Source organism: Capra hircus, chromosome 28 (genome assembly GCF_001704415.2).
Source record: "Capra hircus breed San Clemente chromosome 28, ASM170441v1, whole genome shotgun sequence".
NCBI classification, from domain to species: Eukaryota; Metazoa; Chordata; class Mammalia; order Artiodactyla; family Bovidae; genus Capra; species Capra hircus.
In genome coordinates, this window is record NC_030835.1 from 14,785,042 (window position 1) to 15,875,114 (window position 1,090,073).

The 1,090,073-nt window shown below is 39.1% G+C and overlaps 7 protein-coding genes, 1 non-coding gene and 1 pseudogene across 17 annotated transcripts; 4 read left to right on the forward strand and 5 right to left on the reverse strand.

Moving 5' to 3' along the window:
* Positions 289–33,174, forward strand: DUPD1 (dual specificity phosphatase and pro isomerase domain containing 1). 2 transcript variants are annotated; one of them, XM_018042629.1, is made up of 4 exons: positions 289–554; positions 11,614–11,847; positions 22,960–23,180; positions 25,782–27,574. In XM_018042629.1, the coding sequence occupies exons 1-4, from the start codon at positions 391–393 to the stop codon at positions 25,886–25,888; spliced, it is 726 nt and encodes a 241-aa protein (XP_017898118.1). In that variant the 5' UTR covers positions 289–390; the 3' UTR covers positions 25,889–27,574. The 2 variants fall into 2 exon arrangements, with proteins under 2 accessions (XP_017898118.1, XP_005699292.2); XM_005699235.3 differs by lacking the exon at positions 25,782–27,574 and adding an exon at positions 32,368–33,174 and having other exon boundaries at positions 295–554.
* On the reverse strand, positions 33,412–33,483 carry TRNAC-GCA. The gene has a single exon. It is a non-coding gene; the product is annotated as a tRNA-Cys (tRNA).
* Positions 37,363–220,902, reverse strand: KAT6B (lysine acetyltransferase 6B). Of its 5 annotated transcripts, none has more exons than XM_018042382.1 (18): positions 220,823–220,902; positions 207,721–207,790; positions 203,594–204,469; positions 103,525–103,633; positions 92,550–92,665; positions 92,226–92,307; positions 89,714–89,846; positions 85,866–86,797; positions 84,745–84,866; positions 82,782–82,897; positions 80,678–80,819; positions 77,343–77,504; positions 74,103–74,196; positions 48,379–48,610; positions 47,904–48,063; positions 46,979–47,314; positions 44,551–44,842; positions 37,363–41,393 (listed from the first exon to the last, which is right to left on the reverse strand). In XM_018042382.1, exons 3-18 carry the CDS (start codon positions 204,212–204,214, stop codon positions 38,878–38,880), a joined length of 6,165 nt encoding a protein of 2,054 aa, XP_017897871.1. In that variant the 5' UTR covers positions 204,215–204,469; positions 207,721–207,790; positions 220,823–220,902; the 3' UTR covers positions 37,363–38,877. The 5 variants fall into 5 exon arrangements, with proteins under 5 accessions (XP_017897871.1, XP_017897873.1, XP_017897870.1 ...); XM_018042384.1 differs by lacking the exon at positions 220,823–220,902 and adding an exon at positions 219,717–219,948 and having other exon boundaries at positions 86,415–86,797; XM_018042381.1 differs by lacking the exon at positions 220,823–220,902 and adding an exon at positions 219,717–219,948.
* ADK (adenosine kinase) lies at positions 293,796–838,252 on the reverse strand. 2 transcript variants are annotated; one of them, XM_005699227.3, is made up of 11 exons: positions 838,127–838,252; positions 790,974–791,048; positions 764,980–765,033; positions 665,729–665,807; positions 580,484–580,656; positions 576,846–576,954; positions 464,681–464,851; positions 406,304–406,339; positions 394,188–394,302; positions 325,102–325,188; positions 293,796–294,602 (listed from the first exon to the last, which is right to left on the reverse strand). In XM_005699227.3, the coding sequence occupies exons 1-11, from the start codon at positions 838,189–838,191 to the stop codon at positions 294,478–294,480; spliced, it is 1,089 nt and encodes a 362-aa protein (XP_005699284.1). In that variant the 5' UTR covers positions 838,192–838,252; the 3' UTR covers positions 293,796–294,477. The 2 variants fall into 2 exon arrangements, with proteins under 2 accessions (XP_005699284.1, XP_005699286.1); XM_005699229.3 differs by lacking the exon at positions 838,127–838,252 and adding an exon at positions 809,431–809,595 and having other exon boundaries at positions 293,800–294,602.
* On the forward strand, positions 617,198–623,923 carry LOC102180729 (annotated as a pseudogene). Its single transcript, XR_311188.2, has 2 exons — positions 617,198–617,255; positions 622,600–623,923. The product of XR_311188.2 is annotated as an axin interactor, dorsalization-associated protein-like (transcript).
* On the forward strand, positions 838,345–858,814 carry AP3M1 (adaptor related protein complex 3 mu 1 subunit). Of its 2 annotated transcripts, none has more exons than XM_005699225.3 (9): positions 838,345–838,707; positions 846,602–846,877; positions 847,578–847,749; positions 851,278–851,415; positions 852,865–852,950; positions 853,631–853,764; positions 854,604–854,811; positions 856,127–856,271; positions 856,739–858,814. In XM_005699225.3, exons 2-9 carry the CDS (start codon positions 846,605–846,607, stop codon positions 856,837–856,839), a joined length of 1,257 nt encoding a protein of 418 aa, XP_005699282.1. In that variant the 5' UTR covers positions 838,345–838,707; positions 846,602–846,604; the 3' UTR covers positions 856,840–858,814. The 2 variants fall into 2 exon arrangements, with proteins under 2 accessions (XP_005699282.1, XP_005699283.1); XM_005699226.3 differs by lacking the exon at positions 838,345–838,707 and adding an exon at positions 838,737–839,128.
* On the reverse strand, positions 860,431–972,437 carry VCL (vinculin). Of its 2 annotated transcripts, XM_005699223.3 has the most exons (22): positions 972,181–972,437; positions 929,275–929,345; positions 903,528–903,678; positions 903,239–903,347; positions 900,948–901,070; positions 899,379–899,539; positions 891,612–891,702; positions 890,504–890,651; positions 887,123–887,276; positions 886,163–886,338; positions 883,911–884,101; positions 882,483–882,682; positions 881,095–881,223; positions 877,377–877,526; positions 875,707–875,815; positions 874,286–874,588; positions 872,688–872,812; positions 870,806–870,991; positions 867,470–867,673; positions 865,274–865,477; positions 864,767–864,871; positions 860,431–862,518 (listed from the first exon to the last, which is right to left on the reverse strand). In XM_005699223.3, the coding sequence occupies exons 1-22, from the start codon at positions 972,346–972,348 to the stop codon at positions 862,372–862,374; spliced, it is 3,405 nt and encodes a 1,134-aa protein (XP_005699280.1). In that variant the 5' UTR covers positions 972,349–972,437; the 3' UTR covers positions 860,431–862,371. The 2 variants fall into 2 exon arrangements, with proteins under 2 accessions (XP_005699280.1, XP_017897685.1); XM_018042196.1 differs by lacking the exon at positions 867,470–867,673 and having other exon boundaries at positions 860,439–862,518.
* LOC102188471 (myeloma-overexpressed gene 2 protein homolog) lies at positions 1,004,798–1,005,238 on the forward strand. Its single transcript, XM_005699222.3, has one exon. It carries the CDS (start codon positions 1,004,816–1,004,818, stop codon positions 1,004,987–1,004,989), a length of 174 nt encoding a protein of 57 aa, XP_005699279.1. The 5' UTR covers positions 1,004,798–1,004,815; the 3' UTR covers positions 1,004,990–1,005,238.
* Positions 1,049,359–1,055,396, reverse strand: PLAU (plasminogen activator, urokinase). The gene is made up of 11 exons (XM_005699221.3): positions 1,055,264–1,055,396; positions 1,054,872–1,054,959; positions 1,054,388–1,054,421; positions 1,054,143–1,054,250; positions 1,053,371–1,053,545; positions 1,053,095–1,053,186; positions 1,052,688–1,052,907; positions 1,052,329–1,052,477; positions 1,051,607–1,051,747; positions 1,051,105–1,051,253; positions 1,049,359–1,050,456 (listed from the first exon to the last, which is right to left on the reverse strand). Exons 2-11 carry the CDS (start codon positions 1,054,926–1,054,928, stop codon positions 1,050,280–1,050,282), a joined length of 1,302 nt encoding a protein of 433 aa, XP_005699278.2. The 5' UTR covers positions 1,054,929–1,054,959; positions 1,055,264–1,055,396; the 3' UTR covers positions 1,049,359–1,050,279.

Sequence of the window (1,090,073 nt, forward strand, 5' to 3'; positions counted from 1 at the left end):
TCTGGAAGGTGGATGTGGTTCACTGATCACCCTGCATGATGTGGCAATCATTCCATTCACTCCTCAGAGACAGCTCCAGAAACTCCCAGAAAATACTGGAGTGGAAAGTTCTCCAGGCTGGGGGCCCCTGCCCTTGCACAGGCACTATGCCAGCTTGCAAAACACCCCCATTCCAGCTGCTCCAGGACAGAGCCCCAGGCAGGGCCCCGCAGGCACCTGGCCTCATCCATCCCAAGGAAACAAAGCCAGGAAATCCCCCTGCCTGTCCCTGCGTTAGTGGCCGCGTGTCTCGCCTCCGTGGCTGGGCTGGGGACAAGCGTGTGTGCTCCAGGTACAGGACTCCCAAAGTCAAGGGTTTCAGATCACACTGGCAAATTATTTTGCAAGCAGATGCCACAGGTCTCCTCGCAGACTGGGCAGCACACAAGGTCAGCGTCAGCAGATCTGACCCTAAAAATAGGCCCTTGGATGCCAGTCAGAGTGGCTGGGTGTGCGGCCGCCACACGCCCCACGGACCAGCACCTCCTGACCCGGCCAGGACCCAGTGAGCACAGGTAAGGCCCTCTGGTGGGGAGACTGGCATCTCTTGGGTTCAGTCAAGTGTTCTTTGGGGTCCCGGGTGTGGGGATCAGAGGACCCCTTTCCACCTGGTCTCTGGAGCAGCAGAGACCAGCTGACATCTTCTCAGTTTGACAGGCTTATTGCTCCATCTTTCCCTAAAGACTCCCAAGAAATTTTCGCCACTTCCCTTCCTCTAAATCTAAGCTTCCAGTTCAATGACCATTTCTAAAGGATAATAGGGTGGGTTAAATCTCATCGGGCCCTTCTGAGGCACTGGATGCACTGCATCACATATCATATTCCAGCAAGGTTCTGCATTTATCCATTTAGCCGGTAGAGGGGAAAAAAACCTCAGCAGGAGGTGGGGGTGGAATGGAGACCCCCGTGGTGACTCACATCAAGTGTGGGGCAGCACAAATTACAACTAAGTCCTTAAAACCCTGGGGATGAGAACGCTTCCTGCGTCCTCGGTAACCCTAAACATCATTTGGACACAGTGGTTGTTTTTGAAGCTTTTTCCTGTCCTGGTGGGAGGGTGGGGTTGGGGATGATTGCTCTGGTAGAGATGGGGAGACTGGGTCACTGAGGGACTTGGTGTCTGGACCAAGACACCAGCGCCTGTAGGCAGGAAGGTGGGACCATGTCCTGTATCTCAGACCAGGGCTCTCCCATTAGACCCTGGGCCCTTGTCCTGTGGTCCCAATGGCCCCTCATGGGCCTGGACCCAAGAGTTGGGAGTGGGGGACTCTGAGTGTTGAGGAAATCTGAGGACATTCCAAGGGGAAACGCTTCAAGTAAGATGGGGGAAGGTGCAGGGCGTGTGTGTGGAGAAGCGGCCTCACTAAAGGCCCAGCATCTGAGGGGCTCTGTACTCGGTCTGTGTTCTTGTGCCCTGAACCTTCTGTCGTGACCTCGTCTTTGTCCTCTTCACAACAGAAGCATTTTGTTCCCACCAAATGACATTTACCAATAGCACTCGAAGGGCTTCTGAGTTGAATCCTGTACAGGGGAACAACCTGGGGCCTGGAGGGGGAGGTGGGACGTGGGGGAGGGTCTGAGGAGTCAGGGAGAGGTCAGAGGCTCTTCAGGAGCAAAAACAGATCTATGCTGGGGGGCTGGGGCGATGGCCCTCCTCCATCTGACGAGCTGGAAGCCCTCACTGGGGGCATGTCGGTCCTAGGGTGGAACTGGACTGGAGGGGACCCTCAGTCCTGACTGAGGGTGGATTTCCAGTGGCTGCTGCCAACCTCACAGGGGACAAGGGGCAGAGGGGACCCTGAGGCCGGGGCCTTGGTTGTATTTCCTGTCACCCTGGTGATGCCCAGCTGAGTCCTAGGGGGCAGCTTACCCTCCCTGGAGCCAGGGCTGGCCTTCTCCAGACACTGTGCAACCCTGTGAATTGGCAAGGGGTCCTGGCTGACCATGTGCGAGGCATGGCTTGGAGAGCTTGTCTTCTGGGTAGTCACATGGTCGTGTACTTACTACTTGGAACCACAGCAGCCCGGGGAGGGATGCACCTCGTCACCTTGAGCACACTGAGACACAAAGCCTTGGAGTAGCTTTTCCAGCATCACATAGCCCAGACCACAGCGAGGCCAGTGTGCCTCAGAGCCTGCACACACAGCTACTGTGCTCGGGTGGCCCTCCGTGAGGTGGGGGTGGGGGGACACTTCACCCACTTCCCTCGTTGCCTGAACCCCCGCCTGCACATGGCCACTCCAGGTTCTGGCGTCAGGAGGCAGATCTCTGTGTGTCCTCTCCAGCCTGACTCCAGGGCAGGTGACCCTCGATAGTTCTGGACCCACCACTTCCACAGCAAATAGGGGATCAAGTCTCATCGCAGCCTGGCATGGGCACCAGATATTAACAAGCTGGAGAGAGACCTTTCTCCTTCTCCCCAAAGCTCTGCTTATACTTCACCCATGAGCAAAGGAGCCCCATCACCCAGAGGATGTTCAGACGTATTTATTAATGCCGCATCCTGTCTGCCATGACTACCCCCACAGAGACCTTTGGCCCCCACCAAACAGCTCTACCCCTATTCCTAACACATTCTGGGCTCAGAACTTAGCTCCTAACACAGTGGTAGCAGCTGTAAGAATGGGAGCTTGGCCTACAGCCTTCCCACGGCCTACAGCCTCCTCTGCGCAGCACAGAGAGATGGACCCAGTGAGTGATAGTGGTGCGGACGGGCAAGTGGGGGGATGGTGAAAGCCTGGTGAGGGCTGCCCCCCCACAGTCTACCCCCCCATCTTCCCCCCTCACGAGGAAGCCTCACATTTTGAGGCGGCACATAGTGGGAAGTGATCCTTGAAGGAGAGGGGCTAAAAGGCCATGTACTCCTGAATTCATGAGCTGTGTAACTGCCTGCAGTGTTTACAGCACCACCGGTCTGGTCAGAGGCTCTTGCAGCCCGCCCTGTGCCAGAGCCTCCTCTCCCCTACGGGGCTGGTCATGGAGGTCAAGGCAACCCCAGCCAGCTCCCTTGTCTGGGAAGGAAGGTGCATGTGGCCCTCCAGCCTCCTCATGGATTCTGGGAGGCCCAACTCTGCCAAACCAAGACTGAAAAAAATCAATTAGGAGTTCATAAATTACCACCCTGAAGCACTTTGAAACCATTTGAAGAGTTAATCAAACAAGTTAATGACATCAACCCCATCTTAGAAGGAATATTAAATTACCTCTTTAAATGAAGCCTTCTCTGTTTTTTTTAATAAAAGGATTTTACATTAATTCACATAATTGCCTCCTATTAACATATTTGCCAGAATCCAAAAGGAAAAGAAAAATCTGTTAAACTTGGGTTGTGTCTGACATACCAGGAATTAAATTATAGGCAACAAAAAATTCCTAGGGTTTTCACGTCCAGGTTTTAATTTTTTTTAAATCCCACAACTTTTATTTCCTAGTTGGGATCATTTTCGCAGATTTAAGATGCATAAAGACAAGCATGACTAGCAGTAAATTAAAAACATGTATATTCATATACATATACTGCTGCCAGATTCTGCCCTTCCACATACCCTGGTGGTAGGTATTACTCTCCTAATTGAGTAATTTTCCCAACCACAATAACATTTTTACTCTCCCCCTTCTTTCAAGGCGCATTCCAAGCCCAACTTGGGTGGTGTCATGGAAGAAATGTGTATGCAGGCAACACAGGCTAACTTTCCCCAAGAGCCCAACGCATTTAGGAAAGTAAATATGTTATGTCCGTAAATACGGGATCCCTTCAAAGGAAGAGGATTCATTTTTAGAAGATTAAATTATAAACTGCTCTACTAGACCAGAAACTTGTAGAAGGCAGAGACATCTCTGGCCCAGCCCAGGCCTGGCACTTAACAGAGGGATATGGTGGATTGTGGGGGTGAGCAGGGCCAGGCCTAACTTCTGAGGTGAAGTCAAAGAGCAGCCGTGATGCTGGCCGAATCAGCCTAAACCACGACCAGGCTCAGCAGAGTCAGAGAGCCCCAAGCGATGGGGATGGATGCTGCCCTCTCCACCTGAGGTCTGTCTGCAGTCCAAGGGACGCTTGGGAAACAAGCTTCCTTCAGAGGTAGATTTACCCCCAAAGAGTCAACACCCCGCACTTGCACTGGCCTCTTCTAAGGCCCTGCACCTATTGGGTTTTCTTTTTCTTAAAGAAACTGTATACACTTCAGAACCCACAAAACTTGACTCACTTCTGGTTTTCCGGGAAGCACTGAGGGACCAGAATGACTCGGTGATGTGACCTAGGCCTGGCTCTGCCACCAGAGGGCTCACGAAGGATACAGCCCTGCCTCTGGGAAACTCACATGGCCTGAAGGTGCTCGGTGCTGTGTGTCACGGCAGGAACTCCTGGTCAGGCCTTGCCCTGAGGGCCACCTGTCTGTACCTTCTGTCCACAGGTTTAGAAAGTGCATCGACAACACCCAGAGCAGTTCTCAAACAGAACCTTCACAGGCTTTTCCCCCCTGCCATACACTCTAAAGTATTCTATGTTCATCACAAGAGATTTTAGAAAAGATGGCTCCTTAGAAAAAAGAATAAGCTCATATAACTTCATCATTCTAAAATAAGGATATACTTAGTGTTAATATTTTGGTGAAACGTATTTTTGTACAAGAACAGAATCAGACTATACATGCTGCTTCACAAACTTCTGGTCTCTTCTCACCACCAACACAAGCCTCTTCCCTTTTGATGTCTCAAAACCACAGCAAACATAGCAGTCTGTACCATCTAACAATTTCACTGAAGTTTCAGGGTGACAACGAGAGGGCTGACAGCCGGTTGTTTAGTCGCTAAGTCACGTCCGACTCTTTTGCGATCCCATGGACTGTAGCCTGCCAGGCTCCTGTGTCCCTGGGATCTCCCAGGCAAGAATACTGGAGTGAAGTGCCATTTCTTTCTCCAGGGGGTCTTCCTGACTCATGGATCAAACCTACGTCTCCAGCATTGGGGGAGGACTCTTTACCACTGAGCCACTAGGGAAGACTGATATAGTCAGTTGTTGTTCAGTGACTCAGCCACGTCCGACTCTTTGCAACCACAAAGCTAAGCATGGGGATCCCTGTTCTGAGGAATCCTGTGGCTGTGTGGCCTGGATGCTCCTCACCTGGCTCCCAAGCCCTGCCTCCCACACCCTACAGCAGTTCCCTCACACACCCCCTCTGGGGAAGTTCTAGAGGCTCAGAACTCCCCTTGCTTTCTTGTACAGAATAATTTAGCTCTTTGTTCACTCCATCACTTTCCGAAATATGCTTTAGGACTTACGTTTTCCCCATCAAAAGGATCCTTCAATGGTGTTTTTTTGTTAATTGGGAGGCCTGTTCTGTGGCTCACACTCCTGGACATGGCTACCTGGCCAATCTCTGCAGGCTCAAGGGGGTCCACTTAGATATTCAAGTTTCCTGCTGAAATGAATGATGCATCTCTCCACTGGGCTTCTTCCATCCGCCGCCTTAGAAAGCAAAAGAATCCAGGTTAAGTATTTGTTTTTGAAGCATATTCATCCCTTTTGTTACAGCTCTATTTGATCAAAAAAGGAGGCAAAGCTCAGGGAGGATGAGACGTGTAGATCCGAGTCCTCAGTGATTGCTGAGGCTGTGAGAGTAGAGAAGGGCCACCAGCCAGTGAATGTGGGGAGAGAGGGACAGAGAGGTAGAGGAGCCCCAGGAAATAGCCAGGCCCTGGAGGCAAGTCAGATGAAGTGGAAATCATAAATCAGAAGTCACAAGTAGCTTCCAGCCCAGACTGTTCTATTTGGCCAGCACAGTGAAAAAATACAGACGTGGTTATTTATTATAAAATATGATTATTTATAAAGAATCCAAAAATAGAAGACACACAAAAATATCTTTCTGAGTCCTGCCACTTGTTTATGGTATTTGGTAGTTTTTCCGCTAGTTAAAAAAAAAAAGAAAAAAAAAATACACATATAAAGTTTTTTAATTGAAGTATAGTTGATTTATAATATCGTTAGTTTTAGGTGTACAGTGATTCAGTTATATAAAAGAATATAATATATACATTTTTTTTTCAGATTCTTTTCCCTTATAGATTATTATAAGACACAGAGTATAGTTCCCCGTGCTATATGGTAGGTCCCTGGTTATCTACTTTATATAGAGTCATGTGCATAGGTTAATCCCAAATTCCATAAATTTTTTTTTTTACATAAAGTCAAATCACGGTGTCAAAATTATATTTCTAAATTCAGCTTTAGCCCTTCTTCACTGGCAAGGGAAACCTTTAATCAAACACAAGCTGTACCACTGAAAAAGCTGACATGGAGTCAAGATTAACTAGGGATCCCAGTTTTGATTATTCCTGGAAATAGTTTCTCAAAGCAAGGCTACTGTTTCACAGAGGGAAACGGCGCTTGGGCCTTACAGGTCAAGTACCACTCGGTCTCTGCGTTCTCTGTTATCACAGTGTCTTTGAATGTTTTAAGATCAGGGATATCTTAGTTGGGTTCCCTCCAAGGCAGACCCTGAAACCAGGGTTTGAGAACAAGTTGTTTGTGAGGTGCTCCAACAAACAGGATCAGTGCAAAGACCCGAAAATGCCCTCAATCAGGGAAATAGAGGGCCTTGAGGGAGGAAGCCTTTTGTGTATAACGGAGCTGTCCACGGCAGTGATCCAAACAGGAATGGGACAGGACAAGGCTAGTTTCTAGTGCAGCTGCCTACTGACTTAAATTTTTTAAATCAGCTGATTTCCCACAAAACTCTGGCTTTCTGATTTTTCATAAAAATAACCAACAACATGGGCTTGCATCCCCACATGGAATGGCAAGCTGCTGCCCCTTCAGTGGGGGCGTTTGCTCGCCACTGTGCCACAGTCCGCACCACTCCCTGACGTCTCCTGCTGCTGCTAAGTCGCTCAGTCGTGTCTGACTCTGTGCGACCCCAGAGATGGCAGCGCCCCAGTTCCTGGGATTCTCTGAGCAAGAACACTGGAGTGGGTTGCCATTTCCTCCTCCAATGCGTGAAAGTGAAAAGTGAAAGTGAAGTCGCTCAGTCATGTCCGACTCGTAGCGACCCCATGGACTGCAGCCCACCAGGCTCCTCTGTCCATGGGATTTTCCAGGCAACAGTACTGGAGTGGGGTGCCATTGCCTACCTGAGGCCAATAGTTGGGCTTTTGCTTGTTTTATTCTTTAACACCCAATGCACTTAACTCCTCTATGTTATCTGCCTGGCCCCTCCAGGAAGGAGCCTGAGTCTATCATCCTTTGAGAGGAGGCAAGCTGATGCTGCAAATAAAGGCCAAGTAGCCATCAAGTTGACATTTGATTTCCTGGGACCAAACCTTTCAATATGAAGCTGTAACAGGAACCTGGAGGCCTCTCTTGACAACCTGCCCAGCTCTCATTATGACATTCAGCCTGTGATTGATATTGTATGTGTCATCGAGACCTTGGCAGTTAATCTTTAGGTCGAATCTATGGAAACCAAACAGAGCAGGTTTGTCTTCCCCTTCCACTTTGGCTGTGATCTGGGAAACAGACGCTCCTGGCCTCTCTGAGATCCAGAGACTTGGGAGCCATGCAGAGAGATGCACACAAGCCGCCTTCAGGATTTGGAAAGATTACAGGTCTGTGGTTTCTGGACGGCTCTGTGCTTTGTTCTCTCCCCCCATTCAATCTACATGCTGGAGGATAATAGATCCCAGAGCTCCCTCTGCATGCCAAGCCGCTCTGGGTAGACCACACCACTTCCGCTTCTGTCTGGAAATCCAGCCGAGGCTTTCAGCACGGGGATGGGGATGGCTCCCTCCACGGTATAATGAAGGAGGACCAGCCTCAACAAGGGTGAGGTCAGCTTCAGTGATCAAAGGAGGCAGGCACAGGGTTCAGAATGCAGTTACTTCAGCATCTCCCTAAAATCCCATCTTCTGAAGCCTGCTTTGGTAGCAGTCAGGGTTCAAAATGGCTCAAACCTTCAAATTTCAGTTCCCAGCTTTGACTCACTGTGAAACAGGAAGAGCTGGTGCCATGGACAAGCTGAGCTCCAGACCTCTTAAAATTGAAGCACCTCAGGCCTGCAGCAGGGAGAGTGCGCTTACACTCTCAGGAGACTGGGTGTCTGCGCTGGTTCCTCCACAGATGTTTCCATCCATTCCTGAAATAACACCTCCCTTGGTGACTGCAAATGCCAGTAGCCATGCCCCAGAGCAGAGTTCGGGTCTGAGAAACTCCCCGCTGCAGGGGACTGTCCACCCTGTGTTCTGCTCCTCACTCACCTTCTGTCCTCTTCCAAATTAGCCCAAGGCTCCTTCCTGCCCCATCAGCTCCACTAAGCCCCTAGCACAAGCCCCCAGTCTTATTCATGGCCCTTGGTCATCCATTCACTCCTTCCGTTCACTCCCTAGGCCATTCCCTCATTCAACAAATACTTTCTGATCCCCTCTTACATGTCAGACACTGAGGCTGTAAACAACACAAAGGAGCATCTTCAAGGAGCCTCAGCCAAAGGCTCTCTAGCCCCTCTCTTGTCCCAGTCCCACATCCTTATTCGGGGCTAAAGACTTGGGTCTGCACTTCAGTGAGAACATGGAAAAGCATATTGAGCACCCTTCCTACCCTTCTGTTGACTCAACAGCTCCTTGACTCTTGAACCACATACTTGGACAATTATTATCCAACTTTAGTTAGCATGAGACTCACTTGGGAGTTTGTTAAAATACAGACTTCTAGACACCACCCTGGTTCAGGGTACAACTCAGGAATCTGCAAGAGCCAGATGATTCTGTGGGAGGTAGCCTTTAGATCACACTTCCACAGACTCCAAAGAGAGGCCTCTGCAGCCCACTGCCCCACCCCTCCACTCAGGGTTCTGCAGGAAAAGGTCACAGATCCTGACCTCCCATGATCACCAAAGACACTGCTAGCCAGTGATCCTTTAATTCATCTACTGTGAACTTGGCTGAATCAAACTTCCCAGAGCAGTAGTTTCAGCCCTTTTCTTCTTAAAAAAAAAAAAAAAAATTAATGTAAACTTTCATGCATACAAAGAGTAACAGTGACTACCTGCAGCCCTCATCCTTGGCAAATCCTGCCTCATCACACCTCTATCCATTCCCCCCCACCCCATACACAGTATATGATTACATTTTCCAGTGGTATTATTTTTGAAGCAAATTCCAGACATTATATCATTTCATCCGTGAACATTTCACTACATATTTCTAAAAGATAAGACCCCAAGGTATAATTTAACTGTCCTCTGAATCTCCCGCAAAGCAGTTGCTAGATCTAGACTCTGAGGACTCTGATCAAAGACCCAGCTCTTCCTTTGGCGAAACGCCTTCTGTGGTGGTGGCGGTGTGTTTCTCCATCAGAAGGCCCATAGCGTCTGATCGTCACTTCTTATGTTGCAGCTGTTAGTGCTCGGCTCCTGCATCCATTAGCTCCTCAGGTGATGTGAAATGGTGCTTTCTTCCTTCTCTATTAAAGTTCTTCTATACAAGAAAATTCCCCTCATCTACCCAGTAGTACAGTTTGTATCAGATAGGAACAACAAATGCCAGATTCTGTTTATTGACCTGTCTTCACAATGAGCTGGTTCCCTAGCATCTTCCAACAGTGAATGATTGTGTTACGTATCATCACGGTTTAAATGCTTGACGTGTTTCTATCAGCTGCAGTTGTTTTTGTTATTCATGTTCAAACTGTCCCATTTTTGATAAGTGGGAGCCTCTTCGAGATGTGCTCCGGGTCCTTTCGATAGGATGCTACTGGTCTTTGAAGTTCCCAGGGCTTTTTTACATTTTTAAGTCCCTGGGGCCTGCCCTTCCTCATGCTGTGTGCTCCACTCTGACCCCTGCCCTCTCAGCAATTTTTTTAAAAAAAGATTTATTCCTTCATTTATTTATATTTGGCAGCGCTGGGTCCTCGTCGCTATATGTGAACTTTAACTAGTTGTGGTGAGTGGGGGCTATTCTTCGCGGCAGTGCCTGGGTTTCTCATTGTGGTAGCTTCTCTTGTTGCAGACCATGGGCTCTAGGGTACTCAGGCTTCAGCAGTTGGGGCTCATGGGCTCAGTACTGGCTCAGTAGGTGTGGTGTATGGGCTCAGTTGCTCACTGCATGTGGGATCTTCCGAGACCAGGGATCACACCTGTGTCCCCTGTATTGGCAGGTGGATTCTTAACTGCTAGACCACCAGGTAAGCCCATGGCAAGTATTTTTTTCTCAGAAGACTGCTGCTAAGTCACTTCAGTCGTGTCTGACTCTGTGCGACCCCAGAGACAGCAACCCACCAGGCTCCGCCGTCCCTGGGATTCTCCAGGCAAGATTACTGGAGTGGGTTGCCATTTCCTTCTCCAATGCATGAAAGTGAAAAGTGAAAGTGAACTCGCTCAGTCGTGTCCAACTCTTAGTGACCCCTGCAGCCCACCAGGCTCCTCCACCCATGGGATTTTCCAGGCAAGAGTACTGGAGTGGGGTGCCATTGCCTTCTCTGCTCAGAAGACTAAGATCACATATTACAAACATCCTCAATTTACAGTGTTCCTCATCTCCAAAATGAAGATAATCCCAGCACCTATTAATTTAGGCTGTTAAGATTAAATGAGTTAATAATTATAAAGCACTTGGCACAGTGCCTGGCACACATTAAGTGCTACACAAGGATCTGTTACATGTATGAATAGCGTTCCCTCCCCATTTCTCGGCCGTGAGTTTCTCAGTGACTCTACCCCTTCCTCTTTCCCTCCAGTTTCCCAGCACTGTGAGTACAACCTCCCTTCCCAGGCTGCCTGAGTGTATTGGTCACCCAGCCCACAGAACACATGGTGCCCAATTCCACGGAGATTCATTTCCTTGGGGACAATGGAAACTGTTCACACACATTCTATTCACAGAGGCTGACAAGCTCTACAAACATCCTGATCTGCAAACACAGCTTTCTAGCTTGAAATGTCTTCTGAATGACCATTAAATTAACACAACTGCCAGCCTCCTAGCGTGAGAGTGGCCAACGTTGTGTTCAACCTTCTAACAAGTTGACAAACCCTCACACAGCCAAGTTTCCTCCCACCCCAAGACTTCTGAAGCCCTGGCAATGCTCGGCTGCCCAGACCTCACAGGTTCTGGATCCCCAGATGTGCCCTTTCCACTGGTCAACAGTTCTCTGCAGACACTGAATACCATGGTATGGAAGGCCAGGGACCCTCTGGGCCATCTTATTCATGCTCAAAATGGCCTCAGCCTGCAGACTCTAGTCACATAAAGGAAAGAGTAGGCACCAACAAAGGGGTAAAAATCTAAAAGAAAGATGGCAAAGAACAGGCTGCCTGCAGGGATTTCTTAGACCCAAAGTCTGTCCTGGGTCTGCAGCATATGCCCATGTCAGAGGGCATGCAGCATGCTTGCTCTGCAGGGGACTGGAATGTCGGGAAAGTGTTGTTTAACTGCCATCATGACCTTCCTTGTTGACCTCCGTAACCTGGGTAAAGGAAGGAGGATCAGAGCAAGCCGGGGAAGTTCCTGCCACGTCTTCAGATCAGCTTTTACCCAACTCTGTCCCTGCTAACCCCAACCCTGATCCTCTCTCATGACCAGCTGCAGAAAGGAAAGAAAATCCCTTGGCTCCAAAATGACATCTGGAGAATCGAAGACAGGCCTCAAGAACGTCTACCCATCTGCCAAGAAGCTGCTGCCGAAGGTGGAGGAGGAGGGGGAGGCTGAGGATTACTGTACTCCTGGAGCCTTCGAGCTGGAGCGTCTCTTCTGGAAAGGCAGTCCCCAGTACACCCACGTCAACGAGGTCTGGCCCAAGCTCTACATCGGTGATGAGTAAGTGCCCAGATTCAGCCTCATGTTTGGTAGCCAGCCCTTCCCAGGTCACAGCCCTTGCGACCTTCCCACCAAGAGCTCTTGCTTTCCAGGTTGGTTCTGAGAGAACTCTTTATCAGTTAGGACTAGGTTTATTTTCCTATTACAGAAAACTCAGAAAAGGGGCTTAAGCAAGATAGAGGCTGGTGTGTCTCAAATAAAAGATGTGCAGAGGAAGGAAAGCTGAGGCTGGCATGGTGACTCCAGGGTTATCAGCAGCTCAGGCTCCCATGCCTGGGCCCCACCATCCCCCAGGTGTGGCTTCCTTCTTCAACGTTGCGTCACGACCTGACATGGCTAGTAGGGCTCTGTCACCAACTGTAGGATCCAGACCATGGGAAGGTAGAGGAAAAGGCCATCTTCCTGAAGGGAAGTCCCACCAAAGACTTCCCCTGCTCCTCGCTGCAAGAGAGGCTAGGAAATGTAGTCTGCTTTTAGCTGAGGATAAGACAAGCAAGAATAAAGTCAGTTCTCAGGTGGGTGGCATAAGAGCACATCACCCTCTGTATCAGGAAGTGTGGCAGACCTAGCAAAGTTGAGGTCACTGTCTCTTGCTTTAGATTTTTATAGCCACCAGGCCCCACTCTTCAAAAACATGGGAAGTGCCTACTGTAAATAATAATAGTGATAACACTAATGTTGGTGGTGGTGGTGGTGGCAGTGGTTATTAAAAGTCATGTCTGACTTATTGCGACCCCATGCCAGGCTCCTCTGTTAATGGGATTTCCTAGGCAAGAATACTGCTGGAGTGGGTTGCCATTTCCTTCTCCAGGGGATCTTCCCAACCCAGGGATCGAACCTGTGTCTCCTGCACTGACAGGCAATTCTCTACCACTGAGCCAGAAGGAAACTAAGAATAGTGACACCTATCATTTACTGACTATTATGTGCCAGGCACTGTGCTAAGCATCTTGCATGAGTGATCTCACTTTATTTTCACTACAGCCCAATGAGAGGTCATCTCATTACTCCCATTTTAAAGATAAGGAAACCGAGGCACAGAGCAGCTAAATAATGGGCCCAAGGTCCACAGCTTGGTAAGCGGCTGAGAGCTGGGATTCAAATGCAGTTTTGCCTAACTCATAAGCTTTCATCCTGATTAGCACTCCTGCTCCTCCCTCCACCCCCCAGGATTCCAGTTTACAACTCACCTCTCCAAGGAGTCAGATGGCACAGGACCCATTCATATGTGATTTTCAATAACTGCTGCTTAAAAGTGTCTAGTCATGGGATATCCAGAGGCAGCATCCCTCTTTTTTCCTTAGTAACTTTAAGTGGAAAAAGTTACAAAAAAATTATATGCCCTTTTACACTAAATTAAACAGAGAGTTTTAAAAACAAATTGCATAATCTCCCTTTGTCCTCTCTTAATTCTGCCCTAAGTAACCAGAATTAAGCTCACTTTATGTATATCATGGCAAACAGAAGGAAACATATGCAAACACTTACAGGATTTTTATTTCTTTTAAATAATTTTAGCAGGAAAAAAGGAATTAAATGATTCTATACTTTCAGTCTTCCTTAGCATAGGTGTGCCATAATTTATCACATCATCTCTCAGTTGTGAACATTAGGGGAACCTGGGCTGTCCTAAACAGGGTCTTCATTGTTTACTTTTTTAAAAAATAATAGTATTATTGAGATATAACTTACATTCCGTAAAACTCACCCTTTTAAAGTATACAGTTCAGTGGTTTTATTATATTCACAGAGCTGTGCAACCACTATCTAATTTCAAAGCATTTTCCTCACCTCAAAAGGAAACCCCAAACCCATTAAGTAATCACACTCCATTCCCCATATTCCCCCAGCCTGAGAAACCACCAGCCTGCTCTCCCTTTCTATGAATTTACCTAACCTGGAACTTCCCATGAATGGCCTTTCACGACTGGCTTCTTACGCTTAGTGTAATGTTTTCAAGGTTAATCCAAGTTGAAGCATGTATTAGTATTTTTTTTTTTTTCCTGCCAAATAATCTCTGTACTACTTTTGCAACTTTTTTTCACTGCACGGCTTGTGGGATCTTAGTTCCCCAGTCAGGGACTGAATCTGAGCCCTCAGCAGTTAAGAATGGAATCCTAACCACTGGACCACCGGGGAAGTCCCTATTTCTGCAACTTTTATGTGAGTCTAGGATTAGTTCAAAATAAAAAATGCATGCACACACTGTGACTCCAAATATCACTTTAAGAAATGAAACACACAGAAATAAGAGTACCAATACATAAGGATATATGTACAACAACGTTTAATACGGAAGTAGCAATAAAAGGTGTGGGGGGGATCTGAATATCTTCTAATATTATTAAATAAGTATAGTAAATATACTGCTTCCCTATTTTAAAGGTAATATAAACTCACTGTATAAAATTATAGACATCTTCATTTCCCTAGGTATAATATGTTGACAAGTGAACTCTCTTCATAAGGATGTATGGATTGAGATAATATATGGACACGGGTCTGAGCAAACTCTGAGGGACAGTGAAGGACAGGCAACCCTGGCGTGCTACAGGGTCGCAGAGTCAGACACGACTGAGTGACTGAACAACAGCAACAACGTCAAATACTAGTGTGGTGTCAAGTACAGAGTAAGCACTAAAAAAGATTAGCTTTAATAAGAAGACAGTGCTTCGTGTTAAAGAAAACGTTTGAATTTCCCAAAACAATCACTGAAGTCCACCACTCCAAAGCCATTCCTGTTAATTCTGTAGTAATTTCCCCTTAGACTGTCTATACGCTACTTTTGGTTTAAAATAGTTGCAATCATATGGATTATTCATTTTATCTTTGTCTTTATTCCACACAGCATCATTCAAAACCTTTCCCCTTTTTATATACTTCTCATATACTTAATTATAATAACTATAATTATATATATCAGATAGACATAATTATCATTTATTTAACCACTTTTCCTACTGTTGGATATAGCAGTCATTTTCATGTTCTTGCTTTTATAAATAATGCTGCAGTGGACATCTTTAGGTATAAATATATTTTTAATATTTAAGATTATTTCCTTAGATTTGATCCTTAAAAATGGCATAAATGGGGGAAGGACCAGATTGATCCCCAAGAACACCTCACTCTTTTGCCCTCCTCTCACCTCAAGAATAGAATGGCTGGGCATTTGCTCAGGAGCCACAATGTTTGGGTCAAATACTGACTCCTATGTGGCCTTGGGCGTGTCACTCAAGCTTTCTGAGCTTAGATTTCTTTACCTATGAGATGTGGGTTCGATGGTTTAATATATCGGATGCTGAGCTCAGTTTCCAGCACTGAGTGTGAACTATTAGAGATCAGGCAGGTTCTGGAAACTCACCTCACAGTGTGAGAAGAAGGTAAAGAACAGTCACCACACTTTGCCACGAAGGGTCCCTGTGTGTTAAGGGCAGCCCTGGGATAGAAAACACCCCCAGTCACATTTCTCCCATGAGATGCTATCATAAACCCAAGGCCAGGTTGGAAGGAAGGTCCCTCCCTCCTAATGGGCCTCCTCCAGACAGCTCCCTCCACAGACACTGTCCCGGCCTTCCAGGGACCCAGGTGGCCAAAGGCCCAAGGGGGCAGTGCCACATCCAAGCCCTACAAGCCTGTGGGTTCCAGAATTTCTGAAGCTTTTCTCAAGCCTAGCTTATCCCAAGGGGATCACCAAATGGGATGCCTGGTGACTCCAAGTTCCCACTGCTTACCAGCCTGGGGAGGGCACAGATGCAACCCCATCCCCTGCCCTGTCCAATACCACCACAGCCTGGCGAGCAGAGGTCACAGACGGGAGAGCAATGTGGTTGATGTGAAGCGCGCTGGCCCAGCGCTGGGGGTCGGTAGGCCCCCCTAGGCAGCCACCTTTTGGATGTCCTCATGGAGAAGTCTTCCTCCCTCAAGGGCTCAAGGCACAGCCACCCTCTCCCACGCCTTGGTAGGGGGTCTGAATCTCCAAGTAGGAACTGGAGGTACAGTGTGGAGAACAGCAAAAGCCATCCAGCGGGGATTGAGGCAGAGAGTTCAAGTCCCCCAGCGTGGGTGGCCACTCTGTGTGGCCTTTGGCAAAACAACTTATTGTTCTGGGACTCAGTTTCTTTATTTGTAAAATAAAGGGATAATTTCAAAGGTCCCTTCCAGCTCTGAAGTAAAATTCTTTAAGAAATGTCTTATTAAATAAATTAGGCTTTATTAGGCTCAAGCACATACTTGTTTTATTACTTTTAAGTCATTCAAATTAGATTCAAATTAGGTTAACCAAGTGTTGCCCTCCAGAGAATCAGGGACTGGCATCAATGATGAGATAAGAATAATTCATCACCTCTTATCAATCAGCAGTCCCTAAATGGGTGCTTCACAAGTGCTTCAGGATGCTTGAAAGCACTAAATTCCTGTAATTTAAATATTCTAACTTTAATCTCATTCACATCTTTCATTTGCTTAGCAAAATCTTTTTTTCTTTTTTCTCCCTGACAGTCAGCAGGAGGGCAAGTATCCTGGCTACAGTCAAAGTGACTGCAAATTCCCAGGCAGGACAGGCTCCCCACAGCAAGGCAACGTTGAGAAATCTCTCCTCCCTCTCACAACAGAGGCAGTCCTGTGAGCCAGCGCCAGGGCTCTGTGAAGTTGCTCTGCTGCTTGAATGGTGGGGACTCTATTTTTATTAAAATTACAGTCGCCTCCAAGGTCTGCCTTTTAGGGTCATCGACAGCCAGCAGCCTCCCCCATCAAGCCTGACTCTTCAAACGCCTGCATCTGCCCCACTCAGCCTGAGCTCGCTTGCCAAGGGGCCTCTCTCTCTCCTCCTTTTTGCTCCCAAGCAGACCATCAGCCTCCGAAGCCAGAGGTATCTCCAAAGATGGTTGGTCAAAGATGCTGGAGAGAGTTGTTAAGTCGCTAAGTTGTATCTGACTCTTTGTGACCCCATGAACTATAGCACACCAGGCTTCCCTGTCCTACACTATCTCCTGGAGTTTGCTCAGACTCACATCCATTGAGTCAACGATGCCATCCAACCATCTCAACCTCTGTCACCCCCTTCTCCTCTTGCCCTCAATCTTTCCCAGCATCAGGGTCTGAGGTGAAGGCAAAGCAATGGCTGAGACAGTCCTCAGATCGAGACAGGACCTCTCACTGGTGTACCCGGACAGCTGCAACCTTTCCCCTCAAAAAGAAAGAACTAATTCAGCCTTGAGGCACCAAGTAGAGCTAAAATTTAACTGTCTCTTTTTAGGGTGGGCCATGGCTAGACTAGGATGCAGTGAAAACACAGCCAAGGTTGACAATTTAACATGCTGAATGTCACCTGAAAGAACTAGAAAATTTGGACTCTGAGCCTCCAAGCACCCAAGGCGACTAAGCATAGCTGGGCACCAGTCATGGGCAAGGCGCTAGGGGAGAGGTGCCAATGGTCCTGCCCCTACTGGGCCTTCTCACACTGGGTGGCAGTACTGTAAGCAAAGGCCCCGAGCAATGCCAACCATTTCCTTTCACGGATAGCCAAATGCCTTGTCTAATCAATAATACAATGGTATATTTTGAAACCAGGCCTTCTACACATTGTCTTTTCCCATTTAGCCTCAATCCTTGGAGGTCTAGAGCCTAGTGGGGTGGGGAAGATGATGGAGAGATTCCTAAGGAGTTAAAAACACAGAGACCACCTTAGGTCCTTGCGACAGTCAATCTCTCCTGAGAACTAAGGTTAGACTGTCAATAAAAGTCCTGGCATATATTTAAACACTAAGTGACTATATGACACGTTCATTACTGAAAATTTACACAACACAGACAAAAGGAAGAACATTAAAATTCCCTATAACCCCATTACCCAGAGATAACCACCGATAAATTTCGTTGTACATCTTCCTGTTGCTTGCTACCTCCTCTTTGTTCAAAATTTATCTTTTAACCTTTCAAAGAAACTTGAATATCATCAACATCACTCAACTCTTCAAGAATCTTGCAAGGAAAGTACTGCCAATGTAATTGGTCCTCTTTAACAAATAAAGAAATCTGAGGGTCCCAGAGATTCGTTGTTCTGGTTCATGCAGCAGTTTTAGCTTACAAACCACACCTGCGTGCCCTGTGCTTTCCGCAGGGCCTTGTAGCCCAACAGTTTCATCATCGGCAAGTAACAGGAACACCCAGAAAACAGACAGCTAGTGAATTCTGCCTTCATATCAGATGAATTGAAGGAGACCAAAAACTACAATTGTGCCTGTTTTAAAATTCACCTGCAAGGAGCAGGCGTGGCGAAGACTCCAGAGAAGGTCACCATCAGGGTCATGCTCTCAAAATGACCTGCCACTGCAACAAGCAGGGTCACACTCACCAGTGTGTGTCTGTGCTGTGCTTAGACGCTCAGTTGTGTCTGACTCTTTGCAGCCCCATGGACTGTAGCCCGCCAGGCTCCTCTGTCCATGGAGATTCTCCAGGCAAGAATACTGGAGTGGGCTGCTGTGACCTCCTCCAGGGGATTTTCCCAACCCAGGGATCGAAGCCAGGTCTCCCACATTGTAGGCGGGTTCTTTACCAACTGAGCCACCAGGGAAGCCAGCATGTGTCACAGGCATCAAAAAATGACAGGATGTGGGCCATGGTGAACAGGAATCCACAGTTAGGTGTGGGAAATCGGCAGGTCCTCACATGTGAGGGTATGCAGAACCTCCCCATCAGCAGTGGACATACATCAACGCCCAGGGCAGAATCCTGGCAACACGGGAGCGGCTAGTGGGCGGCTGGGGCAGACGTGTACATGCACGTGATGTCCCTCCTCCCCTCTGTGAGAACACACACCTGTGGGAAACGGGCTTCTGGGCAGGGGCTGAGGTATGCAGGACGGGAATCAACAAGGCCTCAAGGGGTCTGAAAAAGCAGGATGCCGGGAGCTCTGTCCAAGGAGACTGCTCCTGTCACTCCTCAAGGTGGAAGGGGTGCTGGGTGAAGCAAGTTTCCTGGAGAAACTGCGAGGGGCTGGAAGGAGGAAGGGAGGGAAGGTCTCTGAGGAAACTGGACCCCAGGAGAAGAGAGTCACTTCCTTGGCCCTCCAAACCAGATTCAGAATCCATATTTGAGGCCAGAGGTTCACAAGACAGGGAGAAGTGCCAAAGAGAGCTGGGTCAAAAAGAGGGATATAACAATGTTCTTCCAAAGCGAAACTGTACAGGGGGCTTCCCCGGTGGCCCAGTGCTTAAAACTCTGCTCTTCCAATGCAGGGGGTGCTGGTTTGATCCTTGATAGGGGAACTAAGATCCCACACTGCATAGCTAAAAAATTTTTTAAAAAGTAAAACTGTACAAGTCCAACAAATGAAAGAGAACATGCCCAATCACATCGCTGAAATAAATTAATAAAAACAAGACACCTTTTTTTGTCTATGAAATTAGCAATGAGCAAAAATCAGAATGTAAATTTGAACATGCTTTCTAGAAGATAATTTAGTAACAAGTATCAATTGTGTTCAAAACACTCATGCCCAGCAATTCCACTTCAAAAAAAAAATGTCTCCCAAGGACACAGAGATGTGCTCAAAGATACAGCAAGTTGTTTGTTTATAGTTGTTATAATAACCACTATTCTCTCTCCAGGATAGAGACAGAGAGACAGACCAGAGAGAGAGAATACAAACATCCAAAGCTAGGGACTTGAGGAGGGAAAACTGAGGTTCATCTATGGAAGGGAACAGGATGCAGCTACTGAAGGCTGTATGTTGACATAATAAGATGTTTACAGTATATCACCATGCAAGGGTTTTAAACTGTATATGTGGTATTACCATTATCATAATATTACCATATTACCCCCAACCATTAAATAGAATATACAAATATGCGCATGGAAAAACAACTGGAAGATCTTATTTCAAAAGGCAAATAGTCCTTATCTCTAAGGAGTAGAAATACGTATGTTTTTGTGTTGGGGGGAGCATGTTTGTCTTCCATGTTCTACAGAGAACGTGTGTTAGTTTTGTAATTAGCTGACACTTAAAATGAACAGATTACCAACATCTAGGATTTTTCTTAAACAACCAGAAACTAAGGCCGCTGCATGACCTAGATTTTAGGAGTAATTTCTTAACCCTGGTTGTTTTTTTTCTTTTTGAGCTTTTCTCCTTCAACAGGGGCACATTTCTTAGTCTTTCCCACATATCTGAGTAGATGGCCCTGACAGTTAAGAAAATAAAGCAACACAGTGCCAAGCGGCACCCTCCAGTCCCACCAGTGACACCCTCCAATCATCCCAGCGACAGATGAGCTGGGTGTCTGGGCCAACTGGGGACCTGCCTCCAAAACAGCTGCTGTCTACTAAGAGTCACTTTATGTATCTGCAAATCCCCTTGCTGCCGTTGAGCCGTCACCTAGACTCGGAGTACGTCAAGCTGGGGGAAATCTTCAGAGGGGTGTGTGAGGACATCACCCCCCATTCTAGGCCTAGGGAACCACAGAGCCCAAAGACCTGCAACAGGCCTCAGGATACCCACCAGGTCTAGTCCTCCCCATGAACCTCCTTCTCTCTTTCAGACACAGTCAAAAACCGGCTCTGGGAGGGAGGGGTGAAAGTGGACGTGTCATGAAACAAGTCTTGTTGCGTATCTACCTTGATCCTTGACCCCCAAAGGAGCAAAGTGCAAACTGCTATTTATTCAAACTGCCATTTGACTATATTGAAACCCAGCTGCAGAACCCAGAGAGACCAGTCTTTATGGTGGGTAGGAACTTCCTGTCAAGGACAGTTAATTTTAATTTTTCCACTGAGCTCAACCTCAAAGTGAGGTTGATTGCTACTCGGCAAGATGGACTGCATTAGTGGAGGCTTTAATTGAGCACAGATCTACATCCCAAAAGCATAATGTTTGTTGTATACATACTTTGGGGCGAGGAGAAAAATGAAAAACAGACCCTTCTGAGGAAAAATTGAAAGCATAATGTGTTTCATAGTCAGCATGGCAGCCCCAAAAGCCAGCTGGGGGGCTTGGTGGAGCTTCACACCTCCCTATGCCTCTGTTCCCATGGTCTGTTTGCTCGTTTCTAAAAGCTCACTGGGGTTCCTCTCATGACCAACAAAAAGCCCCAGGAAACCAGTGATAGATGCGGGGCCCTTGGCATGTGTTTCTACTGCATGGAGGTGCAGGGTGTTGATCCACGCTGGCATCCAATACGCTCACTTCTGTCCAGATCCTCTTACCAATGGCCTGGAGATGAGCCCTCCGCGGGAGCACAGTGCCACTTTTTCGTCTCTTACTGTCACGGTTCCAGACCTTGTCACCTCTTCCCTGAGCTGCAGAAGTGGACTTTGCGCTGTTGAGGGAGATGTCATCTCAGAGCTCAGATGGGATCACCCACCTCAAACACAGAAAAGCTCCTCTCAACCCCCAAATGCACATTCTGACTTGCAAGCACCCCACGGTCAGATCCCACACTCCCTCTCCAGACCTTTCTCTCCTCTCCTCTCCTCTCACATCTTATGCTCTGCCCAAACCAGTCCCTTCCTTCCTCCCCTAGTCCCAATCCATCAGCAAGTCTGCTGTGACCCAGTCCAACCACCTTCCTCCCTTGACCACGTGACTGTGACACCTCCAAAAGAGAGCCTCACTTCTATTTTTCGCTTCCTTTCAATCCATCTCCATGCATGACTGATCTTTAAGAAGTAAACAGCACTCACCTCTTCCTTAAACACCTCTGTAGCATGCGGCTTCCTACCATACCGAGCATAAATTCCAGACTCTCCCCCATGACCTCCAGGGTCCACCGTGACCCAGCTTTTGGTTTCCTCTAGTGCTACTACCACCCTTGTGATTACAGCCACACAAGTCTCCCTTCTGTTCTTAGCACTTGCTGTTGCCTCTGCCTGAATAAAACATGTTCCCTCCCCCTCTTCCCCTGCCTAGGCCCCTATCACCTGCTTGTCTTAGTTTAAATGCCACCTCCCGGCAGGGACCTTCCCTGATCACCTTACCTAAAGCAGGACCACAGTGATTCTGCACAGCTTACTGCCATCTGAAATGGATCATTTATTTATTTGCTTTCCCCAGAATCTAAGCTTCCCGAGGCACCTTGACTACCTGCTCACGGCTGCAGCATCAGTACTCAGGACAGTGCTTGGCACACAGGAGGTTCATTTCCTGAACGGCTTTCGTTATCTCCAGCCTCCATCCCTTAGGTTGTGCTATTTCTTTGGCTTGGCATGCCCATGTCTCCCTCTTCTCCTCCATCACCAAGTGTTGATACCTATAGTAAGGCAGGCTCAAAACCCTCTTTCCAATAAAGTGTTTCCTAGCCCTTCAAGGAATGATAACTCCTGCTTTCTCTGTCCATGTTCCAAGGCCACCTACTTTAAGACGACTTTACTCTTTGTTAATGAAAAATCTTGCCTAGAAAGATAAGGCTATAAATGAGAAAATAATCTCACTGTTGGCTTCAGGAACTTCCTAAAGTCAGTTCCAACAACAGACCGCTTAAACAACGCTCTTTCTCAGAACAGTGCTTCGCCCAATGAGGCAATGATTTACTTATCAAAGCAAAGAGTTTGTATAGTGTTCACCAATCTCCTGAACATCATGATCAAGAATTTTGCCATATCCTCACACTGAATGACCCATTTTCGACCATTCATTTGAACCTCACCCTTCAAACCCCAGAAATATCCAAGGGTTCAGAGGAGAGGCTGCTTTAAGGGGTCTCTTGAGGCTCTGTGGAGGTGGCCCTCTCCCTTTCACTTATTCAGCGTGGCCTAATGAGCAGCTTATTCTGATGGCCTTAGAGGAGGTCTGGCAGCTGACAGTTGACTCCTGCCACCACTGGAGTGTCCAGCACCAAGTTCTTCTGTATTTGGTGAATGAAAGAGTGAAAGGACAAATGAATAGGTTGCCCACTCTCCATCTTCTCTCAACTGCTGAACCAGAAACATAAAAAAGGCAAAGCAGCCAGGGGGTCAGCAGGAGCAGGGCTTGCACAAGGGAAGTCCTTCATTTCAGTGGCTAGGCCTATTTAGAAGCTAGAATTGATGGCAAAAACCTGTGGACTGAGCTCGAGTTTTCCCCAGATTTTGGCCAGGGCTCTGCCTACAGGCCTCTCTCTCTCTCACACCCAGGGCAACCGCGCTGGACCGCTATGGGCTGCAGAAGGCAGGCTTCACCCACGTGCTGAACGCTGCCCACGGCCGCTGGAATGTGGACACGGGGCCCGACTACTACCGTGATATGGCCATCGAGTATCATGGCGTCGAGGCTGATGACCTGCCCACCTTTGACCTCAGCGTCTTCTTCTACCCAGCTGCCGCTTTCATTGACGCTGCCCTCCGCTATGATCACAGTAAGAGACCTCTGAAGCCGGTGGACCCACCCCCGCCCCAGTCCACAGCCCCGCCCCTCACCCTGGTGGGAAGAGGCATCTGTACGCTTAAAGTAAGCTCCCTCTCAAATTCTGCCCTGCCAGGGTAGCTGGAAATGTCGGACCCCCTGGAGTCTCTGAGCCTCACTGAGCCGTGCTGTAGTTGCTGGGGTTCGGACTTGGTTGCCACTAATGGGAAGTCGGGAGGGCTCAGAGGAGAGGTCTTAGGCCTGAGTCTCTCTTCCCTAAGGCACAGCAGCCATCCTTTGAACGCCAGGGTTGGTTGGAAGCCCTCAAAGCTGGGGTGCTGCCAGGATGCTGACTGTGCTTGGGTCCAAACCAGACTAATAGCCAAGGGCCTCGATGCTAGAAAAACCTTAGGGAGCTAATCTGAGTGGAAATATAGAGACTTCAAATTCTCCTGCTCTCCAGCCTAGCTCATACCCACCTCTCCCATCCTCCCACCCCAGTCATATTCAGTCTAGTGAACTCTCCTGTGGAAAGCTGACAACCTCAGAAAGACAAATACCATATACCACTTCCATGTGGAATCTAAAATATGACAGAAATGAACCTATCTACAAAACAGACTCTTGGACATAGAGAACAAACTGATGGTTGCCAAGGGGGAGGGGAGGGGAGGGGCTTGGTGGAGGGATGGAATGGGAAGTCGGGATTAGCAGAAGGAAGCTTTTATATATAGAATGGATAAACACCCAGGCCCTACTGTAAAGCACACCGAACTATAGTCAATATCCTATGAGAAACCATAATGGAAAAGAATATTTAAAAGGACTATATATACATATATAACCGAATCACTTTGCTGTACAGCAGAAATTAATGCAATATTGTAAATCAACTATATTTCAATTTTTAAAACTAAAGGATGAGGCTTTCAAGAAAAAAATGAAAGCTGACAAGTTATTCTTTGTAAGTGCCAAACTATGAGAATCTGAGTTTTATGCTCATAATGTCCCAGTTTTTCAAGGTTAATTAATAACCATCTTTAAAAATCACGGTGCTAGTCCTTGTGCTCCAAATGCAGTTTTAGCTGCCCTAATCCAGGTAAAGGCTGCAAGGCTATTTTCGAGAGAAGGGCACAGTGTAGGTATGCATCCGGGTGAGATAATATTCCATGATGACTGCAGGTTGCGTTTCAGTGGCATTCCACAGAGGTCAGAGGGGCTTCAAGTCCTTGATCTGTGCTCTGACTTCAGCCCCATGTGTCACACACTGAATTAGGGAGTCATCACATAGTTCAGGATATACAGTTACTAAGTCTTTCTGGCCACAAGTAGTTGGAATTAAGAGGCTCACTGACTGACCAACTAGCCTGCTGCAGAAACTGCAACTTACAGCTGGGCCAAGGCCACGCCTGCTGGAGAGTCTCAGACCTTGTTTTTTATTTTGGTTCAGAAAGCAATGTCAGAGTGAGAGGGGAAACAAAACAAAACAAAACACGGAGCTGCAGTGCTTGTCTTAGGGGATGCCTCATTTCAAAGTCATCCTTTTTATGAGTCTATTTATGGACCATCTTTCTGTGCTGGGCACATTCTGGGTTTCCAAGCAGGATCAAAAAGCAACTGGGCTCTGACTCATCACCATAAGGTGAAATTCGCCTTACAGTATTTGAAGCTAACTGAAAACATATTTGACATTAAAAAACAAAAAGATTCAACCACCCGATCCTTCCGATTCTGTTTAATGTGTTCAACTTGCCATTACTATATCTTCAACCATCCCCTTAATGGAAAGGGGCCTGGCTTCAGAGAAGACAGGGCTGCTTTCAAATTCATGCTGCACAACTTACTAACAATGTGATTTCTAAGCCTTGGTTTCTCCATCCAGTGATGAAAATATTTACCTTGAAACGTTATAATGAGGATCAACAGTAACCCACAAAAAGCACTTAGCCTAGAACCTGGCACACAGCAGGCTCTCAGATGTGTTTGATAAAGAAAGGTCGCGCACCGTGAAGCACATAACCACACCAGCACGTGCATATCATCATAATAAAGTTTCCAATCCCCAAAGGGGTAAAAAAAAAAAAAAAGGAAAAAAGACATTCCAACTTTGAACTTCAGTGGCATGATACACGCATAGGACAGCTAGCCCAGTTCCTGACACGCCATTTTAGAGTCTGCCCCCACTCACTGCTGAATTAGGAAAGAATGGGCTATGGGGTCATATGCTTATGCCTGGGCAGATCTCAGAGCATCGCTGTGGATTGTGACAGGTAGATGGTGCAGCCAAAAGCATCATGCTAGCCAAGAAAGCATCAAGAGAGAAAAGCATATCCGCAGGTCAGAGGACATGCAGGGAGTGTGAGCCTACACCAGCTGGCTGGGGGTGGGGAGCAGGACTGGACAGGACCCTGTTCTCAGGTGGGAGGACTGATTCCTTTCTCTGTGCCCTTTGTATCTGCATATCTAAAGACTTCCTCAAGCTGAGGGCTCAAACACCAGCCCTTCAGGACCCAGGCAGATGCCATAAATGAATGATACTGGCTGTGGGGGAGGCCACGGGGTGCAGGGAGGGGGTCCTTATGGTTAAGCCAAGAGCCCCGTATTCCCTCCACAGGGCACAACTGCGACTCAGTCCCAGCCAGCAATCATCTTGTGAGAATCAGTGCTGATGTGGTAGATCTGACTTCACAGGAAAAGTTTCCAACCTGGATTTTAACATAAAACTGCTCAAATTTTAAGTGCTGTTGGCAACAAGTTGAAAATTTCTTAAAATGCTGCAAAGACCAAACAAAAGAAACCCAATGGCTGTCAGTTTGTAACCTGTGCCCTGAGTAGTCAGAGTAACAAAATAAAATGCTAGTTAGCATCATCAGAGACTCCAGTAGTGGAGACAGTATGTGCTCAGCTTGTATGGCACATGTGCAGGCTGCCTGGATGGGGCTTGTCACACCCTGGAAAACCACAGGATGCTCCTGTAGCATTCTAGAGCCAGATGCACTCGTATGTTTCTTATTATACTCTTGGTGTAAGAGCTGTTGATGGACAGTCTGGCCAAAAGGCAAAGGCGTGTCTTTTTCCTGTCTTTCCTGTTCTTCCTTTAGCTTCAGCTTACTGCACAGTTTCCCACACCGCCCCTCACAGTCAGTCTCTTTTTGGAAAGCAGAAAAGCATCCCTCATGGTGCTGCGGAGCTGTACTTGTGGTCTGTTGTCAGCCCCATGGGGCCCACCCCATGTCTACCCAACCTTGATCTGACCGTTCCGAAATAAAAAATCTTGGGAGATAATCGGGTCCAGTGTCCTGCCCTGAGAGCCAGGGAAACAGAGACCCAGAGAAGTCACATGACACGGTGAGGGTCACAGAGCTCATCAGAGGCCAATGGGCATCCCTTCTGTCACTCAGGCCTCATGGAAGAGTCCTTCGTCCCTATTTTGAGCATCTGGTGACTCTGCAGTATAAGGGGTCACCAAATATCATGAAAGGTGAGACATTCCAGCTGGTTGTAGGATCTAAAACAACTGAATTATCATGCTTCATCCGAAAAAGAAGTACGGACAAAATACTGCCACCGGAGCCCGGTTTGGACTGCCTTCTCTGCTCTTGGGATGGCATCCTCAGAGCTAAGTTACTGTGGTTTTAATGAAATCTGAGAAATCCCAGGGCAGATACCAAGAGGTTCTAAAGATCAGATCTTAGTGTCACCACTCTCCTTTCTTTTTCTTAAACAAACAGTCCATAGGCTGCTTTTGAAGCCATCTTAAAATCTATTATGGATAAGGAAGGTATGAATAAATAAATGAAGTCTGCATTTGAGCAGGAAGCTGATTCTCTGGTGCTTCTGGCTTTAACCAGACCAAGATTTCCAGGGTGTTTTAAGAGTCTCCCGACCCACTGCAGCAAGAACAGGCCTGCTGCCTGGCAGTTCTAAAACATGCCACACATCCTTTTCCTGAGGACTTCCACGGGTGCAGACCATTTTGGGAGGAGAAGGAACTCTCCAGGTTCCAAGGTAGTGAGTGGGAGACAAAGGGCATACCCCTCAAACCAAGGGAATGGGATGGGATGAGTTGGTGATTAACAGGCTTGGCCTATATGACTGATTTGAGTGACCAAGGCTTACCTTCTGGTCACCAGTGAAAACACGCCACTAGGTAAACAGTAGAGAGGAGACGGCTGAACAGCATCAACAATGCAATGAATATGAACTTGGGCAAACTCTGGGAGATGTTAAGGGACAGGGAGGCCTGGCATGTTGCAATCCACGGGGTCACAATGAGTTGGACATGACTAGGTGACTGAACGAGAGATTCTGGATTTGACTTTTCCTCATAAAACTGTAGGAATTCACCTTTTTTGTAAAAGGTCAAAGGAGGAATGCTTAATCGAAATCATTTCTCAAACATAAACTGTGGCCTATCAGTGGACTGAGAAATCAATTTAAAGGCTGTGACTAGTATTTCTTGAAAATTTCAAAAGATTAGGCAAGAAAAGAAGCCAGCAGCATGCCTGGCATGTGGCAGAAGTGCTAATTACTTTGTAAAACTCTTGTCTGATATACATATACCTGTGAGGCCCCTTTATAGCCTTTAAGGTTTCTGGCGGCAGTGGCCTGGGCTTGAATCAGGTCCTGCCACTTCCCAGCTGCGTGACTAAGACACAGCACTTCCGCGCACTTCAGCTGCCTCCTTTGTAAAACAGGGGCACTGATTTTATCTACCTTATCAGGTTGTTGCGAGGACTGACTGAAATGCACAAAGTGCTTGGAAGATAAGGGGTGGGCTGAGCCCATGTCCATGTTAGCTGTGAATTTTATGCCAGGGGGCAACAGGATGTAACACAGAAGAGTTAGAAAATCACCTATCTAGAAAATGCCAATCCCGACAATGATCCCTTCCCTCAGGGTCCTAACCCCGGCTGGCATCTACCTCACAGAGAGCCGCCGGCTTTCTCTGGTGCGGGCCATGCTGTGAAAAGGCTGGGCCCACAAGGGTGTTGCTTAGCAAGAGATCCAGAACAGAGGGAGCAGTGCCCTGAGACACTGGGCACAGCGCCTCTACCCGAGGAGACCCACCAAGCTCACGCGGCTGGCGGCACCAGCACTGCCGTCGTAAAAGCAAAATTCAGCTGAGCCGGCATTAGCGCTACTGTCGTAAAACCGAAGTTCAGCGGGAAGGGGCTTCTGCCCGAGCGGAGCTGCTGCAGCTCCTTGTCCCTTCTCTCCCCTTCCTGTCCCACTCAACAGGCTTCAGGCTCTCTAAAGACTTAATGAACTACAGCTTTCGTCTGTTTCAAGTCTTTAGTCATGACAGAAAGAATTACCCTTTTTGCCAGGAGAGGAAGAAACGCTTTAGTTATCAGCAGACCTGGCAAGGAGCCAGGCAGCCTCCAGAACAGTCCGTGGGGATTAGAATGCCAGAGGTAGCCATTCCACTCCAGGAGCACAGTCATGCTGCTGAGCTGGGCCAGCCGCCCCCAGACCCCACCAGCGCTGAAGAAGGCAGCCCTGCTCTGGCCCTCTGGCCTTTCTGACCAAGGTGCACAAGCAAAAGGCGGCCACACTTGCCGCTCAGTTACCGGGATTGGAGGCCTGTCTGGTTAGCTTGTGCAGACTCTTGGAAATGAATCACAATAAAATTCTCTATGAGGCTCCTTCCGAATCAGTGTGTGTGTCTATGTGTGTAAAATTAAGTTCTCTATGAGGCTCCTTCCGAGCGTGTGTGTGTAGGCCACCAGTGGGGTTCTTAGGGTGGGGCAGGGTATATAGGCCTCTCCAGCCCGCATAGGTGGCAAGAGAGAATCTCGGTGCCTAGAGTTCACCCCTTTTGCTTGTCTTACGCTGCTGTCGCCACTGACTGTCAACTCTGTCTTGGGCTTAGTCCCATGAGGTGAGGGATGAGGATGAGAGGGACACAGAGCCACGTCCCCTCAGAAGTGTTCTTTGCCAAGCTCTTCCTATCTCCTGATGGTGCTCCACAAACCCAGTGACATCTGTTAACATCTTTCTCCTTGGTCATCCTTCCAGGCCTGGGGCCTGAGACTTCGGAACAGCTTTGGGGTCACACAGCCTAAGCTTGGCCCCAGCAAACAGATCCTAGAACCGCAGGAGAGGGCCACCACTGCACTGAGATGGTGGTATGGCAGTGCAGGGGACAGCCAGAGACGCTAATCGCCAGGGCACAGTAGCAAGGAGCCACCGCACAGGAGGGTCTCAACAACAAATTGCTTTGAACTGTTTCCAGCGGTGGCACCATCTTTCTGGGTGACCTCTGGCAGTCATTTTGCCTCCCTGAGGCTATTTCCCCATCTGTAAAACAGGGATGAGAATAATGAAACCTTGAAGGTTGTATTAAGGATGAAACGAGATAAAGCATGTTGATGCGCTCTGTGAGCTCTACTCTAGAGCACTGCCAAATTGGAGGCCTGAAGGATGGAAAGCTGCTCCTCATGGTGGCTTCTCATCAGGCCCAGCTGTTGCCATTGACAGTGACCAAAGGGAGCTTTTTTCTAGTGGAAATTCTTCTAGATCTCCAGTTTTCAAATTTTACAGTTTCAGATCACTTCCACACTCCTAAAAATTACTGAAGGCCTCAAAGAGCTGTCATTTATGTAGGTTAGATCTATCAATCTTTATTAGAAATAAAAACTGAAAAATTTGAGAATATTTGTTAAAAAATAATAAAGTAAACCAACTGCATATAACAATGTTTTTATGAAAAAATTACATTTTCCAAAATAAAGTTAGGGAGAATCGTGGCATTATTTTACATTTTTGCAAGTCTTTTTGATATTAGACTTAAGAGAATCCAAGTGGGCTCTTATATCTGCTTCTGCACACAATCTGTTGTGATACAGTGTCTTGATGGAAGTATATGAAGAAAACCCAACCTCACTCAGATATGTAGTTGGAGAAAGAAGGGATATGTTAATAGCCTTTTCAGAAAACTGTGGATATTCTTCTTTGATATTACACCAAAACTTGACAAATGATAGCTTCTTAAAGGCGAGTTGTGATGTGGGATTTGAAACCATATCTATAAATGTCATATTCTGTTACATGAAAATTCATTGGTCTGTCTTGAACTTGGAATGGATTTTTTTACCCATCATGATGCTGTAATATCTCATATTGGTCCCACAGAAAGTCTCATTCACTGAGTTAGGCAGATCTTCGAAATGTTGACATTTTTTCATTGTACATTGTCAAAAGACACATTTGTTAATATCACAGCTGATCTTAACAGAAAAATCCTAAGAGTATTGTGAAACTGTCAATCTCACAGTGGTAGACACAAGTTTCCCCAAAATTCTAATTTTTACTTGAAAGCTTGCTTTTTTATCACTGGAAAAAGATACTGTCAATTGTTTTCTTTGATGTGACAGGCTCACTTTGTTCACTTCTGATAAAAAGTCTGCCAAACACCCAAGTTTGAATTACCATAGTTTTTCTGTCATTCATTCTTTTAAGTAAAAATGGTATTTCATGAAACACCGAAAGCTGAATTAGCAAAATTCAGCTTGCAACTCAATCTCTCATAAGCTTTTCCTTGTGATAACAACTGTACTTTGGTTTGCAGCTTAAGTGCTTTGGATGTATATCCCATTTCATTACATAGAATATAAGAAGTGTAACCAAGGGTTGAAATTTGATAAAATTAATTTTTGCTGCTTCATCAAGGATATTCTTAAGGGAAGTTGGCTTGCTTTTCCCCCACGAGTGCCTGCTGGTGAACGCAACGATTACTAGTCTAGTTCGGCGCCTCTGCCGTGATTCACACTAAGGCACCAGCAATTCCTCCTCCTTGCCTTTGCACCATCAGTGAAAAAGTCAAAGTAGTGAATGAGGCAAATATCACTACAGTACTATTTTGAAAATAATGTTAACTCTATAGATCTCCTCAGAGTATCCTGGGAACCCCCAGGGTCTTAAATCATGCTTAAAGAACCACTGGTCTAGATGACGATTTCATCATCCAGACTGTAAGAACAGTCATCCTGTGGTTGTACTACATGACATGGTAAAATTATTTTTGAAAAATCTTATCTTGTAAATTTTACTGACTTGATTTTGCTCACAGCTGACCTGAGGTTGCTGCCCCTTTTGACAGTTGAGGAAGCTGAGGCTCCACAGGCTGAGTGGAGCTCAAACCCAGGTAGTTAGGAGCAGAAGTGACTCTGGAACCCAGGCCTGCAGGAGAATAGGCTAGGGTTCTCTAGGCAGATTGGGTCATGTGGATGCTCACAGATACCATGACAAACAGACCATGCCCTCTATCTCTTAGGACTGTGAGTAACTTTCTCCTTACTGAGGTTAAGTGCATCAGGACTGCAAATGGTGCAGAAAGCCTGCATTTCTCCACAATCCACCTGCAGTCATGGAAAGGATGGAGTGCATCTGCTTTAAGTGGATTATGGTTCATTCATACAGAGGAACTCTGTGCAGCAACAAGAAAAAATAACAAAGAGAGAACTCTTCAGAGGCTGATATACAAAGATCTCCAAGACACACTGTTAAATGGAAGAAGCAAGGTACAGAAAAGTGTGTAAAACTTGCTACCTTCTGGGCAAGGAAAAAAGATAAAAAAGTATGTTTTTGCTATGTATATGCACAGATACTTCTCCATAAGAACTGGTAATACTTGTCACTTTGGGGAACTGAGGAGCGGGTGGGAGGGAGACTTTTCAATGGGCACCATATTATACATTTTGAAATCTGAACTCTACTGGCTGCCCTATTCAAAATAAGCACTAAGAAAATAAATAATATATTATAAACATGAAGAAATTACAAGTAAGCACTAAAAAAAAAAAAAAAAATCATAAAATTTTTACTCCTGCACGCTGATGGAGCTTTCACTTGGAGGCGCTTTGGCAGGTAGGAAGCATCAACTTCAACCCCTCCTCCCTCCTCCTTACGGAGGCAATGATAACATCTGTGGGCCTTTGATATGCGCCAAGCAGTGTACCAAGTGCTTTAAGCAAATTGCCTTTACAAGGACACTAATGAAGATTACTGATGGTATTCCCACTGTACAAATGGGGAAGCTGGGGCTCCCAGACACTCAGCAAGTTGCCCAGGGGCCTACAATATGGGAGAGGGATCAGGATTTGAGCGGGTTCCACCTGAGCCCCACACGTACGCTCCAACCTCCAGGCCACCCTGCCTCTCCAATGTGGGTCTTTCTTCTCCCCTCTCCATTTCAGATAAGATCCTGGTTCACTGCGCCATGGGCCGCAGCCGGTCGGCGACTCTGGTCCTGGCCTACCTGATGATCCACAGGAACATGACCCTGGTGGACGCCATCCGACAAGTGGCCAAGAACCGCTGTGTCCTACCCAACCGGGGCTTTCTGAAGCAGCTCCGGGAACTGGACAGGCAGCTGGTGCAGCAGAGGCGCCAGGCCCAGCACGGGGAGGACGCCGGGAAGAGCTGCGAGCAGGAGCCGTAGGGCCCCCTCGCGGGGCCAGCTGGACGTTTGGGAACGGAGAGGGAAGGCTGAAAACAGCTCTGCCCCGTGACTTCCTTTGTCACAGAGAAGGGACATGAAACCAAAGCTTGACTCCTTGCAAACAATCTTAAACTTCCCGGGGGCTGGTGAACAGAGGGGCATTCAGTGGGCTCCGGGACGAGCCCGGCGCCTGGCTTCACTGCAAATGGCGCGGACCGGCTTCCCAGCACAGTTGGTTACAGGTGAGCGCGCAGGCGCCGTTCTTGTTTTTTTTTTTTTTTGTAAAATGGAAGCAGAGAAAAGGACTTAAAAATCTGTTGACATTGTGCTGTGATTAAACATTTGGCTTTGTCTGAAAGTCACATTCTTAAAAATATAATTTTAAAATATAACTTTATTTTCTAACCACAGAAAAAGTGCCTGCGAGAGCTGTGTTAAACAGTCTGCTCCTGGGGTGGGGAGGTGCGGGCAACAGGGATTTCCTTAACGGTGGCTGCTGCGTCTTCTTTTCGTTAGACTCCACAGGCTCAGGTCACCATCCAGAGATGCTGCTCTCTGCAAGCTGTAGACAGCAGTTTATCTGGGAGGCGTGGGGAGTGGGGGGTCCGGGGACCCTGCACAGAGGCCCCCTCTTTGGCTTCCCCCGCCTTCCTCAGGGAGCCAGGGCGGTTCAGAAAGATAGTCAGTCGTGTCGGACTCTTTGTGATCCCATGGACTGTAGCCCGCCAGGCTCCTCTGTCCATGGAATTCTCCAGGCAAGAATGCTGGAGTGGGTTGCCATTCCCTTGTCCAGGGGATCTTCCCGACCCAGGGATTGAACCTGGGTCTCCTGCATTGCAGGCAGGTTCTTTACCAACTGAGCCACCAGGGAAACCAATAATTTTGAAAAGAGACTTTGGGGGACTGGAAATCTTTCATTTTGATTCTAGTCCAAGCAACACGAGCTTGTTTTCAGTCCCAGTATAAAGCGTTTGCCCTGGAAAGCGCAAACCAGGCAGCCTTGTGAGCCTGCTCCCCACCCCCTAGCCCAACGAATCCACTCACCATGATCGCGTGATTCTCATTCTTGAGGAGAAAGCAGCAGCAGGAACAAAGCTGGGGGAGATGACTTCTAGAACTAGAAACTGGAAACCAGACAGAACCCGAAGATGCTGATGCCAGTAGTCAAAGAACAGAAAACCTGAAATGATAATGGCCTATGGGGGAAACAGGAAAATGAACCCACTAGGAGCTCAGCAGCTTTATAAAGCCACCTGAGGGTCACCCTGTGACTTCAGGGGAGCTGCCCTGCTTTTGTGAGCCCTTGTAGGGCTCCCTGGGATTGCCCATGGTCTACTCTGGGGTCACCTTGGCCCATAATGGATCCTCATAATGACTCAGATTTGGGTGAGGGGAGCCCTGTACACAGCCTCTTGGAAAAGAGATGTGGACCAAAAGGGATCCTAGTGGCCCCTACATAACCTTTCCCATTACAAGATCACAATAGCTCCTCTACATTCAGTTCTTATCTCCTAGGTCTGACCATTTCTGGTCCAGAAAGAAATATTTCCATTTTAATGAGATGTTACTTTTATACATCATCATGAAATATTTATGAATCCATATGTGGGAAGGATAGGTCCATTGGCTGCTGGTGTCCGTCAGAGGGTTCTTGTGTTTTCTCTCCACCTTCCCACACGTTCCCACCTTTGTGGGGCTATGAGTCCTGTCAAGCAAAGCAGAAGTAGATCACTTTGAAGTTAAAGCCTGGCCTCTTTATGATAGGAGCCAGGGGTAGAAGAAAGGAAGAACAGAAGTTTTTCAAAAGCACTTAAAATTTTCAGAAATGATATATTCATTTGGTCAACAAGTATTTGAGAACCTACGGCATGCTAAAAGTTGGGTTAGGAGGCCAGTGCAGAAATGTCTGTTGTAACGACGTGGGATGAGGGAAGCAGGTACTGAGGGAGAAGCAGTGGGGATGAGGCAGGGGAAAACCCACTTTAGAGCTGGGAGGATGGGGTGAGATGAGACTTCAAGGAGAGCAACTTCCAAATGGGAGGGAACATTCTAGGCTGAGGAACAGCACAGGTGAAGTGGCGCCAAGGTGGCAAAGAAGTGTGTTTCTACCCGGTGGGAGTGTTCCAGTAACTGCCCATCAATGAAGCTGGAGCTTGTGGGTGAGACAGGAGATGGATACAGAACAGTAGAGACACTGGATTTTATTCCAAGTGCGAAGAATAACCACAATCAGTTTTTAAGCAGGGGAATGGTTTGATCTATGTTTTAAGATCACTCTGGAAAGAAAAAAATCACCCTGGCTGAAATATAGAGAATCGATTGTAGGGAGGTGAGGCAACCAGTAAGAGGGTGTTGAACTGTTGACAGGAAAGAGGAAGATGGTCTGGACTAAGATAGCACCAGGCAACTAGCATTCAAGATTAGTTTAGAATTATCCTAGAGAACAAAGCCTGCTTTGAGGGACAGGACTGGAAGGCAGTGATTCGGTTTCTTGGTGGTGCCTTAATACTGAGATGGGGTTGACCAGGGCAGAAATGGAAGGAGGGGCTAGAGAGCACCAGTTACATCATGTCTAAGACCTACAAAAGATGACCCATGATTTCACCTTCAATCTACAGAGAGAGCTCAGAGAAGGATCCACTGTTAGCAATATAATCCTGGGTGCTATCTGCATAGAGATGGTGTTTGAAGTCATTGTACTGGGTGAGTTAATGAGAGAAAACAGAGGAAGCCCTAGTGCCTGAGTGCTTGGGTGTTGGAGGGAGAATAGGGAAGATGGAGAAGGAAAACCAGGAGCGTGCTGCAAAGAAACTGAAGCTCCTGCTTCATAATGCAACTACTTGTACTGTAAACCAGTATTGCTTGTAACAACAAAGTAACCTATATTTGTATAGCACCTAACAGTTTTAAAAGCATTACCTATTAGTTAGCTAAGCCTTAAATCAGAGAGCTGATAAGTTATGGCCTTCTCTCAGAGTAAAGTGTTCTAGAAAAAAAGATTATGATTTGGAGAGAATCAAATTTGTTTCTGCTCACAGATTTCAGTTCAGTGTGTTTGGACAATTAAGTTAGCTTGTTTGCCCCATTTCCTGCAAAGGTGGATATTTGTGACTGATTTTTTTCTTGGGATATTGTGAGTTATTTTTTTCTAAAATGAAATGTTGCCAAGGAAAGCCAATGCCTTCACACCTGGGTAGGCACCACCTGCGCCAGTAAAAAGGCTAGGCTGGCAATTGACAATCACTTGTTAAAAAATTCTTCTAAATGAAAGAACACATTACTGGGTTTAGAAGGTACGGCCTGTTGATGGGTCTCAACCTAATAATGACTCTGTTTCTCCTGATGAATCCGAGTTCCCGTTTTCTGGGCTCCCTGGTGTCACATTTAAGGCTGAGCTGATTTCTCTAAGTGAGAGTAGGCAAGTGCAGAGCAGGCTCAGATCAGCAGCTTCTCTCCCACCACCCCTTTCCATCTGTGATGAATGTTAGGACTTGGGGCCTGCAGAGGGGCTCCCACCCCTGGCTATGCTGCAGTCCCTGGGGAGCCTGTAGGACACCAGGAGTCCCCAGTACCATTCTTAAATTCTGGTGTGGCAGGTCTGAGGCAGTGACTGGGACTTGTCCTCAAGCTCCCTGGAGGACTGTGAGGCAGGCGGAGTGTGGTAAGCCCAGGCGCCACGCAAACCATAGGGTGCGGTTACAAGCCATTGCAATACGTGGAACAGAGGACAATCTCAGTCCCCAAAGAACCTTATTTAGCACAAGAGAAGAGACTAAATATGAGCCGGTTTCCAGGTGGGGCCTGTGGAAGGTTCTGCAGAGTTCCCCATCAGCTGGTTAGCAAATCCCCGCAAGTCCCCTACCCCTCCTAGGGGCAGACTCTTGCCTGAGGTGTGGATCCACCGGGTTGCTAAGATCCTCGGCAGCTCTAGAACCGATGCCAGCAGCTGATTCCAACAACAGCACACCATCAATTCTGCTCTGAAGGAGGAGGAGAAGTTTCCTTTCCTACCAGAAAAGCACCTTAAACGTTCTCTTCTCCCCTTGGTGACAACAGCCTTTGCAGAAGTGTCTTCTTGGAAGCCCTCCCTTCAGCTACTACAGATGTTCCCCCACTTGCTATACAGTTTCGGGGGAGGAGGAACCAAAAGATAAAATCTTGACACCAAGCCCAGACTGCTTCATAACTGTGGGAGAAAAATAATAAGGGTGAGTGAGTGCACGAGGCAAAGCCCTCCATCGGGACCCGTGACCCCAGGCTGTGTGCACTGTCCTTTCCACACGGGTGCCGAGTCAAGCGTTCGTTTCTAGGCTTGTCACTTAATCATCAAATGTTTTAACAGTCAGACAGGGCTTTCTCTGAATGCCATAAAGTTTGTGAACAATGACTTTTTTTCCCCTAAACTTTAGACTCTAAAAATAACATCCAATCACTCATTCATGACAGAGCAAAACTTGCATGCTTATTCAAGAAAATGATAGTTCAAACATTCAAGTCCAAATTGGGTGCTTTTTTTTTTTTCCTGGTATTACTGTTTATAAAAATGAAGTTTGCTACCAACGGACTAAGCCCTGAGGGGATTTTATACAGACTGTACAAAAGAGGCAGCTGGATATTTGGGCAGGATCCCTTTGCAAATGAAGATCAAAGTCAAAAAGAAAAAAACAAATTCACTTTATTTTAAAGACAATGATTGGCATACAGAAGGTATGCACTAGCATAAAATAAACTTTCATGAAAAGCATTAAAATCCATTATAAATTAATTTATTAAATAGGTATTTGGTATATGTGATGGTTTTATTAGATATTACTCTTATTTATTGCCAACCCCTCCCACAAAGTCAAAACAAATCAGAAAATCTCTTAATTCCGATTTACACTAAATAATTTATTTTCCCAAAATGTGAATGTGATCTGAGGTGTGACATGATATACAGTTCAGTTGGTCATTCTCTATCGATCATAATATGACAGGACACAAGAGGCTAAAAATGGCTCATCATAATTTATTTTATGTTAAAATGTACAGCTTTTTTTGTTTGTTTTTGTTTTTTTTTTTTTTTTTTGAAGTGACTGACTAAAAAGAGAACAGATAAATACAAGAGTGTCGCTGGCTCCTATTTTATACAAGGATTACGCCTCTCCTGCTTGGCCCTTACAGTCACCCTGTACAGGTACAAAGGCTACAAAAAAGGAAGCAATATAAACAGACACAAATAACTTTTTTTTGCTTTTTTTACATGCGATTTGTAAGCTTAGTTTGAGCTATTCACAAGCTACTTCTCTATTTTTCCTTAAAAAATAACTCCAATATTTTATAAAGATAGAAAAATCTACAGATGGAATGAAAATGTAAAGTTAGAGGCATTTCCATAAAATAGCAACTTTACACCAAATTCACTATTTTTTTAAATCCTGCCAAGTATTTGGACATATATGAAATGTTTCAAAACCTGACAGATAAACACTGAGATATGCTTCATTCAATAAACAGAAGTCTGCATTTATAAAACAGAAAGCTGCCTTTTTTTCCCCAAAGAAATCTGTCACCAAAATGGAAAAGGGTCTCAACTTTACACCAAACATTTAGCAATAAAACCCTTTTGACTAACCAAATGGGAATAGCTTTTATAGCTCTTTACAGTTTTATAATTAACAAAAATATAGTTTTTTTTTAAACCCTCAAGTTAGGGCACCCTAATCAAGGCAAAAAACTTAAGAAATGGCTTACTGTTAGCACAACACTTGTACAGTACTACAAAATGCACTGTCACTAACAAAGACATTAGCGGCATGCTGAAGTGTCACCTCAAACAAAATATACAATAACTGAAAATGGCAAAGGCATTTACATGGAGTGGACAGGGAAGAAAAAAAAAAAGCTCTAGGTTCAGTATTAAAACAGATAATTTGGGGTGGGGCGGGGCTTGATATCCACATTATTTAATGGAAGCAGTCACAGCGAGTGGCTGCCTCCATATGTAGTCCAAAGAGAGGCCTTCCTTTGCAGAGAATTTCATATAAAAGTAACAGAAACAAAGGTACCAAAAAGGAAAAAGGAAAAAAAAAAGATAAAAAGAAAAACAACTTTATAAGGCTTTCTGCTGCATACAGCTTTTTTTTTTTTTTTTTAATAATAAATGGTGCCAACAAATGTTTTTGCATTCACACCAATTGCTGGTTTTGAAATCGTACTCTTAGAAGGTATTTGTGCAGATCAATCCGAGAGAGATGCCCAGGGGTTCTGTGACTGCCCATGTTGCCTACCGTCTCATGTAGGACCCATTGAGAGACTGTTTGGACATGCCTGTGTTCATGTAGCCATGGTGGCCGGGGGCCGTGTACATCATGTTACCGTGGGGTGGGGTCTGCATTGGCTGCTGGGCGTATGGCTGGGTCCCCATCATGCCCATTTGCATCTGCATAGGGTACTGGGGCGTCTGATTCATGTAGCCATGGTTGCTGTGGTAGCCACTATTCATCATCGGCTGGGACATGCTGTACCCGTTCATGGCATTGAGAGTGTTCATGTTCATGTTCACAGAGTTGACATTGTAGGCTGGGGATGGCATCAGGTTCACACTCATATTCATGCCCCTCTGCATCGTTAAAGTCCGTGCAGGACCCTGCATGGCTACAGTCTGGGAGCGCCCATAGATTTGCGACTGATGGGTGGCAGCGGCTGGTGACAGAGATGCCGATTTGGTTCTCATGGAGACGTGGCCCTTGCTGGCAATCTGGGTTTGCAGTCTTTGGCTGTGGGAGATGCCAATATTTGACGCAGCCATGTTCCGTTGCAACAGAGGTGGTGGCAGATTCATTGGAGGAGGAGTCAGGTTGGGGGGTGGGGTCATGGTAGCTTGTGCTTGGGGTCCCCCAGGGACGGAGTGTGGAGACTGAGAAAGCTGAACAAGCCCTGTGTTACTTAATGGTGTGGACAAAGAGGCACTGTTTGCATAGGAAGTTACAGCAGCGGAATGGCTGTAAGGCAATGAATGATCAATAAGTGTATTAGTTAACTGCTGTAGTTTGGCAAGGCTGAAGGTGGCTGATGGCTGTGGGTAATGCCCAGCCCCAAAATCACTCTGACCCATCCGTTCATATAAGCCAAGGTTGGCACTGCCAGTCTCGGGGATCTCGGCCAGCTGCATGGGCGGCGTGAAGTTCGCAGCCATGCTGCACTGCGCCAGCTGCTGGCTGCTGCTTGGCGGCCTCTCCACCACACAGCCTTGAGGAGACTTGACGCTGCAGGTCGGGGGGGAGCTGATGCTGGTCTGCTGCAGCATGCTGCAGCTCCCGCTGATGTTGGACATCTGCTGGGTCACAGCACAGCTGCTCTGGGTCAGACTGCTGGAGGTGAGGTTGCTGTAGGAGCAGCTGTTCTGTGAAGAGCCATTTCCACAAATGCTGCCGCCCATAGTAGAATCATAGCTGCTGGGGTTTTCGTAGTTCTCGGTTGTGCTCTCGATACTGCCCAGGTCACTGAACCCGCTGTCCACAACTTGCTGCGAATGATCCGAAACGGACGGGACATCCATCATTGGACTGGTTTCCATGTTCTGCAGAGACGGCACTGAGATGGCACTTTGATCCGGGCTGATTTGGGCATAGCTGTTTTCCAGGGCAGGGACGCTTGGGCTGTTGACAGAACGTACTGACTGGCCAGGGTGGGAATGGACGGATGAAACTGGGCTGCTGTGGTCTGACTGCTGGCAGTCATCTAGAGCGGCGGAGATCTGCGGGCTTTGGTCTGCATGGGTGTAGTTCTGTAGGCTTCTACAGGCCTCTTGAGTCTCGGCACAATCCTGAAAGGTGTCATCCTGTTCACTGTTCTCCTGGGTCAAGGACTGAACCGCTTGGACGGTCTCAGAGTCTATTTCCAAGGTGGCTGTGTTTCCCTCTTTGAACTCAGAATCTGCTTCTTCACTGTTCTTTTGGTCCTGCTTCTGTGCCTGCTCTCCTGGGGGTTCCTCATCAGATTCAGGGGCAGTTTCAGTGGCTCCAGCAAGCTCCTTAGGTTCACTATTACATGAAGCTGGGAGGTCAACACCACAGTCCATTAGGACCTCTGGGTTTGAATGACTAGGCGGGGCACTAAGGTCTAAAAAAGCCCCCTGGTTTTCCAGTACTTCTTTGAAGGCTTCTCTTGGGTGTTCTTCCTTCACTTCAGCAGACGCCATGTGACTGTCATCCTCATCATCGGCATCATGCCCCTCGTTGTGAGATGGCTCTTCCTCCTCTTCCTCCTCCTCTTCGTGATCATCCAAATGCACAGGGTCTTCTTTGTCCATGCAGACTTCTGGCTCCTCTTTATCCTGACTCTTGGCACCACTGGGGTCGTCTTTTTCTACATTTCTTTCCTCTTCCTCTTCTTCCTCCTCCTCCTCTTCCTCCTCAGGTTTGATTAACTCGTCTTCAGGTTTTCCACCCGGTGATTTATTTGGACTTATAGGTGCACACGTCTCCTCCCTTCCGTTTTCGTCCTGAGGCAGCAGGGGTTCCACGGCTTCCTTGACCCCCTCCTCAATCCTGGTGGAAGTGGGGCTGGTTTTGTCTGCTGGAGTCTCCTTCTGTTCTTCTGCTGTTACCTGGTCATCAGGCTCCAAGGGTGTTTCTGGCGGGGTGTACAAGTTCAGTTTAAACCCAGTCTTCCTCTCTTTGTTTGGCCTCCACTTAGACAGAGCACGCTTTGTTCCTTTTGGCCACTGTTTGCACTTCAGAGGTTCGGGATTGTCTCTACTGGCTTCTTTCAAGTTATTTGCACCATCATCCACATTGTCTTAGCGAGGAGACAGACAGAAAGGGGGAGGAAGGAAAATAAAATCTTAGAAAGCATCACCATAAACAATTTGAATTCATTCTTCTAAATAATTTATCAAATACTGCTTTTCAATTTAGCACTTTAAGCTTTGATGCTAAAGATATAATAAAACCTAATACAGAATAATATTGTGGTTAAAAAAAAAAACTGAGGAAATAACCTAGGTCTGGAAAATAATACATGCTGCACATACCATATACCCACCCTCCCACACATAACCCATTCTTTACAGAAGATGTGCTTTTTTATAGGAAGCACATGAATAATAATGTGCTTATATTATTATATAATATAAGCAACTATAATAAGTTCATTTCAGTTTAACAAACAAAATATTCTTTAACACAAAATCCTGGAATTCCACAATGTGAAAAGAATCATTTTGAATATTTGCAAATTAGGAAATGCAGGGGAAAGGAGTTAAAGTTAGCTCATATCCCAATCACCACTAAATTGGAGAAATGAATAGAAGCCTAGCTTGCATATTTATCCTGAGAAAGTGAACTTCTGCTTGTGGACATTTACTGGTTTGAAATGATCTCAGATGACATTATTTTCTTTGAATATTCTCTCTGGCATAAAAATAAACTATGTACCTCTGAAACAAATGAATAACTAACTAAATAACCAAAACATAAATACATTTCTAATCTACTCCAGGATCATTTCTGCCTGACACACACTATAATGTAATTACCTTGAAATTATTGAACATTTAAAATACAGGTATTCTTTTTATCACTAATTCTATCCACACTGCATTTTGGATCCATGTGCAAATGTGTGGTTTGAATATTAAATAAGAAACAAACCATAACTGTCAGGTTCATTTTAGCTCAGCTCAACCCTGGAATTTCTTTGGAAGGAATGATGCTAAAGCTGAAGCTCCAGTACTTTGGACACCTCATGCGAAGAATTGACTCGTTGGAAAAGACTCTGATGCTGGGAGGGATTGGGGGTAGGAGAAGAAGGGGGCGACCGAGGATGAGATGGCTGGATGGCATCACGGACTCGATGGACGTGAGTCTGAGTGAACTCCGGGAGTTGGTGATGGACAGGGAGGCCTGGCGTGCTGCGATTCATGGGGTCACAAAGAGTTGGACACGACTGAGCGACTGAACTGAACTGAATCTTATTTTTACTGTTAGTTGTATGTATGAATATAAATATATTTCTATAAAATAAATATATATATTTTTATATAAACATAAGCAAGCAAACAAGTAAATATATGAATAAATACAAATATAAAACACCCAGTCTTAATATCTTTATACAATTAATGACCGTATCAATCTCCTGCATGCATGCTCAGCTGCTTCAGTCGTGTCTGACTCTTTGTGACCCCTTGGACTGTAGCCCACCAGGCTCCTCTGTCCATGGGACTCTCCAGACAAGAATACTGGAGTGGGCTGCCATGCCCTCCTCCAGGGGATCTTCCCAACCCAGGGATCAAACCCATGTCTCTTATGTCCCCTGCATTGGCAGGCAGGTTCTTTACCACTAGCACTACATGGGAAGTCCCACTGATCTCCTAGAGGGTTCAATTTAAAGAAAAAGCTTCATAAAGAGAAATGATCTTATTAGAAACACTGTTTTGGAGAACAAAATAAGATCTAATTAATAATCAGTGAGAAACAGAGATCCCTTTTGCCAGAATGAAGTGGTTTCTAATCCAATCAGTGCAGAGCAGGGTAAACATTCAGCTCACTTATGTAATAAAAGGGTTACACATAAACTTACCTGTATGTATTACATTCAAATGGGCTAACTGAAAAGATATGTACTATAGACTGATTCCTTCAGAAGTGCAAAGTACAATACCCAGTTAACAGATCTCTCGTGATGTTCAAATGGTTTCATTTCTATTTGCACAAACAGGGAGCAGGCAGGCCAGTGACTCTGGACTCCATGTTCTCATTCCACATACTACTAGGTCTAGTAGCATTTTTAGGAAAACTCTGCTAATCAGAAGATGAAATTTCTAATAAATATTTTTAAAGAAAGAAGATCCTGAAAGGAATCAGGTATAATACAGCCACTTGGAATTTGTTAAGGCAAGTGGCACAAAGCAGAGAATGAAGGCAGTGATGAGTCATGTATAGACTCCTGAGAACACAGCTAAAAAGTGGAATAAGGTTCAAATTCCATGCCAAAAAATGACTAATGAACAGGCTTGGTTCCTCCATACCCAGAGTGAGATGTCACTGCCTCTGCAAAACAGGTGTAGCAATAGCATTGTTGTTAATTCAGAAAGTCAAGGAGCTGCCTGCTCATGTTCTTAAAATTGTGGCTTTTCAAAGGCAAGAGTGATAACCGGTGGTTTCCAGGAAAGTGAGATGGTCTGTTCTCTAGACTAAAATAAAGTAAGGTTTTGAATAGAGTCATTTCAACTGGAGAGTAGAGAGACTGTCCCACAAATCCTCATCATTCAGCTGGGAGCTCAAGTTCCCAGCCCAACAGGCAAGGGATGGTTTCTTTTAAATAGGGCATCAAAGAGGAGTCAATAGTGTTGCTTTTTTTTAGAAGATGGGGTGGGATGTCTCTGCAACAGCAACTGTTAAACAGGAATTTGAAAGGAAAGATAATTTCCTAATTTACACATTATCCTATATTATCAAAGCCAATACTGATGGTGTGGGTAGGTTTAGATGATTCTTAATAAGAACATCTCCGAAGACACCATTGATTATGATTCATTATCAATTTACTAACATTTGTTTTCCAGGGAAAAACATTCAGTGCTCACATCAATAATAATATATACCCTGATTTCAGAATTATTAAATGTCCGAAAAAGTACATATTAGAATCAAGGAAGTGCAATGTGTTTCTTATTGACAGACTTCAAAGTTTTTGAGGATAAGCCAATTTCTGGAAAGTAAGATGGACCCACCTAGAGGGATGTTCTGGCCTTAGAAGTTGTTTAACATAAAATCCAATTCCAGGAAGAAGGGATAGAACCTTTTATGAATGAGAAAGGACAGATGAGCACTTATTTCTGGTGGGTCGGTATCACCTCAGAGATGCCTTTGGGTAGAATTCAGGTGCCTGGTTTTTGGCAATAACAGAGAGAAATTCACAAGGGTAAGGTTTTTGTAATTCCTCCACTTACTTCTACAAGGGTCAGTACTCTTAAAGCAATGATTGTCTTCTCCTTCCTCCTCCTCTGTCTGTCTTTTCTTCCCAGGCTGATGCTGGAACGCTCTCCTCGGCACTGGCTTCCTGCTGTCCTCCTCCACTTCCGTCTCACAGGTAGGCTCCAGCTGTGGCATTGGCCTCTCTTCGTCTGAGTTGTCAAAGGGCTCATTCAGTACTTCTGTTGTCTCAGAAATGGTCTCAGTTGTTACACTGCTGTTGATCCTCCTGCGTTTACGACCCCTTTTCTTCTTTACTACAAAAGGCCTCTGAAATTAATTCCAAACATAATACATCAGAGCTCATGAGAAATTACATTGCTGAGTTGATATGCGGCAAACATGTACTGAACGCGTGTCTGAGACTTACACGTAAAGACTTCTGTAATGCCTTTGTACTTAACCTTCCATTTGATGTTTAACATCCCTCTCGGGCGCCTACTACACAGACAAGTGTTTTCCAAATAAAACGGTTGTTTACCCAAGCAGATGCTTTGAGAGGGAACATCCTAGCAGCTGCACTGTGGATTTTTAAAAGCTAAGGTTTGCTTCCCTAGCATATTATTTTCGAGTAGTACCTGCTGGCTTCAAATCCTATATGTTATAGTGATTAAATCATCATGGACATCAGCGTCTCTATGAGTGTTTCAACAATCAACTAGCCGCTGGGTCACTCATTTTAAATTTGACAACTGTTCAAGGAGCACCTACTATGTGCACAGCACTCTAAGATACATGTTGATACACAAGACTAGCCTACTCATTCCCCAGTGCACAGGAATTCAGGAACAATGAAAAGGAAAGAGTGCTTGAGGAAAGAATTACTCTGCAGACAACGTTAGAGTTATGTACTGGTGGCTGCAAGGATTTTACAAAGTATTTCACATGGACGGCATCTAAAGAAAATGTAAAGACATGTGGAATGTGTCTTACTTATGTAAAATATAACAATTTTTTTAATAATTGCATTAAAGTTGGCACAAATGACTTTCCATAGTTGAAAACATAAAATATTTTTTCTAAGCAAGATGTACTCAATGATACAAAATCTAAGTATAACAGGTAGATTTGCTGCTAAGATGTAATCTGTCAATAATGGGTCTGAAAAATTACTGAAAGTACATTGCAAAGAAGAGTACAAAATGCTTGATTAAAACTCAAACTCTACGTAAACTATATCCAAGAATCACTGCGTCTCACATTTCTAACTGTCTGGATGATGACTGAAGTGCACATATACATTTTGATAGTCATATTCTGTATTTTAGTATTTATGATTATTAATCCCTTCAGTCAGCCTGCTCTCCCTAATCCATTAGAATTTTCCCAAACATGAGTTTAGCCAATATGCAGAACTGGTTTTCTTTAGGTTGAGTCCTTTTGTGTGATGGTAGGCACTTAACACCCCTTGGATAATTCTGGGGTTTGTTATTTTTGAAGCAAATTTCTTTTGTTACATACATAATACATGGATACATGTTCCTTGTAAGAAATCAAAGTATGAGTCATAAGCCTAAAGTCCACTCTGTGGGATGTTCTTCTTGTACCTCCCCCAGCTGCCCTTCCACTCAAACACGGCCAGGCTCAGAGGATGGAGCACCAACCACCCTGGGGGTCAGAACAGCAGGTGCTTTGACAGAAACCACACAGCGGGGCCTTGGGGCAGAGCCTTAACTTGCATTCTCACTATTAGTCTCGGCTATCCTACACTATCTGGCCCCTCCGCATGTCACAGATAGACACTGAAGACAAAGACGGCAGATCTGGGTTGAGCGGTTACCTAAAGACAAAATCAATTTTCTAACTTCTGCACCTGGAATGTGTACCTAGAGAAACCACCAGGCTACTATGACCGGAGACACGTCAAGAATATGTACTTGCACAAATGCAAAATACCAGCATTAAACATAAGGGCTTAAAATACCTTCTGACAATTCTGTGCCAAGGACAAGAGAAGGAAATACCATCAGGAGCACTGGGCTTGGAGTCTGAGCATTTGTCTGGTTCTGGCTCCATCTCTAATGAGTTGTGTGACCTTGGACAAGTCTCCTATCCTCTCTAGGCCTTGACGTTTTCATCAAAATTGACTGGAGAGTGGTTAAGTGCTCCCCTGGGCCCTTTTCTCTTCCCACAGCCTGATTTACTCCAGGCCTGCAAACCAGCAGGTGGCAGTAACTACCAGCCGCCTGTCCCTGGCTTCCTGTCAGAGCACCAACAAACCTCAAAGAGTAAACACAATCATGACTGTAAGATGAATGATGAGGACATATGATCAGTGGGACTGGACACAAATAAACTACATCTAAAGAATGGAGCGTGAAACAAATACTAATAGAATGTTTGCGATGACAAATAAGATCTGATTGAAACTGACTCACAAGACAGAAAATCTAAACAGACACATACCTTTCTCTTTATGGCAACTGACTGTGGTTTAGTCAATCTTGGAGGAGAGCTTTGGATATTTTCTTCCTCTTCCTCTTCTTCCTCCTCCTCCTCCTCCTCTTCCTCTTCCTCTTCTTCCTCTTCCTCCTCTTCTTCCTCCTCCTCTTCTTCACTGCTCTCTTTAGACAGCTCCATCAGCTGCCCTCGCTCCCCTGCCACTGGCCGGCTCTCCGGGGAATGCAAATATTTATTTTTCGATTGTACTTTTGCAGGTGATTGCCTACTGTTAGCTCTAGATGACAGGATTTCTTGCTCCTCTTTTTCCCAGCAGCTAGCTTGTTCCATTAGCCGCTCGGCCTAAAGGGGAGGTAAAAATGGCGGGTCAGTGTGAGGGCAGTTACAGAGTCAGAGCCTCTAAGGATCAAAGGCGAAGGATCTCTAAGTCGTTTCTGATCAGGATAATCAGCCAGTCAAGCAGCATTCCAGCTGCATCATCTCAGAACTCTTTTGCATCAGTTAGGATAACAAATCAAAGAAGATTGGGTTTCATGGGATATTTAGCAGTATTAATGATGCGGCGAATTGATTTGAGTCCTTATCGCTACATTACATGCTCACTGGCATGGAGCACTTTAAGTAAGTTCATAAACACAATGAATCGATTGACACTGCAGTCTTGGAGCTCAGCACCAAATTTGATCTGATTACATGCTGTCACTAGTGAAAAATGCTGCTTTGTGATCAATGATAAACGTTTCATTTTTCATACTCAATTCAATAAAATTATCATGTCTTACCATGCAACCTCACTTAGGATAAATTAGTGCCATATCATTTCACAAGCTCTCTCTACATAACCAAGCTTTTGACCATGATGTTAATGACCTTAGCTTAAAAATGCTACAAGATTGAAATTACACAACTTAGGTTGATGAACCCAAATTACCTCTTTTTCGGCTTCTCGTTCTTCTTCAGAAACTGCAGCATTAGAAATTAAGATTGGGGTCCACCTCAGACTCTCTGGATCAAGTTCATTGGTCCGGGAACAGGTTTTCAACTTTTCCATGTGGCCCAATATCAACTTTTCCCGTCTAATGATGACAAATCTGAAATGTGAGGAGGCAGAAAAAGGTGCAATCAAAAGCTGAAATTTCATTTCACCTTCAGATATTGATCTCTGCTAGCACTAACATTACCGGGGTTAGAAAAAACCAGAAAGCTCATCAATGAAAACGTGGAAGAAACTGAAATTTGACTAGCAAAGAAATGTCACTGCCTGTTTTCTTTTTAGGAGAAAAGTTTTTATAATGTTGTTGGGAACCTCTAATATTTAAATAGAATGAATCTGCCTAACTTTAGGGACCCTTTCTGGGGTAAGATGGTTACGAGGCAGCTGGGTTGCCCAGGACACGGGTGCTCACCGGCCATCTCTCTTGTCGATCATGTGGAGGTGCTGCAGAGTGGTGGCGATGTCATGGGGGCACATGCCCGTGGCTCTGCTGATGGCCTTGATGCTGATGTGCCGCTCGTGGTGGTGGTAGAGATATTCTAAGATGACACTCTTCCAGTAGGCCAGGTAGGAGAGACGACCTAGATCGGAGAGCGGCTTTTCAGGAGACCCTGCTTGGCCCTCTCTTCGAGAAAGCAAATAGCCTAGGGCAGAAAAAGCAAAAGTCAACCTCACTGTGGTGTTCTCAGACATCAGAACAGGGGCCACTCAAAATAATGTAAGACTTAAAAAAAAAAATGTAAGACTTACACTGTAAGTAGCAACAAGGTATATCACATCCCAACATATCACACAACTAACATCACATTGGAGAAGTGCATTAATTTTCTGTATAGTCTCTTCCCAGTTATAGTCATCTGACATCCACGAAGTTTATGCCCCTGAATCCTTTATAGTAGCCCTGTAAGTCAGTTCATTTAGCTGATGGCAGCATTTCAGGCATACGTTGTGGCATACTTAACGAAGCTAAAGTTGAACACATTACTTCTGATAAGTCTCAACGTCCAAGTCCCCCGGCTTCAGATCCTTTCAAAAACTAAATGTCAGGCACTTACTCAGAAATCCTGTCAAGGGACCACCCCGAACATTAATGGGGAGGGGGGCTGTTTTCCACAGGAAGAACCAAATGACCCTTTAACAGCTGGGTCTTAATAAAAGACAAGGGCCTCTGTTGACTGAGATTCCGTATTGCTTGTTACATTTAACTAGCAGCGGATCTAAAGCTTTGTTTCAGGACTAATAAAGAATGTCTTTTAAGTCAACTGCTGCAACTCCTATCAGCTCCACTAGCTCTATTTTCACCTCTTTCATGGAAATTAATTTATAATCCAACCGTTGCTCCTACAAATTAAAACAAAACAACCTCCTTAAAACAAACTGTTTCATGTAAACGCAGAAAAGCCCTGAGCATGGTAGGCTTTTGAACACATACCCAACAGCATTACTGTGAAGGTTCCTTGGCAAAGGAACTTTAAAATGAGAAAAACTTTAAATCCACTTGAAGGTAATGAATGAAAGCTGGCGGCTGTCTCGGTAATTAAGAGCCACTTACTGAGTAGAGAAGAAATGTTATAAACTAATGATGTCTACCTTGTTCTAATTATCTATTTCAACAGCCTCACCTTCATGAACTTCCTAAATTTAAACAAACATCAACTACATACAGTAGGTGGCAGCAATTACAAAATCATGCTGCTTTGTAAACCACCCAAATCTTCAGCATTTTTCTTCTTTATCTACATTTCCAAAATGGCTGCATTTTCAAGAATTTTCTCAATTTTGGATTTTTTGTTAAAAGGAGAAAGCAATGTCTCTGGTGCGTTTTCCTGCCTCTCAGAATCACTGTAAATAATGCAGAAATATACAACAAGAAATCCAGCCTTACCCAGAAGGGTATAACCACAGCATTTTGCATTTTGATGGTTTTAATCTGAACGCCATTATGAAGATCAGGCACATATTTAACTTTAGGTTTTGCTGAAGTCTTTTGACTTGTCTCTTTAACTCATGTTTAAGCGCAAAGTATCTGACTGAATGCAAACAAGCACCACAAAATCTGACTGTCGACACGTCATTGGGCTGCACACAGAGGCTTTCTACAGCAGTGTCAGGAATGCTAACAGTGATGGCCACTGTGCTGAACCCAGCCCAGATTACGCCCTGTCAGTGTGCAGAAGCGCCGTCACCAGAATACAAAGGGTGCCCAAACCTCAGGACACAGATAATCGGCACATCTGTCCCCTGCCTCCTAAGTGCTTGGTACATGCTGAGAAATTTACTGGGTCAGCTGGAGGTCCCAGCTCTGTACCTCCAGGGTGGGTGGGACTCGGGGAGGGAGGGGGAAAAGAACCATAGTGTCATGGACAGGGAATGATCCATTTTTGTCTACAGGATCCCACAAGTAAGTCTGATGCAGTGACTGTGAAGTTCCCTAGCTCCTCACTGGTTCTCATCTGAACCCCACAGCTGGGAACAGTAAGCACCCCCACTCTGAAGCCCAGCAGACAGATTTCCGTACCACCAAAGTTGCACCCTCCCAACCTCATGTCCCCTCTGCGACGAGCAACCTTATCCAGGGAGCGCATGTATTTCTTTGTTCTGTCTTCTCTTCCCATGAGTGCTTTGTTGGGCTAAAAGGAAGCAGCCAGAAGCCCCCCAAAAGACAGCTGACACAATTGTTCATGCTTTCACACCCTGAGAGAGCAGCATACACCTTCTCAGGGCCTCAGACCAGACGGGTTAGGCAACCTGGAGTCTGTGGAGAACATCCAGGAGCAGGCCTTTCAGCACCCGCTGTTCCCACTGTGTTCAATGGCTGTCTCCCTGGGACGCTCCCTTGGACATAGTCTGTGATCTGTGTCTAAGCCCCACTGAGCACGTGCATACCAAGCCCGCTGGACATTCACAGAGACCACCTCTGTGCTGTGCTAGCAAAGGCTGCAAAGGCTACCCATACCTGCCAGGAATTGATACTTTCCCTGGTGTGGGAGAGAAAAAACTGCAAGCCCAAACTCCAACCAGAACACACCAAGCAGGTTTCCAAGGATGATGGGCCCGCCCCACTGCAGACCACACAATGCCGCTGTCCCAAGACATCCCGGCACCGTCTGCAGTTTTCCTGTCTCCTCTCTGACTCATGAGCCCCTCAAGGAGATTACACCAGTGGAAGGAACTCATATTTGTGCTAAGAGCCATTTGTAAGTTCACAAAGTCTTTTCTCCTGAAGGAGAAATTTTTGGTTTAAACGGAATCCATTTCAACAAACAAAATGACCAAGGACAAATTTGTGATTCCTTGGTAGTAAAGTCAAGTCACTGGTAATACGTTAAAATATACACAACAGTTTAGCAGGAAAAGTTGCCGTGTCTTTTCCACTCCATTTGGGCACAAGGTTGAAGTAATACATAATTTAAATTTTACCTGCAGCAGGCACTTTTCCTCAAAAAAGCTGTAGCTGGTGGCACTTTATGACTCTGACCTTCATAACATGGAATGGTTTAAATCATGCATTTCTTGCCATCTTGTGTTTCCTTCTACTTTTTCTAGGCTCCTCAAATTATCATCACTATAGAGCCCAATGACAATAATTTTTAGTAAGAACAGTTACTTATTGAGTGATTATAGTGATGTGGTGGTTAAGTTACAGCTCTTAAGTTTAACTTACCAAAAAGATTCCAAATAATTGATCTAAGATGCAGGGAAATAAAAAGCACTTATCTTGGAAGCCGGTATATTATCCTGAAGCATCTGAAACAAGTACAATACACCCCTGGTGAATAGATTCCTGTGGTGCTCTAATGCCTTTCCTCAACTCAGGATACTTTGAATCAGAAAACCTGAACTATCCCTGGGGAAACCTGGCTGTTCAGACTGGAAACAAAGTGATGTTTGGAGGACAAATCCCAGTAGCTGCAGTATAATTAATCGCTGGTGAAATTATTCCCTGTAAATTGTGAGCCAGAGGTGCTGGTGAAAAGCACTTAACTCTGCAAGCAGGAGGCTTGTGCTTTAAAGCTGACTGGCCAACACCCCTCACCCACATCAACTATCTTGAGGAAGCTAGGTTCTTATTTTGCTTCACTGGAACTACCTACCCAAGAGAAAGTCAGGTCTAAGTTTTAGTGTATGAACCACGCACTAAATTCAAAAGATTATCAAGGTATTTGCTTAAAGGAAAAGGAAAAATAAGGCGAGGTCTGCAAAGAAATAAGTGTTTCTAAGCTGTATTGCATGGGACCCAAATTTACCTCACCTCTGTTGAGGCTGACCTACCTGTAGTAAGATAAGCAATCCTCATGTTAACTAGCTCTGATCCCCGTGTTTGAAGAGGTTAATTCTCTCCTAAGGGCAGGGGAAAAAAAGTGGTAGAGAGTTGCCTTCCTGCAGGCATTAGGATAAAGAGGGAACAATCTTGACAAGGTCAAGATTTGTTTTTGCAGCCTAAATTCCCAAATTAACTGAACTCCCAGCATATTAAATGCAAGGTTAACCCTTGATTAATATGACACGCTCTTTTCTTTTAAATCAGTAATGTAGTAAATTAGAATGCAGACTAAACCAGAGTGGAGTAATGTTTTCCAGCAAGGGGGTGGGCACGGGTAAAGATTTTCCTCTCCAAGGCAGCCACGCTCACCCTTGCACATCTTTATGTTCCACCACCTGGAGCCAGACCAGATGAACTTCCTCAAAGACAAAAGGGCAGACTTTGGCAAAGTATTTCCAACTCCCATCTATCTGGATTATATGGGTCTGGAGTAACCAGTTGCTTTTAGGGGAAAATAATCTTTAAGGATTACACAGTTTTCATCAGACACCTGTTTAGCTCAGCAAACCCCACTAAAGGGTTCCTTTCGATAGAGAGCATTGGGTTTGCAAGCCTGGGAACTGACACCAGGCCAGGGATTTATGGCAGCTCTGGATCAGAGGAAATCCACTGGCTCTAACCATGTATCTCAAAATTGTGGACGGAAATTCACTGGTCCACACTCGGAAATTCACTGGTCCACACTCATCTATTACTGGTTTCTGGGGTTAAGCAGCTCTGTGACCAAGTGGACAAATGGCATGTTATCAGTTTAAACAGTGGAGATAAATCAGTTCGACAGGCTACTTATGTCTCCTCAGTGAAATTTTGTGGTGATTTTGCAATTAGTAAAGAAGGAGGCTGAACCTTAGCCTTCTCACTGTTTGAAGAGGAGTATTCTAAATGACTTGTGATCTGCCTGAATTCTTAACTGCTCAGATGTGTCCTCAGCGAACTTGGAAATTTTTAATTTTAAAGATACTCTGTATTTTAGGAGATTGGTTTTGAAGACATGGAAGTTTACGGCAACATTCCCATAATTTTATGGGCTTGAATAAACACTGCCTGACCTCTCAGTCTACAGCCAAAGACCAGTGGTTTTCAGAGTGTGGTCCCCCAGACCAACAGTATCAGCTATCACCTGGGAACTTGTTAGGGCTGTAAATTCTCAGGCCTATTCATCAGAACTTTTGGAGGCAGGACCCAGCACCTGTGCTTTAACAAGCCCTCCAGGTGATTCTGACGCACAGAAGTTTGAGGAGCACTGGAATAAACTCTGCTATAGGGTCGCACAGAATTGGACACGACTGAAGCGACTTAGCAGCAGCAGCAGCAGCATAAGGCTGCTGGCTTTGATGGGGATGTTACAATGGTCCTGCGCAGCAGGAGAGCCAATGAAGACAGTGGCTGAAGAATCTTGGTGAGAAGACCTCACCCAGATCCTCGGTGGGAGAGAATCTGGAAAGCCCCACCAGACTGAAATTTAGCCAGGGTCACTGAGTTGGAGAGAGCCTTTGTCTGTAGCTTCTATGCCTGTGCGTCTCAACCTTCACCATGCAAACAATCCCCTTCTCGTTACAACTGGATTCTGATTCAGTATGTCTGGAGTGGGGCTTGACAGTCTGCATTTCTAACAAGTTCCTATACCATGAACCATGCTTGAATAGTAAGGGTTTATACATGAAGCCAGTGATTCTCAAACGTTTGGGTCTCAGGACCTCTTTACACTAAAAACAAATTGTTTAAGAGCTTCTGTTTATAAGGGCTACATATATTAATTTTAGAAAAAAACTGACAAATATTTATTTAAACCCCCATTAAACCCATTATGCGTTGACATTATTTTCTGAAATACAAAAAAATTAAAAAACAAATAAAATAAAAAGTGACAAGAGTAGCACTGTTTAACATTTTTGCAAAATTCTTCTACAATTAGCTTAAGAGAAAACAGCTAGATTCTCCTATCTGTTCTGGTATTCAATCTGTTGTGATATCACAGGTCATGAAATTCTTGACAACTCCACTGTACACTCGTGGGAGAATGACAGTGAGAAGGACAAACAGCATCTTAGTATGACTTTGAAAACACTTATGACCTTGCAGACTCCCTAAAAAGGGCTTCCGAGATCCCCTTCCATACTATGAAACCGCCTGCATTAAATAAAGAAATGAGAAGAATTTATAAAGATGGGCAACAAGGCCGCAAGTATGAGAAAACAATCTGGCCCTTACTGCACACAGTATGACAGATAGTAAGAGGCACCACGGGTTGGTTAAGGGCAAGGGCTCTAGAGCAAGACTGCCTGTGATGGAATCCAGAGTCCACGTGTAACAGCTACGTGGCTTTGGGCAAGTTATTTAATCCCTCTGTGCTTCAGATCCCTCATCCATAAAGTGTGGAGAGTAATCAATCATACCTGTCACCTGAGGGTTGTCATAATAATAAAATGAATGAATACAAAGAACGTAGAACAGTGCTTGGCATATTACAGAAACCCTGTATGAGTGTTAGGTATTAGCATTATTATTCAGCATGGTGAATGAAAGGAATCTCAAGCTGGTCATTTGATGACTGCTTATCCTTATTGTAGGGGAAAGAAAGAAAACTGGGACAGAAGGAGGCAGAGAACAGCTCCCTTTCCTTTTTCCTACTTTTGCTTGAGCCACCTGAAAACCATTCCATTCTTCCTCCTGCGCCCATTCCCATCTAACCACCCAAACATAAATTAAATTAGAGGAAAAAGCTATGATTAAAAAAAAAAAAAAAAGGCAAACATATTCTGCCTCGGGAACGATCTCAAGAAACTGGCGACTAAAAGCTCCCAGCAAGCACATTTCTGTGCCCCCAAATTCCCTTTGGTCCTCAAGTCTTTAACTTCAAGGACTGCCCTTAGGAAACAGCAAGCACATCAAACCACAGTAACAATGATGGCTGGAGGGCTTCAGCAAGAACCCAGGGATGGTCCCAAGAGATGAAACAAAAACCCAAATGTTCTAGAAGACTCAAGAGTGTCCCTGGGAACATGGCTTGAGCCAGTGAAACCCAGAGAACGGGAACAGCAAGTCTTTGGAGAGGGAAGGCTGGCTGCCCAGGGTCACACGCCAGTCTGTCTCTCTTAAGGCGCCCCTTAAGATCTCCCTTTTCAAAGATCCCACAAGCTCCTCTGCAGACTGTGCTGATGCTGGGCTCTTCCTCAGTCATGTGGTGGGGCCACTGGTCTTTTTTACTGAACACCCCTGCCTTGCTTTCAAGACTATATGGAAGAGGAGTGGTATTCCTTCAAGCCACGCCCCCACCCCCACCACCACCCTGGGGAATGTGTATGTGGGGCATGCCGCCGCTGCTGCTGTGGGTGTGTGCGTGTGTGTAAGCATACAGACCATACTGGAATTTACCAGATGAGTTCCATGAGTCTGCGAGTGGGTGTGGCCTCTCAAAGTGGGTGGTCGTTCTCTGCGTATACAAACTCATTGTGTATACAAACTCACAAACTCATAAACAGGACATCAGGTGGCAGGAACTCTCCTCCCTCTGCAGCGCCCTTGTGTTGGAGAGGGTGAACATCTGTGAGTGAGTTACCAAGTTGGGGATGACCAGGGCCAGACCCTTGTGAGACAGCCCCAGGGTAAAAATGAGTCAATGGTTTTTTAATAACTGATTAATTTAACTGAGTGACGCTGTCTCTTTATTTCTCCTTTTTCTATCTTGTGGTCTTGCCCAGAGGTTCTCAACCCTGGTTGCACACTAGAATCACTCAGCCTTTTAAAAGCTCCAGATGTTCATGCTTCATCCAATCACAACCCTTGCCTCTCAAGCCAGGCTGGTCTGCGAAGTGTTAGGGCTTATATTAGGCAAAGGATCTTGGGGACTACTCCTTGGCCAGAATGTTAAATAGAGGTGGAATACCAATCCCACTTCTCATTTCTGTCTTGCCCTGCAAAGGCTGTGGTGGTAGCAATGGTGCCTAATGAGAGATCCAAGTAGAAGGAGAATCCTGGGGGAACCAGAGACACCTGAGAGTTAACGGCAGAGAGGAGAAGAGGGTCACTTGGCAGAGAACTCCGTGGCAGACTTTGCAGAAGCTTCACCGATTTAAACATTTAACTGAGAAATATTTGTTTACATGTGCCATGTTACCACACCATCAAGGTCCTCCTGGTCTGGTGTATTAGAAAAATATAATTTTTCTAAGAAGGTTATCATGTATGAAATAGATTCAGTCTCCCAAATTTCTTGTTAGGAAGATGAGGCACCTCTGACAAAGAACAAAATGATCAATTTGTCACTCTCACTTATTCCCAAACTAAAACCATTTGGGGAAGGCAAGAATTAAAAAAAAAAAAAAATCTTTCCTTAACTATATCTGGGAAGTAACTAGTTTTTTTTTTTTTTTTTTTTTATGAGGCCCTTGCCTATTGCAAATTAAGTTCAGCTCTGACTCATCACTCAGAGGCACCCTTGGTTAGATAATAGTAATACAGTACCGGTACCATGACATCTGAGGTGACAGAAATTAGAAAAACATGTCAGAAGAATGCCCTCCTTTGGGACCTTTTGTGGGTTTCCACAGTTCAAACCACTTTTAAATTCTGGAAAGTTTTGGGAAAAACAAATTTACCAAAAAAAATTTTTAAGATGAAGTAATCTGGCATTTACAAACTGTGCCCTTTCTTGTAAATAGGCAAAAGTCCACACTGGAGATTCAATCTGAAAAACTATTTCAAAAACTAAATTTCTTCCAAGTTGAAACCTGGATACAATTTTTATATCGAACTTGCAAAATCCTGGTAACAAGAATTTAACTTTGAACAGTTACATTTTAATCACTGCATTAAACCCATACACATTTCAAATAAAGCATCTGCTCAGAGCACGTAACAGTATATATTCACAATGCTGCACCTGTGTGACCGTTCTCTGTAAAACATTACAACTGAACTCTTCTTTAAATACTACAAAAAACAAAAAGGGGAGTTTCTTTTGACCACTGAGCTTCTGTGGAGGGTGGCTGAAAAAGTTATTCTAATAGTCTGGTCAAATCCTACCCGGCCAACCAAGGGGGAGCATTTAAACCAACATGGACACTGGCCACTGATCTCAAACCACGTTTGGGAGACAGATAGAAGAACAACTTGCCTTTCCATATGTTTCTTCTCCCACAACTGCCCCACAATACTTTGTGTGTGTGTTTCCAGTTATAATTTTCAAAAACCGGACAAAGTATGTTATAATTCCAATCATGAGTGATGAGCTTTCTGCACTGCAAATGTAAGAATATAGCAAGACTGAAAAAAGGAAAAAGTGGGAAGCAAAATCTAAAATTTTTCTTTGTTTTTAAAGTACATTTCAAAAAGGGTCTGTCTTTGAGACAACTTTCTAAAACCAAAGCACGGCCTATCACCCAAGGTGACTTAGACAAACAGTGCTATTTCACTGGTCTATAGAAGTCGGAAACTTCTCTTTTCACTTTTTATTTATCTCCTCTAAGCTTTCAAACAGGATTGGAAGTAAAAAGCCTCTGGCAATAAAAGGTGGTCTCCACACAGGGTTACTGATGAGCCCATTTTGACAGAAATGCAGCTTCCTGCACCTGCAGGCTGGATGGGGCAGGAAGCTAGGCTGGGATGAGGTATTCAGTCAAGTCACTGGCTGCTTTGCCAGTGGACTTGGTGTCATGTAAATTTCTAGCCATTAATCCTACAGGGATCTTAAAGTCCAACTGGCTACAGTTAGATATTAGCTGTTGGAAAAACAAAATCTATGAAGCGTCATCACTAGTGGTATGAAAAGACATCAGTAGCTACCCCTTCAGTTAGCAGGTAATTATCTCTCAAAGTCCACCTTTTAGATTGGCTCCCTAATTCAAGAAGTACTTAACAGCTGAGACTTCAGTAACAATATGTTAATATTGGTGGTTTAGTTGCTAAGTCGTGTCTGACTCTTGTGATCTCATGGACTATAGCCTTCCAGGCTCTTTTGCCATAGGATTCTCCAGGCAGGAATACTGGCGTGGGTTGCCATTTTCTTCTCCAGGGGATCTTCCAGCCCAGGAACTGAACCCAGGTCTCATGCATTGCAGCCAGATTCTTTACTGACTGAGCTATGAGGGAACTGTGCTAATATTAATATATTGTTATTATATATATATAGGCTTACAGGTTTAATACTAGTAATATTAATACTGTAGCAAAAACTGTGCTAACAATATATTAGTATTAGCACAGTTTTTGCCACAGTATCACTAGTATTAAACCTGTAAGCCTTTATATTCTGTGGTCACTGGTAACCAAAGAATGTCCATCCAACTTTCAAAAGGTTGGGATTGTTTAACAGTGCGTTCAGCAGTGGAATGCCCACTGTATTCTAGGCACTTTTCTAGTTAGGTTGTGGACAGACACTACATTTTCCAAATTTAATAAGGAAAAAAGCTCTGGGAATTTAATTTGTTAACCAGTATACAACTGTTGAACGCAAGAACCACAAACTACGTAAATAATATTTATTCAAATAGATATGTTAACAGCTAAAGTTCATTTTAAAAAATCAATTCAATATGCTACATGCAAGCAATCAATTACACTGCAATCATCATTTACAAATCAAAGTATAATGCGGATACTCATGGGGGTATATACAACTAGGTGGAAGTGTGTGATTATGGACGAACAGGCTGAAACTGTAAATTATGTAACTGTCTCTTGTAATTACCCTGCTTGAGAACCAAAAGAAACTTCCTGTATAATTTTGCTGGAGAATGGGGATCAAGACACAGAATTGCTTTTTAGCTGGTTTTAACCCTTCAACAGCTATTTAATTATGTGCGATGAGGTCAAAGAAAGTTTATGCTTAATTTATGAAAACTCAGCAGGGAGGTATTTCAAAGTAATCCTCTGAAAAGCTCCAGATTATTCATGAAAACTCATGATTTCTCTTCCTCTTCAAGAAAGATTTATCTAAATTATCTGGTAAAATAAACAACATTTAAAACAAATTCACAGGTGTCATTCAATTTATTTGCTCTCTAAAAACATTCATTATGGTCTGTAAGTTCTTAACTGGATGCAACTAAAACTTGCAGGGGTAGAAGGCTGTCAGAGTCCTCAGAGGCTCTTCTGCTTTGGTAGGGAAAAAAAAAATCTCATTAGCTTCCTTAAATTCATGGGGGAAAGCTCCAATACTGGGCAAACCACAGGGAAGGACTTCTAATCTACAGAGAATCATCTGCTTCTTTAGAAAGAAGAAGTCTGCTTTTGCAACAAATAATCAGCAGAATCTATTCTCATTTTAAGACATTCTAGCCTTTTTCCTTACCTTTCTTAAAAAATCTAACTTTTAAACATCTTTTCTCTTCTGTAAGCACTGTTTCTAGTGCCTAAAAATCTGCCCCAAATATCGGAATGCTGAACACTTCAGCATTCTTGGTGGAAGGGCAATTTCCTACACTTACAACGTCTGCCAGTATTGCTTTCCCTTATTTTGGATCAAAAAAAGGGTGGGGGGCTTCCCTAGTGGCTCAGTGGTAAAGAATCTGCCTGCAGGACACCCAAGTTTGTTCCCCGATCCTGGAAGACCCCACATGCCACGGTCAGTAAGCCCATGCGGCGCAATGGCTGAGCCTGTGCTCTGCAAGAGAAGCCACTGCTCCCCAAACAGAGAAAGCCGGCGTGGGGCAACGAAGACCCAGCGCAGCCAAAGATCAAACACAGAAAAGTAAATAAAATAAGCAAATTAAGTTATTGAAAAAAAAAGAGCAAGGAAAGAAGAGAGGGAAGGTGGGGGTGGAGGAAAGAAGGAAGGAAGGGAGGGAAGAGAAGAGGAAAAAAAGTCCCAAGGCTGCAGTGTCTCTTCTTCATCTCTTTGGTCTTTCCATTCCATATTCTCTCCTCAGTTCACCCCTATTCTGCACAGGCATTCCTTGCCTGCATCCTCTATTTTATCACCTGTGTTAACATACAGCCCTTCATTTATGTTTCTCTAGGTTTAAGAGTAGAAACATAATTTACAGGAATGCTGTTTTTCTAACGGACTTAACATTTGAGAGGCCATGATTCTAGTAAATTTCAGGATATTTCCTTCACATAAAAGTGATTCTGTATAGCACTGAAATATATACATTACAATGTGTAAAACAGATAGCTAGTGGGAAGCTGCTGCATAGCACAGGAAGCTCAGTCTGGTGCTCTGTGACAACCTAGAGAGGCGGGATGGGAGGGAGACGCAGGAGGGAGGGGATATGGGTAGACTTACGGCTGGTTCACGTTGCTGTACAGTGGAAACCATCACAACATTGCAAAGCAATTATCCTCCAATTAAAAAAAAATAAATGATCCTGCAAAGTCTGACATAAAGGTGATGCCAATATACCAAATACACTTGTAGTGTGCTAAGTCGCTTCAGCCGTGTCTGACTTTTTGTAACCCCATGGACTGCAGCCTGTCAGGCTCCTCTGTCATGGAGATTCTCCAGGCAAGAATACTGAAGTGGGTTGCCATGCCCTTATCCAGGGGATCTTCCTGACCCAGGGACTGAACCAATATCTCTTATGTCTCTTGCACTGGCAGGTTCTTTACCAGGAGCGCCACCTGGGAATCCCCTTATATTCATGTAAAAGTCTAAGCTCTAAAACAGATACCATAGGACATTATCTCCTATTTCAAGAATATCACTTCCTTTAAAAAACAAACAACAAAAAAGCAAAAATTAAACACAGAGACATATTAAATAAATATATACAGCTTAATAGATTATCATAAAGCAACACCCTTGTAACCATCTCTCAGGATCAAGAAGTAGAAGCTTGCTAGCTAGCCCGCTACAAACCTCCCACCTGTCCCATCCTGTTTACCCTCCTCCTTTCTTCTTCTTAAGTAACCACAGTCATGACTAACAGTAATCTCTTGTGTTTCTTTATACTTTTATCACCAAACTATCCCCCCCAAGGACATATGCAAATATATTGTGTATAGTGAGGTCAACGTGCATTATATTTTCCTCAAGATTTCAGCAACTTTTTTCAATACCTTCTACTATATAATCACACTGCATATTTTTTTTCAGTGTGGACAAATGCACAACTGAATTATTCTTAATCCACCAAGCTATTTTAAAGCACTTTATAAACATTAATTTAAAACTATTTTGTTGAAAAAAAGTAGCTCCTCTGTGGTGTTAGCTCAAAGCAGGACTCAACGTGAATTAAGTATAAAACAAGGTTTTTATATTGGTAAATGTGAAAATGCAGCACTAATATTAGAGCAGAATCACATGGAACACAAATCCATGAGGGAGGAAAAAAAAAAAAAAATCATGAGGGAGAAAAAACAAATCAGGTTTCTTACTAGTATTTCCCTAACAGAATTCAAAACAAATGTAAGAAAGTTGCTTAACCCAAAACAAATTGATATAAAAAATTTCTGCTTTACAATCAACTGAAATTTTAAATATATTATTTAGAAATTTCCTGGAGAGAGGATGTTATCAAACTATTATCTTACAATATTCTACTTCAAACATACTACTACAAGCTGCAAAATATGTTTACAGAGAATAGCTCCCTTGAAACCAAAACCAGGTATAGCACTAATTTCAACCAATTGGAACAAAACCTTTCTTGCTCTTGGTTTAATAATGAAAAAATGCTTCCCTTGCATGTATCTTAGCGGGGAAAATGGAAACGGAAGTGGGAAGCATTTCCTCCTCTGCAATGATGCAGCCCAAGTGTGCTTCAAGGCATACACTGGGTGGGTGGGTGGGGAACATCCTTGCTGTGCCCATTTCCTGTGAGCAAGAACTAGATCATTTATCCTGATGTTTTCATCACCAAGGCTAACCCCGGCAGAGTCTGTGCAAAGCATGCCGCTGAAGGAAAGGATGAAGGGATCAATGAATGAGAAAAAAAAAAAAAAACACGCAAAATCCAAAGATGGAGAGGAGATCTGAGATCTGGCTGGGTCAATTGGACAGGTGCTGTCACTGACAGAGAAGAGGACAGACTACATTTGGGCATTCATTACTTCTCTCCCTCAGCAAACTTTTTGTGGGCTCACCTATGCATGTGACACTGTGCTTGTGGCTTGGGGTAAAGCAGTAAACAAGTCCTGGCCCCTGTGATGGTGCTGCCAGTGAAGTGAAAGTCGCTCAGTCATGTCCAACTCTTTGCAACCCCATGGACTATACAGTCAACGGAATTCTCCAGACCAGGATAAAGTGAAAGTCGTTCAGTCGTGTCTGACTCTTTGTGAGCCCATGAATTGTAGTCCATGAAATTCTCCAGGCCAGAATACTGGAGTGGGTAGCCTTTCCCTTCTGCAGGGGATCTTCCCAACCCAGGGATCAAACCCAGGTCTCCCGCATGGCAGGCGGATTCTTTACCAGCTGAGTCACAAGGGAAGCCCAAGAATGCTGGAATGGGTGGCCTATCCCTTCTCCAGTAGATCTTCCCGACCCAGGAATCAAACCAGGGTCTCCTGCATTGCAGGCGGATTTTTTACCAACTAAGCTATCAGGGAAGCCCTGCCGGTGTTGCCAAGTTCCCTTTATTCTTGAAGGCTAGGTTTTCTCATACTAACTCCTGGAATGGAGCTTGCCCAGTAGTGGGATTCAAAACTACTTGCTGCAAATGCTGGTCAATGTAAACAATTCAAACAGGCAAAAGACTTGTTAAAAAAATATCCACCTGCATGCCAAAACTTGAAACATTCTCAGCTATGTAAGGCAAAATGGTAGTTGCAGGTCTTATGTTTCATATTTACAATGTTTTCATTGATGCATGAATACAAACTATTCTATAAGAGCTATTTATTTGCTCTTATTTATGACAAGCTTAGTTAAAAATAAGATACATAAATAAATCGTTAGCTGCACTGCCTCATGCAACTCATTTCAATGCATTCAGTAACAGTCACTTGGAATAAATCACTGAAGAGCTCAATTTTCAACCTTGATGTTATCTTTAGCATATTAAAATATACTGTACTTCAGCCCAGTGTAATAAAGCAGTCATGACAAAGGCTTCTAGTACAACATATTATAATGAGAAAATAAGGAAAAATAGCCATTTCCCTTATTATATTATAAACTAGAATCCTATTAAAAGATATGTCATCATTATATTTGATTACACAGGTCAAAACATGTCTTCCAAAACCTAGCCAAAGTCTGAGGATACAGCTGCTGGTTCTATCTTCCAACAAGTGTCATGGTGGAGGTGGGGGGAGCAGCTCCTATCTTAGAAAAGGCCATAAAGGACTTGAGCACCATTTCAAAAGCATAATTTATTATTCCTTAATGGTTGCTCAGCCTGTGCTCACCACGGGAGAAGAGCTGCTGGGAAAGCTCTGCAAAGAAAGAAACTGCCGTGACAGTTTCTTAGGACTAAAGTTGGAATTCTCCTTCCAAAATAAATGCATGGAGAAACGAATTATCTGATGAAAGCAGGAAAAGATAATATCTCTTTGACCAACTGTGTGTAAATGTGCATTTTGTCACAGCTCTCAATTCTCTGCTCAAGGTTTATAGTAGATAACTAACAGCTTCCTTTCTGATGCAACTTATATGATCCTAAGACAGAGGCTGTCCTTAAACAAAAATACCAGACCTCAACAGAAGGCAGGGTGTACACATCATGTGGAAGACAGCAAACCACACCTAATTATGTTCTAATAAGATACAATTCTTCTTCCTAAGAATCACATGTGAGAAGAGAAAGAATATTAAGAAAGTTCTTCCTGAGGTAATTCATTGAACATTTATTCAATAAATAATAAAGACCTATTCAGTGCCAGGGGCTTCTCTGATGGCTCAGCAGTAAAGAATGCAGTAAACACCTCCCAATGCAGGAGATGGGAGTTTGATCCCTGGATTAGCAAGAGCCCCTGGAGGAGGGCATGGCAACCCACTCCAGTATTCTATCCCAGCCCACAGAGGAGCCTGGTGGGCTATAGTCCATGGGGATGCAACAGACTTGGACATGACTGAGCATCTAAACAACAATTCAGGGCCAGGCTCTTCTAGGGGTGAGATTACAGAAGAGAACGAAGACTCTACCTCCATGACGGACAATAACCCATGAATATATAAAAGACATCTGCAACTTTCTAAATGACTTTGCACTTACTCAGCCTAGAGCACTTTTTTTTAAATAGTCAGTGCCACTGAAAAAAAAGAAAAACTATTAAATAAAAATCACAAAAGTAGGTAAATAGCACATGTCAAATATACAGCTCCTTCATTCAATTTGCTTAACTCCTCACAGGCGGTCAGAGTGTTTCAGTCGGATCATGTACCTAAGACACACTGCCATGGTCTCTTAAAACATCTCTGATGCTTGGCTTGTGGGGCTCATAAATAGGGGAAAGTGAAATATTTATCCTGTAACCTACCCAACAGAGTTTATGCCCCCAGGGAGTGCTGCATGGCCTCCACCCAACAGGGAGAAGATAATATTCACATGCCTGCCAGGGTAAAAGGATGAGGCTGCTCAGGGTGAGGTGCCTAGCACTAGAGCTCTGGAGACTGCAACATCTCTGGCTAGCTGGACCAGTTCCTGGGTCACTCGTTGGAAACTGTAGCCCTAAGTTGACCACAATGGCACAGAGATGCCCAGAGACCCTCACTAGAGCAGTGGGTGTCTCCCCAGGGCCTGCCACACTAAGGATCCATCTCTTGGGGAGAACCTGTTTGTCCTGATATGGTACTCAACTTGGCCTCAGAGAGAAGCTAGTGACTCCCGTCAAGTCCTAGTTCTTTAGAATTTACCAACAGGTAAAATGTGTCACACTGGAACCCAACCAACTCGATTCCTAAATTAAAACTCCTATTTTCTACAGGAGACAGGCCAGTCAGTATCAGAAATTTTGTTCTAAAAAAAGCATGCAATTTTCAGGTAGGATGAAGTTACTCTAAATTTTTGTTTAATAGTTTAAGTTTTACTTAAATTGTGTTCTGAAAAGTTTGTAAGTAGTAGCTCTTTTAAAGTAATCTATTGAAGGCTGACTGTTAAAACTGCAAGTTGCTAGCTGGTAACCAGAAATACTATGAGATGTATCCTGGTATTTAGATATATAACATTTAAGCTACTGGCTAGCATCTAAGATCAGAGAAGGCAATGGCACCCCACTCCAGTACTCTTGCCTGGAAAATCCCATGGACTTAGGAGCCTGGTGGGCTGTAGTCCATGGGGTCGCTAAGAGTCGGACACGACTGAGCGACTTCACTTTCACTTTTCACTTTCATGCATTGGGGAAGGAAATGGCAACCCACTCCAGTGTTCTTGCCTGGAGAATCCCAGGGACGGGGGAGCCTGGTGGGCTGCCGTCTCTGGGGTCGCATAGTCGGACACAACTGAAGTGACTTAGCAGCAGCAGCATCTAAGATACAGGGGAAGACATTTTCTCTTTGAGAGAGGTAATGTGGTTAACATCACCAACATCATGTTAACTTTCAACATCACAATATTCTAGGTAGAGATGCAGCATGTGACTTTCTAATTCTGCCTGATGGACCTAGAAAGGCAGAGTAGTAGGCAGAGAAGGTGCTTTCTTGTCTAGGTGGTGCTTCCTCAAGAAACCAGCCAAGAGCTATAAAGAGGCTAAAGGAAAGACAAGACTGGGACTGGACCGTCTGAACTACCTAAGAGATCTCTGTCACTAGAACCAGATCAGGGGAAGAATGAGGGCATGGAACGTTGATCTGTTAATTCTCAGTGAGGATTAAACTAGCTATTAAATGGTACCCAGAAGCATCCTTTCTTACAAGTTTATTGTATTTCTTATTTTCCTTAAATCCAGGTGTGTGGACTCCTTAAGAATGAGACTTAAATCCAGGCTCATTCTTAAGAAAAGTGAACAAGTGCAAGGACACTGCTAACCACACTGGTGACATGACCAAGTTCATAACTTGTAGACACAAAACTGGGTCATTTGCACACATCTTCTAGCAGCACACACTAAAGACAGATTGAGTTTGTAAACAGTATACATTCCTCATGAAAGCTGAGGGGAAACCTCTTGACATACAAGATCACAGAAAAGATCAGCAAAGGTGATTTCTGGAAATAATAAGTACCTAACTCATGCCATCATTCATATTTCCTCTAGAGCAAGTTCTGTTCCATGAAGGACAACCCTGATACATCATACAGTATTTTAATACACAATGGAGAAAGCCAAGAATCGAAGCTGCTTACAAACTTTTATGATTGGCCTACAAATAAACAGCGTTTTTAAAATGACAGACTGAAGGTGAAGTTAACTGATAATTTATGTAACTGAAAAGCTTGTCATCTGTACACTAGTCTCAGGAAAACTGCAGATTTAAGTTTGTAGACTCCTGGACCCAACTGTCATCTACTCTTTATAGCGCCCTCCCCTAAGAGTAAGTCAAGTCTGAAACAAAGAAGAAAAAGTTAATGTAAGATTTAGAATTCTTATGATTCAAATGAGTACATTTGATTATTTTAAATTAGGAAAGAATACTGAATTTCATCAAATGCCTTTTCTCATTTGTACTAAACAACCCCTCTGGTTATCCTTTGTTTTCTCATTGATTTTTCTCCATCAGTGCTCCAGTCTCTCTAGCTTAAAAACAAAAAAACCTACAGCCCTTGATAATTAAGCTTTTAAAATCTACTTCTTTAAATTTCACTTATACCACAGTCTTCAAAGTCTAATTTTTACACCTTATCTTAGCCTTCTTCTATGGGGTACTGAACAGTGGCTCAGGAGTGATCTTAGACAAGTTTCCTAGTGTCTCTGTGCCATCAAGAGAGAGAGAACTGTGACTAACTTCTGAGGGTATCTGCAAGGATTAAGTGAATGTGTAAGTTGGGCTAAGTACCTCATATATGGCTTTCCGGGTGGCGCTAGTGATAAAGAACCCACCCGCCAATTCAGGAGACTTAAGCGATGCAGGTTCAATCCTGGTCGGGAAGAGCCCCTGCAGGAGGGCATGGCAGCCCACTCCAGCATTCTTGCCTGGAGAATCCCATGGACAGAGGAGCCTGGCAGGCTACAGTCCGTGGGGTCACACAGAGTCGGACACAACTGAGGCGACTCAGCACGTGCCTGACACACGGTAAGTGCTTAAGAAACGTCAGCTATGACTATGGATACTATTGTTGAAATGCTGACCTCTTTTGGCTTACTTTTCCTACTTCTGAACCCTTTACAATGAGGCTAAAAGCACACATCTCAACATGTGATGTGAGGACAGACTCCTATGACGGTGACTGACACATATTAGACACTTAATAAATGTCAGTGCTGTTGCTGCCATCAATGATTTTTCCTTTTCTGCACACTTTGTGCTCATGACTTCTACTCATTTTCCCAGTAGGGTTTATGTTTTAACACTATCAAAACCTTTACTTTTATATTTGTTTAAATACTACAGATAACAAAACTGCCTGGTATATTTGTTGCAAACATCTTTCCTATTATGTTTGCTTTTAATATTTTCCCACATAGAAGTTTTACATTATTATACAGTGAAGTCTGTCTATTTCTTGCATGTGATTTCTTTCATTCTCTTAATGCTCAGGATGTCCACGACCATCTAAAGACCAGATAAATAATTAGATATCCTTTCTTTTACTTTCTAAATGTTCTTTTTGTTGTTAATCTCTAAGTCTTTAGTCTACCTGGAGTTTCTTTTGTTGTTACCTAAATATCTAACACGATTCTGTACATGCTCACACTTTTGAATATGCTCTTTCCTCAGCCTGGAATGCTTTCACGTTTAACTTCTCATGCCACGAGCTCTCAATATCTATTGTAGAAACATACTGTCCAACAATTGATGTCTCCTCAGTGAACTTAATTAACCACCCAGCAAGAGTTGTGTCTTCATTTCTCTTGCTTGCGTTTGGCTGAACGTAGACTATGGTTTCCCAATCGACAAGGTTGAAGAGGTAAGAAATGAATCTTTTCTCATCCTTCTTCATTATCCAGTTCAGAATCAGATAAACGCATTTACATAAACACACAAGTACGTGCTTTTGCCAGCCTGTTTCACCACTACCTGGCACAATGTTCTGCAACCTACTGCTGAATCAGCTGTGTTCCCTGGGTCTCTCCTGGGTCAGCACAGGAGCCTGGGTTTTGTATCCTGCTCCCTAGGCAGGGTTTTGGCTCTGCAGGCCTAAGTAAAAGACAGTTTGTCACTGCCCATCCATTGCCCGACCAAGCACAGTCCTACACAACTGAAAGTATATACAACAGATTATCACTGCTCCATAAGCATTTGTACCAGAGGAAACAATGAAAGGATATACAGAAATTAGTAAGATTGGTGACCTGCAGGAAAGGCTCGGAATGGGTCTGAGGAGGCAGTAACGCTTCTTTGAGTATACCCTTTAATTCAGTTTCAACTTTGAAAATCATGTTGTTCTATATTCTTAACATTTGAAAACAGTTGTACTCAGAGTGAAGTCGTGAAGAACTATATACAAATACTGACCTCTCATTAGAAGGTCTGTTTTATACAGTGATGTGATTAGCAATCCTAAAATGATTTAATGTGTATTCTAGGACTAAGCACATTAATAAATATACTGTAGGTAATAGAAGTCAGGTTTCTCACTACCAGAGAAGAGAGGTGCAAATACAGTAATATGGAAGGATAGACTAAAACTCTGCAGAGGTGTTGATCTGGAATGCAAAGCTCAGTGAACTCATAACAGGGATGTGTGTGTGTGTGTATACATACACACACACTCAGAAACATTTATCTCTTCTTTCCTGGCTCTTGCCCCTTGAGAGGCCCTAGAAGCAGTGACACCCCAGTAGCAGTATGGACACCTAAGTGCTCAGATCTTGGTTTTTACATTGTTTTTCACCATAAAGAATTAAAGACTTTTAAAACAGAAATGTGTGATTCCAGGGCTAGGTCAGAGAGAGAATAAGATGAATCTGGCACATTAAGTTTGTTGTACCAGAAAGTAAGGAAGGATCAGACATGTCAGGCACCAGGACACAGGCACCAGTCTGAAGCAGTTCGCACAGAATAAATCTGGGGCAATCTGAATATCAAAATAAACAATGGCAGCTACAGGTTATAATCCATAGAATAAAATAAAAATTCATTAAGTAGTCCATAATTATATAAATTAAAGAATAACAAGATAAATCAAGTGATTTTTTAACTAAAAAATTAATAAAGGAAGCTCTGGGCTTCCCTGGTGGCTCGGCTGGTAAAGAATCTGCCTGTAATGCAGGAGACCTGGGTTTGATCCCTGGGCTGGGAGGAAGGGAACAGCTACCCACTCCAGTATTCTGGCCTGGAGAATTCCAGGGACCGTATAGTCCATGGGGTCACAAAGGAAGTGCCACAAAGAGTCAGACACGACTGAGCAACTTTCACTTGCACTCACTTTCCTTACAGCAAATATCGACAAGAAGTAGACGATACATTGGGATTTTAAAAATCATTATTTGGTAACTACCAAAGTAGTAACTGTTTTAGATAAGAATCATAAATAAACGCTAAAGGTAGTAGGTGAAAATTGGATGAGAAATAAGATATTTACATAATGCCAAAGTATCCTCTTACTAGGATATTACTGATTACAAAGGGAAAAATGTTATTCTATAGTGAAGAAATCTGAAAGGCACCATCTTACACCAGTAATGGGACAAAGAAATGATCACGTGATCCTGCTGGGAGGTGCTCGGGAGGACCCAGCATCACTTCTGTGTCTTCCCGCCAAAACATGGAGAACTCCAGCCTACTCATGAGGAAACATCAAATGAGCCCAAACTGAGGGACAATGTGCAAAAAAAATGGTCTCTATACTTCAAAAATGTCAAGGTAACAACAACACAAAACAAAAAATGACTAAGGTGTCATTCCAAATAACTCTAGAGATATAATAACTCAACATGCGATCCTGGACTGGGGAAAAAAAAATTTTTTTCCCCCTGGAAAGGACATAAGTGAAAACTGGCAACATTTGAAATTTGAACAAGATAGACAGATTAGATAACAGATAATGCTGAATCAACATTAATTTTTTGGTTTTGATAATTTATGGTTTTGTATGAGAGCATCTTTTTTTTTTTTTAAAAAAAGAAAAACACACTGAAATGGTAAGGGTAAAGGTGCAACAGGTCTGTAATTTATGATTACATATGACTCTCAAATGATTCTGGAAAAGAAATACAGAATGACAGAGGGGGATGGGAGGGAGCAAGAGGAAGACTGAGAATAATAAAGCAAAAAACAACTGTGACAAAATGTCAGTATCTGGGGATCTGGGGTGGAGTAGATGGGAACTTTCCTCTAAGTCTGAGAGTACTTCAAAATTGAAGGGAGAGGAGTAAGCTGGAAAGGCACTGCTGGGGGGCTCTGGCAGCAGGGACAGGGCACAGCCTGGCAGGGACATGCTAATGCCTCACCCTGGGAGACCTGGAAGCAGGAATCACAGAAGTTTTGAGGGAAGGGGGCTCTCTGGAGTTCTGAGATGCCTGGTGTGGATGGAGAGTTGTATGTGTATGTGTGTGGACACAGAGAAGGGGAGGACTGAAATTTTCTAACTGAGGGAGAGAGGGAAATCTTAGAAAGCAGGAGAGAAAGAGAAATACAGTATTAGCTTCAACCCATGACAAGTCACTCCTTCCACTATCCACTTCTGACTGAAGTTTTGGGCAGAGCTACAAAACCTATGAGTTGGTTTATGAGCAGACTGGGAGTAGGTGCCCTTAGTCACTTCGGCCAATCTGCAGATGACCTCTGGGGAAGCCCTGCTCTGACACATCCCAGACAAGCTGTCCTAGGAAGACACACACAATAGCATTATTCTAAGGACAGCATTTGGTGCTGGGATGACCATTCCATCTGTTGAGAACAGTGTTCAGAGCTTTAGAGTCACAGTTCTTTACATTCACTCATCACTTTGTGCCCATGTCTATATTCTGTCTGCCAGTGGGCAGCTGGGCAGTGAACAGCTTTCCTTCTATTGGTGTCTTATTTAGCTTCCTGAACCAGTAGTTATTATAAACCAAATAAAGATTTCATGCCTTAAAACCTTCTTTCAATTACTGAAAATACCTGCCCGGACCAAAAGACCCTCAGGCTCATGTACAAGTAGAAATAAAATAAATTTAACCCTTAAAAGCTTCCTTAAAAAAAAAAAAAAAAAAAAAAACAGAGCAGATTTTAGAAAACTTGTAACTCCAGTTATCTATTTTGCCCTGAGTTCTGAATTATAAGATCAATAAGGATTATGCGAGGTCATGGGGTTTATCTCCTCCTTCTGCAAAAGATTGGATCTAATCATCATAGAAAGATATTTATATACTATTATTTTAAGTAACTCCAAATGAGGAGAGGCTATCAATTTTGGCAGCAGCCTACTCTATCTTCTTTAAAACGTGTGCAGCCAAGGAATTATTTTTTGGTTTTAAATTGAATTTCTGTTTGGTTTATACTAGTCCCCATTTTCTTTGAGCGCTATAAAATTCTTCCCCTGATCTCCTCGTCTCTGAAGAAACAGCACCAATCCCCTTTCAGCTTTATTCAAATCATTCACCATACTTCTTAACACACTGCAGTGCAGGGTGATGCCAAGGGTACATGAACGAGAAAATCTAAAATGACACCTTTTAGCACTGCATTGCCTGGCTGCACCCTAATGGATGGCATTCGTCATGATGGCTTTGAGCCGTCCAGATAGATTCCACTGTGTTCCCTAGTTGTTTCAAAAAACAGAGTAGATTCTAATACAGTTTTCACTAAAATGGTTAACATAAAGATTTGCATTTGTTCCTGGGTTGTTATTTTATGCAGAAGGCCTCAGTACCAGACCATGCTGAACAAATAAGTGGCTACTATATTTAGAGACCTGCATTTTTACCTGGTAAGTACCAGTCCCTTTTAAACTTTAGGTAGAAAATTATCAGGAGCAGTGACCGTATCACTTTGGAGATTCCATTCAAACGAGCAAAAATACATCTACTGCAGATTACGAGTGCTCTGCCGTGCTGAATGAAAAGAAGGTAGCCAAGGAGCTTACAGCAAGCTGGAAGCATGACACTTGTATCAAATAATTACTACAAAAGAATGAATTGAATCTAAGTGCTACACTGCAGAGATATAAAGCCAAGAAAAAAACAGGATGTAATTCTGGGAGATGGGATCAAAAAGAAGAGGCTGGAGGCTCAAAAGGGAGTGGATATATGTATACTTACAGCTGATTTACGTGGTTGTGCAGAAGAAACTAACTCAACATTGTAAAGCAATTATCCTCCAATTAAGAAAAAAATAAAAAGGAAGTTCTTGAGCCAGTTCTTAACAGCGGGTAGGATTTTGAATAGAGGCTAGAAAAGGAGGAAGTGGTCATTTAAGGAAGGCAGGGCACCGACAATGGAAATATGGGAATCTGCTCAAAGTATTTGAGGAAATGGAGGTTAATATACAACATAATACATGAAAAAGCCCCAAAGAGAGGCTGGAACTAGCCGTTGGAAGATCACGAATACTGAACTAAGTAGTCTGCCTTACTCTGTAAACATGCAAATACTATCCAAAATTTAAGGCTCAAATGGCTGCAAGGCATACCCAAAATTATTAGGAACAGCTTGTGAACAGTGGCCACAAAAAAACACAAAAACAAAACAATTGGATTTGCCTGTAGAACACATTACAACTGGGGCTGTAAAATAAAATGGTGAACTTCCGGTAAGATGACCTTTCGTGGGATAACTAGATCAAGAAAGAAGAGTAAGACTAAGGTAATGAATTAATGACCAGAAATATCATCTGAAAATATAATCAATTAAAATACTTCAAAGAAGAATACTATCTTTCAATGTCAATAAATTATACAAATCAGTCCAACACTGCTATATAGTTATATTTTACACCCAAAATTTCATATTTCAACATCTAATAATAAAGATTTAGACTCAACACGTCACTTCATGGTTTTCCTTGAGTATATTTACATTTTGGTTTTGCATCTGATGTACCTTATGACGATTACATGATTTGCTGTGTTTTCCTTCTTTCAGTTTAAACTCTGGTAATGAAGAAGCACACAGTTCCTAGTGACAGATTTTCACATGGTCAGATTACTATCATGAGATACCTGGTCTTCCTGTTATCTGGATATTTTGAATAAAATCTCCAAATGCAGCCTTAATACTGTATTTACACATCCAATCTAATATAAACAAAGGAGGAAAAAAACGACCAACTTTCTTTAAACATTATTTTATGCATACTTTAAAGTAGTATTCCGATTTTCATCGAGGAGACTCAGCAGATACAAATGTGTATAAAAAGTATTACTTGGGGAACCTCTAAATACAAACATTTCCATAGTAATTTCCATAAGAGACAAGGAAATTAACAAAACAAGATATTTATTTCTACTAGAGAGGCTCCAAGGATAGGCTACCTAAAGAATTGTTTTTCTAAATAGACAAACCCCTGTTTCTACTCTGTACTGCACAAGATTATAGGCAGAATTTCAGAAAGCTGAAAATCCTTTTAAATAACACTTCCTCTGGCTTTAATCACAAATAATTGCCTCTTTTGGTGCTAATGAGCATGAGCCTCACAGAATGGAATGTAATTCTGCCGGTTCATTCAGGGTAATGGCTTTGTGAGCTGGTGACTCTGCGAGAGATGGGGTCTCAATTTCCTAGAGTACAATAGTGAGCAGCAATACATTTTTCACTTGAGGAAGATTTTCTAACCTATGTAAATATAAGTAGAAAACCCATTATCTATTGATAAAAACAACACAGTAGGTTAAATAAAGTTTTAAGTACTACTCTCCTTTAATAGCCGTCAGCTCCCTGGATCATGAAAGTAAATAAAGTACTTCACTTACTGAAATCAATGAGAAACCGTCCAAATCCTTGCCTTTGGTGCTGGGGCATGATCATTATGCAGGAGACGTTATACTTCTGCTGGCAAAGTTTTTCCTGAGGGAAGGAGAAACAGATCAAGTATGTCAGAGCACTGCTAAAGCGGGCAATTCCCTGCACCTGCCGCTGTCCATATGCCACGGTCCACTAAGGTGAGCGGCGTGTCAGGTCAGGATCAAGCAGAATAATTCGACTATCTTAATCAATCAAACTATCAGCTAACAACAAACTACGCACTCCAGGCATGCCTCTCAATTACATCTTTATTCTTGAAAGTCAGCACCATGAAATATGAATAAAGAATCCAAGGAAATGTGAGTCAAATGAAACAGCACAGTATGGAAGAAAGGTTTTCTATCCTCAAACAACCTGGGAGATGGGCGGAGGGAGTGGGGGAAGATCCAGAGAGTCACCCAGCGGGATCAGTTAAGAACATCTTGTTAAAGGCCACAGTGAAACTGTAACAGTGTCTGTGTGGGGAGACTTGCACGATACATTTCTCTTATGAATAAACAGTCAAAGTAAAACGCTGGAGAAATAATCTATATTTCAAAGAAGGACAACAAAACAAAAAAGACAACAGCAACAAGAAATCCCCAAGCCTGCAAACCAAAGTGAGGCCAACATATTACCAACAGTCTGAAACCAGGAGGAAGACTGGAGAGAATATAGTGGAAATGGTTCTTGTAGTTCAGGGAAAATTTGCAATGTTCATGGGGCTATGGCATCAGAGCAGCAACATTTTCTTCACAGTACATAGAAGCTGCCAAAACCTACACAGAGAAGACCTGGAAAAGGCTTTTGAGGTTGTAAATGCTCTGGCCAACTATAAACCACAAATTAGATTAACCACAAATGGTACTAACCACATCAAAGAATTACTTTGGAACACCCAGATCTTTAATGAATCTATTTGAAAGATCACAGGAAATGGTGGAGGAAAAAACACTACAGGGCAGAATTAAAGATTTTGTGAAAAAGATGTGCTCCCAACTTTTGCACATTTGGAGCTGTCTGTGGAGTCTCCAAGAAATGAGCAGTAAGAAATAATGTATGTCAATTTTCCTAAGAAACTGGACGGTCCCATCACTGGATGTGTACATCCACAGCAAAGATTCAAATAATTAGTGTGTTTTGCGAAGTCAGACAAATGGGTCACTGTATCTAAAATGAGGTGTACTCCGAGCTAAAGGATTCATCCTTGACACAAGTCTTTTCTTTATTCCAAACTATTTTTACCTGTATATTTTTGGAAATCTAACCCAAAAGTGGTCCTTTCCCCCCATCCTTGCCCCCTGCCTTTAAACACATGTTACCACAGCTAAACTCTAAACAACTGCTCCCTCTTTCCTTCCTGTTTTGAGCCTAGTACATGCTTAGAAAGATATATGCATGTAATGATTTACACTAAACTCTTCTAGGTCATCTCGGCCATCCTTTGGCTATAACATCTAGAATTTGGTTTAACGTCAAAGGGCCACAGTCCCTCAGACTCCAACTGAGATGTTAGAATATGGCTTAATTTGCATCTAGTCTTTTAACATGGCTGTTTTTTAGATTTTGTTTTACTGCACTTGCAAAGGATATTTTAATACTCCGAGTATGGTAAGAAATGACAGCAGTTGCTGCCATACTATAAAAGAAACAGTGACAAAATGAAAAAAGTTTAGCTTGTTCTAAGTAAAATGTTTGGCGAAGAAAATGGCAACCCACTCGAGTATTGTTGTCTAGAAAATTCCATGGACAGCAGACCCTGGCACCCTATAGTTCATGGGGTTGAAAAGAGTCAGACACAACTGACCATGCACGCAAATAAAAATGTTGGGCGCTCTATGACAAAGAGAAGACTCAAACCCCAAGAGTTACTGTGAACCAAAGACCTAGAGGTCAACTCAACATAAGGCAGTACAATGTCAATGGGCATCACTATTTGTTTTAAAATGCAGATAGATTTAAAGAAACACCATTTTCAAACAGAAAGGACAGTCATGACCATTATTCTTTTTAATTCTTTGGAGAAAAATTAAAAATTCTTTTAAATTCTTTGGACACATCTATACAGAAGGTAAAATATTCTATAAATTATATAAACTTCCTAGCTATTGCTTTCCCTTGTATTAATTCTCTATCATCTGTAACCTATAAAAGTTAACAGTCTTCTTTTTCATTTTAGAGCTTTACCAAATACATGGATTAAAATGGTGAGGCTGTTTCCCATGAGTGTTGTCACTTCTTCCTATTTTTGTTTATGGTCTCTGGGTTGTTTCTTAAATTTGGAAAAACTTCTGTATGCAAAGTTTTGACCTTCCATGAAAACGACAATTCCATTAGGCATTCCATTATGTAACAGTAGATTAATTAAAATTCACTTATCACCTAATATGTAAACATATATCATAAAATAAATAAGCTATAGGATTTGGAGCATTTCTATTCTGCCCTAGAAATCTTAAAATTACCATTCTGGCATATTAAACTATTTCCTAAGTACCTAAGAAAATTTAAGGTTAGCCTGATAAATATCTCCAAACTCAGATTCCTTTTATTGCATATGAGTTAATGTATCTCAGAAGCCTCTGAACAGAAGAATGTGAGATAAATGCTCTGAACCACGTGAAAAAGACAAACCACAGCCACTCAATATGTCAAGGGCTCCCCTATATTAATAGCTGGAGATACTCAGGCTTTCTAAAGATGAGGCTACTTTAGACCTTAAAACAATAGCGCGGAGAGTAAAACCAGCCATTATATCAGCTTAACTGTCCAAATGCCAGCGTTCCAACTCACTGAGATACTGATGACCACCGAGGGAAGGCAACAAGGAGAAAGGAGAATTCTCTTTTAAATGCTACGTTATACTGAAACCTTCATGTTGATACCACTTAGGGGGAAAGGGGAACTAAGCTTAAAATTTAGAAAATGAAAGACGGTAGGTGGTCTGCAAGGCAGCAATTATAACATTACATGAACGCTGACAGTCAACACAGCAAATAGTGCTGAGGTCTTTTACACACTTCCTAGGCACAATGCTCATGGTTTTTGTGTGTGTGTTTTTCTTAATGAGCTCTGAATAAGAACCTGAGCTTTTCAGAAACATGTCATTTATTCAAATTAGAGTCATAAAAAGGCCCTGTTTAAGGAATTGGACTCTACCAAAAACATTCTGAAAAAGAAAATGAAGGTCATACTGGCTCTTGTTTTACCTTAGAGAAGTATCCAACCAGATGACAGCCCTTTTCATCATTTTTTGTAAGGACATAAAAAAGGAATGGCTCGACATCATAATACAATGTTTTGTGGTCCAGGAAGAGCTTGGCTAACAAGCAAAGGTTTTGGCAATAAATTTTGCTCATATTCCCATCAACCTAGCAAAGAGAAACAGACAACATTATTTAACATAAAAATACCACTCAACATAAAACTGTTTCTTTTATATGGTATTTTGGAAAGCATTTTTTTTTTTCCAAATCCCAAGCTAAACAATTAACACACTCCATTAACCGAGAAAGTTTACCAGAAAATAGCTGTCATTTGGCAAATCAGAATTCCACCTTTTCTCTTAAATTGGGGTAAATTTAAGGTAGCTTAAATTTCTCTTTACACTTGCTGAAGAAAGGCCACACATTGCTAACAAAGGAGTAATTTTTATTTACTATTTATTACAACTAAAAAAAATGATTAGGCATTCCTTCTCTATCTGAACCAAGTAAACTTGAATTAAAGAAACGTAAACCAATCAAAATGCTGCTTGAGTCAGTTAAACTTTATGTTGTTTCCAAAGGGTTTCACATTAAAATAAACTATATTATTCTGATTCCTCAGAAACGTGGATGCACAAAAGAGGGTTCCATTTTGGTTTTATCCCAAGCATCATTTTAAATATAATTGGAAAAGATAAAATTTCTATGTTGGGAATACTTACAGAGAAAGTGAGATGAATTTTAACCTACAGTAAGTACCATGATTACAGTCTACTTCTCTTCAAAATAAAAGAATCAAGCTGTGTTACTGATGGTTACAGACAGGAGGCAAGGCACAGATGCCAATTTCGTTGATCAAATGTAGTTACTTGTTGAAAACAGAAAGCACAGCAGATTCAAGAAGAATTTCCCTAGCACTTTTCTTACGGGAAATGGATATTTGCTAACCAGAGCTCTTGGACAATGAACTTGATCGTTCTTGAGTCTCCTGTGCACCATACCGGTTCTCATAATGCACAGATTATTTTTAGACTTCATATAACCATTTCCCTTGGATGATACCTCGGTCCCGCACATGGCAGCATGATCAAATATGGGCAACAGGCACAGAGGATACAATTCTCTCTTTAATTAAAGGAAGTTTTTTGGAGTATGGTCCTTTTGGAAATGGTAGTATATAACAAAAAGGAAAGACAGAGATGTATGTATCCCTGAACCAGAAAAACAAAGAGATGACAATGCTGGAAAGTCTTACCAGTTGCGAAAGGTCTAATATGACATGCTTTCAAGAGGGATATAGAAAAGATAGGAAAGTAGTAATCTGTGATTATTATTCATTTATTTTAGAAGTTACTAAGGACACTGCAAAGACAAAAGTTCCCCACATGTTATACTCTTAGTATTAACTCAGATTCTAAAATAGGGACCTTGGCACTTCTCCAATCCAATTCCTTCAATTATTTTTATGAATAAAAAATTTACAGATCTGCTTCTGATTTCTCCCTTCTTATCTATGTATGGTCCCAAATTAGAGCATTTGGTCCTGAATTAGAGCTTTCTCATTAGCCTAACAAGATTGATTCTCTTACCCCAGAAGACTTTTCCTGGATTTATGAGAGGTTCACCCCCTCTGGCAGAGTTATGCTGATTTATTTAACAATTACTTAAAGCCAACAATGTGTTCTGTCCTTTGAGAAACAATGAGACACTGATTTTCATTTTATTTTGGTTAGAAGAAAGCTTCCAAGGCATCAAGGAAGGAGCCAACAGTAAGTTGAACTTGTGACATTCATTAATTAAGCTTCAACTGAGAACAGCTCTGTTGTCTCAACTGGTTGGGGCTGGCCTGTTAGCATCCCAAGATGAACAACAGGACAGCGACTGGCATCTGCCTTTCCCTTTAGCCTAGTGGTTCTCACTGCGGGTGATTTTTGTCCTTTAAGAGACATTGGCTATGTCTGGATATTCTGACTGGAGGGGGCTTGGTGCTACTGGCATTTAGTGGGTACAGGCCAGGGATGCTGCTAAACATCCTACAATGCCCCTACACCAAAGAATCATCCAGCCCAAAACATAAACAGCCCCCAGGGTGAGAAACTTTGTGCCTCCCGTTTAGTAAGAACTAACACATCAAATCTTCTCAGCAACAAAACCCTTCTCCCTTCAAGCTTGCCAAAAGAGCCCAATTTAACCAGGAAGAGGGGCTTCAGAAAAATCATAAGTCATAATACATGTGTTCTCTGGTGAGTCTTGGGAAAAAGCAATGGGCCCAAGACTGTCTGAGAGAGGGAGCCTGATCCTTGAGAGAAACCTAGGCATGACCCTCCCCTACATTAAATTTAATGCAAGACATTACAGACCAGAATTATAGAGAAATGTGGGGTAGAATAATACATTTCTAATCTGAACAACTCCGAAATAGAGAACCCTAAAGTAAAATTATTTCAGAGAAAGAGGAGATCATATCTGCTGTGCAGGGAAGGCTTCTTCTGAGCACTCCGGAACGAACCCAATGACTAAGATGCGTAATAGAAATGATAATAAGGCAGGGTGATGGAAGCGCGCAACCAGAGAGAGAGAATTGAGAAGGCCTGTGAATAGGCAATAACAGGAAAGAAAGGCATGGCCTCTTCAAGAATAAGTGGCTTCTTCAGCCAAACTGGATCCCTGAAACTGACAACAGAACATGATCAAACCATGAAATGATATACCGGCGAAGACCTTCTGCTACTAAATCAATTCTGAAAACACAAAGTGTCTTCAAGAACACACAATAACAGACACATGGCCACAAGGGGTTCCTGTGAACAGCAAAGTTCTCCAGGGGTGGTCACCCACCCAGATTGGGAAGGGAGGGAGTCCCAACATCTGCTGAGGTCTCACCAAAAGGATTAGCCACCCTGCCAAGAAGTGGATGGAAACACAGGTGGTTGTGTACTGAGGAGATATGTACAGCTGCTCAATTCCCTGGAAGAGTGAGCACCTGCCAGACACTGGCTGGAGCTGCTGAACAAAGCTAATTTCTCCTGCCAAAGAGAGTAGAATTTACAAAGAGCTAAGGAGATCATAAATTCACTGGTGAATATATCTGGTGCAGACAGGGATTTGGGAGAAGACAAAAAAGTTAATGTGATGAAGTAGGAATTCATCATCAATCTCAAAGGTTGCTTAACATGGTTAGAAAAACACTTCAAAATATGGAGATATTTGAAAAAGCAGTCTGAATTTCAGTGCCAAAATTGAATAAACATTGTACCTTCTATGAACAAATCAGTACATAGTCAACAATTAGAAGCACTAGGTTTCCAAAGCTGAGTTTTTTATTTACACATGCTTACCTCAAATACTGAAAGGTCTTTCCTTCGGTAAATTTCATTTGCTGGAGGATGAAACCATCCACATTTCTTTGAGTGTCTTAATAAAATATTTTTACTTTTCATATATTTAAGACAGAATTCACACAGGTAAAGCTTTGGTAATCTGTTGAAATTTTAAAACCAAAGAATATAATCTGATTGGTTATTCCTTTCAGGGGGAAATATTATAAACATTGTTCAATTCTCTCTAAGCCATAAAAAGACAGTATAATAGTATTTGAAGGAAGTAGTTTAAAAAAGGAAAAAGAAAGCCAGTGGTGGACAGAATGTACAAACTTTACATTATTTTTCAATCTCATAGTATTTGCTGTCTTTACTGTACAAACAAATCATTTCTTTCCTTAGAAATGTCCTATCGAAAAAAGGTTTTCAGACTTGGAACTATGACTAATAAAAACAATGTCATCCTGTCAACCATGTACATTTCTCAAATTTCACACTTAATGTCATGATTTCAATATTACATATAATCAGTGGTATAACGATAACAAATCTTTTCAGAGAGAAGCGAACTCATTATTTTTAAAATGATCTGTGTACTTATAAGACAGGGGAGTCCTAGAATTTAGCTCTCTCCATTTCTTATGGATGAGGTAACTTTAAGGTTTCTATCAGTTATACACAATCTAAAGCACTAAGTGCAGTCAAGTCAAATGACCTTATCTGTTCCTACCAATTCCACTGACTCTGAGTAACATTAGACAATCAGCTTTCTCACTTCTGCTGACTTTTTCTCCACCTTAGAAATGACACCGTTTTGTTAACCAGTGCCCTGTTATGCTTAGGTGGACACTGCTTGTATTTACAAGAGAATGCCTAGAAGCATTCTCAAGGGCTTTGGGATATAAACATGGGGAGCAGGGTTTTGCAGAGAACTAGACAGACTCATCATAGAAATCTCAAATCTTGGATTCATATATAAAATTTATCCAAAGCTCTCAGAACAACATGACTTATGATTACCCATACATATAAAAGCTCACTGGTGTTTGGTGTTTTTCAAAAACTGTTTAGGAACATGGAGCTGAGCGATATGAAACCAAAACCCCTGACTCTTAGTCTGCCACTTCTAGAAATTCTCCCCATTTTCTCCAGTTAGATGACTGGACAGATGCCCATGAGAAAGAGGAAAGGGTGATATTTATTCCAGTAGAAAAGTGAATTTGTGATTACCAAACTTTGCAGACTAAAGCATTTGAGAAGATACTAATAAAGTATGCCCTGATACCTGAAGGAAAAAAAATCTGTTCACAAAACACCCATTTTTAGATACATTAGTTCAAGACAATTTCACAGCTAATCTTAGTTCAGGACAAAAGAAAAACCTAGTACCATTATTTTCTCTTCATTTTTAACAAGTTAGTCACAGATGGCTCTAAAAGTCAAGACTTGGGGAAGAATCTCTGAAGGCTACCCACTCCCACCTATTTCCTTCCATATTTCCTTCTTTTGCTATGCGTGCTAAGTGCTAAGCTGCTTTAGTCGTGTCTGACTCTTGCCACCCCGTGGACTGTAGCCCGCCAAGCTCCTCTGTCCATGGGATTCTCCAGACAAGAATACTGGAGTGGGTTGCCAATTCCTCCTCCAGGTCTTTTGCTCTAACTTATGTTAAAAAAAAAAAAAAAAAAAGAATACTTGACAATAAAATGCCAGAAATCATGAGATAAAACTAACAGGCCTAATTAGGAAAATGAAAAAGGCAACCAAAAAGAAACTACCAAAGACTTTACAATGGCTAATTTTTTTTTCTTGATTTGGTTTCTTACATAAACAATACTTCCCCAGTTAATTTACAGCAGAATTTCCCCAGAAATTTACAACACTGGTGTAACTAAGGAGTATAAGGTGTTTGTACAGAACAATGACTACTGTAAGAAGGTGCTGACAAAAGTGATAGTTTTGGAAACACCTGAAATTGAACTGAAATTGACACTCAAAATTTATGTCTTCTTCTTCTTTTTTTTTTAAATTTATATCTTAAAAAATCACCTAGTTTCAGTTCTAGAAGGCTCCTTCCTACATGTGAGACGTTAAGGCTGCACACCTGCCAGGCTTATTCCATTACCTTGCATATTCCTGTGGGTAAGGCGAGGAGTACCAGGTTTGGATTTCATATTTCCCAAATTCTATTACAGAAGGGTACCGGCCACAGTCTTCCACTCCACTTTCACACTCTATTTTCTGTCAGAAAGAAAACAAAACAGAAGTCTCAGAAGAGGATTTCTTCACTTACGCTTTGGTTCTTTCACCAGTAGTTATGAAAATCTACCAATGCTTTACAATGACTAAATTTTTTTTCTTGATTTGGTTTCTTACATAAACAATATTTCCCCAGTTAATTTACAGCAGAATTTTTTTGAATGTTGTTGAAAAAAACATTATAGGCCTTTGTGAAACAACAGTCAACTTTGTATCATATACATATATAAACAAATACTCTTAAGAAACAGTATTACCAATATAGGAAAAAATGAGTACCTGTTAGAACATACAAACCTCTATGAACAGTCAAGTGATCTGCTACAATGTATTAAAACAGGAAATTCTATGATGTGGCTATTACACATTGTCACACTGTTAACAGTTCCTGTTCTCCACCAAGTAACATTTACCCCAACTGTAATTAAATAATCAATTTGAAGTCTGCAGTTTGATACCCATCTCCTTTTACTCTCATGCAGGAGGTTAGAACTTTGCCTGCCTGATTCATCCTGACATTCCCAGGGTCTAGCCCAGTGCCTGACACAGCCAAGACATGTTCTTGAATGGAAAAGCCAGGGTTACTGGGTTGGATACAACGGGCTTTAGGTTTAGCAGTAACTTTCAGGTAATTGCTTGCTGTTCATCATGTTTAAATATGAATGCCAGATACAATCTCCCAAAGTGGTAATATTTAAGGACTTCAAATCTCAGTGACTGGGGGTGCAGGGCGTGGGTGGGTGGTGGTCGGGGGATGGGATACATTTTATCTTAGCCAAAGGGAAAAACACTACAAAGAATGCAGAATGAGGAATGGAAATATCCAATGGCCCCTCAAGGAGAAATAAGCACAAGTATTTAGTCCAAGTGGTTTCTACTAAAACTAAAGCTCAAGAGCCTTCAGACAGATCCCTACTCCCCACAAAAGGAAGTGAGGTAGAGCAGGTAATCTATCCATAAATATCGTGCCCTGAGAATGTGGTCTTGTTCAGCTGCTAAATCATGTTCGAGTCTTTGTGACCCGATGGACTGCAGCATGCAAGGGTTCCCTATTTTTCACTATCTCCCGGAGTTTGCTCAAATTTATGTCCACTGACTGAGTCAGTGATGCTATCTAACCATCTCATCTTAGGCCGCTCTCATCTACTTTTACCTTCAATTCTTCTCAGCATCAGTCTTTTCCAATGAGTCGGCTACTAAATGTGGTGTACTAACAGAAAAACTCGCAATCCATAATAAATTTGTTTCTGACAAGTCCAATAGCCCTTCCTTTCAATGTTTTGGTGAAAATAAGCTAAGTAGAGTTACTATCTTAGGGAAATCATTTAAAAGAAATTACTGGACATTGAAAATAAAAGTAACTACAACTGATCATGCAACACAATATTGTCTTCACCAATGCCCAGGAGTTAAAATCAGGAGACGTTTTTCATATTGCTGGCCATCTGAGCTGGAAGAAGCACTGGTCAATTTAAAAATGATTTCTTCTTTCAGTGAGCTATTTAAAAGGGCTATTTGCTTAATTTGAGCAAGAATAATCAGAAATCTATTCCTTTACCCCTAGAAGCATTTTTTAAAATCTGCCTCAACAACTGCTACTCTGGCCTATTTTGTGAGACCAGCTGAGCCATTACCAACTTGTGAGAGTGAAGACAACTCAAAGTCAGGACTTTTGAATGTACAGTCAACAGAAATGATGGTAGCAGTTAAAGAACCATAAAGGATTTTGAAGGGGATTCTTTATAAAATCAAGCCAGTTAATTTCACAGTAGTCAGATACAAAAGTCATATATTATCTTAGTTTCTGGATTGCAGTATTCTGGCCTTACCTCCCAAGACAGTTCCTGGGCCTGCTTGAAAACATCCAAATCCTCTTCAGTAACGGTATCCTTGTTTCCAATCACATTTATATCTGTACTTTCCTGTTTGATGCTTATTTTGATTTCCGTATCTGTCATTTAAAACCAGCAGAAAGTGTATTTACTGACTTGCATCATGAATAACCACCATATAATTACCAAAACGGTACCAAATTAGCACAGTGGGCAAATAGGGAATTTTTTCTTTTTAAAGCTTTATAAGCTTTTACATCTAAGCGCTACTCATAGTTCCAGCAGTACCTTTTCCCTGCCATACCCAAATTATTTGAATTATCATTGTCATCTTCTTTTAGCTTCAGTAAACAAACACGGGAAAGTAAGAGCAATATAAAAAAAAAAATCATAGTTTTCAACCAAGATTAGAAGGCATAGCAATGTCTAGGTATAGAATTCCCATGATCATGTTTGAGACAATAAAATCTATCATTCTGTCCCAATGACACATAGTTTGGCTTTTGTTTCATATAAAGGATAGCAAATGTAACGGGCCAATTTGTTAAATGAAATCATGAAATCAGTTTTCTCCCTGAGGTGAATACACACACAGACACACTCACATCCAAAAAAGCACACTTCACAGAATTACAGATCAGGCTCTGTTGAGAAGGAAGCAGGATGAACTTTGTCATGAGAAAGCAATGGACAGAGGGAAATGAGGAGCCGACGTCCCCCCTGCCGGAAGCGCGGACAGCACGTGGCCACACAGCGCTGTGGCTGGAGAGGTGGCACGGGGAGGGACGTGGCGGAAGCGCGACAGTGGCTGCTCATGCGGGACCACAGCGCCATAAGCAACGCTATGACAGCATCTGGGGGGGCCCTAGTGTCACTACAAATGGAAGGAAATCATCAGAGTGGGAGAGTATTAGTTGAAAAAACAATGTTTGGGAGGTTTAGTCAGCATTAGAAAAAGGTCAAAGTTTCACTGCTTCTGTATGAAAGTGAAGTGGAGAACAAGAGAAATAGCTAAGACCTATGTGACAAATAGGAATTGATTGATTCTTTTTTTTTCCGGGGGTTGGGGAGAAAGGGACGGGACGCAGGTTTGGTTGGAGCTTTGACCTTTTGCTTACCATCATCCTGATCAGGTTTAATCCTTCCGTCTGTCAAGCTCCCCTTCCCTGGTGAGGGGGTCCCCATCTGAGGGGTCACTTTATATTTTAACCTGCCTAGCATCCTGTGCTTTTTAAGGAAAGTTGTTCGCTTGAAGTGAGCAATTGCTTTAAAAATACGCCCTCTAGCCATCCCCCAGCTAGAGGAGGAGGAGTGAGAAATAAACCTACTTCTAATATCTCTTTTTCCAAAGAAATGGGCTTTAGATTTTGCTGTGAGAGGGAATTCGGTTTTACGACGCATACGTTTAGGTGGTGCATAACTTGGGTGTCCCTTTTGGCGAGACTGTCCCTGAGTGGTATAGATATGAGAGAGTCCGTCAAAGAGTGCCTTCAGCTGGCTGTTATTAGTAAGACTGCTAAAGGAGGGCACGCTGGACTGGCTGGAAGAACTCTGGGGAGAGGTAGAAGAAACAGAAGTGCTGGACTTTTGTGAGCTGGGGCTCTGACCAGAGATGGGAGTCGGGGGTGGGAGTGAAGAAAGTGGAGGTTTTAGCTTTTGTGTGGTACCTGGAGCCAACACATGAGAAGTGCATGACTGTTTCTGAGAGACCTTTTTCCTTGGACGATAGTGCTTTGAAAAGTCTATTATTTCACCTCGTGATCTGCGACCATCAGGTGATGGTGTAAAAAACTTAGTAAGGCCATCAATGAGCCCTTTGGTTTTCTTGTTAACTTTAAGTGTAGAGGCAGAAATGTAGGTGGAGGTGGTGGTGATTTTGGTGGTGGCACCAGGCCGAGTGGGGTCTGTAACAGCCAATCTGCTGCTTGAGTCCTTCCCAGATGCAGCATGACCGGATGAAGGTGTGGTACAGACTTTAGTCTTTTGACCCCTACCAGGTGACCCCCTTCCTGTGAATGCATTCATGGATCCTTCATCACTGGTTACAGACCTAGGCAAAAATTTAGAGAATAGTATCAGCATTTAATAATAAAATTATAAAGGTATCTAACACAAGTTTATAGCAACTAGATGCAGTCAACGGGCTTAAACTTAAAAATCTGAATTGCAACCCTAAAGCCCTGCTTGTGTGTGTGTGCCTTCATTGAGGTGTTTTTCTCGGTTGAAACAGGTTGCAGCCTGTACGCTGGCAAGTCATGATTCTCCCAGGGCCTGTCCAACAGGTACTGGAAGAATCATGTGGACACAAGGGCATTATGAGTAAGAAAATTTTTGAGGAGATTAAAAGATCACCCCATGGTTTCCTTATAGTTAAATGAAAAAATGTTACCCCTTGTGTCATTATACATAATTGTGATTTTCTGAAATGCCTTTTAAAAAAGTATTAAAAGAAAGAAGTCATTAAGTATTATCTCGAAGTGAAAGAAGAAATTTATGTAATCTCTAGTTAGAAGCAATTTTAACTCAAATGGAAAATTTATAGAAATAATTATTATCTATAGTTTTTTTTTTTTAAGAAAACATTAAAAAAATACCCTCTTCCTCTTAGCATTTTATGCTTAGGATGATAAGATAACCAATAATACTCTCTAAGTAGAGGAGACAATTAATTGCAGCATAAAATATTGCTGAAAAAAGGACAACAATAGCAAAAAACTGAAGAAATGGTTAAAGAAAAGCTACAGCAGGTCAGACATGACATGGAAAGTCTGGTGGAGAAGCAGCACATTTACCATGGTCATTATCAGACACCTGGCATCAGAATCTTTACACACTGGTTCTGACTGCTATTTCAGTTCCTGTGAGGCTGGTTCTGCTCATACAGCTGTGTGCTCAGTGGAGATGGGAGGTCACTCTGCTAGCACAGCTGCCTACAGGAACGGCAGCTGCCTGCCTTCGCCTCAGGCTAGGGCTTGGAAAGCCACCCGTTTTGCCGCAGAATTTATACAGCAGAAACATGTGCATGTGAATTATGGCAGTGCTGGGGCCCGAGAACGGACCTTAAAAATTATCAATTGAGCTGACGGCTAGTAATGAAGAAATGGAAGCCTGAAAATGATATGATCTTAAATTATAAAAATATCTGTAAGTAATTACAAAAGAAGAGCATAACTTAGTGGTTATCCTGTACATAGAGATTTGATGAACGATTTCAGCAGTCACCCTAAAGGGGAGGCTGGCGTAGGTCAATGGAGCAAGCTACTAAGGCTCATCTGAAGCAGCTCAACCGCCAGGAGCTTTGTCCAACACCACCGAGTCAGCCAAATCAGGTTAGAGCTGGAGATCTCGAGTGTCACAGTGAGAGTCACCAGTAAAAAACTCATCCAGGATAAAATGTTTTGCATCAGAATGTTACATTTGGACTGTATCTGGAATCGATTGCCCAGAAAGGATAATATGCTTATAAAGCATGTAAAAAGGAAAACTCCCCAGACTGTCTTAAAAATTCCTAAGCTCAAAGGACAATTTTGGACAAACAAAAAGTTAGGATTGGTGCCAGATGTAATTTTCAGCTGTGTCCTTTGTTTAGAAAGTTTATATCCTAATTCGGTTTTTAAATTGGGCCCTGAGGATACAGTCCCATTTCAAGAACAATGCTTAACACTGGATGAACACAAAAACACATAATTCCTACTTCAAGTGATGCTAATATGAAAGATTTTATTCATGAATATGTTTCATGTTTGCCTCTACAAATTAACACAAATTCTGTATTAGAATGTCCACCAGTTAGAAGATTTTCATAAAGTTTCACAAAACACTCTAGAAAGGAGCATGCATTTTCTATTTCTCCTTTGGGAGATAAAAGTGCAGGAGGATACTGTTTTCCTGAGAGCAGGTAATAATAAAATGAATTGCTTCAGATAAAACTAAGGGAGAGGGGAGAGTAAGCAAGTAAGACACCTGGTGTTTGTTCACTGTGTGTAGAGTTCCTGTTCATTTCTACATTATAATGACCCTTTCACTAAGCCCAAAGAGAAAGGCAATGGTCTTACAGACAGAGCTGCTTCAGATATGCAAGTATACAGATTTCATTTCTAAACTCCTTACCTAATGCTGATATTCAGTTCTATATTCTATATGGGTTAAAAAAACAAACACACTCATTACACCTCTTTTCTCTACTTCTCCAGTAATTCCAGCTAAATGTTCTATTTGGCTTTAATGGCAACCACATGGCCATAGGCTAGAGGAAATGGGGCTAACATAGCATTGGGTTGGCTAAAAAGTATATCGTTTGGATTTTCCCTAAGATGTTATGCAATAACCTGAATGAATTTTTTGGCCAATCCAATAGAACTGCATGCTACTGCAAATATATTATTTTGTCTATATGTTTGTATACATGTGCACATACCAAATGGTCCTGTCTAACTCTCTGGAGGCAAACATTAGGACAGTCATTTGCAGATTTCTCAGAAGCTTCTATTTCATAAAAGGGATCTTAAAAAGTTGTAATACTACATTAGCACCAGAAACGAGGAGTATTTTTCTAAAATGTTATCTGGGGTAACAAGAGAGAGTCATTATAGATGTGAACAAATCCCTCTCTTGTTTTAAAAATTCCTATAAAAATATTTATATAATTAAGCTCTTTTTATGTTCAGCCAGTAGTAAAGTAGGCACAATGAGTGTTTCCAATTCTTACATTCTGCTTCTATCCTGCTGGTCGAAAAATGTCACTAAGCATCACAGATACTGGCAACAGAAGACCTCAAAATGCCAACTGTAATTTTAAATGTTATTTTCAAAAAGATTTCCACAGCTTATGCAAAAGAAGAAATATTCCTCATCCCTTGAGTTTGTAAAAATGATGCTAAAAAGTTAATGGGATCTAAGGGGGTTACAATCAACTGCATTTTAAAGCACAACATAAAAGATTTTTTTTGATAAGATCTCAACCTACAACAATCGTTGCTTTAATTTATTTTTCGGTCGTCCAATGGGTTTTGCATATCGTCGTTTTATTTGTGCAGCTTTCTCATGAAGTAGTTTTCTTCCCTTTTTCTTTGGTCTGCAGACTTGGCAAATCCACATCCCTGAATTAATATATATATGAGAGAAATATTTTAATGTTTCATTTTAGGAGAGAGATTAAATATAAACTGCAGCTGTAATACGCTGCCCAAGGATGCCTGTATGCAGAACTTTACTCTAGAAGGTGGATCGTTCCCTTTTGTCATTCTCCTCAGGAAGCTGTCACTAAAGGTCAGTTTTCCCAGGGTCAAGGTGATGAAAGCAGAGGGCTGACCCATCTGAGAATTCTTCCAATAAGGTTTTGCCCAACATGTCACCAAGCCTCCCCACCACGTAAACACACGTGAAAACCCAGTCTTGTCAGGTATTACATATTTTTGGATTTGAGGGAGACATTTTTAAGCCAACTGGAACATTTTTAAGTCAACTGGAACTTCTAGGAAAAAAATACTTGTTTTATCATCTCTTTTGGGGAATTTTCTATAGTAAATAAGTTATAATTCTAATATATAGTTTTGAAAATGAAAAATTCAAACGTTTAAGTACTGTGGAGCTACAATAATTTGAAGTGTGGCATATGGAAGCAGGTCAATGGATAAGAACTAAAAGGCCAGAACAACGGAGAGGTTTAGCATATCATAACAGTCATATTTCAAATCAGTGGGGAAAGGATGAAATGATTCAGAAAGGGGTGCTAGAACAAATAGATGTCTGTCTGGAAAGAAAATAATTACTTCCTATCTTTTATAAACACAAATTCTAGGCAGATGAATATTATGTGACAAAATTAAATGTTACATAATTTAAGCATGACTGATACTTAAGACTGAAGCCATAAAGAAAAAGATTCATGGATTTGACTACATGAAAATATAAAGAGCTTCTGCAAATCAGTAAGAAAAAGGTGAAAACCCTTAATAGAAAAATGATTAATGGATAAAAACAGGTGCTTTACAAGATGATATACAAACAGCCAATAACCAAACACAAAAAAATGTTCAATTTCACTAAAGAAAATAATCATCAGACATATTTTTTCTATTATCTAACTGGTAAAAATTTTAAATAATAACACTGTATTACACTGAATCTAAGCTATTTATGACTACAAGATGCATCTGATTTCAAAAATGTTAAAATGTTTTTTAAAAATGTCTGTCTTAGATTCAATGAAATATAGTAATGGTGAGTGTTGATCATCATACAGGGAAACAGGTATTCTCATGCACTGCTGGCTGGCCTGAAAACTGACATGACCTTTCATGGACATAGCCTTCAATCCAGAAATTCCTCCCTGAGGAATTTATCTTAAGGCAAGAATTGTTGATGAAAAAACTGGAAATATTTGTAATATTCACTAGATGAAATTGGTTAAATTTTTTTTTTTAGAAGAACATGGGGTTGCAAAATCAGTTATGTTCAGGAACCACCCAGGTATAATATATGTGACTGAAGCAAGCTGGAATGTAAAGCAACAGGAAGCAGTGAGACTGAGGCAGGATGGAACACTGGCAAATTCAAATTCAAAAATCTTTAAATACAGAACCAGATCTTCTGTTACACAGTTAAGAGAAGTCTCAATAAAACATTTCTGTGGCCCACAGTCATCATGCTTATAATCTCGGCTCTATATAGTACGGAGTTCTACACACTCATTAAAAACTATCTTTGGGAGAATATTTAATGATGTGGGAATATGAGAATCTATTGTTAAGAGGGAAAAACCATAAACATACAGAATTTTCCATTTCTTTTTAAAAGGGTGGGTGGGGCAGGGAAGGAATTTCTAATTGATTATTCTTTCCATTCCTTTATGGCAATCGGTATTTTCTAAATTTTTCACAATGAAAATGTATAAACTTTGTAATAAGAAGGCAAAGTTATTTATAACGTTCAATATATTATCATATGAGAAAAAGAAGGCTAAACTTGGCTGACTACCCAATAAACGGAGAAGAAAATCCGTATTCTATATGGATACACCCATGTAAGATAGTTCAGATCTTCATGTTCAAGATTATCAATCGACGGCCAAGAGAATGATAATGGCTCCTGTTACAGGACTTTTTGGGGGTCATTATCACCATCATCGAAAACAGGTAATGTGTTACCTCTGAACATTATACTGAATAACATGGAGAATACTCTAAACTTTTGACCTACATAGCCTAAATTTATTCTAATGGGGGGGAGTGGTTTTAGGAGAAGAATGATCTTTTGAGTCCTGTGTCTGAATTACAGCATTTATTATATACATTACCCCCAAATTATAAGCTTTTACACTTCTCTGCTCACAACCTGTACTAAACCCACAAGTATAAGGAAGGTGGGAGGGACGAAAAAATGCTTAAAGAACCTATATACTCCTGAGCTGTCAGACATTAGGACTAGGCTAATGTGTACCTAATAAAGCACATTTTTTAATAGGTTTAAAGGTTCACCTTTTGGCATTCTGGAAAGTGGGGGATCACAGCACTCCATATGGAATCCTCTATCACAGGAGTCACAGAAAAGCATATTATCCTGTAATGTAGCATATTAGAGACTAATTGAGACTGAAATCAACTGTAAAAGGCCACAAATTCTTTTGTTATCTGGTTAACAACAATAAAATATGATAAAGTAGCACCACGATTCCTACTGAAATTTGGTATCACATGTACCTAAACATTTAAAAAGAAAATAGCAGCAATCTACAAAAATGAAAACCTTAACACTGAAAGCCAACTGTTCACCTGGAGATGGATACTGAGAGCCGTACTTACTGCATTTTTGCCTTGGATTCTACACGCACTGCACGTCTTGCATTCGATGCACTGCCACCTTAAGGCCTTTACGTTTGTTGTTAATTCAGGACAAAATTTCAAACAGGATGGGTGTCCTATAAGAATAAAAAAAAATAAACTGCTTTGTGGGAACGGTGCCTTCAATTTTTTAAACTCACTGATATTTAGTGACGATGTCAGCCAAAGAAACTTAGGAACTTGAAAATACGAAAAAAATCAAAGATTCCAAATTATATCTTCCCTTCTGCCCTTCCCCCCAGCACCGATATGTGACAGAGTGACTGTACAAATGTTTTCCCTAAGATAAACTTGGAAAATGTATACCAATTCTAATCACAAGTCTTGGAGAACCTGAAGATAATGTATGCTCAGATCATGTTCTCATACCTGTGCCTTCTGTTAAATCTCTTGCCCTTGCCCTCTTCATCAACCACCATCTACCCCAAAGCTTTCTGGCCTGCTGGCCTGTGAGGAGAGTGCTGAAGTTCAAATGATTCCTACTTTCTGTGTGTAATGAAATCATAAAACATAAAACCACAGTTAACTAAATAAAAATCTGATGCTGCTTAACATAATACAATGAACAAATGCAAAAAAAGAAAAAAACTCAGTAGTATACAAAAACTATCCCATTGCTGGGATATACAAAGAAGACACTACTGCCATCTTGCCCCGGGTTCCTGAATTTAAAATCTGTAAGTGGGAGTTGTCATTTAAGTCGCTAAGTCACGTCTGACTCTTTGCGACCCCACTGACTGTAGCTCACCAGTCTCCTCTGTCCATGGGATTTTCCAGGCAAGAATACTGGAGTGGGTTGCCATTTCCTTCTCCAGGGGATCTTTCCAGCCCAGGGATCCAACCTGGGTCTCCTGCTTGGCAGGCAGATTCTTTACCACTGAGTCATCTGGGAAGCTCTGTAAGCAGGAATAGAAACAGTGATTTTGGGAGTTAAGAAGTTGCCAAGTCCAGGCTACATAGAACATGTCAAGAAGCATACCCTTAGCAAGCGTCCCACATTTTTCTGAGAGTTCGGCTTTTCCACCCTGTTTTGGACACACTTTTCATCTAGCAGCTCTCACCTCACACAGGAAAACTGGAGACCCCAAGGGATAGCACCACTTAAGAAAGTCAGCCAGGCTACACTGAGTAATAGATCTCTCTGAAAGGTTTGGGGAGTGTGAGTCCAGACTCTGGAAGTTTAAAATCTGATGGTCTTTTATCACGTAAACCTGAGACCTCCAAATTTGATTTTAGTTTTCTAAATCTGGTCTTAAAATAGTATGGATGTTAGTAAGTCCCATGTGAAAGAACTTATAACCAAGCTGCAAAAGAAACCTGAGGGGTAATAAAAAAAAAAAAAAGCAGATTCTGCAATTTCAAAACTGTTTTATAATTTCCTGACTTTGGCAGGCTCATTGTTTAAATATGTATTTTGGGTGGCTGCCAAAAAGGTCCTCCTTCCTAAAGCTTAACAGGTGCTTCATAAAATTCTACCCACCAGGAGATTTGGGTTTTTGAAGTAAAAACATTCAAAATCAATCATCAATACTGTTAATAAAAGCACACTATTCCTGAGTTAAAAAAAAAAAAAAAAACCTAAACATCTGTATTTAAGATGTTGAGCAAATAAAATGTTGTCATAGGATTATGACCTCAGGCAGTAGACACCCAGGCAGATGCATTTAACCTATGACACTTTTCTTTTACAAGGGCTTCTCTCATTCAAATGAATGTGGGGTGGGGGGGGCAAGTTTATATATATATAAATGGTATCAATCACCTCTTTCTGCTCAGGAACAGCAAACAAAGACAGCTCGCTTTTAGACTTTAAGAAGGATACTTTGAAGAGGGAGGGGAAGGTCTACTTTGATCAGGGCTTTCCCGCCCCCCAGGGCTTTCCCGCCCCCACTTACATAGTGAGGGGGGTAAAAACTCAAGTTTTAAGGAATAGCAATTTAAATTCCACCCTTTAAATGGGTCCCATCAGCTTAAAAGTATACCATTTACTTCTCTTTTTTCTCCCTTTTTATTACTTCCTGTAAGTCATACATCACTAGCACATATGACCTCAATTTCATGCACTAAATTTTTCTCTACATTAAAATCTGCTTTTGTACTTTGTAGCTTAATATCCAGCAACTAAGGTAATTCACATCATATTATAGCTTACTATTTTTTTCTCACAGATATCCTATAAAAATAATTTTTAATAATTAATTATACTTTTGAAAGTTAATGGATTTCAGCCACTTATTCTTCTTCTTATTGCTTCCTCTCACTTTAAGTAATATTATATTGTAACTACTACCATTTAAGCTACCCTATCAAATTCTAAAATCTTTAGTCTATCTTTCCTTCAGGCAGCAATCTTACCTTTATTTAGCTCAAGAGAATTGGCCATAGATCCCTTCCAGCTCTAAATTTATATCATTCTGTAAAGGATGCTGAGGGATGAAGAAATATTTCCATTTTATTTTCTCACTGCCAACTTTACACAAAAGACTGTAACTGAGTCTTGATATGCTAGTACACAATCTATAGTAATTAGAAAAAGGACAACAATGCTACTGATAATTCAATTCCTTACCTCCCATTTTAGCCATTCTGTAAACTCAACAATCCCCTCTAAAATTTGGGTTCTCTCTGCTGACACAATTCATGGTGGTTTACACACACACACACACACACACACACACACACACACTCACTCTCTCAGGTTTACACACACACACACACTCTCTCTCTCTCTCTCTCATTCTTATAACAGCAGATTCTAAGCACTGATAACTTACAACAGTTTTGTCCAGGGAAACCAAAGGAGCACTGTTTAACATTAAACAAGTACCAATGAGACCAGAAGTCAGCAGAAGCGATTTTTGAGTCAAGTATTATGGGAGGGAAAACCATGGGCTCTGTAGTAGACTGAACAGTGCCCTCCAAATATGTCTATTTGTAATCCCTAAAACACACAAATATATTACCTGACATGGCAAAAGCGCCTTTGCAGATGTGATCAAGGGCACAGGCCTTGAGACGGGAGATTATCCTGAATTATCTGTGTAATTATTCCAATCTAATCACAAGTACTTAAAAGCAGAGAATCCTCCAGCTTGGTTAGTAACATGAGACGAGAGGAGGAGGAGAGGTTCAAAACGGGAGGACTGCACCCAGCGGGGAGTGGGAGGCACACGAGCCAGGGAGGGCAGGCGGCCACGAGAAGCAGGGGATGCCGAGTGCGGGACAGCAAGAAATGGGAAACCAGTCCTGCACATGCAAGGAACTGAATTCTGCTCACAGTTCTGTGGCAATTTGTTACAGCAGCAATGGAAAAACTATGAAAGACTCAAGACACTGGGTCCCTCAGATCAGTTATTTGACCAACTACCTGTCCACTGAAGACACAATGAGGAAAAGGACAGACATTTCAGATGGCATGGTCCAGCAGGAAAGACAACCATTAGACAAGAATTGGGATAGGCTGGCTTGGAGATGTGGGCAAGTCTAGCAAGAGATTAGAGGAAGGCCTTCCTAAAAAGACACCAAAGGATGAGTGAGATCAGAGGGGAGCAGAGGCGGGCAGGGTGGGAGAGAGCAGCATGTGCAGAGTGACAGGAGAACCCGGGGACGAACATGGGGACATTTAAGAAGAGGAAATAAGCTTGATATAACCTCTTTATAACCTCATATAGTGTGATAGCAGAGAAGGCAATGGCACCCCACTCCAGTACTCTTGCTTGGAAAATCCCATGGACGGAGGAGCCTGGTAGGCTTGCAGTCCATGGGGTCGCTAAGAGTCAGACACGACTGAGCGACTTCACTTCCTCTTTTCACCTTCATGAACTGGAGAAGGAAATGGCAGCCCACTCCAGTGTTCTTGCCTGGAGAATCCCAGGGACAGGGGAGCCTGGTGGACAGCTGTCTATGGGGTCGCACAGAGTCGGACACGACTGAAGCGACTTAGCAGCAGCAGCAGCAGAGTGTGATAGGGATGGTGATGTGCAAAGGGGTCAACAGGAGCCCAGTCCAGAAGAGTGTTTTGGGCTTGGATTTTTCCTAAGGTTAACTGGTGGACACTAAAAATTCTGTGATTGGATTTATGGTTTTAAAAAGTAATTTATGCTGAAGTATGCAAAATGGATGAGGAGAAAGAGTATGAAGATTAAAGCTAGCTTATTTTCATGGCAGCTCTGAGCAGGTCTGGTGAAGGCTGTGGATATACTGAGGATGTAGAATACATATTGGGACCTACAATCAATGCATTTTTGGTAATTTCTTGCTGTGAGAGAATAGGACAGAGGAGGGCTTGTAGAACTGAATGCGTAGCTGGTGTGTGTCATTTGCTGAAATGGGAAATCCCCGAGGAGAAGCAGGATGTCGTTGTTTGCTAAGATTTCTGTCTTTGCTAGAGTGGTCGTGGTTGTTTGGGGAGGAAGGAGCAGTGTAAGGTTCATAAGCTGTTTTGGATATTATCTCTGAGGAGCCCATGAAGTGTCAAGAAGAGGAGTCCTGGAGGTGCTTATACCTGAGGGTCTGGAACCCAGGAGAAGCTATGAACCAAAGTGAGGGCACATAGGGCCAAGGATGAAAGCCTGAAGAAACTCTGAGGTGATGAAGAGAGGGCCAAGGAGCTCACAAAAGATCTGGAAGAACTGAACTGATAGAAAGAAAACAGAGAATATGAAATCACAGAAGTCAAAAGATGAGAACATTTCACGGAAAAAGATTCTCAGCAACTCAAATATGACTGAGAGGAGAATCTGTTGTATATTGAAAGATGTCCACTAGACTTTTTTTTGCCACACCACTGGACAACATGCAGGATGTCTCAGTTCCTCCAAAAGAGATTAACTTGTGCCCCCTGCAGTGGAAATTCAGAGACTTAACCACTTGCCTGCCAGGGAAGTCCCTAGAGTTTTATAAAAATGTAGAAGGCACCTTTAGAGTTTGCTACATGGAGGTCACTGTTAATCATACCAGCAGAATTTTAGTGAAATAACAGGTCAGAAGCAAGGCTTCTGCTTCCTGTTACTCTGCTTGGACTGTCAATCCAGCTTTGGGCTTGTGGAGAGGGGGGCTCACCAATCCTTCCTCCTACATCCCTGTCTAGTCCTCTTTAGAGTCCATCTCGAGGTTTCTTCCTGGTTAAGGGGCTTCTTCCAAACCTAGTTTTCAATCTGTGTACAGTCGGTGTGAAGCTGGACAACTAACCAACCAATCCCTGGGGTATTTTCTCACAGTAATCTCAAGAAGCTAGTGACTACATATATATGTATATTGCACCAAGCAGCTCACTGGGAGCAGAAGGCAGGCAGGTTTTATTCAGGGTTCACACCAATAAAACAAACGCAGGAGAGACTTCAGGTCTCCTGAGGACAGACTGGGGCACAACTCCATGTCTCTGGAGGAGACATACTTCACTGCACAAAGGTAATCTTCCTGCTCTCCAGCTGCATCTCAGCAGCCACGCTGTCTCCAGTGTCAATGAGCTTCCACTTAGAATGATGCTGTAATTTTGAACTGTGCACTTATCTTAGATTTGCTAATTTGAAAACACACATGCACAGAACTCATCTGTAAGTAAGATTTAACCACCCAGCAATCTGAGCAGCAGACACAAAATTTCATTTGGTATAATATCTAATACTTATGTGAAGCTAATTAAAGATAATTTGGTCTTAATGAGGCAAAGAGAATATAACAGTGTTAATTTCAAAGTAGGCTGATCCATGAAAGTCAAGTAAAATCACTTCCTAGTCCCAACATTTCCAAAGACCTGAAGACTACGTGATGAGCCCCACAGTCCTATTAGTGTTTCGAACAGCCCTTCGGTGTTTGTGTGATGATTTATAGATGCTGATGATCTTCACAGCATTATCTCACTGGATCCTCACAACAGCCCTGTGGATGCAGGATACAGACATCACCCTCCAAATCTCACAGATGTGTACAGTTCCATAGCCAGCAAGTAAAGAGGACTGCAACACTGCATCTGGGGCTCCTTGTACTATTTACCTCCCTTCACAGTTTTACTATCTGCAAACTTGAATAATTTTTTTCAAAAGTTTTGGCAGAAAAAACACAGTTAAAGAAAATACTGCCCATCTGCAGCACTGAGCCATCTTAAAAATACAGAAATTTCTAATTGGCTTTACTTTATGATGTAAGCAGAAGGAAACACTTATTACCCAGGTCTATGAAGTCTAAGCAGTCTAAATGTGACATCATATAAACGATACTTCAGATACAAAGAAGTGACTAAAAACCAACAGGCACATGTGGGAAACACATTTAAAAGCAATCCTTATGAGCTGTTATCTATATTTCCTTTTTTGTTTGTTTGTTTTACAAGGCTATGATTTTTTTTTTTTTTTTTCCCACAGAAACACCTTACATTAGGGATTCCTTTGATCATTACAAGCAGTCTCAATCCAATCCCAGAACCAACGGACTCTACAGTATGAGATAGTGGTCATTTCTGTAAGGCCAACCGGGGCTACCAGCCGCTCGGTAGTTCCCACTTCTGAAACTGAACTGAGCCATGACACCAGGGCTCCCACCACTACTGGGGGACACTGCTGGGCCAGGCCAACCTGTTTGATGCTTTTTCCCTATAATCACCAACATGTCACAACAGACCACTGTAACTACAAAATCTCCCCAAGCTTTCTAAGAAGAACCATGTTTTTCTTCTAGTCCTTCTATTTAAAGACCGCTGCTGCTAAGTCACTTCAGTCCTGTCCAACTCTGTGCAACCCCAGAGATGGCAGCCCACCAGGCTCCCCCGTCCCTGGGATTCTCCAGGCAAGAACACTGGAGTGGGTTGCCATTTCCTTCTCCAATGCATGAAAGTGAAAAGTAAAAGTGAAGTCACTCAGTCGTGTCGGACGCTTGGCGACCCCATGGACTGCAGCCTACCAGGCTCCTCCGTCCATGGGATTTTCCAGGCAAGAGTACTGGAGTGGGGTGCCATTGCCTTAAAGACTAGCCAATAACAAAGTCCACTCATCTGATCTACCAGATGAAATAAATGCTTACAGTGCATCTCCCCAAGTTAGGAACTTTTGTTGTTGTTTTTTTTAAACTAAAGTAGGTAAATCCAGACTGGCACAGTACACTCAAGGGAAGGTTCAGTTCAGTTCAGTTCAGTTCAGTTCAGTCTCTCAGTTACATCCGAGTCTTTGCGACCCCACAGACTGCAGCACACCAGGACTCCCTGTCCATCACCAACTTCTGGAGTTTATGCAAACTCATGTCCAAGGAGTTGGTGATGCCATCCAACCATCTCATCCTCTGTCGTCCACTTCTCTTCCAGCCTTCAATCTTTCCCAGCAACAGGGTCTTTTCAAATGAGTCGGTTCTTTGCATCAGGGGGCCAAAGTACTGGAGTTTCAGCTTTAACATCGGTCCTTCCAATGAATAATCAGGACTGATTTCCTTTAGGATTGACTGGTTGATCTCCCTGCAGTCCAAGGGACTCTCAAGAGTCTTCTCCAACATCACAGTTCAAAAGTATCAATTCTTCAGAGCTCAGCTTTCTTTATAGTCCAGCTCTCACCTCCATATATGACTACTGGAAAAACCATAGCTTTGACTAGATGGACCTTTGTTGGAAAAGTAATGTCTCTGCTTCTTAATATGCTATCTAGGTTGGTCAGAAGTTTTCTTCCAAGGAGCAAGTGTCTTTTAATTTCATAGCTGCAGTTACCATCTGCAGTGATTTTGGAGCCCAAGAAAATAAAGTCTGACACTGTTTCCATTGTTTCCCCATCTATTTGCCATGAAGTGACGGGACCGGATGCCATGATCTTAGTTTTCTGAATGTTGAGTTTTAAGCCAACTTTTTCACTCTCCTCTTTCACTTTCATCATGAGACTCTTTAATTCTTCTTCACTTCCTACCGTAAGGGTGGTGTCATCTGCATATCTGAGGTTATTGATATTTCTCCCGGCAATCTTGATTCCAGCTTGTGCTTCTTCCAGCCCAGCGTTTCTCATGATGTACTCTGCATATAAGTTAAATAAGCAGGGTGACAATATACAGCTTTGATGTACTCCTTCCCCAATTTGGAACCAGTCTGTTGTTCCATGTCCAGTGCTAACTGTTGCTTCTTGATCTGCATACAGATTTCTCAGGAGGCAGGTCAGGTGATCTGGTATTCCCATCTCTTGAAGAATTTTCCAGGTAATTGTGATCCACACAGTCAAAGGCTTTGGTGTAGTCAATAAAGCAGAAGTAGATATTTTTCTGGAACTCTCTTGCTTTTTCGATGATCCAACGGATGTTGGCAATTTGATCTCTGGTTCCTCTGCCTTTTCTAAATCCAGCTTGAACATCTGGAAGTTCACGGTTCACGTACCACTGAAGCCTGGCTTGGAGAATTTCGAGCATTACAAGGGAAGATTAAGTAAACCTTAACACTAGAGCCAGATCACATAGGGGAGTCCAGAGAAGCATGCTGAACCATCCATCCTCTATCCTAAACAAAGGGACCTGACGACCCCAGTTTTGAATTTCTACCAGGACCCACAGCTCAACTCCAAAGCCTCTAGCTCATTCTGTGTGAAGAGGGGGCTCACAAAATGACTCTGGATATGTCTTTTAGACAGCATCCTCAATCCATTCTTCCCCATGTGTTAAAAGAGAAAATAAGAGATCATTTTTGAAAAAAGAAAACACAACACTACACCTACATACCCTGGAAAAATGAGAAACTTCAGGAATAAAAATATTTCAGTCACCTCTAACTATAAAGGAACTCAAACCTCTCTTTTGGCAGGCTTCAATCTGGGAAAGATGAAAGGAGATTGGTTACATCAGAAAATCTAAGATCTACCTGTTTAGAATTACACCTTTATACCTTGTGAAAAAAGCCTTGAAGTTATGATCTGGAAGATAATGATCTCTTATCAACTTAAGTAAGTGTATCACTGGAGGTAAGGAAATATATGAAGGGAACTTTTCTTTCCAGATTTAAGTACGACTTTAATCTGTCTAGGTGCCCAGACAAATAGACACTCAAGAAATAAAATAGTTAAGAGTGTTTTTAAAGTACCACCTTAAAAATCACAAAGGGTAAACCTTAGACAAGAGAACACTACTAAATTGATCAGGCAGTCACACAAAACAATAATTCATTCAGAATGAGCCCCGTGAGAAAACCCAAAAGATAACTACAGAGTCAGAACTGATGAGTGAGGCACTAGCTCACCAGGATAAAACAAGGAGAGTGAAGGATTGAGATTTATTAATCTGAACATACAGATAATGTTTCTATGCCCTTTTGTCACCAGCCACGATATCATGGCAGGTGAAAGGGTTTTAATGAATCTGTAAAGCCCATCAAAAAGACTGTCAGAAAGCATTTCTCAAGCAGAGTTTGAAACGTCTTATTTCTAAGGCTCTCTCCTCCTAGTCAAGTACTGAGAGCTGCAGAACCATTTAGGGTCTATCAAGTTAAACCTTCACAGGAGGAGGAAGAATCATTACACAGCAGTGTCATTCTTCAGTGTGAAACATTTCCTCTATCCAACCATCAAGCAGCTGTCATAAACAATAAGATTTTAAATTTCTTGCAGCAATCAAGGAAAACAATTTGATCCGCCAAAAATAAAAAAAGACCAACAACTGCTGATGTGTAGAGTTCACTTACCAGAGTGTAGACCATGTGTTAGGCTATTTACTTGTGCTCTCTTCTTTAGCTTCCATACAACCCAAGATATAAGATGGTACCTTTATCTCTATGTTTCCAATAAGGGAACTGAGGCTGAGATGGTTAACTCATTCGAAGTGAAGGGGCTATGGCCGGCTTTCTAGTTTGGTCTTAACCACTATACTATATTATTGACCTGCTAAACGAGAGAATGCTATTGTGTTTTGCAGATTTGTTGATGTTTTTAAAGAATTAACTATAACTAGAGCAATACTTGGTGTTAATTTTAAAATAACATTTTTTGGGGGAAAAGTTTCAGTAGGCTAGGAGAAGAAAATTTAAAGATTAATACAGAGGTTGATTTTTAAAAGCTCAGTAACTGCCACTCACTCTCTTGTGTATGTGTGTGTATATACACATACATATAACCATATATATCTCTAGGCAATTTAAGAAGGAAGGCTGGCTGGTAAGACACATCCTTTTTAGTTATTTTTCTTGCCAAGCCTTGCAGCATGTGGGATCGAGCTTGAGTATGAACCTGCACCTGCCTCAGCAGTGAAGTGCAGTCTTAACCACTACACCACCAAGTAAGTTCCAAGACAAATTCTTTTTGTATAAGCATAATGTGACTTAATTTCCATTACAAAGGTGGAAATGTGTGCTTAAAGTCCTATGCTGAGAAAAAGAGGTAACAGCAATCTTGAAAGCTTTTTGGATATTGCAGTGTACCAATGACCCAGTCCTCACCAGTATTCTTGCCTGGAGAGTTCCATGGACAGAGTAGCCTGGCGGGCGGGGTTGTAAAGAGTCCGATACAACTCAGCAACTAACAGTATCCCTACCCAGTAGTTCCTTGGTTTCAGCATCACTTTCTGAGTAGGCCACTCTTTTCCTATCTTACTCTGGGCAATCTGAGTTTCTTTTATGCCTGATGATTTCTGGATTATATCAGTGCAGTTGCCAGAATCCTGTGCATCCCCTTCAGTCTGTCACACAGAGCTGGGCTGTAATATTATATTTCACCAGTAGGTGTCAGGATATATTCCTACTCAAATGTATTAAATTGAGACTTCAGGTTATAAAAAACAAGTGATTCTAGCTGCAATCAGCTTGAAAATTTAGAATTTTCTACCTTGAATTTACCTTCAAGGTAGAATATTCCACGTTGAATTACCAATGCTGGCACGAAATCTACTGTTAGTTTAAAATATGAACACATAATATTTTATAAACATATATAGAGACATTGCACGTAGCTATAATGGGGAGTCATTGTACACACATACAAAAATAACAACTTACCACTACTGCCACAATCTGCACAAGAGAGAAGTTCTTCTGGTTTCTTTTCACGATTTGATTCCTTTGTCCCCAGACAGAAGCTACATATTGGAATGGGATCGGCACGGGGCTATGAAAAAATTAAAGTGAAAAAACACTGTTAGCTTTCCACTCCAAAATTAAAAACAAAGTATTAAAATCAAAAGCGTCTTACATATTTCTTTACCAAAGAAAGAACAGGGTATTCATATCAATATTTTCTGTTGATTAAAAAACCCCTCAAATTATTTGATAGTGAAGTACTGCCTGAATAATACATATAATGCATAAGACTCAGAAATAATTTTTATTAAGCCAATGAAATCTAAAACCTTTATATATATTATGTATTACCTTCCTGAAATGAACATTAAGAATTCATTTGAAGTCTCAAATCGTTTCCATAATCTATATGCCTACAATAAATTGATTCATCTATTCAGTATTGCAGTCTATGAATATCATCTAGTCAGACCAGATTGCTTAAATTTCATCAAATGTTTTAGTACAGGTTACTATTATCCATCAATTAAACATATGACATAAAATACTGGCATGTTAAAAGGTGACATAGTAACACCCTTGGAACTAAAGAAGGGGTTTTCCATGGTGATTCAGTGATTAGGACTCTGCATTTCCACTGCAGAGGGCGCGGGTTGGATTCCTGGTCTGGGAACTAATATTTCGCACGCTGCGTGGCATGGCCAAAAAAATGTTAAGAACTTTAAAATTCTGTAGGATCATTTAAGATGATCAAAAGACCATTAACAAACCTTTTCTAACACCAATGTCTTCAAAAGTAAACCACACCATGCCACACAAAGGGATAAACTCTCAATCTCTGACATTCCCCTTCAATAAAAGAAACAACAAAACATTTGTCTAATCCCTAGCACCCCGTTAACTCTCACAAAGGAGACTGCTTTTAACAATGTATAAATCTGCATACATTTTAGTGCCTTCATTGTTATTTATGACTACCAGCAACACTAGTATTCCCATCCATATGAAGAGCTGACTGTGCCTACAGGTCTGGTCACGTTATTTTGCACAGCCAAACGGTATGAGAACTAAAATTTTACTGCATATTCCAAGCGTCACACGTTGTCTGCTAGCCATCAGAATGTAACTCTAACGCATTTATATTTGAATCTCGTGAATCAAAAATTTAGGGCAAGAAAGCTTAGTATAATCACAATTTTTTTTTATTTAAATGTAAATTTAAAACAAGATTTTGCTAGGCCTAACTTTCCAAATATACATCAGTGTAGAATAAACCTCATTTGTTCAGCCACTCTATTCCAAAAGCCTGATGCACATAGGCACACAAAATGTTTTTTGCTAACTATATAAAAATATATGTGAATAAATGAAAGAAATATATGCTAGTTTAAAAAACCTTATTCTAAAATAATATTTCAAACAGTAACAGTGATTCCAACAAACATCTTGGTTCAATGTGGCATGTCATCAAAAACCAGAACTCATCTCATGACCAAGCATTTGCAAACTGTTCGATAACGACTGTTAATTTCATCTTACAATATAAGCTTTCATTATCTTGCCCTTATTTTCAGTTTAATTTGTTCTTTTAATACCGAAAGGCTTTACTTTCTGAGGTAACTATGCAAATATATTTTTTGTAGCCCCAGTTAAAAAGCAGAGAATAAAACTCTGTTCTAGAAAAACCAAAAAAGACAAGCTACAACAAATTGGTCACTGACTCCTGCCACCATTTTTTAAATGCCAGATAATCAGCACTGCATAATTATGGATCCATAGTTATTACTTGCAAATGCTCAACTGCAGTACCTTGGGAACACTTCTGTTCCTTTAAATAGCAATTAAAAGAACAATCTGGTTTTCAAGTGACAACATTCCCCTGATAGATTCCAGCTAAAACCCAGTCCTTGTACTAATGGGATTCCTACTTTCATTTGATATAACAATGCTCGAGCCATTGCTGTCCTCCTTGCAGTGATAAATAATTTACAAAATGTCACATATCATTCACGCAATGAAACAAATCCAAATCTGCAATCCTATTTTTCTTCCCCAGATGAATTTTTCACTGTAAGAAGACATGGCCATCAGCCAGCATTCATGCTCATTTTTCGTTTTTAACTAAAGGTAACACAAAGGACAAAGGTTGCTAGTAGTTCATGGCCAGAAAGACCGATGGTTCACACTCTGCTCAATAATAGAAAGCACAGATGATATCACTTCACGCCACATTCAAGCAAGCCCCACCATGCTGATGTATGCTCACAACCATTCATTTTAGGGATAACTATCTCACAATACTCTATAAAACCACTGTATTATACAGAAGTGTCTGCTCTGCTGAATTATTGATAATTCAAAGCACTTTTTGCTAACCTCAGTATAGCCGAGTCTAATTAACTTTAAAAAACTGTCACTTGTATGAAATGAAACTTTTACAGTAAGACATGTAAACTGGGTCATGGGATTATTATGATTCACTATTCTCAATCTGACTACATATAAACTGTTTCAAAAAATAATCCCTGGTAATAGATTAAAATGAATTCCAATCAGAAACAGGTCTGAATAAATGGCAGCTCAACTCCACTATAGACAAATCATGTTTAAGAGGTCTGAAAATGGAACCAAACATCTTCCAGTTCTGAATTCCTTTCTTTGAAATTTCAAAAAGTCATCTTACCTGTTGATCATATTTTCTTATCAATGTGCATGAATATTTCAATCTCATCTCGAGAGCAAACACTCTTGGAGAGGTATAAACTCTGCAGGCTGCTGGGGAGGCATTTCTTCCTCACTTCCCACGTGATGGTCCTGGGGCAGCTGCTAGGCCAGAGGCCACTCATACACTAGCTCATTTAATCATTTTAACAATACTGCCAGGAATGTATATTATTATGCCCATCGTAGGAAAGAACTTGAGACTAAGGAGTGAGGTAACTTTCCTAAAGTCACACAAGTTCAAGTGTGGAGCTGGGATTCAGACACAAATCTGCCTTCAGTAAAGCCCATTTTCTCACCTTTATTACCTCCCCTCCTGTCTCTCCTCTCTCAAGGAAAACAAATGTTTAAAAATTATTTTTTCCATTGACGGTAATAATTCTCATGTGCTCATAATCTCTGCCATCCAATTTCTCCTATGACCAAATAGCATGCTTTTAAAATTATTTAAAAAGCAACCTTTAATATGCTACAGATTATTTATTATGGGGAAACAGAAAAGCTGGGAAAATGGTACATTTACAATGGAAAAATATGGTAGACACCCCCTTAATCAAGCAACCAAACCTAGCAGCCATTATGGGACAAACCGACATTGAGTGCCTTCCAAGCGTGGCGCCGAAGGACTCAGCACTGCCTGCGCAGGATCCTTGCTGGGAACATTTACTCTGACTCCAATCATAAGGAGATAATCAGGCAAACCCAAAGTCAGGGACATGATCTAAAACAACTAGCCTGGGACACTTCAAAAAATGCCAACGTCAGGTAAGACCCCCAAAAAGGGCAGAACCAATTTAGGCAACTAAAGTGTCAGGAAAATGAAATATAGTTTGTGATCTTCACTTGGTTTTCAAATTTCTCAAAAATACCTATGACCATAAAGAACATTATTTGGATAAGTAGGGTAATATGCACTAAATAGACAATACACAAACCCGACTGTCATTGATTATACAGGAGCTGTTCTTAGGAGTTATGTGCTGAAATATTTTGGAGTAAAGCGTCATGATGTCTACCACTTGAGCTCAAAAGATGCAGGGGAAAACCCCTATGTGTATTAGTGTGTTTGTGTGCAGAGAGGGAGCGAGCAAATGCGGCAAATGTTAATGGTTGGTGGATCTACATAAAGGTAGGAGGGTGTCCATGACATGATTCTTCCAATTTTTTCAATTATCCATTCAATGTTTACAGTTTTCCAAGCAAAAGGCTAGGAAGGCACTTGGGGAAAAAACAAAAAACAAAAAACAAAAAAAAAACAGGACCTAAAATGAGTTATTATATAGTTGGATTACAGCATTTTTAAAATAAAATAACTCAATCCAATTACTGCTTCATAGGAAATGCAGAGGACAGAGGAAGGTATCAGTCTACATAGCAGAGGGACGCAAGTACCAAAACTCTTGAGGACAAATGACCCAGTTTCTTCAACAAATAAATTAAAAGGGAGACAGAATGAGTGAGAGAGGCAGAGACAGAGAAACAGATATGAAAGAAGAAACAATAGATTAAGAGAAATTTAAAAGGCCTATCAGCCAATTATAACGTATAGTCCTTATCTTGATCATGATTCAAATATACTGTAAAACAAAATGCAATGGCCTATTGAAGGAACTGGGGCTAGTTCGCTGGGAAGAGGCTTCTGGGAGGGGACAGCGGGTGTGCTCTTTCAGGGGGAGGGGTTAGGTTTGTTCTCCATGCTTCCCATGCCCCAACCCTCCAGCAACAAAATGATTTTTTTTCTTGTTTCTTTATTTTTCACATTGTGGTTATATATATACATATATATATACATATAACATACAATTTATCATCTTAACCATTTTAAAGTATACAGTTCAGTGGCATTAAGTATGTTGTACCACCAACATTGATCTCTAGGACTTTTTCATTTTCCCAAGCTGACACTCTGTTCTCATTAAATACTAACTCCTTATTCTCCTCTGGCCCCAGGCAAATGCCCTTCTGCTTTCTGTCTCCATAAGTCTGAGTAATCTAAGGACCTCATATAAATGGAATCATACGGTCTTCATAATCAGAAGAGGCCATGAGAGGCTGGGTGGACTCTATCAGGATGTCAAGGACACCAGGGTGGAAAAAGGAGTCTCCCGTAAGTTGGGATCTGGGACCTTTTCAGAGGTCCTTTCCAAATCAAATAGTTATATGGTTCCGTAGCTAAATAATTTCAAAGGCCCTTCCCAGCTGAGCTCTAATTTTTTATTGCTTCTATTATACTTTAAAAGACATTTTAAGAGTTTTCAGGAATCCTCAATATCAAAATAAAACAGTCTTTTCCGAGGAAACATTTTTAAATTCAAGACAACTCATTTTAGGTAAGTTTTATATTTGTTTATGGTTACTTTTATTTCTGCCCTGAAGGAAAAAAAGAAAAAGATGCTCGCCAGTCTTGTTAGTCTAAGTAACTGTCAAAAAAAACAAAGTTCATGCACAGTTGGAGGCAAGAGCACCCAGGCTTACATCCTCGTTCTGACAATGACACCAAAAGGGGTTTTGTCTCCACAGTCACCAATCACAGTGATCAGGGACACAGTCTTCTCTTTCCATAATCCCTTATGGATTCTTCTCCTGGAGTCACCTACAAAATTTCTTGAATCTACTTATAAAACAGCTGAGCTACTCCTTGGTAGCTCAGCTGATAAAGAATCCTCCTGCAATGCAGGAGACCTGGGTTCAATCCCTGGGTTGGGAAGATCCCCTGGAGAAGGGAACGGCAACCAACTCCAGTATTCTGGCCTGGCGAATTCCATGGATGGTTCCACAGGGTCGCAAAGAGTCAGACACAACTGAACAACTTTCACTTTCACTTATGAAACATATCAATTTAGTAATTCCAAGTGCTGGAAACAATTCCGCATTTCTCATTCATATACTCACACTTGTGTCATGAAAAGACCTGAATTTATTTTCTGTTCTCTGAGTCTCAGCTTCCCCCATTTTAAAAAGAGCACAACAGAGTCCATGTTGTCTTGATCCAGGATTGCTAAAGTTCCCATGTGAGTGAGTGTGTGAAGTACTTTGTAGGCTACAAAGTTCTGTTCAAACATTGTTAACAATTATTGCAAAATTCACCCAGGCTATAAAAACAAGCAGGGGAAACAAACAACTTCAAGTCCTTAATAAACGTCAGTGCAAATAATTTGATCTGGTGTCTAGAATTTACTCTATAAAAGGTGGATGTTGTGAGGCTCTGAGCCCCATGATAAGTATTCATCTTAAAGGGTTTTCTGGTTTTTGTTTTTAATGAGTTGATCAGAGAGTACAGGGTAGAAAATGCCTCAGCTGAGAGTGAAGAGGCCTGGAACCGATTTAATAAAAGGAAAGCTCAGAGGAAAAGGAAACAAAAAGATGTCAAAGGAAGGAAAGCACAAACAAACATAAAATCTTAAACAAATATGAGCACGAAGGCAAACAAAGATGAATATAAATCTTGTACACCCCAGTCTCAAATGGTTCATCTTTGGAGAATGTTCTCTACACTTCAGCTCAGACAACTCAATTCAAAATTTCACAACACGCTGTATGAAAGGGCTGTTTTAAGGCTGCTGCATTTATCGCTTTAATTTGTGCCCTCTTGTCGTTTCACGCTGAAATCTGAAGTCAAGGCACTGCTTTCCTGTTTCCTGGTCTTCTCAAGCGTCTCACTTGTGCCAAAAACGAACCCTGGGAAACAGGCTTGGTGACTCTTGTCTGTCGTGTCACAGGTAAGTTAAATGCTCCCTCTGGTCACAAAGCTATTAAGACATGGCGTCTTGCTGACTCTAAGCTCTTCGCTCTTTCTGCTTCCCATGGCTGGTCCCTCATTTCCTCTGGAGGTGAATTTAGGTACCACCTTATCAGAAGGGCTATCCCTGACAGCTCTCTCCAAAGGACACTCCAGCAGCACCTCTGGATCCTCCGCGCTTTGCTTTACTTTTCTGCACAGTGCACATCACTATCTGACATATGCTGTATCGTTTGTCTTTTCGTTTCACTTAGTAAACATTAAAAGAGCAGAGATTTGTTGCTGTTGCTCCAGCCTCAAAGCACATTTCCGGAATAAGTGAAAGAATAAATGAAAAGACTGCTTTTGGGTTCAGACTGACTTCTCTGATTTAACAGGTCCCTAAATACTGACTACTGTTCTTTATTTTAATGTATATTTTTAATGACTACAATATGAAGCAATGACTGGTGGCAAGGTGAGTGCCATAAAGGTCTAATCTGACTGCTTTTTTCCTATTCTGATCATTTACCCTGACTGATATTTATGTTTGGACATAATGCTTCTGTGGGTCTAGTCTGACAAGATAGAAAATTTTAAAAATCAGCTGGGAGGAAAACTGCCTCATCACTCCCACAAATATTAACAACTATTGGGGCTCACTCACTAATAGGCACTATAGATTGTATGCAAGATAGATTTGGGGCCATGCTCACGTGCTAGTACCTAGCACAAAAAAGAAGTCAAGAAAGATGAATACATTGTGGTCAGAGTAACAGAATTATAAAAAAGCATTAATCTGTTCAATCTATTTTAAAAAGTATTTTACAAACTTTGGTGTTTTATTATTGGTAATGAATCACTTTCCACAAAATGCACAAGTGACAGCATTGGGACAACGGAGGATGACACTTTCATGTTGTTTCGGGGAACATACTTCCTTTTTTTTTTTTAATTTTTTGGCTGCTCAGCACTCTACTTGCCACTTATCTAATAAAGAGCTAGACTTCATTTCTCACCACTTAACCCACTTACTCAACTGATATCTGTCTGAACAGATCAAGCCCACTCCTAATTAGGATACAGATCGTGCACAGTCAGGACTTTCCTTTACAGCTATTGGCTTAAGCCGCGGTCTTAGGAAATAGCATATTTCAGAGTATAACTCTGACAGATTTTCCGTGATGGCGGAAATCATCTTATTTTTTAAGAGTGTTATTTTGTCCCCCTCGGTGGTCAGCGCAGCCATCCCTCTGCAAGAAGAAGGTCTGGTGACCACACACCCTCACAGCGGCACCGGGGCTGCTGCAGATCCTTGGGGCACAACAGAGCTCTGCTCACGACATGTCCACCGCCATCTTCTCTACGCTCACGTACCCTTCTGCTTTATTCTAAGGCCATTCTTGCATTTCCGTCATGAATCTTAACCTGAGCAGATGCCTAAATAATTTCTTTCGGAAAATAATTGGAGATATACTTATTACAAGACTTTTCATAGGCAACAGTTTTTACCATAATTTTCCTCTGGCCATAGAGGTTTTATTATATCACCTCCCTTGCTCATTATGCTTCTCTGTGGGTGATTGGTTCTGTGAGGGAGCCCTACATCTTCCTCACTGGCTCTGGATTGAGTTTCTGTATTACTCAGGGCAAAAGGATTTATTATGGCTAATGTATGGAGATCTTGAATGTGACTGTTGTATTTCACCTCCTTGTCACAGTCAAGGGAGTTCTCTGTATTTCAAGAGTGACAACAAGCAAATTAAATCTAATAAAATAAAAATATTTAAAAGCATCCCTACACATATCCATAAATACATCACTTCTTTTTTCATTTAAGGAATAACGTAGAAACAGAAACATCAATGACCACATACCATGAAATTTCCACAACCAAAGGCAGAGTCATAAGTATAAAATAATAAAAAGCTTAGCCACAGAGGAATAAAAAGAGGAGAGAGGGGAAGACTTTCTAAGAACATCAGTCACAATAGCTATCAGTTGTGTGGAGGTAACCGAAATCCTTACACTATATGCTGCAGTCTAGAACCTGTTCTAATTAGGCAGGTGTGCCATTTGTAAGAGTGCTGATTATGGAAAGTGATTCTATTGGAAGGAAACAGATCTGATCTTGGACACAGCATTTAACAATAGCATCTCATTTGTTCTCCCCCCTGCCCCCCAGGCAGGGGTGGGAGTGGGTGGGGGGTGTAATAATGAGGCCTACAAATGGGGGGGAGGGGTAGGATAAAGAAACAACTGCCTTTCCCAGGGTTTTTAATTTCTTATCTGGACTGGGACTTGGTTTTTAAGATTTCATTTGAAAGTCCCTCCTACACCCCTACCATTAAAAACTGCAGATACTGCATTTATCTTCTCAAGAGGGATCAAAGTCTGACTCAACACAGCTGGAAATTCAACACATGGTTATAGGAAGTCAGCTTAGGATTTACAAACTACTATTTTCAGTGAGTATGTCACAATATTAGCAATATAGTATAAACCCTACCATAGATTTTGAGAAATGGAATTTAAAAATCAATTCATATTCATGTGTCACAAATCTTTCAGTTTTCTTTTCTTTTTTTTCCCGGAGCAGTTTTAAGTTCACAGCAAAATTCAGAGGAAGGTACAGAAATTTCCCATATATCCCCTTGCCCCCACATATACATAGCGTTCCCCATTATCATATCCCCCACCAGGCTCATACATTTGTTACAACTGAAGACCCTACATTCACACATTATTATCACCCAAAGCCCACAGTTTACATAAGGGTTCTTTCTTGGTGTTGTACATTCTGTGGAGTTGGACAAATTTATGATGACATGTATCTACCCTTATATTAATAGTATCATACAGAGTATTTTTCACTGCCTAAAAAAAATCCTCCTGTTCTGCCTATTCATCTTTCCCTCCCCCCCTGTAATCCTGTTAACCACTAATCTTTTCTTTACAGTATCCATAGTTTTGCCTTTTCCAGAACATCACATAGTTGGAGTCATAGGACTGGTTTCCTCAGTTGCCCCAAGGAATCCATTTTAATCTAGAAGTGATGCCTACATACAAGGCCACCGAGGCATGATGTGAACGTAAACATTCTCATTACCAGTTTCACCAACAGAAACCTGCATCATCTGCTCAGAAATAGAGGCAACCAAGCTGATTGTAATCAAACAGGGAAGCAGGGTGAAAAGATGAGGCACAGGCAGATGGATATTAACATGGTAGCTGGTCACCTTCTCAATAGCATTATCACCACCACCAACTCCAACAATGTTCTGCCTTCACAGAGATTTATGTGGCAGCTGAAATGCTATGCACTGGTCAACATATTTTCATTTCTCTTTGGAGTTACATGTTTTCATTTCTTTTTAGGAGCTGAACTGCTGGGTAAAATGGAAAGTATATGTTTACCTTTATAAGAAACTGTCAAGAGTGGTTTCTGAAGTGCATTGCCTGGTTGCACTTGGGTTTTGCCAGTCTTTTAAATTTTAACCATTTTAGAGGGTGTGTAAGAGCATCTCACTGCGGTTCTAATTTGCATGGACTTGATGGCTAGTGCTCAATGGCCATTCATACATCGTCCTCTGTACAGTTTCTATCAGGCTCTTCTACCTGTCATCATGGTCTCCTGGAATATATTGCCAAACCTTCTTCCAGTTAAAAACCTGTTGCCCCAGCTATTGAAAATGCTACCAGCAGGCAGGTGCCAGCTGTCATTCCCTTCAGGGGCTGCTTCAGCTGCAGAGTCATGTCACCAAAGGATACTCTCCTTCCTGCAGTGGCTCACATCCAAGAACTGCATAAAAAGTCAGCCATGGCCATTACTGAGCTGCACTGCTGCTCAACCGTCTCCTCTGCCCAATGTTGCTTCACTGCATTTCCTCCCACAAGCGTCGGTATTACTAAAGGCTTCCCTTAATAAATATCCTACCATAAAACTTTATCTCAGTGCCTGATTCCTAAGGAACACACCCTATAACATCTGTTTTTAAAAGGGGTTGTTTGTCTCACTATTGAGTTGCAGGATATATGTTCTAGATACAACTCCTTTATATATATAAAGGGCTTCCCTGGTGGCTCAGATGGTAATGAATCTGCCAGCAATGCAGGAGACTGGGTTTGATCCTTGGGTGGGGAAGATCCCCTGGAGAAGGGAAGAGCAACCCACTCTGGTATTCTTGCTGGAGAATTCCATGGACAGAAGAGCTAGAGCCTAGCAGGCTACAGTCCATGGGATCACAAAGAGATGGACACAACTGAAGGGGCTAACACTTACTTATATATAAAAAATATATGTACTTTGACTATTTCCTCTAGTTCTGTGGCTTATCTCTTTATTTTCCTAACAATTTTTTTTGAGAAACAAGTTTTTCATTTTTATGAGGTCCCATTTACCATTTTTTCTACTTTTCATGTCCACTCTAAAAAATCTTTGCCTAATCCAAAGTTACAATGGCGTTATCATATATTTTCATCTAGTTTCATGGCATTCGTTTATAAATTAAGTCTATGATGCATTTTTACTTAATTTTTGTGTATGGAGTGAGGTAAGGGTCAAGATTCACTTTTTTCCATATGTATATCCAGCGATTCCAGGACAATTTGTAGAGATGTTCTTCCCATTGAACTAGTCCTTCAACTTTGGTCTTCTTTTTCAAAATTTGTTTTGGTTACTCTAAGTTCTTTGTATCACCATTTCAATTTTTCAATCAACTTGTCAAATTCTAGAACAAAGCTTGCTTTATCACGATTGTCTTGACTAGGTAGACTAGTTTGGGGAGTGCTGACTGTAACATTACTGAGTCTTCCAATCCACGAGCAGGTATATTTCTCCACTTATTTAGGTCTTCTTTCCTTTCTTTCAATAATGATTATACTTTACAGGGTGCATATTTTGCTAAATTCATCCCTATATACTTTCATATTGTTTGATGCTATTACAAATGGTACTTCAATTTTTGAATGTTCATAGCTACCAAAGAGAAATAAAATTGTGTTACCTCCTACTTTCTGAAAGAATTAATCTAACATTTGTATTGTTAAATATTTTATAGACTTCACCATTAAAGTTGTCTGTTGTCTGACCTTTACAGAGTTTCCTTTGTGCCACAGTTTTAAGTTTTGATCTCAATTTCTTCAAGAGATATAGAGCTCTTCAGAGTTGCCATTTTGTCTGTATGTATCAGCTGTGGTGATTTGGGCATTCAAGGAATTTTCTCATTTAATCTAAGTTGCCCAATTTATTGGCATAAAATTGCTCTTGATGTTCCATTATTATTCTTTTATGTCTTCAAGTGATATCCTCTCTTCCATTTCTGCTATCAATAATTTGTTGTCCCTTTATTTTCTTATTGTTCTACCTAGAGGTTTCTGAATTTTATTGATGTTTTCAAAGAATCAGCTTTTGATCTCCCCTATTTACTTTCAATGTTCTTTATATGCAGAAAAATGTTGATTCTTATGCAGAAACCTGATTTGTTATTATCACTATCATCATTTTTATTCTAATACAACAGATAAGAGTCATGTGGTTATTCCGAGTGCCAATCCCTTTTCCTTGGGATGTAGAGCAGAGACATTCTACCCAAACATTCTACTCTGAGAGGCAGCGGGGAGGGAGGAGGTAACAGCTAGTGCTTTGGCAGAAGAGGAATCCTACCAATAACTGCTCTCTAGACAGGGGTTCTTAAAGAGATGTGAATATTGGGATCACCTGTGTAGTTTTAAAAAAATGTACATGCCTAAGCCACACACATGGATTTTGATTAAATAGGCAACTCAAACATTTTGATTTTTTAAAAGCTTCAAAGAGACTCTGTTGGTACCCCAGGTCGAGAATCAAAGCTCTGAATGATTAGGACATCAGGCAGTTTATGCTGTGAAGAGTCTGAGAAGTACAAGAGTGTACATAGAACTGAGAGGCTACTAAGAATTCACTGGATACTCTTAATTACTGTGTGTCTGAGGGAAGATGAATGAGTTTATGGACATGAAGTTGCTTTAAAAGTAAAGTAAAAAAAATCGTAAGTGTTGATAGCTTCAGTTTCTTCAATACAAGGGCCATTTTGTCAATTTAAAGTTGTGTGTGTGTGTATTTTTAAAATTTAAACAGTATAAAGACATATGGAATGGGAAATAAGTCTCCATCCTACATTTAATCTCTGGACACTCAAATCCCCTTTCACAAGGTAAAGTGAGATACCTTCATCTTATACAAATTAAAAGTTGAGGTACATGAAACCCGTTTCATTCCAATAGATATTGAGGTTATTATTCTTTTGCTTCCACAAAAATGTACATATGTACATTTGCATGTGCAAATATACCTATGTGGAATAAATGCCTAGATGTGAGACTGCTGCGTCACAGAACGCAGGATTTTTAATAGTATAAAGTTGTGCCACGGTATCAATTTTTCCTTGACAACAGTTGAAAATCACACCATATTTTAACTTAAATTTGCTCTTCAAATTAACTTTAAACAACAGATTCAAAGGTCATATTTTAAGTAAAAAAACTAGCAATTTCTTTTATTCCCTAGTATGTGATAATACATGGAGCTGTTCCTCCACAACCACCCATGATTCACAGTTAATTGAAGGCCAATTTTCTTATATATCTTCACAATGTTTACATAGAGGAAACAAACCAAAGGTAGAAGTACTGGCCAAAGGACAGTAAGGACAACACATGGAACTCTACTCTCCTATCCACTGCTCTTTTAGGATCGGCACAGTGAGAACACCATCTTCATATTAAAAAGGTAAATGAAGCAGGATTATACGATGACTGCACTGTGTATGTATATATTTAAGAAAATGAGGGATGCACACTAATTTTTGAGACCATGAGTTAAAAGGAGACTTTGCACAGTAAGTTTGACAGATCACTGGAACTTACAGAGCCAAAGAAATTTGCTACCAGCCCATAAAATTTCAGTTACTTCTTTCCATGGTCCATGCCACAAAAAAAAAAAAAAAAAAACAATCTAAAATCAGTGAGCACAGACTCATCTACAGAATTACAGTATTAGTACTGGCAGGCATGGTTTTTCTTCCTCCCTTCTTCCCTTCTTTCTAATTAACAGCCTGTCTGTTTTGAGGGCCTGGCTCATGTGATGCTGCTTGGTGGTCCACTGCTGGTAGTCATCTCTAAGTCATTCAGATGATTTTGAGGATGATGGGGAGAGGCTGGGAAATGATGGAGATAAATACTTTTCAATCTTTAATAGACAGTCTCCCTAGGTAGTGCAGTGGTAAAGAATCTGCCTGCCAATGCTGGAGACTCAAGAGACGCAGGTTCAATCTCAGGGTCGGGAAGATCCCCTGGAGTAGGAAATGGCAAGCCACTCCAGTATTCCGGCCTGGAAAATTTCATGGACAGAGGAGTCTGGCAGGCTACAGTTCATGGGGTCGCAAAGAGTCAGACACAACTGAGCACGCATGCATAAAACTCCTGGAGATCTTGTTAAAATGCAGGTTCTGATTCATTAACTCTGGAGTGGGGTCAGAGTCTAAATTTCCAAGAAGGTCTTCCGTGACACTAATGCTGCTGATCTGTGGTCCACACCTTTGAGCAATAAGAATATAGATACTTTTTAAAAAGAGTAACCCCCAAGTTACTCATATTCAACTTTGGGATATGTTTTACCATTTCAATATGAGGGTTCACTGAAGAGCAGAACCGTGGAGTTAATGCCCTGCCAGAGGAACTATTTTATTAGGCATAGTAACACAGTCTTTGGCGTGGTAGCAGTTGCAGCAGCAAGCATTTGAAAAGCACTAATAATAGATATTCAGGTAAACACTTAATCAATCATTAAAATACCAGAAGGTAGGTACTATTATCTCTACACTGCAGATCAGAAAACAGAAGTTAACTTTCCCTAAACAGCTGGGCTCCAGGATCACTGCAGTCTCCAGTTATCAAGTTCACCATCACTGTGTTCTTAGTAATGAATGTCATCATTTCTCAAGCTGACACATGGGAAAGGGCAATTGTTTAAAGGCCTTATTTTCTAGCTTCTGTAAAGTCCAGCTTAGATAAACAAACAGATCATTGTAACTGATCAGCCTGGGTCAAGGTCAGGAAGAATTTAAAACTGATTTGACACTACAGACAATCTACCCTTAGATAATCAAGACTGGCTGTGAGTTCAGAGGCCAAAGAGACGATAATGTTGTTGTTTTAAATCTTCTGGCTTCATTTGCTAACTAAGGTGTGACAGAGTGGAACAGCTTGCTTTTGAAGTTATCCAAAGACTAACACTGGTTACAATCTGAATTCCAGCATATTTGGCTTCGAAGCTACATTTTACGCTTTTTAAAAAGAGATCAAGCTAAATATACAGTTCTCAGTCAAAAAAGCTCTGTAGAGTAACCCGATCTGAGCAGGGGCACTTTAACTCACTGCCAAATAAAAAAGCATGATCGCCTTATTCCACACACAAATACCATTCTAGGATAGGCCAATTAATCATGAATATAACTTTTCAGACATTACATAATTTCACATAGACTTGCTCCTAATGCCTGCCAAGGAAAACAGCAATTTGTATCACCAGGAATAAATCTACATTTGAAAAGAAATGAAAGTTACAAATATTAAACTGTGTAACTCTGGTCGCCTCTTTCATGCCACCCTTCCTCATAAGTTCTCAATTATTTTACTTTATAAAACTGACATTAGTAAGATAACCTAAAATGATGTAAGCTTTAAAATTACATAAATGAAAATAGAGAAATTCAAGTAATTTTTACATCTACAAGAGTAGCAACCTCGAAGATATGATAAATATTAACAGCACCTTGCAAAGTCATGTGCACACTGCATACTTCTGGGTCCTCCAATATTATACAGAAAAACACTGGTATAGTAAATCATTTATGATTAGTTTTAAGACATTTAATTTTCGTATCTAAAATGATTTCTATTTTCTAAACAAATGTTTCACTGATACATCTCTGGTAAACCAGGAATAAATGACTAATCTGACAGCAATCCAATAATATCTACATTCAACATTTTCCAATATAAACAATCAACATAAGCCTGGTAATTATTCTATTGGAAAATATACCCATCAGCCCAGGATTACTTTCAGTATGTTTAGGAAATTCATTAACAGAATATTACAAGTAGGAAAACTCGGAAAACAAAAGCAATTAATTATCCTCATGTTAAATAACTGCTGTACCAAAGATGCATCAGACTTTAAATGGATATATGTAAACTCATGACAGACTTATCTGAAGCATTTCCTTCTACAGTTATTTTTAAAAAGAATGCTCTCCTTCACACTATTCTTTTTTAAAAAAAAACTAATTTCTCGTTCATTTACTTAAGGTTGGGGTGGACTAGAAAAATCAGTTTTTCTTGATCATTATCACTCAAAAGCAAACAAGTGCTTACACACGCATATGGGACTCTGTTGCACATGGAACTCTGGTGCTTTTAAACAAAGACCGAACCTCTAATGCCAGATCTTCAGTAGGTGTGCAGAAACAAATGCTGTGGTGCACTTCCCCACCTCTGTTGAAACCCTTGCCTCACCAGCCAGGATTTTGTTCAACTTTATGTGTTTTGTATTTTATACTATGTAATTTTTCAATTTCTAAAAGAGAAATGATATTCTGAATGTTTTTCTAAACTATGTAACTATGTAAGTGAATGCAGATGTGTGCACACATATGCATATATGTATATACACATATATATATGTACTGTGTAGATACACAGATATATTAATAAGGTGTGTTCTTCATTCTCTTTCCCTGTTAACAAAACAGCTAATATTTATTGCATGCTAACCATGTGCCAGATACTGTGTGAGGTATTTACATTATTTCAACAAACTCAGCGAGGTGTTCTTATGGTTCCAGACTTCTTAAGGAGGAAACTGCAGCCCAGAAAGGTTAAATAATGGACCCCAAGGAGCCCACAGCTGCAAGCGGCAGAGCTCAGATTCTGTGTCAGGAGGCCGACCTCAGAGCCGGCCTTCTTCAGCCCTGTGTGAGTCTCTAAATTAGGAACAGTAACTAGAGCAGGATGGGATACACACATAAGTCAAGGGCAAGGGTCATTTTGGAAGTGGGAAGCAAGAGTAAGTTTATAACAGGCATGGATATTAGAGGAGGAAGCCAAGCGAGGTCTTTTATTGTCAGAGGAGATGAAGAGGAGACCATTGGCAATTCTCTACTTAATTCAAAATGACTTTTACAGAAGATTGGCTTTCAGGAGTTATTTAGAACTGAAGGAAAAAGGACAGTTTGTTGAGGAGAGAATCTAAGAAAATGATAGTGCTTGGGAGACTGTTCAGAAGACTAGTAATGAGTTCACAGAGAAGGTGCTACCTAGAGGGACTGAAACGAATGGAGAGAGAAGGCTAGGGACCTGAGCAGCAGATGAGGGAAATGAGATAATCCAGAGCCTGCTAGAGACTGGCTTTGATGCATGGGGCAAAGAGCCAGAGGAGATGCAAAAGGAAATGAGAAGCCTCTGTAAAGATTTAAGGAAGGGGCTGGCGTGGTCAGGAAATTCACCCGGCAGGAGGTAACAGTCCATTCTAGGAACTTGGAGGAGAAGGCCAGGAGAGGAGAATGACAGGCCTAGAAGCTACTGAGTTCAGTGGATTTCATGACGATTTCATAAAGACGGGTGTTATTCTGGACAAGTCTGTATGTTGAAGAAGGAAAGTCAGCCAGAAATTGCTCTCTAAATTTAATAAAGTTTTCAGAAAAAAATTGCCAAGGCAGAAAACTTCCCAGTGATTCTGCCAGTACAGCTAATTGCTTAGCAATTACTGGCTATGAGCATCACAGAAACTGTAGACATTTTTAAACCCTTTCGCTATGAGGAACTATGTCTCAGAGCCCTTGAAATTTTCATTAGTATTTGGGTGTCCTCTGAGCAAATTCTCTACCCATGTCACCAGAAAAAAAAAGATAATTTCCCAGAGAAAATTGTTATGCTGTCTCCTCCATTAAGCCAGAGTTATCCTCAGCTAAGACGTACATATGAATAATTTATACTCACCTGGAATGGTTAACATATTAGCATACTGTTCCAAAGATACAGCTGGTTTCTTTAACAGCCCAGATCATAGACATTCCTCACAGTCCTTCTCATTTAGTTAAAGGATAAAATACAAACATTTATGGGAGAAAAACAACTTTAGTAGCTTATTGATTTAGCTCTAGGAGTATTTTCACAACTGAGTCCTTTTTAACAGCATACAACCAGGGCATGTGTCTAATCAATACTGAACATCTACCTTGCAGTTGGGGCTCATGAATTAATCAGAATCTACTCCAACTCAAACCGTCAGACAAAAACAGCAGTGACCTCCATCTCTTTGAACACTGTTAGAACAACTCAAACAATGTTATCATTTACTATCATGACAACAAACTTGAACCCTAACCACAACCACCAAAACTAGTGTCTCTACTCATGAGTTATTTATTTGTAGGGTGTCTCTTTTTCCAGGGAATTAATAGCAGGAATTCAGGTTGTCCCATGAAACACTTCCTATATGTATTTGCCGCCACATCATGTAATACTACAAGCCAAAAGCTGAAAAAGCACCTGATAAACCCCAGACCACACAGCAAAATTAGGGAGTGTGGGGTATCTGCATCTCTCAGTCAGATTTAATGATCTATTGTTAGGCCAAGAAACCTGTTTCCCTGATCAGCAGGTGAAACAATAGAGGATAAAATGGCGTGTAAGCAGAAAGTCTTCCCTTGTAAGCTGCAAATTACCTAAAGGTTTTATTTCTAATTATGGTCATATAATTACAGACACTTTAAGGAGAAGAGCCTGTTTGTTCTCCCTGGTATGAGCAACTCACTGATTTAGGCTCTCTTGAAGCCAGCAGCCAAGTGGCGGTGGCAGAGGCCCAGGAGTTCCTGGAGAAGAACAGATGGACGGCTATCCTAAAAACAGAGCTTCCTGATGCCACCCAGCAATGGGATGTGAGAGCCTGATAACTCTACCGTCCTCACTCAGGTGATACACGGATAAAATGAAAGGGTTCACAACATTAAGTAGACACTGTTTCACTGGGTAGTAGACAGCACTATGCTTGGTCTCCCATTCTCTCATTTTCTGACCAGGCCTTCCCAAGGCCTTCCTACTTAGCATAAATTGGCTTCACCTGAGAATTAGTATTTCGTTTTCCATTTGGTTAGGTTAAGAAAATAATCATATTTCATTAAAATTTCAAAACCTGTCACAGAAGATTTCTGAAAGCCTGCTGACACCCATTATAGTAAAGAAACTGAAGGCCTAGAGTCTGGAATAGACTCCCTGCGTTTGAGCCCCAGCCCTCCCACTTTCTGGTTGTGAAATGCAGCCAAGACATTGAGGCCTCCTTTAGGTTCTACGTCTGTAAAACGGGAATAACAAAAGTTGCATGAATTAAGGAGACCACATATATAAAGTACCAAGTGCTGCAGCATGTAGCGACTGCTTGAAAGACATGGAGTTGCTGTTGTACTTGGTGTAGGCATTTTGGCCCCTCAACACTTTTTCAGCACCTGCTTCTTACTTCAATTGTACAAGAGCACAGACTTTCTATCCACTGTGCCATAGAAAATTCAAAGAAGGAGAACATATGACCTGTGCTTTTGGAGAGTTTACAAATTACAGGAAAAAAAAAGCATACATGCACAATTCAAGAACATGTTTCAGACAACATAACCCCACAGACAAATGTGTTTCTTGCTTTCTTCAACAGTATGTTCTGTTGAAGGTTGGCAGGTCACATTCTAAAAGGCCATTTCCTCCACCTCCTTTAAAGGAAAGGTATGGTGAATACTTGAAAATTAAACATCTCAACAACTGTCACATCAATTATTTCTCAATAAAACTGCAAAGAGGATGTCCAGGGGAAGAACTGTCCTATTTTATTGGTTCATATGGCTAAAGAAACATTTGAGCACTTAGTATATATACAGAATACTGTATTTGATACCAAAATTCAAAGTGTTCAAAGTTTTATTTCACTAAAGCTATATAGATAGTATACAAATTATCAATAAAAGCATAAAAGTTGGGTAGAGTCAACCCACAGGGCTTATACAAGGGGCTGAATTTTGATGTAAAATTTCAAATGGAGGGTGGGAGGCAGACACAAATAGTAGAGGCTAATGGCAGCAGACTTGGGTGGAAAGGAGAGAGGTGGCAGCTCTAACAATGAAAATACACAAGGATTCATGCGGGAATGAATGACAGGAAAAAAAAGAATGTCCTTTAGATGGAGATCCAATTTGGCAAGAGCCTCAAATTAAAAAGAAACAAAGCTCTCCCTCACTGACCACCACATCACAGCCTCCCCAGTCCAGAGCTCTTGATTTCCCCACAAAATGCTCAACACCAGGGGCTAATAAGCTATTTTCTAGGACGCCCATGCACTTCTGCTTCCACCTGTTGAGGTCCGTGCTTAACTGTGTTTGTTTTCAAATTTGTTTATGTCAGTTATGCCTGTCACTATAATTAAGCACCTTAATTAAACACTGTTATCCAATACCCAATAAACTATGTATACAAAGAGAGTTGTAGTCTCTATGGACACTTTGTTGAATGTTTTTAGACAGATCTGACTAATCGTGAAAAAAATTATTCCAAGACTTAGAGGAAATTACAACGAGAAGAACTCTGCATTCTAATTACTTCACAAGTACATCTAAGGAAACTGAGCCTGAAAGTTGTGGAGAAAAGAGGTGGGAAACTCCAACCTATCCTCAAAAACAAGACTGGAAGCTCCACAAAACAAATGGCAAGTATATATATGATACATACTTTATTACAAGTTAAAATATTAATAAAATGTTGCCACATATATAGTGATACCGTTTTTTGTTTCCTACTTTTAACTACCTTTTCGGGTTAACCGGTCAATTCTTATCACATCAAATAAGAAAGCTTCTACTGTAATGAAGTCAAGTGGACCACGCAATCACACTTGAATTAAAGTTATCAAAAAACTGCACCTGCAAACAGATGGGAAAAATCCTATTCAAATACATAAGTTTTATATCTATACTCACTATATCACATCTGTGAAGGTCAAAAGAACAGGTAAATGAAGTACAAACATCGTTAAATATTTTGCCAACAAAACTCCAGTCTGAATATTGAATTTAAATATATATTTGCATTTGTAAACCTGACCTTAAAAATTTTAATTTTATTTAATGTAAAATACTCTATTTCTAATACAAAAGAAGTCTAAATAGATATTAAGTATTCTCAAAGTACCTTAAAATAATCAAGAAAGGATAAATGCTGCAAGGATCATCAGTCTCTGAAAAGCAATCATTTTTCAAATAATATAATGTGCTATTGACTGATTTTAAGATCTAAATAATATAAAGAATGGTAGATACCTCCTACTTGTGCTCATTTTCTTCTTCAGTGGGTTAAAATACAGGTAAGAACCAGCCTAGGATTATTAAAAAGAATTATTTAATTTACTGTGAATTATTTTGAATACACAATTACCACCAATAGATCTGAAACTAGCAGGCCAGGAGGAGCCACATACACTTTCCCATTAATTACTCAGAGCAGGTTATTAATCATAATTGCAAAGAATTTGCCCAACTGATAGCTCCTTGGTTTTTTCTGACATGACCATTTCACAGATGATTAGACCATAAAACCACTAAATAGGGATTGTGTCTTGGACTACGTCCTGTACACGATGATGAATACACTGGTGGCGCTCAGTCAATGTATGACTAATGATAACACTGCCATTCGTTTATTTTTCAAATACTTTATGTTCACTGAAAAATATTTATCACAGGATTTCACTGTATGCAAGAGCATCTGTAACACAGGGTAGAAACGGAATGTTTTCAAAACAGAGCGCCTGGAAACATTAGCCAGAACTCAGGCGGCCAGTATTTTGGGATTTTTTTTGGCAGGCGCATAAAACAGATCAGACGTTCTGGTTGAAAACTAAATCCCCCAGCAATAGACAGAAGAAACCAATTTCATTCAAGATAAATGATCTTTTTTCAAATTCCATTAAGAGGAAGAATCTCTGTTTGGTAGAGATAGGCATAAAGTCATGAAAGACACACATCCAGATATATTAGATTGAGGCCCAAACCACCACCACACCTCGTAGGGCACAGCATTTTCCCATTGCAGAGCCTCACAAGCTTTGCAAATTTTTATTTCATCAATTATAAATCACTAAACAAACCCTGACAATAATGAGAATGTGGCTTGGACAGAAACAGTCTGAACATTTCTAACTCAAGTTCTACCACACAAGAAAAGAGAAATATATTCAGCAAGGGAAAACAAAGGTTCTTGGCTAAAAGCTCAACTCACCATCTTGTACTTATCAAAGTCATCTTAAGAGGCATTATTCCAGGGTTACACTACCGTTGTTTAAAAACTAAAAAATGTACATGCATTGGCCCAAGGTCAGTGTTCAACAAATACTTGTTGACTTGACGTCTTAATTTTTCAAGAAAAAGACTATGAAAAATTTAACAATTATGTATAAAATCTAAAGATTCCTTTCTCCAAAAAGACATGTTCATATGTCAAATGACATAAATCAGCTAAAAACTCAAGGTTCAGAATAAAACCTAGGCTCTCTAAATCAGTGATTCAAAATGTTCTTCCTGACAGAAGAATTAAAAATATTTATTTCTTCTAAAGTAGTGTTTTACTAAATAATATCTATCTTTCATCTTTTCCTGCACACATTGCACTTAAAGCTAAAATTAACCATACACTATTACACTTGATTACTACTCAAAATATCAAGTATTTTGCTTCACATGCATAATCTTATCCATTCAATCATACCACTAGTTTCTTGGGAGAAGATCTTATAGTTTTATATCCTCTAATGCACCATCAGGATATAAGACTTTTAAAAAAAATTACTTATCTATCAAGTAAGTGACAATCTAATCAGGGAAAGAGAAAGCAAACTCTTGCTTCTGACATACACAATGGATATTTGCTTTATTCAAATATCCTGGTTCATAAAGTAGGATTAACAATTTCACAAATTTTAAGCAGAGTAAAAAATTTGATATTACAGCCACACAATTACCTTTGAGTTTTGCCTTGTATACTCTTGCATTATTATTACCCTTGATGAACCAGAACTGCCAGCTAAAAGAAACGTCCAAATAATGAAATGCCAGGTAGACCAGCTGTTTTTGCTAGAGCATTCTTTGTTGATGAGTTCAGATGCCTGACTCTGATCTGGGTTAGCTTGCACAAGCCTGTGGCGTCCTCTTGAGTTCAGGGTGGCCTGGAGGGTCTCTCTACATGCCCGCACTGGAAGCAGTGCATGAAAACCTGGCCTGCATACTTCGTGGCCGGAGAGCACAGCTTCCAAGGGCAAAGAGGGCTGTGGAAGCCACCAAATAGTCTTCTGGCAGCACTGCTGTAAACAGCGAAGGTCACCAACAAAGGTGACAGGGTAGGAAAAACAACATCCATCCCATGCCAGCAGGGGAAAGACACCTTCTGAATCAGGGTGAGGGGTGAGGAGCTGGGGAGATGGGCTTTGAGGGGACCCAGAGCTCTCTGAGGCTTCCCCCTCCTCCTAACCCCACCAGTGAGTAATCCAGCCGATCACCACTTGCTGACATTCGGAATCAGAAAGCATCTTAAATTATCTGTTTCTTAAAAAGGAGATTTTCAATTTCCCTAGTAAGTCTGTCAGAGCCAAAAAAAAAAGGTTTCTTATGGCAGACTTTAGTCAGGCAAGGAGAGGTGCCTCCTGCTGAGCTGCTGGCTCCCCAGTTCAGATTTCCTGAATCATTCAGGCTCTCCTGAGAGGCTTCTTTATACCCACGGAAACAGCAAGGTCTCACTCCACGGGGATCTGCTTTGGCAGCCCCTTGCCAGTTGACAGATATGACTCCTGATTCATTAGCAGTCAGGACTACTGGAATGGGAGTGGGGGTGGGGGTTGAAGCGATGTACAGGAGCCTGAAAGGGGCCTTGTCAAGGACCTCTGCTCGGCCAACACACTAATTGGTAGAGAATAGTTTATTACATTAACATCTAGGTCAAACCTAGAACACTGGCGTCCTCAGTAAGATTTTGTAATTACATTTCTGGAATGCATATTCTAAGGAACAACAGCAGTGTAGTGATAATTACTGTTGATTATGATGATTCCACTGCCTCACATTTACTCAACATGCCTGACTCCCACCTCATTACTACATTTAATCCTCACAACCTTGTGTGACAAGAGCAAGAATAAACACCTCACAATGAAGGAGCGAGGCACGGAGCTGACCGGACTAGAGGTCACTCCTTCCTGGGAACCAAAACAAGGTCTTCGGGGTACAGTGAGGAAGGTGCGGAAGCAGAGTCATTAGCTAAACAGACCTCTGCCCCACGCCTCTGTGGGAAGCAGTGGGCCAAGCTCTAGGATTTCAGATAAACACTGCACGGTCTCAAAGGAGTTGTGAGATGACAGGGAAGGAACAAGGTGGCATTTAGGCTGGGTCTGGAAGGGTAAGTGCCTGGCATTACTGAAGAAGACTAGAACATATATGTCAAGATGTTCAGAGGCATGGACCTAAGAAAGAACTTTAAGTTAACCTTTTCTTCTTTTTTTTAAAGGGACTTTCTTGGTGGTCCAGTGGCTTGCAATGCAGGGTATCTGGGTTTGATCCCTGGTCAGGGAACTAGATCCCATACGCTGCAACTTAGACTGCAACTAAGACTCAGTACAGCCAAGTAAACATTAAAAAAAGAAAAATACAAAAAAAAAAAAAGCCATCATAAAATAAATAAGTAGTTTACATTTTCTCTTACAGGCAAAATACATACAATGGTATTTCCCCCCAATGTTTTTTTTTAACACATTTTATTTCAACCAGTCTAAAACCTCAAATAAGTCCCTTACATAGAAACCTTCAAGTTGCAAACTTTCAAAGATGCAAACATGTGTTCACACGTCCAGTCATGTGAGCCAGTTCCCATGGCTGACATACTCTGTCACATCATGCATCCTCCACAGCGGTTGTGTTTCTGGGTACTTTACGCGGACTGTATAGCGTATAGCAGTACAGTAGCCTCATTTCAAGCCCAGGTTGTCTGGAAGCAAGCATAAAAGCCACACTGATACAGCCGGTACTGCTCCCAGCCCCTGGATGCCAGCTGTTGCACTGTACTATTATACTTTTCAAGGTACTGTACTGTAAGATTAAAAATGTTTTGTTTTTTTTTGTGTATGAATTGTATGAAAACTATTATAAACCTATGATACTACAGTACCATCAATACATAACCAGCTGTGCTACTTAGGTACCTGGGCTAACTCTGTAGGCTGTATGAACAAAATGGACTTATGAACATGATCTCAGAATGGAACTTGTTTATATGTAGGAGACTTACTGGTATTCATTCAATTTCAAAACCAAATTCAACATTTATTTATTGAGTCTTCACAATATACATATTAGGTGCCCAGTTCCATGCTCACTGTGCCTTGTGCTTGCTATCACAACTGCACGGCCATCTGTCCAATTACTGGTTTGCTGCCTCCCATCCCTGGACCCCACCATGGGCTGTGAACCCCACATGGCACAAACTGCATCTGGTCTGCTTACTATTGTGCCTCCAGCACACATGCCACATACATGTCTGGCACATAGTGAGCACTCAGAACATTCTTCCAATGAATTGATGATGTATATTGGGCATTGTGTTATAAAAGAATTCTCACTCCACGGAATACAGACAACACTATGCAATGAGTGTTAAGAGGTATTATTAAAGAGCTTTGAAAACACAGACAAAGGAGCAAATAATCTAGTTCATATATCCTCCTACATGTCACCCTGTATAATCAGTTTCTACCCTTAATAATTTGCTTTTATAACAAATACTCATCCAACAGAAACTATGTTATTCTGTGAAGGAAATTTAAGCAACAAAAGTGACTCAATTTCCAGGTATAGGTTTCACAAAATGTTTTATTCTCTGCCAATCACTGTGATTACCAGTATCTTCATGAAGATTATGAAAAAGAAATGTTATTATATAGAAAGACTGGAACAAGACTAACCTCTAGACCTACCGAGGAAATCCTCTTCATTGAAAATTTTCAGTGGGAGAGAGGGGGCAACTTGGGGAGAGAGGAGGTATAGAATGATTATTCCACAATATTAGGCCTTTAGCTTTCAGATGTTAAAACACAGTTTATGCCCCAAAGGCTCAATTAAAACACAGTTGGAAAAAAAAATTCAATAGAGCAAACTGACAGATTTCATCATCTGATTTCATCACAGAGCAGTGAGAAGCACTTAACTGGCCTATGGAGAGAGAAGAGCAGTTCTCTTGGCTGGAAGGCACTAAATCCAGCACTGTTTTTCTTTCTTTCCTTTTTTTTTTTTTTGGCAAAAGGAGAAATGTCCAATCATCATAGTAGAGAGCAAGTCACAGAACTTCTAATTTTAAAAAGGCAATTTCATGGTTAAGAAGTGATGGTTTGATGGTAATGAATACCTTCTCATTTTTATTTTTTTATTTTTTTTACCTTCTCATTTTTAAAACCTGACCATGAGAACATCCAACTAAGACACTTATTTCCAAGGATAACGTCTCTTCCTTTCAAAGTTAAAACTCTTAATATTTACTCGGCTTGGAACATGTTTTTTAGTCATTCCCATTCTTTGAATCTCTGCCTAAAACAAGCTTACGTTTGGAGACACCACTCCCATTGATGTTTATAAGAATGTCTTGCTATTAACCTCTGACCCAGTTAGTCACCAAATTGGCAGAATACACAGCTATTTGGAAACCAATAGCTTATGAAGGAAGTTTAAAAAAATCTGCAAAATGAGCTATATTATGACTACTTTATTTATAGTTTTTAAGAAGTATTCCAGGAAATCTACAGTAACAAATCCGGAATAAAGGCAAGCACAGGTCCTTTGTGTGCAACAGGGCAGGGAGTTGTGGCTATTTTAAACAAAAATAAATTTAAAATGTAAAGGTACAGTGCACTCTGTACTTTCGTCATTTTTCCCCTTTCCTCTCCTGCCACTGTCTCTCTGCATCTTGGTAAAAGAAAACTTCATCTTTCTAGTTACTCAGGCCAGTAACTTTGAGGTCTCCTTTTTTCCTAACATTGTATATCGAAGTCCATCTACAAATTCTGTTGGCTCTACTTCAGACTATATCCAGCTGCTGATCACTCCTCTCCACCATCACTCCAGTCCAAGCCATCACAGCTCCTGCTTGGTTTGCCTTCCGCCGGCCTCCCTAGTGTCATCCCAAAGTTTCTTCTCAGCACAGCTGCCAGAACATCTGGTTAAAACGAAGTTGCTCAGATCATGGCCTTCTTTGCTTAAGACCTTGCAAGGACTCCCCTTCTCACTCACAGAAAAGCCCGAGGCTTACACTGGTTCCTGAGGCCTGGCATAAGCTGGGGTCTTTCTTCCCCTCTGTCATCTCTAACTACTCTCCTCCACTCCAGTCACACTGGCCTCCCTTCTGTTTCCCGAATAGGTCAGAACACACTCCCATCAGCAGGGTCTCTGTACTTGCTATTGCCTTTGTCTAGAACACTCTGTCTCCATGCACGGCATGCTCTGCACATCCTTCAGAATCAAATGTCACTTTCTCAGGGAGGTCTTTCCTAACCAAACTAATTAAAATAGCAATCTTGCCTCCCATTCCTGTCACTCACTAACTCTGCTTTATTTATCTCCACAGTACTCGTCACCAGGTGACGTGCTGTATATCTACTTGTTTATTATCTGTCTCTTCCCATTAGAATGTGAAATGAATTTCATGAGGGCAGAGGACTGTCTGTTTTGTTCTTTGCTGTATCTTCATCGCCTACAACAGAGCCTGACATATAGCAGGTGCTCAGGAAATACTGGTTGATTTAATGAATAAATTAAAATGCCAGACTTCTTCTTCCATGCCCTGTCCATGCCTTCTAGTAATACAATTATTTGCCCATGATTTAGCATTAAAATTGTTCTGAGTTCATTTCTCAAAGATCCGTTTTAAATATAACTCTTATTAACCTACCTGAGGATATATCCAATAAATAAACAGGAACTTAAGAAATCAACTTATTCACCTTCTAGCTAAACATTAGAGACTCCAATCTTTCCAATAACCTCTGCCTGCTTCTAAAAGCCTACATTTCTTCCGTGGCAGAGTACAATTTAGACGTGTTTTCCAATCCTTAGTCACTCCCAGACCATCCTCAGCAATTCTGCTTCATCTACACATCAACTGTGCAATTATTTTCTTAACAATGTCTTTAACTTGGCTCACTTTTATTCTTAAAAACAAAAAAATGAATGTAAGAAGAAACTCATCTTTAGCAGTAACAACTATGAAAAGAGAAGTCTGAAGCAGGTTCTGTCCTACTAATATGTAGAAAAATAAAAGTAATGACTATAGGAAAGAAGGGTTTGTCCACGGTTTACCATCAGTGGTACAAACCATACTCCAGGAAGAAACGAAGAAACACACACACACACACACACACACGTTCCCCTTTGCTTTACACCATGTAAGTTAAGAATTCAAGTCCCAAAGGAATCAGATTATCTATGGATTCCAAATATATCATGAAGAAATGTCTAAATTCCTAGTCAGATTGATTCAGACCATCAAAGCTAAGCTCCTAAAGGGAAATCTATTCAACTATCTGTTGGGTCCTTTTCTAAGATGATTATCTGCTCAAATGCTCCAGTAAAGAGGAAACCTGCATACTTTTCTAGTTAAGGTTTTTTTTTGAACACCCAGTCTGCCTGCATGCCTGCTTGTCTTTTTCCTTCCTACCTAACTTCCTTCCTTGTTTTCTTTTAGAAGTGGGTGGCTGGGGTAAAAAGACCTGGGACACATTTCCTAAACTTGATGATTTCTTCCTAACAGCAATTTCACAGTTTATTTCTAGTGCTTTATCAGATTTGACTTCTAAAGATTACTTTTCTACGTTAGCGATTGATGGTAAGAAATTTCTGATTGAGAACAATGATCTTTAACAAACTGAAAGGCCATTCTTATATTCAAACACATTTTAAAATGTCAGTAGTATTCTAAACTTGCTTCAGACAGCCCATACAATCCCAAGGGTTATTTTAAGAAAAAGACTTAGATGGACATATCCACGGAAGCTAATACGAATGTGCTGTTCTTCCAACAAAAAGGTTACTGACCCATCAGTAGGAGTTGTCTTTTCTGGCAGAGATGACAGATTTGCCTTGTCTTATCTACACCCCCTGCTCTGTCCCCATAATGAGCCACGGCACACATGTGCAAGACAGCTGGCAAGGGGAGTCGGGGTCTGTGGCCATGGGCCAGAGCAAAGCTTACCAACCCACTCAGAGCCCGGACCTATGACCCGGGTCTCATTAGCACCTTGCTCCAAGCAACTGAGCTGCCACAAAAATCAACAGTGGCTTAAGCCATTTTGTTTACAAGTGAAACAAATCAGGTCAGTCTGACAACCAGTAGTTCAAGCAGCCACTAGAGAATTGCCCAAAGTACAGAAGAACCAATGGTGAGGGGGAATTAAAAGGGTCTTGCTGTCCTGCTTTTGCCCCCCACCTTCCAAAGTAAGGATAAATTTGGAGGGGAAGTGAGAATATAATAGGCAAGTCCATTTGTAATACACTAGGTATTCAGTGCATGTTAACAAGAGATAATAAAAGAAGAAAAGCACATCTACAACTTCCTAGGTTATACCCCTTCCCACTCAGTGGTTAGGACATACTTGAAAGATGCACAAAAAAGAGCAAAAGACAGTTTGTTCTTGAGAACTGCAAACCTAAAAAATCTACACTCAAAAAATACTTAGATACATTTACATTAGGAAATCATTTGGTCTTAAGGAAAAATGAAAGAAACAAAAATCCACAGCAAATCAAGCTCAAAAAAAATCATTACATAAATATTTTCATTACCAAAACTTTGGATTTCTAAAACATCTAAACAATCTTTCCTTTGATAATACATACAAATTAAAACTAAGGAACACTCCCTGGGTACCAGTTTGTGCCAGGGTTTTATCAGCTGGTTTAATTGGGGTTATTCCACCTTGGGATGGAAAAGCAGGGGAGAAGAAAAAAATAGAAGCTATTTTTAAATTATAATAAATCTCTCTTTGAGGAACAAAAACAGTCTTATGAACAAAAAGGAGAAAACACTGGAGGTTGGAAAACTGCCCTTTAATCAGCCAATCAACCAAGTTGTAAAGAACTATCTATTTACTTACCATTATATTACACACTATGTGAGAAAGATAAGAAATATTAGGCAAAGTCTTATCCACAAAGCTTACGATCTGGTTAAAAATCAAGGATAAACAAATATTAAAAAAAACCCACAACAATCCAGCTAAAATACTGAACTGCATAGTTGAGGCAGTAAATGCTGGAGGCACTCTTCCGGTGATGGGAGAATAGGCAGTTCATACCAAACTTTCTGGTAAAGATAATGTAAGATGCTGGATAACAAACACATCTTCATAAAGGCACCAAAGAGCTAACTAGATAGGGTTAGATTTGGTGAGAACTGGATGCCAGAGAGATAAGCCCAACACTCAAGAGCTGCATTTGTCCTGCATTTTTTTTTTTTTAACCTATTCAGGAAGAGAGGCGGAGGTGAAACTGTGGTGGCCTCTGGGGCCTAAGAAGTTGGAGTCTTTAGTAGTCTGGCGCTTACTGTAAGTTGGGCCACGCATAAGCGGGGAAGGGAAATATAAGTAACCAGCCTACATAAGGATCTGCAGTCCAATTTACAGTGGCTCACTGGTAAAGAACACACATGCTAATGCAGGAAACTCAGGATCGATCCCTGGGTTGGGAAGATCCCCTTAAAGAATGAATAGCAACCCATTCCAGTATTCTTGCCTAAAGAATTCCATGGACAGAGAAGCCTGACAGGCTACAGTCCATGGGGTCACAGCGAGTCGGTTACAAGTGAAGAGATGAACACACACATTACAACGTCTGAATTGTGACCCTGGGTTGAGGAGGCCTCAGCCTAAGGCATTAAGGCAGAGCACATGAAAATTCTAGGCCTCAAATTATTTCTATAAAAATGTTTTTTTCAAAAACAGTATCCAGCATATAATCAAGCACATGGAGAGATAAGACACCGTAAGTCAGAACTACCTGAAACATTAAAGGACAGGATCAGACCCGCGGAAATATCAGATACAGGCATACTTTGCTTCATTGTACTTCACAGATACTGCCTTTTCTACAAATTGAGGATTTGGGGCAAACGTGCACTTAGCAAGTCTGCTGCTGCTGCATCTATCAGAACCGATTTTCCAGCAGCATTTCCCCACCTTGTGTTTCTATGTCACATTTTGATAATTCTTGTAATATTTCTAACTTTTTCATTACTATTATCATATTTGTTAAGGTGACTGGTGATCTTTGAGGTTACTAATATGCTTGGCACCCCACTCCAGTACTCTTGCCTGGAAAACCCCATGGGCGGAGGAGCCTGGTGGGCCGCAGTCCATGGGGTCGCTAAGAGACTGAGCGACTTCACTTTGACTTTTCACTTTCATGCATTGGAGAAGGAAATGGCAACCCACTCCAGTGTTCTTGCCTGGAGAATCCCAGGGATGGGGGGAGCCTGGTGGGCTTCCGTCTATGGGGTCGCACAGAGTCGGACATGACTGAAGCGACTTAGCAGAATATGCTTGCTGAAGGCTCAGATGAATGGTTAGCATTTTTTGGCAATAAAATATTTTTATTCAAGGTATGTACATCAGTTTTGTATATACATAATGCTATCGTACACTTAATAGACTACTGTATAGTGTAAACCTAACTCTTATATGCACTAGGAAACCGCATAATTTGTGTGACTTCTTTATTTCAATATTCATTTTACTGTAGTGTTACAGAACCAAACCTGCAATATCTCTGAGGTCTGCCGATGCTGAAAATACAAGCTAAGATTAAAAAACAATTACATTTATTACAGTCAAAGAGATAAAAACCAAGCTTAAAGATTTGGCAGGGGACTGTCAACTAAAAAATGTGACAAATGCGAAAAATAACTAAAAACTTCTATTACTGAAATCAGGAACTCAGTGAATAAGTTTACTGGCAGATTAGATACAGTTGAAGAGAGAACTAGTAAACTGCAGTTGAGAAGAAAATTCAAGTATGGCTCAGAAAAAAAGATGAAAAATACAGAAGAGAAATAAGAGAAAAATCTTTTATTTTTCAAAAGATGAAAAATACAGAAAAATACTGTATGCCCTGTATGCATAGGATATACAGTAAGAAATTATAACATGTATTTTATTAGAAACCTGAAAAGAGGGAGGAAGGTGGAGGAAGATTCAAGAGGGAGGGGCCGCACGTATAGCTACGGTTGATTCATGTTGATACATGGCAGAAACCATGACAATATTGCAATTATCCTCCAATTAAAAATAAAATAAACTTTTTTTTAAAACAAAAGAAAGATCTTATAAACAGAATGTTCTAGGACTAAAGAAAAAAAGAAAGAAACCTCACAAGAGAAAATAAAGAGGATGAAGCAGGAACAGTACGTAAAAAAATAATGGCTGAGAATTTATATGAACTAAGATCCCTAGTAGACCACACAAAAAGATATTAATATCTAGACATAGCACAGCAAAACTTCACAGATAAAATTTGAAGAAAATAGATGAAAATGCAGATTCCTTAGTTTAACAAATGAAGTCCTAAGACAATGGACTATCTTCCACATGTTCAAAGAAAATCGTTGTTGTTCAGTTGCTAAGTCGTGTCTGATTCTTTGAGACTTCACGGATTGCAGCACCCCAGGCTTCCCTGTCCTTCCCCATGTCAAAGAAAACAACAACCCAGAATTCTATATGTAGCAAAAATAATCAAGAAAGAATGTAAAATAAAGATAAAATTATTTGTGCCAGCAAACCTGAACTCAACAAAACTCTTTTCCTCTTACATGACCCAGTCATACAGTTATTCATTGTTTTAATCCTCTGCATTACATACCGTAGGCAGGAAACAAATGCTTGACAAACTGCACTGCCATGCCAGTTCACATACATTACAACAGAAACCTCTAAGATGTATTGAAACAAGGACAGGGATTTTCCTGTTTTCTTTGTTGCTATATCCCTCACCTATCACATAATAGGTGCTTAAAGACATTATAAAATAAGTTCATAATATTAATAGCATTTTTAGAAGATTTTAGATTCCATTTTAAGAGTTGACAATGTTTCCTTTGTTTGTTCAGACAATAAAATCTTTGTGCTATATATTCTAAAATTAGAAACACTGATTACAAAGTAAATGCTTATAAGTATGGTTAACTTGAAACTTTTTTTAAAAAGCCAAACTTACCTCATAAATATGAGACTCTATCTACATAATTAAAAAGCAATGAAAAAAGATACTTCTTAACTGGTACTAGTTTCATCTCTCACTATGTTCTCTGCATACTTTATGCTCCGTATTTCAATTAAGTGATGTGCCAGTCCATGCAGTCACTGTTTCATCTGTTATGCATTCATGCCAATAATGTTGTCTCTGTCCATAATGTCCTTCTCTTCCATGCCAGTTCTCCAAAAAGAAAACTTCTCTCATTCTTTAACAACCAAATCAAATGTCATTTCTTCAGAAAAGGCCGCCTCAACACTGTCACCCAATGAGCTGGTATGAACTCTCTCCCCGCTATTCAGACGGAACAAAGGCTTTTTACAGAAGGTATTATATGCTACATGGTGCTCAGCACTTGCGTATACCTGTCTACCTTGAGAGCTAGAAGGGAAGGGCCTGTCTTCTCCATTCTTTTATCTTTCTAGCCCCAAGCACCAACCTTAGTGTCTAGGACATAGTAAGTATCCAAAACTGTTTGCTCAGGAGACTGAAAGAAAGAACAGGAAAGTATAACAGACTGGAGGAGACAAAGGAGAAACAGCAGCTAAAGGCAATGTGGGATCCCAGATGGGCTCTGAGACAAGGAAATACAGTAGGTGGAAAACTGGTAAAATTAAGGTCTATAGTGTATTTTAATAGCGTTGTATTAATACATTTCTGGCTTTAATAATCATACTACAGCAAAGTAACTGGTAAACATTAGGGGATTAGGTAAGCACAGGCTGCAGTCCATGGGGTCGCCAAGAGTTGGACATGACTGAGCAGCTTCACTTTCACTTTTCACTTTCATGCATTGGGGAAGGAAATGGCAACCCACTCCAGTGTTCTTGCCTGGAGAATCCCAGGGACGGGGAGCCTGGTGGGCTGCCGTCTGTGGGGTCACACAGAGTTGGACACGACTGAAGCGACTTAGCAGCAGTAGCTGCAGCAGCCGGGGGGTCTAAAGAGTATATATAAACTAAACTATTTTCATTATTTTTCTGTATTATTTTTTCAAAATAATTTTTTAAAGGGCTTGCTGGATTGAGTTATTTTCTCAAATGATAGAAACGTCACAAAGAAATGTTCGGTTTTATACAAAGTGTTCAGCCATACAATGTAAATAAAAATAATGAAATAGGTCAAAGGAACCATTACCAGATATACACTATCCGAATTTTTACCCAAAATAAATTCATATACAATGTGTCAACTAAAAAAAAAAACCCAAGCAAATAAAGTATATAAGAACTACAAAGCAAATTTAATAGACCTGAAATTTGTCTATGGCTAGCACAGTCAATAAAGATACAGACTCTATAAGCACTCTCTAGGTAAGATGTAACGTAGTGATACACAGAACATGGAAATCACGAAATCCAGTACTACTGGGCAGATACTTCATTCTGATTCATCACTGCACAGGAAATGAAGCTCTACATAAAGCACTGTGCCATGCTACAGAATACAACAGGAGAATATGTCCTGAATAAAAACTGCTGAGATGGTAAAAACACGAATCTGAGAGGTCAGTTTAACGTAGAGAAAAAAGCAAATTATCAAAGAAAGCACCAATTCAATAAAACACGTAGAACTATAGACGTAAGTGAAAATGCAAACAGATCTACAAGACAGATTACCATTATGGCATTCTGATACCTCTCAGGGTCATAACAACGGCAACACCACTATAAAAATATAGATTTTTTTTAAAAAACAACCATTGCAAGCAATGTAAGTGAATTTTAAATCATCTTCGGAATACTGATAACAGTGGCAACAAGCAGCAATATTGAAGTGGTGGATTTGAATTGATCTGCTAGCACTTGTAACCTTTAGATTGTTTCATTTAAGACAAAGGTAACCAGTTAATTCTTTATCTGAAAGACTAGTGATAATGAACAGAAACTGTCTTTCATTCTATAGATAATTCATTGCAACTTAGTATGTGCCAGGCACTGGGACAGTATCGGAGACACAGAAAGATGCAGTCCCTGCCTTATTGGGGTTTACAGTGAGACCGCTAATAAATGTGATGATGCTATGTCAGTGAGAACGAGGAAGCACTGGAAGCTCCGAGCCTAGTCAAGGGAGGCCTCCAGACAGATTCCAGTTACACTGACACTGAAGGCTAAAGGATGAGGGAGAGTCAGCTAGACAAAGGACGTGAAGGCAGGAAGTGAGGTTCTTGGTGGGTGAGGCACCTTATGGGAAGAAAAGTCTTGAAAACACACGGAGCATGGCAGATTAAGGAGGAAAATGGAGAACGCTAGAGTCCACAGTAGGATGGGGTAGTATATGCATTTATCAGCCTATATAGCATGATTCTCAAGATCACAGAGAAACTTATAAGGATGTTCTTCAAAGCTACATATATTTATGGTGTATCATTATGGTTATCACTTTAATAAAAAGCTGTATCTCAAAAGATACGTTCTTTGCTTCTAAGGGAACTGGATAAGCTTGATAACAAAGGAGACTATGTCAACAGGGGAAAAAAAGGATCCATTTGCACTGAGGGTACACTGGAATCATAACCTAACTATGCAGGCCTCTTAAATTGCTGAATTCAAAACAAAAATGGCTCATTATTAAAGAAGTTCCTAATTTCTCGTGCCAGTTACTTTGAAAAAGTTACCAAGTTTGGCCAAAGTTCCTTATTCAGAAGATTGTAAAATTTTCCAGAAGAAATAAATTGCTTTAACCTTGGCAGTAAATAATAACCATGATAAATATGAAATTAACCAAATCCAAATTAGTTCTACACATCTAATACCAACAAAATTATGTTGAAAGCTACCCACATAACAATTCTTCAATTTAAGAAGAACTCATTTAAATAATAAACCTGATTGAATTTTATTTCTCATTTTTTGGTGAGAACAGCATCTGTTTTCTGTCACAGGTCTTTTAATTTCTGGATTAACTAATTATATGTTGAGAAAGCACAGTGACATACTACATGAAAAAAAATGTTATAGACTTGCTAAATAAAATAACACTTAAAGCTCACATTGGGCTTGAGGGCAGATCTACTGTATTGGTTTAAGTAGCAGGTGACTCAGGCACTGGGTGTGGGTCTCTGCTGGGGAAGGCCTGGGTGACCCCCACAGGTCCACTTGCTTTCTGTCTCCAAATGTAGATCTATTCGCTGGCCTCGAGCATGCACGTCTTCTTTCATCTGTGTGCACTTTCTCAAAGGAGCAAATTTCTAAAATACAAGTTCTTGCTTGACTAATGTTGAATAATGTGCTTCTGTAGCAAGACCCAAGTCTAATTCAATCCTTGTGAAATTCCAGAAGCAATTAACATTATGAGAGTATTTTGAAATCTAGTTTGAAGTTTATGTATAGGGTGCGTGATTTCAGATTTCCCTAACAAAAGTTATCTGCAGAGTTCCCACTGAATAGCTTGTGACACCGGAGAAGGCAATGGCAACCCACTCCAGTACTCTTGCCTGGAAAATCTCATGGACGGAGGAGCCTGGTAGGCTGTAGTCCATGGGGTCGCAAAGAGTCGGACACGACTAAGCAACTTCACTTTGACTTTTCACTTTCATGCATTGGAGAAGGAAATGGCAATCCACTCCAGTGTTCTTGCCTGGAGAATCCCAGGGACAGAGCCGTCTAGTGGGTTGCCGTCTATGGGATTGCACAGAGTCGGACACGACTGAAGTGACTTAGCAGCAGCAGCAGCTTGTGACACCAAACTTCTCCCACTGATTACTTGGCCTACCCCTTGCCTCTCTTCACATCCCCAAATGCAAGTAACACTTCACAAGACACTTACTTATCTCTAGGATTATCATATAACTACCATTTACAGTTAGATTCTTTTTTTGCACTTGACTGAACAACCCAATCAATAGCAACAAGGACACTCTGTTGTCAAAAGCAGATGCTGCTCCAGCTGCTGGCTCCCCTGGGGCTGATGCTGGGGCACCATGTTTGGAAAGCCCTGCCAGACTGGCCCCATGTGCCATGATCACTCTGCTCCATCACACAGACACAGACATCAGGCACAGCACTAACTCATATAGGTCATTAATGAATCTGACTGTAATTAGGCAATGTTATAAACCAATATAGTATAGCCTCTTTTGTAATTCTGAAAGCCTAAAAACTAGACATGGCTGCCCATATTATAAACTGCACTCATAGCGGTTATGACTGAAATTAAAGAGGGAAAAATTAGAGAAAGCAAATGCTCGTATAACATATAACCTTTCTATAATATAGGCAGCGCTAAATACAAGATACATGACTGAGCAATGTTAACAGACTTACAATATAGGAAATTATACATCTGATTGGCTACTTAATAGAAAATCTACTGGAAGTTAGGATTCATCCTCCAACTCTATCCCCTTCAGCCTTTAACTATCACATAAACATATGCAAAACAGTTGAGTAACTTGCCCAAACAGCTTAGAAATTAGGATATTTGAAGGCTGAGCTCATTAGCTACTGAAGACACAATTAGAAGGAAACCAGTTTAGAAATCCTTTGTAATACGAAAGGGAATATAATTTCAGAAAATGGAATCTGCTTTTTAAAAAGTAGTCACAAACACCTACTGTTTTTTCTCCAGATTACAGACATACACAGTCATTCAAGAAAATGTATCAAAATATTTTTAAAGGAAAGGTAATTTGAAATGGATATAAGAATCACAAAAATACTACAAAATAATAATTTAAAAATCATGATGAGAAGAAAGACAGGGAAGGCATCAAGGGAAAAAATGACATGGTTCTATAAAAATGGCACAGAACAGCAGGGGGACTAAATTCTAAAGTGAATGAAGACAGTTAAAAATTATGTTCCATCAACTTTAAAAAATATGTTGATACATACACACAAGTCGCACACACACATATAGGCTGCCATGTAAGAGCGTGAACCCTGGAGGAATGCAAACAGTGTTTATCAAACATCTTCACACGTTATACTCTGCTAGGCTATTCAGAGCAATCAAAGAAAAATAGTTGCTTTGAAGATTTTAGAGGAAAGATGTTGTACATAAAGTGCTTATTCTCAAAATATATTTTTTTTTAAATATTCTTTCAGGAATGAAGACAAATACCCAAGATTCGCTAGCAAGAATCAAAGAAGAGGGTCTTGAAAGCGGCAAAGGATACGCTAGACAAGATTGTCGGCTCAAGCCCAAGATTAGGGAAGAAACGCTAAGAGAGGACCTAGCTTCTGTATGTATGTGTATTTACTCCCTGCCTTCATCCATAAAAGATAAGTGTTGATATCTGTTTTATACAAGGTCAAGTTTCCAAACCTCAGTAAACTTCCTCTTAAAGCTGAGATGACAGCTTTAAGTGAGGCAGCAGACGTACAGTCCATTAAGGTTTTAAAGTCAGGGAGAACGGCTGAGACGCCAGAAGTCTGATATGAGCAAACGCCAACAACAACGATAAAGTTAAGGAAGAAAATTCAGAAAACAACATGCAAGCAGACACTATACTCCCCCTGAGCAAAAACTTTAGAAAAAATTAAACAGCTTATTTCTAAGTACCCAGAAGTGAAGTATTTTTAGACCCCAAGGTGGAGTTACTTAAGCACTAAACCTCAAAAACTAAGTTCATTTCTCCTCTTTTTAAAATACTTATGTCTTTACTTTGTTTTTGGCAGTGCTGGCTCTTCCTTGCTGCAAGGGCCTTGTTCTAGCTGCAGAGAGAGGGGGCTACTCTCCAGCTGCAGGACGCAGGCTTCTCACCGTTGACAGCTGCTTCTGTCGCTGAGCACAGGCTCAAGGGCATGCAGGCATCAGTAGCTGCCGCACATGGGCTCAGCAATTGTGGTCCCCAGGCTCTAAAGCACAGGCTCAACAGTTGTGGCGCACGGGCTTAGCTGCTTAGAGGCATGTGGGATCTTCCTATGCCAGGACTGAGCCAATGCCTGCTGCACTGGCAGACAGATGCTCTGCCACCGAGCCACCAGGGAGCCCCCAGTTCAGCCGTCAATAAGGTTGTTGGACACTCAGTCAGAGGAAAGTGCCACAGACCCCAAAACAAAACAAAACATAAAGGCAGGTAATAAATTCTTTTCATGTTATAACTACGGACAGAGAGAAACACAAGGTAAGCTAGTTAGGCAAACTCACTAATTTACTGAAAAACTAGAGTCTAACCAGAGCAGACAGATTACTAAAGCAACAACAATGGGACGTAACCCTTTACCTCATCTTACTCAATAAATATATGACCTCAAGAAAGCAGTTTTTTGAATGCTGAGTTTTAAGCCAGCGTTTTCATTTTCTTTAGGCTCGACCAAAATCACCATGGACAGTGACTGCAGCCATGAAATTAAAAGACATTTGCTCCTTGGAAGAAAAGCTGTAACAAACTTAGACAATGTACTAAAAAGCAGAGACATCACTTTGCTGACAAAGGTCTGTACAGTCAAGGCTATGGTTTTTCTAATAGTCATGCACGTATGTGAGAGTTGGACCATAAAGAAAGCTGAGTGCCGAAGAATTGATGCTTTTGAACTGCGGTGTTGGAGAAGACTCTTGAGAGTCCCTTGGACTGCAAGGAGATCAAACCAGTCCATCCAAAGGAAATCAATGCTGAGTATTCATTGGAAGGACTGATGCTGAAGCTGGAGCTCCAATACTTTGGCCACCTAATGTGGGGAGCCAACTCATTGAAAATGATTCCGATAGTGAGAAAGGCTGAGGGCAGGAGGAGAAGGGGGAGACAGAGGATGAGATGGATGGATGGCATCACAGACTTAATGGACATGTGCAAACTCGAGGAGATAGAGAAGGACAGGGAAGCCTGGTGTGCTGCAGTCCATGGAGCAAAGAGTCGGACACGACTGAGGGACTGGACAACAAAGAAGAAAGCAGGAGTAAAATAGAACATTAGGGAAAAGAAGAGACAGCTGAACACAGCACCACAATAACCTCCTCCCTTCAAGCAGTCTGGAATCTAAGTGCTTCAGGGTGGTGCTTGGAAGCCAGGAGATCTGCTCATCTTGTAAGTATGACAACTGCTCTACTCCTCTGAAACAAGAACAGGTGAAGAACAATAAGCAGTCACAAAATGTGCACCAAAAACTTGGGGAAAGAAATTTAAGACTGCTATAGAACTCAAGCTAGTCCAAGCAAATCAGAAAGCATCTCTGGCCACAGAACTCTTTCCTCAGAAAGCCAGTATCCACCCAGAGCCCTAGAGAACTAAGGGGAAAGATGTTTGGCCACGATGGGGAGGAGTTGAGCCACAGCCTTATGCACGTGAGGAGATTATCCAGGAAGGATGTGGGAATCCAGTTTCGGCTTAACGCTAACCCAAATTTGAGAAGTGCAGCCTGGTGTCTAGCCAATAAAGAACTAAACAGGGAATAATTCTTCTGCACAATCAAGAGGATAAACTCCAAAACTGATTTGAGGGAACAGGCCTGGCCTCATTTACATACTAACAAGGCCAAGATGGCCACATCTTATTTTACTCCTCAGATCTCTTGTGTCCCCACTACTGACTACTGGGCTTCCCAGGTAGCACTAGCGGTAAGGAATCTGCCTGCCAGTGTGAGACATGTGAGAGACATGGGTTTGTTCCCTGGGTGGGGAAGATCCCCCAGAGAAGGAAATGACAACCCGCTCCAGTATTCTCGCCTGGAAAATTCCGTGGACAGAGGACCCTGGCGAGCTACAGTCCATTAGGTCACAGAGTCGAACATGACTGAGTCCAGCACAAATGACTATTACCCTCTAACCTCATCGTATATATACTGTGGATATTGTGAGTAAAAAACCTTGGTTCAGAGTCCAAAAAGGAGAGCAGTTGGGGGAGAATTTGCAGTTGATTTGGGGAAGAAGATACAAGGCAGAATCTGAGTTGCTGTGGGTCAAAACCCTGCGGTCTACCAGAGGAAGGATATACATAAATCACAAAAAAAATGTAAAAAGGAACTACGAACTTATATTAAGGATTTAAGTGACAGAAAGTTATCTAAACTAGAAGAATATATAAACAAAAACAAACAGTCAGGAGGAATATACTGGGTTGACCCACATAAAATGGCTATTTTCACAGATCCAAAAAAGTGCAGTGTCAGCAATTTTATAAGGTTCGAATGTACTTTGCATTGAAAAATTCACTGAAACTGCACTGGACAGCACCAGAATGAAGAGGAATTTCAGACTCAGCATTAAGGAAGCACCTCTGACAAGGCAAACAGTGTGCAAACAGAACAGGGTGATCCCCTCTCAAGCGACTTCTGTATTAAGTTGCTTCTAAGATCCCTTTTCTTGCCCACTTAGTCTAAGCAATTTCTGGTGGATTCGTTTCCATCTGCAGTAAGAGTAGAGAAGACAGGTGACTGTGAAACAAAATGTGTCCTGAAAAAGAAAATGGGACTAGAGAAGTTCAGAAAGGCAACAGTGACCATTTCCAACCCGTTCAGCCCCCTCTCTGCAGAACCCAGGGATCATCCTGCCTTGACCACAGTGAGATCTTAGCCAACATCTGCAGGCAGGGGGAAAAATGAGTCCTATAAAGAAATGCTATAAATTTAAAAGAAGGATTTAGGACCAGGAAAAAGCAGTAAAGAGATCTGGAATGGAAGGCTTCACTGATGCAAAGAGACTTGACCTGCAGAACTGTGACTTAGGTAGTTTGGGACACAGAGCAGAGAGCACACCAGGGGCTAAAGCCCAAGAAGCAGAGCTGGACACAACGTATGTAAGTGAACAGAGAGTCTGGGGTGATGAGTTAGAGAAAGGGGGTTGCGGCCAAGACTAGGGACAGGGACCATCTTGACTGCCAAGTTCAGGCTGGCACTGTTAAGTCTAAGTAGGGTTTATAGACAAAACGGAAGACTGAAGTAATAAGTGAAGGGACAGTTCATGTCTTCACGCACAAGTTCCAAGTATTACAATGTTAAGGACTCAGACAAAGAAAAAAGCAAAGCTACGTTTTGATTTCAGTGCTGCTTCATTTTTGCATTATTCAGGTCAGATTCTGCTACATTTTGTTCTTAATGGTTTATAAACTGTATTCAAAATGCCTTATTTTTATTACAAATTGTTTACACTCTACAATAACAAAAGTTATTAGTCCATGTTCACCTAGCAATTCCTCTCAAATGAAAACAGCTACCTTGGCTCAAATGTGAGAAAAGCGGTAAACATTTTGGGGGCATTTACTGGCAGTGGTGGTATTTCAAGGGGCTGGATGGAAGGAGTGGTCCACCCAGGGTGCAGGCAGTAACGGGGTCTGCAGAGAATTTAAAAACAGTAATAAACTGACTAAGGTCAGTCTGCTTTTTATTATCACTCTGCACTGGCAATTCTAAACAATTCTAACCCTCCCTGCTGGGACTGATGGCTCCCATCTCAGCCATCTCTCCTGGGTCCACCACCAGTACTAGCGCTCAGCATCATAGGAAGTGTTTTACATGAACTCTCTTTTACCCCTCATTTTACAGACAGGGAAAGAGAGGCTCTGGAGACAGAGGTAAATAGAAAATGAGGGTTTACCCCAGGCAGCCTGATTCCCAGGGTTGCATGTTTAACCTACAAACTACTCCACTCAGGGAAAAATGAGCAAAACAGTAGAAATCCCCAGTTCAGCTCAGTTAAGAGTCAACAGCCGAGTCTGAATGTCGTGTTTCATTAGCCTACCACCTACCTTTTCATCAGTGAATCAACAACTGACTGCCTATAGCTCAGAGAACACTTCTTACTTACTAATTCATTGCCCATTTCTGGACTTTTCCCCGGAGAGCAAGGTAGGTTAACTGCCATATTCCTGGCCACTGTGGCCTGAGGCAAAGATCTCTCAGAACAGCCGGGCAGTGGTAAAAACCAGCTTCATGAAAACACATTCTGGACTCCTTAGCATTCATTTTAATGAACAAGGACATCTATGTTTAGGTACCGTCAAAATCCTCATAATAGAATTTTATCTTAATTGCTTTAATTTTAGACTCTGCCTTTCACCAGGAGTCTTCATAGTGAGAGAATGTAGAATAGAAATAACAAACAATACACTGGCATTTCTTCAATGGTTAATAATTTAATTGTGCAAACAACTCATTTCCTCTCCCCAGCTTCTCCATCTATTAAGCAGAATGTTAAGTTATAGTCCTCAAAAGTTTGATGAGGGGACTTCTTGGTGGTCCAGTGGTTAGGACTCAGTGTTTTTCACTGCTGTGGCCTGGGTTCAATCCCTGGTTGGAGAACTAAGATCCCGAGAACGTGGCCACAAAACAAAACTCTTTGATGAGGGCAGAATTTCCCTAATAATATAAAATCTTCAGGCCATAAAACTACAAAGAGAGGTCACTGTTGTCAGGATCTTGGCAATTATAGTGAAGACATTTCCCTTCATTTCATTCCTCAATTTCTGAAGGGAAAAGATTAATTAATCTGCTTTATATATTTAAACTTAAAAATCAATACATACTGAATATGAATAGAACTATGTAGCAGTTTATGCAAAACAGCTTCTAAGCCCAGACTTCCAAACACTGGATGTATTAACACAGCTAAAGAAGTAGGAACCAGAGATCAAACTGCCAACATCTGCTGGATCATCAAAGCAAGAAAGTTCCAGAAAAACATCTATTTCTGCTTTATTGACTATGCCAAGGTCTTTGACTGTGTGGATCACAATAAACTGGAAAATTCTTCAAGAGATGGGAATACCAGACCACCTGGTCTGCCTCCTGAGAAATCTGTATGCAGGTCAGGAAGCAACAGTTAGAACTGGACATGGAACAACAGACTGGTTCCAAATAGGAAAAGGAGTACGTCAAGGCTGTATATTGTCACCCTGCTTATTTAACTTATATGCAGAGTACATCATGAGAAACACTGGACTGGAAGAAACACAAGCTGGAATCAAGATTGCTGAGAGAAATATCAATAACCTCAGATATGCAGATGACACCACCTTTATAACAGAAAGTGAAGAGGAACTAAAAAGCCTCTTGATGAAAGTGAAAGAGGAGAGCGAAAAAGTTGGCTTTAAAGCTCAACATTCAGAAAACGAAGATCATGGCATCCAGTCTCATCACTTCTTGGGAAATAGATGGGGAAACAGTGGAAACAGTGGCAGATTTTATTTTTTGGGGCTCCAAAATCACTGCAGATGGTGACTGCAGCCATGAATTTACAAGACGCTTACTCCTTGAAAGAAAAGTTATGACCAACCTAGATAGCATATTCAAAAGCAGAGACATTACTTTGCCAACAAAGGTCCATCTAGTCAAGGCTATGGTTTTTCCTGTGGTCATGTATGGATGTGAGAGTTGGACTGTGAAGAAAGCTGAGCAGCGAAGAATTGATGCTTTTGAACTGTGGTGTTGGAGAAGACTCTTGAGTGTCCCCTGGACTGCAGGGAGATCCAACAGTCAATCGTAAAGGAAATCAGTCCTGAATATTCACTGGAAGGGCTGATGTTGAAGCTGAAACTCCAATACTCTGGCCATCTGATGAGAAGAGCTAACTCATTTGAAAAGACCCTGATGCTGGGAAAGATTGAAGGCAGGAGGATATGGGGATGACAGAGGGATGAGATGGTTGGATGGCATCACTGACTCAATGGACATGAGTTTGCATAAACTCCAGAAGTTGGTGATGGACAGGGAGGCCTGGCGTGCTGCAGTCCATGGGGTTGCAAACAGTTGGACACGACTGAGCAACTGAACTGAAAGGTGACAGGAACAAGGAGCCAGTCAGCAGTGGACACTGAGACTAAAGCAGTGGTAGGCAGAATTCTAGCATGGCCTCTGGGTGTATACAACCTCTATAATTCGCTCCAGTTGGCAGGACTATGGATATTATGGGTTCTCCCCAGCCCCCCGCCACGGTTAGGTTAAGTTATGTGACCAAGGAAAGGAAATTCTGCAAATATAATTAAGTTCCCAAATCCACTGATCCTCAAGTCTATCAAGATAGAGATCATCTAAGGTAAGCCTGCCTTAATTAGATGGAGTTTTTTCACATGATCAGAGATTGGAAGTCTAGAACAGATTATCAAAGGATCTTGAAAAAGCGAAAAAGTATGTTGTGGAGAAGGGTCACATGGAAGAGCAGCCTCTAGAAGCAAAGTGCCTCAACCCTATGACCATAAAGACCTGAACTCCGCCCACATCCAGTGAGCTTAGATGAGGAACTCAACTTTCAGAAGAGATCATGGCCCCAGCCAACATCTTTATTGCGGCCTGGTGAGACCCTGAGCCAAGGACCCTACCAATCCATGCCTGGACTCCTGACCCATAGAAACTGTGAGATAACAAATGTTGTTTTAAGCTGTTAAATTACAGTGATTTGTTAACAGAGCAATTGAAAACTAATAGAGTGAGTCTCCAGATAAGCTGGCAGCATTCATTTAAACACTGTCCAGGACACTGGCATCCCTGCTATGAGACAGAAAAACTAAAATCATCTAACTCTTCAGGCTAGACGTCATGCCCACCGATACAAGCTTGGCTTCCTACACAGGTCTGCCTTCAGGGAGATAACAGAAACCAACTATCCCTGGGATAAGTACTTCTTAGGCAAATAAACAAATATACTGGCCCCCAAACTAAATACATAAGTTCTTCAGCTAGGCTAATGTGAATCTGTGTGACAGAGAGCTCTGCCCTTGATATCCAGAAAAAATAAAAATAAAATCTGACTAAGCTAAGAATTAGCAAGACTCTGGGTTATATTAGTTCTCTATTGCTACCAACAGTGGAGTAAGCAACACTCATTTATTAGTTCACAGTTCTGTAGGTCAAAAGTCCAAGCAGGCTGACTGGACTGGGTTCTCTGCTTAAGGTGTCACAGAGTCAAAACGAAGGCGTTGATCAGGCTCTTTATCTTGAGCCTCTGGGGAATAACCCACTTCCAAGCTAACTTAGGTTGCTGGTGGAATTCAGTTCCTATTGGTTGTAGAACTGAGGTCCCTGTTTCTTTGCTGGCTGTCAGCTGGGAGCCACACTCAGCTTCTAGAAGGAATGCACATTCTAAGGCATGTATTCCCTTCCATCTTCAAAGCCAGCAAAACACAATCAAATCCTACTCAAGCCTCAAATCTCTCTCTCTTCCCATTATCCAAAGAGCAAGCTCTGCTATTAACAGGCTCCTTTGATTACATCAGCCCACCTGGACACTGCCCACTTTCATTGTCCAAGGTAATATAATTGTGGGCATGCCAGCTCAACACATTCACAGGTTGCACCCATGCTCAAAGTGGAGGGGCTTGCTCAAAGGCCAAAGGTCATCGGGGGGCATTCTTAGCCCTCTGCCTACCATACTGGACCACAGCAAACCCAACAAGACAATGAATGCCACCCTGGAAGGCCTCCTGAAAAAGAACCAGCTAGCTTCCTACAGAAGACACAGATACTACAAGGACTGTCAAAATCCCCACTAGCTTTAAAGCAATTCGTATTTCCCTGTTCCTTTTCCAGATCCTCAGCATATTAGCATATATACACACACATACTTTTTATTTCTCTGAGCTGGAACCTTATCAATGTATTTAGAGCATATGCAGAAATTATTTCATAAAACAAAGCAAAAGACACCAAATATTGGACATTTATTTCATATGAGTCACTATGTTAAACACAGTGAAAGCTGGAAATATATAAAAGTTAATGCCTCTGAAGGGACTGATAAATAACGCAAGTCAAAGAAAAGATAATATAAAATGATGAAGGATGCCACACTAATATTAGTCAGATGCCCAAGAATAACATATTCACACCAAACTGCATAGCTTTCAATACAAGTCTCACAGCCTGAGTATACCTACAAATGTCACTGGTGACAGCAGTACATATGAAGGCTTTTAAAAAATTACCAATATGGTTCCAAATTTGGTGAGGGTGTTTAATGTGTACATAATTTTTATGCACAAATTAGAAAACGTATGAGCGGAAATATACCAAAGTGATTAGCTATTTGAATGGCAAGAATCACAGGAGATTTTAATTGCATTTTGATTAATTTTTAATATTTCTCATTTTTTCCAATAAACATGTAAGAACACTCTCATAACCAGAATATATATATGTATGTATGTGCACATTTATATTAGGAAACTCGTGGTATTTGGTCCAAACAAACTTTCTTTCAAGCCAAAACCAACTGCTGTACATGTTCCAGATAACACAGTAGCTTTGACATAGCATCCCACTGTGTAGAATCTGAATAAGGAACAAACTTGTTAATGACAGAAACCACATCAGAAAGGATACAAAAAGGTGAAACTCCTAAGGCCCACTACAAACCGGTGGTGTGAGAGAAAAGAAACGCTAAGTAAACAGAAGCTATGAGGTAGAGGAAAGGGTGGAAGGAGAGTGAGGAAAGCAGCAGATGAGAGTGGAGAGAGGAGCTAGACTTGCTGTGGAAGGCAGAGACAGAGGCCAGACGGAAAAGAGAAAGAGTGAATAAATGGGTGGGCAGGGAAGACAGGAGATGGAAGGACAGACAGACAGACAAAGAGCCAGAGCTGGCATCTGCTTCTCTTAGGGCTCCTCTGATTTCTGAGAATTTTCCAGCCCCCTTGGTTGGAATCATTCTTAATAAATGATTTTTCATTGTTTTCAACCAAAATGAGCCCAACTACAATTACATTAAAAATATTACTTCTGTAAGGCTAAAAACTGAAACAAAAGACAAGGTCTTAAAGGTCTTCTAAAAGACAATTTCTTAATTTAGACATTTTGTTTCTTCAAATCCAGCTCCTCCCCAAAGCTGGTGAGAACCTGGCAATCTCTGACCCTCCCCACCCTCAGCACTCAAAAACAGAACAATCCCAGCCAGAAAAGGATTTGCCTATTAGCCACGCTATCTCCACCAAGACAGCAGCCTTATTAAATTACAACTGTTTGAACAAGGTCAAGCACTCAGAGTTTAATTCAAAGTGTTTCCAGGTATAATGCTGTCAGGTCAACTTAAACAAGCCAACAGAGGCTTGGAGCCTGATTAAATATTAAAACAGAATCTTTCACATCTGTTTTTACCCAAGGATGAAATTACTGTACATCACTTCCACCAGCTCATTAATACACTATACACACATCTTGCCTCAAAGGTTACAGGAATATCAATGCTTCAGAGGCCTGCAGTGAAGCCTGCCCACACAGCCAGAAGTGAGGTCACTATATACTTTACAGGACGTCAATATTTCTTTACAAAATGTGAGAGATAATCAGTTAGACACAGACACATTTTAAATTAAAGGATGAAAATCTCCATGAAGTTAAGCCAGTTGCTCTTGATCTGAACCTTTTATTCATTCATTCAGTTGGCTTTGACAGGTAACTTAATAGCACAGGTTGAACAAAACTTCTGATTCAATAGTAATTATTTTATAAAATGGAGGGCTGTCACATCCAAATAGATGGCCATGGTGATTACCTTTTTCAACTTATAAAAGCACAAATATAAAAGGTACATATAGATATTTCAAAGCACAAACACTTGGGACACTCAGAATATATATTTTCATGGGGTATTAGGGAAAAGAGCAGTGGACGGTTTGAAAGCTTTGAAAAGCACTATAACAGGGAATGACACCTGGATCAACCGTCTAGAATTACTCAGAGTACTCCTCTGCGTTTAATACCCTGACCTGAACCCAGAGAACAATTTAAGAACTGTTTTACAGCCCTAAGCCACAGACGATGAGTTACTGCTGATACTTGTGCTGCTGTGCACACATTTCCCACTCTCTCCTCTCCCTCTAGTACATCACCCCCTTTCTTCCGGCAAACCCACTTCCACTTCTGGTCCTGGAGAACTGTCAATCATCGTGTCCTCACCCCCAGCTCACAGGGATGATCCTCAAAACCGCAGTTCCCAGGCATCTGGTGACAACAGCTGGTCTAAGGGGTGGACACATGCCTTAGGAAGGCTGTTTCTATCTATGTGTTGGGAGAGAGAAGTCTCTGGAGGCTGGAACCACTTACCTGGCAGGAGGTACAGGCGGCCATTTCCCCCATCGCCAAGGAGAGGGCCTATAGGCACAGTGAGCCCATGCACAGAGGGGGCAGAGCTACGGATGCAGACAAACAGCCCTGACCACATCCTCCGAGCGAGGGCCGTCAACTGAGCCCAATCCACCTCCACTTTCTGTTTTGAACATTAGATGTCTCTAGATAACATTAACATTAGGTTAATGTCAGATTTATCTGCGTTTAGATATTTGCAATAAGATAACAGAAAAAACGTTATTCTAACCAAAATGCAGCTAAGCTCACACTTCCGGGAGGACATCCTACTGATCCTTCTTTTTTCTGAAGTTCTATAGAACTTCAATTTCTACAACATTACCTTGAGATTTTTATCTGGAACTGTTTTCTTACTGTCCCACCTGTGTAATTAATTTAAAGTTTTAAATCTCTCGTTGCTACATATTGAAAAGAATACAAAGGCTGCTTAGGTCTAAGATATCTGAAGTTAGACTAGGATAAGGATGATAATTCTAGCTATGTGAAACGCATTTGACCAAAAATAACGACGCTGGTATTGATGTGTGACTTGGTGAGTCTGTTTCATTGCAACATTGTCACACCTCATATACTCAGGGTTTTTTGTTTTCTTTTTTCCAAGAGAACAGATGATCACTCATTTACACCGCAGTGGAGGTCAACTTCACGCCTAAAGAAGAGTGGGGACAATGCACAAACCCCGAGTGATAAAACCTTCACAATCCACCTTACATGCTTCAGGCTAAGAGGCATTCAAGAACCATTCATTGGATTAGAGTTTTAAAAACTCCATTTAGAAAGGTGATATAATATCTAGTCTCTCAGAGAAATAGTGGCTGCTTCCATAAATATATGAAAAAATATTTTCTTTCTTTGGACTAATTGACTATAAATAAAGGAATTATTGGGAGATGAAAAATCGAAGGTTCATTTTTTTCCCGAAAGATATAATTACATTGGAAAAATAAAGTGACTCTCAGCAGAGAGCTGCTTTACGCTTCTTTTTTCCCCTGCCATTTCACAGTATTAAATAGCATTTCTGTGGGAAAACCACGGGACAGGGGCCAGGAGACCCAAGCTGGAGTTCTTGCTCTGTCACTGACTGCCCGTGTAGAGATAAAACAGACAGGGTGGTCCAGGGGTTAAGACTCCACCTGCCAATGCAGGAGACACAGGCTCAGTCCCTGGGGTCCAGGAAGATTCCACATGCCACGGGGCAACTAAGCCCGTGCGCCACAACTACTAAAGCCTGCACACTCTAGAGCCCACGCTCCCCCACAGGAGAAGCCGCCACAGTAAGTCCACGTACCACAATGGGAGGGTAGACCCCACTCGCCCCAGCTAAAGAAAGCCAGCACGCAGCAATGGAGATCCAGCACAGCCATAAAGAAATATAATTTTTTTAAAAGATAAGACAGATACAGCATAAAACTTCTCTTGAACCTGTTTTCTTAGTTGCACAACGAGAATAATATCTGCCCTACCCACCATCTAAATGGGCAGTAAAAATCCAATGAGATGAAGTTTGAAAAATAGATCAAATAGCATCACCTGAAAGCAATTCACAAATATAAGCTGCTGTCTAGAGAAAATAAATTACTTAGTATCATGAGCTATGTGCAAAGATTATGCTAATCCTCTCCCAATTTATAAATGAGAAAACAAAGCTCAAAGAGGTTAATCCTAATTTGCGAAAAGTTATAGAGTGGGTAGAAGAAGCAGGTCTGTCCACAGCCCAGGCCCCATTCTTTCCATCACAACCCTGCCTCCAGTTACTAAGAAGAGGAAAGCTACATACCTTGACTGGAAAGGACCCAAATTCTAGGTGACTTTGCCTAGTTAACAAATGCATTTCATATGTTTCGAGAGGATGAACATTTTGTAAGAAGCACTTTGTTCTTTTTTACTAAACAAACATACAGTTTATTATGGACAAAGAAAAGGTCTAACAAATACACATAAGCATCTATTGCATTTTACTGAACAAAGTAATTTAAAAGCGTCTGTCTTGGTATAGTTAAAATTCTAATTTAACATGGCAAAAATATCTACAACTGAATTATACTTAATTTCCTATGGAGTTTTCAAGTTCTAAAACATAATAGCTCCCAAATTTTCAATTTTCAAAGCCAAAAACACAACACAGATCCCTGTTTATAGTGTTCATTTACTGAATGTAAGCCATGAGGAAAGCATCTAAATTTTTAATAGAATGTTTTATAGAAAAGCTGAAATTTTTTGACTAGTAATTTAAATCATGATGCAAGCTAAAATCATTTAAAAATCAAGACCGTCTTGGATGAAGTTCACTGCTAAGATACAAAAATAGATGTTGGTCTCATCTCTTACATTCTGGAGGATGTAAGCAGCATGCCTTAAGAAAAGATAACAGGAAAAAGAAAGTCTCCAAGTAGTGATGACCTAATGGATTTTCACTGCTCATGAGCTCATTGGAAGTAAAAGGAACTGACCAGCTTATTGCAGCTGAAGATAAGAGATCTCTGTCCATGGGCCACCACAGTGAGGAGGGGCGTTGCAATACCACAGCCACTGGAATTGGGCCACTGCTCTCGGTTCTGTCAGGAGGGGGTGAGGGGCAGGGGAGGCGGACGGGCTCAGGGGTGCATGCCAGACTGTGTGTCTGTGCCTGGGCTTGTTTCAAGGGTGGAGAAGGAGGCAGCAAAACCAGAAGGTTAGGTTGCAGGATTATAATAAAAGCACTTGAGGACTTATGAAGAAAAGGCTTTTTGAAATCTTAAACCATTAAACACCAGTCGTGAATAAAACACAAAGTAATTTAAGAGAAAATAGAATTCCAATATACACAATCTTATGCCACACACAAACTCACATTTGAACGATATAATTGAGCAGAGTAAACCACACTAAATGTAAAATCAATAAAGTCTTCTTCGATTGTTGAGCCCCTACCCCCACCACTACCACCAAAGAAAAGATGCAAAGGAATTTAATGGAAGGAAATTAATCCTAATACTCTGGAATCTACAGTAAAATAATTTGGGCATTAGTTCAGTTTACTTGAAATAAGATTTAAAGCAGCACATTTGAAAAAAGCAGAATTCATTAAGCAACCTCTCAAAAGGATCATTTCCTCTAATTATTGCTTTTATAACAGAAGACAAAAGCAACCCAATGTAAGTTCATAAAATCTACAATTAGCTGCCAAAATTTTACCAGATAAAATTAGAAGAGAAAGGATACTTAGACACAAAATTGGCAAAAAGTTCTGCTACTTCTAAAAAGGCATTTGTTCTCTCTAGCCATAATCATTAAGGAAGCCAAACACTATGGGCCAGATATTGTGGCAGGTCCACGGGAATGAGGACTGAAGAGACAAGAACAAGCTGGGAGCTTTAGAAGTTTACACTGCTTGCCTGATGTGGGCAAAGTATAAAAATCCTCATAATACCTCCAGATAACCTAGACTGTATAAGAGACTCAGGTTTGATCCCTGGGTTGGGAAGATCCCTGGAGGAGGGCTTGGAAACCCACACCAGTATTCTTGCCATAGGGAGAATCCCTATGGACAGAGGAACGTGGCGGGGTACAGTGCACAGGGCGGCAGAGATTTAGACAGGACTGAAGCAACTTAGCACATGGGAGAAGCTGCTGGTTGACTGGCTGAGTCTTAAAGGAGCATGAGCATGAAAAGGTAGAACACGAGGTAAAATAAGGCTCGCCTTCCGTCATACAAAAGAAGCAAGTGTGTGTGAAAGGGCACAGACAACAGGATGAAACGGCATTTTTAAGGCGTCTTTGGACAGAAGAGGAGTGGAGAGAATAAGGAGGAATGAGGGGGCAGTCCACAAAGCTGGAAAGGCTGACGGCAACCAGATTATGGGAGAAGAGCATTTTAGTCAAATGACAGAATTAATTTAAGTTTCCTGCGCTACTCAATAGGCCTACTGGGAAAATGTTGAAGATCTGATCAAAGTCTGTCCTATTATTTCCTGAACTTTTCACTATTTCAAAATGTTTAATCATTATAATTAATGTTTTAACTGCAAAAAAAAATATGATTAAAGGACAGAGTGAAAAGGCAACCTATGGAATAGGAGAAAACATCTTCAATCCTATATCTGATGAGAGGTCCACATCCAGAATATATGAAGACCTGCTACAACTTAAAACTGGGCAAAAAACTTGAACAAACATTTCTTCAAAGAAGATATGCAAACAGCCAACAAGTTAAAGAAAAGATACTCAGCATCACTAATCATAAAAGAAATGCCACAACCACCTCATATCCATCAGGACGGGCACTATCAAAAGGACAGGAAATAACCAGTGTTGATGAAGACATGGATAAATCGGAACTCCAGTGACCTGTTGGTAGGAATCTAAAATGGTGCAGCCACTAGGAAAAATGGTATAAAGGGTCCTCAAAAAATTAAAAAATACTTCCATGTGATCTAGCAATTCCACTCCTGGGCACATATTCAAAAGAATTCAAAACAGGATCTCAAGGAGATACCTGCACACCCATCTTCACCAGAGCACTATTCACAACAGTCAGGAGGTGCAACCACCCCAAATGACCACCAGCGGATGAAGGAGTCAGGAAAAGGTGGTGTATACATCAAACGGAATATTACTGTTTTTAAAAAGGAAGGAAATCTTGTCGTATGCATCAATACAGATGAACCCTGAGGATATTATGCTAAGTGGAAAAAGTCAGTCACAAAAAGATAAATACTACATGATTATTCCACTTATATGAGGTATCTTAAATAAACTCTTAGAGAGCACAAAGGTGGCTGCCATGGGTTTTGAGGAAGGGGGGAGAGGGGTAGGGGAATAGTGTTAAATGGGTCCAGATTTGCAGTTTTACAAGAGGAAAAAGTTCTAGAGACCTGTTACATGGCAACGTGCACATATTGACACTGCTGAACTATGCGCTTTAAAAATACACTATACTATGTACTTTACACTTAAAAATGGTTGAGACGGTACGTTTTCATGTTTTTCACACACTTTAGAAATAAATAACAGCAAAAACACACCAAAAAAAGCAATGAAAAGTTACAGAGTTTCAGGCTACTTCATAAGGGGTCCCAAATGCCAATATAGGGCCATGACTTGTCCTAGCTATAAAATTAGTTAGCAAGTTTACAATGTTCAGTTTATAGTGAAATTTCACCTTTCTCAGTTGACAAAGTAACTGTTGGCAAGCTGTACACCTGAAATCTGCAGGACACAAAGCAAGTGAAACTGCACTTAATTATAAAGTCCTCCTCTAATCTACTGATGCTGAGAATGCTGACTGTGTCATCATGAAAGGATTTTTTTCCAAGTTCAGTGACTTAGAACTACATATTTGTAGTTATGAGTTTAAAAAAGAAATTATCTTAAATACAGTCAAACTTTCAGGTACTAAAAAGTCCAGTCTAATCCATATCAAACCTAATTTCATCTAATGTGAAACTCTTCCCCTAAGACCAGCAGAGAGGAAAGTGTGGGGAGCCAGAGAATGAAAAGAGGCAAATGGCAGAAAAAGGAAAAGGAAGTGTCCATCTATTCGTCTGTGGTCCACTGGCCTATAAAACACCTGCTGGAGTCCAATTGCCAGCTCTCTCCAGTGAGACCTCGTCTCTGGATCCTCCATGCCGCTGAGGCAGGCAAGGGGCCCTCTGGCTTGTCTCTCTCAGCTCCTGCCTGTGGCTCATCCACAGCCTCTTTCTGCTGGGGTCCCACACCTGGCAGGCAGTCTCCACATGCAGGGAAGTTCTTTCAAGAAGACTCAGTGGTTGCCTCCAAGCAGACGTCCTGGCCGGCAGGAAGCGTCTGTTATTTGCTGTCCCCTCTCCATACACTGCTCCCCCAACTCACCACCCAAGGTAGCTCTGGCCACACAGCTAGTTCCAGGTGAGAGGAAGACGCCAGCCTCTGTTCACAGATACCTCCAAACTCCAGGAGAGGCATGCCACACTCCCTCAGGAGTTCTTCCTTAGGACTTCATCCTAAATCCATAGCAGCACCTGGCTGGTGACTGCGATTCAATAAAATGTCAATCTCTTTTCGCCATCATCCCAATCTTTCTGTTATTCTCTTGAGAGAATGACACACAGAGTGAAATTTTCCTTTCCCTCAAGGAAAAGCATTCTCTCCTCCTAGGAGATCCGTGCATGTAACTCATTTCCAGTCTTCCTGACAGAGGCTGGGTTACAGGATGGAGGGTGTAACAGTTGCTAGACCCATTTAGACACCCCTTTACAAGTCCCATGATAGATGCTTCTAGAATCTCTCTTGAGACTACCACCTATCGGTTACAGCTCTGGATCTTGACCAGAATTTTAGGCAAAAGAAAAACTCCCATTTAATACACTACCATATATATTTCCTTACTAATAGGACAAAAAATGAGAAGCGCTATATCAAATTGAGGTACTTGGTTATCAGGTATTCAAGGTACTTCCATGAAGTTGAAAATTCCTCCAAGAAGAGTTTAAAAGTCAACTCTACTAAATATTTAAATAACTGCACAAATAAGCACTGCTTTACAGAAAAAGAAGTCAACCCTGCTGAACCCAAGCTGTTGGCAGGCAAGCAGTGTCATCACACAATAGCTTGAACTGTCTGTCACCCAATGCTCATTGTCACGTAACTTTTGATTGCACAAAAGCAGGTTTGAGGTATCAGTGCGAAACGTACAAAAGTAAAAGCTAAGCCCATCTGTATCAACGCTGATGTGTACAATGAGGGTTATACAGGGAAGATGAAATCCTGGCCATTTTAGTAGCTCTACTGCCATCACTCAACATTCAGGAAACGAAGATCATGGCATCCGGTCCCATCACTTCATGGGAAATAGATGGGGAAACAGTGGAAACAGTGTCAGACTTCATTTTGGGGGGCTCCAAAATCACTGCAGATGGTGACTACAGCCATGAATTTACAAGACGCTTACTCCTTGGAAGAAAAGTTATGACCAATCTAGAGAGCATATTCAAAAGCAGAGACATTACTTTGCCAACAAAGGTCTGTCTAGTCAAGGATATGGTTTTTCCGGTAGTCATGTATGGATATGAAAGTTAGACTGTGAAGAAAGCTGAGTGCCGAAGAATTGATGCTTTTGAACTGCGGTGTTGGAGAAGACTCTTGAGAGTCCCTTGGACTGCAAGGAGATCCAACCAGTCCATTCTGAAGGAGATCAGTCCTGGGTGTTCTTTGGAGGGAATGATGCTAAAGCTGAAACTCCAGTACTTTGGCCACCTCATGTGAAGAGTTGACCCATTGGGAAAGACTCTGATGCTGGGAGGGATTGGGGGCAGGAGGAGAAGGGGACGACAGAGGATGAGATGGCTGGATGGCATCACTGACTCGATGGACATGAGTTTGAGGGAACTCTGGGAGTTGGTGATGGACAAGGAGGCCTGGCGTGCTGCAAGTCACAGGGTTGCAAAGAGTCAGACACGACTGAGCGACTGAACTGAACTGCCATTACTAACTGTCCCTGCATTTTACACCATTCTCTCCAGTTTCAAGCTCCAGGGTGAAAGCAGTCAGCAGGCTGAGCCTAAGGAGTGAGCCCACTCCTGTAACTCCTAAGAGGCAAGACCAGGAAATGCGCTTTTGACCTGCACCAGCTTCCACAGCAGAAGGCAGACCCTCCCCATGGCACACCAGTGGGCAAACCATAGTGGACGCCAAACGTCTGTTAGAGATACTCCTAATCTTCTTCCTTAAAGAACTCAGAATATAAGTCAAAACAACACTGACAATGATAAACAATTTTATTTCTGCAAGTCCACATTACATGCTAATAGCATTCCGACTAAAAAATAATTTATAAAAGCATATCACTACCACAGTCTCCCATCATCAGTCAGAGTCAACCAAAAATGAAAGCTCCCAGAAGGGCTAAAATCATTAATGCAACGCTGATGACAAAGATGCCAGGAGATTATTTAATTTTTTATGTCAGATCATGTTAATTGTCATGTTTAAATTTGTAAATCGCTGCTTGTTAAACTATCCATTTACTAAAGTAATAAATAATGCATGTTGTGACATATTAGCGAAATTATTATTTTTAAAAACATCACAGACACAGATGAATAACCATTTCAGTGCAACTCCTTGTACTATTAAGGGGAAAACAAGAGGATTTGATAAGTTATACTGTGGCAGAAAAAGCAAGAATTGTTACTGTATTTTCCTACTCCAAACTGACCCTCCACATTTCAGGCTAAGTCCTCCACATTGCAGATACAGTCAACTCAGCTCAGCAAGGTAGCTGGGGAGCCAAAACCAGAATCCAGAAAAATGCCTGGAGGCTTTCTGCCAAAGACGCCCTAGAAGCAGCAGGACCAGCTAACATCGAGGTTAAGCTGGCAACGGAAGCAGGGCTGAGTTCAAAAGAAAGGCTCTAAAGAATTGCCAGGACCGGAAGAGCTGTTCTGAATCACATCACAGCAAAGGTACAGGGATCACAGCTTTCCCTAAACAATGTGCTCAGTAAATCTTGCATGTTCAATTTCACCTCTTCATACAGGGCTTGGTTCTTCACTTTCACTGAATGGAGATAAATGCTAGGATCTCTCATGATCGCCTGTGAAAGAGAAGTGGTTATTTGCAAACACTGGAAGGCAGAGAGTAAAAACAAAGTTTATAGAACACATGTAGTTTTAAAATTCAACCATGTGCATGAGGGAAAAAAGCCCAAAACACCCTGTGCTCTACACACAAGATCTGAATATTTATATTAAAAAAAAAAAAAAACTCTCAGAAACTAAATCAGAAGTGACCACTTTAAAAAAAATTAACCAATGATGATACAAAAATATTTCATACTTGGTAAACAAAGGATTCAACGTAAAATATGTGCCTACTGAATCAAAGTTAAACTTCTAAACTTGGCCTTCTTAGCTCTTCATGGCCCAGCTGTAACCTGCCTTTTAAACTCTTACTTCCTCCTGCTTCCCTCTTATCTCCCTTTTCCATCCACCTACTTACACACCTGCACCAGCAAGCGGTACTGCTCCCAGTCCCTCACATTCTCCCCTGTGCCCTTATTCATAGCAATGCGCCCTTCTTCCCTCCCTCCAGCACCGCTCCTTAGAAGTCAAGGGGTTCAAATGTCACTCTTCCTCCAATGACTACCCCAATGACATCGTGGCCAAGAAATCTTCCTGGGTTTCCCAGGGAGTGCTCTTCCCTTCCTCTGGCTCCCAGAGCCCTGGCTGACCTCTTACAAGAAACTACACTCTGTTCCTTTTTAACAGTCATTTAGTTTACAGGGGGCTTCCCTTGTGGCTCAGCTGGTAAAGAATCAGCCTGCAATGCGGAAGACCTGGGTTCAATCCCTGGGTTGGGAAGATTCCCTGAAGAAGGGAAAGGCTACCCACTCCAGTATTCTGGCCTGGAGAATTCCAGGGACCATACAGTCCATGGGGTCGCAAAAAGTTGGACACGACTGAGTGACTTCACTTTACCTTCACAACGCAGCTCTAACTTTATGGAGAGACACCCATACCATGCTCTGCGTACAAAGATCTCCTGCTTGGGCCTCCAGAAGAGGGCAGACCCTACCTGCACCTACAGTTCCTATCTGCCTTGTTACTCCCCTCAGGTACAAAAGCTCATTTACTCCTCTGGCTCTTGATCACCAGGACTTAGTTCTCCTCCCAGACAATGCACTTTCTTTCAGTAGCACTGAGTGACACTTTGTGGTTTGACCTGTTTTCTGCTTCACCGTACCATTACCTTAACCACACAGTGGAAGGGACACCACTGACAAGGCTTGTGCCAGGGAACCCCTAGTTAGTAGATGAATAACCCCACAGTACTCAGCCCCGGCTAGCCTGGAACCACCGTGTGGATTGAGCCCTTCAACCTTTCACACTGACAGGAAAGGCGACAGTGCCGACTGGCCCTGGGCCGAGTGCCCTGCTCCAGCCTCTCCTGGACCTCAGTACTCAATTCCCTCCCACTGCATCTTCACAGCTCCTTAACTTCTTAATGAGGCTGAACAAACTCTCAGCCATGCCAGCCTTACAGCCTCAGAGGAGCTGAGTGTCAAACATAAGATAGGGAAAAATGACTCAGATGACACAGATAACTAGGCAGCTCTATCTCCCCATACATACAGACACACTGATTTAAAAAATGTTAAAATGTGAAAAACATGTTTTGGAATCCATGAAATACATATAGAACAGAAATGAATTTATTTTATATATAGATTTCATATGCATAATACATAAAGAATCTATGAAATGCAATACATATAGAAATAGATCTAGTTCTGAGGTTTTTTTCCAACATAATGTGATAATTTTGTAATTTATTTTTCTCACTAAGAATGTACTTGGGAGAGTTTACTCTACCAGCTGCACACAGATCCACTCCCACACTGTTATTAGGTGTGGCGTAATATTCTATATGCTGGCTACACCACTGTGTATTTAGCTTTTCCAATATTTCACCACTGCTAACACAGAGAGAATAAGTGTGTGCTCTTGTATACTGTACTAGACACAAAATTACTGAATCAAAGGTATGTGACTTTATTTTCATAGACACTGTCAAACTGCCTTCCAAAAACACCTGAACAATTTATATATTCACTATATATAAAGTGCATCCATTTTTTTCTGTCACCAAAATGAAATATTATTAATCTTTTTAACTTCTGTCAATTTAACAGGAAAAAAAATATCTGATTGTTCTGCAGAAGGTTTCTCGTACTCTCTACATTTATCCTTTGTCTATTACACATGGTCTATTTTCTCCTAGTCTCTTACTTGTCCTTTAATTATACTTGTGATTTTGTCTTTGGTGATACAGAGGTTTCAAATCTTTGCAAGTCCAATTTACTCATCATTTCCCATCTGTACTTGAGATTATTTACATATAGGGAATATTTTCTTCTAACAGTAACTCATTCTTTGCAATTCCGCTGGGTTCTGGCCTGGCAGTGCTTACGGGAAGAAGGCATACACTCCCACGACCCAAACACTGGAAAATTTCCATAGCTATCCTGAGCCCACCTCTGAAAGGGGCAGGTGCCAGCCAGTGGGCACCATGAAGGACTAGCCAGTTCCCTTGCTTAATGTCTGAGGCAGAAGCCTAACCTATTCCAGGCTTGTGTGCCAAACCAGTCAGCCTGACTCCTGACCCAAGGCCAGAGACCAAGGCCCAGATACACAGAGGCGAGCATCCCACTCTCCATGGCTGAGTTTACGAACCACCGGTGTCTGGACATCTTGCGTGAAGACTGCCAACCCAAGCCCACACACACACACCCACCACCACCGCAGCCTCAGATGTAACAGACACCCTGACCTGGCAAAAACAAACCCAGAGTGACAATGTGTACCCACAGCAGGTAACTCTGGTGACTGGATCCTGACAGGCCCAGCTGCCAAGACACAGTCTGTGTGACAGGGACTCCTGTCCCCAGGGGAAAAACTGGGCCCTTCTCCCTCCACATCTGCACCATGAGACCAGATCACTAACTCCAGCTCGCCACTGTTTACATGGCCTCCCTCTCTCAGCCTATGACCTACTGCTCCCCGCCTGCCTGAGCTTTCCCCTTCAGGCCCTCATGACTCACCCAACTGCCAGAAAGAGGGCCCAGGACAGTTAGGTTCCGAGTTCCCTGCCTCCTGAGCAGAGCCTAGTGGCTCACTGGGAAGACGCAGGGTTGTGGAAGGTCACAGATTGGTGGGAACACACCCCTCTGCTCTAAATTCATGATCAATTTAGCTAAAATCACAGAACTTAATGGGCAAGTGAGGTGGCTACACAGAGCAGGAGCAGATGCAGCCTGTTTTCCTGTGGCTTTTCCTTTGGCCCTGAGTTTCCAACTAAGAGCACAGCCAACTGAACTCAAGATCTTGTCAGTTTAAAGGGGAAAAAGCTGAGTTCTTGCTGCAAGTTTTTTAAAAAATCTGGCTTTCTTAACACTCTATACTTCTGTTTAAGGGAATATTTATATGCATTAGATAACCCCAGCTGTTGAGCCAAACTTGGCATTTATTAAGAATCCCTCCTCACAGAGGTGAGGAGAAATGCGTGGGCAGAGGTGGGGTGGGGGCGTGGAGGGATTCATGCCCAGTATCTCGCCCTCCAGCTTTCCAGAGTCTTGGGAAAGTCCATCTTTCAGAAACGCTGAAGACCTGAGGGGCCTGCTCAAACACATCTGGAACTCAGCAGAGCGTCTCACAGTGCACACCTGGAGAAATCCCAGTCCCACCTCAACCCTCTCTCACTCCAGATTAATCTTGTATGTCGGGATCTTAATGTTCCCAGATGTAAACAGTTCCTTCTTGGGCTGTTACAGCCCCAGCCAGGCTGCAAAGCCCTGAAGCCGAATCCTGACTTCAACAGTCTGAAGATAATACCCTATTTGGTTTGGCATTCTGGGCTCTAGAAGGAACCCCTTTGGACAGAGCTCACCCTCTCAGCTTATCAAAACCTCCCCAGTAAGACTCAAATAGAAAGCTCCTTGAGGGGACCACCTAAGTTTAATTCACTCCTAAGGCCTCCACGTTTAGTATAGTTCTTTACACACAGGAAATATTTTCTAAATATTTGTTCAATTAATTACATTGGAGTTATTTTTGGACTCATTTGCTTTCCCAAAGAAGTTCATTTCTAATATATTTAAGTCTGATAAACTTACTCCTTTGTTAAATAAGGCCAAAGTATTGGAGTTTCAGCTTCAGCATCAGTCCTTTCAATGAACACCCAGGACTGATCTTACTAACTTCAAATTTAACCAGTTGAGGCTGGTTCCAACCCGAAACGAGAAACCTTGACAGCCCAAGACGTCATTATACTAAATGGTGATTTTTTTACATGATCTAAATCTCTGTTGTCTAATATAATAACCACTAACCAACCACCTTGGACTGCAAGGAGATGCAACCAGTCCATTCTAAAGGAGATCAGCCCTGCGTGTTCTTTGGAAGGAATGATGCTAAAGCTGAAACTCCAGTATTTTGGCCACCTCATGCAAAGAGTTGACTCATTGGAAAAGACTCTGATGCTGGGAGGGATTGGGGGCAGGAGGAGAAGGGGACAACAGAGGATGAGATGGCTGGATGGCATCACTGACTCGATGGACATGAGTTTGAGTGAACTCCAGGTGTTGGTGATGGACAGGGAGGCCTGGCATGCTGCAATTCATGGGGTCGCAAAGAGTCGGACACGACTGAGCACTGAACTGAACTGAACTGAATCAACCACCTGTGACTATTTAAATTTTAATTTTAAAGAAAACTTAAAATTTAACTCTTGGGTCTCACTAGCCACATTTAAGTGCTCCACAGCCACAAGTGGTTAATATTGGACAATGCAGACATAGAACATATTTCCATAATTCTTTTGATCAGCATCACTCTGCTGCTGCTGCTAAGTCGCTTCAGTGGTGTCCGACTCTGTGCGACCCCAGAGACGGCAGCCCACCAGGCTCCCCTGTCCCTGGGATTCTCCAGGCAAGAACACTGGAGTGGGTTGCCATTACCTTCTCCAATGCATGAAAGTGAAAAGTGAAAGTGAAGTCGCTCAGTCGTGCCTGACTCCTAGCGACCCCATGGACTGCAGCCTACCAGGCTCCTCTGCCCATGGGATCTTCCAGGCAAGAGTACTGGAGTGGGTTGCCATTGCCTTTTCCACGGCACCACTCTAGGTGCAATATAAATCTTGAAAAACCAAACAATTCTTAGCTTGCATCCAACAAGTATCAGATCATCAAAGTGCCATGATTAAATTAAAAATATACTGCTCCTTCAATTAAATCAACAGAAGGAAACACTCACTGATCAGCAGAGCTTTTATAATAACAGATTTGTCTTATGACAATGAAAAATTTAAACACAGCATAGTTCTCATCTATCTCTGGTTGCCAAAAGTAATATGCTAGGCAGAGGGCAATGCATACTTTAAGTTACATGTCTCTGTCTGGCCAGATAAAATTTCTGGTTAATGGTCATTTAAGGAACTAATTTTTATACAACCCTTAATGTCTTGCGCCAAGTGTGCAAACACTTAGAAAATTTTTCAACCCAGGGATTTCACCATGTGTGCATACAAAACCAAAGTATCTAAATACTCTAAGAGTTCAGAATCTGAAACTAGGAGAAAGGCTGCCATGAATATTTTAAGTATGTAAATTAGAACAAAGGAAGCCTCGACTATGTGGGTCAATCTCCCACCCCTGCCCACTAAATGCCACTTTCCTTAACAGATAAAATACACGCATGGGAAGTGAGAGAAAAGTGACTTCTGCAGACTTCTAGGAACACCGAGACTTCAAGGTGAAAGATCCAGAAAGCAAAGTCACATCACTTTGACAGAAAAGTCTTTTCCCACGGTGAAATCAGTAAGAGGGACACTAAATGCACAACGAAGAAAAAAAAAATCAAAACCATGGTGGACAGTGGGCAGACAAAAGAGGCCTGAAGGTAAAGACAAGATCACAACTTACCAAGGAGATTCAAGGTATAACACGGTACATTAGAGTCTGAATTTTACACATTTTGAGTGTATATTTGTGACATTCTTACTGGGCTGTCCACCACCCTGTCTAAGAAATTGAGCTTTATCTACTATCCAAGGTCATTCATTTACCACTTCTTACTGAGATGTACTCTACCTTAAGGACCACTCAAGTGGGTCACAAACAATTTGACTGTCTTCAGGTCAGTTTTCTGCTCTATCCTAAGGCCAATGATTTCCAACTAACTGAAATACATCCCTAAAATTCTGCCAGGAGGGCAGCAGGAGGTATGATGGGCAGGCAACGGACTGGGAACTTTTAACTTTCATCTCCCTTGTCCTGCAGCAGCACATCACAGTCCTAAAATGGTGATTATCTTTTTATGCCTGACTCCTTTGCCCTTGAAGAGCTGTTTATCATCATGAAATAAAACTGTATTTTTTCCTTTGGAAATATACGTGTTCTGTGACGGGACAGGAAATACTTAAGACCATGATGGGTAGAACCATACTGGGCTCACAGTACTGATCTTGAGTTTACTGGAAATTTTTAAGAGGTTAACATTTCATCCAGGTAAGAGAGAAACAGATGAGAAACAACTTAATCTCCCATTTTATACATCCATTATTTCAATTCCATTGCTGTCTGTAAACTTTTTACAAACTCTCAGAAACTCAAGCAAAAACAGTATGTGAGTCACTCTCTCAACAGTGTATAAATGATGAGGAATATGTTATTATATGCACACCATCATTCACTGAAATTTTTAGTTAGCTGTTTTTAATAAAGAAAATCACATGATCATCAAAAGTATATGGATTATAAGCATGTTACAGATTCTGGTACTGATTTCTTAAAATTCAGAAGGAGGTAAATCAAAAAAGCACTAATATATCAACCTTCAGAAACCAGGTTTAAAATGTTTAAAACATTTTAAAAAACTAATGTTTTAACCTCGATTTACCAGCTATTAGGGAAGAAATTAACTTTTTAAACAAAGATAATTTTTAAAAGTAAGCAATCTTATAAAATGTTTATCTAACCAAATCCCGGCATACTGGCTACAGCATCTCTATTGACATACCTAAAAAACCACAAATTACTGTGAAATTGGTCTGGAAACATGTGGCCCATGGAGAAAAAGTGTTTAACAAAGAAAGGTTTCTCTCTAAATTACATTAGTATTCACAGAGCGGAACAGCTTGTTACAGATGCATGCCATTAGCCTCACGTTCAGTAATACCTGTACTAATAAGAGAATATATCCGAATATCACACTTCTTTTTTATAAAACGTAATTATCAGCGGCTAGAATTGAGAGGCCCAGGGATGAGTTCCAGGATGTCAGATAAGAAGGTGGCTGCAGAATGAAATTATCATTAAATATTAACTGAAAGTCAGACATGCAAGAAAATATAAAATATGCATCAGACAGTTTGAGGAAGAAGCTGAGGAAAAAAGAGGGTAAGCCAGATTACTTTAACAGCAAGAGGAGAAACAAGAGGAATTTCTATTTGAACAGGAAAGGGAGGACAGTGCAGGAAATCTTGAAGAGGGGCAGGGCTCCAGGCTCTAAGTGAGGTGAAGGGGAGGATTCTGGGAGCCCCAGTAGACACATCCAGTCTGGGTCTCAGCATCAGGGAAAGGAGTGGGAGGGTCTTTCCAATCATACCCTTCCCCCTGCAGACCACCCAGCAAGGGCCTGTCTACATTAAGACTGCCTTCAAGGTCAACCTCAGCAGGAAGCCTAGGAGAGCCTCAGGCCTCTAAAGCTCCACCCCTGCACAGTGAGCTAGCCTGCTGCATAGAGTTTAACATGTAAATGATGCCTGAGATAACATACATTTGTTTCCAGTATAATCAATCAATCAAAAGTACCAGTGAAAGATATCAAATTATTATGTTTTGACAGAAGGACAGAAGATGGAGTCTGGGATGTCTGAACCTGGCCAGAAGGGAAGGCAGGGAGCTAAGGGCAGTGGAAATGCCAGAAGGGAGGGATGTGCGGCTACAGGCCAGCACTTCACTTTACACAAGTTGATCTCAGGAAAGCCTCACGATAAGCCTACAGATGAAGTGGAGAGAATCAATGAGGGGAATCCTAATCTACCCCTAATCTTGGAAAACTAATGCTATCTAATGAGAGTCAAACAAAATAAGTTATGCACAGTATCCTTAAAGAATCAGAGTAAGATTTGCCTGAAGACCCAACAATTCTACTCCTAGGTTTATTCTAGGAGAATATAGGCATGTTTCGGGTTTCCCTGGTGGCTCAGCAGTAAAGAATCTGCCTGCCAAAGTAGGAGACATAAGAGATGCAGGTTCAATCCCTGGAGAGGAAGACCCCCTAAAGGAGGGCGAGGCAACCCACTCCAGTATTCTTGCCTGGAGAATTCTGTGGACAGAGGACCCTGGAGGGCTATATATAGTCCATAGGGTCTCAAAGAGTCAGACACAACTGAAGTGACTTAGCACACGTGCACATAGATAGATCTGTTTCGAAAGATCTGAAAACATGTGTCCACCCAAAAACTTGTACACAAATGTTCGTAGCAGTATTCAAAATAGCCAGAAAGTAGAAACAGCCTAAATGTCTACCAGCTTATAAGTGGATAAACAAAATATGACATATCCATACAGTGGAATGTTGTTCAGCAATTAAAAGGAATGAACCACTGCTCCATGCTACAACATGAATGAACTTGAAAACATTATGCTAAGTGAAAGAGGCCAGACACAAAAGAGGCCACAAACTATGATTCCATTCAAATGCAATGTCCAGAACAGACAAACTCCAAACAGCCAGTACATAGACTAGAAGTTGCCAGGGGCTGAGGTGACTGCAAGTGGGTACAGGGTTTCATTTCGTAATGAAAATGTTCTGAAATTAGGTAGTGGTAAAGGTTTCATGGCTTTGTGAATATACTAATAAAACCACTGAACTGTATACTTTTAAAAGGGTGAATTTTAGGATATATGAATTATATCTCAATTTTTCAAAAAAATATTTGCTTGAAGACAATAAAATATCCAAAGACTGTCTATCAGAAGGGGAGACTTGTCCACAACAGAAGCTCAGAAAGGGTGAAGAAACAAAACGGCAGTGTCCAGAGGAGAAGCCTCACCCGCAGAGAGACCAGGAACTTGGTCTGTTCCCGTTAAAAGGGCTTTTTTTTTGCCACATGTGGCTTGTGGGATCTTAATTCCCTGACCAGGGATCTTAATTCCCTGACCAGGGATCTAACCTGGGCCCTCAGCAGTAAAAGTGCACAGTCCTAACCACGAGACCACAGGGAATTTCTTCAGTTCAGTTACTCAGTCATGTCCAGCTCTTTGTGACCGCATGGACTAGAGCATTCCAGGCTTCCCCGTCCATCACCAACTCCCAGAGCTTGCTCAAATTCATGTCCATCGAGTTGGTGATACCATCCAACCATCTCATCCTCTGTCGTCCCCTTCTCCTCCAGCCTTCAATCTTTCCCAGCATCAGGGTCTTTTCAAATGAGTTATTTCTTTGCATCACGTGGCCAAAGTATTGGAGCTTCAGCTTCAGCATCAGTCCTTCCAATGAATATTTAGGGCTGATTTCCATTAGGATTGACTGGTTGCATCTCCCTGCAGTCCAAGGGACTCTCAAGAGTCTTCTCCAACACCACAGTTCAAAAGCATCAATTCTTCGGCGCTCAGCTTTCCTTATAGTCCAACTCTCACACCCATACATGACTATGGGAAAAACCACAGCTTTGACTAGATGGACCTTTGTTGGCAAAGTAATGTCTCTGCTTTTTAATATGCTGTCTAGATTGGTCATAACTTTTCTTCCAAGGAGCAAGTGTCTTTTAAATTCATGGCTGCAGTCACCATCTGCAGTGATTTTGGAGTCTAAGAAAATAAAATCTGTCACTGTTTCCAATGTTTCCCCATCTATTTGCCATGAAGTGATGGGACCGGATGCCATGATCTTATTTTTCTGAATGTTGAGTTTTAAGCCAACATTTTCACTGTCCTCTTTCACTTTCATCAGGGAATTCCTTAGAAAGGCTTCTCTGAACAGCATTAGCAATACAGAATTCACCCCAGGCTGGAGTGAACAGAGCCCGCTGGAGTTGAGTAACGCCGCAGCCCAAAGACCCTTTGTCAAAAGCTCAGATGTACTAAGCAGCTTCTGCTTCCAGTATGCTCCACGGATGCAAAATCACTTATTTCCTGTTGTACATTATTAAATTATTATTTAATAGTCTGATAATTATTTTGTATAATTTACAATTAAATATTTGATACTATTAAATTATTATTAAAATTAAATTATTAAGCTGCCTTTCAATCTTCGTAAGCCCAGCCAAGGTGGTTTTATCCTCAAGAGATAACTCACTTCTGTATTTTTAGACCCAAGAGAATATGGTAAGACTAGGGCAACAACCACCCTGGTTTTCCTAGGACTGTCCAGGGTATGTAGTACTGAAAGCTCTGCATCCCAGGAAATTTCTCAGTCCCAGGCAAACCAGGATAGTTGGTCACCCTAAATAAGACCCTGAAGTGAGTAACTACACCAAGACAACGTCACCCTATCAAGGGCAGATACTGCACAGAATGACTGACACAAACTCATTCTCACCATCTTTTCCTTTACCCTCCAACCAGAGAGACTGCAAAGTTAAACTTGTGACCTCCCAGAGTACTTGCAGCGAGTGACGACCACGTGACTCAGCTCAAGGCAATGAAATATAAGTACAGGCCCCTGGTGGAGGACAAGAGGTCTCATTTCCTGAACAGAAAGGAAAAGCCTTGTGGGGCTACCCCTGGCCCTTTCCCTCTTTTCCCTGGTGGAACACAGCAGTGGTGACTACACATAAAGAAGCTACATTGTGAGAATGAGAGGAGTGTGAGGAAGGCCTCAGCGCTAAGGACGGCGAAGCAGAAAGATGCAAAGGCAGAACCATGGCATCCTGGCAGCCTTGGAGCGCCCACCTTGGCTGCTGCAAGAGACAAGAACCCCCTGCCTGTTCAACCTCCACTGCAGCTCTTGACTCTCTACTATCCAATGTCCCTTACCTACAGTATCTGTGAAACTTCTCGAGAAGGAGTCATCAGACTACTACAGGTTTAAAGGAAATCATGAGAAACAATATTAAAAAGTGAATTGTCCTCATTTTTATACCAGGTATGTATATTTTATTAAAAAAAAAAAAAGCTCAGGGATGGAGTACAGCATGGATCAGACCTGGGATAGGGGTATTTGCTGGTTTGCTGGGTATACAACTAGGTAAACGTTTTAAAGCTGAAAGGTTAATAGTTTGTTTCATAGTCAGGCAACAGGCATGGAGTTCAAATCTACAACATCAAAATGGCCTCTTCAAAATGTCATATAGTTTTCTTGGGAATATTCCATTTTGAATCAATAAATGTTTTCTAATTTTTAAAACTTCCATAGATACTTAATCTTTCTGCTTCATGGATGAGCAGACTAAGGCTCAGAGATAAAAGTGAAAGGCCCACATTCACACAGTTTGGAGGCAGAGGAGCCAGGACCTAGCACCAGCCCAAAGACTCCCTGCCTCTGACCAAGGGCTGTCAGGGCTGGGGAGGGTGCTTTGAAAGATGCACCAGCTTGCCTAAATGAGGAGAGGACAAGATGAGGCTCCACATGGTGGCACATATAACTTCACCACAGTGTCTTGAAAAAAAAAAAAAGGTGTAAACAAGTCTGAGTTTATTATAAAGAGGCTTTACTCTATTTATAAAGATTTATATATTAATATATGTGTGTATTAGATAATAAAGTATCTTGCGGATCAAAACAGTCTGTTGAGATATCTATAATACAATAATTCAAAATAAATAAAATGAAAAAAAATTTGCTGATCAGGGAGAAAATGAAAAGTAAAATTGCTCAAAATACCTAATAAAATGAAGACCAGGCCCCCTTCCTGGGCTAATCCTTGAATGTCAGTATTCCCGGAGACCTGCCCTCTCCTCAGCAACCACTGTTCCCCAGACTCTCCTCACTCATGCCACACAATAGACTAGAAATGTCTCAATACTTTGGTGTGTCCTCTCGGACATTGCTCCACACCGAAGACCTCGCTTCTCCTTTACCTCAGTTGCACATTATTCCCTGCCTCCAATCACTCTGCCCCACAATCAACCTGTCACACTTCACCGGTTATGTATCTGAAATACAAATCTCTCCTCCTCCGCTTAAAAGCCTACTGACAGAATGAAATCCAAGTTTCTTCACTGGACCCAGCTCCACCATCCTCTCAGCCTCATCTTCCCTCACACTCCCCCTCCTCTGAGCCATACACTCTGTTCGGCCATCTGCTGTTTATCCGTTGCCCAAAAGTGCATTCTGGATTACACCTCCAAACTTCTGGGTTCACTATACCCTCTGCCTAGAATGCCATCCCCACTTCTGGGCTGTCTGGTACACTCTGACACTAATCTCAACCTAAAATTTCCTTCCTCTGCAAACCCTTGCCCAGCAAAACAAGTTTTTCTCCTTCATGCTCTCAAGGTAACTTCATGGCGAGCCCACTTACTTAGAAAACAGCATGAGCATTAGTTGTATAGTTAGTAACCAATGTACCCAACTACAGTCTCCCTGGTTGGCCAGTACATACTATAACCCATAATAGGTAGCCAGTAAACAGATACGAAATATTTCATGGGTCACTGACAAAGCGGGAAGCCCATTTATCCTTGAGTTTCTTAAGGAAAAGAGTGGTGTCTTAACCATTTCTGTATCCCTAATACTGGCAAATCTGAGATGCCCAATAACCATGTGCTGAACCAGTGAGTTGTGATTTAAAGCCATCCCTCTCTGTGAACTGAGAATTGTCTACTCAGACAGAGGTGTCATTCAGAGAAACTTCATTTTGATAGATGTATTTTTTATTTGTTTTAAACTTTTGTACAACCAGCATGCATTATTTTTATAATTGGGTATTTCCCTTTGAGGGGAGAGGAAAGAGTGGGCAGAGAGACTGTCAATGTTATTACTCACTGTTGATTATATAGGATTAGAATCCAAAAACAAATTATCCTTAAGTTCAGAAAAGGCTGGAGAAATATTCTCTCTTCAAAGCTCTATGCTTTTGACAATGAGAATCTTAAAAACCATGTTTCTCTTTCTCCTTAGCGTTCAGAATGGTTAGAACTAACTTATTCAATCTAGACATTGGATTTATCTAGTCTTTCATCTTAATTATTTCTGTTACTTTAGAAAAGAAGATTCGTATATTACATATATTTTAATCACCTAAGTCACCTAAAATCATTTTTTCGATCCAGGCATAGTATAACCACCATATATAAAGGTGAAATTTGGCAGAGCCACTTTCAGAAGCATCAAAACCATAGTAAATAAAGCCTTGGAAAAAAGTACATATCTCTCAAATCTTGGCAAAATCATTCCCCCCCTTTTCTAAATTATTTCAATGAATTTTAAAGAGCTTCTTCACTTCAAATGGGATCTTAAAACCACCACATATTGAAGCATCATTAAAAATCTGGTATAAAGTATTAGACTGCCCACACTGACACATAAAACCTTAGCACTACATTATTCTGCTCCCAGAAACCCTTGCACTTGGCTTACTTTTGCCGTGGAATACAAGGCCTCCTTAAATTGAGAAATAATTCTCTATGATATTTAACAAAGCAATAACTGCTCAAAATAAAACTTTGCCTTAGTATTTGGAGATGCCTAAGAAATAGTACCATGAAAAGCACACACACAAAAGCAAAGATCAGCTTTTGATAAACAAGTCTTTGCATGAGAAACAGTAACATCGGTCACCAAAAAAGAACACTTCTATGTATCTCCCACATTCCATACATAACAGAGGAGGCATGATCCTAAGAAGTCAAAGCCTATTTTTTTATTGCCAAAGGGAAAAATTAGGAGATACATTTACATTTTCAGAGCTCTTCAAATAGTGGGCAAAGTTGACATGAAGTTGCAACTGCAAATATTTGTTCTTTTCTTGGTTTAAAACTTTCATGATGATAAAAATTCTGTATAAAGAGCCACTAATTAAAAAGGAATCAATTTGTCTTATAGGATGCTTGAATTTGTATGTTTTTTAAGATGAATAAAATGGTACACACTAGAAAGCAATGGGAATTAGAATATTTAATTTTATTGGTTTAACGAGTTCCTCCTGAGATTTCAATGGTCAAATCTAAAAAGCTCCTTTACACAATAATTTGTTCGACAAGGTAGCAGTATGGTATAAATTAATATCTCCCCTGACCTTGGAAGTACAGAAGGCAGAGACTTCCCTGGAAGTTCAGTGGTTAAGACTGTGCTTCCAAGGCAGGGAGCACAGGTTTGATTCCTGGTCAGGGAACTAAGATCCCACTAAGATCCTGCATGGCACAGGCAAAAAACAAAAAACAAAAAACAAAAAAAAAAAAAGGAAGCATAATGTGTGGTGAAGAAACAGCAAATTAAATGTCTGAGAAAAAGACAATTTTCTATTACTTTGACTTTAGGGTCACTTGATACTCCCATTTAATGGTAATCGAGTAAGAAGGTCCCCTCATTGTGCAAGACTCCTTAAATTTCTCAGAGAACTAGCTAAACCAAACTGATTATCGCATAGCACACACAGACAGTCATTTCTGCTACTACTTACCTCTATACTAACCTGGAATATAGACCTTAAGCCTGAATTGATTTCTTATAGTAAGCATCACTGCAACAAAAAACTAGCAGTTACTGAGTTCTTATTATGTGGCAAGTTCTTATTATGTGTCCAACAGGCCTCTGTCTGAAATACTCTGTGTGTATTACCTAATTTATTCTGTGAAATGAGTACTATTCTCCCTAATTTATCAGATAAAAAATTTAAAAACACATATCTCACACAGAGAAGTAACTTCTCAGAATAAATAAATTCACTTACTGCTAGGAAATCCAGGGCTCAAAAGCAGGGAACCAGCTGTTACATAAATTGATATTGGGCCCTTCCCCCTCCCTCTACAAAACATCTTCTCCAGGTGCTCACAGAGCTTTTCTCCACCTTTCTCTTAACTGCCCTTGGGCTCTGTCCCCAGGCCTCTACTCTTCTGATCCACACTCCCACCCACCCCAGGCCCATCAAACCTCCCAGCCTCACCCTGGGAAACTCATCAAATCTCAGTCCTTTTAATATCAGCTATATACTGCTAAGTCACTTCAGTCGTGTCCGACTCTGTGTGACCCCATAGACGGCAGCCCACCAGGCTCCCCCGTCCCTGGGATTCTCCAGGCAAGAACACTGGAGTGGGTTGCCATTTCCTTCTCTGATGCATGAAAGTGAAAAGAGAAAGGGAAGTCGCTCAGTCATGTCTGACTCTTCACAATCCCATGGGCTGCAGCCCACCAGGCTCCTCCATCCATGGGATTTTCCAGGCGAGAGTACTGGAGTGGGGTGCCATTGCCTTCTCCGAGCTATATACTAATGACTCTCAAATTCTCCAGTTCAGACTCTGACCTAAGACTTTGACCATCCAACTGACCACCCTGGGTCTCCACTTGTGTGTCCAACAGGCCTCTGAAACTCACGGCCAGGAACAGAACTGCTGAGTTACTTTTCTCTACAGTCATATTTCTACATCAGCCTCTAGTCTTTCTTACCAGTAAACGGTTCCATCATCCACCTAGATTTATCCCTGCATCCCTTCCCTGTTAGCTTTTTTAAAAAAAAAATTTATTGACGTATAGCTGATTTACAATGTATTAATTTCCACTGGACCACAAAGTTATTCAATTATACATATATGTGTGTGTGTGTGTATACCCATATATATATATATGCTAAGTCACTTCAGTCATATCCAACTCTTTGCAACGCTATAGACCACAGTGCACCAGTCTCCTCTGTCCTTGGGATTCTCCAGGCAAGGATACCGGAGTGAACTGTTATGCCCTATACATATATACATACACACACACACACACACATACACACACCCCCTAAAAGGAGTACTGGGACCTCAGCTTAAAACCCCTGAACTTGGTGACCTCAAAGGCCACCTGCTACTCTAAAATGTTATTCTCCAGTTGAAGAACTACACAATAGTTTTACTACCCTATGGCTTCCCTGGTGGCTCAGACAGTAAAGAATCTGCTTGCAATGCAGGAGACCCTGGTTCAATCATCCCTGGGCTGGGAAGATCCCCTAGAGAAGGAAATGGCAAACTACTCCAGTGATCTTGCCTGGGAAATCCCATGGACAGAAGAACCTGGCAGGCTACAGTCTACGGGGCTGAAAGAGTTGGACATGACTTAGTGAGTAAACCACCACCGCCACTATATATGTGTTATATATTTCCTTTCCGTTATGGTTTTTCACAGGATATTGAATACAGATGCCTGTGCTATACAGCAAATAGGTCCTGTTAGCTTCGTCTCCAAAAAAAATATCCTAGACCTCACTTCCTCTCTTTCCACTCTCCTTTGAATCCCTTGCCACTGTTCTGTCCTGCCAACACCCTTGGCTTGTTTCCAACTCAGGACGTTGGCATGAGCTATTGCTTCCGCTTGGGTCACTCTTCCCTGAAGTAAAGCTGCACCTTCAGTTTCACTTGGGTTTGAACTCAAATGTCACCTTCTTAGAGAGGCCTTCCTAGATCAGTCCTCCTAAACCTTTAGAGCACCTATCACTCAAAAAACTGAAGGAATCTTAAAGTTTCACTTGGTAACGTGTTTAAAGGTAAGCTCCTTGAGGGCCAGAGCTGTTCTGCTCATTGCTGTTGCCTAGAACAACAGCCTGGCACACAGCAGGCACTCAATATTTGTTGACTCCAAGGCTGGAAGGGGAGGATGACTATGAAGTCCACACAAAAAACACACTGACTTAAAAAAGCCCATCAATCATTAAGAAAATAAACGACACAGGACAGCCAACAGCAGCCACCCAAGTGAGCTTCTCTTCTGCTTTCTTATTCCCATGGGGATTGTAAAACCTGTTTACAATAATCCTGTGCGTGGTGCTTCAATTTTCAATGGTAACTCAAAGTAAATAACACATTTTATATCATGACGAGAATATACATATGTACATATTTAATTAAAACTGAAGCTTCATGAAACATTACTTATCCTTTCCACACAGGACATGCTACAATGTTTCTTTTTCACTGTTTTTTAAAGCTGCTACCAACTACTACATCAATTTCACAACCAACTAATGGGATAGGATTCAGTTTGAAGAACACTTTTAGCTCATGCCTATATGTTGTTTCTTCTGGGTAAAGACAGTAAAATTTCTGCCTACATCTGGCAACTTCAAATGAGCCACTTTACAGCCCTGAGCCTCACCTCACCTGTAAAATAAATCACTATGTTAACTATTCATAAAGTGGCTGCCTTGAGTAGAATGGGTTAGAGGTGAGAGCACCTTAGGAAGAAGATTCTTTTAGAACTCGATCTGTTACCCTAAGGAGGCAATTTCTACCTCCTGCTCTTCCCCAGGCCACCACATCCACTCCATCAGCAAGTTCCATTAATTCTACCTCCAATTCACATTTCAAAACTGTCCTCTTCTCTCCATCCCACTGTGACACCGCACTCCATGTCTCCATCATCCCAACAGCCTCCTTCTGGACTTGCCTACCCCTACTCTGGTCTCCGGTCCCCTGTAATTCCTCTCATACACAGCAGCCTCAGAGACCTTTAAAGTTTTGTTTTGGGGAAAAAAAAAAATCAAACCCACAGAAAAGTTGCAAGGATATTACAATAAACAGCCATACGTCCTCTAACATATTTGTCACCTTCTATTCCCTTTTTTCCTGAACTATTTGAGAATAAGCTGCAAAGACCACGACTCTTCACCCTTCTTAAGAACAAGGACACTCTTTTCATAACCACAAGGAGTTACCAAATTTAGGAAACTTAATATTGATACAATACTGTTATCTAATATGCAATTTGTGTTCAAATTCTGCCATTTATCCCAACACGGTCCTTTAGAGTTAGCATTTCCTACCTCCCCCACCTCAATCCAGGATTGCACATTTCATTTACGTGTCATGTCTCTGGATGATTTTAAAAACATAAATCAGATTCTGTTGTTCCCCATCTTTAAACTCCCTGCTGCTCTGGTTCTCCCACACAGCTCTGGTTACAGCCACACAAGCTGCCCTTTTCTTTCTCAAACACAAGGGAGGACCCTTCCCTCCTGGAGCCTCTCAGCTCTGCCCACAGCTGACCCCTCTCATCTTTTCATCTCTCCTCAGGAACTTCCCAGGGCACAATGTCTACAGACACATCCTTGGTTTTCCTCTCTCTCACTCCACTCTTGATTACCTTCCTGTTACTTAACAGTCTGTATATACCTTGTTGGCTTATTCGCTTATCAGCACCTGATTCTGTGAAAGAACCGTGTTTGGCTCAGAGTACGCACTCAATAAATATTTTTGAGTGAATAAATGAAAGGATAAACAAACAGCTCTTTTAAAAAAGTGGCCTTGTCAAGACCTCACTGTGTTAGATTGCACACTGGAAGGGACAAGTCAGTGAGACCCGTTCTCCTCTGAAGGGACAGCAATCGCATGTGGGCACAGCTGGGGTGCAGTCAACGAGAATGTGCACCCTCAAAGCACTGTGAAGTTTTCTAAGATCAAGGGTGACAAGAGGGGTTAGCGGGCCAGCACAAGGTGGTTTCAACTGTTAGGAAGACCCACGTCTTCAGCTTGAAAGGGGAAGGCCACAATAGTTTAGGGAAAGGGCTGGCTCTGGAGTCAGAAGACGGGGTTGGCTTCCCATCTGTGTGGCTGTAACTCTCTCTGGGCCTCAATTTCCTCAAATGTTTAGTAAGGATAATGCCCCGCTCTTGGCCCATCTGGGAGCAGAGGGTCCTGCAGGTACTTTGAAACAAAGGGAAACAGGCTCCTGAATGGAGGTGAGGAGCAGTGAACCGGGGCACACAGCTGAGCAACAGTGATTGCTCACTTCTGAACCTCAGCCTAAGTGAAATGCCGGCACTGTATCTGGCAAAGCGGGCTCTCAATAGTTCCCTTCTCACTCTTGTTCATCCCTATTTGGACCCAGAGCAGAGAGCAGCTCAAATATGCAAGCATTTAGATACCAACAGAACCTAGAACAAAAGCTGCTTCTGGGCACAGGGGCTCCCATTCTCCCTGTGGCGGGAACAGAGGCTGCATGACCACTTGGGAGGATTCTGCAGAAGAGATTCAAGCGCGGGCTCAGCCCCATGACCCACAAGGTCTCTTTCAACCTCAAGAGTCTGTGATTTCTTAATTGAATTAAGTATGCCCCTGTGGTAGGCAGCATGGATGTTATCAATTTAAGCTTTAGTCTCACTCTCCAAGGAATTGACAACCAGCCTAGAATGTCAGCGCCCACAGAACTGACAAGTTACAGACAGTGCTGAGGAGCAGGATGGCCAATAAAGACCACAGTGCTACAGTGGCTCAGAGGAGACCAGGAGACTGGACAAGAAGAGGTGAAAAGTGGCTAGGATGCGAAGGCCGGTGCATAATGTAAGGCTATTTAAGGAGTGTATTCTCCGTTAATGAATTCAGTGGTAGTTTTCCTCTTGTGGCACTGGCTCTGGCCTCAGCTTGACATGTGTAACCATGTACCAACACGTCCAGGACAGGAGGCATGTACGTCTGATTGTTGGTTTAACATCCAGCACAGGTACCAGAGCATGTAGCTATCTGGCAAATATCCTGCTATGTGGGGTGAGGTGGCATGGGGTGGTGGGAAGAAGACAGGAAGGGCTGAAGCATCCTCTATGGGACCTGGAAGAGCAGGCTGAGCCTGCAGGAGAAACAAGAGGGCTCTGCAGCAGGCTGTGCCCGGAACACAGCCCCCAGAACAAGGGAGGGTGGTGGCTGGGAGATGGATTCCAGTCTGTCCGCTGTCCAGACACTCTAAAGGGCAACCTTCTACCCTAAACTCAAAACTGGTTTTTAAAATGTCAGAGATTGAAAATGAACTCTGCTTTTATTTGACTCAACTTTTTTCCAGTTGCAGGAGTCTACAGATTCCCTTGCCAAGATTTTTTAATTACCAGGCAGTTGGCTTGCTTACACATTTCGAGTATCTGATTTATTTTTGACCATCCTAATAATCACTATATATCCCACAGAGTTATGTATAACATACAGAGTCACTTCTTTTATGTTACTGAAGTATAGTTGGCTTACAGTGTTGTGTTAACTTCTATTGTATAGCAAAGTGATTCATTTATACACATATATTCTTTTCATATCCTTTTCCATTATGGTTCATCACAGGATACTGAATATAGTTCCCTGTGCTATACAGTAGCAGAGTCTCTTCTAACAAAATTCTAGCCTCAGACATCGACAGATCGTGTCTTTTGTACTATAAACACTGCACTGTTTAATTTGTTCCATTAGATCACAAGTGTTTCACAGAAGAGAAATGGCAATTAAAATCGCTTTCATAAGACAATTCATGTTTAAAGAAGCAAAGTGAAAATGAAAAGATCAAATGGATCTATTTGAAATGAGCTGATATGTAACTGTGAGATTCAGTGGTCATCAATCAGAAAAGAGACTGCTGCTTGCCCCTCATTCTAGATTAAGATATGGAATAGCCCAAGTGAGAAGCTACTCAACTCTAAAATGTAAACCATAGGCTGCAATTCCAAGAACCCACCTGGAGGACTTCTGCTTTTAGGTCTCATTTCTTAAATCTCTGTATGCTATCTCAGACACAGACAGGATCAGGAAACATATGACACCTCTCCTGATCATCCTAAACACACTCTCCCACAGCTCTCCAAGTCTGGTGAAAATCTGTCCAACTGTTTTTGGACAGACTCTGTGTTCCTGCAATGGAGTAAAAGACAAACAAAAATTTAATATTCGCTAATAAATAATATAACTCCTTGCACTCACTCAACAGAGGTGAGCAAAGAAAAAAGGCCTCCATCTTCGTGGAGCTCTTCCACCTAGGGGGACAGTTAACCAGAAGTTAACCAGACAAATAAATACACAATTGTCAGCTGTCATAAGTGCTGATAAGATAAAGTATCGGGTACTTTGCTGGAATTACTTAAGGGACTTCATTTGGATGGGAGGTTCAAAGAGATTAGGAAAAATCTTTTAAAAAAATCACATTTAAAATGGAAAACATTTATGAATTAATAGTATTTTTTTAAAAAAGTAGAATATACAGCTATGGATATGATTTGACTATAGTTATATAAAAGGGCATGCATAAAGACAAATCTGGAAGAGAAATACAAAATAAATTGGTTATGTGAGGGTGGCAATGTTATGGATAGTGTTCACATTTCAAAATTTTTCTTTAATGTTGCTTTATTATTTTTACCATAATTAAGATAAGCACAGACAGAATCTAAAGCCTTAAAGAAGTTTTTGTTTACTCCAAGGCTTGACCAAAAATCCGCGGCTTAGATCTTCATTAAAATAGCAGCATGGCGGAACAGAGGGCAAACCTTGGAGGCTGAGAGCCCTGGACACCATTAAGGCCCAGGCACTAATGAGCTGCGTGACACTGGACGAGCCACCCTTCCTGAGAGGCTGTTTCATCATCTCTTGAGATGGAACTAATGAGATCTACCTCATAAAGCTGTTGAGCGGATAAAAGAAAAGAGCATATGTAAAGACCCAAGTCCAAAGCCTAGCACACAGTATGTGTTTAATAAATGTTGATAGACATCATGATCATTACTAGCATATAAATCCAAATGAAAAAGTGGGCTTTGAATCAAAAGTCTCCCAGGCCTAACAGATGACCAAACTAGAGAAATCAGACGACTCATCAATCATTGTTAAGTGACTTCTCTCTGACAACAAGGAAATCAACTAGTGGCCAGTCACTTTCTCTGAGGCCCCCTATGCTGTACTCTGAGTAAAGCCAAAAAGATGAGTCCAAGAAAAATTTTCCTAAAGAAGAAATGAGCCACACAATTTTGGCAATTTACTGAAAACAATTTAGAACCCCTTTATTAAAAATAAAGCCTCCTGAAACAGTTTCCAGAAACTGAGACTAGAATTCATATAAAAATACAGCAGATTCAAAACAAAATAGCCCTACAAAAATTATACAGCCGGAATTTGCCAAAAGATGATATCACTAAGGCATGCTTTTGGTTTCCAGGATATCTGTGAAAATAAACTAAAAAGACAACAACTCCATTAGTCTACCAAGCATTTTCAAACACAGACTCTGCCCTAAAACTAGAATGCTTCTAACATCAAATATTATGATAGGATAATTTTTCCAACTTAAAACATTAGGTTACAAAAATGCACTCATCCAAACACTCAATAAATCACTGCTTTAAATCATTTAGTTAACTGAGCAAGAAGCAAAACTGTTTTTGTTCATTTGCTTCCGTCAGAATAGAAAACAGTGTCAAAGGAGGAAGAAGGCTTTCACTCTTGCTTTGTTGAATACCTGGATTAGACTGACCACCCTTTAAGATTGTCTTTGTGCGCTTCCAAACCCAAACCAAGCCACACAGAGCAGCTGCTCACTGACCAACTGGTCTGCAGAATTCAATGAATGACAAAAGGTTACCTTAATTCAATAAGATAATCGGCACACATTTACCCACCACCCGGAGTCTAACCATCTGCAAGGCGACAGAGCCAAATGCCTATAAAACAACTGGCAGTATGCAGACATGTCCTCATGTCCCTCATGTCAATGACGTTTCTCTCTTAGCAACAGCTATAAAGAAGCTGAACTTTCAGAAAAATTTCAAGATTTCATGATCCAACAACTTGTTAGTAAGTTATTTTGAGTGCCACTGAGATTTCCAGGCCAGATGGGTAATATGTTTTATTCAATTGAGTCTTGTACTGGGATAACAAAATGTGAGACAGACACGATCTGGGTCCTTTCACTGCTCAAGAGGCAAAGCGACCTAGTGGCTTCCAAATAACAGCAGGGACAATGTAGCAGGAAAGAAAAAAATAAAGAGAGAAAGGAAAACAAAAAGATCAAAAACCGAGGAAAACCCCAAGGACAAGAGCAATTTCAGAGCAAGAAACCTCTAACTATTTAGACTGCAGAAGCTGACATCTGCCTTTTAGGCCAAGATGCCATTCAGCTAAACATGCATCTGTAGTGATCAAAACTACCAAATAATAATGATGATGATGATGATTCAACACAGAAGGTTTAAAAACAAAGACATAATAGGAGCTATAAACAGCACACAAGTTTCTTTTCTTTCTAACACACTACTCTAAAATCAATGGATACAGCATTTCTCAAAGATTCAAGACGCTTTGAGGTGAGATTCAAGACAATTTGAAGCAATCTAAATCACCCAGAATAGGAAAGCCCTTGTTCCCTTTTCAATTTTCTCTCATACCTCCTTATTAAGTCAAGAAGAAAGTCTCAGTTTGGTGCTAATATATATTTAACACCTCTCTAACGTTTGCTAAATCTTTGAGAGGCCAGCCTGGGCTCCCAGCAGATAACAGTATACAAATATATTTTTAATTAAAAAATTTTTAATAATAACTTTCACAACTATCTTCTGTTTATGATATGGAATACATATTTTCCACTTATAGTAATGAAAAGTTTCCTTTTTCAGTAGATCAAAGTAAAGAAAATAAGGCCATTTAACTTTTAACAAGTACTATTCAGTTCAGTTACTTAAGTCTTGTCTGACTCTGCAACCCCACAGACAGTGAGTACTGTAATTATATTTATTTTTTCAAATTTACATTTAAAAAAAATTTCAAGCCTATAGAAGAGTATAAGCACAATGAATGCCTGTATGCCCTTCACCTAAACTCACCAATTGTTAAGATTTTGCCTCATAGCTCTATCTACATCTTCTATCTATTTAAACATACACATATGTGTGAAAATGTCGGTTGCTCAGTTGTGTCAGACTCTGCAACCCATGGACTGCAGGCCACCAGGCTCCTCTGTTCATGGAATTCTCCAGGCAAGAATACTGAAGTGGGTAGCCATTCCCTTTTCCGGGGGATCTTTACCACCCAGGGATCAAACCCAGGTCTCCTGCATTGCAGACAGATTCTTTACTGTCTGAGCCATCTGGGAACCACACATACTTTTGTTATGGCTGTTGATGAACCACTTGAAAGTAAGCTGCACCAGCATGACACTTTATCATTAAATACTTCAGAAGGTATTACCTAACTCATAAGGAGATAATCTTAGATGACCAAAATACCATTATCACATGAAGAACATTAACAGTAATGCCTTAATTTCCCCTAAATGTATGTGTTAGATGCTCAGTCATGTCCAACTCTTTGCTACCCCATTGACTGCAGCCTGCCAGGCTCCTCTAGCCCATGGGATTCTCCAAGCAAGAATACTGGAGTGGGTTGCTATTTCCTTCTCCAGGCAATTTCCCCTAAAATCTGGCCCAAATTCAAATGTACCTAATTATCCCCCAATTTCTGGTACAGAATTCATGCATGGCATTTGGTTGTTAGCCCTTTAGAAGGGCAATAAGAAAGAAAATATTAAGAAAATAATTAATAGATGGTATATGAAACTCACAAAAATTGTAATGGAGACACACTTGGATTTGTAAAACACTGAACCAACCAAACACCTGAGGGGAATAGGGGATAAGTAATCTAAATAATTAATAAAGAAAAAAAAAATGTAACCACTGCTATTAAACTAAACTTACACTCACAGAATGCAAAGCTATAAGGAAAACATTTAATACCTACTCTTTTTTGATTAGGCCTTGAAAAAGGACAGTCAAAACATCACTGTCAGAAGAGAGAGGTATATACCAAAATGGGCTTCATTAAAAATTTCAAAACTACAAATAAAATAATTTAAAAAATTTTTTTCAGAGTTTATACGTGTCCAAAATAACTAGCTCATCTCTTTTACTGAATAGGCACCAAGTCAGGTGCTCCAATGCATTATCTCATTCAATCATAATTGACATATCTACAAAAAAATAGACATGCTGATTTCAATTTAGTAGTAAAAATATTTACATTGTTTTAGTAAAAAATTATTACACATTATGGTTTGTTACAACAAAGATGTGGATATACCACATATTACAATTTATTATATCATAGCTTCTAAAACCCAATATTGTGTTATAACACTCTTCCTCAAGCACCCATGTGTACGCACTCCCTCTCTCTCTCACAAACACACACACACAATACTGAATACTGTCCTCTAATACGAGCTTCACAAAAAGGCACCAGGAAAGGACTTACTAATAAGAATGGTTCTTTATGGAATAGACATGTTTTGAAAATGTGTGAATGAATTTACTAAGACTGAGAATTTTAAATATGCCAGGGAAATTTGCTATTAAAATGAATGTCACTCTTTAAACAAATAACACACTATGAACATCTGCAATTCATACTCAGAAAGCAAGAATGGTCAATATTAGAAATTCATCATATTAAAGATCAAAGAAAAATCACTCTCCATAAATGCTGAAAAGATATTGGATAAAATAAAAAATCTATACTTGACAAATTTCTTTATCAACATGATAAACACATAAGACAGTATCATATTTGAGAGATAATGAAGTATTCCCCCAAAACATATCCACTGTCACCAGTACTTTTTAACATCAATAAGGAAGTACTAAAGCTGATAAAAACAGACTGTAGAAAAATTTCAGATATAGAAATTAGCAAGGAGGAAATAGAATTTAAATGATCATTATTTGCCAATACAGTATTATTTGACCAGAAAACCCAAGATAATAACTAAAAACTATTATGAACAAAAAATGAACTCAGTAAGGTGGCTAAGTACAAAATTAATACATAAAAATCAATAGCTATCTTGTATTTAAAAAATCAAAAACTATCTTGTAGTTTAAAAAGAGTCAATTAGAAAGGTTAACAAGTTTCTATTTACAATAGCACCCTAAAAATAGCATATCCAGGAATTAATTTAACAGAAAGTTAAAATCCTTCAGTACACATTGCTCATACTCTACAGTCTATACACATTCACACGCAAGACTGAAATGGATAATAATGGTTATATTACAAAAATATTTATAAACAAAATGTGTTTGGATTTGCTTCAAAATAATTCAGCCGTGGTGGGGCTAGGAACAATGTGTAGGGATATAAATGAAACCTGAGTAGTCATGAGGAATTATTGTCATGGTAATGGGTGAGCACTGCTCTTGATTTTTCATATGCTTTAAATTTTCCACAATAAAGAAAACCTGAAGTAATAAAACATATTAAAAAATGGAAGTTACATCTGTTCTTTGGAATAAGCGTCAGTATTATTATAAGAATGCCATTCTATACCCTAAAAGCTCCAATAAAATTACAAGAGCTTTTGAGAACTAAACAGCTCATTCTAAAGTATATGTGGAGAACTTCCCTGGCGGTCCTATGGTTCAGAATCTACATTTCCAATGCAGGGGGTGCAGGTTTGATCCCTGGTTGGGGAACTAAGGACCCACAAGCCGTGTGGCACAACCAAAAAGAAAACAAAATAATAATAATAAACAAAGTCTACGTGGAAAAATAAGCACAACTAACCGTGAAAATTCTGAAAAGGAGAATAAGGGAGCACTAGCTAAGAAAGAAAGAACAAGTGTTGGTCAGAATGTGGAGAAACTGGAACTCTCAAAACAGTGCTGGTAGAAATGTAAAATGATGCAGCCACTGTTGAAAGCAACTGGGGAGTTCCTCAAAAAATTAAACACAGTATTATCATCTGACTCGACAATTCCACTCCTAGGTATATATCCAAAAGAAAAGAGAACACAGATTCAGATCCTTTTATTCAAGTCTTCAGGGCAGGACTGTTTATACGGTATACAAGAGGTACACCTTAAATTCAAAGGCATAAATAAATAGAAAGGAAAAGAAAGGAAAACGATAAACCACAAAAGTAATAACCAAACAAAGGTGAAGTGGTTATATTACTATCAGGAAAAAATGTTTTAACATAAAAATTGTTACTGAAAGAAAATAAAGATACTGTATAATGATGAACGGGTCAATATATCAAGAAAATTTAACAATTTTAAACATGTAGAGCCTGAAAATACACTAAGTAGTAAGTAAAACTGGTAATAATGAAAGAAGCAGACAATTCAACAGAAACAGTTGGAGTCCTCAATATTATACTTTCAATAATAAAATAATCAAGCAGAAGATCAGCAAGGAAACGGAAGTCTTGACCAGCACTACAAACCAAGCAGGCCTAACAGATAGCTACGGATGTCGTCACACGGCAATAGCGGAATAAACACTCCTCTCAAGTGCGTACGGAACATTTTCAGGACATATGTTTTCAGCTCGTATGTTAGGCATAAATATAAAAGGACTGAAATCATATAAACTGTATTCTCTGATCACAATGGAACAAAACAGAAATCTTAATAACAGAGGTAAATTTAGGAAATTCACAGCCCAGTATGAACTTTTGGGCAATACTGAATGACAGCAGGATAGTTCAGAATGACAGTGGGATAGTTGGAAAGATCCGAAGGCAGGCTAGGAGACAGTCTGATGGGCGACAGCTCAGGCATGCCCAAGAGGAAATCCACTCGCTTCCAACTGTGGCAGGTTGAAGACAGCAAGGGTCTCTTACAAACGCACTGCATGTCATTAAAAACAATAGATAATTGGGCAAAATACATTCTTTTCTGAACCCTCAGTTTCACGAAATAATCATAAGCAATTAGTGAAATACAGGCTGACATAATAGGGCTAGCTAAGACTCTCTAGAGAGGCACAGAATTCAGACAGCAAATGATTTCAAATGATATGTATTCCATAAGTTTTTGAAAATGGGAATACTGTACCATAGAGGCCACTTGCCTTTTACCTCCTCTGTCCTCCCCTACATTCCAAAGCAAAATTGGAAGACAGTTCCACAGGCTAAATGAGGTTAAGTGAAATAAATGTTACAAAGTTAACTGAACTAAAATTGTCAAAGGTAAAAATGAAGCTGAGTATTAAGAGAGATCTAGCTCTCAGTTCAGTTCAGTTCAGTCACTCAGTCATGTCCGACTCTTTGCGACCCCATGAATCGCAGCACGCCAGGCCTCCCTGTCCATCACCAACTCCTGGGGTTCACTCAGACTCACGTCCATTGAGTCGGTGATGCCATCCAGCCATCTCATCCTCTGTCGGCCCCTTCTCCTCCTGCCCCCAATCCCTCCCAGCATCAGAGTCTTTTCCAATGAGTCAACTCTTCACATGAGGTGGCCAAAGTACTGGAGCTTCAGCCTTAGCATCATTCCTTCCAAAGAAATCCCAGGGTTGATCTCCTTCGGAATGGACTGGATGGATCTCCTTGCAGTCCAAGGGACTCTCAAGAGTCTTCTCCAACACCAGGCTGGAACTGAACTGAGCTTTCTGACAGATAAAAAGTTATGATGTGATTTTTTTTTTAAAGGTATCATAAATTAGTGGGGAAAGTAAGAATTTTTTTATATGATCCTGGAACAATGTCAGCTATTAAAAACAACACAACAACAAGAGACCCTTACACCATTTACCAAAATGAAAACTCACATGATTTTAAGGATTTAAGTATAAAGACAAACAAAAAATTAGAAGGAAAAAACAGGAAATGTCTCTCTGAACTCAGGATGGAGAATTTTCTAAACAAAACAGAACAGGGCTTCCCTAGTGACTCAGTGGTCAAGAATCACCTGCCAGTGCAGGGGACATGGGTTTGATCTCTGATCCTGGAAGATCCCACGTGCTGAGGAGCAACTAGGTGCACGCGCCACAACTACCGAGCCTGTGCTCTGGAGCCTGGGAGCCGCAGCTACTGAAGCCCGCCTGCCCTGGGGCCCACGCTCTGCAACAGGAGAAGCCTGTGCACCACAGCCAGACAGCGGCCCACTCACCGCAGCTAGAGGGAAGCCCGCAGAGCAACCAAGACCCAGCACAGCCATAAACAAACAAATCTTTACCTATTTAAAAAACAACAAAAATCACGAAAATTGATGACAGTATACTTCAAGGCACAAGTAAATCGTATTTGCACACTGACTACAAATACTTAGGCAGAAATGATGACCTAATTACACTGAGAGGAGAAGGGCAACGGGAAAGGGAAGGGCGTATGAGAGCTTTATCCTTATCTCCCCTGGCAAGGAGCCAATCGAAAATGTCTAAAACCGAAATTCAAGAAACAGCGTTATAAGAATGCTGTTTAAAAACCAAGAACTCTAACTTCCAGAAGAAATGACTAAATATGGTTGAGGAGTTGAAGATGGTTGCCTCCAGGGTACAGGAATGAAGGACGGATAACCACAACACTACAGCTATTAAGCAATGACCACTAAACAAAAACGTGCGAGTCACTCGCAGTCACGGAAATACCAAGTAAAGACAGAGATCCACTCTTCCGTCTACCACACTGGCAAGGTAAAAAGTCAGGATGAGGCTGCGACCTCCCTGGTGGTCCAGGGGCTGGGACTCTGAACTCCCAATGCAGGGGGCCAGGGTCTGATCCCTGGTCGGGTAACTAAATCCCACATGCCACAAGTAAGACTCAGTGCAGCCAAATAAATAAATAAATACGGGTGAAGAAGCAAGTTTGAGCAAGCTCTGGGATTTGGTGATGGACAGGGAAGCCTGGCGTGCTGCAGTCCATGGGGTTACAAAGAGTCAGACACGACTGAACCACTGAACTGAAGAAGCAAGTGGATGGATGCCCAAGGACTCTATACTCTGCCCAAGAGTATAAACCGGTACTACCTTTTGAAACATTTTTTACCATATATTTCACAAGTCACAGAAGAATTAATGTGTATGCCCCAGTATTCTCCTCTAATAATCTATCCTATGAGAAGTAATTACCCATGCGTGCACAAATTTTTAGTAGCAGGATTACTTGCAATAGCAAAAAAGTTAGGAACATCTTAAACGTTAAGCAACAAAGACACATGAAATACTACCAGTCTTTTAAGGTCACACTTCAAAGAATTAATACGGGGAAAGGTTCACAACATGTTTTAAATGTAGAAAGCAAGATACAAAATTATACAGCTAACATCTTTTTATTTAAATAGAACAAATACACAGGTAGGGGAAAAAAGACTGGAAGGAAATACAAACTTTTAATGCTAGTTATCTTTGGAGGGAAATTTACATAGTATTATCATCCCTGAACTTTTCTGTCTTCTCAAAACCTGTACAATAAACATGTGTTACTCTAGAAAAATACACTCTTTTTCTTATTATTTAAATAAAAAGAAATGAGGGAAAAAACAACAAAGAAACGGAAATTGTAGCCATTGGTGGCCTGTGTGACTACAGCGAATCTCCAGTAGGAGAGGAGGCCTTCCTTATGAGGTGATGAGGGTATCACTTTTGCTTCAAATGCAGCGAGGCCACGGGCAACTGTGCCTCCCATAGCGCTAGACTCTGTTCAGCTGCCCTTTCTAGGGCAGCAAAACTACCCCACGCAGTCTGTGCTTTTATCGCCCCCATTTGCCAGCTGAGAAAACCAAGACAAGGGCTACTTGCCCAGTGGAAAAGTCGGGATTTGAACCACAGCATTCTGCCCCCAGAGCTTCTTTTTCCTAAGACTTCTTTCTCACATGATCTCTAAGATCTCTTTTAGCAACAGTGGGGGCCCTGTCCAATTAACATATTTAGATTGTTTCCTCAACCACAAAGTAGGGCCTGTTTGCTCATCTATAAAAGAAGAAAGTTAGCCTCAGGCAGTGATTCCTAAACTTTTCCTGCACGCTGGCATCCCTCCAGAGATCGTTAAAAACTTCTCATGCCTGCCTCCCACCCAGACACTGTGTGTTAACAGGTGGGATGAAGTCTGGGCATGGAATTTTTAAAAGCTCTTCCAATGATTCAAACGTGCAGCAAAGTTGGGAAACCACTGGTCTAAAGTCAGGTGACCTGCTGAAGGAGGGGAGAGATGACAGGCTTCAGAAAAATACTCATAAAACATGTAAGCCTAACATTCTGTATACAATTTCAGAAGTTCACAACCCCCTAAAAGGAATACTGGGACCTCAACCTAAAAGCCCTGAACTTGGTGACCTCGAAGGCCACCTGCTACTCTAAAATGTTATTCTCCAGTTGAAGAACTACACAATGGTTTTACTACCCTACGGCTTCCCTGGTGGCTCAGACAGTAAAGAATCTGCTTGCAATGCAGGAGACTCCGGTTTGATTCCTGGGTCAGGAAGATTCCCTGGAGAAGTGAATAGCTAGCCACTCCTGTAATCTTGCCTTGAGAATCCCATGGACAAAAGAGCCCGGTGGACTCCAGTCCATGGAGTCACAAAGAGTGAGACATGACTCAGCAACTAACACTTTACTAATTCATAACACAGACAAGGAATGAAAATGATGATTTGAGGGTTTCTCTTCTGAAGCACACCCAAAGTCAATTAGTCAATGGCTTCCCTTGGGATGAGTATTTGGGAGAAATGAGGAAAGGACTTGGCAGTATAACCTGACATTAGCACTATCTAAACTGTGCTTAACCAAATGTAAAGATTTCTAGACAAGTGAACAGCTACTGTGAGGAGTGAGGAGAAAGAGGAAGGCCCATTATCAAACCATCTGGAGAAACTATAGGCTAAGCAAGTCAAATTCCAGAATCTCTCAGGAACTTTAAAACTCAGAACGTTGTTAGCATCCTTATCATCTTAAAGAGTACCATTTCCTTCTACCTCAGGATGTTTGGAAAAAGCTACATCAGATGAGGTCACACTACACATTTTGTCTTTTCAGTGACTCCTATTATAAACACTTAAAAGGCATTTAGAGGTCCAGGTTTATAGGAACTTAATGTGTACTCTTTTCAACACTCTTTCTTTAAAAGAAGTTTTCTTCTAGAGGAAAATATAAGGGAATACAGCATAAGCATTAAGCGTACAGATTGTGGAGCCAAGACGCCAGGACCTGAATCCTGGCTCCACCTCCCCACCCAACAGACATGTGACTTTGGGCAAGTCCTTTAACCTCATGTGCTTCAGTCCCCTCCCTCGTAAGAAGGCAAAGAAGTACTACATCACAGGCAAGTACCTAAAGCACTTTAAGTAGTGTCTGACTCACAGTAAGCAGTATATAAACAGCTGCTATTACTCATTCCTGAAGAAAATAAATTTTCAATCACTGTGAAAATGAAGATCACCGCACTGGTCGTTTGAAAAGGTACCGCACAGCTGTATGTCTAGGAATGTTTCAACTGGTTGATCTAACTACAATTTGAATACAGCTTATACTATGTAAGTTTTATAGCACTTAGTACAGAGCTTTATATGTTCTAAGAATTCAATAGGTATCTGCTGGTTCCATCCAAGTAAGTGAGAAGACTGGAAGGTGTGAAGTGGCTGTACTCCAAGTTGTATGCCAGGTTGAAACACTAGCTTTGACACTTCCTGTGTCCTCTTGGGCAAGGTAACATCTCTGGACTGTTTCTTCATCTGTAAAATTCCATCAATAACAGTATTTATCTCTCAGGGTTCATGTAAAGTTATTTTGTATATATTAAATACTTAGAAATTTACCTGGTACATAGTAAGTACTGAGTATCAATATTTCACACTAATATTTTCTTGCATGTTTTCTGTACAGCCTTCAAATCTGAGCTGTTTATTATGCTATTTTACAAGGTACAAGTACCAAGTTTTAACCACATTCTTTTGCTTTTGTTCTGTATCACAGACAGAACTTGGAACTGAAATAGTCACAGGCACAAACAACGTACTTTAGGAGAGTCAAGGCACTTAACTGCAAGGTACACGATGACGTTCTACTATGTCAGATTGTAAAACAAACAACCTAGAAAGTGGTGGTCCTGATGATAACTATTTATTTCATTTTGCTCTGAAATTTTTAGAAGCTGGAAAAATACATATAATTTGCCCCTGATCAATGTTCTGCAAACTGCCTATAGCTTGTGTTCCTACCTTAACAAGATTTATTGCTAACCAACATGCTATGCTAAATTGAAATCAAGACGTTACACAATTTTCCAATAAAGAGATGATTTTCTATAAGTTGGTATAAATGCTCTGTGAGGAAGTACTTGTTGGCTTCTTGTTGTATTTCAGTAGTTGGTGGAAAATAAGTTGGAAGGGAGGTTTACAGAGGGTCAGAGCTCATCAGATGAGAAGATTATCTTTTTTTATCAGCTCTAGAAAGCACATTTACAGGCGGATAAGAAACATTTTTTCTTTAACAACTGAAAAGGTCAGCATTACCAATGCATGCCAACTAATTGCAGCTACTGCAGAAGATTCTACTAAAGCACTATGGAATGAAAGGAAATGAGGGCTCAGTGCCTTTGTCAATCTTGATGTGGTTTTTTTTCCTCCTCAGTTTTTACTAAGAACTGAAAGAACATAATAGACATTCACCTGAATTTTTTTCTTTTTTTCCCCCAACTTTATTGAGGTATAATTGACATATAACATTGTGATCAAAGATATTATTCTTTCTTAAATAAGTCAGTTTCTTTACTGGCCTATTTGAGACTTCTCTAACTGAGGATTCAGATTTAAATAATAGACATAAAACTCTTCAAAATATCACCAAAGAGTCTCTCACATTAAGTTGTCATATATTTTCCTGCACTCTATGAGTATTTAAATGAAAGAGCCTTATCTACAACTTTAAATGTACTCTGTTAGAAAATATTTTGAATATCCAGACTCCTATTGGTAAAAACTCTCAAGCTATTACTGCCAAACCCATTCTTCAGTTCTTCGACTCAGAAGTAAAGAAACATTAAGTGGAAGTGGGGGCCAGCCCCTGTTCCTGCCCTCATGGAAATGATTCAGGAGGTACCCTTAGACCTAGAACTCAAGTTGTCTGACTCCCAGCCTTCACTCTTTTCTAAGCAGACTTAAACCATTTTATTACACTACAGCACCAAACTCTTCACACAGCACCAAACTCTTCAAAGATCAGCAACCTCTAATGTAAAAGTTGATTTAAATGAGGTTATTGAAACCACTGTGCGGCAGGCAGAATAATGCCACCCCCCTCCCAAGAGCCATTTCCTAATGCCAAGAACTTGTCAATCTGTCACTTTACATGGCAAAGTGACCTTTATGGCTGTGATTAAGTTAAAGACTTTGAGATGGGGAGATTATCCTGGATTATTTAAGTAGCCCCAATCTAACCACATGAGTCCGTGAAAAGCTGCCCAGGCTGCTGGTCGAGGACAGACATGACTATGGTAAAATGGGGAGAGTGCTGAGATGTTGCTGACGCTGAAGCTGAAGGGAGAGGCCATCAGTCAGGAAATGCAAGCAGCCTGTAGAAGTGGGGAATGGTGAAGGAACAGTCTCCCCCAGAGCCCCAAGAAAGGAACACAGAACTCCTGACACCTTGACCTCAATCCTAGGGGACCCATGTTGGGCTTCCAACCAAAAGAACTGTAAGACAATAATTTTGCAGTGTTTCAAGCTACTAAATTCGTGGTGATCTGTCACAGCAAGTAACGGAAAACTAATATACACTGGATGAAAGGTTATTCACATGGTCTCAGAGCAGCATGAGATACTGTACAAATTACTTATTCACTACAAAAGGAAAAAGGTGCCTTGGTAAAGAGAGGTCTAGCAGACACCACCTTAAGCAACTAATCAAATAAGCACTGCCAGTAATAAGACCACCTTAAAGGATGTGACCAGAAAAAGGAAATACACAACATGACCCACGTAGTATTCTTAGCAAAAATATTGACTCTGAACTTAATCATAAGGACATAATCAGATTAATTAACAGTAATTGTGGGACATCCTACAAAAATAACTGGGCGAAACTGTTGAAAAATGTCACTCACAGGAGAAGTAAAAAAAGATGGAAAACGGGTCCCTATTAAAGGAGACATGAAAACCAAGTGTGATGCAAGATGCTTAACTGGATTCCAACTCAAAAACAAAAGCTATAAACGACACTTTGGGGCCATCTGAATCAATACATGGGGTCGCAAAGAGTCGGATACAACTGAGCAACTAAACAGAACTGAACTGAAGCTATGACTGTCTATTAAATGTAATACTCTTCTTTCACTGTTGAATTTCTACATGAGATAATACCATTGTGGTTACACTGGAGAATGTTCCTTGATATATAATTGTTATTATAATTTAACATCATGTTTGCTGTTATTTTCAAACGGTTCAGCCATAAGTATGAATATGTGTATACACACATACACACACAAATGGGGAAAGAGAGAAAGAGCAAATGTGGGACAATGTTAACAAGTGGTGAGTCTAGAGGAAAGAAATACAGTACATTGTATTACTCTTTCAACTTATCTGCAGTATTGCAATTTCGTAAATTACAAAGTTAAGGGGGAGACGTCTTCCTGGCCCCCACTGAGTGCGAGTGCGTGCGTGCTCAGGTGTGTCCTTACTCTCTGTGACCCCATGGACTGTAGCCCGCCAAGCTCCTCTGCCCATGGGATTCTCCAGGCACAATACTGGAGTGGGTTGCCATTTCCTCCTCCAGGGGACCTTCCTGCCCCAGGGACTGAACTGGGTCTCTTGCTTCTCCCAACTTGGCAGGCAGGTTCTTTATCGTTGCGCCACCTAAGAAGCAGCAGGTGCCTACACTGCCTACCTTTCCCAGACTCCTTGTGCCTGGCCAGCACTGTAGCTGGAACAGCTCATATTCTTCAAACTGCCGGCTCTTCCACCAGCAGATTTTGCATTCTGCTGCTTCACTCACATCCCAAGGCTCAACAGCTGCAGTTGGATTTCGATATAAGGTAGAAGCTCCTACATGGTATTAAAATACCAGTTTGGGAAACAAGTTGACCAAATATCAAACTGGAATCATCACTGCATGTCCTTAAAACCGGATTTTAGTTTGTGAATTCTTTGCTTCTCTTACTACCATTTCTCTTGCCCAGTATAACCCTTACTCTCCGTTTCTTGAAATTGATCATTCTCATTTATGATCCGAGACGGTCACAAGCACGGCAGTCACCCATGGACAAAACTCAGGACTGGTGACATCAGAAAGTACTACAGACACATTCAAGTGTCACCTCTGGCTTGCAGCCCACATCACTGTGAGTATCACAGACAGCCCAGACCAAGGCTCACCTCCTTCCTGCAGGCCTCATTGCTTTCCATATGGCAGCTTACCGACATCAAAGAAGATGGAAGACATTATCTAAATTTACCAGGCTAGTCCCATTCCATCCCTTGAACTGTGGAAGAGTCACTGATGTCTCAATTACCAATTCTGCAATACCTTTTTCTGCATGCTAAGATTCTGTAATGCTAAAATAGCAGAGCAGGGGAGGGTGTACTGGACTAACAGATGGAGGATTAAGAACAGAAGACCTCCCTAACGGGAGGAACAAGAGCTAAAATGTTTGTACACCTACTATAACAGCACAGAGGAACAAAAATTGAACTTGTAAATAAAATTAAGTTGCTCTTCTGAAACGCCTGTCTAACTACAGACAGGAAAAGGCCCAGCATGGTTTCTATGTATGCTTACGCTGTTTTTAATAGAAAGGACACAATCAAGCCAAAACAAACATCTGTTAACCAGCTAAGTTTGTTAATGAAACAAAATTGCAGCTGGTTTTATCAAAGATCAAAAGTGAAGCAAATTACAGAAAGGATGTATGAACAAAGCTGGTTTCTAAAAAATAATGGCTAAAGAGTTCTAAACCCACTTGTCAAATTAACACAAATCCTTCCTGGATTTTGCTTACACCACTGATTAGTATTTATTTTGTATCTTTGAAGAAAACCAGCCTCACAGCTTAATATCATTCCCTCTAAAATTTTGCCTGTATAGTCCAGTTTGCAGAGTTTTCAATATACTATATTTCACCAAAGAAAAAAAAGTTACACTCTAATTAATACTCTGTTAATTAAAAGGTTCGCTTATAAAAGGAAAAACAACAGTATACTGTCTGCAACTCCTAGAGACTTCTGTGGGAAAGCAGTCTAGTCCAAAGTATAAGCCTGATAACAGTGACTAGCATTTCACAAGGCTCACTGCCAGGCCTCCTCCTTTTACTTATATAAACTCCCCATCACTACCTGAAAACAGTGAGATAAGGGAACCCACACACAAACAAAAACTCATGGCCCTGCTAACTTCAAATGTCACAAATTACATGGATGACTCATTTGCGAACTTTAATTCAGTGAGCTAATTGATGTTTCGGAGAAGGCAATGGCAACACACTCCAGTAATTGATGTTTATGTACTTAGAAACATTAATAGATTGGAGAAATCAAAGTACTTAAGTATGCTGATTCACATTTGAAATGCTGGTGTAACCAGAGAAGAACTAGTAAACTGTAGTTTCATTAAACTGTAGTTTAATGTATAGGCCAGAAAAATTAAGTTTATACGTTTATAAACAATACCCAAAGTCATGAATTTTCCAATCAAAATTCGCTATTGCAGTGATAAAACAATCACATGTATTCTTTTTATATTACCATGTACAAAGATAAAATACACAAAAAGAATGTAAACTTTTGTTCTGAGATACATTAAAATGTACTATTTATTAAATAAAGTTTGAAAGGAAAGGATGAATAAAAATCTCTGCCATCCAAGATACAGTCAGAATAAATCAGCAAACAGCACTTAACTGTTAAACAACATCAAAGCTATAAAAATCTAGATTTTTCTTAGCACTGAAAGAAATATAGCTGTTATAATCTAAATAGGTATAAGGAATACAATAGTAAATTCCTGAAAGCTGCTCAAAACATTCAAAATTAGTCAAGAAACTCCAAAACTACACCCTTAGCATCCTCAATGCTTGAAAGAAAATATCATTAGGAAATCAAGGTCAGGAAAAGGCAGCTACAATATCAAACATATCTAGGACCCAAAGAGTTAAAAGGAGTATTTCACACTCATTTTAAGAGTCCAGAATCCTCTAAGGTTTATATTTTACCTGAAATGTATTTCATTAGAAGTGTACACAAGTCCCACCTAAATATAAGCTCAAAAGTGGAACATACTGTCACTCCTGTGAGTGCGAGAAAGACGCACGTGTTCTTCATTCCGTGCTTCCCTTGACCTAACTAACTAGTCTCAGACAATTCCTGGGCTCTCAACATCACCTCAGTAACCAGTACTATCTGCTCACAAAAGCAGCTCATGTTATTCTGAAGAACTTCTGAAGCTTAATCACAGGAATAACATAACAATCCTTTTCCCTCCCTGACCCTGGAAAAGCACCTAGTATGGATTCACCTAGTCGTTCACATGACAGGGCAGCTTTCTGTCTGACTTCAGTCATTCTAAAACTGACCTTGATCCATACCAACTCGAATATTCAGGTGACGTATAAGAGTACATTTTGGTGTATTCAGGGCTTTTTCCAACTTTCAGTTGAATGCACACAGCTAAGCACTCTGAGAAATGTGCCATCTGCAATACAAAGGACACCAATTCAAAGGAGGACTGAGCAGGACAACAGAGAGGACGTTTGGACTCCATAATTAGCAGATAAAAGATACACACATTTCTGTCAAAAAGATCCAGAGTTGTCTGCAGCCATGGACAATTCTACAGCTGAGAAACTTCTGGAAGCCTGCCACATCAAAGAACAATATGGACTAGTGAATGGTCCTTCACAGAGTACAGGCAATTGAAAAAAATCCCAGAAAGGGAGGAGGAGGGCAGGGAGAAAACTGAAGAAAAGAAAAAATTAAGTTATTTAAATTATGGCATTTACACAATACAGGAAATTGATGTAGGATATCCATTAACCTTCTGTTTATGAAAACTCAAAAAAAAAGGAAACAGATCTAATATGGAGTCAGATTTGTTCTTCCCTACTACACTTCCTTTAAAAAAAAAATCCTTCTATTTAAGGAACTATTTCATAGTAATAACCAATAACCATAAATAAAATAGCTCCCTAAAAGGAGTGAGGGACAAACAGAATAAACAGCTGAACAGGCCAAGAGCACAAAAAGTGATTTTTTAATATAGTTTTATCTCTCAGCCCCATTTCTGATCATCTGTGCTCCTTCTGAAACTCATTTTTTTTTTTCTTTTTGACAGTATCACTGGTGTGGTAATTATGTTTGAAGCTTTTTCATAGTATTATAATACAGGTATTTCATTTCTTCAAGAAAAAAACATCAAAAGCCCTACCTGATATTAGAAGTGTCTCCCTTTCCAACCACAGCTGCCAAAAATGAGAGCTCCTATTATAATAATATGTACTGCACTAGAAACATACCAAGATTTGGCACTTAATAAATTTTAGGAAGATATTACCAATAAAGTGAAATACTGAGGAATTTGTTTAAAACTGAACCAAACTAATTTTATAAAAATGCTAAAGCCCAAATGTTCAAACAGAATCTTAATGCTACAAAATGCATACTGATAACTAAAGTCTCTCTTAGAATATTTGACTTTTCCAAAGTCCTCATAAAAATCTGACCTAATTGAGCTTTACCATTTTTAATGAGAAACTCTAACACTATCCTTTAGGAGTTCCCTCATCAAGTCAAAGATAAACTTTTATCTTCAGTGGTTTAATTTGTTTCCATATCACCTCACCAAAGACAGCTTTCTTAAATAAATACAAAGAAGTTATGCTAAGGAGCCAGTATGATAATATCCGATTTGAATTCCAGACTATCAGAAGATGTGCAATTACATGTTAGAAAGGAAGGAGCCCTTCTATTTCAACTCGCATTGTATTCCTCCTAGCAGTCATGCACAGGAATGATGATGATGTTAAATCTAATTAGACACAGAGTTACTATTTTTCCTACTGCTTTCCCATACTGCTAATGTTATAAATAGTACCTGCTTTAAAAACTGTAATAAGCTCATTGCAGCTACCAAATTTAAAATGCCAAAAATCTATTGGTTGGGGGGAAAACTGCTTCAAAGCATTTGAGGACTTGAAAGAGATACTTGTATTGCTAATGAAAAGCCCCACCTGTTGCCCAGTATACAGCCCAGTGGTAAAAAGGTCTAGAGTCAGACTGTCTCAGAATCTTGGCTTCACCGTTCACGAGCTCTGTAAGTGACCTTGGATAAACTGCTTAGGTTTTGAGCCTCCGTTTTTCGTCTATAAAAGGATAATAATCTATGGCCCTCACAGTTATTGTGATAATGAGACAATAAATGTAAAGCACTTGGAAGAGTGCCAGCGTTTAACAAGAAATGTTATTACTTTCACTCTTTTTATTTTCTTTTTTACCATTAAATGAAACTGCTCAACAAAAGTAACTAGAGTAACAGCTTCTTAAAAGATACTGGTCAGCTAAATTGTGATTGAATGACTTCATCTCTGTACAGCGGCCATTTATATCATAAATGTCCTCCCACAGTGTGAATTCTTCAGACTTCTAGCACAAGAACAATGATAATCTGCCTTTCAAATATATTAGAGCAAGTCCTATATACATGAAGCTATAGTAGAACTAGTTTACATACAGATCCAAGTTCAACAGCTGAAGCAAAAACAATGGAAAGGTAACAATTAGTGTATATATACACACACACACATACATATATATAGGTTTTTGTATAACAAACTGAAAAATATTTTCTACAGTATAAAAATGTTCACATTGGCTCTTTGACATTTTGGATCCCTTTGAGAATCTGATAAAAATTACAGACCCTGACCCTAGGAAAACATGTGGATACAAACGACTGTTCTATTTAAGAGGATTTGTTAGCCTACCTACCCCAAACTCATTCATGGACCCAGGATAAGAATTTCTATTACACTGACTTCGAAACTTTACAGGGTTTTAAACTATTTACCCCTTGTAATCTCAAAGGGCAATATATTCTAATGTAGTTCTCATTACATTTTTCAAGGAAAAATGCCATTGTAATATACAATGGAAGCAATACAGCACATTCTGGCCAAAGTGACTTGATCTGATTTTCATTTATGTTTATTCGTCCTCTTTGAAGAATTAGATTACGATTACTCAATACAATTCCCAAATTTCATCAAATAAAAATTACAGGACACATTTTCTCAGCATTCCTTGTTATAGGATGATGCTAACTGGACAATTTAAAGAACAGCATCACAGAAAGAGCAGGAACAATTTGCATGCTAAGCAATAAATCACTCTGTTCTCAATTCTAGACACCTCCGGACAGGAGTCTTGCCTTAGACTAAAAATACTTTTGTGTAGATGCTGTATGAAAAAAATATGATAAGAATGGCAAAAATAACGATGAGCAAGGTTAAAGAGAAGGAGAGGAAAGGGACTGTGGAAAATCTATAATGATTTCTCTACCACAAGTTAAGATATTCCCCTGGATCACAAAATTATTAAAACATGCTATTAAATTGCCTAAAGCTACCTGAATTAGTCCATGTACCTGATAATTACAAAGCTTTAATATATTAATGCCTTAGAGTAATGCATATATTTTTAAAACAAAGACATCCAAAACCATCAAGAAATGGCTCTATATTCCCTTAAGGAATTTCCTTATGGCGTAAGCTTTTATAAAAATATTTAATGAGAAACAGAAATGCTCAATGTGGCTGTGTCAGAAACAGAAATTAGGATTTAAGTCACCTGCTGTATTTCCTTGAAACAAATGTTATTAAAAAGAAAATTTCAAAGGTTTACTTATTTCTTTCTTTATGCCCACATTCTCTCACAAAGAACTGGGGATTGGTTACACAAACACAAATACCACCCAAGGATAAAATAAATGTTGAGGAAAATTAATAAAATAGAAATACAGTTAAAAAATAAATGCTAGGGTTTAGATTAGTCCATGGAAAAGCAAATCACCTGGTCCCACTTAGTTTGCAAGGATGAGCCTCTATCAGCTTAATGCAGTGAGGGAAGCAGGGGCTATCTCAAGGGCAACAATATCCAAAGAGGAAAAACAAGTCCTCAGGAGCACAGCTTTTCCTGACACTGCTTCTAGCACTTCTGAAAATGCAGTTCGCTCATACAACAACCACCCTGTCTATCAACAATGGCTAACAGTTTACAAGATGTAAAGTTATTAATAACTGGCATCAATACATCCACTCCCTCAAGGGATAGACAGATAAACTGGAGGGCTGAAATCATTATAAACAATTTGTTGCTGCTCTATTTTGGGTTTAGTTTGGGTGGTAACTTCAATAGCTTTGAAATAAAACAAAGGACAACCCTACATAACCAAAGACTTAAAATTGCAGCAGTAACTTTAGGAGAAATCTGCCATAAATGTATAACTATTCTAGAAATAACAGAAAGCCCAGAGAAACCAAAGATTATAAGAAAGATACAGACGAGACAAAATAAACATTCGCTTTCACCAGATGAGAAAAGTGAACAATAAATGACTTTAAATTGAAACAGGCAGGATTTAGGTCACATACTGTAACACTTCCAGTAATGCACAAGCTATCAGTATTAAAATAATTAGTCTTAAGATTCTTCTTCTCGGAAACAACAATAAAGAGGAAGATAAATCAATTATACCTCATAAAGCTAAAAAAAAATAAGTAATAATTTTAAAAGAGAAAAGCATGCAATGGCTTTTCTTGGATTTTTGAAATAAATATATGATCCTGCCTTGAGTAAAGAGTGAAGTTATCTATCCTGGGCCCTTCAAGCACCCACGGATTAGCAATTAGAGTTTAAAAAACAAATCACATAATCATCACATTAAATTCTTATTCAACCAATGAGGAAGCCCTCAACACACTGTAGAACAATAGAGAGCAATTTATATTGTAAAATAATATATATCTCTTAAAATATAAGACTGCTCAGAGGCAAAACATTTTGATTTTATCAAACTTAACTTGCATCTGTGTAAAACTTAACTGAAACCATACAAGTCAAATGGGCAATACTTAGAAAGTACTGACACTTCTGTCTGCACTTACCTGATCTTTCTCGTGGGGTAGAAGGCTGACAGGTGGGAGTGAAGATGGGAAAGCACTGGGGTACTTGGGAGCCCCTTTGCCATCTAAGCCTCCGTAATTGACCCTGTACTGCGGTCCGTCTTTCAGTAACCTCCCATTGTTCACCGCGCGTTTGGCCCCCAGTCGCAGCCGCTGCTGAAAGGCTGGGTTGGTGGTGGTGCTTGTGAGATCACTTTGACTTCTGAGATACTTCTCAATGTTCTTCAGGGAGGAGCCATTTGGCTCCTCCAGTCCTTCAATTGCTCTCCTTAGAAGTTTATTCCAATCCACGTTGCGCAGATCATTGCATGATCCTCTCGACCCCTTGGCTGACTTAGGGAAAGTGCCTGGTTTAACTGATGAGAAGCGCCCAGGATTGTCTGGGTCCTTGTAGGAGGCAAGGCCTTTGTTGGTGACTTTGAGAACTGAGCCATCCTGAACACTGAGTTCCAGCTGCTCAGAGACGGTCTTCTTATCCAACCCATGGGAAGTGCTGACGGCATGGCAGATTCTCTCTTCGGAGGGCCTTTGCTTTTGCTTCTTTATTTTCTGTATAGCTTCAAGAATCCACTCTGTATAAAGTGGGTTTGCAAGTTTTACCATGGTTGACAAATGACTTCAGTAAAAAAGTTACCCATAGAGGTTCTCCTTGTATTTAACAGAACTTGCACATTTAAAAGTCACTTACAATTCAACAAATGGGCCGACTATTCCAGACCATATTAAGCAACATCTCACAAATATCCATCCTTTAGAGATTAAAAAGAGGATGAACAGGCAAAGTTGATAGTTGTCTTATTTGACCAACAGGAAAAACTGCATTCGGGTGAAGAGCATCTTTAACCAGGAAATCAAGACCTTAAAAGATAAAAAAGAAGGAAAAACTCTTAATAATGAAACTTCTAAAAATAAAGTAAAAGACTTTTTCAGATGCAAAATGACCACAGAAATAATGACAAGCAGGTATTATGTAACAAAGCCACAATGATTATATTTTCCAACCAGAAATTGGGTCACAGTCTGAAAAGGAATTTCTTTTAGGATTTTTCATCTGTTATTTATATGAGTTGTTTATGGGGCATTTAAGAGATCATATCTAAGTTATCAACATATATTTAATGGATAACCTTCATTGAAATTAATAAAATTACATGTTAGTGGTTCAAGATATGTATCTACCATAAACATAAAATCAACACCAAAATAAATCTATGGCGCAAAACATCTGATGGTGGGGATCTCCCCGGTGGTTCAGTGGCTAAGACTCCATGCTCCCAATGCAGGGGGCCGGGGTTTGATGCCGGGTCAGCAAACTAGATACCACAGGCTGCAACTAAAGATCCCAAATGCCAGCACAGCCAAAAAATTAAATATTTTTTTTTAAAAAGGAAAAAACTCTGATACATTAAACGTAAAAAGAATTTTAAACTTAAAAAAAAAAAAGAGCAATAGTCCTGACTCTTCTATTTCAGCTAAACATTCTACATATTTCTCAAGTCTCACACATAAGAAAATTTCCCACTGAGCCTCTGCTACAGAACCATGTTCCCCCAGCCCTTTGAAGAGGTTCTGTAACACTCTCTCATCCACAGGTTGGAAGAAAACTGAAACTAATGTGGTAACATAACCCATCACCTTTTGGATAATGGAGCCCTCGAGGTGTCTCTACCCGCTTAGCTCATGAAACTGCTCAATTCGAGCAAGATTTGTACACATCCTATTCCAGGTAGACACTGATACTGCTTTCTGACAACCTCCTGATATACACAAAAATCCCCTAGATCTCCAATCTGGTATTGAGAACACCTGCCAAGAGCACCAGCCAAAGCACCCTGGTCTGGGAGTTGAGTCAGATCTGGGCCCTAATCTTGCTCTTCACAGATAAAATCCACATCTTAAAACTCTTTTTCAAACAGTTTGAAGTTTTCAGAGTGTGCTCACATATAACTTGTAATCTGCAGGATGACTCTATGGGTAACCTGACGCTCGGGGAAAGGTGGAACACAGGATAATAGTCAGTGGTAGACTCCAGGCTCATAGGCCTTTATTCTATACTTAAGTCTGTTCTGCCTTCACTTGAGCCTCAACTGCTTGTTCCAGCTAGTTCTTCCTCTGCAATTAAGACTAGTAGTTCACACGCTGGCCCTACCCATGTCAAGCAGAGAAATCTGGGTAAATGACTTAAGTTTCTGTCACTTTACCTGTAGGGCAATAATAGTATATCCTTCCAGGACTGCTGAGAGAATTAAGTGAACACATTACCTAATATGCAGCACAGAACAGCTATCATCATTTCCACTTAATACAATGCCTACACACTCTGAAAAACGGCTCATAAAATTATAAAGTTATCTCTGATTGTTTATTTACATTTAATGTACCTCAAAGAGTAAAATGAGCTTCCCTTGTGGCTCAGCTGGTAAAGAATCCACCTGCAATGTGGGAGACCTGGGTTCGATCCCTGGGTTAGGAAGATCCCCTGGAGAAGGGAAAGGCTACCCACTCCAGCATTCTGGCCTGGAGAATTCCATGGACTGTATAGTCCATGGGGGTGCAAAGAGTTGGTAAAACAATATGAAATAAATAAAATAAACATTTTAAAAAGGGTAAAATAATGTTTTTCCCCAAAATTTAAGCAGATACACTGAAGAATTTAACATTTGCTTTCGAAGATTCTGTTGCTAAAAAACAACTGGACCACTGAACTATACTAGTTTGAAAGTGGCAGTTTCAAAAAGGATTTGTCCTTTTTGCAGTTAGTATACTATAGTTTCATTCTATTTTTCTCCATTCAGATTTAGAAACTTGGGACTAAAGAGATCTTATAGGTCATCCAATCCAACTTCTAGTAAACAGTAAAAGACCTCTTGTTCAATTCCCCAACAGATGGGCCATAAAGTCTCAAAATACTTTCAGTGATTGAGAATTTGTCACTTCTCAAGACAGCTCATGCCACTGCTGGACAGCTCTGACTGTAATATATCTCTTGCTCAGAGGAGCCAAAATCTTTCTTCCCATAACTTTCACCCACTAGCTCTAGTTCCCCTGGAACAAACTCAAGAAATTCTTTAATAATACACTCCTTCATATATTTGAAAACAAGTATCTTTTGAAAACCACTACAATCAAATCCCATGCTACCTGCAGTCCACCTTGGACCACTCATATCCCAATTCCTTAACATGCCCACACATTACAGGTTTCCAAGCACCTCCTTCTCATGCTCACTCATTAAGTCTGGCTAATGCTCATCTTAAAATCTGGCAGTCCAGGCATTATCCAATTATAAATGCAACCCAGGGTTACATAAACTTTCTTACCAGCACTGCCACACAACTGGTTCATGCCAAGCATGCAGTCCAACTAAAAATCTCAGATATTCTTTCAAAAAAACTGTTCAGCTGAGGATTTTCATTCTCTACCCGGTACAAATTTAATAAATGCTCAGACTTTTAAACTTATCACGGTTCATCTTATTGGTTTGAGTCTATCTTCCAACTTGTTAAAAACTGTTTTGAATCTTGATTCTGTCATCTATGTCATCTGCAAATCTAATAAGCACTCCCCTTTGTGTCATTACATAAATCATTGACAAAAATGTTAGACTTGGAACACAGTGTGTTTAAGAATGAAATCATTGGCTTTCATCGTGCAACCACTTTCAGGACAGAACACAGAAATCATTCTGCTTTAGTAAGTTTAGAACAGGAAGCTGATCTTTCCAAAGTAAAATGGTTCGGGGCAAAATTTCATTAGAAGACATTTCACCGTGTCCAAGTAATTATTTCATCTTTCATCATTTATTCAGAATAAATCAACTAATTTAATTTGATTGCACAAAATACAACTGCAGGAAGCAGGAAAAGAGGTCACAGAAAAGTATCTAATATTGTAAAGTTGCTTTCAGGCATTTTGGTTACACAGGCCAATGAACATACCTTAAAACAAAATACATTTCATAATTAATACTCAAAATACACCTTCATGACAAGCTATGACCACAATCCTAACCCACAATCAAAAGAACTGTTCATCTCCATGACCAACACATTTCAACCAGACTGACATTTTTACAACTGAAAAATACAATGAAAAAAAAGGGAAAATACCAGAATTGGAACTCCAAGTGTTTTAACAGTCCATGACAAAAAAGAAGATTGTCCAGATCGTCAGGCAAATCTGCCAAAAGAAAAAAATGTAAATGTTAATTCGGGCATTAGGACACCCCTTAAATTCAGCAACCATCTCTGGATCTCCATGATACTCAATCCAGACACGGTGAGTTTACTGGTACACCCTATTTGGTGATAAGCTAGCTCTCTTTGACAAGAAGCCCCACAACAAGTACCTCAGGAAGTAAATTTTCAGGCTTCTTCAAAGCTAGACCTGTCCTCCAAATTTTAAAAAATCAGGTTTGCAATAGAGACTAAGAAAGAATTTCATCATTAAAAAAAAAACAAAAACTCACTATAACTCAAGTAGTCAGGCAGGTATAACATTTTGTCTGGATGGAAGAAAAAAAAAATAGTCAAACACTGTTTAAAGGTCAATATTAACTTTCCCAGGCAACATTCGCTCTTTATCCCAAGGGTCATCTGGTATCTAAGTACTGATTGAACTATCAAGATATGGCCAATAGCTGCAACTAAGAGAAAGATGCACCAGTTTCCACAGTATGTCAGCACAGGACACATTTCAGGGCAGTGGTGGTCGCTAAGTTGTGTCTGACTCTTGCAAACCCATGGACCACAGACTGCCAGGCTTCTCTGTCCATGGAATTCTCTAGGCAAGAATACCGGAGTGGATTGCCACTTCCTTCTCCAGAGGATCTTCCCAACCCCGGGGTCAAAACTGAGGCTCCTGCGCCACAGGTGGTCTCTTGCATGCAGGAAGATTCTTTACCAGCTGAGCCACCAGGGAGGCAAAAAGTAAATGTGAAACAACACCAAGGACGGCTGTACTCTGATACCGTGCAGAACAACCAAGTAACCTTACAGCCTCCTTCTCTCCTCCCCTAGCCACAGACACATACCTTACTCCTCAATTTAATCTCAAAATTAGCTCTCATCTGACATCAACCAACAGAGTTAATTAGGCAGAAGCAGATGTAACTCAGCAGCTCTTTGCTACAAGCTGAATCAGTGTTAAAAACAGACACACACAGAGCTAAGAAAGGAACAAAATCATAAGTCTCTTATCTGTAGCCAATTCTCAACTAAACACATGTATATTATCCACTTTGTATATTACCCACTGCATGTTTTTTAATCTTAGGCTGGTTTGTTTCTGACATCCCACTGGCCCCACTGTAAATTGGTATATGTTAAGAGAATAGACTGAAAACCAATTTTAGTCTAAGCAATATTTAACTAGAAAGACAAATCTAAGGCAAAAAAAAAATGCATAATTCATTAAAAAGCCAGTTAGAAATGCTTTCCATGCCCTGCCTCCCCTGATTCAGAATTATCCACACCATTTCTCTCTTCCAAAGCCCTAGGATTGGTACCACAAGTAGACAGCTCATGCTATTACAAGTACGACCCTGAAAACCGTTATGCTGTTTTCATTTTTTTCTATAAAAGCTTGAAAGTTGGACTAAAAGGCTATCAAAACTAAGAATGAGTCATTCCAAATTAATTCTGGGGACTCATGCTACATCAAAATTAAATTACTCTATTTTCTAAGGTTCTGAACCACTATTTTTAACTACAAAGTAACATGAGTAAATTATATGGTTGTATCATACAGTTTTTAATAAAACACTATTTACATCATTCATTACAAACTATTCTAAACAAATCTAGAGAAATGCTTCGTCCAACACTGAGCTTTTGGCTTCATTAGTATTATAAAAATATCAATACTATTCAGAAATACTCATGTCAGCATAAGAAGAGTCAAAATACCCTGGATCATAAATTCTATGTGAAGCCTCCTCTAAGCTTTTACTAAGGCTGTGTGTTTCTTCAAAATCAATGTCATAACACTCGAGTCACGAGATTGCAGATGAGCCAAAAGCAGTGGTAGAAAAAAATAAAGATTAATAGTTGAGTTTACTCTTCTGTCATACTGACAAAACAGTTATTTTTAGCTCTCCCACTTTTATAGGCTCCTGGATTTTTTCATAGCCTATTATGTAACTGAGTCAGGATCCACAAATCTTAACAATATCGTCTGAAAAAGAATATAGACTGTTTAAGGGAAGGGAACTTAACTTCTCTTCTTCTATAACCACCCAGCACAGACTACTGGCACAGTTGCTCCAAACAGCATTCTTAGTGAACAAATTTCTGGGACATCAGACCTCATCCATACAGTAATACTGGTTTAACTTTCAAATCCTGCGTGCGATTACTTCTCAAAATTAATGCTCAAGGCCCAAAACCTGTGAACTGGGAGGTGAGGTTATAAACACTATCAAAGAACAAACAGCAAATTTAGTGAGATACTGTTCTGCGTGTGCAGCCCTCTGGTAGATGCTGTGGGGAAAAGAAGCAATTCAGCACAACTTGGTAGTTCTTCAAAAAAATTAAACATAAAATTACTGTATGAGCTCACACTTTCACTTTCCAGATATACACCCCAAGGAACTGAAAACAGGGACTTAGATAAGGACATGTATACTCACGCTCAGGATAGTATTATTCCCAACAGCCAAAAAAAGTGGAAACAGGTCAATGTCCATCAATAGACAAATGGGTGAATAAAATATGGTATACCCATACACTAGAATATTATTCAATCATAATAAGAAATGACGCAGTGGGGGCTTCCCTGGTGATCCAGTGGTGGACAGTCTGCCTTCCGATGCAGGGGACATAGGTTCAATCCCTGGAGGGGACGATCCCGCAGGCTGAGGGGCAACTACGCCCATTACCGTAACTCCTGAACGTGCACTGGGGAGCCCGTGAGCCACGACTACTGAAGCCCATGCACCCTGAGCCCCTGCTCTGCAACAAGAGAAGCCACGGCAATGGGAAGCCTGAGCACTGCCACCAAGAGCAGCCCTGACTCACCGCAACTAGAGAAAGCCTGCGTGCAACAACGGGGAAAAACAGCACAGCCAAAAATAAAAGTGAACTCGTCTTTAAAAAAGAAAAAGTGATGAAGTAGTGATACATGCTGCAACACAGACGAACCTCAAATTATGTTGTGAAAGAAGCCAGACACAAAAGGTTACATATCATTTAATCCCATGAATAGGAAACTCCTAGAACAGATAAAGCTAGAAACAGAATATAGATTACTGGGACCTGGGAAGGGATGGAGGAGATGGTGAGGAGAAACTGCTTAATGGGTAAAAGTGAAAAGTAGTGAAAGTCACTCAGTTGTGTCAGATTCTTTGCGACCCCCATGGACTGCAGACTGCCAGGCTCCTCTGTTCATGGAATTCTCCAGGCAAGAATACTGAATTGGGTAGCCACTCCCTTCTCCAGGGGATCTTCCCAACCAGGTGTCAAACTCAGGTCTCCCACACTGCAGGCAAATTCTTTACCATCTGAGCCACCAGGGAAGCCTGGCTTAAGGGGTAAGTAAAGTTGGTCAGTCGTGTCCAACTCTTTGTGACCCCATGGACTGTAGCCTACCAGGCTCCTCTGTCCATGGGACTTTCCAGGCAAGAGTACTGGAGTGGGCTGCCATTGCCTTCTCCAGGCTTAAGGGGTAAGGGACTTTATTTTGGAGTGATGACAATGTTTTGAAAACTGCATAGAGGTCATGGTCACATAACACTGTGGCTCTACTAAATGACAGTGTGGATCACAATAAACTGTGGAAAATTCTGAAAGAGATGGGAATACCAGACCACCTGACCTGCCTCTTGAGAAACCTATATGCAGGTCAGGAAGCAACAGTTAGAACTGGACATGGAACCACAGACTGGTTCCAAATAGGAAAAGGAGTATGTCAAGGCTGTATATTGTCACCCTGCTTATTTAACTTCTATGCAGAGTACACCATGAGAAATGCTGGACTGGAAGAAACACAAGCTGGAATCAAGATTGCTGGGAGAAATTTATCAAAAACCTCAGATATGCAGATGACACCACCCTTATGGCAGAAAGTGAAGATGAACTAAAAAGCCTCTTGATGAAAGTGAAAGAGGAGAGTGAAAAAGTTGGCTTAAAGCTCAACATTCAGAAAACAAAGATCATGGCATCCGGTCCCATCACTTCATGGCAAATAGATGGGGAAACAGTGGAAACAGTGGCTGACCTTATTTTTGGGGGCTCCAAAAATCACTGCAGATGGTGATTGCAGCCATGAATTTAAAAGACACTTACTCCTTGGAAGAAAAGTTATGACCAACCTAGATAGCATATTCAAAAACAGAGACATTACTTTGCTGACTAAGGTCCGTCTAGTCAAGCCTATGGTTTTTCCAGAGGTCATGTATGGATGTGAGAGTTGGACTGTGAAGAAGGCTGAGTGCCGAAGAATTGATGCTTCTGAACTGTGGTGTTGGAGAAGACTCTTGAGAGTCCCTTGGACTGCAAGGAGATCCAACCAGTCCATTCTAAAGGAAATCAGTCCTGGGATTTCTTTGGAAGGAATGATGCTAAAGCTGAAACTCCAGTACTTTGGCCACCTCATGCGAAGAGTTGACTCATTAGAAAAGACTCTGATGCTGGGAGGGATTGGGGGCAGGAGGAGAAGGGGACGACAGAGGATGAGATGGCTGGATGGTATCACTGACTCGATGGACGTGAGTCTGAGTGAACTCTGGGAGTTGGTGATGGACAGGGAGGCCTGGCGTGCTGCGATTCATGGGGTCACAAAGAGTCAGACACGACTGAGCGACTGAACTGATACTAAATGTCACTGAATTGTTCACTTTAAAATGGTTATATGTTATATGAATTTCACCCCCAATTTTTTTGTTTAAGAAGTAAACTATAATAATAGCAACCACTGCCTGACACCTACTGTGAGCCAGGCACTTTACATAGATTATCACGTGCATATGTATGTCAGGTCACTTCAGTTGTGTCCGACTCTTTGAGACCCCATGGACTATAGACGGCCAGGCTCCTCTGCCCACGGGGATTCTCCAGGCAAGAATACTGGAGTGGGTTGCCATGCCCTGCTCCAAAGGATCTTCCCAACCCAGGGGTTGAACCCGTGTCTCCTGTGGCTCATGCACCCCAGGTGGATTCTTTACCGCTGAGCCTCCGGGCAAGCCATAGATTACATAATTATCAAGTAAATCTCAAAACCACCCTGTAAGGTAGCATTGTTGCCCACATTTTGCAAAAGAAAAACAGATTTCTGACAGTCAAGACCTCAGACCAGTAAGTCATGAAAGATTCTAATTCAGATGCTAAATGCTTTCCTGTCTCTCCATTGGTTTTCAAACTAGGCTCCTTGGCGCTGCTGTGAGAAAGTGCCTGGGCTTTCAGAACCACCTGCAGACGCCCTTGTGGGTTACACACTAGGGCCACCATAATCCCTGCACCAAACAAAGCATCTCTGCCTTAACTATTCTCTATTTAATGGGCTTCTCTATCATAGTCACTTCAAAGAAAGGGCTCCTCTAAATACAGAAGGAACAAAGTCTGAAAAAAACCGTGACTATTCCTCGGTGGTAGTGCGGATGGGAGAACATCCTTTGGACGGATGGGACTTAAACTGGACCCTGAAAGGCAGAACTTAGATTAACTGCCTGTTCTCTCCACAGATACCTCCTCAGAAGCCCGACATCACTTTGTCTAACAGGAAACTTATCCTTTGGCATTTCTAATCTGTATTTTGCTTACCTCATCTCCCCTGCTGCTGCTGCTGCTGCTAAGTCGCTTCAGTCGTGTCCAACTCTGTGCGACCCCAGCGACAGCAGCCCACCAGGCTCCCCCGTCCCTGGGATTCTCCAGGCAAGAACACTGGAATGGGTTGCCATTTCCTTCTCCAATGCATGAAAGTGAAAAGTGAAAGTGAAGTCGCCCAGTCGTGTCCGATTCTTAGCAACCCATGGACTGCAGCCCACCAGGCTCCTCCGTCCGTGGGATTTTCCAGGCAAGAGTACTGGAGTGGGGTGCTCTTGGGGCATGCCAAGATGAATCAAACATGAGTCCTGTCCTTAAGAATTTTGCAGTCATCTCCCCTAATAGACTGCAAAATTCTTAAGAACAGGACTCATGTTTGATTCATCTTGGCATGCCCCAAGATTTCCAAGGAACACAACTTGAACATAAGAGGGGTTCAATGTCTGAACATAAGAGGGGTTCAATGTCTATTTGTTAAATGGATGCACCAGTGAATGAATGAAGGGAAATCTAGGAGAAGGCACAGAACAAGAATGAGCTGTCCAAATAGAGGGACACTGAGTCCAAGTGCATGCCTGGAGAGGGGACTTGTTGACTAGGAGTAAGAAATTAAGCTGGACGTGACAAGAGCCAGGCTGAGGCGTGCAAACACGACAGATGAAGTAACAGAAAGCCAGCGCAGGAGCAGCAACACAACGAGGTAGAGTGGAATGCAAGCGCGCGTCTGCGCGCACACACACACGCCCACACAAACGTGCTCAACGTCTGAATAATCCTGGCCATGGTACCCATCCAGTGCACGCTGAAGGGAAGGATGACTGAAGGAACAAACAAAGCAATCAGTATTTCATCTCCCCAAATATCAGTCTTGTTCAACTTATATTTATGAGCCTAATTCAGCAGCAAGCCCAGAGTAGGCATTCCATAAATGTTAGTTGAATTGAATATTTAATTCCCATCTTTTTAGAATAATACTAAGTCCTTTCTCACTACTCATTAACATAGAGTTTTCAATTCAAAAGCTAATAATGTTTCCCAAGGATTTCTAACAGGCTAAATCACCATGAAAATTATAATTTCAACGAATACATATTATATTAATTGGAAGTTTAATTTTTCATGTCATGCTCTCCTCGCTGACAGTATCCTTGTTATGTCATTAAACTATAATTGTGTAAATCTGCTTCAACAAACAATAACTGAACCATCAGTAAACTATTATGGCTTCCATAATCCCCAGCAAAGATTAGTTTCAACATCACCACCGTAAGTTAGTAGAGACGCGTCCCCAATCTCCTGGTGAAGCCTATGAATCCCATCTGCACAGTCATCCCTAAATTTAAGTGCTCAACAGTTTCAGTCTCTAAACTTTAATTACATTGTTAGGAACCTCACAGGAAATTTGATCCCTTGTAAAACAGGATTTTAGAGACAGGATGAAAAGTCATTCGAAGTCATCAGGCCTTTGGAGCCAGGGTACATTGATTAGCAATAATGATATTATAACTAAGCACCTTCACTTAAGAACTAATCAACTGAATTTAGAGTGACGGTTTTTTTCTGACATTTAAAAATTCCTATTTGATTCTAACATATGACAAAGGCAAAAAAACAATGTATTTGGGGAAAAAATCTGACATCTTAAATTTTTAAAGATTATTTTGAAAATACACATCATTTCAGAATTCTGTATTAACTTTATCACACAGTTCCAAGAGGATATCCTTAAAACAAATTAAAGCTGCTCTCTGAGAATCTCAAGGAAATTACAGATCTATTTCTAAATAGGAACACAAGTACATACAGACATTTGTATACAATTTGAAGGGCTTACAGAATCTCTGCTGCCCATCCAAGGACCTCTAAAGGTCCATTCACTAACTCTACTTACTTTAACACACACAGAGAGGTTGATCATTTTGTCCAGTTTCACAATAATTATCTCTATATGTGCTTAAAGTAAAACATGTTATATTGAAAAACAGAAAGTTATTATCATCGGTTTGGGATACTGTCAAACAGGCTCATGAAATCTTATTCAACAAGGCAATGTGCTATGATGGGATGGATCTAGAGAGTTCAGGAATCAAGTCCCCACTTTGTCAGCTACCTAAGCTGTGGGATATAGGGCACATTACTGAGTCAACCTAAGTCTTAGTTTTCTCACCTGTAAAAATCAGAAAAATGTAGTTCTGCAGACCTGTAAAGAGTAATAACTGAGATAACAAATATGAAAGAACCAAGGCGGAGGACACATAGCAGGAACACAATAAAATGCTAGCTCATAAAAGGAAAAAGGGCAGTGCAGTCAGCTAGAGACCTGTAAAATCTAATCTAGCTGAACTTCTGTCTATATGACCATTTTCTCCTATGAGATAGGGAAAATCAGCACCTGGCTTAGTTATAGTTGCAGAAAAGAAAAATTCAAGACAGAGAACAGAAAAAAGTGAAGAAGAGCAAAAAGAGATTTGAAATGGTGAGGACAGGGTCAAGAAGCGTGTATTTTCCTCATGATCATACATCTTTTAAGGTCAGTAAAGATTTAGAAGATAAAATTGATAGGCGAATGTCTACTTAACCTGAGGGCAGGAAAAGTCTTAAAACAAGACACAAAAAGCACTAACCATAAAGAAAATACCATTAAATTTGACTCCATTAAAATTAAGAAGTTCTGTTCATTAAAAGACATCACAGAGAGTGAAAAGGCAAGCCAGAGAATGAAGGCAGGCATTTGCAACACACACAAAGGACAGAGTTTCATATTTAGAGCAAGAACTACTAAATAGCTATAAAAAGACACAAGGACCAATTTACAAAAGGGGGAAGAGATGTGGGGACAGACTTGAATAGGAACTTTACTAGTGAGGAAATCCAAGTAGCCAATAAATAAACGAAAAGCTGTTCAACCTCCTTACTAATAAGGTAAAGGCAAAGTGTACCAGATTGGCTAAGCTGAAAAGCTAACAAGACTAAGTCCAGTTGGTGAGAAGAAGAAGCCAGGGAACTCAGATATAGATACAGATACATAGATATACTGGAGGAAGCATCAGCTGGTACAACTCTGGAAAATAGTCAAACTGGTACCTAGTAAAGTTGCAGACAAGTATACCCCACAACTAGGGCAACCATACAGATCATCATCCGAATTCAGACGCTTCTGAGAATTAAAGGTGCGGAGGAGCCTGGTAGGCTACAGTCCACGGGGTCGCAAAGAGTCGGACATGACTGAGCGACTTCACTTCGACCTCGACCTCGACCTCTATACTAATACCTGGAGGAGAAACGGCAACCCACTCCAGCATTCTTGGACAGAAGGGCCTGGGTCGCAGAGTAGGACACGACTGAGCATTCTACAGCCAACGCCGGGCCAGCAGGCATAGGCAGCATTAACAATCACGCTGCCTGTGAAGCAGTTCATTCCCTGTGCACACCTCAGTCGGAGGCCGTGCACACGCACACCAGGTGATGAGCACGGGAACGCTGGCAGGGAACATTAGTTCACAACTTCCTCACACCAGAAACAACTCAAATACCCAGCAAGAGTGGAACTGAGGAGGCTTCCCTGGTGGCTCCTGGTCATGGTAGAGAGTCTGCCTGCCAATGCAGGAAACACAGGTTCGATCCCTGGTCCTGGCAGATCCCACATGCCAGGGAGCAACCACGCTCACATGCTGCAACTACTGAGACTGCGCTCTAGAGCCCGGGAACCACAACTACTGAGCCCCTGCAGCCTGCAGTCTGCGCCCTGCAACAAGAGAAGTAACTGTAATGAGAAGCCCATGTACAAAAGCCACCATTAACCACAAACTAGAGAAAACCCGCGAGCAGCCAAAAATGAAAATAAAGAAATACAATTATTTTTTAAAAAAAAAGAGCGGAACTGATGATAGAAAAATTGTGGAAGATTATGGGAGTCCCATGAAAAGCTGCTTAATGGCATTCTGGAAAAGAAAATTAAAGCACTACAAAGAAGAAATCTCCGTTGCTCACACTTCTCCCATTCACTAGTTATTTACTATTCTACATGCAAAGACTGATCACTGTAGCTCACACATACCTGCTTTCATAAAACAATTCCTTTTCTCTCACTTGATACAAATACGGGGATCTGTATACAAGAACGCTGAAACTATTGCGTAGAGAACTAACAGATGAAACTTCACTTATTAGGAACCCTGGCATTTAAAAAACCGTACCAGTTGGCTAAGTCTTCTTCTGACTGGTATTCAAGTCCATGAAAGTTTCTGAAGTACATTATTTATCCAACTTCTTCAACTACCTTCCAATATTCATCTTATTTTAACTTTCCCTCCCCTGACACCTTATATCTGACAGTTCCCACCTTATCTGCACAAGCAGTGTGAGAGATAAACACGTGGTTTAACAGCTATGACGTAACATTCACTCTACTCAAGAGGCCTGGGCTTGACTGGCAGGCAAAATTTCAACTGACCGTGTCATCACCACCGGCCAGTCATTCTCCTAAGTTCCTCCTTTAATGTTAAACCCTCCCTCTGTCTTTATCTTCTCTTTTTAACTATCACTTCACCATCTCAATCTTTGACCCTAAGTTCAAGTTCTCACGTAAGAATCTTATCCTTTATTGAAAAATGCATTATCCTTTCCTTCTGAGAAAAGGAAAAAAAAAATCCTGCCCAAATTCATTTTGATAAGTGTGTGAAGAATTTATGAATAAAAAAGAATGGAGTGTTTTACTTCAAGGTTATCCCAGAAAATCATTGAACTTTACTCACAGTCATACAAAACACACACACACACCTTTTTTGGAGTACCACAGAACTAGAACACTGTCTCGGTGTAAATTATTCCCATTAGCCACTCCCATCTCCTGTCCATATATGGAGGAGTCTTCCTGTGCTCTTTCTTTTGAATTTCCAGGTACCTCCACCCAAATCTTGGTTCACTGGTTCTCTCTTCCTATTTTCCACATTTGTAATCTAGCCCCTCCTCTGCCTTTGCCCTTTGTCTCCTACCACTCCCTGCACTCAACTCAGACCAAAACACTTACAAATTCAAAAATATGCAAACACAAGGAGCCTCTTTCAGAGACAGACACCCAGTTCCCCCTTGAGCTGACTCCAGTTCAAGTTATACCCAAGAAATCCAAAGTGTGTGCCAACTTGCATACCCATGGGTTGTAGGCCACCAACTCCTCTGTCCATGGAATTTCCCTTCCAGGCAAGAATACTGGAGTGGCATGCCATTTCCTACTCCAAGGGATCTTTCAGACCCAGGGATTAAACCTGTCCCCCACACTCCTGCATTGACAGGTGAATTCTTTACCACTGAGCCACCTGGGAAGCCTCTAACAACTGTCTCCCACACTAACATCTTTGCCCATATGCCCTCCCGACTCAATCCAAATCACATTCGCCCAGTCCCACCTACCCTTCTTCACAACTGTCTCCTTTTCCCACCTCCTGAACCCCCTGGCTCCTAAGAGATTTTCTGTTAGATATATTTTGTTCAAGGGTCACCTCGGGGCAAAATATATCTAATAATTTAGAATATATTTAAATTCTAAGTAGGCTCCCTTGGAATTTAAGTTTGCTCTTCTGTCCTCCGGAGACTCTCTAAAGAATATCCGTTTCCCATCCCTCCATGTTTTTTCCAAGCTTCTATACCCCAAAGCTAGCAAACCTTTCTATTCAAGCATCCCAATTCACCCAGATACCTCCTTCCCCCCATAGTAAATGTACCTAACCCCCCGTTTCCTCAATACTTCCTCCAAACCAGTATCTACTCTGCACCGCTTTCTCAGCACTACTCCCCCACCACACCCAAATCCATTCTCACTCTGCCTCCCCCCAACCCCCATATCTACAAGTTCACCCTTCTGCACCGTTTCACTTGCCCCTCGGTCCTCCTTCCACTTCTCCCAATTCTGCACTCTCCTCACCCTCTCTGATGCACCTGCTTGCACATCTCGTTTCCCCTCACACCCACCCCCTCCCTGGGAGTGCACTTCCCAGACACTCACTGGCCCCCTACCGTTCCTAGTAGGTCCCTCCCACTCAGAAAATCCCTACGAGCCCTCGCCTTCCGACCACCCGAACCCCGCCCCCATCCCGATATCGCTCCGCCCCTCTACCTCGAGCCCCGCCCCTGCCCTGGAGGTCCCGCTGAGGGGCGGGGCCTGTCCCTCCTCCCCTTTCCCCCGCCCCCTACCGTCACGCTCAGGGGCAGCCTGACCCCGAGCGGCCTCGCGGTGACCCTCGCGCAGAGGCCTGTGGGAGGGGCGTCACAAGCCCCCTATTTCCCCCCCCTCCCGCCCCCCCTCCCGCCCAGTCTCCTCCCCCTGGGAACGCGCGGGGTGGGTGACAGACCTGGCCGCGCGCCACCGCCAGAGCGCCTGCCGGGGGCGCTGCCGCTGCCTGAGAAAAAAGCCGCGGCTGCCGCCTGGAGGAGGTGCCGTCGCCTCCGCCACCGCTGCCGCCGCCGCCAGGGGTAGGAGCTAAGCCGCCGCCATTTTGTGTCCCCCTGTTGTTGTCGTTGACATGAATCCGACATGACACTGATTACAGCCCAATGGAGTCTCATTAAACCCGAGCCACAGTCCCGCCCCAGCGCTGCTCCATTGGACTAGACCGCAGACACTTAGGGCCACCCGTTGGCCTAGGAGTCTGTCCGTCACCCACACACTAACCACTCTGCAGCCCATTGGGGCAGGATCCTGCCGGTCATCTCGCCTCCGCATAGGCACACCCCTCGACCCATCAGCCCCCCCCTCCGGTACCACCCCGGGGGAGGGCCCACTGCCAGTACCAATCAACAGACCGCCTGGCCCGCCTATTCTGGGCACCTATTGGTCCAGCCCTTTTTCTCTCGCCCAGACACCACGCAACCTCTACTTCCACCTACCCGCCCCCTCTACCTCTAGAAAAGGATTGGGTCTACTCGCAGGAGAGGTACTTGGCCTTATTGGCTGCAGACAACGCCAATCAGAGGGCCTTTTCCCTTTCCCCTCCCCCACTCAACCCCGAACCCCCTAGCCCGCAGCTAAAGTTTGTGTGAGAGCTGATCGCTGGCGGCGGCCGCAGGATTTAGGGGTGGGCGCGGGCGGGCGCGCGCGGGCGGGCACGCGAAGTTAAAATTCGAGGTTCTCAGTCGCTAGCTCCTGCGGTGGAGCGCGCGGACGGGCGCGCCGCCTGGAGCGTTCCATCCCGCCCCCTCCTCCACCTTCTCCCGTCCTGTCCCGGGCGACTACTCGCCCGCCCCCTGGCTCGCATCCTTACCCCCCACGCACCCCTACCCTGCAAGCCGAGGCCCGGTGCAGGCAGTATGATGTCGCTGCAGCCTCCTCGCCATCCCATGCCGAGGGGGAGCAAGCCCTTACCCGCCGGGCGTGCACCCCCCGGCTCCACACTCGCCCGTGTCTGCAAGCACGTGCACCGTTCGCAGCTGCCTCCAGCCACCCCGGTCCCGGGCTAACCTCGCCTGCAGCCCGGCCAATCGCTTGCTGCCCTTTGTTGCTGCAGCCCGGGTCTCCCCGCTGCCTTCCTCAGCCTCCGCCTCGTCCTTTGCCAGCCGCCCGGGTCCGCAGCGCCGCGCTCCCCCCGCCCGGGACCCACCGCCGCCGCCTCCTTCTCCTCCTCCGCCTCCTCCTCCTCCTCGGCTCCGGGCTGCAGCGCACAGAGCCCGAGGCAGCGCCGCCCAGCCCCGCTCCCCCCGCGCCGCCAGCTAGCCCGCCCGGCCCGGCCGGGGGCGCAGCCTGGACCCCGCCCGCCCCAGTCCCCGCCCCGGGGGTACCTGCCTCCGCCCTGGGGGGCTCCGCTTGCCGCCCTCGGGGGAGGGCGGGGATGCCGGTGTCCGCGGGAGGATGGGGATGCCTGGGCCGTTTGGGGCGGGGAGTGTGCCCTCCAGGGCTGGGACTGAGAGGTGCGGTCCTCGCCAAAGCGCCCCCCCCCCCGCCCCGCCGCCGTGGGCCCCAAACTTCGTCCTCCGCTGGGCCTTGTACCCTGGGCGGTCGCGGCAGTTTTGGGGTGGGGGATGCTTCGGGAGCTGTGTCTACCCTGATCAGGAGGAAGAGGGAGCAGTGACATTCAGCGACTGCGGACAGGGCACGGCGGCGGCATCCTTGGGTGGGAGTGGGGATGTCAGACGCCGCTGGAGGGGGAAGCTGCCCCTCAATGCCCTCTCCCGGTCTGCGAGGAGCTGGAGAGCTCTGAGCTGCGTTCTCAGTGCTTTCTTGGGCGATGCAGCCGGGTGGCAGAGGGGCTAGGGGCGGGGAGAGACGGCTGGGGGGGGCCCTTCCCCCTCTCTTCTAGCCAGCGCTCGAAGGAAGGCTGATGGCGAAGTTCGGTTTTCCAGGCTTCCCCTGGGCCCCCCGAGTTCCTGAGGCCCACAAGAGGGAGGCTGGGGGCTCATCTGGCCGCCCAGGCGAGGCCACTTTGACGCTGCCCACATGCCTCCCAGCGCCGTCCAGACTCTGAAGAGAGACTCCCTCGTTCTTCCCAGAGACCGGCGGGATGCTGACAGGGGAGACTTCAGAAAATAGTAAAAGTAGCCTTGGGAAATGGCTCCTAGAGAGTTTGAGTACGAAGTTTCCCTTCCGAGGCGCCATTTCTTCATGAGGGGGAGGAGAACTATGACTTTGTAAAAGAACCAAGTTTCAGGCATGGTGGCCTAGGTGGCAAGCCACCTGTTGACTCAAGTCTGCCCCAGGGCGATCTTGGGCCCTGGCAGGGTGACACATGGTACCAGGGAGAGGAATCCCCAGGCTTCCTGCCCTGGTTGACTCTAGCATCCTCATGGCAGTGACTCTGCAGCAGCAGCATCTTCAACTTCGCGTTAGCAACCACTGTGTAAGCTAGGTAGGTGCTTTGTTAGAGCAACTTCTCTCAAACAAACAAAAGCAGCAGCACAGCGCAGTCATCGATTGCAGAGCTAAAACACACCACTCTTTAAGATGGTTTGCTTCTCTAGGGTGTGAGCTGCCCCTACTTACATGCTTCTTGGCAGCAAGGTGAGAAAAGAGCTAAGACAAAGGGTGCAGAGTTGGATGAAAGGACAGAAGAGGGGAGAGGGGGAGCAGAAGAGTTGTAACACTACACTCAAAACTGTCACCGGTTCCATTATAAATCCCTTTTATAGGTGTTTTATTACTTGGTTGTTAGTTTTTAAAACACAAACCTCTTTAGATTAAATCTTGGCATTCACCGGCTCAGCTTGGGGAAACAAAACACAGGGGAAGCTCTGGCTTGGCTACTTTTGAGTTACATTACTGATAAAACAAACAAACAGCAGGTTGGGTTTCCTCATAGCCTCTCCTACCTCTTTTATTTAATATCTTCAGTAGCTGGCTCAAGGTGAATTTTTACAAGCCATTAGTTTATAATTCAGTCTAGTTCATTTAGGTATTTCAAAGAGGACATTTATAAGGTATGCTTTTTTTTTTTTTTTATAATGCACTTGTTGGGATTTTTATTCTCCAAGAAATTACTAAGTAAATCTAAGAATCCTGGCACACACTTTGGCCTTTATGTTCTGGTGCCCCCCCCGCCCCCCGCCCGTGGTCTGCCCAGATGCACTTTATTTTGTAACTCCCAGGCTGCATTTTATCTTAAGCAATAAAAATAAACCATGTCTTAATTAAAAACAAGTTTCAAAACTCCAAATCTGTACAAACTAAAGTATGCTAAAGAAGCAACCAAAGACAATTAAAGCCAAAAGTCTGCATTTAAGATGTCTTCAGCCAATGAATTGTGGGAGATTTATGAGCATCTAACACTTGTTATCACTAATGAGTTAGCCAGATGGATTTCCAGTGCATCAAGATCTGAACAGACACCTTAGATAGAAAAGGGTCTCATTTGCCTAAACTTGTGCTCCTGTAACAGAAGATGGAAGTATCTTTATCCAACAAATTGATGTGTGTGTGTTTTTTTTTTTTTTTTTTTTTGAGGTTCTTTTCTTAATATAGTTCTCTAACAGGGCATGGCAAGGAAAGGGACTGTGTTGCTTTCCCAATGATACTCCCCTCTAAGCTTACTTGTCCTTTGAGCAATCCTGGCTCTTCAGATAAGTGGGACTGGAAAGGATAACAGAGTCACAGCCAGAGATTCATACTTAATGCTTCCTCTAAACCTCTCTTTATCTATAGTATCTCAAAGCCTCAGCTGAGCTAAACAGCTCAATTAATAACTTAATCTAGAAATAACTTGAAAACCAAGCCCAGCGCAAAATTTGCAAGCTGACTGGACTGAAGGATTATGAATCCAGGGGCCCATCTGATGAGTCCTCCCCCTTCCCCAAAAGAGTTGCCAGTGGGCACCACTGACCAGCACTGCTCACAGATCAGCAGCATCAGAATGATCTGGGAATGAGTGCTTAAAACACAGATTCTTCAGCCTAACCCCAGATTCTGATTCAGTAGGTCTACAGTGAGTCTCCCAAATCTACATTTTTAGCCCATGACTTGACTTGAAGCTTATGACCCCTGATTTGACAACCAATGGCCCAGGCTGAATCCTTGTCTTTCCCAACTGCAAAGTAATGTTTCTTTTGTGAGCTTCTCAGCCAGAAGGTTATAGTCCCTAGTATACTGAGATGATTCCATGGTCTGACCTATCTGTCCTTCAGTCCTGAGTAAGAGTAAAAAAGAATGCAGAATAGCTTCAGGAGCTGAAGGGAACTGAAGGGCTTGATCTTTGGGGTTTGTTTACTTGCTCTGCAGCAAGTCAAACAAACACTCTGATAAGACGGATCATATCCACAGATGCACCAACAAAACCTTATGAAAGAAACCGAGGAAGGGAGGCAGCAGGCAGAGACCCTGAGCTGATCTGTCCAGGCCAAAGCTCAAAATGAAGTCTATTTACACTCAATTAGTCACTTAAAAAAACAATGGTCTCCACTGTCCTTCCACCTGCCACTGGGGACTGGAAATTGTATCCCCACAAGGTCACAGTGTCTGGTTATGTCAGTCAAGGGCAAAGGGGGTGAGGGATGATCAGTCAAACCATTAGTTTTAAATAGGCTAGCAAATTCAAGCTATAGGTGTGTATGAAAAGTCTGCATTGTTTTAAATACCAATATTTTGTACTCTTACCCCATTAGTTCCAGCTTAAAAACTTTTAGTGTCATTTAAAAGCATTCTAAACCAAGTCTACACTCCTTAGTCTACCTCTAAGGCTATGTACATCTGCACCCAACCATTATCTCATCTCCAGCTTCTCCCAGCCCCACACACTCCTCCGTGCCCAGCACACACTGTTCCCTCTGCAGTCATGCCTGCCCTCTCTACCTTATCTGATGAAGACCTTGAAAAAAAGATACCTCCAAATCCCTGCTTGGCTGCTGCCTCTTCTGTGAAGTTTCCCTGGTCTTTGTAGGGAGCCCAAAGGACTTGAAGCAAACCTGGAGCAATCCAGCCCTGCCCTTGTTGAGTGCTCTGCTACTGTTTGTCAAATTATAGAATAAAAGCACTTACACTCTGTTGTCACATTTTGCCAGTCTGTTGTCCTAGTTAGCTTTTCTACTACATGGTCCAGTTTTTCCATCTGTATAACTGCCCTAGAGCCTGACCCATAGAAGCTACTTAACAACCACCATGCACACCTGTGGTTCCCATCCCTGGCTGCACGCTGAAGGAACTTTTGAATCAGCTTAGCACCAAGTCCCACCTGAGACACCTAAGACTGTTTGGGGTGGACTGTTTATTAGTATTAGTATTTAAGCACCCTGTGCAGTCAACAGTTCAGAACCATTGTTTTATATTTACCAGGATGCCTCAGCATCAAGTGAGAAATTCTGAAGACAAGAGAATGGTAAAAGATTATAAAATTAGCTAAATGTTGCTGAGAGGACAGGGGACTCAGGATCTTTTTGGTTTTGTTTTGAGACTTAAGAGAGTCTTAATAAAGACTCAGTTTTTAGCACCAGGCTATAAAAAAGAAAAATGAAACAATACCAAGATTTAATTTAATGATTCCCAGTCCTTTGAATTTTAAAATTGGGGAAAATGACAAAGCTGCCAACTTATAATTTTGATAATAAGGACATTTTTTAAAAGACCTAATGACCATCCACTGCCTGCATTATTGGGGCTTCCCAGACAGTACTAGTGGTAATGAACCCATGTGTCAGCACAGGAGACATAAGGAGACTGGGCTTTGATCCCTGGATCGGGAAGATCCCCTGGAGAAGAACATGGCAACCCACTCCAGTATTCTTGCCTAGACAATCCCTTGGACAGAGGAGCCTGCTGGGCTACAGTCCATAAGGTCACAAAGAGTCGGACACAACTGAATTGACTTAGCATGCATGCACGCATCTGCATTGAACAAACTGTGGAAAACTCTTCAAGAGATGGGAATACCAGACCACCTTACCTGCCTCCCGAGAAATCTGTATGCAGGTCAAAAAGCAACAGTTAGAACTGGACATGGAACAACAGACTGGTTCCAAATCAGAAAAAGAGTACATCAAGGCTGTATATTGTCACCCTGCTTTTTTAACTTATATGCAGAGTACATCATTAGAAATGCTGGACTGGATGAAGCACAAGCTGGAATCAAGATTGCCGGGAGAAATATCAATAACCTCAGATACGCAGGTGACACCACCTTTATGGCAGAAAGTGAAGAGGAACTAAAGAGCCTCTTGATGAAAGTGAAAGAGGAGAGTGAAAAAGTTGGCTTAAAGCTCAACATTCAGAAAACTAAGATCATAGCATCTGGTGCCATCACTTCATGGCAAATAGATGGGGAAACAGTGGAAACAGTGACAGACTTTATTTTGGGGCTCCAGAATCACTGCAGATGGTGACTGCAGCCATGAAATTAAAAGACGCTTGCTCCTTGGAAGAAAAGTTATGACCAATATAGACAGCATATTAAAAAGCAGAGACATTACTTTGTCAACAAAGGTCCATCTAGTCAAAGCTATGGTTTTTCCAGTAGTCATGTATGGATATGAGAGTTGGACTATAAAGAAAGCTAAGCGCCGAAGAATTGATGCTTTTGAACTGTGGTGTTGAAGAAAGACTCTTGAGAGTCCCTTGGACAGCAAGGATATCCAACCAGTCCATCCTAAGGTAAATCAGTCCTGAATATTCATTGGAAGAACTGATGCTGAAGCTGAAACCCCAATACTTTGGCCACCTGATGCGAAGAACTGACTCATTTGAAAAGACCCTGATGCTGGGAGAGATTGAAAGCAAGAGAAGGGGACAACAGAGGATCTCCAACTCTGTGGACATGAGTTTGAGTAAACTCCAGGAGTTGATGATGGACAGGGAGGCCTGGCGTGCTGCAGTCCATGGGGTCACAGAGAGTTGGACACAACTGAGCGACTGAACTGATGCATCTGCATTATTACAAAAAAGAAAGAACTTTCCGAATAAAGGATAGTCCCGCCCATGAAATGAAAGTGGATGACTACATCAACATGTACATTATCTTTCTTCCTCTTTTTTTTTCCATTTCAATGCAGACATTGAAACTTTACTTCTGAGTCTGGCTACCTGAGCAGAGTGCATTCAGGAATCACTGGACTATTTTACACTTTTCCAGGGGCAAAAAGTATAGATCATGTTCGATCTAATCATTAACAATTTTCTCAAACATGCCCAACTCAATGTGCTCAACTAACTGAAGATGGTTTTCTCTTATTCTATCTTTAATACAGAAAGAAAATATACAGCTCAGAGAGATAGTGGCAAAGGAATATGGAAGAGAGCACCAAAATAAAAGTAGGCACCAGATTTTTATCCATCTCTGCCAGCAACTAATGTGTGTCCTTGGACAAATCCAGAGTGGCGACATCTTGAAACTCATCTCTGCTCTTAATAATTTATTGTTGGCTTACCTGCGACTCCCAAAAGATCATTGTTCTTGTATATAAAGTTTCTAAAGAACTGATGAAAGAATGAAACTTCTAAATATGTTTTTTCTTACTGCATCTTTTATTTATAACATATTTATACATATTTGTCATAGAAAGTGTGGATAATAAAGAAAAAGGGGAGAAAAGTAAACAGAAATTAGTTGCAAGTCCTGACACCGAAAGATAATATGTTGGCAAGTATTCTAATTTTTTACTTCAAGCAATATTTCTATTGTGGCTGAAGTTTGGGATAAATTTTTCGGCTAAGGAAACTGCAGTAGTAAAAAAAGTAACTTACTAGGACTTACTAGAATATTGCAACTTCTCAGACAGTTTGCGCATATGATAATTATTGCATATTGCATGATAATCACTCCAATTTTTTGATAGAATTGCAGACAGAGGGCCTGAATTAGCCTTTCCAACCATAAGGTTCTCAGTGCAGCCCACATCCCATCATTCAAGTCAGCAAGTCAAAAACATCTTAAAGGCAGTTGAGAAGATCAGCCTGGTGAGCAGTTTCCCAGTATTAGTAACAAAACTGCTTGTGGGAGACCATGGTTGAGAGCCTGCTTGATCATAACAACCTTGGCCAGAAACTTCAGGGTTGGGATTGGGTTCATGTGTACAGTTCCCCAATTGCCCTGTACATGGTATTAATAAATGATGTTGAGTAAAATAAAAAGGATCTGTTATCTATTTGCTTATCTTAGAAAATTCAGAAAGCAGGCTGTAAACGTCCTAAGCTGAAGTATTTCCTGTATACGGTCATGTACATTGTGTGTGCACGCTCAGCTGTTTCAGTCGTGTCTGGCTCTTTGCGACCCTATGGACTGTAGCCTGCCAGGCTCCTCAGTCTGTGGGATTCTCCAGGCAAGAATACTGGAGTAGGTTGCCATGCCCTCCTCCAGAGGATCTTCCCAACCCAGGAGTTAAACATGCATCTCTGCAATGCAGGCAGATTCTTTACCCACTGAGCCACCTGGGAAGTCCCATATACTTCACAGACATTCATTCAATATATGAAGGCTGGATGAACACATTCCCTAACCACTGTAAAACTGTACTTTCTGCTACTTAATCTAAAACCAGTTTTTCTAAGCTATGTATGTCTGTTGGAGAGTTTTTAAACATTAACATTTTTTAAACATTAATATTAATGTTCTTAAACATTTAACATTTCAGCATTTGATCAATGGGTATGTTTTATTATATACTACATTTGGTTTTATATATATATATATACAAACACACACACACGGGCTTCCCAGGTGGCTCAATGGTAAAAGATTTGCCTGCCAATGCAGGAGGCTCAAGAGATGTGGGTTCAACCCCTGTGTCGGGAAGATCCCCTGGAGTAGGAAAATGGCAACCCGCTCCAGTATTCTTACCTGGAGAAATCCATAGACAGAGGAGCCTGGTGGGTTACATACAGTCCTTATGGTTGCAAAGAGTCAGACATGACTTAACAACATATATATATATATATACATACACACACAGACATACACATACGTACACCCAGGTATATATATATATTTATAATGACGCTAAAGCTGAAACTCCAGTACTTTGGCCACCTCATGCGAAGAGTTGACTTATTGGAAAAGATTCTGATGGTGGGAGGGATTGGGGGCAGGAGGAGAAGGGGACGACAGAGGATGAGATGGCTGGATGGCATCACCGACTCAATGGACGTGAGTCTGAGTGAACTCCGGGAGTCGGTGATGGAAAGGTAGGCCTGGCGTGCTGCGATTCATGGGGTCACAAAGAGTCAGACACGACTGAGCGACTGAACTGAACCAAACATACATATACACACAGACTTGAAACCACTCCCATCTCAGTTTCTAAGATCAAGAACACCATACTTTGAGGAAATCCTCCTACTCCCACAACTATTTTAGCTACCCACGTCTGCAGTTTGTGACCTATTATAGTGCTCCCAGTGGCTCGCTTCAGTAGCCAATGTGACTTGGCATATCTACCAGCTGGGACTGATATCTTCCTTTTTTTTCCCATTGCAGTGCCACACATCTAACGATTACCTTTAGTAAAGAGTCTATAATTGCTCCTGACTCTGCTTCCTAAATCTTAATTGACGATCTAAAATAACAACTCCAAGTTCAGTTTATTTGCTGTTTGTAGTATCTCAATCTATGGCAAGGCAAAGAGATAACTGTTCTCCAAGTATTCCCTATGTTCCCCTATATTTCATAGCCTTCCTTTCAGTTTGGTTAGATCGTGTGGCTAGGTTCAGCCAATGGACTCTGAGCAGAAGTGGTATGTATTACTTCTGGGTCAAGAAAGTTAAGAACCAGGGTAGTGGTTCTCCATGCCTCTCTCTCCTTGCTGAAGCATCTCAGAAGCCATGTGTTACAGACAAGAAGCTGCAAGTTGGCAGAGCCACTATCAGCCTGGACCCCTGAGTAACTAAATGGAGAAGACTCCCCAAATCCCACAATTGGGTTTAATGTGTAACAGGAGAAATAAATTTTGTTGTGTTAAGCCAAAGAGATATGCGTTGAAGTATGTCTATTATAGCAAGCAGTGGAGTTGCAGAACCTAAATTAATGTATTTCCTAAGTGCAGTACTTTACAAATACCTTTTAAAAAATCTTAGTATCTGTGTCATTGCGGTAAAAACACGTCCCTCCTCACTAATTATCCTTTTTCTCCAAGCACCCCAGCTGACTGCCCATTGGCCACGGTTACGATGGATATATCAGATCTATCATATTATGTTGGATTTCCCCCAGAATGCTTCAGTAAAACTGTTGATGAGATGAAGGGAATTGAACAGTGGATCCAGGACTTCCCTGGTGGTCCAGTGGCTAAGACTTTGGGCTCTCAATGCAAGAGCCCCAAGCACCTTCCTGATCAGGGAACTAGATGCCACATGCTGCAACTGAGACCCAGTGCAGCCAAATAAATAAATAGATATATTTATTTAAATTTTAAAGATACAATGCTTAAAAAAAAAAAAAAGGTTCTGTTTCTTCATGTAAATAAAAACTGTGAAAAGTCTGGGGTGGTAGTGTCATTCTCAGGCTAGAATCTACTGTATTTCTGAAGACAGTAGAAAAATTGAGTTGGAATCACTTTATTACTTTAGCATGGCTTTGTTGGCTTCCAAATAATTAATTTTGTCACCACTGTAAGTTGAATTTTTTGAAATATGGGTGTTTCTTGGAAAAACTGCTGCTTCTTAAGAGAAAGAAATTCTGCCCCAGTCCATTCAGTGTCCTTTTTTACAGTTTCTCAGCCTAGCCTTGGAGCTCTAAGAAATGACAAATGATATAGGAGCTGATTTGCAAGGTGGCTAGGAGAAGCACATTTTGTTCCTGTCAGTTAAAGAAGGGGGACTCACGTTGGGCATGGTATTGTGTAATTCTGTGGCTCCACTCAAAACCTCTTAGGATAAACATCGTGGGAACACGGGATGCTGAAGTGGACTGCGGGAACATGTTGGCTGAGCACGGCTTTTAAGTGCTTGGCCTAACAATATTATTAATAACAGCTACCACTTACAGAGTACTTACAGGGCTAAGTGATTTCCCTGAATTGGCTCATTTGATCCTCACAAAAATCCTCCTTAAATACTGCTATTATCCCCCATTTTACAGACTAGGAAACTGTGGCCGAGGTGCTGAGTAACTGGCTGGTGGTCAGAATTCCTTTTACCTGTCCCTTGATGAAGTATGAACTCAAAGCCAGGCCTCCAGTCACTGCCCATGGGAGTGGGGCCCTGTGGGGCTGTACAGGGGGCCAGGCAGCCACTGAGCAGCCTGCCCTCCTGGCACTGCCCACTCAGCGCCTGTGCAACAGAGGCAACCCCTGAGGTGCACATGACCTCACCCAGGTGCCCAGGCCCAAGGCTCTTGGCAGAGAGGAACCTGGCTCTACCAAGAAAGGGAAGGCACGGGAACGCTGCAGGCCAGGAAGGCGAAGTGGCCTCTGGGGCAGAAAGAAAGAGTCCTGGCACTGGATGGAGAGGAGAAAGTGACAGAGAAGAGCCTCCAGGTCAGGCCTCCAGGAGTCCAGAGGCCGAACCACTTCCAGGCTGTGAGAACACAGGAATAACCACTTTCTGGCATGCCAAAGCCTCTCACTTAATTTCAATAAGAATACTTTTTAGAAAGAGGAGAAATGCGCGAGGATACTAAGCTTCCAGCAGGTGGATGCTGTGGCAGAGACTCTGGGGCGCAAACCCATTTCTGTGGCGCTGTCCCCCACCAGCCACCGGGAGACACTCTGCGCCTTTGTCATTCCGCATCCCATGGTGCCATCTACATCACTCCGCTGTCACCGCCAAGCCCGGGGCCGCTGGATACAAAGTAACTCCGGAGTGACCTCCCAGCGAAGGGATGGAGCATCAGCTGCCAAACTAACTCAAGTTGCTAAACTAGCCCGGTGGCTGTTTTGTCTTTTAGTGTGAACTCAGGAACAGGTTGCGGATGCCTCTGCAGCATGTGAGGGAGTCTCTTTCTGAAAGAATTCACCTTGCTGAAGGGCTGATGTCTGGCACAGAAAACTCACAGGGCTCACCTGGCTTTGACAGGAGCCTTCTCTTCCCTGCTCGGTTGCCTCCTGGGAACCCCACGCCACATGCCCCCACCTACCCGCAAAGGGCTAGCCAGGCAGGGCCTGGGGCCGGCATGGCCTTACTACAGTCTGGGATCCTGAGTCCAGCCTTCCCTCCTGACCCTCCCTGGTGGACATGACCCCACTGGCTTGCACAGACGAAAGCAGGGAAATCAGCCAGAAGGTTCTGGAAACTGGCAGGCTCCCTCCCAGAAAACCTCTGCTCCGTTCTGAAAATGTGCCTGCCCCTGGCGGGGTCCAGCCTGAGCGTCATCACCAGCCTGGCATCAGCCATCATGCAGAAAGGGTCATTTCAGGGAGGATGATCCCAGATAACTGTTACTCTAGCAGAAAGCAATTAACATGTGGATGGGACATTATCCTACGTCCTATGGGTTTGTTTAAGCATCACATCCAACTCCTTTCTCAACATGAATGTACTCTGTTTCTGCCACGGTCATCCCAGCTACCTCCTGGACGTGGATCTCCAGTGTAAAGCCAAGGACACCGGAGCAGGCATAAGCCATCCGGTTGCCTGGCCTGCTGCTTTAGCCAAAATGAGCCAGTGTACTGACTTGAGACTAGATAGGAATTGATGTGATACATTTTTAAAGAAAGTTTGATATATTTTAAAGAATATATAGTCCAACATGAACACTTTAACAAATGACAAAGGGCTTCCCTGGTGGCTCAGCGGTAAAAAATTCACCTGCCAATGCAGGGGGACATAGGTTTAATCCCTGGTCCAGGAAGATCCCACATGCCAGGAGCAACTGAGCCCATGAGCCTCAACCACTGAGCCTGGGCCCTGGAGCCCATGCTGTGCAACGAGAGGGGCCACTGCAACAAGTGGCCCATGCGCCGCAACCAGAGCAGCTCCTGCTCAGCCCACACAGCAGGGTGAACCCAGCAGAGCCAAGAATAAGTAACCAAAATGTTTAAATGAGGAAAAGTATAAGTATCTAATAAGCATATGAAAAATGTCCAGACTGAAGATGTGTGAGATCCTGTTTTTCCCTTTCCAAATAAGCAAGATGAAAGCATGGGGTCCCCCCACTCTGGCCTCGGTGTGGCAAGTGTGACACTCTCTCTGGGAGCATAAATTGATGTGAAGTTTCTGGAAAATAGCTGACAGCGTTTATCAAGAGCCTTAACAATGCTCCGCGCAGATGAGTGGACGCTAAAGCAGGGGCGTGGGAGCCAAGCAAGTGTGAGTCCTGATCCCACCATTCCAGCTGTGTGCCCACGGACAAGCCTCTTTGCCTCGTTTACGCTCTTCTTCTCAAGTATGAGAACAACGGGTGCTTCTCCCTGCCTCACAGGGCTGTTGTGAGGCTGAAGGGAAAAAACAGAGGGCTTAACACACAGGGAGGCTGTAGTGGCTGTTATTCTAAATTCTCTTTGAGCCAGTAATCTGGACTGTCCCAGAGAAATAATCTGACATGTAGGCAAAGATTCATGTACACATGTCTATCCAGTATTACTTTTTTTTTTTTTTTTTTTTGCCCTCCCTTGCACCCTCAGCATCTGGGGTTCCCCGACCAGGATCAAATCCATGCCCCCATGCCGGGGAAGTGCACAGTCTTAACCACTGGATTGTCAGGGAAGTCCCTCCAGGATTACTTATGATCATAAAAACAAGGACGCAATGCATCCAGCATTAGGGGAAAGTTAAGAAAGTTATGGTCCAGACGTGGTTTCAGATAGAAACTCAGCTGATAGCCTATGATATGCACTGCTCTGTACCTTGCTTTTTTTCACTTAACAGTGTAACATTTCACAAATTCTACGTGTCTGTAGGGTAAGTGCCTAGCATTGGGATTATTGAGTCAAAAGATGTGTATTTAAAAATTTACAGTTATGGCCAACTTGCCCCACAGAGGTTCCAATGCACTCTTGGACAAAGATATCAGAAGGGCTGTTTCTGAAGCTCTCCACATCAGTGTTATCAACCTTTGTTCTTGGCCAAGGTGAAAGTGGTATTCTATTGAAATTTCAATTTGCATTTCTTTTATTGTGAGTGAGGTTGAGTACCTTTTCATATGTTTAACAGCCATTTGTGTTTCCTTTTCACTGAATTGTCTGCTTTTGGCCTTACTTTCTATTGAGTAGTAGGTCTTTTTTTTTTCTTCGTTTAGCTCTTCAGTTGAAACATATGCAAATTCTTTCCTCCGGTTTATCACTTATCTTTTAATTTTTTGTGGGGTTTTTGCCATTCAGCTTTAAAATAAAAAACATATTGTCAAGGTTCTAGGAAATTGCTCTTTCTCTGCTGTGACACGCTGTATTGTCCTAATCCATTGACTCTTCTTTCTGTTTGAGCTCCTTGAGGGCTGGGACCGCGACTATCTGCCTCATCCCTTGAACCCCTGATAAACGCCCAAAAGATACCTGTTCAGTGACTGTGGTTCCGCTTAGTGAGTAAGTGCCAAATGGCTGTGCCTCCTAGGTAAATCTGCATAGTACACAAGGGAAAAATAGTCTCCTGCCCTATCCACTTCTGCCACAAAACAGTCATGGTCAACTTGTAACAAAATGTGTGAATTTTCAAGGTATTACCCCAGCCTCTCTGGTGTCTCAGACAGTCAAGAGCCTGCCTGCAATGCAGGAGACCAGGGTTTGATGCCTGAGTCGGAAAGATCCCCTGGAGAAGGAAATTGCAAGCCACTCCAGTATTCTTGCCTAGAAAATCCCATGGACAGAAGAGCCTGGTGAGCCCCAGTCCAAGGGGTCCCAAAGAGTGGGACACAGCTGAGCAGCTGACACTTTACTTCACCCCAGCCTCAGATGTTGGCAGCCTCAATATTCAAGGTCACACTGAGAGTCGACCAGTCCACCCCAGCCTCCCACCTGGCCCAGCCCACCATCCAAGTGGGACACACAGCCCCTCAGGGACTCACAGTGCTGTGGCTCCCAGATGAGTGGGCTGGGGGTGGGGGTGGAGGCAAGTCCTCCCCTACAGGGCCTGGGGCAGCTTCAGAAGACTCTCTACTTCTCTTCTCACGGACCTAGGAGGAAAAGCAGAGTTCCTTTCCAACAGCAAAGAACAGGACGGCCCAGATTGTGCTGTGCAAATGATTGACTCCAATCCATAGAAAATTCAGAGCATTCCTGGACTGACAAGGAAGAATCAAGAAAATTCAACATAAAAAGGAAAAAGAAGCGTCTATAGAACAACTGTCCACCTTTGGCAGAGGTGGGTCAGGTTGCTGTCAGGGTCTCATTTACTGCTTGCTGTTCAGGGGCAATACTGGGCAGAGGCAGAAAGTTACACCTTGGCTCCAAAGCTGATTTTACTTTGCAGCTCAGCCATTGGTATTGTTTTTTCCTAACAGCTATTCTCCAAGAGCAAGGGGCACTGAAGGGCTGTGTTCAGGCATCCAATTCTGCTTTACTCAAACGATTAGCCTCTTCTTCCCAGAAAGCATGATGGAGCCACTCTAAATAAATACCATACCAGGAATATTGGGAATATCTTTCTATCTTTACAGACCCTAAAGGCTTTCTTGGGCAGGTGCCGTCTCGGGTGCAAAGGTGGCAAGAAGCCGCCCCTGAAGCAGCCCAAGAAGCAAGCCAAGGAGATGGATGAGATGAGGCATGCAAGCAGAAACAGAAGGAGCAGCAGAAGAAACTAAAGGAGCTAAAGCCAAAGTCTCAGAGAAAGGCCCCCGGGCCACAGGTGGAATCAAGAAATCTGGGGAAAAGTAAGCTGTTCCTTATGCCTGAGGCAATGACGATTCTTAGTTCCACTCCTCTTTAAACCTCTGGATTGCCTGCCATAACATTTGTTGACATCTATAGCTAGAATGAAGTGTTGTCGTGGAATCTATTGTATATTTAAGAGCAAACTTGTGTAAAAAAGAAAAAAAGGCTTTTTTATTTTTATTTTTTTGGTCATGTGTCACAGCTTATGGGATCTTAGTTCCCCAATCGGGGGTTGAACCCAGACCCTGAACAGTGAGAGCAAAGAGCACTAACTACTGGACAGCCAGGGAATTCCCAAGACTTTTTAATTTTTAACTTCTTATTTTGAAAAAAAAAAAAAAAGTAAAATTTACAGAAATGTTGCAAAAACAAACCCTCGTCATCTATTTTCACCAATTGTTCTTATTTTTGCTACATTTGCTTTACCATTCTCAATACAATATATTAGGGGGTTTTCCCTTGTGGCTCATCTGGTAAAGAATCTGCCTGTAATGTGGGAGACCTGGCTTTAATCTCTGGGTTAGGAAGATCCCCTGGAGATGGGAAAAGGCTACCCACTCTAGTATTCTGGCCTGGAGAATTCACTCCATGGGGCTGCAAAGAGACACGACTGAGCGACTTTCACTATTCACTATAAACTGCATACCATTATTATCTTTTTTTATTATTATCTTTTAAATGAACTATTTGAAAGCAAATTGTAGACTTTTACTCCTAAACATTTTCATCTTTGCTGTTAACAGTGAAGACATCCTCTTATAATCACAATACAGTTATTAAATTCAGAAAACTTAACATTGTTAAATTACTGATATCTAATCTGCAGTGAAATTCCAATACTTTGGCCAACTGATGCAAAGAACTGACTCATTGGAAAAGACCCTGATGCTGGAAAAGATTGAAGGGAGGGAGAAGGGGACGACAGAGGATGAGATGGTTGGATGGCATCACCACCTCAATGGACATGAGTTTGAGTAAGCTCCATTAGCTGGTGATGGACAGGGAAGCCTGACGTGCTGCAGTCCATGGGGTTGCAAGGAGTCAGACACGACTGAATGACTGAACTGAACTGACCTGAATCTGTAGTTCACACTCAGATTTCACTGTATGTGTGCTCAGTAACGTCTGACAGTTTGTGATCTCATGGACTGTAGCCCACCAGGCTCCTCTGTCCATGGAATTTTCCAGGCAAAAATACTAGAGTGGGTTGCTACTGCTTCCTCCAGGGGATGTTCCCAACCCAGGGATTGAACCCATGTCTCCCGAGTCTCCTGCGTTGCAGGCGAATTCTTTACCACTGAACCACCAAAGAAGTCCCTCAAATTTTGCTAATTGTCCAAATAAAGCCTCCAATAGCTCCTTCTTTCGGAGAAGGCAATGGCACCCCACTCCAGTACTCTTGCCTGGAAAATCCCCTGGATGGAGGAGGCGGGTAGGTTGCAGTCCATGGGGTTGCTAAGGGTCAGACACGACTGAGCAACTTCACTTTCACTTTTCACTTCCATTGGAGAAGGAAATGGCACCCACTCCAGTGTTCTTGCCTGGAGAATCCCAGGGACGGGGGAGTCTGGTGGGCTGCCGTCTGTGGGGCCACACAGAGTCGGACACGACTGAAGCGACTTAGCAGCAGCAGCAGCAGCAGCAGCAGCATCTCCTTTACCAGACCAGGATCCAATCTTGGTTGCATTTAGTTTTTCTCTCTTAATTTCTTTTAATCTGGATGAGTTCCTCCACCTAGATTTTATGATCTTGATGTTTTCAAAGATTGCTGGCCAGTTGCTTTGTAGAATTTCCTTTAGTTTGGATTTTCTGATGTTTCTCTATGGTTAATTTCAGTTCATACACTTTTTATAAAAATATTTTTAATTGCTCATGATCCTTGTATATTATAATCAAGTTATCAAATGAGTCATATTTTGAAACAAGTTTTTTCATTATAATTCATATTCACTTGGGGCTGACTTCTTAAAACATTATTTCTTATATTTTTGAACTATCTCCTTTTGGTAATTTTAAACATGGTAATTTTTTCCTGTTTGCATTTAGTATTTGTTCTTTTGAACACAGATCAGGGAGTGTCTCTTGCTGGTTCATTCTCTGTCAGTTTTGTTTTTTATATCTGTTTATAATAGGGATATTGACATTTTATTTTGAAATAGAAGTCATTCCTCCCATACCATACTATGCATGCATGCATACGTGCTAAGTCACTTCAGTTGTGTCTGACTCTTTGAGAGCCTATGGGCCATAGCCCACCAGGCTCCTCCGTCCTGGGGTTCTCCAGGCAGGAATACTGGAGAGGTTACCACGCCTTCCTCCAGGGGATCTCCCCAACCCAGGGATCAAACCAGCATCTCTTCCGTCTCCTGCATTGGGGGGTGGGTTCTTTACCACTAGCACCATCTGGGAAGCCCATACCATACCATAAGTCTCTCTTACTCTCCTTTGTATCCCTTTATCTAGCAATAATATCTGGTACTACTCAGGAAAACTCTGGGGAACACTGGTTGACTCAGTGAATGAATTTAGTGGCTATATACTGAATTTTCTGAATCCAAGTCCTATACAAAAAATAATTTTGGTTTCTATTAATTACTGTACACATTGAGGAATTCAAGTATTACAGTTTTACAAAAATATCTTCTAATGATTTAAGTGTCTCAATCTTAGTATGAGCCCAAAGTCCACCATCTTTGGCTGAAATTCTGCTTGAGTCCTGGTACATTTGAGGAGAAAGGGTGGGATGAGAGTGCTCGTGGTCTGAAGGCAGGCTTCTCTGGGGAAAAGCCTCCTTATAGAAATGAACACAGAAGCACCTGGGGGCTTTCAGGCTCTCCTCAAGAGCACCAAATCTTGAATGTAGAGAATTCGACTTAGTTACTCCTTGGTCTGAACCTTACAACTTGTTGTATGGTCCAGCTACATTAACCTGAAGTTCAACACACCTGCCATTGTGAGAATTTGCCCACTCTCCAGGCTCAGGCTCCCTCTACCTTGTTCCTCTGTCAGTAACATGCCGTCTCCACCTCCTCCCTGGAGTTTTGATACTTGGTTAATAGAAGGAAAGAGGCTCAACTTAGAATCCTATAAATTTATATCATAATGAAATAGTTTAAATTTATCAGTTTGGCAGAGACAAGACAGATTAATTATATGTAAGAAAATGACAAAATAAGTACTTTTATATACTTTTCATATTTTACAGCATCTGTTTAAACTTGAGCAACTCAACTTCTGGGATTCTTTCCTATAGACATACTTGCACAAGTGCAGAAAGAAATATGTAAAAGCATGCTCACTGTAAATTTTTGTAACAATGGAAAGATGGAAACTGCTCTCTCAACTGTCCACCCATAGGGGCTGGTTAAATAGATTACAGCAAAGCATATAATATAATATAATCTGATTGTTAGAAAGAATAAGGTGGATCTACATGATCTAATATGGAATCTGTCAAAAATATATTGTTGAATGGAAAAACAATTTGCAAAGCAGATTAAATACGGTTATTTATATCATATAATATATTCAAAGCAAAAAAATAAAAAAAATCTGAAAACGTACACCAAACGGTGAACAATGATTATTATCTGAGGAATGTGGGATTATGGAAGGCTGTCACATTCTTTGCTTTGTACATTTGTGATGTTTGAAATTTTTATAAGAAATATTATTTGAAAATCAGGAAAGAAAATAAAGAATTAAAAAGCTCACGAACCAAAAAAAAAAAAAGGTAGTGTGTGGGGAGCTGGAGGGGGTCCAGATGCAACAAAACTGATCATTTGCTGACAACTGGGACAGGTCGATAGGGGTTCCTTGTATTCTCTACTTTTGCATGTGTTAGAATATTCCATAATAAAAAGAAAAAAAGGAAAATAAACACCCCAAATCCTAGGACAGGCAGGTGAAGAGGAAGCACAGCCTGTGTAAGCTGGAAAAGGATAGAGTTCCAATAGTTCATTAAACATCCAAGTTTACATTTCAGTAGGTAGAGAACGAGACATTGGTAACTTCTTTAAAGTATGAAAGCTGATTTTATAAAGATTACTTTGTATAATTTGGGTTGGAGGAGGGAAGCCTTACAGGTAAGGAGACAGACTATTCATAGAAATCACTTTGCTACAGCAATAAGGTAGAAAGGAAGGGTCTGTTAGAGGTGGGATGGAGGCTGCATGGAAATGTCACAGTGACTGCTGCAGAGTGGGGAGGTGGGAGAGGAGTGCCACGTAACATCTCAGTCCTTCTTCAGAGCCCCTGGGATGCTGCTGGGCCAAGAGACCCAGACAGAGATCAATTTCCTAAGCGCCAGTTTTCATCCACTTCCCCATCAGGGAAACCTCCCAGCCTCTGCAGGGGCCTTTTAGCCAGCTTTTGCCTGGCTCATGTGTGACTGGAACAACTGGCCTCGAACTTGATTCCACTATTTCCTCTCCATTTCTCCCAACACCACCTTCCACTTCTTACAGGGCTCCCTAATGGGCTACGCATGGGCTAAGTTGCTTCAGGTTCTTGTCAGCAGCGCCACCTGAGAAGCGCCTAATGGGCTAGAGGAGTTAGCGGAAGGATTTGTTTTCTAACGTTCATTTATCCACTGTCTTTAAGTAGGGGGCTTCCCAGGTGGCGCTGGTGGTAAAGAAACTGCCTGCCAATGCAGGAGACTTGGAGACGCAGGTTCGATCCCTGGGTCGGGAAGATCCCCTGGAGGAGGAAATGGCACCCCACTCCAGTATTCCTGCCAGGAGAATCCCATGGACAGAGGAGTCTGGCAGGCTACAGTCCACAGGGCCACACACAGTCAGACATGACTGAAGTGACTTAGCACACACATACAACGAGACCAAGCACGGAGTACCCTCAGTAATGAACACAGCAGACAAGTCACTGGTCTCCTGGGGCCTGCAGTTCCTTCTTCCACCATCACATAAGTAGATTGTCTGCTCTCTCCTTTAACTATTATTATTATTATTGTGGTAAAATACATATAACATAAATTTTACTGTCAATGGCACCCCACTCCAGTACTCTTGCCGGGAAAATCCCATGGACGGAGGAGCCTGGTGGGCTGTAGTCCATGGGGTCGCGAAGAGTCAGACACGACTGAGCGACTTCACTTTCACTTTTCACTTTCCTGCATTGGAGAAGGCAATGGCACCTCACTCCAGTACTCTTGCCTGGAAAATCCCATGGATGGAGGAGCCTGGAAGGCTGCAGTCCATGGGGTCACTGAGGGCTGGACAGGACTGAGCGACTTCACTTTCACTTTCATGCACTGGAGAAGGAAATGGCAACCCACTCCAGTGTTCTTGCCTGGAGAATCCCAGGGACGGGGGAGCCTGGTGGGCTGCTGTCACTGGGGTCGCATAGAGTCGGACACAACTGAAGCGACTTAGCAGCAGCAGCAGCAGCCACTTTTGAACATACAGCTCCGTGGCATTAATTACATTCCTATCTTTCAAGACTGATATTCTATACCTATTAAATAGTGACTTTCTATTCTACCCCTCCCCCAGGCCCTCAGCAACCACTATTCTACTTTCCCAATGAAAAAATTTGATTACGGGAGGTACCTCATATAAGTGGAATTAAACAATATTTGTCTTTTTATGTCTGGCTTATTTCACTTAGCATACTGTCCTCAAGTTTCAACCACACTACAGCATGTATCAGAAATTCCCTCCTTCTAAAGGCTGAATTAACATTCCATTGTATGTATTTGCCACAATTTCTTGAATTGCTTCCACCTTTTGACTATAGTGATAATGCTGCTATGAACATGGGTATACAAACATTTCTTTAAATCCCTGCTTTCAAGTTTTTGGATATATACCTAGAAGAGGAATTGCTAGATCGTATGGTAATTCTATTTTTTAATTTTTTGAGGAATTGCCGTATTGTTTTCCACAGCAACTACACAATTCTCACCCACAGGGCACCACGAGTTCCACTTTCTCACATTTTTACCCACACTTGTCCTGTTTGCTTGTTTGCTTTCAGTAGCCATCCTAATAGCTATGAAGTGGTAGAATGGGTTTTAAAATATAAAAATTTTTTAAAACTAATATTGCTCAAGCATATTAGTTTCAATTCAAAGGGTATTTTCCTCTCCTATTAAGCCACCTTAATCAGAGATAGAAAACTCTGAGAAGGAACAGCAGTTGTAGCCCCTTTTGTCCGGGGGGTCTAATTCCGCTATTCCGAAAGCAACACAGCTGGAAGGTTCCATTCACTCGGTACAGGGCTGTCCTTTAGCTTAGTTTCCTCGTCTATATAACAGGAATAATAAAAGTATCTACCTCATGGAGTTATTATGAAGAGGCAGTGAGTTAGTTAATATAAAGCATTTAAAACAGGACCTGACATATTGTAAGCTCTGTACAAACACCTATTAAATAAAATAATAAGAAGTTTTCCAGTTTTGTGGATCCTTTGGAGGTGCTGTCTATTACACTGGAAAGAAACAGGAACTGATCAAGCCTTTACCGAAAGCCTGTGTGTCTAGGATTGTTCTGGCCACTGGGAAGGGACATGGGAGATGCCTCAGGACTCTCTGGGCCTGTGGCTACTCAGTAAGAACAGTTTCTGAACTTCAAGTTTCAGCTTCTCCAGAATTAAACACACTCAGTTTGCCCACCACATTCTGGGTACTGTCCTGGGCATTTTATATGCCATTTCTAATTTTTCCAACAACTTCACAAAGTAGGGATTATTAATACCAGTTTACATATAATGAAATTAAGGCTCTGAGAGGTTAAGTGACTTGCCACCATGATGGGGAGCATGGTGGGAGCTGAGTCTAGGAGGGAGGCAGGGCCGGTTCACCCCAGAGCTTGAGACCTTCAGGGCTAGTGAAGATTCATCTTTTACTTAGCCTTGCCACATGCCAGGTCCAGGTCAAGTCTTCATACATGAGACTCATCATGAGACTCACCATTCATGGAAGAATTCTTCCAGGGAGATATTTTTATAAAGAGGAATCTGAGGCAGAGAGAGGCTAAGTCATTGGTTAGCAAAAACTGGGTTCACGGCAAAGTTTTCAGATACCTGGAAGGGTGGCTAAGCACTACCAGAGGTGTTCAAAAGGAGACTTTCTGCATCAAAATCACCTGGACTGCATATCAAAAATGCAGATTCCTGGGCCCCACTCCAGGCCAATCAAATAAAACTCTGCCTAGGATTTGGAAGTTTCAGTAAAGCTTTCCTTGGAGCCTGGAAATAAGAATACAATTGCCACAGAGATTTAAACCATGAAATCAGCATTAAAGAATCCAGGCAAGATATGCCAAGTCACCTCTGAGGGGACATATCAATCTTCCCTTTCCCTCTTAACACCAACCAGACTGACTGTATTAACAAATATAAAGGAATAATGAAGAGGAGAAGATATTATGACCTCGGCATAGAGAAGCACTTCTTAAACAAAATGCAAAAAGCATGAGCCTTGAAAGAAAAGAACTCAAATATTCAACTGTCTAGAAATTAAAAACTTCTGTACAACAAAAGATGTCATAAAAAAAAGTAAAGACAAGTCAGAGAAGGGGAGAAGATATTTGCATTACATATAATCAACAACAGATTGTGTATAATCAACAAAAGATTAGTATCTAGAACATATTAAAAAACTTTAAAAAATCAATTTAAAAAGAGGGAGAAATATCTCTGTAGAATAGTGATCAAAGGACATGAACAGGCAATTAGAAGAAAAGCCTAAACCACAAATAAACATGTGAAAAGGTGTTCAATTTTACCAGGGATAGGGAAATGCAAATTAAAACCACAGAGAGATATTTCAAGGACTGGTTAGGCTGTGCAGCAACTGAAACGTCTACATACACTGGGAGCCAGTGTAAAATGGGATGTGCTCTTTGCAGAGCAGGCTGGCAATAGCTAATAATATTTAAGAAGAAAATACTCCCACAATCCAGTAATTCCCTTCCTAGAAAAATTCTCCCACATGTGCTCTAAGGGACAGATTTTTAAATTTCCACTGTGGCATTTTGTATAATAAAAAAGGAGGTAGAGAATTCCCTGGTGGTACAGTAGTTAGGACTCCATGCTCTCACTGCTGAGGCCCTGGGTTCAATCCCTGGTTGGGAAGCTAAAATCCCCAGAAGCCATGCAGTGCAGTCCAAAAAAAAAAAAAGGTGGGGGGTCGGGGGGGAGAGAGAAAAACAGAGACAGTTTAAATGTTCATTGCTAACCTAAAACAAAAAAATAGCCAATTATTTTTTACCAGCAAAATGGGTTTATCCAGGAGCAGCTAAGAACTGCAATTCAGGACATGCCACTACGGGGAACTACATGCAAGTCCAGTAAGGCAAAGGAGAGGAAACTTACAGAGAAGGAAAAGTTGGGAGGGACTGTTAAAACAAGTTAATTGGAGGAAACAACAAGTTTGAAGCTTTTCATTGGCTGAATTATGACAGTCTCTCATTGGCTGAGCTGTTGCCAGGCGAGGAGAAAATCTTTATCCCTCCTGCCGGCACTAGTAAAGTCATGCTACTTTCTGCTGGAGACACAAGGTGCATTTCTTCCAGATGGGATTTGTGTTGACTTGAGTGATACGTGTGTGAGTGGTCCTCTTCCTGACCTCCTGATCTGATAAATACCCAGGTGGGTAATATGGTAGTTCTATTTTTTTATTTTTTGAGGAACTTCCATACAGTTTTCTATTGTAACTGCATCAATTTATATTCACATCAACAGTGCACAAGAATTCCCTTTTCTCTACATCCTTGCCAACACTTTTTCTTATCTTTTTTGCAAAAGCCATTCTAACAGGTGTGAGATGATATTGTATTGCTTTGATTTGCATTTCCCTGATAAGGAGGGATATTGAACACTCTTTCCTGTATCTTTTGGCCATTGTTTATCTTCTTTGTAAAAATGCCTGTTCAGAGGCTCTGCCCATTTTAAAAACTAGATTGTTTTTCTTGCAATTGAATTGTATGAGTTCTCCATATATTTTGGATGTTAGCTGCTTATTAGAGACATGATTTGCAAATATTTTCTTCCACTCAACAGGTGACCTTTTCATTTTGCTGGTGGTTTCCTTCGCTGCTCAGCAGCTTTTTATTTTGATGTGGTCCCACTTTTTGATTTTTGCTTTTGTTGGTTTTTGCTTTTAGTATCAAATCAAAAAAATAAATCACTAAGACAATATCAATGAGCCTGTTTTCTTCTAGTAGTTTTATGCTTTCAGGTTTACAGTCAAGCCTTTAATCCACTTTGAGTTAATTCTTGTGGATGGTGTAAGATAGTGGTCTAGTTTCGTTCTTTTCATGTGGCTGTCTGGTTTTCAGTTCTTAAAAGAGATTGTCCTTTCCCCATTGTATATTCTTGGCTCCTTTCTTGTAAATTAACTATTATATGTATGGGCTTATTTCTAGGTATTATGTTACATTGATCTATGTGTTGTTGTTTAATGCCAATACTATACTGTTTTGATTGCTATAGCTTTGTAAATACAGTTTGAAATCAGGGAATATGATACCTTCAGCTTCGTTCTTCTTTCTCAAGGTTGTTTTGGCTATTTGGGGTCTTATGTGTTTCCATACAAATTTTAGAATTGTTCTGGTTCCATGAAAAATGCCATTGAAATTTTGATAGGGATTGTACTGAATATGTAGATTGCTTTGGTAATAAGGAGAATTTAACAATATTAATTGTTGCAATCCATGACCATGGAACGTCTTTCCATTTATCTGTGTTTTCGATTTCTTTTCTCAGTGTCTCATAGTTTATAGTTTACAAGACTTTTACCTCCTTACTTATATTTATTGCTAGGTATTTTATTCTTTTTTTGAAGCAATTGTAAGTGGGATTATTTTCTTAATTTCTCTAATTGCTTATTATTATTATTGTTTTTGACTGCCCCCATGCAGCATGTGGGATCTTAGTTCCTTGCATTGGAGGCATGGAGTCTCAACCACTGGGGCTGCAAGGGAAGTCCCCTGATTACTTGTTATCAGTGTACAGAAATGCAGCCTATTTCTGTTTTTTGCGTTTCTTTGGCCACACCACACAGCTTTTGGGATGTTAGTTCCCTAACCATGGATGGAACCTGGGCCCTTGACAGTGAAAGTGCAGAGTCTCAACCCCCGGACCACTAGGGAACTCCTGATTTCTGTATATTGATTTTGTATCTTGCAACTTTACTGAATTCATTTATTAGTTTTAATTTGTTTTTTTTTGGTGGAGTCCTTGGGGATTTCTATTTATAGCATTATGTCATCTGCTAATAGTGACAGTTTTACTTCTTCCTTTCCAATTGGAAGACTTTTATTTCTTTTTCTTGCCTGATTTCTGTGGCTAGGACATCCAATGCCATGTTGAATAAAAGTAGTAAGAATGGGCATCCTTGTCTTGTTCTTGATATTAGAGAAAAAGCATTCAGCTTTTTACCTCTGAGTATAATGTAAGATATGGGTTTGTCATATATGGCCTTGCCTATGTTGAGGTATGCTCCCTCTATACCCACTGTGTTGAGTTTTTATTATGAATGGATGTTGAATTTTGTTAAATGCTTTTTGTTCATCTATTGATATGATCATATGATTTTTATCCTTAATTTTGTTAATGTGGTATGCCATATTGATTGATTTATGGATGTCAAACCATCCTTGAACCCCTGGAATAAATGGCACTTATCATGGTATTTGATCTTCTTTAAAAATTTTTTTTTCATTATTAAAAAAAATTTCTTTGGCTGTGCTGGGTGGCATTGGGGATCTTAGTTCTTAGACAAAGGAACAAACTCGTGCCCCCTGAGGTGGAAGTATGGAGTCCTAACCACTGGACCACCAGGGAATTCTCTTTTTTAAAAGTCTTCATTTTATTTATTTTCCAATTAATTTGATCCTTTTAATTATTGTTGAATTTGGCTTGTTGATATTCTGTTGAGAATTTTTCCATTCTATATTCACCAGAGATAGTGATCTGTAGTTTTCCTTTCTTGTGTCTTTGGTTTTGGTATTTTTCTCATTTCTTAAGGTGAAATGTTAGGTTATTAATTTGAGATCTTTCTTCTTTTTAATATAGGAACTTAAAGCCATTTCCTCCAAAGCACTGCTTTCATCGCATTCCATAAGTTTTGGTATACTGGGCTTTCATTTTTACTCATCTCAAAGTATTTTGTAATTTCCCCTGTGACTTCCTTGACCTACTTGTTTTTCAAGAGAATATTTATATTTTCCACATTTTTGTGAATTTCCTAAATTTCCTTCCGCTATGGATTTGTACTTTCATTTCATTGTGAAATGAAAATACAATCAGAAGCATATTTGTATGATTTCAAGCCTTTCAAATTTATTGAAAAAAATTTTACGGCCTAACATATGCTCTAATACTGGAAAATATTCCATGAGCACTTGAGAAGAAAGTGTATTCTGCTATTGTTAGAGTACCTTATAGATGTGTGCAAGTTGATTTATAGTGTTGTTCAGGTCTTCATTTTACTTGATCGTCTCTTTTCATTGACCTACTCTTTTCATTATGGAAAATAGGATATTAAATTCATCAACTGTAATGATTGAATTGTCTATTTCTCTTTTCAATTATGACTCTTTTGCTTCATGAGTTTTGGGGCTCTGATAGGTGTATATTTATAATTATTATGTCTCCTTTATATATTTGTCATTTTTAAATTATGTAATCTGCTTTGTCTTTAGTAACAATTTTTATTATAAAGTCCACTTTGTCTGACATTTATATGGACATTTCAGCTCTCTTTTGGTTACTGTTTGCATGGTACGTCTTTTTCCATCTTTTTTCTTTTAACTTACCTGCACCTTTGAATCTAAAGTGTATCTCTGGTAGACAGTGTGTGGTTAGTTCTTTACTCTTTCTGAGAATCTTGGCCTATTGAGTGAAGTGTCTAGTCCACCCACATTCAATTACCTTATAAGGTAAGGTTTGGGCTTCCCAGGTGGCTCAGTGGTAAAGAATCCACCTGCCAACGTAGGAGACTCAGGAGATGCAAGTTCGATCCCTGGGTTGGGAAGATCCCCTGGAGGAGGAACTGGCAATCCACTCTAGTATTCTTACTTGGAAAATTCCATGGACAGAGGAGCCTGGCAGTCCGTGGATTTTCAAAGAGCTTGACATGACTGAATAACTGAGCACAATCCCACACAGGAAAGATTTACACCAGTCATTGCGATTTGCTGACTATATGTCTCTCTTTTTTTTTTTTTTTAATTTCTCTGTTTCTCCATTACGGTCTTCTTTTCTGCTCAGTAGATATTTTCTAATGTACCATTTTAATTTCATTTCTTCTAATATTTTTTTTGAGTTATTTTCTTAGTGGTTTCCTGAAGACTGTAATTCACATCTTGAAACAATCTAGTTTGGAACAGTTCCAAGTTAATTTCAAAATTATACAAAACTTTGTTTCTACATAGCTCCAATTCCTCCCCTTCCTTTGTGCTATCGTTGTCAAGCAAATACATCTTTATCTAATATATGACTGTCAACATATATTTTCAATCTTTCACAGTTAGTTTATAATTAGTGCTTTATGCAGTTGTCTTTTAAATCAGATTGGAGAGAAAAATGGTTACAAACAAACTATACATATATACTGTCTTTCATACACACTTATTTAGTTACCTCTTCCAATGCTCTTTATTTCTTCACATGGATTCAAATTATCCTCTGGTGTTCTTTCATTTCAGCCTGAAGAACTCCTATTAGTATTTTCCATTAGCTAGGTGTGCTACTGACAAATTCTCTCAGTTTTTGTTTATCTGAGAATGTCATAATTTCACCTTAATTTTTTTTTTTGCTATTTTAATCTAACATTGTATTTTTTCTTACTGTGGTAAAATATACAGAATGTAAAATTTATTATTTTAACCATTTTAAAGTGTACATTCTGTGGCATTAAGTATCTTTACATTATTGTGCAACTATAACCACCATCCATCTCCAGAACTTTTTCATCTTCCCCAGTTGAAACTCTGTGTCCTTTAAACACTAACACCTCAATCCCTCTTACCTAGCCCCTAGAGAGCACCACCATTCAACTCCGTCTATGAATTTGCCTACTGGAGGTACCTCATATAAGTAAAATCATACAGTGTTCTTCTGCATAATGCCTTCAAGGTTCTTCCATAGTGTGTGTCAGAATTTCATTCATTTGTCTGTAGACTACATTTTGTTGTCCATTTATCTGTTGATAGGGGCTTCCCTTGTGGTTCAGATAGTAAAGAACCTGCCTGCAATGCGGGAGACCTGGATTCAATCCCTAGGTTGGGAAGATCCCCTGGAGAAGGGATAGGCTATCCACTCCAGAATTCTGGCCTAGAGAAGTTCATGGGGTCACAAAGAGTCAGACACGACTGAGCGACTTTCACATCTGTTGACAGACATCTGGTTTGTTTCCACCTTTTGGCCCTTATGATTAATACTGCTTGAACATTGGCATACAAATATCTTTTGCGTTCTCTCTAATGTTTGAAGGATAATTTTGCTGGATATACAATTCTTGACTGACAGTTTTTTTCTTTTAGAACATTGACTATGTTCCCACTACCCTTTGGCCTCCATGGTTTCTGAAGAGACATTAACTGTTAATTTTATTGAGGGCCTTTTGTATGTTACTGTGTTTTTTCCATCATGCTATTTTCCAGGTTCACTCTTTATTTTTGTTTTCAACTGTTTATTATGAGTCTAGATTTGAACCTCTTTGAATTTATCCTGTTTTGATTTTGTAGAGCTCTTGGTTATGTAGATTATTGATATTTTTCTCAAATTTTGGAACTTTTGAGCCATTATTTCTTCAAATGTTCTTTCTGCCCATTTTGCTCTCTCTTCTCCTTCTTGGAACATTCTTATGCATATGTTGATATAACTGAAGGTTTCCTACAGGTCTCCAAGATTCTGTTCTTTTTCTCTGTCATTTTTCTTTCTGTTTCTTAGGTTGGATAATTTCAATTGACCTATCTTCAAGTTCTCTCTCTTTTTTTTTAATAACAACTTTATTGAGATATAATTTACATATCACAGTTAACCCAAAGTATACAATTCAATGGTTTTTAGTATATTCACAGAGTTCTACAACAATTACCATAATTAATTTTAGAATCTTTTTTGTCACTGAAAAATAAATCCTGTACACATTAGCAGTCACCCCTCATTTACTCCAAAGCCTCCAGCCATGGGCAACCATAAATCTATTGTCTTTCTCTGTATATTTTCGTACTGTGAACATTCCATGTCTTCAATTTAAAGGATTTTGAACAATGGATTTGGCATTGTCACCATACCCAGCCCACCCCCTGCCTGAGTTGATTCGCGTTTTCCTTAATTCCCCCATCACTGAGATACAGGTTTTCTGCCCCTTCCTTTTCCTCTTTCTTTACCTGCTTTCCTATTCTTCTCTTCCATTCCTTGACTTCTTTTTCCTCTTTGCTTCTCCTCCCTATTCCTCCTCTTTGCTCCACACTTTTCTCCCACTTCCCTACTCTCTCCCTTGCTCCTCCCACATCTGCTCCAGTGAGGCAACATGACTTAGTGAGTGTGCTCAGGTTCTGGCAGCAAGAAGAGCTGAGTTTGAATCCCAGCACTGCTGTGTGAGTTTGAGGATGACTATTTACTCACCTGTAAGATAAATTTAATAACAAGGAACTAGCAGTGTTGTGGTAAGGAATAAATGAAATAATATATGTGAAGAGTGTTACATGCTAAAGGCTCTACATTGAAACATTATCTTTGTTCATTAATATAGTATTATACACCATTAGTTTTGCTATGAATATATTATCATTCTTTTTTCTCACTGTTAAATATTTGTATAATTTACTATCCATTGTTTTAATTCTTCTATTACTTATCCTTGATCCTTTTTTCTCACTTACCATGGCATATGGTCCCTGTCTCTTTATTTTTAATACATTTTTAAAAATATTTATATTTATTTGGCTGCATAGGGAATTCATTTAGGCATATGGGATCTTTTAGTTGTGGCATGCGGGATCTAGTTCCCTGACCAGGCATTGAACCAGAGCCCCTTCTGTTGGAGCATGGAGTCTTAGCCATTGGACCACCAGGGAAGCCCCCCACTGTCTCTCTAATTGTTTGTATCCCCTCTAATGTGGAGCTCCTCAAGGGCAGACCATTTGTTGTTCACCTTCAGATGCCAGTGAACAGTGTCCAGACATGACAAGCACCTAAAATACACTAGCTAAAAGCCAAATGAATGAATGAAACTCTTCCCACTCAGGGACAAAAGGACATATCCAGAAGGTCCAGGATTTCTGTTTTTGTTCTTGTTTCCCAGACCTCACAATGGGGCATCAGTGTCTCTGTTTTACCATTAGCTAAGGGGTGACCATGCTATTATTTACTAAAAGTTTTATTTAAATGAACTTGCTGCTTTACTGAAATGTAGGAGCCTGGTAGGCTGCAGTCCATGGGGTCGCTAAGAGTTGGACACGACTGAGCGTCTTCACTTTCCCTTTTCACTTTCACGCATTGGAGAAGGAAATGGCAACCCACTCCAGTGTTCTTGCCTGGAGAATCCCAGGGACGGGGGAGCCTGGTGGGCTGCCGTCTATGGGTTCGCACAGAGTCAGAGATGACTGAAGTGACTTAGTAGCAGCAGCAGAAGCCAAAAGGAAAATTTTATGTCAATATCATAAGCTGAAAAGCCAGTATCACTTGTCTTTGTTCATTAACATACACATTTGAATTGTTACAAAATAAAAAAAAAAAAGAAAAATTCTTAAAGAACTATTTCAAAAAAATAAAACGAACCCCCTAAAAACAGATTCCTTTCTGTATCCCCTAAAGTGATCTTGGGTACCATATTTTGGGAAATATTACTTTTCATGCAGCATTTTTCCACATCCAACACACTGGCCATTTACATGACATATAAGAATTTCTGATTTTTTCCTGTCCTCTTTCCCCAGGGTTGAAATGCTCTATCCTATGAAAAATGACATTTTTTTTTGGTTTTACCTAATTTGAATTTATTGGGGTCAACTCAGGATGGTACAGTAGAGCCACCAGGCTTTGGTGCCAGATATGCATCCTGCTGCCCATGGGGGCTTGGCCCTTGATTGTTCTTATTTCACTGCACTCCTCTGTTGCTCACCCCTGGGTGAAGTTGCCATGGCCTGCCTCTGAGCACATGAGATTTTTAAGATTTCTAAATCTGATTACCCAGAAAGATCAAGATAAGGACTCAGATGAATACTTGGATTCACTGGGGGGAACATTCATTATTATGTACCATGCCATTGTTTCCAATTAGCCCTGGGTTTGTGTTTTATGTTATGGAACATAAAGTATCTCTAAACATGCTAAGAGAATTTTTTCTTATAAAATATCCTTCATAATTATATCATTGGTGCTGATTTATAATTTCCATTATGCACAAGTTTGCTGAGAGGTTCATACACTCTGCTTTAGTTTCCATAAAGTGCCTTTTTGGCAGGTGGATTGTTGAATTGGATGCAAATCCTATCTCTATATTAAGTGAAAACTTGTTAAGTCACTTTATTTAGATCAAGGAGAGATTTTGATCTGTTTTTGGAGAGGGTACAGACACTTTTTGATCTCTCCACTTCTGACAGTTATAGACGGCTGTTTTACAAAGAGAAACTCAGGAGGTTTGTGTTCATTCACAGGGATAAGTAATGCTGAACACTGGAAGGCCCTCCTCCTTCTGGGGTGCAGAGGAGCAGAACTGCTGGGCCACAGGGAGCTTAGCACCTGTTCTCCTGTGCTCTGCCAGGGAAGAGGCGAAGCCTGCCTGTAACTGTGTCCTCTACCTGGGGTCCTGCCCTTCGTTCTGCCCCCACTCCCTGGCCCTGGTCACCATAGTTCAGTTCTGGCATGGAATGGCCCCAGCATCATTAGTCCTCGCCTCCTGCAAAATTTTTTTGGAAAATCTCCGAGATCTTTGTGAGAGGGACAGGGCCTCTGGCCAATCGAAGTGTCTGGTTACTCTGCCAGTGTCCCAAACCAACAAGTGACGATGGCAAATAAAACAGTCACTGATCGTGAAATATAAAATCTAAAAATTCCATCCAGGGGATCCCCCAGAAGTCCAGTGGTTAGGAACCCATGCTGTCACTGCTGAGGGCCCAGGTTCAATCCCTCGTTAGGGAACTAAGATCCCATAAGCCATGAGACAAGATTAAAATAAATAAATAAATAAATAAAAAAAAATTCCTTCCAGACTTTGAAAGACTATGAGCCAGAAAGTGTGTTGTTTTTTTTTTTTTCCAGGGGGCCAGTGATGTCAATGATAAAGTGGTTTTCTGCTTTCCTCCTGTAGGTCTTAAGTGGCTGAGAAGGGGAAGGTGCCTCTTGACACCTTCTGTTTGCATCTGTCCTTTTGAGCACTTTTGCTCCCGGGTGACAGCAGCTCAGTGACCACACAAAAGAGCAGAGATACTGCCTGCGACCTGAGTTGTCCCTCTGTGCTCACATTTTGGTGTTCACACAGAGTAATTTCTATGAAGAAGAATTCGCACATTCCTCATTAACACACTAGTGATTCCTTCTCCCAACTCAAGACACCAATGACCCATGTTTCAGGAGCCCACGTTTACCTGGGCTGGTGCCTTTTGTCATTCTGTTTCATCTTCCTGGAAAATCCACTCCCTGTTTCAACTGCACATGTCAGATGCCATCTTTTTCAGGTTGGGTTTCCATCTCTCCCTACTTTAAATACCCATGGCACTCTGTGAGCTTCTTCTAGTGCTTCCCTGACTCTGATACTGGAGTTCTGTGTGGCCTGCGGTCTCTCCCCACTGGCCGTGTGCACCCTGAAAACAGGACCCGTGTTCTCTCATATCCTGTATCGCAACCCCCATCTCCTCCCCCAGAGGGCTGAGTACATTATTTGTTGAATTAAGCCAAATTGCATCTATCTTTGTTTTTCTGTTTTCTACTTTTTCCCTCCATTTGAAACCTTAGCTAGTCGTCACTAGTTCCTGGATATACCTTCTCTTTCTCCTCATCTACCTCTTCATTTGTTGAGCATTTATCTTGTGCCTTCTAAGTGTCAGGCACTGGACTAGGCACTGGGGTGGGGAGGAAGTGTCACAGTGAACAAAACACTGTTTCAGGTGCCAAGGAGCCCTGGTCCAAGGAGAGGGATGGGGATGGGGGGCCAGAGGCAGACTTCAACAGGGCTGAAGGTGCAATTGAGGAAAGCCAGGGAGGGTTTCTCAGGGTGCCATGTCTAAGCTGAGACCCCCTGGCATGCTCGTGTAGTCCCTCTGCCTGGACCATACCCTTTAATCCCTGGGACCAAACCCATATGGCTGCCCTCCTCTCCATACCCTTGTCCTGGACGTGCCCTCCTGCTCCTCTGACATCTTGATCTCTCTTTTCAGTGTCTGAGGCCATTGGCATTTGTCCTTGACATTTTTTCCTCATTCTTCCTGGCTTGGTTCTCAGCTCAATGCAGATGACTTCTGAACCTATGTCTCTAAGCCGATCTTTCTTGCCTGAAATATATCGCTACCTGCCTGCTGGATCCAGCCCTCTGGAAATTCTGCTTTCTCAAACTTTGGCACATTTAGAACATGGTGTTTTCCTTTTGAATCCCACTTCCTGAGACATTCAGAGGTCTTGGGCTGGAGCTGGGGAGAATGCATGCCTTTTTTTTTTTGGTCTTTTTACATAACCTGATAGAAAGTTTGCCCTGGTCATGTTCTCCCTCTTAGATGTTCTTAGTGGTAGCGGAAGTACAATGGCTGGGCTCAAGTACTGAATTATGAGTACGAGACCCTTCCAAGATCTCTTTCCCTTTGTTGTGTGACTGGTAATGTTTCTGACAACAGCTGTTTCCCCAGCCTGGGCCCTAGAGTGAGGACACGTGGGGCAGTGGCCCCAGCCAGCTCATGATAGACATGTAGATGCAGTGGAAATAACCTTGTTGTTATAAACTACTGAGATTTGGGTTGTTGGCAACATACCTTATCCTGACTAGCACCCTGCTATGTGGAGTGAAATCATATTTAGCACCTTTTCTATTTCAAGCATGCCTTTGGGTTCTATAATAGCTTCCATATCCATGTCCACGAACTTTGTAGATGAAATTCCCTAAAGCAATAGGTTTCTCTTTAAACAATGGTTGAAAATATATACACATTGATGTCACTTGTTTTACACAAACCCTAGCTCAGTTGGTAGAGAATCCGCCTGCACTGCAGGAGATCCCAGTTCAATTCCTGGGTCAGGAAGATCCCCTGGAGAAGGGATAGGCTACCCACTCCAGTGTTCCTGGGCTTCCCTTGTGGCTCAGCTGGTGAAGAATCCGCCTGCAATACAGGAGACCTGGGTTTGATCCCTGGGTTGGGAAGATCCCCTGGAGAAGGGAAAGGCTACCCACTCCAGTATTCTGGCCTGGAGAATTCCATGGCCAGTCCACAGAGTGGCAAAGCCTGACATGACTGAGCAACTTTCACTAACCTGTGTGAAGGGCTTCCCAGGTGGCACTAGTGGTAAAGAACCCGCCTGCCAATGCAGGAGACCAAAAGAGACCTGGGTCCGATCCCTGGGTTGGGAAGATCCTCTGGAGGAGGGCATGGCAACCCACTCCAGTATTCTTGCCTGGAGAATCCCATGGACAGAAGGGCCTGGAGAGCTACAGTCCATGGGGTCAAAAAGAGTCAGACATGACTGAAGCAATTTAGCACAAAAGCACTCAACCTGTGTGAAATCAGAGCAGGTTCCACACTTAATGAGTAAATGCATTAAGCAGGAGCCACACTTACTGTTGAGTTTGCCTTAAACTGCAGCTGTCTCTGCTGTCACACCACACACTACGTCCCATGCTCTGTTCTGAGCCTGCATCCATAGCTCATGGAACCGGGCGGCAGCCTCAGGCTTTTTCGTGTCTGCTGTCACTCACTTTGACAAGTCAGAAGTGGCGTTTCCACCGGTGTCAGCCCTTCCAATCTCTCTCATTCCTGTTCCAACCTGCCACCAGAGTTCCAAGTCAGAAGAGCTCCTAATGGTCACACCTCTCAAACTCCAAGACAGAGAAAGGAAAACCAGGTGGGCCCACTTCTAAGTGGCAGAGGACAGACACCTCGATCCCAGCCAAGGTCAGTCCTTGCAGATCCTATTCCCTCAGCCCTGGAGACTGCTTCCTTTGCCTAAGGCTAGGTGGCTGACTCTCCCATCTACAGGGCTAGTCTTCCGAGTGCGTAACCCAGCCCCTGAGATTGAAAACTGCAACCAGCTCCTCTCACCTTTCCTAACACTCTGCATCTTCCTTGCCTAACATCTTTCCTCCATAGCACTTAGTTCCTTATCACATCCATCAGTCAGTCCAGACGCTCAGTCATCTCTGATTCAGCCACCATTTACTAATTATTGTGTTTGTTCTTTTTTTTGTTCCTCCACAAAAGCACTGACATTTTTGTCTTTCGGGGGAGGGTCAGTCTTTATTCGAAGTAAACAGAACAGTGGCTGGCACACAAAAAACGATGCTTGCTGAACATTCGTTGACTGAATGAACAGGGTGGAGCAGGTAGGCACCTGTGATTCTGACAGGACCCCTGAGTGAGTCCAAGCAGAGTAGGGTAGAGAACTACTGTCCCACAGCCCCTAGCCCCTGGTGATGTGTCATAGTTCTTGCTCTTTTCTCGACAAGGACCTCAGTGGCCGAGCATGTTCTGGCTTATCCCTGCTTGTCAAGGACAGCATTCCTCCCACAGCTTTGGCAGAGCAAGGAAGGAGAGTTGGTTCTGTGGGAGCCCGTAAGGGCTGCTTTCCCAGTGCTTGTACTCTAGATGGACACATACCAAAAAAGAACACAGATCATGGTGACACGGAATAACTCTTAGTGACTAGGAAGTTTGGAATGAAAGTAGAGAATGCATTTTTTTCTCCTAGTTAAATTTTTGGAGCAGAGGTCTCCCTGGCTCCCTGAGGCTGTCAGGAGAGCTTCTGATGCCTATTGTAGTACTGCTCTTGTTCCAAACATCTGAGTAGCAACAAGGAGACACACTGCCATGACATCATCTGTCCTTTGCAAGAGGAGACACATCATAGTTGGCAAGCACACAGACTCTATTTATAAAAACACTTTACTTAGATATGATTGACATGTAAAAAAAGCTGTACCTACTGATGTATACAACTCGTTGAGTTCGGGGATAAATATACACCCCTAAAACCATCACAACAGTCTAAGCCATAGGCATATTCATCACGTCCCAAAGGTTCCTCTTACCCCCCTTATTTTTTATTATTATTGTTTTTGTGGTAAGAACACTTAATGTAAGATCTAGCCTCTCAGCAATTTTTGAGTAAAATATTGTTAGCAGCAGGCACTATGTTGTGTGGATTTCCAGAACTTATCTTCATAACTGAAACTTTGTGCTCTTTGACCATCACTTCCCTATTTACCCCTCTTTCCAGCCCCTGGCAAACACCATTTGACTCTGTGCTAGCTTAGACAGTACAGAACCCACCTGCAATGCAGGAGACCCAGGTTCAATCCCTAGGTCAGGAAGATCCCCTGGAGAAGGGAATGGCTACCCACTCCAGTATTCTTGCCTGCAGAAGTCCATGCACAGAGGAGCCTGGCGGGCTACAGTGCAGGGGTCACAAAGAGTTGGACACGACTGAGTGACTAACACTTTCACTTCTACGAGTTTGGCTCTCTTAGATTTCACATATAAGTGATACTATATAGTATTGTCTTCCTCTGCTGGGCTTATTTCACTTACCATAATGTTGTCATAAATGGCCCCCTTTCTTTATTTTTTAAAGGGTGAATAATATTCCTTTAGATGTATATACCAGATTTCATAATCTATCCATCCATTGGTGGACATTTAGATCGGTTTCATATCTTGGCTACTGTGAATAGTCTCGTAATGAATGTGAAAGTGCAGGGATCTCTTTGAGATGCACATAGACTCTGAAGAAAACTTTAAATTCTTTTTAATGTTTTTAAAGAGTACCATTTGTTCATATTTTTTGGTCTGATTTGTACTAGTCTTGCGTATTTTTAATCTGTTTTCTGTTTTCCATATTCATTCCTTGTGTGAGTGTGTCCTTAGTCACTCAGTTGTGCCCGACTCTTTGCAATCCCATGGACTGTAGCCCGCCAGGCTCCTCTGTCCATGGGGATTCTCCAGGCAAGAATACTGGAGTGGGTTGCCATGCCCTCCTCCAAGGGATCTTCCTAACCCAGGGATTGAACCCAGATAGAGGCGGATTCTTCTCTACCATCTGAGCCACCAGGAAAGCCCAATAATACTGGAGTGAGTAGCCTATCTCTTCTCCAGAGGATCTTCCTGACGCAGGAATTGATCTGGTGTCTCTGGCATTGCAGGTGGATTCTTTACCAGCTGAGCTACCAGGGAAGCCCATTTTCATTTCTATTTTTTCTTTAATCAATAGACAGTTTTTTAGATTTATACTAAATTCAGCAGATAGTAGGGAAAGTTCCCATATATGCTCTTCCAGCACACAGTTTCCCTTATAATTAGCCTCTTGCAGTAATGTGGTACACTTGCTAAAACTGATAAATCAGTATTGATACATTATTATAAACTGAAGTGCATAAATTACATTCCAGCTCAAGCTTTATGTTGTTTATTTTCTATGGGTTTTGACAAATGTATAATATCATGCATCTACTACTATGCCATCATAGAGAATAATTTTAGTGCCTTAAGAATCTCCTGTGCCCCACTCATTTCTTCTCTCCCTTCCACCCCCAAACTCCCGGCCACCACTGATCTTTTTACTGTCTCTATGTGTGGCAGCGACTGTCGCTCAGTCGTGTTCGGCTCTGTGACGCCAGAACTGTAGCCTGCCAGGCTCCTCCGTCCATGGGCTTTTCCAGGCAAGAATACTGGAGGGGTTTTGCCAGTTCCTTCTCCAGGGAATCTTCCCGACCTAGGGATTGAACCCGGGTCTCCCACACTGCGGGCAGAGTCTACCATCTGAGCCACCAGGGAAGTCCCTACTGTCTCTGTAGTTTTGCCTTTTTCGTAATGCCAAATGATTGGAATCATATATGATGGTGCCTCCTCCAACTGGCTCCCCTTACTTAGCACTATGTATCTCAGGTTGTTCCATGTTTTTTTTGAGGCTTGGTCAGTCGTTTCTTTTTATCATTGGATACTAGTCCATTTTACAGATTACCGTCATTTATCTGCTCACCTTTTGAAGGATACCTTGGTTGCTTTCAGCTTTCAGCAATCATGAGTAAAGTCGCTATAAACATTCATGTGCAGGTTTCTGTGCAGACGTTAGGTTTTAACTCATGAGGTTAAATGCCTTGGCATGTGACTGCTGGATAGTATGGTAAGACTATGTTTAGCTTTGTAAGAAAATGCCAAACTGTATTCCCAAGTGGCTATACCATTTTTCATTCCCACCAGCAATGAATCACAGTTCTTGTTTCCCCACATCCTAGCTAGCATAACATTTAACACTGTCTGTTCTTTGGATTTTGGTCATTTTTAGAGGTGTGGAGTTGTTTAATCTGCACTCTCTAGTGACATATGATATTAAGCATCTTTTCACATGCTTATTTTCCATTTGTGTAACTTATTTGGTGAGGATCTGTTCACATCCTTCGATCATTTTAAAACTCGTTTGTTTTCTTATCGTTGAGTGTTAAGAGCTCTTTGCATATTCTGGATATAATTCCATTCTAGGTATGCGTTTTAAAGCTGTTAAAATAGAACTTTATTGAGATATAATTCGTAGACTTTACAATTCAACCTTTTAAAGTATGTAATTTAATTGTTTAGTATGTTTAGAATTGTGCAAACATAACCACAACCAATTTTAGAACATCATCACCTCAAGAAAAAAACCCATGACTATTAGCAGTACTCCCCATTTCCCCCAACACCTCCACCCTTAGGCAACCACTGCTTTACTTTCTGTTTCTGTAGAGTTGCCTATTCTGGACATTGCATATATATATATCATATAATAGGTGATGTTCTGTGAATGGCCTCTCTCATTTAGCATAATTTTTAAGGTTCATCTGTGTTATAGCTTTTATCAATACTTTACTTCTTTATATGGCTGAATAATATTCAATTGTATGGGTGTATCATATTTTGTTTATCATTCATCAGTTGATGGATATTTAGGTTTTTCCCACTTTTTGACTATTGTCAATAAAGTTGCTATGGACATTTGTGTACAACTTTTTGTGTGGACATATGTTTTCATCTCTCTTGACTATATACCTAGGAGTGTAACTTCTGGATCATATATGGTAACACTATGTTTAACTTTCTGAGGATCTGCCAAACTGTTTTCCAAAATGGCAGCACCATTTCATGTACCACTATCAACATGGGACAGAGAAGGCAATGGCACCCCACTCCAGCACTCTTGCCTGGAAAATCCCACGGATGGAGGAGCCTGGAAGGCTGCAGTCCATGGGGTCGCTAAGAGTTGGGCATGACTGAGCGACTTCACTTTCACTTTTCACTTTCATGCATTGGAGAAGGAAATGGCAGCCCAGTCCAGTGTTCTTGCCTGGAGAATCCCACGGAGGGGGGAGCCTGGTGGGCTACTGTCTATGGGGCCGCACAGAGTCGGACACGACTGAAGCAACTTAGCAGCAGCAGCACCAGCAACATGTAAGGATTTCAATTTCTCCATATTCTTGTCAACACTTATTACTGTCCATCTTTTAATTAAGGTCATCTTAGTGAGTGTGAAGTGGTATCTCATTGTGATTTTGATTTGCATTTCCTAAGGAGCATGTCAAGGCTGCATATTATCACCCTGCTTATTTAACTTCTATGCAGAGTACATCATGAGAAACGCTGGACTGGAAGAAACACAAGCTGGAATCAAGATTGCCAGGAGAAATATCAATAACCTCAGATATGCAGATGACACCACCCTTATGGCAGAAAGTGAAGAGGAACTAAAAAGCCTCTTGATGAAAGTGAAAGTGGAGAGTAAAAAAGTTGGCTTAAAGCTCAACATTCAGAAAACGAAGATCATGGCATCCGGTCCCATCCCTTCATGGAAAATAGACGGGGAAACAGTGGAAACAGTGTCAGACTTTATTTTTTTGGGCTCCAAAATCACTGCAGATGGTGACTGCAGCCATGAAATTAAAAGATGCTTACTCCTTGGAAGAAAAGTTATGACCAACCTAGATAGCATATTCAAAAGCAGAGACATTACTTTGCTGACTAAGGTCCATCTAGTCAAAGCTATGGTTTTTCCAGTGGTCATGTATGGATGTGAGAGTTGGACTGTGAAGAAGGCTGAGTGCCAAAGAATTGATGCTTTTGAACTGTGGTGTTGAAGACTCTTGAGAGTCCCTTGAACTGCAAGGAGATCCAACCAGTCCATTTGAAGGAGATCAGCCCTGGGATTTCTTTGGAAGGAATGATGCTGAAGCTGAAACTCCAGTACTTTGGCCACCTCATGAGAAGAGTTGACTCATTGGAAAAGACTCTGATGCTGGGAGGGATTGGGGGCAGGAGGAGAAGGGGACGACAGAGGATGAGATGGCTGGATGGCATCACAGACTCGATGGACGTGAGTCTGAGTGAACTCCGGGAGTTGGTGATGGACGGGGAGGCCTGGCATGCTGCGATTCATGGGGTCGCAAAGAGTCGGACACGACTGAGCGACTGAACTGAACTGAACTGAATGACTAATGATGTTGAGTATCTTTTCATGTATTTATTCACCATTTGTATGTCTTTTCTGGAGAATTATTCTCTGTCCATTTTTAAGCTGAGTTGTTTTTCGTTATTTAGCTATAAGAGTTATTTTTATATTCTGGAAACTAGACCATTATCAGATCTACAACTTGGAAACATTTTTTCTCATTTGCTGCATTGTCTTCTTCCTTTCTCTTTGAAGCACAAAAGTTTTTAATTTTGAAGAAGCGTAATTTGTCAATTTTCCTTTTGTTGCTTGTGCCTAACCTAAAGTCTTAAAGATTAACACCTATGTTTTATTATAAGAGTTTTATAGTTTTAAACTTTACATTTAGGTCAGTGATCGATTTTGAGTTAATTTTTATATGTGGTACATGAGAGGAAGGGGTTCAATTTCACTCTTTTAGATGTGAATATCCAGTAACCTCAGGATCATCTGTTGAAACGACAGCATGTAGACTCCTAAAGAAAAAGCGGGTGTTACATTTAAAAGAGGCAGAAGGAAACTTAAGCCAGTTCTCCTGACTTCATGTTTTCCTTTGGGGCCACCTGATGAATAGTCACTCTGAAGCCAAGTGCTATGGTGGTCATGACCAACTGACCTCATCTTTCAAGGCTCATCTCCTCTATTTCACACCAATTTCCTTCATCTTCTAGTGCACTTAGAACAGAACAGAATCGCCATGAAAGGTCCCTATAGGTCTAGCCTGACCCAGTCTTTGAATATTTCTCATGGAATCCTGGATCAACTTCTGGCCTCTCTCTGTTTAGATACCTCCTAGTAAGAGGAAACTCACTAGTTTCTAAGTTATAAAGTTCAACTGGTGGATGGTTTGATAATGATAATAATAGCAACAACAACACCAACTATTTTTTAAGCCCTTTAATTTTGATGACACATCATAGTTTAATTCTTGTAACAACCACTCTCTTGTTTTCCTGTTGCAGCAACTGTGGAAGCAATGGTTGGAAATGGTGGAGCAATAAGGTGAAAGGTGTCTGGATTCACTGCTATTTGCCCTAAATTCACTGCAGGGCAAATAGCTACTTTGACCTGCATTTAACCTTGCTTGAGCAAGATACAAATTTCATGTTAGGCCTCTGAGACTTCAAGGTTGGTTTGTTCTTGTAGTGTAGACTAATCCCATCCTGAGTGTTAAAGCTGAGTGCTGTAACTGCTTCCATTTATTTTCCTCTTGATGAGAGTTCTGCTTTCTAGGGTTATACAGGTGTACACAAGCATACGCCACATCATCTCAGTTTCTGATTCTTGCCATATTGTTTTATTTGTTATTGTCTCCTGTGTGCTGATCTCATGGCACTGATTAGTTATAATCTCCTTAGCAGGTCAGAGATTATGTTGTATATTTCTTCTTTATCCTGGCTGCTCCAGGTACAAAATTAGTGCTAAAGGAGTGCTAGTTAACTGTTGAATCTGTATTACCCATGAAAAACTATTTATATTTACTCTGGCTTTAAAACGTTAATATTAATTAGACTTTTAAATTCAGTTGAAGGCTTTATTCTATTTATAAGTCTAGCACATTTTAGTGATTACTTTAAAAATAATAATTTGGTCCCATTTATAGATTCTGTTAAATACTTTGAACTATTTAAAACAGCATTTATAAATGTAATATACTCTATTTCCTTTTAAAAGTACTTCAGTTATTTAACTGATAAACCCTTCAAAGTACCTAAGTAATTTTTATAAATCTAATAAATTTAAAAAATACATATGTGAACTTAATTCTTCTGAAATGTTTCACTACTATATATAAACTTGGTAATATTTCTACTTAAAAATTATAAATCTAATCAATTACCTGATAACACATTTTTAATACAAACACAAACTTATAGAAACTTTGAAAACACAATTTAAAGAACTTTTTTCCAAACCATTTGAGAGTAAGTTGCCAATCTGATGCTCCATCACTTCTGAATATTTAGTGTGTGTTTTTCTACAAACAAGGACATTCTCCTGTGTAACCACAACAGAGCCATTAACATCTGGAAATGAACACTAATATATTCATCATTAACTCCTCAGACTTCAAAAGAATTTTGTCCATAGTCCTAATGATGTCCTTTATAGCATGCAAATCAAACTCAGAATCTTGTGTTCAGTCCTAGCCCTAGAATCATTGCTTCCTCCAAGAAGCCATGGAAAAAGTAGTGTTTAGAAGCCAAGATCTGGGCCTTAGGTGAGCTCTATGCCACCGAGATGCTGCTCCTGGGCCCTTGCAGTAGATAGAAATAGAGGGAATTCTAGCTTCCATTATGTTTAATATGTTTCTTTATTTGACTCATACCTTGGTACACAATTAATCTTTCCCACCTGGGCTGCCTCTTCTATTCTCTGCTGAGATTCTGACTCTCTACCCTGAGCTTCCCCTGCAGGGCTCCCCGCTCATCCTGCTGAGGCTCTGATGCTCTGCCTTGGGCCACTGCAGCCCCTCACTCTTTCTGAAAGCACGACCAATTCTCATTCGAGGTAGCTGTGCCCTATAAAGTTGGCACAAACACTGAATTAGTGAACTACTCTTCAGGGAAATACAGAATTAGGTTCCCGAGAGCCTCTGGTCATAATGGTTTGTCACCTGATCCATACATACCTAGCTTTATGTGTATTTCTGTTTAAAGTACTTTATTTAATAGATACTGTTGATTCACTAACATGGAACTCACAACCAATGGCACTATAATCCATTCCTGCGTGAAGTTTATCTTCATGTTTTTTCTGTGAGGCACAGCAGAGCCTTCTTGCTCTCAGGAAGAGTGGACAGCACTTCAGGACTACACTTGAGGAACCGACCATTTTAAAAAGAGAAAACAGCAACCAAAGGGGTAAAAATGTAAAAAGTTGGCACTTAATACAGCCAGAAAGGACACTTATTTAGAGTTGAAAGCTGAAACAAGGAGGCATCACACCAACTTGTTCAGCCTCAGCTGAGAAGGTGAGCTTGTGGTAACTCAGACTTTTCACCTTTGTAACCACTTGCCCAGGCTCACAAGAGCCAGCTGCGCAAGCACTTCCCAACCCCACATTCTGAGCCTTCACCAAGTAGCTTGAAATTGACCATGGTGTGTGTATTTACACCACAGAAATCTGCAAATGCTACAAGCCAGGGCTTTTTTTTTGAGAATTGGTTGTTAAGCTTTAACCATCACACCATGGCTGGAACCCCATTTATAGCTGCTATACCGATAACTTCAAAACCCCAAAAGGGACAGCTCACATAGCCAGAGACCCTTCCAGCCCCTATTCACTAAAGTCTCCTACCCTTTTATCACTTGTGTGGATACTGCATTTCTTTGTCTCTAAAGAGTGGTCTCCAACCTTTTTGGCACTAGGGACCGACTTTGTGGAAGGCAATCTTTCCAGGGACTGGGGAGGGGGGAATGGTTGCAGGATACTTCAAGTGTATTATGCTTACAGTGCACTTTATTCTAATCTAATGCTGCTGCTGATCTGACCAGAGGTACTGGTCCACGGTCCAGAGGCTGGGGACCCTATCTTAAAATATGTAACCTTTGGAATTCCCTGGTGGTCTAGAGGTTAGGGGCCTTCCCTGGTGGCATAGATGGTAAAGAATCTGCCTGTAATGTAGGAGACCCTGGGGCGGGAAGATCCCTGGAGAAGGGAAGGGCTACCCACTGCTGTATTCTTGGGCTTTCCTGGTGGCTCAGCTGGTAAAGAATCCGCCTGCAATGCAGGAGACCTGGGTTCAACTCCTGGGTTGGGAAGATCCGCAGTATTTTTGCCTGGAGAATTTCCATGGATTCTCCTCCCCCAGAGGGGCCTGGTGGGCTACACTCCATGGGGTTGCAAAGAGTCAGACATGATTGAGTGACACAGCACAGCACAGCCAGTGGTTAGGACTTCACGCTTCCCACTGCACAGCATAGCCAGTGGTTAGGACTTCACACTTCCCACTGCAGGGGGCACAGGTTTGATCCCTGTCGGGGAACTAAGATCCTATATACTGCACGGTTTGGAAAAAAAAAAAAAGTAACTTCAACTCTAAAGATTTGATTTGATGGATTCCTGTCTTCTTTCACCTTCCTAGGACTGTGCAACTCTTACAACAATGGAAATAAAATCTGATTGAGTCTAGGCCATTTTTCTCAGCTTTGTCTCATTCAGTCATGACCTTCAGGTCATTCTACTTCCCCACCCCCCTCTCCCCAGCATCCAGCCCGAATCCTCATGTTATAAACTTTCCTCATTTCTTTTTTCCTGTTTAGGATCCAGATGAAGGCTCCTTTTGCAGAAAGCCCCCTGGCTTGACAGCTTGCAGCACAGGCAGCCCCTCCCCCACCTGCAGGTCTCCTTAAGCAGAGTGAGCCAGTTCCCTTAACACCTGGCACCAGCATGTGGACAAAGAACTCATGCTGCTGTGCTAGCCTGGTGACTTAGGCTGTAAAACTGTAGTCCAAGTTGTTAAACCCAGATTCAGGTAGACAGCCAAACAGGGCCAAGGCTGCCCTGAATCTGGGTTTTGGCAGACAGAGCAGTTTCCCCATCTGTGGAGCCTTAGTGTGGCCTTTCTCTCTAGGAGGCAATGCCAGTATAATTTATTGGGCCATAATTGTTGAAAGGAACAGTCCTTCAGGCCATTCATTCAGGCCAAAAAAATGTTTCTTTATTGAGCATTCTCAGTGTTCTCAGCCTTGTGCTATGTGGGGCACGTGCATGTGCGTGTGTGTGTGTTGAGGGGAGACTCAAAAAAAGGCCAAGATCCAGACCCTCTTCTGTAGCTTACCAGTCAAGCAACAACAGAAAGCAGAACATGCTAAGGCCAGGTAAGTGGTAGAAACAGTAAATGCTAAAGAATTTAAAAGAAGAACTTCTCACAGTAGACTTGAATTTCACAGGGTTTTAAGGATGTATGGGATTTAGTCAGTGAAGGGCAAGGTGAGGGCCACTTACCTGGGAGATGAGCTCACAGAATGAGTACAAAAGGTCCTGGGACACATCCAGGGAGTGGCAAGTTGTAGGTAGAGAGTTCCTACGGTGAAGGCCCCTGGGGAAGTTCTCCCGATGGAAGAGCTGAAGCTGTGGGCAGATAGGAGGTGGGAGAGAACCTTAAATCACAGGCAAAGGAGTGTGAACTCCATTCTGCAAGAAAGAGGAAACGTTGAAAGTTTTCAAGGAGAGGAACAGCATGATCTGGTGTGTGTCATATGGAGGCAAAATTGAGATTTCAACTCTCACCATTGGAGCTATTTTCTCTAAGAGGAGCTTTAGCAATATGCCAAGGTTTCTAGGCTGAGGGGGTCACGAGTGAAGGACAAAGGCTGGAGATATTTCCAACTTCCAACTGTGCTCACTGGGTTGTTCTTACTGCCCAGTCACTACCTATAGAATGTGTCAGATATAATAATGTGATTCATATTAATAACAAAGTACTAAGTATATAACCATAAAAGTAATAAGTGTAGGTAAAATTTATTGAACAATTTCTATGTGCTAGACCCTGAGCTAAGCAACCTATAGCTATGATTTTGTAAAATACTTACGTTAACTCTCTTTAGTAGATGCTATCATCCTCATTTTACTTAGAGAAAACTAAAGCACAGAGAAGTGAAGGAATCTGCCCAAAGTCACACAGCCAGGAAGTAGAAGGGGAAAGATGAGATCCTAGCAATGCCTGAACTCTGCCTACACTATATGTATTCCCTTCTGAAATAAAACACTTCCTCTATGGAGCAGTCCCCAGGATATCTGGGCAAGATGGCAAATGAGGGCTGGATATCATTCCAGGTAGATGACTTAATAAGTGGTTGAAGAACCACATTCAGAGGGGGCTGGGGAATGAATTCGGAATGCCTCAAAGGGTGGTTTCTAGTGATGTCACAGCCTCTAACTGTTCAGTTACTTTAGTGTGGAATTAATTGATTGCAAACTGATGGCCTACAGGACACCTGTTCTATAGATACTTTTATCCCATATGCTGGTAAAAAACAGTCTGTGTTTTGAAATCAGTAGACTTAAAAAAAATCCAGAATTCCAGATTTTGAAAGAAGCTGGTGATCAGGTCATAGTGTATTTGCATTCCTGTAGAGCAACAGTCAGCTGAAGTAAGTAGTAGCTGCTCCTCTGCCAAGGGACTCTTGCTCCCCTGCTCACAGAGCCCACATCACTCACAGAGTGTACACTTAAAACCAGCCCCATTGATCCACTCCTGGGCCTCTACAGGTATTTGACTTTTGAAGTCCTGATGACAGATGCTTTCCCTAATTATCACAGATGAAGTGAAGGTGAGAGGGATAGCAAGAAAATGGATAAAAACATCAAGATCCAGAAAGATCTAGTTAACAGATGTGCGTCTTTAATAGAGATAAACGTCTTGTAATTTTTCATTGCAAGATAAACCTTTAATAGAGATAAATGTCTTTGAATTGTCTATTAAAGTGACTGTATTAGTGGGGACACAGAGATATGGCTTAACAGGAGTAAGCTTTAAGAAAAAGCCCCACAAGTTTTAGCTGATGAAAGCCTCAATGTGAATCAGTAGTACAATGTGAGAACCAAAAAGGATGTGATTTTAAGCTACATTAATAAGAGTATAGGACAAGTATTTGGCTTCCCTGTAACAGGGATTAGATGTACTGCATAGCCTCCCAGGAAGAGCATGAATTAATTTCACAGAGTAGAGCCTAAGTGAGGAGAGACATTGGCGCAGTGTTAGGAAGCTGCTCAAGGCCACTCAGAAACAGAAGAGCTGTTCAGGGGGTAGCTTGTTCCCTGGAAACTGGAGTGTTCAAGCATGAACAGAATGACCACTGGGTAAAAAATGGGGCAGCAAGAGAACCATCAGAGGATGGTGGGTCTTAAAAAAAAAAATCTCAGGTCCATTTTGATGCTCAACATTCCATGATTCCAGGTACTAGATGTCTCTTTAAAAAAGGGAAAACGAGTATTAACCTATTTGTGCCATTTCATATGTGGGTGGGTGCTAGTTTAGAAGAAAGCACTGGTTAACTGTGACAGCATATGGCAATATCTGAGAGCCAAGAAGGCCTGGCCCTAATCTCATCATCTGAGGTCTTCAGATGTAAGTTGGGCTGAAGGTGGCATTTTGTTCCATCACCTAGGTTTGTGGGATGGCTGAACTTGCAATGGAGATATGACATATACTGAGGAGAAACACAGGTTTTGAAGAATTGACAGCTGCCACGTACAAACGGTTTGCCAGTCATTGTGGGGCACGGGTCGGGGTGGGGGAGCTGCATAGTCTCAAACCAAATCTGGAAGTCTGCTCTCTGACAACACTTGGTAACCACTGGGCTAGCAATGAGTCTGTAGTATCCAATGCATGTAATCAGCACACAGGAGGTGATGGTCTGCAGTAGAAAAGAACACAGGCTCTGAGTCAGACAGCCTGGGCTCAAAGCAGGATCCAGGTTACTCATGTGTAAGATGAGGATAATAACACCTATGTACAGAATGACTTATATATATATATTAATTATATAATATATATTATATATAATATAATAAAAATATATTATATTTTTATAACATATTATTGTATAATATATTATATTGTATAATATATTATATAATATATAATACAATAATATTATATATTATATTAATTGTTATATAATATATATTATATTATTATATAATATATATATATAATGTGTGTCTGTATTTAGTAGATGATCAACAGAAAATAACCAAAGACTTTTCTTTACAGATATTTTTAAGACCAGACTTATTTTTCTTTTTTCATTCTATTGTGGGCTTTTGCCTGTGAAGCAGCTTAGATTTTAGCAACTTTGGCACTTTGAAAAAACACATGTTGAGGACACTGGATGGAGGGATTAGAAGATGTGTGTACACATTATGGGTAGGAGCAACCCACCACCCACATGCAGAGAGCACTAGCAATCTTAGTGAGAAACCCCTTATTCACAACCTAACTCAGTTACCTCCTGTAAGAGGCACCGCAGGAGGAATTTCTGTCACTGGCTCCTCAGAGTGTCACCTTTGGGTCCTCAAACATGCCAAGCACATCCCTAGCCAGGACTTCTTTCTTGCTGTTTCTTGTGCCTGAAACTCTTGCATCAGATAAGGGTGTGACTCAATCTTCATTCAAATATTGCCTTGTCAGAGGAAACTTGTCTAAGCAGTCTATCTAGGATGGCATCTTTCCCCTTGTCCTGATTTTTCTTTCTTACACTGAAAACCACACAATACATGATGTAATTATTTATTGTTCCTGTCTTACTAAGTGTGTGCTCCAGGACAGCCGGGGGCCCATCCCCAGGACCTGGAACTTGTTGGTATATATTAAGTCTCAAGGAACATTTTTTGGGTTGTGTGGTTTACAATGGCTTCCTGGATAGCTTGATTGCTTCCCAGAAAAGTTCTACCCTAAACCACCCTGAGTTCACTCTGAGTAATGGGTCTGTAGCCAAACAGCAATTCCTAGACAGAGAACACTACCCACTTGGCACTGGGACGGGCCTGTTTTGTGCTTGGCTCTTCCACCTTTTGTTTCTCTGCTGCTGCTAAGGCTAAACAGTAATGGGCAGAGACTGAGAACAGGCGCAGAGGCATCTGAAAGAATGAGACGCTGACTCACATAATGGGGGACAGGACCAAGTGCCCTACTTTTACAGAGCCACACAGAACAATCCTTGGTAATAGGCAGAACTTACCATCCTCTCTTTCACTTGTCCAATTGTCTAGCACCACAGAGCTGGTAAAACTGTTTAGAGATAGGCTTTCATACCCGAGCAAGGAAAGAGTCTACTTTTGACTGCACCACCAAAGGTAAGACTTGAATGTGTCTCATCAATATGCAGCCACTGCAGTTCATTCACATGGAATACCATGTTTACCCCTCTGGCCCTTTACAGGGCTGAGTCCCTTGAAGCAGTTCTTCATCAGCAGTTCACATTCTATCTAAACTTGTATTTCAAGGCTGTGTTTGGCATAGAGATAAACTTCACTGGTTTGAAGGGTTGTTTTGTGTGTTGGCATTTGGCCTTGCTGGGCAGTGGGCGCTTTTGAGCTGACAATTCAAACAGCTACCTTCTGATGGAAAGTGGTCACATGGATAGGGCTGTGGGTCAAATGAAGAAACATTTTTGGATTAATATGAATGGAATTTTTTTTTTTTTTGCATGACGTTGATTTTAAAAATCTGATAAAAGAAAGCAGCTCACAGGGTGGGGGAGTGAGGGCTGAAAAATAACATTTGGACTTTAAGATGATTAACTCAGCACTCAGCTGTATTATGTCTCCTCCATTTGTCCTTCACAACTTGCAGCTTGTGCCACGCATGCAAGCGTTTCTCCTTGTCACCAGGGCTTGCCGGCTCTGGGCAGAGATCAGACGGTGAGTGCCCCCTGGAAACTCCTTTCCTTCAGGATGTAGGGTGGTGGAAATGTGGTGAAAATATGTGTTTGGTGATTCAGTGCATTTGCTGCCCATTTACTGAACTATAAAAATTACTGAGGCCCAGATAGGAGATAGGCGGAGATCATGACCTTTTATTAAGGACCTTCCAGCAGGTTATAAACCAACTCTGGAGCAAGCATACACACCTGTTTCCATCTTTGTGCCACCTACCCTGACTCACTCAGTAAGACAGTGGGTCCAAGAGTCATTCTCCTGGCCCCAGAAAGTGCCTGGCACAGGATACTCAATAATAATTGCTTAAAAGAATTAAATGATCACAAAACAGAATTTCAGAAATGGGGGGACTTCAGAGACCGAGTCCAAGAACCTGATTTCATAGAGAAGTGTGTGAAGAGCTGAAATAATCTGCCGAAGATCCCATAAGGCTGACAGCCACCAACAATCAGGGCTTTTGGTTCCTTGCCAGACCTTTTTCCACTAGAAAAACAAACATTTCAGAGCTGGAAGTGGTCTTGGCACTCGTGAAATTGCTTTATGTTTTGTGTGTCTGTGTGTAAATGTGAGTATGTTCTGGGTCACAACTGATTTCTTTCAGCTTGTGGTATAAAAAAAGAAAAAAAGGAAGTTGTCTTTCTAATGCTCTCATTTTATAGATGAGAAGACTGAGGTCCAGAGTCAGGACTCATTCTCCAGGAGCTAAACCTGGGGTTTTCCTGAGTCAAAGTGCCAGGCTCTCCAGAGCTTAGCCAAGTGCCTGTTGGGAGGTGAGACTGTCACCCAAGCACAGTAAAACACTCCACGAGGACCGTGAGCTGCGGCAGTGCTTAGCACAGTCAGTACTCAGGAAGTGTTGAATGAACATCGTACTAAGGGTATTTTGAGGTGGGCCATGTAAAAAAAAGCTACAACATTACAATGTCAAAATATACTTTTAGCAGAATACTTACATCTAAATGTGTTTCCAGCTATCCAGGCTGTGTACATTTATTTCAATATGCTACTGCGGTTCAAAATCCTTCCGAAAGCTTTCCTTTGGCATTTCCTCCTGAGTTCTTGAAGTCCTATAAAACCAAGGTCTCATTACTTTAGAGCCACATCTTCTTTTTGACCTAAACACGACTTTTGTAGTAAAATTTCCTATCATGTTCATCATATTTTATTTATTCAAAGATGTTTCAGTTCAGTTTAGTTCAGTCGCTCAGTCGTGTCTGACTCTTTGGGACCCCATGAATCGCAGCACACCATGAATCGCAGCACACCAGGCTTCCCTGTTCATCACCAACTCCGGGAGTTCACTCAGACTCACATCCATCCAGTCAGTGATGCCATCCAGCCATCTCATCCTCTGTCATCCCCTTCTCCTCCTGCCCCCAATCCCTACCAGCATCAGAGTCTTTTCTAATGAGTCAACTCTTCGCATGAGGTGGCCAAAATACTGGAGTTTCAGCTTCAGCATCATTCCTTCCAAAGAACACCCAGGGTTGATCTCCTTCAGAATGGACTGGTTGGATCTCCTTGCAGTCCAAGGGACTCTCAAGAGTCTTCTCCACCACCACAGTTCAAAAGCATCAATTCTTTGGCGCTCAGCCTTCTTCACAGTCCAACTCTCACATCCAAACATGATCACAGGAAAAACCATAGCTTTGACTAGATGGACCTTAGTCAGCAAAGTAATGTCTCTGCTTTTTAATATGCTATCTAGGTTGGTCATAACTTTTCTTCCAAGGAGTAAGCATCTTTTAATTTCATGGCTGAAATCACCATCTGCAGTGATTCTGGGGCCCTAAAGTCTGACACTGTTTCCACTGCTTCCCCATCTATTTCCCATGAAGGGATAGGACTGGATGCCATGATCTTTGTTTTCTGAATGTTGAGCTTTAAGCCAACCTTTTCATTCTCCTCTTTCATTTTCATCAAGAGGCTTTTTAATTCCTCTTCACTTTCTGCCATAAGGGTGGTGTCATCTGCATATCTGAGGTTAATGATATTTCTCCTGGCAATCTTGATTCCAGCTTGTGTTTCTTCCAGTCCAGCTTTTCTCAAGGTGTACTCTGCATATAAGTTAAATAAGCAGGGTGACAATATACAGCCTCGACGTACTCCTTTTCCTATTTGGAACCAGTCTGTTGCTCCATGTCCAGTTCTAACTGTTGCTTCCTGACCTGCATACAGATTTCTCAAGAGGCAGGTCAGGTGGTCTGGTATTTCCAACTCTTTCAGAATTTTCCACAGTTTATTGTGATCCACACAGTCAAAGGCTTTGGCATAGTCAATAAAGCAGAAATAGATGTTTTTCTGGAACTCTCTTGCTTTTTCCATGATCCAGTGGATGTTGGCAATTTGATCTCTGCTTCCTCTGCTTTTTCTAAAACCAGCTTGGACATCTGGAAGTTCATGATTCATGTATTGCTGAAGCCTGGCTTGGAGAATTTTGAGCATTACTTTGCTAGCGTGTGAGATGAGTGCAATTGTGTGGTAGTTTGAACATTCTTTGGCATTGCCTTTCTTTGGGATTGGAATGAAAACTGACCTTTTCCAGTCCTGTGGCCACTGCTGAGTTTTCCAAATTTGCTGGCATATTGAGTGCAGCACTTTCACAGCATCATCTTTCAGGATGTGAAATAGCTCAACTGGAATTCCATCACTTCCACTAGCTTTGTTCGTAGTGATGCTTTCTAAGGCCCACTTGACTTCACATTCCAGGATGTCTGGCTCTAGATGAGTGATCACACCATCATGATTATCTGGGTCATGAAGATCTTTTTTGTTTATTACATGTTTTCTGTATGCCAGTATTATTGACTTCAACTCTGTGTGTGAGCAGAGCACATTACTGACTGCCAGGCATTGTGTTTATAAGTCCTTCTTATAACTGATTTATTTGATCTCCCTCAATAACTTTAAAGGGTCAGTATAGAAACTGAGGCTTAGAGAGAGAAAACTGATTGTCCCATGACACAAAGCTGGGAAGAGATGGATTTAAATCCAGGTCTGACTCTAGAGTTCAATGGCTTCAACATTCTGATACTTACCAACTTAGAACATACTCTTCAACATAATTTTTAAGGGCTCTGTGGTATTCCATTGTACACATAGACTGATGTACCAAAACAGCCTTCTTCTGTAGAACGTTTCTATTATTTCCATTAATAACATTTTAAAAATTCTGTGATGAATATCCCTGGATATAGATCTTTACACGTGTCCCTTGATCTTTTCTTCAGAAGAAAATGCTAGATACATGTTTTTAAGGCTTTTTAACTGCCTTCTGCAGTAAGTATATGAGGTCATTGCTTCCCAGTAGCTATATTATTTTAATTACTGTCAATTTGGGATATATAAAAAGATAACTTCGTATGTTTATTAGTGAGGAAAACATTTCTTTTTTTCATTTGTATTCTACTTTTGTGAGTTGCCTTTTGTTGCATGTTTTTAAAATTGAGATATATATCTTTTCCCTTCTGCTTTGCAAGTTCTTTCTTTTTTTAAATACTTTTATTTATTTATCTTATTTCTGGTTGCACTAAGTCTTTGTTGTTACACCAGCCTTCCTGCAGTTGTGGAGTGTGGGCTTATCATTGTGCTGGCTTCTGTTGTAGAGCACAGGCTTCAGTAGTTGTGGCACACGGGCTTGGTGGCCTCACGGCCTGTGGGATCTTCCTGGACCAGGGGTCAAACCTGTGTCTCCTGCTTTGGTAGATGGATTCTTTACCACTGGGCCACCGGCGAAGCCCTGCAAGAGTTTTTATTTTTATTTTATTTATTTATTTTCCCACCCCCCTGCAAGAGTTTTTAAAATTAAGGACTTTGTCTAAGGATAACATTTTATCCTTGTTTGTGGTTTAGCTTTTCATTCTTTTAAATTAAATGTTTCAAAGTTTTATGCAGGCAAACCTATGTACCTTTTATGATTTTTGCTTTGAAAAACATTTATGACTCAAAATTATATAAGCCCTTTCTATATTTTCTTTAAGGTATTCTAAAAGAATAACTCTATTTGAAAATTTATATTGATGATTGGTATGCAGTGGAAACTCTAGCTTAATTTTTCCAGTGAGAAACTAACTATCCCAGAACTCTTTGCTTGAATAATATTTCCCCCCTCTGATTTTTAAATTGATATATCTCATTGTATTACAGTATACAGCATAATGATTCAGATTTGTCAATACTGCAAAATGATCACCACAATGAGTCTAGTTAACGTCCATCACCATAGGTACAGGTTTTTTTTCTTTTGAAGAGAACTTTTAAGATTTACTCTCTTAGCAACTTTCAAGTATGTAATACAGAATTATCAACTATAGTCAACATGCTGTACATTACATCCCCATGACTTACTTATTTTATAACTTGAAGTTTATAAAGGTCCGTCTAGTCAAAGCTATGGTTTTTCCAGTAGTCATGTAGGGATGTGAGAGCTGGACTATAAAGAGACCTGAGTGTCAAAGAACTGATGGTTTTGAACTGTGGTGTTGGAAAAGACTCTTGAGAATCCCTTGGACTGCAAGGAGATCCAACCAGTCCATTCTAAAGGAGATCAGTCCTGAATGTTCATTGGGAGGACTGATGCTGAAGCTGAAACTCCAATACTTTCGCCACCTGATCCAAAGAACTAACTCATTGGAAAAGACCTTGATGCTGGGAAAGATTGAAGGCGGGAGGAGAAGGGGACAACAGAGGACGAGACAGTTGGATGGCATCACCAACTCAATGGACATGAGCTTGAGTAAGCTCCGGGAGTTGGTGATGGACAGGGAAGCCTGGCATGTTGCAGTCCATGGGGTTGCAAAGAGTCGGACATGACCGAGTGACTGAACTGATGAGTGATGATACCTTTTAACCTTCTTAACCAATTTTACCCACTGCCACTCTACCTCTGATTTAAATGCTATTTTTATCATATACTAAACACATGTATATACTAATACTTCACGTCTGTTTCATGGCTTTAAATTTTATTTTACTGATCTGTCTATTCTATGACAAATTTTGCTTCATAACAAATTTAAGAATTAAAAAAGTAAAATATTAGTTCAAGGTGTACAACTTGTTGATATGATATTCATATATGGTAGAAAATTATCACAATCAAGGTAACTGACATAGTCATCACTTCACATAGTTACTTTTTTCTCTTCTCTTTTCTTTCTTTCCATTTTTGTGGTAAGAAAACCTAAGATCTACCCTCTTAGCAATTTCAAGTGTAAAATACAGTACAGTTAACTACAGCCACATTGTTATTCATGAATTTATCTTTTTTAATGTACCTTGGTAAAGTTTTGTTCTTTCCTTCAGGTAGATCTTCATATATTTTAAGTTTTTTATAAAGTTTATTCCCAGTGATATATATACACATGTACATACCTGCAAATATATATGCACACATATATACAGGGATACCGTGGAGATACTATGCATTCAGTTCCAGACCACTGCAATAAAATGAAAGTCACAATAAGTGAGCAACATTAATTTTTTTGGTTTTCTGGTACATATAAAATTATGTTTACATACTATAGCCTATTAAATATACAATAGATAAGGCAACAACAAATTTCGTCACATCAATGGACTCTTCCTTTCACAAATAATTTTCTATAGCATATGATGCCATTTGGTAGCATTTTACCCACAGGAGAACTTCTTTCAAAATTGAAGTCAATCTTCTCAAGCCCTGCTATCATTTTATCAAGTTTATATAATAGTCTAAATCCTTTGTTATCATTTCAAGTTTTACCATTAAGGTTTTTTCATGAGGTTGCAGCAATTCAGCCTCATCTTTAGGCTCTACTTCTGATTCTAGTTCTCTTGCTATTTGCATCTGTAGTTACTTACTTTATCGAAGTCTTGAACCCCTTAAAGTCATCCATGAGCGTACAAACCAAATCCTTTGAAACTCCTGTTAACGTTGATATTTTGACTTCTTCCCATGAATCACAATGCTTTTAATGGAATCTGAAATGGTGAATCCTTTCCAGTTGACTTTGTCCACAGTTTTCAGTTGACTTTGTCCACATCCATCAGAGGAATCATTATCTATTGCAGCTATAGCCTGACAGAATATATTTCTTAAATAATAAGACCTGAAAGTCAATTACTCATTGATCCAAGCACTGCAGAATGGATGATGTGTTAGCAGTCATGAAAACAATACTGATCTCTTTGTACATGTCCATCAGAGCTCTTGGGTGACCAGGTGCATCGTCAGTGAGCAACAGTATTTTGAAAGGGATCATTTTTTCTGAGTAGTAGATCTCTAGAGTAGACTTCCAATATTCAGTAAACCATGTTGTAAACAGGTGGGCTGTCATCCAGGCTTTGCCTTCCACTTACAGAGCACAGGTAGAGTAGACTTAGCATCATTCCTCAAGGGCCCTAGGACTTTCAGAATGCCACATGAGCACTGGCTTCGACTGAATGACACCAGCCGCGCTAGCTCCTAACAAGAGCATGTCCTTTGAAGATCTGAAGCCAAGCGTTGACTTCTCCTCCCTAGCTATGAAAGTCCTAGGTAGCATCTTCTTCCAGTAGAAGGCTGTTTCATCTATATTAAAAATCTGTGATTTAGTTTAGCCACCTTCATGAATTATCTTAGCTACATCTGCTGGCTAACTTGCTGCAGCTTCTATATCAGGACTTTCTGCTTCACTTTCAATTAATGCTTTTATGTTACAGAGATGGCCTCTTTCCTCAAACCTCAAGAACCAACCTCTCCTAGTTTCAAAATTCTCTTCTGCAGCTTCCTCATCTCTCCCAGCCTGCACAGAATTGAAGAGAGTTAGAGTCTTGCTCTGGATTAGGCTTCGGTTTAAGAGAATGTTGTGGCTGGTTTGATTTTCTATCCAGACCACTAAAACATTCTCTGTATGAGCAATAGGCTGTTTTTCTTTCTTATCATTTGTTTTCTCCGGAGTAGCACTTTTGATTTCCTTCAGGAATTTTTCCTTTGCATTCACAACTTGGCTAACTGTTTGGCTCAAGAGGCTTAGCTTTCAAGCTGTCTCAGCTCTTGACATGCCATCCTTACTAAGCTTAATCCTTTGATTTAAAGTGAGAGAAGTGACTCTTCCCTTCATTTGAACAGTTAAGAGGCAATTTTAGGGTTAGTAATTGGCCAGATTTCAATACTGCTGTGTCTCAGAAAAGTCCAAGAGGAGGGAGAGAGATGGGGGAATGGCCAATTGGTGGAGCAGTCAGAACACACAAAACATATTTCAGTGAAGTTCAGCATCTTACATGGGTGTGTGTGTAGCATCCCCCAAACAATTACAACAGTAACATTTAAGATCACTGATCACCATAACAAACAATAATAATAAGGGAAAAGTTTGAGATATTGTGAGAATTACCAAAATGTGATGGAATAAAGTAAATTGCAATAAAACAAGGAATAAATTTTTATGTATTTATGTAAATTATATTTATATATTTATGTATGTTTTAATATTTATATGTATACATTTTATGTATTTATATAAAATTTCTATAATTGCTACTTGAATGGGATATTTATCTTCTCATTTTATTTTCAAACAGATTATTGACAGTGAATACTAATTTAGTCTTTCAGCAAATACTGTGTGCTAGGCACAGTGCTAACCACCAAGACTATACTAGCACAGGACAGACATGGTCTGTGTACAGTATTTATAAATTGCAAAGTATTGATCATCATCCTTGTGCTTCTGGGTGATGATGGTATGTTGGAATGGAATGTTACAGAATGCTTGGTGATAGAATGTTATTTTAATATATTGTGCTAACGGATTAGATTTGGCAGTATTCCATTTTGAATATATGTTTATAAATTCCATATAAGTAGCTTAAGTCAGACTAGTCTGATCTGGCCTGTGTGTGCGTGTGTGTGTGTGTGTGTGTGTGTGTGTGTGTGTGTATTTTAGCTTCGTAAAATAAATTGAGTATCTTGCTTTATTTCTATAGCTTATATAGCACTGGAATTAAGTGTTTCATTCTTATTCCTTGACAATCACATTAAATCATAAAGTTCAAAGTAGAAGATTAGAACTGAGATAAAGCACTGGTTTCTTGAATATCAGACATTTGAAAGAATTTATAAAATTGGGTAAGAACAAAGATTTATACAACAATAATCCAGATGATAAGAAATGTATTTCTTGTTTTGGTTTGGTCCCCAAATGGGATAACAGTGGTCTTGTATGTTTACTTCCTGAAAGAGCTAATTTTTTCATCCAGGGAAGACACCAAATATGCTCTCATCCTAGAGCTGTTCATACTCTCTGCCAGTAAACACTTGACTGATGCTTTGGGACACGAGTGATCGATTTGCTATGTATGAGGTGAATAGAAAATTCTGGTGATGACAACTTTGGGTCAAAAAGCAGCATGATCATTGTTCCTTTCTCAAAGAATCTCTCAACATCATACACAAATTAGAGTCTTACTTCTTGTCTTCATTCTCTGAGTCCTTCTGAATTTGTACAACTATAGTTAAATCTATCAGGCCAGTTCCATCCCTGCTGCAGAGTCCAATACACAACCAGGCACTGGGCCACAAACCCTGATTCTGAGATATAATATCAGTTCATTTCAGTCGCTCAGTCGTGTCCGATTCTTTGCAACCCCATGGACTGCAGCACACCAGGTTCCCTGTCCAGCACCAACACCTGGAGTTTACTCAAATTCATGTCCATCGAGTCAGTGATGCCATCCAACTATCTCATCCTCTGTCGTCCCCTTCTCCTCCTGCCTTCAATCATTCCCAGCATCAGGGTCTTTTCAAATGAGCCAGTCCTTCGGATCAGGTGGCCTAAGTATTGGAGTTTCAGCTTCAATATCAGTCCTTCCAATGAATATTTTGGACTGATTTCCTTTGGATGGACTGGTTGAATCTCCTTGCGGTCCAAGGGACTCTCAAGAGTCTTCTCCAACATCACACTTCAAAAGCATCAATTTTTTGGCACACAGCTTTCTTCACAGTTCAACTCTCACATCCAAACATGATACTGGAAAAACCATAGCTTTGACTAGATGGACCTTTGTTGGCAAAGCAATGTCTCTGCTTTTGAATATGCTGTCTATGTTGGTCATAACTTTTCTTCCAAGGAGTAAGTGTCTTTTAATTTCACAGCTGCAGCCACCATCTACAGTGATTTTGGAGCCAAAAAAATAAAGTCAGCCACTGTTTCCACTGTTTCCCCATCAATATGCCATGAAGTGATGGGACCGGATGCCATGATCTTAGTTTTCTGAATGTTGAGTTTTAAGCCAACTTTTTCACTCTTCTCTTTCACTTTAATCAAGAGGCTTTTTAGTTCGTCTTCACTTTCTGCCATAAGGGTGGTGTCATCTGCATATCTGAGGTTATTGATATTTCTCCTGGCAATCTTGATTCCAGCTTGTGCTTCATCCAGGCAGGCATTTCTAATGATGTACTCTGCATATAAGTTAAATAAGCAGGGTGACAATATACCGCCTTGACGTACTCCTTTCCTGATTTGGAACCAGTCTGTTGTTCCATGTCCAGTGTTAACTGTTGCTTCTTGACCTGCATACAGATTTCTCAGGAGGCAGTCAGGTGGTCTGGTATTCCCATCTCTCTCAGAATTTTCCACAGTTTACTGTGATCCACACAGTCAAAGGCTTTGGCATAGTCAATAAAGCAGATGTTTTTCTGGAAGTCTCATGCTTTTTCGATGATCCAGCCGACGTTGGCAATTTGATCTCTGGTTCCTCTGCCTTTTCTAAATCCAGCTTTATAATATAATCCTGCTCATAATGTTTTTCTTTATATCCCTGAATGTGTTTTCCAGTTTCTAAATTTACTTGCCTTCTTACCTTCCCCAAGAACCTTTTCAGCACGTGGGGTTCTGAAATCCCTTTCTAATAGCTATTGTATTCATTTTCTATTGTCATGTAACAAACTGCCACAAACGTAACACGACCTCCGTTTATTATCTTACTGTTCTGTAGTCAGCAGTCTGGTGGGCTTGGCAAGGTACTTGCCTCCAGATCTCAAAATGTCAAAAATCAAGGTGTTAGTAGGGCTTTGTTCCTTTCTAGAGACTCTGGGTAAGAATCCACTAACACGTTCACTTTAGCTGCTAGTGAAATATGGTTCCGTGTGGTTGTAGGGCTGAGGTCTAGTTTACTGTCTGGCTGATAGCCTGGAGCCCCTCTCAGCCCCTTAAGTTTTCTGATATTTCTTGTCACATTGCTTCTACATCTTCAAAGCCAGCAACGATGCACTGAGTCTCCACGCTTCAAGTCTGTCTGACTTCTCTTTCTGTTCTCTGCTTGTAGAGGCTCATGTGATTAGACTGGGCTCACCCAGATCAAAGAGAATAATCTCTTTATTTTAAAGTTTGTAACCTTAGTCATATCTGCAATGCCCTTTTACCATTTTATATAATATACTCATATGTTCTAGGGATTAGGGTGTAGGCATCTTTGTGGGATGATTATGTTTATCAAAGTTTTCATCTCTTTATTTTCTACACAGGATATTTTGGAATCATCATGTCCCTTGAAGAAGAAGTAGAAGACAATTCCACCCTTTTGGAAAAAAATAAAACTACTGCCCACATCATGCCCCAGACTCACATAGACATCATGCTTTCAGCTTATCATAAAGTTGTTTGATTCTGGCATCAGGCTCATTTGGTGGATTTAAATTTGAGATCACCAAATATTGACACACCATTAGGTGGCACTTGATTAGAAGGCTCGCTGCTGTCTAAATTTTTCCAAGGCCGAGATCTGTGAGATGCAGAGGAAACTCTGCTGTAGATGGTAGGCAGATTTGGGGATGGCATTCTTAGTGACTACAGGAAGATCCTTAAAGGCACAAACTATCCAAGACATGAATGTAATTTGTATATGCAAGCTGATTTTAGATAATTTAATTATTGCTTAGCAAATGTAAATGGAGTATTTAAAATCTTTCATACATGATATTTTAAAAAAATCCTGCAGTCAAAAAATTCCCTCTAATATATTTTTATTACCTATAGCCTTTGTTCTACGTTAACAATTGAGTAAATATTCATGGAAAACGTAATATGTAGGGTAGTCATATAACGAGCACCACTATGCTCTCCTATCTACCTTTGGCCCATATTTTGCACCAAGCTGTGTTTCTCTGAAATAGCACTGTCCAACAGAAATAGAATGCCAGCCATATATGTAATTTTTCACAGCTTGAGACATAATTTACATACCATAAAGTTCACATGTTAAAGCATATGATTCAGTGTTTTTCAGCATATTTATAGAGTTGTGCCATCATTGCATAATCTAATTTTAGAACTTTTTCATCATGCCCAACAGAAAAGTTGTACCCATAAGCAGTCACTTCCCATTCTCCCCTACACAGAGGCCTAGCCCACTGGTAATCAGTCTCTGGAGAATTTCCTATTCTTGACTTTCCATACAGATGGGATCATATAATACGTGGTGTTCTGTGATGGCTCTTGCACTTAGTATAATATTTTTAAGGTTCATTAATATTGTAGCATCCATCAGTATTTGATCCCTTTTTATGGCTGAATAATATTCCAGTGTGTGGTTATACCATATTTGTTTATCCACTGATCAGCAGATGGACATCTGAGTTGCTTCTGATTTGGGGCTATTTTGAATATGCTACTATGGAGCATTCTTTATGTAGAATGTGGATATGTATAAGTGAAATTGCTGACTAGAGATAACTCCATGTTTAGCTTTTTGAAGAACTGCCCAACTGTGTCAAAAATGGCTGTATCATTTTATATTATCAACACATATGCAATTTAGAAAAGTTTTATTGAGTTATAATTGATATACAATGAAATGTACTAATATGAAGTATATAATTTGGTAAGTTTTGACATGTATATATCTGTAAAGTCATAACCAGAATCAAGATAATGATCATAAGCATCACTCCAAAATTTGCCTCATGCCTCTTTGAAATGCATTTTCCCCATCCTTTCACACTCCATAACCCTGTTATTCCCAAGCAAACACTGATCTGCTTCCTGTCACTATGGTTTAGCTTGCACTTTCTAGAATTTTACATAAATGGAATCACCCTTTGACAGGCTTTTTGCAGCATAAGTATTTCAAGCTTCATGTGTTGAACATATCAATGATTCATTCTTTTTTATTGATGAATAGCATATATATATATTTATATATATTAATTTGTCCATTCACTCATTACTGATGGATATTTGGGTTATTTCTAGTTTTTGTTGTTGTTCAGTAGCTAAATCTTGTCTAACTCTGCAACCCCATGGAATGCAGCATGCTAGGTTTCGTTGTTCTTTGCTATTTCCCAGAATTTGCTCAAACTTATGTCCATGGAGTTGATGATGGTATCTAACCATCTCATCCTTTGTCACGCACTTCTCCTCCTTAGGGCTATTACAAATAAAGCTGCTATGAACATTCATGTATAAACTTTGTATGGACATATGTTGTATTTTAGTGGGGAAAATACCTAAATGTAATACTTGGATTATGTGGTAGGTACATCTTAGGAAACTTCCAAACTTCTTTCCAAAATGGTTTGATTTTATATGATTCAATGTGACTTTCTTTGCGCTTACCTTACTTAAGATGGCTGATTTAAAATCCTTGTCGTTTAATGTCTGGGCTTCTTTAGGGATAGTTTTATATTGACTGCTTTTTCTTCCATGTATGGGTCATACTTCCTTGTTTCTTGCATCCCTCGGGGTACAAGAAATGGGACTCAGGCAAGTTAAAATGCCACAAAGCTCACTGGTCTTATCAGGATGCTACTGCTTTTCTTAAAAAAATGCTTCCCAAGCTGCTTCAAGCTTTTGATTACTGTCCAGAGTTCTGAAAAAGTTGATTCTGACAGTTTTTGCCAGTTTATAGTTGCACTTTAGAGGGGAAGCTTTAGGTGTTTCTTACTCTGTTATTTTCACTGATGTCACTCCTCTAAATTTTAAAGATCTGGTTTACTTTATACTTGCAACCCTACTCTTCCAATCAGCCACATTTCAAGTACTCGGTAGCTACATATGGCTAATAGCCACCATGTTGGACGGCGTAGGTTTATAAGAAAATTTCTAAGCAGAGTTATTTAAAGGAATATAAATGAAAAGTAAGGTCTTTAATTGCTTTTTTATAGTTTGCCATGAAATGGTTTTCATGGCAAGGTAGGGACCCTATGAACCACAGGCTGCAAATAATAATAGCTACCACGACTTAAGCACTTTACTTAGTGCCACGTAACACTTTAAGATGTACATGTATTAACACTTTTATTCTTTATAACAACCTAATGGAGTAGATATTATTGTGCTTTAAGAATGAAGAAAGCAAAACATTAAGAAGTTAAACAACTTACCCAAAGTCTCAAGTTAAAAGGTGGTAGAGCCCGGGTGCAAACCTTGAAAGTCTGGTTTAAAGTTCATGCTGTTAGCTACCACTCCATGCTACTTAGCAGACCTTAAAGGAGGAGTTCAGAGAAAAATTATTTTGGCCAAAAGAGGATAGGGTGGGGAGGAAATAGTACTATATAGAATATTTAAAAATTAAGAAAGTCTAATAGGCACTTATAAGAAAACATATTCATTGAGGGCTATATATATACCTGTACCTAACCTATTACTTGATATTTAGTAGGCACTCAGATACTCGATACTTTTTATATCAATTTAAAAAAGTATGAACACTTAGTGAATATTTGTTGAATAAATGAGTCATTGTTGCATATAGATACATTGTACTAGGTTTTCACAAATGGCTCACTCCAAGTCATTTTTAAAGGAGAGACACTAAGCTCAGAGTTGTGGAATCATTCCCCCCCTCACTAGCTAGATAGTGCAGAGATTAGACTAGAGATCAGTCCTCAAATTCCAGATCTTCTACCCTCTAGCTTTTTCTGAGTTCAAAAAGGATCAGAGTTACAAAGGATAAAAGGTTATTCCGTATCACACGATCAGGTGTCATTTATGTGCATGCAGGTTTTGTGTCTGGGGAGGTGGAGAGAAGGTGTTTCAGCTGTGGCAATCTGGATACTCTTTTCACTTGCTTACTTAGTAGACAGTCTTCAAAGAACGGAGCTACAAAGAAAGGCAGGGAGAGTTCAGTTATGGAAAATGTGAGAAGTATAACCAGATAGTAACAATTGATAGTTGTTGTAGTAGCTGATATCCTTGGTGACCCTGCCATCTCTAAGCTCTAACTCACTGCAGAGATCTGGAGAACTGAGAAAGGCCTTCCTTGAGCAAACAATTTATTGAACATGTACTATGTGGCAGTGGATAGTTCTTAGAAGACATATACACCAATAAAAATCATATGATACACTGTGATTGTATAAACTACAATAAGGAAATATGCAGTGTAGTTTGAGAGAAAAAAAGGATGGAGCAGGAACTAATTGCCTGGGAGGTTTACAGAGAACTTTTTAAAGGACACACCTATTCCAGGAGTAGAATGGCTGAGTCGAAGAATAGGTGTGTTTAACTTTATAAGAAATTTCCATGCTTTTTCCAGAAGTGGTTGCTCCATTCTGCACTCTCACTGGCAGTCCTGCTTCACATCCTCTCCAACATTTGGTGTTGTCATTTAAACTTTAGACTTCTGAGCTTGGATTCTGACACATGAGCAGTTGTAACGGGAAAACAGCAATCTGCATAGAGGCAAGAGTGCAGTTATAAGGTATATTTGGGCTCAGGTGAAGGGTTATAAAGATGGATGGCAGTAGGAAGGCTGTTAAAGCGATTAAAGGGTGGATGGTCAATGACCAGACCATGGAGTGTGACTGTTTCTTCTAAGGAGGGCAACCCCCATGGTGAGAGAATACTAACGGCCAATAAAGGGGAAGAACTAGAGTTGGGCAAATTAGTTAGATATGATGAAAGTCTAAACTACACCTGAGAGCAGGAGGAGGTGGGGAAGAGATTTAGGAGAGGGAGAACTGATAGAACTTGGTGATCAATTAGATAAATGGGCAAGGAAGGAAAAAGTTGGGAATTACTTCTATTAATGGAGATAGAAAAAGTAGAAATAGACTGGGCTGGGGACTTCAAGAGAAGGTGAGTTCTGTTTTGATCATTAACTTGCCTGCAGAATATCCCAAGGGGCTGACCTATATAGGTTTTGAGCCTAAAGCTGGGAAGGCGATCAGGGTTAGAAACAGAGATTTGAGAGTAATTAGATGATAGGTGAATTCGTGGCAGTCAAACTGAACATCTAGGAGGAGCTTATAGTGACAAAAGGCTGTGGGAGTGGAGGTATCCTGACACAAGAAAAGGACAGAGGTGTTCTGAAAGCACGCTAAGAGGAGGAGGTAACAGAGGCAAGATAATGAGGAAAAAGTGGCTGGGTGAAAGTTGAGGGAATAAGTCAAGAGAGCATGGTCCTCCAAGTCAGATGCTAAGATGAGGTAGGATGAGGACTGAACACTGGCTCTCAGGTCTGACTATTAGGAATTTTCTGGTTATCAGGAGAAGGGATGCTACAGAGAAGGTAGGGGCAGACTGCAGTGGGTTTACGAGTCTGGGTGGGAAGAGGTCTGGTTGGTGTTTACAGAGGTGCTTTGTGAATAATCCAATTGCTAGGTGGGTTAGGGAATGAGGAGAGGGTGTTCCATACTCAGAAGAGGAGCTTGGAGGTTGCAAAGAGCCCCAAAATTAGCTAACCTTGCAGCAGCCCAAGGATTGGCTAATTTTGTCAGAGAATTCATGTGAAACTTACATTTTGAAGTAAATAATATGTGGTTTTGCATCAGGTGCTGTTTTACCTTCTTCATGAAACATTGCTATCAATCATATTTAATAGGCAAGGTAGAAACAATCCAAGTGCCCATCAACAGATGATTGTGTATTCCATACATAATGGAATATTATTACTCATCCATAAAAGAATGAACTATCGCCACTGTATCAACATGGATGGACCTAAAGAATATTATACTTAGTGAAATAAGTGACACAGAAAAAAATGAGTATTACATGATACCACTTACATGTGAGTCCAAATACAAATGGATCTATATTCCAAACAGAAAAAGACTCACAGTTACAGAAAGCTAATTTATGGTTACCAAAGATTAAAGATAAGGGGAGAGAAAATTAAGAATATGGGATTAACAGATACAAACTGCATAAAATAGATAGGCAGCAAAGATTTACTGTATAGCACTGGGAATTATATTTATATTTGATGTCTTGTAATAATCCATAATGGAAAATAATCTGAAAAAACTTTTAACTGACTCACTTTGTTGTATACGTGAAACTAATACAATATTGTAAATCAGCTATACTTATTTAATTGATTTTCCTATTTAAGTACTTAATATTTTTTTGAACATTAGGACGAATTTCGACCATAAGGAAACATTGAAAAGTATTATACAGAAAACATCCATTTCCTTCTATAGTCTACAACTAATATTTTGCTACATTTGACTTATCACTTGTTTACCCATTTAACCATCCCTCTTTCCATTCATCTTATTACTTGATGCACTTCACTGTAAGTTAAAGACATTGATACACTTCGTATCTATGCATATCATTAACTAGAGTTCAACATTAGCTTAGTTTGTGTGTATGTGAGAGTTTCAAAAACCACGCAGCTTAAGTGGGACATTCCCTGAGTTTTGACAAATGAATATACCTGTGTAACCCCTATTATGACATCACTGTCAGCTTAGAAAGTCCCCTCATTTCCCTTCCCAATCAGTTTCCACTTCTCCCCTCTCCCACACAGCAGCTCTTGTTCTGAACTTTCTCAGTGGGTTGGTTTTACCTGTTCTAGAACTTGATACACAGGGAACCTTACAGTATGCACTCTTTTTTGTGTCTGGTTTCTTTCACCCAGTAAAGTGTTTCTGAGATTGATTCGTATCATTTTATCAGCAATTTCCTTCTTTTGCTGATTATTCTTCCACTGTTTGACTATACCACCATTTTTATCTCTTCTCTTGCTGTTGAACAACTAACCCAGTTTCCAGCTTTTGGCAACAATGAATAAAAATGCTATAAATATTCTAATACAAGTCTTTATGTAGACATATGCTTTCACTTCTCTTATGTAAACACCAGGAGTAGAATGGCTTCATCATAGAATAGGTGCATTTAACTTTTAAGTTTCTTAAAACTTACACGTATTTTCCCAGAGTGGTTGTTTCATTTTATCCTCTCACTGGCAATGTTGCTTCACATCCTCTCCAACATTTGGTCCTCTCATTTAAACTTTAGTCATTTTAATGCAGAAGTTACCTTATTGAGGTTTTAATGTTAATTTGTCTCATGACTAATGATGTTGAATACTCTTATCATATACTTAATGACTATTCACGTATTTTCTTTCCTGTTTGTCTTTTCACTATTGAATTAGTTGTTTAGTATATTCTGGATATAAGTTCTTTGTTAGATATATGTTGTATTTTATCCTAGCCTATAGCTTGTTTATTCATATTCTTAATGGTATCTTGATGAACGATAGGATTAAATTTTTTTGAATGTATCAGTATCTTTTCTTTCATGGTTAGTGCTTTCAAAGTCCTCAATAAGAAACTTGCCTATCCCCAAGCTGTGAAAATATTATTTCCTTATAGAAGAGTAATAGTTTTAGCTTTTATTACAGCTATGATTCATTTTATTATTTTTATGTATGGTGTAAGGTAAAGGGTGAAAGGTTCATTTTTTACCCCATAAAGGTATCAAGTTGTAATAGCATTGTATATTGAAAAGATTTTCCTTCCCTTATTCGGTTGCTTTGGTGCTTTTGTGAAATATCAAACCGCATATTCAAATTTATTTTACTGTTGATAAAATGGTCTTATTCTCCTATTAACACTCTCTCACTCACTATTCTCCTCATTTTGAATTGAGAAAACCAAGGCTTAGGGCAGTTCAAGAACTTGACCAAAGGGGCAGAAAGTGAAGGACTTCTGAAACTACTCAGTTCAGTTCAGTTCAGTTGCTCAGTCATGTCCGACTCTTTGCGACCCCACGAATCGCAGCTCACCAGGCCTTCCTGTCCATCACCAACTCCCGGAGTTCACTCAGACTCACGTCCATCGAGTCGGTGATGCCATCCAGCCATCTCATCCTCTGTCGTCCCCTTCTCCTCCTGCCCCCAATCCCTCCCAGCATCAGAGTCTTTTCCAATGAGTCAACTCTTCACATTAGGTGGCCAAAGTACTGGAGTTTCAGCTTTAGCATCATTCCTTCCAAAGAACACCCAGGACTGATCTCCTTTAGAATGGACTGGTTGGAATCTCCTTGCAGTCCAAGGGACTCTCAAGAGTCTTCTCCAACACCACAGTTCAAAAGCATGTCAATTCTTCGGCGCTCAGCTTTCTTCACAGTCCAACTCTCACATCCATACATGACCACTGGAAAAACCATAGCCTTGACTAGACGGACCTTTTGAATCATAAAGAAACTGTTCACATTTTAAACCTACTATAGCCAGTGAAAATATTATTAAATGGACACTTTTTCTGAGGGTAATGGAGTAACAAAAATGAGTAAGTGCATGTTTTTATATTTCAATACAGGTGGTATTTTCAGACTGCTAGCCAAACACATGCTTCTTTTGTAGGCTTGTGTATATCTAAAACAATCCAGGACTACCCTGGTGGTCCAGTGGTTAAGACTCTGTGCTTCCACTGCTTCCACTGCAGGGGCCTCAGATTTGATCCTTGGTTGTAGAAGTTCCTCATGCTGCACGGTGTGAGGAAAACCCCCCCAAAACCACCACCACCAAGCCCCCAAATAATTATCGCCCTAAAAACCCAGACAAAATAAAACAAAATCCCCCCAAACTCATAAAAACCCAATCTATAAGATGCATCCCTTTTTTTGAAAAGATATAGAATTATAACAGTTGCTTTACATAATTGAGTAAGAACAACAGCTTTTAGCAAAGGTTGCTTGGACTTAAAGATAAAAAATGTATTTCTTTCACCCTGATCTAAAATGAAAATTACTTTTCCATGATTCACAGAAAGAAAACAATACTTAAAGGTATATGCCATTAAGATAGATATAAAAATGAGTTGTTGTTGAGTTGCTAAGTCTTGTCTGACTCTGAGACCCCATGGACTGCAGCACACCAGGACTGTCCTCCACTGTCTCCTGGAGTTTGTTCAAATTCACATCCATTGAGTCAGTGATGTTATCTAACCATCTCATCCTCTGCCACCCCCTTTTGCCTTCAATAAAAACTAGAAGAAAGCTCAATAGCCATTCTTACTTTTTCTTTCTCTCCTATTCCGCTATACTAATACTTGGGCACCCAGCCTGTTTCCAAATGTTTGGTATCATTTTCCACATCATGATAGCAGTTTTCAAGCAAATTCGATCATCTGCTGAGACTAGGCCAGCCTCAATAATCTAATTCTCTTACTCAAAGAAATGCATTTGAGTCAGTTCGAATGAGGTGGATGAACCTACAGCCTATTATATAGCATGAAGTAAGTCAGAAAGAGTAAGAAAAATACCATAGATGGTACTGACGATCCTACATACATGACAGCAAAGGAAATACAGACGTAAAGAACAGACTTTAGTATTCAGTGGGAGAAGAGGATGGGATGATTTGAGAGAACAGCATTGAAACATATACATTAGCATATGTAAAACAGCCAACCAGTGTGAGTTTGATGTATGAAGCAGGGCATCCAAAGGGTGGTCTGCGACAACCTAGAGGGATAAGGTGAGGAAGGACGTGGGAGGGGGGTTTAGAATGGAGGGGACACACGTATACCTATGGCCCATTCATACTGTTGTAGAGCAAAAATCATCTCACTATTGTAAAGTAATTATCCCCAATTAAAATAAGTATATATATATTTTTAATCTAATTTTCCAGATCACCTAGGTTCACCCCTGAGGCATGGGTTTCCTATGCCTACCCAATTTACCCAACTGTAACATGCAAATGAATGGCTTGTAAAGACCATCTTTTCCCAGATTCAGGAAGGCAGGCTTGTTAAAACCATTCATACATAATATCCTTTAGGAATGTCACAACCAAAGCATTTATATTTTCAGAATTATTGGCTTGACCAAAAAGTTTGGGATTTTTCTGTAACATTGTACAGAAATCCCAAACGAACATTCTAGCCAACCCAATACATAAAATAAGAGAGTCACTCAACTATTTGAAGCCAATCTGAGACGAGAACCCATGTTTTCTTGACAACTTCATTATCCCTTCCCCCACTCGGGAGTCCTGTATGTCTTTCCTCAACTATCTGCTAAGTCAAGATGCTATAAAGTGAAACTAGGTTAGCTATTCATCATTCCAAGATAGAAAAATTTAGCCCAGAGAAGAGGATGCCGGACAACCAGTTAAGAGGCAGTTTTCCTGAGACCTGGTCAGCAAGGCTAGCCATTATTTTCCCCTTGTCCTTTAATAAAACAGAGAACTAAAAAAAGTATGCCATGAATCCAAGAAAAAAATACACACATCCCAGTGACTATTTTGCTAATACAAGAAAGTTATGTGATCTGTGTGCTTGTTACTTACTACCAGAAAGCATGCTTCTGGAACCTCTTAAAAATAGTGACTGTCATAAAAGTCTAGCCGGTGAGTGGTACTTATCAATAACTTTGGGGTGAAGGACTTTTTATCAAAAAAAGAACAGGAAAGTTTTATCAGTGTCAGAACTACTGATCTAGGAGGAAGACATTTTGTAGTAGTTTTAATATGATAAAGATACTCTAACACTCAAAAACTAATTGTCTTTGAGAGACAAAGTTAGAGGACTTTGATTTCAAAACTTACTCAAAGCTCCAGTAATCAAGACAGTCCCGACTGGCATAAGGATAATATACAGACATACAGACTAATGGAACTGAGAGTCCAAAAATAAAACCTTATATTTATGGTCAATAATTTCTGACAAGGGTGCCAAGACAATACAACTGAAGTGAAAGTAAAAGTGTTAGTTGCTCAGTTGTGTCTGACTCTTTGTGACCCCATGGACTGTAGCCCATCAGGCTCCTCTGTCCATGGAATTCTCCAGGCAAGAACGCTGGAGTGTTCCCTTCTCCGGGGGATCTTCCCGACCCAGGGATCAAACCTGGGTCTCCTGCATTGCAGGCGGATTCTTTACCATCAGGGAAGCCCCAAGACAATACAATAGTGGAGAAACTAGTCTCTTCTAACAAGGTACAGGGACAACTGCATATCCAGAAGCAAGATAATTAGACCTCCCAACTCAACTATAAAACTCTTAGAGGGGAATATAGATGTTAATTGTTCATGACCTTGGATGAGGCAATGGTTTCTCAAGACATGAAACCAAAAGCACAATTGACCAAAAAAAAAAAAGAGAGAGAGAAAGAAAGTGACTCCCATACAAATTAAAAACATCTGGGGAACTCCCTAGTGGTCCAGTGATTAGGACTCCATGCTTTCACTGCCAAGGGCATGGGTTCAATCCCTAGTCAGGGAATTAAGATCCCTCAAGCCACACGTGTGTGCACCGTTGTGTCTGACTCTTTGTGATCCCATGGACTGTAGCCAAATAGGATCCTGTGTCCAAGGGATTTGCCAGGGAAGAATAGTGGAGTGGGTTACCATTTCCTCCTCAAGGGAATCTTCCTGACCCAGGGATCAAACCCACGTTTCTTGCATCTCCTGCATTGGCAAGTGGATTCTTTACCACTAGTACCACCTGAGAAGCCCAATCACAAGCTGCAGAGCACAGCCAAAAGGAAAAAAAAAAAAAAAAAGCTTCACAAGCCATGTGGTGGAAGACAATATCTGTAAATCACATGACTGATAAGAATATACAGAACATACAAAGAATGCATACAACTCAACAATAAAAGGACAAACCACTCAATTTAAAAATGGACAATAACTTTGAATAGACATTTCTCCAAAGAAAGGAATCCAAATGGTCAATAAATACAATACCATTAATAAATAGGAAAATACAAATTAAAAACACAACGAGATATCACTTTATACCCTCCAAGATGGCTATAATCAAACAGAGAGTAGCAAGTGTTGGCAAGGGTGTGAAAAAATTGAAACTCACAAACCTTTACAGTGAGAATGCAAGATGATGCAGTCCTTTCGGAAAGGTCTGGCAATTTCCCAAAAAGTTAATCATAGGGTTACCATGTGATCCAGCAATTCCACTTCTGGTATATACACCAAAGAATTGAAAACATACATCCATATAAAAAACTTGGACGTGAATGTTAATGACAGCACGATTCATAATAGCCCATAAGGGTTGATTGGGTCATTAACAACTGAAATGTCCATCAACATGAATGGATAAACAAAATATGGCATATGTATTCAAAGAAATATTATTTGGCAATAAAATGAAGTACTGAAAATACCATAGGATAAGTAAACTTTGAAAACATGCTAAGTGAAAGAAGCCAGACACAAAAGAAAACATTATTATATGACTCCATTTTTATGAACATCAAGAATAGGCACATCTATAGAGACAGGAAATAGATTAGTGGTTATCAAGAGGATGGGGAGTGAATTGGGAAGAAAAGGGCTTCCTTTTGGGGTGATGAAAGTGTTCTTGATTTAGATATTGGTGATAGCTACACAACTTTGTGGATATACTAAAACCTACTGAATTGTATACTTTAAAATAAAAAATTTTATGGCCTATGAATTGTATCTCAACAATGATGGAAAAGATTAGCGTAGGAGCCCTAAAAGTCTTCTTAAACATAAAACAAAAACCTGAATGCTTTTCTATGAACTCAGTTTTATGATTTTCTTCTTCTTCAGTAACAATAAGCATAACAATAGTAGGTTCTTATTAGACTTGTAACAAGCATTTTGTACCTAGAATCCCCTCTTGAATCATCTCAGTGACCTCATACAGAGGGGTTATGATTCTATTTTATAGAAAGGAAATTGACGTTCAAGAGGCTAAGTAATTTGCACAAGCTCTTATCAAGGTAAGTACGTCTGACTCCAGAGGTTCCATTTTTTTTAAGATTTTTTTTGGGGTGGGGGTTGTGCTACACAGCATGTAGGATCTTCATTCCCTGACCAGGGACTGAACCTGTGCCTCCTGGAGCAGAAATATGAAGTCCTTACCACTGGCCTGCCAGGGCATTCCCCAGAAGTTATATCACACCATTCTGTCTTCCTGAGAACAGTGGCTTACTGGTCTCCAATACTAAGTTATTTTTTGATGTGTTATGTTGTTTTTTCTATCTCCATAAACAGATCAGATGTTTCAGGACCCAGGATTAGACAGTTATCTTTCTACCTTAGTTTGCTGAGTACAGGACAAAGACAGAAAAAAGGCCCTTTATGACAAGTTTTTATTTGTATCAAATACAGAGTACCATAAGTAAATATAAGATTATGACTTGAATATTGTAATATAGCTTATAATTTGGCAAATTAATTATCCAAAATTTATTACATGTTTGAGTACACACTGATGAAATTACTTGGCATAACTTGGAAAGATAAATATTTCTGTACCTTATTTAACCACTTGTCATGTATATATGTGGTACATATATGAACACGTGTGTGTATATGTGTATAAACACACTTCTGAATTAAATATACTTGTATAAAAGCTAAAGATTTATGTATTATCTTTAATTCCTTTAAAAAAATCTATTATATTAAATTGCATCTGCATTCAAAGCAGAAATGTAAAAAAATGATCACTTTGCTTAGTACACATGAATTTACAGTGTAATGGAAAATGAAACAAAAATTTCAACTGAAATACTATATTCCTGTTTAATTGACATTTGCCTGGCACTATCAAACTACGGAAATAAACCTCCTACTTTAGGTTGTTGAGAGAATAAAGATTCTATTGTGCATTACTGTACCCCCTAAATTAAGAATCAACATTATTATAGTAAGAAAGGTGGCATTCAGTTTTCTTCTTGATTAATATGGGAATTCTCAGGAAACAATCCGGGCAGTGTCTGTACTCCTGGGATGCAGCTTCATGCTTTTCCATCAGTGGAAGTCAGGCTTCTCAGGAAAGGTGCAGCCAGTCCTCCTAATGATGACGCTTGCAGCATAGTGGCCAGCACGGATGCACTCGGTTAGGGGCTTGTCAGAGACCAGCTGAGACAGAAAACCTGGAGCACAGACAGAAGGGAGAAACCTGAGTATTGTGTAATGGCATCAGAAATGTCAGATGGGCCAGAATAAAATATGGTCTACGTACCTTTAGTCTTGACAGTGAAGTGTCAAACCTCCAGGGTTAGAGGGTTCTTCCCTAATAATTCTTTTAAAGAGCTCAAGTCGGGACTTAACAACTCATTATCAAGTCAGTCTAGTCTTTCTAGGCATAAACGATCATGCTTTCCTTTAACTTTGAGAGTAAAAGGGTGTAAGAAAGAATTACTGGCCAAATAGTATTATCTTTGGTCTTTACAGCTGAGTAATGATGAGCTATACCTCTGCCTGTCTCTCTAAATTCCTTCTGTATTGCTGTTAGAGAATTGTTATTTGGGAAAAACTCTATCATCTGTATATCTCTCCAAGAACAAATCTGAGAGTTGAAAAGTTATGAAAGACCTTTGATATACCTTTTTCACTCCCAGAAGTATCAGGGAAATAATATCTGGAGTCAAGCACCATGGAACAGTTTGACATTAAAATAAATATGATTAGATAACAATGCTGAGGCCTTTTGCTCCCAATCAAGATGAAATAAAACAATCAGATTTACCCTTTCTTCAGAAACAACTTTAAAATAAAAACAAAGTATATGAAACAAAGTTTTTCAAATATTGTACATCAGTCACAAAAGATACATGAAAGAAGGGAAACAAATGAGGAAAACTACCAGGCCACGATTCACGGAAGGAAAACCTTGGCAGAGCCTGACAGTTACCGAGTTGAGAAGATGGAAGTAGGAATCATAGTACGATAAACATTTATACAGACTGAGAAGGAAAAAAAAAGAGGAGAGACATAAATGGTCACTACTGATAAGAAGAGACATCATATCACTACAGCATCTATACACACTCAAAGGATAACAACTTAATGCCAACAAAGTGTTATAGAACTATAAGGTGTTCAGATCTGACAAGTAAGACAAACTTCTGGAGATACACAATCTATCAAAGCTCACTCAGGAAGAAATAGATAACCTGAATAGCCTTGAGTTTATGAAACATTTTATTTTAAAATTAAAAAGCTTCCCACTAAGAAAATTCCAGTTCAGATGGTGTCACTGCTGAATTCTACCAAACATTTAAAGAAGAAAAATAATGTCAATGTTATCGCTTAGTCATGTCCGACTCTTTGCGACCCCATGGACTGTAGCCTACCACGTTCCACCATCTGTGGGATTTTCCAGGCAAGAATACTGGAGTGGGTTGCCATTTCCTTTTCCAGGAGATCTTCCTGACCCAGGGACTGAACCCGGGTCTCCCACATGGTAGGCATTGTAGGCAGACAATTTACTGTCTGAGCCACCAGGGAAAATATACAAACTCTAGAAAACTAGAAAGGATATTTTCTGACTCACTCTTTGAGGCTAGCTTTACTCTGACAGTATAATCAGAAAAGATGCAAATATTTTAGCAAATCCAATCCAATAGTATATTTTAAAAGATAATAATTCATGATAAGGTAGCATTTATCCTAGAAACGCAAGGTTGGTTTAACTTTCAAAAATCAATCAGTGTAATCTACCATATTAACCAGGAAAATCATATGGTCATCTTCATAGATACTGAAAAATCATTTGATGAAACCCAAGATGGATTTCTGAAAAAAACTTTCAACAAACTAGTAACAGAAGGGAACTTCTATGAAAACCTTGCAGTTAATATCATTCTTAATGGAGGATGATGAAGTGTTATTCCCCTTAAAATTAAGAACAAGGAAAGAATGTTTGTTCTTAAACACTGTACTGTAGACTCTAGCCTGTGCATTAAGGCAAAGAGAAGAAAGAAAAGGCATCAAAATTGAAAATGAGGTAGAACTGTCTTCATTTGCAGACGGCATGACCACCTATATCTATGGTTCTCAACAGTGGTAATTCTGCCTCCTGGAGAACATGTGGCAATGTCATACTCATGCCAGAGGGTGCTAATGGCAACTAGGGATGCTGCTAAATATCCTATGATGTCAATAATACTCAAACTGAGAAATCCTGGTCTATATAAAAATTCCTATGGAATCTAGAAAAAAGTTAACTTGAACTACTAAGTTAGTTTAGTGAAGCTGCAAGATATAAGATTCCTATACACAAATCAATTGAATTTTTATACTAGTAATGTGTGTATATATAGCAATTGTATATGCCAGCAATGAACAGTTAGAAATTGATATTAAAAATACTCTTCACCATACTACCAAACATGTGAAATACCTAAATCTGACAAAAGCTGTGTATGACCTCAACACTGAAAATGACCAAAAAAAATGCTGAGAAAACAACCCCAAACAAACAAAAAACAATGCTGATAAAAACAAGCTAAGTAAGATGAAGAGCTATAACTATTCAGAGAACAGAAGACTCAATATTGTTATCAGCTCTACTGATTCAATGTAATATCAACCAAAATTCCAGCAAGCTTTTCTAATAGAAACTGACAAGCTGATTCTAAAATTTATGTGGAAATGCAAAGAATTTAGACTAATTAAAACAGAACTCTGAAAACAAGAGTACTTGATTTAAAAATTTATTATAGAACTAAAATAATTTAGACACTGTGGTACAGGTATTAAGATGGACAAATAAATCAGTGAAACTGAACAGACAATCCAGAAATAAACTTACTTCTATGTGACCAACTGATTTTTATAAAGGTATTAAGCAATTCAATGGAGAAAGGATAATCTTTCTTTTTTTCCATGTTATTATAATAGACTTCTTTTTAAACAAATGTTCTTAGAAGAGCTGGATGGGCCATATGTGAAAACATAAAAAAACACATACACTTCTACCCCTCTTCACACCAACCACAAAATTAACTTGAAATGGATCACAGGTCTAAATGCAAGAGCTAAAACTATAAAACTGAGAAGAAAACTTATGAGAAAATCTTTGTGATTTTGAACTTGCCAAAGATCTTAGGACATAAAAAGTGTAAACTTTTATGAAGAAAAAATAACTTTGACTTTGCTAAATTAAGCACTTTTACACAAACACTTTAGTGAAGAAGATAAACATGTCAGACAAGCACAGGAAAAGACGTTCAACATTATTATCTGTTAGAAAAATGCTAATTAAAGCCACCACGAAATACCACTGCCCATCCACTAGAAAGGCTAAAATGAAAGAAAACTGACAAGACAAGTGTTGGCAAGAGTACAGATTAACTGAAACTCTCAAATACTGATTGCCTGTGTGTGTGTTCAATCGCTCAGTTGTGTCCAACTCTTTGCGACCCCATGGATTGCAGCCTGCCAAGCTCCTCTGTCCATGGGATTCTCCAGGCAAGAATACTGGAGTGGGTAGCCATTTCCTCCTCCAGGGGATCTTCCCAACCCAGGGATCGAACCTGAGTTTCCTGCATCTCCTGCACTGGCAGGCGAATTCTTTACCTCAGAGACACCGGAAAGCCCCAAATACTGATTATGAGACTATAAGACTCTTTTTGAAAAACAGTTATCAGTGTCTTAAAAAGTTAAACATACACCTATCAAAAGACTCAGTCTTTCTATTTCTAGGTATTTAACCATGGTTTGTATATGACTGTTCAGACCAGCTTTATTTGGCATAGCCCCAAATTGGAAATAATCCAAATAGTACGGACGCAGTAAATGTGTCCATAGTGATGGTCCATGGGTGTATACATAAGTCAACATTTGTAAAACTGTACACTTTAAACATGTGCAGTTTATTGTATGTCAATTATACTGTAATAAAACTACATAAAAAATTGTTGTAGTTACAAATAAGATAGTCAAGAACAGAAAAACCTGGGGCTACTTCCCCTCTAAGGAAAACCGGAGATGCTATAGCAGTACTCATACGCAGAAGAACAGATGATAATGAGAAACTGTTCTGTAGCCAGACTTTTAGGCCTCACAGGCCCTGGGCAGCTGGGGGGTTAAGGTTAATTTAAAAGCTGTGGTATACTGACCTGTAGAGAGCATTATAAGAGATTTATGTTCTTTCTCTTCTACCATTCTGACCACACAGGCTTCTCCCTTGTCAGATTTGGGGAATGCCGTATCCAATAAAATAAATAAGTACGCCCAACCGAAGAATAATTAATTTGGTTAATGGAGTGATGTATTTTGAAGACATTTGCTTAGAATGTGAAATCACTCTCTCAAGAGGTTTAGTAAGAGTATTTTATCATAGAGTTTTCAGGTAACAGTCAAAGGTCAATATTAACTTTCAGCCAAACTGTGAGACTAAACTGTTCAGCCCACACAGTGAATGGAGCAGATGCCAGATTCAGTCAGATCGGCTTACAATGGAAACACGTCTATTAGAAAGACTTATAAGGAACATCTGTTTTCCTCATTCCTCCTGGTATGTTCTTTCTGAGAAAAAGAAAGCTTATGTTTATGAAATATTTTTGAGAAGCATAAGTACCAGCATCCTCTTTATAATAGAAGAGCTAGTTGATGATTGAAGTGAAGTCCCCTGAAGAGACATTTGCTTTGACAAGTGGAAAACCTGCATGGAGAAAAAAAGCTTAGACCTTTGCCCTGAGTGAATATCAGTTCTTTAACAATCTATTTTTAAATTCTAACTGAGATGAACTACAGATGTTATATAATCAGTTATAAGTTGAACCTTCATAAAGTAGCTGATATGAGTCTTCACAAGTTGTACAAAATAGTTTAAAAAAATAAAGGAGCTTATATTTAAAGAATCATAGGAAATTCTTTCATAATAAGAATTAAACATCCCCAAGATACCTTTTTTATTGCATAAAATATACATAACCTCAAAGCTACCATTTCAACCATTTTAAAGTGTACAATTCAAGCCATTAAGTCTATTTGCAATGTAGTGTAACCATCACCTCTATCAATTTCCAGAATATTTTCATTACTCCAACAGAAGCTATATTTATTAAACTCTCCATTCTCTCCCACCCCTGGCCTTTTGTGTCTGCCTTACTTCACTTAGCATAATGCTTTTCAGTACAATTTTTTAAGTTTAGATTTTTATTATTAGCTGGCCTAAAATGTATTTTTTAAAAACCACATTTGGAAATAATTTCAAATTCAGAAAACTTGCCAAAAAAAGAAAGAAAACTTGCAAACAATGCAAATAGTATCCATATATCCTTTACCTGGATGTACTTATTGTCAACATTTTGCTCCTTTTGGGCCCATCTGCTCTTGTATAAAATTGTATAAAACACAATTTTCTCCACTGAACTAATTGAGAAAAAGTGGCATTTGTCATGCCCTTTACCTTTAAATCTATCTATGCATCTTTCCTGAGAATAAGGCTAGTCTCATGGATAACCATAGTCATCGACTTCAGTAGTACTGTTAGAACAGTGTTATCTAATTGACTGTTCATATTCCAGTTTTGTCAATGACCCATTAATATCCTTCATAGCATTTTTCTTCCATCTAGGATAGAATTTAGTCTAGGATTTGTCATATTTTTAGTTTCCTTTATCTTGAACATTTCCTTTGACTTTTGTGACAAGGACATTTTTGAAGAATACAGTCTTCCCCTACTCCGTATTTAATAGAGTGATGCTCATTTTGGTTTGTCTGATATTTCTTCATGATTAAATTCAGATTATGCATTCCTGGCCAGAATACTAGAAAAATTATGTTGTGTCCTTCTCAAGGGTATCACATTTAGGAACACATTATGTCTGGCTGCTATTCACTGGTGATAATTTTGATCACCTGATCAAGATGTTGTCCTACTTCTCCACTGTATAGTTATATTTTCCCTTGCATCTAACAAGGAGTCTGCTGGTAGACACTTTAATACCATGCAAATATTCTGCTCCCTATAAAGAATCCCAATCCCTTCTCCCAAATTTAGTATTCACTCATAATTCCTAACTGAAGCAACTTAAACCATGATGATTTTCTAACTCCAGCACTCCCTTCACATTTACCAGTCAGCTTTCAACATTCTATATGCAAGAGCTTATCTCTTATCTCATTTACTATTTTTCATCTATTTATGTATCAATAAGGAGGCACAGACTTTTATTTTTTAATCAATGGTTTATAATTCAATACAGCTCTATATGGTGCTCAAAATGTCCCAGGTTTTACCAGTGGGAGCACCTTAAAGCTGGCTCAGGTGTCCTTAGATATGCCCCTCATACTATCTTTGAGTACTTCCTTACTTTTTGGAATTATATTATTGGCTCATCTTAAACTCACCCTATCTCAGCCTTAGAACCTGCCATTTTTCCAAGGATACCTATTTCCTATTAGGGTAAAATGGTGTTAGAGACCACAGTGTGGGAGGTAGGTGCATTCTTTGCTTCTAGACCCTGACAGCAAATGGAGCTAGGAAGTATGTACTTATACACATGTACAGATACAGATACACATATATACACACATAAATGTGTATGTATGTATATACATGTATACACAAACCTATTTTAGAAATTGAATTGACACCAATGCTTCCAGTTCCAATCCATCCTTATAGCGCTCTTTCTTACCTTTCTCCAGTCCATTATTATGATTCTGTACTTTTTTCCATAGTGAAAACCCTAGCTTTCAACAATATTAAAATATTTATTGGCTCAGTTTTATACTATCTCCAAAACAGCTTCAAAATTGCTTCACTACTAATTTTACAAAACCCCAAAACTATTAAAAACAGCTTAGAATCGGTTTGCTGTTCTCCAAGGTGCTCAAATACTGTGTTCAGTATGCTCTTTAGATTGGTTCTCCTTTTTACTCCACTTCAGAACTGACAAGTTGTTGCTGAACCATGAAAGACCCCAGGACTCTTGGCCTCCAGAGAAGAATTCAATCCGGGCCCAGAGATGAGGCTTGATCGCTCAGAGCTTTTGTGTAATAAAGTTTTATGAAAGTATAAAAGAGATAGAGAAAGCTTCTGACATAGACATCAGAAGGGGGAAGAAAGAGTACCCCCTCACTAGTGTTAGGAATGGAGTTATATACTTTTAATTAGCTATTACAGTGAATCAAAAGAATGTCTGGAGGTTGTAAAGACCTTACTAGACCCACTCCCATAATTTACATTTTAAGATAATAGGATTAGCCAGAAGGTTTTTTCCAGAAACTGTCCTTAAGCAGGATACATTATTGTTATATAATCCTAAGGAATGTAGAGGGAAAAAAAGTTTGTCCTTTCCTCCTCCTTGAGAATTCCAGACCCCTCTCTCCCTGGGGACCCCCAAACTTCTCATCAGCCTGCCTAGGAATTGACTCTCTCAGAATGGTTCACTTACTTAAGACCGAAAAAAATGTTGGGGGTCACGATTTCAATTTTCATCCCTCACTTTCATCCTTATTAACTTAATACTTTTAAAAAAATATGTAGAATATTAAAAATTCTAAAAAAGGTATGCTCAGAGAAGTGTCACTTTCTTTTACCCTATGCTCTCCCCATTGGAGGTACCCAATTTCACTGTTTTTTGGTTTGTCTTCATGAGAAATGCTGGATTGGATGAAGCACAAGCTGGAATCAAGATTGCCAGGAGAAATATCAATAACCTCAGATACGCAGATGACACCACCCTTATGGCAGAAAGTGAAGAGGAACTGAAGAGCCTCTTGATGAAAGTGAAAGAGGAGAGTGAAAAAGTTGGCTTAAAACTCAACATTCAGAAAACTAAGATCATGGCATCCAGTCCCATCACTTCATGGCAAATAGATGGGAAAACAATGGAAACAGTGACAGACTTTTTTTTGAGGGGCTCCAAAATCACTGCAGAGTGACTGCAGCCATGAAATTAAAAGATGCTTACTTTTTGGAAGAAAAGTTATGACCAACCTATACAGCATGTTAAAAAGCAGAGACATTACATTGCCAACAAAGGTCCATCTAGTCAAAGCTATGGTCTTTCCAATAGTAATGTATGAATGCGAGAGCTGGACTATAAAGAAAGCTGAGTCTCAAAGAATTGATGCTTTTGAACTGTGGTGTTGGAGAAGACTCTTAAGTCCCTTGGACAGCAAGATCTAACCAGTCCATGCTAAAGGAAATCAATCCTGAGTATTCACTGGAAGGACTGCTGCTGAAGCTGAAACTTCAATACTTTGGCCACCTGATGCAATCAACTGACTCCTTTGAAAAGACCCTGATGCTGGGAAAGATTGAAGGAGGGAGGAGAAGGGGACGACAGAGGATGAGATGGTTGGATGGCATCACCAACTCAATGGACATGAGTTTGAGTAAACTCCAAGAGTTGGTGATGGACAGGGAGGCCCGTCGTGCTGCAATCCATGGGGTTGCAAACATTTGGACATGAATGAGCAACTGAACTGAACTCCTGTGTTTATTTTTGTAAAAGTAAGCAGATATATGTGCATTTTCTTATTTCCTTTTTATACAAAAGGAGTAGCATAGAATATATGCCCTTTTGCACTTTGCTTTTTTTTTTCACTTAAAATATCTCCTGGCATCACTGCATACTAATACATAAGAGATTTTCCCCATTCTTTTTTACAGCTGCATAGCAGCTTATTGTATGGATACACCATAGTTCATTCACTCCATCTCCTATGTGTGAATGTTCACCAGTTTTTAATGCTTTGAAATTACAAATAATTCTGTAACGAATAACATTTTGCATGTGCGCTTTTATGTTGTTGGGTGTGTGTGTTTATCTTTTGGGTAAATTTCTAGAAGTGGCATTTTGGGGGTTGAAGGATAAATACGTAAGTAGTTTTATTAGATACTGCCAAATTCCACTCTCTTGGGGTTAAACCTTTTGCATTTCCACTGGTAATGTTTAATGAGCATTTCCCCACAATCTCAATAACAGAGTACACTGTCAAGCTTTTGATTTTTTGCCAATCTGATGGGTTAGAAACATATCTCAATGTGAATTTAATTTGCATCTCTCTTACCATGGGTGAGATTGAAGACCTTGTTCTATGTTTAAAAAACTAATCTCTTTCTGTGAATTGTTTTTTCTGATCTTTTGCTTATTTTTCTGTAGAATTTTTGGCTCTCCCACCCCAATTTTTTAAAGTTCTCTGTATTTTTAGGATATTATTTCAATGAAGTATTTTTAGGTAGGAAAAATACAATATGCTGTTAGTATATACAAATACTGTGCCAGCAAGTAAACAAAGTGCTTATTCATATTTCATTCACTGAATGTGATGAATTACAAATACTGTGGCTAGAAGACACTATAGCAGATAAATATGGCTTGCAGATAAATTTAAAAAGAATTTTGTACTCTTTCAGTAAAGACTCTGGGCCAAAGAAGAAGTAAGAAGTAAAATTTTAAATAACTGACTTGGCATGGGTGTTCAATATGAAAAAGTACTTTAGAAGCTCTTTGTGGGGAGGCCATTAGCTTATGGTCCTTGTCAGTATATCATGTTAAAAATGAATAGTAAGGCTCTGTGTATATGCCTTTCAAGACAGCCATGAGAACAGGAACAGGAGGCATACACTGGTGAACGAGAAACAGCAGTACAGGTTTCCGGATCAAGAACATGCTGAGGCAGTGGTTGTACCTTTTAACTTGAGTGCCTTCTTTCTGTGACTCCTAACTTCTCTTTGATCCTTTCATGGACAGGCTTATTCCAGGGCCACTCCCACTTTTGGTCATGTCATGGACCTTAGGTCCATGCTCGGGCTGCTGAGGCACAGTGTACCTGAAGGCTTCTCACTGACACTGAATTTGGTTCCTAGGGCTCTGAATCTTGGAGCAATCACAGACCCAGAGTTCTCAGAATACACCTCAGTCCATTAACAACCAGTATGGTTTATTATCTTCTGGTTAATTTCATTTGGACTTTTCTTTTACTGCTATTAAAGAGAGTGGTCAATTTTAGCATTCAATCAGCATGAATTCAGTGTCCGAGATTAGACCTGACACATAATTTAAAGTGTGCTGAAAGGAGTACCAAGTTTTTTTTTCTCAAAGCATATAGAGGTGTGATGGCTAGTGTGGGCAAAAGGCAATGAAATTTTCTAGCTCAAGTTGTCCATTCCATGTAGTTACTGTAGAAAACATACAACATGTAGAATTTTCTTAGTGTCATCCATAGAAAACAGAAATATTGTCAGTAACTATGAAAGTCTTAATAAAGACACTTAGGAGCCAGGAATATTTTAGAAGGAAATGAATGAAATCTGTAAGTCAGTATTTTCTTTTTCATATACAGTTCCTTCACTAATATTTCTCATGGTGGCTGGAACTAAAAACCCAGTAGACTCCATTCCTGTTCACTCAACATTCACAGTAAAAGCATGAGTTAGCTTTCCTGATTATCATCACATATGGCTACATGGTTTATGTTAAAAAAAAAAAAATCCAACAATTCAAAATGGTGACCAGCTAAATCCATGCAAAGGAATTACAGAAAGCAGTTAACTAAAATGAGTTAGATCTTCATTAAGCTGCTATGAGACAATTTCCAAGATAAAAGTAAATGTAAACTCAAGTAAGCCCAGTATACTCTCATTTGATGAAAACTAGGATATGTATACATATACAAACTTGTACAAACACAGAATATTTATGGGTGGATTCAACAGATGCCAGCAACCAAAGCTACCTCACAGAGGGGAATTAGAGGACTGGGGTGCAAGCCATGCTTACCTTTCATTACATATAAATATAGTACTTCTATATTTCCTTTTTGTGCTGTTGTATTTTCTACTGCTTACAGGTATTATTTCTGTAATAAAAACTTTATTAGAAACATTTTCCTATATCTTTAAATATTCTTAGAGACCATGCATTTTAAATGTAGATGCAGTATAATTTACTTAATCCTATTACTGGATATTTAGGTGTATTTCTAATTTTTTTACTACTATAAATAACACTATAGTGAGTATCTTTATAACATTTTAATAACACTTATTGTGCACAATTAAAATTTTTAATTTTCTTGGGATATATTTCTTGAAGGGTAATTAATTTTTTTAATTAATTTTTTTATTTATTGAGATGCACCAGATCTTGGTATATGTGGGATCCAGTTCCTTGCTCAGGGATAGAATCCAGGCCCTCTGCATTGGGAGCTCGGAGTCTTAGTCAATGGACCACCAGGGGAGCCCCAGAGGTAATTAATTTTAAGGCTTTTTATTCATATTGCCAAACTCCTTTTCAAAATGATGTTATTAACGTATATACCCAATAGCATTCTTGCTATAAAAAAATCTGTTTGATAACTTAAAAAGTGAAAGGCAGAATTTTGTTTTAACTTAAATTTGTTTATTAGGGAGGTTGAAAAATTTTTTAGCTCATATGTCTACTGGCCATTTGTATTGCTTCTTTTTATGAGCTGTCTGATGACAGCTTTTACCTGTTCTCCTACTAGAGGATTTCTCGTCTATAATTGATTTCTAAAAGATATTCTTCCAGTTTGTCTCCTATTTATGTTGAGAGTACTTCCTGTTGTCACTCGCTTAGATTGCCACATCGATATATTTATCTTTTAATAGTTTTTTCCACTAAATTTGAGTTGAGACAGGTCTTCCATACCATGAATTCAGATAAATATCAGCTTATATTTTTTTTAGTTCACTTATGGTCATTTAATTATTTACTCCATCTAGAAATTGAGTGTCATGATTGGTAGTAATCAACTTTCATTTTTCCCAGAGTTACATTTTTGTTCCACCATCGTATCTTAAGTAATCCATCTTGTTCCAAACATTTTAAAACATTTTATTTTGAAATAATTTTAGATTTACATAAGAGTTGCAAAGACAGTAGAGTACATCTGTACTCATTCTGATTTTATTAAATCCCTTCATGTGTTTCCCTCCATTTTTACTCTTTGGTCAGATCTTTGCAATGTATTTTAGAAACATGTTTATTCAAAACAGAAAAAAAGCAAAATTCTTCTATGTCTGAAGAATTATGATCATTTCCAGATTTTGGAGATGATTTTTACTTCCTGTTTCCTTTTATATCCTAAATATTCTATAGTAAGTAATATTACTTTTATAATCAGAAAAAATCAATAAACATTTTAAAGGATAACATAGAACATTTAATTATTCAGAAAATGTTTACAAACAATTCATTCAAGAATTTCAGTTAAGTGATGTTTTATTCTGATAGTTTTCCATTCATGCTTTTAGAATTTATTAATAATTGTAGCCACTTGGGGAACAGCTTTCTGTAAAGTAAATCAGTATGAATGTTAAGTACAATGAAATTGGTCATTATTCTAAGAAAGATTTCTCAAGAACTAAAGATCTTCACTACCTTCTATATTCTCAGGTTTAGGGAAACACAGGCAATGTTAGAGAAGGCACCTTAGAGAGTTTCTGAGGCAACCTTAGTACAGTATTTCTTCCCCACATGAAGACTTCATTTGTAGATGGCATATGCCAAATACATCAGTCTGCATCTTTTGAAATGGAAATTCAGGGACCAATGCTTCCTTAGCAGGGATTCTGGGAGAATTCCTGCCAGAATTAAGCAGAAAGGTTCACTGTACTTGAATAGAGTGGTCATTATGTGGTATCAATAGAACAAGCTTTTTTAGCAAAAACGGTGAGATCACTGGCCATAGGATACTGGCCTTAGAATCTTAGAACACTGCAACTGATGAAGTTGGGAAACCTGAGGCACATGCACAAACTGAAGATACTAGTAAAATGAGGTGGGTGGAAGAAAGGTTTTTCCATTTTGGCCTTTTTTTGTCTTTTAAATTCATAGACTATTTTTGGGAGCAGTTTACAGAAAAACTAAACAGAAAGCACAGGGTTCCTATATACCCTCTCATTGCTACATCCCTCATTTCCCCTATCATTAACTGTTAACAATTAATGAGCTGATAATGACTCACTGAAGTCCATGGTTTATATTAGGGTTCACTTTATGTTGTTCATTCTATAGGATTCAAAGACATATAAAAAAGAAAATGTCTGATTTGTTACACACCATTACAATACTACATAGAATAGTTTCACTGCTCAAAAAACCCCTGTACTCTATCTATTCATACCTCTCACTCCCCCCTCACCCCTTGACAATCACTGATATCTTTACTCTCTTCATAGTCTTGTCCTTTCGGTAAAGGATTCATACAATTTGTAGCCCTTTCAAATTGGCTTTCATTTAGCGTGGTATGTCTGAGTTTCTTTTGTGTCCTTTTCATGGCTTGATAGCTTGTTTCTTTTTATGACTGAATAATATTCCATGGAATGGATATACTACAGTTTATTTATCCAGTCATCTACTGAAGGACATCTTGACTGTTTATAAGTTTGGTCAATTATGAATAAAGTGTTATAAACATTTGTGTGCAGGGATGAAGGTATAAGTAGGTATAAGTTTTCCATTCATTTGGGCAACCAAGGATCACAATTGCTAGATCTTACAGTAAGTGTATTTTTTAAGAAACTGTCAGACCGTTTTCCTAAGTGGCTGTACCATTTTGCATTCCTATCAGCGGTGAATCAATGAAGAGTTTCTGGTGCTATACATCCTCACCACATAGTCTGCACATACAAACTCAAGATGCTGGCTTAATGATATGTGTAAAAGAATGTATTTTTTCATTAAAAAATAAATCTTAATACTTACTTACAACTAAAAACCTCTCAAAACATGAAAGTATATGCCTTTTGTCCTATGCTCACTTATCTATTTCATTGCTCACAGTAAACTTACTATATTTTACATATGTTGTCTTCGAAGCCACATGATTTATTTTAGACACTGATGGTATTCTCCACAGCTTTGGTTCAGATCCTTGAGGAGTAGGTCAATGATCTAATGAATCACTTGCATTCTAGATATTTATAATACTATGCTTTCTCTACTATCTTCATCCCTCATCCCACCCCAACTCATCCATTTAAGTTATCAATGTTCTTTAAACATGAGTAATATTGAACTATACACTGTATAGTAGTGATGAGTTAATCACATAGTTATTAAGAGATAATATGGGAATAGTAACATAAGTTATCATGTAATTACCTTTGTTCTCAGAGGCATTACCGTGTAATTAAAGCAAACCTGATATAATATTTTACAGCAACTAAGAGTGCTGAATTCTATATTCTCCCTGTCATTTTCTTTGTAAAAATTTTGCTGTCATTTCTAGGTCAATTTGATTTTCAATATTTGGTTATTTTCCATCTTTCTTAGGTATCTACACTTCAGTGATGATTTTATGTGCTCTCTTAGACTGGTCTGCTATACCTTCTAAACCAATGGTTATCAGATATATGCTGCCACACGGCAAATGAGACAGTCAACTTAAAGGCTGTACTTTTATTTTTATTACCTGTGCATGCTCTAAGAGAGAGAATAAGCTATAAATTAAAACACTGACTAATCTGAACCCTCAATTTATTAGACTCATGCCACTATCATGCTAACACTCATATACTTATACAAACTTGTATAAGAAGCAAATGAAAATAAAAACCTAGAATGCTATCAAAAGTATTTTGATTAATTCAACCAACAGCTACTGAATACCTGCCATTACTAGGTAAGGTGCTAGACATCAAAGGATTCAAAGATGGATAAAACAGTGTTAATCCTTGAGGATTTTAGAGTTTTTGGAAAGCCATATAAATACTTTAAAAATAATCCTGGCAGAAGTGTGTAACATGAATTCACTAGGAAAGAGAGCGCTGGCAGAGAGATCACATAGGCATCTCTACTTCAATATTCTGGGAGTGTTTCTCTAAGTGCGGTTCCTGTACCAGCAGCTTTAGTGTGACTTAACCCCCATCCCCGACGTTATCAAATCAGAAACTCTGAGGACAAGACCCAGCAACTTATCTTTTAACAAGTCTTCCAGGTGATTCTGAATTCTGATGCACGCTCAAGTTTGAGAACCACAGGTCTAATGTGACAGATAATAAGGGTAGGAAGGAGAATAAACAGTGATTTGATGTGAGTGCTGATGCAAGTTAAAAAGTTAAGAACAATTCTGTGGCTTAAAGCTTAGGTAACTGTGTAGAAAATGAAACAAGGGTTATGCCCCAGGCATATATGTATGTTCATCGGAGTCTCATTGCTACTCCTGTGGAGAAGCTACATTTCACAACACTTTCAGTAAGAAACAGCAGTAAAGGTCCTAGGTAGGACACGACAAAGGCACTGTTACTGGATGCACTGGACATTCCACTAGGCATTTTAGCAAATCGGATTTAGGTATCTACTGGGTAACTTCAGTACATTCTGTGATATCTTCCTGGGAGCCTCTGACGTGTATGCTACTGCCTATTAACATCAGGAACTGATGTTCAGGATTATGATCCTGAGAATCAGTTTTCATATTCTGGCACTAGAGGTAAAGAACCTGCCTGCCAATACAGGAGATGTAAGAGACGGAGAGTTCAGCCCCTGGGCTGGGCAGGAAGATCCCCTGGAGGAGAAATGGCAACCCACTCCAGTATTCTTGGCTGGATATTCCCATGGACAGAGGAGCCTGGAGGGCTACAGTCCCTGGGGTTGCAAAGAGTAGTATACAACTCAGCAACTGAGCATCCACACACATAATAGCAAAGTTCAATCTTTTTTTTTTTTTTTTTTGCTTTTTCACTTTTATTTATTTTTAAAAAACTTTTAAATTTTGTATTGTGGTATGGCCAATTAACAATGTTGTGATAGTTTCAGGTGTACAGTGAAAGGACTTGGCCATACATATACACGTATCCATCCTCTCTCAAACTTCCCTCCCATCCAGGCTGCCAAAAAACACTGAGCACAGTTCCACGTGCTACACAGTAGGTCCCTGAAGGTTACCCATTTTAAATATAGCAGTGTGTACATGTCCATCCCAAACTCCCTAACTATCCCTCTCCCCTGGCAACCAGAAGTTCATTCTCTAAGTCTGTGAGTCTGTTTCTGTTTTGTAAGTTAAGTTCATTTCTACCATTTCTTGTTAGATTCTACATATAAGGGATGCCATATAATGTTTCTCCTTCTCTGTTGGACTTATTTCACTCAGTACGATAATCTCTAGGTCTATCCATGTTGCAGCAAATGGCTTTATTTTATTCTTTTTACTGGCTGAGTAATATTCCATTGTACATATGTACATCTTCTTTATCCAACCTTCTGACAGTGGTCATTTAAGCAGCACAGTTTAATCTTAGGTGAAGGTGCTCTGATACTAAAGTATGGTCTAACCTGCTATTTCCTGACTCATTCCCTTTCTGACAAAATCCCTCAATAACCAAGTTCTTATTTATACTGTTTATTTGACATAAGAGGTAAGTTTGTTGTAACTATGCATGCGATTAACTGACTTTATATCATACAATGAATATCTACTGTTTATTCTCTGCTAGGTACTGTGGTGGATCCTGAGGATACATTGGTGAAGAAGACACACAGAGACCCTATTCTCTTAAAGCTTGTATTTTAATGGGGGAGATTTTTTAAGAAGCAATAAGTCAGTGAGTAAGATAATAAATAAGTAAGATAATTCCAGAGAATGTTAAGTGCTATTAAGGAAAATGACTATGTGCAGCAGTACAGAAGAGTGAATGGAGCCATGTTAGATAGAATGATTAGAGAAAACTGTTAAGCTGAGACTGAGGATGGCAAAGACATTGCCATGCAAAGTAGGGACGAGCATTCCAGGCAAAGGGAATTCCATGTGCAAAGTGTCTAAGGCCTGAAAGAAGGCTTGCATAGCTAGAGCATGCAAGCAAAGGTGAAATTTATGCAGATTTTCTTCAGAATGTTTTTTTAAAAGTGCAAAACCCTTTAAAATGTTTACTAGTTATATTAGTTTCCTTTGGCTGCTGTACTAAATTACCACAAACTAGGTGACCTAACATATCAGAAATTTATTCTCTCATGGTTGCTGTGGCCAGATGTCCAAAATCAAGGGCCCATGATCCCTCCAAAGGCTCTAGAGGAAAATCCTCCCTTGCCTCTTCCAGCTTTGGGTGGCTATTGGCATTCCTTGGGTTATGGCCACATCTCTCTGTCTGCTCTGTCCTCACATTAACTTCTGCTCTGTGTATTTAATCTCCCTATGCCTCTCTCTTATAAGGACACTTTTGTTGTAATTTCAAGCCCACTGAGATAATCCAGGATAATTTCATATGAAGAGCCTAAACTTAATTACTTCTGTAAGACCCTTTTGCCAAATAAGGTAACATTCAAAGGTTCTGGGGATTAAGATATGGACACATCTTTATGGTGACCTTTAGCCCACTACAGTCTGCCTTCTGGACCCCCAAATTTATGTCTGTCCCCTGTGCAAAATACATTCACCCTACCCTAATATTCCCCAAAGTCTCAAACCTAAAGTTTAAACTCTCATCCAAACATCATCAGTTCAAAAGTCCCAAATCTCATCCAGATCATCTAAATCAGCAACAGGTCAAAACCCTGGGGTAAAATTCCTCTGCATCTGTGAATCAGAGAAACAAGACATCAACAGGGCTCCTGCTTTCCAAATGCAGTGGTGGGATAGGCATGTGATAATAGTTATAGACATTCCTATTCCAGAAGGAAGAAAATGGAACAGACATAGAAAGGAGTTCCTTGTCCTGATTTTCAGAATTTGGCCAGGCAGAATCCCCTTCCCTGGTGGCTCAGATGGTAAATGCCGAAGACCTGGGTTTGATCCCTGGGTTGGGAAGATCTTGTAGAGGAGGGCATGGCAACCCACTCTAGTATTCTTGCCTGGAGAATCCCATGGACAGAGGAGCCTGGAGGGCTACAGTGCATGGGGCCACAAAGAGTTGGACACGACTGAGAGACTAAGCACATAGGAAGCTACTGTAATAAGTAAAAAACAGGCCTGAGTTAAAGTGGTAGATCTGATAAAGCAGAAAAACAGATGGATTTGAGATAAGTTGACATGAGATATATCCTTAAAATTGAGTCAAAAGAACTCACTGAAGGTTTGAACAGAGGGAAAGGAAAGTATTGAGTATGATCCCTAGATTTCTAGCTTAAGATATAGGGTGTTTGATGTTCCATGTGTTATGTGATAGATGGATCATGCTGTAGGGAACATTTTCAGAACTCTAAGTATGAGAAAAAGGGTAAAGACAAGGCAAGCAAACATACATGTACATAGAGCCCTTTAAAGGCTCCATCCATCACCCTTTTAAGAAAAACTGCTTCACCTTCAGCATTGTTGAGGGGGTCAGTTGATGTATTTTGAGCATACAGATCAACCCCTGGATCAAGGCCAGGACATCTGACCCAAGATATTCTTCCAGTGTCCTATTTATGAATGACACAAAAAGTAAATTGAGCTAACCTAGTGTTCTCTTTTAGGAGCCAGAATGGAAAAAAAAGAAAGACCAAGAAGGAAGAAGCAGAGATACAGTGAAGCTGAGTAACATTAGTGCATAAGCACTGGAGTAAAGATCCATGAATTTCTGCTGTTGAGGTCTCTAGAACTGATGGGTTCTAGAATCATCATCTGGCTCCATTCTCAGCAAAAACTCGTCCAGTCATGGTTCTTGCTTGAGATTCCTTTTATGACAGGTAACACTCAATGAGTCCTTACTAAGTATTATGTATTGTGCTTTGTAAACATTGTTACATTCAACCTTTACAATAACCCAAATGAGAAAGGCACTTTGTCCTCTGTTCATAGATGAGAAAACTGAGGCTCAGAGATGTCAAGTAACTAGTTCCACAACTAGTTATGGCAGAACCAGGACTCATATCTGCGACTTTTGACCCACTGTCTTAACCACAATGTTATAATGTCCCCTTTAATGCTAATGTGCTTCCTTAAAAAACAATCCTTATTCTGAGCTAGATGAAATGGGTTTCTGTTCCTTTGACCAAAGGACTCAGATGAGATAGTACCTTGAAGCCAAAGTATGGCTGCCCTACTAGATCCTGCACCCCTCCATGCTTCCATGACAACAAGCTTCTTCACATAGCTATCATTCTTTAGAAATGAATAGAACAAAATTAATTACTGGATTGTAGGGATTTTGAAATATAAAAAACAGAATGATATAAATCTACATCCTTTCCTTTTCCTCTGTCTTTGAATACTTGAACATAGAATAAAGATGGAAATACAGCTGTGAAAAACCAGTTTCCTTCTCTACCCTCTGAAAAATTGAAAGAAGAAGCTCTAGTGGTGCCCACTTACGTAACAAAATTTTACAATCTGCTACTTCAAGGTTTAGAAGTTTAACTCGGGGTAGAATTTGGCTGATAACTATATACCATTTCAAAGGCAAAGAAAACGCTTCAATATCTTTCACTGTTTTTTTGACAGAGTCTGTTACTCCTAGGCTTTAGAAATGGTCATTCCTCAGATATCATCATTTTAATGAGTCATTTAGGTAAGCTGGGCAGTAGTGCAAGAAAGCATGAGTTTCTTATAAGGCAGCAAATAAATGACTGTAGATGATGGGAAAAAGACTAATTTTAAAAAATCTATAATGGTAAAACATATTTTTGATAAATTTTCAGTTTTATGTTCATCATCCTAGGTATAATTCAACTGTGACTTTTTCTAGTCATTTGCAAGGAGGCAAGTAAAGTATTTATATGACTACCTTTTATCAAATTCCAAAGCTAATATAGTTTTTATAGAAGGTAAGTAACTTCTTAATCTAACTCTTGTCTTTTTCACAGTTGTGCAATCAACTTTTATCTTCAAGATAACGACTAACTTATAGCAAGCTAGAATATTTTAGATTCTTCTTTAATGAAGGAAGGTATTAAGAAACAAGGGTGGCATTTACAGTTTTGTGTGTCTTGGTCATGCTGCACTACAAAACCATTTAGGTTTACTAAAGATGCTAACTGGGTATTTTTTTCCTTAATAGGATGTTTTAATTACTTTATAATTGCTTTACTATTTCTTTAAAATCGATTCTTCAGAAAGACCACGAATGTCTTTTGATATGAGTACAGATCACTGTCTCCTTACATTGTGTTCTAATGTTAGCTTAAATTACAAGAATGAAAAAAAGTCTGAAAAACCCTTAGCCATTAAATTTATATATTTAACAAGTCATGACCTTGAAATCTTGCTCTATCTGAAAGCACCATTAAAAACGCTTGATTATTATTACTAGAGGAAATTTTAAATAAAAGTTAATTAATCTACAAAACTCCCAGGCGGTTAACTGATTTTAGGGGCTAAATTTCTGGTACTTCTAATTATCCTCTGATGGCTTTACTCAGTGTCTCACAACCATGGCAGATGACAATGAAAAACTGCAGTGAAATTCATCCACCCTGACACTGTGCTAAGCACCAGCTTCTCCCTCTCCAAGTAAAATCAATACTCTGTTTGAGTAAACACATTTACAGCTTTATTAGGATGTCTTGCTTGTTCTATAACAGCTACTTGAAGCTGTGGTAACAAATCGACTCAACTCAGTTAAACCTAGAGAGCTGGGTAAGAGGCCCATCGATAAGGTTGTTATAAAAATAAACTGCAGGGGATCAGAAAGCTGGAGCAAACAGTCTGGCAAATGTCAATATTTTCCCTTACAGAGGATGACAAAAACAGTGAGATCATGTGGAAAGCCTTTTTTTTTCCCCTTAAAAATGTCTCGTTTCAAATGGATAAAGCATTTCTACCTTTTGTGCACAACTCTTCTGAATGAAATTTTTACTTCCTAATTCCCATGTGCATCTGAATAGAAAGCTGATGTACATACTTGATATTTCTTCTGCCTTTTCAGAATCTTTATTTTCCTTTACATTAAGTGGCTTATTTTGGTCTTCATTGACTTTATAAAATAACCTTATTCAAGTTATCTGGAATACCCATGGTGGTTCAGTCTTACCTTCTTTTTATTGATGAAACAAAACTGTCACCAAAATTTGGGAGGTCACAGTGTTCACTCTTACCATTGTATCTGAGACCTGATGTTCTACCTTCCAAATTAGGTCTTCCAAATTAACGTATTTAACAAGAGCAAACACTGTTAGCTATAGACAGACTACACAACCTCCTGATGAGTGGCAGTACATAAAAACGTCTGCTACCTATTAGGAGCAAGCCTCCACAGTGGCTACAGCTCTACCAAACAAGAACTCATATACCCTATTTTAGATGTTCACAGGTTGCTCAAAGAACTAACATATGGCAGGAAATTCCCACTTCAATTTGGCTGGCTTAGACTACCCAGATGTGACAAAGTAATGGTTTCCCCCTGCTGAAAAAGCCTGAGACATAAGCTTTTTTTTTTTTCTTTCATTTCCTATGTAGTTTAGTTAGTAAAATTTTGTTTTGACTTCATATTGACTACCAGCTAGTCATGAACTTAAACAACAACTTGTGACTCATATGTTAAAAAACACAGATTTTTCTGGAAAAAGGAAATCAACAAACATTAAGTTTTGAAATAACTTAAAAAGCTACTGTGCCTGTCAGGGTAAGGTCTGACCTAGCAGATATTTGCATAATGAAAACCAAAGCCTAAGTGGTGTCAGATGGTGTAGTGACTGACATGGACAGGAAGTCAATTCAGAGCGAAGGTTCCTTTATGATAGCTCAGCACAATATGCTCTCCCACACAAAGACAGCGACTGAGCAGTATGGTATAACACACAGGCAGTGATCAGTGCTATAACAATGAGGATAACTTATTTCCTCTCTCTGGTATCTGAAAATGGAAACTTGCCAAACTCTATTAACATGGTGTGGGATATTACATTTAAATTATAAAAAAAAAAAAAAATCCCAAACCAAGAAAACCTTTCAATGCTCCTAACTCAGAAAAGAAGCTCCTAAAAAGTACCAGAAAGCAGTATGGTTTACTTGTATGGATAAGTTGCCCTTACACCCCAGCCCCTTTCAAAATACTGCTGTAATGATCATTACTCCTTATGTAACACAAATGTACACGATGAGATTAGAATCTGAATTCTAAACCTAACCTGTGAGCTCTGGATGTGGTTCCCAAAATAACAGTTTAGCACATGCTTCTGTTTATTGTGAAAGCTTTAACATCTTGGATACCCACATGCCAAAAACAAAAACACTACATCAAAGGCTTCTATCCATTTGGGGTATTGACTCTTGACCTATATATTTCCAAAAGGCCTACTTAACTGACAACTTTCATTTGGCTTATGAACATATGTAATTACTGATCATGAATTAATGAGTTAGGAGATCTAGCTTCTAGTATTGCATATTTGCAATTAACTCCTTTTCTTTGGTCTCACTTTCCTCATCCATCAAATGGGGGCTTTTTAACAGATTATGTTAGGTTTTCATAACTAACATCAACCCATTCAAGGGAGCTCTTTTATGAACTGCTAAATAAAATGTGGATAAGGTAATATGGGGGATTTGTTTAACCTAATTTCATTTTGATTCAGATAAGACCTCATTTGAACATGGTTTCACTATTGAAAACCTGAAAACCAGGAAACATGATTTAAAAAAATACTCCCTTTCAGCACTAACATCTTAAGCAATAATAATTAAAAACAAAAAGGCATATCAGGACAAAGTCATAGCTGTAGGAGTAAAGAGATGATAGTAAGATTATTTATGCTTCAATTCATATGCAAGATAAGTAATTTTGTTACAATTTAACTCAATTCAAAAACCTGTATTTGATCAACTGACAATTCTTCACAGCAGGGTGGTTTCAAAATTCTAAGAGCACTCCATGACAGAGACTGGTTTTAATTTGCCATTTACTTCATGGGCTAGAAATAAAAGGTACATATCTTAACTTCATAAAATGTCAATGTAAACTAGATAATTAAATGAAAAATAAATTAAGATCCTGTGTTCATACCCCACGTTTGGGAACTCATATCTGATGGGATAATAGCTGTGAATTTAGTGATCATGTCGATAAATTTTTGTTTCATTCAGACCTCTGTTGACAGTAAACAGCCCTTTGACAACACAGGTTAGACTTCATACAAATTTTCATATAGTTTGGACGTTGTTTCTAATAACTTATATACCATGGCTAAGACTTTGGCTAAGTCACAAGGTGGACCAGGCTAAACATCAGTACCACCAACATGTGATTTCATTTATTTTGATTATACTAATAACAAAGCCAATAAAGGCACATGGTAACAAATTCAAAGATCGCTGAGACAAGATTTCAAACTGAATATATTTAGCTTTGTGAAAACTTACTATACTGCCCCTACCTTTTGTTTTCATTTTGTCACTGACTGATGAAATCTCTGTAGACTGGCCCCAGTCTACAGACTAGTGGTTAGAAAGGCACTTTGGATATTTCTCCTCATTTGGAGGGGAAGACAAGAGGATATACTAACAGAATGGAGTATAACAAAATAATCAGAGTTAAGAACTTTGCAGTCAAACTTTAAGTTAGAATCCTGGCTTTCACTGTGACCTTGGGCAAATTACTTAATCTCTCGAACCTCTGAGACTAGAGGAACTGCCCAATTGAGCCTGGGCCCAGCTGTCAATTCACAGATTTGTGGAGCTAAATAAATGGTTGTTCTTTCAGGTCACTAAGTTTTGAGGGTGGTGTGTTACACAGCAAAACCTAACTGATACTGGCTGTATGAATCAGACAGATAAGGTAGGTAAAATTGACCAAATACATGTAATAGCAGCATAAACCGCTACTGGATTCAAATTAGTTCTATTTGACTCACAAACTTGTTAAAGGTTGGAAAACTTACACACATATATTTTGTCATGTCACACTTCTAAGAAAATCAACTTCAGAAAGTTTTGCTTATGATATTTCTTCTGCCTCTTCTACCAAATGAAATCTTATAAATACCAACGTTGTTTCCTTGGAATAAGCATTTCTCAATAGCCTTCAAATACAGGAAATGTAAGGTTGATCTTTGGGCTTCCCAGGTGACTCAGTGGTAAAGAATCCACCTGCAATGCAGGAGACGTGGGTTTGATTCCTGGGTCGTAAAAGATCCCCTGGAGAAGGAAATGGCAATCCACTCCAGTATTCCTGCCTAAGAAATTCTACAGAGAGAGGAGCCTGCCAGGCTCTTTTTGGAGTCACAAAAGAGTTGGACATGACTTAGCAACTAAACAATAACAAGATTCATATATACGTTTCAGGATCTGATAGCCTACACGGCTCAGCCTGTCTCTAAATTATCCAAATCTCCAGAAGACAAAGTCCTTTGAATTTCATTATCTATTAACAATTGCTTCTAGATGGAGGCCATCCAAGATACTGTATCTTTGAGGGAACATTTCTAATGGTGAGAAATTTCAGACTTTATCTTAAACTCATCCTGTATCCCATGTGAATGAAAGTTACTTCTCTTTTTTGTTAAGGCTTGAGGATCATGTTAACCTCTTTAGACAAAGGCTTAAATAATCTTTGGCAAGGTTCATGAAATTTGGTCCTGGTCCAATGTCAGCTTATTGAAATCTCTAGATGTGAAACATCAGCATAGCATGTCATGAAGAATCCTAGGACTGTGCAAGGTGTGAATCTCTCTTCCCTTCCCCCTTGCATGAACTTGAGTTGCTGTCTGTGTTGTATTTCAAATTCCTAATGACCAAGTCTGGTGTGCTGCCATTCATGGCATCACAAAGAGTCAGACACGACTGAGCAACTGTACAACAAATGGCCAAGTGTATTCTATACCTCATTTAATGGTTTTAAGGGAAACTGCTTAAGAAATTAAACACCAAAGATGTTCTCCTAGAGGTAAAAGACAGAGAAGAGATTCTTGTTGCTGTGGGACATGGTAGGAATATGCAGCAATCTTCTCGGTTACCATGCACAAATAAATCTTCTGCATACAGTGGGTCATATGCAGGTTTTGATTTTTGAGTAAAGAAGTGTGAGAAATGATATATTCAACATGCACCAAGCTATTTTCTAGTCCTCTGAGTTGACAGCAAAGGAAGGGGGTTGTGCAGAAAAAAAAGAAAATCATAAGAATTCTGCACCACTTCTTTGCATAGCATGATGAAGCAGCAGTTTAGAAAAATGGGAGAGTAAGCTATTAATACAAATGTTTGGGAACAAAAAGCAAGGGGAGAATAGAGAATATAAACATAATTTAGATTCCCTATGGTTTTCAGAAATGTAGACAGGTGCTACTTGAAAAGGAAGTAGTATCTCTGCTCTAGAAACTTAAATCTTTTTTTAAAAAACAAAACATCTTTTCTGAACATAAATTAGAAAGTGAAGTTAATGTTCCTTTTTATTAGATGAGAAATAGGATAATTATTTACAGTGTGATTGCTAAGTAGCTTTAATGGTCATTTGCATGTTGTAGGTAATATCTTTTAGGAAAATTCATTTTCCTTGCAAAAGCTGTCATGAGAAATTTGAAAATATAAATATTAAAGGCAGCACAGTTACTCTACTATCATTCAAAATAAACTGTTCTAACCTATATATGGCTTTTAACCATTATTTAATGAAGCTCTTTAAATCCTAAGATTGCTGGCCCTTGAGTGAGGTCTCTAGTCTTTTATCTGAGAGTTATATTAATATATATGTGCCTGGGAATAATCTGTCAAAGGTGTACTCAGTCTAAAAATGATTAGCAGATCTAGTCCATATTCCTACAGCTGCCATGAAACATATGACTAAATCATATTAGATTAACACAAGCTGGTATTGACAGCTCACTGGGAACATATTGATTAGGTCCCCTTTCATGGTGTTTGTTATGATTTTTCTTCTCAGTTTCATTTACTGGGAAGACACAGGGGAAGAGATTTCACTGGGAACAATGACAGTGCCTGTCACAAAATGTTCTCAGTGTTTCCATTTGTTACTATGGCAGTGACAAAGAGGGTTCCAGATGAAAAGGCAAACCTGCTGTGACAAAGCACAGCAGGACAACAGGAAGAAATTTTCTACCGACCTGGGAAATTAGGAAATCATACTTAGAGATTATAGAATTGTCTCCATTTCCAAGGGTACAATCGTAGTGCTTAGGCTTTTGAGGGAGAATGTGAAAAGGGTAGTTCCATCAGGGCTGGCTAGTGACACATAAGAAAGTGCTTAAGATCTACAAACAGAACAAGGAGGTATGCTTGTAGAGGCTGGAGGTATTTGTCACTGTCACTAAACCCTGGAGATGGAACTATGAATTTAATTTATGTCTATTTGGGGTAGTAATTTTAAAATTATACATCAATGATGTACTCATGTCCCTCTTATGTGGCTAATAAGAATATATGGCACTCTGGTATTGTGATATGTAATATCACCACATGGTAGGTGAAGTCATCATTTATCTAAGAACTTAAATTTGGGACTGGAATACCGTTATGCAAATTCACAAAAGAAAGAAATGCTTTTAAGCCAGCAAAACTTGAAAGTAATAGGAGGAATATATTAACCATCTAAAGATAAAATGTGTCAATCAGAAAGGAGGTATATTAATCAGGCAATAAAGCACAAAAAAGAAACTACATAAGACATGCAAACGTTGCCACTGCCTCTCCATTCATGTTCAAGCCAAAGGAGTATGCTTTCCCAGGTACAGAGATGGAAGTAGGGGATTTTAACCAATGGATTTTTTACTTTTCAAACTAACAAGACCATCTCTATTGTAAGACAGATGCATCACCCTGGTGCTGTTAAACAGTTGATTCATATAACTCCCTCCATTCAGATTCCATGCTGGCCAAACAAGTTAATGATCTGTCTTTCAGTATGTAGCGCCATCAATTCCACTATTTAGCAAGAAGTTCCTGGTTCAGACTCACTGGGGATTCCAGTTCTTCGATTCTCTTCCCTTTCCCTTTCTCTTTCTTTTCTGCAACAATCTTACCCTAGAGTTCTCAGAATCCTATCAGATAACAAAAGCTCCTGTTCAATAAATGAAGTCATCTATGCAGACGACAGGAAAATTCTCTTTGGCAAAACCAGTTATTATTAGTAAGGCTGGTCTGTGGTTCTGAGTCCTAATGATGAGATTTCCCTAAACGTTTAGAGAAGCAGAACAGTTCATACTGCCTATCTCTGCTACTTTCTAGCTATGAGACTTTGGGCAAGTTACCTAACCCTTCCGTGTCTCAGCTTTATTATCAGTAAAATGGGGTTAAATATAACTTATCTCCAGGATCTTTTATGAACATTAAATGAGTTAATATATGTAAAGTGCCTAGGATATCTATTGGCTTGCAGTACTACGTGTTACTAATTGCTATTACTGTATAGCTTGACTTAAGTAAACAGAATGTGCTGAACTAGCCAACATTAGTATTCTTTGTTAAAATAACATTATTTATCTCATTGCATGACTCAGTCTTTCAGGATCTGATTATCTTGTGAAGCAATGAGAGTAGGGTTAAATGAAAAAAAATGGCTACCTAACTGAGATATGCAGATGACACCACCCTATGGCAGAAAGTGAAGAAGAACTAAAGAACCTCTTGATGAAAGTGAAAGAGGAGAGTGAAATAGTTGGCATTAAGTTCAACATTCAGAAAACTAAGATCATGGCATCTGGTCCCATTACTTCATGGCAAATAGATGGAAACAGTGGAAACAGTGGCTGATTTTATTTTTGGGGGCTCCAAAATCACTGCAGATGGTGACTGTAGCTGTGAAATTAAAAGACGCTTACTCCTTGGAAGGAAAGTTATGACCAACTTAGACAGCACATTAAAAAGAAAAGACGTTACTTTGCCGACAAAGGTCTGTTCAGTCAAGGCTATGGTTTTTCCAGTAGTCATGTATGGATGTAAGAGTTGGACTATAAAGAAAGCTGAATGCAGAAGAATTCATGCTTTGGAACTGTGGTATTAGAAAAGACTCTTGAGAGTCCCCTGGACTGCAAGAAGATCCAACCAGTCCATCCTAAAGGAGATCAGTCCTGTTCATTGGAAGGACTGATGTTGAAGCTGAAACTCCAATACTTTGGCCACCTCATGTGAAAAGCTGACTCATTTGAAAAGACCCTGGTGCTGGGAAAGACTGAAGGCAGGAGGAGACAGAGATGACAGAATGAGATGGTTGGATGGCATCACCGACTCAATGGACATGAGTTTGGGTAAACTCCGGGAGTTGGTGATGGATACGGAGGCCTGGCATGCTGCGGTCCATGGGGGCGCAAAGAGTTGGACATGACTGAGCGACTGAACTGAACTGAATTGAGGTTTTACCAGTAAAGTTCTGCCTAGTTTCAGCCTGCCTTCCACTTTCTCTATACTGATTTCAACACTCTGTAGTGAAATCCAGGGTATGATGAAAGTGAATCAAGTGAGGAAGCTGCCAACATATTACAAAAGGGGTTGGCAAACCATAGCTAAGGGTCAAACCCAGCCTGTGGTCTGCTTTTTTTATAGTTGGAGAGCAAAGAAAGGTTTTCACATTTTTAGAGTACTGTAAAGCATGAAAAAACAAAACAAGAAACAAGCAAGAAAACAAATGAGAAGAATATGCGATATAGCCTGCATATGGTTTGCAAAGCCTAACATATTTACTACCTGGCCCTTTAGGATAAAAAAGCTTGCAGGTCCCTGTTCCACACTCTTTCCTTTTTATTTACCTCACTGTACCCCAACCATAAGTATATAATGAAGTTGAGTAAGAAAAACAAGATAAACAGGCTGAAAATCCTCTAAGAGCCCAAGTGCTTTGATGACATAGTTAACCATAATACAAATGGGTAGCTGGCTGTTCCTACTTCGTATCTTAAGAATGCCTTTTCTCTTCCTCAGAAAGTCTACATATTCCTACCTTGTACTGGAAACATTATAGGAGGTAGGGGCCTATGGAGAAGGCAATGGCAACCCACTCCAGTACTCTTGCCTGGGAAGTCCTATGGATGGAGGAGTCTGGTGGGCTGCAGTCCTTGGGGTCGCAAAGAGTTGGACACGACTGAGTGACTTCACTTTCACTTTTCACTTTCATGCACTGGAGAAGGAAACGGCAACCCACTCCAGTGTTCTTGCCTAGAGAATCCCAGGGACAGGGGAGCCTTGTGGGCTGCCGTCTGTAGGGTCTCACAGAGTCAAACACGACGGAAGTGACTTAGCAGCAGCAGCAGCAGGGCTCTATAATAGAATTGCTGTTGCAAGGCTAGGAAACCCAGGCCTGAGGATCAGAAGTAGTGGCTAATTAGGTCACCATCATCATATCATCATCATTATATTTATGGTGGCCTCAGCAGGTACCAAACCAAACAGCAAAGAAAGAATTCTGTTTTAAGAATTTTTAAATGCTTAAATAATGCACACAAAAGTTATAAGATTTTCTGTACTAAGATTACTGGTTTAACCAATTTTTAACCAGGAAATCAATAGTGTCTCCTTAATGTATTACAGAATTTGACCCAATTCTGGATAAGGTGTTTTTAGGTTACATGGTATTATATTTTACATGGTATTAGACCTCTGAAGCAGCATGGAATAGAAAAAAACAGCTGCAAAATAATCAATGGTGAAAACTTTCACAGCAAAGAAATAAAAGATACATGAATGACAGCAAAGTAGCACCTGATTTGTTGTGTGCACATGTACTCTTTCCCAAGAACAGGGCATGGTGCATGCGACCAGTCTTGTGTTAACAGTTTAGTAATAAAAGTTTCAAAGAAGGAAACATGAAACATTTATGCTAGTGAAATAGAATATTAAAATAAAAAGAATATAAATATTTTAAACAATACTAAGTTAAAACCATTACATAATCTCAATTAAGTTTCCCATAATTCAAATTATACTCCAAGGAAGGAAGGACAAGTTCCATTTACCTTTCTTTCCTTGATGTTATGAGAACTAAAGATCAGGAGGGACTCTCTTGGGCTATCATTCAGGAATCTAAAGCTTTCTAGAGATCCTAACCTAGCTTAACTACACTTAGCTAGAAGGAGTCCAGAACTTATGAATCAGATTTTACATCAACCTAAGTCAGGAAGCCAAGTGAAAATGAAGTTGCTCAGCTGTGTCTGACTCTTTGCAACCCCATGGACAGTAGCCTGCCAGGCTTCTCTGTCCATGGGATTTTTCATGCAAGAATACTGGAGTGGGTTGCCATTTTCTTCTCCAGAGGAATCTTCCCAACCCAGGGATCAAACTGGGGTCTCCCGCATTGCAGGCAGACCCTTTACTGTCTGAGCCACCAGGGAATCCCTAAGTCAGGAAGCCAAGACTCTGCCAATTTTCTTGATTTTATTTTTGACTACTCACTCCAATAAAGACTTAGTTCTTATAAATATCCAATCATGTGTTAGAAACAGATGATATAATCAAAGGATATAATCCAAAGACATCATCCTTAGTTATTAGCATACTATTAATATTCACAACTTGTTTTAAAGAACAACAATGTGTTAACATTTCAGCTTGAAGGGCTATGAGTATGCTCTGTACTATACTTGATGCAGCTTGTTTATGCAATATTCTGTCAGACACAATTAATCTTGTGAAAATGACTGGGATATAGCATAATAGTAAATTACCTTTAAGCTCCAAATATGTATTTTTCTATAGTGATATACCCTTCATAAAAATGATAGACGCATATGGAAAAAATATCAGGAGTTAATTCTTTAAAAGAAGAAAGTAAAAGTTATTAAATTAAAAAATCTTGGCCATGTGGCAAAGATAGGGTTAAAGGAAATGTTTAACTTATAAGTAAGAATCATATAAATGAGTCTGTACCTCCAACAAATGCATCTCCAGCTCCATTGGTATCAACAACTTCTTTCTGGTCTTGATCCAAGACAGCAAAAGCGGTGACTTCATTTTCTGCAATTAGAGCCAAAGCAAGGCAGAATGACTTCTCTTTGTAACACTCAATATACAGACTAACCCAGGAAAGCTTAAAGTTCCTACAGCGTTCAAAGAGAGCGACGGAGCATGAGGTCCATATTCTGCACACGAGCACTTGGGAACCACAGTGAAAAGCCAACTGTAAGCAATGTGCTTTTGGTAATTTTCAGCACACAGATGCCATACGTTTTGTCGAGAGTTATACTGAGGGTGGTTCACATTTTTGAGAAACGATTGCAAATGGTAGCAGTACCTTTTTGGACAGTAAAAATACTTGAACAGAAGCTATGAACTAAAGGAAGTGCTTTCAAGTACTATATCATGGATCTCTAATAAAACACCAAGCCTGGCCTACAATCCTGCCAGTGAAATCTTATGGTTCAGTCACTTAGCCATGTCCAACTCTTCGGAACACCATGGACTACAGCCTGCTAGACTTCTCTGTCCATGGGGTTTTCCAGGCAAGAACATTGGAGTGGGTTGCCATTTTCTTCTCCAGGAGATCTTCCTGGACCAGGGATTGAATCCTCGAACCCTCATCTCTTGCACTGGTAGGCAGATTTTCTACCACTGAGCCACCAGCAGAGCCCTGGCAGTGAAATCCTGGATATAGTTAAAGAGCTATAAATTTAAAAAATAGAAATAATGAATCTTGGGTGTTTCTGTATAGAAAATCACAATGGCACAATAAAAATATAACTACTGTTCTGAATAATACTTCATGCCAATGGCAAAGATTACTTCATGCCAATGGCAAGAATTACTGATATTAGTTGGCTTATTACAAATAACCTAATGTGGTTACTTTTTACAAAAGAGCCACTATTTCCTCCAAACTATCAGTCAAACAACAAAAGGAAAAGCTACCTCTGCCTGGGCAGAACAAAAGGGACAGTGCAATGAGCTCTTGTCTTATAGCAGTCTGCACTAGGGCTTGGTTGTTTTGACTACAGAGGAACTGAATACACTGCTTTAATCCTGGCAGATGACAGGGGAATGACATTACAGTAGTCTCCCTTATCCACAGTTTTGCTTTTTGTGGTTTTAGTTACCAGCGGTCAGCTGAAGTCTAATGGAAAATTCCAGAAATAATTCATAAATTTTAAGTTCCATATCATTTTGAGAACTGTCCCAATTTATCCTGCCCTGGATGTGAATCATCCCTTTGTGTGATGTATGCCTCCCGTATGTCATTCAGTAGCCCCCTTGGTTACCAGATTGACTGTCACTGTACTACAGAGCTTATGTTTAAGTAACTCTTATTTTACTTATTAATGGCCCCAAAGTACCAGAGTAGCAATGCTGGAGATTTGAATATGCCAAAAAGAAGCCATGAAGTACTTCGTTTAAGTGAAAAGGTTTCTAAGATCTACAGTAAGAATGAATCTTCTATCTGAAATTGTGAAGAAGGAAAAAGAAAATCTGTATGATTTGCACCTCAAACTACAAAAGTTATGGACATGACTGAGTGACTGATCACACCCACACACAAAGGGTGGTTACACAGATTCAGGAACAGATCTAGACTGAAAAACATAAAAATTACTGGAGAGGCTGAGTCTGCTGATGAAGAAGTTACTGCCACATTCCTGACAGTGCTGGAACTGATTAAGGAGAAAGGATACCAAAAACGCAAGTCTTCAGTAGCAATGAAACTGGGCTCTTTTGGAAGGAGATGCCCAAGAGAAGCTACATTCATGAAAGTGCAAAGAAGGTACCAGGGTATAAAACATGGAAGGACAGATGAACTCTGGTACTATGTGGCAACACTGCAGGGCATGTGAGAAAGCCCAGAGTAATAAGAGTAGTGTGCAGGGCAAAGAACTCACTTACTCCCAAAAACTGTCAGAAAGCAGCAGTGACAGTCACCTCATTTATTGGATGGTTTTTTTACTCATGTTTCATGCCACAAGTGAAAAAATATTTGCAAGAAGAAAGGTTGGAATTTAAAGTCCTATTAATAATGGATAATGCACCTAGTCAACCTGAATTGTTATAAACATGAAAATGTTGAGGCTAGAAGTTTACAACTTCAAATACAACTTCACTGCTTCAACCCCTTGACCAGGGCATCATTCAGTTTGTCAAGGCCACATACACCTTCCTGGTATTTGATAACATTCGACCAGCAATTGATGCAGACTCCAATCTAGACACAATGCCATACTGGAAATCATTCACTATTACATACACAGTAATACTCATCAAAGCTGCAGAGGATTAATTAAACTAGATATTGTAAAGGCCTGCAGTCATGAGTGATTTTAAAGGCTTCCTGGGAATCAACAAAAAAGTTAGGAAAATCATTCATACAGTAAGAAGAATTTGCCAACATGCTTGATGAAGAAGCATAACATATAGGAAACTATGGAGAAAGAAGTGTTACTAGATGAGAAACTGTAAGAAGTTGTTGAGTCATTGACAGAGAAAGAGAAAGATTACAAAGAAGAAAGTGAAACAGAACCAGCAATTCAGACGATACCAAAATTTGCTGAAGTCTTTCAGATTGCACAGACTTTAAAGGATAAAATTAGGGAACAAGATTCATGGATGGAATGCAGTATTACAGTTACCCTTATTATCACTGAAGGATTCAAACACGGCAGCAAAACTTTGATGTGTTAAAAAGAGACAACTTCCAATTACCATGTTCTTCTAAAAGATTTCAGTGAAACAAACACAAACAAAAACAAATACCCTTCAACCATCAAGGATCCCCAATCATGGACATCATCTGCTGCTGACACCCAACCACTGACATCATGGCTTGATATCTTCCTTCTGATGTTATCATCAGAAGGTCAATGTTAGCTTAATAATACATAACAATATGTGTCATTCATCTCACCTCATTTCATCACACAGGCACTGAATCATTTCCTGTCATCATAAGAAGGGTGAATACAGTACAATAAGATAACTTTGAGAAAGAGAAAGAGACCACAGTCATATATATATGATTGATTGTGCTTTGAGGCTTATAGGATCTTATTTCTCCAACCAGGGATGTAATGTGGGTTTCCTGCAGGTAGAAGCATGGAGTCCTAATCACTAGACCACCAGGCAATTCCCATACCATAATTTTTATTACAGATTACAACTATTATATTTTATTATTAGTCATTGTTGTAAATCTCTTGCTATGCCTAATTTATAAATTAAAACTTTACACAGTTACGTATGTATAGGGACAAAAAACATAGTATATATAGGGTCTGCTACTATGCAGTCTCAGGAATCCAATTTGTTGGGACATACCCCCTGCCAGTACAGGAAACTACTGTATTTGTGATGAAATCTGGCCTAGAGGACATTTGTAAAAGATTGAATAGTGCTTTTTATTGGTGTCTGGAACTTCTCAAACCACAAATTTGCATCCTTTCTGGTGATAGATGTGCCCCAAAAACTGTAACCTTCAATCTCACCTAAGATGAAGAAGGAGAGAAAAGGAGATCTTGGAAACTTTAAGGTTTTAATGAAGAAATTAAGACTTTCAAAAAGCATGTTCTGCCTGCTTTTTGCTACCTGCTACTAATGGATACTTTCAACAAGAGATAAACAAAGTTAAGATAATGAGAAAAAGATCCTCCTGGGAAGACTGATACTCCAGAAGAAGACTCATTCACTTCATGATCCCTATGACTGTAGATGCTAAGAAGACTTCATGTTAGACGTATCCATCTGAAAACTATAAGTACTACCTTTCCACACTTTACAACACAAGACATACATGAAGTTGACAAGGTTTTGATTAATTGGAAGTTAAGGCATAAATATCCAGGATTAAATTTCCTAGGGAGTATGTAGTATAGACTGCTATACAGGCCAAAAAAAGAGATATAAATAGAGTTTATTGGAAATAATTAGGAAAGGAAAGGGCTACAGTCTGCTTTATGGGAAGGTCTGTACCATAAATGTTTATAAAGAAATCTGATTTTATTACTTCCAAGTACAAGTCCTACTATAAAGGGAATTAACAATTATAAACTAGAACGAATAGGCACTAAACAAGTAAAACGAGCTAAGTTAATGACACCATTACAATTTATAATAGGGTTACATTATGTAATAATATGTCTATAAAACATTTTAGGTAATAGAAGAATTAATATAAGAATTAATTACTGGATTAGAGATTTGAAAATAATTATCAATAAATGGTAAGTAAGTCACAATTAGATATAATTCCTTGATTTCCTATTTAAATAGGCTATTGATTTTTAATTGGATAAATCTTTATGAATAAAACCTAATTCACAATGGGAGAGTTCATCTGAATTATGTTCTTAAGAATCACTTTTGGTCTACATTAGCAAAAATTCTAAGTGAATGAAATTTTACTATACTTTTTTCTGGATGTATGTGTAGATTCTTAAAATCTTTTATCCTTAGGTGTCATGTGAAGTTCAATTTTCTAAAACAAAGTAGAAATATTTTCTACCTTCTGTACTTGTTAATATAAATAAATATATGAGAATATGAAGAATGTATAGAGAGCTGTCGTAAACTGGTATAGACAGTCCAGGCTCTACTATCTGCTGCACCGTGTGTGCTCAGTTATGTTCGACTCTTCGCAACCCCACAGAGTATACAGCCCACCAGGCTCCTCTGTCCATGGGGTTTTCTTCGTAAGAAAAATGGAGTGGGTTCCATTTCCTCCTCTAGGGGATCGTCTCGACCCAGGCATTGAACCTGCATCTCCTGCACTGGTAGGTAGATTCTTCACCGCTGAGCCACCTGGGAATCTTTTATCTGCTGCATATTGAGAGCTATACTATGAGAACTCTTTTCAAAACAATAACCCCCAAAATCCCAAGACCTTGAATGGTGTTTCAAATTATTGAAAGGGGATTAAGCAATGTTCAGTAATATTCAATTGTATTTTCAGTAAATTCTTATTTTGAAATACAATGATCTAAGCTGTTTTACAGAGCTACTTTTTAAAAAAAAAATCCACAAACTAAGTAAATGGTTTTTTCCCAGCATGATCTATTTCATAGCCATCTAGTCAATTTATTGCATGAAAATACAAAGTACTTAACTAAATCTGAAGACCCATTTATATGCATGGGCATTATTCAGCTAATGAGGCCCAAGAAACTCACATTACTCTAACTGGGAACTAGTTTTCAAAGGTGTGAAACGGGTCTGGAGTAGCTGTGGGAAAAGTAGTAAAAATAGCCGTTTGCCTTAGTTATAGAAAAATGACACTGTTAGTTCTGATCAAATACGAGCTTAAGTGCTACTGTCTCTCAATTCCTCCCAATTTTTTTTTCCTCTCACTTTTTATAAAGTAAAGGGCTGGGAATTATTATTGTTTTTAATTAATTTATTTTTAATTGAAGGATAATTACTTTACAGAATTATGTTGTTTTCTGTCAAACCTCAACATGAATGAGCCTTAGGAATTCTTAAATCCCTTCCCTTTTGAACCGCCCTTCCATCTCCCTCCCCATCCCATGGGAATTATTATTATTCCTATTTTCCAGACTTCTACAATAGCACAAAATCATGTGCTTCCCTAAACAGACAGGAAACAAACACTAACAATTCAGTTGATACCAGATTTGTTTAGTGTCAGTATCATTTATTAGATAAGACCTTAGGGTATTTTCACTCAGAACAATCAAATTTAACATACTTAAAATACAAAGCAATAAAAATCAAACATTCTCTGGACAGTTTATACAAGCAGATAATTTACTCCTCACTTTACTGTGACATATGCCTTACTTCTCAAGCACTTAAGAGGCCAGTCTGGCTAGAATCAACTATAATGTTAAGTCATTTATACTAGAGATGGTAGTTCATACAAATGCCAAAATATCTAACTCAAAAATAATAATACAAATTCAGTCACTCAATGCCACACAACCAGACTAAATGTTCCTATAGCTTTACCACTACAAAATGAACTATATATTTTAGCACTATACACAAAGTCCCAAGACAGTTAATACCCTTAGGAAATTTTGTTCAAGGTATATTAAAAAGCCACGTGTTGCCACTGTATCAAAAATGTCACCTCTAAGTTGTAGTGAAGATACACCTGAAAAAGATAGAAAGCAGGATAAGAAGTAGACAGGCAGATGATTTTCAGCCATAAAGTAGATTGTAGTCAGTCACCACTTCTGCCACTGCCTCTGACGAGCATTACCAGTCATGGAAAAAACTGAAAACTGATGGCAAAAATTTCACCAGAAAGTGATAAGCACTACTGTTTAAAAACCTGAACTTCTAAGATTCTTTGCTTGTTTTTTATTAACCTTTTTTCTGGGGGGGGGGCAGTGTGTGGAGATAATTTGAAACTGGGCTTCCCTGGTGGCTCAGTGGTAAAGAATCCATGATGTGGATTTGAATCCTGGGTTGGGAAGATTCCGTGGAGAAGGAAATGGCAACCCACTCCACTATTCTTGTTTGGAAAATACCATGGAAAAAAGAGCCTGTCGGGTTAGTGTCCATGAGGTTGTAAAGAATTAGACATGACTTAGCGACTAAAAGACAATTTTAAACTAGCAGAAAAGTTTGAAGAAAAGTACAGAGAATGTTTATTCAGATCTATTAGTTTTTCATTTTGTCAAAATTTATCAACCCTCTGATATGTATGTATATACACATACACACATATTTTTATTTATTCTTTCAGGTCATTTGACCATAACTTGCATATATCATGTCCTTTATTCCTTAATAATTCAGTGTGTATTTCCTAAGAACAAATATATTCTTTTAGGTTACCATGGTATAGTTGATAAATTAAAAAACTTACTATTATTATTAAGTTTATTAATTTATTATTATTTATTATTTCCTCTAATCTATATTCCTTAATTGAATTTTATTAACTGTCCTAATAGGCTTTTTTTTTTTTTTTTTTGCTGCACCAGGTCTTAGTTGCTACACTCAGGATCTTCAGTTGTGGCATGCAAACTCTTAGCTGTGGCATGTGGGATCTAGGTCCCTGAACAGGGATCAAATCTGGGCCCCTGGCCTTGGAAGCATGGAGTCTTAGTCACTGGACCACCAGGGAAGTCCCTTAAAGTTTTTATAGCACTTTTTTTTAATCCTATAAGATGCAGTCCAGAACCACACATTGCTTTTAGTTATGGGGTTTTTTTTTAAAATTTAACCTTTCAATTTTTGTTACAAATAATACATAACCTATAGACTCCAAATATTAATCTATAAAAAGAAAGACATCGTATAAATTCCACTCCCTAGTCTCTCCCATTTCCCATTTCTAGTCCTACTATTTTCTAATCTGGTTATCACTGTTATTATTTCCCTGTATATCTTTCCATAATTTCTCTATGCACACACAAGCAAAATACATAGTTATTTTTCTTCTTTTTATTTTATTTTATTTATTTAAAAAAAATTTTATTTTTACTTTATTTTACTTTACAATACTGTATTGGTTTTGCCATACATTGACATGAATCCACCATGGGTGTACATGCGTTCCCAAACATGAAACCCTCTCCCACCTCCCTCTTCTTTTTATTTTAAACAACAACAACAAAAGAATAACACTATGCAGCCTGCCCTGGACCGTGTTCTTTCACTAGGCGATCTTTCTATGTTGGTAAGCAATGTCCCCATTATTTTTTATGGCGGCATAATAGTCCATTAAATGGACAGTCCTTTTGTTTACTTAAACAGTCCTTTACTGATGGACTGTTAGGTTATTTTCAATATTCAGTTATCACAATGTTTCAAAGCACTAATGTTTTTAAGTAGACTCTAAATCTAATTATTTGACTTAATAGCCAAGTCAATAATATCATTCCTACTTTATACTGGGAACTGACACAAGGGAATTAAGTTGTTAAACAAACAGCATGAAATATGCCTGTGTCACAGAATAGGAAAAAAAGGGAGAATCTAGGAAATAATTTTTCTTTTCACTGTGATACACAAACCAGGATATGAGCAAAGACACCCTGCTCAGACTGCTCTAATAAATAGGATAATGAAACAGATGACAAATTCTGCTAATAATACAGATTTATAGAACACTCCTAATTAACAGGGACTTTGGGGGGAATGAAGAACTCTGGGCTAATTTAATTTTCTGATTAAAGAAAAAGCAGAAAGTCTCTTTAGTTGGAAATCTTTCTAAATGTACTAATATAATAACATACCATGACATCCCTGCTTTAATTAGTTTAGTTTATTGAACTCAAATGAAAATTTTCTTTGATAATAGAGAATCTTATAGCACATGTTAGTGTTATTATTCTGAACATCAATCCTTATTGTAGTTCCAAATGTATAAGCGCTTTCATGAAAGGCAGAATAAATGGAATGATGTCAAGTACACTGCATTAGGACTCCACTGTTTGAGTCTGGTTTTCGCTCAGCTACTTTACTCAACAAATACTTACTAAGAGCTTATCATCTGCCAGGACCTTTGTTAGAGAGGGAGAATACAGATGTGAGGAAACATCTAGTGAGGAAACACAAAAATGAAGAAGATAATTTGAAATAACAATAAATGACATTAAGGAAACAAACAGGATGAAAAAGTATGACTGGGGAGGAGAGCTAATTTAGATGGGTGCTACTTCCTCACTGAGGAGGTGATGTTTGAATTGAGACTACAGTAGCAGGAAATAGCCACATCAGGGGTAGAATACTCAATACAGAGGACCTGGGCTATAACAAGCTTGGTTACCCTCCACGGGCGGTATTTTGTTATACCAGCCCAAATGGACTGAAATAAATATACCCACATACATATTAAAATATGATAAATGTAGAAGTTGTCATTTTACACTGGGAGAAGAAAGTTTGTTTAACAAATTGTGATGCAACTACTTAGTAACATTCTGGAAAAAATACAAACTTGTAGAATTATTTTTCTATACCCCACAGTTCATATATAAGTCCCCTACCTGAAGTGTGCTTTATCTACCTTTGATTGGAGAAGCCCACTTATCCTTAAAAATTTAATTCAAGACCACCCCTCCACCCCCTTCCCCTTCTCTCTCTTGCTGAGCAACTCATCCTTATAATTAGGTGAGATTGATCAATACAGGCATCCATGACAAGGGGGCTTGGAGCCATAGTAGGCCAAAGTGATATTAGAGGTGAAGTAGAGATGAAGAGGCAGTGATCAAGACCATTCCCAAGAGAAAGAAATGCAAAAACAAAAACTGGTTGTTTGAGGAGGCCTTACAAATAGCTGAGTAAAGAAGAGAAGCGGAAGGAAGGCAAAGGAGAAAAGGTAAGATATATCCATTTTAATAGAGTTGCAAAGAATAGAAAGGAGAGATAAGAAAGACTTCCTTAGTAATCAATGCAAAGAAATAGAGGAAAACAATAGAATGGGAAAGACTAGAGATCTCTTCAAGAAAATTAGAGATACCAAGGGAATATTTCATGCAAAGATGAGCACAAGAAAGGACAGAAATGGTATGGACCTAGCAGAAGCAGAAGTTATTAAGAAGAGGTGGCAAGAATACACAGAAGAACTATAAAAAGATCTCAGTGACCCAGATAACCACGACGGTGTGATCACTCACCTAGAGCCAGATCCTGGAGTCTGAAGTTAAGCGGGCCTTAGGAAGCATCACTATGAACAGAGCTAGTGGAGGTGATGCAATTCCAGTTGACCTATTTCAAATCCTAAAAGATGATGCTGTGAAAGTGCTGCACTCAACATGCCAGCAAATTTGGAAAACTCAGCAGTGGCCACAGGACTGGAAAAGGTCAGTTTTCATTCCAATCCCAAAGAAAGGCAATGCCAAAGAATGTTCAAACTACTGCAAAATTGCACTCATTTCACAATGAGTAAAAGTAATGCTCAAAGCTATCAAGTAATGCTCAAAGTTCTCCAAAAGGATTCAACAGTACGTGAACTGTGAACTTCAAGGTAGATGATGTGATGTTTAAGGTAGAACTGTGATGTTCAAGGTAGATTTAGAAAAGGCAGAGGAACCATAGATCAAATTGCTAACTAACATCCATTAGATCACAGAAAAAGCAAGACAGTTCCAGAAAAACATCTACTTCTGCTTTATTGACTATCTCAAAGCTTCTGACTGTGTGGATCACAACAAACAGTACAAAATTCTTAAGGAGATAGAATTACCAGACCACCTGACCTGCCTCCTGAGAAATCTGTATGCAGGTCAAGAATCAACAGTTAGAATTGGACATGGAACAACAGACTGGTTCCAAATTGGGAAAGGAGTACATCAAGGCTGTATATTGTCACCCTGCTTATTTAACTTAAATGCAGAGTAAGCTGGGCTGTATGAAGCACATGATGGGATCAAGATTGCTGGGAGAAATATCAGTAACCTCAGAAATACAAATGACACCTCCCTTATGGCAGAAAGCTAAGAGTAACTAAAGAGTCTCTTGATTAAAGTGAAAGAGGAGGGTCAAAGAGCTGGCTTAAAACTCAACATCAAAAAACAAAAATCATGGCATTCGGTCCCATCACTTCATAGCAAATAGCTGGGGAAACAATGGAAACTGTGACAGGCTTTATTTTGGGGGGGCTCCAAAATCACTGCAGATAGTGACTGCAGCCATGAAATAAGACGCTTGCTCCTTGGAAGAAAAGTTATGACCAACCTAGACAGCATATTAAAAAGCAGAGACATTACTTTGCCCACAAAGGTCCAGATAGTCAAAGCTATGGTTTTTTCAGGAGTCATCTATGGATGTCAGAGTTGGACTATAAAGAAAGCTGAGTGCTGAAGAATTGATGCTTTTGAACAGGGGTGTTGGAGAAGATCCTTCAGAGTCCCCTGGAATGCAGGGAGATCCAACCAGTCAATCCTAAAGGAAATCAGTCCTGAATATTTATTGGAAGGACTGATGCTGAAGCTGAAGCTCCAATACTCTGGCCACCTGATGTGAAGAACTGATTCACTGGAAAAGACCCTGATTCTGGGAAAGACTGAAGGCAGGAGAAGGGGACGACAGAGGATGAGATGGTCGGATGGCATCACCTACTTGATGGACATGAGTCTGAGCAAGCTCCGGGAGTTGGTGATGGACAGGGAAGCCTGGTGTGCTGCAGTCCATGGGATAGCAAAGAGGCGGACATGACTGGGCCACTGAACTGAACTGTGTAGTGTTACGGAAAAAATTGAGCAATCAAACATCAATGGCTTTCTCCTTCCCTCCATCCTTCCTGTCCTTTCCTTGTGGTTTAGTCCATATCACTGAAGTAGTGGGATACAGGATACTACTGGTACTCTAAATGGACCCCTTTCCAAAACCATGTATTTCTTCCTGAGTACAACAGTAAAGATTTTCAAATGGATATTCAGGTACAAAGCTATTCTCCATTATCAATGAAGATGCTACTGATACCACTACTTCTAATCATGGGCTTCCTACTGGTAAGATTTCCTTTTGAATTGCTGGTGGTGGCAATGGTAATGTTGTTAAGCTTGCAAAGGAAAAGCTGCATCAGATATGAGGGAACCGTCTCCTTTCTTATCCTATGGATTAAGAAATCTTAGAGCAAGAAAGCATTAATGAAATATCACTAATGTTTAGTGCAGTCTGGTTTGCAGGGATGATAATGCTTTAAGGTAACGTCATAGGTTTAAAAGGAAACAAACAAAAAAATAAAGTCTATACTATACAATAAAATTAAACTTCCTCAAAGTATGGAGTGAATTTCAGAGGGCTCCCTGACAAACATTGATAGAAGTTATGAGTACTATTTACTGTCCAATAAACTAAATTGGATTCACAGATCACTTGACTACTTGGAGTACAGCGATAAGCACTAGTAAACAACGATTTTATCCAATTTAAACAGAACACTTTTCTTTATTGAGGCATTTACCAATCTCTCTTGCACTTAAAAGTAGATTAAAATGTATAAACGTATGGTTAATTACCTGTTTGAAGAAAACCTCACAATTACAATATTTTATATTGCTTTTTAAGCTTGGTTGTACACCTCACTATTCTTTATGAGCAGAATTTGTAGCATCAGATTGAAAGTTGCAGGAATAGTTTAAGGATCATACTCATACCTATAAGTAGATTAAAAAGAATGGCACAACCCTATTAAAAATGATAAAGACCCTCTTTCCAAACAGGCTGGTGTCTGTCATCTAATACTGAGCCGATTACTGCTAATTCCTCTCAGAACTGTTTCTACTAATAATCCTTAGTTGCTCCTTCCATTTTCCTGTCCAAAGTGTCATTCTAGATGTCTATTACTCTTCTGAAGTCACCAAATAATTGTCACCATGAGAGGCTAGAATAGAAGCCATTAGGTGTCAAGTCTTTATACTTTGCTAGTTAGGTTGAACCACTAGATAGTTCTTCAAATGATACCAACCCCCCCCCTCCTCAAAACCCAGCATTTTTGTTTCTGAGACTGGAAGATGAGAGATAATTCAATTTAAGAAAACCATCTTGTACAGCTTCGGCGGATACTATTGATGCTCTAGTTTATGTAAATGGCACGTGCTAGCCTTGGTCTGTTTACAGTCCACAATACCACTTATACTTCCTCATATGACCCAGAGACAAGATATAAATTGGTCAGGCTGTAGAGGTCAGTGCTGCATGGCTGGTGTCCTTAATTGGGTGGGGTATGACTTCTTGACATTGGTTACATCTGAACAGAAGAAATTTAGGCCTTGCTATTAAAAAAAAAAGTCTCTTTTAATACTGACAAATTGCACTAGTATTCCCAAAGAAATAAAGCGTCAATAGGCCAGGTATGAATTTATTCACCTATTTTAATAGCACATTTTAGATAATATTAAGTAAATGTTCTCTGTGAGCAACATTTGGAGAAGGCAATGGCACCCCACTCCAGTACTCTTGCCTGGAAAACCCCTGGACGGAAGAGCGTGGAAGGCTGCAGTCTATGGGGTCGCTGAGGGTCAGACCCGACTGAGCGACTTCACTTTCACTTTTCACTTTCATGCATTGGAGAAGGAAATGGCAACCCACTCCAGTACTCTTGCCTGGAGAATCCCAGGGACAGGGGAGCCTGGTGGGCTGCCGTCTATGGGGTTGCACAGAGTTGGACACGATTGAAGCAACTTAGCGGCAGCAGCAGTGAGCAACATTTGCATCAGCAGTTTAGTTTTTATTTTACCAGAGTGGTAACTGATAAGGAAAGGGAAAAGCCTTCATGTTTAGCATGAAGCACATTCTGAAAGCTTAGAATTTGAGCATCTGTGGCTATGGTTCACATTTTCTGGTAGTGATGGCAATCCCCTTAATACTTTGAGAGTGAAGGGAACACATACTGGATCATACAGGTGCCTTCTACCTATAACCAGGTACCGTGGTTTGAAAGGGATGCAGACAGAAACATCTTTAACACTGTCAGGGAAAGTCAGGGGCACACATTTTCACCTTCTTTACAGAATAAATGCCATTAAGAAATATGAAAAAGTGAAGAGCTTCTCTAGCAGTCTAGTGGTTAGGAATCTTCCTGCTAATGCATGGCACACAGGTTCAACCCCTCGTTGGAAAGATCCTGTATGCCATGAGGCATCTAAGCCCAAGACCTGCAACTACTGAAGCCCACGCACCCTAGAGCCTGTGCTTTGCACCAAGAGAAGCCATCGCAATGGGAGGCCCACGCGCTGCAGCTAGAGAGGAGCCCCCACCGCTACAACTGCAAAGACTCGTGCACAGCAACAAAGACTCCGGCAGAGACAAAAATAGTTTTTTTAAAAAGAGAGAAAATGTGAGCATTTTATCTAACATATTCCAAGTCTATGAAGTCACTCTAGACATCATATAACAAGTCTTTCTTAATTATATGTTTACATATTTAGTGGGAAGAAATGGAGATAATTATTGAAATGTAGCAGAAACCCATTATTAGGTACATAACAAATATTTGGTGATTGACTAATGGTAGAATTAAAAGACTTCTAAGCTAGGAAACAAATACATTTTCTCATAAACTAATTTTTAGATATTATTTTAACAAAATAGAGGAAACTTCTGTATTTCTCAAATATTTTCTTAGTGGGTACAACAGGGATTACAATCAACATTCTAAATATATAACAATCTAATCTGAATTGAAACCAAATTAGTTTCAATACCACACAAAACCTATGCTTCCATATTATTCCTTTTCCCTATTATGATGGTGCTATAAATTGCATCTTTATGCAGATGTATCCATTAACATATATTTGTAATTACTGTTAAATGTATTGTCTTTTAAATCATGTATGAAAAAAAGAGGAGTTAGAAACTCAAAATACAAGAACACTGGCTATTCACCTATGTAACTATGTTTACTGGAATTATTTCTTTACATGGCTTCGAGTACTGTCCAGCATCCTTTCATTTCAGCCTGAAGGGTTTCTTATAGGGCAGGTCTACCATTAATGACATCCACTGGATCATCGAAAAAGCAAGAAGAGTTCCAGAAAAACACCTACTTCTGCTTTACTGACTACACTAAAGCCTTTGACTATGTGGATCACAACAAATGATGGAAAATTCTTAAAGGAGATAGAATTACTAGACCACCTACCTGCCTCTTGAGAAATTTGTATGCAGGTCAAGAATCAACAGTTAGAACTGGACATGGAACAACAGACTGGTTCCAAATCAGGAAAGGAGTACATCAAGGCTGTATATTGTCACCCTGCTTATTTAACTTACATGCAGAGTATATCATGAGAAATGCCGGGTTGGATGAAGCACAAGCTGGAATCAAGATTGCCGGGAGAAATATCAATAACCTCAGATATGCAGACGATACCACCCTTACAGCAGAAAGTGAAGAGGAACTAAAGAGCCTCTTGATGAAAATGAAAAAAGAGAGGAAAAATGTTGGCTTAAAACTCCACAATCAGAAAACTAAGATTATGGCATCCAGTCCCATCACTTCATGGCAAATAGATGGGGCAACAATGGAAACAGTGACAGTCTTTATTTTTTTGGTCTCCAAAATGACTGCAGATGGTGACTGCAGCCATGAAATCAAAAGACACTTGCTCCTTGGAAGAAAAGTTATGACCAATCTAGACAGCATTTTAAAAAGCAAAGACATTACTTTGCCAACAAAGGTCCAGATAGTTAAAGCTATGGTTTTTCCAGGAGTCATGTATGGATGTGAGAGTTGGACAATAAGGAAAGCTGAGCACTGAAGAATTGATGCTTTTGAACTGTGATGTTGGAGAAGACTCTTGAGAGTCCCCTGGACTGCAAAGGAGATCCAACCAGTCAATCCTAAAGGAAATCAGTCCTGAATATTCATTGGAAGGACTGATGCTGAAGTTGAAACTCTAATACTTTGGCCACCTGATGCAAAGACTCACTGGAAAAGACCCTAATGCTGGGAGAGATTGAAAGCAGGAAGAGAAGGGGATGACAAAGGTCGAGATGGCTGGCTGGCATCACTGACTTGATGGACATGAGTTTGAGTAAGCTCCGGGAGTTGGTGATGGACAAGGAAGCCTGGTGTGCTGCAGTCTGTGGGGTCACAAAGAGTCAGACACAACTGGGCAACTGAACTGACTGACTGACCAGTAGTGAACTCCTCTAGCTTTTGTTAACTGGAAATATCTTAATTTCTCCCTCATTTTTGATGTAATATTTTAACAGATATGAAACTCCAGTATATATAAACCCTTGTTTTCAGATGGTGAATTACAAATGACCAAAAAAGCTAACCCACCAAGTAGATTTTCCATGTTTCACATTACCTTTTAATTTACTGAAGGTCCAGGAAGATAAAATTGTAGTGTGGGCAAAGATCAATGTTGAGCTCAAGCTAGGAAAGCTTTGCAGAAATTGGTTGCTGATTGTACTTTGATAATTAAATACACAAACCTATGATCCTTTTAGGCTCACCTAATTAGTATCAAATGAGTTTACTTAATTATAGTTGTAAATTAAATGCATAGGGTTTGCCTCATCTCAAATAATTACATGTGCATTGTAATGTGAATTACGGAACATTAATTTTTAGTTTATCGATTACTCCCTAAACAGAGAACAGGACTCATTATGACAGAGTTATTATCATAGCAGTTTTGATAAATAGCTCCTAGAAAAGGTTCCTGAATAATGTTTGCATATAAGTTCTTTAAAGGAAAGGTGTGCAAGTGTCAGAATTGGTACTACACATTTACGCAAAGCCCCAGCATAGACAAATGTTTTCCCTGAGGTATTTTCAGTGAGAGACATATATATATAGATATGCATATGCATGCATATAAAATCTCCACTCTCATTCTTCAGAGCTAGAACTTTTTCAAAGTTTATAGCAGAGGCTGTAACTACTTAAAACTTAAAAAAAAAAAATGTTTCTAGGCATAATGTTACATAATTACAGGTCGAAGCATTACCTCCAGCACATCAGTTCTTGGAATCCCTCAGGTGGAGGAAATGATAGGTCAACTGTCATGTTAAGAAAGCTTCTGTTATGTTCACTATACCCAGAACAACCAAAAAATGGGACAAAAACTCTATATATTCTTCTACTCTGTGGATACCTTACTATAGCAATTTATTTTCTTCCTTATGTAATCTTTAAAAAGAAGTGCTAGAAGATGAATGAAGAATTATTACAGGTATAAATACAGACTAATCAGGGGGAGAAAATATTCTAAATATTGAAATGTTTCAGACCTAATTTCATGAATAGGCTTTTGGTTTTCCTCATATACAAAATACATCGAAGTAAAAATATGAGATTTTCTTGTTTAAAAGATACAAACTTTTCAGACCTGTCCCTTGCCTGACTTACTTCAAATGTACCTCTTATTTTTCACATTTTCCTGCTCCTGTTTTATTATGAGACAATTCCCACTGACCACACCAATAACTGTAACCGGACTTATATTATTTCCTCTCATTTTTCTTGGCTATTTTGCAATGTGTGCCAAAAGAAACTCCCTGCTTCCGCAGAGCCTGAAGAATGCACTTGGTTGCTGGCTACAAACACTCACATTTTGCTAGTTAGGGATAGTGATGTTATATGGCTTCAAAAAGCAACAAAGGCGATTAAAAAAAAAAAGCAACAAAGGCGAAGACTGAACAGATATGTCAAGTCTTCCTCTGCATTTACAATTTCTAACTTTGGCCACCATAGTTTTTTTCTCAGTATACTTGTAGTTTTCTGCCATTTCTCCCTCTGAGTATAGAGACTTGAGAGGAATACCTCAGCATAATAATTCTGTATTAATTCAGCCCAATTTTGGCCTAAAGCAAACATCTAATTACTCGTGATTAATTCTGAAGAACATAACCCACTTTCATGTTCAGTGGATCTATGTTAGAATCTAACTAGTGGCTTCCCCTCATTTTTCACTGCCTTTCAGTCTTTTCTGTGTTAACTTAATCCCCAAAGTGACTGAAAAATCATAAACTGCCGTTCTCCTACTGCACAAATTATCTATATTATACAACTCACATTTCAAAGGACTTACATTATTAGTCTTGAATTGTGTGTTCAAATTCAGATTGAATTCAGACCTCTCTGTAATAAATGACAAGATGCATGAGGGTTGCCTATGTAATCTAGGCAACCATAATTATACAATTATTGATGAAGCTCCTGTTGATAAACAATGCAAACATTAGGAAATACTATTTTGCAATTAAATCGTGAAGAAAGCTGTTTATTGCCTTCCATTCTCTCCACTGTTAATAAGATTGAAGTTGCAGATGTTCTTGTATGCCGCATTGATGTTAAATGGTGCATGATGCTCTAGGTGGTTCCCATAACCTTGCTTTGTCTACTATGAACTGACTCAATTGATATGATAATAGAGAAAAGAGCTGGGCTGAACTGGCACAATTTGCATAGCCTTGAAATTTGCAATCGTTGGACAGCCAACTGCTCCTAAAAGTTCTTATTCAGTCGTCATTGACAACAATGTGTTAGACAAATAATATTTTGGAATTAACCACTCAGGTGGGGACATCAGTTTACTGAAGCTTTTATTCCATCAAACAAGTTACTCATCAAGGCATTTCTACAGCTAATGACAGGGAATTTTATGATATTCCTTGGGATCATTTACTATTAGATTTAACACAAAGCAGACATCATTCAGGGGGTCACAAAACAGTGGTAGCACTTACAGCTTTTTGACACAGGAATTATATCTCATAAAGCCTGCATTTTCATCTCATTATTAAATAAATGTTGTATTTTAGAGTAAGGAATAATAAAATCCTGATGCTGCTCAAAACTTTCCTCATTACAAAAATTATATGAGAACCCATACAAATATAGTAGGAATCAGTCTGATGCATGAAAATAAAAGGACATGTCAGAGAACCTCAAACACTGAAGAAAATCCCAATATATCACATTTTGAATAGTAACAGGAGAACAACTAGAGAAACACTTTAACTATAAAAGAGGACTAAGAATCTCTGAGTTTAGAATTTAAGAGCATACATGATGAATGAAAAGATAAGAGACAGTAAATGGGTGCACAATGAAACAATGAAGAACAGAGAAGATGTGCAAATAAATGGGAAAAATGTTATTAAAGTTAAAAAAAAACCATAAAAATAAAAATCCTAGGAAAGCTAGGATGAAAAATTTAGTGCTAATGAAGGTATAATACAAAACAGAGAACAACTGGGCTATGCTGTAATACCGAGAGGTCACTATGAAAGATTTAACTCCCTGAAAAACAAATTCCATTATCACTACTGGGAAAAGAGGTGGGGCAGAGGAAGTTAGAGAAACACCAGATGGAAGAAACTGTGCGCACACAGAATTAATGTTTTAAAGAAGAGCAATGCGAGTGGCTTTTAAAGTAATCAGCCTCCAATTAAAATAAATAAATTTAAATTTAAAAAACTCATTCTCTACTTTAAGGTTTAAAGAACAGCATGTTCTGACTTTTTTGTTGTTAGTGAAATTTATGATAAATTTAGGATATAACCCCAAATTACAATAAGACCATTAGTTTTAATCTCAAGAAGACTAGACTCTATTTCAAGAAGACTAGAATATAAACCTGGGACGGAAAACGGGTCCACGGACACACTGTATTCAGTGCCCCTCCTTACTGGGCTCATTCCTGTGGGGGAACTATTATACATTCTGTAGTAAGGACTGTACGTCCTACCTGATTATTATCAGGCCATATGACTTGCTTCAGCTAATGGAATGTGAGGGGAGATGATGCAAGACATGTAACAACTACTGTGTAGTTCTTTTATCATGCCTTTACCCCTCTAATGCAACTAACATGCCCCTGATTGGGACTGCCCTTCAGTGTTGATCCCAGACAGGAGAAAACATGAAGTAGGGCCTCAGCTACCAAGTGAAGAAAAAGAATGCAAGAGAAAAAGAAATATCTGTTATTGAATGTCATTAAGATTCTGAGGTTATTTGTTAGTAGGCTGCTGCCTTAACCTAATCTGGCTAATAAATATATATACAAAAAAAGGGTAGCACTGCATTATTTATCTTAACATTCCAAAATTATGAGGAAGACTACAGAATAACTGCTTATTTGAATTTGATAATACCATCACTGTGTCTGAAATGAAATGCAATATCAGATTAAACATTCAACATGTGCTCTTAAAGAGCATCTGGATAAATGTGGTACAGATGGTAAAATGCGTCTATGAGGATGCCCTTTCAGGGTTATCTCTACTCCCTAACAGTTTCTCTAGCAACCCAGAAGAATAGAGAAATATTAGTATGAGTTTAAGCAGGTTTTGGGGGCTTCTGATAGTAAGAGATTAAGTAATTTGGACCAACTATCTCATGAAGAAGAATCAGAATGGGCAAAAAATATCCTTAAAATGTGCTTGAAGGTACTGATGCCATAACAAAAGAATGAAAAATTACTAGGGTAGGACATAAGGGATAATAGAGCCCAGAGAGGTGAGTCTGATGTTTGATATTGCTGGAGGACAAAACTTGGAATCTAGACCCTATAAAGTGAGATGGCCCTGGTAAAACCTCTTCATATTAAGTCTGGAACCCAAAGGACTGCAGCTAGGTTTAAGGTATACAGGAGGTAGACAGGTCTAAGCAATGGACTGTGGTTTATACTCCAATCATCTAAATATCTAAATTTAGATCAAGATGCTTCTAGTATGCCAGTGGACTCATGCTTACCAAAAGAAAACATGAATTAGCCTATATCTCGAATTATTTCTATAAAGAATTTTCCAAATACAAAGTCTCAAACACAATAAAAAAACAGTAATATAAGAAGAGCAAGAAATTAAAACCACCAGAAATTATACAACAGAAAGTAGACCAAAGTGGTCCAGATAATGAACCCATCAAACAGAAACTCTGAAATGACTGTACTTACTGATTACAAGTTAAAAACGGAAGATTTTAGCAGAGGACTATAAAGTATGAAAAATAGATAATAATTTCATAGGTTTAAACAAAAACTGAAAATAAGAATTCAGTGAATACTATTTAAAGGAAACTCAGATGCAGCTTAGAAAATAATTAGTGAACTGGAAGATAGGTCAGAAGAAAATATCCAGGATGAGAGACAGTGAAGATAGATAAGATAGATTCTACATAGCTACTGAAAGCGAAATTAGAACCAATGCAGAGATTTATAAGAAGGTAAATTTCTGTTTAACAGAAAGAATTTTCTAACAATTTAGGGTTTATAAAACCAAAATGAACAATCTGCTAGGCAGTGCATGTTTTAGAAAGGATTCTTGAATTGAGTTGGGAATGAAATAAGATGATTCCGATGCCCTTTTAAAGACCTTAGGATTTTATAAGAATTCAGAGAAAAAGTATAATATAATCCTATATATATAAGATTATGTACTGTAGGCATGCAAGCACTCAGTAGAAAGATGTCTGAAAGGATAAGCACTAAATTCTTAACATCTGTTTGCTGAATGGGGAAATCTGAGTTGACATTTTATGTATGAAAATATGCTGAGATTGTTATCAGTAACTGGGAAATATACTTTTGGGTTCTAGGACATATATAATACTTTTAAAGATTGAGGACCCCAAATGGCATTTGTTTATGTGTTATATTTATCAATACATACTGTATTAGAAATTTTAAAAGACAGTGGAAAAAATTATTAATATACCTATTAAATTTTAAAATATTTTAATAAAAATAATATATTCCAAATAAAAAATATTATTGAAAATTTGCATTTGCATTTTTGCTAATCACTTTAATGTCTGGTTTAATAAAAGACAGCAGGGTTTTCATATTTACTTCAGAATTAAATCTGTTGCTGTTTTACACATTATGCACTCTCTGGAAAACTCTACTGAGATTGAGTCATAAAGACAATGTCTTAGTATTATTGTGAAACAGATCTGCCTTCATGGAAGACATTCTGAGAGTGTCCTGGACACCTCCAATGGGTTCACACCTTGAAAACTGCTGCATCAAAGTAACGGCTATTGATGTCCCTATGCTGGGATGGTACAACTGCTCACTCTGGACAAGCTGTAACTCAAAGAACATGTCAGTTCTGCTGTGCTCACAGCTGTGTTTAGTGGGATAGGCCAGTAAGGAGTTCATGCTCTGCAGCTTAGAAAGTAAAAGATCTCAAGTGTTTAGATGAAAGCAAGCTGGCTAAGAAGAATGTTTTAGACTTCCCTAGGCAGATAACGTGTCACTGTACTGATCCCTTTATATAATAATAGGCCTGAGTTAATTAACCCAACCTATGATTTCTCTGTTGTTATAGCAAACAGAAGTAAAGTTTGCTATAAATGCTCTAGATAAAGTATACTGGATGAGGCCTAAAGTGGGAGAACTAACAAAGGTCTCCAAAGTGATCATACTCTGATTTCCATGTTAGAATCCTGGTAGCTTAAGACTGAGATACACAAGCCCAACACAAGACAGATGGAAATCTGAAGCCTGCCTAGCATGGCAGTTGCCCTTTTCTAGAAAAGCGCACGCGCGCGCACACACACACACACACACGCACACACGGTCTGAAGTGTACACTACCATGAAAGGACTGATTTAGCCAATTTTATAAGAAATTATATTAACAGGCTGTTGAACTTCTCTCCTACTAGGCTGACAGTTTTGAGGATTTTAAAGAATCTAGTCACAAGTATTATAAATACCATTTCTTCCTTAGTTGGGAATCACAGGGCTCCTCTAATGCAGATAATTTACTATAATAGTTTGATGACAAGGTATTTTTATCCTTTTCTTCCAAGCTGTTAAACACTGACTTTGAAATATTATTTTATTTACTTATTTTTATCTCAGTTCCCCAACCAGGGAATGAAACCAGGACATGGCAGTGAAAGCTTGGAATCCTAACCACTAGGCCACCAGGGAACTCTGAAGTATCATTTTATGTTTCATTGATGCTTTTGAACTGTGGTGTTGGAGAAGACTCTTGAGAGTCCCTTGGACTGCAAGGAGATCCAACCAGTCCATTCTGAAGGAGATCAGCCCTGGAATTTCTTTGGAAGGAATGATGCTAAAGCTGAAACTCCAGTACTTTGGCCACCTCAGGCGAAGAGTTGACTCACTGGAAAAGACTTTGATGTCGGGAGGGATTGGGGGCAGGAGAAGGGGACGAAAGAGGATGAGATGGCTGGATGGCATCACGGACTCGATGGACGTGAGTCTGAGTGAACTCCAGGAGTTGGTGATGGACAGGGAGGCCCGGCGTGCTGCGATTCATGGGGTCGCAAAGAGTTGGACACGACTGAGCGACTGAACTGAACTGAACTGAACCTTAAAAGTAAAAAGTCTGAGAGAATGGTCCCTCTGATAGAAGGTTCATGTTGTAGCCCCCTAAGAATTCTTTTAACACTTACATTACATTAATATATAGACCAGGGCTTCCCTGGTGGTCTAGTGTTAAGAATCTGCCTGGCAATGCAGGGGACATAGGTTGGATCCCCCGTTAGGGAAGATCCCACATGCTGTGGAGCAACTAAGCCCATGCACCACATCTACCGAGTCAGTGCACCAGAGCCGGACAGCTGCAACTACTGAACTCCCATGCCTAGAGCTCGTGCTCTGCAACAAGAAAAGCCATCTCAATGAGAAGCCTGCACACCGCCATTAGAGAATAGTTCCCACTCAGCACAACCCGGGAAACCCGCATGTAGCACTGAAAACCCGGAGCAGCCAAAAATACATAAATCTTAACAAAAAATCTAGACCAGAGGTTTTCCAACTATGGCTTATGGGCCACATCTAGCTATTTCCATTTGATTATGTACTGTTATATAGGAATACTTTCATACTAGAGGCAGAGTTAAACAGCCTCAACTGAGATCATATATCTTGACCCTGTATAGAAAGGTTGCTGACTCCTGATCTAGACGTATAGACCATTAGAGCAATCTGGACACACAGACCATTAGAATTGAAAGATACAGTAGAGATTTTCTAGTCAGTCCTTTCATTTCATAGTTGAATAAAATAAAACCCAGAAAATAAAAAAAGCAGCACACGGAGCACACAGAAGACAAGTGGAAGCTTCCTAGCACACGGAATTCCCACTTTGCTATTTTCTAGCCTACTCATTCCACACTAGGAAGGCTCTGCCTAAATCAAGAGTCCTGCCGAGTCTCTTAAAAGCCACATATGGTCTTGGCACAGAAATTGTTTTTTTAACACCTGGGTAACCAGGCTGTGTCGGTCCCAGGAGTACAGCAGTGCCCTTAGCATCAGCTCTAGCTAACCCCTGAGGAGTTAGATCTGAGAGAGAGCTACTTTCAAGGCCCTGCCTCATTAGTCCCTGCTGCCACCAATCTAGCTCAGAGAAAATTGATCCTTCCCTCATGTCTGCTGAACCAAGGCCAGTCTTGGGGAAAGAGGTTTTGTTCATTGAGGATTTGTTAATTAAGTCGTCACTGTACTAATGAAACCCCAGAGCTTCAGACACCAGTAGTCTATATTACTTTAGGGTAACTAAATTTGTATACTTAATTAAAAGGCTTGTGTTCTTTTAAAAACAACATAATTTTAAAAATATATAGAAATAAGATATGGAAAACACACAGTACTTATCATCTTACCCCTACCTCCAACATAATCACTTTTGCTGTTTTGATTGTAGTGGCAGGTAATTTAATATTCTGATTTTTGTATACTATTGAAAAGTCCTCAAATTTTAAGTAATGATGTTTCACAAAATGAACAAACACTTTGCATTGTTCATCTAACACAATACATAAGGATAGTCTAAAATTGCTGTATCATTTTTAATGGTAGCATTAAGTAAATAATATATTTTATCCATTCCATCAAGGTTTTGTTAAATTTTTACTATTTTGCATAAAAAATGATACAGCTGTCTTCACACACTGTCTTACTTTGATTAAATTTTAAGAACTGAAAATACTGTATTAAAGGATATGAATATTTTCACTTATTTGTATTTTAGTAACATTATATAGGCATCTGATTGACTACACCCCCGAGCATCAAATATCAATTCTTTTTAAAGATCCTCTTATACCACATATTCTCAGCTGATCTTTTATCAAAGTCCTTATGTATTCTAACACATCTATGTTCTACCAACAGAATTAACCTTAAAAGCTAGAGTTCAAAGAAAGAAAAAAAGAAAAACCAACCCACCAATCTAGAGTTCACATTAGTCTCAACCACAACTAGGATGATGGACTTTCCTGGTGGCTCAGATGGTAAAGAATCTTCTTGTAATCCCTGGGTTGAGAAGATCCCCTAGAGAAGAAAATAGCTACCCATTCCAGTATTCTTGCCTGGAGAATTCCAGGGACAGAGGAGCCTGGTGGGTTACAGTCCATGGAGTGGCAAAGAGTCAGACATGACTGAATAACTAACACTTTCACTTTTCACAGCTAGTATGAAACTGTGAGAAATCCATTAATAGTTCAGTAGTTTTAAAAAAGCTCATTAATAAAAGCAAAAGGGTATAAAGGTAAGAAAAGTATTTAAAATATTTATTATGATCTGGGGCACTTGAGACATTGATCTTTCTGCATCTCTCATAAGGAAAAACTACTCAAATAAGGTGGTACTGATGTATTATAAAACCTGCTTGAAGGCCAATTTAAATATCCAGTCCACAGAAATACATTCTCAAAAAAAAAAAAAAATTCCAGAATCAACCGCTAGGCTTCTCTGTCCATGGAATTCTCCAGGCAAGAATACTGGACTGGGTTGCCATTCCCTTCTCCAGGGGATCTTCCCGACCCAGGGATTGAATCTGGGTCTCCTGCATTGCAGGCAGATTCTTTACCACCTGAGCCACCAGGGAAGCCCCAGCACAGATTCACAAACACACAAATCTATACTTAATAAAGCATATTATTTTAAGACTCTAGTTAAAAAATCACTACACTCAATTCATTATAATTCAGGTAACCTAGATTAGTTCAAATTGTGTATATCCACTTAAAAATGACTAAATCTTTTTAAATATGAATAATGGTGCAGGACCCCAAATATTCTATCTGACCATTCTAAGATTAATTTCTTTTAATAACAGCTGCACTAAGCTATGATTTGAGACATACTGAAACCTATGGCTTGGGACCCTCTACTGGAGTTTTTGTAAGTGGACAAATGTTTCCTAGAGCAAAAAAATACAAAGAAACACTAAGAAACTAAAAATAACTGCATGCATGCATAGCTGGGGCAAATTATGAACAATATACAAAAAGGCCAAGCCCCAGTTGCTACTTCTGAGGTACCAGAGCAAAAGCAGGGTAGTGCAAATGACCCCTGCCCACAGCACCACCAAGGGGGCGGGTAGAGCCCCAGCCACTGCCCCTACCCTCACTCCATTAATGGGACCAGCTCATCCCCACACTGGGCACTGGGGAGTGATAAAGGGAACTTGTTTTCATTCCCTGTGCTGCGGTATGAGTCCCAGTAAACCTTGGCCTGAATTTCTCCTCTGACCTCTTATCAATTTCTATTGATTAAAGAGTCCAAGAACGTAGGTAAATAACAGATTGACATCTGGTAAACTGCACATTTAAAGTGTATAATTTGTTAAGTATGTAGTATGTATATATCCATGAAACTATCACCATAATCAAGACAATAAACATACCTATTACTTTCACAATTACCCTTGTGTTTTTTAATAAGCTTCTATCTCTTTCTGCCCCCTCGTTCTTAGACAACTACTCATAATGGATCCATATTATCAAACTTTGATTTGGATTTTTAATCAATTACTGTGTTATTTTTCAGGTAATACTGACTGTAGTCAGTGGATTGTGTCTCCAAAAATGGATGTGTAACCTGAACAATAGAGGTTCTTTTGTAGGAAAATTTCTGAGCTACAGATTCATTGGACCAACAGCAGATTCAAGCATCTGCTAAATGCCAGTCTTCTGTGGAGACTGCCAGCCTTGTCATATATTAACACGTAATTATAGATCTAGCATTAGCTGATAATTGGTGGTTCTTCAAACAACAGTATTTTAAAACAAATGAAAGAGGAATTAATTTGATAATTTAGATCCAAACCTTTGGAACACTCATAGCAGTTCTGCTTCTCATTTAGTTACCCTTTTTCTTTTCTTCTGAGTTAAGAAAAATTCAGGTAAATTTTCTTTTATTTTACATATTGTAATTTTGGAAAACAAAAAAAACAAAAAAAACAACAACCTATGCCAATGGTCAATAATCAATTCTAGGTTGTTTGTTGGCTTTAAAAACCTATGATGAGTGTATGATATTCAGAATTTCACCGATGAAACACATTTAGTGTTCAAACATACATAAAAAAAATACTCACTGGGTATTTTAGGTACACTCAGATGAAAAATATCTATAGGCTACATAATTCTTAACACGGAGTTCCCATTTGTCTGTATTATCATTCTTCTAGTTACTCATACTCAGAATCTTAGGGTAATTTTTGCCTACTTACGTAGTCATAATTTCTATTAAGCCTTCTTTAATGGTACCTTTTGCCTTTAGCAATGGAATCCTTCTTTTGTCTTTCTAGCTCCTTGTGCCTGTGGCTTAGCCTGGACACACAGAAAGACTCTATCACGCCCTCAATGCAAGATGCTCTACTCTTGTTTACTTCGGCTTTTGCTCGCCGAACTGCAAATGCTCACCTAATGTTTAATCTTGTATAAAACACTTATTAGACTCTTCCATACAATTAGTTGATTCCTCATCCTGTGTCCTTAACACCTTAAGCATTCATCTGTTAAAACTCTCCTTACAACAAACTGTGATTATTTCTCTATACTTTTGTTTCATATATTGTGAGTTCCCTACACAGTGCCTGGAACATAGTAGGTCCTCAATCCCCGTATATGGAATAAATAAATTTTATTACCTTCTTTCTCATTAAATTTCCACCATTCTAGTTCAAATCCTTATAGGTACACATCTGAATCGCTGTTTCCAAACAAGCCTGCCTGATTATAACCTCTTTCCCCTCCATTTGATCTTATACCCTAGCATGAAATTACATCCCCTAAACTACTGTTCTTATCACATGATTCCTCTGCTAAAAACTCTTTTAAAGCTTCTTACATCCTTTGAAGTTGGAGCCATCTAACTGTAACCTAAAGTTAAATATTTTCTTTGTCATCTATTAAGTTTCCTTACGAAAACTTTACACTAGACAGATAAGAAGTACTTGTTTTCTCTGAAACATTCTGTAATAACCGTTTTTGCTACATTATTCTTTAAAACTAGGTTTTCCACTGATTATACCCCATTTGAAAGTAAACTTTTTATTGAAGTATAACACATATTTAAAAGGGGTATAAACTGTAAGCCTGAGGCTGGAAGTACTGACTCTAAGACTAAATGGAGACAGAGAGGGTTCCAGGCAACCCTAACAAATCCAGCTTGCAGGCAAGGCACTAATTGAATGCAGTCATACAAGTGACTACTGTCAAGACCAGTAGAAGAATTACTCACTTGAGCCTATTCTTGATTACAGAATCATTAATAAAACTTTTTTTAAAGCTACTAATTTGTGCAGTGGTATGTTATATGGTAACATTGCCTTTTTGAAATTACTAATCCCCTCCAAAGATAACCTGACTTCTATCTCCAATGACTTTACACACACACACACAGAATCATATAGTATGCACCCTTTTGTTTACAAAAAAGTGACCTTATTTCACCTTCATACTTGAAGAAAAATTTTGCTGGACACAAAATTCTGGATTGGCAGGTTGTTTGAGTACCTGGAAGATTTCCCATTCTCTTTTGACCCTCAATACTTCTGATGAGAAACCTGCAATTATTCATTTAATGTTTCCTCTGTATGTAATGTGCTATTTTGCTTTAGCAACTTTCTCCTCTTTATCTTTTGTTTTCAGTAGTTTTATAATATGTTTGGTTTTGATTTTCTGTGTATTTATTCTGTTTGTGGTATACATTGAGCTTTCCAAATCTTTAAATTCATGTTTTTAATCAGAATTATGAAACGTTCAACTATTATTCATCAAACATTTCTCCTGCCCCATTTTCTCTCTCCCTTCCTTCTGGGATTTTAAATACACATACATTAGGCCCTTTGATAGTGTCCCACAGGGTGTAGATGCTCTGTTCATTCTGTTTCAGTCTTTTTTTCTCTCTATTCCTCAGACTTGATAATTTCAATAGATCTGTACTCAAGTTTGCTAGCTCTTTTATCATTTCTAAATTGCTCGGAGCAGGTAGTGAATTTTTAATTTCAGAATCTGTACTTTCAGTTCCAGAATTTCTATGTTTAAAAGTTTCTATATCTCTGCTGAGATTTTCTAATTGTTCATTCATATGAGCATATTTTACATCTTGAAGTATACAGTTAAAACAATTGCTTTAAAACTCCTTTCAGCTATTTCCACATCAGTGTCATTTCAGAGCTTGTCTCCATTGATTGTTTTTGCTCTTCAGCATGAATGTTTCTTTGCAATCTGAGATTATATCCTGAATATTGTGCATGGGATATGAAACAGAGGTTGGGCAATCTATAACCAGAGGGCCAGTCATTTACTTTTCTAAATAAAGTTTTAGTGGAATGCAGCCAAGTCCATTTGTTTATAGATTTTCTATGGACAGTTTTGCATTACAATGGCATAGTTAAGTAGTTTCAACTAAGACCACAAGGCAAAGCCTACAACTCTATATTTACTCTTGTGCCCTTTAAAAATAGTTGGTTGACCTCTATTGTAGAGAGACTTGTCATTTATGTATTTCTGAAGAGGATTAATTTTTTTTTTTTTTAGTAAGCAGTTGGTGGTGGTGGTTTAGTCGCTAAGTCTTGTACAACTCTTGCAACCCCATGGACAAGAGCCTGTCAGGCTCCTCTGTTCATGGGATTCTCCAGGCAAGAATACTGGGGTGGATTGCCATTTCCTTCTCCAGGGGATCTTCCCGACCCAGGAATTGAACCTGAGTCTCCTTTAAGGAGGAGAATTCAGTGACTGAAGTGAAGTGAAGTGAAAGTTGCTCAGTCATGTCCGAGCTACTCAAGTAGCTCGGTAAAGAATTGGTGGTATTCCCTGGTGGTCTAGTGGTGAAGAATCCACCTTCCATTGCAGGAGATGTGGGTTTGACCTCCGGTCTGGGAAGATTCCCACATGCCACAGAGCAGCTAAGCTCGTTCATCGTAACTATTGAGCCTGTGCTCTAGAGCCTGGGAGCCACAATTACTGAACCCCTGAGCCACAACTAATGAAGCCCACGTGCCCTGGAGTGCTCAGCAGTAAGAGAAGTCACCGCAATGAAAGGCCCATGCACCAGAACCAGAGAGTATCCCCTCATCGCCACAACTAAGAAAAACCACAGTTCTTTACCGAGCGATGAGGGAAGCCCATCACTATTATTACCCCATTTTTTAAATGAACTTGCGGAAAGGACAAGACTTTAGTCCCCAACTAGCGGCACTAAAGCAGCGGCAGAAAGCAGGAAATGGGTGTGGCTGTGTGCCCATTAAGCAAGCAGTTAAACTTAGCTAAACTCAAATTCTAAACTCCTGGTTCCAGCAACAGACGATAACAGAAATTGTCATTCAGTTCTTTTAGCTTTGGTTGAGCTGCTGGAACTTGTCTGTATATGTGTAATTTGGGGTCATACAAATGTCTTCCTTCTCCATGACTGCAGGACCTTTACGCAGTTTCAGGCTACTTTGCTATGGTTCTTTCCTTTCAGGAATTTCTTTGCTCACTTTCTGCCTGATGTAGTCACCCCAAACTCTTTCTCTGCTCCTGAAGTCTGTGAGACTCTTTCAGTTTCCACCTGATTTTTCACTGTTTTCCAGTATCTCCCAGTAAATTTTTTTAAAGAATATTCATTTATTTACTGGTTGCACAGTCTTTGTTGTTGCATGAACTTTTTTCTTAGTTGTGGCGATGAGGGGGATACTCTCTGGTTCTGGTGCATGGGCTTCTCACTGCAGTGACTTCTCTTGCTGCTGAGCATTCCAGGGCACGTGGCTTCATTAGTTGTGGCTCAAGGGTTCAGTACTTGTGGCTCCCAGGCTCTAGAGCACAGGATCAATAGTTACGATGAATGAGCTTAGCTGCTCTGCGGCATGTGGGAATCTTCCCAGACCGGAGATCAAACCCACATCTCCTGCAATGGAAGGTGGATTCTTCACCACTAAGCCATCAGGAACACCCTAGTATTTTCTTTTCTAATATTTTTCCAGAGTTATAATCGCTACATGAGAAAGGATTGGTTTGATAGGAGCTATTCCTATTCTAAGATGAAAGTTAGTATCTACTCCTTTGAGCCTGACTATAATTTGTAGGACCTCTATGAAGTAGTATGGAGCAATATTCAAGTTATATCATTCACTGAAAAAAGCAAAGTGCAAACAAGTATCAACAGTATGCCACCTTTCACATGAAAAGAAAAGGAAATAATAAAACATTCATGTATCTGTTCCTTTAGGCATAAAGAAGTATAAAAATGAAATTTCCATCAACCAATGAATGAATAAATAAAATGTGGTATCTTCCCAACACAGGGATCGAACCCAAGTCTCCCGCGTTGCAGGCAGATGCTTTAACCTCTGAGCCACCAGGGAAGCTCATATTTATATACAGGTGGGTAGAACAGCACCTACCCAAAATTCACATTCATTTGGAATTTCAGGCTATAACCTTACTTGGAAATAAGATGCTTGCTGATTATTTAAAATAAGATCATACTACATTAGAGTAGGTCCAAAATTCAGGGACTGAAGTCCTTATAATAAGAGGTGAAGTGAAGTGAAGTGACAGTTGCTCAGTCATGTCCGAATCTTTGTGACCCCATGGACTATATAATCCATGGAATTCTCCAGGCCAGAATACAGGAGTGGGTAGCCTTTTCCTTCTCCAGGGGATCTTCCCAACCCAGGGATCGAACCTAGGTCTCCTGCATTGCAGGCGGATTCTTTTTTTAAAATTAATTTTTTTAAAATGAAGGATAATTGCCTTATAGAATTTTGTTGTTTTCTGTCAAACCTCAACATGAATCAGCCATAGGTATACACATATCCCCTCCTTTTGGAACCTTCCTCCCCTCTGCAGGCAGATTCTTTACCAGTTGAGCCACAAGGGAAGCTCAATAAGAGATGAGGATGCAGAGAAATACATACAAGAAGTCCACGTGAAGACAGAGGCCAAGACTGGAGTGATTCAGCTACAAGCCAAGGAACGTTAGCACTGCTGAAGATTAATTGCCAAGAGCTACCTGAAGCTAGACAGAGGCAAGAAAAGATTTTTCCCTATAGTCTTTGAACATGGCCCAACTAATATCCTTATGGCTCTATATACTGATACCTGGAGACTTCTAAGTTTCAGAACTATAAGGGAATAAATTTCTGTTGTTTAAGCCATCCAGTTAATGGTAATTTGTTATGGCAGTCCTAGGAAATTAATATGTCATGCAATGCAATATTATATGGCAATAAAAAGGAATGAAGTTCCTTTAGAAAATTAAGGAAATGAAGCTCTACTTTGAAAATTTTAGAGATACCAAGGGAATATTTCCACACTGTGGAAAATTCTGAGAGAGATGGGAATACCAGACCACCTGACCTGCCTCTTGAGAAATCTGTATGCAGGTCAGGAAGCAACAGTTAGAACTGGACATGGAGCAACAGACTGGTTCCAAATAGGAAAAGGAGTACGTCAAAGCTGTATATTGTCACCCTGCTTATTTAACTTATATGCAGAGTACATCATGAGAAACGCTGGACTGGAAGAAACACAAGCTGGAATCAAGATTGCTGGGGGAAATATCAATCACCTCAGATATGCAGATAACACCACCCTTATGGCAGAAAGTGAAGAACTAAAAAGCCTCTTGATGAAAGTGAAAGATGAGAGTAAAAAAGTTGGCTTAAAGCTCAACATTCAGAAAATGAAGATCATGGCATCTGGTTCCATCACTTCATGGGAAATAGATGTGGAAACAGTGGAAACAGTGTCAGACTATTTTGGGGGGCTGCAAAATCACTGCAGATGGTGATTGCAGCCATGAAATTAAAAGATGCTTACTCCTTGGAAGAAAAGTTATGACCAACCTAGATAGCATATTCAAAAGCAGAGACAGTGCTTTGACGACTAAGGTCTGTCTAGTCAAGGCTATGGTTTTTCCTGTGGTCATGTATGGATGTGAGAGTTGGACTGTGAAGAAGGCTGAGCGCTGAAGAAGTGATGCTTTTGAACTGTGGTGTTGGAGAAGACTCTTGAGAGTCCCTTGGACTGCAAGGAGATCCAACCAGTCCATTCTGAAGGAGATCAGCCCTGGGATTTCTTTGGAAGGAATGATGCTAAAGCTGAAACTCTAGTACTTTGGCCACCTCATGCGAAGAGTTGACTCATTGGAAAAGACTTTGATGCTGGGAGGGATTGGGGGCAGGAGAAGGGGACGACAGAGGATGAGATGGCTGGATGGTATCATTGACTCGATGGACGTGAGTCTGAGTGAACTCCGGGAGTTGGTGATGGACAGGGAGGCCTGGCGTGCTGCGATTCATGGGGTCCCAAAGAGTCGGACACGACTGAGTGACTGAACTGAACTGAACTGAAGGGAACATTTCATGCAAAGATGGGCACAATAAAGGACAGAAATGGTAGAGACCTAGCAGAAGCTGAAGATATTAAGAAGAGATGGCAAGAATACACAGAAGAACTATACAAAAAAGATCTTCACGACCCAGATAATCACGATGGTGTGATCACTCACCTAGAGCCAGACATCCTGGAATGTAAAGTCCAGTGGGCCTTGGGAAGCATCATTATGAACAAAGCTAGTGGAGCTGATAGAATTCCAGCTGAGTTGTTTCAAATCCTAAAAGATGACGCTGTGGAAGCATTGCACTCAATATGCCAACCAATTTGGAAAACTCAGCAGTGGCCACATAACTGGAAAAGGTCAGTTTTCATTCCAATCCCAAAGAAAGGTAATGCCAAAGAATGCTCAAACTATCGCACAATTGCACTCATCCCACACGCTAGGAAAGTAATGCTCAAAATTCTCCAAGATAGGATTCAACAGTATGTGAACTGAGAACTTCCAGATGCTCAAGCTGTATTTAGAAAAGGCAGAGGAACCAGAGATCAAATTGTCAACGTCTGCTGGATCACAGAAAAAGCAAGAGAATTCTAGGAAAGTATCTACTCTGCTTCATTGACTATGCTAAAGCCTTTGACTGTGTGGATCACAATTGTGAAAAATCCTTCAAGAGATGGGAATACCAAACCACCTGACCTGCGTCCTGAGAAATCTGTATGCAGGTCAAGAAGCAACAGTTAGAAATGGGCATGGAACAATGGACTGGTTCCAAATTGGGAAAGGAGGACGACAAGGCTGTATATTGTCACCCTGCTTATTTAACTTATATGCATGGTACATCATGCAAAATGCCAGACTGGGTGAAGCACAAGCTGGAATCAAGATTGCCAGGAGAAGTATCAATAATCTTAGATATGCAGATGACACCACATTTAAGGAAGAAAGTGAAAAAAACCTGAAGAGCCTCTTCATGAAAGTGAAACAGGAGAGTGAAAAAGTTGGCTGAACACCCAACATTCAAAAAAGGAAGATCATGGCATCCACTCCTATCACTTCATAGCAAACAGATGGGGAAACAATGGAAACAGTGACAGACTTTATTTTCTTGGACTCCAAAATCACTGCAGATGGTGACGGCAGCCATGAAATTAAAAGATGCTTGCTCCTTGGAAGAAAAGCTATGACCAACCTAGACAGCAAATTAAAAAGCAGAGACATTACTTTGCCAACAGAGGTCTGTCTAGTCAAAGCTACAATTTTTCTAGTAGTCATGTATGGATGTGAGAGTTGGACCATAAAGAAAGCTGAGCGCCAATAAATTGATGCTTTTAAACTTTGGTGATGGAGAACTCTTGAGAGTCCCTTTGACTGCAAGGAGATCCAGCCAGTCAATCCTAAAGGAAATCAGTCCTAAATATTCATTGGAAGGACTGATGCTGAAGCTAAGGCTCCAATACTTTGGCCACCTGATGTGAAGAACTGACTCATTGGAAAAGATCCTGATGCTGGGAAAGACTGAAGACAAGAGAAGGGAACGACGGAGGATGAGATGGTCGGATGGGATCACCGACTTGATAGACATGAGTTTCAGGAAGCTCTGCGAGTTGGTGATGGACATGGATGACTGGTGTGCTGCATTCCATGAGGTTGTGACCTCATGGAGTTGGACATGACTGAGCGACCGGACTGAAAAAGGAATGAGGTGCTGATATTACATGGATAAACCTCTAAAATACCATACTAAATGAAAGAGGACCAATATAAAAGGAAACATATTGTTTGAAAGTATTATACATTGAGAATATAAATTTAAAAATTTACAAAAAAATATATTGTGTATATCTTTCCATGTTAATAAAAACACCTTCATTACTAAATCAATTTCTGCCATATGGATATATTAATAAATTCAAAAACTCCTAAGACAAAAGGCATAGATAGAGAGACAGGTTATTGGTTGCCAAGGGCTGAAAGAGAGAGGAACTGAGGAAAAATGGTATGTTTTGGGGTGAAGAAAATTGATTGTAAATAATATTAAAAGTGACTGTAGTGACGATCACACAACTTTATGAATATATCCCCAAGACAAAATTACACATTTTAAATGAGTAAATGGTATGGTATGTGAATTCGATCTCAATAAGCTATTAGGACAGAGAAGGCAATGGCACCCCACTCCAGTACTCTTGCCTGGGAAATCCCATGGATGGAAGAGCCTGGTGGGCCGCAGTCCATGGGGTCGCTAAGAGGTGGACATGACTGAGTGACTTCACTTTCACTTTTCACTTTCATGCATTAGAGAAGGAAATGGCAACCCACTCCAGTATTCTTGCCTGGAGAATCCCAGGGACGGAGAGCCTGGCGGGCTGCTGTCTACGGGGTCGCACAGAGTCAGACACGACTGAAGCGACTTAGCAGTAGCAGCAGCAAGCTATTAGGAAAGAAAGATAAAATACAGGAAGAATAGTCAGAAAGTAAAGAGCTCTGCTGCCTACTGGTGGGTAGAAAAAGTATGAAAGAGAGTGAAAACTGGAATGTGGAAGAAAGGATGAGTGGAGAGAGACACTTCACTCAGTATCTATGTAGTCATGGTAACTTTTTACATATATATACATATATATATAAAAATATAAAAGTTAACATGAACCAGGATGTGCAGGGAAGTCTCTGGTGTTGGACTGAAGTAGACAATACCAATATGAACCCATATTTTAAAAATACATATACACAGATATACAATTAGATAGACGTGTTTATATATTCACACATTTTCTAATCTCATCCACAGAAATCTAAAAATGAGACAATCCAGTAGAAATGAGAATGGCCAGTGCCAATAAAAGGATCAAAGGCTTCTTAGAGAAATGGCTGATCCCATGGCCAGGGCTAAGTACAAGATGATCTTGGAATATCTTGTGTCAGAACATGAGGAAATAAAGAAATGACAGAAGCATGTTGAAAGGGTATAAGAGACAACTTGGAGGTGCTTCCAATGGCCAAATCTAAAACTATCTGAGCAACAAATAATGATACTAATGAATGTGCATCCATAGAATAAAATAAATATCTGTAAGGTCATCCTGATATAAATAAGTAAATGAATAATGGGAGAAGAGAAAGCACCTTCTGATGACAGAATTCCAATTAATAAATATACAATGAATAATAAAAATTTAAAAAGTCATTATTTGGCTGACACTACAGTAATCATTATTACTAATCAATCAATGGATGTTAAAATTTGAGGGCAAAAATGTAATGGGGGGGAGATGAAAGATACAATCTCAAAGTATCATCCCACAAAATACTTTGTTGATTAAGAAGAGAAAAACATTAATTTACAATGGAGAAATGTGAGAGGATCCATCTTATGTAAGTGATCAAAGTTAATGTCACCACCAATGAGGCAAACTGGTATCATATGCCTCCTGATATGATGTACTGAGGAGAGCAAAATATTATCTGTGTGGTATTCTTGCCTAAAAATACATAACGTGAATTTTATCTTGAGGAAACAGTCAAACTCAAATTGAGACATTCTACAAAATAGCTGGGCAGTACTTTTTATGAGTGTCAAAGTCACAAAAGACAAAAGAAAGACTGTAAAACTATGCCAGACTATAAGAGAATAAGAGGAATGGGATCCTGGATTGTATCCTATGCCAGAAAAAGAACATTACTGATAACTGGCTACATATGAATAGGCCTGTAGCTTTATTAATACTATTAAATCGGTATTAGTTTCCTGGTTTTGATGATTTTACTATAATTACATGAAATATTAAAGTTTAGGAAAGCTGGGTAATTAATATATGGAGGATCTCTATTATTTTTAACAACTTTGCTGCAGAAAATGAGAAGTTAAAAAATTAAGACCAATGCTGTTACATACATCCTTGTGTATAAATCTTTGTTCATAGGCTAAATTACTCCACAGAATCACTTCCTATAAGTAAAGATACTGTGTCATATTTATACATTTTTTAAAGATTTTTGCTATGTATTTCCAAGCTATCTTCCAGGAAAGTTGTACAAAATTTCTCCCACCAGCAGTGGGTCTCAATTACTTTTCAAATTTCTAAGATGTACCAGATGATCTCTAAGATCATCTCTAGTTCTTATTTGTATCAAAATCTTATTTACATTCCACAACTTAATTTACATGTTCCCTTTAGAATATATTGTTTCCATGATCACTAGAATAAAATTAATTCATGCTTGCATTATTTCTACAGTGTATTTTTGGGTAAAATTCACATAATTCTTTCTTATTCTGTTTTCTTCTATATATCTCACCTGCCTTACTCAAGAATAAGCTCTGCCATAAAGGCCGTTTATCTTTGTTTCCAACATTACCTCAGCACAGTAGGTTACACATAGCAGCGGTTCAATTTAGCACTGTAGTAGTTAAACAAGTTGCAAGTTGCTTTCTGCCATGACACGTTCGGACAGCTATCTGCTGACATTTTAAGTCCTGATTTTGCTTGCATGAGGTCCTTCTTCATTTTGCTCTGTTTATATCTTTGCTAGTTCTTTGTAGTTCAGGTTGCATTTGCAGAGCTGGGTACCAAGTTTCAGCTAATTCTAATAAGGGCAGGATAGTTGTCAAGATTAGAACATGGAATAACAGACATTCAGATGTAAGCTGTGGTGGCCCAAATGTGACCACAAACGTCTTGTTCTATCTTAATAAGTTGTCTCCTGCATTAGTCAATCCTAGGAACTGAACTGAGATTCGGTCTAGATTCCCTATCTTTAGCCCTGAGCATTAGCCTTCCTAACACTCTAGGCTCTATCTTCTAAATCTAGATGGCTTTCACTCCAAGGTGTTTGCTAGGAACTTTAGTATGTGCCAGCTCTTGGGAACCTTCCGTTTTAGAAGACCAATGCAGCTTTTATTGGAGAAGGAACTGGCAATCCACTCCAGCATTCTTGCCTGGAGAATCCTAGTTAGAGAAGCCTGGTGAGCTTCAGTCCATGGGGTCACAAGAGTCAGAGATGACTTAGCGACTAAACCAGCAGCTTTTATATAAAAATAAACCTCTCTGAATGACACTGATTGACTCCTGAGAAATAGTTCTTCCATTTTCCTGCTACCATTCCTAGCTCATATAATATGTTGGTAGATTCATACTAGAATTCCTCAGGCTGTTGTACTCCTGTGGAGACTATACCCAAACTGACTTGACACCAGATTTTCTATAAACTTGTGTAACCAGGACATCTTATTTAAACATCTGCCTCATCTGGTTAAAGTATTTTTTAGTCCTTATTGACTTGGCTTTCCTGAGTTTCCTATGTAACTGATCTACTGTGCCTCCTTCTTGGATCATTAATCAACTTCCTATAATTTAACTTACTACAGTTTTGGCTTGTGAATTGCAAAAACAGCACAAGAGGTCAATGCCCAGAACCCTCTGGTTGGCATAACTCATCTGGAGAAAAATAATCATCCAAACAGTATTTACTCAATATTCCTGTTTTCCTCTGTTACATAAAATTCAGAATAACTTGATAGAAAAAGCTATGCTTTGAAGCTGAATTGAGACCACCATATACATGGAAACACATGGAAAGTTGAGTTGCAAACAGATCTCAGATTAAATGTCAGTACTGTCAATGGTGACAAATACCTCCATGCTTTACAGATAAGCTTACAAGTGGCATGCTGGATTGGGTTCTTGCTATCATGTGTCAAAGAAACCTACTGACTTTCCTTATGATCCACTTCTTAAGTTGATATACCAATGTACAGATTTCAAGAAGTTTACTACAGCCAACTGTTCCATTAAGGTTGAACACACACATACCCCTCCCTCTCTCCCTCCCCTCTTTCTCTCCTTCCTCCCCCTGCCCCGCCCACCCAATAGTTTTCTGTACTTACAAAACATCCAACCAAAGAAACTTGAATATAGAGATTCTTTATAGAGTAGTATAAGAATAGAGATTGATGAGCCTGAGGTCATTTCAAAAGAAATCTTTTAAAATTACTCTCTGTGTCAAATTTTCAAAGTAGCTAGAGTCCAGGTTCTAAAAGTTTAAATCTCTATGGATTTGCTATGAGGGCTTAAGTTTAAATGCATCAACAGATTCCAGAATAGTTTACTTGAAAACTGTTTATTTGATCCTAACAAATTGCACTGTTGATCTTTCAAATAATCACACTACAGTCTCTAATTTATGGTAAAATCTACTGCAAGATATAGAAAGTGAAGGCCATAGTTCACTTTCTAGAGCTCATGAGCACATTCAGTATAAATAGCAGCTTACATTGAAATATGAACTTTGCTAAGGGAACTATATAATTGTCCCAGGGAACTACACTTTTTGCCTAGGCCTCCATCCACTGTTCCTCACCTAACTCCTTAAGACCTACACATCCTCCTCTAGGTATCTAAACACCATCAAGAGGAAATAAGAATTTTATTTTATTTTTTTTTTAATTTTTATTTTTACTTTATTTTACTTTACAATACTGTATTGGTTTTGCCATACACTGACATGAATCCACCACAGGTGTACATGCGTTCCCAAACATGAGCCCCCCTCCCACCTCCCTCCCCATAACATCTCTCTGGGTCATCACCGTGCACCAGTCCCAAGCATGCTGTATCCAAGAGGGAGTAAGAATTTTAAAATAATTCCTTGATTAAAATTTGAGTCTCAGAAAGAAATATTTCATAGAAAACTCAGTGACAAAGATTTATCTGAAAAGTTTCACAAAAAATCTAGTTTGAATCATAGAATATAATCACATTATACATCATATAAATGTAGACTCCAGTGAAGACATATTCCTACAGCTCTACATCTTAGGTGTTTCTACCATTCAGTTCTTTTCCTAGAAAAATTTTTTAAGTGTTTATTTATGGCTGTGCTGGGTCTTTGCTGCTGTGCATGGGTTTTTTTTTCTAGCTGTGGCGAGTGGGGGATACTCTAACTGAGGTGAATGGGATCCTCACTGCTGCAGCTTCTCTTGCTGTAGAACATGGGCTCTGGGCACGCAGGCTTCAGTAGTTGCGGCACATGGGCTTAGTTGCCCTGCAGCACGTGGAATCTTTCCAGGCTAACGATCAAACCTATGTCCTCTATATAGCAAGGTGGATTCTCAACTACTGGACCACCAGGGAGTTCCTACCATTCAGTTCTTAAAACCCTTAAACCAAGAATATCTCCTGGAAATGGAGACATTTCTCAAATGCTACCTGCTGCTTCTGTGTGGGTTTAAAAATGGAAAACATATAGCTTATCTTATGTTAAACATTACACACTATTTTGACCTTCTATATCCAACTTACAGTAATTATTATTATCAGAATTTCCATCACTTTATTAACAGAGACAGTATCTCCTAACTTAGTATCAATTGCAAATTTTATTAATGGGTTACTTATATTTTCCCCCTAATTTAAGGGAAAAATGCTTAATAAAAACCAGGCCAGCAGCAATTCTTTTTGAGAGTACTTTAGTATAAACTTTCTTCATGACTGAATTCATTAGCCTCTTGCATTAGTCTTTGTTTATCATCTTTAAACCAAGCCAATCTTTATTAATTTTCTAAGGCGTTTTCCCTAGTGCTTTCATCACAGTTTATATATAGCTCGTCTTCTCTACAATTTTTCTAACCCTATCAAATTTGTCTCACTCTAACCCCATGGGATTGTTCATCACTAATACGTTTTAGAGGGATTATTGCAGCTTTTATTCTTTGGCATTTAATTTAAAAACAAAAAAAAGGATCTTCATCTTTAGTATTTGTTGATCCCTCTGAAACAGAGCTTTATAAACAAGTGTAAGTATAGTTCCTTTCTTTTACTGAATTATGATAAACTGACCACAAGATGTTTCTCAGCCCAAATCTCTTTCTTCTTAGTATGTACTTTAAGCACTTAATCATGTCCTGTGCAGTACAGCATTCAAAGGCCTATTACAACTTACCATTTCATGCTTACCCACACCCATCTCCATGATATGTAACTTTCTTTGTGATACATCATACCCTTTAAGGCCTCTTTGCCTTTTGATCTTAGTGCTCCATTAACTTAAATTCTTTTGTAATATCAACTTGCCAAAACTGTAAGTATTCTTCAAAGCCTAATTCAAACACCACTTCCTCTGTGAAACTTATAAATTTCTTCATTCTTTATCCTATAAAAATTTGCTCATAAAAGTTGTATACAACTTCTCATGTTGTATTAGTGGGTTATGTCTCTTCTAGATTCCAAGGAAAGGAGATTTTGTCTTATTTTATCTCTGTAACTACAACTTTTGACATATAGAAGGCGTTCAATAAAATGACCCTGACTTGAATTCGTTTCTATTGCTACTTTACTGTTTTAATCTATCGGTATCTTGCCTCTCCAACTTGTTGTTCTTGGAGTTAGATTCTCAGACTTAAATTCTATATTATCTGGCATATTCTTAGCACATGATCAAGAATTTGTGAGTCGGAAGAAATGTTAGAAATAACATAAGTCCAAAACATCAACCAATGTAGTAATTCATTTTACTAAATACTTTTGTTTAAATATCTATAATGACTTGCATGATCACAGAGACTGGTTTGCCCAGGATAGTCCTATTACAATTAATAGTACCCCCTTCCATTTCCAAAAGTATGTAAGTTTTAAAGACAAGTTTTATGGTTGAACAATAGCCATAAATAAACCATAAATAACCATAAATAAACTTAAATAATGAAAAACTATTTCCTCACAAGTACTGGACAGCTGAACAAGCCCTAATTATTATACATTTTGAATTCTGAACCATGTGAATGTACTGCCTACTCACGAGGCATTAAAAAAATTTTTCCCTTTGTTATAGGTGAGTATGGGTGAAATTCTAGGAAATCATTAACAGTACAGCCAAAATTTATTACAATGAGTAAATCATATAAACTCGGAGTCCCTACCTCTGGAATCTAATGCCTGATGATCTGAGGTAGAGCTGAAGTGATAACAATAGAAATAAAGCGTACAATAAATGTATAGTGCTTAAAACTAACACAACATTGTAAAGCAACTATCCTCCAATTAAAAATAAAATTTAAAAAAGGGTTCATCTAAATTTTAATATATGGAAATTAAAATTAATGTCAAAAGAATATTAATAATTAAGGATGTAGAAAATTAAAAAAAAAAAGTAATGCACTTCAATCATCCCTAAACCACCCTCCCACCCCTGGCCATGGAAAAACTGTCTTCCATGAAACTAGTTTCTGGTGCCAAAAAGGTTTGGGGATTGCTGATATTAAGTGCAAAATAATGAGACAAAAAATAGGCCACTTTCTTGGGACAAGAAAAGCTCTAAATATAGGAACTTAAAATAGTTTAATAGAAACAGGGAAAAGCTAAATAAACTTTATGGACCAAGATTAAACAAAGGGGGAAAGTCCTCAGGAATACTGGCTTCTATAGGGCTACTTTAAAAATCAATGATTTAAAAATGATGTGAGCTTCTTAAGACGTTTAACTGGGATAAACTGTCTGATCCTAATAATAGGAACAAGGCAACAGTTAAGTCTGTATTTAAATAAGTTTTTCATATTAAATGTAAAAACACTTTATTCCTTTTAACTGAGTAAAAATTTAGCTGTTCAATTATCTGAATTATACTTATCTGCTACCCTTCCAAAGATTTTTATCTGAGCCAAAAACTTGCATGCAGTGTTTAAGCCAAAATAAAATTTTGCCGCCAAGTTGTAATGATCTGAAAAATGAATTTTGGTGTCTAACTGAATTGCAGAAAAATAACTTACTGGGTATAATCAATAATTACTCTGAAAAATATTTGGTAATACACTTCTTAGGTAAATATCCATTTGTATACTTTCAAGAGCTTTAAATTATAGAAATTGATTATACGGAGTTTTAAAACACACAGGATACATTCTCTAAGAACTATTTAAGCTAACGTCTATCTATCTAGGGCTTCCCAAGTGACCCTAAGGTAAAGAATCCGCCTGCCAATGCAGGAGACACAAAAGACATGGGTTCAATCCCTGGGTCAGGAAATGACAACCCACTCCAGTATTCCTGTCTGAAAAATTCCAAGGACAGAGGAGCCTGGTAGGCTACAGTCCACAGGGTTGTAAAGAGTCGTACATGATAGAGTGACTGAGCTCACTATCTATCTATCTGTCAGTCTGTAGCTAAACATATCTATCATCTAGATATCCATTCACATACATGAAACGCATTTATATGTACACACTCTTTTTCATCAGAATGTTTTCTAGCTCTAACAAATTCTAACTAAAGAGTATTGGAGGGTATTTGGGAGAAACTCTAAAAAGCACAGCTAACCCAGTATGGACTAGTTCATACACAGATGCTTTCTTACATTAAGGGGCCCCTGGCTGTATTCCTATATGAAGATTTATTGTTATTGATCTTACAGTTAAGTGTGTAATGGGGAAGGAGACAGTGATCATTTAAATAAACATTCTGAGGTACATTGTGAGCCAGGAGTTTTCCAATCCAGGTGCTATCCATATTTTGGGTCAGATAATTCTTTGTTGTGAGTTGCTATCCTGTGAATTAAAGGATGTCTAGTGGCATCTCTGGCCTCTTTCCATTAGACACTAGTAGAATTCCCCAACCCTCCTCTACCTATTCCATTGTGACAACCAAAAGGAAAGAGAACCACTGCTCCAAGTCGAGAACCACTGCTGTAATAAATACATGAGGCACCATAGTACGGAATGGATTATGCTAGATTAAGAATCAAAAGGTTAAATTCTAATCTAGCTGTTTTTGCCTCTAACTTTGGGGTCATGGGGAAATTACCTAATCCAGCAGTTTTCAAAGTGGATTATGGAGGGCAGTATTACCAAATCAGCTAACAACCTTACATAACAAATAGATCAGCCCACTTAACTTTCCAGGACCATATACTTTTCAAATTTACAATAAAAGATATTTACTAAGGACATTAGGTTCTATTGCTATTGCTTGTAACAAACCAATTCATACATCATAAACAGCTAGAACAGTTGAAAAAAAAATTTTTTTTTTAATAAATGAAGGTACAAGAGCTGCCAAAGTAGACAAGACTTGATGGGAGAAAAGAGAACCTTAAAGAGATATGTTGATGTACTAAAAGTTGACTTTCTCCTTCAAGGCCTGGTAATTCTTGGTTCTGGTGAGTGGCTAAGAATCTGGGGAACTGGCTTATGCTAAGAGGGCTTCCCCTTAGCTCAGCTGGTAAAGAATCTGCCTGCAATGCAGGAGACCCCTGTTTGATTCCTGGGTTGGGAAGATCCCCTGAAGAAGGAGTTCAGTTCAGTTCCTCAGTCATGTCTGACTCTCTGTGACCCCATGGACTGTAGCACACCAGGCTTCCCTGTCCATCACCAACTCCTGGAGCTTGCTCAAATTCATGTCCTTCGAGTCATTGATACCATATCTCATCCTCTGTCATCCCCTTCTCCTGCCTTCAATCTTTCCCAGCATCAGGTTCTTTTCCCAAAGGTCAGTTCTTTGCATCAGGTGGCAAAAGTGCTGGGGCTTCAGCTTCAGCATCAGTCCTTCCAAGGAATATTTAGGACTGATTTCCTTTAGGATAGACTGGTTGGATCTCCTTGCAGTCCAAGGGTCTCTTAAGAATCCTCTCCAACATCACAGTTCAAAAGCATCAGTTCTTCAGTGCTGGTTTTTTTTTTATGGTCTAACTCTCACATCCATACATGACTACCAAAAAACCAAAGCTTTGACTAGATGGACCTTTGTTGGCAAAGTAATGTCTCTGCTTTCTAATATGCTGTCTAGGTTAGTCATAGCTTTTCTTCCAAGGAGTAAGTGTCTTTTGATTTCCTGGCTGCAGTCACCATCTGCAGTGATTTTGGAGCCCTAGAAAATATAGTCTGTCACTGTTTCCATTGTTCCCCCATCTATTTGATGTGAAGTGATGGAACCAGATGCCATGATCTTAGTTTTCTGAATGTTGAGCTTTAAGCCAGCTTTTTCATTCTCTTCTTTCACTTTCATCAAAATGCTCTTTAGTTCTTCTTCAATTTTTGCCATAAGGGTGGTGTCATCTGCGTATCTGAGGTTATTGATATTCCTCCTGGCAATCTTGATTCCAGCTTGTGCTTCATCTAGTCCAGTATGTCGCAAGATGTACTCTGCATGTAAGTTAAATAAACAAGGTGACTATATACAGCCTTGACGTTCCCAATTTGGAACACTGTTGTGTTCCATGTCCATTGCTTCATGTCCAGTTCTAACTGTTGCTTCTTGACCTGCATATAGGTTTCTCAGGAGGCAGGTCATGAGGTCTGGTATTCCCATCTGTTGAAGAATTTTCTGCAGTTTATGGAAATGGCTATCTAATCCAGTATTCTTGCCTAGAGAATCCCCATGGACAGAGAAGCCTGGCAGACTACAGTCCACAGGGTTGCAAAGAGTCAGACACAACTGAGTGACTAAGTGCACAAAAGGCAACAAAGCCAATGGAGTTTCTGGCAATCTCCAGGCCTGGTGAGACATACCTGGAGTGAAGGCAATCTGAACTGAAGTGTCATGATCATGAAGGGGAATACAGTGGAGTGTGGTACTCAGGAGTTTTCTCCTTTGAGTTATCTGCCAAATTCGTAAGGCAGCAGGACAAGAGGTCAACAGATTAAGTGGAAGATCTCTAAAAGGCAGAGTAATGTTTTGGGTACTTATATGGTGCCAAAGAGAACCTACCAGTGAGTAGGGATCCTAGCAAATACCCCAGGATTTCAAAAGACCTGCAGAATTTCAGGAGTGAGGGGGAAAAAAAAAACCAGAAATAGATTGAGCCTTATAAAAACTGCAACAAACCCTGTGTTGGTTCACTTTCTGATCTAGCATTACTCTAGCTGCCTTTTACAAAAAGACAGTATCACCAACAGAAATGCTATAATTTATTAGGGATAAAAGAAACATCTGCTGATAACTGAGATATAGCTTTTGGACATGCAGTTAACTATTACTATTACTGTAATCAACGTTTGAAAATTAATGACAAGGTAGAGGATTACATTATAAAACTAAGATCAATAAAAAAGAAAATTTAGAAAAAGAAAAATGTGATTACTGAAATAAGGAAATCAACAGATGTGCTGAAATGCAGATAGGAGAAAGCAAGAGAAAGGATTCCTGAACTAAATGCTAGTTAGTTAAGTCGCTTGGTCAGTCGTGTCCGACTCTTTGCGACCCCATGGACTGTAGCCCACCAGGCTCCTCCGTCCATGGGATTCTCCAGGCAAGAATACTGGAGTGGGTTGCCATTTCCTTCTCCAGGGGATCTACCCGATCCAGGGATCGAACCCAGGTCTCCTGCATTGCAGGCAGACGCTTTAACCTCTGAGCCACCAGGGAAGCTAGGTCACTGCAAAACACAAGCTGAAGCCTGAGGGAAGAAAAAGGATAAAAGATACAAAAAAGGTAAAAAAGATATATGGGATACAATGAAAAAGGCCCAAGATATGTGTGATTGGTCTCTAATTGGAAAGACAGAAATGTAGTATGTAAAGAGATAATTACTGAAAATTTCCCCAAATTGTTAAACAACATTAAGAAGACGATCCAGAGTCAAAGATAAAAGAAGCACTAAAAATCCCAACAGGATAAATACAAAACCAAATACAAAATTAAAGTCAAAGATAGAGAACAAACTTATGCTTGCCAGGGGGTAAGGATCGAAGTAACAGATAGTCAGGGAGTTTAGGACTGACATGTGAACAATGCTCAATTTAAAATGGATAACCAACAAGGTCCTACTGTATAGCACAGAGAACTCAGCTCAATGCTGTGTGGCTACCTGGGTGGGAGTATAGTTTGGAGGAGAATGGATACATGTAATATGTATCACTGAGTCCCTTTGCTGTACACCTGAAACTCTCACAGTATTGTTAATTACCTATATTCCAATACAAGATAAAAAGTCAAAAAACAAACAAACCAAAGTTAAGGTCAAAGAGAAATCCCAAAAAGCAGTAAGAGAAAATGAAGATACCATGTTCAAAGGACCAAGAATAAGATTAATGTCTGGTTTCTCAACAAATATAAAAGAATCCAAAAGATAATGGAAAGTGATCATTAAAGAGCTCAAGTAACCCAGTATATCGAGTTCCATATTTATTGAAAGGCAAAATAGAAACATTTTCAAGCAAAAACCAAAAGAATTCACACTGAATGAAAACACTAAAAGGGGAGCTGTTTAGGCAGAAGAAAAATTATGTAATAATTTGTAAATATTTAGATGAAAACATGGAAATACAAAAGGGAAAGAAAAACAATGGAAGGAGTATATTCAACTGCAGAAGATAACAGTATTTTGTCACTACAAGGCCTTAAGATATATGCAGAATTAAAATGAATGACAACAATACAAAAGATTAAAAGGTTTAGATGGATTTAAAACTTTCTAAGATCCTACTATTGTATGAGAAATGGCAAGAGCTACAGTTTATATTTGACTTTAATAGGTCAAGGATAGATTCTGTAATCTTTCACTTCAGTTCAGTCGCTCAGTCATGTCCGACTCTTTGCGACCCCATGAAATGCAGCACGTCACGCCTCCCTGTCCATCACCAACTCCCAGAGTCTACTCAAACTCATATCCATCGAGTCGGTGATGCCATCCAGCCATCTCATCCTCGGTCGTCCCCTTTTCTTCCTGCCCCCGATCCCTCCCAGCATCAGAGTCTTTTCCAATGAATCAACTCTTCACATGAGGTGGCCAAAGTACTGGAGTTTCAGCTTCAGCATCATTCCTTCCAAAGAACACCCAGGGCTGATCTCCTTTAGAATGGACTAGTTGGATCTCCTTGCAGTCCAAAGGACTCTCAAGAGTCTTCTCCAACACCACAGTTCAAAAGCATCAATTCTTCAGCGCTCAGCTTTCTTCACAGTCCAACTCTCACAACCATACATGACTACTGGAAAAACCATAGCCTTGACTAGACGGACCTTTGTTGGCAAAGTAATGTTTCTGCTTTTGAATATGCTATCTAGGTTGGCCATAACTTTCCTTCCAAGGAGTAAACGTCTTTTAATTTCATGGCTGCAATCACCATCTGCAGTGATTTTGGAGCCCCAAAAAATAAAGTCTGTCACTGTTTACCCATCTATTTCCCATGAAGTGATGGGACCAGATGCCATGATCTTCGTTTTCTGAATGTTGAACTTTAAGCCAACTTTTTCACTCTCCTCTTTCACTTTCATCAAGAGGCTTTTTAGTTCCTTTTCACTTTCTGCCATAAGGGTGGTGTCATCTGCATATCTGAGGTGATTGATATTTCTCCTGGCACTCTTTATTTCAGCTTGTGCTTCTTCCAGCCCAGCGTTTCTCATGATGTACTGTGCATATAAGTTAAATAAGCAGGTGACAATATACAGTCTTGACACACTCCTTTTCCTATTTGGAACCAGTCTGTCGTTCCATGTCCAGTTCTAACTGTTGCTTCCTGACCTGCATATAGGTTTCTCAAGAGGCAGGTCAAGTGTCTGGTATTCCCATCTGTCAGAATTTTCCACAGTTGATTGTGATCCACACAGTCATAGGCTTTGGCATAGTCAATAAAGCAGAAATAGATGTTTTTCTGGGACTCTCTTGCTTTTTCCATGATCCAGCAGATGCTGGCAATTTGATCTCTGGTTCGTTTGCCTTTTCTAAAACCAGCTTGAACATTAGGAAGTTCACGGTTCACGTATTGCTAAAGCCTGGCTTGGAGAATTTTGAGCATTCCTTTACTAGCATGTGAGATGAGTGCAATTGTGTGGTAGTCTGAGCATTCTTTGGCATTGCCTTTCTTTGGGATTGGAATGAAAACTGACCTTTTCCAGTCCTGTGGCCACTGCTGAGTTTTCCAAATTTGCTGGCATATTGAGTGCAGCACTTTCACAGCATCATCTTTTAGGATTTCAAATAGCTCAACTGGAATTTCATCACCTCCACTAGCTTTGTTTGTAGTGATGCTTTCTTTTTTCTTTTTTTTTTTTTAGTATCTTTTCCATCCCTTCCATTTATTTTTTTTTCTTTTTTTTAATTTATTTTTTTATTTTTTAAATTTTAAAATCTTTAATTCTTACATGCGTTCCCAAGCATGAACCCCCCTCCCACCTCCCTCCCCATAACATCTCTCTGGGTCATCCCCATGCACCAGCTCCAAGCATGCTGTATCCTGCATCAGACATAGACTGGCGATTCAATTCTTACATGATAGTATACATGTTAGAATGTCATTCTCCCAAATCATCCCACCCTCTCCCTCCCTCTGAGTCCAAAAGTCCATTATACACATCTGTGTCTCTTTCCCTGTCTTGCATACAGGGTCGTCATTGCCATCTTCCTAAATTCCATATATATGTGTTAGTATACTGTACTGGTGTTTTTCTTTCTGGCTTACTTCACTCTGTATAATCGGCTCCAGTTTCATCCATCTCATCAGAACTGATTCAAATGAATTCTTTTTTACGGCTGAGTAATACTCCATTGTGTATATGTACCACAGCTTTCTTATCCATTCATCTGCTGATGGACATCTAGGTTGTTTCCATGTCCTAGCTATTATAAACAGTGCTGCGATGAACATTGGGGTACATGTGTCTCTTTCAATTCTGGTTTCCTCGGTGTGTATGCCCAGCAGTGGGATTGCTGGGTCATAAGGTAGTTCTATTTGCAATTTTTTAAGGAATCTCCACACTGTTCTCCATAGTGGCTGTACTAGTTTGCATTCCCACCAACAGTGTAAGAGGGTTCCCTTTTCTCCACACCCTCTCCAGCATTTATTGCTTGCAGATTTTTGGATCGCAGCCATTCTGACTGGTGTGAAGTGGTACCTCATTGTGGTTTTGATTTGCATTTCTCTAATAATGAGTGATGTTGAGCATCTTTTCATGTGTTTGTTAGCCATCCGTATGTCTTCTTTGGAGAAATGTCTATTTAGTTCTTTGGCCCATTTTTTGATTGGGTCATTTATTTTTCTGGAATTGAGCTGCAGAAGTTGTTTGTATATTTTTGAGATTAGTTGTTTGTCAGTTGCTTCATTTGCTATTATTTTCTCCCATTCAGAAGGCTGTCTTTTCACCTTGCTTATATTTTCCTCTGTTGTGCAGAAGCTTTTAATTTTAATTAGATCCCATTTGTTTATTTTTGCTTTTATTTCCAGAATTCTGGGAGGTGGATCATAGAGGATCCTGCTGTGATTTATGTCTGAGAGTGTTTTGCCTATGTTCTCCTCTAGGAGTTTTATAGTTTCTGGTCTTACATTTAGATCTTTAATCCATTTTGAGTTTATTTTTGTGTGCGGTGTTAGAAAGTGATCTAGTTTCACTCTTTTACAAGTGGTTGACCAGTTTTCCCAGCACCACTTGTTAAAGAGATTGTCTTTACTCCATTGTATATTCTTGCCTCCTTTGTCAAAGATAAGGTGTCCATATGTGTGTGGATTTATCTCTGGGCTTTCTATTTTGTTCCATTGATCTATATGTCTGTCTTTGTGCCAGTACCATACTGTCTTGATGACTGTGGCTTTGTAGTAGAGCCTGAAGTCAGGCAAGTTGATTCCTCCAGTTCCATTCTTCTTTCTCAAGATTGCTTTGGCTATTCGAGGTTTTTTGTATTTCCATACAAATCTTGAAATTATTTGTTCTAGTTCTGTGAAAAATGTTGCTGGTAGCTTGATAGGGATTGCATTGAATTTGTAAATTGCTTTGGGTAGTATACTCATTTTCACTATATTGATTCTTCCGATCCATGAACATGGTATATTTCTCCATCTATTAGTGTCCTCTTTGATTTCTTTCATCAGTGTTTTATAGTTTTCTATATATAGGTCTTTAGTTTCTTTAGGTAGATATATTCCTAAGTATTTTATTCTTTTCGTTGCAATGGTGAATGGAATTGTTTCCTTAATTTCTTTTTCTACTTTCTCATTATTCATGTATAGGAATGCAAGGGATTTCTGTGTGTTGATTTTATATCCTGCAACTTTACTATATTCATTGATTAGCTCTAGTAATTTTCTGGTGGAGTCTTTAGGGTTTTCCATGTAGAGGATCATGTCATCTGCAAACAGTGAGAGTTTTACTTCTTCTTTTCCAATTTGGATTCCTTTTATTTCTTTTTCTGCTCTAATTGCTGTGGCCAAAACTTCCAGAACTATGTTGAATAGTAGCGGTGAAAGTGGACACCCTTGTCTTGTTCCTGACTTTAGCGGAAATGCTTTCAATTTTTCACCATTGAGGATAATGTTTGCTGCGGGTTTGTCATAGATAGCTTTTATTATGTTGAGGTATGTTCCTTCTATTCCTGCTTTCTGGAGAGTTTTTATCATAAATGGATGTTGAATTTTGTCAAAGGCCTTCTCTGCATCTATTGAGATAATCATATGGTTTTTATTTTTCAATTTGTTAATGTGGTGAATTACATTGATTGATTTGCGGATATTGAAGAATCCTTGCATCCCTGGGATAAAGCCCACTTGGTCATGGTGTATGATCTTTTTAATGTGTTGTTGGATTCTGATTGCTAGAATTTTGTTGAGGATTTTTGCATCTATGTTCATCAGTGATATTGGCCTGTAGTTTTCTTTTTTTGTGACATCTTTGTCAGGTTTTGGTATTAGGGTGATGGTGGCCTCATAGAATGAGTTTGGAAGTTTACCTTCCTCTGCAATTTTCTGGAAGAGTTTGAGGAGGATAGGTGTTAGCTCTTCTCGAAATTTTTGGTAGAATTCAGCTGTGAAGCCATCTGGACCTGGGCTTTTGTTTGCTGGAAGATTTCTGATTACAGTTTCAATTTCCGTGCTTGTGATGGGTCTGTTAAGATTTTCTATTTCTTCCTGGTTCAGTTTTGGAAAATTGTACTTTTCTAAGAATTTGTCCATTTCTTCCACATTGTCCATTTTATTGGCATACAATTGCTGATAGTAGTCTCTTATGATCCTTTGTATTTCTGTGTTGTCTGTTGTGATCTCTCCATTTTCATTTCTAATTTTATTGATTTGATTTTTCTCTCTTTGCTTCTTGATGAGTCTGGCTAACGGTTTGTCAATTTTATTTATCCTTTCAAAGAACCAGCTTTTGGCTTTGTTGATTTTTGCTATGGTCTCTTTTGTTTCTTTTGCATTTATTTCTGCCCTAATTTTTAAGATTTCTTTCCTTCTACTAACTCTGGGGTTCTCCAACTCTTCCTTTTCTAGTTGCTTTAGGTGTAGAGTTAGGTTATTTATTTGACTTTTTTCTTGTTTCTTGAGGTATGCCTGTATTGCTATGAACTTTCCTCTTAGCACTGCTTTGATAGTGTCCCACAGGTTTTGGGTTGTTGTGTTTTCATTTTCATTAGTTTCTATGCATATTTTGATTTCTTTTTTGATTTCTTCTGTGATTTGTTGGTTATTCAGAAGTGTGTTGTTCAACCTCCATATGTTGGAATTTTTAATAGTTTTTCTCCTGTAATTGAGATCTAATCTTAATGCATTATGGTCAGAAAAGATGCTTGGAATGATTTCGATTTTTTTGAATTTATCAAGTTTAGATTTATGGCCCAGGATGTGATCTATCCTGGAGAAGGTTCCATGAGCACTTGAAAAAAAGGTGAAATTCATTGTTTTGGGGTGAAATGTCCTATAGATATCAATTAGGTCTAACTGATCTAATGTATCATTTAAAGTTTGCGTTTCTTTGTTAATTTTCTGTTTAGTTGATCTGTCCATAGGTGTGAGTGGGGTATTAAAGTCTCCCACTATTATTGTGTTATTGTTGATTTCCCCTTTCATACTTGTTAGCATTTCTCTTACATATTGCGGTGCTCCTATATTGGGTGCATATATATTTATAATTGTTATATCTTCTTCTTGGATTGTTCCTTTGATCATTATGTAGTGGCCTTCTTTGTCTCTTTTCACAGCCTTTGTTTTAAAGTCTATTTTATCGGATATGAGTATTGCCACTCCTGCTTTCTTTTGGTCTCTGTTTGCGTGGTATATCTTTTTCCAGCCCTTCACTTTCAGTCTGTATGTGTCCCTTGTTTTGAGGTGGGTCTCTTGTAAGCAGCATATAGAGGGGTCTTGTTTTTGTATCCATTCAGCCAGTCTTTGTCTTTTGGTTGGGGCGTTCAACCCATTTACGTTTAAGGTGATTATTGATAAGTATGATCCCGTTACCATTTACTTTATTGTTTTGGGTTCGGGTTTATACACCCTTTTCGTGTTTCCTGTCTAGAGGATATCCTTTAGAATTTGTTGGAGAGCTGGTTTGGTGGTGCTGAATTCTCTCAGCTTTTGCTTGTCTGTAAAGCTTTTGATTTCTCCTTCGTATTTGAATGAGATCCTTGCTGGATACAGTAATCTGGGCTGTAGGTTATTGTCTTTCATCACTTTAAGTATGTCTTGCCATTCCCTCCTGGCCTGAAGAGTTTCTATTGAAAGATCAGCTGTTATCCTTATGGGAATCCCCTTGTGTGTTATTTGTTGTTTTTCCCTTGCTGCTTTTAATATTTGTTCTTTGTGTTTGATCTTTGTTAATTTGATTAATATGTGTCTTGGGGTGTTTCGCCTTGGGTTTATCCTGTTTGGAACTCTCTGTGTTTCTTGGACTTGGGTGATTATTTCCTTCCCCATTTTAGGGAAGTTTTCAACTATTATCTCCTCAAGGATTTTCTCATGATCTTTCTTTCTGTCTTCTTCTTCTGGGACTCCTATAATTCGAATGTTGGAGCGTTTCATATTGTCCTGGAGGTCTCTGAGATTGTCCTCGTTTCTTTTAATTCGTTTTTCTTGTTTCCTCTCTGATTCATTTATTTCTACCATTCTATCTTCTATTTCACTAATCCTATCTTCTGCCTCCGTTATTCTACTATTTGTTGCCTCCAGAGTGTTTCTGATCTCATTTATTGCGTTATTCATTATATTTTGACTCTTTTTTATTTCTTCTAGGTCCTTGTTAAACCTTTCTTGCATCTTCTCAATCCTTGTCTCTAGGCTATTTATCTGTGTTTCCATTTTGATTTCAAGATTTTGGATCATTTTCACTATCAATATTCGGAATTCCTTCTCCGGTAGATTCCCTACTTCTTCCTCTTTTGTTTGGTTTGGTGGGCAACTCTCCTGTTCCTTTACCTGCTGAGTATTCCTCTGTCTCTTCATCTTGGTTATATTGCTGCGTTTGGGGTGGCCTTTTTATATTCTGGTAATTTGTGGAGTTCTCTTTATTATGGAGCTTCCTCACTTTGGGTGGGGTTCTATCAGTGGCTTCTGTAGTGATGCTTTCTAAGGCCCACTTGACTTCACATTCCAGGATGTCTGGCTCTAGGTGAGTGATCACACCATTGTGATTATCTTGGTTGTGATGATCTTTTTTGTACAGTTCTTCTGTGTCTTCTTGCCACCTCTTCTTAATATCTTCTGCTTCTGTTAGGTCCATACCATTTCTGTCCTTTATCGAGCCCATCTTTGCATGAAATGTTCCTTTGGTATCTCTAATTTTCTTGAAGAGATCTCTAGTCTTTCCCATTCTGTTCTTTTCCTCCATTTCTTTGCACTGATCACTGAGGAAGGCTTTCTTATCTCTCCTTGCTATTCTTTGGAAATCTTTAGGGTAATCTGTAATCTTTAGGTTACACAGTAAAAGATATAACACTGGCAAACATATAGAGATAGAAATGAGAATTATAAACACCCGATTAATCCAAAAGATGCAGGAAAGGACAGAAAAAAGAAAACAAATATGAGAAAACAGAACATGAATCCAATTATATGAGTTATTTATATTTAATATAAAGATTCCAAAAGATAAAGCTTGTCAGAATTGAAAAACAACAAAAACTATATGCCAACTGCAAAAAAAAAAAAAAAACTTAAATTAAGACCAAAGAAAGGTAGAAAGTAAAGGAATAGAAAGACATACACCAATGCAAATAATAAGCCACGGAAAGTTGGCATATTTACACTAATAACAGATACCACAGACACTGAAGCAAGAGCATTATTAGAAGTAAAGAGGGACATCTCAAAATGATAAAATGTTCAATTTATCATGAAGATAAAAGAATTCTAAACCTATATACAGGACTTCCCTGGTGGTCTACTAGTTCAGAATCTACCTGCCAATGCAGGGGACATGGGTTTGATCCCTGCTCTGGGAAGACCCCACATGCCTCAGAGCGACTGAGCCACATGCAGCAACTAGAGAAGTCTGCATGCCTAGAGCCCATGCTCTGCAAGGGAAGCCACCACAATGAGAACTCTGTGTACCACAGTGAAGACTAGCTCTTGTTCACCAAAACCAGAGAAAGTTCGTGCATAGCAAAGAAGACCCAGCACAGTCAAAAATAAATAAATATACATTAAACAAAATAACTTATGTGCATGTAATAGGATACCTTCAAAATACATAAATCAAAATTTGATAGTACCAAAAGGAGAAATACACAAATTCAAATCAGAGTAGGACTGTTTAATAAACCTCTCTTCATAACTGATAAAACAAGCAAACAAAAATAAACAAGAATATAAATGGTCTGAACTACAAACTTGACAAACTTGACCTAACTGTATATATAAAGACCATATATAAGAATATCAGCATTCACATTCTTTTAATGCCCAAAGAATATGTAGAATTAACCATATGACATGCAGTAAAAACAAAATTAAAACAAATTTTGAAGAACTAAAATCATCCAACATACCTGATCACAATAAAATTAAAGTCAGAAACAAAAAGATAATTAGGAAATCTCCAGATATTCGGAAATTAAGCAAAACTTTCTAAATAACTTAAGGTTTTAAATTTCAAAGATGAAAATTAAACAAGATAATTGAGAAAAATCAATGAAGGCAGACTTGATTCTTTACAAGAAGAATAATAATTGATCAACCCTGTGGAGGCCATCAAAATGCGCCTCTCAGATCTGCCATGTGCCGTAACTGACTGGTGGAACTAGCTATGTTCTGAATCCATCACTGCTTTCATGCTGGGCCCACGCTTCCCAACAGCATGGGACTGAGCACAGCAGGAAGACAGAGGAGTTCTCTTTTTCTTTCTGCTGTCGCTGCATTTATTTATTTATTTTTTGGCTGTGCTGGGTCTTTGTTGTTGTATGGGCTTTCCTCTAGTCAGTCGCAGTGAACAGAGTCTACCCTCTGGTTGAGACGTGCAGGCTTCTCACTGCTGTAGCTTGTCTTGTTATAGAGCACAGGACCTTAAGCACGCAGGCTTTGGGTGGTGGCATGCGGTCTCAGTAGCTGTGGCTCCCAGGCTCTAGAGCACAGGCTCAGCAGTTGTGGCGCATGGGCTTAGTTGCTCCACGGCACATGGGATCTTCCTGGACCGGGGACTGAACCCAAGTCTCCTACACTGGCAGGCAGATTCTTTACCACTGAGTCACCAGGGAAGCCCTGGAATCCTATTCTTGAGACGTGGGACTCCGTTCGACAGCCTGGCTTGATGAACAACTATGGATTGAGGAATCCTCACTGATATTGTCAAAACTTTGCTGTATTACAACCTAAGCCTCTTCCTACTTCCCTTCTTTCCTACCTACTTTCCTTCTCTCTAACACAGGGAACAGACCTGCATCACAGTTTGACAAGTCTCTTCGCCCCCTCTGACTGCCATCTTATTATCCTTCACAGGTGTTTCCTTCAGTAAGTCTTTTGATGTTTAACTTCATCTTTTCAAAAATGTAAGCAATTAATTATCTGTGGCTGGCTGGGTCTTTGTTGCTGCCCACCAGCTTCCTTCAGTTGAGGTGAGAGGGGGCTCCTCTCTTGTTGTGGTATGCAGGCCTCTGTTTACGGTGTCTTCTCCTGTTGATGAGCACAGGCTCCAGGGCACAGAGGCATCAGCAGCTGGAGCATGCCGGCTCAGTAGCTATGTTCGTGGTCTCTAGAGCACAGGCTCAGTAGTTACGGCACGTGGGCTTAGCTGCTCTGAGGCATGTGGGATCTTCTTGGAGCAGGAATCTAATCTGTGTCTTCTGCATTGGCAGGTGGACTCTTAACCACTGGATAACCAGGCAATTCCCTCTAACTTCATCTTGGCATCTACTTCTTGAAAAATTCTAACTAAAGTAAACTTCTAGGAAATGATCACGGAAAAGAGCAGAAATTTAATTTCAAGGTCAGGAATTTTAAAAAGGATATAGGATCATAAATCCTATAGTAAGCAGGAAGGTGAGAGAATAGTATGAATAATTTTATGCTAACAGATTTTAATATTTAGATGAAGAAAATTCCCAGAAAAAGCACAATTTATCAAAACTAGCATAGAAAGAAATGGAAGCTACACATACTGATTCAATGAAAGAAGCTGAATCTGCAATGAAAAGTCATACAACAAAGTATTTCCTAGGCCAGGACATTTTGAAGGGTGAAACTCTTTACAATATTTACATAAAACTAACATCAGTGTAATAAAACTCCTCTAGAACAGAAAAAGGAGTTTGTTTAATTCACTTTATAAGATCATCATAATGTTCCTACCCAAAGTAACAAAATGTTACAAGAAAGGAAAATTATAAGGCAAACTCTCTCTAAGCAACGCTGCAAAAATCAGAAACAAAACATAATTAGATCAAATCCAATGATCTAATAAAAGAATATCACAATTATATTGGGATTATCTCAAGAATGTGAAGGTGGTTTTACCACTCCAAAACCAAGCTATAATTCACACATTAAAAAGGAAAAGAAGGAAAGAAATCATATAGCAATCTTAATAGATCAGAACAGGTACTGGATAAAATGCAACATTCCTTCATGAGTCAAAAATAGTCTTACAACAATAAAATTCTTAGTAAACTATTACTGGAAGGAAACTTCCTTAATCTGATAAAGAATACCGACAAAGAGGCTATAGCAAATATCATTTTTGATGAAGTGCTGAAGGTTTTCCACCTGTTAGAAATGAGACAAAGATGCTCAAAATAACCATTTCGACTGTACTTATATTTGACATGCTGTACTGTGCTAGATAATACAGCTGAGAAAAAGTCTGAAAGAAAGCAAACCTCAGTGGGACTTCCCTGGTAGCTCAGTGATACAGAATTCACTTGCCAGTGCAGGAGACACTGGTTCAATCACTGATTGGGGAAGATCCCACGTGCTGCAGAACAACTAAGCCTGTATGCCACGACTACTGAACCCGTGTCCCAGAGCCTGTGCTCCATAACAAGAGAAGCCACTGCACTGAGGAGCCTGCACATCACAACTAGAGAGCGGCTGCCACTTGCTACAACTAGAGAAAGCCCATAGAGCCAAAACAAAAAGTAAATATTTGGGAAAGAAGCAAAATTGTAAATCTGTAAATATTCACAGATGCTATCATTATATACATAGAAAATCCTACAGAACCGACAGATACATTACTAAAATGAATAAAACAAGGTCACCATAAAAAAATCTATACATTAATTAAAAACAAATAGAAACTGAAATCTAAAAGGATGTCATTTAAAGAGGGACAGCACTAAAAGACAAAAAACTTGGAATATTACAAAGATAGATAGTATAAGACTATTACACTGAAAATAACAAACATTTTGAGAAAAATTAAAGACCACTTAAAATATCAGAGGGAAATACTTTATGGATTAGAAAATACAATGTTATAAAGGTATCAATTCTCTCTAACTGAAATGCAGATTCAATAGAATCTCAAAAAAAATTCTATTAAGAATTTGACAAAAAATAAAACTTTAGAGGGGGCGATAATAAACAGAGTCTGGAATTTATGTGGAAATGCAAAGGACCAAGAAGAACCAGGAGAGTCCTGAAGAACAAAGTTAGAAAGCTGATAATAATCAGATAATAAAGGTGATTATATAAACTAAGTAAATGACAACGTAAACCAGTATAAGCATAAAGAGACAATGGAATAGAATAGTCAAGGAAAAGAATCACAGATATAAGATTATCTGAAATATGACAAAGGTATCAATTTAGTGCAGTTAGGAAGAGGATGATAGGTCAACTGGTTATTCACATGGGTAAAATGAACGGATCATGCCTTCTAGATCACATCATATATAAAAACTAGCTCTAATTCTAGCTGGACTGTGGATCTACATGAAAAATTTTTAAAAATTAAAACTTTAGGAAAAAAGAATAGGAAAATATGAAGACATGAGCTTGGCATATGTAAAGATTTTCCTCAAAAAAACATGAAAGTTTATTTACCACAGAGGAAAACACTATAAATTTGACTATATTAAAATTAAAGGCTTTTCTAAGATACTTGCATCCTAAGGTTCACTGCAGCACTATTTACAACAGCCAGGACATGGAAGCAACCTAAATGTCCATCCAGAGAAGAATGGATAAAGAAGATCTGGTATACATATATATATACATATACACACAATTTGGAATATTACTCACAGTAGTCTTAAAAAAAAGAATGAAATAATGCCATTTACGGCAACACAGATGGACCTTGAGAGTGTCAGTCTAGTGTCTAGTGTCAGCCTAGGGTCTAGTCTCTACTGAATGAAGTCAGTCAGAGAAAGAAGGACAAATATCATATGATATTGCTTACACGTAGAATCTAAAAAAAAAGCGAACTTATCTACAAAACAGAAATAGTTACACATGTAGGAAACAAAACTTGGTTACCGGGGGGAAGGGCAGGGAAGATAAATTAGGAAATTGTGATTGATGTAACACACTACTATATATAAAATAGATAACTAATAAAGACTTAACTGTAATTGAACTCTATTCAATACTCTTTAATGGCCTTTATGGTAAATGAATCTTAAAAAGAGTGATATATGTATAACTGATTCACTTTGCTGTACAGCAGAAACTAACACGACACTGTTAATCAGCTATACTCCTTTGAAGACTAAAGACAAAACAAAATATTACATTAGTTTCAGGTGCACAACAAAATGGTTTGATATTTACATACATTGTGTGTGCTACAGGGAATAAGAATACAAAATAGAATTTTACAGTAAATAAATAAATTGGCTCAGACGGTAAAGCGTCTGCTTGTAATGCGGGAGACCCGGGTTAGATTCCTGGGTCGGGAAGACCCCCTGGAGAAGAAAATGGCAATCCACTCCAGCACTCTTGCCTGGAAAATCCCATGGACGGAGGAGCCTGATAGGCTACAGTCCACGGGGTTGCAAAGAGCCAGACACAACTGAGTGACTTCACTTTCACTTTCAAAGGCTTTTCTAACCAAAGACTTGCATGTTGACTGTAAGAATTATAGTCAATTAGACAACCAAATAAGCACAAAAACTTCAACAAGAACTTCACAAAACTAGATATTCAAATGTTAATAAGCAGATGAAAATGTGCCCCACCTCATTACAACAGGAAAATTTCAATTAAAAGCACAATGAGATACTAGTACATACTCACCAGAATGACAAAATTAAAAAAGATGGATAGTTATCAAATGCTGGTGAAAATGTGGGAGGAAAAAGTCATACTATATAAATTGGTACCATCAGTTTGGAAAATTCTGAATTGTAACTATGGTAGTGGTTACATAAACACATGCATTTGTCAAAACACAGAGAACGTGATACTATGAAGAGTAAATTTTTTACTTACTTAAAAATCAATTATCTTTCAATTAAAAAATAAATTAAAAAACCCAGATACGAAAGGAAATCAAAGTAGAATACAAACTCTAACAAATATAACTATTACAAATGAATAATGTAACCATATTGAAGTTGATGGAATAAAAAGAACTAACTTAGATTTACTTTTGGATAACAGCATCTTGACTGCAGGGAGATTAAACCAGTCGATCCTGAAGGAAATCAGTCCTGAATATTCAATGGAAGGACTGATGCTGAAACTCCTACATTTTGGTCACCTGAAGCAAAGAGCTGACTCACTGGAAAAGACCATGATGCTGGGAAAGATTGAGGGCAGGAAAAGGGGATGACAGAGGATGAGATGGTTGGATGGCATGACTGACTCAACTGACATGGTTTGAACAAACTCCAGGAGTTGGGGACGGACAGGAAAGCCTGGCGTGCTACAGTCCATGGGGTCACAATGAGTCGGACACGACTGAATGACTGAACTGAACTGAACTGAACTGACTAGATACTGCAAGGTCAAAGACAAAAATAACTGTAAACTAACACTGGATGTCAAGGAAATATGTTTCACACAAGGGTATGGGAAAGCAATTAAAAACTACTTTGTTGTTTAGTTGCTAAGTTGTGTACAACTTTTTTTTGCGACCCCACGGACTGTAGACTGCTAGGCTCCTCTCGCTATGGGATCTCCCAGGCAAGAATACTAGAGTGGGTTGTCATTTCCTTCCCCAGAGGCTCTTCCTGACTGAAGGACTGAATATGCATCTCCTATATTGGCAGGCAGACTCCTTACCACTGCGCCACCAGGGAAGCTCAAAAACTACTTTGCTGCTAAGTCACTTCAGTCGTGTCTGACTCTGTGCGACCCCAGAGACGGTAGCCCACCAGGCTCCCCCGTCCCTGGGATTCTCCAGGCAAGAACACTGGAGTGGGTTGCCATTTCCTTCTCCAATGCATGAAAGTGAAAAGTGAAAGTGAAGTCGCTCAGTCGTGTCCGACTCTCAGCAACCCCATGGACTGCAGCCCACCAGGCTCCTCTGTCCATGGGATACTCCAGGCAAAAGTACTGGAGTGGGGTGCCATTAGGATGAAACAAATAGTAAGTATAGCTTATATAACAAAACCAGAACTTTCAATATCAGAGTAAGAAGTTATAAATAAGGAAAGGAAGAAGGTCAGAAAGAACTTTATTGTTGGACTGGCATCAAAAGTTATCAGTCTGAACTCATGGAATTTAAATATATACATGGATAGAGAAATAAATATAAACAGGAGTAGAGTCATGGGTCAGAGAAGGCAATGGCACCCCACTCTAGTACTCTTGCCTGGAAAATGCCATGGACAGAGGAGCCTGGTAGCCTGCAGTCCATGAGGTCGCTAAGAGTTGGACACGACTGAGCGACTTCACTTTGACACGACTGAAGTGACTTAGCAGCAGCAGCCAATCTATTTGTAAGAGGGCCTAGAAGCAATGATTCTTAAGTAGCAATGAGCATATCTAGTACCCAGATTTGGGTTTCTAAAAACATTTGCTAGTAAAAGGAGCTGGGGTTATTTGAAGAAGTAGTTGAAGATCTTATGTTATCAAAAAGGAAGGTAGTGCTTAAAAAAGTATGGGGACAGAGCAGGATAAAAAGTCTATATATTGGGTGATTCTATTTTAAAAAGAAGCAGAACAAATTGTTAGCAGTAGAAGTGAAAATAATGGGTAAATTTGGTGGGGGTAATGATTAGGAGGGGAGCACAAGGAGTGGGTTCTGAAGTGCTAGAAGAGTTCTTTTAATTGATTTGATGGTCACTGGCATAGGTATGAAAATCATAGGTATGATGTGCCAACATAATGAAAATCTGAACCAGCTGTGTGTCCATACTATGTTTCAAAACCATACATTTTATATTTTGATTACAGTGGCTGTTCCATGTTAATTGCTAAAATATATGTGCATTCTACCATATGTAATCCATACCTTAATAAACGTGAGTAAAGGTCCTTTAAAAATAAATTCTATAATAAGGCAAACATTTGCCTAGTGTAGGCCGTCTTCCATTTTGCTTTCTAGCTTTGATAGAAAGGTGGGTGTTCAAAGAAGTCTCATTTCTTGACAAGCCTGAGATCACTAAACCACACAAACCATACCCCAAAGATAATACTTTGTCAGGAACATGACATTTTCACATATGTCATTCTAAATTATTTTGAGCCACTGGATTAATTAAAGGACTTTGTCTTTTGTGGTTACATAAAATTTTAATTGGAACATGAGTTAATAAGTTACCTCTTTACATTAATAGTTAAGAAAAATACATATTGTGTAAAACCTTATCTGGTAAGAACTTTTTCTTAAGAATGCCATGCATTGATGTTCTGAAAGAATGCTACTTAATTTGGTCCATCCACATCATTACCAGTACCTATGCCAATAAGAACAAGATTTAAAATTGGTTTGGCTATAGTGGAAAACATTTTCAAAGTGATTTATAATAATATTTTATAGCAGTAGCAGTTGTGATGATGTGCTGACATTATTCTTTCAGCTGCTGAGATTGTTTTTCCTTGAGAGTTCCCATTTTCTTTTGCACACCTTCTGTGGTTTATCCCTACCAGAATTGCAAATCACACTGAGCTTTTCTTAGAGAGTAATAGACAGCCTTGAGTGTTTTCAAAGAACATGAAAACTTAACTAGCAAATGGGGTGACAAGTTTAAGGACTCAAGAACATGAAAACAAAAAACTTCAATAACCCCATTTACTCATAAGAAAATGACAGAAGACACTATGATGTGACTATCTTAAATTACAAACTTCCCAGAGGCAGAAGACTATTTAAAGTAGTATGTATACAGATTGCTTTTTACTGTGGATGAGTCCTTGTTACTTCGTGATTTATTGAGAAGGAGAAGGATTCAACAAGGCCTGACTTATTGAGGTATTAGATGCTTAGCTGCTAAAAGATTTTGTTTCTATTATCCCACAGGATCATAGAACTTGAAGCAACGTCATCAAATCACCTAATCCAATGGCTTTCAAAGTGAGAGAAGAGGATAGTAGCATTGCTATATCACCTAAGGGGCTTCCCTGGTGGCTAAAACAGTAAAGAATCTGCCTGCAATGCTGGATATCTGGGTAAGATTCCTGGGTCGGGAAGAACCCCTGGAGAAGGAACGGCTATTCTAGTATTCTTGTCTGGAGAATTTCATGATCAGAGGAGCCTGGCAGGCTACAGCCCATGGGGCTGCAAAGGGTCGGACTTGACTGAGTGACTAAGTGAACACACATTATCACCTAAAGAAGTTTTTTCAACAAATTCACAACCTTGCACTTCTCTTCCCCCAGACTCTAGCACCTCCATTCTTATACATCTTGAGGATATATATTCTAACTCCTCACAGGGATGTATCAGACTGAGGGGAAGGTGTTTTTATGAAGGGAGGGCAATATTTACCAAAAGCCCATTAGGTGATTCTAATATAACAGCACCAGTTTTCCAGTTGAGAAACCCGGACCTAGTCTGTTTTTTTCTTTTAGGGCACAACTGCAATTCAAACAGATCAGAAAGCACTCTGGAAGTATTCAGAAAAGTCTACAGTTTATTCTTCAGTGCACCTATTTTATTGTCTCATAACAGCTACTGTATAAAATGTGTTATTTTCAATTCAGAACAAAAGTCCTATTGCTTCTTCCAATTATCAGTGATATATTTAGTACAGAAACTTGGAAAAACTTAAACTTGCTACAAAGATATAAATATGTATATATTTGCATATATGTACATATTTATACATGTGTATGTAGAAAATCTTTTTTTCCACTACAATCCTTATTTTAGTAAGATGTTAATATTTGAAGACCTTATTAGCAGCTGCTTTGCGGTAGGTAATCTTCAGTCTTAGTTTTTCTAAAGTTTATAGACACAGAAATGATTTCCCTAACCTGACTCCCATGTTACCAACAGGTTCATTCAACATTTATTAAAAGGATCAAAATGGATAGAATCAACTTTTCTTTCCTGCCTTCATCCCTAGTCTCTTACTCATTATTTTCCAGTCCCTCTCCAATCCTCTCACTCCCCCAAAAGCTCAGAACTCAATTAGCCTACAAGCAATGAACCAATGATTAGTATGTGACAAAACCTCTGGGCTGGAAGGATAGAGGATGGATTCCCAAATGAAATAGAAGTGACCAAAAAAAAAAAAAAAGAAGTAGTAAAGTCTTTAGATTCACAAGCAATTTATGGAAGAGGAATTCAAAGAATTACATTTATAATATAAAAGAAAACAGTTTATTGACTCTATCTCAAAAGGAGAAAGGTCTCCAGAATTAAATACCAAGGAAACTAATTTTGTTATATTATTGCTAAATGCCACAAACTTAGCAATGATCATTTAAAAGTACTCTACAGCGCAAGGTTTAAGGAACAATGATTTCTAATTAGTGTTTTAATAAGTGTGTTAGCACTGCCTTGTGCCATTCTGGAATGTCACTTATAGTAAATTAAGGGATACTTTCTTTCCCCATCTTCCATTAGTATTTTAATGCTAGGAGGTGGGAAAAAGCTGATCCATATTCAAGAGGGAAGGAGGAAAAACAATAACAAATTGGCATCTCTTCTGTGAATTGCCCCACAGGCCAAGCATTTTTATGTTCTTAATCATTATTAAATGACTTAACATGACACCCAGAGCCTGGCGAATGATTGCATCCTGACATGAGAACGAATTACAAATGAAATGAAAGATCAAGCCGTATTAGAGGATTGCCTCTGGGAAATGAAAATCTTTAATTCTCTTTTATTATTGACATTTATTTGGCTGCCATGAATAACAACACAGCAAAGAGATTCAGCTATGCTTCTGCATTGAATAGCTTATCCCAGGGCTCAAAACTGCATTAACATTTATCATGTTTGCTTTTGTAGCTGACACCACTGAACAGATTCTCTATCCATCTTGTATTTATCATGCATTGCAGATATAGTGCATCCTCTAATTTAAGTTCATTTTCATAGAGTAGGAACAGCAAAGATTAGCCAGTGTCTTTCCTCAAATAAATGCCTGCTGGTAAGCATCCCTAAGCATGGTTTAATAGATTTAATAAAGAACAAAATGAGTTAACAAGGAAATTCAGTCATAGGAAGGGGAGGCTAATTTTAAAGGTTTCAATTTTGGGAAAATTGTGCAAATTCACAATGAGGAAGACACTTGTACAATATGTAGATCTGGAATATATAAAGCCTTAAAATAAATGTCTCCATAAAGAGCAACAAATTGCATGTTTTGAATCTGAAGGCAGTATACCAGTTCCTGTAAGATAAAAAAATCTGCATGTTTTTCACTTTTCCAAAAAGAGTTCATTGCTAAGACAGGAAGAGGCCACATGGTATAGGAAGACAGCAATCAAGGTAGTTATCAATGCAGGGCCATCTTTTCATGACCCTCTTCTCCCCTGTACACATTTACAACATGGCTTTTCCTGTCACAACAATTAAAGATTATACACTACCTGGTGCCTTTGTTTACATGATCCTCTTTGACTGGATTGCCCTCCCTTCTTTAAGTTCCTTCTAAAATTCAAGACTTAGCAAGGATATCAATGCATCTTAGGAAAGGTCCTTAATAACTCTGAATTTTGTCTGAAGAATTATTTTTTCTTTACTTTTCTTTCTGTTTCATTCACTTTTAATTATGGAGAGTTTAAAACATATGTAGAAGTAATAACATAATAACCATCCCCCATCACCCAGCTTCCACAATTATTAACTCATGACAAATCTCATCTCATTTATCATCCCACTTCACTATTTACCACTCACTGAATTAATTTTGAAACATAATTTTAAGTAAACTTCTCAATCTTGATTTTGACAATTCTAAAATAAGAAAGTTGAAATAAATTAACCGTAGGCTTCCTTCTTCCCATAATTTGACAACAGTTTCTTCTTTTACCTATTTCAGGCTTATATATTTAATTCAGTAAAAAACCATCTACATATTCTCTATAGCATCTTTCTTCAAGGTTTACTGATCTCCTTCTTTGAATCAATATAACCCATATAGTCTGTACCAATAAATACTTATACTCTGTTGTATTCATTGTAAACAATTATACTCTGTTGTATTCATTGAGTTTTCCATGTGGCGCTAGTGGAAAAGAACCCACCTGCCAATGCAAGAGACATAACAGACATGGGTTTCATCCCTGGGTCGGGAAGATCCCCTGGAGAAGGAAATGGCAACCCACTCCAGTATTCTTGCCTGAAGAATCCCATGGACAGGGGAGCCTGGCAGGCTATAGTCCATGGAGTCTCAAAGAGTTGGACACGACTGAAGTGACTCTGCATGCATGTATTCACATTTTGATGGGTACCAACTTTATTTCTCAGCTAGATCCTTAAGTCTATCTTAAATTTCAGTGTTCTGCAGAGTACTGAACAAACACAAAACTAATAATTGCTATTGTTTATAACAGTTATTAATGAGCTGACTGGATTTAATCCTAATGATTCAGAGAATATTTAAAGGATTTTATTTTGGCTTTAACAGTAGGCAGCATCATATTGATAATATTACTCATTTCAATGAATAAATGTTTGTTTATTAGATAAAATTCCTATTCTATTTCTATGACAGTTATAAAATAGATGGCTGAGTAAAAACAGAAGTGAAGTTTTCTTCTTCAAGTTTAAAAATAACAAAGTAACTTACTTCTGAATTCTACTTGCTCATAATCAGATAAATTTATTTTATTCAAGCACGGTACTTGGTAAGTAAAATTTATTTATTTACTTATTTATTTTCAGGAAAGATATTTCTAGACTGACAGTATCTCCAAAATTACAAAACAAATAAACAAAATCAAAGTGGATTTATTTAACTGAATTTTAATAAATATAAGTTCTTGAAACTTTTTTTTTAACTAGGAGAAGATAGCTGTATTTATTAAAATAAACAATAAAAGGTACATTTTTACAGACATAGAACAAACAGTCCTAAAATTTGCAGGAGACCACAAACTATCCTGAATAGCCAAAGCAATCTTGAGAGAAAGAATGAGGCTAGAGGCATCACACTTCCTGATTCCAAATGGTATTACAAAGGTAGAGTAGTCAAAACAGTATAGTACTGCCGAATAACACGCACACACAGGTCAAGAGAAGAGAACAGAGCCCAGAAATGAACACGCGCATATAAGGTCAATTCATTTATGACAAAAGAGCCAAGAGGACACATGAGGGAAAGGATAGTTTCTTCACAGTAAGTGGTATTGGGAAAACCAGACAGCCATAGGCAAAAGAATGAGACTGGACCACCATCTTACAACATACACAAGCATCACCTCAAGGTGAATGAAAGACTGGAAGCTAAGACTTGAAATCAAACAACTGTTAGAGGGAAACAAAGGGAGTAAGTCCTTGACATTGGCCTTGACGATGAATTTTTGGATTTGACACCAAAAGCATAGGCTAAAATAACAATAACAAGTGGGAGTTAAAACTAAAAAAACTCTTGTATAGCAAAGGCAACTATTAACAAAGTAAAACACAACCTACAGAACGGGAGAAAATATCTGCAAGTCATATACCTCATAAGGGGTTAACATCCAAAATATATAAAGAACTCACACAACTCAACAGCAAAAGAGCAAATAATCCAACTTTAAAAGGGACAGAGGATCTGAATATGTATTTTTTCAAAAGAAGACAACAGATGGCCAATAAGTACACGAAAAAGGTACTAAAAATAACTACTCGTCAGGAAAATACACATCAAAATTATAATGAGGTATCACCTCAGACCTGTTAGAATGGCTAAACTATCATAAAGATAGGAAATACCTGTTGGCAAGAATGTGGATAAAAAGGTACCTTTTTGTACTGTTGGTGGAAATGTAAATTGGTGCCGCTGCTATGAAAAACAGTATGAAGGCCCTTCAAAAATAAGCAGAACTACCATAAGACTCAGCAGTTCTGAATCATGAAGGAAACAAAAACACTAACCCAAAGAGATATTTGCACCCCCATGTTCGCTGCAGTATTGTTTACAATAGCCAAGACATGGAAAAAACCTGTGTGTCCACTGACAGACATTTAGGATGGACAGACTTCAGAATGGATAATAATAATGTGGTACATATACATCAGCTCACGCATGTGTGCACACACACGGTGAAATACTATTTAGGCATATTAAAAGGAAATGCTAGTATTTGAAACAATATGGATGAAACTTCAGTACTCTACACCAACTAAGCAAAATAAGTCAAATACCGTATGATCTCACTTGCATCTAGAATTAAAAAAATAATAATAAAAAAACTCAAAGTCTCAGATACAGAGAACAGATTGGTGGATGCCAGTGGCAAGGGTTGGAGTGGGGATGACAGTGAGTAAAGTACATGAAGATTTTAGAAAGAAAAATGTACACTGTTTTGAGTAATTTATAATAAAAGTATATAACATCTTAAAATAATGATTAATCTCCATAATACTGGGTTTTTCCCACAGCTTCCCCAGGTACCTGTAGCCAGTATGGTGTCTTCTCTCCCTTGGGTGAAAATCACGATTCGCTGCCTCTTTGAGTTGACTTTTGGCAGAGCCTGTGTCTTTCTGGCTATTTCTTTAATGTCTTCAGTCTATTAATAGAAAGGAGGAAAAATATGCTCATAATCAATATAATAAACTAAAATTTTATAGTAGATTAAGGATTTAGTTTCTCATGCTCAAAATAAGAGAGACTTGATCATAGAATTATTACATAAAAATTTTAACTACATACAGAAGTAAGCAGAATAGTACAACAATCTTCAAGGAACCTATCATCAAGCTGCAGTGATTTGAAATCTATGAAATCTTACTTCTATTTATCTACCTACCTTTCATATTATTCTTAAGGAAATCTCAAATACTACATAATGCCACATGTAAAATGCTTTATTATATATTTCTGAAAGGTAATGATTAAAACATAACTATCTATTATCATATTTTTAATTAATGATAATTCTTTAATATCAACAAAAGTCAGTTTTCAAATTTCCAATTAATGAGAGATTTGTAAAAAAGTATTACTGAATTATTTTAGAGGCTTACAGAGAGAGCATAATTATGCTGGTTCTGGAAATAATGCAATTAATATAATAAATTTTTCAAAGAACTAAAATGAGATGCTAACCATTTTCTAGAGACAGCTTTTTTAAAGATAAAGTTTAAAAAAGTACAAATTAGTTCTAGAAACCCTCATGCTGTTTTTCATGATCACATAGGCTGCAGTTTTACATCATAAATGTTCTTCCTTGAAATCTAATTCTTGAGCTATGGCTTAGATTTTTAGAATCATGTTTTCAACTTTTTTGAATTAAAAAATGTATTTTTATTAGCTTTTTAAAAAACTGATTTATTTTAAATTTTTTGGTTACGCTGGGTCTTCATTGCTGCGTGCATGCTTTCTCTAGCTGCAGTAAGCAGTTGTGGTGTGCAGACTTCTCACTGCGGTGGTTTCTCTTGTGGAGCACAGGCTCTAGGCACATGGCTTCAGTAGTTGTGGCCCATGAGCCTAGAGCTTGTAGGCTTCAGTACTTGTGGCAGGTAGGCCCAGCAGTTGTGGCACACGGGCTCAGTAGTTGCAGTGAACAGGCTTAGCTGTTCCTCAGCTTGTGGCATCTTCCAGGACCAGGGACTGAACCTGTGTCTCCTGCATTGGCAGGCAGATTCTTATCCACTGTACCACCAGGGAAGTCCTCAACAATTTTAGATAATTTAAAAACTCATGTTTGAATTTGGAGGGCTGCTAAAATTGTCCATTGTCTGTAGTTTGTTGGTAGCTTCCTCTATCACTGTGCAAAGTTTTACAAAGTTATGGAGAGAGAAATATATACCAGAGTGGAAATATATCTAATAAAAGAAATTAATTAGGATATATAGGACAGAAAAATTTAGGTAAGCAAAGCAGACAAGTCACAGTGGCTACAGACAACATCAGAAACCATGATGTTTTTAAAGGTATGACAATCTTTAATGAAATATTTGTATGCTGTTTAGTCACAAAATACTTAAGAAATTCTGGATGTTATATGAATCTAAGCTTCTCTTAAACCTAACATCATGATTCCTGAGGAATGCTATTTCTGGAAAAAAAAAAAAAAAAAGCCATTTGTGGTTGGACAATGCTGCTGACCTTTCAAACATGCTGACTATTTCACTTTTGTTTGCTTATTTTAGAAAAGAACTGTGCCTGAAACTCTGATAAGACGAGAAAAGAAATTCCCTCAGTTTGAGGGGAAAGACTATTAAAAATGACCAGTAACATTTGAAAGTGAAGTGGCTCAGTCACGTCCAACTCTTTGCGACCCCATGGACTGTAGTCTACCAGGCTCCTCTGTCCAGGGGATTTTCCAGGCAAGAATACTGGAGTGGGTTGCCATTTCCTTCTCCAGGAGATTTTCCCAACCCAGATATTGAACCTGGGTCTCCTGCATTGTAGGCAGATGAGACGCTTTACCATCTGAGCCACCAGGGAAGTCTATCCCCCCAAATGACAATGTTTTATAATAATAATGTTTCTAATAAATATATACATTAAAATTATATATATTCTCCAAATCTCTTTACTGCTACTGCTAAGTCACTTCAGTCGTGTCCGACTCTGTGCGACCCCATAGACGGCAGCCCATCAGGCTCCCCTGTTCCTTAAATCTCTTTACTACAGACATATTTCACTAATATAGGATTTTTGCTTATGATTGAGTACAGGTCATTTTTAGTAAAGATAGGAGGCAAACTCCAGAAAGACTCACTTTAGCACCTTAGGAATGGAATTTTACGCATGTACTGGATGATTTTTAAGTAGAGATCCTTCTTAAAAGTGGTATAAGGAATAAATTAAGAGTGAGATTTGGTTGTCTTATACCAACCCTGTGAAAAAAGAGAATGTTCTGTGGGAGTTTTGGTAACCTAATCAAAGCAACATTTTTTTCATGCCTCAAGTTAAACCTTATAAAAACAGCAATTCAAGATCGAAACAAACTTTTCAAATATAAGAGATAAATCTTCACAGAAAGATTAAGCTTTATTCTGTTTGTATCTATATCTATAGTTCCATTGTGCACCAAATCAAAGTATCCCACACTAAGCTTTGAGGAGTCATTGCTTTGCCCTCAACAGACGATTCCTATCTAGTATAAAAGCTTTTCTTAAAACTTCAATTTTGTCTTCCTAACAACATATATTTCGAGTTCTGTAAAACTTGAAAACATGAACCTCTTCCTTATCTCCTGGCAGTTCTTTCTCCCATGTATCTGCTCTAACATATCTTAACAGAATGATGAAATCACAAGGGATTTTAGAGTACGACACAACTGGATTCACTAATTTTGACGTTGTTGTTCACTTGCTCCGTCGTGTCTGAATCTTTGCAACCCCACGAGCTGCAGCATGCCAGGCCTCCCCGTCTAACACCAACTCCCGGACCCTACCCAAACTCATGTCCAACCGTCTCATCCTCTGTTGTCCCCTTCTACTCCTGCCCTCAATCTTTCCCAGCATCAGGGTCTTTCAAATGAATCAGCCCTTCGCATCCAGTAGCCAAAGTATTGGAGTTTTAGCATCAACATCAGACCTTCCAATGAACACTGAGTATAGGAAAAACCATAGCTTTGATTATATGGACCTTTGTCAGCAAAGTAATGTCTCTGCTTTTTCATATGCTGTCTAGGTTGGTCACAGCTTTTCTTTCTATTTGTGTGACCTCAACTAGTAAATTTTTATACATGGAAGATCTGTATAAAAAAGATCTTAATGAAGTGGATTACTACAATGGTGTGGTTAGTCACCCAGAGCCAGACATTCTGGAGCGTGAAGTCAAGTGGGCCTTATGAAGCACTGCTGTCAATAGAGCTGGTGGATGCAACGAAATTCCAGCAGAACTATTCAAATCCCTAAAGGATGATGCCATCAAGGTTCCACATTCATTATGAAAGCAAATCTGGAAGACCCAGCAGTGGCCCCAGGACTGGAAAAGGTCAATTCTTATCCCAATCCCCAAGAAGGGTAGTACCAAAGAAGGTGCTGAACACACTGGACAGTTGCACTCGTCACTCATCTCCCATGCTAGTAAGGTCATGCTTAAAATCTTGCATGCTAGGCTTCAGCATTATGTGAACCAAGACCTTCCAGATGTCCAAGCTGGGTTTAGAAAAGGAAGAGAAACTAGAGATCAAATTGCTAACATTTGCTGGATTACAGAGAAACCACAGGAATTTCAGAAAAACATCTATCTCTGTTTCACTGACTATGTTAAAGCCTTTGACTGTGTGGATCATGATAAACTGTGGTAAGCTCCTAGAGAGAAAGGAATACCAGATCATCTTACCTGTCTCCTGAGAAAACTGTATGTGGGTCAAGAAGCAACAGTTAGAACCCTGTACGGAACAAGTGATTGGTTCAAGATCGAGAAAGGAGTACGACAGGGCTGTCTGCTGTCACCCTGTCTGTTTAACCTATGCACTGAGCACATCACGAGATATGCCAGGCTGCATGAGTTACAAGCTGGAATCGAGACAGGTGGGGGAAACATCAGCAACCTTAGGTATGCAGATGATACCACTCTAATGGCAGAAAGTGAAGAGAAACTAAAGAGTCTCTTGATGAGGGTGAAGGAGGAGAGTCAAAGAGCAAGCTTAAGACTAAATATTAAAAAACTAAGATTATGCATGGCATACAGCCCCCTTACTACATGGCAAATAGAAGGGGAAAATGTGGAAGTAGTGACAGATTTCCTCTTCTGGGGCTCCAAAATCATTGCGGATGGTGACTGCAGCCATGAAATCAGAAGACAATTGCTCCTTGACAGGAAAGTGACGACAAACCTAGACAGGGTGTTGAAAAGCAGAGGCATTATACTGCGGACAAAGGTTCGTATAGTCAAGGCTATGGTCTTCCCAGTGGTCACGTACAGTTGTGAGAGCTGGACCGTAAAGAAAGTAGAATGCCAAAGAATTGATGCTTTTGAACTGTGCTGCTGGAGAAGACTCCTGAAAGTTCCTTGGACAGCAAAGAGATCAAACCAGTCAATCTTAAGGGAGCTCAACTCTGAATACTCACTAGAAGGACTGAAGCTGAAACTGCAGTATTTTGGTCATCTGATGCAAACAGATGACTCAGTGGAAAAGTCCCTGAATGCTAGGGAAGACTGAGGACAGAAGGAGGAGAGGCTATCAGAGGATGAGACAGGCTGGATGGCATCACTGACTCAATGGACATGAGTGTGAGTAAACTCTAGGAGTTGGTGATGGAGAGGGAGGCCTGGAGTGCTGCAGTCCACACAGTTGCAAAGAGTTTGACATGACTGGGCAACTGAACAATAAAGCAGGTAAATATACCTCTCTGAAACTCCATTTTCTCATCTACAAAACTAAGACAATAGTAATTGTGTTAAAAGATGTTGAGAGTGAAGTATGCTAAAATTAGTGGGCAAAAGTCTGAAGAGAAACGGGGTATTTGCTCTTATGGTATCTCCCTATAAACTTATTCATTACAGAAGAAAAAATAGAAATGTTAATAGTGGAGAAGGTTGACAGACATCCCTTTACCCCAGTGATCAACTTTAGTGATGCTTAAATTAGTGGGTAAAATGGGATATCTGCACAGGTATCACCCCCAAGATATTTTATCAACTACAACGGGAAAATAGTTAACTTCACAGAGGATAAATACCACCTTAACCTAGTGACCAAAGTTAACATCACCAAGAGTAAGACATTGGGATATCATGTATATCCCTATTATGTGGCACTGACAAGGGCACAATGCTGCTGCTGCTGCTAACCACTTCAGTCGTGTCCGACTCTGTGCGACCCCATAGACAGCAGCCCACGAGGCTCCGCCCTCCCTGGGATTCTTCAGGCAAGAACACTGGAGTGGGTTGCCATTTCCTTCTCCAATACATGGAAGTAAAAAGTGAAAGTGAAATCGCTCAGTCGTGTCTGACTCTTCGCAACCCTATGAACCGCAGCACACCAGGCCTCCCTGTCTATCACCAACTCCCAGAGTCCACCCAAACCCATGTCCATCGAGTCGGTGATGCCTTCCTACCATCTCATCCTCTGTCGCCCCCTTCTCCTCCTGCCCTCAATCTCTCCCAGCATCAGGGTCTTTTCCAATGAGTCAACTCTTCGCATCAGGTGGCCAGAGTATTGGAGTTTCAGCTTCAACATCAGTCCTTCCAATGAACAACCAGGACTGATCTCCTTTAGGATGGATTGGTTGGATCTCCTTGCAGTCCAAGGGACTCTCAAGAGTCTTCTCCAATACCACAGCATCAATGATTGATTCAAAAGCATCAATTCTTCGGTGCTCAGCTTTCTTCACAGTCCAACTCTCACATCCATACATGACTACTGGAAAAACCATAGCTTTGACTGGACGGACCTTTGTTGGGAAAGTAATGTCTCTGCTTTTTAATATGCTGTCTAGGTTGGTCATGAATTTCTTCCAAGGAGCAAGCGTCTTTTAATTTCATGGCTGCAGTCACCATCTGAAGTGACTTTGGAGGCCTAAAAGATAAAATCAGCCACTGTTTCCCCGTCTATTTGCCATGAAGTGGACCACATGCCATGATCTTAGTTTTCTGTACGTTGGACAAACCTAAATTGAGGGACATTCTACAAAATGACTGACAGGCAGTCTTCAAAAGTATGAAGATCATAAACAACAAGGAATGCATGAGAAACTGTCTGATAAGAAGAGACTAAGAAGACAAATAGATGCAGTGTGACCCTGGACTAGATTGTGGAAGAGAAAAAAGAAATTAGAGGAAAACCTGGTGAAATGAGAATAAATTCTATAGTTCAGTTACTAACACTGTACTAACGTTGACTTCCAGGTTTTGATCATTATACCTTGGTTCTGTAAGATGTTTACATTAGGGGAAGCTAAGTGAAGGTATCCAAAAATGCTCTGTACTATTTTTAAAATTTTCTGAATCTAAAATTGTTTCAAAATAGAAAGTTAAAAATAGTTTTCTTTGTGTATGAGGAGGAAAAATAAGGTAAGTGAAAGAGCTGAATGCAGTATTTAGCACATGCCAAGTACTTAATAAATATTAATGTATTTCCTATATTTACTGTCATTTAAATATACTCCAAAACTGTCAAATCCTAAGTTGCCTGAAAATCTCTAGAAAGGACCTCAAGAATTTTTTGAGTGGGGCTGTGGTGGGTCTTCAGTGCTGCTCATAGGTTTTCTCTAGTTGTAGTGAGTGGGCTCATTACTTGTAACACATTTAGTTGCTTAGTTGCCCAGCAATAGGTGGGAACTTCCTGGACCAGGGATCTAACTGGCGTTCTTGCATTCCAAGAGGTGTATTCTTAACCACTGGCCACAGAGAAGCCTTCTGAAGAATTCTGAGTATTGAGAACTCAATTATGTTATCCAATAAGGGAGGGGAAAGAGAAAAAAGGAAGAAAAAGTAGAAAGCTCACAATTTAAATATGAGCCATGTATGAACAGCTATGAGCACTCTAAAATACTCAGTACCTCTTAACCAGTCTAGACAGTATGTATTATTACTATGTTGCCATTTTATAGATGCAGAAAGCAAGAGCCATGTACATAGCTCTAAAGTATTCAATAAATCTTAACTACTCTAGGAAATAGGTGCTATTACTATATCCCCATTTCACAGATGAGGAAATTGAGTCACAGAGAGGTTAAGTAACTTCCCAAGGTCATAAACATACTAAGAAGTGGAGCCAGGACTAGCATCCACAAAGTCTTGATTCCAACACTCTTCCCTGTTATATACAGATCATACTGCGTCTATGAATTCTGGTTATGTGATTTCTGTTGTGATCACAAAACTAAAGCATCTTCATGTTAAATGATTATATGCCACAGTCACAAGTCATTGCTGATCTTGCATTTAAACATGATATTTTTCTTAATTATTCTGGATTGTATTTTACCCTAGTGAATTTCAACTTCTGAATTTCCAGATATTTCTCATTTTCCAAGGTCATTTGAAAATCTGATTTCCTCCTCCAATATGTTAGACTGTGAGAAAGAAGTGTAGTTTATAAAGATCACCAGATTCAAGACAGCTGAGCTCAGATTCTGACTCCATTATCTGTTAGCTATGTGACTCTGAACATGTTATGTAGTTTATTTTTTTTTCTGTTCAACTGATATGGCAATACATGCCCTACCTACCCCTCCAAGGTTTGTATGAATATTAAATGTATTAATGATATGTTAGAAAATGTTTTATAAACTTTGAATCATTTCATAAATGTCAAATTATGCTTTTATTGTCACTGGTGCTCACACACTTTAAATTTAGCGTTGTTTTCCAAATTAATATATTGTCTTCATTCCATTTTTAACAAACTGATGATACAAATGTAAAAGAATACTGTTACCACCTATCTGCTGCTGCTGTTGCTAAGTCGCTTCAGTTGCGTCTGACTCTGGGCAACCCCATAGATGGCAGCCCACCAGGCTCCCCCGTCCCTGGGATTCTCCAGGCAGGAAAACTGGAGGGGGTTGCCATTTCCTTCTCCAAAGCATGAAAGTGAAAAGTGAAAGTGAATTCGCTCAGTCGTGTCTGACTGATATTTGTGTTTTTTTAGTTTTACTTCCTCAGAAGTCACTCCAATGATCAGAGTATCTAAAATAGGAGACTCCCATCTTTTCTTTTACTGTACACTTTCATTATTTCTATCTTGTCTTCAGGGTCTATCAAAGTGTTAGGCACAAAGTAAGTGCTCAGCAAGTGGATTTGTTGAATGAGTGATTAAATCAAGAGAATCAAGACTATTCTGTCTCTTTCTGTTAATTGAGTGTTTCAAAACTGTTATCATTTGGAACTCAGTCACTTAGGGAAGCAGTACTGTACTCCATCAACAAACATGATCTAATTCAGTGTCTCATTTACAGAAACTCTTGGTGATCATTCACTGTGAATTCTTTATATTTGTGAGGAAAACAGGAACATTAGGAAAATCTTGGAGAACTCCTTGGTCATCAACATCTTCTGAAACCCTCTGTGGACTTACTATCCAGGGCTAATCAATGGAAGTTTCTGTGAGGATGTCACGTTCTACATCTGCTCTGTCCAATATGGTAGTCACTATCTACGTAGGCATGCACTTGAGATGTGCCTAGAGACTAAGGAACCGAACTTGGAATTTTATTTAATTTAAATAGCCACACATGGCTTTTGGATGCCTATTGGATAGCACTTTCAATACTTTCTTCTCTCAGTGGTCTAAGATGATAGAGCTGTCATTGGTCAGAGAAAGACTATAAGCCTGGAAGTCTCTGGGCAGAGTCATGGGCTGTAGGGAAGTGGGAAAACGGAAAAGGATTGCTTTATTTCCTCTATGGTTAGAAGTATTGTATTTTAGAGCTCTAAAATAAGAAAATTAAAATTTGCTGCTTGGAGTAAAATGGAGTAACTGATACAATAGAAAAGGTATGAATTCTCTTCATCATTTGGCATATACTCTATTGCACTGAGAATAAGAACACAAAGAATAGTTTTATTTAGGTTTTGGAGGTATGTTCTTCACCTTAATTTAAATCAATTTTCAATAGTGCTTTTAGAAGGTTTCATAATGAAACATATTGCTAAGTGCCTCATTTCTATTTAGGTTCTAAAAATACAAACCTTTAATTGGTTCAACTTAAGATAAGGTTGGTTGAAAAACACACTGCAGTCTGAACCGATTTTCCAAAATAATAAAAGGCCCCATGAAACTTTTTACACCAAGAATTGTCATTTTAAATTCTTAGCAGGTCTGTCATTTAAATCAGGCACTATGCAATTTTCCATCAACCTATATATATATACATTCCTCTCTCTTCTGCTTTGTGTTCTGGCCAGTTCCAGTTTTTATCTCATTCTCCAGTGCACTCCTAAGCTGCTGCTTCTTACTGAAAATTGCCCAATTCACTTTAAAGATTAAAGATTTTTTTCTTAAAGAAAGATTATCTGAAATTTGCAGAGAAGCTAACCAGAATATCATAAACAATGCCACTGAGGATATTTCCTGATGATAAACACTGGTTATTTTTAGATGCATTTGGATTGGTCTCTTAGCAGACAGATCACTAGTGGCAACACTCAGTGGCTTTGGGAACTGACTGGGATTTATAACAGAAAATGAAGGTAGGACTTGTGGGAAGAAAAAGTGCCCACCTTTCCCTTCTCTTTAATTTTTTTCACTTCTCTCCTCTCATTCATGTCTCAAATTAAGAGGTAAAATTAAAGTTGGGAGGAAATAGATACAGATCTTGTCTAGTTTGTCACAAGACTTGAAAGCACTGACACATTCCCACAGACATTGAACTGTTAAATGATTTTTTCTCGTTAGAGTCTTTAAAAATACTGAGATTCCAATCTATGCCTTCATACTACTATCTAACCAACTAAGGAAACTTTAATGACATTTTAAAATCATTCATTTTCTCTAGATAGCATTCAGTACGAGGATTATATTTTATTAAAAATACCGACTTCAGGGTATTCTAATCAAGGGTTTTACAGATTCTGAAATGCTTACAGTATTTTAGGGAACCCATGAAGGGATACTGTATGCTTTATACAATCTAACACATCATCATCAGATTACCAACTGAGTTTTGCTATGTCAGGAGGTAATAAGGTATACTATTATAATCATCACTTTGTTCATATGTTGTAATCAGTTATGGCAGATTTATGGTAAAAAGAAACAACTTTAGAGTCAATAAGTAAGAACTAATGGAAAGGTTAATATGGTGTTGGTTAGTAGAAAATAGAAAAAGTAGCTTGTTGCTAAGACTGAATTTAAACCAGGCATATTCAAAGCATTTAGCTCAACAGGACAATAAAAGTGAATTAGTAAGGTTTAATAAAGTATTAAAATTATTATCAGGTACTACAGAATTATTTATTATACATGTTACATATCTAAGCATTTATAAAAGTGGCTATTTTTTAGAACTGAAATACATTTCTAAATGTTAGCACATAAAATAGGACACAAATTTATACTCTATATATGTTTTATTTGAAGAATTTTTATGTAACAATGGAGAATATTAATTGTTAACACTGAAATTTAAAATCAGTGAAACTTTATAACATGACTTAAAATATTTACTTATAGTTTCATGATCAAAACATTTGTCTTTCTAAATTGAACGTTCCCCTCATTACATTTAGCCCTGTACAGCAATTGCCAGTTTGGGAAATTACAAAGGGAAACTTAAATTAGATAAAAATTACTTGGAAATCTTTATTCCTTCTTCATGTGACTCAACCTTATATTCATGAGAATATGTTAAAATAAAAAAAGCAAATTCCCAAGAAATGATGATAGTTTCCATTAATTGAGAGCTATGAGGCAGCTTCCTGCCCTGACACAGTTTTTATATAGGACCTTGAGAGTAGAATACTTATACCACATGCTCACTATCTTCCCCCAAGGAAAAGCAGCACCTTGGTTGTCAAGTCCTATGACATGGATAACATACACATGTATCACTTTGTTGCTTAATAACGAATCTGTCTTTAGTACATTTAAATAACATTTCCTTCACAATTTTATAAAACACCTTTCTCTAAAGAGTTCAAAGTAAGCTTACTAATATATCCAGTCAACGCTCACAGTTTCTGTACATGGTAGACAATACTGAGTATGCAAATAAGGAAAGAGTTTCTATATATTCCAGATCTAGTCAGGTTAAATTTAAAAAACTTACTTCCATCACACATTCCAGTTTGCTCTATAGAACACAATATTCTACAGAGTTCTGGCTAAATAAATAAGATAGTGATAAAAATCACACACTCAGTTAATCTCTGTCAATTAGCCTGGGTTTAGATTAGTCAGTGTTTCCCAACAATCCAGCAGAAGGTAGATACTACATATGTAAAAACATGGTCTTAGCTATTATTTTAATTTTGCCAACAACAACTATATGGAGTTTGGAATCTCAACAGGATAGTATTTCTAGAAACAGAACTGATTATCTGAAAATTAAAGCAATTATCAATTTTGTGTTTCAGATAATGTATATGTTTTATGCTATCAAAGAAATGAGGAAAAAGAAAGAAAAAAAAAAGATTCAAACAGGAAGTTCATATGAGAAGGATTTAAACTAGTCAGTTCCTAACAACAGCTAAGTACAACCTTTTGGAAATTAATTTACATAATGATAATCTACATGTGGTAAGGTTGAAATTATTTAAATGACATTATATTTCACTATTTAGTGTTGCTCCACCACTGCTTTAGCAGTGAATTCTTATGAAATGTAATGCAGCTAATGAGGTAGCTTTTTAACTGAACAAACTGACAGGCCCCATATCTGCAGAGGCAGCTTGAAACCGTGCCCAACCTCTTGGCTTCCCAAGAGGCTTTTCAAAATTCAATAAATAACATCTGTAGGCGATGTTGGGTGCAGACCTAGCAGAGTGCGTCATAACACTGTGCTGGCAGAACAAAGAAACCATGACGACTGCCAAGTTTCCATGGCAACTGCTGCGAGGCTCTGAGAGTATAATAGCACATCAATCACTGTCCAAAAGAACTTCATTATCAGCTAGAAAAAACCTTTAGGATCTGTTTAGTGTGCAATTGTGGGTTAACTCACCTCAAAGCCTTGCTCTCTAGCAAAAGTGGCAGCTTCCTGAAATAAAAAAAAAGAACAGTTAATTATAAAGTGCTAGGTAATGAAGAAATAATCCATTTTGAAACTCATTCAAACAGTCTTCTTTTTACACAATTATCTCAATATACTCACATAGTTCCATTTTTATTCTTACACGGAAAAAAAGATTTCTTTTTTCCTTGGCATAAAAAAAAGGCAGCAAATGTCAACACACTTCACAAGCTGAAATAAAGAAGATGTAGTACATGTTTTTACTGTAGCTGTCACCATGAGTTCAGGTGTTTTGACCCCGACAAAGAAAATCATTTGAAACCTAAGGAAGATGCTGATGGTTATGTTTTTAATTAAAATAATACCTTTCAGAAAACTCTTCTGTAAGAAGAATGTTTGCTAATAAATTAGATTCAGAAAACCCACCATTTTGCAATCTCTGATTTATTCAGGCAAAGGTCATCAAAGGATGCTCAATTCATTAGGTTAAAGAATGATGGGGAACTGGTTATTTCATGGAATCAAAGTATCAAAGATCACATGCTGGTCACGAGGAGCAAAGTATAACTTTATAGCGGAAGAATCAAGCAGTCATCACTTTAACCCAGTGATCAATCTTACTACCCAATATTCTGATCACCAAATAGTCTGTGGCTTCTGTCATAATGTAGTATAACATACAGAGCACCATCTATAAAGTTTTTAACATGAATTAATCAAAATTTTATTCAATAACTTGCAATCTACAGAAATATATAGAGGATAGAAGAACAAGTTAAATGATACACTGAGAAAGCTAATGAACAAATCCATAGTGAAGTGAAGTCACTCAGTTGTGTCTGACTCTTTGCAACCCCATGGGCTGTAGCCTATCAGGCTCCTCTGTCCATGGGATTTTCCAGGCAATAGTCCTGGAGTGGATTGCCATTTCCTTCTCCAGGGGATCTTCCCAACCCAGGGATCGAACCTGGGTCTCCTGCACTGTAGACAGACACTTTACCATCAGACAGGACAAGTATCTTGGTCTTTTTAGTAAGTCAACATCATGATAAAATGTATAGGAGTAATGTACAGATTTTAATTGGAAACTGTTTGAACAAACCAGTTGTAAAATACATTTTGGGTAAGTCTGATTATGAAATGGAAATCAAATAATATTAGGAATTATCAACTTGATATGAAAAAATCCTAGATTTTCAGGTGTATCCTGAGGTATCCTGGGATAAAATGGCATGGTATATGTAATTTATTTTAGAAAACTTAAAAACAAAAAAAGAAAGTGAAGCAAAAATGGTAAAATATTAATGTATCTAGATGTATTCAGTATTACTATTTTTGCCTGTTTGAAAATTTGTGTAATAAAATGTCTACCCCCACATTTCTCTCTGATTTAAGATGACAGGGTAACAAATGCTGAATATTTTTTAAAATTTAGTTAAAAATTTTAAACCAATGTTTTTCTAGATATTAAATATATCTTAAGGGCACAAGCTGATGAACATTATTATATAATCTAATGCCCTTATAATAGGCTATCAAATGACAAAAACACATCTGTGTAACCAAATCCTTTCCCTTTCTTCTTTCTCTACTTTGTGCATATATTTTCATTTTAGTACTGATACAGAAAATGGAGGCAATATTACTTTTCAATTCCACTTCCCTCTTGAAGACAAAAAAAAAAAACTGCAGACAACTGTCAAGAGTCTCTACATCTTAACTTACATTCCTCCAGAATTATCTTTGCCAAGAGATATTAATAGAAGGATGGGATGTGAGCCTGAGTAGTGAGCAGATCCAACTTGACTAAAATGACTGCTGCACCAAACCATGTAAGGCAGAAACTACAGTTAATGTCTCCAGCACAAATCTGGGTACTATCTACATGTTAAGGAAAACATAGAGAAAAGAAGTATGTATGCAGTTATAGTCCAATATACTAATACCATATAAGTTTAAAGAACCACTTTGAGGGTCTGAGAAGAGTGAAACATACTATCACAATTAAACACTGAAGTTAATAGAAAGTGATAAGCTGAAAGTACAGCTCCTTAGGCTGTTCACTAGAGAAGCATAAAACTGATTGAGTTAACCTTAGTTGATACAGATAAAACAAATTAAATCATGATCTTGACAACTGGGGTAAGGATGGTTAGCCTTCTTAACAATTTACTTCCACCAGAATCTTGTATACCAGACAGTCAATAATATTTACTAGCTTGGATGTCAAGGAAAAGGATAGGGTTCAAAAGATAGCAATGTAAAATTTTTCCAAGTTGTCCAACTCAAGAATTAACCAAGCTAATTCTTATATGAAAAAAACAACAAAACAGCTTTGTGAGAACTACTTATTTATATGGAACTTTATCAGAGGCATGAAAGAAACCTAAAGGACTGCAAGACAATGTTAATATGACAAATCTGTGCAACTAAAATTGTACTAAGACATAAAAACTCAAAATTCACATACAGTAGATAAGTTGCCTTTTTAATATCCAGTTTTGCTCCCCAAAGTAAGAAGCAATAGACTGTGATCCGTTATGGTACAACAGAACTGACTAATTGCAAGAAGGCACATTTACCAATGTCAGATCATTATTCTTCAATGAAACTGAGCCCTAGGACTCTTCCACATCTGTAAACTATTCCAAGCACTAACATATTTCTGACTGAGGAAGGACATGCTGAAGAAAAGTCAACTCAATTTTCTATCTTAGCGCCCCCTCACACAGGTTTGCAGAGCTGTGCCCTATCACTGAAAAGCTAAGCACTTGTTCTATAGCTTAAAAAGATCTTATCTCCCGACTTCCTCCCACCTTCCTTTGATCTTGGGTTGGTGCCCCCAGTCACTCCATTAGTAAAGGCAGCTGGCTCACATCACTGCAGACTTTCCCACAGCTAACCTCTGATCTGAAGGTGTTTGTAGATACAACGATGGAACAACATTTATTTTTCCCTCACAGCAAAACAAATAAAACAACACAGAGGAACAGTTTGACCCAGTAAGAATTTGATGGAGAATTTTAGTCCTAAGATTCACTGCATGGAGGGACAAAAAGAAAAGGCATTAGGTCAGAAATCAGGGAAGAAAAAAGGCATAAATGGTGGGCAGAACAGTAAGGCAGGTTCCAAATATCAGGGGTAATTCCAAGTGAACTGATCACACTAAATTGAAAAGGACTTTTTAGCGTGCCTTCGCAGTAAAAGTGAGAAAAGAAAACAAGCAAGTCCCCATCTGTGCTGCCCCAGGGCGCCACGTACTGAGTTTCACAAATCTAATGAAGCAGTCAGGTTAAAATCCAACCGCAGAGTGGATGTGACATGTGGAGAACAGCTAGGGTTAGAATAGAGAAGCATGGCGGTCCCTAATGCAGGTGATTATCCATGTGATAATCATTATATTTACAGGCTTTCCATTTTAGATCTGACATCAAAAATCACAAAGGAGGAGGGATTAAGGAAATAAACAACCGACACAGAGGCTTTCCTGCTCCCCTGAGAGTGTAGCACTTTCATTCATGCATGACAAGCAACAAAAGCAAAACGAAACAGGCCACGAAAGAGTATTTCTGAGAAGGCTGGATTTCACATTAACACTACTTTCCATTTTGATAACTTTCACTATTATCCAGCTTCTCATACAGGTCACATTTTCAAAATCAGTTCCCATTGTTGTCTAAGCCATAATACAGTATCATTTTTGGTTTACAATGAATGATACTCACATATGTCTTTTTACAACAACAAAGTCATTTTTTTCCTTCCTGGAATTGAGTGTTGTGAATAAAATGGCATATAATTAAAGCCTTAGGCTCTCATCTACACCACGCTATTTAGGATTTGCAGTAGGCTTGCTGCTTCACCGACTAGGCTAAAAGGATGCAGCAACAACCAAGAACAGTTTTTGAGTAGAGGTTTAAAAAATAAAGCTGAAATTCGTGGTTAATGAAAACTACGGAATACTTACATGAAGAACTATTTAAAGGGATTAGCAAACCGCTACTGAAAAGCACAGTTCTCAGGTTATACAGGAAAGGAAGGAACAACTCCAGCGTGTGTCTGTGTGTATGAAAATACAACAATTTCCTTTATATCTAAGAAGAAAACTATTTTCTTTGCATTTTGCCTGATAACACCTTGATTTTATGTAGAATTATCTGTAGTCACTATAAAACTAAAACCATAAACAGGCCATATTGTTATTCTCATTCTAATTATCTGTTACTAGTTACAAAGAAATACAAATGATTTCTGTATTATTGGCCTTATATCCTGAGACTTTGCCAAATTAACTTATTGGTTGTAGGAACTATCCTTTTCCTTTAGGGAAACAAGATGTTCCTACTAACCAAACCACAAAGTTATTTAAGAATTTAGCAACATGCCTTAAAAAATCATCTCTCTTTTCTCCAGGGTAATCTGAAGGGTGTAACTACAAACTACCCACCACTATCATAGCTCATAACCCTTGCTCTCCTACTTCTGGCTCTACATTTCAAGGCACTGAATCCATTTAGAGCTATTATCTGCTTGCTTATGTTACCACTCTGTTTTTCGATATAGGACACGAGGGACCTTGGCTGTTGACTGAAACTTCATGGACTGAAGTAAAAAGAGAACATCCAACTTAGGACCGAAGAAAGATAACTTCTGACTATCCACAGAAGGCAGCTCATCCATTCAAAATAAACTATTTTGCTGCTCCAATGCAAACAGGAAGCAGCAAACCCACTGGAGTTTACGTCGTCTTCACTCAAGTCATAGGAGTCCAGCCAGAGCTCTGGGAAAAGCCAAGGGAGAATGGAACCACCAAAACATTTCTATTTTGTTTGTTCATCTCTCCATCCAACTAGTATTTACCCTGCAAGGATAGTTTTAGGCTAACAGATACTATAATGCTAGAGATACATCAGTGTTACAGCTGTTATACATCTTATTGGACTTCGACTTGCAATATTTGAAACAATACTGTAAATCCTAAATGGTGCGGTGCACATGAGAGTCTAAGATGGAATGATATCTATGTCTGTCTCTATCTATATAAATCTATGTATAAAAATCTCTGCATATAAATAAAATCCATATATTTTTATACAATTATATGTATGAAGCCTTTTTTGAAGGCTTTAAATGCAAGATAGTACTGGTCAGGAAGCAGTTACAGACAAATAGAAAGTGTAGTTGGCTTAGAAGATCTTCACTAAGGTTACCATTTTATAGCTCATTTGATACGTAATCTTGGGCAAGTCACTCAGTATATATCAGTTTATATTAGTAAAACTGAGGCCAACAAAACTGACTGGATTATTACTAGGAATAAGGAAAATATTTAATGTGAACTATAAAATCATATCACCTATTAAATTCAAGCTTTTGGTAAAATCTTAGGAAAATTTAAGCAAATGAACTTCAGAGCATCCAGAGTACATTCCATGATTTGTCCTATCTATGGATCATATGTGTAGCAGGAAGCCTCTAAAATGGTTGCCTACTGTGTAGATCCCTAACTGGCGACATTCAAATCCTTGTAAAATTTTCTCCCCTTTGTGTGTTGTCTGCACTAAGAGACTCACTTTTAACAAATACCTGACAAAAAGTGATGGGATGTCATTTGTTCGTTCTCTTGCTCACAGGCCCTCTCTCAGCTCTCGCTCTAGGGGAAATAAGCTGCCATGTTGTGAGCTCCCCCATGGAGCGGCCCATAACTAACCATCAGAGAGGATCTAGGGCTTGCTAACAGCCACGGGAATGAGCTTGGAAGTGAATCCTCCCCAAGCAGTGACAGGACTACAGCCCTGGCTGACATCCTGACTTCAGCCTTGTAAGAGACTCTGAACTGAGAGGCACCAAACTAAGCTGTGCCCAGATTCTCTATCCACATCTTATACATGAGGAATCTAAGCCTCTAAGAGGTTAACTAACATGGTCCAATTCAGAAAACCTCTCTATTCAGATTATGCTAATCCTTAAAAAAATCCTCACAAAAGTCAAACCAAACAAGCGTGGCTAACATATCAATCACAGGTGAGAAAATAAAGGAAAGATAATTTAGAAACATATTATCTAAATGGTTTTCTATACCTGATTGTGATTAATCATTTCTTAGCTGTAGCAGTGATACACCTCAGAGTTATGCTGACATTTAATGATAAAGAACTATCTGCTGTTAATTTCTTTCCTATATTCAGCTGAGTTCAGTTGCTCAGTCATGTCTGACTATTTGTGACCCCATGGACTGTAGCATTATGAAGACTTATATTGCTTAATCAAATCCTAAAAGATGATCCTGTTAAAGTGCTGCGCTCAATATGTCAGCAAGTTTGAAAAACTCAGCAGTGACCACAGGACTGGAAAAGGTCAGTTTTCATTCCAATCCCAAAGAAGGGCAAAGCCAAAGAATGTTCAAACTACCGCACAGTTGCACTCATTTCACATGCTAGCGAAATGATGCTCAAAATTCTCCAAGCCAGGCTTCAAAAATACATGAACTGTGAACTTCCAGATGTTCAAGCTGTATTTAGAAAAGGCAGAGGAACCAGAGATCAAATTGCCAACATCTGTTGGATCATGGAAAAGCAAGAGAGTTGCAGAAAAAACCTACTTCTGCTTTATTACTTCCAAGCCTTTGACTGTGTAGATCACATCAACCTGGAAAATTCTTCAAGAGATGGGAATACCAGACCACCTTACCTGCCTCTTGAGGAATCTGTATGCAGGTCAAGAAGCAACAGCTAGAACCAGACATGGAAAGACAGACTGATTTCAAGTTGGGAAAGGAGTACGTCAAGGCTATATATTGTCACCCTGCTTATTTAACTTATATGCAGAGTACATCATGTGAAATGCTGGGCTGGATGAAGCACATGCTGGAGTCGAGATGCTGGAGTCGAGATTGCCGGCGAAAAATCAATAACCTCAGATACGCAGATGACACCACACTTATGGCAGAAAGCAAAGAAGAACTAAAGAGCCTCTTGATGAAAGTGAAAGAGAAGAGTAAAAAAGATGGCTTAAAACTTAACATTAAAAAAATAATAGGATCATGGCATCTGGTCTCATCACGTCACGGCAAATAGATGGGGAAACAATGGAAACAATGACAGACTTAATTTTCTTGGTCTCCAAAATCACTGAAGATGGTGACTGCAGCCATGAAATTAAAAGATGCTTGCTCCTTGGAAGAAAAGCTATGACCAACCTAGACAGCATATTGAAAGGCAGAGACATTTCTTAGGCAACGAACACACATCTAGTCAAAGCTATGGTTCTTCCAGTAGTCATGTATGGATGTGAGAGTTGGGCTATAAAGAAAGTTGAGCATCGAAGAACTGATGCTTTTGAACTGTGGTGTTACAGATTCTTGAGAGTCCCTTGGACAGCAAGGAGATCAAACCAGTCAATCATAAAGGAAATCAATCCTGAATGTTCATTGGAAGGACTGATGCTGAAGCTGAAACTCTAATACTTTGGCCACCTGATGTAAAGCACTGACTTACTGGAAAAGACCCTGATGCTGGGAAAGATTGAAGGTGAGAGGAGAAGGGGATGACAAAGGTTGAGATGGTTGGATGGCATCACCAACTCAATAGACATGAGTTTGAGCAAGCTACAGGAGCTGGGATGGACAGGGAAGCCTGGTGTGCTGCAGTCCATGGGGTCCCAAAGAGTTGGTCATGAACCAAACTAACTGATATTGCTTAAGCCTCTAAATATTTCTTCACAATATCCTTCACACTATGAGTTACTTTTACCTTGTACTATTTACAAAATGTACTTTGTACTTATTTATAAAAATATTTACATATTTTCCTATGAGACTTCATTAATGTTATACTACTTTTAATACTAAATTACTTGTGAAGAGGAAAAGTTTTAACTTGTAAATAAAGTAAACAAAGGCTGGAGAATATTTTTAAGTAAATATAAATCTGAGAAACCCCTTTTAAAATGTTTCATTCATGAAAATATCTGTACTGGTTTTTCAAAGAACATACAACTTCTGGGAGATTTTCAACCTGTGCTCTGGCATTTATTACCATATGCTTCCTGCCTGCAGAATGCTGAATATAAATGTTATTTAACATTTATTGAGTGTCAAAAACTCTGTGGGGCAATGTATAAGCTATAAAGTCAAGCATGGCCCCTATCCAATGATAAAAGTTAAACAGTGAATAAAGTATACCTTCATAAACATGACTGAAAAAAATCACATAGCTGAATTATAAGCCAAATAAATTAGGTTCAGTTTAGAACATACTTAATCCTTTCACAAAACGATTTACTAGGTGATGTGTCTGTTTTAGCAAGGAAAGCTGTTCATCACTCCCACTGTTATGCATATTTAATGATGGTAGGTAAAGGAAAGCAAGTTTAGGAAAAGTATTTCATCAAAATTTGATTGACTAGCTATTTGGGCTAACATGTAAACTAATCCAAGTTTTTCAGCTGCTAAAAAAAAAAGAGGAGAGGTGATAGAATAAGAAAACGATTAGGGGAGTAGGCCTCTTATTGGGTGTTTTATTTCCATTTCTAGTGAGATACCATGTGCATGACATAATGAAGACACTTAACAGGTGTCAATTATTTTCATTTCATTTAATCCTCATAAAAATCCCATAAAATACGTATTCTTCTCCTTTCATAAATAAAAATCTGAAGGTTCAGAGACATTAAAGTATATATTCAATACCAAATAAAATGTATTCATAATAGCTGGCATCTGGATCTGATGATTTCTGAACGGTTAGTGCTGGTCTGCTGAACTCTATTAGCTGTTTTGTCTCTACCTCATTTTCATTTTTGAAAGATATTTTTGCAGGGTATAGAATTTGAGATTGACAATTTTTCTCTGAGTTTCAGCTTGCACTGTTTCAATGCATTCTTTCTTGGCTCCTGGGCTCTAGAACACAGACTCAGTAGTTGTGGCACGTGGTTAGCTGCTCTGCAGCATGTGGGATCTTCATGGATCAGGGATCAGACCCATGTCTCCTGCATCGGCAGGATCATCCCTGAGTGACCAGGGAAGCCCTCAGATGCATTCTTATCTTTGTTTCTCTATATAGAATATATCTTTAAAAATCTGTTTTATCACTGATTTTATGCAATGTGATTATGATGTTCCTTGGTGTAGTTTTTTTCCTTGTTTCTTTGGCAGTTTGTTGGGCTTCTTTGATTTCTGGGTTTATAGTATTCTTCAAATTTGGAACATTTTCACTCTTTTTTACTTCAAATATCTGTTTTGTTTCTCCTCTCTAGGACTCCAAATATGAATGTTAGGTCACTTGAACTTGAGCAATCCCTGTATTATGCTATTAGTAGAATACGCATAAGTTTTAAAACAGACATTTTTCTTCTTTACTGCATTACCAGTGAAGAACTGAAGGCCTATGGAGACCAGGCTACAGCTTGTTAACCTTAAGATAAGTAAAATGTATCTTTAGACAGATGTTACTTCCCTCATTTATGGGAAAAAGAAAAAAATCTAAAACTTAAGTCACTTATATTAATAAAAAACAGTAAAAGACAAGATAAATAATTGATTCTTACAAGTTTAGATACATGTTTACGTGGGGCAATGAGAAAGGTATTACTGATCAGTGTTAAAAATTAGATCAAAAAAGGAAAGGAAGACCTTAGGATGGGGAGAGATTGGCATTTTTATTAAGTATCTTAATCTTTTCTCTCAAATGTGTACCAATATCCTTTATTTTTTCTATATTCCATGCATTAAGCTTCTTAAAGTTCCTAAGCTTCCTATCACACCTTACTAAGGTCAAGGTATGATAATCACTGCTACCTTAGGGTCAAGGTGTGATAATCACTGCTACATAGTTTCCACCCTCTATGGCCACCCTAATGACCCTATCAGCAGAACCTATCATAAAAGCTCCTCTATTCTTTGAGTCTCCTGGTCTTTCAAGGGAGAAGAGGAAACAATTAGAAATCATAATAACATTCACAATCCAAAATATTACTAAATTAACTTAAAAAGAAACTTATAGGACTTAATAACATTAAAAAAATAGTTAAAAAAAAAACAAACAAAAAGAAAACAAAATGAGAAGCATCTAATCTCCTAACCTCTAGTTGGGGATGGGGGTCAGGGGTGGAAAAGGTAGTTCTTCTCAGGTCATAATTTTTAAACTATGGGTGTGTATATAACACATTCCATCCAAGTATCACCAAAACCCAGTATTATTTTCATTCTTGCAAGGTGACTCACAATAATTATGCAGAAAGTGTACAGTAGCAGTATGCCTTAGAAACAAGTCTAATATAGACAAAATTAGAATTTTCATAATGGCCAGTGGGAAGAAACAAGGTTAGGCATGGTGGTAACCATCAATACAGGTCTCTCAAGGAAAAGAAAAAAGAAAGCGAAGAGCACACTACCACCACTAACAAAAAAAACCCCACAACAAAAATGAAACTACAAAGAAGTCAACGGAAAAAAAAGTCAGGCTATTAAAAAAATAATTACAGAAAGAGGATAGGAAACACCCAACATAATATGTATCTCCATAAATACTTAACTGAAAGCATAACTCCCTTAACCTTCCTCTAAGATAAATATGTTTAAAAAGCTACTTTTGAAAAGCCAGTATTGCATTTGATAATGAAATAGGAGACAATCATCTTAAGTCTACAAACTAGAACCAAGAGATATTTATCTACCTTGCAAACCTTTTTTTTTTCCCTTTTGGGCTGCCCCATGTGTGATCGAACCTGTTGCCCCCTTGCAGTGGAAGCAAGGAGTCCTAACCACTGAACTGCCAGGGAATTCCCCTTTTCTCCCCCCTCACAAACCTTTCGTCAGAATCTGAGATAACACATTTAATCCAAGTGCTTGCCTGTGTGCTTAGGAGTCTTTGTAACAAAGTATGAGTTTTCATTAGATACCAACACCACACTGGGAAATGAAGGTAATTCAGCACAGAGGTAGTAACAAAATACTGGCATTTTTATTGTATTGAACATTATAAAGTGACTGGCTAACAAATGGGATTTTTGTTAAAAGTATTTTTGACTTACTGTACATAGTATTATAAATCGGCTTCAACCTATATCCATTTCAGAAACTTTTCCCATTGGTCACCAATCCTAGCTTTCTCCTTCAGTTTTCTGAATAGGACTTGATCTCTCTTCTAGAGTGATGAAGGATTTCTCCATGGTGTAAAAGTTAGGAATAATTATTTTAAGAAATATTTATTTTCTCCTATTTTAAGAATAGCCATTTCCTTCTATTTCTTCAGAAGCACAATTTTAATCCCTGTCCAAATTTCTTTGCATCACCAATTAGTCTTCATTTCCTGAATAAATATTTTCCCTCTTTCTAGTCTTTGGTCAGACTTCCTACTTACTCCTACATATTTAAGCCCTCTTGCTTGCATTTTTCCAATTTTATTTTAATTTAACAGATGAAAAACTGAGATTCTTTTTTTTTTTTTAATGCTTTAGAGTGTGAATTTTTCCACCCTCTCCAAGAAACATTCCTCCCTACTTTTCTGTTACATATCATCTTTCCCTTTCTCTCTCACCTTCCCTGTTGCTTATCTTCAAATTTATTAACTTCCCTAAACATAGTCTTACCTAGAAATTGAGATATCAACTTTTCAATCTTTTCTCTCTTTACATTTTTTGGGGGTAATTTCCTTTATTCCTTTCATTTGGTATCATCCTCAGATATACTTCCTCACTTCCAGAGTCCCTTTGACATTTTCTTTCTCTTCACATTTGACAGCTTCCAAGTTCTGCCAAGTACATTTTATAAACACAATGCCTATATAGTCTTGTTGTCATTCTTACCCACAGAAACCTAGGTCAGGCCTGTATTACCTCTTGCCTAGATTACTGCTATAGTCTCTTAAACAGTCATATGCATATCTGAATGCATCCTTACACCCAACCATTAGATCCACCTTCCTAAATATCAACTCTGATTAGCCTTTGTTCAAAAAGCTACCTACAGCTTCCTGATAAAATACTGATAAAAGTTCCAAAGCCTGACTTTCAAAGGTCCTCCATAAAGTGCCCCTACTTTTTCTTCCTAGCCTGATCTTTTACTATTCTCTTATACATGTACCAGATGCCACTCAAACTAGAATACTTGTTATTCTCTGAACATGCCTCAGGCTTTTTTGCCTTCATGCTACTTTGCACATGTAGGCACTAAATGAATTAGAATACCCTTCAACCACCCTTGTCAAAATCCTACCAATCCCTCCAGGGTTAGTTCAACCATCTTCTCCTTAATGGAAGCCTTCTTGAATTGTTCATGGTCTTTCCTTCCCATCTCCAGAAGTGGCTTTCTGCATTGCAGAAGAGTTTTGCTAAAATTGTAGAGGTTTCTTTTTTTGGCAGTTATGTACAGACTGGAAATCGTTATTTGTGTAGACAGCTTATCTCTCTTACTAGATTATAAATTCTTGGCACAGAAACTTTTTTATTTTATATCCTCAAAACATCTGATATGTTGCTCTGCCCAGAACAGATAATACATCTTTGTTGATTTACCAAATGATAAGGATAAAGCACTCACCTATATTAAGCAAAGAAGAAATACCTCTACATTAGATCAATGACTTGATTTGTTGTCCTTCATACTTCTGTTTTAGAAATCTTGGTGCTCTGTATATTTCTCTGTTATTTCTTAACTGCTTTACAATTTATTTACGCAGTGTATTTTCTCCCCTACCTTATCAGTTTCTTTAAGAACTTATTTTTATATCGTATCTCAGAATTATGCCTCACACAGAGTATGAATTAAACAAATGAGAGCTGGACTGAGTTAAACTGTTTTAAAAGAAACACATTTTAAAAGGTAAAAGATCTTTCTACTCATGTATATTGAGCTTTTCTGGAATGAGACCTAAGATTTGGCCAGCAAATTGCTGGCCTTGTGTGTTCCGTGACAGTATTCATTCAATCTGTATATCGTGCTATTTCTGCAGTTGTCCTGCTCTGGGAAGTTACCATAAAGGATTCTGGCACTTGTCTCTTTCCAAGCATCACACAAATAATTGTGGAAATAGTTTTTCCTGGAAGAATGGTTAACTCTGAAATATTAAACTATGTTTTCAAAGATAGGCACAGTCTAGACATCACTGCCAGATAGTGGATATCAAAGGGTCTAATACAGCTCAACAAAGATAAGCCGCAATATTTATAATGGAAGTAGCAAGAACAGCTACAAAGAAAATCAACAAAAATAACTAAACAAAACCCACAAAACAACCTCTTCCATACAGATTAAATAACAGGGGTAAACAGCAAGTCTCAACTCAGGTTTAAAGACTTGATAAGTTATCTACTAAGTGGTTTTATGATAAGCTACTATTTTACTTTGCTGACATATATGATAATTAGAGAATTTATAGCACTTGGGATAGAAATAGAAGTCTAAATGAGCTTACAACCAGCAACAACCCATTATGGTAGATTCACAACTTCAAAATGCCATTTATTTTCTTTAGTAAATGAATGCTAATACATCCAATGTAATACATATCACTTTTTCAGTCAGTGCACATATCATTATAGATACAACCCCATACATGTGCAGCTCAAGACCTAACGTTAAATTTTCTGATTTCAAAAGAAGAGAAACTGACCTTCATAAATTGATCTTATGTATTACGTTTTCCAAGTGTTAGCTGGTTAAGCATGTCCAACTCTTTGTGACCCCATGGACTGTATGTAGCCCACCAGGCTCCTCTGTCCCTGGAATTGTCTAGACAAGAATATTGGAATGAGGAGCTCTTCTCTTCTCTAGAGGATCTTCCCTTCCCAGGGATCAAACCCAGGTCTCCCACATTGTAAGTGGATTCTTTACCATCTGAGCCACCAGGGATGTCCAAGCTTTCCAAGAACAAGATCTAATTTAGATAGTGAGCCTCTGGAAACAGAAGCTAGAAGCAATGATAACATATCTAAAAACTTCATGGTGAAAGGAATGATCTGAGTTACATTTCTAATTAACAGGCACTATACCTCACAAACAGGAAAGTCAATTCTTCACTAGACAGAGCATATTAGACATGGTTTGGACAAAACACGGGCCTGCCTGAGATGTGCTCACCAACCCAGAAGAGTCTGGTAATTAGGCAATATTGGATTAGCAGTTGCAGGATGAAGGCAAGGAGTTGGATTAAGGAGCACATTATTGTATCACCCACTTCCACTTCAGAGTAATTCACTTTATCACTGCCATGGTTAACATTCACTTGGACAACCAACACTAAACAATGGATTTGTTATTATAGCGACTTTCAGTTATCAATAACTTCTCTTCCCACTCTGCTACCTTTACATGCAGTTCAATTCAGTTGCTCAGTTGTGTCTGACTCTTTGCGACCCCATGAATCACAGCACGCCAGGCCTCCCTGCCCATCACCAACTCCCAGAGTTCACTCAAACTCATGTCCATCAAGCTGGTAATGTCATCCAGCCATCTCATCCTCTGTCGTCCCCTTCTCCTCCTGCCCCCAATCCCTCCCAGCATCAGAGTCTTTTCCAGTGAGTCAACTCTTTGCATGAGGTGGCCAAAGTATTCGAGTTTCAGCTTCAGCATCAGTCTTTCCAATGAATACCCAGGACTGATCTCCTTTAGAATGGACTGGTTGGATCTCCTTGCAGTCCAAGAGACTCACAAGAGTCTTCTCCAACACCACAGTTCAAGAGCATGTCAATTCTTTGGCACTCAGCTTTCTTCACAGTCCAACTTTCACATCCATACATGAACACTAGAAAAACCACAGCCTTGACTAGACGGACCTTTGTTGGCAAAGTAATGTCTCTGCTTTTTAACATGTTATGTAGGGTGGTCATAACTTTCCTTCCAAGGAGTAAGCATCTTTTAATTTCATGGCTGCAATCACCATCTGCAGTGATTTTGGAACCCAAAAAATAAAGTCTGTCACTGTTTCCCCATCTATTTCCCATGAAGTGATGAGACCAGATGCTATGATCTTCATCTTCTGAATGTTGATCTTTAAGCCAACTTTTTCACTCTCCTCTTTCACTTTCATCAAGAGGCTTTTAAGTTCCTCTTCACTTTCTGCCATAAGGGTAGTGTCATCTGCATATCTGAGGTTATTGATCTTTCTCCCGGCAATCTTGATTCCAGCTTGTGTTTCTTCCAGCCCAGCCTTTCTCATGATGCACTCTGCATATAACTTAAATAAGCAGGTGACAATATTCATCCTTGACGTACTCCTTTTCCTATCTGGAACCAGTCTGTTGTTCCATGTCCAGTTCTAACTGTTGCTTCCTGGGCTGCATATAGGTATCTTAAGAGGCAGGTCAGGTGGTCTGATATTTCTATCTTTCAGAATTTTCCACAGTTGATTGTGATCCACACAGTCAAAGGCTTTGGCATAGTCAATAAAGCAGAAATAGATGTTTTTCTGGAACTCTTTTGCTTTTTCCATGATCCAGCGGATGTTGGCAATTTGATCTCTGGTTCCTCTGCCTTTTCTAAAACCAGCTTGAACATTTGCAAGTTCACGGTTCATGTACTGCTGAAGCCTGGCTTGGAAATGAGATGAGTGCAATTGTGCGGTAGTTTGAGCATTCTTTGGCATTGCCTTTCTTTGGGATTGGAATGAAAACCGACTTTCTCCAGTCCTGTGGCCACTGCCGAGTTTTCCAAATTTGCTGGCATATTGAGTGCACCACTTTATCAGCATCATCTTTCAGAATTTGAAACAGCTCAACTGGAATTCCATCACCTCCACTAGCTTTGTTTGTAGTGATGCTTTCTAAGGCCCACTTGACTTCACATTCCAGGATGTCTGGCTCTAGGTGAGTGATCACACCGTGATTATCTTGATCGTGAAGATCTTTTTTGTATAGTTCTTCTGTGTCTTCTTGCCACCTCTTCTTGATATCTTCTGCTTCTGTTAGGTCCATACCATTTCTGTCCTTTATAGAGCCCATCTTTGCATGAAATGTTCCCTTGGTATCTCTGATTTTCTTGAAGAGATCTCTAGTCTTTCCCATTCTGTTGTTTTCCTCTATTTCTTTGCATTGATCGCTGAGGAAGGCTTTCTTATCTCTCCTTCCTATTCTTTGGAACTCTGTATTCAGATGCTTATATCTTTCCTTTTCTCCCTTGCTTTTCACTTCTTTTTTCACAGCTATTTGTAAGGCCTCCCCAGACAGCCATTTTGCTTTTTTGCATTTCTTTTCCATGGGGATGGTCTTGATCTCTGTCTCCTATACAATGTCACGAACCTCCATCCATAGTTTATCAGGCACTCTATCTATCAGATCTAGTCCCTTAAATGTATTTCTCACTTCCCTTGTATAATCATAAGAGATTTGATTTAGGTCATACATGAATGGTCTAGTGGTTTTCTCTACTTCCTTCAATTACCCTCTGTTAATTAATAGGAAGACAGTAATTTATTTTTCTTTTTTGAAAGGATGGCAAGAAAAGTCAAGAGTCACAAAAAGCAACAGTACATTCTTAAGAAGCAAACTACATAAACTGCATATATGAAAAAATACTAAAATCAAGTTCTATTTAAGGTTTTTCAAGAGCATCCTAAATTACTCAGTGTATTATCACGCACAGCATCTGAAAACATAGCTGCCACAGAACATGGCATGATTTTCTGTGCAACTGCCTAAGAAAAAAAGGCCTCTGATTAGTCTCCCCAAAGCAAAATATAAACAGTGTCTATTCTACAGATATTGCATAAAATATGAAATTTGGTGACTGTAATAGGCTCAGAACAGGCATTTCATAGCAGGTATTTTGTATCTCCAGCCTCCATGTAATCACCATGACAATGTTAGTCAGATACTATTGATTGCTGGATAGGCATGGGAGTTGCTGGACTTCTCTTGTTTCTAATGACCTGGATAGATTTTTGATTATCTAATGCAGGAATATAGGGACAGTAGTAATCCCTAACTTTCATAAGAATTTTAGCAACCAATGAGCATATTAGAGACTTTTTAGGTACTTTTTATTTCCAAAATAAATAAGGAAATAATGAAGATGAAAGCAAAAATTAAACTCGGACTACAGTATGTTGCAATGGAAGTGAAAAAGAGAGAAAACAAAAGAAAAGGCTTTACGGTAGAAGTAGAATTTGCTATAAATCTAAAAGGCAAAATTTTAGGAAGGATAGGAAGGTACGGAAAATGACAGGCGTGTCCTGTCAGTAGCAAGTGGTCCAATGTGGGTGGATCATAAGCTATGAATACAGGACTCGAAAGCACTAAGATTTGAAAGGTAGATTTACACTGCAATGAGTTAGAAGACTGGATTTAATTCATTTAACTATGTGGTAGGCCGATGGAGGAGGTGAGAGATATTATGGTTTCTGAGTGGATAGGCAGCCTAATTAGTTCTACCCTTTGTAAAGACTAATTTATCTAGTGGCAATATACAGACTGGATATAACAGGGAAGACAGGTGAAGATTTTTAGATGGCAGATCAGAGAACAGGTGATGAATACAAAATAATTTAACTCAAAAAGTAAAGTATAGAAATGATAAGTTATAAAATATACACAATATAATAAATTTTGGGCAAACCTTTTTATTTAGGTTTTCCTTCCAAGTTACATAATATAATGAAATAAAATCAAAGAATCCTGGACTTGGAATCAAGAAACTTGGATTCCAGTTCTTTCTTTGTCTCTTTCTTTTTTTTATTTTTTTTAAATTTTAAAATCTTTAATTCTTACATGCGTTCCCAAACATGAACCCCCCTCCCACTTCCCTCCCCACAACATCTCTCTGGGTCATCCCCATGCACCAGCCCCAACTGTAGTGTGACTGTGGGCGAGGCAAACTCCGTTTCCTCACCTTGAGAATGAGAGGCTTAACACTTTCTCAAGTCCGTCTAAGTATATAATTCAATGACTATACAACTGAGTTTTTGGAAGGTACCTAAGAACTACAGAAAGCGTATTAGAGAAAGCTCCTTAAGCAGAAAGTCCAGAGATTCTACCAAGAAATGACTGGACTAAATCAGTGAGATTTAAATATCTGTCAGTTTTTACTGCTTATATCTTTTTGCTAAAGGTAAAGCAACATTTTAGAAGACAGTAAGGGGCTTCCCTGATAGCTCAGTTGCTAAAGAATCTGCCTGCAATGCAGGAGAACCTGGTTTGATTCCTGGATTGGGAAGACCTGCTGGAGAAGGGAAAAAGCTACCCACTCCAGTATTCTGGCCTGGAGAACTCCATGGACTGTATGGGGTCGCAAAGAGTTGGACAGGACTGAGCGACTTTCACTTCTGGAGAAGGTAATGGCAACCCACTCCAGTATTCTTGCCTGGAGAATTCCATGATCAGAGGAACCAGGCATGCTACAGTCCATGGACTCGCAAGAGTCCAACACGACTTAGTGACCAAACCACCAGAAGACAGTAAAAGATTCATTCCTTCTTTCTGAAAGCCAAAATTCAAGAAACCTTTTGCCTTATTCATGTATATGAAAACAAACTCCTGCCAAAAGAAACAAATTGCAAAATACAGAGGTTGGAAAATGTGAATCATCACTGGTATTAAAATCAACATTTAATAATTATGTTGCAGTTTCAAATGACTGCTGAATCCCATTAGGTTTAAACATAAATTCAGTAAGAATTTATGACTGCATAAATGGCGTTTAAATGTATTCAGAAGTAGAAACAAGAACCATCTGATAGAGAAGTGATGGTGGTTAAAATGAAAAAGAAGGTGCAAGTAAAGACATAAGGAGGCCAGGTGAAGGAGAGGAAGGATATAGAAACAGGCTGCAAGTGAACGTACTACAGTGATGAGTCTGAGGCAAACGCTTATAAACTTATCTTTTGTACTATGCATTTTCATACTGTATAGATTCTGAGTTAACACTAAAATAAAAGATGGGACACCTGTCATTTAAGAAGTAGAAATTATTTTAGCAGAACTTTATGCCAAGTTCTTAAGGATTTTTAGAACATATGGAAATATGCACCACATGACTGAAAATAATTTGGCCTTTATTTCACATCCAATTTGGATTTTAGTTAACCGTTTTCTAAAGTTTTTATTCTATCTTATTTTTAATCATATTCATTAATCTGAAAAATAGAACTGCAAGTGGTGTCTTATTAAGACAAGATTTATGCTTTACTGTTGATATGATCACTTGTTTAAAAATCGCCAGTCTCATATTCAGCAATCTTGATTGTTAAAATATTTAACTCTCTCCTTCAGTTACCTGGGAATAGTATGGAACTCAACAAGCCCACAGAAAGGATACAGTAATGTTCCTGGAGTTAGGCTATATTCTAAGTCCCATCATTTGACTTTCCAGGCTCTAACCCGCCCCCTCTTCTTTTTGAACTCCTCTACTTTCACCTGACCTTGGGGCTCCCAGGGATTTAAAACCACATTTTAAAAAATTTAGGGCCTCTCAAGGACATTTTCTCTCCATGCTACCAATACTCAGCAATTTTCTAAGGACCTTCGGGCACAAAATAGGGAAGGGAAAGAGTCAAAAGTCAATCTTGAAGGGTCAAGAGAAAATATCCAACATAGAAAATTAAATATAAGCTACTAAAGCTACCAATCTTGGCCAAAACTTTCGTGCAGAGGAAGCAGCAGAGCCGCTGAACTTCCGAAGCTAACGGCTAGGGATCTCAGCAGAGCCAATGTGGACGGAAGATAGAGGGTGGAGACTGGTGGTAATTCCCTGAGTGCTATACTTTGTGTAACAACTCTGGGGAGGTAAAGGAAAGCACCCCAATAATGATGTGTATCTAATTTCCCAGGAAAGCAATTTAAAATTGCACTAAATTTAAGGAAAATAAGATTCATGCGACAACTTTTTGGGTAGAGACAAATGGGAAATTAACGAGTAAGAATAAAACAAACACAAAAAAGCCTACATCCAGTACAAAATAATGTTTATATAACCAAGTACATGAAAGTATAGTACATAAAAACTGAGAAATATATATACCAAAATGGTGAGAAAATTCAAAGAGCTTTAAAAAAAATAGAAAGGTTTGTTGGAGAAAAAGGATTTCCCTGCTCTTTCCTGAAAGATCATCCTGAGAAGAAAAACAAAGTAAAAGCATAAAAATATGAAGTATTATAGAATTCTAAGAAAATCACAGGATGGGGCACATGGTCCAATAAAGAGAACAGATGAAATACCATTAGCTTTCCTAGGCTTGAGAAGGTTTTCAGGTTTTGAAAATTAAAGGTAGAATGTTATACAGTGTTTCCTTTTTTTAAAGAGGCTTTCCTCCAAATTTTGATGGGCTCCTTGAACTTAAATATTAATAGCATTTTCTGGGAGATTTCTGATTTTGGCTTTTGACTCTAAGCAAACAAATGTGAGAAGCCAAAGCTGCAGAAACAGAGAGATGCCTGGGGAAGTTGATAAGTGAAATAGATTGCTTTTCTGGAAATACTTGTTAGGAAATTATTACACAACAGCATCCACTAAAGTGATAGCTTTCAAGGTTTCTTGACAGCAACCACAGTAAAATATTCACTTTACTTTGTAACATGCCATACACAGACATAGGTATACATGCATTTACATAAATGTACATTCTTATATCTTTATACTTATTCCATTCAGAACTGGTAATTTTGTCCCATAAAGTGAAACTAAGAATATCATTTACAAAGTAACATGGGCCTCTGGAACTCAGACTTAAGTTCCTTGAGGGCATTTTATATTGATTAGAACATAATAAGTGCTCAGTATATTAATCCATCCTTTCATTCACCACTATGTACCAGGAACTAATAGCAACTAAAAATACAGAAGAAACTATTAAGCAGGATCTAACTAAGATTTGGTGGTGTGAATGAAGAAGGAATCTTTAAAGAACGAATAATTTAGTGGGTGAATAAAAGTTAATACTACAGGTCAAGGCAGAGGGAAAAGAACATGAAAGGAGTCTAAGACAAGAAGAGAAATAGGTCAACAGTTTTTAAAACTGGAAATAGGCCACCATGACAGGAGATTGGTTAGTGGAAAGATGGTGTTATGGATTCTGAATTTTGTTCACAAAAAAATTATAATAATAAACCAAATCCTCACAACACAACATAACCAAAGAAAAAATGGTGTCTGTTGAATATAAAACCAAATACAGAAATCAAATTTAATTTTGCCTTTGACCTGGTTTGCAGGAACAGCTTTAAAGTTATAGAGCATAAAATATAATGCAAGTGTACTTGACACAAAGGCTGGTTTAATTTCTTGCCAAAGCAGGCATTTATTGAAAACACATGCACCACACTAAAAAGGATCCTAAAATTTTATGTGCCACATTTGATAAGAGATTTAATTTATATTTTGGAATTTAGCTAGAAGCCTGGATTAGTGACGCAGCAACATAATAAGGACTTCAACTTTTTTTAGTTATGTCCTATTCACTTGGTCACTGGCAGTTTCAATTAGTTCAAACCAATATACTGATCTCAAAACAAAGGTTAAAGGTCAGGAACAACGACACTAAGAGCATGAATGAAAGAACCAGCCTGCCAATGCAGGAGGCTCAGGAGATGCGGGTTCCATCCCTGGGTTGGGAAGATTCACCTGAAAAAGGAAATGGCTACCCATTACAGTATTCTTGCATGGGAAATCCCATGGACAGAGGAGCCTGGCGGGCTATAGTCCATGGAGTCCCAAAGAATTGGACATGTCTGAGCGACTAACACACACACACACACACACACACACACACACACACACACACACACACACCAGGAAGTGGCCAAATTAAAAAACAAAAACCATGAATCATGTCTCTACACTCTCCCAGTACAGCTACTTTCCATAATTAATGCTGGTGTTTCCTGTATCATTTTCCTACTAGACTATCCATCTTGCTCACCACTGCACCAAGAGAAGTGTTAGGCACATAACAGTCATTTACATATTTTCTGAATTAATATATGGTCTTTACGGACCTTTAGTGGGAGGTTATGCAAGTATTCAAGAACATCATGCTGCTGCTGCAGCTGCTCAGTTGCTTCAGTCATGTCCAACTCTGTGCGACCCCACAGACGGCAGCCCACCAGGCTCCCCCGTCCCTGGGATTCTCCAAGCAAGAACACTGGAGGGGGTTGCCATTTCCTTCTCCAATGTGTGCAAGTGAAAAGTGAAAGTGAAGTTGCTTAGTCGTGTCCGACTCTTAGTGACCCCATGGACTATAGCCTACCAGGCTCCTCCATCCATGGAGTTTTCCAGACAAAAGTACTGGAGTGGGTTGCCATTGCCTTCTCCGCAAGAACATCATATATACACAATTAAGCACAAAAAAACTCACAACCAAATTTCAGTTAAACTTTAATTATACACCATAATATCAAACGGCAAACTAGGGATCCAGTATAAAAAATTACAAGGAAAAGGTAGCAGGCAAGTCAATGGAGAAATACTAAAACTGTGTCACTAATCCTTATGAGAGTGCTTAAAACATGTTTTTAATCCTCCAAAGAGGACAAAATTCATTCTCATAAAAGCCATCTCTACGAAGTTCTTCATTAAATATCCAGATTTTAAGCTGTATACCCAAAGAAACACATTTCTAAGTACCAAGATCTCTCATATATAATAATATTACAAACTGATAACTGAACTAAAAATGGAGTATTTTCAGTGCTCTATTTATACTCTTAGATGAATCTTGCAGGACTTTAGGTGAAAGACTAACTCAATTAAAATATATCCCTAAATGAGATATTTCAAGTATTAAAACAAAATTAAATTTCACAGTTTTTCTGGGCCTTAGATCTTACACCTGAAAAATGAAGGGATAGATTGATTGCTTCTTAAGGAGATCTTTCTACTTTAAGACTAGCAACAAAGCTTAGTTTCTGAGTGTGAATGGTGCTAATGTAAATGATTCTTGAGGTTACCAGTTGTAGGGGAACTATTACTTTTGTGAATTACAGCCAAGGTAACAATTATTGCTTAATTATGTCTAAATGATTCTGATGGCTTTTGGGAGGCGCTGGGGCACATCATCTTGCTTAGGCTGAACTATCTTTCCCAGTTATTCAACCAAGCACTAATCTATCTGCTGCTGGGATGGAATTTTGCAGATGAAATTAGAGTCTCTAATCAGTTAACTTTAAGTAAATCCCAAGTGGGACATAATCAGTGAGCCCTACAAAAGAGAGCTTGTTGTTTAGTCACTAACTTGTGTCTGACTCTTTTGCGATCGCATGGACTGTAGCCTATCAGGCTCCTCTGTCCATGGGACTGTCCAGGTAAAAATATTGGAGGGGTCGCTAATTCCTTCTCCAGGGGATCTTCCCGACCCAGAGATCAAACCCACATTTCTGGTATTGGCAGGCAGGCTATCACTGAGCCCCCAGGAAACCCAAAAGAGAGCCTAGGCTTTCCCTAAACAGAGACTCTATCCCACATACACCCATATGATTTTAACCTGCTCATCATCTTCTGTTCTTAAGTAGACTTTAAACTTTAGTCAGCCTTCAGAACTGTATATGCCAATTCTTCGTAAGAAATCCATATTATCTATATGGTTCTACTGGTTCCGCTCCTCTGCTTCAACTCTGACTCATATAATGATGCTGTACAAGCTATAAAGAGTGAACACTTTAAAATATTCTAACTGTTCCCATCAATTTCAATGAAATGTGTAGATATGAGGAGTAGACACATATATAATGTACAGATAAAGGATGTATTCAGATGCCACTGCAAGGTGTACAAAGGTAAACAAACCTAGACTCCCATGGTTCTTCTCCCGAGACTTTCAATTTTCTCATTGTCTCTCTCTTTCCCTATCCAAAACTAAGATGAGGAGAGGATTAAAAGTTATTCACACTGAAGTATTAATAGCTTACAACAGTTGGTATTTAAAATTTCCACAAGGTACGTCTACTTTAATAAAAGTGAAAGCTTCAACACAAAGGAGTATCTGGCAAACGGTGAAATGAGCAAACAAATAAGGATATTAATATTCTCCAATACATAAATTCACAAACTCTCAAACGACCACATATTCTGCCTATCTATAAACTGGCTACCTCCAGGTATCTTTTTTTTTGATGATTTATTCATTTTGTGATTCTAGAAATTACAGCCAAACCTTTCACACCAGTAACATTTTCTTACCATATAGTACTTCTACAGAAGAAACATACTTTTTTATCATTCTGTATTATTTTGGTTTGGGTAGGGAGTCTTTGTATATTATTGGGCAATTATCATTTATTTTATTATTTAACTTTTGATGTACTTAAACCATATATTCCAAACTAGATCATGAGCTTCTTGAAGAGAGGGTTACAACTCAAACTGAAGAAAAAAAAAAAAAACATACAAAACGCAAACCAACTAGTGTTTTTTCTTATAAGAGTGTAGCAATAAATCAATAAGTATTTATTAATTTGATAATTTGCAGAGTAGTATGTAAAATAAGGATAATTGTGGTTCGTCTCTTATCTGAAGGAATTTTTTTCCTGTTTATGAGAAATGCTAGTACTCATGTTTTCATAATAAGACCATAACTTGGAAAGACGTACATCTTTTAGCCACAAAACTAAGAGTAAATATAAAGACACATAAGAGACAAAATCAAATTTCAGAAAAGGACAAATCATTTGTACCATATAGGTTTTTACTTTGGCTTTTACACGTTACATGTTACCTTAACTTTAAGGCAATATTCAGAAATGACTAGTAATAATTCCTGAGAATTTGATTATGTTACAAGTTACTCTGCTTTACCATAATATTTAGAAGAAGCTACTAGTCATACTAGAGACTTTGCTCTATTGCTAGCCTAAAACCTCACTGCTGGAAGTATGAGGATATTCCTTGATTGTACATGCAGTACTGACCAACTGTTTCCAGACACTTGGTATACGATAGGACTCGAATGATTAGATTCTGAAAATAAGTGAATAAAATGAATACTTTAGACCCAAATAAATACGATACTAAAATTTAAAGGTTATAAACTAAAAAGGAAAACCAACAAATGTGACTACATACAAATGAAAAATTTCCACATATAAGAAAAGCATCAAAATAAAGTGAAAAGACAAGCTGTGAGAAATATTTACAAGTGAGGAATTTATTAGGTATTATTTCCCTAATAAACAAAGCAGGGGAGGGGATAAACACTGTAGTAAAAAACGCATCATTCAAAAGCAAGCTGAGCAAAGAATTTGAGAGATGACAGATTAAAATAGAAATGGCTCTCAAACTTATAAACTTCAACAATAACTCCAGAAATGCAAATTAAAACAAAGAGATGTCACTTTTAGTTGATCATTTTGGCCAATCTTAAAAACACACTTAAATTCAGAATATGATTTGGTAGAAACTCTCAGGAGGGCAACTGGAAAAATTTAACAAATCTGAAAATCATTAGCAATTCTACTTCTAGAGATTGATCCTAAAGAAAAATGCACACTTAAGTATACAGACATATATTCACTACAGCACTATTTATAACAATAAAAAAATAGAAGACACCCCAATAGCCTTCAATAGGAGAACAAACTACAGTGTATGCATACAATAATATGACTACTATAAAAAAATACCAAAGAGAAATCTGTGCTAACAGGAAAAGAGGTCTATGTATTTTGTTAGGCAAAAAGCTTTAAAGCAGAATTACAGTACAACCTCATTAAAATGAACATTTAAGATACTTTACATGGTAAAATATGAAGGTATTTGGAAGGGATACCTAAAAGTAACAACAGAGATTATCTCACTATGAGATGTGGTGGGATTATGAAAGAGTTTCCTTTTGGCATTATCTAGTTTTGTAAAGCTCAATTTCTAAACAATGACTAAGAAAAAAGAAAGTTCCATATAACCATGATATCCTCAGTCATCTGTTCTACCTTGTTGTATACTATTTGGGTAGGGAAGTATCTGATACTGTAAAGTTTATGGAATACTAAATCACGTTTTTTAAATTACAAGGGGGATGAAAGGGCAAACGCAAATATACCCTCAACATATATCCCGTGAGTAATAGGTAGTCAAATACTGATATATATATATGCCTATTTAGCTTTTTAAATTGACTAATCTGTGTTTGAAGATCTGTGATTCACCTCCTACAAACTTCAGTCAATAATAACTTCCTCTATTAATTATGTGCTGTGTTCAGTCGCTTTAGTCATGTCCTATCCTCTGTGATCCCATGGACAGAGGAGCCTGCCAGGCTCCTCTGTCCATGGGATTCTCCAGGCAAGAGCAATGGAGTAGGTTGCCATGCTCTCCCCTAGGGGGTCTTCCCAACCCAGGGATCAAACCTGCATCTCCTGTGTCTCCGGATTCTTTACCTGCTGAGCCATCAGGGGAGCCTCTACTATCAATAGTATAGCTATTTCTAGTAGTTTCAATAAAGAACTTTAAAAATTTTTAATTCATACTTCCAGTGAAATAGGTATAATGCAGCTGCCAGTTCATGTAGAAATTCATTTTCTTATTTTATACTTGTTAGAGGTTGTTACAGAGCAGCACCATTCTCTAATGTGTCATAGTTCTTGGGACTGTTGAAAATAAATATCTGGTAAGATCCATAGTAACAAGGGTGTGCTCCTATTTTATTTCTGAGGTCTGACAGCCTTCTACATACTCTAAAGAATGCGAGAGAAGGGGAAAAGTGGGGATCTGACAGCATCAATCACAGAAATCTGAAGTCCTTTTTTTACAGATACACTGCTATGTAACCTACACTTAAATCTCACAGAGCAATTAATGGCCCTAAAAGGGAACTAACTGCATGCCTCCAGCTGTGCCTGGCATCCTTCTCTTCTCAAATTCTAAAACAGACTCCATTTTTTTTTTAACTTAATACATAAAAGAAGACAGTAGGAGAAGAGCTAAGATTGGATAAGGACTGGTCAATAAGACTGAAAAATGTTTCCATGAATGCTATATATATATGCCCTTCCGGTCAAATCTTCTGAGTAGTAGTGATGCTCCACAGAAGCTACTTGGTTAAATATACAATAGCAGAGTCCCTGCTGGTCAGAGATAGTGAAGCTGTTCTTTTAGCTCAGTGGCAAAGAATACAAACTATATAGTACAAGAGAGGTTGGAGACTTGAAATACACTCCTGCCAACTGCTTTTTACTTTGAAAGATTTCTAAATCAGTGATAAGCTATCTGCACTGAGAAGGGAGTGGAATATCCTCTAGTTGTATATGCCGTCCTTATGTACAAAATAAGCATGGCTCATATGGCATATTGCTGTTCTCTATTTTAGAACTAGCACAGGAACCATGTGATGTGTTCATTGCTATGGTAACTACATTTCAGTGGCGAACAGAGCAAACAGACATGTAAAACATGTATAAGTTGTCAATATATAAGTAATTGCTGCCCTGGAGCTGCAATAACTTAAATTCCCTGTTGCATGACTTATCAGAATAAAACTCTACACCTTTTTTTTTTTTAATCACATTTAATAAGTGTTCACTCTCTCTAATGCCTGCTCTGTTCAAGAAAACAAATGAATACTGTCTTTCATCCTAGGGCTTCAGTTGCTTCATAAAGAACTACTGATGTAACTATTACTACCACTATTACAGATCTATGCTTCTAAAAAAGAAGTGCAATGTCCTATGTGATTTAAGGATGGATGAAGTCTCAGTCTTGGTCAAGAGGAAAAATGCTCTTACTCTCTTCTCTAGGGTTTTGAGTCTACTGTTAGGACCGACTAGGTCAGGTTTTTAGTTGATTATAGGGGAAGAATCTCTGATTAGGCACCAGTGTTATTCAAATCTTCCAAGTGCTTTCTTACCAGAGCAACCTAGAAAAAAAAGATCATCCAAAGATTTCGACTACTTTTAGAACAGTCCTATTGTCCTGTATTTTAATGAGATATTTATAATATTGTATACTTAATTTTAAACTTTCTGTATGATGTCACTTAGGAATGTAAACCTTAAGTTTCTCTGACAATTCTCTCTTCCTCAGCCCTTCCCTTCCTCCTTTCCTCTCTTTCAATCCATCATTCTGACTTTGTGGTATTTTTGTTCAGTCTCTAAGTCATGTCTGATTCTTTGTGATCCCATGAACTGCAGCACGCCAGGCTTGCCTGTCTTTCACTATCTCTCGGAGTTTGCGCAAATTCATGTCCATTGAGTCAGTGACGCTATCTAAGCATCTTATCTTCTGCTCCCCTCTTCTTTTGCCTTCAATCTTTCCCAGCATCAGGATCTTTTCCAGTGAGCCGGCTCTTTGCATCTAGTGGCCCAAGTACGGTAGTTTTAGCTTCAGTCCTATCAATAAATATTCAGGGTTGATTTCCTTTAGGATTGACTGATTTGATCTCCTTACACTCCAAGGGACTCTCAAGAGTCTTCCTCAGCACCACAGTTCAAAAGCATCAATTCTTCAGCACTCAGCCTTCTTTATGGTCCAACTCTCACAACCATACATGACTATAGGAAAAACCATAGCTTTAACTATACGGACCTTTGTCAGCAAAATGAGGTCTTTGCTTTTTAACATTTTGTCTGTATTTGTCATAGCTTTTCTTTCAAGGAGCAAGTGTCTTTTAATTTCATGGTTGCAGTCACTGTCCACAGTGATTCTGGAACTCAAGAAAATAAAATCTGTCACTGCTTCTACTTTTTCCCTATTTGCCATGAAGTGATGGGACTAGATGCCATGATCTTAGTTTGTTGAATGCTGAGTTTTAAGCCACCTTTTTCTTTCTTCCCTTTCACCTTAATCAAGAGTCTCTTTCCTTTCTCTTCACTTTCTGTCATTCGAGTGGTATCAAGTGCACATCTAAGGTTGTTGATATTTCTCCCAGCAATCTTGATTCCAACTTGTGATTCATCCAGCCCAGCATTTTGCATGATATACTTTGCACAATTATACAGCCTTGTCATACTCCTTTTCCAATTGTGAACCAGTTGTTCCATTCAAGGTTCTAACTGTTGCTTCTTGACCTGCATACAGGTTTCTCAGGAGATAGGTAAAGTGGTCTGGTATTCCCAATTTATCAGCTTGCTGTGATCCACACAAAGGCTTTCACATAGTCAATGAAGCAGAAGTAGGTGTTTTTCTGGAATTCCCTTGCTTTCTCTATGAACCAATGAATGCTGGCAATTTGGTCTCTAGTTCCTCTGCCTTTACTAAACCCAGCTTGTACATCTAGAAGTTCTCAGTTAACATACTGCTGAAGCCTCGACTCAAGGATTTTGAGCATAACCTTACTAGCATAAGAAATAAGTGCAACTGTCCACTAGTTTGAACATTCTTTGGCATTGCCCTTTTAAAGACTGGAATGAAAACTGATCTTTTCCAGTTCTATGACCACTGCTGAGTTTTCTAAATTTGCTGGCACATGAAGTGCAACAGTTTAATAGCATCATCTTTTAGGATTTTAAGTAGCTCAGCTGGAATTCTATCACCTCCCTGAGCTTTCTTTGTAGTAAGGCTTCCTAAGTCCCACTTGACTTCACACTCCAGGATGTCTGACTCCAGGTGAGTGACCATACCATCATGGTTATCTGGGTCATTAAGAATTTTTTTGTATAGTTCTTCTGTGTATTCTTGCCTTCTCTTCTTAATCTCTTCTGCCTCTGTTAGGTCCTTACAGTCTCTGTCCTTTCTCATGTCTATTCTTGCATGAAATACTCCCTTAGTCTCTCAGTTTTCTGAAGAGATCTCTAGTCTTTCCCACTGTATTATTTTCTTCTACTTCTTTGCATTATTCATTGAAGAAGGCCTTCTCATCTCTCTTTCCTATTCTCTAACTCTGCATTCAGTTGAGTATATATTTCCCTTTCTCCATTGTTTTTTTGCTTCTCTTCTTTCCCCAGCTATTTGTAAAGCCTCCTCAGATAACCACTTTGACTTCTTGCCTTTTTCTTTAGAATGGTTTTGGTCACTGCCTCCCGTACAATGTTATGAACCTCCATCCAAAGTTCTTCAGATACTCCATCTACCAGATTTAATTCCATCTACCAGATTTAATCCCTTAAAATCTATTTGTCACCTCCATAAAGGCTTTGACTTAGATCATATCTGGAGAGCCTAGTGGTTTTCCCTACTTTCTTCAACTTAAGCCAAAATTCTGCAATGAGGAGCTCATGATCTGAGCCATAGTCAGCTCCAGGTCTTATTTTTTCCTGACTGTATACAGCTTCTCCATTTTTAGCTACAAAGAATACAATCAATCTGATTTTGGTATTGACCATTTTGTGATGTCCATGTGTACAGTCATCTGTTGTGTTGTTGGAAAAGGATGTTTGCTATGACCAATGTGTTATCTTGGCAAAACCCTGTTAGCCTTTGCCCATTGTTTCAGGTATCTTCCTACTCTTGCAGTCCTATCCCCTGTGATGAAAAAGATGTCTTTCTTTGGTTTATGAGACAGCTAAAGGGATCTCACACCAATGACTTAAATTATGCTTTTATATAATACACACTTCGGGGTTCTTCTATAAAGAACCATATTCTATGGGAAATAACACACTGCTAAATACAACAAATACTAAAAACAAGATGGACTCCTGAAAAAACCCATCAGAACGGTTTATTATTCATAGTAAATGACAATGTTATAAGCTTAACCATATCTTATAACTTGCCATTAACTTAGATTAGGAGGTTGTTTTTTTTTTAATTGTAATAAACTTAGAAAATATAGTATAATTTTATTGGAACTTGGAGAAAAAATACAGGTTAAATAAAGCAGGTTATATTTATAATCAATATACTTTATACATACAACTATCATACATAAATTAAGTTGGAAAGACAATAAACTTGTGCATAAAAGAGTAATCCACTTTCTGCTATTTCAGCAATAGGAACATTTTCTTCAAACTCAATGGTTCAGTTGCACCATATGGAGCATACTGATATTCAGACACCAAGAAATGTCTCGAAGATACACTTCATTCTAGTGTGTTAAAACTTTCTACTCTGCAGCTATTGGTAGAAGTATATAATTCATATTCCACTATAAAAATGCAAATCATATAACTGACTATACTTACAGAAATAGAAAGGATTTCTAATGGTATCTATATTTCCAAGTCATAATTTCAACTTTGTTAGAAGTTTTACATATATGTGAAATCACTCCTGATTTTGCTGATTGAACTACTACTGCAGATGTAGTTCAGTCACTTAGTTGTGTCAAACTCTTTGCGACTCCATGAATCACAGCACGCCAGGCCTCCCTGTCCATCACCAACTCCTGGAGTTCACCCAAACTCATGTCCATCGAGTCAGTGATGCCTTCCAGCCATCTTGTCCTCTGTTGTCCCCTTCTCCTCCTGCCCCCAATCCCTCCCAAAATCAGAGTCTTTTTCAATGAGTCAACTCTTCACATGAGGTGGCCAAAGTACTGGAGTTTCAGCTTTAGCATCATTCCTTCCAAAGAAATCCCAGGGCTGATCTCCTTCAGAATGGACTGGTTGGATCTCCTGGCAGTCCAAGGGACTCTCAAGAGTCTTCTCCAACACCACAGTTCAAAAGCATCAATTCTTTGGCACTCAGCTTTCTTCACAGTTCAACTCTCACATCCATACATACCACAGGAAAAACCATAGCCTTGACTAGATGGACCTTTGTTGGCAAAGTAATGTCTCTGCTTTTTAATATGCTGCCTAGGTTGGTCATAACTTTCCTTCCAAGGAGTAAGTATCTTTTAACTTCATGGCTGCAGTCACCATCTGCAGTGATTTTGGAGCCCAAAAAAATAAAGTCTGACACTATTTCCACTGTTTCCCCATCTATTTCCCATGAAGTGATGGGACCAGACACCATGATCTTCGTTTTCTGAATGGTGAGCTTTAAGCCAACTTTTTCACTCTCCACTTTCACTTTCATCAAGAGGCTTTTTAGCTCCTCTTCACCTTCTGCCATAAGGGTGGTGTCATCTGCATATCTGAGGTTACTGATCTTTCTCCCGGCAATCTTGATTCCAGCTTGTGCTTCTTCCAGCCCAGCGTTTCTCATGATGTACTCTGCATAGAAGTTAAATAAGCAGGGTGACAATATACAGCCTTGACGTACTCCTTTCCAGAGTTGGAACCACTCTGTTTTTCCATGTCCAGTTCTAACTGTTGCTTCTTGACCTGCATACAAATTTTCCGCAGGCAGATCAGGTGGTCTGGTATTCCCATCTCTTTAACAATTTTCCAGTTTGTTGTGATCCACACAGTCTAAGGCTTTGGTGCAGTCAATAAAGCAGAAGTAGATGTCTTTCTGGAACTCTCTTGCATGATCCAGAGGATGTAGGCAATTTGGTCTCTGGTTCCTCTGCCTTTTCTAAATCCACTTTGAACATCTGGAAGTTCATGGTTCACATACTGTTGAAGCCTGGCTTGGAGAATTTTGTATACCCTAAACTTATATAATAATAATAAGCTGTACACCCTAAACTCATGTAATTCTGTATGTCAATTCTATCTCAATAAAAATAGAAATGTTTACTTAAAAAAGCAATTCAACTACATTTGAGTATAACACATTATAAACTGAGGTTCAAATGTATATTAATAAGCAGCAAGATGCAAATTAAAAAGACTAATATTGCTATTGAAAGTGAAAAGTGAAAGTCGCTCAGTTGTGTCCAACTCCTGTGATCCCATGGACTGTAGCGCACCAAGCTCCTTGTTCCATGGGATTCTCCAGGCAAGCATACTGGAGCGGTAACTTTTCTCTTCCCCAGGGGACCTTCCTGACCCAGGGACTGAACTCGTGCCTCCTGCATTGCATGCAGAATCCTTACCATCTAAGCCACAAGGGAAGCCCAACATTGCTGTTAGTATTTTCCAAATCAATCCACATTGACTCTATCCCTATACCAATCTATTAAATACAACATACTTCTGTCAAAGCATGATCTAATAATGTTACTATCACTGCCTTAAAACCTCTAATATTTTTCTGTTGTTGATGCAAGGTGGTAAGACCTGGGGAGTGGGGAGCAGTTACTGAGTCTCTTGCAATAATCCAGGAAGTGATAAGAGCATCATGAACTAGGAAGAAGTTAGAAGAGGTGGTATAAGGTAGTTAGATTTTCAATATAGATTGACTGTAGATTCACACACAACTATTTTGATTAATGTGACAATGGATACAAAGCTCCTTGACTGCAAACCACTGGATAGATATCTCTGACCTAAAATTGCCACTTCAGATTTATAAACTAAGAATGACAACTAGACATAAACGTCTTCAAAGAATCCAGAAATAGTCTCAATCTTAATGTACCTGGCATATCTATGGCTATTTATAACTTCAATGAGTTAACATATAAATATACCTATTATAGGTATAAATTATACCTCTTTGTGACAGCCCAAAGAGAGTTCTATAAACTCAAGGGGAAAGTTAATGAATGAACAAAAACTTCACAGAATAAATTACATCTATCCCTCGAGACACAACATGTCCCTCAAGACACAATGTAGACACAATTCTACATTCATCATGGTCAGGTATTTAAGAATACACCCTTATTTTATATGAATTCAGAAAAAAGTATCTTCTCTCCATAATATTCAAGTCTATACTTATAAATTAAGAAGCACCTGAATAATGTCTGTCACTCCCACTAGACTATAAAATCCTTATGGGTAGGGACCATATCTCTTCTTATTCAACTAAGTATCCCTAATATTGGATGTAGTGGACACTTAATAAATCACTGTGAAATACATGAATAAAAAAAGGGAGGAAGTTAAAAATTTTTTGCAAGGTTTTCCAGGATCATGGAAATTTGATCCTCATCCGCTTAGTTGTAACAGGTAACTCTTGTTTAAAAAAGAAAAAAAAAGTCCCAGTTGTATTCATCGTGCAAATTCATTTATTTATTCAGAAAATACTGAGTGTCTACAGTGTGCAGATGCTGTTTAAGGGGTTGGGAATACAGCAATGAATGAGACACAATGTTTTCATCCTTATGGAGCATACTCCATTCTTGCATTCAGGGCCTTTCTGAAGCCATTTTTTTTCTGTGTAAAACATCTTTACTCCCTACCATGAAGGTTTCCTGAACATTCAATCTTCTGGTATACTTGCCAGGTAAAATACTAGATTACCAGTTAAATCTGAATTTCATATATGCAATTAATTATTTTTTAGTTTAATTATATCTCTAACATAGTGAATTCCATCTGAAATTCAAATTTAAACGGACATCTTGCATTTTCTAAGCTGTTTCTGGCAATCTTGTTAATTGGTAATTTTCCCCCTTTCCAAATTTCCATTCTAACTATATTCAGGATCACAGAGTTTAACACTTAATCATTCTCTTCTGTAGGAATTTTGTTCTGTTGCTATATGTTATAAGCACTTAACAAATACTTGATAGATGAAGACAGAAAAGAAAGATGTTCTTCCGAATGGTACTTGCAATACTGAAACAATCAGAAACAGTAAAAACGTTCAGCAATACAAGACTAATGAAAATAAATGACATTATACAGCAACCTAAAATGATAACTGAAAGAACAATTAATGACACTGGAAAATAATGAAAATTTAATGCTAAGCGGAAAAGGAGAAATAAAGTTACAATAATGGAAATAATTTCAATTTGTTAAAACTTTGCATATGCCCAACAGTTTGCGACATTCTTTAAAAATGCCAATGTCATGACAGGGAAACACCAAGGAACTGTTTCAGATTAAAGGAAACCGAAGACATATGACAAACAAAGGTGATGCACAATCTTGAACTGGATCTTGGAGTAGGGAAACAAAATTACTAGAAAGAACATTCCTGGAAGACAGGAAAAATCTGAATATATGCCGAGTATCATTGCAAAAAGAGAAGACGCTCAAAGCTTATGGGAGAAATTTATTTGTATTCTTCTTACAGCTTTTCTTAAATTTGAAAATCATTTCAAAATAAAAACTTTAGGGACTTCCATGTGGTCCAGTGGTTAAGACTCCGTGTTCACAATGCAGTGGATCTGGGCTAGATCCCTGGTCAGGAAACTAGATCGCACATACCTCAACTAAGAGTTTGCATACCATAACTAAAGATCCTGAATGCTGCAACTAAAAGATGCCACATGCCAAAAAGAAGACTGAAGATGCTGAGTGCCACAACTAAGATCCAGTGCAGGCAAATAAAAAGCCAAAAAAAATTTAAGCTAAAAAATATGTATGAAAAAAACACTGTGAGGAAACACACAAAAATTTTTTAGACTAAGTAATGCTGAAATGAAAGTTAATTTTAATTTTATCTTTGACTGTTTCTATATTTTATTCTCTATATGAGCATGCATTATTATTATAGTTGGAAAAGTATTAAAAGTCACTTAAAGGTCATCTGATAAAATATATAGTCCCTGACTTGTTAATTTGTCTTATTTATAGACTTTCAGGATAAAAATTTATTTTTAACATTAAAAAAAGATCATTACAAAATACATTAGAAGACTGAACACATTCTCAATTCTAGGGGCTTCTTTGGTGGCTCAGATGGTAAAATGTCTGCCTGCATTGCAGGAGACCTGGGTTCAATTCCTGGGTCGGGAAAATCCCCTGGAGAAGGAAATGGCAATCCACTCCAGCACTCTTGCCTGGAAAATCCCATGGACGGAGGAGCCTGATAGGCTACAGCCCATGGGGTCACAAAGAGTCGGACACGACTGAGCGACTTCACTTTCACTTTTTCACTTCTATTTCTACTCTTCTCTCTTCTATCCAAGATGTTCTATTTTCTTACGACACAGCTTTTCTTAATTTTTAAAAGCTCTACTGTAAAACTAATCTAGGCATGAGCAATCTTTTTAGAAATGTTCCCTGGACTTGTTACCTATTATACAAAGGGATAAAGGGACTATGATAAATAAATCAATGACATCGTGGTAGTAATGTTCTGATTGTTTATAATAAAGAAAAAGGAAATACAGAACTCAGTACAAATATGAGAATAGCTAGACAAATAGAGATAAAACTGTTTCTAGGAAAGGCCTCTTTTAAAAATTTTTTATTTGGAGTAATAGTTACTTTAAAATTTGGTTAAGTTCTACAGTACAGCAAAATGGATCAGCTATACTTATACATATATTCCCTCCTTTTTGGATTTCCTTCCCACTTGGGTCACCGAAGAGCAGCTATACAGTAGGTCCTCATTAGTTATCTACTTTATACATAGTATCAACAGTGTGTATATGTCAACCCCAATCTCCCAATTCACCCACATCCTATTTCCTCCTTGGTGTGGGGTGAATCGGGATCCTCTACAGTTCCCTAGGGCTTCCCTTGTGGCTCAGCTGGTAAACAAACAGCCTGCAATGTGGGAGACCTGGGTTCGATCCCTGGGTTGGGAAGAACGCCTGGAGAAGGGAAAGGCTACCCACTCCAGTATTCTGGCCTGGAAAATTCCATGGACTGTATAGGCCATGGGGTCACAAAGAGTTGGACTCAACTGAGCAAACTTCACTTTCACAGTTCCCTACTTCTGTGTCACTATCTCTTCCTATGCTCTTGCCATATGGAAATTAATATATTAAAATCACAATTTAAAAGGCCCTTTCTAAATCTTTCCCTCCCCTAAAGTTTCCACTTCTTTCATTTGTTATTTGAAAACTAGTGCTAAGTACCATTCAGTTGTGACAACATTGCTTCGTAGGTTTGTATCTTTTCACCTATTTTGTAGCTGGTCTACATTTTCCTGAGCAACAAACATAAGTTCTACTGATTTATTTTCTGGTATTCCTTGTAGTGCATTTTGGGGTTCAATATATCAAAAAATGTAGACTCTGACTTTATATAACAAATGTGAAATTTGATTAGGAAGGAGTAAACTGAATTTACCTCCAAGCCAGAATTGCCCCCTTACCTCTTCAGATACTGAAGAGGTCATTTTTAAACTAATACCATGCTGAGAGAAAGAAAACTTACGTTTCCCTATGCTATAAAAAATTAATTTTGTACAAATTATCAACCCTAGTTGGCATGATGTTGTAATAAAAGAACTTTACTTGTCAAATTAAATATTCCACCTTAATATGACTAATTAGTACTAATATGAATAAATTAGTACTAATATCCACTCTATTAACAAATGTCTCCACACTTAATATTTAGTTTCATTCAGATCAATTACTGAAAACACACACTGCTTCTTAAAAGGCATTTTTCATTATAGTTCAAAAGGAATAGTAACATTTATAACAACAGTCATGGGGGATACCATATCTATTTGGCTTAAAAATTATCTAACATCAACCCTATGAGTATCACATTTTTGAAAAAACATTAGGACACTCTTCCAAAGAAAAAGAATTAAAAACTAGAGGAGCCAATCATTTCCTAAGTGTACAAAAAGATGATAGGTTTAAATCTTGTTTCTTAGGGAGCAAAATTTGACAAGAGGGAGCTGAAGTTTCAGTTCCCTTGTCTCCCTTCTCTACACTATGAACTGAAACCAGAGAGTAACCAGAGGGCTGACAAAATACTTCTGGTGGGGACTATAGTCCCCTGGGCTTGTGAAGTTAGTACAGCGTTACCACAAAACTGAGGCTCTTCAAACTATTCATATGAACTAGGACCCCTAAGCCAGACCTGAATTTCATATTGTAAAAACATGCTGCAGATTCTTATTTTCAAAAAGTTGAGAGAAAAGTGATGATGATAAGCAAGTGACTGTGTAATAGCACTGATGACATTCTAAAAGGATTTTAGAATACAGATGTAGAACACAGGGCCTGATACAGAATCTTAATAAATAGTGGTCAAAATTGAAGGAAAATATTTAATCACCTAAAAATATTTTAAATGTGTCAAATATAGCCTAAAATAGCTAAAAGTTTAGTTTGGGGGATTCATATTTATGACCAATTCTTAAATCCTAAATCTTCCTAAGATCAAAAGTAATGATTAAAACAAAACAAAAAAACAGCAGTGACTAAGCAGGAAAATCGTATTTAAAAAGACAACCAGTCTATACAATTTGCAAAGATTCAAACTCCAAGCAACGGGGAAAAAAAAAAACCTCACCCGTTCATTTATTAAATGTTTAGTAAACGCATATTATTTGTTAGGCAGTAGGACTATAATAATGAACAGAAGTCTTCTGTGAATGAATATATTAGTGTAAAAGAAAATACATAAGCATGTAATTACTAAACTATGCAAGTGTTAAGAAAAATGTGTTATAATTACACACAAAATATCACTAAATCAAATTTTAAAAATGAGTAAGTGAATGGGGATGGAGGAGAAGGAAAGGAGAAGGTGAGGGAAGTAATGCAAGTTTTAATGGATAAGTAGAAGTTTGCCAGAAATAAATAGAGACATTAAAGATAAAGACAGAGGACTGAAAGATGAAAAAACATGAAGGCAAAAATTAAATGGTGCAGTCTGGAAAACCTGAGTAGTTAGGAAGTTCAGGAGAAAGAGGGATTTGCAGGAGAAAAGAAAATAAAGATAAAACTATTAATATATAATGAGGATTCATTCATATTCACTGAATGATTTTAGACAAGCAAAAATGAGATGTAAGTCTTTAAAGTCCATATCTTAAGAAATGATCATTTTTTAATTTACTGGATTATTTTTTATTGTGCTCAAATGATAGGCTGATAGGTGCTGAGTCAATTATATTCTTAATTCAGTTTAATTCTCGTAGCAACCAACTTTTTGAAATAAGCCTAGACTCTGACCCTTCTAATGAATTCTATTTGATAGCAGTGCCTTAAAAATAGTCAATAACCAAACATTAAAATAACTCCATTAGAAACAACATTCATGTATACAGCTGTTGTGAGTGAAAAGTATTCCAAATATGGACATTTAACAGAACCGTTTTAGAAACATCAAAGCTAGGAAATTACTGTTGATAACATACTATAGAACCTATTAAAAATTCCCCAATTATCCTCCTAATGTCAAACAAGAAAGCTACAGAAAAAATTCAAGCTGAGTTAAAAACAGACATTTAAAAAATTCTAAATATAATCGTAGGCTCCTTTATATGTCATATAAATTTAGCTTTTATTTACAAGTAAGTCAGTTTCATTATAATTTTAGTAATAATATTAAAATTCATTAAGTAAAAGTTTAAATATTAAGTCATTGCCTTTATATCATGGCATATCAGACAAATAATACTATAATAGTGACACATTTATAGAACAGTAACTAAAACATTCTTTGGCATTGCCTTTCTTCCAAGCCAGGCTTTAGCAATACATGAACCGTGAACATCCAGATGTTCAAGCTGGTTTTAGAAAAGGCAGAGGAACCAAGGATCAAATTGCCAACATCCACTGGATCATCAAAGAAGCAAGAGAGTTCCAGAAAAACATCTACTTCTGCTTTATTGACTATGTCAAAGCCTTTGACTGTGTGGATCACAATAAACTGTGGAAAATTCTGAAAGAGATGGGAATACCAGACCACCTGACCTGCCTCTTGAGAAACCTATATGCAGGTCAGGAAGCAACTGTTAGAACTGGACATGGAATAACAGACTGGTTCCAAATAGGAAAAGGAGTACGTCAAGGCTGTATATTGTCACCCTGTTTATTTAACTTATATGCAGAGTATATCATGAGAAACGCTGGGCTGGAAGAAGCACAAGCTGGAATCAAGATTGCTAGGAGAAATATCAATAACCTCAGATATGTAGATGACACCACCCTTATGGCAGAAAGTGAAGAGGAACTAAAAAAGCCTCTTGATGAAAGTGAAAAAGTTGGCTTAAAGCTCAACATTCAGAAAACGAAGATCATGGCATCCGGTCCCATCACTTAATGGGAAACAGATGGGGAAACAGGGGAAATAGTGTCAGACTTTATTTCTGGGGGCTCCAAAATCAATGCAGATGGTGACTGCAGCCATGAAATTAAAAGATGCTTACTGCTTGGAAGGAAAGTTATGACCTACCTAGATAGCATATTCAAAAGTAGAGACATTACTTTGCTGACGAAGGTCTATCTAGTCAAGGCTATGGTTTTTCCAGTGGTCATGTATGGATGTGAGAGTTGGACTGTGAAGAAAGCTGAGGGCCAAAAAATTGATGCTTTTAAACTGTGGTATTGGAGAAGACTCTTGAGAGTCCCTTGGACTGCAAGGAGATCCAACCCGTCCATCCTACAGGAGACTAGTCCTGGGTGTTCACTGGAAGAACTGATGCTAAGGCTGAAACTCCAATACTTTGGCCACCTCATATGAAGACTTGACTCATTGGAAAAGACCCTGATGCTGGAAGGGATTGGGGGCAGGAGGAGAAGGGGATGAAAGAGGATGAGACAGCTGGAAGGCATCATCGACTCGATGGACATGAGTTTGGGTGAACTATGGGAGTTGGTGATGGACAGGGAGGCCTGGCGTGCTGCAATTCATGGGGTCGCAAAGAGTCAGAAACGACTGAGCGACTGAACTGAACTAAAACATTCAAATAAAAAGTAACTGGGTTCATGTTTGGGAACGCATGTAAGAATTAAAGATTTTAAAATTAAAAAAAAAAAAAGTAACTGAAATTCTGAGTAACACAGAAAAGCATTACTGTATAAAATGTGATCATCTCCATAGCAATTCAAATCATTTCAAATCACAGGATTTTTTTTTTTTTTAACAAACTATGAGTTTAGGAATGATTGAAAGACCTTTCATCCTTACAGAGGCAATGCAGTTTGGTGATGAGAGGGAAATGAAGGGAGCAAGTATGTTGGTGGGGATCAGAAAGAAAAAAGAGGAAAGGAGGAAAGGAAGGAAAAGATGCACAGAGCTTACAGTTAAATAGCTTTTGGCTCTTTCAAAATCCTTCCCACAGCCCATCTTTACAACATGCCACTGACGTTAGAAGACTCCCTTGTGCTACAGTAAATCTCATTTTTTTCCACATGAGTTAAATATATCAGAAAGACCCTGAGGAGAAAGTTACATCTAGGAGCTAAGCAGTATTACAATGCCACAGCATCATCTTAATTGAAATTTCATTATCCTTAACAGAAAATAAATCAGAATCTTATAAGAACACTGTATGTTTTAATTTTTATGAAAGGGTTATTTATCTTCTCTGAAACATCATTTCCTACTTTCCTGGACTGACCTTATAATAACCTTAGATTCTGTCTGTATCTTAGGCACCTCTCACTTTCTTTGCTTATATTGATAGAAAAGAGACAGGAATGGAAAAACCTATATGAACAGTCAGAGGAAGGTGACTTCCATCTTTTATTGGAAGAAACTAGGCACTTTTGTATACTTAAAAGGGTAGGATTACCATTTTAGATACAGCCTTATTTCCCACATTCATGTTGGAAATACCTTAATCTGAGGAAAGAAAAGACCATCTCTTACATTGTCAGAATATGGATCTGGTGACAACCTGGCTCTCTGAAAGTGTTTAGAAATCATGTTATCTTAAAGAATTAGATTTTATAAAAAGATACAAGAACTCAAAAAGGAATTCTTTGAGGATAAAATGTGCACAGACTTGAGAGAGAAAGGAAATTCTCCCCCCAATTAAAAATAATACCTTTATAAACAAAGTATTCTAACCAAACAGAGACTACGTGGATGAAGATGAATGCATGCTGCTGCTGCTGCTAAGTCGCTTCAGTCGTGTCCAACTCTGTGCGACCCCAGAGACGGCAGCCCACCAGGCTCCCTCGTCCCTGAGATTCTCCACGCAAGAACACTGGAGTGGGTTGCCATTCCCTTCTCCAATGCATGAAAGTGAAAAGTGAAAGTGAAGTTGCTCAGCCTTTCTGACTCTTAGCAACCCAATGGACTGCAGTGCACCAGGCTCCTCCATCCATGGGATTTTCCAGGTAAGAGTACTGGAGTGGGGTGCCATTGCCTTCTCCTATGTATGCATGTATAGCACTTATTATATTTGGTGCACATGACTTAAAGATTTACACAGATTTTCATACTGAAATAGCAAATGACGTCTTTGCACAGACACTGACAGAATACTTCAGATAAGACAGAGTTTACAAAAAATTATTTACAATCAAAACTATTCCTGTTTTCCAATTCTTAATTTTTATAATGCAATTTAAAAAAGAATAAAAAAATAAAAAAGAATCAATGACTATTAGAAAGACTGTTGTTTAGTCGCTAAGTCATGTCTGACCCTTTGTGACCTCATGGACTATGCCTGCAAGGCTCCTCTTGTCCATGGGATTTCCCAGGCAAAATTACTGGAGTGGGTAGCCATTTCCTTCTCCAGGGATCTTCCTGACCCAGGGATCAAACCTGTGTCTCCTACATTGGCAGGTGGATTTTTTTTTTAAACCAGTGAGCCAGTGAGCCACCAGGGAAGCCCATTAGAAAGATTAAGAAGAATTTAACGGTGTAAACAATAAATGTCAATAAAGATCTCCTCCTTTCCCAGCGAAATATATAAAAAAAGAAAGTTAGCCTATTCTACCTAGTTTAGTAAAAAAAATGATCAGGATTTACTTACACGGTGCTATAGCCATTATTCAAGCTTAGAAAACATGGATTCAAATAACAAAAGTCAGTTTTACACTTTTTTCAGTGTCCTGATGCCTCAAGTAGCCTTCCTGTTTTTGGCTGCACATCACTGACATAATATGATTTAAGAGCTGGTAAGCCACAACAAAAAAAACTACAACAAAAAAGTGCAGAGCTGTGTTTATTGTTTTATAATTCATTGATTAATAAAATATTTTTTTAAGTTAAATCATCACTTACAAAAGAGAGTCATTTCAATTTTCCTGGTCTGCACTAGATTTTTAATATACTGAATCCTCTGTAGGATCAATAGGTTTAAAATGGACTTCCCTGCAAGAAAATGTACAGTGTGGGAATATTGCCAGCAAAAGGATGGATAGAACAGAGTAACATATAATCTTTATAAATAGAAATCATCTGTAAGATTCAAAACACTAGGTCTATGAGTTGGAGTTTTATCTAAAATGTAGCATTCACAATATCTATGAAATAATTAAACTGAATTCTTCTGCCCAATTTTCTAGCTGTACTTCATTATTGAAACTCTATCTTAAAGCACACTGTACCGGTAATGTGACGTTTCACTGTGGAATTAAGTGGTAACTCTTGACAAAGCAGTTATTATCATGAGATAATTGACCTTATTTGAGAGTTAAGTATCCTGAAGCAAAGTTGAGGGTACTTAATCCTGGCAGGTTAATTATCCAGTGATTACAGAGACTTGAAAGGTATTATTCTTAAGAACACTCTGCAAGATGACACTATTTAAAAAAAAAACCCTTAATTTAATAAAAATGAAAACAAGAAGAAAATCAAGTTCTTTAGTCATGTACTGCTAGATAATGACTACAAAGCAGACTGCATTAGCAGGCACCAATGAATATAATTACCTGCATGCAGAATGTCCTTCGTTAAGCTGATTACATGTGACTCTAGGTAACAAATGGCTGTGGCTGAAGGGAAATGCTTTAAACTTTGAAGATATCAGAAAAAAACTAAAATACAAACATTATATAATTTATATTTTAAAACTATCTTAACAAGAACAACCAATAAATTCAGGTGTGCAGTTTAAAAGTACAAAAGTCAATTTAACAGATTATCAATATTTTTAATTAAGGTACCACAGAAATTTATCGCTATCAATTTCTAAAAGTAAATCACACAAATCAAAATTACAATCAGATAATGAGATGCTACATTATACCAACAGTATGCTACTGCAAAAAAAAAAAAAAAAAGGAAAATAACAAGTGCTAGCAAGGTTGTAGAGAAACAATAACCCTTGTGCATTGCTAGTGGGTATGTAAAACAGTGTACCTGCTGGGAAAAACAATTTGGTGGTTCCTCAAAAACTTAAAAGGAGAATTATTAGCATATGACCTAGAAATTCCACTTCCACATATCCAAAAAACCTGAAAGCAGGGACTTGAACAGACACTTGTATAACAGCGTTCACAGCAGTATTATTAACAAAAGTCAAAAGGTAAAAACAAACTGAATATCCATTCACAGATGAATAAATAGACAAAAGGGAAACTCTGATACAACACTGATGAACTTTGAAAATATGACGTTAAATGAAATAAGCTGGACAGACAACTAAGGTATGATCCCACTTTTTGAGGCACCTAGAGCAGTCAAATTCATAGGAAAGACAGCAGAAACGTGATAACCCAGCACTGGCAGTAAAGAGGAATTAGCAGTTATTGTTTAATGAGTACAAAGCTACTGTACTGGAAAGGTGAAAAAGTTCTGTGATGACTGCCCACCACTGACAGTGTACTTAAAATCAATGAATTATACACCCAAAAGCAGTAAATTTGTTACGCATTTTTTACCATGATAGAAGGAAAAAAACCGTCACATCAGTTAATACTTTATACTTTCTTTTTATCATATTAATGGAGCCCTGGTATTTTTGTGATCACTTTTACTTTGTTTCAGAATGAGCTCAACCAAATATTTTCAGATATCCCTTAGAGAAGAATATTCTTTACCCAGGGCATATCAAACAGAGAAAAGAAATAGTACAGGTAAAAGAAGGGGGAAAATCTAGCTTATAAAGCACTATAGTCGAGCCTATTAACAATGAAAAAGACTATCGAAAGTTAATGTTTGGGACTGTTAATATTCTAGATTTCAGAACAAAGACTTGCAGATTTATAGCAAAACTGGTTAGTGTTACTGAATATCCGAATGTTAAGATTCATTAGAAAATGAATCCATGGTTTTTGAAAAAAACATTCTTAGGTTATAAGAAAAAATTTGAAAGATCACCTAGTATTTCTATATAAATCCCTCACTTTACCTATCAGGAGAGGAAAGAACAGTGGTTGGCTAATCAGCAAATTGATTAAATTTAAAATTTTTAATTGAAAAAATCTATAAACATTTTCTTAATATATAAAGATACATCATTTGTTAATATTTAAAGTAGGGTCAAGGATTTCAGTGTATATGTTGACTGATACTCCAGAGTCTACCTTACAGAATCAGATCCACAATTCTTAGTTCATGGATTCCACTTTTAGTTTCTTTAAAGCAGAATCAAAACTTGAAGACTTCTATGAAACACCCCTGAATGCAAACATTTATGGGTTCTTCGTCCTTTACTCTTTCAAACTTTGCATGCTCACACCTAATTCAAGAAGCTTTTAAAAAATTATTAATTTAGTTTTGGCGCCACAGGCTCCGTTCCTGTGTGCAGGCTTTCTCTAGATCTGATATGGGCTTCTCTTGTTTCAGAGCAAAGGCTAGAGGTATATGAGCTTCAGCAGTTGCAGCAAGTGAGCTCAGTAGTTGTGGTACATGGGCTTAGCTGCCTCGTGGCTTATGGAATCTTCCTGGACCAGCAATCAAACATTGGCAGGTGGATTAACTATTGGACCACCAGGGAAGTCCTCAAGAACAATTTTTTAAAGCAATTTGTCTTTATTGAGTTTTGTACCTGAACTTAATTCATTAAACTAATTCACATTCAAATCATGAACTCCTTATTGCCAAATTCAGATTTAAATTGAAGAAAGTGGGGAAAACCAGTAGACCATTCAGGTATGACCTAAATCAAATCCCTTATGACTATACAGTGGAAGTGAGAAATAGATTTAAGGGACTAAATCTGATAGACAGAGTGCCTGATAAACTATGGACGGAGGTTCGTGACACTGTATATGAGACAGGAATCAAGACCATCCCCAAGAAAAAGAAATGCAAAAAAGCAACATGGCTGTCTGGGGAGGCCTTACAAATAGCTGTGAAAAGAAGAGAAGCGAAAAGCAAAGGAGAAAAGGAAAGATAGGCCCATTTGAATGCAGAGTTCCAAAGAATAGCAAGGAGAGATAAGAAAGCATTCCTCAGCAATCAACGCAAAGAAACAGAGGAAAACAATAGAATGGGAAAGACTAGAGATCTTAGCATCAGCAGCAGAGATCTCTTTAAGAAAATGAGAGATACCAAGGGAACATTTCATTCAAAGATGGGCTCAATAATATTTAACTTATATGCAGAGTACATCATGAGAAATGCTGGGCTGGAGGAAGCACAGTGGCTGACTTTATTTCTGGGGCTCCAAAATCACTGCAGATGGTGATTGCAGCCATGAAATTAAAAGATGCTTACTCCTTGGAAGGAAAGTTAGGACCAACCTAGATAGCATATTCAAAAGCAGAGACATTACTTTGCCAACAAAGGTCCGTCTAGTCAAGGCTATGGTTTTTCCAGTAGTCACGTACTGATGTGAGAGTTGGACTGTAAAGAAGGCTGAGCACCGAAGAAGTGATGCTTTTGAACTGCGGTGTTGGAGAAGACTCTTGAGAGTCCCTTGGACTGCAAGGAAATCCAACCAATCCATCCTAAAGGAGATCAGTCCTGGTTGTTCACTGGAAGGATTGATGTTGAAGCTGAAACTCCAATACTTTGGCCGCCTCATGCGAAGAGTTGACTCATTGGAAAAGACTCTGATGCTGGGAGGGATTGGGGGCAGGAGGGGAAGGGGACGACAGAGGATGCTGGATGGGATCACCAACTCAATGGACATGAGTTTGAGTAGACTCCAGGAGTTGGTGATGGACAGGGAGGCCTGGCGTGCTGCAATTCATGAGGTCACAAAGAGTCAGAGACGACTGAGCGACTGAACTGAACCGAACTATATTTTATAACTGCATAAAAATAATTCTTAGAAACAAATAAACTGACTCTTGATCAGAAAAAAAAATTTGTAGGGAAAAAAAAGCTGGTCGATCAGAAAATCGTCTAATAGCTTAACATGTTTTCCTCATTCACCTGGCACTACGTATGATGTTTTAACAGTGGAATGGAGAGTGCATGTTTTTCAAGAAAGTCAGTTAAGTGAAACTTGAGAGGCAGAGTAGCAGTACTCCAAAGGACGCCTTCAACAGTACATACCAAGACCTCAGTACAGCTGACGCTTGAACAAGACTGCTTGAACTGTGCAGGGTTCCACTCAGGGGCAGATTCTTTTCAATAGTAAATACTGGACCACTACTCGATATGCCTTTGCTTGGAACCCTGGGTACAGTAGAACCATTAGGGTGGGGAGCCAACCATAAATTATAAGCAGAATTTTTATTGCCTTTACAGGTGGCACCCCTAACCCTTGTGTTTTTCAGAGGTCAACGGTACTTACTATGAATCAAGCCAAAACTTTATGTGCATCAGAAAACCAGCCACAGTACTGATATGCAAATTAAATGATGATTATTGTGGATGCCCAATGTAATTTTAAAAAGTATTATTTCATGATAAAGTATGATAATTTAAAATAATCTGTCCAAATTAAAAGTCAGGACTATCAAAATACTCCTCCTCTGACTTGATACTGCCCTTCAAATACAAGGGATCTTCTATAGAAATAACAGAAATTTGGTACATGGTGAACCAGACAAAAAACTGGCAATTCATTTTTGAGGGGAGATACCTCAATTTCCTTCACCTATTTCATGCCTTCATTTTAACATTGATTCTTTAGAGCTTTTCATTTGAACAACTCAAGGTTAATTTTCTCCATTTTTAAACTTATGTAACCAGCATCAAACAGTACGTATATTTTCAAAACAGCTTTATAAGATATAATTCAAATATAATTATCTGCACAAATTAAAGTACCTAATGTTTTGAAACAAGCGTGAAATCCTGAAACCAAAACCACAATCAAGATAGGAATAAATTCATCATGTCCATTTGTGATCACTGCCTTACAGCCTAACTCCTTTCCAAGCAACCATGAATCTACAAATTTTGAATTTTCTAGAATTTAAATGGAATCATACAGAATGTACTTTTTGTCTGGCAGCTCATCTTTCACTCAGCATAAATATTCAGATTGTGTTGGTGTAAGTATATTCATCTGTGTTAGTGTATGTATAAATATATTTCTTTTATATAGTAGTATTCTACTGCATAGATATATCACAATTTATCTAGTCACCAGTTAATGAACACTAAATTGCTTCCAGACTGAATATAATAAAAATTCCTATAAGCATTTGTGTATGTGTCTATATGCACATATACTTTCACTTCTCCTGGGTGAATACCAAGGAATAATACAGCTAGGTCAAATGGTGGGTATCTATCTAACTTTGTAAGAAACCATTTTTTCAAAGTAGTTGTACCACTTTACATTTTCATCAGCAGTATCTGACAGTTCAACTAGCTCGTGCAAATATTTGGCATGGTCAAACTTTTAAATGTTGAACACTTGAATAGCTACAGTATGCTGTATTCAGTTGTATTTTGTATGGATTGAAGTTTACTTTTTTGGATACGGATATTCAAGTGGTTATAGTATAATTTGTTAAAAAGACTATTCTCTATAGAATGGCTTCTGAAATTTTGAAAAAAAATCAATTGTTGGTCTAATGGATCTATTTGCCTATCTTTATTCTATTTTAGCATTTCTATCAAGGAGTATTTATTTTGATACAGTTTCTTAATTATTTTTAATTGAAGGATAATTGCTTTACAATATTGCTTTGCTTTCTATCATTTATCAATATGAATCAGCTACAGATATACACATGTTCCCTCCCTCTTGAGGAAAGTGAAAGAGGAGAGTGAAGAAGCTAACTTAAAACTCAACCTTCAAAAAACTAAGATCATGGCATCCAGTTCCATCACTTCATGGCAAATAGATGGGAAAACAATGGAAACAGTGACAGACTTTATTTTCTTGGGTTCCAAAATCACTGCAGATGATGGCTGAAATTAAAAGATGCTTGCTCCTTGGAAGAAAAGCTGTGACCAAACTAGACAGCATAATAAAAAGCAGAGATATTACTTTGCTGATAAAGATCCATCTATATGTTTTAGTTTTTCCAGTAGTCATGTATGGATGTGAGAGTTGGACTAAAAAGAAAGCTGAGCGCTGAAGGACTGATGCTTCTGAACTGTGGTGGTGGAGAAGATGCTTGAGAGTCCCTCGGACTGCAAGGAGATCAAACCAGTCCATCCTAAAGGAAATCAGTCCTGAATATTCATTGGAAGGACTGATGCTGAAGCTGAAACTCCAATACTTTGGCCACCTGATGCGAAGAACTGACTTACAGGAAAAGACCCTGATGCTGGGAAGACTGAAGGCAGGAGGAGAAGCGGACAACAGAGGATGAAGTGGTTGGATGGCATCACCGACTCAATGGACATGAGTTTGAGCAAGCTCCAGGAGCTGGTGATGGACAGGGAAGCCTGGTGTGCTGCAGTCCATGGGGTCACAAAGACTCAGACATGACTGAGCAGCTTAAGTGAACTGAACCCCCCTCTAGAATCTATCTCCCACCTCCCACCCAGCCCACCTCTCTAGATTGTCACAGAGCACCAGTCTGAGCTCCCAGAGTCATACAGCAAATTCCAACTGGCTAACTATAGTAGTACAACTGGTAGTGTGTACGTTTTCATGCTACTCTCTCCATTTGTCATACACTCTCCCTTCTAGTGTCCAGAAGTCTGTTCTCTGTCTACAGCTCCACTGCTGCCCTGCAAATAGGTTTGTCAGTATCATCTTATGTGTTCCAGATACATGCATTAATAAATGATATTTGTTTTTCTCTTTCTGACTTACTTTACTCTATATGATAGGCTCTAGGTTCATCCACCTCATTAGAACTGACTCAAATGCATTCCTTTCTATGGCTGAGTAATATTCATATATATATATACATACACACACACACACCACAGTTTCCTTACCCATTCATTTGTTGATGGATATCTAGGTTGCTTCCATGACCTAGCTACTGTAAACAGTGTTGCAATGAACACTGAAATACATGTGTGTTTTTCCATTTATGGTTTTCTCAGGGTATATGCCCATAGTGGGATTATTAGATCATATGGTAGTTTTATTCCCAGTGTTTTAAGGAATATCCATATTGTCCTCCATAGAGGCTGTATCAATATACATTCCCACCAACAGTTTAAGAGGGTTCCCTTTTCTTCACATCCTCTCTAGCATTTAATGTCTGTAGATTTTTTAATAATGGAAATTCTGACTGATGTGAGGTGGTATCTAATTATAGTTTTGATTTGCATTTCTCTAATAAAAAGAAATGTTGAGCATCTTTTCATGTGTTTATTAGCCTTCTCTATGTCTTTGGAGAAATGTCTGTTTAAGTCTTCTGCCTACTTTTTGATTGAGTTGTCTGTTTTCTGGCATTGAGTTGCATGAGTTGCTTGTATATTTGGGGGATCTTCTCTCAGTTGTTTCATTTGCTATTATTTACTCCCATTCTGAGGGTTGTCTTTTCACCTTGTTTATAGCTTCCTTTGTTGCGCAAAAGCTTTAAATTATATAGGTCCCACTTGTTTATTTGTTTTTAATTCCCATAATTCTAGGAGGTGGGTCACAGAGGATCCTGCTGCGATTTATGTCATAGGTGTTCTGCCTATGTTTTCCTCTAAGAGTTTTATAGTTTCTGGTCTAAAACTTAAGTTTTTAATCCATTTTGAGTTTATTTTTGTGTACAGTGTTAGGAAGTGTTCTAATTTCATTGTTGCACATATAGCTATCCAGATAAAAACCATGTGATAATCTTAACAGATGCAGAAAAAGCTCTGAGCAAAATTCAGCACCTATTTATGATTAAAAACTCTTCAAAAATGGGCAGAGGGGGACCTACCTCAACATAATAAAGGCAATGTATGATAAACCCACAGCAAACATTATTCTCAATGGTGAAACACTAAAAGCACTTCCTCTAAGATCAGGAACAAGACACTGATCCTGATCAGTGTCCACTCTTGCCACTATTATTCACCATAATTTTGGAAGTTCTAGCCAAGGCAGTCAGAGAAGAAAAATAAATTAAAGGAACCCAGGTTGGGAAAGAAGAAGTAAAACTCTGTTTGCAGATGACACAATATGACTATACATAGAAAAACCAAAAGATAATGTCAGAAAAGTCGTGGGATACAAAATCAATACACAGAAATCACTTGCATTCCTATAGACTAATAATAAAAAATCAGAAGGAGAAATTAAGGAATCAATTCCATTTACCACTGCAACAAAAAAGAATAAAATACCTAGGAATAAACTTAGTTAAAAAGACAAAAGAGCTGTATACAGAAAACTGTAAGACACTGATGAAAGAAACCAAAGATGATATAAACAAATGGAGAGATATCCATGTATCCATGTTCTTCCAATATTGATTGGAAGAATCAATATTGTGAAAATGACAATACTACCAAAAGGAATCTACAGAATCAATGCAATCCCTATTAAATTACCAATGGCATTTTTTTTACAGAATTAGAACAAAAAATTTCAGAATTCATAAGGAAACACAAAAGACCCCAAAGAGCCAAAGCAAGCTTGAGAAAGAATGGACCTAGAGGAATCAACCTTCCTAACTTCAGACTATACTACAAAGCTACAGTCAAGACAGTATGGTACTGGAACAAAAACAGAAAGATGGACCAAAAGAACCAGACTGAAAGCCCAGAGATAAACCCACACACTTATGGGCACCTTATCTTTGACAAAGGAGGCAAGAATATACAATGGAGAGAAGATAATCTCTTCAATAAGGGATGCTAGGAATATGCCTGTCCTTAGGCAAGTGCCACATTGTGTTGACTACTGCAGCTTTCTAAGTCCTGACACCATGTAGTGCAGGTGCTCTGACTTTTTTTCAATCCTGTGTGACTATTCAGTCCAATGTTTTTCCACATTAATTTTAGAATAAGCTTGTTAACATCTACAAAACAAACAAAAAAACCTACTGGGATTTTAAATTAAATTATGCTGAATCCATAGACAAATTTGAGAACTCACATCTTCACAATTGACTCTTAAAATCCACAGAGGCCTTCTCTCTCCACTTACTTAGCTCTTTAATTTTTCTGAACAATATTTTGTAGTAACTGGTATACAGGTGTTACATATCTTTTAATTTATCCCAAAGTATGTTATACATCTTTTTGGTAATGGAAATAGTGATTAAAAATTTCTATTTCTGACTGTTTGCTGTTACTGTAATAGAAACATAACTGCTATTTGTGTGTTTATCTTATATCCCACAACCTTGCTGAACTCATTTTTATTTCTAAAATCTCTTTGTAGATTTCATAGGATTTCTATAAAGACAAGCATTATGTTTAATAATAATTTTTTTCTTTCTAATCTGGATATTTTTCATATGTTATTAGCATTGGCTAAAACATATATGACAATGCTGAATAGAAGTGGAGAGAGCAAACATCCTTGCTTTGTCCCTGATATTAGAGAAAAGTACTCAGTTTTTAATCATTTAAGTATGATGTTAGCTGTATATTTTTTGTGAATGTTTCATATTGAGTTGAAGAAGGTCCCTTCTAAGTACTATGAGGGCTTTTTAATCAGGGATGGATGTTGGATTTTGACATATCTTTTTTTATGTATCTATTAAGATGGTAATGCTTTTTATTTTTACTAAGTTGAATTATATTGATCAGTAAATCAACTGAATATTCCTGGTCACAATGAAGTATCCTTTTTATGTATTATTGGATTGGGTTTTCTAAAATTGGGGTGGGGTGGCAATCTCAAAATCCAAATCCATTCTAGAAAAAAGCCCTTAGTATTCTGAATATGAATAGAAGGAAACTTCATAGCAATACAGGAGACCATATGCATGTTGGGATAATATTGTTATAAGGGAGAAAAGAAGACATATTTTAGACTAATTTTGCCCCAGAGATGTTCTGAGTACTCTATCTGAAGCCCATGAATTATGATAAGGGTCTCTATTCTAGCTAGTAAAATAAGGATAGTTACAGGCTCTCTGTGCACTCTGAAGATTATGCCCTAGGATCTTCTCAAGTGTTGTTTTTTTTCCTCAGCCTTCATTAGTTTCCTCACAGCTGATCAGCACTCAGGCTCAAAGACTTGGGTGGGACTCCGCAAACCTCCTGTGTTCTTTGTCTATGTGCTCTTTCCTTTTTGGTACTATGAACTGCAAACTCGCTGGCTAGCTGTTAGGTTTCCCAAACCTGCAGCTCCATTTCCTCAACTGAAAGAGACTGTTGAATTCTACGTGGGTTCTCCTCTGCAATGAACTGGGAACCCTCTCCAAGTGGTAAGCTGGGTTAATCAAAGGGCACACATCCTATGAAAAAAATGGCACTAGGGAGAAAATAAGAGCCAAGTGTATTTAGTTTTGGCTAGATACTGGCATTTTGAGAATGTATATTAAACACAGTAGATTTGGGGGAGAGGTTTGAGGGATAAAGAGGTAGGGGTAAGGACAAAGCAATCCTGAATGCATACCCTCAGAAATATATTTTACACTTCACTGCAATTTATAAGTTAGATGTCCCCTTTCTTCCCTAGAGAACTGAAGATAGTTTATTATTACTAGAATATTTGAGGAAAACAAAGAAAGATGAGATCAAAGAGATAAACTTTATAATACCATATTTTTTATAATCAAATATGATATCATTTTTATTTATCCTTATTAAATTTCATCACTTAACTGCTATTTCTAATCTATTAAAACTGTTGGAAGTCTAATTTTGACATTCAATTTATTTGATAATTTATTAACATGTTCCATTATTTGCATTCTCTATATCTGCATTATCCACAAACACAAGTTTATCTGAGTCACTTACAGTTTTACCTGAGCAAAGCATATCAGTATTAATTTGTCAGAAGAATTTTTTGAGACTGGTTCAATAATTATCAAATATGTGAAACTGCACTATATCCAATTTTCATTATTCTATAATCCATATTATGACAAATCATCTCAAATATACTATATACATCACTGCTTATTGGACTGTCATAACAAGTACTACATATCTACTGAAATGAATTCATATGAAGAGCAATCATATCAGAAAAGTTAAAGTCATTCTGACATGATTTGGAGTTCTATTGTTGTGTTGTTAGGTTGTTGTGTTTGGCCCTTTGCGACCCCACCGACTATAGCCTGCCAGGTTCCTCTGTCCATGGGATTTTCCAGGCAAGAATACTGGAGTGGGTTGCCATTTCCTTCTCCAGAAAATCTTCCCAACCCAGGAATCAAGCCTGCATCTCCTGCATTGCAGGCAGATTATTTACTACTGAGCAACCAGGGAAGCCCTTTTGGAGCCATGTGGTAGCTTGTAATTTGACTACTTCCTCTTCTAGGTTAGGAAAAATAATTTCCCTAATAAGCTATACTAAGTTCTAGTCAAACTTTAAAGTTTACTGATTTGTAGAATCAATTTCTAAACTGTGATAAAATGTACATAATGTAGTAAAATTTTACCATTTAAACAATTTTAAGTGTTAAATTAACTGACATTATATTCACAATGTTCTGCTATCATCTCCACTATCCATTTACAGAAGTTTTCTGTCATCCCAAACAGGGCTTTGTACTCATTAAATAATAACTAATTCCCCTTTCCCCTCAGTACCTGGTAACCACTGTTTTGCTATCTTTCTCTATGAGTTTTTCTATTTCAAATACTTCATTTCAGAGGAGTTCTTATAGGAAAATCCAATATGTGTCTGCTTGTATCAGTTCAGTTCAGTTCAGTCACTCAGTCGTGTCTGACTCTTTGCGACCCCATGAATCGCAGCACGCCAGGCCTCCCAGTCTATCACCAACTCCCAGAGTTCACTCAGATTCACGTCCATCAAGTCAGTGATGCCATCCAGCCATCTCATCCACTGTCGTCCCGTTCTTCTCCTGCCCTCAATCCCTCCCAGCATCTTTTCCAATGAGTCAACTCTTCTCATGAGGTGGCCAAAGTACTGGAGTTTCAGCTTTAGCATCATTCCTTCCAAAAAAATCCCAGGGCTGATCTCCTTCAGAATGGACTGGTTGGATCTCCTTGCAGTCCAAGGGACCCTCAAGAGTCTTCTCCAACACCACAGTTCAAAAGCTTCAATCCTTCGGCGCTCAGCCTTCTTCACAGTCCAACTCTCACAGCCATACATGACCACAGGAAAAACCATAGCCTTGACTAGATGAACCTTAGTCGACAAAGTAATGTCTCTGCTTTTCCATATGCTGTCTAGGTTGGTCAAAACTTTTCTTCCAAGAAGTAAGCATCTCTTAATTTCATGGCTGCAGTCACCATCTAAGGTGATTTTGGAGCCCAAGAAAATAAAGTCTGACACCGTTTCCACTGTTTCCCCATCTATTTTCCATGAAGTGATGGGACCGGATGCCATGATCTTCATTTTCTGAATGCTGAGCTTTAAGCCAACTTTTTCACTCTCCTCTTTCATCAAGAGGCTTTTTAGTTCCTCTTCACTTTCTGCCATAAGGGTCTGCTTGTATAGGTAGGGCTAATTTCACTTAACATAAGTGTCTTCAAGGTTCATTCAGATTTTATCATGTATCAGGTAAAAGATTTTATTTATTTATTTATTCTGTATTTTACCAGAATCCATTCCTTTTAAAGACTGAATAGTATTCCACTGTATTTAATATATCACATTTATCTATTCATCCATTGAAAAACATCTAGTTTGCTTCCAACTTGTGGCTACTGTGAACAATGCTGATAAACCCTGGTGTAAAAGCATTTGAATCCCTGCTTTGAAGTTGTTTTTTTTTTTTTTTTAATACCTATAAATGGAATTGTTGGGTCATAATGTAATAGTAAAAACAAAAACTATGGCATCTGGTCCCATCACTTCATGGCAAATAGACAGGGAAACAATGCAAGCAGTGACAGCCTACTTTCTTGTGCTCCAAATCACTGTGGATGGTGACCGCAGTCATGAAATGAAAAGATGTTTGCTCTCCAGAAGAAAAGCAATGACAAACCTAGACAGCATATTAAAAAGCAGAGACGGTGCTTTGCTTACTTTGCCTACAAAGGTCTATCTAGTCAAAGCTATGGTTTTCCCAGAGTCATGTATGGATGTGATAGCTAGACAATAAAAAAGGCTGAGCGCTGAAGAACTGATGCCTTCGAACTGTGATGCTGGAGAAGATTTTTGAGAGTCCCCTGGACAGCAAGGAGATCAAACCAGTCAATCCTAAACGAAATCAACCCTGAATAGTCATTAGAAGGACTGATGCTGAAGCTGAAGCTCCAATACTTTGGCTACCTGATGAGAAGAGCCAAGTCATTGGAAAAGACCCTGACGCTGGGAAAGACCGAAGGCAGGAGAGAACAACAGAGGATGAGATGTCTGGATGGCATCACCGACTCAATGGACATGAGTCTGAGTGAACTTCAGGAGATGGTGAAGGACAGGGAAGCCTGGCATGGTGTAGTCCATGAGGTCGCACAGAGTTGGACACGACTGAGTGACTGAGCGACAACAGTGGTGATAACCCCGCTTAACTTTTTGAGGAGCATCAAATCGCTTTTCACAGCAGCCGCATCATTCACATTCCCAGCAACTATGCACAAGGGTTTCCATTTCTCAGCATTCTTGGCAATACTTGCTATTTTCCATTTTTTGACAATAGCCATCCAAAAGGGTGCCAAGTAGTATCTCATTTTGGTTTCATTTGCATTTCTCTAATGATTAGTGATGGTGAGCATCTTTTCATGTGTGCTTACTGCCAGTCTGTATGTCTTCTCTGAAGCAATGTTTAAGTCCTTTGATCATTTTTAAATGGGATTGTTTCCTGTGTCGAGATATATTTGAGTTGCTAAGATATACATTCTGGACATTAATCCCTTATCAGATGTATTTATTTTCTTCCATCCGTGGGTTGTCTTTCACTTTCTTGATAGTGTCCTTTGATGCACAAAAGTTTTTAATTTTAATGAAGTACAATTGCTTTTTCTGTTGATTGCACTTTTGAAGTTTTTTTAAACAATAAAGAACATTTTGATATTATCGGCATTTTCTGCAAAACTAATCATTCTTAGGCCTCTATTCTTTTTTATTCTCCTATGTCTCAGTCAAATTTTCAGCACTGCTCCTTCATTCTATAAATGCTTTCCATCATTTTTACATATGTTTTACAAATGTGAGCTCCTATTAAACAGTTTTCTGTGTGTTCTATAGTGCTTTTTATTTTTATTAAGGCTCCTCTTCATTTTCCTTTTAATTAAGGTCATTTGAGATTCTAAAGTCATAACTGAATTTTTGCTGGTATTCAATCCTCTCAAGTTTTCTTTATTTTCCAAATCTCATTCTTTAGAATGACATTTATCTTTTTTAAAACTTTTAAAGTTTATCTTCTTAAAGTCTAAGTATTGCCATTCTACTGTTTCTGACTATAAAGGACTCTGGATTCAAGTGTCAATTTCTCCCAGGCACTCTCAGACTACTATACTAATGACCAATTCTTTAACGTTATTTAAAGAGTCTAGAATAGCACTTTTCTGAAGAGCTTCCTGTACCTAGAAAATAACATTGACAATACGGAAAATCTAAAACACAGATTTCAGTCAAATGAGACCTCTAGCAGATACCTAGGAGATTAAGGTTTTTACCACTATTTCTTGCCATTATGTCAGTTTGTTAATCATTAAGAATGTAGCATGTCCTTCAATTGGTTAAGGGCCCTTAGAAGATATTCACACCATATGATTTCCACACCAATAACCCACAAGTTATTTCCAGGTCAAATTTTATGTTATTCTAGGCAGACAATATAGTTATTTTATTTAGATATAAAATTGGTGAATATAATAAAACTAAGTTAGAATCACAGAATCTGAATCAGAATGGACTTCTGAGGTAATTCACACAACTTCACACATTCATAAAAGAAAGATATAGCAAAAGTCTCCTTTTTTTCTATTTCAAGGATTTTTACAAGTATTTATGGATTTTTATAGTTTACAGGTAAGACAGAAGGTATGAATATTAAATAAGAAAAACATTTTGTTTTCACTATATTGGAATGAAAGAAATTATAATCTTGATAAAAAAATAAAAGCTATAAAATTTAAATGAAATTTCCTTTTATCACCTTCAAATGTAACAGACAATATTAGCAAAAATAATACTATAAATAAACACATTTGACTACAAATTACAATATATAACCATATAGTCATAATTTATTAAACTGACTCAAGACCTTGAAAATGTACTTAACTTCATAAAACATTTATTTCAGCTACATATCACTTATCTTAATCCATGAAAATATCAAACGAAAACATGATTTTACAGGTCAGAAAACAGTTTACGTTAAGGGCTAAGGATTGGGGAAGGCTTGACTGACAAAGAAGATGAAAATATTTTTTATCTTGCTTATGCTTACAAGTCATATAACAGGTATACATTTGCAAAAGCTCACAGAAATGTTATAGGAGCTCATAGGAATGATTATAAACCTGAACAACCAAATTTTTAAAAAGACTAATTGCTTATTATGTAAGGAATTAGTATATTCCAAAGGAAATACTGAAAATAATGAACTAGAGTGGACCGAACTGAGGCCATTTTACTGTGTAATTCTCAAGTGTACTTCTGCAGTTGTTTAAGTTTTTATTTATGTATTTCTAAACACATACACAAACAGAATCCAAAAGCAAGGTACTTTTATTTAAAAAATTACTCACCACTTCATTTCCAAAAAGTATGTCAACAAAAGGCATAACTTTCATCAATGATTCCTTGTAGAACTGACTAATAAATGGTGCAGACAGATTCAAAGTGAAAATTCTGTTGTTTTCAGAAGCATGGTGAGCCACTTTTAAAACTGACTCTGGAGAAACTGTGAGGAAAAAACCCTGGGTAAAGAAAAAAAGGAGAAATTAGAAAAGCTATCTCCACAGAATCATTCTCAGTGAGAATACAAGAAATCTATACAAAATACAGATGAAACACAAGCTGGAATCAAGACTGCAAGGAGAAATATAAACAACCTCACACATGCAGATGATATCACTCTGATGGCAGAAACTGAAAAGGAACTAAAGAGCCTCTTGATGAGGGTGAAAGAGGAGAGTGAAAAAGCTGGCTTAAAACTCAACATTCAACTGATGGCACTTCATAGCAAGTAACAGATTTTTTGTCCTGGGCTCCAAAATCACTGTGGACGGTGATTGCAGCCTTGAAATTAAAAGATGCTCCTTGGAAGGAAAGTTATGACAAACCTGGACAGCATATTAAAAACAAGAGACATCACTTTGTCAACAAAAGTCTGTATAGTCCAAGCTATAGTTTTTTCAGTAGTCATGAATAGATCTGAGAGTTGGACCATAGATAAGGCTGAGCGCCAAAGAACTGATGCTTTCAAATTGTGGTGCTAGAGAAGACTCGTGAGAGTCCCACAGAATGCAAGGAGATCAAATCAGTTAATCCTAAAGGTAATTAATCTTGAACATTCATTGGAAGGACTAATGTTGAAGCTGAAGCTTGAATACTTGGCCACCTTATGTGACGAGCTGATTCACTGGAAAAGACCCTGATGCTGGGAAAGATTGAAGGGAAAAGGAGAAAGGATTGGCAGAGGATGAAATGGTTAGGCAGCATTACCAACTCATTGGACACTATCTAAGCAAACTCCACAAGACAGTGAAGGACAGGTGAGCCTGGCATGCTGCAGCCCACGGGGGTCACAAAGAATTGGATATGACTGAGCAACTTAACAACACCAACAACATACATGATACAAAAGCCTCTACAAGTGAAAGTGAAAGTGTGAGTCACTCAGTCGTGTCTGACTCTTTGCAACCCCCATGGACTATACAGTCTTGGAATTCTCCAGGCCAAACTACCGGAGTGGATAGATGTTGCCTTCTACACAACCCAGGGACTGAACCCAGGTCTCCCTTACTGCAGGCAAATTTTTTTACCAGCTGAGCCACAAGGGAAGCCCAGCCTCTACAATGTAAACCTTAAAAATGCAATTAAAAAATGCAAAGCAGGAAACTATAGCATTTGATCAGGAGAAAAGTTTATCATCTGAGTACTGTATGCTTATTATGTGCCATTTCATTAGAGAAGAGTTTTGGAGAAGGTGATGGCACCCCACTCCAGTATTCTTGCCTGGAAAATCCCATGGACAGAGGAGCCTGGTAGGCTGCAGTCCGTGGGGTCACGAAGAGTCGGACACGACTGAGCGACTTCACTTTCACTTTTCACTTTCACGCATTGGAGAAGGAAATGGCAACCCACTCCAGTGTTCTTGCCTGGAGAATCCTAGGGACGGGGGAACCTGGTGGGCTGCCGTCTATGGGGTCGCACAGAGTTGGACACGACTGAAGCGACTTAGCAGCAGCAGCAGCAACCTTAAGTTACAAAAGAGCTATTGAAATGCTCACTTATAATTGAGAGACTAACTACGTCCCTCTTGCAAACTCAAAAAGTTTAAAGAGAAAATAAGATTTTGAACATTAAAAAATCAACTTTCTGGCAGAAGTCATGTGTAGTGGGGTATATTTTTGAAGAGTATCTTTCCCTTAAAAATCTTGAAGTATTTAGAGAGAACTTTATAATTATCTCTTACTAAAGTATTGCTAATAAAATTATAAGAAATATGTTCTCCAATCAAAATAACACAAAACTTTTTCATCATTTAAAATTCTAATGCATTCATTCTTTACTGATAGTCAACTGTTTAGAAAGGTAACATCATTTATTATTAGGTACTATCATTTAATCTTTTCATCTTCATTTTTTAACCAAATACCATGTCACTTGCGAACTACGAGCATTCAAGCTGCTTTGCTATTTTTGTCACTTGGAGAATTAAGATGAACAGTGTATATAGCATCTTGTCTCCATAGTAATATGGATGTATTTGCTCTTTAGTCTTTCATTTAATGAGGAGAGTTTAAAACTCTCCCCTCCTCCTAACTCTCCCCAAACTGTTTCAGCATGAAATAAAAACCTCCCAGAGTTAGCACTCTGCCAGCTGTGGATTAACCACAGACAGGCATAGAATGGTCTACATAAATAGTAACCTGGTCAAATAATTAGGCTTCTCACCAACTTCAGACTGAAAATTTGATCTGTGCTAAAATACATCTGATTGTAATTTAAGGTACAGAACAGTATGCCCCTGGAGTCTAAATGTGGCCTCATTCCAAATGTGTATATGTTGTATGTGTGTTTAACTTTAAAATGCAACATAAGAGCATGTGATGTGGACAGCAGAACTTCCACTTTGTCCATTTTACAAAGAATATACAAAAAAAGGTCAGTTTTTAATTGAGGCAAATTCACAATTTAAATTAATTCCATTTTTTGAATTGTTTCTTGTTTCTCTTTAAGTAAATATTTAGTATTTGAGCAATTATGGATTTGTGCTCTGTTAGAGTGCAAAGACCTAAAATTGATGCCAACCATAATTTTTCTTTCTTGATTTATATCCATTGCTAAGCCACATGTTTCAGAGTATAGTATCAACAAAAATAAAAACAGTGCCAGTATAAATTTTTTTTTAAGTAACAGGTTTTTAATAAAAACAGACCAATAGTTTAGAGAGCTATAGTTTAGAAAAACACTCTATAGAATTAACAAAACTTATGTAATATTCTAATTAGGAATTTCAGTCAGCACAAGTTAGCCATGCTACTCTTTGGCCATAAGAACAATGAAAAGCAAAGTAGATCCTAACTCTTAGAGACTGGTTAATATTAATCAGAATTGAGGGTGAAGTGAGGCAATTTTATCCATTAAAATGAAAACTGAAGCAGAACAAAAAGGCAGGAGGAAAAGGAATGGGGAAAGCCTAAGACAGAGCCAAAGAACCATTTTTTATCAGAGGCAGACATAAAATTTGGAAATCCCAAGTATGCAGATTTGTCAGTCAGCCACTCTGAGGATTTCTCAGGGTAGCTTAAATATGGGGGAGTGTAAGGAACTGAAGTGTTTAAAATACTAAAAGAAAAGAAAAGAAACTGCTCATTTAAAATCACATCAAAAATAACATACTTAGAAATAAACTTAACCAAGGAGGTGAAAAAGCTATACTCTGAAAACTATAAAACACTGATGAAGGAAAATGAAAGATAATATACACACAATAAAGGAAAGATATTCCATGTTCATGGAATAGAAGAATTAAAATGATTAAAATGTCCACATTACTAAAAGCAATCTATAGAATCATTGCAATCTTGATCAGATAACTCAAAGCATCTTGTACAGAGCAAGAACAAATAATCCTAAAATTTACATGGAATTATAAAAGACCCCAAATTGGCAAAGCAATCTTGAGAAAGAAGAAGAGAGCTGGAAGAATCATGTTCCCTGACTTCAGACTACACTACAAAGCTACAGTCATCAAAACTATATAGTACTGGCACAGAAAGAGAAACAGATCAATGGAAAGGAATAGAGGGCCCAAAAGAAACTCATGCATTGCGTTTAATTAATCTATGAGAAAGGAGGCAAGGATAAACAACGGAGAAAAGACAGTCTTTTCAATGACCGGTGCTGGCAAAATTGGACAGCTATGTGCAGAAAAAAGAAATTAGTACATACTCAAACATCATACACAAAAATACACTCAATGTATTAAACACCTAACACCTAAATGTAAGACTGGATGCCATAAAACTCCTAGAGAAAAATAGAGGTGAAATACTCTTTGACAGATATTACAATTTTGGGGGAAGCTGTCTCCTAAAGCAAAGGAAACAAAAGCAAAACTAAACAAATGGAATTTAATTAAACTTAAAAGCTTTTGTACTGCAAAGGAAACCATCAACAAAATAAAAACACAATCTACAGAATAAGAGAAGTTTGTAAATAATATGACCAATAAGGAGTTAATATCTGAAATGTTACATAAACAGTCTATATATCTCAATATCAAAAATATAAGCAATCCAATTAAAAAAATGGGCAGAAGATCTGAGTAGACATTTCTAAAGAAGATATACAGATGACCAATAGGCGCATGAAAAGATTCTTAATCATTCAGTTCAGTTCAGTTCAGTTGCTCAGTAATGTCCGACTCTTTGCGACTTCATGAATCGCAGCATGCCAGGCCTCCCTGTCCATTACCAACTCCCGGAGTTCACTCAGACTCACGTCCATCAAGTCAGTGATGCCATCCAGCCATCTCATCCTCTGTCATCCCCTCCTCCTCCTGCCCCCAATCCCTCCCAGCATCAGAGTCTTTTCCAATGAGTCAACTCTTATTCATTAGAGAAATGCAAGTCAAAGCCACAATGAGATATCATGTCACATCTGTCTAAAGGGCTGTCATCAGAAAGTCTATAAATAATAGATATTTGGAAAATTATGAAGTAAAAGAACAATTGCACATTGTTGGTGGGAATGGAAATTAGTACTGGCACTACATAAACAGTATGGAAGTTCCTCAAAAAACTAAAAATAGAAATACCATATGATCCTGCCATTCTAGTGCTGAATATATATTCAAAGAAACCAAAAACACTAATTCAAAACGATAAAAATACTCCAAAGTTCAAAGCAGCTGAAAGCAACTAAATGTCCATCAAAAGATGAATGGATAAAGAAGATTACTCAGCCATAAACAGGAATGAAATTCTGCCACTTGCAACAATGTGAACAGACCTAGAGTGTATTATACTTCATGAAATAAGTCAGAGAAAGACATATACTTTTTATTATCACATATGAATATAATAATTCATAGATATAAAAAGACAACTGTGATTACCAGAAGTGGGATGGGGCAAGATGGCAGTATGGCATTAAGAGATATAACCTACTACATATAAAATAAATAGGCTGTAAATATATGCACTGTACATCACAGGAAAATGAGCCATCATTTTCTAATAATTTAAATGAAATATAAATCTATTAAAAAATAGAATCAATATGTTGTACACCTGAAACTAATATTGTAAATCAACTATAGTTCAATTTAAAAATAAAATACATAGAATATAAAAATCATTGTAGTAACTTATGATGAAGAAAGGTTGCTGAAATTACTATATTAATACTGCTGATGGGAGTGTAACTGATACTTTTCCAAGAAAATAAATTGAAAATATGATGAACTATAAAATTCATATTCTTTGATGCAATAATTCTAAGAGTCTACCTCAAGTAAATAATTCAAAATATGGAAAATATTCATTTAGGAATATATCAGTATACTATACATGTGACTTTAACATAAATATTCAATAATAGAGGAATAAGTAGTCAAGTAAGAATTGGCATATACACTCATTCTAACTTTGGCTATGGATCATTTAAAATGTGGCTAGTTCAAATGAAGAATTGAATTTCAAATTTTATTTAATTTTAATTTAAATTTAAGAAGCCACATGTCGATAATGAGCATATGCAATGTGGTTAGTGTGACTGTGGAACTGAATTTTTTATATAATTTTTTGAAATTTCAAAATGGAAGGAATGAAAAATATTCTTCTATTAAATACATTTTTATTGTTTTGGTATGGTTACATTTCATTTTGACTGTTGACAATTTAGTGACTGTGCTGTGTTACAAATGTAAAACAGATACCAATTTCAAAGAAAAGAAGGTTAAAAATATAATTAATAATTTTATATGTGTTGAAATGATAATTATTTTAGATATTTGAAGTTAAATATATTGTTAACATTATTTTACTTGTTTCTTTTTTACATTTTCAATGTCTCTACTAGAAAATTTTAAATTGTGTGGGTTTTATTGTATTTCCACTGGATAATGCTATTCTAGAGAATACTCTGAAGATAATAAAAAGGATAATTATGAAACAAAGCGGCAAAGTGGAAAATGTTTATGCCACACAAGTATTAAATGAAACATAAGCTATATAAGTAGTATATGCAAAATATGGTTACAAACTATATTACATCAGTAGGAAAAGAATCTAGTAGGGGATACTCCAAAAGCAAATATGGTCACATTTCAGTAGAAAAATTATGATTTTCATGTTTTTATTTTTCAAATTTTGGAGAAGTAGTTTAATTATTCTCTGATATAACCTCTTCAAAAGAGAGACTTCCCTGGTGGTCCAGTGGTTAACAATCTGCCTGCAGGGGACAAAGGTTTGATTTCTGGTCCAGGAAGATCCACAAGCCATGGAACAGCTAAGCGCCTGAGCCACAATGACTGAACCTGTGCAAGCCACAACTACTGAAACTATCCGCTACCCGTCCCCGCCCTCCCCCCCCGCCCCCCCGCCCCCCCGCCCCCCGCCCCGGCCCCCCGCCCCGGCCCCCAGCCTGTGCTCCACAGTAAGAGAAGCCACTGCAATAACAAGCCTGTGCACAGCCACTGGAATAGCTCCCACTCGCCGCAATGGAAGTCTGCACATACCAATGAAGACCCAGCGCAGCCAAAAATAAATAAATAAATATTTTAAAAAAGAAAAAGAATACACAATAACATAAAAATATTTGGACAACTAGAAGCCCTACCAAACGCAGACTAGCACTGATGAGGGATGGCTGAGAGTACCAGATGCTGTATCTCAAGATGTACGACTGTTGTCTGTTTTAAACAACATAATTAGTCTGTTTTCCACACCATAACGAAAGTGCCATAGTAACACTAGTCAAGACTAGTTGAGAGAGTGAATAAATAAGAAGCCAAAAAAAAAAAACAAAAATCATACAGCATGTTTTCTTCCTTTTAATGCGTCCTATGTGTTCTGCAAATCTCTTATAGAGTATAAAATGTAGTTCCTTGTAGGAGTGTGAGGATCAAGTATGAATTATTACAAAGCATAGTTCCTATATGTTTGTAAGGAAAATACTGACTTTGACTAACATTAGGATAATGTATAAATTGTTTACAATTGCAATGTTATGATATGCACTCCTTTATAGCAATGACAGGAAAAGAATCACTAAAAGAACAAAGTCAGAAAAAATATACTAGTGATGCTGTAACGCTTATGTTACCACTGACTAAATGTAATCCAACAATGGAACAGGATAATTCACCTGGTTCTTCTTGCCTTTTTAGAAGCATAAATAAAATCACTCATTCCACAAATATATTAATCTTTTTCAGGATTAAAAAACATGAACAGGTGAAAAGATGTCAGGTTTTCTTCCATACGAAATAAACACCTTCAAAAGCATGTAATAGGAGGAAGCAATGTAGAAAGAACATGGATTTCAGGGAGATACATGCAAGGATATTTACCACAGCTTTGCTGAAAGTATAAGGAAATGTAAAGCGTTCTGAAAGTCCCTTTCTAAGGAAAAAGACACAGAAAATGTGGTGAATACATACTGTTATACAAAGATATAAAGTAATATACTAGAAACATATGCATCAGATTGCATATAGTTCATCCTTTTATATATACTGTGTACAATAAACACACACGTGCACACACCTAAAACATGATGATTCATTTTTCAAGCATGCAAGACACATATCAAACACACTGGAGTATCCATAGAGTGAAGAAGAATTAGGAGAGATCAGGAATGATAGGGAAAAATAAACTAATAAAAGAGAAGCCATACCTAAGCCAAATAATAATAATTTGTCAAAATCTGAGATGGATTCACTCAATTCTCAGCGCCAGAGGTGAAACAAACTAGTATACTTAAACAGTTTGCCAGTCTTAGTACTTACTATGTGACCTGAGCTATGTAACCTCCCTAGGTTTATTATCTAAAAAATGGGAATACAAATGCCTATTAAGGTTGTTGTGAAAATTAAATGAATGCTTCACATAACGCCTGGCATGAAGCATGCACTCCACACATACTAACATTTTGTTAATATTATTTCTGCAGTAATATAAAGAGCGTTACAAAGTTTTGTTTTTCTATTAATGTTGAGTCCTATTTTATAGCTCTTAGTTATAATGCTGCTCAAAAATATGCTTTTAAACTTGAATATAGAGCTTGGTATTTCCTTTGAAATACAAATACATAAAACAAAATCCATCATTCCCTTTCCAAAAGCTCCTTGCCTCCTATCTCTCCTTGATTTAATCATCCTATATCCTGCTGACAGATTAATCACACCAATCAGTTTTCTTTTACTAGTAAATTAAATCCAAATGTCTCACACCCCAGCATTCAAAGCTCTCCACAATAATATTCCAACTTTCAGAGTTTATCAGCTGTAACCTCTATTACTCTACAAGGTATGTCCTTCCTTCAACCATATAGAATGAATTGCTTCCCCCAAAATAAATCTTCTCAGTCATTATTTTTTTTTTCTGTTTAAATTATCCACCCCCTCTACCTGTTAGAATTTTACCCCTCCATCAAGGTCCATTTTAAATTGAACATTCATCCCACAAAGTCATACTGCATTCCTACCAACAGATACACTCTTTTTTCTTTGAACCTCCATAATATATACTATAAAATAAATAACCAAGAGTATTTATTTTACTTAATAATTTAAACAATTTACATTTGTCTTACTTCCCTAACTTGATTGTAAACTTAAGGCTAAGAGTATTTTTTAATTTTTATGTTTGCTATAGCACAAAGCACAGTGTACAGATAATTTTAAAATATCTGATTAAATTTTTATTGAGATTCTACATAAAATCCCATGTAACTGAAATGTTATTTTTTCCCATCTATTATTGTTCTAAATTTTTATCAGAGTATAGCTGATTTATAATGCTGTGTTAGTTTCAGGTGTACAATAAAGTGAACCACTTATATACATATCCACATTATTTCATATTCCTTCCCCATATACATCATTATAGCAGATTAAGTAGACTTTCCTGTGGTATACAGTGCATGAGAATGCACAGTTGCTCAGAGTCCAACTCTTTGTGACCCCATAGACTGTAGCCCGCCAAGCTACACAGTCCATGGGATTCTTCAGGCAAGAATACTGGAGTGGGTTGCCATTCCCTCCTTCAGGGGATGGTACACAGTAGGTGCTGATTAATTATTTTATAGACAGTAGTGTGTATATGTCAATCTCCAAATTTATCCTTTCCCCCTTTCCTACCTGGTATCACAAAGTTTGTTTTCTACATCTGTAACTCTATGAAATGCAGTTTTAGAAAGAGAAATAAAAGGATTGATGCATTTTCACATGCTAAAGGAAGAGTATATTTATTTTAGAGTTGGACAACTCTTTAGTTCAAAGAATCTGCACTTTCTCAGTTCACAACACCCTTAGTGAACAAACAACTTTTTCATGGTGCCCTAAGAAATACTTAACAGTTCTACTTTTGATAACAGTCAGGTCTAAACAACTTAACAACTACTGATAATCTTAACAGTATATTACATGGTTTGAAAAAAGAATACATATAAACTGAAAAGTTTTTCTTACTTCATTCAAAAACCAGCACAACACTTACTAATGGGATACAGTGCTTATGGGTATTGCACAACTCTTCAAGCCTTGGATTATAACTGAATAGTGCAACTCTCATTTCCTATTCTGCACTAATTTTCAGGATTTAAAAAAAAATCACAGCAACCATTCCCATAGGACATCATCCCAAAGGAATGCATCACAATCTGATGTTAGGACTATGTATTACCCTGATACAAAATACCCTACAGAACTCTTAAATATGCTGCAACAGGACCATGGAGTATCTCAGTACAGATTCTGCAAAACATGGCTTTAGTTGAAGAAAATACTGTGATAAGGATTTTTATTTGACAGAGCTAAAGCCCTTCTTGGGCATGATTCAGACTATTTAGAAAATGTCAATAATTTGAGACAACAGAAGTAAATCTGAGTGTAAGGGTAGAATTCTGGAGACCAAAAAAAGAGGATTTTATAAAGAGATGGACCCTAATTAGATGATGGAAATGGGATAGGTTACAATTTCATTGGCAAAATAAGGCCAATGAAAAACTGCCTTTGGCTGAGACTCCCTAATAACTTTGCTACCGCTGATACCTAGTAAACAATTTTGTTTCTTATGCTATATAATGTTATAATCCTTCTCCATTAACTTAAACCTTCCATATAAATCAGTTCATCTCTAAAATATGTATAAATAATTCTCCAATTTCCTGCTCAATGAAGTTTGAGAACTATTAACTCTTTGTCCTCAAATCAAATGGCCTATCAATTTTATCTCTAGAAATTATTACAACTATGCTCTTCCTCATTAATACATTAGTATTAATTTTCCACTAATACAATCCTCATTTGGCTAGTAAACATTACTGCAACAGTATCCCATTTTGGCAAAGCTCCTTTGCTCAAAAACCTTAAATGGCTCATTTCCTAAACAATACACCTCATTTCTGACATGCCATCAAAACCAGTAAGTATGACAGGAATCTATCTTTTCTACATTTTCTCTGATGATTCACCTTCAAGAAACTTTTCTACTGACCACACAGAGCTTCTAACTAGCTTAAGTACAAATTCTACTACACTTCCCCGTATCCTCTCATATGCTGGTTTTATTTATTCATTCTGTAGAACCTATTCTTCACCTTTTACTTGGACAACAAAACTAAAGACTGGCAAATGTTTTAAGTCCTAAGAGTAAATATTTTAGATTTGTGATCTCTGCTGCAACCACCCAATTCTGCTGTTTTAATATTAATGCAGGTATATAAAATAACACAAAAAATGAGAATGATTATGTTCCAATAAAACTTCATTCACAAGAACAGTCAGTGAGCCAAATCTGGCCCAGATGACGTATTTTGCTGACCCCTGGACTGAAGGAAAAGAAGGAAATACAAACTACCAAGTAAAAATGCCACTGTGATAAAATGAACATTGGAGAGAAAAATTAATAGGAAATCCAATATAGGATGATAATGAGAGGTAGCTTCCTCCTAAGAATGAACAGCATGAAGAAACTGAATGATAAAGTAACCGTAGAGAGAAGAAAACTATATACAGTTGATCCTGAACAACAAAAGTTTTAACAGCTCAGGTATACTTTACTACGGATTTTTTTCCCCTAAGTAATACATGTGAAAGTACGGCATGATCCCCAGTTGGTTGAATCTGTGGATGCTTATGGATGGATGTGGAGGGTGACTTTAAAGTGGCACACAGGGCTTTTCTCTTTTTAAAATTTTTATTGCAATATAGTTGATTATATGTGGTTTTAGAAAAGGCAGAGGAACCAGAGATCAAATTGCCAACATCCACTGGATCATCAAAAAAGCAAGAGTTCCAAAAAAACATCTATTTCTGCTTTATTGACTATGCCAAAGCCTTTGATTGTGTGGATCACAGTAAACTGAGGAAAATTCTGAAAGAGATGGGCATACCAGACCACCTGACCTGCCTCTTGAGAAACCTGTATGCAGGTCAGGAAGCAACAGTTAGAACTGGACATGGAACAACAGACTGGTTCCAAATAGGAAAAGGAGTATATCTAGGCTGTATATTGTCACCCCGCTTATTTAACCTATATGCAGAGTACATCATGAGAAATGCTGGGCTGGAAGAAGCACAAGCTGGAATCAAGATTGCCGGGAGAAATATCAATAACCTCAGATATGCAGATGACACCACCCTTATGGCAGAAAGCGAAGAAGAACTAAAGAGTCTCTTGATGACAGTGAAAGAGGAGAGTGAAAAAGTTAGCTTAAAGCTCAACATTCAGAAAACTAAGATCACGGCATCCGGTCCCACCACTTCATGGCAAATAGATGGCGAAACAGTGGAAACAGTGGCTGATTTTATTTTGGGGGGCTCCAAAATCAATGCAGATGGTGACTGCAGCCATGAAATTAAAAGACGCTTACTCCTTGGAAGGAAAGTGATGACTGACCTAGAAAGCATCTTAAAAAGCAGAGACATTACTTTGCCAACAAAGGTCCATCTATCTAATTAAGGCTATGGTTTTTCCAGTGGTCACGTATGGATGTGAGAGTTGGACTATAAAGAAAGCTGAGCACAGAAGAATTGATGCTTTTGAACTGTGGTGTTGGAGAAGACTCTTGAGAGTCCCTTGGACTGCAAGGAGATCCAACCAGTCCATCCTAAAGGAGATCAGTCCTGGGTGTTCATTGGAAGGACTGATGTTGAAGCTGAAACTCCAATACTTTGGCCACCTGATGTGAAGAGCTGACTCATTTGAAAAGACCCTGATGCTGGGAAAGATTGAGGGCAGGAGGAGAAGGAGACAACGTCCAACTCCAGGAGTTGGTGATGGACAGGGAGGCCTGGCGTGCTGCGGTTCATGGGGTCGCATAGAGTTGGATGTGACTGAGTGACTGAACTGAACTGATGTGGGTTTTTGACTACATGGGATGATGGCACCATTACACTCCCACACTGATCAAGGGTAAACTCTGTATTTTCTGGTGTCTTCCCTTGAAATAAGAACACATAACTATTTTCTGAGGCAAGCATCAAATCAAGGCTAGTTACCTACCTACATGTGAATATAAAACTCAGTTTCAAAGGATGTAAGTTATGTTGCAGTTAGCAGTTGCTGCTGTCTCTACCCTTTAGTCCCACTCAGTGTTTCTCCCTAGGTGCCTCTGAGGACAATGGCTGAAAATAGAACCTCTAGCCACCATAAGGTAGGCAGGAACATTTAGTTTTTATACTGTGAATATTCTTCTATGTTGGAAATATAAAAATTGTCAGTGGTAAAAATTTAATACTTTTTTGAATTTTTAAAAATGAATCATAATAATGCTAGAAGCATAGGGTTCACAAACCAGGCAACTGCGGACTAGCATTAAAATACAGGGTGCCTTCTTTTATGTACTGCAGAAAATTACCCTCTTTTAACTCAAGCTCTGACCTGCTTTTTGGCAAATTACTAAAACAAACACCTGCTATTCCTGCATTTTTAGTAAGTAGCACAAATGAAGCTATGTTTCTTTGTTGTTATTTTAATGCACAAGTAACAAGTGGAGTAGTATTTCACCTAAAGTATCTAAACTGATAAAAGATAATATAACGGCAAGTCATACTTTTTAAAAAAGTGGCTAGACTAGAAATTCAGACATTTCAAATTCTGGTCTATGTTTTGGACAAGGTACATTTAAATATTTGAGTGAGAGTCCTGATGAACTTCAGTTTCTTCATGACAGGAGAATGGGTAGATGATCTTGAGAAGCCCTTCCACGTCAAAAATTGTGGAATTCAGGTAGGTTTTAAGTTACCCTATTTTTTTCCTAATTGAGGTGAAATTTACATAAAATAAAACTAACCATTTTAAGGTGACCAATTTAATGTCATCTCGTATATTCATAGTGTTGTATAATCATCACCTCTATATAGCTTCAAAACATTTTCATCACTCCCGAAAAGAAATCCCATACCCGTTAAGAAGTCACTCTACAATGCCCCGCAGTTCAGTTCAGCTCAGTCGTGTCCGACTCTATGCGACCCCATGGCCTGTAGCACACCAGCCTTTCTGTCCATCACAACTCCTGGAGCTTGCTCAAACTCATGTCCATCGAGTTGGTAATGCCATCCAACCATGTCATCCTCTATCATTCCCTTCTCCTCCTGTCTTCAGTCTTTTCCTAGTTTTAGGGTCTTTTCCAGTGAGTCAGTTCTTCATAGCGCCTAGCTCCAGGCAACTAACAATCTATTTTTTGTTTTTGTGAATTTACCTATTCTAGATATTTCAAAAAATGGAAACATACATTATGTGATCTTTAATGTCTGGCTTCTTTTACTTAGCATAACATATATGAAGTTTACTCATAGTATAGAATGGATTTAGTACACTGATTTCTTTTATTGGCAAATAATACCACATTGCATGGATATGACACATTGCGTTTAACTATATGTTTATAGACATTTTTCTTGTTTTTATACCTGATTTTAAAATACTTTTGGAAGCATTAAATAACATAAAAAACATGTACATATCAAAAGTGTGTTTTAAAAAAGATTTGAAGGGATATTCTGAAGAGGGAGTCCCTTTCATCCAGAAACTGACAGGTCTCAATGAGCTAGAAATGCAACTTATTATAACTGCTGATTCATGTAACCAATTAATTGAGGGTTTAATGAAAAATTAAAAATTCTAAGATTAAAGTTTATGAAATACATAGATCAGGCTCTGAAACAGAAAGACTAGAGAACACAAGTGATCTGTAAGAACCTACGGTGAGACGATCGTTCCTTTTGGTTATATTTTGTCTTGAAGTGATCCTCTGTTGTTGCTTTAATATAATGCAAACTAGTGATTTCTCCCCATTACTACTGGACACAGTTGTTCTACATCTGAGTTTAGAAATGATGAAGATGAAACTATGTGAAAATAAACAACTGCTTGCTTCTTTCTATAAAAGTATTGCTTTGTAAATGGAAAATGACTAAGCTGAAAGCTATTGCTTTATCATTCTAAGTGGTTGGTGTTTCTATTTTTGATAAAAGCCAAATATCAACCCATCTTCTGGGACATAGCAAAGAGCTAAACTGTCAGTAAATGCACTTATATTGACCCTGACATTTTTTTGTTAGGTGTCTCCAGCACGTCAATAGGAGAAGATTGCTTTTAGACTTGAATAATTGCTTTATAGCAGAAGCCAACCCAGATTGCTGCTGGATTGGTATCTATCTACTCATAACAGTAGTACAAGTCATCAGAAAGGTGTGGAAAGCCCTTGTTGCTAGATATGACAGCTTCATGACATTAGAGACTTCGCATATTATTTAAATATTATTTTACATATTATATTATACATTACTTGTCTTGGCTGTTATCAAGTTACACGATCTGACATAATTTCTAAAATAAGGAAACTGATTAAAATGCATTTCTAACAGATATAGGGCAGTAATTCTCAAAGCGTAATTCCCGAATCAGCAGCTTCAGTATCACCTGGAACTTCCTAAAAAATGCAAATTTTTGGTCCTAACCTAGGCCTGTTTGAAAGAGAAACTGTGGGATGGATACAGCAAACTGTGTTTTCACAAGGCCCCTATGTGACTTTGATGCATGTTAAAAGACAAAACCCACTGCTCCGGAATAATGAAATACCTGCTCATTATTCTTAAGACTTCTACTCCATCACAGAGAAACTCAAAATCTTTATGAAGATGGCAAAAAGGGAGATCGCAGCAAAATATAAAACTTGGTTGTAGTGAAATAAAGTTACGCTTTTTTGTTCCAAGAGGTAACTGATATTATCTAGATTAAGAAGATATAAAAATTAGCTTCCCTGCAGCTATGGCATATGGCTGAACACACACTGGGCTGCAGCTATGGCACTGGGCTGAACTCAAATCACATCTGAGTAATTTCCCATGGAAATACGGTTCTATAGCTAGAAACATTTGATCTATAAACCCATTCTGCAGATGTGGAAATTACAGTCCAGAGTGGTTGCTCTACTTCCCTAAGGTCATACAAATAATCAAGTGAGGAGGTACTTGCACTTGTACGTCTACTGACTTGTACGTCTGCTTACTTGTTTATATGCTCCACAGTCACACTCCATAATTAAGGAGGCAACTTTGAGAAAAAGGATGAGGGAAAACATAACTTAGAACAGGTTAAGATTGAGGGAGTCTTGAATTGGCTTGAATTGGCTCTGAACTTGGTTCTAAGTTTCTTGAGAGCCAAAGCTAAAAGTAAGACACTCGCTTACCTGGCTTTCATTCTTAAAGAGATGAAAAGTGCTACTTTCATATGAGAAAGAACTGACAGAGTCAATTTCTAGGCAGGTTGATAAGAAATCTGGGGATCCCTGAGGAGAAAGGGGTCTGGGGCTCTCGAAGCGGAGACAGGGGTCTGGGGTTCTCAAGGAGGAAGAAAGGACAAACTTTTTTATTTTCCTCTACATTCCTTGGTCTTAAGTCACATAAAACACTTTTTTTCTTTAAGCCTGGAACTGATGATTACACAAAAAACAAATCAGTTTAAATTCTGTACTAAGGATTATATAACAACAATGTATCCTGCTTGAGGACAGTTTCTCCTTTCTGAAAACCTTCTGGCTAATCCTGTTATTTTAAAGTGTAAATTATGGGAGTGGGTCTAGTAAGATCTTTACAAACTTTAGACATTCTTTTGATTTAACATCTGCTGGATCACAGAAAAAGCAAGAGATTTCCAGAAAAACATCTACTTCTGCTTTATTGACTGCACCAAAGCCTTTGACTGTGTGGATGACAACAAACTGTGGAAAACTCTTAAAGAGATGGGAATATCAGACCACCTTACCTGCTTCCTGAGAAATCTGTATGCAGGTCAGGAAGCAACAGAACCTGACATGGAACAACAGACTGGTTCCAAATTGGGAAAGGTGTACGTCAAGGCTGTATATTGTCACCCTGCTTATTTAACTTATATGCAGAGTACATCATGACAAATGCTGGGCTGGAGGAAGCACAAGCTGGAATCAAGATTGCCAGGAGAATTATCAGTAACCTCAGCTATGCAGATGATACCACCCTTATGGCAGAAAGCAAAGAGGAACTAAAGAGCCTTTTGATGAAGTGAAAGAGGAGAGTGAAAAAGCTGGTTTAAAACTCAACATTTAAAAAATGAAGATCATGGCATTGGGTCCCATAACTTCATGGCAAATAGATGGGGAATCAATGGAAACTGTGACAGATTGTATTTTCTTGGGCTCCAACATCACTGCAGATGGTGACTACAGCCATGAAATTAAAAGATGCTTCCTCCTCACAATAAAAACTATGACAAATATAGAAAGCATATTAAAAAGCAGAGCCATTACTTTGCCAACAAAGGTCTGTACAGTCAAAGCTATGGTTTCTCCATTAGTCATGTATGAATGTGAGAGTTGGACCATAAGGAAAGCTGAGGGCTAAAGAACTGATGCTTTTGAACTGTGTTAGACAAGACTCTTTAGCCCCTGGGACTACAAGGAGATCAACCCAGTCAATAATAAAGGAGATCAACCCTGAATATTCATTGGAAAGCCTGATGCTGAAGTTGAAGCTCCAATACTTTGGCCACCTGATGCAAAGTGTCAACTCATTAAAAAAGACCCTGATACTGAGAAAGATTGAAGACAGGAGGAGAAGGGGATGACAGAGGATGAAATTGTTGGATGGCATCACTGACTTAGCGGACATGAGTTTGAGCAAGCTCCAGGACAGGGTTAAGGACAGGGAAGCCTGGCGTGCTGCAGTCCATGGGGTCGCAGAGTTGGACATGACCGAGCAACTGAACAACAGCATCTTTAGGATTTATATGAAGTAAATGCTAGTATAAGGATATGTACATTACTGTTCTATAACATAATTTGCTCAAATAACATTTCTTCAGAAGTCTTCATCAACTATTGTACAAAGTATTACAAACTCCTCAGCCTTGTCATTTCTGCCTGGCTTAATGTATTTATTTTTAAATATACTATCCATCACTATGTAACATTATATTATATTCTTCTTTACTTTCTTTCTTTCTTCTACTGGAATGATATATATATGAGAGCAATAACATCTGTTCTGTTCATTATTACATCCCTAGAAGACTTCACATACAGAGAGAAAAATATTTTAAATATTTTTTGAATGAATGAGTCTAGAACTTCACGTGAAGACAAGCAGGGAAGAAGAGATGGTATATAAAATTAAAACAAATTAATTTCAGAAATGCCAGGTAGTTGAAGCAGTAGTTTCTATGTAAGTCTTGTCTCCCTCTGAAATATTACAGTACCAGTGTAGAAAAATAAATCTACCCAAACAACATGTCCTCAGCATAAGTTGAGAAAAACAATGCCTAAAGTAGAAAATAACTTCAAGTAAAAGAAGGCTCACCATATACCACTGCAAGATTTTCTTATATTCATGCCCACCTCCATTCTACCATGAGGCCTTGTGAAGAGCAAAAGTAGTTTGACAAAAAAGCTGGCTAAGAAGAAAGCTGGTAACTGGGACTAAGGTCAACATAAAACCACTGTCAGAAAGACGACCTCCATCCTAAATATGAAAATATTTAATAGGTGTCCAGGTAGATCAGAGGAGGAATTTAAAAGCACAGAAACGTGAAGGGCCATTCTATGAAATGCATAATTTCTAAGTGAGGAAAAAAGGCAAAAAGAAAAAAAAGAAGAAGTCCCTTTGCCAACTGAGTCATGAAAAGAATAAGAATCAAAAGGGGTAAATTTTAGAGTTTTGAAATACAGCACAAAGTAGGGGAGCTCACAATCCCTAATCCCATCTGAAACAAATCCAATGAAAACAACTCCTGTCTCTCCCAGTGTCTCCACAAATTTACTAACAAATTTGCACTTTGACATACTGATGGAAGAGGGCACTATTATACCAAGAGTCATTTAAAGGACCAGAATAAGACACTCACTCACTCTCTCTCTTTCTCTGAATAAGAGACAGAGGGACAAATAGCAAACTGTTAGGAACAGATAGTAACAAGCTCCAGGAGATGGTGAGGGACAGGGAGGCCCGGTGCCCTGCAGTCCACAGGGTCTCAAAGAGTCAGACACAACTAGAGACTAAACAGCGGCAACAACAGATAGCTAGGACACATGAAAAGTGAAAATCAGCAGGCATCAACCAAGGGAAGTGAAGGCAGTAGTCGCTCTGTCATGTTCAACTCTTTGCAACCCCAAGGACTGGGGACCACGAGGCTCCTCTGTCCATGGAATACTCCAGGCAAGAATACTGGAATGGGCTGCCATGCCCTTCTCCAAGGGATCTTTCCAACCCAGGGCCAGGTCTCCTGCACTGCAAGCAGATTCTTTTGTTTGAGCTACCTGGGAAGCCCATATCAACCAAGGAAAGCTCCACAAAGGAAAACCAATCATGAATCAAAAGAAAATAATTTAGTACCACAAAAGGAGTTAATTATACTCAAGAAAGCATTTGAAGACATGAAAACCTACCATGTAACTGAAATTTAAAAACTAATAAAAATTAAGAAAACAAGAAGAAAGAGTGGACTGAACTCAAGAATGAAGACAAAAGACAAAGACAGGTTGCTCAAGAAAGAATAAACTCAAATGAAAATGTAATAAGGGACAGTAAAAAAGGAAAAAAATGAATATTAAGAGAATGAAAATGAAATAAGTAAAAAGAGAAAAATAATGGAAAAGGAAGACAGAAAAAGGAGTAATTACTTTCACATTGTTTGAATCCCTAAAAAAAGAACTAGTAAATGGAATTTATTTTTAAAAATATAATCCCAGGAAACTTCTGAAAAATAAGACAGACCTAAATCTAAACACTGAAAGAGCCCATCAGATATCTAGGCAAGTTAGTAACACACGAGCAACCTAGCAATATATCAGAGCAAAACCATTACATTTCAAGAATAAAGACAAATCCTCCAAACGTCCAGTCAAATAACGTACAAAAGGCAAAATAATTAGAGTGGTATCAGACTTTTCAAAACCAACACATAAAGCAAGGCAACACTAGAACAGTAAATTTTAGAAATCTCAATGAGTCAATCAAAGATTTTTATGCCCAATTAAGGTGTCCCTTAAATATATTAAGACTACAAAAGAATTGTTTCAACACAAAATTTAGGGAATTGTGTACTCATAAGTCTTTCTGAAGAATTTTTTAGAGTTTTAAAATGGGGCTAAACATTAAAAATATATATACAGGTACATCTATGACTAAAATAAAAATAAAGATAAAGATGAAAGACTAACGTACACATTTTACATTGGGAGAAAGTAGAAATAATGTAACTAACAAAGGAAAGAAAAGACAAACACAGAAGGAAATATATAAGCTCAAAATAGGTGACAGATGAGAGTTAAGGGGTATCAATAAAACCAGATAAACCAGATAGTAAGAGGTTAAATAAGAAGACTAACAAAAGAGCATAAGAAATTGTGGAAGTATTAAGGTAATCACTAGAACAAAACTATAAATAAACTCAGTAAACACATACAAAGTATTTAATTTTTAATTAAAAAACCCATAATTCTGTTTTTTTCATAGGCAAAACTTACTAACTGAACTGAGTGATAACATTCAAAAGTCATTTCTTCTCTCAAAGCAGGACTACACATACTCAAGGAACAATAAACGTCATTGTTTCTGATGACTAACAGTAGGTGATCAATAAATGCATATGGAAATAAGATAGAATATTATTTTTGGCAAATGTTAATAGCATGTTATTATTTTAATCTGGAAATGCTGCCAAAAGTAATGCCATACTTTTGCCCTGATCAAATAGAATATCATCTATCTTCAACCATAAAATATTATTGATTCTTTTTTCTCCTTCACTTTGAGGATGCTGTACTAAGAAAGAGTGAATTAGGCTAAGGGATCGCATGCTATTACAGTTAAAAATCATACACAGAGGTTGTTCAATTCAGCCTGAGTTATGCATACGGATACTTTAATACTTAAATATGACCTGCCTCATTTCTCTATCCTCCTAAAAAATCTGAAATCTGTTTCATTCTTTGGAGAATCACTTTCAATAAAATAACAAACAATTTACAAGTAAAATATACAAGACAGAAAGAATGTATTTGCTTGAGTCTATGGAGACGTAGCATCTAGCAATCCAGAGGCTCTCATGACTTAAACAGAACTGGTTTGCTTGATCCCAGTGGTCAGTGGAGGCTTCTGGATTTCAACATAGAAAGCTTTATTGATATTATTGATTCTTAAATACTTATTTAAATGAAGTAGATTATTTAAAAGTCAGACACTAAGGAAAATTTCATTTATTATAACCATTTCCAATTATTTACAGACTTTAATGAGAGAAAATGGAAAGATATGGAGTTGGTTTTAAGATAGCAATTGTGAAGCCAGAATGTAGACATTTCTGTACATTCTTTGCCAAAAACTACCTCAAAATAATTAGAGGAGAAACTAAAACAAAACACCTTTGTAAATAAAGGTAGAAGAACCTATCACAGGTGACAATATCTGAAGGCAAAAAGCACGAAGAAAAGTAGTACCTAGGTTAGCAGAGTACAGAAAGCTACAGTAAAAATGCTGGCAGATATATTAGCAAGAAGCAGGCTACTTCATCCAAAGAACCCTGTGAAGTTCAAAAAGTGGTAGAACCACAGCGGGGCTGAAAAACTGGGGAAGTGACTTAAGGGTTGTACTTTCAGATTCCCATTCACATCCCACAGAATCATACATTCCCTTGCCACTGAAGGATAATGGAGAAAGAACTATGAAAGAACTAGAAGGGCTCAGGTTCAGGAACTCCAAGCAGAGAGGAAGACAGGATTCAGAATGAAGTGCTAGGCTGAAAATGGGCCAAGGTGAAGGTGGTTATGTGAAAATTTACATACTACAAATTGTCAGTCCTTAAGACACTTTCCCTGACTAGCATTCAGGTTCAAGTTCACTTGAACGGAAAACTGGAGGATCCAATGTTACACTGGAGAAACTATGAATAAACAGCCCTGTTGTTATTGTTGTTTAGTCTCTAAATCATGTCCAACTCTTTTGTGACTCTATGAACTATAGCCCACTAGGCTCTTCTGTCCATGGGATTTCCCAGGCAAGAACACTGGAGTGGGTTGCCATTTCTGTCTCCAGGGGATCTTCCCAACCCAGGGATGGAACTCGTACCTCCTGCATTGGCAGGCAGGTTCTTTATCACTGAGCCACTGTGGTGGCGCAAATTACCTTTCCCATGAAAAAGTTGCCTTTTACTCAAATACTCTAAGATCAAAATGTCTCAGCTACGTAAAGTCTGATGAGGTATTTAACACATCATTCCTAAATATAAATGGACAACCAGCATTACCAGATATTTGAAGAGTCTCCAACAAAAAGTGAAGGTATAAAAAAGGAATTTGAATGAACAGAGAAAATGCTGGGGGTGGGGTGGGTGGAGGTTATCAAGAGAAAAATAATGAGAATAGTAGAGGGACGTTCCAGGAAGCCAAATTTCTATCATATATTCCAGAAAGAAAGAATAGAAAAATCGAAGGAAGGAAATTACATAGGATAGAATTTACATTTGCATTTTAAAGTGCACCAAAACTTTCTTATTGTCTAGATTTCCAAGCATCAGTAAGTTAATACAAGGAACTAAAAGAGACCCCTGCCATTATAACTTGTTAGGGAATTTTTAAAAATCAAAGATAAAGATAGATTATAAACATTTTTAGAGAAAAACCAGATCACAAACAATGGCTTACAAAATAAATGAACTCAGACTTCTCAAAAGCAACAGCTGAGTGTAGAATATAATAGAGCAAATATTTCAACATTAGAAATGAAATATTCTTTCTAGAATTCCATATGCAGCCAAACTATTAATCTAGCATGAGAGTAAATGGTAGAGACTGAAATATTTAGGTTCCAAATATTTATTTCCCTTGTTTTTTTCTCAGAAGGTTAACAGAGGATGTGTACTTTTCAAATAAAGATTTAACTAAAGAAGAACTCATGAGATTCTAGAAACTAAGGATTCAACACAGATTAGAGATGAAAGGAATTTCAGGATAATAGTGAAGAAAAGGTAAAAAGCTTGAAGCAAAGAAATGAAGGGCCTCAGAAGTGAGGTCTTCAGGAAAAGAAAAAAAGTGAAAAAAAAAAAAAGACTACCTTCTTTAAAATACAAAGAATATAGCGTAAAAAGGATGGGGGTTATATATTTTAAGGGAAATCTTTGAATGTAAAAACTTTTTTAAAGGCAAGAAGGCAAAATCTTAGTAACTGCTGAATCTTACTAGTGGGTAGATGTGGCTACATCACATTATTTTTGCAATTTTGTGTCTTTGAAGACTTCTGTAATAAAATAAAACTTTAAGGAAACGGAATATAGCAAATTAAATCACATTTCATTTACTTAACAAAAACTCATTATGTATCTTCTATCTACAAGGCACTGTGGACAAAAGGCACTGTATGATCTTTGTCTCAAGTTAGAACTACGAAGACTTTTATAAATAGCTTTGTAAACAGACATCTTTTCCTCATGTTCATTTTAAGCAATTTAATAATTAACAAAAACTTACTATTAGAATTCTATAGGGTTATTATTTTGAGTGACCAAATGTGTCATATTTTTGAAATAGACATTACATTCCATAGAATTACATAAATCATATAAATAACAAGTAAAATTTAATCACAGATCTATGGGTGCAAATATGATCGAATATCTGATATATCAGTGTGTACAACACTACTTCCATCCTGGGAAGCTATCTGTGAGTTAATAAAAGAAAAATCAACAGAATTTTCAACCTGGAAGGAGCAATAAAAATTACTGTGTTCAACCCTAACAGTTGAAAATTAAGACAATTAAGACAAAGATGAACTGAGGCCCAAGGATAAAACAAAAACAGAAAACTTTGTTATTAGGCAGAAATGAATGTATTGAAATCTTTGAACTTTTGGATCATTTCAATTAGGAGATTGACAGTAAGACACTAGATCAAAGTTTTTTTCTTGTTATTTACTACTAATATAGCACTATGAAAATAATTTTAACTATTAGGCACTGAAGCTTTGTCCTAATTCAGCAACATATGCTGGAGATTATATACTGCCTAGGGATATAATATTTCTGGTACCATCTAAATATAAAGAGAGAATGTAAAGACAAAGGACTGCATTTTCCATTGCAATTTTTTTCAGTATAATTAAGTTTGTGGCTTTTTGTAAATCTCTGACAATATTTTATGGGTTAACATAGTTTTATACTATCATTAATTACGTAATATATACCATATGTTGAACTTCTTCAACATTACTATAAAAGTACCTTTTCAGAAACACATTGATAAAATCAATATTGCAATGAATTCATAAAGGTTTTATTTTGTCAAACATTTTTATCTAATTTGGAAAATCTTTTCTAACACAATTAAAAATGCTTATTTTCCTCCTTATTGATATATTTTCTAAACATAGATGCTATGAATTTTAAAAGAAACAGAATGAATTTTTTTTGAAAGTAGTAAGGATTCTTATTGTCAAAAAATACAAACATAACAGAAGACACAAATAAATTAATTATTCTGATCACTGCAGACTCCAAGGCACCCCCTTAGGAAGGTCAGCTCAGCTCCTTGTGTAGACACATTGCTCTCCAAATCAAAAGATAGCAGGAATGGGAGACAGTTTTCAAGACACTGGTTGTAAATGTACCCAGTGAAGAGAAACAGTGGTTTCCCTAATTAATGGAAGGAATTTTTAAGTACAGAGATTATGACTGGAAAAGCAATTCATTTTCAGAATAATTGGTTAAATGCTCCATCATGCTGAAATATATGGGTTAAAATAGGCAACATTAATGTGGGCCACTGTAATCCAACAAACGTATAGAAACTCAAATCATTTTACATGATTCTTAAAGAATCTCGAAGAGCAATTCAAACTCCAGTATATTATGCCAATTTACACAAGACCTTTTCTCCCTGACTTTTGGTGGTTTCAGTATGTTATATATATTAGCTGTGTGTTAGGCCTAAAAAAAAAAAAAAAATTCTATGAATTCCATTTTGACAAGTAAACTGGAAATAGTTTTAATTCTGAGTCTGTATTTAGTAGCTATGCACAGAACTTAGGTTGATCCAACTGGAGAATAATCAGAAAATTATCTTCTCTTGTTCTAACTGTGGTAGAATAATAGCAGCATTTTCAGGATTATATATATATATATCCCTGTTTCAAAGTATGACTTAGGAAACAGAATGCTATCAAAAACAAGATGGATATAGAAAATGAAGTCTTAAAATAAGAATTCAATTCAAATGTAAACATTCTGAAGATTATTTTCCTATATAAATACACACATACACCTTCAAATCCACTGGAGATACTACATGTATCTGTGCCCTTCCCCAAGTCATTATCCCAGCTCGCAGTGTCTCCTTTCCCCATTTCTCTAATCTTTATCCAAAAATCATGAACTTTCTTTACTGATGCCAATTTGTTGAATTTCTCTGAGTAGTATTACTGCGACACTTAAAAACACTCTGTAAAGTATATTCTTACCTGTCTCTTGAGCTGAAAGCTATGCTTTATATTGTAGAACTGAAAACACGACTAAACAAATAAGCAATGTGCTATATGAACTTCTAATATAAAATGTAAAATTACCTTCTCTCTGAGAGTCAAGCTACTGCACTGTGAATTCCTCAAAGGCAGTCCAGTCTTAACAGTCTTATTCACATTTTCTTAGAAAAGGGCCGGGTTATAACAAATACAACAGCAGCAGGAGCAGCAGCAGCAGGTACACTTTTTAAAACACTTGTTTGTGCTCCAAATACATTAACTCATTTAATCATTACTAAAACCCTAAGATATAGGTACTCTTATTGCCCTATTTGATATCTGAGGGGACTAAGGCATAGATACTGAGTCAAATGATACTGAGTCAAATGACTCAGCAAGATCGTGTAGTTGGTAAGTTATAAAATCAGTATAAACCTGGATAATCATAGAGATTAGCTACTTTACTACAACACCTAAATGTTGAATACAATCTGATGGTCAAAGCTTAACAATGAATCCCAGTTAGGTAACTTAAATGACTTAAATGTTTTAAAAGGTCAGTTTTCATTAGCATTTAGATGTAAAATAAAAGGGAGTCCCTGTTGGCTCAGAGGTTAAAGCATCTGCCTGGAATGCAGGAGAGCCGGGTTTGATCCCTGGGTCGGGAAGATTCCCTGGAGAAGGAAATAGCAACCCACTCCAGTACTCTTGCCTGGAGAATCCCATGGAGGGAGGAGCCACATTTTTTGGATTCCTCCATTCCCAGTATATGAAATTTGGAAAATTATTTTTAAGAAGTTATCAAAAGGGAAAAAACTCTGCCACAGAAACTTGATTTCTAAAAAAGTAACTCATAAAAGTTAAAAAAGCATATTTAGTATATTAATTATTATAATTGCTACCATTTTTTAAAATGTATTTTTCCCCCTGCAAATTCTTCTTCAATTTTCCTGTTTGAAAAAATAACAAACTGGGACTTCTTCAGTAGTCCAGTCATTAGGAATCTGCACTTCCAATCTAAGGGGTTCAGGTACAATACCTGGTTGGGGAACTAAGACTCCATAAGCTGCATGTTGCAGCCCCATGCAAAAAGCTCAACAAACTTATAGAAAAAGTTTAAAGAACAGTGCAATGAACACTCTTAGAGCATCTTTATTTACCAATGGGAACATACTCCACAAATGACTTTTTCCCCTCTTGAACTGCGGGAAAATAATTTCAAACATCAGATCCTTAAGTCCTTCAGTATTTCTCTCCATAAAGATCAAAAGTATTTTACTATATAAATATAAAATATATAACTAACACACAGTTCTATATCTAATATTTTTTAACCATTTCAAAAATGTTCTTTGCAACAAGTTTCTTTCCTCTGGTGAAAAATTTTGGATTCAGGTTCAATCAACTGCTGCATTTGCTTGTCAGATCTCTTCATCGTCCCTAATTCTGAAAGTATTCTCCCACCCTCTCCCCTTTTGTCTTCAATGACAGTGGCATTTCTGAGATGCCAGGTCATTGCCTTATAGAATGTTTCACAGTCAAGACTGGTCTGATACTTCAGTGTTTTCAGCTGAGTTGAGTTGCTCAGTTGTCTCCAACTTTTTGCAAACCCATGGACTGCGGCACGCCAGGCTTCCCAGTCCATCTCCAACTACTGGAGCTTGCTCAAGCTCACGTCCATTGAGTTGGTGATGTCATCCAACCATCTCATCCTCTGTCCCCTTTTCCGTGAACCTTCAATCTTTCCCAGCATCGGGGTCTTCTTTTCCAGTGAGTCAATTCTTTGCATTAGGAGGCCTAAGAATTGGAGTATCAGTTTCAGCATAAGTCCTTCTAATGAATATTCAGGATTTATTTCCTATAGGATGGACTGGTTGGATCTCCTTTCAGTCCAAGGACTCTCAAGAGTCTTCTTCAACACCACAGTTCAAAAGCATCAATTCTTTGGTGCTCAGCTTTCTTTATAGTCCAACTCTCACGTCCATACATGACTACTGGAAAAACCATAGCATTGACGAGATGGACTTTTGTCACCAAAGTAATGTCTCTGCTTTTTAATATGCCGTCTAGGTTGGTCATAACTTTTCTTCCAAGGAGGAAGCATCTTTTAATTTCATGGCTACAGTCACCATTTGCAGTGATTTTGGAGCCCAAGAAAATAAAAGTCTGTTATGGTTTTTATTGTTTCCCCATCTATTTGCCATGAAGTGATGGAACTGGATGCCATGATCTTAGTTTTTTTAATGCTGAGTTTTACGACAACTTTTTCACTATCCTCTTTCACTTTATCATGAGGCTCTTCAGTTCTTCACTTTCTGCCATAAGAATGGTATCATTTCTATATCTGACATTATTGATATTTCTCCTGGCAATCTTGATTCCAGCTTAAGCTTCATTCAGCCTGCATTTCGCATGATGTACTCTGCAAAAATTTAAATAAGTAGGATGACAATGTAGAGCCTTGACATACATCATTCACAATTTGAAACCAGTCTACTGTTCCATGTCCAGTTTTAACTGTTGCTTCTTGACCTGCATACAGATTCTCATGAGGCAGGTAAGGTGGTTTGATATTCGCATCTCTTGGAGACTTTTCCACAGTTTGTCTGATCCACACAGTCAAAGGCTTTGGAGTAATCAGTAAAGGAGAAGTAGATGTTTTTCTGGAATTCTTATACTTTTTCTATAATCCAACAGATGCTGGCAATTTAATCTCTGGTTCCTCTGCTTTTTCTAAATCCAACTTGAATACCTGGAACTTCACAGTTCATGTACTGTTGAAGCCTGGCTTGGAGAATCTTGAGTATTACTTTGCTAGCATGTGAGATGAGTGTAATCGTGTGGTAGTTTGAACATTCTTTGGCATTGCCTTTCTTTAGCACTGGAATGAAAATTGATCTTTTCCAGTCCTGTGGCCACTGCTGAGTTTTCCAGATTTGCTGGCATATTGAGTGCAGCACTTTAACAGCATCATCTTTGAAGATTTGAAATAGCTCAACTGGAATTCTATCACCTCCACTAGCTTTGTTGGTAGTGATGGCTCAGTGTTTTACGTGATATAAATAGATGATGCTCACTGTATGCCTTGGGAAACACACTAAGTTATTATTAAAGAGGTTATACTGAATCACTTGGTTGGGGTAACTCCGTAAGTTTAATATGAGGTTATCTCATTAAATGATTACAGCGTGAAGTCACTTGGTCGTGTCTGACTCTTTGCGACCCCATGGACTGCAGTCCATCAGGCTCCTCTGTCCATGGTCTCTATCATTGGAATTCTCCAGGCAACAATAATGGAGTCGACAGCCATTCCCATCTCCAGGGGATCTTTCTGACCAAGTACCCTGCATTGCATGCAGATTCTTTACCATCTGAGCCACCAGAGAAGCCCTGGCATATACATTCAGGAAGCAACGATTATATATAATGACTAAAAATTCTGCTCGATTAAAAATGTATGATTGTTAGATAAGCAAAGTAATATGTTGACTGTGAAACATAATTTTCAGTTAGAGCTTCAATGTACTCGTTAAACTATTCTATTTCATCCAAATTTATCTTTGGAACTTCCCTAACTTTCATTATTGAAGACCTGATAAACCTCTTCACCTTGGGACACTGCTCAATACAGTGAAGTCTTTCCCAAAAGATCTGACAGGAAGCTAAACACAATGCTAATAAATATGTAATTTATTTATGTTATATTAGATCAAATTTCTTGAGCAAATACTATCTTTAGCATGTACAAAAACTAGGTCCTACTCAATTTAATTACTATAACAGGACTTATGATAAAATAGAGCTAACCCTTTTCAAGTATTTTTAAAAACATTAATCATTTTGAGGGCTTTTAATTTTCATTATGCTACAATAATTAGTGTTTATGTATTGTTACCTTGCTTATTCAACTTATATGCAGAGTACATCATGAGAAATGCTGGGCTGGGTGAAAAAAAAGGTGAAAGCAAGACTTCAGGCAGAAATATCAATAACCTCATATATGCAGATGACACCACCCTTATGGCAGAAAAAGAAGAACTAAAGAATCTCTTGATGAAAGAAAAAATCAGAGTGAAAAAAGTTGGCTTAAAACTCAACATACAGAAAACTAAGATCATAGCATCTGGTCCCATCACTTCATGGCAAATAGATGGAGAAACAATGGAAACAGTGGCAGACTTTACTTTCTTTGGTGCCAAAATCACAGCAGAGGGTGACTGCAGCCATGAAATAAGACAACACTTGCTCCTTGGAAGAAAAGCTATAACCAACCTAGACAGCATATTAAAAAGCAGAGACATTACTTTGCCAACAAAGACCCATCTAGTCAAAGCTATGGTTTTTCCGATAGTCATGTACGGATGTGAGAGCAGGACCATGAGGAAGGCTGAGCACCGAAGAATTGATGCTTTTGAACTGTGGTGTTGGAGAAGACTCTTGCGAGTCCCTTGGACTGCAAGGAGATCCAACCAGTCCATCCTAAAGGAAATCAGTCCTGAATATTCATTGGAAGGACTGATGCTGAGGCTAAAACTCCAATACTTTGGCCACTTGCTGCGAAGAACTGACTCATTAGAAAAGACCTTGATGCTGGGAAAGATTGAAGGTGGGAAGAGAAGGGGATGACGAAGGTTGAGATGGTTGGATGGCATCACCAACTAAATGGACATGCGGTTGAAAAAGCTCCGGGAGTTGCTGATGGACAGGGAAGCCTGGCGTGCTACAGTCCATGGGTTCGCAGAGTCATACACGACTGAGAAACTGAACTAAACTGAATCATTGTTTACAAAACTACTTTATGAATACAAGGCAATAATAAGCTTGTCTTAAACCATGAAAACTAATCATTAATAAAAATCGAATCTGGATTAGGAGTTCCATATAACAACCACACAACAAAAATACCCAATGGCAACCATAACAAAAGAGGCTATTTGGTAAGCTTAAATATAATAAATACTATATCCAAATTTTTGAAACATAAATTACATGAATTCTTACTGAAAAAAGAAAAATTTTCATGGTCTCTGAGAAACATAAGAAGAAGTACCCATTATCAATACCGAAATGTGCTGGGAGGATTATATTTGTTATTTCTGCCACCAAAATCCTGAGAGGGAAATTTTAGTATTTTATATTACAGATGAAGAAAATCAGACTAACAATGATTAAATAACTGCCTTCACACAAATAGCTACGTTAATACATGACTGAACTGTGACCTAAACTCAGATTATATTTCAAAAGCCATAATTCATATCACTCAATTTCTCAAGGAAACAGATTTTGATTTATGTACATACTTATGATAAAATCTTAAACATTTATTGAAAGTTTTTACCACATTTATTGAAACATTTATCACATTAATAAAAATGAAAGACTCTTACTTCTTGGTGTGTTTCTAGATCCTCTACTCTCTTCCATTATCATCACGGCAGTATCAAAACTATTATAACTTTATATCCAAAATTAACTTCTGCCATTTTGTTAATTTTTAAGAGAGTCCCTGATACTATAAATCCTTTGAATTTCTAGAGGCATTAAGAATCAGTTTGTCAATTCATACACAGATACAGTCCGTGTGTTAGGGTGTCTACTACAATTGCATTGAATCTACAAATGAGTTTGAGAACTGACAATACTGAATCTTTATAATACAGATTCTTAACGCGTAAACAATGATAAAAATTATTTATTTAGTTTATTTAGCTTTTCTTTTAGTTCAGATCAGATCATTCACTCAGTCGTGTCCAACTCTTTGCAACCCCATGGACTGCAGCATGCCAGGGCTCCCTGTTCATCACAAACTCCTGGAGTTTACTCAAACTCATGTTCATTGAGTCAGTGATGCCATCCAACCATCTCATTCTTTGTCATCCCCTTCTCCTCCAAACTTCAACCTTTCCAAGCATCAAGGTCTTTTCAAATGAGTCAGTTAATCGTGGCCAAAGCATTGGAGTTTCAGCTTCTGCATTAGTCCTTCCAATGAGCACCCACACTGATCTGCTTTAGGATGGACTGTTTGGATCTCCTTGCAGTCCAAGGGACTCTCAAGAGTCTTCTCCAATACCACAGTTCAAAACCATCAATTTTTCTGCACTCAGCTTTCTCTATAGTCCAACTTTCACATCCATACAAGACTACTGGAAAAAACAAAGCCTCGACTAGATGGACCTTTGTTGGCAAAGTAACGACTCTGCTTTTTAACATGCTGACTAGGTTGGTCATAACTTCTCTCCCGCAGAGTAAGCGTCTTTTTATTTCATGGTTGTAATCACCATCTGCAGTGATTCTGGAGCCCCAAAAAGAAAGTCTGTTACTGTTTCCACTGTTTCCCCATCTATTTGCCATGAAGTGATGGGAGTAGATGCCATAATCTTTGTTTTCTGCATGTTGAGCTTTAAGCCAACTTTTTCACTCTCCTCTTTCACGTTCATCAAGAGGCTGTTTAGTTCTTCACTTTCTGCCATAAGGGTGGTGTCATCTGCATACCTGAGGTTACTGATATTTCTCTAGGCAATGTTGATTCCAGCTTGTGCTTCTTCCAGCCCAGCGTTTCTCATGATGTACTCTGCATATAAATTAAATAACCAAGGTGACAATACACAGCCTTGACGTATCCCTTTTCCTACTTGGAACCAGTCTGTTATTCCATGTCCAGTCCTAACTGTTGCTTCCTGACCAGCACACAGATTTCTCAAGAAGCAGGTCAAGTGGTCTGGTACACCCATCTCTTTCAGAATTTTCCACAGTTTATTGTGATCCACACAGTCAAAGGCTTTGGCATAGTCAATAAAGCAGAAATAGATGTTTTCTGGAACTCTCTTACTTTTTCGATGATCCAGTAGATGTTGCCAATTTGATCTCTGGTTCCTCTGCCTTTTCTAAAACCACTTTGAACATCAGGAAGTTCATGCTTCACTTATTATTGAAGCCTGGCTTAGAGCATTTTGAGCATTACTTTACTAACGTTTGAGAAGAGTATTGCAATTGTGCGGCAGTTTGGACATTATTTGGCATTGCCTTTCTTTGGGATTGGAATGAAAACTACCTTTTCCAGTCCTGTGGCCACTGCTGAGTTTTCCAAACTTGCTGGCATACTGAGTGCAGCACTTTAACAGCATCATCTTTCAGGATTTGAAATAGCTCAACTGGAATTCCATCACCTCCACTAGCTTTGTTCGTAGTGATGCTTTCTAAGGCCCACTTGACTTCACATTCCAGGATGTCTGGCTCTAGGTGAGTGATCACACCATCGTGATTATCTGGGCCATGAAGATATTTTTTGTACAGTTCTTCTGTGTATTCCTGCCACATCTTCCTAATATCTTCTGCTTCTGTTAGGTCATACCATTTCTGTCCTTTATTGAGTCCATCTTTGCATGAAATGTTCTCCTGGTATCTCTAATTTTCTTCAAGTGATCTCTAGTCTTGCCCATTCTATTGTTTTCCTCTATTTCTTTGCACTGATCACTGAGGAACCTTCCTTATCTGTCCTTGCTATTCTTTGGAATGCTGCATTTAAATGGGTATATCTTTCCTTTTCTCATTTGCTTTTGCTTCTCTTCTTTTCAAAGCTATTTGTAAGGCCTCCTCAGATAGCCATTTTGCTTTTTTGTGTTTTTTTTTCCTTGTGGACGGTCTTGCTCCCTGTCTCCTGTACAATGTCATGAACCTCCGTCCATAGATCATCAGGCACTCTGTCTATCAGATCCAGTCCCTTAAATCTATTTCTACTTTCACTGCATAATCATTTGGGATTTGATTTAGGTCATACTTGAATGGTCTAGTGGTTTTCTCCATTTTCTTCAATTTAAATCTGAATTTGGCAATAAGGAGTTCATGATCTGACCCACAGTCAGCTCCTGGTCTCGTTTTTGCTGACTGTATAGAGCTTCTCTATCTTTGGCTGCAAAGAATATAATCAATCTGATTTCAGTGTTGACCATCTGGTGACGTCCATGTGTAGAGTCTTTTCTTGTTGTTGGAAGAGGTCATAGCAAACACTATTTGTAAGGCTTCCTCAGACAGCCATTTTGCTTTTTTGCATTTTTTTTTTCTTGGGGATGGTCTTGCTCCCTGTCTCCTGTACAATGTCACGAACCCCCATCCATAGTTCATCAGGCACTCTGTCTATCAGATCTAGTCCCTTAAATCTATGGATGCTATGCCCAGTGCATTCTCTTGGCAAAACTCTATTAGCCTTTGCCCTGTTTCATTCTGTACTCCAGGGCCAAATTTGCCTGTTACTCCAAAGTTAACTGTTCTTTAACTTTCCTTAATATGTTTATAACTTTCTGTATAGAGGCCTTGTACATGGTTCATACAGTAAAGTTCCAGATACCAGACATAATTAGTGCGTCAAAAAGTAACAAAACTTTCCAGATTGTATGGAATGCATATCTTCAACTTTAACAAGTAATGTAACAGTTTTCAAAAACATGTAAGAATCATTAGTACTAATCTTGGCAATGTTTAGAATTAAAACTTAAGTCTTTCCCTTTATATGCTTCATACCCTGCTCAACAAATCATTTCTGACCCCAAAGTCATAAAGATCGTTATCAATGTCATCTTCCAGAAGCTCTGTTGTTTTAACTTAAATATTTAGATCAAAAATCCGCTTCAAATTGTTTTCTCTGTTTGGTGTAAAAACAGGAATTCAGTTTTATTATTTCTCTATGAAAAAATTATTATTCCAGCAAAGTTACTAAAAATCAACCATTTCTTCATCAAGTGCAAAGCCAGCTCTTTCATAAATCAAGTTACTATGTATGAGGAGGTCTGTCTTAGTCCTCTCTATCCAGTTTCAATGTTCTACCTACCACTTTGTCAACATCCAATAGTCTGTATAAATGGTAGGCTGTGTCCCACCACCCCTCACTGTCATTTCTTAGAAATATCCTGATTTTTTCTTGGCTTTTTCCTATTCAATAGAAACTTATGGTATTCCCAAAAACACTTCAGTTTTGATGATAATGGCATTGACTCTCTGGCTCACCAAAGGAAGAACTGACCACCTTAAAGACATTAAAGTTTTCAGTTTATGAATAGTATAAAACTGATATACGACTTCCCTGGTGGCTCAGTGGTAAAGAATCCACTGCCAATGCATAAGACATGGTTTTGATCCCTGGGTTGGAGAAGGAAATGGTAACCCACTCCAGTACTCTTGCTTGGTAAATTCCAAGAAAAAGGAGCTATAGTGGGCTATAGTGGTGGAGCTATATGGTGGGCTATAGTCCATGTGGTCACCAAGAGTCAGACGTGACTTAGTGACTGAGCATGTATTTGGTATTAGACTTAAAATTTTAATGGCCAAAAATAAAGAGGATTTCCGTAATAGCGGAAATCAGTGATTAAATAATAGTAGCAAACTTTTGCTAGATATCAAGGTTTAACAGAAAGGAAGTCTGATATAAACCATTTGAGAACAGTGGTAAAAATACATAAAGTTACACACAATTTGTATCCTACTAGTTCTGACCATAAAATGAACTGGTACACAGGTACCCTAAAGAAAATTCCTGCCAATATAAAACACATACCTTGTCTATTCTTTATTTGAACTTCCTATATAATAGCTGGTTTAAAAAAATATCTCTTATTCAAACATAAGAATCATAGTCAGCCTAGAATGTCTTCATGGACAAAACAACAACAACAACAAAAAAGACATATGAAAGAGATTTAACAGAAATATTAATATATACCAGTGGAACATGTGTGAACTATAACCCAATACACAGACAAATCCCATACAGCAAAGATCTGTACTAAAAACAGAGGAAAAAGTATGGAGGAGATATGATTAAAGATGTTAATAGAAAATGAAATATAAACTGCCTGGGTTCAAAGGAGAAATCTAAAATAAATGTAAAACTATCACAGAAATGGACAGAAGAAATTCTAACAATGTAGTAAAAGAAATATAGCAGGACTGGGTAAAGTAAGTAACATAAATTGGGAACTAATGAAAACAGGAAAATAAATTATTAAGAAAACGATAGAAACACAGCATTTGTAGGGCAATGAAAATATTCTGTATAAGACTATAATGATGGATATATGTCATACATTTGTTCAAATCCACAGAGGATACATCAAGACTGTATTCTAATGTTAACTAGGGTCTTCGGATGATAATGAAATGTCCAGAGAGGTTCATCAACTGTAACAGATGAACCTCTCCAGAGGTGGACACTGATGATGGGGGAGGCTATGAAAGTGTGAAGGCAAAGGGCAGATGGGAAATTTCTGTACTGTCCTCTAAATTTGGCTGGAACTCCAGAACTACTTAAAAAAAAATTATTAAAATAAAGTCCAAAATACACAAAAAATTATGAAAACAACAAACAGGTAAATCTAAGATAATATATTAATGTTTCTAAGTTAGAAAACTGAAACAGTAATAGAAAAATCATGAAAATGAATTTGGAACTGCAATGAGAAGCCTGCACACTGTAACAAAGACCTAGCAGAGCCAAAAAAATTAGTAAATTAAATGTATTACTGGTATGCCTGTAAAGCAGTTGAAAAATTGCTAAACTGTATCTTTGATAAACAAATACACCAATGAAAGTATAATATAGTAGTGTATATATACACGGTTTTTTATGTTTCTAGCTTTATACTATCTAAACAAACTACTTTTTGCTGACTTAAGTTAGCTTCTTTCTTTCCTAGTAAAGAAATCTAATACTTTTCTTATTGAAAAGTTATTTAAAAAATTCTTTGATGAACCAACAAACACCTCAAAGTACCTAGAAACCTGGAATATGGGAAAGAATGAGTTTCATCTCATTAATTCAAACTAACTCAATTAAACCATGAGCTAATCACTGCAGATGGTGATTGCAGCCATGAAATTAAAAGACGCTTACTCCTTGGAAGGAAAGTTATGACCAACCTAGATAGCATATTCAAAAGCAGAGACATTACTTTGCCAACAAAGGTCTGTCTAGTCAAGGCTATGGTTTTTCCCGTGGTTATGTATGGATGTGAGAGTTGGACTGTGAAGAAAGCTGAGCACCGAAGAATTGATGCTTTTGAACTGTGGTGCTGGAGAAGACTCTTGCGAGTCCCTTGGACTGCAAGGAGATCCAACCAGTCCATTCTAAAGGAGATCAGTCCTGGGTGTTCTTTGGAAGGAATGATGCTAAAGCTGAAACTCCAGTACTTTGGCCACCTCATGTGAAGAGTTGACTCATTGGAAAAGACTCTGATGTTGAGAGGGATCGGGGACAGGAGGAGAAGGGGATGACAGAGGATGAGATGGTTGGATGGCATCACCGACTCGATGGATGTGAGTCTGAGTGAACTCTGGGAGTTGGTGATGGACAGGGAGGCCTGGCGTGCTGCAACTCATGGGATTGCAAAGACTCGGACATGACTAAGCGACTGAACTGAACTGAACTGATACTGTGTAGGATTGCCCAAGATGGATGGGTCACGGTGGAAAGCTCTGACAAAACGTGGTCCACTGCAGAAGGGAATGGCAAACCACTTCAGCATTCTTGCCTTGAGAACCCCATGAACAGTATGAAAAGGCAAAAAGATATGACACTGAAAGATGAACTCCTCAGGTTGGTAGGTGCCCAATATATTACTGGAGCAGAGTGGAGAAATAGCTCCAGAAGGAGTGAAGAGGCTGAGCCAAAGAGGAAACAGTACCCAGTTGTGGATGTGTCTGGTGGTGAAACTAAAGTCCGATGGTGCAAAGAACAATACTGCATAGGAACCCGGAACGTTTGGTACATGAATTAAGGTAAATTGGAAGTGGTCAAATAAGAGACGGCAAGAGTGAACATCGGCATTTTAGGAATCAGTGAACTAAAAGGATAGGAATTAGCAAATCTAATTCAGATGACCATTTTATCTACTACAGTGGGCAAGAATCCCTTGGAAGAAATGGAGTAGCCCTCACAGTCAACAAAAGAGTCTGAAACGCAGTACTTGGGTACAATCTCAAAAACGACGGAATGATCTCAGTTTGTTTCCAAGGCAAATCATGCAAATTCACAGTAATCCAAGTCTATGCCCCAACCACTAATGCTGAAGAAGCTAAATGCTTCTGTGAAGACCTACATGACCTTCCAGAACAAACACCCAAAAAAGATGTCTTTATCATCACAGAGGACAGGAATGCAAAAGCAGGAAGGCAAGAGATACCTGGAGTAAAAGGCAAGTTTGGCTTTGGAATACAAAATGAAGCAGGGCAAAGGCTAACAGAGTTTTGGCAAGAGAATGCACTGGTCATAGCTAACACCCTCTTTCAGTAACTTTACACATGCACAACACCAGACAGTCAATACTAAAATCAACTGGTTATATTCTTTGCAGTCAAAGATGGAGATGCTCTATACAGTCAGCAAAAGCAATACCGGGAGCTAACTGTGGCTCAGATCATGAACTCCTTATTGCAAAATTAAGAGTGAAACTGAAGAAAATAGGGAAAACCATTAGGCCATTTACCTATGACCTAACTCAAATCCCTTATGATTATACTCATAATTCTCCAATCAAGGCTTCAACAGTAATGCTCAAAATTCTCCAAGTGAGGCTTCAATAGTACGTGAACTGAGAACTTCAAAATGTTCAAACTGGATTTATAAAAAGCAGAGGCAACATCAAAGATCAAAAGGCAACATCTGTTGGATCAAGAAAAAGCAAGAGTTGCAGAAAAACATCTACTTCTGCTTTACTGACTACACCAAAAGCTTTGACTGTGTGGATCACAACAAACAGTGGACAATTCTTCAAAGGATGGGAATACCAGACCACCTGACCTGCTTCCTGAGAAATCTGTATCCAGGTTAAGAAGCAACAGTTAGAATTGGACACAGAACAATAGACTGGTTCCAAATTGGGAAAGGAGGACATCAAGGCAGTGTACTGTCACCCTGCTTATTTAACTTATACGCAGAGTATATCATGAAAAATGCCATGCTGGATGAAGCACAAGCTGGAATCAAGATTGCTGGGAGAAATATTAACAATCTCAGATATTCAGATGACACCACCCTTATGGCAGAAAGTGAAGAGCAACTGAAGGGCCTCTTGATGAAAGTGAAAGAGAAGAGTGAAAAAGTTGGCTTAAAACTCAACATTCAGAAAACAAAGATCACGGCAACTGGTCCCATCACCTCCTGGTAAATAGATGGGAAAACAATGGAAACAGCGACAGACTTTATTTTCTTTGCCTCCAAAAATCACTGCAGATAGGGACTGCAGCCACCTTGCTCCTTGGAAGAAAAGCTACAACAAACCTAGACAGCATATTAAAAAGCAGAGACATTACCTTGGTGACAAAGGTTAGTTGCATCAAAGCTATGGTTTTCCCAGTAGTCATGTATGGATGTGAGAACTGGAATATAAAAAAGCTGAGCATCAAAGAATTGATGCTTTTGAACTGTGGTATTGGAGAAGACTCTTGACAGTCCCTTGGACTGCCAGGAGCTCCAACCAGTCAATCTAAAGGAAATCAATCCTGAATATTCATTGGAAGGACTGATGTTGAAACTCCAATACTTTGGCCACCTGATGCAAAGAACTGAGTCACAGAAAAGACCCTGATGCTGGGAAGATTAAAGGCAGGAAGAGAAGAGGACAACAGAGGATGAGGTGATTGGATGGCATCACTGACACAATGGCCATGAGTTTCAGCAAGCTCCAGGTGTTGGTGATGGACAGGGAAGCCTGCCGTGCTACAGTCCACAGGGTCGCAAAGAGTCAGACATGACTGAGTGACTGAAGTCAACTACAATTATACAGTGGAAGTTACAGAAAGATTCAAGGGATTAGATCTGATAGACAGAGTGCCTGAAGAACTATGAACAGAGGTTCATAACATTGTACAGGAGGCAATGATCAAAATCATCCCCAAGAAAAATAAATGCAAAAAAGGAAATGGGTGTCTGAGGAGGCCTTATAAACAGCTGAGAAAAGAAGAGAAATGAAAGGCAAAGGAGAAAAGGAAACATACCCATATGAATGCAGAGTTCCAAAGAACAGCAACAAGAGATAAGAAAGCCTTCCTCAGCGATCAATGCAAAGAAATAGAGGAAAACAATAGAATGGGAAAGACTACAGGTCTCTTCAAGAAAATTAGAGATACCAAGGAAACATTTCATGCAAAGATGGGCAAAATAAAGGACAGAAACTATATGGACCTAACAGAAGCAGATGATATTAACAACAGGTGGTAAGAATACACAGAGGTATACAAAAAAGACTTTAATGACCCAGATAACTATGATAGTGTGATCACTCACCTAGAGCCAGACATCCTGGAATGTGAAGTCAAGTGGGCCTCAGGAAGCATCACTACAAAGCTAGTGGAGGTGACAGAATTTCTGCTATTTCAGAATTTGAGCAATTTCAAATCCTGAAAGATGATGCTGTGTGAAAGATGATGCTCTGAAAGTGCTGCTCTCAGTATGCCAGCAAATTTGGAAATCTCAGCAGTGGCCACAGGACTGGAAAAAGTCAGTGTTCATTCCAACCCCAAAAAAGGCAATGCGAAAGAATGTTCAAACCATCACAAAACATTACTCATATCACATGCTAGCAAGGTAATGTTCAAAATCCTTCAAACTAGGCATTAACATTATGTGAACTGAGAAATTCAAGATGGACAAGCTGGATTTAGAAAAGGCAAATGAACCAGAGATCAGATTGCCAACATATGCTGGATGGTAGAAAAAGCAAGAAAATTCCAGAAAAACATCTACTTTTACTTCATTGACTATGCTAATGCCTTTGATTGTGTGGATCACAACAAATTGTGGAAAATTCTTAGAGAAAATTCCTCACCTTACCTGCCTCCTGAGAAACCTGTATGCAGGTCAAGAAGCAATAGCAAAACCAGACATGGAACAATGAACTGGTTCAAAATTGGGAAAGGACTATGCCAAGGCTGCATACTGTCACCCTGCTTGTTTAATTTATATGCAGAGTACAGCACACAAAATGTGAGGCTGGATGAAACACAAGCTGGAATCAAGACTGCCAGAAGAAATATCAACAGCCTCAGATACGCATATAACACCACTCTAATAGCAGAAAGCAAAGAGGAATTAAAGAGACTCTTTATGAAGGTAAAAGAGGACAGTGAAAAACCTGGCTTAAAACTCAACATTTAAAGAACTAAGATCTTGCCATCTGGTCCTACTACACCATGGCAAACAGATGGGGAAACAAGGCAAAGAGTGACAGCCTTTATTTTCTTGGGCTCCAAAATCACTGCAGATGGTGACTGCAGCCATGAAATCAAAAGATGCTTGCTCCTTGGAGGAAAAATTATGACGAATCTGGACATCATATTAAAAAGAAGAGACACTACTTTGCCAACAAAGGTCCGTATAGTCAAAGCTATGGTTTTTCTAGTAGTCATGTATGGATGTGAGATTTGGACCATAAAGAAGGCTGAGAATGAAAGAACTGATGGTTTCAAATTGTAGTGCTGGAAATTACTCTTGAGAGTCCCCTGGACAGCAATGAGATCAAACCAGCCAATTATAAAGGAAATCAACCCTGAGTGATGCTGAACCTGAAGCTCCAATACTTTCACCACGTATGAGAAGAGCTGGCTCCTTAGAAAAGACCCTGATATTGGGAAAGACTGAAGGCAGGAAGAGGAAGAGGGGACGACAGAGGACAAGATGGTTGGATGGCATCACCAACTCAATGGACATGAGTTTGTGCAAACTTTGGGAAATGATGAAGGATAGAGAAGCCTGGTATGCTATAGTCCCTGGGGTCACTAAGAGTCGAACACGACTGAGCGACTGAACAAGTAATGGACACTGACAGAGACTCTTGGTATTCAGCAGTGAACAAGTCAGACCAAATCTCTTTATTATTGTTATCTTCATTCTATGGGATGGAGATAGACAACGAATAAATAAGAAATACATACACCAGACCACAGAGTAATGAAATTGCATAATGTAAAAGAGAGTTAACCAATGAAGAGGGAAGAAATCTACGTGAATGTGCGGACACTTCAAAGCATCATCGAAAGATATAAGATAATGAAGCCATGACCATACTGTCCTCAAGGAAAGAAAGTCTAGCTAAGAATTTTATTTGTGACTAAATTAACATTAAGTAACCTGAAATGACAATTTTTTTGAACATAAAAGAATCAGAGGAATATAATATCTATGTGATTTTCTGAAGAAGTCATTGAGAATAAACTTTTGCAAACCAGAGATGACTACTATTAATGAAAGTCTGGCAATGAATGTTGACTCTTTTTTACTATTAAGGAAAAAACAAAAATTTGGGGTGGATGACTGGTTTTGGTTATAGAACAGAATGTAAATGTTATAAAACCTCTTTATGGATGCTTTCTCTCTCAGTAATTGAGAGTGAATGGTGAGAGACAGTGTATTACCTAAGATTTCCTCTTCTTTCATAGTCAGGGGTCAAGGAGCTTCTGAAAAGCTGATAAACCATGCAACTGTAGTCTACATTTGCTTAAAAATACAAAGGGTGGGGGTAAACACTGTAAGAAAAGAGAATGAGGAATTTCTAAGAATCAACAGTTAATATCTTTAAAAAATTAGTTTATATGATATTACAGATTACAAGGGAATCATCGGAATAAAAATATAAGCCTAAAAATTTATGGAAAACAAACATACACAAAATAAACCAGAGTGCAGGCATGGGGTTTAAAGGGAAGAAGAGACCACAGGAAAGATTTAAAACAAAAACAAAACAAATAACCTCAGAAACAGAAAGAATATAAAATGACAGAACTCATTTATAAAATAACTATTTCACATAATAAATACGACTGATTTCACACTACAAGAGTAAATCTTAAATGCATTTTGCCAATGTTGTTTAGTCGCCAAGGTTGTGTCTGACTCATTGAGACACCTGCTAGGCTCCTTTGTCCATGTAATTTCCCAGGCAAGAATACTGGACTGGGTTGCATTTCTTCCACCAGGGGATCATCCCAACCCAAAGATCGAATCTGCATCTCCAGCTTGGCAGAAGGATTTTTTACCACTGTGCCACCTGGGAAGCCTAAAATGTAATACAAAAATGTGATAAATATGTACAGAGGAACACTGTGTGTTAAGTTGCTTCAGTTGTGTCCAACTCTTTGTGACCCTATGGACTGTACCCTGCCAGGCTTCTCTATCCATGGGATTCCCTTAGCAAGAATACTGGAGTGGGCTGCCATGCTCTCCTCCAGGGGACCTTCCCAATCCAGGGATCAAATCAGTGTCTCTTCTGTCCCCTGCATTGGCAGGTGGGTTTTTTCACCACTAGCACCACCAGTGGCACACTCTTCAGCCTTAAAAAAGAATGGAGTCTTATCATATGGTGCAGCATGGGAAACTCTGAGGATATTATTCTAAGAGAAATAAGCTAATAACAACAACAACATAAAAATATGGCATGATTCCACTCATACCTGGTATCTAAAATAGTCAAACTCTTAGAAATAGGAAGTAGCATGATAGTTGCTAGGAGCTGGGAGAAGAGAAGCTGTTGCTTAATGGATAGAGTTTCAGTCTTGCAAGATGAAAAAGTTCTAGAAATCTGTTTCACAACAGTGTGCTTATAGTTAATACTACAGCACCATACACATAAAAATGGTTAAGAAGATAAATTTTGTTAGGTGTTTTTGAACACACACATACAAGACAAAAAAGCTACATGATAAACACACACACCTTACTGGATTACGATTTGAATAAAACAATTATACAATGAAAATTATTTTTACTGAAATGATATGAAAATGTTAACATGGACTAGATATTAGAATACACTAGGGATTACTGTTAATGTTAAGATATGAATGTAGGTAATGGGAATAGAGGAGTTCATTGTGCCATTTCATATTTTTGTACGATTTTAATTTTTCCATTATAAAATGTTCAAATAATTATAGTTTTTAGAGCTGAAAGCAACTTTATAGATAACCCTATTCACCTTCCAATTTTATTAGTAGTACAGGTCGAGAAAGTTTATTAATACTTGCATATATATAAACTAGTGACAAAACTATGATTAATATTTGAAACACAATTTGTCATCTAATGCTCTCTCTCGTACACAATACTGACTCCTTCATAAAAGCTCTACCAATGCACACAGAACATATATTATACGTTTCAATGAAAGCCTCTACAGCTAGCTAAAATACTGAAAATTGTTCCATTAACAATTATCACTAAAAACTCACATGATAGTATATCATATTTGAGAGTATTGTTAAACATTCCTTTTGAAGATTTGGAGAACAAAAGTTTATTAAAACTCTGAAATTAAAGGAACTTTGGTTCATTTTTCTTTGAGTTCCTCACCTCAACAACATCAAAAACAGCCCGAAGCTGAACCTAATAATGGGTGGCTTCAAAAATAAGAATGGCAGTAAGTCAGTTAAGGTACAGCCTTACTTGAGAAGAAGGTGAGAGGAGGCTCTTTTTAATGAGGTATAACAACTATACAGCTACCCACTTTCCTAATGGTCTTTTAATCCCACTAGCTATACCAACACCCACTCCCTCTCCCCAATCAGAATAACTGACCACTTGGGACCCCTGAATAGAAGCAGTACTGAATGGAAAAGGGCAGCTGGAAAGAGAAGTATAGCTCTACTTAACAGAGTAATAAAATACAAAAAGTTAAGAGTAGGAAATTGCCTTAGAGTATAGTGCAAACTAATGAGGAAATGTGGTATAATACAGGACCTGGGTTTAAGAGCCAGCTGTCACTGTCAAGAGATCTAATCTCTGTCTAGTTCCATATAGAACAATAGTGATCAATTGAGACTTCAGACTCTTATGAAAGTAACTTTTTATATAAAGTGTGAATCCAGATTATTAATAAGATCAGCTGATGTTTAAGATATAGTTTTAAACAAAAATAATAAAATTAATACTGTCCTTACTAAGGTGTTTGTCATGAAAACTGCTTAAAATAGAGAAAAACATAAAATAGATTTCTTTTCCCTTATCTATCTTCTGATTTTTGCTTTATGTATCTTTGTTTCTTTCTTTGGTGTCTAATGGTTTATGATGTCTATCTTCTCTGTGAATTGTACCTTATTAAATATATTAATCTCTGTGTCATTAAAATGATTTAAAAAAACCCCATAAAATAGAAAGTGAAAAACTGTCCATAATCCTACTTCTTAGAGATAACAATAAATGGCTTTACTAGTAATCTGCAACTACTGCAAAAGAAGAAAAAATTTAATATATTATTTGATAACTTTTACTGTAATGTAATAGTCAATGTAATATGCCAAAATTTGTTATTTTATTCTTTTGGATTCTGAGTTATCAATGACTGACAATCTGGACTGTGGAATCAAAGACAGAAGGAAAGTCCTGGAGATACAGCTAATTCATAATTTTAAGTTAATATTTGTTGTGGCTTTATGTACTATCAACTCAAAAAAGAAGTGTCCAGAATGGAAGTTTATAGGTTTTTACTGTACAAAGTCTATAGTATGCTAGTAGCTCACACTTTCTTTGATTCATTAAAATAGTGATATAGGGACAGAAGGTTATTCAAAAGGTAAAGAAAGAAGAAAGAAAAGAAAGTGTTAGTCATTTAGTCTTGTCCGACTCTTTTTGACCTCATGGACTGTAGGTCTTCAGCCCTCCTCCTCCTCTGGAATCTTCCAGGCAGGAATACTGGAGCCATTCCCTTCTCCAGGGGATCTTCCTGACCCAGGGATGGAACCCAGGTGTCCTATATCGCAGGCAGATTCTTTACAGTCTGAGCCACCAGGGAGGCCCGTTCAAAAGGTAAAGGGACCAGTAAAAACATCTGTGAACTTTAATTTAATGCTAAAAGATTAACGTCCTTTCTTCAGTGAAATTTACCTTCCCTGAAACAGTATTTATAATAGATAAAATATGTTTTTAAAAGAGATGGGTAATACTATGCTGGATCAATAACTTACACTAACTAAAAGGAAAACTTTGATTTCTATCTTTTCCAAAAAAAAACCTAAAATTTAAAACATATGAACAAAATCATACACATTCACTTATCTTACCTTGGTAAGATCTCCAATTTTAAAAATTAATTTCTTTTCTTTATCTACATTTGTTAAATTGGATTGAGGATTTCATTTGTTGCATGTAAATACTAGTAAATCACTAAATGTCTCATGTAACCGATATTAAATGAAGACATGACATTTCAACTAATGAAGCAAAGCCATTTATCTTGAAATTTTCTTGCTACAGAAAGAGGAACCTTTAAACATGGCCTTAAGTTTGCAAAAATCAGCAAGTTTAATCTATCCACTTTCTTTTGACCTTTACACTCAACCTCAAAAAAATGTTCAGCAACATAAATTCGATCTCAAAAGGCTGCTGCAGATCTCATTTTCTGCTGTTTTTCCATTAGGTATTTATGGGACTTGCTAGTGTTACAAGGGACTAGTAAAACGCCAAAGTAATCCTGCAGTTCCTGTGTATGAATTCAGCTTTTCCCTTTGAGATGGTAACTTTTTTGCCTCTTGCCAAGACCTTTTCAGAATCGAATATAAAACTAAGCGTATAGGTATAATGTGCTTTTTTAAGAGGTAGGATGGATGAGTTGGGACAAGGCATGGGGAAAGAATATTAACTAGGTTTAGCAGTTCAACTATTGAAACAAAATAGTTTTTAAGCCATTAAGGTAGCTTGTTACACATCTGTACTAATTGAAATTACAACATGATCACACAAGATAGAAACTGAATCCAATGAATTCTGAAGTTTGAAGATCTCAGCTGTGTGCATGCCTTCTCTTAACTGCACAGGAAGCCAGCTGCTTCCATTTATGAACTGTATTGAACACATGTGCTCTAGTATACCCATGACATAACGTGTAACACTATACTTTCAAACAAGTTTGCCAAGAAGGGGGAGGGTGTACAAATACGTTAGTAAGACAAAAGACTTTATATATACTTATTTTTTAAATGTTAGTAAGAAAAGAAAAGAACTTCAAGTTGTATTTCCATTAGTGTGCCTCATATTACATCATAAAATAGCAACAACAGAATCAATAAACTAAAAAAAGACCCATTTCTTCATCATAAATATACAAATTTATCAAGGTCTAAGTCTAAACTAAGTTTGAGACAAAATGAAATATTGAAAGATCTATCACTCATTCACTGTGGACAAGGGACTATATTAACCAGAGGCAACTGGGCTATGAGACTAAAACTTCCCATAGTTTGTGTAAAATGGAACCAAATTCTTCCCAATTCCCTCATCTCAGCCGATGGAATTTCCATCTTTTATCATGTAAATAATATATATATAATACTTCCTTCTTCCTCTCATATCTTACTTCCAATCCAATAGCATATTCTATTACATTTACCTGCAAACTATACTCAGAACCTGATCGGGTCTCACCACTTCCATTGCCAGCATCCAAGTTCACGCCACCTTATCTCTTCCCTGCATAACTGCAAAGCTCTCCAAATCGATCTCCCAGTGTCTATCTTTGTCGCACTCAGTTTCTTGTCCACAAAGCAGCCAGAATAATGCTATACTAAGATAAAAGTCAGGTTATGCTGCTCTTCCACACAAAAGCCTCTGAAGACATTTTATTCGTTGAAAGTAAAACAAAAATAAAGCCTTTGCTATAGTGTGTAAAGTCGTTCTCAATATGCCCCTCACATCTTTGCCTCTGTAACTACATCTTCTACTATTTTTCCTGTTGCTTCCTCCACTCTAGCTATATTAGTCTCCTTGCTTCTGAAATCTGCTATGCTCCTCACTCCTCACATGTATACTATAGACATACTTGGTTTCTATTTCCTGTGTCTAGATTGTTGTTTTTTAATCCCTAAGATGTACGTGACTGGCTCACTGAACTTCTTCAAACTTTATTTAAATTCTACCCTCTTGGGTGAGGCTTTCTCTAATGGGGCCATTTGAAAGTACAACCACTCTCTGCAGACCCCACAACACTCCTTTTTCATTTTATTTTCCTCTATACTTTTATTACCATCTAATACACTATATATTTTGTTTGAAGTCTTTATACACTAATTCGTAAGCTCCTTGGGAACAGCAATCTTTATTTGTTTTGGTCACAGATATATTTTCAGCACCGAGAAAAAGTGGCAGGTACATAGCTACTCAGCATTAGGAATGAAGTAAACATACAATATTTAAATTTAACTATGGTTGTCATGGTAAGGTATCTTTTGAAATTATTTCCTGTACCTCTTGAAGACAAATGATTCAAAGTTCATGAAATATTCTCTCAAGGTATGACAGAAACAAATTTAAAACAGAACTATAATATAATGTCATTCCATAAATTGTTTACAGATTCTTACTTACACAGAGCTAAGAAAACATTTATGTACTGCTGTTAAAAAAACGAAACTTTCTAAAACTAGAACACAAAGGACTCAGGAGAAGGTGTCACATATAAAATATATCCTAGGTGTATTCCTGAAAATTTTCTTGCTAGTCATTTTTAGTACAAACTCTCTATAACTTTGGAAGCATACAAATAACACTTATATATGAGAATCTTTGGGTATCTATAAGAATACATCAATTCAGAGTAATCATAACAGTAACAGTACTTTCTAATTATATAAAGACCATGAAGTGTTGCTCATGATTTTTCTCTTATATTTAGGATCTATATGTTGGCAAGTAAGAATCTAAGAACATTCTCTTGAGTTTTGTAAGTATTTCACTTACACTTTACCGAATTCTTTGAGGATTAAGGTGGTTGAGGAGGATGTAAAAAAGATAAGACCATGATTAAAAGGTACTGGTAAAGAAAAAACAGAGTAAACACAATGTCATAAGCTGCAAAACAGAGACTTACTTTTAGTTTTCTAATAAATATAGGAAAAGGAAAACTACACTGAAAAACTGAAAATGTACAAGACTAGGAAATCTGTAAATAGTATAGAGGTTCTTTGTTTCATAGCATTCAGTGCCATTGCTTCATGGCAAATAGATGGGGAAACAATGGAAACCGTGACACTATTTTCTTGGGCTCCAAAATCACTGGAGATGGTGACTGCAGCCATAGAATTAAAAGATACTTGCTCCTTGGAAGAAAAGCTATGATCAACCTAGACATAGGTTAAGAAGCAGAGACATTACTTTACCAACAAAGGTCCATCTAGTCAAAGCTATGGTTTTTCCAGTAATCATGTATGGATGTAAGTGGGACTATAAAGAAAGCTGAGCGTCGAATAATTGATGTTTTTGAACTGTGGTGTTGGAGAAGGCTCTTGAGAGTCCCTTGGACTGCAAGGAGATCCAATCAGTCACTTCTAAAGGAAATCAGTCCTGATTATTCACTGGAAGGACTGACGCTGAAGCTGAAACTCCAATACTTTGGCCACCTGATGTGAAGAACTGACCCACTGGAAAAGACCCTGATGCTGGGAAAGATTGAGGGCAGGAGAAAGGGATGACAGAGGATGAGATGGTTGGATGATATCATTGACTCGTTAGACATGAGTTTGAGAAAGCTCCAGGAGTTGGTGATGGACAGGGAAGCTTGGCCTGCTATAGTCCACGGGGTCACAAAGACTGGGACATGACTGAGTGACTGAACTAAATTGAACTGGTGTTTATTTACAAAATTTGAGTCATCACTTTCTTGGAATCCAGAAGATACTTTGAGACCATCACAAATTCTTAAATCTGTGAATTAATGGGGAAGTTAATTAAAAATCTTAAATTTTGCATTTCAGTCATCCTTCTTTAATGTGTATATCTAAACTTAATCAGGTTTTATCTTTACAATAATCTACTCTTCTCACTTAAAGGTAAGTTTTCAGAAAGAATCCAAGTTCTTATTATTTCAGAAGGGCAACTGATACTTGATAAGCTCTAGGGGAGAAAGTATGTCACACAGGTGCTAGACAGTTTACTAGATTCATTCACTACCTAAAATCATGGTAAATGTGAGTCAAATTATGAAAACCAAATTTGTGATGAAAGGGCAAGAACTATCTTGTTCTTTCATTTTGAAGTAGATGACTCACTCAAATATGACTGAACTGTAAGGCTCTACTTGGTAGCCAAAACACAAAAATTACTTGGATTTTTGAAACTAGATATGAACTACACATTATTTAATAAATTACTTCGCAAAACTTCAGAAGTTAGTTTTAGAAGAAAATGTGGTCTCTATATATTTTTTAAAAATTATTTTTCTTATACTTTTTTTCTCTATAGATCAATCTACAGAATTATAGAAAAGTTCCTCAAATGTACTCTTAAAGAGATTTTATTTTTCTTGGGAGTACCATGATAAGAGTTTTTTTATCTTAATATGCTGTATATCATCATTTTTCAAAACTTAAAATTTCTGTGATGTCCCCATGTCAGTAATATAGGTAGATTTTATCTAATATCAATAATACCATATAATATAAAGCAATGTTTTAAATTTGGGAGTACTTAGGACATCGATTTCTGATATAAAAACAAATAAACCAAAAAGACATACAACGAAGAAATTAGACTCTTCTCAAAACCTGTAGAGCATTTGTATAAGATTTAAAACAGACATACGCTTTTAAAGTCAAGAACTTTCAAACACAACAGTTAATCCACATAATAATTCAACAAGCAAGATAGGTTCAAAGTTCTAACAGATACCATATGCAACATGTAATAGAACCCAAGTTAAGATATTTTCAAGCAACAGGATAATTTTATTTTCCATTTTAAATGGAAATGGGCTATTTTTAGTTAATGGGCTATGATACAGCACTATAAAATGCTGTAATTATTGTATAATAAAACTCTAGTACAGATAAGATATTTTACTATTAGTTAGGAAGCCACGATTTGGGGAACAATATAGCAAAAATATTTTTCTACATTTACTATAGAAGACATAGTAATGAATCTACCATATCATAATGAATTTACCATTAATTGTAAAATGTCATGAAGTCTAGTGACTGTTAAAAATAAATCTAGCTAAGTAGATGAAACAGCAGGAGGTTATATTTAGCCAAGAAAATGAGTGAGTTCCAAACCATCTTCTATTATATTGCATACCTGCTATATGTAAAGCTTTGTGTCAGTCATAAAGGGGCTATGTGTTTGGAAGAGGTTATACGATCGCAATATGAATTACCAAAAAAAATAGTACTCAGATAGTGAAAGATCAGAGATGTATCTAAAATAGTTCATATTTTAAATTGGAAGGAAACAACTAAATGATGTGCAAATAGTACTGTCAGGATATTTTTCCTTTCCAAAACAGAGAATCAAAATCTTTGTTCTGATAATCAGAACAATGGAGGACTACATAAATCATTCAGACTAGAATGTGAGAAAAGTTTTAAAATGGAATTAATGTGCAGATAAAATTAGATGTTAGCTGACTAAAACAAGAAGCATATTTATTGTTTTTTGCTAGGAGCTTTTGAGACAAAGAAACAAGTGTCTGGCAACTGAATTCAGAGAAGTTGGGTACTTAAATGGCATTATTAAAAGGAAATATCATTATCTATTTTTGGCTTCTCAAGTTTAGAGTTGGTTTACTCTAAGGATTTATTTTAAGTATTTCTTACCTTAATCACATAAGATATTCTGTAAATTTAAAGACAGAAAACTGGCAACCCCCTACCAGCAGTATTTCAATATTACAACAGAGTCTTTTATTAGAATCTCAGTACTCTTAATTCATTCATCTGCTAGACAGAACTTCCTGGCTAACAGTCCATTGTGATGACATAATTTCTGACAAAGGCATTCTCAGTAAAATGGAGACTACCAGGAGTAATCATTACAGTTTCAGTTTAAATATTTTCTCAAGCTATCTGTAATCCATGGAATAAAAGGAACACTTCACTAGAACATTCACATCATATTATATTACCCTGAAGTAACAACTTCACAGAGGAAAAGATACAACAAATAAAGCTCTTGCAGATATCACGTTTGTTAGGGACAATTTTGCTTATACTCCTCACTGGCATAGAGTGTTTAAACTGTATATGGTAGGGACAAGGCAAATAGAATAATCTGGCACTAGAGTGAGATGGAATAAATTACACTGAATATAAAATCATAACTGAAGTTTTAAGAAAAATAAAGCATCCTTGAATAGAAATCTCTTCATTATTAGAATTATACAAAACCTAATGGGATTCATGTACATTTTAAAAAACTATAATCTTTTTACACGCATGCATCACTTTTTTTTCAATAGCAACAATACTACGTGTGTTAGGTAAGAAATGAGCCAAATCAACAACAAAGTAGACATACTAATATCTGAAATTTCACAACTATAGAATAGCAGACTTATAAACATGACAAATGAAATAAGCTCCACCCTTCCCATTTGCAACAATCAAAATGAGTTTGTGTACATGTGCATATTAGAATTACAAAGTTTATGTCAAAAGGACCTTTTGGTACACAGGTATCACAAGGCTTTGTTTTTTCCATTAAAAAACCAAAAAAACCCTGCTTTATCTGGGAGAATAATGTTCAAAGAGCACTTAATACCAGGTGTTCTTTCACAGTATTTTCCCCTTGGGGTAGAGGAACAGATAGATAGCCAGAGAAACAGATTCCAAACCCAAATCACTTCCCACTCCAGTACTCTTGCCTGGAAAATTCCATGGACTGATGAGCCTGGTAGGCTACAGTCCATGGGGTCACAAAGAGTCGGACACGACTGAGCGACTTCACTTTCAACACATGGAAACAAAGCTAGGGGAAAAACAAATCTGCCTTATTTTAGCAGTGAAAATGTTTGACTCTTGGGTATAGAGAGCTGATTTTTTGTACTAGTATTTTCCAGATAGTGTCCTGCTGAACCCTAGTGTCTCCTGATATGTAAAAACATGTTCTGTGAAAAAAGGATTTTGTTTCACAGTAAAGAAATGTGTTCAATTTTTGCCTATCCTTACTTTTATTTTCCCAGCAATTTGTAAATGAACCTCTTTTTTCATTTAGGAAAATTGCTTTTCACTATATGTTAAGGTAGGGTATGTATGTATGTGTTTAAAGAAAAAAAATCTTTTAATCAAGTTTTCTTTATCATTTCTTGATCTTTCCCATTTTAAATCCTAACTAATCTAAAGAATTCTATGGTTAGGGAAGAACCATCAGGTGGTCTGTAGGCTGGTCCCAGAAGAAAGGTAGATGAGTATTCCAGAAAGAAATATGAAGAAAAAAAAAAAAGCTATTTAGTTAATTGCTTTGGGAGCTGAGACAAGTGGGAGCTGATAGTAGAGGTGTGGTAAATGGAACAGCCTGTACCAATCTGAAACTAGATGACCTTATTAGATGTACGGTACAAAAAAATTTTAAAGCCAAGCTGATGATAATACTTTTCTTTTGGAATAGGTCTCAATGTACTCACTCCTGAATGATAGAAAAGAGCACAAACTTAAAAACTGGGATGTGGTAGAAACATGAGGAATCTGAGGGATAAATCATGAACTAAAAATTACTGGTCATCATTTTTAAAAATTATGAGAATTCTGTATTGAAATGTTTACAAACAACATTTACTCCCAATTTTATAGCCAAGAAGATGTGACATACCCCTGATATTTTTCAAGCCTGTTTGAAAAGCAAGGTCTTAAGCTGATCAAAAGAAAAGTTACTAGATAAACAATCTGTTTGTTTTTCTAGGAAAATAATGATCTGGGCCAGTGTTTCAAATATCAGTCCATAAATTCAACAGATATTTACTGGCTATGTGCTAACTACTGTTTAAAGGGCCACAAAACATTGCCATCCTGCTCATCACAAAGGCTTTTTATTCCTCAAAAATTTCAAGCATGCTGTACTGTCTATTCTATCTGCCTGGAACATTCAGATATATACATGATCTTCCCCTCAAATAATTTCTGTCTCAAGTAAACATCCTCTCCTTAAAGAGATCCAAGAATATCATGTTTAAAAGAGAACACTACCAATCCCTACCTGTCAAGTGCTAGTCAATTTCCCTAATTGATTCTTTTATAAAATACTTACTATCAGGTGACTTCTATAAACTATTATTACCACCTGATATATATATATATATATACACACATATATATATATATTTGTTGTGCCCTACCCCCTTCCCCTGCCTCTCTAGAATGATATATTACTGAAAGCAAAAAATTTTATATACATATGTATATACAAATATATACATGGTATCTAGCATATAGTATGGACTCATTTAACATTTGTTGAAAGTGTAAATTTTGTTAGGATAACAAAAGTACATTAAATGGAACTGATGAAGGAATTGATTATTGAGACAAAATCTGATGGAACTATAGAGTTAACTAGGTAATGGAAGGTAAGAATATAAGAATTGTTTCATCAGAAAAGAATAAAACCTGAAAGAAGTCCAGTGTGTCTGAAACTCAGAACACTCTGAAAACAGGCAAGAGAGCTAGGTAGAAATCAGTCAAGGAAAGGCCTCTTTTGGATGGCAAAAAGATTTTTAAATTCAATTCTTGGTTAAAGAGATTTGCAGCTAAAATTAAAAATAAATAAATAAAAACCGTGGATAAAAAAGAGATTTGCTTAGAGGAAGAGGTAGATAATAGTTTTGTGCATCTTAAAGTCATGTCACTGCAATGCAAAATAATAGAAATCATTTCAGAAATATTCCTTTAATTTAGATTAAGCTACATTTTTTAAAAAAGAAAGTTAAATATTTCCCATGATACACTAATGAAATTCACCTATGAATAATGAAATCAAACCTGAAGCTTCTGATCATGATGTTCAAATTAACAAATCACTTTATTTCTTATAAAAATGAGAATGTCAACTCTCTCAAGTGTTCCTGATCAGCCAAGAATAGATTTTTATCTACTCAATATAACTCAACCATGAGTCCAAGAGTTAACTACATTTTCTAAATTATGAGCTTCCTTTGTATACAGTTCTACTTCAATGAAGTATAAAGAACAGCTTTTGTTTTTTAATATAAAAACACTACTTGAAAAATATTTCTTTTAACAATTCTTTGATTTTCTTTTTGTTGGGATTCAACTTCTCTCCTTGGTATACTTTTAATTTTGGAATAAACCTGTATAAAATTTAACATATAGTCTGAATAATAAAAACATCTTCATAGCAATATTCGGAGAAGGCAATGGCAACCCATGCCAGTATTCTTGCCTGGAAAATCCCATGGACAGAGAAGCCTGGTAGGCTGCAGTCCACGGGGTCCTGAAGCGTTGGACAGGACTGGGCGACTTCACTTTCCCTTTTCACTTTCATGCACTGGAGAAGGAAATGGCAACCCACTCCAGTGTTCTTGCCTGGAGAATCCCAGGGATGGCAGAGCCTGGTGGACTGCTGTCTATGAGGTCGCACAGGGTCGGACACGACTGAAGCGACTTAGCAGCAGCAGCAGAACAGTATTTGCCAAGTGTCTCCTGTGGGCCACACAATATTCTAACAACCTACACATAATTATTTTATCCTTATGAGATATGTATTATTTTGAAGTGAAGAATATGGGTTTAGAAGTTAACTTGCCCAAGAGAACACAGCTAGTAAGCAGTGATATCTGGGTTTCTATCCTGATAGTTTAACTTCAAAGCATACTTTCTCAACCAAAATAATATATTCTTACCTTAGCATGAAGTTCCTATTAAGCGTCTATTATTTTTATACATATTTTCAAGTTAAAAAATGGAAAACATAAAGAATGTCTCTATAAATGAATATGACATTTCATATACTGATAGCAATTCCAAGTTACCCAAGATACACTCTAGTGGTGGTTTCTTTACAATAATCAAGTATACTAACAAAACAAATCGAATCATGTAATCTAACTGAAACTTTGCTACTGACAGACACCACGAAAACAACTATGATTTTTGCCACACTGCATGATATGTGCGAACTTGGTTCCCCAACCAGGTATCCAGGGATCAAATCCGCATCTATTACAGTGGAAGTGCCGAGTCTTAACCAATGGACCACCATGGAACTGTCCAAAACAACAACTCAATAAATAATCTTTTAAATGGAGGAAGAATAAAGAAATAGTACCAATGATTCCTAATATGTACAAATGAAGTAAAAAGATTTTAATTTAATCAGTGCAATAAGACCATTCCTTAAGACTCAGGTGGTCTTCAACATTTTTTACTTCTGATGTATTCAAGAAAGGTCCATTCACTGCAAAGGTTAAGGAATGACCACAGAGAAAATTTTGAGAAAATTTTAAGATATGAGAAAATTTTAAGATATTAATACAGCTCTAATTTTGAAACAAACTTGCCTCATTGAAAAACAAAAGTTTGAAATATATATGTGTATATCTATACACACACACATATCTATGGTTTTGCTTTTAGCAATTACTAAATAATTTTGACCTCCAATTCCTGTCATTGTGCTCCAGATTCATTATGGCTTCTATTATGAATATCCATAAGCTTAAAATAAACAACTATTTTAAAACAATTCATTAGTCCTTTAAAATTGTTAATTAAAATACTGTTATTGAATTACAAGTTTATAAATTGTTGCTTTTTATGAAATCTATCAATGAAATGGTTGTTTCAAACCTTTTTTTCAAGAGTTTTATATGTTGGAAAGAGGAGAGAAATGAGAAGGAAAGGAAATAACTATAAAATGATGAAGTAATTTTTAAAAGCAAAATCACTGAAAGGCCACTAATAATTTCAAGTGAAATGCTATATAAAAGCTTTTAATTGCCTTAAATTTGTGAAAAACTACCCAGGAGATCAACAAATTCACATCAATGAGCTGCATTATACTAATAAGAGACCCTTGGCCTCTAGCCAGAGAGAACAAACAAAATGAACCATTCTCACATGGCTGCAAATTATCCAAAAGGAAGAGAAAGAGACAGAGTCAAAGTAACATGTTTGTATGGTGGGAAAAAGATCAAATATTGATCAGTCCAAGCTGAGGTAATTAGAACCATAGTCAACGAGATGGGGTGCATGTTCCTAGTCCTATAGAAATGAATCTTAAATGCTGAACAAATTAGCTATTCACTATTTGGATTCTTGCTTTAAAAAAAAAAATTCATAAAACATCTAGATGGTACCAGGTGTTCAACTTTTAAAAATTAGTAACTTCTTGACCCTGTAAGAAAGTTTTGTGTGAGTTTCAGAAAGATTTATAAAATTTGATTTTTAGTTAAACTTATCTGTTAGCATGAAACTAATCACCTGCTCATATGTTGAACTATGGTTTGCACAAAAATAAAAATAACTGCAATATGAAGACAATTTAAAAATCAGTGTATCTATCTGATTAAGTATCTTTATACACCTATAAAGCATAAAGCTTACGTAACTTTTTCTAAATTCTATTATAGTAAAAACCTACACATTATCACTATCATCACTGTAAACTTCAGAGGTTATAGTAACCAAAAACAAGTTGAGAAAAATTCCTAATAAGTCTATGGCAAGAGGCAAACCAGAAATGTGCCCACTGCTTGTTCAAAATAAATTCTTTTAATTTAAGAGCTATTCTAATCATAATGAAGTGTATCTGGTTAAATTCAAACGTGTATTTTAAAAACTTGTGGCCAGTCATATGATAAACTAGAGTTAACATGAAAATGGTCACCCAGAATCAGCTGGCCAGGAAACAGTGTTCTTAAAAACCTCTGGAAAGAATTCTTATTATTACTATTCTGTAGCAAAATCAAGCCCTCATTTATAAATTTACCAAAATACATCTGAAGTATTTTATTTCTATATATACTTATAAATTCATGGTTTTACAGTGTTGAAATAAAAATAGAGGTTATATGCCTAATCTCATTTCTTCCTACCACATTCATGTGTGTTGATCAATTAACTACAGACTGACTTCAAACACTGTTTTAGAAACAGCAAATCATTAACAGCTATAAAGGAAGCAGCACCACAAAGCTTTATAACATAAATTCAATACTTTAGAAGCTGTCAATAAGTAGAATGAATGACTAGCTCCACATTTCAGCTAATGATATAACCAAATACAGATAAAATTATAGGTTAATCTGAAAATTTTAAACTCATTTATCTAAAATATATCTTTCATATTTTGTCAACCAAGTCCATTTCCTCAGTTGCAAATTTACTAAAACAAATAGCATTAATTCAAGTTAAGGTGTAGCTTTCTTTTAATTATGCATAATTATACATAGCTTAATTTTTGTGAAACATATCATGTCTATACTCTGAATTATAGCTGATACACCATTAACAAGCAAAACAGTCGATTGAGACGTTTAATCAATGTATTGGTTCTGATCAAGTACTTTTAAGTTCCTTTCCCAACAATGCCACTTACAGGAATAAGTAAGCAAATAATCTCTAAAATAATTCACTTTTTATACATTGAGTTATATTATTATTCTTTAAAGAATACAATATTTAGTTTACTTTTTACTTCCATTCTTCCTGGCATTTACTCCTTCATTTTAGGATGGCTTGATCAATCCTATATTTCTTCATAAAATGAGAAATAATTATATACATTTGCATTAAATTCGTGATAACCAGTATAGATGGAATGAAAAACTCAGATAGTCACTTCAGGATCTTTGCTATATATTAGGTCCCCACTCTCACCTTTTTTCTAAATTGCTAGAAAAAACGGATCAGATCATTTGTTAAGAAAGAACTGCATATCTAGATGTCACCTCACAAAAACAGGTTTCATTTCTAAATTTTTGGTCACATTTCAACGAATGGAAATTATACTCATTTTTCATCATTAGCATTTTTTGTATGTATCTATGATCATGTGATAAAAGCTACCAGTATTTGCCAAGGAAGAACACAGGTAGCAAATTATTCCACTGGAACACTGTTTTTATTGTCTCTTTGGGAAAAGGTGGAAAAGTAAATACACTGTTTTGCATTTTGTTACCTAGTTTCAGACAACTTTACTAAGTAAAATAAACAATAAAGCAATGTTTCACATTCTAGCAATAAAATTACTAAGAAGCCATCAGAGTAAGACATTCTTTGATCCCTACTGTTTCCCACAAGAGACTCTATAATATTCAATTGACTAGATATTATAAAATAAGGATAAGCTCAAAAGAAAACCATTAAATAAATAGAATTAGTATTTTACTTTTTCCACAAGATCCTGGTAAAAAATAAATTTAATTACAAAAATAGCAGTGGAGCTGTATTTCTTAAAAATTTTAAAAACATAAAAAAGTGAAAAGATGTCCAACTGTTTTTTCCTTTGATATTTTTCTGATACTTGGTCAGAAGTGAGAACAAAATGGGAAATAAAACAGTTTCTAGGTACTAACAGATAACTTTCTGCCTCTTGATGAGGGTGAAAGAAGAAAGTGAAAAACCTGGCTTAAAACTCAACATTTAAAAAACTATGATCATAGCATCCGGTATTATCACTTATGGCAAACAGATGAAGAAAAAGTGGAAAGAGTGACAGATTTCATTTTCTTGGGTTCCAAAATCACTGTGGATGGTAACTGCAGCCATGAAATTAAGAGGCCTGCTCCTTGGAAGAGAAGCTATGACCAACCTAGACAACGTATTAAAAAAAGCAAGGGCATCACTTTGCTGACAAAAGTCTGTCTAGTCAAAGCTATGGTTTTTCCATTAGTCATGAATGGATGTCAGAGTTGGATCATTAAGAAGGTTGAGTGATGAAGAATTGATGCTTTCGAACTGTGGTGCTGGAGAAGACTCTTGCAAGTACCTTGGAATGCAAGGAAATCAAATTAGTCAATCCCAAAGGAAACCAACCTGAATATTATACTGGAAAGACTGACGCTGAAGCTAAAGCTCAATACTTCGGCCACCTGATGCAAAGAGCCAACTCACTGGAAAAGACCTTGATGCTGGGAAAGACTGAGGACAGGAAAAGAAAGGGGTGACAGAGGATGAGGTGGTTGGATGGCATCACTGAGGCAGTGGACATGAGTCTGAGTAAACTCCAGAAAATAATGAAGGACAGGGAAGCCTGGTGCTCTGCAGTCCATGGGGCTGCAAAGAGTCAGATATGACTTGGCAATTGAACAACAGATGACTGATCTGTGATAGGAAAGTAAAGAAAGTAAAAGTCACTCAATTATGTCTGACTTTTTGTGACCCCATGGACTGTAGCCTGCTAGGCTCCTCTGTCCATGGAATTCTCCAGGGAAGAATACCAGAGTGGGTTGCTATTCCTTTCTCCAGATGAACTTTCTGGCCTAGGGATCGAACCCAGGTCTCCTGCACTGCAGGTGAATTTCTCACCATCTGAACCACCAGAGAAGCTGTATAGGAAGGTAAAAAGATAACAGTTAATTAATCTTTAAACCATTTAGGGGAGGTTTAAAGGTGGCCTGGTTGTTATAATAGACTTCTACTGTTTTGGCCTGAGTACAGTACCTGGTCAGAAGCAGAGGGATGCAGCAAAAATAGAAAACTTTAAGCCATTTATACAATAAATCTTTAATCCCCACACAAATAGTTTTCCTTTATATTCAACTGCTTTATCTCGTTACACAGAAAAGCACTGAAAGATATCAACCAGAGAAACTTTATAATGCTTTAAAGACAAAACAAACTTTAAATATATAAAAGCAGAAACACTGAGAATATGTTTATTACTTATTAATTTATACTTTAAACATAAAAAAGTCCACATAATACACAAAAATAAAGAGGAAATACCTTGAACTTGCTATTTCTTTCACCAAAATTTATCCTCTATGATGGTTTTTTAAATGAGATCAACTTGGCTAGGCTACAGACTCCAGTTTTTCATTCAAACGTTAACCTAGGTGTTGCTGTAAAGGTATTTTTCCGATGTAATTAAAACCCCTAATCAGTTGACATCTCATAAGGATATATTCTGGACTGTCTGGAAGGGCTGGACTGAAATCAGTTGAAAAGCCTCAAAAACATGGCCAAATGTTTCCCTCACGGAATAAATTCCACCTATGGAAGACAGCCTCAGCCCATGCCCATGGAGTTCTAGCCTGGTGGTCATCATTCTGGTTGCCTGTCCTGTGGTTTTTTTGGCTGCCTTTCACTTTCATGCACTGGAGAAGGAAATGGCAACCCACTCCAGTGTTCTTGCCTGGAGAATCCCAGGGACGGCGGAGCCTGGTGGGCTGCCGTCTATGCGGTCGCACAGAGTCAGACACGACTGAAGCGACTTGGCAGCAGCAGTAGCAACCAGTTTCTACAAGGATAAAGGTAAATTCCTTGAAATTTCTCTCTTGATCTCTCTGTATGCATGCATATCAAATGTATCTATTGGTTCTCTTTCTCTGGTTGAACCCAGACTGATGAAAATCTCATTCCAAATCACACATTATACTCATACATTTTCAAAGAATGCATGCCTCTGCTTTTTAACTGGAAAAATGGGCATTTTATCAACTAAGGAAGCCAGTACACATTATTGTAAATGAGTATATAAAATACACCAGTCTGAATAGCAGTGAATGTGTCTAACAATTCTTGGCTTAAATATCAACTTTCAACTAAAGGGGCCTAATCATAGAGAAAACTGAAGAGGAGTTCTAAATTGTCAATGAAAACTTTATTATTTTATGAACAGAGCACTTCACTTGGCACTGAGGTGTGTTACAAGGCAGGAGAGGACACGGTTTTAACATAAAACTTGCTTAACACCTGGGGTAGGACAAGAAGCCTAGAAAATTTATATAGAAGAGGAAGTGGCATATAATGAAATTTATCATATGCCTGATAAATGCTGCCTCATTTAATGCTTATAATCTAATGAACTAAAAATTATCATTTCTATTTCCAGATAGGAAAGCTGAGGTTGAGTTGCCCAAGGTCATATAACTAACAGGTGACAGAATTAGAATTTGAATACAAGCCTATCTAACTCTAGGAGCTCCAACTTTTTCTTCTGCACTACAGACTCTTAGAAGGAAATGATTAACAGCATTATGAATCATTCATTGAGCAGTTAACATGTGTTAGGCCATTTTTATTAAGCACTTTTATAGATTTTTCTTTGTTTCTTTTTTCTTTGTAGGCCATGCTGGCTTGAGGGATTGTATTTTCCTGACATGACCTGGGCTTTAGTCAGTAAGTGTGAAGTCCTAACCACTGGACTGCCAGTAAATTCCCATGTATTTATTAACTTTTGACAACTTTTTGAGCAAAGTGCTATCATCATCTCCATTTTAACGATGAGGGAACTAAGGCTGGAAATTGACAGAGTACTAGGATATGAGCCAAATCTTACAGTGCATCTTCATTCAGCATTCTAGTATTAATGAGTAGTCTGTAGCCGATTTCTCCTACAATCTTCTGGCAAATAGGGAAAGAGAAGGATGTTTAAATAAAGTTAGCAAATAGTACAGCTAATAAGTTAATATTCATTAGGAACATAATAATAGATGTCTGATAGAAATTATTACTGGAAGGATAGATGATGTGAAATGCTTTCACTAAAGCATTAAGGAAACAAAAACAAAACCCCAAAGCTTTCTCAACATAAATGAGGAACATGAGGTGTTTTGACAGTGATCATTTATACTTTTGGCTTATAAAAATCAAGGTAAAAGTGTGCTTAAAATCACTGTAGTATATAAAATAGAGAAAATAATAGTTGATGAAACAGGTTTTAAAATATCTCAACGTATTTCCACACTCTAAAAGCAACAAAAAACTGAAGAAAAGCTGAAGCTTTTTGTTCTGTATTTCATTCATTTTACATATTTGGGAACCACTAACATAAATGGTTAAAAACAAATGAACAATTATCTACTGTCTCACTAGTATTCTTTCAAATTAGTCTTATACCACATTCCTTCTAAAAAGACTTCATGGTTCCCAAATGCTTATACTTTTAACCGTTAAATATAAGGTCCTTCTAACTTTTATATTTTCTGCCATACTCTATTTTTCTACCACAACCTCCTACCCATTCTTCCACATACAACCTATCTTAGTATTTCACAATCTCTTCCAGAGGACAGGTTAACAAGCTCTCTTTGGGAAAAAGGCTTGAGTGGCAAATGAATTTCAAGAGCTGCATAGGTCCCTCTTACAAATTCAAAATGAATATTAGCATATTAAGGAGAGGGTAAGGTTGGAAGGATTTCTGAGAAAATAACTTACAAAAAGTTTATACCATTAGTGGCAGGATACCCCCCCTCCAATTTCAAGTAATTAATGAGTAAGGAGATCAATTATCAATCTTAAATCAGTATTAAAGAAAAAAGAAAAAGTCAAAGCCCTTCAAAGTATGTACCATCCATTTTATGGTTCATCTGGCAGAACCTATTCCCAAATTCTTTACTGGGTTTTGCTAATCTACTATTTAAATAATAATAATAAAATGTTTATGCTTCAATTAATTCAAAATCACTATTGAGATAACAAAGCAAATCTTTTATGTATTTTTATTTAAACAGCTCTTTTTCAAAAAGGTAGAAGTTTTAAAAATGATAGTTCAACGACTCAACTGCAATTCCTTTGAGAGAAGAGAGCAGTTGTAACTCTTTCATTTATACTTGACATTTTCCATTACCCTTTCTTAGAATTCTCAGTAAACAATTACTTGCACTCACTTTATGATTTAGGTATAAAGCTCAACAGCCACTTCCTCTAAATAAGGAAACCAAGGTTAAGAGAGGTTAAATGCCTCAGAGCAGATCAGAGGTGGGACTAGCTATGTAACTGTGGGGTTCTCAGGAAATAATTTACTCTTTCCTTCAAGCAGGTGTAAACATACTAGGGCATGTGATATTACAGACATTCCAAGTAGCTTCTTTTATATTTCAACCACTTTTGTTCACTCAAAGGCACTTAAAATATGGAATAATAGTGGACAAATACATAAAAGAATGAATATAAAAGCATGTTTAAACTTATATGTGAATTATTAGTACTACCAACAGCATCTTGCTCTTTATTAAATTTTAAAAAATATAATTGCCACTTAGCTATAAACTGGAAAATTCTTCATCTGAGGAATGAATAATAAGAAACATGAGGTGTTAATAATGAAATTAGATGTAGATACATTAATGATATTCATACTTGTTATTAAGATATTAATCACTCTATGGGGCAGCTGATTTTAATGGAAGGTTTTTTCAACAGAGGCTGTGTATTACATCTGTAATTTTCATGTGATAATAGGGAGAGAAAACTTTTTTGGGGCAAGTGTGTAAAAATTAAATGTGCATGCAATGAACTAATTCTTTAGAAAAATACCGAACAACATATTTACATCACTGCTTACTTTTATTTTCCGAACTTAGTAATTATGCCAGTGAAGAAACTAATTCTACCACGATATTTATTCTCAATGTCTTATTACTTCTTTTCTAATTCATATCTTTAATATTATGTGTGTTCAGTTCAGTTGCTCAGTCATGTCCAACTCTTTGCGACCCATGAATTGCAGCACGCCAGGCCTCCCTGTCCATCACCAACTCCTGGAGTTCACTCAGACTCATGTCCATCTAGTCAGTGATGCCATCCAGCCATCTCATCCTCTGTCGTCCCCTTCTCCTCCTGCCCCCAATCCTTCCCAGCATCAGAGTCTTTTCCAATGAGTCAACCCTTCGCATGAGGTGGCCAAAATACTGGAGTTTCTGCTTTAGCATCATTCCTTCCAAAGAAATCCCATATGCCCTTATAAGCAGAAGTTATGGAAATTATTATACTCTCACACAAAATGGATTTTGTGATTTCTGGTGGGAAATAAAGTAGCCAGACAAATGAACCAATACAGGAAAAATGTCCTATTTTTCATGAAAAGTAATGGATCAGGATTAATGACCATCACCTCTTTCTCTTCTTGTTGAAGAAAAAGGATGTAACTCTTTTAACTCTGAATTTCAAATGAGTAACTTCTTTTAAAAGATCCGAGGTGGCGCTAGTGGTAAAGAATCCACCTGCCAATGCAGAAGATGCAAGAGATGTGGGCTCAATCCCTGGGTTGGGTGGATTCCCTGGAGAAGGAAATGGCAACCCACTCCAATATTCTTGCCTGGAAAATTCCATGGACACAGGAGCCTGGGGGCGGAGGAGCTACAGTCCATGGGGTCACAAAGAGTCAGATACAACTGAGCACACAAACATCAGTTAAATGGAGATTTCCTTGTGGCTCAGACTGTAAACAATCTTCCTGCAATTCCAGAGACCTAGGTTTGATCCCTGAGTAGGAAAGATCCCCAGGAGAAAGCAATGGCTACCTACTCCAGTATCCTTGCCTGGAGAATTCCATAGAGGAGCCTGGCAGGCTGCAGTCCATGGGGTCACAAAGAATCAGACATGACTGAGCGATTAACACAACAACACAACAAAATCAGTTATATGACTGGGATGAAACAGAAGACCCATGAGTTTGTTTCACTTCCAAATATGTGTTCATCACAAAACAGACAAATATTTCCCACTAAAAGTGTTAAAACCTTGGAGCCAGGATTTATCCTCAGGAAAGAGGCTTTTTTTCCTCCTCGTTCACTGCCTATCTAAATAATGCTTTAAATTAGTTATATTAAGTACTTATGAAATATTGTGGGGAATTAACCAGCTTTTGCACAGGGGGATAATTCCTGTGGTGAAATGCATTTTAAGCTCTAAACAACAAAATTACAAATACACTTTGGCTATATCGATCATTTGCTCACACTGGATAATCTGGCAAATGACTGACGAAGTGCCAAAGAAATCATCATATTAACAGTTAGGTCACCGGCACATGCCTGAAATGGAGAGGCAAGTGACAGATGTTCCATGAAGTTCTGATATGAATTCTTCCTCAATGGATTACCAATATTTGACTCATTCTAAGTACTGTAGTCTACTTAACCAAATGGGACTACAGAGAATACATAAATTAACACCACCATGGCTTCGATGAATAAATATAATAACAATAATACTTTTACATCATACATTTCTTCAACGTGCCCCTCTCTAATTCTATGCCTTTAATACTACAAACAAGTAAACTTCTAAGTACTAATGTTTTAGATACTTTGATCTTAGGTGTGCCAACAGGTCTAAGTAGTCTAAACATTCTGAACATCATGTTTTGTTTTACATTTTACTTTTAAAATCATAGCTTTATTGAGGTCTAACTCACAGACTAGACAATGCACACATTTAAAGTACACAATCCAGTGGTTTTAGCATAGTAACAGAGATGTACACTCATCACCACAGTCAATTTTAGAATGCTTCTGTAACCTCCAAAAAGAAACCCTGTACCCAGGAGTCAGTCCCCATCATCCATCACTATCTCCCCATTCCCCACAGTTCCCCTCCACACCCTCCCAGCCGGGCAGCTACCAACCTAAATTCTGTCTCTTATCAAATTCTGGAATTTTCATACAAGTGTGATTATGCATCTGTGGCATGTTGCAAATTGCTTCTTTCACTTAGAATAATATTTTTAAGGTCTCCATCCATGGGGTCGCTAAGGGTCGGGCATGACTAAGCGACTTCACTTTCACTTTTCACTTTCATGCACTGGAGAAGGAAATGGCAACCCACTCCAGTGTTCTTGCCTGGAGAATCCCAGGGATGGGGGAGCCTGGTGGGCTGCCGTCTATGGGGTCGCACAGAGTCAGACAAGACTGAAGCGACTTAGCAGCAGCAGCAGCTTGTTGTAGCATGTGCCAATATTTGATCCTCTTTATTGCTAAATAATATTCCCTGGTAGCTCAGCTGGGTAAAGAATCTGCCTGCAATGCAGGAGACCCCGGGTCAATTCTGGGTGGGGAAGATACCGTGGAGAAGGGAAAGACTACTCACTCCAGTATTCTTGGGCTTCCCTGGTGGCTCAGCTGGTAAAGAATGCACCTGCAACGTAGAAGACCTGGGTTGCGAAGATCCCTTGTAGAAGGCAACAGCTACCCACTCCAGTATTCCAGCCTGGAGAATTCCATGAACTCCATAATTCCACACAGTCCATGGGGTCACACAGAGTCAGACACAACTGAGCAACTTTCACTTTCACTCCAGTGTATAAATCCAAAGATTATAATACATTTATCAGTTTATGGACATTTGAGTTATTTCTAGCTTTTGACTATTATGAATAATGCTGCTACAAACATTTGTGTACAAATTTTTACACACACAAAAGTTTTGATTTCTCTAGGGTATATACCCGGAGTGGAATTGCTGAGTCATATGGTCGCTCTACGTTTAGCCTTTTAAGGAACTGGCACACTCCCAGCAGTAGTTCATGAAGTTCCACTTTCTCCACATCCTTGTCAACACTTGATTATCTATCATTTTGATTATGGAAATGCTACTGAGTGTGAAGATGAATCTCACTGTGGTTTTGATTTACATTTCTCTGATCCTTAATGAAGCTGAACATTTTTTCATGTTCTTATAAAAACCTCTGCTTTGAGTGTATGTATGTGTATGTGTTTTCAGAAAGTAGATGTAAGGCCTTGAGTTTACAGAGCTATAGATTAGTACAAGCTTGATGGAATTATACTTAACTTGTTACTTTTCACAGATTAGCTAAGGGGACCCTCACATATACTAAGTAAGTATTTGTCAATTTATATTGCAATAGATCTCATTCTTCCTAAAAAACTGGTAATCCAATAAAGACAGCACCCTTGTTTTCTACATCTTTGTACCTGTCACATTACTTAACAGAATACACACAGTAGGCAGACTCAATGAATAATGTTTCCATTAATAAATTTAACATGAAATCTCATACTAACTTCCCAAAACCCTCTAAGATAGAATGGATAGTATTCAAACCCCTTTTGAAATATGATAATCACAGACAATTGTAATTTGAATTAATGAGACCACAACAAAACTCCAAATTTCCTAATCACAAGTTTAATGCTCAGTTTATTTCTGATTGGGCCAGAAATTCTTCACATTCAGATGACATTTTAAAATATTCAACAACAAAGCAATGTCTTTATTTTGGTTTATGAGCATGAATAGATAGTTCGCTTATTTTAAACAAAATGAACATAAAACTAGGTATCATCTCATTAGAATAGGGAAAAGCTTTAGCAATTTTCTCATTAACTATGAAATAAGTGGTAAGTCGATTCTTTGTTCCTGTCAGGTATAAAAGGCAGATCCAGGAAATGACTGTCTACATCTGTAAATCTATAATGAGGGCATGAGTTCCAGTCCCAAATCCACCACTTACTAGTTGGGTGATCTTGAGCAAACTATTTAACCTCTTTTAACTTCAGGTTCTGTATTTTCCAAGTGAAGTGTGACAGGTGCTCAGTCATGTCCAACTCTTTGTGGCCCCATGGACTGACTGTATAGTCCATGGAACTCTCCAGGCCAGGATATTGGAGTGGGTAGCTGCTCCCTTCTCCAGGGGATCTTTCCAACCCAGGGATCAAACCCAGGTGTCCCACATTGCTTGCAGATTCTATACCGCTGAGCCACCATGGAAGCCCCATTTTCCAAGTAGGTAACAGAATTTAAAATAGAGAAGTATCAAGGGGAATAAATATGTAATATACTATTGTGTAGTAAGATATGTTAAAATAAGCTACTATTATTCAAGAAAACACTGTAAATATGTCCAATGTGCAATCAGTTTTGAAACAAAAAAAAATTCTTCAACCTGTAACAAAGTACTAGGATTAATCTAAACATCTTAGCCTAGTGGGGAATTAGGTGGCAGAAATGGGAAAAAGACTAACTTTTACTTTTTGAATTATGTATTATTTGCCTGCTTTATATACTCAAAGTCCATAATAACATAAGTAAACAAGTAACTTTGACTATTAAACAGAATACATTGTTATGAGAAAATTATTTATATAAGTTGATAGAAGACTTTATATGACCTAATTACTAATACCAAACATAAATGGTTATAGGAAATTATACATATCTATATACTAAAATTAAGTCATATTGATTCGTTTAGAGAAGTTGTGGTTATTTCAAATTGGGACATTCATTTGAACACTAAGAAAAAATGTTCTAACATTTAATTTTATGTGATGCCCTTAATATGTTGTCTTGATTTACTGTGTATTATACACTTTATAAACATGAAAACTGTATCTGCTGAATTAAGTAAACAATTTCAATATGAAGGAGAATTTTCTCTTTTGGAAGCCAAGACAGATTATAATCCATTAATATATCTTTCAACAAAAAGGATGAAATCTTCCACTGGTTAGGCTGATAAACTCTTTCGTGTCAAAACTAAGCCTCTTTATCATGATAACCCAGAATAATGGTCGGCTGCTCTAGGCACTTTATCTACTTTACAGATGAAAAATCAGCTCTACTTTCATGGAATTAGATTAATGCCATAACAGGAAATACTTCTAGGCCTGAACTTGCTTCATGCCTTCAAAGCTGCCTGTAAATTTAAAGTACTTCCTGAACTCAAAAGATAAGACAGGAGAAGGAAAAAGAAAAACAGTACAGTGACCCTTTTACTGAAGGAAAATATTGCTTCCTGAAAAAGCTGTTGAAAGCTACTTGCTACGGGCATTATTCTCTAGAAAGCCTAGGGCAAGACGGTTTTAGTTGAACATGGGGATTCTGGGCATATATCAGACAGCTGCTATAAATCTGTTCTTTCTATAATCCTTTTTGATAAACTTTAAGTCATCTTGGGGAAAGCCAAAGTAATAACTTTCTCAGCTTTTAGTAAATTCAAAATTACCTACTATTTTACATATAACATTTTATAAAGGATTACAGTTTAACACACTTGGAAAATGCTGACCCTAAGTTCTAGAATTAAAATTTTGGTTCAGAATGTGTGCCAAAGGCAGCAAATTTATGTGACACCTAATTGGGCAGTCTAATCTAACAAGAAAAAAACAACAGGCATTCTGTGGAACATATAAAAGGGTTCTTTAAAAGGTGATCACGATAGAAAGTTGAGAGTTTATTCAAAAGACACATACTTAGGGAGAAAAGAACACTGACCATAGGCATGCATTTGAACATGCCACATGAAACTGAAGACAGATCAATAATATAAATGATTGTATGATCTAAAGAAGGGAGAAAGGAGGGAATAGACCCACTATAAAACAAGAAAGAAACTCAAAAGAGATACAGTATCTGTTGATTTATATATATATATATATATATATATATATCAGTTCAGTTCAGTTCAGTTCAGTTGTTTAGTCATGTCCGACTCTTTGTAACCCCATGGACTACAGCATGCCAGGCCTCCCTGTCCATCACCAACTCCCGCAGTTTACCATCCAAACATCTCATCCTCTGTTGTCCCCTTCTCCTCCTGCCTTCAATCTTTCTTTTCAAATGAGTCAATTCTTTGCATCACGTGGACAAAGTTTTGGAGTTTCAGCCTCAGCATCAGTCCTTCCAATGAACACCCAGGACTGATCTCCTTTAGGATGGACTGGTTGGATCCCCTTGCAGTCCAAAAGACTCTCCAGAGTCTTCTCTGACACCACAGTTCAAAAGCATCAATTCTTCAGTACTCAGCTTTCTTTATAGTCCAACTCTCACATCCATATATGACTACTGGAAAAACCATAGCCTTGACTAGACGGACCTTTGTTGACAAAGTAATGTCTCTGCTTTTTAACATGCTGTCTAGGTTGGTCATAACTTTTCTTCCAAAGAGCAAGCGTCTTTTAATTTCATGGCTGCAGTCACCATCTGCAGTGATTCTGGAGCCCAAAAAGATAAAGTCTGTTACTATTTCCATTGTTTCCCCATCTATTTTCCATGAAGTGATGGGACCGAATGCCATGATCTTCGTTTTCTGAATGTTGAACTTTAAACCAACTTTTTCACTCTCCTCTAGTTGTTAACAATGTGGTCAGCACTGGGTAGTATACAAAAAGAAAAATAATATTCTACAAATGCATACTGAATATAAACTAAATACCCAGCACTGTGCTAGCCGCCAGAGTTAATGTGGTTATTAAGATAGGCAAGAACTTTGTTTACCTTCTCATCTAGTTAGGATGTTAAGAGAAATAAAGATAATTACCAACTGAGATGACTCAAAAAAGGTAACAAATATGATTATATAATGAATGGGGAGTATGTTAGAGGTATATAATAACAAAGGCAGGAAGAAGCAGGCGCAGCAGTTTTATACAGGTGACCAGAAAATGTCTTGCTAAAAGAATGATATCTAAGTTGAAAGCTGAAGAGTATGCATGAGCCGGCTCTTAGAAAATGTCACTTAAGAGCAGGGATCCCCAATCTCTGGGCTGCAGACTGGTACCTTGGTCAGATCAGAGGCAGCATTAGATTAGAAATAAAGAGCACAATAAATGTAATATGCTAGAATCATCCAGAAACCATCCACCTAACCTCTGATCCAAAGAAAACTTGTCTTCCACAAAATCAGTCCCTAATGCCAAAAACGCTGGGGACCACTGGCCAAGAGTATTCTAGGAAGAAGGAATAAGAGTGAAGGACTTGAAGAAGAAGAGTTCAGATATTTAAGAAATGGTCAATGACAGAAGAATGGAATAAGATGATATGACCGTTAAGAGAAAGCAATAAAACATGTAGGATCTTATATATCATTGCATAAAGTTCAGACTTTATTTTATAAGCAACTGGCAACTATGCAAGGTAACTTACACAGTAAATAACTTATACTGATGTGCATTTTAAAAAGATAACTCCTATTATTCTTTGGAGAATGGTTTAAAAAGAGTCAAAAGGTAAAACTGGGGAGACTAGTTGTTGCAGTAGGCCTACAGTAAAAAAAAAAAAAAAAAAACCTAAAGTTTTATAATAGAAAGGTAGTTGCAGATAAAAGAAAAAAGGATGCATTCCTGATAAACTTTAAAGACAGCTACTTCTTGAAGGAAAGGGAATAAACAAGGATAAATTTTAGGATTTGGCCAGAGAGCATTGAGCCAAACCTTATAGTGATATCATGCACAGAAATGTGTTAGATGAAAGGGAGAAACAAGATCAACGGTGTTTCAAGACTACCGTTGGTATGTATCGACTAACCAGTGGGTATTGCTGCTGCTGCTGCTGCTAAGTTGCTTCAGTCATGTCCAACTCTGTGTGACCCCACAGATGGCATTCTCCAGGCAAGAACACTGGAGAGGGTTGCCATTTCCTTCTCCAATTGAATGCAGTGGGTATTACACTTGGAAATTAGAAAAGAGGCATACACACAAAAAATTCATTTGGAAATCACAACCCTCTATGAAGGGTATTTACAGCCATGAGTATTGCTAAGTCTACTATGAAGATAATATATAAGATAAATGAGAAAATTTCAGAATGTATCAAATTTTTAAATATACTGGTCCCAGTTTTTCCTCTCTTTACTGATTATACATCATTTTCATTGTTAATGGGCTCTTTCCTCTTTTTCACTTTATTAGTATTAACAGATAATATTATCTACTTTGATTACTTTTTAAAACAACTAGGCTTTAGGTTTAAGTCTGTATTTTCTATTTCATTAACTTCTAATTTATGTTTATCATATCCTTTTCCTCTCCCCCGCACCCCTCCCCCTTAGTGGATGCCTTAAAATTCTCTACATGAGAAATCACATACTGTCTTCAAATCCAATGTCTTTAATCCATTCAGACTGCTATAAGAAAAAACCAAAGACTGAGTGTCTTGGAAAAAACCAAATGTATTTCTTACATTTCTGGAATTTGGGAAGAGGAAGATCAAGTGTTTGATGAGGGCATGCTTCCTGTTTCATAGATGGGCATCTCTTCATTATGTCCTTACATGGCAGAAAGGGTAAGGGATCCCTCTGGTGCCTCTTTTTTTAAGTGCACTAATATCACCTATGAGGGCTCTGTCCTCATGGCCCAATCACCTCTCAAAAACTATACCTCTAAATACATTGAGGATTAAATTATTAGCGTTCAACATATGAATTCTGCAGGGACACAAATAGTCTACAGCAGATAGTTTTACTTTCTCTTCTAGCTGTCTATTATTTTTCCTGCTTAATTGATTTGATTAGTACTTCTAGTACAATATAGAACAGAAATTTGCTTAGTCCTACACTGATAAGATTTGCACCCATTTTTCCCCCTGAAAGTTTTATAATTTCCTTTCTACATTAAAGCCTGTGACCCATTTTGACTTGATTTTTATATAAGGTATGAGGATTTTTGTATAAGGCTCATTTTTGGACCTATGAATGTGCTATTTCAGCTGCAAAGTTTTGAAAAGACTATCCTTCCTCAAATGAACTGATTTTATGCTTTTGTCAAAAATCAGTTGAATACACTTATATGGGTCTTTTAATGACTTTAAGTTATAATTTTTGTGATTTTCTCCTTGGTTGCTCTAGTACTTAGAATATACATCTTAATTATATCTACCTCAGATTCATATTAACTTAATTCTAGCAAGATACAGAACTTTATTTCTGTACAGCTCTATTTACTCCTCTCTCTTATGCTATTATTATATTAAGTCTATATGTATGTGACAAACCCAGGAATGAATTTTTATATATATTATTTTATATACTTTTATGTCTTTCAGAGAAGAAAGGAGAGCTAGTAGGTACTGGAGTGGGTTGCCATGCCCTCCTGCCAGGGATCTTCCCAACCCAGGGATCTAACCTAGGTCTCCCGCATTGCAGGTGAATTCTTTACCATCTGTATCCTGGTCTCTATTCTGATGAGAAGTCAGCTTAAAATCTTATTGGTGTTCCCTTTTATGTGATGACTATTTTTTCCCCTTGCTTTTTTCATAATTTCTTATCTGTACTTGTTTTTCAACATTTTAACTATTACATATCTTTGCATTTATACCACCTGACATTCAGTGAAATTCTGAATGAGACATGTAGATTAATGTTTTTCAACAAATTTAGGAAGTTTTCAGCCATTATTTCTTCAAATATCTTTTCATATTTTCAAACATGATAGTAACTATTAGTATAAAACTAGGCATCAGAATATTTCTATTCAATAACCATGTGATAATGGACAAGGCATCTGAATTTTTTTTCTTTCAGGTGGAGAGCCAGTTATTCATAAACTAAAATCATTATACCATTTATTTATAATATGGGAGTGGGTAGACATTCCCTTCTCCAGGGGATCTACCCAACCCAGGGATCAAACCTGGTCTCCTGCATTGCAGGCACATTGTTTACCATCTGAGCCACTAGGGAAGCCTCAAAGAACCTGAATTTTTTTCTCCATTTTCTTCCATGTAAAAAGGAATGAATTATAGAAATTATACTCTGCCTGCTGCTGCTGCTGCTGCTAAGTCGCTTCAGTCGTGTCCGACTCTGTGAGGCCCCATAGATGGCAGCCCACCAGGCTCCGCCGTCCCTGGGATTTTCCAGGCAAGAACACTGGAGTGGGTTGCCATTTCCTTCTCCAAGGCATGAAAGTGAAAAGTGAAAGGGAAGTTGCTCAGTCGTGTCCGACTCTTAGCGACCCCATGGACTGCAGCCTACCAGGCTCCTCTGTCCATGGGATTTTCCAGGCAAGAGTACTGGAGTGGGGTGCCATTGCCTAACTCACTGGATTCCCGTGAGGACCAAAATAAACATCTAATAAAAACAACACATAAAATATTACATAAGTATAAAATTTCCTCCAACAATAAAGTCTTCATCTATATGCCTTTGATTTCATTCCATCTATTAGTTATAATTCTTCCATTTCCATCATCAGACTTCTATCATATCTTATTCAGATAATATACAAACTCAGATCTATTATGTCTAAACAAACTTTTATTCTCATCCAACACTCTTTATGTAACCTGTCTACTATCACTATCTCTCTGGTGGAGTCCATATCAAACTGTGCGTGGTGAAAGACAAGTTGGATTTTTTAAGCCACTCCAATATGAACTCTTATATGGCACCACAGTACAAGACTTGCTTATAGACTATACCATCAGAAATCTACCACAGGTTTTCCCAACATTTGAAGTTATCCATTCCCTATTCAATGAGGAATTAAACTGACATTTAGCAACAGTAAACTTGCTAAAAAGTTTCTAAATACTTTCTCTTGATTGCTGTATTTAATTCATTGCAGACTGAGATCAAACGTCTCCCAGACTACACTTAGCTCTAGTGACTTTTTTTGTACTGCCACCAACCAGTGATGTAGAAGTCTGTAAGGGATTTCTCTGTGATGAATTCTTAGTTTTGAAACCATTCTTCTGTACCTTGTTTGCATGCACTACTGTCCTTGTTGTTCAGTCACTGAGTCATGTCTGGCTGTTGGCGACTCCATGGACTGTCATATGGCAGGCTCTGTCTTCTCAGTTGATTATTAATTTCTTCACTCACCATTTAGGAAGCACTTTTCAAAGTACTGCTTTTGGTATTCTATATTTTTCTCTCTCAATAATCTCAATACTCTAGAAGCTTTACCAAATCCACCATTATGGCTGACTCACAAATCTTCACCTTTAGCTCCAACTCACTTCCCAAGAACCATAGCTGCATTGAGATTACCGACACATATTACATTGGCTGTTCTAATTCAACACGCCCTAATCAAACTTACTATGTATCTAGACAATTCTTTTTCCCTCTGGATTGCTAATGGAGCCATAAGTCTCTCAAGACATCCAGGAGGGTAATTCTATCTTGTTTTGGTCTGTCACACACTTTTTCCCAAAGGCTCTTATATTATCTCCTGCTTTCTTAACTGGTATCTTAGTTAAGGTTCCTATGTTCTTTTACCTTGACCTAGACGCAAGTAACACTGCTGACTAATGTTCTTGTAACTAATGTCTCTTACTCCAGGTCAGGTTAATGTAGATAATGTAGATAATCTATTCAAACAAAGATACAGTATATGAAATCTTGAGACATGGAGAAAACAATATTCACAGAACTGATAAAGAAAGACGATCATGAATTTAAACAGCTACATCTTTATCTGAAAGAGTAAAAATTTAAAGACAGTCTTACTCAGCATTTTTTGTGTTAAGATGCACTACTGTCCTTGACAATTCTGGATAAATGATATATCACTAAACAAAGTTTCAGCAATACTAACTGCAATTGCCACAAGGAAGCCCTCAAAGCCAACTAATATCTCTTACTCCAGGTGAGGTTAATGTAGTCAGTAAAGTTTGGATCCTACTACATTCCTATCTACTCAGAAATATTCAAAAATATTTCACTGCTTTAGCACAGCCTGATAAAGCACTAATTTCAAATTTTACCACTAATTTATACTAATAATCAATTTTGAGAAGTCAACAATTACCTTAACATACCTAGCAAGTGTAAAATTCAGTAAACAGTTAATGAATAACTAACAAGTGATTTTAAAAAATCACACCCTATACTTTATAAGATTATATCCTTTGATATTACTATTCACCTTTTATTAAAACCACTACATAACCAATGCTATTTTCACATGTCTAATATACTGCTGCTGGTGTACTTTTGAATGAACTACATTCTAGCATCCTGCTGTTACTGAGAAATGCATTAAAGCAGGTCACGTGGTTTTTTCCCCTCATGTCAACAAATGATGGCTCAATTAGGCAGATAAGTATCTACAGCCCTCAGCAGAATCTTCAGTCCATTCTCAGCAGTTTAGAAAAGCACTCTGGTTAGCATTAGAGCTAAGAAAAGGAACACTTGTAATTCTTTAAGCATTCAATTAAATTTTTAAGTTCAAGACTGGCTACTGAATGTTTCCAAACACAAACAGTATGGAAGTAGACTTTCATCATGAATGAGTACTCTAAAATCTGTGTGTATGTAAATTTTTTAATGAAATGAGACTATGACATTTCTGATACACTGTTTGCAGCATAAACAATTATGGGTGATCCAAATTGCTCATTTTCTCATCAACAGAATATGTCAGGTTGCTAATAATGGGCAGTATTTGCTTCCACGGAACCAAAGGACTTCAAATTAAACGACATATGGAGATACTGCTGACTTACTTTGCAAAGCCTTTCAGGAAAGCAGAGTACAAGAGAATCAGGGAGCTGAAAAGGTCCCAGAGTAGTCAAATACCTAAATCATTTCGTATTTATTTCCTCTTTTCTAAAAATTCTACCTACCTAATTAGATTTTTCATACCTACCCTAAAAATTTAGAAATACTGAAAGGAAGCTGGTTAAGGACAATCATTACCAGCCACAGAGGTGGTAAAATTACAAAGTATCTATATACAAAAGCAGAACATATTAAGAAGAGGTGGTAAAAATACACAGAAGAACTAGGCGAAAAAGATCTTCACGACCCAGATAACCACGATGGTGTGATCACTTACCTAGAGCCAGACATCCTGGAATGAGAAGTCAAGTGGGCCTTAGGAAGCATCACTACAAACAAAGCTAGTGGAGGTGAGGGAATTCCAGTTGAGCTATTTAAAATCCTAGAAGATGATGCTGTGAAAGTATTGCATTCAATATGCCAGCAAATTTGGAAAACTAAGGAGTGGCCACAGGACTGGAAAAGGTCAGTTTTCTTTCCAATCCCAAAGAAAGGCAATGCCAAAGAATGCTCAAACCACCACACAACTGCACTCATTTCAACATGATAGTAAAGTAATGCTCAAAATTCTCCAAGCCAAGCGTTAACAGTACGTGAACCATGAACTTCCAGACGTTCAAACTGGATTTAGAAAAGGCAGAGGAACCAGTTGGAACATATTGCCAACATACATTAGATCACAGAAAAAGCAAGAGAGCTCCAGAAAAACATCTACTTCTGCTTTATTGACTATGCCAAAGCCTTTGACTGTGTGGATCACAACAAACAGCGGAAAATTCTTCAAAGGATGGGAATATCAGACCACCTGACCTGCCTCCTGAGAAATCTGTATGGAAGTCAAGAAGCAACAGTTAGAACTGGACATGGAAAAACAGATTGATTTCAAATAAGGAAAGGAGTATGTCAAGGCTGTATATTGTCACCATACTCATTTATCTTTTATGCAGAGTACATCATGAGAAATGCTGGGCTGGATGGAGCACAAGCTGGAATCAAGATTGCCAGGAGAAATATCAGTAATCTCAGCTATGCAGATGACACCACCCTTATGGCAGAAAGCGAAGAAGAACTAAAGAGCATCTTGATGAAAGTGAAAGAGGAGAGTGAAAAACTCGGCTTAAAACTCAACATTCAGAAAACTAAGATCATGGCATTCGCTCCCATCATTTTATGGCAAATAGATGGGGAAACAATGGAAACAGTAACAGACTTTATCTTTTTGGGCTCCAAAATCACTGCAGATGGTAACTGTAGCCATGAAATTAAAAGACACTTGCTCCTTGGAAGAAAATTTATGACCAACTTAGACAGCATATTAAAAAGCAGAGACATTACTTTGTCAACAAAGGTCCACCTAGTCAAAGTTATGGTTTTTCCAGTAGTCATGTATGGATGTGAGAGTTGGACTATAAAGAAAGCTGAGCGCCAAAGAATTGATGCTTCTGAACTGTGGTTTTGGAGAAGACTCTTGAGAGTTCCTTGGACTACAAGGAGATCCAATCAGTTAATCCTAAAGGAAATCAGTCCTGAATATTCACTGGAAGGACTGATGCTGAAGCTGAAACTCCCAATACTTTGTCCATGTGATGTGAGGAATGACTCATTTGAAAAGACCCTGATGCTGGGAAAGATTGAATGTGGGAGGAGAAGGGAACGACAGTGGATGAGACGGTTGGATGGCATCACCAACACAACGGACACGAGCTTGAGCAAGCTATGGGATTTGGAGATGGACAGGGAAGCCTGGCATGCTGCAGTCAATGGGGTCGCAAAGAGTTGGACTCGACTGAGCGACTGAACTGAACTGAAAATACATAGTTCTTTGGAGTCACTTAAAAACACACAACAAACCCATTAAACAATAGATACCGTATATGAAATCTTGAGACATGGAGAAAACAATTATATTCACAGAACTGATAAAAAAGATCATGAATTTATACATCTACATCTTTATCTGAAAGAGTAAAAATTTAAAGATGTTCTTACTCAGTATTTTGTTTAAGATGTAATACTATCCTTGACAATTCTGGATAAATGATATATCACTAAACAAAATTTCAGCAATATTAATTGCAATACTAAATTTATACAAGTGAAAAACATGTTTATTGTTTATCACTATTGCCATTACAATGATACAATGTGAGACATTACTCAATAACATGTAAATAAGAAATATTCATAGCACCTTTTAGTAAACCGTAGGGAGCTGCATTAGGCATTACTGACAAAATGGAGGCACGGCCCCCACCCCCTCTCCTCATCTTGCAGGCACAGCCCCGGGATGAAGGAGTTAGGCCTTGTGGTTCTGACTTTTCTTTCCTTTCTTTGGTTAAGTTGGCTGGAAAGAATGTTAAGGTGCTTTAGAGAAGCATGAGAAAGCACAAAGCCTTCTGCGGTTGTGCCCAGAAAATAATCTATAAAATAACCATTGACATTTGTTCAAGGATCTTTATAAAGAATGTCCCAGGATGAGCACATAGGCCACAGCTTGAGGCCATGGGAAGGATTATTATCTGAGACCTGTTTGTGAGGAGAATGTTTATGGCAAAAGAAGTTTGTGGGGTTTAGGATTAATTAAGAATAGCTAGAAACCACCATGACTTCCCTGGTGGCTCACAGTAAGGCGTCTGTCTACAATGCGGGAGACCCGGGTTCAATCCCTGGTTTGGGAAGATCCCCTGGAGAAGGAAATGGCAATCCACGCCAGTACTATTGCCTGGAAAATCCCATGGACAGAGGAGCCTGGTAGGCTACAGTCCACGGGGTCGCAAAGAGTCAGACTGAGTGACTTCACTTTCACTTTCAGAAACCTTTTTAGGAGATAATGATCTTAAGATACTAGGGGCAAACAGGATTTAGAAAGACAAGAAATAAACTGAGGAATGTAGCATGAGTTACAATGTAATCACAAGTTAAGTACAGTAAATCTGGGTGGGGGAAACTAAAAATGTCAAACCTCTGACCTCATGCTTTTGTCAAAGTATAAAAGAGAACCTGAAGCTTGAAATAAACATGTAGTTCCGTACTATGAGTCAGAGGCTACAGCATTGTCCGCCGACACCACTCACCCCTCCAGGCTGATTCCCTGGCTGCCGGAGCTGGATTCCGGCAGAAAAACCATAAAACAACAAAATAAGATGAGAGAAGCAATACAGCTTGTTTCAATATATTAACAAATCTAGAGAAAGGTTACGTTGAAGTTAGGAGTTGTGTTAGTGCTGACAGGTAATAAAAGAGAGAGAAAGGCAAATGTTAATATGCAACAAGAGCTCAGGAACTATGGACAATGGACTTCACATTTTCAGGTCCTAATGAAGAGATGAAGTTATCAAGTACACATGCTACTAAAGACTGAAAGTCTCTTTCTTTTAATTGTATGTCATCACAGAGAAAATACTGAGCTCTCAATGCAAATTTATCTATGGCTAGAGAATATGCAGGTTCAGTTCAGTTCAGTCGCTCAGTCATGTCTGACTCTTTGCAACTCCATGGACTGCAGCATGCCAGGCCTCCCTGTCCATCACAAACTCCCAGAGCCCAAAAAAATAAAGTCTGACACTGTTTCCACTGTTTCCCCATCTATTTTCCATGAAGTGACTGGGCCAGATGCCATGATCTTAGTTTTCTGAATGTTTTAAGGCAACTTTTTCATTCTCTTCTTTCACTTTCATCAAGAGGCTTTTTAGTTCTTCTTCACTTTCCACCATAAGGGTGGTGTCATCTGCCTATCTAAGGCTATTGATATTTCTCCCGGCAATCTTGATTCCAGCTTGTGCTTCTTCCAGCCCAGCGTTTCTCATGATGTACTCTGCATATAAGTTAAATAAGCAGGGTGACAATACACAGCCTTGACATACTCCTTTTCCTCTTTGGAACCAGTCTATTGTTCCATGTCTGGTTCCAACTGTTGCTTCCTGACCTGCATACAGATTTCTCAAGAGGCAGGTCAGATGGTCTAGTATTCCCATCTCTCTCACAATTTTTCACAGTTTATTGTGATCCACACAGTGCAAGGCTTCGGCATAGTCAGTAAACTGAATCATCCTGTCTCTCTCATATCCAATAATCAATCTATCAAAAATATATCCAGAATCTAACTCATCTTAAACAGCTCCACCACTAGTGCAAGCCACCATCATGTATTTGCCAAGTATTATTGTAAAAGTCTCCTTATTGTTCTCCCTGGCTCAAGTTCCATCTATTTTCCTTAGGAGTTACAGTGAGTTTTCAAATATAATATAGAATATGCCACTCCTTTACTCAAACTCTTTAATAGTTGCCTGTCTCATCTTAGGAAAATTTAAAACCTTACATATCTTATATATTTGACTCATAGCTGCCTTTCAGAGTTCGTCTGCTTTCATTCTCTTTGTGGTGTGTCTCAACGTCCTCCTTTGCTGTGCTGTAAATACTATAGGCATAGTCCTACCTCAAAGCCTCTTAACTGCTCCCCTCTGCTAGAAATGTGCTTTCCTGAAATAGCTACATGGCATTTTCCCTTAATTCCTTCAGGCCTCTTCTCAATGTCACCTTACCAGCAAGTTATTGTCTATTCAGTGTACTGAGAGATATGAAAGGATGGATAAAGCTTAGAAGTAGCTAAGAAAAATAAATACAAATATAAACAAATGTTTATAGAAACTTTTTATAATAGCTCCAAACTAGAAACAACCTAGAGGTCTTCCAGTGAACAAACAAACTGTGGCAGTTCCATACTAAACTATGTATTAATAAAAGAGAATGAACTATTGATATATGCCAACAATCTAGGTAACTCTCTACAGGATTATGCTGAGTGAAAAAAGCCAATCTCAAAAGTGAAATACTGTATGATTACATTTATACATTCTTGAAATGTCAGAATTACAGAGAAAGGTTAGTGGTTGCCAGGGTTAAGGGGGCATGCGAAGGGGTTGGGGAAGAAGGTAAGTGGGTGTGGCTATAGAGAGACAACATAAGTGCTATATAATAAATGTCTCAGTTCAGTTCAGTTCAGTCGCTCAGTTGTGTCCAACTCTTTGTGACCCCATGAATCGCAGCACGCCAGGCCTCCCTGTCCATCACCAACTCCCGGAGTTCACTCAGACTCACATCCATCGAGTCAGTGATGCCATCCAGCCATCTCATCCTCTGTCGTCCCCTTCTCTTCCTGCCCCCATCCCTCCCAGCATCAGAGTCTTTTCCAATGAGTCAACTCTTCGTATGAGAGTATGTCCCTACAATTCTGTATGCTGAAGCCCTGATTCTCAGCGCAATGTTTCTGAGGGAAGGCTTTTCAAGGTAATTAGGTCATGAAAATGGAAGCCTCATGAGAAGCATTAGTGCCTTTGTAAGAATAGACAAGAGAGACAGTTCCTTCTCTGTAGCATGTGAGGCTACAGCAAGAAGGTAGCCATCTGCAAGTCAGAAAAAGACCTTCATCAGAACTCAACCATGCTATGCGTCACTCTGATATTAGACGTTCCAGCCTATAGAACTGTGAGAAATAAAATCCTATTGTTTAAGCCACCCAGTCTGCGGCACTTTCACACAGTAGCCTAAACTAAGACAGTGAGAGATTCTTGCGATGGATCTGTTTGGTACCTGGATTATATTACTGTCAGTATGTTGGTTGTGCTATTGCAGTATAGTGTTTTGGGGGAACTGTGTAAAGGTATATGAGATCTATTTATATTATTTGTTACAATGACATATTAATTTTCAGTGATCTCAAAAGTTTTATCTTTTTTAAAAAAGAGGGTTGGACACAGGAGCCTACACAATGTGTTCAAATTCAAGGTTGGTCATATGCTAGCTGTGAGACCTGGAGTAAGTTAAGTAACATCCCCGTGTTCCTGTTTCTTCAACCATTAAATGGAGGTGATAACAGTGCCAGTACTCACAAGGTTAATTAAGGTAAATTAATTAAGATACATTAAGATCTTAGAATGGGATGTGTCACTACACAAATATGATCCATTATTAACAATTCTTCAGAGAACATTTGCTGCTATACTGTCTATCATAAATATGATTCTTATTCACAGTTATGTTCTAAGTGCCGAAAACACCGTCCAGCACATGCTAAGCACGTGAACAAATGAATTGTCCTGAGAGATGTATTTGCTTCCAGTGCACGGATAAAATCACTGTTCTGAATATCCAAGTTTGAGAATATCACATGTCAGACTTTCTTTTTATACTTGTATAACTTGTATAATTGATTATGGATGACCACAAAAATTCTCCTCTGCATTAGAGAATTTCTCCTCCTTTCTTTCTCATGAAATCTTCCTTGGCTTAAAATCCATCTTGATTGAAAGAGCTGACAGATATACTGTTAATCTCTTTCTTCTCCATCTCTATAATAGTACAGATATGAATTATGATTAATAAGGCCAGTAGTCTTAAAAGTTTATAGGTTTCTTCTAATAACTCTAATGATCTCTGTTATGCATGGAAAAATTGATTGGAATTAATGGAAAGAATTGAGATACTTTGCTACAAGCTGTGTGTATTAACCATAGAGCCAGCATTCTGTAAATGTAGATGCAGAAATACCTTGATATTAATACCTTAATATGACAAATACTTTGATAGGACTGACTGTTCCATATCATTTTATATAAGGGATTTTAGCATCCAAGGATTTTGATGGCCTTGGAGGGGGATGTAGTTCCTGAACCAATTCCCCATAGATACTGATTATATATCTATAATATATAGACACTAATTATATAGAACTTATAGAATATAAACATAATTTATTAACTATAAATTATATATAATATGTTAGCTATATATAACTACACATTAAATGGTATGTTAAATCTCTAAGAGATTCTAGGTATCATAATTTAATGCTTTAAGAAGCATAAAGTCAGTGTAATAAGATATTTCACAATTAACACAAAATCAGTTTCTTAATTAAAAAGTTTGAATAATATTCACTAAAAGGATGGCTAATTGTCAGTTGGGACTGTACACTATCTGAGTCCAATTTAAGATGGTTTTCGCCTCAATTTCTTCTCAGTAACTAAAGAATTTTGTTGTTGTTGTTAAGTTTCTAAGTTTTGTCCAACTCTTTGAACTGCAGCATGTCAGGCTCCTCTGTCTTCTACTATTTCCTGGAGTTTGCTCAAATTTATGTCCCCTTAGTTTGTGATGCTATCACACTTATGTCCCATTAGTTGGTGATGCTATCAAACCCATCACATTCTTCGCCTACGTTTTCTCCTTTTGCCTTCAATCTCCTTTTGCCAGCATCAGGGTCTTTTCCAGAGTTGGCTCTTCGCACCAAGTACCCAAAGTACTGGAGCTTCAGCTCCAGCATCAATCCTTCAGGGTTGTTTTCCTTTAGGATTGATTGGTTTGATCTCCTTGTAGTCCAAGGGACTCTCACGAGTCTTCTTTAGCATCACAATTTCAAAGTATCAGTTCATTGGCGCCCAGCTTTCTTTATGGTCCAGCTGTCACATCCATACACGACTACTAGAAAAACCATAGCTTTGACTATATGTACCTTTGCTGGTAAAATAATACCTCTGATTTTTAATATACTGTGTAGGTTTGTCATAGAATTCATATGAGTTTTCAGCTGGAAATAATTTCAAATGTAGAAAAGTTCCAAAAATAAAAATTGTACAAAAATACCCATATACATATGCTTTTTACTCAGGTTCCTCTGTTAACATTTTTATTTCATTTGCTTTATTTATTTGCACTTGTTAGGACTGTCTTTCTCTATTTGTGCATTTTCTAATGTTTCCTGGTTATTAAGTTGGGATAATGCACTCTAGACAGAATATTGCATAGGCAACACTGTGTCCTCCTCAGAGAACCTCATCAGTAGACATACATTGGCCATCTGACTTTCATTGGTGATAATTTTCATCACTAGGGCTTGACATCTCTAATGCATTACTGCTATTTCTTTTCAACCCTACAACTAATAAACATTCTTTGGGGAGCCACTTGAAGAGCATGCAAATCTCCTCCGCCTCATCAACCTGTTGCCTCTACTGATAATTTTTACTTGCTCTAATTTTTACCCTGGAAGCTGCAAAACAATGTCAGGTTTGTTTTCAGTTTTGCTTTTTTCCAGCTCCACGACACCTTCCACATCTGCCATTCAACCTGCAGCATTCTGCTGTAACAAGATGCCTTCTTTTTCTTGTTTTCTTTCTTTTACTTCCTCCCTCCCACCTATGATTGGCATAATCTCACAAAACTCTTTTTCCCCAATGGTTCATAATTCATTATGGTATTTAATTATTTTGATGCTCAAATTGCTCAAAATTTGGCCAATGGGAGACCTTCAAGCTCTTTCCTATATAGTTAACATAAACCATCCATTATTATTTTGAATGCTTCCTTTGTGACATTATACTTGGCCCTGGAACCTGCTATTTCAACAAGGAATCCTGATTTTTTTTTTTTTAAGTGGTGTCATGGGTTGAACTGTGCCCCACAATAAGATATGTTTAAGGTCTAACTGCTGGTATTACTTGTGAATGCAGGCCTACCTGGAAATAGAGTTTTGCAGACATAACCAAGAGGAGACTATACCATGTGGGACCTAAGCCAACGACTGGTGTCCTTATAAGAAAAAAAGAAATCTGGACATAGAGAAAATGCATGCGACAATGGAGGCAGAGACTAGAGCTATGTTGCCACAGGCCAAGGAACTTCAAGGATTACAGGCAACCACTAGAAGTTACGAGAAAGGCATGGCAGAGATTCCCCCTTGACCCCTCTAAGATCAAGAATTAACCAAATTCTGCCAGCACATTGATCCTGAACTTCTAGACTCCTGACTTGTGAGAGAATAAATTTCCGTAGTTTTAAGTTTCTGGTAATTTCTTACAGTAGCCCTAGGAAGCTAAAAGAATGGGACACTAGCTGTGTCGTTACTACTTGAGCAACTTTCTTCCTTTGTCCACTTGGCAAGAGAACTAGGGCATAAATGTGTATATATTCACATAAACACACATGTATACATGCAAGTACACACACACATAAGTCACTTACACACAGGAATGTACATATTTACACAGACACCTCTAATCCAGTCCATCCCCATAGCATTCTTTTCTGTCTTCTCTCATTCTACATTTGTCTGTCCATTTTTTCCACAGTGATAATACCCGCTCCAAACAATATTAACTCAATTACTCATTCGCTCAAAATAATTTCAGGATTAGTTTGCTCAAACTGCCCAAATAAACAAATGGAATAAAGAAAAAAAGTTCAAGATTTGTATGAATACTGTTTGCCTCTCTCATTCTGCCCCAAACTGAGGATATATCATCCAATACTGTGTTAATAAAGTACTTGAATTATTCCTCCCTTCTTTCTTCTTTATCTTTCAGTATACATCATTCGACTTCTGATAAACAATCATGTTCATTTGCTTTAGTATGCTTAGTTTTAGATCTGCTATCTCACTGATACCATTTTTCTTTAACCTGTTGAATACACAGCAGTGGTTTAGTTGCTAAGTCATGTCCAACTCTTGTAACCTCATGAGCTGCAGACCACCAGGCTCCTCTGTCCATGGGACTTCCCAGGGGGAATACCAGAGTGGGTTGCCATTTCCTCTTCCAGGGGATCTTCCCAACCCAGGGGTCAAACTGTGTCTCCTGCATTGCAGGCAGATGTTTTACTTTAGAGCTATCAGCGATGCCCTTTGAATAGGTAGGATACTAACAAAATTTGAAACTATACTAAAAAAATAAACTTCAAGAAGTGTCATGTGAGACCCATATCTCTTCCACCACACTTTCTGCCTCATACAGATTACTGATTTTATTGTGTCTGCTTTACCCTTCCTGCACAGATGCATGTTTTATTTTCCCTTTTTCTTACACACAAAAATAACACTACATGTACTCTTTTGTGCTTTCATTTGGTATCTTATTTCCTGGATATCAATTCATTTCTGTTTATAAAAAAGCTGCATTGTACTCTATAGTGTGCATGTACCATGGTTTATTCAATCAATCTCCTATGATTGGTCATTTATATACATTCTAATATTTTTACAATTATACTGAAATAAATAATCTTTGCAAATTATTTTAACATACCATAAGGACTGGATTCCTGGTTTAAAGTAATTCATATTTGTGAATATGTTTTTCTTTACTCTTATGTAATGGGGTATGGGCATCTTGTGGAGGAATTTTTGATGACATGAGCAAACATTCCTTAAATATTAAGAAATAAAAATCATATTATGAAACAGAAGATATAGTATGATGCAAATTATATAAAAACTCAAAGGGACACATGCATGTACAAAAAAACAAATGTGTGATGGCATTATGGGTGTTCTAATATTCTTTGCTGTACTTTTTGTATGTCTCAAGTTTAACGTAATCATCATGCATTATGTTTATAATACAAAAAAAACAATAAATTATATTTGCAATCAAGAAAAAGTTCTATTTTTGGTAGTCAACCTGACTCTAGGTACCATAATAACAAAGCCCTTTTGCTGAAAACAACAAATGATGAGTTACATAAAAAAGAAAAGAATCTTTTTCGTTTTGAAATGCATTGCTAGATTGACACAGAACACTCAGAAAGCTAAAACAAAGTAAAAATGGAAATCCAGGGAGGTAAGCAAACAGCCAAATGTCTTTCATTCTAGAGACATGTCAAATTCCATGAAATGAGCTTTACTTTTTACAGCCATGTACAGAGTTGGCAGCAGTATCCTGGAAATGGCTTGTCGGAGCAAACTATACAGATCTCTTCCCAAATTCATGCTCAATGACTTCACACTGGTAGTTTGAAATTAGTTGTAACATAAAATTGAAAAATACTGCAAATCAAGACTTTTTTTTCCCCTCTAGAAAGCAAGTTTTAAAATCCTTACCAGCAAACTACTGAACCTAAGGTTTAGAAAAGAAATCTTGGGTAAACTGAAGATAGGGAGACTATAGATCTCAACATAAAGCTGAAACTCTAAAGAGTTGCACACTTAGTGTAAGAGTGAAACAGAAGTAAGCCTATCCCAAAGAAAGAGGCAGCAAGGAAATCTGCTTGTTTCAAACTTGCTGATGGGTGAAGGTAAAAATATCTTTCCTGAAAATTTAACCACAAGCCCACCCTCATAGAAGTTTATAGGTCTAGAACTCATACTACCTATGCAGCCCACAAAACTTTAAGCCTAAAATTTATCTGAATGTGTGTTCATGTTGACAGTATTCCTAGGGTTCTGGCAGATTCCCATGCAAATCCTCTCTCTGGAAACTCACCTTCATCTCAGCCTCAAAAATACTACAAATAATGAATGTGAGCTCACACATAAAACATAAGGGAGTCTGAGTAAGAGCCAGCAGAAACAAAAACAACAAAATCAGAACTGCAAAAGATTTAACTATTAGGTTAGGCACAAAATAAAGTTTAATATATTTTTAAAAATAAAAGAAAGAAGTATAAACAGGAGAAAGGAGTCCGAGTTTACCAAAATGATGAAACAAGAAGCAAATCTGAAAGAAATAAAAATGAAAAATAAAGTTATGGATATTAAAAACCTCAAAGGAGAGGCAAAACAGAATACTAGACACTACTGAAGACATAATCAGAAACATCAGAAAATACATCATAATCCAGAAAGCAGCAAAGACAAGACAGGGAATTTATGCAAGTGATTAAAGGTTTTGTGATAAAGTGATCAGGGATACAAATATGGTTAAGTTATAAAGAAAACCACAGGAATAATGTTCATAAAACTCAAGATAATGGTTACCTTGGGGCTGGAGAGAGATAGGAGATCATAAGGATCAAATAGAGGTTTAAAGATACTGGCAAATTTCTGTTTCCTAAGATGGGTGGTAGGTACACAGGTTAATTTTTATATAGAGTTTTATTTGGGAATAATTTTAGATATATAGGGAAACTTCAAACATAGTAAAGAGAGTGTCCAGATGCTCTTATTCCAGTTTGTTGTAATGTTAACACCTTACATTATCATGGTATATCTGTCCAAACAAAGAAACCAACCTGTTGTACTACTATTAACTAAAGTCCAGACCTAATTCATTTTCACCAGTTTTTATACTAATATCCTTTTCTGTTCTGGTTCCAATCCAAGAAACCACTCTGTGCTTAGTTGTTATATCTCTTTAGTTTCCTCTTATCAGTGGCACATTCTTAGTCTTTCCTGATTTTTTCAATCTTAAAGGTTCTGAGGAGTACTCAATGGCATTTCTTAAGAGTTTCCATCAGTTCAGATTAGTCTGATGTTCTCATGATTAGATGGGGGTGGAAGAATACAAGATACTACAAGTTCATTTTCCCTGTTCCAGTCATAGAATCAGCCATTTGTCCAAGGAACCCTGGGTCCTTTCAGTGGAGAATAGTATTTTCCAACACAGGTCTGGGTGCTGAGTATGTCTGTTGCTTGGGGTATCACTGCTTCTAAGCCTTCGTAGTTGACAGATCTAGGAAATATACGTATGTACACTAACTCATGTACACACATGTATCTGTAATCATTTCTATATATTAAGCTGAACAAGAATTCATACTATTATCGCCAACTCTAACTCAGTACCAAGAGTTTATTCTAGTTTCCCCCCAACCCCAGGTTATCTTTAACATCTCTCTCCAACAGTGAGAAACCTGAATCCCACCATCCATCATCTATTTCAATAGTTGTCCAACTCCAGTATATATACAAAGTAGGCTCAGAATTATTAACTCATACGCCTGTAAGAAACAAATCTGCCAACTACAATGTTTCTATAGTGTTCCTTTGTATTTAACTTAACATTTTCCAGTCAAGACACCATTTCCCAAGTTACTTAGGTCAGCTCCTTTTTTCTGCACCCCTCCAGTAAGGTAATATTATATATTTGGAACACAGATTCATTTCTCAAAGTCTTTCCTAATTCTAGGATTCCCTACATTAAAAAATATTTTCACCTTAACTCCTTGTGATGTACAGTTCTATGGGCTTTAATAAATGCATAGCATCATGTACCTACCACTATAGTACCATCCAAGAATAGTTCTATCAGGACAAAAATTGATCTCCATGTCTTCTTTGTAGTCAATGATTTTATCTGCCCAACATCTATAATTTTAATATCTCCATGATTAAAAATGAGAATATAAGAATTAAAACTGATGATTCTTCACAGAATAAAACATAAAATTGTGAGGAAAGGCCATGCTTAAACGTTATGGGGGAGTGCTTATACTGTATCACTTTAGAGTTTTAGACTGGAGGAAAGACATGAGATCAACTTTTACATTTTTCATGGTTGGGAACTGGGGTCTAGTCCCAAGCACCTATTTTATATGTTTATAAAGTATTGTCCAGGGAAAGACTCTATAAGCTTTGCTTACACAAATGTTTAGTACTGAATTGTAAATGGTTTACTAGAGAGATATTAAAAAAAAAAAACCACCACCACCACTACAGTGTAGGGACAATAAACTAGAAAACTATCTTACAGACTATTCAATTTGGCATATCAATCATGTGAATATTCGATTTTAGTAGATATGCTAATATCTACCCAATGTCACAGATCTGAAGAATTCAGTTTCAGAAGGATAGCTCAAGTAGACAGACAGTTAAGACAAAAATAATAATAAAAATCTTCAACTTGTTTATTTGTATCCTCTCTTAAAAAAAAATCATGCAGTATGGGAGTTTCCATTTAATTTACATTTAGGTACTTAGTTAAGTCAGTATAGATTTCATATACATTTGATTTCATATACAAATTGTATATGAATCATGACCCCAAAGGCACTGTTATCTGGAGATATGATTAACTATATAGGTCTAAGCAGCACAAGTCACTTGCTGGCAGTGTTATCATCAAAGACTTTTTAGCTTTCTCCCCCTGGTGGTAATGTATGCATTAACACTTTAAATAATATTTGGATAGAATCTTAATGCTTTATGTTTATGGCTGCTACAGTCAATTATAGGTAGCCAATTTTGGGATAAGAGTGGATTTAGATGAAATAGAAACAGATCTCAAAACTCTTCTAAAGGAAGCACTTTTCTCCTATAGTTCCTCTTTTGCCCCCTCAAAATGCAATTACAACCATTACATCATTATAAATTACATGCTGGAGTTATCTCAGTAGGTATCTGCCAAATGTAAAACTTACAGAAGGTATTCAATGTAACAATAATGCTTTATCATTTTAATTACAAACTCTTAAAAAAAAGCTCCCTAAAGTATACCAATTGGGGTGGTCTAAATTAACAGTAACTTAGTAGCTCAAGGGTAGTAAAAATAGACTGAACTACCAAATTTTATCATACTCATAGCAGCTGTCTTCCTGCCTCTAGGAAGCTAAGTATTTAACAAAGCAGACAGCTTGGCATTGGCATCTGATTAGCAGTGTGTGTATTGTCAGATAGAATGTGCTTGGCTCTTTTGTTTCAGGGTTTGATTAGAAATCTGGAGAGCAGTGGCATCACGTAACTTTATTCTTAAGGTTGTAAAAGGTAAATAAACTGTGATGCTTCATCTGTACATTAAAGACTGATCAATGTCATTCTGGTAATATACTTTATCAAATTCTAGAAAATGTAAAGGAATTCTTTTTCTATATATAAATATATCAAACATTTATTCTAACAGGCAGATCTTAAAATCATTTTAGTTAAATATTTTATATATTAAAAATAGTTTTACAAGAGGGTCTTTGAAGCATAATGAGTCCTATAATTAAAATACTGTTGGTGGAGAGGAAGAGCAGTCATTTTAAGTACATAAATACAAGAGTCTATTCCTAAAATTATCAACAGTATAAATGAAGATTCATAAAAAAATTTTAAATGCCTATGAACATCTTATTGGGAAAATAATGCTTTCTTGAAAGAATAATATTGTTTTGATGCAGATACCCACACATTAAACTATAAAAGGGTGACTCTCATTACCTTCTCCCCACAAATTTCTTTGAAAATTTATAACAAATGATTGTGCTTATTGGCAGAGTTCAAAATCAGTAGAGTCTATGCAAACAATCTACTTCAATGAGAAGTACATTCTTTTACTCTATCAAATCCTTCAGAGGTAATCGGACTAGATGTTTTATTCAACAGGGCTGAAGAAAATTGTTCTACAATAGGTTAATTCAAAATGGCAGCATAGAAAATGCATCTGTCAGTGGGGATCAAATTACAGGGCAAGCTCCTCTCAATGCTTAGAAAAACAAGTCTGCAGTTCTACAGATTATGTGCCTGTGTGTGTTTAAAGGGGTGGGAAAAGAGCTAAATATCTGAGCTAACCTCCAATTAAAGTCAATCATAAAAACAGCCAATTTAATGAGTGCGGATTTCTTTGGGTAATTATAACACCAACCACTTTTTTCTCTTTTAAATCTGTAATTCTGCCTTCTTGTTATTGCTTGCTTTGTCATTAATCGCCTCAGGACCTTGATTTCCTAGCAACAGACTGCCACCAAACATTTGGCTCCTGTTCAACATTTTCTTTGTGAAAAATGGCACTGCTGTTGCCGCCTGGGCTGCTGCAGCTAGACTGGCTGTGTAAGTGCTCTAATAATGTATTCTACTGGAAAAAAAAAATCACATGATATGGGGTGCAATGACTGAGCTCAGTTAATTACTGAGCTGGGAAGTTTATCTACAATCAAAAAGCTGTTGAGGAAAAGGAGGATATAAGGATTAAAAAGGTGCTCCTTCTATTATCAATTATTTGCAGGTGAGAATTTACAAAGAAATATTTTATTCTTGAGTTGACAGGTTTCTGTTTAAGTTTATTTAGGAAAGGGTACACAAAAGGCCAATGTCCCTCAAATGCTGCTTGACAAATTCTTTCTCCACAAAACAGTCCCAAACATACAAAAGAATCACACAACAGTTTGCTGCAGTTTTAAAAAGGAAATTATGTATCTGTCGGTTGTTTCCCTTCTGCTTAAGGTAAAAATCATATGTATATGTAAATATACTATGAGATGAGAGAATAAGGTTTTCATTCACAATATGAACACTAGACATGATAAAAACAGAAAAAGATACTGCGTTTTGATATATTATATACCTTAATAACTATTGTATAATCCATGATAAGAGAAAAAAAGATGCTTATCATTGTCTTTGAAGCAATTCAATTAGAACTGAAAGAAACCAAACCTCATAATTGGAAACCCAGTGAAAACGTAGATATTTTCTCTTTTTTTACTTGGTAGATTTATCAAGATTCTCCATGTCTTAGAAATACTACTGCCTCCAGAATGATAGTTATGGAAATTAACATGGCATGTCAGATATGGTTCGCTGAAACCTTGCTTTAGTTCTTAGAAACATGGCTTTATAGGACTGGCATGTTTCAGGACTGCTATCAGGATATGATAATTTAATAAACCCAAGGGTACACTAAGTATTATGGAAGCATCTGTGAAACTAGTAAGTTAGTGGACATTTCGATTCTCACCCATGTCTACATACTGTATTAAAAAAACTTCCCACAAAGCATAGTCCCAATTTGGCTCATATGAGGAAGTAAAAATGCTGTGGTTTACCTGAAAACATCGCAATGACCACTTTGACAGACTGAATGAATTAAAGATATTTGAATAATTTTATAGAATTCTGTTCTTCTATCATTGGCACTAAACTGTATCATTTCACCACTGGGCATGATTCTCCATTTTAACACCTTTCTACAAAATCTAATTCTTGAATGATATAAGAAAACAAGCATATAGACACTACGACAGAAGCTTTAGAAATCCAGAATGGACATTTTTAATATGGAACTATAACTGGAATTATATATCACTTCATTCACTATTTACTAAACAGGGGTTACTGACCTGGGCTCCATTAAATAGGAAAAAGTCTTCTTATATCCATGAACTATCAAAAACTCTACAAAAATTTTATGAGTAAATCTATCTTTCTGGAATGGTTCAAAACTCAGAAAAATTTAAAATCTACTATACTAAGCAGATACATCTGCCTGAGAAATGCTGGTCTACATTTTTAAGCAAAAAAATATTTTAAAGATTTAATTTAGTTTATTATCACTATCAAATTAAATAAATATTAACCTTAGAAGAAACTACATGTCTGTAAAAATATTTATTTTTATAGGATGAATAATAGAATATATGGGACTCTTTTAGTTTGTGTATATATATGTCTTTCTGAAGACTGAGCCAAGATATTTTTGGTGAGTTACTATATATTCATATTTTGTTTTGATTGTGACTATTTCTGTCATGTCCCTTAAACTTAACAATAATAATACAAGTTGGTCTTATGTTATTTATAGAATGAAGTAAGAAACAATAATTTGAAAAATAAATACATAAAAAGACTAGTCAGGACAGCAGGGTTAAACAGAGGTGAGAGATTAGACAAAATCTGTGTTTGGGCTAAAAGTATTTATAGGGGAAGATGGGAGAGAAAAGTGTTCAAGGGTTTATCAAAATTTAAACAAAAACTTGTGCCAGTAATCTGTACATGAGGAATGCAATTTGGAAGGGTATTAATCTATCTTTTAAAACATCTTCAGTTATTTAGGATTTGCTAATGCTCCTAATTATATTAGGACAAATTCAGTGAAAAACTTAATATGAATATATCCAAGGGGTAGGGAGAAAACACACGATAGACCCAAGAGGTTAGAGTCAAATGAGCCCTGTTATATAGTTTAGAAACTATACTGATCTGAAATTAGATGATAGCAAATATGAATTTAATAGGTCTAAGTAAGTACTGAAAAGGAAGAAAACTTTTTCTCATCTTTTCATCCCACTTTACCAAATATGATTTTTAAAGCTTAATCTACTACACGTGATACTACACGTCATCCACTCAGATCAGAAAAAGAAAAATTAAGTGCTATTGTAAAGAACTGACTCCAAAACATGTAATATTATATTTAGAACAAATAAATGAGAACAAAAGATTAAAAGCCACTCTTTACAGAGTATCTGCAAAGGAGAAATAGGTAAAAGGAAGAAAACAAAGAATAGAACTTATTATGACTTCTACTATGTGTGTCAAAGAACAAAGAAATAAATTCATTATCTAATTAGGAAAACTATATAATTTATAGCCATAATACTTGAATCATACAAACAACTATACCATATGGATATAAATTGAATGCTGGAACCATGGAGAGTAACTGTGAATGGGTACAAAGTTTCTTTTTGTGGTGACGTTACAGTTTTAAATTTAAATTATAGTGATGGCTGCAGAACTCTGAATATATCAAAACTAACAATCACCAAACTGTACACTTTAAACAGATGAACTTTACAGGATATAAATATCTCAAAAAAGCTGCTATAAAGAGACTAAATCCAATTTTATTTATCTATTGTAGAACAGACACAACAGAACATACGGCTTAAATCATATTAAGCTAGAAAGAATGTACAATAAAATTTGTTAGAAAAAAGATATACATCTACAGATACTAGACTGTTTATGTCCACTTTATATACAATATCAAAGACGTGACAACTAGCATGTAAAAATGTATACTGTCATCACAATGCTTATAAATTTCCCCTCTTAAACATGTTTATTAAAGAGATTTAATAGACATTTTCTCAAGCAATTGCTGATTGACCTGAAATATATCAACTGAAGCAGAAACACTTCAGTAGATGGTTTATTAATTCATTTGGGGTTCTGTCTAAACAATTAATTTTATACATATACATATGGTAGCTCAGTGATAACAAATCCACCTGATGTTGCAGGAGACGCACGAGACAGGTTTGATCCCTAGGTCGGAAGATCCCCTAAAAAAGGAAAGGGGAACCCATTCCAGTATTCTTCCTGAGAAAATCCCATGGAAAGAGGAGCCTGGCCGGCTACAGTTGCAGGGGTCACAAACAGTTGAACATGACTGAGTGCACACACACCCACATATAAGAACCTATTGTCTTAACAATTAACTGCTATCCATATGTTTATATTCTTACCTTCTAAGGCAATTAGCACACAGTGTGGTTTCCAACATCACATAAAATTCCAAGACTTAATTATAAAGCCACAAGTTTAAAACACAAACACTTTCAACCTTTATCTTTCTATCTTTAGAGTCCAAAGCTTCTTTAATCAATACTATCTTACCTCTACTAAGCAAGTAAAAAGATTATTCTGTTTAGCTGAAGATAACTTTAATATTCCATATATTCATCCCTCCTACTATAGAGTTTTACTTTTGATACCTGCTAAAAATGAGACTCAAGAAAAATTATAGGCATATAGGAGTAAACTGGCTTTCCAGGTGGTGCTATTGAAACCACCTGTCAATACAAGAGACATAACAGATGCATGTTCAATCTCTGGGTCAGGAACATCCTCTGGAGGAGGGCATAGCAACCCACTCCAGTATTCTTGCCTGGAGAATCCCATGGACAGAGGAGCCTGGCAGGCTACAGTCCATGGGGTCACACAGAGTCGGACACAACTGAAGCGACTTAACACAGTACAGGAGTAAACTGCTCAACTTGAAGAAAATATCTCTATATATTTTTCACAAAGTATTAATTTAAAAAGTGAAACTGTTAGGGTTTAACTTGCCAGAAAAAAATTCTAGACAAACTGAAAACAAATACAAATAGAATTTCTAAAAATCACATTCTCATTTGAAAAATATTCTAGTGTGAATCAAAGGTTCTCTCTAATAAGGAAGAAATAAGAGCAGTAATCATTTCTGTAACTCACTGGACAGATATAACATTCAGAAAATTTTTTCAGCTTAAAAACTGAACTCTAATGCTAATGTTTAAGAAGCAAAAGAATTAACAGTCTTTTTCTTTCTCTCTATCTTGTATCCAAGCTAAAGATGGATGTCTTTTACCACACAGTTTGGGGTTTTACTTGAAGAGATGTCAAATTGGTACATAAAACTCTAAATTCTTGAATGACACAGATTCATACGTACAGCACCCCCCTTATCTGTGGAGAATACATTCCGAGAATATCAAGGTATACTTGAAATTGCCAATAGTTCTAAACACTTTATAGACTACATTTTTCTCAGCATCACTATTCTTGCACTTTGGGGCCATTATGAAATACCGGTTATTTGAACACAAGCACTGCGATACTGCAACAGTTGACCTAATAACTGAGATGGCTACTAAATTACTAACAGACAAGTAATGTACAGTGTCAATGTGACGGGCAAAGGACAGAGCAAGATGGCACAAGACTTCGTCATCCTATGCAGAATGGTGCTCAATTTAAATTTATTAATTGTTATTTCCAGAATCTTTCATTTACTATTTTCAGGCCAAAGATGATCATGGGTAACTGAAAGCACAAAAAAGAGAACCACAGATAAGGGTTGGGGGTGAGGTGGGGGGATTACTATACTAAATGTCAGAAATTAAACACAAACATGTAATGCTCCAGAAAGAAGGGGAGAAAATGTTTCTTATTTTATCTTTTGACTTTATAAATGTTAATAGTTAATGTCACCTATAAGGACATTGTAAAAAAAATTTTTTAAGCTTAAAAATTCATAGTTACTTCCTAATGAAGTCAGTGAAGCAAAACAGAATAGTATAGTCAAAACCTTCCAATATAAAAATGCAGGAATAGGACTTTCCTGGTGGCACAATGGAAAAGAATTTCCCTGCCAACGCAGGGAACACAGGTTCAATCCCCTCTCCAGGAAGATTCCACATAAAGCAACTTGGTTGCCATAAAGCAACCAAGTCCATGCGCCACAACTACTGAGCCCACACCCTAGGGCCTGAGCGGCCCTGAAGCCTGAGCAGCTAGGGCCTGTGCTCCACAGCAAGGAAAGCTCGCAAACTGCCACTAGAGAAAGCCTGTGTAAAGCAACGAAGACTCAGCTCAACTTAAAACTGAATTCAGAAAATTTTTAAAATTTCTAAAAAAAATGCAGGAGTAAAACCAAATGATGGTCTTTAATTTGACCAGTGCAATGGGAGTTTCAAATACATAAGCACTGAAAAACTGCATTTAGAACACTGATAAAATGAAAAGTCAGAGATAGTTCAACCATCCCAACTCCTTAACTAATGATCTCAGAAGATTATGACAAAGATTAATAAATTTCAGGAATGCCTTGAATTCATTCATAGCTAAAGGTTTTATAAACAGATTAAGTGACTTATTAAATCAATTCTTACACACAAAATAGCTTAAATTCTTTTAAAAAATACATTTGTTTATTTACTCTGTCAAAGTTAATTCACTATAATAGCACATTTCTCAGAAGATGATATTACAAAGGCTTTTTCTATAGTATAATAAGTGTATGGTAACGAGTTTAAGTGTCCATACTTGAGCAAAATTTTTCTATTTTCACTTATCCAGATGTTTTGGGGGAAGAAGTATAAATCTCACACATATATATAATATATATTAAATAGGTATCTTTCATTCCCTTGTACATTAATTTCTATTAGGTTACAATTACAACACAAATTCATTCCTTTTCATTAGAATCTCTCTCAAATTTTCTCACATTACAATATTAGATGACACTAAATATTGAGTATAATCAAAATGTCTTTAAAATTCTAATCATGTTATATAGTAAGTGTATTTTTTTGGCCAATGTTATCTGAAGAAAACCAAACCCTGAAGAAAAACAGCAATTATCTTATTCCATTATACATTCATTCTAATTTGCTATTCAACATGCACAGAAAAAATTTCTAATATGAAAAATCTCAAATATATGATCTCCTAGACTACATTTCTTATAATTTATCACACTTCATCTTAATGACTTTAGTTATTGCTTTCACAATATCAACAAAGATATTTAATTGTAACTGAGTCCAAGTAACAGTTCTATTAAGATAAATTATTACTAATGTCATTATTAAGAATTTTAGTAGAAAACTCAACCAGGCTGAACGAAGTTACAACCTAAATAATTGTCACTGAATACTAGTTGCCCTTTATGCGCAAAAGATCCTATTTCTTACCATGTATTAACTCTATTCCTTTTCTCTAAGCATGTACACTTCTTCAAACCATGTTTCCTCCAATCATCCATAATCATATCTCCCATCATTCCAGAAGCAAACCTTACTAACATTTAAAACCTTACCTTCCAGAAAAATATACTACCCAAAATGGTAAGACTATAGGCTGTAACAGATCTATGATAAGCCATTAAAACTAACAACATCACAGAAAGACGAAAATATGCACAGGAGTCAAAGGATAATCCAAATTACTGGCCCTGCATTCTCAAACAATTACTGACAAACTATGACTCACTGTTTTTTTCATTTATGGTGCTTCAGTTTCAATCAGTAAAAAAGAACACACATACTAGGTGACTCAGTTTATACAAAGTAAGTAACATGGCACTTGAAGCTCTTGTTAACCTATTTCTTAAATATCACTTTGATCTCTAAAATTAAAAAGTCTCCCTATAGAAGCCTAAACTTGCAAGCTGATTAGTGTTTTACAATGTATTTGACATAACAGAAACTTTTTCTCATTAAGAATTCTTCAGAAATAATGCATAAACTTCTATGCAAAATTCCACTGTACTCACAATGCAGGCCAAAACACTACTAAGAACTGACTGAAAATGTTAGAAAAGTTACCGTAATATTTTAATTATACAAGGATGACAGTTATCTATTAGCTAAGAACTTTCACATTTTTAAATGATAAAAGGACATTTTATCATTTTACAGAATTTTACAGAATCTAGAACAATAACTTACAGAGTTTCTTAGGCTGAATGAACCTTAAAATTGTTCAAATTCAAAAAAGAAGCTTAGGTAATCTTACAGGAAAAAAAAAAGTCATCTAAAAAAAGGAAAAACAAAGCCAGGAGATTTCTAATTTTAACCAAGATGAAAACAGTGAGAAACGGATTTATCTTCCCATTTTAAAGAATAATAAAAATGAGCAAAACATGTCAAACAACTTTGAGAAACTGGACAACAATCATATGAGAGACAAGGTCAACCGATCTCTACAACTATTCAAACTTAATTACTAGAGAGAATTTCCAGGTTGCAGTCAAGGCAGAGAGAACCTAAACAGAGTCCAGTAGTCTGCAATCAGGGAAGCCACGGCAGGTAGCACATGCAAGGGTAATACACTGAATAGGAGAGAGCCATTTGAAGAAAGAGGTACAAGACGAGAACTTGAGATCTGCAAGGCTTTCCCATCAAGTATTTAGCACATGTGCATGAAGAAAAAACCCAATGTCAAGGTAAGAACCAGAAAAAAACACATGACAGAACTTGCAGACAAGGGTATTAAAACAGGTAGTATAACTATATCTCGTAAGTTTGGAAATGGAGGTAATTTCTAAAATTTCATACCTTTTACTCAGGTAAAAAGCATGAATATGTAGAGCAGACACAGCAGGAGTTAAAAAGGCCCATTATCAAACTTACAAAGGGAAAACTACAACGTCTGAGATAAAAATACATTGGGTGGAGAGAACAAGATGGCAGATGGATTTGGAGTACATCTCTCTCCACGAATACATCAGGAATACACCTTCCGACACAGACGTCCATGTGGAACACCAGCTGAGAGCAGACAGGAGTACCTGACCAGTGGAAAAAAATAAATGGAACCATGCAAAACTCAGCAGGACAGAGGAGCTAGAGGGGAAAACAGGAGTGTTACTAGGACTGGACATGCCCTCCGTGGGTGGAGGAGCTGAAGCAAGGGTCCGATCCCCACATCAGGGCAACTGTCTGAGTCAGAAGAGAAACATTTAAGGCTGAGAGTGAAAACGATTATCTGCAGCCTAAATGGATTGAGAATCAGACAGTCCTTGCCGCAGCCACATGTATCCCAGACAGGGACACAGGTCCCCTAGAAGGTGAAGTGGCTGGGAGCCGGAGCTTAGGGATCGTGGAGCAATCCCAAGGCAAGGGCTGCTGTTGACTGTGGACAGATGGACCGAGGAGCCATCAGGGAGGAGACTGAGGTAGGAAATGCCTGTGGATGAAAGCCAGGCAGCCACGGAAGCAAGGCAATACTGCTGAGTGACACACAGTGGGTGGAGCCACCACCATAGCCTCTCTCTGCCCGCATGCCAGCATCAGCATCTGAACAACCGACAGGCTGGCCCATCAACGGCCCGACACACTGAACTATAGAGTAGGACATCCCCCACCCCTTTAAGTGCCTGATGTGCCGATCTACAGAGTGGGACCCCAGCCATAGGGGCCCCTCTATCTGCCTGATGCACTGAACAACAGATAAGGACCCCAGGTAAGGGAGCCCTCTAAGCCCCTGAACAGGCAGAGATATGGAGAAAAACTAGTCAAAGAGGCCTTCTGATCGTCAGCTACCAGAGGTTCAAAAGAAGGCTGATAGGGCCATAACTCCAGCGGCTGAGGCACTCTGTGTCCCTGCACACTTGGAGCCACCAGGGTCCCCATGACCCAAGCAGCTGCGCCACCTTCATGTTCAACCCTCGCTGGGGCAGAGCTGCCACAGGCAAAAAAAAAAAAAAAGCCTTGCCTCTATGCACACAGGGTCACTTTGATCATGTCCAACTCTTTGGGACCCTTTGGACTGTGACCTGCCAGGGTTCTCCGTCAGGGGGGTTCTCCAGGCAAGAATACTGGAGTGTATTGGCCAATACTGGTTGCCATACCCTTCTGGAGCACTGTATTTCCTGCTGCCCTAACCGCCAACTCCTCTGAGTACTTGGTGCTGCCAGAACCCCTGCAACCCAAGCAGCTATACCACCTCTGCACCTGGCCCTCACTAGGGCAGACCCAAGTCCTCCAGGGTAGCCTCAGGAGCAAACCTCAGTGGACAATCCACATGCAGAGGTGGAAATAAAACCACAATTGAAACCCAGGGGCAGTGTAGCTAAGGATAAAGACCCAAAACCTTCCCACCAGCTGTAGAAGCTACAGATTAAATCCACATGATCAACTAGGTAGACTCTGTGTCTATGGAATATATAAAAGAACACTGAGAGCTCCCACAAAAGAAAACACACTAGTTCTGATAGCTGTGGACACTGGAGGCAAGAATATGAAGGCGTAGAACCAGATTAGAATCTGAGCTGCCCCCACAGCAAGGTCAGAGACCAGCACAGGGTTGGAGGGCATCCTAGGGAGGTGAGGGGGACTATGACTCCCAGCAAGGGAAACAATCCTGACAGCAGTGACTCAAGAAAAACATTTGTTATTGTTATGTTTTGATTTGTTCTGTAGTGTCTTTTGGATTTTTTTTTCCTTCACTGCTAACCCCTCCCACTGTAGTTGTCAATTTTAAGGGCACTATGAAATCTATTAAGCTTTGAGTTTTTTTTTTTTTTTTCCCAATCACACTTTTAATTGTTGTTATAAACCTCTGCCTCTGCATTGAGCTTTTGCAGTTCTGTGGAGTTTTCCTTTTTTTTTCCCTTTTCTTTTAATTTTTTAAAACCTATTATTATTTTTTCTACATTCAATCCTTTGTCTGCTTTTCCTACTGTTCTTTTCCCCGTGCAGTTAACCTTTAATGTATATAAATCTTCATGTACCTCTATTTAGCTTTGCATATCTATTCCTTCTTTTCTTTCCTTTCCTCTTAACATATTTCTTAGTTTTGCTTTCATTGCTTTATTCCCCAGTTGGCACCTTGCTTTAGTTTTGTTTTCCAGTTTGTGCTTTAGCTAGTTTTTGTTATTAACTAATAGATATAATTTTTGGTTTCCTTTCTTTGCTGGGTCAAGCTATTGTACTTTATTTTTGTTGGACTGTTTTGATTTAGCTTATGGATGTATATGTGTGTGTGTGTGTATATATATATATACACTCCATTATTTTAATTATTATTTGCCTGATTTTGTAACTATCATTTGTCTGGGGATCATCTCCGGTTTCTCATTTTTGGGTATGTGTTTTAATCTCATTTAATGCCATAACAAACCACTTGTGGAATCTTCGTTCCCGACCAGAGATCAAGCCCCAAGCCTTTGGAGTGGGAGCACTGACTCCAAGGCCTGAGACTACCAGAGAACTAACTCTAGGGAGTATCAAATGGTGAGAACTCCCACAAAAGAAACCACTTGAATATAAGACCCAGCATCACCCAACCACCAGTACCACCCTGTGCAGGACACCTCATCCAAACAACAGACAAAACGAAAATACAAACCCAATCATCAGCAGACAGGATTACCATGTCACCTAGCTTTGCCCATCAGAGAAAAAACAAACAAACAAAATAACTCAGCATAAATTTCACCCTATACGAAGCTTAAGCAAGCCACTGCACCAACCTTAGTGGGGCAGAAACCAAAAGGAAGAAAGAATTCAACCTTGAAGCCTGCAAAACAGAGACCTCAAACACAGTAAGTTTAAAAAAAAATTAAAAATGAAAAGGCAGAGAAATACTACACAAATGAAGGAACAAACCAGAAACACAGAAGTCCAAACAAATGAAGACAAAATAGGCAAACTACCTGAAAAAGAATTCAGAATAGAATGATAGTAAAGATGATCAAAAACCTTGATAACAGAATGTAGAAAATACAAGAATCAATGAACAAAAACCTAGAAGAATTAAAGAATAAACATACAGAGACAAACAACACAATTCCTGAAATTAAATTACTCTAGAAGGAATCAATAGCAGAATATCTGAAACGGAAGAACGAACCAGTGAGCTGGAAGATAAAATGGTGGAAATAACTTCTGAAGAGCAGAAAAAATTAAGAAGAATGAAAAAAACTGAGGACAATCTCAGAGACCTCTGGAACAATATCAAACTCACCAACATTTGAACTACAGGAGTCCCAGAAGAAGAGAAAAAGAAAGGGTATGAGAAATTTTTTGAAGAGATTATAGTTGAAAATATCCCAAACATGGAAAAGGAACTAGTCAATCAAGTCCAAGAGGCGCAAAGAGTCCCATACAGGATAAACCCTAGGGGAAACATGACAAAACACTTACTAATCAAACTAACAAAGATTAAACACAAGAAAGAATATTAAAAGCAGCAAGGGAAAAGCAACAAGAAACATACAAGGAAAACCCCATACATTTAACAGATGATCTTTCAGCAGAAACTCTGCAGGCCAGAAGGAATATGGCAGGATATATTTAAAGTGCTAAAAGGGGGAAAATCTACAACCAAAATTACTCTACAGGCAAGGATCTCATTCAAAACTGATGGAGAAATCAGAAGCTTTTCAGACAAGCAAAACTTAAGGGAATTCAGTACCACCAAACCAGCTTTACAACAAATATTAAAGGGACTTATATAGTCAAGAAATACAAGAGGAGAAAAAGATCTACAAAATCAACCTCCAGACAATTAAGAAAATGGTAACAGGAACATATACATCTATAATTACTTTAAATGTAAATGGATTAAATGCTCCAACCAAAAGACACAGATTAGTTGAATGGATCAAAAATAAGACCCATATATATGCTGTCTACAAGAAATCCATTTCGGGCTTAAGGACACATATAGACTGAAAGTGAGAGGATGGAGAAATATATCCCATGCAAATGGAAAGCAAAGGAAAGCAGGAGTAGCAATCCTCATATCAAACAAAACAGACCTTAAAATAAAGAATATTAGAAGAGACAAGGAAGGACACCACCTAATGATCAAGAGATCAATCCAAGAGGAAGACATAATAATTGTAAATATCTATGCATCCAACATAGAAGCACCTCTATACATAACACAAACACTATAACAGATAAAAAAGGAAAAATGGACAATAATACAATAATAGTAGGAGACTTTAACACCCAACTCACACGAATAGACAGATCAAAACAGAAAATGAATAAGGAAACACAAATCTTAAATGATACAGATGAGATGGATCTCATGGCTATCTTCAGGACATTCCATCCATATGCAAAAGAATACACCTTCTCAAGTGCACATGGAACATTCTCCAGGATAGAGCACACCTTGGGTCACAAATCAAACCTCAGTAAAAAATTGAAATCATATGAAGCATCTTTTCTGACCACAACACTATGAGACTAGATATCAATTACAAGAAAAAAACTGCAAAAAATACAAACACATGGAGATTAAACAATACATTTCTAAATAACCAAAAGGTCACGGAAGAAATCAAAAGGGAAATAAAAAAATTTGTAGAAACAAATGACAATGAAAACACGACAACTCAAAACCTCTGGGATGCAGCAAAAGCAGTTTTAAAAGGGAAGTTTATAGCAATATAAGCCTATCTAAAGAAACAAGAAAAACACTGAATAGACAACCTAACTTTACACCTAAAACAACTGGAAAAAGAAGTCCAAACAACAAGACAAAATAAAACAAAACAAAAATAGCAGAAGGAAAGAAATCATAAAGATCAGAGTAGAAATAATTAAAAAATAAATGAAAGAAACGATAGCAAAGATTAATAAAACTAAAAGCAGGTACTATGAAAGATAAACAAAATTGATGAACCTTTAGCAAGACTCATCAAGAAAGAAAGAGAGAAGAATCAAATCAACAAAATTAGAAATGAAAAGGAGAGGTTACAACAGACCATGCAAATATACAAAGGATTATAAGAGACTATTACAAACAACTATATGGCAATAAAATGCATAACTTGGAAGAAATGGACAGATTCTTAGAAAAGTTCAATTTCACAAGGCTGAAACAGGAAGAAATAGAAATTATGAACAACCAAAATTACAAGCACTGAAATTGAAGCTGTGATCAAAAATCTCCCCAAAAACGAAAGCCCAGGACCAGATGGCTTCACAGGACAATTCTATGGATAATTTAGAGACGGGCTAACACCTATCCTTCTAAAACTCTTTCAAAAAATTGCAGAGGAAGGAACACTCCCAAACTCATCCTATGAGGTCACCATCACCCTGATACCGAAACTAGACAAAAACAACAACAAATAAGAAAACTACAGGCCAATATCACTGCTTAACATAGATGAAAAAAACCTTAACAAAATTTTAGCAGACAGAACTCAGTTCATTTCAGTTCAGTCACTCAGTCATGTCCGACACTTTGCCACCCCTTGGACTGCAGCACACCAGGTTTCCCTGTCCATCACCAACTCCCGGAGTCTACCCAAATCCATGTCAATGATGCCATCCAACCATGTCATCCTCTGTCGTCCCCTTCTTCTCCTGCCCTCAATATTTCCCAGCATCAGGGTCTTTTCCAATGAGTCAGCTCTTCACATGAGGTGGCCAAAGTATTGGCGTTTCAGCCTCAACATCAGTCCTTCCAATGAACACCCAGGACTGATCTCCTATAGGATGGACTGGTTGGATCTCCTTGCAGTCCAAGGGACTCTCAAGAGTCTTCTCCAACACCACACTTCAAAAGCATCAGTTCTTCGGTGCTCAGCTTTCTTCACAGTCCAGCTCTCACATCCATACATGACCACTGGAAAAACCATAGCCTTGACTAGACGGACCTTTGTTGGCAAAGTAATGTCTCCGCTTTTGAATACGCTGTCTAGGACAGTCATAACTTTCCTTCCAAGGAGTAAGAGTCTTTTAACTTCATGGCTGCAATCACCATCTGCAGTGATTTTGGAGCCCAGAAAAATAAAGTCAGCCACTGTTTCCACTGTTTCCCCATCTATCTGCCATGAAGTGATGGGACCAGATACCATGATCTTAGTTTTCTGAATGTTGAGCGTTAAGCCAACTTTTTCACTCTCCTCTTTCACTTTTATCAAGAGGCACTTTAGTTCTTCTTCACTTTCTGCCATACGGGTGTTATCATCTGCATATCTGAGGTTACTGATATTTCTATCGGCAATCTTGATTCCAGCCTGTGCTTCATCCAGCCCAGTGTATCTCATGATGCACTTTGCATATATGATAAATAAGCAGGGTGCCAATATACAGCCTTGACGTACTCCTTTCCTGATTTGGAACCACTCTGCTGTTCAATGTCCAGTTCTCACTGTTGCTTCTTGACCTGCATATAGATTTCTCAAGAGACAGGTCAGGTGGTCTGGTATTCCCATCTCTTGAAGAATTTTCTACAGTTTGTTGTGATCCACACAGTCAAAGGCTTTGGCATAGTTAATAAAGCAGAAGTAGATGTTTTTCTGGAACTCTCTTGCTTTTTTTGATGATCCAGCGGATGCTGACAATTTGATCTCTGGTTCCTATGCCTTTTCTAAAACCTTCTTGAACATCTGGAAGTTCACAGTTCACATACTGTTGAAGCCTGGCTTGAAGAATTTTCAGCGTTACTTTGCTCTCATGTGAGATGAGTGCCATTGCGCGGTAGTTTGTACATTCTTTGGCATTGCCTTTCTTTGGGATTGGAATAAAGACTGACCTTTTTCAGTCTTGTAGACACTCCTGAGTGTTTCAGATTTGCTGGCATATTGAGTGCAGCAGTTTTACAGCATCATCCTTTAAGATTTGAAATAGCTCAACTGGAATTCTATCACCTCCACTAGCTTTACTCGTAGTGATGCTCCCTAAGACCCACTTGACTTTGCATTCCAGGATGTCTGGCTCTAGGTGAGTGATCACACCATCGTGGTTATCTGGGTCATTAAGATCTTTTTTGCATTGTTCTTCTGAGTATTCTTGCCACCTTTTCTTAATACCATCTGCTTTTGTTATGTCCATACCATTTTTGTCCTTTATTGAGCCCATCTTTGCATGAAATGTTCCCTTGGTATATCCAATTTCTTCAAAAGATCTCTATTCTTTCCCCTTCTATCATTCTCCTCTATTTCTTTGCATTGATCTCTGAGGAAGGCACTCTTATCTTTCCTTGCTATTCTTTTGAACTCTGCTTTCAAATGGGTATATTTTTCCCTTTCTCCTTTGCCTTTAGCTTCTCTTAAACAGAATTCAACAAAACTGAATTAGCTTACTGCCTTGAGAGAGTTCCCAGCCCACTAAGTTGAGGAGATAGAGCTGAGAATCAAGGAAGACCAGAGCAAGTAGACATCAGAGGCCAGATATCCAAGAAGCAAAAGCTTTACAGAGAATCCTGGATATGTGCAAAGGGTTTGCTTTTGAACATTCACCAGAGGAGAGCCCAAGAAAAAATGATCTAAAAGTATTACAGGGAAAAGGATTATACGATAGTTTTAGGCACACACACCTCTGGAAATGGTACTTTTTTCCATCATTTAGAGCAAAAAAACTCATAATTAACAGGGCACTGCCGTAAGTATAGATAAATCTTGCTTCAGTCATAGGGATTATTTAGCCTTAGAACAGGGTTTCTTAAACCTTGGCTGTATTGATGTTTACAACTGGATAATCCTTTGTTGTGTGGTTCTGTCCCATGTATTATAGGATGTTTAGCAACATTACTGTCCTGTACCTACTAGTAGCAACCCTTAGTCATCACAATAAGAAACTTCAAGTGTCCTAATACAGAAGTACTCTGAGACCCAATAGGAGGTGATGGATGTTGAGGCAAAGAACATATTTAAAGAAATAATGGCTGCAAACATTTCAAACATAATAAAAACCGTAAGTCCACAGCTCTAAGCAGTTAAACCCCAAGCACAATAAACATGAAAAGAAAACTGAAACTAAAAACTGAAGCACAATAATCAATTGATCAAAATCAGCAATAAATAGGAAATCTCTAAGAGGACACAGAATCAGGGGTGTGTGGCATGTGACATCCAGAGAATCAAAATTTAGGATATCAGATTTCTCATCGAAATAGCACAAGTGACAAGACGGTAGAGCAACGTTTTCAGAGTACTAAAGACAAACACCTGTCAAACTAGAATTACAAACCTGGCAAAATTTTCTTTTAAAATGAAGGTGAAATTTATACTTTTCAAGTATAAATAAAGGGAAAGAATTCATCATCAACAGACCAAAACACATGGAATGCTAAAAAAAAATGGTTTTCAGACAGAAGGAAAATCATACCAGGTGGAAATCTGATTCTAAGCAAAAGAAATGACGAGCTCTAGAAATAGTAATTAAATGAACATATATACATTTATTATTTAAATCACTTTAAAAGATATTTGATGATTTCAACAAAAATGTTATAGTGTTTATCACATGCAAAAGTATAATATGGCTGTGTATGGTAAGTGAATAATGTATTAATAAAGCTATTTTCAAAAATAAACACAAAATTAGAAAATAAAATGTATCACAGTGATGCATAAAGACTAGGAGGGATGAAACTGAAGTGCACTACTGCAGGGTTCTTATACCATGTGTGATGCCATACAGCATTATCTGAAGGCAGATTACAATGTTTCAAATATATATAACACCTGAAACAATTGCCAAAATAACAACAACAGAAAGTTAGAGATATTAAACCAACAATGGAGATAAAAATACTGGATTAACCCAAAAAAGAGGAGAAAAGAGAAAACAGACATTAAAGAACAGATGGGACAAGTACCAAATCTAACCATATCAATAATTATACTAAATGGGAATGGTATAAACATTCCAATCAAAAAGTAGCCCTTGTTAGGATGGACAAAACATAAGACTCACTAGCATGCTGCCTACAAGGGATCCACTTTAAAGAGACAAATAGGTTACAAGTAAAAGAGTGGGAAAAGATATACCATAATATCAACAGTCAAAAGAAAGTTATATTGGTTATATTAATATCAGACAGAGTAGAACTGAGGACAAAGTATATTACGTGGCATAAATATTTCAAAATGATAAATGAGTCAAATAATCAACCATATCCATTTATGCCCCTAATAAAAGAGTTTCAAAATATATGAAGAGAAATCAGAATTGCAAGGAGGAATACACAAACGCATAATGGTAGTAGGAGGAAGATCCTTGGAAAATCTCTATATTTAGGAAAAAACAATACATTCCTAAATAATCCATGAGTCATATACAAAAGCTAAAGAGAAAGTAGAAAGTATTATAAACTAAACGAAAATGAAAACATGATGTATCAAAATTTGTGAGAGACAGTCAAAAAAATGCTTTCAGAGAATTTTACAGCACTAAATGTTCTATAGTAGAAGAGAAAAGTCTCAAATCAATAAATAATTCTTCCAAAGGTGGAAGAGGGGCGGAACAGAATGAAGGAAGAGGAGTAAATGAGTGGCAAATGAAATTCAAAGTAAACAGAAAAAAAAAAAAAAAACAGTAAAGAACAGAAATAAAAACCAACCTGACCTTGCACTGCCCATAAGAAGTGTTAAGGGACAATGAAGCAATGTCCACAAGGCACTTTGTTTCATTAAATATGACACCAAACAAGGCGTCATTCACATATAAAAACAACATGAAAATAAGCTCAAGAAGAGAGTTCTTAGTCTCTCATTGGTTGGGAAATGTTTAATGAATGCAGCCAATTGAGGGACAGTCAAAGTAAACAATAAAGGAATGGGGTAAACGGGGTAAAGAAGCAGATAGTTAGCACTTAAATCATTTAAATATAGAATAAGTCTGTAACAATTATGGTTATAGAACAAAACGTAAATTTTTAAACACTTAAAATATAAGAATAATTATAAAAAACAAGAAGGAAGATGAAATATAGCACTAATTTGCTGACTTTTCACAGCACATTAATATTGCTTAAAAAGAAAACACATGGTTTATAAAAGTAATGGCTCCAATCTCATCTTTTTCATCCTTTTCATATCTTTCCTAACTATCACAGTCTTAGAGGGCTACTGTAACAATGTTTCTTTCAAGAAACAGACATGTCAATCTGAATTGAAGGTAAAGAGCAACTAAGGTTTACATTTTCAAAAATCAATTTGCTACTAAAGTAACTAAGAATCCCTAAATATCTACTAAGAATTTGGTTTAAACATGGAAAATTTGAGTTTATATGCCATAAGTGGGACACTTTACACCAAAAGAGAATGCTGGTGTATGCATAATCTATACTTCAATTTTTTATAAGACAATTTTTTGCTTTCAATTATAGATTCAATGCATTATGTGACAGAGAAAATGATGAAAAGTTTAAAATTTTTTTAATGCTTCAATAATTCATGGAAGAGTGAGAAAAAGTTGAGTATGTAGATTTAGATTATTTTGTGTAATGCAGACAGACATTTTACTTATGGAAATATGCTGGATATACTGAACCGCTTCTTTAGATCAAGAACCTTTTATATTTAAAAGAGCTCCCACAATTTCAACTTGTTGAACCTCGAAAGTTTACAATGATGATGTGAGATGACTACAAACCCCTACAGAACCTGAAAGTGTTAGAAAGCCCATCTGATTTCTTGAAATAAGTACAGATATATCTATCAACTCAATCTAAATTTGCAGTTTTCTCACTAAGACTAGACTGGATGCTCTGAACACAAAGGAAATTAAATATTTAAAAGAACAGCTGAAAGTCTATAGAAATAACATTACATTTCTGAAGAAATATCACAGATTTAAATGAACAGTAATTATGTTCTTAGTTGTTAAGCAGAATAAATATTTGTTGAATGTTCACCAAGAATATATAGCATTGTAAGTATCCGGTATGAGTCTACTATTTCCAGAACTATTTAAATAGTCAAATCTGAACAAACTATAGATTTACCTGGCAATGTGAAAGAGCATTCTTTTATGAAATTGCTGACACAGAAACTAAGAGATAACAGCTACAAACAGATGAATCAACTGCAATCTGTTTCGATACTTGTTTCTGGCTGAATACACCACACAAGTGTCAAAAGTAATTCAATTTTATTATTTTGATCAAAACTGATCACTCTATACTTTATAAAAAACTTTACACTTTATAAAAAACTTTAACACTACTAAAAAAATTCTATCTACCTGAAGTTGGCTAGATGTGTTACAGTATATAATTGCTACAATTATTTGTTGGTTTCAAATGGGTCTATACTGCTACAAAAATTTCACTCATGCAAAATTGGCAACATGTATTATATGTACATAATCATTAAAATTATGAGTTGTTTCCAAGTTACCTCATAACTTGAGGTCCAATGAATATACTGACATACAAAGAATTATAACTGTCAGGGTAAAAATATTTTTGTATCATTATATATTGTCAAATTTCAGTCAGTAAATATAGCATAAATAACAACAAACTTTAAACCATGTGCTCTTTGACTTTCAAATAAGAGATGGTTTAAGATAATGCATAGACCCCCTTACAGCTATACTACAAACCCTTGCTACCAAGACATTAATGAAAAAATGTGACAATTTTGAGAAATAAAACAAAACAGAAGATAACACAGAAAATTTTTTAAATTTTGAGATGTTTTTCTTACATAGTAGCAGAAGACATAATGTGACTTTCCTCTATATAATCCTCTCAATGTAAGCATTTACTTGACAGCTATAAAGGAGACAGGATTTGCTATCCAGAAGGATCAATACCAACCTTGTAAAGCCTACAGCAGAGCACATAAACATGCTGTAGGAGACATTAACACTAGACTGAAAGAAATAATTATATTTTCAATAAACATGTTCTTACTGGATAATCAATTTTTTACACATCTTACCAGCTGTTTCACAGCTCAGGTAGTAAATGGCAGCAGCTGTTATATCAAAACCATATATGCATATGAATTACTTGTAATTTTTCAGAGGTATCTACTTATTTTTCATCAGTCACATTTAACTCATATTAAATAAAAACAAGATTTTCATAGGGTGATTAATTCAGGAGAATTTTTATTACAGTCTTATTTTATAAATGAATTCTTAACTAATTATTTTTACGTCAGAAGACTTAATAATTGAAATTACATGCTGCCCTTATTCTGATATTTAACAGATTTGTCATGATCAATGTCTCTGAAATATTAAATTAAAGGGTGTCATGGTAATTACTATGGAATAAATACTAATTAAGATTTTTTAGGCAAATGAGCTCAAACTGTTTGCAGTGAACAATTATATTACTAATATTTTCCCACACAACACATGCATCATTCATATGCAGCCCATAACTGGCTAATTTCCAGAATTACTTCAAAAGACCTTAACATTTAATACAGAATTTGTCACTTGGTTAAAAATATCTATATATAATGTATACAAAAGAAGGTATACTTAAAGGTAAACAGTTCAAATTATGTTACCACAGAATGATCATATTTCTGTTCTTAATTTGTAATAGTGAGCCCAAAATGTGCTTTGAGATGGGTATATAATTTGTAGGATAAGACAATTATTTTTAAATGTACATCAACAAACAACTATAATTTATAGTAAAAAATGTACCAGAAATTTGAATTAGTCAAATACTTACTGCTATATAATAAACTCTTGCTTTGTCTACCAATATCCAGTTTTTCTCCATATCAAGATGTTTTTCCTTTTTGTAACAATTGGCAGCAGCAAGATTAGCTACAAGGGATCTAAAACAACAACAAAATGTAAGTAGGCTTTTACTTACAGTCACACCTGTCCTGTAATTATACAGTTAACTATTTTTGCAACTTTTGTTTTCATTTTAATTTTTCTTTTTAAATTTTTTTAACACCAAAAACATTTTGTATTGAAGTATAGCCATTTAACAACGTTGTGACACTTAGAGGTGAACAGAGATGGGACTCTGCCAAACATATATATGTATCCATTCTCCTCCAAAACCCCCTCCCATCCAGCCTGACAAATAACATTGAGCAGAGTTTCATGCATTATATAATAGGTTTGTGTTAATTATCCATTTTAAATATAGCAGCATATATATGACCTTTCCAAAGTCCTTAACTATTCCTAGACTATCCCATGCAACCTCCCCACAACCATGAGTTCATTTTGTAAGTCTCTGAGTCTTCTTCTGTTCTGTAAGTAAGTTCACTTGTATCATTTCTTTTTAGATTGCACATGTAAGGGATGTCATATGATATATCTCCTTCTCTGTCTGAAATACTTCACTATGAGTTTCATTTTAATTCTTTTTTTTTTTTTTTAATTTTTTTTTTAAATTTTAAAATCTTAAATTCTTACATGCGTTCCCAAACATGAACCCCCCCCTCCCACCATTCTTCAAACTGCTGTATATTGATTTTACTAAACTAATGTTAATTTTGTTTTTAAAATTTTGTAAGACATCTTGGTTACCTTGATAAAAACAGACATTAATCTAAATATCATCTAGTATTTCAAGAAACTAGCATTTAAGCTTCCTTTTGATACTAACATGATAAAATTATCTACCCTCTACATTTTAATAGTTTAAAACGCAGGTAAGAAATAGCTGCTATATAGTTATACAGAAAAAATATATATGCAACTAAAATCTTCAGTTTTTAAGTATCAACAGAATATCTATTAATATTTAATGCTTTAAAAGCCAAGCATGAGATTAATTTTGTAAAACCCACATATATATGTAGACCATATTTACTATGAGAAATTAATTTGCAATTCATTACATTTTATGCACTATAACATTTAAATTACTTTTTATAGTTGAAAACTCCCTGTGCTGATCCAGTTTTGCAGCTGAAAAATCTAACCACAATACTACACTTAAAATTTTGCTGCCAAGTATCACATACAACTTTTTATTATTGTCCAACAATTAAACTTAACACAATAATTGTTTACATTACATACAAAAATACTTTTCCTTTTCCTACTGATCCAGAAACAAGAAAACACAACTTGCCAATTTTTCCAACTTTTTTTGGTTAACAGTTGTGATTAAAAAAATGGAAAGAAACCCACAAATATATAATCACTTAAGATTTTGATAACATGGTTATATTCTCTTTTGAAAAAATCAATTATCTTCAAAAACATATTTCTGCTCACCCATATGCCAACTGAGTGACTAACTGAAGAATACATTCTGTTTATGTTCAGTTGGATTAATGAAAATAAGCATGACATGCATCAATGCATGCATATATAAAATAACTATATTACAATTTAAGAATAACCACTCAATCTATAAAATATATTTTAGTAATCGTGACTCCTGCAAAATTTTGGCATAAAATGGTTACTAAATAAAAGCAAATACTTTTAGTATGAGCTACTAAATTCTATTCTGATAATAAAACTACTCTTCGGTAGAAAACTAAATAGTCCTCCAAAAGAAAATACAGGTATTCTTACTATCCAAGTGTATCTGGTCCAGAGTTTGGAGAAAATAACCTGGTTAAGAAAAATATTGCCTTAATCTGAGTTTGGGATAGTAGAAGTAAGGGTTTCTAGCTCTATTTAAAAGTTTATCCAAATTTATTAAGTTCTACAATTTGGAAAATGAGTTAGATAGCAAAGGTTTCCCTCAGTTTCTGACTTCCAATATTACCTAAATAATACTGATAATGCAATTCATATGAGTATATAAATTAAGCTGCTGACATCTGGAAAACCTAGTATTATCACAAATGCTCTTTAAAATAACAACATATAAAAACAATTTAGCAATTTTACTGTAGCTTGAGTGGTAAAACAGGCAAAAGTCGATCCATTGCTCACTAACAGGAAATCTCTGCACCTGCCTACTAAAGGTAATTTTAGAAAAATTGTAAAGAAGAAAGGTCTAATTACGTATATCTCAATATCTCAACAATTGATGGTTTTATTTATTACAAATACTATTTTTTGTTGGTAGGAGAACTTTACTACTTTCCTGTAACTTTATTTTTAAAAATGGCTTTGGTACCATAACTATTTCTGAAAGTTTTATTTTAGCTATTTCATGACTACTGTCTAGAATAGTCAAGGTTTTAATATACGTTTGCAAAGTCAAAAGTGCGCAAAAATAAATGAAGTAAAAAGAGGGAATAGAGCAAGGGGAGCAGAGATAACGTAGGAAATAAGGCAAAGAAGACAAGAGGCGAGAAAGAAGAAAAAGAGACAGGAAATGGGGGAGGACATACAGCATTTCTAGTATAAGGTATGTAAAGTATCGAGTGAATTGTTATTTTAAAAGAGATCATCTTTGTGGATTCTAACAATAACAAAAAAAATCTTTTTTTTCTTTTTCAATGGAGGAAAAAAGCTCGTGCTGATAAGCAACATGGTAATGTTGATGTTAGCAAAGCATGAATGTCCTGAAGATATACCCCATGAAACTGCAAAAGGCACAGAAAGAGGCAATGCATGGCAGGCTCTGACAGACAGCGTTTAAGTTCATAGAAAGAAAAATCTTCTGATAAGCAAAGCTGTTTAGAAATGTAATGGCTTGTTTTTTGAGTAGCACACTACCCATGACTGAAGTTGTTTAGTTTGGACAGATAAATATCTGCCAGAACTGCTTTAGATGATGTAATTTGTAAGAGACTGGATATAACGTAGTATTTTATACATGATAAAATACATTAAAATATATTATATATATATTAAAATATATATGTGCAAATATTTAACATTTCAATCTCAGGATACGTAGAAAAGGACAGTCTTCTTAATGTCAGTTTGGCAAGAACCTAGCTATAAAACACTGAATAAAATGTGCTTCATTCTTAACTCTAATTCTCTGGTGGCTCAGCTGGTAAAGAATCTGCCTGCAATGCAGGAGACCCGGGTTAAATTCCTGGGTCAGGTAGATTCCCTGGGGAAGGGAATGGCAACTCACTCTAGTATTCTTGCCTGGAGAATTCGATGGACAAAGGAGCCTGGTGGGCTATAGTCCATGGGGTCTCAAAGAGTCGGACACAATGGAGCAACTAACATACACACACATAAAAAGCATCAGCAAGAACACATGATCTCCAAATTTTCATTTCATTGTGCTTCATGGAGACAATAGCAGGTTCAAGAAAGGAAAAAAAAAAAAAACTTAAGGAAAAGTGATATAAGAAGGGTTTATTAAATATTAAAACCATTATAAACATGAAATCTAAATTCCAAACTCAGATTTGAATTCAGATTTTACCAGCGGTTAAACAGTCAATTAGTACAGAGCTGCCTTCAGACAGCACTGACCTGTTGCCACCAGTGATGCACGCGGCACAAGTTCCCGTGGGCTGCTCATTCTGTTCATAGTAATGAGCATCCACATGGGCTTCAGCAGCTTTTTTCTTCAGGATCTCCCCAAATTTATCTATCCCAATGCATCCAAAAAATGTTGCTGCTTTGTGTGGCTGCTGAATCATCCACTGAAAAATGGAAACATAAATAATTTTAACGGGTCAGAAAAATAGAACACATAGTTCAGTATTCTGCCATGGATGGTGGCATAAAATGGTTTCTTTGTGAGCAGCTGTCGCTGTTATGAACGGAATTCTATTCTTGTATCACCACTTATGATAACAAATTTGATGTAAGAACTAGAGAAAATCTTAATATACTTCTTTCAAGGAAAGAAAGAGAGCAGAGTGATTGATTAGGAACTCAGAATCAAAGTCATATAGAATGTTTGGTTACTAATTAGTCTTAATACAGAAAAATAATACCAAGTCCAATAGAAGTAGTGAAGCATTGTCATTAAAAGTCCAGAATCTATAATGAATACCGTGTGGGTTCAAATCTTGCCTTTGCCACTAATTAGCTGAATAAGTAAGAGCACGTCACTTAACATTTCTATGCCTTAGTGTCCTCATCTATAAATGGCAAATAATGATATCTCATAAGGTTGCTGGAGATTAAACTAAGTAATTTAATGTATATGCATTGTTGGACAAGGTACACAGCATACAGTAAATGATGTATAGCTGTGGTTGTCTCTATGCTATATGTAATTTATATATGTGTATATATACATATATATACACAAATATATATGCTAAACTATGTTCAGGTCTAGTAAGTTGCTTTAAAGACAACTTACTTATTCAGAACTAAAGAGTATTAAAAATTCTAATTCATTAGTCTCATAAACTTTAATTTGCTATAAATTAATGAAAATGTCTTTTAAAATGCATACTTTCTCTTGACGTGTTATCTTTTCTAATTAGGCTAACTCCTGAGGTTTTTAACACTCGTATTAGTTACAACAGTCATTTTGTTACTGTAAACATTTATTTTGTTTCTATGACTTTTCAGCAAACTACTCAATATACACAGTCATGATGTCAAAATCATACCATATTCCCAAGTATTTGGGGGAGAAAAGAAATGCATGTATCAATATATTCAGTGTAAAAGGGATGAGGAAAGTAAAAAGATAATGAAGAGAAATCTGTAAGATAAAGATACACTAACTGTCTAATGATTTAGCAGTCTAATTCTACATATAGGGATTTATCCTGAAGATACACATCCACAAATACAAAACAACATATGCCTAAGTATTCTTTGAGACATTATTTATTTCGAAAAGTTATTGGGGAAAAAAATGTCCCACCACAGAAGACTGGGTTAATAAAATATAATAAATTCAATCAATGGAATAAAAAAAAAAAGACAAGCAAACCCATTTGAAATACAACAAATATTTAAACGCAATGTGTAATCCTTACTGGATGTTGAACTGAGAATAAAATCAAACAGCTATAAAATTATTAGAATAATCACTGAAACTGGAATATGTATAATATATCAGAAAACAGTATTGCATAAATTCTAAATTTCTCAAGTAGAGAATACAAAATGGTTCAGAAAATATATATATATATATTTATGTAAAGAAAGAGAAAGCGAAAGCTAAGATGCTGAAAGTTGGTATATTTATATAATAGGTACAAAGAAGTTCCTTTTACTTCTCTTTATACTTCTCTGTGAAAAACCAAGACAGCATATCAAAAAGCAGAGACATCACTTTGTTAACAAAGGTCCGAACAGTCAAAGCTATGGTTTTTTGAGGAGTCATGTGCGCGTTTGAGAGCTGGACCATGAAGAAGGCTGAGTGCCAAAGAACTGATGCTTTCAAACTGCAGTGCTGGAAAACTCTTGAGAAGCCCAAGGACTGCAAGGAGATCAAGCCAGTCAATCCTAAAGGAAATCAATGCTGAATATTCATTGGAAAGACTGATACTGATACTGATGCTGATGCTGAAGCCGAAAGTTGATACTTTGGCCACCTGATGTGAACGGCTGACTTATTAGAAAAGACCCTGATGCTGGGAAAGACTGAGGCAAAAGGAGAAGGGTGCAGCAGAGGATGAGACGGTTACATAGCATCACTGAATCAATGGACATGAATTTGAGAAAACTCTGGGAGATAGTGAAGGACAGGGGAGCATGGGATGCAACAGGCCATGAGGTTGCAAAGAGCTGAATATGACTTAGTGACTGAACAACAACAAATATTTTTCTGTAAGCTAGAAAATTTTCAAACTTAAAGGAAGGGCCACAGATATTATGACTAAATCAGTCATTAAATTTAAAAATAATAATAATTTAAAATTAACCTATTAAAACTTTGATGATATCAATTTATAAAAATAAGTCAACCTCATGAAGCATTTTAATATCTTAAAATGCATCAATGGCCATACCTAATAGATTTTAAATCCTTTAAACCACTCTTAGGTAAATTATAAATTTAACAACAGAAAATATCTGTGGGGCTTTTTTATAATTTACTTTTACTCATGTAGAAGCATGATTGAATGATCAACCATGTTTGCTTTAGGTAGTGAGATAAAAAAAGGGAAAGTCAATAGCAAATTTTACTATGATCATTTAAATAACTTAAAATGTCATTAAAACATCAATGATAGTAATTGCAATGTAATTCAGCCTAATTATAATCAAATTTCATATGTTAAAAACTGTAGTCTGAAAAAAAGGGCTATATCACCTCACTATGGAGGTTAAATCTGATTTATAATTCTTCCTTAATCAGAATTTAAATAAACTGAAGTGTTTATATTACAAATCAATATTACTTGAACCTTCAAAATAAAAAGAATGGATAAATAATAGAACTATTCAGCAGGTTATGTTATAATTCCACTATTGAATATTTCATCATAGGCAACTGGCTAACATTCTGGTAATATCTGATATCAGCATACTGACAAAGAAAAGAACTTTACTCTTGGATCAGTTATTTCCACTTAAAAGTTAGCCAATCTAAAATGAGAGTTTAGTAAGCGAAAGCAGACACAGAAAAGAAACAGAAGCAATGCTCACTGCTTGAAAGTATTTAGTAAACTACCTGAATAAGTCAAGACATTGTAATCAAGTAAGTTGGGAAAGATTAAAAAATCAATTCTTAAACATTTAATACATGTATACTAGAGAATAAAAAAATGAAAATAACAGTCCCTAAAACAAAGTCAAAATCATTACATTCTCAAGAGTTTCTAGAAGAGATTAAACCTTCAGTCATAACTGGATTCAATCATTACTGCCTTTTTAAAGGCAAAATAAACTGCCCCAATATTTTGTTCTTGTAAGTACAGTACACCATTAAACACATATGTTTAATTTCCAATCTAGCTCTGAGGGAGAAGCAGGGTTCAGAATTACCACTGCGCTATAATTAACTATAAAGACAATCAAAAGGGAAAAACTGTAGAATTTTCAAACGCTGGCCAACAGGAAGAGCTGCACTGTAATCTTTGATAGGAAAGACACAAGGTAAGCCTCGACATCACGCAGTCTCTCTGCCAGTAAGCAATGTACAGACTATGGTGCAGGGAAGAAGAAGACAAATACAACCTGGCATGCTCACTGAAATGAGCAGACAGAGGTTCAAGGAGAGTCAGGAGACTAGAAATTTTGCAAAAGATTTTCAAAGAGGAATGAGCTGAAATCCATGTAGAGTAATTACTGAGGCTCTGGCTGGGGACCAATCTGTGCGTGTTTCAGGAATATCTGAGATCACAAAGAATCTCATATAAATGCTTTAGGATTAACAAGTGACTTTATCAAGGTCTCAGGAGTCAGTTCAGTTCAGTTACCCAGTCGTGTATGACTCCTTGCGCTGTAGCACGCCAGGCTTCCCTGTCCATCAACAACTCCCGGAGCTTACTCAAATTCATGCCCATTGAATTTAATGAGGCAATCCAACCATTTCATCCTCTGTTGTCCCCTTCTCCTCCCACCTTCAATCTTTCCCAACATCAGGGTCTTTTCAAATGAGTCAGTTCTTCGCATCATGTGGCCAAAGTATTGCAGTTTCAGCTTCAGCATTAGTCCTTCCAGTGAATATTTAGAACTGATTTCCTTTAGGATTGATTGGTTTGATCTCCTTGATGTCCAAGGGACTCTCAAGAGTCTTCTCCAAAAACACAGTTCAAAAGCATCAATTTTCGGCACTCAGCTTTCTTTATAGTCCAACTCTCACATCCATACATGACTACTGGAAAAACCATAGCTTTGACTATGGACCTTTGTTGGCAAAGTAACGTCTCTGCTTTTTAATATGCTGTCTAGATTGGTCATAGCTTTTCTTCCAAGGAGCAAGTGTCTCTTAATTTCATAGCTGCAATCACCATCTGCAGTGATTTGGGAAACGAAGAAAATAAAATCTCTCACTGTTTCCAGTTTCCCCATCTATTTGCTATGAAGTGATGGGATTCGATGATATGATCTTCATTTTTTCAATGTGGAGTTTTAAGCCAACTTTTTCACTCTCCTCTTTTACTTTCATCAAGAGGCTCTTTAGTTCTTTTTTGCTTTCTGTCATAAGGGTGGTGTCATGTGCATATCTGAGGTTATTGATATTTCTCCTGGCAATCTTGATTCCAGCTTGTGTTTCATCCAGCCCAGCATTCTCATTAAGTACTTTGCATATAAGTTAAATAAGCAGGGTGACAATATACAGCCTTGATGTACTCCTTTCCCGATTTGGAACCACTCTGTTGTTCCATGTCCAGTTCTAACTGTTGCTTCTTGGCCTGCATACAGATTTCTCAAGAGGCAGGTAAGGTGATCTGGTATTCCCATCTCTTTAAGAATTTTCCACAGTTTATTGTGATCCACACAGTCAAAGGCTTTGGTGTAGTCAATAAAGCAGAAGTAGATGTCTTTCTGGAACTCTTACTTTTTCAATGATCCAGTGGATATTGGCAATTTGATATCTGATTCCTCCCGTTTCTAAACCAGCTTGAATATCTGGAAATTCACAGTTCACATACTGTTGAAGCCTGACTTGGAGAAGCCTGAATCAGGAGTCATTATTAAAAAAAAAAAAATCTAATGTGATTCTATATACTACCAAGGAACAGCTGAAATTTAAAATTAAGAAAACAATGTCATCTACAATAATATAAAAAAATGAAACATACTGGGATAAATTTAAGAAAATGTGCAAAATCTGTACAGAGAACACTATATATGTTTGCTAAAGGGGAAAAATACCTGCATAAATAGAGAGCTATATACTATGTGTATGGATTAGAAAAAAATATGTACACACACACACACAAACATTTTTGGCCATGCTGTGTGGTTTGCGGGGTCTTAGTTTCCTAACCAATAGACTCAATCTGGTCACTCAGCAGTGAAAGCATCAAGTCTTACCACTGGACTGCCATGGAATTCCCCAAAACTCAATACTTGTTAAAAAACACAATTCTCCATTAACAGATTGAGAGAGCCATTGCAAATCATAATCAAAATCTCAATATGAGGACTTCCCTGGTGGTTCAATGGTTAAGACTCTCCCTGCCAATGCAAGGGACAGGGGTTCAATCTCTGGTCCTGAAAGATTTCACATGTTGCAGGGCAACTAAACCCATGTGCAGCAACTAACGAGCCTGCATGCCACAAGTACAGAAGCCTGCTTGCCCTAGAGCCATCCACCCCAACAAGAGAAGACATGGTGATGAGAAGCCCACACACAGCAACTGAAGAGCGCCCCACTCCCTGCAATTAGAGAAGGCGTGTGGGCAGCCCTGAAGACCCAGCACAGCCAAGAACAAATAAAGAAAAACAAACAAAGAAAAAGCTCAATAGAATTTTTAAGGATATATCAAAAAGCTGGTTCTATCAATAGGAAAAGGAGAAGTAACGAGAACAGTCAAAGGTTAAGAGGTAGGCAGTGTGACAGAAATTAACAGTGATTTAAATTTCAATGTCTTCACATATAAAATGTGGATAATATAATCTGTGATCTTATAAGGATGCTTTAAGAATTAGAAATAGACTAACGAAACACGCACTTTAGTTCTGGAAATGATATGAAATAGCTCTTACTATACTGTAAGTAACTACACCTAAACGGAGAACCAGAAAGTCATCACTGTTAACTTTAAATAAACACATGAATTCAGTTCAGTTGCTCAGTCATGTCCGACTCTTTGCGACCCCATGAATCGCAGCACGCCAGGCCTCCCTGTCCATCACCAACTCCCCGAGTTCACTCAGACTCACGCCCATCGAGTCAGTGATGCCATCCAGCCATCTCATCCTCTGTCGTCCCCTTCTCCTCCTGCCCCCAGTCCCTCCCAGCATCAGAGTCTTTTCCAATGAGTCAACTCCTCGCGTGAGGTGGCCAAAGTACTGGAGTTTATCAATTTTGAAAGCAATAGTAAAGATACCATGTTACCAGGAAACACCCAGGAGGGAGATTAATTGCAGCTGAGAGGATCAGAAGAGCCTTCCAGAGATGGGTGACATTACAACTAGTCTGAAGGATAGGTATAATTTTCAAAAATAGCTATAAACTGGAAAGAAAGTAGAAGCATAGAGCACATGCCTCCTTTACTGTGTTAGGAAAAAGAAGTTTCATTTATTAAGTGGTTAGTTCTAAACAACATAGTATTTATTTCATAACAATTTAGCCCCTGCTGGGCACTACACACTTCTCAAACCTTGCCATCAGACTGGTCACCACCACACTCATTTCCTGTCTCACAATGATTTTTGAGCAGTGCTTTTTTTTTTTTTCAATCACAGAAACTCAATTTTACAAAGTTTATGATACCACCAAAAGAAAGATTGCAATCCAATTTTAAAATGGAAATATCTGAAGCGAGTGGTTTGTATTATGTCTAATAGATATCACTGTTTCCCTAGGAAATTTAAAATATACTGTGGAACCAAACTGTCCACACAGATGAGACCTTGGCACACAGTTTGAGGAATAAGAATGGTGTTAATAAAAATAATGAGAAAGAGAAATAAAGGAAAATAAACATTTGTCAATTAGGAATATAATTACAGAACATTATGTGTGAGAATGGTGTTATCTGCATATATGAGGTTATGTCATCTGCATATCAGATACGGAGATGACAGCACCCTTACGGCAGAAAGGGAAAAGGAACTAAAGAGCTTCTTGACGAAGGTGAAAGAGGAAAGTGAAAAAGCTGGCTTAAAACTCAACATTCAGATCATGGCCTCTGGTCCCATCACTTCATGGCAAATAGATGGGGAAACAATGCAAGCAGTGACAGCCTTTATTTTCTTGGGCTCCAAAATCACTGCAGATGGTGACTGCAATCATGAAATTAAAAGATACTTTGCTCCTTTGAAGAAAAGTTATGATAAACCTTGACAGAGTTATTAAAAAGTAGAGACATTATTTTGCTAACAAAGGTCCGTCTACTCAAAACTATGGTTTTCCCAGTAGTCAAGAAGGCTAAGTGCTGAAGAATTGATGATTTTGAACTGTGGTGTTGGAGAAGACTCTTGACAGTCCCTTCGACAGCAAGAAGATCAAACCAGTCAATCTTAAAGGAAATCAGTGCTGAATATCATTGGAAAGACTGATGCTGAAGCTGAAGCTACAATACTTTGGCTACCTGATGCGAAGAGCTGACTCATTGGAAAAAGACCTTGATGCTGGAAAAGACTGAAGGCAGGAGGAGAAGGAGATGACAGAGGACAAGATGGTTGGATGGGATCTCTGATTCAATGGACATGAGTCTGAGTAAGCTCTGGGAGATGGTGAAGGACAGGGAAGGCTGGCGAGCTGCAGTTCATGGGATTAGTCACCAAGAGTTGGGCATGAGAGTGCAACTGAACAACCACCAATATGTAAGGAAAGAGACTGGTGAGAGCAAATACCTAGGTGAGATCATTAAATGCCACTTTAAGAAGTTTAGGCAACATTCTATAGGTAGAAGGGTGCACAGGACAGATTTTTAGCAAAAACAAGAGGGTAAGAGATGATCTCTCATAAGGGAAGAAACCAGGAGGAGGAAATTTACAACTGGATTTAAATAGGAGCTGAATAAATGACATATTAAGCTTCGCATCAAGAGACTTAAACAACACATGGAAAGATTTCTATTAACTTCACCTTTCAGATGAATTTTCTCTTTGTCACCTAAATGTAACATTTAGGACAATATAAATGACAGTGATGCTCAAGAACCAGTCACTTCTAAAATAATGCTACTTTAATTCAATCCATGAAGAATGATGAAGAACAACACCTAGATACTAAAATACTTCCAAGATAAGCCTAAGATAAAAAATTTTGTAAGAGAAAACCCAATGAGGTATTTCAAGAAAACCATAAAGCACAACTATTAGAAATTAAATGTCAAAACTGGGAAATAACAGCAACAAAGCAGATAGCAAAGGGTGATGAGGAAATCAAAATTGAGGTTCAGTTCAGTTCAATCACTCAGTCATGTCCGATTCTTTGACCCCATGAACTGCAGCACGCCAGGCCTCCCTGTCCATCACCAACTCCCAGAGTTCACTCAGACTCTCGTCCATCGAGTCAGTGATGTCATCCAGCCATCTCATCCTCTGGCGTCCCCTTGTCCTCCTGCCTCCAATCTCTCCCAGCATCAGAGTCTTTTCCAATGAGTCAACTCTTCGCATGAGGTGGCCAAAGTATTGGAGTTTCAGCTTTAGCATCATTCCCTCCAAAGAAATCCCAGGGTTGATCTCCTTCAGAATGGACTGGTTGGATCTCCTTGCAGTCCAAGGGACTCTCAAGAGTCTTCTCCAACACCACAGTTCAAAAGCATCAATTCTTTGGCACTCAGCTTTCTTCACAGTCCAACTCTCACATCCATACATGACCACAGGAAAAACCATAGCCTTGACTAGACGGACCTTTGTTGGCAAGGTAATGTCTGCTTTTCAATATGCTATCTAGGTTGGTCATAACTTTTGGTTAGGAAAACTGTATATATCACAAAGCTTAAAGGATTGATTCTCTGAGATGACTGCTATGCTACCAAGTGAGTCAGGGTGAAACAAAATTTTCATAAATATTATCAAGAATCCATTCTTCTTCAATGACTAGTAATACCATTCTCCCATCCTGCCAAAGCTGCTTCATTTTTACCTATTGGAAGGCGATGGTATCCCACTCCAGTACTCTTGCCTGGAAAATCCCATGGATGGAGGAGCCTGGTGGGCTGTAGTCCATGGGGTCGCAAAGAGTCGGACACGACTAAGCGACTTCACTTTGACTTTTCACTTTCATGCACTGGAGAAGGAAATGGCAACCCACTCCAGTGTTCTTGCCTGGAGAATCCCAGGGACGGGGGAGCCTGTGGGCTGCCGTCTATGGGGTCGCACAGAGTTGGACATGACTGAAGCGACTTAGCTGCAGCATACAACCCATTAGTAAAAACTGATTCCCAATAATCCTACTATTATCCCCCAAATAGATTTTGTTATTTCTGTTGTTAAATACGTGTTAACATCTATTTCTCTGAAGAGATTCTGGGAAACTTTGGCCTACTGGAAAAATCAAACAAACAAGCAAACTTCAGACTCAGACATACGCAAGTTCATTTAGTCACGTGATGATAAATTATATACTTTATGAAAAAGTATATTTCTTGCAGAATTATTACAAGAATTTAATAAGATAATGAAAGTAAAGTACCTAAAGCAGTACCTATTCAAGAGTACCAGTGAGAACGATAACAGTACACTGAGATATAATAAAAATAAATTTTAGTGTAACTTCATTTAGCTCATCTGACAAGTATCTCTGGTCATTAAACACCTGCTGAACATTACTGTAGTAAATAATAGATAAAGAAACAATTATCTCTTTAGTAGACTTGTTTTCTTCTTCCGATCCCTTAGTATTAACCAGCCTGGAATCTACTCTTCTGATCCTATCCATTTTTATATATATATGAAGTGTGACAGCAAGTGAGCAAGAGAGAATGAGAACATTACTGCAGCACATAGGAGGAGCATGTATGTTAGACTTTGGGGAGCGACCAAAGAATATATCCTAAGGGCAATATAAGAACCTGTGTCCAAACTGAAATTTGTAGGAAATAAGGGACATGTGGGTCTTGGTGGGGTAGTTAATTTTTAGCAGAAGAAGAATGACAAACAGGCTCAGAAGCAAACAAGAGACCACTGAAATTAAAGGACTAAAAATAAATTCAGTATCCCTAAAAGGAGTTTTGTGTAAATGGAGCAAATGAAGATAAACCAGCAAAGGTCTTAGAATCAAAATGCTTATAATCTATTCTTTAAAACTGTATTCTAAAGATACACTATTTTCTAAAGCACACAATAAATGTAAACTGGATAAGTCCACTTGGGGATATCATTAATAATAAACCATTAGTCTGGGTTGAAGGTTTAACAGAAGATGGAGTATAACGGTACAGAATAAAATTTTAACTATTTTTTTAACCACTACTACTGTAATTATATGGGTATCAATAACACCATTATTTCTAAGGTAAACTGTTAAATACTGAGATTACTAGAAAGGAGTTTGAATTTTATTTTCTAATGAAATTTGTAGCCTATCTGAGGTCCATGGGCTCCAATCAGGTCAAGGTATATATGAGAGAAAGCAGGGAATTCATGAACTCTCTGAAATATAAGGAAATTCTGATACATTTTTCAGAAGATAGGATTCACAAATTTCATTAGATTCTTAAAAGGGATTAGACCACCCACACCAGAGAGGAAGGAGGGGGAAGAGGAATCGTGTAGGGAGAACATAGGTATAGCTAGGGTAGATGCCTTTTTCTTTTCAAACATAAGGGTAAGAAGGCTATAGAACTGCAACAAATTAACCAAGAAAACCACTGATTCAAAACTATTCATCTAAATTTTGAAAAAACATTTTTAAACAACTTAGATTATTTGAAAATTGTTACTAAATTTCTTCATTTATCAAAAATAAGTAGCCCAGATTCATTTCCAAAAGCTCCAAAATCAGATGATAAAAAGATACCACAGCACCTGAATACAGTGCTGTAACAGGATTCAGGTTTTTTTTTTTTTAATTTATTATTATTTTTTTTTTTACTTTACAATACTGTATTGGTTTTGCCATACATCAACATCAATCCGCCATGGGTGTACACGTGTTCCTAATCCCGAACCCCCCACCCTCCTCCCCCTCAACACCATCCCTCCGGGTCATCCCAGTTCACCAGCCCCAAGCATCCTGCACCCTGCATCGAACCTAGACTGGCAATTCGTTTCTTATATGATATTATACAAGTTTCAATGCCATTCTCCCAAATCATCCCACCCTCTCCCTCTCCCACAGATTCCAAAAGACTGTTCGATACATCTGTGTCTTTTTTGCTGTCTCGCATACAGGGTTATTGTTACCATCTTTCTAAATTCCATATATATGTGTTAGTATACCATATTGGTGTTTTTCTTTCTGGCTTACTTCACTCTGTATAATCGGCTCCGGTTTCATCTACCTCATTAGAACTGATTCAAATGTATTCTTTTTAATGGCTGAGTAATACTCCATTGTGTGTATGTACCACAGCGTTCTTATCCATTCATCTGCTGATGGACATCTAGGTTGCTTCCATGTCCTGGCTATTATAAACGGTGCTGTGATGAACAGTGGGGTATATGTGTCTCTTTCAATTCTGGTTTCCTCGGTGTTCAATCTGCTTTTCAACAGAGGTCTTTGGGAAATAAGATCTCTATCAAACAGATAATTTATACTCTATTTCTATATTTTCCCAAGATTTTAAAAATTAGGCCCACCTTTATTTTCTTGCTATGCAGAATTAAGTCTTACTTTTAGGTCAAAATAGAGATGTCTTACAAGGAGAAATTTGATTTGTTTTAAAAAAAAATCTTACAGAAAAAGTCTTCAGAAACAGAACTCAATATAAAATTTCCATGACATTATCCAAACTTGTTATATTCCCTTACAAAGTGAAATGATGTTGTATATATATATATGTAGCCAATACACTGAGGAGGTTTAAGATACACTACTCCAAGTTATGGCATAGTGGATAAAGGAATTTGAAAAAAAAGGCAGAAGCAGGAAAATGATCCCTCTTACCATCCCCTTCCTCTCCTGAAACAGGTCATAAAACCTTCATGTGTAAAGCGCCCTCCCTGTATCTGAAGGAAAAGAGCACCTTTATCTCCAAAGACAAAGGGACACTGAGAAGACCCAACAAAAAGACCTTGCTACGTTTCCTCCAGTTAACACTTGCTCATACTCTCTGACCTATCATATTTCTGTAAGATTTCCCTTTCTTCATTAAAGCTAGCTACACAGGTCAAACTGTTTGGATCTTTATTGCCTTAAGAAGGCTCTCACGTCACATACAATTTATATTAAATAAATCTGTATGTTTTGTCAGTTTGATTTTCAAACCTAGCCAGGGACCCTATGAGAGTCAAGGAAAATTTTTCATCTCCTACAATTGCCAAGAAACTTCAAAGTAACAGCTGCTCTAGTTTAAAGGACATTTTATTTATCTATATTTTCTACCATAATTTAAAAATGATGTCTAAAATCATTTTAATTTTCCCCATATAGTCTAAATACTTTCCTCTGACAACTTAAGAAAAAACTGCAATTAAAAAAAAAACTTCAACTAAAAAGCACTGTAATTAACAAACTATGTTGTTGTTCAGTCGCTCAGTCATGTCCGACTCTTTGCAACCCCATGGACTGCAGCACGCAAGGCTTCCTTTTAGAAACAAAAATATAATTTAGAGTTAAATTAGTGGGCCCTTACTTTATGTTAGGCAATATGCTAATACTTTACCTACTTATGTAATCTCAGCTAATCTGAACTACCAAGCACAATATAGATACTTACTATTCCAATTTCACAGATGAGGAAAATAGGTCAGTAGCAAGTTCAAGTCTGGATTATTAGTTTAGAAGGTATACTCTCAATCACTACTCTAGATATAGGAAAGAAAGTGAACTAAAGAAAATTTTACTGGAAAGAGTGTCATCAGTTCTCAGACATGCAGCCAGCTTTGAAAAGAGTATCCTTGAATAAGTAACTTAATCTCTCTAGCTATCACTGTTCTCAATCATAAAAGTCAGCAAATCATGATGCTTCTCTAAGATATCCATCACTTCAAACTACAAAAAAATATATATATATATACAGTATATGAAATGAGAAAAAAAATCACTACAGAAGCTAATTGTGGCCAATTAAAACTGGGACAGAGAGGTGAGGAGAATAAGAAACTTTTAGAGAAAAACCACTGAGGGTCTTTAAAGGTAAAAATGTCTCTCAGATGTATTCGTGCAGAAATTCTACAAAATCTGAAGAGAAACAATCCAAATAATAACCAAAGAGCAAGAGAAGAATTGAGAAAAATCCTTCTCCTTTACAATTTCTAGCATACACGTTATAAAAAGAAAAATCCCTCAAGGCAGTAAACATCTGCCCATCAGCGCTTATCAGAAGCAACATCAAAAACATAAGGCAAAGGTCAAGTCAAAGTTTATTGACAATGATGAACTATGACAGCCTCTATTAAATTACCCCTTCTTTCAAGGTGTATGTGATCAAAGCAGCAAAGATATTTTCACTCAGTCACATAACAAGCTATTTGTTGAGATTGAAACATCTGGTCAATATCTCCTAACACTGCAATTTCATGCACAGTTAGCATTAGGGCACATTTCTTCTCCTCGTCTTACAGGGTCCATAAGGGTGGCACATATGGCTGATCATTTCATTCGAAAAGGATTCAATTCAAGGCATTACACACAATCGTCTGTGCTTTATGGTGTTTTAAGTCTACCTGCCACCGTCTTCCATCATCGCTGCTCACTGCGGTTCTCTTCGACTATAAAAGCCTGCCAATATGACAGAGCACTTAAAGCTTAACAGCCTTCCTCTACTGGAGTCAGAAAGCATTTAAGGCAAAGGAAGCTATAAAGTGGCAGGCCATTTTCTATTGTCAAAAACTCCCAATATATTAAACTATTTACCATTTAAGCAAAGATATAGCATAGGTTAGAAAAGTAATTTTTAATGTCAAATTAAATACCTAACTTTCTGTATGACAGATCTATGAAAGGATATTGTTTTGGTATAGTTTTAACTCATAATAAATGACTTTAAAACAATATTATAGGACTATTTTAATATTAATTTTAGTAGGGGATTTCAGAATTTTTTTTTTACTACTTGCCAAAGAGCAATTCTATACTAAGAGAATAGGGATGCTACAATTTTATCAGTTCCCTACGTTGAAAATTTTCCATTTGAAATTCATGCATTTGTTGTCATGGTAACGGGGCCTTTCTTATTTACTTACAGTAGTAAACCTGAACTCACACCATAGATTTCTCTGTTTTCCTTTTCTTGCTTTAAGATAATAGCTTCAAGGGGCAACAGGGGTGGGGGTAGGAAACATCTTTAAAGCTACTATTTCACATTTTCTTTCACACATCATTGCAACAGGCAGTATAACTATATGACTACAGCTATCTTCTGAAACATAAGGATTTGCCTAATTTTAATAACCAGATGAATTTCAAGGAAGAAACTTTCTTCTAGTGACAAAGAATCATGTATGATCATCTTACAATTAGCAATATGCAATGGTTGATTAAACAAGGAGAGAAGCAAAATAACAAGACGATAAAAATCTAAGTTAGGTGTAATGTCCAGGGCTGCTAGCTCTGGCATATAAAGTAAATATTTTGGTTGTTCATTTGAGCATTAATCTAGTCCGTCAATCCAACCTGAAGCATTTACTGAATGAGTCTATGGGTCAGACACCAGACTAGCACTGAAACACAAAGTTACGCAAGTTAGAATCAGTTCTTACCTCAGGGAGATACCAAAGAAAAGAAAACAAAACAAACAAATGAAAGCAAATAAAACAAAAACACTGAACAGAGAAATAAAATAATGGCAAGAAATGCCAAAAAGGAAAAAAAGAAAAAACAAATGGCCGAGAAGGAGAAAGGCCTGGGAGAGAGAAACAAGGAAATAATTTACCTCAAATAGGCCTGCCTAAGGAACAACAAGTTGAGACACAAAATACGTAAGTAAGCTAAATAGGTAAAAAGTGAGGTAGGAGGTGGGGACCCTTCCAAACAGAAAGAGAAGCAAGTGCAAAACTTCTAAGGCACAGAAGAAGTTGGCATATATTCAAGAAACTGAAAAATTGTTTATAGTAGCTAAGTTTTGACACATATGTAGGTTCCAGATAATGCACACCTTATTGGCTATGGTAGAGAGAATAAATTTTATACAGAGTGCAACAGAATGTCACTAAAGTGTTTTCAACAACAAAGCAAAATTACTGAATTTAAATGAGAATCAACATTACTATTACATATAAAGGATTTTCAAGACACAGATAAACAGACAGGCAATAAAGATATCAGTAGTCAGTAAGTCGTGTCCGACTCCTTGAGACCCCATGGAATGTAGCCAGCCAGGCTCCTCTCTCCGTGGGATTTTCCAGGCAAGAATACTGGAATCAGCTGCCATTTCCTGCATCTCCTGCATCGGCAGGTGGATTCTATACCACTGAGCCACCTGGGAAGCCTAAAAGATATTAGTTAGGATGGTGTAATTCACATCCTGCATCTAGCCCTTCGGAAAAGCTAATTGCTTCTATCCTTATTTTATTTCCAAATTTTAACTACTTTTTTTTTCAAGAATTTTTAGTTGATTTCACTGCTACCACTCATCCAAGTTACCATAATCTCTTGCCTGAAATGTTGCAAAACTTTCCTGATGTCTTTGCCTCCTTTCTTGACAGCCTCCTTTTAAAACATACATCAGCAAATGTCATTCCTTTGCTTAAAACCCTGTAATGCTCTTCGGATCACTCAGTAAGAAGGAAAACTTCTTATATTAGTCTGTGAGGCCATACAGGTTCAAGCCAATCTTCTTTACCTCCTATTCCCTCTCTAACCTCATCTTCTGTTACTCTTCATATCCTGCTGCAACCACAATGAACTCCTTGCAGGATTCTGAAACATGCCAAGCATGCTCTCCCCCAGCAACTACTGACACTCTACTAGACTGGACTCTTCCAGTGAGCCAGATTTCCCAGTGATTCCCTCATCTAAAAATTCTTTACACAAATCTAAACAAAATTATTCCACACACACTCTATTTAATATTATAAAACATTCCTTTTGTTCCAACATTCCCAATACTCTCCCAATTCTCTTTTACTTTTAATTATTTTGCTTTTATAAAATTTAATAAACCGATATCTCAGTTAAAATAAAAGTGTGGAGACCAGTAGGAGGAACTGGTCCTTTCCTTGCCTGGCAAGAGCTCAGCCAATGAGAAACTGTCATCACTCAGTCAATGAAAAGTCACTTATTCTGATCTCTCAGTTACCCCAATTGACTCTTATTTTACTAAAACCTCCCAATTTATTTTCCCTTCCTTAAGAGTCCTCCCTAGTGGCTGAGTGGTAAAGAATCTGCCCGCCAATGAAGGAGACACATGTTCAATCCTTCTATGGAGGATCCCACAGGTCTCAGAGCAGCTAAACATATGTCCCACAACAACTGGGGCAGTGTTCTACAGGCTAGGAGCAGGAACTACTGAAGACTGCTGCGCCCTAGAGCCTGAGCTCTGCAATAACAAGAGAAGCTACCTCAGTAAGGAGCCTGCGCAGAACAACTAGGAAAAAACCTGCACACCAATGAAGCCTGAGAACAGGCAAAAACATAAATAAACAAAAGAGTCCTCTCCTTCCTTTGTAGGGATCTGCATAAGGCTTGTCATGGTTGCAGATCCCCAGTTACAATGGTTTGTTGATCCTGAATCAACACATTTTTCCTAAAGAAAATTTTTTAAGGTCAACACCTAACATTACATTATTTGTATTTCTTCCTCCCACAAAAATAAGTTACATGGAGGTTGTTGTTGCTGCTCAGTTGTTAAGTACAACTGCTTGCAACTCCATAAACTGCAGCACACCAGGTTTCCCTGTCCTTCACTCTCTCACAATGGATATGAGTTTGAGTTAGTCCGTCAGTGATGTCATCCAACCATCTCATCCTCTGTCACCCACTTCTCCTCTTGCCCCTAATCTTTCCCAGCATCTGGGTCTTTCCAATGAGTCTGCTCTTCACTTCATGCAAAGAGCATGGAGTTGCAAGGAGTTGTAACTCCTTGCAAAGTACACAGAGGTAGAATTTTTATTTGTTCTGCTCATCAGTGCATCCTTAGAAATTGACACATAGTAGATAGTCAGTTTCCAACGAGAAAATAAGAGATACCAAGGGAAAATTTCATGCAAAGATAAACACAATAAAAGACAGAAATGGTATGGACGTAACAGAGCAGAAGATATTAATAAGAGGTGGCAAGAATACACAGGCTGCTGTTGCTGCTAAGTCACTTCAGTTGTGTTCAACTCTGTGCGACCCCATAGACGGCAGCCCAACAGGCTCCCCCATCCCTGGGATTCTCCAGGCAAAAACACTGGAGTGGGTTGCCATTTCCTGCTCCAATGCATGAAAGTGAAAAGTGAAAGTGAAGTCGCTAAGTCGTGTCCGACTCTTCGCGACCCCATGGACTGCAGCCCACCGGGCTTCTCCATCCATGGGATTTTCCAGGCAAAAGTACTGAAGTGGGGTGCCACTGCCTTCTCCGAGAATACACAGGAGAACTTAACCCAGATAAACATGATGGTGTAGTCACTCACCTAGAGTGAGATATCCTGGAGTAAAAACTGAAGTGGGCCTTATAAAGCATTACTACATACAAAACCAGTGGAGGCGATGAAATTCCAGCTGAGCTACTTCAAATCCTAAGAGATTATGCTGTTGAAGTGCTGTACTCAATATGCCAGCAAATTTGGAAAACTTAGCACTGGGACACGACTGGAAAAGATCAATTTTCATTCCAATCCCAAAGAAGGAAAATGCCAAAGAATGTTCAAACTACTGTACAATGGTACACATTTTCAAATGCTAGCAAGGTAATGCTCAAAATCCTTCAAACTAGGCTTCAACAATACATGACCTGAAAACTCAAAAATACAAGCTGGATTAAGAAAAGGCAGAGGAACCAGAGATTAAATTACCAACATCCACTGGATTATAGAAAAAGCAAGGGAATTCCAGAAAAAACTTTACTTCTGCTTTACTGAATATGCTAAAGCCTTTGACTATGTGGATTACAACAAACTGTGGAAAATTCTTCAAGACACAGGAATACCAGACCATCTTACCTGCCTCCTGAGAAACCTGTATGCAGGTCAAAAAGCAACAGTTAAAACCGGACATGGATCAACAGACTGATTCCAAATTAGGAAAGGAGTATGTCAAGGCTGTACATTGTCACCCTGCTTATTTAACCTATATGCAGAGTTTATCATGCGAAACGCCAGGCTGAATGAAGCACAAGCTGAAATCATGATTGCTGGGAGAAATACCAATAACCTCAGATACACAGATGACACCATCCAAATAGCAGCCACGAAATTAGAAGATGCTTGCTCCTTGGAAGAAAAACTATGACAAACCTAGATTGCCTTTAAAATGTATTATTTGACAACTGTAACTGGTACAAACACAGAAAGAAATCAGTGGAGGGATAAAAAAGAGTTCCAATTCAGACTCATGTACCGATGGCAACACAGTATAGGCTACAGATGATATTTCACTGAGTTGGGGGAAAAGGGGATTATTCAATATACTGTACTAGGATAAGAATACAGCCTTTGGGGGGTAGGGGTGATTCTTTCCCCTTATACTTAAACCAAAAAAATGTAAAACAAACAAACAAAACAAAACAGAAAGTTAGAAAATCCAGCGACTTCCAAAGGCAGATTTCCTTACGGCAAGAACACCAAATACTATAAAGGAAAAATCTGATAGCTGTGACTTGATTTAAAGTTAAAATCATTACAAAGAAGCAAAGAAGCATGTGCATGCTGAAAGGGTGGTGAGAGGTCAGTATTCTTAATGTACAAAGCACTCTCAAAAATCACTAAGAAAATAGTATGCAAGGTTGTCATAAGCATGGTGCTTCAGAGTAATGCTCATACATATAAGGACTTCCCTGGTGGCTCAGCGGTAAAGAATTCACCTGCCAATGCAGGAGACACAGGAGATGCAGGTTCAATCCCTGGATCAGGAAGATGCCCTGGAGAAGGAAACGGCAACCCACTCCAGTATTCTTGCCTGGGAAATCTCATGGACAGAGGAGCCTAGAGGGCTACAGTCCATGCGGTCATGGAAGAGCTGGACACAACTTAGCAAACTAAACGAGAACACCACCACTACCAGTGTTCTCCCAGCAGGTTCAATTTCTGTTTCTCAATTTGACACCTTGGGCTTCCCAAGGTGGCACTAGTGGCACTAGTAATAAAGAATCCGCCAGCCAATGCAAGACACACAAGAGACGTGGGTTCAATCTCTGCTGGGTCAGGAAGATCCTCTGGAGTAGAAAATGGCAACCCACTCCTGTATTTCCGCCTGTAAAATTCCATGGACAGAGGATCCTGGCGGGCTACAGTCCATGGGGCCACAAAGAGACGGACATGATATAAGCAACAGTACACATATTCCTTTAATGTAAGTAAAGAACACTATAGTCTGTAAAGAATAAGAATCAGCAGCATTCTGAAAAAACAAAAGAACTCTTCACTGGCTTTCAAATCTGCATGAAGGAGGCCACTGTTGATGTTATTAAAACTTCCTGTTCCTAGTGAGTATGCCATATGTCTTTGAAGAAGGTATTCTTGCCATTCTCAACATACTGCTGAGGTACTTATGCAGTTCTAGCCCCTTTTGACCGACTCTAATAAGAGACTTTAGCTTTGATCCTGTCTATCCAGTGTTAGTGGTAACAACATCATAGTCCCAAGAGCAGATGTGTGAATCAAAAAACAATTTTTCAGGCATATCCATATCTCTGGTAGACCTACATTTTATCCCACCTGTATCTATCTACACTTACAATGAAATATTCAATAGCAATGAACAATAAATGGTATATTTTGCACAGTAATATCAGATAATTACAGAGTAGCACAAGATAACTAAAATGGACAGAATTGCGGGGGGGTGGGGTGGGTGGAGATTAACATGCAGAGATTGCAAGGAGACTCTTATTAGTAGCGGAATTATATCTTCATAAAATGTTATTGGGCACCCACCATGGAATTATACACTTATTAATTCAATAAACTTCTATCAAGCTCTTATTATATCTAAAGTACTCTGTGAGGGAACACAATCTCAAATTAAGACCTCGAAGAGTTCATAGTCCAGTGGAGGAGGCAGCATGGAAACAGAAACAATGAGCGTTATAAAAGATGTAGACACAAAATATTCTGAGAGCATCAAGAAGTTTGGGGAGTAATGAGAAAGTCAAATAGAAAATGACAAATAAGCTGGTTCTTGAAGGCTGAAGATCTTAGCTGGTTCTTGAAGGCTGAAGATCTTATCAGTTTGAGAACAAGAGAAATACAGTAAGTTTTACACAAGAGAAACATATGGGCAAAAACACAGAGGGAAACTATGTCCATGGCTTACTCAGGGGATTAGTAAAACATGGGTTCTGTAATAGCATATTTTATAAAGGACCAGCAATCCATAACACGGAAAAGCAGGCTGCAATCACTGAGTTACATGACAAAAATGTTTTCTAGTAAGATAATTTTGGCAACAGTATCCAGAAAACTAACCAAAAAATATTGAGAGACAAATCACCATGGGTCTATCATGTCTCTATAGGTCATATCAGATTTTGTTCTCTCTTTTTAAGGATGTTAATATAACAAACAGTCTTCAAAGATAAAGATAGTGGCTTTATGTCAGGGTAAAGGTTGGGCAAGTTTCAGGGAGCATATTTAAAGATTCTGATTTCTTAAATTCAGGATTCTTCAATTGTGATGCAAACTCTGTGAACACAGCTTCCCTTCCACACTGCCTCTGTGATTGAGGAATCAAACAGAACTAATAGGAATAGAAACTTAATGCTGCCTGCATTGTTGTAAGTAAAAAAAAAAAAAAATCCTTTGTCTCTGACCCAGGAGCTTCTTGCCTTCTGTTAACAACTAAGAAGCTGTGGCAGACCAATTTGCTAGCCTGCAAGAGGTATAAAATCCAAGACATTTCACAGTTATTGACAAAGAGAAGAGGATGATCAGGAACAGGATACAGGAAGACCAATTAGCTGGCCACGCAGTACTGCAGGAAAGAGACAAGGATCTCACTCTCAAGAATTCTAAGGAAAGCAGGACACAGATAAAAAAAAAGGTTCTTTTGGAGGCAAAACGGATAAGACGAGGGACTGATTTTGAGTTCACGTGTGCTAAGTCACTGAAGTCGTGTCTGACTCTTTGTGACCCTATGGTCTTGTAGTACTCCAGACTCCCCTGTCTATGGGATTCTCCAAGCAAGAATACTAGGGTGGGTTGCCTTGGCACCCCTCCAGGGAATTTCCTGACTCAGGGATCGAACCTGGATCTCTTACGTCTCCTGCCTTAGCACGCAGGTTCTTTACCACTAGCGCCACCTAGGAAGCCCCAAAGGACTGTTTAGTTACGGCAAATGAAGGGCAGTGTATGTTGAAACTGACTATAAAGGCTCTAAATGGATGACTAAGGGGGGGCGTTACATTAGTAATAGAGAAAAACTATATGCAGAGTACATCATGAGAAATGCTGGGCTGGAAGAAGCACAAGCAGGAATCAAGATTGCAGGGAGAAATACCAATAACCTAAGATATGCAGACGACACCACCCTTATGGCAGAAAGTGAAGAGGAACTAAAAAGCCTCTTGATAAAAGTCAAAGAGGAGAGTGAAAAAGTTGGCTTAAAGCTCAACTTTTAGAAAACTAAGATCATGGCATCTGGTCCCATCACTTCATGGCAAATAGTGGAAACAGTGTCAGACTTTACTTTTTTGGGCTCCAAAATCACTGCAGATGGTGACTGCAGCCATGAAATTAAAAGATGCTTACTCCTTGGAAGGAAAATTATGACCAACCTAGATAGCATATTCAAAAGCAGAGACATTACTTTGCCAACAAAGGTTCGTCTAGTCAAGGCTATGGTTTTTCCAATGGTCATGTATGGATGTGAGAGTTGGACTGTGAAGAAGGCTGAGTGCTGAAGAATTGATGCTTTTGAACTGTGGTGTTGGAGAAGACTCTTGAGAGTCCCTTGGACTGCAAGGAGATCCAACCAGTCCATCCTAAAGGAGACCAGTCCTGGGTGTTCACTGGAAGGACTGGTGCTGAGGCTGAAACTCCAATACTTTGGCCACCTCATGTGAAGAGTTGACTCATTGGAAAAGACCCTGATGCTGGGAGGGACTGGGGGCAGGAGGAGAAGGGGATGACAGAGGATGAGATGGCTGGATGGCATCACTGACTCAATGCACATGAGTTTGGGTGAACTCCAGGAGTTGGTGATGGACAAGGAGGCCTGGCGTGCTGCGACTCATGGGGCCGCAAAGAGTCAAATACGACTGAGCGACTGAACTGAACCGAACTGAACTGATATAAGAACACAAGATGAAGTACTATGTCAAAAAACTAGAAAAAGGTGAATTTCAACATATGGAATTAGGAGAACATTCATGTAGAATATCTACTGGTATATTGAAAAAACCAGTTTGTAGTACCACAAAAGGTCACAAATACTGAAAAAGCACTGAAAATTAGCTATTCTTGAAAGAGTCTACAGACCCCTCGAAGACCCTGAAAACATGACAAGGTATTCACAAAGTCAATTCAAGTTTCAGACTATATGAAGATATTATTTGCATTTTTCACTATGCTGACATTTGCTTTTAAAGTGCAAATTGCAAATGACAGGTAAACTGCTGGTATCTAAGATAAATAAAGGAAGTGGAGCCACAGAACAGTAGTCACTGAATTCTTCACAACCTTGTGCTCATATTAAAGAGATACCAATTTATGAAGTGAACAGCATGGGTAATATATTAAATAATGTAATACCTCTGTATGGCGACAGATGTTAACTAGTCTTATCGCAGTGATCCTTTCATAATGCACAGAAACATCGACTCACTAAGCTGAGCACCAGGAACTAACATAGTGTTATGTTAGTTGTTCAAAAACAAACAAACTCAAAGAAAAAAAGATCAGATCTGTGATTATTACAGGTGGGGGAGTGGTGGAAGGAACTGGACGAAGGCAGTCACAGGTACAAACTTGCAGTTATAACACAAATAAGAGTACTAAGGATTTCATGTACAACATAATTAACACTGCTGTTTTTTATATATAAAAGTTAAGAAAATAAATCCTAAGAGTTCTCATAGCAAGAAAACATTATTTTTTTTTCTTTTCGTATCTCGATGAGATGATGTTCACTGAACATTTTGCAGTAATCATTTCATGATGTTTGCAAATCAAACCACTATGCTGCACACATTAAACTTACACAGCACTGTAAGTCAATTATATTTCAATAAAACTGGAAGGAATTGCTTTCTTTGTTAAATGATGCCAATTTAAGAATTTTTTGAAGCAGCAGAAATCATTTTTATTAAGCACTAGCCTTTAAATACACATCTTTTAAATGCACTGTTTAAGAAACTGGAAAAGTATGAATGAATAAAACGGTTTCCTAAGGAAAAACTCTTGTGATGTTGAGTTTCTACATGAACTAAATTGCTTTCTTTAGGAAAAACTATTTTTAATTTAAATAATGATGGACAGACAAATGACAGTTACTAAAACTTGAGCATTTGGCAGATATATTCTTAAAAATGAAAAAAAGTAAGCCTGTCACATTAAAAAAAAATAACTGTCAGGATTTATTCTTAATAATGAAATTTGAGCTTTCAACTGAAAATTATAATTGTATAAATCACATATTCACCACTGTGAGATTCCCAATACATAAAAGACTGTTTTCTTGAAACTAGGAGTGATACTGACAAATGAGAAACATTTTAAAACATTTGAAAAATCTGGATAATTTAATGAATAAAAACTTTGCAAATGAACAATGCACCATAGTAAAAGTCACACATGGGAAGAATTTCTATACAAGGAGTTAAAAAGACTGGTGGATATATGTATCTTTTAACACAATATCTTGTTGATATACAGTCAACACATATACAATTTATATTTAAAGTGAACAATTCAATAGCATTTGGTATATTCAGAGCTTGCAAGGATCACCACATCAATCTCAGAACATTTTCAACACCCTAAAAAGAATTCCACATCACTTAGTCACCATACCCCTAAACCCCCATTCCCACAAATCCTAGGAAACAACCAGTGTATTTTCTGTCACTATAAATATGCATATTTAGGAAATCTCACAGAAATGGAATCATAAAGTATGTGTACTTTTGTGAGCGGCTTTTTACACTTAGCACAATGTTTTCAAGATTCAGCCACATTGTAGCATGAGCATTTCATTTCTTTTTATTGACAATATTCTATGGTACAGATACTTCACATCTTGTTTATTTATTCCTCAATTGATGGACATGTGGTTTTCTCCCACTTTTTTGCTATTATGAATAACACTGCTATGAATATACATGTACAACTCTTTATGTAAAGATATATTTTCATCTCTCTTGGGTATATACCGGGAAATGTTGAGTCATATGATAACTCTAGCCTTTTGAGGAACTGGGAGACTCTATGCCAAACCAGCTTCACCATTTTGTAATCCTACCAGCTCAACATCCTCACCACAATTTTTATATATGGTGTGAGACAGGGTACGAGTCCATTTTACTGTATTTACCTTACCCAGCATCATTTGTTGAAAAGGCCATTCTTTCTCTGTTTCTTTTGATATTCTCGTGAGAAATCAATTAACTGTAAATTTCTTTCTGAACTCTAAAATCTATGACAACTAGATCGGACAAAGGTACAAACATAATTCAATGGAGAAAGAATAGTTTTTAATCAAATAGAGCTAGAATTACTAGATAGTTACATACAAAATTTCCATCCATTCCTCACCTATAAAAAGAATACTTCAGAACAGATTATAGATCTAAATGTAAAACCCCTTACCAATGGATTCTTAAATGCACAGCTTTAATATAAAACTGACACTCTATAAATGCTAGTGGTATTATAATTTTTACCATTGCAAAATTAGCATTCCATACACAGATAAGAGTATACCATAATGACTGTAATTTTCCCCTATTGCTGAATGTTTACATTGTTTTCAGTCTGTTTTATTATAAAAACTCCCTTAACATATTTACATAGTCCTTATTTAAATATCTAACTACTATTATAGGATACCAAAACTAGGAATTCCTGCATCAAAGATTATGTGCATATAAAATTTTTTAAAATACTGCCAATTGCTCCACAACAAGGTATACCTAGTTCTCACTCCCATACAAAAGGGTATAAAAGTATCCTTTGCTTTTCAATCTCCCCACACTGAATTCTAATCAAATTATTTACAACTAAGTGATATGCAAATCTGGTGACTTCTCTTGTAACTTGCATTTTTATTGTTAACTGGATTGAGGTTTACTTATTAGCAATTCATATTTCTTCTGATATGAAATGAATGACATCATATCCTTTGTTTACTTTTTCAGTTGGGCTTTTCTTAACGATGCCAAAATTCTAAGAATTGTTTAAGACTTTAGGAACATTAATTCTTTGCGAGATAAACGTTGCAAATATTTTCATTTCATCTTTATGATGTATTTCACCTACTACTTTTTGAATTTAATGTACTTTAAGACTTACAGATTAGAAACAACAGTGAGAAACTGACAGAGGAAGATAAGCCAGTAATGGGTACAGACAGCTAAAAGTCAACACGAACAAAGAAAGAGTGCTATTTATTTGTCTTGAAAGCCAACGTAAGAAAGTTTTAAAACTGAGGAACTAATCAACAAATGAAATAACCTTGAGTGGGTCAATCAGAATTCATACTTTTAAATAGTCTCTGGTTTCAGCAATTATATTATTACTGATTTCTGTAAAAAATAAATAATGTTTCCAAAGAGAGATAAAGGTTGAAATCTTTAAAGTGAGAGGTAAAGCAGTGGTGATAATGAACATAAACTCTTCTACCTAGACTAGGGGCAGTGAAGGGAAGGTGGAAAGGTAACAATTTGCTGTTTCAGAGAATGAGAAAGAAAATGGAATAGAACCTAAAAAATAAAATTATATAAACAGGTTTGAAGACAATGAGGAGAGAATGTAAAAAAGTTGAAACGTGATGATTTCTGTTATATATGTTGAGAAGGATATGAAGTAACTTGCTGAGAATATTTCAGTTCAGTTCAGTCGCTCAGTCGTGTCCGACTCTTTGCGACCCCATGAATCGCAGCATGCCAGACCTCCCTGTCGATCACCAACTCCCGGAGTTCACTCAGACTCACGTCCATCGAGTCCGTGATGCCATCCAACCATCTCATCCTCTGTCATCCCCTTCTCCTCCTGCCCCCAATCCCTCCCAGCATCAGAGTCTTTTCCAATGAGTGAGCTCTTCACATGAGGTGGCCAAAGTACTGGAGTTTCAGCTTCAGCATCATTCCTTCCAAAGAAATCCCAGGGTTGATCTCCTTCAGAACGGACTGGTTGGATCTCCTTGCAGTCCAAGGGACTCTCAAGAGTCTTCTCCAACACCACAGTTCAAAAGCATCAATTCTTCGGCACTCAGCCTTCTTCACAGTCCAACTCTCACATCCATACATGACCACAGGAAAAACCGTAGCCTTGACTAGACGGACCTTAGTTGGCAAAGTAATGTCTCTGCTTTTGAATATGCTATCTAGGTTGGTCATAACTTTTCTTCCAAGGAGTAAGCATCTTTTAATTTCATGGCTGCAGTCACCATCTGCAGTGATTTTGGAGCCCAAAAAAATAAAGTCTGACACTGTTTCCACTGTTTCCCCATCTATTTCCCATGAAGTGATGGGACCCGATGCCATGATCTTCGTTTTCTGAATGTTGAGCTTTAAGCCAACTTTTCCCTCTCCTCTTTCACTTTCATCAAGAGGCTTTTTAGCTCCTCTTCACTTTCTGCCATAAGGGTGGTGTCATCTGCATATCTGAGGTTATTGATATTTCTCCCGGCAATCTTGATTCCAGCTTGTGTTTCTTCCAGTCCAGTGTTTCTCATGATGTACTGTGCATATAAGTTAAATAAGCAGGCTGACAATATACAGCCTTGACATACTCCTTTTCCTATTTGGAACCAGCCTGTTGTTCCATGTCCAGTTCTAACTGTTGCTTCCTGACCTGCATACAGATTTCTCAAGAGGCAGGTCAGGTGGTCTGGTATTCCCATCTCTTTCAGAATTTTCCACAGTTTATTGTGATCCACACTGTCAAAGGCTTTGACATAGTCAATAAAGCAGAAATAGATATTTTTCTGGAACTCTCTTGCTTTTTCCATGATCCAGTGGATGTTGGCAATTTGATCTCTGGTTCCTCTGCCTTTTCTAAAACCAGCTTGAACATCAGGAAGTTCACGGTTCACATATTGCTGAAGCCTGGCTTGGAGAATTTTCAGCATTACTTTACTAGCATGTGAAATGAGTGCAATTGTGCAGTAGTTTGAGCATTCTTTGGCATTGCCTTTCTTTGGGATTGGAATGAAAACTGACCTTTTCCAGTCCTGTGGCCACTGCTGAGGTTTCCAAATTTGCTGGCATATTGAGGGCAGCACTTTCACAGTATTATCTTTTAGGATTTGAAATAGATCAACTGGAATTCCATCACCTCCAGTAGCTTTGTTCGTAGTGATGCTTTCTAAGGCTCACTTGACTTCACATTCCAGGATGTCTGGCTCTAGATGAGTGATCACACCATCATGATTATCCGGGTCGTGAAGATCTTTTTTGTACAGTTCTTCTGTGTATTCTTGCTATCTCTTCTTAATATCTTCTGCTTCTGTTAGGTCCATACCATTTCTGTCCTTTATCGAGCCCATCTTTGCATGAAATGTTCCCTTGGTATCTCTATGTTAAAGGAGATTAAGAGAGATTTAAACAAACATGAGGGCTTCTCCTGTGGCTCAGCTGGTAAAGAATCTGCCTGGAATGTGGGAGACCTGGGTTTGATCCCTGGGTTGGGAAGATCCCTTGGAGAAGGGAAAGGCTACCCACTCCAGTATTCTGGCCTGGAGAATTCCATGGACTGTAAAGTCCATAGGGTTGCAAACAGTTGGACACAACTGAGCGACTTTCACTTCAAACAAACACGAAGGGAATGACAGTTGGGAGTAGAAACTCAAAGTGTTGTGGATACAGACATGTCTGAGTCCTTTAAAATGCCTAGAAAATGCTTGCATATGGACAGATTCAATGAATACGTATAAAATATGACCAGATTTTTGAAAATGAAAAAATATACATGCTTCAAGAAAATTACTTTTTATATGACTTTTAAATGGAAAATTTTCATATAAATCAGTATACACTAATATGATAATTATACAGTGACAAGATTTCCAAAGAAGAACTTATAGTTCTGTTTGATTTAATTTCTATAGAATCAGATTAAAACTTTCATACTAATGGGTTGGCAAACTGATGAAGTGGCACCTATTAAAATTTATATTTGCAGTATAGGATCAAATTTGTAAATATCACTAAAAATGGAATTTTTAATTTATCAAGACATAATTTCTAATACATAACCACAGAATTAACAATCTTATGATATGAAGTATAACAAATTTTTAATCAAGATTATATCTAAACTATATTACTAAGAATAATTGTCAATGAATCATTTGCATAATAAAATCAAAAGTAAGAAGTACTAAAATTGCTAATTAATATTAAAGATTATATTTAAACAGTTAGAATAAAGACTTTAAATGTATTCAGCTCCTAAACATACACTGAAAATGACATTTTTATTTAATAAACGAACACCGAGAAGAAATTAGGTGAGGATTACATAAGAACTCTGCCGTATTACTCTAAAATTTTTCTATAAATCTAAAATTATTCCAAATGAGAAGTCTACTCTCCTACTACTGTTGGTGGGAATGTAAACTGGTGCAGTGACTACAGAGAACAGTATAGAGGTTCTTTAAAACAATTAAAATAGAGCTACCGTGTGATCTAGCAATCCTACTCCTGGGCATACATCTGAAGTAAACCATGGCTCAAAATGATACACAGATCCCAATGCTGGTTGCATTGCCATTTACAATATCCAAGACACAAGAGCGACCTAAAAGTCTATCAACAGATGAAAGGATAAAGAAGATATGATACTTACATATAATGTACTCAGTCATTAAAAAGAATGAAATTATGCCATTTGCAGTAAAATGGATGAACCTGGAGATTACCATACTAAGTGAAGTAAGTCAGACATCAGAACACAAGTATCATAAGCTACTCTTAATATGAACAATCTTAAAAAATGATACAAACTTATTTGCAAAACAGAAACAGAATTACAGACTTAAGAGAATCAACCTATGCTTATGGTAGGGGAAAGATGGGGATAGGGATAGATTAGATTGGGAATTTGGGACTGACATACACACACTACTACATTTCAAATAGATAACCAATAAGGATTAGTCCTGAATATTCATTGGAAGGACTGATGTTGAAGCTGAAACTCCAATACTTTGGCCACCTGATGCAATGAGCTGACTCATTTAAAAAGACCCTGATGCTGGGAAAGATTGAAGGCGGGAGGAGAAGGGGACGACAGAGGATGAGACAGTTGGATGGCACCACCGACTCAATGGACATGGGTTTGAGTAAACTCCAGGAGTTGGTGATGGACAGGGAAGCCTGGCATGCCGCAGTCCATGGGGTCACAAGGAGTTGGACACAACTGAGTGAGTGAACTGAACTGAAGGAACTACTATATAGCAAAGGGAACTCTGCTCAAATATTCTGTAATAACCTAAATGAGAAAAGAACTTGAAAAAAATAGATATATGTACATGTATAACTGAATCACTTTGCTGTACACCTGAAACTAACACTGTAAATCAATTAAGTCCCATAAGAAATAATTTCTATAAAAGTTTATTTGAAAAAACTAAATATAAAATTACTTTATTTTTTAAATTTTTACCTTGAAATAATTTTATACTTAAAGAAAACTTACAAAAATAATGCAAAGAATTCTCATATACCCTTCATGTTATATTAATATACTATAATAAAATTAATATTATATAAAAATAATAAAATTATCATAATCGATATTGCTTTCTTGTTTTGAAGCCATTATTCTGCAAATCAAAAAAATCTTCTCTGTGTCATAAACTATTTTTTGGCAAAATTTTGAGACGTTTGTTGATTTTCAACTCAAGTGATAAATAAAAGGATACATTTTTATTTGAAAGCAGGATAAAAAATAAGAGTAGTGTTTTCATTTAGCAATTGCAGTTGACCCTTGAACAACACAGGTTGGAACTGCATGCTAAGTCGCTTCAGTCGTGTCAGACTCTGTGCGACCCCATAGACGGCAGCCCACCAGGCTCCCTCATCCCTGGGATTCTCCAGGCAAGAACACTGGAGTAGGTTGCCATTGCATAGGTGCACTTATATACAGATTCTTTTCAATAATAAATACTATAGTACTACACTATGCCGCTAAGCTGCTGCTAAGTCACTTCAGTTGCATCCGACTCTGTGCGATCCCATAGACGGGAGCCCACCAGGCTCCCCCGTCCCTGGGATTCTCCAGGCAAGAACACTGGAGTGGGTTGCCATTGCACAGGTGCACTTATATACAGATTCTTTTCAATAATAAATACTATAGTACTACACTATGCTGCTAAGCTGCTGCTAAGTCACTTCAGTTGCATCCGACTCTGTGCGATCCCATAGACGGGAGCCCACCAGGCTCCCCCGTCCCTGGGATTCTCCAGGCAAGAACACTGGACTGGGCTGCCATTTCCTTCTCCAATGCATGAAAGGGAAAAGTGAAAGTGAAGTCGCTCAGTCGTGTCGGACCCTCAGCGACCCCATGGACTGCAGCCTACCAGGGTCCTCCGCCCATGGGATTTTCCAGGCAAGAGTACTGGAGTGGGGTGCCATTGCCTTCTCCGGTACTACACTATAGTTTTTAATATAGGATGATTAAAGTCATCCAAATTTAACTCAGATGACCATTATATCTACTACAGTGGGCAAGAATCCCTTAGAAGAAATGGAGTAGCCCTCATAGGCAACCAAAGTGTCCAAAATGCAGTACTTGGGTGCAGTTTCAAAAACAACAGAATGATCTCTGATCATTTCCAAGGCAAATCATTCCACATCACAGTAATCCAAGTCTATGCCCCAACCACTAATGCCAAAGAAGCAGAAGTTGAATAGTTCTATGAAGACCTACAAGACCTTCTAGAATTGACACTCAAAACATATGTCCTTTTCATCATAAGGGACTGGAATCCCAAAGTAGGAAGTGAAGAGCCTGGAATAACAGGAAAATTTAGCCTTGTAATACAAAATGAAGCAGGGCAAAGAATAACAGAGTTTTGCCAAGAGACCACACTGGTCATAGCAAACACCCTCTTCCAACAACACAAGAGACGACTATACACATGGACATCACCAGATGGTCAATACCAAAATCAGATTGATTATATACTTTGCAGTTGAAGATGGAGAAGATACAGAAGATACAGTCTTCAAAAACAAGACCAGGAGCTGACTGTGCCTCAGATCATGAACTCTTATTGCCAAATTCAGATTTAAATTGAAGAAAGTAGGGAAAACCACTAAACCATTCAGGTATGACCTAAATCAAATCTCTTACAAATATACAGTGGAAGTGAGAAATAGATTCAAGGGATTAGATTTGATAAAAGTTCCTGAAGAACGATGGATGGAGTTTCATGACATTGTACAGGAGGCGGTGATCAAGACTATCCCCAAGAAAAAGAACTGCAAAAAGGCAAAATGGTTGTCTGAGGAGGCCTTACAAAAATAAGGTGTCCTTATTTGTACAGGAAGAGAAGAGAAGTGAAGCAAAGGAAGAAGGAAAGATATACCTATTTGAACGCAGAGTTTTGAAGAATAGCAAGGAGAGATAAGAAAGCCTTCCTCAGTGATCAATGACAAGAAATACAGGAAAACAAGAGAATGGGAAAAACTAAAGATCTCTTGAAGAAAATTAGAGATATCAAGGGAACATTTCATGCAAAGATGGGCTCAGTAAAGAATAGAAACGGTATGGACCTAACAGAAGCAGACGATATTAAGAAGAGGTGGCAAGAATACACAGAAGGAACTATACCAAAAAAATCTTTAGGACCCAGATAACAACAATGTTGTGATCACTCACCTACAGCCAGACATCCTGGAGTGTGAAGTCTAGTGGGCCTTAGACAAACAAAGTTAGTGGAGGTGATGGAATTCCAGTTGAGCTACTTTCAAATCTTAGAAGATGCTGCTGTGAAAGTGCTATACTCAATATGCCAGCAAATTTGGAAAATTCTGCAGTGGCCACAGGACTGGAAAAGGTCAGTCTTCATTCCAATCCCAAAGGAAGGCAACACCAAAGAATGTTCTAACTACTGCACAATTGCACTCATCTTACACGCTAGCAAAGTAATGCTCAAAATTCTCCAAGTGAGGCTTCAACAGTATGTAAACTGAGAACTTTCTGATGTTCAGACTGGTTTAGAAGAGGCACAGAAACCAGAGATCAAATTGCCAACATCCACTAGATCACAGAAAAAGCAAGAGAGTTCCAGAAAAACATCCACTTATGTTTCATTGACCACGCCAAAGCCTTTGACTGTGTGGATCACAACAAACTGTAGAAAATTCTTCAAGAGATAAGAATACCAGACCATATTACCTGTCTCCTGAGAAATCTGTACGCAGGTCAAGCAGCAACAGTTAGAACCAAACATTTAACAATGGACTGGATCCAAACTGGAAAAGGAGCACATCAAGGCTATATACTGTCATCCTGTTTGTTTAACTTATATGCAGACTGTATCATGTGAAATGTCAGATTGAATGATGCACAAGCTGGAATCAAGACTGCAGGGAGAAATGATCAATAACTTCAGACATGCAGAAGACACCACCCGTATGGCACTAAGTGAAGATGAACTAAAGACACTCTTAATGAAAGGAAAAGATGAGAGTGAAAACGCTGGCTTAAAACTCAACATTCAAAAAACCTAAGATCATGACATCTGGTCACATCATGGGAAATAGATGCGGAAACAGTGGAAACAGTGGCTGACTTTATTTGTTGGGCTCCAAAATCACTGCAGATGGTGATTGTAGCCATGAGATTAAAAGACGCTTAGTCCTTGGAAGGAAAGTTGTGACCAACCTAGACCAGCATATTAAAAAGCAGAGACATTACTTTGCCAACAAAGGTCCATCTGGTTGAAGCTATGATTTTTCCAGTAATTGTGTATGAATGTGTGAGTTGGACTATAAAGAAAGCTGAGCGCCAAAGAATTGATGCTTCTGAACTGTGGTGTTGAAGACTATTAAAAGTCCCTTGGACTGCAAGGAGATCCAACCAGTCCATCCTAAAGGAAGTCAGTTCTGAATATTCACTGGAAGGACTGATGCTGAAGCAGAAACTCCAATATTTTGGCTACCTGATTCGAAGAACTGCCTCATTGGAAAAGACCCAGATGCTGGGAAAGACTGAAGGCAGGAGGAGAAGGGGACAACACAGGATGAGATGGTCGAATGGCATCACTGACTCAATGCACATGAGTTTGAGCAAGTTCTGGGAGTTGGTGATGGACAGGGAAGCTGCAGTCCATGGGGCTGCAAAGAGTCGGACATGACTGAGCAACTGAACTGCACTGAACTGACAGTCCTACACAGTCCACTGTTGGTATACATCCAGGGTAATGGAGAGTTAACTATAAAGTTATAGCTGAAGGATTGGCAAGCCTAACCCCTAAATGTTCAGGGTCAACTATTCATCAACTTTCTAAAATGTATTCCTATGCTAGAATTCAGTATCCTCCAAGTGGATGAACAACGAAGTATTTACATAAATTATATAATGCTTTAACACTAATCTTCATTAGAATTTCTAAAAAGAAAAGCTACCATTTCCAAAAGTACTACAGAGAGAGCTAAGTGTGAGTTTGGTGACCAGGAGTTTGAAGTAGGACCCATGCATTTAACAGTGCTGTGATTTGCATTCAAGTATCTCAACACCAAGGAATAGACTGGCAGATACTAAGTTAGACTGACCTAGGGTTGGTGGCTAAGCATGGTGAAATAAAAGAACACAAAAAGTGAGACAACGTGTTTACAGAAGTTTGAGAGAAACTTAAGTGTACTCAAATGCACTAAGGGCAGTGAAATGCCAGATTTGGGAGCACTGACACGTAGAGGTACAAGGGCTAGGAAAATTCTATATCAGCACAGAAAATGAGTCATAGATCTCATATATAGAACTGTAGGGATGACAATTTACAGCACTGACAGAGAATTATTTAAAAAGAATGAAGTTCAACAAACTCTGAAAGGGGAAGATGGATGGTTTCTACCAGTGAAATCATCCCTTGCCTTCTGGTTGGGAAACTGTAGACAGATCTTTACAAGTTACAAGAAAATTCATTTAAATGCCTTTAGACTTCAAAAATACAAAAAGAAAATATTAAAATGTGCATTTTTCCTGCTTCTGTTTGATCAATAGGAAATATACAATTTTAAAAATGATTGCCAAAAGAGGGGAAATGTTAAAATTTTCTTGAAAAGGTATGTTAGGACAGCATCACCATTTCCCAACATTTTACACTGTTTTTCAAATAATGCCTAGTACTATTACCTTGAACTGAAAGTACTAAGATATTCATAAAAATTTTTATTTCTTCGAAAAAGTAAGGTATGTGATTTGAAAGTATTTTAAAAGTAAAAAACTAAATTCTAAAACAATGTTATTAAGAAATACTAATTATTCAATAGATGCCTGCTGACTCAATATAGAAGATCTGAAGCATATGTACAAAATCATGCTGGGACTGAATATCATCATTATTCTGAGGAGAGCAAGGAAAAAAAAAAACTAACAGTGTTAAGTGATGTAGAATATTCATTTAAATATGAATGGAATTTTTACTAAAATACAGAGAATACATAGAAGAACTATACAAAAAAGATCTTTATAACCAGTATGTGTGATCATTCATCTACAGCCAGACATCCTGGACTATAAAGTCAAGTGGGCCTTAGGAAGCATCACTACAAACAAAGCTAGAGGAGGTGTTGGAATTCCAGTTGAGCTGGAATTCAAAACGATGATGCTGTGAAAGTGCTACACTCAATATGCTAGCAAATTTGGAAAACTCAACAGTGGCCACAGGACTGGAAAAGGTCAGTTTTCATTCCAATCCCAAAGAAATGCAATGACAAAGAATGCCCAAACTACCACACAATTGCAGTCATCTCACATGCTAGCAAATTAATGCTCAAAATTCTCCAAGCAAGGTTTCAACAGTATGTGTGTGAATCAAGAACTTCCCGATGCTCAAGCTGGATTTAGAAAAGGTACAGGAACCAGAGATCAAACTGCCAATATCCGATGGACCATAGAAAAGGCAAGAGAGTTCGAGAAAAACATCTACTTCTGCTTTGTTGACTATGCCAAAGCCTTTGACTGTGTGGACCACAAGAAACTCTGGAAAATTCTTGAAGAGATGGGAATACCAGACCACCTTACATGCCTCATGAAAAATCTATATACAGGTCAAGAAGCACCAGTTAGACCAGACATGGAACAACTGAAGCTCCAATACTTTGGCCACCTGACATGAAGAGCTGACTCATTAGAAAAGACCCTGATGCTGGGAAAAATTGAAGGCAGGAGGAGAAGGGAACAACAGTGGGTGAGATGGTTGGATGGCATCACTGACTTGATGGACATGAATTTGAGCAAGCACCAGGAGACGGTGATGAGCAAGGTAGCCTGGCATGCTGCAGTCCATGGATTTGCAAAGAGTTGGACATAACTGGGCAAAAGAACTGACTGACTGATTATAAATGTCCCATTTATCAGATAAGTTAAGGACTTAGTTAACAAATGATCACGGGACACTTAATAACAAAAAATACAGTATAAAATATAGGCAACTACTACTTAAAGAATTATAATTCTTCATTAAGTTAACTTTTAACAACTAGAATCCCAGGAGTCAACTGATATCAAAAATTACCAATTAACAGACACCCAAAAAAGTCTATTATTCAGAGAAGCGGTTTCTAGGCAAAGTAGAAAAAAAATGGAATATTTGTTTCCAAATAATTTATTGCCCATTTCGAAGAAATAATTGGTACATGCTGAAAATTCCCTGAGAGCTAAGAAACACACCTTATTAAAAGATGAAATTAAACAAAAACCACAAACCAAAAAACACAAAACAAACAAAAAGATGTAATTAGTCTCCAGAAATTACATGCACTGACACAGAACAGAGTCTCAAATTAAGCTTGTAAAGTAAGCCCTTTAGATAAAGCAGAAAAATGCTGTATGCAAAAACCTTTCATTTGGAAAGCGCATGCGAGTGCAAAGTCACATCAGTCCTGTCTCTCTCTTGGTGACGCTATGGACAATAGCTCACCAGGCTCCTCTGTCCATGGGATTCTCCAGGCAAGAATACTGGAGTAGGGTGCCATTACCTTCTTCAAGGGATCTTCCTTCCCGAATCTGCATCCCTAAGGTCTCCTGCATTGGCAGGTGGATTTTTTACCACTAACACCACCTATGAAGCCATTGGAAAGTAGTAGATTTCAGGTTTGTTCCATCTTCGAAAAATTTGGAGGTAACACAAAAAACATTAACAGATATACGTTCTCTCTTGTAAAACCCAATCTCTTTCATACATTTAGCTTTACGGCTAAACCTTCCAGTTCTATCAGAATGTAAGTTAAAATAAATAAAAGATCTTTGAAAATGGGGATGTTAGAAATCTAATCTGAAACATTCAGAAAGTCAAGGGAAACTATCTTTGGAGTGGTGGTGGTAGATAAAACTTCAGATTATACTTTTTCCTTGCCAAATTGAAAAGTAACAATTGCTAATATATACATTTCATTGTGAATTAACTTTTCATCATGATCTGTTGCTTGAAAAGCAAACACTATGATTTAAAATACTAGGTAATCAGTAAAGGTACCCTCAACAGTTTAGCATATCTCCATGATAATAAATACAAGATTATTTTCAAATTACCTCAAAATTACTCTATATGGTCTTCAAAAATATTAATCAAAGATTCTTATATTCACATAAGAATGACTGCAAAAAACACACTTATACCTTTTATTCACATTTATACCTGATGGTCAACTGAAACATTAACCTGGTATAAGTTTATTACGTATTCACAAGAAAGCAAACAATATTTTTTAAAAAGAGAGAGTAGTAAACAACAGAGAATATCAGCAATTACTTCAGCACTAACCAATGACTACTAGTTAACAGACAAAGGAAATTATACCCTTTTCGTAACTGCTCATTAAGGTATGAAGAAATGCTAGGTGGAAATATTCTATATTAAAATTTTCAAAAAGTCAAAGCACAAGCTGGAGTCAAGACTGCCGGGAGAAATACCAATAACCTCAGATATGCAGATGACACCACTCTTATGGAAGAAAGTGAAGAGGAACTAAAGAGCCTCTTGATGAAAGTGAAAGAGGAGAGTGAAAAAGTTGGCTTAAAGCTCAACATTCAGAAAACGAAGATCATGGCATCGGGTCCCATCACTTCATGGAAAATAAACGGGGTTATTTTTGGGGCTCCAAAATCACTGCAGATGGTGACTGCAGCCATGAAATTAAAAGATGCTTACTCCTTGGAAGGAAAGTTATGACCAACCTAGATACCATATTCAAAAGCAGAGACATTACTTTGCTGACTAAGGTCTGTCTAGTCAAGGCTATAGTTTTTCCAGTAGTCATGTACGGATGTGACAGTTGGACTGTGAAGAAAGCTGAGCACCGAAGAATTGATGCTTTTGAATCAATCATTGATGCTGTGGTATTGGAGAAGACTCTTATAAGTCCCTTGGACTGCAAGAAGATCCAACCAGTCCATTCTAAAGGAGACCAGTTCTAGGTGTTCTTTGGAAGGAATGATGCTAAAGCAGAAACTCCAGTATTTTGGCCACCTCATGCGAAGAGTTGACTCATTGGAAAAGACTCTGATGCTGGGAGAGATTGGGGGCAGGAGAAGAAGGGGACGACAGAGGATGAGATGGCTGGATGGCATCACGGACTCGATGGACGTGAGTCTGAGTGAACTCTGGGAGCTGGTGATGGACAGGGAGGCCTGGCGTGCTGCGATTCATGGGGTCGCAAAAAGTCAGACACGACTGAGCAACTGAACTGAACTGAACTGGATATTTTAGTATTAAGATGAAAAAACAATTTGCTGCATCTTAAGGACAGAGAGTCCAGAAATGCTGGTAATATTCAAGGAACTATTTAAAATGATAAAGTGATAGTTGCTCAGTCGTTTTTTATTCTTTGTGAGGCATAAACTATAGCCTGCCAGGCTCCTCTGTCAATGGAATTCTCCAGGGGAGAATATTGGATTTGGTGGGCCATTTTCTTCTCCAGGGGATCTTTCCCACCCAGGGACAGAACTGGGGTCTCCTGCATTGCTGGCAGATTCTTATCATTTCAGCCACCAGGGAAGTTCCATTTAAAATGAGACCATAATAATAAAGAACTTCTAAGGTCAAAATGTAAACTCTTCTTTGATGATCATTAAATCCAGAAATATCTTGGATCTGATCATTTAAAAGGTATTTCTGAGTCAAAAACAGAAGACAATCAGCCTAATAATTACCCCAAAGAAAATATATAAATGGCCAACAACTGCATAAAAAGATGTTCAATACCATTAGTCATTAGAGAAATAACACAGTGATGAAATACCACTGTATGTACAAGACTGGTTATAATTTTAAAGAAAAAAAGAAAATAAAGGGTGAGGGGATAAATTCTGGCAAGGATCTGTACAAACTGGAACCCTTAATACATTTCTGGTGAGAATGTACATTGTTGTTGCCACTGTGGAAAGAGTTTGGTAGTTCCTCAAGAAGCGCAGATTTACCAAACGAGCCATCAATTAAATCCCTGCAGGTATATACTCAAATGAATAAAAAAGAGGCATTCAAACGCTGTGGACAACCCAAATGTTCATGAACTCATGAACAGATAACAGGATACAGCCACATAATGGAATTATTATTCAGTTACAGAAAGGAATCAAGTGCTAATACATATGACAATCTGCATAAATCATAAAAATATTATTACATATAAGTAAAGGAAGCCAAATAGAAAAGGTCATATAAAGCAATGATTTCATTTACATGAAACATTCAGAAATGGCAAATCCATTGTAACAGATAAACTGTCTGTGTTTGTCAGGGGCTGACAGGAGGGAATGATAACGACTGCTTTCATTCAGGGGTTTCCATTTGGATTGGTAAAACACATCCTAGAACTAGACACGGAGTATGGTTGCACAGTATTGTGAATTAAGTACATTCTACTGAACTGTACACTTTAAATGATTTATTTTATGTTATGTGGATTTTACTTCAGTGAAAAAGGAACACACAAAAAAAGGAAAGACTCTTTATCCTGTTAACGTTACCCACTGAAGCATTCTAAAGAAGCAACATCACAAAATTTGTCTTTTAGTAGGGTTTTCAGCAGCTCTATAGAACACAAATTGGTGGAGAGACAAATAGCTGTAGTGAGAACAGAGGGAAATCATCCTATAATTGAGTAAAGAACAAACGAGAGTAAGGGAGGAAGGAGTATCAGAGAGAGATAGAGGGGAACAGTGAAACCCAGGGGAGACTTTTCAAGACTGCTACGCAGATGAAGGAGAGGAAATCACAAACAGTGCCTGTGACACTCCAGCTTAGTGTCAGAATATGTCAGAAAATGAGCTGGAATTCATTTGTTAAGGGGCTATAAGAACCCAAGAGAAAACAGTGGGTAAAGATTTAAGCAGAAGGAAAGAAACACTACAAGAATTAAAAGAAGATCCAGCTATGGAAAAGGAGGGAGAGGAGCCAGAAAAGGAAGAAAACCTAGGGAACAGGTATCACAGAAGCGAAGCCAGAGGGGACAAAAGCTTCAAACTGGTGGTAGGGTCAACACTGATAAATGAGTCAAATGAGATGAGAACTATAAAGTGTTCAGTGGATTGGATGACCAAATCATAATCAGTGGCTCCTACTACCTCAGTTTCAGAGAAGCGGTAAGAACAATAAAGAGATAAAGAAGTATAGACTACATTTTCAATAATTTCAACTGAAAAGGAAACTAGATAGATAAGGCAGATTTTGGAGAGAGATTTTCTTATTTTATATTGGGATGGGAGAGAAATTAAGCACATTTATAACAAAGATAGTGAAGACCAGGGAGGGGATAAGATTTGAAGGCAGACTCAAGGATGAGAAGAAAAGCACAAATGAAGGATGTCAGATATAAAATGAAAGTAGAATAACTAATTCTCAAATATTAGATAGAAACAATAAAATAAAGATATGGACGCAGTTAAGCGTGACTACATAACAAGACACTGAAAACACTTCTTGAAAGCCAAAATAGTTGCTTAGTTGAGAAGCTGGGAAGGTATCTCCTGGTAGGGGGATAAGAGACTGGGTAGATGTGAGGATAGGAAAAAATTATTAACATAAAATCTAGAGAAAATAAGAGAGAACGCTAAAAGCAAATTAAAGAACTGAAACGAAGTTTCACCACCTACACTGTTGCTGAGAATGTAAACTGGTGCAGCCACTTACAGGTAATGGGGAACTTTACAAAGGTTACTTAAAAACTAAGAAGACAGTTGCCATATAATCCTGCAATCCTACTCCTGGGAATATATCTAGGAAAACTCTTACTTAAACACCGCAATGTTCACAGCAGCACTATTTAGAGTAACTAAGGGTGGCTCAGTCATTCAAGAACTTGCCCACAGTGCAAAAGACCCACGTTCGATCCCTGGGTTGGACGATTCCCTGAAGAAGGGAATGGCTACTCACTCCAGTCTTCTTGCCTAAAGATTTTCATGGACAGAGGAGCCTGGCGAGTTACAATCCACGGGGCTGCAAAGAGTCAGACATGAGTGAGCCACTAACAAGATGTGGAAGTAACCTAAATGTCCAGGAAGTAAGTCAGATAGAGGAAAGCAAATATTACATGATGTCACTTATTTGTGGAATTTTAAAAGACGATACAAATGAACTTACTTACAAAACAGAAATAGACACACAGACATAGAAAATGAGCTTATGGTCACCAACAGGATAAATCAAGAGTTTGGAATTGACTTCTATACACAGCTACATAGAAAACAAGCAAAGAACAAGGATCTATTGTATAACACAGAGAACTATATCCAGTATGCTGTGATAAACTATAATGGAAAAGAATCTAAAAAAGAATAAATATATATAATAAATAAATTTTATTTATATAATCACTTTGATGTACATTTGAAACTAACACAACATTGTAAATTAATAACTCAATTAAAAAAGAAAGAAAAGACATTTCAGTAACTTAGTTTGGAAAACTGAGTTACTCTGCCTATTTACAAAGAGCATGGTTTTATACAAACTTCTACTCATCACTGGAATCAAGATTGCTGGGAGAAATATCAATAACCTCAGATATGCAGATGATACTACTCTAAAGGCAGAAAGTGAAGAGAAACTATTAATAAAGAGCCTCTTGATGAGGGTGAAAGAGGAGAGTTAAAAAGCTGGCTTGAAACTCAATATTAAACAAGACTATGGCATCCGGTCCCATCATTTCATGGCAAACAGAAGAAGAAAAAGTGCAAGTAGTGACAGGTTTTCTTTTCTTGAGCTCCAAAATCACTGCAGGCGGTGACTGCAGCCATGAAATCGAAAGACACTTGGTAAGGCAAACGGGCTTCGGCGGCTCCTTGGCGGGTGGCAGCAGTGGCTGTAGCGCTTCCTCCTGGCCTTGTTAATGTCGGGGCCAGGCCCAGGGAAGATGACGCCCTAGAGCCCGGCCTTTCCTGGGGCAGGGGTGGGAGGGGATAGGGTGGGGACCAGCCATGTCAGAGGTGACTCGAAGTCTGCTGCAGTGCTGGGGCGCCAGTTTTAGGAGAGGCAGAAGATCTGAAGAAGCTAGAACCAACCCTAAAGAATATTCTTACATATAATAAAGAATTCCCATTTGATGTTCAGCCTGTCCCTTTAAGAAGAATTTTAGCACCTGGTGAAGAAGAGAATTTGGAATTTGAAGAAGATGAAGAAGAGGGCGGTGCTGGAGCAGGGTCACCTGATTTCATTCCTGCCAGAGTTCACAGTACTTTATTACCAAGGTTGCCATCAGAACCAGGAATGACGTTACTATCAGAATTGAGAAAACTGGCCTGAAAGATGCCAGGCAATGCACTGATCCCTATATCACAGTTAGGGTAAAAGACCTAAATGGCATAGACTTAACTCCTGTGGCTTCAAGAAAAGACGACACATATGCTTATTTTAATGTAGACATTGAGCTCCAGAAGCATGTTGAAAAATTAACCAAAGGTGCAGCTATTTCTTTTAATTCTAACACTACAAGCCTAAAGAAAGGTTTTCCAGCACCAAGTGTTGTGCTTTCATGGAGATGGACGAAATTAAGCCTGGGTCAACTGTAATAGAACTATACAAGAAACCCACTGACTTTAAAAGAAAGAAATTGCAATTATTGTCCAGGAAAGCACTTTATCTTCATCTGCATCAAACTTTCCACAAGAAATGCTCCTGACATGAGCATCCTGGAACTTCTGTGACTCTCACCACTCCACAGAATCCATCATAGCTCTGTGTAGCATACGACCCCTCAACAGGCAGGAAGCAAGCCGGACACAGGTCGGCAGACCAGAGTGAGTTCATTACAAGCTTTAGCACAGAATTCAAAGGGCAGCATCACTGACAAAACAGATTCTTTCGGATACAGGCTTCTTGTAGGTCTTGAAACATTTTCACTTTCTTGTTAATCGTGCAATTAATAGTGTCTTTTTAAATCTACCACTACTCCCGCCCTGCTTCCTGGAACAACACTGTTGTGGGCGGGATGTTCTTGTCTTCGAACGTACTACAGCAATAAAGATGTGCTAGAATGTCCACTTCTGCTCCAATATGCTCTTTAGCAAACTGGGGGTTGCTGTGGGGAGGAGAGCATGAGCCTGCTTTAGAGGAAAGGGGACCAATTATGCTGCCCAAGGTCAGTTTAGAAGTTTATAGCCTGCTCCTTAGAGATAGCCTTCATTCACCCCGATCTCATGGCTGTCCTTCCTAGAAATCAGGTGTCTTGGCCAGTCTCCCACATGGGAGTATTTGCAGGTTATAGCTGGGATTTTTCCAGATGACCAGACTGCCCTTCTGAAAGTGACCATATTTTTAGTCATGTTGATTAGCTTTTTTCCTATATCACATTGTTACTCTTTCTGATACTGATTCTAGGGTTAATGATGAAATCATCTCAGAATAATTACAAATTCTTAGTGGGGTTATAATGTCTTCTAAATCATGTAATCTAAAAATAATTTGAGTCAGATGTTAATGAGATATTGCAGGAATAACTGCTATTTTTCTGACAACTGATTATGAAACCTTAAAACCTGCATACCTCTTCCATAGTGATGAGTATGCAAATCTGGAGATAGTCTATTTTTTTAATATAGGCATATAGGATCGCAGTTATTTCCTATTTAGATATACTGACATTTATCCATATGGAAATATGCAAGTCATTAGCTTATTATGATATGACTATTTACATTCTTTTGACTTAATAATGGAGCCTAGATAAAACTTTCATAGTATAGACACAGTGGATATTTTACACAGAACAAGAAGATTTGGGGTGGATGTTCTGTGGGTCAGACGTGGAGCCCACATACTTAATATTCACTATTTTAAATGACCAACGCTAGAATACAAAAAATGCAGTGCCAGTACGTGGCCTATTTTTAAACTAGTATAACAAGCCTTACCTTGGACGAGGGGTATCTCCTCATGGTAAGGAGCAGTGGCTGCACTTTGCTGGAGCAGCCATGAAGAGATACCCCACATCCAAGGTAACAGAAACCCAAGCAAGACGGTAGGTGTTGCAAGAGGGCATCAGAGGGCAGACACACTGAAACCATACTCACAGAAAACTAGTCAATCTAATCACACTAGGACCACAGCCTTCTCTAACTCAATGAAACTAAGCCATGCCCTGTGGGGCCACCCAAGACAGGCGGGTCATGGTGGAGAGGTCTGACAGAATGTAGTCCACTGGAGAAGGGAATGGCAAACCACTTCAGTATTCTTGCCTTGAGAACCCCATGAACAGTATGAAAAGGCAAAAAGATAGGACACTGAAAGAGGAACTCCCCAGGTCATTAGGTGCCCAATATGCTAGTGGAGATAAGTGGAGAAGTAACTCCAGAAAGAACGAAGGGATGGAGCCAAAGCAAAAACAATACCCAGTTGTGGATGTGACTGGTGATAGAAGCAAAGTCTGATGCTATAAACAGCAATATTGCATAGGAACCTGGAATGTTAGGTCCAAGAATCAAGGCAAATCGGAAGTGGTTAAACTTAGGAGATGGCAAGAGTGAACGTCGACATTCTAGGAATCAGCGAACTAAAATGGACTGGCATGGGTGAATTTAACTCAGATGACCATTGTATCTATCTCAGATGACCACTGTGGGCAAGAATCCCTTAGAAGAAACTGAGTAGCCATCATGGTCAACAAGAGAGTCTGAAATGCAGTACTTGGATGCAATCTCAAAAACGACAGAAAGATCCATATCGAGGCAAGAATGGCAGCAAGAGAAATATCTTAGTGCTGCCTTTTTGAGCACCAGTCCTCAGGGGACAATGCAGTAAGGACAGGATGCTACTAGTGCCAGCCAAGTGCATCAGAGGACAGTAATTCCAAAATTTAGAAACCGATCTACATGCGGTAGCTGCTCCAAAGTGAAAGATTACTCATTACTATAGTAATACAGACAGTCCTTGACTTATGATGGCTTGGTCTACAATTTTTGGACATTATGATGGTGGGAAAGCTATACTCATGCCTGGCAGTCCAGTGATTAGACTCCGCGCTTCAATCTCTGGTCAGGGAACAAAAATCCCACATATGGCCGTGGAGAAAAAGAGAAAGAAACTACTATGAATTCCTAATTTTCTCCAGGCTAGTAATGTTGTTCAGTCGCTCAGTAATGTCCAACTCTTTGCAATCCCATTAACTGCAGCACATCAGGCTACCCTGCCCATCACCATCTCCCAGAGCTTGCTCAAACTCATGTCCAATGAGTCAGTGATGCCACCCAACCATCTGATCCTCTGTTGTCCCCTTCTCTTTCTGCCTTCAGTCTTTCCCAGCATCAGAGTCTTTTCTAATGAGCTGGCGCCTCGCATCAGGTGGCCAAAGTACTGGAGCTTCAGCTTCATCATCAGTCCTTCCAATGAACACCCAGGACTAATCTCCTTTAGGATGGACCGGTTGGATCTCCTTGCAGTCCAAGGGACTCTCAAGAGTCTTGTCCAACACCACAGTTCAAAAGTATCAATTCTTCGGCTCTCAGCCTTCTTCATTGTCCAACTGTCACATCCATACACGACTACTGGAGAAACCACAGCTTTGACTATACAGACCCTTGTCAGCAAAGTAATGTTTCTGCTTTATAATATGCTGTCTAGGTTTGTCATTGCTTTTCTTCCAAGGAACAAGCATCTTTTGATTTCATGGCTGCCGTCACCATCTGCAGCGATTTTGGAGCCCAAGAAAATAAAGTTTGTCACTGTTTCCATTGTTTCCCTATCTATTTGCCATGAAGCGATGGGAGCAGATGCCATGATCTTAGGTTTTCTGAATGTTGAGTTTTTAAGCCAGGTTTTTCACTCTCCTCTTTCACTTTCATCAAGAGGCTCTGTAATTCCTCTTTGTTTTCTGTCATAAGGGTGGTGTCATCTGCATATCTGAGGTACCGATATTTCGCCTGGAAATCTTGATTCCAGCTTCTAATTCATACAGTCCAGCATTTCTCAATAAGTTGTATAATAACTCTTGATGCTGGCCAACTGCAAGTTGTAGTGAAGTTTTAGTTACTTACTGCAGTGTTCTGCTTGGACTTAAAAAAAATGCATTACAAATGCATATCATAAACATACTCACAAAAAAATGGAAGCAGTGGATGAAAAATGAGAAGCAATAACATACCTAGTAACTCAACTGCAAATAGATCTTTCCCATCAACATAACAGTTGCTTTTACTTAGATTTAAAAACTATATAAAAGAAATGGAGCAATGTCATGAAATTTGGGAGCTATATGGACCACAGAAATCAAGTCTAAAATAGTAATTTAATTTATAATTATCTAGCTGATCCTGTTCACAGCACCAGTTGTCTTGCTGTTCCCACTGTGTGCACTGTTCACTGAAGCCAGGATAGGTGAGGCAGGAGCTAAGAGGCTGGAAGAAGACTCGCGGAGACGCAGGAACTGCTGCTGTGCTTAGTTGCTCAGCCGTGTCCGACTCTTTGCGACTGCATGGACTATAGCCCGCCAGGCTCCTCTCCATGGGGATTATTCAGGCATGAATACTACAGTGGGTTGCCATATCCTCCTCCAGGGGATCTACCCAACCCACAGATTGAACACAGCTCTATTACACTGCAGGAGGATTCCACACCGTCTGAGCCACCACTGAAGCCCAAGAATACTGGAGTGGGTACCCTATCCCTTCTCTAGGGGATCTTCCCAACCCAGGAATCATACCAGGGTCTCCAGCACTGTAGGCAGATTCTGTACCAGCTGAGCTACCAGGGAAGCCCAGGAACTACAGACACATTTATTCTCACCTGGCTGGCACAGCAGCCATAACACAGCCCCTCTCCTGGCTGACGCGGCAGCTATAACATAACCATAAAATAATTATAACGTAGCAAAAACACAGTCCCATACAACATAACTACGATGTAGCTCCGATGTAGCCCTAATGCAGCAGCAGCCAGGGCTTTCATGGTGAAGCTCATGCAGGCATACGGCACAGGGCCCCCGTGACCAAGCGAGGCCCCCGTGACCAAGCGAGGACCTCGTGATACACATGTGCAGTGTTATAAATGATCTCAGTGGTTACACAGCTGTGCAAAGTCACTGTTTTCAGAATATGGGGCGAGAGGGCGTGAGAGTAGGGGGCGACAGAGCCTGACTGGCACCATCTTGTTAATTTCCCCACAATAATCATATCTAATTAATTATGAATATTATTAAATTATTAAATAGTTGAATCACTTGCCCAAGATCACTCAGCTACTTGCTGGCAGAGCACGGAATAGACTTTCTACTTTGTGAGTTCCCATCAGGCCTTTGACTGTTTCTATCATCCCAGGTATTTATAAAGTTTTCCGTAAGACTATACAAATAATGTCTTCAGCTCTAAAGAGCCATAAAAGAGTTAAAGTTCATCGTGTTTTTGAAAAGATATGACATTCATTTAAAAACAATAATTCTTTTCATACCTATTTTAAAACTCCATGGATAATTATCAAAGCATACTAAGGCTGAAGGAATTGTGTTATGGGGATATCTTTACTATTTATAAAGGAGTTGTATTGAGGCCCAGAGACGCAATTTATCCAGCTAAAAAAACTCATATAGGCACTGGAATATTTCTGTGAGAGTCAATGAAGCTGTGCATGTGCTTCATTTCAGGGCAGCATAGGATCTGCTGTAAGGATAAGAATATAGAAATTACCAGCTCGCCTCTGGCAGTAAACTTACTCCAGATGCTCAAGAGAATGATGAGTTCACTTTTTCCTATTCCCATATGAAACTTCTGCTTAACAGTGGTAATCAGTAGAAAAACTAAAAAAGCCAAAAGTTTACTTGCCTGCATTACAAGTCTTACACTAATTTGTTGAATACATATTTTGATCACTATTTTAAAGAGAGGGTTTTTTGAAAAATGAAAATCTTTTTTAATGTAGAATGATTAACAGTGTTTATAAAATCTTTCTTCTCTGTACATTTTTATGTATGTAATCCTGAAAAACTATTTTTTTAATACCTAAGGAACTCTATATACAAAATTAGACATTTCAAAAACAAGATTGCTTCTTTAAAGCATTACGAAACACTTTTATAATTTGTATTTAAGTGATTTTAGTGTTCTCACTTTTTAAGTTTTTTTTTAAAGGAAAAAAAATGTAAGAAATGTATCTCAGAAGTCAGCTGATTAGAGACTGGAAATCAGTGAAAATTTAGACTAGCTTGCATTAACTACAAGCTAATTAAACAATTACACTGGATGAGGCCAATCCATGTTAAAATTACACACTGTTATGACTTAAAGTGAACTCCGGGAGTTGGTGATGGACAGGGAGGCCTGGTGTGCTGCGATTCATGGGGTTGCAAAGAGTCGGACATGACTGAGCGACTGAACTAAATTGAACTGATGACTTTAAAGCATTTATCAATATGCAACAAACTGTCAATATAAAAATTTAAACTATCAGAGAAAAATCTAAATGATATATAAATTCAACTAAAAAATATGATTATATTTAACATTATAGTATTTCTCCATGCCAGAAGATCACATTATAAGATATAACTATTATACTCATTATTCAATATAATAAAAATCCAGTGTTTAGGAAACTTCAAATCACTATTTTTTAATTGATTTCATAACATGAAAATAAGGGAAATGAATTTACAACTCAAAAAATAACAGAACTTTCAAACTGCAATGAAACTTAATCTTATTAAATATTTTGTCAAAGGCCTTAGTAAAAACAAGCTCAGTCTTATAGAAAAAGTAGAAAACAATTTGTGGACTAGTATACCGATTAATGGAAATAAAATAATGAGACAAATCTCACATTTTCATATCAATAGTTCTGATACTTTTATATAAAAATATTTATGTTTGTCTAGAAGAAACACACCTTACATCAAAAGCTACAAACGGATTGAATGTAAAAGGGTGGGAAGTGATGTGTCATGCAAATATCCAGAAGAGACCTGAAATGGCTATTGTAATGAAAAAACAGACATAAAAATTAATTACGTAACTCAGATAAGAAGGGTAATACAATGAATGGAATGACCACAAACTACTGAAACTGACTCAAGAATAAACACGTAATCTTTAGAAACCAATACAACCAGTGAAGGAATTAGTAATCAAAAACTACCCACAAACCAAAGATCAGATGACTTCATCACTGAATTCTAACAAATATTTAAAGAAGAATTTGAAAATTCTCCACAGATTCTTCCAAAAAACAGAAAAAGAAACAAACCCCAATTCATTCTATGGAGCAGTATTACCATGATACCAAACCACAGATAGAAATAAGGTAATTACAGACCAATATGTCTTATGAATATAATGTAAAAATCCTCGGTAAAATATTAGCAAAAACAAATCCAGCAATGTATAAAAATGAATTATATAATATAACCAATGAGATTTAATCTCAGGAATGCAAATTGGCTTAACATCTCAAAATCAACTAATGTTATATATCATATCAACAGTATAGAAAACGAAACTCATATGCTTATGACAACAAATGCAGAAAAGGCACCTGGCAAATCTAACACTGTTTCATGTTAAACAGATTCAACAAACTAGCAATAGATAGGAACTTCCTGAATATGATGAACATTTAAGAAAAATACACAGTAAACATCATTGTGAACGACAGGACACTTTGGCCCTCAGACAAGGAACAACACAAGGATGTTTACTCTCATCACTTCTCTTCAACATTATACTAGATGCCTGCTTATTTAACTTATATGCAGAGTGCATCATTTGAAATCCCAGGCTGGATGAAGCACAAGCTGGAATCAAGACTGCTGGGAGAAACAGCAACAACCTCAGACACGCAGATGAAACCACATTAATGGCAGAAGGTGAAGAGGAACTAACGAGCCTCTTGATGAAGGAGAAAGAAAAGAGTAAAAAAGCTGGCTTAAAACTCAACATTCAAAAAACAAAGATCATGGCATCTGGTCCTATCACTTCATGGCAAACAGACGGGGAAAATGTGGAAACAGTGTCAGATTTCATTTTCTTGAGCTCCAAAATCAGTACGGATGGTGACTACAGCCACAAAATTAAAAGATGCTTGCACCTTGGAAGAATAACTATGACAAACCTAGACAGGGTATGAAAAAGTAGAGACATCACTTTGTCGACAAAGGTCTGTACAGTCAAAGCTATGGTTTTTCCAACAGTCATGTATGGATGTGAGAAGGCTGAGTGCTGAAGAACTGACGCTTTCAAACCGTGGTGCTCCAGCAAGGAGATCAAACCAGTCACTCCTATAGGAAATCAACCCTGAATATTCATTGGAAAGACTGACATTGAAGCTGAAGCTTCAATACTTTAGCCACCTGATGTGAACAGCTGACTCATTGGAAAAGACCCTGATGCTGGAAAAAACTGAGGGCAAGAGGAGAAGCGGGCAACAGAGGATGAGATGGTTGGATGACATCACTGATTCAATGGACATGAGCAAACTCAGGGAGATAGTAAAGGACAGAGAAGACTGGGGTGCTATAGTTTATGGGATCACAAGAGTCAGACACAACTTAGTGACTAAACAACAACAACAAAGAGGCACTAGTCAAGGCAATCAGGCAAAAGAGACAAACAAATGGGTTCCAAACTGGAAAGGAAGAAGTAAAAGTATTTGTATTGTGTTGACCAAAAAGTTTGTTTGGGTTTTTCCGAACAATCTTATGGAACACTCAAATGAACTTTTTGGCCAAACTGATAGATAACATATTTAGTACATTCAAAACCGTAGGGAATTCACTGAAAAATAGAAGAACTTAGTTCAGAAATACTAGAAATGAGTTCAGAAAAGCTACGGGAAATAAGATCAATATTTAAATAATGAATTTATCTCTATACACTTGCAATGAACAACTAAAAAATGAAATTTAAAAAGTAATTCAATTTACAATAACACCAAAATGAAAAAAGATGGACGTCCTTGGTGGTCCAGTCATTAAGAAATCTGCTGGCCAATGCAAGGAACATGTGTTTGATCTCTCTTCTGGGAAATTTCCACATGCTTGGGAGCAACTAAGCCCAAAAGCCCAATTAATGAACCTGTGCTCTAGATCCCTCGAGGCACAACTACTGAGCCCACAAGCAGCAACTACTCAAGCCCACGCACCTAGAGCCTGTGCTCCACAGGAGAAACTACCACAATGAAAAGCCCAGGCACTGCGATGAAGAGAGGCCCCCACTTGCCGCAACTAGAGAAAGCTTGCACACAGCAATGAAGACCCAGCACAGCCAAAAACACATTATTTTTTTAAATAAAATATATTTGGAAATACTTTCTTTTAACATGAAAAACTTCTGAAAACTGTAAAACACTGTTGAAAGAATTTAAAGATCTAAATAAGTGAAAAAATCCCATTTTTTCAGAGTCAGAAGACTTCACACAGTTTAATATCACCAATAATACCCACATTGATCCTAATCAGAGTCCAAGCTGTATTTTTTGTAGAAATGTGCAAGCTGACTCCAAAATTCATGTGGAAAACACATGAAGGAGAACTAGAAAGTGATAACTAAAGAGTATGCGGTTTCTTTTTGAAGTAATAAAAATGTACCAGAATCGACACTGGTGGTGGCCACACATATTTATGAATACAGGGAAAACCATGGAACTGTACCCTTTAAATGATTAAAACTATGGTAGATGAATTATACCTCAATAAAATTATTTTGTTAAGGAGCATGAGAACAAAGGTTTAAAAAGTTAAAGCACAGTTTTAAAGATACCAAGGAGTGGTAACATTTGTGCTAACTTTATGTTTTACTGTTCTCTGAGTCTTTTAAAATTTGAAAATACCCATGTAGCAACAATTAACTACAATAGCACAAACTGAGCTTGCTAGTCTTGCATTGCATTTTTCATAAGTAAACAACTGTCAAACAATTTTCAATAAAATGACAGTCAAATAAATAAATATATAAAACCTCAAGAATAGTTACTTGTATTATGTAAGGAGCTGCATGACATGGGGAACTATTAGGAGAGCTAACACATGGTGGATTTTCCAATAAGTTAAGTCCAAACATATATAATAAAACTCTGAAGAGGCCACAAATAGCAAATCAAAACCAGAGACAGCAAGAAGCAAAAGTAATGATTTCAAAAATTATTTCAATGTACACAATATAGTATGGCAAGTATTAAGAAATCTTGGCAAAAGGATGATAAAAATTAAAATTTAAATGTTAAAGAAAAGAAATTAGGACATTGAATCAAATATACTTGTGTTAATATACTATAAAAGGAAGAAAAAAAAACCTGTTACGTAAAAAACTGTAACTTTGGATATCACAAAGGTCATGTGTGTGCATGCTAAGTCACTTCAATCGTGTCCAACTCTTTGCAATCGTTTAGACTATAGCCCACCAGGCTTCTCTCTCTGTGGGATTCTCCAGGCAAGAATACTGAAGTGGGTTGCCATGGCCTCTTCCAGGGGTTCTCCTCAACCCAGGGATGGAATCCACACCTCTTATGTTCCCTGCATTTCAGGCAGGTTCTTTACCACTAGTGCCACCTGGGGACTGTACCTTTGGATATCACAAAGGCCAGAGCACAAGAAAATGAGGACAAATGTTTATCATTCAGGCCAGCCATCAAAATTTCCTTATTTTAAATTTCTGACATAAAGGATAATGGTATATGTCTAATGAATAGTTTATGTCTAATGAATAGTTTATTAAGAAATATTTCTTATGGAAGAAGGTTGCACTGTTTTTTAAAAAAGCATTTGAAAGACAGTGTCCAATGTTCTACATATCATACTAATCCTGGTATAATTAGCAAATGGATAATTAAATATTGATTAATAAATTGCTCTTACAAAAATCTAACAGTGCATTTTAATTTTTCAAAATTATGTACATACTTAAAATTCATGATACATAGCATGTTATAAAAGTGATTAAAACAGTAAGAAAGCTCATGAGTAGAAAAAAATTCTCCCACAAATAGTAATTTCTTAGTTTTCCTCCACTGGCTGCCAGTTTTATATATTTTCTTCCATAATTTCCAATGTTAGGTGTATTTATTTCTTGACTCTATTTTGGTCCCCTGGTCTTTAATCTATTGTATCTAGATATATACAATAAAACTATATATTCTAGACTTCCCAGAATAATCCATACTTCTACTCACTTTATCAAAACAAATGGTACATAGGCCCTCATTTTCATAAAAAATGAAAATGCTTAGTTTTAAATAGTAATAGAGTTCCCAAACTAGGAACCAGAATATATCTTCTGAAACCTGGTTCAAACAATATTTTTAGAATGAAAAGTCACTAGGTGCAGAAATAAAAACTATCATACTTGTCAAAGTGTCAAAAAGTGTATGAGAATATAGGGAAATAACCAAGTTTTTCCTCATATAATATAAGCAGTGCAAAATTCTGACACATGATGAAACACTGAAAACATTTCCTTAGATAATTAACCATTATCATATACCTTTTTCTTTTCACCATACTAAAAAACACTATTTTTTTTTCTAGTCAGTAGATTTGAATCCTAAAATTATACTTAATAAATATAAATTGACAAATACTTTTTTAAAATCATAGATAATTTATAGTAATAGAATATGTCAATATCAGCTCAAATAGTTTAAATTTCCTCATATGCAGGTGAAAAATGGTCCTTCAAAACAGAAGGGAATTTCATCAACTCGTTTAGAAATAACATTGAAATAAAAAAGAAAGCAGACAAGACTTACTGTTGACCTCTGGGTCCCTTCAATATAGAAGCATTATAAAGGAAGAGGAAGTTAGCATTGATATAGTAAAGAAACTTTCACTTTAATATATCATTTTTTTCAGAAAAAGGGAAAGTCTGCAAAATCTGAAAAAGTGATTTATCTTCAGGTGAATAAAACGAACAGCAATTGATCTTACACTCAGGGACTGATTGTTCTTCTACTGGTTACAAATCCATCTCTGTTAAGTATCACTAGAATAGGTTGGGTGGTCTCATCTTTTCAATAATTTATTAACATGTTTAAGATTTAGGATGTACTCCAAAATTTTATACCAAATGACACTGTTGGTTGATTAACTTTCCCATTATTTGATCACTCTGTACATATGTAAAATGAATTTGACTTGGCATAGAAGCATATTATCTGAGTAGAAACAAAGATTTTGAAAGAAGAGTGTCAGAGTAAGAATGACCCTCACAAGAATGTCACATTTAAGCTAAGATTCAAGAAATGGGCACAAACAGGTCAAACAAACAAAAAGAATGTTACAAGTAGGAAAGATTATAGATTTATATCAATGAGATGAGTGACCATCAAAGGTTTTAATTTACAACCTAGAATTCTGAAGAAATCATGAGTGTTCTCTAATTTAGTCTATAAAGTAGATCATTTAAAAATGAAATTATTTTATTTATATTTGCAACCCTGAAATTCTGTGAAAAGGTTTAAAATAGACAAGGGAAACACTTGACAAAATTAAATTTCATACAAGCAGTTTCATAGTCTTTTAAGCCCTAACTTAAAAAACATTTTAAATTACATATTATGGGATTATTCTGTAATGAAGAATCAGCTTACAAGATGTAAAAGAATGTCAATAAATAAAACATACTGAGTAACCAAATACTAATTTCAGATTCACTAGAAATTGCAATAAATAGTATAGAAGGCTCCTACATTACCTTCTCCCAGTTTTCCCTAAAGATGATGTATTATTCAACCATAGCTCGCTTTCAAATCCAGGAACTTGACATTAGTACAATCCTAAACTACAGATCCGATTCAGATTTCACTAAGTTTCACATGCATTCTTGTTCGTGTATGTGTACAGTTTATAAAATCTTAACAGTGTATAGATTTGTGCAACTACTACCACAATCAAGATACAGAACCCTTCCATCACCACCAAGACAGCTTTTTGTGAAAATTCTTTCTATTTACACTATCTTTCAAGTTCATCCCTAAACCTCTGACAACCATTTTAATATATTTCAAAACTATATATATATTTTAAATCCAAGGATATTATATAATTGGAATCACAAAGAATACAACCATTTGCAACTGGCTTTTTATCTTCAGTGTGACTCCCCCTTGAAATCCATGCAAACTGTTGTCTGAAGTAATATTTTATTCCTTTTTAAAGCTGAGTAGTACAGATGTACCACATTGTACAGATGTATTCATCGTACAGATGTATCACAATTTAGCCATTCATTTGATAAGAGCTATTTGGATTGCTTCCAGTTTGCAGCAATAACAAAGTGCTATGAATACAGTGTAGGAAGTTTTTGCAGGAACGTAAGTTTCATTTCTCTATGACAAATGCTCAGGAATGTGACTGCTGAGTCATGAAAATGTATGTTCAATTTTAAAAGAAATGTCAAGCTGCTTCCAGAGTGGCTGTGTCATTCTATATTCCCACCAGCAATGTATGAGAGAGCCAGTTCTTCTGTATTCTCATCAGGATTTGTTACTGTCATCACTTAAAAATGTTAGCTAATTAAAGATGTGCAATGCTTCTCATGTTTTTAACTTGCACTCTTCTGATAGCTAAAGATAATGAAAATGTATTATACACTTATTTGCCATTTTAACATGATTTTAAGATGGAATAAACAATAATATTTCTAAGTGTGTAGTTAATAAGGTCTCTCACATAAGTAAATAGGATGACAAGGATAAATAAACAAAACTTAATGAAGCTTTATGAATAAAAAGTGGAGACAGACACTTAAGTACAGAAAGTATAATCTAATTTATTTAGAAAATATCACTATAGGGATGATCTGATTGAAGTTGTTTATTATGATAACCCAGAAAAGGGACTTAAAAGTCATAGAGCATGCATAGGACACAGATGCTATCAGTGTCCCTGCAGTGTTCTTTGAACCTAATGGTTTACTCTGGCTCAAGGCTTCTAAATGCTGCAAGCTTCCTCTCTGCCCCAGAGGGATCTTATCCCGAACTGGTGAAAGCTACTGTGCCCATGTGGGCACTAGGCAGGTGCACAGTCCTCTAAACCACACTTCACAATCAGTAACAGGAAATATACTTGCATTTTCTGTGAGTTAATTCTGAAAATGATATCAACACTGCTGCTGCTGCTAAGCCACTTCAGTCGTGTCTGACTCTGTGAGACCCCACAGACGGCAGCCCACCAGGCTCCCCCCGTCCCTGGGATTCTCCAGGCAAGAACACTGGAGTGGGTTGCCATTTCCTTCTCCAATGCATGAAAGTGAAAAGTGAAAGTGAAGTCACTCAATCGTGTCTGACTCTTAGCGACCCCATGGACTGCAGCCTACCAGGCTCCTCCGTCCATGAGATTTTCCAGGCAAGAGTACTGGAGTGGGGTGCCACTGCCTTCTCCGATATCAACACTGATTATTCCTAAAATTTCCCCACAGGATAAAGCCCCAGTATCCTATTGTGATAGTACGCTTAATGACTTTTTATTAGCTGCTCTGTCTTCCCTGAATCACCTCCTGCCACCCTTTCGAGAGACACCTACATGTCCAAAATTGGTGTTTTAAACTTCTTGTCCTAGGTTCTGCTGCTAGGGGAACCTATAAAAATTAAACCACCTATGAAAACAAAAATAGTCTCACTAAAAATGAAAATATTTTTTTAAAGTAGTGACAATTAGCAACATGTATTAAGTCTTCCCTTTTCTATTTAATTTTTCTACTTACTACTATTAACTACAGTCACTACTACAAAATTTTCTTCAACTGTAAGTTAACAACACTTTGGATATTGAAAACAATTTCTAATATGTACATTAATCAAAATTCAATAGTGAAAATTTATAGATGTTTATGACTGTAAATGGGCGTCCCCAATGGTTCAGCGGTTAAAAGAATCTGCCTGCAATGCAGGAGACGTGGGTTTGATCCCTAGGTAGGGAAGACGCCCTGGAGTGGGGCATGGAAGTCCACTCCAGTATTCTTGCCAGGAGAATCCCATGGACAAAGGAGCCTGGCGGGCTATGGTTCACAGTATCACACAGAGTTGGACGTGACCTAAGTGGCTTCCCTGGTGGCTCAGAGGTTAAAGCGTCTGCCTCCAACGCGAGAGACCCGGGTTCAATCCCTGGGTTGGGAAGATCCCCTGGAGAAGGAAATGGTAACCCACTCCAGTATTCTTGCCTGGAGAATCCCATGGACGGAGAAGCCTGGTAGGCTACAATCCACGGGGTCGCAAAGAGTCGGACACAACTAAGTGACTTCACTCACTCACTCTTAAGTGACTGAGCACGCCTGCATGTGGATATAAATGTGAAAAAATTTCAACCTGTGAAATGTAATAATTCCAACGTTTAGACTCGATTTAATATGATTATAGAGAACACAGAAAACAAATACATCAAGGGCTACTACAAAGCTACAGAAATCACCACAGCATATGGAAACAGAGTAAGGCATATCAACCAATGGGACAGAACATACAGCACAGAAAAACAACCACAGAATTGATTTTGAAAAAAGTACAAAGGCAATTACAGTGATTTAAAAAGATTTCAGGAAAGGTTAACAGTTGGAACAAGTGGATACCTATATGCCAAAGTGAGGATTAAAAAGAAACATTGTTTCATGTCTCATTCTACAAACACAAAAATTAACTCAAAATGGAATACAGACCTAAATATAACAAGTAAAACAATGAAATTTCTGTTAGAAAATATAGAAGAATACAGTTCTGACCCTCAACTAGGGTCAAAAAATGAACATTTTTTTTTTTAAGATCTAAATATTGCTCTAAAGAAGGTACACAGATAGTTTAAAAAAAAAAGAATAATATGCTCAAAATCATTAGGAGGTATAAATTAAAACAATGAGAAACTTCTTTACCCCTGCTACAGCGGATAAATAACAAAAGCCAACAATACCAAGTACCGGCAAGAATGTGAAGCCACCAAATCTCTTAATATACTGCTGGTGGGAATGTAAAATGATAACAGCCACTTTGACGATTTCTTATGAAGCATGTGATCCAGCAATTCCACTTCTAGCGAAATGAAAACATTTGCTAATAAAGAATATATACAGAAATGTTTATAACAGTTTTATCAGGAATCACCAAAACTGGAAACAATCTAAGTATTCCTCCATTAGGGACAGATATACAAGCTGCAGTACATCAACAAGATGGAATATTACTCAGTCACAAAAGAAACAAACTACCGATACTCAACAAAAGGTATGATAATCTCTGATGTACTTACGCCAACTAAAGCAAAGAAAATTCAACAGTTATGGGCTAAATGCAGCCATGAAATTAAAAAACTCTTGTTCCTTGGAAGAAAAGCTACGACAAAGCTAGACAGCATGTTAAAAAACAGACACATTACTTTGCCAACAAAGGTCCATCCAGTCAAAGGTATGGTTTTTCCAGTAGTCACGTATGGATGTAAGAGCTGGACCACAAAGAAGGTTGAGGGCCAAAAAATTGATGCTTTTGAACTGTGGAGTTGGAGAAGACTTTTGAAAGTCCCTTGAACAGCAAGGAGATCAAACCAGTCAATCTTAAAGGAAATCAGCCCTGAAATATTCATTGGAAGGACTGATGCTAAAGCTGAAACTCCAATACTTTGGCCACCTGATCAGAAGAACTGACACATTGGAAAAGACCCTCATGCTGGGAAAGACTGAAGGCGGGAAAAGAGGACGACAGAGGATGAGACGGTTGGATGGCATCACCAACTTGATGGACATGAGTTTGAGCAAGCTCCAGGAGTTGGTGATAAACAGGGAAGTCTGGCATGCTACAGTCCATGGGGTCACAAAGAGTTGGACATGACTGAGCAACTGAACTGAACAGATGGACTAAATGATTCCATTTATATGTGTCAGGAACTCAAGTGAGTTGAAGAAAGATGGGCTGTCAGATATCAGCATAGTTGATTAAGACAAGCCAAGGAATTACCTGGTGATCCAGTTGATTTAGAGGGCTTCCCTGGTGGCTCAGCAGTAAAGAATACCTGCTAAGCAGGAGATGCAGGTTTGATCCTGAGGTCAAGAACGTCCCCTGGAGACGCAAATGGCAACCCACTCCAGTATTCTTGCCTACGAAATCTTAGAGACAAGGCCTGGCAGTTACAGTCCATGGGGTCACAAAGATTCAGACACGATGTAGCAACTGAGCGTAGTGCTTTGGATTCTATCTTTCAAGGCTGAGAGCAAGGGTTTAATTCCTGGCTGGGAAACTAAGAAACTGCAAGCTGTGCACCCTCTCCCTCCAAAAAAAGACAACAAATCAAACTGAAACTAATTAAGTCTTTCTTCACTTACAGTGATACTATAAGAAAGAGACTAATTTGTAGCAACATGGATAGACCTAGAGATTGTCATACTGAGTGAAGTAAATCAGATAAAGACAAATATATGATACAGATTATATACAGAATCTGTAAGAACAAAAAAAGGTCAAATGAACTTACCTACAAAACAGAGATAGAGCTACAGATGTAGAAAATAAACTTATGGTTATCAGGGGGCAAAGGGGAGGAGGGATAAATTGGAGGATTAGGATTGACATATAAACACAAGTATATATAAAATAGATAACTAATAAGGACCTACTGAGAACTCTACTCAATACTATGAAATGACCTACATGGGAATGGGAATAGATTCTAAAAAAGTGTGGATAAATCCATATGTGTAACAAATTCACTTTGCTTTACACCTGAAACAATATTGTAAACAATTACACTCTGATAAAAATTAAAGAACAAAAAAAAGAGGTTAAATTGTAGAGAGTGTCAGCTCCCTACTGCTCCATATGTTCCCCCCAAAGACCAGTACACTGATCAAAGATCAGATGAATCTTAACCAATGTGGGAGTTGCTTCACTTCCAAGGGAGTCTGCAAAAAAAGGCTCCAGCAGTTTTAAGACACTGGGTCTGGAGTAAGATGGAAGGAGAGCTAGGTGTAGAAAAGTATTGAGTACTAAGTCACAGAACAGAAAGGTGTCTTCAAATTTCTTTAACTTCTCTAATAAGAAGGTCTTCACATAGAAATCTAAGCCAGGTCTCAATGAAAGCCCCAGTCAAGTTTCCAAACGAAGGCACTCGGACTAGGAATACTAACGTGTGTAAGAATGAGCGTGGCTGGCCATGTGGGGCGAGTCCTTGACTGCAACTCCCTTCAGAGACAGTTGATTGGCTTTGTACCAAGTCAGGAGTAGGGAGGGCAGCTTTCTCACTTAAAGCCCTCCATATAAAACCTTTGTAGATCTCTATGACACCTTGAAAAAATCACACATAGGTTTTCAGCCAGGAGCTGGCTCTGTCAATATGAAACACTGTAAAAGGTTAAACTATAAAAACAGAAAACTACTGAGATATGGGATTTGATTTTATCATGTTTTAAAAGCTAATTAAAAAAAAAAGTCTGGTACTAATTCATTGACAGAAGACATGAGACTTCTGAGTCAAAGGGAAAGACTTTATTTTACTCAAGGCAAGGCATTCAAATATAGGCATATTTGCACTATTTCCCCTTGCTCCAAGTCCTATGGAGGTAATAGGATATGGTTCAGAGAGATGCTATATATGCTCTGGGTTTCCACTGGCAGGTGAGGAACATAAAGCTTGGGGACTCTACCAATTTTATAGCAAACAGTAACTAAGTCTGCTCTTTGTCTGGCAAGAGACAGTTACCTCATGTCTTAAGTCCACCAGCTGTATAAATAATACTGAGAAATGTCCCAGGAAAGAGAGCAATCAGAGCCTTATGGTCTTGGCACACCAACCAAGGAGGTCTATATCTGCCAACAAAAACAGAGCACTGATTGGTAGGAGCTGAGGTGGGGAAAGGCTGACTACAATAGAGCACAGGGGACGTTTGGGGTAGGAGAGCTAAAATATGTCTTGAACCCTGGTACTGGCTACATGACTGTGTGCATATGTCAGAGCTGACCCAACTGTACATTAAAAAGTCAGCTTTACTGCATGTACTTTACACCTAACTTTTACACCTAAAATTTTACTTTTTACACCTAAAATTTTCTAATGGTTAAAAATATTAAGGGAAAAGAAAAGGTACATCTTTTTTTTTTTTTTTAAAGGAAAGGTATCTAGCACCTTGTGGTAACATCCCCAGTGTCCTTTTCTCCATATGTCTTCTTTCCATTGCCAACTACTTAACAATGTTTCCAGCATTCACTTAATTAATTAAAACTTTTAGATACAGTTAAATCACCTCTTCAGACATATTAAATCAGAACTCATAGTTTCTAAATCTCTTGTTGGCTTTTACAACAATTTCTGAGAAAGAAACGAGCTTAAATGTGTAAAATAAATTAAAAACAAATATAGTTCACTGTTGTCTTTCAGCTTTCTAAATTAAGATATCCAAAATACAATAACATTTAGCAAGCTTCCCTTCACCCTCCCTACCACCAATATTAACTGACAAATGGAATAAATTTTCAAAATCATTACATTGCCATTGTTCATATTTTTCTTATTGACCAGTGATCTAAACATTCATTTTAGTTAAGGAGGTTTTTAATAGAACGTAACATCTGTTTTATGTTACATGCGAGACAGCAAACTTCTTCCTCTCTGACTGTATTATTAATGCTCATGCTTTCTATGGAGTTATTCTCTTCATCCGCATCCCCACACTAGCTCTCTAAAGTGCAACATACCCCCTGATGTAATACATTTTCCTGCTAACTGTATAATACTGTAGATACCATAACTCTAATGTGACATGCTGTTATTTCTTTTTTAAACCACAAATGCATTTCTTATTCTCAATCACAAATTTAAATTTCCTGTATATTCCCAGCCCACCAGGCATTTTTTGTTTAAAATTGCTGAATAAAAATAGATGAATTCGATTTTTTGACTTGTCATCTCATTTTTTATAGACCTCTCTCCAACTCTGAGAATGGAAAAGTAAAAAGATATTTCTTCTTATCCTTTTACTATTAAATCAACTTTAGCTTAAAACACTGTAAACTACTACTCCTGGAGAGTGACGTAAGTCCAGAACACATGTAAAATTATTTAATATAATGTTTGCATTAAATCCAAGACAAATACCTTTAATAAAGGCATTCTCCTTTCTATAATTATGTTAACATGAATATATTTTTGCTTTTATTTCAAAAGCCCTCAAATTTGACATACATTCCTCATCTTATTTCTGAGGTTTACACCAAGATTTGAGACCATCCTAACATTTCACTGATTAAAATGAAAAAAAAATATGCCAAATGGAGTTACTATATTTCTACGACCTTCAGTTTTTCTTGTACAGTATTTTGTTCTTTATGAATGAAATTCTGACAAAATTGAGACAAACCACATAACTACTAATGATTCTCAATTAGTTCTTTAGTTCATTTCCCAAGAAAACTACATGTGGTTTAAACCACTGGTATTTCTTGCTTTCTGCCAATACACAAACCTTCCTTTTTTGTGTGTTGAAAACACTTCCATGAATAATTATAATAGTCTCCAAAGAGACCAGATGGTAATAAACTCTAGAGCAGATTTGGAAACTAACCATAAATTTACCTTTTCATAGTCTCACCATCATAATATAGCTCTTTGTGCTATACCACTAAAAGAAAAATACTGGTGATAGAAAAAATATGAGTTTATTTTAAACTTAAATAAAAAGATACACAGTAATGTTAAGATCACTCAAAACTACATATACCTCTCATTTTATATTGCTATCACCAACAATTTTTAAGAGAGCATCAGCTTAATAGAGTATGACATTACTAATCCCATTATATAGCAATTTTTTACATTAGCATAATTATTATTAAAGTAAAACTCAAGAAATATGATCCAGCTAAAGGCAACAAATGATTTCAAAGTTAAAGAAATAGAAATATAGGCTAATGTTACATAGAATTACCACTGATTTTTATTCCATTATTCTTCTGGGAAATTAAATTATTCTGGCCTTGCTACTTTGATTGAAGTAAAATGACTTAAATAATCATTTATCAATGTATTTATTTTAGAGTATCACATTTCTGAGAAATAAAAATCAAGAATGGTTTTCAAAACTAGAAGCATGATTTAAAACTTGGAAAACACATCTATAAGATTGAAATTTAGGCATTTCCCCACATCTGTAAAGAACAAAAATTAGCCCATGAATAGCTTATTTTTGTACTCCTTGATGTAAGCAACAATAGTAAATTATAATGATAGTAGTATTTTCTGTACACGTTGTAATATTGCTATCTGTAATGTCTCTGGTATTCAATTATTCTTATAGCTGAAAGTAATGAATATATAAAGTCACACAAGAATGGGAGTAGAGAGAAAACAGAGAAATAAAAATAAGGGCAGAAAAAAAGAATGTTTAAATAAAAACAGGAAATATGAAAGAGGATTGGTGGCGAAGAGATTGCAGAAAACAAAAATAAAAGAACAATGTCTGTCCAAAAGTTGTATTATCTTTTTGTTTGCTATCATAAATGAGGTTTAGTTTATAGCGTCTACTAATATAAGCACCTCAACATTTTAATTTTAAATGCAGCTAATATATTAGTTCTTTGTTGACAACAGTATTTACTTCATTCCACTGAGGTTTTACACAAAAGACACAATAAGTGTGCGCGTGTGCTTAGTCGCTCAGTCGTGTCTGACTCTCTAACGCCATGGACTGTAGTCCGCCAGGGTCCTCAGTCGTCATTCTCCAGGCAAGAATACTGGAACGCGTAGCCATTCCCTTCTCCAGGGGACACTCCTGACCCGGGGATGGAACCCATGACTCCTGCACTGCGTGTGGATTCTGAGCAGTCTGAGCCACCAGGGAATTCCCTCAACAAAGGTAGTGCTAAATTATTTTTCCATTTAATCTATAAAATATGATACTTTCATTACAGATAAAAGAGACAGATTGTACTAAGGAAACATATACCTGTTTTCTTTAATGGAAGTTGTTTCAGCATCTCAGAGAAGATCCTATTTTTCCTTTGTTTTATTACTATGGGTCCAAATTACAGATTTTGTCACAATGAACCATCCTTGCATTCCCAGAATTAATCCTATTTCTCAGTTTGGTCACTGACAATTATTAATGTGGTACTAAATTTAAACTGAAATTTACTTCCAAATATTGTACTTGAGGCTTTTTTTCATAATAGTCATAAACAGTATTAATCTATGCTTTTAGTTTTATGTCTGCTTATTTCTTTTTCTTTCTGCTTTCCTTGTTGGGTTATGGTATCAATGTGAGACAAGCTGTAAAGAAAAGAATCTATAAGGTTTTTTCGCCTACACTGCTCAATGGTTTAATTATCTTCAAATAATCTACTCTTCACAAGTCTGGTATATTTTCTAAGCAAAATCATCTGGGATTTTCACGATTATGGAGAAGAAGCTTGTTGATAATCTGTATTTCTCAAAATAGCATTATACCACACAGATTTTTCTCTTTTTAGAATGAGTTTTGGTGATTTATTTCTCTCAGAAAATAGTTTACTCCGTCCAAGTAATTCATGTCATCCAGAGAAATGGAAGTGTAAACTTTCAATGAGGTCTTTTTACATAGCATATTGATAAAGAAAATCCCAATTATACTCTAAATGGTAAGGATGTACTAAAACAAAAACGTTCATTCAGTTCTGATGGAAATAAAAATTGGTAAAATGTTTATGTGGACAAATTTGCTTATTTGCATAAAAATTTACCATGCCTATGGCTCTTTCAGTCCGCAATTCTATTTCTAAAACTAAATTATAAAGACATACAAATGGAAAATAACATGTATATTAAGGCACTCCTAAAGCATCTCTATAAACCATTTAAATGTCAAGAAGTAGTAATTAATTAAATTATAATACTATCACAGAATGGACCATTATAGCCATTAAAAAGAACTAGCCAGATTTATTTCACACTGATATGGAACAATCTCCATATACTATATAAAGATATACTATTAAGAAAAAAATTCAAAATACCAAAACTGTATAGAATAACACATGAAGAAAACACACATTGACAGATATGCACATAGTTGTAAAAGAGTAACATATTTCTAGAAGGATAAAGCACTGGCACCCCACTCTAGTACTCTTGCCTGGAGAGTCCCATGGACAGGGGAGCCTGGTGGGCTGCAGTTCATGGGTCGCTGGGAGTCGGACACAACTGAGCGACTTCACTTTCACTTTTCACTTCCATGCATTGGAGAAGGAAATGGCAACCCACTCCAATGTTCTTGCCTGGAGAATCCCAGGGACGGGGGAGCCTGGTGGGCTGCCGTCTATGGGGTCGCACAGAGTCGGACACGACTGAAGCGACTTAGCAGCAGCAGCAGCAGCAGAATACAAGAAATCTGTTACAGGAATCACATCTAATTAAATGAGCTGGGTGAGCAGAGTATGGGTACAGGAAGAAAACCTACTTTTCACTACATACTCTTTTATATTTAAAAATTTGGACTCTGTGACTCTTAGTTACCTGTTGCTACCAAACACAGTGGCTTAAAATAAGAAACGTAACCTTATGTAGTTTTTAATGGGTCAGGAATGTGGGAGTAGCTTAGCAAAGGAGTTGTGGCTCAGAGTATCTCATTAGGTTATGGTGACTGGGGCTGGCTCCTGCATACGGCTAGCATGTTGGTGCTCCTTGGTGGTGGAAAACTTTAGTTCTTTCCCATGTGGACCTCTCCACCGACTGATTAAGTATCCTCATGACACACCAGTTGACTTTGTTACTATGGGCATTCAAAAGAAAATAACATGGGAGCAACAATACCTTTAAGGGCCTAGCCTCAGAAATAGCACATCATCAATGCCATACATTTTATTTTTTAGAAACTAGTTACTAAGTTTGGCTCATATTTAAGAACAGGGAAATTAGATCCCACCTTTTAAATATAAGAATGTCAAAGAACTTGAGAGCGATACTTTTAAAAGCCGAACCATACATATTCCATTTTGGGAAATACTAATAGAAGAATATTAGAAAATTAAATAAAAAGATGCCTATAACTCTGTGTAAGACAAGCTTTATTTTTTGGCCCTGCCTCATGGCTTTGTGGGATCTTAGTTAACTGCTGCTGCTGCTGCTAAGTTGCCTCAGTCGTGTCCAACTCTGTGCAACCCCACAGACGGCAGCCCACCAGGCTCCCCCGTCCCTGGGATTCTCCAGGCAAGAACACGGGAGTGGGTTGCCATTCCCTTCTCCAATGCATGAAAGTGAAAAGTGAAAGTGAAGTAGCTCAGTCGTGTCCAACTCTTCGAGACCCCATGGACTGCAGCCCACCAGGCTCCCCTGTCCATGGGATTTTCCAGGCGAGAGTACTAGAGTGGGGTACCAGCGCCTCCTCCCTTAGCTCACTGACTAGGGACTGAACCTGGGCCCTCAAGTCCGAACCACTAGACTGCCAGGGAATTTCTGACAAACTTTTATCATTTACCAAAAGAATGACAGAGAGAACTGGGATTTACTTTTTATGAAATAGCACATATCTCAATCTATACATTTATATCTAAAATAAAACACAGCACTGAATGTATAACTAAAGGACTATTTTGAAAATGGCTCTGAACAGTGCCAATATGTCAGTGTGTACCACTTATTCATACGAATATGTTATGAAAACACTGAAAAATTAAATCACATAATCTTTATTGATGATACTGACGTTTAATAACATCTGTGAAATGATTTTATGTCCCAGCACCTTACTGCGTAGTACATACTCTTCTTATATTTTACATTTCACCCTCACAAAGCCAAGTGTACAGTGTGCATTTTACAGTGGACAAACGAGCAGAGGCACAGGAAAAAGTGAAATCCAATCAGTTGCATCCGACTCTTTGCGACCCTGTGCACTGTAGCCCGCCAGGCCCCTCTGTTCACGGAATTCACCAGGCAAGAGCACTGGAGTGGGCTGCCACTTCCTTTTCCAGGGATTTCCCCAACCCAGGGATTGAGCCCAGGTCTCTTGAATTGCAGGCAGATTTTTTTTTACTGTTTGAGCCACAGGGAAACCCTAGTGGTCCATAAATATTCTTTACCATTTGAGCCCACCAGGGAAGCCTTGTTTGGATGACTTGCCCAAGGTCATCCAAACAAGTTTATCATGTAATCTAAATATATATGGTTACCAGAACTAAGCACCATATTCAAGAAATATACTGTTCTTAGTCCATTTTCCTTCATTTTCAATGTTTTTTTAACATTGTGTTTTGGTGGTTCTGTAAACCTGTAAACTGAATTTGCCTTAAAAACAAAGCAAATGTTTTCTCCCCCAAGTTCTCCAATTTTAAGAACTATGTTTACACACACCAACTCACATACAACTGGAAAGGAAAAAAAAATTGTCATTTTCTTTCTTTTCTTTACATTTCAATTTTCTAACATGAGTTCTAAGTTTAACAAAGACATTTGAAAAAATGTTAAGGAGCCTTATGGGGGTGAGGATAAAGCATCAACCTGCCACAGCTTCCTATATGAAAGGTTTAATTATACACAGAAGAGCCCAATGGCTGAGCTTGCTACTCCACCTTCTACATAGTCAACGCAAAAGTATGAGCCCTCTCAGGTCAGCTATGTACATGTTCCAAGCAATGTACATTACTTGCAGTCACTGCTACTATAAAATTAAACCTCAACACTTAGATGCTTAAAGGAGATGGTTAAGAATTGATAGTTTCTGCTTTTAAAAAAACTGCAACACTGACGACAGTATTAATGACTATGATCTTTCATGTTTAGTGTAATTTTGCACAGTGTAGGATTAAATCTATAAGTTTGGGGAAGGAAAAATGAACTATTTTAAATAACTTAAAGTTGTATTCTATATACTTAGAGGTTTAAAATCTTTCACCATTTAAGATAAATGACATATTTATGTAAATCCTTCACATTTACATAGTAGTAAAGTAGTAATAAAAAGTAGTAAAGATACTACTTTTTAGTTCCCCAGTATTTTTAGATAACTCTTATGGTTCAAATATTACTTTCAAATGTGAATTGTATTAGTTTACCCAATGAACATTTCATTCAATTTTTAATAAAAGAGAAAGTGATAACTTTACATAAAGTGCAAATCCCTAGTGGTCCATAAATAGGAAAACTTACTTTTCTGAACTTAACAGAAAATAACCTGATCTATATAATGAACTATTATTTCATTGCTCATATTTACATAAACTGTATGCCATATTCATAAAGCATAATAATTGGTATTGCTTTCATAAAATTAAACCTATGTTCCTTATTTTGTCAGATCGCAATTTTTAAATTATAAAAATGTTCATATTTTTGTTACATATTGTTAAATCACTTCTAAATACACAAAGATTAAACAGCAAAGCTCATCAATTTAATTATATACCACCTGCAATCAACCTGCTACTCTTACCAAGAACAGAGCTTCTCAATGGTCAGCTAACTTCCAACCAACCATCCAATTTTATTCCCACTTATTTGAAAGTTGCTAATTTTCATGTAGAGACTCTATGAAAAGTTGGAAATTATAGTTCATGATAGAATGGACAGCAATTACTACCAAGTAAGATCTATGAAAATGAATCCAAGGACTGTATCACTGCATACTGGATTCTAAATGCTTTACATGGGAGGGATTCAGGTAGGAGAATAGAATGAAATAGGGTTCCTTAGGTCAATTCTTCATTTTATCTCACCAACCCCTGTGTATACATGCATACATATTTATCTTTACAGCCAACCATACAGGTGTCTAATTTTAAAAAGAGAAAATATTCCTTATCCTATTTACCTTGCACTTATTTCAAATTCCATTAACAAAAAATTCAGGCCTTTCATTTCCTAATAATATATTGCTGCTGTTGTTTAGTTGCAAAGTCATGGCCAACTCTTTTGCGACCCCATAGACTGCACCCTGCCAGGCTTCTCTGTCAATGAGATTTCCCAGCCAAGAATAGCAGAGTGGGTTGCCATTTCCTTCTCTAGGGGATCTTCCAGACCCAGGGATTGAACCCATGTCTCCTGCTTGACAGGCAGATTCTTACCACTGAACCACCTGGGAAGCCCAATATAAATATTCAGTTCAATTCAGTCGCTCAGTCGTGTCCGACTCTTTGCGACCCCATGAATCACAGCACGCCAGGCCTCCCTGTCCATCACCATCTCCCGGAGTTCACTCAGACTCACGTCCATCGAGTCCGTGATGCTATCTAGCCATCTCAGATACATAATCAAATAATCTTATAAATCAATGTGAATACAATGTCCTGAAAATGTCAAAGAAGGAATGAGTATCTTGACTAGTACAGGAATAAAATTAGAAAATAGGAAGTTATTGGCTCTTAATGGATGGCAACAATGCCTCTGAGGGGGAAAGCAAAAGAAACAAGTGGGGAGTGAGGAGTTCAGAGTATGCAGTCACCTAAAAAGCAGCAATGCACAGGGCAGGTCCAAGCAAACAAACAGTTTAGTTCACTCTTTTGTTTTAGCTGTGCCACTCTGCTTGCAGAATCTTAGCTGCACAATCAAGGACTGAACCCAGGCCCCAGAAGTGAAAGTACCAAGACCTAACAACTGGACAGCCAGGGAATTCACTTAGCTCACTTTCTTAGTGTAAAGATGAGTATCAGGCAAATGAACAGAACCTGGAAAGTACTATCACAGATTCTCAATTCAACAATTCATTATTATATACTGCAAAGTTGACAGTGAACTACAATACACAGACTATATTTGAAAAATGAAGAACAACTTCCTAAGATTTAATATGAACTCTAAAGATTTTAACAGATGATTCATTTACAAACTCAAAAATTTTATCAATAAGCTATTATATTCAAAAGCCTATTCATATAGTACTGTTACAATAAAAACTCTGTCTTAAGAATTTTCTTTTACATACTCTGAATTTCTTCCAGTAGAAACAAGAACATTTTGCAGTTATACTCAACTAAGATTTTTACGACCAATCTAGATAGCATATTCAAAAGCAGAGACATTACTTTGCCGACTAAGGTCCATCTAGTCAAGGCTATGGTTTTTCCTGTGGTCATGTATGGCTGTGAGAGTTGGACTGTGAAGAAGGCTGAGCGCTGAAGAATTGATGCTTTTGAACTGTGGTGTTGGAGAAGACTCTTGAGGGTCCCTTGGACTGCAAGGAGATCCAACCAGTCCATTCTGAAGGAGATCAACCCTGGGATTTCTTTGGAAGGAATGATGCTGAAGCTGAAACTCCAGTACTTTGGCCACCTCATGCGAAGAGTTGACTCATTGGAAAAGACTCTGATGCTGGGAGGGATTGGGGGCAGGAGGAGAAGGGGACGACAGAGGATGAGATGACTGGATGGCATCACTGACTGGATGGACGTGAGTCTGAGTGAACTCCGGGAGTTGGTGATGGACAGGGAGGCCTGGCATGCTGCGATTCATGGGGTCACAAAGAGTCGGACACGACTGAGCGACTGAACTGAACTTAAGATTTTTAAAAACTTCTTTTCCTACACTTAACTTTGGATATTATCAGCTAAACTGAGGGCTTAAAGGGGAACTCTAAATGAGCATGTCTTAGAAATGCTTTAAAATTCCTTATTTACATAGCACAAAATGTGTTAAGCAAAATTCAGACCTTTGATTTAACTCTAAGAAGTTAGCTTATTTGCCCACTAACATAAGTAAAAATCATGACATCATTAGGTATGGTGAATATCTTATGATATCACGTATTCAGAAAGACTATAAACATCCTGAATACCAACTTAGAAAAGGGTATCTTAGGGTCCCACATTTTACTTTATCATATCTATTATTAATGTGATAAATCACCATCACATTACATCTGTGAGTCCTTCAAATCAGAAATAGTTATGTAAAAGCTAAGGGGTTTTTTTTTTTTTACTAGTTTTATTTGGCTTTGCCAGATATTAGTTGGAGCAGGTGGGATCTAGTTCCCCAACCAAGGATTGAACTCGAGCCCTTTGCATAGCCACTGGACCACCAGGGAAGTCCCAAAGCTATGCTTTTTGATCACTTACTATGCGTCAGGCACCTTGCTAGGTAATTCATGCCTATTATTACATTGAATTTTCTTAATAAACTATAAAGTTTTGATGTTTTGAGTTATCATCTCATTTTACTTGTGAAGAAAGTAATGCTCAAAGAGTTGAAGGCCACTCAATATGAAAGTGAAGAATCAGGTCTAAAATAAAGATCTTTGCCTCTGAAGATTATACTATTATAAACTTTATTTATATTGCAGTCAAAACATTTCAATGCATGACATTAAAAGAAAAAAATTAATAATTAGATTAAAATAAATATTTATGCTTGTAAAGATGCTATGTTTTCAGCCTGTCAAAAAAAAAAAAAAAAAAAAACCTAAATAAAATTAGTACAAACCAGAGAATCAAGCACTAAAGAAAAATAAGTTTTCTCATATAGGGTTATGTGTCTTAATCACTTCCGTCACTCAAAATTTGTTCACTGAAAGTCTTTTAAGTCACACAGATTGCTGGAGATACTAAGGACACAGAGCAAGGAATAAAACAAAGGGCCTGCCCTCATAATGCTTATATTTTAAAGAATATGCAATAACAGGAGAAAAATATCACAATAATAAAGGAAAAATAATTATGCTATCAACTCAACAATTATTCTTTTCTAATATTTATTTATTTACTTCATCTTCGGCTATGCTGGGCCTTCGCTGCTACAAATGGACGTTCTTTAGTTGTGGTGGGAAAGGGCGACTCTCTACTTGCAGTGTGTGGGCCTCTCATTGCGCTGGCTTCTCTTGTGGCTCCAGGGTACAGGCTCAGTAGCCGTGGCACACAGGCTTAGCTGACCAGCCTCATAAGGAACCTTCCCAGACCAGGCATCCAACTCATGTCCCCTACATTGGCAGGTGGATTCTTTACCACCAGAGAACTTGTCAACAGCTCTTCTTAATAAAAGTTGTGAAAATATAAAGATTAGAATTATTCTTCCCTAACATTAATTATAGGCTTCTCAAGTGGCTCAGTGGTAAAGAATCCACCTGTCAAGCAGGAAACGTGGGTTCAATCCCTGGGTCAAGAAGATAGCCTGGAGCAGGAAGTGGCAATCCCCTCCACAGTTCTTGCCTGGGAAATCACATGGACAAAGCCAATCCCAAGGTGGGCAACAGTTCACGGATTTGCAAAGAGTAGGACGTGACTAAATAGCAGCAGCAACATGAAGTACACATCATATTATCACCTTTGAGCTATTTCATGAGTTTATAATTATATCTATAAAAATCAAAAATTAAGATCAACCCAGTAGAGATGAAAAATGAAATGTCACCTCATCATCGTCAGTTTCGTAATATTTATAGACTGATTCCATGGACCACATGTATCTCCAGTCCTGAAGTCTCCTTAAGATAAACTGCAACATCTTACCTGTACACTAATCAACAATGAGTTAAATAAAATTGTTGGCATGTGTTTATTTTATATCTGAGAGTGATGATTTTCCCTTCTAAGAACGTTAGCCTGTAAGAGTACTATCATTATTCCCATTTTACAGAAAAGGAAACCAAAACTTGAAAAGGTTAGGTAACCAGTCCAAGTTTACACTTCTCAAGCTTTATTTACTGCACAAAATATCACTAAGCCCCCCACCACTATATGATGTTAAGCTAAAATTTTACTTTTTTTTTTCACTTTTACAAAATATCTTATCACCAAAAGTACCAAAGAAAACAGAAATACTCTAGAAAAGCTTGTCTTAAAAAACATGGCAGTTGACAGTACCGCTATACCATTTAATTGGCAAAGACCATCTTCACTATACAACTAATCAAACAAAAAGTCCGGTGGTCCAATGGTTAAGAATCCACCCGCCAATGCAGGGGACACAGGTTTAATCCCTGCTTCACAAAGATCTCACATGTTACATGGCAACTACACCCCTGTCCCACAACTACTGAACCACAGCTTGGTCTTACCACCACAACTACTGAAGCCTCTGTGCCTAGAGCCTGTGCTCAGCAACAAGACACCACAGTGAGACGTCTGCACACCCACTGCTACAACTAGAGAAAGTCCGCACACAGCAACGAAGATCTAGTGCAGTCAAAAATAAATATTTAAATCTTAAAAAAAAAAAAAGCCTTCCCTATTTAAGAAAAAAGTCTAGGCACTCACCTCTATACCAGAAGAGGTCCCAACTTTGTTTTTCAGTTCCAAAAAATAAATTAATTAATCAAAAAGACACTTATTTAAATGCAATTACAAAGAGAATAACAGGAAACAGAATCAAGGCAAAAAATTTTATCCCCTGTATGAAATAAGGTCCTGCTATTTCCAGTTTTCCTTACTGAAGCACTTGTTGCTTTACTATTAGGCAGGAGAAACACAATAGCAAACTGTAACCATGTTTAATTTCATACCATGGGACAATGCACCACATTAAGGTTCGTAAGTGTGAAAGGTACCCTTTTTTTTCTTAATAAAGTGCATGCTTTATGATACATAGGTATAGATTTATACTATAAAACCTCAGAGCACACCAAAACTACTGAGACAAAACCAAAGACATGTTTTACTAATGGGGGCAAAAGATCCCTGAACTTAGTCATAAAGTAAGCCTTAAAGGACAAAAAATACAGAAAGAAGGAAAGAGAAAAAGAGGATGGGGAGCTAAGGAAGAAAGAGAAAATATTGGTTTTTTGCTTTACATTATAGAATCTAACAACATAGAAGGATGTCACAAACACATGAAAAATATCATTTAGGAAAACAAAACACTACTTTTGTCACCTTAGTTTACTACAACAGTCATTCACAGTCTAATTCAAAAAGAAAAAGATTACCAAAGAAGCAAGATACTAATTCATACTTAATATTTTCAACTGCAAGGAGAAATTCACAATATAAAGAGTCAACTTTATTTTGTAAGATTCAAGTTAAAATTATTAAAATAGGCACTAAAAGAAATCTTTTTAGGGACATAAAAGTTTGACAAGATTCTGTGTTGCATCACCATCTGCCATATCCTGCTCTGATATTTATAAATATAGTTGTGCTATTGATGTTTCTACAACTGCTCCAGGTGTAAGGCATTAGAAGGGAGAACTCTCTTTGATCACTCCAGTGTCATTTCTTCTCTTTAGATCTAAGCAGTCTAGACTGTTCCCAGATTCCCAGAGATATATCTACTAAACTGCCTTTTAATCTCTAAATAGTTTTTTCAAGTGAAATTGGTCAGAAAATGAAATAATCAGAATACTACTTATTCATATAGGAAAGCCACAGATTTGTTTCTTTAAAAGAAAAAAAAGTCTACAAAAATAAAGATGAGGATCTCGAGTTTCATCAATTTTTATTTCTAAATGCTACTGTTACTAAAACACAAGCCCGTGTGCTCAACGCACAGAGTCCAAACAATACTAAATGTCAGTTTGGAACAAAGCAAGGTTTACTGAGGGCCATGCAAAGAGATGGGTGCTTCATCCCTTAAAAACCCAAACTCAGGATTTCCCTGGTGGTCCAGCGGTTAAGAGTACGCCAGCCAGTGCAGGAGACCCTGGATCAATCCCTACTCCGAAAAGATCCCACATGCACTGGTGCAACTCAGCCTGCACTCTAGAGCCTGTGAAATGCAGTTACCGAAACCCACACCTAGAGCCCATGCTCCGCAAGAGAAGTTACTGCTAGACAAGTCTGCACACCGCAACAAGAGAAAGCCCACATGCAGGAATGAAGATGGAGCGCGGCCAAAAATAAATATAAATAAGCAATTTAAAAATATAAAACAAACAAACAAAAATCCAAACTCCCCAAAAGCTTTCAGCAAAGCCCTTTTCTGTGAAAAGTGAGGAAGAGTTTAGGTTAGTCCTAAACTTCTTGGTATTAGGTCACAGTCAGGTAACAACATTCCTGTAAATCTCCACCAGAGAAACATTATTCTACGTTCTGACAAGAAAGGACCAGATCCCAAGGCACAACTCTGACCCTCTGAGATCAGGTCCTGGCTAAGAGGCGGCAGCTCTCGGTTGGTAACTCCCTCAGGGCAGGGTTACCAAACCCTGCCCAGCTGACATCGCTGGGGGAGACAGGTGCCCAGGACCCAACTGGCCCTCAGGCTCCACAGGCCACCCACACAGCAGAGGCAGGCTGGCAGATGGCAGCTGTATTTGGTGGCAGAGGCAGAGATTGGGGAGAGGTTCACTGCCACCTCAACGCCTGGGCCCAGGCAGTAGTGGAGCCCCACAGGACACAGCCTTCAGCCTGTTCCCTGGGAGCCCCAGCTCACTCACTACCTGATGCTGGATGAGCTGAAGAGCCCTGGGGAGAAGGCCAGGACACACTCTCATCTTACTCTCTGACTGGGGACCACCACTCTGTTGGTCATAAGGTGAATGGGCCCACTAATGGTCCCTCAAGGGAGGGAACCAGCGCAGCACTGACCAGTGGGTGAGCAGGACCACTAACAGTTCAAGGTAACCACAGCCAGGTAACAAGATGCCGGGAAAACCTGCTGTGCGTAGCTGTGCTCTATTATGCTGTGACCTAATTGGAAATGTTACAAGGTTCTTAAAATACCAAGCTTACAATTCTGAGTTGAACATGTTTCTATTCAATCCAATATTAACTGTAAACTCTATAAAAAATGTTTTTAGGTATTCAATACATAAAGAGTTTGGGAAAGCTTTAAAACAATTCTGAAAACTGATAGATTAAGTGATGTTTGTATGAAAAAAAGTACCCTTCCTAATAAATACCTCTCATAGTCATACTGCATAAAACATAAAAATACTGACACAAAAATATTTCTCTCAAAATTAAACACACACACCGTGGTTAAAATTTCAATACAAAGGCTTATCTAACTGGGAGAAAGATGAGAAATACAAAGACTAAAAAGTCAATAACCAGAAAACCATGTGAAGAATTAGAAGGATATAAGAATTCAAGAAAAGAGCAAGCGAAATGTTTCATGCTTATGTGAAGAAGAGAATCAAATCTATCACTGATGGATTTATATATATGATTAAGGAAGAAAATTTATAATCAGGAACATATTATACTTTCTAAAGAAAAATGTAGGAGAGAGGGCTATTTGACAAGGAACATATATAAATTTAGTAGTTTTCAATAAATGATTTAAACTACAGCAAAGAAAGAAGCACTATTTGATCCCCAAGATCTTTGCTTCAAATGAGAAAGAAAAACATATTTAGAAAAATGACAATTATTAAAGTAACAAGAAAAAGATTACCCTTTATTATTGAAGAAAGAATTATAACAATGCATATAGCCTTAACATTTCAGGGGATGAAAGAGAGAAGAATTAATTGATTCTAAAGACATTATATTCCAGGTAACAAAGACTGACAAAGCACTTAAAATATTTAACTAGATACCCAGAATATATCCAAAATGACAAAATTTCAACAAGTATAGAACATTAGAAAAATCAATAAATCAATTTGTGAGGGCACTTCCCTAGTGGTACAGTGGATAAAAATCTGCCTGCCAATGCAGGGGATATGGGTACGATCCCTAGTCTGGGGAGATTCCATATACTATAGAGCACCTAAGTCCATGTGCCACAACTACCAAGGCCACACTCTAGAGAACCTTAACTTCTGAAGCTGCAAGCCACAACTAATGAAGCCCATACACCTAGAACCTGTGCTCTAACAACAAGAGAAGTTACTGCAACGAGAAGCCCTCACACTGCAACCAAGAGTATCCCCTGCTTACTGCAATCAGAGAAAGCCTGTGCGCAGCAACAAACACTCAGTGCAACCAAAAATAAAAAATAAACAATTTTTTAAAATGTACAGGAGGCTTAAAAACAGTGAATTTATATAACTTAAAACCATATAGGAATACCACATGTATCTGGTCATCAGACTTCTGAAAAATTCAGTGAGTCTGAAAAAATATGAACTGTCAAGAAGCAAAAAGATATCCAAACAAGAAAAACTGCTGTCCCTAAGAAGCATGAAAGAAGGAGTTGGTTTACTCAGAGCTATATTTAAAATGATGGCTACTTGATTCTCTGACAACCTCCAACTCTTCCCAAATTGAAGCTGTAAGAAGTAGAGACTATGTGAAATGCAACATATGAACAAGTCAAAACTAAAGTCAACTGAGGAGGAGAGAAAAGTCTCCAGTAAGGGGAAAATCTCCAGTAAGGAGAGCAATCAGATGTTTCCAGTTAGAACATCTGAGTTCTACTGCTGATCTGCTTTGTTACCCACCATGACATTTTATCTGTGTTATTTAATTAGAATCTTATCATTAAAACAGAAACCACATATTTTTTTCTGTCTCATAGGCTGTCATGAGGCTCTAAAGGTTGAGCAAGTATACAACATTGGTATACAATAAAGATTGCAAAGAAACAATAGTTTACAAAAACAATAGCTCCAGCATAAGAATAGAAACCAATAGACCATTGGCCTTAAAACAGTGACCAACTTTTTAGAATTGCAGCCCAGGAACAAATGTACCAGATTTATATATATATAAATATATGTATTTTATATATATGTATATTTGCTATATATATATACACACACACATATGTATGTGTATATATATATACACACATATGTATATAATGGCAAAACAATAATTATGGAACAATTGGTGAGACAGGCAGCTCCACACTCTAAGAAGCAACAACCGTCAAGAATACCAAGATATTATGTATTATAGGAATCACAGAAAATAGGAAAGAGCAGAAAAAAATATCTGAAGACATAATGGTCAAAAACATCCCAAATTGATGAAATACATGCACCTATACATCGAAGAAGCTCAACAATGAAAGAGCTTCATACCAAGATTTGACTAAACTATCAAAAGACAAAGACTCTTAAAAGCAGAGAGAAGCAATTTGTCAAGAATAAAGGGTCCTCAATAATTGTAAAAGCTGATTTCTCATCAGAAACCATGGAGACCAGAAGGCAATGATATGACATATTTCAAGTACTGAACTGTCAACCAAGAGTTCTACACATAGCTAAACTATCCTTTAAGAGTAAAGGATAGCGCGCTCCCTGGGGGCCTACTGGTTACGATTCCAGGCTCTCACTGTTGTGGCCCAGTTTCAATCCCTGATCAGGGAACTAAGGTCCCTCAAGCCACATGGTGCAACCAATAACTAAATAAATGAATAAATTAATAAGAATAAAGGATAAATTAAGACATTCACAGATAAAAACAAAAGTGGAAAGAAGCTGCTAATAGTAGACCTGCCCTATAAGAAATGCTGAAAGGAGTCATTCAGATTGAAGTGAAAGCACATCAGTTAGCATTGGTTTGTCCAAAAAGTTTGTTCATGTTCTTCTGTGAGATGTTATGGAAATAACATATAATAATAACTTAAAAACATATCAAGAAATAAAAAGCAATGATGAAGGTAACTACACAGGCAAATATAAAAACCAGTATTACTATACTTTGGTCTGCAACTCCTCCTATAGGATTTAAAAGGTAAATGAATTAAATAGTAACTATAAATCTATGTTAATGAGCACACAATGTATAAAGATATAATCAGTGACAATAATATAAAGAGGGAGCATAGAGATATAAAGGGGCAAAGTATTCATACTATTGAAACTAAGTTGATACTATTTAAACTAGGTTGTTATAAGTTTAGAATGAAACTGTAATCCCCCAAAGTAACCACCAAGTAAATAACTAAAACAAATATAGAAAAGGAAAGAAGATGGGAATCAAAATGGTACACTACCAAAAAGGATATGTAACAAATGAGTACTTGTCCTGAACTGTCTTTCCAAAATTCATACATTGAAGCCCTAACCTCTAAGATTTCAAAACGCAACTGTACTTGGAGGTTAGGGCTTTAAAGAGGTCATTAAGTTAAAATGAGACATTTATTATAGGCCCTAATCTGTAAGGAAATCAAACCAGTCCATCCTAAAGGAGATCAGTCCTGGGTGTTCATTGGAAGGACTGATGTTGAAGCTGAAACTCCAATACTTTGGCCACCTCATGTGAAGAGTTGACTCATTGGAAAAGACCCTGATGCTGGGAAAGATTGAGGGCAGGAGAAGAAGGGGACAACAGAGGATGAGATGGTTGGATGGCATCACCAACTCGATGGACATGGGTTTGGGTAGACTCCAGGAGTTGGTGATGGACAGGGAGGCCTGACGATCATGTGGTCGCAAAGAGTCGGACACAACTGAGCAACTGAACTGAACTGAATCTAATCTGACTAGTGTCTTTTTATAAGAATTAATAGAAACACACAGAGACACAAGGGTAAGCGCAGAGGAACAAATATGTGAAAAGGCAGTAAGAGAAGAAAGGACCCAGAAGAAACCAAGCAGCCAACACCTTGACCTCGAACTTCTAAGCTTCCTTGATCTGTGGGAAAGTTAAATTCTTTTTTTAAGGTGCCCAATCCATGATGTTATTACGGCAGCCATAGCAAACCACCATAGTATTTAATTGAAATTGTATACTTTTCCTAACTCTTTATTAGATATTTAAATTTCAATAGGCCATACTGTATATTCTTAATGTACATAAATGTAATAAGATTTTTAAAAAGAAGAGTTAAGTACACTTGGATTAAACAGATATTACCAAAATTTAGAAAAAAATAACAATGCTATGTTCCATTTTGTCCCATAAAACAAAAGAATATTTCAAATTTCTGTTTCCAATACTTCTCTGAACTGATTAGAACCATTAGGACATCTCCTTTAATGTGTGATAAAACTGCTGCTGCTGCTAAGTCACCTCAGTTGTGTCCAACTCTGTGCGACCCCAGAGACGGTAGCCCACCAGGCTCCCCTGTCCCTGGGATTCTTCAAACAAGAACACTGGAGTGGGTTGCCATTTCCTTCTCCAATGCATGAAAGTGAAAAGTCAAAGTGAAGTCGCTCAGTTGTGTCCGACTCTTCGCGACCCCGTGGACTGCAGCCTACCGGCCTCCTCTGTCCATGGGATTTTCCAGGCAAGAGTGCTGGAGTGGGGTGGTGATAAAACTGGGTACAGTTAAATGTAAGTGTCACTCTGACTTACAGCGTTGCTCTTATCAAGTTCACATTCGTGACGTCCATCCAACACGATGACATGAAACTAAATATCCTTTCAACAAAAGCATCTGACCATGTAATACTTTAGATTTTACTTATTAGCAATAACAGACATTGAGATATATCAGAATCCGTTTCTAGCTCTACCTTGAATCTAAATGCCTGTTTTAGTATTCCAAATGTTTATTCAATCATATCCTTTGCATCGATAGATTCATTACATATACTATCCATGCCTAAAATGAACATTATTTCAAAACACTTCAAAACACAATGGTCATTGCAGTTTGGGCTGTCAAGCTGGATTCCAAGTAGGTTACAGTTTTAGTAAAGTCATTGAGAAAGTCCTATTTAAGTTAGCTGTCCTTTCAAAGTGACCTTCTATCCCTCTTGAGATATAAAGCAGTCCTATCACACAACAGTGAGTCATTGGATTGTTGTGTGAGTTTTTCTTAGCCTCTTTATGGCCTCTTCAAGTATCATCAAACACTTTTGGAGAAATGGCATATAAATTTTTGTTTTACTGTAATCTTTCTCTGCATTCTCTTCAATGTACATTAGACAAGGACATTCTTCTTATATCACATCTTTAAAATATTATATTGCAGGACATATTTTCTAGGTCCAGCAATAATTATAACCATCTTTCAGGCACATGTTCAAGGAGGCAATCTTCTTCCATTTTTTTAAAGTCAAAAATCACATTAAGTGCATCTGTACATTTAAAAAAACTGAAAAGTGATCAAACGTCCACTATGAAGGTACCAATCTCACAGGTAAGCAAATCACATCACTTTATTGTATACAACACGTGCAGGGTATTTAGAAGATAAAATCTTTTTATTTTCATTAGTAAGTTTACAATGAACAGAATCTGTTAAAATTTAAATTTGCACTGCCTGTCAAATATGCAGATAAGAAAAGTCTAAAACGTATATTTGGGCATGATATCAACAGTATTACGATATCTTATTTTATGCTGCCTGAAGTTTGATTAAAATCTTCAAAACATGTTTTAAAAAATTAAATTCTCTAAGAGCTAATGGGAACATTTTCCTGTTGACGTGGTTTGTCCCATCGCTTATATCAAAGTGTGGCTGCTGATGAGATCTGACAGAATGAGTTCTACATCGTCAAATGTTACCCTTCACTCTCCATGTGACTTCCAGTTCTTCTTTAATAGCAGTGATGACTTTTCCAAGTAACTTTCCCTTTCAGTGTTTCAGCATATCTTTAAATAGAGCTACCATGCAAGCTACTGTTGTTAAACTACTGAATAAGGAGAAATCGACCTAAACCTGGTGTTGTGTGGTGAAATTACCTTAAAGCCCTGGTAGACTCCAAGTACTTTATAAGCAAGCTATACCAGAGGACACAGAACAGAAAGGGCCTGCTGACTAAATTAAGCTGTTGAAATCATAGATGTATCCATCTAAAGTACACAGCAAGAAGCAAGGGAAAGTGTTGGAGCAGGTTAATGCTCACTTGCAAATAAGTGTAAGGACCACACCACCTGAATGTTCACACATTATCTGCCTTTAACCTCATCCGACTGATGATAATGGTATAGGTAGGAGAGCAAGGCCACAGTTTGAGCAACGGGGCCCAGAGACGGGAGTCCTTGGCAGATATTATAAAACAAGGAAACTAAATCTTGGGAAATAACCTGAGTAGTCTTGGCTTTATTTACCTTTCCAAAGTTACACACCTGTGAGGCCAGAAATAAGGACATAGTAAGTTTCACTAATGAGTGATCTTTCGAGGGTAGGTATAACTGTCAGCCTAGTATTACATGATCATACTATGTTTTTTCCATCCTTTTCTAGCTATAAGTAACACTCTTGTTTGTTCTAGCATAGCTTTTTCTTCCATCTTCAGCAGTCTTACAGGTTACAAATTCACTTGCTCTTTATATTTAACAAATCATATCAATAATGCCTGTTTCTCAAGCTACTTGTTTGCTACTTATACTTGGCAGTCCAGTGGTTAAGACATTGTGCTTCCACTGCAGGAGATAAGGGTTTGATCCCTGGTTGGAAACTAAGATCCCAAATGGTGCATGGCACGGGCAAGGGAAAAAAAAAAAGCCTTTTAGTTTTACCTCAATCTTAAAAGCTATCGGTTTACTATTTATAAATTTCATCTATCTTTATTTTTCCTATCTTTACAGAAGAACTGAATTATTTTCAAAATACCTATTACAAAAGATCACACAGGAAACACATATTACACATGGTATGTACTAACAAAAACTATACAGAATTAAATTATTTATGAGTACTTTGATGATGACTGAATTCCTATCATAGAGCTTCGCCCTATTTTAGATCTACAGTTCACAGGACCTGGAAGACATTCAGTTAGCACAGTTACACTAAACTGGTATTTGTTGCCCAGTATTTGCTTCTCAGTCACCTAGAATAATAAGAGAAAATGGAAGAGCAATCCAGTTGTTCTCTGAAGTAAAGGAGAACACAAATGGATAAGAAAAGAAGACCAAAGCCCAAAACCAATGAATCAAATGCACTAACAGAAAACAAAATCTGGAACCTGTCCTGATGGGCCATCTCCAGCTAGACTTTTTAAACAGCTTACAGTTCAACCTCATTCATTCATCACATTAGATTCAAGCAAGGCTTTATCAAAACTGTTCACGTTAACGTTCTAAATATTGTATCAAATTTGACTTAAACTTAAGAAGACACAGCTTATGATACCAGCTACTACTGAGCGCAACGGTTAGCACATAGCAGATGCCAATAAATATTTACTTTATGTATAAAGCAATCGATTATTTCCATTAATGACTGCCATGCAAAATCTGAAGAATTCTCCTTCTGAAGAAAAGTACTTCTCTAGGAACATTTTTCAAACCTCTCTGGCTACCCCAAAGATAAATTATAATTGGGCAATTATGTAGCTGAATCATCAATCAGATGGAAAGGAAAAGCACTCTCAAAATATTAGGGGAACTAAAAAGCCAAATAACATGTTTAACTGAAGACTAGATTGAAACAGTATTTTTCAGTGGATGAGAGCCACAAATCTGGTTGTTCTGTCCATGGATGGGTAAGCTTACAGTTTGTTAACTAAGTAAAATGGGGGGAGGGGGAGAAGCCCTGCAACCCTAGTGGTTTCCAAACTTTCCCTTTAAGAGCAGTATAGCTTTTTAAAATGTTCATTATCTCATTAATCCTTATGACCTTCATTTGAGATACACATTAAACTCCACATTTATAGATGAAAGGCCCTTTAAAGTTGCTCATGGTTTCACAGCCAGTAAAGCAACAAAGTTTGAACCCAAACCCAGTTTAATGGATTCCCATAGCCACAAGAGCAAGCCTATGTTCTGTTGCCTCAGTGATTGTTAAATAAGCAAATGAAATATAAAACCTGAATAAAGTTGATACTACTTCCTATAGAAGCATTTCTAGAATCTATTTTTCAATTAATTTTTAAAATACGGTAAAAGATATACAAGATATATACAAAAGGTATACAAGATATAAAAAAGAGATACAAAAATTACATTTTTAATCATTTTTAAGCATACAGTGCAATGGCATTAGATATATTCACACTGTTGTACAACCACACTATTCACCTCTAAACTCTTCATCTTATAAAACTGAAACTCTAAGCCCAGTAAGCAATAACTCTTCATTTTCTCTTCCTATAACCCCTGGAAACTACGTTCTACTTACCATCTCTATGAATTTGACTAATTTGGGTACCTCGTATAGGTGGAATCATCAATATTAATACTCCTGTAACTAAGTTATTTCACATACTGTATACACTCAAGATTCATTCATATTGTAGTATGTGTCAGAATTTCCTTACTTTTTAAGGCTGAAAAATATACCACTGTATGCATACACCACATTTTGTTTGGCCATTCACTAAAGGACATGTGGGTTGCCTCCACTTTTTAGCTGTTGTGAATAATTCTGTCATGAACACACATGTACATATATGTCAATACCCTGCTTTTAATTATTTTGGGTATATAACCTGTCTCAGTGTGCTCTGCCTGATGTAACAAAATATCATAGACCAGATGGCTTGAACAATAGAAAACTTTTTCTGGAGGCTTGGAAATCTAAGATTAAGATACAGCTGATGTGGCAGCCTGAGAAGACTAATAACACCACCTAAGTACAAAAAGTAAACTGTCTTTTTTCTATTAACCTGAACTTACTAAATGACTGCTGGAATGTTAAACAAACAAACGAACAAAATCCACTGATAAATACAAAGATCTCACCTCCTCAGGCCACTGAACACAGTATTTTACAACCCAAAATATGTTAATACTTTAAATGATCAAATGATTAAATTTGAGCTTTGACAGTATGCAGGATAATTACAGTAAATGTCTAAATTTAATAAAAGTCCAATCTTTGACAATTCTCCACTTCTTCAGTCCATAATTAAAATTGCAAGGGAAAGCATTAATCAATGTAAAAAAAAAAAATCAAAATGACCTGAATCCATGAGAGTTAACTTGTGACTGCAGTTACAGGGATTCTGAGCTAGTTTACAAATCACAGAGGTAAGAACAGAGATTTATAAAGCTCTTCCTGTTCTTCATAATTGGAACTTTAAATAGAACACTAACATTACCACTTAAAATTAGGTTACACTGGTAACTTGAAAGAGTACACGTCAAAATGAGTTCATCCAATTACCCGCTGGAAGATGTATATAGATACAGACACAGATGCATAAACTCATATATAAATATACACAAATATATAGATATATATGTATTTATATATACTACAAGAAAACTTATAGTATCCATAGAACATCCATTCTAAGTACTATAAGAAAGCCATAAAATTTAATTATATTAATAAAACTAAGAACTTTGGCAGAGTAAAAGATGTGAAAAGTCATTAAAGTACAAATGACAAATAAAAAATACTTCCAATTCCAAAAAAGGAATACTATTTATAAAAAACACAGAACTTCTACAAATCAATAACATGAAATGTTATAAAATATATCCAAAGGATTCACAGGTAATTAAGAAATATATATGAATAATAAACATTTAAAACCAACAGAAATATTCTATAACAAAAAATATAGATTAAAATACTTATGAACAATGGTCAAAAGTATCAAATCATTTTGAGCCAATTTCTTTTACCACCTTTAAAATAATCAACTAACCTGGGCCACTTTAATTGAATTCTGGGTAGAGCCACCAGCATGATATTCAACTTTGAATTTTTTTACAAGTTCATCAAACCTAAAAGTAAATCACAGTAGAAAAATGTTAGCATTTGTCAGTTGTCACAATGCAAATTTTTCTGATTAGAAGCTCATTAAATTACATTTAGTGAAATTTTTGAATTACATAACTATGTTGAATAAATGAATTAAAATGCTATATGAAAACAACTTTGCTAAACTTCCATACTTAACAAATTGTTTTCTACAAGTGTACAATTATGAGACTTTAAAATATATAGGGTGACCATAATTAGACATTAAATACAAGGTAAAAATAAAAATTTGTAACTTATTAAATATTTATAAGCAATGAATATTTTCCTACTTTAAATGTTAAATTCTAAAATTCTTACAAATGTATGTCCTAATAAGTTCAAAATTTTTTAATATCATGATCACTACCATTTTATAACTCAAAGAATTACAAAACTACATGGAGGTGCATGATTCTTAGGAAAGTTGATTGGTGACAGTTTCCGTATCTGCGAAATAGAGAGGCAGAGAGAGATGATCTAAAGCTTTCATACTTCATTAGTTTGGCATCTGATAAAGGAAGATATATATACTAACTACACATAGTACTTTTCATACAAGGCGATGCATGTAAATCCCTAGTATTACACTCAAAGGGCTAAGTAAATTGATTAAAATGTCTCAAATTACATGGCGTTTAATAATCTAGATGACAAATCAATATTCTCTACTACACATCTCTAACATGTTGGATGCTGTGGGAGATAACCAAAGCGCATAGGCATAAACTTTATTTTAAAGGGATTTATATGTTTTGAAGGGACAAGGATGAATGAATATGCATGAAAAAAGAAAATTTTAAAACACCAAGTTATCCATAAACAAAATGTATGCAATACAGAAAGCAAGGGTTACAGAAGACCAAAGAAGAGAGACTGGGATGTGAATACAGTGTTCAAGAAAGACACCAGTCTTAGTGCTGTTTTCACAACGTTAAAATCTTAAAGCTCAGAAGGAGGTTTTTTACTCAAATGAAACCTTTCACAAAACTTCAAAATACAAAAAGGGATAAATATAGAGATGGTTACATTAGGAATAGGGAAAACAGAGTTACTATACCCACTTCTATCATTCCAATTGCCTTCAAACCACATCTATAAAACCCTGAGATGTCAATAAATACAATTGGCAAAGCCCAAACTGTGGACAAGGTGGCTCGGTGGTAAAGAATCCACCCAACAATGCAGGAGACACAGGAGATGCATGTTCGATCCCTGGGTGAGGAAGATCCCATCGCGTAAGAAATAGCAACTCACTCCAGTATTCTAGCCTGGGAAATTCCATGGATAGAGGAGGCTGGCAGTCACAGGAGTCAGACGCGATGGAGCACCCACTAGAAAGTTTTGACAACAGTATCTGTATACCACTAAGAAGAACTTACAAAAAAACGATCTTAAAGACCCAGATAATCACAATAGTGTGCTCACTCATCTAGAGCCAGATGTCCTGGAGTGCCAAGTCAAGTGGGCCTTAGGAAGCATCATTACAAACAAAGCTAGTGGAGGTGACAGAATTCCAGCTGAGCTATTTCAAATCCTAAAAGATGATGCTGTGAAAGTGCTGCAGTCAAAATGCCAGAAAATTTGGAAAACTCAGCAATGGCCACAGAACTGGAAAAGGTCAGTTTTCATTCCAATCCCAAAGAGAGGCAATGCCAAAGAATATCCAAACAACTGTACAATTGCACTCATCTCACACACCAGCAAAGTAATGCTCAAAATTCTCCAAGCGAGGCTTCAACAGTATGCGAACCAAGAATTTCCAGATGTTCAAGCTGGATTTAGAAAAGACAGAGGAACCAGATATCAATTGCGAACATACACTGGATCACAGAAAATGCAAGAGAATTCCAGAAAACTATCTACTTCTGCTTCACTGACTACGCTAAAGTCTTTGACTGTGTGGATGACAACAAACTGTGGAAAATTCTTACAGATGGGAATACCAGACCACTTGACCTGTCTCCTGACTTCCCTGGTGGCTCAGACGGTAAAGCGTCTGCCTACAATGAGGGAGACTACGTTCGATCCCTGGGTCGGGAAGATCCTCTGGAGAAGGAACTGGCAACCCACTCCAGTACCCTTGCCTGGAAAATCCCATGGATGGAAGAGCCTGGTAGGCTACAGTCCGTGGGGTCGGACACTCAGTCGGACACGACTGATTGACTTCACCTTACCTTACCTTTTTGACCTGCCTCCTGAGAAATCTGTATGCAGGCCAAGAAGCAACAGTTAAAACTGGACATGGAACAGAGTGCTTCCAAATAGGGAAAGGAGTACATCAAGGCTGTATAGTGTCACCTTGATTATTTAACTTATGTCCAGAGTCCATCATGTGAAATGCTGGCTGGATGAAGCACAAGCTGAAATCAAGATTGCAGAGAGAAATATCAATAACCTCAGATATGCAGATGACACTACCGTTACGGTAGAAAGTGAAGAGAAACTAAAGAATCTCTTGATCAAAGTGAAAGAGGAGACTGAAAAAGCTGGCTTAAAACTCAACATTCAAAAAACAAAGATCATGGCATACAGTCCCATCACTTTATGGCAAATAGATGGGGACACAATGCAAACAGTGAGAGACTGTGTTTTCAGTTCAGTTCAGTTCAGTTCAGTCGCTCAGTCGTGTCTGACTCTTTGCGACCCCATGAATCACAGCACGCCAGGCCTCCCTGTCCATCACCAACTCCCAGAGTTCACTCAGATTTCATGTCCATCGAGTCAGTGATGCCATCCAGCCATCTCATCCTCTGTTGTCCCCTTCTCCTCCTGCCCCCAATCCCTCCCAGTATCAAAGTCTTTTCCACTGAGTCAACTCTTTGCATGAGGTGGCCAAGGTACTGGAGTTTCAGCTTTAGCATCATTCCTTCCAAAGAAATCCCAGGGCTGATCTCCTCAGAATGGACTGGTTGAATCCCCTTGCAGTCCAAGGGACTCTCAAGAGTCTTCTCCAACACTACAGTTCAAAAGCATCAATTCTTTGGCACTCAGCCTTCTTCACAGTCCAACTCTCACATCCATACATGACTACTGGAAAAACCACAGCCTTGACTAGTCGGACCTTAGTCGGCAAAGTAATGTCTGCTTTTCAATATGCTATCTAGGTTGGTCATAACTTTTCTTCCAAGGAGTAAGCGTCTTTTAATTTGGAGTACATCATGAGAAATGCTGGACTGGAAGAAACACAAGCTGGAATCAAGATTGCCGGGAGAAATATCAATAATCTCAGATATGCAGATGACACCACCCTTATGGCAGAAAGTGAAGAGGAACTAAAAAGCCTCTTGATGAAAGTGAAAGAGGAGAGTGAAAAACTTGGCTTAAAGCTCAACATTCAGAAAACGAAGATCATGGCATCCGGTCCCATCACTTCATGGGAAATAGATGGGGAAACAGTGGAAACAGTGTCAGACTTTATTTTGGGGGGCTCCAAAATCACTGCAGATGGTGGGGGAGTCCAAAAGCACAGCAGATGGTGACTGCAGCCATGAAATTAAAAGATGCTTGCTCCTGGGAATAAAAGCTATGACCAAACTAGACAGCATATTAAAAGGCAGAGACATTACTTTAAAGACATAAGTTAATCTAGTCAAAGCTATGTTTTTTTCAGTAGTCATGTATGGTTGTGAGAGTTGGACCATAATGAAGGCTGAGTGCTAAAGAATTAATGCTTTTGAACTTTGATGTTGGAGAAGACTCTTGAGGGTCCCTTGGACTGCAAGGAGATCAAACCAATCAATCCTAAAGGAAATCAACCCTGAATAATCCTTGGAAGAACTGATGCTAGAGGTTAAGCTCCAATATTCAGCCACGTGATGCAACGAAACAACTCACTGGAAAAGACCCTGATGCTGGGTTAAGATTGAAGGCAGGAGGAGAAGGGGAAGTCAAAGGATGAGATGGCTGGATGGCATCACTGACTCAATGGACAATAAGTTTGAGCAAGCTCCGGGAGTCAGTAATGGAGAGGGAAGCCTGGCGTGCTGTAGTCCACAGGGTTGCAAAGAGTCAGACACAACTGAACAACTGAACTTAATGGAATAATACTAACCTATTCGAAGGACTGATGCTGAAGCTGAAACTCCAATACTTTGGCCACCTCATGCAAAGAGTTGACTCACTGGAAAAGACCCTGAGGCTAGGAGGGATTGGGGGCAGGAGAAGAGGATGACAGAGGATGAGATGGCTGGATGGCATCACCGACTCTATGCACAGGAGTTTGAGTGAACTCCAGGAGTTGGTGATGGACAGGGAGGCCTGGCGTGCTGCAATTCATGGGGTTGCAAAGAGTCAGACTCAACTGAGTGAATGAACTGAAATGAACTGAATACTTATAGGAGAGAAGAAAAAGTACATAGTCCCAGATGCAGATATGTGGGAGTTGTGGTAGTCTAGGAAATCTTCTCTTTTAATTACTTTCTAAACTATGTATCAGCTAAGAATGATACTGGAGATTGGAAGAGAAAGGAAGAATGAGTGGACAAAATAAACATTAAGTGATTAACTGCTCTACCTGTTTGAGGTCATTCCACTTTCAAAAGCCAATTTCTCTAAAAAGATATGTCCCTTCATCAGAACCTGTGAATGTAACCTTATTTGGAAAAAAAAAAAGTGGGGGATCTTGCAGGAGATAGAGATTTGGGGATCTTCAGGAGGTAAAATCCTCCCTCTTGAATTACCCAGCTAAGTCTCAGATCTCAATGCCAGTTCTTCTTACAATGGACAAAAGAGAAGACAGAGGTGAAGAGAGAGACAGAGATTGGACAAAGGTGGCCAAAAGCCAAGGAAGCCAAGGAATGCCAGCATCCATCAAAAGTGGGAAGAGACAAAGATTCTCCACTAGGCTCTTCAGGAGTGCAACTATGCTAACACCTTGATTTCAGACTTCTGCTTCCCAGGAACTTTAAGAGAATAAATTTCTGTTGAAGGCCACCCCAGTTTGTTGTTGTACAGCAGCACCATCCTTTCTCATTCTCTCAAGAATCTTTCCTTAAGTTATGTCTTATCTCCTCCATCATTAATTTCTTCCTTCCAACAACAAAGAATCAAACAGATATAATATTTTGGTAATAACTGGGGGGTAGATTTAGTACAGATACTAAAATCACAGTAAGCCAGCGACAATCTGTACTGTTTACTTTGTTTTTGTTCTCATTTCTCCCAGCACCATCAAATAGAACTTTCTGTTAATAGTGAAAAGTTCTGTATCTGTGCATCCAGTCTGACAGCCACTAGCTAGCTACTGAGCGCTTGGAAGGTAGACAGTGTGACTGATGTTTTATTTCAAATAAAAATTTAAATTTCATTTAAATTTACTAACTTATGCTTGAACATCTATAGCCTCAAGGCTAGTGGCTACCTTCTAGACTATTATGGTTTAAAAAGAACACTAGCTTTTCAAGATGCTCTAGAGAAAATGGATTACAAGACCAAATAAGCATAGGAAATTGTGTATTCTATTCTCATCTTGAAGATGCATATTGTATATCAGCATACTAAAAGCACTGAGATATCTGAAATAAAGAACAATGTTTTATTTATTAAACATATAGGATCTTAGAATCCTCTGAGGTTCTACGGTTAGGTTCCATAGCTAACATTTATGTAATATTTACTACATGCCAGAAGCTACTGTTTTAAATATTTTACCCGAATCATTTTTTTAAATGCTCAATACAAGTTTATAACATGGGTACTACTATTAGCTCCTATTTTTTTCAATTTCTTTTCAACAAATACCTACATACTACAGTATGCAGTATTCCAAATTTTGGTCTAATAAATCCTGATGAATTCTGATAGATGACAAGGTAGATCCATTTCAAAAATGTTTAATTTTTCGTTTTGATTTTTTACTGTGTGTATGCACTGATTCTCAGTTCAGTTCAGTTCAGTAGCTCAGTCATGTCTGACTCTTTGCGACCCCATGAATTGCAGCACGCCAGGCCTCCCTGTCCATCACCAACTCCCAGAGTTCACTCAAACTCATGTCCATCGAGTCGGTGATGCCATCCAGCCATCTCATCCTCTGTCGTCCCCTTCTCCTCCTGCCCCCAATCCCTCCCAGCATCAGGGTCTTCTCCAATGAGTCAACTCTTTGCATGAGGTGGCCAAAGTATTGGAGTTTCAGCTTCAGCATCAGTCCTTCCAAAGAACACCCAGGACTGATCTCCTTTAGGATGGACTGGTTGGATCTCCTTGCGCTGATTCTACTAAATAGTTTAACATTCTTCAACATTCAGTCTACTTCGAAGTAGACTTATACTACTGACACTTTCCATATATTTCAATTGAGAAATATTAAGTAACCAAAATATATGTACAATATAACCCAAGAAAATTACAATATATATGTGTATAATGCATGCAAAATTACCCAATATACGTATGTTCTAAAAAGGACCTGGAAGGTTACAACCAAGGTGTTAAGAGTGGTTTATTCCAAAGAAGAAGCAATTACAGATCTTATATACTTTTTTTTGATTATGTAATATGCATAGAAACTGTTTGTAATAAAAACATTTAAAAATCTACTTCATCTTACAATGGAAGAAAATAGCAGTTTTTCCAGTCAACAATACAAATAGAACTATATACAAATCAAAACATAGAGCAGAGAAGTGAGTGGCTCTGAACGAAAGAGGCAGGGAAAGAGTAATATCTGAAGTGGAATTTGACAGATATGGGAGAAAAAATATTCAGGGCTAAGGATAAAACAAAACTCTAACATATTCAGGGAAGTAAGTTATACACAGACTAAAATGTAGGTAAAAATCAAAGTAGTAAAAACTGACAAAAGCGAACTCTCTCTGCCAGACTAATACACTTCAGTACTGTTCAGTAGGCAACTAGGAATTATTAAAATCTATTTACTGATAGTGTGAAAGGCAGATTTTCTTTTTAAATGATAATAGCTCTTCTCCAAGAACAAGGCAGATTAAAGGGAGGCAGACTGGGACTTCCCTGGGGATCCAGGGGCTAAGACTCCACACTCCCAATGCAGGAGGCCTAGGGAACTAGATCCCACACACCACAACTGCGCAGCCAGATACATAAATAAAGTATTTTTAAAAAAGAGTGGAGAGGGAAAATCGCATCTTTTGAGGAAAAAAAAATGAACAGAGAGAGAGGGAGAAAGAGAGAGAGGCACATCACAAGCCTTTGGAAAAGTTCATAAGTCATATGCTGAGCCAAGGGGCTAGAGGAAAGTGATCAAGCTAAGGAATCATTTCCAAAGTTGAAGACAGCGCATGTGATAAATAACTGGAAGTGAAAGATGTGCCAGAGCGAAAAACAATCCTGAGACTTCTACTTTGGATGACCAGTTGGATGGTGTTAAGAAAGGAAATACAAGAGAGAAGAAAAGTCATATGGAAAAAAGGGAACTCCTAAGTATGTGATTATCAAACCTAGAAAGATTTCTGTTTAGGGAACTAACTGCACTGAGGAAAAATTTATTTTCTTTAATCTCTTGCATGGATTGGGCATATTTCCTCTACACAATTTTCTAGTGATACAAAATCTCCTGATTTTATATGAAAGTTCCACATTGTCTATGACAAAACTATAAATGCTCAATGGAAAATGCCAGGGAAAGAGGGACTGTATATCTTTAATGAAAGAACAAAAAAGTAGAGCTAAGATATTAATAAGCCTCAAAACCATGATTAAAATTTTATAGGGATATAATCAATTATATAAAAACCCTAAATATTTTCTAGGTTACTTAGAAATAACAGAGTTTATGATACCTTTACATTTGATAGAGAACTTCCATATATTTCAGAATGTGATTTTTTTTTTCCTACAGGGAGTGATGTGTCTATTTCTGTACGTCATAGATACATTCTTACTTTTTCCTTTCTTTGAGCTTCTTTGTCTGAATGGAGTGAGTGTATCAAACACCTCGAGCTGGTGCATGGGGATGACCCAGAGAGATGTTATGGGGAGGGAGGTGGGAGGGGGGTTCATGTTTGGGAACGCATGTAAGAATTAAAGATTTTAAAATTTAAAAAAAATAAAAAATTAAAAATTAAAAAAAAAAAGAATTTAAATAACAGCTGATCCATTTCATATGAAAGTATTTTCATTAAAGAAAATTTTAAATAAAAATTAATGTCACTGGGATATAATTCAGAATTTCTCAAAGATTAACCTTATGGAAAAAAGAAGAATGCAATATACCATATACTGCTAAAGAACTGTAATACTTGTGTATAGTATCAAGCTGATGATGCACAGGAGAACTTAAATTTTAAGTAACACTCTCAGCTCTCATATCACATATTATTAAATACTTCATAAATATGCTATCTATATATATATGCTCTGTTTTTGAGAAGAAAAGTAAAAAAATAATAGAGTAGAGAAGACTTCAAATATTAACATAGCAGGCAGAGATATGACTAAATACTAGTCTTTTAATCCTGGTTTAATATTAAACCATACCTCAGAGTGGTAGTATGCACAGAGAAGTTATCATAAGAAAATGATCAACCATGAGAATTTTAAGTCTATTAAAAGATAACACAGACTTCTGATAAAAATAACAGTGATGATCCTTAGCATGCTACAGGAGCATCTAGTCAAAGCTATGGTTTTTCCAGTAGTCACGTACGGATGTGACTAGCAGGAGCAAAGAGCTTCTAATTTTGGAACAGCTGGGCAATGACTAAATGACCAAAGTAAACACAGTCAACCAAACATAATTCATCCTTTAGCATAAAAGCTCTTTTGGCATTGAGGTCAAGACAAGTATTAATGGAAAAGAATGTAGGAGAGTATACTACAAAGAGATTCACCTTTTCAAAAACAGTAATTACTATATTAACTACAACATGGCTGGCAGAGCTGCCAAGATTGCCCTGAGAAATATCAATAACCTCAGATACACAGATGACACCACCCTTATGGCAGAAAGTGAAGAGGAACTAAAGAGCCTCTTGATGAAGGTGAAAGAGGAGAGTGAAAAAGTTGGCTCCAAGCTCAACATTCAAAAACAGAAGATCATGGCATCCAGTCCCATCACTTCATGGCAAATAGACGGGGAAACAATAGAAACAGTGAGAGACTTTATTTTCTTGGGCTGCAAAATCACTGCAGAGGGTGACTGAAGCCATGAAATTAAAAGACGCTTGCTCCTGAGAAGAAAAGCTATGACCAACCTAGACAGCATATTAAAAACCAGAGACATTACTTTGCCAATAAAAGTCCATCTAGTCAAAGCTATGGTTTTTCCAGTAGTCACGTATGGATGTGAGAGTTGGAGCATAAAGAAGGCTGAGCATCGAACAACTGATGCTTTTGAACTGTGGTGCTGGAGAAGACTCTTGAAAGTCCCTTGGACTGCAAGGCGATCCAACCAGTCAATCCTAAAAAAAAATGAGTCCTGAATATTCACTGGAAGGACTGATGTTGGAGCTTAAAGTCCAATACTTTGGCCACCTGATGCGATGAGCCAACTCATTAGAAAAGACCCTGATGCTGGTAAAGATTGAAGGCAGGAGGAGAAGGGAATGACAGAGGATGAGATGGCTAGATGGCATCACTGACTCAACAGACATAAGGTTGAAAAAGCTCTGGAAGATGATGAAGGACAGGGAAGTCTGGTGTGCTGTAGTCTGTGGGGTCACAGAGTCAGAAACAACTGAGTGACTGAAAAACAACTACAACATGGTCAGATAAGACTATGGAGAAGTCAATAACTGAAAAGTTTAATGGAAGAGAAATATGGTGCTACCTTGAAGACAGTATCTAGATTTTGCTGCTTATTATTATAGTAAACTATTCATTTCATAAAATTTCCAACTAGTATCCACTTTACAAAGTTGGAATGAGGAACAAACAGTGAATGATTTTTCAATGAGTTTTAAGAAATAAACACAAGCAGAGTCTAACTCAGATAATTTAGCAATCAAGAATAAAGAATAACAACCACACAAAAGTAAAAATCAGGAGTGTAAAGGTTAAGGAGAATAGTATTTGTCACAGGATGATAATAAAACAATGTATATATACTGTATCTTAGAAAAAACAATCATAAGACTCTTAATTCCACTGACAGTGATTCACACATAAGGGTATGAATGATAAACTAAGTTTTATCCCTTATAATCTGAGGCTTAATATGTGTGTTAGTTGCTTAGTCATGTCCAACTCTTTGCAACCCCATAGACTGTAGCCCACCAGGCCCCTCTGTCCATGGGATTCTCCAGGCAAGAATCTAGTTCAAATTTTTAAGATTCAAAGAAAGTTTTAGAATGTAGGGCATTTTTAATTTTTATCTTTACTCAGTTTTTAGGTTAAGAAATTTCTTTCAAATAAACCTCTTTTTTAACCCTAAATAAATTACCCAAGCAGTGATGTAAATTGGTAAGACAAATGGCAAAGACATAAATGTGAGACTTTTAAAGAAAAACTTTTGAAATATGAACTTATTTCCTGACATTCCTGAAAAAAGTGATTTACCAATCTAGATATTTTTCATATTACATAACATTAATTCCTGACAAGTTTGGAAACCTACACTCAGTCTGAATATGTCATTGTGAGGCTAGTGACTAAGGATGCTAAAGCATTGTTTAGCATTTCTGACTTAAACATTAACTGACCTAGCATTTCAAAGATATACTTATTGTTATAAAAATGCTCTTCAACATTTATTATTAACTCTGAGAAGTATGTACTTTTCAGGATTGACTGCATCTGCTCTTGAACTCTGTTCTCCACATCTTTCCCTTCTTTTTCATAGGCTCTTTAAGGTCATCCACTCTCCAGAGTTTTTCTCCAGAGGTAAAGATATACAGGAGTAGTTAAGAGCTCTCTCTATTGGAACCTGATGTTTCTTCTAGTATTTAAGAAATTTAAATTCTTATGATCTGTCTCCTAGAAATTCTGAATTGCAGGTTATGTGATTATATTTACGAGCCTTGTTTTAAGAAGACCAAGGAAATTCACTTTCATTATCCTCCAAGTCCAGTTAAATGATTTTTTATTAATTTCTCTTAGTGGCAGATTCAGGACTAGGAGATCCATCCAAAAATTAAGAAAACATTAAAATCATATAAAGTAAAAATAAGATAATTTAGAATAAAATACCTTATTAGCTTGAACCTAAGAACAGAAAAATTACACATTAACACTTAAGGAACTATTTCTGTAACTTAATTTCTTCTCTCCTGTTGTGGTTTTTTTTTTCCTTATCATTCTTTTTCTTTTTATGACTCTTTAGAAGGATTTTCTGCATGCATCTTGAAATCATGAGGAAAATTTCACAGTTATACCCTATAACTTAGGACCAATCATTCTTAAATCTCCTTAAAAAAGTTCTTGTAAGTAAAATAAAAGAAATATCAACAGGAAAATGTCCACAAAACCATCCTTTATAATTTCTAGTTCTATCTTAGGGCAATTGCTTCCCACTTTCACAGCAACTAAAGTAAAGTCTCTTTAATCCCAGCCTTGGAAGGAAAAAGAGAGTGAGCTCAGAAGATAAAGAAGACCTCACATTGTGCTAACATCACAGCATAGAAACCAAACATCAAAAATTTTGAAAACTTCGTAAAGAAGACATATGAAGGATAAGATACATGCAAAATCTTTACAGTAAAACTCAAAATATTTAACTTCCTTAAGAAAGCATTTATAACTGCCAAGTAGGGTTCTGATGAAGTTCTTTTCCTAAACTTCTCATCTAAACAAATAATAAATGAAAAAAATCACTAATTCTAAACAGGTTACACTTATTAAGACCAAATGTTAATAGAATAACACAGTGGGGAAAAATCCATAGGCCAATAGAAAGATTCAAAGCTTTGAAATCTTTTACCACAAATGTTTAGTGAGGTTCAAAAAAATTCACTTAAATGTCAGTTTGATAAAAGCCAAAAGAACATTTCCCACATGTGTTTATATTTAAGCATATTTTTAAAAGATGGAAAAAGTAACAGTCATTCAAAACCAGGGTTAAGCTATTAGCTCATGAGGATCGTAATTTAAAGGTATTTCTCTAACCTCTAATTTTATTTTCCTTGATAAGAAAGCAGTTTTAAGCATCCATTGTTTAGATAAGTCTTTATTCAATTCTAAAATGTTTAAAAGTTTTAATTATTCCCATTTATAACTCTGAAGATGAATGAAGATGTCTGCACGTGAAATAACTGTTGAAAAGTACTTTGTATGTAAGTGTAGATGATTAAGATAAAATGAATTATTCCTAAACACAGATGCACAGCATACACATTAGGTATCCCCTCCTTATAAAAATATACAAGGAAACTTCACTAAACCAATGTATAAGTTTCTTTAAATAGTAGAACTATTTGACATTTACTTTTAAACTATATAAGAAAAAGTAATATATAAGAAAGAGAAATACTGTAAGATAGTGTTTCTCAAAATGAGACAAACCTGATAAACATAAGAGTGTCACCCATATGTCCACAGAAAGTTCCAAAACACAAACTATACTTTTTCACTCCATTACTGCTTTGTTATTTCTATCACAGAATACATGGTTTATAATGGGGCCTTAGTTTCTTTAATACAAACACTCCATAAACATATGTAACAGATATGGATATGGACAGTATTTAAGCAACAAATTTATCATTTTTCTCTATCCAACTATAAAACATGTCATTTACAAGAAACACTCATTCAGATTTCTTATCAAAATATAACATAGAAATTTTGATTCTGAGTCATAAATAGCATTTCTACTGACAACAACTAGTAAGTCACACATATTACAAATCATTAAAGGTACAAGAGATCTTTGGAAGCAACAACCACCAAATGAATAAATTACTACGGAGGTGAGAACTGTTCAAAGAGTTGGCCAGAACCAGCAGTTGTTTGTCTGACCTGTCCAAATTTGTACTCACCAGCTTTAGGCTAGAGAGACAAAATTTGACAATTCAGGAACCACAAACATACAGCTGGTTTGTCCCATAACACATTTGCTGAATTCTGAAAATGAAATGCAAACAAAGGAGGTTAACCAAAATCACCTGAAAACCAGAAAGTCTGCCCAGTCTGGCAGTGATTACAAAACAAAGGTCAAGAGCAAAGGAACTAAAGATATGTTAGGCAAGAAATGAACTCCATAGGAAGAGTGAAGAGTAAAAACTAAAGATAGACACTCTTCTACTGGGAAGCAGGAGAGGATGTGTGCCTATCCTGGTTCTATCTTGAAGCTGAAAATTCAAACTTTGGGTTTAGGAGAACAATGGTATGGGGATGGAAGGGAGGGAGATTAAAAAAAATTAAAAAAATTTTTGAAGAAATAGCACCTTAAAACTTCCTAAATTTGATTAAAGACACATTCCTATAGGCTTAAGAAGCTAAAAAAAATCCAAAGAAATCTATGCCTAGACAAATGAGAAGAACCCAAAGGGTGGAACCAGATGGAACATCAGTATTTAAAAGGAAAAAATTTAAAAGGAAGGAAGAAGGGGGTAGGGCAGATATCAATCTAACATAGTTGAAATTCCTTACCAAGAACATAAAAGACTTGATACCAATATGGTCAGCCTATGATTTTACATAGCAAGTGATCAAGACAGACAGATTCCTTAAGCAAAGGCTCTGGTATAGACAGATCTGGCTTTAATTTCATATTCATCTAATTGTCTGAGATGGGGCAAGTAATTTATATTCTCCGAGATTAAGTTCCTCATGCGTAAAGCATGGCATTAGAGACTGTTTTTGCATTCTGCAGTATTTAAACATAGTGCCTGACAGATACTGGATACACACACACACACACACACGCATGCGCGCCAAAAAAAAAAAGAAAGGGGATAAGTGGATGGATGAGCTATGGAAGGATTTTATAAAAGTCTTTTTGCTGCTGCTGGTGTTGAATTTTCAAGAAGGTAGAGACTGCCAATTTGTACACATTTTAACAAAATTAAGTTTTTCTTGAATATTTTTAGAAAAAATTTGACATTGATGGCAATTTTGCCTATGTCACAGATACCTCCTAGACATGAGGTGGAAAATTAAATCAAAAGAACTAAAACAAATGAGAATGCAGAACATTGTTACAAGAGAAATATAAGTATAAGACATAAACTTTAGGTTAATATTTAGATATGATGCCATCTAGTAAGAAAAATGTTTGATTATTTATAAACAGTAGAGATTAGATAAGGTGCTCCTACCTGCTTCCTTTACAACATGTTTAAGATGACAAAAGTGTGTGTGTCTGTATGTAGTACACTACTGTACTCATTTATTAACCCCTTATTATCTTTCAGTTAGTACAAATCATTGCTACTTTGTCATGATGTGAGCAATATGCCACTGCCTTGAATACAGTAAGCACTCAATAAATGTTACCAACTATTTTATAACTGGAGAAATACTTTCGTTGCTGATTTTGTACAGATTATGCAATTTGGCTATCCTCTAGAAAGAAAAAAAAAAAAGAAAAAAAGAACTAAATGATTGACATCATTAAAAAATTCAAACTTCCCAACATTTTGGATAAACACTTGAAACAAAACATCCTCAAGCTCTCCTAAATGCTACAGCTATAAAAAACAAAAACTAACCACATAACAGTGTTGATTGAAAAGCACATACAACAGACAATATTATTTTTTACATGATTGTTAATGCAATTCCCAGTTTGATAATTACATTTTAAATGAAGGATTCTAAACATTTATCAGTAATAGAAGTTTTATCTTATGCATGCCTTTGCAGCACAAGACGTTAAAACCAGTACGAAAAGTGTTTGGAGACTGAGGAGATGTTTTCTTTCATCTTCTGAGTACTACAAACAGAGATTCCAATAAAGAAAACCACAAGTTTGCTGAAGTTTAAAACATCTGGGGTATATCTTAAGATATTCATTTTAAGAGCTCCATGTTAAAGAACAGCCTGAAGGGGAGATGATAAATCTGCTCTAACAGTGGAAGTGTGTTTTTAATCCCATTGAATATAAACAGACTTTAAAAAACAAAGAGAGAAAAGAAAAAAGAAACTATAATTTGGAAGCAAAGTACCAAGAGACAAAAATGCTCCATAAAAGAAAACTTTAAAAACAAACACTAGTGCTCAATTATAAAATATATAGGACTTATTTATATGAGAATATACTAATTTTAGAGGGATCAGTGACCAGAAAGTAACTATCAATAATCCTTTGTAACTGCTAACAAATATACTGGGTGAAGGGTTCAGATAACAAATATTTCCTTTGGTAAAAGATGGAAACTCTCATGAGATAACAATAAACTCTCAGAAGATTATTGTAAGGAATAAATGGGTTAATTTCTATTAAAATCCTGAAGGTGCATTTTTCTTCCGCATGAAGTTAAGCTGTTAGTGTAAAAGCCTGTTTCATAAATAATTATTTACCAAAATATATATTATAGAATGCATCAAGGCATGTTATATGGGGTCCTAAAATATGTATTTCTCACAGAATTTAAAATTAAACTGTCCATGAAGCTTATTAACTTGAAAGTATTCATATTGTTCTTTAAGTCAACTGCCAAAAATAGATAAATAAAATAAAACAACAATAAAATAAAACACTGGACTCAGTACAACATAGAATAAAAATCCTTTTTAGTACATACTAAACTTCAGAAGTAAAAACTTTTGAAGACCCATCATCAGTCATTTGGAAGCAAAAGCAAACAATAAAAGGTAAAGAAGGCAAAGCCTTGAATTTTAAAATTAGACAGCTACTACAGGAGAAGGGTGTTTGTTGCAAGGTACTCTATAGGACATCCTCTACTGACATAATTTACAGGTGAATTTCATTTTCAACATTTCAAAGATTGAAATTATCTTAATAGGCAATAAACTGTCCCAAATTTGAACATTTTTAGTATTTTCTAAAGGCAAGAACTCTAAAACGAGAATAAAGGACAATCAATGCATAACTGGTTTCTAACTAGAAATATATTTTTCCTTCAGGAGGAGAGTGGCTTCAGAAAACTTTCTCTGTAAAGAGAAAAACACATAATAACAGTATTACTGAGGTAGTTATAAAATAAGAGAGAGAACAAATTTCCAAAAAACTTTCAGCAATTCAAGTCTACTATTAGCAGAAGAACATAATTCTTCTGGGGGGAATAACATTTCATTTAATGGGTGTTCAAAATTACTGTTCACCATCATCAAAAATGATTGCAAATGTTCATCTGCTAACACTGATCTATAATGAGATTTTACATATTTCAACTTTGAAAACGTCTTTTCACACAGATATACTGCCAAATACCGATATCAATCCACAAGCATATGATTTTAATTGAGTATATTCATCACTTATACGGCATTTATAGAATTCTATTACAAAAGTCTCTTGATATTTGCCTTTTAGCATGTCACTATAGATAATCACTTCTAACTTAAGGTTAGGTAGAGGCTCCTCAATCGCACTGTTAGAAGATTTTGAAATAAGGAAGCTTCTTTGCACCTCCATCAAGGTCTGAAAAATACTGTTGGAACTACAGTTCCAGCCTGGAAAGTATGTGTGCTGTCTGTGTGAATGGAGAGATCACTCCTTGCTTTACCTTCTGACAGAATGACATATATAAAGCAAACTGACATTACTTGTGATTCAAGCTGCCGTGTGCGTGCGTGCGTGCGTGCGTGTCTGTGTGTGTTAGTTGCTCAGTCATGTCTGACTCTTGTGGACTACAGCCTGCCAGGTTCCTCTGTCAACAGAATTCTCCAGGCAAGAAGACTCGAGTAGGTTGCCATTCTCTTCTCCAGGTCAAGCTGCCTTCAGTTCAGTTCAGTTCAGTCGCTCAGTCATGTCCGACTCTTTGCGACCCCAATAATTGCAGCACGCCAGGCCTCCCTGTCCATCACCAACTCCCGGAGTTCACTCAGACTCACGTCCATCCAGTCAGTGATGCCATCCAGTCATCTCATCCTCTGTCGTCCCCTTCTCCTCCTGCCCCCAATCCCTCCCAGCATCAGAGTCTTTTCCAATGAGTCAACTCTTCGCATGAGGTGGCCAAAGTACTGGAGTTTCAGCTTAAGCATCAGTCCTTCCAATGAATATTCAGGACTGATTTCCTTTAGGATGGACTGGTTGGATCTCCTTGCAGTCCAAGGGACTCTCAAGAGTCTTCTCCAACACCACAATTCAAAAGCATCAATTCTTTGGTGCTCAACCTTCTTCACAGTCCAACTCTCACATCCATACATGACCACAGGAAAAACCATAGCCTTGACTAGACAGACCTTAGTTGCTGTCAAATGATTACCATGGTATAAGTTTCACATATAAGAGTTGGTTTGCCTCATAATTAGAACTATTATCAATTAAATCGGTAAGAAGCAATATGAAGATTGAAGCAAAAGGTAATGTTCAAGCCATTCAATATTCCAAGAGCAGTAAAAGGAGTGTGTTCTTATCTAGAAAATTTTTAATCTTGACTGCAAGCTCAAAAAATTGCAATGATCAAACTTATGGGTGCTAGGTTATGTCAAATAGCTCAAACTTCTGACAAAAACTAGAACCATTTCTTCATGAGATCCGATTTTGTTCACTATTTATATTTCTGGCTCAATAATAAATGGCAGTTACAAATGTTTTCCACAATTCTGCAATCATAAAAATAGAGAATAACCATAGGCTTTAAAAACTTTTACATTTTCACAAACTTTGTAAATTAGTTTACCTTTTTTTCTGCTCCACATATATTTTTATCACCATCACTTGTAACATATCTTTAGATTCTACTTCAGACTACACTGAAATAGTGTTGTCAACTTCATTGAAAATAATCTTGCCTGAAGTTGTTCTACAAACACTTCTCAGGGAGACTAATTAATTCTTCAGTCACTTGAAACTCAGTATTGCCTCTTTGAATACACAACTGAACAGTGTCAGTAAACATCTGTTGACTCATCAAAAGTCAGGAAAACCACTCAAAATCATTATCCTTTTTTAAATTTGACTACTGATGTTGCTACCAATGTCCTCAATTCTTAACGCAATTATTGTCATCAAAAGGCTAATAATCTTAAACAAATTTATTTTTTCTGAACACATTTCTTTACTGCAATAAAACACAGTTTAATTAAATTAGCTCACCATTGGTAACTGACTCTCTTTGCCTAGCTAACAAATGAGCCACTCTAAACCTTACTTTGAGAGCCAGCTCATTTTCACCTTTTTTATACTTGTGGGGAAAAAAAATTCTGCTATGATGAAATTTTTTAAAATTTCTGATTTTTATGAGAGTTGCTTTCCTGCATTTGGAAAACTGTAATGCTTAGACTGGTAAGGTCAACATATATTATATATTCTTTTAATAGAACATAATAAACCCAATGTTTTATCATCTAATTTAATAAAATAATTCACAGTCCACACTCCCTTAAAACGGTAAGTTTCAAAGTCCCCTTTTTTCTCCTTTTCTTGTTTTGTCATAATGAGATATGCAACAGTTACAAAAAAAATAAAATGTTATGGTACAGCAATATGCATGACGCTTATGCCACACTGAATCTCTGTTGCAACTATTGAAGTCAGCCATAGTGGTGGGAAGGCAGCCACAGACAACACTTAAATAAATATTTATGATATCTTTTAACAAACTAAATTAAATTTGAACTTCATAAAAGCTTCCTGTCATATAATATTATTTCCCCTCAGTCATTAAAAAATATAAAAACCATTCTTAGCTTATAGATCACACAAAAACAGGTGAAGGGACAGGTGTGGTCCACAGGCTTTACCAATCCTTGCTTCAGAGAAATCATTTATTCACTTGAGCTCAGTTCACTCTTCTGCAACATGAAAACCAAATGATGACTGTCCTATCCATCTACCACATATGCAACTATGACCAGGTTTGGAAACTGTAAAAGAAATGAATGTTTGTGTGTGAACTAATTCTGTTTTGCATCCACAAAATACTGTCTGTACAACATTCAATGTATTATGACAGGCAGCGTGGAGCACATAAAGAGCATGTAGCATGGTCTATATCATCTATTTTCAATGAATTTGCAATATGAGTGAACAATTATAATGTAACTAAGAGAAATGCTGAATATCCTGTGTTAAATAAATACCAGATGAAGTCAATTCAATTCCACAGACATAAAACAAACACTTAGCATTTACCTTACACAGGATACACAGCTAGGCAATCCAGCAATTCCCTATGCACACACAAAACCCACACTTCACCCTCAAACTCTTTAACAAGATACATTTTTCAGCAAACAGTCTTTCACAGAGTTTGTTCCATAACAACTAGCACCTTCAAACTACCTCTTTTCAGTGGCTTCACAGCTTTACATTGCATAGCTACAACCTAATCTGTAGAATAAACATATACTAACAGATGTTTTCCAGGATCTTTTTTCTTTTTGCTTTTACAGGTAATATGAGAACAAATATACATATGGATACACAAAAGTCAAAGGGCATTTAAAATTTTGCTAAATAGTGTAAATTGCTCCTTTAAAAGGTTGTGGCAATTTATATCCCACCATAGTATATAAGTGCCCCATTTCTCATATCCTTGCCAATAAATTATGTAAGAATTATCACAACACATTTACTTTGAATTCCCCATAGGAGAGAGGATGAACATCCTTTCATATGTTTAAGTACCACTGATATTAAGTTTTCTGTCCATTATCTGGTCATAGACATTGCTCATTATTAATATGTACTTGTTGCTCTTTTCATGTTGATTTCTAGAAGCTCTTAACATATTAAAGAACTTGGACTTGGCCTCTGATTTAATTGGCAATTATTTTGATCAGTTTGTGAACTGTCTTCTGACTTTAGGCAAACATTTTGTCATATATTTAAAAAAATTATTTCTTAAGGTCAAGTAAGTGTCCATTCTAGAATACAAAACAAACAAACAAAAAACCTGCAAACTAAACCAAAAGAAAACAACAAACAGTAGAATAAGTAGATACAGAAAACAAGTAGGGGAACAACAAAGACAAAGCTGGCTCTTTAAAAAGGTTTATAAAACTGATAAACCCTTAGAAGTAACAAACAACCATTAGCAGAAATGCAAAAGGGTACATTTTATAATCCACAGATTACATACAAATCAAGAGATCACAGGAAGACATTATGAACAAGGGTTGTATAAACAACACATTTAACTATTTAGACAAAATGTATGAATACTTATAAACACAAATCTTACCAAAGGTGGCATAAGAATAAATAGAAAACTATAAAGAGTCCTTTATCTATTTTTAATGGAATATTCACAGGAAGAAAACTCCAAGTTGAGACAGCATTATCACTGAATGCTACAGAACATTTAAGAATGAAATAACACTAACAGAAGTCAAAATCACAGAGCACCGAAAGAGAAGAACACCAAAAGGGAGTATCCACATTAAAATGAAGAACATTTATTCACAAAAAGATACCTTTAAAGACTGAAAAGGCAAGTCTCAAAATCACAGTAGTCATTTGCCAACCAAAAAGGGCCATAACATAAATATATACAAAATTCCTATGAATCAATCAAATATTATTAAACACCCAATGAAAACTGGGGAAAGACCTTAAACATGCAGTTCACAAACAAGTATACACACAAACTGTAAATAAACAAATAAGAAAATGCTCAACTTATTATTGATTATGGTCAAGGAAATACAATTAAAACAGTAATGAGATACCACTACTTATCCAACCCTCTGGCTAAAACAAAAGTTTTAAAGACTGAAAATATCAGTGGAAAAACTAGAATTCTCAGTCCTGCTGATGGAAACACAAAACTTTGGAAATCTTTCTGTCAGTATCTAGTAAAAATTAAGACAGGGATACTCAGTGACCCAATGCTACACATAATTCCAAAAGATATGTGTGTACATTAACGCTAGAAGATATATACAAGAATGTTTTATCAGTATTATTTATAACAGAGCCAAACTAGAAACAACACAAATTTTTATCAACAGTAGAATACAAAAGTAAATTGAGATTGATTTATACAGTGGAATAGCACACAGAAAAGAAAATGAATGAAGCAGTACTACCAGTTTGACGTGGATAAATCACACAAACAAAGACGAGCCAGAAAGGTATGAGAAAAAAAAAATACACACTGTATGATTACATTTATTTAAAGTTCAAAAACCGCAAAGCTAATCTCTGTGTTATAAGTCAGGACAGTGGATACTTTTCGGGAACAAAGAGCTGGGACAGGAGTGCTTCTAGGCTGCTAGCCAAGTTCTATTTCTAGAACTGGATGGCAGTTAAACCAAGTATGTTTACTCAGATAATTCCTTTAGCTAGACACATGATTTGTATACTTTTCTATGTGTGTTATATTTCAATTCATAAAAAGTCAGTAAAAGAAGAATAAACGTTGAGTTTTGCAAATGCATTTTTGGCATCTATGAAAAAAATATATAAAATTTCACCAAAAATCTACTAATATGGTTCATTAGCTTGGTTCACTAAAAAGATTAAAACCACAGTAGATTAAACAGGGGACTTTTAACATAAAGAATTAACTATGATAAAAGAGTAACTAAAAGACATAAGAATGCCCATATGGTATTCAAGGGGAAGGAAAAACATGTAAATGATCAGACTTCATTTGACAAGGTGTGGTTCAGCCACCAGATAGCAGGGTTCATTAGTTTAGCTGGTCTGGAGCTGATGAGCAAATAATAGTAACCTCTGGGAAGCAGCTAGGGAAAAAGCATGGTAAACCCTATTCAAAGATTCCCTAATTCTGAATGATCCTTTCATTTTAGAATAAACCCCACTTGTGCTAGTCTCTTTACAATCTGAGCTACTAGGGAGGAACCTCCACTTGTGCTAGTCTCTTGGTATGTAGTTGTATTCTGTTTATGTTGCTGCTAATTTATCATTTGGAGTTTCCCAGGTGCCTCAGAGGTAAAGAACCTACCGGCCAAGTAGGAGATACAAATTCGATCCCTGGGTCAGGAAGATCCCCTGGAGGAGGAAATAGCAAACCACTCCAGTATTCTTGAGAGGATAATCCCATGGACAGAGGAGCTTGATGGGCTACAATCCATGGGGTCACAAAGAGTCAGAGACAGCTCAATGAAGTCGCTCAGTCGTGTCCAACTCTTCGCAACCCCACGGACACCAGGCTCCTCTGTCCATGGAGTTTTCTAGGCAAGAGTACTGGAGTGGGTTGCCATTTCCTTCTCCAGAGAACTTCCCGACCTAGGGATCGAATCCAGGTCTCCCACATTGTAGACAGACGCTTTCCATCTGAGCCACTAATTGATCTTAGCCAAAAGGCCACTAAAATACCAATTTATCATTTATGGTTCTTTGTATAGAGAAAAGTATAAAAAATGTTTTTGTGTATTAATTCTATAACCTCTTACCAAGTTCCGTTCACCTGCTAAGTCATGTACAACTGTTTGCGATCCCATGTACTGCAGTACTCCAAGCTTCCCTGTCCATCATCAACTCCCAGAGTTTATTCAAACTCATGTCCATCGAGTCAGTGATACCATCCAGCCATCTCATCCTCTGTTGTCCCCTTCTCCTCCTCCCTTCAATCTTCCCCACCATCAGGGGCTTTTCAAATGAGTCAGCTCTTCACATCAGGTGGCCAAAGTATTCGAGTTTCAGCTTCAACATCAGTCCTTCAAATGAATATTCAGGACTGATTTCCTTTGGAATGGACCAGTTGGATAGCCCTGCAGTCCAAGGGACTCACAAGAGTCTTCTCCAACACCACAGTTCAAAAGCATCAATTCTTCAGCACTCAGCTTTCTTTATAGTTCAACTCTCACATCCATACATGACTACTGGAAAAACCATAGCCTCGACTAGATGGATCTTTGTTGGCAAAGTAACATCTCTGCTTTTTAGTATGCTGTTTAGGTTGGTCATAACTTTTCTTCCAAGGAGAAGAATGGCTCCTTTAATTTAATGGCTGCAGTCACCATCTGCAATGATTTTTGGAGCCACCAAAAATGAAAATCTGTCACTGCTTCCACTGTTTCCACATCTATTTGCCATGAAGTGATGAGACCGGATGCCATGATCTTCATTTTCTTTTTCCTTTTTTTTTTAACTTTTATTTTTACTTTAATTTACTTTACAATTCTGTATTGGTTTTGCCATACATTGACATGAATCCACCACGGGTGTACATGCATTCCCAAACATGAACCCCCCTCCCACCTCCCTCCCCATAACATCTCTCTGGGTCATCCCCATGCACCAGCCCCAAGCATGCTGTATCCTGCTTCGGACATAGACTGGCGATTCGATTCTTACATGATAGTATACATGTTTCAATGCCATTCTCCCAAATCATCCCACCCTCTCCCTCTCCCTCTGAGTCCAAAAGTCCGCTATATACATCTGTGTCTTTTTTGCTGTCTTGCATACAGGGTCATCACTGCCATCTTTCTAAATTCCATATATATGTGTTAGTATACTGTATTGGTGTTTTTCTTTCTGGCTTACTTCACTCTGTATAATCTGCTCCAGTTTCATCCATCTCATCAGAACTGATTCAAATGTATTCTTTGAGGCTGAGTAATACTCCATTGTGTATATGTACCACAGCTTTCTTATCCATTCATCTGCTGATGATCTTCATTTTCTGAATGCTGAGCTTTAAGCCAACAACTCTCCTCTTTCAATTCCATCAAGAGGCTCTTCAGTTCTTCTTTGCTTTCTGCCATAAGGGTGGTGTCATCTGCATATCTGAAGTTACTGATATTTCTCCTGGCAATCTTGATTCCAGCTTGGGCTTCATCCAATCCAGCTTTTCTCATGATGTACTCTGCACAGAAGTTAAATAAGCAGGGTGACGATACACAGCCTTGACTTACTCCTTTTTCTATTTGGAACCAGTCTGTTGTTCCATGTCCAGTTCTAACTATTGCTTCCTGACCTGCATACAGATTTCTCAGGAGGCAGGTCAGGTGCTGTGGTATTCCCATCTCTTGAAGAAATTTCCAGTTTGTTGCAATCCACACAGTCAAAGGCTTTGACATAGTCATAAAGCAGAAATAGATGTTTTTCTGGAACTCTTGCTTTTTCCATGATCCAGCGGATGTTGGCAATTTGATCTCTGGTTCCTCTGCCTTTTCGAAAACCAGCTTGAACATCTGGAAGTTCATGGTTCATGTATTGCTGAAGCCTGGTTTAGAGAATTTTGAACATGACTTTACTAGCGTGTGAGATGAGTGCAATTGTGCGGTAGTTTGAGCATTCTTTGGCATTGCCTTTCTTTGGGATTGGAATGAAAACTGACCTTTTCCAGTCCTGTGGCCACTGCTGGGCTTTTCAAATTTGCTGGTATATTGAGTGTAGCACTTTCACAGCATCATCTTTTAGGATTTCAAATAGCTCAACTGAAATTCCATCACCTCCACTAAGTAAATTCCTACCAAGTAAATGTTTCTAAATATTTGTTTGTTGGTATTTTTTGAGTTTTACAAAAACAGAGTTATTTCACCTACAAACTATAGTTTCCTTTCTTTTTGATTTCTATACCTTACTTTTTATCAGAGCATCATGATCTGACTTCAATGTTTTTAAAAATTCAACTCGTCTGCCCTGCTAAGAATATAATGAAGGTGAGAACGGTAGAAAAAGCAAGACTAATAGAGGTTACTGCAATAACCAAGGCAAAGAATGATGGTGGCATAAAGCAAGGGATATATGACAATTGTGGTATCAACAGTTAAAAAGTGACTAGACTCAGGATGTATTTCAAAGTGGCCCTGTAAGATTTGCGAAGGATTGGATACGTGCCATCAGAAAAAGAGAATAATCAAGAATAATGCAGCCCAAAAAACCAGGATAAAGTTGTCATAAAGTGAAGAAAAGAAGGCTATAGGTGGAACAGGTTTTGGAGAAAGATTAAGAGTTCGATTTTGGATATGTTGAGTTTAGGATATGAGCTGTGCCACAAGACATTCTACTTCACTGCAAAGAAATGATCCATGAGATCCACAAAAAAGTATAGAGACTTTACAGCAGTTGCCATTTTTCCAGTTTCTTTTCAGATAGAAACTGTCCTATAGCTTGACTGCCATGCACAGGGTTGTACATATAAAGAACCAAAATGCAGGCTTTACTAAGGCAGAACCAAAAGATAAGTTCTTCTTTATCCCATGGTATCTCCTTTCACTCCTACAAGAAAAGTCATGAGAAACAAAATATTCCAGATGAGAAAATTACAGTATGCAAATATCGTGACAGATATAACATAAAGGTAACCAAAATTAGAATCAGTATCTTCCATATCATTTGCTACTCTCTCAAGGAGTTTCTAATATTGCAAAGCTGTCATACTAAACCAAATATGAGGTAACAAAGAAAACTATAAAAATTCAGCACATTGTCAAAAATCCTAATGACCTTTTTTTCAGAAATAAAGAAATATGCCTTAAAAATTCATGTGGGATCTTAAGTGAAACCAAAAAGCCAAAATAGTCTTGAAGAGAACAAAGATAAAGGACTTGTATTTCCTGATTTCAAAACTTCCTACAAAGCTACAATAATCAAATACTGTGAACCGGCTTAAAGACAGAAATATAGACCAATGGAATACAAGAAACAGTCCGGAAATGAATTCTTGCATATATGGTCAAATGATTTTTGACAAGGATGCCTACATCATTTAATGAACAAAAGAACAGTCTTTTCAACCAATTGTGCTAGGAAAACTGGATATCTACATGCAACACAATGAAGTTGGATGTTCATCTAAGTCTCTCTATATATGTAATTAACTCAAAATTGATCAAAGAGAGCTAAACTTAAGAACTAAAACTGTGAACGCTTAGAAGAAAACACAGGGCAAAACTTTCATGAGAGTGGATTAGGCAATGACTTCTTGGATGTGACACTGAAAGAGCAGGCAACAACAACAAAAAATAGACAGACTTCATGAAAGTGAAAAACTTTTGTGCATCAAAAGAAAATATCAACAGAAGAAAAAGACAACCCACAAAATGGGAAGAAATATTTGCAACTCATATATCTGATAAAGGATTAAGACCTAGAATTTCTACATAACTCCAAGGAAAACCAAACAGCATAATTCAAAAATGGGCAAAGGACCTGAATAAATGCTTCTCAAAAAAAAAAAAAAAAAAAGACCAAAAAGCACAAGAAAAAGATATTCAACATCACTATCATTAGATAAATGCAAATCAGAATTATACTACTTCAAACTTACTATTAGGAAATAATTATTAGGAAATAGTATTATTATTAAGAAAGCTACTATCAAAAAAAAAATAAAGAAAATAATAACTGTTTGACCAGAACAGGGAGAAGCTGGAGCCCTTGTACACTTGTTGGTGGGAATGTAAAATGGTACAGACACTGTGGAAAACAGTATAGGATTCCACAAAACAATAAAAGCAGAATTACAATATGATTCATCAATTCTACTTCTGGGTATGTATTTTTTGTTCTGTCTTTATGACCAAAACAACTGATACCAAAGAGATATTTGCACATCCATTTTCTTGGCAGCATTATTTGTAACAGCTAAAATGTGGAAGTAATTCGTGTCCATCAATAGATCATGCATAAGCAAAATGTGAAATATAAGCATAATGGACTATCATTTTGATACATACTACAATGTAATTAAATCTCAAGAACAAGAAAGAAGCCAGTCATAAAAAATATATACTATATAATTCCATTTCTATGAGGTACATAGAGGTAATCAAAACCATAGAGTCAAAAAGTAGAATGGTAGTTGCCAGAGGCTAGGGAAAGGGAAAAACAGGAGTTATTGTTTAATGGGCACAGAGACTCAAATTATATAAGATGAAATGAAATGGATGGTGGTAATGACTGAACAACTATATTCAAAACCACTGTACACTTAAAAATGGCTAAGATAGCAAATTATATTATATGCATTTTACCACAATTTTTTAATATGGAAAAAACTAGGCAGATATAAGAAGACCAAAAAAAAAAAAATCAGTACATCAATAATCACAATAGTTTCCTCAATTACTAATGATTACTCAAGTTTGACCACTGTAATATATCCTGTATATCAAAGAATTTCAGAGCTAATCTGGCTTCCCACGTGCCTGTAACTGATAATAATCTATATAATGCTTTGGTAAAAAGGAAAAGAAAAAAAAACCTTTCTTTCTGTTATATGGAACATCAGGATTATTTTTTATTTTTCTCAGCTGAAGATAATAATGAGCAAAATGCTTCTATATTCTTTAGCTTATATCTTACATATGGACAATAAAATGTATTACAAAACATTTTCCATTTTAAGTTTGTAATTTGGCAGAAAATCTCCCACAGCATTTAATTCATTATTATTATTTGCTACAGACTTCCTAAAAGCAAGAGGCCGCCCATTTTCTCCAGATGACTCATTAACTAAAGGCAAAGTAGAATGAAGTGTTCCAACTTGAAATACCAACAGCTAAATATAACCTCTTCAACACTGGAAAATTCAGTGCCTCTCCTTAGTCTGTAAGAGCAATCTTAAAGGGTCACCTTAACAAAACACATTCAGCACATTAGTTGATTAGCAAGAAGAAAAACCTGAAACAATGTAAACTGTCTTTTTTTAAAAGAGCATTCAGCAAAAATGGAGAAAACACTGCAAATTAGCAAAAAAAAAAGAAAGAAAAAAACATTCTTTAAGTAAAACAGTTCACCTCTTTCATAAAAGCACTTTTAACACCTCAGAATATGAATACTAATGCCACAAATACTAAAATTTATCAGCAGGTCCCTAGTGTAAATTCAACGGCTTTTCCAGCTATTAAACGAGATTCCAGTCATGGTTATTTCATTTGAAATTACTCTTCTGAGGACAAATAATGAAATACACCATAAATCTCACAAAACTATGAAACCAAATTATTTTTCTGGATATTTGTTTTGCATATAAAATAAAATAAAAATGTAAAAACAGTATCTGCAATTACTAGTTAATCAACAGTACTGATAACTTTTCAAACAAACAAGAAGGAAAGCTAACAGACAACCATAACACACAGTAGGTCAAAGTAAGAAAAGAGAAGTCTGACAAACTGAAGCAAAATCCTGAAGATAACTCTCAGAGGCAGAGAAAACTGAAGAAAGAAAAATCTGACAGCTTTTGAGTCTGTAAATTTAATCATTCCCATGAAATTAAAAGACGCTTACTCCTTGGAAGAAAAGTTATGACCAACCTAGATAGCATATTCAAAAGCAGAGATATTACTTTGCTGACTAAGGTCCGTCTAGTCAAGGCTATGGTTTTTCCTGTGGTCATGTATGGCTGTGAGAGTTGGACTGTGAAAGAAGGCTGAGCGCCGAAGAATTGATGCTTTCGAACTGTGGTGTTGGAGAAGACTCTTGAGAGTCCCTTGGACTGCAAGGAGATCCAACCAGTCCATTCTGAAGGAGATCAACCCTGGGATTTCTTTGGAGGGAATGATGCTGAAGCTGAAACTCCAGTACTTTGGCCACCTCATGTGAAGAGTTGACTCATTGGAAAAGACTCTGATGCTGGGAGGGATTGGGGGCAGGAGGAGAAGGGGACGACAGAGGATGAGATGGCTGGATGGCATCAAGGAATCGATGGACGTGAGTCTGAGTGAACTCAGGGAGTTGGTGATGGACAGGAGGCCTGGCGTGCTGCGATTCATGGGGTCGCAAAGAGTCAGACATGACTGAGCTACAGAACTGAACTGAAGGCCCAACTTGTACCCATATACTTTTGCGTGTATGCAATTTTAGAGACTTAAGTTGCTAAGTTCCTTTTCTAGACTAAGCTAGTGCTAGTTAAGTTTCCTGTCACATGGAGGCAAGAACCCTAATAGAGTGTAAAAGTATTAAGAAAGAGTAAACTACTAACTGCCCATATATTTATAGAAGTGCATCAATTTTCACATGTATGATGACATACATATATTCTATCTTCTCTCCTTTTTCCAGGAAAGAGAACTTTATTTCCTTTATTTTAGATGAAGGGGAGAGTTTTTTTTTTTAAGCATCAAAATAAAATCCACTACAGCAGAAAACTTCAGAATCAACTTTTTTGAAAAGCACCAATGTAAGAAAGTAAGTAAACAGTAACTTCCCTGAAGTACTCATCTCTTTCAAAACTGTAGTACCATTTTTTTCCTCCCAGCTTTACTGAGATACAAATGACAAACAGCACTGTATAAATCTAAGGTGTATAGCATAAGGAACTGACATACATACATCATGAAATGATTATCACAGTAAGTTAGTAACTATCTTCTCATACAGATACAAATTAAAAAAATATTTTTCCTTGTGATGAAAACTCTTAGGATATACTCTCTTAATAACTTCCATATGTAACATATAGCAGTATTAATCATATTAATCATATTATACATTATATCCTTAGTATTTATTTTACTAGAAGTTTACACTTTTTGGCTATTTTCAAATTCCCCCTCCCCAACATCCTCTTCCTACACCCACCTGCAATAAATCTGATCTCTTTTTCTGCTTGTTCATTTGTTTTTTTACAGTACAAGTGACCTACAACACTACATTAATTCCTGATACACAACACAGTGATTCAACATTTCTATACATTAAAAATTATCATTTCAGTAAGTTTAGTTACGATCTTTTATATTATCACTATATTATAGATCAGCTATGTTACATATTATATTATTATTGGCTATGTTCCCCATACTGTAAATATCATCCCATGATTTATTTATTTTTTAACTGGAAGTTCATAGTGCCATTTTCACAGAAAAGTTAGTTGAAAGAAAATACAAAGTGGTAACAAAAGTACTCTATTCATGATGGAATTACTGATGATCTTTATATTTTTGTTGTATTTTTATGTATTTTCCAAATTCTCAACAATCAGAAAGAACAATTGCTGTTTAAGTAAGAGTATGTTTTACATAATTTTAACTTTCATCATGGTTCAATAGACATCTTTACTTAGGCTTAATCTTCACATAGCTTTCACAAATACTGTTTATTTAGTTCAATTCAACAAGTATTTATCAAATGCCTACTATGTGTAAAGCTGCTGCTGCTGCTAAGTCACTTCAGTCGTGTCCGACTCTGTGCGAACCCATAGATGGCAGCCCACCAGGCTCCCCGGTCCCTGGGATTCTCCAGGCAAGAACACTGGAGTAGGGTTGCCATTTCCTTCTCCAGTGCATGGAAGTGATGGACTTCAGCCTACCAGGGTTCTCCGTCCTTGGGATTTTCCAGGCAAGAGTACTGGAGTGAGTTGCTATTGCCTTCTCCAAGCAGAGTGTCATAAAAAAGTAGCTATTAGACTTCAGTGAATGTACATGTATTGAGAGAGAGGGAGAATGAGTGTGTATCTGTGTATGTACGTGTGTGAAGCATGTTTGAGTTGTAATAAAGTTTAATCCAGAAATTAATCCACTATGTTAGGACTCAATTCAACAACGAAGTGTAAACTGGTTCATTCTGGTATTTTCATTTTCTACGCATTCACATAATTTTCAAAGTACTCCCCCACCCCCTCGTCACTTGTGATGTTTATAAAACATTACTTGCTTTTCATATAAATAATCTCTTAAACAGTTTAAGGCCAACTAACTTCTATGAATATTAATAAAGAAAAGTGAAGTAACACTGTTGCCCATTTTAGATCCTACTTTCTACTACACTAGTTATCAAGGTTCCATTCTAGACATATCTAAGGAGATAGATGTTAATACAGCTCATCTTCACTGTATTTTAATAATGTATAGATTTTGTTAAAAACGAAAAACCAATGAGACCTTCAGGTAAATGTCTTTATAGTGAAGTTTTTAAAGTTTGCTTCTATATATTACAGTCACTGTTTTTTTTAACCACAATATTGGTTTATATGATCACTAGTAAAAAAGTCTGTTTTCAGTGTTGGAGAAAATGAAAACTGAAGTTCATAAGCTGTTTAAATTCAAGCAATACAACTAGATGGACAATCCCAGAATTTCTATTGTAGCCCCCACAGCCCACAGGAACCACAGTATATGGGCCCTAGATATTTAGTTAAGGCTCGATAAATGAAAGGGTCTCCATGGTCACAGTCGTTCAGATGTTTAAAGAACGCACGCCAATAAAAAAAACTAGAAGGCTATTTAGGAAGCAGCTTACACAAATATTTATTCAGAGCCTATTAATGCCTTAAGCATGTCTACATTACTTACTATATATTATTAACATGTTTTATCTCAGACTGACACAACCACTCTCCCACACTGAATACAACCTGAGAAATCACTCCTCTCAGTGTTTACATGAAATCTGTTGATTTCAGCTTCCAAACAGGCCTTAAATCCCACTTCTATTCCCTTCAGTCTCACTGGGACATGTAGGGCCTCCTTATTTAGTATTTAGGATATTCCAAAAGTCTGACATGTCTCTACAATTGCAGAAAGGCCTTCCTTCAATCCATTCTCACACTGTTTAATCAATTAACTCTATTTAAAATTATTCCCATCACCTACTAAAAACAAATCTAAACGTTTTAGCAGGGTATTTAAACACACATAAACCAGGTTGCATTTAACATCTTTTATCTGCTAACTCACTCTTAGGTCCTTCACTCATGTCCCATGTTTCAGTCATACTGTGGTGTGTCCATAAAAATGCTTTCTCAAGTCTCTGCATGCTTTCTGCAAAGGCTGTTCACAATACAACCATGCCACACACACATCTTCCTATTTATCAGTTTCTTTGCCTAACTTCATACTAACATCATCATCTCTACTGCAGTCAATCTTAATCATTAATCTTCTAACCCTTTTAAACTAGATATCCCACCTCAAAGCTCTCAGAGGTAACTTTTCAAGTATTTATCATAACATGTATCACTTGTTTATTACTCACAATTCACTGGGTCTCAAGTTTGCTCATCTACAGAGTGACTAACAATGTCTACAGTGAAGGACTATTAGAAAGACAAATTCAAGAAGTAGCTGGCACTTAATAGAAGTTTCACTAAATGATAGATGTACTGTGACATTAATATTTCTTTCAAAGGCAAGCACCTTAGCCTTACTCCAGCAACTAATATTGTATGCCCCCCCCCAAAAAAAGTGACTGTACATTTGTAAAGTGAATTAAATTCATGTTTCAGGGAGTTCCCTGACAGTCCAGTGGTTAGGACTCAGAGCTTTCACTGCTGGGTTCAATCCCTGGTTGGGGAACTAAGATTCCACAAGCCATAGTGCAGCTCCAAAAAAACCAAACCAACCAACCAACCAAACAAACAAATCCATGCTTCAAAAAGACAGTTCCTGTAGCACTACAGAAAATGGAATTAAGGAATTCCTGCAATAGACACTTTAGGACCTCAGAAGAAGAGAATCATTGTTAAGGTGTTTTCAAAATCGAACACACATGCTACCGAGACACAGAGGATTTGGCACCTCAAATGAGAATTACTACTCAAGGGACAGCCTCCTTGGTGGCTCTGCCACAAAGAATCTCCCTGCCAATGCAGGAGATCCCTGGGTCAGGAAGATCCCCTGAAGAAGGAAATGGCAGCCCACTCCAGTACTCTTGCCTGGGAAATCCCATGGACAGAGGAGCCTGGTGGGCCACAGTCCATGGGGTCCCAAAGAGTCGGGCATAACTTAGCAACTAAACAACAAAACAAAGAATTAAAGATTTTAAAATTTTAAAATAAATAAATAAATAAAAGTTTGCCCCATTTAAAAAATAAATAAATAAATAAATAAACAACAAAACAACAACTGACGGGTGACTCGTAATTTAGGGGGAAACGGTTAGATGAATATCTAATCCGTCATATATTGCTGAGAGAGAAAAAGTGGAAAGCAAGAACCACTGCAGAAATAAAACCAGAGATGATAGGGCTACAGTACTTAATCCAAGAGACGATATGGGCAATAAACATGAAAGGAGCAGAGAAGGAGAAATTTTAGATCCATTTCAGATGGTAATAAGAACAGTTTGCTAGTGTTGAACAACAACTTGCTAACAACAATTAGTGAATAACTTGCTTATGAAGGCTTAAGCAGTAGGATCAAAGATGGCTGAAAATGCATAGTATGACAAAATAAGTTAATTGTGATTTTTAAAAAAAAAGTCAAAAAACAAGGCATAAAATTAAATTAACCAAGGTTTAGATATTGGCTTGGTCAAAGGGAACAGAAAGTTGAAGATAATGGTAAGAGGTAGTTGAAATAACTGTCCCTGCCACTCGGGCTAGATAAAGAGAACAAGGTGAAAATATGAAGAAGCCAAAAAGGAAGACACAGATTATTTTGTTAAAACAGTTCTGGGGATGGCGCAGGTTCAGAATGTGAAAAGAGGGGTGCTCAAGTGAAATGAACATAAAGGTAGTTATAACAGAGAAGTTTAATGAAGTGTGATGCCTGCTACTCACACACATGAGAACTAAGAAGACAGTAAGAAAGAGAATATTTGTAAAACAGGTACCAACGTTTTCAAAGAATGAAGGAGTCTAAAAAGGTGACACAGATCAGAATCCCAAAAGCTTCCCAACCATCTTTTCTAGTAAGATCTAGTGTTTGCGTTATTCACTTAAAATGTTAAATAAAGCTTCTTCCTGCTTCCTCTAACCTATCACTGCCTTCCAGAAGAATTCCCTATTTTCTGATTTTTTTCAATAGATACTTGACAGTTTGTCACAACCAGAAAAGTTCATTCTACATCAGGTGGCTAACATATATTGCAAAACAAAAATAGAGCAAAAAAAAAAAAAAATTGACTTTACACTAAACAATGTTTACTTAATAATCTTATACTAGAAAATATCAATGGAAAATTATTCATTCTACAGGTTTTATTAAGACTATGACTTAAATGAAAAGAAGAAAAAACTTGCCGTGTTTATTTGATAAAGCCGTGAACACTTTTGTAAAAATACATGTTTTCTAAGAAACTTCAGCCGTTCTTACCACCATAATGTATCAAAGGTTATTCTTATCACTCTGCACAGCTTTAAAAGGGGCCTCCCATGTGGCGCTAGTGGTACAGAACCCGCCTGCCAATGCTCGAGACATAGAGACCCAGGTTCGATTCTTGAGTCGGGACGATCCCTTGGAGGAGGAAACAGCAAACCACTCCAGTATTCTTGCCTGGAGAACCCTCATGGAGGAGCCTGGCAGGCCATAGTCCATTGGGTCACAAAGAGTCAGACATGACTGAAGTGACAGCACAGAGCACAGGTTTAAAAACAACAAAGCAATTTATTATTACGGTGGTAAAATCCAACAAAGGAATAAAACTAAATCTTATGACCCTTAAAAGCTTAAGGTACTTATTACAATTTATGGCTATTCATAATATTTTAGTACATTTTAAATGATCCAACTACAGTGTCTTTTCTTAAGTACATTGGTATCACCATGCAATTTTAATCCATATGCTTAAACCTCTTTCACAGTTTACAGGAACAAAGGAGTTTTGATTCACAAACAATGCCCTGCAGTCAAATACACTCATGAGGTATTAATTTACAACTTCATCTGTGATCAGTTAAACTGCATGTGAAATCTTAAACATCCTTAAAAAGCTCACCACAAATAGTTCAATAAGAGATTTTTTGGTAACATTACTTTAACAAAAAACATGTAGGATTAAATTCTATTGTAAAATAAAACCAAATGCCACTTGCTTTTAAGGATAAGTCACTAACAAAACAATCCTTTAGACTGTCACCTTTTGCGTTTAAATATTAATTAAAAATGTAACACCAGTATCAAAAACATAGAATCCCAAAGCTTTGGCAAGGCAAATCACAAATTTTTTTTAAAATTTCATGAAGAAAAATGTACGTATTTCAACAAATAAGTTGTTCCTTTAATCAGTCCTAGGAGCCAGATTTATTAAAAAGTCATGTCAACCTGAATCACACCAAAACAAAAGAATAAAATTACCAGTTTTACCAAACAACTAAAATGTCAGAGTCACATAAGCTATGGGCAAAAATAGTAATAATGAAAGAATACAATATAAATTCCCAATTTAGCTTGTTTTAGTGTTGGGGGGGGACCTACTAACTTCTCAGAAACCTGCAGTTTTAACATTTATGTAATTTGAACTTTAGAATGTTTATTTACTTAGGATTCTTTTTTCTAACTCGCTAAGAATAATGGTTAGTTTGATTATTTTTAAAGATAATTAGAAGAATTATCATCTCACATAAAAAGTGCCAGACCTAGAGCAGTGCTCCTGGGTTAGTGAATTTATGACTCAACATCATCATCACTGCATAGTTTGTTTTCATGCTTCCTCCACGCCATCCTCAGTGTGGTGTGCTGACTTTTGTCCTTTAATGGCCCAAGATAGCTGCAATAGTTGTAAGCATCATTTTATCTAAGGTCCAAAGGAGAAAGACTGTCTCTTTCTTATGTATCATAAAAATAAGAGAAGAAAAACCTCCCAAATAAATTTCAAGTGTCATTGGCCAGTCATTATTAAACCAATCGAAAGGAATGAAATAACGATGATTAGCTTAGACTAATTCAAATTCAGTCACTGAAGGTAAAGAAAAACTTAGTCTCTCAGAAAGTACATGGGCCTTTGATAAGCGATAAAAACTGAAGTATCAAGTGAACTCTATAAAATGTGAAGAATCAAATTACACTATTTTCATATATTACATATAATATACAATCGTCATTACTTCCTTTACATACTTCAAATGAACATTATATGTAACAATGTGGAAAATCCTTTTTATATACCTCTTAAAATTCTCAATTCTGATAACTGAATATCTCACTAGAAAACTATATAATGCAATAGTTTTTCATCTAAATTAAGAGACCAAAATAAGAAAAAGCAGCAATTCAAAACATGTGTCATACATTCAGGCAAAAGAAAAAGGAACTGTATACTTCGATGAACTTCTGATTCGTTCTGAATGCCACTAAAACTATTCTCAAGGACAAAAATTCCAGAAAAGGAAACAATGGTGGCAAAACTTTGGACACTATAAAAAAGAATGGACCCAAGGAACTCAACAGGCCCAAGGAAGTTAAATCAAATAGCAGTGGAGAAAGGTAGAAGGGAACTGAAGGTTATCAAATTTACACTGCCATAACTCCCCAGCATCAAACTAGATAGCTTTGGGAACCTCTACGAATGGGAGTGAAGCTACGTAAAGTCTGCTTAAGATCACTCCCTGTACTTCATATATCAGGGCAAATGTCCTTTTTTCTCAGCCATGCAGAAGACTAGAGGTCCATTTTCTAAAACGGGTAAGACTGCTATAAAAGTATACTGAAAACATAAGGAGGATTAACCAAACATTGATACACTAAACTTTCGGACATCCAATTTTCTTCTCCTTCTTCGCTCCAGAACCAGGAAGTTGGGGAAAAAAACCTTCCTATAACTGACCTAGTATAAGAAATTATCTCATTAACATCAAATGGAATTCTGCTACAAAACAGCACAGCAGATCATTTAAGAATGATCAACTCTTATCCAAGCACAGTTATTATCTTTCAATTTTCCACTCTTAAAATAAGCAAAGAGGTTAATATTACAAGACATCTGAAACTCTCCGCTGTAAAAGACAGAAGTCAAAACAAAGTTAATTGCAAATTTGGAGGAAAGGGAGACATACATTAGAAAAAAACCTTGATATGAAACCTATCTTATTAAAATCCTTAGAAAGATAAGATACTGCATCCATGAGACATGAACAGATGCTACTAAAAAATGTATCAGAATAAGTAAGAATCCTTTGAAATTAAAAATATGACAGTAAAAACCAAAATTCCTCAAAAAGGGAGAATAAAATTTTAAATTAGAAGAGAAAGTTTAGAGGACCTATCGAAGATGTCCAATATCCCAATAACTGGGGTTCCTACCCATGAAGAGAAGAATGACAAATAGGAAGAAATCATACAAATGATTAAAGAACATTTTTCAGAACTCCAAGAAACGGACTTCCCTGGTGGTCTAGTGGCCAAGACTCTGTGCTCCCAATGCAGGTGGCCTAGGTTCTATCCTCTGTCAGGGTACTAGATTCCACATGCAGATCCCAAATGCCACAACTAAGACCCAGCACAGACAAATATAAATGTTAAAAAAATAGAAAGAAAAGACTCCAGGACAAGATCCATATCAAAAGAATCCCACCACCAATGTGTCCAGCAAAATGGATAAAAAGAGACTCATACAAAGACATCATCAGGACAAGAAGCCTAAAGGCTTTTTTGCAGGGGGGAAAAAAAGTGTTTTGAACAAAGGATAAAGAATCAGAATTCATCAGAGCAACACTGAAAGCTAGAAGATAATGGAGCATTGCCTTGAAAATACAAAGGCAATTTTGGCAAAAAATACACTGCTGAGATTTAGAATATTTTGTACCAAAAATGTCTGCTTCAAGTAGCTGGTTATACAACAGCCAGTACTGCAAGAAAGGACTAAGAGTACTCAAATCTCAACAACTCTAAATATTTCAATTCTATACAGAGAATAGGAAAATGGAGCTGTGGTTTAATTAAGGATGCGCTCGCAAGTCTGTTAGAAACTTCTGACTAGAACTTTAATGTTCATGGAACATTCTCTTCCTCCTATTGGAAATCATGCAACATCAAGGAAAATGAAAACAGCACCTTATTTTTAGTAAAAGTAGGAGACAAATATAGGCAGTGCATGCCTGCGTGCTTAGCTGATCAGTCATGTCTGACTCTTCGAGACCCTGTGGCCTGCAACCTACCAGGCTCCTCTATTTATGGGACTTCCCAGTCAAGAATACTGGAGTGGATTGCCATTTACTTCTCCAGGGGATCTTTCCCACCCAGGGGTCAAGCGCACATCTCCTGTGTCTTCTGCACTGCAGGCAGATTCTTTACCCCTTAAGCCACTGGAGACGTTCTAACAGAGTCAGTAGGTACTACAAATTAGTAAGAAAAAGCTAGAGTAATCAATGACGGTATAGAACAACTATAAATACACATGGTAAGCTGTCAAAAGCAGCTGTCATGCAGCAGGAAGAAAAGCACAAAATGTGACAAGACAGTTCACTGGTGGAAATTCACTGAATGAGTCTGTGAAAATATACTTTTTGAAGGTGGAGGAGTACCATGAAATGCACAACATACCACTCTAATTTGCTAAGTTAGATGGAAGATAAAGTCTATTATCATCATTTACCATCATATTGGAATACTAGTCAACATTGCTAACAAAATGAAGGAAACTGGAGCTATAAATATTGGAATATGTTATTGCATAGTTTTAAAAAGGTACATAGTTAAAAAATTGAAAGAAGCAGTAGAAAACTTATGAACAGTAAGAGAATGTGGTAAAGGACATAGGTTAAAAAATTAATACATATAAAAGTCCATATAACCAAAGCTACAGTTTTTCCAGTAGTCATATATGGATGTAAGAGTTGGACCATTAAGAATGCCAGAGTATTGATGCTTTTGAACTGCGGTGTTGGAGAAGACTCTTGAGAGTCCCTTGGACTGCAAGGAGATCCAACCAGTCCATCCTAAAGGAAATCAATCCTGAATATTCATTAAAAGGACTGATGCTGAAAATGAAGCTCCAATACTTTGGTGACCTGATGCAAAGAGCCACAACATTAGAAAAGGCCCTGATGCTGGGAAAGACTGAAGGCAGGAAGAGAAAGGGATGACAGAGGAAACGGTTGGATGGCATCACTGATTCAATGGACATGAGTTTGAGCAAGCTTCGGGAGATGGTGAAGGACAGGAAAGCCTGACATGCTGCCATCTATGCAGTCGCTGCCATCTATGGGGTCACAAAGAGCTAGACATAACTTAGCAACTGAACAACAACATTGTTAAGTGCCGTGTTCTATTAAGTAAATGTCAATTAGATCATAAAGGACATCTAATGTTCTGAAGAGTATGAAACAACTAAATAACCAGCTATGAAAAAAAAGGATATGCTGATCAAATGTAGAATCCACATTCCATACTACATACGAGGATAAATAACAAATCAATCAAATACTTAAAATACTGAATTAAGAAGTCTTAAAAGAAATAAGAAGATCAATAATATAATAAAAATAAAATTAGCAAAACAACAAAATCTAAATTATAATCTTGTTAAAATGTCTCTAACACATATCTACACAGCTTATGGTTGCTGCTGCTGCTGCTGCTGCTAAATTGCTTCAGTCATGTCCAACTCTGTGCGACCCCATAGATGGCAGCCTACCAGGCTCCCCCGTCCCTAGGATTCTCCAGGCAAGAACACTGGAGTGGGTTGCCACTGCCTTCTCCAATGCATGAAAGTGAACAGTGAAAGTGAAGTCGCTCAGTAGTGTCCAACTCTTCGCAACCCCATGGACTGCAGCCCACCAGGCTCCTCCATCCATGGGATTTTCCAGGCAAGAGAACTGGACCAGCTTATGGTTCCTAACATATAAAAAGCTCCCATAAATCATTCAAAAGATCAACAATTCACCAGAAAAGGAAGTGTGGTATAGAATACATGAAAAATGTTACATAGTAACAGAGAAACAAATGGTTTTGAAATAAGAGCCTCAACTTTACTCATTATAAAAAACACACAAATTAGAAGTAGGCTGAAAACGCATTTTTAGTGATTAAGTTGAGGGAAAAAATCCAAAGTTTAACAACTCTGTTAGTGAGACTCCAGGTTAAAGACACTTCATTTTCTAAAGGCAAGAAAAGAGGAAAAAAAGACAAGCAAGACAAATTTTAAAAGTCACAAATATATGCTAAAGGAGAAAGATTTTAAAGTAAAGAAAAAGTTCAACTAATGGCTGTTATAAAAGATACATCAAAAGCATAAGGACATCTAATGTTCTGAAAGGAAGAAAAGGATATACTGATCAAATGTTAATGAAAAGAAGTTTAATTGTAACTGTTATCAGATAAACATTAAAAGTAAAAGACATCAATTAGGACAGAAAGGGTCACTAATAATGATTTTTTAAAAGCTAAGTTCATAAGGAAGAATAGTAATTCTAAAAGTATATGCATCTAATAAAATGGGCAACATATATTAAACAAAAATAAAAGAATCTGAAAAAGAAATTTACTAATCTTATATTGCAACAGATTTCTACACACCTTTCTACATTATTGATCAGGCAAGCCTATACACACACGAGTGGATAATACAATGACATATGGAACACATGGATTTTTTTCATCCAACAATTAGAGAGTATATATCAAGTACACATAAAAAATTACAAAAGTAATTGTATACTGAGTAAATGTATACATAAGATAAATTACAAAAATTTCTAAGAGCAAATAGCATACATAACTTTCTAACTATAATTTGGAATTAAAAAACAAACAGATAACTTCTTTTAAGTCCCTATTTCAAATTTTTAAAAAGAATTCCCACTTAAAGAATAACAAAGAAATTGCTAAGGGAAATTAAAAATACTTATAGATGAATGATAGTTAAAACACTATCTCAGTGTTCTAAGAAAAACCATAGAGCTTGACTGAAAGTCTTAGAAAAAAATCTGTAAATTAATAAGCCAAGTGTTCACATGAACAAACTCTTAGTTCATATTACGATATTAGGAAAGCAACAATAGATAACCAAAAGGAAGGAAATAAAGAGTACAAATTAAGGAGACAGAAAGCAAAGGTACGACAAAGATCAATTTAGAAAATACACACACACACACACACACACACACACAAGAGAAAATGCACATATATATAACTACAGAAACAATAGAGATTAAGCAGATACAAGTTTGTGGCCAAGAGCAAGCAAGCAAATGGGACCCCAGCCCTACAACTCCAAGTAACTAAACTCAGCCAACATCTTGAATGAGCATGGAAGCATTCATCCCTAGAGTCCCCAGAAAGGATGCAGTCCTGCCAATATCTGATTTGAGTCTGGTGAAAACTGAAGCAGAGAAGCAGTTCAGTGTGACACATCATACCTACTTCTGACTTACAGAACTATGAAATAATAAACGGGTGTTGCTTTAAGCTGCTATATTTGTGTCAATTTGTATGGAAGCAACAGAAAACTAATATACATTCCTTGCAGTTAAGTACTGCTCCCAAGGCTTTACTATTCCAGGATCTCATCATCTCCTTCCCTACTAGAGTCCAGTTTTATAAAAGTATCTATTTTGCCCACCTGATGCAAAAAGCCAACTCATTACAAAAGACCCTGATGCTGGGAAAGATTGAAGGCAGGAGGAGAAGGGGACGACAGAGGATGAGATGGTTGGGTGACATCACTGACTCAATGGATATGGGTTTGGGCAAGCTCCAGGAGATGGTGAAGAACAGGGAAGCTTGGTGTGCTGCAGTCCATGGGGTTGCAAAGAGCTGGACACGACTGAGCAACTGAACACAACCACCACCATCAGCTTCCATCTACAGTAAATAGCCACTGGAAGCTTCTCTATGATGCTGGTACCCCCCTCACTATTGCACTTCCTTATTACATTATTGATAAACAGCAGCTCTAACATACCGACTTCAATTAACAGGGGCCATCACTTTTCCCGAGCTTCTAAGAGCCATTGCAGCAGCAAATGAGAACCAGCTCCAATGGCTTCTGCCAGGGTGCTATGCTGGAGAATGTTCCCCAGTCAACAAAGCTCTGGCTCAGCTGTTAGTCAAAATTAAAAGTTCACAATATTTAGTCTGAACCTGAACCCCAAAAAACTACAACGAAAGCCTTTCCTTCTTAAGTCTTGGATAAAAAATGACCTGTAGCTTTCAATCTAGCTTTAAAAACAGAATGAAAGCTATAGACCCTCTCAGAATGATACACACACACACACACACCTGCACACACACACAAATTTGCATAAATTTTATGAAAAATTCAAGGACGACACCCATAGACCTCTCTGTTACAACTAGAATTCTCTAAAACCAGACACTGAAAGAGTTTGGAATGAAAGATGTTTACTAGAGATCATTCCTGTGAAAGGAAGGAGGGGAAAGGAGAATTGCAAGGCAGAAGTCAAATGACAACACAGACCTCACAAAGCCTCAGGCAACCTGGCAGGGATGTCTGGAAGTAGTTACTTGTCCGGGTTTTCTCAGTGTGAACAAAAACGCTGGGCTTTTACACCTCTGCCTTGCTCAGGTGCAGGATGAGAGCTGCCCTGAAAAGGGTTGAACCTTAGGCAGGAGGTTCTCTGTACCAGAAGCCGACCAGGAGGTTCCCTGTACCAGAAGCCGACCATGAACAAGCTGATAGCTGAAAGCTTTCTGATTACCTTCTTCTCCCCTTGTAATTCTTCCTTGAAGGATGTGGGCTGCACAACTCTATGTCCACCACACTTCCACTTAGGAACCCATTTCATCCATTCTCAAAATCCCCTCCTCTGTTCCACTTCACTCCTTTCTTCTCTTTTCTACTTCTTCCAATTACATGTGTGTGCTTGCTTAAGGTAAAAGCGCAAGCGGAGGTCTGCAGTATAAAGCCCTTACAGAAGGTGCACTATAAACTGTGGGCAGACTGAAGCTGCATATGGGTAGAAGGAGCAACAGGAGGCCCTACTGACCTAAGTTTATTTGTAAATTGTTGGGAAAGGCTGTAAATGAACTAAGTAATTACATGGAAATAGTTGACAAAATGATCTAACAGCAAACTTCTGAAAGTAGAAAACGTTTCCACCAAATCCAACTAGAATTAAACACAGGATGGCTTATAATTTATTCATCACAACAAGGAGCAGTAAAATATCACTACTTGGGGGTTATAAGATTAAGCATTTATAACAATATCTTTTAAATTATAATGAGAATTAAAGGCATTTTTAAATGATTTCATCTTAAATCACTTAAATATAATCTTCCTTCATACAACAATATTTAAGGTCCCGCTATGTACCAGCCACTCCTAGGAGCAGGATATAGAAGTCAATTGGGCAGAGACCCTGGCTTCAAGGAGCTTATACTCTAGACAGATAATAAACAAGAAAACAAAGCTACTTCAGATATTGGGAAGTGCAAAGAGAAATGTCATTTAAACTGAGAACTGAAAGAAACCCAAAAGAACTATAAAGAAGAGTATTCCAGAAAAAGGAAACATATGCATGGTCCCAATATAGGAATCAGCAGCTGTTCAAGAAACAAGACATAGATCAGCGTCCTTGAAGCATTGTGAGCAAGAGCTCTTTTACATGAGGTTAAGTGTTAGTTGCTTAGTCGTGTCTTTGCGACCCCATGGATTGGAGCCCACCAGGCTCCTCCTCTGTCCTTGGGATTTTCCAGACGAGAATACTGGAGTGGGTTACATGAGGTAACAGTTATACTCAAAGTGTCTCTGTCAGGATCAGTCATTCTTCCTGCCACTTAATCTGCTGCTAATTGTTAAAGAATTATATAAATACTTGAGACTGAAAGCTGATGAGCTGGCACTTTCAGATCTTCCAGAAACCAATGCTGCTTGCCACATTTGTTCTACTCTCCTTGTATTATAAAAAGATCAAATCTACATTTTCATAGAAACCAAAGAGAAGAAACAAAGAATGAAAAAATTTCTCACATCTCTTAACAAGGAAAATTAATTTTATTTGTTAACATTAAGTAATGTAAAAGATATTAGCAACACTTCCCTTTTATGCAAAAATCTACATATATTTTGACTGAGTTACATTAAAGATAGTAAACAAATCATCTACACTTCATAACATAAGTGTATTCTGAATAATTAAGGCTTCCCTGCATGTTAATTCTTCACAAATAATTTAGTTATCAATGGATTTACAGTGTAGTTGAGTTCCACTCAGGAAAAGCAAGTATTTATTTGGACATATCAAAGGGAAGCTTAAGCTAATAGGACAATGCCAAGTAGCTCTGTCATAACACGTAATCGGTTTGATAAACACTAACTATTAAGAAAACAAATGATATACTTAAAAGAAAACTGCCTTAAAACATACTTGATAAAAATGTAGAACAGAAATACTTTGTCTTTAAGCAAGAAAACATGAATGCTTAAATTTTTAATACATAGTATTAGAGCTAAAATTTCCAACATCAGAAATTACAATTATTGCAAGATACTAACCAATGTGTGTTTTGTCTCCATGCCTCAGCTGAACAACTGCCAACTGGAAGGTATCAAAATCCCCCACAACGTGATATTGGGGTGAATATAAGTTATACTAAGAAAGGTCTCTATATAGAAGCCAATGGCAACCCACTCCAGTACTCTTGCCTGGAAAATCCCATGGACGGAGGAGCCTGGTAGGCTGCAGTCCATGGGGTCGCAAAGAGTCGGGCACAACTGAGCGACTTCACTTTTTCTACTATATGTAAATAGGTTAAATCCCCTTTGTTTCTCAGTCACACATGACCAGTCCCTATATGAGTCCTGTCAAATAGAAAAATACATTGTTATCCTCTATTCCTAACTTGCTCACCCATGTATTTTATTTGCTTCTTCTCCAAAATAGTCCTGGTCTGTTCACATAAAAATTAGTCATGAAATAATTTCTCTCTTCTTGATGATTTCTGCACAAGTATCCTAAGAAACGTTTTAGCAGCTATAACATCCACAATAGCTACCTTGCCATTTAACTGAGTATCAAATAAATTTAAAGAGCCTTAACCCTAAAGGACTATTCCTGGCTGCTACAAATCTGATCAGCAACTTTTACACATTGTGTTAAGACTTAAAATTCTCAAACTCCTGTTCTTTTAACATAAGATCAATAGACATCTGATATTAACTCTCAAACCTTACTGTAAATTAAAAAGAATTTCTACCAACGCCTCCCAGCGATTGTTTTCAAGTATGTAGGCTAGGAGTTCTCAACATATGGTCCATGGACCACAAGGGACCCTACAATTCTTTCAGAGAATCCGCATGCAAAATTATTTTCATTTTATAATCTATTCTTGCATGATTATATAGCAAAGTTTTGCATAGGCTACACAACATAATGACATCACTCTGGTTAGCTAATGAAATGAATGATTATATGTTTGTGTTCCATTTTGTTTTGAGAAGTTTGTTTTTTAAGGTAATAGATCTAGGATGTTAGCATGGACATTTTCACAGATTAATTACTTTGTTCTTACTACTTCTATTATACACTCTTAACTAGCTATACATGCTGTAATCTTGGTGTAAGGCCATATTTCATTCATACACTTCAATCAAAACAATATACTGCAACAGACTGAATGCAGACAGTAAGAATCAACCTGCTTCTACTAATGCAGACATTTAAGAAATTAGCAAAAATGTAAAACATAAAGTAAAACGATATCAACCTTTTTATATCATTTTCTGTTTTAGAAAACATCATTTTTCACAAAAATATGTTACTTATATTAATATATAATGAGTTTATTACAGCTATCTTTAAATGTTTAAATAAAAATTTTAAATGTCTTCATGTTAATTTCTGATACAATAAAATATCAAGAAATATAACCAAGAAGCAACAACTCACTGTGACAAAGGAATAATACTTTTCACATATTAATCACCAACTTTGTCTTCAAAATAATTTCTGTTATTGTATAAATCAATTTTTCACCATTTTCAATTTTAAAAATTTTCTGTACTTTTAATTACCATCAAATTGATATCTCTCATTAGCATTGTTTAATTGCTTATATATATAATACAGTGTTTTAAAAAATAAACTGCAATTAAAACAAACAATAATGAACACAATAACCAACAATAAAAGATGGGCCACATGAGTTTTCAATATCTTTTAGTCCGATGTGGCTTTATTTTTGGATATAAAATTTTATACAGTTAAATATTTTTATATTTGCTATCAATACCAGATAAAAGATACCAGTACTGTGCTATATTACAAAGAACATAATTAATTCTATGTCAGCACTATCGAGAGTTTTATGTATATTGCTGGAAAGGTAGGTTACCAAATAGCTAATGTTTAAATAGTTTAAAAACCATTATGAAGGTTCTTTTCTTGAGACTACACATTAGTTAACCTAAATGGATTATAAAAGTTAAGGTTGGTGAAAAAATATTATGATAAATGTAAGTAATATTTTCAAATAAAGATTAATGGTAGTTGAAAAATTAGTGTTACATTTAAAAATACATTTCTGAATACTGTACACAGCAATGAAGCACCTTAATTAAAAAACAAGTTTAAACCATAATCATTCATCTTTCTCTCTTGTTGCCAACTTCTTTCTATTGTTCAAACACATGGAACAGTTTATATTATTTCCCCAAACAATAAAACCATTTATCACAATTTAACTACATTTATTGCTGTCTTTAAAGATAATTTATATTTCCCAGCATAGACTAATTACAAAAGTCTTCATGAGCTAAATCTATACATTCAACAGAATATAAAGATACAGGTAAGTCATGACTAGGACAGTGTCTATCAATTACCATTTTAATCACTCAAAGTGCTGATCAATAAATTACATTGAGTTTAGAAATTTATCAATAAAAGTTACTACACTTGTAATATTTACTGATTACAGACTAATATGAGACAAGTGTTGATTAAACCCAAAAGTTTCTGGCTTAGGCCATGCTTAGAGGTAAACTAACATTTCTAAAATATCTAATATATGCCAGGCATTCGGCTACATATTCCACACTTATCACTGTATTTCATCATCACAATAACTAAAGCAATAGGTGTCATATTCCCCCTGCCAATGACAAAATGGATTCTGAGAAGTTGCACAACCAAGATATAGCATAAACCGAATCAAAGTCAAAACAAACTCTAGCAAAATAAATTCAAAAGAATGAAAGCAGTTTTAAGTCAACTTTTTTAAAGGAATGACTATCATTTTTATAACCATTCTTTATTCCCGTAACAATCTTCAAATCTGCTTTTAAGAAACTACCCCTCTGAAACTCTTAATCTCTAAATTTCCAGGAGAGCTAATTCTACCCCCAGTTGCAGGAGTAGACAGGCAGCCCAAGACTAGCCAAACAGATCGAACATGATTTAATGCCATAACTCTTCTTGGAGAGATTAGATGCAAATTTAAAAAGAAAAATGAAAAGGATATAAACCTGCTGGGGCCCACCCTACCTCCAGGAGATGAAAGCCTATTTGCAAAAGAAGCTAAAACCAAGAGAAACACAGTTAACAGTTGAAGAGGACCCAAAGATGTTATTTAAGCCACTGGATCAAGCTTTACCTGAAACCGGCCATGTCGTATCTTTGTAATTATGTGACCCAATAAATTTCCATTTGCTTAAGCCAGTCTAAATTAGAGGTTTCTGTCACTTGTTCAAAGCACATATCAATAAAAAGTGGTATATATCATGCATAAAAGCCAAATAATGCATTTAATTATTCTCAATTTGGAATCTTAAAGGAAATTAAGAGGCATCTTTTAAAAAAAACAACAGGAATTAAATTATTTTCAGTATTTTAGAAAGTTTAATGGAGCCATAATCCGATCTGAGGTAAGGTCACTAAAACTTAACACCAAATTCCTTCTGACTTTATCATCTCAAATGAAAACTTGTTATCTAGTTTCACCATGAGTTCTACATAGAAATACATTTTTATATATAATCTTTAATTTTAAATTGGAAAGAAAATGGATTATCCATCAAATAAACTATTTAAAAAGTAACAAACTACTTCAAAACAGAAACATTTTCACAATGATCACTTGAGAAGAAAACCAAGAACTATCACATTACTTTGAACCATACTCTTAAAAAACAATTCACACCTTTAGTTCAGTTCAGTGCTCAGTCACGACTGACTCTTTGCGACCCCACGGACTGCAGCACACCAGGCCTCCCTATCCATCACCAACTCATCACTCAAACTCATGCCCATTGAGTCGGATTCCTGACGTTCTTTTACCCTGAGGCTGTTCAGCCTCCAGTGACATCAAGCAAACAGTCTAGACTAATGGCACCACCTAGTGCCCTGCACTGGTCACTGTCTGAGATCCACTGTCTTTCCACTTCCTTCACAGCTAAAGGAACACAGGCAAGTCCCCTATTGTCTTTCTGTATTTAATAAGTATTTCAAAATCCATTCTTTTGTACAAAATCCATTCCTTTATTCCTATGCACATACATGTTGTCTTAGGTCTCCTGTCATTCCTCTCTCAACAACTGTCTTGTCACTTCTGGAACAACTGTTTAGAATGCCCTTCACCTTCGCCAGGCACTTGGTGCTTAATGCAGGTCATCATCACAAAGAGTTTAGTAAAATTACTACTCTGAGTATCCCATTCACGTACCCAAGATCACAAATTACTGGACAGGCTGTAAGACTCCAAAACCCATTTGCTTAATTACTACTCACAAGATGCATATTGCTTTTTCTTCTTTTTTTCATATTATGGCCAAACCACAAACCCAATTTATAAAACTGGGAGTGAGTGATTCAGTTGTGTACCAAAGAAAACAAAAAAAGTATTTCAAAAGAAAATAAAAGTGAAAATTAATTTTAAAAAATTTAACCTACCACTTGAAAGTGTCTGACTTTCGAAATGTTATCCATTTTTTTCAATTCTTCAAAAATGTAGGGATAAGAATGAAACGTAATTAAAACCCAGAAACGGACTCACACATATACAGAAAACTCAATATGACCCAATTTGACACTGGACTGTCAAAAAATTATACCAAAATAACTGGTTATCCATTTAGGAAAAATTCAGTCTCAAACTCTACCTCACACCATACACAAAACTTATATTCAGTTGGATGAAAGAACAAACTCTGTAGGGCACACATAGAAATTCTTTGACTTGGAGGTAGAAGAAATTTCTTAAAGCAAAAGAGCATAAAGTATAGAAGGAAAAGATCGATAAATTTAGTTAACATCAAATTACAAAACTTACCTGAAACAAAAGACACCACAAAGATAAGTCACACACAGGGCACAGAAATACGTAAATGAATACAATCAAAGAGTTAGTATCCATAAAATATAAAAAAACTATAAATTAGTCACTTAAAATATCACAGCAGGAAAAAAAAAGTGAGCAAATGACACTAACAGGCAATCACAAAATAGGCAAATAAACTTGTAGGAAAACATGCCCAACTACACCAGACATTTTTTAAATGTCAGTGAAAACCACATTGAGATACATTTCACACCTATCAAAGTAAAACTAAATTAAAATTTCTACTGACACCAATTCTTAGCATGACAGTTGAGAAAAGGAATGCTCAGATGCTGGTGGCAAGAACAATTCAGCAATATCTAGTAAAGTATAAGATGCGCATGACTGACTAATTCCACACACAGGTGGAATAAATATAAATCTGAGTCAGTGCTGTCATACAGAGCTTTCTTGAAAAAGGGATATATTTTGTATCTACAATACCCAGTACATTTAGCTGCTAGCTACATATGGTTTCTGAGCACTTGAAATGTGGCTAGTTTAACTGAGCAACTTAATTAAATGTACTAAATCTTAATTAATTCAAACATTGACATGCCACTGCAGAAGACAGTACATCCCAAGAGAATCTTCCACATGTACATACACAAATACAAGAATTTTACTTGCAGCAAAGTTTCTGAAACTGAAAAACTTCTAAGTCCTCAACCGGAGTATAAACTGTGACACATTCATACAGTACTGCACAGAAGAAAATACATATTTATTTTATAACATTTATGTCCATGAAATTTAAATGCATTATATACCATACAGGGCTTCCCTGGTGGCTCAGCAGTGAAAAAGGAATTCATCATGTAATGCAGGAGACACAGGTTTGATCTCTGGGTTGGGAAGGTCCCCTTGAGAAGGAAATGGCCAACCCACAACAGTCTTCTTGCCTGGGAAATGCCATGGACAGAGCAGCCTGAGGGGCTATAGTCCACTGGGGTTGAAAAAGAGTCGGACGTTAGACTAAATGACTAAATGCAAAATACAACATATAAATAACATTTAAATATATAAACTTCAAAAAGTAATACTGCACAAAAAACCATGAAGGACAGACACAGTAAAACAGCATTTACATAATGTTTTACAACCTTCTAATCAATTCACTCATATTGTGCATGAATACACCTATGTTCACATTAAACACTAAGAGATGTATCATAGCTTAAAAACATGAAGAACAACTAATGACGGGGTAACAGGGAGAATGGGACTGCAGGGTGGTACATACGAAGTCCTAACTCTATCTGTATGCTTTGTTCCCTCTCCCTGCCACACTAAAACCTTCAACAAATATAGCACAGTTTTAATATATTGGGTAGATGGGTGTATGATTCAGTACTGTTCAATTCTTCTATATACTTACGATATTTTATAAGGAAAATCTAAAGACAAGAAAATCCATGATACAAACTATAGAACACAACCACTTCAAAAGTGTGAGAGTTCCTGTTTAATTTCTTCCCATCTCATTTAGCTTACTAACATTCATCACTAAACACAGTGAAATCAAATTTGTGAAGGCCTAAAACACTCAGTTGTATTTTCATGATGAAGCATAGTCTTTCACTAAAAATGTTCTCTATGTCCTCGTTAAAGCAATAAAAAGTCAAGGCTTCTCTTTTTTTATGACTTTTTGATTTCTTACTCAATTCCCTTGTGCAGTATTTGTAGAAATCAAGTATTTCAGCATGAAAACAAAACAAAAAGCTCTCCTATATAAGAATTACCCTTGGGATAATTCATAGATTCCTGAACCAGGCCATTTAGCCATGAGGTCAACTATAACATATGTTTTAAATAACATTTAATCTACTTTGTTGAATGTCTTATTAAATGTTTATGTTTTGCACTAATTGAGAAATTCATAAGGATCACATATTAGGTCTTTCTTCCAAGACACTGTTCTCTCCTAGCTTTAAAAATCAAAAGCTAAGAAATGTACTCATGAAAATACAAACAAGCAAACATGACATTCCATTTTAAAGTAAGCCTGTGTTTGAATTCTAAAGTTATTTTGAATTATTCAATCCTTCTATTGTTAAGAAGTACAAACTACATGTTTTATTGTTAGACTCCAACCAATCCCTAGGATTCTATGTTCCATGAGATCAGATATAGTGTCACTGTGAATGAATGAATAAATGAATAATCAACAAATCCAACTATCTATTATCAGTATCAAACATGTCCCCTATTTGTTTGTTATGATTCATGACTACGTAGGACAAAAAAAAAAGTGAAGAACTGAAAATAAACATGCTTGAAAAAGCAGTTCTAAATGTTGGAGCTTCACACCAGAATGTCGGTAGAACCGCGAAACTTCCTCTCACAGCTTTCTGCCGCCCACCTTCCTTCTCTCAGAGGAAACACCGGAAAACAGGATTAAAGCCCAATCCCAATTTTAAGGTGAAAATCTCGTGTCTTCTGAAGGTGTTCTGCTTTGCTTGGTACATTTACATTTGGGAACAACCCCTCCGTCTGAAAAATGACAAAGCCAGGACAAAGGCAAAATATATGCTTAAAAATGGCCAATAAAACTGTCCTCAATATCAAAGAAAATTTATTAGAACTGCTGTCATATTTTCATTTATTGCATTGGTTGCATGTGTAAATGAACACCATTATGCTCTACCATAAGTAAATGATACAACTTTTGTGAAAGACAATTTGGCATCTTTGAAGAGTTAGAATGTGCATTCCTTTAAGCTGTTGTTGTTCAGTCACCCAGTCGCGTCCGACTCTGCAACACCATGGACTGTTATGTAATATACCAGGCCTCCCTGTCTCTCACCATCTCGTGAAGTTTGCCCGAGTTCATGTCTATTGCACTGGTGATGCCATCTAGTCATCTCATCTTCTGATGCCCTCTTCTCCTGCCTTCAATCTTTCCCAGCATCAGGAAAGATGATACTTTCCCATCCAATGAGTCGACTCTTCACATCAGATGACCAAAATATTGGAGCTTCAGCTTCAGCCCTTCCAGTGAGTACTCAGGGTTGATTTCCTTTAAGATTGACTGGTTCGATCTCCTTGCTGTCCAAGGGAGTCTTCTCCAATACCACAATTTGAAAGCATCAATTTTTCGGCACTCTGCCTTCTTTACAGTCCAGCTCTCACAATCCTATGTGACCACTGGGAAGACCACAGTCATGACACTACAGGCCTTTGTTAACAGAGAAATGTCTCTGCTTTTCAAAATACTGTCTAGATCTATTATAGCTTTCCTGCCAAGAAGCAATATGGCTGCAGTCACCATCCGCAGTGATTTTAGAGCCCAAGAAGGGCGTATTTGTCACTACTTCCACTTTTCCCCCTTCTATTTGCCATGAAATAATGGGGTTGGATGCCATGATCTTAGTTTTTTAATATTTAGTTTTAAGCCAGCTTTTTCTCTCTCCTCCTTGACCCTCATCAAGAGGCTCTTTAGTTCCTCTTCGCTTTCTCCCACTAGAGTGATACCATCTGCGTATCTGAGATAGATGTTCCTCCTGCCTATTTTGATTCCAGCTTGTAACTCATTCAGCCCAGCATTTTTCATGACATGCTCAGCATGTGGGTTAAATAAACAGGGTGCAAATTGACAGCCCTGTCATACTCCTTTCTCAGTTCTGAACAAATCAGTTGTTCCCCATAAGGTTCCAACTGTTGCTTCTTGACTCGCATACGGGTTTCTCAGGAGACATGTAAGACGGTCTGGTATTCCCATCTCTTTAAAGAGCTTTCTACAACTTGTTATGACTCACACAGTCAAAGGCATTAGCTTTGACTTTAAGTTACAGCTTACTAAAACTGGCACAATTGTGTAAAGACACATGCAAAAAGATAATAATTGGCTTCAAAATGTTTATTAATAGAAAGATGGTTAATAAAGATAATTTACAGTTCGTACAGAGAAAGAACACAGAAAATGGTAATGAGGAAATTGCCAAAAACGCTTAACAAAAATGCCAAGAGGAACATTAAAGTCTCTGGATGATAAGGTTTCATCACATGCTCCTAAGAAAAACTGCATAAAGACATTTCAGAATACTAGAGGGAAAGAAAAAATTCTATCAAAGTGTTTCCAAAGAGAAAAACAGGTTACATATAATGCTCATGGGTAACAATAGCTACCAATGAAGTTAGGCCTTCAAATTCTTGAAAAATTTGAAAATGTTTGAATAATTTAAAATAACTGAAAAATTATTTTCAATCTACAGTTCCATTCCTTGTTGAAATACTATCTAAGGTGAAGAAAGAATGAAGATATTTAAGACTTCCAAGTACTCATAAATTTCACTTTTTAACACATTCTTTCTTCAGCAATCTTTGAATAATATGATTCAGTAAAATGTGAGAATAAACTTCAGTAAAATGAAGAAATAAACTAATAAAGAAGAAAACAGCCCCAAAAGAAAATACTCCAAAAGAAAAGTCAGAGAATCAGGATCAGGGCTGTGAAACATTTTAAAAAAGACTGAAGCAGAACATTAAGTTGAGAGAAAGCTCTAGAAAAAAAATAGCTTTTAGACCTATACTTAAACTCTGGAAAAAAAATTGAGCAGTGCCTAAGAGATTTGTTGAAACACAGGGAGAAATAAGCAAATTAACTCACAGAAAACTAAGTAAATGAATAAGCAAAGCAATAAATCATAGAGGAGGGGGAAAGGACAAATGTTTAAGTAAATGGATGTAATATAGTGCATTGTTATTCAATGCTTACATGATCATTATAATGTAAATATTAAGTATAGACTGTTCACAGATTTACCCAAAATTATTATATATTTTTAAACTAGAGAAGAAAGAAGTAGGTGTGTATCATGATTTGACTCACAAATCAACATTAAAAAGTCAATAATTATAGCCAAAATTGGTTAGTCAAGAAAAGCTGAGCAACCATATTACTTAGAAATAAAGTGGTATCATAAGAAAGAAACTATCAATAATAGCATTAAAAAGTGGTTACTTCTAGAAAACTGAGGGGCAGAAAACTGCTGTATTTTACTGTAAACCTGGCACTAATCAAGTCTTTTACCTACATGCAACAATTATTTTAATACAAAAACATTCTTAGTATTATCAACTTTGATATTATTAAAATTAAAGGAAATTGAAAGAAAGCAGGGAACATCCATACAATGTAACATTCCTATTGTTATTTGAAATACAAAGTACCCAATTTAAGAACTGAAACAGCTAGGGAAACAGAGATTGTATGAGATAAAGATTCATCCCATCATAGAAGAATATAAAGCAGAAATACCAAGAAATAATACACAATCCCTACTATAGGTAAAGATAACCACAACAAGCAGTCAAAACAGATTAAGTTAAAAGTAGCTGCCTTTAGGGGAGTGGGAAGGGGAAACGTGGGATATGATTTCTCTTGTTTTTCATTATAAGACCATCTGTTCTATCTGAATTCTAACCATGTGCATATATTAACTTGGAGTTTTTTTAAAGTGGTCCTGAGATATAATGGATCAAAGGCCCGTGGGATTCCCTGAAACTTGCTACCAAAAATAACTTTCTCAAAAGGGTAAAATGCATTTAACATAGTCTTCATAACCTAGAAACCCCCATCTATACAACATTCTTACAAAGAAATAATTTATTGGAAAGAAAGGTGGGCAGGGCAAGGAGTATTCCCTAATATGAACATGCAGAGAAAGAATGAGTAATGAAATGTAATCTGAATCATTTAATTCAATGAGCAGTTAATTGAGAAAAGTTATTACACCGAGTTTATAACTCATTCCTAAGACTTCTGAAGCACACTTAAGTCACTATCTCAACAAGAATAAAACCATAACAAAAGATTACTTCACTAAAGATTTAAGTTAATTACATTATCTTATTTCTTTAATATAATTCTAGAAACAATAATTTTAGCACATGCCTACATGTTTAAAACCAGCTACTAATAAATATTCTGTGTGTGCCATGACCTGAGAAAGCTGAAAACCAATGAATTAAGGTATACTCTCATATTACATATACATATAATATATATATAGTAAAACCATGGTATAGAAAGTAAGTTAGTAACATTAAAAATTTAAAGGACAGAATATAAAACAAGTATATTATTCATATCTGATGCTATTATATAATCACCCTGACAGCCCACGGCACTCAACAAGGAACATAAATGGCAGCTGCATGCTTTCACTGTAAAAGTGATAAGCCACTTAGTTTAGCAGATATGTGAATTATTTGACATTATGATCCTTCACTTTTTCCCAGCTAAATAAAATACTTTAAATTTTGATTACTTCTAAATCTGTTGTATTAAGTCTGAAACCAATTAATGATGTGCCATACCGTGCTAAGAGGAATTAGTGTATAATTGATTACTGTATAATTGAAGCAGTTGTAGATTTACCAACTTTAATTAGAATGACTTACTACAGATAACTTACACTATAATAAAGAAAACAGAAGCAAGAAGTTCATCAAAACCTTAAATTATTATCACAGATACAATATCACAGATTTGACAGGGCTAAATATCTAGTACTTTGAAAGTAAGCATTTTAGCCCAAATTCTTTAAAAGGAGAAAACTGATTATTAACCTTTAGCCTAGATTTTTCAAATAAATACAGTATTTATGGTAATCTACTGTAATAGGTGATGCTAATTTATGTGGGTCAATGAAAGTGTATCAATAATACTTTGTCTACCTATAACCCTAAATAACACTAAAAAGAAAACATATAAAAATATTTAAGTGTTTCCTTTAAAGGGTATTCAAATAAGAGAAAATCTCTTGTCTTTACCTAAAAATAAACAAAAACAAATTTACCAGCAAAGCAGCAAATAAGGAGAAACAGTATCTCAGCAACAAAACACAGTAGTATCTGCAGCTCTCTCAATACCCGTGTGGGTGGTAACTACAGCCCACGAAGTCCCACATAAATTGCTAATTCCCCTGAGCTTAAAGCCATGGTAATTAGGTTCATTATCTTACATGCTAATGACACAGAGATAATAAGTTTTCAGTGAATAATTCATATGCTACCAGCTCTCACTGTGATGCTCATTACTAATAGTTTATTTACAGTACAAGTTACATTGCATTTTTTTTCCTATAGTTTAAATGTATTGCCTAAATAAGCAGGAATAATTTAGTATGGAAATCTAATTTACTATCAGTAAATGATGACAATTCTAAGCTTATATTAATGCTAGCTTGCACATTTTGAAATAAAATTTTTACTCAGTATTCATTATTGGAATAACCAAAATACCACAAAAATGTGTTACGTAAACATTAAGTTACCTATATCTATATGATTATCCCAATCATATTTTATAATGATTATCTAAAATGATTACATGATGTCAATAAAGTGTGAACTGCTTTAGTAACTCTTATGCTGTGCTCTGCTTAGTTGCTCAGTCGTGTCTCACTCTTTCGCAACCCCATGGATGGGTAGCCCACAAAGGCTCATTGGTCCATGGAATTTCCCAGGCAAGAAGTGAAATGGGTTGCCATTTCCTTCTCCAGGGGATCTTTCTGACACATAGACTGAACCTGAGTCTCCTGTATTGGCAGGCTGATTCTTTACCATTGAAATGGTACCACTTTACCATCACAAAATGTACATGTGGATTATTTTGGCATTCTGAATATCAAAGTACAAATAAACCCCGTAAGTCTCCAATTATGTAAATACTTACTGGAAAATAATATCTAGTGTAAAATTCATGCAGTGACATAAAATTGCAGTTATCTTCAATTTTTACCCAGTTTGTAATGGATTTATATCACATTTACTGTATTTATGCTAAAAATAACACCATTTAAATCTCTTTAAAACGACTTTAAATAGACACAATAACTCATAGTCTACATATATCAAGAAAACTTTTACATTATCACATATATGAATTATTGTGATTTAAATATCTCTAAACCAGATAGGAAAATTTTCTTTACCTGTTTTTATACTTCTATAATGATTCCTTCTCAAATAATTTTATTTACAAGCTAAGACTGCTTTAATACACAGGTTGTGCATCAATGAAGAGAGGTCAGGTTAGGATCAGGTAACAACTGCAAAACTTCAGTGGCTTAAGACCCAGATGCCGGGAGCCAGTGTGAGGAATCCCGCCCGTGACAAGGTCATGAGGAAGGAAGCTGACATACGCAAGGCGTGCTCAGACCTCAGGGACCCCTCTGGAAATTCCTAAGCATGTACCCCAACAAAAATCTGCCGGCTTTTGTGCTCTGCTTTTCCACTCTTCTGACATTTTCTGGATAAAGTCAATTCAGGGCTTTAGTCTTCTGCATTTGAAAGAGTGTTTCAATCCAAAAAACCCTCTGATGGCTTTCTAGCCTGCCTGCAGGACTCGTACAGCTGCGCGTGTGATTGTTTGAGGCCTCCTGACCGCAGGAGGCACAGGAAGCTTAAAACATCCTAGGAATGTAGGGGCTTCGGAGGAGCCAAAATCTTTAGAATAGGACTGATTAAAGGTTTCATTTCTTGAGTCAATGCTTGCTGCCAAATTTTCATATCCTTTATTTTTAGATACAGTTGGTATATAGAAAAACAAGTAGTAGACCTGGTATTAGCAACATTAGATCTTTGAGTTAAGTACCTTCTTTGTTATATCCCACTGTACCTTTGTTCTATAGAGATGTAACTTTAATGCTTTAAGGAGATGCAGATTAAAGAAAAACACTTCATGGGAAACAAAATTAACATTCATTAAGGAAGAGAGCCAAAAAGTGTTAACAAGCCTCTTGGCCAGAAGATAATGTAAATCACCTGAGACCTTTTGTATACGAAATGATATACGGAAAGAATCTGGGGTGCGAACCATACATAATTTTGTGTTACCCATTGATCTCCATATTTTATCAAAAGTATAAAAGGCCTTCTGAACAACAAAGGAGGGGACCAGCTTCTCGGACCAGTTTCTCGAACTAGTCTCTCGGCCTGGTTTCTTGGGACTCTGGCTCCCCCCGTGTCTTTCTCTGTTTCTTCTTCTCTCCCTTTCCCTCTCTCTGCTCTTTACTTTAACTTCAGGCTGAATCTCCACCTGGGGCGCGGAGGCTCGCCAGGTTTACTTACTTGCCCTGGCTGTTAAGACCCGCGCGAAAGGGAGCTTAAGGCGAGGCACCCTTAGATATTCAAGCGGGCGCCGGTGGCCCAGCGTAGATGGTGCAAATTCCCTGTCTGGAATTTTATTGGCCTTCCGTGTAAACCAAGCTATTCAGCCCTCTTCCTCCACTTAATCTTCTTACTACACTATAGTTTCTTAATCTAATCTTATATTAATAAATAAACAAGTCTTTCCACGCCAACGCCGTCCACCCTTCGAATTCCCTGGATCCACCGGGGCTGGACCCCGGCACCCAAAGGTCCTTTCCTCACTTTACTAGACGTTCATGGGTCTTCTAAAGACTCCACTCCATGTCTTTTCATTTCACTAACCAAGATGATGGAGCAATCACAATCTCAAATACTGCCCGTCATCACGATTAATAGAAAGAGAGCTCTGAAATGACCTGCATTGGTAATTAAATGCTCCATTTTAAAAAACACATTTCACTTCTGCTCACAACTCATTAGATCAATTATCTGAGAAAGATAAATCTTCACAAAGTTTAAATTTCAGAAGAAAAATTTTTTGTCTTAAAGACATCTAATTCACTCAGTAGGCTGTGAAGACAGGTTAGATAATATTCATAAAGATTTCTGAAAACAAAGAGAATCCCAATTTTTTTGTATTAATTTACTATCAAATCTAAACAATCGGTTCCGGCCAAAACAGCCAAAACTATAATCAGGATACTACAAATCTGAACACATCACCAACTTAAGATTACTCTAATTTTCTCAGACTCACTCCCCAACTCCATGAACTGATCCCTGCTTGCTTTTCTGTCCTGTCAGAATACCCAATACAAGTTACAAAATGCTCCAGGGAGACAAAATTAGTACAAATGTTGAACTCAGTCTTCCCTGCCTTTTCACAGGCTGTCTGTGTCAGAGGGCTCCCTTCCACCTCTACTTAATGAAATCTTACTCTTCTTTCAACTAAGCTTAAGTCCTCCATTATGAAGCTCTGCCTGAATGATGAAACAACCAAAGACTCTGTACTCCCTTAAACACTAATTTCACATCTCTACTCTGACTGTTCATTGGGTACCCTGTAGACAGTTGTTACTGTTGTTCAGGTAAGTCATGTACAACTCTTTGAGACCCCATGGACTGAGGCTCCTCTGTCCTCCACCATCTCCCAGTCTGCTAAAATTCATGTCCTTTAAGTCAGTGATGCTACCAAACAATCTTATCCTCCATTGCCCCCATCTCCTTCTGTCCTCAATCTTTCCCAGCATCAGGGTTTTTTCCAGTGAGTCAGCTCTTCACATCAGGTGGCCAAAATACTGCAGCTGCAGCTTCAACATCAGTCCTTCCAATGAACAGTCAGGGTTGATTTCCTTTACGTTTGACTGGTTTGATCTCCTTATAGGCCAAGGGACTCTCAAGAGTCTTCTTCAGTACCACAATTCGAAAAGCTCAATTCTTTGGCACTCAGCCTTCTTTATGGTCCAACTCTCACATCTGTACATGACTACTGGAAAAACCATAGCTTTGACTATATGGAACTTTGTTGGCAAAGTAACATCTCTGCTTTTTAATGTGCTGTCTAGGTTTGCCATATTTCTCCTTCCAAGAAGCAAGCATCTTTAATTTCTTGGCTGCAGTCACCAACCTCAGTGATTTTGGAGTCCAATAAAATAAAATCTGTAACAGTTTCCAGTTTTTCCCCTTTCTACTTGCCATGAAGTAATGATCTTAGTTTTTTGAATGTCAAGTTTCAAGCCAGCTTTTTCACTCTTCTCTTTCACCCTCATCAAGAGGCTCTTTAGTTCTTCACTTTCTGCCATTAGAGTGGTTATTATTTGCTTATCTGAGGCTGTTGACATTTCTCCTGGCCATCTTGATTCCAGCTTGTGCTTCATCCAGCCTGGCATTTCACATGATGTAGACTGCATGTAAGATAAATAAGCAAGATGATGATATACAACCTTGATGTACTCCTTTCCCAATTTTGAACCGTCAGTTGTTTCACGTAAAATTCTAACTTCTGCTTCTTAACCCACATACATGGTTCTCAGGAGATAGGTTATGTGGCCTGCTACCCCCACCTCTTCCAGAATTTTCCAGTTTGTTGTGATCCACACAGTCAAAGACTTTACTGTAGTCAGTGAAACAGAAGTAGATGTTATTCCAGAACTCCCTTGCTTTCTCCATGATTCAACAAATGTTGGGCAATTTGACCTCTGATTTTTCTGCCTTTTCTAAACCCAGTTTGTACACCTGAAAGTCCTCAGTTCGCATACTGCTGAAGCCTAGCCAGAAGGGTTTTGAACATAACCTTACTAGCATGTGAAGTGAGAGTAGTTGTACAGTAGTTTGAACATTCTTTGGCACTGCCCAGTTTGGGACTGGAACGAAAACTAATCTTTCCAGTCCTATGGCCACTGCTGAGTTTGTCAGATCTGCTGACATATTTAGCACCTACTAGACTAGGAACACTGCAAAAAGGAGACAGTCTTATCTACCTCTGAATCCCTTGCACTTGACATCATGCTACCGCTGCTGCTGCTAAGCCGCTTCAGTCGTGTCCGACTCTGTGCGACCCCATACACGGCGAGCCCACCAGGCTCCCCCATCCCTGGGATTCTCCAGGCAAGAATACTGGAGTGGGTTGCTGTGTCCTTCTCCAATGCATGAAAGTGAAAAAGTGAAAGTGAAGTCGCTCAGTCGTGTCCGACTCCTAGTGACCCCATGGACTACAGCCTACCAGGCTCCTCCATCCATGGGAGTTTCCAGGCAAGAGTACTGGTGCAGGGACATCATGCTGCTGCTGCTGCTGCAAAGTCGCTTCAGTCGCATCCGACTCTGTGCAACCCCAGAGATGGCAGCCCACCAGGCTCCCCCATCCCTGGGATTCTCCAGGCAAGAACACTGGAGTGGGTTGCCATTGCCTTCCCCAGTGCATGAAAGTGAAAAGTGAAAGTGAAGTCGCTCAGTTGTGTCCGACTCCTAGTGACCCCATGGACTACAGCCTACCAGGCTCCTCTGTCCATGGGAGTTTCCAGGCAAGAGTACTGGAGTGGGGTGCCATTACCTCCTCCGGAAACATCATAGGTGATTAATAATAAAAAAAAAAGTTCAGAAAAATAACTACCATTCTATAGTGACAAATGAACGGTCTTAAAGAAAAGCAGTATGTTTTGATAAATGAACAGTAACTGTCTTGATAGCTCATGGAGATACAATTGCAAAAGTAAGTCATCATTTAGTGGCCAAACTCTTCGCAAAAGCAATGACACACAGTCACTGAACATTTTTTTACTTTTAGCATTGTACAGACTGGGGGAAGATGCATTTTTTTAAAAAAGCTGATATATTAATAGCTACATCTTTTGATAATGATATACTACTAAACTACGTAAAATCTGTACTACTGCAAAATATCAAGAAACTTCTCAGTTTTAGTCTGGCATAAATTTCATGACATAACTGGATAAGAACTCCATGAATTTATGTCAGATACATGTGGGAAGACAATTTAATCTAAGATTCTTATATTGCAGGATTTTAACCACTCATATAACTAGCTCATTGCGATGGTGCAGGAGTGGCCAAGAGGAGCTACCCCAGGCCCAAGCTCAGGGGCGGGGGCCAAGAGGAGCTACCCCACGTCCAAGGCAAGGAGCGGCGGCTGTGCTTTGCTAGAGCAGCTGTGAAAAGATACCCCACATTCAAGGTAAGAGAAACCCAAGTAAGACGGTAAGCGCTGAGAGAGGGCATCAAAGGGCAGACAGACTGAAACCACAACCACAGACACTAGGCAATCTGATCACAGCCTAAACAAAACTAAGCCATGCCGTGTGGGGCCACCCAAGACGGACAGGTCATGGTGGACAGGTCTGACAGAATGTGGTCCACTGGAGAAGGCAATGGCAAACGACTTCAGTATCCTTGCCTTGAGAACCCCATGAACAGTATGAAAAGGCAAAAAGACAGGACACTGAAAGATGAACTCCCCAGGTCGGAAGGTGCCCATTATGCTACTGGAGATCAGTGGAGAAATAACTCCAGAAAGAATGAACAGACGGAACCAAAGTAAAAACAACACCCAGTTGTGGATGGGACTGGTGATAGAAGCAAGGTATGATGCTGTAAAGAGCAATACTGCATAGGAACCTGGAATGTTAGGTCCATGAACCGAGGCAAATTGGAAGTGGTCAAACAGGAGATGGCAAGAGTGAACGTTGACATTCTAGGAATCAGCAAACTAAAATGGACTGGAACGGGTCAATCTAACTCAGATGACCATTATATCTACTACTATGGGCAGGAATCCCGTAGAAGAAATGGAGTAGCCATCATAGTCAACAAAAGAGTCCAAAATGCAGTACTTGGATGCAATCTCAAAAACAACAGAATGATCTTTGTTCGTTTCCAAGGCAAACCATTTAATACCATGGTAAACCAACTCTACGCCCCAACCAGTAACACTGAAGAAGCTGAAGTTGAACAGTTCTATGAAGACCTACAAGACCATCTAGAACTAACACTCAAAAAGATGTCCTTTTCATTACAGGGGACTGGAATGTAAAACTAGGAAGTCAAGAAACATCTGGAGTAACAGGCAAATTTGGTCTTGGAGTACAAAATGAACCAGGGCAAAGGCTAATATAGTTCTGCCAAGAGAAGGCACTGGTCATAGGACACACCCACTTCCAACAACACAAGAGAAGACTCTACACATGGACATCACCAGATGGTCAACACTGAAATCAGACTGATATATTCCTTGCAGCCAAAGATGGAGAAGCTCTATACAGTCAGCAAAAACAAGACCGGGAGTGACTGTGGCTCAGATCATGAACTCCCTATTGCCAAATTCAGACTCCCTATTGCCAAATTGAAGAAAGTGGGGAAAACCACTAGACAATTCGGGTATGACCTAAATCAAATCCGTTATGCCTATACAGTGGAAGTGAGAAATAGATTTAAGGGACTAGATCTGATAGACTGCCTATGGACAGAGGTTCGTGACACTATATAGGAGACAGGAATCAAGACCATTCCCAAGAAAAAAAATGCAAAAAAGCAACATGGCTGTCTGAAGAAGCCTTACAAATAGCTGTGAGAAGAAGAGAAGCAAAAAGTAAAGGAGAAAAGGAAAGATACAAGCATCTGAATGCAGAGTTACAAAGAATAGCAAGGAGAGATGAGAAAGCCTCCGTCAGTGATCAATGCAAAGAAATAGAGGAAAACAATAGAATGAGAAAGACTAGAGATCTCGTCAAGAAAATTAGAGATACCAAGGGAACATTTCATGCAAAGATGGGCTCGATAAAGGACAGAAATGGTATGGACCTAACAGAAGCAGAATATATTAAGAAGAGGTGACAAGAATACACAGAAGAACTGTACAAAAAAGATCTTCACGACTCAGATAATCACAATGGTGTGATCACTCACACTCACCTAGAGCCAGACATCCTGGAATGTGAAGTCAAGTGGGCCTTAGAAAGCATCACTATGAACAAAGCTAGTGGAGGTGATGGAATTCCAGTTGAGCTGTTTCAAATCCTAAAAGAGGATGCTGTGAAAGTGCTGCCCTCAATATGCCAGCAAATTTGGAAAACTCAGCAGTGGCTACAGGACTGGAAAAGGTCAGTTTTCATTCCAATCCCAAAGAAAGGCAATGGCAAAGAATGCTCAAACTGCCACACAATTGCACTCATCTCACACGCTAGTAAAGTAATGCTCAAAATTCTCCAAGCCAGGCTTCAGCAAAACGTGAACCGTGAACTTCCTGATGTTTAAGCTGGTTTTAGAAAAGGCAGAGGAACCAGAGATCAAATTGCCAACATCCGCTGGATCATCAAAAAAGCAAGAGAGTTCCAGAAAAATATCTATTTCTGCTTTATTGACTATACCAAAGCCTTTGACAGTGTGGATCACAATAAACTAGGCTGGAAAAATTGTGGAAAATTCTGAAGGAGATGGGAATACCAAACCATCTGACCTGCCTCTTTAGAAACCTGTATGCAAGTCAGGAAGCAACAGTTAGAACTGGACATGGAACAACAGACTGGTTCCAAATAGGAAAAGGAGTACGTCAAGGCTGTATATTGCCATCCTGGTTATTTAACTTATATGCAGAGCACATCATGAGAAACACTGGGCTGGAAGAAGCACAAGCTGGAATCAAGATTGCTGGGAGAAGTATCAATAACCTCAGATAGGCAGATGACACCACTCTTATGGCAGAAAGTGAACAAGAACTAAAGAGCCTCTTGATGAAAATGAAAGAAGAGAGTGAAAGAATTGGCTTAAAACTCAACATTCAGAAAACTAAGGTCATGGCATCCGGTCCCATCACTTCATGGAAAATAGATGGGAAAACAGTGTAAACAGTGGTTGACTTTATTTTGGGGGGCTCCAAAATCACTGCAGATGGTGACTGCAGCCATGAAATTAAAAGACGCTTACTCCTTGGAAGGAAAGTTATGACCAACCTAGATAGCATATTCAAAAGCAGAGACATTACTTTGTCCACAAAGGCCTGTCTAGTCAAGGCTATGGTTTTTCCAGTAGTCATATATGGATGTGAGATTTGGATTATAAAGAAAGCTGAGCTCTGAAGAATTGATGCTTTTGAACTGTGGTGTTGGAGAAGACTGTTGAGAGTCCCTTGGACTGCAAGGAGATCCAATCAGTCCATCCTAAAGGAGATCAGTGTGGGTGTTCACTGGAAGGACTGATGTTGAAGCTGAAACTCCAATACTCTGGCTACCTGATGCGAAGAACTGACTCATTTGAAAAGACCCTGATGCTGGGAAAGATTTAGGGCGGGAGGAGAAGGGGACAAGAGAGGATCAGATGATTGGATGGCATCACTGACTCAATGGACATGGGTTTGGGTGAACTCCAGCAGTTGGTGATGGGACAGAGTGGCCTGGTGTGCTGCAGTTCATGGGGTTGCAGAGAGTTGGACACGACTGAGCAACTGAACTGAACAACTAGCTCAAATACATTTACTGAATTATAAAATGCAGTATTGGCAAGAGAAAGACAAGAGGCTCTTGAAAGAGAGGAGGTGGGGTGTTGCCGATGGAGACAGATAGAGGTGTGTGAACTTGGAGCATTCTGAAGGAAGAATGAGTAGGCAAAACATGCTGTTGGACTGGAGGTGGGGAATGAGAGAGAGCTTTGTGCCATGGATAGCTTCCAGTTTTCTGCCCTGCAATTATCTATCAAAGTGAGGTAGACTGTGGGAGGAACAGGATTGACCTATTAAATTTCAGATGACTGGGTTTATTACAAAGGCATTATTCAGAGGTGTCTCAGCCATCTGATGTGATAAAGTCCAATGGAAACAAGAGAAATAATTCACCCAATTGCTTTGGCAACACTTAACAGCTTTATAAAAGTTTAGTTCCTTATTTGTAGAACAGGATCTAAAAGAGTCTTGTTCACTTTTTTGAGCTGTAGTTGGTTTCATTTTATGAGTGACAATATATGCTAGAGAAGCATTTGATACTTTGGAGTTTCATAAAGGTAACGGGTATAATACTCATGAATATCAAAGGTCTACTAGAGATATAATAGACAAAATATTCAGGATAAATTACTAGAATAATTTCCAGTGAAACTTTATGGAAAATGTAAAAAAAAAAAAAAAAAAACCACAACTTTTAAATAAAGCGCACTGCTGATCAGCATAAATTAAAATTTAAAAAATTTACAGGAATTATAAGTGATGGAGCAGAAAATATGCTTGGAAAAGAACAGCTATTCTTAAAAACTACTAGGCTACTCAAACAAAGAGTTTGTTGGAATCATTATTTTATGTAGTAAAGCTTTAACACACAAACTCCATCAAATCTCATGGGTAAAAAAAATGTAATAAAATCTGTTAATGTAATGACAGGAGGCTCACTGAATAGCTGACCTTCTAAAATATTTTGATCAGAGATTAGAATTAACGGTACCCACTTAGAATTACATTTGAAGAGCACTTATTAGCTGTTGAGAAAAAAAATACTAAGAAGAGAAGATGGTATGAAATGAAGGAAAAAGATATCCTTTTCTAAATGGAATATAAATCTTTTCAGGTAAGTACTTTTGAAAACTTGGGGGACAAAACAGGTATGTTTGATTATATTCAATACACTTAGAGAAATAAGTGTCAAACTACAGGGAACAAGTAATGATATATTTTAATACAACAGAAATAGCCATGGATAGCAAAAAGCATTGTTCCCTTACTGAGGAGAATATTAATGGAAACAAGTTTGAATTGATGTATTATAAATTCTTACTTCTCTGTGTAGAACATTTCATGATTAATTTTTGAATAAGAAATTTGAAACTTAAAAGAAAAACATTTAGAGGACAGATTCACTTTTTTAAACCTTGAATCAAAAATTACATTAAATTTGATGCTCAAACAGCATGAATTATTGTAGAGTAGGACCAAAAAGAAATTTCTATTTCTACGTAGAAAGAGCATACTACCACTGACAAAAATCTATTAGTATGAACAAAGATTTCAACTTGACAATTAAAAACACCAGAAAACAACAGGTTCAACAGTGTGCCAGTTAAACACTGCTCTTCTACAAAGTGAACTGAAAGCGATTTATGAATAGGAAAGAACATCCGTAATAAAAATTTCCAAAACTGTATCAGTTCAATTCAGTTCAGTCGCTCAGTCGTGTCCGACTCTTCATGACCTCATGAATCACAGCACGCCAGGACTCCCTGTCCATCACCAACTCCCGGAGTTCACTCAGACTCACGTCCATCGAGTCAGTGATGCCATCCAGCCATCTCATCCTCGATGGTCCCCTTCTCCTGCCCCCAATCCCTCCCAGCATCAGAGTCTTTTCCAATGAGTCAACTCTTCTCATGAGGTGGCCAAAGTACTGGAGCTTCAGCCTTAGCATCATTCCTTCCAAACAAATCCCAGGGCTGATCTCCTTCAGAATGGACTGGTTGGATCTCCTCGCAGTCCAAGGGACTCTCAAGAGTCTTCTCCAACACCACAGTTCAAAAGCATCAATTCTTCGGCGCTCAGCCTTCTTCACAGGTCCAACTCTCACATCCATACATGACCACTGGAAAAACCATAGCCTTGACTAGACGGACCTTAGTTGGCAAAGTAATGTCTCTGCTTTTGAATATACTATCTAGGTTGGTCATAACTTTTCTTCCAAGGAGTAAGCGTCTTTTAATTTCATGGCTGCAGTCACCATCTGCAGTGATTTTGGAGCCCAGAAAAATAAAGTCTGACACTGTTTCTACTGTTTTCCCATCTATTTGCCATGAAGTGATGGGACCGGATGCCACGATCTTCGTTTTCAGAATGTTGAGCTTTAAGCCAACTTTTTCGCTCTCCTCTTTCACTTTCATCAAGAGGCATAAAACTGTACAAATAGTTCCAAAACAAAACATTTATAAATATTCATTTTTCACTACTCATTCTGTAAATTTTAAAATCATATTGTCATTAACTTTTTATATTTATTATATTTAGTAACAATAAATAGTGAGTTTCAGTTGTAGGAGCATGTGTCTACATGCATGCACTGAAATATAAAATGCGTTTCTTGTTCCAAGCTGTAATTCACAGTATTTTGATAAGTGCTACCCTAAATAAGCTATTCACATGTACAAGAGTCGCATATAAGATGATTTACAAAAATTGGGTTCATAATCACAAAACAAACAGAAATGACATAAACGTCCATCAACAGGTGAACTGAAAATTAAAGTGATATATGTTCATGCAATGGAACACAAGTTAACAATGAAAATCAATGAACTATATGTATCAACAACAATCAGAGAAACATACAAAAATGCATTAACTTTACAGTTTCAAAACAAGTAAAACTAAAGAACATACTATTTAGGAATACACATTTACAAGAAAACCATTCAGAAAAGGAACTGTAAAAACAAACCCCACCCTCAGGAGAATGGTTACCTCTGTAGGGAATTTGAGAGAATAAAATCCATAGGGAGTACATAGGAATTCTCAAAGCTACTAAAAACATTTTATTTCTAAAATTGGGATGGGTTTGTGACTGTTAGTTTCATTAGTAGGCTTCACAATTCTTTTTGTGTGAGTGATTTAATATTTTTATAGTTAAGCACCACACAAAATTCTTACAGTATTACTAACTGTATTCCCTTTGCTATACTGTTGTTGTTGTTTAGTTGCTCAGTCGTGTCTTGACTCTCTGCGATCCCATGGACTACAGCATGCCAGCATTCCTTGTCCATCATCAACTCCCAGAGTTTGCTCAAACTATGTCCATTGAGTCAGTGATGCCATCCAACCATCTCATCCTCCATTGTCTCCTTCTCCTCCTGCCCTCATTCTTTCCCAGCATCAAGGTCTTTCCCAATGAGTCAGCTCTAAACATCAGGTGACCAAAGTATCAGAGCTTCAGATTCAGCATGAGTTCTTCTAATGAATATTCAGGGTTGATTTCCTTTAGGATTGACTAGTTGGATCTCCTTGCAGTCCAAGGGACTCTCAAGAGTCTTCTCCGGCACCACAGTTCAAAAGCATCCATTCTTCGGTGCCAAGCCTTCTTTATGGCCTAACTCTCACATCCATACATGACTACTGGAAAAACCGTATCTCTGACTGCTGCTGCTGCTTAGTCGCTTCAGTCATGTCCGACTCTGTGCGACCCCATGGACTGCAGTCCTCCAGGCTCCTCCGTCCATGGGACTCTCCAGGCAAGAACACTGGAGTAGGTTGCCATTTCCATCTCCAACCTTTGACTAGACAGACTTTTTGTCCGCAAAGTGATGTCTCTGCTTTTTAATATACTGTCTAGGTTTGTCATATCTTTCCTTCCAAGGAGCAAGTGTGTTTTAATTTCATGGCTGCAGTCACCATCCTGCTGGATTTAAAAGGCAGAGGAACCAGAGATCAAATGGCCAGCATCCGCTGGATCATGGAAAAAGCAAGAGAGTAAAACATCTACTTCTGCTTTATTGACTATGTCAAAACCTTTGACTGTGTGGATCACAACAAACTGTGGAAAATTCTGAAAGAGATGGGCATACCAGACCACCTGACCTGCCTCTTGAGAAGCCTGTATGCAGGTCAGGTAGCAACAGTTAGAACTGGACATGGAACAACGAACTGGTTCAAAGTTGGGAAAGGAGGACATCAAGGCTATATATTGTCACCCTGCTTATTTAACTTATATGCAGAGTACATCATGCGAAATGCCGGGCTGGATGGAGCACAGGCTGGAATCAAGATTGCTGGGAGAAATACCAAAAACATCCAATATGTAGATGACACCACTCTTAGGGCAGAAAGTGAAGAAGAACTAAAGAGCCTCTTGATGAAAGTGAAAGAGGAGAGTGAAAAAGTTGGCTTAAAGCTCAACATTCAGAAAACTAAGATCATGGCATCCAGTTCCATCACTTCATGGAACATAGATGGGGAAACAGTGGAAACAGTGAAAGACTTTATCTGTGGAGGCTCCAAAATCACTGAAGATGGTGACTGTAACCATGAAATTAAAAGACACTTGCTCCTTGGAAGAAAAGCTATGACAAACCTAGACAGCATATTAAAAAACAGAGACATTACTTTGCCAGCAAAGGTCCATCTAGTCAAAGCTATGGTTTTTCCAGTAGTCATGTACAGAGTTGGACTATAAGGAAGCTAAGCACCGAAGAATTGATGCTTTTGAACTGTGTTGTTGGAGAAGACTCTTGAGAGTCTCTTGGATTGTAAGGAAATCCAACTAGTCAATCCTAAAGGAAATCAGTCCTGAATATTCATTGGAAGGACTGAAGCCGAAACGCCAATACTCTGGCCACCTGATGCAAAGATCTGACTCATTGGAAAGGCCCCTGATTCTGGGCAAGATTGAAGGTGGGAGGAGAAGGGGACAACAGAGGATGACATGGGTTGGATGGCATCACCGAATCAATGTACATGAGTTTGAGAAAGCTCCAGGAGTTGGTGATGGACAGGGAAGCCTGGTCTGCTACAGTCCATAGTATCACAAAGAGTCAGACACGACTGAGCGACTGAACTGAGTCACCGTCTGCAGTGATTTTGGGGACCCAAGAAAACAATCTGTCACTGTTTCCATTGTTTCCCCATCTACTTGCCATGAGGTGATCAGACCACATGCCTCTATACCTTTTAATCCTCTTCACCTATTTCACTCATACCCTCATGCTGCTGCCAGTTCTGGCAACCACTAGTTTGTCCTCTATATCTATGAGCCTGTTTCTCCTTGGTTATTATTTATTCATTCGTTTTGCATTTTGCATTCCACATATAAATGAAAACACACAGTATTTGTCTCTCCCTGTCTGACTCACACATATTATTTTGTTTATATCAAATGCTTTTCAGGAAAATGTTTGAAAAATATATAACAAGTTACTGGTATTGGTTATCTCATGGATAAGAAATTCTGAGGGCCTTCTGTTTTCTATATATTTAGGAATCATTCTGATCTTGCACAAGGAACATGAAATTGGCTAATATCTGGAATCAAAGAAAAATAATTTTTTATAAGTTTATAACTGTAACTTAAAACAATTAAAAAATAATAAATAGAATGAGAGAGTCTCCTGCATTCTCCAGACACTTTCTACACTCTCCAGACAGAAAGATGTTAAGCCTGGTTGTACTAGTATTTTTCAAAAGTACAAAAATCCTTTCACATACATGTTCAGTACAAATGCATTTAAATAGATTTTATAAAATTATATAATTTATGTAATACAAAAGTGACCTAAAAGCCCAGATATTTTAGGAAAATTCTACTTAAAAATAATGATTATAGTAGCTCTTATATATTTAGACACACAGAAATAGTGAGAAAGTATGTGCAAGTGAATATACTACAGTAAAATTTTTTTTCATGTAAATATTTGCTATTTCCAGTAGAGATGAAATAATCAAAACAGTTTCTATCTTCAAGTTTATACAATTTTTAGGATGTGACAAATGAAAACAGCATAAATATAATGCAAAAAATAGCATTAACATGCTGTGGAAATGCAGGAGAGATTAGCATGATGGAAGGAGGTGGATAGGGGAAAGGCTTGTAATCTTTTAAGGAATTGTGAATTTTCAAGGAAAAACAGATATGAGTCTTAAGGGAGAGGAAGAACTTCCCAGACAGAAAATTATATATAAGCACTAAAGTCGGGGCACAATCAAACTGCAAATAGAGTACCTGAGGCTAACCAGAATATGAATAAATAAGCCTGAATAAATAAGAGGTTAACAGATAGAGGATTCCAAATCATTTGAAGACTGTCCTGTTGATCTTGAATCATTGATCCTATCCCAACAAAGTTAATCGTTCCTTCCTCAAAGCTGGCTCTATATTTTATACAAATTCCTTTATTATTTCCTTAAGCATACCATATAATTATCTTACTGCTGTCCGTTTAAAGTCAATCACAGTTCTCTGATTATGTCATCGGAATTATTGCCACTTTTGCTTGCTCCTAATCTACCCTATTCAAAAATCACCTTCTCCTTAGCTGCCTTCCCCAAGAGAAGCCACTATTTGATGCCTGCTACACCTTCACTTTTACAAGCTGCTTCTTCATTCATTATAAACTCCAGGAGGTCAGGAACTGGGTCTTTTTATAGACTGCTCTAAGGACAGGAACTCTAGAAGACTTAAACATATTAACAGTCACCATAAAGAACCTGAAAACTGAAGCCAGAACAGAGAAAATAGAGCTTGGGTTCCCGCTAACTATTAAGCTCTTACACCAATATGTACTAGCTAACTTCTAGATATCTTTTACATAAAAGAAAAATGAAGTTCTATCTTGTTTATGTCACTGTGATTTTGGGCTTTCCAGTACATGCAAACTCAATTCTAATTGACATAACATGTGAACTGGTTATTAACATTCTCCTGAAAAGGAAACACTGAAACACATAATAGGCCAAAAAATAAAATGTTCCATCTCTGAGGAATGAAATTGAACATCTGCTCATACATGAGTTGTCCATTTATGTTTTTCATTTTGGTGCTGCAAACCACCAAGTCCTAAATCGTGTCCAGTATTTTCACACATGGTTTCCCTGGTGGCTCAGTACTAAAGAATCCGCTTGCCAATGCAGGAGACTCAGGTTTGATCCCTGGGTTAGGAAGATCCCCTGGAGAAGGAAATAGGATCCCACTCTAGTATTCTTGCCTGGAAAATCCCATGGACAGAGGAGTATGGCAGACTATATAGTCCATGGGGTCACAAAAGAGTTGGACATGACTTAGCGACTACACAACAATTTTCACACATAATTTTAGAATTTGCCTTTCTGGAGGTATTGTCTGCCAATCTCAACTGGGAACTGCAACTCAATTCTGACACCAACCACCCAGAGTTAGGGCAGACCCCACAAGTTAAAAGACACTTCACAGCAGGATTCCCTCTCATCAGATGCCACGCACACTTGTGACCTACAGCCTACAAATTTGGGGATTACCATTACCCTTTCAGGCTGAATATTTCACAACAAGACTCACACCATTCAGGAAAGCAGCATACTCAAAGTTAACCTATAATTGATAACACTCAAACAGTCAAATGAAGAGACATAATAAGGTCTGAAAGAATCTCAGAGAGCTTCCATGCCCTCTGCCTCTGTACAAGCAAAGCTGGACACACTCCTGGAACCTACTTTGTTTACTAACAAGGAAGTTCCACTGAGCTTCAATGTCCAGAGTTGGGATTCATTTACAATGAATGGTTAAATCACTGGCCACATGACTGAACACAACCTACAAGGCCCCTTCCCAGAGCTGGGCTGGCTCAAAGTCCCTACCCTATAATCACATGATCTGGTCTTCCTGGGTGACCAGTGCAGGGGTTATCCAGGGGTCCACCCTTAGTCACTAGCATAATGACAGCCATAGTACAGTGATTCAAGCAGCTCGTGAATAACAACAATATTTCCATCACTTGGGAAATTCCAAGGGTTTCAGTTGCTCTGTACCAGGAACCCAGGACAAAAAAAAACCCAACAAATTCTTTATTATACAACAGAGAGTGATTCTGTCTAGTCTTCATTAGCTGCCACACGGTAGTGGCCTTCTTTCACTCAGCAAATCTCTCCCATTCCAATTCCTGAAGAACATTAGCAAAGATAGTATCGTCAAGGCCGCCACTGCCATGCGCCAGAAATAATCTGATAAAATGTTAAGGGAAAACATTATCATTCAAACCCACTATAGCTATTAAAACCCCCAATTCCCTGTGTTCGTTTCAAACTTTTTACCTCTATCTTACTCTGCCACAATAATGAAACATGGTACTTGCTTAACTGTCATTTGACTTTATTCTTTCAACACTTCTACAAAACAAATCTTAGCTTTTGTTTCCTAAGAGAAATGGATCCATGCTTTGTGGGCCAGAATCTTTTATAACAAGGGGGATTCTTTTTAAGAAATAAAATACAAAATTAGTTATGAAGTAAACATTTAATTAGAATGTGAAAATAAATTACAACAAATTACACACTTTAAAAAACTAATGCCAAAAACATCAAAAATTTCAGAAAGAATGGCCTATTTTTATTCATTACCTGACCAACCTCTCTAATACTCATATTTCCTACATTTCTGGCTGCATAATCTATTGTCCCTTCATACAACACTTTTGTAATATCAAGAAAATAGACAATTATTTCTGCCAGTCTATTTGATCAATGATTACAATAAATTTAAGAAAGTTTATATCAGTTTTACAACATACTACAGGTAAGGTCATGTGCATTGTTAAAAGTGTCAGGTTGAGGAAAACTCCTATTAAGTTTCTTTCATAAACATGCTCTAAGATTTGGAAACTTTTTCCAGACAAGCTTCTGACTCCATATATTAATAGTGAAATCATATTCCCCTTTCCTTGCCTAGATAATTCTGGTGCCAGACACAAAGAACATATTCATATTGCTCTAAGACCCTTGGCCCTGCATCTGTGTATTAGTGGAAAGTAAGAATGTTCCTAGAAGTCGCCCCTATGCCCGAATGACTAGTAATAACTAAAGTATACACAGAAAAACTTCAAACGGCGCTTCCCTGGTGGTCCACTAGTTAATAATCCACCTTGCAATGCATGGGACCCCAGTTTGATCCCTGGCCTGGGAAGATCCCACACGCCGCAGAGCAGCTAAACACACGTGCCGCAACTCCTAGGCCTGAGCTCTAGAGTCAGGCAGCTGCAAATGTAAATGCGTCTCCTACTAAACTTCCCCTTAACTAGATCCCAACTCAATGAGGGTACTACTGAGCGGACGGCAGGAAGTTCAAAGTGAAAGAGACAACATTTTTAACTGTTTAAAAATACCTAACTTTTGCAAATTTTACCCGACCCCCTCCCCCCACAAAAAAAAACTATGAAAACATATTGCTTGGGATCCTTTCAGGGCCTTGGAAGGGCCTGTGTACCCCAAAACAAGTTAGCCGACTACCAAGTAAAGCCAACTCCATTCCCTACTCTAATGTGAAGACCTACTTTCTATTCCTCTTAACTACAGAAACTGTTAGGATAAACAGGCTTATTTCCTCAATGACACTTTCCGACCTTAACCTGTAACGTCTATTCTCCAGTACATAATCATCTATTATAGCTTCTACCTCAATTAGATTAGGCACATTTGCCAATAAAACTGCCTACTAGTCCTGTTTTAATTGTACCTTAATAGTAATGCAAGTCTTACAATGCTTTCTGTTGTACTTCAGATCAAGGGAAAATAATCTGACCCCAGTTAGGTTTCTTTCAGTGGAAATTATGAGAAAAAAAAAAAAAATTCCGATCCAAAATGGCCTAACAACTCTCTCTCTTTTTTTTCACACAGCCCACGAGACTTACTCTAAGTTCACTTAGTCCTGAGATAGAGTAGTTTTAGGGCTGGGCAGTCTAGCAGCTCAACAAAGTCATTAAGGATTCAGGTTCTCTCCATCTTTTCACTCTGCCATACAGTGGGGGTTTTTTGTTTAATTTTATACTCAACTAGCCCTCAAATGGTTACAGAATAAACCCCACAATTCCAAGCACCCACATAGATGGATAACATCCAGAAATAAGTGGGGAAAAAACTTTCTCCGAAGCCCCTCATCAAGCATTCCCTCTCATTGGCCAGATATGTAGTCACACGCCAGATCTTAACTAATTACTAGCAATAGAAGAGCGAGAGCGAGAGAGCGAGAGAGCGAGAGAGCGAGAGAGCGAGAGAGAGAGAGAGAGAGAGAGAGAGAGAGAGAGAGAAACAGGATTGGCCTAGACTGACAGGATTTTTCTCAAGTCACAGAGTAGAGGGGTGAGCCCATCCCCCCACCCCCACACACACTTACAGAGATCTGCCACAAGGACAACAGCAGTAATGAATGGCTGCTGGGTAAGCTTTTTATTAAGTAAATTGGACAGCTAATCTTGACATTAATTACAGATTTTAGCTATGACATATATTTGATTATAGGGCAGGGCTAGATAATGTCTTTAGATCTATTACAGCTCTCATGTTCTACAAAACAGGCAATTAGCATAGTGGTTAAGAGCCTGGATTTTGAAGTCAGACTAACCTGGGTTTCAATACCCAACCCTTCACTTATTTACTCTTGATCAACAAATCATCTCTTCTGAAAATCCATACAGTAAAATATTAAATCATGCTGCTATGAGAATTAATAGGATGATAAACATAAAATGCTTAACGTTTCAGCTAAGCTTCACAGGAGCACTCAACTTTAACTCACTCAATAAATCTTAACTAATATTATTAGTCTGTAACATACACAATTATCATTATGATTTCTGCACCATTAATTTATAACTGTGATAACAAAAACATTGCTTATTTCCAAACCATAAAAATAACTGATCCCACCTGCCATATTTTATAAATCACAAACTGAGAATTAAAGAGATTCAATGACATACCTACAGCTAACTATCTCTCCTAATTCTCCTTTCTCTGTAAAAGGCATTTCCTCAACTTACAACGTAAATGACTCCAAAATTCCTTTTAGGTTTACTTCTCCAAATTAACATTACAAAAACAAATTTATTACATCCCCCAAATCATGTTGCTTTTCCTTTCAAATTTAATAGCACCATCATTTATCTATACACATGACAAAGACAAAAATTCAAAATCTTACTGGATGTCCTCTCTCCTTATCCACTACTAAATTCTGTCAGTTCAACCTCTGAAGTATACTTCAAATTCATCCCATGTTCTAAAGTCACTGCTGCTGCTAAGTCACTACTACTACCCTATAAAAGATCCTCATTATCTCATTAATATCTAATATGAGGAGTTTTTAAACTAGTACAACTGTTTATAGTCTCACCTTTGCTCTACTTCATCCTATACAGTATTCTATCAATTATCTTTGTAAAATATAGTCTAATCATGCTTGCCAGGTTTAAAGCCTTCCACAGGTCCCAAAGAGCTCTCAATTTTACCAAACAACTTAGCCTAGTATATAAGTCTATTAAATGTATGATGCTTTTGAACTGTGGTACTGAAGAAGACTCTTGAAAGTCCCTTGGACTGCCAGGAGATTAAACCAGTCAACCCTAAAGGAAATCAACCCCGATATTCAGTGGAAGGATGATTTCTGAAGCTGAAACTCTAACACTTTGGCTATCTGATGCAAAGAATCGACTCACTGGAAAAGACCCTGATGCTAGGAAAGATTAAAGGCAAAAGGAAAAGCAGGCGGCAGAGGATGAAATGGTTACACAGCATCACCGACTCAAATGGATGTGAATTTGAGCAAACTCTGGTAGACAGTGGAAGACAGAGGAGCCTGGCAAGCTAAAGTCCATGGAGTCAAAAAGAATTGGACAGTCCTTAACAACTGGACAACAACGTAAGACCTCTCATAATCTGGCTCCGACCTACATGTGTAGCTTCTTCTGCTACTTCTCCTTCCATAGCATACCTAGAGTTATAAACAGTACAAAACAGTTTATCATTCTCTGCATGAAACTTGCTCATTCATGTTCTGTGCATTCATGGACATCCCTCTATTAGGCATAGGGGTATAAACCAAAGAATGTTACTCACCATCTGGTTCTAAAGAATCAAATTCCCAGCCAATGAAGTGACCTTTGACATACCCTGAAAGGATTTTAGGGTGGAGATCAGGAATGAGGCACTCTGTACTCCGGGAAAAACTGGCAGAACAGGTCTTCAGTTGGTTAGATATTTTAAGGAGAAAATTCTATGAGTCCAATTTCTTGCATATTTTCATACCTAGAACAGCACTAAAATCATTAACAAAGACATCTGTCCCTTGTGACTGGCAGTAACCTTCTGTTTAGATGTGTGCTTGGTTGCATACACCCCCTTGATCAAAATCACATATATTCAATATAATGACCTTCCCTACGACCTCTTCGCAGCAGTTCCTCAGAGCTATCTGAGACTGTCTCCAGGGCTGCAGTCTTCAGCAAGTCCCAAATAAAGAGAACGCATAGCTCTCACGTCATGGGTTGTTTTTCCTGTTTGTTTTGTTTTTCAGTCAACAAGGGCAACTCCTCCTTTATTCACACTGATTCCTCTGTTCCCAAATAATTTCTAATCATCCTCAAGGCCTAGCTCAAATACCAGTCTTTGAATTAGGTTCTTGTATCCCTCATAGCTAGAAGAATGTACTACTCCTTAAGGATTTCATACATAATTCAATCACAGCATTTATCACTAGCTATTAGCTGTCTATAATCCTCGAGAGACTGAGTTTTTTTCAGAGCAGTTATATCTTACTCATCTCTATGTTTCTGGTATATACAATAAACAGTTAATAATAAGCATTAACTGGATGAAAAGCTAAACAGTGTCTGAATAAGAACTCAAATCATTAGACTCCACGTTCTACGCTTTTTTACTTCATGTTTTACTAGAAATATTTATTGAATAAGAAATGTAATGTTCATATCTGCCTTTCCCATTAGACTATAAACTCTATGAGTGAAGAAAAATTATCATCTGATACAGTATCCAATGTCTGAAGTAGGCTTTACACACTGTAGGAGATTAATTAATGCTAATTAAATGAATAAACACATGAATTAATACATAGAAAACCTCAGCATTCTTGAAGAATGGGGAGATTAGTTAATTTGTATAATGACAATTTGACCAAGAAGTCCTTGCATTCAGTTCTGCTAGAATTTCTTAACTATTTAAATATCAAATACGATAATCTTATTTACACTGTGTAACAGAGGGCAAGATTCCACAGTGCCACAAATTTTATGTTGAAGAGAGAATACAGTCTACCTATCAACCAAAAACTATTTTTCCAACTTGGCTCATCTCTCTCATTCACTTCCTACCTGAGCCATGTAGTTGCCAGGTCTTCAATAAATGTGTGTCGAACAAATAAATCACTGTGTACATCTGTATGTGTGAGTGTATGCATGTACAATAAGACATTGCTGCTAAAGTCGCTTCAGTCGTGTCTGACTCTTGCGACCCCAGAGACGGCAGCCCACCAGGCTCCCCCGTCCCTGGGATTCTCTAGGCAAGAACACTGGAGTGGGTTGCCATTTCCTTCTCCAATGCATGAAAGTGAAAAGTCAAAGCGAAGTCACTCAGTCGTGTCCGACTCTTTGCGACCCCATGGACTGCAGCCCACCAGGCTCCTCCGTCCATGGGATTTTCCAGGCAAGAGTACTGGAGTGGGGTACTATTGCCTTCTCCGACAATAAGACATTATAAAATCTCAAATCATTTTTGAAAGTATTAAGAATACACATGTTATACAGAGAAAGATACATGCACAGACAGAAAGACAGACACCCACTCACAAATGAAAACAAAGTCAAATATCTTGCTATAATCCATTTACTAATACTTCTAATAATAGTAAGAACATGTCCTTTCCTCTAGTATACCCCCTCCCAAAAAAAAGAGTTAAAAATATTACTTAGATCTTCCCCAGGCCAACACTGTTAAATTAAGAATATGTTTTAATGCTGCCATCATTTTGATTGTACTACAAAGCAGCCTATAACTTATAAAACCAGCAACAATTGAAAGAATTTCACAAAAATACTGATTATAGAATAGTTTATTTTGTTGTGATACTTGGAAAAGGAACAGACATGGAAAAAAATGGTAATAAGAGGCAGAAAATATTTGTGATCATAATAATAAAATAAAACATATCTCAAAGTATCTTCAATTCAAAGTACATCTTCAAAATTGCTTTCATCTTCCTTTCTAATGTTTATCATTCCTTTTGCTTCTAAACTTCTGGTACCAACCTATCATCTTTTCAAATGGCTTGTAATAAAAGGAACAAACAAAACACACAGTCCTTCTAGGAGAATCGATTATACTGTTCATGGCAACACCACAGATCCATGAAGTTTACTGACTAGTTAACATAAAAGTAAAATACATCTGCTAAGCCAATTACCTTTCTAAAATAAATTCTTATCATTTACAAGATATTTTCAACAAGTATATGCAAACTCAAATAACAGAAAGAATCTTATGAAAGATCATCTAATTCAATTAACCTTAACTTCTCGATTCATTTGCCAACATTCCCACCAAGAAATCTGGTCTACAATTTAACACCTCCTGACACAGGGCACATAATACCTCCAAAAGAAACTGATTATGTTTCTGTACTTCTTTACTACTAGAGTTTTCCTTTATCCAGCTAAAATGATCCAGTCTGTGTCAACTTCCCACTGGTTCTTCTATACTTGAGGTTTTACAAATAAATCAATAAACCTAATATTTCCAAATGAAGAAAGTCCTTCAAATGACGAGGGCTATCATATACATCGCCTGATCCTCTCTCTTCAAGCTAAAGCTACCCAGGTTTTCCACCCATCTTCATGGTAAGAATTTAAATTTCTTCCACAATTAAAAAAAAAGAGAGAATGTTTTACAATTCACTCTTCCAAGCATGAAATTCAACATAAGAAATAATGCATATCCACCAAAAGAGAATGTGGAATTATTATCCTCTTAATTTTTCAAACCTAAGAATAGAATACCTCATTATTCTACGAGTAGACTGCCATAAATGTCAAGGGAAGCTTGTAACCTACGTTTTATTGTGGATGAATGGCGAAAAAACAAGTAAAGAGTAGTAAAAGACTCTCTAAAACACAAGAGGCTACCTCTTTGACCTCAATTTTATTTTTTTGACACTAAGGCTACACTTTTTCATCTATCAATTCCCCTTTCTTTCTCGAAAGTTCATACATTATAGCAAAGTCATATTATAAATTTAACGTAAGAAAAATTTTTATTGTAGCTAAAAAATCAGGTCAATATTCCCAATTTACTCATATACTTAATAAAATCAGTTAAAATATCAAACTACAAAACAGTTTAAGAAACTCAAGAGTTGGTATTAGGCTGGAAAATATCTAAATAGCAAAACAGCTAATAAAATAAATCAAAGCAGTCAGAACTCAGTGACACAAGTATCAGCTAAGCCAAAAACTGGTTGAGTATACTTGATTAAACTACTTCACCTCTCTAGACCACAGAGTATTCTCATCTGTGAAATGAAGATGAAAAATCAGGATCAGAAGTGCTCATAAACTTTGATCTCAGAACCTCTTTATACTTAAAAAAAAAGTACTGAATACTTCAAAGAGCTTTTATATCTATCCCTGGTTACCATATTAGAAAATTTTTAAGATTATTAAATGTTATTAATGTATTGCCTTTAATAATAGAAGCATCTAAACATCAAAACAAATAACATTTTATGGGGAAAAAATTATTTCCAAACAAAAAAACTCTAAGTGACATGAGTTACACTGTTTATTATTTTTGCAAATCTCTTTAATGTCTGGCTTAATAGAAGACAGCTACATCCTCATATGCTTAGGCATTCAATCTATCATATATCATGTAACCTCTGGAAAACTACTTACATTCATGAGAGAGTATGAGAAAGCAAGCAATATCTTACTATCATTTTGAAAACAGCTCCACCTTCATGCCCCCTGGAAAAGGTATTACGAACTCCGCCTCAACAAAGAGGCCCTGAACCACACTTGGAGCACTATCAGGCTAGACCATCTTAATTCTCAAGATCCACATGGAACTAGACTGATGACAAGATTTGATAGTTATTAAAAAAAAAAAAAAAACGTGAAAATACATTATCTTCACCATGACAGAATGCATCACTAATATCATTTTAAGAGAGTTCAACGAGATGGTCCTTTTAAAACCAACTATAAAAAGTCATGTAAGAAAAGATGTTGAAGATTAAAAATAATGCGACATAGCATACTATTATCATGGAAATCACTACAGAGAAGAAATAAAATACAAAGGGAGTGATTATATTATGATGATTCACAATCTTCAGGTTGTAATATCAACTATGTTAATATAATCATGATTAAACTATTCATTTGCGAAGTCTAAAAATACAAGAAAATCTACTATCTATATTTCCTAGCCTAAAGAGCTAAGTTTCATTCACTGACTCTGAAGTTGAAGGGGTTCAGAACAAGTCTCCCCAAAAATGTGTCACTTGAGCATTTGGATTGTTTTGAGCTGGAGACAACCAATGCCCAAAAGACTCAAGAAGAGCTTTTTACCTCTCCCTTAAGTACCTAAAAAACATTCAGATAAGGGGCTTGGCTCAGAGACACAGCTACCAGAGATAACAGTTTATCTGAATGGACAATCTGTATGACATATAATTACCAAACATCTGCTCTTCTTATTGTCCTGTGAAATATCCTCCTCCCCTTTAAAGCCCCAGGCCCCATCCCATTCCTTACCTCAAGAAGGCATCAAATACCAGGCTTGCCCTTGCGTTTCATATTTTATGGGGATCCCATACATAAGTAATTAAATTTGTCTTTTTTTTTTTCCTGTCATCTTTCGACAATTAAATTACCAGACCAACCAAAATAACCTAGAAAGGTATAGGAAAAAATTTTCCTCCCCTACAAAGTAATACATGTACCTTTCCACAGAAAAAAGTTAAATGTAAGAAATGCAAGTTTAACCTCCAATTTCACATAGGCAAACAGAATCATTGTTGGCACAATTCTTTGGCAAATCCTTATAGCAGGACCTACATACCTTTATGCTTCGATCTCAAGGCCAGACACAAATACGGAGTGATGGTTAAGACCAGAAAAAGTAAAGTATATTAAAATCCTAGAAACGCTCAATGATTTCTCCTATGTCACTGAAGAGCATATTTCATTAGCTAGCCATTTTAACTACAATGGATAGTCAGTATTCAACTGTAGCATCTAAACGACTAGTGTGCGACACGGTTGCTTTCTTGTAATATACAAATTAACTTGGATCATTTTTATCCCTTGTAAAAATAATGAATTCAAGCCTAATCCTCTCTTCTCGATCTGAGAAATATTTAAGAATATACAAAATAATCAAAACGTTTGACTCACTTGTAAATAACTATGCAACTCAGTCGGACAGTAATACTATTTACTTCAAAACAAAAAGAAAATAGAAATATAAATTTTGTTTTCGTGCTTATGGAGTTACGACAGTTGACAGATAGCATCACATTATGTAAAACTTAAGAATACCTACTTAATATTTTTACACTAAATAGAAAGTTCTCTGCCATATTAACTGTAGCAATGGTCTATAACTCTATTAAAACACATTAGTATAACTTATATACGTAAACTTATTTTATATTCTATAAGCTTACAATACTTGAATACTTCTCTCCACTGAGCGCTGAGATCTTTCACTTTTGTTTTTATTTTACTTTATTTCACTTTACAATACTGTATTGGTTTATTCATCTTTCCTTTTCCCCACAAACAAAACAGGTGAAATAGCACCATCTGGTGGATATCACCTTAGTTTTAAAATAAATTTCTTAATTTACCTTACTAATTCTATTTTGGGAAAATTGCACAATAGGGACTCATTATAAAGTACTATAAATGAATAATAAAAAGTGGCTTGATTAGCAAGCAAAAGTATACTTGAAAACTGAAACAAGATTACAGCATTGCTTTAATTACTAAGAAGTTAACCATTATTCTCAGGCCATTAAGGATGACATCTCCTCAGAACCTTGGGATCTTTGTTTAAAAAGAAGGAAATGTCAATTTTTAATATAAAAATAATTTTATTTTTGATATAATCAGTTCAGTTCAGTCGCTCAGTCATGTCCAACTCTTTGCAGCCCCATGGACTGCAACACACCAGGCTTCCCTGTCCATCACTAACTCCTGAAGCTTGCTCAGACTCATGTCCATCAAGCTGGTGATGCCATCCAATCATCCTCTATCATCCCCTTCTTCCTCCTGCCTTCAATCTTTCCCAGCATCAGGGTCTTTTCCAATGAGTTGGTTCTTTGCATCAGGTGGCCAAACTATTGGAGTTTCAGCTTCAGCATCAGTCCTTTCAATGAATTTTCATGACATTTCCTTCAGGATGGTTGGATCTCTTTGCACTCCAAGGGATTCTCAAGAGTTTTCTCCAACATCACAATTCAAAAGCATCAATTCTTCAGCACTCAGCTTTCTTTATAGTTCAATTCTCACATCCATACATGACGACTGGAAAAACCATAGCTTTGACTAAACAGACCTTTGATATAATACATGTATACTAAATGAAGAGGATGAGATATGAGATAATCTTCAGAAAAAACAGGGAATTTGTTAGCAGTCCAGTGGTTGGAACTCCAAGCTCTTGCTGCTGAAAGCCCAGGTTCAATTCTTGGTCAAAGAACTAAGGTCCCACAAGTTGTGCACCACAGCCAAAAAAAAAAAAAAAGTATAAAAAAAGGAAAGATATAAAAAAGCACTCTCTGCTGTTTGTGTTTATACTATGGTTCCCCACCCCTCATCCTGAACATGCTACAAGGTTTGTGGGATCTTAGCTCCCAGAGAATGAACCCAGGCCGCAGGCAGTAAAAGCACGTAGTCCTAACTGGACTACCAGAGAATTCCCAGCATTGATTTTTTTTTTTAAATAAGTTTATCTAAATAATCAACTATATTAGTAAGGCTGATCTCAAGGCTGATTAACAATAAAACCTTTCTGAATACTAAGTACTGTGCTGGATAATGGTCAAAACATAAACTACATCATAATTTTATGAGGTCATGGTAACAACTATGGAAAGGAAAATAAACTAAAGACAAAAATCAGGACATTAATTATTGGCTTTTAAGGGTGAAATGGAGAACGAGAATAGGATCAAAATATTAAAAAGTCCCCAAAAGGGTAGCATATTTCTTGATGTACTTTTTTATCTAAAAAGATGAAAATTACGTGTTACATTTTTTCAGTAATTATTGGTTAACACACACACACGAACAGTTTAACAAGAAAAAGGAACTACTGGTTACACAACGTTAAGCACTATATATACAATGGAAAGGAAACACACACACAGAGACGTAAACCCATTTTCTCATGAGACTTACAACGCAGCTATCATTTTCCCCACTGACTAAGTATCCTGCAAATGCAGCAATTCTTCTCCCTTTTAATTATGCTGTTGTTTCCTAACGTAAAGGAATTGAACATCTCAATTTATACAGCTTTTATATTAAAGACACCCCGACCAGTATTAACTTGAACTTAAATACAAAAAACTTATAGCAAAGCTCATCTTTGCTCCTTGCACTAAAATGATAAGAAACTTCCAAGGACATTTTTGGTACAAAATATCCATAATACACTGAAGTCTTTAAAGCAACAGAAATACTGAGCTGAACTATATCACCACACAAAGCCTGAGGAGGAAGACAGGAAAGAAGAAATATTCTCTCTCTCTTTCTCTCTCTCTCTCTCTCAGCCCCCCACACACGTACTCACACATCCACACACAACTAACTCTACCCTTTTCCTTCCCCTCTCCCTACCTTTCTCTCCATCTTCCCCCTTCCCCACTTCCTGACCTTTACTTGACAACAAATAAGGTGGAAGGATGAAATCAGCATGGGAATAAAATTATGCTCTAGAAAAGTTCTGATAATTAATTCTGTTTTTAAAAGGATTAAATTATGGACCAATCTTTTTCATATTTTCCTACAACATTCAAAACAAAGAAATCAGAATAATTTTATGCTGTCTAAAAATCCTTCTATAAATAAATATCAACAATACTATCATTTTGGATATCATGCTTAAAAAACTAACACTGTTTGCCTAAAATTCCTAAAGCATCATTTTCTTGAAACTCAACTTCCAATTCAACTTACACTTATTCCTTAGTCCACAGGCATTTAATTTGACTCCACAGCATTTGATAAGCAGACCTATGTACCACACACAAGCAAAACTTGGTATGAAGTAGTCACAGGCCTCAAGAAGTCCAGTCTAATATGGACAACAACATAGACAAGTTTTAGTACAATAAAAAAAAGCAAATTTTTCAGGAGTGAAGAGGGAGCTTTCTGGAAGAAGCAGCAAAATTTTGAAGTTATTAGGCAGATAAGATTGGGAAAGGGTAGGACAATACAGACAAAGACAAAAGCAAGCAATTGGACCTTAAGGGAGCTTAAAGCAGAAGAAAGCTGTTGGCAGGTGATAGAACTAACGGGCGAAAGCCAGCTTCGGATCAACTGCTTCCGAGTCACACACTGCTGCTGTCGTTCAGTCCCTCAGTCTTGTCCACCTCTTTCCGACCCTGAGTACTGCAGTGTATCAGGCTTCCCTGTCCTTTCTCATCTCCCAGTTTGCTCAAACTCACATACACGATGTCATCGAACCATCAGTGATGCCAACCAACCTTCTCATCCTCTGTCGTCCCTTTCTCCTCCTGTCTTCAATCTTTCCCAGAATCAGGGTATTTTCTAACCTGTTGGCTCTTTGCATCAGGTGGCCAAAGTATTGTAGCTTCAGCATCAGTCCTTTCAATGAATGTTCAGTGTTGATTTCCTTTAGGATTGACTGGTTTGATCTCCTTGCAGTCCAAGGGACTCTCAAGAATCTTCTCCAGCACCACAGTTCAAAGGCACTAATTCTTCGGTGCTCAGCTTTCTTTATGGCCCAACTCTCACATCCATACGTGACTACTGGAAAAACCACAGCTTTGACTATTTGGACCTTTGTCAGCCAAGTAATATCTCCGCTTTTCAATACACTGTCTAGGTTTGTCATTGCTTTTCTTCCAAGAAACAAGCGTCTTTTAATTTCATGGCTGTAGTCACCATCCACAGCCATTTTGGTGCCCAAGAAAATAGTCTGTCACAGTTTCCATTGTTTCCCTGTCTATTTGCCATAAAGTGATGGGGCCAGATGCCATGATATTCATTTCTGGATGTTGAGGTTTAAGCCAACTTTTTCACTCTCCTCTTTTCACCTTCATCAAGAGGCTCTTTAATTCCTCTTTGCTTGCTGAAATTAGTGTGGTGTTATCAGCATATCTGAGGTTATTGATATTTCTCCCGGCAATCTTGATTCCAGCTTGTGCTTCATCCAGCCTAACATTTCGCATGATGTGCTCTGCACATCAGTTAAATAAGCAGGGTGACAATATACAGCCTTGACGTACTCCTTTCCCAACTTTGAACCAGTCTGTTGTTCTGTGTCCAGTTCTAACTGTCGCTTCTTGGTCTGCAAACAGATTTCTTAGGAGGCAGGTAACACGATCTGGTATTCCCATCTCTTTAAGAATTTTCCACAGTTTGTTGTGATCTACACAGTCAAAGGCTTTAGCATAGTCAATGAAGCAGAAGTAGATGTTTTCCTGGAATTCTCTAGCTTTTTCTATGATTGAACAATGTTGGCAATTTGATCCCTGGTTCCTCTGCCTTATCTTAATCCAATTTGTATATCTGGAAGTTGGCCTTTCACACACTGCTGAGGCCTAGCTTGAAGGATTTTGAGCATTACTTTGCTAGCATGTATTCCCTGGTGGCTCAGATGGTAAAGAGTTTGCCTGCACTATGGGAGATCTGGATTGAATCCCTAGATCAGGAAGATGCCCTGGAGAAGGAAATGGCCAACCACTCCAGTATACTTGCCTGGAAAATCCCATGGACAGAGGAACCTGGCAGGCTACAGCCCATAGGGTGGCAAAGAGTGGGACACAACTGAGTGACTTCACCTTCACTTTTCATTTTGCGGTAGTCTGAACATTCTTTGGCAGTAGGCAGAGAGCAATTCATCCAACAGCCAACAGAGAACTATTAATGTGCCTTAATAATATGGTCAGACTAGATGGGACAAACCAGTCTCTTAGAAAGGTGCACAATCAATAGGTCAGAAAAAAAAAATACTGCAACAAACATTAAACAAAGAACGTGAAGTGAAGAGAAGGGATGAAGATAAGGCAGGTGGTCCTAAGGTGCTACTGTAACATTCTAGGAAGAATTATGAAAAAAAAAAATATATATATATAGACAGTTGAAAGTTGCTAAGAGAGTAGATCTTAAAACTTCTCATCACAGGAAAAAAAATTGCACCTATGTTGGTGATGGACGTTAACTAGACGTGATCATTTTACAATATACACATGTATCTTCAAAATCCTGTGATAAACCATAAAGAAAAAGGATATTAAAAAAGTATACATATACATATATAACTGAATCACTCTGCTGTACAACAAAAATTAACATTGTATATCAACTATATACTTGATTTTCAAAATACACATATATTGAATCATTATGTTGTACAGCTGAAACTAATACAATGTTTTATCAGTTATATCTCAATTTTTTTAAAAGATCATGAAGGGTATTGCTATGTCAATAAAATAGTTCAATTATACTCTTTCAAATAATTCTGTTATCAAATTCAGTGAAGCTCAACAAATAAAAAATAAAAATCATCCCTGATGTTTTTTGTGCCACCATGATGTACACCTGTGCTTCTATAAACTGTATTATACTTTAACAGAATAAATACACTCAAAATTAACAAAAAGTTCAAAGATAATTAACTTATAAAATTGTTTAAAAGCCGATTCATGCATCATCCTAATAACGTCCCTAGCTTTAAAGTTGACATCGATTTGCCCATTTTTCCAAATTTCATTTTGGAAGCTAGACACATTCACTTTGCCCTCATTCTAATGGGGAAAACTTCCCTGAAGGGATAATTATACAACTCAATATTTAAATATAAAATAATCTGGAAGAAAAAGGAGAAAAAGTAGAGGTGAAAGAAGTATCCACATTCCAACAAAGGAAAATTGGTGGTAGGATTTGATAATAAAGGATTTTCCCACAAGAACACAAATTTATGGAAACTATGTATGTATTTCCTGCATTCCTTTGGACTTTTTTGTTGACTTCAATTTGAAAAGAAATGAATCCTAGCATGCAGAAATTTTCGTGCCCTTTCTGCAAGACCCCTCCCCCAAAAATTCCCTTAATGACCATTTTCTCATCCAATTTAACACTGAAAAAACTCTTTTAAAAAAGATAATTTAAAATATGATATATGGAAACCAGTTATACTTGCAGAAAACTTTTTTTCCCCCCCAAAATCTTCCATCAGGTTTTTTCCTATCCCCTCTGGTCTTATCCAACAGACCCTACAGACCTAGAAATCAAAAGTATCTCTGGCTTTCACAAATTAAATAAACATTAAAGTAGCAGGAATATTTGGGAAAAATGGTTTCCCTTTCTACTTGCTACTAAAATTTAGTATATACAAAGTGAGACTTTTTATAAAGGCAACATTTTCACATATATATACACACACGAAAACAAAAACACTTAGAAGTTATTAGAATATAAAGCAAAAGTTTTAAAGGAAAAATTGTTAACGTATTCTGGATAATGTTCAATCATTTTGCAAAATGATTGAAATAGCCAAGTTGCAATCTTAATGAAGTTCTACAGAGGGAGCTAACATCACAAGGAAAAATTTTATAATACATAGAACTTCAAGAAAAGACCTATTCAGTTAGAAATATTAGATTTCTATTCATCAACATAAACTTGGATTATACACTAAGGTTTTTACACCTTGGCCATCAGCCAACCCCCCAAAAAACCACAATATTATCTACGAAGTATGGCATTTCTCTGGTAAATCACATTAAACTAATGAAATATAGCATCGACCCCAACCAGAGTCTGTGAAGTAAATGTTCATTTTAAATAACATCATTCTTCTAAAGAATTTCTTTAAATACTCTTTTTCTTAAGTCACTGCTGCTGCTAAGTTGCTTCAGTCGTATCCAACTATGTGCAACCCCACAGAGGGCAGCCCACCAGGCTCCCCAGTCCCTGGGATTCTCCAGGCAAGAACACTGGAGTGGGTTGCCGAACTTAGGCAACGAAAAGGCAATAAAAGAAACAAACTGAAATCAAATTGGAGCCCATCCTTTTCTACTATAAAACAAGTAATAGAGTCTTATCAAGCTTCAGTTTCCTGTAAAATGGGAATGATTATATCTACCTCATAGGGTTGTTGTAAAGATTAAATTAGCACATAACAGTAATTAAAATACTGCTCTCATCCCGTACTCATGTTATTCAATTTTTCAATATTTTCTAAACAGAAATCATTATAAATACTAGAGAAAATATTAATTATAGTCAGTAGTTTTCAAGAGCTACATTAGCTGCTAACAGACATTAAAACTTCCCTGAAACTTCTAAATTCATATCATTTCCAAATAATCTGACTCAATTCTTTAGGGAACAATAGACTGTGTCAGCATAACCTTTTCATTATTTTTCAAGTTGATATCTATCATAGCTTCATTCTCAAAACATTCTTGTCTGCTGTAGACCAAGAAGAAAAGAGAATTCAACACAGCAGTTTCTACTCTCTCAAACTCAGGTTGACCCTAGTAAGTATTTACCCAATTGATATCACATAGTAAAATGACGTCAAGTAAATTCAGTCAGTTCAGTTCAGTCGCTCAGCCGTGTCCAACTCTCTGTGACCCCATGCCAGGCCTCCCTGTCCATCACCAATTCCCGGAGTTTACTCAAACTCATGTCCATTGAGTCAGTGATGCCATCCAACCATCTCATCCTCTGTTGTCCCGTTCTCATGCCTTCAATCGTTCCCAGCATCAGGGTCTTTTCAAATGAGTCAGCTCTTTGCATCAGGTGGCCAAAGTATTCGAGTTTCAGCTTCAACATCAGTCCTTCCAATGAACATCCAGGACTGATCTCCTTCAGAATGGACTGGTTGGATCTCTTTGCAGTCCAAGGGACTCTCAGGAGTCTTCTCCAACACCACAGTTCAAAATCATCGATTCTTCGGCGCTCAGCTTTCTTTATAGTCCAACTCTCACATCCATACATGACCACTGGAAAAACCATAGCCTTGACTAGATGGACCTTTGCTGACAAAGTAATGTCTCTGCTTTTTAATATGCTGTCTAGGTTGGTCATAACTTTCCTTCCAAGGAGTAAGCTGTAACTGGAGAAGGAAATGGCAAACCACTTCAGTATTCTTGCCTTGAGAACCCCATGAACAGTATGAACCATTTGTAGTTGCCTGAAATAAATTCAGTCAATGCTAGTTTGTGATTCTTAGAAAAGTCACCTGATTAGTTTAAAAAAAAAAAGGAACAAAGAATCTGAACATACATTTAGTACTTATTCCTGGAGGGAGCCACAGCTTCAGAAGCACACATGGTAATGTTATTATATGGCACCTTTTAAAGGTCAACTTAAAAAGCAATATAGTGAACAGTTACTATACAAAGATCATGACTATACATTAAAAAATCAATTAAAAAATATTTCCCAAACAACAACACAAAATGTTTCCCATGTAAGAGGAATTGGTAGCTTAGAATAAAATGTCCTATGAAAGTATTATACATGAAATCAAACAACTTGGATCAAAGAAAACTGCTGTGTTCTAGAGAAAACAGTTCTAGTGGTGATTATGAAAATTCTGGATATTCAAACAAGTAAAAAAGAAAAAATAATTTTAATATCATTTCACATGTGATTGTAAAATGTATATAACGGAACTAAATTACAAGTACAAATTTGACATTTTGCAAACTTCTCTAAAAGTTTTTAGAATCAAGATGGCCATAAAGCTTTGTATTATACCCTCTCCTTGGAAGAATAAGTGCCTTGTATTTGGAATTCAGATACACATAGCATTTATTTGATTGACTGTCCTCAACTCACTCAGTGAGTCTGAGGTTGTTTCTAAAACCATAATACTGTAAAATTAATTAGCCATTGAGCCTTGATACAGTTGAGTTCATTATAATCAGTGAATCTGCCAATGAGTATCAACCCCTTTTATTAAAAAAAAATCATATTCTTAAGGAGCTTCTGGGTGTGATAAAAAAGCAATTAATTGGGAATCAGGAGATTTGGATTCTGGTCCAATGCTGTAAGTAAAGGGCAGGGTAACCCAATTCTAGGGCTCATTTCTAGAATCGTGCATTCTATAATGTAAAAGATATAAAACACTAACCATGTAACCTTGTTGCTGGTCCTAGGTGTTCTTTATTTCAGTTTTGACTTTTCATTTCCCAGGCTTTCTTTTTTCTCTTTGGTATTTGCAATGAACAAAATCTATCAGCTTTATAGGCAAACATTCTTATATTACTCTTACAAAACAATCCTGATATTTTCAAAGAATTACTAAGTCACACCATTAATAATAATGAATTTAGGAACATTCAGACAGATGCTATTGACTGTTTCCAATGGCTCTGAATATGTTTTCAAATGTGCCACTTAAATACTTAAAAATCTTCCCTACTGGTTAATAAACTAGGCATTGTTCTCTAAGAAATTCTAATGTTTTGACACTGAATCAAAGACTAAGGTCTAACAGTGTCCTTCCCCAGTGGCTCAGACCATAAAGAGTCTGCCTGCAATGCAGGAGACCCAGGTTCCATCCCTAGGTGGGGAAGATTCCCCTGGAGAAGGAAATGGCAACCCATTCAAGTATTCTTGCCTGGAAAATCCAAGGATGGAGGATATAGTCCATGGGAGGCTATAGTCCAAGGGGTCACAAAGAGTCGGACACGACTGAGCGATTTCACTTTCCAATACTTCTACTTCATACCTCTTACATAATTCATTCATTTTCTCCCATTTCATCATAACCCTAAACTGATAAAAACTTAAATATACTTATCGCAAGACAAAATTTTAAATTCAAGGACTAATTCTAACAAGCTAATACAATTTTTGACATAAAAAATAGTCAATAAGGAGAATTTATTCAGTAACAGAAAGTAAAATAAACTCCCTATCTAGAAGAGCATGAACTGTTCTAGAGGTAAAGGTAGAAATTCACCCTTTCTCTTGGCAACTATATTTAAAAGCCAAGTAAATAAAGGTGAATCTCTTCTAAACAGAGGCTTTCCCCATGCTTTATGAAGTACAGGAAACTGAAAAACAATCCTCAGTTATCAAGTTACTTCTGTATGTGCTAAATGGCACAAATTCTTTTGAATTTACTTATATTTGCCTTTGAAATTTATCTCTTACTCAAGCCAATTTTTATCTTTCCTTATCTGAATCTTTATGATCTGATCTCAATATTCTGTTCAATGTAATACAGATTTAGATATTTATAAATAAAAACACAAGAGTTCTATTTCCTATAACTGTAGATGTGCAACAGTGAGAGAATGCACTATTATAAAATCTCCAACTACAAAACTTTTAAAATGTGAACTATTATTGGGGAGTAACCCACTCCAGTGTTCTTGCCTAGAGAATCCCAGGGACGGGGGAGCCTGGTGGGCTGCTGTCTATGGGGTCGCACAGTCGGACATGACTGAAGCGACTTAGCAGCAGCAGCAGCAGCAAGTCTACATTGATAAATGCTTCTCTTAAATATCACCTAGCATAGCAACTGGTAAGTAGGTGAAAAAATATTTATTCAATGAAACAGTGATATTTTTCTCATTTAAGTATCTCCACCTAGAAAACTAAAACTCTAGAAGACTGAGCAAAATCTGCAGAAGACTAATGAAACCAGTTCATTATTGGATCACATACAGTGCAAAGTATAAATTCCATAGTTTTGGATTAATCAGATCACAAATTTAATTTCTTGGCCTACCCCACTTAAAAATCACCTCTCAGTATCTTCAGTATACTGAAAAACAGCAACTTGAGAAAAGCCTCTATGCTTAAAACAAACAAGTGTCACTTTCGTTGCTGACCAATCTTCCCTGTTTTCGTGCATGTCAGTCTTCCCCAAACAAGGAAGTAACAAGTACAAGTGAGAAACACAAGTGATTAAACGTATATGGAGTCTGAATTATGACATCTTGGGTACTAAGAATATTTTAAATAAAAGCATACTTAATATTTACCACAAAGTAATATCAAAATAATGTTATTATACTCTCCTATTGGCATACAAAGAATTAACGTAGACTTTCAATAGGTCAGTTAACCTAATGTTGCATTTTTACAACTTAAATAAAGATTTTCAGCAGATTATAATTAAGAAGCAAATAATACTGTTTTATAGGAATAAAGCATGGAATTATTAATTTGGATAATTTTATTTATTTTATAGCTATACCTCTTATATTTTTAAAAGCTTTGTCTTAAACATAAAGAGATCTCAGCTATTTTAAGTGTAAAATACAAATGAAATTATTTATAAGCAGCTTTCATGAAGGGCTAATGCTGAGTTTTTTTAAATTAATATCTGCTCTGACAGTGGCGTACCCAACTGAGTTTTCTTAAGTGTACAGGTCAAAAACTAAAGAGAACCAGCAGTCAAAAGAATTAAGATACATCAACCAATGCCAAATCAATCAAATATGTACTAACAAGTTTAAGATCCTTACTGCACGCTGCTGCTGCTGCTAAGTCACTTCAGTCGTGTCCGACTCTGTGAGACCCCATAGACGGCAGCCCATCAGGCTCCCCTGCCCGTGGGATTCTCCAGGCAAGAACACTGGAGTGGGTTGCCATTTCCTTCTCCAATGCATGAAAGTGAAGTCACTCAGCCGTGTCTGACTCTTAGCAACCCCATGGACTGCAGCCTACCAGGCCTACCAGGCTCCTCCATCTATGGGATTTTCCAGGCAAGAGTACTGGAGTGGGGTGCCATTGCCTTCTCCGTCCTTGTTGCATAAGCACTAGTTATTAAGAAAGAAGACTTCAAGCTGCACTAAAAAAAAATTAAGTTGTGTCATTTCAACCTTTAGACCCTCATTTTTATGTTTCCTAACTTAGATCACCAATTATGATCATAAAGTTGAAAAAGTTCATCCTGAAACAGATAATATATTTAATAACCAATTTAAATTTAGGGAATTTATGACTTCTTTTATTCTTTCTTTTTTCTGGTTAAAGAATTAACACAACCCATTAGAGAAGATTTAAAACACACATAAAAGGACAAGGAAAAAAAACAAAATTCACCCATAATCCTATCACCCACAGATCTACTATTCTACTACAGTTCTCTTCTATAATACCTGTAAGCAAGCTTTTTCAATTATTTTATCACTGTGATATTAAATATTTTCCTAAAAACATGTTAACAACTGCATAATATTCTATACAGTTAACTATTTAATTTCACTGGAAAAAGAGAATAAATCATTTAAGATTAATCCAAGAGTATGGCACTTGCCTTTTAAGACAATTGAAAAATTTGTGTTTTTTGTAAAATGTGTATATATTATTTAAATCCTAACAAGACTCTAGACTCCTTTCCAACATCTTTTTTAAATTTAAATAAGTAAAGCAAAGAGTAACCTAGAAAACATGTAATTTTTTAATGCTAAATAGTGACAAAAGAAAAGGTCTAACCAAAAAATCTGCTTCAATCAATAATGCAACTGTATTTTCCTGTCATATCATACTATTTTTTGTAGAGTATTTGCATTAAATTAAAATTTTGAGCTATTAATCTTTCATCACACTACACACCTTGAAGAGTTTCTCTACTAATTATGACAAATTTGAGCTAAATACCTAATTCTCTTTTCCAGCCTCTGGAATAGCTCAATCATACTCATTTTAACCACAGCTGGCAAAGATTAGGAACATACCTAATTTTCCTACACAGCTAATTATGGGGAAATGGTAGAAAAATAGTAACTCCAACATACTTTTTTTGGATAAATGTATAACATTGATAAATGTATAACATTGATAAATGTTAACTTATAAAAATAATTATTATATAATATATTCAAAGAAAAATAATCTACAAGAAGAACGCAAATACAGAAGATTTTCCATTGTGAGAAGAAAAAATCATCTATCCAAATTTAACACATTCAAGGTGAAAATATAATGTGAAACTCTCAATTTTTTGTTTCTAAATTCAGTCAATAACGGGTGGTATTAAAATTCATGTAGCCTAAAGTCAAGCAAAACTGCTTCACTGAGAGCTACAACGCACTGCCGAGAGTAATTAGAGAACTAAGCACTGTTAAGATGTCGCTTCTCTCTGAAATAGATTCAACATCCCCATGATGATCCCAAAAGGTCTCTGTGAGGAAACTGAGAAGCTGATGCTAAAATAAAAGGTACTGTAAAGGATCTGGTATATTCAAAGTAATCTCATAAAAGAACAAAGTCGAAGGACTTACAGTGACTGACTTCAATATTTACTGTGCTGTGTTACTGGCATAGAGTGACAAGTAAATCAACAGAACAGAATAAATCCATATTTCTAAGGTTATTTGATTTTCAGCAAGGGCATCAAAGCAATTCAGTGGACAAGTAAAGTCTATTCAGCAAATGGTGCTGAAGTAACTAGATATCCATCCAAGTAAAGAAAAATGAACCTCAACATCTACTTCACATCACAGACAAATATTAATGCATAACAGATCACAGACCTAAACAAAAAAAGCTCAAATCACAGTATAAGAGGATCTTCATAAATTCAGGGCAGGTAAAAGTTTTTTAGATGAACATAGAAAGCAATAATCATAAAGGCAAAAACTGATAAATCAGACTTTATACAAATTTAAAACTTGCTTATCAAAAGAAACTAGTAAGGGAAAAAGGTATGCCTAGGACTGCTGACATAGACTGGTACCCAGAATATATACAGAATTTCAACAACTCAGCAACGAAAAGACAAAAACAATCCAATGTTTATCATCAGCAAAAGATTTTACAGGTTCTTCACCGAAGAAAATACATATGGCCAATTAGCAAATGAAAAAATGCTCAATATCAATTGTCACCATGGAAATGAAAATTAAACCACAATGAAATGCAACTACATACCCACCAGAATACCTAAAATTAGCAAGACCATCGAACACCTAATGTTGATGAGAATGTAGAGCAACTAGAACTCTCACATATCGCCGTTAGGGATGTAAAACAGTCCTGCTTCCGAAGAAAATCTCGTCGTTCCTTATAGAACCAAATATGATGGCACCCTATATCCTAGTGACTCAGCAGCAAATCTACCCCTGAGTAATTTTCCATGAGAAATGAAAACATATTCACCAAAAGACTTGTACAAAAATATTAACAGCAACTTTACTCATAGCAGCCAAAATGAAAGGAAACAGCCTAGCTGTCCACCAATAAGAGAACAGATAAACCATGGAATGTCAATATGCAATAAAAAGAATTAATTCATACAACATGAAAGAATCTAAAACCATTATACTGAGTAAAAGAAGCACTATATAAGACATATGATTCCATTAGTAAGAAATTTCAGAACAGGAAAACCTTAATCTATGGTTGAAAAGAATCATAATAATGGTTCCTCTCAGAGGTTAGGAGCAGAGAGTGACTACAAAGAAGAAGAAGGGAAGAATTTTCGGGGGTGATGATACTGTTCTGGATCTTGATAGAGAACTGGGTTACAAACATTCATGTATCTGTCAAAACTCAGCAAACGTACACTGAAGATTTGTGTGTTTCAATGTATGAAAATTTTTACATGTAAATACAAAAAACTTTAAAAGACTGAACTCTAGGTGATGGTATGCATGTTGAAATACTTATGGGGAAACATACTGATGTCTGCAATTTACTTTTGAGATGCATTCAAAAAGCAGATAAAGTCATGGATGGACAAAAGAATGGACAGGTAAAAAAGTAAGCAGAGTAAAATGTCAATGATAAAATCTAGGTGGTGAGTATATGGTTAAATATATACTGTACATTTTTCATAATAAAGTCAAAGAAAAACTTCAGTCTATCCTTGAGGGTCAACTATATCATAGACGGCTAAAGAAATTGTAAATGAATGACATTAGTATGGGTTACACATTAAATAATATGAAAATATTTACACTATGTAAGTTTTCTGCTATTTTTAATATTGGTCATAGTACTGGAGAGGGTAGCTTATCCCTTCTCCAGGGGATCTTCCCAACCAGAAATCGAACCAGGGTCTCCTGCATTGCAGGCAGAATTCTTTACTAGTTGAGCTACCAGGAAAGCCCCAAAGAACTTCTAGGTTGACTACCTAATTCCCAAACCGAAAAAGCTCCGCTATAAGACCTATAAATAACAAGCAATCAACTAATGGTACAGTTACAATCATGTACCCTCATTCACAATTTCTGGTTATAAAGAAAAAATTATATAAAACTCTTTGACAATAAATTTGAGAACTCACTCGGAGATTATAATTAAATGAAGACATAACAAATATAAAAACACTGGTAAAAGGCTAATATTAACAATGGGATATACCAACTATAAGAACTCTTAAAGAAATCCTTTCCCTACACATTGAGCCTATCATTTTATGATTAACATGATGAAAGGCTAACATAATAATGGGATATATCAATTGTAAGAACTCTTAAAGAAATCCTTTCCCTGCACACCATTTGATGATTAACACTTTCTGCAATCTCTTCAATAAGAGAAAAGGAAGAAAATAATCTGGAAAAGATCCAGGACAGAGTTCTTTTTTTAAGCAGTTACAAGTACTCAGAAAAATCATTACTTAACCTTGGGAAGAAAACAAGAGTCTTGAAAAGTACTTGATCTACAGAAAGTTATTCTCCATACACATGAGTACAAATGAAGATTTCATTTAAACTAAACAGCAAGGGACTTGAATTAGATGTCAAACATTAAGGAAACAACCAAGGATGTCTGTAAACAAATTCACCAATGTATTTTAAACAGGATAGAACCTTAACTATCACTGAGAATAAGTATGGTCTGCACAACACTGTAAGTCAACTATACTTCAATTCTAAAAACATATAATAATAATACTAATAATGTTAAGTCCAACCTAAAGGTATAGTAAGCCTCAAACTCTTAGTTCTACATTATTAGTTGATATTAAATATTTGCATAATAATTAATGTTATCAGAACTTTCTTATTGCATGATGGAGAAAAAAAGGTAGCCTACTAGAAAAGAGAAGCATAAACTTTTTTTTTAGCTTCCCTCCTGGAACAATCCTATAATACTGAAAAATAAGAGCTGAATTTTTAAAACTACCAAGTCTGTAATTTTTAGCTAAAAACCTGACAGTTCCTGTAACGCAGTCATTTTTTTAGACACTACCACAGGGCAGAAAAACAGCAACAGAGATATTCCAAAATCATGTATATAGTTACTCTACCTGAAAGAGAGAATCCTATGAATACTAAAAATTTTTAAAGAAACAAAGTTATACTCACATCTACAATTTTAAAATTTTTTTTAACTTTGTGCTAAACAAGCTTAAGCATTTACTTTTTCATAAGGTGACAAAATCATGTCTCTACCTTAAGCACAGGGTGGAAGTCAACTCAGCAAGAGCCAAAATTAACAATGACAATTTACTACTTTATCGGGGAAAGAAAACAAAACAACTTATTTCCCAATTTGCCCTTAGTCCAGATGATGGGATCAGTTCAGTTCAGTCCAGTTGCTTAGTCATGTCCGACTCTTTGCGACCCCATGAATCGCAGCACGCCACGCCTCCCTGTCCATCAACAACTCCCGGAGTTTACCCAAACTCATGTCCATCGAGTTGGTGATGCCATCCAGCCATTTCATCCTCTGTCGTCCCCTTCTCCTCCTGCCGCTAATTCCTCCCAGCATCAGGATCTTTTCCAATGAGTCAACTCTTCACATGAGGTGGCCAAAGTACTGGAGTTTCAGCCTCAGCATCAGTCCTTCCTATGAACACCCAGGACTGGTCTCCTTTAGGATGGACTGGTTGGATCTCCTTGCAGTCCAAGGGACTCACAAGATTATGGGATACAATACTATTAAAACATATTTTAATGTGCATGTGGTAATAACTTTGTTAACCTTATGTAGTATAACTTGTCCTAATCCTACTAGGATTAAGAACATACTACTGGTTTTATCTTTAGATTTTTAAAACCTCATGGAATTTTAAAAATCAGATTGTTTACACATCTAATCCACAGACAGACTCTAAATTACATATAGCCTAGGGTTTAATGCACTTACAGTTCCTTATGTTTCTCTTCAGCCAAAATCTGGTCATTAGGTTTAAGAGAATACCTGTAACACAGAAACAAAAATATGCTGGTCAAATAAACATATACGTTTGCCTCATGGACATCTGACTGTAGTCTCTACATACGCCAGTTGACCCCAAGCAAATAAACACTACTACACTGATAACAGGTCTCTATCTTAATTGATAAAACATTAAAAATATGTCTGAGTTCTTTGATGCTCTATTAGACACGTCCACCAACACCACCTCAGTAACGAAAGGGAAATGAACTTGACCATGCTTTAAAAATGTGAGGTATCTTCAATATTCTTCTGTAGTGACTCATCTATAATGTTGTATTTATCCAGCAGTACAAAATTCAAGAAACTACTCCAAGGTTAAGATTTAACAGTTCACAAAACAATACAAAGTTATTCTTTCATTAAATATACAGTAGGGACTTCCCTGGTGATCCAGTGGTTAAGACTCCACGCTTCCAAAGTAGGAGGGTGTGGGTTCCTACTCTGATCTGGGAACTAAAATCCCATATGTCATGTTGTACGGCCAAAAGAGGGAAAAAAGCAATATACAGTAAACATTTATTATATATCGGACTATGTACTAGGTAATGTAACACAGGAGGAAAAATAAGCTTTGGAGTTCTTAACTAAACCATTAACTAGCTTAGTGACCACAGGCAATTCTTTCAACTATAAGTTTCCCTGACTATAAAATAGAGGCTACCATAAATGTAAGAATAGGGATATTCCAACATCATATAGTTCATACTACTAAAGGTCACAGAAATAGGAAAACAACAAAGGACAGGTCTTCCATTTCCACTTGTACTCATCCTTTTCCTAAAACGAATTGTCTGACAGCAGAGAGGTCATCTAATTCTCCTTTCTTGCCTCCCCTTCCACAAGTGCTTTTATTCACTTTATAAAAAGAATGGCACACATCTTTTCCATCGTGAATGTATAAATCTAAGTATAAAAATCTCTGAAGTATTAAACAAGGAATGATTCATAACACTTTGTCTTCAAAGTCTTCTTAAAGTACTACAAACTGGCTTTATGGCGTCCTGCTTTATACACTATTACAGTAAAGAATGAAGACAGAAATTTAAAATGAGGAATTGGGATAGAATGCTCTATTTTCAGATATATTCAGAAGTTGATTACAATTTTCACTTTAAAAGTTCATCATTTCTAGCCCATGTTCATTATCAGAGAATACATTCCTTTTCAAGGAGAGTTCTGTGAAGAAAAGCTAAGAGAGTTTCTAAAAAGGAACAAGAAAGACAGTCAATTTATTTCTTCTAAGCAACACTGAACAAGTCTTCTTGCCTTACATTTATCTACCAAGGATTAAGCATCAAAGATGGTTGTTACAGGAACATGAATCAAATCAATTTATTTGAATTGAAAAAATGAAGTCAGACTTCTTACATCATGAAAGTAAATCTCATTGGTGTGACAATGAAAGAACGGTGTTGCCAAAAAAGGTTTCAAGATAGACAGTGGCTTTAAACTGAATAAATGGTTTTGGTTAAAACGTGTTTAAGTCACCTGATAAAAACATCTTATCAAAGAAATATCCTTTTGACATAGGTATATTAAAGTTAATAAGATTTAGCTTTTCTCAATACTGTCTGAACAATGCCTATGAATAAAACACCAACGTATAATTACTACTTAATAGAACTATATTAAGAAGCTTTAATAAAGCCTTTTTGGTATACTTCCCAGAATTCCAAGTCTTTAATGACTAATGACTCTGGCAAGTCAGGCGATTTCTATTCTTTGCTTCCAGCAAAACTGAAAAAGGTCTTAATCAAATTATCAGCGGACAGATAAATAAAAATAATTCTGATGATAAATCATTTGATGTTAGAAAAGTTCAAATAATTGAGTAAAAATTTCTGAAACAAAACTGTCCATTACCATTCAATTAATTATACAGAGTACTCAAAACTTCGATCTCTAAAAGAAAAAAAAGGGGGAAATAAAACTAATGCTGAACATTGTCTTACTGTAGCACTGAGTATTATTTATCCACAAAAGGTTCAATTAATTGAAAAAAAGATCAGCTTCATCCATCTCATTAAAAGATCCATTTCCAAAAACTTCTTATTTTCTTGTTTAATAATGATTTAACATTTAATACATTTATATTGTTTTACTAATTGTATGTTAATTAAAATAACTAGAAAAAAATATTAAACTTGACTTCATACATATAGTTGTTCAAAGATATACGACAGGGTGATTAATATGCAAGAAAGCCTTGCATGCATAAAAATACACTGCCTTCATAATATATATATAATATACTATATGCAAAACATAATCCATGCATAAAAAATACATCACAAAAGGATGAAACCTGGTGGGAAAAGTATAATAGAAATACAAATTTAAACAGAAAAAGAAATATAAATTTTTTAATGTTAAGAAAGAAGTTGTTTGTATCTTTTCATAAATGTATAACAAATGGTAGGTATCAAACCACTATGGTATTTAGACTCCAGTAAAATAATCATTTACCAGTTTTATTTAACATTAAAAAATAAAAATCATAAATACTTAAATGAATGAGGAAGTACTTACTTATCAAAACATTTTCATGGAAGTTAAAAAGTTTGAAACCAGTGGATTTGATGATATCTCTCTCTTAGCAAAGTGCTTGATATATACAAAATAGCAACTCAATCGATATAACTTTCCTTTTTTTTTTTTAACATGTATTGTGTGCTTAACAATGCTGTAGCACAGCATTAAACACCTTTAATATTAGCTCCTTTTGGGGGGGCCATACCACGAGGCCAGTAGGATCTTAGTTTGCTGACCAGGGATTGAAGCTGTGTCCCCTGAAATGGAAGTAGGGAGTCCCAACCGTTACACCACCAGGGAATTCCCTTACGTTCCTTCTCTGGATAGTGAAAGAGAAATAACAAACATGTCTTGCCCTTATGTGTGTGCTAATCACTCAGTCGTGTCCAACTCTTTATGACCCTATGAACTATAGTCCACCAGGCACCTCTGTCCATGGGATTTTCCAGGCAAGAATACTGGAGTGGGTTGCCATTCCCTTCTCCAGGGGATCTTCCCAACCAAGGCATCAAACCCAGGTCTCCTGCATTGCAGGCAGATTCTTTACCCTCTGAGCTACCAGGGAAGCCTGTCTTGCCCTTAGGGATCTCACAATTCAGTAGACAAATCAGAATAAAAGTAACCACTCATAGAGTCATAAGTATTGATATTACAATAAAGTTAAGCACAATGTAGAAGAGGAAGTACTGTCTCTTTTGTAAGAGTCAAAAAAAAGGACAGCTCTTATCTGTTGCCCAACTTTCTCTTCCTCTCCCATTTCATCTCTTCTGTGCTCCTTCCCCATAAAAAACCTTTCCTCCGTTTAAAGAATTGTGGTGCTGGAGAACACTCTTGAGAGTCCCTTGGATAGCAATATCAAATCACTCAATCCTAAAGGAAATCAACCCTGAATATTCATTGGAAGGACGGATGCTGAAGCTGAAGCTCCAATACTTCAGACACTTGATGCAAAGAACCAACTCACTGGAAAAGACCCTGATGCTGAGAAAGATTGAGGGCAGGAGGAAAAAGTGGAGACAGAGAAAGAGATGGTTAGATGGCATCACTGACACAATAGATATGAATCTGAGCAAACTCCAGGAGGTAGTGAAAGACAGAGAGGCCTAGCACGCTGCAATCCATGGAGTCAGACACAACTTATCGACTGAACAACAGCTTTTAAAGTCTCAGGGTAAGAATTTAAAGGGAATAGCGAAAGTAACCCATAAAAAAGATCCATATTACAGGCAAGAAGAAGGCAAGGACAGCTTAACTGTGATCAAATCACTCAAAAGACATTCTACTTTGCAGATTCGCGTACATCTTCAGGTCCTCAACAATAAATTTGCAAGATCCATTATTTTTCTTTCTTTTTTTTTTATATTTTAAATTATGAAAGTATGACAACACATCTAGGAGACTTGGAAAGTATAGAACAAAGTTACATGTAGTTCCACTATATATTACAATAATTTAAGTAGATAAATTAAGATTTTTAGTTGGAGTTTCAGTATCTAACTCTCAAAAACTAACAGAATGAATACACAGAAAAGTAGAAGGATAAGTAAATCTGAAAAGTACTATGAACCAAGCCAAAATCATTAAGATTCACATAATTTTCACACAACAGTACGATAAAAATTCTAGTTTCCACAGACTATAAATCAGGAACATACCCAGGGACATAAAATAAGGTACAAAAATTTCATGGTCTAATGCAGTCTATTCTGTCATCACTGAGGAATTATGTTAGAGATCAAAGATATTTAAAAAGAACCCACATATTTTTAAGTACAATGTAGCATTCACCACCTTTGATTATCCACTGAAAGCCTCAATAAAGTTAAAAGACTGAAAAAACACAGAGGGTTACTACAGAGAAGAAAGCATTTAAATGAGAAATTAATATCAAAATGCAAGATCCATTTTAAACTATTCTACTAGCAGATTACCTCTCTAATCCCAAACTTTAAAATGTTCAGTCTCTCCATAGTATTTCTTCCTCTGATATGATTTTCCCCTGCCCCATGCCAGGTAACTTTCCATTAGATCTCAATAACCTTTTATTCTTCTTTGTCTTTGCTGGTTTAGTCAGTTTTATCTTCCTTATTTCTTCCTTGATTCTTGTACCCTTCTTCTTAAGAACCTGACCTACCACCAACAGCAAGCCAAACTTCTAGGTTTGAGGACACAGTTATATACTTAAAACACTGCCTCAAATTCATTTTGGAAGGCAAGATATAAATTACAATTATAAATGTAAAAGTAAATATGCCATCAGGTCCACAATCCTTACTAATAAAATGGAGCTCCTTCTCAATGAAACATTTAATGTTAATATTTGCTTTTAAAATGTCTGTTTAAATGTGGGACTAAATTAAATGCATTTCTCTTTTTCATTTAGTGGATCTTGTTCTGCCAACCTAACTTCTGTTGGCAGAACAAAAGATATACAGATTTCTTAATCTCTTATTACATTTAACTTATTCTCTGAATATTCAATGTTTTAAATTAATAAACTTGAAAGGGAAAATTCAACTTGGTAAGAAGTAGAAAGTAGAGAGCTATACTTCAACTTTCTACTCTATCTCCTCCAGAATACAACGCATAAACTATTTTTCACTTGAGTTTTGTTTCCTAAAGACATGATTAAACAGATGTTCTGCTTTCATATCATTTCTTAGATTCAAACATGAACACAGTTCCTAAAAAAGCCAGAGACAGCAAAAGTACCATGGTATTTCTCAACATGTTTTCTACCTGAATTTACCAGAAGGAAACGGCATACACTCCAGTCATCAGGAGATGAGGAAGCAGAAGAGGACACAGGCAAGGGCCCTCTCTCTCTTGCCTCTAGTCCCCACAAAGTCTGAGTCTTCAGTACAAGACTGAAACAAACATTATTCATTCAAATATGTTATTTCCCTGAAGATTAGCATAACTTAGAACTTAAGGCTCAGAAAGGTCTTTGGACAGATTGTTAAGCCCAAAAACAGCTCAGTCATAAATGAAATGCCCTACCAATGTCAGAGAGTTAATGCCAAGCTAAGACTTGCTATAGAGGAGGATGATAATAAATAGTCCATAAATATTTGCAACTAAGATTGCCCTCTTGAGAATCAAAAAAGTAAAATTCTAGAAATCTACAAATATTACCGTATAAACCAAAGAACCTTAATGGTATCCTGCAAAGTTCTATAAAGTTGACAGAATCAATCAGATAGTGTGGATAGAGCAAGATTTTAAACTTAACATGTTTAAATGGTTCTTGCAATTGAAAAATAAACTTCGATTAAAACATATTAAGGGAATTCCCTGGTTCTCACTGCCTGGGGTCTGGGTTCAATCTCTGGTTGGGGCACTAAGATTGCCGCCAAGGTGTGCACTATGGAAAGAAAAAAAAAAGAATTGTTAAAAGCACAGAGAACTATATTCAATATCCTATGAGAAACCATAATGGAAAGATTATTTTTAAAAACCAGTGAATATATATGTACCATTGAATAACTTTGTTGTACTGCAGTAATTAACATAATATTGTAAATCAACTATATATTGCAAAAAATACCAAAAAAACCCATACTAGAAAGGAAGAAAAAGGAGATCAAAAGTGTTAATCTACTAATCACTAAGGCTGAAATTTAAGAGGCTTCTAGAGAAGGAAATTAAGAGTAAACCATGGGGTTAGAATGCAAATAATAGCAAAGTTACAAGGTTTATGAAAATAATATTTTAAATTCTCATTAGAAAACTAGATGAGTATTAAAATTCAGCTAGATGAATTCTACCAAAAATTTAGAGAGGGGCTAACACTTATCCTACTCAAACTCTTCCAGAAAACTGTAGAGGAAGGTAAACTTCCAAACTCATTCTATGAGGCTACCATCACCCTAATACCAAAACCAGACAAAGATGCCACCGAAAAAGAAAACTACAGGCCCATATTACTGATGAACATAGATGCAAAAATCCTTAACAAAACCCTAGCAAACAGAATCCAACAACATATTAATAAGATCATACATCATGACCAAGTGGGCTTTATCCCAGCGATGCAAGGATTCTTCAACATTCGCAAATCAATCAATGTGATACACCACATTAACAAATTGAAAGATAAAAACCATATGATTATCTCAATAGATGCAGAGAAAGCCTTTGACAAAATTCAACATCCATTTATGATAAAAAAAAAACCCTCCAGAAAGCAGGCACAGAAAGAATATGCCTCAACATAATAAAAGCCATATATGATAAACCCACAGCAAACATCCTCAACGGTGAAAAACAGAAAGCATTTTTCCTCAAGTCAGGAACAAGACAAGGGTGCCCACTCTCACCACTACTATTTAACATAGTTCTGGAAGTTTTAGCCACAGCAATCAGAGAAGAAAAGGGAATCCAGATTGGAAAAGAAGAAGTAAAACTCTTCACTGTACACAGATGACATGATCCTCCACATAGAAAACCCTAAAGACTTCACCAGAAAATCACTAGAGCTAATCAATGAATATAATAAAGTTTCAGGATATAAAATTAACACACAGAGATCCTTTGCATTCCTTTCCACTAACAATGAGAGAACAGAAAGAGAAATTAAGGAAACAATTCCATTTACCATTGCAATGAAAAGAATAAAATACTTAGGAACAAATCTATCTAAAGAAACAAAAGACCTATATATAGAAAACTATAAAACACTGATGAAAGAAATCAAAGATAACACTAATAGATGGAGAAATATACCATGTTCATGGATCGGAAGAATCATTATAGTGAAAATCAGTATACTACCCAAAGCAATCTACAGATTCAATGCAATCCCTATCTAAAACTGGAACAAATAATTTCACAATTTGTATGGAAATACAAAAAACCTCGAATAGCCAAAGCAATCTTGAGAAAGAAGAATGGAACTGGAGGAATCAATCTGCCTGACTTCAGACTATACTACAAAGCTACAGTCATCAAGACAGTATGGTACTGGCACAAAGACAGAAATATAGATCAATGGAACAAAATAGAAAGCCCAGAGGAAAATCCACACACCTATGGACACCTTATCTTTGACAAAGGAGGCAAGAATATACAATGGAAAACAGACAATCTCTTTAACAAGTGGTGCTGGGAAAACTGGTCAATCACTTGTAAAAGAATGAAACTAGAACACTTTCTAACACCATACACAAAAATAAACTCAAAATGGATTCAAGATCTAAATGTAAGACCAGAAACTATAAAACTCCTAGAGGAAAACATAGGCAAAACACTCTCTGACATAAATCACAGTAGGATCCTCTATGACCCACCTCCCAGAGTAATGGAAATAAAAGCAAAAATAAACAAATGGGACCCAATTAAACTTAAAAGCTTTTGCACAACAAAGGAAACTATAAGCAAGGTGAAAAGACAGCCTTCAGAATGGGAGGAAATAATAGCAAACGAAGCAACTGACAAAGAATTAATCTCAAATATATACAAGCAGCTCTTTCAGGTCAACTCCAGAAAATTAAACAACCCAATCAAAAAATGGGCCAAAGAACTAAACAGACATTTCTCCAAAGAAGACAAACAGATAGCTAACAAACACATGAAAAGATGCCCAACATCACTCAGTATCAGAGAAATGCAAATCAAAACCACAATGAGGTACCATCTCACACCAGTCAGAAAGCCTACTATCAAAAAGTCTACAAACAATAAATGCTGGAGAGGGTGCAGAGAAAAGCGACCCCTCTTACACTGTTGGTGGGAATGCAAACTAGTACAGCCACTACGGAGAACAGTGTGGAGAGTCCTTCAGTTCAGTTCAATTCAGTCGCTCAGTTGTGTCCGACTCTTTGCGACCCCATGAATCGCAGCATGCCAGGCCTCCCTGTCCATCACCAAATCCCGGAGTTCACTCAGACTCACGTCCATCCAGTCAGTGATGCCATCCAGCCATCTCATCCTCTGTTGTCCCCTTCTCCTCCTGCCTCCAATCCCTCCCAGCATCAGAGTCTTTTCCAATGAGTCAACTCTTCACGAGGTGGCCAAAGTACTGGAGTTTCAGCTTCAGCATCATTCCCTCCAAAGAAATCCCAGGGCTGATCTCCTTCAGAATGGACTGGTTGGATCTCCTTGCAGTCCAAGGGACTCTCAAGAGTCTTCTCCAACACCACAGTTCAAAAGCATCAATTCTTCGGCGCTCAGCTTTCTTCACAGTCCAACTCTCACATCTATACGTGACTACTGGAAAAACCATAGCCTTAACTAGATGGACCTTTGTTGGCAAAGTAATGTCTCTGCTTTTCAATATGCTATCTAGGTTGGTCATAACTTTTCTTTCAAGGAGTAAGCGTCTTTTAATTTCATGGCTGCAGTCACCATCTACAGTGATTTTGGAGCCCCAAAAATAAAGTCTGACACTGTTTCCACTGTTTCCCCATCTATTTCCCATGAAATGATGGGACCAGATGCCATGATCTTTGTTTTCTTAATGTTGAGCTTTAAGCCAACTTTTTCACTCTCCTCTTCCACTTTCATCAAGAGGTTTTTTAGTTCCTCTTCACTCTCTGCCATAAGGGTGGCGTTATCTGCGTATCTGAGGTGACTGATATTTCTCCTGGCAATCTTGATTCCAGCTTGTGCTTCTTCCAGCCCAGCGTTTCTCATGATGTACTCTGCATAGAAGTTAAATAAGCAGGGTGATAATATACAGCCTTGACGTACTCCTTTTCCTATTTGGAGCCAGTCTGTTGTTCCATGTCCAGTTCTAACTGTTGCTTCCTGGCCAGCATACAGATTTCTCAAGAGGCAGGTCAGGTGCTCTGGTATTCTCCTTAAAAAACTGCAAATAGAACTGCCATATGACCCAGCAATCCCACTGCTGGGCATACACACCGAGGAAATCAGAACTGAAACAGACATGTGTACCCCAATGTTCATCACAGCACTATTTATAATAGCCAGGACATGGAAGCAACCTAGATGTCCACCAGCAGACGAACAGGTAAGAAAGCTGTGGTACACATACACAGTGAAGTATTACACAGCTATTAAAAAGAATGCATACGAATCAGTTCTAATAAGGTGAATGAAACTGGAGCCTATTAAACAGAATGAAGTAAGTCAGAAAGAAAAACACCAATACAGTATATTAACGCATATATACGGAATTTAGAAAGATGGTAACGATTACCCTATATGCAAGATAGCAAAAGAGACACAGATGTAAAGAACAGACTTTTGGACTCTGTGGGAGAGGGCGAGGGTGGGATGATTTGAGAGAATAGCATTGAAATATGTGTATTATCATATGTGAAATGGATCACCAGTCCACATTCAATGCATGAGAGAGGGTGCTTTAGGGATGGTACACTGGGATGACCCTGAGGGATGGGATGGGGAGGCCTGTGGGAGGAGGGTTCAGGATGTGGAACACATGTACACCCATGGCTGATTCATGTCAATGGATGGCAAAAACCACTACAATACTCTAAAGTACTTAGTCTCCAATTAAAATAAATTTATTTTTAAAAATAAATAAATAAAATTCAGCTAGAGAAAACAGGAGGAAAAATAATAAAGCTAGATTTAAGTCTCAACACAGAAATATACTTTTTGTATTTTAAAAACATCACTGATAATTATTCATAATAACTAGCTAGATATTTTCATTAAAGGAAATTTTTAATATTTGGTACTTGTAAGATGTCACCACATGGCTCTTGAATCACTTCAACAAAGCTAGCCAACTTTGTATCACACTTTCAATATACTTCTAAGTACATTTTAATCTGGCTTCTGTCCCTCTCTATCATTCCACTGTGATTTACTTAGCTGAGGTCACCATTCATATTGTACTGCCAAATCCAGTGGACTCCCTGTAGGTTTTATATCACCAACCTGTTACATCTGATACTCTTCACTACTCTGTCATACAAGCTCACCATTCTTTGTAAGACCTGGTCTTAGTTCTCCCAATAAAAGCTCACCATCTCCTTCTGTAATTCTACCCATCCATTAAATGCTTTATCCTCCACCCCACTTCTCTTTTTATTTCATGTCTTTCCTCTAGAAAGGCTTATCTATTAATTGCTTTAAACACTACCTATAGGAGAAGGAAATGGCAATCCACTCCAGTATTCTTGCCTGGGAAATGCCATGGACAGAGGAGCCTGGTGGGCTATACAGTCCACAGGGTCACCAAGAGTGGGAGGCGACTAAAGCGACATAGCATGCAGGCTCTGGCTGTGCCTCTCTCATGGGACTTAGGCCTTCTGAGCAGTATTAAACTAGTTTTTGGAGGTTATCAAAGAAAAATCAACACTGCCTATATAATGATGGTGGTATTGGTGGTGATAATGAGGATGATAATGGTAATAACAGGTAACATTTATTGAGCGGCATTAGGCCAAAGTACAATTAAATATAACCTTTATTTATTATATGTCTCTCCCACCGTGAATCCTCTATCAACCAGACACAAAAATCACAGATGCTCCTAAATATGCCCATCTAGATAACACATATTTATCTCATCCATGAACAAACCTGAACCCAATCTCTTCATCACCTCTAACATGTCCTTCCTCCCATACTCCCTAATTCAGTTATAAGTGACAACATCTAGTCATACACCAAAACTAAACATTGGAACATCATTCCTGAATCCTTTGCTCTTTTCATTAAATCAATCAAATCTTACCTTTATAACACTGTATTATTGAATTTTCTCCTGACCATTTTCTAACTATAATGATTAGGTCACCATCTCTCAATACGTCTATACTACAGCCTCCTCTAATTTATCCCCTCAAACCCCCTGATCTACTGTAGACACAGTGATTTACAGAATTCTAAACATGAATCTGACCATGTCATCCCCTTGCTTATTAACTCCCTGAAGTTGTCTCCACTCTCTGAGACATGAGACACATTCCAAGCTCCTCAGCAGCCAATAATATCAGCTAGCATTTGGAAAATAAATAAATTATCTTGTTCAATCTTCATATTATAATATTCCTGCTATTAGGCTGGTGCAAAAATAATTACGGTTTTGCACTGCAGAACTCTGTCGTTTGATACTGGAATATATCTTAATGTAGTTATGTTATACATCATTTTAATGCACATTTCTCATTTCATGTTGTTTTTTGGGAAGTGACTTATTCAGTTCAGTTCAGTCACTCAGTTGTGCCCAACTCTTTGCAACCCCATGAATCACAGCACACCAGGCCTCCCTGTCCATCACCAACTCCCGGAGTTCACTCAGACTCACGTCCATCGAGTCAGTGATGCCACCCAGCCATCTCATCCTCGATCGTCCCCTTCTCCTCCTGCCCCCAATCCCTCCCAGAATCAGAGTCTTTTCCAATGAGTCAACCCTTCGCATGAGGTGGCCAAAGTACTGGAGTTTCAGCTTTAGCATCATTCTTTCCAAAGAACACCCAGGACCTATCTCCTTTAGAATGGACTGGTTGGATCTCCCTGCAGCCAAGGGACTCTCAACAGTCTTCTCCAACACCACAGTTCAAAAGCATCAATTCTTCAGCACTCAGCTTTCTTCATAGTCCAACTCTCACATCCATACATGACCACTAGAAAAACCATAGCCTTGACTAGATGGACCTTTGTTGGCAAAGTAATGCCTCTGCTTTTGAATCTAGGTTGGTCCTAACTTTCCTTCCAAGGAGTAAGCATCTTTTAATTTCATAGCTGCAGTCATCATCTGCAGTGACTTTGGAGCCCAGAAAAATAAAGTCTGACACTGTTTCCACTGTTTTGCCGTCTATCTGCCATGAAGTGATGGGACCAGATGCCATGATTTTAGTTTTCTGAATTTTGAGCTTTAAGCCAACTTTTTCACTCTCGACTTTCACTTTCATCAAGAGGCTCTTCAGTTCCTCTTCACTTTCTGCCTTACTGTTTAATTTACATTTATTTTAGACTAGGGAAATGATGTTAGACAAAAAGCAAATTTGAGCAATTTTCTTATTCAAGTTCAAAATGGGTCATAAACGCAGCAGAGACAACTCCCAACATCAACAACACTTTTTGGCCCAGGAACTGCTAACCAACACAGAGCACGTGGTGGTTCAAAAAGCTGAAGGTGAGTAGCATAGTGGTTAGACACTGGAAGCTGACAAGGACCAGTCGAGAGGATCGTGGAAGCTGATCCTCTTACCACTACTTGAGAAGTTGCCAAAGAGCTCAATGTCAATCATTTACACTACAGGAATAAACAAGCTTATCTCTCATTAACAAAAGTGTGTTGATTGTAATGGTTCCTATTTTGATTAATAAAGATATGTCTGAGCCTAGTTATAATGATTTAAAATTCACAGTTCAAAACCACAATTACGTTTACACCAGCCTAACATAACCCATGTACTGAAAAGCAGAGACATTACTCAGCTGACAAAGGTCCATACAGTCAGGGCTATATGGTCTTCCCAGTGGTCACACATGGTATGAGAGTTGGACCGTAAAGAAGGCAGGATGCCAAAGAATTGATGCCTTCAAAATGTGGTGTTGGAAAAGATTTCTCAAAGTCCCTTGGACAGCAAGGAGATCAAACAAGTCAAACTTAAGGGAAATCAACCCTGAATACTCATTGGAGTACTACGTCCAATAATTCACTGGAAGGACTGATGCTGAAGCTGAAGCTCCAGTATTTTGGTCATCTGATGTGAGCAGCCAACTCACTGGAAAAGTCCCTGATGCTAGGAAAGAGTGAGGGCAGAAGGAAAAGAGGACATCAGAGGATGAGATGGCTGGATGGCAGCACCGATGCAATGGACATGAACTTGGGCAAACTTCAGGAAATGGTAAGGGACAGGGAGGCCTGGCAAGCTGCAGTCCATGGGGTCGCCAAGAATTGGACACAACTGGGCAACTGAATAACGACAACAGATATAGTATTCCTATTTTATCTACAGGGAAACGGAGCTTCCACAGATTGTCACACAACTACAAGTCGTTCCAGAGCACAACTTTAACCTATACATTAAGATTACCTTGTGCCTCTGTGCTCTGTCACTCAGTCATGTTCAACTCTTTGTAACCCCACGGACTACAGACCACCAAGTTCCTCTGTCCACGGAATTTTCCAGGCTAGAATGCTGGAGCAGGTCGCTATTTCCTACTCCAGGAGATCTTCCTGACCCAGGGATCAAACTTGCATCTCTCTCTCTCCTGCACTGGCAGGCAGACTCTTCACCACTGTGCCACCTTACCTTACCTTATACTTAACCAAATTCTAGAACGCCACAGTAAGGAATTGATTTCTTTCTTCATTTGTCTCCTCAATTATGCTACTAGCTGCTTAAAGGAAAGAAATTTATTTGGCAAAAAGCTGACCATGAAGTAGATGCTCAAAAAAATATGTACTGAGCTCAAATGAACTGCTAAAAATAAATCTATGCTTAGGTAAGTCTTAAGAGTACCATTTTCCTCAATATTCAAAATCAGGTCTAAATATCAGAGAAACCACAAGGAATACCATCTTATAATATCTGGGGCAAAATGAGGTCTTCATAAATGAGTCTGCGTTCATTTAGCATCCATATTTTAGGTCTTATTTGAAGAAGCCCCAGAGCAACTCAAAATCAGCTACTTAATATGAAGTAATATAAAGATTCAGAATCAAATATCAGTTTATTTCAAATTCTAAGAATATAGAATTCATTTTTTTTTTAAATCAAAATGGCCAAGATCACCTTTCTTTTAACGAAAAGCAAAGATACTGAGCTAAAGGAAATATTCAAAATTCAGCAGCATTTCCAAACACCAGCAATAATCTAAAAAAGTTAATGGATTTCCCTGGTGGTCAAGTGGTTAAGAATCTGCCTGTCAATGGCGGGGACACAGGTTTGATACCTGGTCCAGGAATATTCCACATGCCCCAGAGTAACTAAGCCTCTGAGCTGCAACTACTGAGGTCACGCACCAGAACTGATGAAGCCCATGAGCTCCCACGCTCTGCACCAAGAGAAGCCACCGCAGTGAGAAGCCTGCAGACCACAGCTGGAGAGCCAGCCCCCACTCGCTGCAACTAGAGAAAGCCCACATGCAGCAATGAAGACCCAGCACAGCCAAAAAGAAATAAATTAAAAAAAGAAAAAAGACTCAGTATAAAGCTTTACTAGCAAAACAACTACAGGGCTATATAAGCTCAAGGACAGAAAGAAAAAACATTGAGAAGCTAGAAACCAAACTACAGATAAATTTTAAAATTCGCATTGCAGATCAGTGGGTAAAGGTAGACTATTCACGATACAGTAATATAATAACAGATTCCCTATAAGGAAAACTTTTTAAAAACCAGATCCTTACTTCACATCATATACAAAAATCAATTTAGGATCAATTAAAGACCTAAATATACAAAGCATAATGATATGACTTGCAGAAGAAAATATTGCAAAATAGTTATATATAGATTTAACTACAAAAATGTCAGAGCATCTCACAATTACTTTCAAACAAAACAATGATAGCTTTTAACCTTATATACAGTCCTACTTGACACTCCAAATGTTTCACCTTTAAACTAATATACACTCATTTATTGAAGTAATTCATCATACCTTACACAATGATTCACCTATAAATTGCTGACACTAAATAATCAGTACTGAAATTTATGACCAACTATTATTACTCTTAGTACTTTTACAGCAAACATTACATAATACCTTTCATTTCTGTTTACATTAATCAAGATTTACCTAAGGTTCATATCATTATTAACAATTTATATCCATGAGAGAAACATATTTCCTGAACTACTCTAGCTTCCCTTTTTAAAACTGAGTATTTTCATTGCAAATGATGATTTTTATTTCCAATTACCATTTCATTAATTCTCTCATTTCTCTTACTTCTGTGGGTATTTATCTGGTGTCAGGGAAAATTAAGGCAAATCTGTCTTACAAACTCCTTCCCTCCGTTTTCCATCCCTATTAACACATTCCTTTTCCTTTACTCTCCATAATTACACCAATATTCATCCGAAAGTATTTATATGCTCCGTATTTCCTCCCCTCCTCACACCCACTGTGTCTCTTCAAGATGCTGGAAAAGATTATTTTCAATAGTCTACTTCCTATAACAAGTGTTCCTACTTAATTTCAGTTATAATATTTACATCAAATAATTACATCAAAACAAACTAACCTAATTTTGCTTCTCTTTTAGTTAAAGATCCTAATTTTTTCCTATTCAAGGGAACACGAGCTTTATAATCTTCAAGTAAAGAACAGAAACTCTAGAAGAAATTTAATTTTTGAATATCAAATAATTATCTAGTTGATGTTTCCAAATCATGGCAATGCTTGCTCTATTCTGGAAACAGGTCAATTGGAGGCAACATACCATCCTCCCAACACATAACTTCACTGTTTTCAAAGCTCAGCCAAAAAGAGAATTCTAGAATCCTTCTGTTTTTGTTGTTGTTTCTTTTTTTATTTTTTTGCTTTTTTTAAAATTAATTTATTTCTTTTAATTGGAGGCTAATTACAATACAAAGAAATTATTAATATACTGATAAACTAATTAAAACTGAACGTGAACAATGTTTAGAGCAAATAACACATCTTTCTCATCTATACTATATCTATAATTAAATGAAAACAGAATTTCATTAACTCTATGAGCCTTTACATATATACTTATTTACACTACAAAAATCTAGATGTATAATTGAGTTTTTCAATTTCAAATTAATACTTCCAGAGTAAGATAGCAGAAAATATAGAATACAAGTTTACAATTAAAACAAGCATGTATTTCAAATTACTGCACAATGCCTGATACATTTTTTGGTCATGAACAAATGTCTTAAGCTCTGTTATTTTTTATGAGGATAACTACCTCATGAAGTTGTCATGAGGACAAAACTAATATTATATAAAAAATGTACCTAATACACATTGTATAAATGCTTCATCGTCAAATAATAATTGTCAAAAATAATTATATTCTTTTCTCCTTACCCTTAAAAGTTTTTCAGATGGATTCTCTATGGCCCTTCTTTAGATTAAACCCTTTGTGTACACCAGCCCCAAATGCAAAGACCACTGGAATATGATGGTTCTTGTTCTTTAAAAAACTGCGCTGAAAAACTTGACAAACATAGGACATGAAAAATGTATCTTCACAGAAATATATGTGAAGAAAATACCAATTCCCTCATTAGCTTTCAACACTGAACACAAAACTCCACTTTAAAAAAGGCCTTTCATAAAATATTTTTCAGTCAGATGCTATCTACCAAGGTGCCTAACATATATCCAGCACCGTGCTAAGAATCATGTAAGAAAAGTGCAATTCCTTTGCACCAAGAGCTTAGCACATACAGAAAAAATTTACTAAGATACTTTTCTTAATTGTCTCTCTCCCCAGCAACGTTTAGAAATGCTGATGTGAGGCATATGCTATAGGTATTTAATCATAAACCCATACAACAGAAAAAATATTGAGCTTCCTCTCAAGAAATGAGAAGGCAGAAGACAGTAATCAGAGTCAAGAAAGTCAAAGGAAATTGTAAATTAAAGGGAAAAAACCTCTCATTAAAACCACCACTTGTTTGACAAACTATAAGTTGAGATCATCACATAAATTATACAAACTGCTAAATAGTTAAAGCAAAAGATAAGATCAGCAATCAAGAAAAGATTTGAACTAAAAGAAAATAAGAAATTCATTTTTATTAATCCAGAGATTGCTGACAAAGAAACCAGGCTTACTCATTTTGAATCCCCCAAATCTGGTATGTAGTTGTTAATTCTCAGTTTATACAACAGGTTTAAATTACCGATAATTTAATAATCCAGTTAAAAAATAAAGGTAGTGAGTGAGGCATGGTAGAAAAAGAAATAAACAGGGTCAGGACATACAGATTCCATCTCAGGCTTGCACTGCTAACTATCATCAACAGCAAAAGCTGTCACTTCACTGAGATTGTTCCTTTGCTGTAAAATGAATAAAGAGATTTAAATTATCTCCAAAGTGCAGTTTGTCTCAAAATTCCTGTGATTATATATGTCCTGCTATAGTACATACAATAACAGTGAAATATACACAGTCATACCCCTGGAACTTCCACTTAAATATGGCAGAAAGATTATCTACTCTTCCATCTAAGACTGTTAAAATGATGGCAAAGGTACAAAAAAGAAAAAAAAAGCAAACATCTACGGGATCAAAAATAATATAAAAGAAGTAACTAAGCAGTACTGGTCAAAAGATTTCCACAAATTTTCAGAAAAACGAAAACAGGTGAGAAACTCAGCAGTGCTGAATAAACAAAAATCTCAATTAGAACTGAAAGAAGCTGCTTGTGATAAGCCTAGTCCATCTGCAGAAACGCTAACCTCAGAAGATACACATAAGACATGGGGCCACAAGTACCATTACAACCTACAGTTCCTAAAATAGAGATAAATTACCAGTTTATTCCCTCAAGAAACCAAACAGAAGCATCTCTGAATTAACAGACAAAAGGCAAAGCAGAGGAAGTAAAGACGGACAGGTGAAACTGCCTACTTAATTAAGGTACCCCTCCTACCCGCCAACTCAGAATAAAGCAGCCAGGCTGAAACCTTCAGAGAGCAAAATGCAAGACTTTTCTGGAAAGAAACTGAACAGATTTTTTAGACTTCCAGATATCAACATTAAGGGTCACACACACACCCTCAGAAAAATAGGCTTTTAGCATAACCAAGCCTTTGGTCAAGCCCAACCTGAAAGGGACAGAGTAAACGGACAAAGTAGTTAAGCAGTTAATCCGATTAGAGGATTTTAAGTAAAGAAAAAAGTATGGGAGACCCTTGTAAGTTACTGATCACTCAATAAAGCAGGTTTGCTTAAGCACAAAGCTAAGCAAGCTTGATTAGCAACAGAAGCATGAAACATGCCCCCAAACAACAAAACAATGGTGGCATGAGATCCACATTCTGTCCAGTGAGCTCATTAAATTAATGATCCCTAGGGCAAAGTCTCTGCACATATAAAACACAGTAATTTATGGAAAGGTGACATTTCAAAGTGAAAGACCCTCATTGTACTGAGACCTGAAATGATTTTTCCATGGTGCCAAGACAGTCCTGGCTTGACCAGGACTGAAAACGCCCCCACCTGACAGAAAGGAGCTGACGAGGGAAGCATGATGTGCACTCACGAATGTGGAAGGGACTTCCCTGGTGGTCCAGTGGTTAAGAATCTGCCTGCCAATTCAGGGGACACAGGTTTGATCACTGGCCCAGGAAGATCTCATACGCTGTAGAGCAACTAAGCCCACGAGCCACAGCTATGGGAAGCCCATATGGTCCAGGACCCCCACAGGGCACACGTGCCACAACTACTGAGCTGTGTGTCTAGAGCCCAGGCTCCGCAACAGCCAAGCCTCTGCAACGAGAAGCCCTCACACCACAACAAAGGGCAGCCCCCACTCGCCACTACTAGGGAAAAGACCGTGGGAAGCAACGAAGACCCAGCACAGGCAAAAATAAATAAATAAAATAATTAAAAAAAAAAAAAAAGAATGAAGAAAAAGGTGATCTTTTCCCCCTCCTACTTTTTCTTTGATTATAAAACTGTAGCCCACTAAATTCTTAGGACATGATACCATCTCACTTGCCCACTTGTAAACCTCACAAGCATCCTATTCCAATAAATCACTTGTATCTACCACTTTGCCTCTCATTGAAGTCATTCTGCACTGAGACATAAAGAACTGGAGCTCCCTGGAGGCCCCCAAAACACCACCTGGCAGTTTCAAACCCACACATATCAACATGCCAATGTGGTTTTGAATGTGGGATATGGGTGTGTGCATGTGTGTGGGTTTGGAAAAAATTTTTTTGCTTTATTTATTGGTGCTCTTTGCCTATGTAACAAATTCACCCAAAAACCGGCAGGTTAAAACACAACTCATTATCCCGCACAGTTTCTGAGGGTCAGGAATCCAGGAGTAGTTTAGTTGAGTTTTTCTGGTTGCAGTCAAGCTGTCAGCCAGAATGGCAATCATCTCAGGGCTTAAAGGACAATGGAGAATCCACTTCTCCGGCTCACTCACATCACAAGGTTGTTGGCAAGTCTCAGTTCCTCACTAGTTATGTCGACTTCCTCATAGACAGAGGAAGTAGCCTCTATCTCCAGCCATTAAGCCTCTCACAAGATGTCTAAATGTATGAGAGAGAGAGAGAACGTTGGAACACAAAGAAAGCACCCACAGTGGCAGACAATTTTTACAACTGACTGCGGAGGCTTATAACACTGTACAAGAAGTGGTGACCAGAACCATCCCCAAGAAAAAGAAACGCAACAAGGCGAAATGCTTGTCTGAGGAGGCCTCACACACCCAAAGGAGAAAAGGAAAGATCTACCTATCTGAATACAGAGTTCCAAAGAACAGCAAGGAGAGATAAGAAAGCCTTAAGTGAAGAAAACAAAGAAATAGAAGAAAACAACAAAATGGGAAAGACTAAAGAGCTCTTCAAGGAAATTAGGGATATTTAGGGAATATTCCATGCAAACATGGGCACAATAAAGGACAGAAACAGTATGACCTAACAGAAGCATAAGATATTAAGAAGAGATGGTGAGATTACACAGAAGAACTGTATAAAAAAAGTCTTAATGACTCAGATAACCACAATGGTGTGATCACTCACCTAGCGTCATACATCCTGGAGTGTGAAATCAACAAGGCCTTAAGAAGCATCACTACAAACAAAGCTAGCAGAGGTGATGGAATTCCAGCTGAGCTATTTCAAATCCTGAAAGATGATGCTGTTAAAATACTGCACTCAATATGCCAGGAAATTTGGAAAACTCAGCAGTGGCCACAGGACTGGAAAAGGTCAGTCTTCATTCCAATCCCAAAGAAAGGCAACACCAAAGAATGCTCAAACTACTGCACAATTGCACTCATCTCACACGCTAGCAAAATAATGCTCAAAATTCTCCAAGCCAGGCTTCAACAGTACGTGAACCGTGAGGTTCCAGATGTTCAAGATGGATTTAGAAAAGGCAGACGAACCAGAGATCAAATTGCCAACATCCACTGGATCATCGAAAAAGCAAGAGAGTTTCAGAAAAACATCTACTTCAGCTTTATGAACTATGCCAAAGCCTTTGACTATACTGATCACAACAAACAGTGGAAAATTCTTCAAGAAATGGGAATATCAGACCACCTGACCTGCCTCATGAGAAATCTGTATGCAAGTCAAGAAGCAACAGTTAGAACCAGACATGGAACAACAAACAGGTTCCAAATCGGGAAAGGAGTACATCAAGACTGTACCCTGTCTCCCTGCTTATTTAACTTATATGTAGAGAACATCACACGAAATGATAGGCTAGATGAAGCACAAGCTGGAATCAAGACAGCTGGGAGAAATATCAATAACTTCAGATACTCAGATGACACGACCCTTATGGCAGAAAAGTGAAGAACTAAAGAGCCTCTTGATAAAAATGAAAGAGGAGAGTGAGAAAGTTGGCTTAAAACTCAACATTCAAAAAATGAAGATCATTGCATCCAGTCCCATCACTTCCTGGCAACTAGATGGGGAAACAATGGAAACAGACTTTATTTTGGGGGGCTCCAAAATCACTGCAGAAGGTGACTGCAGTCATGAAATTAAAAGATGCTTAAAAGACCTAGGCAGCATATTAAAAAGTAGAGACATTACTTTGCTGACAAAGGTCCATCTAGTCAAAGCTATGGTTTTTCCAGTAGTCATGTATAGATGTGAGAACTGGACCATAAAGAAGGCTGAGCATCAAAGCATTGATGCTTTTGAACTGTGGTGTTGGAGAAGACTCTGGAGAGTCCCCTGGACGGCAAGGAGATCCAACCAGTCCATCCTCAAGGAAATCAGTCCTGAATATTCACTGGAAGGACTGATACTGAAGCTGAAACTCTAGTACTTTGGCCATCCGATGTGAAGAGCTGACTCACTGGAAAAGACCCTGAAGGTGGGAAAGATTGAAGGGAGCAGGAGAAGGGGACAACAGAGGATGATACGGTTGGATGGCATCACCGACTCGATGGACATCAGTGTGACCATGCTCCGGGAGTTGGTGATGGACAGGGAAGCCTGGCGTGCTGCAGTCCATGGGGTCGCAAAGAGTCAGACACAACTAAGCAACTGAACTGAACTATGTCAAGGCTATATACTGTCACCCTGCTTATTAACTTATATGCTGAGTGGTGGTGGTGGCTTAGTCACCAAGTCATGTCCCACTCTTATGACCCCAAGGACTATAGCCTGCCAGGCTTCTGTCCATGGTATTCTCCAGGCCAGAATACTGGAGCTTGTTGCCATTTCCTTCTCCAGGGGAATCTTCCCTACCCAGGGATCAAACCCAGGTCTCCTGCACTGCAGGCAGATTCTTTACCGACTGAGCTACAAAGGAAGCCCTATATGCAGAGCACATCATGCTAAATGCCAGGCTAGATGAAACTCAAGCTAGAATCAAGGCAGCCAGAAGAAACGCCAATAACATCAGATACACAGGTGACACTACCCTAATGGCAGAAAGTGAGGAGGAACTAAAGAGCCTCCTGATGAAGGTGAAGCAGAGTGAAAAAGCTGACTTAAAACTTAACATTCAGAAAACTAAGGTCATGGCATTCGGCCCCACCACTTCATGGCAAACAGATGGGGAAACAATGGAAACAGTGACAGACTTTATTTTCTTGGGGTCCAAAACCACTATGGACAGTGACTGCAGCCATGAAATTAAAGGACGCTTGCACCCTGGAAGAAAAGCTATAACCAACCTAGACAGCGTATTCAAAAGCTGAGACATCATTTTGCCGACAAAGGTCTGTATACTCAAAGCTACAGTTTTCCCAGTAGTCATGTACAGGCATGAGAGGTATACCATAAAGAAGGATGAGCACTGAAAAACTGCCTTCAAACTGCGGTGTTAGAGAAGACTCTTGGGAGTCCCTTGAACAACAAGGAAATCAAGCCGGAATAGTCACTGCTGAAGAACTGATACTGAAGCTGAAGCTCCAATACTTTGGCCACCTGATACGAAGAGCTGACTCATTTGAAAAGGCCCTGGTGCTGGGTAAGATTGAAGGCAGGAGGAGAAGGGGGTGACAGGCTGAGATGGTCGGATGGCATCACTGACTCAATGGACGTGAGTCTGAGTGAACTCCGGGAGCTGGTGATAGACAGGGAAGCCCGGTGTACTGCGATTCATGGGGTCGCAAAGAGTCGGACACGACTGAGCGACTGAACTAACTAACTAACTAATAATGAAAGAGAATGAGTACCTTTTCATATGCTTTTTGCCACCCGTATATCTTTGGTGAATGTTCAAATTTCTTGCCCATTTTTATTAGGCTGTTTCTTTTCTGATTGAGCTTTAAGAGTTTGTAATGTATTCTCACCGGTAGTTCTTTATCAGATATATGCTTTGCAAACATTTTCTTCAAACCTATGGTTTGTCCTTTCATTCTTCTAACAGTATCTTCCCAACAGTAAAAAATTTTCATTTTGAAAAAGTCCAGCTCATCAGTTTTTTCTTTAATAGAACATACTTCTGGTATTCTATATTTAAGAAATTCTTGTTTAAATCACAGTCACAAAGATTTCCTGCTATATTATCCTAAAGAAGTGTTATACTTTTAGGCCTAAAATTTAGCTCTATCAGTCAATTTTGTATATGGTACAAAATACAATTTCCTTCTTATGCATGTTGATATTCAATTGTTCCAGCACTACCTGTTGAAAAAAGACAATCCTTTCTCCACTGAACTGACTTGCACCTTTGTCAAAAATCAGTCATCCATTTATGTGTGGGGCTATTTCTGGACATTCTATTCTATGCAATCAAACTTTACACTGACATCCCTGCTTGATTACTATAACTTTAAAATAATTCTTGAAATCAGGCAGTAGCTTTTTTGTAGATTCCATCAATTATTCTACATAAATGATCATGCTTTTGGGAAATAAAAATAGCTTATTCCTCCCTTTGCAAGCTGGATGTCTTTTACTTCTTGCCTGACTGCTCTGAATAGAATCTCCAGGACCACTGTATACATTCTGAAGTGGTAAGGGCCGAAATCGTTGAATTGTCTCTGATCTTAGGGAAAAGTATAAAGACTTTCACCATTAGAAATTATGTTATGAGGCTTTACTCTAACCAAACTTTTATGAGAAATAAATAAGATCCCTTCTATTCTAAGAATCCTATACAAAATTGTATCAGGAATAGATAGTGGTTTTGGCAAATGGTTTTTCTATTGAGATGATTACATTATTTTTCTTTTTCTACTGTTAATATAGTTAAGTACTCTAATTACATTCCAAATGTTAAACCTACCCTACACTCTAAGCACACTATTTCATTCGGCAAAAAGGAATAAACATAGTGAGACTGTCTAAGTATGGATAAGTGATTTTCAATCTTCACTACTACTTGCTTTCAAAACTGGTAATGTAATTATGGATAGCTAACAGAAGGAAAACATATCAACCTTAATACTAAAATAAAAATATAATTAAACAGAATTTATAAAGCTAAAAGTTAGAGCAGTAGTCAGGAGTTAAAGTAGAAAGTTAACAAAACTTAGAAAGTAGAGGAGAAATAACAGAGGGAAGAACAGGGGCACTGGTAAATTCATTGTATATAAGGAGAAGTGAAGGGCTTCTATTGAAAGTTGATACAAGAAAATATTTTCATGTATGAATATTATGTCATTAAAAAGTACAAGGTAACCAGAAGAAGTAAAACTATTAATATATTGTATGCAGGAGTGTTTCTGATTAGCAGAGTGTATTTTAAAATTTGTATCTGAATGTCTTACAATAAGATACATCCTCCAGTTTGTCCTTGGATCCCTAACCTATTTCCTACTATACTGCAATAAGCCAAATTCACACAATTATAAATTCTTGCTGACCCTGTGACACTTGAGTTTATACAGATAAAGAGTTAATCTCCAAGACATTAAAAAACAGAATTTGCTAAAAATGGTTATTCCTCAAAATCAATTGTATTCTACACATGAGCAATGAACAATCCAAAATTGAAATTAAGAAAATGACTCCATTTACAATACCCAGTCAGGAACTGAACCTGTGCCCCCGGAAGAGAAAGTACGGAGTCTTAACCACTGGACCTCCAGGGAAGTCCTAGGATGGCTATAATTTTAAAAGGGGAAAAGACCAAGTTTTGGTGAGCACATGGTTCTTCAGAGAACTAAACACAGAATTACTATGTGACTTAGCAATTCTACTCCGACATATAAACCCAAAAGAATGAAAATATATATTCTTACAAAAACTTGTACACAAATATTCACAGCAGGTTTCTTTATAACAGTCAAAAGACAAAACAATCTAAGTGTCCATCAACCAATGACTACATCAACTGATGAATGCATAAAAAAACTGTGGCATATACAAACAATGGAATATTATTCTGCCTTACAGGAATAAAGTACTGATACATGCTACAACATGGAAGAACCCTGAAAAACATGTTAAGTAAAATAAGCCAGACAGAGAAGGCCACATATTGCACACTTCCATTTATATGAAATAAAATATCCAGAATAGGCAAATCCATGGAAACAAACTAAACTGGTAGATTGGGGCAAGGCAGGGAGGGCAGGTGGGAATACTGATACGACCTCTTCTTGGATACAAGTTTCTTTTTGACGTGATGAAATGTCCTGGGTTTAGATCGTGGTGACAGCTGTACAACACTGCCAATGTCCTAGTAGTCACTGAATTGTACACCTTAAAATAGTTAAAATTATGAAGTTAAGTAAATTTTGCATCAATAATATTTTTTAAAAGTGGTTGCCCCTGGGCATAGAACTTGGGGTGTTTAAGAGGAAGGGGCTGTTAATTTCTCATTATTAAGTATTTTTTAGTATTTAACTTTTCCACTGTACCAAATGACCACAGATAAATAAACATAAAATGATGTCTCCGCTCAATTAACAATATCAAAAGTTACTATTGGGGGAAACAGGGAAGATTCATAGTGTTAGAATTATGTCTTACATATTCTTCTTGTTCTCTATAATCCTATTCCTTCTCTCACATGGTATGGTACCATTACTGATTTAGTTCATTGACAGTTAATTTTAAAATGCGGAAATTAAATCATTAAGTAAATCACATACTTCTTCCTTGCAAAGAATAACAGAATCAACTTCAAGTGAAAGGAGCAACAGGAATGAACAAAAGTACCGAAGTTTTCCCAGGGAAAATGTGGTCAATTACTCAATAATAATGGTATTGCACTTGCCATTATCAGGATTAAATTTCCTGAATTTTCCTCCAACTGAAGATGTTAAACAGCAAATTCAACTCTTAATATTTTCAGGTTTTACTTAGATGTATGCTTTACATAGTAAATATGAAGAGCTCAATACTTACTTATCAAGGAAATCCTTGTCCACTACAGCACTGATGTCAAGAAGAGGATTTCCCATTCCAAAGAGAATATTTTCACTAAAAAAATACAAATAAAATACAAGCACAAGTTAGAAATACCTCTGAGTAAGGTGATGTATAAAACGCACACGAATGTAAAAATATCTTCACTTTACCCTGAAAATAAACCTAACATACTAGATTATTAAACCTTTGATTTGCTTATTACATACATGTAGGACAAACTTTAGAGGTAGCATAAAGCCATTCAGAAGGGAGAATGACTTTTAAATTGGACAAAATAAAACGTAACAAAAGAAGAAACCAGATCATATGATTTTTTTCCACAATATTTAATAGCTAATGACTAAAGCTAAATAGTTCCATCTAGTCAAGGCTATGGTTTCTCCAGTGGTCATATATGCATGTGAGAGTTGGACTGTGAAGAAGGCTGAGCACTGAAGAATTGATGCTTTTGAACTGTGGTGTTGGAGAAGACTCTTGAGAGTCCCTTGGACTGCAAGGAGATCCAACCGGTTCATTCTGAAGGAGATCAGCCCTGGAATTTCTTTGGAAGGAATGATGCTGAAGCTGAAACTCCAATACTTTGGCTACCTCAAGCGAAGAGTTGACTCATTGGAAAAGACTCTGATGCTGGGAGGGATTGGGGGCAGGAGGAGAAGGGGACGACCGAGGATGAGATGGCTGGATGGCATCACTGACTCGATGGACAAGAGTCTGAGTGAACTCCGGGAGTTGGTGATGGACAGGGAGGCCTGGCGTGCTGCGATTCATGGGGTCACAAAGAATCGGACATGACTAGCGACTGAACTGAACTGAAAGCTAATTAAATTCAATGTTCTTTTTTTTCAAAGTTTAAAAAGTTTTATATATTCAACCAACATGATAAATATTTAATTCTATCTAGACAGTAAAATACTGAACTAATGAAAGTTTATTGCAGAGCATAGAGCAAGTCCTGGAAAAATTCAAGCAACAGCCTTATCCTTGAAAAACTGTGAATGCCTGGAGTGGGACCTTTACAGTGGGTGTCATAGACAGTGTCATTTTCGATTACATTTAAGGGACTTTCGAGGGAGTCTGTTTTCCATAGTACTACAGGATCGCTCAAAACTAAGGGAAAGATAGAACCCTGAGAACCACACGCAATACCAACTGACAGCAAGAAATGGACTGGAGACATAGCTGGGTCAGCCTCGATCAGGGACATTTTTCTAGTTACTGAAATAAAATTCGCCTCTGCATAATTTCCCATTGGTATCTAGTTTGCTCAAGCTCTTTTCCAGTTGCTTCCAAACCAGTTACCATTCTCACCACTTGGAGATTATCATTAACACCAACAGGACTGATACACCAAAGTTTCCTTAGGAGAACAAAGTACAGCCTACACTTGCAGTCTAAAATGATTCAGAAGACTAAAGTAAAATCACAGACTGGGCAACTATGGTTGAATATGCAGTGGGAAATCTGTCCCTTTTTCTATTTAAAGAAAGCTGATGAGGGAGGGATAAAAGACAATGTATTTATTTATTCACATTGGCATTTATAATCAAAATAAAAGTCTAATAAAGAAAGTAAGTCCTTAGAAAATGAAGGATCAACAGGCAGACACAGTAAAATGTGACCATCATTTCATTAGGAACTTCTCTGCCTAATTTGTGTATTATTAGGCAAACAATAAAAACTCTTCAGTTCACTTCAGTTCAATTGCTCAGTCATGTCCAATTCTTTGTGAACCCATGGACTGCAGCACACCAGGCCTCCCTGTCCATCACCAACTCCCAAAGTTTACTCACACTCACGTCCATTGAGTCACTGATGCCATCCAACTATCTCATCCTCTGTCGTCCCCTTCTCCTCCTGCCTTCAATCTTTTCCAGAATCAGGGTCTTTTCCAATTAGTCAGTTCTTCCCATCAGATGGCCAAGTACTGGGGTTTCAGCTTCTGCATCAGTCCTTTCAGTGAATATTCAGGACCAATTTCCTTGAGAATGGACTGGTTGGATCTCCTTGCAGTCCAAGGGACTCTCAAGAGTCTTCTCCAACACCACAGTTCAAAAGCATCAATTCTTCCGTGCTCAGCTTTCTTTAGAGTCCAACTCTCACATCCATACATGACCACTGGAAAAAACATAGCTTTGACTAGATGGACCTATGCTGGCAAAGTAACGTCTCTGCTTTTTAATATGCTATCCAGGTTAGTCATAACTCTTCATCCAAGGAGCAAGCATCTTTTAATTTCATGGCTGCAGTCACCATCTGCAGTGATTTTGGAGCCCCCCAAAATAAAGTCTCTCACTGTTTCCACTGTTTCCCGATCTATTTGCCATGAAGTGATGGAACTAGATGCCATGATCTTAGTTTTCTGAATGTTAAGCTTTAAGCCAATGTTTTCACTCTCCTCTTTCACTTTCAAGAGGCTCTTTAGTTCTTCACTCTCCGCCATAAGGATGGTGTCATCTGCATATCTGAGGTTATTGATATTTCTCCCAGCAATCTTGATTCCTCCAGCCCAGCATTTCTCATGATGTACTCTGCATATAAGTTAAATAAGCAGCGTGACAATATACACCCCTGACGTACTCCTTTCCCGATTTGGAACCAGCCTGTCATTCCATGTCCAGTTCTAACTGTTGCTTCCTGACCTGTACACAGATTTCTCAGGAGGCAGGTCAAGTGGTCTTGTATTCCCATCTCTTGCAGAATTTTCCACAGTTTATTGTGATCCACACAGTCAAAGGCTTTGGCATAGTCAATAAAGCAGAAGTACATGATTTTCTGGAACTCTCTTGCTTTTCTGATGGTCCAATGGATGTTGGCCATTTGATCTCTGGTTCCTCTGCCTTTTCTAAATCCAGCTTGAACATCTGGAAGTTCACGGTTCATGTATGGCTGAAGCCTGGCTTAGAAAATTTTGAGTATTACTTTACTAGCGTGTGAGATGAGTGCAACTCTGCTGTAGTTTGAGCATTCTTTGGCATTGCCTTTCTTTGGGATTGGAATGAAGACTGACCTATCCGGTCCTGTAGCCACTGCTGAGTTTTCCAAATTTGCTGGCATATTAAGTGCAGCACTTTCACAGCATCATCTTTTAGGATTTGAAACAGCTCAACTGGAATTCCATCACCTCCACTAGCTTTGTTTGTAGTGATGCTTCCTAAGGCCCATTTGACTTTGCATTCCAGGATGTCTGGCTCTAGGTGACTGATCACACCATCATGATTATCTGAGTCATGAAGATCTTTTTTGTATAGTTCTTCTGTGTATTCTTGCCACCTCTTCTTAATATCTTCTGCTCCAGTTAGGCCCATACCTTTTCTGTCCTTTATTGTGCCCATCTTTGCATGAAAATATCCCTTGGTATCTCTAATTTTATTGAAAAGATCTCTTATTTATTTAAACAAACAAACAAAAAAGCACAGGGGAAATATTATTGAGCTGCTTGGCTGTTTCTTTTTATTCACACCTTCTAAGTGTTTAGTTCAATATAGACAGTAATGTAACCACCACAAAAATTAAAACACAAGACATTTCCATCATCACAAAAAAATAAAACTGTCCCCATGTCAGTCTCTCCACCCCTAACTGGTCCCCTCCTGGTTTTAAGAAATATAACAGTGATACTTCTTTTTAAGAAGTCAGTCCTTTGCATATCTCCTGCACTCTCAAAATGGTTTATTACACCCTACTCAAAAATTTAGTAGAAATAATATTATCAAATTAATGCAACCTCTCTAGGCCCATGGCTTCTACAGTCAAAGAATTATGGTGGGAAATGAGAACAATGAATCACAATAACCATGTTTAAACTCATTTCTAAATCTATTTGTCCAACAAAACCTTTGCTTATGAACATAAATGGATAAGAATACGGGAAATGTTGATCTAGAGCTCCCTGTGTAAAGGACAAAAGAGGAAGAATTTAAATACCAATTACTGTTCCTTAGTGCAAGAATTATATGGCGTAGGCCCTGATGAGAGATGCTGTCAAGCTGGCCTAGTTGGAACCCACTGCAGCAAGCATGGCTAATACAAGAGGTAGGAGACAACAGAACTTAAAACAAACATAAAAGGTGTCTTCATACAGTAAGTTAAGTTAAAAACTATACAATTATTTCCAAAAGCAAATGAGTTTACACTACACACATTATTTTCCTCTCCATCACTGTATATTACTGAGAAGCCATCAAATAACTTCATTGTAATATAACAGATCAACTCTGTTAAAAACACTAATGCTTTAAAACGGCTAATTTCCTAAATACACACTAGTATCCAGGCCAGTAAATACTGTACCACCCTTCTCAAATAATGAAAATACTATTTAAGTAAGCATTTATTTTGATCTTTTCCTATTAGATGTTAACAAGATGGGGCTGGTCTATGGCCAAAAACTATCTGACTCATACTAGGACTATTATTTTGTTAGCAATATAAATGTTAGCAATGTCTTTTTCCTGGAATGGATGCTAGGATGAAAGATTCTGAATGACTGGTTTTGTTGGGTTTTTTTTTTTTAGTCAGTAATTTTACATGTCTCATAATTCAGATGCCATCCAACATAAACCTATAATTATTCTTGTTAGACAACCTCCAAGTTTCATGCACTGATGCAGATATCAAAGTAAAAGATACTAAAAAAAAAAAAAAAAAGTAAAAGATACTCATAAAACTTTGTCTACTCTACTGATAGATTATTGTCGATTAGCTCTTTGGTCAGTAAAAATATTTAGTTACACTAAGAATTGATGCTTTTGAACTGTGGTGTTGGAGAAGACTCTTGAGAGTCCCTTGGACTGCGAGGAGATCCAACCAGTCCATTCTGAAGGAGATCAGCCCTGGGATTTCTTTGGAGGGAATGATGCTGAAGCTGAAACTCCAGTACTTTGGCCACCTCATGCGAAGAGTTGACTCATTAGAAAAGACTCTGATGCTGGGAGGGATTGGGGGCGGGAGGAGAAGGGGACGACAGAGGATGAGATGGCTGGATGGCATCACTGACTCAATGGACATGAGTTTGGGTAAACTCTGGGAGTTGGTGATGGACAGGGAGGCCTGGCGTGCTGCGATTCATGGGGTCGCAAAGAGTCGGACACGACTGAGCGACTGAATTGAACTGAACTGATCTCAGAGAGGCATCAGTGAGTAGTCGCAAGAAGTGAGCTCTTAGTTTCCTAAGCAGGAATTGAACCTGTGTACCCTGCATGAAAACCAGATGAGCAAGGGATAGAGGTTAGAAGGAAATTTTCCCTGGCTCTTGCCCCCACTGAGAAATTCATTTCTCATGGAGGTAAAAACTGTACAAGCAGGTACAAAGTTTATTATTAGAGACAAAGCACCATGACAAGTGGGTGAGCACACAGAGAAACAGTTATGATGGGAGCAAGGCAGAAATATACACCCATAGAGAAAGGGTGTGGGCATCCCCCCTAAAGAGGAGGAGGGCAGTAAAGAGGTGGTTAAATCATTTATACAGGGCAGTTTTTTGGGGGTATTTGTTTACCTTTGGCCAATTATATGGTTTCTTTCTCCACACCTGACTTACCCAAGGACCCTCCCCAACATGCATGTGCAATTTTTTTCAAAATATATTCCAGCCCAGAGGCCTATAGGGTGGCCTTGGCATCACACATTCTGGAGTGACAAACTCCTCCTTTTGACCCCAAAGGAGCCTTTCTGTGCACGTGCAATGTATCCCTCGCCCCAAGGATGGGAAACATATGACCTCTTGATCTTTTACACAAACAGGGTTTAGCCCCTTTCTGTTTCTGACTGTTGTTATCTTAAAGTGTCCTCAGGAGACAAAGCCTGGCTATTTACTCTATTTCTGTTGTTATTTCTATTTTGAAGTGCCAACAGGAGACTGGTTGTAAATATCTAACCTGGAGCCCACGTATCTCTTGTCTCAAGAAATGGAAACAGGAGGCTAATTGTAAATGTCTGGACTGGAGCTCATCTTTTTTTGCCCCAAGAAATGTATACAGGAAGCCAGTTTAAATGCCTAGCCTGGAGCCCATCTTATAATAATAGTTTTACTGGTAATAGTAAAAAATTGGAAGCAACCCAAATGTCCTTCAACAGGTAACTAGGTAAACAAACTGTGGTACACCCATACAATGGACTAATATTCAGCATTAAAAAGAAATGAACTATGATACATCTTGGATGGATTTCAAACACACTGTTCTGAGTTACCATTTAGGGATAACACAAAGGAGTTTCTTTTGCTGACAGAACAGTTTAGTACCCAAATTGTGTTCATATGGAATCTGTATGTACAGATTCATGAAACTTCATGAATTATACAAGATTCTTCTGTACAAAATTTCACAGAAGTATACACCGCCACCACGCCAGTAAAACGCAGTGTAAGCAAAGAGTGGTGATATTCTAAAAACATTCATAGTCAATTCATAGTCAGCTTAATAGTACTACACGCGCCAAGCCGCTTCAGCTGTGTCTGGCTCTTTGTGACCCCATGGACTGTAGCCTGCCAAGCTCCTCTGTCCGTGGGATTCTCCAGGCAAGAATACTGGAGTGGGTTGCTATTGCCTCCTCCAGCGGATCTTTCCAACCCAGGGAACGAACCCTCATCTCTATGTCCTAAAACTGGCAGATGGGTTCTTTACCACTAGCGCCACCTGGGAAAGTACTATACCAATATTAATTTCCTGGTTTGGGTAATATACTATGGTTATTTAAGATTTATTACTGGCGGAAGTTGGGTGAAAGGTGCATAGGAACTCTCTGTACTCTTTTTGCAAATTCCTGTGAATCAAAAAAGAAAAAAAGAAAATCGTAAAGTATTCAAAAGAAAGAGAAAAATATATTAAAATGTTTAAAAAACAATTAGGGTGACATCATCAGGAATGGTAGAATAAGGCCTGCAAAAATCCTCTCTTCCATAAAAGCAACAAGAACAATAACGGAAAAAGAAAAAAAAGGTCAAAATCAACACTTTCAGAACTCCAAAGGCTTTCAACATCTGAGGAGCATTTTTCAAAGGGGAAAAAAAAGGCTGAATCTCTGCAAAAGAGCAAGCTTTGTGGCATTCTAACTTGCCGAATTCCCATCCCCCTCCCCAGCTCCATGGCAGCCTTAAAAGCAACAGCCCCCAAAACACAGTGGAAAGCAAGAGCCCATCAGCCACTGGAGGAATTGGAACAGAACTGGAGCTCTTTCAAAGCCTCATTTTCAGGGACTGTTACTATCTGAGCTTTTAAGTAACCGGCAGTTACCCGAAAAATCCCTACTCCTAACACTTCTCATTATCTGACCTGACTCACAGTTTCCCCAGTGCTCACAGCCTTTTCCCCAGGGGCATTTGTCAAAAACAATCATCTGCAATTGTTTAACACTCCAGCCATCTGAAGCAGTTGGGAGCAAACCAAAAAGCTTAAAAGGAAAAGTGTGGACAGGAGATGTCGATAGGGGTTTTGAAAAGTTCTGAATATTCCTGAGAATCTAGGAGACCACGTACATGTGCCTTGGCCTGTGTGCATGTTCAAGAAAGACTTGAAAAGGCATTAAGCAATCATCTCTGAACATGAGGCTCTGCACAAGCAGGAAATAAAGGCTATGGCAGCACTGTAAGCCTGGCTAAGCATTGAAGTTACACTTTATCAAGCACAGACAGCCTCTCAGCAAACATTGGGAGACAATAACAAGTATGGGAAAGAACACAGAAAAAGGAATCCACACTGCTGGTGGAGATGTAAAATGATGCTGCCAGCTTGATACAATGTTTGGCAGTTCCTCAAGAGAAAAAACAAATGTAAAATTCCTAGGTGGTGCTAGTGGTAAAGAACTCGCCTACCAATGCAGGAGACATAAGAGATGTGGGTTCAATCCCTGGCTCGGGAAGATTCCTTGGAGAAGGAAACGGCAACCCACTGCAGTATTCTCACCTGGGAAATCCCATGGACAGAAGAGCCTGGCAGGCTATAGTTCATAGGTTTGCAAGAGTCGGATATAACTTAGTGATTAAACAAAATAACCATATGACCCAGTATAAGTATATACTCAGAAGAAATGAAAACACGTGACATCACAAAAACTTGGACCTAAGTGTTTACGGTATCATTACTCATAATGGTCAAAAAGTGGAAATAAAAATACCCATCCACTGGCAAAAGGATAAACAAAATGTGGTCTATACACACAATGGAATATTATTCAGCCGTAAGAAGGAATGAAATACTGAAACATGTAACAACATAGGATGAACTCTGAAAATAATATGCTCAGTGAAGGAAGCCAGGCACAAAAGCCCAAATACATGGTTCCACTCATGAAACGACCGGAGTATGACAAATTCACAAAGTAGATTAGTACCTGCAAGGATATGGGCAGAGGAAATGGAGAGCGACTGCCAACAGGTGCCAGGCTTCATCTCTGCCCCGTGCTCAGTCACTGTGTTGTGTCCAACTTTTTTTGACCCCATGGAATGCTGCCTACCAGGCTCCTCTGCCCATGGGATTTTTCAGACATGAATACTAAAGTGGGTTGGCATTTTCCTCCTCCAGGGGACCTTCCTGACCCAGAGATCAACCCCACACCTCCTTTATCTCCCGAACTGCAGATTCTTCACCTGCTGAGCTATCAAGGAAGCCTGAGACTTCATTTGGAGATGATGAAAATATTCTGCAATTAGATAGTGGTGATGGATGCACAACACTATGAATATCCTAAAAATCACTGAGTTGTACAGTTTAAAATGGTAGATTTTATGGCATGTGAATTATGTATCATAGTAGTCATGCATGGATGTGAGAGCTGGATCATAAAGAAAGCTGAGCGGTGAAGAATTGATGCTTTTGAACTGTGGTGTTGGAGAAGACTCTGGAGAGTCCCTTGGACTGCAAGGAGCTCAAACCAGTGAATCCCAAAGGAAATCAGTGCTGAATTTTCACTGGAAGGACTGATGCTGAAGCTGAAGCTCTAATACTTCAGCCACCTGATGCAAAGAACTGACTCACTGGAAAAAGACCCCGATGAAGGGAAAGACTGAAGGCAAGTGGAGAAGGGGAGACAGAGCGTGAGATGGTCGGACTGCACCATCAACTCGATGCGCATGAGTTTGAGCAGGCTCTGGGAGTTAGTGATGGACAGGGAAGCCTGTCATGCTGCAATCCACAGGGTCGCAAAGAGTTGGACACAACTGAGCAACTGAACTGAAATGAATAATGCAGTAAATAAAATAAGGAAACTAACTGGCATTTATAGAACAATATACCCCAACAGCTGCAATATTCATTTACTGAATAAATGATTACAGAACAACTGCACTGAAAATCTCAAAACATTGCTGAGTGAAATTAAAGACTTTAAAAACACTTGTAACAGTCAGCAAAACAGGCTACAGGTAAGACCATAAAAATCTCAGTAGATACCAAAGGACTGAAACTTAACAATGTATTTTTTCTCTATACATAAAAAGGCGGCTGCCCAGGTAGCTCAGTGGCAAAGAATCCACCTGCCAATGCAGGAGCCACAGGAGACAAGGGTTGGATCCCTGGGTTGGGAAGATTCCCTGGAGGAGAAAATGGCAACCCACTCCAGTATTCTACCTGAGATAACCCCATGGACAGAGGGGCCTGGTGAGGTCACAAAGAGTCAGACTCAGCTAAGCACGCATGCCCACATATATAAAATACCAATATATGCTTATAAAGTATAAGCAATATATTTTCCGTATCATGGAATTAAATAGAAAATCAATTTTTAAAAATAACTGAAAACCCCCAAATATTTAGAAATAAGACAATAAACTTTCAAAATCTGTAGATGAGAAAAATCACAACAGAAATTAGAAAATTACTTGAATTGATCACACATGTCAAAATTTGTATGTTGCAGTTAAAGAAGTACTGAGGGAAACATTTATATATATGAAACATTTTATATATGAAATGCATATATCAGAAAACAAGAAAAGTTTAAAATGAATGGTCTGAATTTCTAACTCAAAAGAAAATGGAAAAGGAGTAAATTAAGTCCAAAAGAGTAGAAGCAAGAAAATAAAAATATGACAGCAAAAAATAAAAAAAATAGAAAATGTAGTACCAAAACAGAAGTTCAACAAAACCCAAATCTGGGGTTTTGAAAAGATTAATACAATTGGTAAACCCCTAACAAGACTGAGCCCAAAAAGTTTAAAAAATAAAAAAAAAAAGAGGAGGAGGAGGCGGCGGAGTACCAGTATCAGGAATGAAAAAGGGGACATAAAACCGTTCCCGCAAGCAGTAATAGAATACTATGAGTAACTCTGTAACAATCCAGCAATTTAGAACAGATTTCTTTAAAAATTCAAAACTGACACAGGAAAAAATGGTAAATCTGAATAACCATTTATCATATCTTTAAATATTCTAGGCCCAGATGGCTATACTGCTGAAAGCTATCAAAAATTTAAAGAAACAACACCAATCTTAAAAAGCTACAATAATTAAGTCAGTGTAGTATTGGCATAACACTATACAAACAGATCAACAGATCAGAACAGAGTCTGGGAAAAGTCTTATACCTATCGAATCTATTGACTGAGAATCCTTTGAAGGAAACCCTTACACTGTAGCAAAAAAAAAAAAATAATAGCTTAAAATGGATCACAGACCTAAATGTGAAGGCTCAAACTATAAGGCTTCTAGAAGGAAACATAAGGGAATAGTCTCATAACCTTGAGATAGAAAAGGAAAGATCTCTTTATCTCTATTAAAAGGTAATAAACATTAAATAAAATGAATCCAATGAATTCAATATCAAATTTTAAAACTTCTGCTCCCAAAAGACACTGTTACAAAAATGGAAAGACATGGCTCAGAGAGAAAATATTTGCTAAACATGAAGATATATATGCTTATGTGTAAAATCTGACAAATAACTCCTATCTAAAATACCAAAAGAATTAACAAACCAGCAACCAAAAAGACAACCTATACTTACAAATATGGGTAAAAGACCTGAACTGACAGTTCAAAAGAAAAGATAAGCAAATGGCCTATAATCACATTATTAGCCATCAGTGAACTATAACTACAATGAAATACAATTATATACCCACCAGAATGGCTAAAATCAAAAATGCCAAACATTTTGGTATTTGGAAAGGATAGAAAAGGAGTAAAGGATGGAAAAGGAGTAAGTGACATCAAAAATGTCAAGCATGTGGAATAACTGGAACTCTTATAATACTGAATGTTGAATGTATTTCATTTTCTACTTTGGAAAACAGTGGTGGTTTCTGAAGTTAAACACACATCTACCCTAGAACACAGCAATTTCACACCTGGGCATTTACCCACGTCCACACAAAGGCTTACACAGGAAGGTTCATGAAGCTTCGCTTAGGGTAACCAAATCCTGGAAACAAGCCAAAGTCTATCAGCAGAACTGTTATAATATTCATATCATACAATCTTAGCAGTGAAAAGAAACAAACTACTAAAAACACACGTCAAAATGGATGAATCTCAAAACTGTCACTGAACAAAAGTAATCAGACACAAACAGTACTTATTGTATGATTTTATTTATATGAAGTTTTAGAATACACAAAACTAATCTCTACTAATAGAAGCCAGAAAATGATTGCTTGGATGGGGCAGGAGAAAGACACTGATTGAAAAGAGGCAAGAAAAAACTTTCTAGGGGATGAACATGTTTTGTTAAATTGATCTGGGTGGTGTTTTACAAATACGTTTCTTTCCCCCAAAAAAATTCAGTGAACTTAGGATCTGTGATTTTACTATATATGAATTACATTGTTGGCATTTTTTAAAAGGTAAACAAACTAGGAAAATCTTTGTTTCCCTTAGGCTATGGAAGCCAGTCCTTTCATTTAAGCCTGTCCATACTAGCATGCTATCTTGCACACTCAAGGAAAAAATCTTTTCCCTCTGCCCAGCATCATCTATTTTTTTCTTCCCCTTCATCCCCAAAATCCTCAACCATACATATATCTCTAAGTATTATTTCCCTACTCCCCATGACAGCTAACACTTCTAAAAGACTGTGCTATGAAATTGCAAGGTTCCCTAAAGTAGATAAAATTATTCATTTTAAATTCAATTTTCAGAAGCGTATGTGTGAGATACTAACACAGCAATTTAAAGCTTACAAAGCATTTTTATGTATGTTATTGCCTTTAAATCCTCACAAAAACCCTATAGTATAGGTTTTGCTATTATCTGTGTTTATGGAAGCCTGGCAGGGCTATAGTCCATGGGGTCACCAGAGTCAGACATGACTTAGCAACTAAACCACCACCACTGTTAAAGAGAGTAAGAGGCTCAACAAAGTTTATAACCTGTCGAACGTCATACAACAAATAAATGATACCTAACTTCAAATCACATTCTTTTTGTTTAATATGCTACTCTGAGACAATAAGAATTCTGTTAATAAAAATGTCTGACGGATGAAAAATATCCAAATCTAGCCAAAATAAGCTAATATTCCATTATCTTATGGTACTATGTCAAGTAACATTTCAACAACCCAAATCTACTATCACAAAATTACTACAGTCTGTTAAGTAGGTGACCAGATAACTTATTATCCAAGTGGGACACTTTTGAGAATAAAGGAAGAGCTATTAATAATTATGCCAGGATAACAGGCATGATCCAAGACTGTCTTGGACAAACTGGGACATATGGTCATTCTATTTATAAGCTAGCTATGCTATGTGAAATTAAGAATTCAGTCTTATATTTTATTACAATATTTTTTAAAGTTAACAATTTTAAAACCAAGTAGAAAAGGTAAATAGTCATGAGCATTAACCAATGTTACAAGAAAGGGTTAACATTTCAAACTGTCTAGACAATCATTCTGGTTCCATTTCATCTTTGACAGCTCTGCTTAATGTAGCAATACTGTGGCTGGAAAGATCTGGAGTTAGAAATCCTTGTATGCCTTTTCAAACAAAGATGACCTATTTATAAATATGAGTATTAACAGCTGACAACACTGCAGTTCTCCAAGGAAAGGATTCCTGCTTTAGTTCTTCAAAATATTTCATAAATGAAACAATTTCATTTTATTTTAAAAAGCTCATTAGCTTCACTAAGAAGCCTCATGGCATAAAAAATTTGTGTAATAATATAAAATGTATAACTCTTATAAATGACACAAGCCCTGAAATGAGTTTGAAAAACTGTTTAAATATTCTAAAGAAACCAATTCAACAAAGTAATACACTTCAATCTCAGCCAGAATTTAGTCTCCATATGAATGTTCTCCATTTGAGTAGCTTGGCAGATCCTACCAGACGTACCTCAAAGTCTTGAGTGTTACGAGAAAAATATCCCAGGACTCCACCCACAGCCCACATAAATTTTCCAATGTAGGCTTAACCCACAGAAGTGGTTACAGAATTATCATGTAGGTCACAGTCATGTCTAGTCCCAGAATAGTCTTAAACCAAATCTGACCTGTCTGTGCAGGCCAAAGAATAGGCTCCTCAGCTCTACAGCAAACATGGCACAAACTCAAGCTGTAAGCAATTTTCAAAACCAGACTAGACATTCATGCTGGAAAAACAAGGTAATATTCATAGGAGTATTTTGAAATACTGTTGGCTTAGTACCTATAAAAAGTTGCTGCCAAACTAGGACATAGCTCTTCTTCTGGGCCTGAAGGTCCAGTATCAAGAAAGAAAGGAAAGCGCTCTCTAAGATTCTCTTATACTCCTAACATTCTACATTTTCCTGTGTGTCCTGAATTTTAACCCAAGCATCAACTTTCCTGTTAGGCCAATTAAAAATGACAAAAGCATCAGTTTATCAAGCAGGTTCATCATCTCTCAGATGAAGACCAGCTGGAATCTGATGTATTGGGATGGCCAAAAAGTTTGTTTGGGGTTTTTGTTAGCCATCATACAGAAAACACCAAATGAACTTTTTGGCCAACCCAATACATACTCTGATAATTGGTTTAAGAGGCTGCAAACTTTGGACTCTTCATTAGTAATGGTGTAGTAGAGTAGAACATAAACAATAAAAGTCAGAGTCAAATTCTCCAGCCAAACTTATTCAAAAATCATAAGCTTTTTAAAAATTCTTTTTATGTAAACAGTTATTCAGGAGTTCCAGTTGGAATGCTGCACTGGAAAGGGCACTGAATCAGGTATCTAGAGATCTGGGATCTACTTCAAGACATGCAACTACTTGGTATGAACCTGAACAAATCACAGCATCTCTTGCCTTCAGTTTCTTCGACTGTAAAATGAGGAAATTAGGTAAGTTCACTTCCTATTTAAAAATCTAAGATTTAAATATTTATTTTCAGATGATATCATTCTCTAAGGAGACAAAATTGCATTCAACAAGTTAATATTCCATTTACAAAATGCCTTAAAACATAAAAAAGTTTCATATCTACACAAGAACACTGTGGAATACATATCTGTATTACCATCACAACAGGCCCCATGGTGTGATGATTAAAACTCTGGTCTCTGAATCCAGCAATCTTAGTTCAAGTCTCAGTGGAACCAGAGATCTGTTTGAGGGCTTCCCCAACGACTCAGTTAAAGAATTTGCCTGCACTGCAGGAGATGTCAAGATGTGGGTTCAATCCCTGGGTGGGGAAGATCCCCTAGAGGCGGAAATGGCAACCCACTCCAGCATTCTTGCCCAGAAAATCTCCTGGACAGAGGAGCCTGGCGGGCTCCAAGAGTCACAAAGGGTCACAAAGAGTTGGACACGTCTGAGTGACTGAGTGTGAGCACACATTACCATCACTATTTCATAAAACAAATGTTCAGAGAAAGAAGAAAAAGATCACTCAATCAGAAAAATACTGTCAATTAGAACCCAGGTGTATTGACCACTGGCCCTCACTGGTTCCCATTTCTCTATTCTGTCATAGTCACTATGAAGTGTAACATATTACTATATTTACCAGCAATTATCTTAAGTGTGGTGTGAAAAACAGCACTGGGCATGACGTCAGCGCAGTGACCTTGATCATTCTCCTCACCAGTACAAGCAAGTCAGCAGTCCCATTCTCTGGGCTACTGTCAAACTGAGTACAAAATGGGAACGCACGCAACATCATAAATGTGAAAATTAATAAACATAAATGTGAAAGGTATCATAAAATTGCACTAATGTTGTCTTCTTTGGGAACCAGCTGGTATCTGTAGGATTACCAACCCATTTAAAACTGTCACCACATATACAAAGTTGCTTCAACTTCAGCAGTCCCCACACCTACTCTTAAACCTAAGTTATTAAGTTCTTTGGAGGACTATAGGAAAGCAAGAAAGTTACTATAGTTGTCCCTCACAATACTTTACAATTTTTGTTCCCAGAAGCAGTTTTTTCTTTATTTTATATATATAATTTTGTAGTTTTTTAGGCTGTGCCATGTGGAAGCAGTACCTTAGTTCCTTAGTTCAAATTAACGCCCCCTGCACTGGGAACACAAGAGTCTTAACCAATGGACTGCCAGGAAAGTTCTAGAAACAGTCTTTTCAGGAAATTTAAGTGGTATGTTGTTTCGATAAAGGTATCTTGCAGAGCACTAGATTACGGATATCTGGATTCAGTTCCTAACTCTGCCACTAACTGATTTTACTCAAGGCACTCAATCTTTCTTAGCCTCAGGTATAAATGTGGCAACTGGTTTTAGGTAATATCTAAAAATCTTCGAGTAATGTCACTGTAGCTGAAGACTATAAAAATGTAGACTAATATCTGAAGATACAAGCATAAATGTAACTATTATTAGTTATCTATTAAAAGCCTGAGCTACTCCATGTTGTAAAAGAACTCCATTTTGCAAAGGTACCGGGCAAAGACTTAGACTTTGGATATTGCCTAAACTTGCCCCACTGTGCATGAGCCAATCAGCCCTTAGGTTAAACCTCCTGACTTTAAGTTCAAGAATTTGTGATTTACCTTGGAAGTAATGATTTACATTTGTGATTTACCTTGGAAGTAATGATTTACAATTGTGACATTTGTGATTTACCTTGGAAGTAATGATCTACCGTGGAAGTAAAAAAAACAATCAGAAATCCACACACAACCCTATAGAAGAGGGTAACCAACCAGTAGTCCTTCAGCCTGAACACCCCCTTTGTTACCCTTTCACCTGAATATTCCCTATATAAGCAGCGTAACCCAAAACTCGGGGCTCCTCTCCTTAGCCGCTGCGTCGGTAACGGTGGGAGCCCCAGCTGGAGCTTGGTAATAAAAAATCTCTTGCTTTTGCATCGGATACCGGCTCCCTGGTGGTCATTGGGAGATTTCGTGACTTGGGCATAACAATCTACCCTTCCAGGAGTCAAATAAGACTAGCAGCAACCTTTAAATCAATCTTTTTGGGACTTGCCTGGTGGTCCAGTGGTCAAGAATCTGCCTTCCAATGCAAGGGACATGGGTTTGATCCCTGGTTGGGGAGCTAAAATCCCACATGCCTCGGGCAACTAAGCTGCCACTACTAAGCCTGTGCTCTCTGGAGCCTGAGCACCACCACTAGAGAAAAGCCCATACACCCTCAATTAAGACCAGAGGCAGCCAAAAATACATGTTTAAAAAAAAAAAAAAATCAAGTCTTTTTAATACAACCACCATTCAACTTCTACATTAAAAAACACATCCTAATAGTCACTAGCCAAGAAGCAGAAGTTTTAGACTTGGATGTTTCTCCACCAAGGAGTAGCCAGGATTATGATGATGGATTAAAATTAAGTCCACACAAGAAGAGACCCTTAACATGGAAAGTATTTGCCCCACACTCCTAATTAGTAGCAGACTGAAATGATGCGATTTGAAAGTGCAAATGGGGAGATGGAGCATAAACTAGGTTTAACAGCATAATCCTAATTCACCCTAAAATACTGTTAGCATTAAAAGCTAAATTTATACATCCCAATATAATTTACTGGGAAATCTTTCCATGTGGATCTCCACATTTCAGTGTGTGTGTGCTCAGCTGTGTCAGACTCTTTGCAACCCCATGGACTGTAGCCCACCAGGCTCCTCTGTCCTTGGAATTTTCCAGGAAGGAATACTGGAGTGGCTTGCCATTTCCTCCTCCAGGAGATGTTCCCAACCCAAGGATCAAACTTGCATCTCCTGGGTCTCCTGCATTAAGAGACAGATTCTTTACACTGAGCCACCTGGGAAGGCCCCACATTTCAGTACTGTATTTCCGTCCTCCTTCTGCAGAATGAGGTAAGCACTCTGAGTTTACCTAGAATTATGCAATTTAAGAGAAACTGCATCCAAGTTCAACAGTTACATCCTAAATTACATGAGGGTTAGGTTCTAAAGTAATTTCTAAAATACTGTGTAGTCAAAATCACCAGTGAGAAACCATTAAATCACCAGGACTTATGCTGCTGGAAGCTCGCAGAGCAAAATTTAATTTCATTTATTCTCTTCACATTTGTGCTGGGGCCTCCCTTTCGCTGGCACAATGAAGGTCAAAAAGTGAAAAGTCACTTAGTCGTGTGGGACTCTGCGACCCGATGGACTATACAGTCCATGGAATTCTCCAGACCAGAATACTGGAGTGGGTAGCCATTCCCTTCTTCAGGGGATCTTCCCAACCCAGGGAGAGAACCCAGGTCTCCCACGTTGCAGGTGGATTCTTTACCAGCTGAGCCACCAGGGAAGCCCATGAAGGCCAAGGTCTACTTTAAAAGAGGCTGTTCAGAACACTGGGTAAATAAGGCAATTTATCTCTTTTTTTTAGATTTATCTCTTTTTATAAATAGTTGCATTAGCATGAGGTAACCATTTGGTCAATGCTACCCACAGACACTGGACCGGGCCATTAACAATAAAGAACCTTCCAAAGTCTGGAAGAGCAACTGAGGTGAAGTTTTTCATTTACTGCTCTCATTGAATACTATGAAACTCATTCTGCTGGGGCTCTCAGATAAAAGTAGGTAAACAGATGGTACCCTGGGAACCAGAGTACTAATTCCAGTCATAAGCAAACACTGTGAGAACACACAATTTCAAAACTTGGGGGCAATCTACCTGCATCAAAGGGCCAACACTGCAGGTCTGCACTGGGCCACCAACGAAGTTGTCAGAAGGCAAGACACGCGGGCATGGACACGCCCGGTGCACGTCACACTTCCCCAGGCCTCAGGCCATTCCGGGGGTGGGGGGAAGACAGCTACATTTTTCATGAGAAATCCACTAGACTCATCAGCAAGCTTCAAATCCTGGAATCTGGGCGAGGGTCACCTCAGCTCTGCGGCTACTCAAAGGTCTCCGCCATGTGCCTCGGCCCCAGAACTTCTGAGGAAGGCATGAACGACCAAATGAAAAGTGCAGAGAGCCTCCACATGCGGGGGACCGGTGGCCCCGGGAGGCTCCAGAACACCCAAGAGAAGGGGCGACAGTTCTCAGCAGCCGAGAGGCTAATGCCTACCCAGCGCGCAGTCCAGGCTGCCGCCCAGACTAATTACCTGATGGCCGTCATAGCGTCACCTTCCAGCCCCACGCGACAGCGCTCGCGTCCGATGCTCTGCGTCCGCACGGGTGGCGGCAGCAGGTACCACAGCCACAGCTTCTGGGCTCACTCAGCGACCCGGGAGCGCGTCCTCACACACCCCGCGCGCGGGCGGCCCCCGCCTCGGTCGCTCACGCTGATTGGCCGCGCCCGGAAGGGGCGGGCGCTCCGCCCCGTGCCGGCGGCCAGAGGACCTGCCCAGGGCGCCGCCGGCCACGGCAAGCCGCCCGTGCGTCTCGTGCCGGCACGCGGGCTAGCGGGCTGGCTAGCGGGCTCGGTGGCCATCTTGAGTCCTGGTAACTGCCTAGCCCCCGCTCCCGGCTCACGGTGCACGAGGTTGGGTGCCCGCCTCAAAAATGGCCGCCCCGAAAGGCAACCGGTTTATCAGTCACATGGCGCGGTCTACCTCGGCCAGCCCAGGTCGCTCTAACAGGGCTTGGGACGGGGGCGATGTCAGGGCAGTCTTCGGGGAGGGGGTTTAACAGCCTGAAAACCCATCTGCAGAAAAACAGCAACCGCCTGGCAACCTCAGTCCGGGTAGAATCGATCGCGTGGCAATAGCAGCACGATGTGTTAAATTAGAACTCGCAGCCTTTTAAGAGTCAAATGCTGAGTATGGTGGTCCCCTAACGTTTTGGACTTTAAAAACACTTAGGGCAGCTTATAAGGAAGTGTCCAGGGTCTCAGTGTAAACTTGCGAATCAGAACCTAGAAAAGTGAGGCCCGCACAATGGTATTTTTAGCAAGTTCCCGGGTTATCCAGGTACACGTGTAACTTTTAAAACCTCCAGGCCAAACTAGCCCAGACTATCCTGCTTGACACACTAACTGTCTTACGTCCTCCCTTTCCTGAAAAGGATGCAGCGCTCTGAAGCAAGCATCTAGTCATAGGGAGAAAACTGGAAGAACCTTAACTCTTGGCGCTAACCTTGCAATTTAGCGGGGGTAAAAGGACTTAAGAAACTGAGTCTGAACCACTAATAAAAAACAGTATATCAATCCCAACTGCGGGAAGGACTGACATGGGGGCGTTAGAAAATAAACGTTTTATGACCTAATTAACTTGTTTATTCCCTCTTTATTCTGTGTACAAATATTTATATAAACAGACCATAACCTCCAGTGGCATTCATTTACTAACCATTTTGGATGGGGTTCAATTCCATAATCTGAAATCCGTTACATTATAAACACACCCCAACACATAACATTGAAATGTGCATTCTATGACTGAAGAAACTAAATATTTATTTCCTTTTAATTAGTTTAAATTTTAAAACCAAAAGCAAAGTAAAACATTATTCCATTAAACAGTATTTTTCACTGCATACATTTCACTGTGGAAAATTTAGCATCCAAATTGAGACACTGCACAGATAAATATGTACTTTTTCAAGACAGTACAAAAAATACAGAATATCTCAAATAGTTTATATATATATATGTTGACTACATGTTAAAATAGTACTTTGCTACACTGAGTTAAATAAAACCTATTAAGATTAAACTGTTTACTTTTTAATATGGCTACTAGAAATTTAACTTTGTCTTACATTACATGTCTACCTGACAGTGCTGTTCTACTAAGCCAGCCTTGCTTTTCTTACCCATCATTGCCTCTGTGACAGAATAATTATGTTCACAAAATGAAATTAGATCAATATACACAAATCTGTGGTTTCTTACAATCTAAAATATAAGATTCCAAAAGATTTCAAGTTTTTCTTCAAAAATGCTTTTTTTAACATTATTTTCTTTAATTTGGAAAATGCCTATCTAGAAGGAAGCCCTGCACTGTAAGTCTGATGTGTTCAGTCCATGAATAAAGGCTATTAAAAACAAGAGTCTCAGCTGACTGAGACTTTGTCCAAACGTCCACAACTAGTCAGTTGTTCCTCAGGAAGTGATCAAAGCAGCAGCAGGATAGCAATTTGAAGCAGTGGAGACATTTACTAATTCAACAGTTTGCCTTCTCCACTAATGGAAAATGTTAATAGATAACCCACATGAGTCAGACACAAGTTAGCAACTGAACAACAACCATAACCCGGATGAACTAAAGCAAAACCAGGAATAATACTCAGAACAAACTTCAAAATCTCCACGCAACTTTTAATATGGGATGTACTATGGTGCTTTTCAGACTTTAATACACATCACTTGAGAGATCTTATTATTAAGGATTCAGCAAGCTCTGTGGTCAAGATTTTGCATTTCCTTAAGATCCCAGATGTTGCCAGTTGCTTCTCCTCTGTGGGCCATGCTAAGTAGCAAGGCTGTAAAGTAAAGTAGCAAGATTATAAAGGTAGCAAGACAAAAGTGACTTGGAACCCCTACATGACTTCCTGCATGAGTTTACACATTACATGCTTTTCATGGCATTGAGAAGATTAAAAATTAATTCATTCTAGTAAAGTGTCTAATACAGTCCTTAGCACAAGACATGAGTATTACTTTGTTATTACCACACTTGTTAAAATTGTATCTCTGAGAAGCATGATATGAAAGCTAACATGAACTTGGCCCTGTGAAAAATCAATGAACTTTCACTCATGCTTTTGTTGACACTTACTTTTGATTTTTAATAATAAAGGTAAAGAAAAAAAGGTGGTACACAAAAAAGCTAGATTTGAAACCCTGCTTTTAAACAAATATAGTATATTGTATGTTATTAAGGGATGATAAAAGTCTGCAATGTTCAAATATTCAATATAATTAAAGTCATATCAAATTCAAAGATTTTTTTTAAAAAAAACAACCAACTTTTGAGAAGTGACACTTTGCATCTAACAATCAATATTTTGTTTTGGGGGGTTTTTTTTTGTACTCATAACCAGTCAACACAACTTTTTTAAAGTGTATTATCTAAAATGTACTTAGGTAACAGTTCATTTCTGCAGGTATAGATATAAAGATGTTATTTCAGTAAACAGGGTTCATGTGTGATCCTTCTTTTAGAGTCAATCAGGTAAAGATAAAAGACATGTCTTTCCAGATAAAGGCAGCAGCTTTTTCCATTCATGGCATGTTCCTTTCCTCAGCTTTTCATGCTCCTTTTCTAATCTTTCCCTACCCTCTCTTCCACCCAGTTTTTTTCAACCATACACATACAAATACACACATGGTTAGCTACTGAATAACTACTAAAAAACTTTTGATCAATTTTCTAAGCAATTTATTTCAATCCTATTCGTCACTCTAGGGAAAAGCAGTCAATCGGAACTTTTAACTTTTGCAGCCAAAGATGGAGAAGCTTTATACAGTCAACAAAAACAAGACCAGGAGGTGACTGTGGCTCAGATCGTGAACTGCTTATTACCAAATTCAGACATACATTGAAGAAAGCAGGGAAAACCACTAGACCAGGTATGACCTAAATCAAATTCCTTAAGATTATACAGTGGAAGTGAGAAATAGATTTAAGAGCCTAGATCTGATAGACAGAGTGCCTGATGAACAATGGAATGAGGTTTGTGACATTGTACAGCCGACAGGGATCAAGACCATCCCCATGAAAAAGAAATGCAAAAAAGCAAAATGGCTGTCTGGGGAGGCCTTACAAATAGCTGTGAAAAGAAGAGAAGCAAAAAGCAAACGAAAAAAGGAAAGATACAAGCATCTGAATGCAGAGTTCCAAAGAATAGCAAGGAGAGATAAGAAAGCCTTCTTCAGCAATCAATGCAAAGAAATAGAGGAAAAGAACAGAATGGGAAAGACTAGAGATCTCTTCAAGAAAATGAGACATACCAAGGGAACATTTCATGCAAAGATGGGCTCGATAAAGGACAGAAATGGTCTGGACCTAACAGAAGCAGAAAATATTAAGAAGAGGTGGCAAGAATACACAGAAGAACTGTATAAAAAAGATCTTCACGACCAAGATAATCACGATGCTGTGATCACTCATCTAGAGCCAGACATCCTGGAATGTGAAGTCAAGTGGGCCTTAGAAAGCATCACTACGAACAAAGCTAGTAGAAGTTATGGAATTCCAGTTGAGCTGTTTCAAATCCTAAAAGATGATGCTGTGAAAGTGCTGCACTCAATATGCCAGCAAATTTGGAAAACTCAGCAGTGGCCACAGGACTGGAAAAGGTCAGTTTTCATTCCAATCCCAAAGAAAGGCAATGCCAAAGAATGCTCAAACTACCGCACAGTTGCACTCATCTCACACGCTAGTAAAGTAACGCTCAAAATTCTCCAAGCCAGGCTTCAGCAATACGTGAACAGTGAACTCCCTGATGTTCAAGCTGGTTTTAGAAAAGACAGAGGAACCAGAAATCAAATGGCCAACATCCGCTGGATCATGGAAAAAGCAAGAGAGTTCCAGAAAAACATCTATTTCTGCTTTATTGACTATGCCAAAGCCTTTGACTGTGTGGATCACAATAAACTGGAAAATTCTGAGAGAGATGGGAATACCAGACCACCTGACCTGCCTCTTGAGAAATCTGTATGCAGGTCAGGAAGCAACAGTTAGAACTGGACATGGAACAATAGACTGGTTCCAAATAGGAAAAGGAGTACGTCAAGGCTGTATGTTGTTACCCTGCTTGTTTAACTTATATGCAGAGTACATCATGAGAAATGCTGGACTGGAAGAAACACAAGCTGGAATCAAGATTGCAGGGAGAAATATCAATAACCTCAGATATGCAGATGACACCACCCTTATGGCAGAAAGTGAAGAGGAACTAAAAAGGCTTTTGATGAAAGTGAAAGTGGAGAGTGAAAAAGTTGGCTTAAAGCTCAACATTCAGAAAATGAAGATCACGGCATCCCATCCCATCACTTCATGGGAAATAGACGGGGAAACAGTGTCAGACTTTATTTATTTGGGCTCCAAAAAAATCACTGCAGATGGTGACTGCAGCCATGAAATTAAAAGACGCTTACTCCTTGGAAGAAAAGTTATGACCAACTTAGATAGCATATTCAAAAGCAGAGATATTACTTTGCCGACTAAGGTCCGTCTAGTCAAGGCTATGGTTTTTCCTGTGGTCATGTACAGATGTGAGAGTTGGACTCTGAAGAAAGCTGAGCGCCGAAGAATTGATGCTTTTGAACTGTGGTGTTGGAGAAGACTCTTGAGAGTCCCTTGGACCGCAAGGAGATCCAACCAGTCCATTCTGAAGGATATCAACCCTGGGATTTCTTTGGAAGGAATGATGCTAAAGCTGAAACTCCAGTACTTTGGCCACCTCATGACAAGAGCTGACTCATTGGAAAAGACTCTGATGCTGGGAGGGATTGGGGGCAGGAGGAGAAGGGGATGACAAAGGATGAGATGGCTGGATGGCATCACTGACTCGATGGACATGAGTCTGAGTGAACTCCAGGAGTTGGTGATGGACAGGGAGGCCTGGCGTGCTGCGATTCATGGGGTCGCAAAGAGTCGGACACGACTGAGCGACTGAACTGACTGAACTGACTAAACCTTCTTCCAATTCAAAGAGTTGAATCAAGATCAGTGAGTCAGAATAATTTTCTCATGTAAAGATAGATAAGCAAATATTCTATTTATCTAATCATGTGGCTAGTCTGCCACTATAAGCACGTAGATAGCTAATCCCCAAATAGTTAAATAAGTACATTTACAGATACCATAACAAATATGTAGACTTACCTTTTCAACAAATGCTTCCAACCCCAAAACAATAGCAAAGTTCTCTTCCAACACCACCAGTTTGTTGTTAAGAGTCCAATAAAACAAGTATTTCCATATAATGGTACATTTCTAGAAAGCTTTGTGGTAATACATGTCACCAATTCTATGTTTTAGCCAACTATCAGATAAAATAGAGCAAATGTAAACAAGGATTTGTATACTATTCATTTCGCATTAACAGTAGCAAAAATTTATTACATCCCTAACTAAGCAAAAATAGAATGCCTGCGTGCTAAGTCACTTCAGTCCTGTCCAACTCTGTGACCCTGTGGACTACAGCCTGCCAGGCTCCTCTGTCTATGGGATTCTCCAGGCAAGAATACTGGAGTAAGCTGTCATGCCCTCCTCAAGGAGATCTTCCATACCCAAGAATGGAACCTGTGTTTCTTACACCTCCTGCCTTGGCAGGCAGGTTCTTTACCACTAGCGCCACCAGGGAAGCGCAGGAATAAGGAGGTGGGAATTCTAAGCCTAGGCCTACCAAAAAAAGAGTATGTCTTTTGACCATTAGTTTCCTTATCTGAAATGCAAGGTCGTTTGTTACAGTCAACATCTCAGGTCCCTTTCAGTTCTTACTGGACAGTGGAAAAAAAAGAAAAAAACTGTCCACTTGTGACTCAATACAAATTGGGTAGATTTTTTTTTTAAGAATTAGTCAGTTTTAATGAAAATAAAATGTGTACAGTTTTACTTAGCTTTCATTATGGTCAAGGTTATTCAAAAAAACATTGCTAAATGTATTACTTCAAAAGATATAAAAGGTTCACTATTTTTATTTCCTTTAAATTATTGTCTGTAGATTCTTATGTCACATTTCACTTTAACATGACATATTCCAACAGAACCTAATCTTTAAATGGAAACTGGCAATTTACTTCCCAGAAGAATTTGAAGAAATATAATAACATTTGATTGATTGAACTTTATTTAGTAAGAATTCTGAGCAAAACTCCCTCCTAAGAACACCCACACAGTGCTTCTTTATTTTCAGTGAACCACAAATCTCTAAAAGTCAAAGAAAACTTCCAACCTAAAAGTATAGAACAACACAGCTTCCCAATTATTTATGCTGCCAAGAATATATATTTAAATTACATAATTGAATACAGCACTATCATTTGATAAAAGGGCATTTTAACATAAAAATCTAAAAAGGACATCACAGAATAAATAGCACTACTCAAAGTATTGCTGGTAATCTTGTGAAGTATAGTTTCTATGTAAAAGATTTTTTCTTATTTTTATTTTACCATAAATCTGGTACTTCACAAACAAGCTTTTAGGACCCAATCACTCGGGAATTTCCTAGTGGTCCAGAAGGTTAGGACTCCATGCTTTCCCCACTGAGGTCAGGGGTTCAACCCCTAGTCAGAGAATTAAGATCCCACAATCCAAGGCATAGCCAAAAAAAGGGGGAGGGGGATCAATCACTCATTAGCTCAACAAATATTTCCTGAGTTCTACTCTACTACTCAAAACACTGGAGACTTAGCAACGACCAAGAATATGTACTGCCCTTAAAGAACTTGCCTTCTAGTGAGCGGATAGGGATGAATAACAAAATAAATAAGATCATTAAATGCTCATCAGTGCTATTCAGAGAATTAAAGCCAGCAGATCAACACAGAGAAAGGCTCATTTAGAGTGGGTAGTCAGTGAAGGCCCCCAGTAGCAGGGAACTGGATAGCAAAGAGCAAAGTGGGGAAGGGATTCCAGACAGACATGACTAAAGTGACTGGAAGGCCAGTGTGAAGAAAGGCAAGGAAGAGATGGAAGGCTGTAGTCAGAGAAGAAGCAGACTGTCTTAGTTTTGATGAGCCTCAGAAGTTTAGATTTTGTTATAAGCAAGACAGGAATTAAGTTTTAAACACTTAATTAAGTTTTAAACACAGGAATGACATGATCTAATACTGTTTTAAGAGAGAATGTGGTTACAGTGCAGAGAATGGATCACAGGAGCATGAAGGCAGAAAGACTAAATTAAAAGCCTGTGACACGGACTTCCCTCGTGGTTCAATGGCTAAGACTCTGTGTTCACAATGCAGGGGGCTCAGGCTCAATCCCTGATTGGGGAATTAGATCCCCCATGCCGCAACTAAGACCTGAGGCAACCAAATAAATAACCTATTACAGTATTAAAGATGACAAATAATTCTGATTTGAACCACAAAAATAGTGGTGAACATAGAAGTAAGTGGACATTTTGGAGGTAGAATGACAGGACTTGCAAAATACAGGGGAGTATGGAAAACAAATGAATCAAGAGTAACTCCTAGATTGTAGACTACATTGGGTAAATTTGAACTAAATTGAGTAATGGTGCTACTATTACCAAGATATATGGAAAAGGCAAGAATCAAGTTCAAAGGACAAGTTCTAGGAGTGGTCAGGGATAGAAATAAAAACTTGGGAAACAGATTTTTCTTTCTAGTCGTTCTTACTCTGTAGTGCCTACTGTTTTCTATTAATAGACTAAATAGTTGTCCATAATTGTATATGCAGTTTCATTTGAACAGCACCCTAAGAGGGGAGCCATTCTACCTTAGCAGTCACCTGCTAGCAGTCACTCTCTAAGTTGCTAAGTCGTGTCCGACTCTTGCAACCCCATGGACTGTAGCCTGCCAGGCTCCTCTGTCCATGGGATTCTCCAGGCAAGAACACTGGAGTGGGCTGCCATGTCCTTCTCCAAGGTACAACTTAATGAGGGGTTAGTATGTGCCAGGAACCATGCTATATATAGCTTTCAAGTACTATCTCATTTGAATTTATAACTGCAATAGAAGACATTTTATTATCACCATTTACACTTAAAGAAACTGAAACTCAAAGAGGTTAAATAATTTGCTGAAAGTCATACATTACAGAGCAGAAATCCAAACTCTGGTAGTATGACTCCAGAACAGGGACTAGTTACCACTATACAGTGTTTGATCAAAGTAAACCCAAGATAGACTGATGTAAGTTTGCTGCTGCTGCTAAGTCGCTTCAGTCATGTCCGACTCTGTGCAACCCCAGAGACGGCCTCCTACCAGGCTCCGCTGTCCCTGGGATTCTCCAGGCAAGAACACTGGAGTGGGTTGCCATTTCCTTCTCCAATGCATGAAAGTGAACAGTGAAAATGAAGTTGCTCAGTCGTGTCCGACTCTTAGCGACCCCACGGACTGCAGCCTACCAGGCTCCTCCATCCATGGGATTTTCCAGGCAAGAGTACTGGAGTGGGGTGCCATTGCCTTTTCCGGAGGTAAGTCTGAGACTTTTATAAATATCCAAGTTTCAGATCACTATACTGTGACTTCAACCCATACAATGTAATAGTCCATTAACAGCTTTCTTATTAGCTGGAGCATCATAGGAAATACTTTCAGAAGCTGCTTCTTTTTTTTCCCATGTGTACTTATTCATAGTTAAATCTAAGCAGACAATGAATCTGCCATTTTTATCTTTAATTTGGCCAAGACTCCTAACTGCCACCAAGAAATATCTCTTAGAGCTCTTCATTTTTTAAATTTCAACCACAATTTCATTTCTGTCAAAATCATAAGACTGATTTCTGACAAAGAAAAATATCTTTTTTACCACTCTGCAAGAATTCAGAGGCACACAATGTATACAAGGGTTCAATTTACTATAAAACTAAAAAAAAAAATCCCATCTTAGCCATTCATCTTGTGCAAATCAAATTTAGGCTTTAGGAAAATTACAAATTATTTCTTAGCAAGATCTTTCAAGACTCAGAAATTGAAACCACAAATGTCCACAAAAGGCTCCACTGTAAGAAAAAAATTTTTTTATATATTCATGCTATCCTTGGGTATGTCCTCTAACTAACCGGTGCCTATTGTTTTCTAAATAAGAGTAAAAAACATGCAGCTTTATCCAAAGAGTTCTAAAGAACAATAGTTTCTATTGAGATTTTTAGAAATGATGAAACTGGTCTCTTATTCAGTGTTTTGGGGCTTTTTTTTCCCTAACAGTGTATTCTAACAACGGTAACCAGCAATCTCCTAGTTTCCACTTACGAGGACTGATCTAGATCTGAAGGCCCTGTCTTCGACCCTACTACATGGGCAGAGGGCCATCTTCTCCCACAGTCTTTAGGACAGGACTGACTGGCACTGGCTCTCATCAGCCTAAAGACTGACCTGAAATTGGATTTCAGGGTGCAGAGAGACAGCGCAACCCCTCCTTGTAGAAACAGGGTAGACTGCTTTCCTGCAATAACTAAGCATTTAAAATGGAAACACTTGGAAGTTTATACAGCAGTGATGGCAGTGGAGGTGGTAATGATAGTAGTCTCATTGTTACTGGGAAACCTGGGAGGGAGAAGGAAATGGCAACCCACTCCAGTACCCTTGCTTGGAAAATCCCATGGACGGAGAAGACTGGTAGGCTACAGTCCATGGGGTCGCAAAGAGGACAGGACTGAGCGGTTTCCCTTTCTTCTTTCAAGCATCTATAACATATCACTTTGCCAGGGGTTGAGATAAGACATTTATCTTCACAAGCCTATTTAAAAGCTTAAAATATACCTAAGTATTCCCACTCCCATTTCATTTGAGGGTGGGTTTTAATATTTATTTTTAAATACTGGCATTTTAAATGCACAGAATTTCATTCTAAATTCTTATCGTTTTCCACATTCTCCTCCTTTATCACTTTGAAGGAAATCTTGATTATCTTCATGTCTTTCTTGATGGGAAAGAATAGTCTGAGATGGAGGAACATTTTAAATGAATGTGGTTTATCTGAAAAACAAGACATTTGTCTGCAGACAGAGGCAAAAAAAATAATCACTCTCCAGTGTAACTAGTCAAATAACCAGCCCAACCCATTCCCAAAAAGCCAGGGGTTAAACTCAAACACTGCTTCAAGATCTGGGATTCTAAATAGCCAAGGGTATGGTAAGATAAATCCCTTTTACTTATATCCTAAGAGACTGCTATTAATATTCCAAATATGGGCAGATACGCTGATATGGACATTTCTTCAAATCCCTACAGCTTTTGGGAAGAAGGATGGAGGGAGGTGATAGGGAGTTTGGGATGGAAATGTACACACTGCTAGATTTAAAATAGATGAACAACAATGACCTATGCATAGCATATGGAACTCTGCTTAGGGTTACCTGGCAGCCTAGATGGGAGGGGAGTTAAGAGGAGAATGGATACATGTGTATGAATGACTGAGTTCCTTTGCTGCTCACCTGAAACTAACACAACATTGTTAATTGGCTATTTCCCAATACAGAATTAAAAAGTATATATAAAAAAATCTCTACAATTCCATCATAGGGAATAGTCCTATTCTAGAAAGTCTCTGTCAGCTAAAAATACATCACAAAATCTACATTTTACAAAAATGAATATATTTTTTGCAAGTATAATTGACACCTAACATTGTATTAGCTTCAGATGATTCGGTATTTGTATATATTGCAAATAATCACCAAAATGTCTAGTTAACATTCGTAACCATACACAAAGATTTTTTTTCTTGTGATAACAACCTTTAGATTTATAACAAAAACGTTTAATGGTTTTGTTTTCTTTACTGTGAAGTGGAATAGGGGTTGGTGGGAACAGATTTCGCACTTTTCCAGATTTCAACAAAAGCATAACAGCTCCAGACTGACTATATGTGAAGGGTAGAAGTAATTAAATCCAAATGGAATCTCCAAACATTAAAAGAAGGCAGTTCTTTTAGGTAGCATTAGGTAACAAACTTAGGACTCCACAAAAATGGTTAGACCTTAAATTATTTCTCCAAAAACCTAAAATTCACTATATACCATGTGAAAATAATATACATATTTAAACTCTGCACTTCGAAACCAAAAGTTGACACATTTTTCAATGTTATTTGTGCAAGTGGCAGGGTAGGGGAGTAGATTATTGAAATGAATCATCCTTCAAAGGACAGCAGCAGAATTAAAAGCTTAGATAGACAAATTCAGTCACGCTTTAGCCATAAAGGACTGCCAGCTCCTGCCTTGGTCTCTTGGAGACCTGAGCTTGTCTCAAGGAGATCCATCTACCAGGATGAAGAAACCACACGGAGAGGCACTCAAACTACACAAAGAGGAATCCAGCCAAGATTTCCAGTCACCTCTACCAAAACAGACCAGACCTATTATCAGCTGCTGCTGCTGCTAAGTCACTTCAGTGCGACTCCATAGATGGAAGCGCCCCAGACTCCCCCGTCCCTGGGATTCTCCAGGCAAGAACACTAGAGTGGGTTGCCATTGCCTTCTCCAATGCATGAAGGTGAAAAGTGAAAGCGAAGTCGCTTAGTCGTGTCCGACTCTTAGCTACTGCATGGACTGCAGTCTACCAGGCTCCTCCATCCATGGGATTTTCCAGGCAAGAGTACTGGAGTGGGGTGCCATTGCCTTCCCCATATTATCAGCTAAATACTTCCAAGTGATCCTAGCCAGCTACTCCTGACCTATAAAACCATTAACTCTAATAAAATGGCTGCTTTTTGAAGCCCCTAAATTTTAGGACAGAAAAATCAAACTCATTGTGAAAATACATTTTGCACTGCAACTAACACTCCGTAAATACACATAACAGAAATATTTCACAAAGCAGTATTTATCCTTATCATATCCAATGCACTGACACTTTCTATTTTCCTTTTATAAAATACCACTTTTTCTACACCCAAACTGATTCATGATCTAGTTTGAAAAGCTTTTTAATCTAGACTACTCACTTCACAGGTGTATACACAAACCTAGACAGAAACCTTAATAGGACCCAAGTGTTCTGATTAATAATACAAAGCTCTTTTTCCTTATACCATCCTAAGAGACCACAGGTATTACAGTTCATAACAAGAAGTTTCTCACAAACTCGAATACACACTTCAGAGCTGAGTGGAAAGCTGAAAAGCAGAGATGTCTGATGTTGGAAGTGATGCAGAAATCAGAAATAGCTAAGAGGAATTGAGTCCTTTTTTTAAATCACTTCCCTTTACTTCCCCTCTTCTTTTCACAGATCTGCATTTTCTTACTCCTACTTCCTTTTTCCTATGGTTCTCAAGCATTATAAAACTGACCTTTTAAGTCTCAGTTGAATTTAATGAAATGTTATAGTCATATCCTTAAAAGTAGACTAACTGAACATTTTATCATTTCTTTAAAAATGTTGCTTTTTTTCTGAATGAGGTCCAAGACTAATTGTGGCTGCAGGTCTTTTCTAATGAAAAAGAATCCTCACCACTGCCATCTCAGATTTGGTAGAATATTTTTATGAAATTTTAAATTATTAAGATTAATTAATAGATATTTAGATTACTAGTAATAGTTTCATATATAATTTAGGAGTATTTTTGAAGTAAAGGGCTTATTTTTTTTAATCCCACAAATCACTATTGATTCCTGCTGTACTGTTTATATAATACCTGAATATTTGAGCTAATTACTAAACATTAAGACAGATTCAGGTTTGAACCCTATCTCTGCCATTTATTGTAGAATCTTGAGCATATTAAATTCTGTGGACAGTAATGGTTATTCCATATTATTATAATAATTAATAATGCTAAGTCATAACATCCAAATCATCAATATCAGAGAAAAGTACAAAATCTCCAAAGTAAAGAAAAACTTACCAGAGATTGTTCTCTTAGTTGGAACATTTTAACTCTCAAAACATAAGCAAAATTGGCTTATGCCAAGCAAAAAAGGCTTTTAATGGAAAACACAACCTGCTCAAAACTGAAGTTCAATGAGTTAATCTATTGCAAAGCATACAATTAAGTATATCCCACAAGTTTATTTTAGGGTGTGAGGAGGGCTGGACACTTCCATATGTGAATAAGAGAACTTGAAAGACGAAGATCTAAACAAGGTTACCTAACAGAAAACAGCATTTCCTTAAATAGTGTGCTTATCTCTCACACACAGAATTTATTTTGACAAGTTCTCAATTTCTGTCTTCAGAGTGTAATACACACACCAAGAAATGTGAATCAGATGTGCTGAGTGTGAAATGGGAGTTTACTACTTAGGGACGCTTAACCTCCCTGGGTCTATTTCCTCAGCAAAAAGCAGTTACCTGGTGGCCTTGAGAGGATCAGTAAGAAAAGGTAAGTGAAAGTTATTGACATATTCATATGTTATTTTTATCTTTAAAAAAAAGAATGATACTTCATTTCCTGTTCTAGAAAGTAGGACCATGAGAAATTATAAGCCATGGCATCAAATTTCATTTCAGATACTTAATAGCTATGTTACACGACTCTTATTTAACCTCTGCTGCTGCTAAGTTGCTTCAGTCGTGTCTGACTCTGTGCAACCCCATAGACGGCAGCCCACCAGGCTCCTCCTTCCCTGGGATTCTCCAGGCAAGAATACTGGAGTGGGTTGCCATTTCCTTCTCCAATATATTTAACCTCACTGGGCTTCAATTCTCTAAACACAAGGTAAATATGAGACTGATTTTAAGTACCTCCCCAGGCACTAACAACCTAAAGGGTCTAAAACGTTCAGAGTTTTAAAAAAAATCATGTGGAAATGGTAAATTATCATTTCAAAACCACATCTGGCTAATACTGAGATTTGCAGGAAACTTCAACTCTATGAGATCCTACCCTACCTTAGAGTCTGCACACCTAGACATCTCTTCCCACCCCTGTTCCTACTCCTACCCACACCAGCATTCCCTGGCATTCTTGGGATATACCAAAATAGCTCCTAAAAGGGAAGCCTAAGAAAAGCAGCTAAAAGCTCCTAAAAGCAGTCTAAGAAAGCCTGCTTTAACCTGTTTTATGAGTAAAAAGAAGCAACATCTTGTTCAACAAGAGAGCATTTAAAGAGCTTTGAGTCTCTGACGTGATAGTTACAGGATACTAACAAGTCTTCTCAGGAATGTAGCTTATTCAGGCTTCACATAGAAGTGAAGTGGAAGGAGTCTCTAGTGAGCTCTGCAAAGAAAAACAGTTTCTAAAAAACTCTATTTTAGGAGGAACCAAAGACTTCCTCAGCCATGCCTACAAAATAAGAAAATGTTCAAATCTCTAATGTGGTTAACTTCAAAGACAACACATTTGAACTGTTTGTTTAAAAAGATAAAATTTTCTTGTTTAACTTGCTTAACTCAGAAACTTAACATGGCTTTCCAAACTTTAGCTCAAGGGTTCAAAGAGTAAAACTATTTACTTTGCTACATCAAGCTTAAAGGAATTTGAGAACCCTAAGACATCTGAATTTGATTATTTTGCTCTATTTCAATCGTTTTCAAGTGACCCCTCTTGGATGAGTCAATAGAGACAAATTTCTTAAAAAGACCATTTTGGGATATCACTTATTGGTTACATAGGACATTGTTAGACAGTATGTTATGAAATCAAGAACAATACTGCTAACCTTCAGTGCTTTTGGAGTTCATTACAATGCAAATAATCTCACTAAATATGGACTTGCAAACCCAGAGGGAAAAGACTGACCATTCTGATCGGTCACTGAGTTCTGTGTAAATTCACTCTTTCAGAAAATTCATTTCTCCACAAAATAAGCAGTTGTACTGTATTTAAGAAAGAAAACACTGACAACATGGCCTTAATAATACACTTCTATTAATATAGGGTTGTTGGTTGGTTGGTTTTGTGTGCTTAGTTGTATCCAAATCTTTGCAATGCTATGGACTGTAGCCCACCAGGCTCCTCTGTCCATGGAATTTTCCAAGCAAAAATACTGGAATGGGTTGCCATTTCCTCCTCCAGAGGATCTTCCGGACCCAGGGATGGAACCCGAGTCCCTTGCATCTTCTGCACTAGCAGGCAGATTCTTTACCAACTGTGCCGCCTGGGAAGCCATTAATATAGGAGAAATATATTTATTTTGAGGTAATTTCCCCTATGGACAAATGCATGAAATGATTATTATAGTCAAAGCTCACTACAGTCATCAGTAAGAACAGCAATGCAGTCTAGAGTGCATCTCTTGGCCTCTGTCCTCCAGCATTGGATTTATTTCACACACAAGCTCACTCCACATGACAATAAAAAACAAAGGTCCAAGAACCATGAAACATTTTCAGGTAAGAGTTCTATCAACTCTTCTGAACAGATAACAATTTACAGTCAATATATGATTCCATTTTACACCACTGAATACCACAAAGATAAGCTTCAAACCTCTTTAAAGAGTTAATTAATTCATTGAACAAAAATGTAGTGCCTATGTTGCAATGAAGTAATTAGTTATAAAGCATTGAGAGTTATTCAACTAGTTTCCTGACTTCAAGTAGCAGTAGACAAGATAAAACACGCACATACTGTGCACTGCAATAATACCAAGCATAAAGTACCAAGCACCAGAGAGAGAGCCATTCCCAGGCTGGGTGATTAGGAAAATTTTATAAGGAAGATAGACTTCGTCTAGACCTTGAGGAATGAGGTTTCCAGTGGCAGCAGGAGACAGGAAAGGATTGTTTGTTCATTTTAGTAAATATTTTTTTTAAGTGCCATAATGAATTTTTCTCTTGCTGAGAGAATGACACCACCTCCTGCACCCTTCAAGTTCCTGGTAGAGCTGTTGATTATAGTGTCTTCCTCAACATCCATACACTCCCCAACATGTATAAACACACGCACACAGAAAAAAAAGTAAGAGTACATCCAAGGCTGGCCAAAATCCCCACCTCTGAGATACTGGTTCAATGGTGGGTATGTAACCCAGGCAGGGCCAATCAGAATATTCTCAAAACCGTTAAACAGATGTGGAAAGTCTTGCCTTTGGGCTCATGAGATTGTGGGCTTAGGGATGAAAAATGCTGTCTTTCTTACTACATTTAAGATGGCCTGTGTGAGAAATAAATTCAATACCAGAGGATAATAGAAGCTAGGGATGCACTCCTAGAATGAGTCATATTTGGCTAGACTTCCTGCTCTGTGAGTCAACTGAGTCTCTTAGAGAATTAGAAATGGTTCTTGCCGGGAGCCAGCACGGGAGATCCCACCCATGGCAAAGGTCATGTGGAAGAGAACTGTTAAGCAAGGCTTCAGGACTCCAGGGTCTCCCTGGGCCTTCTCGAGCATCTACCCCAAGACCAGAATCTGTCTGTCTTACTATCTTGTGTCTTTCACCAACTTTCCTGACATACAGGGGGTTATCCCTGACCACCTTTCTCTGAAGAAAATCAACTTAGGGCTCTAGCTAATAAGTCTCCTGGACATGAGAGGAATATTTCAAATCAAACCCCCTCTGTTAGCATTCTAGCTTGCTTGGCAGGTATATCCAGACTCATGCAGCTACGCATATGATTATTTACAGCCTCCCAACTGTGAGAGGCACAGAAAGCCTAAAACATAGAGCCTTTCAAAGTGTTAAAAGTTATTAAAGTAGTGCTGGTATAGGATTTCATTATAGGGCCAATGCTTATTGCTAAGTTCCCATATCTCTTATCCACTGTGCACCCGGGAGTGCATTAGTTAACATAGTTGGAATGTAAGAAAACAAGTGTAGCCTTGAAATTAACCACATCAGACTTTTGAGCTAATTGGTTCTTTCTTGTAACTCACTGCACTTTTACTCTGTGAAATGTAACTCTGTTTGGCATTTTCTGAGGCTGACATAGATTAGAAATAAAAAGAAAAAACACTTTGAGGGAAAATAAGTTTTCTGGTTGAGCAGCCTTTATCAAAAGAGGGTCATAAAATGTTCACAGGCCTCCAAGGCCAGAATATAATATACACAACATCATTTGTGGTAAAGGTTTGCAGAAAAAAATCCTGGTTTTGATAAGGACAAAACTGCTGACTCTGTATGACCTTGCATCTTTCATTTCCATGTATGTATAAGGCAAGGTATAAAAGTACCTTTTGAAAAATAAAGCTTTTGGGCCTCGCTTACCGAAGCCGCTTGGTCTCCCCATGTCAATCATTCTCTCTCTCTCCCTCTCTTTTTCAGGCTGATCCGTTGGAGCATAGAGGCTCCCTGCGTTCACTTATCTGCCTGGGTTTCTAAGACCTGAACGGGAAGACGTTCTGCATCTTCACTTCCCCGGGAGACCAGGAGGGCACCTGTGGCCTCCATGAACAGGGCAAACTTCTTGTCTCGGAGTTTTATTGGCTTTCTATGTAAACCAAGGAATATCAGCCACTTTCCCTCCTCTATTTTCTTATCTACAATATTCTTTCCTTATCTCTCTCTAAATCAATCGCCAACGCCGTTTTCCCTTCGGGTTCCCCTGGACCTTGCAGGGGCTGGACCCTGGCAGGTTCTACTAGGGATACAACAAAGTCCAGCCTCAGCCTCCAGAAGGCAAAAAAGTCAAGTAACTGCTTCAATATCATTTCCAATAACCGCTAATTTTGTGAGTGATCAGTGATCACATAGGCTACTTCCAGATCTATAATCTTGTATTTGCAGCTAACACAGAAAAATAGCAGGGTTTGCTAATGACTAAGTGTGGCTTGCAGACAAAATTGTGAGAGTCTGTTAATAAGTAAGCAAACTGGGTTTCTTACATAATTGCTGTACACAATTTCTTATTCTACAGAAGGTGGTGAAATTGGCATGCATGCGATGAAAGCCAAATTCCAAGTGGAAATTCAAATGTTCTTATGTTGAAAGCTAATTATTGTTTTCCATTTATGGAAACATTTTTGAAGAAATCATGTGAGGGCACAAATACAAACAAAACACCAGAAGTAAAACATAGAAGAGAGGGCAACAACTTTAAATCTGCTTTGGAAAATACTCAAAAGGTATCATCTTCAAGTAGTACCTGAAACTTCAGTTCATGAGACCACTTTCAGTGAAATACGCCTTCTAAATCGTGAAATTCAAAAACCTGAAGTCTTTACCTTAGTCAGTTACTATCAGAAAGGAAAAAAAAAAAAAACTAATAACTCAATGACATAACCAGCACACGTACTATGGTAGAACTAGCCAAACAATACCTTTGAAACAAGCATTGATTTAGAATTATTGACATGTAGAATGGGGACCCGGAGAAGGCAATGGCATCCCACTCCAGTACTCTTGCCTGGAAAATCCCATGGACAGAGGAGCCTGGTAGGCTGCAGTCCATGGGGTCACTAAGAGTCGGACATGACTGAGTGACTTCACTTTCACTTTTCACTTTTCACTTTCATGCATTGGAGAAGGAAATGGCAACCCACTCCAGTGTTCTTGCCTGGAGAATCCCAGGGATGGGAAGCCTGGTGGGCTCCCATCTATGGGGTCGCACAGGGTCAGACATGACTGAAGTGATTTAGCAGAATGGGGACTGCAGGAATATTTTAGCAAGTGATTCTGATGAGACACTGTTGTTTCCTCACAATAGTAAACTTTAAAAAACTGAATTTTTAAAAACAGAGTTTGATGAGATGGTTGGATGGTATCACTGACTTAATGGACATGAGTGAGCAAACTCCAGGAAACAGTGAAGGACAAGGAAGCCTGGTGTTGTGCAGTCTATGAGGTTGCAAAGTCAGACACAATTTTGCGACTGAGCAACAACAACAAATTGAGTATTTAAATTTTCAAAAGGCCCTCAATCCTTTTATTGAATCCTTGGGGCAAGGTATGTTTTAGGGCCAGAATTTTATGAGATTCAGAAGTTTGTGAATTTTAGGAAGGTAATACACTCTATGCACTATATTTTGTAAACTGCCCAGGAAGGTTTCATGCAGCATGCCATTAACAAGCAGATATATCTACAGCAAAACACACACATTTGTGTCAACAAATAAATACTATAGAGAGCCTCACAACTGTTCCAAGTTTTGCTGGCAAATTAATTCTATCTCAAACCTTTTTTTTTAATTTCCAGTTTTCAGAGCTTTGGGGACGTCAGAAATAAAGATGAAAAGACTATAACCTATATGAAAATCTTAACGCTTATTTTACAAAGTTTCAGATTTACTTAGTATCCCAGAAGTCCATTCTATAATGATACTCAGCCACTCAGCACTTGACCAAAATACGTATTCAGTATACATCAAGTTCCTCCAGCTTAAAATCAAGTCCTAATATATATGTTCAATGTAGAACAGTTGGAAAATACAAAAAAAGAAAAAGTAATAAACAAAAATAACCCACCATTTGAATGTAAACTGGTATAGCCAGTAGGCAGAACAAATGGCAAAACCAATACAATATTGTAAAGTAAAAAACAGATAAATAAATAAAAACAAATTTCCAAGAAAAAAAAAAAATAGAGTTACCACAGGATCCAGCAATTCCACCCCTGGGCACATATCCAGACAAAACTGTAATTCAAAAAGATACACACACCCCTATGTTCATAGCAGCACTGTTTAAAATAACGAAGACACGGAAACCAAAATGTCCAGTGAGAGAAGAATGGATAAAGAAGATGTGGTGTGTGCAATGCTACTCAGCCATTAAAAAGAATGGAATAATGCCATTGTCAGCTAGATGGATGCCCAGAGATTATCATACTAAGTGAAGTCAGAGAAAGACAAATACCACATGATGTCACTTAAACGCACCTGGAATACCCTTTCAACCTGAGGGCTTTGCTCTTTCTTAAATTCTGGGCAATTCTCAGTCATCATTTCTTGTAATATGTTTTAGGGAAATTAAAATGGAGGCAGTCTTGTTCAGGCTTCAGAAGTAAGGCAGCAGACCTCTGACCAACTTCTGATCTTGCCTGGACCTGCCTGGACTACATGCCTACATGTAAATCGCACAATTGTTACCAGCAAGTCAAGTGGCCTGTGACCACAAGCAGGAGCCTCCAAAACTGCAACATGAAGTCTCACCTATGGGGTCAACACACCGCCCAGGACCCTTTGTACCACTAGGACTCCAGACTGCTGTTACTCAGGACTTGCCCATGCTGTTCAAGTCTGGATGTAGAATTTGGCCCATTTGGTGATGCATATGCTACTGCCTCTATTGTTTCTATTTCTTTTCTTTTAATGACCATATGGACTCTAGTGGTAAAGAAATGACTATATGTTGAGATTAAGTCAAATAATCCTGTGTTAAATACTGAAATTATTTACTGTGTGACTTAGCAGCAGCAGCAGTGGTTTATTAATGAATCCTTCAATCCTAAATTGAAATAAAACTTTCAGCAAAACAACATTGCCTCTCCACTATTCACACTCTTTCCTCTTTTTGGAACTCCTAATTAGACATTAGTTGGTGCCTCAATTTTTACACATATCTATGTACTGCCAGGGAGAACATCCAAATGTACAAGCTGGGTTTAGAAAAGGTAGATGAATCAGAGATCAAATTGCCAATTTATTGGATTATAGAGAAAACAAGGGAATTCCAGAAAAACATCTTCTGCTTCATCAAATATTGTAAGTCTTTGACAGTGTGGATCTCAACTAACTGTGGAAATTTCTTAAAGAGATGGGAATACCAGACCACTTTACCTGTCTCCTGAGAAACTTGCATGCAGGTCAAGACGCAACAGTCAGAACCTTACATGTTACAATGGACTGGTTCAAAATTGGGAAAGGAGTATGACAAGGCTGTATATTGTCACCCTGTTTATTTAACTTACGTGTGGAGCACATCAAGTGGAAATGTCGGGCTGAATAAATCACAAGTTGGAATCAAGATTTCCAGGAGAAATATAAAAAGCCTCAGATATGTAGATGATACTACTCTAATGGCAGAAAGTGAAATGGAACTAAAGAGACTCTGGATGAGGGTGAAACAGGAGACTGAAACAGCTGGTTTGAAACTAAACATTCAAAAAACTAAGATCATGGCATCCGGTCCCATCACTTCCTGGCAAATACATGGGGAAACAATGTAAACAGTGGCAGACTTTATTTTCTTGGGCTCCAAAATCACTGCGTATGGTGCCTGCAGCCATGAAATTAAGACGCTTGCTCCTTGGAAGAAAAGCCATTACAAACCCAGACAGCGTATTAAAAAGCAAGACATCACTTTACCAACAAAGGTCAGGATAGTCAAAGCTATGGTTTTTCCAGCAGTCATTTCCAGATGTGAGAGTTGGACTGTAAAGAAGGCTGAAAACTGAAAAATTTATGCTTCTGAATTGTGGTGCTGGAGAAAACTCTTGAGAGTCCCTTGGACTGCAAGATCAAACCAGTCAATCCAAAAGGAGATCAACCCTGAATATTCACTGGAAGGACTGATGCTGAAGGTGAAGCTCCAATATTTTGGCCACCTGATGGGAAGCGCTGACTCAGTGGAAAAGACCCTGATGTTGGGAAAGATTGAAGGCAAAAGAAGAATGGGGTGGTAGATGATGAGATGGTTAGATAGCATCATCGAATCAATGGACATAAATTTGAGCAAACTCCAGAAGATAGTGAAAGACAGGGATGCTGGCATGCTGCAGTCCATGGGATTGCAAAGGGTCAGAAACGACTTAATGACTGAATTTAACACAGGTGTATATATACATATATATATTCTCTTGATTTTTCTTGATTTCTCTGTACTACAACTGGGAGAATTACTCAGTACTATCTTCCAACTCCAAAGAATTGATGCTTTTGAACTGTGGTGTTGGAGAAGACTCTTGAGAGTCCCTTGGACTGCAAGGAGATCCAACCAGTCCATTCTGAAGGAGATCAACCCTGGGATTTCTTTGGAGGGAATGATGCTGAAGCTGAAACTCCAGTACTTTGGCCACCTCATGCGAAGAGTTGACTCATTGGAAAAGAGTCTGATGCTGGGAGGGATTGGAGGCAGGAGAAGGGGACGACAGAGGATGAGATGGCTGGATGGCATCACGGACTCGATGGACGTGAGTCTGAGTGAACTCCAGGAGTTGGTGATGGACTGAGAGGCCCGGCATCCTGCAATTCATAGGGTCGCAAAGAGTCGGATACGACTGAGCGACTGAACGGAACTGATCTTCCAACTCATTAATTTTCGTTTTAAATGTGTTTGAACTGGAGTTTAACCAACTTTTGCTGTTTAATTTCAGTAACTATTTTTTATTTTATATAGCCATTTACTTCATATTTACTATTTTTTATTTATAACATTTTTAAATTAACTATTATTTATCTTTTTAAGGATCTTTAAAAATACTTAAAATCAGTTTGAAATTGCTCTAACAATCCATTAGATTTTAAGTGAGTTTATCTCCTGGTGGTTGTGTTTATTTTCTAAGTAATAGTCTTCTTTATCTGTTTGCAGGCTCAGACTTTCCCTTCCTTTTTCCAAAGGTTTTGAGGTAAGCCACCCCTCTTCTAGATTCATGACCTCCAAGTTTGGTGCTCTTGTAACCAGTTGATAATGGAGAAATTACAGTTCCCAGCTTTGAGCCATCTGGCAGCTCAGCCACTTCTGTATCACCACTTCAGATTCACAGCTTTTTAAAGCGACAGCCAGGAACAGAGGCTTTCAGCCTTCTTTTCAGTCAGCCCCAATCCAGCTACAAGATTCATTCAGGGTATCTGACTCCAGCTCCCCTGCACAAAGTTATTTCCACTTGCTCCTGAACCCAGAATCTAAATGCATGTTTCCTTTTCATTTCAGTCCCTGGAGATGTTTATCTTGTTCTTGAGTATACCTGCATCTTTTCTTTTTCTGCTTAAATGTGTAATTGCAGTTTGGAACGGGGTAGGGAGCCAAAAGCAGGATAAACAGTACCACAACAGCAACAGCTAACATTTACTGAAGACATACTATGAGCCAATTTTTTTTTTTTCATGAAATCCTCTCAACAATCTTTTGAGGTAAGTACTTTTATTATACCCATTTCAAAGGTGAGAAAACAGAGACATGGGGCCATTAAACAATCTTACCAAGATTACCAGCTAATAAGGACCAAGGACCAAAGATCTGATTCCAGAGACCATGCTCTTAACTGCTCCTCTTCCGGCTTCCATCCTGACCAGAATGCTCGAGAATTTTGATTTAACTCTGAATATTTTGCATACAGAAAGGATTTTATTGGCTGGAAGGGAAGTCAAGCCATATTCCAGGTAGAAAGTAGCAAACTGGCCTCATGTTTTGTTTAGTGTTGTTCAGTCTAGGCCTATACCTAATACCAGAAACTTAGTTTTCAATGCCTTTTTACCAAAAGTCCTTCCGACTTTGCCTGGGCTCCACGCATTTCATGTTTATCTCTAGATACCTAGGACCATCCATGGAGGCTTTCCTCTGACTCTGCCTTTTCACCACCCTCTCTCTGCCCTAATTTATAATGCCTAGGAAAGGACTTTATTAAGGCATTCATACAAAGTACCTCCAAGAGTTCCATTTTTCATTTTACTTCATAGTCAAAAGCTTTAATATTAAAGGATTAAACTTGTAATGTAAGTCAACAACATGCAATGTCACCTAAAAAGAGCCAAACTTGATTTTAGGCTGCACTGTTAAAAGCATAAGATCTAAAAAAGTAAAACTCATTAGTCTCACTCTACGCTGTGCTGCTAATTCACTCAACAAACATTAACTGAATAGCTCCTAAGGACCAGGCACTGAGCAACACACTACTGACACATGATCAATCATCCTTTCTCTTTTCTACTATGCATACATTTTCCACATTTAATCCTCACAACAGGCCACCCCAGGAACAGTATGCTCCATTCATAAAAATCATATTCCAGGGAATTTTCTGAAATTTAAAAAAAAAAGTGTTTTAAAAAAAGAGGTTGCTAATACTGTTGCTTTGTCATCCAAAATACTTACAGACTTTTCCAAGGTTTAATACACAATTTTAAAACAGAGAGATTAGTGAAGTAAAAGACAGAAGGAAAGACTAAAAGGACCCCATAGAAGAGAAATGGTTAGGCAACAATAACTTGAGAAAAGTTCAACATTTGCTGACTGGAGAAGTGCTGTCTGTTTCCTTTTTAATAAAGATTAAAATTATATATAATTTATATGTATAAGTTATATAAAAGTCATGACCTAGAACAATGTGTAATTATTAAACCATGACCCAGAACAATGTGTAATTACTAACATCAGAAAGTTACAATGGCTCTTCAGATTCAGCCTTTCCTAACATCAACTTCAGAGCTTACAAGTATTTTCTATGATGAATAAGTCGAGCTATTCTTAATGAAGCTTAGGCAGAACTTGAGACTGGTGAGAAAGTCAACACAAAGTCTAAGCAAAATAAAGTCTTAAACTTGAGTTGTGGCAGCAGGATGGAAAAGAAAAGGAATTTATCAGACATAATTGAAGAAGAAGACCAACTTTGATAACCATATACAGAGGGAAAATGAACCAAGTGTCTAGGCTCCAAACTTTGGAATAAGAGAAGTTAGTGGCGCCACTAACATACGTACAGACCATGGAAAAAGGTGCAGATTTAGGACAACAGGTGAATTTAGTTTGATATATACAACTTTAAAGTGTCAGCAAGACACTGCGTAGGAGATATTCAGCAGTTAAAATTAGGTCTGAAGGACATAGAGATAGAAAGATCACACAGGCGAAAGTGTTTAGTACAAACCAGCTTCAGTCAGACCAAACAGATGTAGTTCCCCAACAGAGGCAGCTCTCTCCCATTTCTACCTCCAAACAAACTTTTCTTTAAAGCCAGACACCCTATTTTCCACCTGGCTAGCGCTCTGTCACCTTTTGGAGTGCTCAGGTGTCATTTTCCCACCAAGAAGATGGTACCAGTTCTTCGCTCTCTCACCTAGTGTACCTAGTTTTCAGCACCATGCCTAAAATAGCAGGCACTCGAAAGACTAAAAGAATAGACTTGGCATGTGCTCAGAAAGCCTGGGAAGGAACTCTATCCTCTCAGATGGATCAAGAAATGAACTTGGATGACATTCCCAAAAGAAAGAAAAGAAAGTAGTCCTAAATACAGGTAATCATCATGGAACACCTTTATCTAGGGAACAATTCCCCAAAATGCTTCTGGACTTCTTTCAGGCCTAAATACACCACTGTAACACAAGGCTCATTCACAGGTGGCTTGAAGATTAAATGAGATAGCATATATAAAGCACCTAGTGTGCCTGGCACTCAATTAATGTTCCCTTCTGTTCCTCGGCCCAGTGTGAAAACATGATAGAGCTAGCTTCTTTCCAACTTCAGTAACCCTAAAAAGCCTAGAAAGATATTTTTTGAGAAAGGGAAACTAGACTTGTCAGATGCTCTCTCTGGAGCAGAGTTTTTACAACCTCCACATTATTGTCACTTTTGCCTGGATAATTTTTTGTTTGGGAGGCTTCCTGTGTAGGAGGAGAAGGGGGTGACAGAGGATAAGATAGTTAGATAATATCACCAACTCAATGGACATGAGTTTGAGAAAACTCCAGGAGATAGTGAGGAACAGGGAAGCCTGGTGTGCTGCAGTCCATGGGGTCATGAAGAGTCAGACACGACTTGATGACTGAACAACAGCCTTTATAAGCCATCCTCTTAAAAGTTAACCAAAACTGGTAGCTAGCCTCTTAAATGTCAAGCAAGTCATCGTAAATAAGGCACACAATCTAACCACTCAGTACATTATCACACTGAGATCCTTAAAGACAAATGAATATAATGAAAGTACGAATAGCCAAACACAAAAGGCCTTCACACAAAATGAAGAGACTTATTCCAGTACTCAAGTGTCTAATCCTACCTTCATGTCTACACTTAGTAAAGACTTACAAGTTTTAGGTAGACAATCACTGCTGCTGCTGCTGCTAAGTTGTTTCAGTCGTGTCTGACTCTGTGCGACCCCATAAAGCCTACCAGGCTCCCCCATCCCTGGGATTCTCCAGGCAAGAACACCGGAGGGGGTTGCCATTACAAGTTTTAGGTAGACAGACACTAATGACACGTAAAATAACATTATACACGTTTAAGAATTATTAAGTATCATATGCTCATGTATTGCAACAACAACAAATTATACACAGTGACCAAAAAACAAAACAAAAAACAAAAGCTGAGTTAACAGTTCACTAGGGCTTTTGATCAAAATGTGAAGTTAATAAAGTTGACCTCGATAAAGTTAACTTAACTTCTCTATACCTGTTTCCTCCTTGGTAAAATGGACATATAGTGTCTACCTTGAAGGATGGTTGTGGGATTGAATGAGTTAAAATAGGTAAAATGCTGAAACAATACATATTAAACATTATTTTTTATGATTATTTTAAGGCTGCATAGTCAGAAGCATATCTTGGGTGACTGTATAAAAGTAGGTACAGTAAAGTCAAGTAACAATGAACTTGCACCCAGATTCTTTGTGTTCAAACTTCAGTTCCTTTACTGTTTCATCTGGGCTTCCATTTTCTCATCTGTAAAACAGGAAAGCACTTTGAAAATGGAGGAGCAGAAGAGAAAAATCTAAGGGCTGCATCTTCAGTAGGATAGGAGGGGGAAAAGTTGGAGCTGTCTTCCAATTTGGTACAGGAAACTTTGTTAAGAAGGTGCTTTTCAAGGAAAGCATATGCCTTTCTTGCAGGAAGGGGGACCCCTTCCAGGGCCCAAAAGTGGGCTCCTGTCTAACACTCAGAAATGAATTATCTAAGGAGACGCACATGCTGACCAAGCAAGGGACTTTATTGGAAAGGGACACCTGCGGGAGAGCAGTAGGTTAACAGAACCCAGGAGAACTGCTCTGTCACAGTTTCTTGAAGTCTGAAGTTTTATGGTGATGGAATTAGTTTCCGGGTTGTCATTGGCCAATCTTTCTGATTCAGGGTCCTTCCTGGTGGAACAGGCATTGTTTAGCCAAGATGGATGCCAGTGAGAAAGATTCTGGGAGATGGTTGGACACGTGATGTCTCCTTTTAACCCTTCCCAAATTCATCTGGTTAATGGTGGCTTGTTAATTCCGTGTTCCTTACCACGACCTCCTATGGTAAAATAACTCATGGCAAATGGTTATCACAGTGCCTGGCCAGGGTGGGCGGTTTCAGTTTGCTTCTCCTAACAACTCAAATTCAGGTAGGTCTGACTTAAAAGCCTTTGCTTTAGTCTGTAGTTTGAAAGCTTAAAACGAAAACAGACAACGTGAGTCGTGGGGGGGGGGGGAGTTTATTTTCTTTATATAAGGTAGGCACACTAACACTTTGGCCCTCTGAAGGTAATATGAATATATTAAAGATACTGGCAGGGATTTCATAACTATCCATTGAAAACAGCGTGAACAGACCACCGGACTCCTAAGTGATCTTTTCAAACATGAAAGATTAGTTCTTTCAAAAGTGAAGAAGGGTCATGTTGGAAGAAACGAAATTTGTATAATCAGGAGTGTCCCAATAGTTTTAAATCAGTTTTATATATCTAGCTTTACATAGAAAACGCACTGCCTTACAAAGAGCATTGCAAAATCAAGAAACGTGCATACTCCACTTTATACTTATCAGAAACGAATATTTTAACCAGTAACATTTTGTAAGTAAAAGTTGCAACATCAAATCATACGTTAGGTGCGAAACTATCTCCACTGCTGCCAAATGTGCAAAGAAGAAAAATTAACCTTTCCTAACCATTTTGGCAAACGCCATCCCCACGCCCCCGACCCCACTCCAGCAAAGCCTCGGAGGCGGGGTCTTGGTTCCTGGTAGAGGATTTGCAAAGGTACCAGCATTCAGATCTACCTAAGTGCTAAAAGGAAGGTCAAAGCGCCCTTCCGCGACCTTTACGAAAAATACCCAAGAATTCTATCTTTGCCTCAGGGTAGGCCAGTCGCTGGGCATTCTCCTCGTCATCTCCCAGGGAAGAGGAGGTGACCGCGGTTGACTCGGCTCAGATCGGGTCCGGTCCGGTCCTCCCGGGTCGCATAGCCAAGTGGGGGCGGGCTCCCACGTGGCGCCGGCAGCCTGCCCAAAGCCGGCTCCGCACCCCGGCCGGCGCTCTGATTGGTCAAGGGCGGCGGAGCGTCTCAGGAGCCTGCGGCGACTGGGCCAGACTGGGCGGACAGCGGGCAAAGGGTCGCAGCCAGGCGGGCAACTACCAGAGCTACCCGTCCCGTGCGTTGGCCTCATGCCGGGGGTTGAGGTTACCACCCAGCGCCTCTGTCGCGCAACCCTACGTGGCCCCTGGCTAGCGGCAGGCATCGTCGCCCTCCACCCTATGTCAGGTAGGGCTCACCTCAGCGCTGGAGGCGCCTCCACCTTCAGCTTTTTGGGCTTTGGCTCCTCCTCAGCCGCTGCCATCTTCGCGCTCCCACCTCACTTACGCTCCAGGGCTCGCCCCACCCCTTCGGCTCCCTCTCCCCGCCCCCTGGCCGCATCACCGCCTCCTTGTCACTAAACCCCGCCCCTTTGGCTCCTCCCAGTTTGTGCCTCTCCCAGCCCCAGTCTTTTGGCCCTACCTCTTGGCCTTACCCATTGGCTGGTACGCAGCTCTTCCAGACCCCGCGCGCTCGACTCGAGGGACACCCCAGACTGGTTTAGGCTACAGATGAGCGCCTGAGTCCAAAAGAGGTGAAAGCTCCCATTCTTCTAGACCTGGATGATTCAGAAGATGATATCCTAAAATTCAAAAGACGTCTTCTCATTCAGCTTCTTCCCGCTCGTTTACTCTTCCCAAAACTATTGGTTATATTGATGCTGTTACTCAGGCAATTTACTGGGCATCCCAACTGCAGGGTCCTCGCGGCTTTCTCAGCTGTCTCAGCCTCGGTCCGGAGAGGACCCCGCGTCTAATCACTGACGGGCCCAGGAGCCGGGGTGAGTGTGAGGGCGGGGGAGAGAGGGGTGGTCTACGGACAGGGGACATCACGAAAGCTGGGAAGTAGACTGAGTAGCTAGAGCTCCGGCTTCCAGCCAGGGGTGTGGAAGCGCCTCTGGTGCTGTGAACCGAAGCCGCGCCTTCCTCCCGGCCTTCCGGTCTTTCTTGCCAGCTAGGCCGGAAGGGAACGGTGCACCTAACAGCCCAGTGTTTTCAGACCTCAAGCTCAAGAGGTTCAGGCTCACTGGGGTCGCTCGTCGTGCTTCGGCGCGGGGAAAAGGTCTTGTCACGCACGGAGAGCTGGAGTACTAACAGCTCGGACCTCAACCCCAGGCTTTTGCTTTGGAGGACAAAATCCCTAGCTGACGCGAGCGGGCCTCCTGTTAGAGGGTGGCACCTGGATGAGCCTCGGGGAATACGGTGAGAAGGGTGTTGCAGTTCTTCAAAAATGAGTTAATAGGAATCTAAACTGAGGAGGTGACAGTTGGATTTGGGTTGAAGTTGGAGCTTGATTAAGAAGTTGATAGTGTAGTAGTAGTTGCTCAGTCGTGTCCGACTCTTTGCGATCCCACGAACCCCCCAGTCTCCTCTGTCCATGGGATTTTCCAGGCAAGAATACTGGAGTGGATTGCCATTCCCTTCGCCAGAGGATCTTCCTGATCCAGGAATGGAACCGTGGTCTCCTGCATTGCAGGAGAACTCTTAACCCTTTGAGCTACAGGGAAGACTTGTTGATACTTGTTTCAAATTAGTAGTCTTCACCTGAGAAGGGTTTCCCAAGTGGCTCAGTGGTAAAGAATCTGTCTGCCAATGCAGGAGACCCGGGTTCGATCCCTGGGTCAGGAAGAAATGGCAACCCACCATTATTCTTGCCTGAGAAATCCCATGGACAGAGGAGCCTGGCGGGCTACACAGTTCCATGAGGTCGCAAAAGAGTCGGACAGGACTTAGCAACTAAACAACACCACATGAGAAGGAGGAATTTTGTAGGACTTGGGCTATATCCATTTTGAAACAGTAGTTTAGATGGAGATGAAAGGTTGGAAAAAAAAAACATTCTGATAAGCAAACCAGAAAGAAACTTTCCAGGTGAGAACCAAAACAGGTGAAGTTTCATATAATTTGGTAAGAAGTATTTGTTTTGTTTGGCAGACACCTAACAGCGACATGAAATGCTGCAAGGATCAAAGGAGGAAGTTGAAGTCTGAGAATAGGTTGTTGGAATTGATGATTAAGAAGTCATTGGGTCATTTGCAAGAACTGCTTTAATAAGAGTCAGTTATTGAGAGGAGAGACTGCAAGTGCAGACCAATGCTTCTTCATGTGGAGCATGAAGAGAAAAATTGTTTGCAAGCTCCCTAAAATGTTTGGGGTTTGTTTGCTTTAAAGGATACAAGGCACTTTATGAGCAAGTAACTAATGTATAAGATTAAAGATTCAAGAAAGAAGAAGTAAGACCTTGGAAGAGAGGAGAGGGGATGGGATCAGAATTAAAGGTGAAAGGATTACTGTTGGAAAGGACAGAGGACACTTTCAGTTGAACCATAGGAAAAGTAGAGGATTGAGATGAGAGAAAAATTACCGGAATCCTAATATCCCTTTAGTTGGGAAGCTCTCTTGGCAACAAGGTTTAGCTTTTCTTACTGAATCTTACGATTTTACAGGGTTTCTAAACAGTCGACATAATAGACTGTTGGAGTTCCCTGCAGACTAGATATATTTAAGTAGCTCTTCACACATAACAAATGGTATTTGTAGAGAGGAGAAATTCACTTTCTCAACAAACGACCTTTTCTTCTTTTGGACAGAGAAAATAGAAGCCATCATCTTGCAACCAAGTATACAAATCTGCTCTCCTTTTGTTTAAAGAAGGAATAGTGCCCCTTCTCTGTAGGAAAGACACATGCTTTCACTGAGTTTCCCAGTGCCATCCTCCCCTACCTTCTCAGAGTTCCTTAACTTATTCCCTCTCTCCTACATCATCAGCCTCCCTTCTACTCACATTTTTCCTTCAGCATTTAAAAATATCCTTCCTTAACTTTATGAACTATTCCCCTTTATTTTCTTGCTTTTTTATCTCCTTCACAGCTATAGTTTTGGACTGTATCATCTACTCTCCTTATCTCTGTTTTTCCCATTTCTTGCTATGTCCTTCTCAGCCCACTGTAGTATATCTTTTTGCCACTGTTCCACTGAGCTACAATGAAACTTCTTTCACTGAGATCACCAATAGCCTCTAAATTGTACATTCTCATCAGGGACAAAATTTGCTTCTTATGAGGAAAAAAAAATCATACTTTTTATGTATAAAGCACAGATATTTATGGTACATAAAGAGGTGTACAGAAATATTCTATGATTTTAATAATTTTATGGAGGAATGGGGAATTAATAATGAATGGGGTTCTGAAAAGGCCTCTTCAGATGCAATAATGAAAAAAAAAGTTGAGGAACACTGTAAAATAACAGATATTTTAAGTTTTTCTGATAGCTTGACCTCTTTGTGCCATTTAAAATGCTTACCGCTGCATTGTTCTGGAAACACACTGACTGACATACTCTAGTTACTAAAAACTCTGCCCCCTTTTTTTTTCTTATCCATCTTCAGCCACATTTTGTCACTCTTTTTGTAGGCCGACTTGACCCATATGCTTCTCAAATGTTGAAGTTCTTTCTCTAGGTTCTCTTCTACTATACACATTCTCTGTTTGCAGTTTTAGCCTCCTTTTGTTATAATTTCCATTAATAAAAAATCATAGTTACAGTACTCACAAATCTGTCTCCAGTTTGGCTTCCCTCTGAAGCACCAGACCTCTGTATACAGTGGTGTTTTAAATATATCCATTGGGGTCAAATATATCCGGAATTGGGTCAGATTATATAGGACCAGAACTAAATTCCTCCTTTTCCCTCTCATGTCCACTGCCCCCAAAACTTTTCTCAACCCTAGATGTTTCTCTTACCTTTTCATTTTGCTTCATCTGTATTGTCAGCACTCTAGTGTAGGCCACCACATAAGTCATCTCTCAGCTAATGTCACAATATTCAATTGCCCAATTATCCAGTTTCCATAGTGTGATCTTTCTTAAAACTATAAATTGGATTGCATGAATCCCCTGCATAAAACCATTTTAAAAATGACTTTTTGCATTGCACTGGGAACAAAGTGAACCAATATCTGCTTTTCTCCATTTTTATCTCACCACCTCCATCCACCTTCTGAAATTGCTAAATTTGTACTGGATTTCTTTATCTTATGTTCTTTCTCACCTTGAAGCCTTGTGGATTTTTATAGCACACTGTTTTTCCCCTGTTATCTTACTGTATTAAATTGTTTGCCTTCTTTGCTGAACTCTGAATGCTTTGAGTTCAGAGACTCTGTTTTATTCAACTGTATCCCCATTGCTTGATATAGAAAACATACAAAACTTTGTTGAATGAACAATGGTCCAAATATTGTTTAAAAATGACTAAAATATTTTCTGGTTTCATTCTCTCACCTTAGATACATGCCCTTCTGTGCTTCCATTCTGTTATATACAGAAGGAATACATTTTCTTTTTTAGTCACTCTCTTCCAAGGGTATTTTGACTATTGTGATTGCATTGTTTGTGAATCATCAGGCTGCATGTGTTCAACATTCAGTGAAGAGGGTTTATGAAATATTTAAGGTGCAATTGAAGCTCTGATGGAACTGCCTCTAAACAGTTTCTTAAGTGGCTTTAATATAAGCTGGGAGAATTCTGTTTTCTGATTCTGAAGTCACTAGGAACAAAATGATAGTTGTGGTAGCTTTCCCAGAAAGTTTATTAAAATAATGGAAGAAGTAACTGCGGCTACGCAAAGGATAAGAAGCTAAAGAAACAACTTAATTTACACAGCTGCATGTAGTATTTGTTTTTTGCACTAGGCCCTTGGTCTTAATGTGGATAGAAGAAATAAGTTCTCTTTCCCTATAATAGAAGATTAAGATCGGTTTTAAAGCTGCGCGCTGTTGAAAGGTGCAAGTACTATGCTTTCATCTCAGCACTCAGGACAATAGCAGTTAATCCAGATGGTGGTTTGACTTACTCTATTCTTCTGAGACCTGGACGGTGCCAATAAAAACAACTTTGGTGGAAACTTTTCCTGGAAAGAATTTTTCACCAGCTTAGGACGACAAGTAGGAATCTGGCCCTTCAAATAAAGAAACTACGAAGTCACTTATTCAACAACAAGCAGCTTTTTTAGGGTATATTGTAGCAGTAAAGTACCAAAGATCCATGCGAACTATACTTTCTTTAGGATAAATAGGTGAAGATAACTATGTCAGCTCTCTCAAGCATAATTTCTGCTCTATGTAATTTATTAGAATACATTTGGGGACTTCCCTGGTGGTGCAGTGGCTAAGACTGAGCTCCCAGTGCAGGGGGCCCAGGTTCAATCCCTGGTCAGGGAGCTAGATCCCACATGCTACAACTAAGACCCAGAGCAGCCAAATAAATAAATAAATTTTTTTTAAAAAAAAGAATACATTTGGCTTCTAACTAAACAAGAAACATATCCTTCAACTCATTCTCTTAAATTTTAAGTTCAAACAGCACATTTGCTGCCCAGTCCAATATGATAACCATTAGCTCCATGTAGTTACTTAAATTTAATTAAAATTAAAACTTCAGTACATCAGTTGCATTGGCCACATTTCAAGTGTTCACATGTGACTAGTGGCTGCTATATTAGACAGCAGAGGTAGAGAACATGGCCATCATTACAGGAAATATTACTAGGGTAGAGTGTGTTCATGATAATTAGTTTCTAAGAGGCAAGTAAGAACAGGAGCTCAAGATTCAGCTGGATGTGGGTTTGAATCCTAGCTCTGATACTTACTGCATGACCTTTGATAATTGACTTATTTCCAGACATTCTTGTCTAATCTGCAAAATGGGGATAAGTATTTGTAGCGTTGATTATGAGGATTAAAGAAGATAATGTAAGTAAAGTGCCTAGCATAGTGCGTGGCCCACAGTAAGTATTCAGTTTTAGATATTATTAATTCATTTATCTTTAATGAATAAAACACTTTGAAGCTGAAAATTAGTTATTGTGAAAGATGCTATATTCCATAGATGGCTCAAATCTGGGTCTCATTGCATTGATTACAAAAGTTCCACTTTAATCCGTACTTTATATTTCAGATGAAAATTTTATTCCACAAAAGGTATCATAATGCAACTTTAGTCGCAGATATTATTTCTGGATACCCCTTTTCCTTTTTTTTTTAAACATATCAGAGAGCAGAGGTAATAGTTAAAAGTCAGTAGGTTCTGAATAGCAAGTTCTGTATTCCAGTGGTGCTACTCAAATGGCAACTGACACACAAGGCATCTGACTAGATAAAGTGGAACCATTTAGCAGGTTCCAGATATTTATCTGGAAATGGCTACCCACTCCAGTATTCTTGCCTGGGAAACCCTGTGGATTGAGGAGACTGACAGACTATAGTCCATTGGGTCACAAAGAGTCAGGCATGACTGGGTGACTGAGTATGGCTATTAATCTGGAAAAATTTAGTAGGTCCAAAGCCTCCAGGAGTTGTTGATGGACAGGGAGGCCTGGCGTGCTGTGATTCATGGGGTCGCAAAGAGTCGGACACAACTGAGCGACTGAACTGAACTGAAAGCCTTAGCTGTCAGGGTTTATTGCTGCCAGCTCAATCAAAGTTGACTGCTTGGCTAAGTAGAGATGCCTTTGAACAAAGAAACATTTTCTCTTTCTAATAAATAGGAAGCCTAAACTATTAACAGCACCCATAATTATTAATACAATAATTACTAAAGCACATTTTATTAATTAGTATTATTTAAATTAATAACTATTCAACATGCACCACATGGGAAGAGGAAATCATCAGATAGTCTTTAAATGTCAACTGCTTTCATTAAGTAAATGACTTCCTCTGAAAAGAACTGGTCAGGTTGTCATCGTTTTCCCTGTCGATAGAATTGAATTCATTCTGGAAACTCTTCCTTTCCTCTTTGCAATTGGTCTTCATGCTTAGAAACTATATTAATAGATTTTACATTCTTTCTCCTTAGGTTACATTTATCATTCAGCACTGTAATTTTGAATGAATGAACCTCTAGACTAAGTTACTGGTACTGATATTATTCATATAAAAGAAAGGAGCGAGTTAACGTAATTAGATATTTGTCCACTGTCTCCCACATTACAAGGACAATAAACTCTATTTGAAGTATAACTAACACTCAGGAAAGTATTCAAGCTGTTAACATAAAACCCAATAAATTAACACAGAATGAACACAACTTGTAACCATCATCTAGATCAAGAAATAAAACATTACCAGTACCTTAGAAGGCCAACCCTATGCCTCACTTAAGTCACCACCCCATTCTCCTTCATAATAGAAACCATTTGATTTCTCTTAACTATAGAGTAGTTTTGTCTGTTCTAGAACTTAATATAAATAGAATCATACTGCATGTATCCTTTTGTGTCTGGCTTTGTTCAGTATTGTATTTGTAAGATTTGTCCATATTTTGTTTCATGTAGCAATAATTCATCATTTTCATTGCTGTTTCATTTTAATATATTAATTTTCCCATTTACTGTTAATAACTAGTAATAGTCTTCACTACTACAGCATATTTTTATGCATGTTTGTTGTGTACATTTGTACATATTTCTGTTAATCCATCTGGGGGTAGACTTGTGTGTTGCAGAGTATTAAAGAATACTTTGTGTTAATTGAAATAAATTAAAACTTACCTCTTTTAATACTAAAAACTAAACTGCACAGTATTCTAAAAATGTGAAGTTTAGTAGTTTTTAGTATAGTCACAAAGTTGTACAACCATTATTTCTAATTCCAGAAGATTTTTATCACCTCAAAAAGAAATGTAAAACCAGTAATTCCCCATTCTTCTCCCTCTACCCGGCCCTTGGCAACGGCTAACCTACTTTCTGTCTCTATAGATCTGCCTGTTCTAGACATTTCATACAAATGGAATCATACAGTCTATGGTCTTTTGTATCTGGCTAGCATAATGTTTAAAGATCCATTCTGCTGTAGCATGTACTAGTACTTCACTCTTTTTTATGGCTAAATATTTTATTTCAGATATATATCAGTATTATTTATCCATTATTTGTTTAATGAATCCATTCATCAATTGATATACATTTGAATTATTTCCACTCTTTGGCTGTTATAAATAATGTTGCTACAACCATTTGTGTGCAAGTGTTTGTATGGACATATGTTTCCAGTTTTCTTGAGTATAAAGTAGAATTGTGGGGTCATTTGGTAACTCTGTCTTTAACTTTTTGAAGAACCCGACACTGTTTTCGCACATAGCTGCAGCATTTCATTTTCTTGCTTGGTTGTCATGGCTAGAGCCTCCAGTACCATGTTGAAAAGAAGTAGTGAAAATGGAGTGTTGTTTGTTCTTTATATTAAGGGAAAGCTTTTGGTCTTTAAGCATTAAATGGTAGCTAAAGGATTTTCACAGATGCTCATTATCAGGCTGAGGAAGTTTCTTTCTGTTGCTAGTTTAAATGTTTTTATCACAAAGGTGGTTGGATTTTGTCAAATGATATTCTGTACCTTTTGAAATAATTATATTTTTGTCTTTTATGAGAATTGTATATTGATTGATTTTCTTATGTTGAACCAGCCTTGCATTCTTGAATAAATCCCACTTGGTCAGGATTATAATCTTTTTTATATGTTGCTAGATTCAGTTTGCTAGTATTTTATTGAAAATTTTTACCTCTGTCTACAGATGTTGGTTTGTAGTTTCCTGTATTGCCTTTGTCTGGTTTTGGTGTCCAGATAATACAAAGATACTTTTCTTTGATACATACTAAATTTAAACATTTTTCCTCCCACAGAAAATGATCCACAGTCTGTTTCTCATAAACTGTTCCGGTGACATATTTCTAGAGAAGCACTGGAAGAGCGTCGTGAGCCAGTCTGTCTGCGATTATTTCTTTGAAGCTCAAGAGAAAGCTGCTGATGTTGAAAATGTACCACCTGTTATTTCAACACCTCACCACTACCTCATCAGTATCTACCGGGATAAGCTCTTCTTTGTCTCTGTCATACAGACTGAAGTACCACCTCTCTTTGTAATTGAGTTCCTACATCGAGTTGCTGACACTTTTCAGGTTGGTTATTCATCAAGTCTTTTGAATTTGGATTATTCAAGTTAGTTGGAGGTGGGACATAATTATATTCTTTAATTTTGATATATAGTCTGTTTCCCTGTCTCTCTGTCCCTCTTCTTTCCAACTAAGCATAAGTTCATAAAACGTAAACCTTTTTAATAGGGTATACAAGTAGTACACATGGCTGCCCCTGTTTTAAGAGAACAGAACAATCTCATGGTCATAGAAACTGTATTTTTTTAATGTATTATAAATTATGTCATCAGGAAATAATAGTGCCCTCCACATGCAATTCTTTGAATGGCACCAAAGTTTTTATAGGTTATGAAATCTTGCATTACTTACATTTTATTTTTTGTCTTGTCTTGCTTAATGTACCAGTAGTTTAAAACTGATCTGTGTTTTTTGGAGTACCTAATCAGGGAAAATGAAGTTTATAGTTCTTATTCTGTTTTAACATTTCAGTGTACTTTCTGGCATAATTTGTAGTAGGAATTCAGTTCAACCTAAAAATATTAAGAAAATATTGAGAAATAGTATATAGAATTATAGACGGCTTTTTTCCCTCTGGTTTACATATTTTCAACATCTTAAACAGTGAATTATGCTACTGTAAATATGCCCTTTATAATAGAATAAAAAATATTTAGCAAACCTTTTTCATGCCTTCCATTGTGCAATACTATGTATGTTTTATTAGGACTACTTTGGTGAGTGTTCGGAGGCTGCAATTAAGGATAATGTGGTCATAGTATATGAGCTCCTGGAAGAAATGCTGGACAATGGATTTCCACTGGCTACTGAATCTAACATCTTGAAAGAATTGATTAAACCACCAACAATTCTGCGTTCTGTCGTCAACTCTATCACAGGTAAGGTAAAACAGTCTATTAGGAACTAAGCCATTAAAACTTCATAAACAATTCATTTTTGCTTGTGATCTGGCAGATTATTAAGGTAGTCCATTTTGGCCAGAATTATAGTTAGTGGTAATGTTAAAATGGATATATCAGTATGTTTCTTTTCTTGAAAAGAGCCTATATCTTAAATGATAGAGTTTTTGGTTATTACTCTTTTGTTATAAGTTTTGCTTCAAAACTACAGCAATATTATTACTATTGTTTAACACTGAATAGTAACACTGAATAAATTATCCCAGTTAACCATAAGCCAGTGTAGTGGCTGCTGTTAACTATTATAGTAATCACTTTGTAATATATGTATCAAATAATTATGTTGTATACCTTAAACTAATACACTGTTCTATGTCAATTACATCTCAATAAAGCTGGGGAAAAAACAAAAAATAAAATTTAAAAAGTAGCATTTTAAAACTGGCATTACCCTGTGTCAGGCACTAAGTCACGTCCAAACTCTTTGGATTGTAGCCCTCTAGTCTCCTCAGTCCATGGGATTTACCAAGCAAGAACAGTGGAATGGGTTGCCATTTCTTTCTCCAGGGGATCTTCCTGACCCAGGAATTGAACCCATGCTGCCTGCATCTCCTGCATTGGCAGGCGGATTCTTTACCACTGCATACCGCACAATTACTAGAGTATAGAAAGTTTAGGATTCTGCACCATAGAGTATATGTTACCTCCTTCAGGTCTTTATTTTACACATATAAAAGATGTATTAAAGAGAAAATAAGTGTATTTGTGAGATTTCATGCATTATGGGCCTTGTACTTGTGTTGCAAACTTCTAATTTTGCTTTAATTCTCAAGTATAGCTAGAAATTAGAGCTATTCAGATGACAATACTCTTTTGAAAGTATCAAAGTCTTCTAGAGAAAAATTTCTATGAACTGTTAAGTACCACTCCGTATATATACCCCATGCATACTATCCACCATTGCAAACTCCTTTCCAAGCGCACTGGCCTAAAAAATGTGTAAGCAAGGTCTATAAGAAAGTGATCTTTCCATTATTCATCCTCATCCTCAAGAATAAGTGTCAGGAGAAATTTAAGGAAAGATAAGACGAGATTTCTTTGCTCCTAAAATGTAAACTCTGGATGAGAAACTGAGGGGAAAAAATTAAAACATATAAATAACAGTGTAAGATTCTGAAAAACAATTCCATAACTTTCTAGACAGTGTCATGACATTAGAGGGTACACATCATGTGCTATTAAATGAAAAAAAGAGGGAGTGTGGAATACCTTGTGGGCCAGGGGTTTAGGGCTTGGTGCTTTCACTGCTGGGACCTGGGTTCATTCCCTGGTTGGAGAACTAAGATCCCACAAGCTATGCAGCACTGCCAAGAAAGGAAAAAAAAAAGCGCACAATCATAACAAGTTGCCCATAATTATAAATAAATATCCCCACAAAAAAAATTCTAAAGTTTATAATACACAATAAAGATCAAGAGAGTGGTTCAGTGGGTGAAGTAATCTCTCTTGAACTGTAGTGGGTGGCCTTAGGGCAGGGATCTGGAGAATCAAAAGAATTTAGGAAGGGAGGGAAGAATAAGAACATTCTTCATAGATAGAGCCATATGAGAAAAAACACAGTGGAAAAATCTTGAATTGTGTTAACCTGTTTAATAGAAGCAGAGCTGTTTTTCAGTTGAGTCATGAGATAAAAAGTTAAGTTGAGGAAACCCTTGAATACTAGGCTAAATATTTAGCTTTTATCATAAAACCAGTGGGATAGCATTTCAAGGGTTTGAGAAGGAAGATTAAAGCAGTGTTTTTTAGAAAATTCTGGAAAGCAGCAGTGTTGGAGACAGGATCATCAGCGTAATCACACTACAAAGTTGTATGTATGATTGGACTGCAACTACAACCAGACATGGGTTTGAACTGCAAGAGTCCACTGAAATCTAGATTTTTTTCAATAAATACATGTTATAGTACTACACAGTCCACGCAGTTGGTTGAATCTGTTAATGCAGAACCACGTTTTGAGAAGGCCAACTATAAAATCATATATGGATTTTCATCTGCACAGGAATCAGCACCCCTAAAGCCTGTGTTGTTCAAGGGTCAATTATATATTTTACAGTGAAATCAAAAAGAAAGAAAAATTATCAAAATAGAAGAAAAATAATAGATGCAGCCTGCTCTGAGGGAGAGAGAGAGAGAGAGAGAGAGAGAGAGTGTGTGTGTGTGTGTGTGTGTGTGTGTGTGTGTGTGTCGCTAAGTCTTGTCTGACTCTCTGCGACCCATGGACTATAACCCGCCAGGCCCCAGACTCCTCTGTCCTCTGTGTGTGTGTGTGTGGTGTGGTGTGTGGTGTGTGTGTGTGTGTGTGTGTGTGTGTGTGTGTGTGTGTGTGCCTTAAGTCTTGTCTGACTCTCTGCGACCCATGGGCTGTAACCCGCCAGGCCCCAGGCTCCTCTGTCCTGTGTGTGTGTGTGTGTGTGTGTGTGTGTGTGTGCGCGCGCGCGCACGTGCGTGCGTGTGTGTGTGTGTGTGCCTTAAGTCTTGTCTGACTCTCTGCGACCCATGGACTGTAACCCGCCAGGCCCCAGGCGTGTGTTGTGTGTGTTGTGTGTGTGTGTGTCGCTAAGTCATGTAACCCGCCAAGCCCCAGGCTCCTCTGTCCATGGAATTTTCCAGGCAAGAACACTGGAGTGGGTTGCCATTACTTTCTCCAGAGGGAAATGTTTGAAGAAATACATATACCAAAATGTTAATAGTAGCTATATTTTTATAATAGGAAGATAGTTTTTAGCTACTTTTCTTAATTTTTCACATGTCGTTGTTGTTGTTAAACATGTACTACTTTTGAGTTGGAAATGTAAATTAACCAGAATGTTTAAGTGTCACAGCTCAAGGGTATATGTTTTGGACAACCAGACTTATTTTCAGACATATGTCAGTTTACCAGGAAATTAGCCAGATTTTGAATATTTTCCATATCACATATGGGTACCATATGAATGTGCTGACCTCAAAATGTTAAAAGGCCAGAGTATGTTCTTCATCCAGTTACTCCACATCCAGTTACTCTCCACATGAGAGACCTGTTTGGCAGCATCTCATGTATAATTCAAGCTGAACACCAAATGGCCTACTTATCACTCTGTATTCTCAGTGCAAACATTTAATCAGCTAAGGATTCTGAAACATCTCGCCTGTTTCCATTAGTGGCAGCAGGAGGAGAGTCCGTTGTTGAGCCACTGGAATTAGGTTAGGTTGCTGTAGCACACAGGAAGCAAAAGATAAGCAAATGAATCCGACCTGGCTTGGCAGACGAGCACAGGACCATGTGGCCTATTTCTGTCTTCTAGAAATTTGATCATGTTGACATGGATATGCCTCTGACAATTCTGTAAACCATTTACAACTTCAGTGGAGAGAAACCCAAACACTGAACAAGCAGCTAAACTATTTGAGGTTTTTTTTCTGACCGTTTTATATGTTAGCTTTGCTTTCTATTTTTCTCATTTCTAGGCAGTAGTAACGTTGGGGACACACTCCCCACTGGGCAGCTGTCCAACATTCCGTGGCGCCGCGCAGGGGTAAAGTACACAAACAATGAAGCCTATTTTGATGTTGTTGAAGAAATAGATGCAATTATAGATAAATCAGGTAATTGGGTGCATGTTTTCTTATCGGGGGAAAACCATTCAGGTGACAGAAGCGGAACAGAAAACTGATATCCCTTGGCAGTATCATTTACCGGAAAGGCATTCGTTTTCAAATCTGTTTATTTTGCCCAGGGGTTACATACAATTTTCATAACCACTAGTTGAGAAATGCCAAACGTTTGTAAATCAGAGTAAATCACCTTACTTTAAGCCAGTTATCGTGTATTCATTTATCTTGCCGTTTCTCCAGCCTGATATGTAATGTATGTCTACTATGCACCATAGTTTTTACAACCACTTTGTGTGCAGTCCTTCTAGTAAAGACCCCAGACTGAAGAACAGTACTGTATTAGAATCGTAATATTTTACTAAAGATACCTAGTCCAACTCTCACATGTTATGTATGGGGAAACTGAGACTTAGAAGAGTTAAATAACCTGTTAAAGGTCACACCACTAGTTGGTATGTGAAAATGACTTACTGTGAATTACAGACAATTATCTCTACAGTGAGTTTCATTTTTATTATAAAAATTCCATTGTATGGAATAGTTGCTGTACTGTTAAAGAATTATGGTTCCTACTTCTTAACATTTCATTAGAAACTTGGCTAATTTTATTTAAAATATTTGAACTTCAAAAAAAAATGTTCAAACAAACATTATTTACAGTTGCCAAGATGTGGAAGCAGCTTAAGTGTTCATCAACAGATAAATGGATAAAGAAGATGTATATATATACACAATGGAAAATTACTCAGCATAAAAATGAATGAAATTTTGCCATTTGCACAACATGGATGAACTTGAAGAACATTATGCTAAATGAAATAAGCCAGATAAAGAAAGATAAATACTATATATCACTTATATGTGGAATCTAAAAAATACAACAAACAAATGAATTTAACAAAAAAAAAGCAGACTCACAGATACAGAGGACAGATTAGTGTTTACCAGTGTGGAGTGGGGCAATAAAGGGGTGGGAAAATGGGAGGTACAATCAGCTGGGGGTAAGACAGGCTCACAAGTACACTGTAAAACACAGGGAATATAGCCAATGTTTTGTAATAACTATAAATGGAAAGTAACCTTTAAAAATTGAATATTTTTTTTTTAATTTTAAAAGTCAGTGGAAAAAAAGTATTTTAACTTCACATCCAGCAGTCTTACAAGGCTGACTCTATAAAGATAAGGATGGGTTTGATTTTCCTTAGAATCATCCTGTTCTAACCGGAGATAGGAACAGCCTTGGCACTCAGTAAAGAAGTTGTCTAAACTGGTGTAATGGATCCTCTGTCCACTAACCTTTTAATAGATGTGCAAAGCTTCAGTATATCTGACACCTGGGAGATATCTCCATTACTTCAGATACAGTGATAGCTCTAGTAGGGTAGAGCTACTTTACTAGAATGCATGCATATTCCAGTGATACCTTTATTATTCCTTTAGGATCTACAGTCTTTGCAGAAATTCAGGGGGTCATCGATGCTTGCATTAAGCTCTCTGGAATGCCTGACCTTTCCCTTTCTTTCATGGTAAGTTCTGCTCTGTTTTGTAACTCCTTCATGCCTAATATATATGAAGTACTAAATGAAATGATAAATACTGATACATGCTTCTTTCAGATCACATTGGATTATGTAAGAAGGATTCCTAGCACAGCTTCCAAAGACAGTAGCTTACATGATGAGCACTGCCTTTATGGATAGGCTGCGGAGAGGGCTTTGCCTCTGAGTATGTTAGATGTAGCTTAAATGGCTGGCTGGCTGCTGCGGATATGTAGTGCTGCTTTTACTGAGTGGTTATCTGCTCTGTTGGTATGAAAAGGCATTGATCTTTTCATCATTTTAGATTCAGCATGCTACACTACTGAGAACTGCTAAGAGAACTGAGCCCTGATGCTGTCTCTGCCTCTAACTCGTCCTGGCCTTGAGCTTTCTTTGAACCTCAGTTTTTTCATCTATGAAGTGGAAATGAAACCACTCACATTTTCTACCTCATGGGAATTACTGGAATTGAATTATTGAAATTCAAATAATAATGTATATAAAATATTTGTACACTTGAAAGCATTGTGAAACGATAAGCCTGAATAAACTTACATGACTGCTTTATCTTAAGGAAGCATATTTCTCAGATCTCATAATGTATCTGACTAGAGTTGCCATATTCATTATACTTTATGAATATGCTCGTCTTCTCTTTTCCGTGGCAGAATCCAAGGCTTCTAGATGATGTCAGCTTCCACCCCTGCATTCGGTTCAAGCGTTGGGAATCTGAAAGAGTTTTGTCATTTATTCCTCCAGATGGAAACTTCCGACTCATATCATACCGTGTCAGCTCACAGAAGTATGTTGTTGTATCAACCATAATCTCCTGTCATCTATCAGTGTGCTGTGCAGAACTCACTTTTTCCCTGTTTCATTCTAACAGTTGGTTACTTGAATTCACCATTGCTCCCTTTAGCCATTGCTCACCAGGAGACCCAGAACGAACTGGTGAAAATATATGCGGAAAATATAATTAGTATACTTTGAATCTTAAGAGTATAGAGTAATAGTAAATATATACCTGAGAGCAAGCATTTGGGACCATGCATAACCTGGACGAAACCATGAACCCATGCCATAATTTTACTATGATCTGTGGACATTATGGCTGATAGAAGGAGACAGACTTACCTGTAGCTCTCCAGGACATCCCTCAACTAACTGGCTTGAAGTCACTCTTCTCTGCACTGAGGTTTAAATGAATGATTTAGCATCCTGGGTTGTAGCTGGTTTGTCCCTTGAAAACATCAGAAAGTATTTGGACAACATCAAAACAGAACTTAAAAGCAGAGGAATTTTTTCTTGGCTCTTACCACAGAGAAACTGATATATTTAGTTTGTGTAATTCTAAATTATCTTTCTCTGGGATCTTAATTCATTTCTTGAAACCAGGACTGTTTGTGCCAGTTATTGATGCTATAATTTTATATCTTGATTTGTATACTTACTGCTCAGAAATTGTATAATTTCTGGCACAGTGGTTCCACAACACTGCTATACTCAACTGCCCTGGCTCAGATACTGAACCTGGGGTTCTGCGGGTATTGGATATTCTATACTAGGGTTTTCGTGCCACCTCCAGAGCTCACACTATTAATTGTATGTTTCTTGTGGTTGTGTCTGTCTTTCTCTTTTTAGTCTAGTGGCAATACCAGTATATGTGAAACATAGTATCAGTTTTAAGGAGAACAGTTCTTGTGGTAGATTTGATATTACAATTGGACCAAAGCAGAATATGGGGAAAACTATTGAAAGCATCACGGTGACCGTTCACATGCCGAAAGTTGTGTTGAATATGAACCTGACACCGACACAAGGCAGCTATACATTTGATCCAGTTACCAAGGTACAGTCACCTAAAATCAAGAGTGAGCAAGTGTTTCTGCAATCCTTATTTTGTGATTTGGGAACATGGGAGGACAGAGGGAAGGGTCTAATATCTTGGTTGAAATTAAAGCTCTACCAGCCTAGAATGCCGATTGTGCTGTGCTCTGCCACAGGAGAGAATCTTGCATCTGCTGCTAAGTCGATGAGCAGAAAAGTGAGATTCATTCCTTCTTCCTTCAGAATCTGCCTTTTCTTATACATTGATAATCCAGAGGTTCACTAACTCTTCAATGAGGAAGATATAAAAACTTTTTAAAAAGAGAAAAGCATTATGTGCATATAATAATCTATTAATGGTTAATAGATATTACAGTGTATTAATTGTTAAGAAATTAAGACCTTTCTCTTCCTTTTTAATTTAAAAGCATTATTTCATACTCTTCCACAGAGGATGCTGACTAGGAAAGTTGCCTTCTCACCCTCTATATATTTGTCTCTAGCAGAGGGAGTTCAGAGAAACTGTAAAAGCTGATTTTTCTCTCTGCTTCCTGCTTGGGTAAAGAAATGATTCTTTTCCTCAATAGAGTCATTGAGCTGCATAGTAAATGAAAAGTCTTTTTTTATTTAACTATAAAACCATTGAATGTTAAAGATCATCTAATCTATTCCTAAGGAGTCAAAGAATCTCCCCAGAGACCACACAGGGCTGAGAAATTAAGCAGGAGCTCCAGATCCCTAGCCTTCACCCCAGCTTCAACCATAACAGCTTTATTTTCTCATCTGTTACTGAGCTCCCTCACTGAGTATTTCATTTGAACAAAGGGTTCCATCACTAAAAGTTTAAAAGCACTGATTTAGGCCCATCTTCTCATTTTACAGAAAACTAAACTTAAGCCCAGAGAGAAACAGTAAAGATGGCATAGTGGAAAGGATGTTTGATACCAGATAGCCCTAGGTTCAAATCCCAACCTTTCCTCTAGCTATGTGACCTTCAGCAAGTCATCTGACTCCAGCTTTAGTTTCTTTGTTTGTCAAAATTAGACAGTTTTACATCACAGACTTCTGAGACAGCATGTGAATAGTGCTGAGCACAGTATTATATCCAAAAGTAGATGCTCAACAAATGCATCTACTCCTTTTTTCACTTCCCATAACAGAACTAACTAGTGGTAAAACTCAGTGGGAATCCCAGGTCTCTTATTCCAAGACACTGTGCTTTATTTTCTACAGAAGTTTATGGTCTTTGAACCTTGTCTTTGAACATTTGTCTTTAATAAATAGTTCCAAAAAATAAATAAATAGTTCAGAATGTTTTTTGTTTTTTTCTTTCTAAGGTACTAACGTGGGATGTGGGGAAAATCACCCCACAAAAGCTCCCCAGTCTTAAAGGACTGGTAAATTTACAGTCTGGGGCACCCAAGCCAGAAGAGAATCCAAGCCTCAACATACAGTTCAAGATCCAACAGCTTGCTATTTCAGGTAAGGAGAAATCTGATGTGTGTAAGGGTTAACTGAGTTTTGCTGAGGTCAGCTGCTAGGAGCTTAGAAGAGTAACTGACATTCCGTCTCTTCAAAGAGCAACAACTCCAGTATGCCTCTCACCTTGATTTTTGAGAGTGATTTTGGAGAGCACCTTATTTCACATAGCTTCCCTTCACCCCTACCCTCATTCAGGCACAAAGAAAGAAATCATTTATACTCAAAGAAAGTAGAATTAGCCTTAAAAGACATTGCTTGTCCACATGGGAATCTGAACTAAAATCATACCCTCCTAGTACTTGAATCTGTGAATACTAGAAGGAACATTGCTTCCAGATCTTGAAACGGACACTGGCTGATGTCAGATTTACTGTGTAGTAAACTCTGTTTCTTAGGCAAATATTGTATTGGGTGGTGTGACCAGGACTGTAATTTGTTCCTTTCCTTATGTGTTCCTTTTGACACAGGCTTAAAAGTAAACCGCTTGGACATGTATGGGGAGAAATATAAGCCATTTAAAGGAGTCAAATACGTCACAAAAGCTGGAAAGTTCCAAGTGAGGACATGAGAAGAGGCCAGAATTGCTGAAGATTTATTTGTTTTCCAGGCATCATCACAATGTATTACTATTAGGTACCAATTGGGTGGGAATACATATTCTAGTTAAAGCATTTGTGTCTAGCCACACACCGCTAACAAAGTTGCTTAGTTATCAATGCAGGGTTCTTAAGGAACTTTAAGCTAAGGAAACTTCTGAATGACTTAGCTTATTTGTACCTTGTCACTTAGGAAAGTTTTAGAGGTGATTTCCTCCATAGGAAGGCACCAGCTAGAGGCTGCACATTGTAACAGTCAAGGCAGAAGTCTACAGTGATAACCTCTCCCCTAAAACAAGTGAACCGGTCTCAGCCAGCAGACGCTGTCTTAGTCTGTAACGTGATGTATCAAGTGGAGCCCAATGTCACACTTGATCGTAGCCATCCCCAATCATCTGTCCCAAGAGAGGAATAGTTCCTCCCACCCAAGAAGTTTACAAAAAACTGCCTCTTCAAGTGTTTGCCTTATTCAGCTTTTCACTTGTGCCATTAAGCAAGCACTGTAGCAAAAGCCACTCCACATGGCCCTGGCAGGGAGCACTGCTGCTCCATGCTCCATTCTCACTGTACTTGGTATTGTATTTTTTATAAATAAGATTTTTATGTAAAGCTGATTTTGATTTATAGGGACCTTGCTGCAGGAAGTACACTCTCAGTTTTGTGCCACTTAGCTCATCTGTTAGCACAGTAAAAGTCATTTGTATCAAAGGGGCAAATGCTCTAAGGTAATAAAAGGGAACACTACTTCTACTTCTGCTTTTAGGAAGTTATTGCAAGCACAAGCATTTGAGATTTTGAGCAAACTAACGTAGTAAAAGAGAAACTTAAGTGAACCTTTGCCGTCTTCATGTTTTATAAAGCTTGTCTAATACCACTTAGAACCAATTAGCCTAAAGCCCTCATGCCCTAGTTCAGCTAAAGGAACAAAATGTGCCTGCCTCAATACTGTCAAATTATTATTTTTTTAATCTTTTATCTTTTTTCTTTCCTTTTCATAATGGATTCAGTTTGCCTACATTCTTTGCTTTCAGGGGGACTCCCTTTACGTAGTGTGTGCTACCCAAGGCTATAGTCAAAAGATTCCTCTCTGAAACTGCTGTTGAAACTGTCACTGGAATACTTAAATATCTCTACTGACCAAGTAGGTGAAAGTACATATATAATGAGGCAGAAACAAAATCCTCAGTAACATTGATAAACCTGTATTGATCTTTGTGGTTGGCGAGTCAGCCCGCAGTTATCATTTAACTTGGATGACTTAGAAGTCCTTGCCCACTTATTTTGGTTCATTAGACATGAAGAATAAAGTTAAGATCTAAGTGCTTGGTCTTGCGACTAGTTTTCTCCCTGTAACTCCATTCATTTTGTTCTTCTCAACTTATAATTCCCTTTCCCATATGCTAACAGTAGCCCTTCCACTCACCCCATTCTCCTGTCAAGGGCTGGTGGTTGGTGCTGATACAGGGAGCCCACTGCACAGCAGCATTCTTTGCCTGCCTATGGCACCAAGCCTGCCTTCCATCTAATATGAAAGATCATGTTTTGCAATTTATAGGACAACCAGTATCAGCTTGGCAGCTAAAATTAAGATGTTGCCAAATGTTTATTCCCTTTGCATAAGGTTGGTTACCAAGTTCAGTTGCTTTTCATTTTAATGTCTTCCTTTTCAGAGTTCATACCTCAAAAGAGCGATCAATACATTTGTTCTTCTTTCTGCAGAATCCCTCAACCATCCATATATGGACTAATTTTCTTTCTCTACTACCCTCCCAAATCCCAGCAGATTGTATGCCAAGAGTCCCTTGCCTCTAGTAACTTCTGCTAAAACTTCCAAGGAGACTGTTTCCTTTTACAATTAAATTATTGTATTTATTAATTTGATGGAATCCAGTAAGTCCTTTCTCCAGCTCTGGCTACACTGTCAATAAAAAGATGAAAGCAACAAGTTGACTGTTTTTAGCTTGACTGTTAATTGAGCATTCTTAGATGCACATGCCTCAGTGTTCAAGCAGGCTGAAAATGAAACTCGCTCCGTTGTGTCTGACTCTGCAACCCCATGGTATACAGTCCATGAAATTCTCCAGGCCAGAGTACTGGTGTGGGTAGCCTTTCCCTTCTCCAGGGGATCTTCCCAACCCAGGGATCAAACCCAGGTCTCCCACATGGCAGCTGGATTCTTTAGCAGCTGAGCCGTGATCCTGTTTTACCCAGCATCATCACACGAGGTGTGAAGGCTGCAGCAAAGCACTTCCAAATGCTTCTCTCCTGACTGACTATGTTAATAGCCCGTATCTAAGATTCACCCTTCCAGCCCAGACTGAAGAAGTGATCGGAGCTCCTCTCCCTACCACCACCTGCTGACAACTAAGATCCATGAGTACTTAATCGTAATGAAGTATTTTTCAAGCGCAGAATTCCAGATAGTTCAAGAATAGCTTCTTGTTCTAATTCTTAAGGGAGTATAACCCAAAAGCTTATTTTCTGCATAAAGGAGTCACCATCGTTTTATTCAAAGGAAGTTCATGTGATGGGTTCTCTTTAAGTGCCACTGTAGAAGAATCCATGGAAGATAGTGATCCTGTAGTCCTTTGAGTCATCTGATTTGAGAAGAATGAGAATGCAGGAGGAAGGCCGCACCAGTGAACATATGGTGAGCAAAAATGAGGCCATGACTACTGTTTCCAGATACTGCTGAGCTAATTCAGTAGCCTTGGACATTTCTCTGTAAGTTGAACACCCAGAATCTGCCTCCCTAGTCAGCAGCTTTTCCAAGTTAAAGCAGTGATACATGTAGTCAGCAGTCCTCTCCCTCTTTAGTGATATTTGGATCTAGAAAATCAATCAAAAATACTGATGTCCCAGCTCCACTTCAAGAACCTGTTCCTACTCTTTGAGCTTCCTCAAGCAAGAAGAGGACTATGTCCCCAGAAGCTAGCTCTGCCTCACAGCCCTGTTTGGATCCTTAGACTTCAGACTCTGACCTGTAGACTCACAATATTCCTGCACATGTAACAGCTTTAGCTTCTTAGGGGATAGTGATGGCCTCCACATACAGCTGACTCTTCTAAGACAGACTCCTCCAAGCAGGGGATGGTCTGTACCGTCGGCCTGCTTTCCTCCTCCTGTTAGCCTTGTCATTTCTGCTCCTAGTGTATAATCCCCCGAGTTGTCCTTTATTACACAGAACTTGTGAAGTCAATGTATGACCACTGGTTTCTACTTCTTCCAGTACAATACTGGGTTAAATAAAAATCTTTCATTTCTTCATTTTTGAGGATTAGCTTCACTTGCTGTTCTTCAGAGCAAAATTGAAGCCTGATCTAAAAGTTCTTGCTGAAATTAAGCCTATGTACCACAACTGTGAGAGCCCATGCCCTAGAGTCCACTAGCGACAGCCGCTGAAGCCTGCGCGCTCCAGAGCCTGTGCTCCACAGCAAGAGAAGGACCGCAGTGGCCTGCTCAGCGCAACCAGAGAAACCCCGTGCAGCAATGAAGACCCAGCACAACCAAGAGATAAATACATGGATTTTTTTTAAGTTATTGCTGAAATAACATACCCATCATTTAAAGCTTTATACAAATGTACTTTATTGTTTTAAACAGAAGAGGCAGAAAATATTTGCATATAACAAATTCTGGCTTATAAATGTAGTTTTTCAGTGGTGATATCTCTAATCAGCATTCAGGGATTTTTTTTTTTTTTTTTAATTTGTTTCACTGTGTCTTGAGCACTGATATTAGAGAAAAGCACATTGGCGTAAAGTGTAAACCAGTGTCTCAAAACACTGGAAGAACTTGGAGAGCAAACATGATTTTTCTTACTTCCTCTAAGTAGTCTTAGTAAAACAAAAGGTGATCTTTGGCATAGATTCATACTTTAAAGGCATTAATATTGCATTTATATCAGTTAAGCAACTATACAAAGATGCCGAGGGCCTTGAAAATCATTATCAGTTAAAAGGTAATAGAGGAAGCCTGAGTGTACAGTACCAACTTAAGACAAGTTTTACACATTCGATGTTAGGATCTAACATACATTTGAGGTGGGGAGGACATTCAGGCAAGGGTCTTATTCCTTTACTCATCCAGTTCTGGCTTTGGGAAGAAATACAGTTTCATGTGCTGGGGAATGCTTAGACAGCAGTGAAAAGTACAGGAAAGGAAAAGCTCCCTTCTCTCACTTTGCTAATAGGAAACTTATGGTGATAAATATTATACCCATTACTCCCTTGAACAGCTGTACTTGGGAGGGAGGGGAGGTTGCAAGGGACTTGGTTGTTGTTGGCCAAGGGAGGTAGGAATTTCTGAGGACTATTTCCCATTGACTCATCCCCCAGAGTGCCAGAATTCCAGTCTGCAAGTACCACCTCCCTTAGGTAGGAAGCGTCCTTCAGACAGGATTGCCTTTCCATTAAACACTCCTGGGGGCAAGCACCAATTCTCAGGACTGAATTTCAAAAGGATAAAAAGGATCTTCCAAAATTACAAAACAAACAGTTATCTTTAAAATCTTGTCTAGGAAGGGTTTGAGGGAAGAATACAAAAGCCAGGACAGGAAACATGATTCTGTTAAAAATAAAATGCAGCATTTCAGCTCAGAAATAACAGTAAGAGCTAAGAATGAATGAATAAGGCCTCAGCATAGACCTCTGCAGGCAGTGACAAAGCGTGGAGTGGCCCTGCCAGGAGGGTGGGCAGAGCCACGCCCCGGCTACTCTGCCTCTCCAGTGGCAGAGAGCACCGGGACACACAGTGTGTTCTTGGGATGGCTGCCTTGGCGGGTCAAGGCAGGGGATGGGACGGAAAGGTTTCCTAGCACAGACACTGCTCTGGGGTGAGGTAAAGACAGAACCACATGATACAGTGATTTCCTCCTGACAAAGTGAAATTTGGCTGTGTTCTGTGGGAAACTAGAAGGATTGAATTAGGGAAAGGAAGCGAGTGAGTTCAGGCCCCACAAGCTGGGGCTCCCCAGAGGCCACCTTCCCCTGCCACAGTGAAGCTCACATCTGAAAAAGACCCAGGAAGCACAGCCAGGAGAGGCAGGCAGGGTCAGCAGCAACATGGAAAGCCCAAAACAAATGTTGGAGGCACAGTGATTTCCTTAACTGACTTGCCTGGCCCTGGGTCTTGGAAGCCTAGTGGAAAGAATGAGAGGGTAGAGGCGGAAAGGGAGCTGTCCTCTAGGGAACAAGGGCAGAGCAGGGTGTCAGGCTAGTGTTCACTCTTGGATTTTGAGCTTATGTGAAGTCCATGGGCTAGAAACCCAGTCTGCCTATTGGGAAAGAGTGTGCATAAGTAAAGCCGTGTTTGAGAATACAGGCCTTATAACGGAGACACGTTTCAGTGTCCATAACAAGAGTGTAAATGTTTTCTAATTTGTATGTCAGGCCAGGATGGTGGCTTTCAACCCCCCAGCAATCTTGGGTGGCTCCTGGAACCAGATCATTTTCGTTCTGTGCAGCAGGGGCTTGCTTCTGTGTTAGCCAGGTCCAACCAGGTGTCTACTGGTACCAGGGAGTCTTTCTAACCCAGCGCAGAGTAAACCCAGCATCTGTTCGAATTTTGATTGAAGCTGCTTCTGCTTCTCGAACAGTCTCCTTCACAGACTGCATGAGGTTCTGGGCATTGTGAACCAGCATCTCTGTGGCCTGCAAGGAAAGAGGAGCTCTCCATTACTCAGAGTCCCTGATGGAGCCCTGCCTCTGAAACAGGCTTAAGCCAGGAATGGAATGCAGTCTACCCCATCTGCGCCTGGGGTCACTGGTGGTTTACAGCTGGATCACCAAAAAGAACCCCAAACTGGACCATCGCTGATTGTGGACTGTACTCTCAGATGGCATTTAGTGTATACTCCTTGGCCGATGTTTGAACAAGCCCCTGCCTTGGGCTCCCCCTCTGCCTAGAATGCTCTTCCCTCAGGTATCCCAACGGCTCACCGCTCACCTCCTTCAGATCTCTCTGCCCAGTTATCACCTTGCTGAGGCTTTTCCTGCTCACCTTATTTTAAGTCACAAACCACCTTCCCAACTCCCAGTGTGCCTCATCCTCCAGTTCTGTCTTCATTTTTCTCTATAGAAGTCATCATCACTAGCTGATATACTATGTTTTATCTAGGTTGTTCATCTGATGTTTTATCTAATTTTATCTAAAATTTAAGTAACATGAGGGCAGCAATTTTTGTCAGTTTTGTTCTCTACTGTATTTTAGTGTTATGTCAGTGCCTGTCACATGAGGCATTTCATAAATATTTAATTAATGGATGAAAAAGTAATCACATCAACCAACCACTTTATAAATCCACGAAAATCTAAGTAAGTCTTCTAAACATAAAAAATACAGGACTGAGATCACATTAGTAACATCAATCTATTAACCCAGTAGTTTTTAAAATTCTTATATATTTTTGAGCTACAGATCCTTTGAGAGATTAATGAAGGCTGTGGATTCTCCCCAGAAAAAAAAGCTCACAAAATTTGTGAATGCGGTATCAGACGGTTTATGGGCTCTGAGAGGCATAACTATGGACTAGAAGTCCCGATCAGTTAATCTTTTCACTTGGTCAACAAAGAGGCTGAGGCCCAAAAAGATTCAGAGAGTTGCCAGCCAAACTCACACAACAGTCAGGATAAGGCCTCAAATTTCTAACTTGCAGTCCTGTGTCTCTTCCATTCTACCACACTGTCAGTTTCTTCTTTTTCTACTAGAATATTTAATGGAACATAGTAGACACTCCCAAGGTACATTTTTGTTGGTTAACTGATTACATGATAAGGTCGGAAACTCTTGAGTCTTACCCTTCCTTCCTTGTCTTTTCTATTTCCTTTCCTTGGGGCAGAAGAGATCACCTGACAGGAAACAGCCAAGTGCCCAAACCCTGCCTAGAATACACGGAAGTTACAGGTGAAGATCCAGTTTGCACGGTTTAGGGGACGAGAGGGTTAAGGTGAGAGCTAGTGAATTAAAACATGGTAGTTAAGGCAGCACTATTTTTTTCTTTTTTTTTAAGGCAGCACTATTGACCCTAAGAGAAGTAGCCTCCTTGCCTCCTCTCAAGTGCTCCTACCCTCTGTCTCCTGGCCCAGACTTCTCCAAGGAGAGGGACTGTGTCTTTTGTTAACTCCTCTACATAGCACATTATACAGTGCCACATACATATTCCAATGTATGATAAGCCTTGTCTGGGCAGTTCAATAAAAGATGTGCTGTCTTCCATAAGAAGAAACTGGAAGTCCAGCTCACAGCACAGCCTACTGGAGGGAGTTTAGGAGAGGAAGAGGTGTCCAAATGATGGCTTTCTGAAAGACCTGAGCCACATTTCCAGGAGGCAGGGAAGAGAACAAACTGTGATTGCCAAAATACATACAAGAAACACTTTAGGCAAACATTCCCACCATCTTTATTTCAGTATCTGTCAAAAAAACAAAAGAGAAGCACCTCCTTTGAGATGTCATTTCCGCCTCACCACAGGCCTAACCACCTCATGCCCCTGAAAAGATAGCACTGTGCATCCTCCCTGAGGTACTTATCATCCAGAGGGCAAGGAAGCAGAAATTCTCCAGCCGAAAAGGTCCAGGGGGCAGGACTGAACACACACTAGAGGCCTCTAAAGAGCCAAGCCTATTCCAGGTAGAAAAAGAACTGAGTGGAGTCTTAACTGCTGCTGATTCACTCAACCTCCCTAACCCTCATTTCTCATTTGCAAAATGACAAAAGTTGCACAAGAGCTTTTCACTTCCCTTTCCAAATTTCTGATGCATCTCTCCAACATAGATGCCCTTTTGAGAGAGCTGAAGACTCCGTCCCATGTCCTGAATACTCATTCCTCAAGGCTGAATTAAATCACCATAAAGAGGCACAGAAGCTGCTGGTAAGAAATCAGAAGCAGCAGGTACGTACCTGCTCAGACTCCTCGTCACTTATGTTGGTCCGGCCCAGCATGGTGGCCTTCACCGTGGACAGGATTTTGAGCTGGGTGCTTATGGTTGGGATTCGTTCGCAAACCTAAAAAACAAAACTGAATTGAGTATGTTTCTATGTTTTTCTTGCCTGCAAGCTCCTTGAGGGCAAGACTTATCCACCTCTTACTCTCAGTGGCTGGCATGCGGAAGGCATTCAATATATCAGCAGCAGAATTCCATTTGTTTTCCCCCTAGAATCAGTCTAGTCTCTCTGTCCAGAAATGGAAGCATTAAAATTCTTTCATTTGATTCAGAAATAAACTTTTCCAACTCTGTCTTTCCCAAACTCACATGCATATTTCCCCTTTCTGCTATTTCTTCACATTCTGAGGTGCCTCCTCCTCCTTGCTCACCCGGATTTCTCTCCCCTACTTTTCTCCCCACCCCTGCCACTCCCCCTCTTCCCCCCACCACACACACACATACACACACTTTTCCTGAGTACCTGTAAAAGGTTGGTTCTAATCCGCTTATCTGTGCACTGCTTGGCAACCTCCTTGGCCAACCGAGTCACCTCATCTGAGGCCTTGGCAATGTCCTTGGCACACTGAATCAGTGCCCGCTTGGTGCCGCTGCCCCCTCTGACCAGTCGAGACATCTCAGCCATCAACAGAGCCATGCGCTTGGCTGCTGCAATGATGTCATTGCCCTGGAGAGAGGCAAGACACAGAGTGAGCTCAGCCCATACTCTGGCCAAGTTAGGGAGCGAAGTAGAAGCAGAGATAAGAGAGGAGGGAGCCTGCTGCTCTAGCAGCCCTCTGGGAGGTGAGAAGAGAATACACGGACAGCAGAGGAGAAGAGAGGAGTGAGCCAGGGCACTCACCCTAGCATTCAGTGAAAGTGAGAGAGAGAGAGAGAGAGAGAGAGAGATCACTGGACCGAAAAAAGGAGGACTTGGATATTAATCTGAAAGGGCAACATGTGAGCCCCAGGCATAGCACTAAACAAACACTTCAGCATCTCCAGGTTAATCATGTCAATAAAATGGGAGTGGGCCCAAGGAATTGGTTAAACAGGCATTTTCCTTTCTGTGGGGGGAAAGCAGTAAAGTTGGCCTGAAGGGAAAAATACAGATGAGCCTTTCCAGATGCTGAAATCATTTCCTCTTCATCCTTACCCTTGTTACAGATAGCAGCCAAGGATTGCCGCTGCTGAACTAGAATTTAAACCAAGTAACTATTATTAGCCTTGGTGAAAAAGATTTTTTTCTGACCGAGACAGCTCCTTCCCTCTCTCTACTGCCTCTTGTTTGTACTGTCAGCCTAAAGGAACATGTTATTTTCATTCTTCACGTTTAAAAATACCCAAAATCAATTCTTCGGTCCCCTCAGCTAAGTGGCTTCAATTAAGAAACTTTCAGCTAAGAGGATGCTAGGGGAGGCTTTGGGAAAATAAAAATCATGCGTCAAGCTGTAACTGGAACCCCTGCAACTAATCACAGCTTATCTTAGATTTGGCATTTTGGTTCATTATAACCCTCATGGGTCATAATGTACAAGTAATTTACGCCTTCAAAAGGCTCATCTTTTGGCTGATAGCAAGCAAAAATAATAAATGCAGTGTTCAAAACTACCTAAAAGGCCAGACCCTATGCATTTTTCCCCTCATGCTTTCCAATTTCTAGACAATGCAGTGAGGCATACGCAAACCATGCCACAGCAGGGTGCTCTGTGAGAGGCATCCACAGGCACCATGAAGTGGCTGCTCATTTACACAGGAGGGTGTGTAACCTCCCAGGCAGTCATCGAGGCCAGAGAGAACACCGTTACGGGAAGAACTCATGAGAACAGGAGGACGTTAGACAAGGTTGGCTAGGCCCACCTCTTCCACTGCAGACCTGGGATCATTCCAGGATTTCATGACCTTGGTTAGAGGATAGTGTTGTGCCAGGGTTAGTTATTTATCACGCATCACTCCTCAAAACCTTTCTTCTTGCAACATGCCACCTTCAAAGGGGGAAAATGTAATGATCCCATCCTCTACTCCCTAAGGCCAGAGCTCTGTTGGTTCCTGTCTTGCCTTGAGCCCTCTCTCTTCCCCACTCCCACACCCTGGCCCACTGAAACCTCTGATCAAGCAGTCAGTGAAGCTCCCTTCCCTGTGGGTACCCAATAAGGCCAGCATCTGCCACACAGCCAAGTGCAGGACAGCAAGCAGTCCTCCCCAGAAACCCTGCCATGTAAAGCTGCTTCTCCCCCTGATCAGCTCTGCCAGAGCCATCAGTGAGAGGTCAGCGGAGAGGAGCTGGGGGTGGGGGGCAGGCAAAGCCCAGTGATCAGGCCGGATGACCTCTTAATGGTCTACAGTGGTTCCTGACCTGAAAGTCATTGAGAGACGCATCACAGCTTCCCAACGGGTTTAAGGTTCCAATGTCGGCCACAAGGTCAGTAAGAAAAGGAATCCTTTCAAACAGTGACCCCATCTCTCTCTAACCCCCAAACATGAATGCAATCCAATTAATCTGGCATGAGCAGACCTATGAAACTTGTGAAGCCAGTCCTAACAACAAGGTGCAAACAGACAGATGCCCGCCCAGCCCAGACTCACAGGACCCGCACAGATCATGAGTGATGCAGTGTGTCAAGGCTGCACATGGCCGGATGCATAGGGAGCAGCCCCACTGGGGGGCGCTCATCAGTACCTTACTAGACCACTTGGTAGCTTCCCGATGCAATGACTGAGCCGCGGCCAGAATGGGCTGGTTGACCGGCTGATTGGATGGCATTAACAGCAGCTCAGGTTCGTAATCGTCTTCCATGTCAGGGGGGACAGGGAACCCAACAGCATCAGCCGCCTCTGCCTCAGCTACAACACTTATACCCACCTTAGCGGCTGGGTTACCCGGCTTGGTCGATGGCAGGAAGGATGAGAAACAGGGACAGTGTTAGTAAGAGCAGTAGGGCTTGGGAAACTGAGCTTCAGCTGGTTTAGTAACCCAAGCTGGCCTAGGATGGGAAAGACAACGGATTCCCTCCAGGAGTCAGATGAGCCAAGCTCCGCAGAAAGGGAATTCTCAGCCTCCAGCACCAATCTGCTCGTAGCAAGGGAAAGAGGCTTGCTTACTCCAGTAGCAAAGGTTTCCAGAGACATATTTATACAAAGAAAGAAAGTGGCATTCCTTTTTAATACACTTACTACCAAAGAGTAATTCTCGGGTCAGAACATTTTTTAGAAGCCAAACAAACAATCAACAGTAGCCTATTAACTTTAAAAGGAATTCAGAGGGGAAAAGTAAATGCAGCCACACAAGCTGCTTTGAAGAGAACAAAGTGAAAACCCTGCTGGCTCATATGGACACTGTCCTGCAGTTTCCTGGACACAGGAGGTGTCTTGGGTCAGCTCTGCCAGAACAAATTTTTTTTTTCTTGCTGAGGTTAAGAGTCCTAGAATCTAAAATGATAAACTGGAAGCAACAGATATCAACTCAGGAAAGAAGAAAGGAAAACACAACTCTGAGTGAAGAGGGCTTATCAAATACCCGCCAGTCACTCAGCTAGAGGGAGCCTCGGGAAGACACCTCACCCAGCATCCTTAGGGAAAACATACTTCAGAGCACTCGTCCCTGTCTGAGGTCCTCAGAGACAGCGCTTTACAACCTCACTTTGCATCTATCACTAATGCTGCCCCAGCAAGCTATTCTTTGGGTACAACCTAAATCTCTCCAATCGCTCTCAGCCCAAACTCAGTTTACACAGTTCACAGATAATTAACGCATGGACTTGTCAACTGACCAAGGCTGAGTTCAGAGGAGCTCTAAGTTGATGCCCATGAGACAATGGGACCTGTGTGTTGGGGGAGACAATTAATTTAATACCAGGGATGGGATTCTGAAAGCCCAGGGAGGAAGCAGGGAGATCAGATGCTAAAAATAGGTTGAGGGAGAAAGAAAATGAAAGGAACTGCCCCCAGTGAAGCCAAACCACTGATATAACGCATGGCAAAAAAAATAAAAAATAAAGAATGGCAAACATGGGTTCTTTATATCAAACATCTCAGGGTATGTAATCTCAGACTACAAACATCTCTAACCAAAAGAAAGTAAGAGTTTGTGTCATATTTTATTTGAGGTTGCTACAACTCCTAAAAATCTTTATCTGTACAGGAAGACTGCCTCCAAAAAATGACTATTAACTTGGAGGACTCAGCACCAACAAGTGGTGTAGGTACCTTCTAAATCCTTTCACCTAAACTGTCTCAACCAGGACTCATCCCCATTCCTTAGAGGCAAGGCCAGCCTACTCCTTCTGGGTGGGGTTCAGAGTCCCAAAGTGTACAAAGACAGACTGATAGAAACACAAACACAGCCCACTCCCCACCTCCCTAAACACACATGGTTCAAGTAACTACTGACTTCACACAGCTTGAAGTCAGCAACCCCCAGAGGCAAACGACCAGACACAGTCAGATTTAAGGATTTCTGGTGACAAATAGCAGAGTAGGATAAAACATCTAGGCCAATGCTGTCCACCCCTCAAGTTTTATGTTTATCTTTACAATTCATGTATATTTTGTGTTCCTCTGAACAATGTATTTGAGTTTATTGTAATGAAATTTAAATTTTCTTTAGGAAATTCCCTGGCAGTCCAGTGGTTAGGACCCAGCACTTTCACTGTTGGGGACTGGGTTCGATCCCTGGTCAGGAAACTAAGAGCTCACAGGCCATGAGCTATGGCCAAATAAATAAATAAATTTTCTTTAAAATCTTTAAGTAAAACCAACCTTCACTGTCACCCCCACTCAACTCCCCACATGCACTGGGACTCTGCTGACGGTCCCAGGGGTATGCATGCCCCAGTTGGAGAGACATGATTGTAAGTAAGTCCACAGGTCAGGTCCAACACCAGCAAGGTCACCATTCCTTCTGTGAAGCTGGACTCACAGCTAACAGTTCAGAAAAATACAGAGTTAAAAAAACCAAGGTCAAATTCCCAGCCTGAAAAAAACCCAAGATCAGCTGCATGTGCGGGAGGTCCCTTGGGAACTACATTCAATACAAGAGCTTGAGATGACAGAGAGTATAAAAAGAAAAAAGGAAAATAGATGTTGGGAATAAAGATGTAGGGTCATAGTAGAAACACAACTGACTTAAAACTAGCAAATAAATTTAACTCTTATCTAGAAAGGCTACCACTCACTTTTCATCATTTAGAGCCAAATAGGGGCTTCCCAAGTGACTCAGTAGTAAAGAATCCACCTGCTAATGCAGGAGACACAAGAAACACAGGCTTGATCCCTGGGTGGAGAAGATCCCCTGGAAGAGAAAATAGCAGCCCACTCCCGTATTCTCGCCTGGAAAACTGAAAGGGCAGAGGAGCCTGGCAAGCTACAGTCCATGGGACTGCAAAGAGTCAGACACAACCGAGCACGCGCACACACGCAGGCAAAAGTTATTCATGGGGCACGACTGCTATAGCATCCATATTTTCACCAACCACGTTAACATTACACTTCCAGATCTGCTGGAGTTACCCTGAAGCTGTCTTGAACTGAAGGGTAAGATGATTCTGATAACAGGACAAAGGACAAAGCTTTTAAGATACCAAATATCTGCTTCTATGAGAAAAGAGAAGGAAAATGAAACAATTTCATATAGCTCTAGCAGAGCCCACAGAAGACTGTGCCATCTTTGGAGTGTGGAGAATTACCAAGAGAGCCTCTAAAAACACTCAGTGACCCCAAGAAAGAAGAGAAATTTCTTAGAGACTAAATGTCCACCATCAGGGGAGCTGATACTCCAGAGGAAAGAGGAAAGGAACCTTCGTCTCAAACACAGGTGTCCTAGCTCTCACTTGAGCTGCTAGAAGAAGAAACCATCAAGTACCAGAAACATCTCACTAAGCCACAAGAAAGAAGATGATCCTACTACTGGCAACAACACAAACCAAAGCAGAGAGAGGGTGATTTTCCAGAAAGACTCTTCCTAGGCTGTGTGTCTGGCTTTTCATCCTTTCTCAACAAGAAGAGCTTCACTACTTACCTTGCTGGACCACTTGCGAGCTTCATCATGGAGCTGCCTGGCAGCCATCATCATTGGCTGGTTAATCACCTCCCCGGCTTTCTGCTCAGGGAATTCTTCATCCTTCTCCTCTGGTGGTGGGGGCCTGGGTGGAGGGACCTCACCCTCAGGCAGAGGTGGTTTGGGAGGAGCAAGCTCATCTGTCAGCTAAGAAAGAATTGCTAGGTTATAAGCAAAGGCCTAGGAACTACCCTACTAGAATTCTTTCCTTTCCTCGAAAAAGCATCCCCAGCAAATACCCTGAGAAAACCATAATTGAAAAAGACACATGTTCCCAAATGTTCACTGCAGCACTATTTACAATAGCTGGGATATAGAAGCAACTTAGGTGTCCATCAACAGATGAATGGATAAAGAAGCTGTGGTACATATACAATGGCATATTACTCAGCCATAAAAAGGAACACATTTGAGTCAGTTCTAATGAGGTGGATAAACCTAGAGCATTATCACACAGAGTGAAGTAAATCAGAAAGAGAAAAACAAATATCATATATTAACACATATATATGGAATCTAGGAAGTTGGTACTGATGAATCTCTTTGCAAGGCAGCAGTGGAGATGCAGACACAGAGAACAGACTGTGGACACGGGGAGGTCGGGATGTGTGGACATGGGATGAATGGAGAGAGTTGCGTGGAAATATATACTACCATATGCAAAATAGATAGCCATGGAAATTTGCTGTATGACTCAGAGAACTGAAACTGGGGCTCTGTGACAACCTAGATGGGTGGGATGGGGTGGGAGGTAGGAAGGAAGTTCAAGACGGAGGGGATATATATATACCTATGGCTTATTCATGTTGATGTATGACAAAAACCAAAACAACATTGTAGAGCAATTATTCTTCAATTTAAAATAAACAAGTTTTTTTTTTTTTAAAACAAAAAGCATCCCCAGAAAAGTCACCCACATTCACAGTCATCCACACTGAGCATGAGGACCACCTGCTTCAATCTCAACAGAAGCATATTTTCTTCCTTTTTTCTTCACAAAAAACTAGCAGCTACTGTTTTGGACATATCCCAGGGAGGCCTGCATGGCAATACCAAGCCAAAGATCCTCAAAGAAGATATAAGTTCTGGTCTTAACTTCAGACCAGAGTTGAGGGGCAGCTGCATAAGCATGGAACTTCTCCCCACGGCCTTGGGTTCCTCATTTACCAGTGAGGGGTGTCTAGACCAAATGACTTCTAAGTTCTTGATTCCAAATCTCAGGACTCTGTTGATCCCATAAGAATCCATTCCCCAGAACAGCCATCTCCTGACTCTAACCACCCACCCACAGTCCATCAGATGGAAAGAATCAAATCATATCAAAAAAGAAGTGTTGATGGGGAAGCACTGGTCATTAGCTATGGGCACAGTCACCCAAATTTGTTCCTCAACAAATTTAGAAACTTAAATATGGGAAAGCAAACTTGGGACATTAAATATGGGAAAGTAAATCAGGACATTAAATCAAATTATTGCCTTGATAAGCTATTCCTAAGGACAAGCTGTTTCCAATACGGCTATTTTCCCACTCCTCACCAGCCTACCCCACTCACTCATCACTCATCACATTCACAATGACCATAGCCAGCTCCTCTGCTCCAGCCACTCCCCATCAAAGCAGACCAACACCGCGGACTCTCCACTTACCCAGCACACCCAATGCATAAGCACTGGGTTAGGACTCCCCTAGATTCAAGAATGAAAGCTGAGTTGTGCCTTTGAGATTCAAGTAAAATAAAACAAAGCTACTTAGTGACAGAGGCTCCAGAGCAGACTACCTCTCCGCCTCTACAGTCCCAACACCCTGCTGCTCAGTTCTCCCCATGTATCTGGATCTACTTACTCGGAGCTGTTCAAGGTCTGGTGGAGGAGGTGGGAAGTCAGGCTCCTGTGGTTGGAAGGCTTCTCTGACCTTGGCCACAGCTCCTAGGATCCGGTATCCCGAGTCCAGGAAGCTCTTTTGCAGTCCTAAACACAGACACCCTCACTTTCAGTTGGGTAGGTCAGTACCCTGGAGCACTGTCTGTCCAGCAGAAGAACTGGTTTCCAGTAACAAAAGCTGAGTGTGAAGCTGCCAGTAAGTGGCACAGGCAGCGACTGAAAGGGAAGGGAGTTAAGAGCGAGGCAGATGCCCTGAGTCCTGCAAAGAGTCAGAAGCAGCACAAACCAGCCGTTCCCTGTAGTGCTCAGGGGACCTTCTTGCCTGGACAGCTGACAAGCACTCGGGACATTCCTGGGCAGGAACACTTTGGGATCAGGTAGTGCTCATCACCTCTCATGATAAAGCAGTCAAGAGATAAGCATGCCCCACTCAGAACAGGGGAGATGTCACTTTCAGATGGGGCAGACTTTCCCTGAAGTACTTCTCACCTTTCTCCCTACCTAATCCTTTGCTCCACTTGGCATTCAGCATATTAACCCCTACACTGAGCTGCTGCTACTGTATCTGGTCACCTAGAATTAAAGAATTTACTCAAACTATTGTTGTTGTTTAGTCACTAGGTTGTGTCCAACTCTTTTGCAACCCCGTGGACGGTAGTGCGCCAGGCTCCTCTGTCCATGGGATTTCACAGGCAAGAATACTGGGGCGATTTGCCATTCCCTTCTCCAGAGAATCTTCCCAACCCAGGGACTGAACCCATGTCTCCTGTATTGGCAGGCAGATTCTTTACCGCTGAGTCACCTGGGAAGCCACTCGAACTATTAGAAACTCCAGTTAGGCACCTGAGCATGTCTTTAGTGATGGTGGGTTGAGAAAACGAGGTAGACTTTGCCTGGGCTAGGGATGAAGAGGACAGCCCCTTCCTCCCACTCTCTCACACTGAGTGGATCCTACTCAGAGAAGAGGCTAGAATCACTGGAGGTTCACAGAAGGAAGGAATTCAGATGTTTCCTACCAGAAAGGAGTGAAACATCTTCAGCAGCAATGAAAACATGACCAAAATTAGGCGAAAGAAAACCCAAATTCTTTGGTGTAGGATCAAGATAATCACCTAGGAGACCCACAGGTCAACTCAGGTCCTCCCAATTTGACAGAAATAAAGAATGTTGTCTAGAAAAAAAGCATTTTAAGAAAAGCAGAAGTTATGCAAGTGACATAAGTTAAGTGGTTGATAAATTGGTTATTATGCATCTTTTGAGAAATTCCAAAATAATGATTCAACAGGAGAAGGAGCTATTTCGTCAGACTACATGAAGAAAGTGCAGAGAAGTTGCTCCAGAGAAACTAACTTACAATAACCCTGCCAACCCTGCAGGAAATATTCTGTCCAACATATTTTGAACAGAAAAAGATTAATCTAGCATTCTCAAACTAGCAGGCTGTAGTTTTTCCTCCAAGACTTTGTATGTGGGGGTTTTGGGGTGCATCTTCTTTTCCCTCCCTGTCAGCTGCCTGAATTAACCTCTCAGGTAAGGTGAACCACACCATGCATTGCTTACCAGGGTCAGAAATGTTTCCTGCCACGGCTTTTGCATCCACCACCATTGGGGAGATGGTTTTGCTCAATTCGTCAGAGGCAGCTTTCACGGCCTCACGGAATTTGGGATCCTCAGAGTTCTCCACCTCCCTCTTAGCCACCAGCAGGATCCGGTTGGCCCGACGAGCAATGCTGGTTGCCCCAGCGACCAGCATCTGAGGCTGAATGTTGGCCATGGCAACTTTACACTTGTCCAGGTCTTTTTTAATTGCTTCTTCGGAAGCATCCAACAGAGATTTAGTGTCAATGGCTTCGTCCACCAGCCCTGTCCGGAGAACAGAAATGGAATTTAGTTTCTATTTTAGAATAGAGACTCCAAACCCCTGATGCCCACTCATGTGAAAGTACAACACTCATAATTCTCGCCTTCAGCTCAAAGTCCTTCTTACACAATCAAAAGCAGCACTGGAGGGTGGGTGGGGGGTGGGGAGTGAGAATGTAGCCCAGGAGGCCAAACAGATTCAGAGCATTTTTACCAACCGTGGTTCCAGCCTTCTTATATCTTCCACAGACACCCAGTAACACTTTCACATCAGGAGGAAACCAGGATTGTGTCTGAAACCTTCACTGCATCAGCACCACATTATCTGTTAAGAATGCTTTCTCCTCCCGTCTCACTCCCCAGCCATCTGTTGCTTGTTGGCAGCTTGTAGTGCCCAAGATGAGCCACACGGTGGATTCCGGTAACCTTAACAGCCTGTTTCTTGTTTCTGTTACCTGTCTTCATATGCCCAAGGAGCTCCACTTTCATCACTGGCTGCTATGGACCCCTGTCCCAGCAGGTCGTGCAGGGAAGCTAAAGCGCCTACCTCCCTCATCTCTTCCTCTCCCATCCCTCCCTCCACGGAGAATGAAGAAGATTCAGAGATGCCACTTCAGCTGCACAGACACAGGTCTGTTGGTTGTTGGTGTCTCCTTTTTTAAAAAAAAAAAAAAACTACGTAGTCGATAAGTTGGAGGAAATTCTGAGACAAGTTGTATTAAATGGTAGCTATTGTGGTTCCTTGAAATGTGAACCCGTTGAAAATGACAGGGACACTTACTGTATCCACAAACACTGCCTCTCAGCCTCTGAAACCAAACCCCAGCTCAGACAGAGAAAAGACACTATTCAGAGAAGATAGGAGCTGTAACAATAAACATCACACTGGGAGGGCGGCATTAAAATCAAAGGGGCTCAAAGAGTCTCTCTTTGGACAAAGTTGCAAGGCTTGAATGAGAAGCTGCCGCTGCTCAGAGGCCTTAATCAGGGCCAAGTACACTGTCAGGCACATGACAGTCCCTTTATCCAATTACAGCTTAGTAACATAACCAGTCCTGCTTGAGTTTCTCAGAACTTGTTTCTCATGGATTAGACAGCAAGATTTTTGCACACAACTCTACCTGTCATTTTTTCAACATTATCGATCCACTGGTTCTTCATGGTCTCAAAATGTTCATAAGCAGCTTGATTTCCAGGATTCCTAAGTAAGATGCGAGCGGCTGAGACCACCTGGGAATGACAAAACAACCTTGAAACACCAAGAGCACCTTCCCACTCAAATATAAGCCTTGAGTGAAGCTTCCTCCTCTTCACCTGCAGGTGGCACTATAAGGCCAAAAGTCGGCGCGTCTCCTTTAAGGCCAAACTTTAGTTTTGGTCTGATAAGCAGCTCAGCTAATAAAGTAACAAAATAAAGGAGTGTTTCCTTGATACTTCCAAACATACACAAAACAGACAAATACTTAAGCCCTCCATGTCCTTCCATCTTAAAAAGCACTATTTAAAAAGATACTGATTAACAGATTTGTGAATATTTACTAACAACAACTGTCTATAGTTAACAAAGTACTTTCACATCCATTATCAGGCTAAATCCTCACAACAAGCCTGTGAGAGAGACAGGATAGTAATTTCTCCACTTCACAGCTGCAAAAACCAAGACACAGAAAATTGAAGTCACTTGCTCAAGAGCTCTTAGCTAGTCAGTTACAGCTCTAGGGGAAAGAACTAACATTTCTAACATTTACTGAGTATTTGATAAGTTATAGGCTGTATAACATATAAGTATCTGAATTTTCAAAGCAATCCACTAGGAAAGAGTTACCTCCGTTTACATATGAGAAAAGGATTAAAGTCCAGATCTGTCTCCAAAGTCCTGATTCTTTCTACAGTTAGTGTGTTAAGCCTACTGCTGTGTTTCTGTTTTTTAGGAATCTCAGTTTTATACAGAAATTCTATATTTTTATTCTTCATGTTTTATGGAACTTTTTCAGGAAAGTTAGATACACTCATGTTTTACAGACATGTTTAAAAAAGCTAGACAAGTATGACTTTTCAAGAGAATCTAACTTGTTAACATGCCACATGGATAAAAGCTGAACAGTGAAGGGACATGCTAAATTGTCCCCTGTCTCTGCTTACATGCTCCTACTAAATCTAGTATCACAAATCTGTAAAGCCAGGACAGTTTCTAATGTTACAGGCATTTAAGAAATATATGCAGAGTAAATAAGTGAAAAAATAAGAAATTTTCTATATTTCGATTGAAAGAAAAAAATGCACAAACATCACACTAAATGACATTGAACTGATTTTTTTAAAGAACGTCTATCATGTACTAGAACTTTAATTCCTACCAATTTGTTTTCTTTTGTTCCCACTCTTCCAATATTCTGTTCAGTCTGCTATATCTTGGTTATATAATTAAAGAAAAAAGAAAACTAAGTATAAACACAGCTAAAAATGTTTAAATGCCATCAAAGAGATGTGCAGAAAGGCATAAACTCTAAAATCAAAGCCAACTAACCTCTCAAGACTATCAAATTTTTCTTTAATTCTGCATAGGAGCGGGGTACTTTACTAGTTTCTTCTACTTCCAAAACTAATCATACCATTGTAAAAAAATTCAAACAATATAAAAATGATTTTATAGACACTAAAGGTAAATGTGGGTTTTTTCATGATATTTTATAATAATAAGTGTTCAAAAATCTATAGAAACTGTTCTGTAGTTAACTTCCTTTACTCACTAGGGTATGAACTTACATGATAAAAAGGGAGTGAAACTCACCTGGGGTGTGAGTTCTCGGGCTGTCTTCACTGAGGCCTGAATGCCTTCCACTGTTGATTTATTAGCAGTTCCAACAGCAGCCGCCTTCTCTGCTGTGGCCCCAAGCCTTCCTGAATGGTTTTCAAAGTTAGCTGCCCTCTCATCAAACACCTTGAGGAAAAAAACAAAGATACTAAGTAATTTTATTTCAATAAAACAGGTCAGACAGCCTAAGGGAAAAGTCTCTCTTTATAAGTAGAGGCAGCAACTGCTTGAGCAAAGACTTCAAGAGATGACATCAAACCCCAGCTAATAAGACAACAGTCACACACTGAGTCCTGGCCTTGCCATATTGCCTCAGAAATTTGGTCATTAGCACCACATGTATGCAGACAAGTGCACACACACCCTTGAATTTCAGTTCAACTAATGCTTACCAAGTGCAAACGAGACATACAGAGCGGTGTGGTCTACAAGAAGTTCACCGCATCCAAAGACTTAATCCCCTTTCCCAAAGGCTTATCCTCCAGTTTGAAGAGGTCAGAGAAACCTACTCCAGGTTGGTGGCTGAATGCGTTAAAGGCCAAGACTATCCACGGAGTCCTAACAAGAGCCCCCGCCTCCTCAGGGCAGCTCACATATCCCATTACCATTAATGTTGTAAAAGTTCTGCCCCTGACCTCCGTAGGAAAAATGATAGCTGGTGCTCACACCCAGGCCTGACACAAGGGAGATACGGCTGATTTCCATCACCCCAAAGCAAAACTATCTACTGAATTGTTCATTCAGGTCACACATCTGCTTCAGCATGGATATTATTCAAAGTCTCATACCTCGAAGGGGACAACTGAACTTAGAGGACAGAAGTTCCTCTGTCATCTGTCTGAACATTATGAGGACTGACGCTCAGCAGCAGTCCTGGGTGACACTTACACACAGAGCACGTCAGGACTGCCTAGCAGAATCTACCCTCCTCTTTACCTCCTCCAGAAGGTCTACGTGCCTGTACTTGGAGTCAAGTTCTGCCTCCTAGCAGACACTCTCTAAAGGTCTCCTGGCCCAAAAACAGACTCCTCATTGCCAGGGTTCTGTGTTTACCCAACTCAAGTCTTCTCCATCCTGGCCTCTTCTTTGGATTCAGCCGTTAATGGGTTCTTGCCATTTAATGCTCAGAATCTCTTCCTAATTCTCTCGTCTTCTGGTCCTCTTCTCCTGGCCTCCATCCTTGTTTCTCTCCTTGTCTAGTCTCCCTACTCTGAATACACAAGGCTTTTGCTGACTTTGTCGACCATCTCAATCCCAGACCACGTCCACTGCTCCCTCTGATTTAATCTACTGCTTCGCTTGCTTTTCATGTCATGAAACCAAAATTTACTGAGCACTTACTATGTGCCAGACTCTGGAATGGCTGCTAAAGATACAAAGACATTATTTCTGCATCTCAAGGAGCTCACATCCTAGCAGGGTCTAAAAGGCCCACAAACAGATGCCTACAATAGTTGTGTGCTATCTGAAATAATAAATTTAAGCATTGATACTTGGGAGGAAAAAGGCACATAACCTATCCAGGAAGAAAAGGATACTAGAATAAAGGATAAATAGAAATTAGCCAAAAGAGATGATGGGGAAGATAATTAGGTAGAGAGACAGAGAGAACAAAGACATGGAGAAAAGAAAGGACAGAGTAGGCAGGAAACTATAAGCAAAGAGGCATTTATTGCAGGGACATGAACTGAGAAGCAGGGCTTTGTGCGAAACAGGGGTAAGGAGAGTATTAGAAGCCAGATCACAGAGCCCTGGCTTTCTCCTACGCGAAAAGGAAGGACCACTGAAAGGTTTAAGCAGGAAAATATCAGGCTCAGACATTTAATTTTATTTTATGTGTCCCTTAGTGACCGATTCAAAGACCAGTCACACCTGCATAGTCACACGCAAGGGACAAGGATCAGAATTACAGCTATGACAACATGAATAGAAATTAGAATTCAAGACATATTTGTGAGATCAAATTAGCTTGTCTTACTTTATTGATGAAGGGAAGAGTCAGTGGCAGCTACAAATTTCCAATAGGAAAAAAACAGGACAACACATGCTGTGGTACCCAGCAGTATCTAGGTATAGATTACCAACAGAGTTTGCCTACTCATCCGACACCAAGAGATGTCTGGAATGAAAAAATAGCAAATTACCCCAGCCTAAGTGGACCATGAGCTGAACTGCCCAGGAATCAAGGCCACAGAACAAAAATGGGGATCATTAGCAAATAAACACAAACTTCTGCCCACCCGTTCTACACTGTCTTGAGTGCCTGACCCAACTCCTTCTCCTTCATTGCCAGGACTACAGAGTCTAGAAAACCAAATACTTGCTTTCCTAGATTCCTTTGCAGTCAGGTAGCCTTGTGACAGAGTTCCAGTCAATGATACATACACAAAAGTCTCCTGGAGGATTTCTGGGAGTGTTTACTTTCGTTTATTTGGTGCCAACGATGTGCCAAGAATTGTGCCAAGAAATGGGAATAAAGTAATGACAAAACAAAATCCCTGCCCACATGGAGCTTTCGTGCTAACATGAGGGAAACATACAAAGAAAAATGAGGTAAATATGCAAGTGTTGATAAACACAAAGGAGAAACAGGATGTGGAGATAAGGAAATTCCTTGGGCTGGGGTTGCTCTCTTAGGTGGTGACCCCAAAGTGATGTTTCAGTAGAGAGCTGAAGAAAGTGAGTAAACAGTATTTGCAGTTATCTGTAGGAGGACCAGAGAAGAGCAAGGGCTTCAAGATTAGAACATATAAACACAAACAAGGAATACTGGGAATACAATACAAGAAGGTCAATGCAGAGAGAGGAGCATGAGAGGGATGAGAGGTACCAGATGAGGTCAGAGAAGTAGATGGGGACCATCTCAGATGCAGTGGTGTGACGAAGATGCTGGTATCAACTCACACAAACTCATAAGAGCCAGAAGTGCCCATCTCTTCCCAATTCTGCTTACAGTGACTTCACACTGAACCAGTCATCATGGGAGTATTTACATCATGAAAGTCAACAAACTTTACAAATCAGAGTCTTTTGTTTTTTGTTTTCTCCTCGAGAGCTGGTCTACCAGCACATCACTGGCCTTACTGTTCATTGTAAGGACTCTGGCTTCACTCTGGGACAGAGAGGAGTAATCTGAAGGGTTTGAGTAAAAGAATGACATCAAATGACTTAAAAGAAGTGTCCTGACTTTGGTGTCAAGAATAAAGGGTCCTAAGGACACACTGAAGGGACAGTTATGACTAGAGGGACTGTTATGGCAGTTATGACCGGGGTGTCCCCATTCCTCATTTCTTACTGCCTTGAACATAATGCCCAGGGCTGCATCAGCCATCTCTATCAGGAAAGATCATGAAAATCACAGAGATGCCAGCTTTCAAGGTGTCAAGCTGCTGAATCAATGCCAAGGCTACCTAGCTCCCTGTTTCTTGTTATGTGATAAAAATAAAACCCATTGTTTTCATCTCTGATGGTCAGGTCTTCCACTACTTGCAAGTGAAGACATGTCCTAAAGAGATTCCTAGCTGAAATACGTGGTGACTGAAATAAGAAGTGGCAAGGCCTTCCTTCCCTCTTCTACTCTTCATCCACAATTTCCCAACCACCTCGATGTACACTGTAGTCACATTTTACCTTCACACATGCACACACACACACGGATGGCCAATAGAAGAAATGGAAGACCTCAGACACCCACCTCTTCCCTGTTGGGCGCATCAGGAGGAGCAGTGGCTGCCACCGCCAACAGCTTGATGGGAGTCGTGGTATCACTGAAAACATCTGACACCTCCTGAGTCATGGCCTCCTGCATCCGGGCTTTCAGATCCTTAAAAACATTGTTTACAAATGAAATTCTCCGTAAATATCCAAAAAGCACATCTGCCACTGTCTTCTCTTCCCATTCATTCCTTCAGTGTTTCTTTCAATGTCATCAACTGTGAGTATCAACCATGTGCAAAGCACTGAGCTAGCATAAAACAGGTATAAGAAGTGAATCTTACCCTCTAAGCAATTAAGGACATAACCCACATTGCTCTAGAGACTGTTCCACCCAAGTAAGAAATCTTATTTCATTTCTTGATGGCCTCTAAGAAATAATACTAAGAATCACAGGGTTGAGCCCAAAGAAGACCATGAGATGAGATAATCCCTCACCAGTCCCAATGCTGGAGGGGCCTGACATGATCTCAGTAACTGTAAGATACTGTGGATACAGTGCCAAATTTCTAAGTAATTTCTTATATTTAGAAGAAAGAAATCAATAATGGATTTTTTTGGATACATGATATTTCAAATAAATTTCAAGAAAAACTCAATAACCATTATATGTATCCATTTTCTAACATGGATCTAAATAAGAGAATTCTCAGAAGTCATGAAAAAAACTCCTTTTTATAATTCACATTTAGGCCAACCTAAGGTTTTTCTTTGTTTGCTTTTTAGTTGCACCATAAGGCATATGGGACTTCTCTGACCAGGGGAACAAGGGACTGAACCCGTGACCCTTGCAGTGGAAGTGTGGCGTCTTAGCCACTGGACCACCAGGGAAGTTCCAGTCCAAGTCTTAGAACAGATTTATACCCAAAAAAGGTTCAGTCACCTCCACTGTTTCTCAAAGTGGATGGCATGCACTGGCTGGTGATATCTAAGAAGATTTTAGGTGTTATACAGAAAAATGTTTTTATTTTAATAATTGTTTCTTTTACTGAATATTAGAAAAAATATAACCAGCTCATCAAGCTCCTGACTTCAAATTTATTATAAACTTTTCTTTTAAATAAATTTAAGTTTAAAAAAGGAGTCCATTTTAAGAAAAAAAGCTGGCTGACTAAACAAGTGTAAGTGATACGTGGTAGAGCAGATATCAAAGAGCTCTTGTATTTCTTGGGAAACACAATTTTAACTCCTATCACACACTGATAAGCTTTTTCCTAATAAACTCTGGATTTTCTCATATTCTTGATCACATCTTTTTCACTTTCCCTAGACTCAGGAAATTATGTATTTTAAAAACTCTCTCCCTCCCTAGTTTTTCAATTATAGTTAAGCATAAGAAATGCAATGATACACGCTCCCGAGCTCTACCTTTAAGGAGTCTTGGAGCTGAGATGCAAGAGCTCTCGCCTGGGGGCTCTCCCCTTCCCCTCTGGCAGCCAGGTCAGCCAGCTGGGCTGTTAGCTGGTCCACTCGGTCACACTGTGCAAGAAGATCCTGGCGATAAGGCCCCATCATGACATTAGCCAGACGATGTCCTTCGGCCACAAGCCCTCGGATGGCAGCCTGACCTGTACCAGGAGGGAAAACACTGACACTCACAAGGATATGGAGAGGCCAATCACTGTGCCATTCTGGTAAGGATTTCTTTTTTAATAGTAACATTTAGTGGTGTGTTCCTCCCCACCACTAAAAAGACAAAACATTTGAGAAATATAAAAAATGTAAAAAAATATAAACCACCCATAATCCCATCTCTCAGAGACTAATATATTTGAACATTTCCTTCCAGTTTTTTTTAATGCATTGCATGCTCCTCTATATACATACATACATTTCTCTTTTATAAATCTGGGATAAACTATACATTAACTTTTATTCTGTGCTTCTTTTTATTTAACATGAGCATTTTTCTACATCATTAAATATTATTCAAAAATCATGATCTAAAATTTATGTAATATTTTATCATATGAACCTAATTGTTGACAGTTTACTTATTAAATATTTATGTTGTTTATATACATTATTGTAACTCCTTAGAAATATCTCTAATTATTTCTTAGAATAAATTCCTATAAGTCAAAATGCTGAGTCAATGGGTATAAACTTTTTTTAAAGCTCCTGACATATAATAATTCCAAATTGCCATTCAGAAAATTTGTACCAAGTTATTCCTCCACCAGTAAATTATACATCTGCCTGATCAGCCAACACTGGATTAATTAAAATAATTAAAATTTTTCCAATGAATGCAGCAAACAAACTAAATATATCTTTCAGCTTCAACAGGCTTGCTATCATAATATGACCTAAATTCTTATAGTTCTATTCCTAAAATCTCTCAAAAATCAAAATTTTAGGTTATCAATTCTACAGGTGATTGTGTGATACAGGAGACTTCACAACTGAAAATAACGTTGGTAGTTAAGTACCTTTTATTTAGTTTTAAAAATTATATTTAACTGTCAACTTTCTAAGGACTGTAATAACAGAAAGAAATATAATAGAATGAAAGTACACTTAAACTGGAAATAATCAGCTCAAAGTTTCAATTGCAACCTGAGGACTTTTCTATTTGCCTGCAACAAAATAATTTATTTGCTAATACTTTTGATTAAATCAAAGAAATACTACTGGCTACATTCAGAGATGAAGTCCTACTGTGGAATTACTTACTCACCAGTGACTAAAGAGCCCCTCTGTACCTAATCACAGATGACACAGGATCTCTAGCAACAACTTGCTTATCTTCACTGAAATAAGTTTAATGAAGGCTAAGTCCACTAATAGCCTTACCAACTCCCCGGTCATCCACAGTAGGATTATCAATCCACCGCTGCGCTTGCTCAATCTTGCCTTCAAGGTGGACAGCTGCTTTGGCAGGTCTGCTGTTGGCCACAGCCCTGTTTGTTTTAGTCTGTAAATTCTGTAGGGCTGTGGCTACCTGTTTGGCTAATGCTCGGGCCTCTGGGGAATCTCCTTTTCCTCTGCAGAGAAAAAAAGTCACCTTGTCACACCAAGATACTCTTTACATTGAGATGACTAAACTGATAATAGGAATGCTAATGAAATGATAAATTGCTAATGATTATTATTAACTTGACTTGAAAGGAAAGGGATTTATCTATTTGGCCCTTAAATAAGAAATTAATACTATAAATTCTGATTGTTTTTCCTAGTTAAGATAGTTAAATATGAATTTGGTCATTCTGGCTCAACCAAGCTCAACCATTTGGTAAGCTGAGCTCAGTCATCAATAGATTAGCTGACTGATCCTTCCCTCTAGCCTGCCACCTCAAGAGTATGACTCATTCTATAGCTCAAATCCAGTAGGCCATAGAAAAGTAAACCAGGAGAAGTGTACCTGTCTCACTAAGAAAACCGCAAATATTAGCCTACCTGATAGAATGACTAACTTAGATACCATCTTAAGAGCTCCTTTATGATTCTAAATTTTTATACTTTCTCCATTTTTGTAAAGCTGGACAAAAAAGGTAACTGCCCTGTCAGGAAGTTTTATATAAATACATATATTAGATAGATATTATAAGTAATGATGGCATGTGACCAAACATGAAGGTCTGCTGTTATCAGTGTCATCATTAACTCTCTCTTCATTAAGAAACATTAATGAGTGCTTGCTATGAATATGGGCTTGCGTTTAGATCCTGAGAACACAGTTTCCTCTCTGTGTATTTTTGTATATAGTAAAAATGTAAGCAGACTGCACTAACAGGCTAATGTTAATAAACAGATGCCTAAATTTGTCGATATTGTATTTTGCATGTGTGGGTGCTCAGTCGCTTCAGTTGTGTCTGACTCTTTGAGACCCTATGGACTGTAGCCCACCATGCTCCTCTCTCCTTGGGATTCTCCAGGCAAGAATACTAGAGTGGGTTGCCCTGCCATATGCCAGGGCATCTTCCTGACCCAGGAATCGAACCCACGTCTCTTATGTCTCATGCATGGATAGGCGGGTTCTTTAGCACTACCTGGGAAACCCACTGTATTTTACAATTGTCTAGTTATACATTTTCCCACCTACATAATTTAAGATTTGGGGTATAAAGCAGTGACCCCCAATTGATTGAGCTTGATACCAAATCAAATCTTAGCTATTACCTAAGCTGCTCTCTATCACCACAACCTCCTGCCTAAAGTATGTCCACCCTGCTCTCGCTCATTTCTATTTCATGGTCTGAGGCAGGAGTTTGCTTTCTTAGCCAATATTGCTCTCTTAGCCAACGTAAGATTTGAAAGACCTCTAAAGTACCTCTTTGGGAAAAAGGTAGGCACTCTCCCATGGAAGAACAGGAACTGAAACATACAAGTTAAATGAAACACAGAAAAACAGGAACTGAAGCATTCAAGTATCTTAAATCTCTCAAGATACTTGACTATCGTTATCCCTAGAGAAGTGGCTAGAGGATTGAGGTGGGAGAGAGAATCAACTCTTAACTTTTGCTATCGTACACTTTCTTAATGTCCTTTTAGCATGTGATGCAGTTGCTTTCTTAAGACAGAAAAATATCTTTCAAAAGGAGAAAGCAACACCTTTTTTCAATATAATCAAAGTAGGTGCTAAGAAGGTCTTATCCGTCTGATTTTAAAAAAAAAATCTTCAAAAGAAGCTGTGGTGAGAATATCATATTTAAGGATCTTTTATAATTGCTACATAAAAAATACACTGCTTAGGAAGGAAGAAAATATTTTCTTATGTCTCCTCAATCCTACCCCACACACCCCCCTATCTTTTCACAGCTAGCCACAAGTTATTTTCCTCATATGCCTGCAAAACAGAAAAGTCACAAATATGGTGTAGCAGGATATCCTAAGAAATTTAAAAAACAGATCCCAAAAAAGGTGTTCTTAGTATCCTAAATTAATTAATAATTTAAAACCATCTGCCCTTACCATGTCACACAGAATCAATGAGAATACAGGAGAAGAGCATCATATGTGCATTTAACCTATAAAATTTAACTACGTATGTGCTCAGGGGGGAGAAGGGAGGAGGTAAAGCATCATTTAACTGATTAAATACATACTGTCTCCGTAGATCTCCTAATTTAGAAGTCAGAGCAGATATTTCTCCAAGAGAACGCAGAATGTCATCTCTCTCTTTAGGATCATCACATAATTCTGCTATTTTGCGAGCTTCAGCCAAAGCCCCTCGAATCTGTTCTTCTCCTTCTGGTCCACCATTCGGATCTGCAAGCCAATTCTACACACACAGAAACGAAAAAGAAGCACACTGTGATTTACTCATGAACCAATTTTATTCAACTTAACAAGGGCATCAGAAATATTTCAAAAGTAATCACAAGGCATATCAGCAATAATGCTAGTCTTTATTATTTTACATTGGTTCTTGCTAAGGGAAAATCAAATCAATCCATCTTGTTAAAACTGACTTTTTTATTCTCATCAGGATAAAATATCTTCATGAGTTTTATCTTATCTTTGAATTAATCATACCTTATTAATTCTTCAGTTTCTTAAACATTTTTCTTCATGAAATACTTGAAAATCATTTTACAGTAGAGTAGTATCAAAAACTTTTAACCCTTTAACATTGCTATGACCAAATATAGTTGTGAATTCTGAGATGAAGAACAGGTTTAACATACTGCCTGGAGAATCCCAGGGACGGGGGAGCCTGGTGGGCTGCCATCTATGGGGTCGCACAGAGGCGGACACTACTGAAGCGACTTAGCAGCAGCAGCAATCTCCATCAGGAACTAGGAGAATGGTACTCAGAACACTTATTTCTAACTAACTGAAGTATTCGAACTTAAGATCTCCATTTCAAAATATAGATAAACATTAGTCTTAAGCCTGTGGTAGTAGGAACCATTTTAACAATGACAGCTGCTGGGAATCAGTCACCACTTAGAAACACCCATTATCCACCCACAGAAAATCGGGAGGAGGGAGACATAGGATATTTATAGAACATTTCTCTTTGTCTTTTATTTCCCACCCCTCCTGAAAATCACCATCGCTACCTGAGCAGCATCGATCTTCTTTGCAATGCTCTGCTTTGAGTTGGTCATGGCTTCCAGCTTGCGGGCTGCATTTTCCACTTTTGCTGTGAGCACATCCAGACCCTGAGACACTTGCTGGGCTTTCTGCATGGCCACGGGTGAGGCTCCTTGTCCTCTACTCAAACAGACAGATGTGTTGCTGTTGTACTCTCTCAAAATCTTAATGGCAAAATACTACTAAAAGCATAGTGTATATCATTTTGCATATTTGTCCTTTTTCCTTTCCTCCACTAAATCTGGGATAACACAAGGAAACAGAGAGAAACAAAGCAAAACATCCAAACCATCTTAAAACCAGTAGCAGGGACTTTTCTGGCAGTTCAGTGGTTAAGACTCTGAGTTTCCACTACAACGAGCATGAGTTCGATCCCTGGTTGAATTATTAAGACCCTACATGTTGTGCAGCATGATCAAAACAAAACAAAAAAGAAAACAACAATATCATACAGAAGCTTTAAGGAACTGAATAACCACTTTAAGACTAGACCTGCAAATTTTGATAATTATAATTTTCCTCTTGGTGATTACATAACCAAACCTAATCTTAAGAGGGGCAAACCCACTTGTGATCTTATTGCTATGGAGGGTTTGTTACCATAGTAGGTATGCTTTAGAAATAAACAGCCCATTAGATTGTCTTATTTATGGGCAAATATACATTGAAAATGTTTCAGGAGGCAGCATGCATGGTGTTACTGAAAGCACACCGCACCAGGACCACGGAGATCTGTGTTCAAATCCTGGCTCCTGTACCTGTGGAACCTTATGTTTAACTTCTTTGGGCTTCAATGAAGAGTGGGTAGGTAACAATACTTGCCCTGCTTATCAAACAGAGTGGTGCCACACAAAAAGAAATAGTTGAAAACAGTTTGGCAATAAACCAATACACATATATAACTATTATTACTACAGAATTGACATTATCATAACCTAATGGTAATCTTAAATATCGACCTTCCATCCCTATGCATCCTGTACGTATCAAAAGCAGTTAGTACTGAGGGAAAGGGCACAGAGTGACAAGTTCTCGCCAAGTTCCTAAATAACTAATTTCTTTATTTTCCTTTCTCAGAAGTAGTATGCTGCTACTACAAAAAATGATGTGAGTTAGTGGAAACTTATTTTCCCTTTGTAAGAGACTTCCCAAGTCATAAGAAAGTATGATACGCCATCTTTTTATATTCATATTTTTTAGTCTACCCAGCCTGGTAAATTCAATGATAGTGAGCAACAACTCCATCATTTGGTCCAATAGCATGGCTAATCATAACCCAAGCTTCTGATTTTAGGATAACCTCCAAACATCTTTGCTTCCTTTAATGATAGTATGGATTACAGACTTATCATTCATCTATCTAACCTCTTTTTTAAACTTATGTTTCTCATGTACACCAATATTTGAGGTAGTGAACTCAATAATATTTATTGCCAATAATATTTGTATATAAATATATACACGTTTTACTTATGCTTGACACCTCCATTATATGGCAAAGGATCTGAGACTTTTGGAAAGATACTTTTTATGTTTTAATTTGCTTTTTTCTTTCAAATCTAATAATTCATGATGAGGAACCTTGTTTGTGTAAGAGTCCAACTGTGAAAAAGTAAAAATATTTACGGGCTACATAATTTTTCATTCAAAAGAAAAAGCTTATTGAGTCCCATGGAGAGGAAAATATACATTTACAATCCTAGGTGACTGAATAAAAGAATACTAAAGAGGAAACTGTTATTGAGTTTCAGCCGCTAAACTGTTAGAAAGTTAGGCATATCCAAGAAAGGATAACAGGGAGACAGCTTTGCACTCTTTCATTGTGAAAGGAGATTGCAGGCGCCAGTGTGAAGCAGACTCACTGGGGCTCCTCACTGCTTCAGCCTTTTCTCTTTATAGATTTATGGTCGATCCTGTACAGAAACTACCTCATTCTCTCGTTCAGATTCATCTTTCTCTAAATACATATAACTGTGTACTTGAGAATTCCAACTGAAAGCTGTCTACCACACTGTGAAAAGGCTGCAGACAAAAGAGGCAGCAGAGAGAAATTAGAAGAGCCGAGAGAAATTAGAAGTGCCAAGAGAAATTAGAAGAGCCAAGAATCTTGTCAAAAAGGCATTGGCATTTCTCCGAATGGGAACAGGACTTCTTTTTGTCCTTTCTGCAAAGTTTCTGTCAGGCTCATGACAGAGGAGACTGCTTCACAGCAGGAAAAAAGGTCCACTGCACTCAATGAGATCACATTTATTTATGCAGTTTCTTCTTTCCTTCAAGGTAAAGACTCTTACCCTGAAGCCCATGGAGCTTCCAGGGCTACAGTGAATCCATGAACTTCTGGAAATTACACATAATATTGTATAAGCATGTTTATATGCATCTTTTTTAGGTAGAGATTGATAGTCTTCATCAAATTATAAAAATGACCTGGGTCCAAAACAGGTTAGGAACCGTATTTAGGACTTCCCTGGTCGTCCAGTGGTTAAGACTCTGTAATGCAGGGGACACAGGTTCAATCCCTCATTGGGAAATGAAGATCCCACATGCCACATGGCATGGCCAAAGAAAAAAAATAACTATATTCTGGATTCCATTATGTTAATACATTTGAGGCCATGTGTAATGGTGTGCAACACATCAAGGAGTGTTCCTGAGGTCTTAGTTTGTAGGTAATTCCAATTACCTCGAGATGTATCATGACCATCTTGAAGCAAAATTAAACTCTATCTATACCTCAATTTTCTCAATATCCATAGTATAAAATTTCATAAAAATTGAAGATCTTTTAGAACTTCATTAACTATATGTATGAGTTCCAAACAAACCTATTATACTGAGTTTTCTTATCAGCAAACTAAACACAGTTTGGAGGAATGGAGTTGGATTCTAAAAGCCAAAACTTGAAGTGGCTAAGAGATAGATAAAAGAATTATAAAACTAAATGAATAATAATCAAATAGAAACTCAACAGAGCCTAGATATGACCAACACAGAGGATAATCTATTTAACTGATTTTTTAAATTCCAATTTATGTTTCTTTTTCTCTCCATCATCCTTCATAAAAGACATCTATCCACTATACCTTGTTTTTCATAAGCCTATGACTAGAAACTATAAAAACATATTTCTGTTTCAACTTCAACTTTACTACAAGGTATCTACATATTTTAAAAGTTCATCAAAAGGAAAATTCACTCCAATTCCAACACAGAATGTAATACCTATGTTATCTATTAGCCAAAGAGAACTCAGTAAAATTCACAGAAACTTGCTTCTGAATCACTCCATCAGAAGCAAGATCCCAATTGTTACCACCAGTGCTCTGGTGAGAGCAGAGGAACTTTACCTGGCTCGGAGGTCAGCCACTTGGTCAGTCATCTGCCCTAGCATTTTGCAGGTTCCCAGGATCTCCCTGCGTTCTTTGCCTGCACAGAGTTCACCAACTTTTCCAGCTTCATCTAAGATCTGCCTGATGGCCTGTTCACCAGCATCACCTAAAATAAAGAGATATTCAAGGGAGTACCCTGGTAGCCTAGGGGTTAGGATGTTGGGCTTTCTCTGCCATGGCCTGAGTTCAACCCCTGGCTGGGGAACTGAGATCCCACAAGCCAGGGGCAGCCAGAAAAAAAAAAAGAGAGAGAGAGATTCAATATCTATATTATAGATCTATTAATTATTTAGAGAGGATGCTTTACAAGTCATTTCATTCATGAAGGAATGGATGATTTTAAATGACTAGTGAATAGAAGGCAATACATCTGATAGTTAATAGCCAAGCAGTGCCCTTAAACCGTAGGGTGAGGTTTCAACCACAGAGACTGCTGAAAAAGATCCTTGGAACCATAAACAGCTGGAGATAATAAGCAGCTTGTGGTAAGCATATGGATGAGATGAAAGTAGGCTCTAACAATTTAATAGTACTTAACACCTCCAAACTCTATTAGGCTTTATACATTCATTCAAATATTAATCTAAAACTGAATAAATATTAGATTAGAAAATCCATAAAGCCTAGCTCAATAACCTATTTGGGTCTTATCTTTATATAAGTCAACTTTGCTTCCCAATTCTTATTAGCATCATCATTTCATCTGCTTAATTAAGTATTCTGTTGGCATAAATGGAAATCTGCCCAATGGGAACTAGAAGAGAAGAGCTTTTATTCAAAATAATTACCTTTCTGATTCAGGGAAAGGGTGAACCAATAATCTGGCAAAGAATGCCCAGTTCACTTTGGTTTATTCCTCTGTGATGAGAGGTAATTAATTCATGCCCTTCATCCTTTAGAGGACCAGAAATGCTTCAATTAGTCAAAACTATCAGAGAATGGCATATGCCCCTAAATGTTGCAGTAGTTATCTCAGAATTATGAGACTATGAAATAAATTCTTTTTTTTTTTTCTTTCTGCCTGCTTTTTGATGTATCTATCAGAAAAGTAAAACCAGAGGGTTACCTGGGGAGGCATTGGGATCACGGAGCCAACCTTTAGCCTGGTTCAGTTTGGAGTCTATGGAGGCCAGTGCTCTCTTCATGGCTTCAGTGTCCTTTTGAAGAAAAGTATAAATTATTTTCTTTGCAAAAACTGAAATACCATGATACAAAGTAAGACAGAGAAGAAGTTACACTATTAACATACAATAGCTACAGTAGTCCTACAACAGCCTTAAAAATATTCTCATCACACCATAACGCTTATTTCTGTCAAAATGCAACATCTTGCATGCAAACCTTCAGTTAATTCTATCTTCTGGTCTCCCTATTGCTAAACTATGAAAACTGGTAAAACTGCTCAAGTCAAAGCAGTTTTATATCATTAGCAAGAAAAAGCCCTTTTGTCACATGCCTCATTATCAGCCTTTCTACTAGTCAACATTCATATACTGCAGCCCTGCCAAAGCCTTCCTGGCTTCAGAGAAGCCTCATTAGGATGTGGTGCCACAAATCACAGTTTCTCTTACATCTTGTTTTGAAATATACACACTGGATGATATTTCACTATGTTTAATTAACCCAAGGAACCTGAAATTACTGGTTAGAAGAAAACTGAACATTTTAATCTAGCAATTTAGTTTTAATTCCACAAATAAACCACTGAATGTATCACAAGAAAATACATTCAGCCTTCTCTGCCACTCCTCATCCTTAGTTCCGTTACCATCCCTAACCTGGAAGAAGAGGCAGGATAGAATAAGGGGGTCTCAATCTATTGTTTACAATCAGGATTCATAGTGACTAGCATAAAACCTCCCAGGATATAGCATGAGAAGTCTAAACAGACTAATCACTTTTAAAATATACACATATTTTAATAGGGTTTTTTAAGTAAATAAAAATACAGAAAACAATATAACAAATATGTATGAACCCATTCTCACAACTGAATGACTGGCCATCTCTTAAGTCTCTAACATCTTAAAAGTCAGTCTCTCTCTCTGTTATTAACACTCAGGGAACTGGCTGTTACAGAGTCCATCCATCAAAGTACAGAGTTACCCTCTGAAACTCTATGGAATGTCTTAAATCCCCACCTCTTTTCAATTTCCACTGATGTAAATTTGGGTTCTTAAAGGTGTGGTGCCACCAGTTTTCCACTTGGGGGCACTAAGAGCACCCCACTTTAAACGCAAACAAAACCCAGCACTAGCACCAGTAAGTATAGGGAGCATTCATAATTAGGCTTAGAGTTTCAGCAGAACTGACCCCAGCTTTTCCAAAGTACTCAGTCAAAGTATAGAACTCACAGCTTTAGACTCCCTCTTTCCCCATCTAAACAGAAACAGACTGTTCTCCTGTTATAAACTTGTCTACTTCAAGGCTCTAAAAAACACATTCTCATCCACAGCAACTAAAAAGAAGTGAACTAAATTACTGAAAAAAATGGAAATAAAATAGTTTTATTATTGAGGTGTATGAAATTATGATAGCTACCTATCAATAAAAGTCTGAGTTGTAGGAGGATCTATTTTTAAATCCATTTGTATTTAGTGCAAGTAGACAAGTGGCATTTAAGTGCTTTGATTCTCAAATATTTGTTCCTCCTCCATCTTGTTCTAATTACTCTGTACAGCAAACCTTGCCTTCAAAAGTCAACTTTAGTTTAATTCCAAATTAGCAAGACCCAAATTAATATCGTTTTAAAGAAAGCCTCAGGCAATACCCAACCTCCGAGCTGGATAGCCTTCAGGGTCTAATACTAGTTATAGGACTTTGTCTAGATATGGATTTTTTAAAAATTCACAATCTCTCACCTAGGAAATACTGTGCACATGCTGAAGAGGAGAAACTGAAATCATGTAAAAACACTTAATTTAAAACCTCTTAATAACTATTTCTCTGATACACATATATATTTAGTGAAAAATTCAATAGATATTTATTATATTTCAAAATCTAAATTTAAGAGGAAACAAAGATCAGAAATTTTCTAGTGTCTACTCTAGCATTAACAGCTATTAGTTAGGAAACTAACCTTAATTGAGCATTTCTTGCATGTTAGGTTCTACTTTAGCCATTTTTTCCCTCATTGCTTCATTTAACTTCAATTTTAAATTAAGGGGCTCAGTCCTAGAAGCCCCATTTGATCTCAAATCTCATTATTTTCTGATGGATGAAATTCAAGAATTTTTTTTTCTTTTACCAAAGAGAGTTGTCAAAGATTCCACTAACCTTTTACAGTAGTCAGCAAATCTTTTGCTTTGCCAGTTTGGATTGGTTAATACAGTCACTGCCCAGAAAATTAGCTCTATAAATCAAATTCATAATTCTTACTAACCTAAATAACTGCCTTTACTCACCACTGCCCAAAAATGATTTGAAACACAATAGAAAAACCGGTTTTGCTCAGCATTCAGTATCCTCAAAAGTCACTGTTTTTTCTCTCCCTAATAAAGCATGGCTACCACAATTCAAGGAAAGAATCCAACTCTAAGGATGTGACTAATTTGGTCCTGAGAAGATATGACAATATGAAGAAGTTAACATTATTTCTTATAATTACTATCATTTTCTCTTAAAAAGAATCAGTGGCAAATATGCAATGAAGATGCATTTTTAAACTGGGAAATTCAATTAGTTAGCAAAAATTTTAACAGAATCAATTTTAGACAATTTTGGAGATTTAAAACTGGGAGGGCCACATTAAATCCTTTCTGGAATAAGACAAGTTGTAAATAATCATTTAAACATAGAACATTTAAATGTCATATCTATTGGGTTGACCAAGAAGTTTGTTCGAGTCCCCAACAAACTTTTTGACCAACCACATTAAAAGCAAAAATGTCTATAGGAACATAAATTGTGGTGTCCTAGGAATGTCGTAAGAATTTCTTTTGAAGGGGAGTGTTTATTATGGAAGTAACAGAATTCTGACATAAGCAACAATAGAAGTATACTAACACTAGATATAATATAAACAAATTCAACTAGGACTAAGAAGCAATTTTGAGATATTTATAAAGGATGAAAATAACCATAACTCTGTGGCCAACTACATTATGTACCACAGAGCTTTTAGTTAAACCTTGCCATGTAGGTCTAAGTACCCAGAGTACACTATGGGTATGAAACACAAGAGAAAAAAACTGCACCTTCACTAAGTACTTTTCTCTATAATATCTCAAATTTGGGAAAGAGAAAAGTCTTCACCAACCTATTCTCTGTTTATTGTTGTTGTTGGGTTTTGTTGTGTGTTTTTTTTTAGTGAATATAAAAAAGATCAGATATAGTTGTGCAGCTCTGGGGACAGCTGGCAGGGTTCTGGCCCCTCTTGCTCTGGTTCCTTTTATTGTAAAACTCGTAGGAGTTCAGGTTTTAAATGAAGAAACACAGTTCCTTGAAACTCCGCCACACATACTGAAAGTCAGAAGGACAACCTAAAAGACTTCTTTTTCCACGCTTTTCCAGGAACTGAAACACTTCTGAAATTTAATACATAGTTAGACCTAAAGAACATTGAATAATATTCTAAGAATCACTGAGTTTCTCCCACAAACAGTCAAGAGGAAGTGTGGTAGGAAAGGTGAGCTCCTGCAATCCCATGCTCTTGAAAATTTTAAATATGTGACTAAGGACCCCCTCTCATTCACTGCCCAACCTACTCTCCTTTTTCCACTAACACCTCCTGTCCCCACCCTTCCCACTCCATTCCATTTCTGACCACATTTCTAACTCCAAATCCATATTTTAAACAAAGATGTTTTTGGAAAGTTAAATTGGGCAGTAACACAAAATCTTGTAAACTACATTTAACCAAGGAGAGAAAGTTGTCTAGCCCTGAACCTCCAGGCAAGCCTCCCAGGCATCAGTTCCCCATTTCTAAGAATACCTTCTCAGTGCTACAATTCTGCACCACCTATGTGAACACAATCAGTTGTATCTACTAAAAGATCACTTGGATCAGAAGGGAAATGTCAATTTAACATGGTGGGCTTTTCTCCTTTGGTTGGGGGAGGGGGTAAGATATATAAACGCTTAAATTAACTATTTATCTCAGACTCTAAGAGATAAATCCTTTGTTGTGTTAGCTGCATACTAGAATACTAATATTGCATCACATTAAAAGACTCATAAAAAGCTCATAGATAACCTTATTTTTTCAAAATTGAAATAAAAATCAACACTTAAACCCCAATGGTCTGCAGTAAGGGAAAGTGTTATAGAATCACAGGTTCTAAGCAGTATTTCCTTCTTTGGTACTCTAATCTGCACAAAGACATCTGAGTCACTCACTACATTTACCCACCACCAACCTAGGCCCACAGTGGGAGGAGATATACCACAGGGACAAATTCTGAATAACTGACTCAGGGTGCAGTTACAGGAACACCTCATAGGGTACAAAAATTCTCAGTAATGAAACGTTTTTAAATTTTTTCTCATTTCCTCTTTATTCTCAACATGCATCAAAATACAAGTAATATAAACACGAAAAAAGATTATTATATATTGCTAAATTTACAAAGGGTAAAATGTGAATTCTGTTTAATCCCTAAATTTTTTTGTCTCATGATGTATTCTCAGGAAAAATGCTAAACTAGTTTTTAAAAATCATTATAAGATGATTATTGATTTAAGGGGGGAGAACTTTTATTTTCAAAATAAAAGGAAGGATTTTAAGTCAAAATACTTTTAAATTTGTAAATCTGCCATCTGAATGTAGGTATAAAACATAAAATAGTCAGCTATTGCATTGCCTCTTTAAAATCTTAATTTATTCGGCAAGACGCACTTTTACCAAGAATTTTTTCCACTTACTTTCTTCCCCCACTTTTCTAGAGGAATCATCACTTTCCAGGAGAAAACTGCACCAATGGGGAGGCATGAAACAAGTATGGTAAGACAAAGTTAATTCTTTATTGGTAAGGGGTGAGAGGAGGTAAAAATATTGCATGTATTAAACAGAATGGGAACCCAGGGGTCACAGACAGACACAGGGTCTGATTAATTCACTGCTTTCAAGTGAGCAATGAAAGATGCATAATGCTACTGAACTGAAAAATAACTAAAATCCTAGTTACCAACTTCCATTTTCAGGGTAAAATTTTTTTCTAAATATTCTTGCCACTCATAAAAACAATTACTCTTAGCAGGTAAGGGAGATAGAGTGGAAAGGGATTGGGATGAGAGTTAGCTATGTCATATATATCTTTTTACAGCATTTTGACTTTTGAATCAGGTAAATGTATAACAAAAGCAAAAGGAAGTTTAAAAATAAATATTCATTGCTCATTCTGATGTCATTTTGTACTTAAGCTTCTTTTGGCTGAGCTAATTTTATTTATTTCCTTTAATTCTGATAGTTTTACAGTATCCTAACAGTCTGATTCCTTCCAGATCAGCATAAAACTGAGATGGCTATTAGACTGTGACACAGTGGGGACCAGGTCTATTTCCCTTGTATGTGCCCCCAAGTGCCTAATCTTCCTCCTGAAAACCTCAACTGACCACAGTTTTGGTTTTGGTCTTTAAAGAAGCAGCTCTCAAATTTTCACAAAGTAAAGCTCAATGACTTATTCTAATTGATGGATGACTTTTCCCCTCTGAAAATAGAAACATGACGGTTGTAGTGCCTGCTCCTCATTTTTTACTATTTCTCATCTGCTAGAAGCAAAGGGAAGAGAATAAGGAAAGAGATTAGGTTAGGGGAACATGAGGTCATAGAGAACGATGGCTGATTCACAGCTCACACAGCAGAACATGCAGTGAGCCAGGGACTGAAGTTAGGAAAAACTTTAGGTACACCTGACTTTTTCCTTTTGATTCTGCAGGCTTGGATTACTGTGAAGGACAGGTGCCTCATTGAGACTGTCTAGCCTACCTATTTTCATTATGGCTTAAAACCTCAATGATGCATCTCCAAAAGCCAAGCTCCAGAGCCTGCAAAGGAAACTGGCATGAGAGACAAATACAGAGATGGCATCAGCTGGAAGTTTCCTTTGCTAAGAGCAGGATCCACAGATAACTTAGGGATCACCCACATGGGGAAATCTGCCCCTCAAAAGAAGTCAGTGGGAATGACCAGGTCAAAGCAGTTCCCAGGAGCCTGCTCAAAGAGAGGAATTGTTTAGTTGCTCAGTCGTGTCCGACTCTTTGTGACACCATGGATTATGGCCCATCAGGCTCTTCTGTCCGTGAGATTTCCCAGGCAAGAATATTGGAGTGGATTGCCATTTCCTTCAGGAGATCCTCCATCTCCAGGAGATCTTCCCGACCCAGGGACTGAACCCACATCGCCTGCACTGGCAGGGGGATTCTTTACCACTGAGCCACCAGGGAAGCCCCCAAAGAGAGGAAAGCGCCCACCAAATATAGAAAGCCTGACATCCCATATTAATGTCTTTCCTCTTGCTTCCCCCCAAAAAACAGCTCCTTTTGAGCTAAACAGTCCGCCCAGCACAGCCCCAAGTCCCATATTAAGTCACATTCTGACGCATAATCGAGCACAGTGCTACACACCGGCACACAGGATAAGGCATGGCACACAGCACAAGAAAACCTCACAGACATGCTTTTTCTTTTTAAGCAAGAAACTAAAAGGCAAGAGAAAGCTTACCTTCTAAACGTGAGAAAAAGAATAAAACAAACAAGAGAACAAAAAAAGATGCATAAAGAAGTCATAACAGGGAAGTAAAAGTTGTCAAACATGCAAAAGCAAAATTAAGTAAAACATCAAAGACTTTATATGATTTTACCATATGGATTTAAAATATAGTCTCAGGACTTGTTCAATAATTTCATGCCTCTGAAAACAAATCCATGGTTAAGATAATCTAACTAATTTCTCCTACACATTTAGTTTAACTTCCTGAGCAACAAAAGAGACAGAATTGGTAATTTTAGGCCCAGCTTCGACCTTAACTTTTAGGTGTCCTAGAGGACAAACAGAGCCCTACTGTACACCCAGTGGAAATCATACAACAAAATCCATTCTGCAGTCTGCTCTCAGACTGCTGGGTGGCCCTGGAGATCACATTTGGGTCCACACGGTAGGGGAAGCTACCCAGCTTCCCAGGTTCCCCCCACTGTCTGCATCTTGGGCTCCTATAAGAGAAGTGTCTCTGTTTCCAGTCACTAAACAGGGAGAAGCAGGCCAGAGCAGCACCTCAAACCCCTGCTGCTGGGGTCTAGGAGGAATCCACCAGCCCTTGTGGAGTCCAACAGGAAATTATAGACCAAGGGGAAAGGGACCCCTCAAACTAACAGACAATGTGAAAACTAATATTTCAGTGAAGCTTTCTTTAGGGAGAATGGAATGATAAAGAGACACACTTAGAAATGCCTATATTTTCCTTTGTAGATTTCTCTGGGTCAAAAGCTGATTAAGAAAAGTTTTCCATAAAATTCAGCTGTAGGCATATTCTGTATCTTACTTAGTAACCTAGCAACAACCACCTACGTGAAAGGCAGGGCTCCTACCCAGGGGAGTATACACCACAGCAGAACTCCTCCACCAACTCAATAAACGAGACTCCAGTTTGAAAGAAAAGCTACACATCTTAGCTTTTAACCAACATTCACCTCACATACCTATTTATTTGTTCTACCTGAAAACAAAGGAAAAGTGCAAAAGCAGCAAGCAATTCATGAAATAAAGATGAAATTACTTTCATAATATCTAAGTAGTCTTATGCTGCACGAAATTACAAGATAGAATATGAGACAATCACAACCCCAAGAGGGGAGAATTAGGGATTTTGCTTATTTCTTCCCCAATAACACTTACCTTGCTGGCCCAGGCATCTTCGTCCCAGGAAGTGAGTTGTAATACACGAATGATCTCATTAATTTCAGCACTCATCTTTTCTACAGTAAAATTGCGATTTTTCAAAGCTTCTTCAATTCCTTGGTTTTTGGAGTTTTTAGTTGTTACAAAAATCTTCATAGCTGTAAAAATAAACAAAAGATCAGAAACTAAATTTGGAATGTAATCTTGCTGTATTACAATAGTCACACAAGATGTTTCACACTTTGAACATGTTTTGGGCTTCTAGGGTCTTAAAAAGAATATGAAAATAAACACTATAAGTCTGCTATTAAAATTCCACTATCAGCAACCTTCACTGTAAAGAAAACTGAAGGTACAAAACATCACCACATCATGATCAGGGAACTAATTTAACATGCATGTACTGAAGATCCAAAATATCCACTATTTCTAAATCAGTTGCCATCCCAGGCCTAACACTGGTCCCATCTGACACAAACCTAATGGGACAAGATAAAAACAGTCTTGTAACTAAACTGTAACCAGAGTATGCTGCTGCCTCAATCCTAGTGGAAGATCCCAGTGTTGAGTTTATCTTCCATGATTTCTCTTAACATATAGGAAGGACTATCTAACCCCTACAAGTAAAGAAGAAAATAATAATGAAACATTGGAAAAGAAAATATCTTCTCATAAACTAATAAAATTATAAAAACAAAGATTAATCAACATTTTATTGAGTTACCCAAATTAGAAAGACATATTTTTCCCAAAAGCCTTTCTGCCACATGGAACAGTTGGCCTCAAAAAACATATTTTTGAGAAGACTATAAGACTCTATTTATAATTTTTTATTTTCTAGTTTATATAAGGGCTTTCTGAACTCTTATACTCACATCTCCTATTTTAATCACTACCTGAAAAATGACAAAGCAGGAAGGCAGTAGCTGGGGGGTTACAGTGACATGCCTTAAAAGATTTTGAAAATAAAGAAACCCTCTTAGAGTTGAAACCAACTAACACATAACTTGACTAAGAAAATTTACATAAACAACAAGATATGTGATACATACCAGAAATATCTGATACATACTAGACTCTTAATAAGCACAATTCTCTTTTGCTAGTGGAGAGAGTAGCCATCATGTTTGCATTTCTGGGCTTTGCCCAATGAGAAGGTGATCCTAGTTGGTATAGACCATCAGCTCTTCAACATAGAGAGAGCCAGGAAAGGGATGTGGACTCAATTCTCTACTATATAGCGTTCTAGATCTAATCCAGCTCCTAATTTTTTTTTTTCCCAAGTACAAATAAAGATCCATACATCCAAAACTAGAGTTCCTAGAGAAGAAAAGGAGCCTGTTAGAACTTCAAGGGAACAGTAGTATGCAATAGGAGGGCAGTTTCACACAAACAGCAGGAGGAGAGCATTAAAGAAAGTGAATCCTGGCTCTTAGCTAACCAGCTGCATTTTTACCTAGGCTGAAGGACATGCAACTAAACAGAAAATAAAATGAACACCAGAGTTTAGAACATATAAACACTTTTTTTTTTTCTTCTGTAAGATAAAGTACAGACAGAAAATACCTGAAATGAGAACTGGCAGCAACTCTTTCACAGTGTTCATTGAGTTCACCAACATCACTCGATGCTCCTGGTGAGTCAGTTCCTGCTGCCTCTCGTCAATCATCTTGGCCATCTTAGTCATTCCTGGGGCACAGGGAATAAATTGTACAGGGTGAGTAGTGAAACAATCCAGAGTCAGGCTTTCTGAGCCTATATTCACTATGAATTACTATGAAAGTCCAAACTGCCCACTTATTTAAACATACATACTATCAATGAACTCTATCATTTATAACACTGAATTTTGCTGAATAGTTCTAACTTAAGGCAAATGTATTCTTCTCATTAAAATTAATTTAATAAATATAAATCCTAAATGTGACATAATTTTCACACATCTGACATACATTTACAAATATGTTTAAACTGTTGAAATTAATAAATATATATTTAAAAAAAAAACAATCCACAAGTGGTGAGCGGGGGAATACCTTGCCTGGCTTCCATACCAGTTTTCATGTCATGTACCTGGCCACTGAGCCTATATGTGTAAGGACCTCATGTGAGCCTACTAGAGGCACGCCTCAAAGATACTGTAGATTCAGTTCCAAACCACTGCAACAAAGTGAACATCACAATAAAGTGAAGACATAGGAATGTTTGGGTTTTCCAGGGAATATGAAAGTTATATCTCCACTGCACTATAGTCTATTAAGTGCGCAATAACACTATTTAAAAACACAAAGTACATACCCTAATTTAAAAATACTTTATTGCTAAAACATGCCAACTATCATCTAAGCTTTCAACGAATCATGATCTTTTCAACAGTAACATCAAAGATCAGTGATCACAGGTCACCATAACTAATATAATAATAATGAAAAAATTTGAAGCGTTGTGAGAATTACCAAAATATGACACAGATACATGAAGTAGAAAAATGGCACCAAATGACTTGCCTGAGCTAGGGTTGCCATAAACCTTCAATTTGTAAGAACGCAGTATGTGTGAAACACAAGAAAGAGAAGCACAATAAAATGACGTGTGTCTGTACTGAGAATCTAGCAGCTGAAAAAAATCTTAGGAATTACAATAACATGTTTTGTTTTCATCTTTACAATTTTCTCTACTTTCCAATTTGCCCAAAATAAGGAGGGGGGTCTCACTGTCATAATTAAAAACAAACAAAAATGTCATAAATGTAATTATGGTGATGACAGCATTTGAAACAATCTGGTATTTCAGAGTTAGCCTACTAGAAACTTTTGTTTACTTTGGTTATTATTCAAAGGTGCTATGTGAGTCTCTAATACTTTGATTTTCAAACTGCTCTTAGAATTTCTTAAGTAGTTTCACGGATTCTCAAGGGTACCCAAAGGGAGATGGAAAGGTGGGGATACCCCTGCTTGATCCACACTGGCTCCATTTTTGTCTTTCATATGTTGAGATTTTGCACTAGATTTCATCTGAAGAAATAAGGTTTCTTCATAGTGCTAGGAACAAGTTTAAAGGGTATTTCTCTAAAGCCATTTCTCAGAGATCTTCAATGATAGCTCAGAGAAATTCTTAACTGCCGTTAAGTTTACAGAATGACTGCACTGGAACCTCCAGAAAATGCTATTAATTAAAAATCATTTCATGTAAGAAAAAAGAATTTTATAAAATATGTGATCCTTAATACTAACAAATTAAACAGCTAATATGTCTTATCATTAGTCTCATTTATACTTTAAGGAGCCTCAAGTTCATGTTATATAACACCAAAAGCTGGTACTGTTCATGTATTTTGAATATTTAATTCTCAGATGACTACACAATCAGAGATTTAGCTACAGAAGCTCTTCTCTCCTTCTAGGTCTGATTATATTATGCAGTCTTGGGCAAGGGCATGAATCCATAATAGCAGGAGAGCTAATTAGCAAGCTAAGAGGTCACAGAGAGCTCAGGCCAGCTGGCAGACAGTGAAGGAATGCCATATAATGTGGAATGAAGAGGTCAGGATTCAGGGTGGCCTTAAGCATTGCAGTAATAGAAAAGTATTTCCTACATTCTCCAGCAACATTTGCAATGTCTAGTTCAGTTCATTAGACAGGGCCAGGATTTGCAGAAAGCAGATTCAGCTTTCAGAGACAATGATTTCTCTTCAGTAGAAGCACAGAGTCAGCTCCATCAAGAGAGCAGAGACAACTAAAAATCCAAAGCATCATTACCTACCTTCCACAAAAAAAGCAGGGAGGAGTGCCCCTTTCCTCCTGATCAACCAAGGACAATTCATAGAACATTTATTATAAAAGCAGCATATGACTAACCTGGTCCAAGATTCTTCGTGTAAGTGACCAAATCTTCCATAGTTTCTACCACCTCTGCCACTGTAAGATATTCCAAAATTCCTTTGCAAACTCTAATAATTTTACGAACCTGAAAATATATTTCAGAGTATTCAATCAATTGTGTTAACGATAAGTAGAAAACACAGTGATTCAGATGTGTAGCTAGTCAACGTTTTCTCATCCTCAACAATCCTCAATCCTCCATTATTATCTTTATGACTGGGCTTTTTGTCAGGAAGAGGTCTGCTTGGACTTTGGGGTGCCTTACCTCAGCCTCGTCGAAGGTGAGGAGCAGGTCTGATGTGCCGGAGAGGATGCCTCTTGACCCATCAATTAGATAATCTCGAGCAGGCACTGAGTAAGGGTCTGACTGAAGCATCTGGGCTGCTTGGACAAGCTTGGTGCAAGCATTCTCCACCCTGTGGGGAGGAACATGGAGTTAACTCACTGGCAGAACCAAGTAGAGGAATATCACATGCAAATTCAATGGATGTAAATGGAGATGAATTCACATTTTTTTCCTATACGGAAAATAGACAAGAGTTTACAGCTTTTAAAATGGGCAATTAAGGGCAGCATATTCATTCACTCACTGCATTAAGCCTTTGTTCTTCATTATTTCCTGACTACAAAACAGAATGAAAAGGAGTTCTGGACCTTTTACTTTAGGGGGCTATATCTCTGTAACTCCTTTGTTTCCTTACTACTCACCCTATACACACTGTCATTAAAAGACACTGACAACAGTTTCAGATTCAACATCTGGAAACAAAATACCAAAGCACTGTGCTAAATGAAAAAAATAATAATCAGATGAACCAAAGGAATAGGAGGAAACGCAAAGAAAAAGCATGAGGTAATGTACAAATTTTTCATTCATCTAGTCAAATGGATTTGTTTGACAAACTAGACTGTTTGAAAACAGCCCTATAAAACAGTGGTGTTCATTAAAATGTCACTGGCATTAATAACCAGTAATTAATAGTTTGATATAATTTAGTTTAATAGCATGGATGACCTGATCAGTGAAGTCAGGTGTCTTTTGGAGGTGGGAGATCATTTTAAAAAGGAACCCAAAATGCATAAAGCAAATATTCACCTTGATCCTCCTGTACTACTAATATGTATTCATTCATTCAACTGTTCTTCTATACAGAGGCGAAAAGGACTTACCGGATCATTTCCTCTAATTCCATACTGAATAAATGCATTATGTTATCACAGAGTAACTTATAAACACATGCAATAAATTACTTTAAGTTAAAATATTTAGCCAAAATTACACATTCCTATTTGAAAACACAAAAAAATGTCCCACACAAATAAAAGCCCACTCCACAGGTAGTTCTGAGGATCAAAAAAATAATATAAAATTCCACAAGTACAAGGCAGTCTTGCACTGTTAATAAATAGAATTAAACCAACATATCAATTTCAATTACATAAAAAGCACTGGGCTATGGACACTATAACTATGTATATAAAGATGCAAAAAACACTAACTCTCAAGAAACATACTCTGGTAAGTCACAAACATCAGAGCCATAAGGCAGCACATTACAAATATCAGCAAAGAGCAAGACCTCACTGACATGGCTTTTGATCAACAATCTTAGGTGATTGGTTATATTTAGTTAAAATTTTTAAGTTAAAATTAAAATTTAATTTGAAATTACATGATATATATATCTATACATATGACAAGAACATATACACATATATAAAACACTAAGGCATACAGTGAAAATTTTTCTTCCCTCCACTATCTCCTAGGCATTCAAATTCCATCTACTTGCAACCAATGTTACCCATTTCCTCTGTATTCTTCAATAAAAAAGATATTTTATGCACAAAGAAACAAAAACACAGACTTCCATTTTTTTAATATAAATAGGATCACACTATGCATACTCTCTGCATTCTGATTTTTTTCACTTAATTTAACTTGGAGATGTTCTAATAGAAGTATCCAAAGAACCTCCCTATTCTTTTACACAGCTCCGTAAGTCCATAATTTACTAGACTGCTGCAATGAACCACCTTGAATAAACATCTTTTCTGTTGTTTGTGCTGTGCAGCTTCCAAAATGTTAGTCTCCTGACCAGGGATTGAATTTGGGCTCAGAAAAAGAAATGCAAAAAAGCAAAATGGCTGTCTGAGGAGGCCTTACAAATAGCTGTGAAAAGAAGAGAAGTGAAAAGCAAAGGAGAAAAGGAAAGATATACCCATTTGAATGCAGAGTTCCAAGGAATAGCAAGGAGATACAAGAAAGCCTTCCTCAGTGATCAGTGCAAAGAAATAGAGGAAAACAATAGAATGAGAAAGACTAGAGATCTCTTCAAGAAAATTAGAGATATCAAGGGAACATTTCATGCAAAGATAGGCTCAATAAAGGACAGAAATGGTATGGACCTAACAGAAGCAGAAGATTTAGAAGAGGTGGCAAGAATACACAGAAGAACTGTACAAAAAAAGATCTTCATGACCGAGATAATCACGATGGTATGATCACTCACACTCACCTAGAGCCAGACATCCTGGAATATGAAGTCAAGTGGGCCTTAAAAGCATCACTATGAACAAAGCTAGTGGAGGTGATGGAATTCCAGTTGAGCTATTTCAAATCCTAAAAAATGATGCTGTGAAAGTGCTGCACTCAATATGCCAGCAAATTTGGAAAACTAAGAAGTGGCCACAAGACTGGAAAAGGTCAGTTTTCATTCTAATCCCAAAGAAAGGCAATGCCAAAGAATACTACTGCACAATTGCACTCATCTCACATGCTAGTAAAGTAATGCTGAAAATTATCCAAGCCAGGCTTCAGCAATACGTGAACCATGAACATCCAGATGTTCAAGCTGGTTTTAGAATAGGCAGAGGACCCAGAGATCAAATGGCCAACATCTGCTGGATCATCGAAAAGGCAAGAGAGTTCCAGAAAAACATTTATTTCTGCTTGATTGACTATGCCAATGCCTTTGACTGTGTGGATCACAATAAACTGTGGAAAATTCTGAAGGAGATAGGAATACCAGACCATATGACTGCCTCTTGAGAAATCTGTATACAGGTCAGGAAGCAACTGTTAGAACTGGACATGGAACAACAGACTGGTTCCAAATAAGAAAAGGAGTACGTCAAGGCTGTATATTGTCCCCTGCTTATTTAACTTATATGCAGAGTACATCATGAGAAATGCTGGGCTGGAGGAAGCACAAGCTGGAATCAAGATTGCCGGGAGAAATATCAATCACCTCAGATATGCAGATGACACCACCCTTATGGCAGAAAGTGAAGAACTAAAGAGCCTCTTGATGAAAGTGAAAGAGGAGAGTGAAAAGGTTGGCTTAAAGCTCGACATTCAGAAAACCAAGATCATGGCATCAGTCCCATCACTTCATGACAAATAGATGGGGAAACAGTGTGTGACTTTATTTTTCTGAGCTCCAAAATCACTGCAGATGGTGACTGCAGCCATGAAATTAAAAGACGCTTACTCCTTGGAAGGAAAGTTATGACCAACCTAGACAGCGTATTAAAAAGCAGAGACATTACTTTGTCAACAAAGGTCCATCTAGTCAAAGCTATGGTTTTTCCAGTAGTCATTTATGGATGTTAAGAGTTGGACTATAAAGAAAGCTGAGTGCTGAAGAACTGATGCTTTTGAACTGTGGTGTTGGAGAAGGCTGTTGAGAGTCCCTTGGACAGCAAGGAGATCCAACCAGTCCATCCTAAAGGAGATCAGTCCTGGGTGTTCACTGGAAGGACTGATGTTGAAGCTGAAACTCCAATACTTTGGCCACCTGATGCGAAGAGCTGACTCATTTCAAAAGACCCTGATGCTGGGAAAGATTGAGGGCAGGAGGAGAAGGGGACAACAGAGGATTAGATGGTCGGATGGCATCACTGACTCAATGGACATGGATTTGGGTAGACTCCGGGAGTTGGAGTTGGCCTCCTCCTCCTCCGGGAGGCCTGGTGTGCTGTGGTTTGTAGGGTTGCAAAGAGTCGGACACAACTGAGCAACTGAACTGAACTGAATGAAAACCAAGTACTAACTCACTGGATCACTAGGGATTTCCCAATAAATATCATTTTTAAATGTATATATCTGTAGGACACTATCTAGAAATTGAACTGCTGAGTCATAGGTGTGGCTGCTGCTGCTGCTAAGTTGCTTCAGTCGTGTGTGACTCTGTGTGACCCCATAGACGGCAGCCCACCAGGCTCCCCCGTCCCTGGGATTCTCCAGGCAAGAACACTGGAGTGGGTTGCCATTTCCTTCTCCCATAGGTGTGGACATTAATAGTTTTGACAAACATTGCTATATTGCCATCCACAGAAATTATCAATTTACATTTCCACCACAATGGATGAGTACCTGCTTCCTCAGAGTTTCAACAACTCAATGTATAATCAAACTTAGGCATCTTCACCAATATGACAGACCAAAACTGATAAATCTCAATAGTTTGAGATGATACTTATATAGCATACAATTAGTAATTTTAAAGGGTATAATTTTCTATGTGCTTGAAAAGAATGTTCGCTCTTAATTTTTAGGTGAGTTATTTTATATATTCATTAACTTAAGCTTGGTAACTGTGCTGTTCAAATCTTTTATATGTTTGCTGATACTTTTTTGGTCTGTTTTATCTATCAATTACTGAGTGATAAAAAATCCCACCAGAACAACAGATTTGTCCATATCCCCTTGCAGCTCTGTTTTTGTTTTACTGAAGCTAACTTATTAGGTACATATAAATTTGTAATTATTATATCTTTCTTATAATTTGAACCTAAAAATCATTAGGTGACACCTCTCTATATCTCCAATAATGTTTTTTGCTGGTTTATTGTAAACCAGCCTGCTCTGACTATTGTATTTCATTGGATATAAATTTAACTCTCTGTTTCCTTATATTTTCAGATCAAAGGTGGCTCAGTGGTAAAAAATCCATCTGCCAATGCAGGAGATGCAGGAGACTTGGGTTTGATTCCCCGGTCAGAAAGATTTTCCCTGGAGGAAGAAATGGCAACCCACTCCAGTATTCTTGCCTGGAAAATTCCATGGTCAGAGGAGTCTCGTGGGGTACAGCCCAAGGGTTGCAAGGAGTCAGACACGACTGAGCACATACACACACATCCTTGTATTTTACATATGTCTTTATGAGTCTGCTAGTGACAAAATGTATTCATTTTGGTTTGTTTGAAAATGCCTACTTTGTCTTCATTCTTCAAAGACTACTTCAGTAGTACAGAATTCTGATTGATCATTATTTTATCAACACGTTGAAGGTATCATCTCACTATGATCTGAAAACAGAACCAAAAAGAGATGTAATAGAAGTAGAGGTTGGAGTGACATGCGGCTACAAGCCAAGGAATTCGGACAGTGTCTAGCGGCTGGAAAAGGCAAGGAAATGAATCCTTTCCTTAAATCTCCAGAAGGAACCAACTCTGCTAACCTATTTTGGACTTTAGACCTCCAGAACTGTAAAATAAAGCATTTGTATTGTGCTTGTTGTGAGAGTAATAGGACACTGGCATTCAACTGAAATTCACTAGGCATATAAAAACACATGAAAATACTACCTATTATGAACAGAAAAGATAATCATTCAAAACCAACCCAGAAATGACACAGATGACAGAATTAGTAGACAAGAAGGTTAAAACAGTTACTATGTGTTTCATATGCTCAAAAGCTAAAAGAAAGACTGAGTAGATAAATGAAAATTATATTTAAAAAAATACTCAGATAGATCAACTAGAGATGTGTCTGAGATACAAAACTACACTGGATAGATTACTATTAGATAAGATATAGCACGAAGATTTTTTTTTCTTTTTTCTGTTTTGCACGAAGATTATTGAAACTAAAGTCACAGCAATGAAAATTATTTAAAATAGGAGAAAACAAAACTTAAAAGAAAATGAGCAGAGCATCTATGAGTTGTGGCATAATTCCAAGCAGCCTGTATGTCTGTAACTGAAGTCCCCAAAGGAGAGAGAAAGGGACAGGGAAAAAAACTGAAGAAAAAATAGCTATAAATTTTTCAAATTTAATGAAAAGAATAAAGCACAAGGTTCAAAAAGCTTCATTAACCCCAAGCACAAAAATCATCAAAGGACTCACAACAAGCTACATCATAAGAAATTGCTTAAAACCAATAATGAAGAGAAAATATTAAAAGCAGCCAGAGAAAAATGAGACACTTTATATTACAGAGAAACAAAGATAAGAATAACAACAGACTTCTCATTGGAAACAATACAAGCCAGAGAAGACTGGAGCAAAGCACTGAAAGCACTTTGGGTGGATACAAAGAAAATATTTCAAAAATTAGGGCAAAATAAAGACTTTTCCAGCTATGCAAAAGCTAAAAGAATTCATCACCCAGCAGACATGAACTATAAAAAAAGTTAAAGGAAGTCCTTCAGGAAGAAAATTATACCAGATAGAAGTTTGGATTTACAGAAATAAAGGAAGAGCACAAAATGGTAACTATGTGCATAAATATAAAAGCACATTTTTTTCTTATTTTTAAATCTTTAAAAGATAATTAGAACTTTTTAAGATACAAAGTTCAAAAAAAGTAAGTCTGATTTGGCTGACTAGTTAGAAAATGAGGACTGGTTTCGCCAATATTGTGACAAATGTTTTCCACAAATTAAATTAACATGGAAACATTTGAGATGTGTACAAAATACATAATATGGCAGAAAATACATGTTTTGCAACTAAACTTATGATTTTAAATATTTAAATTTAAAGTAATTAAATATTTAATTAAATAAATATTTAAATTTGGAATATTCAAGGTATTCACAAGTATTCAAAGTATCTCAAAAGTCCTTTAGGAATACTCAGGCTTCCTCTATGGCTCAGCTGGCAAAGAATCTGCCTGCAGTGCAGGAGACCTGGGTTCAGTCCCTGGGTTGGGAAGATTCCTTGGAGAAGGGAAAGGCTACCCACTCCAGTATTCTGGCCTGGAGAATTCCATGGACTCTATAGTCCATGGGGTCGCAGAATTAGACACGACTGAGCGACTTTCACTTTAGGAGTAGTCAGATGCTTACTAAAGACCACTAGTTGAAGAGCACTGGCCATCTGCTTCAAGGTTTGTTTGTTTGTTTTTTTAACAGCCATTCCTTCTAGCTGAAACGCCTCTTTCTCTCTCCCCTCTTTTGCTTGACTAACCCCTATTTATTCTCTTAGGTGCTGCCTTTTTTTTTTTTTTTTTTTTTTGAGTTTTCAAAACTTTTATTTTATATACAAAGAGCTAGTATTGTTTCTGCATATGGTACATGTGCTGGATGATCCATTAAAGGGAGTTCATTTAAGCTCATGTCCTTCAAGTACTGGCTGAAGATCTTAAGTTTGTATTTCCAGATCAGACCCCGCTGGTTTGAGTAGGCCAGCAAGAGCGAGAACCCTGTCCAAATTTTCTCGAATGGTTCCAGTAGAGCTGCTGGTGACCTACATTGCTTTCTCAGTGGCAACAAAGCAAAAGGAACAAGAGAGCACACACATGTGCTCTTCAAAATTTGAGGACACAGTTTACCCAGAAGGTAGTGTTGACAAATGACTAGATGCTCCTTTTAAACAACTCTTCCTTCAGAAAACCTACACAAATCTATAAGTGTCTCTCTTATATGTTCACGAGACAAACCCTCCTGGCTTTGTTTTTCCTATCTCCCAGAAGAGTGTAAGTTCAGCAAGATCAAGGACCTTTTCTTTCCTGTATTCACAGGGTACAATCCCTGACACATAAGAAATATTCAGTAAATACTCAATAAACACCTGTGGAATGAAAGAATGGATTTTTTTCGAGTACAGGATATCATGAAATCATCTGGCCATCAAAATCATTAACTTTAAAAGGTCACAAACGTATTTCTAGGTTAACATGAACCTTGATGAAATTATAGCCAACATAAACACCACAGAATGCAACTACTGCAATACATCTATTTGAAAAGATAGTTTCTGCACAAGTGTTTCAAATTTGGAAAAAGCAAAAAATAAATGAAAGGAATAACCATCATGGAGAAAGGAAACAGGAAAAAGAAAAGCTGAAATGGAAAAGCTTTACAGGAATCAATTTGATTCTCCACTAATGGTTCCCTTGTGTGGTAAAATGATAGGGCCAAAACAGACACTGCATCCTTTCCTTTTACCTACAATAAGACATCTGATCTGTACATTAAAATTTAATGAGATTCATAAAGCCAAACAAATCCCACCATGACTAACCAGTAGGCAGAAACAGGAAGGAGTCTGTCATGTCTGTGAAAGTGAGACTTTTTTCAACCTGCCTGGCTTCTTAAAGTGATCTGCTTTTTAATACAAATCTTTTTTAAAAAACATGTTAGAGAATGACAGCAGGGATAAGGTCTATTTCTTAAATAATTATAAAATTTAAAAAAATAAATCTTGACTATATATTAATCATAATGAGTTAGCTACTTTAAATTAATCCGCTAACACATTTTAAGGTTTCTCTCTGTCTTTGAGTCTTCAATCTAAATTAGTAGAAAGCTCTTCTGCTTTAGATCAATGAACCAATGACAGCCTCACAGGACCCACTCATAACCCTCAAGTCCATTCTTCATCAAATTACTACATGATATAACACCATATCATTTAAGAGATGGAAAGGTTCCAAACTATTCAGTTCCATGTGACTTCAGTTATCACTAATCAAGATGTTTTAACTTATGATGAATTTTTTTATTTAAGAAAAATAAGAGAAAAACAGATTTAGAGATTATAAAGACTCAATGCCACAAGACTTTTTTTTGGTATTTTATTTTTTTTATTTTTTTTATTTTTTTAAAATATAAATTTATTTATTTTAATTGGAGGTTAATTACTTTACAGTATCGTATTGGTTTTGCCATACATCAACATGTATCCACCACAGGTATACACGTGTTCCCCATCCTGAACTCCCCTCCCTCCTCCCTCCCCGTACCATCCCTCTGGGTCGTCTCAGTGCACCAGTCCCAAGCATCCAGTATCAGGCATGCTGGACTGGTGATTCGTTTCATATATGATATTATACATGTTTCAATGCCATTCTCCCAAATCATCCCACCCTCTCCCTCTCCCACAGAGTCCAAAAGACTGTTCTATACATCTGTGTCTCTTTTGCTGTCTCGCATACAGGGTTCTCGTTACCATCTTTCTTAATTTCATATATATGCGTTAGTATACTGTATTGGTGTTTTTCCTTCTGGCTTACTTCACTCTGTATAATAGGTTCCAGTTTCATCCACCTCATTAGAACTGATTCAAATGTATTCTTTTAAATGGCTGCGTAATACTCCTTTGTGTATATGTACCACAGCTTTCTTATCCATTCATCTGCTGATGGACATCTAGGTTGCTTCCATGTCCTGGCTATTATAAACAGTGCTGTGATGAACACTGGGGTACATGGGTCTCTTTCCAAAAGTCTACAAGCAATAAATGCTGGAGAGGGTGTGGAGAAAAGGGAACCCTCTTACACTGTTGGTGGGAATGCAAACTAGTACAGCCACTATGGAGAACAGTGTGGAGATTCCTTAAAAAATTGGAAATAGAACTGCCTTATGACCCAGCAATCCCTCTGCTGGGCATACACCCGGAGAAAACCAGAATTGAAAGTCACAAGACATTTTTTAAAGATTCTTCTAGACTGCACCCAGAAGTGAGTTCAGTTCAATTAAGTGGCTCAGTCGTGTCCAACTCTTTGTGACCCCATGGACTGCAGCATGCCAGGCCTCTCTGTCCATAACCAACTCCCAGAGTTTACTCAAACTTATGTCCATTGAGTCTGTGATGCCATCCAACCATCTCATCCTCGGTCATCCCTTTCTCCTCAAGCCTTCAATCCTTCCCACAATCAGGATCTTTTCAAGTGAGTCAGTTTTTTTGCATCAGGTGGCCAAATTATTGGAGTTTCAGCTTCAGCATCAGTCCTTCCAATGAATATTCAGGATTGATCTCCTTTAGAATGGACTGGTTGGATCTCCTTGCTGTCCAAGGGACTCTCAAGAGTCTTCTCCAACACCACAGTTCAAAAGCATCAATTCTTTGGCACTCAGCTTTCTTTACAGTCCAACTCTCACATCAACACATGACTACTGGAAAAACCATAGCTTTGACTAGATGGACCTTTGTTGGCAAAGTAATGTCTCCGCTTTTTAATATGCTGTCTAGGTTGGTCATAACTTTTCTTCCAAGGAGCAAGTATCTTTTAATTTTAAGGCTGCAGTCACCATCTGCAGTGATTTTGGAGCCCAAAAGAATAAAGTCTGTCACTGTTTCCCTATCTATTTGCCATGAAGTGATGGGACCAGATGCCATGATCTTAGTTTTCTGAATGTTGAGCTTTAAGCAAACTTTTTCACTCTCCTCTTTCACTTTCATCAAGAGGCTCTTTAGTTCTTCTTTACTTTCTGCCATAAGGGTGGTGTCATCTGCATATCTGAGGTTATTGATATTTCTCCCGGCAATCTTGATTCCAACTTGTGCTTCATCCAGCCCGGCATTTCACATGATGTACTCTGCATATAAGTTAAATAAGCAGCATGACAATATAAAGCCTTGACGTACTCCTTTCCAGATTTGGAACCAGTCTGTTGTTGCATGTCCAGTTCTAACTGTTGTTTCTTGACCTGCATACAAGCTTCTCAGGAGGCAGGTCAGGTGGTCTGGTATTCCCATCTCTTGAAGAATTTTCGACAGTTTGTTGTGATCCACACAGTCAAAGGCTTTGACATAGTCAATAAAGCAGAAATAAGATGTTTTTCTGAAACTCTCTTGCTTTTTCAGTGATCCAATGGATGTTGGCAATTTGATTTCTGGTTCCTCTTCCTTTTCTAAATCCAACTTGAACATCTGAAAGTTCACAGTTCATGTACTGTTGAAGCCTGGTTTGGAGAATTTTGAGCATTACTTTGCTAGCATGTGAGGTGAGTGCAATTGTGTGGTAGTTTGAGCATTCTTTGCCATTGCCTTTCTTAGGGATTGGAATGAAGACTGAACTTTTCCAGTTCTGTGGCCACTGCTGAGTTTTCCAAATTTGCTGGCATACTGAGTGCAGTACTTTCACAGCATCATCAAAGAAGTGAGTTACTAATCTTGAATTCCTTTAGTTTAATTCTTTCATATATTAGTTCATCTAACATATTGAGGACCTACTACATGCTACATGAGTCCTAGAACTAGACTGGAAGGAAGGTGTGCTACACAGCTTGCAGAATCTTAGTTTCCCAACCAGGGACTGAACCCGGGCCCATAGCATTGAAAGCATCAAGTCCTAACCACTAGACTGCTAGGGAACTCCCTAGACTTTTTTTTTTTTAAGTCCCTATTTTTAAGGGGTTACCACCGTGGTAAGACGAGGCATATAACTAAACAAATAAGAATTAGTATTTAGAAGTATGCCCAGCACATGCTGAGGGGATACAAAAGTAGAAGTAGTCTTCTTTCTTAACTGAGAGATTATAAGAGTTGTGATAGAAAAGTGCTCCTGCCCTCAGAAGCTCAGTACTATTTATAATGACAGGTCTAGTAGCATCTCTTTGAGTTGGTTTTCCATGGAGTAATATTCTCCCCATCTCCTTCTCTCCCTCCCTGTCTTTCTTTCTCTGTGTGTGTGTCTCTCTCTCACTCTCTCACAGGGACACAGTCAAGTGTCCTTTCTGTGAACAACAATAAACATTTGCAGTAGACCTGCTTTGACAAGGGAAGGGCAGTTAACTACTACAAAGGACAGGTAAATCCCTCGCCTTGAAGCCAAATAATCTCAATCTACTCTGTCAAAATCAATTATCATATCCCAGCTCACTGATTTAAATGAAGAAGGGAGAGAAAGAGAGCTGGAAAAAATAATATAAGCATGCCCTGGAGATACCGAGGGTTTGGTTCTAGACCACCAAAATAAAGCAAATATCACAATAAGGTGAGACACACAAATGTTTTGCTTTTCCAGCACATATAAAAGTTATGTTTATACTCTATTGTAGTCTATTAAGTATACAATAGCATGATTCCCAGAAGAAAAACTACATACTTTAATTTTAAAATACTTTATCACTTAAAAAAAAGATGCTAACCACCATCTGACAATGCAGGGTTCCCATAAACCTTTGTGAAAAACACAGTATCTGCAAAGCATAATGAAGTTAAATGCAATAAAACAAGGCATGCCTCCCTAAAGGAGAGAGTCTTATGGGCCTATTTAGACATATATTGCTCCATAACTTTAAACCAGAAAGCTCTCTAAAACACTCAGCAAGTTAAACTTTCACCCTACCCCTAAAACACATGTTGAGGGGTGGTGGAAACTATCCCATATCAAAGTCACTATATGAATAAAACCTAACCTTAGACAGTACAGTCACTTAGGTTATAAACACTATTACAAAAAATGTGTTCTGTTTGCTAAAGACTGCAGTGCTGTGGAGGAGAACACCTGAAAATGATTTCATGGAAGTCGGATTAGCCTGGAGCACATCCAAGGAAGCAGGTCTTTACATCTTGGGACCTGTCCTCTGAAGAGAGAGAGAGCTGGTCAGATCACAAGCACATCCGATCAGTCGAAGCACAGACGACACTTGGTAGATGGGAAGGAAACAAGTGGGAGGAAGAAAGAACACAATCTGCTGGTGGATGAGGTTTCTGCCACGGTAGCCATGGCACCCAACATGACCATTTCCAACCAGGCTGACCCTGGCATGATGACCTCACAGGCAAAATCGACTGGCCAGGCTATTCTGCTGTCTTCTTAATGCATGTTCAGACCTCCCCTCCCTTCTTATCTGGGCAGGGTCTCTCAGATATCATGAAAGGGCCAGATCACTTCCAAGTTTGAGAAACCCATCATATATAAAAATAAAGAAATGCCAAAACAAGGTTATAAACACAGTAGAATATTCAAGTCTTTACACTGAGTAATTTTAATTGCATGATAAAGATTTTCTTTTAAGACTGCCTTTTCTTCTCTGGGACTATATACATGGTATCATTTGAAGAAAATATTGAAGTCCAGGCCCTTCACAAATATAAGGCCTGGGTGAGAGGCCAGGGGGTTGAGGGTAAGGGGTAAGCACTCAATACCCTCTGCTTTCCTAAATTAGAACCTAACCCAAGATCAGTAAAAATCACTGCTGATGCCTCAAAGATTCTCCCTTTCCTAGGTATTCAAGCATTTAAACTGTTAACCTGATGAATGAGCTCTAATGAAATTCCAGGCATAAGCAACGAGAGTGCAGTCTTTCCAGTACCCCTCAAACAGGAAGTATGGCCTCTAATCAACCCATTGTATCTTCATCTCTTTTGTGCATATACATAATATTTTTAAGAAATGATAATAATATAGAGAGAGATTTCAAAAGACTCATGGAGTATGTGAAAATATTCTTTTATATACTCGCCATTTGGCACAAATTTTACTTTAAAATAGCAAAAGCTAGATTCATTCTGTGGCAACCCAGGACAAACCAGTATGCCTTGTTCCTGGCACTGCCATTTTGAGAAAGGTCAGGGAGCCTTAGCCGTTAGTCATTCAGAAACCTGAGTGAAGGCCACAAGCAGTTACAGTTTTTAGGAGGGAGTCAGGAACACTGAGTACAATGATAAACTCTAATCTAGCTCAAGTAGCAAATGTCCAGCATCAACTGACCCATGTGTACACTGAATGGTAACACACTGTTCCAACCCTGGGCTCCTAGATTTAAAGATCCTACAGGGCTTATCCACAAATCATTCCTTTCCTGACCTAATTCAGTGACAGTAATTTTGACTAAAATTAAAAACCACAATGAGTCATGAGTCATACTGAAAAAATTCAAAACCCTTTAAGGGCAACACCAAACTGTTTTTGCTAGAACATGTACATTGAGATAACAGAGCTAAAACACACATAAACATCAAAGGCTCACTAATTTCTTTTATTTCATATGATATTAGAAGGCTATGCAGCCAGTTTCAACTTCCCCTTCAAACAAAACCAAAGCCCAGAGATAACTGACAGAGAAGCAGCATGGAGGGGATGGGAAGGTCTGAAGTGTCACAGCTGGCCAAGTCACATCCTCCTCAAGTCTCGGTGGCAGGTTATTTGAAAGACAGTATGAGTCACAACTATATACTTTAAAGCCTGAATGACTAGTCCTAGTCTTTCTCCCCACCTTCTTCCACCTCCTGTTCAAATCTAGCATCTGTGAAGGAAGAAGAGATTCAGAGCCTGCAAGGTTCAATTAAGAACGCTGCTATTTACAGGTCCATCAGCTCCACTGGTCTTTCTTCCATCTCATGCTAGGGTTATGGCACAAACAGATAAACACAGAAATAAGTGTCTCTTACAGATACTGCTGCTGCTGCTGCTGTTGCTAAGTCACTTCAGTCGTGTCCAACTCTGTGTGACCCCATAGACAGCAGCCCACCAGGCTCCCCCGTCCCTGGGATTCTCCAGGCAAGAACACTGGAGTGGGCTGCCATTTCCTTCTCCAATGCATGAAAGTGAAGTCACTCAGTCATGTCCGACACTTTGCAATCCCACGGACTGCAGCCTACCAGGCTCCTCCGTCCATGGGATTTTCCAGGCAAGAGTACTGGAGTGGGGTGCCATCGCCTTCTCCGTTACAGATACTAGTAGTTTTCAAATGTATGTTGATGTCGTCATGATAAATAAAATCAAAATCTACTTTAAAACATTATAAATTCATTGTAACCTTTATTCTTATATATTCTTAATTAACTAGTAATAGTTTACCATTATTACTTGAAGGTCTTATGCTGAAAAAAAGTCCACAGTCACTATTCTACAGCAGAATGCAATGACCGCTGATGTAATGACACAGCAGAGGTGTTAATACCTAAAAACAAATGAAGTGGAATAGACATAATAAGAGATTCCTAGGTGGTTCAGCAGTAAAGAACCAGCCTGCTAATGCAGGATAATCCAGTGGGTTCAATCCCTGGATTGAGAAGATCCCTTTGAGGAGGAAACGGCAATCCACTCCAGTATTCTTGCTGGGATAATCCCGTGGACAGAGAAGCCTGGCAGTTTACAGTCCATGGGGTTGCAAAGAGCCAGACATAACTGAGCACAGACACATAAGAAAATATTTTTAAGAAAACTGACAAAATCTAAGATGTGGTTTAAAAAAGAAAAAAAGGACAAAATCTGGAAATAAGTCAATAGGAGGCTTAACATCAAGCAACAGTCATTCTTAAGAAAGGCTAGTAACAAAATAATGAACATAATTTAGGACCCAGAGAATCATTAAGCTTATAACAACTAAATAATACTGCTTTGAAACATATAAAGTCAAAATTGACAATTATGAGGAAAACTGACAAATCTACAATTATTATAGATTTCAACAGACCTTAATCATAAACAATTTATGATCTATAGTAAGTCTATATAACATGTCAGATCAATAATATTTATATGTTGGTCTAATTGATAAAAAGAGAACTCTACACCCAAGCAGAAGAGAATACACTTTCTTTTTAAACACACACAGTACATTACCAACACTGACCACTTATTATGTCACAGAATTTCTAAGAATCAATAATACATCTTGACTACTAGGCATAACACAATTAAATCAGAAATGTAACAATCAAAAAATACAGGCATACCTCATTTTACTGTGCTTCAATTCACTGCATTTAGCAGATACTGAGTTTTTTATAAATTGGAAGGTTTGTGGCAGCTCTGTGTTGAACAAAACTACAGGCACCATTTTTTCAACATCATTTGCTTACTTCATGTCTCTGTGTCACATTTTGATAATTCTAACAATATTTCAAGATTTTTCATCATTATTATACTTGTTATTGTGAACTTTGATGTTACCACTATAATTGCTTTGGTATTTTTTAGTAATAAGATATTTTTAAATTGAGGTATGTACATTGCTTTTTTTTAGACATAATGTTATTGCACAATTAACAGACTACAGTGTAAATGACTTTTATATACACTGGGGGAAAAAATTCATGTGACTTGTTTTATTGCAAATACTGCAGTAATCTGGAACTGAACCCACAATATCTCTGAAGTATGCCTGTAGTAAAAATAATTTTTAAATGTACTACTAGATAATACACATAGGTAAGAGAAATTCATATCAAAATTACAAAATATTTAGGGTTGAACTACTATATATAAATGGGCTTCCTTTGTGGTTCAGCTGGTCAAGAATTCGCCTGCATTGCAGGAGACCTGGGTTCGACCCCTGGGTTGGGAACACCCCCCGGAGAAAGGAAAGGCTACCCACTCCAGTGTTCTTGCCTGGAGAATCCCAGGGAAGGGGGAGCCTGGTGGGCTGCCATCTATGGCATCGCACAGAGTCAGACATGACTGAAGCAACTTAGCAGCAGCAGCAGCGTAAGTACCTATAAACTGTTTACAAGCTTGTAGTCAGACTAAGAGCAAAACTGAGAGCTCAAAATATATTTATTAAAAACAAGAAATACTGAACATAAAAGACAGAAATATTGAAAATAACATATTCATATAATAAACAACTAAATAATGATATAAGAGCAGAATTTAATGAAACAGACTTTGGGAAAAGATAATAAAATATAAATCCCCCCATAAGAGTGATAAGAAAAAGAGCAGAAGTAAACCATACTGAACAAAAAGGGAGAGATGAAAGGGATAATTTCTTAGAAAAGAATCAGATTGTTAAAGCTAACTCAAAATGAACTTAAAACTTGAATTAGATAATAAAAGGAATCTGAAAGAGTAATCGAATTTCTTCCTCTAAAGGACACCAGACCCAGAGAAAGTTTGCCAAACTTTCAAGGATAGACAATCCTTTTGTTATATAAAATGTTTCAAAGACTAGAAATTTTATGAGACTAAAATAACCTTGATAACAAAACAGGGTAAGAAACAGAATAACAGAAGAAAATTATAGATCAAGACCCCTCATGAACTAAGAAGCAAAGCCTTTTAAAAATATTAAAGTTGAATTTAGCACTGCATTTTCTTTTCTAAATCACAATCACATAGTGTTTGTCTCAGAAATGCACAGGGGGGATAATTCCCTGGGGGTCCAGTGATTAGGACTTCACACCTTGACTGCTGGGGCCTAGGTTTGATTCCTAGCCTGGGAACTAAGATCCAGCAAGCCACGCAGGGTGGCCAAATAAGAAAAAGAAATGCATATACAGGTCACCATCAGAAAAGCTGATATTTATGGAGTAGACTAAAGACCATCTTACAGAGTAAAGGATAAAAACTGCATGATTATCTGAAAAAGTAGTATATTATACAGAAAAAGTATTAAATAAAAACAAGCAATCATGACTTTTATTTTTAAAAAAGGTTTTACTACAGGAGAATAAATTAGAGGAGACTCTTCTATGAAAAAAGCTTAAAAAGTAACTGAGTTTATTTGGAGGAAATGATTGAGGAAAAAAACATCGAGAAGTTCAAGAAGGAAGCTAATAATCATGAAAAAAATTTTTCAGGTATTTTCACATATATTATCTCACTCATTTAAGCCTCACAATAACTAATATGTTATAAAAAGAGACTCTTATAAGGAAGGGCAAAAAACATTCTTAGCATACTAGATTGAGTACAGCCTGGAAGTCAGATAGTTTAGGGTTTGAATCTTAACTCTGCCATTTACGCACTGGGTAACTTTCAACAAATTACTGTGAACTACTCTGAGTCTCAGCTTTCTCATCTGCAAGATGAGGTGGATTAAATAACAAAACAAAGTACCAGCTCATAAAATGTACTCAAGAAATAGAGCTTTTTTTTTTTTCCAATTTGTTAATGTTGGAATTTTATTTATTTTCCATAGCTAAAATGTATTTACACTATTTATATACGCATTTCAAAGGCATTTTATTTTGTAGCACAAAAAATACACAAAACAATTATCCTCCAGGTATAGTTTCTGAATATTATTTTATAAATAAATCTTGTTTTGTTTTTATGCACATTGTCCATAACAGAAATAGAGCTATTTTTATAAGGTTCTATTACTAACAAAAGAACAATATAGATTTTAAGTAGATAGAGGAAAAAAAAACTAATTTTGCAAGCATCTTAATTTGAGAATGGACCTTTATAGCAATAGTGAAGGCAATAATTAAGGGAATTTCAGTCGCTAACTACTTTTAGTGTTTCTGTTTATATTTGCAGGGTAGTGTTGGGGTAGCCAATGGCCTCACTTCATCTATATAATAAAGCAGTTGGATTAAATAATCTCTATGATTCTTTCTAATTTTAAAATATTATGACTTTAACTTCTATATAGGTTAAGAACTGTGTGTGCAGTACATGACAAATTATATCTGTAAAATTCCTCCTTTGGAAATACTTAGGAAAACTGTAAATAGTTATCCTCAGAGTGGTATAAAGTTAAAGAAAAAGGAAAATGTGAAAGTCACTCAGTCATGTCTGACTCTTTGTGACCCCATGGACTATAGCCTGCCAGGCTCCTCTGTCCGTGATTCTCCAGGCAAGAATACTAGAGTGTAAAGTCATTCCCTTTTCCAGGGGATCTTCCTGACCCAGGGATCCAACCAGGGTCTCCTGCATTGCAGGCAGATTCTTTACCATCTGAGCCACCAGGAGAGCCCATAGTCTTTACTGCCTAAAAAAGAGATGGGTGGACTACATGACTTCTTGGAAGTCAGATTATGGAAAGAACATGCACCTGGATACCACAAGACCATCAACAGGAAACATGCTTTCCCATTTACATGAGCAAACTTAGGTGAGTTAACGTTTGTCAAACCTTAGTTTTCTTATCTATAAAATGAATGTATTAATACTTTGAAGTTGGTGTTCTCAGAATTACATGAGAAAATAAAAATATGTAAGTACCTCACCCAATAATACATACTCAATAAATGTGAGTTCCCTTGGCCCCTTGAGTTTTCCTCAATCATGTTACCATGACTAGTCTGTTGGCAATGGAAACCAAAGTATTACATGTTTAAAGTATTATTTGTTTACTTCTTAATTATTAAGGTATACAAAGTAAAATAAAGATTAAATCCCTGCCAACATGTTTAGAACTCTCCCACAAGTTAATAAAATACTCAGAGTTCATTACTGAGAAAACTCAAAACTTAAATCATTTTTGTTTGAGAAAGTCTATGAAAAACAAGTAGTACTCAACTATGGTTAATATGGCAAGTTCAAAGGTGAACTATTTAAAGTCTAAATGCTTGCTCTAGGTCAAAGGTGCAACAAATCAGCTGGCAGATGTGAATGATTATCTCACAGCTACTTGGTCATCTATCTTCAGTGACAAAAATCTCTTAAAGCAGCAATGGAAAGGATCACAAAAAAACTTGGAAAAAAAGAACTAGAATCACACATCAGCCCCAGAGAAGCAAAGTGCACTGAGTATTAATCAAAGAATTAATACTTTAAAAAGATGTGCTGGCCACTTTCACCAAGAAGAGTGTTTGAAAATTCAGATTTCGTCACAAATTATTCAGTGTTCAAGATCAAAGCAATGAAAAAAGCTAAACATGAGGGCTTGTGATCTAAAAATACAGCAGTACTACTTTCGGTCAGAAGAGATCTAGATTAAGTGTGCTAAGTCACTTCAGTCGTGTCCGACTCTGTGCAACCCCATAGACGGCAGCCCACCAGGCTCCCCCGTCCCTGGGATTCTCCAAGCAAGAACACTGGAGTGGGTTGCCATTTCCTTCTCCAGTGCATGAAAGTGAAAGGTGAAAGATGAAGGGTAAGCATGTTTAAATCCTTTAGAAAGTTCTTTGTACATGAATATCAGTCCAGATAAAATTATATCAAATACAGATTATAACTGTGCTTAAAGACTTTAAGGGTTAAAACAAGACAGTTTCCTAGGAAATATGATTAATGGCCATTCTGTACATTTCCAATACTACATACACCCTTTTACAAGGTATTTTAGGAACATTCTTTTATTTGATAGGCATAAACATTACAATATGTTTCAAAAATAGTCCAAACTGTGACTCAATCCAAGTTTTGATGATTTCAGGCAGACTGTGCAGAGCAGCACTGAGACAGAGTGGCGGCACTTCCCAGCTCTAAATGAAACTGTCATCTGCCTGCCAACAGACAAATGCATTATGCCCATTTAAATAAGTTCATACCACAAGGCCACCTCACAAGTGACACTTTTTTACATGCTCAGACACTGAACACCCCGGGATCAGAGTCAAGAACTGCCTTCCTTATCCATTTCTGCTCCATTGTAGAAATAAGAATGAAATTCCACTGCATACCGCAATAGCAATTTTTCTGAGGCAAATAAAATAGTTTGCCATAAACATTTTTTTACCTATAAGAAATCAACCTGAAGCAAATCCATGCTGACAGAAAATGAATCTGGTCATTCTGACATTCCGCTTCCTCTCCTTCACTAACAGCTACCTATTATTCACCTTGTATTGGCTATGAATCTTCCTGAAGAACCACCTTCATCTTGTCATTCTACTTACTGTTCAAGAAGTGCAAAGTTTCCCTGCACCCAAGTCCAAATTCCTCACCTGGCCCAGCTACCCAGGCTGAGTTCCCATCACTCCCACTGTGACTTCCTTTCCTCACAGCCCCCATGACTGACTCATGCTACTCATTCCACCTGGAGTATTTTCCTTTCTCACCACACCTGTCCCCACTTCCAGTATGCTCCTTTTTCCCTCCCTCTATCCTCCCAAGTCCCACTTCCTACATGAAACGTCTTCCTACTATTTCTACCTAAAATGATAGCACTCCTCAGAGCTTCTATTACAGTTGAATCAGTCTGTTTTACAGCTCTTCAATTTGAAAATTCTTGAAGCATTTTCTCAAAAACCTCTTTGAGGGACTTTCCTAGTGGTCCAATGATTAGGAATCCACCTTCTAATGCAGAAGATACAGGTTCGATCCCTGGTCAGGGAACTAAGATCCTGCATGTCTCGGGCCAACTAAGCCCATGGTCAGCAACTGGAGAGCCCTCATACCACCAACTAGAGAAAGTCCATGTGCTGCAACAAAGACCCAGTACAGCCAAAATAAATAAATATTAAAAAAGGAAATAAAAAATCTCTCTGTAATAGCAGGTCACCTTATTCATTCCATGATACCCAGAAGAATAAAACTCTCATATATGACCTACCCCCTTGGGTATACCTGGAATTATGCACAGTTTTCAGCCACAATATCTATATTTCCACTAATTTCTCCCCCACTAAAGAAACCATAATAAAAAGCTGGTGAACATATTATACTTCAATAAAGGTAAAAGGAAAAAACTGACACCTAGTGAGTTGGAATGAGAGGGATGTTATTATATATGTGATCTTGAATATGATCAATTTATATTGAAAAAAAACCAAGCACTTGCAAACTTTGGCACTTTATCACTATTAATAAATAATTTGTAATATATCTTACAGGTAATCATTCATAATAAAAATGATAAAAACTGCTATTCTATGTAGCACTTAGCATGCTACACACATAAAAAGTCATCAGTAAATACTCAATTAACCAATTAGTGTGTCTAGCCCATTAATCAATCAATTGCACATAAATATTATCACTGCTGCCACTGCCTGAAAACAATGATTGATGACGATGACACAAAATACAAACATGGGGTACAGCAGCTGAATCTCCTGCTGCCAGACTCTAAGGGAACAAATGACTTCGTATAGGGTGAGTCTGACCAATATTTTGACAGTATAGCATGACCACGGCACTCCTGAAGTCTATGAATATCACAGTTTCTGTGGCAATCCTCATGCAACCCTACACCTCTTGTGCAACAGTGTGGCTATTAATGCAATCTTCGGTAAAATTAGTAAATCGTAAACTCTATCTGCCAGTGCAGTCAGGGATCAGATAACGTTTGCTCCACCCAAGAACAAGTCCTTCCTGTGACAAAGCAAATCTTGTTATATATTAAAATGGCCCTCAGTTTTACAATAACAAATTGCCAAGCATTAGAAGTCCCTTATCAACAGTTACAACCCGAATGTATAATCTTTAACAGATACTAAAACATTCTATAACATTCCAGCATGCCCCCTTAATTGCCAGTCACACAAATAGACTATGATTTTATTTTCAGACCCCCCCCAAAACCTGATAAAGTCAAAGAATCTGAAAATGACATATCTTTTCCTAAAAAAATCTCTATATCTACATCAGATTGCTTAGGTATAAATCCATCTATAGATCATCAGTCTTCTGTTTTCTTTAGCCCTTACATTTTAACAATCTAGAAGAGACTGATCTAAGAATAAATTTTTTAACTTATTTTTCAGTGTTCCCAAAACAGACACTATTTAGAAATCCTTGTGAAAGTGGAGGCAGAGGAAGCACCAGTCTATCATGCCCTGGAAACTTCCAAACATCAACCAAACAGCCCAAAAGAATGTCCTACTCAACAGTTCCAAGGATGTCATTAATTGCTTCCATCTGTTTCCCTCTCTGTCCCCTCCCCATCCTAGTCAAGGCATCTACTAAAGCTATTTTTTGCTTCATTTTGCATTCTAAAGGAAAGCATAAAGAGGCCTGATGTTTTAAACTACAGAATATTTATTTCTCCCCATATCTGGTTGATAACCATGGTCATATTATTTCTGTAGTCCAGGTTATTTTCAGGTAACATTTCAGAGTGTGGCATATTAAGACATGTACTTTTTAAAAACTATGCAGTAATTATTTCAGTTGGTCATAACACAATGTTTTCTCCCGACTCCTCAAGGAAACCAGGGATTTCCCCCCATAGTATGATAAAGGTTAAAACCTCTAAATGGTTTCATCCATTGATGATCCTTTCCTAAATCAATGGTTTCATTAAATGTTACACAAAGATGATCTCTAATTTGTCATTTATTCCACATTTATTGGTTAGAATTCCCCTCATCAATTAGGGCTATTAGGTTACTGAGAAATAAAGTACACATAGGAGAGAAAGGACAGTTATAATTTTTTTTCTCTTTTGATGAGAACTTTTAAGATCTACTCTCAGCAACTTTCAAATATACATTACAGTATTGTTAACTATATGCACCATGCTCTACATTATGTCCCCATGACTTATTTATTTTACGACGAGAAGTCAGTGCTTTTTGAGACATCCCTCCACCTCCCCACCTCTGACATCCACCCATCTGTCCTCTATACCTATGAATTCATTTTTCAAAAACCATACAATATTTGTCTTTCTTTGACTTATTGCACTTAGCATAAGCCCTCAAGGTCCATCCATGTTATTACAAATAGCAGACTTTTCTTCTTTTCTATGGCTGAATAATGTATATCTCACATCTTCTTTATCAATTCACCCATTGATGAATACTTAGATTGTTTCCGTATCTTGACTACTGTAAACAATGCTGCAATGATCATGGGGTGCAGATAGATTTTCAAGATGAGTAATTTTGTTTCCTTAACATAAATACCCAGAAGTTGAATTGTTGGATAATGTGACAGTTCTATTTTCAATTCTTTGAGGAAGCTCTGAAAAGACAGGATAAACGCTTAACTCTTTTCTTTAAATTTTCCATTACCAGAGTAAGGGGCTGGGGACCTAGTTAACACCAAGGGTGATCAATGAAGTTTTGTTTAAAGTTACCCACTCTTTTGAGAATGTCATCACAACTAGGGTACTCCTTAATTTTTCTAAGTCCCCAAGGAAGCCTGTGAAACAGCACATAGCGTATTTCAAAAGTTTATCTCTGGAAGTAAAGTGTGAACTGTTAGTTGCTCAGTCACACCCGACTCTGCAACCCCGTGGACTGGAGCTCGCCAGGCTCCTCTGTCCATGGGATTTTCCAGGCAAAGATACTGGCGTGGGTTGCCATTTCCTTCTCCAGGGGATCTTTCCAACCCAGGGATCGAACACTGCAGGCAGATTCTTTACAGACTGAGTTCTGGGAACAAGCAAAAATCAGTTCCCTGAAGAAATTCATTTACCAATCAAATGATATTCATAGACTAGAATGTGAAGGGTTGAAAGGAACTTTTTATAGGTTCATCAAGTCCAACTTACCAGATACTGAATCTCCCTATACACTATCTCACCAAGCTCTGTACCTTCCAGGGGGTGAGGGATAAATGGGTATCAGCTAGAGTTGTGTTTTTATTATAAAGTAAATGCAAGTTTACTTGTAATACATTTAACTGCCAGCATTGAACTCTTAATTATTACCATGATGATGAAAAGGCACATAAAGTAGGCTCATACTGGTTAGACCTGGAAGAAACCTAGGAGGCCACCAAGTCCAAGGAAGGCAAATTTGAAAAGATATTCCCACAAAACAGACTGCAAAAAACAGATGCTTCTGGTACCTTACTTCCTAACACATGAACATTCTGCAGAATTAACAAAAACATGGTTCTGTAGAAGCACCCACTCAAGTAAGTTAGAAATAAGGCACCAATATGGGTGAAATTTTGCATCTGTTCACTGAAAATAATAAAACATAAGGAAGATAAAAATAAAGGAACACTTTTTGCTTTATTTTGAATTGTGATATATCATATAGATACCGAAAACTGCAACAGCCTATGTATAATTATAAAATAACCACTCATGTAACTGAACAGTTAAATCAAGAAATAGAACATTATTAACACTTTAGAAGCCCCTGCATTCCTCTCCCTCATATAGCCCTCCTTTTTCACCCTCGAAACACTACTATTCAGACTTCTGTGTTCATTATTTCCTTGTTCACCTTTATCTTTTTACCTTACAGGCATCCTTAAACAACACAATTTATTTCTACATGGTTTTGAACTTTAAATAATGGAATCTACCTACATATGATGAATGAGATGGTTAGATAGCATCACCAACGCAACGGACATGAATTTGAGCAAACTCTGGAAGACATGAAGGACAGGGAAGCCTGCCATGCTGCAGTTCATGAGGTCGCCAAAAGTCGGACAGGACTTAGCGACTGAACAACAACAACCAATATATCTCTATCATTCACTTCCCTAATTATTTTTGGGATTCATTTTTTTTTAATTCATAAAATTGACCATTTTAAAATGAGATATTCTCATTCCTTTTTACTACTAATATTCAACTGATGATTATACCATGATTGTTTTTAACCATTCCAATGTAGACAAATGATATCATGAACAATGTTGATATCAGTATTCTTGAATATAGATCCTAGTGTACAAGGGTATAAGTTTCTTTAGGGAACATATTGGGAGGCAGTGAAACTGCCTATCTTCTACTTTACTAATGACACATTGTTTCTCAAAGTGGTTGTACCAATTTACATTCCCAACAACAGCATATGGGTGTTCCAGTTACTCCACATCCATACCAACAACTGACAACATCAGACTTCTTCATTTAGGAGTTTATAATAGAACAATTTGTACTTTTCTGGTGACTAATGACATAGAGCACTTTCTCACAGGTTTACTGGCTATTTGGATTTCCTCTCCTTTCAATTGCCTATTCAAATTCTTTGCCTCTTTTGTTTTTTAACAGACTAGTCATCTTATTCTTAATGACTTGTAGAGGTTCTTTTTTTTTTGTCTTATGCATCAGCCTTTACTTTTACTTAGGACTTGACAAGAAGCTTTAACTAATCAAAAGTTAGTAACTCTGCTTACTTTACATAGGATAGATTAAAATGCTTAGAAATTTAAATTTAAAATGCTGAAATATGTTACAATATTTTTTTAAGTTTGTATCTACTGTTATTGCTGAGCCAAAGTATTTAGTACATAATCCAGACTCATGCATGCTAAGATCAGAATGTTTCTAAATCATTTCCACTCAGAAAAACAAAATTCGGAAGTCATAGTTTGATTAAAAATTATGTCAAAAATGTTTAACACCAATGAATAAAATCAAGACTAGAAAACTTGAGTGTTGAAAAATGAAAAGCTGAAATTTCAACTATAAACAGAGCTTTATATATTTTAAAATTTCCTTCTATGATCACTATTTTTCCTTTTCTAACAAAAAGACTATTCTGCTTAGCAATAGAAGAATGTTTAATTACTTACTTAATAAATGCTGGTGGCATATCTCTCTTCAAAATCTGATCCTCAGTGGTTTGAACAGTCTCTTTTCCAACCTACAGGGAAAAAAGATTCACAATTCAATTATAAATTCTCAGACTTTTAAAACTATTACTTAAACATATGGGAAATATCACAAACAATCTATCATTTAAGCTTCTGGATTCAAAGATAATTTCTAGTTTTCTTTTTTAATTATCAGGATTGCTCCTATATTTCCTTCCATAATACAGTTGGTTAACAATATGGAGTGCAAACATAAAATATAACCCCTTCTCTAGAGTAATTAATTTGAAGGCATCATTGAGCACACTGAGTGAAATAAAGAAATTCATCATTGAGAATATGTATGCGTGTACTTATTTATGTTTAATCATAAACTGCCACATCTCTGAAAGACTACACGAAGTACATGAATCGAGTTAGGTAGGTTAAAATGTCTATTCAGAAAATAATTGACATTACTAGAACTGGGAAAATATATAAAGCAATTATAACTCTGAAACTATAACCAAATATATGAAAATACACAGCTTAACTAGTAATCAACATGATATTTTCCCTAATCATCAGTTCAGTCGCTCAGTCATGTCTGACTCTTTGCAAGCCCATGGACTGCAGCACGCCAGGCTTCCCTGTCCATCACCAACTCCCAGAGCTTACTGAAACTCATGTCCATCAAATCGGTAATGCCATCCAACTATCTCATCCTCTATCGTTCCCTTCTCGCACTTTCAATCTTCCCCAGCATCAGGGTCTTTTTCAAGGAGTCAGTTCTTCCTATCAGGGGGCCAAAGTACTAGAGGTTCAGCTTCAGCATCAGTCCTTCCATTGAACATTTGGGATTGACTGGTTTGATCTCCTTGCAGTCCAAGGGACTCTAAAGAGTTCTCCAACACCACAGTTCAAAAGCATAAATTCTTTGGTGCTCAGCTTTTGTTATAGTCCAACTCTCACATTCACACATGACTACTGGAAAAACCATAGCTTTGACTACTGGAACCTTTCTTGGTAAAGTAATGCCTCTGCATTTTAATATGCTGTCTAGGTTGGTCATAGCTTTTCTTTCAAGGACGAAGCGTCTTTTGATTTCATGGCTGCAGTCACCATCTGCAGTGATTTTGGAGCCCAAGAAAATAAAGTCTCACTGTTTCCATTGTTTCCCCATCTATTTGCCATGAAACGATGGGACTTCGTTTTTTGAATGTTGAGTTTTAAGTCAACTTTTCACTCTCCTGTTTCACTCTTATTAAAGGCTCTTTAGTTCTTCTTCGCTTTCTGTCATAAGGGTGGTGTCATCTGCATATCAGATGTTATTGATATTTCTCCTGACAATCTTAATTTCAGCTTGTGCTTCATCCAGCCTGGCATTTCACACGAGGTACTCTGCATATAAGTTCAATAAGCACAGTGACAATATACAACTTTGACGTACTCCTTTACAGATTTGGAACCAGTCTGTTGTTCCCTGTCCAGTTCTAAGTGCTGCTTCTTGACCTGCATACAGATTTCTCAGGAGGCAGGTCAGGTGGTCTGGTATTCCCATCTCTTGAAGAATTTTCCACAATTTGTTGTGACCCACACAGTCATAGAGCAACTTGAAATCATATATAATGCTACATGCTGTAATGGAATAGACAGTTTTACCCCTTGCTAGTGGCAATGTAAACTGGTACATTCTCTTTGGAAAAGCATTTGCTAATATGTGTTAAGCGAAAAGCAAAGGAGAAAAGGAAAGATATTCCCATTTGAATGCAGAGTTCCAAAGAATAGCAAGGAGAGATAAGAAAGCCTTCCTCAGTGATCAATGCAAAGAAATAGAGGAAAAGAACAGAATGGGAAAGACTAGAGATCTTTTCAAAAAAATTAGAGATACCAAGGGAACATTTCATGCAAAGATGGGCTTGATAAAGGACAGAAATGGTATGGACCTAACAGAAGCAGAAGATATTAAGAAGAGGTGGCAAGAACACATAGAAGAATTATACAAAAAAGATCTTCACAACCCAGATAATCACGATGGTGTGGTCACTCACCTAGAGCCAGACATCCTGGAATGTGAAGTCAAGTGGGCCTTAGAAAGCATCACTACGAACAAAGCTAGTGGAAGTTATGCAATTCCAGTTGAGTTATTTCAAATCCTGAAAGATGATGCTGTGAAAGCGCTGCACTCAATATGCCAGCAAATTCGGAAAACTCAGCAGTGGCTACAGGACTGGAAAAGGTCAGTTTTCATTCCAATCCCAAAGAAAGGCAATGCCAAAGAATGCTCAAACTACTGCACAATTGCACTCATCTCACACGCTAGTAAAGTAACGCTCAAAATTCTCCAAGCCAGGCTTCAGCAATACGTGAACCATGAACTTCCTGATGTTCAAGCTGGTTTTAGAAAAGGCAGAGGAACCAAGGATCAAATGGCCAACATCCGCTGGATCATGGAAAAAGCAAGAGAGTTCCAGAAAAATATCTATTACTGCTTTATTGACTATGCCAAAGCCTTTGACTGTGTGGATCACAATAAACTGTGGAAAATTCTGAAAGAGATGGGAATACCAGACCACCTAACTTGCCTCTTAAGAAACCTATATGCAGGTCAGGAAGCAACAGTTAGAACTGGACATGGAACAACAGACTGGTTCCAAATAGGAAAAGGAGTACGTCAAGGCTGTATATTGTCACCCTGCTTATTTAACTTATATGCAGAGTACATCATGAGAAATGCTGGGCTGGAGGAAGCACAAGCTGGAATCAAGATTGCCGGGAGAAATATCAATCACCTCAGATATGCAGATGATACCACCCTTATGACAGAAAGTGAAAAGCAACTAAAAAGCCTCTTAATGAAAGTGAAAGAGGAGAGGGAAAAGTTGGCTTAAAGCTCAACATTCAGAAAACAAAGATCATGGCATCCGGTCCCATCACTTCATGGGAAATAGATGGGGAAACAATGGAAATAGTGTCAGACTTTATTTTGGGGGGCTCCAAAATCACTGCAGATGGTGACTGCAGCCATGAAATTAAAAGATGCTTACTCCTTGGAAGGAAAGTTATGGCCAACCTAGATAGCATATTCAAAAGCAGAGACATTACTTTGCCAACAGAGGTCCATCTAGTCAAGGCTATGGTTTTTCCAGTAGTCATGTATGGTTGTGAGAGTTGGACTGTGAAGAAAGCTGAGTGCTGAAGAATTGATGCTTTTGAACTGTGGTGTTGGAGAAGACTCTTGAGAGTCCCTTGGACTGCAAGGAGATCCAACCAATCCATTCTAAAGGAGATCAGTCCTGCATGTTCAATGGAAGGACTGATGCTGAAGCTGAAACTCCAATACTTTGGCCACTTCATGCAAAGAGTTGACTCATTGGAAAAGACCCTGATGCTGGGAGGAATTGGGAGCAGGAGGAGAAGGGGACGACCGAGGATGAGATGGCTGTATGGCATCAGCAACTCAATGGACAGGAGTTTGGGTAAACTCCAGGAGTTGGTGATGGACAGGGAGGCCTGGTGTGGTGCAATTCATGGGGTCGCAAAGAGTCAGACACAGCTGAGCGACTAAACTGAACTGAATATGTGTTAGAAACGAATCTGTCCTATCTAAGAATTCCAGTTATGAGACTATACCCTATAAGCAATAATACCAAGTGTGGTAATCACAATATTTCTAAAAATATTCACTATCATGCTAGTTAATAAAGTAAAAACATTTTTAAAAAACTTATCCAACAATGCAGAACAGTTAATTAAATTAAGATATATCTTTAGCCTTAGTACTCTGCAGCCATTAAAACAATGGTTATAAAGACTCAGCACTATGGGAAAATGTTTATGATGTTATAATTCATTCAAAAGGATAAATAAAAAATCATAAGTACACTATGATTAAAACAAACCACAAAATCACTGTCATAAGGCCAAAACCCTGAAAGAATATAAAACAAAATGTGTTTATTAATGCTTGCAAAATTTTGAGTGGATCTGTATCTGTATGCTGTCTTCTAATTTTCTGAAATGTGAATATAAAATTTTTATTTTTTTAAAAGTAATATTAACATATTACTCTGGGTTACTTAGGTGCAGTTATTTCCTATCAAATGATTTTAGTAATTATCTGTCATTTTATACCAAAATCTTTCCAAAAAGTAATGGTTAAAAATTTTTTTTAATTTAAAATACTGTCACATTAACCAGATTGTGTGTATCTGTACATGTATTTACTATACTACAAATGATATGTATACTTACCCTTTCTTCAAAATCATTCCTATGTAGGGCTTGGATGTTAATTTTTCTTTAACTATATCATATAATAATATAGAAGAAGCAAACTTTGATATAAGTGGTAGTGAAATTTACCCTATTATCAATATAAAATTATTTAGGAATGTTAAATCACAAAATACAAACCAGATTTCAATGCAGAAATTTATGAAATTTTTAAAACCCAGATGGAAATTTTCTCAATCATATTATTTAACTTTTTATTGAGTTTAAAGAAGAAAAACTAGTTTAAAAAATCCCAAATGCACAGTAAAGAAGCTAAAATAAATAATAAATAATTCTCAAGAATTACCAGTCAGGCATGAGTTAATGAATACAAGTTTTTTCTCTCATATTAATAGCTCAGAAAAAAGAAAGACACATATACCACTGTGTAATAGCCAGTGCTTTTGTAGACAATAGACAGTCTGTATCATAATAAAAGCCTTTCAGATCAGCAGCTAGTTCTCTAGAGTTTCTCAGATCAAAACATGACAGAATATTTCCAGATGTATTGTTCACCAGAGTTTCCAACAAAACTTAGCCATTCAAAAAGCTGTAGGCCATGACTTCAAGAAGGAAAAGATGAAGTTCAGCAAAATAGTCACTAGTTCATTCTAAGCATAAAGGGCTTAGAAAGATACTCACACTTAGATAAATGGCAATCCCTTTTATCTTATACACCATGTGTACACACACAGAGCGAGAGCTAGAGAGAGGCAAGAGCAGAGAAAGAGTGAGCGAACTGGGGGAATGGGGGGAGTTCCTCTATATCTTCTTTAGAAAGTATTTAGTTATTCAACATTATTAACATTTACTGAATGCAACTGCATGTGCAGTCACTGTCTAGGTACTTTACACAAAGCAGAAGTAAAAATAAAGTTTTCTGCCCTCATGGAAGTTATATCCTAGTGGGAGTAGACAGAGATAGCACAAAAGTAAACACATAAATAAACAACAACAAAAGAAATCATGCCAGGTATTAGTAAAGATGATGCCATAAAGAGTATGTGGTTGGAGTGAAAAGAGAAAGAAAGTATAAAGTGAAAATGTTAGTAGCTCAGTTGTGTCCAACTTTTTGCAACCCCATGGACTACAGTCTACCAGGTTCTTCTGTCCATGGAATTCTTCAGGCAAGAATACTGGAGTGGGTAGCTGGGAGCCACAGAGAGGACAAAGAAGTAACACTGGAGCTGAGACTCTGAAGCTGAAGAAGAGCTACTCATGCAGGAGCTGGGAAAGAATAATCCAGAGAGGGAAGCAAGAAAAAGACCCAACGCAGGAAAGTTTGGGTATACCCAAAGAGCCCTAAACAGGCCAGAGTGGCTAAAGCTCAGTGAGGAGGGGTGTGGTGATAAGGCTGGGTTTTCAGAAGAAAGCAAGAGGGTTAGATCACAAACAGCTTTTCAAGGTCAGGTTAAGATATTTGGAATCTTCTAAGTATAACAAGAAGCAGGAGAGCTAAACAAAAGACTGACTTGATCTGATTTCTTTTTTAAGTTTTGGCTGCACTGGGTGGAATCTTCCCAATCCAGGGATCAAACCTGTGTCTCCTGAACTGGCAGGTGGATTCTTATCCACTGGGCAACGAGAGAAGTCCTGATTTTTTTTTTTTAAGGTCATTTTGCCTGTTATAAGGAAAAGTGATCTTTGCAGGCAAGAGGAAGCAGAATGACCAGTTAGGAGGCTACTATAGTCATCCAGAGGAATGATAGCAGTGACTTAAAACAAGACATGAAAGTAGAAATGGAGAATTCATTTTCTTGGAGAGTTAATGGGACTTGCTCTTGGAACGGGTGAAGTAGGGGTTAGGGAATGGACTGAGAGAAAAAAAAATTTGAAATGACATGTAGGTCAATTAAGTAAAATGTCTCCAAAGGCAGCAATGCCAGAAGGCTGATATATAGCAAAGATTTAAGATAAAAAGATAAAACAGTCATGAATACACCAGGCAAAACAATGAAATAGCTTTTCAAATAGCAAGTATTCTGACCCCAGTAGAGGTAATTACTAACGAATGAATTCTATTGGGACTTCTTTGGTGGTCCAGTGGCTAAGACTCTGAGCTCCCGATGCAGGTGGCCTGAGTTCAGTCCCTGGTCAGGGAACTAGATCCCACATGCCACAGCTAAAGAACCCACATGCTTCAGTGAAGACAGAAATCACACAGGCTGCAACTAAGACCTGGCAAAGCCAAATAAATAACTTTTTTTTAATGAATTCTATTAAAATATTTTGTCTCTTTTGTAAAGAAAAAGGTAAATGAAGAAGAGAAATAGACAATATAAACATACCCAAGGGCTACTTATTTAAAAGCTATTTTTAAGTACTTAAGTGATGGGTACTAAATCTGATTATTTTAAGCTGCATTCATAACCACAGTGATAGTATCCACAATTGCTCTCATCTTCAATACACTCAGCTTATAATTAGGTTACATACGATGAATGGTCCTATTTTTAAGGTACACATAAAACATGTTTATGTAGAATGAATGCCATTTCTACTTGGGGAATTGATTTTTGGCAATGCTGTCCAATAGAACTTTCTGTTATGATGGAAATGCTCTATTTATGTTCTATTTAATTTGTGCCACCCAACACAGCAGCCATTAACCAAGTGTGGCTACTGAGCACTTGAAATATGGCTAGTGTAAGTAAGGAACTGAATTATTATTTTATTTCACTTTCATTAAATTTAACCTTTTTTATTAAGACTTTTTCATTGGAATATAATTGCTTTATGATGTTTTGTTCCAAACTGGGAAAGGAGTACATTAAGGCTGTATATTATCACCCTGCTTATTTAACTTACATGCAGAGTATAAGAGTATCTCAGAGTACATTTCACAGAGTACCTCATGTGAAATGCCAGGCTGGATGAAGCACAAGCTGGAATCAAGATTGCCAGGAGAAATACCAATAACCTCAGATATGCAGACGACACAACCCTTATGGCAGAAAGTGAAGAAGAACTAAACAGCCTCTTGAGGAAAGTAAAAGAGGAGGGTGAAAAAGTTGGCTTAAAATTCAACATTCAAAAACTAAGATCATGGCATCTAGTCCCATCACTTCATGGCAAATAGATGGGGAAATAATGGAAACAGTGACAGACTTTTATTTTCTTGGGCTCCAAAATCACTGCAGATGGTGATTGCAGCCATGAAATTAAAAGATGCTTGCTCCTTGGAAGAAAAGTTATGACCAACCTAGACAGCATATTAAAAAGCGGAGACATTACTTTGCCAACAGAGGTCCATCTAGTCAAAACTACGGTTTTTCTAGTAATAATGTATGGATGTGAGAGTTGGACTATAAAGAAAGCTGAGCGCCAATGAATTGATGCTTTTGAACTGTGGTGTTGGAGAAGACTCTCGAGAGTCCCTTGGACTGCAAAGAGATCAAACGAGTCAATTCTAAAGGCATCAGTCCTGAATATTCATTGGATGAAGGACTGATCCTGAAGCTGAAATTCCAATACTTTGGCCACCTGATGCAAAGAACTGACTCATTTGACAAGACCCTGATGCTGGGAAAGATTGAAGGCAGGATGACAAGGCGACGACAGAGGATGAGATGGTTGGATGGCATCACCCATTCAATGGACATAAGTTTGAGCAAGCTCTGGGAGTTAGTGATGGACAGGGAAGCCTGGCATGCTGCAGTCCATGGGGTCTCAAAGAGTCGGACACGACTGAAGGACTGAACTGAAACTGTTGTATTAGTTTCTGTTGTACAATAAAGTGAATCAGCTCTGTGTATACATACATATAACTCCCACTTGGACCTCCCTCCCACTCCACCCCACCCATCTAGGTCATCGCAGAGCACCAAGCTGAGCTCCCTAGGCTATACAGGGAGCTATCTATTTTACACATGGTAGTGCTTTACGTCGGGGATGAATTGGTAGATGTGACTATTTTTTAAACAGTCATTTTAGGTTTACAACAAAATTAAGGAAAAGATACAGAGATTTCCCATACACTCCCTGCCCCCATACCAATTCAGTTCAGTTCAGTCGCTTAGTCATGTCTGACTCTTTGCAACCCCATGGACTGCAGCACACCAGGCTTCCCTGTCCATCACCAACTCCTGGAGCCTACCCAAACTCATGTCCATTGCGTCAGTGATGCCATCCTACTATCTCATCCTCTATCGCCCCCATACCAATAGCCTCCCCTATTATCAACACCCCCCACCAGAATGGTACATTTGTTAAAACGGATGAGTCTACCACTGACACATCATAATCACCCCAAATTCATAGTTTACATTACACTCCTCTCTTGGTGTTACACATTCTATGGATTTAGACACATGCATATTGACAGGTATCCATCATCATGGTATCAAGCAGGGTATTGCCCTAAAAATCCTGTGTTCTGCTTTTTCATCCCTCTCTCCATCCAAAACCCCTGGAAAACACTGACCTTTTTACTGTTTCTACAGTTTTGCCTTTTCCTGAACATCATATGCTGGGAGGGATTGGGGGCAGGAGGAGAAGGGGACGACAGAGGATGAGATGGCTGGATGGCATCACGGACTCGATGGACATGAGTCTGAGTGAACTCCGGGAGTTGGTGATGGACAGGGAGGCCTGCCGTGCTGCGATTCATGGGGTCTCAAAGAGTCAGACACAACTGAGCGACTGATCTGAACTGAACTGAACATCATATAGTTAGACTCACATGGCATGTAACCTCTTCAAACTGTCTTCTTTCATTTAATATGAATTTATGGTAGCTGTGGCTAGCAGCTACCATACTGGACAACTTAGGACTATGGAACTTGCACTGTTTCCTAAACTGGTCTTCCTGCCTCCAGGCTTCCTTAATTCACTCTTCATACATCTGATAGATAAATGTTGCTTTTTGCCTTTGCTACTTGGTGTCTTCACAAAAGAAGCGAGCTGGGCCTGGAGAGACCACAGTTGCCAGGTGGAGGAGAGAGGGATCAGACAGACCAAGCACAAAGAAGAGCACAGGTCAAGGCTCAGAAGTGTTTGAGCACACAGTTAATAACTAGACAAGAAAAACAGGCTGGTGTGGCTTCAGCAAAGGAAATGAAGTTGGAAAGGCAAACTGGAGTCAGTCTAGGAAGGGCTTTGTATGCCAAAGTGAAGGCAGAGAGGATTATGTAACTTAACCTGCCCATGTATTCAAAGGCTGTCATCCTTTGTACTAGATCTGGATCTTTTCAATTCGGTATTCCATCACTTTATCAAATATCAAGTCAGAACTTCAAAGAAGCCAGTTTCTAAAGATATGCAGGACCAGAAAGGCATCTCCTACGTGTCAACAGCTGACAAAGTCTACAGAGGAGAGCCAGAGACAAAACTTCCTGTTTTTAAGCCATCAACCAGGAGATAACACTTTCCTTCTCTCTCCCCACACTATCAAAACAGAAATAGTTTCTACAGGAGCCATAAAAAGAATAGAACAATTCAGAAGGGGATTCACAAAATGCCCTTTGTTAACTAACAAGAATCTTCACGGCTTGTAGGAAAACATTATTCCTGGAGATCAACGTTAATACGGGGAAGCGTATGATTTCCTAATACAGGCTACAACTGAGCAAACAGGAGGGTCATTGGTAATCTTGACAAATGCTTCTTGAACCTGTACAGTACCAGGTCATCAAAATTCTTGACTAATTATGTCAAATGTTTGCTACATACATGTTAAGAGCACATGTGTGGGAATTTGGTGATTTGATTACTAGTTACAGCTTTTCCCAGGCAAGAATACTGGATTACCATTCCCTGCTGCAAATAAATGACTATGTGACCTCAAATAAATCATTACATTACTCAATTATTTCTTCCATACTACATGATCTCTTTAAGGGTCTCCCTACTTGTCTACTGTGTGTTGACCAAACTCTCTTTTAGCTCTCTGATGTAGAAAAACTTTTTTCTCTACCTTACAATCTCATTTTCTACCTCAAATTCTTTTGGTGACCAAAGAAGGTATAAAACGATTAATAAATACAAAATGTAAAAGCTCTCATTTCCTACACATTTTATCTGTATGTTTTATGACTGTGAGATGCCTAAAGTAGATGCCTGATTTTTTTAACCTTAAAATAAGCCTTATTCCCTCTGGAAAAAACAGACCTGTATGGTAAGGTATTTTTTCAAAATGAATAAAAAAGAATGACATATAAGGTCTTAGTTTTATATTATAGTCTTAAATCCTGAGCAGGTTTTTCAGGTTAGCATTCAACAACAACCCTTTCAAAGTAATCCAGCTTTACAGTAAATACATTTTAGAGCTTCCAAACTGCATTCCTTTGCTTAAACTCAGATTTTTTGGTTCTATTCAATGCTAAAATAATTTCTTTTATTTTCTTCTTCAGAGAACTGCTTCTAACTCTTGAGGCCCAATTCCACTTCATTCAATTAATAGGCAGTAAGTGCCAACTATGTGTCTGCTAGGTGGTGAAAGAGAATGAGATAAGAAATAAAGCATTCTTAGACATATAAACTGAAATAATGGTAGTGAATGAGTAAAAGACCTGGGGGCACTTTTAAGGGCTTGGCAGGAAGCCTTGTTTCTTTTGAAGAGCTCTTACTTTGTTCCATAGTTAATTTAAATATCTTTTGTTCACTCTGTGACTTTAGTTCCAAGTTACTCGCAAGAAGCCTTTTGTCTTCAGCTGTTCTTATACTCTTTTATCACTATCTATCTCAATTTGGTTCAATAATACAGAGATATGGTTTCTTTTTAGCAAAAAAATAAAGCTTGGCTGATTCAAGTCACTTCCCAGACTAAAAAGTATGTTAATGTAGATGTCTCCCTTAGCAAGACTAAGTGTAAGAAAACTGGAAGACAAAACACAGCAAGTTGGACTTGTGTTAGTGATTTGTACTGTACAAGTGGTAACTATAGAGCATTATATTAAAATGGTGGCAGGGAGATGGTAATCAACAGAGGTTGCTAACGTATTTAGACAAGAAGATACAAATGATGAAAACGTAACACTAACTTACAGTTAAGGTGACAGTGGGCCGAGCCAAGGTATGAGGTCAACTGATGGACCTATTGATTGTGACCAGACAAGGGAATATGCATTCATCTGCCTATGAGTTTGGCTCAGTATGAGGCTGATCAATCTATTATTTGGAACAGCCATTTTGATAGGTTGTTGTTGTTGTTGAGTCACTAACAAAATGAAAAAGCTGATATGACACCAGAACAACAACATGTCCGATTCTTTGCGACCCCATGGACTCTAGCCCACCAGGCTCCTCTGCCCGTGGGATTTCCCAGGCAAGAATACTGAGGCGGGTTGCTATTTTCTTTTCCAGGGGATCTTCCCAACCCAGGGATCGAACCTGCATCTCCTGCTTGGCAGGTGGATTCCCAACTACTAAGCCACCTGGGAAGCCCATTCTGATGCGTTGCCATGTCCAATACTATGTGTGGGTCATACAAGGGTAGTGAAAATGTATGTGTCTCAATATCAGCAACGCTTTCGATTGTTTTCCTACAATGGTTGGTGACGGACTTGTGATCCATCCACTCACTCACTGGTTCCTTTTGTATCATTCAAAGATGACACACCAGGGACTTCCCTGGTGGTCCAGTGGTCAAAACTCCATGCTTGCAATACAGGGACTGGGAATTCAATCCCTGGTCAGGGAACTAAAATCCCACATGCTGCCCAGAGTGGCTAAAAAATAAAAAAAATAAAAGCAGAAGCAGGGTTTTAAAAAAAAATGACACACCAGAGCCAATGTCTGTTTATTTCATTTTAAAATTTATTTTTGGCTACACTGGGTTTTCCGTGCTGTGTACAGGCTTTCTCTAGTTGCAGTGAGTGGGGGCTACTCTCTAGTTGAGCAGGCTTGTCACCGCGGTGGCATCTCCTGTAGAGCATGGGCTGTGGTAGTTGTGGCACAGGGACTTAGTTGCCACGCGGCATATGGAATCTTCCCAGACCATGGATCTGGAGTCTTAACCACTGGACAAACAGGCAAGCCTCAGAACCAAGTTTTTTAAAAGCCACATATACCAGAAAAATCAGGACTCTTTAACCTACTCTGATTTCTAACTCATTCATTTAATCAAGCACTTACTGAGAACTTCATACATAATAGCCATGCACAACAGTGTGTGATGGGAACACAAAAAATAAGGGAGACGCAGGCCTTGCCCTTCACAGACAAGACAAATGCTTAAATAAATCATTGTAAGACAAGGTAATGCTCTAACAGAGTTACATCCAAGTTTCACAGAGGAAAAGAAACTCTAAGAAGGCTGATAAGAGTTTTCCAGGAGTGATGGGATTTGGGGAAGAAAGAAGAGGTTTCCAATGATGGAGAAGCATATGTGAAATTATGGCCAGTTCAGGGGACACAGACCCACCCAGCTGGAACAAAGGGTATTGGGTGGAGGAGAGGGATAGAGAGTAGGAAGCTGGAGAAACAAAAAACGCCACATCAGGGAGGGTCCTATGTGCAATGTACTTAGACTTCACTCTCTAAAGCAGTGGGAAATTATTTTAGGTTTCTAAGCAAAAGACATATTAGGTTTATATTTCAACAAGAAAAACTCAGGAGAAACAATGGACCAGAGGGAGAAAAACTAGAAATACAAGTTCATTTATTCAATCAAATATTTATATAACATACCATGTGCCAAGTATTAAGACAGTGACGAAGAAAATACACATGGCCCCTGACCTCAGGAAGCATAGGGTCTCAGTAAAAGATAAACTAAAAGTGAACTAAAGCAGCAGCAGTACAGATGGATATGAGGGCAGATGTAAGAAATCCATCTACATGACACTCAGTCCAAACAGAGGGCAACGGACACGCCCAGACTTCTGAATCAAGTGCCTTGGTAATGTCAGGGGAAGCACACTGACTGAAACTGCCCACCCTGGCCAGGCACCATGGTAAACATTTACATGAGTTATTTTATGACAGGAGGTCTAAGAACACGGAACTAATAAGCCACCACCAAACAGAAGAATTCGGGAAAGGCCAAAAGGAGAACCACGTTTCTGACCACCTCCCAAAATCCTTCTTGCTGGCATCCCTCTTGGCTAAGCAATGTGTGTGCCACCAGGAAGGCCTCTAAGTCAGAATGATTGGCCAAAGACGACTAGGAAACTAATCCTATCACCATAAAAACCGAGGATGCGAGCCATGTGGCAGAGCAGTTCTCCTGGGTTCCCTTACCCTACTGCTCTCCATCCGGGTGCCCCTTCCCAATAAAATCTCTTGCTTTGTCAGCTCATGTGTCTCCCTGGACAATTCACTTCCAAGTGTTAGACAAGAGCCCACTTTTGGGCCCTGGATGGGCCCTGGATGGGTCCCCCTTCCTGAAACAGTAATACCTGTAATGGAGGACAACAGCCAGCTCCAAGAGAGAAACTAATTCTTATCTATGGGATGTTCAGATGCAGATAAGCAAATGTTCAAGGAGAAATCATACAGATGATTCCTCAGTTTAATTCACTGGGTTGAAAAAATAGGTTGTGGCTGGTGGAATCAGCTGATGAAAAGAGCTGAGAAGGCAATGTGTGAGTGCAGGGTCAGGGAGTGGTAGAACTGTGTCATTAAAGTCAAAGGGATCGAGTTTAAAGAAAGTGAAAAATAGTGTCAACTCTAGAGAAAGGTTAATGGTTTCCAGTACATTTACAGACTTGTACAACCATCACCTATATATTGTCATCCTGCTTATTCAACTTACATGCAGAATACATCATGTGAAATGCCGGGCTGGATGAAGCACAAACTGGAATCAAGATTGCCAGGAGAAATACCAATAATGTCAGATATGCAGATGACACCACCCTAATGGCAGAAAGTGAAGAGGAACTAAAGAGCCTCTTGATGAAGGTGAAAGAGGAGAGTGAAAAAGTTGGCTTAAAACTTAACATTCAGAAAACTAAGATATGGCATCCAGTTCCACCACTTCATGGCAAATAAATGGGAAAAAATAGAAACAGTGACAGACCTTATTTTCTTGGGTTCCAAAATCACTATGAACAGTGACAGCAGCCATGAAATTAAAAGACACTTTCTCCTTGGAAGAAAAGCTATGACAAATCTAAACAGCATATTAAAAAGCAGAGATATCACTTTGCCAACAAAGGTCCATATAGTCAAAGCTGTCATCTTTCCAGCAGTCATGTATGAATGTGAGAGTTGAACCATAAAGAAGGCTGAACACCAAAGAATCGATGCTTTCAAACTGTGGTGCTGGAGAAGACTCCTGAGAGTCCCTTGGAAAGCAAGGAGATCAAATCAGTCAATCCTAAAGGAAATCAGTCCTGAATATTCATTGGATGCTGAAGCTGAAGCTCCAATACTTTGGCCACCTAATGCGAAGAGCTGACTCACTGGAAAAGACCCTGATGCTGGTAAAGATTGAGGGCAGGAGCAGAAGGGGGCGACAGAGGATGAGATGCTTGGATGGCATCAACTCAGTGGACATGAGTTTGAGCAAACTCAGAAGACAGTAAAAGACAGCAAAGCCTGACATGCTACAGTCCATGGGGTCGCAAAGAGTTTGACAAGACTGAACACCACCACCACAACCACCACCACAATCAATTTTTGAACGTTTTCATCACCCCAAAAAGTATACTCCCTATATGGGACATTTGGGGTTCCTACACGTTGTTTTCTTACTGAGATTCAGATCTCATATGGCCACAGCTTTTGATACTTTGAAAGACGTCAGTACGGAATTAGGATTTGTAGGATACTCAGGGAAACTGATACTCAGGGAAAGCTAGAAGTTGCAAACTAGTGGCCTTTGTGCAGAATTTGAGTCAAGGGTGATTCTTCTTTGGTCCTTAAAAAAAAAACAAAACTTCACAAAGATTCAAATTTCTGACATCTCTTAAAATATCAAAAGCTTTGGCCATATGAGATCTGAATCTCAGTAAGAAAACAATGTGTAGGAACCCCAAATGTCCCATATAGGGAGTATACTTTCTGCATCACTCCCTAAAATGTTAACAGCCAGACCATTTCACTCATTTATGTCACTGTCTGGTCCCTGTGGGTATCAGAGTTTTTCACTCCTATACTAGGCAACCCTCTCAGTGTCTACACAGAGTTAAAAGTTCCTAAAGCCACTCTCAGAAATTCCTTATCCAACTCTTCTCTAAATATTTTCTAAAAGTGCTCTTATGAGAGGTATGAGAAAGACTGAGAAGCATTTATATCAGGAATGACAAAATGGGAGTGCATGGAACAAGTGCAACCCACAGACCTATTTTGTTTGATCTGCTCTGTATTCTTTTTAAATGGAAAATTTCACATAAAAAGAAATATAGATTTTTAGATTTTATTGATTATCAGGAAAATCTGGAAACATTAGGCCCTGTTTCCATGTGGCAACAATAAGCTGAAGATAATAACAGTATTCTTCAATCAGGGCCTGTGCTTTTCAGTTGACCAGTCTCTCTGGTCAGCCACTCCCTGGTGCCCTATAACCCACCTGATTCACTCATTTTCTGTTTGACTCTGCAGGTATTTGAGTTTGCGACACCTGATATAACAAAAAGATTCCATTCTTAATTAGCACAGTACACAAGGCAAACTCCCCAATATCAGGAGAGTCATGTAAAATTTTACTATGCCTCAGATATTTCACTAATAATGAAATACCTCAGTCGCTCCCCAATATATATCCACTTCAAAAAAACAAAAGAAAATGACTGGAAGGAATTACAGTATGGAAAGTAGAACTTCAGATGATTTTTATTTTCTTCTCAATCCTTTTCCATACTTTTCAGATTTTTTAAAAAAATGAGTATGCAATGCCTTCATAATCAGAAAAATACCGATTAAAATTTTAAAACATGTCAACAATATTGTTGGTGTGAAACAGTCCATAAAGTAATGAGACAACACCAGCACCTAAAAGGTTCAAATTTTGACCAATTGCCCAAAACTTAAATGTGCATCAAAAAGAATACAACCGAACAGGTTAAAGAGCAGGTGAACTACATCAGTGGCAAATTCTAATGTCAAACAAACTCACTTGATGCAACATAGTTTCCTTAGAACTAGGGTTAAGCTGCCTTGGCAGCAGTTGCTTATTTTAACACAACATGAGATTGAGTGTATCAATTAGGCTAGATAAATGTTAGCAGAGCAGCCTTGCTCACTAGATCTCTTATTTATGAAGATACTGTGGACAGTCTTTCAATTTGCAAATACTGCATTCTCTCCCTCAACTCCAGATTCTTCTGTGGACACAACCATGGACACCTGTGCACTGGGTGGCCACCAATTTCTTAATAACAAGAAAGCAGGTCATCAGCACAGATAACTTTCTACCACCCACTTTCTCCCACAATGAATTCAAAAAGATCTTTCATTCTTTTCATTATTTCTTCGACATATCTATAAACTAGTCCTCTATGGCTCTATTAAGGTGACAAGCTCCATGGATTAAAAACATGAAAAAAAAAAGGAAAGCTAAACACTGCTAAGAAAAATTAGGTCAACTCTACCGCCTATCCTATGTATCTCAAACACGATTATAAGGAAATAATACATATGTATGTGCTTTGTACTCTATGGAAGTGTTATCAAATGTAGGCTGTCTCTGTGTCATAAATGTTTAATCCCTTAAAGTATCCTAGAGGCCCCATCAGCATCAAAACAGTCTTTAGGACTTCCCTGGTGGTCCAATGGTTAAGAATCCACCTGCCAATGCAGGGGACATGGGTTCAATCCCTGGTCTGGGACGATCCCACATGCCGTGTGACAACGAAGCCCAGGCGCCACAACTACTGAGCCTGAGTATCCAGAGTCCCTGCTCTGCAAACAAGAGAGGCCACCACAATGAGAAGCCCTCACACCTCAATGAAGAGTAGCCCCTGCTCACCGCAACTAGAGAAAAGCCCTCACAGCAACGAAGACCCAACACAGCCAAAGAAAATAAATAACTCTTCAGGAAAAAAAACAAAAAACCCAAAACAGTCTGTATTTCCCTCACTGCCCTCTAACTAAATCTGCTTTTCCCAAGCATTCCACAGAATACACTCTTATTTTTCCTGTTTTTCTACTTTAATAGCTAGAATTGCAAATGCGTTTTTTTCCTAACCGATTTAGTTCATTTGTAATACTGTCCCTACGGAAAAACACTGTCTCCAAACCAATTTGTAAACGAATTTCGAAAATTCACCCATTTTTATGTTTGGAAAACTGGGACCAAGGGCCCATCCTAGACAGTAACATGGAGAGGTAGGAAAAGCACTGGGGCTTTGGAAGGAATCTTCAAAGTTTTAGCTGCTTAGTCACGTCCGACTCTTTGTGACCCTGTGAACTGGAGCCCACCAGGCTTCTCCGTCCATGGAATTCTCCAGGCAAGAATACTGGAGTGGGTAGCCATTCCCTTCTCCAGGGGATCTTCCTGACCCAGGGATCAAACCCAGGTCTCCTGCATTGCAGGCAGATTCTTTACCACTGAGCCACCAGGGAAACTGTTAAAACTAGTTCTGTATCCTGGGGCAAGTAATAATCTCTTTGAGCCTGAATCTCTTTATCTGTAAAAGGGAAAAAGTAAAATGTCTCTCATGGCTGAAGAATGTAGTAATACAGATATAAATCATCTAATATATATATGCACCTAGAAAGATAACAGATACTAAATAAATATTAGTCCCTTTTTCTTCCCCTCTGCCATTGCAGCACTCATTTGTGACTTCCATTTTATCCTTAAAAAAATTATTTTAAAATTAAGAACATGCTACAAGTCAGGACCCCTTTACTACCTCATTAAATCCTTTTAAACAAGCCTATGAAGGAGGTACCACTGCTAAATCATTTCACAGATGAAGAACAGAGGCACGGAGTGATTAACTGACTTGCCTAAAATCACTCAGTTCAGTTCACTTGCTCAGTTGTGTCCGACTCTTTTTGAGACCCCATGAACTGCACCACACCAGGCCCTTCTGTCCATCTCCAACTCCCAGAGTTTACTCAAACTCATGTCCATTGAGTTGGTGATGCCATCCAACCATCTCATCCTCTGTCGTCCCCTTCTCCTCCTGCCCTCAATCTTTCCCAGCATCAAGGTCTTTTCAAATGAGTCAGCTCTTCGCATCAGGTGGCCAAAGTATTGGAGTTTCAGCTTCAACATCAGTCTTTCCAATGAAGACCCAGGGCTGATCTCCTTTAGAATGGACTGGTTGGATCTCCTTGCTGTCCAAGACTCTCAAGAGTCTTCTCCAACACCACAGTTCAAAAGCATCAATTCTTCGGTGCTCAGCTTTCTTCACAGTCCAACTCTCACATCCATACATGACTACTGGAAAAACCATAGCCTTGACTAGACAGACCTTTGTTGGCAAAGTTATGTCTCTACTTTTTAATATGCTGTCTAGGTTGGTCATAACTTTTCTTCCAAGGAGCAAGCATCTTTTAATTTCATGGCCACACTCACCATCTGCAGTGATTTTGAAGCCCAAAAAAATAGTCTGCCACTGAGTTTCCACTGTTTCCCCATCTATTTGCCATGAAGTGATGGGACTAGATGCTATTTTAGTTTTCTGAATGTTGAGTTTTAAGCCAACTTTTTCACTCTCCTCTTTCACTTTCACCAAGAGGCTCTTTAGTTCTTTGCTTTCTGCCATAAATGTGGTGTCATCTGCATATCTGAGGTGATTGATATTTCTCTCAGCAATCTTGATTTGAGCTGTGCTTCATCCAGTCCAGCATTTCTCATGATGTACTCTGCATATAAGTTAAATAAGCAGTTGTGTCCTGCTCTTTGAGACCCCATGGACTACAGCCCACCAGGCTCCTCTGTCCATGGAATTCTCCAGGCAAGACTACTAGAGTGGGTAGCCATTCCCTTCTCCAGGGGATCTTCCCGACCCAGGGATCAAACCTGGGCCTCCTGCACTGCAGGCAGATTCTTTACCATCTGAGCCACCAAGGAAGCTGACTTAAAACTCAACATTCAAAAAACAAAGATCATGGCATCTGGTCCCATCACTTAATGGCAAATAGATGGGGAAACAGTGGAAGCAGTGACAGACGTCAGTTTTGGGGGCTCATCACTGCAGATGGTGACTACAGCCATGAAATTAAAAGACGCTTGCTCCTTGGAAAAAAAGCTACAACCAACCTGAACAGCATATTAAAAATCAGAGACATTACTTTGCCAGCAAAGGTCCATATAGTCAAAGTCATGGTTTTTCTAGTAGTCATGTACGGATGGCAGAGTTGATCCATACAGAAGGCTGAGCACCAAAGAATTGATGCTTTTGAATTGTGGTGCCGGAGAAGACTCTTCAGAATCCCTTGGACAGCAAGGAGATCAAACCGTCAATCTTAAAGGAAATCAACCTTGACTATTCATTGGAAGGACTGATGTTGAAGCTGAAGCTCCAATACTTTGACCACCTGATGTGAAGAACACTCACTGGGAAAGACTCTGATGCTAGGAAAGATTGAGGGCAGGAGCAGAAGGGGGCAACAGAGGATGAGATGGTTGGATGGCATCACTGACTCAATGGACATGAGTTTGAGCAAACTCTGGGAGATAGTGAAAGACAGGGAATCCTGGCACGCTACAGTCCACAGAGTCGCAAATACCATTACTCTGTGTTTTTAAAAACCGTTGAAGACACATTCAATGATGTCTCAAGTTTTCTGCTGTAAATCTGCATGAGTTTACAATTCTTTGGAACTTTCAGATGGCAAGAAGGACAAGAAAAACTTCAAGCTCACAACAGGCAAATATAAACCATCAAGATGAAGTTTAAACAACTTATGTTGTTTGATTTTCCTTCCCAGAAGTTAGAAAATTTACACAGCAAACAGGGGTCACGCTCATTAGGGCTTCAGTTGCTTAAGCTTCTTAACTGTTACTTGCTTAAAGATGATCAACTGAGTCAACCTGGCTACAACTAGCTTTCAAAATTGAACCAGGAATGATCAACAATAAAGCCCTTTAAAAAAAAAAAGTGTACTCAAACTTGAAGTAGTAACCCAATAGCAAAAATAAATATTGTTACTACTGTTGGGAACCATCCTGCCTGGTAACTGGAAATTATTCAGAGTCACTTTACAGTATAGTAATTTAATTTGGCTCTAGGCTATAAAAGACGCTCTGATCCATTCAATTAGGGCCATAAGTAAAACTATTCTATTTCTTACCTCAAGCTACAAACACACTTCTTACAAGCAACCAGAACTGGAAATTCAATGTTTTGTAATATTAATGTGTCAAATGGTTAAGGCTCCCAATATAAAGCTTATAGGAAAAACTCCTGTGTTATAGTACCTATAAAACCCCCACAGTTTTACCTTTAGGCTTCTCTTTTTTTTCTTCTCAACTACTATAAATATAACTTAGTGAGATTATATACGGGCTGAGCACACTTAGTTTTAAACTTGTTGAAAAGTGAAATAAACCAGCCAAGATGTATAGATAGAAAAAAGTCATCAACCATCTACAGCAATACTAGTCATGTGTATGCCTTTTGCACATTGCATTTCATCACTGTTCTTCATGTAACAATAACAAATTAGACAAAGCCTGAGTCTAATCAGTCTAATCAAAAAGACTTTGACAAGAATATTAAAGTCAATGTCCTTTTGTTTCATTTGCTTTCTAATACAAACTATCTATACTGCAGCCTAGATATCTATCTGTTCAGCAGTTGCCACAGACAACTAAACCCATTAGTAAGTTCTGGCGCTGTCATCTTAGGTAACTTATTCCCAGTTGGGCAAAAGGAAGAAATAGAACTAAAAGAATTACACTATAATGAGAGTCCATTCATCCATCTAGTTTGACTTTTTTTTGGTACTGTTTTTTTTTTAACAAAACTAAAAACAATGCTGGCAATGCACCTGAACATTAAATTACAATCTTTTTCTCTTCAGTCCTTACTAAACATCAAGTATTCTCCTAATGGTTCATTACAGGGCAATAAATGCCTATATTTAGTTCATAAATGGAAGTCATCCAAATTGAGAGTTTGTATGGAAAGTATGACAGAAGAAAATCCCTGGAGATTGAAAGAGAACATGGAAGGTTTTTATTGTTGAATTTGTGTGCATTCCTACCTTAGCAGCAAGTTTCTATAAGCCTATGGCTATGCTTAGTCACTCAGTCGTGTCCAACTCTTTGAGACCCCATGGACTGTATGTACCCTGCTGGGCTCCTCTGTCCATGGGGATTCTCCAGGCAAGAATACAAGTGGGTTTCCAGACATCTTGGAATGTGAAGTCAAGTGGGCCTTAGAAAGCATCACTACGAACAAAGCTAGTGGAGGTGATGGAATTCCAATTGAGCTGTTTCAAATCCTGAAAGATGATGCTGTGAAAGTGCTACACTCAATATGCCAGCAAATTTGGAAAAAGCAGTGGCCACAGGACTGGAAAAGGCCAGTTTTCATTCCAATTCCAAAGAAAGGCAATGCCAAAGAATGCTCAAACTACCACACAATTGCACTCATCTCACATGCTAGTAAAGTAATGCTCAAAATTCTCCAAGCCAGGCTTTAGCAATATGTGAACCATGAACTCCCTGACGTTCAAGCTGGGTTTAGAAAAGGCAGAGGAACCAGAGATCAAATGGCCAACATCTGCTGGATCATGGAAAAAGCAACAGAGTTCCAGAAAAACATCTATTTCTGCTTTATTGACTATGCCAAAGCCTTTGACTGTGTGGACCACAATAAACTGTGGAAAATTCTGAAAGAGATGGGAATACCAGACCACCTGACCTGCCTCTTGAGAAATCTGTATGCAGAGACTGGTTCCAAATAGGAAAAGGAGTACGTCAAGGCTGTATATTGTCACCCTGCTTATTTAACTTCTATGCAGAGTACATCATGAGAAACGCTGGACTGGAAGAAACACAAGCTGGAATCAAGACTGCCGGGAGAAATATCAATCACCTCAGATATGGAGATGACACCACCCTTATGGCAGAAAGTGAAGAGGAGCTAAAAAGCCTCTTGATGAAAGTGAAAGAGGAGAGCGAAAAAGTTGGCCTAAAGCTCAACACTCAGAAAACGAAGATCATGGCATCCAGTCCCATCACTTCATGGGAAATAGATGGGGAAACAGTGGAAACAGTGTCAGACTTTATTTTTTGGGGGCTCCAGAATCACTGCAGATGGTGACTGCAACCATGAAATTAAAAGACGCTTACTCCTTGGAAGAAAAGTTATGACCAACTTAGATAGCATATTCAAAAGCAGAGACATTACTTTGCTGACTAAGGTCCGTCTAGTCAAGGCTATGGTTTTTCCAGTGGTCATGTATGGATGTGAGAGTCGGGACTGTGAAGAAGGCTGAGTGCCGAAGAATTGATGCTTGTGAACTGTGGTGTTGGAGAAGACTCTTGAGAGTCCCTTGGACTGCAAGGAGATCCAACCAGTCCATCCTAAAGGAGATCAGCCCTGGGATTTCTTTGGAGGGAATGATGCTAAAGCTGAAACTCCAGTACTTTGGCCACCTCATGCGAAGAGTTGACTCATTGGAAAAGACTCTGATGCTGGGAGGGATTGGGGGCAGGAGGAGAAGAGGACGACCGAGGATGAGATGGCTGGATGGCATCATGGACTCGATGGACGTGAGTCTGAGTGAACTCCAGGAGATGGTGATGAACAAGGAGGCCTGGCGTGCTGGGATTCATGGGGTCGCAAAGAGTCGGACATGACTGAGCGACTCAACTGAACTGAACTCCAGGGGATCTTCCCAACCCAGGGATCAAACCCAGGTCTCCCACATTGCAGGCAGATTCTTTACCATCTGAGCCACCAGGGAAGTCCTAGTAATCAACAAATATACTAAAGGCTCAAATAATCATCACACAGTTAGATAATCCTCCTTAGGACAAACCCAAGTTCCTCTTCCCAGGGTGTATATACTTCATTAATAGCCAGGTGAATACAGTGTAGGTAAATTCCCTATGAACTCTTCTATATAGCTGATCCCATCGAAAATACTACTCAGTGCTGTTTCATTTTTACTCTTTCTTTTTTAATAGAAGAGAAGTAAATTAGAGATCTTGAAAGTGCCTCTGGATCTTGACATTTTAGATTGGTTCACTATGTCCTAAGAATTTTGTGAGTAAGGCAATGCGCTGGTGACACTTCCTCAGGTGATATACAGATGCACTGTTACTAAGTTTATGGCCTGGAATAGCATCAGAACTAAATGACTCTCGTTAGTTCTATCAGGGAGCTATAACTTAGTAATACTAGGGGTAGGTGGACAGAGAGCTCAACCAGTTGCTGAGATAAAGGCAATCTTCAGTATTTTAGATGAGCCTTAAGGTATGAATGGATAAAATGTCTGGAGGGAGGAAGGCATCTTGGAAGGTAATTCAGCATATGCATAGAAGCAGAGGTGACACAAACTGGAGTTTGTTCATGAACAGCCAGCAGTCTCACCAGGCTGGTACAGACTTCATGGAAGGGTACCATGGAAAAGCAGGACCAGCAGTAATTCTGATCTTGGCTTTTCTGCTGCCAAAGGGACCTTGCTTTAGACATACTGTTGACTGCATCTGAGAATACATTTTCTCATTTTTAAAATGAAGAGTTGGAGCAGAACATCTCTGAGGTCTTATTTCCAACTTTATAAATCTATGACTCTAGGTCAAGGGTTGGCAGTTTTTTCCATGAAGGGCCAGAGAGTAAACCCTTTAGGCTCTGTGGGTCATACAGCACAGCACTTCTGTGCCAGCACTTCTCACTACTGTAGTGTGAAAGCAGTCATAGAAAACATGTAAATAAATGTGCAAGGCTGTGTTCTAATAGTTTTATTTATGGATATTAAAATTTCAATATTATATAAATTCATGTGTCACGAAATCTTCTTCTTCTGACTTTCCAAATACTTCAAAATTAAACACTATTCTTAGCTCCCAGGCAGTACAAAATTTGGCCCACAGGCTGTAATTTGCCAGTTTCTCTACTCCATAGAGAAATACGAACAGAAAGGGGATAAAGTGTAATAACCATCAAGAGCTAGAATAAGATAGACAAGACTGTACTATAATTATATGTGATAAATAGTACTAACCAGCAACATATTGCAATATATGAATATATAAAATATCTTTCTTTGATAAAAAACATTGTATAACTAAAATTTTAACAATGTTATATGTCAAATATATTCAATTTTTAAAAAGAGCTGGAAAAAGGAATTTAGATGAATTTAGAAAACAATGGGAGGAGATGCCGGTTTCTGGACAGAAAGTGTTGAGATCAGAGTTGTACCTAGAATCTTTACTTGCCAGTAATAGATGAGAGTGAGAAATTAATAGACAACTCTCAAGAAAAGGTAATATTAAAGCCTAATCTAGGCTGGTAGCTTTAAGAAAAGGCGGTGGGGGTGGGGGGGGGTGGACACGATATGGAAGGATCAACAAAACACTACTTTAAAAAATGATGAGGAAAAGGTTTATTTCACAAAGATAATACAAGAGGTCAATTTCCAGGAAAGGGGGGAAAAGGTGATTTTTGCATTCCCATTCCTCAGTGTCTGCAGTAGAGTTCATGACTGCAGTTGACTGAGGAATTTGCCTTTCTGTGGAAGCTTTCAAACAAACAACCCAAGTTAGAATTTCCAGTTCCAAGATAAAAGTTCTCAGGTAAAATGTAGCTTTTGTGTTTTGGTTTTAGAGATGCAATAGATATGGCAGTTATAGAGGTAATTTTCAGCGGCCTTCACAAATTAGGAAAGAGTATACATCCAGTGTGCATAGATATATCATTGCCCTCAGAATTTAAAAATCACCCTGCTGATTGTGACTCAGAATTTATATCTATCTTTGCTTTGCTCTGACACAGGAAAATATTGCACTGCTACAAATACAACCAATTCAACATTCTAGGGTCTATCAAGTGTGAGCAATCCGAGTCAATGGGAACACTCCATGTTTCTAGAACTCAAATTTGGAAGCTGGGTGGAGCTGGAAGAAGAGGGGTGCAGGGAGACATGCACGCATTGCAACAGCTCTAATTCATGTTAGTATTCGATAGGAAACATGGCCACGCCTCATGGGAACAGCAAATTCAGAGATTAATTTCAACTAAGCAACCTAAATGGAGCTTCATGGAGGAAGTGACATCAACACTGGATCCCTTTTAAACAGGAGAGGAAAAATAATTCCAGGCAGTGAGAATAATGCAAACAATAATGATAAAAAGATGTGGGAAAATACTTATCTCTTTTTTTTACTTCAAAAGTTGTACATGTTCACCGTTAGAAGACAAACATGAATTATGGTAAGAAAAACAAAAATTTTAACCTGAAACCCCAAGACTCAATCCCACATTTTAGTATATGCTCTTCCACATATAAAATAATACAAAATGGAATCATTCTAAACATATCCGCCTGCTGTTTTTTGCATAACATCTTAGCATGCAAATCTTTCCATGCCATCTTGGAATACACATTGGAGTAATTAAAAACCACTGGCATACCTGAGTTCAACGGTAAGTATAATCATTCCTTTACAGACCTTTCTTTGAGCTTCCAATTTCAATTAGATCTTTTCTTTCTGTCTTCTCTAGAGAGTTTTCCTGCTTTCACATGAGATCAAAAAAGTTTGGATACAACTTGCTGTGTCAATAAAATCGTTGACTTCTTTGAAATTTGATAAGGATTCTAGTTATTCAGTCATGCAGTTCAAAGTGATTTTATTTGCAAAATTAAAACTGGCCCTGCCACTTATGGGAATGATAAGCACATAGTATAAATAAAATAATTGAGGATACATAAAATAGTTTTTAAAACATTTGTTTTACTGACACATTGTTGAGAATACTATGAATCCAAATGTAAATTATGTACTAAAGATGCTATCTCTAGAATGTCCCCTCTTTATCTACATTCCTCCCACTGCTTGAAGGCAACCTTAACCATTTTGAATGGGTGGCTCTCCAACTCCTGTGTCTCACTTGTTGATCTATCGCCTCACCACTACCAGGGATGTCTTACTAAAGCTCAAAACTATCCATGTTAAACATCAGCTTAAAATCCCTCCATTGCCTAAACATCCGGGGCTTAGAATGTTCATGAAACAGAATTCATGAATATAACATAACATGAAACATAATTCCCCTTCTAAAAATTATCTATAAATGTACCTGCACACATATAAAATGACATATCTATGTCATTCATTGCCACACTGCCTGAATTAGTAAAAGATCATACGTAACTTAAGGTACTTCCACAAGGGTCTAGTTAAATAAACTGTGTTACAACCATCAGTGAATCATTATGTAACTATCAAAAGAAGAGAAAGCTTGTATGGAACAAGTAAAAGGATATACTATTCAATACAGAAAATATTCCCAATATCTCATAATAACTGTAAATGGACTATAACCGTTAAAAATTATGAATTACTCTACTGTACCTATAACATATAATATTGTACATCAACTATAATTTAAAAAAAAAAAAGGAAGATAGGACTTCCTTGGTGATCCAGTGGTTAGAACCCTGTACGTCCACTGCAAGGGGTTCGATCCCTGGTCAGGGAAATAAGATCACTCATGCCATGTGGTATGGCCCAGAAAGAAAAAAATGTAATTTAAAAAAAGAGAAAGTTCTATATAAACTGATAAGAAATGTTCTTCTAAACAGGTTAAGGGGGAAAAAAATCAAGGAACAAAACAGGGTAATAGGTCACCATCTGTATAAAAGAGGAATACAACTGCCTGAATATGCATAACTATCTCTAGAAGCACACTCAAGACATTTGGTCTCCTGTGTCCATTAGTTTCCTCTGAGGGAACCAAGGTGGCTGGAGTTCAAGGGTGGGACGGAGACAATTCACTATTTTAAATTCTGAACCAGGGTAAAGTTTTCACTTATTCAAAAACTGGAGGTTTCAGTGATTAATATGGCATGTAAGTCCCTTCACAAACTAGCACAATCTACCTTAACAGTATCATCACTAAAGCTTCCCCACTCCCTACGGCACACTCACACTCTTCTATCTTTTCATTCTCTCTGCTCAGAAGGCATTCCAGGTTTTCTCTGGCGGGCGCGCACTCTCATGCTTCAAACACTGCTTCTCTGTAACACAGAATGAACTTCCCCTCTTGTCTTCTTTCCACCTTACTCTTTAAAAGGTCCTTCAGACTTTGATTACAAGTTTGCGCCCTTGTATTAGAAGTTGGGTTTGCAGTCCCCCATGAGTTCGTCAGTTTATACCCCTTGGGGACAGAGTCCAGACCTCAGAAAGCATTAAAAGTGTGATGAAATAGCAGCATTACTCGCCTTAGTCAAATGCTAGAAGCCAAATGTGATAAAATGGAATATTATTCAACCTTACAAAGGAAGGAAATTTTGACACTTGCTACAATATGGATGAAATCCAAAGATACATTGCTAAGTGAAATATGCCACTCACAAAAGAACAAATACTGTTCTTACTATATGTTTATACTTGGAATGATGCTAAAAGGTGCAGCTCCAGTACTTTGGCCACCTCATGTGAAGAGTTGACTCATTGGAAAAGACTCTGATGCTGGGAGGGATTGGGGGCAGGAGGAGAAGGGGATGACAGAGGATGAGATGGCTGGATGGCATCACGGACTCGATGGACGTGAGTCTGAGTGAACTCTGGGAGTTGGTGATGGACAGGGAGGCCTGGTGTGCCGCAATTCATGGGGTCGCAAAAAGTCGGACGCGACTGAACTGAGCTGAACTGAAGGTACCTAGAGAAGTCAAATTAAGTGGGATGGAGAGTGGAATTGCAGTTACCAAAGAAAGAAATGGGGAGATAGGGTTTAATGAGTACAAAGTTCCAACCGAGAAAAATAAAAATTCTGGAGATCATGGTGATGGCTACAGAAAAATGTGAATGTACTTAATGCCACAAAACGACATACTTAAAAATAGTTAATACAGTAAATTTTATGTATATTTTACTACAATAAAATTTTTTTAAAAGAGGAAAAAAAACGAATCAGTGACTTCAACAGTAATGCTTTCCTGGCATTTATAACTGCCTTTCTACTCTCATAGTTCCTTACACTCCAAGATGTTTTTCATCAAACAAAATGAAAATAAAAGCAATCTTTTTTAAGAAGTATGATGAAACAACAAGAGACTACCAATACTGACAAGATTTTGAAAAAGATACAATTCTAAAAATGAGAAATACTGCCATTTAAATTAAAAACTCAATGGCTGAACTAAATGGCATATTAGACCCAGTTGAATGAGAAAGAACAAACTGGAAGAGCTGAAGAAATAACAAAATGGAAAATATAAGCAGTTCAGATATACAGAGGATAGAGTGAGAAAATCTCTACACTTCCAAAGGATGAGAACAAAATGAAGAAAGGCAAAAATTCAAAGATATGATTCAGTTCAGTTCAGTCGCTGCAACTGAACTGTCCAACTCTTTGCGACCCCATGAATCGCAGCACGCCAGGCTTCCCTGTCCATCACCAACTCCCAGAGTTCACTCAGACTCACGTCTGATGCCATCCAGCCATCTCATCCTCTGTCGTCCCCTTCTCCTCCTGCCCCCAATCCCTCCCAGCATCAGAGTCTTTTCCAATGAGTCAACTCTTCGCATGAGGTGGCCAAAGTACTGGAGTTTCAGCTTTAGCATCATTCCTTCCAAAGAAATCTCAGGGCTGATCTCCTTGCAGTCCAAGGGACTCTCAAGAGTCTTCTCCACCACAGTTCAAAAGCATCAATTCTTCGGCACTCAGCCTTCTTCACAGTCCAACTCTCACATCCATACATGACTACTGGAAAAACCATAGCCTTGACTAAACGGACCTTAGTCGGCAAAGTAATGTCTCTGCTTTTGAATATGCTATCTAGGTTGGTCATAACTTTTCTTCCAAGGAGTAAGCATCTTTTAATTTCATGGCTGCAGTCACCATCTGCAGTGATTTTGGAGCCCCAAAAAATAGTCTGACACTGTTTCCACTGTTTCCCCATCTATTTCCCATGAAGTGATAGGACTGGAAGCCATGATCTTCGTTTTCTGAATGTTGAGCTTTAAGCTAACTTTTCCCTCTCCTCTTTCACTTTCTTCAAGGGGCTTTTTAGTTCCTCTTCACTTTCTGCCATAAGCATGGTGTCACCTGCATATCTGAGGTTATTGATATTTCTCCCGGCAATCTTGATTCCAGCTTGTGTTTCTTCCAGTCCAGCGTTTCTCATGATGTACTCTGCACAGAAGTTAAATAAGCAGGGTGACAATATACAGCCTTGATGTACTCCTTTTCCTATTTGGAACCAGTCTGTTGTTCCATGTCCAGTCCTAACTGTTGCTTCCTGACCTGTATACAGATTTCTCAAGAGGCAGGTCAGGTGGTCTGGTATTCCCATCTCTTTCAGAATTTTCCACAGTTTATTGTGGTCCACACAGTCAAAGGCTTTGGCATAGTCAATAAAGCAGAAATAGATGTTTTCCTGGAACTCTCTTGCTTTTTCCATGATCCAGCGGATGTTGGCCATTTGATCTCTGATTCCTCTGCCTTTTCAAAAACCAGCTTGAACATCTGGAAGTTCATGGTTCACGTATTGCTGAAGCCTGGCTTGGAGAATTTTGAGCATTACTTTACTAGCGTGTGAGATGAGTCCAACTGTGCAGTAGTTTGAGCATTCTTTGGCATTGCCTTTCTTTGGGATTGGAATGAAAACTGGCCTTTTCCAGTCCTGTGGCCACTGCTGAGTTTTCCAAATTTGCTGGCATATTGAGTGCAGCACTTTCACAGCATCATCTTTCAGGATTTGAAACAGCTCAACTGGAATTGCATCACCTCCACTAGCTTTGTTTGTAGTGATGCTTTCTAAGGCCCACTTGACTTCACATTCCAGGATGTCTGGCTCTAGGTGAGTGATCACACCATCATGATTATCCGGGTCGTGAAGATCTTTTTGGTACAGTTCTTCTGTGTCTTCTTGCCACTTCTTCTTAATATCTTCTGTTTCTGTTAGGCCCAAACCATTTCTGTCCTTTATCAAGCCCATCTTTGCATGAAATGTTCCCTTGGTATCTCTAATTTTCTTGAAGAGATCTCTAGTCTTTCCCATTCTGTTGTTTTCCTCTATTTCTTTGCATTGATCACTGAAGAAGGCTTTCTTATCTCTTCTTGCTATTCTTCGGAACTCTGCATTCAGATGCTTATATCTCCTTTTCTCCTTTGTTTTTCGCCTCTCTTCTTTTCACAGCTATTTGTAAGGCCTCCCCAGACAGCCATTTTGCTTTTTTTGCATTTCTTTCCCATGGGGATGGTCTTGATCCCTGTCTCCTGTACGGTGTCACGAACCTCATTCCATAGTTCATCAGGCACTCTATCTATCAGATCTAGGCCCTTAAATCTATTTCTCACTTCCACTGTATAATCATAAGGGATTTGATTTAGGTCATACCTGAATGGTCTAGCGGTTTTCCCTACTTTCTTCAATTTAAGTCTGAATTTGGTAATAAGGAGTTCATGATCTGAGCCACAGTCAGCTCCTGGTCTTGTTTTTGTTGACTGTATAGAGCTTCTCCATCTTTGGCTGCAAAGAATATAATCAATCTGATTTCAGTTTTGACCATCTGGTGATGTCCATGTGTAGTCTTCTCTTGTGTTGTTGGAAGAGGGTGTTTCCTATGACCAGTGCATTTTCTTGGCAAAAGAGATGATAGTTAAGAATTTTCTAGCATTGATAAAAGAAACTGATCCTCAAAATCAGGGAGACCAAAAAATCCCAAGAAAGATAAATAAGGACTTTAAAACTCACTAAGGAAAAAAATCATCATCTAGAGCAAAATAACAATTAGACTGATGGCAGATTTGAATGCAGAAAACACTGGAATAATATTTTAAAGGCGCTAGAGAAAAATTACTACCTGCCTAGTTTTGTATATCCAATCTTTCAAAAAAAAGATGCCAAAGTAAAAGATATTTTCAGATAAAAGAACTAGAGTGTGTACTGCCCAAAGACCCACCTAAAGATATTAGTAAAGGAGAGACTTCAGGAAGAAGGGAGATTTGTTCACTGTTTCTCTTATATCACAAAGAAAATGGTGAACACATAGGTAAATGAGGGGGAAGGCAACAGTATAAGAGAACAACAGTATCTAATTTACAGGGTAAAAAAATCAAGAGAGAAACAAAATCTCAGACAACCATATATAAGGGGACAGTGGGATTACAAATACTTTGCCATTTTATTCAAGTAAACAGTAAAGGTGCCAATTATTCTAAGACTTTGAAGCTAAATATGCATGTTAAAAAATTTCCAGAAAACCACTGAAACACCAGAAATAATATAGTTTTTTCTAACTCACTATTCCTTTTGGCGGGGAGGGGGCAGGGGGGAGGGAAGGGCTGTGCTGGGTCTTTGGTGTGGCACAGGGGCTCAGTAGTTGCAGCACACGGGCTTAACTGTCCCAGGGCATGTAGGATCCTAGTTTTCCAACCAGGGATCAAACCCACATCCTCTGCATTGGAAGGTGGATTCTTACTCACCAGGAAGTCCATCTATTACTCTTATATTGATGGGACATTTGAAGAGATTCTATCCTTCCTTTCAAGCTAACCTTTTCCAGTATCCAGCATAATATGTAGTCATTAAGAGGTCACAAAGAGTTGGACATGACTGAGCAACTGAACTGAACTGAACTGAACTGAAATATTTGTTAAATCAATTTGGCTGTTCCAGAACAAGATGAATTCTATCTCACAAATCCATTATACTTTTCAACTCTACCTATAAAGAGCCAATTCCATTTATTTTAGTGACTACCCCTTCAGTGTTTCTCTTTTTTAGAAAATAGGATAATGAATGCTTGGAATACAGCTCAAATCCTAAATCTCAATTTCTGCTTTTAAATTGGGGTGGGTACCCTCACTATTGCTCCAAATAAAGGAGAGATATCAATCATAAATTTAGACGTCTGATTTACATCACAAGAAACTTGCAATCAAAGGCTCAGGCACCTAAACTGTGAGATATATTTTCCCCACAGTTGATAAAACTATATATTCCACAACATATGGAATTCTATGGAACGCTTTCACTGGCACTTTGCCTTGTTGAGTCAAAGTTAGGAGATATACTTAGACATTAAAAAAAAAAAAAATCAACAATGCCTTTTCATTAGACTAACATTTAAAATATGACTTAAAAATCATGTGAAAATATATTAATATATCTAACACTCACTGAGCTCTTACCTGTCAGGCATAGTTCTAAACATTTTTATGACCTCATTAATCTTCACAATACTACACTCTAAGTCAGATACTAATATTAGCTTTGTTTTACAGCAGAGGACTATGAGAAACAGAAATTAAATACTTTCCCCAATGTTATATATGCTGTAAGTGTCAATCAATGGCAGGATTTAAACCTTAAGAGTTTACTCTTAACCATTATATTCTAGGCTGAATTACCTTGTGTGCGTGCATGCATGCTAAGTCACTTCAGTTATGTCTGACTCTTTGTGACCCTATGGACTGTAGCCCACCAGGCTCCTCTGTCCATGAGATTCTCAAGGCAAGAACACTGGAGTGGGTTGCCATACCCTTCTCCAGGGGAGTACCTTACATCTATATCTAAACTCTGATTTTGGTATTTGCTAACTCATACTAGATGCTCATTGCCAAAGCTGTTCATTTGCAAAGCATCAAAACTAATAGAGAATCACAAACCCATGCTATATTTTTATTTACATTTACATACCCTGCATGATTCTATGCTGAAAAAGATTATCCCCATCTGCACTCCAGGACTCTACGCCTAGAATTTATTCATTCAGGAAACATGAATTGGATGATCCTATTGCATGCAATACCCCATGCTAAGCAACGATTTACAGCTGCTTTCCTAATTGGCAGCTAAATTTTGCCAAGATTCACCCACGCATGAGATACATTTTTCCAAAAAGCATAGAACAGTCTGGGGGTAAGGAAGCAGCAAGTGGTCTTCCCTCTTGTTCATTCAACAATCATTCCTTAAGACTCTTCTATGTGTCAAGCACTTCGATGGATGCTGGAAATTCAGGGGCAAACACAGCCAAGCCAGTATTTGCCCATGGGACTATAGAGGGGGAAAGATGTTAAAGAAGTAATCGTCACACAAATAATGACTTACAATTATAAAAAGCACAATCAAGAAAAAAATAATCATATGATAGAGGGACCTAACATAGTTCTGAAGGCAGAGTCAAGGAGGTCAACCTTTGACTTTTTAGAGTCAACCCTAAAAAGCTGATATTTAATATGGAAGTCGAGGATTAACAGAAATGATCAAAGTAAAGAACAGCTTTACTTCAAAATCCAAGTAAAGAGTAGCTCAGACAGAGGGAACAGCCCATGTGATGGCCCACAAGCAGCACCCGGCTTTAAGGAAACGAATACCCACTGTGCCTTGAGAATCACAGGAAGAGGGAAGCTGAAGCCAACGCTCAGTTCTTTTCCTAACTGGGGGCATACCACCTGAGCATTCTGCTGCTAGACCACTCACATTTTCTCCATGGCTCCAAGGAATAAAAACTATTGTTACCAACACACAACCCTTTAAAGTAAATAATTTAAATTCCACAACAATTTGATGCGTGGAGAGAATGTAGATAAGCTACATCTTTTATAAGATCATAAATTTCACCTGTGTTTTAACAATTTGAGGCCACAGACCCTATCTGAGAGTTGGACCATAAAGAAGGCTGAGTGCCAAAGAATGGATGCTTTTGAATTGTGGCACTGGAGACTTCTCTTGAGAGTCCCGTGGACAGCAAGGAGATGAAACTAGTCAATCCTAAAGGAAATCAACCCTGAATATTAACTGGAAGGACTAATGCTGAAGCTGAAGCTCCAATACTTGGCCATCTGATGTGAAGAACCAACTCATGAAAAAAGACCCTGATGCTGGGAAAGATTGAGGGCAGGAGGAGAAAGCAGACAACCAAGGATGAGATGGTTGGATGGCATGACTGACTCAATGGACATGAATTTGAGCAAACTCTGGGAAATAGAAGGACAGGGAAGCCTGGCATACTGTGGTCCATAAGGTGACAATGAGTTGGACACAATTTAGTGACTGAATGACAGCAAATCATTCAGAACACCAGGCAATGTGCATAGCTAGAGTCTGATAACTAATTTTGCTGTTGGGTGACAGCCACAGAATAAGAAAACTGAGTGTTACTAGAAATTTACCAGCACATTCAGATATGCTTATCTATTTGAATTAAATGAATAGAAACATGTTGTCCACCTTACAGATAAAAGATGATCTAGTTCTCCAGGGATGGGGTGGGGACAGAGAGAAGGCTGGAAATACAGGGAAGCTAAATAAGTTGCTAGTTGTCCCTCAACTTTCAAATCTAAGAACAAATATACCATTTTTCTTTCTTCACAGAAAGCCTACCTATGGGAATAAAGTTAAGCTTATTTCAAAAGAAGGAATGACTTTGGCTTGGACTGTGGCCAACTGCAATGAAATTCAGCCACTTTCCCTTTAAAAATCATTCAACTGGAAATCTTATCAGTGGGAAATTCTCTAAGGGCCACGACTCTATTTTCTGCAACTTAACAATACTTGTAAAACATTTTTAGCTCCAAGATTCACTACACCTCATCCTCTATACATACACACATCCCACATTCATACCAATCCAATAAGCTGACTTCTGATAGAAGTAACAGTTTTTGGAATCTAAAGTTCCAATTATGTAACCAACACAATATAATATTTATGAATCTGTTTATCTTTGTGATTACATAGGCATTTGTATACAGCGACATTTAACGGCAGAAGAGAATACCAAGTCATCCAATGCAGGCAAAGAAGATCTACAAAGTTTTACCAAGGGACTGGAAAGAAAGCAATGACTCCCTAACTGCCCATATCTAATTAAACAAGTCCTCTTTTATTCATTACTCTATCATACCTTATCCCTTTGTGTACATATAATGCACAAACTTATTCAGTGTAAAGACCCCATATCTTTAAAGAGGATGTTGAGATTAGAAGTTCTTTCCGGACCCAGCCCATTATTTTGAACTTATTTCATTCTCCACTCACTTAAAGAGCTGTTAGCTAAGCATTATGGCTCCCCAAACCGCACACGGCAGTGAAAATCCTGGGTAGTTATAACAGACTGAGTTTCCTTGCTTTTGTTCGCAAATTTTTGAGCAGGAAAGTGAATTAAATGGTTTGAGAGGAGGGGTGTTAGTGGTGGAAAAGGGATAAGAACTGGTGCACCTATATATAGTTAAGTTTGTATTTATGTCTGTGGAAACAAATTGGTTTGGAGTAGAGGTAAAAGACTGGAAAAGGCTGAGAAACTCTGTAAGAAGACTGTGACTATAGATTTTTGTAAATTTCAACAATAAAAAGTATACTACTTTTGTAACAAAAACTGTTCTTTTTGAAAGACTATATGAAGGCTCAGCATGACAAAAAATAATTATTGATAGTATACTATTCACTAGTATTATTTTAAATGAAAGATGAAACAGTTTTAACTATGTTAAAAATATAAATGAACAAAAATCCTCTACTGATATATTTATTTCAACTTCCTTCCCTAATTAACTTTTTTGTAAATTATTAAGGAGAAATAGGTAAGATAGCCTTCCTCTCATAACCATTCCCAACAGAAACTGAATAAGAAAATTACAGAAAAAAAATCAGAGGAGTAGTCACCTAGATAACTCAAAACTTATGTTATCTGAACTTAACTGTCTGTGTGGCCCAATATACCCAAATGTATACTGTAAGGATTCTACAGGTCCAGACAAGCAACAGAAAGACAGATGAAAGCCTCCAATGGAAGGTACTTCCTCACATATATAAACTTTCATCTCTGGGTGTTTCAGAGTCTTATTACAGATTTGAACTTTACCCCTTAAAGCTCACTCTGAAATATTTATACTACATAGCACTGAAGGCTGTTGGAGCTTAAAAAAGCCAAGGCTAAAGTTTGTTTTCTTCTTTTAGTCCTTTCTATACGGGAAGATTTAAAAGCAGACTGGCCTGAAAGCAACATGAACTGACAGAATGACCCTTTCTCAGCAAGAGTCCTGAGCACAGAGCATTATCCTAGAGAGAAAACTTGCTGGGATACCAACTGATCTCTGACATTTGCTCTTTCCATACTGCTACTTCTTTTGATATTGCTCTAATGCTGGTTTATTATGTAAAAATATACCCCACCGTCGTGACCATGACGTAAGGATCACTGAAAAAGTTGGGCCACAGATCAGCCAAAACACAAAAAAAGAAGCAGATCAACTTTCTGAAATCTTTGTCTTCTGCCATATAGTTCAAGGAAATAAAAATCTTTTAATGAGGCATTAATGACTCATGGTATGATACTGCACTGTAACTAGCAGAGCTCCAAACAATATATCAACCCCTGGACTGAAATGTTAAATTTTTAAAAGACAAAAAGAGTTCAAAAAGAATGCAAAATCTCAATGCCACTTTCAGACAGGAGGCAACATATTCGCACATTATGAATTTAGTAAGTGGCCTGCATAGTTGAAATGACTCTGAAACAGAGAACCACAACCCAAAATAGCCTAACACTTTTGTTATCTCAAACAATGGGCAGTTAGCCATTCATTCCTCCCTCTCAGTATACATTCTACTTGTTTCAGATGAGGCCTATTATAAATTTGAAGAGACTGTTCAAATTCAGTATACTAGATGTTTAAAAGCTGGGGATGGAAGATATTTGCCACACAAAAATTCCTATTATAATATTTTGTGCATAAAAAATGAATGCTATGTATTTAGTATTTTTTAAGTTATATTTCATACCTATTACCAACTTGACACTGGAAATAAAGAAGCAAACACACAGACATGGTCCCTGCCATTGAGAAACCTTCAACCCAGTGAAGACAAATACTGACCAAGTATGATGGCTGTCAAAAGAGAATAACAATACATGTTATGCTGCTGTACACTGTGGATAATTAAGATGTTCCCAAGGTGTGCCAGCAAAAGACCAGGAAGTTGTCAGAAAACTTTTAAAATAATGACCCTCTCAGTTGTGATACATATAAAACATAAGTATTATGTGTGTGTGTGTGTGTCTGTGTAAAAATAACCAGTAATTAAGTATATAAAATTACCAGACTACTCTTTTAACAAATATACAAGAAATATTAAAATCCAAATTAGTCCCATATCCATAAAAGCAGTTGCCTTAAAGCTGTCCTTACTCCTGACAAGGGCAAAAGGAGTCAGCATAGGATACTGTGGTTGACAGCACAGAACTTTACCTTTTATTTTGTCCACAGAATATAAAATAACTTTTATTTTGTCCATGAAATATAAAATAACTTTTATTGTATCCACTGTTATACCAGTGCTATTTATAAAACAGCTTTAGAAAAGCCCAACTTTCTATAGTGTCAGTACATATAAACAAATACTTATTGGGACTCCACTAAAATTATAAACACAGTTGTAGAAACACAGTCTCCAAAACTCTTCCATTCTCTCAGTCATGAGCAGATTTAAGTCCCATTTGTATATCTCTTTTGATCTGTTCCAAATGAAACTTCATAATTCCCCAAAGAACCCACAAGCCTAATTTAAACACTATTTAAATAAAAGAAATCCTACAAACCTACTTTAAATACTATTTAGTTCTAATAGACTTCAAGCTAAGCAGCTAAATACACTAGAAAAAGTCTTCATCTTTTACAGACATAGATACTTTGGTACTATCTGTATCTATTTTTTTTTAAGCTGCAGAATTAAATGTCACTGTGAAACAGAATGCTACCTTCACATCATTTTTTTAATATATACCCTTCACACAGGCCATGCCAAAGCCAGGCTTTAAACAAATAATCTTGCCAGATCCAGGACAAGGGGACACAGCATGGTAAAGTGAAAAAGGCAGAGGTTCCAGATGTGAGAGAAACCAAGTTCGAGTCCAAGCTCCACCACTAAGCAGCTGTGCCACTGTAGGCAGGTTACTTAACTGATTTACAGTATCTTCATCTGTAAAATTAGGACCATAGCAATATCTACCTTAAAGGATTGCTATGAGATTATACACGTTTATATGAAAGCATTTTATAAACTATAAAGAATTATACATTCTTATTATTTATCTTAATTTTTCCTTAATATAGGAATGAATATTTTCATTTTAAAAATTAGAAAATACAGAATATTAAGAAGAGAAAAATCATCCATAGCCCTGTCACCCAAACATTGCTATTTATTTTAAATGAAGTAAGTCCAACATCAACCAAAAGAAATTAAAGTAGGAATAATTTAAGATGTTAATACAGGTAACGTATTAACAACAAAATAAACTGCTGATTTCTTTTTAAGAACAGAACAGTCTTTCTCATCTATCAGTTTAAAGACAGGGCTGCTGTTTGTCCCAGAGCTGGTCCCAACAGGGTATGATATATGGGTGAAGCTCATAAAAGTCAAAGCCACAAAACTCCCAAAATAAATATTTCATGAGCCCCAGGAGTAATTACAACACTTGCCCTCAGATGCAATGGAGAAGGCAAAGTGTATGAACCCCATTAACAAAACTGGCATGACTTTACGGTCACAAAGACTCAGATTTCTATGGGCCACTTCAATGGGAAAAAAGAAAAATTTATATACCATGCTACAACACAGACAGCCTAAGACTTCTGAATTTTTCACATTGCTTTTAGAACTTGTACTCCTCCTCCATTTTTCCTTTCCTACCCTTCTTTCTCCTAGGTCCCCTCCTTGTTTTATTACTGCATTAGAATCACTCTCTGTGTTTAAAATGGCCTTATTTTATACAATGGAATATTATTCAGCAACAAAAAGGAATGAATTTCTGACACATACTACACCACAGATGAAAACATTATGCTAAGTGAAAAGTCAGACACAAGAGGCCACATATTTTATGATTCCATTTACATGAAATGTCCAAAATGTGCAAATCCATAAACACTGAAAGCAAATTGATGGTTGCCTAAGGCTGGGGTATTAGGGGATGGGAGAAAATCAGTGAATGTAATGGGTATGAAGTTTCTTTCTGAGGGAACAAAAATGTCCTAAAATTAGTCTCTGGAGATGTTGTACAATTCTATAAACACGCTGAGAAACACTGAACTGTACACTTTAAATGAGTGAATTGTATGGTATGTAAATTATATATCAACAAAGCTGTTTTTTAAAAAATGATCTTATTCACTAGAAAAAAGGACATGTAAATAACCTCATCCTACCCTCTCTCTACGGGTGGAGTAAAAGTGATCACTCAATTGTGATGATACATATATAAAGTGACCAGACTACTTTTATTCAACAAATTACATGAAAAATTGCAATCCAAATGTTTTGCTTAATGATTCCCTAAGTCAAAACTTGGTCCTCCCTCAGATTCTCAGTAATTCTATCCCCTCTGTTTAGGTAGTTCTTTCTACCTATAATGCCTTTCTTACCACATCTTTAAATGTTCAAATACCACCTTCTTTAAGGCCAGTTCAGAGGCTACCTTCTCCATGCAGTCTTCCCCATGCTCTCAAGAAAAGTGACCTCATCTTCCTCTGAACTTCCATACTTCACTTTCTCTGGGCCACTTATGACTTTCAATCCAATATTATACTCACTGTGGCCAACATAATACTGCTTTGATGTTAAAAGGGGGTTCTCAATAAATACCGATCTGATAAGTGGGTGACCACTGCTTAACAATGCAGAATTTCATTATCATTGGGTATATTTTCATTTTGGAAATATTCAAGTCACTTTAGACTCAAAAATGGTAGTAAGGTTAAGCAATACGCACTTCAGACAAAATTTTATTGACCAAAATAAAACAAATGTATTTGTGTGTATACAATCTGTAAAAAAAAAAAAAAAAAAAAAACCTCCCAAAGAGAAACATTGGAATAGGGATATAGCCTCCCAAGGTAACTGAAAGAAATGTGAGTTGCATACATTTTGGAAAACTTGTTCAAAAATCAGATTCATTAGAGGAACATCACATTTCTTCCCTGAGAGTTCTATTATCAGGCTCTACTAATTCTTCTTCTACTGTATTTCTGATATAGTCCTATTTCCTGCTCCATTTTGCCTGCCAAACCCAAAGTCCTCTCATTTTCTTCATGACCAACCAATTTTTAGTCTCCTAATTTATCTGCCTTCCCATAGTTCCTTCTTTCCTTCAACAATATCAAGCCATCCCATGTGCCAATGTTAAGGGTAGGAACTGGGGAGCACATCATATGAGACACAATCTAGTTAGGAACTTGATACATGTACACAATTCATCACAATATTCAGTAGCATATACCCAAGGGCCACAACAGACACCCAGAATTCCAAGCGATGGGTAAATCCTCTGGGCTCCCCAGAACACAATCTATACAGTTTCCCTCACACACTCTTATCCTCTCCCTTCCATTCTTTTTCATTTTATTGGACTTCTGTTAAACTGCCCATACAGCATGCACCAACTTCAGCTCCAGTTTCTCTCCACCTTGCCTCCCTGAGCGAGTCAAGATAATCTACTTGCTGTAATCTGGAAGTGACTTAATCACAAGTACTTTTGTTCACCACTGACTATTTATCAGCACAATCCTCCTCACTTTCTCTCTGCTAACTCCTATCAAATTTCTTCTTTTGTAATGTATTGGAAAGTATGTAATAATAAATAATTTTGTTTTTAGCTTATCACTGCCCTCGTTTCTTTTGTGTTTGTCTTACAGAATCGATTACAATGTTTACTAAGGGACTGTATCACAGCCACCTATGGAGCTTCTTAAAAACACAAAGACCTTGACCCAACCTCCTCAGTAAGTCTGCGATGGGAGCTGGACATCTTTATTTCTAAAAAGCCCCACTGGTGATTCTAATGCACATTTCAACCTGAAAACCTGATTTATTAAAATGTTCCCTATACAACAGACATTCAATTCTTATTAATTCATGCACTGAAGCTCATAAATAACTTTTCTCTAAATAGCCTAGCCAGATATCAGCCCCTAGACTACACTAGCTCTGTTCCAAGTGCAACATGTGGTTTTAAGATTTCATTTCCTGAAGTACTCCTTGGAGGGACACTATTACCTTGTCTCTTTACATTGTTTCCTATTTGTTGAAAAATGGAGGCCTGGAATGCAGCCATGTTAGACAACACTACTTAAGAATGTGCTCTGGAGCCTTAGATTAAAATTAGTTATAAAAAAAAAATAAAAACAATGTAGAACTAGACATTTTGAATGAACACAGTATTCTTCCTGAATACAGTCTAACTAAATCTACAGGGAAAACAGATGGGGAATTTGGTCAGTAGTGTCTTCCTAGTTACCAGTCTCCTGAACTGTCTCCTGAACTGGGCCCCTAAAGACTGAGGAAGACTTTCAGCAGCTGAAGTGCATTAAAGTGCTCTAATCAGATAAGGAGCCCAAGCCGCACCCAGACCCACAGTGGCCGCCCAGCCTCCTAACTACCCTGACACACAATATTTACACCGCTCGGTGGGGAAGCCTTCTGAACTTTTTCCGAAGTTGCTTCTCACAGGCAACAGCCTTCTGAGTCACCCACCCAGGGTGGGAAAGAAAAGTGTGATATTAGCCAGCAGGGTTTTAGGAGACTGGGCACAGCACCTCTTTTCCCATTTCAGAAGCGGGCTCCGCCTCCTCCAGGAACCACCTCAGTTACGAGTCACCGCTGTGGGGGACAGGGGTCTGCGGAGCCACTTAGCCATCTAGGAAAGTTGTGGCTTGGGGAGGACACGCCCCGTTCTTTTCTCCGGCAGGGGCCGCAGATCCCAGATTCCACAGGCCTCTCCCGGCAGCTCCATCTTGCTTCCTGTCAGGAGGAGGGGCCGAGGAGGAGGGCCCCCGAGTCTGGAAAGGCCCCAGGGGGAGGAAGTCGTGTGACAGCAGGTAAAGCCAGGTGGAAATCTCCACAGGAGTTGGGGGTGGGAGCGGGAATAAAAAGCAGCGGGGTTAAGCGAAAGGGGGAAAGGGATTCGTGCTCACGAATTACTGCATAAAGAAGTCACCCGGCGTTTGTGAGTGCCAGAGGTGTGAGCAGAAGTAGACTCCTCAGGAAGGGAGGAGACAGACAGGAGGGGTCAGTAAGACAAGTGGACAAAAGGGCCGGACCCGCGGAGCTCTGGGGAGGGGTGGTGGGTGAGGCAGGTTTCAAGGTGAGGGGCAGAAGTATCAGAACAACGTGGCTCCTATTTGAGAATCCCTGGAAGGAGAGGCAGGGAGTCAGTAGAGGAGCCCGCCAACCCAGAGGCCAGGCTGGGCAGGCCTAAAAAGGAGCTGAGAGCAAGACTGTCAACGGGAGGGGCGACAGCCGGCTGAAGGAAAGGGGCTATCAGACATCCTAACACCTACCATTTACTGAGCGCTTACTACAGGTCATAAGCTGCGCTAGGCACTTTATAAATACCACCTCACTGAATGTTCACAAGAAACCCGCGAGGCAGGCGTTATTAGGATTGTCCCCATTTTATAGATGAGGAGACTGAAGCTCAGAGAGGCCCGAGGGCTCGCTCAAGGTCAGACAGCGGGGGAGTCAACATTCAAATCTGAGGCGATCTGGCTCCCGAGTCCACGCGCAAACTCACAGGCAGTGACCGGGAACCGTAAGCCGAGCCAGGACCCCAGGAACGTCTCCCGCCCCCGTTCCCCATCCCAGGCCCAGCGCGCTCACCCGAACGAGGTTGCTGACCGCCGCCTGCACGGCGGCCACAGGCGCGGTGAGGTCAGGGATAGCTTTGCCGTCCACCTCGCCTTCCTCGTGCATAATCACCAGGTGCGAGATCTGCTGCGCCACCGGTTCCAGAATGCTCTCAATCGTGCGCGTATGAAACACCGGCATCGCGGCGGCGAGAGGGGCGGCGAACCGCGGGCTACAGAGAACTGAGAACCAGGGGCCGGGAAGCCGCACGGAGACGGACTCGGAGCAGCGACTACTGAGTCGGGGCTTCCCTCAGCGTAACCAGCCTCACGGGCGCCCCGCCCGCTCGCGTCGCCGCGCCCAATGGAAGCGCCGCTCAGACCCAGGCCTCCACTCCTATTGGTCCCTCTTTGATATGCTCCGCCCCCGCAACCGCGCCGCCAAGACCCCGCCCCGCCCCCATTCCCAAGGGAGGGGCCTGGGATTGGGGCTGCGCCGCAGGGATTGCGACCGGATTCCCGAGCCCTAACGCCGGGCGCTCCTTATAAGGGCATGGTGGGAGCGGAGCGAGCGGCTGGAGCCGGGGGCCCCGCCCCCGAGGCCGCCTCCCGCGTCGGCCCTGCAGAACTCCGCCCCTCTGCAGAATCACCTCAGTGGGGCGGGGTCTCCTCACCTCTGGCGGCGCTGGAGTCTGAGGAAACCCGAGAGCCCTTAGTCTGTTCCCTGCTCCCCAAGTTTCCCTTCACACGACGCCCTAAAAATACGTTTTCCACTTCCTCTCAGTAATGCTTTCAAACAGCAGAGGTGCCCAGAGGAACATGTGTCCCATTCATTCACACACAGCGCAGGCACACACACACACACACACACACACACACACACACACACACACACCACCCACTCCCGGCACTTACACACACACACACACATACACACACACACACTTCACCCACTCCCATCCTCAGAGATAGTCACTGTTAACAGTTTGGTGTGCAGGATTTAGACCTTTGCTTTAGACCAGTCTACTCACTATCTTATGCATATATATTTTCTGAGTAAGTGGGGATTAAACATTTTCCAGGAACTTGATATTCTTCCCCTTAAATAAAATCCCCTTGGTTATCTCTTTCTTGGTAAATATAAGTCTAGGTGGATCTCATTCTTTTGATCGCTGCATGATATTCCATTGCATGAAATCAGTTTCCTGGTAATGGACATTTTTATTTTTCCCTATTCAACAGTTCTGCATGAATCTAATGGTACTTGCTTCTGTATTGTTATTTTTTAGTCACTAAGTCATGTTTGACTCTTTTGCCACCACATGAACTTCCAGGCTCCTCTGTCCATGGGATTTCCCAGGCAATAATACTGGACAGTGGAGAAGGAAATGGCAACCCACTCCAATGTTCTTGCCTGGAGAATCCCAGGGACGGGGGAGCCTGGTGGGCTGCCGTCTGTGGGGTCGCATAGAGTCGGACACGACTGAAGCGACTTAGTAGTGGCAGTAGTAGTAATACTGGACTGAGCTGCCATTTCCTTCTCCAGGGCATTTTCCCGACCCAGGGATCAAACCCACATCTCCTGCATTGGCAGGCAAATTCTTTACCACTGAGCCACCAGGGAAGCCCATAGATGTATTTAAGGAGAACCTAGAAATGAAGTGAAAAATGCAAAAATCCATACATTTTGATAGATACGACCAAATTGCCTAATCTTCTCACAGCATGCTGTGTAGAAGACATCTTCTAAATGTCTTCCTCACCTCAAAACTTCTTGCCTAAGCTTCCCCATTCCAAGATGAAACACTTTCACTGATACCTCCACGCAGAAGATGCTCAAGTCAAAGGCAAGTATTTTTCAAGGACCCACATTTTGCAAAAAGCTAAACTAGTGTGTGTTGCACTGTGCAATTCTTGAAGTTGTTTTTACCTAGTAGTATACATCTTGTTTCTACCTTGTGTTACTAAGTCCTCTACTTTTCCTTCTCATAGTAGCTATACTTTTTTGTTACTGCTTTCATGTCCTTATAGGCAATGGATTTCTCTATTTTAAACTAACATTTATTTGTTACTTTCTAAGTTCTACAAGGAGATCCAACCAGTCCATCCTAAAGGAGATCAGTCCTGGGTGTTCATTGGAAGGACTGATGCTGAAGCTGAAACTCCAATATTTTCACCACCTGATGCGAAGAGCTGACTCATTTGAAAAGACCCTGATACTGGGAAAGATTGAGGGCAAGGGGGAAAGGGGATGACAGAGGATGAGATAGTTGGATGGCATCACCAACTCAATGGACGTGAGTTTGGGTGGACTCTGGGAGTTGGTGACAGACAGGGAGTCCTGGCGTGTTGCAGCTCATGGGGTCGCAAAATGTCAGACAGACTAAGTGACTGAACTGAACTGAACTGAACTGAAGTTCTAAGAAACTTAGAATTTGATACTTTGTAATTTCTAAGATTACACACAGGACCAGCTACTAAATTTGTGGGGCCCAGGGCAAAATAAAAATGTGGATCAAAAAACAGGAAAAAGTGCAGTTAAAGATGCTAAAATGTAAAGCTTACTCCTTTCTTTGGTGGTCTCTGTCTCAACCTGTCATAGTATTTTTATCTGCTATTTAATGTCACACTCCCTGGGCAGGGGTATATCTTTGGCATAAATGCAGATCCCCCCATAGGAAATTGGGGGCCCACGCAACCTACTGGCTGCCTGAAGCCCCCTCCTACTAGCTACTGGACTAACATGCTATTCCCAGTGAAAGACAAGGAGGCCAAGTCAAGCATTTCCCCTTCCCATAGGCCTGCCTCCTCAACTCACAGTAAATGGGTGACCGCCAAAGGTATTACAACCTCCACACTGAGACCCTCTCTGTAATGAAAAAGAAAGGCAAGAAGCTCACCCCCACTGAGTGAAGTGCAAAGAAATGCTGTGGCATTGATATTAAATAGCTTAGGTTGAGAATAGCCACCCACTTGCCTAACCCTAGATACTATTGGTGGAACACACAAGAGCCCTGCCCAAGCAGAGTAAGGCAGAGTAGTACATAATAGTCACTAAACAGGACAAGGGAGCCTGACTGGGGTCTAGGGACCAGCGTCAGAAAACCCATGCAAGGGATGTGGTCAAAGGGAGGACTATGCCGTAGCTGAGTCTCCTAGCCCCTGGTGTCTGTTCCAATTTTCCCATTGGACTTCTCTGCTAAAGTACGAACTCACAGATAAAATTATTAAGAATCAAGACAGTGACTGCAAAGCATGTGGCCCCAAATATGAAGTTCTGAATAACTTCATATTTGTGTAACTGCACTGATTATGTACTCATGAACCTGGCCATAGTTACACAGCTGGTAACCTACGTCTGACCATGACTGACTTAATTATTAAACAGCTCCCTAGGAACTCCCATTCCTTATGGAACCTCTTATCAAATCTATTAAAACTGTTACCTAGTCCTACCACAGTTGGGCTTCCCTGGTGGCTCAGAGAGTAAAGAATCTGCCTACAATCTGGGAGACCTAGGTTCCATCCCTGGGTCAAGAAGATCCCCAGGAGGAGGGAATGGCAACCCACTCCACCATTCTTGCCTGGAGAATTCCATGGACAGAAGTCTGGTGGGCACAGTCCATGGGGTCCCAAAGAGTCAGACACAACTGAGCAACTAACAGACACCACAGCTACCAAAGCTGTTTTCCCTGTTCATTATTTCACATTAGTAATAGTAATATTTGGGTGATGAAACTGTATATGAATTGTTATCTGTAATCCTCCTTTTGCCTCCATTCTGCTGATTGTATCAGTTCAGTTCTGTTCAGTTCAGTCGCTCAGTCGTGTCCGACTGTTTGCAACCCCATGAAACGCAGCACGCCAGGCCTCCCTGTCCATCACCAACTCCCGGAGTTCACTCAAACTCACGTCCATCGAGTCAGTGATGCCATCCAGCCATCTCATCCTCTGTCATCCCCTTCTCCTCCTGCCCCCAATCCCTCCCAGCATCAGAGTCTTTTCCAATGAGTCAACTCTTCGCATGAGGTGGCCAAAGTACTGGACTTTCAGCTTTAGCATCATTCGTTCCAAAGAACACTGGGACTGATCTCCTTTAGAATGGACTGGTTGGATCTTCAAAGGGACTCTCAAGAGTCTTCTCCAACACCACAGTTCAAAAGCATCAATTCTTCAGCACTTAACTTTCTTCACAGTCCAGCTCTCACATCCATACATGAGTTTTGCCAAGAGAACGCACTGGTCATAGTAAACACCCTCTTCCAACAACACAAGAGAAGACTCTACACATGGACATCACCAGATGGTCAACACTGAAATCAGATTGATTATATTCTTTGCAGCCAAAGATGGAGAAGCTCTATACAGTCAGCAAAAACAAGACTGGGAGCTGACTGTGGCTCAGATCATGAACTCCTTATTGCCAAATTCAGACTTAAATTGAAGAAAGTAGGGAAAACCACTAGACCATTCAGGTATGACCTAAATCAAATCCCTTATGATTATACAATGGAAGTGAGGAATAGATTTAAGGGACTAGATCTGATAGATAGAGTGCCTGAACTATGGACGGAGGTTCGTGACATTGTACAGGAGATAGGGATCAAGACCATCCCTGTGGAAAAGAAATGCAAAAAAGCAAAATGGCTGTCTGGGGAGGCCTTACAAATAGCTGTGAAAAGAAGAGAAGCGAAAAGCAAAGGAGAAAAGGAAAGATATAAGCATCTGAATGCAGAGTTCCAAAGAATAGCTGATTGTATACTTATATGTGATTTAACATGTTCCTCTGTTCTGTGAATTTCCTGCAAATTAGCAGTGAGATTCAGAGGCTTGGTCATGCAGTAGTCAGCTGGAACATATCATCCCTGTCTACAATCTTGTAATCCAGGATCCTCCTGACTGATCATACTGACCTCCCTAAAATACCATACTGCACATTCAGTCCACGTGTTCCCCTCCATCCACATCCATGTCTACTTTTGTCCCCTTCCTCTCCCACAATTCACATGTTCCTTCTAAAATCTTCCATGGCACCTGTTAACACATTTTAATATCCATACCTCCACAGACTGAGCTCAAACCAGCATGACTGACTTCTGCTTTTCCATCCAGACCCACAGTCAGGTGGGTTAAGCAATGGAAAGAGCACAAACTTGGAAGTCATCCAGAGCTCAATCCATAGTGCCAGCTTTACTACTTGACTGAAATAGAACTGTGATGAGTGGCTTTTCCTCTCTCTGCCTGAATTTCTTTCTTTATAAAAGTGAAATAATACCACCCTCATAAAGCTGATATAAGGATTAGTGCATGAATTTGTGTCAAGCACCAAGGAGACCTCAGTAAAAGGAAGCTATTGTTATTGGAGCGGTCACAAACAGACATTCTAATATCCAAGAATCTGTGGTGCAGTTTCGCTTTTGAGTTTTGCCTGCTTTTGTTCCCCACATAGAAAGTTCTCTCTGCTTGTCTATGTCTTATGAGGCTTCCCTATAACTAAGTGGGTAAAGAATATGCCTGCAATGCAGGAGACCCAAGTTCAATCCCTGGGTTGGGAAGATCCTCTAGAGAAGGAAATGGCAACCCACTCCAGTATTCTTGCCTGGAGAATCCCATGGACAGAGGGGCCTGGCAGGCTGCAATCCATAGGGTCACAAGAGTTGGACACGACTTAGCGTCTAAACCACCACCAAGTAAAATTCCGAGATGTTCCCCTAGATTTATGGCCCCTGGTATAATCCCCAGTACTATGACTATAATAGGTTTTACTTACATGATTGACATTATATAGTACAGCTGAATTTAAGATAGGAAGGTTTTCCAGGCAGGTCTCGCCTAATTACATTAACCCCCTTAAAGCAGAGAGCTTTCTCCAGCTGATCACGGAAGACGAAGTTAAAAATTAGAAGCACAAGAAGGATTTGACAAGCTATTGCTGCATTAAAGATACAAGAGGCCACATATCAAGGAATGTAGGAGCTAAGCCTGGCCCTGGCTGACGGACAGCAGGGAAATACAGACCTCATTCACACAGCCACAAGGAACTGAATTCTGCCAACAAGAAGAATGATCTCAGTAACAGATTTACCCCAGAGCTTCCAGATGAGAACTCAGTCCAGTTGGCACCTTGATTATAGCCTGTGATGCTGAGCAGAGAACTCAGCCACATCACACAGGACTTCTGATCTATACAATTTTGAGATAATAAGTGGGTGTTGTGGGATAACTTGTTACATAGCAATAGGATAACTAATATACCTGTCTTCAAGGCCCACATCTAGTTTTCTCTCTTTGACTTCTTTCAAAGCCTGAACTGTTTATACAATCCTTCCTCCTTCATAGCACTTATCACAATCGTCCTTCTATTAGATGACCATTTTACATTTATCTCCCATCTCTCTATAAGAGAAGTTGCTAGATGTCTCCCAATATCTGTTTTGCTCTTCCTCTACAATAACAGACCCCAGATTCATAGCTAGGCACTTAGCCGCATGGTTTCAAATTGACACTTGGCAAGTTACAAAGCTTCAGTTTTCTCATCTCTAAAAGAGGATAAAATGTTTTCAATCTTATTGAATACAAAGGATTAGCACATAATAGCCAATCAAACAGAGAAGGCAATGGTACCCCACTCCAGTACTCTTGCCTGGAAAATCCCATGGATGGAGGAGCCTGGTAGGCTGCAGTCCATGGGGTCACTAAGAGTCAGACTCGACTGAGTGACTTCACTTTCACTTTTCACTTTCATTCATTGGAGGAGGAAATGGCAACTCACTCCACTGTTCTTGCCGGGAGAATCCCAGGGACAGCGGAGCCTGGTGGGCTGCTGTCTATGGAGTCGAACAGAATCGGACACGATTGAAGTGACTTAGTAGCAGCAACAAGCAATCAAAAAATGTTACCAGAGAGAGAGGTCAATTCATGTAGGCAGCTTCTAGGAGCTAAGCCTGGCCCTGGCTGACAGACAGCAGGGAAATATGGACCTCATTCACACAGCCGCAGGAACTAAATTTTGCCAGTGGTGGGCTGGAGGAACCACGAGCTGGAATCAAGATTGCTGAGAGAAATATCAATAACCTCAGAAATGCAGATGACACCACCCTTATGGCAGAAAGTGAAGAAGAACTAAAAAGCCTCTAGGTGAAAGTGAAAGAGGAGAGTGAAAAAGTTGGCTTAAAGCTCAACATTCAGAAAACAAAGATCATGGCATCCGGTCCCATCACTTCATGGCAAATAGATGGGGAAACAATGGAAACAGTGGCTGACTTTATTTTTGGGGGCTCCAGAATCACTGCAGATGGTGATTGCAGCCATGAAATTAAAAGACGCTTACTCCTTAGAAGGAAAGTTATGACCAACCTAGACCACATATTAAAAAGCAGAGATATGACTTTGTCAACAAAGGTCCGTCTAGTCAAGGCTATGGTATTTCCAGTAGTCATGTATGGATGTTAAGAGTTGGGCTATAAAGAAAGCTGAGCGCCGAAGAATTGATGCTTTTGAACTGTGGTGTTGGAGAAGACTCTTGAGAGTCCCTTGGCCTGCAAGGAGATCCAACCAGTCCATCCTAAAGGAGATCAGCCCTGGGTGTTCATTGGAAAGACTGACGCTGAAGCTGAAACTCCAATACTTTGGCCACCTGATGCGAAGAGCTGACTCACTGGAAAAGACCCTGATGCTGGGAAAGATTGAGGGCAGGAGGAAAAGGGGACAACAGAGGATGAGATGGTTGGATGGCATCACCGACTCGATGGACATGGGTTTGGGTGGATTCTGGGAGTTGATGATGACAGGGAGGCCTGGCGTGCTGTGGTTCATGGGACTGCAAAGAGTCAGACATGACTGAGCGACTAAACTGAACTGAACTGAACTGAGCTGAGACTAAGAACCATCATGAGAGTAAGTAAAAAATAAGTGGAAAAGAGCATGTGATCAAGTTCCAAACAAGAGGAAGTCAAATCTGTCCTCAAAGGAAGAATAATGTTTGGTTAAGCAGGCAAGATGCAGACATTCCAGAATGAGCAAGACCTGGACTGGAGCATGCTCCAGGACAGTGATTATGTTAGTCAGAAGGAAGTAAATGTTCATACAACTCAAAGATAAAGATAAAAAGGTAAATTTCCACAAGATTATAACATACAGAGGTTAAGGACTCTGTGACAGTTGCTCATGGTTGTGGCTAGCTCAACATCACTGTTTGCCATGTAATTAGTCTGAAGACCACTAATGATAGGGAACATTGTAAGATATGTAAAAATTTAGCATTGACAGTGGCAATTATTTTACACAGTGTCCATGACATGAGAAACTTTAGATTCTTTTAAGTCCATAACAGTTCTCTGAGGTAAGTGGAAAACAAGAAGTACCCGTTCTCTTTTATTACACAGACTGGAAAATTGACACACAATAGCAACTGTCAGTATGAGCACAATTTATAGCAACTTTAATCAGGGATAGAGAGACTTCTATATTCAGTTGGGACGCTCAGTTTTGCTCCATGTTTTTGTGTTCTCCTTCTGATGAGGTTTTGGACTGCTGTATGTTGGTCATGTGTCTAAGGATTTGCTTACACCTTCTCAGTACACTCCAGTGCACTTCACGCCCACACGGGTGAATCTACAACTTACATATAGACACATGCACAGCATTCCCCCAACTCCCTACAGATGTACCTTCTCTCTCTAGAACACATTACCAACCCCTTCCCCGGGCCATCCCCACATACGAACCACAAAGTGGCTCAGTCAGTAGTCCTTCCTTCCCTTCCCCAAATGCTGCATGTACACCCCACCCACCATCCCCACCCAAAACCACAACCACTTCCACCATCATTTTGAAAAAGATGTGGTTCTTTTTCTTTTTTTATTCCTAGCTTTGAGGTATAATTAGCAAATAAAAACTATTTATTTATTTACTTATATAAAGCATATGGTATCATATATGTATATATACATTTATAGTATAAACTGTAGTGTTTTGATATACAGATATATTGTGAAATGATCACCACTATCAAGTTAATTAACATATGCATCATCTCATTTATTGATCCTTACCATTTTTCATGTGTGTTGTGAATACTTAAAGATCTACTCAGAAAATTTCAAGTATACAATACATTATTATTAACTATAGTTAATAGGCTGTACATTAGGTCTCCAGAACTTATTCATCTTAAAATTGAAAGTTTGTATACTTTAACCATGGAGAAGGAAGTGGCAACCCACTCCACTCTTCTTGCCTGGAGAATCCCAGTGACAGGGGAGCCTGGTGGGCTGCCATCTCTGGGGTCTCACAGAGTCGGACACGACTGAAGCGACTTAGCAGTATCTCCCCATTTCTCCCATTCCTTCCAGCCCTTCCCATAGTAAGTACCCTCTACCCTCTGTTTCTATGAGTTTGACTTTTTTAGATTCCACATGTAAATGAGATCATGCAGTATTTATCTTTCTGTGTCTGGCTTATTTCACTTAGCATAATGTCATCCAGTTTCATCCATGTTGTTGCACATGGCAAAGCTTCCTTCATTTTAAATGCTAAATAATATTCCACTGTGTACATATACCACATTTTCTTTATTGTTGGGTGGACGCTTAGATTCTTTACATGTCTTGGCTATTGCGAATAATTCTGCAATAACATGGGAGTGCAGATACCTCTTCAAGAACTAGATTTTGTTTCCTTTGGATATATTCCCAGAATTAGGATTGCATTTCCAAAGAAGACATCCAAAAAGGTGCTCAGTATCACTATTCATCAGGGAAATGAAAATCAAAACAGCATTAAGGTATCACCTCATATGTGTTAGAATGGCTCCTATCAAAAAGTAAAAAAATAGAGTGACATGGAAACATATACATTACCATATGTAAAATAGATAGCCAGCGGGAATTTGCTATATGACACAGGGAGCTCAGCCCAATGCTGTATGACAACCTAGAGGGGTGGGATGAGGTGGGAGGTAGGAGGAAGATTCAAGAGGGAAAGTATATATGTATACCAATGGCTGATTCGTGCTGATGTATGGCAGAAACCAACACAACATGTAAATTATCCTCCAATTAAAAATAAATATATTATTTTTTTAAAGGTAGGGTGAGAAATAAAAAAATAGCAAGTGTTGGTAAGGATGTGGAGAAAAGTCAATCCTTATGCACTTTTGGGAATGTAAATTGGTACAGTCATTATGGAAATCATGATGGACGTCCTCAAAAATTAAAAACAGAGGGTCTTCCCTGGGGGTCCAGTGGTTAAGACTTCATCTTCCAATGCAAGAGGTACAGGTTTGATCCCTGGTCTGAAAGCTGAGATCACAGATGCCTCACAGCCAAAAACCAAAAAAACCCATAAAACAGAAGTAATACTGAAACAAATTCAATAAAGATTTTTTAAAAATTAAAAATAGAACTACCATACGATCCTATTCTTTTTTAACCAATCTTTTAAAAATTCAATGTGAATTGAAATCATTTTCCAGTTTTACACATTTTTTAAGTTTTCTCACTTTTTTATTGCATTTCAACCTTTTTCACTGTGTGAGAAAGCTACAAAGAAGGTTATTAAATATTATGTAGAATTATAGCTCCCAGAGATAACTACTAATAACATTTAAAATATCCCCTTTTAGCCTTTGTTTCCTGTTCTCACATATTTTGTGTGTGTTTAATTTTTTTCTTATACAAAAATTTTTTGAGATAATTTACATACTATAAAATTCACTCTTTTAAAATAAAGTGTTCCAGGAAGCCCAGCCTGGCTGTGCTCTGTGATGACCTAGAGGGGACGGGATGGGGGAGGGGAGGGAGCCTCAAGAAGGAGGTGATGTATGTATTATTAACACTGATTTGTATTGTTGTATGGCAGAAATCAACAGAATGTTGTAAAGCGATTTCTCCCAATTAAAAACAAATTTTAAAAAAGTAAAAAAAAATAAATGATGGTGTTCAATTTTTATTCTTGATATTTTCACCTTAACATTATTATGCCAAGAACTATGCCTATAACACTGAGTATTCATCAAACATTGATTTTTTTGTAGTTGTTTTATAGACATATTACATTTAAAGTGTACAAGAACCATAAATTATTTAATCAACTTCCTATTTTTGGAGAGTCACGTTATCTCTTGTCTCCAACTCTTTATTATTGTAAATAGTGCTTTAAAATATAGCCTTGAATTTTTATTTTTATAGGCATCGAATTGTTGCTTTAACATCTTTGCTACTTATGAGATGAACAAATATCTATGCCTATTTGTTGCCTACTCAATAGGCATTCTCCCTTTCATCCTTAACTTGCAGAATCTATTAATTTGGAGCAATATATCAGTTATCTATTACTGCATATAAATTACTCCAAAACAATAATGTTTTATTCTCCCTTTTGTTTTCTGTGGCTCAGGAATTTGGAAGTAGCTTGGCTGGGAAGTTGTAGCTCAGAGTCTCTCATAAGATTGCAGTCATATACCTATAGCTGGGGTCATTTCAAAGGCTTCTTCATTCATAGGTTTGATAACTGGACTAGGAAGACTCAAAGAGCTTGAGGGCTTAAATGATAAACCCATCAGGCATCTCTTTCTATTTCTGTGTGATCCTTCCCATGGTCTCTCAAGCATGATGACTTCAGGATAGCCAGACCTCAGAACTCCAAAGGCACATCTCCCAAGAAATCAAGAGCTAGGCAGAAGCTGTACTGCCTTTTCTAACCTAGCCTTGCAGGTACCTAATATCACTTCCCACATGAATCATACATGAGTCTGCCTAGATTCCAGGAAGGGAACATAGACTCACTTCTTCATGGAGAAGTATCCATTTAAAGAGAACATTTGAAAAGTATTATCTGCCAAAGAAGGCAAATATGCTCAGAGAAGGTGGGCCCCTCCCCAAACCTAAGGGATGAACCATGCTTTGTCTGAACCAACTATGATAACCCCAGTATATGTTGTTAATATGAAAGACACTGCTAGAGACTTCCCTGGCAGTCCAGTGGTTAAGACTCAATGCAGGGAGCTCAGGTTCAATCCCTGGTCAGGTAACTAAGATCCCATATGCTTTGCAGCATGCTCCCACCAAGAAAAAAGCACTACCTGTTGCTTACCCCAAATTAATTTTCCTCTTCCTCCTATCAGAACTCAGCTAACTATACAAAAGTACTCAGACTTTCTTGCAACTGGAATAGCCAAGTGATCAATTCAGCTCAATGAAACCAAACTCAGAGATCTAAAGAATCTTTTGCTTTTCTGAGGTAGATACAAGCCCCTTTCTGATGCACAGGAACACCACTCCCTTGATGGGCACAAGCCAATCACTACAGTCTCTCCACCTGTTCATAGAGATTGGCTCAAGAATAAGCATTTGATCCAATTTGGTCCATTGTGAGAAACAGGTATGACTCCCAGGTATAGGAGCTACCAAAGACATGCTTTCTTTTCCCTCAAGCTATGGTGTAAAAATGGAAACATATGCAGCCATTTCACTTCCATGATGGGAGAATCTGGAACTCTGAGGAACACCATAAAGAGCTTAAATTTGAAGGCAACAATGTGGAGAAAAGAGAGAACTATGTCTTCATTGAAACTTTTTATTTTAGACTCAATTTTCACCTGAAGCCAGCCTGCCCTGAGGATTTTTCAGTTACTGAATATATTGATCAAGATTCTCCTAAGAAACAGAGCTAATAGGAACCAAAGAGATTTATTAAAAGGAATTGATTCATCGTGGAGGAAGAAAAGTCCCAAGATCTACCAGTTGAATTGGCAGTCTGGAGACCCAGGAAAGTGATTAAGTTCTAGTCCGAGTCCAAAAGCTTGAGAACCAGAAGAGCCAATGATATAATTCCTGTCAAGGGCTCAGACTCAGAAAGAGTTCATGTTTCAGGCAGGGAAAAAATTCCTATCCCAGTTGGAAGGCAACCAGGAGGAATTCCCTGTTTCCAGGGTGGTTACCCTTTTTGTTCTATTCAGGCTTTTAATTGATCGGATAACACCCACTCACATTTGGGAAGGCAATCTGTTTGATTTAGTCTACCAATTTAAATGTTAATCTCATCCAGAAACACTCTCACAGAAACACCCAGAATAATGTTCACCCAAATATCTGGACACCTCATGGCCCAGTCTAGATGGCACAAAATTAACCAGCACACTGAGGAAATTAATCTTGCGGTTTAAGTTAGTTTGATGTAGTTTCCTTTTCTTTCTTTCTTTTTAGTTTTTTGGCTGTAGATCCCCATAAGGGATTGAATTTGTGCCCACTGCAATGGAAACATGGAGTCTTAACCGCTGGACTGCCAGGAAAGTCCTTGATTTGGGTCTTCTATCACTTGCAATTAAAAGAGGCTAACTTGATATAGGCACATATTGTGTGCCAGACTGTGTCTGGTGCACAGAAATAGTAACTAAGACAGAGCTTATAGTCTAGCAATGTGCGTAGGAAGGCCGTGCGTGTGTGCTAAGCCGCTTCAGTCATGTCTGACCCTTTGTGACCCTATGGACTGTAGGCTATCAGGCTCCTCTGTTCATGGAGACTCTCTAGGCAAGAATACTGGAGTGGGTTGCCATGACCAGGGATTGAACTTGTGTCTCCTGCAGCTCCTTCATTTCAGGTGGATTCTTTACTGCTGAGCCACGGGGGAAGTCCAGAAAGGCTATTGCTTTAAAACAAATTGTTATTAAAGCATAACATCCAAGTAATTGCAGCCTGGTTGATATTTTGAATGCAGTCTCACAAAAGACCCCGAACCAGAACCACCTAGATAAGCTGTTCGTAAATCCCGGACCCAGAAAAATTTATGTGAGATAATCATTTTGTTGTTGTTGTTTTATGCCATTAAGATTTTAGGTAATTTAATACATAGAAATAGATATCAAGTACACGCCTCCCCCAGAAGTCTTCACTAATCTGATTTCTATCATTATCATAGATTAGTGTTGCCTGTTCTTAAGGTTTATACAAATAGACTCACACAGTATGTATTCTTTTTGTGCCTGGCTTCTTCAAGTCATTGTTATACCAATGAGATTCATCCAAACACATCCAGCAGTAGTCCGTTCTTTATCACATGGTATCTCATTTCATGAATATACCAAAATCTATCCTTTCTGCTATTGGTGGACATTTGATTTTTTAAACAAAATTTGGTTGTATATGAGTGAACACTCATATATGTGTGTTCTGTGAACACTCATATATGTCTTTTGATTAGACAGATATGCTCATTTTTCTTGGAAGCCATTTTTTCATGTAGTATTTCTCGCTTCTTCTAACTTCCCCAAGCAACTGCCTGATCCAGTACTTTACTTGTTAATTTGTCCTGCTGTTATTTTTAAAATGACTATAAACTCAATCATACCTTTTGAACAGCTCCAAATAACCCTTAATTTGTACATTTTAAGTACTTATAATGGTAAAGGAATAATCAGAGGACACTTTTTTTAGCTGTGCAGATGAGTTCTTCATATCTTATTCATTCCCATGGGTTTTCTTAACCCATCAAGTGGAACTTTCAGTCCTGGATTTTTATGCAGAGAACTTCTTTCAGCAATGTTTTTTGCAGATCCCAGATTAACCCTAGTGAGTAAAGCCACTGTATAGCAAAAATGTTGGTTAGCTAATTTCTGCATATGCCAGTAGCTCTCAAACTTTTGGGTCTCAGGACCTCTATACACTCCTAAAAACTGGTGAGGACCCCAAAGATTTTTTTGTTTATGTGACTACATTTATCAATATTTGCTGCTTTAAAGAAATTATCAAACTTTTATATGTTTTTTTAGTCATTGTAAAATAAGCCCACCATATGTTAACATAAAAACACATTTTTACTGTTAAATTAATGTGAAAAATAATGTGGACCCCCTGAAACTGTTTCAGAGACTCAAAGGGATCCCTACACTACACCTTGAGACACTGGTCCATGCTGATGAGTTCCTTGTCCATACTGTAGCTATCATCTCTTATTTTTGACTTCCCAGCATCACATTCATCTTTATTTGGTGACAAAACCCTTCTTTCCTAAAGAGATCCTATTTAAGATGGTCCAAATGAGGCTGAACACACCACTTTTCCAACTTAGTGATACACATGTGACTTCTGATTGGCCAAAGATTCTTGGAAACTCTCATGCTGAACTATTAGATAATTTCTCTCTCTCCCCACCGCCCCCCCACCAACCTGCCCACATTGTGAATCATGGCCTGACAACAGCTTTATTCCCCATTACTTCAAGAGCTGGAAAGACCCAATCCTTGATGACATCATTTGAATCACTAAAGCAAGCCATGATTGAAAAACCTCTCCTTCCTCCTCTCAGTTTTGTCAGCCAGTTTACTTAAATTGGGTTTCTATCATTGACAACTGAAAGATCCCTAATTAAAACATACTGATAACGTTTGCACGTCAATTATAATTTTCAGTATTTAAGTGTTACATGAGAATTTCAAGCATTGTGGTAGGACAACAGGCAAAATTTTCAAGGGGATGGAGTCTTCCAGACATCTAGGTCAGTAGTTCTAAAATTTGACTACACCTTGAAATCAACAAAGGGAGCTTCTTCAAAATACAAATTTCTAGGCTCTGCCCAGAATACTCTGACTCAGTAGTTCTGTAGAAGGGGCCAAAGAATCTGTATTGTTAATAAGATCCCTCAGTGATCCCAACATGAGTCCCAGATCTGGCATTTGCTAAACACTAACCTAGGAAGCTACCCACTCCATCTGTAAGAACAATACTTGCTACAGTGTGGAGTTCTACATGCCTATAAATAAAACCTCTTTGGCTGGTACAGGAATGCCATGATTTTCAGAAATTCATTTAAGAGAAAGCCTGAAATTTATAAATTTGGTAAAATGTTCACACACAGCATAGCACTCCCATGCTTCCCATTATTGCCTTTTCTTGCTTCTTTTCTAAGTAGCATTTGGTCAAAGCAGAAGGAAAGTTCAAGAAACTTGACTAGGGATCTAAAATTAAAATCCAATTCATTTCTCACAGATTTCGTATCTTAACTTTAGATGCCACTGTCTCTTCAAGTCCAAAGGTAATAAGTTATATGGTTATTGCTAAGCTGCAGCAAGCTGAGGAATCTGGAAAGGGCAGTAAGTTCAAAAGCTATAGGAAGAAAAAGCAAAAGACTATTTTATCATGTTGTTTGGAACTGAATCTCATCAGCTTAAGCAAATGAACTTATTAGCCTAAGAAACTGAGACATAGGGAAAACCAAAAGTAGAAAAATCTAGATTGGGCTCTGCATCTTACCTTCTGTGAGCTGTAATATTTGACACTCAATATGTTTCTTATCCTTCTAATGTACGAAACCTTTTGCTTTGGCATATTCCTCTCCTTCTTCATGTGACTGGTGTGCGTGCTCAGTTGTTCAATTGTGTCTGACTCTTTTCAGCCCTTTGGATTGTAGACTGCCAGGTCCCTCTGTCCAGGGGATTCTCCAGGCAAGAATACTGGAGTGGGTTGCCATGCCCTCCTCCAGCGGATCTTCCTGACCCAGGGATCAAACCTGCGTCTCCTGCATTTCCTGCAATGCAGGCGAATTCTTTACCACTGAGCCAATGGGAAAGCCTTCTTCATGTGACCGGGTGAGGCTCCTACTTACAGTTATCCCTTTTCTCCAACATTTTTCCTTCACCATTACCAAAGTAGAGTGACTATGACCCAGGATTGGCCAATCATAATATCCCACCTCTTTGGTAACAGTCAACCATTCAAGAATAGACACACTATTCTGGCAGAGTCAATCAAAATCCTTCCCTGAAATTGACATATGAGAGAAATGGACAAATAGAGAGAGAGAAATTCTCCATTGGACTTACTGAACTTGAAAGATGTGAAACTGGAGTTGAAGACAGTTTCCCCAGAGGTCTATGTAAAGTAGAAAAAAATAAATAAAAAATAAGGCCAAACCATGGAGAGAAGCAGGGCACAAAGACAAGGAAAGAAGAAAAACTTGTCCCATTGTTTGAGACCCTGAATCTAGTTATGCTTAAAGCCAGAGGCTGCTCTAAACCTCTCCAATGTAAGGACCAATAAATTCCCTTTGGTTTTATCTCAGTTAAGTTAGGATTCTCTCATCAGCACTCAGAAGTGCCCTGGTTAACAGTCACTGCTATTCCCCAGTCTTGTCTGTGTCCCTAGCCTGAGAAAAAAGAAGAAACAGTATACCAAATGGTTCGCACCAGTTTGAGAAGATAAAGGTATTCAATTCACTCGAAGAGAAGAGGTCTTTTTTCCCTTTTCTTACCACTCCCAGACACACCCTTCAGCATCAGGCACATGTTTAATATTTTTATCTGGGGGTTCATTTTGAGAACAGCACAGTATTATGGTTTGGAGTATCGTGAATAACTATATTACTATCTTTTCTAAGCGAACTCTTTTTTTCTTTCCAGTAACCTATACAAATGTTGCTTTTTTGTAAAGAAATTTTATTTTTATTTTGCCATGTTTTGTAAATACTGTTATAATCAGCGCATTTTAGAGACCCCTGATTTGGCAATTTTTTAATGGAAATCAGTGAGAGAATGTAAGCCACCTAGCAAAATTCCTAAAATGCTATTTATCCTCCTAAGCAAGGGGGACTTGCGCTATCCTTTATGTGCTCAGAAGTGATTTCTCCAGAAATTAAAGTACATTTGTATATAAAGCAACCCTGGAGCACGGCATTTTATAGAATGACAGAGAATCTTGGATAGCGGGTGGAAAATAAGTAGCATTGATTGTAGGCCTGTTATGAAACCCTCACTTTATCTATCTAGGAAACCCAAATGCTTGAGTTTCATCAGCCTACGGTTACAAATTTCAGCCATGTGTCCATTAATACTAAAACAAATACTCAATACTCATTCATTGCCAAGAAGTCACCTTTTCAATATGACCTGCTGAGAAGGACTATCTATTGAGGGGTCAGGAATAGATCTGTAGGACTCTGTGACTTTGGCCTCCTTACCTTGTGGTCTCTCTCAGGGACCTTGGCCAGATCAAGGCAGGGGACACCTGTGTGCTCCCTGCCCTGCCTGCCACAGTTCTCTCCATGGCTATCCACAGTCTGGCATCAGAAAATGGGTGTTGCTCTGCTCTTAGCTACCTCTCTCACGTGTGGTGGTTCTTAGGAGTCAAATGCGTTTAAATAAACAAACCCAGAAGAGGCAGATGTTGCACAGATAGAAGATTATCTCACAGAATCAAAGTTAGGAGGCACAGCCTACGCTCGTCAGCCACAGAACAAAAGGAGTATGGAGTACCGAGTCCAGGGGCAGAAATCTCTCTATATATCTTCTTGGGCTCCTGCTTCATTTCCCCCTCTCTGTACTCGCTTTTCTTTTTCATCCACAGTATGAAAAATGACTGTCCCAGCTCTCAGGGTTCCCTCCCCATTTTCTCTCAGACATTTTCCTTAATACATTTCTGACACATCGAATACCACCTTAGAGGGCCTGGAATAACACATCCAGCATCAATACATTCTAGATTATTCTGTCTTAACTACTGTGTGAAAGTCTGTCACTGTGTACAATTTCTCTTCTGACCTGAGGTGAAGTTATGCCCACGGTTCCTCCTACAGTTCTCAGGGTTCCCTCATAAAAAACAACTGGGAAAAAATTACGCTGTTCTCCAAGAATGAGGAATAATTTGTAAACAAAAATTATACTCTATTTGCATTATCAAACACATAATTTCTTTATGGAAAACCACTATATTTGCGTTCTGCTACTGTTTTCAATTTTTTACCCAAGACCAATGGATGGCTAGTTTGTGTACATTTCCATAGTTTCAAGACAAAGTGGCAACTTTTCCAGAAAAAAAGGGCAGTGCATTCTCAATGTGTATCCAGATCTTCACTTCTTATCAGGAAGGAACTGCTTGTAAATTTTAAGTTACAGTTTTCATTCTGCTTTTCAAATTTTAAAATCCAGTCTCTATCAAGACAATCCATTGCATATGTATTGTCTCAGTTAATCCTAAAACAATTATGTCTTCATCTCCATTTTACAAAAGAGGAAATCATTTCAGAGAAATTAGGGGATTTACCTAAGATTTCTCCACTAAGTCTTAGAGACAGAAATTAAACCCAGCTCCTTCTAGCTCACAATCTCTTGTCTTTCCACCGCTTTCAGAGATGCCATTAAAAATCTTGTTTGCTGGGACTTCGCAGGTGGTCTAGTGGCTAAGACTCTTGTGCTTCCAAAGCAGGGGGCCCAGGTTAGATCCTTGATACCTCACCTAAAAGTGTTGAATGCTGCAACTAAGGCAGGGTTCAGCAAAATAAATACTTTTTAAAAAATCTTGTTTGCTAAAGCCTTTATTAATTACAATATATGGAGACTTAAACAAATTTAATTGTATTTTTTTTGTTGTTTAACAAAATGAGTGATCTGTGAACTGCATGGTCAAAATGGTTGAATATACATAAATATTTTTTTAAACTTCTGGCACATTGGGGGGAAATGTCTTTTTTTCTTCCTCTTACCTTTCATTGATGGAGGAGTCTGACAGGCTACAGTCCATGGGGTTGCAGAGTCAGACACGACTGAGCAACTTCACTTTCACTCCCCTTCATTGGGGCCAACTTTTGCACTGGTATCCAGTAAGGGGTGGAGGTTGGCATGTCTGGGGTTAAGCAAATAAATAAATATAGATTTTTCACTGGGAAAGGAATTACAACTACGAAAACTGAGAAATCTAGACTATACCCTAGAATGTTGCATAGACATTGGAGATGCTGGTATCTCCTGCCTCTGATTAGACAGACAAATATAGCTGTATGTGAGTGGGTGTGTATGCGTGTGTGTGTTTTGTTTGTTTGCTGGCAAGTTCTAGAAGCAATGACATTCCAATAACAATAAGCATATTTAGATCTTGGTTTATTGATATCATTATCCACTGAAAAGAAACAGGGCTCTTAATTAAATGGCTGACTCCAGAACTGGAGCAGGGAAAACACAAGATGTGTTAGTAACATTTTATGACACTAGAAAGTAAAGATATCCCCAAAGAATGATGGGAACGTGTCTACAAGTAATCAGTTTGAAGGGGCTCTCACTGGCAAAGTCTGGAACAATTGGAGTATTAAAGCAAAGGAATAATAACAGATTGTAGCCCTATGAGTGAAAGAGAAATCATGAGTCTCTACTGATGATTAAGAGCAAGCGTCTTTTAATTTTATGGCTGCAGTCACCAACTGCAGTGATTTTGGAGCCCAAAGAAATAAATTCTCTCACTGTTTTCATTGTTTCTTGGTCTATTTGCCATTGAGACATTAGGGGATGTTTAAATTGGGTTTAAACCATAGATTACATAATATTGTTGGATCAATGTTAATTTCATGATTTTGATTGTTGTACTGTATCCTTACATTCAAGATATACAAACTGAGATGTTAAAGCATAATATAGCACATTGTGTCTACAACTCCTTCTCAAATGGATCAGAAATAATAAGCAGAGAAACAGGGTGAAAGGTATATGGAAGCTCTGTGTACTATTTTGCAACTTTCCTTTTTTGGTAAATTTGGAATTATTTCCAAATTAAAAGTTTTTAAAGCGAAAAACTGGTAGTTTATTCCCTGACTAGCTCTAAGAACAATAAAGCCCACAAACACTTGTGGGATTAGGAGGCTTAGGGAAAACAAAACAGAAATATTCATTTCCGTTATTTATGGCTGCATAATAAACCACTCCAAAATTCAGTGGCTTCACTGTATGATCTGTCGTTATTCTGTGGATTGATTGGTACCAGCTGGGCAGTTCTGCTCCGTGAGGTGTCAGATGGGACTGCCATTATTTGGGGGATGCTTGAGGCTGGAACATCCAAGACAGCACAGCCACATGTCTGGTTCCTTGGTGATTATGTTTGGAAGGCTGGACATGGACTGCTGGGATGGTTGGGCCTCTTTTTCCGTTCAGTCTCAGGGTCTCTCCCTTTCTACATGGCCTTTCTAAGTCACTTCTCTAAGTGACCTCTCCAGTGGGTAGCCAGATTCCTTGCACAGCAGTTCAACACTCTTCAAAAGTGCGAAAGCAAGAATTGCCAAGTATTCTGAAGGCTTATGTCTAGAACTAGTCATCACTTTCGCTGTACTGGTTAAAACAAAAACAAAACAAAGTGGGGAAATATTCAAATATACTATATAAGTATATGAGCTTTCATGTACTCATCACCTAGCTTCAAATTTTTGTATAACATCTAAATCAAATTTAAATTATTAGTAATTGGGACTTCCCTGGTAGTCTAGTGGTTAAGAATCTACCTGCCAATGCAGGGGACACATGTTCCATCCTTGGTCCCACATGTTGTGGGGCAACTAAGCTGATGTGCCACAACTGCTGAAGCCTGATTGCCCTAGAATCTGTGCTCTGCAGCAAAAGAAGCCACCACAATGAGAAGCCAGTGCACGACAACAAAGAGTAGCCCCCAGCTGACGCAACTAAAAAAAGCCCGAGGGTAGCAGCAAAGATCCAGAACAGCCAAAAGTAAATTTTTAAAAGAATTATTAGTAGTTTAAAAAAATGAATTACAGGGTCAATCCAGATCCTATGTGGGAGAGGACTACACAAAAGCATGAATAGCAGCAGGTATATCAGGGTCTGTCTTTGGGGCTTAGCTGCCACACCATCCCGGTTCATATACCAGCCATCTTGCCAAAAATGTGTTATTTTAAAATCATATTAAATAAGTATATAGTCTGTTGAAAGCCAAATGTGATCTTGTACTGGTAACCTCTTCTTCCTTCTACGTGACCAGTATGTAAGTTGTGGTTGCTTCTTGTGGTTTTTAAATTTTTGCTTTCTCTTCTCATTATAACCTTGACAATCCGAACAGCAAACTAATTACCTTAATTTATGAAGGTGTTCTTGATTACAATTTTATTATTTAAGTTTCAAGGACAGGTTAAAATAATCAAATGGATTTTGATTATAATTCACTATCATGAATGAAGTTTTAGCAGCTTTAATGGAATATAATTTAGGGCTTCCCTGGTGGTTCAGATAAACAATCCGCCAGCCAATGCTGGAGATACAGGCTCAACCCCTGATCCAAGAAGATCCCACAGGCTGCAGAGTAACTAAGCCCTTGCACCTCAGCTACTGAGCCTGTGCTCTAGAGCCTGAGCGCCTGAATACTGAAACTTGAGCACCCTAGAACCTGTGCCCCACAATGAGAGAAGCCACCCCAGTGAGCAACTCATGCACCACAGCTAGAGAGAAGACCCGACTCACTGCAACTAGAGAAAAGTGCACACAGCAACGAAGGCCCAGCACAGCCAGGAAAAAGGTAATAAATACACATTTGGAAAAAGCTACTTTCATCATTTAAAAACAGAAGTATAATTAAATATTATAAAATGTATATATTTAAACTATACGATTCAATGGTTTTTTAGTATGTTTACAGAGTTGTGTAACCATCACCACAATCAATTTTGGAATATTTTCATGACTCCCCGAAAGAAACTTGCTACCTGTTTTTAGTCTCTCCCCATTCAACCATTCCCACCCACAGTTGTAGGCACCACTAATCTACTTTCCATTTCTACTGAGTTACCTGTTCTACACAGTTTATATAAATCAGATTATACAATATGTAGTCCTTTGTGACTTAGTTCTTTCAATTAGCATAATGTTTTCAAGTTTTACCCTGTAGCATGTTATCAGTATTTCATTCCTTCTTATTGCTGAATAATATTCCATTGTTTGAGTACATCACATTTTATTTATCAATCAGCATTTCGTGGGCATTTGAATTGTTTCCACTTTGGGGCTGTTATAAATAATGCTGCTATGAACATTCACATTTTTGTGCTATGAATATTTTTGTGTGAATCTGGTTTTTCATTTTGGGGGTGTTGCTATCTGGGCCGGGGAATATTGTGATGTATTTTATAATACATTTAATTAACTTTACACAATTAATTATATATAGTTAATTATATTTAATTACATTTATATGTTTAATTAGTTTTATATATTATATGATATATCTGGATCTATATACCTGGATTTGAATGAGAAAGCTAAAGGTTATTTTCCAGTTATTAAATTTCATCTTTCTAATATATGGTAAACTCCAAATAATAGTTAATTTGGAGGAAGAGGATTGGAGAAGTTAATAAGAACTTCACTCAATGTATAAAGGAACTTAGCTTAGATACTGAAGCATATAATTGCCTGGTTTAAAATCATGATTCTATCACTTGGAAGATATGTGACCTTCAACAAGTTACTTAACCTCTCTTTAGTTTCTTTGTCTGAAAATGGAGGAAAATATGCCTCGTAGATGGTTGTGAGGATTAAAGTAGCTAACTCTAAACCTAGTGCTGGGCTCAGAGTAAATATGTGTTCATTGTTGGCTGCTGCTGCTAAGTCACTTCAGTCGTGTCCAACTCTGTGCGACCCCATAGACGGAAGCCCACCAGGCTCCCCCGTCCCTGGGATTCTCCAGGCAAGAACACTGGAGTGGGTTGCCATTTCCTTCTCCAATGCATGAAAGTGAAAAGTGAAAGGGAAGTCGCTCAGTCGTGTCCAACTCTTCACGACCCCATGGACTGCAGCCCACCAGGCTCCTCCATCCATGGGATTTTCCAGGCAAGTGTACTGGAGTGGGGTGCCATTGCCTTCTCTATCATTGTTGGCAATTATTATTAATAATGTGCAAGCTGCTGCAGTTTTACATTTCTAATATGACCATGCATTGCATTTGAAGTTTTAAAAGCAATTTAAAAATGTGTGAAGTCAATCTTAACTTTGTGTGTTTACTAATTTAAATACACTCATATTACCAAATCATGTTTCAAGCTGAAAAATAGAGATTTGATACTGCTTACTTGGTATCTGCATTTTAGATTCACTGAGGAAATGGAGACTAATGACATAAGGTCTGAACTGTGCTTTAGTTACCCTTTTCCATCTTACAAATCAAAGAGGGAGAATTTCTTGGGCAAAACAATAAAAATTCATAAAGATGGGGTGCCATTTTTACCAAAATTGATCCTGAAACACATACTATTAAATTTCCTAGTGTACAAAGAATTACTTTTATTATTCCATCAATCACTTGAATCTTTGAAACAAAGCAATTATAACTACTTTTGCTGACCCCTAAGGCTTTTTGTTTTAATGCAAAAGAACTCTGTTAATAATCTAGCATCTTGCCAAAGATCCTTTCTCATCTCCCTATAGCTGATTTGAGAGTTCCATTTTAATTTGTTGCCTGTGGAATTAGTAATCATATGATTTCTCTAGTGACTTCAATCTTAAATAATAGTATGCCTCTAATAAGGCTTATTCTATTTATAGGGCTTACAGAGAAATTAGATTTTTAAGAAAAAACAGTAGCAATACTAGAAGCCATTTTCTGGCCTATTTCCTACTGTTGTATACATGTTTCCAGCCAGAAGACTAGAAATACAGAATGCGGAACTTGTGAAGTCTTCATCCCGTTCCTCCCATCCATGCTTGGACTCATAAGAGGTCACTTACTAGGATCTCCAGACAGGACACCAGGTTCATTTTCTAGAGTTTAGGAGACCTGTAGCCTTTTAACCAACCAATCTGGTAGTACCTGCAAGCTAACAAGTGCTATCTTTGTGTGTGTGTATGTGTGTGTGTGTGTGTGTGTGTGTGTGTGTGTGTAACAGCTTTATTGAGTTACAGTTTATATGCTTTGGAGAAGGAAATGGCAACCCACTCCAGTATTCTTACCTGGAAAATCTCAGGGACAGAGGGCCTGGTGAGCTACAGTCCACGGGGTAACAAAGAAATGATACAACGTAGCAACTGAGCTGGAGACGGCAATGGCACCCCACTCCAGTACTCTTGCCTGGAAAATCCCATGGACGGAGGAGCCTGATGGCTACAGTCCATGGGGTCACTAAGAGTCGGACACGACTGAGTGACTTCACTTTCACTTTTCACTCTCATGCATTGGGGAAGGAAATGGCAATCCACTCCAGTGTTCTTGCCTGGAGAATCCCAGGGACGGGGGAGCCTGGTGGGCTGCCATCTATGGGGTTGCACAGAGTCGGACACAACTGAAGTGACTTAGCAGCAGCAGCAGCGACTGAGCACTTATATGCTTTACAATTCATTCATTTAAAGAGTACAAGTCAGTGGTTTTTACTTTATTCACAGAGTTGTGCAACCACTACCACACCAATTTTAGAACATTCTCCTCACCCCACATAGAAACCTCATGCTAATTAACAGTACTCCTGTTTTTGCCCCAGCTCTAAGGCAACCACTAATCTATTTTCTGTCTCTATGGATTTACCTGTTCTAGAAATTTCTTACAAATGGCATTATATGGTATGTGGTCTTCTGTGTCAGGCTTCTTCCACTTAGCATAACGTATCCATCCATCATATTGTAGTATATATCAGTACTTCATTCCCTTTTAATAATATTCCATTTTACAGATGAACCACTTTTTGTTTATCCATTCATCAGTTGATGGGTGTTTGGATTGTTTCTACTTAGCTATGGTGAATAATGCTGCTGTGAACATTCACATGCAAGTTTTTGTGTGACCATATGTTTTTATTTTTCTTGGGTATATACCTAGGAATGGAATTATTGGGTCATATTGGCGTCTCTATGTTTAACCTTTTGAGAAACTGGCAGACTGTTTTACAAAGTGTACCATTTTACATCAAGACTGTCTTAAGAGCTACTTGGTCTGGGGCTAATATTTTTTCCATTTGGGTATGGAATTGAGAACAGGTCTTTGCTGTTCAGGTAAGAAACTTCTGTCAAAGATACTTACTCTAGAATGGTCTGGATTTACCAATCTAAAAGATTATGTGTTTTTTAAAAGTTCTTAAAATAAGATGATTAGCATTCCTCTATCTAGAAAAAAAATAATGATTTTATTTCTCAGATTTCCAGAATACTATAGACTTTCATGGAGCACTTGCTTCTTCTCACCTTAAAAGGTTGACTAGGCTTCATGGCAAGTGGACAAGGCATAGTAGTATAAATTAAGGGCATTGCAAAATTAAATTTCCCCAGTGTTGCAAGGGAATTCTTCATCGCATTTACAATAACATCCCTGGTTATGGAAGTTCATATGGGCTAATACATTTTCACTGTAGTCACTCACACCTTAGCACAAATTATTTTAGTAATCACATTTTCCTCCTAATCCCTAGTTAAGTACTAAGTCAAACTAAGGTGTTTCTGATCATAGAGGAGGTGCTAGAGAAAGGACGGAAAAGGAAGACAGTTGATCCCTGAACAACATGGTTTGAGATGCACAGGTCTTCTTATTCACAGATTTTTTTCAATAGTAAAAACTACAGTACTATAGGATCTGTGATTGGTTGAATACAAGAATGGGACACTGAGGATACAGAGGAACCGCATACACAGAGAGCTAACTATACCCAGATTTTTGACTGCGTGGAGGGTCAGTGACCTTAACCTCTGAGTTGCTCAAGAGTCAACTGTAATTTTAAAACCTAAAAAGGGGAATTGGGAACATACTATACACATTATGTTTATTTATTTACTCCTCAGAACAACTCTGTAAGATAAGCACCATTATTTTTGCTTTTAAAGAAAAGTTGAGCAAATTTATAAGGTCACAAAGATTATGTGTGAGGAGCTAGGGTTTTAAACTCGGATCTATCTGATTCCAAAAAATCGGAGTATCCTCTTTCTATCCTAAATAAAAGGTAGACACAAGCAGGACTTGTGGGCTGGGAAAGAGGGAGTGAGGAGAACAGGGTTGTACCCAAACCAAACTTTGCCTTCTCTACAAATCTTTTTTGTGTCCCTGACACAACCACTTGCTGGCAACACCCCCGGCCCCCATTGGCTCAGCTGTGCAGTAGTGCTAATGAGTCCCTAAGTGCTTTCTGGCTTAGTGGAGCTACTGTATTTAACTAAGTTAAGACTCCAACAACTGCGGCTGCCTGGGCCACACACACTCCAGCAAAACTTCCTTATTTGGAAAAGTCTTCGATCCTCTTTGGGCAGAAAGAATACAATCTCACATTGAAGAAAAACAAAATGCTTTGACCTGAATCAGAAGGGGTACTTGAAAACACTAAAACACAGAGAAATGCAAGGAAAAAAAAAAAGTATATTTCTAAATGCTTTTTTCAGGTGGAAGCTGGGAGCGGCGTGAGGGTGAGAATACTTCTTCAGAGAGTTAAAAGAACATTCACAAATTCCTTTTTCTTTATTTCTAGAAGTTAGTCCAGTTAGTAATGTTTTAAATCTCAGTTATATGAAATTTGGGCTTCTCTCATAGCTCAGACTGTAAAGAATCTGCCTGCAATGCAGGAGACCAAGGTTCAATCCAGGAAGACTCCCTGGAGAAGGGAATGGCTGCCAACTCCAGTATTCTTGCCTGGAGAATCCCTTGGACAGAGAAGCCTGGTAGACCACAAGTCCATGGGGTTGCAAAGAGTTGGACACGACTGAGCAACTAACCTGTGAAATTTAGCATACTTTTTAGTGAAGTTAAGAAAAAAATGCATTTTGAAATTGCTAATTTATGTCAGGAGGGACCTGAGTGCCAGGAGATTACTGCCACTATGAAGCAATGTTTTAGCATTGCTTTTTACACCCTGGGTAGAGGTTATATTTGAAAAGGCAGGACAGATATTTGTAGATATGGGCCAGTGAGATCAACCTGAGTATTGGCTCGTGTCATCCCTGGAAAGACAAAACAAGGAGACTTAAGTCTCAACTCTGCCACTAACCTGCTGGGTGAAAATGAAAGTCGCTCAGTCATGTCCGACTCTTTGCGACCCCATGGACTGTAATTTTCCAGGCCAGAATACTGGAGTGGGTAGCCTTTCCCTTCTCCAGGGGATCTTCCCAACCCAGGGACTGAAACTTGGGCAACTTAATCAACCTCTCAGATTAAACCTCAGTTTGCTCTTCTCCAAAGAGGAGTTGGACTAAGTGACTTCCAGCAGCCTTTCTAGAATTGTCTTTCTAGTTTATGGCTTCCATGATTGAGAAAAGGGCTTGTCTAGGCTAAAATATGCTGTGAAAATCATGGTTTTCAGTGCTGTCTAGACCCACCCCTCATTTCCTAACTTCCTTCTTGGTACCCTTATCCCCTCAGCCCTTCCGGAGCTCAGGACCTTAGTTGCTTCCCGGCTTCTGGGAGGAACCTCCCAAAGGGCCCATTGGTATGCAAAGCACAATAAACTGGATGTTATCCTCAATGCTTATGAAATCTTATCTATCCCATGTTCCATTCCCCCAGAGTCTGCTTTCAACCACCTGGCCCTCAGCGATGATGGATTAAATCAAATAAAATAACCCACATGGATATTTGCTAACATGTAACCCCACTCACAAATATACCTTAAAAGTAATCAGAATATAATCTCTCCCCATAGAGGTCCTCATTTCTGCATTATTTATTTACATAGGAGGGGAGTGTTGATGGAAGGGTCTTCCTGTACCCCTCAAATTTCGTGAAGGTTGGATTGTGCCTTCTCTGATCAGTGACACTTGGGAAAGTTGTCTTATCTTGGCAGAAATATTGTAAACTCGAGATGGAGATTTTGTTTTTCTCTGCATTAATCTGCAGCTAATGCCAGTGAACATTATCCTTGTTTAATTACATTCACTAACCAACTGACACAACTTCCCCTGGGAAGAAGCTTATCCGACTCTGACTCATGCTTTACAGCATGTTGGATCTGAGGAAATGGATAATATACGCCCCGCTGGCTTTGGAATTTTAAACAGAAACCCACATGCCGCCAAGTCTCCGGCTTACTCCCAAATATGGGAGAATGTGTGCCCCAGCGTGGTTGCAGAAGGCATGCTCAGTGTGACAAAAGGCAAACTTAATGGTGTATGCTGAGCACCAGGCCAGATGTGAAGGGACAGAGTCAGCATCCACTTGACAGAAAATGAAAAGCCTTAGGAAAGGGGAGAGAAGCTACCACGCACAGCTAAGGACTATCTCCTATCTAGAGTTATCTTGATGATATCATGGCAGTGGCTATCTCATTAAAAGTAAGATGAATCCTGAGCTTCAGGGACTAACGAGGAGAATCTTCAAGGAACTAACCTTTTAGGGCAATTTTCACAGACACAGCCTGTTAAACCAGGAGACAAAATCATACCAACTTTGTGCTGAGCTAGCCAGGTTACCCTGGACCCAGATATGGCAAGAAACCCTCTGCTGGCCAGTGTGTCTCAGGGTTCTACGAGAATCAGAGAAGTTGCCAAGGCAGAGCTAACTGCAGCAGTTTGTCTCGTTATGTCTTTATGTCTGACCTGAGAGAGCAGGGGGCGGTGTCCCAGAACAGAGAGAGACGGCTCCTCAGCTAGAGGCCAAAGAAAAGGCTCACACTCCCTTCTCCACGTCCGAGCCCCACCCTCCTGCCCAGATCCCTACTGCGTCTGCACATGCCCTCTTACTAACTCTCTTCCCCTAACAGCTATACAGCTATCCTTTACTTCTCTTTAAAAAAAAATTTTTTTTACTGCTTTTATTTTTAAAATATGTTTGTTGAAAAAATTTTCAAATAATATAGAAATGTAACACCCAATGGCTCAGTGGGTAAAGAATCGCCTGCAATGCAGGAGACACAGGCTACATGGGTTTGATTCCTGGATGGGGAAGATTCCCTACAGGAGGAAATGGCAACCCCCTCCAGTATTCTTGCATGGAGAATCCCATGGACAGAGGAGCCTGGCAGGTTACTGTCCATGGGATCGCAGAGTCAGACATGACTGAGCGACTAACATATACAGAGAAAATACTTCATAAATGGGAGCTGCTATTGTGAACATCTGTGTGTGTTAGTCGCATCATTTTGTTCAGACTTTGTAATATCCCTATGAAGTAGGTTTATTTTCATTCCCTCTTACAGCTAAGAAGATTCAAGTTCATACAGGGGAAGTAACTTGCACAAACTTACAATGCTACTACACAGCAAGGCAGAGATTTGAACCCTAGTGTTTGCTCTCTGAAGGTTGTGGGCTTAAAAGACTTCCTTGGTAGTTCAGCGGTAAAGAACCTGCCTGCAGTACAGGTGATGCAGGAGACCCGGGTTCGATCCCTGGGTCGGGAAAATCCCCGGAGGGCATGGCAACCCACTCCAGTATACTTACTGGGGAAAATCCCATGGACAGAGGAGCCTGGCAGGCTAAGGTCTATGAGGTCGCAAAGAGTCAAAGTAAGCATGCACTCATGCTGCCTTAAAAAGTATATAGAAGAGATATATCATCCTCACACTAGGACTCAAAAGACAACCTCTGCTGTTGTACTTCGAGACTTCTCTTTATATACATGTTCTTAGTATTTAATCTGATTTAAAGAAAATAAAGTCTGATGCTGGTTAGGCTTCTAGGAAGAGGGAGAATGAGTCACCCACTGTAATTGATCCAGATTTCTCTTGCCCTTAAAAAGCTCTAGCTCAGGGAACTTTGGCTGAGTCCCAAGCCTTCTGCTGGTGTCTGAGAAGCTCAGATGTCTTCCTGGGAGTGTCATGCCAAGCATACAGTAGGCACTCAATTAATTTTCTCCAGGTACTGTTAGGGATAAATTCTTCTGGGATCCTTGGACTCTGCTACAGTGTAGGTATTTAGGAGCTGTGGGTTGCTTCCCTCTCCAGTTGGTGCTGGTGCTAGTGTGGGAGCTGAACAAAGAAAGAGCTGCCCCAGTGAGCCTAGAAGTGCAGACATGTCACCAACTGTACAGCAAAATGACGGCTACCACGCTGGACGACTAAAGCCCTTGCTGAACTTGTCATCCTGATCTGTCTCATGACTACTCATGAAGAAAAGAAGCTTTGGGGACAGACATTCACAGGTGAAGCTGAATGCGTGTTGTTGGACTAGAGGGAGCAGAGTGGGGCCTGGATTCAGTGGCATTTCTGAAATTTGTAGTCACTTTTATCATTTGGTCCAGCCTGGCTTCGGGGGGTGAAGAGTCACCTCCTAGTCAATGAAGGGACTGACTTCAGGGGTAGCAGTGACATTTCCCTGTTTGGTCACAAGACCTTAGCTTAGCAAGCAGAGCAGATGCTTATCACATCAGGGCAGGCCATGGCCAAAGCTAGTCAAGAATTTAGGAAACCTGTCTTTCCTTCCCACTTTCCCCTAACAAGTATCATCCCTGCCACACACACAATCACACACATTCTCTTTAAAAAAAATTTATAAAGAAATGGGTTTTGTGTTGTGGAGATTTTATGTCATTTTTTTTAAAGATACCAACCCAGATTAAATATTCCATTTTCTCTCTTCATTCCTGTGTCTACATATTCATCAGGGTTTCTTTTTCTTTTTCTATCTGAGCACATTGTGGAATTTGATCTGTTCAACTTGTGATATAACAAGAGTAGTTATCTTTAGTTCCTAAGCTAGGGATTACTAATTCTTAAAAATTTTTGTGGGAGTATAACTTGTATACAGAAATGTGCACAAATTATTAACATACAGCTCTATAAATTCGCAAAAGGCAAATACTGCTATGTATCCAAAACCTAAATGAAGAAACAGAACATCTCTATATCTCAGAAGCCCCCCTTTTTTTAATATAAATTTATTTATTTTAATTGGAGGTTAATTACTTTACAATAATGTATTGGTTTTGCCATACATCATCATGAATCTTCCACAGGTATACACATGTTCCCCATCCTGAACCCCACCTCCCTTCTCCCTCCCCATACCATCCCTCTGGGTTGTCCCAGTGCACCAGCCCCAAGCATCCAGTATTATGCATCAAACCTGGACTGATGACTCATTTCATATATGATATTATACATGTTTCAATGCCATTCTCCCAAATCATCCCACCCTCTCCCTCTCCCAGAGTCCAAAAGTCTATTCTATACATCTGTGTCTCTTTTGCTGTCTTGCATACAGGGTTATCATTACCATCTTTTTAAATTCCATATATATGCATTAGTATACTGTATTGGTGTTTTTCTTTCTGGCTCACTTCACTCTGTATAATAGGTCCAGTTTCATCCACCTCATTAGAACTGATTCAAATGTATTCTTTTTAATGGCTGAGTAATACTCCATTGTGTATATGTACCACAGCTTTCTTATCCATTCATCTACTGATGGACATCTAGGTTGCTTCCATGTCCTGGCTATTATAAACAGTGCTGAGATGAATGTTGGGGTACACATGTCTCTTTCAATTCTGGTTTCCTCAGTGTGTATGCCCAGCAGTGGGATTGCTGGGTCATAAGGCAGTTCTCTTTCCAGTTTTTTAAGGAATCTTTACACTGTTCTCCATAGTGGCTGTACTAGTTTGCATTCCCACCAACAGTATAAGAGGGTTCCCTTTTCTCCACACCCTCTCCAGCATTTATTGCTTGTAGACTTTTGGATCACAGCCATTCTGACTGGCGTGAAATGGTACCTCATTGTGGTTTTGATTTGCATTTCTCTGATAATGAGTGATGCTGAGCATCTTTTCATGTGTTTGTTAGCCATCTGTATGTTTTCTTTGGAGAAATGTCTGTTTAGTTCTTTGGCTGGTAAATTTCCAAACTCATTCTATGAGGCCACCATCACCCTAATACCAAAACCTGACAAAGATGCCACAAAAAAAGAAAACTACAGGCCAATATCACTGATGAACATAAATGTAAAAATCCTTAACAAAATTCTAGCAATCAGAATCCAACAACACATTAAAAAGATCATACACCAGCCAGGACTGCGTGAGGAGATGAAGCCGGCGGTGGACGAGATGTTTCCCGAGGGCGCCAGGCCGTATGTGGACCTGGACGAGGCAGGAGGCAGCACCGGGCTCCTGATGGACTTGGCAGCCAATGAAAAGGCAGTTCACGCAGACTTTTTAAATGATTTTGAAGATCTCTTTGACGATGATGATATCCAGTGAGGTGTGTCCAGCAGTGCGTCTGGCCGAGCTTCACCACGTGGTGGTGTGGTGGGGCTCCTTAAAGGAAAGTTTCAGGTGGTTCCAGAGAACTTGTGGGAATCGCTAAAGTTTAGGAGATGATTAGCCAAGAAAGAGAAGAAGGTTTTAGCCATCTGGAGGAGGCCTGTTAAACTCTTGAATGTTGCCAGCTTTTGTCCTTAACGTCAGTTAAAACAAAGCGATGTTATTTCTTGCAGGGTGAAAAAAAAAGATCATACACCATGACCAAGTGGGCTTTATCCCAGGGATGCAAGGATTCTTCAATACCCGCAAATCAATCAATGTAATACACCACATTAACAAATTGAAAAATAAAAGCCATATGATTATCTCAATAGATGCAGAGAAAGCCTTTGACAAAATTCAACATCCATTTATGATAAAAACTGTCCAGAAAGCAGGAATAGAAGGAACATACCTCAACATAATAAAAGCTATATGTGACAAACCCACAGCAAACGTTATCCTCAATGGTGAAAAATTGAAAGCATTTCCCCTAAAGTCAGGAACAAGACAAGGGTGCCCACTTTCACCACTACTATTCAACATAGTTTTGGAAGTTTTGGCCACAGCAATCAGAGCAGACAAAGAAATAAAAGGAATCCAAATTGGAAAAGAAGAAGTAAAACTCTCACTGTTTGTAGATGACCCTCTACATAGAAAACCCTAAAGACTCCACCAGAAAATTACTAGAGCTAATCAATGAATATAGTAAAGTTGCAGGATATAAAATCAACACACAGAAATCCCTTGCATTCCTATACACTAATAATGAGAAAATAGAGAAATTAAGGAAACAATTCCATTCACCATTGCAATGAAAAGAATAAAACACTTAGGAATATATCTACCTAAAGAAACAAAAGACCTATATATAGAAAACTATAAAACACTGGTGAAAGAAATCAAAGAGGACACTAATAGATGGAGAAATATATCATGTTCATGGATCAGAAGAATCAATATAGTGAAAATGAGTATACTATCCAAAGCAATCTATAGATTCAATGCAATCCCTATCAAGCTACCAAGGGTATTTTTCACAGTGCTAGGACAAATAATTTCACAATTTGTATGGAATTACAAAAAACCCTGATTAGACAAAGCAATCTTGAGAAAGAAGAATGGAACTGGAGGAATCAACCTGCCTGACTTCAGGCTCTACTACAAAGCCACAGTCATCAAGACAGTATGGTACTGGCACAAAAATAGAAATATAGATCAATGGAACAAATAGAAAGCCTGGAGATAAATCCATGCACCTATGGACACCTTATCTTTGACAAAGGAGGCAAGCATAATCAATGGATTAAAGACAATCTCTTTAACAAGTGGTGCTGGAAAAACTGGTCAACCACTTGTAAAAGAATGAAACTAGAATACTTTCTAACACCATACACAAAAATAAACTCAAAATGGATTAAAGATCTAAACATAAGACCAGAAACTATAAAACTCCTAGAGGAGAACATAGGCAAAACACTCTCCGACATAAATCACAGCAGAATCCTCTATGACCCACCTCCCAGAATATTGGAAATAAAAGCAAAAATAAACAAATTGGACCTAATTAAACTTAGAAGCTTCTGCACAACAAAGGAAACTATAAGCAAGGTGAAAAGACAGCCTCAGAATGGGAGAAAATAATAGCAAATGAAGCAACTGACAAACAACTAATCTCAAAAATATACAGAAGCCCCCTTTTGACCCATTCCAGTCACTAATGGCTCAAGGCCAATCCCTGTTCATAGATTAAAGGCATCTGTTAATTTTTCTTATTTTTTAACTCAACATATATGGAATTAGAAGTATGAATTCTTTTATGTCTGGTTTCTTCCACTTAATGTTATATTTCTGATATTCATCCTTATTGTCATATGTAGTTATAGGTTATTATTCTCATTGTTGGATAGTGGATTATGTAAGTTCATCATGAACTATTTATCTATACTATTATTGGTGGACATTTGAATTGTTCCAGATTTTTAGCTATTACAAATAGTGCTGCTCTGAATATTCTTGTATGTGTCTTTTGGTGAACATATGTATTTCTAGAAATGTAATTGCTAATCATAAGGTACACATATGTTGAACTTTGGCAGATATTGCCAAACAATTTTCCAAAGTATTGATAGTTGTACTGATTTACACCCCCATGAGCAATGAAAGCAAGTTCCAGTTGCTCATAGTTTCACTAGCACTTAGTGTTGTCTATCTTCTTCATTTTAGCCATTCTGGTAGATGTGTACGGATATCATGTTGTACTTTTCATTTGCATTTTCCTATTGGTTAGTGAATTGAGTATCTTTTCATATATTTATTAGCCATTTGAATATTTTAGGGACTCAAAGATTTTTCCTGGTTATTAAAGTAATATGTGTTAATTGGAGAAGGTTTAGCAAATACAGAAAGGAATTATGGTAAATTTGTACTATGTCAATCTAGCTAAATTTTAAATTTAGCTCTAGCTAAATTTTAAACTATGTTTTTCAGAATTGCTTTCCTTGTCTGGTTCTGGGCTAGGATTAGCCACAAACACATTTGCATAAACTCAGAAGGTCTGTGTAGAATCAGGTGCTGTCATAATTCAAACACATTCTCACACCTGCTGGCTTACCTTGTTAGCCCCAGGTAGCAATTAGGCCCACAGTTCCTTCAGTTCCCACTAAATCTCATGTGAAGTTTTTTCAACTCCTGGGCCCAGTGTGTGTTTAGCTCTATGACAAAGGACCCAGTAAGAGATTGACAGAGCTTCCAATTCACCCTTGTGAGCACCATATATTTTTTTTTCCAAATTTGCTTTGCCTTTGCTCTCCCACAGTTCACATCTAGCTACTCTTCCTGACCACCTGCCCTCCTAACTTCAAGCCCAGCACCAGAAGCATACTCTACAGTCACACACAAGTTGTTTAACCAGCTCCCACAATTGCAAAATGTCAAGTCATTATAATAAACTCATTCTATGACATTCCTAGTAGTGTCTCTGACTAAACACTGGCTGATACAGACATTAAGAAAAAAACTAAATCCACCTGTAATCCCACACCCAGGGAGGACCTCTGTCAACATCTCAGTGTGTGTTCTTCTTGCCTGGAATATTTTAACTGAAGAGAACAAACTCCAGAGACGTTAAGGATTGCTCAGGGTTTGGCTAGCTGATGGCTCAGCCTGGCCTTGAGAAGGCTGTTTTTGTCCCTGCTAATCTGGTGTCGCTTCCACTGCGTCTCAGAACCCCTTGAAAGCATTAGTTGTCCAGTCATGTCCTACTCTTTGCAACCATGGACTGTAGCCCACTAGGCTCCTCTGTCCGTGGAATTCTCCAGGCAAAAATACTGGAGTGGGTTGCCATGTCCTTCTCCAGGGGATCTTCCTGACCCAGGGATCAAACCTGGGTCCCCCATATTACAGGCAGATTCTTTATCAGAACCTGTTAATAACCACTTACTCCTCCAGCTTTCCTAGGGGCCTCCTAGCTCTGAGCACAAACTCTGGGCCTGTGAGAGGAGCTTTTGAACACATTTCCCTGTGTTTTGAAGCCACCTGCTTTTATAGTTTCCCCATTTTGTTCCGATTGCAGGAGTTCTACCTTCCTGTTCCTCTTAAGGAAAAAAAACAGTCTTCTGAGACTAGTCATTCTGTGTCATCTCCATCTGGAGAACTGACCAAGAAGTGATGGCCACCAGGGGGCCAGAGAGAGCCCAAAGGCCTTCCCCTCCTGCCAAATACAGCTCCCCAGATGTCAGAGATGTAGTCCTTTGATTTAAGCATTACTATCTTGAGTTCTCTTTTAAAACATAAGCACTCCTGAGAGAGGGTGCACCTGAAATCCTTAATTCTTCAGAATGAATTATTCCCCAGATGGTGAGTACTGGTATCATAAAAGCTTTGGTGAAGAACAGGCTGGTCAGAGGAGAGCCAAGGGAATGAGAAGTCAAAGACAAACTTTCTCTCCTTTGCAGTTTGTCCAAGAGCCTCCTGGGCTCTAAATTCTACAAGAACAAGAGTCAGCAGGGCTTTCCTGCTCAAGCCTGAAGCTTAGGCTTGCACTTTACTCCTTACCCAGAGGGCGGACTCACCAAGAGGACAGATTTGCTTCCCTGAGGAGAACAGAACCAGAGAGAAGCAACTAGAGGCAAAGAGCAACTCAGAAACTAATGATGATCAGAAGAAACTGGCGACAGCCTCTCGCCCAGCATGGAGGTTTTGCCTGGCTGGTTTCTTAAACAGGAACAAAAAGGGGATGTTGTGGTAAAGGTTTCTTGCTTTGTTTTGTTTTCTCTTCCAACGGCTATAGATACTGTTGGCCTCTTTCCCTGTTTGCTCATGACACCACCCTCCTAAGTAGAGGGGACAGTTACCCCATAGGTTGACGGCTGAGCTGAGACCCACAGCCTGTAAGGGAGTCCCCAGCTCAAAGTGCAGGAGTGCCCAGGGGTAACTTTATCCTGGCAGAGCTAAACAGGGAACTGAGTGTTTAGAATAACTTCAAGAAAGTCGTAGGCGTTTCCTCTGTCAGGGAAACAAGAAACCACAGTGAGATAATGGATAGCTATATTCAGGTCACAGATTATCAGCTGCCACTGCTGCTTCCTGTTCAGAACTCGATGAAGCATCTTTCTAGTCACTAGAGCCTCATGGGTTCTGCGAGCATGACAACATTCAGTGTTATTAGGGCTTGGGAGCACTGCCTGGGGATCTGACACAATACAGTGGTGAAACTGTTTTTTGACGGGTGAGGCTTCAGGGGCCTGTTCCTGGTTGGGTAAGTGGTGGATGAGGAAGCAACAGTGAGAATAACTTTTGCCAAACTCTTAGTTTTTTTCCAGGCTCTTGGACTAAGAGAGTTTTGCGCATCATCTCATTCCACTCTTAAAACCACCTTAAGCAAAGAAGAGTTAGCAAGGATGTGGAATTAACCCTTTGTACACTGTTGGTGGTAATGCAAAATGGTATAGCCACTAATGGAAAGCAGTGTCAAAATTTCTCAACATTTAAAAAGAGAACTGCTGTATGATCTAGCAATCCCACTCCTGGGTAGCTATCTAAAAGAATTAAAATCAGTATCTTGAAGATATATTAGCACTCCCATGCTCACCCAACACTGTTCACAGCAGTCAAGTTGTGGAAACAATCTAAATGTCTATTAAAGGATAAATGGATTAGGAATATGTGGTATATATATATATATATATATATACAATGAAATATTATTAAGCCTTAAAAAAAAGGAAATCCTAAAAATATGCTACAACATGGTGGAGCCTTGAGGTCATTGTACCAGCGGTACCCAGCCTTTTTGGTACCAGGGGCTGACCTCATGGAAGACAACTTTTCCATGGACCAAGGGCGGGGAGGGGTTTGGTCTTGGGATGATTCAAGTGCATTACATTTATTGTGTTCCTATGAGAATCTAATGCCACCACTGGTCTGACAGGAGGCAGAGCTCAGTCAGTAATGGGGGGTGGGCATGACAAGCAATGCAGAGTGACTGTAAGTACAGATGAAACTTCACTTTCTCATCCACCACTCACCTCACCTCCTGCTATGGGGCCCAGTTCCTAACTGGCCACAGGCCAGGGTCCTTGGGGGTTGGGGACCCCTGCATTATACTAAAGGAAATAAGTCAGTTACAGAAGGACAAATACTATATGATTTTACTAATATAAGGAATTTAAATAGTCAAATTCATAGAAGCCAAAAGCAGAACATTGGTTGCCAAGGGGGAGAGAGAAATGAAGAGTTGCTAATCAATAGGTTTAAAGCTTCAGGAATACAAAATGAATAAGTTCTACATCTGTTATATAGTGTTGTGACTATAACTATATTATACTTTACACCTAAAAATCTCTTAAGAGAGTAGATCTCATATTAAGTGCTCTAATCACAGTAAAATAAAAATGTAAGAACCACCTTGTGTGAGAAGTACTATTGTTATCCCCATGTTATGGTTGAGACAAGGGAATCATAAGTGTTAGCTAACTTGCCCAGAAGCCACAGTGGTAGAACTGGGAACTAGAATCAAGCCTTCTCTCTCTGTCTCTGTCATCTATCTGTCTCTTTCTCACATACACACATGCACAGAATACTTTATTACACTGTCACTTATATACACTTAACATGCATACACCTATGCGGCTGCCGCCCAGATCAAGATTAAAACACTTTCATCCCTCTCACACTTTCCCTAATGTCGCTTTCCAGCAAATACCCATGCCCCATAAATTTCAAGTAACCAGTAATCTGACTTCTATTCTCATAGATTTGATTTGTCTATTCTTGAACTCATATGAATAAAATCATGCTCTTGTATCTGGCTTCTTTTGCTCAACATAGTATGTCTAGGGTTTGTCCACATTATCATTTGTATCAGCAGTTTCTTCCTTTTTATTGCTGAATAGGATATGATTTTATGAATATACCATTCAGTTTATTTATCCACCAACTTGTTGATGAACATTTACATTGTTTCTAGTTTTAGGTCATTTTGAATAATACTGTCATGAACATTTTTCTTAGGTAGGAATGTATTTAATTTTATTAAATAACTGCCAAATCATTAGTTGCTCCACATTCTTGTCAACACATGGAATTGTCAGTCTTTTCATTTTGCCATTAGAGTGAATGTGAGAATTAGCTGTTTCTGATTCCAGAGCCTACACAGCATCACCAAGCTCTGGATCTGAGCTACTGCTACATCCATGACTCTGGCTTCCGTGGGAACAAGAGGCCTAAGTACCACTTTCTTACATGCTGGCAGCAAGAATGGAAAGTGGCTCCCCAGGACAGCTAGGTTCCAGGAAGCTGTCTCCTCCATCGTTTCTAAGGGGTACCCAGCAGCTTCCAGACTGAGTGTCCATGTGTCCTTTTCCAGGAAAATCCCTCTAGAAAGCTCTCCTATGGCTTCCGGTACAAGGATGTGCCAAGTGTGTGGCCACTGTGGTCAGACCCTACTGTGAGGTCGGCCCTGTTCTTCTTTGCTAACAAACTGGAGTGGTTCAAGCCAGAACATCAGAAGGCTCTCAAGGATAGGACCTGGCCCAGGAAGCCCTGTAGTCTGAAGCATGGAAGCCCTAGAACTATGATGCAGCTTGGCCTCCTACCCTAATGTGGCCTTGGGCATGTCATTTCTGTGACACAGTTTACTCAACTATTAAATGGGACAACAATGCCAGCTCTATAGCTCACACAATTTCTTCAAAGGCTTCTTATTTTTCTGAGGGTGTCTTTCTCTGACCCGTCTTCTCCCCATATCCCCTGTGTTTCCACCATGCTGATCCATTTAATATTCATGAGCAAGATAGCCTCTTAGACTTCTCTAGATTTTTATAAAAGGTGTTTTCATGCAAGATATCCTCTTTCTCTGGAATACCCTTCCTCACCTTGTCCAACTGGCAAACACCTCCTCATTCTTTAAGATTCAGCAGAAGCAGCATATCCTCTCTGAAACCCTCCCTGGCCATTCTATGGCTCTCCTGGCAGATGGGGGCCTGCCTAATACTTGGCATTATATATCCTCTCACACCACATTGCTTTCTTAAAATTTGATTAATTAATTTCACTGCTCCAGGTCTTAGTTATGACATATGGGATCTAGTTCCCTGTCCAAGCATCGAACCCTAGCCCTCTATATTTGGAGCACAGTCTTAGCCACTGGACTACCAAGGAAGTCCCCACATTGCTTTCTTGTGAGTCTTCTCCACTAAACCATGAGCTCCTTAAGAAGAAAATGTTTTAGGGGATTTCCTGGTGGTTCAGTGGTTGGGGCTCCATGCTCTCACTATGAAGGGCCTGGGTTTGATTCCTGGTCAGGGAACTAAAATCCCACAATCTGGATAAGAATCTGCCTGCCAATTCAGGGGACACAGGTCCAATCCCTGGTCTGGAAAGATTTCACATGCCAAGGAATAACTAAGCCCGAGTGCCACAGCTGCTGAAGCCTGCACACACAGAGCCCGTGCTCCACCACAAAAGGAGCACCACAGTGAGAAGCCTGTGCACCCAGCTAGAGAACAGCCCCCATTCTCTACAACTAGAGAAAGCCCATGTAGAGCAGCAAAGACCCACCACAAGCATAAATAAATATATAAATATAGCAGTGTGTACATGTCCGAAAAATCCCATAGCCCAGTTTAAAAATGGGCAAAGGACTGAATAGACATTTCCCTGAAGGAGACATACAAATGACCAATAAGAATATGAAAAGATACTCATCATCATTAATTATTAGGGAAGTGTAAATCAAAGCTAAAAAATGACATACTACTTCCCCCTACTAGAATGGCCAAATTAAAAAAAAAGAAGAAAAATTTCTAGCACTGGGTCAAGCTGATAGTGTTTGCTCAGTAAATATTTTCTGAATGAATGAATAAATCTTAATTGAAAAGGAAGTATGGAATAGTAAAAAAAAAAAAAAGGAACTTAACCCTTCATTATATATATATATATATATATATATATGTGCTGCTGCTGCTAAGTCGCTTCAGTCGTGTCCGACTCTGTGCGATCCCATAGACGGCAGCCCACCAGGCTCCGCCATCCCTGGGATTCTCCAGGCAAGAACACTGGAGTGGGTTGCCATTGCCTTCTCCAATGCATGAAAGTGAAAAGTGAAAGTGAAGTCATTCAGTCGTGTCTGACTCTTAGTGACCCCATGGACTGCAGCCTACCAGGCTCCTCTGCCCATGGGATTTTCCAGGCAAGAGTACTGGAGGGGGGTGCCATATATGTGTGTGTGTGTGTGTGTGTGTGTGTGTGTGTGGCTCAGATGGTAAAGCATCTGCCTACAATGCAGGAGACCCAGGTTCGATCCCTGGGTCAGGAAGTTCCCCTGGAGAAGGAAATGGCACCCGACTCCAGTTTTCTTGCCTGGAAAATCCCATGGAGGGAGGAGCCCGGTAGGCTACAGTCCATGGGGTCACAAAGAGTCGAACACGACTGAGCGACTTCACTTCTCTTCACTTCATAGATATAGAGAGAAATAGATACAAATTGCAAAATATTCAAGCAATAAAAGTAGAGGTTTCCTCTAATCCACCCCATACCCAGGGATAGCTCTGTAAGCAGTTTGCTCTGAGACCCTTTTCTCACACAAAATTTTCCCAGGTTTTCTGCCTGTCTTTTACTTATTATATCATGAGCACCCTCTGGTAATTTTTTAAAATTATTATTCAAACAGAGATTGAAAGAACAAGTCTTAGACTTGGTAAATAGATCAGGAAGAGGAACTTACAGACTGAGTTTTATTTTCCATTCAGCCCTCTGAAAATCCTAAAAATTCCCATATTCATTCATTCCTTCATTCATTTTAATTACAAAACTCACATCTGTGCACTGTAACATTCAGACAATGCAGAACTGTATAAATAAAAACATAAATGTCTTCCATATATGTGTGTACACAATTTTTAAAAAGAAAAGACTGTCCTATATGTCTTCTGTAGCTAGCATTTTCCACTTAATAGCTTATGGGCATCTTTCTACATCAGTAAATATGTATCTACCCACACTTTTTATGCTTGCATAGTATTCCATTAAATGATGTACCATAATTTAGATATTCTCTACTTTCTGCTAATATAGTGTATCTGTTCAGTAAACACTTATCAAGCGCCAGTGGGAAAGATTAAGCAACACTGTGGACCTTGTGACAACAGGTTTATCCCAGGATACAGTGGGACGCACAGAGTGAAAGGCCTGTATTTGATAGCACCACTCACAGCATCAAGGGTGCATCAAGGGTGTATCTAGGAAGCGTGACTTGAAAAGGCCAGCTGCCCAGCTGCCTCTTCCTCCCACACAGGCCTTGCATTTCATTGGCTAGAACAAGGCGGATCCAGGAGCCCCAGAGGGACCTTCTGGAACATGAGCTGAATGGAACAAGCACTATTTGCTTTAGATGAAGAAATTGGTTTTACAGAAAAAAACAGGAAATTTCTTTCATACTTTAAGTCCTAAAATAGAATAAATATGCTGGGATATGCAGGGATTTGGGGAATTTGGTTAACTTTGTGAAGTAAATTTGATGTGCATATTGAATCTGACAATCTCTACGTGAGCTGTTACACACTTCTCAAAAAGGCTCGTGATGAATGTTCATGTAATTATAGAATGGAGGGATGAAAGCACCTTTAAGCATTGCTGGTCTCAAGGATACAGGAAATGGAAACTTTCTGCTCTGTTAGGGAGACTGATCAGGCAGCCTAGAAGAACAAGCATGGCCTGGTTCAGTCTTCCTCTCAGCCCCACTTCCAGATTTTCTCCCCAACACTGGCCGTGGTGTTCCTCCAACTCAGCCCGCTATCCACCTCAAGCCCTCCACATAGGCCTTCACCTTTTCTGGAAGGCTCCTTCTCCCTCAATCGTCTCCCAGACCCTCACTCTTCCTAATGTATTCCTATTTATCTTTTAATTATCAGCTTGATGACGCCTGTCTCTGAATCCTCAGTATAAAGTAGATTCCTCCATCTATATTCTCCAACAGCCTTTTCTTTTCCTTCGGAGAAGTTACAATTGCAGTAATGTGGTTGTTTGTTCAGTGACAACAGTCCTCTACTAGAAACTGTATCTGTTTTAATTCATAGCTGAATTCCTAGGGTCTGATACAAAATAATACCCAATAAATACTTGTTGAATGAACAAATGCTTTTAGAAGGAAATCTCTTCCAATATTGTAAATATGCAATTCACATTTACAGGGAAAATATTTCTCCCCCAGAAATAGCAAGACTGCACAAGAGGTATATGCAAGTGTTGGTGTGGATGCATTTGTATTAGCAGAGGCTTAGAAAATGCTTGCCGCATGCTTGTTGTTGCTGTTGGTGTTTGGTTGCTACACTATGGTACAACATTCAGTGGAACAGCATGTAACCATTCAAAGGAATGAATGGTTTACTGAATGAATTATTTACTGATATGAAAAATGTCAAGGAAGAGATGAATAGGTGGAGCACCAAGGGTTTTTAGGTCAATGAAATTACTCTGTATGATATGAAAAACATACGGACATGTATACATAATGACATGTGTACACATCATTGTACACTTGTCAAAACCCACAGGCTCATTGATCGTAACAAATGTGCCACTCTGGTGAGGGGTGTTAATACTGGGTGTGTGGATGGGGCTAGGGAGCATATGGGAAATCTCTACCTTCCACTCAATTTCATTGTGAATTTAAAACTTTTGTTTAAACAGTCTATTTTTGAAAAAGTTCCTGAGTCATATATCGGGAGATTTCTTTTTTATTTACACATTTACGCTTTCTGAATTTATTACAGTGCACATATATTGATTACTTATGTAATAAAAAAAATACTAAAGATCAGAAAAGAAAGAAACACTATCAGTCTATACATACAGTCCACTCTGCATCTCCAAGTCCAGTATCAGGCAGAATGTGAACATGCTCAGAGCTCTCTGACCACCAATAAGAGCATCAGTGCTTCTCCCTAAACACTGGCAGGACCACACATTTTCACTGACAACCTCACAGAAGGAGAAGAAAGCTGCTCATCTGCTGGAGATTTGCTCAAACCAGGCCCTGGGAGAGCAGGGGCCTGGGACCTAATGCGCGTTGGAATCTATGCAAGACATGCAAGGAAGTTTCTGAGTGTGGCACCCTGTTCTTTTGGCAGACCCAGATGAGGTTTTTTCTCATAATTATGGCATTTATGTAAAACATATAGAGAATACAAAAAGGTATAAAGAAAAAAATCAATAAGCTATACACATCCATATCCTAGTTATAATATGATCTAGAGGCAATAATATTTTGGTGTAAATTCTTCCAAATTTTAAAATTGATACATATATAAACATGTATGCATGTTGTTATGGTGTTGTGCTCAGTTGCTTAGTCGTGTCCAAATCTTTGCGACCCCCTGGACTGTGTAGCCTGCCAGGCTCCTATGGAATTTTCCAGGCAAGAAAACTGGAGTAGGTTGCCATCTCCTACTCCAGGGAATCTTCCCAATCCAGGAACTGAACCTGCATCTCCTGCATTGGCAGGCAGATTCTTTAGCACTATGCTACCTGGGAAGTCCCAGGTGATATGATGTATGCACGCATCTTAGATATAATATATACCTGATTGCTATATTTACTTATTTCCATTTCCTTTTAAGTGTCTTTGGACTGGAGCTTTAACTTAAAAAAATTTTTTTTATTTTGGAATAATTTTAGATTTACAGAAAATTTGCAAAGACAGAATTCCTGTCTAAACTTCACTCAGCTTGCCCTAATACCTTACAGACACTTAACTATGGTCCATTTGTCAAAACTAAGAAATTAACATTAGTACTATACTATTAACCTAAATTCAGATGTTCCGGTTTTATGAGTTTTTGCACTTCCGTCCTTCTTATATCCTAGGATAGTACATTGCTTTGGGACAAAAAAGTTTTCACAAATTTCACCTGCTTCTTAAGTCTGCTCCTTTTCTTTCCCCACACGTATCACTAGCCTGGGGTCACAGTGCCTTCCTTCGTTTTTCTGTCACCTTGCTTTCAGGCCAGTTATTTGCTGTCCTTTTGTTCTTCTCCATTGACTGCCTTTAGGAACCTCAGATATGAGATCTCTGGAAGGACTCCTTTAGTAAAACAAATCCTGTTCACTCTGAGCAGGTTGATTCCAGGAGCCAGAGAATTCCCATCAGGAGACATGTCACCCAAGACAAGATTAGATCCACTGTGTTCTCGCTTCCCTCAATGTACATCTTCCCTTTCCAACTGTAATTTTATCCCATGACTTCCTTGGGCATGCCACTTGGGGGCCTAAGCCTTTACCTCCCTTCTCATTCATACAATTCCTGGGTCACCTTAAAGTGCCTCTAAGATGCCTGAAGAATTTTGTAACAATCCTTGTGGTCTTTCCCTTGAAATGTCTATCCAAACTTTATACAACCACCAGCTATCCTTAGAGGAAGCTCCAGATGCCCCTTATTTTTGACAGTCTGTATGAAAAGTTTTGACAGTACTTTTTTTTTTTGTCTCTGGAACAGAAAGTTGGACAAATCTCTTCAGCTGATGGTACGTCATTTCATCATTAGTAAGTGCCTCTCTGTTGGAGAAGGCAATGGCAGCCCACTCCAGTACTCTTGCCTGGAAAATCCCATGGATGCAGGAGCCTGGTAGGCTGCAGTCCATGGGGTCGCAGAGTCGGACACAACTGAGCGCCTTCACTTTCACTTTTCACTTTCATGCACTGGAGAAGGAAATGGCAACCCACTCCAGTGTTCTTGCCTGGAGAATCCCAGGGACAGGGGAGCCTGGTGGGCTGCCGTCTATGAGGTCACACAGGGTTGGACACAACTGAAGTGACTTAGCAGCAGCAGCCTCTCTTTTATTTTATTTTTTTCCTATTCACTCTCCTAACCATTTATTTTTCTCCCCACCCCATAAGGGACACTTACTATAATATGTGTAATGTATATCCACTGGTATATAGGTATTCCTAAAAGATACATAGTGCTCTTTTGTGGAGAGATATGTCTTCAGTCTATGTAAATGATACTGTACCATAGATTTTATTGTATTTCTTCTTTACATGACTCATGATTTTAAGATTGCTGTGTGGCTACAGGTACCTCTGGTTCATTGTGTCTGGTGTCTACACAGTGCATCCACACATTTCACTGCTCCATCTCTCCAGTGATGACACCCAGGTTTGCCTTAATACATTTGTTTATGTTCCATTATGGGCTTGTCTGAGAGTTTGGGGGAGCAATATACCCAAGAGTGGGATCTCTGGCTCTCAGGGCATAGCATATTTAAACTGATGGAAAAGAGTCAGATGGCTTCTAGAACGGTCTACAAGTTTATACTCCACCACCACCATTTCCCTTTTTCCCACATTCTTGCCAATACTTGGTAAGTGATACATGACTTGCCTAATTTTTGCTAGTCTAATGATAAAGTGATATTATGTTTTAATTTGCTTCACTCAGAATGCTTCTAAGGTTGAACATCTCTTTACACACTTGCTAGCTTTTCTAATTTCCCTTCTATGATTTTCTAGTCTGTCCATTGCTTACTTTTCCATTGGATGTCTGGTCTCTTTTCTTGTTAATCTTTGGGAGTTTTCTGTACATTGGAGATAGTAATCCTGAGTCTGAATAGATCTGACTCCTAGATACAGACTACTCTAGAAATGGGCTTGTTTTCGGTTATTCCAGATATGCTCTTCCTCTTTACTGTCCACTGATAAAAACCAACCACCCTCTTGTGGTTGAACCATCATCTCTGTCTTGTGCAGTCCACAACCCTGATAAGGCCCTGTGCCATCAAGCAGCCCAGGCTGACCTGGGCATGTGAGTAGAGGAGGGGCATCATTTCAGGAACCTCTTAACTTCCCCATGGCCTTGAGGGGTTAGCTCTGCAGCAGCTCTCACCAGCCCTGTGCATGTGTGTGTTCCAAGTCACTTGAGTTGTATTCAACTCTTTGTGACCCTATGGACTGCGACCTGCCAGGCTTCTCTGTCCGTGGGATTCTCCAGGCAGGAATACTGGAGTGGGTTGCCATGCCCTCCTCCAGGGGTTCTTTCCCACCCAGGGATCAAACCTGCATCTCTTATGTCTACCTGCATTGGAAGGTGGGTTCTTTACTGCTAGCGTCACCTGGCAAGCCCCCTCGGCAGCCCTGGATAATAAACAAAGAAAAAGAGGAAAGAACTGGGGGAAGCTGCTACCACTAGCAACTTAAGGGCCCAAAGTTCACACATAAGTGTTCTTAGACCAGATAAAACTAAGCAGCTTTGTCTGCAGTATAAAGTTTCCATCTGCACTGTTAAATGAGAAACAGAGTCAAGGGGGAAACAAGCTATCGAGATAAAAACCGCTTTACTCATGATGACAACAGCCTCTGTCTGTTTGAAGTGAGCCTTTGCCAGGCCTAAAAGACTCTGTTTTCTCAATAGCCTAATACCAGCTTCTGTCACTAGCCACGGCAGCTGCAATAAGCTGTGGGCTTCCGTGTGCTATTTTTATTCCCAGTACTCACTGGGACTCACTTGGTCACCAGTAAGTTCAAAGAAGCGATCGGAGGCCTGAATGTTACCATCTACCTCACAGGGATAAATGCTATGTGCCTAAGAAGAAGGATTTTCATTAACTGCCTGGGTAAGGCTACTGCTTGCCCTCAAAACAAGGTTCTTTAGTAAAAGCTTCATCAGAGAACTCAGCTGTGGCCAGAGGCCTCTGGAGGACTTCCTGTTCTCTCTCTTTGAATCAAAGAGGTCATGACCCAACCCTGCTGCATAGAGGAGAATGGCTGCCCTTTTCAGAGAGGCCAGGCCCTTTGTGGTCACCATATGCAGCCAGGGCTCAGAAAAGGAGAAACTGAGTCAGGAATCCTCACTCAGCAACAGAGCATTTCTCTCCCTGGGCTCAGCCATCTTGCCTTCATATCTAAACTTGCCTCCCATCCTCAGCACCGCTAACAGAACAGTCTGTTCCAACAAAGCATGGTATAAACAACCTTGAAGTCTTCGGATCTTATCTTCTTAATATGAGCACCAATGTCCTCACACTGCCCACCAGAGCATCCCACTCAACTTCCCAACCAGGGTTCTGAGTGCCACCCCATTCTCGGTCGCTTTTCACCCCCAGCCCAGCAGAGGCCGCTAGAGTGATGCAGATGAAGCCAGAGTTGGCAGGAGCTGTGAAAGGAGGGCCCAGGAGCTGGCAGAATATCCTGTCCGCTAGAAGCTGAATCCCAGCACACAGCTGGGAAGCCTCCCTGAGCCTCCTGCCTGGGGCTCCCCTTATCCTTCTCAAAGGTGAAGACAGCACTAGACTGTTTCCATTTTGTTATTTTAAAATGTTTACTACTTCCATTTTTATGGATCCTGATATGTTTTTTAGTTGCCAAAAAAGTTACTAAATTGTAACCTATTTCAAATGTTTATACTTAGCAAATTAAAGCTTATGGCTCCCCCAGACACACACACAGCCACACATACATACGAATATATAATGTAGCATGTGCTTAGCTGCTTAGTCATGTCCAACTCTTTGCGACCAGGCTCCTCTGTCGTGGGGATTCTCCAGGCAAGAATACTGGAGTGGGTTGCCATGCCCTCCTCCAGGGGATCTTCCCAACCCAGGGATTGAATCCAGGTCTCCCTCATTGCAGGCAGATTCTTTACCGTCTGAGCCACCAGGGAAGCCAGTGGTGCAATTGACAAACCATATGAAAATAATAACAGTTTATAGCACTCCTGGAGGTAGTGAAGGACTGGGAAGCCTGGAGTGCTGTAGTTCATGGGGTCACAAAGAGTTGGACATGACTTAGCAACTGAACAACAATAAGAAGAAAGGTCCATTCATCAAAACTAAGAAATTAACATTTATACTAGTAACCTAAATTCAGACATTATTCAGATTTTAAGAGCTTTTGTACTTTTTCTGGCCCAGGTGGTTGGTCTGGTAATGGGACAAGTTTGGAATGCGTGTTTTCTGCTAATCTCGGTGAATGAGGCTCCTCATTGGATATGCAACCCCACACATTTAAGGTCGGTATTTGAGACCCTTCATAAATATGAGGCCCTAGCTAAATGGCCCTCTGATTCACTGTCTCCTCTCCACCTCCAACCACCATGGACCAAGCCATAGCGAAATATTACACCAAGTGCAGAGTAGATAAAAGAGGAAAGTGAGGAGGGTTCAAGAGTTACTGGTCCCCCTCCTCAAGCTCCCAACCTTCACCCACAGTGGAGAAATGCTCTCAGTTGGCTGGAGGAACATAGCTGGCTAAGGAGGAGAAGGCTCCTCTGTATCGGCTGTCCCATTCCAAAGTCTCTACTCTGGTCCACTATTCCCTCCCCTTAGGCCCCAAAGCCTTTTCCTGTGTTTGTGTTGTTTTTGTCAGAGCAGGAAGTCTTCCTGGAAATCTTCCAGAAATCCAACATCCTCCTCCTTACCCAGGGGACATTGGCCTTAGGCGTGCACCCTACTCCACCCACCCCCACCTCAGCTCTGGTCTGGGATGATGATGCCAGAGCAAGGGGAAGCCTTCTTCCCAAGGACCCGGCATCAGCCCTGGGCCTGCCTTTCTCCCTCAGCAACACTCAGAACAATAACTCCTTGCAGTAGAAAAGAACAATCAGGGAGAGAAAAAAAGCGAATTTTTTAAGGAAATGAGAAAAATGTGGACGAGTGCTAAGAGGCAAACTCGAGCCTGTGTCTCACAGCGCTGCTCTTCCTCATGCTGCTTTTTCCACCCAGGGCTTGAAGGTTGAGCACCAGGACTATCTGCCCAGATCTGCTATGTCTGGTCGGAGCTTCGTCTTTTAATCTCTTCCTCCTTATTCAGTTATTAGAATCCCCATCTCATCCAGTTGTCCCCAGAGATGATGAGACTAATGTGAGTGCCCAGTGAGACCGCAGTGTGTCCCCTCCCCTGGGAAGGTTGCAATGTAGACCAATAGCTTGAGTGTCCTCCAGAGTCTGTGGATCCTGTTCCTGCGGGATACCCCCGGAAAACGGGGATTCTGTGGTCAAATATGTTTGGAGTGGGGGGCTTCATATACAGGTTCACAATCTTTTATCCATAATGTTGAAGTCAAAAAAGTCCTGAAAAATAAATGGTTTTTCATAACTCAGGGACAGAACCTGACCTAAATTGATGTGTAACTTTTCAGATTCTTTATTTAACCTACTTAGTGTGAATATCCATATGTTTTGTTACAGAAATATGTGATTACAGGGCCTCTCCCACTCTGCTGGGGATGCTATGGGATAAATCATATATTCACCAAAAAATTTGGAATTTCAAATATATCTCATCCCAAGGGTTTGGGGTACTGGATTGTGAACTGTATAAATGCCCTTATTGGATCTTTATCCTGAACATAATATATCAAGGAGTCTGAGAAACCTTGTTTTAGACAAGAAACTAAGACTACAGAGCATTCCCTAAACTTATTTGGCTACAAACTCTTTTTTCCACTTAATATGAGTTAATACAGAATTTTTGTGTGGATGCTTTGATATACACAGGATATTTAGAAGAACTTAACTCTCTAAGAATGGACTCTCAGATGTAGGAAAAGGTGGATCTTCCTGAGCACTCTTAGAACCTAGACCCTGGGGATGATTTTACCTCACTCAGCACTACAACTATGGGCAAGATGGAAAATTATAATGGGAAGACAGAGGCAAGGCTTTGATGATTCACATAGGCCTGGAACAGAGATAAGGCCTGCTGGAAAGCCCAGTAATTAACAGGACAGATACCTCTGTCAAAAGTCAAACCACAAAGTCAGACAAGAACCAGGAGGGAAACAGTTAAAGAGTTCAGCTAAAGGTCAGAAGGGGCTTCCCAAGTGGTACTAGTGGTAAAGAACTCGCCTGCTAATGCAGGAGACGCAAGAGATGTGGGTTCAATCCCTGGGTTGGGAAGATCTCCTGGAGAAGGAAATGGCAACCCACTCCACTATTCTTGCTTGGACAAACAGAGGAGCCTGGGTGCGCTACAGTCCATGGGGTTGCACAGAGTCAGACACAACTGAAGTGATTTAGCACACAAAGATCAGAAACCAAGAGATATGCAGGATCAGGAGACCAAGTACCCATCATGAAATATCCTGGAAACTAAGGCAATATTTTGTCTTATCCTCTGAGCTTTTACAAGCCTCCTATAAAGATCCACTTTATAGGAATGTGAAATTTACAGGTAGAAAGATGAGTGGGCTCCCAGCCAGTGTGTTAAGTCAGTGAGCAGGCAGCTAACCCATTTAATATCCTCTCTTGACCAAGGTGGATGGGATACTTGCAAGAGTATTCGATTCAGGCAATAAGGTTTGCAATATTCTTCTTATGTCTTTGTTCTCTTGGCTGCTGCTTGTTATCGTTTGCTAAAATTATGCATTGACCAAAAATGTTGGGCTCCAGTACCATGTGTCAGCAGGACCAGAGCTGGGAGCCCTGGCCTGTCACAATAGGCTTGTGAGGAGGTGGTCATCTTGACTAAGACCCCTTAACTGTCCTGGATCTATCAGAAGGCAGGAAACTCTTCAGAGTTCTGGGTAACTCTAGGATAATTCGTGATTGGTTATCTCTGAGCTCTTAAGGCTGGTGCTTGGGAGTAGCTGGAACATGCTGGGAAAACAATATGCCAGATGCATCCAGAGCTTTGACGCAATTGACCTCTGTCTCTTGCTGCTATGAGTACAGAATATACAAGTCCTTTAGAAAAAAAAAAACTTTTTTCTAAAACTCTCACACTCAACCTCTGGCTGCCTCCCTCTACAACTCATTCTCTGTCTCAAGTTTTCTCAGCCGTGGTGCTGTTGACCATGGTTTGGGACCAGATAATTCTTTGCTGTGTGTGACTGTCCTTTGTAGAATGTTAGTTACCCACCAGATGCCAGTAGCATCCCCCAAGTTGTAACAACCAAAAATGTTTCCAGACATTGCCACGTGTCTCCTGAGGGGCAAAATCACTCCCTGTTGAGAACCACAGCCCTATCTGAATGAAGAAGTAGTATGGCAGACTAAGTGAGTGCCTTAGAGACACCAGATCTCCCCGGTCTAGCTGTGTGCTTGGCATTCCCTGGTGGCTCAGCCGGTAAAGAATCTGGCTACAATGCAGGAGACCTGGGTTTGGTCCCTGGGTCAGGAAGATCCCCTGGAGAGATGAATGGCCACCCACTCCTTGCCTGGAGAATTCCATGGACAGAGGAGCCTGGTGGGCTCCAGTCCATGGGGTTGCAAAGAGTCGGACATGACTAAGTGACTAACACACACAGCTGTGTGCTTAAACACCTATCCTATTTCCTGTGTGACTCTGTAATATTTCCCACTGCATTTCACCTTTCTGAGCCTCAGTTTCCTCACTCATAAAATAGAAAAAAAATGATAGTAAATATCTTAGGCTTGTTGCAAGGATTAAATGAAGAAACTTACATAAAAAGATTGTAGTACCCTGGCAGAAAAGAGCATTCCAACTCTTCTATAGGTTATTATTAACCTGTCCCTTGGTGCTCCATCCCTGCCTACAAAGTGACCACTAACTCGTCTTAAAACTCACTTATAAAACACATCATGATCTGACTTTACCTCTCCAGCTTTATTTCTCCAACACCTCCTCCAAACTCAACATTCCAGACCTATCGAGTGCTTGCAATTCCAGGGATGTAATGAAGTTTCTTTTTATGGCCCCTGCAGTCTTTGGACTTGTGTTGGTTCCTATGCCCCTCTTTCTCTCTTCTCCCCTGGCTAACTCCTATGTACTCTTCGAGTTTCAGCTTGGACAGCACCAGGTCCAAGGAGGCTTCCTCTCCCCAAGTCTGGGCAAAGAAACCTTCTTTGCACCTTCCCCATCATCACGCTTCTGACACTGCGTGGTCAATGCCTGGTTCTCTGTCTCAGTTGCTCTCCCAGCTGGAATCTCTGTGAAGCAAGGAATGCTGTGTTGCTCTCTGCAGCATCTCCAGAACCTAGTACAGTGCCTGACATCCAACAGGGATGCCATAATGTTTATCCAGTCAATGACTAACATTGTGAATTATTTTAGCACTAATATGGAAAAAGATTCTCTTTGTTCTCTTCTTTCTTGGGTTATCAAGTATTCTTTCTGTTTGAAACGGGAGTACTTGCAAGTGGAACAAAATTTAAAAGTTATCAAAGGAGAGTAAGAGAGAAGAGTAAGGCTCGGTTTCCTGTTGCCCAACCATCCACTTTCCCTTCCTAGAGACAACTACAGTAGCAGCTAGAGAGATGTCCAACGATGCATTTTTAACAGAGCCTTTGTAATTTAATGCTGTGAGGACTCCATCTTGGGCAATCAGCCAGAGTCCTCCTGATTTCCTAAATCCCACTTTACATACTCAAGAAAATTGACTCACTGAAAGCAGGAAACAAACTATAGAAGGGGAGAAACTCTGGTAGATCCCAGCATGACCACTACCCTCAAATCTCCTAAACTGCACTCCTGTGTGTGTACACACACACACACAGCCATGCGCGTGTGCAGGGTAAATGCAGACATATGGGGCTGCTCTAGGGGACTGCCCCTGGCGTGGTCACCTGCAAAACGCAATCCTCTCCCTCACTCTCTTGAGACATCTGAGTGAGCGAGAGGGCCAGGCCCAGCTTCAGGCTTCCTCCTCTCTGCCCAGTAAGAGGAAGCAAAGTTCAGTGCTTAGTCACTTCCCATTGGGTTGGGCTTTACCTGGGGGTCTGAGTCACTCACAGGTGCCAGGGAGGGAAAGGTGCTGCCCCACATGACACATCCGCCTGCTCGGGAAGGAGAGTGGCCGTTGAGGATTTCAAGGACCACCGCAAGCCTGATCTTGGATGTTAAGAGCCCCTGAAGCTCTGTGAAGGGCTTTACAGTCCCAGGCCAGGGGCAAGGCCTTAGGGTAGAGAATTAACAATCCAGGGCTCCTTTGCTTATCTGAGTTACAGGCACTTAGTGGGCCCTCAACAAATGTCACTTCCCTTCTCCTCTCTGAATTGAGGGGAAAGTCTAGGGCCTGAGGAACACCAATGAGCATGTTTGACTGGCCAAACATCTCAGTCAGTCGGATATGACCAACCCAACCCTGGGAGAGGCTGGACTCCAAACTGGGCACCTTCACCTCTGCTTGACTTTCACTGTCCCTGAAGCAACTGTTTGCACTCCCATTAAGCTGTGCTAACTATAAAAGGTTAAATAGTGACCTCCAAAGAGGTCAACATTCTAATCTCTGGGACTTATGAATATGTTACCTTACATGGCAAATGAGACTTTGCAGGTATGATTAAACTGAGATGAGGAGATATTCCTGAATTATCTATCTAGACCCAATTAGTCACAAAGGTCCTTAGAGGGAAACAATGACCAGAGTGAGAAGAAGGGATGTAAAGAAGGAAGCAGAGATCAGAGTGATATGGGACCCTGAGCCAAAGAATGTTGGCAGCCTTTAGAAACTGGAAAAGACAAGGAAATAGATTCTGCCAAAATGGCAACCCACTCCAGCATTCTTGCCTGGAGAATCCCATGGACGGTGGAGCCTGGTGGGCTACAGTCCAGGGGATCACAAAGAGTCAGACATGACTGAGTGACTTCACTTCACTCCACTTCACTTAGACCCTTCAGTCCTGCTGGTTCATTTTGGACTTTTGACCTCTAGAACTATAATGCTATTGCTAAGTCGCTTTAGTCATGTCCGACTCTGTGCAACCCCATAGATGGCAGCCCATTAGGCTCCTCTGTCCCTGGGATTCTCCAGGCAAGAACACTGGAGTGGTTTGCCATTGCCTTCTCCAATGCATGAAAGTAAAAAGTGAAAGTGAAGTTGCTCAGTCGTGCCCAACTGTTAGCAACCCCATGGACTGCAGCCTACAAGGCTTCTCTGTCCAAGGGATTTTCTAGGCAAGAGTACTGGAATGGGTTGCCATTGCCTTCTCCTAGAACTATGATACATTTGTATTATTCTAAGGTACTAAGTTTGTGGTCTTTGTTATAGCAAAAGTTGGAAACTAATGTAGATTTTGGTACCAGAAGTAGGGTACTGATGTAACAAATACTAAGAGGCTTTGGAATTGGGCAGTAGGCAATGAAAGGAAGCATTTTTAGAGGTATGATAGGAAAAGCCTAGGTTGGGACTTCCCTGGTGGTCCAATGGTTAAGAATCCACCTTAAAACTTAGGGATGTGGGTTCAAACCCTGGTTGGGGAACTAAGATCCCACATGTCTCAGGGCAAATAAGCCTGCATGCCACAATTACTGAACCTCCCGTGATGCAATGAAGACCTGATGCAGTCAAGTAAATATATATTTTTTTAAGAGTCTGCTACTTCTACTGCTAAGTCACTTCAGTCGTGTCCGACTCTGTGTGACCCCATGGATGGCAGCCCACCAGGCTCCTCTGTCCATGGGATTTTCCAGGCAAGAGTACTGGAGTGGGGTGCCATTGCCTTCTCTGTTTGAGAGTCTGGTTGTCTTGAATAGCCTGTTAGTAGAACTATGGATGTTAAAAACTCTACTAGTGATGGATAAGAAGGAAGTGAAGAGCAGATTTTAAAAATTATATTGTTTTAGATAATATTTAAATCATAAACACAATATTGGTGAAAATATGGACATTGAAGGTATAGTGAGGGCCAGGAAGTGAGGAATATTTAATTGGAAACTGGGGAGGAGGGGCCTTTGTTATATAATGACAGAAAACTCAGCTGAATTTTATCCTAAACTTTTATGGAAAGCAGAATTTGTGAGAAATGAACTTGAGTATTTAGCTTAGAAGACTTCCAAGCAAAGTGTTGAAGGTACATCCTGGTTTCTGTTTGATCTTTGTAGTAAAATATGAGAGGAAAGAGGGAAATTGAGGGAAGAACTCTAAATAAAAAGGAACCAGGACTTAGTGTTTGGGTAGTTCTCTTATCTAGATTGGAAAAGATATTAAAAAATTAGCATATTCACTGTCAGGAAAGAATACTCTAGAAAGAAAGTCAAAGTTGTGGCTGGAAAACCTTCCGGCAATGCAAACAGTCAGCGTATTTATTAATACAAAGTGCTCTTACGATGGATTGGGCATGTTACTCATTGGATCCCCACAACTATCTCAGCAGAATCCAGAAACAGAAGGGATCATCCAGAAAAATCTGTGGAGGAACTTCTTATCTAATGGAGAGAATGTTTATGACATATGTGGAAGACCCATGAGACTCTTGAGAATTTTATACTAGCAGAAACACTGCTAGTTTGGACTGAAAGTGACAGAGAGAAAACAAAATTAAAGATTGTCAGACTCCCAACATTCTACAGTTAAGAAACAGGGTGATAAAATTTCTTGCTGGGAATATGTTATCCTTCAAGTAGAAGAAAGAATGATTCTGAGAGAGGAGGAGCAAGCCCAGAGGACAGAGCTTTGAGCCACAGATGCTTATTCCCAGACCTTGAAACCTAAAGGAGTTTGTCTAGCAATAGTTTGAAATTTCTTGGGACCAGTGACTTCTTTTTTCCTTCCATTTTCTCCCCTTTTGAATGAGAATATCTATAACTATTATCCTATACCCATTCCTAGAAGCAGATAACCTGTTTTTTGAGTTTCAGTGGCTCACAGATAGAGAGAAAATGGGCCTTAGAATTTATTATATCCAGTGCCTAACTCATACTGTTGCAGAAACCAGTACTCCAGAAACCAAGTGCAACACTTGGAGAGCTGGAGAACTCAGGTTTATTACGCCAGCAGGCCCAGAGGAGTGAACACTCCAAGCTCTGAGGCCCAAACAAAGGGATTACAGAGTTTTTATAAACAGACTATAGTGGGCAACACCAGCTGTTAATAGGCTGGTTTAAACTAAGAGGTTTTGCGCATGTGGGAATAGCAGTCAAGATGGGGAGGGGCATGCCTGGCTTGGACAGGCATGATTAAGCAGGTTTGCAGGGGCTGGACAATTGCAAAGAGCAGGACAAGGGTGAGTGAGATAAACTCCATTTCCTAGTTTTGCAAGTCCCCACTTCCTGAGGCTATGTGATTTAGACTTTGCAAGGGGCAAGCTGAGTTACAGAGGCAGAAGGAGGAGTTTATGTAAAATTTTAACTTTTCCTCTTCATTCCCCGCTCTTGATGCTTCTATCACTCGTTGTAGAAAGCATCATCTCATGTTTCTGGTAGGACATTCAGAGCTCCCCATCGTTTAGGGGGCTATTTTGAACTATTACCATTTGTAATTTTATGGATTCAATCCGAGAGGTTATGAACTGGGTAATTGCATTGAGACTACAAGGGCCAAACAAGAGCATCGCAAAGAGCATGAAGAGAGGACCTGCTAAATGGAGAAATCACGATTCCCAGCTCCAGATATTGTTCCAATTACCCCAGGAATTAGTTAGTTTCTCTCTCCTTTTTGGAGAAGGAAACAGCAACCCACTCCAGTATTCTTGCCTAGAGAATCCCGTAGACAGAGGAGCCTGGTGGGCTACTGTCTAAGGGGTCGCACAGAGTCGGACACAACTAAAGCGACTTAGCAGCAGCTCTCCTTTTTATTATTTGTTCCCTTAGCTGTTGGGCTATGTCCCTGACTATTTTTGATTGTTTTACATAAAAGCAGCATTCTTCATTCAAGAAGAGGCAGAGTCCTCCCTTTTCAGCTTTTGGTAGGTCTAGCCCTCTCCTATTCTGTAAAACCACCTCATCCAGGGAGTCTAGCTGGTCCTATAAGGCCGCTAAAGATTTGGTTACTCTCTCAATGTCGTCTGTGAAGTCTTTGGATAGTGCATGGTAAAAGGTGGTTGATGAAGCCATTCCTCCTATTCCCATACCTATCCCAGCCATGATTCCCAGACCAACTAGTAGGGGTATAAACTGTATGGCTCTTTTTTGACCATGTATGTGCTGCCAAAGGTACTGTGAGAGTCTGGTTGTTAGGGACAATATTCATCTGGGGAGTGAGGAAAGCTAAGGTGCAGATACTCATCTAATTGACAGGTAGACATAAGTAAGCATCTGTCCCACCAACAAAGAAAAAGCCTTGATGGTGGCAGCACCATCTGTCACAGCAAGGGACACCAAAGGGCTGCAAAGCAGCCTGCACGTAACAGATAACTGAACACTAGCAAAAGGTTTTCTCCCCATCTTTGGGTTGTCACGGCTATAGCAACTAAGGCTATCATGAAGGGGGTTCAGCTATACTGTGGAGCAGTTTAGTTAGTAAGGAGAACAGCTCATAAGAGACATCTAATAAGAATGAGACTTCCCACTACAGTGAGATAACAGTTCACCACAGCTTCTGACCCAAATCCCAGTCCTGGCATATGACTGAAGCTAGTCCTGTAACGAAGAGCACAGAAATAATAGCAATCAGGGATAGGGTCCAGGATTGACAGTGAAAATCCATTAATATTTTGATAGCTGGATCCTCAAGCTTCACACCATGTGTTGACCAGCCAGCTGCCAGAGTGTGGCTGGAGCAAGGCTGAAGAATTCTCAGGCTTCTGCAGGGCATGGACTAGTCAGCTTCCGGAGTGACTAGAGCAGGGCTCAGCGTCCTTCATGGGTGAGGGCCATTGTTTTTGGAAGCAGACCTTGAGGGGGTTTTTGGGATCCCAAACTTCTTTCCAGGTGTCCTCATTATAGAAAGCTGCTGCCTTCTTGACTCTAGTGTGGTGGATCCAAGGGATGACATCTATAATTTTAACAGCAGTAGAGGTTGCCAGGAAGACTGCGTGATGACCTGTCCAAACTGGCTGAAGTGGTTCCTTTTTCCAATCTTTAACCCATACCTCATCTCCTGGCTGACAGGGATGAACCCAATTGCCCAATGGAATGGATGTCCTTTCTCAGGTGATATGGCGGAAGACTTTCCCAGGGCCTGGAGGTGTTGGGACATCTACAGGTAAGCTAGTTGTTCATGGTATCCCTTGAGCTTTTTATCACTGGAGGTGGTCTCCTGTATAAGATCTCAAAGGGAGAACAGCATGAGGACCTCAGGGTGCGAGGGCGATGAGAATTCACAGAATAAGGCAGCTTGTTCTAGCGTTGCTGGGCATTGGCCGGGGGATATTCTTGTCTTACTACTACTTGGAGAAACAAACTTAACAAGAAAGTTAAAGATATTTGGCCCAAAGATTAATAGAAGTAGAAAAGCTGCTGAGGGGCTAGCCAGGAGAACCAGGTCCACACATATAGCTAGCAGTTATTAGTAAGGTCACAAGCAAAAATTTAAGTCAAGAAGTTTCATTGGGTATACCCCAGGTCACCTGCCTCAGTTAAATGATTAGAGCCAAATGTTAATCTCCTGGTTGTACATCATAGAACATCTGACCTTTATCCAAAGACTGGTTACTGAGATAAGCTTTAGAGTGTCCTTTTTAATAACTTAATTAAATCTTTTAGCAATATAACATAACAAGGATCTATCTCAGAAGTGAGTCATAATAAGCACGGCTTAGTTCAGTTCAGTTCAATCGCTTAGTCGTGTCCGACTCTTTGTGGCCCCATGAACCGCAGGACTCCACGCCTCCCTGTCCATCACCAACTCCTGGAGTTTACTGAAACTCATGTCCATTGAGTCGGTGATGCCATCTAACCATCTTATCCTCTTCATCCCCTTCTCCTCCTGCCTTCAATCTCTCCCAACATCAGGATCTTTTCAAATGAGTCAGCTCTTTGCATCAGTTCAGTTCAGTCGGTCAGTCGTGTCCGATTCTTTGTGACCCCATGAATCACAGCACGCCAGGCCTCCCTGTCCATCACCAACTCCCAGAGTTCACTCAGACTCACATCCATCGAGTCAGTGATGCCATCCAGCCATCTCATCCTCTGTCACCCCCTTCTCCACCTCTCCCCAATCCCTCCCAGCATCAGAGTCTTTTCCAATGAGTCAACTCTTTGCATCAGGTGGCCAAAATATTGGAGTTTCAGCTTTAACATCAGTCCTTCCAATGAACACCCAGGACCGATCTCCTTCAGAATGGACTGGTTGGATCTCCTTGCAGTCCAAGGGACTCTCAAGGGTCTTCTCCAACACCACTGTTCCAAAGCATCAATTCTTCTGCATTCAGCTTTCTTTATAGTCCAACTCTCACATCCATACATGACCACTGGAAAAACCATAGCCTTGACTAAACAGACCTTTGTTGACAAACTAATGTCTCTGCTTTTGAATATGCTATCTAGGTTGGTCTTAACTTTCCTTCCAAGGAGCAAGTGTCTTTTAATTTCATGGCTGCAATCACCATCTGCAGTGATTTTGGAGCCCAGAAAAATAAAGTCAGCTATTGTTTCCACCATTTCCCCATTTATTTGCCATGAAGTGATGGGACCAGATGCTATGATCTTAGGTTTCTGAATGTTGAGCTTTAAGCCAACTTTTTTGCTCTCCTCTTTCACTTTCATCAAGAGGCTCTTTAGTTCTTCTTCACTTTCTGCCATAAAGGTGGTGTCATCTGCATATCTGAGGTTATTGATATTTCTCCCAGAAATCTTGAGTCCACCTTGTGCTTCTTTCAGCCCAGCGTTTCTCATGATGTACTCTGCATACAAGTTAAATAAGCAGGGTGACAATAGACAGCTTTGACGTACTCCTTTTCCTATTTGGAACCAGTCTGTTGTTCCATGTCCAGTTCTAACTGTTGCTTCCTTTCCTGCATACAGGCTTCTCAAGAGGCAGGTCAGGTGGTCTGGTATTCCCATCTTTTTCAGAATTTTCCACAGTTTGTTGTGATACATACAGTCAGAGGCTTTGGCATAGTCAATAAGGCAGAAATAGATGGTTTTCTGGAACTCTGTTGCTTTTTAGTAAGCACAGACCTTAATTAACAAAACTAGAACTTAATATTTAGTGAAACATAATTTTTTCTTTTTTTGGAGAACTCATTGTGAGGGCATTAACACCGTAGCCAGGAAAGGCTTTAACCCATCAAATAAAAATGAGGTCTGTCGGGGAGCCCAGAAAAACCAAGCAGCCATCTTGGATTTCCTATAGCCCTGGCTCTTTGATTTTTGGCTGTTGTTTATTTATTTTTAATTTCCTGATTTAAGAGCAGACTATTGCCATGTTTTAAGGACATCAAGATAGTGAAAGTCTAACCATGAGGGGTTATTTTTTGTAGAAGCAGAATGAGGTTTGTCTACATGTACCATAATCTTAAATAATGTTTATTTCCTTTACCAAAGTAACAAAAAGATTTTAAAAACAAATATAAATCATTTAAAGGCAAAGAAATTTATAATCTGTTATCAAAACCTGGATTTTAAGAAAACTTTGTCTTCTAAACAGAGTGAAGACAAATTCCAGACTGGTTCCAGCTTACTGTTAATAACAAAATTTGTTTATCTGTTTAGTCTTAGAAAGTCTTTTCCATGAATCTTGAAGAACTGGCAGTATTCTTCTAGAGGCATGAGAGTCAAACCATGGAAGGTATGTTTAAAATCTGATTCTATTGACAAAGAAACCTGGTCATAACACTTTAATATGATAACTAGAACTATTATTGACCATATTTTATCAGGGAATATCAGAATCACATGAATTTCACATAATTTTAGGATATCTTTATTAGTAATATCAACCATACAGTATAACCTGAGAAGATTTTTCACCCCTTTAACAGTACTTCCCACATAATTTAACATGTCCAATGAACCCAGGTAGTTTAATAGCTCTTTGGGATGTCTCAGGGCCCTCTGAAACATCCCAAAGTTAGTTAGAAGTCAAGTTATTTAGGAAGTTTTGTCAATAAATATCAAAAGGGTTTATACCACTCAGTCAAGAAGGATGACATAAGTTACTGTGAAATAATTATTTATTTAGCCAAAGTTAAAAAGATTTCAAAAATTTCAAAGGTAAATATAGAACAGATCAATTAAGAGGTAAAGAAACTTACATCTATTATTAAAAGCAGTTCAACATTTGAAGAAAGGATGTCCTCTTAACAGAGAGAAAGGCCGAATTTAAGTTTTTGCACTAGCTTGCTTTAAACTCATTTAGGTAAACTTAATTAAATTTATTTTAAATTAGTTAGTCCTAAACACGCACAGAAGGCAATGGCACCCCCTCCAGTACTCTTGCCTGGAAAATCCTGTGGACGGAGGAGCCTGGTGGGCTGCAGTCCATGGGATCGCTAAGAATCCGACACGACAGCGAGTTCACTTTCACTTTTCACTTTCATGCATTGGAGAAGGAAATGGCAACCCACTCCAGTGTTCTTGCCTGGAGAATCCCAGGGACGGGGGAGCCTGGTGGGCTCCCGACTGTGGGGTCGCACAGAGTCGGACATGGCTGAATCGACTTAGCAGCAGCAGCAGCAACCATGCGCAAAACTTTTTTTCAGGGTCCACCTTCCACACACCTTTTAATCACTTTCTGTAACAGCCACCTGGAAGTCAGATGTACTTTCTTTATTTTTTTATATTTTTTGTTAAAACATACATCCTACTTTCTTATTAGATTAGCAAACAAACATTAATACTAGATATTTAATATTGAATATTTCCCATTTTCTGGATTCAAATGAATCTGAAATTTATTTAGTTAATTTTTCTTGTATTTAGAATTATTTGATTTGTAAGCACTTACTTTTCTTTAGGCCAATTAGAACTCATTTACAACTTCATCAATATTATCGGAAAAAAAGACATACACTGAGACAAACATAAATCCAGACAGACAGAGTGACAGATCTTATAGTTTTCTATTTGAAATGCTCTTTGACCCCCTCCCTTTTTTTCTCTTTGCTTGAAGTTCTAATTTGCCCAAGGCTGAGGTCTCAGGCAAAGTTGGCTGTGTATTTCAAGGACATGGAAAGTGTTAACTTCAAGCTTTTCCCTGGGCAGGCCTTATAACAAGCTAAGTAAGTAAGTGTTAGTCACTCAGTCGTGCCCAATTCTTTGCAATCCCCGACTCTTTGCAACCCCATGGACTGCAGCCCACCAGGCTCCTCTGTCCATGAGATTTTCCAGGAAAGGATACTGGAGTGGGTTGCCATTTCCTTCTCCAGGGGATCTTCCCAACCCAGGGATTGAACCCAGGTCTCCTGCACTGTAGGCAGATTCTTTACCGAGTGAGCTACAAGGGAAACCCCTTATAACAAGCTACTGCTGCTGCTGCTGCTAAGTCGCTTCAGTCGTGTCCAATTCTGTGCGACCCCATAGACGGCAGCCCACCAGGCTCCCCCGTCCCTGGGATTATCCAGGCAAGAACACTAGTTGTTTTTAATTGCATGTGCAAAAATAATTGATTTTGCAGTTTCCAAAAATAAAAATTTCTCTCACTTCATTCAATCAGCAATCACACACTCACAATCATTCAGAGGCTATCTCAATGCCTCCCTTCTCCTGAGTCCCCAGGTTTCCTTAAGGGTTGCTCCCTTCCTGGAAGCCCCAAGGAGGTTATCATTCACGATGCGTCCCTTCCTCCTGAGTCTACAGGTTTCCTTAATTGTTGCTCCCTTCTTGGGAGCCCCAAGGAGGTTATCATTCACGATGCGTCCCTTCCTCCCAAGTCCCTAGGTCTCTCTATCTGATGCTCCCTTCCTGGGAGCCCAAGGAGGTAACCAGTCTCCTCTTCTACTAGTTAGGGTAGGTTCCTGCCTGAGGACCATCCCCTGGGCCTCACCTTATCCTGTGGCCATTCCTGGTGAGTTGATCTGTTCCTCCAATGAGTTCAGTTGGGGCTCAGTCATCCGGAGAGTAGGAACACCGGTCGGAAAGAGAACCCAGAATACCATCAGGTGGCGTGCCTCCTCTTTCGTCTCGGGGTTCCTTCACTCCAGCCCTACCAAGCCACCAGTCCGGCAGCTCAAGGGGCTGGCACAGTTGGAATCTTGCCAGGGCCTCCAGAAATGTTGCAGAAACCAGTACTTGAGAAATCAAGCACCACACTCGGAGAGTTGGAGAACTCAGGTTTATTACACCAGCGGGCCCAAGGGAGTGAACACTCCAAGCTCTGAGCCCCAAACCAAGGGATTACAGAGTTTGTATAGACAGACTGTAGTGGGCAACACTAGCTGTTAATAGGCTGGTTTAAACTAAGGGGCTTCACGCAAGTGGGAACAGCAGTCAAGATGGGGTAGGGGATGCCTGGCCTGGACAGGCATGATTAAGCAGGTTTGCAGGGGCTGGGCAGTTGCAAAGAGCAGGACAAGGGTGCATGAAATGAACCCCAGTTCCTAGTATTGCAAGTCCCCATTTTCTGAGACTACGTGACCTACATGATCTAGACTTTGCAAGGGGCAAGCTGAGTTACAGAGGCAAAGGAGAAGGAGATTTTATGTAAAATTTTAACTTTCCTCTTTGATACCATATTTAAGAATATTTAGATGGTGAAATTTGGGGCTTTGGGGGTGATAACTTCTGAGCCACCAGGGAAGCCCAGAAGATTATCTGGGTAGGACCCATGTAATCACAACGCATAAGGGGCTCTCTTTATAAGAGGGAAATGGGAGAGTCAGAGGGAGAGAAGGAGATATGATGCCAGAGCAAAGGTCAGAGTGATATCAAGGAATGTGGGGGGCCTGTAGAAGCTAGAAAAGGCGAGGAGATGGATTCTGTTCCCCTAGAGCAGAATAAATGCACCCTTCAGCGGGAATGCAGCCCTACTGACCTATTTGGATTTCTGACCTCTAGAACTTTAAAATAATAACTTTGTGTTATTTTAAGCCACTAAATGTGTGGTAGTTTGTTACAGCAACAGTAGAAAATTAATACACTAACCCTTTTCCTACACTGAGTTCCACACCATTTGAGCCAACCTGCTCGCCCTCCCACCTGAGGCCCTGTCCACCTTTCCGTTTCTAACTAACCTCCCCCACAGGCTTCCGCCAAGTGTTTCGTAGGCACTCCTTCACTTTCTCTTGTTTCCTCATTCTTTCCAGATCTGAATCATCCTTTTAAAAAAATATTGAGTTGTATATTTGGGGGCACTGGGTCTTAGTTGTGGCATACAAACTCTTAGTTACAGCATGTGACTCTAGCTCCCAGACCGGGGATGGAACCCAGGCCCCCCTGCATTGGGAGTGTGGAGGCTCAGCCGCTGGACCCCCAGGGAAGTCCAGCACCATCCGTCAACCTGATGGTTCTTAACGCTAACTATATGTTAAAATCACTTGGGTGGGGGTGGGAGGAACAACTTGTATAAAGTACTGAAGCCCCGTATCTGACCAATTGTATCAGATTCTCTGGAAGTGGGGTTCAGATATCAGGTCACTGTTAAAGCTCCCCAGGGGATTCTAACGTGCATCCATCGTTGAGAATACCTGCCGACCTATCACCTAGAATTGTCAAACATTCACATGCATAGCAATAACCTAGAGAACTCTGAATGTGGCTGCCAAGGCTTCAGGGCCAGAGAGTTTGGGTCACCACATGTGATACTCAGATCCTGCTTCTCTAACAAGCTCCCCAGAGGTTCTGATGCAGGTAGTATTAGGAACTTTGAGACATTTCTACAGCCTTCTGTCTCCTCCCTCCCCAGGAGATTCAGCTAACTGATAAAATGAATTCCTTAGATTAGTGATTCTCAGTCTTTGAAGAATATCAGGAAGCTTGCTAAAAATACAGTTGCCCCGGTACCAATCCAGTTTTAACTAGGCTATTGTCAACAAGCTCGGTGGTTCAGATGTGTACTAAAGTCTGAGAATAAATGGCTTAGATGGGTGGTTCTCAAACTTGAGTGTGTGACAGAATCATTTGGAGGTCTTGTTAAAACACAGATTGCTGGAGTTGCTCATTCAGTAGGTCTGAGCGGGGCCCGATAATTTTGCACTTCTAACAAGAGCTAAGTCATCTGAAGTTGCTATTTGAAGGACCATACTTGGAGAACCACTGCTTTAGATGGATGTTTTAAGAAGTGTTTACCCCACCCCTTGCCTGTATCCATGCTCCCTCCTCATTCTTTCAGCCGTGAAGGAGTTCAGCCAGGGGGAGAGAAAGAGTTGAGGTAAGTGCATGAGGGAGTCTTGACTTGACGGGGCTGCTAGAGAGGGCTGTCAGAGCAGGACTTCCAATAAGCTCACCACTGGGGCATCTTGGCAGAATTCTAATAACTCTCCAAGGCCAAGGATGGTAGCCAAATTACAGTGGAGAATAAAAGTGATCTTATCAATAGCTGTTAACTCCACATATACACCCAGCTCCCCTGAGGCTCAGAAGCTTAGAGTTTCCCTGGCAGAGCCTCTCAGCTCATGATAGTAAGAGGTATACAGATGTGCACGTGTGCTTAGTTGTGGCTGACCCTTTGCGACCCTATGGACATAGCCTGCCAGGCTCCTCTGTCCGTGGAATTCTCCAGGCAAGAATACTAGAGTGGGCAGCCATTCCCTTCTCCAGGGGATCTTCCTGACCCAAGGATGGATCCTGGGTCTCCTACATTGCAGGCAGATTCTTTACCATCTGAGCCACCAGGGAAGCCAACAGGTGTAGTGAGAAGTAAGAGAAAATCTGAAGTAGGGGTTGCCACTTACACACAAGCTGCTGCCGCCACTAAGTCACTTCAGTCGTGTCTGACTCCATGCAAACCCATAGACGGCAGCCCACTAGGCTCCCCCGTCCCTGGGATTCTCCGGGCAAGAACACTGGAGTGGGTTGCCATTTCCTTCTTCAATGCATGAAAGTGAAAAGTGAAAGTGAAGTCACTCAGTCCTGTCCGACTCTTAGTAACCCCATGGACTGCAGCCTACCAGGCTTCTCTGTCCATGGGATTTTCCAGGCAAGAGTACTGGAGTGGGTAATATTCAAGCTAGTTAGGGGGAAAGTCAAGTTGGAGCTAGAGTCCTGTTCACCCATGGTGTTGATACCAGCTCTGGAGAGAGAGAGAGAGCTAAAGAGACTACAGAGCAAAGATGAAAAGAGCCAAGGGACAGAAGAAAGCAATTTCCTTTCCTTTATATTAACAGGGAGTGAGAAAGTAAAGGCAATTGGCAGGTCACAGAAAAGGAGGATGGAGGGATTGGGCTGAAAACGCTATCAATAGGAGTTCTTACAAAATCCACTTCATTTTTACACCTTGAGTACAGAACTTGGTTATGTGCAAAGTGTGTATGATCTTCCCAAACACCAGAAGTCATGCCTCAGCTTTGGGAAGCCGGAAGGCAAACAGCTAGATCCAGCATCTGCTAGTCCCCTTATATATACCACAACCCGTCCACCAGTTCACTGACAATGCATCACAGGACTGGGAGGTTTTGGAGAAGTTCCTTCATTTCAGAACCACAGTCACAGGGTTGAACAGACCTGGGAAGTTTAGGGAACAAGTGTCAACCCCCACAGGTTTGGGCACCACTTGCGGTTATGATGATGAGAATTTTTCTGATTGTGTGGAGTCACAGAACTCATCAGCAGGTCTAGCTTGCCCTGTAGATGCTGATTCCCAAAATTGCACAAGTAGTAACTCAAGTGTTGTCAACTACCTATTAGATGTGAAAGTGAAGTAGTGAAAATGTTAGTCACTCAGTTGTGCCCAACTCTTTGCAACCCCGTTGACTATAGCCCACCAGGTTCCTCAGTCCATGAAATTCTCCAGGCAAGAATACTGGAGTGGACAGCCATTCCTTTCTTAGGGGATCTTCCCAACCCAGGGATCGAACCCAGGTCTCCTGCACTGCAGGCAGATTCTTTACCATCTGAACCACCAGGGAAGCCCTACTTACTAGATATGGCTTTAGGGAAATCACTTACAGTGAAACCTCAGTTTCTCACCTGTATAATTATGCAATATCTTACTTATCCAAAGGCTGGAGGCTAAATCAAGTGATACGTCCTTCTCCTCCTTTCACCTTAGCCAGACTCCAAGTCTACCCTGTCCCCCCCACCCCAACAAATCTCCATATCTATACCCTCCACCCCCACAGCACTGCCATTGCCCTGGTTCAAACACTCTTCAGCTTCTACTTAGCTGATTGTACTCGTCTCTAAGCTGGTTTTCTCTTTCCACAGTCTCATCTAGGCCAAAAAATCTTTACTCAGTCTTTCACACTGCTACCACATGCAGCAAACTTTCTAAAGACTGTTCATCACAATAAAGTCCAAAGTCCTTCACGAGGCCAGCAGAGTCCTCTCAGTTCAGTTCATTTCAGTCGCTCAGTCATGTCCGACTCTTTGCGACCCCATGAATCGCAGCACGCCAGGCCTCCCTGTCCATCACCAACTCCTGGAGTTCACTCAGACTCACGTCCATCGAGTCCGTGATGCCATCCAGCCATCTCATCCTCTGTCGTCCCCTTCTCCTCCTGCCCCCAATCCCTCCCAGCATCAGGGTCTTTTCCAATGAGTCAACTCTTCGCATGAGGTGGCCAAAGTACTGGAGTTTCAGCCTTAGCATCATTCCCTCCAAAGAAATCCCAGGGTTGATCTCCTTCAGAATGGACTGGTTGGATCTCCTTGCAGTCTAAGGGACCCTCAAGAGTCTTCTCCAACACCACAGTTCAAAAGCATCAATTCTTCGGCACTCAGCCTTCTTCACAGTCCAACCCTTACATCCATACATGACCACAGGAAAAACCATAACCTTGACTAGACGGACCTTAGTCAGTAAAGTAATGTCTCTGCTTTTGAATATACTATCTAGGTTGGTCATAACTTTTCTTCCAAGGAGTAAGCGTCTTTTAATTTCATGGCTGCAGTCACCACCTGCAGTGATTTGGGAGTCCCCCAAAACAAAGTCTGACACTGTTTCTACTGTTTCCCCATCTATTTCCCATGAAGTGATGGGACCAGATGCCAGGCCCTCAGATTTCAGCTCTCGCCAATCCCTCCACCCGATTGTCTCTCCAGCGTTGGCCCTCTAGCCCATCCAGTTGAATCCAGTTCCTTGAGTGCCCCGTGTGTCCTCCTTCCTCTTTACCTTCCATGTACTGGTTCCTCTACTCAGATTGTCATTTGTCCCTTCCATATTTGCCCTTCAAGATCTGGCTTCAGCCCTCCGTCCCCATCTCTTACATTGTCCTATAGCTGTGCTTTCACTGTGCTCTGTTATTTGCACGTCTGCTCCTTACTTGACTTCTAGCCCACTGAGGCAACAACTAGGGCTTTCATCTCTACACTCAGTACATAGCACAGTGCCAGGCCCATGACCAGCCCTTGATAAACAGTTGTTAAATGAATGAGAGAAGACTAAGTCAGCAAGTATCTTGAGTCCTCTCCTAGCCCCCAACCCTCATCGACTTGGCCAGAATGCCCTTCTTTTAGAAAACCTTCTAAACTCTTTGGGTTGGTAGCATGTTAAAGTTAATGAGTTACTTTAAACCTTAACTATGTGGTCAGGCAGAACAAGGGCAACAAAAAACAAAAAAATGCCCAAGGTAAAGAGGTATAAGGGCAAAGGTGGGGAGGGCACCAGAGAGAAATTTTACCTCCATTTCCTTTTAAATGAAAATAGTACTGTCTCATATGTACATACAGATTACAGATAACTTTCACATACCTTATCTGTGATGCCTCAATCCAGAAAGGTAGGTTGGATTAGTGTTATTATTAACTACACTGTACATAATAGGCTTGGAGAGATTTGTTATACCACAGGAAGTGTCTTATGATAAAATATGATAAAGGCAAAGGACAAGATACAAAATTATGTGTAGAATGTGAACATGACTATGTAAAAAAGAAGCAGAGGAAAAAAAATGGAAAGAAAGGCATCAGAATGCATTCATTCAATAAACAGTTGTTAAATGTCTGCCATGTTCTAGACATCATGCTCAGTGCTGGGGATATAGCGGTGATCAAAACACACTGTCCCTCATGGAGGTTACGACTTGGTAGGGCAAAGCAAACGTTGGTCAGATATGATACAGCAAAAGTAAAATTGCACCCGTGACAAGCGCGTCAGAGAGGCAATGCATAGTGTAATGAGATTGTAGACAAAATAGTGGGATCACCTGTGTATGTGTGTGTGTTAGCCACTTAGTCATGTCCGAATCTTTGTGACCCCCTTGGACTGTAGCCTGCCAGGCTCCTCTGTCCATGGAGTTCTTCAGGCAAAAATACTGGAGTGGGTTGCCATTTACTCCTCCAGAGAAGCTTCCTGACCCAAGGATCAAATTCATGTCTCCTGCTTTGGAAAAGAATTCTTTACAGTCTGAGCCACCAGAAAAGCCCTGGGATCATCTATAGACAGAGGCAACCCAGGATAAACTTCCTTGGCAAAGTGATCTCTGAAGCATAGAAAGAACTTAGCCAGTCGAAGAAAGTCCCAGGCAGAAGGATCAGGATGCACAAGGGCCCGTGGTGAGAGAGGAACTGATGAGTAAGAGAACGGCTGAGTAGGGCAAGCCTGGAAGAGGCTGGTGTCAGGCAGAGCTGGAGAAGAGGGAGAGGCTGGACCATGCCCCAGCTAGACAGCAGGAGCAATGGGAGTTAGTAAGCACATGTGCAGTTTCAAAAGATTTCTTACTTCCAATGAGCAGAATGGATTGGTGGGGGTGTTCAGTTCGGCTCAGTTGCTCAGTCGTGTCTGACTTTGCGATCCCATGGACTGCAGCATGCCAGGCTTCCCTGTCCATCACCAACTCCCAGAGCTTGCTCAAACTCATGGCCATTGAGTCGGTGATGCCATCCAACCATCTTATCCTCTGTTGTCCTCTTCTCCTCCCGCCCTCAATCTTTCCCAGCATCAGGGTCTTTTCAAATGAGTCAGCTGTTCACATCAAGTGGCCAAAGTACTGGAGCCTGAGCTTTAGCATCAGTCCTTTCAGTGAATATTCAGGATTGATTTCCTTTAGTATTGACTTGTTTGATCTCCTTGCAGTCCAAGGGACTCTTAGAAATCCTTCCCAGCAACACAATTCAAAAGCCTCAATTCTTCTGCACTCAGATTTGTTTATGGTGCAACTCTCACGTCCATAAATGACTAATGGAAAAACCATAGCTTTGACTAGATGGACCTTTGTGGTAAAGTAATGTTTCTGCTTTTTAATACGTTGTCTAGGTTGTTCATAGCTTTTCTTGCAAGGAGCAAGCATCTTTTAATTCCACGGCTACAGTCACCATCTGCACTGATTTTGTAGCCCAAGAAAATAAAGTCTGTCACAGTTTCCATTGTTTCCTCATCTATTTGCCATGAGGTGATGGGACCAGATGCCATGATCTTTGTATTTTGAATGTTGAGTTTTAAGTCAGCTTTTTCACTCTCCTCTTTCATGTTCATTAAAAGGCTCTTTAGTTCTTCTTTGCTTTCTGCCATAAGGGTGGTGTCCTCTGCATATCAGATGCTATTGATATTTCTCCCGGCAATCTTGATTCCAGCTTGTGCTTCATCCAGCCCAGCATTTCACATGATGTACTCTGCACATAAGTTAAATAAAAAAGGTGACAATATACAGCCTTGATATACTCTTTTCCCAATTTGGACCCAGTCCATTGTTCCATGTTGGGTTCTAACTGTTGCTTCTTGACCTGCATACAGATTTTTCAGGAGGCAGGTAAGGTGGTCTGGTAGTCCCATCTCTTTCAGAATTTTCCAGTTTATTGTAATCCACACAGTCAAAGGTTTTAGCATAGTCAGTGATGCAGAAGTAGATGTTTTTCTGGAATTCTCTTGCTTTTTTCAATGATCCAATGGATGTTGGCACTTTGATCTCTGGTTCCTCTGCCTTTTCTAAATTCACCTTGAACATCTGCAAGTTCATGGTTCATGTACTGTTGAAGCCTCACTTGGAGAATCTTGAGCATTACTTTGCTAGTGTGTGAGATGAGTGCAGTTGTGCAGTAGTGTGGTAGTGGTGGGAGTGTGGAGGGAGTGAAAGAAGTGATAGAGTCAATGAATTAAATCACCTCTAGAGTCACAGCTAGAAGTCAATAGCTTCCCAACCTGGGGAAGTTTGGAAGCTTCCCATTAGGGAAGTTATTGTGGTGGTCTAAGCAAGACTGGATGGTGGCAAGGGCTCAAGTAATGGTGGTAGTGAAAATGGAGAGACTTGGATGACCTCAAGAACTATGAAACAAAATGCCAGAATTTAGAGATGGATGGGATGAAGAGGGTGAAAGGAGAGACGCATTGAGATGACTCTTAGCTTTCTGGATATGAATAGAGGTGGCACCATCACCTGAGACAGAGAGCAATAGAAGTCGATCAGGCTGGGGCCTGAAGACAGGGCTGATTTGGGACAGGTTGAGTTTGAAGTGCCCTGTATGTGAAAACCAAAAGGAGTGTCAAGTAGACAATGAAAACTAAGGGTTTGTAGCTCAGAGGAGATGTCTGGCTGGAGATAAGCATCTGTAAGTCAACTGCTGATTGATGGTAATTTACACATGAGTGTGAATAAGACTGTGTGAGAGAAAGTTTAGGGCGGGAAGAGGAACTGGTCTTGGGTCTGATCTTGGGGACCCCAATATTCAGGGCCAAGTGGAGGAGGTTGAGATGGCAAACCATTAATATGAAATGTCCAGAGTAGGCAAACTCAGAGACAGAAAGTAGATTAGCAGCTGAGGGAATTGGGAAGAAAAAGGGAGTGATTGCTAACAGGTATGGGATTTCTTTTTCTTATTATAGTTGATTTGTGATGTGTTAGTTTCAGTTGTACATAGATTCATTCTTTTTTGGATTCTTTTCTCATATAGGTTATCACAGAACACCACGTAGAATTCCCTGTGTTATACAGTAGGTCCCTGTTGGCTATTATCTTATATAGTAGAGTGTGTATGTTAATCCCAGGTTCTTGATTTATCCCTCTTCCCTGGTATGGGGTTTCTTTCTGAGGTAATGAACATGTTCTAAAACTGATGGTGATGATAGTTGCACAGCTCTGTGAATATACTAAAAATCATTGAGTTGTATACTTTAAATGGGTGAATTGTATGGCACGTGAATTAGTATATCCCAATAATACTACTATTTAAAGTACAGCTCAGCACATCCTCTCAATGTGATTCAAAGGGCAGGCTCAAGTGTCTGCAGCTGGGGAAGGAGGGGGACAAGTTGGGATGAGGATGGAAGGGTGGAAGAAAGCAGGGGTGCTGTTGTGGGAGGCTGGCTTGGGAAAGGCAGAGCATGAGTGGAAATCAAGTCAGGCCCTGACAATACAATGGGCCACAGACTATTTCAGAAGGTGGGGTTCTGGTGAAAGCAAAAACCACTTCAATGAAATCAGGTGTCAACCAAAAAGGCTGAGGTTCACTTGAGAAGGGTAAAGTGTTACTTTGCAACCGGTGGTTGAATGTGATCTGCTCACTTGGCCTGGGAGTCTTTTAAGAGAGAAAAATTAAAATCTAGGCCAGGGTTGAAATTCTGACACACCTAGCCTCCCCAAAGCCAGCATCCCTGAAGTAGGGAGCTTGAAAAGAGGGCTGCTAACTTTCCCTCAGGAGGGGCCCTGCTGAGAAGTCATACATCACAGTGCTGGGCCTGTGTGCTCTGGAGCCAGCTGCCTGGATCAGAAGCCTGGCTCCACAACTTACCAGCCACACTGCCTTGGGCAAGCCACCCAATCTCTCTGTGCCTCCATTTTCTCTGCTATTATATGGGGCTAAGGATGGCACCTTCCCCCATCAATAGGATAGTTACAAGGATTAAACCAGATCCTTGGGGAAGGACCTTTAGCACGAGGTCCAGAACATGGGGACACTAGAAGAAGATATTCCCTACAGTGAGTGACAGGGTCATGTCTGGAACCACAAAACTGGTTGCTGGAGAAGTGGCTGATCCTTGCTAACCCCGAGTGAAGTCTGTGACAGGGAAGAGACAACAGCTGGCTGGGGGTCAGTCAGGTGGCTGGGAAATGGTCTGGAGAGTGTTAGCAGTACATTGCTCAACTTGCCAGTGGGGTTTATACTTCCTGTTTTCCGTGTCTGGAGCCCTGATGCTGGCGCTGCTCGTGTTGGAACATGATCTCTCTTAGCCCCTGGCAGGGAATGCAGAGGCTGAGAAGCAACTCAGTGTGGGCTGGGCTCTTTAGCTTCACACTGTGCCTTTTCTCTCCTAGCAGATTTCAGCTTCCACAAAACACACGTATTCAGTCCTGGTGTGGAAGAGGGGAGGGGGTTCCTAATTCAATTCTACAAGAATGTACTGAGTTTTATGATAGTAGGCACTGTTTTATGAGCCTTTACCAGGGGCCAGGGTAATGGCTAAGAGATTTCTGAGTGCATGAATCCTTATAACAATTCTGGGAGGTAGATACTTCTTTTATAACAATGAAGAAGTTCAGCTCAGTTCAGTCACTCAGTTGTATCCGACTCTTTGCAACCCCATGGACTGCAGCATGCCAGGCTTCCCTGTCTATCACCAAGTCTCATAGCTTGCTCAAACTCATATCCACTGAGTCAGTGATGCAATCCAACCATCTCATCCTCTGTCGTCCCCTTCTCCTGCCTTCAATCTTTCCCAGCATCAGGGTCTTTTCAAGTGAGTCAGCTCTTCGCATCAAGTGGCCAAAGTATTGGAGTTTCAGCTTTGGCATCAGTCCTTCCAGTGAATATTCAGGACTCATTTCCTTTAGGATTGACTGGTTTGATCTCCTTGCAGTCCAAGGGACTCTCAAGAGTCTTCTCCAACACCGCAATTCAAAAGCATCAGTTCTTCGGTGCTCAGCTTTCTTTATAGTCCAACTCTCACATCTATACATGACTACCGGAAAAACCATAGCTTTGGCTAGATGGACCTTTGTTGGCAAAGTAATGTTTCTGTTTTTTAATATGCTTTATAGGTTTGTCAGGAGAAGGCAATAGCAACCCACTCCAGTACTCTTGCCTGGAAGATCCCATGGATGGAGGAACCTGGTAGGCTGCAGTCCACGGGGTCGTGAAGTCAGACACGACTGAGTGATTTCACTTCCAGTTTTCACTTTCATGCATTGGAGAAGGAAATGGCAACCCACTCCAGTGTTCTTGCCTAGAGAATCCCAGGGACGGGGGAGCCTGGTGGGCTGCCGTCTATGGGTTTGCATGGAGTCAGACACGACTGAAGTGACTTAGCAGGTAGGTTTGTCATAGCTTTTCTTCCAAGGAGTAAGTGTCTTTTAATTTCATGGCTGCAATCACCACCTGCAGTGATTTTGGAGCCCCCCAAAACATAGTCTCTTACTGTTTCCATTGTTTCCCCATCTATTTGCCATTAAGTGATGGGACCAGATGCCATGATCTTAGTTTTCTGAATGTTAAGTTTTAAGTCAGCTTTTTAACTCTCCTCTTTCACTTTCATCAAGAGGCTCTTTAGTTCTTCTTTACTTTCTGCCATAATGGTGGTATCATCTGCATATCTGAGGTTATTGATATTTCTCCTGGCAATCTTGATTCCAGCTTGTGCTTCATTCAGCCTGGCATTTCACATGATATACTCTGCATATAAGTTAAATAAGCAGGGTGACAATATACAGCCTTGACGTACTCCTTTTCCCATTTGGAACCAGTCTGTTGTTCCATGTTCATTTCCATGCTTCTTGACCTGCATACAGATTTCTCAGGAGGCAGGTAAGGTGGTCTGGTATTCCCATGTCTTTTCACAGTTTGTTGTGAACCAATCAGGAAACTGAGGCACAAAAAGTTAAGAGTTGTTCGCAAGTTATACAGGAATCTAGTCTGGGCCACCTGACTCCAAAATCCATGCTCTGAACCACTGCATCGTACTGAATGAAACATGCTAGGTTGTGGGAATTAAAAACTGAATACTCTGGGTCCTTGCCTTCCAGGGGTCCATGGTCTAGAGATTCTCTGAACAGGAAGACTAGGAGACCTTGTATCTTCAAACCCTACTCAGAAATCTAACTGTTCATGCAGAGAGCATATCCTGACCACATCCAGAATTTACTGAGTTCTTCACATTATTAGGCCAATTCCCAACAGATCTGCGTCAGGGCTGCATATCAGAAATACCTGGGGAATTTTTCTAAAATCACGAGCCCTGGCACCAGTCCTGACCTGAGTCACAGCCTCTGTGGGTGGAGCATAGACTATCTATCTATTTTTAAAGTTCTCAGGTGACTTAGTAAAGAAACACTGCCAAAACTCACTAACATAGCTTGCAAATTTCAGTATTTTGGCATCCAGCTATATATAACTCCTGGTTTGCCTTCTACATCCAATCTTTAAGAAGCTGATTGGTTCAAAATACATGTACACATACATCAGGATATCACTCAGCTTTATATTCTGAACTTTCTGATATTGGGGATAGGAAAGGCTAGTAACGAACTTCATTAACACACCAGGTAAACTCAGCACCATCCTCATAGACAAATTATGGGAAATTATGTTTTCTGTTTCCTGAATGCCACCAACTCAAGCTGGGCTAGGTTTTGGATCAGCAACTTGTGCAAGTCTCCCGCTTTGGTGAATTCAGCCCAAGGATCATTGGGGATAGAATGAAGAGAATATGGTGAGACTGATCCTGAAGACCCTGGAGCAGAGCATGGCAACCCACGCTGGTATTCTTGCCTGGAGAATTCCATGGACATAGGAGCCTGGCCGGCTACAGTCCACGGGGTCTCAAAGAGTTGGACACAACTGAAGCGACATAGCACACACACAGTTCTAAAGAGGATCACCGTGTAAAGTTGAATACGATGTGCACTGCCCAAAGGCATCAGGCTCAGGAGGAAGCTGAGAATTGACACAGCCTGCACACCATTTATCACGCTGGGGACTTCTGGCTTGGGGCGCCTTTTTTTTTTTGGCCACACCACCAGATGTGGGACCTTAGTTCCCCAGGGATCAAACCTGTGCTTTCTACATTGGAAGGTAGAATCTTAATCAGTGGACTGCTAGAGAAGTCCCTGAGGCACCTTTTTGTACCTTATGTGTTATGGAGGATCTGCCCTACAACCCTCCTAGTTTCTCCTTCCCAAAGGCCCATTAAGTCCAAGATATAGCCCCATGGGAAACCCTGGGATGCATTCCACCGTCGTCATCTTCTACTTTTTATGCTCCCAACTCCCTCCCATACAAGCACCAGCAAAGAGCCAAAATCTTCAGAAATATCACATTTGATTGATCATATTTATTCAGAATTACAAAAATAGATATAAATAAAAATACCAGAATATAATTATTAAATATTCAGTGTACAGGAGTGGTCCTCACCTCACTCAGTGAATATTGGATGAATTCAGTTAGGTCAGAAGGGAAAACTGGCCAAGAAAACATCTATGTGAAACTGAAACTGCAAATTTAGTGCTTCTCACAGTCTGTGCCCTAGAATGATACATTTATACATATCATCACCTGGGAGGCCCAAGAGGCCCCAGGAGTGACCCACGACTTCTCTAAACAGGCTATTCTGTATGACGTCACATCCAGACAATTTGGGGAAGTATGTAGACTTGCAGTCAGCACAGAACACCAGCTCTTACACTGACACAGCTTGCATACAAGTGTGCAAACATACACACGCATATGTAACGTTTCCTGATACATTCATGGAATGTCAGAGCCCTTCCCTCAAGTCATTAGTGTCTCTACTCTCCAAACCATTGTTCTTTCATTGGTTGAGCTCTCTCAAGAGACCTCAGTTGTGTCATACTTCCTAATTGGGAAATTATTCATTTCCCAACCGTGGGCCTCATGAATGGCCCACTGCCAGGGAGCTGGGTCTCCTTCCACCTATGCACAGGAGATGCCATTTTTAACTCCAGGAAGCTTTAGTCCAGAAATGGACAATACCATCCCAGTTCAGGACCACCCTTCCATCCTGATCAGGAAGGATCTGGGCATCCAGCACCCAGACCATATCTGAGGGTAAGTCTACTGTCGTTCACCCTGGGGGTAGCACAAGCAAAACCACCTCTGCAGGGTCCATCTTCTTCAGTCTCTTCCTTAATATAGCTGCGCAGCTGGCCCTACTGCAAAAATGACGGTCAGCATGGGAGTGGGTGGTGCTTTCCTTGGTTGTCTGGGGTCCTTCACAGGCCAAGGTCAATCTCTCCCCTGGTGTGAGTGTAGATCCAGGGCAGGAATTTTGAGACCCTTGTGTAGACTCCTGGCTTGTCCTTCATGGCACATTCACGGCCCCAGCTCACAATCCCAGTCAGGGTCAGGCGGCCTTGAATGGTACAGACCAGCGGGCCCCCTGAGTCTCCCTGTTAAGCCAAAGACACAAAAGGTGAGTCCTAGGAGAAGTGAGAAGGGGGCCAATCATGCCAGAGAGAGAAAAGAGAGTTTCCTAGAGTCAAAGTCCTTAGTGACTCCCCATTTCCTACCACATCAAGTTTAAAAATCCTCTGCTTGCCTTTCAAAGTCCTGTTATCTACAATTCCATCTACATTTTCAGACCCTATGCTTCTCCTTCCCATCCCAAGATATGCCGTAGTCATTCTCATTTTTATATCTTGCAAACTGAAATGCTCCCTAGTCTTCCCTCTGCTTCCCTATGGATTAAGAGTTACATTCTTTCTCTCTAAAGCACCCCCACCATGGCCATGACCTTCTAGTTGGTGCTCACCTCCTTCTTCTAAACAGCTGATCAATTATAATTCACATGACACTCTGAGCACTGCATTGTAGTATGATTTTCTATTGTTTTCTCTTTCTTATGGTCTTAGTCCCTGTCCCTGTCTGAGTCTGAAGTGCCTAGCACAGAGCCAGGCTCTTGACAAATGTTTGGAACCGCGGTCCTGGTCCTGGCTTCTTGGGACTTTGACTGGAGAGAGACTCCCCAAAATTGATAGGAAAAAGCCCAGAAGCCCTGGGAGACCAGTGTGATGGAGAGAGATGCTTGGAATTCTCACCTGGCAGGAATCTGTTTCCCACTGTGGGTCAGCCGCACACAGCATTTTGTCAGTGACTTCAGTGCCATAGTAGTGGGGCTGCTGACACTCCTCATGGGAAACCAGATTCACAAAAGTCATTTTCAGCTGCTCTGGGTAGAGATAGTCAGCTGGATGGAGGAAACAGGGAGGAATTTATGTTAAGATGTGTCTGTCCAGTCTGCGCACTGGGGCTCTGTCAGGGAGGGGGCCAAAAAGTGTCCCTACCAGGGAAAGCCCTTATTTTTTTCCCCACCCAAAATCTAGGTCTTTACCCCACCTGTAGTCCCTCACCCCTCACCCATTTAACTTTATGGCTCATCAGTTCCTAAACAATGCTCCCTACTCCATCCCTGGACCTATGTGCTGCTTCCACCGTGCTCCCATCTTTTTCTCCACAGTCCTCCCTAGATCAAGCAGAGCTCACTTCCAGGCTACAACACTTTCCCGAGGACCCTCTTAGCCAGACCCAAATGTCACTTACAGGGATTCTCTTTTCCGAAGCCAGTGATCTCACACCTTGTGCCAAAACGGGCATCTCCATATAGTGGGGGCAGGCAGATGGTCTGTATGGACCGGGAGGGCTGTGCACATTGGCCTCTGCTGGTACGGATCTTCAGCAAGGCTAGGGGAGCAGGAAGGAGGCAGAGGAGAAAGATCACCACATGGTCAGGTGGTTACCATCACTCCCCTCCAAACCCTGAAGCTGTCTGTTCCTGCATCAGTTAAGGTCAGAGGCATCCTGGGAAGTCTGCTGGTAGCCTGTTACCTAAAACAAGCCTATTCTGTTCCATGCTTCAAGGGTTTTGTTCCAGTTGCTGACAGAGGCTTAGACAGCTAGGGCTACTGCATACAGCTGTATGGATTTTTTCCTGCAGAAAGCCCTGGCAGAGGTCGTTGGGCTGAAACCAGCCCCAATACCCTCTCCAAGTTCTATATCCTGCTACAGACAGAGGCTCCATCCCACAACGGAAAGGGCGTCCCAGTCCAAGCTATTGCCACCCAGCGGAGGCTCCCTGTTTGGAAATTCAGGGACTCTATAGAGAAGCAGCAGACCCCTCGTGTTTTTCACTCTGAACCCTTCCTTACCACTCCCTTTAAAGCAGGGTCTTCAAGTTCCCCTACAACCGCAACCTCCCACTCAGGTCTCTCCAGATCACCTTCCCCCAGCTATCATCACTGGGCAGATGAAGGTTCTCCACTCACCAATATCGTTGTGGTGAGCAAGGCTGTCTGCACTGTAGTCCTCATGCAAGATGAGCTTGTCCACCTCAAACTTCATCTCCCCAAGTGTGTCGGAGTTAAGCTTTGACCGACCCAGGTAGACAATGTAGTCCTCCTTCTTTGGGTGATTACTGTGGGGAGATTTGTCAGACAGTCTGACCCTATGAGATCCTGTCAATTTCCCCTCCCCACCACAATGACCTGGGAGCATCACCTCTCCCCAGGGCCCTGGGCCATGTAGAGAGAGGCTGAGGGATTAGAAATAAGGGGAATCTTTTGCTGGGAAGGAGGAAGGGATTCGTTTGGGCAGAAGGGTCAGGGACAAAAAACAAGGAACATACATGAAGCAGTGTGTGGCGCTGACCACCCAGCAGGGACTGATGAGACTGCCACCGCACAAGTAGGTAACAGAGCCTCCTCGATGTCTCCTATAGATGGCTGCAAACCAAGGCTGGCTCTCGATGGTGGTGAACTCTCCCCCAACAATCTTAAAGCGAGGCCTCAGAGCCTTCTGGCCACATTGGAACTCTATTTTCTCCTTAGGAGAGGAGGGACGTTTTCCTGGAGGAGAAAGAAAGGGATGTCTTGGGCAGGGAGGTAGGGTAAAGTGTTTTGCTCCTGGTCCTCTGACCACCCAGTTTTCAGGGCCAGGCAGGCCTCCTTCCTCATCCCTCCTGTGATGCAATAAGGGAACGTAGGAGTTTGTCACCTTCCACCCCACCATCATAAACAGGCCAGTGACACTCACCAGCAGAGCAGTCCTGCACCATGCACTCCTCAACAAACTGCTTTAGGCCAACCTGCACATAGCACCAGGGCCTTCTCTGATTGTCTGGGTTCCTGGCAACATAGAGGGGAGGAGGGTGTCATTCCAAGCCAAATTGCCTTTTCTGTATCTTCCCCTTCAGAGAAGACTCAACCAATGGCCTTGATTTTCTCATACTATGGCCAGCACTTGGCAAACAGGATAGTAACAAGGATTTCTGTGAGGCCAAGGTCCTTGCTACCCCCACTTACCACTTACCTGCAATAATTGTGTTTCCCCAGGCCCAGCTGAATGGCATCAGATCTGTGGGCATGGTACGTTTTCAGAAGGACGGTGGCAGAGTCCCAGGCCAGGCAGGGCCGGCCTCTGAGGTCTGTGTTGGCCTTCCCTCGGTAAGAGTGACCATTCCCCTGATAGCAGGTTTTCGATGTATCTGTGGAAGAATGTGAGGATGAGAATATTAGAGAAGGAAGTTCAGACAGGCATTTTAGAGAACTTGCCAGGCCTCAGATGATTTCAGTGAGGCAGAAGATCCTAGAAAGGGGCTTTTTCCACCCTCATCTTACATTTGTGCAGCCCCAGCTTCATGAGCTGAGAAGGCAATGGCACCCTACTCCAGTACTCTTGCCTGGAAAATCCCATGGATGGAGAAGCCTGGTGGGCTGCAGTCCATGGGGTCTCGAAGAGTTGGACACGACTGAGCGACTTCACTTTTACTTTTCACTTTCATGCATTGGAGAAGGAAATGGCAACCCACTCCAGTGTTCTTGCCTGGAGAATCCCAGGGACGGGGGAGCCTGGTGGGCTGCCGTCTGTGGGGTCGCACAGAGTCGGACACGACTGAAGCGACTCAGCAGCAGGAGCAGCAGCTTCATGAGACAGTGTGGGTTCACTGTACATCACATGGGGGTGAAGATGCCCTCTGCTCCACCTCCTAACTCCTGCCTGCTCTTGCATCCTACCCATGTCTCCCTACCCCCAAATCACTGGTACCCCTGCCCCCTCCCAGTTAGAGTCAGGACCCCCATACCTATCTCACAGTATTCCCCTTGGAATTTCTTTGGGCAACTGCATCGCTGAATGTTGGAGAAGTACTTGTAGGACACACATTTTCCTCCGTTCAGACAGCCACAGTCCGCTGGAAAACACAAAGGTTGGAGGGTAGGCAAGGAGCGTGGGAGTAGGCCAGGGGAGAGCCAGCCTTGAAGCAAGAACAGGGAGGGGCTGCCCCCTGAGGCTTTCCCAAGATATCTGTTCGGGGGGGTAGATACTCACATACACCAGACTCTTTATGAACTTCATTGCTGCCCTGGAAGAGATAGGGGAGTGGGGGAGAGAAAGTTCATCAAAGGTTCCATGTTCCTGAGACCCCGGAGTGAAGATGAACTGGCTCCAATCCCAAAACTCACCCTCCCTCCAGTTGCCTCTCTCCTCACCCTGTTCATGTCTAACTAGCCCTCATATGGAAGATCATAGGTTTCCAGCAGGGAGAAATGGACTGACTCAAATAAGCTTCACAAATCAGGTGCCAGCAGGTTGGGGCAGTCCCTGCGGCTTCTTCTTCCCCTGGCAGCAAGTGCAAGCTCCCCAGTTCTCAAGGCCCCAATGCCACGCCTGTCCTTTTTCCCTGTTTGGCTCTACTGTTGATGAATTTTGGAGGATTCCGGCTCCCTATGCAGCCCCTTCCTTCCCCTGCGCTGTTCGGGGGTCTTGCAAGCCGCCTCCCTCCACCTGCAGTCAAAGCAAGGAAGCCACTCACATCAGAGTCGCTCACGACCAGGGCACAGACGAGCAGGCATGCCAACAGGACCCTCATGGTGGCAAGGCTGGGGCTCTAGACAGGAGCTCTGCATGGGAAGGAGAAGTCAGGGGACGAAGCGGGGGAGCGTGAAGGCGGACGGGGTGCATTACTGCAGTTCAGGGCTGGAGCCCTTAGGTTCCCTCCCAGGCCTGGCCCGTCTGCCCTCTCTGGAGGTTCAGGGGGTCGTGGCGCAGCCTGGACCCGCCGCTGCAGGGGGATACATGGGCACGGGGCGCGGTGACTCAGCGCGCAGACGCAGCCGAGCCGGGGCAGACGGTAAGGGGAAGTAAAGCCGGCACGAGCGGGGTCCCCCGCATCCACTCTGCGCTCTCAGGGAGGCTCACACTCACCCGCGGCTACGGCCAGAGGGGCGCAGGACCTGGACTGTGGGGACTTGTAGGCACTCTGATGCTCCGCCGGGGTCTAGGGCTCCAGTCTCTGCGCTCTGCTGCCAGCCGGCACTGCAGGCTCTATATTAGGACTCGCCCCAGTTCTGGCCCCGCCCCAGCCCGGGATCGCCCCGTCCGCTCCTTTCCCTCCCCTGCCCTGCGGGCCCGCGGCCACTTGGGCCCCGCAGGCTTCCACAACCGAAACTGTGAGGGGCAGCGGGGTCCCCAGTGGAGGGGACCAACCAGGTCTGAACCTAGAGATGGAGAGGTAACTAAATTCACCGCCCCCTCCTTCCATTCACCTGGCCTGGGCCCGCCGGGTGCAGCACCCCTCCACCTCCCGAACTGCCAAAAGGAGAGGCGCTAGGGAGACTCTCCCCTCCAGTAAACCAGCTCTTCTCCACCCTCGGCCTCCAACTGCCTAGGACAGAGATTCGGACCCCTGGGCTTAGGGGCATAGCTCGCAGCTCACACAGCTGTGAAGTCTTTCTCCATGTGAAACAGACAAAAAAAAAACCCCAAAACCCTGCTTACTGGGGCTGCCCCTGTAGTATGCCGGCTTCTCCAAAATCAGCACAACCAGTGGATGAGACAAGCTGAGTTTATTGCTTACTGCAGTAAGGCAGTTTGGTCGTGACAGGGGGTGGGGGGAGGGAGTCGGATTTTATTGAGAATCTGCAGTTTGATTGGGCTTCCCCTGTGGCTTAGCTGGTAAAGAATCCGCCTGCAATGCGGGAGATCCAGGCTCGATCCCTGAGTTGGGAAGATCCCTGGAGAAGGGAAAGGCTACCCACTCCAGTATTCTGGCCCGAAGAATTCCGTGGACTAGTCCCCGGGTCACAAAGAGTTGGACACGACTGAGCGACTTTCACTTTGGCAGTTTGATTTAAGGGAGGTCTTTGAAAGTGAGGGCTTGATAAGGACTGGATAAGAATCCTGCTCTGATTTTGTAGGATTGTGAGGACAGGGCTTCCAAGGGCTTCCCACTCGCATGAGTGGCATAGTACCTATCCGCCAATGCAGGAGACAGAAGAGACTTGGATTGGATCCCCCGGGGGCATGGCCGCCTCTCCAGTATTCTTGCCTGGAGAATCTCCGTAGAGAGACGACACAGGAAGGTTAGTCCATAAAGTTCCAAAGAGACAGGACTGAGGCGATTTTACACTCACAGACGTGAGAATAATGTCTTAGGGCACAAACTGTCGATGCTTTCTGTTGAAGTTTTGATGTGTCTTCCAGGAAGTTCCTCTAATGAACCATCCATAGTATTGTCACTTAATAAGGACAATGTAAGAATAAAGCCTTCTTAATGTAGAAACTTGTTTTCACCTCTGAGGAAAGGAATTGGGAAACTGGAGGACAAGAATAAGAAGATTTATTTTTCACTATATGGCCTTTCACACTGTTAAATTTTTGAACATATCCTTGTATATCACCCATTCCAAAAAGATAATTACCTTTTTAAATGCATGTTTATTTAGTATTCTATATCATAAAACCTTGTTTCTACTAACATAAAATAATTGCTCATCAAGTAAGATTGGTCTTAGAAAGACCATGTGTAAAGAACTCTACTTATGCTTCCTGCCTGACGGCAAGTGCACAGTGGTGTACACACACACAACTCCATGCATATACACCTATCTCTCAGGCAGAGCTGAAGAACCACAGTAGGGACTCTGGAGTTCAGTCACCCCCATCTCTTTCCCCTAGTGTTGGGAACCAGGGCTTGGGGTCACCTGAATCCACCCTGTCACCTCAGTGGAAGGGGAGGAGGCTGAATCCTCCCAAGGCTTAGGAGAAGGGGCCACTGGGAGGCTCAAAGAGGCATAAGGTTTGGTCCCTCTCCCTGCCTAGTGTTAAAGGCTCAGTCATGTCTGACTCTTTGCCACCCCATGGACTGTAGCCTCTGTCTATGGGATTTCCCAGGCAAAAATACTGGAGTGGGTAGCCATTCCCTTCTCCAGGGGATCTCCCCCAATCCAGGGATTGAACCTGGGTCTCCCGCATTATGCGCAGATTCTTTACCGTCTGAGCCACCAGAGGGCTACAGCATTTTGCTGCCTGGCAAACCTGGACCTTGGGTCTGGGTTCACCTGAGAGGGGTAGGAGAGAGTACCAGGAGAACAGGAAGAAGGAAAGCCTCTTTGCTCTGATCCAGCCAGAGGTCTCAGGATTCTGGCCTCTGCCTGGGGAAAGTAAAAGCTCACTATCCAGCTCGTGAGGCCAGTGACCCATCGTCTTCTGGAGAGATTTTCTGTGCCCAGCTCTGAGCTACCAGCCTCACGTTCTGAGTCAGAATGCTAGAGGCCTCCGAACCAGCTTTGCTACTTCCTCTAGAAGATCTTGGTATGTTTTGTTTGGAGTTAGAACCCACTAATTGTAAATAAATGTGATCAAAATGTAAACAGAGATGTTGCTGCCTGAGGACTTACCCCGAAACTTGTACGTTAGTTATCAGGAAATTCCCAGCTGACTCTTGTGATTCACAGCACACTCCCGGCAGCTCTCATGACTTCAGATTACTTGGCTGGAGGCTGTCATGCTGATGCTAAGAGCAGGATGACCTCATTTCCTCCCGGACAAAGAGACTTGGAGACCGTTATGCACCATGACACTCCTCTTCCCCCTCCTTCCTGTTGTGGCCTCCTCACCTAGTTGAACAATCCTAGAGCCTCTGTGAAGACAGAATTTCTTTTCCACTTTGTGACCTTTGGTGCTCTCTGAAATCTGTGTTCATCTTTTGGTGCAGTCATCTTGTAATTCTTTTAGGGCAGACACTACGTCTTAAGTATCTTTCTCTCCCTCAGCTCCTGATGCACGCCTTGTTCACCTAGGTGCTTTATTATGAAGGAATCCATGAACAAGTGAGAACAAAGCATTCTGGGGCTCCCTAGAAGTTTCCCTCCTCCTCTTTGTCTTTTCTTTTTTGCCTTGCCATAAAAAAATAGTCCTGACATAATTTCTGTCTTTTGCTAAAAAGCACCTTGATACAAACCCTTCCTCTTTAAACTCAGAGCCGCCTTACATAGCTGGGAATTGCTTTTCCCATTCTGTAAATGAGGAAAATGAGGTGGAGAGAAGAGGCATACCTGATAAGTGGCAAAGCAAGCGCTAGAATCTAGATTTTCTCACCCTTGGTCCTGTGCTCTATACCTCACTGCTTCCAAAGAGAAGGATTCAGAACAGAAGACTCTGAAGAGAAGGATCAGGTGATGTAAGATGTTCCCGCTTAGCTGAGCCCTCTTACTGGCTTTGGAGACTTCCTTCTAGAAACACACCTCAGACTATGGACTCTGAGCTCCTGGGAGGCCCCGGCTATAATATGAGTTAGTCTCTTGCCTGAATTCCTGAAACTAACTTAGTAGTCTAAGGTATCTGAAGTTTCTATCCAGTGTGAGAAAATAAGGAACTGAATATATGTGATTTCATTCTGTTCCTGACTCTCAGAGTAAAACCACCAACCTCCTGCTTCCACATCTCAGCAGTCCAGATCCCTCAAGTTAGATGTGGCAAAAGAGACTAATGGAGAGGTGCTGTTTCCTGGAGAGACTCATAAAAAAAGCAAGCAGATGCCAAATGTGCAAGGAGGACCAGGATACTGAACTTGGCCCTGAGACTGTGTCTAGGAAGCTAGCCCACTGAAGGGCTATTTTCTGACTAGCAGGACCCAAAAGGAAGTTCATGTCGAGTCACAGGATGTTTTCCTGGGTTGCTCTACCAAGAGTATTCAACTTGGTACTGTGTATAAAGTACAGTGTCTAGCCACAGGTCAGCCACATCCAAGCCGATTGACCTCAGGGCAAGATATTTAATTCTTTGGGTCTCAGTTGCCCATGTACAAAAAGAGGCAACACCTGCCCTGCCTGTGCCTCACTTTGCCGATTGAATGAGGTCACAGACGTGTGTAAAATCATTCATTCATTCTTTTATTAAATCACTCAGTATTTATCATGGGCCTTGTGTGTGTCAGGCAGAGTTCTAGATGCTAGAGACTCACGGATGAAATTTGTAAACTATAATTCCTACCTCAAATGCTTGTGCCTTCCTGTCTATGACTCTCCTGGCTCAGAAGTCCAGATCATTGCTGGGACTTCATCCCAGGATTCCAGTCAAGTGGCAATGCTACGTCCTTAGCCAACAGTTCCCAGCAACCGGCCAGCTGTGTGCGCTGCTCATCCCCACAGCGCTGACTCCCACTCTCTCCTTCTCCTCTTTAGTCGTCCGTGGACTGAAACTCTTCTTTCTCTCACACTCATGGGACCGACAGATTCCTCTGCAGTTCTGGTAAGGCGGTACTGAATGCTGGTCGCATAATTTCCTTGGGTCTGAAGACATGTTGGGTCTCTCTGCATGTTTAATGCTAAGGGGGAAGATACTGTTTCACAGTAGGGCACTGGAAGCCACGTCTGGGGCCTGTAACATGATAGGGGAGTTGCTGGAGCTGCTGGGCCCCCAGCGGCCTGTGGAAAGAGTAGGGCGGGGGAAGCCGCATACTTGCTTCCTTACTCATAGAAAGCAAAAAGCCCAGGGGCTATACCCTGAGGTTATACTCAGTGAACAAAGGGGCCAAGTTGGACCCTCCAGCATCATCTTATGAACCCTACCCTTTCTCATCATTTCTGCCTCATCATCTCTGGTCCAATTCCTAGCCCCACCCAAGCCAGTAAGCTCAGACGTCTGAATGAATTATTTTGAGCCTTGGCCAGATTTTCCTTTGTCCCTATTTTAAATCTGGTTACTTCCTAAATCAGGAACTTATTACTTCAAAGAGTGCTGGTCATGGCTTTCCAGACCTTTTGGATTCTGAGGCCACCTACCAGAAACAAAGCTAGGCCCTGGTCCTAGGACTTCTGCTTGGAGCCCAGAACACCTTGCTGGATAGCAATAGCTTCTTGCTGCTGCTGCCGCTAAGTCGCTTCAGTCGTGTCCGACTCTGTGCGACCCCATAGACGGCAGCCCACCAGGCTCCCCCGTCCCTGGGATTCTCCAGGCAAGAACACTGGAGTGGGTTGCTATTTCCTTCTCCAATGCATGAAAGTGAAAAGGGAAAGTGAAGTTGCTCAGCCGTGTCCGACTCTTCACTACCCCATGGACTGCAGCCTACCAAGCTCCTCTGTCCATGGGATTTTCCAGGCAAGAGTACTGGAGTGGGTTGCCATTGCCTTAGTTAGAAGCTAAAAGGGATTCCAGAAACAAAGGACTAGAATGGGAAAACAAAAAATGATGGGTTTGCTAAAAACTGCCAAGAAGTCAATGCCGTTAAAGGAAGTACGTTCAACTAGGAGTTAGCATACTCAAAAATATTGTTCAGAAGAAAACCAACATAACATCTGCAGCCTATATGAGGTATAATTTCATGAGTTTAGGACACTCACAAGCTGCATCCTATAACTCTGCCTTTAACACAAAAGCAGCACTTCCCTTTCCATTACACAGAGAGGAAAATAGAGGGCTGAAGAAAGGAAGTGAATCATCTGAGTTCATTCACTGAAAATGATGAGATTCAGAATTCACCAATTTTGAGGAACCTCATGACACATTTCCCCCCCTCCCCTCCTATTCTGAATCTGCTCTCCTCCCTTCCTGACCACCCTCAATCCCCACCCTCAGTCTCTTTGTCTTCCTACCCACCTGTGGAAGGTGTTCCTTTTCTCCAAACGGTGATTGATAACAGTGTGATGAGGCAGCCAAGTTCTGGGGAGAAGTCAGTCCCCTTTTAGAAGATACTAGAGGATGAAATGTATGGAAGTCTGTGAGAAGAGGGGGCAGGGGGCATGGCAGAGAGCCCCTGAAAGAGATCTGTGTGCAGAGTGGAGAGAAGGAATAGTACGTAGATAATCTAACCAGGAGGCTCGTGTTTACTCTGAGAACAGTGATGGCAGTAATATGACAGAAACTAAAGAGGAAGTCTTTTCTCTCCAAGGGGATATTATAGTCTATTCCTTGTTGAAGATAGATTATAATAGCCAAAGTATATTGCTTATATTCATTTTATTTTTCTGACTTTTCCAGTGGCTCAGCAGTAAAGAATCTATCTGCAATACAGGAGACATGTGTTTGATCCCTGGATCGGGAAGATCCCCTGGAGGAGGGTATAGCAACCTGCTCCAGTATTCTTGCCTGGAGAATCCCATGGACAGAGGAATCTGGCAGACTACAGTCCACGGGGTCACAAAGAGTCGGACACAACTAAAGCGACTGAGCCGCATCAGCATTTTTTCAGTGTTATCAACAACCTTTAAGGAAGGTACTATTGGGACTTCCCTGCTGGTCCTGTGGTTAAGACTCTCAGCTCCCAGTGCAGGGGGCCCAGGTTTGCTCCCTGGTCAGGGAACTAGATCCCACGTGCTGCAACTAAGACCTGGTGCAGCCAAATAAATGAATAAATATTTTTTTAAAAAAAGGAAGGTACTATTAATATCACCCTTTTATGGATGAGAAAACTGAGGCTCCCAGAGTTTAAGCAGTTTACCCATGGTCACGCTGCAGGCAAATGGTAGAGCTGAGACTCACACCCAGGGTTGGTTGATTCCCAGGTTTGGAGAACTACCTCTGAGGCAATATCATATTCAGTCAGGAAGGTGGAGATCCTAGTCCTTATACCTAATATCCCTATTCTAACCCCATGGTGCCATCCCAGAGTGTCCCCAGTAGCCCAAGTCATGTCTGGATTGAGTCCTATCTGTGCAGCTTGAGCCAGACTGAAAAAATGTTCCTCCTTTTGCTTAATAAACCCAGCCATGGCCGTATCTGCAGGGTCCAGTCAGAGAAGTTCATCGGGTCTTCTGTATGTACTTATTTTTCTGTGTAGCTCTCTAGAAGCATCAAAGGTGAGCTTTTTTCTTTTTCAAAACTGTTATTCACCTATATTTATATGATGGAGATACCTAGGATTTTTCTGTGGCGAAATAACAGTAGCATCTCTACACTGAGCATGCATTTTATTCAGCAGGCATTGAGTAATCATCCTGTGTGCATTCTCTCATTTAATCCTCAGTGAAGGAGATACAGGTTTGACCCCTCAGATAAGGAAACTGAGGCCCTGAGAGGTTTAGAACACACAGCCAAGTCAGTATCAGTAGTGTTGTCCCTTTACGTCTTTCTGAGGGGAAAAAAAAATGCCCTGCTAGTAAGTTCCTCGAAAATCTGTAGTAATAAATATTACTAATGTTATGTTTTCCCACCTTGTCTTAAATGTTTTAAGAATTACAAAATCTCAAGTAACTTCTTAGGAAATTCTGATTCATTAAGTCCAGAAGTGGGTTCAGGAATCTTATTCTTTATATACATCCCAGAAGATTTTTACCATCAAACAAATTTGGAGAAAATGTCAGTTAGGGCATGCCTAGGGAGTGTTACTTTATTTTTTCACCTAGGAATGCCCAACTAAATCACAAATTTTCTATCGACTGAGGCTTCGACTCTAACCCAGTCCTTTGAGATGGGGGCCCGAAGAGAGCAGAGGTGGGAAAATCCAGGGCTGGAAAGCTGACTTTGGGACAGAGTTTCACAGACAGAGATGAATCAAGAAGGGGATGTACACCTGAGAGCATTGTGCCAACCCAGTCACCCTGAGGCGATTTTTCAAAAGAATCTGTTCTCTGAAAGCTAATTGCTTCAGCACCTCTATGCTTGTTCTTTTTTTTTAGATAATAATGATAGTTTCATTTTTAAAATGCCAAACATATGGCTAATGGAGGGACTTTTTCATGTAGAAACTAAAGGAGTTTGGGGAATCAGAGTAACCCTCAAAGTCATGGGAATGGATAAGAAATTGACAACTCAAGGCTTCAGAAAAATTGGGAGAAGCTGAGTAACCCTGAGAACAAAGAAGAATTGAGAGTACTTGTACTGACTGGTGCTTTTCTCTTTAAAAATCTGTATTTGTCTTTGTTGCGTTGCCAGTTTTCTCTAGTGGCAGTGTGCAGCCTTCTCATTGCAGTGGCTTCTCTTGTTGCAGAGCATGGGCTCAAGGCATACGGGCTTCAACAGCTGTGGCCCATTGGCTTAGTTGCCCCCGCGGCATGTGGGATCTTCCTAGACCAGGGATCGAACCTGTGTCCCCTGCATTGGCAGGCATATTCTTGACCACCGGACCACCTGGGAAGTCTCTTACTGGTTTTTGTCTATCTGTGATATTTCCTCACAGATCTTATGCTGGCCCAACTTCTGAGCTTCCCAAGGCCAGTTTATTTGTTTATTTTCTTCTGGTTCCACATGAATAGAACTGGGTTTCCAGAGCATCATCCCTTTGCAGGGAGTGTGGAAACTATGCCTTTCAACGATGGACCCAGCAGCGTATGGGATGACCGCAATGCTTGCATCTGTAGTCAAGAAGGAAGCAACAGTGTCATTCTCCCCATGCACACCCTCTTCTCCTTTGCAAAGCATCCTAAAGACTTATTCAGTCTGCATTGTGACAGTCAGCTTAGTCTAATCATAAAGAAAATTCAATGCCAAGTTCTAAAACTAAGAGAACTGAACTCAACTCAAACTGCTCATTTCATTCAATGAACTAAAAATTACTTTCAAATACCTAAGGCATGCCAAGCACAACTCTGGGCCCTGAGACATGATCCCTGCCCTGAAGAAGTTTAAAATCTAGTAAAGAAGAAAAAAGGAATATACATGAAATAATGTATGATGACTTATTAAAAAAAAAACGAAAGTAACAAATGTAGGCAAAGGATAAAAATTAGAACTCTTATGCACTATTGGTGGGATTGTAAGATGTTGCAAACCACAATGGAAAACAGTATGGCAGTTCCTCAAACATTTAAATCTAGAACTAGCAAATTCCACTTCTGGGTATATACCAAAAAGAAAACTTAAAACAGAGTTCAAAGAAATTTGTATACCCATGTCATAGCAGCACTACTCACAATAACCACATGGTGAAGCAATCTGTGTCCACTAACAGATGAAGAGATAAGCAAAATGGTACAAACATACAGAGGAACATTATTCAGTCTTTAAAAGGAAGAAAAGCTTGTCACTTGCTATATAACATGGATGAATCTTGAGGACATTTTCGGGCTCATGCTTAGTCACTCAGTGTGTCCAGCTTTGCAACCCTGGTAGCCCACCAGGCTCCCCTGTCTATGGAATTTTCCAGGCAAGAACACTGGAGTGGGTTGCCATTTCCCACTCCAGGGACTCTTCCCAACCCATGGACTGAACCTGAATCTCGTGTCTCCTGCATTGGCAGAAGAGTTCTTTACCACCGCATCACCTGGGCAGCCTTGAGGACATTATACTAAGTGAAATAGTTCAGTTCAGTTCAGTTCAGTCACTCAGTCATGTCCGACTCTTTGCGACCCCATGAATCACAGCACGCCAGGCCTCCCTGTCCATCACCCACTGCTGGAGTTCACTCAGACTCATGTCCATCGCGTCAGTGATGCCATCCAACCATCTCATCCTCTGTTGTCCCCTTCTCCTCCTGCCCCCAATCCCTCCCAGCATCAGAGTCTTTTCCAATGAGTCAACTCTTCTCATGAGGTGGCCAAAGTACTGGAGTTTCAGCTTTAGCATCATTCCTTCCAAAGAAATCCCAGGGCTGATCTCCTTCAGAATGGACTGGCTGGATCTCCTTGCAGTCCAAGGGACTCTCAAGAGTCTTCTCCAACACCACAGTTCAAAAGCATCAATTCTTCGGCGCTCAGCTTTCTTCAGTCCAACTCTCACATCCATACATGACCACTGGAAAAACCATAGCCTTGACTAGACGGATCTTAGTCGGCAAAGTAATGTCTCTGCTTTAATAAGCCAGTCACAAAAATCATACATAGATATATAAGATTCCACTCATATCTATAGATACAGAGGTATCCAAAGTAACCAAATTTGTAGAGACAGAGAATGGTGGTTACCAGAGGTTGGTGGGAGGGAGAACTAGGGAGTTGTTGTGAAATAGCTATAAAGTTTCAGTTTTTCTTTGTTTTTAATGGCAACATAGTGGTATACAATGTTATGTTAGTTTCATCTGTACAACAGTGATTTAACATTTAAATACATTATGAAATGAACACCATAATAAATCTAGTAACCATTTGTTCTCATACAAAGTTATTTTAATATTATTAATGATATTCTTTAATCTGTATATTACATCCCTGTGACTTATTTATTTTATAACAGGAAATTCAAAACCTTAATTCTCTTCCCCTAGTTCCCTCAAACTTTCCCCTCTCTGGAAACCACCCATTTGATCTCTGTTTCTAAGAGCCTGTTTTCTTTTTTTTAATTAATCAATTATTTATTTTTGGCTGCACTGGATCTTTGTTGCTGCCTGTGGACTTTCTCTAGCTACAGCGAGCAAGGATTGCTCTCTATTGCTGTCCACAGCTTCTCATCGTGGTGGCTTCTCTTGTTGTGGAGCATGGGTTCCAGGCATGCGTTTTCAGCAGTTGTGCTGAGTGGGCTCAGTAGTTGTGGCACATGGACTTGGTTGCTCCTGGCATGTGGGATCTTCCCAGACCAGGAATCAAACCTGTGTCCCCTGCATCAGCAGGCAGATTCTTAACCCCTTGAAGGAAGTTCCAAGCCTGTTTACATTTTCTTTTTATTTATTTGTTTGTTTTGTTTTTTAGATCCTACTAAATCCCACATATAAGTTCAATCATATGGTGTTTGTCTTTCTCTGACTTACTTCTCTTGGCATGATACTCTCTAGATCCATCCATGTTATTGCAAGGGGCGAGGTTTTTTTTTATGGCTAAGTAATATCTCATTGTATAAATACTCCACATCTTCTTTATCCATTCATCTACTGATATGGACTTAGATTCCTTCCATATCTTTGCTATTGTAAATAATGCTGCGATGAACATAGTGTGCAAGTATCTTTTTGAATTTGTGCTTTTGTTTTCCTCATGTAAGTATTTGGAAGTAAAATTGTATAGTAGCTTCTTTCTTTCTTTTTTTGAAGAGCATGCATACCATTTTCCATAATGGCTAACCAACTTACAGTCCCACTAACAATACCTGAGGATTCCCTTTTCTCTGCATCCTCGCCAATACTTGTTATTTATTGTTTTCTTGTTAATGGTCACAGTCCTTCTGACGGGTATCAGATAGTATCTCGTGGTTTTGATTTTCACTTCCCTGATAGTGCTGTTGTGCATCTTTTTATATGTCTGTTGACCATTTGTATGTCATCTTTGGAAAAATGTCTATTTAGGTCAATAGACATTTTGCCAATTTTTTAATTGAATTACTTGACCTTTTTAAAAAAAATACTGAGTTGTGTGAGTTCTTTATATATTTTTGATGTTAACTCCTGATCAAATATATTATTTGCAAATATCTCTTCCCATTCCGTCGCAGAAAGCAATGGCACCCCACTCCAGTACTCTTGCCTGGAAAATCCCATGAGCGGAGGAGCCTGGTGGGCTGCAGTCCATGGGGTTGTGAAGAGTCGGACATGGCTGAGCGACTTCCTTTTCACTTTTCACTTTCATGCATTGGAGAAGGAAATGGCAGCCCACTCCAATGTTATTGCCTGGAGAATCCCAGGGACGAGGGAGGCTGGTGGGCTGCCGTCTATGGGGTCGCACAGAGTCGGACACAACCAAAGCGACTTAGTAGCAGCAGCTTCCCATTCAGTAGGCAGTCTTTTCATTTTTTGGTGGTTTCTTTCACTGTACAAAGCTTTTTGTTTGAAGTAGTCCCATTTGCTTATTTTTACTTTTGTATTTCTTCCTCGAGGAGACAGATCCAAAAAATATTGATAAGACTGTTCTTGAAGAGTATACTGCCTATGTTTTCTTCTAGAAGTTTTATAGTTTTAGGTCTTACATTTAAATCTTTAATCTATTTTGAGTTTATTTTTGTATAGGGCTTGAGAGAGTGGTTCAGTTTTATTCTTTTGCAAGTAGCTGTCCAATTTTCCCAACACCATTTATTGAAGAGGCTGTATATTCTTGCCTCCTTTACATGCTGAGTCGATTTAGTCATGTCTGACTCTTTTCGACCCTATGGACTGTAGCCTGCCAGGCTCCTCTGTCCATGAGATTCTCCAGGCAAGAATACTGGAGTGGGTTGCCATTTCCCTCTCCAGGGTATCTTCCTGGGATTGAACCTGGGTCTCCTGCATTGCAGGTGGGTTCTTTACCATGGCGGGTTCTATACCATGGGCCATCTGGGAAGCCCATGCTTCCTTTGTTGTATATTAACTGACCATATAAGAATAAGCTTATTTCTGGGATCTCTATTCCATTGATCTATGGGTTTTGTTTTGTGCCAGTGCCATCCTGTTTTGATTACTGTATTAGTAGTGTGGTTTGAAACCAGGGACTGATATGATCAGCCTTGTTCTTCTCTTTTAAGATTGCTTTGGCTAATTGGGGTCTTCTATGTTTCCATAAAAATTTTAGGATTATTTATTCTAGTTTGGTGAAAAATATTTTTGATATTTTGGTAGGGATTGCTTTGAATCTGTAGATTTCCTTGGGTACTATGGACATTTTAATAGTATTAATTCTTCCAGTCTATGAGCATGGCATATCATTCCGATGGTCTGTGTCAGTTTTAACTTCTTTCACCCATGTGTTATGGTTTTCAGAATACAGATCTTTCACCCCCTTGGTTAGATTTGTTCCCAGATATTTTATTCTTTTGATGCAATTATAAATGGTATTATTTCCTTAATTTATCTTTCTGATAGTTTGTTATTAGTGTCTCAAAATGCAAAAGGTTTCTATATATTAATTTTGTATCCTGCAAGTGTACTGAATTCATTTTTTAATAGCTTTTTGAGGAGCCTTTAGGATTTTCTATATGTTGTATCATGTCATCTGCAAATAGTGACAGTTTTACTTCTTCTTTTCCAGTTTGGATGCCTTTTATTTCTGTTTCTTGTCTGTTTACTGTGGCTAGGACTTACAATATCATGTTGTCTTGTTCCCATACTTAGAGGAAATGCTTTCTGCTTTTTATCATTGAATATGATATTCGCTATGGTTCCGTTATATACAGCCTTTATTGTGTTGAGGTATGTTCCTTCTGTACCATCTTTTTAAATAGTTTTTATCACAAATGTATGTTGAATTTCGTCAAAAGCTTTTTCTACATTTACTGTGATTCTTATATGATCTTGAGTCTTCATTTTGTTAATGTGGTGTATCACATCATTTCATCTGCGCATATTGAACCATCCTTGTGTACACGGCATAGGGGAGTATGATCCTTTTAATGTATTGTTGTATTCAGTTTGTTAATATATTGTTGAAAAATTTTGTATATATGTTCATCAGTGATATTAGCCTGACATTTTCTTTTTTATTTGTTGTCTCTACCTGGTTTTGATATCAAGATGGTGTTAGCATCATAGAATGAGTTCAGAAGTATGGCTTTCCTACCAACTTCTTGGAATAGTTTGAGAAGGGTAAGTGTTAACTCCTCTATAAATGTTTTGTGAAATTCACCTGAGAAGCCATCTGGCCTTGGACTTTTGTTTGTTTTTTGATTACTGATTCAGTGTTATTATTGGTAATCAGTCTGCTCATATTTTCTATTTTTTTCTGATTCAGTCTTGGGAGATTGTATGTTTCTAGGAGTTTATCCATTTCTTCTAGGTTGTCCAATTTTGCGGCATGTAATTTTTCACAGTAATCTCTTATGATCCTTTATATTTTTGGGTCAACTGTAACTTCTCGTTCACCTCTGATTTTATTTACTGAGGCCCTCTCTGTCTTAGAGCTTAAAACATAGAGCTTAATATTGCAACATGAAGAGGTTCAAGAGAGCTGTTGCACAGTAAAGTAAATATACTTAACACTAATGAACTGTACACTCAAAAAGAATTAAGATGATAAATTCTATGTTACGTGTTTTTAAAAGTTATTTATTTATTTATTTGGTTGTGCCAAATAAAGTTAGTTGTGGCACATGGGATCTTTAGTTGTGGCATGCAGGGTCTTTAATTGCAACATGTGAGCTCTCAGTTACAGCATGTAAAATCTAGTTCCCTGACCAGGGATCAAATCCCAGCCCTTTGCATTGGGAGCACGGAGTCTTAGCCACTGGACCACCAGGAAAGTCCCTGTGTTGTGTGTTTTGTTTTGTTTTGTTTTGTTTTAACCACAATTTAAAAAAAAAACTGTTAAATTAAACATTATGTACACTGACCATAAATGAAGTAAAAACTTAGAGAACAGAGACACTGAAATTAGAGATTTCCTGGACCTGAACAAATCGTAAAGGATGAGTCATGTTAGGATTGGTAGAAGACAGGAAAAAAGAAGTTCTAAGCAAGATAGGAGCTTAGATAAACATTGTATATATTATGGAGAGTACACTTTGTATGTGTTTAACTCTGTGTGTGTATGTATGTGTATACACGTGTACATAAGCAGTGATCAATCTTGCCCAATTAGGGAGCATTTACATCGGAGAGCAGTGAGAACCACATACAGATAGGTAGGGTGAAGTCAGATTATAAAAACTCTTAAAAGCCAAATAGAAGTCTATACTTGATAACACAGACTCCAGGAAAGCACTGTAAGTTCTTGAACAAGGATGTGTATAAGATTTTTAGTAAAGCTGAAAATTCCCACTGGTCTCAATGAAAATAAATGAAGTTAAGAAAGTTACTTGCATTTTGTCTGGGGTTGGGCTGGAGGGAATGGGGAAATGATAAACCCCCAGTGTTGGGTGAAGAAGGGGAGTAAGAACTGAAATAAAAGGACACCAAGGGGAAGTGAGAATTCAAGGAGGAAACGGGACCCAGACTGTCATTGTTCCTATTCATTAGGGACTTTTGTTTTTCCAAACTTGCAGGGTCATATGTTTTACTTTATAAAGATCTTTAGAAGGTTCCTTTAAAGGGCTGAACCATGAAATCCATATTTGAAGGCCAGAACAATAGTTTCAATAATAGTTTCAACTGAGGGCAGAGAGTCCCACTGTCCAATCCCAGAGGCACCTGTCAAGTACAAAGGCCGTGTCTCTAAGCATGAGCCGAGAGCTTCCTCTTAAGGAAGCAGTTGACTGCCGTGCTGAGAGCTGTGGTTTCAGAGTCAGAGAATGGAGTTCCATTCCCATCTCAGGTTCTGAATCTGCCTTTGAACCTGGGTGACTCACTTCCCTCCACGGGCCTCTGTTTCCTATTTTGTGAAAGCAGAAGGATGTCCTTTCCACCTGCTTCCATGGAAGAAAGAAGTGGCTGAAAGAAAAAGAATTTAAGTGAAGGGATAAGGTCTGGGCTGAAGCAAAGCCTGAGGACAGGGGGCCAGGTTTGACACACCCATGCCCTTGACATCAGAAGTCTATGGAGAGGATGTAAGCATTAAACAATATAAACAAATGTTGCCCCAGAGAGTTTGGGTTCTGGGAATACGGACAGGGAATCATGACCAAAATTCCAGGTCTCCAAGTTCCCCTCAAGGAGTCACGAGGCTCGTGAGGAGGTGAATCACCACACCCAGTATCTATCTTGAAGCCCTAAAGCACCAAATATGAGCCTTAGCAAAGGAAGGGGCTCAGGGAAGTCCTGATTTAGCTAGCCCCCAGGGTGTAGCTAGAATGTAAGTGGTTCCCTTAGGTCCTGGTAAGACCAGTAAACAGTTTTGCTTGAGGCAGCTGGGTGGTGTTCTAGCGCTGAGGTCAGTGGCAGGTCAAAGTCATAAAGTCGGTCGCGTGGAGCCAGCGCAGTCATCTCTGGTCTGGAAGCTAACATGGAAAAAGCAGCTCAGAAGATTGTAGGGCTTAAAGAAATCTAATTTGTATTCTTCCCAAAGTCTGTCCTACTTCTAGGTCCAACTCTCCGTAAGCAAAAGGCAGAGACAAGGGTAGTGTCTTGTCAGAGCCCGGAAGAGAGGCCAGAGGGCATGGAAAGAAAGAAGTGTGTTGGCTGGAAAGACCATTCTCAGAGCCAGGGAGCCTCGTGGGAGCCCCAGGGAGCAAAGCAGACCTTGGGAATCTGGAACACTTGGACTTGTGGAGTGCTGTGGTCCAAAGGGATCTCACATACCACTTCACATCCATTAGGATGGTTTTTATCAAAATAGTGGAAAACGACAAGTGTTGATGAGGATGTGGAAAAAATTAGGACCCTTGTGCATTGCTGGTAGGAAAGTAAAATGATGCAGACACTGTGGAAAACAGTTTGGCAAGTCCTCAAAAAATTAAACATAGAATCACCATATGATCGAGCAATTCCACTCCTAGGTATATACCCAAAAGAATTGAAAGCAAGGACTGAAACAGAATACTTGCTCAGCCACGTTCATGGACTTCCCTGGTGGCTTAGATGGTAAAGAATCCACCTGCAATGTAGGAGACCCAGGCTGGATCCCTGGGTGCAGAAGATCCCCTGGAGAAGGAAATGGCAACCCATTCCAGTATTCTTACCTGGAAAATCCCATAGACACAGGAGCCTGGTGGGCTACAGTCTATGGACTCACATAGAGTCAGACAGGACTGAGCAACTGAGCATAGTTCATAGTTCATGTTCATAGTGGTATTATTCACGGTAGTCAAAAGATGAAGCAACCCAACTGTGCATTGACATTGAAGGAATAAACCAAAGGTGGCATAGGCATGCAATGGAATATTTTTTAGCCTTAAAAATGAATGAAATTCTGACACATGGGATGATATGCATGAACTTTGACAACATTCTTTAGTGAGATAAGCAAGACACAAAAGGCTATATATTGTATGACTCCACTTCTAAGAAGTATATAGAATAGGCAAATTCATACAGACAGAAAAAACAGAGGTTAGCAGGTGTTTGGAGGAAATATTGTTTAATGGATACAGAGTTTCTGTTTCAAATGATGGGAAAAGTTCTGGAAATGAACAGTTGGTTGCACAACAAACTGAATGTATTTAGTACCACTGAGATGTAAAAAGTGGTGAAAAATGGAAAACTTTACATTATGTGTATTTTACAAAAAAATAATTGCAAAAAAGGGGGACCTTAGGACTCAGGGATCGACAAGGCACTGAGAACAAGACACAGAGAAACAGAACATGAAAAAGTGGCAACACAGATGTTCAGAGTCTTGAGCTGAGATGGGCAAGGGAACTGGGACAGAGACAAAGCAATCTGTCCATGAGGAGAAAGTGTGGGAGTCAGAGATGAAATGCAGAGAAGCTGGCCGAAATGGAGCCCTATTAGGGGGTAGAGCTGACTATGGAGAAAGAAACGGGGATTGGCTGGTCTGGTTTTTAAAATGAGTCTTAAGTCTGGGTGCTTCTTTGGCATGTGAGTTTCCACATTTAACCGCCACAGGGCTTGTGGTGGATGCTTCTGGGACCTTCATCCACTAGGCAGTGGTCAGCTGGCTGTGGCCCACTGAGGCTTCCTGTCTCCTTGTAGAGCCGACAGACACCACAGTGAGTCAGTCCTACCAAGGCTTGATTCATTTTTGACACAGTTTTGGTAATCAAACACAACACTCTGGAATTGGCAATGCAGCCCAGAAGGTGGGAACATGGTTGCAGGACCCAGGCTCCTTGCCGCTCCTTGCTGCCATCTCAATTCTTTGTAAAGGTTGACGTGAACTGCATTTAAGGTCAGAAAGACTTGGGTTCAAATTCTGTCTTGCCCCTCATTGGCTGTGTGACTTTGAGCAAATTACTTAACCTCCAAAAGCCATGATTTCCTCACTTGTAAAATGGGGTTATAGAACTCCATAGCCTTGTAGTGCGTACTAAGTAAGATAACCACATGGAGAGAGTTTTTCACTCGTCACAGAGAAACTGCCCAGTAAGTTAAGGTAATTATAATTATCAGCACTACTATTAATACCCTGAAGTCTTTGATTATCTAGGATTGCTTTGCCACAGTGGAGACCATATGTGGAACTTCAGTAACCCACACTATAGGAATAGCCCTGAATTTAGACCAGGAAGACTGGAATTTCATCTGGGTTCCCTGATTTACTAGGTGTGTGACCTTGGGCATTTTTCAGAGTCTCAGTTTTCTCATTTGTAAAATAGAGATGATTACATAGAGTTGTAAACATCAAATTAAATAATCTGTATAAAATTTCTATAAATAAAGCCAAAAGAGCATAGATGTATAATATGATAATATATTCAAGATCAGAAGCAAGGACGTGTCTGGGCCAAGGTTAGGGTCAAGATGAGAGTCAAGGTCAGGACTGGCATTAGGGCTGTAAAAACAACTGGGATCAAGATCAGGGCTAGAATTGGGTCAAAGCAAAGTTCTGGGTTAGGGTAGGAAGGGAGTCATGAGCAGGGTCACAGTAGGGAGTTATGTGGAAATTTTGATTTCGCCTAGGAATCCAAGCCAACAGATGGTATGCACTGTCTGAGCCCTAAGGGCTACAGCAGTGTTGTGCAGTGACTCACAGGTGGCTGAGCTGTCTGGGATGAGGCTCTAATCCAGAAATCTTGATCTGGGGGAGAGTAGAGTGTGAGATTTACTGTAGAAGTGCAGGCCTTTAGGGAGACTGTTCAATTGCAGTAGTTCAGCCACGTCCATGCTTTCATCAGTTCTCCTCCCAAGCAGGCAGATCATTACACCACATTAAGTTTCAGCCTATTTCCAGGTGCATTTCCTACAGTTCTAGTCCTTGAAGTTCTGATCATCCTTTCTCCATCATCCATCCATCCATCACCCATCATTCCACCATCTATCACCCATCATTCCACCATCTATCACCCATCATTCCACCATCCATCCAACAAACGATTATTGAATACTTACTGCATGTTAAGCATTTTGCTAGACTCAAGGGTCCAGCAATGATGGAGGCAAGCATCTTGTCTGTCCTCATGGAAATTCAATCTAGAAGGAGAGACAGATAGTACAGTGGATTTCCATCTTCTGTGTGTGTGTGAGGTGGTAATAGATTCTAAAATAAGTTCATGAGTCAAAGATTGCAAAATTATTCCTGAAGATCCCTTAATTCACCAGAACCTTGACATTTAGAGGCACAAAAGTCAAGCAATAACGTCTATTTCTCTTTGCACTTTGTTCATGATCCTGGGGCAGTAGGTGCCAAGATCTGGTTTTAATGATGGAAAGTGACTTTAAATAAAGTAATTTCTTTGTTTCTGGCTCTTTTAGCTGAGTATTTATAGTCAGGTTTACATAAGTTAACTGCATGAACGATGGGACTCCAGTGTAAATACAAATTTTACCAATAAATATGTAACCAGGCTTCCCTGATGGCTCAGACAGTAAAGAATCCCCCTGCAATGTGGGAGACCTGGGTTCAATCCCTGGGTTGGGAGCATCCCCTGGAGAAGGGAATGGCTACTCACTCCAGTATTCTGGTTGGGAGAATTCCATGGACAGAGGAGCCTGGCAGGCTATAGTCCATGGGGTTGCAAAGAGTCAGACACAACTGAGCCAGTTTCACTTTCATGTAATTATTGTAAATATGTTAAAGAGCAACACAGTGCATTATAAGAATGTATGGTGGAGGACATAACCTAGTAAGGGGTGGAGGGATGAATGATATGGAAGACTTCACTGAGGAAGTGAGGTAAGTCGTAAAAGGGTGAATATGAGTTAGTCTACCTTAAAGAGTAAAAAGAACTTTCCAGGCAGAGGAACTGACCTGAGGCAGATGAAAGCCAATCAGTTTGGAGATGTTGAAGAGATAACCAAGGCCCTCCCCAAGTCAGTCCCCAAAGTGAGGGTCTGTTTCACATGCTCTGAATCAGCACGTGTAACAACATGGAGGTAAGGTGGTCTAAGACTCAGCACAGAGAAGTTAACAATTCAGAGTACAGGGCTACAGAAACAGAAGTAATCAGTCAGCGTCTGTTGGAATCACTGGGTTAGCTTCCCACAGGGAAGCTGGAAACAGAGACAGTGGGATTCACAGCCCACACATAGACATAAACCAGAGGTCACAAACACAAAAGCTAAAGCTAAGCAGGTAACGTAAAGAGTGAAGCAGGCTGAGGGTAGGATGTTGGGGTTGGGCGGGGAGTAGAGACTCTGGCAGCCTGGAGACTTCTTGTCTCCTTTAAAGGAAGCAACTGCTATTCAGCTACCACGAATTGTTGCCAAGAAGGAACTGAGGACCAATTTTGCTAGATCTTCCCTTTCGCAGCAGTTGTCAGTTTCATCTTCCTCTGGCCTTTGGAGCCCACTCCTGGACTATGGCTCAGAGGGTAAAAGCATCTGCTTGCAATGAGGGAGTCCTGAGTTCGATCCCTGGAGAAGGAAATGGCAACCCACTCCAGTACTCTTGCCTAGAATTCCATGGATGGAGGAACCTTGTAGGTTACAGTCCATGGGGTCGCAAAGAGTTGGACACGGCTGAGTGGCTTTACTTTTACTTCCACTTCCCTACTGTACAGCAGGCTGGATATTCCCCAGGAATTAACACCACCAGTACCCCACCTCCCCCACACAGTAGCAGCTCCCAACCAATGAATGACTGATGGGTGCAGTGGATAAATATACTATGCCCTTGCCCCTCAGTTGAGATAACTTTGAGACACGTGTTCTACACTGTTTCCCTGAGTTCCCTGGGAAGAATTAAGCTCCATATGCCCATATGGTAATTTCCTTGATAACTTGCCCTGGATCCCTTCCTTCCTCTGTCCCACCTCTCCATGACGGGACTTTCCCAGGATTGCTTTCCAAAATTAACTACTTGCAACTGAAGCCTTGTCTCAGGGTCTGCCTCTGGAAGAAACCAAGGACACAAAATGTTAAGAAAGATTTGAAATGCAGATTTTTATTTATGTTAAAACTTTCCAGTTAGAATTGTGCATGTCAACAAAAACAGGTTTAAGGGTTGGATTTAGCCAACAAACCATCAGTTTGGGATTCCTGATGTAAGCTAAGACTTCATCAATCACCCAGGAAAGGGAACCTGTTTGCTAAAGGATGTTTAAGAAAAGAGTTGAGTGAGAAAGTTCCTAAGGGTGGAAACCCATGGCAGGTGGCAGTGACTGCTTAAAATACGGGGAATTAGAGGGGGGTTGGGCAGTGCTGCGGCAGCTGGAATGGCAGCTCCTGCCCACAGCTCCCTGAAGTGTGCTTCCTCATTTGAATGTGCCGGCAGCCACCACTCCCACCAGGGTAAATCACATGAAGGCCCCATGGGAAGTCTCAGAGCTGCACAGCAGGCCCAGCAGCCGCCTACACCAAACTGGTTCTGCAGCAAGAGTGACAAGCCCGAGCCTGCCAGCTCCAGGGTCCTCAGAATCACACTCTCCTGGTTCCCAGTCAGCAATCCACCCCAGAGCCACGAGACAGCTGCTGCTCTGCACCATCTTGGTCCAGCTCACCTGGCCCCCTGGTGCAAGGAGAGGTCCTGCGACTGTGTGTGAGGAGCTGATGCAGGAAGCCGAGAGCCCCTTCTTTTGGCACTTCTCACCAAGCCAGCTTGCTGGTAGTCATCCAGCTCAGGCACCCAAAGTGCTGACTGGAGGCACTGTCATCCTGGTGCTGTACAGAGGAAGACACACCAGGCCCCGGAGGGCAGAGGGCTCTGCCTGGCTGAGATGCCCAGACAGGTCCACGGGTGACAGGCACCACCTTACGCCAAGCCGTCTCCAGCAGTGTTTGCAGAACCTGTGCTATTTTAAGTTCTTTTGTCATCACTGCAAGCAAAGTGGACTGAGGGAGTCTGATTAGAAGGGAAAGAACCGGTTTAACAGAGCTGGGGTAGTGGGAGCTGCATCCCTGAGCTGGCAACCTAGAGCCAGGCAGAAGAGCTCAATGCTTCTTGGGCTCAGGACTCAGTTAGGTGTCAGCACTGGCTTCTGAGCAACTTGTCCAACAAAAGAGCAAAGAGGAAGACTCTCAGATTCAGGGCCTAGTGGCTACAATGACCAACACAGGAATAACCATGACACCAATAATACGCTATAAATGTGCTTCCCAGTTTATGTTACCTTCACGGATGTGATCTCATTTCATCCTTACTGCAGTCCCATGAGGCAGCAGGTATGATTTGTCCCACCTTAAATAAAAGGAGTCTAGGATTCACCAAAGTAAGTGACATGCCCAAGGTCATCGTCAACAAAGTGACAATGAGTTGCCTGAATCAGTTGCAGAAGGGAGTTTGGGAACCTAGACCTGTACATCTAGAGGTCTTTATAGAGAGAGAGGAGTATAGAGAGAGAAGGGGAACCTTGGCCTTCTGTTGGTGGCCCCAGGAAATGTGGGGCTTAGTGCATCAGTGGCTGAGGGATGGACCTGCCCCACATCTTGTGGGTGGTCTGGCACTACAGGGTGGTCACAACAGGCATCAGGGCAGCTCCATCGTCTCTCTTAGGTGTCGGGGTCAAAGGGTTTTTCTCTCCCCTCATGCCGCCCCACTGAGTCAGCTCTCTGGCATCGCCCTGGCATGTCTTGGGCCCCATGCCCAGGCAGTGAGGAGGCACTGGCAGATTGCCCCAGGGAACGCTGCTGTCTTAAGCCAGTTCCCAGTTAAGGCCCCCCTTCTGGAGGGCAGTCCAACAATGGCCGGATTGGGAGCTGCAACTTATAGGCAAAGGATGAGTCTCCCTCATCCCTGGATTTCCTGGCATAGGTGGCATTGGGAACTTGCCTTAACCTGAGGGCCGCAGCCCAGGAGGGGATGTGGGGACCAAATGCATTTTACAGACTGGCTGTGCCAGGCTTCTAACCAGATCCCTGCTTGGGTTTCTGGTCACATCCAAATAGCTAGGGAGGGAGTTGCTTTTGGACAGAAAAGGGGAAAAGAGAGCCAAGACTCCAGCCTGAAGCTGCCTCAGCTGTTTCTGGGACTCTGACTCAGAAGCTGCTTCTCAGGAATGTTGAGCACATGGGCCTCTGAGCCCTTGTCCATGCACAGCGGAATGAACAGCTGGAGTGTGGGGAATGTTTCACCCTTCTTCGTCTTCTCTAAGGATGCCTTTTCCAGAGAAACTTCACCACTGGGCAGAGTGAGGGCTTATCCTTAGCCTGGTCACTTTGTCCATGAAGGAAAACTCCCCCACCACCAGGGATCAACCCTGACAATGACTGCCTGCAGCTACCAATTTGCCCTTATCAAAATGCTGCATTGCCTGGGTGTCTATCTCTACCCGTCTCTCTATCTACTTAACTCTGTTGCAATTTCCTTAATCTCATGTTTCCTGGTTTAAAAAAAAACAACAACAAAAAATGTGCCCTGAACATATTATTCATCTGGTAAATATACTGATTTGCTGATAACCTGAGGACCAGGAACAAAGAAAAGAAAGAGGTAAAGAGAAAGCAATGAGAAAGCCAGAAGTCTGGGTCACACTCCAAAATCTGGGGAATCTACTTCCCTTCCCAAGCAAAGCTCCTAGGCTGCTTGGAGAAAGGAGACCAGAAAGGCTGTGGTGATGTGCCCTGGAACTTCCTTGCCCCCAGACACCCTCAGATGTGCTAGAAGCCACTGGGAACCCTTCGGGGGCCCTGCAGCAATTCTCCAAATACAGGCAAAGGTTCTTTTCTCTGTTTCTTGCCTTTATTTCCTTTCTCTGGATTAGGTAGATATCACATAGGTTGATCCACAGTGAACTGAAGACACAAGGAAAACTAATCCTGGAATTTAAACCATGTTCGCAGCTTATTTTTAGATTTTATGTTTAATTGTCTCCTTAGATCATAAGAGCAGGGAGGGCAGGAACAGAGTCTGTCTCGTTCACCGAGGTAGATCCGGAGTCTGGGACACTGCATGGTACCGGGCAGGAACTCAGTAGGTTGCTCCATATACATTTCTTGATTTGGCTAATTCAGGGGCATCTAGAACTACTTGTTGCTTCGCCTGCTATCTAGCTGCCATCAGCAACTTTTTCTGGAGCTAACTTGTCCCAGGTCTGGGAATCTGATGACCTATCAGAAGAAACTGAAGCCAGAGACACTGATAGGCCCTCTCTGCGGCCTTGGATTCTAGAACAGACTTGTTGTTGGAAATGACTCCTACGGGTGGGGTCGACTGAGCAAGCCACAGCCCTGCTGGCTCTCTAAAAACCAGGCCTACCGCGGCCTCTAGTGGACAAGCAGAATCACTGCCTTTTTGGGGTAGAGGTCCAACTTCCACACCTCTCTGCCCCCAGGATCGCCAGGTTCTCCATCCTTAGACTCATGGTCAAGAGTACACAAAATGGCACCACTACCAAGAAAATGGACCATATCAGAACCATAGACCAACCATCCTTGTTGTATTTTGGGGTCCAGCAGGACATTCAAGTGGGAATATCTGATGTGTGATCATCTGTAACTCAGGACTGGGATCTAAGAGCCTTGGGACCTGCTCTGGAGTCCAGAAAGTTGGACCTTGGTCCTTCCTGAGGCCATCCCTGCCTGACCTGTAAGCATATCCCCAGCCAGACACTATTTTCATCTGGCTGGTTCCTGTTCCTCTCCTTTTCATGCCCTCCCCTGACCACACAGTCGCCCAAACATCTGCCAGGCCCTCCGTATCTCAAGACCTGATTCAAATTCACTTCTTTTTTTCTCCTCAGTTCGCTGACCACGGATTGAACCCTTGAAGCCGGGCCGTGGCAGTGAAAGCCAGAAAACTAACGTTTAGGCCACCATGGAACTTCCTGCATTCTCTTCCCTGCCAGCAATGCTCTCCCATCTCCACCCCTATCTGCCAACATCCTTTCCCTTCTTCTTTCTCTTCCATTAAGTCTTTTCTGATTATTCCAACTGATCTGATTATTCCCCCTTTAAAAATCCCATGCATGCATGCGAGCTTCAGTCATTTTTGACTCTTTGTGACCCAATGGAGCCCTCCAGGCTCCACTGTCAATGGGATTCTCCAGGCAAGAATACTGGAGTGGGTTGCCATGACCTCCTCCAGGGGATCTTACCCACCCAGGGATTGAACCCACGCCTCTTACATCACCTGCATTGGTAGGGGGTTTCTTTACCACTAGCACCACCTGGGAAGCCCCAAAGTCCCATAGCACTTTGCTTTTATCTTCTTTGCATTTACTGAGTACCTACTACATCCCAGGCGCTTTAGACATGGAGGATACCAAGATGAACATAAACATCCTACACAAAAGAGGTATAATCATACCGACAAATGTGAGATCACACTTGGGACAAGTTCTTTGAAGGAGGGGTGTGTGGACTTTGAGGGGCTGTCATGATAGGGATTTGATCTGGTCAAGAGGCCAGGGAAAACCTCTCTGAGAAAGTGACAACTGAGCAGAGAAATGGAGGATAGGCAGAGGAGGGGAAATGTGATTCAGGCAGCCCTTTGTACTGGGGTACTAATCTTTCATATTGTCCTTTTATTACCATGCCTATCTTCTTGTCCCCAGTGAATAAAGCTCCTTTAAGGCATGAACTATTTCTGGCCCATCTTTCTATCCCTTAGAAGAGTTAGGACTGAAGCTTACCCATACTGGGGAGATGGTTATCTAAATGGACTGAGGGGATGTTGAAACTGAACAAGATTCTGGAGCCTTCCTGGGTACAAGAGACTCTCTGTGTCTACCCATTTCTTGTTTATAGAAAAAGCTTTAGTCTCCTAGGCCTTCCTGGAATTTCAAAGAGCAGATTCGAGCAGTTAATGATTAGAATAATCACAGGACTCCTGGATCCTCCAGAAGAGATACAGATAACCATCTGATGCATATCTTTGACTTGTTCTGCAGAAACTATCCCCCACCCTGACCCAGGTGGAGGATGGTGACTATACTCTGACCACAAGCTCTAGACCCCAGACTGGTTGGAACCAGAAAGTTAATGACAGAGATTCCCAAAACATCACCCTGTTACCTTCAGTTCAGTCATTCAGTCGTGTTCGACTCTTTGTGACCCCATGAATTGCAGTACGCCAGGCCTCCCTTCCATCACCAACTCCCGGAGTTCACTCAAACTCACGTCCATTGAGTCGGTGATGCCATCCAGCCATCTCATCCTCTGTCATCCCCTTCTCCTCCTGCCCTCAATCCCTCCCAGCATCAGAGTCTTTTCCAGTGAGTCAGCTCTTCGCATGAGGTGGCCAACGTACTGGAGTTTCAGCTTTAGCATCATTCTTTCCAAAGAACACCCAGGGCTGATCTCCTTCAGAATGGACTGGTTGGATCTCCTTGCAGTCCATGGGACTCTCAACAGTCTTCTCCAGCACCACAGTTCAAAAGCATCAATTCTTTGGCACTCAGCTTTCTTCACAGCCCAACTCTCACATCCATACATGACTACTGGAAAAACCATGGCCTTGTCTAGATGGACCTTTGTTGGCAAAGTAATGTCTCTGCTTTTGAATATGCTATCTATCTATGTTGGTCATAACTTTCCTTCGAGGTCAGGGGCGGTGGCTGAGAGGAGCAACCCCACGTCCAAGGAGCGGTGGCTACATGGGCACAGGAGGGCCGAGAGGAGCTACTCTACGTTCAAGATCAGGAGGGGTGGTGGTGAGGAGATATCCCTTGTCCAAGGTAAGGAGCAGCAGCTGTGCTTTGCTGGAGCAGCTGTGAAGAGATACCCCACGTCCAAGGTAAGAGAAACCCAAGTAAGATGGTAGGTGTTGCAAGAGGGCATCAGAGGGCAGACACACTGAAACCATACTCACAGAAAACTAGTCAGTCTAATCACACTAGGACCACAGCCTTGTCTAACTCAATGAAACTAAGCCATGCCCTGTGGGGCCACCCAAGATGGGTGGGTCATGGTGGAGAGGTCTGACAGAATGTGGTCCACTGGAGAAGGGAATGGCAAACCACTTCAGTATTCTTGCCTTAAGAACCCCATGAACAGTATGAAAAGGCAAAATGATAGGATACTTAAAGAGGAACTCCCCAGGTCAGTAGGTGCCCAATATGCTACTGGAGATCAGTGGAGAAATAATTCCAGAAAGACTGAAGGGATGGAGCCAAAGGAACAATACCCAGTTGTGGATGTGACTAGTGATAGAAGCAAGGTCCGATGCTGTAAAGAGCAATATTGCACAGGAACCTAGAATGTTAGGTCCATGAATTAAGGCAAATTGGAAGTGGTCAAACAGGAGATGGCAAGAGTGAATGTCGACATTCTAGGAATCAGCAAACTAAAATGGACTGGAATGGGTGAATTTAACTCAAATGATCTGTTACCTTGCTGCTGCTGCTGCTAAGTCCCTTCAGTCATGTCCAACTCTGTGCGACCCCATAGACGGCAGCCCACCAGGCCCCCCCGTCCCTGGGATTCTCCAGGCAAGAACACTGGAGTGGGTTGCCATTTCCTTCTCCAATGCATAAAAGTGAAAAGTCAAAGTGAAGTCGCTCAGTCGTGTCCAACTCTTAGTGATCCCATGGATTGCAGCCTACCGGGCTCCACCATCCATGGGATTTTCCAGGCAAGAGTACTGGAGTGGGGTTCCATTGCCTTTGTTACCTTACCACCAACCAAACAGAACAAAGTTGTTGAGCTGATCACACACCCTGCAATCCTCACCCCTAATGTTGCCTTTAAAAACCATTCCCTGAGAGCCATTAAGAAGTTCGGATATTCTGAGCATGAGTTGCCTGTTCTCCTTGCTTGGCATCCTGAAATATTTGCTGTACTATCCTTCACCAGAATTTGGGGTCAGTAGATGGGTTTGTAAGAAGCAGAGTAACAACACTGGTTATTTCTGCAAGAACCCCTCTGCACATCACTCCCAGAAGCCCTAGAGTGCTGAGAGGTCATCCTGGGCTCATCTCACCACCCTTCTTTATGGTATGCAAGGAATATCATTTCCAGCTTCAGACCCAGATTTATGTCCATCTCTGATCAAGGGATCCTCTCACACTGAGTTGGGGTTTGGGGTCTTGTGCCTCTGTGAGCACAGAGGCAGCCGTCCTTGTGGAAGGAGCACTAGGGCAGTTGTACTAGATAGCGGGCTTTGACAAGGCTCTGGGTCCTAGTTTCCTCCTTCTTCTCCACTTGCCCGCTCTGCTCCCACCATACCAGCCTTCTTCCCGCCCCTTGAATATTTTTTCTCAGGCTATCACTGCTCTTTCTTCCCCCAGGAATGGTCTTGTCCCAGATCTTGAAGTGACCAGCTCCTTATCGTCATTTAGGTCTCCCGTACAAGTCACTTTCCGGGGGCAGCCAGAGCTAAGAACTTCAGCTAAGTTTTCTAGTCTCTCCCCATTCCTGGCTCTCCGATCCGTTGCTTTACTTTCTCTGTAGAATTCCAATCTAAAATGACCTCTTTCTAGTTTCATCGCCTGCCCACAAGAATGTAAGTTCTCTGAGGGCAGGAGTTTTGTCGTATTGTGGTATGGTTCTCTTCTGCTTCCCCAGTGACTAGAAGAGAAAAAGTGATAGTGTCAATCACTTAGCTGTGTCCATCTTTTTGCAATCACATGGACTGTAGCCCTCCAGGCTCCTCTGTCCATGAAATTCTCCAGGCAAGAATACTAGAGTGGGTAAGCATTCCCTCTGGAGGGGATCTTCCCAACCCAGGGACCGAACCTGGGTCTCTTGCATTGCAGGAATATCCTTTACCATCTAAGCCACCGGGAAACCCAGGGAAGAGAAAAGGTGCTTAATAAAATGAAGAAATGAAAGGATGGATGAGTGTCCCCTATGAGTAAATGCCTGGATTCAGGACCAGGTCGACATTGGGATAAATGTGGGTTAGGTTTAAGAATACAGTCTAGATCCTGTAGGTTGGATATGAAAGTTGCTCAGTCATGTCTGACTCTTTGAACAGTCCATGGCATTCTCCAGGCCAGAATACTGGAGTAGGTAGCTGTTCCCTTCTCCAGGGGATCTTCCCAGCCCAGGGACTGAACCTAGGTCTCCTGCATTGCAGGCGGATTCTTTACCAGCTGCACTAGGGAAGCCCCCATAGGTTGGATGAGCACATTGAAACTGAAGCCCCATGCCACCGCACATCTCTTTCTATTCACTTCCCTTCAATCACATTATCTCAGCTCTACCAGAGTAGCTATTTGCCCTCAGGCAAGCTGCTTTCCCTTTCTAAACTTAGTTTTCTCTTCTGTAAAATGGGGCTGCTGGCTCCTACACTCACAGGGTGGTGATGGGGGTTAAACGAAATAGCTCCTGCTGGGTGCTTTGTGCCTGTATCTTCTGTGTAGCAAGCTCTCCCCAAGTGCTAGTCAGTTCAGTTTAGTTCAGTTCAGTCGCTCAGTCATATCTGACTCTTTGCGACCCCATGAATTGCAGCACACCAGGCCTCCCTGTCCATCACCAACTCCCGGAGTTCACCCAAACTCACGTCCATCGAGTCGGTGATGCCATCCAGCCATCTCATCCTCTGTCATCCCCTTCTCCTCCTGCCCCCAACCCCTCCCAGCATCAGGGTCTTTTCCAAGCAGTCAACTCCTCGCCTGAGGTGGCCAAAGTACTGGAGTTCTGTCATTTTTATTGTCTTCTCTGGTTTTCCTGTCTTTCCCTCCAAGCACCCTGTGCACCTCAGGTCTGCCCACCAGGGGGCCCCACATGCCCAAGCCATGCCAGGCTGATGCAGGCCGCCAGCCCCCTATCTCAGTTTCTCCCTTCTTTTCTATGATGACAACCCTGTCACCTTTCTACCAGTGCTCCCTCTTCACCCCAACTATCTCAGCCCCTTGCCCCAATACTTCATTCATTCCACAATACCTGTTGAGCACCTAGTGTATGCTGGGCTTTGTGCTAGGAGTTGAGGATACAAGGGAGAAAGATCTGATACCCTCTGTCCTCAAGGAGCACACAGTCTATGGGGGACAGTGGAGGATAGAGTGGCTGAGAGGCCAAGGGAACCCTGAGCTGGACTTGCAGGATCCAAAGGCAGAATCTGACTGCCTTTCAGAACCAGCCCTCTAGCTGGAAAATAGAAGGCATTTCCTCCCTGCTGACCCCTCAGCCCCTCACTCCAATTATTTTGACTCCTCATAACTCACCTGAAATTCTGAGCTCCAAGCTCAGTATCTCAGACCATAGGTATTACAAATACCTCAGTTCTTCACACCAAATGCTTTAGCCCTCACCTCAAACATTCTCAGATTTTCAACCCAAAATCTCATCCCCTGTGCCCAATAGGAATTGAGTCCCTCACTTTAAAATAACCTCAGCTACTCCATTAAGAAATACTGCAGTCATTGATTTAGTCTGTGGTTCTTAACCCTTTTTTTCAGCTCTCAGTCATAGGGGGGATGGGAAAACACTCTCATCAAGGTCAGTGGCTTTGTTGGGAGTAGTTCTCATTGAGGATGGGTCATATCAACTTTTCTGTTCATGGTTGTGATTTGAAGTGTCTTCCAGGGGAGAGGGGCATCCCACATCCCATCCTAGCTTGGGAATTACTTACTTAAATGTTTTCATTTGTCTTTATCATTGTTACCTATGCTCATGATCACATCTCACTAGTTTCAAAAGCCTCAAAATAATAAAATTTGTCAGAGTCCTTGGAGAAAGGCCATGACCTCATCACTCCTAATTCTCCAAAGTTAATTGTAGAATCTTAGAGTTGGAGGGGACCTCAGAAGGTCCAGTGGGTTTCAAACTTCTTTCAGGGACTCCTTTTAGCCAGGGACTCTTTTCTTAACAAAATCTTACATAGAACCCCAGTATATTGAGCAGCTGCTGAGGCATGACCATGTAACTCATAGGGTTCTGTGGATTTAAAAACCCCTTATAGTACAAGAGTGAATTCTCTTCAAATTTATTTTATAACAACCCCTAACAAGCAGATAATTATCCTTTGTTTTCAAGAGTGTCATCCCTCTTGCTTTGGTCTCCTACATTGGCAGGCAGGTTCTCTACCACTAGCACCACCTAGGAAGCCCTCTCTTGCTTTTAAATACTTCGTTTTCATGCCCATCAACAGAGGATTGGTTTAAGAAGATGCGGTATATATAGACAATGCAATATTACTCAACCTTAAAAAAAAGAATGAAACATTGCCATTTGCAGCAACATGGATGGACCTAGAGATCATCATACTAAGCGAAGTCAAAGACAAGTATCCTGTGATATTTATCTAAAAAATAACCTAAAAAAAAAACACAAATGAATTTATTGACAAAACAGAAACAGACTCACAGAGAAAACACATAGAAAACAAATTTATGGTTCCCAAACAAGAAAGGAAGAGCAGAAGGGATACATTAGGTGTATGGGATTAACAGATACAAACTACTATACATAAAATAGATAAGCAACTAGGATTTACTGCATAGACAGGGAACAATATTTGGTATCTTCAGCAATACATGAACCGTGAACTTCCAGATGGTTTTGGAAAAGGCAGAGGAACCAGAGATCAAATTGCCAACATCTGCTGGATCATGGAAAAAGCAAGAGAGTTCCAGAAAAACATCTATTTCTGCTTTATTGACTATGCCAAAGCCTTTGACTGTGTGGATCACAGTAAACTGTGGAAAATTCTGAAGGAGATGGGAATATCAGACCACCTGACCTGCTTCTTGAGAAACCTATATGCAGGTCAGGAAGCAACAGTTAGAACTGGACATGGAACAAAACTGGTTCCAAATAGGAAAAGGAGTATGTCAAGGCTGTATATTGTCACCCTGGCTACTTAACTTCTATGCAGAGTACATCATGAGAAACGCTGGGCTGGAAGACACACAAGCTGGAATCAAGATTGCCGGGAGAAATATTAATAACTTCAGGTGTGCAGATGGCTCCAAAATCACTGCAGATGGTGACTGCAGCCATGAAATTAAAAGACGCTTACTCCTTGGAAGGAAAGTTATGACCAACATAGACAGCATATTCAAAAGCAGAGACATTACTTTGCCAACAAAGGTCCATCTAGTCAAGGCTATGGTTTTTCCAGTGGTCATGTATGGATGTGAGAGTTGGACTGTGAAGAAAGCTGAGTGCCGAAGAATTGATGCTTTTGAACTGTGGTGTTGGAGAAGACTGTTGAGAGTTCCATGGACCACAAGGAGATCCAACCAGTCCATTCTGAAGGAGATCAGCCCTGGGATTTCTTTGGAAGGAATGATGCTAAAGCTGAAACTCCAATACTTTGGCCATCTCATGCAAAGAGTTGACTCACTGGAAAAGACTCTGATGCTGGGAGGGATTGAGGGCAGGAGGAGAAGGGGACGACAGAGGATGAGATGGCTGGATGGTATCACTGACTCAATGAACATGAGTTTGAGTGAACTCTGGGAGCTGGTGATGGACAGGGAGGCCTGGCATGCTGCAGTTCATGGGGTCGCAAAGTCAGACAGGACTGAGTGACTGAACTGAATTGAACTGAATAATCTATAATGGAAAATAACCAGAAAAAAATATAAAACTGAATCACTTTGCTGTTTACTTGACACTCATATATCATTGTAAATCAACCATACTTCAATAAAAAGAAACCATCACTTTGAACTGCTCCATTTTCCTCAGCTCAAGAGTAAGTACCTTTATGGGGCAATGGTAAAGAATCCACCTGCCAAGGCAGGAGACACAAGAGATGTTCAATCCCTGGGTCAGGAAGATCCCCTGGAGTATGGAATGGCAACCGACTCCAGTATTCTTGCCTGGAAAACTCCATGGACAGAGGACTGGGGGGCTACAATCCATGGGGTCACAAAGAATCACAAAATGACATGACTGAACATGTATGTATAAACCTACTCTAAACTTGCATTCCAAAACTAGGATGGGAAGTGCCTCTCAGTCAGGGGGCAGTCCTTGGTGTCATTTTCAGAGCCTTCAAAAGAAAGATCACCAGAATGACAGAGGGTTCACTTAGTGGGGCCCCCTGTGCTGTGGGGGACTGAGGGCTAGACCTGCCGGGGGTGGGGGCAGGGGGTGGCGGGGATCAAGTGCAATGGAACATCACAAGTCTTGGACCCCATGGGTTGCCATAGATACTGTTGAAGAGGGAGCTGGCAAACTTGTTATTATTTATATGTATTTGCCCTCTAACTGCCCTGCGGTGGCTGGAAGTTGTGTGGATGCGACAGCAATGGGGATCAAGGAAGGTGTGTGCCAGGGTGTGTTTGTGTGTGCACATGAAGGCATTTGTGGTCTCCAAATCACCTCTGAGGCCACGTCAGAGCGGCTGTTGAGAGCAGTGTGGGCAGGAGAAGCAAAGTAGTAGAGCCCTCCCTCACCCTCTGTCGAGAACAGGTCAGGTTTGTGATCCTGTTTTTCTGTTTTCCCCTGGGATACCCTAGGGGCCTCCTTAGAAGCCTTGATCTGTGCTTGCTCTGTGAGAAGTGAGATGTCCCTCCGTCTTCTCACTCTGCCTTACAGTAATGAATAAAAGTTTCAGCATCTGGAGGTCAGGAACCAAGTTGAGGTTCAGGCAGGACACATTGATGATTAACCAGCATGCAGGCCTTGTTACTGGAGTGTAGGCTAGCCTGCACTTCTGCCTTTAAGGTGGATGATTTACACATCCCTGTGTGTACAATCTCACTGCCCTGCCCCACACTGGCACTTGGAACCAGGCTCTTACCCCTGTGCTTCAAGATAGGAAGTGGCCTTACTCCCCAGCGCCTTACTTCCTGTTGCCCTGGGGAGGGGTGGGGCATGATATTCAGTCACCTCACCCCTTTCCTTCGGCCCTCTGCCCTTCTCCCAGGCAATTTGTTAATTCTTTTCCTATCCTATTCCCTTAATCACCCCTACTGGGCAGTCTGGTTCTCAAACCAGCTCCCAGGACTGTCGGGTAAGGAGAGGAGAGGAACCCTCCCGGAGAGCTTTGCTCCACCCACCCCCTGGGGGAGGAGGCCTGGGAGGCTGGGACACCTCTCATCCTCTCAGCTGCCTTCTCCAGGCAGGCGAGTTAGCCTGCTGACAATGGAAGCCCGACTCCCAGTGGGCATCCTGCTGTAATCAAGACTGAACTGCAGCAGTTGGCTGAGCTCCGCCCTGCCCAGTGGGGGCTGGCCTCTAGACTTGGGGGGTACAGCTGCCCAGGCAGGTCAGGAACCTGCCCAGCCTGTTTCTCTTCCTCCAAAACAGTTATGTGTCTTGTTCCTACCATCCTCTGACAGTGGAGACAGAGAAAGAGCTGGTAACTCCCTCTGCCAGCATCCCAAGGAATCCCTTCATCCCACAAATATTTACTAAGGGTCTGAGGCTGAGTAGAGAGGTGAACAAAGGCAGCCCTGCCCTATCACAATTTACTGGGAAGCCAAATATTAAATAGCGAGCACAGTTCTACTTAGGTACCAGGTACTATTCTGAATGCTTTATGTGCTTTAGTTCATTAATACTCAAAACTCTGAGGTAGTTAGTTACTATTCTTCCCCGTTTTCAGATAAGGTAACTGAAGCACAGATAGACTAATTGACTTGCCCAGTGTCACATAGCTGGTCAGTGAGTTGTCCTGAAACCCAAGTCAAGCAGTCTAACCCGAGTTCACACTTAAGACAGTCATGCTCTTGTGTGCTGCCTCTCATACCAGTAAACACATCATTATACAATGTGATGAGCCATAAATAAAAACAAAGGGTGCCTGAAGGAAAATCGGGTTATTTTCTTCTTGCTTCCACTTGCTCTTCTAGCCCACACTGCACTAAGCCTTTTCTAAGTGGTTCCCACTTCATCCCTTTCTTTGCTGGCCAGAGAGAGAACATTCTCTCATCTCTAAGGCTGGAGTGCAGGAAGGAAGGCAGAGTTCCACCTGCATCCTTCGCCCTGGCCTGGTCTCCCTGAACAAACCGTGCCTGAAGGATTTTATCTAATAATGGCCCTGACGCTTACACAAGTCTAGACTGTCAGCTTCCCGAGGGAAGGCTGCTGAGAGCTGGCTCTGCACAGATTGGGGGCGTCTCCCAAGTGTTCAGTGTGACACGGGCGTTTTTGACCTTGGCCCTCTCTCGTCGTGTGAGCCGGACTCGGGGCTTAGGACACGAGTGTAGAGCTCCGCCAGAGAACTCGGTGGTCCAGACCCCTACACGTTCCCAACACATG

Coding starts and splice junctions, on each gene's coding strand:
- DUPD1 (XM_005699235.3), top strand. CDS start 391: ATGCCACAGGTCTCCTCGCAGACTGGGCAGCACACAAGGTCAGCGTCA. Junction 555..11,613: donor CCAGGACCCAGTGAGCACAG/GTAAGGCCCTCT, acceptor TCTCATGACCAG/CTGCAGAAAGGAAAGAAAAT. Junction 23,181..32,367: donor TGCCCTCCGCTATGATCACA/GTAAGAGACCTC, acceptor TCTCCATTTCAG/ATAAGATCCTGGTTCACTGC.
- KAT6B (XM_018042382.1), bottom strand. CDS start 204,214: ATGGTAAAACTTGCAAACCCACTTTATACAGAGTGGATTCTTGAAGCT. Junction 77,505..80,677: donor AAGACCTTTCAGTATTTGAG/GTAAGCATGTGT, acceptor TCTCTTTGCTAG/GTTGATGGGAATATGAGCAA. Junction 74,197..77,342: donor TGGTTGGATACTTCTCTAAG/GTAAAACAAGAG, acceptor TCCTTCCCTCAG/GAAAAACTTTGCCAGCAGAA.
- ADK (XM_005699227.3), bottom strand. CDS start 838,191: ATGGCAGCGGCTGAGGAGGAGCCAAAGCCCAAAAAGCTGAAGGTGGAG. Junction 765,034..790,973: donor GACAAGGATTTCCTTGATAA/GTAAGTATTGAG, acceptor TCTGTGTTACAG/GTATTCTCTTAAACCTAATG. Junction 294,603..325,101: donor TGGAGATGCATTTGTTGGAG/GTACAGACTCAT, acceptor TCTGTGCTCCAG/GTTTTCTGTCTCAGCTGGTC.
- AP3M1 (XM_005699225.3), top strand. CDS start 846,605: ATGATCCACAGTCTGTTTCTCATAAACTGTTCCGGTGACATATTTCTA. Junction 846,878..847,577: donor GAGTTGCTGACACTTTTCAG/GTTGGTTATTCA, acceptor ATGTTTTATTAG/GACTACTTTGGTGAGTGTTC. Junction 854,812..856,126: donor CATTTGATCCAGTTACCAAG/GTACAGTCACCT, acceptor TTTCTTTCTAAG/GTACTAACGTGGGATGTGGG.
- VCL (XM_005699223.3), bottom strand. CDS start 972,348: ATGCCGGTGTTTCATACGCGCACGATTGAGAGCATTCTGGAACCGGTG. Junction 882,683..883,910: donor TGTGGATGACCGGGGAGTTG/GTAAGGCTATTA, acceptor CTCCTGGTACAG/GTCAGGCTGCCATCCGAGGG. Junction 870,992..872,687: donor CAGACCTTGAACAGCTCCGA/GTAAGTAGATCC, acceptor ATTCTTTCTTAG/CTGACAGATGAGCTTGCTCC.
- LOC102188471 (XM_005699222.3), top strand. CDS start 1,004,816: ATGAAGCCGGCGGTGGACGAGATGTTTCCCGAGGGCGCCAGGCCGTAT.
- PLAU (XM_005699221.3), bottom strand. CDS start 1,054,928: ATGAGGGTCCTGTTGGCATGCCTGCTCGTCTGTGCCCTGGTCGTGAGC. Junction 1,053,546..1,054,142: donor AGGGGAATACTGTGAGATAG/GTATGGGGGTCC, acceptor ATTCTTCCACAG/ATACATCGAAAACCTGCTAT. Junction 1,053,187..1,053,370: donor GGGAAACACAATTATTGCAG/GTAAGTGGTAAG, acceptor CTATGTTGCCAG/GAACCCAGACAATCAGAGAA.